This window comes from Grampus griseus, assembly GCF_964374135.1.
Source record: "Grampus griseus genome assembly, chromosome: 7".
NCBI classification, from domain to species: domain Eukaryota; kingdom Metazoa; phylum Chordata; class Mammalia; order Artiodactyla; family Delphinidae; genus Grampus; species Grampus griseus.
Window position 1 is genome coordinate 24,659,320 of NC_139001.1, and position 1,153,433 is coordinate 25,812,752.

The window sequence follows — 1,153,433 nt, forward strand, 5'->3', positions numbered from 1 at the left end:
ATTTCAGGAAGGATTTTAATTACTAGAGTGTTGTTTTCATGGGTGCCAATGTGGTCTGTGATGTCAAAATGTGCACAATGTTTTCATATTTTCCAAAGTAACAGAGTGGTTTGTTAAAAGTTGTTTAGATCATGTCATTCCTCTTTTCAAAACTTTCCCAGTGCCTTCCATCTCATACACAAAGTCAAAATCTTTGCAGAGGTCTCCAAGTTCCTATGACACCCACACTCCATTATGTTTTTGAGTTCTCTTATTGCCTTTCCTCCTCCTTCACTCACCTTCAGCTGTAGCAGCCTAATCATTGACTTTTGAATGAACCAACCTTGTTTCTGCCTGAAGGTCTTTACTTGCTGCTCCCTTGGTGTGGATTCTGCTTCTCTCTCACACCTGTAAGAATAATTTGCCTCTTGCTTTAGGTTTTTACTCAAATGCTACTTTCCCAGTGAGGCCTTCCCTATGCCACCCTATTTAAAATTTCAACCCATATTCCTCTTCTCTCATTTTTCCTCCTTAGTATATATTACTATATCATACTGTATAATGTGTGGATTTATCTTTTATTTTCACCTGTCTCCCTAGATGTAAGCTTCTTAAGATCAGGGATTTCTGACTTGCTTGTTTACTTTTGTATCCTCTGTGTCTGGCACATTGGTAGATGCTCAGTTAATAATTTATATAAAATTATTTATATAGATAATTTATATAATGAAATAAAATGAATTTCTGTGAATAATTGATATAAAATTAGTGTTTTATTGTTATTAATATAATATTATTAGTATAATTAGCTGGTATACATAAAAAGAGTTTACCAGAAATTAGTCTACATAAAACCAATAATTTTAACTGATATTTTACTTAACTGATCATTCATCTTGTTTTAAAAAATATGCCTGCTCCATGTTTAAGAATCATATTTGTGATATAGATCTAGCCTATAATGAAATTAGCCTTATTACTATTACCTTATTACATTGATTTATATGGTATTGTTAAGATGAACTTGATTCATATATTTAAATATTTCAGTATCAAAATATATCCTCAGTGCCTAGTATGTGTTTAGTATATAGCATAGTATATAGCAGGTCCTGAATACATATTTACTGACTCAATGAATGGATGAATGTAGAAATGATACATGTGAACTTTTGATAAACCAAAGAAAGTTAATATCGCTGATAACCATTTTGAATAAAATTACATGCTCATTTAAATGAAGAGAGGTATAATGAAGTATTTGTTTAAATGAGTTTACCACATTTCAAAGGCAATTTATAGTACAATTCTAACTTTGGAACCAAATTAATATTCATTTGACAAACATTTCTTGAGTGTTGCTATCATTGTCTAGAAAATAGGATGAATAAGGTTGAGTCTTTCCCCTATGATCTTTCTCTTCTCAATCCTCAACTTTCTTTCTCTCATACACACACATAAATGCACATATGCAAACATACTCACACATGATAAGTGTCAACAAAACAAAAAGATAATAGGAATGTGTAATAAGGTTATATGATTGTTAACATATGGTACACATGAGAGTTTCACAAAAGAGGCAGACACTCAAATAAACCATTGCTTTCTGGACAGCAAGCCAAAATATTGGGGGGTACTGTAGGCTGCTGTAGCATAGTGTCAGTGTCATTCCCTTTAGATGAATTTTAAAATATAGAACGTGCTTCGGAAACTCCGATTTACTTTTTTAATGAAGGAAATATTTTGACATAGTTATCTTCAGAATGAAGCAATACTATTATAAAAATATTAGGAATAAAAAGCCAATTTTAGCTAGTTAAAAGTCTTACATGTTTCTCATCATTTCTGAAAATATTTATTGATTAAATCAATAATGAAAAAATCCAACCTGGATACACCTTATTACAACAATCCAGAATGCCATACAGAGAGTCACAGGCTCCACTTAACATGTTCAGTAAGCCCAAGCTGTGTTAGAATTGGGGCTAAAATAAACACTCCTAAAATGTGTTAAAATATTGTAATATATTTAGAGCAGATTTCATGTAAAGAGGAAAACAGCATGCTCCACTGATTTTTATGTGTTTTTAAAGGTAATTTAACATCGTTATGGTTTCATGCTAATATGTTCATAGGAAAGAGAGAAAATAGTCAACAAGTATGGGGTAATTAATCATAAGGGTAAGTTATAAAAGAAGGAAAACTTGGATAATTAAATTTTAAATGAACTTCCTCAATATCTAATTGATGAATTCTGAAAAAAGAGAAACGTATGTGTAAGCATCTGAATTTTTGTTAGTTTTCCTTCCAGCTTGAATTCAAAAGAGTTGACATTTTTGCAAATTCTTCCTGGAAATATATTTGACAAGTGCTACTTTCAAACTCAGAAACAAATACTACTCTACTGACTGATTGATTCCTTGGTCCAGGTTTATAAAATCACTCTGGAACAGACCATATTTAACATGAATCATAGGTTTGTGCGATGCTAATTAATTAGTCATATGATAATAATTAGTTAGCACCCCTCAATTGCTCAAGTGAACATATTTCTTTTTGGATCTTCCTGCAGAGGAAATGCACTATTCTCTTTTTGGAAGAGCATATCAGTAATTCAAAATTAATTTTGAATTTGTTTGCTTCTAACAACAAATTCTTTTTGACCTACAAGTATTGCAAAGTTGATAGCCAGTGGTCTGATTAGCGCTATTATTATATTTATTAGGCAAACACTTTTAAGCCAGACAATATTTCAAACTCTCTACAAATATTGGCTTATCTAAACCTCACAATAACTCTACAATGTAGGTACTACTACAAATTTTAATTAATACAACTTTCATATTAAGTGGTATTGAAACTTATTCATACTATAAATGAAAATAACCAATAGTCTTAAAAGTTTTTCCATGTTAACTTTCTGAAAAATTTCACAGAAACCTTCAGATAAAAATTTTCAGGTGAAAAAGATGAAACAGTTTTCTAAAGATACATTTAGAACCAAATACTAGGGAAGACTTTAGCAGTTTACATATATGACTTTTCCTATTTGTCTACATATTCCTTTTCCCTTATGTCCCTTAAAGAGATTGGTTGATTTGCCACTGAGTGTATCTGTGCAGGTTAATCTCCCCAAGGTGGTATGAAATTAAATAGATCTTTTCTATTTTGTGTAGTGTAGAAGAAGGGAGGCTTTGTTAAACTGAGACCATCATCAGTGTCTGTGGTGAAATTAATGTTCTATAATTATTAGCTACCATGACCTTCTGACGAATTTTAAACAAGGAAAGTCCAGGTAACTGAGCATCTTTAATAAACTTTTTGTTTTGTTAAAAATTCTTCAGTTCCAGTCATCTATTACCTTAACATGTCTGCAAATAGTTTAACTACATGAATTACTATTTGACTCTGTCCTGATGTCAACTAATATTTTTTTCTTATTTCACTGGACTGACTATGCTAGGGACATAGCTCAGACTGGCATTCTGTGAATTCTGACCAGTTTTTTGGCCGTCCCTAGAGTCTCTTGCACCAGAAGATCAGTAAATATTCCATATTTTTTTGGTATAAGAAAATCTGAGTTGGTTAGTGCTAATTGCTCATCCCTAATAATTTAAAAATTGGAAGTTTCTGGTTGGCACTTTCATGAGCAGCCTTGAGGAACCCTACAAGTCTGAAGTATATCTGATAACTCAGATAAAGCTTGTTTTAAAAGGTAGGCCAGGCTCTCTATAATGCTTTATGGTCTTAGAACTTATCTGCATGTACTGGCAGGTAGCTTAAGAAAGCTATGTAGTCTGATTTAGGTGGTCTCTCCTCTGTGACCCTAAGAACAAGGCTTATAAGCACGAGAGAATCCAAAGTTTGTTATGTACCCATGTCAAATCTCATTAAATAATTATGTTCTTGGATTTGGGTAACTTACATAGGCCTGTCAGTATATATATTAAATCTCTAATAAGGTTCATTCATTGATTCAAATTTTAATGTAATATATACTGTGCAATATACTAGAGGTTAAAAAATAATAGAACAATGTATAGAAAAATAAACAGAAAATTAAAATACTTATTTGTGATTAGTAATGAGTTAATAGCTGTAAGTAGTTTGGGGTCACTGGGTAAGGTAAAATTACACAAAAAAAATTTTTTTTCTAACACATGCTGGTGAGAATGTGGGGAAATTGGAACCCTTGTGAATTTCTGGTAGGAATGTAAAATGTTTTTAGCCATTGTGAAAAACAGTATGGTGATTCCTCAAAAAATTAAACATAGAATTACTGTGTGATCTATCAATTCCACTTCTGGGTATATACCCAAAGAAATTGGAATCAGGGATTTGAACAGATATTTTTACATTAATGTTCATAGCAACGTTATTCACAATTGCCAGAAGAACATTGATGGATGAATGCATAAACAAAATGTGGTATATGGATTCAGTGGAATATTATTCAGTCTTAAAAAGGAATCAAATTCTGACACATGCTAAAACATAGATGAATCTTGAAGACATTATGCTGAGTGAAGTAAGCCAGTCACAAAATGACAAATATTACATGATTTGCTTATATGAGGTCCCTAGAATAGTCAAATTCAGAGGCAGAAAGTAGAACGGTAGTTGCAGGGGGCTGAGGGGCAGGAAGAATGGGGAGTTGTTGTTTAATTGATACATAGTGTCAGTTTGGGAAGTTGAAAAACTTCTGGAGATGGATGGTGGTGACAATTTCACAACAATGTAAATGTGCTTAACGCCACTTAACGCCACTTAACTGTACACCAAAAAAATGGTTAAAATGCTAAGTTTTATGTTATGTATATTTTGACACAGTAAAATAACTTACCTATTAAAAAAAACAGAGCATTTTCGAAAAGGTAATAGTACTATCTTCAATCAGTCACAGTAGTAAAATGGGAATTTTTCCTTTTAATAAGGGATTTTTTTCTATAAATTAAGCATTCTTTTATGAGTATTCCTTCTATAAGTTAGAACATATATTATTATGATTTGGGTCTATTTGCTGAACTATCATAAGAGTCTTCTTACCAAATGTCTTAACCATTGAGCAACTTCATAGTTTGAGTCTTGAGAACACCTGTCTTAAATAGGTGAAAATAAAAATTAAAAAGTTTATCCATCAAATATATATTTTCCCACTTAAAATTCTCTTATTATAGTTGCAAGTTTAATAAAAATTTTCAAGTTATAATTTAAAGAACTGAATATGAATTTTAGAGTGTGCTCACTTTTCTATAGACCCTTAGAAAACACTACTTAACTGTATAGTTTCAGAGACCAGTAAACATAAATTTCTAACAGCCTTTTATAAAGAGAAATAGTTTTAAACAAACCAAGCGATACAAAATCTGGAATAAAGACACAGTGGCATCTGTGAAATTGTCAGGTTTATTATGGGCAATTTCCCTAAGTACTTCTAGGCCCTATAGACAGAAAACTTAGGTTGAAATCAATGCTCTGTGTTTATGGTACTAGCCATACAATTTTTTTTAACATCTTTATTGGAGTATAATTGCTTTACAATGGTGTGTTAGTTTCTGCTGTATAACAAAGTGAAACAGCTATACGTATACATACATCCCCATATCTCCTCCCTCTTGCGTCTCCCTCCCACAATCCCTATCCCACCCCCTAAGTCAGAAAGAGAAAAACAAATACCGTATACTAACACATATATGTGGAATCTAGCTATACAATTTTGGGTGAGATATTTATCAGTGTTAAACCTCAGTTTCCTTGTATATAAAATAGTAATGACATTACTTTTCTCATAGGTGTGTGGTTACTTTTCTCATAGGTGTGTGAGATGACCAAGGTCCACGATCATTTATTCAAAATTCTGAAATCCATAAAGCTTTAAAACTAACAGGTTTTTTTCTTTTTTTAAGTTGGGTCCAAAATTAGTTTAGCAGAAAACCTTACCTAAACTGACTTGAGACAATTTTTAGCCTTTATTGATCCCACTCATTGTGGCTTTTCATATTTTACTGTGAATTATTAAACTCGTTAAATATGGGGTGCTGCTCAACCCAGATGGGGCATGACATAAAATGGTACATGCACTTGAATTACCTAAAATCCTAAACATTTCTGGCTCTAAGAAACTGGGGTGAGGGATTGTGCATTTCTATACAGAAAACACTAAATAAAATACTTTGCACATATTCAGCCCTTAACTTAGCTATTATGATTATTAATTTGGGCACTTGTAAGAACTTGAAGTTAGAAACCACACTATTTCATTTAAGATATGGTCAAAGGAGTCACTTGAATTGATGTAAAATTTGGCAGATCAGTAAACAAGTACTATTACCTAAGGATTAGTGCTTTTATGAGATTCCTGCTTCTTTCCTTACATACAATGTAAAATTGTATTGCATCATTTAAATTTTTCAGGCCAAATTATTACAAACTACTGTATTAAAATTGCTTATATTAACAAGTCACCTTTTAAAAGTTGACTTCTATCAAAATAATTTTATTTTTGAATGCATATTTCTGGTTATGCATGATTGATTATCTTACAATTAAAAAAAAAAAAAAAACTTTCCATTTTCTTGCCCTACCCTTACTTCTCAGTTGTGGCATAAAAGAATGAACACTGTGACTAGAGGGAATCAGGCATATTCAATTCCTTAGTTCTGGTCAGTTTGTTTCCTGGGTTACTTACAAGATGGGATGTAAACATTTCTGAAATGAGCTCTTGAAATACACTTTTTTTTTTTTTTTTTTTTTTTTGCGTTACGCGGGCCTCTCACTGTTGGGACCTCTCCCGTTGCGGAGCACAGGCTCCGGACGCGCAGGCTCCGGACGCGCAGGCTCAGCGGCCATGGCTCACGGGCCCAGCCGCTCCGCGGCATGTGGGATCTTCCCGATCCGGGGCACGAACCCGTGTTCCCTGCATCGGCAGGCGGACTCTCAACCACTGCGCCACCAGGGAAGCCCTGAAATACACTTTTTAAATATGATTTTTACAGGTGAGATATGGAGAATGTTAAGCATGCATTTGTTTATTTTTATTTTAGAAAGATAATGTTCATGAAAACAATAAGGAACTTATGAATTATGCTTATATCATATCAAAAATTATGCCTTAGAGAATTTATGTTATCTACTATAATCACTTCTATTTTTTGCTAAATCAGGAAGCCTAAAATTATTTTATGAGAACCACAAGTATCTTTTTAAAAGCAATGTTTCATTTAATTAATTTAATATTAAAAATAGCCTTATTTAAAAATTTGTAAGAAAAGTAGGACTTCTACTGATTTGTTATGTGGCAAACTATTAATAGCAGGCTAAGAAGTAAATATTTTTCAAGGCTTTTTTCTGAATCTGAGAATTTTTTTTTGTTTTTCTTAGAATGTGGCACCTTTAGCAATGGTCAGGTGTCCAAGACAACTTACAAATGATAACTATTGGTATTCAAAATCCTTTAAAATACTGACAAACTGGTATTTTTAAGGGATGGGAAAAAACAAACATATTACCAAATTTATAATATATTCCGACAAGTGAGGACTCTGGTAATACCTACAATGAAATAATACTTGTTACAGTTAACGGTGAATTTTATGCAGTCATTTTCTTACACTATATAAAATTTAAAAAATTTATTAGGATTTTACTGCAATGTAACATGCTGCAATATTTCAGCTTCTCAAAATAGTGTGTGGGCAATCTCTGAACTTTCTGTATTAAATTTTTAATGCATTTTCATAAATATGGCTTCTGTAAGTGAAATATAAACAGTTTTTGTTTATTTTTTCATATTAATAATTTAGAGTCTTTATACCCCTAAAACCCTAAACATTTTATTTTCCATATAGCTAAATAGATGGAAGTACACCATTTTGATAATTCTTTTTGAGAAGCATCACTTTTCTTTTAAAATCTGACTATGAAGGCATTAAAAGCCTTCAGATATGCCAGCAAGAATATAATTAAAATTTTTTTTCTTTAATTATTACATTAATTTTGAACAGAGCTGTCTCAGAGGATCATCATTTTAATTTCCCAGCCGCATGTAACAATTAGATCTGTGCAATTATGACTTAAACAATGAACATTCTCAATAGGTTAATGTATTATTAAGCAACAGCTAACAGGTTGTATGATCCTAATGAGAAAGCCAGGTTGTATTTTCAGCACATATTTGACACAAATGGTGTATTGTTGCAAACAGTGACATGTGACACATGTATTGTCCCTGGAACAGAATATCCTAGTTTAATACTACAGTCATTTAAAGGACAGAAAATAGTTTCTTGGCTTTTGTGTTCATTAAAGATAAATCTTGGGCTGCCTTGTAGGCCAAAATAAAACATTAGTTTTGAAAGGAAACAAATTGTATATATATATACATTATTTCTCTTCACCTCTTTCCTAATTTTTTTTTCCTCTTCCTAACACATATGTTTCATAATTTAACTTTGTTCTTTTAAATTGTTCAGAATTTAGCAATTCTGTGTTATATTCTGATCATCTTATAGATATGTGCTGATAAATCTTCAACATTTTTTAGCTTTTATTGCTTTGCATGACTATAAAAAGTTAATAACAGATTTATATTTTGTTAGCATTTGTGCTGCAGATGCAGGAGACATCTTAAATTCTAATTTAATGCACCTTTAAAGTCCTTTTTATTAGCCTGTTAATTCCCAGCCGTACTGTTTTATTGAAATGTGCATTACATTTGTGCCATAGTCAAAACAGTGGTATAGATCTAGAATTGTAAGGAAAAAATATCTCTAGTAGTTGGATAAACTACACACTCAACAAAGTCTAAAGGGCCCACTATAAACATTGTGGGCCCCTTGAAGTTGTAATAGTAATTACATATCTTTTAGTATTATAGACAAAGAATTACACATATCCATAGGTAAGAGATTTTATTGGTAGGTAAAAGTAAGACATTTAATATTTATGACAATTATTAAATTCCATTTTAAACATGAATTTTATTATATAGTTTCAGAAATATATAGGCCTAGAAATCTAGATTCACTAATATGTAATAACAATACTTCCTTAAGAACTACAATTGTAGTGTTCTAAGAGGTCAATGTATTTCACATGAATGAAAACTTTTCTATGTGGTTTAATGTAATACGGAAATGTGCATTTGTTATGCTCAAAGGCCAACCTGATTTTAGTATTTCTCTCACCAGAGCTCCTGAACCATTTTATGACTCTTGTTAGTATTCTGTGTATGACCCAGCAGGTGTCAAGATAGAGAAGATTGGGGAAACAGATAGTCCACCTCTAATTAAATACCAGACATCTCCCCCACCATTTTTATTTGCGTTTCCCCAAATGGGAAAGCAGATGGCATCACTTGAGCCTATGTAGTGACAACCACCTTTTAAAATTTCTGCTGAAATGGATAAATGGTGACAATGCCAGTTCAGCCGTTACAGCTCATACTCATAATGGACAAGATGGCAGATTAGTTGGGAGGGCGTTAAAGCACCCTGGAGGTATAAATATAAGCCATCTTCGTTGCCACTGCATCAGTCCAGCCATATCCAAACCCAGGGAGAAAAACATGTGGGTCTTGCTTTATTTTGTACATAGCAGGAGCTGGCAGTAAAGTTACATGGTAAGATAGATTTCCAACATTTTCCCTGACATTAATTGTAATTTTTCAAGGTTTCCTCGGTGACAGAGTTTACAAAAGGGAGCTTTAGTAAAACTATCATTTGTTTCATGGATCAATATGGTTTAGGGAATACAAAACAACTTTAGTTGTTTAAAAATAGAAACTATCAGAGGGTGTCCCCCTCCTCCCCATGGATATCAAATCATGCTATTGATCTGTCTACAGCGTAACTGTGAAAAATTTTCAGATATCAGGTGGACTAGCTGGGAATACAAATAAAGCCACTCTACTAAAGAGGATAGTATATGGTTCCTGAGAGACCTCCTGAGTATCCCAGTATGAATCCTTCTCTAAAAGATGTGGCCTCTGTCTATGATAAGACCATGAAAGATAAGAAAAGGCTTAAGGCCAAAAGTATTATTGTTCTATTTTTTTCCTATTTGTTCTCTTTTCCTATATCTTTCACCATTTGTCCAACAGATTTCATCAAGTAATTCTGAAAACAAAATGTTAAAATGGAAAAACATATATGGAAAGCAACATAAAATAAACACAGACTGAAATATAATCTCCACATATATGCAATAATAGTATGATTACAATATTTAGAGGAAAGAGAATTGAAATAAATAATTATGAAATCCAGGAATTATTGCCCTCAATGCACAAATTAATTTGAAGGATTAACAAAGTTCTATTTCAATTTAGAATAATGCCTCACACAGCTAGTCTGTCTTGATTTTAAAGACTGAATATTAGGGGGACTTAGAATTATGGCACGAAGGAAATGAAAAAGAATACATATACCTACAAGTAGGTTGTAACTTTTTCTGTTTCTCAGTATGCTTTTAATTTAAAAAAAATATAGTCAAAACTCATTTGCAGTGCAGAAAAATAGGATGATTCCTTAAACCAGTGGTTCTCAATGGATAAAGCATCATTTAGGGGAATAAGTTAGAAATGCAAATTATTGCACAGACCTACAGAATCAGAAAATGGGGGTAAGACTCGGCAATCTGTGTTATAATAATTCTTCTGCATGATTCTTTTGTAGTCTAAAGTTTGAGAATCACTTTCTTAGACCTTTGTTAGCTGGAGCTACATTTACTAGTGAAATTATATACTTACTGGTAAATTGGTAATTATACAGTGGTATATTTTAACTTAATTTTTAAAAAAATGCATTTAGTCCTATACTGATCAATGTTCTGATCCTTAAGGAAGGGCAGTGAAATTTAAGGAAACTTGTAGTTAGCCAAATAAACCTAATTCAGATATGTTTGGATATTTTATACATTACTGAGCCTGCATATATTTTTTAATAGAATTCTGAAAATGCGTTCAGAATGAATGTAGCCAGGTTTGGTTTCTTAATTTCTGAAACATTATTCAACTATGAATTAGATTATATTGATAAAAATATGATATACTTTATCCAAAATATCTTTACTTAAGATAAAAATTTTTTATCATTAAGATATGAAATTGGTTCATGAGATTCTTTTCACAGGTTTAAGTGTCTAAATTTTAATTGGTTAACATTGACCCTATGGTTTGCAACATACATTGTAAAGGAACAGATGGCTGTGTGAATAATCTTCAAAATTTAACTTGACTTAAATACCCTTAAGTACCATAGGCCCCAGGTTTTTAAAGGGTAGAACCTATACAAGTAAGTTACACCATTTAAATGAATCTCCATTTTGGCTCTGGATAATAAAGATAATCATATATTTGAAATTTAAAAATCTTTCTAGTTCAATAAATAAGACTTTTTACAATACATAGCTATAAATGGCTGAAAAAGAATAACATTCAAGAATTCCCACTTAGGAAGTAGTTATTCCTCTGAATATTTTATTATTTGTGTCTGTATAGACTCTACTCCCAAAAAAGAATGCTTTCATTAGTCTTACGAAGACATATTCCAATATGATGAATAATATTATAACTAAAATAGTTTTACTAGCAATAAAGATGATCTTACAATATAATTGGTTTACATCTTTTGGTTCTTATCAAGTAATATTTTTAACCTGACAATGTCAAATTTTAGTGTAGCAGGTATAGTATGAGGGTTAGAAATTGCATCTGATCTAATCACTTAGGGATATTGTAAACAAATCAATGTGAACTTTTGCACCGTAATAGAAAATACTTGGATATTCAGGGTGAAAGACTTACAATGAGAGAAGAAACTGTTTTCTTCCAACTGGATTACAGTAAGACACACTTATTTTTCTTAATATTTTGTAGTATATATATCATGTGTCTATAACATATTTAGTGCACTACACTAGGCACTTCATGGAATATAAACTTGTTTATAAATTGGAACATTGGAGATTCTTATTATTGAGCCTGATATGCCACTCTTGAGAAGTAAACTTGCAAGTATTTCAAGAATGGAAAGAAAAAAGATAATAGCTTGAAGATATGCAGGGGGTTTGGAAAATTTTACAATTTTTATTTGCAATAATGAAGAAAAGAGATTGACAGAAATCTTGAAATAAAATGACACTAGGAATAGTTAAGAGTGTGGAGGATTAGCAAAAGCCATGACAGGAGTAGAGATCTGGATATACTGGGGAATAAAAGAGAACAATCATTACTCAATTGATTCTAGGAATTGTGAATTAGAAGTCACTAGTAATTTCAAATAAAATAATCAGGTTAAAGGGGGAAAAATAATCAGAGAATAGCCACAATATCATGAATTGAGCAACATATATGGAAAATAATCTGTTTATATATCTTCAGCTCTCACTTAATACTTAACATGCATTAAATAACAACCCATATGTGAGGAACAGTGACAGGCATTGAATCTCTATCCTCATGTAGCTTATGTTGTAACAGGGAAGACAATGAACACATTGCAAGTATGAGCGTATGGGAGACTATCAGATAACATTCACCTAGTCAGAGAAGTCGTGAGGGAAGGTTACCTAAAAGAATAGCGCTTAAGCTGAGATCTGAAGGATCTAAGTAAAACAGAACAAAACACTTGTAGGTAAAAGAGGCAGCTAGGCAAAATATGATTCAAACCTATTCAACAAGGGAAAAAGTGGCACTAGATGAAACTGAAGAGGTAGGCAGAAGGTAAATTGTCTTTGTGATAAAGGTCCTGTTCACTAAAACAATGAGAAGCCTTTGGAAAAGTTTATGTAGGAGAGTGACACCATTAGCTTTTCAAGTTACAGAAAGCATTCTGGCTTCAAAGAAGAGAAGAAAGAAAGGTAGAGGGCGAAATGTTCATGCTGATCGTTCAAGAGGGTGTTATAGTGCAGGCTAATGTAATAGCTTAGACTAGAGTTGAAACAGTGAGGAGGGGTGGAAAGTGAGAGAGAGAGAGAGAGAGAGAGAAGATGCAAGAGAGCAGAGAGATATTTGCAAAGAAGAATTGACAGGATTGGGGTTTGACATGATGCATGGCTGCTCATCTCTGACCTGACAAACTGCTTTTATTGTGGCTCTTTTCACCAAGATAGGGACTTCTAGAACTGTGGGGGGACATGGTAAAGTCAGATTTGAAGATTTTTCTTTGTAGTGTCTCTGAGATATCACAAGGGTATATCACTAAAGAATATTATAACATTGAAATGCAATGTCTTATTTTGTGAGGTTGTTAACTGTCAATGAGCTAAAATTAGACTTTAATGAGTGTGAGAACATATTGCCATATATCAGAACATTAGGAGCTCTCAGCCACATTATTTGTATTTGTAACATCATTTTTATATTTCACCTCGAAGATCACTCATGCCTCTGAGAATAATTTGTATCTGCCTTTGCATTATTATTTGTTCTATTTTACAATACTGGCTACAGCCCTGAAACTCATGGTATTATCACAAGTTGGAGTCACTTAAATGTCCCTTCTCCTTTGGAATTGCATGGCATTAATTTAACAAAATAGTAACAGATTGAGTATTGAATATTTTAACATCCTGTTTTTTAAAAAAATTAACAGGTGTAAGACTGATATTCAGGTTGTCAAATTTATTTATTTTGATATTTTTGAACATAAGCTACTTCAATGATTCCATATTGTGGAATATTTATTGACAATACAAAGAAAGAACAATTTTTTTTTTCTGGTTGGAATCTTTAATTGGAGAAATGACCATCTCATATGCTGGTTATTGTAATTCAGTATTTTAGAAACCAGCTTCAATATTATCAATAATAATCAAATGTTTTATACAGTTCTAAAACAGTACTATAGTGATTCTGCATTTATCTAGATGGTGTAATTTTAAACGATGTTCCTCTGCTTCCCTTATAAACATTTGGGTCAAGTAAACTCCAAGTATTTTATGATCTTAAGGTTTCAGGCTCTGAGTAATATCTAAAATCTGATCTTAGTCTAAAGAAGAGAGAATAATGCAAGTCTTACATGTTTAAATTATATTTTAAGGGAGATATGCTATTTAAAAAAATAGACAAATTTTAAACTTTTTTTCATTGCTTTCACAAGATGTGAAAAGGCAAAGACAAGTATGAAATTCTTATTTCTTGAAAGAACCACTAAGATGTAAAGAAGTAGCAAACATTTTGACGTGTGTTATTTAGCTGCATACCTCCATCATTCAGTATTGTTCTTTTGAATATGTGTTGATTTAGAAAAAAAAAAAAAATAGACCAAATCTCTCCTTGGATTTTCTCATAAATTTTTGTTGGCTTATTATTCTTTGACTCTTCGGTTTACTTTGCCTAAAGAAAGAGCAGGGAAGAAGGACACATTTAAGACCGTTAGGAAAAGGAATATAGTAAAATTTGATTAAAATCAGTTCAGGAACAATTTAGTGAGATTAAGGAAGAACGTGATTTATAGGTTATCTCTTCACACCTACACTTGTTTGAGTGTTTTAATTGTCTTTGCCAGTGAAATAAATAAAAAAATGAGCTAAGTCAGATAAACATATATGCAGTTTGACTGATTTGACTGAGGGATATTTTACTGAGTTAGACGGATTATCTGACAGTCTTGAGTAACTAAACCAGGCAGAATGATTAAGCCAGTTTGTAGGAACACACATTGTTAATGCGAGCAGCCAAGAGCTAGGTTGCTTAACGAGGATGGCACAAGGTAGTGAGCCGTATGTTTGAAATGATTTAGGTGACGCTTGCCAGAGGCAGAAATGGGCTAAATGACCTCTGGAGGCACATCCCAGTCCTATGTTTCTCATTTAATCTCATTTTAATTTTTAAATCTATATGAAGGATACAAACATATTTTGTTTCAAAATGCCTTGGGTTCAGTTAGGTGACAGACAATTAAAAGGAATGAATTTTTTTCAAGCAAACAGTTGAATGCAATGCTAACGTAGCTGTTTTGATCAGACACCAATTACTTTAAGTTGTAAGATAATTAACTTTACTCTTTAAAACATTCATTAGACAACTGCCTAAGAAATTTTTATGTATTTATTTGCATGTTTAGAACATGAAACATAGTCATAAAATATTGAAATATGTCTTTATACTTTTATACTCACCAAGAGAAATAAAACTCTCCCAAAATATGCTTATAATTTAACTTCTTTCTTCCCCTCTCTGTCCTCGGCACCTATTCTATAGCTGAGAAACAGTTTACCTGATTTTCAGTTTCTCTTATATCCACTTTTAGCCAAATTTCTCCTCAATTCTGTCCCTGCTTGTTTTTCCTCCATCCACTCAGGAGTCAGATTAGTCTGATTTCCCCAGCAATTTAGACTGTGAATCCTGTTTAATGTCTTTTTTTCCAAAGCAGCCCTCCCTCCTGACTGTGGCCATTATGAGTTATTCTGCGCTGAGAAAGGTCTGAAGTACTTATGTGTTAGCAGGTTAAAAAAAAAATCATCTCTTTGAGGGGTATTTATATTTTAATGGAATATGATTTCCAAGTAGCCAAAAAATTGAAAACCTCAGTTAAGATTGTAGTCATCAAGTGATTTCAAGTGGGTGAGGCTATTTTTTGTCTGAGGCCTACCAAACACATTCTTGAAGAACAGGTAACTGTGATCTGATAGGTGTGGGTATTCACATACGTATGTGTCTGTGTTGTGAACAAACAATGCATACCATGGGTGAAGGTTGTCCTAGATTGGTCCTTGTAAATCCTCACGTGTGAAGCCAGGAGACTTGATGCTAAGAAAAAAAAAATGACTGTTGGTGAAGTTAATCTAACCTATCTTTAAGGAAGGCAAATGAAACTGATTAGTGAGCCTGATATTGAATTAAGGAGACATTTGTGAAAATATTCTGGGTTTTGAATATCCCTTTTTAAAATTACAATGCTACAATTTTAATGTTACTTTCAAAACTATATAAAATTGTAAGAAAAAAATTCACTGCATGGGAATTCCCTGGCGGCCCAGTGGTTAGGACTCAGCACTTTTTACTGTGAGGGCCCAAGTTCAATCCCTGGCTGCTGAACTAAGATCCCTCAAGCCTTGTGGAGTGGCCAAAAAAAAAAAAAAATCACTTCAGTGAGATTGAGTGATTGGTAAAACAAACAGATTAAAAACAAACAAAAGAAATAAACAAAAACACCTGGTTCATTTGTACTCAATCTCTTAAGCTGTTAGTGAGCATTTACTGGGTGCTTCAAACTGTGACAGAATAGATGTTAAGTGTTTGAGCTTGAAGATTCAGGGAGGTGTTCAGGAGTAAGGAATTCAAAAAGATATATAAGGCATAATCCTTGCCTACTGGAATCCCCACTTTGTTAGTGAAATGACATTAATATAACTAAAACAAAATCAATCAATTCAAAACCTTATATGAGTAAGTATTATAGTATATGATATAGCTCTGAGTGTCTGAAGTCAGGGGTGCGAAAGTGGTAATTGATGATGGTTGAAGTAGTCAAAAAGATAAGATTTTCAACTGGGTCTTAGAAAGTGGTGAAGTTAAGATTTGATAGGGAAAAGAGGACCAGGTCATTTCAGGAAAGGATCAAAAGTTAAACAAAGTTCTGGAAATGGGAATTAGACCCAGGCAATAGCAGAGTACACCAAGAACCGTGCTCCTTGATCCAGTCCATTTCTTACTCTGTGATGCATAAAATGTTTTATTTCATTTTAAAATGTTCAGTCCACTAATGACGTAAGGCAGGAGAAAAGCAGTTATCAAAATTGCTAATGACGTGTATGGTCACTTCATAAATATGATTTAATGATTTTGGAAACAGAATAGAAACAGCATGCCGAAAGCAGTAATAAGGCATTTTTCAAAAGTGTCAGGTTCTTAAATCATAAATCCAAAATGAAAAAGAATGGACCTTTCTCCTATGGTTAATCTGTAAAAATATCTTTGGAAAAATAGAAGAGTAGCTTATTTTTTGATTGTTTTTGACCAGTAATAGTAAAATTATGCATAAATGAATTTTATGGTCACTTGGCATTGGGGATTTTCCTGTCAAAAGAATTTTAATTTCTGTGTCCTGAAAGAATGCTCTTTTATTCTTATATAATAGAATTTTAAAATCTTGTATAGTCTATTTTTATAAATTAACTAAAAATCTAACAAAATTTTTTTTCTCCATAATACAGTATTTCAATGCATTTGAATAGAAAATATTTACATATTAAAAGTGATGACAGCAATTAAATTCCTTTAAAAACTTAAGATAGGTTTTGTTGAAGAGTGAAGTTCAAATCCATTATGTTTTTTTTTTAATTTTTATTGGAGTATAGTTGCTTTACAATGTTGTGTTAGTTTCTGCTGTACAGCAAAGTGAATCAGCTATATGTATACATATATCCCCTTTTTTATTGGATTTTCTTCCCATAGGTCACCACAGAGCATTGAGTAGAGTTCACTGTGCTATACAATAGGTTCTCATTAGTTACCTATTTTATATATAGTAGTGTATATATGTCAATCCCAATCTCCCAGTTCATCCCACCCCCTTTCCCCCTTGGTATCCATACGTTTGTTCTCTACGTCTGTGTCTGTATTTCTGCTTTGCAGATAAGTTCATCTATATAATTTTTCTAGATCCCACATATAAGCGATATCATATGATATTTGTTTTTGTCTTTCTGACTTACTTCACTCTGTATGACAGTCTCTAGGTCCATCCACGTCTCTGCCATTGGCACAATTTTGTTCCTTTTTATGACTGAGTTATATTCCATTGTATATATGTACCACATCTTCTTTATCCATTCTGCTGTTGATGGACATTTAGGTTGCTTCCATGTCCTGGCTATTGTAAATAGTGCTGCAGTGAACATTGGGGTGGATGTATCTTTTTGAATTATGTTTTTTTCAGGTATATTGTTTTCTTGGATTTTCTCTGAGTGGGATTGCTGGGTCATATGCAAAGCAACTGACAAGGGATTAATCTCCAAAATATACAGACAGCTCATGCAGCTCAATATCAAGAAAACAAACAACCCAATCCCAAAATGGGCAGAAGACCTAAATAGACATTTCTCCATAGAAGACATACAGATGGCCAAGAAGCACATGAAAGGATGCTCAACATCACTAATTATTGGAGAAATGCAAATCCAAACTACAATGAGTTATCACCTCACACCAGTCAGAATGGCCATCATCAGAAAATCTACAAACAATGAATGCTGGAGAGGGTGTGGAGAAAAGGGAACGCTCTTACACTGTTGGTGGAAATGTAAATTGATACAGCCACTGTGGAGAACAGTATGAAGGTTCCTTAACAAACTAAAAATAGAACTACCAAATCCAATATGGTTTATGTCACCTAATTTAGTCATATCTCATCTTTGATTTTATAACCAAACTAGTTTTTGCTAGATGTATACGTCTTCAAGAATATTATTCTAGTTATAAAACGAATAACTATGATGTTACCTGCTAGTTAAAAGTTACATAGCAAGTTATCCAGACTGTCAGTAACTCAATCCACTATTTCTAATATTGCAACATTAGCATTAAGTCATAATCCTAGTGGAGTTTAAAGTGTTATGACAATAAAATTATAATCCTTTGCCTTTCATATCTTGAATATGAGTGTGTTTAAAGGAAGAACTAAAAAATAAATTGAGTCAAATGTTTTACTTCTTTTTTCTTATTACAACCTCAGGTGTCTATGCTATAGCAGAACTTTAGGGTTTCCTTACCACCTTCTATACTATAGTACTTCTAAAAGGCATATATTGTGCACATGCTTTTGTTATAAAACAATTTTAGTCAAGCCTAAACTATCATTTTAACATATGTCTAATAATCTATTTGAACTCTGTAGCAGATTCTAAATTGAAACTGATATTGTTTTTTACTTTACATTTTGTCTGTATCATTTTTGAACAAATGGCTAAGTTGTATGGCCAAGCTTTCAAATAATGGTCATCACTGTTAATAACAAAACTTTTTCCCCTTTTAATAATTTACTAGGTAGGAACATTCATTTTCCAAGTCAATAAGAAATGAACAAACACAGCAGACTTTTACCTAGATAAAGATTATGAATAGTCTATTCAAAACAAGAACACAAATGTCTATTATACACAGAGGTATACACGGAGGTGGGCTTTTAAGAGGCTCTCCAAAACCAAACAAACCTGGTTTCTATCACATGCTGATTTCCAAGGTGTAAACACTTTTATCCATGATCAATATCAAGCTACCACCTTGATGTCATTTAAGGTGGAGTTGGGAAGAGAAACTCAAAACCTGTGAAAGCGAGCTCTAGCACACCACTTAAATAAAATATGCCCAACCTCTCTAATACAAAATACAAATTTAAACAGCAGTAGAAAGCAGCACTTTTCACCTACAAGCCTGACAAGGATGAATGTGCATGCTCTTTCTTCCAGCATTTAAACCTTTATGAAGTTTATCCAAAGAAAATGATAGGACAGGTTCAAAAAAGTGTGGGTACCAGCATGCTCATTATAACGTTATTTGTAATAGTGCAGAATTGGAAATAAACTAAACTTTTATAAATAGAATCAATCAAAAAGTAGCCTAGAAAAGTGGCCAAGGATGAAAGCTTTGGAGTGACATCGCTTGCGTTCAGATATCGACCCCAGCAATTAGTGTATGACTTTGGACAAGTTATTTAACTTCTCTGTACTTACTTCCTCAGCATTAAAATGGGAACAATAATAGTATTCATTTCATCGTGCTATTATGTGAATTAAATGAGATAATAAGTATTAGGGATTTGGAATATTCCTAGCATGTAGTGAGTATTTGGGGAATGTTAACCATTATCATTATTACGATATATCTGTTCATTTAAGGACTGTTTTAGTTATTAAGTGAATTTAATATTCAACATCAATCTATAATTATAGGCCAGACATTAAAATATGGTAAGGATACCACATAAATAATCGCTGATCTTGTACTGATAGTGTTTCTCACAGCATATTAGTTATCTGATAAAAAATATTTGTAACCCAATTTGTAGAGGGACAGATGCATTAACTATGATTTTGTTTGAAAGTAAATGCCCCTTTACAGGTAGAGGGAAATGTGAAGAAGAGCTGAATAGGTCTCTCCTTACCCTGAGGAGGCTTAAGACTCATGGATGTTGATTCTAATTGGAAATTGAGTCTCTTGCTTTTATAGGTCTTTTCATAAAACTCTCTCCTAGCTCATTAAATCATTAAATTAATCTAGCTGGTATTAGTTTTGATTTTTATTAATTGTGACTTGTTTTTCATTATGAGATCATTGTCAGTCATGAAACATAACTGCTGCATGTTGGAACAAAAGCAAATTTCTGCTGAATGAAGGTAGAACTGTGTAGTATAAGTTGAAATTCTGGGTGGTAACCATGTGTGTATTATTAGTAGTAACAGTACATGTTATTATTCAGAGTCAGTATGATTTCAGTAAAATAAATTATTTACAGATTTTCAAGAGTAACTGATAAAGAGGTCTGCATTTTGCATAATACTGTATATTATTTAGTTTTGTGTATCATGTATTAACCTCTCAGAAATATATATATATATAATATATGTCATATTTAATATCTATCACCAGCCTGACAGAAAAGAATATATATGTGGCAGCTATGTGATGTGGACAGAGCTAAACATTTGAAAAACAGAAAGGCAAATTTATATAAAACCAAGTTTTAAACTTTATCATAAATCATGTCATGTTATCAGGGAGCAATCTAGAAGTATGGTCAAAAACAGATGATCTGGAGAAAAACTCCCTGGATTCCAATTCTGACTCTAGTACCTTGTGGCTGCATGACTTTGGGCAAGTTTGTTAACTACTCTGGATCTCAGTGTAATCTGTAGAATTGAAATAACAGTACTGCTTTCATAGGGCTATTGTGAGAATTAAATGATTTATTATATGTGAAGCACCTATGACAATATATATCATAAAGTTAACACACTTAATACACATTAGTAGGTAGTATAATGAAGTTATTAGAGGGAGTGCAGCTATAGTGGGGGTGATTATTCTGATGGCCATAAAAACTTGTCAGCAAACATACAGTAAATGCCCCTAGGAGTATGTACAAAAAAATCTTAGAAAATATTCAGTTGAATTTTCAAACGAGGCAGAAGATGTTGTAATTAGAAATACACATTTCTAAATGAATAATGTGCTGTTAGAAAATGATAAATCAGAATTGTGCCAATTGTGAGTTAAAGAATTGGTGAAGTTAGAGAAAATGTTCTAGGATAGGAGGATAGGAGTTCATCCTGTGTTTTAAGAATGTCCCAGTGAAAATATATACAGCATAATGTTTTGTTACTCATTAATAGGGTTTTAGCAGAGAGTCGGAAATCTGTGATGGGATGATCTATGAATATAAACTGTCACGTGGAATATAATGGTTTTAAAAGCAAATGAGATGGTAGCTTACATCTGAGCTGAAAAGGGAGAGTGACTATTGCCCCTGCAAATTCTTGAGGAGAATGTTTTCAGTCTAAGTGGACTTGTTTCTGAGATCATGTATCCACTATGATTATGATTTTGCGGCCCTGAGGTGATCCAGGTGTTTCATTCACCAGCCATCTGTCCAAGGAAAAATATGCTTATCTTGAATTGACAGGATATCACATGTATTTAGTGGAGTTTATCTTCACAGTTGGGCAAGAATAAATAAAAGAGCAGTGTAGCCCATGAGGATGTATTATATGCTTCAATTATTGGTCCATTAAATCACAGGGAGAAATTACATTTCAGTACCTAACAGGAAATTTTTGCTCAGTAAGACCAGTTCTTTTGGTGTGCCCTGGCAATTATGACCACCATTCCCTCTCAAAGGGAGCTACATGGCTTTATACTACAATTCTTCAGATATAATTTTTATAAGAATATACATAAAATATTTTTTATCCCAATGGGCCCATTTTCTAGGTGCCATTCACTGAGATTTATTTCTTATTACCTGTAATTTGCTTTCTCATCACATTTATGACATTAACATCACTTTAAGAAGAGTTTTCTCAATCTCATGAAAAATAAATATTTTAAGAAATGTGTGTAGATTTAGGACACCACTCTCTGTAATGCAACTGGATCAACCTAATGAAATATTTCATCAGAATGTTTGTTTGTAATTGGTGCATTTTCCATGGAGAGGAGTTTTCTAGCTCAAATATCTATCATCTTTGATTTATGGCAACTTGACTTGAAATAATTCACACTTACATCCATACTAGCACTTGTAAACGGCAGCTTGTGAATTAACATGTCATCATTCACTTTTGAGGAAATGAATCTAGGCACAAATGCAGCCCAAGGGCCAGCAACTTGATCCCTAATTCCCAATCCCATCAACCCATGGTAATCTTTTCCACTTCTATGTTAATATACTTCTTTGTTACTCCTTTCTCCTAGAATTTGTCTACCCTGTCCATTTAGCCTGTCCTTATTTTTTTCTCTTTTACTAATTTTAGAATATAATGTTCTTAAACATAAGAACTATAACCTACTCTTAACTCTTTTGCTTTGTTTTCTGGACCACCCTCAATGCTTAGCATGTTGTGTAAAAAACAAAACAAAAAAGAGCTCTTAATGTTTGTTGTATTGCATTGTATATGCCACAGGGATTTTTTAAATGAGAAAATAAAATAACAAAAAAATTGCTCTTCAAAAAGTCAAGTAGCCCTATAACTCCTCCAAAATTTCCTCAGCAATGGTAAAGCAGGTTTTCTGCATTTCACAACTCTAAGATTTTCCTATTTTTAGATTTATTTGTTTCAAATGATGTCATAACTTTATATACTATAGACTAATGATTCTAGGTCTTACCAAATATAATACGATTTTAGTTAACTTTTCATTAGTCTGAATGTAATTTAAGAAATACTATGCTAAAAAGGATGCATTATTCCTTTTATATTTAGTGAATTGTGGTATTTCTGATCATTTCTACAAAAAGGTGAGAGTCAAATCTTGGTTCAGAAACCTAATTCTCTCTTCTATTAGGGTTTCTATGGAAAAATCAGGTTTAGTTTTCAATACCATTATCTAGAGTATAATGTGTCCTAATTGAAAGAATTGCTTATAGGTTTCTTTAAAATTATTGACTTGTTTTGAAGAAGGGAAGAAGGGTTCCAACACAAAACAACGTAAAGCACCTGCTTTTGTCTTCAAAGCTTTGATTATCAATAACTATACATAAATAGTGACCATAGTGAAAGGTTAAAGTTCAGTAGTCATTTTACCATACTAGAGTGTTAAACTATCACTAAGATGAATTTCATGGCATACATTTTGTTTTCATTCACATAATGCAGGAATATTTGAGTTCAGGGTTTTCAGTATCTACCTCTTTTATTTTCTCCAGTTTTACTACGATATAACTGAGGTATAACAGTATATTAGTGTAAGATGTAAAACATGATTAGATATACATATATGTTGTGAAATTATAAGGGCAATAAATTTAATTAACCTCCATCACCGCACAGTTACAACTTTTTTCTTGTGATGAAAACTTTTAAGGTTAATCTTTTTGCAACTTTCAAATATACAATACATTATTGTTAACTATAGTCACCATACTGTACATCCCCAGAGTTTATTTATCTTCTAATTGGAATTTTGTACCTTTGACCACCTTCAGCCATTTTCCTCACCTCCCATTCCCCTTCTCTGGCAACCACCAATCTGTTCTGTTTCTATGAGTTTGTTTGTTTGTTTTAAGATAACACATATAAGTAAAATCGTACCATATTTGTCTTTTTCTGTCTGAGTTATTTTCTTAAATTATAATACCTGCGATGTCCATCCATGTTGTCACAAATGGCAAGATTTCATTCTTTTTTATGGCTCAATAATATTCCATTGTATATATTCCACATTTTTTTAATTCATTCATCCATTGATAGACCCTTAGGTTGTTTCTATGTCTTGGCTATTGTAAATAATGCTACTATGAACATGGTGGTGCAGATAGTAATTTTGTTTCCTTTGGATATATACCCAGAAGTAGAACTCTGGGTCATATGATAGTTAATACCTACCTCTTATACATACACATTTTAAGAGAGGGAAGTAAATTATAAAGGTCACTGAAACCAGAAACCTAGTAGTTTTGATTGACATCTCCCACTCTGATGCCCCTAATATTCAACCTATCACCTAGTCTTGTCCATTTTGCATTCTGTGGATCTTATGAGTCCCTCCACATCCTTCCTTTTCTGTGGCTCTCACCTTAGAACATTATCATCTTACTAATGTGATCTCTTGACTGGAATACTTACCTCTTAACTAGTTTTCCACCAAACCCAAATCCTCCTCCAATATGAGTTAGAGTGGTCTTTTCAAAATGCACATATTATTTTATCATATTCCCTACCACTGCTTCAAAACCTTCAATGGCTTACCATTGTTTTTAAGGTAAGACCAAATCCTTACATAGTCTATAAGCACCAGGATGTTACAGTAACATACCCCAACCCCCATGTCTCCAAGCTTTATCTATCATCTTTACTCCTTTTATCCTTCTTCTGGATTCTGTCATTCTCTTTTCAAGCCAGAGTGTTTGCATACTATTTCCTCTGTTTGGAACACTCTTCCATGTACAACCTCTGTCCCAGTACATGAATGCTCTGCCTTTTTAAATTTTTTTTCATTCTTTAGATATTAGCTTAAGCATTTTATCCTTAAGGACCCTCTCTTTTAAATTTATGGAGCAAAGTTGGTATTTTTTATATGTTGTTGTTGTTGTTAAACATATTCATAGAATAATTTTCTTATGAGACAAGCATTCTTTAGGGTGATTAATATATGTCCATCCTTCTAGATTGTAAGTCTGAGAGTACTTGATTTGCTTACCACTGTATCTCTAGTACCTAGCACAGTGTATGGCACATTTGGAATGAATAAAAGAGTGAATAAATGAACAGCTGGTGTATTGTGAAGTCCAGATGATTGATAAGCTTTGTAAACAATTTTTAAAAATCAGAGTGAAACTTTGACATCATCTTATATTAAGGTAAATGGGAGTAGAGGATGGCTGATATATCTTCATATGATTCATTACCTAAATTTGGCATTCAAATAGCATTGGGTAAATACAAAGAAACCTGCCATACACTGTGAAAGTTCAGATTATTTCAAAATCATTATCCTTGTATTAAATTTGCTAAGTGAATCTTGATTCAGCATTGCAACTTTTGATTTAATTATTTTAGTTTGATCCATAGTTCTTAGCAGAGTTACAGTGTGATAGGCAGAACCAGTAGGAAATTTGAAAGAAAGAAAGTTGGGAAAAAAGATATTATAATTTTTTTTCATGAAAACATCATAGGGATTTCTTATGGATATTGTAATTAATGTTTTATTAGAGGTTCCTACTATAAAATTTTCATCTTACCAAAAAAGCCTACAGTTTTTACATGGTGGTTGCAAGTAGACTGACAATACAAATATGAAAATTTGAGCACGTTATGTGATTTTTACAAATGAACTATTAGTCATATTAACCATGATACTTATGAATATCTTCATTAAATTTAAGGTGTTGCATCTCATCAGTGGAATAAAGTGAACTTCATTCATTCGACATTTATTGCCTACTTATCTGCCAAGCACTATCCTAACTGCTGGTGATAACTTAACATAAACATGAAAGAACATCGTTTCTAGGATTGAAATCGAGAAAGTGAATAATTCTGTCTGTGACATAAGGGGAAGACTCTATGCACAATATGGTGATATTTACACTGGATCTTGAAGAAAGAGTAAGAGTCGTCCAGAGAAAAAGGGACTAACATTGCTGGTACAGAAACAGCAAATGCAAAGTCATACAGACAAAAAAAAAAAAAAGAGAGAGAAAGATAACATGTTTTTAGAAATTTTAGACAGGTTTGATTTAACTGTAATTTTGGATGATTTGAGTGGAATGGCAAGAGATGAACCTAGAAAAAGGTATATTTGTACCAAATTATGAAGGTCTTTGTATGCCATGCTAAGGATTTTGTAATTTATCCTTAGTCAACAGGAGAACTTTAAAATTATTTAAATAGGAGATGGAAATTTGGAGGGCCTGTTTATTCCTTTTTCCCACCCAAGTTTGGAAGCAACTGAAACATGTACTCAGGATAAAGATAAAAATTATTACTAGATTTAATGTGTGGACAAAATGGCTTCCTAACACTTTACCCCAGAATTAGTCTCATTTCTCCATCAAAAGATCAGGCCTCTTCTTTCAGAATTAAAATTTAAATACTGCGTGGAAAAACTTAAAATGCTGAAGAAAGGCCCTTTCCAGAAAAACAGAAGAGGCCGAGCTGAGTTTTCTTACTTTTTTCCTTCCAAACTCCTCATCAATAAATTATCCCACCCTTGCTAGGTAGGGGACAACAATTTAACTGTTGCCCAGAGCCCTCCATGTAGAAAAACAGGGCCAGAGAATTAGGTGCCCCCTCCTAACAAATATAGAATGGATACCAGAAACAGACAAAATGGGAAAGAAATTGGTGGTTAACAATATCTTGTTGTAGAAAGTGCAAGGAGGCTGAATTCTGTAAAACATCTGGGCTGTCAGTTTAGCTTATCCATGAGAGTGAGTAACTTAAGTATTAAAGAAAAACAAAATACACACACATTGCCTTCTATCCAGGAAGAGAAATAAGTAGATGATAATATGGATTTATGAGAAAGCTTATTATAGGAATCAAACAGTATATTTTTATTCATATGATGAGCTTTTTAGGAAATCAAAATCTGTATTTGAAAACAAAAGATATTTAACTAAAAGTGTGATAAAAAAAGTCTTATTCAAGTCATCCTTTTTATTTTTTTTTAATGATTTTACTGTGATATTTTGGTAACCTAGAACAACAACAAAAAAGATTGTAATCCTCATGAAATAAGTTCTTTTAATACTTTATTGCATATATATGAAATATATGAGCACATATATTTTACATTATCATATATATGTTTTTGAAAGAAAATGTTGTTAATGGAAGAACTGTAGATATATAGATGCTAAAAATGTAAAGTATAAAATAAATGAAAAAAAAGATGTTCTTACTGAATAACTTTGATTTAAAGTTATTAAGCAAGTAGCATAATTCAATTAAGCAGAAATTATATATTAATATCCTTATTCCTATGACACACAGGCATCTTTACCTTTTTTTCCGCTGGGAATGGGATGCCTAATCCCTGAGGACACTTCCCAACTGGTGCTGCTTGTGAAGAAAAGTATATTCAGGAGAGTATTTGGAAAGGACTCAGGGGAAAACATTGCTTTAGAAGACAGAATAGTCCCTTTGCAAAGAGTTTCTGCTGAAAGATCAGCTGTTAACCTTATGGGGATTCCCTTGTATGTTATTTGTTGCTTTTCCTTTGTTGCTTTTAATATTTTTTCTTTGTATGTAATTTTTGTTAGTTTGATTAATATGGGTCTTGGCATGTTTCTCTTTGGATTTATCCTGTATGGGACTCTGCACTTCCTGGACTTGATTGACTCTTTCCTGTCCCATATTAGGGAAGTTTTCAACTATAACTAGCAGAAATGTGCCCTGTTTCATATACAGTTGGTCCTTGGAAGTTTGACCCTGTTCTAAAATATTTATATCTATCTATCTATCTATCATCTATCTATCTATCTATCTATCTTAATTTGTATGTGTTAGTCCTCATGACTATTGTTTGTAAGAGAATTTGAGAAAAGTTCTCAAAACACTGATCAGATATATTATAGAAATTAGAGACTGTATACACTTAACAACAAACATCTTCCATAATTGACTAAAGACATGGCTACTTCATTAAACAGCAAAATATTGAGTAGACAGTATGAAAATCCAAAAGTGTCAAGTTTTAAAGTAGTCAAATCATATAACTCCTCTTCCTCCTTTCCTCTGAAAAATTTCTCATGAGTGTTCTTGACACACGTGTCTCCCTCTAATTTTTATCTGTGCCTGCAGTTTTCTGTTAGTTCAGCTACAGCAGGAATCTGTCTAATGGCAGACCTTTACTGAGACAGACAGTTAATGGGAACAGTAGCAGCCCTGAGGTGTGTTTATACAGTCAGACTCACTGCCTCTACTCCTGTGATATATGAACTACTTCGGAAGTTTCCCAGCTGTTTCAGTGGATAAATCATGGCAGTAGGAGCTCGTATTTAACCTTCACTGTACTGGCTCAATACTTTGTAGTCCTTTTCTTTTATCTCTTTGGGTATCTGGAAGAGATTTCAAACGGGCTTGTCTGTGCGCAAAGGGCATTGTTTTCTCTCTCGGCCACCTCCCACCTCCTTTCAACCAGACCAGGAAAACTCTGAAACTCTGCTTATGATTTGCCTTCATGTCAGTCAAAAAAATCAACTCTACTAGAGGTCAAGTGGTTTATAGATTCATTTCATGACGATAAAGCAAGATACTTCTGTGTATGTGCATTCAATGGAAGCCTCCGTTACACAGCAGCCATTGTTACATACACGATATTTTCTATTGTTTTAGGCAACTATAGCCACAATCGGTATACATTTTTGGAACTAAGGGACTGTGATTTTCTACCACCTTTGCCCTGGTTTACAGTCCCTTCACACTAACCTTCTCTTTGTTCCTGGATAGTGACTCAGAGCCTTTGCCACTGCTGTTGGCTGAGTTTGGGATAATCTACCCAAGATATTCTTCTAGCTCCAGGTTTACTTCATTCTAGTCTCTGTTAAATGTTACTTTTTCAGAGTAACCTATCTGTACACCTTATTTAACATATTACTCATTTTCTTCCTATCTTAGTCTCTGTCATCATGATTGATTCTAAATTGTAATTATCTAGTTTATTTGCTTTCTTGTCTAGAATACAAATTGTATGAACAGGGATTGGTCTGTTTTGTTTTCTGTAGTTTCACTAGCATACAGAATATTTGACATATAATAAGAGCTTAAGTGTCTTTTAAGGAAATAAATATTAATATGCATATATATATACTTATACATGTATAGAGAGAAGTATTTTGTGTTTCTTTTTACATTTTTGACAAGTGGGTCCATACAATTCTGCAACTGGCCTTTTCCATATAATAATATACCTTGACCTTGTGTATTAGTAATTAAGACCTATTTTTAAAGTATCTTAATATTATTTTATGGATGTACCAAAATTTATTAATTGGATTTATTAGTTGAATTATCTATTGATGAGTAGGCAAGATTTCCCTTCTTTTTGCTAATTACATCTTTGTCAAAATAATTTTTTTGCATATAACGTTATATATCCATGTCAGTACTTCTATAGAATAAATTCCAAAAATTGGAAATGTTGAGTAAAAGGATATACGAATTTAAAATCTTATAGTTACTGATCAATTTCCCTTCAAAATAGGTGTAGTGAATTACATATTCTCTAAGCCTTAATAAGTGTACCTGTTCCCTCACATCTTTATCATGTGAGTATTACCAAGTTTTCAATCTTTTACCTATCTTATAATAGATGCAATTATATATATTTTTTTCACGAATATGACTGAATTTGACATCTAAAACCTTTAGTTACTTCCATTTGACTAAAATACAAAATCTAGTTTGATGTTTGAGTTGCCTTACAGTAATTCTAGCCTCAACTCTACCATTCTTCACAAAAATTCTCTACTTTGGCTGTATGCCTCATTAACAGAATGGGTTCACTTTATCATTTTTATGCTTTGCAGTTTTCTTTTACTGGAAGGTAATATCTTCTTCACTCTCTGTTTCTTGAAATTCTAGCCATCCTTTCAAACCTGGCTCACGTGATTGTAGTATAAGCCTTCTCTGATAAGCCCAGTAGAAGTTAGTTTCTCTGCTTTCCTTCCGGTATTGAATTTATTATCCCTCCATATGTTACTTGTATCCTAATTTGCCTACACACCTAATTTTTCCTACCGTATTTTAAGACCATAAAGAATCTGAAATTATGACATGTCTTTCTCTCCCACAGTTCTTAGCATGGTGCCTTCCATTAGAAACTGTCTGTTTAAAGGGTGAATGCATGCATGCGTGTCCAACACTGCCTAGTGCATGCGTAAGAATCATTGAGGAAAAAGAGATGCAGTGCCAGAAGAACAATCCTAATAAAAACAAATTGATGTGCATTTCATATGACATACTACATACTAAACTTATTTAAATCTATGAAAAGAAAGAATATTTTTCCTTTATTCTTGAAAGAGTCAAGCCTAAAATGATTCCAGTGCATTCCTCAGGATTTTGAGAATGGAGAATTTCATTTATAGAAAACGAAACACACTAAGTGGCTGCTGCTTAGGGAGAATTAATCTTAAAGATTTGATTTTCACCAAGTTGTTCCAACAGTGGGTATTTCGAAGAAAAATGAGACAATCTTTGTGGAAGTGTTTTGCAAATGTAAAGTATCAAACAAATAGAATATCATTGTATTCTTTTTACCAACAGTCAACCAGCCACATTTCCAAATACATTAGTTTGATATACTCTCATCTACTTCTGTAGTGATAAGAAGAATGTCCTCAAGAATTTTCAGAATGCTAAAGTAAGATTCCTTATAACATAGCTTTGAGCTTAATATCAAGGAGTGAATGATCTGATTTGATCTATAAGATGCCAAAGGGCAGAGACTGAGACTATGTTCTTTAACATGGTTAATTTAGTGCCTAACAGAGTGGCTCAGTCAATATTGAACCAAATTAAATTGTGCGCTCCACTGAACAGATTCTGAAGCTAAGAAGGTGAGAGAGTGATCTTATCAGAGAGCAACTTCCCAAAGTATAAATAAGAACTATGTAGACAAGTATGGAAATAACAGATTTATGTTAAAAAAATATATATATATATAGTTGTAAAATAATTCTGATTTTGCAAACATTGTTCATACTTGAAGCAGAAATTAAAGTGTTATCAACAAAAATTGGGTCAAAATAATTGAGGATTTAATTCGTCCCTGTGTGTTGGTTGGGATTGTATTTGGCTTTCAGTGATAGTGAGATGGTAGGAGGGGTGCAATCACAATAAAATCAATTCCATAACTGCTGGGTGGGTGATTCACAAACTGGAGAACACTTATACCACTGAAGTCTACCCACTGGAGTGAAGGTCCTGAGCCTCACATTAGGCTTCCTAACCTGGGGGTCTGGCAACGGGAGGAGGAATTCCCAGAGAATCAGAATTTGAAGGCTAGTGGGATTTGACTGCAGGATTTCAACAGGATGGGGGAAACAGAGGCTCCACTCTTGGAGGGCACACACAAAGTAGTGTGCATCAGGACCCAAAGGAAGGAGCCATGACCCCATAGGAGAGTGAACCAGACCTACCTGCTAGTGGCTCCTGCAGAGCTGGTGGTGGCTGTGGAATACCATGGGGACAAGGGCATGGGCAGCAGAAGTTCTGGGAAATACTCCTTGGCACGAACCCTCCCAGAGTCCACCATTAGCTCCACTAAAGAGCCGGGTAGTCTCCAGGGCTAGGTTGCCTCAGGCCAAACAACCAACAGGGAGGGGACCCAGCCCCACCCATCAGCAGACAAGCAGATTAAAGTTTTACTGAGCTCTGCCCACCAGAGCAACACCCAGCTCTACCCACCACCAGCCCCTCCTATCAGGAAGCTTGCACAAGCTCCTTACATAGCCTCATCCACCAGAGGGCAGACAGCAGAAGCAAGAACACAATTCTGCAGCCTGTGGAAAGAAAACCACATTAATACAAAGATAGACAAAATGAAAAGGCGGAAGGCTATGTACCAGATGAAGGAACAAGATAAAACCTCAGAAAAACAACTAAATGAAGTGGAGATAGGCACCTTCCAGCAAAAGTATTCAGAATAACGATAGTGAAGATGATCCAACACCTCAGAAAAAGAATGGAGGCAAAGATCGAGAAGATGCAAGAAATGTTTAACAAAGACCTAGAAGAATTAAAGAACACCTAGAAGAATTAAAGAACAAACAAACAGAGATGAGCAATACAATAACTGAAATGAAAAATACACTAGAAGGAATCGATAGCAGAATAACTGAATCAGAACGGATAAGTGACCTGGAAGACAGAATGGTGGAATTCACTGCCATTGAACAGAATAAAGAAAAAAGAATGAAAAGAAATGAAGACAGCCTAATGACCTCTGGTTCAACATTAAATGCAACAACAGTTGCATTGTAGGGGTCCCAGAAGGAGAAGAGAGGGAGAAAGGACACGAGAAAATATTTGAGGAGATTATAGGTGAAAACTTCCTTAACATGGGAAAGGAAATAACCACCCAAGTCCAGGCAGCACAGAGAGTCCCAGGCAGGATAAACCCAAGAAGAAACATGCCAAGACACATAGTAATCAAACTGACAAAAACTAAAGACAAAGAAAAATTATTGAAAGCAACAAGGGAAAAATGACAAATGACATACAAGGGAACTCCCATAAGATTAACGGCTGATTTCTCAGCACAAACTCTACAAGCCAGAAGGGAGTGGCATGATATACTTAAAGTGATGAAAGGGAAGAAGCTACAACCAAGATTACTCTACCCAGCAAGGATCTCATTCAGACTCGATGGAGAAATCAAAAGCTTTACAGACAAGCAAAAGCTAAGAGAATTCAGCACCACCAAACCAGCTCTACAACAAATGCTAAAGGAAATTCTCTAAGTGGGAAACACAGGAGGAGAAAAGGACCTACAAAAACAAACCCAAAACAATTGAGAAAATGGTAATAAGAACATACATGTTGATAATTACCTTAAATGTGAATGGATTAAGTGCTCTGACCAAAAGACAGAGGCTCGCTAAATGGATACAAAAACAAGACCCATTTATATGCTGTCTACAAGAGACATACCTCAGACCTAGGGACACATACAGACTGAAAGTGAGGGGATGGCAAAAGATATTCCATGCAAATGGAAATCAAAAGAAAGCTGGAGTAGCTGTACTCATATCAGATAAAATAGACTTTAAAATAAAGAATGTTACAAGAGACAAGGAAGGACACTACATAACGAGCAAGGGATCAATCCAAGAAGAAGATATAACAATTATAAATATATATGTACCCAACATAGGCACACCTCAATAATAAAGCAAAGGTTAACAACTATAAAAGAGGAAATCCACAGTAACACAATAATAGTGGGGGACTTTAACATCTCACTTACACCAATGGACAGATCATCCAGACAGAAAATTAATAAGGAAAGACAAGCTTTAAATGACACAATAGACCAGACAGATTTAACTGATATTATAGGACATTCTATCTGAAAGTAGCGGATTACACTTTCTTCTCAAGTGCGCACAGAACATTCTCCAGGTTAGATCACATTTTGGGTCACAAATCAAACCTTGGTAAGTTTAAGAAAATTGAAATCATATCTAGTATCTTTTCTGACCACAACGTTATGAGGTTAGAAGTTAATTACAGGGGAGAAATACGAAAAAACACAAACACATGGAGGCTAAACAATTTGTTACTAAATAACCAAGAGATCACTGAAGAAATCAAAGAGAAAATCAAAAGATACCTAGAGACAAATGACAATGAAAACATGACAATCCTAAACCTATGGGATGCAGCAAAACCAGTTCTAAGAGGGAAGTCTATAGCAATACAATCCTACTTCAAGAAACAAGAACAATCTCAACCAATCTAACCTTACACCTAAAGGAACTAGAGAAAAGAATAAGCAAAACCCAAAATTAATAGAAGGAAAGAAATAATAAACATCAGAGTGGAACTAAATGAAATAGAAACAAAGAAAACAATAGCAAAGATAAGTAAAATTAGAAGCTGGTTCTTTGAGAAGATAAACAAAATTGATAAACTATTAGCCAGACTCCTGAAGAAAAAGAGGGAGAGGACTCAAGTCAATAAAATTAGAAATGAAAAAGGAGAGGTTACAACAGACACTGCAGAAATACAAAACATCCTAAGAGACTACCAGAAGCAACTCTATGCCAATAAAATGGAAGAAATGGATAAATTCTTAGAAAGGTATGGCCTTCCAAGACTGAACCAGGAAGAAATAGAAAATATGAACAGACCTATCACAAGTAATGAAATTGAAATTGAAAATCTTCCAACAAACAAAAGTCCAAGACCAGATGCCTTCACAGGTGAATTTTATCAAATATTTAGAGGAGAGGTAACACCCATCCTTCTCAAACTCTTACAAAAAATTGCAGAGGAAGGAACAGTCCCCAACTCATTTTACAAGGCCACCATCACCCTGATACCAAAAGCAAACAAAGATACTACAAGAAAAGAAACTTACAGACCAATATCACTGATGAATATAGATGAAAAAATCCTCAACAAAATACTAGCAAACAGAATCCAACAACACATTAAAAGCATCATACACCATGATCAAGTGGGATTTATCCCAGGGATGCAAGGATTTGTCAATATACACAAATTAATCAATGTGATATACCATATTAACAAATTGAAGAATAAAAACCATATGATCATCTCAATAGATGCAGAAAAAACTTCTGACAAAATTCAACATGCATTAATGATAAAAAGTCTCCAGAAAGTGGGCATGAAGAGAACCTACCTCAACATAATAAAGGCCATATATGACAAACCCACAGCAAACATCATTCTCAATGGTGAATACTGAAAGCATTTCCTCTCAGGTCAGGACCAAGACAAGGATGTCGATCTCACCGCTGTTATTCAACATAGCTTTGTAAATCCTAGCCATGGCAATCAGAGAAGAAAAATAAACAAAAGGAATCCAAATCAGAAAAGAAGAAGTAAAGCTGTCATTGTTTTCAGATGACATGATACTATACATAGAGAATCCTAAAGATGCTCCAGAAAACTACTAGAGCTAATCAATGAATTTGGTAAAGTTGCAGGATATGAAATTTATGCACAGCAATCTCTTGCATTTCTATACACTAACAACAAAAGATCAGAAGGAGAAATGAAGGAAACAATCCCATTCACTACTGCAACAAAAAGAATAAAATACCTAGGAATAAACCTACCTAATGAGGTTAAAGACCTGTACTCAGAAAACTATAAGACAGCAATGAAAGAAATCAAAGATGACACAAACAGATGGAGAGATATACCATGTTCTTGGATCGGAAGAATCAACATTGTGAAAATGACTCTACTACCCAAAGCAATCTACAAATTCAATGCAATCCGTATCAAACTACCAATGGCATTTTTCACAGAACTAGAACAAAAAATCTTCAAATTTGTATGCAGACACAGAAGACCCCGAAGAGCCAAAGCAATCTTGAGGGAAAAAAACGGAGCTGGAGGAATCAGACTCCCTGACTTCAGACTATACTACAAAACTACAGTAATCAAGACAATATGGTACTGGCACAAAAACAGAAATATAGATCAATATAGATCAATGGGTCAGTGGCTGGAATAGAAATCCCAGAGGTAAACCCACGGACTTACGGTCAACTGAACTATGACAAAGGAGGCAAGGATAGTCAATGGAGAAAAGATCGTCTCTGCAATATGTGGTGCTGGGAAAAATGGACAGATACACATAAAAGAATGACACTAGAACACTCCCTAACACCATACACAAACATAAACTCAAAATGGATTAAAGACCTAAATATAAGACTGGACACTATAAAACTCTTAGAGGAAAACATAGGAAGAACACCCTTTGACATAAATCACAGCAAGATCTCTTTTGACCCACCTCCTAGAAAAATGGAAATAAAACCAAAAATAAACAAATGAGACCTAATGAAACTTAAAAGCTTTTGCACAGCAAAGGAAACCATAAATAAGATGAAAAGACAACCCTTAGAATGGGGGAAAATATTTGCAAATGAATCAAAGGACAAAGGATTAATCTCCAAAATATATAAACAGCTCATGCAGCTCAATATTAAAAAACAAACAATGCAATCAAAAAATGGGCAGAAGACCTAAATAGATATTTCTCCAAAGAAGACATACAGATGGCCAAGAGGCATGTGAAAAGCTGCTCAGCATCACTAATTATTAGAGAAATGCAAATCAAAACTACAATGAGGTATCACCTCACACCAGTTAGAATGGGCATCATCAGAAAATCTACAAACAACAAATGCTGGAGAGGGTGTGAAGAAAAGGGAACCTTCTTGCCCTGTTGGTGGGAATGTAAATTGATACAGCCACTATAGGACAGTATGGAGGTTCCTTAAAAAAGTAAAAATAGAATTACCATATGACCCAGCAATCCCACTACTGGGCGTATACCCAGAGAAAACTATAATTCAAAATGACACATGCACCCTAATGTTCATTGCAGCACTATTTACAATAACCAGGTCATGGAAGCAACCTGAATGCCCGTTGACAGATGAATGGATAAAGAAGATGTGCTACATATATACAATGGAATATTACTCAGCCATAAAAAGGAATGAAATTGGGTCATTTGTAGAGACGTGGATGGACCTAGAGACTGTCATACAGAGTGAAGTAAGTCAGAAAGAGAAAAACAAATGTCGTATATTAATGCATATATGTGAAATCTAGAAAAATAATACCAATGAACTAGTCTGCAAGGCAGAAATAGAGACACAGATGTAGAGAACAAACGTATGGACAGCACAGGTGAGAAAGTGCCTGGGAGGTGGTGGTGGGATGAATTGGGTGATTAGGATTGACATATGCACAACAATATGTATAAAATAAATAATTAATAAGAACCTGCTGTATAAAAAAATAAATAAAATTAAATTTAAAAATAAAATTGAAGTTAAAATCTGTAAGCTTTATTCTTTAAAGTAATTAGAAGAGATCAGCAATAGACATAAAACCGTTGTAATCATTCCTCCAATTGGTCAGGATAATGGAAGAATTATTTAACTAAAAAACAAAAACAGGAAGAATAATTGTATCAGACCCGTCTGATGGACGGATAAAAGCTTTAAATAAGGCAATTGATAGGATTGATTGATTTTGACTGGTTTTTCTCTAAGAGAAAAACTCTTATTTTCTAAGAATTAGGAAACAAGGCTCAAAACTACATATAAAATTAAATATTGATAAATATGGGTCCAGGACAATATTTTTGGTGCTTCAGTGACTCATGTTGCATCACATCTTATTTCTCTCCCCTCTTTTTTTCCTTGTACACTATTTCAATATCAAGATATTGCCTCATACCTAAATATAAAATTATTTCTGCCAAGTGCCACACCTCTACATCAGCATTTTCATGAGAAATCTTAGTCACAAATAATTTCAAATTTTACAGTAGGCATATTAAAAAAAATAATATAGAGGTGAAAATAATTCAATAACCTACTTTATTTAATTAATATACCCCAAATAGTATCACTTCAATATACAGTCAAAGTAATTAATGGGATTTTTTTTTTTTTGTTTTACATATTATAGCTTCAAAATTCAGTGTGTATTTTACACTTAACAATGCATATCAAGTCAGACAAACCATGTGCCAAATACTCAGTAGTTACATGTGGCTAGTGTCTGCTGTATTGGGCAGTGCATCTCTATGTACATCCAGCTTTTACCCTTGGTGCATGTCTAATGTTAGTCTATTTGATATAAAAATTGTTGTTTATCATATACAAAATATTTTTCCTAAAAATATGGCATTAATACTAAGCTAGAGAGCCAGATGTTCTATAAAAGCACAATATATCTTTTTATGACTGTCTTTTAATGGTAGAAATCCAGTGAAAAAATAGGCAAGACGCTGATTCTGTGGATTTTTTTTATGAACCATGTCAAATTATATTAGCCCATGTAACTCAGTTGAAACTATTATTCGTTGGGCCATCATCAGTTTATTGTAGACTGATCAGAAAAATTCTGAGTGAAAATTTTAAAAATAATATTCAGTATCTTATCCATGTAGTAGACCGAGTTGAATTCCAGACTTCTTTAGAAACACCAGCAAAAGACTCTAGGCTTTGCAGCAATTACCAAGTAAATTAGTGGAAAACGATGTCTTGTTTAGCTTTTCTCTTTTTTAATGAATAGTGCCTTTATATCATTTATCCTTTTTTCTTTGATTGTCATATAAACTGGAAAACATAGTTATGGGGTGGTGGAGTAACTAAGAGAGAAAGAGAATTAACATGAAATATTAGTATATGTACAGCATATACTAGTATATATGAAGCCTAAATTTATTTCTCAGCATGCTGATGTTAAATTTGTAGGAAAAGAGGAAGTAAAGCAGAAAACATTCCATAAAAATGGTTTTAGTTCTTTCTCACAGATGAGAGATTCTTGTTCTGAGATTCCAACAGAAGGAGATAAACTGAATTATAGCCTGTTTTTCAAATTGTTTACAGAAGAATGCTGATGTCAGTAAAAAGTTTTGGCATCCCTGCCCTCAAATGCTATGGCAAGGAAACACATATTTGGAGAAACCAAGGGAAATACCAAAGAGAGTTATTGTGTTGTTGTTACCATAAAAATGTTTTAACTGTAGTTTAAAAAAGTATCATTTCCTTAATGTGTTATATAATTAGAAGAGAAGTGACATTGCTATTTTTCCTAACATTTTATTATGAACATTATCAAACAGAGCAAGTTTGAAATATAGCCCCAACCTAGATTTTAGCATTAACATTTTAGTAGACTTGTGTTATCATGTTTCTGTCCATTACCTTTCAAAATGAATTGCAGAAATCAAGACACCTCTATCTAAACACATTAGAATATATACTTTTAATGTAGCTTAGTATTTGTTTACATTATTTTTAAAATTTTCAGTAAAATTTATATGCAATGAATTGTATAAATCTTAAGTATACACTCATTGTATTTTATCAGATACATACAGCTGTGAAATGCAAACCTCTTTCAAGATACAAACATTACCATTGCTCTGAAACATTCCCTCGTGACCCTTTCCAGTGTATCCCACCTCCTACCTCCAGAGATAAGCACTGTCCTTATTTCCTTCCACCACAAATTAGTTTTGCATCTTCTAGAATTTCATTTGAATTCAAATAATACACTATATTCTCTTGTGTAAGGCTTCTGTTCAGGATAATGTTTTTAAAAATTATTCATGTTGCTGCATGTATGAGTTAATTGCTCTTTTTCATTGCAGAGTAGTATTCTATTATATGAATACACTATATTTCATTTATTGATTTTTCCTTTTGATGAAAAGCTGTGTTATTTTGAGTAAACTGCTATAAGTATACTTTATAGTCTTTTTATGAACATAGGTTTTCATTTTCTTGGTAGATACCTAGGAGTAGAATTGTTGGGTCATAGAGTAGATGTAATGTTTGAATTTTATATGAAATCGCTAGACTTTTATCTTCCAAACTGATTGTACCATATCACATTCCCACAAACAAAACTAGTAGCTCTGTATTTTCACCAACATTTAGTATTGTTATTTATGCAATGATGGAAAATGGAAGCATAAACTAATGAGAAAATCTTAAGTTATATACTAGTTACTGTGAGAACTAGGTCTAATTCATAATAGAATATTTTTACCACTAGATTGCACTGCTTATTCAGTGTTAAGGTTTAGTGGTGATTTTATTCATCTGTTATGCATTTCTAAATCATTTATGGCCATATAAATGGCCATAGAGCACTATGGCTGGATTAAAAATAAGCACTTCTTTTGTTTTTTCATTCAAAATTTACTTTAAATATATAAGGTTTTTCCTTCTTATCTAAAGATGTGTATGTTTTTTCCTTTATCCGTAGAAAAACAAAAAGATTAAGAAGGTGATCCTCTAAGAACTGTAGATTTTTACCAATATGAAACCATAGAGGTAGAAATGCTCAATTACAGACACAACTCCTCATAAAAAATAGTTTAGAATTTGGCAGAACATTTTCCTAGTTTTAATTCTTTTATCATTCATATTTACATCAAACTGTGGGAGAAAAGGTGGCATTATGGTTATAGAGGAATCATCCTGATGGTATTTCACAAGGTGGCTACTCCTATTTAGAAGCAAAGATAACTGAAAATTCAGGCAGATAAGTGTGGTAGTAATTTCCGGTAAAGTTAATTATTTTAGTACAAAGATTTTTCATGGAGAAGTATTAATAAATAAAATATCATCAAAACTATCCTTTTATACTCAGTGAATAATAAATATAAAGATAGGTGAATGAAGGAGATTCTAAAGATACATTTCAATGTGATCTTGATTATATAGCAGATGAAGATTAAAGACGTTTTTAGTTATTATTTTGGTTTTTATTTTAAGCAGTATTCAATCTTTTAATGCTAAAACTCTGGTGTTACAATCTTCTGGATGTGACATATATATGAATAATTACAGGACATTAAATATTACTTTTTCTGTAATGCCTGTTTTTCCTCTTTTCAATTTTATTTCACTCTCGGCTTTGTAAGCATTTTCAGTGCCTCTTTGGAATTTTGTTACCTGTCTTTTGAGTTTGTATTTTCAAATATACACCTAGTGGCAATTGTTTTTCAAATCAAGTGCTTCTTCCTCCCCAACCGAATCCAAGTTAGAGCTAAGTTTGTGGTGATGTCTCATAAAGGTCGAGGTATCAGTTAAGAAGAGGTCAGCAGGATGTCAGAAGGTCTTAGGCTTCAGTAGAAAATACTTGAGTCACTTTTTTTAATTTTTTTATTTTTTTGCGGTACGCGGGCCTCTCACGGTTGTGGCCTCTGCAGTTGCGGAGCACAGGCTCCGGACGCGCAGGCTCAGAGACCATGGCTCACGGGCCTAGCCGCTCCGCGGCATGTGGGATCTTCCCGGACCAGGGCACGAGACCGTGTCCCTGCATCGGCAGGCGGACTCTCAACCACTGCACCACCAGGGAAGCCCTTGAGTAACTTTCGATTAAGAAAATCCATGAAAAGTCTCTCTAATTCTCTGAAGAAAGAAAAATCCTTTGGCCTAGACCCATGAATTTCCAGTAGAATTTGGGATTTGATGCACATCTCTTTTCCCTTAAGAGGAAGATACAGAATGACGACGTGTAACCACACCATGATTATAATGTAACAAAATTGTGAACTTTAACACTGAAGTGGCACGGAAAAATTATTTTATCTTTCAGTTTTTTGTTCACATCCCTGTACATTTATAATACATTTTGTGTGTGATAAATACAGATTTTAAAAAATGTTTCATTTGACTGTAGGGGACTCATGTGGATAAAAAGTCTCACTTCTTTACTAGGGAATAAAAAGAGGGCACAATTATGAGCCACTTGATTATAAATCAATTTTTTGATTATTATTAATTTTGAATAAGAGTTGGCCACCTCCATCTTCCCCAGTGCCCCCCTCCCTGGGCTTATCGCTATCACACAGGTTTGTGAAAGTATGCAGATGAGCCTTAAGCTACCAGCCCAGTGCTCATTATGCTTGGCGTGACACTAACTGGTCCTTGGCTCATTTGAATAAGTTGAACCCAAAGTGTATAAGAATTATCCACCCTGCTGAGGAAAGGGAGGTGCTAAAATCAAGAGTAGAGGTTCAGCTAGATAAAAGGATGATTACTGAAAAGAGGAGAAATGGAGAACTATGAAGACAATGCAGTTGGACCTAACATGGATTTGTTATTGGAAGCCTGTGTTAAAGGAAAGAATCTGAGTTAAAGCTTTGGACATAGAGTAACCCTAAAAATAATGCCTTTCCATTATTTAGTAAATTTTCAGTTTGCCAGTTTGATAGAATTTAAATTATATTAGCTAACTGTTTCTTGATTGATTGATTGATGGGCACGTTCTGTGGGATCTTAGTTCCCGGACTAGGAATCGAACCCGTGTCTCCTGCAGTAGAAGCACGGCATCCTAACCACTGGACCACCAGGGAAGACCTCTGTTCCATTTTTAATGATACGTTTGGAAATTTGGCTCTGAGTATGTTCCATATTGAATATGGATGTACGCAGCATTTCAGAGTAGTTCCAGCAATTACTGGATTGGAAAATAGTGCTAGTAAAATGATTTTAATTCCATCTACTTGTTTAAACTGGTTGCCCTGGCTTCCTTATGCAGTGATCTTTTCTTTAATTGTGCAACCTTTCATTAAAGCACCGGTGAGGATGATAGAAAACAATTCATTGATGTAATTGTAACTAGCCTGTCATACACAACTTGGGAAAGCAGCAAATCCCACAGCATGGGGTCCACATTATGCAACTCGGCTGGCATTTAGATGAGTTCCTTTTCATTGAAAATATATTAACTCTAATCCTTTTAAAAGTATAAGTAATGCATGTGTAAATCTACGTTGTGCAAATATACATGTGTTTTCTAACCTCAGTAATTTTAGTTAAGAAGTAAATCTACGGTAGCAATCAGTTTGCCATTTTAGATATTGAGAAGAGTGTAAGGCTCAAGAATAAGGAAGTACTTGAAAGATAATGTTATAGAATTACATAATATATGGGATTCAGATCTGTGTGAGTTATGTATTTTGCATAAAAAGTTACCCCAAGATTTAGCACTTTAAAAAAGCAAACACGTGTTATCTCACAGATTGAGAGATTAGGAGAGTGGTTTAGCAGTCAGTCTAACTCAGTGTCTCTGTGGAGGTGGCAGTCAAGCTCTTGGCTGGGGCTGTGGTCACCTCCAAGCTCACTCACATTGTTCACAGGCATCAGTTTCTTGTCAGCTGTTGGCTGGAGATCTATTTTTCTCATTATTTGGACATCTCCATAGGCTACCTGAGAAAAAAGAAAGCATGAGAGAGAGACAGAGAGTGCAAGAGCGTCCAAAATGGGAGCCTGATGCCTCAAACCTTTTGCATTCTAACCACAGAGGTAACATATCATCGTTTCTACCATATTCTGTTCATTTAAAATGAGTCACTAAGTCCAACCCACATTTAAATGGAGGGAAATCGAGCTATACCTCTTAAAGGCAGAAATGTTAAATAACTTGTGGATATATTGTTTAAACTACCACATGGACTTTGAATTTTAAAGATAGATATGCATTTCCTCCATGTATTTCACATATGAGAAACTCAAGGCCCAGTGAAAAATGATTTGTGCAAAGACGCAGAGACATTTGAGATAGAGCTAACATCCCCCAACTGCCTGCTCTTTGAAAAGTGTTTCTCTATGTGCATGTTTGCAAACCGATCTCATCTATATAAAAGTCACCAGATAATACTTAATTTTCTGGATAATTGATACTCTTAAATGACAATATTGGGTCTAATCATGTTAGAAAGGTGCATTCTTCCTTCCTGCCTCTTCAAAAATACTATATTGACCACAATTCACCAAGATTCATTGATCATGCAACGTCATCATTAGGAGCATCATTTATATCATATGAGCAAATAATTATATAGTCCTGGTCTGTTGTTTTCTCCTACACTGATGTTCCAAGACAGTAGTATCAGGGGTGAGTATTAAGACTACAAATGTAAGCCTGGGACCAGATCATGAAGGACCTGATGTGCCATGATAAGAAGTATGACATGTTCCCTGAGATCAGTGAGATTTCATGGGTGTGTTTTTGCAGGGAAATGACATCAAGACTTGCATTTTAACACTGTTATTCTGGTGAACATATGAAGAAAAGATTAGCAACAAGAAGGGTTAAAGCCAAGGAGATCAGTTAGGAGTCGACTGTAATTGTAGTTAAAATAATGATGGTCTGGGGCTTCCCTGGTGGCGCAGTGGTTGAGAGTCCGCCTGCTGATGCAGGGGACACGGGTTCGTGCCCCAGTCCGGGAAGATCCCACATGCCGCGGAGTGGCGGGGCCCGTGAGCCATGGCCGCTGAGCCTGCGCGTCCGGGGCCTGTGCTCCGCAAGGGGAGAGGCCACAACCGTGAGAGGCCCGCATACCAAAAAAAAAAAATGATCGTCTGAACTAATAACCTAGTAACAATGGGCCTAACAAAAGTGGATTAGTTTCAGAGATATTAGGGAGATAGTGGTCCACTTGGTGAAGGAAGGAAAGGATTCCTTCAAGTCTTTGTCTTGGACAATTGATTGGAAGGAGGTATCATTCATTAAGCTAAGGAATTAGAAGAGAGGCATATTTTTGGACAAAATTATCCTACTAGTGAAAAGTGATAAAATACAAAAAAAACTTATTTGCTTACTTTACCAAGGAGACAATGAAAAATAAACAAATGCTGTTTTCACAATTAGATAAGCTGTACAATCAACATTGATTTTTCTTTGGTCTTATGTTGAAAATAATATTCTGTAGTTTGAACTATTTGAATACTGAATACAATAATAGGCTTGGTCGGGCATGTGTGCATTCCCTCCCTCGTGCTGACAGTTCTTGATGTCTGTGCTGACTGAGACAATTTAGAGGGATGGACTGGATTATTTTCCTATCCACCACTTCTATTTATACAGAATTTACACTTGACTGTAGTGACGCTAATCATCGCAGAACTGATCAAATTCAGCTCCCCTGCTGGTGAACTCAGCCAATAAGCCATTCATGACTGACAGGCGTTCCTGTTTTCCTTTGCTTTTTTTTCCCCCCACTCTTAAACACATTGGAATTTATGAGACACCTTCCTTTATGCTCCCACATCTATGTCCGTTAAGAGGAAATGCCAGGGAGGGTTTGTTTGGGCCAGAGCAACAGCTTGCATTTAGCTCTCTCCACACTTTCCTCCTCCCTCTGCATAAATACGAGGCCGAGGAGAGCTAGGACCGAGCTTCTTGACTTTGTGTGTATCATGGACACTTGTGCTAGTCTTATGAAGCCTGGGCACTCTGTTCAGAAAAATGATTTTAAATACATCACGTAAAATATATAGGATTACAAAGCATACCAGTTATATTGAACTGGTTATCAAAATAGTATTTAAAATTTTACTGATATAGTAATATGTATATATATACTCATTTCATAATTCATTAAATTAAGGGCTCTAGCAGTGAGTCTAATAACTAATATAATTTCAAAGTAGTAATGTCAATAGTATTTTGAGAAATCTATAACAACTGCAATATAATAGGGCAATATCTCTGACTTTTATTGATGACAACTGACAGACACTTTAAACTATTCAATACTGTGATTTGTTGACTGCATCTGTAATTGAAGGAAATGTTAAATTTCAGTTAGAGTTCAGTGAAAATTAAGATGCATTTTTTCTTTCCCACCACAAGTCCATGGACCCCTGAATTCTGTGGCCGCCAGTTTAAAAACCTCTGGTGTAGGACAGTGTTACTCAAGTTTTTATGTGTGTGAGAATTATCTGGAGAGCTTGTTAAAACACAGATTTATGGGTCCCTTCCCAGGAGATGCTGACTTAGAATGTCTGGGGTGGGGACGAAGAACATATATTTTAAATATCTATTCAATGTGATTTTCATGTATCAGGTTCCAGAATTATCCTTCAAGAAATAAAAGCTTAAGATATAGAATAATATTTATAAAGACATTGGGATGGCATATAGCTATTGGTAGGTCATTACCCTGTGTCAACATTCCAGCTTTTGTATCTTCTCTATAATAATAATTATTATTTGCTGTTATTATAAAATTGTTATATAGAGAAACTACATATAGGATATTTTGGATATGTATAAAATATATATTAATTATTATAGAAATAATGATTATGATTTGTTGCATCATAATTCTGTGAACAATATGATTTTTTAAAAGACAATCTTTAGGATAGCTAACAAAATAAAGCATAGCGAGGGGTAATAATCATAAATGCAATGCAGTGAAGTCCTGTGACATTGAAATCATTTCAGTAATTTTACAGTACATTTGAACTGCAGCACCATTCATCTGCTGAGTTTCCATTAACTTTGCTTAAAATCTCTCTGTCCACAAAGAAGCACAAGTGTCAAGTTTCTCCTTCATGCTCAGAGACCTGGCTTGAATCACAATGCTGCAGAAGATAATTGCTATTAATTAAAACATTCCTATCAGGATGTGTTTTGTTTTAATGCATACTGAACATGTTCATAACCTCTGCCATCTCCATTATTGGAAAAGAAAAATAAGAGAGTACTGTTCTTTGACTCTCCCCATCTCTCCTGGGGTTTCCCTAGTGTCATTGAACAGCCTTTTTGATTGGCTGGTACCTTAAAAAAAAAAAAAAAAAAGCAGTAGGGGAACAATATTACAACACGTTGCAGAATAGCCTCATTATTGTCAAATTAGATTCACTGACCTTCACTGCCATTTACCAGGAAGAAACAGGCAGCATATCAAGGATGGTTTGCAGTGAGTAAATCCACACTAAGTGTCACTCAGCTGTAACTAGCTCCCTTATGCTATTTTAACTTGTAGGCTTTTAAACTGGTAGCCTATTAATACATAGGCTTATGTGAGTAATATATACAGAACTCTATGCATGTACTTTTTTTTTTTTAATGTTGACGCTTCTTTTGTAATTTTTATTTTTGGCTGTGTTGGGTCTTTGTTTCTGTGCAAGGGCTTTCTCAAGTTGTGGCAAGCGGGGGCCACCCTTCATCGCTGTGCGCGGGGCTCTCACTGTCGTGGCCTCTCTTGTTGCGGAGCACAAGCTCCAGACGCGCAGGCTCAGTAGTGGTGGCTCACGGGCCTAGTTGCTCCATGGCATGTGGGATCTTCCCAGACCAGGGCTCGAACCCGCGTCCCCTGCATTAGCAGGCAGATTCTCAACCACTGCACCACCAGGGAAGCCCCCATTTTTATTTTGAAGTAAATTGTATTCCAAGAGACACCCCCCCACACACACACACACAATCAGTACTTGAAGGTGAAATCTATAGCAGAAAGAAACCTCAAATCAAAAATTCCCAGTTTTAGGGATTTCTTTGACCAATCTCTCTACCTCTATATTGTGTGACTAATATAAGATCACTCATATTTTCTTTTGCAAAATTAAAAAAATGGCTCTATGAAAAATTAACTACATTGTCTTTTTTTTTTTTTTTTTTACTTCCCAGTGCTCTTAGGGAATATACATTTGGGAGCCACTGTGGTCTCAGTCGACTGCATCCATCCGAATAACTTAGAGGCTACTAAATACACAAATCCCCAGATTTCTTCAAGATCCAATGAATCATTGTCTTTTCAATACACATTTGAGGTGATACTTTTGTGTACTGGTTTTGAGAACCACTTTGGAGGTTACAAAAAAGTCTCAGCTTCCTTCACTGGAGCACAGTTTGGTTGTAAAAGTCTGGGCTTTGGATTTCACTACTTGTCATATTATAAGGACTTATTAAATATTTATCACATAAATGTATGTGAATATATGAATGACACAAAACTTGCCTACAACACTTACTGGTAATGTGATCTATGCAAGTTACTTGAGCTCAGTTTCCTCATCTGAAAATTGGGAATAATAATAGTACTTTTCTACTTTGGGTTGTAATGATTAAATGGAATAATTTCTGTAAGGTGCTCAGCAAAGAGCTGGACAACTCTAAGAACTCAACAAATGTTACCTACTGTTACTACTTAAAAAGTATGTTGACTTTTATTTTCTTTATCAGTAAACTGTTAATAGATTAATATCTGTTTATCCTACCTTTAGGAAAACTGCAAGGTTTCATATACAGCAATGGGAATGATAATGCTTTATGAACTGAAATGTAGCACAAAAATATATGGTATTAGTAAAAAGGAGATGGGAGCTCTGTGTGATATAATTTAATATGAATATGTGCATAAATTATGATAGTTGAATTTAAAAGGAATAAAAATATAGCATGCTGTTGGCCATAGCACATTGTATTTTCCTTTTCATAGGATTTACGGTACTCTAAATCAGAAATTGTTTGTGTCCTACTTCTTCATAGATTCTATGCCTATCAAAGAACATGGATTTTATTGAAGGTCAGTAAGTAGCCACTGAAGGATGTTTCTGGGGTTTCTGTTCGGCAAGCTTGTAGGAGGCCTTTGTCCTACTGGCAGCCTCTATTCTTCTCTTATTTTGGGAAGCAGGTGCCTCCAACTTTTGGCAGAGGGGGTTTTGACTCTGAAAATCTAATATGGGCTTAATGTACGGAGAACCGAAGAAAGAAATAAAATGAACTTTTGCCGAGATTTATTTTTAGAAAAGAGGCAAATGAACTTTAATAATTTCAGTAGCCTACTCAGTTAGTTAATATTTTCCACAGTAATGCTGCATAACAAACAATCTCAAAACTTAGTGGCTTAAAATAACAAAACTTTCATTCCCAATCATATGTCTGTGGATTAGCTGATCTAGTCGGAGCCTGCTTTCAAGTTGCACATTTTCCCCAAGTGTCTCTCATCCACCTTGAGAGCTGTTCTTCCCATAAGCATGATAGAAGTAAAATATGGGGCCATGGAACATGCAATGCCTCTTAATGCCCGGGCTTAGAATTAGCACACTCTTTTTTCTCCACATATTCTGTTGGCCAGATTCTGTCAAAAGGCCAAACCCAGTTTTAGTTGGGCGGGGAAGTGCACTCTACCTATATACAATGAGAGACAGTGCAAAGTCACTTAACAAAGGGGCATGAATCGCCCCCCACCCTGACCCCCAGGAAGGGACAGGAGACAGCTGGGTGTCAGGAGGGAGGAGTTGAGAACAAAAGTGCAATCCACAACTGCCAATAGCCTGATTTACCAAGACAAGGGGAGTCAGGAATCTGGAAGTGGGAAGTGTGGAATGTGGCTGGCTGAACTGCGCTTTCTTCACTCTCCTGGAGAGCAAAGTGCGTGACCATAAAATCCCGCAGGATCACGTGCAGGAAGGTTAGAGACTACAAATACAACATTTGTTCTAAGATTTTGGGGGCCCAAAAAGCTAAAGACAAGAAGATGAGTTTCTTAATATCAGTGTTAGAATGTTGAAATCTCCCTTTTAATGCTTACTTTTAAGAAAAATAAACTTGGTAATAATCTACGTATTTATTATCACTGGTAGGAATGAAATTGTCACATAGAGCATATTTATACAGTTAAGATATTCCAGGGGTAGAGAAAAAATCATTTAAATTATTCATGGTTTGGGAGAAATGATAATTAAGAAGGTACCAGATGTTAGATGGAAACTTAGTTACTAGGGACAGCTCCCTAAAATATTTATCTGTTGAAGAGATAGCTGTTTTTTGTAGTTCTTACTATGATGGAGACTAAAAAATAGGCCTATGCCTGTTTTCACAAAGTGGTGTTATGTGTTGAAACATGTCATCATGCATCTCCTTTTTCAAATCAATATGTGCTTTTTTCACACCTGGTACTTTCTTCTACAAACTCTAACTTGCCAGGTAACTCTGACTTTGAAAAGATATTTATATACACACATACACATACATATATAATTCATGTGGAATGTGGACAGTGGAGCTCATTCATTCTATTGAGTTTAAAATATATCATTGTTCTTCAAAACATTTTTTCTGTGCAGCTAATTATAATGTGGCATGTAGTGTGCTCAGTGGAAGTCAGGAACTATAACAATGGATTTGCTTTTTTAAAATAATTTGATCATTAACTGAGACTTGAAGATTGAGTAAGAAGTTAGTTTAGTGAGGAAAGGTTGGAAATAATAGTGCCCCTGCAGTGAGAAGAGTGTAAAGACCTGAAGGTGAGAGAAACTGGGAGAAATTCAGGATGGCAGGAGTGAAGAGTTGGTAGGATTTGGGGGTAGGTGATGCTGAGTTGTAAGACTGGAGAGGTAGAGAGGCTAGATGATGCATGGCCTTTAAAGTCTTTCATCATCAAAGCTCAGGGAAACTATTGACAGATTTTAAGTAGAAGGTGCTGTATGATAAGATTTATGTTTTTGTTTTTAATCATGTTTTTAAAAGAAGTCTTATAGCAGTATGCAAAATGCTTTGGATGAATTCTGTTTAGATGGATGCCACAGCACAATCTGGACAATAGATGACGGGTATAGTCTGGGGTAGTACTATTCGAGTTGCAGAGGAATGAGGACAAGAAAAGCTATTTTAGATATGGAATCACAGTGACTTGTTAACGCATGTGCTGTGAGGCAAGGGAGAATGCTGAGGGGATAATAACTCAGCATTCAGCCTAGAGTAGCAAAGGGCTATTAGTGGTCATTCACTGAATGAGGAATCATAAGAAGGAGAGAAGCTCATTTTGACAAAATGACACTTTTAGTTTGGGACCTTTAGGTTTTGAAGTGTCTTTAGACGTTTGAATGGAAGTATGCATGAAGCAGTTAGATGTATGGATAAAAGCTCAAAAGAGTGATGTGGGCTAAAGATAGAAATATGGGCACCACTAGTATATGGATAATAATGAAGGCCACAGGCATAGACGAGATTGTTCAGGGAGAGAATAGAGAGAATATAGAATAAGAGAAGAGGGTCTAAGTTCCACAGGAAACTATTTAAATGGCAGATGAAGGAAGAGTCACTTGCAAGGAAGACTGAAAGGAAAGTCCAGAGAGAAATAAGAAAACAAGGATAGTAAACAGATGAGGGCAAGAGAAAGCAATATATTCTGTAAACCTGATTAATGACAGCTACCAATTATCTGAGTCCTAGGATGTGCTAAACACTATTTATGCCAACTATGTGGATTCTTTTATTTAATCATCATAGAAACTCTAGAGTATGTTAACTCCCTTTTATAGAGGAAACTGTGCTTTATACTCTGAAACCATGTATCTTGTCATTCTGGAAAACAGATGCAAATTAGAAAGCTTAAAAATGTTGAATACAATATTTCATTTTCTTTCATATGTGATAGGTGAACTGTTTATTTTATTTAATCCAGACTTGGTTGTGCTAACCTTCCACAAGGTGGGTACCAACTTATGGAACTGATATTTCAGTTGGAGAAAGTTAGGGTTATGGTCAATATTACTGCCATTATTTTTAAGTGGCAGAGACAACCATTCTTCCTGAACAACCTGCTATGAAGGCCAAGCATGCATGAACAGAGTTTAGTGCCATAATCAAATAAAACTTACATTGAAGGTTATCTCACATGAATTTAATGATATGCATAATTGTTATTCTACTGCATAATTATGCATGAATGTAAGCAGCTCTTGTAAATGATGGTCATTTGTATGAGTTTAGCACAGCCAAGCCAAGCACAAGCAGAATGTATCTAGCAAAATAATGGGTACTCTCAGGAGGTGAGTGGTGTGAGGGGAGTCTGTGTTCTTCAGTAGAGTCTCAAAATGAGCTCTTCTTAGAGGAAAAAGGTAGACAAAGGAGGATTGAGGAAGAAAAAGTGAAAGTGTGGAAGAGGAGAAAATTACTGTTACTAGTTGTCATGGGTAGAATTGTGTCCCCCTAAAGAGAGATATTAAAGTCCTAATTCCTAATACCTCTGAATGTGACCTTATTTGAAAGTAGGTCATTGAAAATGTAATAAGTTAAAATGAGGTCCTATTGGACAAATAGACAACTAAGCCAATATGAGTAGTGTCCTTATAAAAATACAGTCATGTAAAGACAGCGACACAGAAAGACCATGTGAAGATGGAGGTGGAAAGTAGAGTCATGCTGCCACAAGCCAAGGAATGCCTGGGGCAGGAAGCGGGAAGAATCAAGGAAGGATCCTTTCATAGAATCTTTCATAGGGTCTGGCCCTGCCGACACCTTGATTTTGAAATTCTGGCTTTCAGACCTGAGACGATCAGTTTCTGTTTTCCTAAGCCACTCAGTTTGAGGTACTTTATTACGGTAGCACTAGGAAACTAATTCGCTAGTTTTGCAATTTCCATCCTCACCTCTGATTATGGGCAAATTTGGGTATTTTATACATGAACACATATTAGTTGCTTTCTGCTTGGATAGTATTTCTTTAGCTACCAAAGGAAACATGGCTTAACAAGATAAACACAGTCTCTGCCATGCAAGAGTTTATTGTGTATGACTTTGATGTTCCTGTTTCCATGGTACTTCATGTTATACTGGAACAGCTGTTAAATTGTATTGGAATGATTTGTTGCCATGTCTGTCTCCCCAACACAATAGTGAAATCTTAAGGTTAGGGGCCTAATAAGTGCTAAAAAAATAAATTCTTACTGAATGAAAAAAAAAAAAAAGAATGAATGAATGAATGAATGAATTCCTTTTGGGGGTAAAAGAAAATAGACATTTTATTGTTTAATGATGAAGCAGGGATAATGGAAGGGTGTGTGTGTGTGTGTGTGTGTGTGTGTGTGTGTGTGTGTGTGTACATGTTTTATTTCTTTAAATATAAGAACATCTTGGTATCTCTGACCATTAAGAATAGGACACGTGAAACATCTTCAATGGTATATACTACTATGCTGCTGTTTCTATCTTCCTGTAAGTTAGCAAAACGTTTTTCCTCCTCTTGTAGACTTTGTTGTCTTCGAATATTATTGGATTTTATAAGTTGTTTATTGTCTCGTAAAATTTACAGCACCTTTTAACTTTTTATGACCCATTTCATTTTATGAATCCATAAAAACAATAAATATTTTTAAAAGAAAAAGAATTCATATAATGATCCTGATGGTTTGAAAGTTCTGTGTGAAGGTATGTGAAGATGATACTTCAAGCAGCTGTTAGAGGTTTTACCAACAGGTAAGGCATGAAAAGATAAATTACCCTTTCCATGTATCATTTGCATGAATTTGGCAAATCAAAAGTAAAGGTAAAATATAATAGGTTAATTGTTATTTATCAATTTCTGGTGTGTTTGATCTATAAATTCTGTTAAAAAAGCAAGTATGTTTTCTTTATCTTTGATGTCTCCTCTTTTCTTCACCTGTCCAGCCCTCCTTCATCTCCAGGACTTTGCAAAGTACATAGTGATTATATTTCTTATGATTCCTTCTCCTGTTATCAAGAGAAAATGATACCATTTCATATGTTTTTCTCTCACATTTATTTTCAAACTGTGAGGGAATTCTGAAAATGATAATAACTTGATTGTTCTTGTACCTCACAAAGATGATACACAAATACACACACCTCTATTGATACTTCCTCCCCTTTTGGGTTATACTAGGTGTGCTGGAGGTTCATATGCATATTCCTCTTTGTAGGTATAATTCCCTGAATCCAGCTAGTTTTAGTCTACATTCATTGCAGGGAAAAAATTGGAATAAAGCGGTGTATGCCTAAAGCTGCAACAGAGTTTGGGACCAATTATGCCACTGTAACTTTTCTTTAAGTCAAAGGAATGTTCTTTGGGAATTGTGCTGCCCCCTGGTGATGCACAGAGTAATAGAATAGAACCTTTAAATGAGTTTAATAATATGTATTCTTCATTAATAAAAGCAAATTCTGACACTGAGTCTGCAAAAAACAATGTAATTCAATAAACAAGAATAAAGACAATTAGCCTGAGATGATTAAGGATGCCACCTCCTCACCACTGCAAATGTGAAGAAACTTTGTGTCACTGCAGTTTCTCCAATTGAGGGTTACTAGTGAGCTCCAAGCAGAAGATGAGAGCAAACTTTACAACATTTTTCAAAGTAACAGGATTTTATTTTAGTGGATGTGATTTTTCTTCTGAGAAGTCTTATATCCTGAAGGAGACTTTCAGTACATAATCCTCAATTTATTTAATTCTGCTTGAGAAGATGCTTCTTTCTTTCTTTCTCCAATGTTTACAGAGAGATTTTTAGAGTTCTGTACTTTGGAAGTTAGAGAGTAGTTTGTGGATTCTTCATTTATTTTAATCTCTGAACTGCATTCTTTGAGTTTTATCCTGTGTGCTTTAGGAATAATAATTCTCATTTGATGTCCCACGGCTGAGTGCTATTTAGAGGCTCTCTAGATGATTTTGAACATAGAATTTTAGAACTGGCAGTGACCTTAGAGATCATCTTATCTCTAACTCAAATGACTCTAGGTTGTCTAATTCCACATATTGTATTATGGAGAAAGCCAATTATTTCATAATTATAATTATTGTTTTAAAACTGTGCAAGCAATAACAAACAGGGCTTTTCTGTACCGACTAATTTTTTTCCTAGATATCCCTTCCCTTTATCATGTGCCTGTATTAGTTTTATCCTATTTTAACCAATGTCCTCTTGACTAGGGATCCTCGGGTTTTGAGGGAGAGTTGGGGTGGAGAAGGGAAGTCTGGCACTATTCTGCAGCTGCAATTCCGAATCTATTCAGAAAGCAAATCTGGGGAAGTTCACAGACTTCACTGCACACACAGAATTGGTGTTTGTGTGTTGTTAATTAAGAAGCATTAAATAGAGTGAATGCCTGCAGTAGTTAGGGACCTCTCTGCAAAAAGCCCCCTAGCTGTTCAGAGATAAATAACATAGGGGTCCTTGAGAAGTTTAAGTGTTGCTGGCATTGCTGTGGAATTTCACTGCTTCAGAGCCAACACAGTGCTTTATGCAAGTTAAAGTCCCCAGGCGACACTTGGCCCTCAAGTGTGCTGACTTTTCAAAAAGAAGAAGGAATAGTGCATATTTTCAAATGAAGAATCATTACTTAGCTAAGAATTGTTTTTTTGTACTTAGTACCATATGCTTCTAGAGTTCTCTTGTCAACAATTTTTGGCACTCGTGTGTTGGCTATTTATTTAATGTTGAGGTTGAAAACAGGGAGCAACAGAAGGCAGAGAATTGAATAAAAAAGAGCAAAGCAGTTCCCAGTCCGTGACTGTTCAGGATAACTAACAGACATGGTGTGCATTAATGGTCATTAAGGAGCCCAGTCTAAAAATATAACTGGCACTAGAATGAATAATTATTTCTTTACCTCAGCTAAATTTTTAGGCTGAAAGCTGGAGATATTGGCCAGAGCTAACTCAAGCAATATCAAGATGCCAGGATGATGTGAAGCTACATGAAACTGCAGGCTTCCATCAGACCTCCTTTATGAGAAAGGCAGCAGGAACGTGGCCCCCTAGTGGGGACACACTAGGAAGCACATATGGGCTACGCCCGTGGGCCATTGGAGAAACGGGGAGAACCAGACTCTCAAAAAAGCAGATTTTCTTTTTAAGTAGCTACATTTAACTCCATTTAACCAGAACTTGAAAGAAAAATAAGATATTGCTCAGGATCTACTGTCCAATTATATAATCGACTGTTTAGCCAAATGTTCTTAAGTACCCATGCCAAGTTTCACGCTATAGTTTTCTTACTGGCCACAGAGTATTATGCTTGGGAATCCTTTCCATAAAGCTAGACAGTTTCATGAAGGCTTCTATGTAACATGAGGCACTGTGCCATTTGCATATAGCCTGCGAATGGAGAGTCCTATTCTATTTCTGCTCCCGATTAGCTGTTTGATCTCTGTTGAGCACTTTGACTTACGAGTCTGTTTTCTCATCTATATGTATAAACTGGACTTGGTGATCTCTAAATATCTTTGTGGTTCTTACATTCTGGTCATTAAAAATAACATGTAGGTTACATGTAAGCTGGGAATTCGGGACAAATTTTAACACTTCAACAACCACTTATCCATTCATCCATTCATCCAATCATTAAATATTTATTGGGTGCCTACTATGGGTCAAACACTTGTAAATGCTATAAATATAGCAGTGAACAAAATACAGCCCTTGCCCTCACAGAGCTTACATTCTAGGTAAAGATACAACATGGCGGGTGGTGATAAGTGATATGAAGTGCAATGATTTAGAACAGTGCTACTCAAAGTGCCATATGTAGACCAATGCCAGTCTGTTGCTGCACCACAGGATAAATTAATAAATTGATAACAACTATTTAGAACATTTTATAGAAATGTTCAAAGACAAGTAAGATAGTCCTGGTCAGATCTTAGTGAGGAAGTGAAACATCATGAAAGACAATATCAGAAAAATGGCAGGGGTTCAAATTACATCAGGGCCTTGTAGGTCAGGATAAGGACCTTTATTCTGATTGACATGAGAAACTATTGGAGATATTTGAACACAGGAGATAAATGATCTGATTTAAGGGTTAAAAATATAAAAATCTTTTATATATGATATACAATAAACTAGATCTAAGGAGACAAGGAGAAAGGCAGGGACATCAAATGAGAGCCTATTGCAATATTCAGATAGAGACCGCCTTTCATGAAATAGGGACAGTCAGTCAGGTGGGGCTGATAGAGTGTCAAGTGGAGCCCACAGACATTCTGCAGGTAGAGCTGACCTGAAGATGTGTGTGTATATGTGTGTTTGTGTATGTGTGTGTGTGTGTGTGTGTGTGTGTGTGTGTGTGTGTGACTTCCTTAGTGGTTTAAGACAAGAAAGGGGTCAGCTGACTAGATTTTTACCCCAGTAACTGGGTGAAAGGAGAACCATTTATTAAGATAAGTAGATGGAGTTGAAGGAAGTTAGAGGGTGGAAGTGGATAAGCCTTCGAACCCTTTCTAGTTAAAAGAAAATAAAAGATTTGGTATTAAAAGTAAAAGTGTTAGAGTAGACTTTCAAGTAAGTGCATGTAGGCTATCACCTATAGCACCTACCATGGACTTCTAGTATAATACATAACTAGTAATAGTAAAACTGTCATTCTAAATTTATAGAAGATAATGTGTCCTCAGCATATAAACATTTCAGCTTATTTATTGTACATTTTTGTTTGATTATAACATACTAATGCTAAATACAAATAATTTGAAACAAGTATTTGTAGACATCAACTAACTAGTACTATGTTTCTGAATGATAACTACTTATGAAATTGGAACTGATTTTGACTCCTAGTTCTTCCACTAGTTAATTTTCTGGGTATATTATTTAACTTTCTGGGTCTTAGTTTCCTCTTCTGTAAAAAAAGAGATGATGATTATGACGATGATAATAATAGGTATTTAATGTGATTGTATGTGGAGTAAATGATAATGTTATATAAAGCACTTTAAATAATTTCTGGTACTACTAATATGCAGATGGAACAGACTATTAATAGTAATAATAATGTATTTCATATTAATAATTTCATAGTAATATACTTTAAAAATAATATTAGAAGAGATAAATTATCAGAAGCAATATTACAAAATTATGTATAATATCTAATTGTATGAACTAGAAAACCTAGAGCATATGTAGAAACTAGAATGAATATATATGTGTGTGTGTGTATATATATATATATAATGTACATAAATACACATGTAGATATAGCTATATACACATACATACACATGCACACTCATACACACACACACACACACACACACACACACACAATCATATTTCCTATTCAACTCAGGTGGAAAATTGGTTTACTATTGGACTTTCCTTTATAGATCACTAGGTAATTCTTTTTTTAAAATTAATTTTTATTCACGTAAAGTTGATTTACAATGTTATGTTAGTTTCTGCTGTACATCAAAGTGAATCAGTTATACGCATACATATATTCACTCTTTTTTAGATTCTTTTCCCATATAGGTCATTACACAGTAATGAGTAGAGTTCCCTGTGCTATACAGTAAGTTCTTATTAGTTACCTATTTTATATATAGTAGTGTGTCTATGTCAATCCCAATCTCCCAATTTATCCCTCCTCCCCTCCCTTCCCCCTTGGCAATCATAAGTTTGATTTCTTTCTTTTTTTTAAAATTTTTATTGGGGTATAATTGATTAAAAATGTTGTATTAGTTTCAGGTGTACAGCAAAGTGAATCTGTTATACATATACATATATCCACTCTTTTTTAGATTGTTTTCCCATATAGGCCATTACAGAGTATTAAGTAGAGTTTCCTGTGCTATACAGTAGGTCCTTATTAGTTATCTATATTATATATAGTAGTGTGTATGAGTCAATCCGACTCTTCCAATTTATCCCTCCCTCCCTGCCTTGCCCTTGATAACCATGTTTATTTTCTACATCTGTAACTCTATTTCAGTTTTGTAGATAAGTTCATTTGTAGCCTTTTTTTAGATCCTACATATAAGCAATATGATATTTGTCTTTCTCTGTCTGACTTACTTCACTCAGTATGAGAATCTCTAGGTCCATCCATGCTGATGCAAATGGCATTATTTCATTCTTTTTTATGGCTGAATAATATTCTATTGTATATATGTACCACATCTTCTTTATCCATTCCTCTGTTGATGGACACAGGTTACTTCCATGTGCTGGCTGTTGTAAACAGTGCTGCAATGAACATTGGGTGCATGTATCTTTTCAAATTATGGTTTTCTCTGGATATATGCCCAGGAGTGGGATTGCTGGATCACATGGTAGCTCTATTTTTAGTTTTTCCAGGTAACTCTTATATTCTATCTTTAGAATAATATATTTTTCTACTTTTCTTTCAGATGATTTAAAATATAATTTCTCAAGAGTTTATATTAAAATCAAGATAATGTTTTTATATAAAATGCTAATGTTTTATAAAATTCCAAGATTATCAAAAGTGTTAATAGTAACTGGAATTAGTATACACATTCCCATAAAAAAAATGGCAAAGCATAGAGTAAATATCTTATCTTTTTAAAAATTAAATATGTATATATCCTTCCTGAAATAAAATTTGCCTTTTACATACAAAAATTCTTTATAGAATTTAGAAATTTAGAAATTACAGGTAAACAAAAAAGGAAAATAGGTGTCATCTGGGAATCTAATCAGAGAGAAAACATTTTTACCATATTTTATTTCCTTCCCAATGAATATGTTTATACACATAAGCATATACATGCTCCCATATATTCTTTTTTTTTTTTTTTTTGCGGTAGGCGGGCCTCCCACTGTTGTGGCCTCTCCGGTTGCGGAGCACAGGCTCCGGACGCGCAGGCTCAGCGGCCATGGCTCACGGGCCCAGCCGCTCCGCGGCATGTGGGATCTTCCCGGACCGGGGCACGAACCCGTGTCTCCTGCATCGGCAGGCGGACTCTCAACCACTGCGCCACCAGGGAAGCCCACTCCCATATATTCTTAAAAAGTATCTTTGAAAAATAATTGATTTTACTGAGGGATTTTATTTTATCTTTTTGAAATCATAACAATAAAAATTATACAATTACATGAGACTGTCCCTCAAAAAAGTAATGCATTTTAAAATCAGATTCTATAGTTATTATTTGATTTGCATTGTTTTCCTTACAAGATCTAGTCAGGTGGCAAATATATTTGAAAACTGAACATTTGCAAAGAATGTAACAGAGAATCTATTCTATTTTATCCTGGCAGAAGGTGTCAGTAGAAATCTGAAGTCTGTAATAAAAGATACTTGTTTCTAAAACTTACCCTAAAATACATACTATTTTTGTGTCGGGAATTAAAAATGAATCATGTTCAGAAAAGGCATTCTTCAAATTTTAAAAATTTATCAAATTTGTGCTGTGCTGTGATAGGATTAAAAATAGTAGTATTTATTCCCATTCCACCTGTATCTCTAAGTAAACAGTAATTTAGTTTAAATTTTTAAGTTATCTTCTAGATAATTTTTTTGTACATATGAACCTTGCCAGATACGAATATAAATACTTCTATTTTTATAATATAGAGCAATTATGTTTATTTGCACAGGCTCTCAAAAATTCACATTGAACTAAAATGACAATGCAAGTATTAAATGATTTTAAACCTTTAATTCAAGTCTTTTTTTCTTGTTACCAGCCTATTTTATATTATCAAAGGAAATCATAGATTATTCTTTACTTTTAAAATTGAACCTGATGTTATAGAACTCCTATGGCTTAGTGTTGAATGTTTTGTTTTTGATACCTGTATTACTGAATTGTCTTAGGTAAAGTAAACTAAGGAACTTGTAACACATTTTGGCATTTATTCCTTCGTTATCATTACCTAAAACTTTTGACAAAACCATAACAAGGAAAAGTTCAAATATGTTACCACTATGTAGTAAATATTGTATCCTTATATATATATATATATATATTAAATAAATTTATTTATTTTATTTATTTAATTTTTGGCTGTGTTGCTGTGCGCGGGCTTTCTCTAGTTGCGGCGAGCGGGGGCTACTCTGTTGTGGTGCGCGGGCTTCTCATTGCAGTGGCTTCTCTTGTTGCGGAGCACAGGCTCTAGGTGCACAAGCTTCAGTAGTTGTGGCAGGCGGGCTCTAGAGTGCAGTCTCAGTAATTGTGGCACATGGGCTTAGTTGCTCCTCAGCATGTGGGATCTTCTCGGACCAGGGCTCGAATCTGTGTCCCCTGCGTTGACAGGTGGATTCTTAACTACTGCACCACCAGGGAAGCCCCCTTATATGTATTTTTAAGTATTTTTCTTAAATGTAAAAGATGTTTCTAAAGTCATGTCCTTTAATAATAAAAAAGTTGTTAAACATTACCTTGGTTTTTAGATGTTATATTGAATGATGCATATTCCATTAGAAAGTTGAACTTTTACATTCAATTTCTTATTAAAGATTTTAACTGCTGCTTCATTATAATAAAGCCTCCAAATAGGATATCAGATCTTTTTAAAAACTTTTATTTTTCCAACTCTATTGAGATATAATGGCATATAATATTGGATAAATTTAAGGTGTACAATGTGTGACTTTTATACACTTATATATTGCAAAGTGATTACCACTATAATGTTAGCTAGCACCACCATCACATCACATGATTATAATTTCTTTTTGGTGGTGAGAACATTGAAGGTCTATTCTGTTAAGAACTGTCAAGTATGTAATAGAGTAGTGTTACTTATAATCATCATGCGTACATTAGATCCCCAGAATTTATTCATTTTATAACTGGAGATTTGTATCATTTTATCAACATCTCCCCATTTCTCTCACCCCTGAGACCCTGGTAACCCAGACTGTTTCAGAAAACAATATGGAAATTTCTCAAAAACTTAAAAATAGAACTACCGTGTGATCCAGCAATCCTACTTTGGGGTAAATATCCAAAGGAAATGAAAATAGGATCTCAAAGGATATCAGATCTTTAAATCCAAAGATTAGTGAAACTTTCATGGGAAAACATTCCAAATTAAATGACTGTCTACGTAGTATCTGATGCCCTGTTAACTAACCCATGAGATCATGGAATGAGTAGGGAAGTTGCTAGTAATATTAGTGTAATGTCTTGGTAATATCTCAAAACTATGGTAACAAATACCTTAAATAAATAAAATGAAAGAAAAAAATTAAAAACTCACATGTTCAGTAATAGAGTAATTAAGTCATCAGGCTTAAATGGAATATATTTTAGTTATCAAAAATATGTCTATCTTGTCTGTGTCAGAACAATTACTCTTTGCCCTCTTTGACAAGTGAATGAGGACCTAGGCAGAGATATGCAGAAACCTGGCTCACTGAATAAAATATTTGTAAGGTGTGGTGTTTCTTCAGGTGTAGTTGCTACTGGGTATATTAGTAATATCATTTACTACTGTTACAGCCCTCCCAGGAAATTGTTTCTCACAAGTGATGTCCATCTTTTTTAAAATATTTCTAAGTGGAAAAAAAAATCCCACAGACTGCCACTTTAATTACAGTGAATGGTAAATGTCTCACAGTGATAAGCCATTACAAACAGACTGGTCTTTATTACATGCAAAGTGGTGGTTGAAAGCATGATAATCTAGGGAAGAAAGATGGTCGCTAATGTTTACGTACTTAGCTCCCGCTGGCATTTTACCAGGTTGGAGGTTGGCACTGTCCCTCTTAATCTGAGCGAGTGCATCCAGATTCACAGCAAGACCTCAAGGAGAACCAGATGATGGGGCAGATGGCAGATGACTAATTTGGCAAGTCTTGATGAGTGGAAATTGTTTGCTTTAATTGCTTGTCAAGTCCAGTACCTACATTAAAGTTAAGGACCTAGCACTTCCACAGAAAAGGAAATACTACAAAGTAAATAAGAAGGACTCTTTGTGTGGGGAAAGGGAAGAGGGTGTGAAGAATGACAAAAAGGGCAGGGAGGGAATTATGACAAGATAGTGGTAAGGGGAATATTATTTCATCTAAGAATAGATGACAGAAATGTAATTTCTAAATCTGTAAAGTCTTTCTATTATGTTTTTCAGCTTTCAACATAGGAATTTTTTGAGATACAATTTAAGAAAATATAAAATATGTAAAGGCAGAAAAACAATAAAGAACAGGAACTAAAATTTATATTCAAGCAGTTACAAGTCAGTTTTTGATGACCCATATAATGCATTTAAAATAATTTTTAATTATTTTAATTTTACTAAGCTTATCTTTGAAATACTAAATAAACAATACAAGTATAACCTATTATATTGGGAAGACTAGATTAGAATAGACCACTCACAAAACATATCATTGATGAACAGGAGATAATCATGTGCGATATTTACATCTATCATTTTTTGGTAGTCTACAATGATGAGCTTTTTTCCCTTTGCAATATAATTTAGCGTTTAAGCATCTTTGAGGGCATTTAGGGACTGTTGTAAGTAAACAACAGAGGTAAAATACAGCTCAATTAAATTTTAGATGGAGCAGCACATAGCAGTATATATAGTCTATGGACTTGCCTTTCATCAGCCTGTATTATAGAATGCCTATGTCTTCCCTAGCTACAACTCTATTAGTGAAGGTCTATGATGCCAAATGCCTTTTTCATTTGGCTCAAGAATCCTTTAGAAAGTGATTTAGTTGATTTCAGCAGATTCCTGTTTTGTCACTTTGGGAGTCAATAAAAGAGTGGTAGAAGATAAAGATTCAGAGAATATACTATAGGGTCACTTATTTTTTTAAAAAAGATACTGATTTTTAGATTGAAAATATTTTATCTACAGTTTTATGCAATGTAAATTATAAACCAAATTTCCTACTCGATGTTAAATTTTTTCTTTACTACTTTTAGAGTTAATTATATAGAGTGCAAATTTTATAAAATATAAACCCACTTCCATTATTTATCACTTTGTGTGTGATGACATCTGGTACAAATATTTCTAAATCATTGATAGATATTTTTTAATATTAAAATAACAGTACAAATAAAAACAATAAATCTAGAAGTATATTAATGTTATAATGCATGATTACTAAGTGTGGTTCATTCCAGGAATATAAGAATGGTTCAGTATTTGGAACTCATTAATAATTTCAAAATTAGTGCACATTTAATTAGCATTAATTGATAGCAAAAAATAGCAACATTCAACATTCGAATCTAAAATAAAAACCTGGTAAAGCCAGACCCTGGAACATATAACATAACAAAATATATGCCGAGCCAAGGAAAACATTTCTGTAAAGATCGGAACAGAGATAGAATTGACAACTATGCTTATTAATTGAAAAAAATTGTCTAGAAAGTCTAAGTAGTACCAGCCAAAAAAAACAAAATAAAATAACATGATTGAAGACTAGATAAATCAAGAACCTCAATGAAGAAAACTAATTAGAAATTACAAGGATTTAGCAATGTAGCCAAGTTTTGAGGGGGAAAAAAAATACCAGAGTCATCAAGAGTTTTAAAAATATGTAATAATAACAAGCAGTTCAAAAATGTAACTAAAATTATTCAAAGATGACAAGTATAAAATGCCTAAGAACAAATATATTAAGAATGTTTTATGATTTATATAAAGGGGCATTTTTAACTCTGTTAAACATACAAGCCAACTTGAGTGTGTGTGTGTTTTAATTTACATACAGTAAAACTGACTTTTTTTGGTGTACAGTTCTCTGAGTTTTAACCCATGTATACTATGTAATCACCACCACAGTCAGTATGCAGAAGAATTCTGCCATCTCTTAAATTCCCCTCATGATCTTTCAGTCAAACCCTCTCTCTCAGATACCCATCTTCTGGCAACCACTGATTTGTTCTCCATCCTTTGTAGTTTTGTCTTTCTCCAAAATGTCATACCAACGGAATCGTATAGTATTTAGCCTTTTGAGCCTGCTTCTTTCAGTCAGCATAATGCCTTTGGGAATTTTCCATGTTGCTATAGCAATCATCTGTCCATTTTTATTGCTGACTAGATATTCATGAAATAGATATACCATAGTTTGTTAGCATTCAGCCATTGAAGGACATTTGTGTTGTTTCCAATTTTTGGTGAATTTGAGTGGAGTTCCGTTAAACTCTCATGTACACATTTTTATGTGAACATAATTTTCATTTATCTAGGGATGTACTTATAAATGGGATTGCTGGATAATTTGATAAGTGTTTAACTTTATAACTTTATATGATGTTGCCACAGTGTGACCTCCTTAAAAGCACCCACTGAATGCAACTCATTACTTAGTGTAGAGTAGGTTTTATTTTATTTTTTATCATTTAAAAAAATTTTTATTTTATATTGGAGCACAGTTGATTAGCAATGTTGTGTTAGCTTCAGGTGTACAGCAAAATGATTCAGTTATACATATACATGTATCTATTCTTTTTCAAATTCTTTTCCCATTTAGGTTATTATAGAATATTGAGCAGTGTTCCCTGTGCTATACAGTAGGTCCTTGTTGTTTATATATTTTAAATATAGCGATGTGTACATGTCAGTCCCAAACTCCCAATCTATCCCTTGTCCCCCACCCTTCCCCCTGATAACTATGTTTGTTTTCTAAGTCTGAGTCTGTTTCTGTTTTGTAAATAAGTTCATTTGCATCATTTTTTTCCCTTAGATTCCACATATAAGTGATGTCATATGATATTTGTCTTTCTCTGTCTGACTTCATTTAGTATGATAATCTCCAGGTCCATCCATGTTACTGCAAATGGCATTATTTCATTTTTAATGGTTGAGTAATATTCCATTGTATATATGTACCAAATCTTCTTTATCCATTCATTCTGTCAATGGACATTTAGGTTACTTCCATGTCTTGACTATTGAAAACAGCACTGCAATGGACATTGGGGTGCCTGTATCCTTTCAGACCATGTTTTTCTCTGGCTATATGCCCAGGACTGGGATTGCTAGTTCATATGTTAGCTCTGTTTTTAGTTTCTTAAGGAACCTCCATACTGTTCTCCATAGTGGCTGTACCAATTTACATTCCCAACAGTGTAGAGTAGGTTTTAAATAAGTATTTTAGAAATAAATTCAATCACAGAATTTTCGAGCTGGAAGGAAACATAAAAGAGAAAATTGGACCCAATGAGAAGAAAATAATTGTCCCAATTTACACAGCTAGGAAATGTTGGAGCAATGACATCCTGACCTTCACTGCCCTTGCCCAGTGCTCATTCCACATAACTCCAAGTAACAAAGTGACTTGCTCAAGTTCATTCAGCTCTTAAAAATAGAAGGACCAGCATTTGATACTGGCTTAATTATTTCTCCAAGGTCCATTTTATTTATTCAACAGGTATTGACTGAGAGTCTGCTATGTGTCTTCTCTTTAGGTGTTGAGCAGAGAAAGGGCCTCTGACGATGGAGCTTGCATTCTAAAGTAGAGACATATAATAAACAAGTAAACAAGCAAGTGTATAATATAATTTCAGTTAGCAGTAAAACAAAAATAAAGAAGGCAAAGAAGACAGAGCATGATGAATGGGAACCTGGTATCTATTTTAGATAAGATTGTCAGAGAAGGCTTTTCTGAAAGAGTGACATTTAAGCAAAGATCTGAATATACGTTCTACAGGCTATGGTAAGAAGTTTGGATTTTATAAGAAATGTGATTAGAAGCCAAGGGTTGTTTTCAGTGATGGAGTGATGTGAATGATTCATGTTTTTAAAAAGATCACTCTGGCCTGTATGCAAAGAATTAACAGGGGCAAGTAGGGAAAGTAAGAAGTTAGTTAAGAGGCTGCTTTCAAAGTCCAGGGTAGATAGCCTTGATGGCTTGGATTAAATGGCTATAGTAGAGGAAGTAGCAAATTTGGCCCCATTTCAATATATATGTTGAACATAGAGCTGCAAAACTTCTTTGTGTAACTATAATAGCACTCAATAGTCACTGAAAATGTATGCTACTTCTGATATTCTCTTTAACTATTTTATATTTTTTAATGATTTTTAAATGCCCCACAATGTACATTAAACTAAAGTGTATTTATTATGGTAACATTTCTGAAAGAGAAAGTACTTAGTGTTAAATCAGATAAAAAAAATTAGAGAACTTTTATCAGGTTACCAAATATTTTTTATGCAGACAGTCCCTGAATGGTGCATACACAATATATACATAACTTACATACACTGCTTGCTGCTTTCCTTACTAGGAGCCATGTACAACTTCATGAGCCCTTACAAAAGACCTTGGGAATTTTAATCAATATACATTTTTTTCATGATACTAGGTCAACAGTAGATGCTAAATAAATAATCATTTCTTAATATCTCACATAGGCATTTGATTCGAAAGTCAGGCAATATTTTGATTTAATTTTTTTTTCCCTCTTTTCATCTTGAGTAAGCAAATGGAGTGCTGGTTTCCACAGCCGTAAGCGTGGAGGCAATAATTGATTTTTAGTATTAATATGGATATTGCTAATGTTTCTTCTTTGTGCTTCTAATATATTTGCCCCATGAATAAATGAATAATTTTGTTAACCAACCTTTTTATATTGCTACAAACTCCTAATTATAGTCTTAATTTTTTACTGAATGAGGATCATGTAGTTCACTCACTGTTGGATGTAAATCTTAAGACTAAAAAGCCCATGTTTGCAACTATAGCTGCATTTGTGATGGAATCAATACCAAATAGAATAATTGGTGATTTTATTAAGGCCTCACATATAGCTTTACTCCTGGAGTCACTGTTGAAATGAAAACTCTAGGGAGTACATGTAAATTCGGGATTTCTGAAGCTTGATTATTGTAAGCTTTTAGTTTAAGGACTTGATAATAGTGTTGGCAAAGGGGGCTGAATTTTGTTAAACTTGTTTTGGCTGGTGAAAAAGATTTTTCAATTCTGTCTGATAAACAGCTTTGTGAAATCAATGAAACTTGATGGTTTAAGCATTGTCTTGTATACATTGCCTGATTGTACAATCGATTGACAAATGGAAGTTGCGAGGCATTCAGTGAAGGCTTCATGAAGAGAAATACAAATGATTTTTATGCATCTATCAAAACTAGTTCTTTTAAAATCAAGTCCGTCTTTCAAGATGAAAGTTATGAGGAGTATTATACTCGTTATAGATAGCTTGACTGAAACATAAATATAAAGGAAAGTCTCACTGAGACAAAAATATTTCCTAACTGGAACCATGTATAGTAAAAACTCCAAAAATCAGAATGTTTGGAGAATAGAGTATTCTGATTATTTAGAATTTATTTACTGTATGATTTTTTGTTTTTACTGAAAAATATTTTTAAATATACTTATTCCAATTTTCTCTTTTCATATGGTATATAAAAATACAGCTGATCATTTATTGAACATGGGTACTTTTCTGAATTGAGGGTTATTTTCTGAATACAAATTATAATTGTTTTTATGGCAATTAACATCATTAAATAACTCATTTGGTTCTTACTACCCTTCGAGGGTAGTATTGTTACCCCACTTGAAAGATGAAGTAGCTAAGGGTTAGAGAGGGAGAGTCATCTGTCCCTGAGTACACGGTTAACCAAAAGGTGGAGACCAGATTAGAATCCGGGTCAGTCCTAATTCATAACAACTCAGCTAAGTTCCTGTGCGCACAGAACCAGTGGGAAATGCAGATACTTGCTCAAAGGTTCTGCAATGTGGAACCTCCCGGACAGGGGTCCTCTTACCCCTCTCTGGGATCTCAGGGGTCCCTATTCTTTGCCAGTTCCTGCAAACACTCAGTGTCTTCCAGAGGCGTGGCTAATCAGTTAACTCAGTCACACCCATTCACTTTATGGGGCACCTACTATACACCAGACTTTAGAGAGAAAGTCATGGTCTCTGCCCTTTAGGAGCTGCAGGCCACCTCACCACGTGACTGGAAACCACGCCCCCTCCTTGGCTACCAGCAAATGAGTACAGATGGGCCACTTACTAAGAGAACATCACTGAGTCCCATCAGTTGAAAAATTGCAGAATTCAGCGAGAAGTCCTCTGTGAAATGGGCAGTCACCTATGGGTAAAAGTTAAATTATTCACTTTGTTCAAATTTTCTTTAAGCTTTCCACATAAAAATTGAATTACCCCAAAAATGTGAAACTAAATGCATGCAATAAAATATATTTATAAATGTAAAAAAAAAGAAAACTTTCTTGCAAAGCACTATGCTGTACAGCTCAGCAGATACAAAATAATGATTAATATATTGCATCTGTCTTCAAAGAATTTATAGCCTTTGTAGGTCTCTTATATAACAGATTATTGTAATAATAATTAATAAGAACAATTTAATATTATATATTCTTTTCATATATGCAGAATGAGAAGCATGAAAAAATGCATAGGCATTACAGTTATATTGATAGATTTTCTCCCAAAATTTGTTTAAGCTTTTATAGAAAAGATCAGAATACACTAAATATTTTAGAAATCTTTTCATTTAGATGTTTAGATATTGATTTTTACATATTGATATTAAAGTGTGGGTTTTATTTCCGACTGAAAGAAACTTGTACAACATAAACGATACATAAATTGCAATGTGGCATTATATACATTTTAGAAATGGTGAGCAAGTTTCTTAATTGATGCTTAATTACCCCCATCAGTAGTTGCATTAAAATATAAGCTTGTCCTCCTTGGAATTTAAAATAATTGAAATCTATATTTCATAAACCCATATAATTATACCTTTTCTCAGGAGACATTTTACAAGTTATAAAGCTGCTGTGAGCAATAAAAATAAAGATTGTGGCTCAGGAGTGTTTTTTAGAGACTCTACAGTTTATTGAAAAAAAAAAGTGGGACTTTGATCTTGATGGAGAAGGATCATATACCAGAATCAATTGCTTCTTGTTCTCCTGCTTATGTTGAATATTACTGTACTTATCAATAGAAGTTTATTTTTTTCATAATGTTTGTTAGTTTTAGTAATAAGGGAAACTTCCACAGAACCAGTAAAATTTTCAGATGATCAAGAATGATTTGGTAGTTTTATTACGATTGGAATAAATTCAGTTAAACAACAAGACAGAATAGTTAAAATTACTTAAGTTCAGAAGCATATAACTTAATTTGAATTTAATCCTTCCTACGTATAATATTTTAGCAGCCAGGACCAATATTCACTATTATCTTTTTTTTTCACTATTATCTTGATATTAATGATAATAAACATGATTAATAAACATGTAAACAGGTTTGTTTGAAAATCCTGGTTCCTTTAGCTCATTTCTCAGCCAGTCTCTAGTGTGTGCCTCATTCTTATGCTCCAAGATGGCGGTTCAAGTTTTAACCATCACATCTCCATTCCAGGCAGCAGATTGGAGGAAGGTGTGGGAAAGAAAGGAGTCAAAGTTAGGCTCCAACCATGTTTTAAATAAAGTTCTGGGAAAGTGTCATACAATATGTTAGAACTTAGTCCCCTGCAAAGTTTACCTCCAAGAGGAGCAGAGAAATGTAATCTTTATTTGGGGTGGCCACAAGCCCAGCTAAAACTGTGCAGTCTGTTACTGTGAAGGAAGAAGAGGATGGATATTGAGGATTCTAGAAGTCTTTGTATCCATCCTTATCACTACAAAAAGTATATTCTCAAGGGCAACAAATGAGTTCCAGCATGGTGTATGAGGACTCTGACATTCAGAAGGGAGAATGGGGAGAGTAACTTCAAGGTGATAAACTAATCGAACCCTGGAGTATGGAAGTGATTTTTAATGTTTCTTTAAATGTGAGATTTCAGGTAGAAAGAGCCTGAAGATTGTATATCCTAGGGCGTCTTTAACAAAGTACCACAGTCTAGATGGCTTAAAACAATAATAATTTATTCTTTCACAGTTCTGGAGGCCAAAAGTCTAGTATCAAGGTGTCAGTAAGGTCAAGCTCCCTCTGAGACCCATGGTAGAATCTTCCTTTGCCTCTTCCTAGCTTCTGGTGTTGGCCATCAGTTGCTAGCATCCCTTGTTTTGCAGCTGCATCACTCCCATCTTTGCCTCTGTGGTCACATGGCTTTCCCCCTGTGCGTCTTGATGTTCACAGGGTGTTTTCCTCTTAGAAGGACATTGAATATATTGGGTTAGAGCCTATTCTAACGTACTCATCCTACCTTAATTTCATAAACCATATTTCCAAACAAGGTCACATTCACAGGTGCCAGGGGTTAGGACTTCAGTATATCTCTTAGAGGGACACAATTCCACTTATAAAAGAGTATTTCTAGAAAATATACTGTTTGATGAGGTTTAGAAATCCAGACAAGAAACGTTTGTGTTTTATTTTGGTTTTTATAATGAACTTCCACTATGATTAGAGGTCTATGTTATTCTTCAAGACTTTTAGATCCAGATTTTTGTTATTTTTGATGTGTCAATAGGCAAAAACAGGCTTTATGGTGACCCTAATTATTTAGAATATACCAATCTAGATTTTTTTTTTCCTTTCTGTATTGAAACTTATCCCCTTGAGCACCACATCAAGCCTCATGTCTTCTTTGTCATTCCTGTGGAGATGACACACAAATGTATATTTGACATCGTTACTAAGCTCTTTTTCTAGTGTCTTCAGTGTTTACTGCATGTATCTTGTCCTAAGTTTGGTGTATACCATGTAATGTACTCAAAGATGTTTCATTCACAATTCATTTTTTTAACTTTACACACTTATCATAATAGAGTTTTTTCAGTCTATTGAAGATTAGAATTGGTGCATTAAATGGTAGAGTTGGTGCATTAAATTGTTCAGGTAGCTATGCAAACCATGAGAAGTAATAACTAAAACTCTGACTTCTGGAGGAGAGGAAAGATACATACACACACAACCTAAAAAACACAGATGTGTATATACTCTTGAGCTTATATATAAACATTCAAAATCCACCCCCCAAAGATGGCAGATTGAGAACATTTATTAACAAACAGTCTATTTTACCTCAGAACACTAATGAATACACAACGACACAGTTGATATGATAAAAGTTTATAATTCAGTACATATTGTTTGTAGTGTATGTTTATAAATGTTTCAGTCTAAGTTGTTTAATATTTTTATTTTAAAAGGTAGCATTTTTGAGGGCTTAAAGCATAAGTTTTAATTCTGTAGAAAATTTACTAAGATCAGATTACTTTGCAATACAAAAATATTTTTTAAATAAAATTGTTACTTTTATCATCTTTTGATTTTGATTTACTTCCATAGGTAGAAAATAGAGTAATTATAAATTTGAAAGAAAATCTTGTTTGAGTGAAATTAAATGTATTTACATGCTTTATATGCCCACAGCAAATGTGATTATTTTAAGTTTATCTCCTTGCTATATGTTTCTGTGGAACCCATGCTTTCTTATTCTCTGTGGTTAGTACATACATTTTATGAATGTAAATGTATGATGTCACTTATATGTGGAATCTAAAGAAGCTGAACTCATAGAAACAAAGAGAAGAATGGTGGTTACCAGGGACTTGGGCGTGAGGAAATGAGGAGATTTTTGTCAAAAAGTACTAACGTCCAGTTATAAGATGAATAAGTTTGGATGTAACACGGTGATTATAGTTAACAATACTGTATTATATACTTGAAAGTTGCTGGGAGAGTAAATCTTAAATGTTCTCACCACACACACACACACACACACACACACACACACACACACACAACAACAACAATGGTAATCAGGTGACATGATGGTGATGTTCGCTAATGCTATGGTGGTAATCATTTTGCAATATATAACTGTATCAATACCGCATGTGTACCCCTTAAACTTACATAATGTTATATGTCAATTATAATGCAGTAAAGCTGGAAAAAATAAAAGTGAAGATATTTATCAGTGTTTGGGTTATGGGTCTTAATAACATTCAAAATATTTTAATTCAGGGAATTGGAGTAGATTGTTGTGGAAGAGAGTTGAGGGAAATATTGTCATGGTGCATGTCATATAAAGTTTACATAACTTCCCATGTTTTTTCTTGTCTTGACAGTGTGCGCAGGAACAGAGAATAAGCTGAGCTCTCTCTCTGACCTGGAACAGCAGTACCGAGCCTTGCGCAAATACTATGAGAACTGTGAGGTAGTCATGGGCAACCTGGAGATAACCAGCATCGAGCACAACCGGGACCTCTCTTTCCTGCGGGTAAAGCTGTCTCTTTCTCTTCTTTCTTTGTAAATGCACAGTGGTGTCACAATGCAAAAGACAGACCAGCTTCTTGTACCTGATGGTTATGTTCGTCTGCCCTGCCTGGCAGTGTTCATGACTGTAGACATGTAGAAGAGAAGAGATGCCAAGGCACACCCAGGAAAAGAAAAAGAGTACCAATGGCATCATGATTGACACCCTAGTTTAGAACAGTTACTGTTGCCCTAAGATTGATAGAAGATTCTGTCAGGGTGTAGGACATGACTTCTAGCAAGCGTGTCTTTTTCTGAATGGCGGGCAAGAGGAAAACTTTAGACTGTGGGCTAGGAGCATCAGAGGACCAATCAGATAAGAATTGGTAACTTTAGCTAGTAATCTCCTTTTCTGCCCCATTCTGTCACTTTGGAAATTTTAAACTATTTCATATTACCATAATGAGAGTAATACTGTTAACTTTAGAAGAAAAATGACATCAGTTTTTGAAAACCAACAAATTATTGAGAGTCATAGGAAATCACAAGTACTTATATAAGTTGATATATGCATGCATATAAACGCACACGTGCATATATGAAGTTACCTAGAGACGAGTCCTTTTACAGACTTGTTTTTGGGGCTCTCATTTATCCTTATTCTGTTAAACCTGTTATTAGTACTTAATGCCTACAGTTTCTTAAGTTTTGCTTCATCCGGAACAGGTATAGGAAAATCTGAACTTCAAAGAGATTTTGACGAAGTGAGATGAGGATGCAGTGTTTTGTATAACTAATAATTTATTCTTCATAAAAGAATTAATAAGATTATTTTAAATAATAGCATCCCTAGAATATATTCAATCTTATTTTCAATATTATTTACAGACTTCTCAGGAGCACTGTCTTATATAAATAAAGATGTAAATAATGTTTTGAATAATGATACAGTAAACTATTTAGTAGATAGTAAATTAGAGAACTATGATACTTTTAATCATTCCATACTTAGATAAGAAGTAAAAAACAGTCATTTTTGAAATACTTTGAATGTAATAAAAACGTCTAGAAGTGATAACAACCTCAGAAAATGTACCACCTCAAAACTTAAATAACACTATGAGACATGATATCTGCTTTTAAAATGACTATCATACTAGTATTGATATAGGGAATTTCCATATCAAGGTGTTTCCATATAGTATTGTTTGGTTGATAGAACTCTAATTCTACAGGTTATGTAGCTTGTATTAGCTATGGTGTTTAATTATGACATCTTTGTTTATCAAGAGTAGATAGTAAAAATTTATCTGAAGCCTTGAGTGAGAAGACCTAAAAAGAACTTAGCACTTAGTTTTTTCTATTTTGGACTACCGTTTCAAGAAATGAACACATACAAGCTATCCTAGAACAACCTCTTCATAGCAGTGCATCTGAGTATTAGTTATTAAAATTTGTTTGCAAGATTCTAACGTGTCTTGATGATTTTCAGATAGAATTTATTCTTCAAAATAAAAACTTGATGGTATATGAGCTGATTTGTAGATTTAGTTAGAAATGCCAAGAAACTCAATGATGTTGTAGAAAAGGAAAAGTAAGAGCTGAATTCTAAAACAGAGGAAATGGGTTAAATGGTCTATTAGAACAGAATAATATGAGAAAATTTTAAAAGGCAATCTAAGATGTTAGTTTTTCTTCTTATTCTTTCCTTGCTTTGTTTGCTCTAGATTTCACTGGCTTAACAAAAAATAACATGAGTACTATGACAGTCTTTAAAATAAATAACATAAAATTGTCTTATTACATATTTTATTATTTTATCATTCTTAATCTCTTATAAGGTAACAGAATGATCAAAAATTGACTTTAGTCAATTTTAATCTTAGAAATATGAAAGTAGCATATAAATCTTTGGGCATCATGGTCTATACCATTGGATATTCTACATTTTTAGGAACTATACTGAAGTAAAAAAAAAAATAAGTTAATAGAATGAACAGATTTGGGAAAGAATAAAATAAGGAGGACCAAGATTTGTACTTGGAGCAAGAAATAAGTTTTTTCTTTAAAAAAGTAATTATTGGCTCCTAAGAAGCATCTCTAAAAATTCATATAAACTTTGTACTAACTCATGCACATATCTCAATTTTAATGTTTGTTTAATGATAACTATAATAGGTTTTGTTTTTGACTTACTAATAAGAGCTCATACTTTGTTCCTTTGGAAAATAATCATTTCTAATTGTGACATGTATTCATTTACTCAGCAAATGGTCTTAGCCCAAGGATACAATAGCAAGTAATCTATTGTTCTTGGTTTCAACAATCTTGCAGTCTTGTAGAGGGTTACAGATGTGTAATAGATAATTACTGCATGTATGAGTGTGTGTGCATGTATACATATATATGCACATACAAAATTTTTTAGTTGCCAAGACTGAAATAAGAAGCCAGAATCAGAATGAAAGCATGGTCTTGTGTTAATGGTAAGTGTGGGTGTTGGGCAAAGAAAGGAATGGGTAATTCTGAAGGATTCAGGAAAGATTTCATCAGAAACATGCTTAGATTGAGTCATGAGAAAATGAATAGAGGCTCACAAAGTGGGTGGGTGGGAGGGCATTCCAATGGGAGTAATATAAGTTAAGGCTTAGAAAGAAGGCCCTAAGTCAGAGTTAATAAATGTGTACCTAGTGTTATTGCTTTAGATACTGTACACATGCGTTCAAATGAATCAAACAGGGTTCTTCCTCTCATGGAACTTATAGTATAGTGTGGATGAAGATAAATTGGGGGATGGAATAAAATATTAAATTGGAGAGATAGAGACCCTTATAATATAGATAAATATCTAGGAAACATCAGCACCCAAATGACAAATTAGCATTTGGGGATAAGATGAAATAGTCAAGGGAGATTGACAATGGTTAGTCCAACAAGTGGTCCTAGGACAGAACTCTCTGGATTCCCATTCTCTGTTTTTTGGTGAGTCCCTGAAAGTTAGGACTATTAGCTGAAATCTTCATTCTACTGCACTGGATGAGCCATTATTTCTAACTATACCTTAGAATATGCTAAAAGCTCTCTGTTTAATATAAAATTTAATTCCTTCTGATAACTACATTATGGTTCATTTGTGTTTTTAGTAGCTTCCTTCCAAAGTACATAATCTGTTCGATATTGACACATTGCAATAAATAGAGCCCGTATAAAGGAAATCTAGTTATGTTGCATTATGCTATCATTTATGATAAATTTTAAATTGTATGAGTGAATAGTAAACTTCCATTAACTTATCCTATGGATTACATAGCCCTCACATATATTTATAGAACTGTAATTCATTGAGCCGCTTTTTATAGAGATGTGTAATTTCCCTTCCTCTAAGAATGACCCATATCTGTAAGGTGTTTAGAAAGACATCATAGATAGGGATTTTAAATTTCATTTTGGAATTTATTTCTGTCTTTAAGAAATTAAGAAAGTATTTTTGTTTTAAAAATATTTTCCATCCTTATTTTCGTCTCTACTAGCAAGGTCATAGTGTTTTTTTGTTGTTCGCTTTGTAAGAAACCACTCTAGTTTCTGTGATTCACGAGAGCAGTTTAACCATATACTCTATTTACTTTTACTATCTGAATAGTCAATGTCTAGAATGGTGCCTAAAATGTAGTAGGTTTTCATTAAGTCTTTGTTTAATGGACAAATGTGTTATTCTTAATATTTAATAATAATTATAAATCACTGTTTTATATGTGGTATGTTCCCTAGATAAATATGTGGGACCCTCCTCATGTTATTTCAGTGTGACAGCTCCACAGGTCACATGTGTGGGCATAAGACACAGGCTGGGTCAATCAGAATCCATTCCCATGAGGATTTGGAATTTTGACTAAGACCATTCAGTTTGTATATTAGTTAACTTCTTGACCACTTGGGTACCAGAACACAGCTGTTTTTTCCTCATTGTTTGAGTGTCAGAGAGAGCTGTGAAAACAGCAGAATGGAGCCAACACACTGAAAATGACATAGAGACCAGAGAAAGAGATCGTTCACCCCAAATTAATAATGAGGAAGCCATTCATTTCCAGGTTCCAATCTGCTTCTGAAGATTGGTTGCATTACAGCCATTGGGTCAATAGGATACTCTTGGAACTTGATAGTAGCCTTGAAGTGATTTCCCTTTTTTTTTCTTAAACTAGATAGGTTTGTTTTCTTTCACTGTTACTAAAATATCTTATCTAGTATATCTCCCAAGATCTCAAGAACACAGCAGAAGTGGGCCTTTGAAATTGGATTGAAGATGTGCTTATATATAATCAAAAACACCCAACAACCCTGTAATGTTTTGTAGATACTTTCTCAATCTTTGTTAGATATAGGTTATTAAAATACTTTGAAATGCCTTCTTTCAAGATGGTTTTATTATATCAAACTTGATGCTTATCTCTGTATACACCTTTTAACCCAGCTTTGTTGTAACCTCAAGTTTTTATATTTCTTTTTTGGGAAAAAAAAAAATCTAGTTAATGGTACTTAAATTTAGACCCCTGAGACACTGTATAGTTGGCTAGAAAAAGGCCCTAAAACTTACTTACTATGTACTTTATCACCGTCACAAGGTTAAGGCTTATAATAGAAAACAGCAAGGCATAAAAATCACAGATTTTGCACTATTGTCTTACACTTTGTGAACTCTCTAAAACAAGATGAAATATAGCAAGTAATGGGAATGAACCATTGGACCTTTTACCCTCATTAAAATTCTTGAGGGTTTCTCTCCTTTGTCATCCCATTGGTCTTCATTGCTACTACTGGCATTCAGTAACTCAGAGCTTCTAACAAGGTGCCTGACCTGCTAGCTTTTGTACTTTAAATTTATTTTCTCTGTTTTATATATTCACTTTAAGCAAATAATTTTTAAGTGGCAAATAAGTGTAAAGCAGTGTGATGTATAATGTAGAGTATATATAAGGAATGTTAATACCTATCTTCAACCATTGTTCTAATAGGTAATCACTTTTAATCTGTGGCTTGAATTTAGTTGTTTGCAAATTGTTTTTGAAAAAGTGTATGTTAAGAAGAGATGAAGAGATACATTTATTTAACAGTTGATCCATTGACCTGGAATACTACAATGCCAGTAATTCATTGGACTTCTGTGTGCTGCAGTCTAGAAACCTTAAATCTTAATGATTAAACATGCCTTTTATTACTGAAAAATAAATAAAATAAATTGATACATTAAGATATCTTTTCAAAGAGCAGCATTAATATTCTGTTATTGGTAGCAAAAGGCAATGACTTTGAAAGAGTCAGAAAGTATAGTTTTTTAAAGCAAAAATCTTTTAAAAGTATCTACTCTCAGGTAATGAATAACACATGTTGCAATGGGAATGCAACAAATTTTGAAAAAAACAAGTCTTCTTTTATTGTATATTTGACAGAGCTATAGGGAGTTTTTTGAGTATATGAGAAACAGTGCCATCTAACACTGTCTATTTTTGAAAAATAAAACGTGTTATTTCTTTATAGAAATCATATAAATAGTTCATTTTTTCTTTACTAAAGAAAAGTCCTATTCTTAAATTCAAATATTATCTTTGTCTTTTAGTTAATAATATTTTTTAATGCTATGGACTTATAATCCTCTTTTATTTTATATATATTATATATATGTGTATATATATATATATATATATTTTTTTTTTTTCATGTATGAGGATGTTGCTTTTTCAACCACTCTCCATAGGACATGAAATTTGCATCATTTTCCCCGTGCTGGTAATGGACCTATTATACATTACTTCATTTTCATACTTACGCATAGTTACTCTTCTAAGGACAAATATTTGCAGAAAGGCAGATAAATCTGCAAATAAGAGACTGCAAGATGCAGACTGGCTCACTGGAACCTAAGACCTTGGCTTCATCAGCATGGTTTTGTTACAGTAAATCAAGGATGATGCTTGGCAATAATGAGTTTCAGGTTGCAACAAGCAACCCTGCTTTTGCCTATTTCATAGCTGTTTCCAGTAAGAATGAACAACTAGTCATGCTCAATATAAAATCCTGAAATATTTACATTTCAGCCCACTTCTAGCTTCAAGACCTACCTTTTATTCTTCTCTGGCAGTTCAAAGCAGATGACTAAAATTAAATCCAACAGTGTATGGTGGAGGTTTGTATTTGTTTTGTGTTGTTTCAATATCCTACTCACTCACATTGAACTCTGCCTGCGCTAAACTTTCTGCTGTGTAGTATGATTTAGCAAAACCCTACACTGAAAAATTCATTCTTAAAATAGATAATTTACAAAATACTTTATTTCTTTGGGTTAGAAAATGCTTTATTGAATAGTTTGCTTAAATAGTAGCTATCGGGAATTCCCTGGTGGTCCAGTGGTTAGGACTCTGTGTTTTCACTGCCGAGGGCACAGATTCTTTTTTATAGGGTGTGGCTATAAAAAAAAAGAAAAAATAGTAGCTATCACTGCCTATTCATGTTTGTTTTTAGATCATTACATACCAGATAGAATGACTTGTGTGAGATTGTGTTGGAAAGATTGATTGGAATCAAGATGAGAAAAGTAGTGATATTCTAGAATCATTAAAAATTGAAGAGGAAAACACCATTTAAGTTAAACATCTATGGCATAGTAAAGGTGGGTCCACATGTATTATATTCACATTTACCTAAAATATGAGGGCAACATTTTCTAAATCGGCATATCTATTTCAATTGTACACATATTTTAATTGGATTATATAGAAAGGGAGAACAAGCCTGAATTTAAGTTTTCCTGAATAGCTTTTTAAGATAAATAAGTGATATATTTGTAACTCCATTAAATGGTGGACAAATAAGTAAGATTCCTATATCAAGTATTTGTATCCTATAACTATTTTCTCATTTAACAAAATATTGTTTTGTTTTGTTTTGTTTTCTGTGTCCCTACTTGGGACAGAGGGCAAGAAAAAACTATGAAGCACAACATTCAGAATACTTAGAACTAACTATCATGAGGTTCAAAGAAATTGCACCTTCAAGAAATACATGTCAGCTAAACAAGCAGTGAAGTAAGATACGGTGTTATAACTTTTTAATTTCTCTTTCTGTTTGAATTTTGTGTAAAACTACATTTGTGGTAAAATATAACATATTTGCTGTCTTTAGTTGATGAAATCTTAGCTGGGTGAGATAGAGAATACTAAAAATGAAGTTGAGAGAATAGTATTTTAAGATGTTTGTTGGGCCAAAGCAGACATTCTGGGTTAAATGAAATTTTCAAATCTTTGATAGTTTCTGAAAGCTATTTCTAGGACTGTTAAACATACTACATATGCAATTTTATATGCATATATTTACAGCTGCCTCTTAAATTGAAACTTGATTTTGTACTAAATCTAATCATAGAACTTGTATTGCAATTGAAAAAGCTGTGCAATTTACACTTGGCCTGGAAAAATATATCTTTTTTCTCAGAGGTTAAATACTATTTAATCTGATTCAAAATCCTGATGCATTTCAGCAGTTCTACATGAAAAATCAAAAGATGAAATGTGTCTATATTCTCACTTTGGCAGTTATATAAGCATATTTTTGAAACTTTTTTCTTAATCATTTAAGTGTAATATTAAATAATATATATATTTGACAGTTTTCTCTATATCTTAAAAATATTAAAAACAAAATAAATTCCATAGTATGTATAAAAAAATGTACATTTAGTAGAAACTGAATATTTGAAGGAGTATGGGAAAATAGAAATAAGAGATAGAACAGTATAATTTATAAGTTATAATTTCTGTTACATATACAAGCATATATATTATAAATATAAATTAGTGACAATTCATACATATATATAAATATTAATGAGCCATTATTTTCTAGGACTGAGTCAAATTAGTGTAAAATGCTAGCCCTATATAATGTTTCTAAGAGAATATTATTAAAAATGAAACTGCTTAATAAAAGTTTTTTTTAAAGTCCCTACATTGTAATGCATTTTCCAGGGAAAAAGATGCCCTTCTTGCAAATATACTTCAATTAAAAATGAATTTATTAAGATTCTGAGCAGATGCAGAGGTTTTTTAAATATTTTTGGAGGTTGTGGTATTTAAATTTGGCTTAAATGGTGAGTATAATTAATTTACAGGCTTGTCTCAACCTTAATTAGAGAAAAATGCAAATAACAAACCCATCTCACTCTATGATTCTTAGATACTCTTTGCTCAGGGGAATTGAGTGTATAAAGGTTATTTCTTCACCTTTTTTTATTTATAAGTAGCAAATGTCTTGGTTCAAAGAGAGAGAACAAAGGATATTTATATGAGTTTTTAAAACTAACTAGGAGCGTTTTGGCAGTGGGCTACCTTTTAATTCTAATTTCCAAACACTGGAATATAATCAAATAAAACCTTTTTAAAAGAAATTCATAATTATGTACATTTTCATTAGCTTTATTTTTCTCCAATTCTTTTTTTTTTTTTTTTTTTTTGTGGTACGCGGGCCTCTCACTGTTGTGGCTCTCCCATTGCGGAGCACAGGCTCCGGACATGCTGGCTCAGTGGCCATGGCTCACGGGCCCAGCCTCTCCGTGGACATGTGGGATCTTCCCTGGACCGGGGCACGAACCCGTGTCCCCTGAATCGGCAGGCAGGCGGACTCTCAACCACTGCACCACGAGGGAAGCCCTTTCTCCTTTTGTAAGTGATGAAATGTAGTGACTTTTTCAGGACCGCACAGCTAAGCGAGAATTTTGACCCAGTTCTTTCACCTCAGAGTTCAGACATTTGCACCTTGTCTTGCTACTGCCCACTATTTACCAAAGCTTTTACTTAGAGAGAACAGGTTTTTAGAAAACTTGAAACAAGGGAAATAGATTTTTATAGAAAAAAAAGTTTTGTTTTAAATTTCAGAACTAGATTGATTGTGGCAGAAGGTGGGCCTTGGGAGAGCCACTGTGGTTGGGGACCCTGAACAGACCCAGTCTTACTTGGTGCAGGTAGCTGATGGAATGAGGAAAGCCCTACAAAAATGTTTTGAGACAAATTTATCTACTTCACTATTTAGATTTTATAATAAAAAAAATATTCACTTAGCACATCTTTATTGACTGCCAATTCTTACTAAGTTGTTGTACTGTGTTTTACAAAGAAGTATAGAACTATAAGTTAACAGTTCCTAGCCCAGACCTTATAAATGCTGAAAAAGTAGTACAGGTAGTAAATGTCACAGACATTCCCAGAATGGACTCTAGCCCCCATAAGATCAAGGACTACATTTTGTCCTTCTTTATGTTCCCGGCACCTAGCACCCTGCCTGGCACACACACAAAAATGCATAAGATAAATAATGGATGATTGAATATTATGTATTTAGATGTGTTTGGGGCAGGTGTCACAAAAAGATTCATAGAATTGGTTTCCTGTTCCACATGTAAGGAGCTTGGAAGTCACCACTCTGTCCTAACAATAAATAAAAATGCTGAAGAGACTGAAAAATCAACAACTCTTCAGGGGCACCCAGTCATAAGGGAGCCTCCATAATACTGTGGGATTTACCTCCAGAAGTTCAATGAATTTCCACAGTAAATGTGGGAGAAAAATCCCCTTAGGCTTCTGGCAGAGAGAGGGGAAAAGGAACTATTTTGAAATGCATGTCGTTCTTCTTAAAAGGCCTGCCCTCAGGGGAAATTAGTTAACTAGAGCCTAACCTGCTAGGTATTATCAGAGCCTTACTGACCCTGGGAAGGGAAATACCCAACTCCACCCCACTCTAGCCATCCTGTTCCACCGAAAGGGGGAGATAAAAAAACTGAGAAACACTTGTGGAGTTCACAGTTCATAGGCATAGGCCCACTAAAAGACTGAGATCTAATCATAGGACTATAGAACACTTCCTGTCTCCTCACCACATTACTAAAGGCCTACTTACACCACCTCCTTTTATATATCTAACACACCATGCCTGACTGTCAAGAAAAAATTCCAAGGCATACCAAAAGGCAAAAAACACATTTTGAAGATGCAGAACAAGCATCAGAACCAGACATGGCAAGTATTATCAGACCAGGAGTTGAAAACAACTGTGATTAATACGCTATGTGCTCTAGTAGATAAAGTAGACAGAATACAAGAACAGATGGTCACAGTAAGCAGAGAGATGGAAATATTAAGAAAGAACCAGGGACTTCCCTGGTGGTCCAGTGGATAAGACTCTGCGTTCCCAATGCAGGGGGCCTGGGTTTGATCCCTGGTCAGGGAACTAGATCCCACGTGCATGCTGCAACTAAGAGTTTGTATACCACAACTAAGAGTCCGCATGCCGCAACTGAGTACGCACGCTGCAACTAAAGATCCTGCGGGCCGCAACTAAAACCTGGCATGGCCAAAATAAATCAAAATTTAAAAAAGTGAAAGAAGCAAAAAGAGATGCTAGAGATCAACAAACAAACAAACAAAAAACAATGTGACTGAACTGAAGATTGCCTTTGATGGGCTTATTAGTAGACTGGGCATGGCTGAGGAAACAATCTCTGAGTTAGAGGATATGTCAGCAGAATCCTCAAAGACTGAAAAGCAAGGAGGACAAAGACTGAAAATACAGAGCAAACTATCCAGGGACTGTGAGATGGCTATATGATTCCAACTACATGACATTTTGGAAAAGGCAAAACTGTGGAGATAATAAATAAATCAGTGGTTGCTAGTGCAACCAGGAGAGGTAGGAAGAGATGAATAGGCAGATCACAGGGGATTTTGAGGACAGTGAAAACACTCTGTATGATACTATAATGATGAGTATTGTACTTTTGTATACTTTTATATACTTTTATAATTATGTCATTATATCTTTGTCCAAACACATGGAATATGAAACACCAACAGTCAACCCTAAGGTAAATTATGAACTTTGGAAGATTATGTGGGATGATGTAGGTTCATCCTTGGTTTAAAAAAAAAGAAAAAAAAGCATTCTGTGAGTAATATTTATAGTGGAGGAAGTTATGCATGTGTGGAGGCAAGGGATATATAAGAAATCTCTGTCTCCTGCTCATTTTTGTTGTAAACCTAAACTTCAGACAGAAAATAGTACATAGAGTCTTTTAAAAAATTCGTAGAGGAAATAAAACTTGTTAGTTGTGAAAAAATAAGAGTTATAAAGAGTTATAAAAGAATAGAGGAAATGGAGAAGGAATTCTAGATGTACTTTTACTTGGAAAATTTCCTCCATTTTTTAATTCAGTATACAAATGTGGAGGCTAAAAAAGACAAAAAGAAGAATTATTATGTGCATAGGGGAAGGAGTTGAGATGCAACAGAAATATGGAGGTGGTAGGACGTTAAGGTAGGAAAGGGAGACAGGACCAAATTGTGGTGAGCCTTTAAGACAAGACCAGTTGGGGCTTTCCTGGTGGCGCAGTGATTGAGAGTCCGCCTGCCGATTCAGGGGACATGGGTTCGTGCCCCGGTCTGGGAAGATCCCACATGCCGCGGAGTGGCTGGGCCCGTGAGCCATGGCCTCTGAGTGTGTGCGTCCGGACCCTGTGCTCCGCAACGGGAGAGGCCACAACAGTGAGAGGCCGGAAAAAAAGACAAGACAAGTTATTAATATGAAAGTATTTTTTGGGGAACTCAATCTTGTGGCAGTATGGAGTTATTTCGATATCTGAAGTTTTGATTATTAGGTTGATGAGAGCCTGGAACCAGTTGGTTGCTGTGACAGTTGAAAGCATGAGATACATTAAATAATCATTGTGAAGATAGATTTAATAGGACTTAATGACTAACTGAATATAGAGGTTGTGGGTGAGAAGTATACAAAAAGACTCTGAGATCTCAAATTTAGGTACTTAGGCAAATGTATTGTCCTGGATGTAACAGGGACAAAGGAAGGAGAGCCAGTTGTTGCCAAAGATATCTGGTGGCAGCTTTCTTGAATTTCTATCAGTTTTTCAGGAAGACTTTCTCAATGGAAATGTGCTTTGCATCCCAACTAAGGTACACTGTCAGGACTCAGTCAAATGTCGACTAGGAGAATAGCCAGAGAATGGAAGTGTTAGTAAAGCATTTATCAAGAAAACTTTCATTTGCAAAGACTAGGTGACTGCTGCATTTATTTCAAACTCTGCAATTAGGTTCAGCAAATAAGGAGTTAAGCTCACCAAATGATTAGTTGCACTTAAGCCTTTGGGGACAATAACCTAGTTGTTAAGTGCTTGGCTTAACCTTGTGTTTGTTGAATGTAATTATAACACATTTAGAATCAAGATGGGAAGCTGCATTTTTATTTCAGGAACTAATTTGAAAGCATTCCTGGTGACAAAATTCACAGATAAATCTGCTCTGGAAAAGTCCCATTTTGATTTTCCTTCTTATCAGTTAAAGGACAATCAGATGTCAATGGAGTGTGACTTAGTTGGGCATTTTGTCCTCAGTTCTTATTATGTTTCAGTGAGACAGTTGCAACAGCATCTGCTTTATTATTCCCCATGAAGCAGGATGTAGGAAAGGTGTGAGCACTCATGGGGTCAGCAATCAAATGTCCTTCCTAAGGAAGCAGAGGGAACAAGTTAACTAACGTGTGATGCAAATAGAGAGGAATATGGTAAAAGGAAAGAAGTTGTGTTCTTTACAAAGGGATAGACCATATTAAAAAGCTTAGAAGAAAAGGGGAGGAAGCAATAAATAAAAGTCTGGGGACAGGGTGGATTTTGGTGAGCTGAGAGGAAGCCAGAAGTACAGGAATATACTAATAAGCAAAGCATGTGTTAAATGGACTCCACTGTGCTTTCCAAATTGCTTAGATTTTTAATATTTTGAGTGGGAGAGCTTCACCTTAAAAAACATTGACTCCTCTATTCAAGATTTATAAGGCACTTTTTGCCTTGGTATCTTCGTGTTTATGCACAATGTGTCTTTTTAATTGAGTGATTCTCACTGCCCCTGTGAAATAGCAGGACACTTCCGTTTTACTGATGAGGGCACTGAGACACAGAAAGGTTAACTGACTTGTTCAGGTCATGCATCAGTAGCTGACAGACCTTAAACTCAGAACATTCTGAAGAGAATCACTTAAGAACTCATAAAAAAGTTTACCTTTATAGATAATTAAGCCCCATTAATGTCTTCTACATTTTCATCATAGAACTCATACTATATCTGTGGCTAACTGAAAAGGAAACTTCGAAACGAATTGTCACAATATGTTCTCCAACAAAAATAGATCTAGTCTTTATGATATTTAATTGTTTAACCATGTCATGTGTTTTAGTGCCCTCCCTCAGTATACATGTGAGAAAAAAAAAAAAAAAAGTATGTATCCTGCTAGCATAAATACTGCTAAAAGGATAGTCTAATTCATTGGTCAGTAAGCTCCTCAGCACAGATTCAACAACCTTTTTTTAAACTGCATTTGGACTATTATGTTCAGATAAAGGCCCTAAGTTTAAGGATATAATTGACTGGCTTAGATCGTGTCTATAATAGGCATTTGGGACAGTATGTTTCCAGAAGGCCATGCCTCAAAAGTAACAGTTGAAAGAAGTGGGTGTGTTGACCCTGGTGAGGAAAGGACGAAAGAAAAACATGGTAATTGTTTTCAGATATTTGAAGGGCTCTCATAGAAAAGAGAGTGGCTTAGTTTTAAGTTGTTCCAGAAGACAGAATTAGGCAGAAGTTAAAAGGAGACAGATTTTAGCTTAAAATAAAAATTTTGCTAACAATTAGAGCATTCTAACAATATAATGGGGTGCTTTGTTAGATGGGGAAAATAGACAGAACTCTTAATTGAACACCTTGTATATTCCAGGCACTGGGCCACTGGTACCATACAGCAGCAAAAAAGAGAAGATGAATTTAAAGAGCCTGGCATATTGTAGGCACCCAGTGAATGTTATTTAATTCTCTTACCTTCCCTGAGTGTTTCTTACTTTATATTCATGATAATACAATGACATTGCCATTATTATCAACATTTTGCAGAGAAGGACAGAGTCTATCAAAGTCAAACACAGCAAAAAGGGGGATGTAGCCAAGACATGAATCCAGATCTCTGTCTCCAAATCTCACATCCATTCAACTGTAAAACACTGTCTCCATCATAAAATTCTGCCTTTTCCGCGGAGGATACTCAGTCAAGATTGTTCAGGAAAGGAGGGACAGGGTTTTGTGCATTGGGTAGGAAGTTGGTAGAAAACACGTTGTAGACTTTTTTTTTTTTTTGAATCTTCCATTTTCTTGGAGAGTGATGCTACTTCCCCAGAAGATACTCTGTGCTGTTCAATTATACTTTGACTTCTCAAAAGGCAGATAGTAACATTTCTAACCTTCCAGTGATAGATTTAGCGCAAGGTGTTTGTGCATAGCTGATGCGATTCTAGAATCATAGCTTTATCCGAAATCGTCTTCTGATTTTCCTTTATAATTTATTTATTTTTACTTAGGTTCCAACCAACAGGGATTTGAAGAGTGTTATAGTATGATGTAGAAAATACTAGCATGGCCCCTGAACACACTACTTATCTTTCTCTAAAATTTCATTCCTTTGGTTTTAAATGCTTTTCACTTCTCAGAGCCTTTATTAAAATGCTAAGATGCGTGGATTGGGTGGTTTGTCTTGGGAGGGTTAAAACTTATTAGCCACCATCTCAGCTATAGATTTCATCTTGACTAGAGTTGGTTCACATTTCATGGATCATTCTTGACTAGCAGTTTTCCTGGTTGAATGATGACTCAGAAAGCATCTAGATCTACCCCCGGAGCTGCTTTTGGGTACCCTCCATGTAAGTCTCATGTCACTCTTGCTCTTGCTGTGCCTTTATTCTTTCCTGCTTAAAACTTATATATTCATGATTCACTTCTGCCACAGTGCTTATTTCAAACAGTTAATGGACAAACAGAAAACCTAGGTTCTAAACTCTCTAATGATGTAATCCAGTGCAAATTATTTAACTCTCTGAGTTTCCTATTTCTCTTTTGTAAAATGAAAATATTAGATTAAGACAGTATTTTACAGCTTTAGTCATATTAAAATGTCTTCATAATTTTTGTCCTACCCACCTGAAACTGTACTTACTTTCTTTTAATTTTTTATTGAATCATTTTTCTACATAAATATATTTTAAAATTAAGTTAAATATTACTACTAAAAATGATTCCCAGAGCTCTAGGATCATTACAATATTGTTTTCCCTAGTTATAGATTGGTTATTTGTTGTGGTATGCATATTTCATTGATCATTTCATACAGCCTAATACTTTGTCCCTCGAGAAACTTGGAAATCTTTGACCCAAAAAGAAAAGAGTGGAAGATTGACAGAGACAGCTTTACTATAAAGTTGTTACTCAACATTATAGTAAAGAACGGTTTGTCTTTTCTATCTTAAAAGTAATTTGAATATAAAATTATGTTTTTATCTTGATCCAAAAGCATAATACATTTCATAGTAACATGTAAATTTATTCTTAAATTGTTTCATTCAGTAATTGTATTTTGAGTGCCTACTATGTGTCACACACTGGGATGTACTTTTAAAAAAAGTATTTTGTGCGTTGCATATCTGTTTATTAATGCCATTAGTGCGAGCTTATCAGTTAGCTCTCCATATTTAAGTTTCGTATGTGGAAAAATGCTGATTTCCTCTACAGACTCACCAAGCAAGCCTGGTCCCTTGGCTCTACCCAAATCTAGATAAACAAATAGTCATTAAAATCTGACTAACTCATACATCTCATACACAACAACACTAAAATGTCAGCAGGTTTTGAAATAAGATGATTAGCAATGCAAATTTATCTACTTACCTGTGGCTTGCAATAAGCAGAATAAACAAAAACATAAATCTCAGGAGAACAGCAGCCCGCCAGAATTTTGCTTTAATGATGCTAAAGGACTCAGGACCTAGTTATTTAAATTCTTAAAGGTTCTTTGCATTTATCAAGACTTTTTTTTTTTTCCCGGAAAAACCGTCCCCACACCAACTCAAGCAGGATGATTGCTTCCTCCTTTCCTTCCCACTGGTCCCAGTATCCCCTTCTTTTGTTTCATTTATCATACCATATTGCAATTGTGTATTTACTTGGCCATTCCCTTGAGGTTCAGGATGGTGATATGTGACGTATCTATTTGTGTATCCTGCGCCTAAGCATCAGGCATAGCGCATAGTGGGCATTTGTGGTTTGTAAAATTGATTTATTCTAATTGTATAAAAGGAGCACTCCTATAAAAATTTATACAGGCACACCTGTAAGAACGTAAACTATCAGTGAGAATGACAGAATTAAGGCTGAATCATCCCACCAGTTTATAACACCAATGACAAATAATATTTTCCCATAGCAGATACAGTGATAAGGGAGAATAATTTGGCTTCAAAAATTATAGCGACATCTTGGGCTCAGTACTAGGGATGTAAAACTTTTTAGCTCTCTTTCCCCTCACCCACTCTTACCTTACCCTCCACTTTTAGATGCTGTTTTCTTTTGCAGTAAATGCTGATATCTATAATTGAGGTCAAGATAAGGTCCATTGATATAACAAACCATTAGCTGAAAACAGCCATCCTGCCAATTGATCTATTGCAGGCTTTCTTTTTATCCTGGGGCTCAAAAAAAAAAAAAAAAAAAGAGAGAAAAAAAAAAAAACAAAAGAAAACACCACCAACAACAGTATTCTAACACTTAATACTTAGTAATGACTGTAAGACTATTGATGTACAATCCCTTGCCAGCAGTTCACTTTAATATGGAAATAATCATCCAATCTCAACTGAACAGCTGTTTTAAAGCTATAGCATATCCAGCATTCAACTTCTCACCTGCATGCATAAATTTGATAGAGGTGGTTATCTGTGTAGTCAATGTTATCTTTAAAATAGAATTAGCAGGCTTCAGATATCTCAATAACTGTAGATAGCCCTTCTAATCCTCACTAGCCCCTATAGCTATGAGAAAAATAAATAAATAAATAAATAAAGGAGGAGGGGATTTAAAGAATGTAATTAGATAAAGTCATCTTGGGAGAAAAAGAAATCCCTAAATAAAGCTAAATAGAGCTGACTTCCGAAATGAACCAGTAGAACTATAAATTGGCATTGTCCTATAGCCAAGTTAAAGCTTTCAGCTGAGGTAATGCTAGTAAGAAAGCAAAGCCAATTTGTGTTTTTTTTTTTTTTTAAATAATACTGCTTTGTGTTGAACTTAGATTTTTTTTTAAATTTTATTTTATTTTTGGCTGCGTTGGGTCTTTGTTACTGCACGTGGGCTTTCTCTAGTTGTGGTGAGTGGTGGCTTCTCTTGTTGCGGAGCACAGGCTCTAGGTGCAAGGGCTTCAGTAGTTGCAGCATACAGGCTCAGTAGTTGTGGTTCGCAGGCTCTAGTGCGCAGGCTCGGTAGTTGTGGCGTACGGGCTTAGTTGCTCCACGGCATGTGGGATCTTCCTGGACCAGAGATGGATCCCGTGTCCCCTGCATTGACAGGCAGATTCTTAACCACTGTGCCACCAGGGTAGTCGCAAGGCCAATGTGTTTTTATACCTCAAGAGAAATGATCATTTCTATCTGTGCCTGTTACATGTGGATTAGAGATGTGTCATTAATTGTGTCTTGTTACCAAGGCCATCAAAGTAAAGCTATAGCTAGGCATGTATGGACTGTTGTAGTTCAAAAGACACATTGATCACAATGCACTGTGGCTATCATAAACAGAGGATGGTTTACTTTACTACTTAAGAGAAGGTCTTGATAGATACTTTTATTCTTATAAATTTTCTTGTAACTAGAGAACACGTGACACTATTTAAAGTATACATTATATTCTTATATAATATAAGAATATAAGAATTCCTCAAGAGGAATTTCATGACTCAGAATTTCTTTGAGCAGTAACCCCTTCACATACATAGCCGAATGCTTCTAAGTATGTGCAGGCAGTTAAATGGGTAGCATAGTACCTAGTAGAAAATGGTTTCTCATCCCACTCCCAGTTTTTCTGCTATTTCATGTATCATTTATGCATAAACCTAAGAGTCATTAATTTGAACCATTTGTAGAGTATAAAACTTATAAGACTGTGCTTTATTTAAACTCAAAGACAAATTTTCTTATATAAATACTAACATTCAGCCTATTTTTTTGAACATCTTCTAAATGTATCTGCACATCACATTATAAAACAACATTTTACAATATTCCTAAGAGTATGGAAGGGAAAATAAAGTTTTATTTTTTCAAAGCACTGACAGTTCTTTAAAAACCAATGTCCCACTTCCAATTACCTGTTAAACAATCCACTCTCATCAAAGTGGAGGTTTCCTTTCATGTCTGTCAAAGACTGAACTGCCAGAGTCTAAGCCTGAACTGCATACTTTTATCATCCGACACATTGACCAACCCTACTTAAACATTGAGCTTCCCATTGGTGTTTCTTAAAGAAACTAGAAGGCAAAAGGCAGATTTCCTCTCAGATCTGGCCTCACTGCCTTTCCCCCTATAAATCGTTCGTATGCAAAATCTTTCTTTTCAAACAGGAAGCAGAGTCATTGCAACAGACCTGAAGTCAGTGATTCAGCTCAAGGGTCACCTCCTCATAGAGATAGTGCACGCCTTCTTAAATTGAAGTAACATCCTTTTCCTCTTTCCGTTGTGCAGCATTCTGTGTCTTCTATTAAAACAGTAATCAAATTATGACTGTTGATCCTTCTCCTTGTTTTTATACCCCAACTCCAGTCTCTAAACTGTGATTTTCTTGTGGGAACATTTGTCTTTCACCCCTGTATTTCCAGTGCTCAGCACATGCCTTAACAGTAGGCGCTAAATAAACTTTTTAAATTACTTCATCAAGCTGTGTCTAAATGGGATTCAGTTGCCCAAAACTCAACCATAATAACGTCTTGTATATTGGCTTATATTTTTCCCTTAATCATTAACTTAATAGACAGAGGAGCAAGTAGGTATTAGACATAATATTAATGGAGAATTGGGAATAGGATCAATGTAGGAGAGAGGTTGGCAAAATGATAGATTATTTTGAATAGCAAAGTATTCAAGATTCCAGTTAAATAGAATCCTGCAAATGCCCACTGCTTGACTCTCCAATTTATCTAAGCATCTTTATCCCACATTTTCTTATCATTCTGTGGCCTATTAGTTGCCCTAGTTTTCCACGGGCAAAGCAGATTATTCAAGCCAGAGATTCATTTTAAGTAATGCTGAAATTATGAGCAGGCAACTAAGCAATAATAAAATGTTTAATGTGAAAAGGTCACTGTATTTTAGAAACAAATGAAATGTGTACTATGTAAGTTTCAATGGCTTGCTCATACAAATAAACTTTAAGAAATCTGAAACCTAGAGTAATCCACCAGTTTTGCTTTACTTTGAAGAACAAAATAGTCCTTTAAGCTTTGTTTTCATCACTGAAATAACAACACATGCTTCCTAATAAATAACATACAAAATATTTAACATTTTCACCAAATTCTCTGAGGCTGTCCTATAGTTACTATGGCATTTTCTTTTCTTTCTTTTCTTTTCCTCTTTTTTTTTCTTTTTTTGGTTGTTTTTCTTGTATGTTTGTTTCCTATCTCAACTTAAGCTTATAACTTGACTTGCATAAACGTTACACTGTTACCAGTTTACTAAAGTTTTAAAATCTAGGATTTTCCTATCATTATTGTCTCAGATTTTCCCTCCTCTATACTAATTTGTTAACTGACCTCTTAAACCTCCTTTTGTCAATTCATGCCTAAACCTAAAGTTCTCTCTCTGAAGCACAATCCTCATTTTCCTTTTCTAAATTTTTTTTTTTCAAAATTACAACATCATTTGCAGCTGGAGTCATCTTTTTTCTTTCTCCTTGTGTATTTCCAATTTTGTCAAAATATTAAGACATGTAGAAAATAGCTCTGCGTTCTCATGAAATTCTACCCATTGTATATCAACCTTACTTCCTTTTGAGAAATTTAGTCATAAGTTCTCTGCATTCTAACTCATCGATTCAAATTAAAACTGCATTAATAATTGAGTCACAAGCCTTTTTCTCCTTTCTTTGATTTGTATCACAAAACAATTAATATTCTGTTACTTTTTATATCTTTCTAGCACTTAATTCCAAAACATTTATACAACTTGGATATTTTCTCTAGGGTTTTATGCAAACTTTGGGGATTTTATTAGAATCTAAGAACTTTCTGAAATGTACCCATCAAAAGTTATCACCTCCATTATGAATTCTTTAGAAATGGATCCCAAGAGAAAGCTTGGCATATAACAAATCATCCAGGAACAAATTTAATAAAATCAATTTAATAAGTAGGGGAGTAACACACTAGAGTTGTTTTGATAACTGCATGTCTCTGGGGCATAGAGTAACACAAAGCCAAATGCCAATTGTTTTCAGTATCTTAAAAAATAGCTCAAATTAGAACTCAGGAAATGCCACACAATTGTTTTTTCTCAGACCAATTCTTTTTTTTATAAATTTATTTATTTTTATTTATTTATTTTTGGCTGTGTTGGGCCTTCGTTGGTGCGCGTGGGCTTTCTCTAGTTGCGGCGAGCAGGGGCTACTCTTCGTTGCCGTGCGCGGGCTTCTCATTGCAGTGGCTTCTCTCATTGTGGAGCATGGGCTCTAGGCACATGGGCTTCAGTAGTTGTGGCACGTGGGCTCAGTAGTTGTGGCTCATGGGCTCTAGAGCACAGGCTCAATAGTTGTGGCACACGGGCTTAGTTGCTCCGTGGCATGTGGGATCTTCCCGGACCTGGGATCGAACCTGTGTGCCCTGCATTGGCAGGCGGATTCTCAACCACTGCACCACCAGGGAAGCCCCAGACCAATTCTTATAATGCAGCAATCAAGGCAACGTATTCAGTGAGGTGTTGGGAGTGCTCCTGGGCAAAGGTAGTGTTTCTTCCCCAATAATATTACTTTTGATGTTTACATGCAAAAGAAACAAGATGCTTTTCAGAATCTTAGAAATTGTGCTGGATAATTTCATATATACCTTTAACCCCTGTTTTATGACTTGTTTAATGAAAGTAAACTACATACCATGCATTCTTTCATAACCACTTAAATTTAATGATTAGTCTTTGTGATATATATGACTATAATCTCACTATTATAGAGAGTTTTATTTATGGACTAAGGTGTCTTATTTTTAAAATACTAATTTGTAATTGGACCAAGTTTTCTCACTATTATGTAACAGTGCAATAACTTACATAGTTTCTTTCTCTGGAAATACATATACTACATTTTTTTTCTGATGTATCAGTTAATTAAAGTATCTATTTTTTCTCCAGTAATCACTAATAACCACTCATTTCTTACATAAAAGTAATCAAATGACATGATAACAAGAGCAAATACTTATATATTTCTAATGCTATACTGACTTCTAAACGTATGACACACTTCTAAGCTCTTTACATATATTAATTCACACAATCATGACACTAACACTACATGGTAAGAATTAGCAATTTCCCCATTTTACAGAGGAGAGACTGAAAAGGTTTTGTGACTTGACTGAGATTTCATAGCTTATTAATGGCAGAGCCAAGAGTCAAACCCAGGCAGAGTGGCTTCATTGTCTTTACTTTTAACTTTTTTGCTGTTATCCTCTCCAATATAAAATTTTTGTGGAGATATACTTCTCTCACACCACTGGGTTATAGATGCAAGATGCCCATGGATTTGGTTAGGATATTCTGAGTTCCATTTCTAGGTTCTTTTCCCCACAAACTTGATGAACATTTATTCTCTCATCTTTCCCATGTATAATCAAAGGACAGTAATAATATCCATCTCATAGTGTTTTCATGAAGTTTCAATGACTTTCTATATATCAAAGTACTTAGTGCAGTGATAAGTACTTAATAAGTGAAATCCAAAGTGTTATGTCTTTATTTTATTATTACATGCGACCTTTCTTGGACAGTTTCCTGTTGGGTCGCACCTTCCTCTGAGACGATCTGTTCTAAAATTATGGTGCCTACTTTCTGGAACAAAATGAAGTATGGTGCGATTTTTCATGTGGAAGAAGATAGGAGAAAGCCTACCTAACTCCATAGTTGCTCAAACTGAGCTGAACAAACACGTTAAGTAAACTAGAATTTGTCTTAATAGAGTTTACTTTTGTTTCTCAAATGAATAATTTTATTGTACACCAATATCTTAAAAATCATATCCACTAAAAAGAAAACTTCATTCAACATATATAACCTATTTGATTATGCAGTAAACATGTGTAACTTACAATGTTAGTCATGGAGGGATGCAGTAGTAAGCACATCAGATTGATATTAGTTAAATCTCTATATACTTAAATGTATTTTAAAATTCTCTTCCTGTAAACAATATAGTTTCTCTTAGCCTCATGAATTGTTACTTCCTGATCTATTAAGAGGCACATAGGTCAGAAAAATTGGAATGGCTCTTACCTCTTCAATTCCTTGCCTCACCTGCTTTTGTTAACGTGAACTTGATTGTTAACATGAGAAAGTTATAAACACTGGTATAATTCCAGTCTCCAGGGGGCAGAAAGTCTTTCTTTTTTAAGTTTCTAAAGTTTAATTTCTGAGTACTGAGCAAGAGCAGTATTAAATAAATCAATGCAATAGCTAATATATAAATAAGACTTTAATTTTATGTGAAATGTCTCTCTGTCCTTGTTCTACAACTCAGCTATGAAGAATTCTCTAACAATGTTAAAATTGAAATATTTAACATATTTTTCACAAAATATGTAAAAATTATGTACACACAGTGATATAATCAGACAGTTTTAGGAAAAAAGAGTTGTTTCCCATTGGACATCACTAATAACTCTCCACTTGTGATCTAGAGTTGTCATCATTTTTCCAAGGTTACAGAGGTTCCTTTAACGAAATGGAACTGAAGAGGACATCACGTGTGGGACCTTCATATAGTTAGAAAAAAGAACACAGAGAAGAATGAGCCTTTGCTTGCCAATGTGCTTTTATTAAAGAGTGAGACCAATGTCCTGAGTGCCCAGTTAATCATTTAGTCAGTTTTACTTCACTTCATTAACTTTTAGAATACGCTTTAATTTTTTTCTTATTATAAAATAAATCAAGTTTATTTTAAAAACATAAGCAAACAAAAAGACAAAAATCATTTAAAAATCATGTAATCTCTGGATCTAAAATTAGCCACTGCTAACATGTTTTTTCTTTTTCTATGCATATACAAATAGACAAGGTAGTATTTTGGAATTTTAACCAATTTTTGGTGCAATATTTTCCTAAACTCCTTGTCCATTCCACCTTTCAGCTAATCTAATGGTTCACAACCTGGAACAATATCTCACCCTACAAGGGGTATGTAAAAACGTGTAGAAGCATTTAGTGGTGGTCGAAGGACAGTTGCTACAACACGGCAAGTAAATCCATCACCCATAAATTCCTGTTAGTTCCTTCAAATTCCATTAGATGAATCTCTAAGAAAAAGTCAGTGAAGTGGGGATGTGGGTAACTGCCTAACCATCTGAGATTTTAGTGTTTCTTCCTGGTAGAATAAGGGCTCAAAATGAAACTTAAGTTTAGATTAATGTATCGATAACTACAGTTTATTGCAAAAAATGAAGTTATATGTCTTCCGTAATTGAGTTTTGGGAAGAGACTTGTACCTGTCACATCAGACTTAATCTCTCTCTCTCTACATCTTCTTTACCTCTTTCCAACTCTTCTGCTTCCTCCTCCTTCTTTCTCACCCCCAAAAGAAAGGCAATTATTCTTTATATTCTGTTTTCCCTTCTTTTAGACATTTAATATTTTGGACACAGATGTCTTTGTTAGTTTTGGGGAAAGTGTTAGTTATGAACTCACACTGGGAACTGAGTAGCTGCTTTTAAAGTTAGCTTAAATAATCATATCAAGAGGGTGGGTGTGACCAAGACTATATAAGATAGACATAGAATTGATTTGGGGTGGGTGGTCAGAGAAAAGAAACATTGCACATACAGTAACATTAGTTTAATTTTAACAGCTGGAGAAAATCATCAACAATTGTGGAGAGAAGGAACAGAGGAAACAAACAAAATCCCAAGAGGCAGTGTTCCCTTATAATAAACCATTGTTTTATTATCAATCATTTGAGATTCTGGAAAAGACATTGTGCTTTCATGGGAACATTTTTGCAAAACATGTGGGGGGAACAGATACCTAAGGTTTTAAATCAGAATCTCTGGGGGGAATGGCCCGTGTATCAGTATTTTGTTTTGTGTTTAAGATACAAATATTATTACAGTGTACATCCAATATTGGGAACCAGGGAGCAAACATGTCTGGGTGAGCACTCAGGTAAAGTCCTTCAAGGACAGAGCAAGAAAGTCAGTTTTCAGGAGTCTAGGGAATGTGGACCAGCTTCCAGATTGGATGCTTCTATAGGCTAGTCCAGCTTGAACTAACTGCCACTAAAGCTCCATGTTTCTACAGAGGCTATTTAACACTGGAAACCTAGGAAAAATTAGAGCAGTGGAAGTTTCTAGCTTAGGTGTAAGGAATAAAAATATTATTAAAATTGTTGCAAGTGAAAAAGGTTTCAAGAAATATAGTACAAGTAAATAACTGATGTAATGGCAGTGATTACAAATAATGGGCTTAATATTTTCATGATATTTCTTTTAAATTACATCATATTTTGTTTAAGTTTCTTGATGGGTAGTATCTTTAATACCCTTAGAGAAAATTTCATAGTTTATTTTCAGAGGAGTAAATTAGGGTGCCACCACTTCTGGATTGAGCATGTTTTGACCAGCCATGTGTTCTAATGATGTCATTCATCTGATGCACGTTTCCAAGAGACTGACAGGTGCAAATAGAGCTAACACATCTGACCAGGCGGGCAGAGGCTCAGGGATCACACTTTATTGTGGGGATAGTTAAGGCCTTATAGAAGTTTTATAAGCAGACATCCAACTAGGTTGATCTAAGTGACTTTTCTTCTCAAGGAAACAGATTTCAGAACAATTAAAATACTAAGTAGGCACAAGCTACACAGGATTCAACTCTTATGTAATGTGGATGAAACAAACAGACAAAAACTAAAGAAGATATTCCCCAAACTTTAAAAAGTTCAATTCATCCAGGAAGACTAAAATCTAATACTAACCAGCAGTGTAAAAGTTGTTTAAACATTTGTTGGAAACTTTTCTTCCCCAAAGTGTAAAGTGACATCCCCAGACATCCATTTCATTAGTATAATTTAACTTCATAATTTCAAATTCATATAATTTACATTTTATGAGGTCACTCAGAAAAGTAGGGCTACTTTAATAACATAAATGTGAAATCAAGTTGACATTCTTATACCCTCTTTTTTTCGTATTTATTGAGGTATAATTGACAAGTCATTTGTATTAGTTTCTAATTTATTTTTCTATTCATTTTTCTTTGCCAACAGTTGGCAAAATTAATATTCATGTGCATTGGTAGTAGCAAATGGTAACCAGTTTTATTATTATTATTATATAATCCTATTTTCAATTAAAGGGTTTCAGGACTTGAAAGAATAGTTGAATTTTGTTCTTTGACTTTTGCTTCATTTTCCTTAACTGAATCACTAGTAGTATGTAAAATAGTATGTAAACAATTGCTCTGATTGCTCATGATTATTATAAAAGTCAGATAAAAGCATCCAAACTTAAACAATACTATTATCAGAGCATTGCATCTTACATGTTTAGAACCGAATTGATTAGACCATGTACCAATCCTATGCAGTCCCTTGCATTTAAGTGAATAGTGGCAATAAACAGTTTTACTACTTTTGATTTTTTTAATATAATGAAGACCTGCAAAAGCTTTCTAATCAACCACACATCTACATTTAAAATTAAGTTACAGATTTATTAGGAAATGCTTTATTCTTTGTTTTCTTAAAAATCAGTTAACTTGGTACCACAAATACTGTTGGCATCTTGTTATTTAACATAATATTTGGTATACAACTCATTATTTTCTTTCTATTTTAAACCCAGATGTGTACTATATATATATATATATATATATATATATATATATATATATATATATAAATGAATACTATTTATTCATTGGTCTAAGCACCAGATGTTTGTTAATTAAGTACTTACTATCTATAAAGTGTGAGGTATGCTATTAGACATTGAGTTACAGCAGTGACCAAAAATGGCCAAATGTCTGCTCACAGGAAGCTCAAAGTCTAGGATATGATGAGGGGAGCCAGAAAATACAGAAACAAATACGAATACGTGAACAGGAAACATTTTTGGAACCAGAATTGCTATGCAAAGAATTAAAACGGAAGTGATAGGGGTTTAATAGGTCTAGATAATGAGATTATGGGGTCGGTAAAGGGCTCTGGGAAAAGGTGACATTTAAGATGCAACCTGAATGACTAGAAGAAGCCAGCTGTTTGAAGATCAGAAGCACATTCCATGAAGAGAGGTGTTACCTAACGTAACAGCTCTTATGAAAGCCCCAAACCAGGTGAAGCTTGGCTGTAGAACTGTAGAGGCAGGCAAGGACAAAATTGATTTGTGTGTGGATTTTATGACACGAATGATAGAAAACCTTAGGATATTATAACAGGAAAGAAAAATAATTGGAGTTTTGCTGTAAAAAGGATAATTCTGGCTGCTATGAGTGGACCAAAGAGGGGCAGGAGGGGAGCCAGGAGATCACTGCAATAGTTGAGGAGAGGGATGGTGGTGACTCAGATGCATGAAATTATAATTATGAAAGAAATCTGTTCAAACATGTGTGGGACAACAGAAACACATTTGTAGAATGTTCTGTGAAATCCTCCTCTACTACTTTATTGTCACTGACCTTATTTGTTATTTTCCCTCATATCTAGAGCTTTGGGTCAAATGAATAATTTAATAAATGTATACATAGAAGCATAGTTTTAAAAAAGCCTTGAGAAGTTTAAGCAATTAAAACATATAGTCATTTCAGTTTTCTCATATGTAAAATGAGGGTCTTATATTATTAGATGACCTTCAAGGTTATCTTCTGCTCTATTTACATACAAGGGCAATAAAAGTTTAAAAACAAGACAGAGAAAGATCTGTGAAGCATGGAGAAATCAGAGAAGGCTTTCTGAAAATGTGAGATTATTTGAACTTTGAAATGCTTGGATGAACCAGAATTTTTTTGTTTATGAAATAAAATACAGAAAATAAGCCTCTTCATCAACCTTCCCTGTTACCTCTTTCTAACCAAACCCATCAGAAAAAAAAAAAAGAACAGTTTTATTATCTTGACCTTCTGATCTGATAAATTGTTTTATTAGATGGTTTGTTAAAGTCATTTACGTTTGAGTTATTCATTTTGTCTAGAGAAAGGATGCACTCATTAATTTTAAGAAAACGAAGACCTCATTTGAAAACAGCATACTGTATACCTCATGATTACTACAAAAGAGAAAATCTTTTAAAGCCAAATCCATGTTCTGGTGTGGCTGACAGCTAAAGAAACTAGTTTTTAAGTGTGGAACAGTTTGCTTGCTCAGAAATTCTTCGAGGGGGTTGCTCAACTACTCTAAAAAGTTCTTTGGATATCAGACACATGAACTGACTGCACCACTGCAAAACTGTTAGGGAGCCCACAAAATACCATCTTCCTAAAAGATAATCTACAAATTTTTAAAAAGTTGAATAATTTTATTTTTGCAATATTAATTGCATTATTTTCAAACTTAGAATTCAAAAAGTTCTAAGATGTTTTTTTCTCTACCACACTGTATTTTCTAGACCTAGACATTTTCATTGGCTCTACAACCACCGAACTATTTTCTTATCATTAATTCTTAATCAGTATGTGCTAGCAATGACTGAATTTCTTGTATTGCTTTATTCAATGTATACCCTTCAGTGAAAATTTGTAATTTGTAGAAATTAAATATTTGTTTCTGTACTTTGTTGAACATAATAGCAATGACATATTTGTTATTCTTCCAGTAATAAGTTTAAACTGGAAGTTTCATTTTAGACTTTTTACATAGCAAGTATCACACAAAATAGACATATTTGAATGATATTCAAAGTGTGTGGTATAAATTCACTAAACTCAGTGGGAAAATATTTTTAAATTATTCTTAACAATTTTCAAGGACTTTGTATTTTAAAAATCATGTTTAAATATTCTTAGATAGATGTATTTCCCTGAAAGGAGATTCCACAGGAAAGACAGGAGCTATAAAAAAGAGGATAGCCATAGATTATTTCCCCCAGAAGCTTTTTTGACAATTTTAGTTCTTTTCTGGAAGTTGTTCTAAGACTATGAGAAAAGAAAAGTCAATATGTTTTCAAATAAATATGATTGCTTAAAAATAAAGGAATGCAATGAGCTATTTTGTAATCAATCTGCTAATAATTCAGTTATTCAAAGATATTTCTGCTAGTTGTTTAGGTAATTCCTATGAACTGTGTACCTCTCATACTTTAGAAGTCAAAGTTCTTGATCATAACCACCATGTGTGTTGCTTCCTTGCTGGCAGTGGTGTTTCTTGAAGTGGAACTGTGCTAGCCAGAGAGAAGCAGGTAATTGAACCTTGAGACTCTTAGCCGTCCCTCAGGGAATTGCCAGCCAGGGTTTGCATCTCATTTCTGCCATTCATTCGTTCTGTGACATTTGCAAGTTTGCTGCACGCCCAATTCCCGGTTCCTTCATGCAGTGATTTTGTATGATTATCAGGATTCTTGCGATAGTTAGTACCTAGGATGGGATGTAGATGAATATATCCTTTATACAATTCAACCCTCCCTCCACAATAGTTTGTTTAGTACTACTAGTTAATCTTTAAAGTCCATACCTTCCTTTGATAAACATAATCATTCCAGTCCTCCTTTAATGTTATTTATTTATTTTTAGTTTAGTGTTTTTTTTTTAATTTTTATTTATTTATTTATTGGCCGTGCCATGTGGCACGTGGGAACTTTGTTCCCTGACCAGGGATCAAACCCATGCCCTCTGCATTGGAAGTGTGGAGTCTTAACCACTGGACCGCCAGGGAAGTCCCTTCTTTAATGTGATTTATCATTTCATTTATGTCCTACTATAAAATAAGATGACACCTATAATAGAAAGCTTCTGTTTATTAAAGAGTTCAAAGACTACACAGTTCAATAACCTTTTGATGTTGTTACTTGATTTGTCCTTTATATATTAAAGCTACAGGGTTTAGTCTCCTTGATGCCCTTTTCCCACCACCTTCTAACTAGATGAAGAAATCTCCACTTCTTTCTGACTCAGAGAAGAGAGAGCAGATGTGTAGCAAAAGAAGAATAAATAAAGAGTATTAGTAAGAACAATAATCCCAAATAATGATTTTTGAGCTCTTCGTGCCATGCACTGTACCTAGCACTTTATACACATTATTTCAATTGACCCTCATAACAGCTCCATGAAGTGAGTATTATTACTGTTCCTATTTAACAGAAGAAGAAACTGAAGTTTAGAGAGGTTAAATAAATTGCCCAAGGTCACTAGTAAATGGTAAAGCTAGGATTCTAACCATTTTCTGCTTTTAAAATGCATCTATAACATCTTCCTTAAAAAATGTAGACTCTTGTTAGAATTTAGCTCTTAGAAATATTTAGTGCATCAAACATGTTTTATAGATGAGGAAAGTTAATGCAAGTGTCTAGACAGATCTAAGACTAGGAACCTTGCCTCCTGGCCTCCTGTTTAGAGCTCTTTTCAGTAGAGTGCAAATTTTCACCTCTCAAGCTGTTTGGACTGTGTAGAGTGCTGAGCTGCTGGAAGTGTCACAGAGAAACCCAGCAGGGTGAGGACTGTGAATAGATTTTATTAATTCACCAAACATTTGTTAAGCACTTACTATGTGCCAGGAACCATGATGGTGTGGTATGGAAACAAAGACTGATGACAAAATTATAGCTATAAAATGTAGTTTAGAAATTGGTGACATTAGAAATGTTATTATAAGTTATATTCATTAGTGTGCATAAATTTATATATACAGTCTACTCATAGCAGTAAATTTATTTGTATTTCTGGATTTATTTGCTTTCTTTGTTGAACTGTTCTTTAGTTTCTAAGCAACATAGGAAAAATGTTGCAGACATTATTTTATGAAGTGTATTTCAATGATGGCTTTTAGAGGTTTTTGTGTATGCCTTAAAACCATAAGCAATCTTGCTTATAGACATGTTTTGCATGGAGAAGGCTCATAGCAATTGACAGATGAGCTCTTTAAGGTACCGTTGCTCAGTATCACTGATGAACGTTCCCTGGTAGATAATGTCTTTCCTGGAGGATACACATTGATGCAATTAGTTGAGACAAATGTTAGGGGTTAGGGGTAATGTCTCTCGTAGGCTATATTTGAGACTGTTGGAAACCTCCCAGTAGTCTTATCTAGAATGTTGAACAGTTTGTTTGGCTCTTGGAGTCCAGGCGTTTTATCTTTGGAAAAGGTATTCTTCTACCCATGTATGTTGCCTCAGGTTTAAAGAACCTCCTCAAATGATTTCCATGTATCATCTGGCCGTGATATCTCTTATCAACATTTCTGGATTTGGAAGAGAAGGGCGAGTGGTTGCTTTAACTTTTTAGCATTGTCCCCGCTTTCTTTCCCTACCTGTCTGAAGGCAATGCAATAATGCTAATAACAGCTGTATTTGTTGGCATAGTATTATATCTTAGACACTGTTCTAAATACTTTACATGTATAAGCACCCTTGGTTATCACAAGTTTATAAGGAAGGTACAACTATTATTTTCCACATAATAAGTGCTCAATAAGTATTAGACAATGATATTGGGGCTTTGGGGAATTTAAACTCATTTTTATTACTGTAGATGTAAAATATATATGGCCATGGATATACATATATATCATACAGTGTACATATATTAATATATACTTATTACAATGATCTACTTGTCTGTTTGCAAAGAGAGAAAGGAACAAGACTGGAATGAAAAAAAGAATGAAACTATTAATACTGGTTATGTACTTTTTTCCCCTTATCTTTTCTTTATTTGCCAGATTTTGTGCCCTGAAGATGTATGCTTTTATTACTAGAGAACTAAAAGCTGTTGCATTTTGTAAAGCACAATAGCATCATTCAGTTTAGCCTTTTTTGGGCTATCTTAGTAACCACTGAAACAGCAAGGTGACAAACTAAAAGATGTTAAAAATTCTTGCACACAAACACATGGCCTTGCATTATGAATAGGCTAGAAATAAGAGAGCCCTCTCTATGTCTCTATTGGGTTAAGTGCCACCTCCTTATGCTGCCATAGCCCCAAAGGCCTATCTGCCTCACTACACTGATCACATCATGTTACAATCACCTCTACAGTTTTTTCCTCCCTCAGTAGATCAGGATATTCTGAAGGACAGGAAGTGTCTTTGGTTATCTCTGTATTTGGTATAATACCGGGAACATAGTAGGTGCTCAATAATTGTTTTCAATTCAGAAATGTTCAAGAAATACAGAGGAGGTCCCTCTTTTTCCTTCCAAAGTTCCTAGTCGTGGAAAACTCTTTGGAATTGATTCACTCTCACCCAGAACAGCCTTCCTTCCTCAACATTCATTCAGTCCTTTCAACAACATGGCTTGCATACTCCTGGGGTTGAAAACCACTGCCCTGAGAGAATCCATTCTATTATTGACCACCTATATTTATTGGAAAGGTTGTCTTTCCAGGGAGTTGAAATGTTTTCTAGTCAGAAACAGAACAGTGAGGAAAAGATTGAGTTTGGGGGGAGGGGGAGAGATGCATCTTCCTATTGTGAAGGAAGAACTTGCTGAAGAAATGGTGAAGGTATGATAGTATTTTTAAAGGACGTTAACATAATAAATTTCCCTGAGAAGAGGGAATCTCAGCTCTTAAAGTTCCCAGTTTATTTTTAATATATTTATATTACTTTATAGTTTTTCCTATGAAGATGACCTACAACTGTCAAAAGTAAATATGTAAAAAAGATGACCTACGCCCAGTTGTCTATTTCTCTGCTCTTCAGTCAGATGTCAGCCTCCAGACACTAGTGCCAACATGAAAGGGTCAGAAGTGAGCAGAAAGAGGTTGAGTATATGCTTGATTGTCATCTATTATCAAAAAGCTTTTATTTATCACCCATTTATATTCAGTGCTGAACAGAATGAGCTGTATAAATACAGCTAATATTTTATTTCTGAGATTTCACAAAGCAAGACAACACACATGTAGGAATACTTAAGGTAAAAATATACAACCTTTCATTAATGTAACATCCTGACCTATGTAATTTCAAATATATTTTATTTGATAATTATTAAACTTCTAGAAGGTAGAAAAGAAAATATAGGCAGGGTGTACCCAATATTTTGTTTGGATGTTGAGACTGATCATATCACATATGCACCAAGAGGTGCATTTTATTAAGGAAAATGAAACAAACAGGTGGTAAAGGGTAGGTATTATATTTATATTATTATATACATAATATAATATATTATTATAATATAATATAATATATAATTATAATATACATTGTATAATATAATTATATAATATATAATAATATAAATATAATATAATATATTATTATATTTCTATTATATTTATCAAAAAAGATAAAGATGGGGTAAAGGAAGATAAATGTTTATTCTGTATACACTACATGCTCATTCCTATGTCTTATAATCTACTGAATTGCACAGCATTTCTGCAGCTTCAAAAATGAGGAGCATGAAACTCAGATTTTAAATAAATTACCCAAATCATATGATTTGTAAGTGGGGAAGCAGTAGTCACACTTAAGACTTCCTGAGTTCAGATATCTCTTTCTACCATCTTTCCACCCAATTAGAGAGGATAGTTTAAAAAAAAAAAAAGAAAGTTTACATTTGCAATATGGAAAATATACACATTTTTTAACATATTTCAAAACCAAATGTGACTTTTTTCATTATTTATTATTTTTACTTTCTGTGGGTCCCTACTTTCTCATTTAACACATTTGTGAATTAAGTTAGATTTATTATCTCCATTTATCAAATGAGGATATTTGACCACACCCATATATATTGTGTAAGTGGCAGAGCCAAAATTTAAACCTAGGTATATCTAATTTCAAAATCACTGTGGTTTTCACTACTATTTTCTAACTCTTAATGTATTTACCCATGGACAGTCAAGAGTTGGTTCTTCATTCCTTCAGAAGTATTTCTTCAGTAAAAGTCTAAATCAAATTTGTTCACAATAATATAGGCAATAGTGTTTTCTCTAGATTGTAATTTTCTTTATTTGAGAATCTGGATAAGAGGGAAATTGCCCTTATCCCATGAAAGTAATTTTTTTCCTCTTGCAGATTTTCAGCCTATAGCTACATGTTACCCACTGTAGCTTTCTCATGGCTCTCAGATGCATTCTATGGGTTAGCTCATTTAATTCATTCTTATAAGTGGATAACTTTATTGCCTTTTTGTTTCAGTGCTCTGAATTCCCTCTAATCTGTTGAGTTGTCCGATAGAAGGGGATAAAGTGGAGTAAAGTAATAATCTTCTCATGGAAGTCATTTGTCTTCCTATTTATCTTTCCTTATGTGTGTACAATCGACTCTCAATTATTTGCATGGATGAAGTGGGAGCATCGTAACATGGATAATCCAAAAGTCATTTACAGAAGATTTACCTTCATGATTATCTTTTGTGTAGGTGATATTCCCTACATACACTTCAACTACACTCATGAGGGAAATGAAGACCTATAAGTGTGCTCAGTGTCAAAGAACAGCCAAGTTATAGTGGAATTTTTTTCCTGCAAATGATTCATATAGAGAAAAATAGAGAATTCAATATATAAAGTCACCCTATAAAAGTACATATTATCCTATTTGGAGTACCATCCTGAAAATCAGAATTTGGATTAAACTGTAATCTCTTGACTCCTTTCTAAGTATAGATCTGTCAGTACTGAGACATGAATGAAAATCTCTATATATTTGTTTAAAGGAATTTCCCTAATGCCTCATTTATGGGATTGTAATTTATTTTGTCAACCTGTTTTGCCAGTTTGTCTGGCTATGTTTGCTTGTAATAAATCCAAAATTCCTTTTAGTGTGGGCAGTATTTTGCGTAGTCCCTTTTACATCCCAGCTTACATCTTGACTATTTTACTGTTTCTGTGTTGATGGTGCCTTCCAATTTAATGTCATTTTCAAATTTCACTTGTGTGTTGTTTATGCCACTTTGCATGTCAGTAATGAAAATACTGAAACTCAGGACCTAAATCAACCTTAGTGGCAGCTCACTCCTCCCCCCAACTCTGTCTCTGACCATTTATCATTACCCCCTGTTTACAGCTCTTTAAATAGTTTTCAAATCATCTGAGAATAATCATCTCCAAGACAATTTGAATTAATATTACAAGTCAGAGCTTATGAAACATTGAATTAAATACTTTATGAAAATCCAAATATATTACTTGTACTGCATTCCCTTTACCCATTAATTTTCTAATTCTATCAGAAAAAACAATCAAGTTTGTCTGTCATGATTTGTTCTCTATATATCCATACTGCTCATTTATTACTCATGGGCCTTCCCTTATCTTTTTCCATGTACAGATGCTTTATCTTAATGGCTTCTATTAGTAAAAGCAAATGATACTATGTTACTTCTTGTATGGTCAATCATAGAAGTGTTAGACTTGTTCATTTGTTCATCAGTAGATGTTGAGGACTTACTCATATATGTGTTCCCAATGTAAATCTTCATGTGACAAACGAGCACACTTAAAGCTGACTGACACGTATTTGGTTGGTCAAGAACAGAGAAGTCTTCTCCATTTTTCTACTATATGACACTAATTCTAATATATATTTATAACTACATGCATATATATATATATATATAAAATTTAACTGGGGTTTTCACTCTTTTATTATGTTACTAGTTTTCCGTAGGATACTGCTTCTTATATATTTCCCTAACATTTTAGTGACACCAACATTATTCAGAATCTTCCAAAAAGCACTGCCAAGAAAGTGGTCCCTTTCAGATTTTTAAGACTGAATGTAGTATGAATCCAGTTTATGAAAAATAGCTATTCTTATAGAAAGTCAGAAATACTTTGAAAAACTGCAGCTATTTTCTTTCATAATGATTGCCTTTAATAAAAAAGAGCCTTGTTCTAATAGCCACATATGCCATTTTACTATGCCAAAATATGCAAATGCTCCTATAAAGTATTATTTTATAGTCATTTTTATTTCTCAATTTCTTTGCTCAGAATCTGCTTTTATTACTTTAATTTTAACATCATTTTAACAATATGGCCACATTTAACAAGCAAATAAATATCTCCTTGAATGTTCTCCTTCTTTCTTAAAAATTAAACATGTAAGATATTTTAGGGGAAGTACATATTTTATACAAATGTGAGTTTATAAATACTTAACAATTTATAATTAAATGAATTAATTGCTACATATATAATTTAAGTGTAGAGCCAAAAATTGTAAACATCTGCTTTTCTACATAAATGTGAAGATGGTCTTATTACACGATAGAATTCTCCCTTTCAGATCACTGGATTTACAGCGGTTCATCCAATAGAATGTCACTTACTGAAAAATTATTTCATAAATGTGAAAAATCACTTTACTTTTTATCTTCTAGGTATTCATTCTTTAATATTATAATTGTTCTTTGGAACCTTTGCAATGCAGTTACCCAGCCAATTCTTGGCTATTGTTGAAGTCTCATAAGTAAATGACAAAATATCTTTTTAAGCCTAATGAGGGCTGAAGTTTGCCAGGTGAAATGCTTCGTAATTGTTTGATGGTTGCTGCCGGTAGGAATTAATGTCACACGGAATCTCAGAGCTGACAACCCCTTAAATACATACATATATTCTTAATTTTTCACTGGTAATATAATGTTGCATTCAGCTTCGATCACACAAGGAATGCATATGTTTATAGATTCAGCTGCAGTCAATGACCATTTGAAAAGAATTATCCAAAATGATACATCCTGTTTCATTAGAAGCAGAAGAAGTAGGAAAAGTGTATGGCTTTTGGAAGAGCCTCTCCGTAAGGAATAGCATCATTTTAATCAGAAAATTAGTTCGGGCTCAAGCACAGGAGGAGCTCTCATTGGCATGCTTACCATAACACCAGTCAGAAGGTAAAAGGAGTATTGTGATTCCGCTGGACCTCCTCTGATTTGTGCCCTTGAGATAATGTGATGCTGTTACATGATCAGTCCCATTCTGTCATCCAGAAAAAGCTTTTTTATTTTTGTTGGGTTTTGTTTCATTTTTTTAAATTAATGCCCAATGGTTCATACTCTTTCTCCTTTCTGAATGGCATGCAAGCATTATAGAAGTTTCCAGAGCAGTCTAAAAAAGCATTACCCAGTAATTCATCTCTAAGATACATACCTAACAAGACATATGCATCACAAGACATATATATACTAACTTATACAAATGGAGTCATAATATACATATTGCTTTATAATTTATTTTTTTCACATCTACTCTACTCCTTTTCGCTATTTCATTTTCCCTTACATGAAAAGCATAACTTATTTTAACCATATATTATTGATTGAGTTTTGTGTTCTTTCCTTTTTACGATTAAATATAATGCTATAATAAACATTCATGTATGTATATGAATATACTAAATGCATACACACAAACATAATTTTCTAGAAGCAGAAATATTAAGTCAAGAATTTGAAAATCTCATTATTAAGAGACACTGCCAAATTCCACCTTCCAAAAATTATATCTATTTTCATACCCTTTATGTTTGCCAGCAATAGCCATTATTATTTTTATTCTTAACCGCTTTCTATATATATTTTAAAGAGCCAATGGCCTCACTAATACGATTAGCATATCTAATGAATTAACTAGCGCAGCCGAAAGAACCAAGATGCATCCTACCAAAACTGTCAGTTAGGTTCCTAGGAAAGCAACTGAGGTGTTTATGCCTTTAATAATTGAGTTTGTGCTGTATAGAATTTGCTGAATGACCAACTCTATTTTATTTCTCTTTATAACAATTCCCATAGTCTCTTAACAACCTCCATTACAGAAAGTTAATTGTAAGAATATGAACAAACTTATATGGTACCATTATTAAACATAAAACAAATAAACATCATCACAGAGACTTCAGGTTAGGCAATGTGTCTTTTTACTTGCTGAATACCTTATTACAAAGTATTATATATGTCAGAGCAAGAGTTTACAATATGACCATAACATTTTTCCTCCCCTCTCACAACTAGGTTCAGATTTCCTGAATCTTGTTTCCTTGTTAATACAAAATAAAAATAATGTAATCTAACCTAATCTAAATTAATCTATGTATGTATGTATATGTAATGTAAGCAAAAGCTAGTTTCTGTGTGTGTGTGTATATGTATATATGTACAATTTTTTGGATAATGGAAGCTAATTCCAGACCAATAGATATGAATCTTAAGATTATATAGCAGACTTATTCTAAATCCTGTAGACTTATAAAACTATAATCACCTTCTATTCAACTCATCAGTCATAAAGAGTGCCAGCTCCTCACATAATGGCAATTTAACACAGAGCTGGTATCCTTCAACTTAAAGAAAATAGGCAAGAAAGAATAATACATTTTAGGAGGTGGCTTAATAAATCTTTTAAGGTTAAGGTCTATAATATAATTGTTTTTCAACTATATAATGGTTATTCAGTCTTAGTTTTGCCATGAATTATGAATGTGTTTCTAGTGAAGATCATGATTTTTATTTTAATTTACATGTTTTGCCTCTTAAAACCACCATAGCCTCAGAGTTCACCTAACTGAAGATCTGTTAGTAAAAGGTCATTCTTTACATTCAAAAGTTATCTGAAGGTTTACATTGCAAGTTCTTACGAATTTTTTTTAACATTTTTATTTAATTTGTGAAATTATTCATAGCCTCTCCACTGGTTCCCTCCCTATCACCTCTAAAATGACAAAATGATGAAATATACTCTTTGGGAAACATCTCATCCAACATGTTTTGAAGCATCCTCTTAAATTGATTATTATTTCTAAATGTTTGTAAATGTTATTTTGCTGAAGCAAATAAAAAGGAAGGTGGTGAGGAAGGCAGGAGTCTGTTGTCAGAATGATCAACAAACTGCATTCAACATGCCGGTTATGGGAGATGGAACACAACTGAGTATCTTGTGAGTAATGCTTTTTTAGACTGCTCTGGAAACTTCTATAATGTATACATAAGTTAAATTTTAGTAGACAATGACAATTTTTCCCCAAACTTCTTGTACTAATATGCATTTACCAACATAATCATTCCCATTTTTCCATATCTTTGGTAACTTGATTTTGCAGGTCACTTCAATTTTAGACAATATAATAGGTGTGTAGTGGTATCTCATTGTGGTTTTAGTTTGCATTTCTCTGGTTTTAATTAGGTTGTACATGTTTTCATATGTTTAAGGACCATTTTTATCTCTTGCACATTTTTTATTGGATGGGGCCTCTTTTCCTTATTGAACTATAAAATTAATTTAAATAATTTGACTACAAGCCCTTTATAGGTTACATGTGTTGAAAGTATATTTCCTTTCAGTGGCTTGCATTTTCACTCCCTTAAACTGTCTTCTGATGAACAAACATTTTGAAAGTGTGCATGTTAATCTTATTTCTTAAAAACAAACAATTTTTCCACAAGCTGTTCTTCAATGGCAATTTGGCTTCTCTGCCCTTTGTACATAGGGGTTTCTTTGTCCAAAAATAACCTGGTTCTTGACCTCACTTTTCCCTTAAACTCCATCAACCTTTGAACTATCTTTATTCTCTCCAAAATCTTAGTTTTTCCTTCCATTTACTTCATTATTTTTTTTAACATCTTTATTGGAGTATAATTGCTTTACAATGGTATGTTAGTTTCAGCTTCACAACAAAATGAATCAGTTATATATATACATATATTCCCATATCTCTTCCCGCTTGCGTCTCCCTCCCTCCCACCCTCCCTATCCCACCCCTCCAGGCGGTCACAAAGCACCGAGCTGATCTCCCTGTGCTATGCGGCTGCTTCCCACTAGCTATCTACCTTACGTTTGGTAGTGTATATATGTCCATGCCTCTTTATCGCTTTGTCACCGTTTACCCTTCCCCCTCCCCATAGCCTCAAGTCCATTCTCTAGTTAGTCTGTGTCTTTATTCCTGTTTCACCCTTAGGTTTTTCATGACTTTTTTTTTTCTTAAATTCCATATATATGTGTTAGCATACGGTATTTGTCTCTCTCTTTCTGACTTACTTCACACTGTATGACAGACTCTAGGTCTATCCACCGCATTACAAATAGCTCAATTTCGTCTCTTTTTATGGCTGAGTAATATTCCATTGTATATATGTGCCACATCTTCTTTATCCATTCATCCGATGATGGACACTTAGGTTGTTTCCATCTCTGGGCTATTGTAAATAGAGCTGCAGTGAACATTTTGGTACATGACTCTTTTTGAATTATGGTTTTCTCAGGGTATATGCCCAGCAGTGGGATTGCTATATTTCAACTAGATCACTTATATTATATTCTAATTATTTGTTTACTTTTCTGCCTCCCTAACTAAACCACAAAGTAACTTGTGGGCAAGAAATATCACCTCATTCATGTTCTGATATGTAGCCTAGTGTAGTTATTAGTTAATGCTTAAAAACAGGCACTTAATGAACACTGTTGGATCAAATTACATCAAATTTATCTTCTTTATCATACGGTAAAATCAAATAGGGTTAAGCGTCTGTCTTATTCATTTTTATCTCTTTTATAATCTACTACTGTACTTTTTACATGAAAGATACTTGTCAAATATGTAATGAACTGTCTAAAAATTTGAAGTGATTAAAAGTCTGAAATACAGCAGATATTTTAAAATAACTAATGTTTTGTTAATTCCAAATGTAAACTATTACTTGAGTTAGGTTAATATGGACTAATTAGATATAGCCCTTCAGAAATAGTTTTAAATATTTTAAGTAGATTAGATACCAGATTCATCATTAATAAACCAATTTCTATATGTATGTATAACATTTTCATTCTTTCTGTGTTTGTTTTCTTTTTTTAGTCATTCTAAATTATGATTTTGCTTAAATATATTAATAGAATAAGTTTAAAACTCTGTAGTTAAAATTATGAGCAAATTAAGACATGCGCCTTGCTGCCAGATTCTAACTTGATATTATCATAAATGTGACATTCGAAGAAATCAAAATGTCTGAAACTTTAGTTTTTAGCCAAAACAGATTTATTTGTGCCCTTTTCCACTTTGAAGTGAAGTTTTCATACATAATCTTGGTAGTAAACTTCAAATATAAATGAGATCACATTGAAAATATCTTCTTACTGAACCCCATGACTGCTACATCATTATTTTGCCCTTGAATTCAGTTAACTCTGATAGACAATATATAAAACCAAATAAATAATGTATTTCTCTACATAAAGAAATTTATAAACTATATAATTGTTTAAAAATAGACAACTCAATTTCTTCTGTTATTTTTGTTCATACCTAAAATTATATGATTAATTTCTATGATTTTTTTTTCTGAATTATTGGCTCTGAGATATACCATCCAAGTTGAGATATACTACTCATAGAGATGAAGTCTAATATACAGTTCACTTCAGGTGACCCTGCCAATTCTGAGAAATGCTTAAGACTATTTAATAAAAATGTCTAACATAATTAATTCAATGGTTGTATAATTTTATTCTATTTTTAATCCAAGTTATACTGTGCCGTTAGAATACATGCATTCAGTATTATATTCCAATGTCCTAAGACAGTTACTGTATGAAGTCCTTAATAGCCTATACCAGTTAAAGCATTCTTACAAAATAAATATGGTTTGTCTTGTGAATGAAAATTGGATTAACAAAAGCCACTAATTAGTATTTCTTTTTAAAAACGCCTATCAGAGAATTTTCTAAGGCATAGAACTTTAATACTTTAAGTGCTTTAATTTTAATAAAAAATCTTAACTTTTTTAATGTTTTTTTTATTATATGTTAAGAGAGTAATAGATGTATTATGGTGAAAAGAGCACTTCAATTAAAACTAAGGCTTGGGTTTGAATCTTAGTTCTACTACAATTTAGCTATGAACTTGACCAAGTTAACATGGTCCTAAGATATGGTGGGATACCTCTAGAAATGTGCCAGTGAATTTCAAACAAGGTTTAGAGGATTATTTGATGAAAAGAAGGGAAACTAAAGAATTAGGAGGGTGGTCAGGCTAAATCCAGAATTCTGACAGTCCTCTGGAATCACCTATGAGCTGCTTAAAAAATACAAATTCCTCCACAGAACCACTAAATCAGTGTCTGAGAGAGAATGTGAACTTGAGAAACGTTAACACCAAATGGATCCTAAAATATCCCTTCCAAGTCTAATGCCCTTGGATTCTATGAATACTAATCACCTTGTAAAATGGAGGTTAATTTTTACCTCCCCAGGTTGTTGGTATTTTGACAAAGTATCTAGTAACTCATTAATAGCTATGTAGATGTACGTCTTTTTAGAGTTAACTCAACTTCTAAATATATACCCGTTAACTTAATTATGTGATTAAATTCTATTTCCCCTAATAAACTCATGCTCCATGAAATTAAGTGCTTTCTTTTTCCTCATCTTTGGATCTTGGATCTCTTGTGCCTAGCCCAAGATTGGCCCTTAGAGGCACTTATTAAATATCTCTTCTCTTGTGTGGCTGAATGAATAAATCAGGCAGGGCATCAAAAGCTTAGGAATGGGGACTAAAACTGCATAGCAGTGGGAGTTTATGAAAAGCTCTGCAGTGTATTATAATGAATTTTGACTAGCAGATCTAAAACAATTCTGCAATATTCTAATAGTGTGAACAAATTCTTAGTGCCAAGCACTTTTGCTTGCTTTGGCAAGCATACATCCTTCTTCAGGGAACTCATTCCAGAAGAACTGTCCCTTCTACACTCAGAGTTCTACACTTTGCCATAGTAGATGGAGCAGTCAGCAAGAGAATACAGTACAGATTCAGAATGATTAAATTTTGAGAATTTGTGAATTTACAGTTTGAATATGAAGAATTATCATCATTCTAATAAAGTTCCTATCACCTGGCTTGCCACTGTGATATCTAGAGCAGGATACCTTGGACTGTTTCAATAAATTAATACAAAATTCACCTAAGGCAAGCATCATAAAAGTAGAAATAACAGTATCCTCTTAATCCCAGGTGAGGATGATGTTATCCATCTAATTTAGCAGAGTTAGACTGGAGTTGCCACTCTATGCTCATTCACACATTATACTTAAGTCTAAATGCAAACATTTAGAAGTTACTATGTAGAAAAATACTACAGACAGCACAAAATTTGGAGGCAGAACAAATTTGTATTCAAGCCTTGTTATTCTGCTAGCTGTGTGACATAGGCAGGCTATTTAATTTTGTTGCACCTCAGTTCCGTCTTCTGTAAAATTGGAATAACAATACTGACTTCATGAATTGGAATAACAATACTGACTTCATGATGTTGTTGGGAGGCTTAAATATAGCAATGGACAAAGAGCCACTGTCATGGATGGCACGTAGTAAGCACCCAGTAGGTGCCTATTGTCTTCATTAACACAATGCAACCAAGTGAAATGACTTACCAAGACTAGAAAAGTGGATGTGCCTTTCCAACTATGAATCATTTAGGAAAAGACTATTTAGCCAATGTCGTAATTATTTGAAATGTCATATGTTTCATCATAATAACCTTAGAACAACAGCAAATTGCTTTCATGATAAAAGCCAAAAAAGAGCAAATTGCTTTCATGATAAAAACCAAAAAAGACAAATGACACACTTTGTGAGTCTATTGTTAAAGTATTCTTTCTCATGAATAAATATTTTGATTGAACATTATCTAAAACTACACTAATGCAGTAGTTTATAGCTTTTAATGATTTCAACAGTGATGGAAGATTATTGTCTTTTGTACTCAAAAGCTGCATTCCTGAAGCTGCTACCACCTGATTATGCAAATGTTCCTGAAAAACTTGAGACTCCATTATCTTGTAAATGTATTGTCTCTTTGATTAGTGTCTATGGCCACTTCTTTTAGAATCTGCTGCTGTTTATTGCTCTTTGAATGTAGTATCCCAGAAATCAATGAATACTGATTTAAACTGTGTTTCAGACTTTTTAACTTTTTTAGTTCTTCTGTTTGCTTTGATTGGAGCTTTGATTGTTTCACGTCCATACAAAGGTCACCAGTAGCTTAGAAATACAGGTATGGATTAATTCATAGAGATTTGCCTTCAACAAATATTTTTTTTTTTATCCAGTGCTTTTATATGGGCCAAAAAGTGATCAACATGATAGACAAAGTTATAGACTACCCAGGAAACTATATCTTGTTCCACATCTCTTCAGTGATATACAGATAAGTTGAGGTAAAAGACATGCCCAAGATACACAGTTTATTAGTGTCAGAGTCAATCATCATACTGAATTCTTGTCACTTTTACTTTGTCTATCATCTCATCAAAACCAGAAATAAATGTAATTTTGTGAGGAAATTTTTAAAAACAATAATAATGAAAATAATTTGAATATAACAGTTGGAAAATTTCAACTATTCTTACATTATTAAAAATAAGAGTGAAATAGCAATCTTATTCTTAAATCTGAGAAAAGAATTATGCTTTATTACAGAGTAGACTACCAAATATAAGACTGTTGACATGATTGAATTACAAGGGAAAAAAACCCTCAAATTCAATTTAAAAATTAAGGATATTTAAAGAAAGAAACCATAGACAAACCAAAGATCATGACGATTTCCTCCTATGTTTTCTTCTAAATGTTTTATAGCTTGAATTCTTACATTTATGTCTTTGATCCATTTTGAGTTACTTTTTTTCTGTATATTCTGAGGTAGGGCTCTAGCTTCATTCTTTCAAATGTAGATATACAGTTGTCCTTTTGTCCTTTATTAGAAAGACTGTTTTTTTTCCCTATTGAACTGTCTTGGCACCCTGGTCAAAAAATCAATTAACCATAAGTATATGGGTTTATTTCTGGATTCAACTCCCTTCCATTGATCCATATGTCTATTATTTTATGCCAGTACCACACTGTAGCTTCTTGTCACGTTGTGAAACCTAGAAGTATGAGTCTTCCAACTTTGTGATTTTTTTTAAAGATTGTTCTGACTATTCTGGGTCCCTTGAATTTCTATATGAATTTTAGCATCAGCTTGTCAATTTCTGCAAGAAAGCCATTTGAGATTTTGATAAGATTTGAAAAGTCTATAGATCAATTTGAGAAGTATTTCTATCTTAACAATATTAAATCTTCCCATTCAAGAACATGAGATATCTTTTTATTTATTTAGATCTTCAGTTTTTTTCAACAGTAAATTATAGTTTAATTTTCAGTGTAGAAGTCTTAAACTTCCCTTAAAAAATTTACTCCTAAGTAATTATTTTTGATGCTATTGTAAATGCAATTGTTTTCGTAATTGCATTTTTTTATTTTTTATTGCTCGTGAAAGAAATACAGTTTATTTTGGTATATTTTCTTGTGTCCTTCAATCTTGCTGAACTTCTTTATTAGTTCCAATAGTTGTGTGTGTGTGTGTATGTGTGCATATTACTTAGGGTTCTCTATATGCAAAATCATATCACCTGCAAATAGAGATAGTTTTCTTTTTCATTTCAAGTCTGAATGTCTTTTTTTAAAATTATTATTGGAGTATAGTTGCTTTACAATGTGCTAGTTTCTGCTGTACAGCAAAGTGAATCAGTTATACATATACAGTACATATTTCCACTCTTTTTTAGATTTCCTTCCCTTTTAGGTCACTACAGAGCATTGAGTAGAGTTCCTTGTACTATACAGTAGGCTCTCATTAGTTATCTATTTTATATATAGCACTGTATATATATTAATCCCAATCTTCCAATTCATCCCACCCCCTCTTCCCCCCTTGGTAACCATAAGTTTGTTTTCTAATCTGTGACTTTATTTCTGCTTTGCAAATAAGTTCATCTGAACCATTTTTCTAGATTTCACATATAAGCAATATTATATGACATTTGTCTTTCTCTTTCTGACTTACTTCACTCTGTATGACAATCTCTAGGTCCATCCATGTCGCTGCAAATGACATTATTTCATTCCTTTCTATGGGTGAGTAATATTCCATTGTATATATATATACCACATCTTCTTTATCCATTCCTCTGTTGATGGACATTTCCATGCCCTGACTATTGTAAATAGTACTTCAATGAACATCGGGGTGCATGCATCCTTTTGACTTATGGTTTTCTCCAGATATATACCCAGGAGTGGGATTGCTGGGTCATATGGTAGCTCTATTTTTAGTTTTTTAAGGAACCTCTATCCTCTTCTCCATAGTGGCTGTACCAGTTTACATTCCCACCAACAGTGTAGGAGGGTTCCCTTTTCTCCACACCCTCTCTAGCATTTATTGTTTGTAGATTTTTTGATGATGGCCATTCTGACCAGTGTAAGGTGATACCTCATTGTAGTTTTGATTTGCATTTCTCTAATAATTAGTGATGTTGAACATCTTTTCATGTGCCTTTTGCCCATCTGTATGTCTTCTTTGGAGAAATGTCTATTTAGGTCTTCTGCCCATTTTTTGATTGAGTTGTTTGTTTTTTTGATATTGAGCTGCATGAGCTGTTTATATATTTTGGAGATTAATCACTTTTCAGTTGCTTCATTTGAAAATAGTTCTTCCATTCTGAGGGTTGTCTTTTCATTTTGTTTGTGGTTGCCTTTTGCTAAAGCTGAAGGAATCAAGCTCCCTGACTTCAGACTATACTACAAAGCTACAGCAATCAAAGCAGTATGGTACTGGCACAAAAACAGAAATATAGATCAATGGAACAGGATAGAGAGTCCAGAGATAAACCCACGCACCTATGGCCACCAAATCTATGACAAAGGAGACAAGAATATACAATGGAGAAAAGACAGTCTCTTCAGTAAGTGGTGCTGGGAAAATTGGACAGCTACATATAAAAGAATGAAATTAGAACACTCCTTTAACACCATAAACAAACAAACAAACAAAAAAACCTCAAAATGGATTAAAGAAAGACCTAAATATAAGGCTGGATACTATAAAATTATTAGGGGAAAACATAGGCACAACACTCCTTGACATAAATCAAAACTAGATCTTTTTTGGTCGACTGCCTAGAGTAATGAAAATAAAAGCAAAAATAAACAAATAGGACCCAATTAAACTGAATATCTTTGTAGAAAACCTCATTTGTCTGACTAGAATATCTTGTACAGTATTTAATAGAAGTGGCAAGAGTGGACCTATTTGACTTATTCCTGATTGTAGAGTGAAACCATTCACATTTTCATCATTAAGTATGATGTTTGCTGTGGGTTTTTCATAGAAGGCCTTTTCAGGTTGAGTTAGTTCTATTGTAATCCTAGTTTATTTAGCATTTTTATCATAACAGGATGTTGGATTTTGTCAAATACTTTTTCTGCATCAATTGAGTTGATCATATGTTTTTTGTCTTTTTTTCTATTAATATGATGTATTATGTTCATTGATTTTTGAATATTAAACTGACCTTGTATTTCTGGGATCAATTACACTTGGTTATGATTTATAATCCTATTTATAGGTTGCTGGATTTGGCTTGCTAATATTTTGTTAAGTATTTTTGTATCTATATTCAAGGGGTATTGGGCTGTAGTTTTTCTTGTGATATCTCATTTGGTTAATATTGGCCTCAAAAATAGCTGGGAAGTGTTCTCTCCTGGTTTATATTTTGGAAACGTTTGTGAATAATTATCATTAATTCTTCTGTGATAGTTGGTAGAATTACCAATGAAGCCAGCTGGGTCTGAACTTTCCTTTGTGGGAACATTTTAAATTACTTAATCAATCTTTTGTTATAGGTCTATTCAGAGTTTTTAATTTCTTCATAAGTCAGTTTCAGTAATTAGAATCTTTCTAAGACTTTGTCATTTCCATCTAAGTTATATAACTGTGAGCATATAGATCATTGTTGATAGAATTCCCTTACATTAATTTTTATTTCTGTAAGATTGGTACTAATACCTACTCTTTTTTTTTTTTTTTATTTCTAGATTTTAGTAGTTTGAGTCTTCTTTGTTAATCTTGGTCAGTTTAGCTAAAGATTTGTCAATTTTGTTGATCTTATCAAAGAACCAACTTTTGGTTTTGTTGATTTTCTCTATTGTTTTTCTATTCTCTGTTTCATTTATTTCCATTTTTATTGTTTCCTTCTTCCTGCTTGCTGTGGGTTTAGTTTGGTTTTATTTTTCTAGTTTCTTAAGGTGGAAAGTTAGGTCATTGACTTGATACCTTTCTTTTTTACTATAGGTGTTCACAGCTATAAATTTCTCTGAGCACTGCTTCAGTTGAACCTCTAGTTTCGGTATTTTGTGTTTTTGTTTTTACTCATCTCAAGGTATCTTCTAAATTCCTTTGTAATTTCTTCTTCTTTGAACAACTGGTTATTTAAGAGTGTGTTATTAATGCACACATATTTGTGAATTTCCCAAATGTCCTTTTATTATTGATTGCTGATTTCATTCCATTGTGGTCAGGAAGCATACTTTGTATGATTTCAATCTTATTAAATTTATTGAGGCTTGTGTGTGGTCTATCTTGTAAAATGTACCATTTGCACTTAAAAGGAAGCTGTATTCTGCTGCTCTTGTGTGAAATGTTTTGTAGATGTATAAGTCTAGTTTTTATTTGTTTTTTTTCATGTTGTTCTATTTCTTTGTTGATCTTCTGCTAGGTCTATCTATCATTGAAAGTGGAGTATTAATATTTCCAACTATTATTGTTGAATTGTGTTTTTTTTCTCTCTGACCTTCAGAGGGCTCTTCTTGGCTGTAACAGCCCGGCCCCTCTTTCAGTCTTCTAAGCTTCTGGATGTTCTGCTGTTTTGCTTGTATCAGAGCTACCAGCCTCCTTTTCATTGCACTCTACAAAGATTACCATTGTTTTCAATGATGGCCTTAGGCATGGAGTCAGTTCTCCATTCTTTTTCCAAAGGCAGAACTACAGAGCTCTTTATACTAAAGACCTGCCTTTTCTCCGTGCAGAAACTCTGTGTCACCGCATAGGTGCTGGGTACAGGAATCCTCTTTTCCAGGAGGTAACTCTGCCCTCTGAGAGGGCAATGAGGGTAGGCTGCCAGATCCTAGTCTCAACTTGCCCTTCCTGTCATGGAACCTCGGCCCTAGGGGCGAGGGCAGTCTGGGTCCCAGTATTCTCAGCCTACTGCACATGGGGAGAATTTGTGTCCTATCATTGGGGGCTGGGTGGGACAAAGAGAGACTTGGTCATTTTGGCTAAGGCTGCCTGAAGCAGAGCCTCTGCAACTTGGAACAGGGTTTGTGGGATTGGAGGATGAGAATGCCAGTAGTCTGCTCCTCTGAGGATACAACTGTAACCCCAGACTGGGAGCTGGGAGGAAGGGGACCTGAACATACTTCCAGTAGAGCTTCCAAAACAAAGAGCTGGCACACAGGCAGTGAAGCCACTCAAATTCCATTAGAGATTAGGTAGATTTTCTTGAATGAATTGTTCTCCATTTTCTCTATGTCCTTAGGACAGTATCCAGACATTTTAAATGATTGTGTGTGTGTATGTTTTAATGATTTTCATCAGTTGTATTATATTGTTGTTTTGCTGGGGGAGAAGGTCTGCAGAGCTCCTTACTCCATCACTCTTGAAGTCCCACCCCCTAGAGGATTGTAGAATAATTTTTTAATATTTTGTTTTTCACTCAAAAATCGCTTTCTTTGCCAGTGCATGCAAAATAAATGAACAGTCTTTGTTTTAACATATAACTGCAGTACAATTAATTTTAGTGAAGAATTATATACTTATATAATAGTGAAGAATTATATACTTATATAATTATATATTATATATATATTATATATTATATATATGTATTATATATTACTTATATAATATAGATTATATGGGACAGATGTTAATTATCCCATAAGCAGGCAGTATCTCAGAACTCTAAGTCTTATTGTTGATATTTCAAGATTTGGAGAACTTAGAAAATAATTTAATTCATGAAACTTTAACTCTACTACAATTACTGATCTTTTTTCTTTTTCTCTTTGTAATTATCCATTATGATGTAGTGGTAAGAATATCTGATTAGAATTAGGGAACCTGAGATTGATCCCAGTTCTTCCTCTCATGAGCTTTTGACCTTTGGACAGTTGTTTTGCCTGGCTTTATTTTCTTTCTGTAAAATTCAGTAGCTCACCTAAATGATCCTAAAGCTCCATTTGGTTCTGTACTGATTCTAAGATCATGGTTCTATTTTTTCATTTCCTACATCCTTAAGTCCATACAGTTGGACTTCATTCTTAGTTACCCTCATACTGCTAATTTCTCCAATGTGAATTCACAATGCAAAAAAAAAAAAAGGTTTCTTGGGCCTCATTTTTCCTTGGCATTTCTGTAGCTTGATAATATTGATCTACCCTAATTTAAATTTTTTTTTATTTCTTTATTTATTTATTTTGGCTGCGTTGGGTCTGCATTGTTGCGCACTGGCTTTCTCTAGTTGTGGCGCGTGGGGGCTACTCTTTGTTGCAGTGTGTGGCCTTCTCATTGCACTGACTTCTCTTGTTGCAGAGCACAGGCTCTAGGCATGAGGGCTTCAGTAGTTGTGGCATACGGGCTCAGTAGTTGTGGCTTGCAAGCTCTAGAGCGCAGGCTCAGTAGTTGTAGCACACGGGCTTTGTTGCTCCACAGCATGTGGGATCTTCCCAGACCAGGGATTGAACCTGTGTCCCTTGCATTGGCAGGCAGATTCTTAACCACTGTGCCACCAGGGAGGTCCTACTCTAATTTTTGAAACTGTGTCATAGAGAGTTTCAATAACTTTTCAGTGATCATGGAAAAAGTCACAGAAATGAAATTATGACATGAGTTTCCGAATACTAGACTTTTTCTATTGAAACAAAATGCCTAAGGCAAATTGACACTTTGCTGTATTTCACCTGGGTACCCTCTTGGAAATGATGAAGCTAAATATAGTGGAATCCAGTAATGCTAGAGCAGATGAAATATGTTTCTCAAAATTTTTTTGACCCATCTGTGTATTCACTTGTTCAGATTTTTGCTCAATGGTTACTGTAACCACAGAGAGAGAATTGTGATCAGAATCAGAAAATATTAAAAGGACTTTTTTCTTCATTGGAATAATTCCCTTCCTGGATAACTCTCAAGGGCATTAGATTCTTCTGAGTGCATATATTAAGATTGACAGACTGTACATTAAGGGTGTATCACATCGCTGAGGTTATGATATTTTTAGCTGGAAATCTGAGATCCACATATGTGATATTCCAAATCCACACATTCATGCTTAATCTCCTAGAGAATGACACATGCATACTTTTCCCCTTTGTATATCAAGCCAAAACTGTTTTTGTTTTTCCTGGGTAAGGCTGTTGAGGCCGAGGTTTGTTGAGTGTCTATGAAAAGCCACTAAGTCACCCTACTTCCTAGAAAACCCTCTTCATTTATATATTCTTTTTTTAAATTTTTATTGGAGTATAGTTGCTTTCCGATGTTGTATTAGCTTCTACTGCACAGCAAAATGAATCAGCCATACATATACATATATCCCTCTCCCTTTTGGATTTCCCTCCCGTTTAGGATGCCACAGTGCATTAAGTGTAGTTCCCTGTGCTATATAGCATGTTCCTATCAGTTGTCTATTTTTTTTTTTTTTTTTTGCGGTACGCGGGCCTCTCACTGTTGTGGCCTCTCCCGTTGCGGAGCACAGGCTGTGGACGCGCAGGCTCAGCGGCCATGTCTCACGGGCCTAGCCGCTCCACGACATGTGGGATCTTCCCAGACCGGGGCACGAACCCGTGTCCCCTGCATCGGCAGGCGGACTCTCAACCACTGCGCCACCAGGGAAGCCCAAGTTGTCTATTTTATACATAGCATTAATATTGTATAAGTGTCAATCCCAGTCTCCCAATTCCTCCCACCCCCCCCTTCCCCCTTGGTATCCATACGTTTGTTCTCTATGTTGTGTCTCTATTTCTGCTTTGCAAATAAGGTCATCTATACCATTTTTCTAGATTCCACATATATATTCTTTTGGAGGAGTTTAGGGCCCAAGTCAGAGCCAACCAAAGGTATTCAAATTTACTCTCAGTGCTCCACATCCAGAGTAAGAGTCTTTTAAGACCTAATCAAATGAGTAATAGTGGCTACTTTCATCTCGAATATATTTTTCTGGCTTTTGTTAAGGGAGAGAGAAATCTGTTCAGCAGTCACAAAGTGACTAGTCATTAGAGTTCTTTTTCTGGCATAATGTTTAACTCAAATTGAGGGAAAATTGCCTAACATTCCTTGGAGACAAATTGCTTCCAACCAGACTGGTTATTAAATAATTCCAGTTCAGACTTATGATTGTTACATGCACCTTCATACTCAATTCTCTGAGACCAAGCATGTTTTTATCTCAACTAAGCATTAAATTCTGTAAGTTAGTCTGGTTCTATTGGGTTGGGTAATAGTTCTTATAAAGTGCCCACATTCTGCTCCCTGACTTACACTGATGAGCAGTGAATACTTTCACTCATTTTGACCTTAACATCCCAGAAGGATCTTAGTGATACATAATCTGTTTAAGTCATTATAGACATTTTCACACAGTTTCCACTTTCTCACATCTTGCCAGATATTTCCAGTTGCCCTTTAAGCACAAATTTGACACTGAATTAGAGAATTATATAGAAATGAAAACAGTAATCTGTCTTTGAAAAGTAAAGTAATCTGGATATTAATCTATATAAACCTGCTTGATTAATTTATGGGAATATGCCATAACAAATATATTAGATCATTGTAAATAATATCGATTACACTAAGTATGAATAAATAAAATCATTTTCATTTCTATTAGGTTTAACCAATGAAATTGCTCTTTTTGTAGGCAGTTTTATAAGGTTCACTCTAATATCTTGAAAGATTTAGACATACAAACTGAAATTCCTTAGCTTACAAAGGAAAACATTGTTAATGAAATTAACCCCTAACGCTCACACACTGGGTATTTAAAATATTCATTCACCAAATTTACATAATTTTCTATCCATCGTAGTCATTAGTGGCAAAGTAATTTCCAGAGAGAGTCTGTCTTAGCACATCTCTTTAAATATACTCAGCAAATAGATACTTTTATCTGAAGTCTTGGTAAGGAACCACCTTCTATTGTTTGTCTAAAAGGGGGGATTAGTAAAACCATCAAGGTGATTGAGTGAACTGTCTTCTCACATGTCAAATAGAAAAAAGTAGAACAAATTAAAAGAAAAAAAGAGGTACTAGGTAGAGGGAACCTATAGTTTAAAAAAGAGTCAGAGACGTTATTCAACCACAATGTTTATGTAACTTCTTTGGATCTGGATTAAAACAAACTGTTAATAACAATCACAAAAAAAAAAATCAGGGAAATTTCAGTACTAACAGAATATTTGTTAAGAAATTATAGCTCCTTTTTTCTTTTTTTAAATCTCAACTCCTCTGCTTGTTCTAGTACTTCTCTCTTGCCTTTACCAAATCACTTTGTGTTCAAATCCTGCCTGTGTGTCAAGGCCTATTTCAAATGACAACTTCTTTACAGAGTGTTCTTTTGTTTTCAAGTTTGTAGAAGTAAATACATATATATAACACACTTTCATACTTTTATACTGTCTTAGAATACCTGTTTATATGCTGTATTTTACAAACAAGAAGCTCACTGGAATAGGATGTGGGCCTTATTCCTTTTTGAAACCCACAGAACCTAGACTCATGCATTATTTTAATGAACATTTTAATACTGGTTGTGTGGAAGTTTATTGTTTTGTTTTGGTTGAAAAGGTTGCTGGAGAATCTCATTTTAGTTAGGGAGCTAAAAATGCATATATGTCAGTATAGTCAATGCATAAAAAATAGAACCTACACGAAGTGCAAAGAGGGAAAGAAGGAAGTCTCGTTCTGCCAATGTAGAACCCAGAAGCTCTAGTGGAATATTTCAGCAGGATTTTGTAGAAGAGATGGGCTTTTTTAAATCTTCAAACTTTCTCTTCTTATCCATCCTTAAGCATCCACCAAGGTCCCTTTTTTATTACACCAACCTCGTGATGTTAGTCCCTCATTGTAGGATCTCCCATCGACTATAGGACAGCATCAAAATTATTTAACATGGCACACACATATTTAGCACATGACCCATATTTTAAACTTAATTTAACACCATTAATACCCAATATAATTCAGTTATATCTAATGGCTTACAATGTGCTAGACTTCTTTCTGTGCTGTGCCTCATGGCATTGTATATATTTTATGTTGTTTTGTTTAGCCTCAGCACCCCTGTCCTTCAGGGGAATTATTGCTTATCCTTCTAATTCTTTTTTAAACTTTTCATCATCCAGCTTCCATCAGAAATACACAGCTCAGCACAGATGTAGTAGCCTGACCCCACCTGCCTCTGTATTTAGGGACACTCCCTGCCATGGCCCTCTCTTAAGCCAAGATTTCTTTGACCTTCTTGTTCTTCAGGCAGGGAGGTTTTGTTGTTGTTGTTGTTGTTCTTACTGCATCTTGTACATATCTCTTATTATAGTTAGTGATTTAACTTTGCCAAATTTTAGTTATCTTGTCTGTAAAATGCAGAGAGTAAACCAGAATAATCTCTAAAGTCACCTCCAGCTTTAATGTTCTTTAATAGCCACTGCTCCTGAGAAAGGCCATTCAAGTGCCATTCAAAGCAGTGGTACCTAATAGATGGGATTCTCTGGCAAATCATAATCGTGCCACAACTGACACTAATCTCTGAATTAATCCTTAGCTCCTATGATTATGCAAGAGTAATATATATAAATTCTCCAAGTTGGTTTCTACCTTTAACCTATTTATGGCTTTTTTTTTTTTTGATTTAGTTGGTTGACTTTATTAGGATTTGTTTTAATTTAGTTTGTTTTGCCATCTATGAATTTTTAATTATTATATTCTCAATTCTGTAATTTTTCCTCCTATGGTTGCTGAGTTTAATACTGTGCTTTAGGTGGTGATAAAATCTCAGGACTGTAAAAATATGCATTTACATTTTTTTCTAGTAGTTAAATGCTTTCTTTTTTTATATACCACATTATAACATCTGAAATGTATTTATGTTTAACTAGTGAAGTAGTAATCATGACTTTTCCCCAAAGGGCTAGCCAGTTATCCCAAAGTTATTTATCAAATATCCCATTTGTTCCTCAAATATTTAGAATAACATATTCTGTGGGCCTATTTATCCTTTTATTAATAGTAATTCTTTTAAAATTTTATTGTTATTCTAAATCATATATTTTGATTCTGATGGAAAACATCGTTCTTACACTAATTTTTTACTCTTTTTGAAGGTAAATGGGAATAAATTATTATGCTTGATATCAAGTTTCCTGATTTGGATGGAAAAAAAATTCCATTTTTGCCTAGAATAGTGTATCAAAGGCGTATTGTTCATCTTCTGCTATTAAATAGGTCTCCTGTATGTGCATGTGAGTACTTCCATTGTATTAGACAATTTGCTAAACAATTTATAAACTTTTATCTCATTTAATCTTCACAATAGCTCTGCAGGTGGGTACTATACTCCTGTGTTTTACGTATGAGGACACTGACACTTATGACAGTTAACTAAGTTGACTATGTAGCGAGTAAATGGTGGAAACCACATCATACACAGGCTGGTTTGGTTCCAAAGCCAATGTCCACTTAAACATTTCCATTATATCTTTTTTATCAACGTGATCTAGGATTCTTACAATTATACTGGACAGTTGATTCCATCTGAAACACTGAATTTCCTTACTTAAAGAATTGAGAAGACCAACAGAAAGGAAGGGAAAGCTAGAGGGAGACTACAGTCAGCAGAGTGAAGACTTCATTTACTCTAGTATATTTGGTCTCACTTTCAAATTTATTAACATATAAATATAGATCTGTAGAAAAACAGTCATTTCTACACCCTATTCAACTAATGAACACATGAGCTTTTGAGGAAAGACAGATTATGTTTTTATACTCTTCATATAAGAACAAAATCAAAATTTGTAATGTGGGGGCTTCCCTGGTGGCACAGTGGTTGGGAGTCCGCCTGCCGATGCAGGGGACACAGGTTCATGCCCCGGTCCGGGAAGATCCCATATGCCGCAGAGCGGCTAGGCCCGTGAGCCATGGCCACTGAGCCTGCGCGTCCAGAGCCTGTGATCTGCAACGGGAGAGGCCACAACAGTGAGAGGCCCGCGTACCGCAAAAAAAAAAAAAAATTTGTAATGTGAAATCAGAAAGGATTCTGTTTCTCATAATGAGCATAGCTAAAATGAAGAAAACTAATTCACAACTTTGATAGATGGGATTCTCTTTAACAGTATAAAGGGAACTTAATGTCCAGGGCTCATTTTTCAGGTCCACTTAATAATTTCCAGCCATACCTACTCCCAAAGCTCCCAAATTTCTTCCACGATGACTAATTTTAGGGACTGTTGTGATGGATATTGAAATGGGTGTTGAAGTGTAATGAATATTGAAAAGCACAAATCATGGCCTATAAAAAACACAATTTTTGTTTCCCACTGTCTGTTCAACATTTATTTGGTGGCATTGTCTCCTGGCTCTGGATGGGAATTTGGTCAGAATACCCATGACTTTTCTGCTCACTCTGAGATACTTAGCAATTCTGCAGTCACCTTTAAGTGACTGTCTCCGTTAAGAGTGTCTATTCCAAGATATTCATCAATACTTTAATATTCATTCAAAGGTAAAACTTCCCCTCCCTCTCTGCCAGTTAAGACAACTGTTTGACAGCCACTGTCTTCCAGAAAGGGAATGTGGTGGCTTCTTTCTCTTTTTGCTCGCTCTGCCTCCACAGCTTGCTTACTACGGCTTTTGACCCTCTAGGACTGGCACTTGAGAGGGAAGAAGGGAAAGTGGAAACATGATAGTTTCTTCCTTGGGGATGGCGTGAGCCCTGCCAGCAGATGCATCTCTATGCTGTGCTCTTAGATATTCATATCACTAGGTTCCCCTCCATTAGGAACTCTCTTGATGCTAGGGATGCTTCCCAGTCGATGGGCTGTCCAATCCTTCCAACCTTTGTTTTGGTGGCCCACTCCACCCAATCCCCTGCTCATGAGAATCATTCTCCCTCCCAAGTTGTCCTCTGGAACAGGACTTGGAATGGCTTCAGGCCTCTTCTTTATGTCCTATATGGTCAGTGTCTGGTCCAGGGAAAGCATTCCCATAAAAGCAGAATGTAGAATGGTAGTTGCCAGGGGCTGGAGGGAGGGGGAAATGGGGAGATGTTGGTCATGGGATACAAGTTTCAGTTATGCAAGACGAATATGTTCTGGAGATATACAACAACCTGAATATAGTTAACAATACTGTATTATGTACTTTAAATTTGCTAAGAGAGTAAATATTAACTGTTCTCAGCACACATACACACACACACACAAGAAAACTATATGAGGTGATGGATATATTAATTAGCTTGATTGTGGTGATTATTTCACAATGTATATCAAATCATCAGTTGTAAGCCTTAAACAATATATAATTTCTAATTGTCAATTAGACTTCAGTAAAGCTGGAATAAAAGGGGTACATGAGATTTGGGATCTCTGTTTTCCAATCTGAACCTAATTTCTTGCCCAAATTATTATTTTATCTATGTATTGTTTTATAGTACTCTGATATCATAGTATTTGAATAATTATTAAACATATAATACAAGAAGGGCATCATGATTATAATAATAATAGATAATAATATTTAAAACACTAATAAAATTTAGATCAGTGTAAAACTTAACCTTGCACATAAAGAGGAAATGGTGAGTGAAAGAAAATAAAAGTCCATAGGAGAAGGAATAGGGTAGAAGTGGGGAAAGGTGACCACAGTATAGTTTAAGATAAGGTTGTTTTTGTGTTCAGATTTTCTTTAAGTTCAGTGTAATATCTTACTAAATCCTGGGCTTCTGTGATTACTGAAGGAAGGTATTTTTGTTGCCAATGCAGGAATTCAGTAGCTTTCCATTGGAGCTACTGTGAGAAATGATATTGTGTAGATAGTAAAAGCAACATCAGTTTTAAGTATTTTATAAAAATTGTTGAAAATATTATTTAAATGTATTTTTAGGAGCCTTAAAAAATAAAAGCTTTAGTGAATACTATGTGACTTCATGCTATTTAAATAAAGCCTCTAGGTTGATAACAGTTTGCTCACATGCTTCACTTTTAATCCTTACATCTACAGCTCTTTTATACATTTAGTACTGAGAGCACTTAAAGGAATTACTTAAAGAACAATTTAAAGAAATTACTTTAAAATTCTTAAAGACATTAAATGATTTGTATGTCAATATGGAATCAGAAGCAGAACAAAGAAATAAAATACTAGCCTCTGACACAACCCAAATGTTGCCTTTCAAAGCTTAGAAGACCTCCCTTTTAATTCTGAGTAGGAGGTATAGGCATTCTTTCTATAAACATGTCTGGAGATTTGGGGGATGGCAAAGAGCAAACATAGACTCCTTATGGCAGTGCCTTTGTTCTCTGGGAGGCAGGTTTCTACTCCAGTTACAGTATTGATTTGCTACAGAAAGGCTGCTCTTTTACATTTCCTGGCTGTCTATCATGGAGGCTTGCAGATGTACCTTCTCTTGTTGTTATTAAGTCAAAAATACCCACTATATGGAGGTGGGTGGTAGTGGTAGTAATGGTTATTTTTGCCTGAATTATTTAAGGTTCTCATGTTTAAAGCAATAGAAAACAAATATGGGGTTCTTAGTTATCAGAGTGAAAAAAAAAAAATAGCCCAAAAGTGAATGAGAAAGATACAGTATTCCTAATCACCCTTATCATAATTGCAGTACATTTATTTTCCATACTAGCTCAGATAATTAAGACAGTAATAATTTTACAGTGAAACTCGGTGAAACTAGTTCCCACTCAATTGTTTACTCCAGAAGTAATATCAACAGAGCAGTATTAATGTTATTTTAAATATCCTACCTTTTTAAAAAAAATTTTAATATGATAGTATATCTAATGCTGTACCAAAAAAAGATCATTTAAGTTCTAAAGAGGGAAAAATGTCAAATCAGGAGGACTATTGTGTGTCGGCAGCGGTGTTAACAAAGCATTCCATCGCTTTTGTCACTGTGCAGGTCTGCAAACATGGGGGTGTGTGTGAAATTTTTCTTATTCACAAAGAAAGCTAAAATAAAGTGATTATATTAGACACATTCAGATGTGTGCATTGCAGAAAGTGGTTATGTATATAGAAATTTCCCTAGATGCCCTCAATCTAAACTTTGTGCCAGGAAGTGAGATGTGAGAGCTAGAGTTATTCAGGTAAAGGAACCTTTACATTTACCTTGGTTCAGAAAGCAAATAGAGCACACACTACAAAATGCAGAGGGGGTGGGGGGTGGGGAAAGACAGCATAAAAAACATGAGGAAAAAATTTTTAAGATTTAAATACTTGAAACCTGTTACCTTATAGTAATCTATTGTCAAAAGCCTTCCTATTTTTCTCAAAAGGTGACCCTAGCTTATTTTTCTCCCCTGTTCCCTTCTAGTATTGTATTTTTCACTGTTCTTAACTGTAAGTTTTTTCAACCTTTTACCTAAATTACCACTAGTGGAAAAATAAAACACATATTCTCTATTAACAAGTCAGTAAGTGATATGTGTAGATTCAGAAAGTAGTAAATAACATATCCCACAGTTCTAATTTGCAAATTGATGGACTAGTTCTGTATGAAACCCGCACATGTTTCCCTGACTCACTAGAGTCACCTGAGGGCAAAGACCATTTGAGAATAGATAATACCTTCTATCTAGCCATTTTGCCTTATAAAGAGCTTCCAATGAAGGTAACAATTACAATTTTTAAAAATAATCTAAAATTCCAACAATCAATTGGTATTCTTATAATATTATCTCATCACATAAACATATGTCATTTTTTTTCTGGCAATTTTAAATCCTGAGAGGTAGACAGAAAAAAATGACAATTTAAGTTCAGATGTTGTTTTATCCTTGCTTATAGCTTAGTTATTCTCGTTGTAGAAACAATACAAGTAAGCGTGATCCTTTGGTCTTCCAACTCATAACAGACTAGAACATACAAATATACAATTGACTACCAGAGTCAGGCGTGCATACATGTAGCAACAATAACAACAAATAACAGGGGAAACAAAGCTACAAAAAATCAAGCTGAAAAAAAAAATCAAAAGTAACTCTGTAGAGGTGCAATTATTTTTGTAGGAGTAAAAAGTTTAACAAACATCAATAGCCCTTAAATATATTACATATTGTGTGTTTGATGTTCCCAAAGATGAATTTAATAGAGATGACCTAATTATGGTTTGTAGTTTGTACTTAAGAAATACTGGCAATGAAGAAAGGTTTCTAACCCAAATTCAAAACCAAGGGTATTAGTTCTCTACTGTTACAAATTACCATAAACTTAGCAATTTAAAACATCTTATGGTTTCTTTTTGGACATGAGTCTGGGTACAGTTTAGCCTGGTCTTCTGCTCAGGTCCTCAAGATGTCTGCTTGGATCTCAGTCTCAAATCAGGCTCTGGGTTCTCTTCCAAGCCTCACTGATTGTTGGCAGAATTTAGTTCCTTGTGGTTGTAGCACTGAAGTCCTCATTTTCTTGCATGCTACTGCCTAGGGACTGCACTCAGGTCTTAGAGGACACCCTTAGATTCTTGTCACATAGCCCCCTCCATAGGCCATTCACAACGTGATCATTTGCTTCTCAAGGAATGTAGAACATTTCTCTTTGACTTTAAATCTCTCTATCCTCCCTTAAGGGCTCATCTGATTAGGTTGTGCCCACCCATCCTAATCTCTATTTTGATTAATTCAGAATCAACTGATTAAGGACTTTACTTACATTTGCAAAATTTCTTCTGTTTTATGTAGTAACATAATTATAGAGTTATATCTCATCATATTCAAGTCCTGTTCATAGTCAATGAGAGGGGCTTATGCAGAGTATGTACACAAAGAGGTGAAAATCTTAGGGCCATCTTAAAATTTTGCCTACCATACTAGTTTTACATCTTAAAAGAATGGGCTTCACATAGCAGCATTACTCACAATAATCAAAATGTGGCAGCAACTCATGTATCCATTGATAGATGAGCAGATAAAGAAAATATATATATGTTCAATGAAATATTATTCAACCTTTAAAAGGAAGGAAATTCTGACTTATGCAACAACATGGATAAAACTTGAGTACATTAAGCTAAGTGAAAAAGCCAGTCACAAAAAAGACAAATATTGTCATTCCACTTGTATGATATAACTAGAGGAGTCCAATTCACAGAGACAGAAAGTACAATGATGGTTGTCAGGGGCTGGGGTGAGAGAGGGATGGGAAGTTGTCATTTAACATTGTCATTTAACATTGTCATTGTCATTTAGGTATAGAGTTTCAATTTTGCAAGATGAAAAGAGTTCTGCAGATTTTTTGTATAGAGATGTGAATATACTTAACACTACTGTCCTATATGCTTGAAAATGGTTAAGATGGTAAATTAGGTGTTATGTGTATTAATTAAAAAGAAAAAAGAAGCAGCAGCTTCAGTATCTAGTGAATTCAGAGATACAGCACTTCTCTCTCTTTTTGTTCTACGTTATCTGCCAAACACACACACACACACACACACACACACACACACACACAAAAGCAATAAAAGAAGTCATCTATAGTCATCCAGGGAGCCATTGTGAAGACTGTAGTTCTTGACTTACTTCTTAAAACAGTTTGTGGACACTTAGAAAAAAAGAACGAACAAGACAAACTTGCTAAGAAATGGTATTGTGCAGGAGAGTTAGTTGCTGGCCAGAGGAGTTATATAGAAAGAAGGTGGATGTTTTCAAAGAAAGTTAAGGTAAACATGTAAAAGCATTAAATTTAGCAATTTTCAAATCCTAAGTTGAAGAAAATGAATTTTAGTCTATAGTTTGTGAAGAAATATTGAAAACAATATAATGTATTTTGTGATACTGTTGTCTAGGAGTCATTGCCACATGCCATAGGTTATACATATGTGGAGGAAGTGGAATGTGGTTGCAGAATGTGTAGTTAATAAGTTCATAATTATCATCTGTTTTCCTTATAAAAAGTTGTTTTACTGTCACCTACAGCATGCAAAACAGTTATTTTTATTCAAGGAATCTGTTGCACTAAAGAATCAATTATTGATATTGAATCATTTGTATGATTGAAACTAAAGCAAGGGATGAGTCTTAATTTATCTTTGCATCGTTCTCTGTCTTAGCCCAGTGCCTTGTACATAGTGATTGCTCACTAAAGTGTTGTGCTGCTGAATGTAAATGTCCTCCCTTGAAATTTGTGTCTCTAAACTTTGTATCTTTAATTCAGGTAAACAGCAGCAGATGAAGCTCAATTCTTGCTAGAGAGTGTAACCTCTCACAATTCTCTCCAAGGAATTCCTGCTGATAGTGACATTCAATATAGAATAATTTTAATGAAATTGACACTTTACAAAAAATAAAATAGAATTTTTATTAAAAGAGCATACATATTATTTGGAAAAAGAAAACTTAAATCTCCAAGATTTTAGGGAGAATCTTCCCAGGCATTTAAAGATACCTCAACTTTTTTGTACCATTTTTTACTCATCCACTGAGAATCAACTCAATTTTGGGTTGCTCAACAGGAGTTGAGCCTTCTCTTTTTAACTAGAGTCCAAGAATTTTCCATTTGAGGGCCCAATCATAGTGATATTTTACTGGCTGACCTGCAAGTGTCTGCTCTATTGAAACTTACAATATCTGGTTATGTTTTCCAGTCCCTCCCTTAGTACAAGTAAATTATATGTTGAGTTATTTCCCTAGTAAACACATATTCATACCTGGAAAAGGTGAAGGCCATCATATATCTACATTCTGCTTAAACCCAGTGGCAATTAAACTTAAATGCAGATATGGCAGTTCTTTCTCCCATTGGTTTTCAGAGAGATCTAGGTTTTGAGAGGCTTGACATTTGTACGTTATGAGTGTGTGTGTGTGTGTGTGTGTGTGTGTGTGTGTGTGTGTGTGTGTAGGGTACTTAATTAATAAGAATATAAAATTATAACATAAAATTAGGTTCAGGGCCTTGCAAGGGGTCTGTGCAAATGAGAGCCCTGAAGCTTATCCTTTATTTTGCTTTATGATAAATCCACCTCTGCTTGTTTCTATGGCCCGATAGTGACTCCTGACGTTTGATTGTGATAGAAGTGTAAGGTCTTTCCTCTTCAGGATACACCTTGTTCTTGTCTAAATCCTCTTCTCAACTAGACTTTTCCCTCTCTACCTCACTTGCCTAGTTGTGGTATTCAGTTTAATATAATACAGAATTGGAATAATTTAATTTCCCCTCTGCTTTTGCTATAACTTTCTGGCAAATACATTGACAGACAAGTTGATTCACATCTGAGTTTCAAATAGGCTAATTTCCAAAGAATTATTTTAAATTTAACACAAACTTTCATATATTGGAATGTCATTCATATATATTCCATCTACATACATGTATAAAATGAGGAAATATCGTTGATAATCATATACCTAAATATTTTACTTATTTCTTATATTATCTTTAAAAATCAAGAAAAAGATCTCATAAATTCTGAGTGTACTATATTCCTTATTTAATAAAGGATATAACATATAACCATTCAGCATGAGATCAATAAAGTGTTTTAAGTATCAGAATAATTTATAAATATTTAATATATTGACATTTGTAATAAATTGATCCAAGGATTCACAGTCTGGTCACTCCATTCTATACCAAGAAAGTAATACTTTTGTCCAATAATTTCAATTCATTTAATCTGTTCCTCTATGAGAACTTCTCATGCTCTGATGTCTCCTGCTTCCCATCACACTGAACCCGTACCCACATTTTGGAAGCAAGTGAGATAAAAGCTTGTTTCTTATATTAAAAAAAAAAAACATGATTATAAGCATACACATATTTGGTTTACTTCATTTTTTAATTAATAGCAAAAGCTAATGTATTTGGGTCAGAAAAGCTAGGAATAATGTCATTTATTTATAAATGTTTTGTGGCTAGAATAGAATATCTTGATTTGTCAACAAGACCAATTTGGAGTCAAGGATCTTAACAGGATGTAGTGAAGTTCCTCAAATATAGATTGTTTATAGATAGAAGCTGTTTGTTCAATAAATTCTGAGAATAATCTACCCAAACAACCGTGTGTTAATATATTATTGTATTTCATGTGGAGTCTCATGTCATTTTCATATTTTTCACAATTGCTATATTCTATGTAATTACTTTGTGTCGGGGCATTTTTCCAATATTTTATTTTTCTACGTGTATTTATTTTTCCTTAAGTAATCTAACAAATGTGAAACAATATTTTTCTATAACCTCCTTTTAATATATTAAAAGTGATCAAAGATTATATGTAGGAATGGAAGTTTTACCTAGACTATAATATTTTGAATTTTCCTTTTAGTTAAGGTGATATTTTCTTTAAAAAATGTCTTCTTTAAATATGCATCCAATAGCTGCTGCTTTAAGAAAAAGAAGGAATATGTACTGAAAATTGCTGCAGCTATTTTTTAATCATATAATTCAGAGTCAAAGGTAGAGAGAGGTTTGATGATGAGGGAATACATAGAGCTGTTAAGGCCAAGTCGTCTGCATAAAGCTTACAGGTGGGCAGAACCTATTGGATGAAAGGTAATTTTGCTGGGTCATTCTTCCTGAATCTCCTTGGTAGGAAATATGAATGTGAGAGAATTTTTGAGGAAAACCCTGTAAAATGTTATGTTTCTTGAGGACAGATCCCATACTTGATTGAGTGACCTGTGCAGTAATGGCCCTTAAAAGAGTGACTTCCTTGTCCTGTATCCACATTGCTCTTCATAACCAAAGTTCATAAAAGGCCCATCCCTACTGACCTCCTCCCCCTTTCATCGCTCTGCATTTACTCTCCAACCCTATAAACTACAACTTCTGCTTTAATCACATCAATAAAACGTCCTTTTCTTTCTTGTAACCATTTCCTTTCCTGTTGCAAAGCTATTGGGCATTTTTTTGGGCATTATCTTCCTTGACCTCCCTTGTGGAAATTTACATTGTTTTTAAAATTTTCTGTTTAGTCTTTTATTTTTCTCACTATATAATATATGCTTCTTGAATTAAAATTCTAAAATATGCAAAAGTCAATAAAGAAATTTATATAATACATTTGCAATTTTACTACCTAGAAAAAATTAATTGATGTAACTCTGTTTCACACGTGTGTGCATACACACACACACACACACACAGACACACACACAGAAACACACACACAAAATTGAGTCAAAAGATATATTTGAAGAAGCTTGCTGATTTTCTAAATTAAGCTTTACACTACAAACATTTTCTCATGTCATTAAAACACTGAAGTAGAACACCGACAATGATTGCATAATATTCCAGTCTATGGATGTAGCCTTGTTTAACATTTTACCTTTTTTTAGATTAAGAATATTTCAAAATTTCACAATTACCAATCATGTTGGGGAAATGTCCTTGGGTATAAAACTGTACCCAATGTTGAATATTTCCTAGGAGAGATTTGACAGAGTGTAATTACGAAAGCAAAAGATATCACCTTTTAAAAATTTCTTGAGACCTAAAGCTAATTTGTTTTCCAGGGAGTTACTGAAATTTATGCTAGGACTGTGGTAATGTCCATTTTTTGCTCACTTGATAATTTTTTTTCCAATTCAGTAAAAATCTGATACTGGTTTTATTTTGCATTTGTTTAGGGTATTTGATATAGAGTGAAATCTACCTAATTACCTCAAAAACATTTTTTTAACATTTTCTTTCCAATGGATTATTTTTTCTTTAATCATTCATGATTTTTCTTAATATCTATGGAATTGCAAAGTTCTCTCCTAGATTATGGTAACTCCTGGGTGTCTTATGTTTATAGTCTAACTCCTTTATTCCCTTTAATTAGTTAATTTTACTGTATTGTCTCATCATCTCACATGGGGTTTTCTTACTCTGTATCTTGCAAACCATGTAGAAATATTCCATCAAAAGTACCAACACAAAAGATTATATGTGCAGCACACTTGATGTACACACCCCATTAAGAGATTTACATTGTTTTTGCCTGACTTGGGAAAATGCAGGTCCATTGAGAATCCTGTATTATTATGCTGTTTACTTTTTATTCAGAGGACTTAGGAGGTTAGGAAGATAGGTATCTATATGTATTTTAACAAAGTTATTTAAGAGTTATGGTTAATAATAATTTTTCTTAAAACTATTTTCATTTTTCTTCTCACACTTAAATCTTACAAAGTTGAGGAAATAATGCATATTTTATCATAAAAAAGTTAATTGAACATAATATAACAATGATTTAGTCTAACAAAAATGTATTTAATTCAGGGTAATTGGAAAAGGAGAGTTACTCTTTCAAACTTTTCCAAGTCTTAAAAGATGAAGCAAAATCATTGGTGCCATCAGTGTTCGCATTTAAATAATCAGAATGGAGTACCTGAATGTTACTGTATTACCAGATTGACAGAAATTCTAGCTACTGGAAAATCATAGTTCTCCAGGTAATTACTTTCCTGTTGGACTACCCAAAAGCTCCTTCGAATGCACAATAAAAGTCTCTGACCCAACTGTACTAGGTAAACCTACAGTGAATTGACATACTTTTCATCCTTTAACACCTAGACAAGTGGTCTAATAAAATAAAGGGCCTTCATCCCTTTAAGCACACGGATGCATTTGGTCACCCACAAGTGGGCATGGGAGTGAATTTGATTACTATGTTTAGAGAGCTGAGTGAGAAGAATATAATCTTCAAGAGATGGAGAGATGCGGGTTGGATGGAGAGGATAAAGCAGAAAGATGGCAGGGATGGAGACAAGGAAAGGAGCTGGTGAGAAGGCTGGAGATCTGCTCAGATGGAAGTGGGCAGGGAAAAAATTCTCTGATTGAGAGGTTGACAGACAACCTCAAAGAACACAATTGTTTGTAGTCAGCATCGAATTATGTGTCCTTTGCCTATAAGTGTTTTACCTCTGTGTGTGGATTTAAAATAATTAATTAATTAATTTTTATGTGAATACTTGTGATACATAGCTTTACACACACATTTTTACAAATAGTCATTGAGACCTTGTATGCATAAGTATATATATGATATATTTAAATATGCATAGGATAGAGGTATATTGCTTGTTCTATTTTTAACTGTATCATTTAAAATATATATTTATAGGGAATTCCCAGGTGGTCCAGTGGTTAGGACTCCATTCTTTCAGGGCTGAGGGTACAGGTTCAATCCCTGGTCCAGGAACTAAGATCCCACGAACTGCTCAGAGCGGCCAGCAACAACAAAAAATAAAATATATGTTTATTTTCAAGTCAATATACTCACTAAATAGTCTCAGTCTTATTTACTGGACCCTTTCCCTTACTTATTTTCTACATATTGAAGTATTTTAGAGGTATTTTTTTTCCTATCAATACACAGTATCAACCTAGGTAATCTCTTCCAGTCCCATGGTTTTAAGTACATATCAGCACCATGGTCCAAACCACAGGCGCTAATCTGTTTCCAGCTGCAACCCTTAAGTCTTTACTTTATACAACCATCTATATGGTTAAAACAGTTGAAATAAGTTACATAGTGTCATCACTCCACTACTTAATACTCCAATGTTCCCATTGACTTATAGTAAAATCAAATTTTGTACCCTTTTGTAAAATAATGAAATCCTACAGAATTTCATTCTGCACATCTTTCTGACACCATCTCTCTCACCTTCCTTAAACATGTTGCTCCAGCTACGTGGCACTCTTTCTATTCCTGCCCTAGGGACTTTGTAACAGCTATTTAGTTTTTCTGAAATGTTTCTTCAATTTTACGTGCATGGTTTTTCTTGTCAATTTAGGCTCACCTTAAATATCATCTCTCAAAGAGTCCTCTCATGAGCATCCGATAAAATACAATTCTCTCCACGCATCAATCTCATATCACTTTCTTTTAATTCTCTGTAGAGAACCTATGACCATTTGCTTTTTATTTCTTTATGGATATTTACTATCTGATCACTCTGAACTCTGTGAAGACAGGGACAATGTCTGTCTTAGAATCATCTCATATCAAGCATTCTATAAATGTTTGTTTCAAGAATTACTATTGTGGAGAGTCTTTAAGCATGGGTAGATGGCAGGATGAGAAAAAGATTCATGCCTTTTCCATTCTTTTTTTTTTTTTTTTTTAAATAAATTTATTTATTTACTTTTGGCCGCGTTGGGTCTTCATTGCTGCACACGGGCTTTCTCTAGTTGTGAGCAGGGACTACTCTTCCTTGTGGTGCGCAGGCTTCTCATTGTGGAACACGGACTCTAGGTGCACCGGCTTCAGTAGTTGTGGTGCATGGGCTTAGATACTCCCCAACATGTGGGATCTTCCTGGATGAGGGATTGAACCCATGTCCCCTGCATTGGCAGGCAGATTCTTAACCACTGTGCCACCAGGGAAGTCCCCCTTTTCTATTCTTGAAAAATCCTATTAGTTTTATGAAAATACATCCTGTACTTTATCCTGTCCAAATCCACTTTAGATGAGTCACTGTGACTAAAGGGAATAATTTGGAACTTTTGGTTTGATTAATCAATTTATACTTATTTATTATTCAAAGTAAATAAATATTTGAGTTACTGCTGGAAAAGTATAGATGGATTTTGATTAGAGGTAGGGAATTAAAAAGTATTTTTTATTTTACTTCAAGACAACACTATGAAATATGTAGTTAAAATTCAATGTAAATTTTCTCTTTCCTTTAATTCATGTTCCTTTCTGGAGAAGAATTGCTGTTATATGAAACAGAGGAACAGAAAAATATCATTTTTGTATGATTTTTTTTTTTGCTCTCAGTTCTTTGTGCTTATAGTAGGCTTCCAAACTGGGAAAGGTAAATAGCTTATAATCGGTATATACTAAAATATATGATCTCCTGAGAATATGCAGAATTCGGCAAGGTTAGACAAAGCAAACCTTGTACATCTTTGGAGCATTAATTTACCTTGAACTTTTGTGGGAAAAACAGTATTTTCCCATGAAAACAGGCAAATAGAAAATGTTACATGATTCTTTTAAGACAAAATATCACTCTCTGAAGAAATTTCTCCATTAGCTCTTACATATTTGTGTTATGATCCGCACACCCGTGGCTGTGGAATTTGCATCTCCTTTACAGTGGCAAATAGACAATTTAGTAGAAAAATATAAAAATCACTGGCCTGTGATACAAAATTATTTTTATCCTAGAATTTCATATTAATTGATGAATATGAAGATAAATGATAAATAAATTGATACGGTTGCCAGGTATTACTAAATGCATGAAAGGGAATTTATGTAGGAGTGGGAAGTCTCAGATCTAGACCAACTTACACTATTTATTTATTTCAAAACTGCACACATTTAAATTATAAAAAGCAAAATGCTCCCTCACCACTCTTGTTATTGTAGCAGCTTTAGGGTCAGAAAACTGAACTCCCAGCATCCTACCATTTACTGTGTAGCAAACTTGATTAATGGCATTCACCTCTTTGGGCCTCAGTTCCCTCATCTTTAAAGGGAAAGGTTAGTTTGTATTCATAGGTGTCTTGCAGCACTGACCTGCTGTGATTCTGTTTCCTTTTGCTTTTTCATTATGTTTCATTAAAAGTACGTTTCTCCATTTTTAGATTTTCCATATCTCTATTCAAAACCATCTGTCTCAGGTTCTCGTCTCTATTTCATGCCTGAAAAATGTTAATGTGGGTTGGGTGTCCTACCTTTATTCATATATCCAAATTATCTTCTTCTGAGGCAAACTATAGATGGTAAGAATTGTGATAGCTGGGATCAGAGAATCCCAGGATACCACTGAATCCACGATTATTCATTCCATAGAATATACTGATGAACAGAATAGAAGAGCTTGATATCTCAATTCTTGTGGTTAGTAACATAGCCGCAAAGACTCATCTCTTCCAGAGATACACGACTCCTCATTTGTAAATGACAGAGGCAATGTGAAGTTCCTTTGGAAGCTAAGAGCTGATTGTCACTCGTGGTTATTTTCAGCAGACAACTTTGATTGTAAAAGCTATCCTTGGACACAGTAGTGGCTCATCTCTAGGGACAGGGGAGAGAAGGCTTTTTGTGTTCATCTATCAGCCCTAACTCTTACTGACCGAAAGGTGAAGTCACATTTCCAGAGATTATCTACTCTTACTTAACCCTGAGGCCAAAACATCAGTTGTAGCTGGGATCTTCTGAAGATGCTTTTTGGGGAATGGGATTTGAAAAGTGAATGAGAGTCATATTACCACACTATATTAAAAGATCAATTTGATTGTTATATAGTATATGTAACCATCAAATGGGAATCCAAGTCCCAGAGGTTAAGCTGAGGAAACATAATTAATTATAAATAATTTTATGTGAGATTCACCTAACATAATTAATTAAAGAAACATTATAGAGAGAATAAAGCATTTCAAGCTTTAGATGGCTATTATATTACTATTATCACATGATTGGTAACAAAATGAGGAAGGCTTATTATTAGGTCTTTGACCCCATTCCTGCCAGATACTCATGGTTCTGAATTCCTATCTGTTTTGGGATGTCCTGTCAATCTTTGTAGCTTCCCACCAAAACAGCAGGTAACAATTGGTATTGAGAAGAAAGAAAAAATAAAAAAAAGGAAAACTTTCCTCAGATTCAATTGGGGTCATCTATGTTTTCTTTTTCTATTATTAGGAGCTGGGGATATGAATTTCCCTCAACCACAAGGGTATCAGTTTTGTGGAATGTGGGAATAAAATACTCCTGATGGCATTAACAAACAACAAATATTGCATTCTTTTGAAGTATTGAATACTACCATCAAAAGTTATATGATTAGGGGTTCAAAATTTATATAGTCTTCAAGAATATGTGGGAGAGAATTTCCAAAAGCCAGTTGATGTTAAAATTCATTGTGATTGGGCTTCCCTGGTGGCGCAGTGGTTGAGACTCTGCCTGCTAATGCAGGGGACACGGGTTCGAGCCCTGGTCAAGGAGGATGCCACATGCCGCAGAGCAACTAGGCCTGTGAGCCACAGCTACTGAGCCTGCGCATCTGGAGCCTGTGCTCCGCAACAACAGAGGCCGCGATGGTGAGAGGCCCGCGCACCGCGATGAAGAGTGACCCCCGCTTGCCACAACTAGAGAAAGCCCTCACACAGAAACGAAGACCCAACACAGCCATAAATAAATAAATAAATAAATTTTAAAAATTAAAAAAAAAAAGGACTACTTAAAAAAAAATTCATTGTGATATAGCAGCGCTCCTGGAAGAACACTTTTCAGAAGCCGTTAGATATAATAATTCATTGTGAAAGAAATATAGTAATTCTGGTACTGTTTAAAAGAGGAAGTGTTAAGTAGACTAGTAAAAACTCAATACTTCAACTGAAAGGAGGCAGAAAAATCAACATTGAAATTAGGGATTTGGTTTTCTATAGGTATATTCTATATAGAGAATAAAATAAACATGTTGGTTTTATACCTTGAATAATGCCAAGAGTTCAAACGGGCTACAGGTGATTATACAATTTAAATTTTATTTTCATGTGGTAATTTGTATATATGATTAAAATTTCATATATTTTAAAAGACTGTAGTCCAGTTATATGTATTTTACAGATCTCTTAAATAAAAAGGTATAATAGAAAGACATATTATTGGGAGTGAGCACTGCCATGGAGTGCTAACTTGGGCACTAATTAAACTTATATTCCTAGAAAATACATATGAAGTACTTAGACTAAAAAAAATAAAATAAAATAAAATCTTTTCCAGATCAAATATTTTATGAGAAATTATAGCACCTGATAATTATGAATTTTTCATGACGTGTTTTCCAAAGAACAGAAAGAAAAATTACCTTTAAGCTGATAATAGGGAATAATGAAACTATTTAATAATTAATGAGTGATCACATTATGCTAGGCACTGTGCTAAGTGCTTTATGTTAAATTTTTCCCTTTATCCTTCCAGTAACTTTACAAGATAGGTACTGCTGTTATTTTATAGCTGCAAAATAGGTTTAAGAAGATTAAATGACTTGTTCAAGGTCACACAGTAAATGTTGGAGCAGGGTTTGACTCAAGGTTCAGGCTCTTAATCTCTACACTCCTGCTTTTAACATGTGTACTAGGAACCCTATTTACAAGAGATGAAAACTGTAGGCATTTTAACTGCATATAAATAATTAAAATCAGTATAAGATTCTTATCTACAATGTATTAATAATTTGGAGTGAGAGTCTCAAGTTATTCCAGCTAACATTCTATTTAAAATCCTGACGTGTTAATCTTGATTGCATTTTGATGCCTTTTGAACTTTAATATCTGTCAGTAGGCCAAGTTTTATTTGAGATAAAGTACAGCCTACTTCTGTGATTCTCATTCATTAATGGTTAAACTGTTTTTTCCATAACAATTGAAAAACAAATGGCAGTGCTAATACAGTTTGTCAGAGGTTGAGAGATTATATTTGACCTGAGGCAAAATAAACAATGTACCCCTGTGAAAGCATGAGTCTTTTTTCAGTTTAAAATTATCAAATTATGGTTAAGGACTTTGAAAGTCACAGGATTGTAGCCAAAGTAATTGTTACTTAAGCAAGGACTTAATCATTTTCCAGTCTATCTCAAGTCAGAGGTAACTTGTTTGTCATTACTTTCCAAATATATTGTTACTAATAATCTGAAATGGCTTTTGGAAGTTGGCAGGGCCCATATGGCTTTTCTAAAGAGGCAAGTTTCTGCATATGAGACCATCATACTCAATAGATTTTCCTCTGCCCTATAGCAAAGGAAATTAAGCTGAGACAACAAGTCATTTTATTGAAATAGGCCTTGCTTGTAAAGTGAATTCCACTTTTCTTTCATAGCTCATAATGTTACTCCAAAGTTATCTAAGAAAGATTAAGTTCTCATAAAATATGGACTTAACAGCAACTGGGTTAGGTTGCCACATACGTGCAGAAAGTGATTACAGTGATAAGTCATGTGGACGCCAAGTGTTTTGGAGTCATTAAAACTGTGTTCCAATTAGTTCTAAAGTTTATTTGGGCTAAAATAAGTCTTTAACCAAGGAGAGAGATCCATTTTCACACAGGAACCTTCTTGAGGGACTAAAATCTCGAAGAATGATAACGGGCACTTAAAAGAAAACATATTTAATGGTAGCTGGACAAGTCAAAAGGATAGATTGCACATTGCCATAGTTATATAGTCAGTATGTGATTTTATTTTATGTTCACAATCCTCAAAGCTTCAGAGTTTCTGTGAAAGTTTAGTTTGAATTATTTATAAAATAATCCATGAGGGCTGTATTTCAAATAGTATCTAATATAGTTTAAATAATTTTACTGTAAATTATGGAAATTTTTAATTTTTGAAACAAAAAATCAGTATTTAAAAAGAATGATCCTGCAAAGTTTTATCGTGTTATGTAGATTTGCAGTTCTTTATCATTGAAGCAAAATGAAAATCATTTAAAACTTGTCTATAAAGCCAATTTATTTCTTCGACCAACACCAACTTGAGCACTTATCCATTCTGAATTTGAAATCAAAATGCTTTGAATACAGCTTATGAGCCTCTTTGTTTTGGGGGGAAAAGAACCACTAAAGCAAACTGAAGAGAAAGAGGAGATAATAGAGCTTGGAAGCAACCTTTTGGCAAAGAGGAACAAGAGCAGTGGAATAATTTAATTGCTCATCAGCTAATTATACGGTATTATAATGTTAATGTGTCTTCATCATGACAATGTAATAGGTATAGATTGAAGCATATGAAAAAGAAAGTGTTGATGCAGTAATTATAAGTAAGAGTGGAGCTATTAGCGTAATTATAACGCTTCATCGGGTAATTAACATATTGTTCAATTTGAAATGAGGAACAGTGAAAAAGTTAAATATTGAAGGACATGCCTTTGACACTCCAGAGATGTCTTTGAGCCTTTGCAGAGAAGAGGGTATTCCATGTTGATACGGTTATTTCCTGATTCCCTTTCCCATGATTTATTATTTTTCATCATCTATGCTACTAAAGAACACAGTAATTTGAGTATGAGATGCTACTGGTGGTTAATTTTTTTATGTAATATGATCCATTTTGCTGCTATTTCTTTTTCAGTTTTGTCTCATTTTGTATTCCCCTGGTCATTAAATAAGCTAAAAACTTTAAAAATTAAACTAGCCCAAAATGAAATAATGTATGTGGACAGTTCTATAAACTGAAGATGGCGATAATTATTCTTTGACATACCTGAGCAGTTTCTTCTGAGAGGTTTGGGAATTTTCCTTGTATTTTAATACCAATGGGTAACCTGAGTTTTTTTTCAAAACTGAATAGCTCAGAAATATCCATTTACTGTAAAGCCCTTTGAATGGATTATAAAGAAAAACAGCAACAAGTAAACACTGGCGACGAGTGGTAGGCAGCTACATTTATGTGACCTGTCTGCTAATTTTCTTTTAATAATAATAGCTCAGCGACCATCTATATGCAACACTGTTCTGAATATATTATGTATATTAACACATTCAATGTCTACCTTGTTTCTTTTTTTATCCATACATTTTACAGAAGTGATAGCTACCAGAGCAGAGGTTAAGGAACTTGGCAGAGATCACTTATCTCTTAGTAGTAGAACTGGGATTTGAACCCAAGTGACTGGTATCCGACTTTGTCGACCCTACAGTACTACTCCCAGATCTCAATTCAGGGGCTTGTTAGAAGACTTATGAAAAGTTTCCATATTCAGATTAGAACAGGGTAGTAAGCAAGATTTAAAGGGCTGATACTGAAGGATAAATAGAGTCTGTGTAGGTAGAGGAGAAGGAGGCAATTAAATATGCAAAAGTTGAAGATGACAAAGAGAGATCAGTTTGGTTGCAGTGGAAGGTCATGAAGAGGAGCCCCAGGAGAAACAAACAAACAAACGAAACAAACAGAAACTACAGACTTAGATTAGAGCCTAATCATAAACAGCCTAAAGGCCAAAGTGAGAAGTCACAGAGAAGCTCATTAACTTATCCTACTCAATGTGTATGGATTTCCCAAATGCCTATGATCAACACATATACGTTACCATTGCTAGGTATGGAGATGGATGTAGGACAGTTAGTAGAGGAATTAGAAGTAGTGATGCCCTAATACTTTGTTTTCAAAATAACAAAAAAGGGCTAAATTTCTGAGACCATAATTCCTGCTGAAATTTTATTTTGTTATTTTGAGATAGCAGGCTGCAATGCCATCAATATTAACACTTTCACATATTCTTTACAAAAAGCTGTATTTTTGAATTCCGTTCTTACAAATGTTCACATCAGATTGCGTTAAGGGGTAAATACACCATGTAATTGAGAAAAATAGACAAGCAATTTCTATTTCTACTAAAATATATTTATAAAACTGGCTTGGACTTTGGCGTCTACTTTCTTATTTTAATGTTCTATTTACCGTCTTAAAATTTAGAAAAAAAGGTGAACAATAAGACAAATTAGTTAACTTAAATCTGGTAGACTGTGTACTAACAGTTTCCACAGAATAATTCTATCAGAGGTGTAAAATGGTTGGGCATGTTTTGTTGTTTAGGATGCAGCTAAAAACACAATCCGGAGGCTATGCTTGGAATGACATGGATTCTTTCTTTTAGGGGATTTGTGGGTTGGCATCTCTGTAGTAGAAGGAGAACAGGCCCTGGAGTCAGAATGATCCCAGGAACTGACTCAGTTAACCTCTCTGAACCTTATTTTCCCTATTAGGAGAGAGGTACTAATACTTTCTATCTTGCCAGGTTCTTGAGAAATTAAAAATACATATAAAATGGTTATCACAGAAGCTGGCACATGTTCATTGTTCAGTTAAAACTGGCTAAGATTATTGTTATTCAGTCTGAGAGAGTTACTGAACAATGCTTAGTACTATTTAATAAGAAGTTCTGAAAAGTTTAAAACAAATCCATGAAATTATGTTGTGACTTTCTTTTAAAGTATTAATTATAGTTCTCAATCTGTAGTGAAAGAAGTACAAAGCATTAAAAAAGCAAAATGTAGTCATGGAAAACATCCTCTGTTCAAGACCCTTCACGAAGAGTGGAGAATTATAGTTGTCAGAGGTTAGCTACGAATGGAACTAATGCTAGTTCTAACTCTTCAAAAAAGATTTTATTTGTAATAATTCCAAGTTAATGAGTATAAGTTAGTATCCTTCACAGCAAAGTTACAGTCCACATAAAACACACACACACAGACACACACACACGTGACTTATAGAACACATCACATTACAATTACTCATGTATTATCCCACAAACATATACTGAACACTCACTAATTTCCTGTGCTAGGTGTTTCCTTTGCTCGACTGTGAATATCATGAAAGCAGGTGTTATTTCTCTCATTTTTATGCCTTACAAAATCTAGCATAGCATACTTGAAGTATAATAAGTACATAATGCATATTTACCAAATAAATAAGCAAATAAATGAACTTTTACTTCGGAGACAAAGTCGGTGTTAAGAAAGATGTTGATCATTTAAATTCATTGTGATTTACAAAACACCAATTTGCCAGAAGCTTTGTTAACTTTCTCTAAACAAAATTTGTATCACGATGGTAACAATGAACACAGTCATACATACATTTATATTTTGCCTAATTTTACTTTCCCCCACTTCCTCTGACCATTTCCTAGAAGAAATGTACATGGACAGTGAAATAAGGAAAAAGATTGAGAAAGAACATTTGGTCATTTTTTTTTTTTTTAATAACTGAGAACACAGCATATTCTTCTGTGGCTCTCATTTTTTATTTCAGTTCAGCACTTAGCTGAGCAGTATTACCCACAAATATAAAAAAATTGACCTTTTTCTCTATAAGTTTAACATCATGGTCTCTTGATATGGTGAAACTGGCAGGAACCTTAACAATCCAATTGTTCTCTTAGTTAGAGAGGAAGACAAATAGCCAGAAAAGTATTTCTTCTTTTCCTTATGGAGGAAGAAAAAAAAGGGGAGGGACTGCATGAGGAAATCATAATAGTTTTGAGAACTGGAACATTCAAACTGGAAGAAAAAGGAAAGTCTCAGGTAGAGGTATTTTTGACCCTTATTCTCTTGGTTTTAGTCACATGCTTTGCTGACAGCTCTGGGGACCTGAACCCTGGGAACGTGTTAAAGGTAGGGCTCATCTGTAAAAAGCCTAAATTTAAAGAATTGTTAGACTTTTTATCACTTACTCTAATTAATCACCAAATAACTAATCAATAAGATTTACTTGTAGTTTTCCTCTTGTTATATTTTTTATGAAGAAAAATAATTCCTACCAAACCAGTAATTCAAATATAATAGATCATAATCTAGGATAATGAATTTTATGTTGTGCTCATAAAAGGAAATATAAAAATTTTCTCAACATTTTTTTAAGAAAGGTGTCGTGAATTTCTGCATATATGAAGGAAAAGTTATCCCCAAATATTGTTAACCCCAATAGTATATTTCATCACTATTTTGAAAATCATATATTGAATATGATGAGTACTTTAAATATATACATGAATAAAGAACAGTAATTTCCTATAAAATAATGAAATGCAAAGAAATGCAACAGCTTAAGGTTTCCAAAATCCCTGAGATTTTGAGTCATTCTCCTATTGTGATGACCTTTGAGCCAGTGTTTTGGGAAAGATTTGATCTCATTTCCTGGTGCCCATCTGAACTTTGTCGTTTGGACTAGATGTTTTTATACAGGTCAGAATTTCAAGGGGTTGTATCAGTTCTATGAGATTTACCATGTTCCATGGAGAAGTTTACAATTTCCACGGAATCAATCTGCATGTAAGAAGTTTATGTCAGAATATGAAGACCTAGTTGTCACAGCGAGAATGCTAATTGTTATCCAGATATTAAGCCTGTGACATTTTTCTGTATTCTTCTGCCAAGGAAAACCCAATTTGTCTCCTTTCATTCTGGTGGGACCTAAACGGACGTACAAACTCTGAATATAATTAGCAGTGGAATTAGTTAATCGTTATTTGGCATTAATTAAGTACTTTTGTATATTATATAAATATTATATAAATATTATATATTTATAATACATTTACACAAGTCATTTAAAAAAAAAGTTTTGATGGTGTTTTTGAGAGGCTATAATAACCTTTTCTTGCTAATTTTCATCCTTTTGCTGCCTTCATTAGGGCAAGGCCTCCTTTCACATCTACAGCCTCTCAGGTAAGTTCATTCTCATCTCCCATACATGTTCATTCTCTGATGTGGCAGGACTCCATGTTGTTCATAGGACTTGGAAACTTGAAGACAGAAAAGTTCCAAATTTCGTACCAACATTTACCTCTGCATTTTGCTAATCTTTCCCCAAATGAAACAGAACCTTTTATTTAAAACAACATGAAACCTAAAACAATAACAGCAAAAAACAAACACAAAAGACATACAAGAAAAACTCTCAATATTGATACTGATCAATGGCTGATTGAAACGGCTGTGAGTGAAAGTGAAAAGGAAAGGCATGATAGCTGAATAAGTTTCTCTACTGTACCCTGTTTCCTCTGCCTGGAAATAGCCCCCAAAGTTATCTTGATCATTTCTACCATGTGGCTATAATATAACTGTATCCCTAGTGTTTATTTTTTAGTTCAGGGTAGTTTAGATGCACAATAGGAGTTGCTTTATCCCTTATCCCCAGACTTTTAGAGAATTGTAACCTTCAATCAAGGGGTAGTAGCTCATATTTTTAAAGGTATCTAAACTTGTATGTTATATAAGCATAACATAAGAAAATGTATTTTTCCATGATCTGTACTATTTCTCTAGTGTCTTTCGGGGTCTGGTTTAATGCTGTGTATATAAGGTTTGCTAACATATGCTTCCAAAACAAAGTGAGGTTAAAAAAATGTAATCTCCTTCCTCACTAGGGAAAACTATAGCTTTCATATTATCTCTAACTAGACAAGGAATTGAACTAAGATTTGGATTTAGTAGGGATTTTTCGGGTTTTTTTCTTTTCTTTTTTTTTTTTTTTACATCTTTATTGGAGTATAATTGCTTTACAATGGTGTGTTAGTTTCTACTTTATAACAAAGTGAATCAGTTATACATATACATATGTTCCCATATCTCTTTCCTCTTGCGTCTCCCTCCCTCCTACCCTCCCTATCCCACCCCTCCAGGTGGTCACAAAGCACTGACCTGATCTCCTTGTGCTATGCGGCTGCTTCCCACTAGCTATCTACCTTATGTTTGGTAGTGTATATATGTCCATGCCTCTCTCTTGTTTTGTCACAGCTTACCCTTCCCCCTCCCCATATCCTCAAGTCCATTCTCTAGTAGGGCTGTGTCTTTATTCCTGTCTTACCACTAAGTTCTTCATGACATTTTTTTTCTTAAATTCCATATATATGTGTTAGCATACGGTATTTGTCTTTCTCTTTCTGACTTACTTCACTCTGTATGACAGACTCTAGGTCTATCCACCTCATTACAAATAGCTCAATTTCATTTATTTTTATGGCTGAGTAATATTCCATTGTATATATGTGCCACATCTTCTTTATCCATTCATCCGATGATGGACACTTAGGTTGTTTCCATCTCCGGGCTATTGTAAATAGAGCTGCAATGAACATTTTGGTACATGACTCTTTTTGAATTATGGTTTTCTCAGGGTATATGCCCAGTGGTGGGATTGCTGGGTCATATGGTAGTTCTATTTGTAGTTTTTTAAAGAACCTCCACACTGTTCTCCATAGTGGCTATACCAATTCACATTCCCACCAGCAGTGCAAGAGTGTTCCCTTTTCCCCACACCCTCTCCAGCGTTTATTGTTTCTAGATTTTTTGATGATGGCCATTCTGACTGGTGTGAGATGATATCTCATTGTAGTTTTGATGTGCATTTCTCTAATGATTAATGATGTTGAGCATTCTTTCATGTGTTTGTTGGCAGTCTGTATATCTTCTTTGGAGTAATGTCTATTTAGGTCTTCTGCCCATTTTTGGATTGGGTTGTTTGTTTTTTTGTTATTGAGCTGCATGAGCTGCTTTTTTTTTTAATCAAGTTGTGACTGGGGACATTCTCACAGTTTAGGAGAAGCCTTTGAAAAGGAATTATTGGAAACTGTAGGCTAACTTTCTTCTCAACATGTACTTGAAGTAGATAGTGATGAGTTTAATATAGGGGCCTCATCCTGTATAAGTTTTGTTTGATTTTTGACTGATATGAAGATTTAGCATATTAATTCATCATTGATATATAATATATGCAAATTTTACTTAAGTAATAAATGAGGAATTGGGAATACATCCATAAAATGTTCACCCCTATGTGCCCTAGTTAGGGTACATATGTACAATCACTAAGAAATCGAAAACATACTAATAATCAAACTTCTTTTTAGATTAGTTCAATTTGTCAGCTTTTTATTATATGCCTGTTTGGGTCAGGTACTCTCCTAGGAAATGGGGATAAGGTGAACTCTTTCATTTACTCATCCAGTGAAGCATTTATTCTATTTACTGAGCATATACTTACATGCCAGGTACTACTAGTTTCTGAAGAGACAGTGGTCAGCAAAACAATGTTTTTGCCCTCAAACAGCTTATATTCTAATGAGGGGAAAGTACAATGACACATACCTGCTCTCAAAGAGTTTATGGTCTCGTAGTGAAGACTGTCAAAAATACAAACAGAGACAATACAATGTGATATGGGCAATGAGTGAAATGCATTCATATCATTACAAGGCAGGAAGAAAAGGTTGGTCTTATCTGGAGACATCAGAAAAGGATTTGTAAGGTGATGAACCTTAAATGGGTCCTAAAGATTGGGTATTCTTCAGGTGTAGGGGGTTAGTTGTGAGGAGGTATCTTAGACAGAAGGACGGATAGATGCAAAGCCATGGCCTTGTAATGCAACATAGTATGTGCAAGCAACACAAGCCATTTGACATTAATGCACATTAAGTGGGGGGTCAGGTGGGACAGTGGAACCAGGTAAGAACTTTTACATAGGAAGAATCAAATTATCCTAAGAAGTATGGACTTTATTCTGCAGTTACAGGGAAGCCATTCATGGTTTTAAAAAAAAGATGAATGTGGTCAGGTTTGAATTTTAGAAAAATCACTTCTTAGCAGTGTATCTCAAAGACGAGAATTGATCTAATTTATATCCTCTGTTATTAAAACTAGTAGCATCTGAATTAACATTTAGATAATGCCTTCACCTAAACTAGATATTTTTCTACTACTTTTCAGTGGGAAGTTATAAGATAGGAAAAATTTCAAGCAACCTAGTTTTTAAGGCATTATTTCTTAAAAACTTAAGCACAGAACTGAATTTTGAAAAAGTAGAAATTCACTTTGTTCAAGTAAAATTGTCCTTTTGGCTGAGCTTTTTTTTTTTATCAGATTCCTATCTATTTCTTGGTGTCAAATGAGGGAAAAATCAATGGGTCTTTCCCAAGTTATTTATGTTCATATAAGTTCAGTCTTGATTGTGAAATAAGAGAAAAAGAGTCTCTAACATCTTGACTGTGTTAATAAAAATGTTAGCATTTGATGAACTAAAACGTTTTCCCAAAATATTTTCATCTATTAGTCTCAATACCTAATTTAACTTTATTTACTTTTAAATTTATATACTCCCATTATATACTCCTCCAAATAAACATTTGCCTATACTCTTACTCGCTTAACTTCTTTCTGAAGTAAGATATAAGTAAATGAAACATTTTAGTTTCATTTCCCCATCAATCATTATCTCTAAAAAAACAGCTTTCACTTATTTAGCTGAGAATCTTAGCCATTTACTCCTTTCTTATCCCTTGTAGGATAAGAATATAGAGAAAACTATCAAAATGTCAGTTAATGAAGCCATATTTACTTACTAAATACTTTTTTCTTTATATTTTGTTCCTAAGAAAAGCCTAATAGTCAAAAGCAGACCTAATTGTCTGCCTTACTCCTGAGCCATCATAAAGTAGAAAAAACAGAATAAAAGCAAATACAGATAAAGGTAGATAAAATGCATAATGGATATTTCCTACAGAGAAGTCTCTCTGGAGGTGTATGTAAAAGTGAGAAGAAAGATTAGTAGCCTGACACAAATAGCTTCTTTAATATGTGGGTAATTATCTTTATTATGTGTACAACAAGTGGGAATCATATTATCCTCAAAGTAGGGAAATAACATGTTTGCTCATAACAACTACTGATTTTGAGACAAGACATAAGACTTTTGTTTTTTTTTTTTTTACATTTCATTAAATCTACAATTGTTTAAAGGGCTTTGTCTTCTTCTATAGATAAATGATGGCAAACAACGATTCATAATTTATTATGATTTACTGAGATTTCTTTTTATAATTTTTGTGGCTTTGAGTACTCTCCTTATGTTATTTCATTGCAGAATCTTCACAACCTCATTTGTTATTAATATCCCCATTTTACATGTGAGTAAACTCAGGCTCAGAGATGTTAAATAATTTACCAAAGATCAAATAGCTAATAAGTGGCAGAGATGGTATTAAACCAAACTAAAGTCTCTATGACCTTAGAAACTTTATTTTTAACTACAACCTAATATGGCTTCCATGATACTGTTTTAGGTTATCACTGCTGATAATACTCATACTGTAAATATTATGATACAAGTTATTTTTTAAATAGGTAATTTATAAATGCTAAGAGCCATATTGTGAAGATCGCGTAACGTTCTTGTGTTTGAATATAAATCTTAGATAAAGTTTATGCTTTTAATATTTTAACATGTAGGCTCTTTGAAAAATGAATAAGGCATTTTGTTCTTGTTTGTCATCAATTTTAATACTCTGACGTGATATTGTTTTGGTTGCCTTGAGTTGCATTACTAAATTTAATAAAATATTATTTAATAATGCAAATGATTGGCTACATACCTAGCTTCTCTGAGATCCCAAGGGTCCTCCACTACCTTCATTAGAGAAGTAATCTTGATATCACTAATTTATTTCTTTTTAATTACCCATCTAAAAATGTACAAAGAATAAGTAAAAGATTTGAGAATAGAAACAGGCCCCTAACATTATCATACATTTCCAACTGGACTAAAATGAAACATTTTTATACTTTTATGAGCACCATTTCTCCCTACCATTTGTTTGGTGTTTAAACTGTTATAAATAGAGTCACCAAATGACCAGACTCAAAGTTCATCCCTCAGTATCCTTTCCCATTTTCTTATCATCTCTCAAATGGATGAAATTATTCACTCTTTCTCTGAGGGTTGTGGTTGTTTTTACGTCAGCTGTCCTTCCTCCATTTCTTCTTTGTTACTCCTTTATTTTTCAGAAAAATAAAACACACTGAACTTTCCTTCTCTCTTATTACACTTTCCATCCCATACATATATTTCTCCCTGGCATTCTTATTACAAAAACCACTTTCTAGCACATCTACTTCCTTACCTCTAAACTCATCAAGAATCAGCTCCATATAGAAATCTGTGGGAAGAGTGATAGCAACAATGTCCCCACCCCACATCATATGCTACTAAAGTACTTTGTTTCCTATCCATTTTTCATTTAAATAAATAATATGATTCTATTTTCTAAGAATCATGTCTACATCTAAAATATTCCATCTGGTAGAAAACTGATGTTTAAACACATCCTTATGAAAAGTGGCAAAGGTACTGTAATAAACTGCTCTCTGTTCATGTTTGTTTGAATATAAAGCTCTGAAGGTATGCATTTTGTAGTATCTAATGCTGATTTCAAACATATATTGGTTTATTGTCAATTTTTATTAAACTAGCTTGCTAAAATGTTCTCTTAAAGTTATGCCACTACTGAATTTGCATATTTTCATTTCTAGTTTTTAAAATAATCTATCAAAATAAACAGTCTCAGTGCTAAAGTTAGAAAAAAAAATCACTGCCTTACAATTTTCAGTTATCTCTTCTTTTCAAACTTTCAGTAAATGTGGGATAAAATAAGTTTTGTACATTAACAAGTTGTTCAAAGAGCCTGGAATTGTATAATCATAATCAGCAGAATCCATATATGGCATTTCCATATTGCTTTCTAACATCTTGAGTTTATTAGTGGGAAATTTAATTTGTGCTAATCAGCCTGAGGCACAAGGAGTGAAAAATTAACTTGATGCATATATTTGATGTTTTTTAGTAGTTCTCAGTTTTTCACTATAACGACAACATGGCAACCCAGAATAAACACATAGATCTACAGTGTCACTTCTGATTACCACATTACTGTAAATAGCTATAACTTGCTGAAAACCCAGCCACAATTCATTATCTTCCTGGTTTTATCTGAGAAGACATGCATCAACACTGCATAAGAAATGGCATGTTTGAAAATTCCAGACTTTCATTAATGGCCTGAATGTTGGTTTAGAGTCTCTTTTCTAAAATGATGTTTAGCAATATTAATATACTTAAGAATGTTCTTGTTCAGGCTCAAAGGAGGCACCAAAAGACAGCAAAGCTCCTTTCTCTTCAGTCTCTCTCTTAATTCCTACTCTATATTCACTAGGGATTGCTGCAACAGGAAACAGGTTAGTGACTTGGGAAATTGCCATAATAATCTTCATCACCACTTCTGTTTCCTTCTTTGAGTCTTCTCTGCCATATGATTTAAAATAAAGTGTCAGAGAATAACCTTTGTGATACGTACACTTAACCATCATCTTTTCTAAAGAACAGGGATCTCAAAATATGGTCCATAAATATGGTGACCTTTTAACATTTTTTTTTTCCAAACTGAGACACTTCTGAAAGTGAAAGGAGTCACTCAATAATTACAGCATGACAACAGGTGTAAATTAAGGTTCTTTCATCATACCCAGAGATCTCGTCATCTTGCCATGGACTACCCTCCAAGAGAATCATTTAGTGTGATTCCTCACAAATCTGGATTCTTGGAGCTCAACTACTGAATCAGAATCTCTGGGTTTATAGCCTGGGGATATGTATTTTTTTAAGCTTTCCAGATGGTTCTTAAAGGTACTAAAATAATAGTAGTCACATATAATGATTGCCACGTACCAGGCACTCTTCTAATATTTCATATATACTACTGCTTTAATCCTCATGACCACTACCATAGAATGATGTATGAATCATTCAACTATAAAAAGTCACATTCCTCAGAAATGTGGCTACTTGGACATATTTGGATGATTAATTCAAAGATTTACCTTTTACCTAGACTTTTGACACCTTGAATGATACAGCTATAATTTAATAATCTGTAATCTTGGAAAGGAATTAAAAACTTGAGATAAAAGGCTTTAATGAAAAAGCAACATTTTAGCTTGTTCTTAAAATCAGAGAGTTTGGTGGGCAAAGAATGAGGCTAAAAGAATAAGATGGACATGATCACGCAATCATTAAAAAAATATCGTGTCTGAGAAAAGTGGGACAGTTCATGTGACAGGAGCTGGTGGCTGGTAAGAGCACCATTTGTATAAAGGTAGCCTTTGGTTTTAAATATGAAAGGATTACAATGCTGTTATATACGTCTTCCCATTTTTTTTCTCCCATATCTTCTCAGTGCTTAAAATTTTGTGGCTGCTGGCCAGATTTCAAACTGCCTCCTCCTGTAACTCTTTCCTAATGGTTTTGCCCCCTGGAGCCTGCTTTGCTTACAGTTGTAATCAGAAATACAGGAGAACTAATATCCCTAAGGAACAGCCCTCAACCAAATTTGGTAGATTAATACCCCAGTTCCCTCACCCACTGTGCTAAGTAACTCATATTCTAAATATGAAAATGCTAAATAACTCAATAACTCATAGGCCCCCAGAAAGTCCCAGCAGGCTTCAACAAAAGTAACTTGATTGATAAATCCCACTTGGTCACTGCTTTCTTATCCCTCTTTAGTTTTCCCATTCCCCTACCCTTCTTTCCTGAGATGACTTCACCAAAAAATTGTGCTTGAATCCTTGATTTAGAGTCAGCTTCTGGAAGAACCCAAACAAAGACAACATTGTCTCCTGAAAAAAATAATTTGGATTTGATCTAGTTACTTACTAAAAAAGACAACTAGTCACTAAAGAAATTTTTAGACAGAAGATTGATAAACTTTATATTGCAGCAAGAACACCAGCACCTAGAAGATGGAGAGACTAGAGAGCAGAGAGAATGGTAGTGAATTGACAAGCTAGTTAAAAGGCAGTTGAAGGATTATGTTACAAGGGGCTTGGACAAAGGTAGTAAAATAAGAAAGGGAGAAACAGGAAACTGCTTTTGAAGTAGGCTTGATAGGATTAAATGATTTAATGTATATGGGGTGAAGAGGGAAATCATTTATATCAAATAATGAACAAATCAAAGCTCTGAGTTTGGTGATCTGGGTATGTAGTATCCAGGGATACTACTACAACCACAATGCAAGTTGTTCTCTGTACAAGCCCAATAAGTACTATTTACATGAAATATTCACAGCTTAGTATACATGAATGGCATCACTTGATAGCACAATATACAACCTGCAAAATAATATAGGACAGAGAAATGCAGATTAAGGTAGGGAATATAAGAAGCAAATGACAATGCTTGTTGGAGAAGGAATTGTAGAATTTAATCTAAAAATTTTGTCCCATCATTTCAGATATGATACAGATTAAACACTATATTATCCTGAGCATTAAATACATAGGTGAGCTTAAGAAAATGTTTAGACACATCGATATGAAGCCTCAGAAGTATGAGTACAAATAAAATACAAGATTAGAAGTAAACTTTTGGAAGACTCTACGAGAGGTGAATGCATCTGAATCAAGCCAGCATTCTTGTCTTTTAAAATCTATAACCTAGATTTGCAAACTGTAGAAAGCATGATATCATGAATATTTAGAAATCGTGTCTTTGTACGTACTGACTGCCATAGGAAGGTAAGCCTCCAAAATAATCTTGAATTATTTTTTTAAAATGTGACTCCTAGAAAATCTTATACAGATATCAATACATTTGTAATTTAAACAGTAGACATTAGTTATGTTTGGGTGTTATTCAAAACTGCTACTAAATGTGAATGTGGAAAGCTGCCAGTAAGATCCTATTCTAGAATGTCCCTCTCCCACCTACTTACTTTTTGCAATAAAATTTCACATTTAGACATAAATTCCTTTTGGCTAAGTCTGCTTGGCCTTGTATAAAAGTGAATGCTCTTGGGGACTTCCCTGGCAGTCCAGTGGTTAAGACTTCACCTTCCAATGCAGGAGGTGTGAGTTTCATCCCTGGTTGGGGATCTAAGATCTCACATGCCTCAAGGACAAAAAACCAAAACAATAAAACAGAAGCAATATTGTAACAAATTCAATAAAGACTTTAAAAATGCTCCACATCAAAAAAATCTTTTAAAAAAGGTGAATGCTCTTAAAAGCGGTCACTTCCTTAAATCAAGTGTTGAAAAGAAAGTGTATAGAATTTGAGTGTGTTGTGATATTAAAGGGGAGAAAAGGGGAGAAAGGGCACAAATTGGGGAGATTGATGAAACTAAAAGGAACCATTTCCCAGTTTTGCCGATGCCATCCCTGCATGTTGCCTTTTAACTTTACGATGCAGTAGCTCTTAAAAGTAGTGGTGACCGCCCTTGAAACAAGCTGGATTCCCCTGCCTAGAATGGAAAACAAAACAAAAATAGTTTCCATAGTTTATTAAAACCAACTGAGTAGGCTTTTTGTCCAATTTCCATTGCATCATTTATGAGACAATTTGTCTTTCTGAAATTTAAAAGTCAGGGTTCTTTTCACAAAATATAGAAGGATGAAATCATAATTATCTTTCTGCCCTTTAACCATTGCCAAGCAGGGATATTTACAAAAAGGTAAAGCTGAGTATGACAATTTAACTTCCTTTAACATAGCGAGTTGGTTAGGTTGTGGACATATTTGTGAAGAGTTTGGCTTAGCCATTTCCTTAGTTCAAGGGATTTGGAGAATTACAGAAATCAGAGGGACTAATTTGTCAGTCCCCTGGTGTGTCACAAGATTGTACTTGTCTTACTGATCTGACAGAGCATCACAGAACCCACAGAACTTGAAACTAAAAAAGAAATCAGGGACACTGCTGATTAGTTGAAGGAATTATTGGTATTCACAGAGCAATTCCAGAGTTGCTGTCTGCTAGTTGCTAGAGAGCGAGTAGCAATTGCCCTCATTTCCTATTGCTGAACTTTCCTGAGCTCCATGCAATCACAAGTTTTGAAGAAATGCAGAGATTTCCTAGATTTTGATGGCTGCAGGTTGTGCATTGAGTCCCTGTCCCTGTGTCCCTTCAAGGACAATATTCAGGATACTCCACAGTTGTGGAAGTTTCTGCTCAAACCACATGACTCAGATGCAAGAAAAATTAAAAATGAAGTGAGAGAGAGAAAGGAAATAAGAAAGACAGAGCTGCAAAGTGACTTATGTTCAGAAAGAAACAGAATCATTGCAATCCTAAGGACAATTATGCAAATCCCAGATCTATCCAGATTTTTTCTGGTTAAGGGAGCGAACTCCGGACGTTTATAATGTTATAACTATCACCACGGAAGTATATTCTCTATTCAGGCAACTGATTAAATGGAAACTGAGTGATCAAGCATGATGGAAACCAAAGCCAAAGAGTTAGAATTTATATACCAAACTCACTCCTTGTTCTCAAAAATTCTCCAGACCTCTAAGTATCCATAATCTCACTGATTTGCAAAATTGATCAATGATGAACGACATGTTTGTATCTGTTAACTTTGCCTAAAAAATATATTTATCTGTTTTTTGGATCTCTCTTGTATGTGTGAAAGTATATAATTAAATAGATAAAGGAATCAACTCTCCCACTTCTATAAAATTAAAAACAAAACCCAAAACCTAATAAGACTTCTGAATTTTTGATCATGTGACATACCACTAAAATGCCTGAAGACTGTTATTGTATCAGTGGGTATATGCATTAATATATAACAACAGAAATTATATATAATCTTACCAACATTGTGCTTTCCATGGCTAAATTTAATGAGTTCTTAAAATGTTTGTTTACAATTAACCTCAACTTACACATGAAAAAACCAGAGGTTCAGAATATCAACTAGTGCAGATATTACCTCCCATTTTAGATGAATGAACTAGACATAATACCTGCACTGCATACCTAATGTTGGTGTGCCTTAAATGGGATGTTGCTACATGGCACAACAATTTGTAAAAACAAATATTAGGGATTATAGTTAGTATCAATTAATTTTTGTTAGTATCAATTAAATATTCTAATATTACTAACCATGTTTTTTTTATGAAAATGTAATTTTGCTTCATCATTTTAATGAACATATCTTTCTTTACCTTGTTGAAAAATTAGTTTAGAAAATGCTAGGAAGACTTGCTTATGGTTTTATTTGTGTTGAAACACAGGTTATGCTTAAAAATCATGCTTCAAGATACTACCTGAGACTGTGCAATTGAACTGAATTTCAGCCATTGGCATATGTTTCTTCTAGGAAGGGTTAATGCAAACATATAACTCAAACAACAATATTGAAAAATATATGATTCAATAATCTGAGAAGAGGATAATATTCAGTTTGGAAAGAACATATCCATCATTTAGGACCATGTACACAGTGTCACTGATTTTTAGTAATTATCACTGAGAAAGTTTTTGATACAACTTAAATGGTGTGTCTACAATAATTTAATATTAATGTGACCACTAACAAAAGAGTAGGCTTAAAATTTGTTTTTCCATGTTAAGAATTTGTTCATCAGCTCATCAAATATGCTTTCCAGAAATTTTTATAAGGGGTGTGATATCTATGTATAAAATATTGTACAGTGGAGGTCAAAGATGAATATTCTGTTTATTATTTTAAATAAAAATATCAAGACAACTTTCAATATGTAAACTTCACTATCAGAACCCATTAAGATGACTGGAAACTTATGTTTGTGACATCTTCATTCAGATATGTTTTATGCTGATTCATTTACTCACATTCATTCATTCTTTTATTCAATAAACATTTATTGAGCAGGTATTGTGGCTATTTTTAAAGGCCTATTTTTTTGCATGTTCTTAATTTTTTTATCACCACATTTTACCTTAAGACTATTGATTATTCTAGTTTACATATCCACTTAGCATTAATAATAATAGTATTTGTATAGTGTTATATAGTTTTCAAAGCCTTTATACATCCACTATTTATTTTGATTCCAGTTGAATTGGTATTAAGATTGAGAAAGGTACAAATGTTTGCCCCAAGTTACACAGAAAGTGGCAAATTATTTTCTAGGGTGGCATTTCAAAATAGTATAGCTGTATATGTGTTTTGACTAAAAGAAGAGTTTCTGTGAATTTTGGCACATGAACTTAACTTAGGGATTTTTCTGTAGATGACCCATGATCTGCCCTAAAAATAGAGAGGAATATTAATATATTCACTAGTTATCAACTGGAATATTTTTCTCATGTAAGCTTTGATTGCCTAAGTTGAGACGTTCTTGATAAACTAATACTTTGACATACGATGTAATTAATGCAAAAGGAATAAAGTTGAATGATTTTGCATCAATGAGAAAAAAATCTTGCATGTTCAAATGAACTGTTCACATTTTCTAGTGATATAGTGGACAAAGGAAGTTATCTGCCTTTATCAGGAGTGTACTTGGAGGATCAGCATTTTTAAAAACAATTTCTCTTTGGACAAGATTTTCTCTACTTCTCTTTTAAATGCAGACACACACAAAGCAATATGACTGAAACCATTTTTCTGGCATTATTTCTTGGCTGTTGAGCAAAAAACAATACTTTAAAATATGCTATGCTGATACTCAGGTAGTATTCTGTAAATTAAGTTACTATCTGAACACCTTTCAGGTGCCTTTTCCTAATTGGTGTAGTATTAAAAATGAGTGATATAATTTAAGTGCACCAATTAATCTAAATGCCCATATTTTACTCTATAAATACTATTCATTCTTCAAGAATTTTATCATGCATTACTTTGTGCCAGTATGTCTATTGTAACAGCTTTAATATGGACAAATTAGATGCCATTTATTAGGTACCTATTATATCCTTACATTAATGTTACATGTTGGCCTTAGAATAACGCTTTAAAGAAAATATCAATAGTCCTTTATTATAATGAAGACAACTCAGGGAATCTTAACAATTAGTTTAATATCACATAGCAATTTAAACCTACATTGTCCTGGATCCAACAAGGTCTTAGGTTACTGTCACACCTTGATCTTTCCGCACATATTGATATTCATATTATACTGGATTCCAACTAAAATCTTGTTCTCTAGAGGGCAGATCTTAGGGCTGGTGTTAGGCCAGTAAATCCTTTTTGTCTGAATGCTTGACTCTTTTCCCTTTTTATGTGGTTGAATGTGTCACTTGATTTATCCACAGATATGAAGGCCAACTCATAAAGAGAGTTATAGGTGAGTAGGAAGTGATAGGTGTTGTTGGAATGTCAGTAAAAGTAAAAGAAAAAAAATGATTTTGGAAACAAACAGAACCTTTTTGATCTAGATCCTTTTGAATGTCAAAATGACTTACAAGAAATTTGGCAAGGGATTCTAAAAAATAAGAAGATCTAAGGAACAACTTGAGCCCCCTTTCTGTCTTAGAACTTGTATGTGAACATAAGTCATGGTTAAATAAAGGATTTTCTTTGAGTTCATTGGTTATTATGATTGATTTTCTGGGAGTCCCATAAATAAGGGAGATGATATTACTGGAAATAATGTTAAATATAAAGTTAAATTTCTCTTTGCTTTTAGGATACTTTGCAAAAAGTTATTTTGAAGAAACATAACCTATTTTGTAAATGAAAATAGTTAAATCAGAAAAGGAGAAAGAGTGTAGAAGGAAAGAGCCAGGTATAGAACCTGAGAATATTCTGTTTAGAATCTCTTTGCAGGTGTTTCATTTAGGTTAAAACAATATGTTCTTGATAAAAGACTGAAATATTCTGTGTCCAGCTATGCCTGATTATGCAGTTTGAAATACAGAGTTAAATTGGCTCACACCCAAAAGATGTGTATATGTGAGAGACAAAGGGAGAAAAGATGGGGAAAAAAGACAAGGGAAAACTATCTAATTAGAATTTTAGGGATGAAAGACAAGTGACCGCTATTTGTGCTATAAGGGGAGTCACTTGTTTTATTTGATTACTTTCCAGAAATTATAATTGATGTGCTTCACCTAAAAAAAAAAACAACAGAATTTTCGGGTCTGGTTTTGTTGTATATTTTATATTTCTGCCCTAAAAATCATCACAAACACATCTTCATTCTCTAGGCATTGTTAAGAACCTATATGCTTCTGTCCTAATACAGGTGTCACTGCTATTCAGATACCTGTGGTGTGATTTGACTTAATTGACTTCTTATCAAAGTAATAGTATTTTTTTTTCTTTCTTTCAAAAGAAAAGTTGGAATTTGCAGAAATTTTACAATGATATTATACATTCAGTAAATTTCGTGTGCTTGTTTATTTTACTATGTTTAATTAATAAAAAGAGACTGAACGATTAATTGCATTATTTTTATTATTTTAGAACTTTTATTGATTTGTTTATTAATTTTTGAATTAATTCTTATAAACTCTTTTATTAAACTGATCTTTAACAGATTGTTTTCTGTACTTGAGCCATCCCCATCTGTCATTTAAAGGTTCTTGGCTAGTGCATTTTTAAGAGATTAATGTCTGGAAATATTGTCTCATCCATGTGTATGTGAGAAAGAAAGAGGGGAAAAAAAAAAAGAATAATCCATCCAAGAAGATGATGGATCATAGAATTTTGGAACTGGGAAAGATATTAGTTATTAAATTTCAAAATGAAATACAATGGACTAAAATATTAAGTAGTAAAAGAATTTCGAGGTTTAGAACTTATGCTGAGATATGAATATAACTCATCTGATGGGCATAAAAGCTTGAGTTATATGATGGCCCGTATCCAGACTAGAGATCTCCAGAGTAAACAGTTCTTCCATAATTTTACATTTTCCTCTGCCCTGCCTAGGCAGATATTCCATGACAGAGATTTTCTTGTGAAAATCCCTAAGCTCTAAGTTATGTGTGAATGAGAAAATAAGTAAATAAATAGTAAAATAATAATGTAAAAAATTAAAAGGCCTCAAACTTCTATATCTCTGTATTGTTACCCCTCCATCAAGATGGCCCCACTAATATCCATATCAAGTAATTTTTAAGAACTCTCATCTAATTGTATAAATTTACACAAAGGTGAGAATATGTTAGCACAGGCAGAATTTGGCTTTCAAAAGAATGTGTTGTTAATCTGGAGAAATGAATTATTTCTTAGGTGACCATTTCAGTCATATAATAAATTTTGAGACAGGATAATACAAAATAAACAAAACACCCATTTGATCTTCCCTCAAATAAAACCATTTAGAAGGTCCTTTTTGAATGCCATTGGAATTATCTATTGAGGCCTAGGCATCATTCAAATAACTATACACATACCTATGAGACAATATTTTCAGATATTTATGTCTTAAAAATATACTAGCCAAGAAACTTCAAATGATAAGCAGGGATTGTTCAAGTATAGAAAACAGTCTGTTAAAGATCAGTTTAATGAAAGGCTTTATAAGAAAAGTTAATTCAAAATTTAGTAGTCAACTCTACTCAATGCTCTGTGGTGACCTAAATGGGAAGGAAATCTAAAAAAAGGGGATATATGTATATGTATAACTGATTGACTTTTCTGTATAGCAGAAACTAACACAAAATTGTTAAGCAACTATACTTCAATAAAGATTAATAAAAAAATTAAAGTCAAGTCAATAAACACCTCTACAATGTTAAAAACCAATAAAAATGTTATTTTATTCTTTTTGTTAATTAAATATATGCACAAAATAAACACATGCAAAAATTTACTAAAATATATACTATTAATGTTAAGTTTCTGCTATTTCCAACTTTTCTTCTTCTGAAGGACTAAATAAAAACTTTATTACTCTTGTAAGGAGATTCAGTTAAGTCAAATCACTATTAAGTAAGAACTCCAAAGGTGTAGTGATATTTTTCATCATATTTCTAGGTTAAAATTATAAAAAGGTGAAATTAGAAAAGTAAGCATCTCTCAGGAATGAGAGATTTCTAAAACATTTTAGAAAATGCTATATAATTATGGTGACCATATTCTAAAACTAGACCCATAGACTGGGAATCAAAATATGTGGAATCTGTGTGATCCAGGGTACCCGTGAATACATTATGATTTCAGAAAAACAAAAAAATCTAATAGTATGAAATGTGAATTAAAACAGATATCTAAGTTTTCAGTCATAAGTCATAGAATAATTCTTGATTAGACAATAAAATCGCACCAAAATGGAAACTTGAAAAAAGACATTGCTTCTGTGACACAAATTGCATGTTGAATGAATGTAAATAAATAACAAGTGGAAGACAAAGATCAACAAAATAACAACAGAGACAGTAGGTAGAAAGTTGTGTTGAAAGAAATTGGTGGCACTTAAAAATGTTGTTAGTTTTAGTTACTTAAATTATAAGAAGCTATTTGAATTATAAGAACCTTGAGGATCTTGGGGTTACAGATAGAGACAACATTTTGGTAAAGTCTTCTGGTTTTGATTTGCATGAATATAAGTAATGGGAAGAGTAAAGCTATATACTTATAGGTGTATAAATTAACCTGGCTTAATTATGAAAACTGTGTTGAAAATCTCAAGGAAACATTAGAAAAATTTAATAGAGACATAGTTTCCTTATAAAATGACCTAAGATTTACTGAGTCTGGGAATTCAAACAAGTAAGAAGGCTGGTAATCCCTAGGAGTCACTCTCTCAAGTAATAAACAAATATTTATGAACCTCTACTGCATGATAGGTTTTAAGATAGTCTCAGGATATTGAAGTTAGTATTTTTCTTAGAGGGAAAAGACAGACAAAATGTAGGATTATTGACTAGTTCAAACTTCTACTGAACTTTGAAAAGAATCTTACTCCCAAAATAAGCAGAACTCCTTTGCTTTAATACAAAACAAAACAAAACAAAACAAAACAAAGCACTTTATCTTAAACCCCAAGCAACAAGCATGCATCTCATGCTCTGTGGGTATATCTGTACAATAAGGATACTGTGGATGACAATATTCATTTATTAGATAACATAGAATTTTCTTCATGAGGACATGTGAGAATCACTTTTCTGTTGTCAGAAATTATGCTTTCCTGAACAAAGAGATGATTCTTTATAGTTTAAATTTACCTTATGAATTATATATGTGATTAAGTTACCTTTTTGCGTTGATGGCTAGAACACTTAGCATTAAACATGGGCTGTATGTCTAGCTTATTTTTAACTTCAGAATAAGAGATTCATCCATGACCCCATATCATATTATTCTTAGGAAGAAAGGTAAGAATAGAACTGATGAATATGGACCCAGAAGGTCTGGAATTAACATCTCTAGTCATGCTCAAGGAGTTCCAGGAATCTTCTGAAACTACATGTAAATTTCACTGAGTACAAGAATTTCTCTGTGTCTCATATATACATGTATGTAGATTTTAATAGCTTTTCAAAGAGATCTATGAATTCAACAAAAATTAGGAAACAATGAAATAGACTTTAAGACCTAGGTCCCTAACATATACCTTAAGGTCTTCATATACTAGGTTACTATTAATACAATAAGATAGAATATTTTCTCAGTATAGAATCCTTAGGTCATATTTGGTGTGTGACCCAATGTTTTGATGTCATTAAGTTGTCTCAAAGCCAAAGATAATTGGAAAATGGAGCACTCCAGAAGATCTGCAAGGGGAATAGGATAGCTAATTAGACCCATGTATACTTTATCTCAGAGTAAAGCCAAAAATGAGAGAGTTATTCAATGTGTAAAATCCCATGTTTGGGACTAGAGACTCTGGGTCTTTAGTCACCATATTCCTTAAGTATTTAATGAAACATCTTTCATATCACTTGTTGTTCTTCCTGGGTTAGTGGTAAATCCTTCACAGCAACTTGTAGGTTAGCCATGTTTCTTTTAACCATAAATTCTATTTTCCATTCAAGGTTCTTGACTCAAGCTAAATACAATGTTAGTTAGTCTCTCATATTATTGTCCTCTTTAGTGAACCATGCAGAAGAATGCCACTAACCTTTTTCTACATTGAAAAATCCTCTTCTTCAGTCTAAATGAGATATCAAAAGTAAAAGTCTCTAATATTCATTAGCAACCAGTAGTAATAGTTATTACTAAAACTCCAGAGGAAATATTTATACTTGGACAAATTCTTTTGTTTTTAAATTAATTAATTAATTAATTTTTGGCTGCTTTGGGTTTTCGTTGCTGTGCACAGTCTTTCTCTAGTTGTGGCAAGCGGGAGCTACTCTTCGTTGTGGTGCATGGGCTTCTCCTTGCAGTAGCTACTCTTGTTACAGAGCACAGGCTCTAGGCACTGGGCTTCAGTAGTTGTGGCACGTGGGCTCAGTAGTTGTGACTCACAGGCTCTAGAGCACAGGCTCAGTAGTTGTGGTGCACGGGCTTAGTTGCTCTGCAGCATGTGGGATCCTCCCACACCAGGGCTCAGACCCATGTCCCCTGCATTGGCAGGCGGATTCTTATCCACTGCGCCACCAGGGAAGTCTGGACAAATTCTTTTGAGATAGATTCACTGTGGGCCAGAGTGGAGGCACCATCATGCAGATTTTTATTTGGGATTTATTATTTAATATGTAATAGTCATTTCCAGGTGCTAAGAGTCTTGGCTGATGTGTAAAACTTCATGAAAGTCTTCTTGAAAATACCTGATACACAGTAGATATAGGGTAAATATTAATTTACATGTTTGTCAACATTGTTTGCTGGAAACTCCATGACCTTCACATTCAGAACTGAATTAAAATTCATCTTGCTTTGCATAGTGTCTCTAAATGAGGTATTTAACTTCTCTAAGCCTTTTCTCATTTATCAAATGGGCATAATATCTATCTTTGAGCTTGTTTTATGGATTACTATAGACAGATATGTAGCACTGGCTCAGAGCTGTCATTCTTATTACTATTATAAGGTTTGAGATGCATGGAAAACATCAATGAGGAGTGATCATCCTCTTTACATTTTTTAATGTTAATAAAGTCCCTAAAATTATTAAATATGCAGTTTATCTGAAATTTGGTTTATTTTGGGGAAAGAAAGAACCCAAACAAGTTTAAAAGCAGTCTTTCAATATTATGTAAGGAACTTAACATGTGTGGTCTTACGGGTACTATGCAGGTAATAAAATGTATTTTCTTGGACTGTACATCATTCTTAAATAATTCCTTGGGCAAATATATATTTTTTCTATTCTTAACAAATAAGTGGTATGGAGCATAGTAAAATATTATTTATAAAACATATAACTACCCATTTTGCATGAGCTTCTTTGAGCCACACACACAGGCACCATCCCAGTATAACTGGGATCTTTCCACAGGCCACCAAAGATGCTAGAATGGAAAAGATTGAGAACTACTGTGGAATAAAATACAGTAAAACAAATTTTCCATGAAAAATAAGCCAAATCATTATTTTCTTGTAAATAAGAATATGTGGGTTACACTGCTGTGTAAAAATCTTATTAGCTGAAAATATAAATCATAGGCCGTATTTTTCTAGGAGTCTTTCATCATGCATATGAAAGACAGACTTTCCTACCCCATCTCTAATCTTCAAATCAGACAAAAACCTATTTACTTAAAATAATTTTAAATCTGATTTAGAGGACAAAAATTAAACCATGTTAACTCATATTTGATACTAGATTTTTTAAAATTTGTGTGATATGCTATTAGATTACTCTTCATAAATTTAACAAAAACAAAACATGTGAATATGTTCCAGAATAATCAAATCTAAGAGTTTTTAATGTGAACTTATTTCCCTGTAATTAACAGTGATTATTTCGAATTGTTTCCTGTTTCCTCCTATTTTATTCTTTTAAAATTTTTGATAGTTTATTTACTTTGATTTGAGTCAGATTTTCATTGGTTATTATGGATTTGGGTCTACTTCCCGCTGGTTATTGAGCTTTTCCTATGCTAGACCTGTTTCTATCTGATTATCCGAGGGTTCCCCTGATGTGAACTTGATGAAAACCAAGTGGGGGGGTCATATAAATTGAAAAAAAAAAAAACAGTTTAAAAACATCTCAGGCCATTGTTGAAAGAACTGTTTAGCAACCACAGACATTTACATTGTATTTTCTCTAATACATTATTCATTCCTGGCAGCCAATGTATCTGGTAGCGATGCATTTTATTTATTTATTTACTTACTTCTTACTTACTTATAAGATGAAAAACTAAATCAGAAGTTCTAGGTCTTAAAAATCTAAACATAGATATTCACCTTTATTTAGGAAATACTCTATTTTGGTTAAAAAAAAATTAGAGGCAGTCGACTGCTTAAAAATGTGTTGTGTTGTCATTAGATATGTGGAATTTAGAAAGATTATCTCACATCCTTGTGACCTTGCATTCCAGAACTATTCAAGGCCAGGGAAACCAAGGTCAAAAAGCCTCAAGTAATGGCACTTGAAAGGTTATCTAGAGAGCAGGGGAATCATCCTCCCGTTGGAACTGTTAGGTACTGGAGTGGAGATAGGGAGAGAGCTGGAACGAGTTTAAGATTGATGGTTATGGGCACTACCCTCATTTGAGTTGTTGCATTGAGAGATATTCAGGGAGCTTCAAATTATGTGGGGAAGACAGATGCAGATAATTACAAAGAACTTTGAACAGTATTACTATCATGTGCCAAATGATAAATGAGGGAACTCTTGAGTATGAACTCTAGGAAAGGGATAGACCTAAGGGCAATTCAGGCACAAAGTTGTGAGTGGAAGATCTGTGTGAGAGTTGGTCATTGATCTGATTTTATAAGACCTTTCTTGCTTACCTTTAAATCCCTGGCATGGGTTCAGACTGTATCACAAGGGCAGTGGACAGTCATTGGAGACATAAAGCAAGAAACAGATTTGCATTTCAGAAAAATATCTCTCTTAGCTGTGGACTGGAAGAGGAAGGAAAATATTTAAAAGGGGAGAACAAGTTATAAGGTACAAGCTAGATATCAATAGAGAGTGAAGAATAAAATATTGTGTTTGTTTATTTACTCAACTTTTATTCATGATTTATTAACAGCCAGTCACATGTTTAAGAATTAAATTCCATGTTGATTGTGTATTTAAGAATTGAGTTTGCTATTGATTATGTATTTCAAAGCAAAAAGAATAGTTGTAGAGTATGGGATTTATTTAGTGAGGCAAAACACTATGTCTCCATGTTGAAATGAGATGTGGGTGTGAGAGGCAGTAGAAAACGATGGTAGGAGTATTAACTCTAGAGCTGTACTGCTTGTGTTCTAATCTTGGGTTTGCCACTAACTAGTAGTGTGTCCTTGGATAAATTACTTACCTCTTTTGTGACTTAGTTTCTCATTAGCCAAATGATGATAATAATAGTACTTACTGGAGTTGTTTAAAAAATTAAATGAACTAATACACATTGAATGCTCAAACTTTTTAAGACCCATATCAATTGATTTGTAAAAATATTATCCATTATTATTAATCAAGCAAGAAGTTTCCTTTAACAATATCATTCACATCTGGCACATATTATAAGAAATGAAGGATTAGTTCTGAAAATGGATAACTCTTTTTAGATTAATCAAGAAATATTAAGGATTAAGTCCCCTATATACTGAGAACATTTTATAAATTTCTGAAGTGATTGGAAAAAGTACCATACTCATATGTCATTTAATTAGACATGTTCTCTAATCTTAACAAAGCAAAGTAAATAATAATAAATATTTTATGAAGAATTTTAAAAGGTAATATATTTAAAGTCTAAAATACGTCAAGAAATACTCTCAGGGCTTCCCTGGTGGCGCAGTGGTTGACAGTCCGCCTGCCGATGCAGAGGACACGGGTTCGTGCCCCAGTCCGGGAAGATCCCACATGCCGCGGAGCGGCTGGGCCCGTAAGACATGGCCGCTGAGCCTGCGCGTCCGGAGCCTGTGCTCCGCAGCGGGAGAGGCCACAACAGTGAGAGGCCCGTGTACCGCAAAAAAAAAAAAAAAAAAAAAAAGAAAAAAAAAAAGAAAAGAAATACTCTCAGTTAATTTTTCAAAATGATATAGGTTCCTATTGTTCATTTATAGAAAATGTATTATTTAACTGACGTCTGTTGAGAACCTACCAGGGATTAGAAAGACTAAGACGCTTTCTCAGACTTCTGGGAATTGACAGTTTTATGAGAGAGGAAAATATGGAAATCAATACTTGCAAGATGTGTGGCTTTAAGTAAATTACTTAACTTTCAAAATCTGATTAAATTATATATATAATTTAGATGAAATCTATTATACATAAAATTTATATTGTGCCTGTGTAGGTGTTCTATAAATTATAACATTTTTACATTAAATATTACTAATAATATAATTAGTAGAGAATGTATAATTGAATTTTTATTAGTAACACATAGTAAAAGTATGTCAACAGTATTGAAAGAGACACAAGGAATGTACACTAGTGGAAAAAAAGGTTTTGAGTATTGTCTAGAAGTGTCAGTGGATGAGAGTAAGTTCATCAGGTAAAGAAGAGAGGGAGGGGATTCCCACTAAGGAACTAGAATGTGCAAAGGTATGGAAAGAAAAAGGTCAATATAATTTGTGCCTGAGTTTGAGAGATAAAATAATTTTCAATATTTATTATTAGGAAAATATATATCTTCATATCTGTCTCCTTTGTAATTTTTACAATTATGGATTATATTTTAATCAGGAAAAATAATAAAAAATAAAGATAGAAAATCTTTTCTATGACCCTTGAGCTGAGTGTTATATTTCCTCAAGTAATTTCTGTCACCTTTGAATTGTTCTGAACTGCACACACCACAATTTTCATACTCTGGGGTGGAGGAAAGCTTCTAGTTCAGAGCTTCTAATTCAGTGAGACCAAATACTTTTCAAGAAACAATGCCCATATTTAATCAATGTAATCATACTCTAAAGATAATATATGTCTAAATATTTGTCATTGACCCTCTGTTTACAATAGCATAAAATATACATTCTCTTATTTTTTATGGCCTCTATATACAGATCTCTGCACTGCATCTTAAATAATATAAATTTAATTGTCCAATTTCAAGTCATTTTTTACATAGCCTGTTTCTATTTGAAGATGGGTATCTACACAAATACTTTTATTTTAAAGCAAGTTGTTTTGAACTTCATTCCAAGCAGGTAGGAGTAGATTCTGCAATGGATTTGTACTTAAAACTTGAGCAGCACTAGCGGGTGCCACCATAATAATAGTTTTATGATGTGTTACGTGAAAACCCAAGCTCGTTAAAATCAGTGTAGCAGGAATGGCTGCGTGCATATTCAGTGTTTTGCTGTAAGGGACCATTTTGAGGGTTTTAAACATTTCCTTGGTGTTATAGTTTGCCTGTGGGAGATGATGAAAACCTAGTTTCACAAAAGGAGCTTTTACATGGGTGAAAACTTCAAAAAGAATAGTATTTTGTATAAAAGCAAGTCTACTTATTCAGTTTCTAAATGCCCTTTGCTATTATTGAATGCATTTGTTTCTGAAAAGATTTATTTGCCTTCCGTCACTTGATGCTTCCTCTCTCACAAAAGCCATATCACATTTACTATTTAAACATATATAATATATATACAAATATATTCTTAAAAATAAAACATATCTACACTTGCCTTGATCTAGAGGGGTAGAAAAGCTTCAGAATTAGAGCCATGAATTCTATCTATTGTAATATTGTCCTTAACTAAGGATTGGAATTGCATCTTTTTTATTTTCCTAGTGAATTCTCAGTAAAGAATTCAGCAGTCTGTTTATAGGGAGAGTCATTTCTCAAGATTGAATTATGTGGTTGATGACCCAATGTTAATAAGGTTCCTTGTCCTTTTAGATTTCTTTCTAGAAATTGGGAATAATGAATTTAGTGAAGAACCAAATGAAATAATGCCTCCTCCATAAAGCCTCCTTGATTCTTCAATTTTTAAATACTCATTTTATTCCTAACAACTGTCCCTTTTGATTGACTAAAGTTACTTAGAGACTAATTCATCTCCTTTGAGAGAAATATATCAGGATCTTTAGATTCAGCAATTCTTATCCTCAGGATCAAGCTTCTTTCTTGCTATTGCCTGAACCACGTTTTTCATCTTCATTCCTAGAGCTAGGCCCTTGACCTAGCTGTCTTACCCCCATTGATATGACCTCTCCTAGGTCCTCAATCATTTGTTGTATTCAACTGCCTACCTAAGTTTTCAGTAAAGTTTATACTATTTTGAGAGATGCAAACATGGACAAGCAAGCTTTTGCAGATTTTCTGTTCACTTTTTTTAGAGAGGTCCTGTATCAGAGACATAACATATTAGTTCTCATACCCATAATTTTAAACTAAACCTGCCTGATGTTTTCACTCAGAATTTAGAAGGGACAGTAGGTGAGAAAGGACTATAGATCCATTAATACATATAATTTTTGTTACAGGGAAATTTGGAATGATGAAAATATTTCAATTATGAATAAGGGGCAAATAACTTTACTTAGTCTTTAACATTTTTGCCTTGATAAAATGAAATAGTATTTTAAATTTCTCTCTGCCTTTAATCCAACCTCTCACACATACTTCTGTTGAGATGACTCAAGATAGTGGAAATTCAAGGATGGCATAGATATTTTACATTCTGCATCTCTCTTTCATGAGCCCTAAACCTTAATACCACCAAAATAATGTAATATGCCATGGTTTCTCATATTTCTAGGTCATGGCAAATTCTCTTCTCATGGAAAACTCCTACATACAAAACTTTCATAAAGCAATTTACATATCACCTCTGAGAAGTTTTCCTTAGTAGTTACAGATTGTCTTTTTGACTTCCAAAGTACTTAGTATATATCTCTAAGCAAATATGATTAACATTATTTGCTTTTGTGTCTGACTCACCAACTAGACAGTGAACCATCTGGTAAAAAACATATTTGCATTCTTTTTGTATTTCATAATTTCTTCCTCTTCCTCCAACGTGTATTGTGAAGTAGGTTCTCACAACATATTTGTTGAATTAATCAATAGCATTCTTATCATAAAATGAAAATTTTCCTTTCAAAATAATTTCTTCCTTATGTATTAGCAACTCTCTCTTGTTATCTTTCATCATGTGAATGATTAAATAAATATTTCAACAAACACTTATTTAATGTCAGCAATGTACCAAACCAGACTTTTACTAGACTAAGAATATTAATATAGTGCCATTTCCAAAGGTGAACTATTGGTTCGTACCATGATCTGTTTAATTAGGACATACAGCTCTCCTCAAAAATCTTGTCTACTTATTTTGGGAAGACCCCAGAGATGTGTCACATAGGCTATATATGATAACAGTATTCTATAATCTTCCCCTCTGACCTTCCCTTGTTAACGTTGGCTGTTCTTAAAGCCACTTACAAATGGCATCTCACACCTGCTATTTTGGCCAGCATTCACAGTGGCAATGCTGAGTCTGGATCAAAAGAATTTTTTTCTCCAGTGTTCCTAAAGGTAGAAACTCTGAAGTTCACTGGCATGAAGTCCAAGTTGTTTTTCATGTAGAAATAAGGAAAATGCTCTTCCCCGCCCTCAGTATCTTGTTTAGTTATTATATTCATTTCCTAGGGCCGCTGTAACAAAGCAACACAAACTGAGTGGGTTAAAAATAACATAAATTTATTTTCTCATGGCTCTGGAGGCCAGAAGTCTGAAATCAAGGTGTTGGCAGACCATAGTCCTATGAAAGCCTCTAGGGAAGACTCCTTCCTTGCCTCTTCTGGCTTCTGGTTTTTGTAGGAATCCTTGGAGTTCCTTGGCTTATAGAGGCATCACTCCAATCTTTGCCTCCATCTTTACAGGGTCTTCTCTGTGTGGCTGTGTCTCTGTGTCCAAATTTCCCTCTTCTTATAAGGATGCCAGTCATACTGAATTTAGGCCCCATTCTAATCCAGTGTGACCTCGTCTTAACTTTATTATATCTGTAAAAATTCTGTTACCAAATGTCACATTGACAGGTTCATGTGGGAATGAATTTGGAGGGGATGGGGAAACTATTTAAGCCCCAGTACACTTACCAGGCTCTAAAATTACAACCAGTGTACTTGCCCAGGCCCAAGCATTAGAGTGGCTTATGATACATCCTTCCACTTTGTTCCTCAAACTCTTTTCCAGTTCTATATGCCTGGGCCTGGCCTAATCACTGTATTCCTTAGCCATTCTCAAAGATATACAGTCTTCTCCTGGAAAGTTAAAATAATAATAATTAATAATAATACTGTTCTTTTCCTGCAAATGGACATACCTACTGAGTATTCTCAGACCCATGGAATCCTAGTTGGATTTGAGACGCCTACTGTAGTACTGGTTTCTGAGGATTAAAAGGTAAATAATACCTAATCCCTGTCCTCAAGGGAGACATAGTCTGGTAGGGGAGGCGGAGAGTTATAAGCAATGTGATAAATGCTGTAACAGAGAAGTCTCAGGATACTCCAGGAGCCCACAGGGAGGCATTTAAGCCTGCCCAGGTCAATTCTGTTCTGACTTGGTCAGAAAAGAGGCCAGAGAGATATCTGGGACTTCACCTTTAAGAGCATTCTAGGGCAGGTAAAATTTAGCCAGTAGGCAAGGAAAATTTAGTAAGGATTTTGAAAAGGGAGTGAATGGATACAATGGAATGATTATTCTGGTGTCTGAGGGACAGGGGAATTACCATGTGAATATGACCAGAGGAAGGAGGGGGATATTCCATAGACAAAAAAGGTGTTATACTGTTTAAAGAAGTCTAATGGGGGCAGAAGTGGATGGAAGGAGCAACAGAATGTCCAAAACATGGAGATAAGAAAATATCTCAGTAAAACTCTCAAATTTCAGCTTCAGGCTGTTATTTACAGGATGAAACCACTCACTGGGACAGAAAATAAAGGTGGGAGCATAAATTGGGGAGAATGATGAGTTCAACTCATTGCTACATCTTCAGGTTTAATTCTAACCCTAAACATAACCCAGTAATCTTATTTAAGTAATACTCTACCAACTTTCAACTCCCTAATGTCAATGAAAATAGACTGTTTTGAAAATGGTTTTAGTTTGGCAGCTCTATTAGTTTCCTGTTAGCTGTTAAAACAGAGAACCACAACTTGGTGGCTTAAAAACAACAAACATTCTCCCATAATTCTGGATGCCAGAAGACGCAAATCAAGGTATCACTCCCTCTGGAGGAGAATCCTTTCTTGTGACTTCCAGCATCCTGTACCCCAGGTGTCCCTTGGCTTATGGCTGCATAACTCCAACCTCTGCCTCTATCTTTGCATGACTCTCTCCTCTATGTGTTTCAAATATCTCTCTGATTTTCTCTTATAGAGACTCTTGTCTTTGGATTTAGGGCCTGCCTGGATTATCCAGGATGACCTCATCTTGACATCCTTAATTTAATTACATCTGCAAAGATCCTTTCCAAATAGGGTTACATTTACAGGTTCTGGGTGGACATATCTTTTGGGAGAGCCACTGTTCAACACACTACAGTAGCTACAATAAAAAAATTTTAATCGTTTTTTATTTTGATGAACATGTAACTACAATTTCTACTCAGGAAAATTTTTAAGTTTTTTGTTTCATAGATGCTGTCTTCCAAATCTCTAAGAAGAACCATGGTCAGTATAGACCTACTCATGTGAGCTCTGTCCCCAAGGACTAAGACAAATGTCATGCCAAGCATGGATCTTATTCTCTGAGTAAGTGGGAACAGCTGCTGATTTACGTGGTTGTGTCTGAATGACTGAATAGATGCATTCTTAGGGACCAATACAGATCTTTGAACGCCGCCAGTTTCCTAATTTTCTCATTGGAAATGATTCTTTTCACCCTCTTGACAACTTTAAAGTAATGTTCACCCCCTATGAAAGTTCTAATATTATAGATGGCACTAAATATACTCCTATGAAATTAATCGAATTTAGCCAGCAGAATCTAAGAGACTGTCTGTCATTTTAAAGTATGTGGTTTCATGAATAGAGTACAGTGTCATGAACTGTTAGAATGAATGTAGTCACTGCCTTTTCACTTTTGGGTCTTGTAAATACAGTGACTGCATGTGCAGGGCTTTCTAAATTTTCATATTCATTTATTCAGTCATTCAACAAACCTGTATTAAACACCTACCATGAGCTCCTCAAAAATACATTTTATTCATCTTCATATCCTCAGGCCTGCTCTAATGGAAATCAGAACACATTGAACAATGAATAATTGCTTCAGTGAATAAATAAATCTTGCCTATGTAATGGGGGAATACCAAAATAAATGACACTCTTAAACTCAAGGTGCTCCTTTTAGCATAACTTTTAATATATCATAATTTGCATTGTATAACTTTTAAAGAACTTTTTAGAAACTGGCAGAACAAAACAATGCTGATTAAAGAATAAATTAATACAATTAAATTTAGTACTATTCTTGTTTATGTAGTTGTAAAAATGAAGTTCAAGAACTCAAATATATTTCAAACATAATAATATTAACTTGATAAGTTTTTGAAAATAAGATAGATGAATGTTTATGTTTGTCATTCATTTATTCATTCATCTATCTATTCATTCATCAAATATTTTTTGACTATCCAATGTATATAAGGACCTTTTCCAGTAGTGCTAGTTATTACTGTGTTGTGAAATAGTTTGTGTTTTAGGAATAATGCCATTTTTCTTGCTTAAGAAAGGCTTTTGTCTTAGTTTAATAATGGCATTTAAATTAAAAAGAAAACTTGGAAATGTTGTCTAACTATTCTTAATATCAGATAACTATAAAATTGGTCAAGTGGCTATTTTTAGTAATTATGTCCTCTATTGACATCTTTATCTGCGTGACTTCAAATTATCACAGATGTAAACATAAAAGTAATTTGTTTACAATTGTGTAGTGCTTAGAGATTAATAAGTATAAATTACGACTATGAAGAATGTTGATTTTAACAAGACTTCTATTTGTGTCCAGTAATGTAAATTAATAAGCAAATTAGGAAAATATTTCTAGAAGCAAGGAATATGGGATGACTAGAACTAAATATTTTTTCTAATGAAGCAGATTTTTCTCTCTATGGATTAAAAAAAGAGTTTAAAATTGATATTGGAGTATTTCCTTTGATATGTAATTATATTCAGTTATGAATTTTAAGAAGGTGGTTTACCATAAGAGCTGAGAGGATATAGTCATTTTATGATATAGTAATGAACAATAGAGTAAGAGTTAAAGAACACATATAGATTAATATTACTTTGATGTTTTGGATAGTTTTAAGGTAGAGTAGCATATTGTACAAATATCTTCCTGATTGAATTTTAAAAGACTGTTTTTTCTTTTGCAGTCAGAAAAAGGGATCTGAATTCCAGCAGGAGTAATCAAACAGATTTATTGCCAGTTCAACCACATTTTTATTAACTTCTCTCTTCATATCAAGTTTTTAAGGATTAAATTATTTAATACAAATAATATAATCAAACAGGGTCTAGTACATTAAAAGCAATCAAAAATAAATGTTAGTTGCTTACTACTTATTACCATTACCATTATTACTATTAGCAGCTGTAGTAGTATAACCATATTTCAGCAAATTCGATACAGGGCTTTCTTATCATCAGTTTTAGCATGCGTCCCATTCTCCGTGAGGTTACTATGTGGAGGAATGTACAGATTAGAATTGATTAAATACAGCATTACTTCAATGAATACATTTGTAATGGAATTCTACTTTTCTCCTCTAAACTGACAAGATACATAAGACTGGAGACTTACTAGCATAAGATAGTTTTTACTTTGCCAATCAATCCAGAGAAATGGGATACACTGAACATGATAAGAAACCTGGCATGTTGATGTCACAAACTACATGTCAGAGACCAACCAGTGCTCTATAAATGCATTTATTTGACTACCTTTTGAGTTTTGGGATTTTTTTTTCTTTTAATTTTCAGGTTAAATGGGATGTTCTTTGGCAGTATCAAGTCAAAATTTTCAAAATAATGTATGAAGATCACAAATCTCCCTAATAATTTTGGGGGGATTTGGATTGTTTTTCTAAGTGTATTTATAATAGAAATCATGCTATTTGGAATTCTCAGTGCTGTTAAGATTGACTATAACTAGAAAAGTAATTATCTACATGAACGTTATTTCATATTTTAGGACTTTGAGGTGAACCTTAATTTGAGATTCATAAATTTAGAATCTTTTTACTATTTAGCATTATATGGAGAAGAGGCATTTTGTAAAAAGCTTTATAGGTATAATTTAGTGATACAGATAAAACTTCTTAAATCTATTTATATTCAAAATGTTCAATTCTCTGTTTCCTAGGATGGGGTATAGTTAGAAAGATTCTGGGATTTACAACCTTCTAAATACCTCCAAGGACGTGTTTATCACAACACATTCAGGTACTATTCGCTGTGGTGTCATTGGTTAGGTGATAATTTTTGATCATTTATTTTACAACTTGAATCAGTTTATAATGCCTGTACAGGTTTAAAATAGGTTGATATTTTTCTTTTTTTTTTTTTTTAGAGGCAGTTCATAGTTTTATAGGAACACTTCTTTTCTATCTTAACATGTAATTTTTAGGTTATCTTTAACATATGACAACAAATAAAAAATATATAAAATAAAATTTAGATCAGTAATCTGTAAAACTTTCATGCTTAAGAGCTACTTTTACATAATTTACTACTTAAATTCATCAGGTGTTATTGCTATCCAATAAGGAGCTTTTCTGAACTTCATATGGTATTCCTACAGTAACTTCCACTTGCAGGCTTACGTATCTGCTGCTATCATGGTTTGGAACATTCTCTCAAAATTCCTTCTCTGACTAATTAGTACTCAACTTAGTTGTCATCTCCTCTAGGAAGACTTCCTTGATTCTCCAAGGCACCTCTATGTATTTCCCCATACTCAACCACTATTACAGACATTATATCACATTCTAATTTCCTTTGACAGACCTTGATCATACAGATTCTGTCTTATAAGTTATGCCTAGAACTTTGCAGTAATGTCCAATAAACATGTATATGAGTGTTGAAATGAATGATTTTAGTGCCCAGTTCTCTGTTGCTGTGGTCTAAAAGATGGTACTTTAGATGTTCCAGGTCTGCCCTCTGGAGGTCATGGCTACAGGTTTCAAATTCTGCTTTATAACTAACTCCAGGTACCCAGGATGACTTTGACTCAGATGTTCAAAAGAATTTCATGCCTTGCAAATCTTTTTCTTTTTTTTAAATGTTAAATTAAAAGAATGATATATGTTTATGCCTCCAGTGTGGTGTATTTTTGGAGTCAAAAGCAATAGATTCTTCTGTAGTTGATAATTTAATATGTATCTATGGAAGTTAATTCAATCATAGAGCCAATTTTGAGATAGAGTATATTAGAGAAACAACAACAAGGCAATATGCAAATGAAACACTAAGCAAGAATCTATGAGAAGTAGGGAAAAGGATAATTAGTGAAAAGATATTCCAGACTTCTACTTTGCTGAAATAAGTAAATGTGAATTGGGTTAAATAATTCAATCTTAAGGGGGAAAAGTATATGTGTGGGATATCAATCAAGCTCAAAAGGGAATGGTCTTAGAATACAAGTCAAATTTTAATACAGATTTCGGAGGGTGTAGTAGCATTTAAGAAAATGTTAAATGATTAACACCTTTCTGGAGAGTGATATATAAAAGGTCTTTCTCCAGCCCATGGCTCATTTGGTCTGGCTATGGCAGGTGTTAGGAATTTACCTCAAGAGTTTCATGTTGCTTTCCTTTTAATCAAGTGCCAGATAATGGAAATCTCAAAGTCTTGGGATAAATCAGTCAAATATTAAAAATAAAAAAAAAATGTAGAAGGCTGACTTGGAAATAGTTCCATAGAAATGAGTTGGTAGGATTGTTGAAAACCCAATTGGCAGGAATAGAGAATCATTTAGAGATGAGAGAGAATTTTATGGATCAAGATTTAAAGAACTTCAAATGTCAGTAGGAGTCATGATGCATAGGATGTGTAGTGTGGTTCAAGCTAATATATTTACTCACTTCAGGAAAGGCAAAAATGAGATTTATTTCTAGAATTTTATGGGTATCTTATTTTGTGATGGATGGTGTATTTCTATAAGTATGATCATAGTTTGAGGGATAAGGAGTCAATTTGTTAACCCCAAATACTGCCCGAAAGGTGAAGATTCAAAATCTGCTGTCTATGAATGTATAGAAAATGTGAATAGTTTCCCCTTAGTATCCTTTTTTAGCTCTACAAATGTCTCTTTGTTATATAGTTTCCATTTTCCAAAGCGTATTTACTGTAATAACAGTACTACTACAGTTTATTTGTATCTGGATTACTAAGCAATACAATGAAAAATTTTACCCCTAGTGGTCATACCACTAGTATAAGTTAACATTTATCAAAAGCACTTATAAAAGACCTACAGTGCATCACTACCTGCTCCTGTTTTACATAGATTATCTCATTTAATTTTTGCAATGACCCTAAGATGTAGACTTTCATTTTCATTTACACTGAGGGAACTGAAGCTCAGAGAGTGTGTACAACCTACCAGTTACCTCGCCAGTGTGTAGAGGACTTGGAATAAGAATCCTAGTATTTTTTTGGCTCTGAACCCTGTATATTGGACCTGTCTGCCCTATTGTGAGAGCTTTCTGGGTTGGGCTGTGCAAGAGGAAAATTAATCTTCTGGTCTTTCACATTCAGTGCTTTGAATGTATAAAACTAAATTATCAATCTTCGTAATTTATGACTGTTTGTGGTTAAGTTATTTTGAGGCTAATTTGACTTGATTTGTTAAGAATTGACCTAGATGTAGCAAGGGATCCCTCCCTCTTCCTTGTCTCCATCTTCCTTCAGCTCCTCTGATAAGATAATAAACCTAGAAACAAAGTGAGGGGAATAAGAAATCAAGTATCATAAATCTGCTAAGCATTATGGTTCATTGATTCTAATGTTCTTATTCATCACAAATTATACCTGAATTAAAAATAGAAAGACAATAAAAATACCAGTCACTCTTCACCAATGAACCAAGAATTTAAGTATCTGTTTGCTGAGATTTAAGCAATTTGATAGAAGTAAGATATGGATTTAGTCATTACTGGTTTTCACAGAATAATGGTAAAGATGCATGCTTGGATTGAATTTTAAAGTGAAAAAAATACAATGTTAATGGTACCTTGAATTTTTCATCTTTTAGTTTTTTGGATCACTTCAATTAAGTTTCATTGGATTCCTTGAACATTTTATGTAACATGTTTTGGAATTCTTTGATCCACGCTTCTAATTTCTCTCTCCTTTTATGGGATTACCATTCTCCTAGCTAATCAACATAGAAATGATATCTTTATTTATTCGATGATATCTTTATTTATTCTTCCTTGCCTTTTCACTGTCCCTCTACTCCACATCCAATTAATTACCTTCAAAAAAAATCTCACCTTTTGAGGTCTTCCCCATCTTTCTCATTCTTGCTCTTACTGTTCTTTTCATGAATCTTTATGCTTCATGCCTGGATTCCTGTTTTGGTTTGTAAACTGTCTCTATTTTTCTGAAAATATATTCTGCAAATCCTGAATTCATTTTTCCTAAAATTATTGTTTTTGATGTCACTCCTTTTCTCGTATCCCTACACTGATTCGTCATGAATAGCATGATGATAAGGCCCAACTTTATTTAGGGCTATGTTTATTCAAAGTCCTCCACAATCTACCTCAGACCTACTTTTCCAGCTCTATGTTCTGCCAATATTTTATGGTTGAATTCCATTACTTACATTTTTTTTTCAATTAAAATTTTTCTAGACTTGTTTCAGTGCTTAACCAGTGGTGGTTATCAATAACAATCATGATTATTGTTATTTTTAAATAACAATGACTTATGAATGTATATGAGAAAAATATTTATTAATTTTATAAATTTAATACATTTTTATACAATATTTTTATTTCCTCCCTAGCCCTTCATTTTCTTTCTTTTTATAATTTTTTCTTGTTTCTAAAGGCAGCATTATTTTTTTGAAGGAAGAATTGAATTTAAGTAGTAAATAAGGTTTATGTCGAGTATACATTTAGCTTCTCAATTAAAACAATGTATTTAATTGTCTTTCTCACATAGTGATTTATTTACTGCAAAGCATGGTTTTATTTATGGACTATCAGTTTTTGTTACTGCTTTAGTGATATGTCATTCTCCCTTAAATTTTTTTAAATTAGTTAAATCAATTCATTTTTTATTAGCTTTAAATTTTTTATCACAAAAATGCATGATAGTGGTAAAAAATATATACGTAAGAAAATAGACGAAAAGGTGACCGTTTACTTTTCCTTTCTTATCAATCCCATTCCTCCCCCCACTTAGAACTTTAATTTTAGATTTTAACATTTGCATTAGTACTCATTTTGATAATCAAAAGTTTTGTTTCTTCTTTTTCAAAATTATATATTTGTATTTTTTTCTGGAAGATGGACTTTATTACCTAACTAAAAGAGAATTGTCTAACAATGTCCTTTTTTGTTATCCTTTTTGTATATTATTTTGTCTAGATTTAGGATTTGGAGTTCAAAATCATTTCCGGGTTTTGATAATATTGTTCATTTATCTTTTAGCATCTGATATGGCACTGAGAAATTTGATAGCAATCATAAACATATTCCTTTAACAGTAACAGTACAATAGTGCTCAAGATATGGGCTTTAGAGTTAGTCTGCTTTTGTTCAAATTCCATTTTCACAACTTTTTTGCTTACGACTTTGCTCAAATCAGTTAGTTTCCTTGTTTTCAGTTTCTTCATCTGTAAAATAGAGTGATATGATGATACTGTAATCATTACATTAGATTAAGTATTGTACTACTTAGTACAATGCAATATACACAGTAATCTCTATAAATATTAGGTGGCATGTTATTTTTTATTGTAGTTATGATTGTTTTCTTTAAGCCTTTAATTATTTCCTTACATTTAGTGTTCTGTAACTTAATTTTGTTAAATCTAACTGTAGCTCCTTTTTCTTGCATTCCATACAAGGTGAGTTGTGGCAATAAGAATCAAACACACAAACAAAACTCATGTTTTTCAGATTCTTTTGGGAGGTCTGCTAGTAATTAGGGGTCTATTCTCTGTGTCTCTTTTGTTCATATTGTTCTATTTCCTTGTTCTATCATATTGAGTTATGGAATACTTCAGCTCAGTCTTTCCAATCACTATTTGCTTTGCAGTCACACCTTTATTATTTATTTACTTATTTGTTTGGCATTCAGCTAGTCAACTGAGATTTTTGTTTTGAAAATATTTTTTTTTTTAATTTCCAAGGCTTCTATTTTTTCCTTCATAACAAAATGTATTGCTTTATATAAATGTAACATTCTCTTGCCTCTCCCCAAGCTATTTACTATGTTTATTTTAAACTTTCTCTTATTTGTATTATTATCTCTATTTCTCTTATTGTCAGTTCTGTTTCTAGGTTGTCTGTCCTATAAAGGTTGCTGTTTTCAAATATTTGCCATGCTGTCTGTTGGTTTTATTTTTAGAATGTATTTTTGTTATGATTTGCCATGGGGTTTCAGCTTATCCCAGGACAAGCTTGGCTTTTGTCTTCTGCTCATCACAAGTATATAAGCCTGGGAACAGAGTGATAATAGGGAGGCTATCTGTCACTGGCTTCAAATAGAGTATAGTTAATCCCTCTGAAGAAACCTCTTGTATTAACCTCTGTTCCTTGTATAAACTGCTTCATGCTGTAGCAACCTTAAACCTATGCTCTCTTATGTATGCAGTTTAGGTTCTGGCTTCCTTTGGTCTCTTACTAGAGTTGATTCCAACTGTTTTCTAGCTTCTAGAAATTTTGGTATTTTTGTTTTGTCAATAGTAGTCTTATATTTATGTATTTATCTTATATTTATGTATTTATCTTAGCATCTGTTTTTTTGGTCATATAATGGGAGCTGGGAGTGGAACAAAGGAGACCATTGTGCCCTTCTAACTATCTTGATACAGCATTATTCTTGATCACATTTATTTTCTTTCACTAGCATCAATATAACAGTCAAATCTGTGCATTGCCTTAGAAATGATCTATAAATGACACCAAAATTATGTGTTAAATTTCAAGGTACTACCAAGTATGCATTATTTAATGCTAACACTGCAAACATGAGGCTAAATTCCCCTTACTTACTTCTTTATTGGAGCTTTTAAGTTCATTTCTTTCTGAGGCTGGATATGGAGAGTCTGTTGCCTCCTAACATATTGATAATTCTTAGATGAAGCAATTTGTACATGTTAGTTTGAATGCTTCATAAAGTTTCTTTCATAACAAAAGAAGAGATGCTATTTAATCTTGTCATAGTTTTTCTTCTTGCCATTTATTCTGCTGGACTGAGATCTGTCAGGGCAGGATAAACAAATCAATTTTATTTTTTTTTAAAATGTGGTTCTCATTTAAGTCACACTGTACATAACACATCTTCCTGTGGTAATGAGCTGTTAAGGATTGCACTAATAGCAGTTTAGTAGCTGCAGCCAAGGATTTCTCTACCAATAAATATAGTTTTCTTGGCTACTAGGCAGAAATTCTTTCATAGCTTCTTAGCACAAGTGGCACTGATTAATGGCCATGAAAAAGAAATCTTGTTCTCAGGGAATTAACATAACAACCTATGAGACAAGTCAAATCTAAGGCAGAAAATATAGGATTCTAATATATTTGGGAAAGATATAGTAATCTCAGGACATATGAGCAATAAAAAGAAATAATTGAACATGAAGAAATTAAAAAGTTTAGGGGTACATCCTATTTCTATGAAGTGAAACAATGATACTTTCCTTCAACAACTACTTCCCATATCTAGAATTTAAAATAATAGCCTAAAACAGCTGTTGCTAACAGAAATAAGTTAACAACTCTTTAAATCTGGTAGATATAAATTTTTAAATTGATATTCAGAAACCTAAATTTTAAAAAGAATCAAATATTATAGGGCACACTTAAAATAAATGTTGTAAAATGTATTTAATGTAAAAAAAAAAATAACCTAACAAGCCATCTTCAAAGTTTATATATTTGAAACAGTGTTTATTTTCTACCAGAACAAAATATAAAAATGAGAGATGCCAAAATATTCTCTCTGCCTTCAATGTGAATTGTTGCTCATTGTTGGATATATATATATTTTTTCTTTACATTTAGGGCAGACATACATTTTTGTTTTTTGTCTAGGGTTAATACTGCATAATGTTTATCTCCTTGTAGTTTTACATACGTAAGTGTATGTTATAAAATATATATGTATACGTAATTCTATTTATTTATAAATTTTGGTAGATTTCTTTTTCTGATCTTGTTAACCATATTGTCGTGATTGTATGAACTATTCTTAACTTAGAATTTAAGTCAATTTAAAATTCAGCTTTAGAAGGATTCTCAGTGTCCCTATTTTAAATGGTAACATTCACTCTCTCTTGCTCATGGGCTCTTAATTCAGAAGTAGTTTTGCTTCTGACCATGTTATCTGCCATGGTGTGGTTACTAAAGAGGGAAAATATAATTTCTCCCTCTTCCTTCTCTCAAGCCCACACCTGGCCTTCATTGTTTTTACTACCAGACCCGCTTCCTTGACTATCAGTAGCAGAAATCTGCTGAAGTAGCAGCCAATTAATATTGCAAAAATATTCCTGAGCTTGGAGACTATTCATCTGGCACAGGAAAAATTGTGTGATTTTTAACTCCTCATTTCTCTAAGGTCAATATTTTGGAGCTGGACGTTTAAATTAACATTAGTATAATAACTCCTGATCAGTGTGCTATGAAGATCAGTCTTAGCATTCAAACATTGTCAAAGATAACATTGACAGATATCAAATAATGTCTATCTGATACTTTCCTTCTTTCTTCTGAAATGAAAGATAAATGATAGGTTAATTTTATTTATTTTAAAAAATGAGGTTTTGAAGTATTCTTTTTTAGAAAAGTAGTGTCAAGATTAGAAACTGTAACAATCTCTTTTAGAAAGGAATTATGAAAACCCTCAAATGTTCTATTAGTTGCTTATAATATAACTAGAGGTAACATATAACAAATTTATTTTTCATAGGGTCATAGTAAATACTGGTCTAATATTAAAAGAGATACATTTTTTTAAAAATGAGACAGAAATGAATCATTGATTGACCTGTTCCTGACCATCAAACTAAACGTACTAAAGCAAGATTCTATGTGGCTAGAAAAATGGTACAGATGATTTTCAAAACAGAAATAGAGACACAGATGTAGAGAACAAACGTATGGACACCAAGGCGGGAAAGAGAGGGGGTGGGATGAATTGGGAGATTGGGATTGACATATATACACTATTGATACTATGTATAAACTAGATAACTAATGAGAGCCTGCTGTATAGCTCAGGGAACTCAGTGTTCTGTGGTAACCTAAATGCGAAGGAAATCTAAAAAAGAGTGGATATATGTATATGTATAGCGATTCACTTTGCTGTACAGTAGAAACTAACACAACATTGTAAGCAACTATACACCAAAAAAAATTAGTTATAAAAAAAGCATGTATACATATGTATAATTGAATCACTTTGCTGTACAGCAGAAATTAACACAACATTGTAAATCAACTATACTTCAATGAAATAAATTTTTAAAAAAGAAAGATTCTATAGTAAGATACACATGTAAGATGATTCTAGCTCTAAAATATTAGCACATTAAAAAAAAAGGAATTTCAAACACAAAAAGAAACTATAGGTAGTTGCAGAATAAATTTATTTGAAGCAAAATAATCCACTTATAGTCACAATTATTTTAGTGTGTAAATCAACATGATTACTTCACAAAGCAGCAAACATTGGGAGTTTCTGTGCATATGCTGTTTTATAGGGATTTAATCCCATGCTCTTGATTCTTCTTCTGTATTCAGTTGTTTAACTTCACGATAATGAATTAATGTTACTCTTAGTTTGAGGCATCTTTATCTAATTGAAATTAAATATAGCTCAGGAGTCTTAACTATCCCGGGGCATTCTAGACTGATTCAGGAGACCACTGCTGAGTTTTAAAAACATAGGGAAAAAGAGGATATTTTGTGTAACCATCTGACCAAAAGAGAATGCATTACTGTGTTTTACATACCATGACTAAAGAGCATGAATTCTAAAAAAAGCAAAAATGAGAACTGGTAGAAAATTGATTTATGTTAAAGATCTTAAAGTTAATTAATTACACTTACTTATTTTATCATGAGATCAATTGCTAATATATTCTGTCATTTAATTAAGGCAGTTGATAAAATCAAGTAAACGGGAGGCATAGAGTTATATGGGAAAACTAATTTTCCTATGTAGTAAAGTCTGCTGTAGGTCAGAAAAGAATAAACTATCAATTATTAAATACACAAAAAATCTAATTGTTTCTTTTGAAAGATTTATGCTAGTTTAATTAAAATAAAAATACACTAAGAAATAAAAATAATTAAAAAGGGATATGACTAAACATTTCCCCTGTAAAATATTTTGTTAAATGCTTAAATATTAACTTGAAGAATATTTTTTTGTTATTTTTGTCCCTCATCAAGAGAAGAAAAATAGGCATAAATGCAATCACAGTAGTGACTTATACTGCTTTCTTTGTTAATAACTAGAAAGATTACATACTACATCACAATATTATAGGTAATATAATTATATCTTGTTTAATCCTCACAACAACCTGCAGGGTATGGTCGTGCAATTATTTTCAAAAAAATTATGCAGTTTAACTTCTAATTGTTTATAAATGGAGAGGTATTAAAGAAACCATTAACATCTGTTACAGAGAACTCACTTCAAAGGACTAGTGTCATTTCATATCCTAAGCAAGAAAACAGTCTTCTCTTGCATTAAAAATGTAATTATTTATTTAACAAAGGCTATACTGATTTCAGATCATAAGTGATCTCTGATGGAAACCATATTTTCAATTTTTAGGTATATTTGGACTTCATACATTTCATTCTACTTAAGTCAGGCATTTGTGTGTGTGTATGTGTGTGTGTGTGTGTGTGCACATGTGTATAATAATCTCAAGATTAGTATGATGTATGAGAGCAATCAATAATGTTTAGATTTTTAAGGTGGAAGTGGAAGGATGAATATATTTAATATTATCAATTTTATGTTATATTGAGCATCAAACAAAATAATACAGGTAGAGCAGCAACATGGTTTTTCCTGACACTCAACAAATATATTCACTTACATTTTGTCTTCAACAGGAGAAGGTGAGAGATTGAGAGAGAGAAAGAGGAGTGGGAGGAGAGAAGGAACGGATAACTAATCTATGACAAATCATTTATGTGTGTACATGAAGAGAGTGAGATTGAGAAAACTACTGATGAATTAAGATTAAATCAACATATAATGTAATTTTGACTAAAGTTATCACTCTACCAATGGCATAGAATCTTTTAAGAAGTGTTTGATATTAATGTTCATAAATATTTCTGATAGATAGAATTTATCATTTAATACAGATATATAGATGCCACTTAATTTGTGTCTACAACATATTTTACTATAGTATTTGTCATTAAAATTATATTTTATGTTAATTAAATTTGAATTATAATGTTACTATGAATTATACTGTCAGTTATTAAGATTATTTTGCTTATTTTAGAGATTATGTTTGTATAAACATATATTAGATATTTGTACTAAATATAATTATTTCTCCAGCATGAAGTCTTCTAAAAGTGACTTAACATACACAGGAATATGTTCATATGCATGTAAGTATGCACTCAACACCACTACCACCACCACCATCACACATGTGGATGTTATGGACTCCCAAGAAATTATAAAATGCTTACTTGACTTATTGTATGAATGGTTCCTGACATATCTCACTTTTAATTGATCTTCTTTCTATAATACATTGACCTGAATATTTGAAAAGGGAAAGTTTGGGACAATCCAATGGGATATGTTAGTCTAGGTTCTTCACATTGGATCCAATATATGCATATTGTTTTATTCCATCAAGAAATATGCCAGATTTTCATGTCAAGACATAAATGTAAGCATGCCTTTATATAGCCAACTAATCAAAAAATAATTTCCAGACAGAAATAATTCTGCCAAACCTTAGAGAACAAATCCTCACTAGAACTTACATATTTGCAAATTGGTTGAAGACTGCTCACCGATGTTCAACTAGCTCACTTTGATTTTAAAATTTAGCAGTTTGCCATATATTTACCAAGGTATGTGTATCTCCTTTTGTAAACTTTTGAAGACATTGTTAATTTCAATACATTTGATTGTTTGGATTTTTTTTTTTTTTTTGAGAAGTCAGAGTATTAGATTTTGGATAGGTTCCTTGCTTCTTTATGATCCATCACATCTTTGATAGATTGAAGGACAAAGGCACTCATCTAAATTTGCAGTTAATGAAGCAAATAGGGGATTCACATGCAATAACCTAGCCATATTGGCCCATACTCCTTCCCCTTGTCTCTTCAGTTGGTCAGACTGCAAGTTGCAGACCTTCCATTTCTGTTTCTGCCATCTTCTCTTGCTTCATGGCAAAAGGCAGTCCAGGGAGGTATCCAAACTTTTAGCTCTCATAAGTGTTTGGTTCTTAACTGAGAGTAATTGTCTATGTCACAAATACAGTGAAAATATCCATTTGATCTTTTCTAATATCTGGAATTCATCTTTGTTTTATCAAGGCGTTTATGTTTTATATAGTAATTGACTAAAATTGAACATGTATGATCATATAGGTGGCTTCAGAGAGACCGTTCTCTTATTCATTGGCACATAAATAGAAATTATTAATGAGTGAACCAACCATGTGAAGCTCCTTTTGCTGTACAAACAACTTGTACTGCAAAATGAGGAGATGAACCAAAGGCCTAAATATTCAGGCATCGTGCATAAAAGATTGTTGTCTAGGAAGTATTTTTTTCAAAACCCACAGTCTTAAACAAATATTTTTAATGTTTCCTTTTTACTGAGCAAGTATGCTCATAGCTTGGGGAAAACCTTAATTAAACTTTAGAGTGGGTGCCTTCAATTTCTAATGGGATTCCACTGGTTAAATATGTTATGGTAATCTCTCTCCTATAGGCATAACCAGAAAAAATAGGTAACTTGTTATAAATAATCTACCATCTTTCACTCTTAAATCAGGGAAGGAGAATCTATTTTTTTCATTAAATTTTGAATACTACCCAATACAGGAATGTATTCTGTTATCAGTAGTTACTAGAGGCTGATGAATAACAAAACAAGTATAATATCTAAACTTAATTGGAGGTTTTTGCCACATGAAAAAAATAAGAATAAACCAAATTTTAATTTTTTACAAAGATAATGGAATCTTACATAGAAATGACAAAAATGATAAAATTCTACCAAAAGGACCTATGTGGTAAGATTATTTAAAATTATTTTCAGAATATTAGGCAGAAATCATGATACTAACTAATGTCTACCTTGACAGTCCCCCAAGTTAAAAATGAATGTTTCTGTAAAGATAACATATCTATTAGGACAAGAAGGCAAATATCATATTGAATCTGGTGTACACTGTGTAATATAATAGACTCAAGTAAGAACTCCTTAAGATACTATTCTCCTAGGCACCTGTTGACTTAAGTGGACCACTCTGGATATCAAATGTCTTTTTCTCTTCCTTCATTACTAATTTATTCTACAATATTTACTGAATCCCTGGTGTATGTATGTGTCATCATGGATAGGATATAGGAATACACAGTACAAAGACATTTCTCTTAGCCTGGTTTTGGCAGCTGGGAAGACTTGCTGGGTGAAGTCACATTGCAACTGAGACCTGAAGGAATTACACTTTACATAGAGGGGCTTAAGATTGTTTGGAAAAATCAGGGGGATTAGGTGTGGTATCTGAGACACAGGCAGTAATGTGCAGGGCCTAGGGAAAGTCCAACATGTTTAGTAAGTATCAGGAATTCAGTATTTCTGCATAATTGTAAGGTATATTTTTTTTTCAGTTTATTAACTTTGTTTATTTCAAATTTTGTAATTGACAGAATAATAATGTCCAATCATAATTATTGAAATCTAAGTAGTTTAATGATTCATATTTGTCATAAGAGTACTGTTCTTTGCAATTATCTATAGTCTATTAGCAAAACAGAAGCAAATCCAACCAATGTCATCTATCTTTCAGAGGACTGAAATTGGAAATAGTAGTTAGAATTTTCTGTTCACTTTCTGCACCCATTTTCCTATTAGCAAACACAATTTATCTATTCCCACAATACTTCACTCTATGCCATGTAGATCAATCCATCAGCCACTCCCATTAATCTCTCATCAACCTTGGAAAGATCATTAGCACTAGATAAGAGATGGTTTTTAATATAGTCTTATTTGGAGCATATCTATGATAAGATATTTTTCTCCCGGAATTACCTGGTTAGATGGTTACCCAAATCCTCTCATTTGCAGCTTGCTTCCAAATAAATATAATGCAAAAAATGAACAAAAACTTTTGTGTCCTTCCCAGATTTCAGACTTGAAATATTTCAGAGTGTATCAATAACTCTTTTCGCAAGAGGCATACAGTTTTTAGAAATGAGGATAAAAAGGCAAAAGCCTTAAAAGCAATGTTGAAGAGCCTGAATTTTAATTGTATAGACAATAGGAAGCCACTGAGAGATTTTAGGGAAATTTGCACTTAAATGTTATTGTAATTATCACAGTTCATTCAGATTTAGATATATATTTTAAAATATCTGACACAGTTAACTCAGGATTTCCTATAGAGAGCAGACAATTTGAATGAGAAATCAAACAATGGAAAAAATTGTATTTTACTTAAACATTATTTAACAAAGCTAATTACAAAGCATTTTTGTTCTAGTCTGACAATAAATGCCTAGAAAATAACAAGAAGTTAATGAATTGCTTTAATAGGGAGTCTAAGGGAGATGACTCTCTGAATCCTCTTCTCAGAATTTCTGTTCTGTGTTCCATGTTGCACACTGTTCTCTGTTGGAATGATGGCTCTGGTCCATGAGAGTCTTTAATACCCACATCAGAAAATTGTCAGAATGTCAAGGCCTTGATAGCTTGAAGTTCAGTCATATTAGACTCTACTGTTTTGGGTATCTGTGTTCCTGTTTTTGTTCACAGCTTCATGAAATATTAGGAATTGAGTGTATTCTTTGCAAAATGACTCCCATCTGTTTCCTAGGAATGCCTTCTCTGTTAATTATGCTGTTCTTTGCTGTTGCTCACTCTGGTTGAATTCTATTCCTCTCTTCAGTGTGATGTCTAAGACTTTCTTTGGACTGTGCTTTGAGTTAAACAGTTTTATAGATGCAATTCATGTCTAAAAGATGATAGCTTCTAAACTGACAAGTTATACATACTTGTTCAGAATCCTTGTTTGGGGAAAAATAACTATTATTTGGTGAAAGAATGTAAGCAAAAATGAATTCCAAAGATACTAAGGAGTTAAATATACAAATCAAATCCTATACATACTACTAGAAGAAAATATAAATAAATATTTAAGGGTTTTCAGATAGGGGTTTCTAAATATGAAAATAGTGTATGGTATAAGAACATTTATATGCGTGACTATATAAAATTTTATAGTGATGTGCCTGAGACATAAGTACTATGATAACATAATGTATTGGAAAAATACCTCTAACAATGATAAAAAACAAAGTTTCATATTCTTAATTACACAGCACACTGAATCTAATTTTTTTTTTTCAAAGAAACACTGGTATGCAAATAGATCTATTTCTCAATGGGACCTGCCTTTTTTTTTTTTTTTTTTACAGAAACGATCTTAAACACCTTAATTAATCAAATCTGACTGTCCCTATATAATATATGACTAATTGTGGATAATGGAAATTATTTACTATTTTAATAATCATGTTTTATATTTCATTTAATTTATTAGGAAAAGAAATCTTATCTAAGAAGCAATACATAATGGTAATCTTAGGAAGCCTTGTGTAGTCATGGGTGATGACTTTGTTCTCCTCCCTCTCTTCCTTCTGTCCTTTCTTCTTTATAAATCAGATTATTGGATGTTTTGGGTTTCATCCAAAACTTGCTTTCTGGAGTGAGTACTCATCTGCACTCACAATTATTTCAGGGTTAATTGTGTTTATTCACTGACACACAGCTGAGCAGAGAAAATTATTATTTGGTCTATTACTGATCCTATCTTCCTTTCGAGCACCTGCCTGTTGGGTTTCGGGTAAAGATTGTTGATTATTAGCTTAGGTTAAAGGTTTTGATTGCCTTCTTGTTTGGTTTGGTTTGGTCTGTTAATTAAACTGGAAGAAAGCAAAACATCCACATTAGATAATGCTTACTTTGGGCCCCATAATGTCTTCATCTCTCTCCTCTACCGATGTTTTTCATTGATTTGTGCCTCTGATGATCTCATGGGTTTCTCTTTCTTTCCATGCGTCAGATGGATAGATACATACATACACACATACATACACACACACACACACACATACATACATGCTATTTTTTTTTTCTGGTTAGGTATCCCAGGCCCCGTCCTTCTTTCTTGGCCTTTCACCTGTCACTGACTGTATACACTACTGGGATTTTGCAACATTCTACCTAGTCCTCTGGCTCAGGTGTGCCACTGAAAACCTCTGAAGGTATGTATGTGTGTGGAGGGGAGAAAGAGATGGTCACACTGTGGCTTGCTGAGTCTCTCTTCAATTTGTGATCAGTGTAGGAAAACACTGTAATGCAAACTAGACCCCCTCTCCATTCAGCTAGTCTGGCTGTACCCCTTCTGTCTTCCGAACCTGCTAAGATTCTGCACATTGTCATGCCTCGTCACTCCCCCCACACAAACAGAGTCTCCTTTCAGAGCCTCAATGCAGCCTGTCAAGTTAATTCTCTGTCAAGTCAAGCCTGTCAACTTAATTTTCACTTTGCCGTCCATTCTACTCCTCCCCAGCACAGACACTCGCTCAGCTCATCACCTAGAGAAGACATCTAGGCACCACCAGGAATACGTGTTCATGCTTCTCTTCAGTGCCTCTGATTTTCCCCTTTTATCCAACTTCCTTTCCATTCATTTTGCTCTGTTCTCTTTCCTATTCAGGCTATGGGATAAACCTTAATGGCCAATTAAATGATCTTTTCTGTATCATGTGGTTCAAGAGTAATTAAAGGTTGATAGAACAGCCTTTCTTTCTCAAGTTTGTTTCTAAGTCTGTTATCTTGCAAAAAAATATCAGTACATATCTCTGAGACAATACGTCTGTTCATTTCAGAAGCAACAAAACATTTAAGGAGGGTATTTAAACACAGTGTTGTAATATTTAGGGTTATACTATTCCTATTACTTTGCAGTCCAAATGCACACCTTTAATATTGCTGAACGACCAGATTTATTTTGTTGTTGTTCTGTTTTATTTGTATTTTAGGCCCCTCATCACATTTCTGTTTTAAAATGGTAAAGCCTTGGTTGTTGGTCAAATACAGTAAAAAAGAGGTTTTTTTAAAATAATTTTAATTGTTTATGTTTTATCCACAGCATTCATTGCCATCTGCAGTTGTGTATTTTAATTGTTTATGGTGTATAATATGAGTTTATTAGTATTCTATCTACAGTTCTGAAACATTTTCTGGAACAGTCACAACAAAAACGTTCAATAGATATTGGTTGAGGAAATGGGGATATGAAATCCACAGCAAAATTCCTACTATGTCAGCTATAGCCATCACTAGAATTGAATTTTAATGACCTATTTAAAAATACTATTGAGTATTAACAATGCATTTGTTATATACTGAATTTTTAAAAACAATTAAAATTTCTATATGCTAGAATTTGCATGGCAAATGAATTGTGCCCATTGAAGGTTAACTATATAATCAAAATAATATTTCTATTTAAAGTATTTTTAGTATAATGTTAAGAACAATTTTTAGTTACCTAGGTTTACTAACTTCTAACCTGGCATTCCTATGGAGTCACTACCTTATTCTCATTAGTTACTTATGTTTCTATCTTCCAAATTTTGCAACATCTGACATTCTCAAGAGAGGCTGGTCCAAGTTACCACTGCATGTCCCAGGATGAACTTTTCACTTGAGCACCCAAGAAACAGAAAGAGTGACAGTGTTCTAAATATATTTGTAAGTGTCCTGCCCACTTCAAATAACATGGGTGTAACAAGCTGAGTATGTTAAATTTAACAAATTGCTAGAAGTTGAATTGTTCTAAATTGGGAACTGCCTAAATAGTGGGGCTTTTTAAATGTATTATTATTATTGTTGTTGTTATTGTCTTCACAATCTGGTACAATGCCACACACATAGTAAGCACTCAGAAAAATCTTGTGGTATCTTGTAGAAAATGCAGTTATTTTAATATAGTCTGAAGGTTAAGGTAACCTTCTAGGAACATTTATAGTGCTTTGTTAAAAAGAGGTAGGATGACTGCAGTATGCACAAATACATTGAAGTTGCAGGAACTCCTACAGCCCTAACTATGTTAATCTCACAGACATTTTTATGGCTTTTTATTATAATAATGCAATATAAATTTCTAAAGTGTTATACAATTCACTGCCCACACAAAAGTCCACTTTCACATTTCCTGAGTAGACATCTATTCAAATGCCTAAAAATTGTTTACTGCCTGGCAGATTCATGATTGGAAATGGTCTGATAAATCCTTTCTCTTATTTTGTAAATAATTTTTTAGAGGGTTTAATGAGTATTAATACAATATGGTATCTATTTTTCTCTAAATTAATTATACTTATTTTCAGGGATTATCTTTACTTTGGGTATTACTTTTATTGATGTTACTAATTTGTATTTTAAATATGGTAGTAAATACAAGCTAAGAGATGAATGATTCTATTTTGCCCTAATTTCATACACCAAATTCCTACAAATAAAATGAATAGGAACTCTGTTTCTGAAGAAGACATTCAAATAAAACATGGGTGGAGTTAGAAAAGTGAATGCAGTGCTCTTTTAATATCATATTATTAACTGTATTTACTGAAGACTCATTTTCATGCATAAAGTAGGGAATGTCATCAAACTGCTCCTCTACCAGGATAATCAATATGCTTCATGGCATAACAAATCACCTACTGGGTAATCCCAACTTTTGGCCCCTACTAACAGCTCAAAGGTGGATGTTTACTATAAGATGGTAGTCTTGGTAGAGGAATTTCAATGCATGGCATAATTGAATGAGGGGATAAGAAAAGTTTTTGTTTTTCTTACTATTTTAAATTGAATAAAAAGAAAATTGTACATGTATAAGAATATATTTTAGGAATATTATGAATGAACAAATAGAATTGGCACATTGGATGAATCTAATGAAACATGACAGTATTTGGTAAAATTGAGGATTTTGTTGGTTCTTACAAGAAAAAATGTAATAAAGGCTTAGAGAGACTTTAACCATGTAAACTTCTTCCTGTAGACCCATTCTAATTAAAATAGGTCATCTGGTAAATATTTGTCTTGCCTAGCTGTGGTTTTCATCATTCAAAAAGCAGAAAAGGGACCTTTAGAGATTTTTCTTATGGATATAGTTCTATTCATAAAAGAAGATATGAATGATGATACAGTGTAAAAAGGAGCATTGGAAAATATGGCCATCTTACAATTTGTATTAATGAAAGAACACTGGCTGAATTCATGCATGGATTTTTATTTTAGAAAAGTAGATTTCAAACAGGGCAGATGAGCTTTATACATGATCATAGTGACATGGTTTTGTATGATGCACTTTGAGGTAGCTAGGATTTTTATCCCTATTTTATAGATGAGGAGAGTGAGGCTTGGAGAGAAACCAGCTCGCTCAAGATTAGAAAACTAGTGAGTGGTGTGAACCGGAATTTAAATAGTGATAGTTTGAACTCACACTTAAACCCTATACCTTTATTTATTTACTTTTATTGAAGTATAGTTGACATACAATATTATATTCATTTCAGGCGTACAACGTAGTGATTCAACATTTATACACATTAAGAATTGATCACCAAAATAAATGTAATAACCAATTGTCAACATACAAATTTATTACAATATTATTGACTATATCTCCTGTGTTGTACTTTACATTCCATGACATGTATTTTATAACTGAAAGCTTGTACCCCTTAATCTTCTTCATCCCTTTTGCTCACGCTTCCTCCCTCTCTGTCCACCATCAGTCTCTCTTCTGTATCTATGGTTCTGTTTCAGTTTTGTTTTGTTTGTTCATTTGTTTTGTTTTTTAGATTTCACATCTAAAATCATATAGTTTCATCTTTCTCTAACGTACTTCACTTAGCATAATAACAAGTCCATCCATGTTGTAGTAAATGACAAGATGTTTTTTTCTTTCATATTGCTGAGTAATATTCCATTGTATATATATGCATATACATATATAATGTGTATATAAGTATACATATCATACATGTATAATGTATATATATATATGTATCATATATGATGTGGTATATAAACTACATCTTCTTTATTCATTCATCAATGAATAGGTTGCTTCTATGTCTTGGTTATTGTAAATAATACTGCAGTGAACATAAGGGTGCGTATATCCTTTTGAATTAGTGTCTTTTTTTTCTTCAGATAAATACCCAGAAGTGGAATTGCCTGATTATATGGTAGTTCTATAATTTTTTGAGGAATCTTTATACTGTTTTCCATAGTGCCTACCCCACTTTATATTCCCACCAACAGTGGATGAGGGTTCCCTTTTCTCTACATCCTCACCAACACTTGTTATTTGTTGTCTTTTTGATAATAGCCATTCTGACAGGTGTGAAGTGATAGCTCATTGTGGTTTTGATTTGCATTTCCATGATGATTAGTGATGTTGAGAATCTTTTCATGTGCCTGTTGGCCATCTGTATATCTTCCTTGGAAAAATGTCTGTTCAGGTCCTCTACCCATTTTTTAGCTGAGTTGTTTGTGGTTTGTTTGTTGATATTGAGCTGTGTGAGTTTTTATATAGTTTAAATATTAACCCCTGATCAGAATATTGTTTGAAAATATATTTTCCCATTCCGTAGGTTGCTTTTTCATTTTGTTGATGGTTTCCTTTGCTGTGCAAAAGCTTTTTAGTTTGATATAGTTCCATTTGTTTATTTGTGCTTTTGTTACCCTTGCCTTAGGAGACAGATCCAAAAAATTATTGCTAAGACCAATATCAAAGAGTGTACTACCTATGTTTTCTTCTGGGAGTTTTATGATTTCAGGTCTTACCTTTAAGTCTTTAATCCATTTTGAGTTTATTTTTTGTATATGGTGTAAGAAAGTGGTCCAGTTTCTTTTCTTTTTTTTTTTTTTTTTGCATGTAGCTGTCCAGTTTTCCCAACATTATTTATTGAAGAGACTGTCTTTTTTTCTATTGTAAATTCTTGGCCCCTTTGTCATAAATTAATTGACCATATAATTGTGGATTTATTTCTGGGCTCTCGATTCTGTTCTGTTGATCTATGTGTCTGTTAAAACCTGTGCCTTTAATAACAACGGCTCTGAATACTAGTTTATTGTAAGCTCATAGGTAACTGGTATTAATTAATAGTGAAAATGTTTGTACTCTAAAAAATCTTTTTCTTCTGCCTGATGAATTCTTTTTCTTTAATCATGTCTGATGATAAAAAGTCCTGATTAATATTTGCAAAGAAAATTAAAATAGTTACATTGTTATTTTTCATATCAAACAGATTTTGAAGGTTATGAATGCCAGAAATGTGTAATTTCACTAATAATACTCCATTGAAAAAATGAAAGTATGGCCCTCAAAATTCTGAACTTACGTGGATTCTAACCTGGTTAAGTTATTTTAAGTAAAATCTCCTTTTTTTTTGCGGTATGCGGGCCTCTCACTGTTGTGGCCTCTCCCGTTGCGGAGCACAGGCTCCGGACGTGCAGGGTTAGCGGCCATGGCTCACGGGCCCAGCTGCTCCGGGGCATGTGGGATTCTCCCAGACCGGGACACGAACCCCTGTCCCCTCCATCGGCAGGCGGACTCTCAACCACTGCGCCACCAGGGAAGCCCAGTAAAATCTCCTTTTTAAATGCCCAATATATTAAACACTTCACTTGTTTTTACTCTTTTCTCAAACCTTAGTTTTGGTTGAATGCGTTATAAATCATTTGGGATTTTAAGATGTTTAAGTGATTGGCAGTATACTTTGTAACTGACAATTGTGAGGTATTAGAAATGAGAAATGAGTGTATGTTTTTTACCTCTCCCGATCTCATCCTCTGTACCCTAGTGATATAAAAATATGTAAGAAAAATTAGGTAATAAAAATGTGTAAGAACACGAGAAAGACGGCCTTCATCTAAATTGACCTTTTGGTGATATGAAAAACGAGGAGCAATTCAGTTCATCTGAATCTAGTTGTTATTACTACAGTTGACCCTTGAACAATGTGGAGTTAGGACACTGATCCTCCAGGAAGTTGCAAATCCTAGTATAACTTAGCCCTTTGTACTCGTGTTCCTCTGTATCCACAGTTCTGCATCCTCAGATTCAACCAACTGAGGAACATGTAGTACTACAGTATTTACTATTGAAAAAAAAAATCCACATATAAATGGACCCATACAGTATAAACTTCCGTTGTTTAAGGGACAATTGTATATGTTTTTTCAAAGATCTCACTTTACCTACTAAAGCATTTAGCCATGTAATCCCTTGATAATTAGGACAAAATAGTCATGAGTGATAGATTTATTCATATGTATGGCTGGAACTAGTATCTTGCATTCATATTTATATATTTTTTTTTATATTTCAGAAAATATTGACATTGTCTTTTCTTAGTTAAAATACCTGTTTAAATGTAAAGTATCCTTTGCTTTTTATTTCACCATCATCTGTGTGATTATTATGTAAGGTTTACTTGATCCAGAATCAGTTATTTTAAATGTTTAGCTGTAGTTAGTGAATATTTTCAGAGATAAAACAGCCAACAGTAACATAACCTTAATGTGTGCCAGGCAGTATTCTAGGTGCTCTCAAATGTTATATCATTTAATCCTAACAACAACCCTATGCTTTAAATATTCTTGTTATTCCTACTTTGCTAATAGAAAATTGAGCTGGAGAGTGTCAAACTCAGGAAATCTGGTCCTAGAGTCGATGTTCTCGACCAACAGGCTATACCACCTCTCAAGCATGAAATTAAAATTATTTAACTTGAATGTGAAAGCAGTTTTGTTGTAATGCTTCCTGTAACATTGTACTTTTTTTTTTTTTTTTGCGGTACGCAGGCCTCTCACTGTTGTGGCCTCTCCCGTTGCGGAGCACAGGCTCCGGACGCACAGGCTCAGCGGCCATGGCTCACGGGCCTAGCCGCTCCACGGCATGTGGTATCTTCCCGGACCGGGGCACGAACCCGTGTCCCCTGCAGCGGCAGGTGGACTCTCAACCACTGCGCCACCAGGGAAGCCCTAACATTGTACTTTTAGTTCAACATAATCTCGGTTGCAGTGAGTGTAATAAATCCTACATTTAGTAAAAACTGCTTGGTAGATAATGACGTCTAATTTTGATTCTAACAATAATTAGCTATATGATCTTGAATAAATAACTTATCCTCTCCAGATCCAATGTATTCATGCACACAATAAAGGCTTTTGTCAGTGTCTTTGTTTCCTAGGGCTGCTGTAACAAAGTATCACAAACTGAGTGGCTTTAAGCAACAGAAATGTAGTCTCTCACAGATCTGGAAGCTAGAAGTCCAAAATCAAGGAATCAGTAGGGTTGGTTCCTTCCGGGTGCTCTGAGGAAGAAACTGTCCCATGCCTCTCTCCCAGCTTCTGGTGGTTGCTGGCATCCTTGGTGTTTCTTGGCTGGTAGACCATTCACTCCAATCTCTGCCTTTATCTTCATATGGAGTTCTCCCAGTGTGTCTGTCTCTGTGTCTCTTTTTTCCCTTTTTATAAGGACTCAAGTCATTGGATTAGGAACTCTTCTGACCTAATTACATCTGCAAAGACCCTATTTCTAAATAAGTTCACATTTTGAGGTTCTGGTGGGACATGAATTTTGGGAGGAACCTATTCAACAAGATGATTTCAAAGATCCCTCAGTTACAACATTTTAAGGTACGATGATTTTAGAGCTTGGTTGTTAAGACTGGACTTAAGCTTTAGGATTACTTCATTATTTTTAGGAGATTTTAGTTTAGATTTGGATGTCTTGGAAAAGAAGTGATAAGTTCTTAGGCAATATTTACTTCTATTTGAGATTTTTTAAACTTCAAGTATGATATTTTGTAAAATATACTGATGTAATAAATTATTATTATTTAAATTAATTATATTTTCCCCTTTCCTCCTTCTAATACACAAGAGGCACTAGTTTCATGGGACTATAGCTGTTATTTTACTGATAGCATTTAGAAAATTTAGTACTTAATAATTTATTCCATTCACATCCACTGTGAACTTTTTGTCCCCTGTGAACCCTGTTACTGCTGGCTGATTTGTTCAGTGAGGCAGTCTGTGAAGTTGTTCTGCTGGAGCTGCTCTAGAAAGTAATTTTAGACATATTCCCATGTTTATGCTTGAGTTCACTGTACTCACCAGACAGTATTACAAATACTGAAAATCTAGTGATTTAACAGTGAAATAAGAGTAAAGAAATAAATCATTTTGCTATGAATTTCTTTTCTTTCCTTTCTTCCTTTTCTCCCTCCTTCCCTTCCTCATTCTTTCTTTCCTTTTTTCCTCTCCCTCTACCCTCCCTCTGTCTCTTTCCTCCTTCCTTTCACATTCAGACAATTATCACTATCATTGTCAGTACACAAATCTAGGATTTGTAAAAAAATACATATTTTGGATTAACATTATAAATTTTTTTCTCACAATTGCTGAGAGTCTTTTTTGCCAAAATTAAAATATTATCAGTAAGCATATTAGTATGCTTGGATTACGATACAATTTTTTCTGTGTTCTGAAATATAACTATGTTACATTTTTAATGAGAACAATAATACCTTAAGGATTACATGATAAATTTTGAATATGGCTTGAGGTTGTTTTGTCCAATAATACAGAAATAGCTGTACATTATTCTTTATTTTTTTTGACTAACATTCATTGAGTGCCTTCTTTTTCCTATTGAAGTGCTCAGCATTGAGGACACAGTGTTGAATTCAAATAATACTTTCTGCCTTCAATAATCATATTCTGGTTAAAGACACTGGCACCTAAACACATGACAGCCTCAGGCATAAGGGTCATACTACTTCTGTTACTCACCAAGAGGGAATCTTAAATTTTTTACTGAACATTTGAAAATGGCTCACTATAACATCATGAATTATGACTTTTGGACAGCACATATGCCATTTTAAGGGTACTTTCTTTCATTTGTAATGATTTTTTATTATAACAATTTGAATTATAGATCAGTAACATATCACTGTTCCTCATAATAGGAAATAGGATATTAAACATTTTATATATTATCATTAACATAAAGAATGCTATTGATAACTTCTACAGTATTCATTTTTCTAACAGATCTTGTTCTTGATTCCTTGAAATACTTTTAAATAAATGAAGCAATTAGTTGACTATGCATGACTATATTCTCTAGTGCTTGGACTTACAAGTTTAAGTAACCTACAATTCTAATACTTGAATCAAATGTCAATATTTTATTTTCTTAGTCATTATTTCTAAACATAACATGTGCACTCAGTAACTTTATAGATTGGTATATAGTACAAAATAATCTAATTTTGTTTATCTTCAGTATATGCCTTTATTCTCAGTGCTGTGTGCTGGGTATATCATGGGGCTATTTTTTAAATGCATGACAAAATAAGCCAACAATAAAGAAATCTCCATTGGACACTGATTGAATAAACTCTATAGCTATGCAAAGATTCTACTAAAAATGCAATTTTACTTTTCACCCAAGCCTGCCTTCCTCTCAGTAACTAGAACTACCATCTACTCAATTTATTGTTTCAGAAATATCAGGGTCATACCTTCCTTCACTCTTCCCTCTCCTTTATCTACCATCATCACCATAGTCTTCCTCCTAAACGTCTCTCAGACCACCCCATTTCTCTCTATTCCCACTGCTTCTGCCTTCATCTTGTACCTCTGCCATCTCATTTAGATTCCCAACAGAATTTTCTATCTTCAAAAGAGAATCTGATCTTTAAACATAGATAATAAAGAATGCTGAAACGGGGCTTCTCTGGTGGCGCAGTGGTTGAGAGTCCGCCTGCCGATGCAAAGGACACGGGTTCGTGACCCGGTCTGAAAGGATCCCACATGCCGCGGAGTAGCTAGGTCTGTGAGCCATGGCCGCTGGACCTGCGCGTCCAGAGCCTGTGCTCCGCAGCGGGAGTAGGCCACAACAGTGAGAGGCCCGCATACCAAAAAAAAAAAAAAAAAGGAATGCTGAAGTGATTCTTTTAATAGATACAAAAACTGTATCCTCTAATAAAACCATAATGTTTGGAATCATCTTTTTTTATAGGGCAGAAATCAACGATGTCTTTACTGGACAAAACTATTTCCAGGGATTCCCTGGTGGCGCAGTGGTTGAGAGTCCGCCTGCCGATGCAGGGGACTCGGGTTCGTGCCCCGGCCCGGGAAGATCCCATATGCCGCGGAGCGACAGGGCCCGTGAGCCATGGCCGCTGAGCCTGCGAGTCCGGAGCCTGTGTTCCGCAACGGGAGAGGCCACAACAGTGAGAGGCCCAAGTACCGCAAAAACAAACAAACAAATAAAAAAAACACTATTTGCATTTCTGTGGACAGGAATCATTTGCACTTACATTAGCTCTCCAAAAGTTAACTTAGGTCTCTACAAAGTGGCAAAATAGCCCAGCCAAGCATAAAGGCACAGAGCCTTATAGAATCAGATAACCTGGAAGGCTTCTCTAGGAATGTCCTGCATTTGACTGAACGATCTCTCAGTATTCGTTTTGTCCAAAGTTCATCACAGTTTTTGCTGACAGTGGCTTGCAGGGCACTCTTTCCTGGTCCCATGTCTCCATCTTCTCCATTTGGCAGATCCTTTTTTTCTGTACTCCAGACATCCTGCCTGGAGTTTGACTCCCAAACAGTCTTGCTCCCCATCATCTCAGGGATCTCAAATTTAGTTTCCCTTTTTCTTGGAACTTTCTTTCCTTTACTACTACTACCATTTATTATTTGTTTGTTTATTTATTTTTTACCTTTTCCTGTAGGTCTCTGTTAAAAGGCAACTTCCTCATGGCAGCTTTATGAAACTCTGGCTTACTTAGGTCTTCTTTGGTATGTTCTTATAATATCCAGGACACCCGCTTAATAACACTAATTGTTACTAACTTGTACCACCCATTAGTCTGAAAGTTATAGAAGAGCAGGGACTGTCTTTTTTTTTTGCGGTACTTGGGCCTCTCACTGTTGTGGCCTCTCCCGTTGCGGAGCACAGGCTCCCGATGTGCAGGCTCAGCGGCCGTGGCTCACGGGCCTAGCCACTCCGCGGCATGTGGGATCTTCCCGGACCGGGGCACGAATCCATGTCCGCTGCATCGGCAGGCGGACTCTCAACCACTGCGCCACAAGGGAAGCCCAGGGGCTGTCTCTTTTTATCCCGAATCTCTATCTAGGCATATACAAGGCACTCAATATGCATTTATTTAGTGAACTCGTATAAGAAATATTTATTTTATATATTTTTCATCTTTAAAGGTTTGCATTTCTTCGTTGTTTCCCCAACATTGTTTTAGCATTTTCAAAATTAATAATGATAAGCAGTAGTCTTTTGCCCCCGATTATATCATCAATAGTAACCATGTATTATGGTTTATTTTATACATTAATTTATTGCTATGTACAGTACAAATCTAGCTAACTAGCTTAATTTATAAAGTTTGGAAGAGAGAATGATTAGTTCTGCTCTGGTGTGTCACTAAAGTGTCATGGAAGTGACATGAGTGTTTCAAGGACAACAGGATGTACAGGAGGCTGTTCCACACTGAAGGGAGAGCGAGAACAAGAGCAAACCATGGAGGCACGCTATGTTGGGGAAGACTAAATAGTTTGTGTCATTGCAGCACAGCGTGCATTTAAGATAGAGGCCAGAGGCCTTGAAATGCATGCAAAGAGTTTGGACTTAAAACTGTAAACAAAGGCAAGACACTAAAGAGTTTTAAGTAGGGTTGGATTTTAGAAATTCACTCTGTTAGAATGTAGGACAGCAGTTTCCAAGGTGTGCTTCACTGCAAGTTCATCTGTTGGAATCTGGCTCTTTACATATCTTTTTATCTAATAAAATGTAAAAAAGCAAAGTAAGCTTTCCTAATGTGTGATTGACACTGGTGTGCTTCCTTAGTCTGTATGCTGGTCCAATGTTCCATATAAAGCACTAATGCCATGAACTCTTAGAGAAGAATGGGGGTCCCTTCATGCAGAGGGGTGGGCAGTGGTGCCCTCCCTCAGGCATTACTTTGCTTTCAGTGTATGGCTGGGGATTGCAGATTGTGTTCCTGGTTAAGTGGTTTTACAGATAATATTATTGAGTTTTAACTAAACTAACACTTCACAAATTAAAAAGTTCTTTCAAGAGGCTTGAGATGAAGAGAAATGATAATATAAGTACAAATGGGGTAAAAAAAAAAGCAGTGCTGACACACATATACTCCTAGGTGTTCTTCAACTGCACTGCAAGGTTAAAAAAACACTGATGAGCTAATCAAGTCTGACAAGAAAGCAGCAAGAAATTCATATGATTAAGAAGACTGTATGAAATATGGATCTCCATATACTATCTTTAATGATGAACTTTGACCTACTTAAAATGAGTCTTGAGACATGAGCTAATAATAGTATGTGGCCTTCAACATTTGCATGGCATTTTTACCATACATATTTTAAAGATTTTATTTATTTATTTAGTTTTGTTTGCGTTGGGTCTTGGTTGCCGTGCGCGGGCTTTCTCTAGTTGCGGAGAGCGGGGACTACTCTTCATTGTGGTGCGCAGGCTTCTCATTGCGGCAGCTTCTCTTGTTGCGAGGCACGGGCTCTAGGCCCACCGGCTTCAGTAGTTGTGGCACGTGGGCTCAGTACTTGTGGCCCATGGGCTTAGTTGCTCTGCGGCATGTGGGATCCAACCGGACCATGGCTCGAACCCGTGTCCCCTGCATTGGCAGGAGGATTCTTAACCACTGTGCCACCAGGGAAGTCCTGCTTGGCATTTTTAAACAAAGCATCTATAATAAGACAAAACAGAATTTTTTTTTTCCTGGAAATGTTTAAAGTTTTGCAATATCAAATTTAATGTTTCAGAAATGGCACTAAAATTAGTGGTGGATGTTTACAAATTTTTCTGAGATTTCTTATTATATTAGTAAAGTAGCAATAAATGTATATAATGTATAAATAACAACATATGCACATATTAGGGAGGCATGCTCAAAAACCTCTTCACTATAATAGATATGTGTGATTTTTAGACAGTTGAACATTGTTTACTAAATGGACCAAGGGGACAATTACAAAGGGAAGGAATCTCATTGTAATATTTTTTCTTAAGTGTTTGAGAGCACTTTGTATCTTTTGATCTATTTATGTGTCAATATATTCAGCTATGAAATTCATAAAAAATTTTCTTCACTGAAAGCAAACTTAATAAATAAGTGAAATAGCAAAAAGGTATGAACCACATATTTTATATCCAAGCTTTTATTTATTAGGAGATGAATTGATTTAGTCACATGTAGTGAGCGGTTGATGAAAAATTGCTGTTGTTTTCTCAGGCTATTTCAATGACTCAGGTTTTCTCTGCTGATATATTCATCTAAGAGGAACTTAATTATGATTGCCAAGTTAAACAAGTCTACTAGCACATGGGAAAGCATGAACTTAAATGGTATTGGAAGAGGGAATTCCCTGGTGGTCCAGTGGTTAGGACTCCAGGCTTCCACAGCAGAGGCACGGATTCAATTCCTGGTCAGGGAACTAAGATCCTGCATGCCCCGTGGTGTGGACAATACATACATACATACATACTTACATACATAAAATGTATTGGAAGAGACAGTCCTATTTAAGTTAGCATTTGTTAATGAAGGAATGAATTAGCTCCTAAAAAGTGACCATCCATCTAAATTCAATCAAGATGAGACAAGTTCTAAACTAGAGAAAGTAAAATTTATGATATAAAACTGAAGATCATCAAGTTTTGTTTTGTTTTTTTTACTAGTTCACTATTGCATTTCTTCACAGCCTTCATTCATACCACTCTCAGTCAACCTTAACTGGAAAAAAAACTCTCTCTCCAGGTTCCCACAAACCTGACCACATTGCATTTATTGTATCTATTGTCATTCATGTTTTATCTCATTTACTAGAAAGTAAATTTCCTTGAGGGCGAGGGTCACATATGCTTTCTTATGTTTTAGCTTCCAAGTAGGCTAAGATTTTATACCATAGGTGCTCAACAGAGGTATTGTGAATAAGAAATAAAATGGCTTGTTGCTAAAATATTGGACTCTCTATAGTAGAGATCTTGTCAGGAATATTATGAGTTATTATAACTATTATTTATATTTATGCTACTGCACTATGAACTCTATACAAATTTTTTTAAGAGAACGTGAAATATAATTTGTTTTGATACTCATAATTTTCTATATACTTCCAAACATATGTATATGTATATGTTTGGAAGTATATAGAAAATATATATATTTATATTTATATTATACATATATATATATTTCTACGTGCCTCCAAAGGACAAGAATTTTGGAATTTCCAGTGGTCCACTGCATTCACCACCAAAGGAGAGTGATCAAACTATTAAATCAGAACAGTGTGGCAGCACATCTGCTTTCAAAAGTCTTTGTATATTGTTCTTTTGTTGAGTGTAGACAAAGTTATTTTGCAAAATCAATTGAAAAGAAAAAGTGTATTGAAATAACTAGATCTTTTGGATATTGAAAACTCATACTGAGATATAGTAATGTCGAAAAAATAATTGCAAGAGTACATTTTTTGACTTAGCACAAATTCCATTTACCGATACCTCTGAATGAATTATTTGATATTTGTTAAAGAAAAGCCATTTCATTTTATTGGTATAGATACTCAAATGCAGGTATTTAAACTAGCAGCTTCTTGTTGAATTGGAAAGAAAATGTGGAATTTACTATTTCTTCTTTATGGAATGCTGTTACCCCACTCCATCTCTGTCAACAAAATCCAGAAAGAGAACACTAATTACTGCTTGGAACACTAAGAATGATCAGTTTTCATGCTGTTCTAATTTAAATGACTTGTTATTTGTGTAAATGAATTGATTAAGTAGAGAGATTTGTGATGGTAGCACTTTATTTTCCCACTTAGGAAACAGTCCCTTATACAATTATATTATTTAAAACAAATACACAAACAAACAAAAAGCCTCTTGAATAGAAGTTAGTATCTTCCCTAGGTCTTTAAGTAAATCCATATGTTAATGGAAGTGGTGCTGATTAACTGAAATACTTTGAGAAGAAAAGGTTCAATCAGACCATGAGGCACAGAAAAAATTTCAACCACTTACATCATCATCACTTCAGTCAACTCAACTGTTTCTATAGATGCACTGTAAGTCAGGCTTTGAAGAGCCTCTCAATAATTCTTAATAATTTTCTAGAATGATAATTCTAAATTTGACAGACATTTCTATTGCAAGACTTTATATCTTAATACATTTCACTAATTCTTTTGATCAGCATACAAGTAAATGATACATTAATTTTCCCCCAAGCGTAGGTCTCAACTCTTTTTATTCCAGGGACAAAGTACTTGCCCAGACCTATAAGAAGTCTAATGACCTATAAGATTTCATTTAAGTTTTAAAATAACTACTGTATCCCTTAGTGTCCAGGAATCTTCAAAATAAAGTTGCCACTAAATGTCATGTTGCAGAATCCTCACTGCCAGCGTATTGACAAGTCTCCTACATCACGGTGTTTGTGGTTTTACCTAATTGGAAATACCATTAAAACATGTATTAAAGGAAACTGTAATACAGAATTGATTTGAGAGCTGTGATTAGGAAAGAAAATGGAGGATCAGTAATTACATGGTGAATTTGCTGTACACAAAGATGTCTAAATCATTTGATATTCCAGTTAATAAATATTATTGAGACAGACATAGTTGTGAGAATTGGGGGTGAACAGGTAAACAAAGTCCATTCTTTCATAGAGCGTGTATTCTTGTGAGGGGAGACATCAACTTAAAAGTAAATAAGTAATTGTATATTTCCTTGAATATAATAAAATAACATGATGTAAATTATAGCAGGGGAAGCTGGACTTTTATCAGATAACTAACTTCTACTTTTCCCCTCTTGGCTACCTAAGCCTGAGAAAGTGACCTAAAAGAAAGAAGATGGGAAAAATATGTTTTATAATAAAAAACTTTCCTTTAAAATTAACATAATCTAAAATAATTTTCAGAATTACCAAAAGAATAATTTTTTGTCAAAAGTAGGAGAACCAAAGTCTAGAATAATCCAGGAAAGAAAAGTGACAAATCGTGCTTTTCAGTGCCGTTATAAAAACTTTTGAACTTATATTACACCTCAAGTAATAATGTGGGTAAAAAAGAGGTGAAACTATATAAACTTGATATACAAACTGTTTATAGGCAATTTGTTTATTTTAGCCAGAGCAAATCTGATTGTCATTTTTTCAGACAACCATTTTATATCTCCGTTCAGTTTTCTAAAGCCTATCTTGAATGCATATCTAATAATTTCAAAAATTCCATTATTTATAGACATAAATCGTGCTTTTGTGCCTTGGATGTACTCTTATACTATGGAGAGATGTTGTTTGTACGTTTGCTTGTTTTTTTTGTTTTGGTCTATTATGCCTCTGTGGTATTGGTTAGGGAACAGGGAGCTGGTGATATGAACATTTACATTGTTATTGTTATGCAAAACCTTAAAATTCTGAAACACTCATGTTTACCAAGACCTGGAAATCAAGCCTGGTCTTAGTTTCACTTTCTTTTTTTTTTTCCTATATCCAGCAAAATTCCAGGAGAGATGTTAGATGATTTTCTGATGTTAGAAGTTGAAGTAGAGAAAAAAGTACTATTCAAAGACTAAATTGATAAGGAACATGCTGTATTATTCAACCACCTTAGACCAGGTTTGCACAAAATGATGAAATGACTCCTCCGTGAAGTTAGAAAACACCTTGATCTTCAGCTTAGGAGGCTGAAGTGTCCTGAGGTCACCAGAGGTGTAGCTGGTTAGAATAGACAGTACTAAGGACAAGCAACATGAAGTGCTCTAGCAGGTCAACATTAAAATTTCAGTGATTTAGCACAAGTGTTTCTCATCCAATTCAAGTCTAAAGCAGAGTAGTTAAAGTGGTACAAATCACTTTCACTCATATTCATTCTGTTGCCCTGCATTCACCCTACAGCAAGGAAGGCTGAGAAATGCCCTGGAAGTGATTCTGCAGTCCTTATCATAGTGAGGCAAACAAGTGTTCCAGTGCCCAGGGGACATAAAGACTAAATCCCATTGCCCAAAATGCCTACTAAATTTAGTAATTTAGAACTATTGAGTAAAACGGATGAAAGAATTTTTACACAATCTGGAAGGCAGCTAGGTGCATTTATAATTGTTTTTAGAAATGTGTATATTGTAGCAATGAATGATGGATAGAAGTGTTTGGAGTAGCTTAAATTATTTAAATATGATGGTATTTTTGTCTTTGCTCTTGTCAACCTCTAACTGGATGTTCTTTCCAAGTTACCTTTTTTTTAAGGCAATACCTTAATAGAGTGACGCCTGGGAGATAAAGTGCAAAGAGGTAAAGAAGATACTCTAAGAAGTTAGGCCAAAAGAATAGGGAAAGTTATCAAACAAACAATAGATTTGTTTTGGCAACTGGCTTGGCTACAAGTCACAAACCTAATACCTGTATGTACAAGATTACGTTGGGATCTTCTTTCTGTTATTTTCTCATTCTCTCTTACAAGAGAAAAAAAAAAAAAAAGACATTTTGTTCTCATAACTGGAAACTTAAGGGAAAAGACTTCTCATTTGGCTCGTCTTGGTGACACAGATGATGTTATGAAGTCTCAATTTCTCTATCCATCTCAGAAACATTGTTTCCCTATGTCAGGCAGGATGACCAGTGGCAGTTATCAGTTTTCTAACCCTAGGGGAAGCAGAGTGCTTCACTCATTTCCACCTCAGCTGAATGCTGTAGAGGGACACACATTCGAGGACCCTCCACATCCACCCACTGTACTACGCCACTTATATTTATATAAGAACTTGAGCATCTGTGGATTTTGGTAAGTGCGAGGCCTCCTGGAATCAATCCTTGCTAAATACCTGGATATCGAAGGGACAACTGCACTCCTTCCTGCATTTCCGTCTTTTTTATTGATTATACTCTTAGAGTCTAAATCATCTTTACATAAAGACATCATTAAAATTTGTAATGGGGCTTTTCTGGTGGCGCAGTGGTTGAGAGTCCGCCTGTCGATGCAGGTGACACGGGTTCGTGCCCCGGTCCGGGAAGATCCCACATGCCACTGAGCCTGCGCGTCCGGAGCCTGTGCTCCGCAACGGGAGAGGCCACAACAGTGAGAGGCCCGCGTACCACAAAAAAAAAAAAAAAAAAAAAAAAAAAAAAAAAAAATTGCAATGGCATTCATGTAATCTTTAGTCACCCTAGAGTGTACAGGCATGTTTAAAAATCTTTGTGTCACAGTGGGATCGAATAAGTTGCCCAAGATCACACAGAAAGAAATTGGTATTTTTTTTTACTATTTCAGTCTGTTTATTTTCTTTTTTGGAATATACAAGCCACAGATACATAACAGTTGATTTTGAGACAGTTAACTTGGTTTTATTTTGGATTTTTTTTACAACTTAAATTTAAAATGCAAATGGTACTTGATATCATCTACCAGATGGATACCGAATAGATATAATTTTCAAATTCAAAAAAGAACAAATGCTGGATATGATCATGGATATCATTAAAGCAGATTTAATTTGATTCCCTTCTGATAAAATTTCTACAGTGAAGCTATGAATGGATCACTCAGCTCTGAATAACTGCTAGAGATCTGGATTCACCTTCCATCCCCAGTGGTGGGAACTCTGTTTCTATGATATCCTGAAGCTTCAAAACAACTAACTCACTAACTAACTAACTAAATAAATAAATAATGGCTTTTCAGCTAAGAGAATGGATGTAAAATATTTTCAATTCTGTGAATGAATAAGGAATTAGGCTAATTAATTAAAACTGCCAGGAATTCCTTTGAAGAAGTCTGTGATTAAACCCAAGGCTTTATGGTGGAACAATTAAGTAAATTTGTCCTCAGGTATCTTTGCACGTTCTCCAGGGAATGAGTGATGAAATTCTGGTTTAGAGTTAAACTTTATTAGAGTTTTATCTATTTTAATTGATTCAGCTTTGGTTATAAAACTCCAATGGAATAGCTGATGTAAATGACATTATGTTAATATATAAACCTCCCATGAGTTATCTTTAATTTCACCAAAGATGGAAACATAACCTGTCTGACTATTCTGTACAAGTGAATGCAAAATAATAGTGAACTATAATAGTTTATATTATCGAGAACATTTAATTATGCTACATGATTCTTAATAAAATATTCTTAAACATCCATAAGTAGGCACAGAAAAGATTTTCAGCGTAAAATTTATATTCAATAATATTAGTAAAGAATAATTAGCCAATTGGAAGGAGACTGCTTTTCTTAATGCTTCTTTTTTTTGAGAGAATGTTTTGGTAGAAAATAAAGTATTTTAGAATGCATAAATCCCAAACACTGACTGTTTTTGAGACTAACTTGGTCACTGATAATAAATGCATTGGCATTTACAAGATGATTCTTCCTGTGAATCCTGTTACTAATGACATATTGAAAAATTGTGTACAAGAAGTAAGTGAAATGGAGGTAAATGAGGCACACATTTGAGTAAGGCATCCTAATATTCATAAATAGTCAAAGGATATCCTCTTTAGTACCAAATTAGTTTATTCTTCAAAAAATGTAACCTGAAACAAATAATATGAACTTGGTAAGCTGAGTACAAATGTGTAATTTATTTATAAGTTACCTTTCTGATACAATTGGTACCAACTCTTCCTTTGACCGTGTGTCTTTTTCAAATGTGATTGTTCTATGAAAAGAGCAAGGTGAAGCTCCAAAATTCAGACCATGGGGCAATGAGTATTCAAAGTGTGGCTGGGTCTCTGTTTCAACCTTATGAACAGATTATTTAGTATTCTCTATAACTAAATTTAACACATTGGAATCAATGAATTCAGGGTTGACTGGACAAAATTGGAATAGGTTTTAATGGTATAATAATTTTCCCCTACTGCCAGTTATTTAAGAGTGGGTATTATCTATGTTTCTTGATATGAAACGAAGAATATGTAAGAATTTGAAATCATTGGTTATATTAGTTTCTTACGGGGAATCCCCTGAATATATGCATTTCAACATAGTGATTAAATATTTATATTCTTCATGATGAAAATATTTAGAAGAATAAACATTAAATTGCTAAAGTTATTTTTCTATTATGAGAAAATGTTCTTATACTTGAGTTAAAGCTGGAAGGAATCTTGGAGATCATATAGTAGACTTCCTTCAAATTAGAGATTAAAGAAGAAGATTTAGGTAATTTACCCAAAGTTATATATCTAAATGGCACAATTTGGACCACACCTGAGAGTTCTTAGCTTAGGGCTGTTTCACCATGTTCTTTTCTTTTATTATTCCGTTTTTTCCCCCTTTCTCCTGCTTCTTTTTCTTCCCACATTCTTGGAATTTTTACTATGAGCTATATTGGGTATTGATGTTACAAAGATCAAGAGATTGGTCTGGTTGTAGCCACTGATAATAAAATGCAAGTGTGATTTGAAGATCATTTAGACAGTAGTCTAGTTCAACAATGCTCTGTAAGACCACCCTTACAGCCACTCTGGGCAATAGGATAAGAATTGCCTTACTATTCAGTTCACATCTCCATCTTCAGCCACACAGAGAGGGCTTCCATAACTCTTAACTGAATTAATACATTAAAGCATAAATTGTATTGAGAAAGATCTAATATATACTTTGAAGAAAATAGTATATAGAGTTTAGTATATAATTAGCATAAATATCCTTACTTACAATAAACCATAAATGATATGCAGTGGTTTCAGGCTCTTGTCATTAAAGGACTTATAGATTTTTTGGTAAAGAAATATTTGTTCTAACCTAAATAGATTTCTATTTTTTCTAACATATTGCTCAAACTTCTGTATGCATCCAACTCTGCATGTAAGGGGATATCTTTAAAAATTTTTTTTGTACTGGATTTATTAGTATCCTTGGCAGTGTAGTTTTAATCACTCCCTTGCTAAAGAAGGCATGTTTTAACACACTTTTGAAATGCTTGATGTTTATTTTACTTTCTATCTGCAGTATGGCTAGACAATATAAAGCTTCTCTGCATCTCTGTTTTGGCTCAAGAATTTTGTGAGGCAGAGTGGGAAAAAGATAAGGAAGTTTGTGTCCTGCATCTGTTTCAGTGCTGCTTTTCCACTTGTGATATATACTCTACAGTGACTTAAAAAAAAAAAAAAAAAAAAAAGGAGGCTTTAAACTCTTGTTTGGCAGAAAATGTACATTAGTAATTCGGGTTTTGCTTTTTTTTTTTTCCTTTTTTATTTTTTTTTTTTAATTGAAGTATAGTTGATTTACAATATTGTATTAGTTTCAGGTGTACATAAAATGATTCAGCTACATATATATGTGTGTGTGTGTATTTTTTTTCAGATTCTTTTCCAATATAGGTTATTACAAGATATTGAATATAGTTCTCTGTGCTCTAGAGTAAATCCTTGTTGTTTATCTGTTTTATATGTAATAATGTGTATCTGTTAATCCAATACTCCTAATTTATCCCTCCCACCAGCTTTCTCCTTTGATAGCCATATTTTTTTTTCTATGTCTGTAAGTCTGTTTCTGTTTTGCAAATAAGTTCATTTGTATTATTTTTTAGATTCCACATTTAAGTGATATCATATACTTGTCTTTCTCTGACTTACTTCACTTAGTATGTTAATCTCTAGGTCCATCCGTGTTGTTGTAAATGGCAATATTTCAGTCCGTTTTATGGCTGAGTAATATTCCATATATATATTTTTATGCGTATATATATTTTTTATACATAATATATATATATATACACCACATCTTCTTTGTCCATTCATCTGTTGATGGACACTTAGGTTGCTTTCATGTCTTGGCTATTGTAAATAGTGCTGCTATGAGCATTGGATGTGCATGTATCTTTTTGAATTAGAATTTTCTTTGGACTATACCAAGGAGTGGGATTGCAGGATCATATGGTAGCTCTATTTTTAGTTTTTTAAGGAACCTCCATACTGTTCTCCATAGTGGCTGTATCAATTTACATTCCCACCAATAGTGTAGGAGGGTTCCCTTTTCTCCACACCCTCTCCTGCATTTATTATTTGTAGACTTTTTGATGAGGGCCATTCTGACCGGTGTGAGGTGATATCTCATTGTAGTTATTTTTGTTGTTTGTTTGTTTGCGGTACGCAGGCCTCTCACTGTTGTGGCCTCTCCCGTTGCGGAGCACAGGCTCCGGACGCGCAAGCTCAGCGGCCATGGCTCACGGGCCCAGCCGCTCCGCGGCATGTGGGATCTTCCCGGACCGGGGCACGAACCCGTGTCCCCTGCATCAGCAGGCGGACTCTCAACCACTGCGCCACCAGGGAAGCCCTCATTATAGTTTTGATTTGCAATTTTTGATAATTAGTGGTGTTGAGCATCTTTCCATGTACCTGTTGGCCATCTATATGTCTTCTTTGGAGTAATGTCTATGTAGGTCGCCTGCCCATTTTTTGATTAGGTTTGTATATTTTTCAAATTATGCCCTTGTGCGTCACATCATTTGCAAATATTTTCTCCCAGTCAGTAGGTTGTCTTTTCATTTTGTTTATGGTTTCCTGATTTGGCTTCAATTTGACTGGGTCCTCCACTGGGTAGAAATGGCATTTCTTTTTGAATTGGAGAGAGCTAGATAGGGATGAAGGGTGGAAAATAAAAAGAAAATAGTCACTGAGTCATTGGGCAACTACTTATGTGATAAATAAGTGTAATCCCTTGCCCCCTAAAATAAAAAATCTTGAAGAAAAAAGAAGCAAATGCATAACTTAAGAAGTCCTGGTTTTATGTACTCTCATTGGTATTGTGATCTGGAAACTTGGAAATCCCCTATGACTTTATTACTTTATCCAATCCAATGGTTATTTTCAGTTTATGATTTGAAAATATTCAACACATATGGACGGCTGACAATAGTATATTAGAACAATAAATAAAATATATCTATAACATTTTGATTAAAGAATAGTTAAAGCAATAAGAAACTTGTCGGGTGAAGAATTCTGAGACAATCTCTATTCTGTATATTTCATATTCCACTCTAATTCATTAAAAAAAAAGTCCTCATCTTAATCATGGCCTTTTTGGCCCTGACTAAAATCTGAATTAAAGCTTATGTTCTTAATATTTTTCATTGTAAACTTTTGGGGAACTGGCAAGGCGATTCTTGAAATCATGCTCCATTTGCTTCACTATCAAGGACTAGAAAAACTATTTTCATGAACTGTGCCCCCAAACCATTCACGGTAAATATTTGAGGGTGTTTTCGTTGAAGCTTGTTCTGTACATCTGAAAAACCAGTGATGCCTAAAGGAGTTTAGAATCACAAGTTTGTGAGATCAAAGAAAAAGTGAAAGAATATTCAGTTTGAAGGAGAAAGGACAAGAAAATGACTTTTTAAAAGAGTTTGACTTTTTTTATTACATTACTTTAGTATGTAAGTATATATGCTATCCCTCATAGATTAGAAGAATTTTAAAATGTGTAATTACCATAGGTTAATGTGATCACTAATTATCCTATACGCAGTTACCATAAAAATTGTTTGATGCTTTATCAGACTGTAGCTTGTTTTACATAGTTAGGGTCACTACAGAAAAAATTAAAAAAAAGGAAAAAAGCGTATTTGTATTCCAGATGATTAAGCAACTGTAGCATATTATCGAATCAAGGATATAAAATGCTAAATGCTATGTGTAATGATAACTTGCAAAATTTTAACTAATGAATAAATTACCAAGATAAAAATATTCTAATTCCATGAGAAAAAATATAACTGAATTTCAGATGATGCTAGTTTGGTGTCCTCTTGACTCTTTGCTTTGATGCATTGTCTGGTTTTTATCTGCAGAACATATTCCCTTTATCTCTGTTTATCAATGAAATCTACTTTTGATCCTTTCATAGGGTGTTGTTCTCTGTTGGTTTCTTAGTAAAGCTAATTAGGCCATCATCCCATCATCCGAGAGCCTTGCTCATAAATTTTTAAGGTGTTGCTATTTCTTTGGTAATTCTCCATTTTATCTGCCATGTTTATAAATGATAATTAAAAGATTGGAAGCTGGAAATACTTGATTTTTTTCTCTGCATGATATCATAATTTGCTAATATATGTCACCTCAAAATTCTCAGAATTCATGATCTTTATCACTGTCTATCACATTTACATAACACTTTCTACATTAAGTGCAGCTATTTATGTACTTATTGCAGTTCCCTGTTACATGCCAAGCTTTTAAGGAGATTTTTGGTTTGTTTCATCTAGATAGTCCCAAACAAAGCCTAGACCTGGCATTTAGCAAGCATTCATTAAATACTTACTGAATGAAGGAATTTGGAATAAATAAGTGAATGGTCTATTCTGAACACATTCAACAAAGTTGAGATTTTGAACAATGGTCTTTCTATAGATTTAAAATACATTCAGAGAAACCATTCATGCATTTGTCCTTTTAGAACCCTAAGTGTCAGAAAGTTGAGGGCTATAAATTGAAACTTCAGCCCATTTAACTCAGTGAAATAAATATTGAATAATTACCATATTATATAAAGTATAATGCTAGGCACTGTACAGGAGATTGCTGTTTAAAAAAAAATACATATTATGCTACCTAAAGCTCATGACCTTGTTTCGAGAGGCAAACAAAATTATACAAAACTTCAGTACTAATGACCTTAAAATTCATTTTATCTCTATGAGCCTTCATTTGCTCTGTCTTTTCTATAATGGTGTGATAAAATTCAGATGAAATTGAGCAAAATGTGTTCTGAAGCCTTAAAGCCCTTAGAAAGAAATAGAGGGTATTGGTTTTTCAAGTAGCATTTTCAAAATTTTAATATAATACTTAGAAAGGAATAGACTTAAAAAAACACCCAATGTTATTTAAGCACTTATGTAAAATATATTTTCTAATATTTTAAGAAACCCATCTGCCTTGTGTCATTGAGTGGTTTTATCTTTTCCATTTTAGTGTTTAAAAATAAGTTAAATATTGAAATATTTTTTATTGAAATAATTTATAAAATGTGATGAGAAATATGTTTTGCCCTTTCTTCCTTAAACATGACTTTATGTTTTTTATACATGAATAAAAGTAAATGCATTTATATAACTTTAAGTTTATAAACACGTATGAAAACCAATAGCTTTTTAAATTTTATGATATTATACTTTGTGAGAGGGATTTTCCTTTCAAGTTTCAATGTTACTTCAATTATTCAGAACCTCAATTCGGGTTTTATTTTAATCTTCTCTGAAAATAGTATCGTCTTTGATTTTCTGCTTTGAATTACCTAATCACTTATAAAAACTCGTGTATATAACAATTTGGTTGATTTTAGCTGTTTTATTTTTACTTCAGTCTCTGAAGTAAAACAAAAAAGTAGAGCTGTTACTTTAGGAAATGCCTTTTAACACCAGAGCATTTATTCAAATGTGATTATTTCAGACAAATATTTTTTGAAGATAACATACTCATATCTTGATGGTAGTTTAAAAAAACTAAGAGCAATACAGATTATATTGATCATTTATGTCTATGAGTTATTAAAATTATTGTCAATTTAAACTATTTTTTCCTTTTTCAAGTGAGATATATACTTTTATAGGACTAATATAATTTTATAGGAATAATAACATCTTTATCAGACTTTTTTGGTAAAATACTGAGAATATTGGTCTAATGTCAGAACACATAACAATATTTGCAATAGAACTCTTGATGCACAAAATGTTTTCATACACTGTCCCCATTGTCTTTTCCCTTTTCATGGCATGTCAGTGTCAATAAATTATTTTGTGGTAATGCAGGAGCAATTAATTATAAAAATTAGGTAATCAGCAGTGGCCTTGTGTTTGTGCAGTATAGCTGACAGTCTATGTGGTGGAATTGTGGTATAACTGAACACATCAAACTAGACATGTCTTTAAAAGAAAGGTAAGACAGGGATAATAATAATTAAAATTGATATTCTATGTAAAAGCATCAAGCACAGTGCCAGTTATATAGTAGGTGCTCATAAATGTAATCAATTATAAGAGTGGTAGTAATGGTAGTAGTTGTAGTGTTGTGAATAATAGCAGCAGAAGTGAATTTGAGCAGTAGGAAAATGTCCTTCTGTAGAAACTTAATCCCCAGGACCTAATTTGTTATATCCATCTTTTTGTACATTGACACTTTCTTCAAGGGATTTGAGGTAACTGTGTCAGCTAAACAGACCTTAGCATGAATATTTTATAAGTTTTATATCCATGTGTTAACTAGTAGAGATTGCATCAGATATTAGGATTGGGGACTGCTTTAGGAAATTAGTGTAGGATTAAAAGAGCAAGTTTTAGGAAAGGGAGGTGAAATGTTTTCCAGTGGTGTCATTTAAAAGTGTTAAATGTCACCTATGATGTAATTTTATTAATATCAGTTCCTTTCTAAGATTCTTATAGTTCATGAACTTAAAGCCTCAACACATTTTAGAGTTTAAAATAATTCTAAAAATATTTTTTGAAATTTAGTGATTTGTTTCAGAGGTTGCCGATTGAAGGTTCAATGTGATATTTATGTTGAAGGGCTTTATAAGTTCTAATGTGCATATGAAATATTAGTGCTGTGATAACGCTGGTGTATGGATAAAGAAGACAGTGATTGGAATGAGGAGTCAGTATCCACATTCATTCTCTAGGAGATGAAAAAGATATTGACGGCTCTAGTGTTAATGAGCATATCATGCACTGGTAGCCGCACTTGCGAGTGTAATCCAGTGTTGGCCACCACTGCTCAAACCTAGTGTGATTAACAAATCTTTCCCCAAGTGGAAGGTGATGAAGTTAACTCAGAAGAGAAAAACACCATATATATTTATTTATTGGCTTAAAGGGAATAAAATAAATGAGAATAACTAAAACGATGATAATAAATATTTTGTCTGCCACACATGTAAGAAGTTAGCAGGAGACTGTTCATTTTTCATGTTTTCCTAACAAGATGACATTACTTTATATATATATATATATATATATATATAAGTTAGTTACTGAGTAACTGAGGGTACTGAGTATAGCCTGGAGACTACAAAATATAATTTTTGTAGCAAAAGATACCTTCTCAGAGAGAAAGGAGAATTATGTCTATTAAGAAAATAGCTGAGGGCTTCCCTGGTGGTGCAGTGGTTAGGAATCTGCCTGCCAATGCAGGGAACACGGGTTCAAGCCCTGGTCTGGGAGGATCCCACATGCCGCAGAGCACCTAAGCCCGTGAGCCACAACTACTGAGCCTGCATGTCTGGAGCCTGTGCTCCGGAACAGGAGAGGCCGTGACAGTAAGAGGCCCACGCACTGCGAGGAAGAGTGGCCCCCGCTCGCCGCAACTGGAGAAAGCCCTCACACAGAAACGAAGACCCAACACAGCAAAAATAAATAAATAATACTTAAAAAAAAAATAGCTGACTTTGTTTATAAATTTGCTTCTAAATATAACATCTTAGCCTTAATGTCCCTGAGTTGCATTAGGCAAGCTTTAACAGTGAATTAAAAAAAATTAATATAGAAAGCTTTGCTACTGATAAATTAGGTTATGAGGTGAAAAAAGAAAGACATTTATTTTTGTACACTTTACCCATATGAATAGATATTTATTTATCCATCCATCCATCATCCATGCAGCCACCTCTGTCAGTCTATCTGTAGAGCTATTATGTATCTATTTTTCTACCTGCTTGTATTTTTAGATATGTATAAAGGTAACTTTAGGTTAAGAAGATAGACATTATTATAAGAATATCCATGTAAATCTTCTTCATAATGTATATGCATTTTATGGATTAGGTTAACAGTACACTAGTGAACACTATTAATTTTCACTACTTTTAGAAAACCTACAAGCAATAAAATTAAACAGTTGCCCCAGATTAATAAATCAGTAGCAGGGTTTTTCAGTCTTAGTACTATTGACAGTTTGGATCTGAAGTTTCTTTCTTGGGAGTGGACAAGGGTTGTCCTGTGCATATATGATATTTATTAGCAACCCAGATCTCTCCCCATAGAATGCCAGCCCACTCCAAGTGTGACCTCTATTAATGTCTCCAGACATTGCCAAATGTCCCATGGGGAGCAAAAAGCTTGAGAATCACTGTTTTATATTTATACAGGAATAATAAAAACTGACAACCATAAATATATATTAAATCACAGCTGCTAACATTATTTATTTATTTATTTATTTATTTATTTATTTATTTATTTATTTATTTATTTATTTATTTATTTATTTATTGCGGTAAGCGGGCCTCTCACTGTTGTGGCCTTTCCCATTGCAGAGCACAGGCTCCGGACGCGCAGGCTCAGCAGCCATGGCTCACGGGCCCAGCCGCTCTGCGGCATGTGGGATCCTCCCGGACCGCGGCATGAACCCGTGTCCCCTGCATCGGCAGACGGACTTTCAACCACTGCGCCTCCAGGGAAGCCCCCATAATTTATTTTTAAGTTAAAAAACAAACAGAAAAATATATCATATTTAATAGATATGCAAATGATAATATCATTTAAAAGAATTTTCAAAGAAGAATATGTTTAATTTAGCTTCAGAAAACCAAACGTTCACATATTCACAAATTTGTTCTTTAACCCAGTTAATGATCACTCCATCTACTAAATCACCCAAGCTAAAAAGAACTGAAGTCATTTCCTGTTTTATTTTCTTCCTTAATCCCCATATCCAGTAAGTCACTGAAGTATTTTTTATTCCACCTCAGAAAGATGGCTGGAATCTCATCCCCAGCTATTCTGTATTCACTGCCACCATCATCTCTTGCTTGGCAAGAAGTTCCTTACGTTTCTGTCTCTACCAGCTTCTCATCATCCTGCCCCATTTTTACACTGAAACCAGGTAGATAATTCTACAAAACGAATCACAGCCTCATTCCTGTAGACAGTGCCATTAAATCCCTGCTGCCTGGAAGATAAAATTTGGAATTCCTACATTAGCTTTTTTCCAGTTGTATCTCCTGTCCTCCTGGCCTCATTTTCAGTTTGGGACTTTTAGACCTGTGAACACACCAGACGCTCTCAAGGCGCTTTGCCATAAGACATGTTATTCTTTCTGCCTAGATTGCACAACCGTGCCTTATTAACATATTCAGTTCCTGAGTCTGAGTAGAGAGGATTTGATAGCAGGGAATATCATGCAATCTGAAATTGCTTGATTCGTAAATTTCAGATATCAAGTGGTAAAATATGTAGACATAAAGAGACACCTTTGTGTGCTTCCTTGTGTTTACCATCAAATAACATCTTTTTATAACCGTTATGTTACAAATCCAATGCAAATACTGAAAACTTCACAAAACAAAAACTAGTTTCAGGAATTTATAAAGGCATACAGTCTTGTAACAGTCTACACCAAGAAATAGAACTTTGCTAGCCACCCCCAGGAACTCAACAATGTGCCTCCTCCTAGTCTCAAACCCATTTCTCTACAAAAGTAACCACCATCCTTACTTTTATAAAATTGCTTTTTTGTGTTTCTTTATATTCACCGAAGTATGCAACCCTAGACATTTTGTTTAATTTTGTAATTTTTTTTTTATTTTAAGACTTTTAAATAGAGGTTCCTCTTCCCGTCCCCATCCCTTATAATTTATCCATTCAAGCCTGGATGATTTTTTTCTGTAGAATTTTCTAGAACCTGGGTTTTCTTGTTGCTTATTCATAATGGAGTTCAACATGCTCTTCTGCCCTCTTTAGTTCCTCCAAATCAGCAGCTGGATCCAGAGACTTCATCACATTCATGTTCAATGCCTTTGGTGAAACCATAGGTGGTGGTGTGTTCAGCTAGAGGCCCAGAATGACTGGTTGTTATGAGAACTGTCAAGGGTTTTGAGGTTTTAACCTGCTTGCAAGCTAACGATTTAGCCTGGCACTCGTGTTGGCAAAGGACTTGAGACTATATGGCACAGCAGTCAGCATCAGTTCTTGTTTACATTGTTTCCCCTCTCTGCTGGGGCAGTTCCCATAGGTGTGATTGGGAAGTGGGCACAGGTAGGTATTGTACACAAAATGGATTTGTGTCACAGTGGAGGAATGCTGACCATAGGAAATTTCAATCTGTATACACTACCACGTGTAAAATAGATAGCTAGTGGGAACCTGCTGTATAACACAGGGAGCTCAGCTCAGTGCTGTGTGGTGACTTAGATGGGTGGGATGGGGGTGGGGGAGGGAGGGAGATCAAAGAGGGAGGGCGGATATATGTATACATATAGTTGATTCACTTCATTGTACAGCAGAAACTAACACAACATTGTAAAGCAACTATACCCCAATTAAAAAATAATAAAGAGGGCTGCTAACAAATTTGCCTTCTGCCCTGGAGGGGAAAACTATCATTATATTCCATTGCTGTTTGCTACACACATCCCTGAAAAGGTAGTCTGGAACAAAAGCTGATATACATGCAGAAGAACCATGCAGAATTGCCTCCTATTAATTTTCTCTATTACTGTGATATCATTTGCAGTGACCAGCCACTGATGTTAAATACCTAGAAACATTAATTCACCCCCCGCGCAAAAAAAAAAAAAAAAAAAAAAAAAAAAAAAATCAGAGCAATAATGCTTTAATTTTTTAAATAAATTTTATTTTTAGCAGTTTTAGATGCGTAGGTAAGTTGTAAAGAAAGTACAAAGAGTTTCCATATAGATTACACTCAGTTTCCAGTATTGTTAACATCTTATATTAGTATGGTATGTTTGTTACAATTAATAAACCAATACTGGTTAATACTCATTTTGACTTTTTTCTTATTCATTAGTTGGAATACTTTATAAATACATGCCTTAAATCTAGTATTTGGTTACCCAGTGTTACAACTCATATATTACTGTCCAAAGGTGACTAATTAATTTAATTTAATATTATTATGATCTCATAGATTTAAATGTGTTTCATGGAACTCAATCATTTGCTATTATTATTATCATTTTTGGAATTCAAATTCCCCAGTCAGTAACTGGGAAGGATCTCTTTCAATTGGTTCTTAAACCCTTTTGACCTGGTCATAGTAATTTGTGATAACATCCTCACTACCTGATATAATGCGATGTTTCGAGTCATCTTATAAAGTTCTTGCTCCAGATCCAGAATCTGAAATTGCTCCAAAAAATTTGAAAAGAAGGTGTATTTTTTAAAGGCTATATCTAAAATGACTGGGATTTTAGAGCTCTGGAATAAGACAAATCTTTGTTGTTGTTGTTGTTTTTAATATTTCCTTATTCACTTTTTTTGTCTATGTTCCTTTGGGCATATCATTTAACTCTAGTTTCTTCATCTGTAAAATGGAGATAATAGTACTTAAAGAGTTGATGTGACCAGGAAATTGTATAAGGCCTATAAAAATGTTTCACATACAGAAAACACTGAATAAATATGAATTAATATAATTATCAGGAATAGTTAATACCCACTTAGAAAGTTTTGACTTGCAAAAGGATACTAAACAAGAAAAACATTTTAGTACCTAGTCTCAAGACCCCTGATCTCAGTTCATGTCTGTAGTCCTTACTGTACCTACAGATATCTATAGAATACCTGCTGTGTTTGTTTGAAGTGAATATTAAGAACATTGTACGTAACATAAGACCTTGTTGTCTTTGGAAGAGATGACTCCAGCAAGTATTTATTCTTTATAAATTAAGCCTTTTCTTTTCCAGCAAATATTTACACAGTTAGTAAAGTGTATATTGGCAGTCTTGTCAAATTCAAGCCTGATACTTTGGCTCTACTATTTCTGAAATTGCTAACCCTTTTCATTTAAAAATAACAACAGACCAGTCACAAAAGCAGTCACCTCTAACTTCTGAATCCTCAAAGGCTATTTCCCAGATGCTTTTCGAGAGAGCCAACTATTTTCATGTCATTTCATGAAGGCCCATATTCCTTCTTTACATTTTGAGAGGGGAAAAATCACATTTAAAAAAGACCTCAAATGTAAAACTGTATTGTAACTCAATTGTAGATTGAAATGGTATCAAGAATTTCTCTCATCTAAACTTTGGTAATACATAGTTATTCCTTTAGAAATAGAGAAGCAGAGTTTAATATATGCTGTGCAACAGAGGCAGAATGTTAAAGAAGACAAAAGATTCTGTATTCAGAAGAAACAATGGCAGCTAATACTGAGAGCCTGCAGTAAGCCAGGCCTTTTCTTAAGCAATTTACAGGGATTTACTTCTCAAAATAATCTGGGAATTTGGGAACTTAATATCACTAGTTTACAGATAAAGAAAATGAGGCACAGAAGGATAAATCATTTACACAGTATAACACTGCTAAATGCTAGAATGTGAATTTAGGAAGTGTGTTAGTTTGCTAGAGCTGCCATAACAAAATACCACAGACAGGGTGGCTAGAACAGAAATTTATTTTTTCACTGTTCTGGGGGCTAGAAATCTGTGATCAAGTTGCCAGCCGGGCTGTTTTTTACTGGTTTTCTCGTTGGCTTATAGATGACTGTCTTCTCTTTATGTCATTTCCCATATTGTTACCTACATGTGTGTCTGTGTCCTAAATTTCTCTTCATATAAGGATACCAGTGATTGGATTAGTGCTACCCTAATGACATCACTTTAATTTAATTACCTTTTTAAAGACCATACTCCAAGTACGATCACATTCTAATATACTGGGAGTTAGGTCTTCAACATATAGAATTGAGGGGTCTTAATTCAGACCGTAACAGGCAGTCTGGCTGGAGCCCACAACTTTATGCACTGTGTAGCACCAGTTGTTTAATTAATCAACTTTAATATCAGACATATATTTGCTTGCATATTATTTGTGCACATTCCTAAACTACACAAAATATTTGTAACTTTTGTATAATTGAACTAACAATAACATGATGAGGACATTGATCATCTTTTGAAGATCTTCAACTTTGAAGCATTTAGCCGAAATTTGTCCTGTATTTCAGAAGAGAAATTAAGATTAACTAACTTGTACAAGGTCAATAATTAATGGAGACAAGAGTCAAACTAAAATCTGTCAGACTGCAGCACCCAAATTTAAACATTGGGCTGCATGGACCTAACCAGTTTGGTTCTCTATGGAGGAACATACACATCACACATACAATATAAATAAATATTACAGTGCTTTGATTCATGTGTAGTCTCAGATGTATGAAAGTGCTGATAAACAGTACTTTTTTAATTGAAGTATAGTTAATTTACTAATATTATATTAGTTTCATGTGTACAACATAGTGACTCAATATTTTTAATAGATTATACTCCATTTAAAGTTATTAGAAAATATTGGCTATATTCCCTGTGCTGTATTCTTGTAATGTTTATTTTATACATAGCAGCTTGTGCCTCTTAATCCTTTATTCCTATCTTTCCCCTCCCCATTTCCCACTCCCCACTGGTAACCGCTAGTTTGTTCTCTATCTGTGAGTCTGCTTCTGTCTTGTTATATTCATTCATTTGTGTTTTTTTTTTAGATTCTATGTATAACTGATAACATACAGTATTTGTTTTACTCTGTCTGACGTATTTCATTTAGCATAATACCCCCTAGGTCCATCCATGTTTTTGCAAATAGCAAATTGTATTCTTTTTTATGAATGAGTAATATTCCATATATACCACATGCTCTTTATCCATTCATCTGTTGATGGACACTTAGGTTGCTTCCATATCTTGGCTATTGTAAATAGTCCTGCTATGAACGTTGGGGTGCCTGTATCTTTTCAAATTAGTGTTTGTGTTTTCTTCAGGTATATACCCGGAAGTGGAACTGCTTGATCTTATGATAATTCTATTTTTACTTTTTTGAGGAACCTCCATACTGTTTTCCATAGCAGCTGTACCAATTTACATACCTACCAACAGTGTTCAAGGGTTCCCTTTTCTCCACATCCTGCCAGCATTTGTTATTTGTAGACTTTTTGATTAGAGTCATTTTGATGGTGTGAGATGATATCTCACTGTTGTTTTGATTTGCATTTCTCTGATGATTAGCAATGTTGAACATATTTTCATGTGCCTATTGGCCATTTATATCTCTTTGGAAAAATGTCTGTTCAGGTCTTCTACCATATTGTTTTATTTTAATCGAGCTGTTTGTTTTTTAGATATTGAGTTGTATGAACTGATTAAATATTTTGGATATTAACTTCTTATCGATCATACCATTTGCAAAATTTTCTCCCATTCAACCTACGTTGTCTTTTTGTTTTGTTTATGGTGTCCTTTTATTTGCAAAAGATTTTAAGTTTAATTAGGTCCCATTTGTTTATTTTTGCTTTGGTTTACTTTGCCTTAAGAGACAGACCCAAAAAATTATTGCTATAATTTATGTCAGAGATTTATATTCTGCCTATGATTTCTTCTAGGAGTTTTATGGTTTCCGGTCTTATATTTAGGTCTTTAATCCATTTTGAGTTCGTTTTTGTATATGGTGTAAGAAAATTTTCTAATTTCATTATTTTACATGTAGTTCAGTTTTACAACCACCACTTATTGAAGAGGCTGTCTTTTTTCCATTTTATATTCTTGCCTCCTTTGTCATAAATTAATTGACCATAGATGTATGGGTTTATTTCTGGGCTCTCTAGTCTGTACCATAGATCTATATGTCTGTTTTTGTGCCAGAACAATATTGTTTTAATGACTGTAGATTTGTAGTATAGTCTGAAGTCAGGGACCATGATACCTTCAGCTTTGTTCTTTTTTTTATTATTATTTATTTTATTTATTTATTTATTTATTGCGGTACGCGGGCCTCTCACTGTTGTGGCCTCTCGCGTTGCGAAGCACAGGCTCCGGACGCGCAGGCTCAGCGGCCATGGCTCACGGGCTCAGCTGCTCCGCGGCATGTGGGATCTTCCCGGACCAGGGCATGAACCCGCGTCCCCTGCATCGGCAGGCGGACTCTCAACCACTGCACCACCAGGGAAGCCCAAGCCTTTTATCATTTTGTAATGCCCTTCTTCGTCTCTTGTTACAGTCTTTGTTTTAAGTTGTATTTTGTCTAATATAAATATTGTTATTCTAGCTTTATTTCTGTTTTCCTTTGCATGGAATATCTTTTTTCAATCCTTTCACTTTTAGTCTGTGTGTATGTATATTTAGATCTGAAGTGAATTTTGTATAGGCAGCACATATATGGGTACTGTTTTATTTGTTGGGGGGGGGTTGTTTGTTAGTTTTGTTCTTTTCTTCAGTCAGCCACCTATGTCTTTTGATTGGGGCATTTAGTCTGTTTGTACTTAACATAATTATTGATAAGTATACTTCTTGCCATTTTGTTAATTGTTTTCTGATTGTTTTAGTAGTTCTTCTCTGTTCCGTTCTTCTTCTCTTGTCCTATTCCTTTGTGATTTGTGGACTCTCTTTAGTGCTGTATTTGCATTTCTTTTAATTTATTTTTTGTGTATGTGTTGTAGGATTTTGGTTTTACTTTGCCATGGTGTGTGTGTGCAATCCCTTCAAGAGTAGAGTCTCAGTTTCCCACAGCCCTCCTGCTCTTTCAGATATAAGCTCTGCTGGGTTTTAGAGCCAGATGTTATGGTGTCTTCCCAGTGCAAGCTCCACAGCCTGGGGAGCCTTATGGGCTCAGCCTCCTTGCTCCTCAGGGGGACCTTCATGGTTGTGATATCCCACTACTTGTGTGTGGCCACACCAACAGTGAGAGTTCTAATCAGACCGCATCTCTGCCCCTCATACCCATCTCAGTGTGTCCTTTTCTTTGTATCTTTAGTTGTAGAAAACCTGTTCTGCTAGCCTTCAGGTATTTTTGAGAGATAATTTTTGTGTATATATTTGTAGCTTTGGTGTGTCCATGGAAGGAGGTGAACTCAGGATTTTCCTACTTCACCATCTTGATCCAGAAACACTAAATCTTAATACTATATTTTAGATAATTATAAAAGAGTATTAAAATGCCAATTTGGAATTGAGGTTTAAAAATATAATCCAACCTGTATAAACACATGGGAAAAATATTTTTAAATTAGAGATGATGGAAATTTTAACAGTACAGATTTTCTTTTTGAAATATAGACACTTAAAATTGAGATTTGTGTGTGATTATGTAAATGGATTTACAAAAGCTCCCAATTTAATTTGTACAATCTAATTCTAGTGTAAAATGTCTATGATATGGCAGTATAGCCGAGATAAGGTCAGGAGATGAAGGACCAATTGGGAATGTAGATCTGAAGGGGGATTATTAAGAACCCTCTGGCCAGCTAAGAAAGATATAGAGGACAAAAAAAAAAGATGATTACTTTGAGAGAGGTGAGATAAGTAGTTCTCGTTTCAAAGGAACTATGGTATTCAATGCAAGGAAATCATGAGTTGAAAGCTGGCTAGGTGGCCAGTGATGAATGAATAGCCTGTAGATTTCTTAGAGAGTAGGGTTGGTAGCAGTACTACCACATAAGAGACTGGCTGGTAATAGCTGAGAGATTGCAGTTTTGCTGGGAAGAACTGGATTAGATTCTCTGTCCCTTGAGTGTTGTTTCATGCTGTGTAAAATGATGAATTTAAATCTACCACAGTCAGGTACCTGACATTTTGCGTTACTCTATTTTCCCAAATCTAATTAGATCAGACTTTGAGCTCCTGCTTGCCAGTGTGGTCTAATCATTGGATTTTTAAGGAAAGTGGGAAAACTGAAAGCAAGATTCTAAAGCCAAATACTCTATAATGTTTGGAGGTTTCACATGTGAGTTAGATATTTGACAGTCAATTTCTATCTCTATGCAACTGGAATATGTAATGGTTGCTATATGCTTACTAATTTTTTTGTGGTAAATTTCTTAATATCTTATCATAGTTAAGAATATTCTCTGCTTTAGAAATTCCCAGGTTTGCTGTAAGGGCAGAGACAGAAATTAATTGCCTAGGGAAACTTAATGGAAAGCCCTACTGTCAGAGAGGCTACAATTTGCTACTACATTTGTCACCGTCAGAGAACACATAAATTCTGCAGTCATTACAAGCAGAGGGGTTTTTTCTCCCAATCCCCCATTCCCATAGTTCTCTGCTCCGCACTATTCTCTGTGATACTACAGATTTATTTAATTCAAGTCTACTGATCATAAGTAATCACTATTATATTTGTGTACATCTTGACTAATGGAATATGTTAGTATTACTTGTGGATAATACCTAATTGGGTATGAGTGCATAAGGCACTGGAGTAGAAGATAGGAATTCAGAACTATTTTGACTTGCTACAGAAAGCCTTGACAAAAGTGAATAGGTATATTTTCAAAGGTGCCTATACTAAAGAAAAATAACAAGGAATTGATGTATAATTTGAGTAGGAAAAAATCTAGAAAACAGTGTTTTACACATTTAGCCAAGAATGTATTGTTGATTTTAATATGTGTAAAATTTTCCCTAAACACTGATTAAATATTCAGAAATTGTGAGGTACTGCAATCAGTTGAATCTTAAGGTACATGAAGGAACATTTAAGGAACTATTCGCTATTCCCACTAAGTACAAAATTAGAGAAAATCAACTGTAATTAAAGAATAAGAGAATTGTTTCAAATACAAAAAAAATGAACAGTGGTTATAAGAGTTGTGAAACGCAATAGAGATTTAGAAATAATAAAGACTGATTTTTCTGGAATGATCTGAAGGTAAATGGAAAGCCCAGTGCAGCAGTACAATCTCTTCAATCTTTGGTTGAATGACACCCACTGAAAATACTGGGAAGTTTATAACTGCAGATTTAACATTTTTTTCTTAAAATATTATGTGGGAAAAATGGTTATGAATTTCTGTCCTTCAGAACAAACCATGCATTTTTTTTCTAAGCTTATTGCTAATATGGTATGAGAAGTTGGTCAGATTTCTTTCATTTTTCCATTTCTTTTGATTTCCATCATCAAATGCCATGGACAACAAATTGTCCCGTGGATTAGAAGAGTTTTGAAGCATTTAAAAGTTTAATGATCGTCAATGGTATTCACTCCTTGAACAAAGTAGCTGTGGAAGCGTACATTGACAATGGAAATCAATCAGTTTTAGTCAGCAGCAGCTTCCACCACAAAGAGAAATATGTCTGTAGGTGGGTATTCAGTTTTCATTTGACAAAACAGGCAGTTTCCTGGGACTAACCATACTGAACCAGAACCAGAGCCAGGGTTTTCTCTTTTCTGGTGCATTCTGATGATTTCTACTTACCACTGTGGTCCTTGGACACAAGTCACAATTCATGATTGTGTTGTTCAAAGAATTTTTTTTTTATTATCAGAACGTTCATAAAATCATTTTCGATGGAAAACAATATCTAAGAAGAACTTAAGCGTTGCATTCTCCTTTTTAATTCAACAGTCATTACTGAATCTCTTTTCAGTGCCAGGGTCTGTACTAAGGGCTATAACATACACAGAAACAATATAAGGAACCAATTCGATAATTTAGGAATAAATTGCAAGTTGAAGAGGCAAAATATAAACATACTGAAGGTCACACAACAAAGAGGTTAAAAGCAATGGTTCTTATAAATATTTTTGTCTTCAACTCCGATTGTCCACAGATAGTTTGTCTGCCTTGGCTATTAACAGAGATAACAGTGTTTGTAATAGCTAGCAGTTGCTGAACTCTTACAGACATTTGTCTTATATCTTCTAATCCTTATAACACCTTTATAAGCGAGGTATTGCTATTTATTTTTTAAAGATGAAGAAACTGAGGCTCAGAGAGGATAAACATTTTGATCAACGCCACAAAGTTAGAAAGCATAGCCTGGCTTTGCCTAGTAGTTGAGCCCACATTTCTTACCATTATACTTTCCACAGATAAGTCCATATGCTTAAAACTTGTTTTTATTTTTATAAAAAATTTTGAGACATTTAAAAGTCTTGTGCTGCTCACATTCTTTCTAATGGCTGAAAAGAAAGGAACAATGGATAACTAACATGATTATGTGACCTAATCAGACATTGTAAGCTTAATTGACCGTTAGGTATCTCTTGACTTTTTACCCAGGTTTCTTAGTGACCTGCCGATATTAACTCATAAGCATGTTACTGACCCTTTTTCATTATTAAGAAATCCTGCCATTACTAAGTTGCTTCCTGTAATTTTATTTGCAATCAGTGTGCCTGGTAGCTCATGTTATCTGCAGTGGAGTTTCCCATTGAGATGTTTCAAGATATTTGTTCCCAGAAAGGTTTTAAGAGTACCTACAAGAATGTGGCTCTGAATTCCGGAAAACAGAAAACTTAGGAGGACAAAACAAGGCATATTTGTGGCTTTTAAATATAAGAATTTTATATTCATCTCCCATAATTCTTTAAAAATTCTTTGATTCCATGAGCCCCTCCAGATATAAATCTTGGGTTGAGGGATTTGCTATAATCTTTTTCCTCTTAATATTTATATTATTTGCTGTGTAGGAGTTAGTGGTATGTGGGATGAGTGAATAGGATCTTCACCATCATTATTAGCAAATAATTCATCATGAATGAATTACATATCACCTACTTATGGGCGGCTTTGTTCAAAATGGTTTGAACATATGCTTTCTCAGCATTAACACATCATGATGCCCAGAGTTCCCACTGCAAAAGGATTATTTGTTAAAGTAATGGTTAAGTTACATGCATTATTTTGCAAGACCAGAGGGTAATAAATAAGCAGAATGGGTAATGAAAGAGACTCATTTTAGACACAAGAATCTCAATTAAAGCAGTAAATCCCTCCAGTCCCAGAATCTGGACAAGGGAGTAGCTGTTGCTATTAACCTGACCTTTTATGAAGATAACAAAAATGTTTCTAAGAATACTTTAATGCACACTCTGGAATGAGGAGTACATACATTTTACAATGCAATTAATTCAAATATTTATACATTAAATACTATGTGAAAACAAAGATGCTCTTAGTTATATTTTACTTTCTCATGTAGCTAAAGGCACTTGGAGCATCCTCTTCTATGATTAGTTGTTTTTTCTCTATATTTTCACCATTGTTCTTGGCTTATATCCATAACACTTTTTATACTAAAGGCTTTATTATTTGTGGGTTATTTGTAGCCTCTGCTAATGTGTGGTCCAAAAGCCATGCCAAATGGTGCATCTGTATCAATTAATAGCTAAAAAGAATTTATCCCTCTAATAAACACTGCAGAATTGCCTACTGACATTGTGTCTTTGCTCATAAACCTCTTCATTTTCCTGAGTGTGCTTCACCTGTGTTTTCTCTGATAATCCCATCAATGTGACCTTCTATCCTAAGATAAGCCAATAGATTTTTACAGTTTTTGTTAAAAAGATCCACTTCTTAGGTGAAGTTAGAGCTAATGGTGAGTTTGTTAGGAAGAATGATGGATATTATAATATGTTTTAGACAAAGGATTGATAATATATCCTCTTCCCCAACATTTATTATAGTGCTATTATTGTAACCTAGAGCAGCTGATAATTATATATAAGCCAAAAAAATAAATTATTTTTATAATGAATGAAATAATTTTACTTTTTAGACCAAATGATGTTAGAAATTGTTTATGATCTCTCTTTTAAGAACTCAAAGGGATAACAGCACAATCATTGGAACAGTGGTTGAAGGAGAACTTGTAGGGCTCTAGGGCTCCACTATTCCAGGCAAGTGTGATTTTAAAACAAATTGTGGCATGCAAACAAGGCATGCCACTGCTGATCTTTAACCCCTCTTCCCATTCCCCAGAGCATTCATCTCTTCCGTACAAAATGCTCAGTGTCTCAGGAATTCCCGTTGTGACATAGAGTTCCCAATTTGATGCCAGACATGAGTAGTTTCATGTGTCCCTTGCCTCTTTGTTGCCACCTTTGCTCTATTAGCATTCTACTCATCACGATGATGAGTGGTAACATGTTTATCCTTAAGAATTGTGGACCTGGGGCCTTCCCTGGTGGCGCAGCAGTTAAGAATCTGCCTGCCAATGCAGGGGACATGGGTTCGAGCCCTGGTCCGGGAAGATCCCACATGCCGCGGAGCAACTAAGCCCGTGTACCACAACTACTGAGCCTGCGCCCTAGAGCCCGTGAGCCAAAACTACTGAAGCCTGCGCGCCTAGAGCCCATGCTCTGCAACAAAAGAAGCCACCGCAATGAGAAGCCCGCCCACCGCAGCGAAGAGTAGCCCCCGCTTGCCGCAACTAGAGAAAGCCCACGTGCAGTCAAAAATATAAATAAATAAATTAATTAAAAAAAAAAAGAATTGTGGACCTGGGACAATATACATGGAGGCCTACATACTGTGGGACTTATTGTTTATTATAAATCAAGCAAATGTTATTCAATAAAATAAGTTCTATCCTCCCATTTTGATGGATATATCTTTATAACAACCTGGAAAGCCAAGTGAAATGTTAGAATTTTTGGACTCCTCAGGAATATGGTGGCATAGAAAGAGATGGCCTCCAGCTTCCAGCCCCTCCTTCACCTAGTTCTATCCAGTTTTGTGAGAGGTCTTGCACACAAGTGAATGGACACTCTAGTCCACACATCCAGGATCCATACACTCTCCCCTTAAACATCTGCACCTGGACCACCCATCTTTCTTAACTGTATGCAAATTGGTGGCACAGTCTGTGGTCTGGGGGACAGAACAGAACTGGGAAAGATGATATTACAGGCCCTGTACTCGGGTGTGGGGGGTGGCTTTTGAGGAATGGAATTCTGGGTTCACAGGGGTTTGGAGCATGATCTGTCTAGAAGAGGGCATTGCAGGCTGCGGGTGGGTACTCCTCTGGACTCCGCAGACTACCTAGTGGTGAAGGTATGGCCAGAGAAGAGCCAGAGTGTCCAGCAAACATTTGTTGGTTTCTTACTAAGTACTAGCACTGTTCTGGTCCCCTGGGAAACATGAGTGAACAAATTAAAATGTTTGCCCTTATAGTGCTTATATTCTGGGAAATAGAGAAAAAAATCTATAAATACTAAATGTAGTAAATACATAAACTATATATTATGTTAGCGTGTGAGAAGTACTATAGAAACAATAAAAATTAGAGCAAGGAAAGATGGGAGGGTTGCCATGTTAAATAGATCAGTCAGGCTTGGCCTCAACTGAGAAGGTAGATTTGAGCAAAAACTTGAAGGCAGTGAGGAAATCAGCCAAGAAGATAATAAGAGGGAGAGACGCTCAGGCCCTTAAAAGTACAGTGAGCACCTCAAGGTAGGACCATTCTCAGCATGTTGAAAGAACAACAAAGAGACCAGCAAATCTGGAAAGAGCGAGCAAGTTGTAGAGTTAAAAAGAGAAGTCAGAAAAAGAATGATGACCAGATTATACAGTGTAGCACCGTCCAGTAGGAATACAATGGGAGCCATAAAAATGTAATTTAAAATTTTCATGTGGCCACAAAAAAAGGTACAAAGAAACAGGTAAAAATCAACTTTAATAATGCATCTAGTAAAAATCAGTTTATCTAAAATGTTTTCATTTCAACATGCAATCTTTGAAATCCAGAGTGTATTTTACACTGACAACACATCTCAGTTCGTACGAGCTACATTTCAGTTGTTCAGTAGCCACGTATGATTAGTGGTTGCTCTACTGGACAACACAGATATAGGTTTTGACTCATCCTTGAAAGAACTTTGACTGTTACCCTGAGTGATTTGGGAGGCATTTCAGTTTTAAGAATTGAAGTGTCATGATTCGATCTATGTTTTAAAAACATCAGGGCTAGCCTTAACTGAGAATACACCAAAAGGGATCAAGCGTAGAAACAGGGAGACCCGTTACAGTAATCTTGATGAAGAATGACGGTGGCTCAGAGGATACCAGTGGATGCCCTAAGTGGTTGAATTGCTAATCCTTTTAAAGATAGAACAAATAGGATGAATTGCATTTGGTGTGGGAAAGGGAAGTCAAGAATGATCCCAAGGACTTCCGGGAAGATGGCGGAAGAGTAAGACGCGGAGATCACGTTCCTCCCCACAGATACACCAGAAATACATCTACGCATGGAACAACTCCTACAGAGCATCTACTGAACGCTGGCAGAAGACCTCAGACCTCCCAAAAGGCAAGAAACCCCCCACGTACCTGGGTAGGACAAAAGAAAAAACTAAACAGAGACAAAAGGATAGGGACGGGTCCTGCACCAGCGGGAGAGAGCTGTGAAGGAGGAAAAGTGTCCACACACTAGGAAGCCCCTTCGCGGGTGGAGGCTTCGGGAGGCGGAGTGGGGGAGCTTGGGAGCCGCGGAGGAGAGCACAGCAACAGGGGTGCGGAGGACAAAGCGGACAGATTCCAGCGCAGAGGATCGGGCCGACCGGAACTCGCCAGCCGAGAGGCTTGTCTGCTCGCCCGCCGGGGCGGGCGGGACTGGGAGCTGAGGCTCCGGCTTTTGTCGGAGCGCCGGGAGAGGACTGAGGTTGGCGGCGTGAACACAGCCTGCAGGGCGTTGGTGCACCGCGGCTGGCCGGGAGAGAGTCCGGGGAGGGGTCTGGAGCTGCCGAAGAGGCAAGGGACTTTTGCGTCCCTCTTTGTTTCCTGGTGCACGAGGGGAGGGGATTGGGAGCGCTGCTTGAGAGAGCTCCGGGGACGGGCGCGGGCCGCGGCTGAAGGTGCGGAGCCCAGAGACAGACGTGAGACGCTGGGGCCGCTGCTGCCGCCGCCGGGGGCCTGTGTGCGGACGCGGGTCGCTGGCCGCGCGCCCTTCCGGGGGGCCTGTGCGGCCCGCCACTGCCGGGGTCCCGGGATCCGGGGGCGGCTCCCCCGGGAGGGCGCGCGGGCGCGCCTCAGGCTGCGGCGTCTCGCCGGCCTCTGCCGCCGCAGGCCCGCCCCACACTCCGTGCCCCTCCCTACCCCCGGGCCTGAGTGAGCCAGAGCCTCCGAATCAGCGGCTCCTTTGGCCCCGTCCTGTCTGAGCGAAGAACAGACGCCCTCCGGCGACCTACACGCACAGGCGGGGCTAAATCCAAAGCTGAGCCCCTGGGAGCTGTGAGAACAAAGAAGAGAAAGGGAAATCTCTCCCAGCAGCATCAGAAGCAGCGGATTAAAGCTCCACAATCAACTTGATGTACCCTGCATCTGTGGAATACCTGAATAGACAACCAATCATCCCAAATTAAGGAGCCGTGTGGATGAAAGGCTCTTGGTGCTGCAGCCAGGAGTCAGTGCTGTGCCTCTGAGGTGGGAGAGCCAACTTCAGGACACTGATCCACAAGAGACCTCCCAGCTGCACATAATATCAAACAGCAAAAATTTCCGAGAGATCTCCATCTCAACGCCAGCACCCAGCTTCACTCAACGACCAGCAAGCTACAGTGCTGGACATCCTATGCCAAACAACTAGCAAGACAGGAACACAACCCCACCCATTAGCAGAGAGGCGGCCCAAAATCATAATAAGTCTACAGACACCCCAAAACACACCACCAGACGTGGACCTGCCCACCAGAAAGACAAGATCTAGCCTCATCCACCAGAACACAGGCACTAGTACCCTCCACCAGGAAGCCTACACAACCCACTGAACCAACCTTAGCCACTGGGGACAGACACAAAAAACAACAGGAACTACGAACCTTCAGCCTGCAAAAAAGGAGACCCCAAACACAGTAAGATAAGCAAAATGAAAAGACAGAAAAACACACCGCAGATGAAGGAGCAAGATAAAAACCCATCAGACCTAACAAATGAAGAGGAAATAGGCAGTCTACCTGAAAAAGAATTCAAAATAATGATAGTAAGGTTGATCCGAAATCTTGGAGATAGAATGGACAATAGAATGGACAAAATGCAAGAATCAGTTAACAAGGACCTAGAAGAACTAAAGATGAAACAAGCAACGATGAACAACACAATAAATGAAATTAAAAGTACTCTAGATGGGATCAATAGCAGAATAACTGAGGCAGAAGAACGGATAAGTGACCTGGAAGATAAAATAGTGGAAATAACTATGCAGAGCAGAATAAAGAAAAAAGAATGAAAAGAACTGAGGACAGTCTCAGAGACCTCTGGGACAACATTAAACGTACCAACATTCGAATTATAGGGGTTCCAGAAGAAGAAGAGAAAAAGAAAGGGACTGAGAAAATATTTGAAGAGATTATAGTTGAAAACTTCCCTAATATGGGAAAGGAAATAGTTAATCAAGTCCAGGAAGCACAGAGAGTCCCATACAGGATAAATCCAAGGAGAAATACGCCAAGACACATATTAATCAAACTGTCAAAAATTAAATACAAAGAAAACATATTAAAAGCAGCAAGGGAAAAACAACAAATAACACACAAGGGAATCCCCATAAGGTTAACAGCTGATCTTTCAGCAGAAACTCTGCAAGCCAGAAGGGAGTGGCAGGACATATTGAAAGTGTTGAAGGAGAAAAACCTGCAACCAAGATTACTCTACCCAGCAAGGATCTCATTCAGATTTGATGGAGAAATTAAAACCTTTAGAGACAAGCAAAAGCTGAGAGAGTTCAGCACCACCAAACCAGCTCTACAACAACTGCTAAAGGAACTTCTCTAGGCAAGAAACACAAAAGAAGGAAAAGACCTACAATAACAAACCCAAAACAATTAAGAAAATGGGAATGGGAACACACATATCGATAATTACCTTAAATGTAAATGGACTAAATGCTTCCACCAAAAGACACAGATTGGCTGAATGGATACAAAAACAAGACCCATATATTTGCTGTCTACAAGAGACCCGTATGCTAACACATATATATGGAATTTAAGAAAAAAAAAAATGTCATGAAAAACCTAGGGGTGAAACAGGAATAAAGACACAGACTTACTAGAGAATGGACTTGAGGCTATGGGGAGGGGGAATGGTAAACGGTGACAAAGCAATAAAGAGGCATGGACATGTATACACTACCAAACGTAAGGTAGATAGCTAGTGGGAAGCAGCCGCATAGCACAGGGAGATCAGCTCGGTGCTTTGTGACCGCCTGGAGGGGTGGGATAGGGAGGGTGGGAGGGAGGGTGACGCAAGCGGGAAGAGATATGGGAACATATGTATATATATAACTGATTCATTTTGTTGTGAAGCTGAAACTAACATACCATTGTAAAGCAATTATGCTCCAATAAAGATGTTTAAAAAAAAAAAAAAAAAAAAGAATGATCCCAAGACTTTGGCCTGAATAACAGGAAGGATGGATTGACATCAACTAAGATGACCAAGACTGTTAGGAGGATGGAGAAAGAAGATAGATGTTCAGTCTTGGGAAGGTGTATCTGAGAAGCCTATGAGGCATCCAAGTGAAGATGCAGAGTAGGCTTGGTTATGAGTCTGGAGTTTAGGAGAGAGTTTGGATGTAAAAGTTTGGAGATCATCAACCTTAAAATTGGGTAAGACAAGGGAGGAAGAGTAGATAGAAGAGAGGACCAAGGACTGAGCATTGGGACATCTGAAATTAAGAGATCTAAAATAGCATGAAATTGACATCAAATAATATCAAATATTTGAGCACTTTTGAATTATGTTTAATTAAAAAAATAAGATGTATATCCACTACTGTCATTATTTGCATTTTACTAAAATCTATAGCTTTAGATGAAGCCTAAAGCCCTTTTTGTGATTTTTTTTTGCTTTAAAATGTCTCACAAACCTTTAAGTAATTAACTTATATTATAGACAACTACATTTAAAAAATAAACAGTCAAAATAAAAATTGTGGTTGTAATCAAATTAGAAACCATAATCAGTATCTAATGCATATTTTTATATATAAATATATGCATATATTCGCCAGAGATGTATAAGGCAATTGTTCTTTGATAACTATAGATTTAAACACTAGTATAGCAGCTTGAAATCCGTCCCACAGTCTACAGTCTACAAACTAAGGCATCTTTGTTTTATTTGTGATAAGCTTACCAATTTGTTTTCTTTAAATATAAAGTTTGATTGATGGTTACGTGTTCTTACCTCATTTTAGTCTGTCGGAGAATGAGATCTTTATTCCTTTCATTATATTCAGATCTCAAATATGAGGAATGCTTCATACAATAAAATTCATTCTTTTTACTATAAACACATTCATGACTTTTAAAAAATACAACTAATTCTTCAAATGAGATTCTAACCCTTGTGATCTTGTGTGTCAAGGCAATTATTTATAGTATAATATGGAAATTAGTGTATTCAATTAAAAGCTGAAAATTGGAATTAAATAACTCATTTTTATCTAAATGACTACATAAACATACTGACAAACAGTTTTTAATTATTTAACACAGGCAATTGTTTGTGTCTTTTCAGTCTATAAGAGAAGTCACAGGCTACGTGTTGGTGGCTCTTAATCAGTTTCGCTATCTGCCTCTGGAGAATTTACGCATTATTCGTGGGACAAAACTTTATGAAGATCGATATGCCTTGGCAATATTTTTAAACTACAGAAAAGATGGAAACTTTGGACTTCAAGAACTTGGATTGAAGAACTTGACTGGTAAGGAAAATATATAAAATAGCAAATGTACTCTTATTATCAATATAATAGACACACACATATGGGTGTATGGTTTCTCCAGTGTATATTACATTGAGGAACATTATAAAGCATTGAAGTATATACTATTTATTCATTTTATGAGAAATGATGCCCTGCGATTCCCTTGTTTTATGTACAGATATTGTAAATGCAGTCTGACTATATCTCAGCTGAACAGAAGTACGCTCGAAGGAAATGCTCAGTGACTGAAAACTGAGATATGAAGCAGGTTTAAGAATGCTATGTTTTGTGGTCTTAGGTGAACAGTGGACCATATCATCAAATCTCTGCAATAATACCCTAACTTTCACTTTCGTTACAGCTCAGTAAATACACAAACCATTATATCTAGTTCCACTAATCTAGCTTTTTGTATAATCCCTTATTTTCGAAAAACGTATCTAATGTATTGATCCAGTTTTGATTTCTTTTATTGAGTAGCTCACTAAATGCCATAAGTAATTCGTTCTCATAATGCTTTAAAAACATCAGTGATTTTTTTCCCCCTAAGGTTGGAAATAGGTAATTGCGAACAACTTAAATTATCATCTTGCTACAAAAAACACTTTGAGGGAATTTGTTTTGTAAGCTGGTCCTTGCAATCCCACTGATATTTTTTCAATTCATATAGTTCAGAGTTTTGGTACAGGGATTCTAATTGTGAATTTTGCCATATGTGCCTGTAACCAAAATGCATGAATTAGTAATTATATCACAGTGAGAGAAAGGAGTTTGAACTATTAATTTAATGTAAATTAATATGATCTATATATTTTGCATCAAAATATCTATTGACTTTGTGTGCGTTTGAGTCCACACAGTGTTGATGTTTCTTGATATTGCAATCTGAAATATTTTAGAAGTATTCCCTTAAAATATTAAGAAACAGATAAGATTAATATTGTCAGGTTATTAAAATTATATGCTTCTTTTATTTACAGTGGACATAAAATATATAATTTTAAGTTAGAAGTAGCTTCATAGTTATCTAGACATGAGCTAAAATTGGGATATTTTGGATGAAGAAAGGAGTGTTGATTATGTTATTTATTTTGAACATGATTGCTATAGAATTGATGACATAATGGTAAATGCAAATTGCTCAGAATTTATAGATTCCTTCATCAACATTTTTACCTTTTTTTCTTTCAAAGATAGTCTTCTTATTGAAGGGCAGGATATTTGACTAAATTGCTACTTGCATGGAAATAATGATAGGAGGAAGATTTTTGGAAATGGAACAGATAGAGAAAAATTGAATGATTGAAATTAGGAATCTAAAAATAACATGATCTAGTTAAAACTTGCCTAGGAAGCATTGTGTTTTCTTTGTGATTTTTCTCTGATTATATTAAAGAAAAATTGAATAAATTTATCTTCAAATTTTTATACTTAAATTATGTTATTCCAAAATATGTGCTATTTGAAGAATCTTTTCACACATAAAATTAGTCTTTAAAGAGTTCTCTTATTTATTTCCACATTAACATCAATACTATTAAAAAATTAAAAAGGAGTTATTTTGTCAAACTATGCCACATTTAAACATACCTTGTCTATTGAGTGAGCTTACACCACATCTTACTTATGATTGTGACAGTTGTTTGACTTGTTTCAATCAAAATATAACACTATTATTTAAAAAATATTACTATTCCCTAAGCTGCCAAAAAGCCTTATATTTTCCTGTGCAGCAGTAGAGATGGGTAATTAATAAATGAATAAAAGAATGATTTGAGTATTTAGAAAAAAATATGTATTTGTTCAAGAGTTATTATTAATTCATTTTTTGAATATGAGTTAATGAAAAGTACAGTAAAATAACCGGTGGAAAATTTAGACAATTTGGGAAATTTCCAGATATTTTAATATATTTATTACATAGTTGACAATTACATGCCAACGTTATTCCTAGAGATAATCTAGAATCGTTGTTCGTATTTTAGGTAATAAGATCAGGAGTGTAACTCCAATTTCGAAAATCAGAAGTTATACAGTAAGCACGACTGTGTTTGTGTGTAAGAATGTATGAGGAAGGACAGGAGACATATAACTGTTCAGCTCTTCATCAAAGAGGAATTGAAGATAAAGTTTGCTCTACAGTAATATCTTAAAGAGTTCAGTGTTCTAGGTAACCTGATTAAAGTAGCAAGCAAGCATTGGAGTTCACTTTAGGTGAGATTGTTTTCGTGTTTTGAAAAGATTTTTGTTTTATTTTGTTTGTTGATGGGCTATCCAAAGAAAATTGGTAAACTTTTTTTCCTTTTTTAATTTAATGTTATTGAAATATTAAGAGTAGGGCTACCAGGGCTGGCCTTAAGTTTAGACTTACCTTATGGAATATGAGGGGAAATAGAAAACCTGCTGAGTAGTCACATGTCTCACCACCTAACTACAGTAGTGAATTAAATTTTTAACTCAGTTCTTTCTTTCTTTCTTTATGTTTGGCTGTGTTTGGGTCTTGTTTCTGTGCGAGGGCTTTCTCTAGTTGCGGCAAGCGGGGGCAGCTCTTCATCGAGGTGTGCTGGCTTCTCACTATCGCGGCCTCTCTTGTTGCGGAGCGCAAGCTCCAGACGCACAGGCTCAGTAGTTGTGGCTCATGGGCCTAGTTGCTCCGCAATGTGTGGGATCTTCCCAGACCAGGGCTCGAACCCGTGTCCCCTGCATTGGCAGGCAGATTCTCAACCACTTTGCCATCAGGGAAGCCCTTTAACTCAGTTCTTAAGGGGCCAGCAACATCAGCATCACCTGGGAACTTGTTCTAGATATGCAGATTCGTGGGCTTCACCTGAGCACTAATGGATGAGAAATTCTGGGGATGTGACCCACCAAATTTAAGGATCCCTCCAATGATTCTGATGACTATTAAAGTTTGAGAAACAATGTTCTAATTAATTAAAGATACCAAGAAATTGTAGCAAAATATCTAGTTAATCTCTTCACACTTACTCGATCCAAATAATTTTCATTCATTTATTATCTCCTGGAAGGAAGAGAAGGAATGGTACAGAGAACAGATAAGTTTTTGATTGAATGACAAGAAATATACTCTCGACTGGTGTGAGAATGCAAATAATACACTAGCAGCCTGGATGGAAATGTGGGTATAAAAGAATTTGGAAATAAAAAAGATGCCAGGAATAAAATTTCTTCCATATTACTGTTTTGTCTAACACCAACTTTACGTAATAGTAAACCATTACAAGGACAATAATAATTTATTGAGAACTTTCCTTTTAAGCAAAATTTTCCTTTTGAGCACTTTCAGCAAGATAAATAACAAATACTAGTGTTGTAAAAAATAATTTTGAGATTGAGATTTTAAAGCTTTTTGATGTACCCATATTATGTTTCTCCTGAAATCTTTTTTTGCTGTGTTGACTTTAGACTAGTATGCCTTTATAATAGTATGTATGCCTCCTGCAAACTCTATCTTTGTGTAAAAGGGATGTTCGGTTAACATGAAGATTGTCATATATAACGGTTAATGGTTGGTTACCACTTATACATATATAAATTAACTCACCACTTTACCCATTCTAACTAACTTAACTTGATGCTCACCAAAAGCTATTCCTTGGACTATAAACATTACTACAGATCTCACTTAGATACTTTTATTTTGGATATGCCCAAAGACAAGAAACATACTTAAACATATTTTCCAGAAAGACTTGTCTTACTGCTGCCACTCACATTTCCCTGGTTCATTATGGGTGAGGTGGGGCAGAGTGGAGAAGAGGCAGGTCCCTAGACTAAGGATATGCCACACAATCCAAAATGGAATAAGGAACTTGTCATGGCAAGCTCTAGGTGCCCTGTTAACACTGGGTCATCCTTTTCTGGTCAAGAGAGAGAACATACTTCCATCAGTGTGTCTCTTCAGGCATATAATCACCTCGAGGCCACTGGGAATGACACTGCTGCATCAGAGCACAGAGCTGGACAGAGTTCATTATTACTTCCTCTTTTAAGGTCACTTGCATGTGGCTGTTGTTCTTATTAATCATTCCCAGTGATGATGTTCTGATAATTTTTTTACCAGCTCCTTCTTAGCCAAATATTCCTCTTTGAAATTCAAGCCAACATTTAATATAATATACTTACAACCTTAAGCTGATGAGCTCCTACTTGTTTAGTCACCTTTCTGGTCAAAATATAAAGGTTATTTCATTATATGGGACATAAAAACCACTGTTATTTTTCCCTTTTATAATTTATAAAATTACCTCATCTGTTAGTAATGGTGGACAGTATTATACAATTTCATCAATATATTGTAGATATGAAGGAACCTTTGAGAAGTATCTGTGTACTTATATATATTCTAGTATACATGTCCTATTTATAATGATGATAAGCCAGGTACAAATATTTTTATTCATTATTTATTTATTTATTTATGGCTGTGTTGGGTCTTTGTTGCTGCGCGCGGGCTTTCTCTAGTTGCAGCGAGTGGAGGCTACTCTTCGTTGCAGTGCGCGGGTTTCTCATTGCAGTGGCTTCTCTTGTTGCGGAGCCAGGCTCTAGTCATGCGGGCTTCAGTAGTTGCAGCACGTGGGCTCAGTAGTTGTGGCGCACAGGCTTAGCTGCTCTGCGACATGTGGGATCTTCCCGGACCAGGGATCGAACCCATGTCCCCTGATGTTAGCAGGTGGATCTTAACCACTGCACCACCAGGGAAGTCCAGTACAAATTTAATACAGGAATATGTTCATTTTTCTTAACAAATTTCACATTGAAGAATATTTGAATTTTCACCTTATGAATTATGAGAATATATCTTTTGAATGGGTGAAATTTAGGATGATACAAATACACAGTTTATATTTTCCAAGTGTTAACCAAATGTGCTGCATATTTTTAGACCTACAGATTCATATATTAATGCCTTTAATATATTATGGCTATTCTAATTGTTTGGTTAACTGTGTCACCTCAGATTATTATTTGAGATGTGGACACAAAAAAAGTAACCAAAATATAAAATGCTTAAGTTATTTTGAGAGCCCACAATAATAAGGGTGTATTAAATTTACTGAATTCTGACAGACTCAAAGTAAAGTTAAATGCTTAGTCTAGGAGATACAACATCTGAACTGATGTAACACTTGAACAGTGTCACATCTGAGCATTACATCTGAATGTCTGCCTTCAAGTATGCAAAGGCTATTAAGTAAAATAGTTCACCAGAGTAATGCAGCACCTTTTAATGTTTAAATTTCTTAACCCCCTTTGGCATTATTTGTAATGGTCAAATAATCTAATTTTGAAATAGACAGGCCACCTGTAACTGACTCAGTGTATATAAAAGAACATGGATGTGGAATCAGAAAAATCTCTGTTTAAATGTCATATCATCACATAAGAGTCCACGTCTCACTGAGATTTAGATTCTTCATTGTTAAAACTGAGAGGAAAATTCCACCTCACAGTGTTAGTTATAGGCACTAACAAAATAAAGCAGGGAACTTGTCAACCACAGTGCCTTTCACATAGAGGATGCTTAGGAAATCTTAGTTCTCTTATTGTTTTGTTTTTAGCTTTCCTTTGTGTCAATACACTGACAAAACAATTGTACCTGTTTCTGCATATTCAAATAGGTTCCTGTTGCTTCATTGGGGCTTTGACAAGTGATTTGTTTAGACAAAAAGATGCTCCAAGTTTCAGCATTTCTTCTGATACCACTTAGAAATTACTTTAGGTATAAACTCTCTTCCTCGGTGGTGAGAAGCCTGAGGCTTTTCTCTGTCTACTTTCAGTATGATTGCTGCCTTCAGTACTTCACAGCTCTTCTCTAGTCTTTCAGTGTCTCACCCCAAGCACCTGTTGCCCTAGCCCTTCATTTCAAATTCCCATCATCTTGTTTCACCCTTCATTGGCCCTGACAGTTGTCTTGACCAAGACAAGAGACATATTCATTCTAAGTTCTTTTACTGACACTAGAGTCTCTAAGCATTCTTCAGCAGCTCTGTGAAAGGTCTTAGTAATGTATGAGTGGCTTCAACCAGCCTAGTTCAGGGATTGCTGTTAAATACGATGTTTGACAAAAGTACTACCAATATTTACATAAGAAGAAGCACTCAGCATATTGTGATATCTGTAGGAAAAAAAAAAATGATTCCGAGAATACTCCTAGCTTAAAGTAAATTAGTTGGAAAATGATTTGATCAAAACTAACCTATAGTGAGAATGCTGTGAGTCGGATGAAATCAGCAAACAGTGGCGCATTCTTATGAAGGTGTCAATTTTTAGATCAGGTCCGCAATTTCTAAAATTGATACTCTAATCAGTATTTTTCAAAGAAGAATTGTTTGCTTGTCATATCAAACAGTGTATATTAACTAGAAAAGGAAAACGATAACAATATGTTTATGTGTATAAGTAAAACAGAAATATAGTTGAAAGAAAATGTTATAAATATGGGATCAGATAGTGTGACCATTTCAGCAAATTTCTAGGACTCATTCTCAGCTTTAGAGAACTGATGAGTGAATTTATGAAATTGAATGAAGGTAAAATGGGAATATCTCCTGCTATACGACTGATCAGAGGGGAGATTGTTATGGGAGAAATGAGACATGGGAAGAGGGATTTTCAAGGAACAGAACCATTTTTTCTCCACTAGTCATCATGTTTTCAATCACTAGTACTAAGAAAATCTACTCAGCCCATAAAAAGCACCCCCCTTGATTTATATCCCATTCAGTTTTCCTAAAAGGTCCCATTCTGTGAGCTACATTCTTTTTCATCGCTATAGAATCCTTAGGAAAAATTTTGGGAAAAACTAGCATTATGAGAGTCTCTCAGAAAAAGTTCCTGCTTGAGTCTTTAAACCCCTGTCATTATTCTTTCTTGTCTCTAAGATACACCAAGATCTGTATATTCCCCTCCCTAAGAGAAAGCATATATATTCTAAGAAAATATGTAAGGTCAACAAATTCCCTTATTAAAGCTCATTTGTTGAGACACCATGCTTGTTTGCTTATGACATTTAGAGATGGAGGAAAATCTTTGCTCCTCGGGGTCTTAAATGTAGTAAGAGAAATTGATTTGTTATCACCATAAGTCCATGATTTCACTCTGAGAAAAAAAGCAAAGATATCAGAATAGCTACCTCATCTTTACCCCAGGACATTAGCTTTGCCAGGCGTGCAGATACTCAACTGAATAGAGTCGGCAAATTCTCTGCATCACTCCCAGTCACCAAACAACATTGGGGCCAGAAGCATTGCTTCATGGCACATCAGAACTCGAGAAGCAGTGTAAGTGGTATTTGGGGATAGCCTGCAACTGTATTTGAGCGGGAATAAAGAATGTGTGGAGTCTTTGACAAGTTTAGTTAGAGGAGGCAGCCCCAAGCTTGGCAGACCCTAAAACTCTCAGCCAGAGATAAGAAATGAGGCTACATGTTGTTCTCTTCCCATGTTTACCAAAGGCATGATACTGATAATTTCCCATGTTGTCATGGAGTTTCAACTTCACAAAATGCTTTCAAGGTTCCTTTTCTTTGTTTCACACACAGCTGGAGAGTATCTTTATTGTAATTTTACATCTAGGAAATGAGGCTTAAAGTGTTGTGGCTAATAAGGGCACCTTATTCTAGAATCTAGACCTATTTTTCATCTCTTCATATTGTGCCATTGCTAAGAAATGTTTAGGACAATTTCTCTAGGTGAGGCCATAGTCAGTGAAATATTAAAATGGCTGTAAACATAAACAATCCAAACTTTAAACAGCAGACATGAAGGTTGTGTTTTAGAAAGAACTTCCTGATTTTAATTGTTGTATAATACTTTAATACATCATGAATGTATGTACGGGAAATGGTGGTAAGTTGACAGTAAAATACAAGCAAACACATAAAATGACAATACGATAAATACTGGATATGACTTTAAAGTATCAGACCTATTAACTAATTTCATAGCTACTGCCATTCTACTACAGCTTTTTTTTTTTTTTTGCGGTACACGGGCCTCTCATTGTTGTGGCGTCTCCCGTTGTGGAGCACAGGCTCCGGATGCGCAGGCTCCGGACGCGCAGGCTCAGCGGCCGTGGCTCACAGGCCCAGTTGCTCTACGGCATGTGGGATCTTCCCGGACCGGGGCACGAACCCGTGTCCCCTACATCGGCAGGCGGACTCTCAACCACTGCGCCACCAGGGAAGCCCCTCTACTACAGCTTTTTAAAACTCGAAGTTACTGAATTCAGCCATAACTCAAATGTTTATTAATAGACTCCGTTTTACTGGTAAAGTTAAGGATTCTTTTGGAAAATGATGTCAATTCAAATATTTGTTAGCTTTGTTTTCTTCCACTTTTATATTCAAGACATTGTACTGAGACATGAACTATTCCAAATTATCTCTACCTGTTTTCTCTCAGTAAATATTATATTTCTGACAAATATTTACCCACCAACTGCAATGTGAATGTATTTTCCCCAATTATTATATTATTATTTTTTACTCAAGCATCTCTGTGGAGTTAAGTGCCTTCATTTTAATCTGTTTTACCTTCTAAAGCAGCACTGTCCAATAGAACTTTCTGTGATGATAGAAACATTCAGTCTGTGCTCCATAATTGAGTAGCCATTAGCCAAATGTAACTACTGAGAACTTGAAAGGTGGCTAGTGCGATGAAGGAAATTAATTTTTAATTTTATCTAATGTAGTTTATTTAAATTTAAATAGCCAAATGTGGTTAGTGGCAGTCATATTAGATAGTGAAGCATTAAAGGACAGCATATTTTACTGAACCCAACGCAGGAGGCAATTAAATTTACAAGCCTGGAGAATCAGAGCACAGGCTCTGAATCCGGACCTCCTCCGTTGAAATCCTTTTTTGAGGCAAGTGATTCAATGTTTTGAGGCTTGATTTCCTCTTCAACTGAGTGTAATGAGAACACTTAGTTCATAAGACAGTTGTGAAAGTTGAATTATAAACTACATATAGCATTAAATGCAGTTCCTGAAATAGATGTCATTCATTATTACTTGAGAAGAAGAATGCTTTTGGTCCAAATAATAGAAACAGTCTATTTTTACAACCATTGAAAGCATGTTTGACTTATATAATCAAATTGTAAGTTATAAAAGGTGTCATTTGTGATTTAGGACCTAACCATATTATATTTGAGTAAGCTGGGTTCTGGAGGTCGTGCTTTGCTTCTTAATATGCTTTAAACTGCTAATTACTATGACTTTAGATTTCTGTTTGTCAGAAATCTGACTTTTTATAAATGAGATTTTTATTCTCCCTTTCAGTTCCCACAGTGTAAGCATCTAGTTATAAGTAGGTCCCTATGTCTATTTCTTAAATAAGTTCATTGAAAAAGTTAAGGACTAGGAGATTTTAATGACTTTTACAGCTAAGAAACTATATTGAAAAGTCTGCTGAGAATTATTTCTGGCACAGACAATGCCCATATCTTTAGGATATTCCAGTTTATGTTGAAAGTTTTTCTTTGTTACATAATATTTATTTAATAACAGATAACAAAAGAAACTCTTCTATGAAACATTTTATCAAATAGGTAACTACGATATTTCATCAAATTTAAGTCATTATTAATTTTGAAAAAATATTTTTGGCCATTGTTTGCACGCCACACTAAAAAAGAGAAAAAGTAAAATCCCAGCATAAATGTAAATGATTGTATGAAAAATTGAGATCTTAGCAATATTAAATATGAAAATTGTATGCATTTTAGAATTGATAAATTAATAATATATAAAGAAAATAGAGATACAACAAACCTCTTATTATTTTCTGTATCATAGCACAATAGCTCTTCTTGTAATGGTAAAACTACTGTGGAAGTATTTGAAACAAGTTGCAATAGAAATGGCCAATATTTCATAAACGATGAATGGCATTTTCCATTTATCTGTATCTATCAGAGAATAGGTAAAAGTGAATTTGCATGGCTTAACACCTTTTGATGTAATAAACATTACTAAACAGGAAATTTGAATTATTGTTTCTTTTGTTCCTGGATATAATTGGCTTATTGACTGTACTGGCAAAAGAGAAGGAAATAATTTCAAAGGTAAAAAAAAAAATCATTTATTCTAGGAATGTCCCTTAAACATTCCTCTCTTAGTAATGCATATCAGTTAGATTATTATAAGATATATGACAGAAAAGAAGATCTTTTCACTTGTATCTTTTTGACCAGTCTACTTGGAAGTTCAGTGCAATGCTTTTCTCTGTTATTCTACCTCTCATAGTATTTTACCCTTCTCCTACTCTTCATACTTTATGGCCCATTTTGTGAAATATATTTTATACTTTCTAACTATAATTCTATTGTAAGCTAAGTCAGATTGTTTTGGTTATTAAATCATAATAACCATAACAATTTTGAGGAATACCTGCAGGGAAAAGTGAAGAAAAATGATAATCCATAACCTTTTTCTTCCTTCTAAGACCATTCAATTCACACAATTTCATTTGCGCTGTGATGCAAATTAGAGGTTTGATTTTTGTGGTATCAGTAATGTGGAAAAAAGCTGATATCAGAAAGAGCATTTTTGATTTTTCAATCTGCTATGAAATAAAGGGACTTCAAACTTTAATTAGATATTTTAATGGCATTTAATGAGCATATTCTGGCAATTATTGACAAAATATCTATTTCAATTTTAATGGTTCCCAAATCCTCTAAACACTCTGCTTTAATGTTTGGTGGGTTGGTTCTATATTATGTAGAATTATACATCTGGTGATGTCTCATCAAGAATCCTACTATAAATTCTGCTCGCTTCTAAACTATAATTTCACTAAAATTCTTTTAGTCTTTGTGTCTTTGTTTTTAACTATACCTGCCCCTTTTAGCATAATAAATCTAGGAAACAAAATATCTATATGGCATAATAAATCCAAGGATGTATGTACTACTATTACTATTATTATTAGCAATAATAATAATGATGACATCCATAATTAATAAGCATTTACTATATATGTTACTGGTTTATAAATATTGTCTCTCTTCATCCTTATGATAAAACTCCAATTAGTAGGTTACTGTGGTTATTAACATTTTGAAGATGAAGAAACTGCAGTTTTCAAATATTAAGCAACATGCCACAGAGCTCACAATAATCTATGGGGTTCAGATTTGAAGCCAGGTGGTATAATTCCAGATTTTCCTTTATCACCATGCTATAGAGATTCTGAGAAGGAAGGAGGTCATGTGACACTGAACTTTTATCATCTTCTGCTATGTGTGAATGAATGGAGAATCTGTGAAGTTACTTATATGGTCCAGGTCATACTCCTCATTCAATCTTTCTTTCTTCTATTTCCTAATGAGGCTTTGCTTAGTGTAGATACCTTACTTAAGAAGTTAAATTATTGTAAAAAAGATGCAGACTGCATAAGTAGATTGAATTATTTCTCACAATATTGAAAAACATTTCTGCAGGCTATTTAGGTTTATTCCTACAGATATTAGGAACGAAAATGATGGAGTGTACTAACAGAATTAAGTGAAGTGCCCTAATTGGGAAATGGCCTGATAACCTTTTCTAAAATTAACACTAGAATTAAAAACAAAAACAGATAAACAAGTGTATTTTGTGTGTGTTTTATTTTGTTTTGATTTAGCTCTAGAGGTTGTACATTTGGTCAAGGTATGTTTTTTGATCCTTGTCTTAGTCTAGTGCTCTTTCTACTATATTATTCCAAAAATGATTTTATTTAAGGTATTAGAGAGAGGGAGTTAACAATTTTTAAGTTTTTTTAAAAATATATTTCAATCTATATGTGCTTAGGTATGAATTCTCATTCACTAAAGGGAAGAAAATTAAACAAAAGTAATTCTAGAGTTCATGTATGACTCAGTTGTAATCCAAATTCACCACCTATCTACAAAATACTATGAAATTTGACATGTGCTTTATAGTGTCATTCAAAGAATACTGTTTAGTATGTTTTGCAATGAAAAGATGGAAGAGATAATGAAGTAGTTAGTACTTGGCATACCTATAAATATATCTTTTACCTAACCTAAGTAGAAAAGTGAAATGAAGCAAGAAGCAGCCTATGTCACAGCTATCACTTTTCACATAGTGAATGCGTGGCTGAATTTCACACCTATGCATTACATTGTCATTTCATGTATTTAGAAATTACATATCATAATGATAAATCTTTGCAATTAAAATTGTATCATGCTTCAAATGCAGGCCTATGGTGTTCACAGAAAGGGATGGGTCAAGAATTAGTGTCTTGGCTCAAGTGCCTCTTAAAAATTAAGAAAATCTAACTATCACTTGCATAAAATAAATACATCAGAGGTCACAAAATAGGTTAGCAACTCCTTTTCATTGAAGATTATCTGCATAATTTAAGTAGCTATTCAACTGTTTTATGTATTTAATACATATTACTATGGCAGTGACTTATATTACATTTGGTTATTATTAAATATAAAATATTTTTAAAAATGTTTAAAACTGAATAGAATTTGTTGAGCCATTTCATTCAATTTTGATGTCTGATTTAAATTTAAATCAGGGGGAGATTTAGTGTATCTTTTCAGTTCATTTACATTTAATTCATTAAAATATGACTTAGTAAGTTATTCAATACTAGAGAATACTTTGAAACATTTTCCTTCTGAATCACAAACTCTTAGATTTTTAAAGAAGAGGTAAAGAGGAATATATAATTTTCAAATTAATAGAAATCAAAGGTTCAAAAATAGTGTATTTCTAAATTTCACATATATAGATAAACATAAAATGATGGCACCCAAAGTGGTTTCTGTTCTGCAGAACATTTCTAATTAAAATTGCAACTAATTAAGTCAACTAGTTTGTAAAGTTGAAAATGTCCTGTGAACAAGATGCAATAAAATCAGTGAAATACAGAGAACATACAAAGTTGAAAATCCATACATATCTATGACGTGTTTTATAAGAGCCAACTCTGATTGTTGCAGTTTATAGTTCTCTGATTAGCACTTCACCCGTGAAAAAATGAAAAACAATCACAGAGAATTAAGTAGCTTTTGTTGTACCCAAGACATACTCTGAGATTTGGGCGTAAAGTCAGGAATAGTTTTGGGGAGGGCAAAGTATTAAAAATAGAGTTCAGAAGTAAAATGATTGAAAAATTCTTGATCCAGAAATGAAACTTTTTCCTGATAATGTTGATTTATGATCAAAATTAAAATCTAGTTTATGTCATTTAGATGAGAAGGCATGTTTCTAGATTATGAAAATGATATTTCCAACACACTCTCCTCTAGTCCCGGCAGCTTGAAATAGTAAAACAAACCTGATTTTTAAAAACTGTTAAATGTGAAATTTCATACTTGCACCGCAACTAACACGGGAAACGTCAAAATCATTTAAGTCCTGTGCCTCAGTTTCCTCATCTGAAAATGAGAACTGAATGAAAGAATGCATCCAAACTGCCTACCATAGTGATTAACACAAAATATATGTTAGTTCCCTTCCTGTTTCCTCCTTCTTTATATAGTCCTCAATGGAGTGGTAGTATTTAAGAGTATTAACTTTTTAGTTAATCCTTTCCACATCTCTATGATGTGTTCTGTATTGGTTCTTTATTGACAGATGTATTTGATTTTAGTAAAGCCTAACCTCACTAGCAAACAGAAGATTCATATTTTCTTCCCACTTGTACCTTAGATATATCACCTAATACCTCTTGCACTGAGTTTTTAATTACAAAATAGAAATTTTTGGTTTGTTTTTAGTTTTCTTTCTTTTCTTTCTTTTTCTTTTTTTTTTTTAATCACATGATGATATCTTCCTGCTGCCTACCATCCTGGAAATGTTCTAAGGCAAAGTGTGAGTCACATTTTCTTAGTGCTCAATTTCCTTTCTTAGAACAAGTGAGGGCCTGACATTAACCCTCCCAAATCAGCAGAGAATGATATTGTATTTTTATTTTCTGAACACTTGGGAACTGAAGTTCAAGCTTTTAATTAAAAATGCAACTCCATGTGGGTATCTAGGGACTTTATTAGGATTTAATTGTTCATTGTCTATTTATTTCCTAGCATAGTCCTAACAATGTGCTGTAGCAATAGTATCCACATGCATTTACATTTAGCTGTATGTCATTAAAGGTTGACCCACTGTTCTTTTAATAAATTGTTTTACTTCTCTGCTAAGTCTGTGAAACATCAGAAAAACAACAATGACAACAACAAAACAAAAATTGTGAATGACTTTTCGAGAGAAAAAGAAAAGAACATAAGCTGAGCAACTAAACCAATTTAGTTGATTTTTAAATACTGAGTTTAAGCCAAGGTTTCCCAGTGGTGCCAAGCAAATCGTATTCATTTTTGTTCATTTCTTAATTTCTTAGTTCCTCTCAAAGTATTCAAATGTCTCTGCTGGGTAGAGCTACCCATTCAGCTAAGAATTCTTTTCCCCAGAGATTGCTTTTATACTGTACCTGAAACACATTAATCATTGCTTTCTTTTAAATCCCATTACACAAGAAAGAATGGGATTTGAATGCCTAGATATCTCATGCTTTGTTCTAAATAAGCAGAAACAATACAAAGTATATTTTTCACTTCTCCCTACTTACTGAACTTGCAGTAAGGATATTTTGATGACTTATTTTAAAAAGCTAAGATCAATTTTAAAAGATATTTTTTGGGTTTTTAAAAAATAATTAAAACACCTACTTATTGTTTGCTTGAGAACTTGAAGGTCTAGAGAAAAGGCAGGCTGGTGCTGATAGTGTTTTGGGAGCTCAATTGTTATAGCACGCCTGGGGCTCTCTGTCAGTGTGTGAAACAGAAATGAACCATGTGCTGTCAAAACAGTGGAGATGTGACAAAACTGCAGAGAGGCAGCTTGGTTTCTAGACTCAGTGACCACATGAAGCTCAAGGGTTATGCTCTAAATTAGTCTTTACTCCAAAGATAAAGGCTTAGGAAAACCTTCTTAAAGAGTTTCACGTACGTTTGTAGATTTATATCATGTTTGTAGGTACCTTTTACCCCATAAGTAAGGCAGAGTTTCTGAGACTTAAAATTGAAAAGTGGTAGTATATAAAATATTACTCATTATGTTAGATTACAGAATCAGCTTTCTGTAAAACAATTGTAATAATACATTCATACAAGTGAACAGGTTGTATCTATGTCAAAGTCTTAAAAAGAAAAATAAACAGACACATACCTGAAATAAGCAAAAGATAAATTAGAAGAGCAAAGAGAGGAACAGAAAAATAGGCTTATAACTAGATAACAGAAAAAGAGGATATCTATCTATGTAAATAGATAGATAGATAGATAGATATAGATCACATATATCTCTCTCCAAGTAAATATAAAATACATATATGTATATGTGTATATGCATTAATATGCACACAGATACAGATATTCATGCATTTGTGCATGTATATTTTCTAACTATGATGCATAACCATGCATATTGTGGTATTGTTGACACATATCCAAGGAATACCGTAATTAACTTGTTATAATCCTAGTTTTCTAATCATAGTCTGGAATAATATTTGTCTTCCAAGAACTCATTTTCATATAAAATCAATCTAATAGAAAGTAGTATGGAACTCAGTACACTGAATGGCAAATGAGTAATTCATATATGTTTATATCTATCAACATGGCACTGAAACCTTTTGTGTGTCTTGGGAAATGTGCCCACAGGCTGAAATGAATGTACAAAGGCATCACATGGGGAGAAGATGCTGGAGGGGTTTTATTTGATGTTTTCAAACTGCTCTAGGGTCTGTCTTGCAAGAACCCTTTTGGTTTTCTTTTTTATGTTTTAAAACACATGGCTTTCTTTTGAAATACTCTGCCAAAAGAAAAAGAGTAAATTACAAATGAACTATGCAATCATATTCTCCTCTCTTTCTTTCTCTCCCCTCTCTCCCTATCTCTGTCACACACACCTTTCTCTGTGTCTCTCACACCCACCCCCCCCCCACACACACTCATTCTGAAGATAAACATTCCACTTCTGTATGTGTATCTACAGAGATAGATGCCACAGTCAACAGTCAGGATTTGAGAAATCACATACCTAGAATCTGAGATCACAGACTGTATTAACTGAGGGCAAAGTACAGAAAGATGACACTGAGTTGAGTACCTATTACATGCACCTAAGTTTTCTTTTTGTCTGTTTATTAGTTTGTGTATTTATTTATTTAAAGCTATTAGAAGATTGACACTTTTCTCCCACTAAAGGGGACAATTAAAAGTGCTTTCACCCTTGTTCTCTTAAATAAAGTTTGAAACTAGGCTTCCAGTCACTCTAAATTTATACCCAAGGCATTGTTTTAGGAACTATAGATTAGGAAGAAGTGTTCTGCTAAACGTATTTTCAATATGCCACGTAAAGATATTTTTTATTTAAAAAATAAAAACTTAACCAAAAATTCAAACTTTCTCTAAGTGATTCAAGTAATTACTTCCTTGAAAGGCAACAAAACATAGGTTTGATGTCATATTAATATCATTTTCTTATCATGAGCCCTTCATTATTAACTCTTAAACTAAAGCTGACCAGTCATGGGAAGCCTCATATAACTATTCAGAATACTGAGCTTGCAAAGAATGAGTACATCTTGAAGCCTTCATGGTAAGAGGCATGCTCTTTTTCCTCCCAGGAAGAAAACATGCTACTAAACCTCTGTTTGCACAGAAAAGTTTTTTTTAAAGAAGAGTTTATGTTGCTCTGTGGTTTAGACGTCAGAGCTCTTTAACCAGGGGGAGCCCCCAGGCTGGCACTTGATAACGGTGAACAAACAGGCACAGTCCTCTGGTTTTCACATTACGGGCTTCTCCACATGACAGTGACGGTTGTGTTCCCAGGGTTGGGTGGTAGAGGGGTTGGCTTTGCTGAGAACAAACCCACTCTTTATAAAAGGTTACAGTTATTATTCTCAGGGAAAATTCAAAAATATAATTCTACATACAGATGAAGTTCAGGGCAGGAAATTTAACAAGATTTTTTTCACTCTTGAGGCCAGGGTCTCAGTGAAATTTAACAAATCATCAGCGCCCTGCCTCTGTCCTTAGTGAATCTTTCTTGCTGCTATTGGGATTGTGTGAATATTCTAGGTGTGTGACCCATGTTAAATGGTGTTGTTTCTGAGCAGACCTGTTCCTGAATTTCAGGAGGATAGAAGACTTCTTCTTTGAGTGCCTTAGAATTATATGATAAATGAGTGTTTTTTTCCCTTCTTCTTTGAGTGCCTTAGAATTATATGATAAATGAGTGTCACTGATGTACTACTGTATGCATTATAAAAGAAGATTGAATTATTTTTTTAATAAAAGACATTACATAGTTAGTGCTAGAAATAGTAAATACTGTAAGAGAATACATAGTAAACACTGTTTTTAGTATCCGTGTAAATGCTAAAGATTACAGAAGAAAATACTATTGTATTTTTCCAACAGTTATGCTGATTAAGTAGTATTTACATTCCTTATACAGATAATTAATTTACTTAATTTACAGATAAGGAAAACTAATCAACCAATCAATAAACTGAGGCGCAGAGAGGAAAAATGACTTTTCAAAGGGCACAGGGTTAGAGCCATATGTGGAATCTGATTGTTTTGAACTTTGCCTAGTGGTTTTATTTTCCTCACTCTACACTGGTATTTTCCAGAATCTAAAGCTAATATGGTTGTCATGCTTTTTTGCTTGAAGGCATTTTGTTGATGTGCAGTCAGATAATTGTCTCTGTTTACTTTAGAATCTCATTATTTACATAAACGGGGCAGTAGATAAGCCATTCTCATTATTTCAGAAGCCAGAAGTAAAAACAAATGTCCTTTCCATTGCTTTGGTGGTAGTACTGTACCTCTGTGTTCTGAAAAAGTGTAGTGCCTATTTCTTCTAAGTAATGAAATGAGGCTAAATATAGATAGATAGATACATAGATAGTTTAATGGACAGAACATATCCACATTATATTTAAATTTTCACAGTAACAAGTCATTTGTTTTAGCTTATTAAAAACTTTGTATCTATGGCCAGGAATTTATTTTCAAAACTCTGCACAATGTGCTTTGACCAATAAGTCGCTGTTTCTACTTTGCCCTCCACCATTCTGTCTTCTAGAACCTAAACCTATCAATAATTGTAGCACTTATGTTAAGAGATATAACTTAATCAAGTCCTGCTTGTAGTCATTACAATTGTATAATGAATCCCAAAATCACCACTATTAAAATTTTGTATCCCATTTAGCTTGAAGTCCATGTTCTCGTAAAGAAAGTAGCTTGACTTTCTCATGTGTGGCTTATGAAATTTTGCTCATTACATTAGAGTAACAGCCAGTATTTGTAGGTCTCATATATTAGTATACAATGTCATAGATTAATATCACATTGAACCAGTATATCTTAGGATAGAACAGCTCCTATTTTATGGATGAAATTAATAAGCAGTGACTAAAAGAGTGGGTTAGGAAATGTCTGGGACTCTGGTCAAAGAAGGCATAGCTGTGTGGATGATGATATAAGGGGCACCCATGGAACAAAATAAGGGTATCAGTTACCTGGACATGAATCTGGATTGAATTTAGAGAACATGTACCAAAATAAAAAAAGTATAGGTAGGGATGATATAAACACAAAAGTGAATTTTTTCCCAGTTCTTAGTTTTGTGGGTTGGGTGAGTTGAATGGTATGTGAAAGACTTGTAGTAGCAGTTGTGTAATCATACTCTTCTGTTTAGCAAGTCTTTAGGCAGTATGTATGAATCATTAGAAAAGGGAATTTTATGAAAGAACAATGGATTAAATTCATTACTGAGATGAAAGGGGTTAATGTCTGTAAAATTCCATTCATGGTACCTGGAACTCAACTGCCTGAATTCCAGATGACTCTATGAAGTAGCAGCCCCTATCTGCTATCACAAGTCTTTGCTCACCAATCAGGAATAGCCCTTACATACCCTTGACATAAGTAGTACATAAATACTTCTTAGATTTATATGAGCAAGACATTTCTAACTCTATATGTTTGGGCCATTATGCATTTTGAGTCTTCTTATGACAGCAGCTAATGTTACCCTAACTAATTCTGAGGCTATATAAGAAAGAAAAAACTTATGTAGTAAAACTTCTGACACTAGAGCAGTGGTGTACCAAGGGTGGACTTGTGACAATTCTCCACCTTGGGTACAGCATAAGGGGTACATTGTTGAGAATGTGAAACAATAATAAAAGCCAATCTTTTAAATTATTACCATAGACCATGAATTATAACTATGTTAGTTATAAAATACACCTTAGTAAAAAAAATTCTTTTATCATTCTAAATTCTAAAAAAAAAAAAATGCTGTGGTTACTCTTGAGTTTTTAAAATACATGTGCAAGCTTCAAATCAACACATTTTAATTGTATATCCTTTAACAAACTTTGGTTTACATGGAAGTTAATTTGGAAAATCCTAATTCTACAATTGACCCTCTCCATACAGAGACTCAGCTACACACTTTAGTTTGGAGAATAAGTTTGTTCAAAATGATTTAAAATTGTTCTGCACAGTTCATGTGACCAACTCATCTGTCATTACATATCACTGTGTTTAATCCCTGTGCATATGTGTGTATTACTTACACCTGTAGTTTCAAAAAAATAACAATAATAGGAATGGTACATGATTATAAAGGTGAAGCAATAGAACTTGAGTTATTTCAAGTCTATTATTATATGTGATTGCTTCAGGTCCTTTGTGTTTAAATTTTAAACTAGTAAAGCATTGCAAGCTATAAGATTAATACTTTGTTTAGTAACTAGCAAATTTTAGTTCACATGTGAAATAATTTTTACTGATTTTGAATAATATCTTACAAATTAAATTTTATTTTTCAATATGTATGAATTATTTTAAACCAAATAACAAATCATGAGCATAATGATTACCACATGATTATTAGTGAACATAATTTTGTCATATAAAGAAGGTATTTGCTCAAGGTATGGAATACATTAGGTATGCCACTGCAATAAAATATATTTTTCCCACTTGGATGCATTCTTTAAGTTCTACTACAAAATAAATAATGACAAATAAGTAAAACACCTAAAATCAAATGCATATTACAGTAAAGTACATACTAGTAATAGTCCACATTTGTGTCATTTGTTTCTATGGGGGACTGGATGAGAGCATGTGGGTGTAGCTTTATAACCATTGTTTTGTTGGGAAAATACATCTAAAAGCATGTTCAATTAAACACTGGCTAGTATTACCATTTTAAAATGTAAAAGCAGTAATATAAGATGTAGTTAAACAATCGTGGCTTAACATCCAGCTTGGCCGTACTTTCAGCATCATTAAATTCTAGAGCTTGACTTCCACTTTCCACAATAACCATGTTTATAGATAAGGTAGCAGTGGCTCAGAGTTAAAACTGTTTGCTGAGTCACTTAGCTTGCTCTCAAAATAATTAAATTGGTATTCCAGATTTTCTGCCTTCAAAGTACATAACCTAGCACTGCATGACTCATAATAAATTTCATAAACGTCACCTTTAAAGCATAGCTTACTTGCTTCTTCCACTCCACCTCAGGTAATCTGGGCTATTAGGCAGACCGCTTGCAATGAAACAGGTGCCCAGTAAATATTTGTTGAAAATTTATAAATTGTGATCTAAAAGAGCTAGATAAATTGGCCTGCATATTGCTCCTTTGCCATCTAGAAAAGACTGTAATCCATTTCTATTGATTCTTCGCTGAGAACATTCCACAAAATCATTTGCCATTGAAGAGAACATATTTAAGAGACAGAAGTAGGTACCTTGACATGCCCAATATTCTATTACCATATGTACATACTATTTTTTTTTCAATTTAGGCTATTTCCCTAATACATTTTGAAGTTCCTAAACCTTCCGTGATTAAGGAGAAAAGACTACAGGCCAGGGGCAGCCTAGCCATGCAGGTTTCATCAGCTTTGGTAACCAAACTGCAAAGTGTTCTCTACCCACAGGATCAGCTTGTTTTCACTTTTTGAAAATGCATTTTATTTTGTATAACAGATAGGTTCATTCAAAACATGCTCCAAGGACTTATTTTTTTTAATTAATTTATTTTTTTTTACAGCAGGTTCTTAGTTATCTATTTTATCCATATTGTATATGGATAAAATATAACGTATATACGTCAATCCCAGTCTCTCAATTCATTCCACCACCATCACGCTCCCCGCCCCCACTTCCCCCCCTTGATGTCCATACGTTTGTTCTCTACATCTGTGTCTCTATTTCTGCCTTGCAAACCAGTTCATCTGTACCATTTTTCTAGATTCCACATATATATGCATTAATATACAAGATTTGTCTTTCTTTCTGACTTACTTCAATCTGTATGACAGTCTCTAGGTCCATCCATGTCTCTACAAATGACCCAATTTTGTTCCTTTTGTTCCTGAGTAATATTCCATTGTATATATGTACCACATCTTCTTCATGCATTCGTCTGTCGATGGGCATTTAGGTTGCTTCTGTGAAGCAGAAATTGTAAATAGTGGCTATTGTAAATAGTGTTGCAATGAACATTGGGGTGCATGTGTCTTTTTGAATTATAGATTTCTGTGGGTATATGCCCAGCAGTGAGATTTCTGGGTCATATGGTAATTCTATTTTTAGTTTTTTAAGGAACGTCCATACTGTTCTCCATAGTGGCTGTGTCAATTTACATTCCCATCAACAGTGCAAGAGGGTTCCCTTTTCTCCACACCCTCTCCAGCATTTGTTGTTTGTAGATTTTCTGATGATGCCCATTCTAACTGGTGTGAGGTGATACCTCATTGTAATTTTGATTTTCATTTCTCTAATAATTAGTGATGTTGAGCAGCATTTCATGTGCCTCTTAGCCATCTGTATGTCTTCTTTGGAGAAATGTCTATTTAGGTCTTCTGCCCATTTTTTAATTGGGTTCTTTTTTTTATTTAATATTGAGCTTCATGAGGTGTTTATATATTTTGGAGATTAATCCTTTGTCCCTTGATTCGTTTGCAAATATTTTCTCTCATTCTGAGCGTTGTCTTTTCATCTTGTTTATAGTTTCCTTTGCAGTGCAAAAGCTTTTAAGTTTTATTAGGTCCCATTTGTTTATTTTTGTTTTTATTTTCATTGCTCTAGGAGGTGGGTCAAAAAAGATCTTACTGTGATTTATGGCAAAGGGTGTTCTTCCTGTGTTTTCCTTTGAGAGTTTTATAGTGCCTGGTCTTACATTTAGGTCTTTAATCCATTTTGAGTTTATTTTTGTGTGTGGTGTTAAGGAGTGTTCTAATTTCATTCTTTTACATGTAGCTGCCCAGTTTTCCCAGCACCACTTATTGAAGAGACTGTCTTTTCTCCATTGTATATCCTTGCCTCCTTTGTCATAGATTGGTTGACCATAGGTGCGTGGGTTTATCTCTGGGCTTTCTATCTTGTTCCATTGATCTATATTTCGGTTTCTGTGCCAGTACCATATTGTCTTGATTACTGTAGCTTTGTAGTATAGTCTGAAGTCAGGGAGTCTGATTCCTCCAGATCCGTTTTTTTCCTTCAAGATGACTTTGGCTATTCGGGGTCTTTCTTGTCTCCATACAAATTTTAAGATTTTTTAGTTCTGGCTCTGTAAGAAATGCCATTGGTAATTTGAAAGGGATTGCACTGAATCTGTAGATTGCTTTGGGTAGTATAGTCATTTTCACAATATTGATTCTTCCAAGCCAAGAACATGGTATATCTCTCTATCTGTCTGTGTCATCTTTGATTTCTTTCATCAGTGTCTTATAGTTTTCTGATACAGGTCTTTTACCTCCTTAGATAGGTTTATTCCAATGTATTTTATTCTTTTTGCTGCAATAGTGAATGGGATTGTTTCCTTAATTCCTCTTTCTGATCTTTTGTTGTTAGTGTATAGGAATGCAAGAGATTTCTGTGCATCAATTTTGTATCCTGCAACTTTACCAAATTCATTGATTAGCTCTAGTAGTTTTCTGGTAGCATCTTTAGAATTATCTTTGTATAGTATCATGTCATCTGCAAGAGTGACAGTTTTACTTCTTCTTTTCCAATTTGAATTCCTTTTATTTCTTTTTCTTCTCTGATTGCCGCAGCGAGGACTTCCAAAACTATGTTGAATAATAGTGGCAAGAGTGGACATCCTTGTCATGTTCCTGATCTTAAGGAAATGCTTTCAGTTTTTCACCATTGAGAATGATGTTTGTTGTGGGTTTGTCATATATGACCTTTATTATGTTGAGGTAGGTTCCCTCTATGCCCACTTTCTAGAGAGTTTTTGTCATAAATCGGTGTTGAATTTTGTCAAAATCTTTTTCTGCATCTATTGAGATGATCATATGGTTTGTATTCTTCAATTTGTTAATATGGTGTATCACAGGGATTGATTTCCGATATTGAAGAATCCTTGCATCCCTGGGATAAATCCCACTTGATCATGGTGTATGATCCTTTTAATGTGTTGTTGGATTCTGTTCGCTAGTATTTTGTTGAGGATTTTTGCATATATATTCATCTGTGATATTGGTCTGTAATTTTATTATTTTGTAGTATCTTTGTCTGGCTTTGGTATCAGGGTGATGGTGGCCTCATAGAATGAGTTTGGAAGTGTTCCTTCCTCCGCAATTTTTTGGAAGAGTTTGAGAAGAACAGGTGTTAGCTTTTCTCTAAATGTTTGATAGAATTCACCTGTGAAGCCATCTGGTCCTGGACTTTTGTTTGTTGGAAGATTTTTAATCACAGTTTCAATTTCATTACTTGTGATTAGTCTGTTCATATTGCCTATTTCTTTCTGGTTCAGTCTTTGAAGGTTATACCTTTCTAAGAATTTGTCCTTTTCTTCCAGGTTGTCCATTATATTGGCATAGAGTTGCTTCTAGTAGTCTCTTATGATGCTTTGTATTTCTGCAGTGTCCTTCATAACTTCTCCTTTTTCATTTCTAATTTCATTGATTTGAGTCCCCTCCCTCTTTTTCTTGATGAGTCTGGCAAAAGGATTATCAATTTTGTTTATTTTCTCAAAGAACCAGCTTTTAGTTTTATTGATCTTTGCTATTGTTTTCTCTGTTTTGATTTATTTTGATTTATTTCTGCTCTGATTTATATGATTTCTTTCCTTCTACTAACTTTCTGTTTTGTTTGTTCTTCTTTCTCTACTTCCTTTAGGTATAAGGTTAGATTGTTTATTTGAGATTTTTCTTGTTTCTTGAGGTAGGATTGTATTGCTATAACTTCCCTCTTAGAATTGCTTTTGCTGCATCCTATAGGTTTAGGATTGTCATGTTTTCATTGTCATTTGTCTCTAGGTATTTTCTGATTTCCTCTTTGATTTCTTCAGTGATCTCTTGGTTATTTAGTAATGTATTGTTTAACCTCCATGTGTTGGTGTTTTTTACATTTTTTTCCCTGTAATTGATTTCTACTCTTATGGCGTTGTGGTTGGAAAATACGCTTGATATGATTTCAATTTTCTTATATACCAAGGCTTGATTTGTGACACAAGATGTGACGTATCCTGGAGAATGTTCCGTGTGCACTTGAGAAGAAAGTGTAATCTGTTTTTGGATAGACTGTCCTATAAATATCAATTAAATCTATCTGGTTTATTGTGTCATTTAAAGATTATGTTTCCTTATTAATTTTCTGTCTGGATGATTTGTCCATCGGTGTAAGTGAGGTGTTTAAGTCTCCCACTATTATTGTGTTACTTTCGACTTCCTGTTTTATAGCTGCTAGCTTTTGCCTTATGTATTGAGGTGCTCTTATGTTGGGTGCATATATATTTATAATTGTTATATCGTGTTCTTGGATTGATACCCTGATTGTTTTGTAGTGTCCTTCCTTGTCTCTTGTAACATTCTTTATTTTAAAGTCTATTTTATCTGATATGAGTTTTGCTAATCCAGCTGTCTTTTGATTTCCATTTGCATGGAATATTGTTTTCCATCCCCTCACTTTCAGTCTGTATGTGTCCCTAGGTCTGAAGTGGATCTCCTGTAGACAGCATATAAATAGGTCTTGTTTTTGTATCCATTCAGCAAGCCTGTGTCTTTTGGTTGGAGCATTTAATCCATTCACATTTAAGGTAATTATCTATATGTATGTTCCTATTACCATTTTCTTAATTGTTTGGGGTTTGTTATTGTAGGTCCTCTTCTTCTCTTGTGTTTCCCACTTAGAGAAGTTCCTTTAGCATTTGTTGTAGAGCTGGTTTGGTGGTGCTGAATTCTCTTAGCTTTTGCTTGTCTGTAAAGCTTTTGATTTCTCCATCGAGTCTGAATGAGATCCTTGCTGGGTAGAGTAATCTTGGTTGTAGGTTCTTCCCTTTCATCACTTTAAATATATCATGCCACTCCCTTTTGGCTTGTAGAGTTTCTGCAGAGAAATCAGCTGTTAACCTTATGAGAGTTCCCTTGTATGTTATTTGTTGTTTTCTCCTTGTTGCTTTCAAAAATTTTTCTTTGTCTTTAATTTTTGTCAATTTGGTTACTATGTGTCTCAGCATGTTTCTCCTTGGGTTTATCCTGCCTGGGACTCTCTGTACTTCCTAGACTTGGATGGTATTTCCTTTCCCATGTTAGGGAAGTTTTCAACTATAATCTCTTCAAATATTTTCTCTGGTCCTTTCTCTCTCTTCTTCTTCTTGGACCACTATAATGCGAATGTTATTGCGTTTAATGTTGTCCCAGAGGTCTCTTAGGCTGTCTTCATTTCTTTTCATTCTTTTTTCTTTATTCTCTTCCACAGCAGTGAATTCTACCATTCTATCTTCCAGGTCACTTATCCGTTCTTCTGCCTCAGTTATTCTGCTACTGATTCCTTCTAGTGTATTTTTCATTTCAGTTATTGTATTGTTCATCTCTGTTTGTTCTTTAATTCTTCTGGTCTTTGTTAAACATTTCTTGCATCTTCTCGATCTTTGTCTCCATTCTTTTTCTGAGGTTCTGGATTGTCTTCACTTTCATTATTCCAAATTCTTTTTCTGGAAGGTTGCCTATCTCCACTTCATTTATTTGTTTTTCTTGGGTTTTACCTAGTTCCTTCAACTGGATCATAGTCCTCTGCCTTTTCATTTTGTCTATCTTTCTGTGAATGTGGTTTTCGTTCCACAGCCTGCAGGATTGTAGTTCTTCTTGCTTCTGCTGTCTGCCCTCTGGTAGACGAGGCTATCTAAGAGGCTTGTTCAAGCTTCCTGTTGGGAGGGACTGGTGGTGGGTAGAGCTGAATATTGCTCTGGTGGACAGAGCTCAGTAAAACTTTAATATGCTTGTCTGCTGGTGGGGCGTGGGGTGAGTTTCCTCCCTGTTGGTTGTTTGACCTTAGGTGAGCCAGCACAAGAGCCCACAGGCTCCTTGCTGGTTCTAGTGGTGGACTCTGGGTGGGCTCATGAAAAGGAGTATTTACCAGAGCTTCTGCTGCCAGTGTCCTTGTCCTCATGGTGAGCCACAGCCACCCCCCACCTCTGCAGCAGACCCTCCAACACTAACAGGTAGGTCTGTTTCAGTCTCCTCTGGGGTCACTGCTCCTTCCCCCTTTGTCCTGATGTGCACACTACTTTGTGTGTGCCCTCCAAGAGTGGAGTCCCTGTTTCCCCCATTCCTGTAGAAGTCCTGCAGTCAAATCCCACTAGCCTATAAAGTCTGATTCTCTGGGAATTCCTCCTCCCATTGCTGGACCCCCAGGTTGGCAAGTCTGACATAGGGCTCAGAACCTTCACTCCAGTGGGTGGACTTCTGTGGTATAATTGTTCTCCAGTTTGTGAGTCACCCACCCAGTGGTTATGGGATTTGTTTTTTGTGTGTGTGATTGTGCCCCTCCTGCAATTTCATTGCGGCTTCTCCTTTGTCTCTGGTTGCTGGATATCTTTTTTGGTGAGTTCCAGTGTCTTCCTATGGATGATTTTTCAGCAGTTAGTTGTGATTCTGATGCTCTCACAAGAGGGAGTGAGTGCACATCCTTCTACTCTGCCATCTTGAACCAATCTCTCCAAGGACTTATTTTTGAAGAAAAAAAAATTAAGAAACAGTTGCAAAAGAATTAGTAATCAATGTATTAAGTTAAAAACATTATTTTCATAATGTATGTTTGAATTAGTGGGATTTTTTAAGATCATTCAAGGAAAAAGAACAAGAACTTTTATATACAAAAAAATTTGGTGTTCATTGAAGCAAAAATTATTTCCTAATCTATATTTCAGTGATTCTAAATTCAAACTGTAGTATTTTTTTCCCTGTAAATATTTATGTGCTGTGTGTGAAAATGGGTCCTTTTTAGAGGTACTTATTATGACAGACACTGCACTCTCTAGTTATGTTTAGCAGCTTATGACCATTCTTAATGTGGAATATATATATATATATATATATACACACACATATATATATATATATATATAGGCATGGAGAAAGAAAAAATGTATATGTGTGTGTGTTTGTGTGTGTCCGTGTGTGTCTTTGTTTGTGTCCTGCTGACTACACAGCTATGATGTTGGCCTTGTCAAGGCTGGTACTTATGTGGCTTTCAGACATTCCTCGTCATAGCCGATTCACTTAACCACTTCCCTTAAGCAATTCTTTGTCTTTCTCGCCACAGTAGATAACAGTTTTCTTTGGCCTTTGCCTTTTCAGCTGGCTGTAGAGCTTGAAATTCCTTAGTGCTGCATTTCAGTTTTATCTGTTCCTACCTAATTGAGGCGAGGAATAGAGTCTAAGGTTAAATGCAGAATATTATAAGATCAATTCCTCCAATTAAAAATAATTTTATTATACTCTACCTTCAAAACAGTACAAGAGGTAAAGAGGAAAAAAAGTATGACACGGGGCTTCCCTGGTGGTGCAGTGGTTGATTGTCTGCCTGCCAATGCAGGGGACACGGGTTCATGCCCCAGTCCGGGAAGATCCCACATGCCGCAGAGTGGCTGGGCCCGTGAGCCATGGCCGCTAAGCCTGCGCATCCAGAGCCTGTGCTCCGCAATGGGAGAGGCCGCAACAGTGAGAGACCCGCGTAACTCAAAAAAAAAAAAAAAAAAGTATGACATGGAACTATCTTCCTACTTCACCCTTCTCTATTTATTGTTAAAGGTTATGCATATTGCTGAGTTAAAACAAGAGTAGTATAGTCTTGGTTAATAAATATCGCTGTGTATTTATTTGTGTTATTTTAAAAAGAAGCCTTATTTTGGTTCCAATTTGACTTTATTCCATCTTTCAGCAATGATAGTAGCAGAAGTAAATTGGTGATGGTTACATCTTTGACATTATAAATGACAAAACGTTTATTATTTTTATAGTAAATTTTCTCTTTTTAAGGTTTCTCTGTTGACAAAATCTCACTAACATTAGTGCCATTTTAGCAAGGAAGTTTCTACAAAGAAGGAGCATTTTTCTACCAACTGGTGGCTGTTACTAGTCAGTATTTTCTTCCTGTGTGTATAGCAAATTATCTCCAACTACCCGTGAATTTCAAAGCTTTATTATTGCCTTTGACTGTAGACTCGCTGATTATGTGATGAAAAGGAAACTTTTCACAATATTTATATTTATGTCATAGAGCAGTTATCATATTTCAATTTTCTTTAACCACTCTCTCAAGCTCTTCTATTGCCAGAATAAAAAGAGTACTTCCACACAAAGATTTAGATATAATGGTATCTTGGAAAGGGAAATATATGGATAGGGATGAAGATAAGTCCTTCATCTTGGTTCTTTTTCTGTCTTTGTTAAAATCACTTTTGTCTTACTTTATTTTTCACTTAAATATAGTTTACACGGGCTTCCCTGGTGGCACAGTGGTTGAGAGTCTGCCTTCCGACGCAGGGGACACGGGTTCATGCCCCGGTCTGGGAAGATCCCACATGCCCTGGAGCGGCTGGGCCCGTGAGCCATGCCCGCTGAGCCTGTGCGTCCGGAGCCTGTGCTCCGCAGTGGGAGAGGCCACAACAGTGAGAGGCCCATGTACTGCAAAATATATATATATATAGTTAACACATAAGATTATATTAGTTTCAGGTGTAAGACATAATGATTTAGTATTTGTTTATATTGCAAAATGACCATCACAATAAGTCTAGTTAACATCCATTACCATATGGTTACATTTTTTTTCTTGTAATAAAATCTTTTAAGACCTACTCTCTTAGCAACTTTCAAATATGCAGTACAGTGTTATTGACTATAGTCACCATGCTGTATATTATATCACCATGACATTGATTTTATAACTGGAGGTTTGTACTTTTTAACCCCCTTCACCTGTATCAATTCCTATACATTAAAAGAGATGTTTATTAGTTATTTCATTTTTTACACTACATATGTGACTCTTAGCTCTATGATTATGACCAAAGAGATATTACCAACTTATTCCTGCTCTTCTCCCTCACTGTTGTCCACAATGTTATTTTTGTTTTTCTTTTTCTCTCTGTATACCATGAGGTGTGTTATCTTTGTTTCACTTCTCTAAATGTAATCTATAGCCAATCACTATATTCATTTGATTTATTTAATATGTATCTAGCACTCATGATGAAATAAATATTAAATAGACTATTCAAGCATAACTTTTAAATTTATCTGCTTTTCTATTTTTTAGTATCTAAATTTTACTGGATAACAAATGAAAGTAGTATAACCATTTCTGGTGAAAATTCATAGTGTTCCCTGTTATCTCTATGGCTAGCCCCTGGGAAATTATCTGGTTTCATTTCATCTTTGCAAAAGCATCATTCTTCAAGTTTGGTATAAATTATAGCCCCACTACCAGCAGCCTCAAGATGCCCATAGTTCCTGGATTGTAGAGAATTCATATGAGCAAGTATTTCCAAAATATTTTAATATGAGTACAGACACAGGAACCTAGTGTGGGGTTTCCATGAGGATGGCAAACATGATATAACCTCTCCTAACTAGAAAAATACTCACTTTAAAACTCAGTTATGAGCAACCTCTTAAACATCAGATCTAAATGGAAACTCAGGTGAAGGTATATCTCTGTACACCACTATTAACTTCACTTGAACCATTTCATTTTCTGACACTCAGCAAGGCAGTACAAGGCATACTCTCCCCTCTCATCTCGTTAAAACCCATTGTTCTAAGTCTTGCCCAGTGTTTGCAATTTATACCTCCCTACTTTGAATGTCCCTATGGCTGTCCACTCTTACAACCAAACTTCTTCATAGTTATCTGCACATTTTGTTACCATTTTCTCACATTTATTCAAATTTCATTTTACACCATTCAATTAAACTCTTTTATTTCAAAAATGCCAGTGACCTCTGTGTTGCCAAATCCAATGATAATGTCATATCCCATCATCTGTCAAGTTATCCATTCTTTGTTGGATGGACATCCTCTCAGGCTGTTTTATTTTCAGTCCCTTTTACAGGCTCCTCCTCCTCTACTAGACCTACAAATATTGTGGTGACTTATTTATATGTAAAACATTTCCAGTATTATATCAGAGGGTTTCATCTGAATTCCAGACTCATAAATACAAATGTACATATAGAATTTACATAGGATGACTAATATATATTCTAGCTTAACATCTCCAAATGTAAATTCTTGAAACTTAGTTCTCACCTCCCAACCATTTTATCCATTTGTCTTACCATTTCAGGAATTGGTATTGTTATACATTTGAATGCTTAAATTAGAAACCTCAAGGGCATTCTTGTTTCTCCTCAATCTCCATCTGATCCATCAATAAGTCCTATGACTGTCTAAACTGTATCTAGAATCCATTTCTCTCTATCTCCACTGCCACTATCCTGGTCTAAACCAGCGTTAGCTCTCACTTGTACTATTGTAGTTGCCTTCTACTGGCTCTTGAGGTTTCCATTGCCCACCTAAAATTCAGTCCTTTCAAGGCATCTATAATGATCTTTTAAAAACATAATTCTGGTGATGTCATTGCCTCTCAGCACCTTCCGTTTGCACATGGAATGAAATACAAATCCTTTAATGATGCTTGTAATGCCCTACATGTTCTCCCTAACATGCAGTTCACTCAGGTCCCAACCTTTTCATGCCAATTCTCCCTTCTTTTCTTCACTATTCACACTCTGCAAGATGTTTCTGTTTCTAGAATATACCACTTTACTTTGCATACACTTTTTCTTTTCCTTGGAGTACTTTCCTACTGTCCTTTATATGACCAACTCTTCCTTCAAGTCTTAGTTTTATATTTACATCTTCTGACAGGCTTTCTCTGACAATCCACTCCTCCTCATAATCTAAATTAGATTCGCCAACCCACCCCATTCCCCCTAGACACATTTGTGTGCACTGCGCATAATTATTTTTACTGGTGTCTTTGTACTAATTATCACAACTTGTAATTACCAATTTATTTAATTTACAGTTATATTATTTCTGTTCCTCACTAGGGTGAAACCCTGTAAATGTTGGAATCATATCTGCCTCATTCACCAGTACATAGCAGAGTTTTGTGAAGAGCAATGATCTCAGTATTTAAGACATCATCAATTTTAAGATAAACGGTTATTTTATGTATCGTTAAGTAGAAAAAAATGTTGATGATGAAACTCTAATACAGTTCTTTTGTATCACTTACTACTTTTGCAACATATTCAAAGAGGCTTTTAATATTAAAATTTTTAGACAGGAATTTTAGCATGTCATCTTATGCATGCATAAAAGTACAAAAAAAAAGAGCAAAATAAATTGGTTACAGTATTCTTAAACTTCTTTCCATTGATAGAGTAACGCATAGCACTCTTCAACTCTTCATTTTCATTGTCTACGGGATCCAGAGCACGGGTGATTTAATGGTGCAATCTAGTTCCTGGGATATTCTTCCAAACTGTTGACAATCACTCTACAAGGTTAATGCTAGTGATTATTTTTATCTTACCAGATGGTGTTAGTGTAAATTTTTTATACAAATTTCTGTTAACTCCTATTTCTTCCTCAAATTGTTCATAAATGGTTTGTTTGCTTATGAAGTTGTGCCATCATGCCATCAGAAATAACAAGTGAGTTCACAGTGTGTAGAGAGTCATTACGAAGTCATAACTGTCATCTGGCTAATCGCAATTTTAACACCCCAATTTCAGAGATGCTAATATATGAAAAATGTGCACCTTAGAAGAGATGAAATAAGATAGCAGATAGTCAATGACTGCTTTTTCTTCCCACAGTTCTCTCTATGGCTGGTTCCTTCTCATTCAGTTTTCAGTTCAAAAGTCATGACCTCAGAAGGGCCTTCCTTGACAATCCTATTTAAAGTAACTTAGCACCCCATCCCTTGCCCTGCACCAGTCACTCCCTGTAAAATTATCTGTTTAATTTCACTTATAACCCGTATCTTTAGCTGATATTTTATTGTTTGTGTATGTATGCACTTATTTTAAATTAAGAAATAACTTATTTATTTATTTATATTTGTTTAAAGAGAACAGGACCTTTTCTCTCTCATTGGAGATGTGAAGAAAATTTGTTAAATGGATAGATGGATGGATAGATGGGTGCTTTTTCTAACTTGGTTTTTATACTTAAATATCAGTTGGGCAGTCTACTTGGTTTTGTTTTCACTTTTGATCCTTTCTAATTATCTTGTATTTCAAGAACAGTCTCATCCTATCTCTACACTCAGCTCATATTCTTCAAATACCTGATCCAGCTCAAGTCTTGCACCACAAGCTGTTACTCTCAGGGGATGAGGGTATCATAGTAGCCAGCAAGAGAAGTTATTTTCCCAGATATAGTATGATGGTTGATGACAAGAAAGAGAGGGAAAAAGAAAGCTCTGAATAAAAAGAATTTTCGATACAACTGAATTTTCCTTTTATGATGGAAGCAAAGGAACTGATTTGGGAAATGTATATGAGAAGTGACAGTATTTATTAGGGAATTGGCTATGAGAAAATATATATCAATATGAGTTTTTTAAAGTGTGGCACGAAGTTTTACTTATTTCTCATACAGGCAAAAAATATTGGTTATCTTAAAAGCATATTTATATTTGAATGTCTTATTCATTTGTCCTTAAAAATGTACATTTGTGTTGATTGTAGTGTGTCATGTAAAAACACTTCAATATTAGAAAACACAATTCAAAATATGTATTTTCAGTAACTCCATACTCTGTGCTGTATCATACTCTGTTGTTGAAAAGGATCTGTACATGAGGTGGTAAACAAGACTCTAATTACATATCACCCAGCAAGTAGAAAAGAAAACAGAATTTTCCAGGCATATAAGAGATCCTAGGCTTGAGTCAGTTCAAAATTATAACCAGAACACTGTAAAAGAAGTCATGGCTCTCCAAGAAATGTCAAGAGCTTGCTAATAGCAGCTACTGGCTTTTTGTTTTCCAAGTGATTTAAAAGTGCTTGCCATGTACAGATGAAGGGTTTTATGTAGTTTATTGGCAAACTCATCTTGCAATGTTCTGGTCAAGGTTTAAATGTGCCATACTCATGTATTCATGTTGAAGTTGGAGGTTTTTAAGTTCTTTGACTACAAAAAATAATTGACTCTATGTTGGGGGTAATAAACAGCTCAGAATGAATTGTACACCTTTCAGCATTTTGCCGCATGAGTAGATACTCTTGTTAAGACCCATGAGATCTATCATGTCGCATAGGAAGAAGGATGATACACATTGGTTCAATTGGGGAATGAAAATGAAAATATTAAGTAAAGATAAGCCTTGACTTGCACATCTATTAAAGGTGAAAGCTATAGTATAATGTAACAGTTTAGTAACAAATCCATTGTGCTTCCTGATGTGCAATAAACCTAAAGGGCTGGCTGTTTTGGAGCTGAACATATTTGACTACATTATTATGTAATTGCCTGTAAATTAAATTAAATGACATTTTCATGTCAATGCTCACATCAGTTGCATTTTTAAAACAATAGTAATTTTTACCAGATTTGTGTCTTTAACCACAGTGGGTTAATTTAGAACTGAGCTTAAGACAAAGTTATGATTTATTACACACCCATACCCACACCCACGTGGAGAGAACTCCTTAAGTAAAATGAAATAGTGCTGCCCAATCCAAAAAGATTAGTGGTTATTTACAATATTCTGTATTTTATAAGAAGATTTTGCAGAATGGATATCATTTTCTGGGATTGTGATAAATGGATTTGGCAGCGGTCATGGAAATTTTCTTTGCAGTATATGAAAGTATGTCTACATATTGAATTGCGTACCCTGGCCCTATTCCAGCTATTCTCTGGGATCTGTTTATCACAGGCCATGCATGGAAATGGAACCATAAACAACTTCTCACTTCTGAGGAGTTAGAACACTAATCACTTTTGTAGTATGCCTGCAAAATATTGAACACTAAATGTTGTGGATTAAAAAGATTAAAAAATACTAACCCTTATTGTGGTCAGTGACAATTTTAAACTGTTCCATTCCACGAGCCCCAAAGGACAAATACCCTGAGAACTGATGGGATTAGGTAAGAACTCTGCATGTTCCTGCACGTTAACTAGTTATTTTCTATTTCTTACACTCACTCTTTTATTGTATTTAACTTTTATTTAAGTGACTACTATGCCTTCCAATAACACAGACATCTATTTTCCTGGTTTTATTTTCAGTTTCTCCCTCTGTAATATCATTTAGCTCTATAACTTGGGGGGATACTACTCATGTTGAATATTATATGATGTTTATGAAGCCTTACAAAATGTCTTCATTTAAAGTGCAAATGGTTTTAAAACTTATTTAGAAAACAAAAATAGCGAGACATTGGGCCAAGCATATTACAAATTTTATTTCATTTAAAACTGATTTAAAAAAACCAAAAACATTAGGACATTTCAAGAAGTCACATTTTACAGTTGAGGACACTGAGATGGACAGATGATAAGTAGCATGCCCAACACTGCTACAAGTGGTGGATTCAGATTTGAAACCCATGCAGTCTGACTCCAGAGGGGGTAACCACTTAACTTCCTATTTAAGAGAATCTGAATAATAAAATTTTTGTAAGTAATTAGATTTTGTCTTTATATTCTATGTATTGGATTTATGCAATGCAAGAGTGGGAATGGAAGATTAGTTACATGGGCAAATGGAAATGAGAGGGTTTTCTTTACTTCCTCTCTTCCTTCACAGAGGGAGGTGGTTTTAGGTAGAAGGTCAGCTGAATGTCTTAGTGTGGATAATCACATTAGCCACTTGCTCCCAAATTTAACCTTTTTCCTCAGTCGGAAGGAACTTGGAAATCTTGAGGGAGGATTTATTGCTCTCTATTGTTGACAAACTGTTAAACATGTTAATTACTTTGGAAATTGCCATATGAAAAACTGAATCTTCAATGCAATAATTCACAGAACCAGCTGGAGTTCTTCATACTTGTTGATTCATGATTGGAAAAGGAACAGCTTTGGGAAGAATTAAGGAATAAGATGACCTTCCATGGGAAGGGGAAAAGGGTAGTAACCACATTCAGATAAATCTGTGAAATCTAAGGCTTATCTAAGGAGATAAACCAATCACTAGCACCAAACCCTCTGAGAACATTTCAGCTCAATTTTATTGTTCTTATATCCTGATCTGTCCCCAAAGGGGACAGGTTTGAAGAGGGTCTTGCTTTAGGATCCTCACACCATCCTTGACAACTCCTCACCCAATCCCATCCCACCCCGCCCCACCTTAGTGGTAATCTCTGGTATCAGTTTGGTAGGTTTCTTTCTATAAGTTCTACTTTTTCATTTTCATAAAAAAGTTCCTGGCAATCCTTAAATGTTAACACATATAGATCTACCTGGGTCCTTTTAGCAGTCTATATTTTGTATTTATGTATGAGTATGAGTATGAGTACATCATCAGTATTCTCATCAACAGAGTATTATATCTGAAGTCTTTCCCTAAACATTCTTAAACATGTTCCTTATACATATGTATAGACATTTCTCCAGAATAGCTGATAAAAATCATCTCATAGTCATTTTAAATTTTAGCAGATATTTTCAAACTGTCCTGCAAAATGGTTGAACAAATTCACATATATACAAGGAATAGATGAGATAACATATTTCCACTTTGACATAATTTTTTTTATTATTATTCCAAAGCCCTTTATATCATTCACTTATCTACTTTTGTTAATATTTAATTTAGATTAGACCCTAACATTTTTAACCATTTTGTTGGATTAAGAATGACATCCTGTTTTTGTTTTTATTTTTCAGGTCTTAATTACAATTTTATATAACATATTCTAACACTTTTTAGGCATTTATTTTTCTTCTGCTTATATAAAATCTATAGATTAATATGAAATATTCACATGAACCTCACTATTTAAAAGTAATTTTATCCAATGGATAAATCTATTGGCCTAAACTTTGTTTATTTTCACTACTTGAGATGCTAGCGTCCTAGATATTTTTAATTTAATGTAGATTATATAAAATAATACTTAAATTTGATTATATTTGAATAGTTGAAATTATAGAAGCAAATACAGTATATATTTAGTTTACTATTAAATATATTGTATATAATTTGTTTAGGGTCTTGGTTAAAAAAACCTTCAAAGCATTCAAGAATTAATAAGTTAATAATTTAAAAGTAATTAGCACAGATCCTGGAATTAAGAAGATTTCAAACACATAGTAGCAGATTGATTTTTAATGTTATTTGTTAGTTATCATTTTCATGATTATTACTTAAGCTAGGTATATTAGAATTATTAGTCACTTTATACTATTTTAGACATATACAACTAAATTAAATTTTAGTGGTATGAATTTCATGAAAAAGAGTTGTTCTAAAAATAATGAGTGTTGGTTTAGAATATATACTTTGGCCTCTGTCGGTTTAGCTATGTGCTATTTAAAAACAAAATATTTAATAATGTAGTAATGTCTATAATAAAATGTTAGTTGAATTAAAATTAAAAAAAATTAAAACAAAATATTTAAATCAGGATAAAATGTTGATGTGACATTTTAAGTAAGATCATTATTGAAGGGAGTGAATGATTACTGTGAGAAAATGGTGTAATCTGAGTTGGAAAAAAAAAAAATATTAGCCACCAAAAAATGCTAGGGCAGCACCACCTTCATCTAAGTACCAAAAGCCATGAATTTAGGGCTTGATAATAATATTAGAACATAAAGTATTTATATGAATAGACTTAATATATATGGCTAAGTACAGAGTACTGAAACAAATTAAGACTGGCATATTTAGACAGATACCTAGATCACAGAGGAAGCCAATGCTATTCCGTCTTCTGCTCTGAAGTCTTTGTTTCTACTAATACTCCACCAAAATTCTCAGAAATATTAGATATAAAGATAGATGATATCCAAGGAAACATGATTGAGATTTTAAATATTGATAGAACGTATATACCATCATGTTCTGCAGACCAGAAAAAACACTTCCTCCTTTGTCTTGTTTTTCTTTCTATAATACATGAATAGCAATATTATCAGTCAATTATATTAGTGAGAAAAGATATTTAAAACAGTGAAACATATAAACTATAAGAAATTAAATTTGTGTTTCAAATAATCATTTTATTTGGATTATATTATGAAAAAGTATGTTACTCATAAGTATATTTGTGCAGTTTGCTTGTGAGTATTTTTCTAATTTTATAAACATTGAACTCTATACATATATTTTTCATTTCACCTATAATACTTAATTTTCCACATCTCTCTCTACTTAATTAAAACCTCCTCAAAGACAGGTCTGATTTATCTCTATCTCTGAATATTATTTCTGTGTTGTAGTTATTTTTATAAAAGTTTAAAGAATAAAATTCCAAAGAGAAATTTTAAGTAAAAATAAAAGAAAAAAAATAGATGACCTGACTAATCAGGGGTCTTTCCTAGCACTATTATACAAGAATCATATATTAAAGTTTATAACTCATAGCATGATAGTAGCATTGAGTCCAGGCTTTCATTTACTTCAGTTACAAAAGGACTTATATATCCCAAAGAGAAGCTGTCCTTTGTTTAAGACAGAAAAATCTTTCTACTGACATATAGAAAAATACGTCACATAATGTAATCTCTTGCTTTCCTTGTATTTCTATGATTTTTGTTTCTTATTATGCCAAGGCCTTTCGTATCATTCTTCTATCAGATTATATCTCTTGACCTTGAATATTTAACTATGTTTCCTCATTTTCTCCATTTATTATTTGATTTTAATTTTCCTTTTTGATGTCTTATTTAAATTATTTATCTTCTATTGTTTTGCTTAAGTTATTCTTTACTCATTAAAACTTTTTTCTAATTTTATATATTTAATCTCATCTCAAAGAAAATTTGTGATATGGTTTATTTTCTAATTTATACAGTGATTTAGAAATGATCACATTCAATTTCCTCATTTTGCAAATGAGAAAAAAGGCCCATTTGTGACAGACACTATAGCAAAAGCTAGTTGGAGTGGGAAATGAGTAGTTCCCATTCTGGTTTCACTTTTGTTATGCCATGCAATATTTTATTGCTCTTAAATATTTTTTAAAGCATGTGGTGATTATCCCCAAAAGGCCACATCCTATATTTAACATTTATGTAAATTTCCTTATTTATTCCTCACTACAGCCTCATGAGATCATGTTGTATCTCAATTTCATGGATACCAAACTGAGAGTTAGAGCCAGAGAATGAAACAACATCTCAAAATCTTTTCCTAGTTTCTGTATTTTTGTTTGTTTTTTACTTTAACCATTTAGGTCCATTTTCTCTTCCACGTTATTTTTTTTTTAATTTTGATTTTACATTGGATTTTGCAAGTCATTTGCACAGATATTGACATTAAAAATAGTTAATAAAATACTGATATGCTAAATTGTGAGGAGTGGCCAAATGAAGATGTTCATCCTTTCATCAGAGAAATTAAAATAACTTAAAAAAATGTCTTTGGGGTGCTTCAAATTGACATTCATTTTCAGCTAATACACACTGTAGAATATTTCTGAAATACAGACAGCAAGCTGCACATATTCCTTACTTACATAAATTATAGAGTCATTTTCTAGTGAATACAGATAGTTGGAAATCTGTAACAAAAATAAATGCATTTTGTTCTCATAAGCATTGATGCTGCAGGCCATGATATTCCCAAACAAGGATGACGGTTATTACTAAGAAATGGTTCAATTTGGTTGGCACTACGCTGTTTTGTCAAGTATGAATAAAATAAAATAACAGAATATAGTCACATTATTTTGAGTAAAAGAGAATTCTTTGAGAAGGATAAGAGATGTGATAATATAGACCTATTGTCCCCTTATGAGATAATTTTTAAAACATTTTAGTTACATGGGTCTAATGCTGTTACCATCTAGATAATGGGAAATGAGTTTAAACAGAATAACAACAATCCCAATATAACATTTTGTGGCAAAGCAAGAAGGGTAGAACGGTTATTAAAAAGTTCAAAAAAGCAGAATCAAACTAGAAGACAATCATTTACAAGATATAACCATTTAAATTTATTAAAGTTAATTTATATGGAAGGGTTGTCCAGACTTTGGAAAGTATATTAATTGAGAATTAAATTAAGATGTTCTTGTTAGTTTATCTTAGTTATCTTTTCTTCACATCTAGTATTTAAATTGAAAAGTCATGCACACACATAGACACATAGATCCCATGCAGATATTTATGACCTTATGACAATCATGGAAAAACAAAAATTTTAAAGGAATTGGACACATAAATCAAATCTACACTGTTATACTTCCTCACTGCCAGGAGATATTTGTCAAAAAGAGAAGTGGAAAATGTATGATTTTCAAATAGCTTGTGGATATTTATTGCAGGGAGTATTCCTCCACTATTAATGCATTGAATACTATCACAACAAAAATGAGCATATGTGAGCATCAGTATTCAGGATAAATTGCTTGTGTACTCACAGCATTCTAATAATTTACCTGGGGTATAAACTTACATTTTAGCTAATATTTTACATGTTTGCTCAGTTTCTAAGTTACAGACAAAATAGTGAAAACAGACAATTAGAAAAATTATTAGCTTATAAATGTGTTTTTATCTAGCTTGTAAAATATATGAATTCTTTATCTGTGATATAATTATTTCAAGATATATGAGCTAAATAAAGAGGCCAGGTCTATGTTGTTCATACACTTCTGGACACTCTTACCACACAAAAAAAGGAATAGATGTCTTCATATTTGTACTGCAGTTGCCTCTGTATTTTTATCACTTATTGGTGAGAACAATTTGCTACAAAGCAATAATAAAATGGAATGTAATCAAATGTCACTATGGTCTGTTATACTGCAATAACGTCAAATAAGAATAATAGGTTTCATAAAACGCTGAGTGAATCTGGGAACAACCTGATTCAGTTGGTGCTCAGATTCATGGCTCAATAAAATTTATTCATATGCACTTGGTATACGCACATTGATACACAATAAGCTATGCTTGTGATTTTATTTAATAATACAGATTTTTTTCCCACAGTGGATTATTGAAGGACTTTATTAGTAAGATTTTGTGAGTCAATATTCCTCAATAGATTTGAAATCACAAGTATAGCAATAATAAGGAGAAAATATACTTAATGGTTCTTAATTCCAGAATCCCTTACTAGAGGAGAAAAAGTAATCAAGGCTACACTCTGTTCGTAGACCCAAGATATAAGGTTTTCAAAAGCTACATTAATGTCAGGGAACATGAGCTAATTATATAACATGAATTCAAAGACAAAAGTGTCACTATGACTGTGGTATCCTGAAATGCTTACGCCTACTTGGGTCCTCAACACCCAAGGCTCTCTTAACCTTTTGTGGTCCATTGAGACTTTCCCAGCTCAAGTCCTAGCTTCCAGTCTGATGAAACTCTGATCCCTTCCCTCCCTTGTACTATCTGTAGAAAGAAATATGTCATGTATGTGACGGAGATACCTAGCTATGTTTTCTCCAGGGCTTCAGTGAACGAAAGATGCATGGATTTAGGCTATAAAGTTTCACTGCGAAGTTTCAGTGGCTGAAGTAATCAGACAAAGTTTCAAGGTAAAACATGCTGTGTAACTTTTGTGTAAGGGTTCATTTCTGCCAAGAAGAATGATTTTTAGCTCAAACTTCCAGATTTGGATACCTGTCAGTACCAATTCAATTGTATCCATGTGTGGATGAGCAACGCCAGGGAGCATTGTGGGGTTTGATGGTTTCCAGAAAGATAAAACTTTACCTAAGCCACTCAAATTTAATTTAAAAATACAGATTTGTCTGATCAAACAGAACACTTCTGCCTTTTGAATTCTTCAGTATGTGACCTCTGGTAGAGAGAAGCCCATAGTATTTAGCATCAAAACAATAATCTTAAATATCCAAGTAGAAAGTAAAAAAAAAAAAAAAAATCTGGCCTCTGTATAAAACAGTAAAATAATGAATAATAAAATAAGATGATTTGTTCTTCTTCCAAGGCCAAAGATCCCTTTTCTCCTCTGGGCTTGATGGATATATATGTCTTCTGGTATAGTATTACGAGTCTGTGGAGTGGCAAAGGAAAAAATCAAGGCAAAGCCGTCCTATTCAGTGCCCATTTCATCATAGTGGAGTGGACCTATGAATGTGGAGAAAATTGATTTTTTTCTGAAGGAAATACTAGACATCAGCAGTTTGTCTCGACCCCTGGCTTCAAATACCACCTAGATACTAAAGACTCCCCCTTGCATTTCTGTATCTTTGCACTCTCCCCTGAACACAGACTCATATATAGTGGTCAGCTGCCTAGTCAATATCTTTGCTTAGATATTATATTTAATTAAGCACTAACTAAGCTGCTATAAAAAAAAATACTAAGTCACAAAATCGTGCCAAGCTTCAAAAGTGTCTAAAAGTTATGCCCGGCTAAAACTTAGGAGATCTATTATTAAAGAAGAGAGAATGAATATTGATGGGTAACCAGTAGCATCTGACTGCTGATATCCCATAGGCGTCTATAAGCATAATGTGTCCAAAAATGGAGCTCTTGAATTTTCCTTCTAAACATGCTTCCCCTATAGTTTGTCCGATTTCTGTAAATGTGAGCTATAGTCTTCTAGTTGCTCAGGGTAAAAATCTTGGTGCTGTCTAGGATTCGTTCTTTTTTTTTTTTTTTCCCCCTTTCTGACTTAAAATTCTTTTCACTGGTAAATTTTGCCACCTTTTCCTTCTAAAAGATCCAGAATCTTACATGTTTCTTTACCTGTTCTGCTTACACCACAATCTGAGCCACTGTTATTTCTCACCTGGGTTGTTATTATAACCTCCAAACTCATCTTCATGTTCCCTACCTTGCCTTACAGCACTGGATTCTGCACACAGCAACCATGATGCTCCTTTCCCAATCATGAGACTCCTCTGTTGGAGTATGCCTCACTCCTAGGTAAATAAGTGACAAGACTCTGTGTGTTCTACCTTTCTTCACTCACACTTCAGCCCCTACCCCTCTCCCCTCTCTCACTCCATTCCAGCCAGACTGTCCTTTCCTCTTAGCTATTCCTCAAGCACACAGAATACCTTCCCTCTTCAGGACCTTTGAAGCTACTGTTCTCTCTGCTTGAAACTGTCTCTCTAATTTCTGTGTTCAATTTTTCACTTCCTTCAAGTCACTTTTCAAATACCACCTTTTCAGAGAGGTCTTTCAGATCAGGTCTGACTCTGACAATGTCTAAACAATAACATACATGTCAGTCACTCTCTTTTACCTTTCCTTACTTTACTACTCTTCAAAAAATATATATGTACAGTTTTTAAGCATATATGTACATATTCAAAACATATTCAAGTATTAAGGTGTACTGAACATAGAAGTTGCTCCAAAATGATCAGTTGAGGGGTGAGTGGTAGAATAATGGCCCCTCAAAGATGTCCACATTCTAATCACTGGAACCTGTTATACCATAAAGGGGAATTAAAGTTGCAGATGGAATTGTTTGCAAATCATTTGACCTTAAAATAGGAAAAATATTCTGGATTATCTCAATGGGCCCAGTGTAATCACAAGGGTGCTTAAAAGTGTAAGAGGAAGACAAGGGGAGAGAATCTGAGCAATGGCAGGATGAGAAGGACTTAGTCCATTGTGCTGGCTTTAAAGATGGATGGAGGGGCCATGAGCCAAGGAATGCAGACAACCTCTAGACTGAAAAGAGCAAGTAACCAGATTCTCCTCCAAGACTTACGGAAGAATGTAGCCCAGCGAGACCGATTTCACACATGTAACCTCATTGTGGTAATTGTCACAGCAGCAATAGGAAACTAATACAAAGAGCAAGAGTTTTAAAGTTTAGTATAATTTGGATATTCTCTTAACAAAGGTAAGGTATTTGCCTGAGTTGGTGATTCTTACATCTGTGAGGATCCTTTTGTTTACAAACTTACCTTGCTTCATTCCTGTCTAACCTAAAATAGCACCTGTCTTTGCATGAATGCTGTGTATTTGTGTAAGACTGTTTTGTTTTCGGTTGGTCAGTGACTACCAGGTCTTTTAGTCTGATGTAAAAAATTAGGTTTGGGAAGTATTCTTCTTTTATTGATTCTACAGTGAAATTAATAACCACTCTGCTTAGACTTATTTAAAACTCTGTTAGTGCATATTGTCTGGAATATTTGGAACGGCCTTTGCTTGCTTTTGACATTAATGGTTGACCCTAATGTTCCTTTTCTCTAAACAGCCAATCTTCTTTTCAGAATTTTCTTCCTTTAGCACTATATTTAGCTAATAATTTGATGTGTTGTCATTTTGCTCTCCAACTAGTTTTAAGTTTCAGCAATTCAAAATGTGTTTGATATAATGGAACAAGTCTCTAGGATATACTAGCAGTTGTGTTTCTTTTCTTTTCTTGTTAAACCTGGACATTCATACAACCAAGAAAATGAGCTTTAAGTAAAGGTGGTATTTTCTTTTTTTCATTTTGTAAAATCAACTCTACAGAGCAAGCCATAGGCATTTAGCACAAACTTTTCTTTTTTATCCTGATCAATATATTGTTTAGGAGAAACTTAAATTAGTGCCACAAAGGGATTAAATATCATGGTCCCTTGCTGAGTTCTTCTTTTGCAAAATAGTCACCTACATAGTTATTGAGTACCCATTTCAGTAGAAACTGCATATGAATTTAAATGGTGTATTCAAGTACGTGAAGGATATTTAGAAAACTGACCACATTTCCACACATGAATGGAAGATATAGAATTTGAAGTTTCATGTATCTGACTCCAATTAATTAGCCTTTTTCTTAAAGTGAGTTTTTTTGTGTTTTTACATACTGCTTAAATTCTTCTTCTAGTTTGTCTTTTTTACCTCCAAGATCACTTTCTAGGGATTAAACCAGGCTGATCAAATTTGGTCAACTAATTACATAATAGTTAATTATTAAGAGTCTATTCTTAACTATTAAGAGTCTACTTTTAAACTGTGGGTGATAATATTTATCTTGCACTCAAGAATCTTACTGATTATAATGAAAATAAGGGAAATTGTCGGGGATTTGGAAGAAAAGAGACTTGTAAGTTACTGCAATAAACAGTAAAAGAAGAGAGAAGGAAATAAAAGTAAAAATAAAGGAAAAGTGAATAGGGTTATATATGATACATTCTGGAAGAAAGTGCAACAGCATTAATTTTAATATATTTCGGTGAAGGATGTTGTAAGGATTGAGGTTTTAGAGATAATTAGTTTCACGGAGTGGAGTCTTTTAGTTTTCTAAAAACCAGTAGCTAAGGTATATATTAGATAATAAAAAAGAATCGGTTTTAGAGTTTAAAACCAATTAAATTCTCTGAATTAGTTTTAAATAAAGTTGTTTCACTTTGTTGTTGTTTTTTCTAGCTGTTATATTATTATTGATTAAAATATCTAACTGTAACCTATGATTTTTTTAATAGTTCATAATAGTCTGATAATACATGGAAAATTACTCAATTCTGAGATGTTATTAATACAATAATCTGCTTTTCAGCAATTGATCTGCAGCAAATATTTAAAAAATATATGCAGGACAGAATGAAAGAAGAAATCAAACTCTTTCTAGAAAATCGATGTTTTCAAAAACTATTTTTTCTCTTATGTATGTATAGAACTGATAATTTAGTTTAAAATAGCATTATATTTAAATAATTTTTCTAATTATTATATTTCAGCTTAGATATCAATAAATACTTGTGCAGTATTATCTTGTGTGAAATAGGGACAGAAATCTCCCATCATTGTACATTACCAACAGTAGAAATGTTTGTTATTTGTTTAAATATTTCGTGTTAGGTTAAAGACAAAACAAAACCAAACTCCTCTTAAAATGTCATTAGATCTTTTCATTCGAAACAATTTCTACTTATATTTTTATTTTATTATTTATTTATTATTTATTTTGCGGTACGCGGGCCTCTCACTGTTGTGGCCTCGCCGGTGTGGAGCACAGGCTCCGGACGCACAGGCTCAGTGGCCATGGCTCACGGGCCCAGCCGCTCCGCGGCATGTGGGATCTTCCCGGACCGGGGCATGAACCCATGTCCCCGGCATCGGCAGGCGGACTCTCAACCACTGGGCCACCGGGGAAGCCCTCTACTTATTTTTAATTTAATAAAAGTTTCATTGACTGCTTTTTGCAAGATAAGGGATAAATCACTGTGGGGCTTGTGGATGAACACATTGTAATCTCTGCCCTCAAAGAAGCATATATTGTCCAATGAAGAGATCAGACATTTAAACCAATGCTACAAATGAGCAAAACAATACTGGAGCAGAGTGAGGGAGTTACTTGTATATAAATTGAGAAGATTATAAAGTTTTTTAATTAAAAACAAATCTATTTTGTAAATCCCCAAACCTAACAAAAGTCATAACAAAAAATCAAACAGAAAAGTGGGACATAATTTCTAACAAAGCCACACAATATTCTGTGCCTATGCATCCATGTCCAAAGAGTTGCATTTCTGCAAAGAGAGAAAACATTATGAATTAAGTACTCTCACTATCATGTTTATGTAAATACAAAATTTCCTTTTTTTTTTACAAATGATGCCCGTGGATATGGCATCCTTTATTTAACTTTACAAGTGCCAACGTCAACTGACGTTTACTATTAAGGACAGTAAAATGTAGAAAGAAGTTATTAGGCTACAGGAGCTGTCAGTTTCTTTGACAATTCCAAAAATGCCAGATGCGTTCATAATAATAAATACTCTAGTTATGCGTGATGCCTGCAACCTCTGAGATAACGATGCTGGAAATCACCGCAGATGGCATCTTGAAATGGGATAAACATTGTGCAAGTGGTGAGAAGGCCAGGGTGAAAAGCAGTTATATTTCCACAGGCATTGGGTGAGAAATTTCCCCAGGTGCGTAATGCTGGCAGAAGGACATTTGGAGCAGAGCACTCCTTCAGGTTGCCTCCGAGGGCTCTGATAGCACGCCACTCACTGCTCCTGCCAGGATCCATGCCCACACACAGTGTAACGCCATGTACCTGTCACGCTCTCAGAGGGAATCTGATGTATCTACTTGCTGCATGATTTTTTCTCTATCGTAGAAAAATGCCCATTGCTGAATGTAATCTCTATAAAAAGGGAGACCACAAATCATTAGAAGTGAAGTAAATGAATTTCAGAATAGCTAAGTGACTTACCCAAGGTCATAAGGCCAACAGAGAAAAGAGCTAAAGCACATACTCTGGGCTTTTGGCATCAAGAACATGCTCCTTCCACTCTGTTAGAGTAGCCTATTGTATTGTTCACTATCACCACCCATTTGCTTCTCCAAATGAAAGAAAAATAGGAAAGAAATCCAAATGTATTTCAAAATAAAAAATATTTTTTAGTATATAATATGTATAAAACCAAACAGCTGTTTGATTTTTTAATAGCCAAGTTTTTTCTCACTATATTCACAGTGGAAGGGGTAAATATGATCACATTAAACAAAAAACTTGAATATTCATTTTTTAGCCATTCCAATTCAGATTTTAAATATTGGCTAGGAAGATAGTTTTGAATCCTAGTACGCTCAGTCCCTCTGTCTCTGTGGGGTATTGGTTCCAGGACACCCAAAGATACCAAAATCCTCAGGTGCTGAAGTCCTTTATATAAAATGGCATAGTATTTGCAAATAACCTAAGCACATCCTCCCATATACTTTAAATCATCTCTAGATTACTTATTAGATTACCTAATACATGTAAATAGTTGCTGGTGCAGTGGCAAATTTAAGTTTTACTTTTTGGAATTTTTTTTTCAGAATATTTTCAATTCGCTGTTGGTTAAGTCTGGTGATGCAGAACCCCAGGATACGGAGGGGCAACTGTATATAATTTTGAGATGGAGAAATCATTAGGTCTGTAAATATTTCTTAGGAAAATAGAAGAAGCCACTATATCTAGGGCAGTCCTACTGATTAAACTGCAGTACTGTGTATTTATAATGCTAGGAAGAGACATTGACAGAATCTAGTAAATAAACTAGGTTACTTATAAACAGTGGACATGTGACAAATCTTGGGGAGACACAGTTATTCTAAGTGCCCCAAGAGTTCATGTCCTCTATAGAGCCTTAGTAAGTTGCTAAATATAACATCAGGATTAAAAAATAAAATTGTCCCTCATCATGAATAATCAAGAGGTACCAAATCTTTTACTAAAGGGCAATTACTTTAAAATAGAGTTATTGTGAAGGGCCAATGTTTTAACAGAAAATTTGAGTTTGACTAGTTGACATTATTTGTTTAAATTCCTGAAAATACCTTTTTCTCTAATTTCCTACTTTTAAAGATGAATGAGTTTGCTTTACTTCCATCTATGTTCTATTTCATTATGAGAAATGCAGAATGGAAATTGTGTGTGTGTGTGTGTGTGTGTGTGTGTGTGTGTGTGTGTGTGTGTGTTTAAACATAAAATAGTAATTAGACACTGACTGGGCAGCAGAAAGGTTAGATGTTCAATCTGTGCTATTTTAAGATGTGGGAACAACTGCTTTCTCTGTGTTGATGTCCTCTGAAATCCCAGCTAGTATGAGGAGAATTTCCAATTGAACATGCGAGAGCTACTAACTTTTTTGAAGCTCTCCTTCTTAAACGGGCCTTGTGTTTAGGAATCAGTTTACAGTTTCAGGATGCTCCTGGGCATTTATATTTGGAATACTGCCTTTGATGGAAAGGTGAGGCCTCCTGTTAGTGTGCACAGAGCAGCCCCTTCTGTAAGAATAGACATAGAACAGCTTGTCTGCTGATGAGAGTGGTGTTAAAATTATACTCTGGTTGTAACAGGAGGGCCCAAGAAGTTTACTTGAGGTTGACAATATAAGTTTATAAGTTGGGTAAGTTCACATTTCTGTTTACCTAATTCTAAAGAGTAATTTTTCACCAGGATTAGAGTATTTGATTGTCAATCAAGCCAAATATATTAGACTTGCCAACGACCACTTTCATTATATCATATTACTGTATTTAGGGATATAGAGATCTATAATTAACAAAAATAAATGATGATTTGAGGTAAACTCAAGTTATCAGATATATTGCCTTTTTTGTTAAGAAATCTGGTAGGTAAACTACCATTCTGTTCTTGAACCTTTCTTAGAAATGTATTCTATAACATGTAAATTATGACAGCTCATGTCAGTGGAGATACAGACAATTTTTAATTCAAATTTAAATACTGTAGAACACTATTCTGTGTAATTGTACAAGTCTTTTGGGCAAGGATGTATCATTTAAAACATTCTATAAACCGCTTCTTGGTTGATTTCATAATTTCTGTTTAAGAGTCACAATCTGTTAACTTAGACAAAATATAATAAATGTCATACAAAATGTTACTGATGGATGTATTGTCTGAATTTAAATATAATTTTAGAACTGAAATAAATACGACCTTAAGAAGGCAGGTAGATCACTAATACCATCAAGGAAATAGGTGGATGAAGTGAATGTAGCTTCAAAAATGTCAAACCATAAATTCTATAGTAATTTTAACAAGGACAGCAGGTCAAATGTGAAAGGAACTAATTGCTTATGTGGTTATATGTCATCCTAGGAAGAAAATAAAACTTCAAGTTGTAATTGCTCATCATTATGACTTCCATGAATCTCATGATTTTTGAATGAAAGTCTTGACTGTGAAAGCTTTTGCCTTCTTTTTTTTCAAATGCGTAAATTGATTCACACGTTAATTTAGTAAATATTTATTGTGTTACAATATGTAAGGTACTGGGCCAACCGTGGTTACAGTTTATAAAAAGTAAAAACATAAATGCAGCACAGCAAAAGAAAATTTGAGAATAAAAGTTTGGATGGTTAAGCATGAAGATTCTATTTCACTTGTATTAATACTGTTCTATAAACGCAACTGTGAGATTTTGTAATTTAAGGTCAGGAGGCCCCGTACCTTGAACGATAAGCATATGATTCAGACACAAGTGACTGACTACAGGATGTTTCACCAGCAAAAGTAATTACTAATTCTATTCCCATTAGAAGAGAAATATAAATTAGTTAATGATTTTCTTTCCTTATCATTTTTAATTTAATGATCCTGAAAATGTTAGATAGCTGTTTGCTCTTGGAATTACAGAAAAGTCAAGGAGTGCATTTTTTCAAAAACTTTAATGGATTTTTAAGTCACTGTGTCATGAAAGGTTAGCAAATTTCTCTGGTCATTCTAATTAAAGTGCAGAAAATGCTTTTTGAATAGATGTCAGATTAATAGTTTTAGAAATACTCTTTTACAAATTACTTTTGTCAGATACATAGTAACTTAAATTTATAATGTATAGACACTTGAAGAAAATCTATTATGCCTCTGTAATATCATTTGTGACAGTGAACTCCAGGTAATTTTCCTAATTCTTCTGTGCTAAGGGCACAAATTAAATATAAAAGAAATGCCAATGAGATAGCACATTTAACCCAGTCATTAGGCATTCTCTTTATACCTTGTTTTTATCAAAATGATTAAACAACCTTAGATAAAACCTTTCATCCAGAAGACTTGGGTCAGATGATGATCAACAATATCATATTAGAAAGATAATGACATAATTTAGTTTAAAAGAAAACAGAAATAAAGTTTATAATGTTATTTTTTTAACCTTGAAAGTGACTGTATATTAAAAGACATTAATATGGCCTCTCCATTTTAAAGTTCATTATGCTTATTAGAAGAAATTCATAGATAAGAGGTATTCTTAAGGAACAAGGATGGGTCAGACAAGTAAAAGTTGATTCTCCCCTCTATTTATCTTCAAGTTGAGGCAGGCACAAGGATGGAAGTCCCTCTGCATCTAAATCAGAGGAGCAGGCACAGGAAAAATAAATGGATACGAGCCAAATTTTGCAGATCTGCTTTCATATTCTTGCTTTTGATTTTTCAATTTGTGAGGACTACTTTAGTTATGGATTTTTTAAAAATTATGCTTCGTGATCTTACAGCCAGATGAAAATAGCTCTTCATATGCATCATTATAAAGATAAAATCCTATTGCCTAATTTATTTATATTCTTACTAAGGTAAATATCTATGAACCTCTAGCAGCATCTAGGAATCATTCATTTTTGGAATGGTTTTACATAAGGTAAGTATGGGCATACTTTCATTTAATTAAGTCCACATTTGATTACACAATTGTACATGGGTATGTGAATACAGGACTGGTAAAGCATACTGTTTATAGTGTATACTTAATATAATTTTTTTCTTTAAATTTTTCTTCCATTTTATTAATACAATCTTACTTATATTCATCATATTTGAAAGCTTTAAACTTAGATAATGTTTGTATAATATCAAGTATATTTTGTATATATATTATAATTTATGAATATTAAGTATATATAATTACGGGGTATGTAATATATATTGCTGATGATATATCAGCATGATAATTATTTAAATTATTGCTGAATCCCCAAGGTAAGTATTCTAGTAGCTTGATAGATTTGGCTAAGCAAATTACTTCTATATGTTTTGTTAACAAGGCCAAATGAATAAAATTGTAAATTATGAAGAAATTTTAACTTCAAAGAACGAATACCACTGGCATGTTGATTCATGTTAAAAAATAGCTTCTTGAAATTATTATAAGAAATAACTCAATCCATAGTTCTTTTGACCTAATGTAACATGTTAAACAGTCTTTTTCACATTTTTCAAAAGTTGATTGAATGACATATCTATGAAGTTCAGAAAAGTGATATGATCTGATTGTCATTTTAAAAGGATCATTCTGTATATTATTATACCATTCTTCTGAAAACTATAAATTCTTAAGTGGATTACCCAAGCTTGTGTGTAGATGACAGACTTTGGGTAAAAAAGGTAGAAATAAGGAAACCAGTTAGAAACTTACTGTAATAATAAGAGATGAGACATGAGGACAACTTGGACCAGGATGATAGCAGTGAAAATACTAGTGAAAGTTGTTGATTTGGGGCTACATTTTGAAGGGAAGGGATTTACTGATGAACTAGGTGTGGAGTATGGAAGATGGTAGTCCAGGATGCTCTCAAGTTTGTTTGCTTACACCTGGAAGAATAAATTTATCAATTACCAAATAGAGAAAATTGGTGCAGCTCAGATTTGGAAAGGAGAATCAGGAATTCAATTTCGGACTTGTTAAGTCTGAGATCCTATTAGACAAAATTACTTAGGGGGCAGTTGGATGCATAGATCTAATGTTCAAGTGAAAGGTGTGGGATAGACATATATTTTGTCAGTCATCTGTGTGTAGTGATTTTAAGGCATGAAACTTGGAGAGAACGTCTTAGTGAGTGCAGGCAAAGAAGGAGTCTAATGACTGACCTTAGGCATGGCAGCAGTAGGGAGGGGAGGTAAGAACACTAAAGGAGAGTAAATAAGTGACTAGTGAGGTAGTTATGAGAAGAACAAGATACAATAGTAGTGCTTTTTTTTCCTTCCAGTTTTGTTGAGATATAATTGACATATAGCACTATATAAGTTTATAGTGTATGGCATAATGACTTGACTTACATACATGGTGAACTGATTATCAAAATAAGTTTAGTGAACATTCATCAACTCACATATCTACAAAATTAAGGAAATATAAAAAGAAAGATAGTAGTATTTTTAAAACCAAAAGAATACTGAAGAAATGTGTCAATTACTTATGAGAAATCAAATAGGGTGAGCTGGAGAGAAAACATAGACAAACAAAACAATAGGCTTAGCAATGTGAAGGTCATTGTTGACCCTGACAAGAGTTTTATGGCAAGGGTAAAAAGCTTGTTATGTATACACAAAGACTTTTTCATAAAATATATATTCTTGTATATATATATATATGTGCTTATATATGGAATACGTGTTTGTGTATGTAAACAACAGGCAATGTAATGTATTGCTACAGTGATGTTAAGTAAAAAAGGTTTGAAAATCATTGTTTGAGAGGGCTTTTATGTTCTTTTACCATCTTTTCCCGTGTTTTACTAATATTGAGCTTCCATTAGTTCTTATGAAAGCTCATTAGCCTGTGCTCTGTGCTTAGAAATATATAAAAAGGTTCATTCTCTGTGGTAGAGAGGCCAAGAGAAAAGTGTTCTGGTTGTGGAGTGACAGTAGAAGAAACTGGAAAAGTAGACTTATGCAAGTCTACAAAACACAGTTTCTTAGAAATTACCTGATCTCTAAGAGAAAAATGACCTGATCAGATTTTTGTTTCAGAAGACATTGCTAAGGAGAGGATTCATAGGCTTGGGGAAATATTAGGAATGAAATTTAGAAGACTCTTACAGTGGTCCAAGGAAATGTTAATGAGAGCCTAATTTAAAGGAGGCACTTTGAGAATGGAGAGGAAGCAATTGACTCAGGGCCATTATGAAAATATAAAATATTTGAAAATTATTTATTCATCAGTAATGTTCCAGTGCTTGTGACATTTAGTGAACAAAACAGAATCAAACCTGTGCCCTCTTGGATATTATATTATATTCTAGTAAATGCAGACAGACAATAAACAGTAAAGTAAATTAAGCACCATTTAAAAACCAGCTTTGCTGTATCAACAAATTCGTGTAATAACTAACAGATGATTAAACAGGAAAACAACATCGGATGTATATTATAAAGTTACTGAATACCAGGCTATGAACTATTTGGGAGGAAAAGTATAAGGCATTTGAAGAGACATGCTTAAGGTAGATCTGTTTAGAAAGCAGTATTAGGAAAAATAATTGAGTAGGTGAGTTAAAATTATATCAAAGAGGACTATGAATGACACACACTTTTTATTTCTTGAGATGATTAGGGTCCTATTGGATTTTTGATTAGATGAATTAAATGATCAGTATGGCATTTGAGAGAGATAATTAAGTGCTGAACAGCATAACTCAATAAAACGGTGATTCCAACATGTTAACAATACAGTCATTCAATGTCGTTATCTAGGGTTAAAAGAAGTCATTCAGTAAAAGAAGTCATTCAGTAAACACTACTTGTTTTTCTTCCCATTGTTTCTCTCAGCTGTCTTGTGTGTGTGTACATAATTACCTCCCCTCCCCCGCTCCCGTTATCTTCCATCTCTAATATTCACTAATTCTAAACCAGGATTCTGCACACTGTCTCTTAATTGTCAATGCAGTAGACTTCTAAGGGTACACGGAGCTTGACTTAGGGGAGTGGTCCTATTACAAAGCAGAAGGAAATGATGCAAGCTGGGGTGCATTATGTCAGAGTCTTTTAAGGAATATTGACTTTTTTTTTTTTTTTTTTTTTGCGGTACACGGGCCTCTCACTGTTGTGGCCTCTCCCGTTGCGGAGCACAGGCTCCGGACGTGCAGGCTCAGCGGCCATGGCTCAGCGGCCCAGCCGCTCCGCGGCCTGTGTGATCTTCCCGGACCGGGGCACGAACCCATGTCCCCTGCATCGGCAGGTGGACTCTCAACCACTGCGCCACCAGGGAAGCCCGACTTTTTTTTTTTTTTTTTTTTTTTAACATCTTTATTGGAGTATAATTGCTTTACCATGGTGTGTCAGTTTCGGCTTTACAACAAAGTGAATCAGCTATACATATACATATATCCCCATATCCCCTCTCTTTTGCCTCTTCCTCTCACCCTCCCTATCCCACCCCTCTAGGTGGTCACAAAGCACCGAGCTGATCTCCCTGTGCTATGCGGCTGCTTCCCACTAGCTATCTATTTTACATTTGGTAGTATATATTAGTCCACGCCACTCTCTCACTTCGTCCCATTTTACCCTTCCCCCTCCCCGTGTCCTCAAGTCCATTCCCTACATCTGCAAGGAATATTGACATTTTAAAACCAAGAAAACATGTTCAAAAAATAAGTTGAAGACTCAAAGCAAAGAATTCAGAATTTAAAGATGCACAAAGATGGTAATGGAATTGGAAATGGTATGGAACAAGTGAAAAAGGTGTAGAGTAATTATGTAGAACACCCATAGTGCATCTCCCTTTCAAGTATATCAGATGTAAATGAGCGACAAGCCCATCTGTCTTCTATGTACAGAGATTGGGTAGGTTTAAGCTTAAGATTCTGGCAGTATGTTGAGCCCCTAAAAGTAATGGGACAGTCTTACTGAGTAGCTGTTATGGGATTAAAATAAGAATGTGGGTTAAGACTTTTTAATTTAATATTACAGCCCTTCTTTTGTTTATATATTATGATAAAATTTAATTACAGCAGGACCTTCTCCAAGATGCCATAACTAAACTTGTAAGATTCTTACTAACTTTTTATTTGTTTGATTCTATTTTTATTCTCATACCTTTTGTATTTCTTTTAGTCTCTTTAAAAAATCGATGAGTACATGTTTATTGTTTCTTCTGAACTTCTTGAATTTCTAATTCGAAATATAGGCTTAACATGATTATTTTCTAGGTTTCCTTCCTCATTTGTTTTTATTTCAACAAATGCCTATGGAACGCGTTCCATGTCTACATATTATTCTTGCTGTTGAAATTATAGTAATAAACAAAAATGGAAAAAAAAATACCCTGCTTTTGTGGAGCGTTTTAGTGAGAAGATAGTATAGGAGCTAAGGAAAATGTCAAGAAAAGGATGGGAACTGGTTGGGTGGGGTTTGCAATTTTAGAAACAATGAATAAGGAAAGTCAGATTAAAAGGGTATATTTGAATTAAGACCTGAAAAAGCAAGAGAGAGGGCATACAGATATCTGCAAAGAATAGGTTCCAGGCTGAGGGAACAGAAAGTATGAATGCCCACTAAGACATAATCTCAAAAGAATTCATGACCCTATGCAGTAAAATTAGAAGCATGTTTGTCTTCTATGTTTTATATAACTTGAACTAGTAAACATATTCAATTTACAGAAAAATTATTAATAGGATTTAATTCTCCCATCCTTAGATTCTTTTAACTGACACATAATTTGTTCTCTATAATTTAGATTTCTTTGTTTTTCTTCAAATTTTATTGAAATATAATTGACATACATCACTGTAAAAGTTTAAGGTGTACAGCATAATGATTTGACTTATATACATCATGAAATGATTATTACAGTAAGTTTAGTGAACATCCATCACCAAATATAGATACAAAATATAGATACTAATTCTATTTAAAGAAATTAAAAAAAAATTATTGTGATGAAACCTCTTAGGATTTATTCTCTTAACTTTCATGTACAACATATAGCAGTGTTAATTATATTTATCATGTTGTACATTACATCTGCTGTAGTACTTATTTATCTTATAATTGAAAGCCTGTACCTTTTGACTGCCTTTATCCAATTCCCCTCTCCTCATCCCTGCCTCTGGTAACCACAAATCTGTTCTCCTTTTCTGTGAGTTTGTTCGTTGGTTTTTGAAGTATAATTGACCTACAATGCTATTGTATGTTAGTTCCTGTTATACAACATAGTGATTTGGTATTTCCATACATTTCAAAATGATCAGCACAATAAGTCTAGTTATGAAATGCACCATACAAAGATACTACATAGTACTGACTGTACTCCCCATGCTCTCCATTTCTTACCCGTGACATTTATTTTGCAGCTGAAAGTTTCTACCTCTTAATCTCCATTACCTATTTTTTCTTTCCTCCATCACCCTCCCCTCTTACAACCACCTGTTTGTTCTCTGTAGCTATAACTGTTTCCCTTTTGTTATGTTTGTTCATTTGTTTTTATTTTGTTTAGATTCTACATATAAGTGAAACATACAGCATTTGTCTTTCGCTGTCTGACTTATTTATCTTAGAATAATACCTCCTATGTTCATCTTATGTTTATCACAAATGGCAAGATTTCATTTTGTTTTTAAGGCTGAGTAATATTACATTATATATATGTTATATATGTTGATATATATGTATTTATGTATATATAAATATATATAAACATCTTTATCAATTCATTTGTTGATGGGCACTTAAGTTGCTTCCATATCTTAGCAACTGTAAATAATGCTGCAATAAACATTGGGGTGCATATATCTTTCCTAATTAGTGTTTTTGTATTCTTCGGATAAATACCTAAGAGTGGAATTGCTGGATCTTATGGTAGTTCTATTTTTAATTTTTTGAGGACTCTCCATACTGTTTTTCACATTGGCTGTATCAATTTCCATTCCCACCAACAGCGCACAAGGGTTTATTTTTTTCCACATTCTCGCCAGCATTTATTATTTTTTGTCTTTTTGATAATAGCCATCCTCACAGGTGTGCAATGATATCTCATTGTGGTTTTGATTTGCATTCTCCTGATGATTAGTGATGTTGAGCACCTTTTCATGTGCGTGTTGGGCATCTGTGTATCTTCTTTGGAAAAATGTATATTCAGATCCTCTGCCCTTTTAACTGAGTTGTTTATTTTTTGATATTGAGTTGTATGAGTTCTTTGTATATTTTGGTTATTAACCCCTTATGGATATATCATTTGCAAATATCTTCTCCCATTCCATAGGTGACCTTTCCGTTTTGCTCATAGTTTCCTTCTCTGTGCAAAAGCTTTTTAGTTTGATGTAGTTCCATTTGTTTATTTTTGCTTTTGTTTCCCTTGCCTGAGGAGACATACCCCCCAAATTATTACAAAGACCCATGTCAAAGAGCTTACTGCCTATGTTTTCTCCTAGAACTTTTATAGCTTCAGAATTTATATTTCTGGATTAAGTGTTTAATCCATTAAATTTTTTTTTTGTACATAGTGTGAGAGAGTAGTCCAGTTTAATTCTTTTGTATGTGCCTGTTTTCTTTTACAGAATTTTTTATAGAAAAAAGTATTAATACTATTTAATTCTCCCCATTATTAGATTCTTCTAACTCGCAATAGTTTGTTCTCTATAATTTACCTTTCTTAAAGACCTGAAAGATAAATTTCAAAGTCAAAGTACCAACATGAACCTTAAAGACTTATTTCATCAAGAACCATTTTTGAAATAATGTTACTTCCTGTGTAAGGTTTACTGAAGATGATGAAATTCACTCTGGACATAAAAAAAAAATCATAGCAATTTATACTTTCTCTAAAGATCTTCCAAAAAAAAAATCATAGCAGTTTATTTTCTCTAAAGATCTTCCATTATTCTTTGTTCTATCTGTCTTCTGTTTTTTTTTGTTTTGTGTGTGTGTGTGTGTGTGTGTGTGTGTGTTACGTGGGCCTCTCACTGTTGTGCCCTCTCCCGTTGCGGAGCACAGGCTCCGGACACGCAGGCTCAGTGGCCATGGCTCATGGGCCCAGCCGCTCCATGGCATGTGGGATCTTCCCGGACTGGGGTACGAACCCGTGTCCCCTGCATCGGCAGGGAGACTCTCAATCACTGCGCCACCAGGGAAGCCCTATCTGTCCTCTTTAATAGGTATAATTTCAGAATAGATTTTCTTCACTATCACTAAAGATCCAGCTTTTCTGGTGAAAGCTTCAGAGATTCTTTTATTGACTTTCAGGCCTGGGAGAGGAAATGTTAACCTTTTGGCCTCTCTCTGGTAAAATACATGAGTTTCATTTTTCTTTTATTTGTCGTAACAAATTATAATCTGTGGTATGGCTCCCCTGGAAGATTACATCCAGATTGAAATGAAGAGTTGTTTAAGGCCTCATTACCGTTGAAGGAGTTTTAATTTTAAATATCTCTTTAATAAGGAAGGTATACATGCAGTAATAGTTTTTTTAAAAGATTAATTAAAAAGAATAAAATATATGAAAATATATATTCAACTCATTATCTAAATTGATATTGATAAAGTAGAATTAATCCATTCACTTTATTCATTTTGCTTTTAGAAATAAAATAAATGTACTTTTTATTCTTTAAGAAAGGGAAATAGGATAGCACTATTATTGTTATTCTAATTTTATTATAATTTTGTTTACTTTTTCTCAGAGTTTGTCCTCCATAGTAGAAAAATAAGTAAGATATAGTGTTATGGTTATTTTTTTCAGCTTAATCCAATTGGAAAAGTAAAGTCTTCACTATAACATGTATAAATATTAACTATTGGTTGTAAGACTGGGTTGATGAAATTGCACAGATCAATCATAGAGGTTGTTAATGCAAATGAAACATAGATATGAGACTAGTAAAACTCCATGCTCTTTAAAAGCAGGTATTATAGGCAGAAGCGTAGTGAAGTCCTGAAAATATTATGCATACATGGACACATTTAGAAAATTTTGGTTAGAGAGACATTATAAATAGCTGGAAGTTCCTCTTGGGTGAGATGGCCATTTTGGAGAAGGTTTACAATCTTGATTTAGGGTTCAGGAACTTAGATTGGACAAAAGAGCGAAAAGGAGGAAATTCACATATGATGACAGAGTAAATGTAGAAAATAGATTCTCAGGGCACACTTTCATAGTCAGGGTTTTTAGGAAAGTTAGATGGGAATGCTAGATGTTGGAGAAACAACTAGACATGCCCAGTTTCAGAGTGTAAGTAGCTATTACAATATTAAAACTAGAGAGAAAAAGAAGAGAATTGATTAAATAAGAAAATTAACACTGGCCTCGGGTCTTAGGAATAAAGCTAAAACAGGAAGAATGTGAGAGCAGAAAAGATGAATGGGAAGGTTACACGGATCAGGTATCCAGAGTATACTGCTATTGGATGCAAGTGCTTAATAATAATAATAGAGTGAAGGGGAACTGAGAAACTTGGAATAGACTAGGCTCTAATATTGAAAAACAATTATGTTTATAGTTTGCTGTTCCCAAAAGCAGAATTTAGGGCCAATGAGTATTGATTTTAAAAAGACATAATTTAGTTCCAATTTTGAACTAATTTCCTCTATTTAAGGCTATATAAAATTTGAATTAGAACTTACCAGGGAGTGAGTCCCTCATCAGTAGAGTTATGTAAATAGGTTGAATTATCACTTAAGTGATAGTATATTGAGATTTTCTATAATGTGTAGAAGTCATCAAGAAATTATATTGCAAAAACTTCCAACTTTTTAAAGAATAGTGGGCTTTTGTGGGGCAGGATGGGGAAGGGTGTAATCAGCAGGGATTAGAACTCAACACAAAGATAAGATTGTGGGTAATAAATGTGGTTTAAGTGAAATTAATATAAATTGCGTATGAATTCAGTTGATTCAGCATTTTCTGTCAGTCTCTTCAGTTGTTGGAATTGGTACCTGAGTGTAGCAGTTATAACCTGGAGTCAGGTTGGCTACATTTGAACAGCTTTAAGAACTTCAGATTCTCAACCTTGTTACCATGACAAGAATTTTAGTTATGATACACTTTAAATAAAATGATTACACTACTACATTAACACTGGATACATTCCTCTAGGGCATCGTTTATCTTACAATTTTTAAATATTAAGAGCATTGCCGTACCTCTTTTTTATGTGAATAACTTTAATATCCATTTTCTCAAAGAAATGAGAATAAACCTCACTGTAGATAAATCACATTTCAGTAATTGACAAAACAATCAGATTCATTATCGTTTTATTTGAGTTATCAATTGAGCTATCTCTATAGTTAATTAACCAATTCAGTGAATATTTTGGGGGTATCAACTGTATACATGCTTGAGGGCTAGACATAGTAGAAGGATAAAAAGATATAGAAGACACCGCCAGTGAGCAGCCCAGAGGTTAATAGAGAAGACAGGCATATATATAGATTATATGCATACCATATGTGGCAAGGTTTCTAATAGTTTCTTTTTTCTTTTGAATGGAAAAGAGAAGAGAAAAAGAATGTTCCACAATTTAAGTAGCATTTTGCGAATTACCTACGATTAAGGAATTTTTGATAGGTAGAATTGGAAAGAGAAACATTCCAGGAAGAGAAGAAAGCAGTCACTGTCTTGGGTATGAGTGAGGTCTTGATCCTGAAATTTGAGTGGTCTGGTGGATCTTCCTAAGAATCAGATTTAGCTACTGAGTGTAATGAATGGCAAGAGGACAGTAGAAAGATTATTATGAAATGCAAAGATTTTTAGTTGTTTTTTGAAGGTGAAACTATGTTTAGTGTTTTTTTATAATGTAAGTAGTTATGCTCACGTGAAAGCAAAACAGTATGGTCATCAGTAGGTAGAAATATAGCTCTCCTCTCTAATCTTTCTTTCCACTCTCATCCCCATCCCTTTCATCCTACCAGACTCTGAGTCAGTCAGTGATAACACTTTCTTGTAAAGTCCTCCTGACTTTAAAAAATAAACAGATAATAAACATGTATATTAACACAAATAGAATCATTCAATCCGTAATACTGTGTCACAATTTTTTTGTTTAATTAGTATACCATGGACATTTCACATATTAGTACTTATGTCTATATGTTCTCCTTTTATGTGATTGTCTGATATTCCATTGTGTAAATATACTATAATTTGATTTGACCAATCCTTAATAGATATGCATTTAACTAGTTTCCAATTTTTCACTGTTACAAATATGACTACCACGAAGTCCCATTGTTAACTACATTTTATTTAATTAGGTTAAATTCTTAAAAGGGCAGTCTCATCATGAAGGGGTTATACACATTTTAAACCTGGATATATATTGTATATTGCCTTTCAAAAAGTTTTATAAATCTGTGCTTCTAACACAATACATGAGAGTGCCTGTGTTGCCACACCCTGGCCAAAATCACAATAACAACCATTTCAGCACTTACCAACATAATAAATAAAAAATAATGTATCTTAAATTTATGAATATTTGATTATCAGTGAGGTTAATTTGTTTTATTTGGATATTGCTTTCATTGAAAACTGCTTATTTATGTCTTTGGGGCATTTATTGTTCTATAGGGTATTCATTGTTCATCTAAGAGTTCCTTAAGATTATCAACGCCCTATATATTCTATCATATGTGTTGCAAATATTTTTCTCTTGCTTTGAATATAACTTTGTTATGCTGTCTTTTATTCATACAGAAATTTGTGATATTAAGTAGTAATTTTTTTCAGTCATTTTGCATGTGGCTACAGAGGGTAAACAAAGTAGATAAGAATACAGAATCTTGAACCAGAAAGCTTGGGTTAAGACATTAGCCCTACCATGATTTAATATCCCTGTGCCTTAGGTCTGTACCGCTCATTAATAGTTCCTTTCTCATAGAGGAGTAATGGGTACACATAAATCAACAGAGGTAAAAGTACTTAAGAGAGTGCCTGTTAAAATTAAGTACTCAATGAATCTTAGTTCTTCTTGTTATTATAGTTCACATAAATATTTTTTTCCCTTAGTTTATTGGTTAAAGCATCCAGAACAGGGGAAATGGTTAGAATGAGAGTGGTAATTTTTTTTTTTTTTTTTACTGTCACTAATGGAAACTGTCTTTAAGTTCTAAATGTTAAGAAAAATTTGAATTTTCTGAAACCATGGATGATTTTAATTTTGTTTTTGAAAGAGTCATTTGTTTCTGTTACTACAGTGATGCATACTTTTGTCATAAATTTAGTAAATTCAGAAAATTATGATGCAAATATAAATATCACCTGTTATCATAACCCCAAATAATGAACATTTAAATTTTGGTGGTTATCTTCACGTCTTCAGTTCCTGCACAAATTAGTATTTTATTTAAAAATACAAAATCAGATTTTGCATTCTTTTTTATAACTGATTATTTAATAATAGCAATATTATTGTACCTGGAATCATAACAATATTTCTGAATAAGAATAAGAAATTTCAATGGAGGAGGGATCATGATCAGATATATTCTTAGAAAAACTTCAGTAGTATGTTTGAATGATGGATTATAGTGAGAAGGAGTTGATAGGAAAAAAGCTTATATAGAAAGTGTATCAACTTATATTAGGCTTCTGCTAGTCACCGAAAAAGAAAAAAAAACACCATAAATTAACTGTGGTTTAAAGAAGATAAAAATATATTTCTTCCTCAAGTAAAAGAAATCTGGAGGTTAGTCATTTTATAGCTGAGATGGCTCCCTGAGCATTATGATCCCACAGTTCTTCGATCTATAATAGTTCCTCCTCCATCCTGAGTATTTGAATTCTGCCATAGTCCAATGTGGCTGCTTGAGGTCCAGCTACCACATCATAATTCTAGCCAACAGGAGAGAGGAACAGAAAAAAAAAAAATATATATATATATATATATATATATATATACTCTTCCTTAAATGTACTCTTCCTAAAAGTTGTACACACTACATCCACCTATATCCTATTGTCCAAAGTTATTCACTATGAACACATTTAGCTAAAGGGAGGTTAACAAATTTATAATCAGTGACTCCATAATTAAGAAAGAATGGGAGAACAAATTATGACTCTTGGACTAAGTAGGCTTTTCAGTGGTTAAGATTTGGAATAAATAGGACTTGAACTGGAACAGTAAAAGCAGAAAGAAGGGAATGGATACAAATTTATCAAAATTTCTTTTTCACTTAAACTCCAATATTTGTTCTTGGCACCATAGAAAAACATTTAAAAAACTGAGTTATAACTTACATAGAGGAAAGTGCATCAGTGTTCCATCTAATGCTTAATGTTGTTTATATATGTATATATGTGAAGATGTGAAATATTTCCATCACTTCCAGAAGGTTCCCTCATGCCTCTTCCCATTCAATAACTGCTTCCATACAATCCACTATTTAATTTCTATTAATATAGGCATATTTTGCCTGTTATTGAACTTCATCTAAATACAATCACAATATGCACACTTTTGTGATGGGTTTCTTTCTCTGAGCACACAGACTCTGAAATTCATCCAGAAAAACAACATATTGATGAGGGAAAATATCTAGTACCTGAAAAGAATAAACTTTAACTGTTTTATGTTATCTGGTAAAATTTCCAAATGAACAGGACTTCAGCATGCATGCACACGTATCTGAAAAAAAATGGTGAAAGTGTGCTTCGTTTTTCTTCTCTGCCTTGCCATTCTTTCAGTGAATGTGGTATGCTAAGGTGCGTGACCGTATGTGAGAGAGGGTTAGAGTAAAATAAAGAATTGCTTTAACACCTAAATCCAAAATGCCTACTTGTGTACGCGAGGAATTACACAGAATCAAGAAAATTGGTATTCTTAGGGTGGGTAGAGGATTGGGCAGGTGTGAAAATTGGAACATTTTTGGCAGAATTTAACGCTATTAATTTGTTGACTACATTCCTTAGTCAAAAATGTTATGTCATTGGGGAAACTGAGCAGAAAAAGGCTAATATTGTGAATGTTAAGTGCTTGCATATTTGTCCATTCTTAAATTTATTTTAGAAGCATTTATGTACTCATTTATGTTTCCTCAAAAGTTGCTCATTATTATTCTAACAGGGCAACCAAAGGAATGCATCTAAATGGGAAATGTATACGAAATAATTAAAATTACCAACAAAACAGAGAAAGCTAAAGACCCTTTGTAATCATCAAAGCATCAGATTGTTCAGTTCTTTAGATTAAAGCAAGTGCTCAGCACTCTTAAAATTTCTAAGTAATTAAATGGGTTCTGTAGTTTGGCTACTGTGACTATAATCTTGCTGATATGGATTGTATTTTATTAATGATATCTCAAGGGGAATTTGCAGTAGGTTGAAAATTAATGAAATATTAATAACCAACAACCAAAGAAATGCAGATATGTCTGCTTTGGAAAAGACGTGACCTACATGCTCCTTACGTTAAAAGCTTTTTATTTTTTTTTTATTTGTATTTGCATTTTAAGCATGACAATGTATGCTATAACTTAATGAGTGGGTATTTCATTGGAAATATAGTGTGCATATTATGTGGTCTTTGAAAAACCTTTGTGCAAAACATTATTTGGGTAATTTGACATGTTTGGGTGTTAACAAAATAATTTTTTGCAGTAAAAGAAGTGGTTTGTATTTTCATATAATGTAATATGTGACATACTTCTGTGATCAGAGGAAATAAGCTGAACTGCTTTGAATTCAAGTGAAAAACAGATGTTTCATCTACAGAAGGAGGATGGCTAACCTGCTGAAGAGGATTCTCTGTGATATTATATGGCAGGGCATGAAATTACTGAATAGTGAGAAGTCAAATTTTCACTCATAAAAGGGAAGAACTCTACCTACCCTAAGGCATCACTCTATTGTAGAGAAGATCCCTGTCCCTGAAGGGATTATACAGATATAATGTGTTGCGAGTAGCAATACAGAGGTGATACATGGTCAAATGCTAAATTTCACCTAGTTTATTGGAGGAAATATCACCTTCACCAAGTCATTTAAAATTCTTATTTGAAGACATTGTTTTAAGCAATTACATAAGCATTACAAATGGGCAGAAGAACTGAATAGACATTTTTCCAAAGAGGAAATGCAGATGGCCAACAGGCACATGAAAAGATGCTCAACGTTGCTAATCATCAGGGAAATGTATATCAAAACCATAATGAGATATCACCTCACACCTGTCAGAATGGCTATTATCAAAAAGAACACAAATAACAAATGTCCGTGAGGATATGGAGAAAAGGGAACACTTGTACACTGTTGGTGGGAATGAATTGGTGCAGCCACTGTGGAAAACAGTATGGAAGTTCCTCAAGACTACCATATGACCCAGCAATTCAACTCCAGGGTATATATTCAAAACAACCGAAAGCACTAATTCAAAAAGATACATGCTGTTCTCCATCGAAGCAGCTGCATAGCACAGGGAGATCAACTCAGTGCTTTGTGACCACCTAGTGGGGTGGGATAGGGAGGGTGGAAGGGAGGGAGATGCAAGAGGGAAGAGATATGGGGATATATGTATATGTATAGCTGATTCATTTTGTTATAAAGCAGAAACTAACACACCATTGTAAAGCAATTATACTCCAATAAAGATGTTAAAAAAAAAAAAGCTTGGATCAAAACAAACAAAAACAAAACAAAAACGAAAACAAAAAGATACATGCACCCCAATGTCCATAGCATGTTATTTACAATTTTCAAGATATGGATGCAACCGATATGTCCATCAACAGATGAATGGATAAAGAAGATGTGGTATGAATATGCAATGTAATACTATTCAGCCATAAAAAAGAACAAAGTTTTGCCATTTGCAGCAATGTAGATGGACAATGGAGGGCATTATGCTAAGTGAAATAAGTCAAAAAAGGACAAATACTGTATGATACACTTACATGCGGAATCTAAAAAATACAACAAACTAATGAATATAACAAAAAAGAAGCAGACTTACAGATATAGAGAAGAAACTAGTGGTTACTAGTGGCGGAGGCAGAGGGGCAATATAGGGGTGGGAAAGTAGGAGGTACAAACTATTGTGTGTAAGATAGGCTCAAGGATGTATTGTACAACACGAGGAGTATAGTCAATATTTTGTAGTAACCATAAATGGAAAGTAACCTTTAAAAATTGTATAAAAACATTTTATAAAATAGGGAAACTATACAAAGTAAATTATGTCTAACTTGTCTTAGGTAATTGTTGTGTGTATGTGTGTGGGGCAATTACCATAAAGTATTAACCTTTATATTGACCTGCTATTTAACATATATGGCTTAGCATGACTGAATTTATTTTTCACTAAGAATGGAGAAAAATAGCTTTTTTTTTTTTTTTTTTTGGCGGTACGCGGGCCTCTCACTGTTGTGGCCTCTCCCGTTGCGGAGCACAGGCTGTGGACGCGCAGGTTCAGCGACCATGGCTCACGGGCCCAGCTGCTCCGCGGCATGTGGGATCTTCCTGGACCGGGGCACGAACCCGTGTCCCCTGCGTCGGCAGGCAGACTCTCAACCACTGCGCCACCAGGGAAGCCCGAAAAACAGCTTTTGTGATCATTTGAGAATCTATTCTTTTTCTACAAGCTGGTGGGAATTTTTATACTCCTAACTCAGAACATCTTTACACAGGCCCAGATTTTTAGAACAATTAGTGTTCTCAGGAAAGAACAGAAGGAGAAAACCTTTTTTCTTTTTTTTAAACTGACATTTGCATAGTCTTCTATGCAAAGCCATAAATTGGTACACATATAATTCTATTATTAGGTTCACTGCAAAATAATTCATTTTCCCTGTATACATTATATCCATCCGTGAACTTGAATGTTGTAATTTGTGATGTGGAAATGTCCTAACAAACCGAGCATTAATTATAGCAAGATCAAATACAAAGACTTTACAGAAGTACTAATGATGAGAAAGGTTTTATCCTTTTCATATATAATTGTTTTTTCATTTGAGGAAATGTTATTTAGCAAACATGGAATGATATTTTTAGTCTAGAGAGTTAATTTATAATTCATTCATGAATAATCATTAAAAGCAATTATTAAAATGTATGTCTAACTTCACAAAGCACAACATTAAAATGTGTGTGCTTATTTAATCTGGTGATTTTTATTTACAGGCCTGCTTCTTGTACCCTCTGCATCTCTTAGTACCATCCTTACTTAGTAGCCTTATTAGTACCTTATCAGTACCCTTTGGACATTTTTTCTCTCCTTCTCTCTTTCTCTCCATATATTTCTATACAGTGAACACATATAGTCTTATGAATCTGTGTTTACTAGGTTAGTGTTGCCTATAAGAAGAAAAAGTAATAGCCACAGTTGTTAATTAAATTTATGTTCACCATAATGTATTTAGACAGAATTTTAAAAGTTATTTATAACAGAAATGTATATCCTTTGCTTATAAATGTAAACACGTTAGAGAGCTTTTGCTTAATTTAGATTTCCTTAATTCATTTTTGAAATAAGATTTGAAGTGTTGTCCTATACTTACTGCTCAAAATGCCATTTAATATAGATGTAGTACATGAGAATATGTATGGCTCTATGCTCTAATATTTGCACACAATAGAGTCTGAATGACCTATTATTAAAGTTTTTCCTTGTTGTCAAGGTATTGCTTTTGTAAAAGGCCCTTTAAAAAGGATATCGTAAAGGAGTAGTGTCAAATTGATTAATCCACTGGCACAGATCAAATTATTTGATTATTTACCGGAAAACATGGGCCCAGTGAATAGGAGTTAACTCAAATATCTTTTGATATCTTAAAGTATTCTGAACTGACACCTTTTACCTCCTACGTTGTGTTTTTCTTCTCTCTCCCGATTTTATGCTCCTTGGTAGCCTGACTTTCTACAATGTTTTCAGTAGAAGTTATTTACTTCTTGTGCGATGTTACTAAAATATGCAGCCATGATGATAGCACATGATGATAGCCATGATGATGTGATATTAGACTTATGTTTCCACACTAAGCTGTGAATTCTTAAAAATTAGTTCAGGTCTTAAATAAATTTGTGTCAGGGCCCAGCAACATGCAAATAAATTTGTGTCAGGACCCAGCCCCATGCTTGCTACATGACAGAAACTAATAGTTGCTTGTTTTCGAATGAACGAGTAATTGAACTCCCTTCTAACTGATCCAGATAATGAGAAATCAACCTAGAGCAGGTGCTCTTCATCAAAACCTAATATTCTGTATTTCACAAGTTATAGACTCAAAGAGTCTCATTGATATCTCTGAAATTCACAGAAGTAGGGACTGAAAATATGTTTTTATCTTGTTTTGTTTTGATAAAGCAGCATTGCTTGTAATAAAAATTTACCTGTAAGTTTTAAGGTGCCCCTTTGCACCTTGTGTATTCTGACTTGGAATACCCTATTTTAGTTCCATTATTTATGTGCTTCATATATATTGTAATGTTTTATTTATGTGAAGGTTATTACAGTACCATCATAGGTGCTAGTGATTTCTAATTGGTCTATTAGTAATATCACTTGATAGATATTAGAATACTAATCTAATAGTAATTTATTTTCTAAGTCTTTAGAAATCTTCCCTTTAATTCAGCAGTATATTTTCTAATCCTATTTTTAAAATAATATGAATACCACAATAAGGGACCTAGTTTTGAAATAATAGGCCATATCAGTAGCAAAATATCACTTAAGTAGAATGTGAGTGGTTGGGGCAGTGTATTTCAATATAATGTCACAATTACGTTAAAAAAAAAAACTTAAAAGGCATTTTATAATCTTGACGTAACTTCAGGAAAGAATTGCATTTTTTATGGTCACTGGTGCTCGAGAAGTAAAAAGAAAAAAATATTTTGTAGTTAATTGGCAGGAATAATGAAATGCATTGAGATAGTCTTTATTGAGTTTTATTCCCCAATCTATGGAATGCTAAATGGAATAATTTTTTAATTAAAATTTTAGAAATCTTATTAGAATTGTATACGTAACAATAAAATGAGTGATAGACAGAAGAAGAAGGAAACAAGTTGGAGAAAGAAACACAAAATGATGGAATGCTACAAAAATCAAATCTCAAGAAGGACAGTGGGCTCTTATTAGTTCTCAAGAAAATTAAAACCAGCAAGCCACCCAGATAGGTCAGTTGGCATCTATAGAAATTTAAGGGTAAAATTAAACAGGATTTTGTGGGGCTACTTTTAGAAGAAACTCCTGTAGAAAGCTTAAAATCATGAAAGAAAGAGGAATACTAAATGTATTCATATAATTTATATATTAATAATATTCTAATAGAAAAATTTAATAAGTGTACTCTAACAGGATATAGAAATGTTCCTTAAATGGAGCTGAGTTTCTTTTTGTTCAATGTTGTATTTTAAGCGATGTGATTTAATTTATACATTATTTTACCTTAGTTTAACAAACATTTATTGAAAATTCTCCTATGTGCCAGGCAATATGCTAGGTACTAGCGTTACTAAAATAACAAATTGGCCTCCACAATCTAATGAATCAAGTTTGCAGTGGTAGGGAAAAAATATAAACAGACCAGAATGCTACTAGGTGATAAAATGTTGTGTAATTAAATGCAATTAATATGTAAAATGTAATTATTATATAAGATGTAATTATTATAGGATAACAACTGGAAAGATGGATGATACCATACCACGTTACATGAAGTTACATTTGAGCTAAATTTTGCCAGGATGAGGAGGCATGTGGAGAAAGGATTAATTGTACACTGGAGTAGTTATCATATCACTCTGTAGTCAACCTTGTGCCAGCTATTGTTGTAAGCTTACCATATGTCTGACATACATCAGGCAAGCTGGCTTCAAGGTCTGGGCTCTTAACCACAGTGCTATACCGTGTTTCATGATAACATAGTGTGTTCTGGCAGGATTGAAGCTATTCAGTGTGACTGGATCAAAGGGTTCATGTAATGGAATGGTTACAAATCAAATGACAAATTGTTAAGACTAGATTCTAAAGTGGCTTATATACTATGACAGGGATACTTATATTTTATCTTAGAGGAAATGGTAAGTCATTGAATATTTTTATGCAGGGAGCAACATAATGTTTTTATTTTAGAAAAAAAATCAAGACAAGGATCCTGTTTAGGAGTTTATGCAATAGACTCTATGAGAAATGAGGAAAATCGGGATTTAGACATGGTGAATGTAATGAACTTGAGACATTGTTTCAGAAACTGGTGGGAAATTGAGTCAGAAAAAAATTGAGAGGTATAGTGGAAAAGGCATGGACCATGACACCAAATAATTTTTTTAAGTATTTATTAATTCAGTCATTCAATATAATTTACATTATGAACTTCTTTCAATGTTTTACAATATTTTACAATATGGGGTTACAATTAGGGTTTCTTTCACCAAAGAACAGCCCAATAGCTGATCTAGAGAACATATAAGATCAATGAAAAGATAAAAATGATCACTTATGAATATCAGATTTTAAAGATAATTCTGTATTATTTATTCACACAACATATTCAACATCATTTGTTTCCACGGTGCCATCTAGTCTAAAATGTTCATATGAACCATTTATGCTTCATTTAAAAGGCCTAGACATATTAGAAAAGTCCTGAGAGCTAACTATAAAACCATGTTTAGCAATATCCACCCATGGGAACAAGAATGATTTGAGTTCTAAAACCTGAAGAGACACTACCAAATGTAAAATGGATGGCTAGTGGGAAGCTGCTGCATAGCACAGGGAGATCAACTCGATGCTTTGTGATGACCTAGAGGGGTGGATACGGAGGGTGGGAGGGAGACGCAAGAGGGAGGAGGTATGGAGATATATGTATACGTATAGCTGATTCACTTTGTTGTACAGCAGAAACTAACACAACATTGTAAAGTAATTATACTCCAATAAAGATATTAAAAACAAAAAACAGTGAGATAGCACTTCACACCACTAGAATGTTTATAATAAAAAAGACAGATAATACCCCCCAAAAAAAACAATTAAAAAAGTAAACCCTGAAGAGAGAAGCATAGTTAGAAATCAGCAGTTTCATTAATTTTCTAATTCTTATTGCTTCAAGTCTAAATTTTCTGTGAGATTAAGAGCTACCTATTTTCTAGATACCCTTTATCTTCCTCTCTAGCTTAACCTGCCAACACTTTCCTTGACAGACCGTCCACGCTATAAGCATGTTTCACCTTCTGCTAAAACATACCAGATTCTTTTCTATCTAAAAAAGCCTGACCTAAAATCTGCAAAGATAGTTGTTAAACAGAGGAAGAGCTGCTATCCAAGAAAACCCCTCATATATTCATGTAATCCTGGCTATCATAGTAGGGTCTGATAGCTTTAAAGAGTAATATGGATCTTGCTCCATTCCTAAACAGAGGTCATGATTGTAAATAATGCCTTTCTTTGAAAAGCAAAGAGTGCTAGTAATTTCCAGAGCAAAGCAGTGGAATTCCTCAATCATAGAGATTGATTATTATGGGATGGAATGAGCACATATAGTATGCAGACTGGAAAACATAATTTTTATGTGAACATTTGTTATGTATAACAATAAACATATTGTTTGTTTTATATATTTTATTTATTGAATTGCACAAAGATTCAATTTAATAGCTGAATTGAAAAAAATAAACTGCTTTATAAGAATAGGCCATATATATAATGGCATTCCATGTGGTTTTTAATATTATATTTAAAATCTTACCATTTCTGGTATGCCACTATTACAAGTTTATAAACTTTCATTTTAAAACTGTATTTTACCATTTTTAAAATTTATTTTATCTTTATCACTGGATGGTGTATATTTATATAATTTTAAATTTTGCCCTTTGAAGATCTGTGTATTTGCAGAAATGTTCAATTCTTACAAATGATTATAAGATGATTTCACTGGAGAAAATATGAGTTTCAGGTCCATTTGCCAATTTTCTGCCTGGATTGTTGTTTTTATATAGCTGAATCAAAACCCTTAAAGAATATAGTGAAGAGCAGAGATAATAACTTATTAACTACACTGTCTCGTTCTTTATCTACATGGGACAAAATTAACAAGTTTCTGAAAAAAATATATAAACTCAATTGCCATTTTATACAAGTTATGCTCTGTGGCAGTTCAGATTAGTTGTGTTATTCAAATCACATTGGAATTTAAGAACACTAGAACAGAAAAATAAAACCATAGATACTTTTAGGTCAATGTGTTTGTTGTCATAAGTCTGTTGGTATATTTTCAAATTTATATTTGCTTTTATTTGCAAGTTACTGAGGATTTTTATAAGAAGACAAGCTTAGATAATGCTGTTTAAAAACTGTGATTAACATTAGTCACAGTATCAACTAATGCTATTTTGCTGGCACACTTTTATAATATCTATAAAAGTCTGTGCATTTGCTCCTTCACTTATGTAATTCACACTTGATTATGGAACTGAAAAGAATTTATAGTCTTTAAGTTTCGAATTCTGATCAGAACAATATCTGTATTATCACGGAACTTTATCACGGGATTGTCCTACTCTCACAATCTCTCTGAAGGCCTGTGCTTATACTTTGACAGTAATATGATATTATAGAGCTCTGTCAATAGACAGGAATAAGCTAGTTATGTTCATGAAAAAGAAAGAAGTTTAAAGGAGAATAGTAAACAATAGGAATGATAGGAGATAAGGTCAGAAAAGAGTCCAGGGGAAGATCATAAAGTACCTTTTATGGGTCACGGTAAAAGTTTGCATGTAATTCTAATTACAAGAGGAATCAATAGAAGGGTTTGGGAAATAATGTAGCCATTTCATAATCTATTTTGGAGATAGATTAGTAAGACTTGTGGTTGGATTGGGTTACAAATAGAAATGACTTCTTGCTCTTTGTTCTGAATATGTGGGTGTATGATAGTGCCATTAACTGATAAAATATTAACTAATATGGGAAAGACTGATGGAGAAGTATGTTGGGAGTGGTAGTTAGTTGTGCCTAATAGGCATCCAAATAGTCAGGAACAGGGTGTTCTGTGTTCTTTGAGATACCCTTGTAAACTAAATCACAAAACCTAATTTTGTGGTTTGGTTTAGCATAACGCTTTCTGGTCCCAACATTGCATTTCAGTTATGCCTTATCAAAAAAATTTGTTTTCTTATGAAGTAGATAAAGTTATTACAAACCTATTTTGCCTATGCAAAGGCTCATCATCTGAGTATTTTAAGTAGAATACATCCTTTCTCGTCAAGATACTCCACAAAAGTTCTTGGACACTAAGTAGTAAGGAGATGCCAATCCAAGATGTTAGGAAACCCCCCAAAAGTTGTGCATTCTTTAGAACCGTTTTATCTTATGGTCAAGACAGATTTTCCAAAGTCCCCCGTTGCGGAGCACAGGCTCCGCAGCCATGGCTCACGGGCCCAGCCGCTCCACGGCATGTGGGATCTTCCCAGACCGGGGCACGAACCCGTGTCCCCGGCATCGGCAGGCGGACTCTCAACCACTGCGCCACCATGGAAGCCCCTAACTGGTTACTTTGATTCTAGTATTGTTCCTCTTTCATTTAAAAGGAACATATCACTGACTCCCCATTTCTCTGTATCTGTCTCTTGGTATCTCTCTCTCTTTTTCTCTTGCCCCTCTTTGTCTTCTAGCTTGTCTCTCTTCCAACCTATACTTTATAAGTTTTTTAGTTTGGATATTTGGTCAATCATGACTTAACACTATGACATTAGCGTTGAGAGTGAAGAAGAAACATTGAAAGTATAATGATTGTAAGACTTAAAATAAGAAAAAGAGAAGTACAGGGTAGAGAGAGATTAAAATAATGCCAATGTGTTTAAAGTGAAATTGTTGGATAAATGCAATCATCTGATTGTGAAGACAGAGAAAAATTAGTCCAGGTTGGATTCTCTGTGATACCAATCTTAATGTTTTGCTTTGTGATACTGATCTCAGCACTCTGATTTGATTCACTATGTTTAAACAGTTCAATTTAGGTATTTTAATTGTGGATCTTTCATTAGCTCTTGCCCCAAAGTCTGAAATTACAATTCCTGGAAATTGAAACTTTTCATAACAAAATAAAATTCCATTAGAAATATAAATATAATATAGAAAATAATTTTAAAATTTCCCATTTATATTATCTCCCATAAAATTCTAAGCAAAGACAGGCTGTATCTAAATGTGTATGTGTTTGGTAATGAGGGGTTGGGAGGTTGAGTGAAAAAGAATTTTGATTAAATCAACATATCTAAACTTTATTTAGTGACTTACAAATGTATAGCATTCTGCATAGTTTTGAGGTAATCAAAAGACTACTTAAATTATTAGGGTTATTTAGTTTAAAAGGTGAAGTGGTAACAGAGGGACTCTGGCTCCCTGCCATGGGCCACAGGAGCAAAGCTGGGTGGGGTGGGTGGGGGCAGAAGGTGTCTTTTCTGGGAGTCCTGGGGCCGCTGTTGGGGTCCAGCTTCAAGTGTCTATGGAAACATTGGTAGCTGGGATGAGGGCAACCAGGGACCAGTGGGGGCTCTCTTGCTGGCCCTGTGGGAGCTGGTCTACTGTGACCCTCCACCCAGCATCAGCCACAAGCTGACACGCCTGGACTTGGTGCACTGCCTGGGCCTGGGCCATGGGTCTGGTCATCTTGTGCTCAGCCCTCTGGGTGCCCAGCATATGTCCTGGCAGATAGGCAGCTGGTGACACAATCAGGTGTTCCCATCCTAGACGGTTCCTGTGTCAGACTGGAGGAGATGACATTTGGGAAGATGCTGGAGAGCCTCCTGTGGCTACTGACCCACTGAGTGGCTGCCAGCGCTGTGAACTATGGCTGACCCTGCAAACTGTCTTCAGTGGAGGTTTTTGTTGCCACCTTCTGCATCCAGAGCTTTTTGGAACTTCCTGTCCTTTGGCTGCAGAAGTTTAAGTGGGGCAAGGACTTGCTGGATGTGAACCAACAGCTTCTGGGCAAGTACTTGGCTTGCAGCAGCCTGGAGTGGGTGCCCCAGGCAGGGAAGGAGCTCCTGAGTAGTGCTAAGGGGAGCCCCAGGAGGAGGAAATCGATCCCTTTGATGTGAATTCAGGGCAGGTGTTTGCAAATCCCAACAAGCCCATGGTGACACCTGGCTGCTCAGAGACAGTGTTGACAGTGGGGATGAGTCTGAGAGTCAAGGCCCTGACGCCATGGGCCAAGGACACAGCAGCAGCAGAGGAGAAGGAAAGGGAAGGGAAAGGTGCCTAAGCCAGTGCACCAACAGATGTTTAGAAAGGAATCAAGAAACAGCAAAGATATACTTTCTAGACCTAATGATTGTCCTATGTGCCATGCCATCAGAATCTTGAATGAGGTTTTGAAGAGAGATAAAGTTCTTCCTTTTACTAGTGTCTTTGAATATGTCAGTAATATCAAGGTCGATTACAATTTTATTGGGTGGCTATATGTTATATTGACTTAGATGCAACTTAAATAATTTACAACATTACAGGTAGAATTAGAAAAGGAATTGCCTTTTTTTTTAAAATCACATGACATTATGCTTAAAATTGAAAAAAAATATTTTTTGTCTTCAAGAATAGTCAAAAATTTAATATGCTAATTTTATTACCCCATTAGTCAGCATTACAGATCCTCTGTTCTATTTTATTTGTTTCCTTACTGTTTATTAATTACATACACCTATTTCTTCATTTTTTATAACTATTTTAATTCTTAAAGACAACCCAAGACCTATTTTTTTTTTCTATTCTCTTGTTTCTTTTCAAAACTTAGATCACCTTTGTCTCATTAGGGCCTCAGTGAAATAGCAGTGAGACCTACTAGCTACATCACATTGATACACTGCTGTCAATGAGATAGAGTGATCGATCCCTGCATATAACAGGTTGACAGATAATTAATTTACATCTTCTACAGAACCCAGCATAAAGCTAAACATCTAAGTGCTCCATAAATGTTTGAATTTGATATAAATAGCTTATTATATGTCTAAGGATGCTTCCCTCTAAGTATTTTGATTATATATAACTATTGTCCCCAGTATTCAAAATATAAAATATTATGTGTATTCACAAACATGGGAGTATGTATATGTGTGTGTATATAGTGCAAATATCACCTGTGATAGATGAGAAAATTATAAGAACAATTTATTGTTAGTCTCTAATATTAATCTTTTTAAAAAAATATATAGTGTTGTTAATGGTGATATTCAAATTGTTTTTTGCATTACGTCTATATTGCCTTTACATTTGCCCTAATTCTTTTAATAATGTATTTCCTTTTATTTCAAAAATAAAGAGAATTAAGAAATAATTTATTTTATATCAAATTATTTTAGTGGTTATTTATTATAAAACCTAACCCCATGATAGTTTTAATGTAGTCATGAATAATCCTATTTTTAATATTTAAATAATACATTGCTTGAGATTCCTACCATTTGGAAAGTCGTCTCTCTGTCAGTTCCATAGCACCAAGTATTTCTATGGAAAAAAATAGAAATTTACAATATTTACTGTCAATAAACTTTAACTGTGCCAGCAAGGGGGCAGAAATGCAGAAAATTATAGACTTTTAAATGTGTGAATTGCTTGCAAGTTAGAAGGCCTGGGTAATTATGTATCTTAGATGGGTAGTGCACAATAAAACCCAGAGACAATGATAATTGAGGTGACTTCCTCTTTCTTCAGCTCTGTTATCACATAAAAGGAGCAATCTGTTTTTAATCTAAAATTTGACATGAATAAACTTGTTTTATGAGTTTTTCGGTGCTTGCTAAAACAAAGAAAGCAGCAATTTAAGAGAGTTAGGTTTATAACAATCTTTTGAAGACCCTGTAGCTAGAAATTAATCAGAATAATGTTGAACTATTAGAAAATAACTGGAGTAATTAAAAAGCACAAATCGAGTCAAATTACAAAGAGTGAAAGGCAATATCCTTTTTTTTTTTCCTATCATACAACCATGCTAAACTTCCCTTATTATTCATGAAAGAGCTTTTTAGAGTTTATGACTTATGGGGCTTCCCTGGTGGCGCTGTGGTTGAGAGTCTGCCTGCTGATGCAGGGGACACGGGTTCGAGCCCTGGTCTGGAAAGATCCCACATGCTGCAGAGCAACTAAGCCCGTGCACCACAACTACTGAGCCTGCGTGTCTGGAGCCTGTGCTCCGCAACAAGAGAGGCTGCGATAATGAGAGGCCCGTGCACCGCGATGAAGAGTGGCCCCCACTTGCCGCAACTAGAGAAAGCCCTCGCACAGAAACAAAGACTCAACACAGCTGTAAATTAATTAATTAATTAATTTTAAAAAAAAGAGTTTATGACTTACAATGGCAATTGATCTTTGGCTTTTCCAACACTGCCTTCCAGAATCAAACTGACTTTTGACAAATACTTAGGATGAATGCCAAGAGACTTTTTGGCGTAAATAACAACCATTTATGTTTTTACACAATTATTGCAAATTGTGAGAGAAGTTTAATGATTACATCAAAAACTTTATTTTGTTCTACCATTGATACCATAAGTTTGAAATGAATTATTAATCTGTGATTTATCTACCACAAATAATACAAGAGGTTAATAGAAATGCTTTTCATTTCTTATACTTTAGAGTTAACCGTTTCTACTTATTGCACATTGTGGAGGTGAGTCTTACAGAATTGATCACTTCCGGGTGTATAACCTACTAATTGCATGTTCCATGTTCATCATTCTGTTTTTTTTAATTTTGAAAAAAATTATTTATTTATTTATTTTTGGCTGCGTTGGGTCTTTGTTGCTGCGTGCGGGCTTTCTCTAGTTGCAGCGAGCGGGGGCTACTCTTTGTTGTGGTTGGTGCATGGTCTTCTCATTGTGGTGGTTTATCTCGTTGGGGAGTACGGGCTCTAGGCACACAGGCTCAGTCACTGTAGCTCGCAGGCTCTAGAGCGTAGTCTCAGTAGCTGTGGCGCACGGGCTTAGCTGCTCCGCAGCAAGTGGGATCTTCCCAGACCAGGGCTCAAACCTGTGTCCCGTGCATTGGCAGGCGGACTCTTAACCACTGTGCCACCAGGGAAGTCCCATGTTCATCATTCTTGTCTTCAGCTTTCACATCCAATGTGAGGTCATAAGCAATTTAATTCACAAATTGAGTTACCACCCACAAAGTATTTTTATGATAAAACAAGGAAATATTTCCCTAGGAAGTCAGGGTTAATTGTGCGTGTGTGGTTGTTTTGGTGTTTTTTTGTTTTGTTTTCTTTCTTTTTTTTTTTCCCCAGGAAGACATAGCTCTGTAACTTTAAATTTAAAATTCACTTTGGGGAGTTTTAATATTAAAATTAATCACACACAGAGTGATTTTTTAAAATAGACATTTACCTGAATAATTTTGTCACATAAGTTTATAAAATAAATATGTATATGAAACTATTCATGAAATTTAGCCTACATAAAATGAATCCAAATATATTTGTAATTTGACAAAACTTAGATAATACAGGTGAACCAGACAGGGAGGTGATGATCAAGTTACAGCTCATAAATTATGGTCACTGTATATGTGTGAACTGCACCTATCAAAAGACCTTGTCTAGAGCAAGAGAGTTCAAGGGAATGTATGAGGAAACTGGATAACAACATTGCTTGTTCATTTAGATTTCATTGTTTGCTGAATAACTCAATTCATTACAGCTTTGAAGATTAAAATTGAATTAATTTTAACAATACATCTGTGAGGGAGACAGAGGGTAGGATTATCACATTGAGTTGAAGGATGCATTGTCTATTTGGAATGGGAAAGTCATACAACATACCAGATTGTAATAGAAAGTATATTTCTATATTCTATCTAGCATCTATCTCAGAGTTTTATATCTTATATACAACTAGGTTTTTGTCAATAGCTAAGAGAGAAAATGCTAGCCAAGATTCTTATGGCTGGTAGGAAAAATATGGCCCTTTATGAACTATAGTTTTGTTAACCTCCATTCCTTGTTTTGGTTGGTTGTGTTCCTTATTTAACTTGGTGGAGAATCTTGGTAAGCTAGCACAAAATGATCTAAATCAAATTCTATTAAGGACTTTATTTTGATTAGTCCCTAAACATTTGTTTTGACTTTTAATTTCATAAATTCTGAATTTCACATTTAGGAAAGTAGATTTACTGAATATACTTTTATATTCTTAACAGTTCTGGAGAATCAAAGCAGATAACCTTGGTTATACAATTAGTCATGACATCGGAAGGGTGACGGGCAATACTCAGTCTCCTAAATTGGTTTACTGCTTTTCCTAGCTGTGTACATCAGCCAGCTCATTGCCATTGCTCATTCCTCTACCTGTTGGTCTCTGTATTACTGTGAATTCTGTCTCCTTTGCTCTCTCCATGTCTCTTTCCCACTCCCTCTGGCCCCTTCAGTCTTATTCCCCTAATGACAACACATATACATATAAACATAACTGCAGTTATGTCTATAAGTGGTTGTATGTGGGTGTTACCTTGAGAAACAGACACATGCCTTCAAATTAGAGAAATAACAGCATACTTACATTGATCATGCCTTCGTTAATTGCATCCTCTCAGATCCTAGAGGCACTCAACGTTTTCCTCAGGCAGGTGACAGAAGATTTATTGTTATTAGATTCTTACCTATGTACTTTAATCCTACAGTAATAAATGCATGCATTCCCCCAAACTGGAGAGTTCAGTGGCTTCAAAATCCCTCTCTTTAGATAATCATTTTGCATGGTAAGCTACTTATCATAATGTGTAAAACATTAACCTTTAATCTCATATTTACCTTTGTAATAGACTTTACACTAATGAAAAAGTTTCAGGTAGATTAATTGTATTAAAATATAGTAAGTAATATGTTTGAAAATGTGCTTTTAACTTATTTCTCTGAGGCTTATGAAATTGTCATTGGTTTTTATTCCAAGTTGGATTTTCTATTATTCCTTTTATTCTCTTTTTAAAATTTGTATGTTTTGATTAAAATTCAGAAACCAAGCTAAAGAAACACTAGAGAGAAGAAAAAAGTAAATTTCAAGTTGTTCTAGGAAGATTCTATCTTATTTAAAATGTAGTATAGTACAGCTGATCTTCTACTTGCTATGAGGATGTTTTAGGGTAAAGGATTTTTAGGAGCAGAAATTCAGGATATATACACAGATTAAAATGGTTCTTTATATAGAGGCTTCCCAGACTTTTAGGCTTTATGAATTAGCAATTTTTTTTTCATTTGTTTGGAGGGACTGGTGTATGGTTGCCAGCTCTCTTTTGCCAAGGAAGGAAGTTAAAAATATCAGCTAGCAATTACTATTAGAGAAGGAATATTTCACATACACACACACACAATGAAGAGAACTTAAACTCAGAATAAAATATATGGGCCTTTACGAGTAATGATACCTGGCAACCATATGCAGGATATTTTTAATATAGATGTTTTTAACATCTGAATGCTGACATGTTATAGCATAAAATTACATTACATGTAATATCTTCATTGAACAATTTTGACAAGTCTGAGCTCTAAATTTGTTGGTAGTGCAACACCAACTGGTGCTCTCTCATTGTTTACTCCTTTACTTTGTTTTCCATCACATTGCTGAAAATCAAGTTTCACAAGTTAATGAAAATAGAAACAATTCTATTAATAAGAGTTATATTAAATTTAAATATTCTGAGAAAAATGAGATAAGCCATAGAAATATGGCCTTCATATCTCCAGGAGTTTACTTCCTTTCCTTTGGACAAGAAAGAAATCATAACATTAGCTAAGGCTGAGAAAAGTGACTCAGTGAAGAGCCTTTCCCCAAACTACCCAGCTTTGGGTTCTAATGGTGGAAAACGTTAACTGAGGATAAAGTAACCCATGAAGACTTCTTAAACTGATACCAAACTGCCAACAATTGGGAATGATGTTCCCATAGTACTTTTTGAAACAAGGTTAAAAATTCAGTAACATGGATGGACCTAGAGATTATCATACTGAGTGAAGTAAGTCAGACAAAGACAAATATCACTTATATGTGGAATGTAAAGTAATAAAAATGCAAATGAACTTATTTTCAAAAAAGAAATAGACCCACAGGCGTAGAAAACAAACTTATGGTTACCAAAGGAAAAAGGGGTGAGGAAGGGATAAGTTAGGAGGTTGGGATTAATATATACGCATTACTATATATAAAATAGATAACTGACAAGGATCTACTGTATAGCACAGGTAACTATACTCAATATTTTTAATAGCCTATAAGGGAAAATAATCTATATACTAAACTGAACTACTTTGCTTCTGTACACCTGAAACATTGTAAATCATCTATACTTCAATTAAAAAAAATTTTTTTAATGTTTATTGCAATGTTACTTGTAACAACCTAAACTTCAATCAATAGAAGTATGGAGTAATTAATTTTGTTATAGGTATGCAATGGAATAATATATAGCAAATTAAAGTAAATGAATGACTGTTTTCAATATAACATGGTTGAAAGATAATGTTGAATGAAAGAGAAGAGGCACAAGAGTGTATAGTCTCTATAATTCACTTGTGTCATTTTATTGATACACAGGTAAAACTAATCTGTGCTTCTAGATGTCAGGTTGCCATTTGAAAGGTGAGAGTGTAGTGACTGTGAAGAGACACAAAGGGAACTCCTGGGCATTGACAGTGCTTTATATCTTCACCTACGTGGTGATTACACAAGTGATTCACGTTGTGAAACTTTATTGAAGTGTATATTTATGATTAGTTCACCCTTCTATGTATATTTCAAAAATATATTTATTTAAGAATTAAGTATCCAAATACAGGGAATGTAGTATTAAAACTAGCTAAAGTGTTCTTTTTTCCTGCCCAGCAAATTGGGACTTCCAACTCAGGACTCCATGATTTTTTAGATAATAAAACTACTCTGATAATCATCTCTGTATTTTCTCACTGAGAATAGATTTGTAGTTTCATAAAATCTAGGTCTAGATTTGTTGTTGTTCTTGTTGTTAATAATTTATATTCTCAAGCTACGAATTGAGAAAATTCAGAATACCATAACATTATTCCTTTGGTTGATATGATCTACCTTTACCCCCAGGGCTATATTTTGAATTGTAGGTTGTTAAGAATAAGAACATATCTATTAAACAAGAAACTAAAGCTCCCCTTCCCAAACACACACAACCATACTCATAGAGGAATCTTGCAATGACTCCTTTTTGAGTCATTGTAACTAAAAATTCATTTATTATTGAGTCTTTGTCATATATTTACACAAATTGTGGTAAACATAACAGGATTGTTGTCTCTCATTGAGCATAAACAGTGAAAAGTCCTAAGCAGAGGAAAAAAAAAACATATTTCTGATACTTGTAAGGGAGGTTTTGGTGTGTGTGCTTGGGAATGAAGTAAGAAGAATAAATTGGGGATATTTGCTTCTGCCTGGGAGTCAATAACTATTTTTATATAAAGACAGCAGTTCAGGGTGTTGCCTCCATGTAACTGGGGAGTCTGTACTTCTTTTTGCTAAGAAAGAAGCTAATGACCTCCAGACCTGGGCCATCAAGGAGTAATGAGTTTGCCTAGTAGAGTACTGGTCTGAATCTGCCAGGGGTCACCAGTAGATTATAAACAGCCATGAGGGTTGTCTTTTTTTTTTTTTTTTAACATCTTTATTAGAGTATAATTGCTTTACAATGGTGTGTTAGTTTCTGCTTTATAACAAAGTGAATCAGCTATACATATACATATATCCCCATATCTCTTTCCCTCTTGCGTCTCCCTCCCTCTCACCCTCCCTATCCCACCGCCCTAGGTGGTCACAAAGCACCAGCTGATCGCCCTGTGCTATGCGGCTGCTTCCCACTAGCTATCGGTTTTACATTTGGTAATGTCATTTTTAATGTAAGTCATACAAGTAGACTTAAGTGGTTTTCCAGAGTCATACGACTGAAATTATCACCTTAGAATAAAGGGCTTGACCTAAAATGGATAAAGAATAGATTCCCAATTAAAAGAAAAGCAGCATAAACTGCTCACTCTGAACCTATCAACTCATTGACAGAGCACAAGTAAGTGAAGGAAAGAAAGAGCAAGATTTGTGGTTGATTCAGTCTCTTTCTCACCAATAAATCATGTAAGGATCTGGTCTGCATGTCCAGCTCAGAGCCACATATGCATTAAGAAGCTCTATGGAGTCTCAGAGGCTGGTCTACTCAATGCTATTCTTTATATCACCCTCAGAAATAAGACCTGTGTCTCCTCAAGCAGAGAAAAGGATGATAGTGGAAGAGAAGCACAAACTGACAGGACTAGACCCAATAATAAGTTGTGGTGATAAGTCTATCAGGCCAACCACAATTTCATTAAAAATTTTTGAAGTGAAGGTAGTATGCCACTGGTGGTATCTTTATTTTTTATTTAATTTTATTTTATAGGGAAGATCTCTAAATTCTAGCCACCAGTAAAAGCAGCAGAGAAGGGATCATGCAACTCACTCACTTTCTTTTTAAACAGTATTCAGCTAAGAAAAGCCTAATCTCTTGGAGTGAACAGTAGGATTCCAAAGGAGAAAGAGTGAAACATCTTTTTTTTTTTTTCATTTATTTAGACAAACTACTATTGCAGTAAACTAAGATAACCTCCCCCAGATAAAATATCGAAGCTTTTATGTAGGGTAGTGTTTTCTAGTTTAAGGCCAGTGTCGGTATAGACTTAGCATAATATCTATCATCTTTTCTATACAAGTCTTTCTCAACTTACAGTGGGGTTACATAACCATCATGGGTTGAAGATACCTTAATTTGAAAATGCATTCAATATACCTAACCAACTGAACATCATTAAGCCTAACTTAAATGCACTAAGAATATTAGCCTACAGTTGGGCGATATCATCCAACTCAGAACCTAGTTTATAATAAAGTGTTGAATATCTCACGTAATTTATTGAATACTGCACTGAAAGTGTAAAACAGAATGATTGTGTGAGTACAGAATGGTAGTGAGTGCATCCGACGTTTAACCCCCGTGATTAGAGTGTCTGACGGGGAGCTGCGGGTTGCTGCTGCTGCCCAGCATTAGAAGAGGGTATTTTGTACCACATATGGCTAGCCCAGGAAAAGATAAAAAAAACTTGAAGTACAGTTCTTACTGAATGCATATTGCTTTTGCATCATAAAGCAGAAAAATCCATCGATCCATTATAAGTCAGGGACTGCCTGTATTAAAACATATGATACTGACCCTGAGTCATTAAAAGAAAATGTAAGTATAGTCCTCATTTACTGTTCTTTTACTGCAAGTCAGAGAGCTTTTCCATGGCTTGAGCATGGAGCGATGTGTGGAAAATACTGGTTTTGGATGATTAGTCTGCTAATGATAGATGGATTAAAATTTGAAGATATTGGAAGTGTTCAAGACCCAAAACAGACTGACATTGAATTGAATGATGAGGGCCTAGACTAGACTATGAGCAGTGGAAACTGAATGGAAGTTATAGATAATGACAGCAATAATACAATGTATGTTGAGGCTTATTAATAATTTAAACTGTTTTATGTGGCTATTTCACCAAATGTCCTTATAGCAGAGAATATCAACACAGACCTTATCGAGATTAATAAAAGCACCTAACAAGGTGGATATTATTCCGAGTGCTTCATAAAAGTAAAATGTAGAATGCTTAGCCTCTGGTCATATCTCTTCTGCTTTTGAAAAAACAAAAATTCTTAAGAAACTATTCTCAAAAAATTGGTATTGAAATTGCTGTATTCTAAACATTCAGCACATGTATTTCTTGTGTGCTTTTTCACTTACCCTCTCATCACAGTGAGACAAAAACATCTTGAAGACAAGGACCATTTTATGCCCTCTTTAATTCCTAAGGGTAATTGAAAATTTCAGTTTTTTCCTTCCTATGTTGGGGGGAAAGAAAGAACCAACAAAACAACAGTTTTCTTCTACTGTTTTTCTTTCCCCCCTGAGTCTGGTGTGAGTCTCACACAAAATACTCACATTTCTGACAATTCTGGCCACCAAATGAATGAGGTTTTTCCCCCACACCAAGTAATTCTCTGTGACACCGGCTGGGTGTCCTACAATTTAATTCGTTCTAACATTATCTCCTTGAAGATAGCATCAGATTCCAAAGGTTAAGGAACAGTCCCACAGTTCTGCCTCCCCCTCCATTTCAGATTCCAGTTGTAAACCCAGGTTATCACCTGTGCTTCTTACCAACCAGCTATAGATCTAATGTTCCAAAGACCTTCCTCCTTGGACTCTTTATTAGTTTGCTATAGCAGCTCACAGAACTCAGAACACTTATGTTTATCAGTTTATTAAAGGATCTGATAAAGGATACAGATGAACATCTAGATGGAAAAGGTGCATAGGGCAAGGTATGTGGAGACGGGTGTGGAGCTTCCATGCCCGCTCAGCTCCCACTCTCCCAGAACTTCCACGTGTTCACCAACCTGGAAGCTCTCTGAACGACAATTACTGGAATATTATAGAGGCTTCCTCATATGGTCATGATCAATTATTAATTGCATCTCCAACCCTTTTCCCCTCTCTGGAGGTTGAGGGGTGAGGCTGAAAATACCCAGCTTCTAACCATGGCTTAGTCTTTCTGGTGACCAGCTCACCTCCGAGGAGCCCACCCAGAGTTGCCTCATTACAACAAAAGATGCTTCTAGTCTTTTATCACTTAGGAATTTACGAGGGTTTTAGGCGCCCTGTGTCAGGGACAGGGTCAAAACCAAATATTAGAACAAGAGATGCCACTTAGTCTTCTCATCACTTAGAAAATTAACAAGGGTTTTTGGATCTCTGTGCCAGGAACTGGGGACAGATATATATATAAAATAGTACTCACTGCAAGATATACCATGTGATTCTGATAAATAAGGTTCAGTTTTACAGTAACCATGTTATTCAACTCACACGTATTTCTTGTTTATCATATTTTAAAACTTTTGACAAATCATTTTTTAATATAAACATGAAAGAGAAGTAAGGGCTACTAGTCTAGCAAAGGAGGAAACTATACTGGATTCAAAATAATTGAATCCACTAGATGCTTTGCTTCTGCTGTTTTGACCTAGTGCAGATTTTAAAATTATTTTCTGGATTGAAATGTATTAAGGAAATTTAATTTCTGAACATATTTTTTGGATGTAATTTCCCATTCTGCCTTTTTTCCCTACCAAATTTATTTTCATTGGATACATTATTTTCCTTGTAGATCTTAAAATGATGATTTGCTTCATTAGTACATATTATCTGCTGGGTTTTCTCATTTGTGAATTTTCTTTTATAAAGCTTTCATTTTTTAACTGAGTCCCATTTTCTCAGGTCAGATTTTGTGCATTTTCTGTCAATTTTTATTCAAAACAAAATTTGTTGTATGCGTTTTATCTGTTATTAGTTTTATTGCAGGTTGATTAGTTCTAAAAGTATAATTCATTTCAAATATGAGTCTCAGAAACAATTTAGATCAGCTGCATTTCCGTAATTGTGTTGACTATCAGGCAGAGCAGGGTCAAAACAACCTTTGAGTCAGATGGCAAGGTCCCAATGTCCCACCTTAAACTTAATACATATAATTGTGAGCACATCAGAATCTAAACTCCTCAAAATATGAAGATAATTGCTACTATTACTTAGTTTTAGATATCCTGCAGTTCTAAGAAAAAGAAAAAATAATTTTAGCTAGCACTGTCCTGTTTGTGGTGAGTATTGCAGTCTTGATTAATGAACCATGATCTAGTCCATTCATTAATTAATGTGAATTAATATGAATATTAATTCATATTTTCCAGACATATGAATTAATATCATTCTTCAAGCACATTATTCTTTGTACACTTCATCCATGACAACTCCACCATCTGAAATGACCTTTTTCACCATCTCTGCCAATTGTTAAGTCATTGATAAGTCTTATCTGATTACCCCAACCTAAAAGCCTTTCTGTTTTCTGAGTACCTGTAGAAAGCTGTTCTTTCATATACTATTTAATATCTGAAGTTATTTCTAACTATCTTTCTCCTCTGCTTGATTTTATGTTTATTGAGAGTAAGAATAAGACTTATTAATAATAGTTCTTTCTGTAATCCTTGATGCAGTTTCTCACCTTTGTTGAATAAATAAATACATGTCAGGTAAATAAATTTTTGATTGCTGCTTACATAGAGGATAAGTGAACATAAACTTTCAATGGAGGAACTCAAAACCCAACCTCAACATGTAACAGAATTTCTGCCCAGATTTAGACAAAGCATTCACAGAACTCCCAGAGGATAATTGCTAATAGAACAAGTTGCTGCTTACCACTGTAGCTTAAATGGGAAGGAGAGGTAATTAAAAATTGGCAGCTCTCAGCAAACAAGTACACAGTTCTATGAGAACTGTAATGGAAGCTTAGAAACTTAAATGGAAAATAGAAATGGTAGTAGCATGAATGTCTCAGTTTCAGGCAAGGCCTTTGAGACTGTTTGGTCAACTCTGGATATATTAATGGATAACATAGCAAGAAGTTAATGAGTAACCTGAGATTCCATAGAGAAACTCTTATTAGAATAGTCTATGGCTCTCCCCTGCAGTCATTATTAAAGCCAACACATGCTATTTGTGCATAGAATATGGTGCTATTCTCCACCTTCTTTATATTTGTACTTTGCTATGTCATAGGATATTATATGTTCTTTGGTTATATGCTTTGCAGTGCCAGTGTAGAAAGTGACCTTAATAAAAATATCATTTGGAGACTATGAATGTTTTTATCTTTATAAATAAGATCTCAGTAACTCTGCATATTGAGAATATAAAAGTAAAATAAAATCTTTTTTTAAAGAATATAAAAATAATAATTAGATTGCTGCATACTTTTAAAACAATACTGAGTGGCTTTAAGTATGTTTACGAAGGGATATTTAGAAGATCTAAGAGCTAGTACCATATGTCTATCTTGAATCTTACTCAAGAAATATATCAATTTTGATAATTTAACATTGGAAAGGAAAATATACTTATTCTGTGTTATTACTATAATAATTCAGTACTTTCATTGTTTCATTGGAATTACTTGAATCCATTGTAATGAAGTAGGAAATATATTTCAAACTTTGACTTACATACAAAAATAGTGCAAATTCTGTAGTACTTTATAAATATGATGATCATATGCCCCAGTTTGTCCAAAATACACGCATCTGTTTCTCCAGTCTTAGCTATTATTATGTACTTTCACTATCAAAATTGTCCTGGATTAGGTAATAAATAATATATACATACTATTTATAAAGCAGAAATATCTAGTCCCAGAATTTTTTCATGCTGTTATTTATGGGGAAAGTATATCAATATGTTTTCTATATTCCCGCAGAGAAAAAAATATATATTTATTGTTTACATACTACCAATTCCAATTTTTCATAGTCTAAAAATTAGCAGGGATATATAAAAATAGGTAAATGTGAGAATTATTAGGCTATACAGAATATTTGAACCATTATGTGCTGAGACAAATTTTATATGTGGTTTGCTCAATGTCATACCAGTCATTTGGAAATACATTTATGTACTAAAAAACTAAAGTGTGACAAATGTCAAGCTTAGCTGAGCATCTGTTAGTAGCAATCCAGCTGATAAACTACTGATTTACTTTGATACATTTCTATTTGTTGCATATGTATTACCGTTGACTGTTCCTCATATTTGGAATCTCTAGATTTCAGAGGATATTCTATGGGGTGACTTCAGGTGCCTAACCCTGGTCCACTGGATTCTTCCAGGCAAACTTTTACGTGCCAGGATTGACCACAAAGACCAATGCATGTTCACAGTATTGCAAGACTTACATCTTTGACCAGGTTTATGATTGCTCTCCCTTCAGTTTACCTCTGAGCCAACCTAGAAGCAGAGCAATAATATACACGGATAAAAATTAATAGATATTGCTCTCCAAATGCTTATCAGTCCCTGAAGAGGCACTTCCTAAGTCAGGTAGTCAATGCAGCCGGCAGAGACTTGAGAAACTTACAAGGTCAGAAAGCACTGGTTTTGTAGCATCTTAATCCCTTAGGCTAGATTAGGATCCATATTCTGATTCAAGGTTCAGTTTCAGTCTCCATACAAGGGAGAATTCTTGTAGTACCCTACTACTTGCAAATATTTTTGTTCTAATTTTTCCTGTGTTATCCAGGCTACACCATGCCTGGCCATGGTTTATCCTGCACATGACACAAGGGGGCACATCCTCTACATAAAGAAATAGATCCACTTTAGCCAGGGTCAACGTTTCTAGATATTTTACTTCTTGAGACTAATATCAGGGAGATAACATTTCAAGCTCTATGTTTCAAAAAAATATCTTGTGACAAATAGATCCAGAAACAGAATCAATTCCAGGGTATAGGGGGATATTGGAAGGCAGCATTAGTCTAGAAAATACGAGCATGGGCGCAAGTCAGACAGCCTGGCTTTGAAGCCCAGCTCTGTCTCTTACTTGCTGTGTGTCCTTGTTCAAGGTATATAACCTTTCTAGTTCTTAGATTTCTCATCTGTAACATGAGTAATTATAATAACCATGTATATGAAAGTTAGACAAAGTGGACTAGGTGAGATGTTTATAGTACACACCGAACAACATCATGAAGCTATTACGAAGACTTAATAAGATAATGCATATTGAGCCTGGCACATAGAAAGGCTTCAAAAATTAAGACCTATCGCTACAAGTAATAGCAGCAATCGTAGTGTAGTATCTTTGCCTGTGGCAGTTTCCTAGCCTTTAGAGAATGCACAGCCAGTTGTACATTGAGCCACTTGAAACTTTTGATTTACTTGCTGGTCTTTATGGTGTTGTCATGTGGACTCAGTTGGAAGTATAATAAGGGGCAACTGAATTATTTATACATAATAGATTTTAATGTTATTGTAATAATCACTTGATTACTGATTAAAGGATTATGATAATACATTGATCAATTGTTTCTATTTTTACCTAATGTAGAAAAAGTGGAATTAAAAAAGCTATTTTCTTTAATTTGCAGAAGTTCACTTTGGGAAGAAAGATAGATAAATTGAATTAATGCATAATTGGGCCACTTACAAATTTTATGAACAATTCATTAAATATTAAGTGAAGCTTCAGGTCTAAGTGCCTCTGCATCTTTGAGTAAGTTTCCCTTACTCCAAGGATGGCATTTGTCAGGGGAAATCCCTGAACTCCTTCCACTGCTTCACTTAACTTCCATATGTCTTACAAAACTCAAACCACCATGTTATAGCTAGGGTGTAGACTTAGAAGAAGCACCCAGCTGTTTCAAATCATGCTGTGCTGGACAGCTCTTTATTTCAAAGCTATTGTTACAGTTGAATGCTATTAGATGTGAAATAGAGAATTGGAGAAATATAAACAAGATGGATTTTCTTTTTTTTTTTTTTAACTTATGAGGCTACTCTGCTTGCATAAAGAAGCCAACATTCCTTTAAACCTGGCACATACTGAATTTGGAACAATAGACTATTATTTTCAAATTTAAATTGTTGACATTTTTTATTCAATTGAGCGGTTGTGTAGGAGGATATACATTTGACATTTAAAGTAGGATGACAATCCTGTAGCTACTGTTTGAAAGCATAACTTTAGAATTCCAGGTGGTCAAATTATCTGGTCATTTATCAGACAAGATTTCAGAAAAAGTCTGATTTGAACTTTTTTTCATTGAAATAAGTGGAATATTTCTCCAGCTCATTTTTCATAGTGTTCTCTCTTTTTAATATTTTGCAGAGAGGACATTAGCCTAGGGATCAGATGGTTTACAGAGTGGAAAAATATTGCTTTATAATAAAAGGAGGATATTGAATAAAGCCCAGATTTAATACTCAGCCTAACAGAACACCCTGATGAATGTAATTGCATTTTAAGCATTCTGATTAAATTTTTTGATCCATATTGCATTTGTTTTGCTTGTGAATCTTTTATGAAAAAAAAAGTGTCTGGAGATTAAAGGATTAGTGAGTTCTTACGAAGCCGGGCAGCTGCTAAAGCATCTGAATATCCTTGCTTAAAGATGGTTGAAAAGCTGCATAAATCTCAGCTGTTACAGTGAGTGATATGGCTAAAACTAGAATAGTGATAGGGAAATGCTCTAGGGAAAACATTTCTATAGTGGACAACATGAATGATATTCACTGTAAATTGAAAAAAAAAATCTATACAATAGTGTAGTTGAAAAAGCATTTATCAGCTATGCTGATTTGTTAGGAATAATGCTTTTCCTCCCTTCTCACTTCTTAGGCTAATTAACAATTCAGGGAATATATAAAGATTAAGAAATAATTTGCATGTTCTCAGATCCTAAGTGTCATTCATGTCTTTTGATAACCAGACAACAAAAGGGCTAACAAATTAGCATAGCCATTTTACCTTGGAAGAGGACAGGTTTTTGTCATTCTGACAAAATATCAGGTAAGATAGAACAAGTTTGCAATACATCAGTATGTTTTGTACAATATTCAAGTTTTTAAACAAGTGATCCAACATAAAATATAGGTAGTTCCCTTTTGTGTTCAGGAAAGTGTTTCTAAATCCTTCCAAAGATACACGTGCTAAAGACAAATTGAGGTTCCCATTCACAAAGAGCTAAAAATTATATATATTTCTTAAATCTCAAATTATGGTCCCCACAGGCCTTCAACCTAGGGTCAGGGCAATCTGGTGAACTAATGAGAGCTTTATAGATCCCCTGAAAGAGATGAGGCTTTGGTAGGTGTGTTAGCTGGATGTTGGCACCCAAAACAGTGATGAAGAAACAAAAGATCTCGAAAACAAACTTATGGTTACCAAAGGGGAAAAACGTGGGGGGAAGTGATAGATTGGGACATTGGGATTAACATATACACACTACTATATATATAAGATAGGTAACTAACAGGGACCTACTGTATAGCACATGGAAATCTACTCAATGCTCTGTGGTAACCTATATGGGAAAAGAATCTGAAAAAGGATGTATATATATATATATATATATATATATATATATATATATATATGTAATGTATGTGTGGGTATATATATGTGTGTGTATAACTGTATACCCAGAACTAACACAACATTGTAAATCAACTATACTCCAATAAAATTTTAAAAAAAGGAAAAGAAGAAACTAAACTTAGAAATTCCTATTTGGGAATGATACTCTGCCAGTTCTCTATATGTGTTAATGACTTCTCATGGGCTTTTACTCAACTAAGATGGCTTTTACTGAACAGAGAAGCTCTAGACCAATGGTTCTTAACCTTGGTTGCCAATTAAAATAATCTGGGGAAGATCTGAACAAATTCTGATGAAGGATTTTTTTTTAAGAGGTAGTGGGATTAAGAGAAAAGAAGAGGGGGATTGAATTTGATTTAATTTGTCTGAAACACTGGTATCTTTGAGAACAAATATTCTAGCTTGCTGAGGAGCTGGAGTGCAGCAGAAGCTTTGGAAAGAATTTCCCCTTGACACTCACAAGGAGAGAATGGACTGGAAATGAAAAGAGAGCCCATTCTCAGGGAGGAGGGTACTGACTGTGTTTCCTTCAGTTCAGGGCAGAGCACCAACCACTGCCAATAATAAGAATTGCCTAAGAACATCATCATCACCTCTGTAGAGTCCCACCCCTTCCTCCAGTGCAGTGCCCTTTACCTGTCCCCACCATGCCTAAAATGGCATTTCTGGAGGATCCTAAGAATAAACTCACTGTATGAAACATGTGTTTGTGCCCATTATTTTAGTAATATCAGGCATTGAATAGCCATGGTTCATCATTGCTCAATTTAGTCTTGAGATTCCAATAAATTATATATGAAATCCAGTGTCTTTCCAGAATACTGAAGAAATACCTCAGTAACATACCATCCATTATTGTGAATGAACCAAACTAATCAAACAACAATTGAAAATATGTTAAACTATCATATTATTTTTATAAAAGAGTCAACTGTGATTCTTTAAGAGTTTTGAATTATAAAGTTTATTGAGAGTTTATGGAAAGTTATGAGGCCAATACATTGGCAGTATACACACAGTTATCTACACAATTACAGGGATTTTTAGACTCCTGGGTTAAGAATTCCTAATTCGATGTGGCAGAAATAAAGCTCTTTATCAAGAGATAAAGCTCTGATACTTATTATATTGGGGGTATTTAGAAAATAGCTTAATATCCTTAGAATTAATTTATTCATTTATTATTTTTAAATGAGATATATATTTAAATGATTATTAAAATAAATGAGAAAAAATATGTAGTGCTATGTAAATACTATGCAAATAGAAAGTAGTGTTGCTAATAGTTTAAGTGATCTAAATGTTCACTCACTTTTCAGAAGCAGCTCTTTCCTTTTGAAGACCTCTTTGCCCTTAGTATGATTTTTAGAATACTATTGCGATTAATAAATATTATTTTACACATACCATTCATTAATACTATTGTGATTAATAAATATTATTTTACATATGCCCATTCATCTAGTAAAACATTAGTGTTTTCATGTGTCATATTAACATGGGAGTTGACATAGAGCTATTTCCAGAGTTTTATTTGACAAAATATATTACTATGTGTGAGGCACTGTAGTTTGAATACAAAACATTGGCATTGGTGATAAACTGGATTCAAATCCCACTTCAGACTCTTGCTCTCTGGGGAAAGTTGGCAATTCATTTTAAGCTTTCTGAATCTCATTTCCTCATTTATGAAATCATCATCATTATTTTAAAAGTTACTATTATTAATACATTTAATTTAATGAATACATTAAATTTATGTGTTTCCTTAGAAATGCTGCCAATCCTGCTTAGGTTTTTATGTGTACTACCTTTATCAAGTACAGTGAAATACACTATTGAATTATGGAAGGGATGTGTTCATTTGCAATATTTATACATAACAAATAGCCTTTTCTTAGTATGTAAAAAAAGTAAATCACATTAAGAATAATTTTTATGCTAGTCAAGACCTCACACATCAATGAAAGTGAAAGTAGAACAAAACTAAACTAAATAACATAAGCATAAAACTAGCTTAGAGATGTCTAAAAACAATTTTAAAAATTTCTTTTATGGCCATTGAATAACTTATTTAGAAGCATAACATATTTTAATATTTTTTCTTCAAAGTTCTATAAGGCAATAACTTTAAAAAATTAAATACTAAGTTTTTCTCATTTGGTGGTATTTGATTACCCTTGGAGCTGTTATGCAAAACTATCTTGCAGACTTTTTTGGAACATCATTTTTCTCAGCCCAAAGAAGTTGAAATTTTTAATGGATTTAGGAATACATCTGAAAATTCTAAGGGAAGATAGTGAGAATCAGAAAGGAAATATGAAAACAGAAGCATATCATTCATATTCAAAATGGCATAGATAAGAGTAATGCTATCTATTCCATGCTCTTTAAATTTTGCATAGTTCTTTCACATATATGAATTCTTATTACAACTTTTAAACCTTTTACATATTTAAGGATAGGTGAAACAAGAAAAGTATGAGTTGTCCAAGATTTTGTAATTGTTAGATTTGTTTAAAAAAATAGGTTCATTCAGTCCACAAATATTTATTGAGTGCCAACTACTAGCCAAGCACCATTAGAGTCACAAGGGATATAACAATGAAAAAGACAGATATGACCCCTGTTTTTTTGAAAGAATCCAAATGTATTTTCTTTGATTTAGGCATCTTTTACATTTAGGTTATTCAAAGTGGGAAATTAGATCTTGGATATAAATAAACCTACTGTAGGGGAAAATGTATTCCTAGTTTAAAAAAGTATCCTTGAATAACTTAATAAATTAATATGTTTAGACAATGTTTATCTGTGGTTCCTTTGAATTTAAATATTATAATGTGGCATTGAAAAGACAGAGAAGATGTTCTGTGTTGTACCCATTATATCTGTAATATCACATCCATATAGATATTTTAACTGTGTAAAGCCATGCTAATTGAAACTACCTGTAATCACATACAGGAATAATTTATTTTTTAAAAAGACTTTTCTCAGAAAAGATTTTGGTGAATACATTCATCTCAACTCTCGAATGAATTTTCATATGTGTTTACCTATTTAAATCAGAAAAAAATAGAAAACTTATTTATCTGAGATGCCTAACTCACCATATTAATAAGAAAAAATGTTTGTTAATATAAACTTCATTACTTCTTGCCAGAAATTATCACAAGAAAATATTGACGATCTTGTTCCCTTTTGTGACTTATACAATATGTCAAAACTTTAAGTTATTTGTTCAGCAAACAACAATATTTGAAATAATTCAAAACACCTTGTTTAAATGATTTACCGTAAGAGCAATCTGAAGGCAGGAACCTAATACAGGAATTGATGAAGTGCTATTTTCTGCCACTACTTTTTTAATAGAGATACATTTAAGAATTTGGGGCAGGATTTTAAATAATACATGTTTCCTTAAGGATGATAATTCTGGGACATATTTGAAATAATCATGGAAACATAAACTGTCAGATAAAAATGATCACATATAATTTTAACTGCTGACTTAGCCATGACTAACTTTTTAATATTTGTACAGATTCACTAGGCTGAATTCTCACTGTTCAACTGTTGGATACCGAGCAGGTGAAAACAAATTTTAATTCTGATCAAGTCAAACACAATTGGTAATTCTGCTTTAAAAATCACATGTAAATATATTATTGGTATTTGAGAAGTAGATGAAAGTCATATTTCATTCAAGGAAAACATTTTTAAGGGTCTCATATAATTAAATATTTTTATAACTGTCTAATAGAATAATGAAATAAATGAAATTAATACTCAAATAATGTATAAAATAGAGTATAAATTAAAATATGAAGAACATATTTTCAAAATACCTAAATATATAACCATTGTGGTATACTTTGCCTTAATGACACATTTTATTTTCTCAGCCTTAACTTTAATATTTCAAATGATATATCTAATAATACTGTGTGTTATGGCACTAATTTTGCTTTCTTCAAAGAATTTTATCACAGTTAATCAAAGTAATTGACCATCAGGCATAATTTTTTTTTTTTTTTTTGCGGTACGCGGGCCTCTCACTGTTGTGGCCTCTCCCTTTGCGGAGCACAGGCTCCAGACACGCAGGCTCAGCGGCCATGGCTCACGGGCCCATGTGGGATCTTCCCGGACCAGGGCACGAACCCGTGTCCCCTGCATCGGCAGACGGACTCTCAACCACTGCACCACCAGGGAAGCCCAGGCATAATTTTTTAGAAGCATGATCAGAACCATCATGTGATGAATTTTGGTTGACATTGTTATAGTTGCAAAAGTAAATTTTGATTAATAATAACCGTTAATGTTGAAATAGCCCAATAGTCATGAAAATCACTCAGAGAAGTCCCTGCGTCTATAAACGAAAGTGAGGTGCACTAGAAACTAGTAAAAGTTGGCATTTGTCTAAACACAGTAGCAACTCATTTAGTTTGCCAGCTTTGAAAGTATTTATTGATTTGATTTTAATTTTTATTTATTACTTATTATTTTGGAGGAAATTATCTGAAATTTTCCACATAAAGTAATGTGTTGTATTATTTCAAATTCTCAATGCTCAAATTTGTATAAAACTGGCCATGAATATTTGAATTATATTATTCATTATAAAGCAATAGACCAATCCAAGCAAATACTGGTATATGCCATTAGTTTAGGGAATGTAGGAAAAATAAATTTTATTATTTAACTTTGTTAAAATGTCTAATTTAGTCTAAGGCATTTGTTCAGTTGCTCACTGGAGCAATGATTTTTAAACTTTAAACTGGATTTCCCATTGTTTTAAAAAAACAAAACAAAACCTATCTATGTGTAAATTGCATTAAAGTACAGTTCTATTATTAGCAAAAATTTCAAGCATAAAACCTTGCTGAGGCAAGATTTGTCATTAATGATAGTGGACATAAATCTATATTGCATAGTTTACTTGATATTGTTGTATTTTTTTGCCAACTTCTTGTCAGATTTGATTAGATCATCACAGTTCCTACTGCATAATAAGGGTGAAGAGCTTGTACTAGGGGACTTACTGGCTCAGCCATTCTCTTGCTGTTTTCCTGTGCTTGCCTCATTAGTATTTTCCTCAATAGTTTTGAAGAACCTTTTTAAAGTCATATTGCTTTTCATAAGGGTTAGTTTAAATAAAAGTAGGTAATGTAATTTATAAACTCTCTTAACCATACCCATCCTTATAGACTGCAGCAAGTTAGAATGTACTGAAAGCAAAAATGTCAAGTGAGAGTAAGGTAGGACTTCATTGCCAGCCTCTACTCTCTGCCACTTCAACTCTTCCCTTGAGATTCCTCCAACTTTTGTAGAAACAGAATTTTGACATACTCACCAAATAAGGGCCCAGCACAGCAACATGGATGGAATTGGAGATTATCATACTAAATAAAATAAGTCAGACAGAGAAAGACAAATATCAGATGATATGGTTTGTATGTGGAATCTTTAAAAAAAATGATACAATTTACAAAACAGAAACAGACTCACAGACCTAGAGAATGAAGTTACGGTTTGCGGGGGTATGGAACAGGGGGAGGGATAGATTGGGAGTTTGGGGTTGACATGTACACACTGCTATGTTTAGAATAGGTGACCAACAAGGACTGACATATAACACAGGGAACTCTGCTCAATATTCTGTAATAACCTAAATGGGAAAAGAATTTGAAGAAGAATAGATGCATGTATATGTATAACTGAATCACTTTGCTGTACACCTGAAACTAACACAATATTGTTAACCAACTATATTCCAATATAAAATAAAAATTTTTTAAAAGCTTAGCTTTATTTCTTCTTACTTTTAAGTTAAAGCAATGAATAGAAGGAGACGTTCTAACGTCATATTTCTATAACCCAGTGGATCCTTTTGTGCACACTTAGGAAAGCATTGCCCCATTTTGGGGGGACCGTTGCTCTAGAGATATACAGAGAATAGGAATGTAAACCATTAGTGTTCAGTAACACTTAAATCAAGATATGTTTTTAATTTACATTAGTGTTTTAAGCATTTTATCTCTTTGTATCAATGCATAGAAATGTCTCAGTATATTTAGAGAGAGATTTGGATTGTAGAAACTCTATATCTATGATTTTGCTGCAGAAAAATAAAATCAAAGACATGCAGTATTATTTTTATTGTTATGCTGATAGTGATGATGAATGATGACCCATGACTATTATTGTGTGGTTTGGCTGCACTGTACTATGGAAAATATAAGCATCTGGAAAAATCTAGTCAAGAGTTGTTTGGGGACACAGCCAGAATATATTTCGAATCTTTTACCTTAATGCTTACAATATTTTCTGTTTATTCATCACATAAGTGCTATGTATCCTCTAAAGGTCAAGTTTTATTTCTTATTACACTTTGCATATCTATTCTCCATGAAAAGCTACTTTTTAAGTGAACTGCAGCTCAAGGCACAGAAAAGATAATATGAGAGTAAAAAGTGACAATTAGATTTTCCTTCCCATATTTTACTTTTGTTTGTTGGAAAGAATTATGTAAAAGCCATCTTTTACTTCAATCCGAAAGGTGGTCCATTGTTGTATTAAGCGTGAAGAATGCACACACAGTAAAACTGCCTTGGCTTATTCCATTGGTAAATTATTTTTGCTTTTCTTTTCCCTTGCTGTAGGCAAATTTCACAGTAGAATGTTTAGAAAATAACTTTTACTCTAGTGGAAAATCAGAGTTCACTAGCTTCAGTTCTGTCCAACTTATTTGAAGGTAATCCAGTTTACACCATACTAACAAGAACTATAACCTCCAATTCAGTTATAATCCAAATCGCAGACTCATTGATATGTTTCTGGGACTATCTGTCTATTTCAGTTGTGTTTTCAAACAATAAAAAGTTTATCATTAAGAAAATTTTAATAATATTGTTTAATATTGTCTATACCTGATGCAGTGTTACATACTGACATTTTTAGATATTTTCACATAACCAAAAGTGCCTAGATATGGATTTTATTCATTTTTGAGGGTTGAAACAGGAAGACCAATGGGAAAAATATCTTAAATATTTCATTTTTAATGTCTCATAACAGACATTTATAACAGCTACTTTCTACAATGTACTTGTCCCTAGTAATTAGTTATAAATTATTATTAATATATGTTAAGAAGTGAAAAACTTTTCTGCATTTAAGGACAAAACTGTATTATATGTAATATTTAACACTTGTTTTCAAGTTACCACTTAAGTTAAACACTGAGAGTGAGTGGCTGAAGCAGAGGCTATGTAGAGGTGGTGATCATCAGTAGGTCTTAGATAGTTTTTAGATAGGATCGATGCCACCCTACGCACACACGTGCACATACACACACACACACACACACACACACACACACGCCTGGGAATTACCCACGTGACCAAACTTTTATAAACTCACTCAAATAGGTTGATGTAACCTATAGCAAGTTGCAGTATGCTGAAAGCAATCCCATTAAATGGGGGTGAAGCAGCTTCCACTGTTGACTTCCTCTCACTCTATCCCCCCATTATCACTTACAATTCCATACCCAATGTACATGAAACATCATGGTCTAATTCACCATCTGAATGGTGGCATCTGTCCCCTTTCAGACTGTCAGTGCTCAGGACCAGCTCCCAGATATGATTTATAGATAAGTCTGTGACTGCCTTCTGTACTAGTTCATATGTTTCTTTGTGATTCATCTCTATAACTTTGTTGCTCCACTGTCCCTCATCATTCACCACCCATATAACACATGGGCACATAGTATGTTAGCCACAGAAGGTGGCAATATTAGCTAATGGGCATCTAGCGCCTGTAGAGATGGCAGGGCCTATGCTAGTGCTTTAACATGTATTTTCCATTCACAACAATGTGATTACTATCTCATTTTTATGGATGAGGAAACTGAGGCACAAAGAAGTTAAACACTGTGTTCAGGGTTACACACTTCATAGGAGGTAGATTCAGATGTAGGCAGTTTGGATTGATTTTAAACTCTTTGCTGCATAAGCCCTCCAGTCTTAATGTTTCCAAAAGAGAATCTATGGTACATATCTGTGTTCAACTACTCTGACTGTCCATAATTTCTTCCTTTTATCTAATATAATCCTCCATGCTTTAGATCAAGCCTCTGGTGCTTTCTTTGGTGCAGAGTATATAAGTGCCCTTTATATACTTAAACAGAGTTTTGAGTCATTCACTTGTCTCCTCATTCAATAACTCAAGTACTTTTAACCTTTCCCTTTAGATCTTATGTCTGAATTTATAAGCATTTTGGGGGCACTTTGGTGAAAACTCTTCATGTTTTCTCCATTTTTCTTAGCTGTGAATTGAGCAGACTCAATGCCAAATGTATTGGGTTTAAGACTAACTATCAACAGTTTAGCGTGTGCAATATATGATATGGAATCATAGAATTTTTAACATATTTTATAGATGATCTTACAACACTTGAGGTTTAACCACCAAAAATTATTATAATTAAATGCTTTTGGAACCATAGAAGTCATAAAGGTAAATGGTATTTTTCCAGTGTTGTTTAATGGTGTTTTTCCTATGTTGCCTAAAATTGGCTTCCTTTTTAGTGAGGGGAAATTATTTTATCTTTCTCTTACTTATGTTATGTTTAACTATTTGATTCCTTTTTTTTTTTTTTTTTTTTTTTTTGCTGTACGCGAGCCTCTTACTGTTGTGGCCTCTCCCGTTGTGGAGCACAGGCTCCGGACGCGCAGGCCCAGCGGCCATGGCTCACGGGTCCAGCCGCTCCGCGGCATGTGGGATCTTCCCGGACCGGGGCAAGAACCCGCGTCCCCTGAATCGGCAGGCGGACTCTCAACCACTGCGCCACCAGGGAAGCCCCTATTTGATTCCTTTTTTGCCTTTGTTTCTTACACATTATTCCTTACTAAAACTCAAACTTTATTATTATTTAGTGATATTTTACATAGCCTTTATTAATTTATGTTATTCCTATTTATTGTCACTTACTATTTTTATTATTTATTAATTTATATTATGAAATAATATGTGACATGCTATTTTACAACTGCTATCATACAGAAAAGAGTTAGCATAACAAGCCTAAAAGTTAGAAAGTCCTGCTCGCTAGTTTGTTCCTTGACTTCTGTCTGGAAACTTGTGTTTCTGGAGTGTTCCCACAGTTCCCCAACTGATAAGAATGGTTTTGCATACCTGCATTGTTTGTGCAAACACTGTGGCTTATGCTGCATACCTGCTTTCCTTCTGTGAGTCTGGAAGTCCTAGGCAGCAGGTACCTGCTATACAGCCAGCTTCATATAAAAACTTTAGGTACCAGACTCAAACGGGCTTCCCTTGATGAAACATTGTACACCTGTTGTTGCATGTTTATTGCTGGAAGGAGAATGCTATCTGTGTTACCCCTCATGGAAGGGAGAAAGCATAAGGAATTCTGCACATGGATTCTTCCATACTTTGCCTGTGTCTTTTTTACCTTATGATCTGGCTATATATGCTTACTATGGTTATCTCCAGTGAATCTCCAAATGTGGGGTAGTCATGGGAACCCCCAGCACAGCCATGATTTACAAAATATTTTAACATAATGAACTCACTTAATCCTTCCAGTTACTTCGTAAAGCTCCATGAAGAAAGTGGAATATATATTATACAATGTATATTTTAAGTAAAGAAATAGGCATAAAGATCTTCCATAATTTTGTTGACCTTATTCCATTTGTACTTAACATTTTTTTTTGTACTTTTAAGCAGGGCTAGACATATGCGATATTGTCAATTCTCTCTCATTTGTCTTCTGTAGTCTTCCCAATTCCAGTTCTAGGTACCTCCTTCACCAAACCTGCCAACCCAAGGTACTTAGTACTGTTCGTCAGATACACACTCCCACCTTCCTTGCAGGTCAAGCTCCCAAAGGCTTTGTACCTTTACTGTTGCCTCACTTAGTATTAATATTTGCTTTTTTTCTCTTTTGATATATCATGACCCACTCCATGGTACTGGATCTTCCTTAAACTGTATCTTAGCCAAGATATCCATAGACAAGTAATTTATCTTTATCAGAACATACCAAAAAATGTAAGTTCAAAGTCATACGTAAAATATGGGAACTTGAAAAAGTGAACAGGTGTGTAGGAATGATGACTTAGATTAAATATTTTGGGATCTGCCTCAAATTAGGGATGACTCCACTCACTAAATATGAGTTCGCTTTGATCTTAAGATGAAATTTTAGGGCCATCCAAAATAGAAATGTCTTTGAAGGTCTAACATGCTCTCTTTTTCCCGGTCATCTAAAATTCTAAACTAATGTTTAAATATTCCGTGCATGACTCTTTAGTCCTCTTCCTAAACACTGAAACTTAAATACCAGAGGTTTTAGGTGAGTGACTCATGCTGGGGGCAGAAAATATCATGGCAGGGGCCTAGAGAAGCACACTGGAGCCCAGTATTTCTAGAAATTCATCTGGATGATTTATTCCATCAATCATAAAATACATATTTTGTTTAAGTCTCATAACCTTTTGAAGAGTTGAATTGTTGGAGGATGAGTGGAGACGGTTAACCTGGGGCAAACTAGGGTATTGACTAAATCCACTAAGATCCCCCTGCCATGATATAATATTCCATTGGTCTATTTTTGAAGGTTAAATGGACTTAAAGATCTTTCCCTAAAAAGATTAAAGAGACATATTCCATATGAGGAGATTGTAGGATCTCTCAGTAAAGGGTTGGGGTTAGCATGTTTATGCATTATAGCTCAATGCTAAACTTTGGCCTATGTTAGCTTAAGGAAAAGATTTTAAAGTATATTAATAAATAAGAAAAACACCTATATGATATTACAGTTGGAGATTCAGTACCCCCCTGGAGAACTTCAGATTCTCCCTAACAGGCCAGCGTCCTTCACGATTTCAGATGTCACTTCAAGTAAGCAACTGCCTATTAGTCTATCTTTGAGATTCACCCTTCCTCTGAGCAATTGACCCTAAGATCCACTGTTTTGTGAGATTCAGGTTCATTAACAAATTTGATAAATATCTACTGAGGTTTACTATTTCCCAGGCCTTGCATGCAGCTTTTGTATTTATGACATCAAATTAGACAATATTTTGATGTTTTGAGAAAATTTTTGTTGGTCAGCTAGTTTTTTGAACAAGGTAATACATTTTTCCTGTTCTCCTAATATGGTTTCATTAAAGAATATCTATTTTTTTTCTTAAAATTACCTGTTTTCTTTTAAAAACTGACCCACTTATTGATAAAACCAAAATTCATACAGAAATTGCTTAAAAAAATACTTTGGTCCAGGTTAACCAACCGTTCAGGACCTACCCCTTACCTGTGATTAGCAGCTGCAGCGTTAATCAACTTCACTACTTTGAGACCTGCCATTAGAGTCTGTGAATTGTGGAGCGGTCTTGGTAACTTTGACACCTGCCTTTCTAGAGGATCAGAGTTCTGCACTGTCTCCCGTGTTGCTTCAGGGCAAACTTACAATGTTTTCTTTTTGTTGTTTTGGTTTCGTTTGGATTTTTCATTTTCCTTAAAACTAGCCTATTTCAATTTTGTTATATGGTCATTTGTCTGATATCTTTGTACCAGCCCTTTGTCCTATCATAAACGTATCCGGCCCAGCAAGGACATCATGGAACAAACTGATGTGATAGCAAATTGCTGCAGGATGACGTACTGACAATTTCATAGACAAAAGTTGAAAGGCTAGAAGGAACTCTAAAGGTCTACTATAATGGTGTTCGTAATAAATGTTCTGAATAGGTGGCTCGAGGTGGCATATAGTGAGCTGGCGCACAAGAATATGCCATGCTTCATTTCAACCAGGGAAGATCTACTTTTATCTCTTAAATACACAGGTTCCTCTAGAAAATTTTACTTCAAAAATTGGTTCTTTAAAGTAATACACTGTAAAAACTACTAAGTCTAGGCTAATCCATTCATTTAGTTTGATACTAGAATGTCTCATGGTGGAAATCTGAGTACTGTCAGCCAAGAATTCTTCTTCTACTTGAATATTCTTGCTAAGAATAAAACTACTGGAAGGAAAAATTAGTGTATTTAAAGAACCCAATGTGGGTATAGCCAACTGGTTGACAAACAAAACCCATTACCTTTTCTCTCTGCTTAGCTATACAGGGTTTTTTTTTCTATCCATCCCTCAGGGAAGATGATCCTGTCTGTGGTTCAGAGCTCAATCTAGGTCTAAACAAATCACGATAGTCCATTCTCCTTGTTAGATCTTGAATAGAGCATGAAGATATACATGGAGATTGCCTTGGAATTATGTCTAAGAGTTTTGAAGTGAAGTCTGCTTAGGGACTTCTAGGAAGATTTTTCCTCTACTGTAAGCTGAGACCAAATGGAAAGGGATCTACTTTTTCAATTGGTCGTTGAGAATGTCAGAGCAGAAAAGTGAAGAAAACGTAAGATCTAAGACATGGTTAAGCCATTGAAGAAACCAATCATGCAAATGCCTCATTCCTGGACTACTCAATATATGAAATAATAAATTTCTTTTTTAGAAGCCATTTGAGACTTTTTTATTGCGCTTGACCCAAAGTCATCCTAACTGATAGGCTGAGATTGCCAGAGTGAAGGTAAAAGGATTCTAAGGTATACAGAGTGTCTGCTGTTTGTCAGACATTGTACTAGGCACTTTTTAATATGTATTTTCATATTCTATTTTCCATATACTTGTGAGAGAAGTGTTATTTTCCTCACTTCACAAACCAAGTATCTGAGCCTCAAAAAATATTTGATACATTTCTAAAGATTTCATGACCATTCATATGGGAAATTTGAATCCAGGGTTTTTTTATTTCAGAAGTCAATATATGACCCATAAATATATATTCTTTAGCCAATTCAATGCATAAAATCACTTTATTTTTATTGAGATATAATTGATATATAACACTGCATAATTTTAAAGTGTATATGTTGATTTGATACACTTATATTTTTCAATATGATTGCGAACATAGTATTAGCTAAAATATCTATCATGTCACATAATTCTCATTTATTTTTTGTGGTGAGAACAATTAAGATCTAGTCTCTTAGAAACTTTTAAGTTTATAATACAGTATTATTGACTATAATCACTATCTTACAGTCTACACTAGATCTCCAGAACTTATGTATCTACTACTTGCAAGTTGATAGCCTGAAACAGTATCTCCCTGACTCCACCACTCCCAGCACCTGGTAACCACCATTCTACTCAATGTTTCTATGAGTTTGGCTTGTTTAGATTCCACATATAAGTGATATCATAAAATATTTATCCTTCCCTATCTGATTTGACTCACTTAGCATAATATCCTCTAGGTTAATCCATGCTGTCACAAGTGGCAGAATTTCCGTCTTTGTCATGGCTGAATAATATTTCATAGTGTGTGTGTATATGTGTATATATATGGATGTATATATATATGTGTGTATATGTATGTGTGTGTGTGTGTGTGTGTGTGTGTGTGTGTGCACATTTTCTTTATTCATTCATCTGTTGACAGACACTTTTTCTATATCTTGGCTATTGTGAATAATGCTGTAATGAACATGGGAGTGCAGATATCTTTTTGATATTCTGTTTTCATTTCCTTTAGACATATGCCCAGAAGAGGGATTGCTGAATCATTTGGTAGTTCTAATTTAAGGTATTTTTAATTTTTTGAGGAACTTCCATGTTATTTTTCATAGTGGCTGCTCCAATTTACATTCCCACCAATAGTTCACAAGGGTTCCCTTTTCTCTACATCCTTGCCAATACTTGTTATTTCTTATCTTTTTGATAATAGCCATTCAAAAAGGTGTGAGATGATATCTCCTTGTGTTTTGTTTTGCATTGCTCTGATGAATAGTTAAGTTGAGCATCTTCTCAAGTACCTGTTGGCCATTTGGATGTCTTCATTGGAAGAATGTCTGTCTTGTTTCTCTGCTCTTTTTTTTTTTTTTTTTGCGATACGCGGGCCTCTCACTGTTGTGGCGCCTCCCGTTGCGGAGCACAGGCTCCAGACGCGTAGGCTCAGTGGCCATGGCTCACAGGCCCAGCCGCTCCACGGAATGTGGGAATCTTCCCGGACTGGGGCACGAACCCGCGTCCCCTGCATCGGCAGGCAGACTCTCAACCACTATGCCACCAGGGAAGCCCCCTCTGCTCATTTTTTAATCGGATTTTTTTGTTGTTATTGAGTACTGTAGGTTCTTTACATGTTTTAGGTATGAACTCCTTAACAGATATCTGGTTTGCATATATTTTCTCCCATTTTGCAGGTTGCCTTCTCATTTTTTTTTAATTGTTTCTTTTACTGTGTGGAAGGCTTTTAGCTTGATGTAGCCCAACTTATTTATTTTTGCTTTTGTTGCTTGTGTTTTTGTGTCATCTCAAAAAAAAAATTGCTAAGACCAATGACAAGGAGCTTCTTCCCTAGTTTTTTTTTTTTTTTCCTAGGATTTTTACAGTATCAGGTCTTATGTCTAAGTCTTTAATCCGTTCTGTGTTAATTTTGTGGGTGGTGTAACATAGGGGTCCAATTCTATTTTCTGTCTGTGGTTATCCAATTTTCACAGCACTATTTGTTGAAGAGGCTGTCCTTTACTCATTGAGTATTATTGGCTCTCTTATCAAATATTAATTGACTGTATATGTGGGGGTGTCTTTCTAGACTCCCTATTCAGTATCATCAGTCTATGTGTCTGAAACTATTTTAATGTTAACACGTTTAGACAGGGCATTTGTTCTTTAGCTCTTTTCAGATCTCCCCATTCCCTATTTTATCTAGGATGACTCACACATTTACTTTACACTCCCAACACCATTTTGAAATTGCAGTCACCGGAATCTAACCCTGTCTAATACCCAAGGATGCTGGCTATTTTTAAATTATTATTATTTTTAAGAAATGAGGTTGTCTCAGTATTTGATAAGAAGGGTTTTTGTCATTAAGAAATACTTTATAGGACTTCCCTGGTGGCACAGTTGTTGAGAGTCCGCCTGCCGATGCAGGGGACACGGGTTCGTGCCCCGGTCTGGGAGGATCCCGCATGCGGCGGAGCAGCTGGACCCGTGAGCCATGCCTGCTAAGCCTGCGCGTCCGGAGCCTGTGCTCCGCAACGGGAGAGGCCACAACAGTGAGGGGCCTGCGTACCGCAAAAAAAAAAAAAAAAAAAAAAAAAAAAACTTTATAAGCTAAATCTGATTATTAGAGACTAAAAGGCTATTGTGAAGTAGAATCATATTATATTTGTGACATTTCTTAAAGAGAAAAATGCCTTTTTTTCGTTTCAATAATGTGTTTTTGGGAAGAGTGCTATGTTACAAATATTTCTTATTAATTTGTACTATATAAATGACTATTCTCAGTATTGAAAGAATACCCAGCCATATGCATCACTTAGAATAATCAACACTCTTTTCAGATCTATGACCTATATTTCCAATCTGTGGAAATGCTATTAGTAGTGTGAGACATAATAGTTAATATTTACTGAAAACTAATTTCAGTGCTGGGACATGATAGGTATAAAAGCTACAGTAGCTACATGAATTTTTATATTCACATATTTATTTACCTTTTGTCATTTTCAAGCACAGACAACTGAAGATGTTCTTGGGAAGAGCAAAAACGAGCATGTCACCTTAGTGTGACGCCACATTTGTCCTGTGATTGCAGAATTTCTGGTCCAGTTTCTTGTTAAAAAGAAATAGAACTGGGTGTTTTGTTTTATTTAATACAGTGAAGACATTACTATTACTTTAAGTAATTGTCATATTTAATTCTTTCATTAGGAAAAATGAAATTCTAATTTCTCTTAGCCTTTTTTTACATACTGATCCTATTGATAGGGACAATAAGAAAAGATAGTTGCTAGGATATTTGATTCTTAGACTACTCATCAGAGAAAAGTCTGTTTTATGGTATTAAATGATTGGGGAGGGGCTTCCCTGGTGGTGCAGTGGTTGAGAGTCCGCCTGCCGATGCAGGGGTCACGGGTTCGTGTCCCGGTCCGGGAAGATCCCACATGCCGCGGAGCGGCTGGGCCTGTGAGCCATGGCCGCTGAGCCTGCGCGTCCGGAGCCTGTGCTCCGCAACGGGAGAGGCCACAACAGTGAGAGGCCCGCGTACCGGAAAAAAAAAAAAAAGTCTCACCTTCTAACAGTGAGAGGCAGATGGTGAACAAGTAAACGATCAATAAATTCAGATACTGGTATGTCCTATGAAGAAGTGATAAATGATAGATGAATAAATCACGCAATGGGACACTCATTAGTAACCAAAATAAATGAACTAGAGTAGCATTTGACTATATGGATGAATCCCAACAATCTAATATTAAATAAAAACAGTAAGTCCTAAAAGATTGCATGCAGCCTGATACCTATTCAATAAAGTTAAAAACAACCAAAATAATGTATAGTTTGTGTGTGTATGTGTATTTGTGTATATATGTATATTTTTCTTCTTATAAATACATGTAGATGCAATGAAAGGACATAAGATGAAACCAAAGGAATGATGAACACAGATTTCAGGTTAGGGGGGCAGAGGAGTGGCTTGGTGGAAATTATATATTGTGGATTATTGTCAAGGTCCTAGTGTTTGTTTTGTGTGGTGGGTTGACCGGTAATTAGTACATTATTTAAAATAACTAGTGAAAATAAAAAGTCAATGCCAAGACGAGAATGTTTCAGGACCCAAAGATTAAGGTTAATCCAATTCTATGAACCTGAGTTTCTCTCAATAAAAAGGCAGAGAGTGATTGGTGGGAACAAATTTCCTGAGGAGGTGTCATGCTCCTGAAAGCTCAACAAGGTGCCATCTCCAGGCTGAGGCAACAGCCCTCCCAGCAGAGGGAATGGCATATGGTGCTGGAGTATGCTTGGCAGGTGTGAACAGGTGAGACCTGGGAAAAGCAAGTGTGGGCAAGAGTGGCAAGAAATGAGCCTCATTCTAGATGTAGATCATATTAAGTATTCTGAGTCTGGCTTCCTTTTCAGTCTCTGCAAAATAGTGAAACTGAATAAGACATTTCTGTAAAACCCACCACTTCATCTAGAAAAGCTTCCTTTTATGTATTAGTTTCTGTGTGAATTTGATGAATTTGTGATTTGTGTCTCAAAAATCTTAGAGTCCATTTCTTAAGAAAAAACAACAACAATGACTGTCTTGGATGTGTGCTAAGTATCTTGTCATCCATTTGATTAATTTACTTCTGATTTGAGCCTGTCTCTGCAAGATTACAATGACCCCTTAGAACAGGGGTCCGCAACCCTCGGGCCATGGACCGGTACTGGTCCGTTGCCTGTTAGGAACTAGGCCTAGCAGGAGGTGAGCCGCAGGCGAGTGAGCAAAGCTTCATCTGTATTTACAGCCGCTCCCCATTGCTCGCATTACCACCTGAGCGCCGCCTCCTGTCAGCATTATGGTGAGTTGTATAATTATTTCATCATATATTACAATGTAATAATAATAGAAATAAAGTGCATAATAAATGTAATGCACTTGAATCATCCCAAAACCAACCCCCCAGCCCCGGTCCTTGGAAAAATTGTCTTCTATGAAACCGTTCCCTGGTGCCAAAAAGGTTGAGGATCGCTGCCTTAGAAGACCTTTAAGGCCCAGACACAGATCACACTGCAGATTCTAACCTTCCTGGCAATTGTTTCCCATAGAAGCACTTACCCCTAGATAGTGTACCCCAGATTGTGGAGGTATGCCTGGGCCCTGGAAGAAAATTTGATAGTAGTGGAAGAGTCTGTGTACCTTCTTTATTTGAGAATTGAGTTTGTTTTCTGGTGAGAAAGTGATAACTACAAAACCAACCTAGTTAATACTTAACTACAAAATCCCTAAGAAATAGTGGAGTGTTTCACAAATTCTATGAAAATACTCTGCCATGAATATAATGTTGAGGAAATGCTGATGTCCTAGATCAACTGCACATTTAAAAGTCAGTCCACTTTATATAAAATTACCAAGATTCAATATCAGTATCATTCATGTCATTCACATTTCTTGAGAGTTTTCCAGTCTTAAACTCATTTATCTTCCGACAGAGTGGAGTTAGTATAGAATCCTGGAATGAACACAGCACAGACCAAATGTCAAAAGATGAGAATTCTAGCTTAGCACTGCGGGACAAGACTTACTTCTTCTTTGGCCCTGCTCCCTCACCTGTAGAATGAAGGGGCTGGCTTACAATGGTCATGAAGATATCTTATAGCTGTTAATGTATAATTAATTCATGAAGAGACTTTTAAAGAATGAAAATGCTTCATTTTATAGTGAAAATAAAATGATTGCAAAGTGTGTAAATATCATGTGTAAAGGAATAAAATTGACACATCTAGATTTATTCTTGAGTAAGGACAGATACATTGAAGGTATTTTTAAACTTCCCAACTAAATTGAGCAAATCTAGCATATAATATTATTTTATTACCAAGTTTATGACTTTTTTTAATTAAAAAATTGTATGTCAGCAAAATAAAAAGGCATTTTTTCCTACTGGATCAATTTTTAAAAATAAAACCTCCAGGGCTTCCCTGGTGGCGCAGTGGTTGAGCGTCCGCCTGCCAATCCAGGGGACGTGGGTTCGTGCCCCGGTCCGGGAGGATCCCACATGCCGCGGAGCGGCTGGGCCTGTGAGCCACGGCTGCTGGGCCTGTGCGTCTGGAGCCTGTGCTCCGCAACGGGAGAGGCCACAACGGTGAGAGGCCCGCGTACCGCAAAAAAAATAATAAAATAATAAAGTAAAATAAAATAAAACCTCAGCATGTATACTGTCAGTTCTAATAAACTAAAAACAAAGAACTTTAATTTCCCCAGAACATGTCAAATTAAATATATAAATATACTCACAAATTAATTAAGGTATGGATTACAATAATAATGAATAACAACAAAACAAAACAAACAAAAAGCCCTTCAGAAAAGAATATCTCTGATAATAACAGTTGGGCCACGGATTTAATATATTCCTTAAACTATCAGGATTGCCTTAAGTAAAATATGTTATTACTTTTTTTTCATGAATGAAGAAACACTTGGACAGCCTAAGCATGTGCATTATGTGTGTTCTGGTATAGAATTAATCAACTTATGTTATTTTATATTGGCTTATCTTTTTATGGCTCTCAGAGTAGTGCCTGTTTGCTAAATTTGTTTCTAGTTCTCATTCTGCATAACATTGTTATTAAGCAAAGTCAGGTCCATGTATTAATTCAACAAATATTTATTGAGTGGCAGACACTGTTCTAGGTGCTTGGGAGGCACCATGGAATAAAACAGACGGAGATCTATGTCTTTGTGAAGCTGATATGTTAGCAAAGGGAGACACACAATCATCAATAAACATAGTAAGTAAATGCTATAGTACATGAGAAGTTGTTAAGGGCTGTGGATTTAAAAAATAAGGATAACAGGGATTGGTGACACAAGATTCTTTCCATAACTCATTATTAAGCAAAACTTTTGATCATCTACTATTTGAATGGTAGGTTCCATGAAGGCAGGAGCAATGTTTGTGTTTGCTTATGTTTACAGCCCCAATCTATGGCACAGTGCCTGAACTACAAGAGGTGTCCATCATATGTGTTGGGAAAAAAATAATGAGGGGATATTATGCATTTTATGATTCTTGATCATAATACTGTTCTGTGCAAATCTCATTATATAAAATTAGTTCATTTCAAAGTATCTCTGGAATATTAAAGTTCAGAGTTTATGTTGAATATATTTTAGTTCATTTTCTTAGATCTCAGTGGAAGCCCAAAAGCTCATCCTAAGTTGATCTTCATGTTTTCTTTGGAATAAGTTGATTCTAAGGAAATTATATATAGACAGTTAATATCCACAATATTAGTCTGAATTGGGAGTTCTGATCTAAGAATGACCTTAGGGATCTTACGTTAAATATATTTATGATGCATAACTATAAATATATTATGACAAATATATTACATTTCTACCTGGACTGTTTTAAATAATATATTTAATTCAGCTTTGTTTTATAGAAATTTTTAGAAATCTACTTTCCCTAACAGATTATAAACTCCTGGAGGTCAGGGACTGACTGTCATTAATCTCTGCATCTTCAGAGATTGCAGCACATAGCAGGTATTTAATGAAGTTGCATGAATTGCTAAATGCTCAGAATAATTAGATCATGAGCTAGAGACTAGAAACCATTTTGTTAAACAGAAAATTTCATAATAGTGTTACAGAGAATCAAGATTTAATATTTAGTTTGTTGTTGCTAAGTTATAGAAGCCAGAAGAGACAAAAAAATAAAAAATAGGATTCATTTTGCTATTTATACAATGTCATCTTTTGCTCTTTTCATTGAGCCTGTTCAGAGTTGCTCCATTAAGGAAATAATGTCTCATAAGTATGTGCTCTCAATTGTGTAGTCTCATAAAAGCTTTGGAAGTAAGTATAAGTATGTTCATTATAGTTAACTACTTACTATCATTATGATGATGATAATAAATCTACATGTTTTAATTTTATTCAAACTATTCAGTGAACTTAATATTTTAAAACATAATTTGTTTTTCTACTAAAGTAAAAACATACAGTGATTTGTGATATGGAAAGCCCTGTCCCTCTTCTCCCTTGTGGAAAAAAAAATTATATCTGCTCTGTCATCCTGCAATAGTTTTGTTCCTCTCTTTTGATTTGCTAACTTTATTTAAATCAGTTATTCATAATGCAATTGTTATAAGCCTTAAAACAGCATTACTACATGGTAAATAAGATACAGAAGTTTTACTATACAGTAATGTAGGATATAGAGAAATTAACAACGGTGAAGTCAATTACATGTCTTGTAAAGAAATTTACCATTACAGAAAATTTTGGAAGTAGGAAAAATAATGTATAATTATAGTTTGGGGTTATGTGCACTCCATTTTCCTTCTTTCCTTAGGTCTTACTTAATTTTACTCATCAAATAATCATTGTCAAATTTTTATTTATTTTCCACTATAAACATATATTTTAAAATCAAATCTTTCTGGTATAATGAATTTAAAGAGCTTTTGTATTCTATTTAGGAAACCAAAGTTTGTGAAAATACAAACTTTGAGTGGTTGTTTTAGGTAGTATTTTTTCTTTTCAAGGAAAGTAAATTAATATTATGGATTGAATTTAACTTAAAAGGGAAGTAATTTGGCAGATCATGTGTAAATGAAATAGTTGTCTGAATGGTACAATTTGAAGCACACTACAAAGCTCTTCTTGCCTATATTGTTTCCTACCTTGGCTTTCCATACTACCAGAGATACCCAACAGCAGACTTTTATTCATTAGTAATGCAGCATATGCAGGTACTCTTTGCCAAATAAGAAGTATTCCTGGACTAGGTATAACATGAAGTACTCTAGTCCCTGAAGGGGACTTAGTTTCCTAGATGCTGTTCTTCTACAGCAATTAGCAGAAAAGAAGTGAGAATCAGGGCAGCTTAAACTTTAAAAAGGATTAAAGAAACCTATGAAGTAGAAAATATTTTTTAGCAGTAATTCTAAAATGCTTCAGTGAAGTGTTCTTGGTAGCTAGAGGGCAACACGAAAACATTGGTCATCTGAAGTAAAGTACCCAGATGGGGTGGGAGTACTCCAAACAGGAGCTTGGAGAGTCAGCAGGGCTTAAATCACCGTTCTGCAAAAAGTGGTCTTTGTCATAATAACTCTCAGCCATGTTACTCATTCTGTTGCAGACATTTTCTTTTATATCCAATTTTACATTTTGTTTATTCCATCTCCCTTTTCTACTTTTCTATGAATGTAAATATTGAGTAACAATGACTTGTTCCTCAAATTGGGTCCTCAAAACTTAAGTGAAAAACACGGTGAAAAGTGTAGCATTAACCAGTTATTACAAAAGTGTAAAGTTATCAGAGTATGTAAATTGCATACACAAATAGAAGCCCTATCTTTGATCATTGATAGTCTTAAGTTGTGAAACTATTTGGAGTTAACATACTCTGTAAAGCCTTAGAAATATGGACTTAAATTGCCACTGAGTTCACTGCAATAGTATATGAGGAAGATGTTTTAAGTTAGATAAGATTGTTTAAGGTTCCATAGATTCTTCATTTTGGACTGAAGGTAGTAAAGCTAATTCTGCTAGGAATTATTTCATATGATATAGAATTTTTAAAAGAAACAATCTACGGCAAAGTAATATACCTTTATTTTTAAATGTAGATGCTCATAAAATGAGTGACTTCTTTCATATGAAAAATTAACTTTCAAGATGTTCTTATCCCTTACATTGGTTGCAGCTCAGTTACATAAAAATATCTGATTAAGCTTTCCATAAGCCTGGCATCTCACAATCCCAAAACCTAAAAACATCAACAATTTTGTAATTTCTGGTTATTTCCTTTCTGTCATTCTCTGTATGAATATCTTCACATAGTTGGTTTAGTTAACTATTGCCCCCAAAATGATGCATCAAAAGCCACCCTAATAAAAGCCAGTAACTTAAAATCATTATTTATTCTTATGAATTTATGGTTAGCTAAAGATCTGGTCTGGTGATTTATACAAGGCTTGATTGGGAAGCTCTGCTTTAAGTGTCAGGCCTAGCTGGGATGGCCTGAGGCAGTTTTGCTTCATGCAATTTTTATTCTAGGGTCCAGGTGAAGGGATCACAGCTGTAATAGTATTGGAAGCTCTTACCATGGCTATGGTACAGCCCAGAGGGAAACAAAAACCTCATGCTGCCTATTAAGGCCTAGGCTTAGAAATGGCACATTGTCACTTCTGCCATCTCACTGGCCAAAACAAGTCATATGACGAAGCCTAAAGGCAAGTGATAGGGAAATACACTTTTCCTACTGAGAGGCCACAACAAGAGTCCGGATGTACAAAGGTATAAATAATTTGGGCTAACAATTCAATTTACTACAATTGTAGTTATGCATTATTATATTATGAATAGCTATAAAATATTCCATCAAATACTCATGCCATATTTTCTGTATTTTCTAACTACTTAGACATTTATGTGAATTTCGGTTTGTTGTGTCATTTGCATAACGTATCAATGAACACCTTTTTGGATATAGTTTTCTTTGTATGTTACATTCTTTCACTAGGATAGCTCCCCAGAAAATATATTATTTGATAAAAGATGAAAGTCATTGCAACACTACCAGCTGTGAGTAACAGACACTATTTCATTCTGCTTGCGCCAGCATGGCAAGTTTCTAATTCCTGGTTGTCATTGCTGATGTTAAGTAAGAATAAACTAGCACCTCATTTTCTTTGCTATTTCATTGATTATTAAAAAGTTGAGGGCTTCCCTGGTGGCGCAGTGGTTGAGAGTCCGCCTGCCGATGCAGGGGACACGTGTTCGTGCCCCGGTCTGGGAGGATCCCACATGCCACGGAGCGGCTGGGCCCGTGAGCCATGGCCACTGAGCCTGCGCGTCCGGAGCCTGTGCTCCGCAACGGGAGAGGCCACAACAGTGAGAGGCCCGTGTACCGCAAAAAAAAAAAAAAAAGTTGAGCACTTTTTCAAATATATTTATGAATTGTAAATATCTGCTTTGAATTGTCTGTTTATATCCCTTCCTCAATTAACTATTAGAATGATGCTTAATGATTTGAATGTAAGATATTTCCCACAAGCATCCCAAACTAAACTCCATCCAACAGTCAGCTCATCATGGTCAACCCTTACCAAACTGGTTGGGCTCATCTATTCCAGTGTTCAGTATTTACTCATTTATTAAAGTCAGAAATGTGGAATTTATTATTGTCTGCTTTATCACCCACATCTAAAAACAACGAAAACCTTTTTTGATTCTATTTCATATCTACTCACTATTCCCAGTGCATTAGCCTAGTTCAGACTTTCCCCCACCCCGGGCTGTTGCGATACTTTCATTACTGCTATTTTGGCCTCTAGTTTTTCCCAATCTATTCTCAGAATTGCTTCCAAAATCATTTACTAACTTAAAAAATTAGAACACGCTACTTACCTTCTCAGAATTATTTGATGTACTTTATACCTAAACTTCCCATTATACTATGAAAACAATTGAAAGCTTTGTGAAAGTCCCCCCGCCAGTCTGCTCCATTTTCTGTCCATCTGCCCTTGCCTCATTCCTGCTACACATACTCTAGAGACACAGAATTACTTTTAGTGGTTACTAGTTAGTACCACCTTTCATACCTCCATTTCCTGCAAATGCTGGGCACCTTCCCAGAATGCTCACTCCCTAGCAGTCCCTGTGCCAAATGCCTGTTTATTCTACAAACTTCAAACCAAAGCTTTCCCTAATTCCCCCTAGCAGATTTCATAGTCTTTTTTTCTCCATGCACTTTGTATATCTCCATTGTAGCATGTGTCTTTACCTGTGGTAACATATTTTTGTCTTTTTCTTTATTTGAAGAAAGTTTTCCTTGTGATGAGAGACCATGTTATTTCATTTTTATATCTCTAGCTCTTAGGACAAGTTCTGTCACACAGTAGACATCATTAAATCTTTCCCCAATTTGCCAATAAATTAATAATAATTGAATTAATAAATGAAAAAATGATTTTATCTAAATAATCACACATGTATTCTGGGCCACAGGTAAATAATAAGGGAAACTTTTAGGTAAGGTTTGAATCATATTATTTGGGTCTTATAGCATCTAGAAATAATACTTAAAATTGGGCTTTCAAAAACTAATATTATTCTTCACTTTCAAACTTGATGAAAAAGTGAGAAGAAAATAAATTTTAAGTAGAAATTTTAGAAATTTAGAAATAAATTTTAGAAATTTGAAATTATATGTTATTTTAGAGCAGATATTTTATAAACACATGTGGGAAAATGTTCAACTAGAGATAAGAATTATATTCTCCACTTTTTGTTCTTAGTGGCCCTACTTACCCTCCCACCTACAAGAGAACTGAGCACATCATTTCTCACATAATTTGTCTTCATTATGGGCCTATGGAATACATTTAAAAAATTCAGTGTTTCTTTTCATAAATCATTAGTTATTCAAGTTAATGTAAATATGTAGTTTTAGCTTTAGTGTACTTAATCCAAGAACTAATATCTGAATTCTCATTTTTTCAAAAGTCACGTATATTACCTTGAATGAAAAGAAAGATTGTCTTTATTTCATGCTTATTTCAGAGTATTTAAAAAAATAGATAGTTTTTTCATCATTTAGAGACTATTTCTAATTAGTATTTTATTGGAATATACTTCTGCCCCAATCACCACACTTCTCTAAGTAGCAAATACTAGTAATTCAAAACTCAGCTGAGACATCTCCTGGTGTATGAAGACTGCCAGACTACAGATGGCTCTCCTCTGTGTTCTCAGACTGCCCTATTTTAGCTCTTACCGTATTGTATCTGACTTTGCCATTAGGCTGATGGTGTTTATCATATCTGTATGCATTACAACTTCTCTGCTGATAGGCCACAGATATGATTTGTCTTGCACAGTGTCTCCTAATCATCTAAAAAATTTTCCTAATAATTAGATATAGGAATTTCCCGTTTCTTGGAAGAAAAGCAATTTTGAGGTTTATTCAACCTTGTGTCTACATTCCAGTAAACGTGGCTGGAACCATGAAGCAACTTCAACTTTGAGATAAAGTATCTGGTCTCCAGTTTGTCATGGTCCCCATGCATACATTTTTCTCGTTTGCATTACCTGCCTCCCCACTGTTGTCATGTGGATTTAAGGCTCCTATAGACAGACTGTGTGAGCCTGTATCTCAGATCTGTCATTTAAGAACGTGTGGCCTTGGCCAACTTTATCTATTTATTCATCCATGAAATGGGGGTAATTATAATATCCTGCTAATGGAACAGTTGTGTGAATTAAATGAACTAATGTAAATAAAGTACTGAAACAGAGTACTGGGCATATCCTTCAAACAGTATATATTTATCCTAAGATATCAATTTTTGTTTAATTGTGATATGAAGAACTTTGTAAAGTGAGGAAGCTAGCTATTATAAAACATTCTTTAATGGAAAAGATAGGAAGAGAAAAGATAGGAAGAGATATATAATGTGTAATGTTCTTTATTAGTTAAGATACAGATTCAACTAAGAAATAATGAACCACATTAACAATAGTAGCTGTAACAAGATAGACGTTTTTAACCCTCTCCTAAAGCAACCAAAAACATTCATCCTACAAGAGTCTACAGCTGATATGTTGTTTCCACGATGTCGGGGGAACCCAGATTCTTTCCATCTTGTGCCACCACTATCCCACTGTATGTTGTTCTCATATGTATAATTGAAAACGGCTATTAACCATGTACCCTTAGGGAAGAACAGAAGAGGAAAGATACAGGCTCATACCTTAACTTTAAAAGCAAAATCCAGAAGTGGTACACCTTACTTCTGCCCACTTCACCCCACTGATCAGGACTTTGTCATGTGGCCACACTTAGCTGCAGGGAACACTGGGAAATACAGTCTTTAGTTTGGTGAATACATGGCCAGCAAATCTCTATTACTATGGAAAAAAGGGAGGGAAGGAATTTAGGGAGACAGATAGAAATCTCTACTACAGCATCAGAAGGTGAAGTATAAATCTACAATACCTGTCCAAACTTTTGTCCTGGAAAATAAAAACTATCTATTTTTGCATGGTTAGTATATATGTATATATTGAGTAGAGTAATAATCAGATATATCACTATTATGCCTAAGGGAGGTTGACTAAATGTTTTAGAACTGCTCCCCTGAGCCCCTCACCATTGACAATGCTCTGTTGAGGTTCCAAATTAGAGAGGTTCCCCGTGTCTTCCCTGTGGTCCTGCCTAAATCTATTGATATATACAAAACTCAGTATCAGTTTAGTTCCAGGACTCTATAATTATTTGAAGTCTTGAGATAGATACTAGGCAGACCCTGGGTCTTCATGTATGTTTAAAAGAAATGATCAGCCTTAAGAATTCCCCCTGTAACTTTGTGAGATGGACTTTTCAAAGAAAGACCCAACCATTACGATCAAACAAGGAAACTGCATTCTCACATTAAAACAATCTACAATTATCCAGGCAGGCTGAGTGTAATTAGTTAGTTGGAATCAAGCCAGGACATTGAGGCAAACACTGCTACTTTCCCTGAAAGGTGCCTTGGGATTTTTAATGCCACTTATGGTCAAGCTTGGAGTTTTGCATCTCATGTAGAAAATAGTACCTCTGGGAACATAGCATTTCCAGCTCCATTACTTGCTAACTACTGACCATGTTTCCACAAATAGGGGAAGTAAATGTTAAATACTGATCGCAATTATTTTTTCTGTGAAATCACAGCTTGTTTATTTTTTCAGGACAGTTCTGTGTGTTTTATGAGTGGTGGTGCTTGTTGTTGGTGATGATCGATTAGTTTTATATCATTATGTTATTCAAAACTAGTTGAGATGTGCAACTTTATTTTCCAATGTCACAAACATGTTAGATAAATTTTTTAAAGTACTATTAATTTTTTTTTAATTTTAGAAACAATGTTTCTTTATAAATGATACACATTAAGATACCTTTATATAGTAACAGTATTTTATTAAGACCAATAGGATTTTTACATTTTTATCAGCTTTATACACCATAAACAAAAATACAGAAATTTAGTAGTTTGCTACTTGCAATGAATTAAACATTTTCTGGTAGAACTTGTCACAGTAATGGAGTTTTTTGAAAATGGAATATTAGAAGAATTGAAATTCCTGAAGGGAAAAATTCTCCTTATGTTCTGTTATTATTTCTTAACATTTTTTGACAATCTCTAGAAATTTGATTGATTGCTTTTTTACTTTACTCTCTTGAGAAGAAGCAAACTGCTGAATTTTTTTTGCAAAACAAGGAAACATAACACCTGAGGAAAGTCAAATGCTTTTCTTTCTAAGTTATTTTATGAAAAATTATATTTGGTATTATAAAATATTTTAATAATTATAGCACTTTATATTTTTCTTTACCAGAAACTTGCAGTTTTGAAATTTAAAATGTATTTAAACTTTGACTTTAACTTTACCATTTGTAAAGACCATTCATATAGAGAATGTCTTATCTTTTTTAAAATAATAAGATCACCATACAGTTTATTGTGAGGGTAAAATGAGGCACTATTTACAATTACTCTGGGACAAACAGATATTAACTGACTGTGGATGTCAGATCACAGTTTATATATTCCATGTGTGTGAATATGTAATTGATAAAAGTCACATGGCGTAATGACTATGTGCACAGGTTCTAGAAACTACTATCACTGTGCTCTGACACAATAATACTGGAGCATTATTTAGAAACTTTCAGATTGATTTAGTTGTTTGTTAAATCAGACATTATAAAAGTCCAACTCAAAGACTATGATTCACCAGCTGAGTGAGCTTCTACCTGTTTTGAGGCTTTCATGTTAATGCCTCGATATTATTATACCTATTTTCTGTGTAATTACCTAGAATTTTGAAGATTTAATTTTAATGTCTTCACCTCAATATTCTGCATATGTTATATAATGATGTAATTTTAAGCTGTATATCATTATGCTGACAGTAATTTTATACACAAACACCCCTTACTCTTTAGCAGTAATTATGATATATTCATATCCATCAAACTCATTTATCCTTATATAACACTACAAAGTAGTATTATACATTTTTTCTGATGAATAAAGTGAAGCTCAAAGTTTTACTAACATCATCTAGATGATAAGTAGGGTATTTTGTTCCACTGTTGTATGTATTGTATATGTATGCATTATGAATATATATGCCTAAGGTATATTTCAAGCAAATTGCATTTAACTTGTATTCAGATTTCTGCTATTTTTAATTAATGAAATCATTCTCATATTTTAAAACTATTTTAAAACATGTTTACAATAGCTGCATAGTACTTAGCATATATACATGCACCACAGTTTATTAGTCCAGTAGTGCTAAATATTTTGCAAATCTCCAATATTTTGCATTTATGTATAATACTCTCAGAAATATTGGTTTATTATGCTTTTGGCAAATTCTCTAATTAAAAGAGAATTACTGATTTAAGATTCTTGATGCATATTGATGAATTAATTTTGAGAGTAGTTACAGCATTAGTATTATTAAATATGTCAGATTTATAAAAATAGGAGACAAATGAAAATGTTTCTCAAAGGAATTGAGACATATTTCACCATCCTTTTTTTTATTATAAATTTATTTATTTTATTTATTTTTTTTAATTTTTGGCTGCATTGGGTCTTGGTTGCTTCATGCGGGCTTTCTCTAGTTGTGGCGAGCGGGGGCTACTTTTTGTTGCGGTGCGTGGGCTTCTCATTGCGGTGGCTTCTCTTGTTGTGGGGCACAAGCTCTAGGCTCGTGGACTTCAGTAGTTGTGGCACATGGGCTCAGTAGTTGTGGCTCACGAGCTCTAGAGCACAAGCTCAGTAGCTGTGGTGCTCAGTAGTGGTGGCGCTCAGTGGTTGTGGCGCACGGGCTTAGTTGCTCCACGGCATGTGGGATCTTCCCAGACCCCAGGGCTCGACCCATGTCCCCTTGCAATGGCAGGCAGATTCTTAACCACTGCACTACCAGGGAAGCCCTCACCATCCTTTCTTGAAGAACTAAGTCAATTAACTTCCACATGCCTTGAATTTCACAATTTTAGGATAGGGATAGCAATATAGAGTCAATGGGAAAATGTCCCTGAAAAAAATTTTTATTTAAATATTGATGTTATTAAATCTTCACTGAATGCAAGAGTAAATGGGAAGCACACAGAATTCCTTTGAAGAAAGGCAATATGTGAAATAGGAGGAACATTAAATATTTCCTGTAACAATGATGTAAATGCACAATGTGTCGGGGAACTGATCCCTGTTGGATTTCTTTCTATTTTTTATCTTTCAAGATTCAGTATTTCAGAGGTTTCAAAGGAACGCAGTATTACAGCTCAAGAGCCACCTGCCACTATGATCTTAACAGCATATTACCCTGGCCTCAGGGATCTTCATTATATGTGGCCATTACTGAATTGTTTCAGCTTGTTTTTTCTCTATGTATTTTTCTAAAAAATAATACATTCACACGGTTAAAATCAACAACACTCTGCTTTGCCTACTCTACCTTATTTAGCTGTCTCTTCTGATGGTTATCAATATATGTTTGAATGTCTTGAATATGATTATTTTTGTTTTGTCAGTTTTAGACATTATCCGTTGAACAGAATATGTTAACAACCTTAACAATTTTGTTCTTTAACTATTAAAAAGATACTATATTTCTTTGCTAAAAATTGAAAATATACAGTATTTACATTATTATAAAAATTATTAAAGATTTTTTTGATGTGAACCATTTATTTTTAAAGTCTTTCTTGGGGCTTCCCTGGTGGCGCAGTGGTTGAGAGTCCACCTGCCGATGCAGGGGACACGGGTTCGTGCCCCGGTCCGGGAAGATCCCACATGCCGCGGAGCGGCTGGGCCCGTCAGCCATGGCCGCTGAGCCTGCGCGTCCAGAGCCTGTGCTCCACAACGGGAAAGGCCACAACGGTGAGAGGCCTGCGTACCGCAAAAAAAAAAAAAAGTCTTTCTTGAATTTGTTACAATATTGCTTCTGTTTTCTGTTTTTGCCTTTTTTTTGGCTGCTTAGCTCCCAGGGATTGAATCCATACCCCCTGCATTAGAAGACGAAGTCTTAACCACTGGACCGCCAGGGAAGTCCCACATTATTATAATTTTTTTAAAGATAATTTGTGGCAGAGACAAAAAATATAATTATATTCATTTTCTTGTGTAGTTTTTTTTCCTTTGTTTTTCCTCATGTTTCTATTTGGTTTCCATTATCTTGCAGTACTTGTTTTTATTATAGTCCAGTTGTTGCTAAACTCTTTATAATATCATGCATTCTATCAGTCCCCTTTTTCCTGGAGTTCACTCTTATTGAACTCTCAGTTTTACTTCACCAGAAGTATTCATTTCTCTAAGTCAGCTGCATCCTCATACTTCTCTTTACAGATTTCCTGGGCTGGGTCCTGCATCGCACATTTTCCACTACTTTCCTTTGTTCCCTTGTTTTCCTGAAGAATACCTTCATATGTGTTCCTTAGAAAAATCATAAGGAGAATTTTGCTAGGTCCTTGAATATCTAAAAATGTCTTCCTTCTATACTTATTCATTGATGGTTTCAATTGATGGTTATTTGGGTTCAAAATGCTACACGAAAAGCAATTTCACACGGTATTTGAAGTATACCTTTTAACATATAGTCTCCCTGTTGAGAAGTCTGATGTTATTTTGCCTTTATATCTTTGATATTTTATTCTTCTATGTGTTCTTTGTTCTTTCTTTCTGGAACCCTTAATTTTGATCTGCCTAGGTATATCCTTTATTTCTTTAATTTTTTTCTCTTATTTTTCTTTCTCTGCTTTTTCTACTCTCTGGGAGAGTTCTTCAATTTTATGTTCCAATACTTCTATTAAACCTTTGTAGGAAATGATATTTGTCATTTTCAAGAACATTTGTTTCTTCCTTGGTTGGTTCTTCTTATAGGATTCTAAGTGTGTTCATTTTTTACACATTTTCCCCAAATTATCTCAGGATACTAACTATATATAATTTTGAAATTTCTACTACTTTCTGAATTGTTTATTTGATGTCAGTTTCACCATTTTTCAAAGTCTTGGTCTTTAATATTGTTAGGATTATTTTGAATGATTACATTAGCAGACTATGGTAAATTAATTGGTTAGAAGCAAGAGAATAAGGTACAAAACAATACAGTTATATAGCCAAGAGGTGATATAGTTTGGAGAAGGGGCCAGCCATCTCTTGAAACACCTAGAACAAATCAGTGTAAATAATATGTGTTGGCAAAATATTTTAAATAAACACTTACCTCCTTTCTCTATATTTGTCTACACTCATACTCTCTCATACATGTTTTCTCCTTTGACCTTGAATACTCTGTATTTTCTCCATTAAACTCCTTTCCAGAAACTATTATTGCCCTCAGGTATTTTGTTAGACAAATCTTTGTTCTTCTCCAACTCTTCTGAATAGAGTCAAGAAACAAACAAACAAACAAACATGGGTTTCAGGATCACAGACCAACTTCCAGCCTATGGCAGGTAGAGGCTGCATAGAGTCCTGTTGAAATGGCTCTAACTACTGCTCAGAGATATAAGTAACACTCACTATTAGGGATGAAGGTTTGATGCAGAAGGACTCAATATAACCACATCCCTCCAAAATGGACAAGAGAGGGAGGCTACAGCACTGAAAAAAAAAAAAAAAAGTAAAAAGAAAAATAATCCCTGAGATATGGAATGAGGGGAAAGAGCCTAAGTCTCTTAAGATTCTTGTGTCCTAAGTATAGAGGAGAGATCAACTTTTGGTTCACAATTTGATTCCCAGAAGTCTTCTATTACCTGGTGTTTTTTAGAGCAGAATAGAAAACAATGGGCAGCTAAAATTTCACGTATACCCTACCCCTGGCTGAAAGCATCCTAGTTTGTCTAATGTCAGTTCTTAGAATTTCTTTCTTTTGAAAGTCTAACTAATGGAATGGCTTCCTTGGAATTTTTTTTGGCCTGTTGATTTCAGTGCTAGTGGGATCTCAACGTCACTCAATTCATTTATTTCCGAAGAAGAAATTCTATATATTGCACAGGAATCATTTTTTTTTAGCAAAATCCCATTCAGAATTATGAAAAATACAGATTAAACCTTTCTTTCTCCTTTTCTACCTCTGCTCTCCAAGTATCAGGTATATATCCCCACTGGGCTGATTAATTTAGGGCCAATAAAGTCTGGGAGTATATTCCTGACTGCACCTTTTTTCTACTTTTGTCCCCTTTATCTAAATTGCAATTTAACTTTCCAGTGTCCTTTAGTCTAGCTTTCTTTGTGCTATTAAGTTACTTTTGTAAACATGACCATGCTAATATGACAGCCAGTTACTGGATTTCATCTTTCAGGTGACCTATAAGTCTTCACCTGTATAAAATCCACATGACTTCAGTAGTCAGAGTATGATGTACCATGGTGATATTTCAGCAGCACACATGCCAAACCTTATTCTATAGCCAGAGGCTTATTTCACCTCTATTACTACAAATGAGGATCACAAAACGAATGAAGAGGTGGTATAGAATTCATTGCCCACTCAACTCCATTCTTCATGAAACTGTAGGGGCTTTTTTACTTCTTTGCTCTCTCATAAATTATAGAACTGCCTCATCTTCCTTTTCCATTCTCTGTCACTAGGTAGAGGAGCTGATAAGACTTGATCAATGAGATACAATCTCAATATGGTTATTGGTATAAAGGCTTGATAATTATTGAGGAACTCTAAACTAGATGTGGTAAACTGCTAGTCAAAGAGCATAACTGGACCACCGCTGTGCTTGGCTTGGTACAGCAAATGTTTAAAAATTTGGATATTTACCAATAAATTCTGGATTTCTGGCCTCCATGAAGAAAACTAAGCTCTGGCAATCCTGAGCTCCCGTTGTCTCTTGGTGACACTCTTTGAAGCTAGGTGGCCATTGCGCCCTGTAGTTGCAAGAGTGTCCTCATTTCCACCAGTCCAACCCACTCCTGTTTCTTGAGCCCTCCTCCCCTTATCCACTGAAGGCCAAGCCCAAGGAGACATTTGAGTTTAAGACAGAATTCTGCTTTTTGCAGATTAGAGCATTTACAAGAGGATGCATTGTAGAATTCATTAGCGTTTAGACCCTTTAATAAAAACTTAACGTAAGCTGTTTAGAAAAATTCATAGGAAATTTATTTAGGTACATTTATAGGAAATTTGTGATTTTGGTTTTTATAATATTTTTGCTCATTTTTTTTCTTAGAATGTAGTCTTTTTTTAATTTATTACATGAGTAATGATGCACTACTTTGGACTGACTTCTCTTTGACTACTTCTGAAAAGAAATTTTGGTTCGGATAAAAAAAAATTTAACTTGATACATTTTCCTATTATAAATATGCATTTGCCACCTGTCAGCCAAATAGACTCAAAACTGCTTATTAGCAAAGTTGAGTGAATAAATGGATAAAATGTATAAGTAAATGAACTTCTACACTTTAGGATGTCTACATTGTGTGGAAGGATTTTCCTTAAAAAGTGCCAACTTTTTTTTCAACTTGGATCCCATCTTATTATCCTAGCTGTAATTAGAAATCTTGTGAAATTAAGAACCATTCAATTCAATGAGTTTTCAGCATCGGAAATTTGCCCAGAGGCACCCAGCCGATTGGTCTGCCCAGAATTGGTTTTTCATAGACTTCTCCCTCCTCTCCTCCTGTTCACTCTAAAAGGGAGTGTCTCTTCCACTTAGCTAATTAATTACACCTGCCAACAAGCAGATGGTTCTGTAGGCTTTGAAGCAGGGAAATAGCTAGGTGCACATCAGCTAGCTTAAGCTTCCTTCAGTTGCAATTTGGATTATAACTCTTGAAGCTCCAGAGAAAAGAAAATATTAAATGATTACAAAGGGAACAACATTTAATTTTTTTTTAATTTCAAAAATGTATTTTAATTATAAAGGTAATATTCTTTTTTTTTTTATTTCTGATCTCAGCACAAACACACTTTTAAAATAATTATGTTTAGCATCTAGTTTGGAGCAATATTTGCCAGATGTTGCCATCTAATTGTTCTAAGCTCTAAAGTAAAATGAGAATAGAGGACCAGGGCCACTTAGAAAACTGTTAGGAACAGTTCTCAAAATATGATAGCTTTTGAGTAAATAATACGTTTGTGTTGTTGTTTAATTATAAGGAAAAATGTATATGTAACAATGTTAAAAGCAGAACTGAAGGCACTAGTGGTACTCCTGCTAACATTCCCAATGGTAGTCCAGATTTTTATGCTAATCGAGTAGGTCTTCCTTTTTTTTTTTTTTTTTTTTTTTTTTTTTGCGGTATGCGGGCCTCTCACTGCTGTGGCCTCTCCCATTGCGGAGCACAGGCTCCGGACGCGCAGGCTCAGCGGCCATGGCTCACGGGCCCAGCTGCTCCGCGGCATGTGGGATCTTCCCAGATCGGGGCACAAACCCGTGTCCCCTGCATCGGCAGGCGGACTCTCAACCACTGTGCCACCAGGGAAGCCCTGGTCTTCCTTTTTTTTGTCTTTCTTTTTCCCCTTGTGTCCGAGGCTAGGTAGCTTAAAATAGAGATTATCACAGGAGATTAATTTTCTATGTAATTCTGTGTTATATGTGAGAAAATTTTAGTGAAGGACTTTATATTTGGAAAATAATGAAGTCTTTGAAATTAAACATATCCTTTTGTTAGAGGTAGAATAAAAATTCATCTACATATAATATATCATATTCTTATCTCTTTTCTCAGTACATTTATGAAATTAATGTAAATAATATTAAGAAAATGTCCCAAACTCCCAAGTAAAATCACCTCCCTCCTTTTCCACTATTAAAATTAAAAATGTTACCTGATAGACATATCTAAAGATGAATATATTAAATCATATCGAAGAAAGGAGGATAATTTGGTGGGTTTTTTTGGCGGTATGCGGGCCTCTTACTGTTGTGGCCTCTCCCGTTCCGGAGCACAGGCTCCGGACGCGCAGGCTCAGCGGCCATGGCTCACGGGCCCAGCCGCTCCGCGGCATGTGGGATCTTCCCGGACTGGGGCACGAACTCGTGTCCCCTGCATCGGCAGGCGGACTCTCAACCACTGCGCCACCAGGGAAGCCCAGGAGGATAATTTTTAAAAATGTATGCCCCAAGAAAATATTTCGGTCATCTTATAATATCGAGTGGTGTACAATTCAATTCAACACTGTTACCTGCAAAGAAGATACCTTGATAAAGCTACATTTTACCATTTGTTTTAATTTTGAATTCCTTTTCATTTCGTCATGTGAGCTTTACCTCACTTGCCATTAAAATGATTAGGATTTAAACTTAGTGTTAAAATAAATTTTCATTGATTTGATTTAATTCATTTGAATACTTCGCTCTTTTGCTCTCTTTGTATTAATTGCTCAACAACAATTAATAGGAAAAAACATATGGAAAATGCAGATTTGTTTAGGAGAACCAGATGCCCTACACATTTAAACTACCCATTTTCATATGTTTAGAAATGCAATTGCAAAGCACATAGAGGCAGATTCTACTCTGGCTATGATTTTGGATAAGGTAATTAAAAATCATTTTACCCTATTCATTAAAGTGGAGCTTCCAAAAACTAAGCACAGGTAGAGTTCCCACAGTACTTGAACATAATAAAATTGCCTTTCTTTTCTTTAATTCAGTCTTTTTATTGAATTGAAGGGCTTTTCCTTAAGTAGGCTGAATTCTTGAAGTTTTATTGTGCTGCATTTTCCTATTGTCTACTTTCAACAGAGGCAAAAGGAAAGCACCTCCAATGACGAGGTTGGGATGTAGTCCAAACATCTAACAGAGCCAGGATGTTTTTTTTTAAATACACAGCTTTTCATGCAGAAAAGATACCTTAAAAGCATAATTTTACCTTTCAACTCATTAAAGTATTTTCAAAAAGACTTTAGGGAAATTACTGTGACTTCTTAATTATACTTAGAAGTAGATTACATAAGCTAGAGTCGTGCTCCATCTCTACTTAAACTTTTTATTTTCCTTTAAATTTCTGTCTTTTCTTCCTATTATGGAGGGAGGATAGAATAAAAAGTTTAAAAGCAGGATCCCAACTCAGCAGTTAGAATGAGTTGGAATCATATTTCTCTAGAACACTTACCAGTTACTTACCTCTCTAAACTTGTTTTCTCATCTGTAAAATTAGACTAGTAATTATGAACTCAGAGAACTTCTGTAAGAGATACAGAGATACATTGAGAGATACATTGGATTATAAATATATTCAAACAATGGCAGTATTACCAAGAGGTATTAGAGTGAGGTGATTGACAGCGGGCTTTGGAACCTGATAGGCCCTTGAATCCTTGTTTGATCCCTGTCTGTGTGTGAGGCATTTGGTACCTTGCTTTATTATTGTGTCTCCTTTGTTATGCCTTTGGGGTATATGAATCCCACCCAAAAAAAGAATATTCTGAATTTAGAATCTTAAGTAATTTTATGAGTTTCTAGAACCTATAATATGCTCCTAAAAGGGCATCTGAAACTTATATAAGTTGAAAATAATTGTTAAAAATGAGCAAATGCAAACCCGCATATTCTAACTTGGCCTAATAATCCTGCCCCAGTTTAGCTCTCTCAAAAGTGTATTTACAAGAGGGAGCAGAGATAATTATCAAGCAGGATAGAAGAAATCAGTTTACCAGAGAACTTTTCTTATCTTCCCCTTAATAGTAATAATAGCAATAATAATAATAATACATCAGTTGAATGCTTGCCACATAACAGACACTGTGGTGAGCATTTATATGTATTAACTCATTGTCTCCTTACAATTTCCCTGTGAGGGAGGTAATATTAATATCCATATCCTCATTTTATAGATAAGGGAACTGAGACTTGGGGAGGATAACTAATGTTATCTCACAGGTGATCTATGGGGGTGTCATGGTTACCCAGTCTGACCCCATAGCCTGTGCAGATATTTACATCCCAGTAGTTTTTCCTTCTTGAATGTCAGCTTCTCAAGTTGACTGAACCATCTGACATTGTTAGGCATCTTGGCACTTGGGTCACTTCTTCATGTCCATCCTCAAAGAGCAGCCAGATACCCCAGATAATTTTTAAATCATGCTTATTAACCCTGAAAAAATGGAAGCGTCCTAAGATAAAAGTGTATCTTAATTTAGAAGACATGACAATACAGGTTACAGAGCTATACCATTGAATAGTGGAGCCATCTGTTATGACATCAGATGTCACAATATGAAAATAATGTGAGTGGTGTTTCTAGGAGCCATAGGATATAATGGTTCATTAAAAATGATGTAAGTTTCTGAAGAAATTTTAATGAACTTTTTTCTTCAAATATTTTAAATATATAGCTTTAATTCTTAAAATCTCTGAGCAAATATAATATTTGATTATATCTTTTCTTCATTCAAGAGTAAAGAACTTTCTTGCCCTATATCAACTAACAGTCTTATTACAGCAGTACTTGTTACACAGCTATTTTTTAATATACAATTTATTATTTTTAAAAAAACTTTAATAAATTTAAACAAAAGTTTGGAGGAATCCCACCTCCCTGACCAACCCGGAGCTACACAGATATGTTTAATAATGCTCTGTGTTTCCTAATGAATCCATTCTGCTTCAGCAAAAATGCCCGACTCTTGAAATGGAAGAGGAAAGCTCAGTTTACTTGTCCCTGTCCTTTGGATTTTACCCTGATTTCTATGAAGCACAGTGGTGGTGGCAGCCGAGGTGAAGGTCACCTGGAAATTACCAGCAGAGACTTGGTGACCTGTGAACTATGTACCAACCTGAACTGAACAGAAGGAAATCTACCAGTTCTAAGCACTGTCATGGAATATAGTTACAGAGATGACAAGAAATGACTCAAAGGATTAACCCAACTAGATATTCAGGATTACTCATTATAGGGAAAGAGTGAGTTACAGAATTTATGATCTTGTCCTCAGGAACAGTTTATCTTATGAAATACAGATAACCCCAATTTTTATTAGTCAACTTTGGAAGTACATTTTAAAATATTTTAGCTTAATATATCTAGGTCTAAAATTATTATGCCAAGCACCAAACTTAACTTATGAAAATTTTGTATGATTCTCAGAAGTTTTTATTTGATATTCTTTCCTCCCAAAAGATCCAATACTTTATTCAATGTGCACATATGTTTAAATACTTTGAACAAAGGAGGCTCCTGAACTACATTCAAAACATATTTTGAAATAGCTACCATTTTGTGAGGACCTGGTATGTACCAGGTGCTTTATATACATAACTGTCATTCACAGTGTAAACCAACAAATTAAATATTATTATTCCTATTTTCTAGATAATAGAATAGAACCTTAAACTAACTTGCCTGAAATCACACAGGTAAAAATAGCAAAGATATGCTTAAGAAATATGAACTAATCTACAAATTGTGTCATATTCATATATAGGAATAGGACACAATAAAAATGAACAAATTACTAACATAGGCGACAGCATAAATAAATGTCAAAAATACTATTTTAAGTAAAAGAAGGCAAGAGAAAAGAATACATACTGTGTTATTCCATTTATATAAACTTATATACTGGCAAAACTAATCTGTGATGATAGAATAGTGGATTTGGGAACACATTATTAGGAAGGAACAAGGAGGAATTTCTGGAGTGATAGAGATATTCTGTGTCTTTGTCTGGGTGGTGGCAGTATGAAGACAGAGACACAAACACCATATACATGTAAATTTAAAAAACATAGAGTTTAAGGTTTTTGCATTTTCCTGCATGTAAGGTATACTAATTTAAAACTTTATACAAACCAATCTAACTCCAAAGCTATTTGTCTTTCTATTTTGCCATGATATCTGATATTTCAGGTTTTGAAATCTGTGCTTTACAAAATGATGGCTACTCCCATTCAATCATTCTTTTTCTAATTGTCTCCAGATTAAAACTCTACTTAAAAGAAGTCAACGTAGACCTACTTGTGGGTTTTATAAATGTTCTAGAATCTGCTTCTTTGCACTCTTATTTTATGACTTCTTTATTTTGTAAAATTTTGTCTTTATTTATTATCTTCGGCATTACTTTAACATCTAGACATTTTAGCAGAGACACCCAGGCCCCCAAACCATGTATTTGTTATTTTTAAATAGCCTCTTAAAAATCTTGATGCTTAAAATCGTATTATAATCATTTTACAAGATTAAATCATTCTGCTTTCTCTTGCTTTATTTTTTATTTGCAAGTCTTAGCCTGCCAGCAACAAACACATACAGCAATATTATTTGTCACTGTCATCAAGAGAAATAATACTTTTCTGAAATACTCTAAAGAAGTCGCGAAGAAATCACACATTGTGAGAAGAGTTATTAAAACTATATAAACTAATATCGTAGGTGAGATATTTGAAAGTGACCTTGTAGTTTATCCCAGGCTTATTGTATTAAAGCCTGTAAGTAAAACGGACAGATCATTTCTGGGCACTAAGATGACTTTCCCCCTTATTGGTAATGAAAACATTGAACTCTATGGATTTGTTCTACTGAAGCAATTACATTTTCTGGGAAGTTAGAGCAGTTATTTAAGAGGATTGTTGTCTGTAATGAAGGCTTTCTGGTGGATAGGGGAATAAAAATATTTGATCTTTATGTAAAGGAGTGTTCTATTTTAATAAGAAAATAGTGAATTTTTCATTCTTTTTTATATACTTTTGATTGTGTTCATCTATTTTATTGGAGAGATATTCGCTTAATGTGAATTTTTTCATCCAACTTCTAGAAGCCATACGTTGCTCTTTATTTTTATAATTATTGATATAGTTTTAATGTATTTTTCTAATATATTGTAAAATATCGTTTTCAAAACATTGAGTCAGATTCCCTCCGCCCCCCCCCAAAATTAAAAAGTTAGGAGGGTAACATCTGGTACATGAATTACTCAATTGTTTCCTAATAACCTCAAATAGAGATCAGGTTTACCTCAGTGCTTTGTAAATGTTTCACACATAGGAAGATCCATTTTCAAGTAAATGGAAAGAAACCTCTTGACTTAAAAAATTACACTTCAAAAATAGTATGCAAGAGGCTAAACTCTTGGGAATATAAATCGGCAAAAAGCACTTTGGAAAACTGTCACTGTGGTCCAGCAATTTCACTTCTACTTATGTCTGCAGCATAAATGTGCACATATGGTCACTAAAGGCGTATTCTAGGATGTTCCTAGCAGCACTATTTGTGATAGCCCAAATGGAAAATACCCAAATGCCCATCAGTATAATAGACAAAACATGCAATACCATACAACAATGAAAATGAACAATATGGGTGAATTTCACAAACGTAATGTTGAGCAAAAGGGAGTCAGACAAGAAGAATGCAGACACTATTATCCCATTTATGTATAAAATACAAAACTATGTGAAAGCAATCTTGCTCAAAGCCAGGATAAAGGTTTCAATAGGGAGTGAAATATGAGGAAGGCTTCTGTCGTGCTGGAGAGTTCTGTCTTGATTGAGTGCATAAGTGTGTTCAGTTTGTAAAAACACATTGCATATGATATATGCACATCTGTGTACGTATATTGTACTTCAATGCAAATTTTGCAAAAAATCTTTATGCCTGTTCAATTCACAAGATTTATGTTTTATAAGCATATATAAGATGCCAAGAGATTTCTTTTGAGTCAGTATGGCAGAGACTGCTTGTTGTCTCTCAATTCCATTACATCTGTCTAAGTTTTAAATAGTATATAAAGTTTAGCTAGTCATATAACACTCAGTACAAAGACTGTGATTCCCTGCCTTTTAGGCCCAGCTGTGGCTCCATGACTGAATTCAGACCAATGAGACATAAGTATTGTATAATTGTCTTGTGGCTGTTTGCAGGGACCCTCTTTAAGAGACAACATAATCAGTGAACAGCTATTTGAGTAATTACTAAATATAAAGTGTAATATAATCAACAACTGTGTGACAGATCGTATGATTACAATATTCCCATTATAGAGTTGAACAAACTGAGTCTCAGAAATGTATACAAGGTCACACATCTAGCAAGTGAAAAACTAGATTTTGAACTTAGTTTTACCCAGTTAACTACATTTAATATTATTGCTTTCATACTCAAAGCCCTAATAGAGAAATATTAATCTATCTCTCTACCCACCCACCTACCTATAGTATAGCTATCTACATCTCTATCTTTCTTTCTATCTTTCTATATATCTAGCTATAGTATACAAGATATTATGACTTTAATATGTAAGATGGATTTGTGGAGATGGTAGGTTAGAAGCAAAACGTTGAATCTGGTATGAGATAATAGAACCTAAATTAATAAGGAGCAGGTAATATAAAAAAGAATGGGATAAATTAAAACAAACGTTATGAGGATTTTATTTAGGGTGTCGTGACTGACTAAATATTGAGCTGGAAGTATTAATTACAAATCTCAAGTTTTGAGTCTAATTGACTTTTACAGCATTTTATTTTGGTTGTAATGGAAATAAGGAAATACAGGGGGAGTACAAGTTTGGGAGAAATTATTAGAAGAAAAATATCAAACATGTTGACACACACATAGAATTATATAATGAGGTAAGAGAACAATTTGAGAAGGAAATTCTGTATTTGTAATTTAAAGCCAGTTACAAGACAAAATTTATTTTTAAATTTTTCCAGAGAATATGAATGTTTAAGTGGATTACTACTTTCCTAATGGATAGAAAGAATTGATACATTAAGATCACACAAATTGTATTCAAGATTTTATGTGGTTTATAATGTAAACATCATCTAGTGCATAAGGAGAAGATATCACTATTATGTTATTAATTAAGCAACTAAGAACTTTTTACAAATGTTAGTCATGTTCTGAAGATGTCAGTATCATTATAATCATCAAAACCATTTGAATTTCTACTATGTGCTTGACACTTTCTTTGGTACCAGGGCCGCAGAAAGATGTATGTCATGGTTCTTATCCTCTAGAGACGTACATTATGATAGGGGAGACAATATACAAAAGAATAAAGAAGATAAGGTGGCATTTGTTCTGTTAGATGAATGGTTCAGATAATCAATGTCATAAAAGTTAGAGGCAATTCACCTCTGAAAACTAGACGATCATAGTAGACTTCTCAGCAGAGCTAGGACTCAAGCTACAACATATTGAAAGCTGAGACTTGTTTTGGATCCTGAAGTATTAGTACATTGGAACATTATGGAGAGAATTACTAAGCTCCATTCAATTGAAATCAAGATATTTTTGCCACTATTTTCTATCTTAAGCTAACTTTCAGTCAATGAATCTAATAATTTCTTCTTGAAATTGCCTTGCTCTGTTTGAAAAACTGTCCACTGTTATTTCCTAACATTCGGTATCCAGTGTCCGCAACCATGAGCTTTTGACTCTGATCATCGAGCTGAAATACAGAAGGTTACATCACTCATTTACATTATCACCCTCTCCCCACTCCCAATACAAATGTGACATTTCAATTTTGCACACTTCAACTCTCCTTAAATCATCTGTATAAAAACTTCAAAGCTTGATTGATGATGAATGAGCCATTGTCTCCTCAAGCACCCGGTTCTCATTAGCCTTTAGAGTCTCAGCTTATTAATAATGAACCTTGAGGGCTGACCCAGTGGGGTAGCAGCAATTCATTGTGCTCCCAGCTGAAAGGTCTGGGTTTGGGAAAGATACAGGAATCTCTGGCCCAAGTCCATTCCAGAGATGATGTATTAAGTATCACAGGTGGATGATGTGAGCTGTATTACTTTTGTATCATTATCTGCCAACAGACTTTCGTGGCTTAAGGTGACGACAGTGAGAAAGATACATTGCTTTATGTCCCAGAAAATCCAGTAACTGCTTCCTGCAGCTTCATCTTGAAAATGGGCTTTTGCCACTTTGGACTTTGACTTCTTGATTGTGACCTTTGGCTTGGATAAGCAATAGAATTCTGATGTATGCATTATTCAGACGTTCCCAATTAGACAAGTGCAATATTTCTAATCTTTATTTACTTTTATTATCATTTTAATTCTAAGGTTGACCTGTAAATGCACCCATGCAAAACAAGACATTTAAATACGCAGTCAGGGATTGAGGTTAAGTATTTCATCCTTGCTTATTAGATATTTCTTATATCATTGTGCTTGTTAGCTTTGTGAGTAGAGGTAAAAAGTTTACTATTGATACTGATCACATAAACTCAAGTGAAATATGGCTAACTGCATTTAAAATTATAATCTTTATTTTGTAAAAAGAGAAAGACATTCAGTCTTATTTATGAATTGTGCTTGGGAGTCAAAGCAATTTTGTTGACTCCTTAAACCTAGTCAGAAGGTCATATTAATCTGTATTTTCAGCAGGGATGCTACATTACAATCAGGCTATTTCTTACAGGGCAGGGGCAAAAAACAGCCAAGATTTAGTATTTTATCACATTTTCTTTTGCGAGAATATATTTGCAAAATGTCAATGATTCTCTTAATGGTAACTCATCCCCCAAATTCACTATAATAACTAGCATTTGAAAAGAAATGAAAAGCACAAAATAACTATTTAAATAACACAAACATTTCCTTCTTTATTAGACTCATGCAAATGAGACTCGAGGGAAGAAATGGTTAAATGTACAAACTTTGTGGATTGGATCTCTGAGACACAAGTACTTTACACCTTCTTTAAAATGTCATATTGACACTTTACAGCTTTCTAAAAAGTAATTTAAGGAACAATGTGAGGTAGATTTATGGTTCAACATAAAAACACGCATTTAGACTTTTGTGTAGCACATGCTAGGTAATTGGTACAGGTTTGGGGGAATTTTATCTGTCTGGGATAGCTCATAATCATCATTATTCACCTGATAAATGATAACTGAATTTGGTACACAAAATAGGTTTAGGGATACCGATGAATATATCTAAATGTACCTTATAAATATTTAATGTACTGCCTGCAGTAATTTTGCACATTATCAATTATCAGCATTTTATGTAATAAAAACTATTTCTCTTTCAACTTATAAAAACTCTAACCTCAAAATTATATATGTATTTCATTTTTTTATACTCCAGATATTATATTTTCTTTTATGAAGCAAACATTTATTGTGTATCTGGCTTGTGCCTTTCATGATAGACACTGGGGATACAGTTTTGAACAAAACAAAAATGACCCCTGGCTTAATGAAATGTAGGACCAATAAAAATCAACTGTAGAGTGTTTATGGAAAAAAGATAACTTTCATTCTTACTTTGATTTTGTCAGAATGTAATTTAAAATTAGGAACTATAACAGAAGTTAGTTGATCAATGTTGGTGACAAATATCAGGGTACAAGTTTTTTCAGTTCAATTTAACAAATATTCATTGACTAAATATTGCTCCAAGTTTGATAATATAGATACAGCGCTGAAAAATAGCCCTTGCCTTCATGGAGTTTAGTCTAATTATTTCAGTTACAAATCATGTGCTGTATATGTTAAATTTAACACATTGGAGAGTAGTGTGGACTACAGTATACTTACTCTGAATACAAAAAAAAAGTCATGCTTTTTTTTTTCCTCTTTTTTTACTTGACTTGCATGTATTAATCTAGTAGGAAGTGTTTGAGACACAAACATACTTAAGTGTTTAGTGGAGTTTTTTAAGAAATGAAATTATACTTTTTTTCATAGAAAGTTGTATTTAATATATCTTATTATATTTAATGGTGGCATTTTTAAAGGAGACATAGTTTTGTGAACTTGCTGGAAATATTTTTATATAATATGATAAGAAAATTCATAACAGATTGTTTTCTACCAATTATTTCAATGACTAAGAATCTATTTGTGTCTCTCTTTATTTACTGTGATATATTTCCTACAGGGAAAGTGAAATTCAATGTAATGAGATTACCTTGAACTTCTTAGTTATTCAACATTTTTTGAGTCCTTCCACACTTCCAGGCATCTTTGTTTGAATATCAATGAAGTCTGGGTCTCATTTGCCTATCTTCCTTAGAAATTGTCTTTTTGTCATGGTCTTAAAATATAATTATTAATCACTTTATTTCATGCTAATGGGATAGAAGCTCTTGGTGTAACAAAGGTGGTACCTTCTAATAAATCTTTAGTAAAACTGATAGAAACTAATCTGTTAGCAAAGGTAGATTTAAAGTACAGCCGGACACTTTTCTGGTATCGTCCTGGATAAATATCTTACCAAGCTTTTCTCTTTCCAATCTTTGTCCCTTTTTCTAATCTAAACATATAATTTTAAAAAAGCCTTTATAGTCAGCGAAGGCAGACACATTAGCTATTCCTTTTGTCCAGCAAATAATCTGTGTCTTTTAACAACTTTCTTGCAGGTCAATACATTTCCCTAGAATTTGCTTAGTCCAGCAATAAATCTAACTGAATATTTCCCCACAGAAGCATATTAAATTAATATTTTAACACTGTATAAACTTATAAAATAATGTAAACCATATAAATGAATAAGTGCAATTTTGACATTATTTTCTGACACGTTTAAGTAATCAGGTTGATCAAAAGAAAATGTAAGATGAAATGTACATAAAAACTTCTATAAATATCAATAAAATATACACTTTCTGATTGTGAGGTTATGACATTCAACTACAGATTATGGTCTAAGCCAAACATAACAGAAAAAAAGACTATTTTCAGGGAAAATATACATATACATTATTAAATGCTAAAACTTTACAAATCCCCCTGATCCAGAATTGCTAGCAGATGCTGGGTTTTGAATTCAGAATAAAAGTCTCATCCAGATTGATCATGATTGTAGTATTAATTTAAAATTTTAACATGTAAGATTATACTTGAATTATTATTGCCTCTTTTCTAAATCATTTTCCAAGTATAAGCCAAGCTCTTGAACGGAGTATTTCTAAGAAACAGATGTCAACATTGGTAACAGATTAATTTTTATCGAAGAACAGGATTTGATGAGATTATTGTTCAGTATAATATAATCTGATTCTATTTAAATATTTTTAGATAGGAAGTTGTAGATGGATACTGTGATCCGTCAGTATGAACTATTTGAATTAAAATGTAACTCCTGAAAAATACACTCTTTCTACAATGTTTGAGCTATTACCTTTTCTCTTCACATTTTTTTTTAAGTAGAACTTTTCCAAATGTAGACTGAAAAATAACTTTCATTTCCTGGATAGCAGTCAAAATCTCCTTTCTTTGTCACCTAATGAAGAATTGTTCCTAGAGCAGAAGAGCATCACCTAATGTCTCATGAGAAAGCTATTAGTATGAGATCGTCACATTTCTTAGATAGAGACTTAATGCCAAACATTAGTGTAGAAATCCATTTTCACAATCTTTATTACATCTTACATCTCCCCTCTGCTTTGATGAAGGTTGTATTGTTAGGTCATGAAAAGGAATGAACTGGGTTTTAGAAGTAGAAACATTATCTAATTTCTTTTTGTTTCTTTTTTTTTTTTTTTCCCCTCACTTGAGGAAATGGATGCAATAGTCAGTGAAAGGATTAATGATGGAAATGGGATTGATTTTAAATGTGGAAACCCCTGAAATGTCAAAATTAATCTGAAGGATTTTATATATGCAAAGTACTAAGGCATTTTATATGTGACCACCAATCTTACTTCCACAAATACCTTTTTTATGTGGTTTTTTTTTTTTTTTTTTTTTTTCTGCGGTACGCGGGCCTCTCACTGTTGTGGCCTCTCCTGTTGCGGAGCACAGGCTCCGGACGTGCAGGCCCAGCGGCCATGGCTCCCGGGCCCAGCCGCTCCACGGCATGTGGCATCTTCCCGGACCGGGGCACGAACACGTGTCCCCTGCATCGGCAGGCGGACTCTCAACCACTGCGCCACCAGGGAAGCCCCCATTCATTCTTTTATGCCCCTTTTCGGTTTAAGGGGACTCTTAAAGGTTTAGCTTGGGATACTGCACAGGAGAGGTGATTTTCTTAAGGCCAGCACAAGAGATGGAGTTAGTTGCCTTCCCAGTATCACGGACCTCTTCTTCCTCACTAACACCCCTGCACATTTGGCTTTTGTTTGAATAACAATATGTTCACCTACATACTTGCTCACTCAGCCTCTCTTGCAGTAGGAATGGCCATGGGATATTGTTCTGGCCATTGTAATGCAGACATAATCCTTGGGGAAAGCATGTCTTTCCAAATTGAAAGTTGAAGCTTCACCAGATGAAGTCTCCTGCTTGCTCTTCTGTCTTTACCTTGCCTTGAATTCAAACAAACACCTTTAGATGCAGCAGCCATCATATGCCTTGAATGAATAAAGCCAACATACATAGCAGGTTGTGGGTACTGCAGAACAGCTAAACTAATATCCACACTGCCTCCGATAGGTTTCATATTATGTGAGAAAAATCATCCCTTATCTATATAAATTACTGTTAATTGGACTTTTGTTATTTGTATCTGGATGCTTTATGGACTGATATATGATTTCTCTTACCTTGTTCTTGTATTGGACAAGAAGAAAAAATGTGGTAGATATTGGGTAGGAAGATGCTATGTGTATTTCTCGCCAATTTCTTAAAATGATAAGAATAGTATTTTCAGAGGGAATATCTACATTTTTTCTGGATAACCTAAAGCTATCTGAATGAGAATCTATGTATATGATCAGCCATTGTTCAGAGAGGACAAGTTAGTTGATTAAGGCTAGAGTAGTGAAATAGAGAATCAAGTAAAACTTGGCTCTGATGCACATAATCCCACAATCTTGCCCTTATTCCAAAGAACCAGAGAGTTTTTACGATATCTTGCTGTGTGTTGTTCTTAACGAATAACTAGCAATTCTGTTGACTACCTTTGAGATGAACAAAGAACACTTTTGTGATTGAAGCATTAATTTTGGCTTCCACTTTGCACTACTTATTACCTAACTGATTCCTGTCAGTGTCACATTGACTGAAACAATATTTTTAAGGGAAATTTGACAATTTGTAGCAAAAGTCTTAAAAATATTAACAATCTGTCTTAAAAATATTCACAATCTGTGAATGTTATTTATAGAAAGAATTTTAAAGAACTAATCAGAGATAAACAAGTTAAATTACCAATAAGAAGGCATTGGTTAAGTAAGTACTGTTTAAGTTATACCCTAACATATTATATGCTCCTTAGAAATAACATAGAATAATATTTAATTACCATTGAATACTCACCAGTTAGTATTAACAAAACTAGCAGGTTATGAATATTATATGTAATATTATTCCAATTTCAGAGGAAATAAAAAAAGACTGATAGCATCTGTACCAAAAAGTGAAGAGTGTTTCTCTCTGAGTGCTTCAATTATGAGTGGTTGTTTTTCTTTGTATTGTTCAATGTTTTCAAATTTCTGCAACCTATATGGCTCAGGAAAAAGATATTTTTAAAGATATCTTGGCTATTAACAAAGTAACTGTAATTTAACACTGAAAATAGCTTAACAGTAAATCATTTTTATTGACTACCTTTTATCATCAAAAAGTTTGACAACAAATCTATGTTTGTTTGTTTGTTTTAATACAGAAATCCTAAACGGTGGAGTCTATGTAGACCAGAACAAGTTTCTTTGTTATACAGACACAATTCATTGGCAAGATATTGTTCGGAATCCATGGCCTTCCAACCTGACTCTGGTGTCAACAAATGGTAGCTCAGGATGTGAGTAGCATTATCCTTTTTAATGTCTCAAGAGATTCTTCTACCTCTTGTTTTCACAAGAATGGCTTATGTTTATCATGTCATTAATAGTATTTTGAATTTTGACTGCATCCATTGAAATGTTTATTTATGTATGACAGGACATTCTTTTTGCTTCTAATTAACTCTCTTTTTAGAATGATACTCCCCCTTTACAAATTCTCATTGTCTTAACCTGATCCCTTTTGCTAAATCTAAATTATTTTACCATATTTCTAATGTCTAAGCATGTGGCCCATTGTCCATAAACTTAAGGCTGGTGTGTAACTGCTACTTCAACTCTTTGTGACTCATATACCACTGAGAAAAAGGTAGTAGAACAAAAATGTACTTTCCCATTCACTGAATTTTTTAGATAAGAAATAAAAACCAGTGAAAATTTTAGAATTCCTAAGCCTTCATTTACCCCTAAAACCTTCATGGTAGTACCTTATGACAATTCTAAACACTATAAATAGAATGGAGAAATATATATTTCATACAGAAGAAATATATATTACATTCTGGTTTTAGTCATTAGCCTAATAAACTAGCCAATTTCCCATTCTTAAAGTGTATAGTATTTCTACAACAGAGGATTTATTAGATTCAAACTGTTTAATATGATTAAATGATAAGCAAGTAATATTTGAACTCTCATTAAAGCCTTTGGAAATTATTCTGCTGGGAATCTGTTTCACTTTTATACAGCAGGTTATGTTGTCCCCACATTTATTATTACTGACATATGTATGAGAACAGAATCTTTATCAAGAATTACCCTGGGTTTTATATTTCTCATCTATTATTATATGTTTCCCATCTGAAATCGTAACTATCTTCATACAGTTCAATGATTATTTGCAATAGTACTGATTGTGTTATAGCACTTTTGTAGGAAAGCAAATTCCAAGGGACAATTATTAAACTTCTTGATGGTCCTAATAACAGAGAAATATGAATATACTTGACAAAACTGACAGCTGTGTTTCTAATAAGTGGCTAAAACTTTCTTTAAAAAGTAAAGTAACATAATTTGCTTGTCACCTTTAAGCAGAAATTTGTATGAGATATCATCTTTGTTCAACAGTGTTCAAGTTGCATACCTTGTAAAATTACATGTGGATGAAAAATTGAATCTGTCCACACTAACAAAGGAAATGATGTGCTTCAGACAGGGCTTCCATTTGTCAGTCTGCCCATACCGTAGTACACTTTATATGAGGGGGGAAAATCATAATGTTTGGATAAGAGGAAAGGCCTACTGACTTTCAGATTACTAGTTATTAGCCTATAATGCATGAGTGAGATCAGGCAAGAATAAAGCCCAAGATAGAAGCCAAAGGGAATGTGTCCACCAGCCTTACAGGATGTGGAGCAGGAAAGGTGTGAGGGATTTACTGCACTTTCACAGATGGTATCTCTTTGTGTTATTCTTTTGAGGGCAAATTTGGATGTTTGTGGCTATAATTAGGCACCAGTAGCTGTATTTTTTTTGCATGCAGATAATTGCAGGTACAAAAACTATAAATGCAGAGTAGAATCATAACAAATGATTCTTTACAGATTAACCACCAATTGCTTGTTGAAGTTTTATTCTTTACATATGAGTTTTATTTGCTGACACATTATATATACAGTGCATGATACCATATCTGATAATAATAAATTGGATGGCCTTGAATATTGGTTTTCCATGGCTTTATCCTGAGTCAGTTTCTTCACTTGCCTTCTCCCCATGGGTGATTAGTGGCTGTTCTCATGGTTTAAAATTCAGCTTCCCCACTAAGTACCAGAACTACCCACCACCAACCAATCAAATCACCCAAGTTAAGACATTGGTAGGCATCACTGAGTTCACCTTATCTTTGGTTCTTGACATTTATTTAATTGCTAAATCATGCTGAATTTGCCTATTTCTTCATTGTACATATTTTTTAATACCATTGCTCTAGTTCAAGACTTCGTCTGTTGCCTGAATTCTTGGAACAGTCTCTGAATTCTTAATATTTTTTGAGGACATGACCCTTGTAGCAGTCTGGTGAACCCATAGCCCCCTTCTCATAATATTTAAAATAAATAAATAGGCTCAAAATGAATATTTTATATCATCAATTAATATGTATAAAATCAATAAATTTATAAAATAAATTATAAAGGATTACAACAAAATAAATTAAATTGAAATACACCTATCAGCATACTTTATGTGATATAGTAATACCCTTCTTTATTATTATATTACATAAAGTATTCTAACAGTGGGATTAATATGTAATACAGTTTGAAATAGTAATTGGCATACATATTATTTTAAAAAGGGAAGTCACTTTAACAAATGGTGTTGGGAAAACTGGATAGCCACAGACACAAAAATGAAGTTAGATTTTTATCTTATGCTATATATAAAATTAACTCAACATGGTTTAAAGACTTAAATGTGAGACCCAAAACTAATGTAACATTTCCCCCATCAAGTTCAAGAACCTCATAAATTCTATCCACAGCCCCTTTAGGGGCCCAAGAACCCTTGGTTAAGAGCCCCTGTGTTTAACTACTCTCCTTGCCTTCAGTCCTTGTCAGTCCACCTGACAAAATGCCAGCAAGAGCTGTATTTAATGGAAATCTAACCATGACCTTGTCTAAAAACACTGTCACTGCAACTGACTAATGTAGGGTCAAAACCAACAACTTGGAGTTTTCAGCAGATTCCTACTTATTTTCCCCCTCTATAGAATGAGTTCTTAAAATTTCTTTGTCTTCACTGCCCTTCCTCTTTTGTTTGCTGGGCAAATTTTATTCGTACTTTAAGATACTCATCAGTTGTTATCTCTTCTAAGAAGTGTTCTCTTCTATAAGCGAGATTAGGTAACTTTTCCTGTGTAACCCTATAATAAGCAGTGCTGAACCCTAGCATTGTCTCACTCTAAAATGAAAAGTCCTTGTGGACAAGGTCCAATTCATCATCCTGTCCTCTGTTCTAGCACATGATAGATGGATAACAGATATATACTGAATAAATAGATAAATAAATGAAATAGATCAGGTCATAAATAGGAAAATCAGATGAATTCAAGTTATATTTTATTCCATCCATCACTTATATTTAAGAGAATGGATGTGAAGAATAAATTATAATCCACAGACAGGTATTTTATCCATTTCAAGTCTATTTCAGGTAAAGATGGCAATACACATGTATATGCTTAATTTAATTTATACTTATATAATTATGTTACACTATTTCTATTAATTATATTTATGTTCTATTTATATTTTATTATATTTATAATAATTATAAGATAAAATACGTGTCTACTTTTCCTTTAGTGTTTGGAGACACTGATTTGTTTACTAATTGTAAATATGTTCAAATCACATAATTTTGACAAAGAATTTAAGGATAATTCATTCTTAAGTGATATTTTGCAAAGTATTTCTTAACATATGCTTTTGGGTTTTGGTACAATACTAATTCTTTTTTTTTTTTTCACATCTTTATTGGAGTATAATTGCTTTACAATGTTGTGTTAGTTTCTGCTGTATAACAGAGTGAATCAGCTATATGTATACATATATCCCCATATCCCCACCCCACCCCTCTAGGTGGTCACAAAGCACCGAGCTGATCTCCCTGAATCTAAAAAAAAAAATTCTGATGAACCTAGGGGTGGGGCAGGAATAAGGACACAGATGTAGAGAATGGACTGAGTACTAATTCTTAAAGCAGAAAAGTGCAATGTTTTCAAGAGCAACCTGGCTTTTTATTGACATACTTTTTGGCTATAATTGAAACAATGAGGAAAAGGTTTGAAGTGTGTGGAAAAACAATTTTTAAATGATACTACTTCTTTCAAAATATGTTATTTTGGAATAATTTTAACCAAATTGTATTTTTCAAAATATTTGAGATACTTCAGTCTAAACTTTAGCAGGATAAAGTAGAGACGAGTGTCTTTTTTCTTGTACAGATCCCTAGCAAGACTTCTCTAACATTCTAACATCCTTGAATAGCTATGTCAATAGGGCCTGTGCAACAAGCTGCCCTTCAGAGTGAAAAAAAATCATATAGTGAGTTATGTTTCACTTACCTGGAGCTCTATAATAACGCTCATCAACATGAGAATATCAAAATGATGGAAATTACTTGCCCTCTAATAATTAAGCAAATGGAAGTATATCAGAACCTGAACATGGAAAAATAGACAATGATATATTCCAAGAAGAAGATGTATAGTTAAGAGAATGGATTTAGGAGGCTAACAGGCTTGTTTGAAATCTAACATTGCCTCTTACTAGTTATGTGACCTTGGGCAGGTCACTTATGCTCTCAGCACCTCCATTTCCACAACTATAAAAGGAGAGAGTCAAGAGCTGAGCTGAGCCGCTAGATTTCACGGTGGTCAGTTAAGACAAAGAACCAATAAGAAGGTAACACTCAAGCTTTTAATCACTTAAGGCAATAGTATAGGCAAGAAGCTGCAGTGGAAAAAGCACCAAGTCCTCCACCGTGCCATTTTTCACCATGGAACAGCTCCAGGAGAGAGTCAGATGGATCAGACTGATCAACACAAACACAGGAAATTGTCTCACTGCTGAGGGAGCCCCCAAGCAAAGGCTCCTGCCTGAAGTTTTATGGATCTGGGGGCCAGAAGGGAGAGGGGAGGGAGGGAGAGGGGAAAGGGCTGAGAGTGGGAAAGTACTGAGTAATGAGCCAGAGTGGGTTCCCCCCCACCCCTCTAAGGACATTTCAGCAAAGGCACCCAAGGCAGGCACTTGAAAAAGAGGCCTCCTACTGGAAGCACCTGGGCTAGGAATGTCAACATGCTTAAGAGCATGGCTTGTCAGGGAGCCCTGAGTCCTCCTTGAAAGCAGCTCCCTTCAGAGCCCTCAGCACATTGACTCTGCACCACCTCTGCTGTAAGGAGGGCTGCTTTCCTCTGTGAGGGCTGCCAGGTAAAGCCTTCGTAGCTACCTATGGTCAGGCTTGAAAGATCACACATAGGTTCTTGGCTAAGAGCTTATATTATCAACTTCCTAGGGTTATTATGGATTATTATGAGGAAGAAATGAGTTAATATGAGTCAAAATTTGAGTGATTTCTTATAGTAAAGGAATAAAGTGTCTTCTGATTAAGATTTGTTTTTTTCATATGACTTGACCATATGTGGACAGAATTATTTTTATATGTGACAGTTACATTTTCATTATATATTAATTAGTTGATATTCTATTATGTTTCTGTTTCATGTGTGTTTTAGCATCCAGAAGATCATATTTCATAGCTTGATCTCACTGAGACACTGAAAGTTACAACTCAGATGCTGCAGATCCTAGTCTTTTTTTTTTAGCTTACACCAGATGCACCTCTCATTCTCAATTGCTTTCTAAAACCAAATACAGTGGGAGTGTGGGGGAATTGGAAGATTCATAAAAGAGCATTAAGTTCACAAACATAATCTGAAGACTAATCGTTTGTTTAAACCAGATGTTCCACCTGCATTAAAACCATTAGTAGGGCTTCCCTGGTGGCACAGTGGTTGAGAGTCCGCCTGCCGATGCAGGGGACACGGGTTCGTGTCCCGGTCCGGGAAGATCCCAAATGCCGCGGAGCGCCTGGGCCCGTGACCCATGGCCGCTGAGCCTGCGCGTCCGGAGCCTGTGCTCCGCAACGGGAGAGGCCACAACAGTGAGAGGCCCGCGTACCGCAAAAAAAAAAAAAAAAAAAAAAAATTAGTGAAACTTAAAACTATATTTTTCTTTTAATGACTCTTACATATCTTAATAATTGTCTGCTCCTAACTAATACTGCATGTTGTGTCCTATCTAGATAATTTTGTTGAACTAGAAAATAATCGGATGTCAAAATACAGTTAAACTTGATTTTCTTAGTTTATCACCTGTTGTTACTCAATAGTTACGTAAAATACATGCACTCTTCAAAGTTTAGAATTTTGTAGTAGAATAAAAAACAAAATTTGCCCACAGTGCATTTCAATACAGCTTCAGTTTCTGTGTATTATATACACACATATCCACTTTTACATAAATACATATATAGAATCAAATTATGCATATTGTTTTTAAAAGTTTTAAGATAAAAGTTTTAATTAGGGAAATAGAAAAATGTGAAAATGCATTAGAAAGCCTAAATGAATCTGCATGAACACAAAAGATAGTTCTTTGAAAAGATGTATAAAATAAATTCTTCATGAATCTCATCTAACAAAACAAAAGAACTAAAAATCACTTATTGAATTCAGATGTAATTTTTCTAAACAAAATATTAGCAAACAGAATAGAATCTAGGAATATATTTTAAGAAAATAAGAGCAAGTGGCAGTTCTGCCATATTTTTTATCTGTTGGTGAGGGAGTAGGGACTTGAATCTTACCCTTATCTGAGAGGGCCTTTATCATTATATTTATAAGAAGAGGTTTCCAGTTTGACTGAAATTCACTCCAGGATAAACTGTTACGTAAGAATGTTACAAGATACAAGCACAATGTATCTGCTAGCTTGGTTTTCTTATTCTTTAGTTTCCTGGAATAAGAGTGCATTGTATCACTTTTTGAATAAATTTTTTATGACAAATCTTTATTTTCATCAAATGCAATAGTTTTCTTTCAATTAACTTTTTCATCAAATAGTATATGTATATAAAATTAAAGAAGTATGATCTTTGCTTTCTAGAAAGTGATAGAATATTCCTCAGGGGTACTTCACCTCAACCCCAGGTGGCAGAATGGAAGAATTCTCCCACAATAGACCTTTCCTAGCTCAGCTCAGTTCTCATATTTATCATGCATATCATGGGGTACTTTATTTTATTGCAAATCATATATATATATGCATTTACATATAATATATACTTATAAAGTAAACATATTGTGTAAATGTGTGTATACACACACATACACTTACATATACACACATTGGCCTCAATAGTTTATGATTATAAATTAGTTTTCACTTTCCTTTTACATATAAACCACCTAAAATCTGGAATAAGTTCCATAGTCTCTCCACTCTGGCTGTGTTCTCTTACTGCCAACCCCAGCTTCTGCCACAAATGACTACAGTAAACCTCACAGCTGTACTGTGTCCCTCAACTGCTGTGAAGACCCACTATACCCCCAATTTCCTCAAAGCATAAATGACATTAGTTATTAACAAGATTTTGCTAATAATAATAATGTTTATTGAGGGACAGAGAGGCCCAAACTTGATTTTTGTGTTCCTGCTCTTGTGTTGTAGGTGAGGATATCCCTAACTATTGGGACCCTCTGACCATTTGTAAACCTTAAGAACCGACTCTTTTATTGTCTGCTAGGCTTTTTGCCCCTTCTCCAGATGAAGGCTCATTTCATTTTCTGTTTCTGAATTAGTAGAAACATCAATTCATTGCATAAGAAAATGCCCACTCCAGGCATCGAATATAATGTGGCTTCCTTAGAAAGGTTTTAGTAGTACATGTCCCCAAGCATCAGTTCTTCAGTCTAAAATTATATCATGTCAGTAGTGTGCCGGTAAATGTTTAATAACCTCTCTTCACAAAATAAAGAAGAAAACACGCCAATTTGTAGAGTTTGCTGATTTTCATGGTGTAAACATTCCTAATGTTATCCCTTTTTAGCAATCAATGTGGATTTTGGAAGAGATGCCCACCTAGCATACATTTAGGTAGTATTTCCAGCATAGAGAGTCAATAGATGTGAACTAATCAGGAAATAATGAATTTTAAGTATATATTGCCTTTTTAAAATAAAATTTAAATTGTGGGTTTATATATTTTAATATTTAGTAATGGCTGCATTTAAGAACCAGCTCTCACAATTATAGAAAATCTGACAGTCAGCTAGTCAGCTACCATGTGTGAACATCAGTAGCCCTGTGTAGGTAATGCTGGGCTAAGCCCAGTACAGTGCTTATCATTTCTCCCTGTAAGGATGCAAAAAGAAAATTAAGTATACACATCATACATGGTATGAACTGATCATGGACCCTAGTCTCCTCTGGGGCAAATGGTGAATAAACACACACACACACACATGCACACATACACACATGCACACATACACACAACTCAGGAAAGAATAACCTCTTTAGAGACAAGCCAGTTTAACTCAAAATTTATAGAGGAAAATATCTTCAGGGTCATATTCTGCTAACATTTTTCATTTAAATTATTAAACAGTATACTTAGCTTCTGCATTCATGTTAACTTCTTACACTCAAAATTTCCTCAAGAATAACAGATAGAAGTTACCTATCTGTTTAGCCTTTCACTAAAAGCCTTGCTTACAGAGTAAGCCTCTTTTACCCTCTCAAAGTAAACTGAGTTTCTGCCTCAAAGATTGATTCCTCTGTACCCCACAAGCATACTGCTCTAGCTCTTAAAATGTTCAAATTTCTACCTTCAAATAAATCTTCATGACCATAGCTTGTTGGAAGGAAATAGCAGAGGTGTTGTGTATCATGGTCTAGCATTACAAAAGGCAAGGGTTTTTATGTCCAATGAAAAGTAGATTAATGGTTTCCAAACTTGGACATTTGTCAGAATCTACTCCCAGAGATTCTCACTGGGTAAGTTTGGTTTAAGGATGGGAGGCTACCTATCATCAAAGTTCTCTAATTGATTCTAGCGACAGGTTTAAGTAGCACTGATCTGGTGTAGGATTTCTATGCTAGTAAAATGATTAGCAAAGCCTATTATGATTAAGACATCTCAGACCTATGCTGATTCAAAACTGATGTAGAATATATAGGCTTGCTGCAAATGAGCGACCACCAAATACATGAGTCCCCTCTTAGAGAATATGTAGCGCTCTGTTGTCATGTGAAACTTCCTTCACTAATTTCATTGATAACTATAGCAATGCTTTAAGGGCCTGTGACCTTTTGGGCCTGATATATGACATGCATTGAAAAAACTGTATTTCTAATTCTTATAGAAAGTCTGTAAGGTAGATATTAAGAGTCCCATTTGGGGTGGCTGAGATAAATTTTTAGCAATAAGGACTTGCTTTCTTCCAGTGAATGGTGTGAAAAGATCAAAATTTTATGAAATAGCAGGTCTCTAGATTCAAATTGTCAAGTTAAGGGCAGCCATCAAGATTTTATTGTTTGTCTGAGATTACTTTAGATTTTAACAAGTCTTTTCACTTATGGAAATTTTCATTGAAAAAAATATATCATTACTTAACTAAAAGTTGCTGATATTATGAAAATGGTTTTCACACTGTTCAGAGTGGAAAAAGGCCATGCAATCAGAATAATCAGCTTTTCTTTGAAGTAGTAACTCCTAACATTTTTAGAAATGGAAAGTTTTTGGAATTAGAGATCTTTAGCAATGAATAATGTCTTTTTTATTGGAAAAAAAAAGTAATAAGAGCTACACACTTTGAATTGGGTAAAAATCACAGAAAATCTAATAAAAGTAATATAATCAAAAATAAATCTTTCCCAAGTATCTTATAGATGGGTGAATGGATAGGCAAAAGGTGGTATATGCATACAATGGAATGTTATTCTGCCTTGAAAAGCAGGAAATTCTGACATACACTACAACCGGGCTGAACCTTGAGGAAATTATGCTAAGTGAAATAAACCAGTCACAAGAAGACACATACCATATGATCCTTACTTATATGCAATACTTAGAGTAGTCAAAATCATAAAGACAGAAAATATAGTGGTGGTTGCAGGGGCTGGAGGTGCAGGGAGAATGGGGAGCTATTGTTTAATGAGTATATTTCAGTTTTATAAGATGGAAAGAGTTATGGGGTAGATGGTGGTAATTGTTATACAACAATGTGAGTGTATTAGTACCCCGACCTGTACACTTAAAACCAGTTAAGATGTAAAATTTATGTTATGCGTATTTTTCCACAATAAAAAAAAAAATATTTGAAATGTAAAGCTAGGAACATTAACGTAAGTGACTGTCAGTAAGAGACCTCTGGTGATCTTCCACATTTTTTATTCTATTTTTTCTACAATTAAAAAAAATGTCCCCCTATGTAATGTTTTGAGTCATCCTGCTATAAGAGGATTTGCAAATAATTCTAAGCTTGGAAGAATTAGGTGTAGGGGTTGAAATGCTAAGTTGATCAAAATTGACTTAAATTTTCAGAAAGTTTGAAACTTATCCAAACCAAATAAAATTCTATGTGGACTCAAATAGCAAGTACTTGATTAATATGAAAGAGATTACAGAGCATTCCATGGCTGATTTGTTTTTTTAAACCTAAAGCCCTGTTTGTATACTGATGTTTAAAGCAACTATGTAGAATTGAATGAAAATTGTGCTGAATCCACTCAGTTTTACCCTCTACTATTTTTCTCTAATTTGTTTACTCTGTAATGGGTTAAAAGTGATTATGTTTATGTCTGTGTCCTGTTCTACAACCATCACTCATGGATTTCCTTACATGCTTATTCCTGCTTACTAATGTAATTTTTTTCCTGAAACTCAATTGCACAATTAAGTAGAATTTAAAGAGCTTACATTTTCCTTTTCTTCTCTAATTTCTCATCACTTAGAGAAAGCTAGGAACTGAAAGAAAAAAGTAACTGAAAATGGTGTATTCAGGTTTTCCCTTTCATAAAATTTGCAAAGAATTTTCAGACGTCTTCCCTCTCCTATCGGTTCCACTCACTACGCCACTTTTATTTTGCAGTTTGGAGCAGAGGTGGGCGAAAGACTACTAGTTACGCTGGAGGGTTGGAGCAGGGGAGCCGCATCCCTACAATGAACTGGGGAAAGATGAATAAGGAGATCAAGCTGCTAACCCACTTAGCAATCTTTCAAGCCTAGATTGTTGCAAGCAACCCTATGCAACTTTTATTTAATTCTTTGCTGCCTGGCACGAACAAATTATGTTCTATTTAGAGGTGATTCTTTCGGCAATTGTAGGTGCTCTTTCTAAGCAGGGAAGAGAAAATGGAAAGGAAATTACGCAGCTGACATTTCTCTTAAAGTTCTCCTTTAAGTATATGTAAGAGAAATATATAAAAGAAAAAAACCCACCTTGATTAAAAAAATGTACAAAGGAAAAGTCATCTCAAAATTAGGTGTCCTGATAAGCCACTTTTATTCTCCTACCTCCTCACACTTTATTAAACTAAGATTTTGATCTAAGTAGCCTTTTAAAAAATATTTTCTATAGAATCAGTTCAAACTCTGTACTCTGGAAGAAGAATACAGCGTCAGAAGAGCTATCTATACGCCCAAGTTGCTACTTTGTTGATAATTAACTATTACGAGTTAATAGTTTTATCAAAATGTGTTTTTCAGAATAAAGAAATTTGCTTTGCTAGAAATAAATATAATGATAAAACTAAAATTTTTTTTACATCTTTATTGGAGTATAATTGCTTTACAATGGTGTGTTAGTTTCTGCTTTATAACAAAGTGAATCAGTTATACGTATACATATGTTCCCATATCTCTTCCCTCTTGTGTCTCCCTCCCTCCCACCCTCCCTACCCACGCCTCCAGGCGGTCACAAAGCACCGAGCTGATCTCCCTGTGCTATGTGGCTGCTTCCCACTAGCTATCTACCTTATGTTTGGTAGTGTATATATGTCCATGCCTCTCTCTCGCTTTGTCACAGCTTACCCTTCCCCCTCCCCATATCCTCAAGTCCATTCTCTAGTAGGTCTGTGTCTTTATTCCTGTCTTTATTCATGACTTTTTTTTTCTAAAATTCCATATATATGTGTTAGCATACGGTATTTGTCTTTCTGTTTCTGACTTACTTCACTCTGTATGACAGACTCTAGGTCTATCCACCTCATTACAAATAGCTCAATTTCGTTTCTTTTTATGGCTGAGTAATATTCCATTGTATATATGTGCCACATTTTCTTTATCCATTCATCCTATGATGGACACTTAGGTTGTTTCCATCTCCGGGCTATTGTAAATAGAGCTGCAATGAACATTTTGGTACATGACTCTTTTTGAATTATGGTTTTCTGAGGGTATATGTCCAGTAGTGGGATTGCTTGGTCATATGGTAGTTCTATCTGTAGTTTTATAAGGAACCTCCACACTGTTCTCCACTGTATCAATTTACATTCCCACCAACAGTGCAAGAGGGTTCCCTTTTCTCCACACCCTCTCCAGCATTTATTGTTTCTAGATTTTTTTATGATGGCCATTCTGACTGGTGTGAGATGATATCTCATTGTACTTTTGATTTGCATTTCTCTAATGATTAATGAAGTTGAGCATTCTTTCATGTGTTTGTTGGCAGTCTGTATATCTTCTTTGGAGAAATGTCTATTTAGGTCTTCTGCCCATTTTTGGATTGGGTTGTTTGTTTTTTCGTTATTGAGCTGCATGAGCTGCTTATAAATTTTGGAGATTAATCCTTTGTCAGTTGCTTCATTTGCAAATATTTTCTCCCATTCTGAGGGTTGTCTTTGGTCTTATTTATGGTTTCCTTTGCTGTTCAAAATCTTTGAAGTTTCATTAGGTCCCATTTGTTAATTTTTGTTTTTATTTCCATTTCTCTAGGAGGTGGGTCAAAAAGGATCTTGCTGTGATTTATGTCATAGAGTGTTCTGCCTATGTTTTCCTCTAAGAGTTTGATAGTTTCTGGCCTTACATTTAGGTCTTTAATCTATTTTGAGCTTATTTTTGTGTATGGTGTTAGGGAGTGATCTAATCTCATACTTTTACATGTACCTGTCCAGTTTTCCCAGCACCACTTATTGAAGAGGTTTTCCTTTCTCCACTGTATATTCCTGCCTCCTTTATCAAAGATAAGGTGACCATATGTGCATGGGTTTATCTCTGGGCTTTCTATCCTGTTCCACTGATCTATCTTTCTGTTTTTGTGCCAGTACCATACTGTCTTGATTACTGTAGCTTTGTAGTATAGTCTGAAGTCAGGGAGCCTGATTCCTCTAGCTCCGTTTTCCGTTCTCAAGATTGCTTTGGCTATTTGGGGTCTTTTGTGTTTCCATACAAATTGTGAAATTTTTTGCTCTAGTTCTGTGAAAAATATCAGTGGTAGTTTGATAGGGATTTCATTGAATCTGTAGATGGCTTTGGGTAGTAGAGTCATTTTCACAATGTTGATTCTTCCAATCCAAGAACATGGTATATCTCTCCATCTATTTTTATCATCTTTAATTTCTTCATCAGTGTCTTACAATTTTCTGCATACAGTTCTTTTTTCTCCTTAGGTAGGTTTATTCCTAGATATTTTATTATTTTTGTTGCAATGGTAAATGGGACTGTTTTCTTGATTTCACTTTCAGATGTTTCATCATTAGTGTATAGGAATGCCAGAGATTTCTGTGCATTAATTTTGTATCCTGCTACTTTACCAAATTCATTGATTAGCTCTAGTAGTTTTCTGGTAGCATCTTTAGGATTCTCTATGTATAGTATCATGTCATCTGCAAACAGTGACAGCTTTACTTCTTCTTTTCCAATTTGGATTCCTTTTATTTCCTTTTCTTCTCTGATTGCTGTGGCTAAAACTTCCAAAACTATGCTGAATAAGAATGGTAAGAGTGGGCAACCTTGTCTTGTTCCTGATCTTAGTGGAAATGCTTTCAGTTTTTCACCATTGAGGACGATGTTGGTTGTGAGTTTGTCATATATGGCCTTTATTATGTTGAGAAAAGTTCCCTCTATGCCTACTTTCTGCAGGGTTTTTATCATAAATGGGTGTTAAATTTTGTCAAAAGCTTTCTCTGCATCTATTGAGATGATCATATGGTTTTTCTCCTTCTGTTTGTTAATATGATTTATCACATTGATTGTTTTGTGTATATTGAAGAATCCTTGTATTCCTGGAATAAACCCCACTTGATCATGGTGTATGATCCTTTTAATGTGCTGTTGGATTCTGTTTGCTAGTATTTTGTTGAGGATTTTTGCATCTATGTTCATCAGTGATATTGGCCTGTAGTTTTCTTTCTTTGTGACATCCTTGTCTGGTTTTGGTATCAGGGTGATGGTGGCTTTGTAGAATGAGTTTGGGAGTCTTCCTCCCTCTGCTATATTTTGGAAGAGTTTGAGAAGGATAGGTGTTAGCTCTTCTCTAAATGTTTGATAGAATTCGCCTGTGAAGCCATCTGGTACTGGGCTTTTGTTTGTTGGAAGATTTTTAATCACAGTTTCAATATCAGTGCTTGTGATTGGTCTGTTCATGTTTTCTATTTCTTCCTGATTCAGTCTTGGCATGTTATGCATTTCTAAGAATTTGTCCATTTCTTCCAGGTTGTCCATTTTATTGGCACGGAGTTGCTCGTAGTAATCTCATGATCTTTTGTATTTCTGCAGTGTCAGTTGTTACTTCTCCTTTTTCATTTCTAATTCTATTGATTTGAGTCTTCTCCCTTTTTTTTCTTGATGAGTCTGGCTAATGGTTTATCAATTTTGTTTATCTTCTAAAAGAACCAGCTTTTAGTTTTATCGATCTTTGCTATCGTTTTGTTCATTTCTTTTTCATTTATTTCTGATCTGATTTTTGTGATTTCTTTCCTTCTGCTAACTTTGGGGGTTTTTTTGTTCTTCTTTCTCTAATTGCTTTAGGTGGAAGGTTAGGTTGTTTATTTGAGATGTTTCCTTTTTCTTAAGGTAGGACTGTATTGCTATAAACTTCCCTCTTAGAACTGCTTTTGCTGCATCCCATAGATTTTGGGTCGTCCTGTCTCCATTGTCATTTGTTTCTAGGTATTTTTTTATTTCCTCTTTGATTTCTTCAGTGATCACTTCGTTATTAAGTAGTGTATTGTTTAGCCTCCATGTGTTTGTATTTTTTACAGATCTTCTCCCTGTAATTGGTATCTAGTCTTATAACGTTGTGGTCGGAAAAGATACTTAAACAATTCCAATTTTCTTAAATTAACCAAGGCTTGACTTGTGACCCAAGATATGATCTAACCTGCAGAATGTTCCATGAGCACTTGAGAAGAATGTGTATTCTGTTGTTTTTGGATGGAATGTCCTATAAATATCAATTAAGTCCATCTTGTTTAATGTATCATTTAAAGCTTGTGTTTCCTTATTTATTTTCATTTTGGATGATCTGTCCATTGGTGAAAGTGGGGTGTTAAAGTCCCCTACTGTGAATGTGTTACTGTCAATTTCCCCTTTTATGGGTGTTAGTATTTGCCTTATGTATTGAGGTGCTCCTATATTGGGTGCCTAAATACTTAAAACTGTTATATCTTCTTCTTGGATCGATCCCTTGATCATTATGTAGTGTCCTTCTTTGTCTCTTCTAATAGTCTTTATTTTAAAGTCTATTTTTTCTGATATGAGAATTGCTACTCCAGCTTCTTTTGGTTTCCATTTGCATGAAATATCTTTTTCCATCCCCTTACTTTCAGTCTGTACATGTCTCTAGGTCTGAAGTGGGTCTCTTGTAGACAGCAAATATATGGGTTTTGTTTTTGTATCCATTCAGCCAATCTGTGTCTTTTGGTGGGAGCATTTAATCCATTTACATTTAAGGTAATTATCGATATGTATGTTCCTATTCCCATTTTCTTAATTGTTTTGGGTTCGTTATCGTAGGTCTTTTCCTTCTCTTGTGTTTCTTGCCTAGAGAAGTTCCTTTAGCAGTTGCTGTAAAGCTGGTTTGGTGGTGCTGAACTCTCTCAGCTTTTGCTCGTCTGTAAAGGTTTTAACTTCTCCAACAAATCTGAATGAGATCCTTGCTGGGTAGTGTAATGTTGGTTGCAGGTTTTTCTCCTTCATCACTTTAAATATGTCCTGCCAGTCCCTTCTGGCTTGCAGAGTTTCTGCTGAAAGATCAGCTGTTAACCTTATGGGGATTCCCTTGTGTGTTATTTGTTGTTTTTCCCTTACTGCTTTTAATATGTTTTCTTTGTATTTAATTTTTGACAGTTTGATTAATATGTGTCTTGGCGTATTTCTCCTTGCATTTATCCTGTATGGGACTCTCTGTGCTTCCTGGACTTGATTAACTATTTCCTTTCCCCTATTAGGGAAGTTTTCAACTATAATCTCTTCAAATATTTTCTCAGTCCCTTTCTTTTTCTCTTCTTCTTCTGGAACCCCTATAATTCAAATGTTGGTGCATTTAATGTTGTCCCAGAGGTCTCTGAGACTGTCCTCAGTTCTTTTCATTCTTTTTTCTTTATTCTGCTCTGCAGTAGTTATTTCCACTATTTTATCTTCCAGGTCACTTATCCGTTCTTCTGCCTCAGTTATTCTGTTATTGATCCCATCTAGAGTAGTTTTCATTTCATTTATTGTGTTGTTCATCGTTGCTTGTTTCATCTTTAGTTCTTCTAGGTCCTTGTTAAATGTTTCTTGCATTTTGTCCATTCTATTTCCAAGATTTTGGATCATCTTTACTATCATTATTCTGAATTCTTTTTCGGGTAAACTGCCTATTTCCTCTTCATTTGTTAGGTCTGGTGGGTTTTTATCTTGCTCCTTCATCTGCTGTGTTTTTCTGTCTTCTCATTTTGCTTATCTTACTGTGTTTGGGATCTCCTTTTTGCAGGCTGCAGGTTCGTAGTTCCCATTGTTTTTGGTGTCTGTCCCCAGTGGCTAAGGTTAGTTCAGTGGGTTGTGTAGGCTTCCTGGTGGAGGGGACTAGTGCCTGTGTTCTGGTGGATGAGGCTGGATCTTGTCTTTCTTGGTGGGCAGGTCCACGTCTGGTGGTGTGTTTTGGGGTGTCTGTGGACTTATTATGATTTTAGGCAGCCTCTCTGCTAATGGGTGGGGTTGTGTTCCTGTCTTGCTAGTTGTTTGGCATAGGATGTCCAGCACTGTAGCTTGCTGGTCGTTGAGTGAAGCTGGGTGTTGGTGTTGAGATGGAGATCTCTGGGAGATTTTCGCCATTTGATATTATGTGGAGCTGGGAGGTCCCTTGTGGACCAGTGTCCTGAAGTTGGCTCTCCCACCTCAGAGGCACAGCACTGACTCCTGACTGCAGTACCAAGAGCCTTTCATCCACATGGCTCAGAATAAAAGGGAGGAAAAGTAGAAAGAAAGAATTAGTAGAAGAAGAAAGGAAGGAAGGAAGGAAGGAAGGAAGGAAGGAAGGAAGGAAGGAAGGAAGGAAGGAAGGAAGAAAGAAAGGAGGGAGGGAGGGAGGGAGAGAGGAAGGAAGGAAGGAGGGAAGGAAGGATAAAAAGAAAGAAGATAAAGTAAAATAAAATAAAGCCAGATAAAATATAATAAAGTTATTAAAATAAAAAATAATTATTAAGAAAGAAAAATAAAATGGACGGATAGAACCCTAGGAGAAATGGTGGAAGCAAAGCTATACAGACATAATCTCTCACAGAAGCATACTCTTACACACTCACAAAAAGAGAAGGGGAAAAAATCATAAATCTTGCTCTCAAAGTCCACCTCCTTAATTTGGGATGATTGGTTGTCTATGCATGTATTCCAGAGATGCAGGGTACATCAAGTTGATTGTGGAGCTTTAATCCGCTGCTTCTGAGGCTGCTGGGAGAGATTTCCCTTTCTCTTCTTTGTTCTCACAGCTCCCAGGGGCTCAGCTTTGGATTTGGCCCTGCCTCTGCGTGTAGGTCTCCGGACGGCGTCTGTTCTTTGCTCAGACAGGACGGGGTTAAAGGAGCCGCTGATTCATGGGCTCTGGCTCACCCAGGCCTGGGGGGAGGGAGGGGCACGGAGTGTGGGGCGGGCCTGCAGCATCAGAGGCCGGTGTGACGTTGCACTAGCCTGAGGCGCGCCGTGCGTTCTCCCTGGGAAGTTGGCCCTGGATCCCGGGACCCTGGCAGTGGCGGGCTGCACAGGCTCCCCGGAAGGGGGGTGTGGATAGTGACCTGTGCTCGCACACAGGCTTCTTGGTGGCGGCAGCAGCAGCCTTAGTGTCTCATGCCCGTCTCTGGGGTCCGCGCTTTTAGCCACGACTCGCGCCCGTCTCTGGAGCTCCTTTAAGCAGCGCTCTTAATCCCCTCTCTTCGCACACCAGGAAACAAAGAGGTAAGAAAAAGTCTCGTGCCTCTTCAGCAGGTCCAGACTTTTCCTTGGACTCCCTCCCGGCGAGCCATGGCGCACTAATCCCCTGCAGGCTGTGTTCACGCCGCCAACCCCAGTCCTCTCCCAGCGCTCCACCGAAGCCCAAGCCTCAACTCCCAGCCCCGCCCGCCCCGGTGGGTGAGCAGACAAGCCTCTCGGGCTGGTGAGTGCCGGTCGGCCTTGATCCTCTGTGCGGGAATCTCTCCGCTTTGCCCTCCGCACCCCTGTTGCTGTTCTCTCCGCCGCGGCACCGAAGCTTTCCCCCTCCACCACCCACAGTCTCCGCCTGCGAAGGGGCTTCCTAGTGTTTGGAAACCTTTCCTCCTTCACGGATCCCTCCCACTGGTGCAGGTCCCATCCCTACCCTTTTGTCTCTGTTTATTCTTTTTTCTTTTGCCCTACCCAGGTTCGTGGGGGTGGGGGTGGGGGTTTCTTGCCTTTTGGGAGGTCTGAGGTCTTCTGCCAGCGTTCAGTAGGTGTTCTGTAGGAGTTGTTCCACGTGTAGATGTATTTCTGGTGTATCTGTGGGGAGGAAGGTGATCTTCGCGTTTTACTCTTCCGCCATCTTCCCGGAAGCCCCCTAAAAGATTTTTAAAAGCAATAAAATGTTGGATAACCAACACTTCTTCATTTCTAAATTTTATTTAGTTGCATAATTTTAAATATCAAATATTTTATTGAAAAAATTTGCAGTGTATTTTTAGTGGAATAAATACACGTGTGAAGTTCCTTATGGTTGTATAACTGACAGGGATCTTCCTGTTTGAATCAGTAGAGAAAGATAAATTAATATGCAGTTTTGTAACGTTCTTATGAAATAATAAATTATTTCTACTAATCCACACAGTGGACCCAGACATTTTATCTGAGGGAGAAAAAAAAAAAATGAAACATTGTTTCATCGATAGTAACTTAATTTAGAGTAAGAATATATGTTACTTTAAAAATATTTGAATGGGGCTTCCCTGGTGGTGGAGTGGTTGAGAGTCCGCCTGCCGATGCAGGGGACGTGGGTTTGTGTCCCGGTCCCGGAAGATCCCACATGCCGCGGAGCGGCTGGGCCCGTGAGCCATGGCCACTGAGCCTGTGCGTCCGGAGCCTGTGCTCCGCAATGGGAGAGGCCACAACAGTGAGAGGCCCGCCGCAAAAAATATTTGAATGGATAATCGTAGGGAAAAATTAGATATTACTGTTCTTTCTCTCCCTTCTTTTCCTACCTTTTAAAAGCTTTTACCTAACCCTACTCCAGAGCAAAGCCCCCTGCATCGTCATTCTCTTTGCACAATTATTCTTCTGCTTCTTTGCCTCAGATGGTAGCCTAGTGACTGAGCTCAAGCTCTGGGTTTCTACATGAGTTTGAATCTTGACTCCAAGAGTTTCTTCTAACTGTAATTTCTTAACTGTCATTGCTTAGCTCCTTTATCCCGCATTTTTCTCACATGATAATTAACTGAGATAATAAATGAAAATTTTTAAAACAATGCCTGCCGCATAGTAAGTGCTCAATAAATGTTAGTTGTTGTTAACATTTTTAGTGTTTATAACTGAGATTTGCTCCTCTTATGAAGCACTGCTTATTCTGTATCCTATCCTAATGCTGGGGACTGTGAAAAGCCTTCTCTTAGCTCCCCATCACCATTTATAAGTAAATATGCCTCTGACTCTGTGGGGATGCAAAGTGGGTTGGGGAAGGACACCATTTTTAATGCTCTTCACATCCACTTGTAGTACCCCCTCCACCCTGCTCATTGAAGTCATCTGCTAAATACTGCTTGTTCCTCAGGTACCTCAAAGATTTTAGCAAGTGACCCCAAATCATCGTTTAACTCCATGCAAGCCATTCCCTAGGTGACTTTGAATCAATATGCATTTTTTTGCACCTTTAATAGATCTTTATTGGAGTATAATTGCTTCACAATACTGTGTTAGTCTCTGTTGTACACCAAAGTGAATCAGCCATATGCATACACATGTCCCCATATCCCCTCCCTCTTGAGCCTCCTTCCCATCCTCCCTGTCCCACCCCTCTAGGTCATCGCAAAGCACCGAGCTGATCTCCCTGTGCTATGCTGCTGCTTCCCAGTAGCTATCTGTTTTACATTCCGTCGTGTGTATATGTCAGTGCTACTCTCACTTCGCCCCATCTTAGGAAAAGACAAAAGGACAACCCTCAGAATGGGAGAAAATATTTGCAAATGAAACAACAGACAAAAGTTTAATCTCCAAAATATACAAACAGCTAATGGAGCTCAATATCAAAAAAACAAACAATCCAATTAAAAAATGGGTGGAAGACTTAAATAGACATTTCACCAAGGAAGACATACAGATGGGCAAGAGGCACATGAAAAGATGCTCAACATCACTCATTATTAGAGAAATGCAAATCAAAACTATAAGAGATATCACCTCACACCAGTCAGAATGGCCATTATCAAAAAATCTAGAAACAATAAATGCTGGAAAGGGTGTGATGAAAAGGGAGCCCTCCTGCACTGTTGGTGGGAATGTAAACTGATACAACCACTACACAAAACAATATGGAGTCTCCTTAAAAAACTAAAAATAGAACTACTCTATGACCCAGCAATCCCACTACTGGGCATATTCCCTGAGAAAACCATAATTCAATAAGTATGTGTTAATGATCTCATTCAACATCCTTGCCTACTGGTTTCTTGACCTCCTAAAATCCATTGAACTTACTCAGTATTTGCTCTAATCCTATCAAAACCAGGCCTTATTGGGACAAAGTTAAAGTTTGTCTTCCTATGTGTGTTTTAATCTATTTTGTGTGCTCTGTCCTCCTTTGTCCAACATGACTATTCTATTCTTGTATCTGTTAACAGAAATAAGAAACTTAATTATATTGGTTAAGGGTGTGTAATCTGGAACCTGTATTTCTGGGCTCTAATCCCAGGTCTGTCACTTACTGTATGATCTTGGGCAAGTTATTAAGCTTCTCAGAACTCAGCTTCCTCATCTGTAGTAATATTTTCCTTCTAAGGTTGTCATGAGAAATAAGTAGCTTAGAATGATGCCTGCTACATGATAAAGTTGCATTATATCTAAACTATGACTAACTCTTTAATATGCCAGCTGATGAGGACTTTGCAAAGGAAAACAATAGATATATATGCAGTAGTTTACAAATCATTTATATTTTTTTCTATGAATAATGGATCAGTTTCCAGATCTATCTAGTAGTACATCAACAAGAGACTCCACTGAAATATCTTGTTGATGGAATACTATTTTAAAAATATATTATAAATCCATTAATCTTGAGTTGTAGTTTTTGTGTGTGAACTTCAAAGGCAACTTAATGAAAACATTTTATGCCAAGACATTTTAGGTGCATTACTTACTGTAATGCCTTTTGGGTCACTTTCTTATAACCTTCATCAATTTTAAAATCACATTTTCATTCCGTAGGCTTACAGTGGCACTTTAGAAATGTGCCTCTTTGTTAATGCGGTTGTTTTGATTTTAAGTGTGAGGACTTGGGGGAGGAAAAAATATATGTGTATAAAAACAGCTAAGTCCTTTTGGCAGATGAAAGAATGGTAGGAACATAAGATGAGACTTCTGGCTATTATACCTCAAAGAGTTTGTTTAATATAGTGCCATGAATCTACCTAATCTTTTGCAATTTGTTACCTAGTTTTCTTTGTTATCTGTCTCAGTGATGTCTCATTTCCCCAACTGACTGCTGCAGGCTAGCAATCTGTAACAAAAACTCAGTCTCAATCTCAGATATAATAAAAAAAAAGGAGGCCACAAGATTAATGGCCCCAGCCATAATTATAAAGTCTCAAACCACAGATATTATAAGACCTTTCAAATTTTACTCAGGGTGGAAGAAGCTGGGTTATCACTATAGTGTGAAGATATTGGTCTCGTAGTAAAGAAAATGTTGGGTTATTTGATATGGGAAGCCTCCTCTGTTTTGAGTACTGTTAGGAACTGTGGACACGAAATGGTTTCTTCCCTTAAGGAGCTTGTAATAATTTCATCCATTTCAGTTTTCCCTTGATAATGCCTATTTCTTGTTAATTCATAGAGGAGACAGGTCTATTCTTGGAGTTGTCAAGTAGAAGCCAGATGAAAACAGGCTGCTCTTGGAGACCATGCCACACACAGATATTGGGAATTTTGTAATGTTCATGGTGATGTAGAACCAGTACATCGCTTCTCAAGTAATGACTACTCTGACAGGATATAAATGACAAATGTGGGAATATTTGAGGTCTTGCTTTCCCACCTGCTCAAACATTCCGTGTCTGCCAGCCTGATATTTCCAGCACACTGGACCAAACTGTCCCTCACACCTCCAGACACACACACACACACACACACACACACACACAAAGTCCTCCTAGAATGTTGCATTGCACACTTAGGATATAAGTGCATTAAAAAATGGGCAGAAAATCATTTAACCAGAGAGCTGGATGGGATAAAAACTATTTAGGGAGAATGGCTAAGTCAATCAATGCCATAATAATGATACAATGGGGGAGAGTAGAAAGATGAAAGTTTTGTGATGGGAAAAGGCATCGAGAGAGAGAGAGAGAGAGAGAGAACTTGAAAGATGGGGTTGTGGTGAATGAGACACTTCAGAGAGTGAGAGTTGAGAAAATATTTAGAATTGTGGCCATGGGCAATGCTTTGGATCCCTTTTAAAATACCCTTTGAGAGGAGTAAAGTTCTTTTATGTGAATTTTGGCTGTTGAACCATGCTTCTCAAATGTGAGACCACTCACAAACTGAACATGTGCGTGTTTATGGTTCCTCAGGGATCCATTAGAACCTCTGACTAGAGAACTCACAGATGAGGGTTAAGGGATACAGTAATCCAAAGTATTTTGCCACCATGGGTTTCTCTTTCTGTCACATACCTTGAAATAGTCTCTGTTCTCTTTCCCTTCCTTTATGCAACTAAACGAAATATTCAAGAGTGAAATATTCAGTAGCAGAGTGAAATTTCACTGCATTTGGATTATTAGTAACATTCCTGCTGAGACTATGACTTCTCAAACTTTGCTGAAGCATGCAGAGACCTCTGAAACCCACTGTCCCTGTCTGCCGAGCCTGTCAAAGTTCCTAAGATTTCACATCCTCCCTCTTTCCTATAGCTTGACTGTGGTACCTTAGTGATCATTTCAACTCTGCATAAATGCTTCTGTCTCCAGGTTACTTCATTTGTCTACCGTGTCACCTCTGCTGACTGTCTCCATCTCTTTGTCTCACTTTGTTTTTCTTTATGTTTTTATATACAGCGTTGTGAGGGAGGGAAAACGGAACTAACATTGATTGAAGCTTATGATGTGCCAGGCACTTTGCATATGCCATTCCACTTAATCACTCCTAACATATATAGTAAGTATTATCATCTGTATTTTATAAATGAGGAAAGTCAGCTCTTAGGTACAGTTTGTTGCCTAAGGTCCCACTAATTGTAAATAACTAAAACTGAATGCAGATAAAAGTGATATCAAAGCTTATGTTTTCTGCATTTACTAGCATATATATGAACTCTTAGAGCAGTAAATGACAAAATTGTAAATTGGTTGTGTATGAAAGAGCATTTTTAAATAATAGTCTTTTTAAATATTTTATCTTCTCTCAACCAGGGGTATAATTTCCTATTACAATTATAACTGCCAATTGCTAAAATGTGTTTATATTTAATTGACACTTATTTTAGCCCCATTTCTAGTTGAACCTTAATTTAAAAAATAATAGAAGCAAAGTAAATGTCAGTTAGAAATTTAAAAATGGGCAGGAACAAAAACTTTTGACAAGCAAATATGCTACGTATAAAAAGTTCTGACATGCTGTAAAGGGAGTAGTCTCTTTTTCCATTTAAAGGCTGCTTTCTCTTTTCTTACCTATAAAATGGAACAAATAATAGTATTTATAATGTTATTGTGTAAATTAAATGAGATACTATGTGGAAAGCCCTTAGTCTACTAGTTAGAACATAGAAAGTGCTCAATAAATGGTAGATGATGTGGTAAGTTTGATGATGTTGCTGATGATGATGTCTAGATTGAATTATGCAACATAGTGTAAGCCTCCATGTATAAGATGAACACTTAAAAAAAAAAAATAGAGAAGTTAACTAACCTGACTAAGGAATGACACAGTAACAGAGTGAGAATTGAAATTCTTACCTGTCCCATGCCAGATAGACTCCGTGTTATGTGTATATCTGTCTGTTGATATTCACATGAAATACTGATTTAAAACCATAAATGCAGGAATTTTACACTGATTCTTTTAAATTTCTTGCTGTTACTTTTGACTTATTTTGCCTACCAAGTGCTTTTAAAATCTGAACCGTTATCCTGTGTATGAGCAAGCACTGCTTCGTCCAGATTTGTGTCATTTTCAAAAATGGTAAGCATATTTCATTGTTTTATCCAACTCAGTGATTAAAAGGTCAAATATGATAGATATGTACAGAGGCCTTTGACACACCACTAGAACCAGTAGATCAATCTAAGCCTTCCAGGACATCAGTCTTTTTTTTTTTTTTGTGGTACGCGGGCCTCTCACCGTTGTGGCCTCTCCCGTTGTGGAGCACAGGCTCCGGACGCGCAGGCTCAGCAGCCATGGCTCACGGGCCCAGCCGCTCCGCAGCAGGCAGGCAGACTCCCAACCACTGCTCCACCAGGGAAGCCCCATCAATCCTTTTCTCAAATGTTCTGATACATGTGCCAGTCATCTACAGATCCAAACGTCTGTTCCAGATTCCATCAATGTTTTCCAGGAGTATATAAAGAAAGACATAGTCAAGTTCCTTCTGATTTCCAAATTGTCCCTCCATGACCTTTAAATCTTTAAAATATGACATGAAATTAGTGATATTTTCTTAATGTGTATTTTCATTTAAAAAATATATGTTGATCTCCTGCATCTCCTAAGTATTCCATAAAGCAAAAAAGTTAATTGAATTTTAGTTTGTCTGTATGATGGGAGGTAAATCCACCCAAAAAATAATGACATTTATTTAACATCACTTGAAACTGTACAGGATAAAATATAGAGTGAAAATAGAACGTTACAAAACTATATAGATTATTATATTAACTTCAAAACAATTATATATACTTCAACAAAATGAAAAACATCAAAGTGCAAAGTTTATGCATGATATTTATTTTCTTCTTTTACACTTTTCATTTTATAGCACTTTAATTTGAACATGTGTTAGAAATAAAATCTAGCAAATCCATCTGAAATATTTAATGCAAATAGTGTGGGTAAGAGAAGACCTCACTGAGAAGTGGCATCTAAGAAAAGCAAGAAAGCAGGTGAACCATCTGACTGCAAGCTATCAGAGAAAGAGAGGTCCAGGGAAGTAAAACAGAAGGGACCCTAAGTGGGTCATGCACCTAGTTTATGTCCTAGAAACAGCAGGAGTGAGAGTGAGAGGAGTGAGCCAGGAGGTAAGGTTATGGAGGCAAGAAGGAGAGAACCAAGTATTCTAGTGTCTTGAAGACCATTGTAATGGACTTTGACTATTAGTCTGAGAGAGACAGGAAGTTATTGGGATTTGAGCTAGTCTAAGAACATCACACTGGCTAATATATTGAGAAGAGACTGTAAAGGATCCAGAGTGGAAACTAGGACACAAGTTAGGAGGTTATTTCATTAATCCAAGCAAGAGATGACAGTGGCTTAGTGGTGGAGGTGGTGGGAAATTACTGGACACCAGGTATATTTTGAAGTTAGGGTCAACTGGATATGCTAATGAATTTGGATCTAGGATGTGAGAGAAAAAGGGTTGCTGAGAATGACTTCAAACTGTCTAACATGAGCCACTGGAAGGATTGTGCTGCCATTGACTGAGACGGAGAAGGCTTTACAGTGATAATTTTTTTGGTGGGGTGGGAAGATCAGGGATTAATTTTTGGACATGTAAATATTTAAAGGCCTGCTAATCATACAGATATTGATATTTCATAGACAGTTCGAAGTATAAACCTGTTTGCACATGGTCTGGGCTGGACATATAAATTTTGGAGAGTATCAGCCTATTAGGGTATTTGAGTTAATATACATAAAATTCTTAGAATGTTCCTGAAAGGGCTACCACCACATAAGGCTGAACAGGCTGTACACTGCAGACCTTCAAGGGAGTATCATCTAGATAGACTACACTCTGAAGTATGCTCTTGGCTGTTTTTGGTGGCCCTGGCTGGTTCATCATAAGTGCTCATAAATCTACCTATTCTTATCACTGTAGTTGGTTGCAGACAGCAGACAGGTCTTAATATGTTAAGTCTGCTGGTAAGGTTCCCCAGTCTGTTCATACCTCTTATTTATATGTTTTAGAAATACATTTGACATTGTTCGGAGATAATTATGTTCCTCAGCGGGTGGAATTCCTATATTCTACTCTGTGCTCACAGCTATGAACAGTGATAATTAATGCTTTCTAATTGCTTGATTTGAAAGAAATGTTTGACAGTATCAAATATGAAATCTTCCAGTTTTTCAGGAAAAAAAATAATTTCTTTCTTATAATTTGAGTCAAATCGTTTTGCTGATAGTTTGACTTTTACAAAAGTATTTGGCCCCTTTGCTATTCTCTTTGAAGTTTGTCTCTGTTAGCTTTCAGGAGTTTGAAGGTATGCTGGGAGAAGTATAGAAGGTATGGAATAGTAATATAGACAGCATTATATCAGATCTTTATATTCAATGAGAAATACAATTCCTTTAGTATGTTAATGTCATTTCTATCAGTCACTCTTATGATCACATGAGGCTGTAGATGTAAGCAATAAGTAACAATTTTAAGTTTTAAATTGGTTATCATCAAATTTCTTTTTGACACTGAAATTTGTATAGATCTCGCTGTTCTCCTTGAATCTATAGGTAGAAACATCGAAACTCAGCATGTTAATAGAGTACCTGTTTACCCTTATATATGATTTAAGAGGTTTTGAAAATGGCACTCTTTTATTTAATTAATTTATTATTTTATTTTATTTTATTTTTTGCTGGGTTGAGTCTTCAGTGCTGTGCGTGGGCTTTCTCTAGTTGCGGCGAGCGGGGGCTACTCTTCGTTGCAGTGCATGGGCTTCTCATTGCAGTGGCTTCTCTTGCTGCGGAGCATGGCTCTAGGCACGCGGACTTCAGTAGTTGTGGCATGTGGCTTGTGGGCTCTAGAGCACAGGCTCAGTAGTTGCGGCACATGGGCTTAGTTGCTCTGCGGCATGTGGAATCTTCCTGGACCAGGGATCGAACCCGTGTCCCTACATTGGCAGGTGGATTTTTAACCACTGCACCACCAGGGAAGTCCGAAAAATGGCACTCTTATAGGTTTTGTATCTGGGGTTTCTGCTATTATCATATCTACTCTAGATTGATTTGTGTTTACAGAAGGCCTCAGAAGAAATGAAAATTTACTCAGTAGGCTCAGTACTTTCAAACTTTTGCACAATTCTGTGTGCCACATTAACTGTTAGTCTATCAGCTATTTCTCTATAATCCTATCTGAAGTGGTACTGGGCTTGGAGCTACTGTGTGCTCTGGCAGTCACAGATTAGTCCTAGGCTGCTGAGCCTTTGAGGAAAGGGTGGATAGAAGTGCTGCAGACTAAACTTGATATATTTGATCAAAATTAATCTTGATCACATGATCATATATGCTCCTCTCAATCCTTTGGCTTTAGATTTCTTGAAATGAATAACAATGAGGTTGATATTACTTATTTCTTTTTCAATACAGTGATTAGTAAAACATTTTAAACAACTAATTCCTGATTTAATTTACTGCTAGATGAAAAATTCCACATATATATATATTTTTAATTTTTAAATTCGTCTTTCTAGTTAGTGAAAATACCTGCCCATCTTTTTTCTGAACAGCAAAATGTATAACAGTAAAGTTTCCATTCAATAATTCACTTTCAAATCATAGATAATATAGGAAGATTGATTAAGACTAGAAGAAAATGTAAGCTCAATTTACAGGACAAAAGTGTGAGGATGAATAAACACATAACAATGAGAACTGTCAGGTAAGAATAAGGGAAGTTTAACATCTGATAAAAAAAAAAACAATTCCACCTTACATTAATATTATTAACCCTACTAGTATATCATTTGCTGGAATCATGTTGTGACTTTACTATCATATGGGTGATTCATAATAATTTAAAATTGAAAATAAAAACTATGTATTTTCTAGGACTCCTGGGGGAAAAGAAAATGCAAGTTGATGGAAATATATTCACAAGTTAGAGTAAATACTGAGAAATGAGAGACTGTTAGATTTTTATACTGTTTAATTCTGTACGTTTGGTCAACAAGCATCTGATCAGATCTAATTGTCACAAAATATGGCCATAATGTTAATAGAGTTTGGAATTATATGCCAAACCGTTATTTTTTTTTATATATGCTTTGTTGTCTTGGAAACATTATCATTAGAATCCCTGGGATTGCTTTTTATAAATATGGATTCCTATACCTCATTGCAGACTATAAAATCAGCATTTTGCACAAGGTACTCAAGTGTCAACACTGACTTTTAGGAAGCATACCCTGACACCCTCTTCTACCTTGCAGGTCAAACCACATCAATTCAAAGCTCAAAAACCTTGACCTACACCATAATACCTGTACAGAGTAAACACCAACCAAGACTTTCAAGACACTTTGTAAGCTCATACTTCAACAGCTGTTTCTGTGCAAACTGCTCAAGGGACCATAAAGTATTCATTATGGTCCCAAAGAGTTGTGCTCATCCGTGCCTCTGTGTTGTTGCTTAGGTTAATCTTTCAGCCTGGAACTTTTCTTCCCTCCCCTTCTCTACGGGGCAAACAAGATATCCAAGCCCATTTGAAATGCCCATCCCCTTTGGAGAGCATTTTTTTTTTTTAATCTTTTTTCTCTACTTTATGCATACCTATGTTTTGATTATTATAATTATTTGCCTATATTTTTGCCTATTTCCTGGTCCTTGAAAGCTCCTCGAGGGCAGGACACTGACTTATTCATCTTTTATTGTCTGGCCAAGAACAGGAGCTGGTTTAGTGTAGACTTTCAAAAATGTTCCACTTCCCTTTTTTAAAATTCATGGTCATAAAAAAGATACTGTTCTCTCACTCTTCCCCAGTAAATGTAGTGTTAAGAGGTCAAGAATGCCAGCTTTTAAAAGAATTGAAAGAAGAATCCAGGGATGTAACTTCATCACCTTTAACTAGAGGCAGTTTGAGGATATAATCATTTATGGTTGTCAGTAACTTTATATTTTGTAACTCTTCAACTGTCCTGGCATATTACTTGCAGAAAGCAGTACAGAGGTACATATTAAATCCCATCTCTGCTGTCAGGTAGTTCCAAATAAAAGCAAAACTTCCAGCATGATTTTATGACTCTTAAAATTATCAAAGTGGCTCAGGGACTCTAGCTCCTTAAAAAAAAATACAAGAGCTACATTTTTAGTAACATCTGCTGGACAAGCATAAAAGATGAACTTAGCTATGTTTGCTAACTTCTATGATGAATAATGCATTGTCAGAGGCGATTGCCTGTGAATTGAAATAATGCAATATAATGCATATAATGCAATAATCAGCGCTTATTTTTTAAAATTAGCTGTTAAGGTGACAAATATTTGTTTAAATTTTTGTTTTATTCTATAGTTAAGATCTTCAATTGGGTCAGATTGACAGGAGGTAGAAATATTAATTTAAATAACTATGCTATCACTAAGCTGAATGGAAATGTCAGATTCTTATTTTTAAGTGGTGTATTTTCTCAAATAGTTTTAAAAGAATTATCACAATAAATAATGAAAAAAATGATGTAGTAGATTGAAACATGGAAATAAGCAGATTTGGACAGCATTGGCAAAGTCTCAGTTCCCCAAAATGTTTCTCCCATTTACATAGGCTAGTATCTGACTAATTCCTCTTTTTCCTGTCCTCATTTTAAAAAACACTCTACTAGAGAAGTAGGTTATAAAGCTAAGTGACACTAAAAATTATTTACATATACAGTCTCTTTTCCCTGTGAAATCAGGCCTCCTGAGGTACTGCATACCCGAGAACCGAGGCCCGGAAGAAAGTTCCCAGTAAGATATCTGTTGAGCCATAGTTAAAATATTTCCCTTCCTGTTAGGAGACGCACAAGGGACCTTCAGAGGCCATGTTTATCCTCTCCACTGAAATGCTCTGGGTAGATCTCATTTTAGATGTCACATAGATAAATCACATATAAGGAATACAGTAGACTTTGGAGCTACCAGGCATTAAATTGGAAACAGTCCAGCTCAACGTGGCTTTGTCCAACTCTTCCTTCCTGAGCTAGGGGACTGTTGAAAATTCAGATTTATCACCTTCTTTCATTAAACACATGGAGGGTGAACATTATATATAGAGTAGTCAAAACCTTTTCCCTTCAGAATAATGCTGAATTAATTCTGAATTCTCTTAGAATAGTAACCATGTCTGTTTCAGCTTAACTCCGATCTGTAACATAGTTCCTGATACACAGATACAGATGGTACTCAAGAAATACTTATGGATAGATGGATGGAAGGAAAGTAAGAAAGAAAGTTTGTAGATTTTTTTTTTCCAATTCGAGATTAATAATTACTAAGGAAACGCTTTTGTGCAGCAGAAATGTTGGGAACAAAACACTAAAACCAGATTTTTAAAAATATTAAACATTGTAGCCCATTAAAACTACACTATTCAGGGCTTCCCTGGTGGCACGGTTGTTGAGAGTCTGCCTGCCGATGCAGGGGACATGGGTTCGTGCCCCGGTCCGGGAAGATCCCACGTGCCGCGGAGCGGCTGGGCCCGTGAGCCATGGCCGCTGAGTCTGCTCGTCCGGAGCCTGTGCTCCACAACGGGAGAGGCCACAACAGTGAGAGTCCCGTGTACCAACAAAAAAACAAAAAGCAAAAAAAACTACACTATTCAATTGTCTGCAAGAATCAAACCAAGGTTGCAGGTGTGAAAGTGTGAAAAATGCATTAATTCAGAAATACATCGTTGTAGGCAGAGATCTTGGTCAGATACTTTGACATTTAGTTAATTGCAACAATTCAGTGAAAATAGTGTTAGCCCAAGTGCCGTGTATCACACAGTTTTGAAGACCAAAACTGAACTGAGTGCCTGAGCAGATTCCAAAACCCTCAAAGCCCTAGAGACAGTGAAATGAAGGGCAGGCCAGGAGGAGCAGCCATTAACTGAGGCACATTCAATTCACGGTCCTCCAGCACACTTGTCATGACAGAACTCTGAAGTGTGTGGGCCAAGCAATCACCTCCTTTTGGTTTTCAAAAGGGGTGGAGGGAATATAAGTCTGAGTAAAATCCCAGAGAAGAAACAGTTGTCGGCTTCCTGTTATAGACGTAATTGATATTTCTACTTTTATATAAATGAAAAATGGAAACTAACAAATGAAATCTCTTCACAGCATTTAGACAAGGTTAAATTATTTAAGCGTTCTGTGTTTGTGCGGACACTATTTAACTTGTGCCCAACTAGGTGGGTCTCGCTATGATACTTTGGCAAGAATTGTAAACAAAATTTCTAGTAATATTTCTTTTTCTATTAGATATGAGAGTAGGTCTTGAGATGGTAAATTGAAACTGCAAGAATAAGAAGGTAAAAAAAAATATGTAATCCAATTAAAGGGAATCATTGAAGTTTTAAAATGTCTAATGTTACTCAGCATTTTTTATTAACAGCTACAGATAGTTGTTTGGCAACCATAAATAAAGCTTAATATTTTATTAGGCCCAAACCCAATTAGAGAAGTCATAGATTAAATGGTAGATCGTCCTCTGCTTCAGATATCTTCAATTAACAGACTACTTAATGGGTCGATTTAAAGGATTTTAACACACCTAAAGAAACACATTAACATTAGCTACTTTCTCATAAAAAGTTTGTATTCAGAAAAAGTTTGCACTGCTTTCCATTTTGTCTCACAGTCCTTTCTAATTTCCTCTGGTATAAATCAATTTAGATTTATTAGCTTTATACAAAAGAACTCCGGTAGGTTTTTAATAATAATTATCATTATCACTGATTAAAGTTATATTGTTCAAGCCAGATGGAGTCCTTTTCCTGTCAGCTAGAATGAGCTTGCATTATGTAGTTATAATGTGTTTGGATCTAAATAAACAGATGGCAGAGTGACAGGATATTATACGCTTGTGATGTCAGCCTCAGTGCTTCACAAACAGAATTGCTTTAAATAAACCCCATTGAGGCCAGGATCTAGATGCTTTTAAGAAGGTGGCTGGGACTGAGCTTAAGTGTTATATTAACTTGGAAATAGTACTGTTCACTTGCAGAAGAGTAGACCAGTAGGATGGTCTGAGGTTTAGCCTGAGAAAGGGTGTCTGCTGAATCTGTCCCTTAACTGTGAAAGCATTTAACATACTAGGTTCATTCAGTCAGTCTCAGAAGGAGAGACTAAGACAAACAACAAAAAAAAGCTGCCCAAGTTGTAAGAACTTCCAAGAGGAAGAGTTAAAAACTGGGTCAAGGGGGGCTTCCCTGGTGGCGCAGTGGTTGGGGGTCCGCCTGCTGATGCAGGGGACATGGGTTCGTACCCCAGTCCGGGAAGATCCCACATGCCGCAGAGCGGCTGGGCCCGTGAGCCATGGTCGCTGAGCCTGTGCGTCCGGAGCCTGTGCTCCACAACGGGAGAGGCCACAACAGTACCGAAAAAAAAAAAAAAAAAAACTGGGTCAAGGAAAGATGGAAACTTTTGATATAACCTTATTCCATAATTTTTACAGTGAAGTTAACTATTTTAAAATAAACAACTTGAATAGGCATGTACTCGTTCACAATTTATATTAGAAAATTAACAGACAAGGTTTAATAAGAACTTTGTTATAGAAAACTTTAGTCTTTGATAGATTTTCATGTCCACTTTTCCCTAAAAATGAGCCCATTCCATATCCTTGTACTCACAAAAATTTGGAGTAAGCCTATGAAATTCAGCTGCAAACTTCAAAGAAAGTCATTAAACATTATTTCTTCTAGCTAATATTCTTTTGTTGAGATTGTAGGGAATTTCTCTGTGGGACAACTGTATTTGCTGAGGCAAATACCCATAGTAGCATCATCGTTAAAAGGAAAATGAGACTATAGGAAATAAAGGCTGATATTTGATAATGAAGGTAGTATCAATAAAATTTTTAGAAGAGGATATAAAATAATTGAAATTAAGATTCCTAAAAAATTAGATGTTTTAAATGCTTGAAATACTTATATAAAGATGTTGGTTTGCAAATTAGCCCCTGTACCTAAAGGACAAGGAGAGACAGAAGAAAGAGGCAGCCCACTCCAGATTAGTAGGCGACAGGTTTAATAAGCAAGGGAACTTATTTATGAGATTTGTCTTGGGCAACAGCAACGTGAGTAGATCTCAGCATCCACCTGCCAGAGTCTTAAAAGTTTGTGTAGGGGTCCTAACTAAATTCAGTCACTTATTCAGTCCAGATGGTCTCAGCAACACCTTACTCTCTCCAGGCTATGTCCTTGAAACAGCTGCTAGCATGGGATTAGTTGGAGTGACGTATATTTCAAGGACAAGGGAGGGGGTGAGAAGCCTCTGATTGCCTGGGTTCAGCTCACAGGTCAACTGGCAGTCACAACCTCTTAATGACCTCCTCCTCAGGAATATAGCTAATATTATGTCATAACTATAAATGGAATATAACCTTTAAAAATTGTGAATCATTGTGATGTACACCTGAAACTTATTAATATTGTACATCAAGTATACTTCAATAAAGAAATTTTTAAAAAGACAGTGCAAACTTACGGTTACCCAAGGGGAAAGAGGGGGAGGGATAAATTAGGAGTTTGGGATTAAAATATACATACTACTGTATATAAAATAGATATCCAACAAGGACCTACTGTATAGTGCAGGGAACTATACTCAATATCTTGTAACAACCTATAATGGAAGAGAATGTAAAAAAAGAAAATATATATATATATATATATATATATATATACACACAGACACATACATACATATGTATATATATACATATATTTGTATAACTGAATCTCTTTGCTGTATACCTGAAACTAACATTGTCAATCAACTATATTTCAATAAAAAATTTTAAAAAGACACAATACACCTTTGACAAAAAAAGATAATCTAAATTATATATAAAACCTTTTTTTTCTGACGGTTTATCATGTTTGTAATATATTCTTGTTTTCATAGACTTCAATTTCTTTTTTAACTATTGATTTAATCCTTAACATCTGTTGGTATCAGTAAGCCCTGAACTTTTGAAATTATATCAAGTAGGATATAGATCAATAGAATAAAAGTATTCAATAGTTGAAGTGAAACTTATTTCATGTAAATATTTACTTCTGACTATGTAGGAACATTTACAGATTCTGTATTTCCTTTTCTTATAAAATGAGATGAGAGGATTTTGAATATCAAGAGATTGTATTTCTGCTTCACATGTATTTGACATTCAGATTTTGCTACTTAAATGGGCATTTTATGAGCTATGTTTCAACTCTAGTGTGAATTAAAAATCCTCATAAAGGGGCAAGAATGTTTCCTTTGAGGTCTTAACTCCTAGTCAGAGTGAAAGATTATAATACACATGTGCTTTCTGCTGTTCTACAGGTGGACGTTGCCATAAGTCCTGCACTGGCCGATGCTGGGGACCCACAGAAAATCATTGCCAGACTTGTAAGTGTTCAACAGTGAAAAGATATAGCCTTGAAATTGTCAAGTAATTTTAATAACTGATGCTTTTCACACTTCTGGTTATCAGAAACATGAAAATGAGCTTTTGCCTCCTTGTGGTAGATTGATTCTATCTAAGTAAACTGCCTAATCTCAAAGCTTTCAAATTAAATGTAATATGTAGTTGCTTCCTATATTTCTTTGTGGATTCTGGATTAATGATAGCAACACAAATGTGTTGCTATTAACCATGACTTCAGAGTCTGTACATCAGAGGAAGTAGGAAAACCAAATGTACACAAAATGATAATTAACTGAATTTCAGGTTAACTGAATATCTCAGTACTTTTCCCAAATAGTTATATCACTATTCATTCACTGGAGAAAGAAAAAAGAAAGGAAGAGTGTACTCTGTACCCACTGTGTTCCAGGTAGAGAGATATAAACTATGTAAATTATAAATATAGATTCACTATTAAATCACAAAATGTATCTCACCCTTAGTGTATATTGTTTCTTGTATTAGTCATTAAAATAAGTATGAGGGATGATAATCACTGCTAAGACATTTAAAAACAAAGTATACTGAACATAAAGACAAATATCTAATGTTTTCAGCATTCTTAAAGTCATCTGATACTTAAATCAGCACTGAACTTTCACTAATCTTATGGATAAATGTTTTCTTTAAAAAGGAAATACAAAATGGTCTATATAAATGGTAAAGACTTTTCTTCCTGCTATAATAACAGCTGAAATAATAAATGGAAAACAGTGTGGAGGCTATTTGAAATGTATTTCTTTTTTTAGCATAGAAGACATAGAAAATATTAAAAATTTGAACATACAAATATTAGATATTGTGGACATCTGTTATACTGTTGGATTAAAGTATAGACTTAAATTAACTTATTTAATAGAAACAATGTTTTATGGCAACAATGTTTTGACAAGAATTTTAAGCAGGATTCTAAAGTAAGATTAGATTACTGTGTGAAGCGCATTCACTATGATATTGGAGAAAATGTGTATTAATGAGAAGCAGAAATAACCAGTTCTTCATGACACAGAAGGATAAATCAGCCATGCAGAGGCAAAGGAGAATTGCAGAGAGAGAGTAACAGTTTTTGACAGTTTTTACTTTCTGGTTCTCTGGTCTTCCTGAGAAGAAGTTCTCTGGTTCTCTTGTCTTCCTGAGGTCCCTGGTTCTTCCTGAGCTCCCTTGTCCCTGATTCTCTGGTCTTCCTGAGGTCCAAATGCATTTTTTTTTTTGTTAGGAACCTTAAGAAACACAATGTTCTAGTACATTGAAATTACTTTTGCTACTTGCCACCAAGTGGGGGTGGGAGGAAGTCTTGACTAAGAAAGTCATCAAGCCATAGCTCATGCTATCAAATCATCAGCCATGCAGTCATTAAATTCACCTAATTTTCCAGTGTAGAAATTAAACTTACTATAATAACATAAAATTGGCTTAATGGTCACCATGCCTATTCCACAGAGTCTAAATTCAGTAAACATTTACTTGTATCTGCTATGTGCAAATCCAAATTTTAGAGTAGTATTCATTTGCATGGATCTTTATGGTTTATAAAACATTTCCATTTTAAAATTTATTTTCACAATATTCCTGTTAGTTTACGAGGACAGTTTTCATTAGCCTCATTTCACAATTGGGGAAATGTAAGCTGAGGAAATGATTGTGGGAGCTGTTAAATTTACACAGCTGATACCTGGGATTTTAACTTAAGTGTCCTGAATCTAAGGATAGTACTGTTTCCTGTATACAATATTGCACAGCAGTTTAGTGGGCAAGGCCACTGGATTTATAATCAGCCAGATGATACAAATCTCAGCTGTTTCCACTTTCTATCATGAGAAAGTGATTTAATTTTTCTAAACCTCAGTTACCATATCTATAAAATGGAGATATTACACTTACCTCAAGGGCTGCTATTTTGTAATCAAATTCAATACAATAATGTGGTTGAAATGCTTAAAAATGTTTTGGCATATACTAAGGGCCTAATAAATAATAGCTAATGTTATAATAAGATAAAGTAGATACTCCTAGAAAACTTAATCCTACTTAAAACAATGAATGAATGTGGAAGCAAAACTCCTGCAGGCCAGTTCCACCTGTGAAGGCTAGTGACATAGATGGCTGGGGAATAAAAAAGCAAAAACCCTGGAGTGAAGTGGAGGCTGCTTGCCCTTGACATTTGCTCCTGTTCTCTCTCTCCTTGTTTGAGACACTTGAAAGGTAAATTACATATCCATATTTAAAAAGTCCAACATCCAGGGGCACATTGTATTTTGGAAGTACTCAAAGATGTACTTATTGTAAGACCTGAATTTTAGAAATATGATCAGAAATTTTGAGAATTAGACCTCATGAGAGATTCCATAGAGATATTAGACCTCCAGAGAGTCCATGGAGATGTAACATCCATGATTGAACATTTTTCCAAAGAAATGTAAAATTTCCAGGCTTCCTTTACATTGCCGATAGCCCTTCTGTTAGTTAAAATATATTACCCTTAGGCCCACTTCAGATGCACTTATCTCTGAACCCTGATTGAACTTTTTAAAAATCAGAAAACAGTCTGGGCAAGTTTTTGAAAATATTCTGCTTTTTTTGTTGACTGACCATACAAAAGTACATCTTAGGATCTGAAAGACATGATCTTATATCATTACTTACAAATGATGTCTTTCCGTATGACTGAAATAAGTTCACTTCACTGAGGGCTTCTCTGGAGGTATTCAACATCATGATTTGCCAAGTATTTCCTTATTTTTATGGATAATTACTCTTGGAGATTTTGCATATATTAGGGAAGAAAGGTAAAATATTTAGAAGCGCCACACCTTAGCTAAGGAAACTGACATTAAGAATATATTTCATTCACCACATTATATCAATGCTGACATCCTCCCACAGGTGTTTCCTCCTAAAAAAGCAAGTATGCCAGGAATGACCCTCTGTGTCACTAAACGGTGAGGAGTCACCATAAAGACAAATGCTTCAGGTTCTAGGAGAACAAGTGCATGATAATGAATGACTTGCTAGGGTAAAATGAAGCAAAGAGTGATGATCAGAATGAAAACATCTCTGAACAGAGATATGGGAAAGGAAAAATGCTGGTGACAACGATGGTAAGCTTGAGAGCAGGTCTGTAGGGGTCAGAAGTTTTAAAAAGAAGAAATGAGGAAGAAGTTTTGTGTTTTGTTTTTAATAGATTTCATGAAATGGAAAGAGAGCATGAATAAATTGATAGCTTACTATTGCAGGGGAACAAAATTTGACACCCTAATATGTGTCTCTTTGGCATGAGGATTAATTTAAGTTGATTATTTTTAAGGCCTGAAAGACTCAGAAGGAACCTTCCCCCTAACTGCCTAAAAGAGTGTAGTTAGAGGACCTGTTCCAGGGAGGGAACTATCACCACGGGTAACTATAGTGTGAACTAGATGTGGTAGATGAGGGGGAACTTAGCAAAGGCTGTTTGTTAATATTCCTCTCTGAGTCCCAGTGTCTTTGCATAGCCCCGCAAACATTTGTGTACCAAACCTTTGCTTTTCTCTCTCCATGTCAGTTGGCTTCCTCCCCTTTGAAGTCCCAAACACCTTTGCCCAACATCCTCTTTTGTCTTTAGCTGAAGATGGTAGTTAAGGTGAGAGTTTCAGCCATTTTGGCGAGTTATTCAGTTTTGTTGGATTTCTCCAGTGTATACAGGTTATTCAACTTTTGTTTGATTTTCTCCTTTTAATCTGATTCATGTCAATATCATTCGTAGGCCAGCCAGAAGAATCTAGAAGGGTAGAGGAAAATTTTTCTTCCCAATGCTATGGTCAACAGTTCACCATGCATAACTATAAAAACTTTATAAATTTTTAGTAAAATTTGGTAACATGTTGCAGCTTCTTCTGTGTACTGGTTGCTACAGTTAGCTTTGATTGCATGTTGAATAATGTAAGTGTATCATTTTCCTCTATAGCATTTCATAATGTTCAGACTGTAAACTCTGGAGCCAGCAGCTATTTTTAAAAAGTTTTTTTCTAAAATGATCCAAAAATTAAAATGTTTTTCTAAACAAACTCCTAAAAAAAGAAAAAAAACCAAACTTAGACAACCTAAAGAATTTTATAAATATTAAAGCAAGTTCATTGTGCTGGTAGAATCTAGCCAGCTGTTCCCTTCTTACTGTTTTACTCATGAGTCTGATTTTCTAAAATAACTTAAATTCATTCTTTTTAAATCCTTTTTGATGTTAGATCATCATGACCCTATAAACCTAACAGAAATATTTCTCACATAGTTGCAAAAGGTCATAATAGAACTTATGAAGGAATTCTGTGGGCCTGCATTATACATGGAGCCGTGACTCAAACTTGAAAGTGCTTTTAAGCTCAGTTAAATCGTGTCCGCATTGCTCCACAGCACAGCTTAAGTAAATTGATTCAGTGGATTAATGTACTCATGTCAGGGGAGACAAACCTATCTGCTGTGTGAAGTCTGAAGCTTATAGTAGTATTATTTAGCAGGCTTACTGGTAAGAATGACAACTCTCTCTATGCATAAGAACTGAGTCCTAAGGTTTGAGCTCATAGGTTTAGGTGTGAGAGAGACTAAGCTTTAAGAAATAAATAATAATGATTAGAGGAAAGAAGTTATCTCTGTCCCTGCAAGATATATGAAGCACACATCTCAGATAAAATAGATGCTGCATATCCTTTTTTATCTTTAAGCACAATATCAGGCCAGCTTTCTCCAGCCTCCTATTATCATCCTGGGTAGTTGTTTCATTTTACACGTTCCTTTTGTCATCTCAGTTAGGAACTGCATTTTAGAGGATGAGGGGAGCTTGTATCAAAATATTACAGTTTGATTCCCCCAACCTTACACATTGTGTATTAAAGTAGTTATAATTGTCTTTAACTGCTGGTTGTATAACTACAATTTTCTCAGCTGATTACCACTCAATCTATTCTTCAGTCTTCTAGTTGCTTTATAAGTAACATTTCTTGCTTAGAAACTAATTGAAAAATAAAGTGCACTTGACAATAGTTTAAAAAATTGTTTGTCTCTTAAATCAAAGTGTCACACCAAAAAAGATAAATTAATGAGGAAATGCATGTTTCAATTACTGGAGTAAACAGATGTCTTCTGACCACTGAAATGTTCATTAAATTGATTGAAGCTAAGGCATTATTTTAACAAAAAGAAAACTTCTGGGGAATTTACCCTTTACTTCTAAAGTATTCTTCCTAGCTAGGTTATCTCAAAATCTTTTTTTTTAATTAAAAATAAAGTAGCATTGAAATTAATACAAGCAGTGTATTGTTCTGTTGTAGATAATTGTGAATGGAGGGTACTCCTATATTGGCAAAGTAAAAACTTGTTCCAAACAACACTTTATGTTATTTACTGTTTCTATACAGACATTATAGAACATGCTAGGAAAAAATTAGAAATTATTTAGCATTTTTCTCATTAATTTATTATGCTTGTGCACACAGAAAATTACTTTCAGTAGTTGCAATATATTAAAATTTTCAGTTTCATAAAAGGAAAAAAACTTGGTCTGGCTTATGGATTCTATTCAGTTCTAGAGCAAAGTTTAGAAATATCTATATATCTATATCTACTTTTATTCATTCTAAAATATATCTGGAACTTCTTTGAAGTGAATATTAAAACCTAAGAAAATAATTATATATTTTTGTTCCTCAAAATTTCATCAAGAAAATGTAGCAACTTGAAACTAAATTATACTTTTTTCCATGAAATTTCCAAAAGTTTCCTATAGATTGCAAAACCAAAATGACAAATTATGAAAATAATATACTAATTATACTTACATACATGCTTACAGATACAGTTTGCTAAAGTGTAATCGTATTTACAATCTTTGTGGAACAAACCCTCTTTAAAAAGAAGGTGCCAATGTAGTAAATATCCAATTAGAGCAGAGAAAAGCAAGTGGGAGCTAATGGGGAAAAGAGAAAGCGCTGAGCCAGCAGGCTCGATCAATCAGGATAACAGCAAGCCTTTGTTAAAAGCCAACATCTTTAATTAAAACCTTTGTATTTTACTAATAACTTTGCATGTCCGTAAGCTTTCTTATTGATTTCAATTATTTCTTTTTTTTTTTCCTTTTTTTGGATTTGTAGTTTCTGGAGATATTGTAAAATTAAGGGAAACACTACGATAGACTCATTATTTGCATACATTTCTAAAATTATGCCCATCTAAAACATTTCCAAAAGTGACTCAAAAATATCCTTGTGGAAAATGAGAGAAAAATCTCTCCTAATATGCTGTTCATTTTGATATAAGTTGATAATATTTGTTGTAATTTGATGATCTTTCTCAGATTTAAAGAAAGGGATGTTCATTTTAATTATAGGAGATACAGTTATTTGAAATGCTCTGTAAAATACTGTTTAATGTGATTCAGGAAATATCATCTAATGCTATGCTAAAGGCTCAAGGGGTATAAAGAAAGTATATAAAATTGTGCCTGTTCTCTGGAAATGCTCTGGTACAAGACGAAGCCGAGGGATGTTTGAAAAGGTCAAAAAGAATACTGAACTGAGGGCATCAAGAGAGATGTAGTCCTAGCTTTAAACTAAGTCAGTTTCAAGGACTTCAGTTTCCCTAAGTTCCCTCATCTACAAAATGAAAAGTTTGAAAAAAGATGATTTTTGTTCATGCTTTTTTGCATGGTTAGGATATTTGTGTGTGTATGCATGTGCGTGTTTATTAGCCGTAGATATAGATGATACAGGCATAGTCATAGACACAGATTTATGTACAGATAGTTTGGGAGAATTGTTTTGTGGCAGTTTTAGCCTATTGATAGTGATGCTGTCTACTAGGAATGCCTGAGGCACTCACCTGGCCCCCTACTACTTGAGGGGAGTACCCACAGACATTTTCTGGACCAGAGTCAACATTGTGGCTGGATGAGTCCTTGTGGTTCTTATTATGATTTCAAGACACACCTCAGCAACGACCATCAGGGAACTTCGAAAAAGCAAGGGTTGTCACTCACAGGTCTTGGAGGTATGGCAGGCTCAATGGCTACATGGCGAGGTCACGGGTAGAGAGAAAGACAAAGTATGAACCTGGGGCTCTTCCTGTATTACAGTTGAGAGTGGGGTACCTAGGGTTTCACAGATTCACTCTTTATTGGCAAATTTAAAATACAAGAGCAGGAATTCAGGTGTGGGAATGGAAAAAGCGGGGTCACTTAAAACATTAGTTATCTAGGTTACATAGAGCTTTCTGAAAGGGGAACTTCATGAGTGGGGGCAGTCTGGCTTCTTTTCTAGGTGTTATACTAGCAGCTGTGTCATACAGCTGGCAATATGTTCATCTGAGATGGATGTCTTTGAAATGGATGCCTTGACAATCAAAAGCCTAATGTCAGGCACTTACACCGCAGGAGTGCAAACTGTGGGTTGGGTAGAAGTAGGTAACCTAGCAGTGAGATCAGAGAGTGAGTATTACACATTTGAAGGATTATTGAGAGTACATTGAGAAGAAAAGTCAGAAATATCTGAAAATATTACGATTAGAAGAATTTTGTTATTATGGTAGTAATGATCATTTATTCTGAATGTTTTGCAGCAAAAGAGTTGACTGTCATTATAATACTATCTTTGACTATAGACGAGTTCAAAATTATCTACATGTGATATGAGAGTGTCATTTGATGAACAGAACACTCACTGTTTGCTACAGGAGTGGAAAAAAGAAGTGTGAGATGTCATTCTCAGAAAAGCAAGCACTTGCATACCACTCTCATGGTTAGGGAGTTGCACAAGCCTGGAGAAAAATATCCTCCTTAGAGTTCTGCTTTGCATTAATCTGAGATGTATCATCTATTTATCGACTTAATTGGTTCAACTGGAGGAAGAATTAAGGAACTGGCATGGGGATGAGGAAGAAAAGAAGGGGATACTGGATACTCGTCAATTGTGCTTATGTCAAGTAACATTTGTACTCATTATATTAGGATAAATGTGAATTTCCTAAATATCAGACATACTCCATTTCTCAAGCCAATAGCAATTTTATGCATTAAATTTGACAGTTTATAATGGTATCATGGATGCTTCTGTACATTAACATAGATATTTCCAAAATAGTCACTATATTAATTCATCATGAAGTTATAAAAGATAAACTGGAAACATAATTTTCACATGTTACTACCTCACTGATAATGGTTATTTTTGGTTTATCCAAAGTCCTTTTGCCCATGAAGTTTTTTTTTTTTTTTTTTTTTTTTTTTTGCGGTACGTGGGCCTCTCACTGTTGTGGCCTCTCCCTTTGCAGAGCACAGGCTCCAGACACGCAGGCCCAGCGGCCATGGCTCATTGGCCCAGCCGCTCCACAGCATGTGGGATCTTCCCGGACCGGGGCACGAACCTGTGTCCCCTGCATCGGCAGGCGGACCCTCAACCACTGCGCCACCAGGGAAGCCCTGAAGTTTGTTTTAATGGAGATGATAGAGCATTATGACTCTAAGAATAACTCAGGTTTTGTTCTGATTTGAATACTTCTTGAACTCAAATAACTGTTACCCAGGGAGATTATTTTTCTATCCAGTGAGGATGTTGCATGTATTTAAGGTGTATTTAATTTCATTGACTAGGGGAGGGGTGGAGGTGAGAGACAGAAAGACAGACTCTGACACTTACAGGTAATTACAGATAATTTAAAATAAAAATCAAACCACAGTGTTTTACCAAGACATAACAGAAAACTTTAATGAATGAAGAATTACCACACTGCAAGATGAGAAGACTCAAATGATGAAAATGTCAGTTGTTCTAAGATTAAGCTATGCATTTAACCATCTTCAGTCAATTCCCAATGTTTCATTTTGTTTTTAATTGAACAAAAATAATCTAAAGTGTTCCTGGAAAATACATTTAATAAAATAGCCAGACATTTAAAAGGAATAGCTATGTGGAAGGACACTCCCCAAGTATTAAAATGTTAAAAAGTAATAAGTATTAAAGCAGTATGGTATTAGTTCAGAATGGAATTGGCTCAATGGAATGTAATAGAAAGTTTGGATAGGGTCTAAAGTCTATATGGTAATTTGGTTTTTATAAAGTTAACATTTTTTAATGGCAAATGTATAGATTATTCAATAAATAGTGTTAGAACAAATGGTTCACAGTATGGAAAAAATAAAGTTAGATCCCTACCATAAAACAAAACATGAGATGAATTGTACATTAAAAGTTTAAAAGGCATCAGAAAGACTATAGATTATAGATGGATTGTAGACTAAAAGTTTAAAAAGCATGAAATAGATTGTAGACGAAAAGTTACAAAAGCATGAAATAACTGAAAGTACTAGAAAAATGTAGGTAAAAGCTATGACATGATGACTTTTTTCCCCCTTTTATCACCATTAAAGCTTGACTTGTCATTTTATGTTTTATTTTTTAAACATCTTTATTGGAGTATAATTGCTTTACAATGTTGTGTTAGTTTCTGCTGTATAACAGAGTGAATCAGCTATACGTATACATATATCCCCATATCCCCTCCCTCTTGTGTCTCCCTCCCACCCTCCCTATCCCACTCCTCTAGGTGGTCACAAAGCCCAGAGCTGATCTCCCTGTGCTATGTGGCTGCTTCCCACTAGCTATCTATTTTACATTTGGTAGTGTATATATGTCAGTGCCACTCTCTCACTTCGTCCCAGCTTACCCTTCCCCCTCCCCGTGTCCTCAAGTCTATTCTCTACATCTGCGTCTTTTTTTATTAAACATGACATAAAAGGTAGAAATTTTAAAAGAAGAAAAAGATTATTTTAATTATATTAGAGTGTTTTGTATTTTTAAAATAAAGTGTTTTAATAAAATTTAAGAGAATTAAAATTTTTCACAAGAAATTTGTAAAAAATGTTTTTCTTCACTTATAAACAATTACATATTTTTTTAAAAAAACTAATTATTTTCATAATTAGATTGTCAAAGTTAAAAAGAATGATAATTCCTTGTGAGGATTAAAAATATACAAAGAGAAGCAATCGCAGTTACTGTCTTGAATTATTATTATTTTTTTGTATTTATCGCATTTTGTTTATTCGTTCATCTGCTGATGGACCTTTGGGTTGCTTCCACCTCTTGGCTATAGTGAATAGTGCTTCTGTGAACATGAATATACAAGTCTCTTCTAGACCCTGCTTTCAGTTCTTTTGGATATACACCCAGTGAATTACTTATGGATGTGTATTTTACGTTCTTTTAACTGTCACACTACCATGGAGCTATAACAGGGAGGTCAGCATATAGACAACCCCAAAATTGACATTGGTTATTGATGTGGTAAGAAAATATTTTTAAAATTTTGCATATTTATAGTGACATATTTCTCTAAAAACACGTATTGCTTATGTAATTTCAGAATTTTAAAAAAGGAAGGAACAACAAAAAATTATACTCTTTTTATTATGACTCTTTTTGTAATTTTCGGGGATGTCCAAAGTTTTGTCTATATCAGAGAGATGTTAATTTTTAGTGATATATTAATAATACATAAAAGCTTTAAATATCTATAGATATATCATTTTCTATAAAAATTTTACTCAAAGAGAATCCCAAATGTGTTTTATACTGGCCCACAGTTTAACACACTGCCATGTAGGACAAAATCAGACTTAACTACCCCAAATTTTCATTGTGACGATGGGAATAGAAAACACAAACTTCTGGGAATCACCAGTCTCAGTGATGCAACTCTGGAGGGAAAGCACTGTGGCAGGCACTGTTGTGCAATGATTTCCATAGCCTCTGGGATCATAAAACCTCAGAAAAAGAAAATTCATGTCCAGTGGCTTTACGTTCCTGAATTCGTTAGAAGGCCAATTTGCTGCACATATATAAAAGAAGCACTAAGATTAGTTTCCTAATTTTCTATTTTGACCTTTGTCCATACAATTGAATAGTACTCTCCAATCACTGGTTGCAACTCGTTAGTGGATTGTAAAGTCATTTCTGTGGACCCTGACCAACATTAAATTTTTATTGAAATAGAATAGATTAGTATAAAATAAACTAGATTACAATAGAATAGAAAAGACAGTATCAAAATGCTTTGCACATAATTAGGGTCAATATAATGCCTTAAAACTTTTCATCATGGATATGTGTACTGAGCCATGATGTAAAATTGTACTATAAATTGTGACGAAAAAAGAAAAAAGTTAGAAAGACACCGAAAAGGAACATCATTTAACTTTTAGGCAGACGTGATTATCCTTAAAAAAAAAAAAACTCAAACATACATTCTATGAGAATAAAAGTAATATTTTGAAAACATTCTTTTGTATATGCTTGAAGCATGTGTTTTTGGTGTAACTATTTGAGGTAGTTCTACTTTAAAATTCTGTTATTACTGAGACATGGACTTGAATGTTGGCCCTATCTGGGCCTCAGTTTTCTCCTCTTTAAAACCAGTAGGTTAAATTCAATCATATATAAGGGTCTATAAAATGCTAAATATAAAATAATCTTATTTCTATGGCTTTTGCTATAAATTTGAAGAGTATTTGAAAAATATCTTAGTCTTCATTACTCATCATTTGTAATTGTGTTGTTACTTAAAATGACTATAGAACTAATTATTTTTCAAGAGTGTAAAGCAGTTATGTGTACATCATTTTAGTTATTCCATGTTGTATTTTTTTTTTTTTAGAATTTAATTTTTTTCCCAGTTGTACTGAGATATAAATGACATACAGTACTGTATAAGTTTAGGTGTCCAGCATAGTGATTGGACTTATATACATCATGAAATGATGATCATGATAAGTTTAGTGAGTATCCGTCATCCCATATCAATACAAAATTAAAGAAATAAGGAAAAAAAACATTTTTTCCTTATGATGAGAACTCTTAGGATTACTCGCTTAACAACTTTCATATGTATAGTACAGCAGTGTTAATTATCTTTATCATGTTGTACATTACTTCTCTAGTACTTATTTATCTTATGGCTGAAACCTTTTTTTAAATTTATTTTTTATTTATTTTCACACACAGACACACACACACAGACACACACACACACACTGTATTTTACTTTTACAAGAGATAAGTGAACTGACACCAAGCATTGTAAATGGATGACCACAACAAAAGCAACAGTGATTGCAATTACCAAACACGAAACACACTCATACTGTGTCATAATATTGACATTCAGTCCAGGAATCCTCCACTGTAACAGCTCCTTTACTTTGCAGTGAAAATTGATTTGTATATTTTTTGCCTCTGAGTCCTTGTGGGATTTTTTTTTATTATTAGTCAAACAGGAAGTCACAAAAATTATAATCATCCTCATCAGTTCACTCAGTCCCTTTTTTTTTATCTTGATCTTTTGTTAGCACTTTTATGAATTCATCAGTTTTCCATTAGAGTTCTGAAAATGGTTATTCATTCAGTTCAGCAGTATAGTCAGTTACCAGAAACCTGTACTTGTCAAAGTCTTTTCCATGAATTCCTTGAAGATGAAACCCTTTTATAGGAACATTTTTGCAAAAGCATCAGAGTACACCCAGAACTCTCTGTAAATGACAAAAGACTTAAAAATGACCATGGTTAAAGATTTGATGAAAGTACATAATAATGCAATTGATAAGAAAATTAAGTTATTTCTGAGATATACATTTTAAAGTAATAACTAGAATTATGACTTATAACATTATACCAGAACATATAAGATTTTTAGAAATTTCATGTAATGTCTGAAACATTTATATTAACATATTTCATACAAATAACCCAAAGAAAGTTTAGTATTAGTTGTTTTTTGTTTGTTTGTTTGTTTATACTGCACGTTTTTATTAGTTATCAATTTTATACACATCAGTGTATACATGTCAATCCCAATCGCCCAATTCAGCACACCACCATCCCCACCCCACCACGGTTTTCCCCCCTTGGTGTCCATACATTTATTCTCTACATCTGTTTCTCAACTTCTGCCCTGCAAACTGGTTCATCTGTACCATTTTTCTAGGTTCCACATACATACGCTAATATATGATATTTGTTTTTCTCTTTCTGACTTACTTCACTCTGTATGACAGTCTCTAGATCCATCCATGTCTCAACAAATGACTCAGTTTCGTTCCTTTATATGGCTGAGTAATATTCCATTGTATATATGTACCACTTCTTCTTTATCCATTTGTCTGTCGATGGGCATTTACGTTGCTTCCATGATCTGGCTATTGTAAATAGTGCTGCAATGAACATTGGGGTGCGTGTGTCTTTTTCAATTATGGTTTTCTCAGGGTATATGCCCAGTAGTGGGATTGCTGGATCATATGGTAATTCTATTTTTAGTTTTTTAAGGAACCTCCATACTGTTCTCCATAGTGGATGCATCAGTTTACATTCCCACCAACAGTGCAAGAGGGTTCCCTTTTCTCCACACCATCTCCAGCATTTGTTGTTTGTAGATTTTCTGATGATGCCCCTTCTAACTGGTGTGAGGTGATACCTCATTGTAGTTTTGATTTGCATTTCTCTAATAATTAGTGATGTTGAGCAGCTTTTCATGTGCTTCCTGACCATCTGTATGTCTTCTTTGGAGAAATGTCTATTTAGGTCTTCTGCCCATTTTTTGGCTTGGGTTGTTTCTTTAATATTGAGCTACATGAGCTGTTTATATATTTTGGAGATTAATCCTTTGTCCGTTGATTCATTTGCAAATATTTTCTCCCATTCTGCGGGTTGTCTTTTCGTCTTGTTTATGGTTTCCTTTGTTGTACAAAAGCTTTTAAGTTTCATTAGGTCCCATTTGTTTATTTATTTATTTTTATTTCTATTACTCTAGGAGGTGGATCAAAAAAAGATCTTGCTATGATTTATGTCAAAAAGTGTTCTTCCTATGTTTTCCTCTAAGAGTTTTGTAGTGTCCGGTCTTACATATAGGTCTCTAATCCGTTTTGAGTTTATTTTTGTGTATGGTGTTAGGGAGTGTTCTAATTTCATTCTTTTACATGTAGCTGTCCAGTTTTCCCAGCATCACTTATTGAAGAGACTGTCTTTTCTCCATTGTATATCCTTGCCTCCTTTGTCATAGATTAGTTGACCATAGGTGTGTGGGTTTATCTCTGGGCTTTCTATCTTGTTCCATTGATCTATATTTCTGTTTTTGTGCCAGGACCATATTGTCTTGATTACTGTAGCTTTGTAGTATAGTCTGAATTCAGGGAGTCTGATTCCTCCAGCTCCGTTTCTTTCCCTCAAGACTGCTTTGGCTATTTGGGGTCTTTTGTGTCTCCATACAAATTTTAAGATGATTTGTTCTAGTTCTGTAAAAATTTCCATTGGTAATTTGATAGGGATTGCATTGAATCTGTAGATTGCTTTGGTTAGTATAGTCATTTTCACAATATTGATTCTTCCAATCCAAGAACATGGTATATCTCTCCATCTGTTGGTACCATCTTTAATTTCTTTCATCAATGTCATAGTTTTCTGCATACAGGTCTTTTGTCTCCCTAGGTAGGTTTATTCCTAGGTATTTTATTCTTTTTGTTGCAGTGGTAAATGGGAGTGTTTCCTTAATTTCTCTTTCAGATTTTTCATCATTAGTGAATAGGAATGCAAGAGATTTCTGTGCATTACTTTTGTATCCTGCAACTTTACCAAATTAATTGATTAGTTCTAGGAGTTTCCTGGTGGCATTTTTAGGATTCTCTTTGCATAGTATCATGTCATCTGCAAACAGTGACAGTTTTACTTCTTCTTTTCCAATTTGTATTCCTTTTATTTCCTTTTCTTCTCTGATTGCCATGGCTAGGACTTCCAAAACTATGTTGAATAATAGGGGTGAGAGTGGACATCCTTGTCTCATTTCTGATCTTAGAGGAAATGCTTTCAGTTTTTCACCAGTGAGAATGATGTTTGCTGTGGGTTTGTTGTATATGGCCTTTATTGTGTTGAGGTAAGTTCCCTCTATGCCCACTTTCTGGAGAGTTTTTATCATAAGTGGGTGTTGAATTTTGTCAAAAGCTTTTTCTGCATCTATTGAGATGATCATATGGTTTGTATTCTTCAATTTGTTAATATGGTGTGTCACACTGATTGATTTGCGTATATTGAAGAATCCTTGCATCCCTGGGATAAATCCCAGTTGATCATGGTGTATGATCCTTTTAATGTGTTGTTGGATTCTGTTTGCTAGCATTCTGTTGAGGATTTTTGCATCTGTATTCATCAGTGATATTAGTCTGTATATTTCTTTTTTTGAGTATCTTTGGTTTTGGTATCAGGGTGATGGTGGCCTCATAGAATGAGTTTGGGAGTGTTCCTTCCTGTGCAATTTTTTGGAAGAGTTTGAGAAGGATGGGTGTTAGCTGTTCTCTAAATGTTTGATAGAATTCACCTGTGAAGCCATCTGGTCCTGGACTTTTGTTTGTTGGAAGATTTTTAATCACAGTTTCAATTTCATTATTTGTGATTGGTCTGTTCAAATTTTCTGTTTCTTCCTGGTTCAGTCTGGAAGGTTATACCTTTCTAAGAATTTGTCCTTTTCTTCCAGGTTGTCCATTTTATTGGCATAGAGTTGCTTGTAGTAGTCTCTTAGGATGCTTTGTATTTCTGTGGTGTCTGTTGTAACTTCTCCTTTTTCATTTCTAATTTTATTGATTTGAGTCTTCTCCCTGTTTTTCTTGATGAGTCTGGCTAATGGTTTATCAATTTTGTTTATCTTCTCAAATAACCAGCTTTTAGTTTTATTGATCTTTGCTATTGATTTCTTTGTTTCTATTTTTTTTATTTCTGCTCTGATCTTTATGATTTCTTTCCTTCTGCTAACTTTGGGTTTTGTTTGTTCTTCTTCTCTAGTTCCTTTAGGTGTAAGGTTAGATGGTTTACTTGAGATTTTTCTTGTTTCTTGAGGTAGGCCTGTATAACTATAAACTTCCCTCTTAGAACTGCTTTTTCTGAGTCCCATAGGTTTTGGATCGTCGTGTTTTCATTGTCGTTTTTCTCTAGGTATTTTTTGATTTCCTCTTTGATTTCTTCAGTGATTTCTTGGTTATTTTGTAACATATTGTTTAGCCTCCATGTGTTTGTGTTATTTACGTTTTTTATCCCTGTAATTCTTTTCTAATCTCATAGTGTTGTGGTCAGAAAAGATACTTGATATGATTTCAATTTTCTTAAATTTACTGAGACTTGATTTGTGACCCAAGATGTGATCTATCCTGGAGAATGTTCCATGCGCACTTGAGAAGAAAGTCTAATCTGCTGTTTTTGGATGGAATGTCCTATAAATATCAATTAAGTCTATCTGCTCTATTGTGTCATTTAAAACTTCTGTTTCTTTATTTATTTTCATTTTGGATGATCTGCCCATTGGTGTAAGTGAGGTGTTAAAGTCCCCCACTATTGTGTTACTTTCGATTTCCTCTTTTATAGCTGTTAGCAGCTGACTTATGTATTGAGGTGCTCCTATGATGGGTGCATATATACTTAGAATTTTTATGTCTTCTTCTTGCATTGGTCCCTTGATCATTATGTACTGTCCTTCCTTGGCTCTTGTAACATTCTTTATTTTAAAGTCTATTTTATCTGATATGAGTATTGCTACTCCAGCTTTCTTTTGATTTCCATGGAATATCTTTTTCCATCCCCTCACTTTCAGTCTGTATGTGTCCCTAGGCCTGAAGTGGGTCTCTTGTAGCCAGCATACATATGGGTCTTGTTTTTGTATCCATTCAGCAAGCCTGTGTCTTTTGTTTGGAGCATTTAATCCATTCACGTTTAAGGTAATTATCTATATGTATGTTCCTGTGACCATTTTCTTAATTGTTTGGGTTTGTTTTTGTAGGTCCTTTTCTTCTCCTGTGTTTCCCACTTAGAGAAGTTCCTTTAGCATTTGTCATAGAGCTGGTTTGGTGGTGCTGAATTCTCTTAGCTTTTGCTTCTCTGTAAAGCTTTTGATTTCTCCATCGAATCTGAATGAGATCCTTGATGGGTAGAGTAATCTTGGTTGTAGGTTCTTCCCTTTCATCACTTTAAGTATATCATGCCACTCCCTTCTGGCTTGTAGAGTTTGTGCTGAGGAATCAACTGTTAACCATATGAGATTTCCCTTGTATGTTATTTTTCGTTTTGCCCTTGCTGCTTTCCATAATTTTTCTTTGCCTTTAATTTTTTGCCAATTTAATTACTATGTGTCTCGGCGTGTTTCTCCTTGGGTTTTTCCTGTATGGGACTCACTGCGCTTCCTGGACTTGGGTGGCTATTTCCTTTCCCATGTTAGGGAAGTTTTCGACTATAATCTCTTCAAATATTTTCTCGGGTCCTTTCTCTGTTTCTTCTCCCTCTGGGACCCCTATAATGCGAATGTTGTTGTGTTTAATGTTATCCCAGAAGTCTCTTAGACTGTCTTCATTTCTTTTCATTCTTCTTTCTTTCTTCTGTTCCGCAACAGTGAATTCCACCATTCTGTCTTCCAGATCACTTATCTGTTCTTCTGCCTCAGTTATTCTGCTATTGATTCATTCTAGTGTAGTTTTCATTTCAGTTATTGTATTGTTCATCTCTGTTTGTTTGTTCTTTAATTCTTCTAGGTGTTTGTTCTTTAATTCTTCTATATCTTGGTTAAACATTTCTTGCATCTTCTCGATCTTTGTCTCCATTCTTTTTCCAAGATCCTGGATCGTCTTCACTCTCATTATTCTGAATTCTTTTTCTGAAAGGTTGCCTATTTCCACTTCATTTAGTTGTTTTTCTCGGGTTTTATCTTGTTTCTTCATCTGGTACATAGCCCATCTGGTACATAGCCCTCTGCTTTTTCATCTTGTGTGTCTGTCTTTGAATGTGGTTTTTGTTCCACGGGTTGCAGGATTGTAGTCTTGCTTCTGCTGTCTGCCCTCTGGTGGATGAGGCTATCTAAGAGGCTTGATGGGAGTGACTGGTGGTGGGTAGAGCTGACTGTTGCTCTGGTGGGCAGAGCTCAGTAAAACTTTAGTCCACTTGACTGTTGATGGGTGGGGCTGGGTTCCCTCCCTGTTGGTTGTTTGGCCTGAGGCAACCCAACACTGGAGCCTACCTGGGCTCTTTGGCGGGGCTAATGACTGACTCTGGGAGGGCTCATGTCAAGGAGTACTTCCCAAAACTTCTGCTGCCAGTGTCCTTGTCCCCACGGTGAGCCACAGCCCCCCACCCCCCTGCCTCTACAGGAGACCCTCCAACACTAGCAGGTAGGTCTGGTTCAGTCTCCCCTGGGGTCACTGCTCCTTCCCCTGGGTCCCAATGCAGCACTACTTTGTGTGTGCCCTCCAAGAATGGAGTCTCTATTTCCCCCAGTCCTGTCGAAGTCTTGCAATCAATTCCCACAAGCCTTCAAAACCTGATTCTCTAGGAATTCCTTCTCCCGTCTAGACCCCCAGGTTGGTAAGCCTGACTTGAGGCTCAGAACCTTCACTCCAGTGGGTGGACTTCTGTGTATAAGTGTTCTTCAGTCTGTGAGTCACTGACCCACCAGTTATGGGATTTGATTTTACTGTGATTGCACCCCTCCTACCATCTCACTGTGGCTTCTCTTTTGTCTTTGGTTGTGGGTTATCTTTTTTGGTGAGTTCCAGTGTCTTGCTGTTAATGATTGTCCAGCAGCTAGATGTGATTCTGGTGTTCTTGCAAGAGGGAGTGAGAGCACATCCTTCTACTCCACCATCTTAGTTCCTTCTCCATGTTGTATTTTAAACAGTTTCTGGAACTATGTTCCTCCCACCCTCACCCCCTTTGATCTTTAGACACCTATTGTTTGTGGGTCTTTAATGTAAACATATTAAGGAAGATATATACAATTCTGGAAATTAATTTAAAACCCTACTTTATAATGAATCATGTGACCTAGGATAAGCTAGTTAATTTTTTTATTGTTTTTTTTTGTGGTACGCGGGCCTCTCACTGTTGTGGCCTCTCTCCGCTGCAGAGCACAGGCTCTGGACGCACAGGCTCAGTGACCATGGCTCACGGGCCCAGCCACTCCGTGGCATGTGGGATCTTCCTGGACTGGGGCACGAACCCATGTCCCCTGCATTGGCAGGCGGACTCTCAACCACTGCGCCACCAGGGAAGCCCTAGTTAAATATTTTTTAAATGTTAATTTCTTCACCTGTAACACTGGGATAATTAACTTGCTCTGCCAAATGCATATATTATTTCATATTATAGTTTTCTTTAGAAAAATTTTTGTCATACTCAAATGTATAGAATTAAAAGTGAAAATGTATGCCCATCAATGAGCACCATTCCCCCCAACTTACATTTTTCCATAAAGTGATTACTTTATGGTAATGTTTGGTATATATGTGTACATTCATGTGTATATTTATTCACATAAGTGTATATAAATTCTGGGATTTTGTTTTACAAAAATGAGTACACTATATTTACTCTTCTATCACTTTTATTTCATTGTACATTATATTTTCAAAATCCTTTCATTTCAGCCGATTGAGATTAACTTCATTCTTTATTTAGTCCTGCAGGAGTTTCCCAAGTTCTGGGTGACCTGTAATTTACTTAACAAATTCCTTCTTAGTGGACATTAGATTACATTCTATTAGTCTCAATTACAACCAGTGAGCATTTTAAATACATATCTGTTCATATGTACACATTTTTCTGTGTCAGATTGCTAGAAATAAAACTGCTTGGTCACATGTGAATTTACATACACAAATTTGTTAGCAGCAAATTACTCTTCAAAAATCTTGTATCAGTTTTGATACACACCAATAGTTTGCTCAATTTTTAACCTGCATGAAAACTAGATTTTTTTTTTCATTTAAGAATTATGTACACAACAACATTTCCCTGATTCAATTTATAGTTCCTGGATTATAGCTGAAGTCAAATGTCTTTTTTACATAATTATTGAGCATTTCTATTTTTTTCTTAAACTTTCAATTCATAGTCTTTGCTCAGTTTTTCTGTTTTAATATTTTCTTTTCCATTTTAATATTTTCTGATTATTTTCATTACAAAATTGGCATTTTTTTGGGCCAATTTCAGAAGGAAACTCATCCAGATATATACTGGGTAGGAGAGATTGTCTTTATTTCAGTCTATTGATATTCTGGATGGGGAACTAGGACAAGCAAAACAGATTGTGTGTGTGTGTGTGTGTGTGTGTGTGTGTGCGCGCGCGTGTGTGTGTGTTCATTTTCATCAAGTCTGGATATAGAGACGTTTGGTCTGCTATAATGCAAGGTGATTTGGAAAAGTTGAATGTCAACTTTTCCTCATTTTTTGGTTTGTAACACATCCATGATAAGATAATTACATTTTTTAATCACTTTATTTCCAGTATATCATTTATTTGTGTATGTAAGGTGTAGCCATCAATTCTAATGTAAAAATATATTTTTAAATACTATTTATGGTTTCATTATGCCAATTCATACACTTCCCTTATTATCTTGGAATCTATATATATAGTCTTGGAAAGATTATGCAAAAACTCACACTCACCCTCAAGAATACTTTTATAGTTCATGTAATAGGGCAATATTATTTTTGTTTTTGTTTTTTTTAATCCTGACTCATAAACTTTGCTGATGTTAATAGCCTGTTAATAAGGGAGAATTTCCCTGGTGGCCAAGAGGGTAGTTTAAAATCAGCTTTAAGGTCCCTTAATGAACCACTGAGCATGTCTTTTAAAAATAGGTTGAATAAAAATTCATTAAATAAATGAATAAAGCAGCTGTTGATGAAGAATAGATTAGACAAGATTCCTTTCCTATATGACATAACTAGCAATATTATCATGTCATAGCCCATGGGTCACCAGGGAATTAACTGGGACAAGGGTCAAACCTGATTAGTAGCTGCCAAATTTAGGCATACTTTTACTAACTGACTCTGGATGTCAGTTTCAGTAAGGGCTTTGCAGGTATCTGCCATGTTTTTCAGGTGAGCTGTAGCAGTTATTGCATATAAGATTAAACCATTATAATACTTGTAGGGGTGTTCGCCTTATGGTATGAATTGTCAGTTCCTTTGGAGTAGCTATCACCAGACTAATTAGAAATAAAAGATGATGTTATATTTTCTTTTGTGATGTGAAAATGGGTATAACTGTGGTAGTTTAGAAAGCCCAGATACGTTTTTATAATTCTACTTAGCCTTTTTTTCAATGCATTAGGCCTTATGCTACTGGTTAAAATAATTAATAAAATATTAAATTATTAAAATTCAAAATTTCTTCCCTGTCCACATCAGGATATAGTCTTTATGTATCCTGAGGCTTGACTCTGTGCGGCAACAATTATTGTCAATTATTCTGTGATCTAATGTGAGATAGGAAGCAGCAGTACAGTTTAAGACCTATCTCCATCTCTGCCTTCCCGTCTAAATAAATGCTTTACCCTTTCTGCAGTAGCCACACAATAAGAAGGAGAGAGTATCTTAGAGGAGAGGTATTAAAATATTGGTTTATAAAGGCTGAAAACCTTGGGGCTCCCAATAAAAAAAATGAATTTTCTGGCCCCTTCCCTAGACTTATTGAATCAGAAAGTAGGAAGAGGACCAGGTATCTTTCTATGTAATTCTTACAGTCTATCAGGCACTGGACACACAGATGTGTCCAATTATTCTCCCCTGGGAAAATTAATAGTGGTACATAGTTTAGTGTTAGTGTCATTAAACCTGATTTTCTACACGTTTCAGCATGCTCTGGAAGTAATATTCTTGAATGGTCTATGAGCTTTATTTGCTTCATTTAAAGTCGATTCTGATGATAGTAGCTTTCTAGAAGCATGTTACAAAACCCAAAACGTTCATTTTGTGGGGGCGGGGGGCGGTCACAATTTCACGACTCATAGGAGTAAATATTAGATTGTAGAGCGAGAGGGTACCTCTAGAGAGCATTTCATCAAGCCCGCTGTCTTTAATTTAGTGGAGGTCTAAAGCATTCAGAAGAGATTTCCCTTAAATACTGACAAATAAAGACTCAAGAAGCCCATTCAGTGGCTCATTACAGTGTTTTTATCACTCTAATAGTCAATAAATTCTTCACATCCAACCCAAATCACCTTTGCTTTAACCCAAGCATTTTTCTTCTTGCTCAAACCTCCAAGTTTGTAACTGAAAACAGCCTAACACTAAAACCATTCCACTGAAGTACCATCTATTTAATGGACACAATGTGTTTCACGGACGCAGTTTGTCGAAATTTGGTCAATAAACAGAACTAATCTAGGCATCATAGAGGTGCAGGTCATTGAATACTAACTGAAATAGAATGAAATAGAAATAAGCATGCTTTAAAATATGCTTAGCAATGTAATTGGGGGCTGCTCAGGATACTTGTCACATAAACAGCTGCTGGGTAAGAGAAAGGAACAGTTTTCTGACTGTCTCTTACTTATCTGAAAGTTTTGCCTTCAGAATTAGCCAAGCAATATTTCTGTTCCCACTTTAGGTCTTTTTCTTCCCACATTTTCCTACCTGCTTGCACATCAGTTGTGTTTGCTTAATCTCCCTATTAGTGATAGAGGGCTTAACAACACCAATAGGAAATTAAAGGAAGAGGACAGTCAGTGTGATTAAATCTCAGACAAAGAATAATTAGTTAGTCAATCAATCAAATGCTGGAAATAACCTAGAGTTTTTCCCATTTTCACTAGATAGAATAATGGTTTTCAGCTCTAGACTGCATATTGGAAATCACCTGGGGAGCTTATTAAAAGTATCAAATCCTAGAACATGGCAGGTAATTTTGATTTAATAGGAATTAGGTGATTCCCAGGCATTTTTTTTTTAAAGTACTCTATATCCTGCTACTCCAAATGAGGTCTGTGGACTAGTAGGCAGTGACATAACCTGGGAGTTCATTAGAATGGAAAATCTTGGGCCCCACTGATTATCAACTGAATCAAAATTTTCACTGATGCAAGAATCCTGTTCAGTGATCTAATAGAAAGCCTGGTTCAGAGCCACTGGGTAGAGGAAGTGAAGAGAAGCAGAAGGCACTGAGGGTGCGAAGATGGAGGAGATGATGAAGGAGGAATGGATGGGAAGGAGGAAAAAAGGGGCCGGGTGTAAAATGTAGGAAGAAAACGCAAAGACTTTGCCTAAATTTACGTCATTTGTTTTTTAATGGGCAGAAGTCCTTTTGTTTAGTCACCGTGATGTCAGTGCTCTGTTTTGCATCATTTATGAATGTTCATTTTTCTTTTGTAACTCATAAGAAGTAACAGTAAATATTTGATTAGTAAATTGCTAAAGTTCTTCAAATAAAATTAATTTCTTCTAAGGGAGTAACTTTAAGGGTAGTTACTATTATATTTTAAGAAGTAATTAAGCCCTTGTTTTTATTAGTGAAATGTTGATGTAATAAACCTACTTATAGATAATTTAGTTTTTTTGAGATGATAGATATTCTCTCAGCAGCATCCTCTTACTACTACAGAATGCTTGGTTCCTTAAATGTTAAGGACCCAATATCCATCTGATTCTCATGGATATTTTGAATGAATCCCCCTTTCCAATTTCAAATTTACTGACCCTAATATAATAAGCATTTTAATTTCCCAGGTTTTATCTTTTATGTTAAGCAATCAGAGTTAGTGATGTACCACTAAAGAACAAGCTAGTAAAAATTCAACCCAAATATTGTAATGTACCCAATGAAGCAATTTAGAAAAGATAATATAGGGGAAAAAAATTCTAATGAAATAATAGTCAAGCAAGGATGGAAATTAAAATAACCAAAGCAATTATAAGTTAATGTTCCCATGGAGGCTAAGTGAATTATCTGATTGATTTCAGGACCTGTTTTTTGTTTTGTGTTTTCATCATAATAAAATATGACTATAGTTTGATGTGTTTAATTCATATTAAGTAATGCTTATTAATCAGCAAGTGCCATTAAACAGACTGTACAAAGGGAAAGTTTTCTTTCTGGAAACAAAACTCATAACAATGTGAAGAAATGTTTCCTAACAGTGTCTCATCATTATTTACAGATTAAGCTTATTGCTTTGTTCTTTTGCTTACTTATTACCTGTCAAGCAAAGATTTCTAAATACGTTTCATGCTTACTGAACTTTAGGTGTGTGAAAACTATGATAACAAATAGTGCTTTTTTAGTGTTAAATGTATCTTACCTTTTGAAAAAAAATAATTGTAGACTGCTTTTGAAACAAATCCCAGAATTCCCTTTTAATATCGTAAATCAAAATTTTAAAAAATAATGACTTAGAAGGATGTTTCTTTGCATGTTTCTGAAATGGAATGGCATCTCTAACATCAAAATGTCCTGAGAAAATGTGAGATAGGTGACCACTGTATGGAAGAAATTGCTATTTTGAAAAATTTATAGTTGACAACACATATGATTGAATAATTTGAATACATGTTTTAAAAGTTCACAGTATAATAATTATTGAACCTAAGGTTGTACTACGTTAGATTCTTTTTCTAACATATTGTTTTTATATTTAAATAGTGTACTCAATGAGAGAAATTATCTTATGAACATTTAATAAATAATTTATAAAAATAAAATCATGGTTATTTCTTTAAATACTATATACATTAATTTCCTCATTTGGTAGGAAAGACCAAAATATATAAATAAAGAGAAATTGAAACATTTTGTATAGTTACCTTAAATCACCATAGAGTTAAAAAGAGAAATTAACAGTTAGACATATATGTCTAGGATTAAAACATGATATGATTTATAGGATATGATTGCTCTCTCACTTCATGCTATTTTCCAGCTGAGCAAAGCCTGTCAACTAAAAGCACATTAGTAGACTGTCCTGTGATAACACTGATTTCAAGTCTAGTAATTTGATTACTTAACATATGTCTGCCATTTCAATGAGCAACTCTTAATACATCAAAAGAGCCTCGTTGAATCTTGAAGAGAGGAATTATATTTGAATCTGTTCTTTCCAAAAGTGTCTTTAAAAGTGTTTCCTTTATATGGTATTAATTACTAATTAGGACATCTAAATAAATATAACAATTGGTTAAAAGATAGGAACGTTAATGTAAAGCACATGTATGAATATGAAGAGTTAATGAGTAGATTTAATTCATCTGCTTACTTGCTCAGAAGCAAGTGTGTCAGATTAACTCAGGGTGGAGATGTGTCTGAAAAGGTTTCAGAGCAAAATGGCACCTTAAGTGGATCTTATGAATGAGTATTTGCTAGACAGAGAAGGCAGATAGGGTTCTTTTCGTCATGAAGGAATGCATTGTGAAAAGGCAGTGAAAATTACAGTTGAGTACCATGAAAGGAACTGGGGACCACAAGTGGTATTTCTCTGTCTGGATGTGAAGATCACAATGAGAGTAGTGAGAGATGCCGGTAGAAATGATGGTCAATTGATAGAGGACTTTTATTCCTTGCTAAGGGTTTACTCCTCTAGTGCAGAGATGGGAAGTAAGCTTCATACTGTGAAACAACACTGATTTATATGCAGTTGCCCATATTTTCCAGTCATTACTTTTAGAGTGGCATAGAGGATTGTGATCTGAGAAATCTTTTAGAAGGCTATGTAATAATTTAGAGCTAAGTCTCAGAATAAAGTTGGAGTAGAGAGGAGAGACAGTAATGAAAAATATCTATTGCTAGTATTTGGGATTTTTATTAGGTATGAGAAGTGAGGGTGAGGGGAAAGGAGAAATAGAAAACATGTCCCCAAATTTTAATTGAGCTACTGGATGGTTGGTACTATCACTAGTTGAGGCAAGGGAACAAATAAGAGAGATATACTCGACGGTGCAGGTGGGGAAATGATACATTCCATTTTGTACATTTAAATGAGAACTTTTGTAGACATCTAGAAATACATATTGCATCTCAATAGAGAATTCAGATCTGGATCTGATGTTATCTACCTATAGGTAGTATGCAAAGCAGAGATGAATGATTTCATCTAGGTATATGAGCCCCTAGACCAAAGAAAATTGTGAAGACCAGCTCTGAGGAACACTAGAGTGGTGTCTTGCTATGATAAGCAGTGAAGGAAGCTTTGAAGAACTCAAAGAGGTGGGAAGAAACAAGGCTGAAGTGGAAATACAGAAGCAAAGAAATGATGTGCTACACATATGCTGTAAAATTCATTTCTCTAAATACTTTTAAAATATATCTTTGGAATAAGTGTGATAAGCAGAAATGTGTCCCTCAATGCTATAATTTTGATGTCCAATGTATAACTTGACATACTGCTGTCAGCTTGGATTGAAGGATGTTATAAGAAAAAAACTAATAGAAGTTTTTGTTGTGTTTGTTATGAATATATCTCTCTCCCTCCCTCTCTTCCTTTCCTCCTTCTTTCTTTCCCTCCTCCATCCTTTCCTTCCTCCTGTGGTGTTGCACTCTTCCTTACACAAGTCCCTCCTTTTTCAGAAATCTTAGAAGAAATTTCACTTAAATCTCAGGAATAGAAACAGTTGTGCTACTACAGATCCATTATCTATCTCTCTTTGTCTACCTGCCTACCTACCTATTTATTTGTCAGTCACATATCCATTTTATCACCTATCTAGCATCGATGTATCTGATAGGAATGATATAATGTGAATCATGTAAAAGTTTCTGTTCCCCTTTCTGCATTGACTACCAAAAATGTTGCACTCACTCCTGGGGACACCTCCCGCTGCAGGCCCTCACTGTGCACACTGTAAGTTGACTTCGCTGCTGACTCCATCCTTCACGACCTGCCAAAATGTCGCATTCGGTTGTTCTAAATTTGATTCTTTCTTGCTAAGTTGTGTGAGTTTTGTAAAGCCTTTAAGTATTTGCTGGAACAAGAAAGAATATAGAAAACAAATTTGTGTATTAATTTTGAAGTGTTTTAATTTTGCAGTAATTTTGGGTTTTACAGTAATTTTGATCAATTGCAGACTTCCTTCAGTAAATGTTTGCTGAGCTGAGTCAATGACAGTTGAGTACATTGTTTCTCCAGGGCTCAACTTTTCTCAGCTACTCCAAATCCCCTTAGAAGTTTCTCTTGGTGGCTGACTTTGATGAGGACCTATCTCTGTCTTCTGCAGTGACAAGGACTGTCTGTGCAGAACAGTGTGATGGCAGGTGCTACGGACCCTACGTTAGTGACTGCTGTCACCGAGAATGTGCTGGAGGCTGCTCGGGACCTAAGGATACCGACTGCTTTGTAAGTCTGGCAGCTGTCCCTTTCACTCTCTGGTCCTCCCCTCCATCCTGGTTTGACTCAGGCACCTTGAGTCTTTAATATCTTATTAAGATAAGATCAAATTTTGCCATTTTAGGATTAAGAAAGATGCTCTGACTTCCTAGAAGTCATTCCTTCACTGGGTGGCTATTAATTAACTAGGATTGTTCTGTTCTACTAAACGAATTATGTCTTTCTGATTACAATTTATATTATGAGTGAGGTTTATTGGACAGTATGAAGGAGAACATACTGAGATATCTTTTAAAAAGCTAACAGCATCCTTCCAGAATTTACGGTGATTACCTATGTGTGTTGTTGCATCGTTGAGTCGAGTCTTCTGAGTGGGGGCACTTGCATTTTATTTCTCAAATATAAATTTCAAGATTAAATCACACAAATTTATGAATTTAACTGTTTTACAGTTTATACTGTTTACAAGCTAAATTATTCAAGATTTATAAGATTTACAAATGCATGTTTAAAGCAATTTATATGCTAATCTGTATGATTTTTATTTTAGAAGAGGACACTTTTATGTCCTCAAAATTAATATTTAAAGCTTGGAGGGGTCACTTTTTAATTACATTTTGATATCCTTGATAAAGGTCTTTCTATTCTTTTGAATACATGCAGACAATTCTGTGAGCTATAGTTAATGAAATTTCATACACACAGAGCATTAGTTTCATTTTAAGCTAAAAATCATAAAATAATAAACTGTTTTTGTTGCTAAAATTGCACACAGGAATTTATTTTTTTTTTCCCCTCTCAAATATCCAGAGAATACACAGATATATTTAGAACTGAGTCTTTTTTTCAATTTGGCACTTAATTCTGGAAATAAGCAAATTATAGATTATAGCTCTTATGATGTAGATACACAGTAATTTCTTAATGTCACAAGAAACTTAATTTGTCTATCCTAATTTTATAGTGAAACAAAAGTGTGTATTGCAGAAATGAGTAGGGAGGAAGAAGGAAAGAGAAGAAAAATGTTAAAAGTATACAGAAGATGCTCAGCAGATCTTGAACTGAGACTCTTTCCCTTGCCTATCACCAGACATGGGATTGAAGATTGATCTGGAAGTTGCTGAACAAGTGTTTCAAAACAGTAATTTCAAAACAGTAGCAACAATAAACACCAACAATTGATGTTAACTTTCACTTAGAAGCTTCACTGCATTTTTTTCATGGTTCCATTATCACAATAAGCAGAGTGCTGAGGGAGCTTCAGAATTCTCATTTCATTACTTTTATGGAATAGTCCAGTGATTCCACTTTGGCATTTAGTACAGAATGTTCAAGAATGCCAGACCAAGACTTTGGTGTAAGTTATGTTGTATTGTATGCTGTCTGGAAGGTAAACTTGCTTGATTTCTCTGGCTTGTGTCCCTTTGTTGCCAAGCAATCTGTGCACAACACTGTATAAAATATGTTAGTAAAGCAATTATGAGGACACATGAAGTTTTATACCCATAAATTAAAACTTACTGAGTTTCCTAGATTGGTTTTTAATAGATTCTTCCTGGAGAGTGTCATCTTAGTGAATAATGTATTATCAGTGAATCTCCTTCTGATTATGCATCTTGTAGACCATCATCAGGGAATTGTCATCTTTGTGATAAAGTGCTTGCTAAAACAACAATTGATTAAGAAAATGTTTTGAGGAAACAGAATAAATTAGTGCTTATTAATAAGCATACGTACAATATATGATGATATGTAAAATATAGCTTGAGTTCATTAGCTTGCCTTCCAAGGCCTAAATTATTCCTATGAATGTTTAAATTGTTAAATTAAGATAATTAGTTCATCCCCTATTTTGCTAATCACATGTTTTTATGTACTTATACATATGTTCTCTTTTCATATCAAATACCTAACTCTTAGGTGGTACAATTGTTTTTAATCATTCTCAAATGCATTTGAACATATTAACAAATTGAGGTCTCAATACAAATATATGTCAGCAGAAACAAATTTACTTGAACTGGTGACTTTTAGTAAATGGTATAACATTATGAAAAAGACTATATAGGAAATGGTATCATATTATTTAATTATGGGCTAAGTATAGCTACTTCTTTACATTTTGGCATCGTACCCCCTACATTTACACTTGACTAGTCACCTGCCAGAGACTTTTCTTTAAGTCCAGTTTGAATGACCATAACATTTTCTCACTATACGATGGTGATGAATGGACTTACCATATCACTTAAGGCACTGAACTCTCCAAACCAGCTTTAAGGAAAGTCTAGCCTGTACAAATGGAGATTTAGTTGTCACTGCCAGACTCTAAGACTCAACATAAACCCTTTGGATAAGGGTAAGCTTAAATAAGTTTTCACTCTTATCTAACTTTAATAATTTAAACCAATTCTCAGTTTAGAAATCAATGGATAGATACCAAGCAATTAGAACATCAATAACTGTCGATGGTGTATTTACTGACATTAGAAAAACAGTTTTGTAACACTGAGAAGTACAAAACAAATGCAAAGTTAAAAAATAAGCCCTTACAACTAGGAAGTTATCAGATTTTCCAGTTTTTATGAAATTGATGTACGCTGAGTAAACAATACAACCTACCACAGAACTGTTGTAGCAGTGTCCCTTTAACAAGTATTATGAAGGTTCTTTTTAAAACAAAATTAATCTTTGCTGTGTTGCAGGCCTGCATGAACTTCAATGATAGTGGAGCATGTGTTACTCAGTGTCCGCAAACTTTTGTCTACAATCCAACAACCTTTCAACTGGAGCATAACTTCAATGCAAAATACACCTATGGAGCATTTTGTGTCAAGAAGTGCCCACGTAAGTAACAGGATAAGAAGAGCCAAATCAATTAGCTCATCATTTAAAAGCAGAGGAATTTCATGTAAGTTTATTGAATTTCAAAATTGTGACAATATTGTGAATTACTTGAGAATTGGTACTATTATTATTTCACAAATAAGAAAATTAAAATTCAAAAAATTGAAGTGATTGGTTCATAGTCTCAGCAAAGTAGTGGCATGTTTGAAGTTATAGTACAGTGTCATTCATTGACTTCTAAACTCAGTATTTTCACTATATGTCAATGGTTTTGCACACGATTTTGTTCCTCAGAAAAGTGATTAGTTAAGTAGCGGCAAGCTATGTAATGAAAGAGATCTGCTCTAATAACAATGCATTTTCACCTAAAATTATTTCTTATTATTTATTTGTAATAGAATGTATAGTATTGTAGTTTTAACATCAAATCCAATGTTAAACAATAACAGTGGATATAAAGGGCATGTTAAGGGGCCTTTACCAAATTGACAATTCATCCTGGGGATACAAAATGACCAATTTAGCTTTCATCAAGAATAGTATATATCTCAATACCTGTTCAAGTCAGTTTCTTTGCTTGAAAAGACCAATGAGACAGTTCTTCAATGTTTTACTTACTGGAAGTCTAAAAAAAGCCACTACTTTTATCCACATACTCAATTAAAAGAAGACTTTACATTCTACAGCACACAGATACTGTGTTTTTGTTCTTGTTTTGCTTTGTCCACGTGATGAAGTATGAAGTGTAAGGGACATGGTATTAGAGTGGCTTCGGTTATAGCTTTGCCCACTTATTAGTCGTGTGATTTTAGATAAACTATTTAGTTTTCTATTTCCTCCTCTTTAAAATGTGGATAATCATATGTACCCTCTCTCTTTCCCAGATACATTATAAAGATCAAAGGGATAGGGGATAGGGTTCAGAGGAATAGTATGTAAAAACAAGTCTTTGAAAGCAATGATGATTCCAGCCTTTATTATTAAATATTTTATATTGATTAAAAGAATAATTATGAGTGTATATATATATATATATATATATTTAACATGGCTCTAACTTACCATTTTAAAATCACAGACACACTAACTCTAGGATAGAAGAGATTTTTCCATCTTAAACAATTTTATATCCAAAGTTATGTTTTTGATCTAACGACTTCTCATCTGAAGTTACCCTATATTTCCCCGTCTACTATCTTGCAAAATATGGGGCTTGAGAGTATTGTAGAATGTGGCTAGATGATGAATTTCTTCGGTTTCTTAGACAAATGTCCTCCTGCTCTACTACTTCATATTATGGTAGCTTGCCCCAAAGATAGTCAAAACCATGCTTTTTTGAAATTTTTGGTGCTTTCCTTTTTATTCAAGCCCTGAGGTTGAGGCCCAAGGCTTGGGCTGGAGTGCAAGACCAGAAAAACCTGAGCTAGGGAATTTTCCTTTTCTTTATTACATCCTTTGTAGTGTCTCATCTCAAGTCTCTCAACTCCTAAGTTATGACAAGGGGCTAAATACTTAGGACTGTTTTTTGAAATTAAATGCCCAGTTACCATAGATATGGTAACTCATAAACTTCCTTTCATGGATTAGTTTAGGTCTATCCAATTACAGATTAATTTAAAGAACTTCATTATTTATCTATGTAAAATTCAAATCTTTGAGGGACCTTGATTTGCTAAACTGTAGCTGTCTTAGAAAAACAAAGATGTTCAGTTTCTAAATACTGGTCTACAGTTCCTAATTCAGAATTCTGAAATTCAAAAACCCTAAACAACAAATATTTTTTGAAACTAATTTGACTGCAAAATCTGAACCTAACCGATAATGAAGATATTTGTAACCTTCTTTAAAAATTTCACTTGGCATAAATTGCTGCAAAACGTGGAAGTTTTTAAATACGAGGTATCCCTAAAGACCTTGCAGAAAGGATGTTTACACCTGTTGCAGGTTGGGTTCCCCTGAGACAGAGACTATGGTTGTTTAAGAAGTGTTCTCAGAATCAAGACCCATGAGGGAAGGAAATGAAGCGAGATCAGGCTGTGACGGAGTCTCAGCAAAGTGTCTCTTTTGTGGTGGATGCCCTCTAGTGGATATTAACTTGGAATACAACGATCTTCACACTTTATACCCACTCTCATGGATTCATATATATGCCTCTACCCCAGATTCCCTTCAATCCCAATTCCAGATTTTCCAATACTTCTTCTCCTAGGGCAAGCCACTGCTCATGAGTTCATATTTATTCTAAACTCCTATTTATTCCCTACAAAGTAAAGGATCATTTGTACTACCCAGAACTATGCCCATTGGTGGGATTTTTCCTTGCCACTATATTTCAAGTCCACTCCTGACTGAGGCTGCAGGGCAGCTGCCATCCATTTTCAGCTGCTTGCACCCACGCCCCAAGCTTAGTTTTTGTCTTCCTCTGTCAGCTTGTCATACGTGCCCTCTCTTGGTCCCCATGCAGCCATGGGTATGAGCTTAGTGAAAGGTGCCAGCACAGTGGTGGATGACGTGGGGATTTGGACCACCTGCTTATGCAGTTTACTCGTGCGTCTACCCCTGCTCACATCAATCCCAAATGTACTGCTTCCATCTTACAATGGATTGCTGTTGGACCTGCTCAACATTATGATGGTTTTTAACAAAACCTTGTGTGTGATGGGCAATTCTGGCTACAAGATCAATCCGTGACTCATGGTTAGGTAGTCTATCTCTGCCAGGACCCAGAAGTATGTCAGGAGTTGTTTATTAAATGGTGTATAATTCCTAGAGGTCTCAGCTGGGATTTCCCGGTCGGGACTTGCCATAACTCCACGTGGCATATCTTCCCGCCAGAGATACTTCTAATGTCATAGAGCCTCTTGGGTTTTGTGATCCAAGTAGCAGAATTGCTTGTACCCCAGCCTGGACCTGCATCATGTGCCTTTCCTGCTCTGGGCCCCCTTCAAGGTCGGAAGCCTTCTAGACTACTGAATGTTGGGCCAGAAGCAGTTTTTCCAAACATGGAAGGATGCTGCCTTCAAAACCCAAAGCAACCTAGCAGGTATTGTGTTTTCCCTTTATCGTGGGAGGCCCTAGATGCAAAAATTTGTCCTTATTTTTGGGAGAGAATGTTCTGGCATATTCCAGACCACTGGATTCCTAAACATTTCGCCATGTCAGGTAATTAGATGTTCCTGGTTTAGTTAATATACCTTTCCTAAAGCACTGCCCTTTCAAATTTCATTTTGTTTCTTCGTGTAAAACTATGGGACAGTTTCTACGGCACTCCAATGAAAGATGAACACATTTTAAACATTTCTTCTTGGATATGAAGTGCACTCCCTTCATCCAAGGCAGTTTAACTTCAGCTTCATTTGTGCTTCATGTAACTTGAAGTATTTTTAGACTTCAAACTTGCATCATGACATGAAATGAAGTGGAACTACGAAAAACACAAACTAAATGTCATGCAGTTTCCTAAGTCTATAAAAGAAATTCACTATCTTGGGGGCAATTCAGAATGTGGAGCAATAGTCAAGCAAGTACCAGTTGTTAACACACACTGCCCTTGGATTTGAATGTGGGTGTTCGTAGATGCTATTTCAGGTGGAGATATTTAGACAGAGTTGTTTTAGGGAAAGAAACATACATACTATCATTTTCAAATGAAAATAATTTTCAAACCCTAAAATATCTTGTTTTAAAATCTTTTGCTGAACCTCAACATTATTGTTAATTTTACCTTTTTTTTTATCAGATAACTTCGTGGTCGATTCCAGTTCCTGTGTGCGTGCCTGCCCTAGTTCCAAGATGGAAGTAGAAGAAAATGGGATTAAAATGTGTAAACCTTGTACTGACATTTGCCCAAAAGGTGATGATATTTTTTTTCATTTTATAATGAAAAAATACTGTTATTTTATAATAAAAATGCAATAATTTATTGACTAAAGAAAAATTTTCTCAACTCTCTAATTGTGCATCTTGTTTCTACAGCTTGTGATGGCATTGGCACAGGATCATTGATGTCAGCTCAGACCGTGGATTCTAGTAACATTGACAAATTCATAAACTGCACCAAAATCAATGGGAATTTGATCTTCCTAGTCACTGGTATTCATGGGTCAGTATTACATTTTTGTGGAAAATTGTTTTACGAAGTGCAGACAAAGCTTAAGAGATTCTGTAGTTTTGTCTGTTTGATTCCTTTTGAAACAGAGTTCCACTACACATTAATGCTTTCTTCCAACAAAGTCAAATGCCAGATTTCACCAGCAGTGATAGTAAAACAAATTTTGGGGGTACATCCGGATTATGAATTTGGTGACAACTTAGATTTAAAAATATCGATTTATATATAAGCTAAGATGTATTTACAGGACATTTTCCTCAAATCCATAGATTTCAGTAAGCTTGGCACATTTGTGGATATGTTTAGGGAAACAGTATCAGTGGACAAAGTGGGGAATTTCATTCAAATTCCTAACCAATTAGTTCAAAACAACATAAATTAATGCATCTCACAGAAAACAAATCAGTAAATTGAAATTCTGAGCTTTCAGGTATTTTCTTTGCCTTGCTGCATCTTTTTCTGTTTTAGACTTGGGAAGTTAGTGATAAATCTATTAAATGAATTTCATTTTAGCAATAAAAATTGTAACATTTTCTGGGCCCCTTCATTACAGAACCACCTGCTGTTTTTAACTGGGAAAATGACCAAGTTTGCATCCTTTCAACTGTAATGAAAATATCAATATTTTTACTTTATATTTTATCTATTTATATATATCACTACTTAGTTCCTAAACATTAGTGCTACGGGCTACAGATAAAAAATATCACTCACATATTTCAATTCAAACGATTACGCTAAACATATATCATTTCTAGAAGCAAAACAATTTAACACATTATGAATAAATACGTCAAATAGGAACAATAAGAGAAATAGAACAAAGCGTTTCTTTCCATTCAGATAAATTACTGTAGGTCTTACTACATAAAGCATTTCTTTACTTTAAAATATAGCTTTTAATATGGATCTGTGCCAGAAACTGTAATAGTATGTATTCACTTTCTGTTATATTTGGTCTAAGAGGTGTTTCTTGTTGTTTTGTTTTTTAAAATAAGATCCAGATTTTTAACGTCTCTTTAAAAAAAAATGTGCATGTGATTACTCTTAGTTTACATGGCAACAATCTATTGGAGATGGGTGGTACTACCATTTTGAGATGGGACACATTCAGTCGGCTCCACCATGGACAATCTGTATTGAGCTGTGTGGCTTCCATGTCAAACAACTCCAATGTAAAGTTGAGAACTGGGTTAATAATAAACCTACATCCTCTGGTTGTTGTGGAGATTCAAAATAAAACAAAATATACATTTTTTTAAGTGTTCAGCCCAGTGCCTGGCATACAGTAAACCTTAATAAATGGTATAAAAAAGAAAGAAAAAAGTGGGGGAAGGGAAGGAGTAAAGGAGGGAAAGGGGAGAGAGAGAGAGATAAAGAGAGAGATTGAAAAGTAACAAAAATAGAAGTTAAAAATCGCTAAACCCCCGAAACAAAAGAAAGTTAAAAAAAAGGAGAAAAAGGCACTTCAAGAGGAAAATCTCAGTGACTATATCTAGTATATAGCACAGCATATAGTGCAACAGATAATATCTCATAGACTACTGGAAACCAAATAAAGACAAAGTTATTTTCATGGCAATCCTTACTTTACGATGTCATACTTCCTAGTTCAGATGATTATTATTTGTCCTTAATTATAGCACTTAAATTTAACATTATAATTAATATTATTGTGTCTTAAGCATAATATATAAGGCATTTTCCAGGACAAATATATATGTGAAATATGATATGTTCCTCACTCCTAGTCTCATGCCAACATGAAACATATTCTGAAGCCTTTCCCTTTCATTTTAGGAAAGTATTAATATAAAGTTAATTGAGTAGGCCTCAGACACTTATGTGTAGGCATATGTGTATTCATGTATGTAATATGTGTGTGCATATGGACAAAGAGAGAGATTTTAAAGATGAATAACATGAGGTATTATTAACAAAGCTTTCAGTAAATTAACAAAATTTTTTAGTTCACTTAATTTCCATTACCCTAAATCTTCTACTATCTAGTTTTTAATAGGATGTATGGTTTGATTAAAATAGCTAGGGTATTTCTTTAAACTAATAGAAATGAAAAACCCATAATTAAGTAAGAGTGTACTTTTCAAAAACAAATTTCTGCAAAAAATAAATTTACTGTGAAGTTGTCAACTAAAATGTTAACATATAAAAGAGCTCAATGTTCAGTTTATAGCACGATACCACCATTGCTAGAAATAAACTAGGCATTCTTATTTCCTTATTTAGAATGGGAACTGCAGACAAAATTCAGCGTTCAGGGTTATCATAGGATCCCCTTTCATGTCTTGTCATGTCTAATAATGTCCCTGTGAATATGCTTAGAGCAATAAAATGCTCACCAAATAAGCATGTTCATGCTGTGTCACAGTGTGACACAAACAAGAAAGTACTTAGATGATCGACTGTAATGATGATAGACAATGGGAAACAGATAATGAGCTTGGTGAAAAAAATAACGTGATTTCTATGGAATTATGAAAATATGTTTCTCTCTCTTTATCCTGAGCTTTATTTTGGATCACCCAACACAATAACAGGGTGGACATAATGTTTTTTTTCATGGTCCTGAATTTAGCTAGGAAAGTTCTCAATTTTAAAATCTATGGATTTCAAGTGGCTGTAGGGTGGAACGCCCTAGGGGTACTTTTAAGTTGGTAAGTGGGATTCTGTCAATTTATTTTATGAGAGTCCTGAATCTCTAAAATTAAGTAGATAAAATTTCTGTGGTCCGCTGGGCTTCATGTGAACAGTCCAGAATTCATTTCATTCCTGGCAACCTGGAAGTGTTCTCAGTAAAGGTTTGTACTGACCCCATTATTGTGTGCTTGACCTGAACTTTGAGTGTTTCTCAGTAAAGCAGGAATATTTGATTATATGGCTAGAGCTATTCTAGACACTGCTTTTCATCAAAGAACAAATGTTGAAAGTTCATTCTACTACTGCAGAGCTGATATTTCATGTGCATGCAGACATCTTTGCACATTAGAAAATGATAGCAACCAGAATTTTCCCGCATGATGAACCTAATTTTGTGGCTCCATTTTCACTGAAAGCATAGATATTCATTCTATATATCTTCAGTTACAAATAGAGCAAGTTTGCTAGAATATTAATTTAGACTTTAAGCTTTTGAAAGATAGTCATGTCACATTAAGGAAAATCTTAATTGTTTATGTGTGAATTATGGGGACACTCATTTATAGTGTTTCCAAGCCTTCTATAACACACCATGTTAAACTAGTAGCACAATGTATTGATTAAACTTCTTAGTTTTTCTCAGTTTGAAGCAGTAATTTCATTAAGCAAGATTTTTTTTTCTTTTAAAAGATATGGGATGGTTCACAGTATAGAAAATATGCTGATGAATCAAGCAGAGAGAGCCAGTAAAAGGTGGTTCCAGAGATCAAGTTTGCTGAACTAATAGAGAATGTTTTCAAGGCTCTAATGCCAGGATGAATAAATGCTGGTGGATTCAGAATCAGATTCTTAGAAGAGAGGCCATATGCTTATCTGTTTGTCAGGGGATTGTGGAGCACATTGACTGATAGCCTCCAATGGATCATGTATCCTAGTGTTTATTCCCCATGTGAAAAAGAAGGTTCTCAGAGACTGGTAAAACAACAGATATCCAGTACAAGGATAAAATTCAGTTGATTGCTAAAGGTGGATACAAACTGCTAAAAGAGCCTAATTCCTTGTTTTTAGAACGTTTGATCTCTCTTGGAGAAATGACCAGTGAATGGAATTTAATTTTTCTCTGAAGAGTATATATTAATATAAGGTTTCTACTTGCCCAAAATAGCACAGAGCACCTTTTAAAGTAATAAAACCTAGAAAAACTACTAAATATTACTTAAGAAAATCTGAAAGTATTGCTTGAATTACTGAGAAATGTTTAATATTATGTTTATATTTGGCTTAATATTCAAGAATGTAATTATTTTGTATGGGTAGGATGTTATAAATGAAAAATATTTTCCTAAGATGAAAACTTCTGAAAAATTCCATTAAATATTTAATTTTAAAGGTATTTTATATTAATTTTTGTAAAGACAGGGCATTTATGTATCAATAACATTAATTACAAAAAATATATTTATGCATTAGGAGATTATATTTTTAAAAATCCCCAAAATTTACAACACATTTTGAGTATTGTTAAATTTGTGGTAAATTTTATATTCAAATGTTAGTATGATTCATATAGAGGGAAGCAAATAGTTCCTGTCATATGAAAGTGAACATAAATAAACAGATAGGAACAAACTTGCCCTGATAGATAAATGTGAAAATACAGAAAAATAAAAAAGTTTACTTCCTGTATTTGTTTTCACCTTTCTTATGAAATTACAGGTTCTGTTAGCAATTTAGTATGCTTTGAGGAACCCAAAAGGCAATTATTCTCACCATAACATAATTTATTTGCAGTGTATATTTTTCCAATTGAGAATAAACTTTTAAAGGCAAAATAAAGTGGTTAATGAATGGAATTGCTATATTCGGAGGTTTATTCAGGATAGTCAAATTGAACCGTTCCTCTGGATCTAGAATAGCCTTCAATGAAGAACTCATAATCTGTGTCATCAAAATTTCCTGAAAGTACCTTTTAATCCCCTTCCACATCTAGCATAGAAAATCTGGATAAAACATTGCTAACCTTCCTATTGCTAATTAAAATTCAATTGGAATGAAATAATTTTTGTCACATTTCTCATATTTTCACCACTTTATCTAATTTTAAGTTCGGCTTCATTTTTTTTTTTTTTCCCCTAGGGACCCTTACAATGCAATTGAAGCCATAGACCCAGAGAAACTGAACGTGTTTCGGACAGTCCGAGAGATAACAGGTAATTTTTAAAGTGAGTTTGTTGTGCTATGAACTATGTGAATTTTAGTCTTTTGTTAAAAATATTACATAGTATTGGAATTTTCAAAGCAAATTCTAGTTTTGAAAACACGTATTATTTTAAATGATGGGTGTCTTAGTTCCTTAGCATCTGTGCACATTTTGAAATCTGTGGAATTAAAAAAAAAAATCCTTGAAATTTTGATGTTACTGTTTTTGCAAATGTCAGTGGATCTTTGAATCAATGTGTTTCTATTTACTTTTCACAAGTACTATTGAGGATGGGAAGCAGGTAGGATTCATTTAGCACATGTTTATTGAGGACTTGATATGTTCAGAGCTGTCATAGTAGATGGTATGGGGCCCATAGACATGAATCAGACATGGGTTTGCTATCAAAGAATGTAAAATCAAATAAGGAGGCTTAGTTATATACATAAATGTCTTAAAATGCAAGACAGACAGCTGATGTTGTAAATGTACAGATAAGGTGGCAAAAGATTTCAGAGAAATTAAACTCTTTGTCTAGTTAGACTAAATAATTTTAAATAATAATAGTAAATAAATATAAATAATAATAAAAATCAAATTAAGAATCATTTAAATCTTTAAACCATACACTTATATGATTCTGTATGTATATATTCTTGGTGTTCATTATTTTGACATTCATCATCTATTGAGTATTGTAGCCCCGAAACTTTGGGTAAGACACTGAATATTGGAAGAAGAAATATGATACAGAATGGTTCAAAAATAGGAATATTTGCTGCCTTTTCCTTATCTTCCATTTTCATCATATTTTAAGAATAATTGGTATTAAACACTGTTGCTGAGACAATGATATTCTGAATTATTTTACTGCCCTTATCTTTTGTAGGTTTCTTGAACATACAGTCATGGCCCCCAAACATGACTGACTTCAGTGTTTTTTCTAACCTGGTGACCATTGGTGGAAGAGTACTCTATAGGTAGGTGTATATATTCAAAGTTACAGGTCTCTGAATCATGTGTACATCATGTCATAGCCATCAGACTCATTGATTTACTGATTCTAGAAATATTGGTTTTCCACTTTAAATTTTAAAGGAAAACTCAATGAAAAATACCCCTGATTGTGCTTTAAAGTATACAACTTGATTTATCAACTGCCTGTCACTTAAAGTAATTTTAGTGTTTGGCAGTTGTGGAGTACATGATGTGAACCATAAAACTGAACCTTCATTTTGATCATATGTTATCATAATTAAAAGATAGACTTGAATGACTTTGTAATGACTTCGGTGTATGGGATACAAATGCTGTTTTTCCAGGAGGTTCTCATTTTGTCTCTGGAGCTATCATTTGAACAAAGCATCACGGCGCTGATAATTTAGAATTTGGTCCACTATGCTACATGCAGTGCTGGTTAATAATGGACAGATAATCAGGGCTCAGAAGGATACTGTTCTAAAGTTCTAATGTCAATATTTTTATTCACATAAGAAAAATATATGTTTTAATATTTATTAAGCCACTGGTTTTATTTTACTTCAAATTTCATCTGCACAAAATTATTGTTTATGAACTGTTAAAAGTCTATTTATATAAGGAGACCTTGATAATTTTTCTACTTAAATCCGAAAGATGCCTAAAGTCAATACTGTCATTAAATATTCTATAATAATGGTTCACAGGAAGTCCATTGAATTTTGCTATTAAAACAGGTATATCTGTAAGAACTTCTAAAATGTAAAGGGGAAAAGTGCTTAATAAAAAAGGATAGTTGAGAGATATAATCTATTCAAGTGCTATATGGAACCAATTGAATAAAGTGTTATAAATCTAAGTAAAGGCATTATTATGCTCACGTTGTAATCAACAACTAAGGATGGTTATGATGGGAACAAAGATTTGAGAGAGCGAATTACATCCCATTTGGGTACACACACACGTTATATATCTGTATATTAGAGTTCTCCATGCATGTGTATATATAAAACATGAAAAAGAATCTGAGTACTAAAAGCAAAGCAAATTTAGAGGACAGCTTTGATTTCCAAAATATAAAATAATGTTCATAAGTTGATTGAAATGTGGGAAACACATTTAGTCTTTAGAAAATGGACAAAGAATTTAATTACAAAGTGGACTATGTTGAGAAAACAACATCCTTGAAATGATAATTTGTTTCTACAGTGTAGTTGTTATTTAACTTTTAGAGATGCTTTCTCACTTGTCCAAGCCTTCTGAGTATTTTTTTTTTTAGTTTAATTTTATTCTTCTCTTTAATTTTTAACATCTCCTGTCCTTATACATTTTTCAAGTATTACAATTAATGCTTTGGTTTCTGAGGTATAAGTTAAAGCTAAATATCTATGGTCATTCTCTGAGATATTTACCTTCTGAAAGTGTGTCTAAATCTATTAAGTAGTTAGAGTTGAATTAATGTCTTACTTTGGGTAGATGAACAGTCACCCCATAAACATTTATTTAATTATTTAGTCTTCATACAGGATTTAATTCTTGAGGAACTTAAGATTCAGGGGTTAGGAGGGAAGGCAGTGAGCAGATACGTCAGTGGTACATATATAGACAGAAACAGAGATATCATTGATATTCATAATTATAAAAGATGGGCTTTTTGAGGGGGTTCAAGTGATTACTTTTAAAACAGTCAGCATATAGCATGTAAAGAAATAGTATTTGTGGGCTTCCCTGGTGGCACAGTGGTTGAGAGTCCGCCTGCTAATGCAGGGGACACGGGTTCGTGACCCGGTCCGGGAGGATCCCACATGCCGCGGAGTGGCTGGGCCCGTGAGCCATGGCCGCTGGGCCTGCGCTTCCGGAGCCTGTGCTCTGCGACGGGAGAGGCCACAGCAGTGAGAGGCCCGTGTACCGAAAAAAAAAAAAGTAGTATTTGTATCTCAGGTTTATTAATTCAATCTTTTTTGCACTCTATTAACATTCTTTTTGGAGTAAGATATGACATCCTTATTTTACTTCAAGAATGCATGTCATGGCCAGAAAACAATTAGTACTGTTCCATTTTTTTCCTCTCCCCTCTCTTTAGTGGCCTTTCCTTGCTTATCCTCAAGCAACAGGGCATCACTTCTCTGCAATTCCAATCCTTGAAGGAAATCAGTGCAGGAAACATCTATATCACTGACAACAGCAACCTGTGTTATTATCATACCATTAACTGGACAACGCTCTTCAGCACAATCAACCAGAGAATAGTGATCCGGGACAACAGGAAAGCTGAAAACTGTAGTAAGTACATTACCCAAACATTAAAAATCTAGAAACTTTAAACATTTTTTTTCTCATTCTACATTGGACCAAACAGTTAAACATAGTGGTGGGTCAGAATTGTTGTCGTCTTTTTCTCAACCCTTAAAAAAGTTTGGTATGAAATAATCAAATGGGTAACTTTTTATAATACATTGCATGTTTTTATAATGTATTTCATGTTCTCAAATCTCGCCTAATCATAAGAACCCTCCTGTGGAGATTTAGATTCAATAGGTGTAAGTGGAGCCTGGGAATCTAAATGTTTAATAAGCATCCTGGGTAATTCCTTGGATCCAATCAATTTATGGAAATCCACTCTATTAAATTTTCTGTTTATTTTTTGCTTCAGAGAATTTGATAACATAGAATAACAAAGTATTTGCCATTTAGGAGTGGTGAAAAAAAAAAAAGACATGTTCTTCTGAAATGTGTAAAAATGCTGTTCCAGTAGTTTGCTAAACTTCATTTTATAAATGTGTTTTTGTAGGCATGGAGTGATCTCTTTTTTCATGTATTTTACTACTTTTTAATCCATTCCATCACTTCTTTGTTACACAGAAGCAAATAATGTTTTCATGAGTATATAACTAAGTCATTCCCATCTTATACTTTGATACTCCAATGATTAATACCTAATTCTTCCCTGTTTTTCTCCTGGGTATTACTTTATTCTGCATCCTATAAGTGCTACTACTATGCATATAGTAGTGACTTACTTTTAATAAATACAAAATAAAATGACTTAGAATTCAAAGAATCTGTTTACAAATGTATATTCTTGTTGTGGTCATGATAAGTCAGTCCTTTTAAAAGTCACATTTCTTAAGAAACATTTTGCTCTTAGGAAGTCTTCTTGCTTCTTTAATCTCACCATTGGAACAATCACAAGGGTATACATACATAATGATTAAGTTCATTAAGTATGTGAATGAATAGTATAGGACTTCTTAAAAAATGTAAACTCTTAAGAGGCCAACATGATTTAAATTTACCAAGTAGTCCATGAACTAATTAATTTATACCCCACCTTGTACCAGAAAGGGTTTAAGGCAGCTCAGGCTAGCAATTTTTATAAAATATAACTTATAATTTGTGAGGAATTCACATTTTAGCTCTTTTGGATCCTGAAAAGTATTTTCCAGAGAAAAGAGACCTATTGCAACATGAGATTCGTGTTTTGAGTGAACTTAAGTTCTTATATATTCTTCTGTTCCTCATAGAATCAAGAAATATAAAATATTGTTATATATCAAAATATGCATGTCCACATTGAATGAGATTTATCCTTTCATTGAGCCTAGATTGTTTCCTTGGTTTTATACATTTCTGAAACCTGGCAGAAAGCTTGCTTTTTTTTTTTTTTCTACTTAAGCTTCTTATCCCACAATACTATATTTGTGTTTGTACATGCCCCAGACAAAGTAGATTATTCATGGAAGTAAAATAGAAACTTTCTCAACACTAACTTATAAATATTTCCCTAAGTTAGGGTTATACTCTCCTCTTCTTTCACTTACTTCAAAAAATGAAACAAAATGAAAATAAAACAATAGTACCTCTACCTTTTAAAGGTAAGATTTAGGTATGAAGACAAAAAAAAACAAAAAAAAACACTAAGAAACAATAAAAGAATGAGAGAAAAACATTCTTTTTCTTTAACTCATTTAATCATTTCACAAATCCCTTCTTTTACCTTTTGTAAACCTGAATAAAAAGCAAATGGGAAAAGAAAATGTGGAAAGAAATTAAATGTGAAAAAGCAAGATAGGAAAAATTTATGTAATTATTCCATATCTCTTTAAGACTTCTAAAATTTTGAAAAAAACAAAAGATGATAAATAATATTAATAAATTAAAAATCTAACATTTTCTTCAACTTTCAGTGTTAGGTCTCTTGGAGGTTTATCCACTTTTCAAACCATGAACATATTTTATAGTTGACTTTACAGTTTCAGGAAGAAATGAAGCAGTTAGAAGAAAGCAGTTTTGTGGTGCTATAATTTAATATTAAGCATATAATTTTTCATTTTTAACATCTTAGAGTAAACAATTTTTGCATGAAATCCATTTATCAAAATTTGGGTTTTGGTCTCATAGTACATTGGATCCTGCATTTTCAGAAATGTAATTATCCTATAAACTTGACTTCAGATGTGCTGCTGATGTTTACACTGAACCTACAATGGCCGCCCACATGTGATTAAGGCCATTTTATCATCTATAGTATTATCTGCAAAGAGGAAAACAAATATTTGCTTCATTTTAAATGTACTTAAATATTGCATTTTTAGACATTCTTTCTTAATATACCACACACAAGACATATATGAGCACACACACATATTCATTACAAGACATATGGATACACAGACGTACAGCATAAGGTGTGTATTCATATGCTCACACAACACATACACATGTACACAACCCTCGGACACTTACACATGCATTCACACACATAAACGCAAACACACAGTCACCATAAAATACTCTCATCTAAATCTGTATATTGGCTTGGTAGCTTAAAAGAAAAATCAACCTTGATTTTTAAATGTTTTTCGGAGTTCAACATGATTTAAAACAGCAATGACAATAAAAGAAAAACCTCACCTCATCTATAAAGTGTGACCATAGCTTGAGCAATCTTACTCTTTTAAGTCAAAATTTTCAAAGCAGACATACAGATGTCTTTATGGTTTGAAGAGATTGAGATTGAGAGAAACTCTAGGACATGAAAAGCTGGAACATTTTCTACCCCCTTTATTTGTATGGTTGTGGTAGGGACAAAACAGTGCTGGTTGGAAGGAGTTTTATAGTAGTTTTATAAAAGTATTTGAAGTTTCTTTAAATAGTTAAGCATAAATTTTTAACACCAGAATATAAACAGTGAAGAGATAAATACAACAAACCTTCGTAATCTGAATTACATTTGAACTCAGACATCTTTATTTTTTAAGTATTTGCACGTATACACTTAAAACCACATAAAAATGAGAGAAACTATATTCATAATTACCTTTCAAATTGAAATAATTTTATTTTTTAATTATAATAGTGCTTTTATCATTGTTAGAAAACAAAACAATGGACGAATTGTAAAATTTTTTGTTCTAATTCTGTGAAGAATGCCATTGGTAGTTTGATAGGGATTGCATTGAATCTGTAGATTGCTTTGGATAATATTGTCATTTTCACAATATTGATTCTTCCAATCCAAGAACATGGTATATTTCTCCATCTGTTTTTGTCATCTTTGATTTCTTTCATCAGTGTTTTATAGTTTACTGAGTACAAATCTTTCGCCTCCTTAGGCAGGTTTATTCCTAGGTATTTTATTCTTTTTGTTGCAGTAGTATATGGGAGTGTTTCCTTAATTTCTCTTTCTGATTTTTCACTGTTGGTGGAGGAATGCAACAGATTTCTGTGCATTAATTTTGTATCCTGCAACCTTACCAAATTCATTGATTAGTTCTAGTAGTTTTCTGGTGGCATCTTTAGGATTCCCTATGTATAGTATCATGTCATATGCAAAGAGTGACTGTTTTACTTCTTCTTTTCCAATTTGTATTCCTTTAATTCTGTTTTCTTCCCTGATTGCCATGGCTAGGACTTCCAAAACTGTGTTGAATAAGAGTGGCGAGAGTGGACATCCTTGTCTTGTTCCTGATCTTAGAGGGAGTGCTTTCAGTTTTGCATCATTGAGTATGATGCTTGCTGTGGGTTTTTCATATATGGCCTTTATTTATTTTTTATTTATTTATTTTTAAATTTAATTAATTAATTTATTTTTTTGGCTGCGTTGGGTCTTTGTTGCTGCACCCGGGCTTTCTCTAGTTGTGGTGAGCAGGGGCTACTCTTCATTTTGTTGCACGGGCTCCTCATTGCAGTGGCTTCTCTTGTTGCGGGGCATGAGCTCTAGGCGCACAGGCTTCAGTAGTTGTGGCTCGCGGGCTCTAGAGCGCCGGCTCAGTAGTTGTGGCTCATGGGCTTAGTTGCTCCGCAGCATGTGGGATCTTCACGGGCCAGAGCTTGAACCTGTGTCCCCTGCATTGGCAGATGGATTCTTAACCACTCTGCCACCAGGGAAGCCCTATGGCCTTTATTATGTTGAGGTAGGTTCCCTCTCTGCCCATTTTCTGGAGCGTTTTTATCATAAATGTGTGTTGAATTTTGTTGAAAGCTTTTTTTGCATCTATTGAGATGATCATATGGGTTTTATTCCTTAATTTGTTAATGTGGTGAATCACATTGATTGATTTACATATACTGAAGAATCCTTGCATCCCTGGGATAAATCCCACTTGATCATGATGTATGATCCTTTCAAAGTGCTGCTGGATTCTGTTTGCTAGTATTTTGTTCAGGATTTTTGCATCTATGTTCATCAGTGATATTGGTCTCTAATTTTCTTTTTTTGTGGTATCCTTTTTCTGGTTTTGGTATCAGGGTGATGGTGGCTTCATGGAATGAATTTGGGAGTGTTTCTCCCTGTGCAATTTTTTGAAGAATTTGAGAAGAATGGGTGTTAGCTGTTTTCTAAATGTTTGATAGAATTTGCCTGTGAAGCCATCTGGTCCTAGACTTTTGATTGTTGGAAGATTTTTATTTATGGTTTCAATTTCATTGCTTGTGATAAGTCTGTTTATTTTTTCTAATTCTTTCTGGTTCAGTCTTGGAAAATTTTACCTTTCCAAGAATTTTTCCATTTCTTCGGAGTTGTCCATTTTATTGGCATATACTGGTTTGCAGTAGTCACTTATAATCCTTTGTATTCCTGCAATGTCAGTTGTGATTTCTCCTTTTTCATTTCTAATTTTATTGATTTGTGTCCTCTCCCTCTTTTTCTTGATGAGTCTGGCTAAGGATTTATCAATTTTGTTTATCTTCTCAAAGAACCAGCTTTTAGTTTTATTGATCTTTGCTATTGTTTTCCTCATTTCTATTTCAATTATTTCTGCTCTGATCTTTATGATTTCTTTGCTTTGACTGACTTTGGGTTTTCTTGTTCTTCTTTCTCTAGTGGTTTTAAGTGTAGGGTTAAAGTGTTTATTTGAGATTTTTCTTGTTTCTTGAGGTGACATTGAATTGCTATAAATTTCCCTCTTAGAACTGCTTTTTCTGTGTCCCATACGTATTGGGCGGTTGTGTTTTCATTGTCATTTTTTTCTATGTATTTTTTAAATTTCTTCTTTGATTTATTCAGTTATCTGTTGGTTATTTAGTAGTGCACTGTTTAGCCTCAATGTATTTGTGTTTTTTTACAGTTTTTTTTTCCTGTAATTGATTTTCATTCTCATAGCATTTTGGTCCTAAAAGATGCTTGATATAATTTCAAGTAAGCTGTGTATAAAAATATTTATTGAATAAGTGCCATAGTAATGGTAATTTCATTTATTTTCTGTTTTTCATATCAGTACTGCCATAATGTGAATCTTAGTTCATAAAAAATTTTGTACTATGCAATCATTTCCTTGGGCTAAACACTTAAAAGTGGAATTTCTGTGAAATTAGGTTATATATAATAAATTTTGTTATATATTGCTATGTCATCTTTCAAAAATACTAGATTAGTTTACACTTGTCCTAAACAATGTTTGATAAGGAATATTTTCCACTACTCTTTACAACACTTGATATTATCCATGGATTTAAATTTTGGTGATCAGAAATATGAAAAAGAAGTCTTTAAAATTTATATTTTTTAGTTGATACTGAGCCTCTTTTTATGTGTTGATTGATCCTTTCTATTTATTTTTTGTATATTACATAGTTATAAGCTTTATCCATTTTTTAATTTTGGATTTGAAAACGCTCATCATAAATTAAATCCATTAAATTTTTGTGTCTTAAATATGTTGTGTATAAGTTTCCTTCTATATGCAATTTTTTAAAATTTTGTCTTTTGGTAGACAAATATTTTATGTTTTTATCTAGTTAAATGGATACATCATTCTCTTTTTTATGTTTATGATCTTGGCATAGTCTATCTTTTTTATTTTAGTACTTTAAAACTATATTGAAATTTTTAATCCATCTAGAAGTTTTGGTACAGCATAATTTAAAAAAATCTTAATTTGGCTAGGATAGTGACATAATTTACTGAATAATCCATTTCTTCTCACTGATTTTAGGTGTCTGCAATATTTAGCTAAGTAGAGACTCAACCTGAATAGTTTAATTTAATCATCACCACCACCCTGTAAAGTATAATTATCACCATTTTGCAGATGAATATATAGATGTCCAGAAAATTGAATAATATCCCCAATGTTTGGAAGCCATAGTAATTAAAACAGTATGGTACTGGCGTAAAAACAGGCACATAGGCCAGTGGAGCAGAATGAAGAACCCAGAAATAAATGCACAAATAAGTTCAACTAATATTTGATAAGGGAGACAAGAATATTCAATGGGGCAAGGATAGTTCTTGAAAATGATGTTGGGAAAACATGGCTATTCACATGCAAAAGAAAGAAAGTGGACCCCTGTCCTATGCCACTCATAAAATGAATGCAAAGGGATAGGGAGGGTGGGAGGGAGATGCAAGAGGGAGGAGATATGGGGATATATGTATCTGTATAGTTGATTCTGTTACAAAGCAGAAAGTAACACACCATTGTAAAACAATTATACTCCAATAAAGATGTTAAAAAAAAAAAGAATTAAGGACTTAAACATAAGACCAAAACCACAATATTCTTAGAAGAAACATTGAAGGTGAGTTCCTTGACATTGGTCTTGGTAATGACTTTATGGATATGACACCAAAAGCAGAAGCAACAAAAATAAAAACAAGTGGGACTACATTAAGTAAAAACTTTCTGCATAGCAAAAACAACAAAAGGAAAAGCCAACCCACGGAATGGGAGAAAATATTTTCAAATCATATATCTAATAAGGCATTAATACCCAAGTTATATAAGGAACTTATGCAACTCAGTAACAAAACAAACAAACAAGCAATCTGGTTAAAAAATGGGCAGAGGATATGAAGAGACATTTCTCTAAAGAAGAAATACAAATGCCATCAAGTACATGAAAAGGTGCTCAACATCACTAACCATCAGGGAAATACAAAATGAAACCACAATGAGATGTCACCTCACATCTGTTAGAATGGCTATTATCAAAAAGAGAAGAGATAGCAAGCGCTGGTGAGGGTATAGAGAAAAGGGACCTCTGGTGCACTGTTGGTGGGAATGTAAATTGAAGCAGCCATGATAGAAAACAGTATGGAGGTTCCTCAAAAAATTAAAAATAGAATTACCATATGATCTAGCAATCCCACTTCTCTGCATCCTGATGTTCACTGCAGCATTATTCACAATAGCCAATATATGGAAACAATGTGTCTGTCAACAGATGAATGGATAAAGAATATGTGTCATATATACACATGTGCGTGTGCATGCATACACACACACTAGAATATTATTCAGCCATAAAAAAGAAGAAAATCCTGCCATATGCGGCAACATAGGTGGACCTTCAAGACATTATGCTAAGTGAGTTAAGTTAGACAGAGAATGACACATACTGTATGATATCACTTTCAAGTGGAATCTAAACACATCGAACTCGTAGAAAGAGAGAGTAGAATGGTGGTTTTCAGGGTCTGAGGAGTGGGGGAAATGGGGTGATGCAGATCAGAGTGTACAAACTTTAAGTTATAGGATGAATAAGTTCTGGGCATCTAAGGTACAGCATAGCAAATATAGTTAACAAAACTCTATCTTACACTTGAACGTTGCTATGAGCGTAGAGGTTTAATGTTTTCACCACCACCACAATAACAAAATGGTAATTACATGAGGTGAAGGAGGTATTAACTGAACTTATTGTGATAAACACTTTATAATATATATGTGTTTCAAATCACATTGTATACCTTAAATTTAAACAATGTTAGAAGTAACTTTGTCTCAATAAAGTTGGAAAAAATAAAACTTGGCCATAACTGTATAAGCTTTAAGTCTTTTCATATAACAAAGAAAATAATAAGCATAATTAAAAGGCAAAAAAGAAATAGAAAATAAAAGCAAACAAGAGAGCATATCAGCTCACAGAACTGAGAATTGCAAGGGATATTCCTTCAGGCACAGATGGATCTAGGGGTTAAACAACATCACCTGGACTCAGTCCTTCGACATTGCCCGATTCTGCTTTCTTCTTAGGCCAGCTCTCTTTCTTCATTAAAAATGTTTGGCCTTGGCTTGGAGAATTCACAAAGTTTATAAGTACAGGTAAAATAGCTCTACTTTCTCTCTCCCAGCATCTGTATTGTGGAAAGTTGACCCTGCTTGGGTCATATGCCTATCTCTGAACAGTTCACTATTTTCTCTCTGCCACCAACTGTTCAAACATGTTTTTAAGTCAGTCCCTTCAAAGCAATTGGAGTGATATTTTAAGAATAAGATCCTAACTCTCCTGCTTAAAATCCTTCATCAGTTTCCCACAACTCTTTGGACAAAGCAGAAAACCCTTTAAATGGTCACTAGGTCCTACATAATCTGGCCATTTTTCACCTCGCTAGTTCATCAGATATTACTTTCCCACTCAATGCTCATGTGCAGTCGGTTCTGTGAAAGCACTGATCTTATTCACTGGTCAGACTCTCTTGATTAGACTTGTAATCCCCAATTTCCCCTAGCCCTCTTTGCTTAATAATTCCTATTTATCCTTCTCATCTCACATTGTTGTCCCTCTTTCTGTGGACTGACCTAATGCTACCTACCTATTAGGTTAGGACAACTGTTATATTTTCTCTCAAAAAAATATATATTATACAATATAAATGATTATTTATCTAATGCTGTCTTCCTAACTGGACTGTAATCCCTACATAGAGACAATATGTATTTTATTTCATATTTCCATCATATCCCCATTTCTTAGCAATGTCCAGTATAAACTAAGTAGTTTCTCAACAAATACTTCTAAAAGTAAACACATGGATATACTTGTATGTTTCCACATTTCTCTTAAGTATGTTTATTGAGGGCTTAGTTAGATGAATAACCCTGCATTGTATACTACTAATATGATGTCTAATCTTCATCATAACCCAGAAAGGTAGATTATTTACTTTACAGATAAGTAATATGTAAATAATTGCCCAAGGCTGCATGGCTAGTCATAGCGTAAGGATTTGAACCTATGTTGACCTGATCAGAAAAACTGAACTGTTACAACTAAATCATATTTTTCAGGCTTTATAGAAAAAGATTAATGGTATCTGTCCAAATACATTTCAAGTCAAACCCATGCCTCTACATATGGTAACTAATGCAAACAGCATACGTAGGTAGTCTTGTACAATGAAAGAGAAGATATTTTTTCTGCCTTTGTGCTTGTAGACAGGTACTTCATTTCAATATTTTGAGCTAATCCATTTACTTTCACACATGCAGCACAAGTAGCAAGATCCATTATTTAAGCTTGCCTCTATTTTAACGAAAGCAAGTTCAATATTCTCTGTAAACGTCAAAATACTAAGCACATTATCATCTCTCCAAAATTTTAATAGACATAATTTAATAGGTATAATTCAGATGAGATAAAGAAAAAACAATTTTACAGCTTCCAGAAAAAAAGAGAAGTTAAAGGTTGCCTAACAACTACATTGCTAAAGTTTCTTTAGAGAGCTTTATAATGGTGTTTCAAACTGTAAGCCATTGAATAGGCCCTTCTACTCCTTCCTATGGAACTATCACTCTGGGAGGTCAGAGAGTGGTTGAATTCTTGGTACTGATTGAAAACTTCTTTTCTCTCAAGAACTTCAAAGAAGTATTTTCCTTGGCCTTTTGTGGAGACACTTCCCATGTTTTCACTCTGCAGAAAATGATCAACCAGCCTTGAATACCATCATCTAGTCATTTGGAAAGAGTGAGAAGAAAGTAATTATTATGGTTTCCTGTTTGTATTATTGCTTTCCTCCAATAGGTACTGTTTCCCTGATGCAAAACTGCTCTGAAATTGAGCATCTGAATACAGACTAAGGAAGGTAGTAGGCAGCAGAAAAGAAGGTAGGAGTTTGCGTGAAGCCAATACTCTCTTTTTCAACTAATGTCAAAGCAGATAACAGAAAATTAAGGGAGAAGGACAAGAGTGAGAGGTTTTCACACCTGAAAAAATTAATGTGAGGTGTTGAAATAAATAGATCAAGAAGTTGATGGACTATCATGAAATGGGCAGTACAAGGGTGTACTGATGGCTTGTCAACATCCTAAAGGAAGAAACTGAAAACAAATGTGAGGGTGTTAGACAGAAGTTGATATACAAAGAATTTGAGGCATTGATTATATTTTCTACAAGGACAGGAAAGTGATGAATACAAGCAGTCAGAGATTCATGATACTGTGCAGTATGATTTTGAATATACTCTACTTGCCTTTACAAGTTGCTTTTAATAATATAACTTTTGATTATTTTTCCCTCTTCAAGCTTTCTTCTGATAATTGTTTATCACATAAACAAGTATATACAAAAATTGTATATAAATGTACTAAATGTACATATGAAAATTTGATTTTACACATTACATTCAATCAGCTTGATTGAACTCTCTTTCTTACTCCTTACATCTTTATAAATTAATGGGAAGTCATTTATACATCTAGGAATCAGTGATATGAGACCTATGTTAAGATTTCATTTCTACTGACATTGATTTTGTACAGTGAGAGAACCCTCTTTCTCTGCATTATGAATGAATCAGAGGAAAGAACTCTTGCTATTAGTTCAAAATCAGTGTAACAGATAAACTGTCAGCCTTTCCCAAGTAGAACATCAAATCATTCAACTTTTCAAGAGTTTCCGCAAAAGAAGAGAAAAATAGTTATGATATATGGTATTTCAATTTAATGATTATTTAAGACATGGAGAGAATCATAATTAAGCAAAGTCCACAAACTTTATGAGTTACCTAGAATAATTAATAACATGAGAACAACAATCCTTTATACAGGAAAATGCTCTGTATAGTCACTATTCCCTCAGATTCTTTTAAAATTACATTTATCTGTTATTTAGGATGATAACTATAAAGTAAATAAGCTAAAACAGAATAAAAGGAGCTATAATTTTCAATAAAGTTTTGTGGGGTTCTTGGAGGCTATTTGGGGTCATTTTTGAGAAATCTTATATGAAAACATTTGTCTATAAACAAGAAACAGCAAGTAATTCCACTTTGAATTTTAAAAGTAAATATGGATGGGTTAATAAGGAGTGTGTAGTTGTCATAAAAAATTTGGTTTTCCAAAATATGTCATGAAAAGAGGAAAATGGGAAGAGGACAGATTGGACAAACAGTAAGATCAATGATTTTAACCAAAATTGTCATAATAAATGTAAGTGGTTAAATACCCTAATTAAAGGCAGAGACTGTCAGATTAGATTAAAAAAGCAATACCCAACTATATGCTGCCTACAAGACACAAACTTCAACTATAAAAACACATATAGATTAAAGGTGAGAAAATATACCCGGAGAGATAAATAGATCAACACAAGAGTGGAGAACTATGAATAAACCTACAAGTATGTGGACAACTGATTTTAAACAAATATGCAAAGGAAATTTACTGGCAAAAGGATTGTATTTTTTTTTTTTTTTTTTTGCGGTACGCGGGCCTCTCACTGTTGTGGCCTCTCCCGTTGCAGAGCACAGGCTCTGGACGCGCAGGCTCAGTGGCCATGGCTCACAGGCCCAGCCGCTCCGCCACATGTGGGATCTTCCTGGACCGGGGCACGAACCCGTGTCCCCTGCATCAGCAGGCGGACTCTCAACCGCTGTGCCACCAGGGAAGCCCAAGGATTGTATTTTCAACAAATGGTCCTGGAAAAATTGGATATCTACATGCAAAAAAAGAAAAGAAAAAAAGGAATAGATCCTTACCTAGTACCTGTGTTGGTGAATTTTATGTGTCAACTTTACTGGGTCATGGGGAGCCCAGGTATTTGGTTAAACATTACTTGTGAATATGTCTGCAGGGTATTTCTGGATGAGATTAGCATTGGAATTGGTAGACTGAGTGAAGCAAAGTGGATAGGCATCATCTAATTCATTGAAGGCCTGAATAGAACATATTCACTCTCTCTGCCTGACTCCTGAACTGGTACATCAATCTACTTCTGCCCTTGGACTGGGACTTAAACCATCTGTGCTCTTGGTCCTTAGGCCTTTGGACTCAGATTAAACTGTACCATGGACTTCCCTGGGTCTTCAGTTTGTATATGGCAGACAAGGGAATTCCCAGCCTCTATAATTGTGAGCCAATTCTTTATAACAAATTATATAAAATATGTAGATATAGATATAGATAAAAATATCCTATTTATTCTGTTTTTCTGGAGAACCCTAACTAATACAGTATAATATACAAGCTAACTTAAAATAGACCATAGACCATATGAACCAAAACTCATAATGCTTCTAAAAGATAACAGCAGACAAAACTTTTGTTACCTTGGGGTTAGACAAAAGTTTCTTAGATATGATGCCCAAAGCACGATTTATAAAAGATGAAATTGATAAATTGGACTTCACCAAAATTAAAAACTTCTACTTTTCAAAAGACAGTATTAAAGGAACAGAAAGGCAAGGCTAAGACAAGGAAACAGTACTTGCAGAATCTGTAAAGAACTCTCAATGCTTAATAGTAAGAAAACAATCAATCCAATATAAAATGGGCAGAAGATTTGTTGGCACTTCACCAAACAAGATATATGGATAGCAAATAAACACATTAAAAAATGTTCAACATCTTTAATCATTTAAATGCAAATCAAATCCACAATGAGATACCGCTACATAATATTAGGAAGGTTAAAATTAAACAGGCTGACCATACCAAATATTGATGAAGATATGAGGAAACTTCAGCTCCTGAGTTGAGTTCATTGCTGTTGGGAATGTAAAATGGTACAAATATTTTGAAAAACAATTTGACAGTTTCTTAAAATGTTGACCCTGTACTTATCATATTATCCAGCCATTTCTGTCCAAAGGAAATGAAAGTGTATGTCCATACAAAGACTTGTAAGTGAATGTTCACTGTAACTTAATTTTTTTTTTGTAACTTAATTTTTAATAGCCCCAAATGGGAAACAGTCTGAATGTCTAGCAATAGGTGATTGGTTTAAAAAATGTGGCATATCCGTGCAATGGAATATTCTCAGTAAGAAAGATGCGTGAATATTGATACAGCAACATGTATAAATCTCAAAATAATTATGCAGAGTTAAAGAAACTACATAAAAAGAGAGTACATACTGTATATTTCTACTTACATAAAATTCTAGGGAATGTAAACTAATGGGTATTGAGTAACAGAAAGCCGGCCAATGGCTGTCTGAGGGGAAGGGGCGGGGGGAAGGGATTACATAGGTCATGAGGAATCATTTGGAGGTAATGGATACATTCATTGCCTGGATTGAATACATGTAACTCATGATTTCAGGCATCTGTCAAAACATCAAATTGTATACTTTATGTATGAGCAGTATATGTCATGTATACTTCAATAAAACTATTAAGCATACACACACACACATACACACAAGGTTTCTCTCTTAAACTATACTGGAAGACATTATTCAATTAAGTAGTCATAAATTAAAAAGATATCTTGATAGGTCTGTGTCTGCCTTGAGAAAGAATTTTATACAGTTTAACATAGGTTCCTCCTTAAGGCTCCAGAATATAGGAGAAAGAATACATGAATTGGGAGATTTTGTTTCCTTGTTTTAAAACTAATCAGCATCACGGATGCTGGTAATTCACTTTCTCAGGCATTTGTTAGAGAAGGTAACTTTCACAGATATGACCCCTCTTTAAATTACAATTGCATAGTTAATGCTATTCCATCCCATCTCACAAATGCTCTTCCCATAACAATTTGCATCCCTTAATAAATACAGTTGGTAACTAATGGGAAGATAAACAGGATTTTGATGTTTTCATCTTCTGAGAACTTATTAATATTTTATGAAAACCACATATAATTGGGTTTCAGACATCTCAAATCACTTTTCAGACACCTAGAATAACATTTGAAGTCTTTATAGGCCCTTCTTATTCAATAGCTATCCGTTCACTAAAATTATGTTTTTCAGTATAAATAATAATATACTGAATAAGTATTATTTGATATAAAAGGGAACAGAAATGGTAAACCTTAAGTGGCAGTTTTAAAACATGGCCTCAAATTCTTTGGCACTTCTCCCATCAACAAAAAATATAGAGATAAGACTAAAGACCTTTGTTACTCCTGTAATCTCTATACCTCCTCATAAATAACCACCACACTTTGTTTAAAATTATTTCAAAACTTTTTTCTTACTTGTGCCAATTTGACTCAAATATCAAGGTAATCTTAGTTGCAGTGTACCAGAGGTCTGTAAGAAACTTGTATTTTATTTCCATTTCTTTTCCCCCTTCTTACATTTCATATATTCTTCTTTTTTTCTTTCTTTTCCCCTTTTGATGTTTTTTGTTTTATGACAAATATCACTTGTTCTGTTTCTGCATGAAGTTCTCACATGGAATTGACATCAAAATGTGTGGTGTGGGGCTTCCCTGGTGGCGCAGTGGTTGAGAGTCTGCCTGCCAATGCAGGGGACACGGGTTCGAGCCCTGGTCTGGGAAGGTCCCACATGCCGCGGAGCGACTAGGCCCGTGAGCCACAGCTACTGAGCCTGCGCGTCTGGAGCTTGTGCTCCGCAACAAGAGAGGCCGTGACAGTGAGAGGCCCGCGCACCGCGATGAAGAGTGGCCCCCGCTCGCCGCAACTAGAGAAAGCCCACGCACAGAAAAGACCCAGCACAGCCAAAAATAAATAAATAAATGAAATTAAAAAAAAAAAAAATGTGTGGTGTGTTAGTGGAGCAAAGGGTTGGCTTTAGAAAGGTGTGTTTTGTTCCTTACCTTAATTGGAAGGTTAATTTCTGTCACTACTTCTCCCTAGAGTTTTGATATAGGCAATTGATATTTGTTCACTTTTATGAAAAATGCAATGGTACTACACATACAGTGACTGGGGCTCTGCAATATGAAAGAAGTGGAAGGTAAAGTGGGCCATAGTGACTAAGTAGGCAAGCAAAGTTATCTGCCACAGATCTCTCTCACTCCTTCAGAAATAGCTTTACTTAGGAAGATTCATATTAAAATGGTAAGTTTGGACGCAGGCTTCTGTTTTATTTCCCCTTGATTTTGGTGTGTTTTTCAGCTGCTGAAGGAATGGTGTGCAACCATCTCTGTTCAAACGATGGGTGTTGGGGACCTGGGCCAGACCAGTGCCTGTCGTGCCGTCGCTTCAGTAGGGGAAGGACCTGCATAGAGTCTTGTAACCTCTATGATGGGTAAGGCATCTTATAATGTCTCTATCTCATGAGCTTTGAGGTACTGATTGGTTCAGATATTAAAATGATAATAAAAGGGTAAAATTTCAGAATGTTTATGCTGGCCAAGATTTTTAAGGAGAGTTTTTGTTGCATAAAGGAGAAAACATATAAAAGAATTCTTTTAAGGGGAAATTATTTTATTTGAATGAACAAGATAAGTCAAAATGCATATTGACTATTATGTACATATTTAAAAATGTGTACCAAAATAGATAATTCTTAATAAATTATAGCAATTTATGCTTATGCAAAATTGAAAAATGTATTTCTATTTTCTTTATAAAGGACATCGTGATAAGTAATATTTCCTCCTCAGTGTCTCAACCATCTTGTTTTTTTTCTCATGCTTTCCTATTAATCTTCACCTGGAATGACTGCGTAACTTTTGATTTTTTTTTTCCATTTAGGTTGCGTGTCTGTTTGATTGTGTATTAGGAACAACACACATTTCTATGTCTCAGACAACTGCTTAGCCCTATAGAGAAATTACCTTTGTAGTTGCTAGTTGAAAAGGTTTTTGAAAGTGTTCTGTCACTTTCTAAAAATAACCTAAGCTATATTTTACATCAAGTATTTTAAATTTTATCTACAGTACTACAATAATCAAATTGACAACAATAAAACTTAGTATATACCTTGTTGCATGGCATTTCATATACTCGTAAAATCACTTTATCCTAACATACCATTTCATGCGTCACAGTTGTCCTTCATTAGTGTGATAATGCAGTTTTTAGTACTGTCCCTGAGTCAAATTTTCCTATATTGCTCACTGATTTTCAACATTTTTGTAAAAGGGTAGTTTTGAAGTTCTTTCTTCTTCTGCCTCATGAATTGTCCCATTTTAACAACCGTTTCCATGATCCCAGATAACATTTTATTTTTGTATTTTACATTAAAGGATAAAAATCTATGGATCTTAATAATATAGATATGTGTCTTCTTTGAAAGATGACCAAACCAATTCCCTCCATGAATTTAGGGGGAAAAAAGATTGAAATTAAAATTAGAAGTTTAAAAACAATATTAAATCGGAATTTAATAGTTTGAAATGGTGATGACATTTGCACAACTCTGTGAATATACTAAAATATGCATTAAATTGTGCACTTTCAATAGGTGAATGTCATGGTATATGAATTATCTCTCAATAAAAGCATTACTGAAAAAGGGTTTAATAGTTTTATCAGGAAAATTTCAACTTGAAAATTTGTAAAACACATCAACTCATACATTTGATAATGAATAGCAAATTATTTGCTACTTGTCTCATTGAATTGAACTGTATTAATGCTTGTTCACATTATTATGAAAGAAAGATATTTCCTGTACATAAAATACATCAGATCAGATATGATTCTCTGTGTGTGTGGCAATTGATGCCACTAAAATGGAACTAATAGACCTTAATTCCACTGTGTTACATTAAAAGTTTATTGAATACGTATGTGCGTTTCTAAGGAAGGAATAGATTATAGAAATCATTTTATCAAACAGAAGCATCTTATAAACAGTGAGAAGTGGGAAAATTAAGTGTTGACCAAAGTCATAACATTGTAAAAGCACCAAACCAACGCTAGAACTCAGGATGTCTGATTTTCATCCTGTTTCTTTACAGATGCCATTGTTTTTCTTTAATATTTCAGTTTTAAACTTGTCAGAAATATGAAATTGATGTATATGTGGATGTATACACTACCTTCTGTCTCATTTTTGTGAAACAATGAAAGCTAAGCAAAGGAAAAATACTGGTCCCCTAAATAAACAACACTGATTATCCTGTTGTTTTTGAAAGCTTAACATTTTCCAAATCATTAAATCAAACATATTAAAGAAATAAAAAGTTTTTAATGTAGTTTTGCAACAGTAATGGGGTCCTAGGAAATCATGCACAAGTTTTAGTTTAAAAGATAATAAATGAAAGTATCTTATAAATATCTGATATAATTCTTGCCTACCCAATGATAGATGTCCCCACCTCCAATCTTGTGGTATTGCCAAATTACTTCCAACTTTGCCTGGCAGGTAAGACAGTCTTTGAGGAAACATGAATTCAAATTCTAACTTAATCACTTCCTACTTGAAATGTCCATCCACCGGTAAATAACCTAATTGTCCTAAACTCTGTTTTCTTACATGGAAAATGGGAATAATAATGATGTGATTATTATTATATCATATTATAGTATAATAATAATAATGATTGTGATTATCAAATGAGAAAATTCTTATTCGAATTCCTACTGTTAAAACAATTATCATCATTTCCTTTTTGTGTCTATTAATCTGAGCTCATTAAATAGGTAGAACAGTCACTTTATACCCTGCTGAAAATAAATACAAATATGACATTTACCAAAATCAGGGAACTTATTTATATATAAAAATAGTTTGACTATCATTAAAGAATAAATCCTAAAAAGAGGATTTTTTGAAGGGGGAAAAAAAATCAGTTAATCCTGGCTGTTAGCACTCAAATCCAGACCATATAAGTCACTATATTTTTGCAACTCCTAACTACAATGCCCAAGTATTCAAAATGAACAAGAAAACTAATTGCAATGCAAACTTAATTTTTTTTTTCTTATCTGGCAACATGGTTAAATGCTTCTGAAACTTCAATAACAACAGAGAAACATCAGAAAGAGTGCCAGTCTAAGATCTTTGTAGGCATTTTTATGTTTAATATTCACAAGCTCTCATCGAAACACCCTTCTTTTCCTTTTTCAGAGGATATTTAGGGAATGAGGTCTAGAGAAGTTAAGGGATGTAAGACAGCAATATTCATCTTGGTGCTGGGAACACGAACCAAATCCAAAGTATTTGCTCTAGATCACAGGATTGGCTAAGGTAGCACACACACAACAAAACTGTGAGAAGTATACAGCAGCAAAAACGCAAAGCTCAGTAAGCAAAGCTCATGCTCACTAGAATGTGAATTTTTGTATCAGATTCAAGTGAAAGGGGATCTCTGGCAAAGTCACAGCAGAATCACTAGAGGACAGGGAAGAAAAAAGGCAATGATGGAGACAGTGACAATAAATAAATTGCAAGGAGGATCTGTTCTGAGAGCAGAAAGGAAGAGAGCCAGAAACCACACAGATAGAAGTCTACTCTATAAAAGAGAAGGCAGCTAGGTTGTCTCCATGATTTTTTTTTTTTTTTTTTTTTTTGCGGTACGCGGGCCTCTCACTGTCGCGGCCTCTCCCGTGTGGAGCACAGGCTCCGGACGTGCAGGCTCAGCGGCCATGGCTCACGGGCCCAGCCGCTCCACGGCATGTGGGATCTTCCCGGACCGGGGCACGAACCCGTGTCCCCTGCATCGGCAGGCGGACTCTCAACCACTGCGCCACCAGGGAAGCCCACCTCCATGATTTTTTATGACATATTCATTTTACTCCTCAACTCTGTGTATGGGGAAGGGAGTTTTGGAGAAGAGAAAGGAAAGCATGACCCATGTTTTAGTACCATAAAAATTATTACCTTCATTTAGTATCCTAACTCTTTAGTCACCCAAGAAGCTGTTTTCAGAAACAGTGCTTTGCTGATGATTGCAGGGTGTGCTGTAAATATCATATAATTTCACTTACACATAATGCTTTTTATGCTCTTTACAATTTAGCTACCACCCCATTCCCAACCCCCACCCCAATACCAGGTCATTTTGACTTTCATATTCTGAAGATTTCCTCTATTGAATACTTTATATCACTTGTTGATGAAACACACAAAATAAAAACTTTTATGTAACTAAGTTGTTAAACTCAAGAAAATTCATAAAAAGTTAATCCATAGCAAACCCACACTTCACTTTGAGTGCAAAATCCATGTAACTATATATGTACATTCATACATGAATAAACCATAGATTTATGCTATTTATTTTGGAAACCAAACCATTATTTGACCTTGAAATATATGTAATCTTAATCTAACCAACAGAAAATATAGCCCACCCTTTGGATTTCAATCATCTGTTAAGGCTTTATAACAACCAAATAAGATAGTTCACTATGAAAAAAGAGTGATTATTTCACTCCAGGGAAAAATAAATTTGAATTTATCACCTAGTTAATCCATAATTACCATATTTGCAATGCTATTAGTTTGGAATGGTCACTCATGATACAAAGGCACAAAATAATGAAGTAGCTATAAATATTTAATCGTTTTGTTAATGACTCATAACTGAAATTCTAAATTGTTTATACCCAGTACCTCATCCTCTCACACGTTAGTGGAAATAGTGTGTTTTAAACATATTGTACATGACTGATACCCAATTATTGAAATGAAAACTTTTAGGATAGATATTAATTGGAAAACTTATATACTGGTAAATTTAACATTCAAATAGCCACAAAATGTAAGGTTTGGGGAAGTGATGACCATCCTCCCACATTTTAATTAGAAAGTTTTAAAATGTTACCATTCAACTATTTTTTATTTTATATCATATAGAATTCTTCAAAAAGAATTTAAACTGAAAAAGATGTTATATTAGATCAATAATCTAAGAAAATAAAATCTACCATAAAAAAGATATTTTTTCTAATTCTCCAAGAAAGATATTTTAAAAAAAGAAAAATCAAAGTGTTTTTTGAAGTTTCACTAAAAATAAATGGAAGAATCTTGGGATTTGAAGGACAAGGATGGGGAACATTCATGTAACTTAGCAACAAGAAAAATACAATAGTTCTGTCAAAGTTTAAAAAATAAGCCTTCAGCCAAGAGTAAAATTTTATATAGAGACAGACTGACTTAAAATAGCAGAAATGGTTCTGCTGTGTCATCAAAAGAGTCATCCTTTTTTTTCTTTTCCTTTTTTTTTTTTTTTTTTTTGAGACTGCTGGAATCTCTCTCACAAGAGAGAAGTTTCCTGAATGAGTCTGTCGTTGAACCCAATGGAGGGCCAGGAGAGCCATCTGACTGCAGTTTATCTTTTCTCTTAATGGAGAACTTACTCATTAATGTACAGGGAAATGATTCTGATGCTCCTGGCACTTAGAGAAACAAACTCTAGAATTTACTTTGCCAACAGGACTTTTAGCAGATGTTACTTCATTTGTTAAGTTGACAGCTTGTTTGCTTACACTGCCTCATACTGCTGATGTTTTCACAGTGAATTTCGGGAGTTTGAGAATGGCTCCATCTGTGTGGAGTGTGACCCCCAGTGTGAGAAGATGGAAGATGGCATCCTCACATGCCATGGACCGGTAAGCCTGAAGACACGTACGGTTGTGTTGGCTTATTTAACTTCATGTATGAATGTCTGTCAAGTCATTGCTTTATCACTTATCCATCCATTGAATAGGTATTTACAGCATGCTATGGGGAATCACATTCAACATTCTCCCCTCAAGAGGCTTACAGCTTAGTAGTAGAGATAAAGTATTTAAAACTTCAGTTTCTTAAATATTTATGTCCCAGATAATGTATTTAAAAAGAAGATATGGAGTTGTCCTTGAAGACTGCACAGGGCTGAAAAGAGGGATACACAAATAATTATTGAAGCAAAATAATTGATTAAATATGTATAAATTGTTATATGAATACATTTGAGGGAGAAACTAAATCTTTGAGATGGAAATTGAGACACCAAGGAAAGCCAAAGAAAAGTGATGTTTCAGCTATGCTTTGAAGAAGAATCTGAAATGAGGAAACATGTAAAGATACGTAAATGTGAAAGTTTATGTTGTGTTTGAGGTAAACTGTAACACGTTCGTACCTGTGTTTAATCATTTAACTATAATGGCATTATGAAGGAAAATTGAAAAAAAGGAGGAAAACAAGCACTCATAAACTAAAATCTAAAGCTGTGTGATAAGTACCATGGCCGAGAGAAAAACTGAACTATGATGATTGAAGGAGGGGCTATGAGATCAGGAAAGTCTTTATGGATAAGTTGACATTTATATAGTTTGAAGTTAGTCTTGTGGAGAAAATGATAATTATTTTCTAGACCTTCCTTTGGTTCCCATCATTCTTAATAATGAGGCTTTTTCTTAATAATGAGGTCAGTATGAGTTTGTCATTCCAAAGTGTCATATTCATCCTTCTTTAGACAGATTTCCAGTTTATTTGTGTATTGAGTCATCATTCAGTAAATAACTTGGGGACCAACATTTGGGTGTAGCCAAGAGCTCAACACTGCTCCATAAGAATTCATTTCAAATTTAAATAGTATTAATTTTTCTACCAAAGTGCTTATTCAGCACTTAATTAGCTTAGAAAAAAATTATCATTGAGCCCTCCAAACTTCCATTAGGCCCCAATGAGCTGTTCTGGAACTTCTTCTAAAGAAGGATGTGGAAAACTTGGACAGTTCAGAGGACTACCACAAAGGATGATTAAGCTTGGAAAACCAGACCTCTGAGAAAAAGAAGTGCTATGATTTGGCCTGAAGAACCAAAGTCTGAAAGACAATTTAATATGTAATGATCTCCAAGTAAGTATGCTAGGGGCATATGCAGCTATTTTCTTTTTCCACTAAGGATAGTCATTTAAAATACAATTAATCTGCAGCATGAGAAATGTGGACTCTGTAAAGAATGTCAGGAAACACAGGAAAGTAAAATTCCATAATGGGTTTGTTAAAGTAAGTTGAGCTGTCTCTCTCTATGAGACTTCTCTAAAAACCAGCATATTTAGGAACCATACATCATAGAATGAAAAACAAAAAATCTCTTTCCGAGAAAGAGACTTTGAAAATGTACAATTACAATAACCAAGAATTTGGCCATCTCCTTTGAACAAGGCAAACCACAAGAGTAGTCCCGTCTTTTTCAGTTCCTTATGCTGCCTCCTATGGTATAAAAGTATGCTAGTAAATAACTAGCTTATTGATTTCTTTGTTTTTACAGTCTATTTGATCATTCCTTTGTTCCTTAAAAGAATTGAGACAGTTTATAAAAATACACATTAAAAAGCCCTAAAAATTAATATTCTTGCAATTTTCAAAATTACTTGATAACCGAGAAAGAATGAAAAAACAGGTTTTTAGTGAAGACATTTTAATTCTGTAAGGACAACATTGTTGGGCCATATGCTTAAAATCACTATTCAGTGCTAAAATTGTAAATGAGTATGTCTAGAGATTAGAGAAGGCAATAAGTCAAAAGTAGAAAAAACTCCGTAAAGTTGAATCACTCATTTGTGGAAGATCAGAACATGAAATCAAGAAAACTGACTTGATCAGTAAGCCTTAAAATGCTAAGCAGGTAAGAGCACAGTGTCTTTTAGGTTATGGTATCTGAAAAACTGCCAGGATTGAGCTCAAGCAATAGCCCAAACTTTGCTCCCTCTAGGGGGTTGCTTGTTTTCAGCCTTTACAATTTATATTAGGTGTATGCCTGTTTCTGGGTCTACATGTTGTTTATCAAAACTAAAGACGGAAGTGGTTTTGTGTGCCAAGTAACCGGCATATATCACTTAGGATACCCAGGAGGTTCAGGAAACTTCTTCATGAGACTGATACAGTGATGAGATAGAGGAAGAAGTCATAAAGCTAACTGGAATTTCCACACCTGGTCTTATGATTTATTCTGCTGAAATCTCATTTTTTTGAACTGTTAATGTTTCCCTAATGGTAAGAATTGATAAATATTTATATTTGTCAAACACTATTACCTCTGAAGCATACTATCACATTCTCCATTTAAAATATAAAGAAATTGAACCCATGGTAGTGATTAGAAAGTTACTCCAAAAGTCAGCAAGTCAGTAAGATGCGGAGCTGGGACTCAACTATAGAAGTTCTGACTCCAAATTTCACACTCTTTTCATTTCACTATTTTTCCCTAGGCAACAATGTCCGTAAAGTAATAAGGATAAAATGCTTTCTGGGAATATACATATGTAAAATGGATGGTATTATCCTATTTAAATGTGACAGACATTCAGGATAATCTTGAGAGGGGTGGATTTGAAATAAAACAAGCCTCTGCTTTTATATTCTCATCTGTCTGCACTTGGTCTTCTTTACTTTATTCTTTTTCTTTCTTTTCTTTTCTATCTTTTCTTTCTTTACAATTTTATCTTTTCTGACTCACTTTCACTATTACTGTATAGTCCTATCAAGAAAGATAAGGGAGGGAATGTAAGAACAAAAGAAAAGGACATCAGACAAACTCAAAGGAGACCAAAATATAAGCCACAGAGACAGCAAGAGAAGGGAGGGAATAGGAGAAGGGAACTGATTTTTGGGGAGCGAGGGAAACTGATTTTTGAAACACAATTTTTGTTAAAGCTAAAATAGCTGTTAAATCCAGGTTAATAGAGCTTGTGTTGCCACAACAAATAACCCCCATATTGCAGTAGCTTACAGAAAAATGTTTAAATCTTTTTCATGTAAAGTGCACTGCAGGTCTGGGGAACTTTCTAAGGCAGGACCCCCTCCCTGTGGTGGTCTGGCATTCCAGGATGCTTTGAAGTTATGGCATCTCTACATCTACATGGGATCCCCACGTCATGGCAGCTGGGAAAGAGAAGGCTGGAGAGTTTAGCACTGGCTCTCATAAATTGCTTTTACTTAATTTCATTGTCCAAAGCGAGACACACACCTCCCCTCTAGTGGGAGGGAATTTCCGTATTCTGTGAGGCTGGAAGTGGAAGAGAATTGGATACTGGTGAATAGTGGCTTTCTCTCTTACAGTGGCTACCAGAGAAAAACATCAATTGTCACTGAGAAAAAAAAAAATGAAATGTTTCCCTCAGGATTTAGCCTATCCTTTAGTTTTCTGTCTAGATTACTGGGTCCAAGGGTAGCTTAAAATCAGAGATAAGGAAGAATGTTGCCTTCATCTCTCTTTTCGGTTGTTGCATTTATCAGTTCATTCGCTGTACCTAGCTTCTTAAAAGCTTTGGGAATATAATGATAAAAGAGTAAGTATTAGACAACATGTATTTCTTTAAATCTCTTTATTATGGAAATGAGATAGAGAATCAGACATTTCATTTCTTTTGAGATTTGTCAGGACACCTTTTAGTTGTGTCAGCTCAGGACATTTGATTTCATATCATGATAATACAATTAAATAGTTAAGAGATGCTTTAAAAACAAAGAAGCACAAAAAAATTTATCCTATTAAAGTCTGCCTAAAGATTAAATGTGAATTTAATTTTAGTTTCATAAATTTTTTACATCTTCTGATTTTACCTGGACATTATTTTACATTAGAAGTATTTTATAGAAAAATAATTCCTAATTCTGACTACCACTGCCTAATTTACTCACAGTAAGTTTTATTCTCGTGTTCTGAAAGAAGACATCAGCATGTCTCTTGTCTTGTACAATGTCATACCACTGAGCATACTTGCACAGTAGATGATTTTGTATAATAGACAGTATTATGTGCTTAAGTACCCATGAGCAGGTGTTAAAATTGGAAACATGTGAAGTATTCTTTTTTGGTAGGAAATAAGTTGCCAGCAGCAAACTCTTCAGGTTGAATAGGGATTCTCTTTCACAGAATAAATAAGTATATATATACACACATATATATGTACATACATATATATACACATATGTTTATATACATAAATAAATATATATATATGAGATTTAGAAGTATGAGATTTAGATATACCTATAACTGTTTAGATAGATAGATAGATAGGTAGATAGATAGATAGATAATAGATACTCTAAATCTCACTTCAAAATAGTAAGATAGGTGTTTGATTGAACCTCACCAGTCTCAGGATTTCCAGAAATCTCTTCCTGATTACCCTTTCTTCTTCGTACTACTATTCTTCCTTAGCTGCCTTTATCTTTAAATTTTAAAGTATTATATTTCTTGATTTCCTGATGCCTTATATCACCACTTGCAATGTCTGGCTACTTTTGGATTAGCATCCGTAGAGAGATGTAACACACTCCCGTGAATAGACTGATCGCCACACGCCCTGTCTAATAAACAGCTCTGTAAAATGTTGCTTGCTCGTCTCCCAAATACACATTGTTTATAATTATAAACTTAATAATATTAAATATTTCCCTCTATACTTAGTATATCTTATTTATCTAAATTATCTTCAATGTGACCTGTCCTAATTGTTAAACTATGTGAATATAAGCAGATTTTGGGGAGAAAAGAGTCAAGGTAAGAAGTTCCAAGAAGTAGTCAAAGAGAAGAGGAATCCTAAGACAATTTGATGTTCACAAAGGAGAACTAAAAGTAAATTTTGAGTAGGTAATATCATTATTTAAAACACCTGAATGTGTAAATATATGGACATCTTTTAAGGAAATAGTATTTTTCACCAAAATGTTCTCAATTTGATTTGAGAATGTACTACTTATCATTTCTTGCATGGTTACTATCCCCAGCACCACGTCCAAATCATTTTTTTGGTACAATTTTTAGATGTTTAATATGAATTTAAGATTTTTACTTTTGTTATGACATTTAAATATATTTACACGTTACTGCTTACTATAATTATACATATTAGACAGATATTATAAACATAAATATATGAAGTGAACTAGTTTTAGTTAGATTTATCATGCTCATATTTATATCACCTTCATTCTTGAGTAAGTTTCTCCATATAATTTTCTTTTGTATGTACAAGTTTTTGCTCATCAGATTGTGCCTTTATTGTGCTCTCAGTATTGTACTGTTATTTGCTAAAATCCCTATTAATAGACATGATATGATTTTTAGCATTATCATAAGATGATATGAGTTGGAGAGTAACTTAGAAATTAACATTTGTTTGCCTAAACTACCTAATTCCTGATAACTCAACTATAGAAAAAAATTTAAATTCATTGTTCAAATAGTCATGGTACTACCAAAGGAAAGTTTACATCTCACTTGTATATGAAATTCAGTGTTACCTAGTTCCTATCATTTCCTTATTTTCATTAACTACTTAGTAAGAATTTTCACATATTCCCAGTGATTGTGATAAAATATTTCCAGGAATAATGTGTTGTTATCAAATATCGTTGCACTGTAATCTCACTAGGAATAAATGACAGAAAGAAAATGCTGATGTCCTTCTAGAAAAATCACTGGACAGTTTTGCTGATCAGAAAGCTACAATAGCAGCATCCCCATTTGTACTTCTGAAAATGCTCTTCAGTTCTCTAGAGGAAGATTGGCCACCCACTGAAGTCTCAGTAACTAGACCAGATAAATACATTCCAGAGGAAATGGCACCCAGTTTTATTCCTCTATTTTTTTTTTTCACACTTCAGGGACCTGACAACTGTACAAAGTGCTCCCATTTTAAGGATGGCCCGAACTGTGTGGAAAAATGTCCAGATGGCTTACAGGGGGCAAACAGTTTCATTTTCAAGTATGCTGATCAGGATCGGGAGTGCCACCCATGCCATCCAAACTGCACCCAAGGGTAAGCAACTTTACTGGTCCAAAGCTTAATCATGTGCATATTACTAATCAAGAGGTGCATACGTGTATTTTATCCCTGACACAGTCTACTGAATACATAATATCTCACGCAAAATTCTATTCGTGTTTATATAATGTGTTGATTTTAAGAGAACTCTTTTCTATAGGAATGCTTTATGGAATCGAATTTATACCCTCTAAAATAGTTCTGTTGAACATTTTCCTGTAACTTCTATTGACACTTTCGTGAAGCTGGTATCAGGTATAATTTGTATGGAGTGTAGAAATTCTTCCAAATTTTACTGAGGATTAAAGATATCAGAAAAGACAAGTAATTGTACTTTTGAGATTCATGCTTAATAAATCTTTAACAGAGATTTTCTGTTTCTGTTTCTTTGTTGTTACAATCACTTTAAAGTGAAGGTCTCTTTTTGATAAATGCTGCCTTGTATTACTCCTTCAGCAAAATATAAGCAAAAGCAGTGATGGTAAAAAAAAAAAAAAAAAAAAAAGGAACCAAGTGATATGTATTTTTATTAAAATACAAGTACATTTTGTGAAAGTGATTCTATTATAGGTTAACCTACAACCTAGTGTTTCTTCAACCGATATAGGACAATTCAAAGATGGGTACACATTTTTCTACTTTTCAAAAGGATGCATTGTAAAATGAATAATAATTAGACTACTTTTGATACTGATAACAGTTGAGTAACAAAGACATATTACAGAAAGAAGAAAAGCACTGAACTATAAAAGAAATAATGTCACTTCATCGAACAAATCCCAACAACTAGTTCTTTAAAAGACAGCAAATCTCTTTTAATAAGGACTTTTCCTTCTCTTTCCTGTAGAAGGGGAATAAATTTAGAATCAAGGGCAGTTTCACATGCTCTGTCCTCCTTCTGTCCAAAAAGCCTCTTCTCCATTGTGAGTGCCCACACACATGTGCACACACACATACAAACACACAGAGACACTTGTGGAGAATCATCTTGGGTGCTTTAGATCTGGCAGGAAAGTATGAGATTCCATAAAGAGATTTTCTGCCAGAGTAAGGGCTGGCTGTTAGGGGATATTGAAGAAGTTAAGCAAGCAACATCATTTTCTGCCAAGAGGACATCAATTTGCAGATGCTGCTACAATTTCCTGCAGGTCAAGAAATCAGCTTAATTCACTCTGTGAAGTGGCAGATCCTCAAAAGGTAAAGTAATGTGCTGCCATTCAAATTCAGCTTGGAAGAGCTAATGCCACCTCACTGGTTTGAGGATACTGAAATAGTCACATAGACACTCTGCTTCAAGGAAATTAGAAAGAATAAGCTGCTCCCCTGGCGAGTTTTGGGCACACTTCAGTTAAGGGTATTTCATGAAGATACTGGTATTGCTGGAGCAGAAGGGTCAGCAACAGAAAGGGAAAACGTTGCCTGCTAAAATAATCATCCACAAGAGGGTTTTATTGTTTTGCATCTAAAATTAAACAAACATTATTCAATGTAATGTTGATGTCAACAGCTGTTGCCATTCAAAATGAGACCTTTTGCTGTTTTTGCAAATCTAATTACAACAAAGCCATTAGGGAAATGAAAGTGAGATCACAGAGCCGTACATAGTCTGGATGTGTGGCTGGTGTGTCTTCCTCTCAGTCCTTTTAAATCATGATTATATAATAAAAGAAAAGATATATAGTGGGGGGAAAGTAGAAGGAGGGACAATGAATAGATCAATTTACCACAGTAACAAAAGTTGGATGTCAACCAAAAGGGAGGATGAAGGTGTAACAGGAAACAAACCTGACCAGATCACTTGGGAACCCTAGTAAATAAAATGATGACTTTAAATTCACTGGTGCAGAATGATGGTGTGACAGAATTTGACTAGTGTACTCCCTGGCATCTTCTAAGATAAATGGATTCTGTAATGACTGACTTAATCCTGTCAGTTTCTTGTCTTTGTTTTCATTTATCTTCCTGCCATCCTTTTTCTAACAGCATCCGCATTGTCCAGGTTCACTCACTTCCTAAGAGTTCTGTGGTCTCCGCCTCAGAATGGAATTTAGGATTTGGGCATTTCTAAATGCTTAAGCCCTCCTCTGTACACTACTGCAGTGCAGCACTGTGCTTTGAGATCCTTTTAATGAAGCAATGAGGTGCTCTATGCATTCAGTTCCTTCCTTTCAAATTGAGCATGTAGAGATAGAATCTTTCCCTAGGAAGATCATAGGGGCAGTAGGGATGATGGGACAAGTGACTATTTTTATTCCTAAACATACATAATAAATGACCTATCAGTAAGCGTGAGCTCACCATGCCAACTCCACTTTGGAAAACAGCTTTTCTTTTATATGCCAATATTATGTCAGCTGGATAATTCAGGAACCAAGTTAATGGAAATAGTCTTTCAAATCATTTTTCAGAAGGAAGTTCTTACTTTGAATACTGTTTAATGATCATCTGAAAGTAAAATTATCATGTAATACCTTAAAAGCCCTTTTACCACTCTAAAAGCACATTAAATGTATTGACTCTAATAAGTTCTTTAGATGTTTTTAAAATAGGTGATCCATTTAGCTAGTACCTATCAGGAGAGTCTCACTAATATTCCTAGAGGAAAAAAAAATAACATTGTCTCCTCTTGCCTTGACTAGAGAACTTTTATTTTAGCAGCCTTTCTCATTTCATTCATTCTTCAACTTTGTTATATTGAACACCTGTTGTGTATCAGATACAGTGATAGCTAAGTTCAGAAATAAGCAAGACACAGCTCTTGATCACTAGGAGGTCACAGTCCAGTGAATTTTTATTCTTCCAATTTATATCCTTTCATCAGATATCCCTCTGTATTTTGAAATGATTAGCAAGAATTTAAAACTTAGAAATGATATTCATATTTGAAATTAGCAAGGTAGAAATTTTAAAAGAGAACATGTAAACTAAATTTAGTGTGCAGTTGAGTAGTCGTAAGAGCAAAGATTATAGTTTCTTTACTAATATCACTTGCGTCCATGATGAATGTCAATTTAATTTTTGTTTGGAGACGTGAACCAGGATTTTTTTTTTTTTTTTTTTTTCTTTGCGGTAAGCAGGCCTCTCACTGCTGTGGCCTCTCCCGTTGCGGAGCACTGGCTCCGGACGCGCAGGCCCAGTGGCCATGGCTCATGGGCCCAGCCGCTCCACGGTATGTGGGATCCTCCCAGACCGGGGCACGAACCCGTGTCCCCTGCATCGGCCGGCGGACTCTCAACCACTGTGTCACCAGGGAAGCCCCGGGATATTTATTTTTAATAGGGCATCTTTAAAAAATTCATTAAAAGTTTTTAGTAATATTAGAATCATGATTTGATACTATTAAATTTTCTATATGCCTTAATATTCTTCTCATCAATTCTTTTTATACTTTTAAATGTATGTAATGAAAGAATTTCCATTGCTGGAGAGAACAAAAGAAGGGCTGCTTGTGGAATTATTGTCGATAACTTCTGTAATGAAATTTTAAAATATTTTTCCATTTTAATTTCAAAATTCAGAGATTTTGTCAAAATATCTCAACTATGTTACTTGTATGGGTATGTCAAGGTGTTCATAAATCAGTAAGTACAAGCAAATGTTAAACAGCTCAATATTTGGAATTCCAGTTTTTTTAATATATTATATTAACATGTTACAGTTTCTCTTTCCGAACTTTCTGTAAAGTTTCTACTTTAGAACACTAATTATCTAGAGAATTGTATTATTTCACATCTTTATTCAGTCTCTTATTTGGGATTTTGACTCTTCAAAAGTTTAATGTTTCCATTATTCTTTGATTTTCCTGAATCTATATAAATTGCATGTGCTAATTATTGGCTTATGTCAAGTACAAAGAGTTGAAATAGAATATACATCTTTAAATACACAGTGATTTGTATTTAGAAAAAATGGGACCACACTCTTATTCTGTCTTCCATTCTTGTTTTATCCTCAACTTATAAATACCTTTAAATCTCAAATACCCTACAAAATCTCCTAGACAAACTTTCTTGACCTCACACCCCACCCCCTCAGTAGCTCTTCCCTTTTCCCTTGCTTCTATTCTCTTATTTGCAATTTGCTTCTCAACTCACAGCAACCTAAATTCTAGTGATCTTGACTATGACAACTAACATACTCTTAGTAGGTCTTTTACTAGACCTCTCTTGCACTTGACAACGATCGATGATCATCCATTTCCTGAAGTTTTTTCATGATTTGGCTTCCATGACACTGCAATTAATGGATTTTACTCAAACATATTTTCCTATGTTTCTGGCTTATGAGCTCATCTTATGTCATTTACTAATTACTGGAGTTCCTTGAGTTTCAGTCTCAGTCTCTGCTTTTCTCACTTTATAGATCCTTCTTCAGCCATCACATCCACTTACATGATTTCAGCCTTCTCCTGTATGATGTTTCAAAACTGGATCATTGTACCTGTGCCTCCTGCTTCCCTCTCCTCCCCCCACACCGTCCCCTCCAGCAGACTCATCTTTCCAGATGCTGAGGAACATTTCTACCTGGATGTAGGAAAACCACACTAAACTTTAGATACCTAAGACTGAAACTATCAACGCTGCTTCCGGAACACACACACACAGAGGAAGGTATTCCTCCTCTTGCATTCTCTCACTGATGGTACCACTATTCTCAAAGTTAGAAGTATGAGTCATCTTTAACTCCTTTGATCTTTCCTCTTCCATCATCAAATCAGCCACCAACTACTGTTTTTTTTTTTTTTCCGCATACGTTTCAAGGTATTCCTTAAATCCAACTCTGCCTCTATCCTAGTTACCATTTCCCTAGTTTAATCCTTCATCATCTCTTACAGAGACTAAAACAGTCTCTGTGCCAAAGGAATCTGTCTGGCTCCCAGCTGACTAGCCTTCAGTGGGCAAAGAGATCATTGTATAACACACATCTAGCAATTTCACGACTTCTTTAAAACCCTGCAGTGGTTTCCCATTGTTTGTTCCTAAGCAGACAGTCTTCAGTTCTGGTTCCTTTCTAGTGATCTAGCTTCTTTTTTTCCTTCTCCCTGTTGCCTCATATATTGTTCTCTAACTATTCAGAATTATTTGTAGCTGTTCGTATACTCTCTACCCTTCCTCAGATCGATGCTTTTGCTCCTGCTGTTTCTTACCCCTTAGAAATTATTGCCCCCCAATCCTGGTTATCAGGACTCTGAACTCTGAACTTCAGTTTTCTAACTTCTCCGAGGGTGTGACCCCAACCTTCTGAAACTCTGTGTCCCTCCTCCACACTCTCCTAAGTCACTGGTTCGTGTTCCTCATTATATTTATCGTATTGTACAATACACATATGTTTATGCATCTGTCTCCTTCATTAAAGTTTGAGCTCATTAAAAATAGGAAAATGTCTAATTCATCTTTTTCTCCCCCCAGCTCCTAGAATAGTAGGAACACTTAGTAGGCATGTGACGGAGTTTTTTTTTTTTTAATGGATGAATGAAGATCTTTCATTATTCACTCTTTAACTTTCCCCTCAAGTTAAAGCTTACTTTCAAATACATTTATCTTTCAAAGGTTATAATAAATACAGATTACAAACTAACCATAGCTTTCAGATTATCATTTGGAAGTAAGAAGTAGACTATTAATTTTACAAAAATGGCACTACTGTATTTTAAGAAAGCATTTTGAAGAAGGTATAACTGGAAACTAGAAAAAAATAAGTCCTTTGGAATAGAAGAAAACCATATAAGACAATTTGCAAACTTTTATACTAATTGTTTTTTATTTTTAGAAATGGTTTTGATTATGAATTTTGGAACCAATTCAATGCTATGTGCTCTATATTTTTATTTAAATTTCTTATTTGCTTTTTTTTAAAAGCCTTTTTCACAGTGTATTTCATGTATTTCTGTACATTAATATTTTTCTAAGCCACTCAAAGCCAATCCTCAAAAGAAAAATAATTTTCCACCTAGTAGGAATATTATAACTGATACTGATGAAGGAGGAAAATAGTGACTTAATTATTATTATACATAGTTATATTTATTTACGTGTTACAGAGTTTTCTAAAGATATAATGGACAGTCTGGCCTTATACAAGAGCACCTTATTACTTCATTACATAATGATTTTAACTTCAACTTCTTTTTCAGTTTTAGAAATTAGAATTTGGAAAAAATATTACAAGAAGAATTAGACAGTTCAATAAATCATAGCTGTACAAGGAATCTTGATACTGCACTGCAGCTATATGTGTTTAATGAGAGAAAAGGGAAAGAAATACAATTCAAATTTATTGGTAGATGGAAGAAATATTTCTGTAATACTTCAAAATCAGAATTCTGTGTACTTATATAATTTTACTTAAATGTTAACCTCTGTGGATTCTTTACTTACCTGAGTCTCAAGTTATTCATTTCCTTGGGGAGTACTTACTTATTTTTTATTGTTTGAGTTACATATTATGGCAGTTTAAAAACCTGTTTTCACTTGACTGTTATGGCACTGATTTTTTAAAAGCAAGTATCAAGATAAACTGCAGTATGGTGAAACCAGTTAATTTGCCTGTTAAATGAATTCATGTTTAAACATAAGTATGTTTTAAAGACAGTCACAACCAAGGAATGGAATAATGTGATTGTGTAAAGTATCCATGAGAATAACGTTAAAGCACATTAACTCATTTTCTGCTAAAATCAATCTTTAATAATGAGTATTAAGCGTCAGGTTATTATATTATATTGAATAGCTCATGTTTTCTTTTTTATTGATTCTGTTTTTTACTTCAGCTTAAAGCCTTTTAGAAGAAACTGTATACATGAAACCAATTATAGCCATTGAAATATCAAGTTATTCATCAAGACATAATATCACCAATGGTTCAAATGAATGTAAAGTATTAGAAATGAGCAATATGTGCTTGGAAATTATCCACAGAAACAGAGTACAGTTTCCTTTACTGTGGACTTGTTTCTTTGCATTCCATTTGTGTAGTATTTACAATTTATTTCTGGGTATCCATCAAGTACAGTAACCTTCTCACTAGCTTTAAATTCATGATATTCAAAAATTGTCTATTAACAATAGTTTAGAGTTTGACACCATCGGTATTTGTCTTATATCTTCTTTTTAAAAATGGCTAATTTTTCTTTCCTTGTATTTTTAAAATTTGGATCTTCTGCAGGTGCATAGGCTCAAGTATTGAAGACTGCATCGGCCTGATGGATAGGTACTTGGTGTGCTTGCTTCCCATGTTCTTCCTCCAAGGCTCCATGTGTGAGCACTGGTGCATGTGTGTGCATGCCACTGTGAATGGAGAATGATGTTTTCTGTTCTGTAATTGCCTGCAGGTGTAGCGGTCCTACTAGTCATGACTGCATTTACTACCTTTGGACGGGCCATTCCACTTTACCACAACATGCTAGGTAACATCTACCATGTTTCCATTTTGTCACTCAAATCCTTTCCCCGCTATCATGGATAAAAAAGTACTAACCAGTTGGGTGAAATTTATAATACGTTAAATCAGGGAGTTGTGAAAGAGGCATGTAACCCTTTACTTTTCAAGCCACATTTCTTACCTCTTCTTCCTTTTTTCATTATGACTGTAGAATCCAAATTAGTAATATCATTGATTTTTAATTTTGTAAAATTTAAACAATATTTTAAATATTAATCTAGAGCTTTAATAGTATTTATGTTCTTAATTATGTAGATGATTGCAAAAAGTATTTTTAAGAGTGTAATTTGCAGAATTTGCAGGTGTTTGTTACTTGATTCAATTTCTGATTTTATGTTATTTTGAACTGGTTGGTATATTCCCTAGGCATAAGCATTACTATAGACTAAAGGCAGTGTAGAAAATATTTTGTGCAGGTGAAATTACAAGTTAGAATTAAAAAACAAAATATTTCACTAATGTTTATACAAAAACCTATACATAAATATTTGTAGTGGTTTTATTCAAAATCACCAGAACCTGGAAATTACTCAAATGTTTTTTAACTGTGTTATATCTATACATTGTAACATTACTCAGCAACAGAAAGGAACAAACTGCTGACTTACACAAAACATGGATGGATCTCAAAAACATTAAGCTAAGTGTAGTGTTAGATTGTTTATTTGAGATTTTTCTTGTTTCTTGATGTAAGATTGTATTGCTATAAACGTCCCTCTTAGAAATGCTTTTGCTGTGTCCCATAGGTTTTGGGCCATCGTATTTTCATTGTCATTTGTTTCTGTGTATTTTTTTATTTCTTCTTTGATTTCTTCAGTGATCTCTTGGTTATTTAGTAGCACACTGTTTAGCTTCCATGTATTTGTGTTTTTTTACAGTTTTTTTCCTGTAATTGGTTTCCAATCTCATAGCGTTGTGGGCAGAAAAGATGCTTGATACAATATCAATTTTCTTAAATTTTCGGAGGCTTAATTTGTGACCCAAGATGTGATCTATCCTGGAGAATGTTCCATGTGCCCTTGAGGAGAAAGTGTAGTCTGCCACTTTTGGGTGGAATGTTCTATAAATATCAATTAGATCTATCTGGTCTATTGTGTCATTTAAAGCTTGTGTTTCCTTATTAATTTTCTGTTTGGATGATCTGTCCATTGGTGTAAGTGGTGTGTTAAAGTCCCCTACTATTATTGTGTTACTGTCGATTTCTCCTTTCATGGTTGTTAGCATTTGCCTTATGTATTGAGATGCTCCTATGTTGGGTGCATAAGCATTTATAATTGTTATATCTTCTTCTTGGGTTGATCCTTTGATCATTATGTAGTGTCCCTCCTTATCTCTTGTAACAGTCTTTATTTTAAAGTCCATTTTACCTGATAAAAGTATTGCTACTCCAGCTTTCTTCTGATTTCCATTTGCATGGAATATCTTTTTTCCATCCCCTCACTTTCAGTCTGTATGTGTCCCTAGGTGTGAAGTGGGTCTCTTGTAGACAGCATATATATGGGTCTTGTTTTTGTATCCATTCAGCCGGTCTGTGTCTTTTGGTTGGGGCATTTAACCCATTTATATTTAAGGTTATTATTGATATGCATGTCCCTCTTACCATTTTCTTAATTGTTCTGGGTTTGTTTTTGTGGGTCTTTTTCTTCTCTTGTGTTTCCTACCTAGAGAAGTTTCTTTAGCATTTGTTGTAAAGCTGGTTTGGTGGTGCTGAATTCTCTTAGCTTTTGCTTGTCTGATGACTTCTTCATCGAATCTGAATGAGATCCTTGCTGGTTAGAGTAATCTTGGTTGTAGGTTTTTCCCTTTCATCACTTTAATTATATCCTGCCACTCCCTTCTGGCTTGCAGAGTTTCTGCTGAAAAATCAGCTGATAACCTTATGGGGATTCCTTTGTATGTTATATTTTGTTTTTCCCTCGCTGCTTTTAATATTTTTTCTTTGAATTTAATTTTTGTTAGTTTGATTAATATGTGTCTTGGTGTGTTCTTCCTAGAGTTTATCTGTATGGGACTCTCTGTGCTTCCTGGACTTGGGTGACTATTTCCTTTCCTATGTTAGGGAAATTTTCCACTATAATCTCTTCAACTATTTTCTCAGACTCTTTCTTTTTCTCTTCTTCCTGTGGGACCCCTATAATTCGAATGTTGGTGCATTTAGTGTTGTCCCAGAGGTCTCTAAGACTGTCCTCAGTTCTTTTCATTCCTTTTTCTTTATTCTGCTCCTCGGCAGTTATTTCCACCCTTTGCTTCCAGCTCACTTATTAGTTTTTCTGCCTCAGTTATTCTGTTATTGATTCCTTCTAGTGTATTTTTCATTTCCGTTATTGTGTTGTTCATCTCTGTTTGTTTGTTCTGTAGTTCATCTAGATTTTTGTTAAACATTTCTTGTATTTTCTCAGTCCATGCCTCCATTCCATTTCCAAGATTCTGGGTCTTCTTTACTATCATTACTCTGAATTCTTTTTCAGGTAGACTGCCTATTTCCTCTTCATTTATTTGGTTTTGTAGGTTTTTACCTTGCTCCTTCATCTGTGACATATTTTTTTGCCATCTCATTTTTTTTTTTTTTTTTAATGAGTGAGATTGTGTTCCTGTCTTACCGGTTGTTTGGCCTGAGGCTTCCAACACTGGGGTTTGTAGGCTGTTGGGTAGAGCTGGGTCTTGGTGCTGAGATGAGTAAATCCATGAGACCTCACTCCGATGAATATTCCCTGGGGTCTGAGGTTCTCTGTGAGGCCAGTCGTTCAGACTCGGAGCTTCCAGTGCAGGAACTTTGGCCTGACCCCGGGCTCGTGAACCAATATCCCACAAGCCGCCTGAGGCAGCAAAAGAAAAAAAAACCAAAAAGCAGTAACAAAGTAAAAAATAAAATTAGACTAGGAAACTAACAGATAGGTTAGGAAGAATATAAAAATAAGTGGGAATGTAAATTGATACAACCACTATGGAAAAAAGTATGGAGGTCCTTAGAAAACTAAAAATAGAACTACCATATGACCCAGCAATCCCACTACTAGACATATACCCTAAGAAAACCATAATTCAAAAAGAGACATGTACCACAATGTTCATTGCAGCACTATTTACAATAGCCAGGACATGGTACCAACCTAAATGTCCATCGACAGATGAATGGATAAAGAAGATGTGGCACATATATACAATGGAATATTACTCAGCCATAAAAAGAAATGAAATTGAGTTATTTGTAGTGAGGTGGATGGACCTAGAGTCTGTCATACAGAGTGAAGTAAGTCAGAAAGAGAAAAACAAGTACTGTATGCTAACACATATGTATGGAATCTAAAAAAAAAAAAAAAAATGGTACTGATGAACCTAGTTTCAGGGCAGGAATAAAGAGGTAGACATAGAAAATGGACTTGAGGACATGGGGTGGGAGGGCAAAGCTGGGGCGAAGTGAGAGTAGCAGCGACATATATACACTACCATGTAAAATATTTAGCTAGTGGGAAGCAGCAGCATGGCACAGGAGATCAGCTTGGTGCTTTGCCACAACCTAGAGGGGTGGGATAGGGAGGGTGGGAGGGAGGCTCAAGAGGGAAGCAATATGGGGACATGTGTATGCATATGGCTGATTCACTTTGTAATGCAACATTAACACAGTGTTATGAAGCAATTATACTCCAATAAAGATCTATTAAAAAATAAAAACATTAAGCTAAATGAAAGAAGCTAGACTTAAAAGAATACATAGTATAGGATTCCATTTATAAGGCATTCTTGGAAAGGAAGAACTATGGAGACAGAAGTCAATCAGTATTGCCAGGAACTGGGAGGTGGGAGATGAGTTGGACAACAAAAGGTCATAAGGAAATTTGAGGAGATGAAGGAACTGTTCTGTATCTTGATAGTGGTGACGGTTGCACAAATGTATGGGCTTGTCAAAAATGGTCATTCAGTTTAAAAAAATGAATTGTACTGTATATAGATTATACCTCAATAAATTTGACTTTTAAAACATCTCATATTTAGGAAAATAGTAACTTTACAATGTTATGTGGAAATATTGTTAGCTTTCTTTATGAAACAAGTTAATTGTATCTTTTGGAAGAGAGAAAGTAGTACTAAATTACAATTAGCAAAGCAACTGTTTTGGATAAAGCACTGCCTTTTCATGTAAAGTTTTGATTGAAATATAACATATATAGTGTAAAAATACATAAAACATAAGTGTAAATCTCAGTGAATTTCTCCAAATGAAACATTTATGTAATCATCAGCCAAATCAAGAAAGAGAATAGTATCAGAACGAGAAACACTTCTTGTTCTCCATTCTGAGGGTAACAACTGCCTTGAATGCTAACAACATAGGTCAGTTTGCCTGTTTTTGTACTTTGTATAAATTGAATCATACACTATGTCCTCTTTACATCTGGCTTCTTTTGCTAAATATTATATTTATGAGATTCATCTGTCATGTAATTTAGTTGTAGTTTTTATTTCAGTTATATGGTATTTTGCCTTTAAATGTTTTTAAAACAGTCAAATGAGTGATATGTCTTATTAACAAATTATTTTAATGAAGTAAATAGAGAATTAAACTCTAAAAAAAAAAAAGGAATGTGATAGGTTAATTGACTTATACAACAGTGGCACTTTGGCATTTGGGCATAATCAAGACCAGTTAGTACAGTCGTTCAGAGCAAGGTCAAATTATGGGGAAAAAAATCAATAAGAGAGAGACAGAGAGAGAAAGAGGGAGGGAAAGAGAACCTAAGTCCCAAACTGCAGTTTTATAAGCTAGCGTCTATTTTAGATTGTTCCTATATACATGAAATATTTTTTCCTCCTTGAGCCTTTGGTTGAGTCACTGTACTATCACTTTGAAGCATGTTTTCACATTTGTTTTGATGATTTTTTAATAATTATCACAGCCAATTAACGAGAGGCGATGTAGTATGGTGGTGAAGTGTGCTGTCTTTGGAATTCAATTTTCTGAGTTCAAAGTCAGGTTCTACCATTTTTTAGGTGTGTGACCTTAAGGAAGTTCCTTATATTATCTGAGCTTCACTTTCTTCATTATACAATAGGAATATTAATATCATTCATAAATTGGCTATGAAGATTGAATGAGTCTATAAAACAGTGCCTGGTTTAAATTAATCACTCATTAAATGCTATTACTTATTATTTCTCTAGATATCAAATATTTTAAACGTTGAGGATGGAGGAACATATCCCTCTAGGGGGAGGGAAGTCTCTCAGAGTCACCCAGGGAGCTTTGATGTGTCCCTCTACCTCTTTGATAGTCCTTTGAAGGAAGGGAGGACATTTCTTTCTTCATCTTGAGAATCACTGTCATAGCGAGGGCCACTGGTACCAATGGCAGTAGGTCATAGGCAGAGGCATATGCAGAGACAGAGAAAGAGTTAAAACCATAGTGATGGGTGACTTGTGGTTTTCAATGATAGTAATTGAGGTTATATAACTCAAAATCATAGTGTATCTTATAGATTTAATATTTGCAACATTTAAAAAAAGTGGTTTGGGAATTTTCAGTCCTCTTGCTTGCATAGATTCCCAGGCCATTCCGTATAGTCTCAGACTAATACACCTAATTCAGATGAGTTTTGTCATAAATAGGTGACCATAAAGAGCAGAGCTTCTTGAATGTGAAAGCCTGAGTTCAAGTGTTGACTCTACAATATTTTTTATCTGTAAAATGGGGACAATAATGGTAATATTTAAAATGAGAATCCTTATACCTCATAACATTGGTGTGAAGATTAAATGAGATAACGCAAAGGAGCCATTATCTAGCATATGTTCACTGGTGATATTTATTACTGTAGTTGAAATATTAGCAAAACAGTCTTTTTAAAAATCTCATGATGTTGTATTCTATTAGTATTTTATATCAGGGCATTAATCCAATAGTTCAATGGCTATGGAATTAACATATCAAAATTTCTCAGGTTTTAAGTACTTAAATTTTATATCACACTTCTAAGTATAATGATCTCAAAGAATTGGTAGTAGGTAACTAATTGTTCCTTTCAGAAAACTCTAGATATCTTTAATTAATACCTGTTTTGAACTTAAATTTAAAGCAATGTGACTCTGTTCTTCAATTGTATTGACTTGTTAGATTTGATTGACTTGCCGGAGGCTGTTTATAACGCAATTTGGAATTTACATGAAAGATTTAGCTTGGACACTTTGGAAAAGTATTTATGACCATAGAGCATTTTAACATGGATTGGGTGAGACGTAAAAGTAACAGGTACCTCCTTTTTCAGGTCCTTAGTATTGCAGTAAATGCTTACCTCTCTGAAATGGGGTGGGTATATATTTAATTGAAAGCAGGTGACTAGTCCAGTAATATTCAGATCATTTTCCATTTTTAAATTCCATCACAGTTTTCTTTAAGCTTCTGTCTGAATTGATTAAAATAAATGTTACATAATAGGAGGACAAAACTTTATATAAAATAATGTTTTAAGTTTCATAAACCATGCTTTAACTGGGAGATTATCCAAAGCCTAGTTTTTTTTTTAGTTACAGAAAATTACATTGAGCGTGTCAATGTGGCCATTTCAAGATATTTAGAGTTCATACTCCCTACTGCCCCATTATGCTATATTCTATTTCCTAAACCAGCAGGAAAAGAAATTGAAGATTTAAATGAAAACAGGTGAAATGTTTCCAATCTTGATCGACTTTCATTTTCTAAGCAGTGTTATTCTTTCCCGAGCCTGCAATTTGTGAATTGGTTTTCCACACTCGATTTACCTTACAGGCTGCTGCTGGAATTTCTTCTAGGAAGATTGGATAGGACAGTATAGAATTTTTTTTTTACCTGTAGCCTCCTAGAATATGCTACTTATAGTGAAAATAATACTTGATATTTTGAAAGTCTCCATTCTTTCCTTATCTGAAATAAATGCCTTAAAAATAGCATTTAGCTTTGATGCTCTTCCTTCCCAATCAAGGATCTTATGAAGAAATATGTTCAAAAAGTTTATTATTAATATTATTTTTTGTATGCGATTTATTTTAGCTTGCATATATGCTGTTTTCATATAGATTCTGATAAACAATGTATTAGATTCTATTCTATTTTAGTTTCTTTGTCAAACATATCTCCAAAGCTTTTTTAAAATCCTTACTCCATTAGAGACTAAACTTGTTCATCTCAGCAAGCAAAGTCTCTATTTGGCAAAGCATTTTTTTGTTAGCTAGCAATTCAGACTGTAAACTAATAATTTTTATTGAATTTGTGACAGAAATTATAACAACTACTAGATATATGTTCAAGCATTTTAATCTGGCTGTTTGTTTCAACTCAATTATCCTGAATGCTTCACAATATGAAATAAGGTAATTGAACTTAGTTTAACTCCCTAAATCTCGTATAGCCAGATATTTGAAACGTTTTATATTCCTGTCGCATTTTAATGCCTGTGTTGCACTTTTACTTTACGATATAGTAGTTATTACCTAAGAGGTCACATAACGGCTTATTCTTTAGCAGTGTGACCCATGTGTGATATATGAGAGAGATGATGTGATATTGTTGGCACCACTTTCACAAATGGCACAATCCTTTTTCTTTGTTTTGCCCCCAAGGAACTTAATTCTTATATCCAAATCGAACGGTCAAAGCTGCCTGTAGATAGTTACCTTATTTGAGTGACAGTTGTGTTATGATCCCTAAGTACAATAAATAAAAGCACACAGGCTTTTTATTATAAGTCTATCCTTAGTTCACCATGTTCTAGACACTAAATTTACTTTTGAATTAAAGAGCATTCGAAGAGGTGAAGGAGAGTGTGTGAATTTCTTCTTTTCCAGCTGATTTGGGTCCCACACTTCCCAGTACGCATAAAATACCAAAATTGTCAAAGAAGCATAAGGCAAGAGTAAAACATCTCAGATCAGTTGTTGTTAATTCCTGTTCATACAGTTCAAGTGGTTATTTTAAACAAAAGTATTTAGTGGCACAAGGTTGCATGAGTGGCTTTTATAATGATACCAAATGCCCACACATTGTTACAAAGCTTTTACAGATCCTGGAAACATTAATATTAAACTCAAAACCACTGACTGTAAAAATGTGACCAGAAGTCATAGTTAAGGTTGAAAGTCAAAAGAGATTTTAAGAGCATTGACTTTAGAACTGTAATAGAAAATCTAAAGATAGCATTATTGAACTGGGAAGATGTTTATTATACTAGTTAAGTGTCAGAGCAAAAATTCAGTGGATCGAGGGAACCATTATGAATCCTTTTTCACTCTTTCCCATAAGCATCTTGCTACAGCATAGAAATTATGGTGTTTGTAATTATTAATTTCTGAACTGGAATAATGTCAGGACTGCCTTCAGTCAGTTATCTCAGAATATCTCAAGCTTCACTGAAATTCGTTACTGACAATCCAATGTGTTTTATTAAAAATGGAAGCAGTTAAATGAAAGATATTCCTGAAGCCTCGGCTCGTTTCTTTAGACAGATATTTACAGTTTTAAAAGTACTTTGCATGTGTTTTTCCAATATTCAACCCTTGGCATTGTTTTCTTATAGAGTACAATTTAGAGGTATAAGTATGTCATCAATATCACTCAGGATTTTTATTCGGGATTTTAGTAGACTAGAATATTAAATTTTATTTCATAATATTTTATTTCTAATATCTTTCAAACTAAGAGCTGTCTAAATTGCAACCAACTAAAAGTATAAACCCATTACAAACATTTCTGTAGCTGGTATATATAGAGATACATTGACAAGGTACAAAGGAAGTGAAAAAGTAAGAGATATGGCAAAATGAACAAGTAATACCTAATAAAGAAAAATTACTTCATGTTTTCAAATGACTAAGACGTAAATATGTTAAACAACTAGTTATATATATATGTTTGTATATATTGTAAAAAATGGCATTTGACCTGGTCCCTTACTAACATCACATTTTGTGATAACACAAAAGTTATCAGTAAATTTTTGGAAGTCCTAAGGTAATGCCTTCTCATCTAGTCAGCACCCAAATACTATTGTTTGAATATCTTGGAATTTAATATGCTATAGAATGATGAGAGTTACCACATATAGCATATAACTTTGATCATTTACCTACTCCTGGTATTTAATCCTTAAAATCATGCTTAGTATGTGTGTGAAATTATTTCAGTGTTTTATAGAAAAAAGCATCAGAATAATTATATAGCAGTGAATGTATTAAACTTCTCCAGTGTGAAGGTATTAGTGAATTTAGCATCTAAAACTATCAGAGTTTGCCCTCAAAACCTATTTTGAAATTCAAAATATCGTAAATCTGGATTATATATTTGATAACTAAAATGGTAAGGATTAGAAAAAAAACTTTGTGGTTAGGTAAAGTGAATGAATTGTTCAACTGCTATATAAGTTTTTTTATTACCATATAAAAAATTACCATAAATTTAGCAGCTTAAAAACAGAAATACAAACAAAAACACAGTTCTATAGGTAAAAGTACAGGCATGTCTATTTAGGTCTTCTGTCCGTTTTTGGATTGGGTTGTTTGTTTTTTTGATATTGAGCTGCATGAGCTGCTTGTATATTTTGGAGATTAATCCTTTGTCAGTTGCTTCGTTTGCAAATATTTTCTCCCATTCTGAGGGTAGTGAGGTGGATGGACCTAGAGACTGTTATACAGAGTGAAGTAAGTCAGAAAGAGGAAAACAAATACGGTATGCTAACACATATATATGGAATCCAAAAAAAAAAAAAGGTTCTGAAGAACCTAGGGGTAAGACAGAAATAAAGACCCAGATGTAGAGAATGGACTTGAGGACACGGAGAAGGGGAAGGGTAAGCTGGGATGAAGTGAGAGAGTGGTATGGACATATATTCACTACCAAATGTAATATAGATAGCTAGTGGGAAGCAGCTGCATAGCACAGGGAGATCAGCTCGGTGCTCTGTGACCACTTAGAGGGGTGGGATAGGGAGGGTGGGATAGGGAGGGTGGGAGGGAGACACAAGAGGGAGGAGATATGGGGATATATGTATATGTATAGCTGGTTCACTGTTATAAAGCAGAAACTAACACACCACTGTAAAGCAATTATACTCCAATAAAGATGTTAAAAAAAAAAAGTATAGACATGGCTGGGTTCTCTCCTTAGGATGTCACCAGGCTGAAATAAAGGTGCTGTCTAGGCTATGTTCTCACCCAGAGGTTGGAGTCCTTTTCCAGGTTTACTCAGGTGGTTGGCAGAATCTGGGTCCTTGCAGTTATAGGACTGTGGCTCTTGTTTCATTGCTTATTCTTTGCCTTGGGCATTCCTTGTCATGCAGCCTGTTCCATCTTCAAAGATAGCAACAGTGTGCCAGTTTTCTCATTATTGAATCTTTTAATTTTTACCTCTCTGACCTCTAGACCCAAATTCAAAGGCACCTTGATTAGATCAGGCCCACCTGATTGTCTCCCAGCCTTAAGGTCAAGTAATTCGGGACCTTAATTACATCTGCAAAATCCTTTTACAGCACACCCAGAATAGTATTTGATTGAATAACTGAGTGAATGTATGTTTATACACTACAGGCTGGAATCCTGTGGGCCATCTTTGAATTCTGCCTACTTTACTACCATAGCACTTTCAGTGCTCCCTTTCTTATTTCTTCTTGTCCTGCAAGAAAAGAATTTTATTTTCTGTGTCCTATGCAACTTTGCCATATAAGAACACCTTTAAGTCTGGGAGAAATTTGTCTTGCTACTTTCAAATAATTTATTGCTTGCTTGTCTGAAAAAGAGCCAAAAGCAAGCAATTAAAGTATTGTCTTAGAACTAAAACCAGCGTTCTTTTGTACATTTAAAACCAGGGTTCCTTTGTATAATTATTTTCTATACGGTAAGGTCTCAATGTACACATTGGCTCCAGGTGTTCAATACTCCATTTGTGAGCAGTAACTCATAGTATAATTAGGATCAAACTGCCCTGATGTTAACTCCAAGTTTATTGACTTTCCATTTATTTGTCAGACGGGTGAGTCTTCCCCAAGAGTGCTCTAGACCTGCCCCGTTCAATATGGTAACCATAAGCCACATGTGCTCATTGAACACTTTAAATATGGTTAAAACAAATTGAGATGTGCTGTAATTGTAAAATGTACACCAGATTTTAAAGACATTGTATGAAGAAAGGAATGTAAAATATCTCATTAAAATTTTGCATTGATTACATGTTGAAATGCTAATAATTTTGGACATATGGGTTAAATAAAATTTTATCATAATTAATTTTATCTCTTAAGAATACGTCTACTAGAATATTTTAAATAACCATTTGCTTGCATTAGATATCTGTTGCACAACGCTACTCTAGAGCTGTTATCATAAAACTTGGGATACTCTTACCAATGAAAACCTTTCATCACACACTCATCTATGCAGTTATATAAATAGAATTTATGATAGATATTTAAAGGGATAGAATAAAAATTTAATATAAACAGAAACTAATTTTTTTTCTTACCTCCTCACCTTGGAGGTCACAGAATTTGATTCTAGAATGTGATATCTAGATGGAGAGATAGTAGGCCTTTTTTCTATGAATATTTTGGTAACAGTTTTGAGCACAATAAGAATGATGGAGGGAACGGTTTTTCATGTTCACAAAAGGGTATTTATTTTACCATCTTTGATAGGTTGCAGATGGGATGAGTCAGACAGAGCCAAGGAGAAACATCTGTTTTCCTGTACCCATTGCATATGTCTGTAGATTTATATTTGCCCACAGATCTTATAAACTTCTACAAGAGAAGACTAAAATATGATCATCTGGGTCTGCATTCAGAATTCTGAGTATTGTCTACTTTTTAAATTGAAAATCACTCCGAGACATGGAATTATATTGCAAAGACTCTCTTAAAATTGCATTTTGTAGCCAATATTTCTATTAAAATATTGTTTCAATTTTTATATGTCATAAATGAACAATACTTAAGCAGAAACATTTCTTAGGTATAGGTCAAAGTTTCTATTTTTATGCCTGACATATATATATATATATATGTCTATATATATGTCTATTCAGAAAAGAGTCAAAATTATTCTCCCATATAACTCAGGCATACATTGGATTTAAACCCTAAGTATCTTTTCTTTTTTTACATTTCCTATTTAATTAAAGGAATCTAATTAACTGGGACCCCCTTCTGTGATGTGGTTACATAAAATGATATGTAGATATTAACTTAAATTGCTCTCTTCATGATTTTTTCTTATTAACCTCAGCACATTCCCTAATTATTCTTTCATAAACATACAATTATTTTTTATACTATGTATGTAGGTGGGAGCTAATTAACAGAGAGCAGTTTGATTTACCAACAAAATTCTTCACAGTGATTTCATACTTTGCTACCATCGCCCCTCAAACCAAAAATTATATAATTTCATTTTAGTAATTTCACAGTAACTCATAACCAATGAAAGAATGATCAGGAAAGGGAAACCCACCTCTAATAAACACCGAATGCCTGTAGCCATTGCAGTTTTCATAGCATTCTGTTCCTCTGCCCAGAGTGAAGCATTCCATATGCTTGAGTCATTTATGGAATAATTATAGTTACTTTTAGGAGAATTAAAAATAAAACAGCAATAACAAAACCCCTTACCATAAAAAGTTTACTTGTTGAAGGGAAAAAAAACAATAACGATTTTTTTAATGAAAAAAGCAAAATCTATTTCCAAAGTTGTTTGTTTCTTGAACCTCTGGATCCCAAATCCTAGTGTTCAAATCCCAAGTTCAAATCCCAGAGTAAATGCCACCATTGTTCTATGCAATAAGAAAGAGAGGAACAACGGAAAAATCAAAACAACAGTTCTTATTTCTTTCTTAGAATAGCGTTGCTTTTTCCAAAATCTCAGACTTAGAGCTTGTTTTTTGCCATCCTTTTAAAAAAAAAATTCTAATGTATGTCTATCAGGTGCACTACACTATCACATTTAACTTTCATGATATAAAATAGTTATCACCATTATCATTTAACAAATGAAACAGGTTCAGAGTAATTAAGCAATTTACAAAAAATCACTTGGCTGGTAAGTGAAAGCACAAAGATTTGAGCTCAACTGTGTGTGATTGATTCTAAAAACCACATTTTCTTCTTTCTACTAGATTGGTTCCCAAGTGGTCCTTCCCTTAGTCCTGACTTTTACCTATTGAGCCTTCCTCCGATGTATAGCATTTTATGATGCTTGTCCTCACACAGCATATTTTAGTCTAACAATATACCTGGCACTGCTTGGTGAGAATATATCAATCTTTCCCATGTTCTAAGCATATACTCATGTAGGATGGTAACATAATATAAATATATTTTTACTTTTTTATATATTAATACATTAGTGACAAATCTAAGACATTTATGAATAAACATAGGTGGATTTTTTTTTAATCCTTTCTATAGTGGCAGTTATTTATAAATTCTGTATGGATTTGGTAAAAGTTCTGTGGTTCCATATGAGAACTGCTTCCATCAGACCTGACACTAATTCCGTTAATGCTGCCACCCCCAGACTCACTTACCAAAGGTGGAAATAAGAATCCAAGCTTTATGGACACTCAGCAATAAAATAACAGACAATATAGTGCTGGGCTTTGGCAGGCTTTTTCTTTAGATTTTCCTCTCTAGTTTATACTGTAAGATTTGTGGAATGGGGCAAAGTTGATTGAAAGTCATAATGAGTACAAAATGTAGAGCATGAATCCCCAGATTGTGTATCATTTGATTCTGTTTGATAACGTAAAACGTGATTTCTGCTAAGAAAAAGTCTTCCCACTATTGATACAATCAAACATACCATATTTTATTTGTTTTTTGAAATGATAAAACAAGAAAAAAACCCACTCTTCTATATATGCTACTTAACAATAACCAGCCAGTAAATATTCATTATAATTACTACACATCAAGCACTGAGGAGAGAATGAAAAAAAAATTAACACAATCCATAATATAAAATTTACAGTGCAGTAAAAGATATAAAATATTTAATATCATTTTATAATTATTTGCATTTTTATTTACTATGAGGAAAATTGTAAATGGATTGGATGTTGTTGGGATGGTAAAATAGAAAAATATTACAGATGACACCTGGGTTTTTTATCTGAGTTAACTGGGTGAGAGGTGATGTCATAAACTGAGACAAAGACTCAAGAAGAAGTGGAACAAATTTTATGGGGAAAATAAAAAATTCTGTTTGGGGTGTGATAAGCTTGAGATGCTTACTTGAAATCTGAGTGAAGATTTTGAATGGGCAGATAGTTGTAACACTCTGGAGCTCAAGAGAGGGGTCTGAATCATCAGTAATATTTAAATCCATAACATTGGATGAGATTGCACAGGCAGACTGTGTGGATGGAAATGAAAACTTAGCAATGAGCCTTAGGATATTCCATCATTTAAGGGACAGAAGAGTGGAGAAGGATATAATATAACAAAGGAGATTAAGAGAGAGAAATTGAGGGTAGGAGGAAAACCAGGAAAAAAATGAATTCTGGAAGCCAAGTGAAGAAAGTTACTAGGTGAAGGGCAGTGAGACTAAGACTAATGCTGATAGAGAAGAAGTATTGGCCATCTTATCTGACAAGATGGAGGTTATGGGTGAAACTTGAAAAGATTAGAGCAGTTTCCATTGGAGTGGTGGCGACAAAATGGATTGACTTGAAATGGCTCAAGAAGAGGCTGGGAGACAGCAATAGAGACAACTTGTACAGAGAAAGTTTTCAAAAGGTGTTTGCTGCAAATAGAGAATATGAAATCAAGATAAAGTGTTTTTTTGTTTATTTTTCTTAAATTGGGAAACATTATAACATTTGTAAGATGATGGGAATGATTCAAAAAAATATTTCATGAGATAATGAACAACTGCAGGCAAAATTTTCTTTAGTTATCAGAAGGGATGGAATTCAGTATGCAAGTGGAGAAGTTGGCCATAGAAAGGAGCAGGAACTGTGCATCCATTGTAACTGGAAGGAATTTAGAGATTATAGGCAAATAGGCAGGTAGACAGTGGATTTGCTGGTAAGAAGATGGGGCAATTCACAACCTATCATCTTTTTAAATGAAATGTAAGATGAGGTCATCATTTTAGATTAGCGTAGGGGAGGCAATATTGGAATTTTTAAGAAAGAGAAGATTTGATAGTCCAGCAAAGATAGAATGAGCTCATACTAGATGTACAGTATAAATTAGAATGATCCCTTTGCCGTGTTTTATTCAGCCATGTTATGATTGTTTACATCATGTAGGCATGGGTACTTGGAAATTTGTGTTTACCCAGGGTTGGAGTTTTGCCAGGTATCTACTAGAGCCACGAGGTAGAGACCAATGAATTAAGGCTATATGAAAAATAAATGATAATAGCAAAGGTCATAAAAATTAAGTTGAGTAATGAGGGAAGTCGGCACATAAGGGACGCTGAATGTACAATGAAAACACATTAGGGTCAATGGCCTGAAGTTCCCAATATTATCAAATATTGTTGAAGTAGAGATAACAGCCTAGGTGAACTAAAAAAAAGGGAAGCTGCTAGCCTGAAAATAGTGTACTTGAAATAAAAGTTCTGGAGGTAGTGCCATAAATATTACAATGAATGGGAGTGGGAGGTTGAAGCTATGGGATGTGAATAAGCAGGGAATTGGAAGTCAGGAAGTTGGATGAAGATGGAAAGAAGTGAGAAGACTCAGCAAATATTTAGAATTTAAAATTTTTTACAGGGCTTGATAACTAACTAGATATGAAGTAATTAAGAGAAGAAACTTCATAATTATTACTAGGTTTCTGACTTGGAAAGTTGGATGGATGTTGGTAACATTAACTTATATGAGGCACAGTGTGGCGGCAATAAACTCAAGAATGTATTTTTGGATGGATTGAATTTGGGGTGATTTCGGTAGATCCAACTGATGTCAAGTAGGAAGTTTAATGTGCAGCTATGGAATGTACAGGTGGAATAAAAATGAATAGGAAGTGTGAAATACAGAGAACTAGTGTTGATGTATTTTGAGAAATTTACACTTGAAGAAAAGGAGAGTTAGGGTAATAGTTGGAGAGGGAATAATATCAAGAGAAGGATATATTGAAGGTAGATGAAATTTGAGTCTGTTTTGGAAGGCCTTATAGAGAATGAAAGGGTAGAGACACAGGAGAGAGAGATCATCAATTATAGGAATTTCCTGAAAAATCTAGAAGAATTAGGGAGCAAAGGAAATGTGAAAGGATTAGACTTGCAGACAAAAAGACACCTGTCATCATTTTATCAGGAGAGAGAAATAGAGGGTAGAGAAGATTCAGATAGATGAATAGGTAAAGGCTGAGGGAGTTTCTGTTTAATGTTCTGTATTTTCTCTGAAGTTTTAGATGAAGCCATCTTACCAAGAAGGAGGAAGGGTATGTTTTAGTATGTGTGAAGGGAGTAATGGTCTGAAATTTTAAAATTCAAATATAAACTGTGCTAAGTTTTGCATTTAAAATATTCTGGTGCTAAGTCACAGATCATCAGTAATTTGCAGTGTGTTACTCTATGTGTATCCAACTGAAGGTCACCCTTTTTTATTTTTGTATGGAAAATAACAGGTTGTGGTTTGCTATCAATGACTTCGGACTCGTTAAATTAGAAGACTGTTAAATATTTAATCAGAATCTAACAGCACCCTGTGTGTGTTCTGAGAAATTAACAGATTTCAATACCTGTAGTGATAATTGCAAAATGCTGATATATAACAATTACTCCAAATTACACCATTATCACAAACATCAGCAATTTTTTGTGTGCAATGGTGCAGGTAGAGAACATTTGTATATCAGGAAATCAGGAATATTTTTTCCTATTTCAGTGTCCTTGAAATGCTCTTAAGAAAGGAATTATGTTGTAAGGAACAATCCCTTACAAATAAAATATATTTGCGTCTGATTGTATTGATGTAACTAAATTTATCCTCAAACCATGGTTCTTGTCTTGGCAATTTGTGCCACGTGCCTCTCTTAAATCTAAAGCCAGTAAAGGTAGAATTCACCATCCTGATGGTTAGAGCAAACTAGCTGGGATTTAGGTATTTCTTTTTCTTTTCTTCTTCCTGTTTTTTAAAGATTAATTATTATCTTCAATATATTTAAAAATGATATTTAAAATTACAAAAGTAAAACATGCTCAGTGTATTAAATATAGAGATATGTGTGTATATATGTATGTTTATCCTTCTACACATTTACTCATATACTAATACATACATATAATAACAAAGGGTTTCATTTATTTACAGATATGGGAACACCACACGTTATTCAGCAACTTACCTTACTAACTTAATAGTACATTATGAACAGCCTTCCAGATCAATAGCTTCTTTTTACGGTTGCATTGTTTTCCCTACCATTAATGTACCACCAATCCTATATTGAAAGATAGATTGTTCCAAATTTGTGTCTTTCACAAATTATAAAATAACATATATGTGTATATCTGGCATTATAAAAAATACGTTTAGCTAGGCAAAAATTAAAATACATGGAAAATACTCAATTTATCATTCATTTTGCTAATCATTATTCAAAAAATCAAATAGACAATATATTAAAAATTATAAAACTACAAATATTTGAGTTAGAAAACATTTGAGTTACAGTCTCATTTATATTTATATATAATTTGATATCATAATTTTTATGATATTATTTTTATACCTATCTAAAATTAGATGAGTCCCATCAAAATATGGCTGAAAGATTTCACCAAAAGTTGCCAAGGACTGCCTGATTTAAAAATTTCTTCTAATGAATGTATTGCTTTCTTTATGGTGTCATCAATCATGCTATAGAGAGGACTTGATGGATAAATAAGCTTAATTAACCTTCTTTCAAAGTTTGTTGATTTTTTAAAAATTGGTTTTAAGTAATCCTAGATGGACAGATATACATAAATGGATCTTTAATGGTTTAAAAATTCACAAGATGACTCTGATCCTATATAGTTTTGAAATAATTTAGTAAAACTTAAAAATTAACTTAGTTCTAGCAATGCCTAAACCTTTAAAAAAAAACACTAACTCTAGATTTCTTCAAAGGGCCTCTCCCTTTATTTTCCCTCCCTCTCTCTCTCTCTACCTCTTGCTCTCTTTTAATTACTAAGACATCATTACCTGATAATAAAGAATAACTAGAATGAAATGTTACAGGTTGGTGACTGTTGCATATCATCCTAAATTTACTGTTGTAAATTTTTTTAAATAGATTGTAAATTAGATTGTTTTGTTTGTTTTTGACTATTTTGCCCAAAAAACTAAAGTACTAATATATCAGTGGTCCCAAAGAGATAATGTTTTCCAGTCACCAACTCACTGCTGGGTAGTGAAGTTAAGGCCTATTAACTGCTATCTCTTGTTCTTCTATTTGCCCTAAGAAAAACTGAAATTTTGCATTAACTCAGGTGGCATGATTATAAGTAAAGGTGATCCATTTGCTTAGATAATTTCCCACATGGAAAAATAAAGATATGTAATCTGAAAAATTAAAAGACTGAGAAGCAGAAATTTTGTAGATATGCATCAGTCAAGACATTTAAAAGGAATTAATAGTCAACTTCGTACTGCTTTTAGATTTCCTTCATGATCATTTACAAGAGAAAGAGATTTTAAAATATTCATCCCTGGATGCCTAAAACAGTATATACTATCAAATATAGCCTAATGTTAATAGTGTACATAATTTCAATAATAAAAAAATAATAGACAACAAATTGAAAAATTAATATTCTAGCTGGGAAGGAAGAGAATCTGGTTCATGTAGATGTGGATTTTTTTTTTCCTTAGTAGGAATGATTTCTTTTGCATGTAAATGAAATGGTTTCAGGCAAAGTGTAAAGTTGTCTTGCTATTATATTATTTCAATGTTATTTGAATTGACTTAGGTTTGATTTTTTTTTCTTTGTTTCTGTTATCTGGTGGCTCTAAATCTGTATTCAGAACATCTGCAGAATCATAACATCTTCTAAGCAATTGCTTGAGAAAAAAATGGGTTTCCCCATAATTAGAAATGTGTTCTAATTAGGGATTGGGCATTTATATAAGTTCAAAAAGGAGTTATATTGTTAAACATTGTTAGATGCTCTAAAATGTGTTCTTGTGATTTTGGTCACAATAGACCTCCCCTTAGGATATAAAAGCTATCCACTCTATGCTAAAAACATTAGTTAAAGTGGAGCGCCGTCACCAAGAGTCTCTGCAAGGAGGGTTTGTTTGTCTTTTCTCTGAGTCCTCTGCAGAGTATTTTAAAGGAGATAGACAGAAACAGCTTCACCCTATCATTTTTTTTTTTTCCTTTGGGTTACTTCCAATCTGCTATGGGCCCAGGAATTAGAAAAATTGGATATTCATGTTTTGCCAAGTTAAATGCTAATGAAGAGCTCTGTTTTCTTCATGTTCTCTTTATTGATTTTCCAGTACAATATTTGCTTGAGGTTCGTAAATTATGAAAACATTTTAGTACTTTTGAATTTTATCACTATTTGAAAATGGATGGCAATGAATAGGCTGTCCATTACAACATATTTAAATTCCACAACTCAGAAACTACATTCTTGAAGAAGCTTTACATGCTTCTACTTAGTGTTACTTGTAGATGTGTAGGGCACCTCCCCACCTCACCCCTAATAAGAGTGTTCAGTCAAGGCTGATGTAGGTAAAGCCTGGTAAATAACCAAGAGACTGTGATAATTAAGCAAACATAATAGAAGCACCAGGGTTATTAACTGTTACCTGAAAAAGGGAAGAGCCATCTGTTTCATCTTTTGTTTTTAAAAATCTGATTGTCTAGAGATAGTACATTTGATAGTTCAATGCAAGAAAAGAAGTTAAACTTGGAAAATCTGGACATAGTTCCTTTTTCGGTTAGGACTTTACTTGGGCTACAAGTGAAATTAAGCCTGATGTTAGTGGCTTCAACAAATAGTTTTATGTGTTATTCTTTAAAATACAGAAGTCTAGAAGTGAGGGAGCTGTTATTGCCTTTGGTTCTATGGATCAGTAACATCGGGGTCAGAATCCATGTCATTTTCTTATCTTTCTGTTTTGGTAGTAAGATGGCTGCTGCAGCTCTAAGCATTACATCTGAGGACGCAAGAGGAGGGACAGATTTCATCAGCTGTACCTTTCCTTTCCCAGAATTCCTCTAGCTGAAATTTGCTTTTCTCTCATTGGCTAGAAATTCGTTGTATATTCACATCAAGATGTAGAGAGACTGGGGAAGTTGTTGAGCTTTTTAAAAATCCCTAGATTAGGAGTTTTTGGGGAGCAGGGGATTCAGAATGACAGTTGGGTTAGTCAAGTGGAAACTTTGACACAGTATATGGTGAGGGTGAGAGATAGACTAAACTAATACAAGCAAACAAAAATAACAACTGGTCCAAGGATTATTTTCATTGCTTTTATGAGAAAATATTATTTTATTTATTACTTAAAAATCAGAAATAAGCAAATATTAAACACATATTAGCTTCAGTTCAAGAAACATGAAATAACTTTTCCCATTTTCTTTTCACTAGAAATTCTTTACAATTACACTTTTGTTAAGTTTAAAAATATATAGGAAACTCTGAAATTGTTGAAATATTTATGTGCTTTTAAGGGTTGATTTAAGATGAAAAGTTTCTAAATATAGAAGTAAAGTATGCATTCAGTTATTTGTTTGTGTAATAATTATTTAATGATTCTTTTCATGAGACAAACTAGCCTCCAAAAAACATGAGGACATCTGTGACACAATTCCAGCACTTAAAGGGCTTATATTTGTACTTTTAAAAATAGAAATTCCATTATTTTACCTTTAAGCTCTGAATATGTACATGTCCCTAATTTTATTTTGAAATTTACATATTGGTCATGAAAATAAGACCCTTAAAATTGCAACGCTATTGTAGAACTCCTAGATGAGCTAAATTAAACCGTAAGTCAGTAGATAGCATGGGATATATTAGAACTAAATGTTATAGATTAGAAATAAAAGAATATTTGCCCCCAAAGGGATAGACTATACTTAAGTAGAGAAGAAAGGAACAGTAATGAGCAAGGATCTAATTATGTGTTTGTAAGCTTTTTCTTAGCTTAAATAGGTGTGGAATGTGAAAGAACACAGAAAGATAAAATTGCCATTTGCCAAAATAAGAGACTTAGGGAGGAGCAGGAAATACCTTTTGGGAGGAGAAGGTTGTTGGAATCAAAGTTTATTTTGGAATTTCTAAGACTGAGATATTAGCTATCTAAGTGGAGACATCAATTGAAATTGAAATTAAAATATAAATTTAGAGGAGAGGAGGTCTGGACTAAAGATATAGATTTGCTTATCACTACATAGATAAAGAGATGGAGGATATCATATCTAGGGAGTAAATGTAAGTAGAGAAGAGAAGAAATCCAATGGTTAAGTCCTGGGACCCTTCTACCTCTAGAGGTCAGGGAGATAAGGAGGAAGCAAATAAGAGGACTGAAAAGGACTGACCAGGTAGAGGAGAAACTCAAGGAAAGACAGTGTTTTAGGAAAGGGAAAGTGATCACTCACATGATGTGTTACTAAGTGATTGGTTAAGATTAGATCTAAGAAATGACTATTTAATTTGACAATAAGGAAACCATTAGTGACCTTGACAAGTATGGATTCCGTGGAGAAACTAAATTGTAATGGGAATTAGTTCAGTAATTAATAGAGCACAAGTGAATTGAGCAATTCACAATTGTTCCAAATACTATAAAAGTCTTAAGTGAAATAATTGCATTTTTTCTTAAATATATTATCACCTAAAGTATCCTATTTGCTGTTTGATTTATTTAATGATAATTATTGAGAATCTTCTTAGAGAATATTACTGGAGGTATAGGGCAATATAAAAATAGAAATAATAGTCCCTAACCTTACAGGGCTTATAATTTACCTAGAAATAGAAAAGAATCTGAGAGAGAATAATTATAAACAACTAAATTAAGTTTAGTTTGGGAGTGTATAAAAGAGACACATAGTGCTAAGGGGAGATACTCTTGTAAATATGATAGCAAAATGGAATGAATTGGATCACAGAGATGGCAATAAAATTGAGGCCGTTTATTAGCACTTAGCCCTTTATATATGAACATAAGGTTGTTCCTATGAAAATTACCAAATCAAAAAATAAAAAGTATGAAATGGCCTCTTTCAGAATCATTATGTTTAGCTATCTTTTTCAATTACAGAACTTTCTTTAAGTTTAATATTTAATGCCAAACTTTAAATTCTCCATAAAGGGGATGTCATTAGGACTCAAAATTAACAAAGATCTATATAGACTTAAAAAGGCACAGGGTTTCAGCATGTTACCCAATGTGAAGAGCAGCTCCATGTACAATAGTACAAATAAGATTTCTAAGTATATTAACTATTTTAGAGTTTTGTTACACTTAAAAATGAATGGTCTCAAAAGGTCAGAACAAAAATAGATTGATACAGCAGACTTCAACTTAATGAAAGAAATCAAACTGAAAAATAACAGTTCCTTAGGAAAACAAAGGGAAAGGGGGAGGAAAGAAAACAGAAATGAAAAAAAGCCCTTGAACCAAGCTTTTTCTTCTTTTGCATTTCTAGCATTCCCAGAGAAAAAAGAAAGTATTGGAAAAATTTAAAGGAAATGACATTATGTTATCCATGGCTCTCATCAATTAAAAATGAGAAGCTATTAAAATCAACACAGATGTAAGTCTTGATATTAGAGGAGGAACAAGGAGACACAGAAATTTGAAGGCATAGTGAAAAGATAACAATATACCTGTATATTGTTCTGCACCTCAAATCCATAGACCCCAAAGAATCAGCGCTTCTCCTTCCGAATATCTTTCTCCTGATTTCTCAAGTCCATGAATGGAGTCATCAGCCTTCCACTCACGCAGGCACGGGAGCCTAGCCATCTTTGACTCTTCCTTTGTCTGTCTTCACCATCAGGTTTATACACTGAATCATTTCTGCTGTTGGAAATACTTTTCTGCCTCAGCCTCTATGCTTCCCTACTATGTCCCTCACTGCCACCAATAAGCACTATTAAAATAGCTAACCAGTCTTGAAAATATCTTCACTTCATGGCCTATTTATCTAGTATATTAGGAGAGTAATCACTCTTTTTTTTTTTTTTTTTTGGCCGTACGCTGGCCTCTCACTGTTGTGGCCTCTCCCGTTGCGGAGCCCAGGCTCCGGACGCGCAGGCTCAGCGGCCATGGCTCACGGGCCCAGCCGCTCCGCGGCATGTGGGATCTTCCAGACCAGGGCACGAACCCGTGTCCCCTGCATCGGCAGGCGGAGTCTCAACCACTGCGCCACTAGGGAAGCCCCCCTAATATACTCTTATAGTCATATGTTAATGGAAGCAAAAAAGATTTTAGAGGAAACCATGCCAAGATTCAAATCTTGACTCTCCACTTAGAATGCTTATGACTTGGGGCAAGTTATATAACCTACCTCAGATTCATCATACATAAATAATCATGTCAGAAGAATTATTTGACATAAGACATATAAAACACCTGGTAAAAGTCACTTTTGTTTTTTAATCCTGGAAGAAATGTTCAGTGACCCCACATGGATGTCCAAAATCCTGGCATTTTCCCTGCAGCTGTACCTCTTCTCAGTGTCTCCTCCCTTCTCATTTCATCCAACTCCCCATTAACACTTGGAAGTGCCCTCAGAGGGAAATAAGGGTACCAGCAGGGCAAAATAAATAGAAAACATATCATCTGAATGAAAAGGAGTTTTTTTTTTTCTTTCTTTCAAGAAGGACACTTTCTTACTGCCTTTGTGTAAGCATTTCATAAAAAAAAAAAAAGTTTTTAGTCTAAGGCAAGGATTGGAGTGCCTTAAAAGCATACTGAAAGAAATCAAAGATGCTTTATATATGTATTTGTATGTAAAATAAAAAAACTATTACTTAAAAAATTAGTTTGTGAATCCTCTCAAAATGGGACTGCTTGAATCTGTATTATGTAATTGTACCCAGTAAACATGACACAAATGTGTGGTGTAATGACTTGATAGATAAAGGTAAATGCAATTTGCCATAGTCTATAATACCTGTTAGTAACATAGATATGTGAGATTACAGTGATTAGAATGAATGGAGATTTTGAGGTGAAGAAAATTTTTAACATAGGAGAGCAAAGAATAGTGCCTGTAATGATTTATTCCTCCCCCACTTTACTTCATAGAGAAGTATTTATGTAATATTTTCTGCTCTATTGTGAAACTAGTTAATTCCCCGCATGCTGAACAATTTTGGTAAGTCACAAGTGAAATTTTCAGATTTTTATCTTCAATTTTTTAATCCGTTGGCATATTGCTTCAGATTACCATCTATGTAATGAATGGGTAATAGAATGGAGTAGTACTTAGTAGATTATATATTTTGTAATTAAATATTTACAATTTTCTGTTTCATTAAACATACTTACATATTCAATCTATAAAGATGATGTTAAAAGTGTTCTCCTAATATAAACATTAATGATATTGTGTAATAGGTATAAACCACACACACACACACACACACACACACACACAAGTCTGAGGATTAAAAATTCATCTGAGCTCTTACAAAGATCTGTTAACAGAGAATTTCTTCCTTATCTAATTCCCTTTCAATATTTCATTTGTAGAAATTCATAGGTATTTGTCAATTATACCTCAGTAAAGCAGAAAAAAATTCATAAGTGTAAAATTCATAGGTGGATTATTTGTATCTTCAGGATGGTGTATTTAATCATGAGAATAGTTGCCTCAAAAATCAAATGTACAGGTTTGTATGCTTTCCCTAAAATTGTGACAAACAAACAAAAACCCGTAGATAGGTGTAAATATTACTTATAAATAGAAGGAAGGAATTACCATGAAACTATTAGAAATTTTTCTCAGAGCTAATTCTAGACATAAAACAATCCGAATGATATTTACATATTTGTTTAATGGTAATATCTCTTCTGAAATACTTCGTAACACTGTGTTATTGAATAATATGTAACATTTTCATATTGAAAAAATATTGGGGAACAAAGATTTATTTAAACACATGAAGACAAGTCAAGAAATATTTAAATTTAGTTAGGAAAAGGGGCAGTATGTTTTGAATCATTTGCTTCAGCACTCAACACTTCTGGTCATAGTTAAGGTATAATAGAGGAATTGTGAATCCTAATCAAAGGAGAGAGACATACTGTAATACTCTAGGTCTCATCAGATAAAACCTGTAACTGTCAACTGATGTCTACCTCAGAGTCTGACCCACATCACTTTCATTTGCTCAAAAAGAAAAGATGTGTCATATTTATAGAGCAGGTGGAATTCTGGGTCAGAATAAGCACAGTTTTCACGAGGGGAAAAAAAAACATGAATGTGGCTCTCCTTGCCCTAGTCAGTAACCCTTAAAATGTCTTCTGGGGAATTTCAATATTTCCTAGTGTTTCAGGTCTCTTGTTTCAAATCTGAGCTGCTTTGGGGAAGACTGAACAGAGTAACAATGCAGTAGGGAGTATCACTAGAATGACAGATACCGCTTAATTTTGCTTTTCTTAAAGGAAATCCAGTGTTTTTTTAAGCCCCCCAAATCCTCTTAACTGTTTTCTCACTGAAAAAATAAAATGAAACTCAGTGAAGTATAAGATCACTTATAAACTTCAATAAGAGCATAAGAGATTTAATAGACTTAAATCACAGTGAACATAACAATTCAGCTAAAATGATAATCTGATGAGAATTACAATATTAAGATATAACTAAATACAAAATCAAAGAGTTTATGAGAACCCCTGAATAAATTTATTTTGTATTCTCTACTATAGGTTTTAGGTATTAAAGAAAAATCTAATGAATTGTATTTATCTACCCTAAAAAAATTCTAATGAATCATCTTTAGAAAGACAACATATATAGCTGAAAAACTGATGGACTTGAGATTACAAGATGTAAAATGTTAGCATTACTATTTATGTTTGACCTTATCTAAGTATCTTAACTTTTCTGAGTCTATTTCTTTATTTTTAAAACGGAGGTTATAAGCTCAACATTGCATAGTTATTGTGAAAATATGCAGTATATGTAAAAAGAAAATTTTAATTAAAAATATACAAGTATTATTAGAATCAAAAGTCCATAGTCAGTCTATTTAAATTATTTGAACTTAAGTGTAGTATATAAGACCAGATAAATCTCTGGTTTACCTCTATGAAAGGGGATATTTCTATATCAGGATAGAAAGTCTTTGACATTTTCATTTCAATTAGATTATTTCCCATTGAAAATGAAATGAATTTTTTTGTGACACTATATGTGCCATAAAACTCATGAGTACCTAATGGCAGTCAAACCTTGTTTTCCTCTTATTTGGACAGCACTTTTGCTATTTTTAAACTGCTTACTTGCATAATTAATATAATATTGAAAATGTCCCTTTTGCAAAGTTGCATTATTTATCTCAGTTGGCAACTGATTCTAAGAATTTTCTTTCACTAAAGTGTCAAAATGTTTTTGATCAACTACATTTTTCTTATAGCAAGAGCAAATTAGGAAACGTGAATTATATTACTGAGGATACATTTAACCTCTGGTTCATGATATATTCATGCTTTTGTCTGATGGTCAGTGTAACATTTTCGGAGGGAAGATAGGGTACAGGATGATAGCCGATGTTATCTGGTTATATTTTTAAAAGAAAATATAAGATTACAGAGAATCATCACATCTGACTCTAATTTAGGAAACATCCATTTATGTTATATATAGGTTTATTACAGGCAGTAATTAATTTACCTTGCCAGGAAGTGAAACTTGTTAATACTTAGATAGTCCTGTATGAATGTGTATGTATTTGTTTGTTTATTTATACATATATATGTAAAGACTTGTTATCTTAAGGTATCCTAGATTCTCTAACTTGGGCTAAGTATTTATTTAAGGATAAACATTTGATTTATTGCTCACAGGGCACTTTTGAGAGTGAATTGGGTTCTACTGGTACTTAACAGTGGTACAAACTGAGACTGTCCTGGCCTACAGGAGGCATATGATTTGCCAGTGCTTAAAGGTATTTGATTTAAGAATACTACTAGGCAGGATCTAGAGGCAAGTGTATCAGATCTCAGGAATCCAAGAAAGATTAGCTGGCTCCTGCTATATTTATTTTTCATTGCCTTACGTGAAGCATGTACTTCCGTGTATCTCAGCTGAGTCATCTGATAGAGGCACTGCTCACAACCAGTGGAGGCACAACATAATTGAAGCTCTGACTGGTCTGATGTGAAAACATCTTTCCAGCATGATACAGCACTATAAGGAAAAAGCATGCAGATTTGAAGGTAAACACAAAATAATAATGTTAGAGGCACTATTTTATAATTTTATTTAAACTTTCTTATACAAAAATGTCCGGTTAAAATTATCTGACTAGCCTGCAGCTTTTCTTGTTTGTTTTTACTTCTGTGTAAATTTTTAAAAAATCAGCTTAACCTTTAGTGCCCATAGATAAGCAGTGAAGCAGCCCTAAGTCTGATCCAGCAACTTCTGATGACCCATCTTCAAACTATTTACTTTAGAAGCTTCTAAAAATGGAGGTCTCTGATTTAAAGTCAATACCGTGAGTTACAAACTATACTGTCAGTGTGTTATAGGGCTGCTGATTGATTCCTTTATCTGTAACCGAAAATTATTCTGTATTTAAGAAATGAAGAAAAATATACCTATATTACAAATTTAAAATCATTTTATTTGGTGAAATTCATATAAAGGAATCCTATAGATTTAGATTTGGTGACTATATTAGTCAAACTACCACTTTTACCATTTACAATTTTAAAGAAAATACCACTGCACATTTTTTGTAGAATAGCCTGCCCTTGACATTAAATGAAAACTGGTATAATGGAATAGTTTTAAAACCATTTGAGTTTTAATCATAAATTATATTGACTTTACTGTATTTTATTTGTGATCTGTTATCTGGAAGGAAACAGATCAATGAAAGAAAATATTTGGATGTTTATAAAATCAGCTTCCATGATTCTCTCACATTTTATATTCTCCAGTGAGGAAAAGCATGGGTCAACAGAGTAATGAATAATAAGAATACATCTTATTATATGAGTAGTATGGTTTGGGAAGACACTACTCTTCTATATATAACTGTTTAAAATAGGTAACTGCATTCAAGGCAGTAGAGTATAATGCATTGTGTTGTCTCTGAACTTCTGAATGAAATTGTGAAAACCAAGTTACATGCTTTTATATAAATTAGTCAAGCTCATTTGTGATTCAGAACCCTTATTATATCAGTTTCTATGAGTAGACAATATCAGTTTCATTATACTATTTCTAAATCACAGAATAAGGTAAAATATCACTTGATAGCATCCTTTTAGAAAAAGCTTGCACTTATCACTTGTCATGTCCTATCTTGTATACTTTAGGGGATCCCAGCGATTTTTAATGGACAGGTAAAAGATAGGAAACAAATAATAATCCTGTTACAGATAAGGGATTACAGAGTACTCGAGGTCTCTTGGTTTTGATTTCATTAATAGTGTCACATTTCAGCCTCTTGGAGGCTACTCTGACTAACATATAAGAGGAACACACTCTTTCAGGAATATAGCCTAGTTGGAAATAGTCAGCATGAGACCTAGGAGGGATATACAGTAATTTAAAAAAGCAACTTAAATAGCTATATCCCTTTTATCCAAAGGATCCTCATAAAGAGTGAAGCATTAACTCTCAGGAAAAAAAAAAAAAATGCACATCTATCCTACACCTACAAATATCTAGGAATCATCAAAACTGCAGGGGGCGTAGGAAATGTGTAACTTCAGATTAGAGTGGTCTTATAAAACATAATGTTAATTATAAGAAACATAGTGGTAATTAAATGTCTCAGACACATTAACCTATAATGAATAGAAAATATCTGCAGAAGCACTTAGATCATAAAAGTGGACAGGGAATAGCAAAATGAATTCTTAATTGAAAAGATGCAAAGTAAACATTCAAAAAGAAAATAAAGAAAGAAAACAAGGCCATTATTGTAAAACTAAGCTTTTAGACAATGATTTATTTTTTCTGTATTTTTCTTAAGTTTAATTAACTTTTATTTCAAAGGGAAAATAAATATATTGTAGAATATTAGAGAATGCCCAAAAGTAAAAATACAAAAATAAGAACACTAGAGTCATAGTGTCTTATTGTACATTCTTCCAGATCTTTTTACACACATATATGTGTATGTGTATATGAACTTTTTTCTGATTAAATCCTACTGTTTTGTAACTCAGTCTTTTCAATTTCTGGTCCACGTCTTTACATGACAACACATTTTTATTTCGTCTACTATCTAATCCATATTCTAATTTCTCAAGTTATCTAAAAAATTTCTGTATAGTTGGCTTGTCCATGCTAGAGTCCAGGCCAGGGTTTCATTTCATGTCTGGTTTTGTGAATATTAAGTCTTCTTAATCAAGATCAGTACCTTTTTTCATGATATTCACTCATTAAAGAGAACAAGCAAGTTTTCTTATAGAACATTGTCCCTTTTCAATTTAATTGGTTGCTTCCTTGTGGTTGATGTTCTTTTTCAAGAGTAACTTTCTCTGGAATAAGAAGAGTTTGGCCTCTTAAAATGTCCAAAAAATCATTTATTTATTAGTTTTAGGTGCAGAAACTCTAGTTCTTTATTTCTTCAGGTTGGTTGTACCTTTATCATTCCTGTAGAGTGGTAAAAGAAGAAAGAAGCTAGAGGAATGCAAGTCAACCAAGGAACTGCTGAGGGAAAATATCAAAACTAAAAGCTAACTAGAAAAATCATAGAAATTACTGTCTATTGAGTTTTTGAATGTTTTATTTTCATTGCCATGACTAAACTAAGTAGTAATGATATGATAACTGATATCCATCCAAATTAGATGAAAAAAAAAATAGAGTCAGGGATCTTGTTTTGTTCTATTGGAAGTGATCATTCTTAAAATGAAAAAAAAAAAAAAAGAATTTTCTTTTAATTTACAGTGACATTGACAAATATTGTCATAAATACATACCGTTTATTCTTTTGAAAAATAGATAAGCAGAGGAAGTTTAGAGTTTAGTTCAAATCCACAATTAAAAAAATACTGGGGACTATTCTCAATCATGCATAAATCCTTTGCAATAAAAAGTTGGGCTCAGGAAACAAAAATACAGTTCTTTTTATAGTAGTGGCTTTTCAGGGATGTGTTAGGCAGTTGAGCTGAAAATTATGCCTTGGGTTGAAAACTAAAATATTTTCTGAAATACATATAACTGGCATACCAAAAATGTGATCTTACACACACCAAAACACATCACAATGATGAGTTTGTTTCCGTACTTTAGTTTAATTTTCTCAGCATAGATTTTTAAGTCTTTAGAAAATTCCATTTAGGAAAATCTAGTTGAATTATAACAACATTTCAGTATGCTGTAGGACTTTGAGCTGTCAGGAAACAACCTTTAGGATGAACTACATTTTAAGGTTTCTTTGCAGTTTTATATGACAATAATATAACAGTTATAATGTTTAAAAGACATGACTTAATTTATAGAAGAAGTTACCCAGATTTTTTCCCAGAGCTCTTTAGAATTTAAAAATTCTATTTAGGATCATCTGCTTTCGTTATTTCCAATCTGTCTTTGAGCAAAAGTTTACCTTTCAAGAACAAGTAATTTTTTTTTTTTTTTCTGAAGGAGAGTAGCTGTATAGAGTAGGTTCTTCTATAAATAGGAATATAAAATATAAAACACTTTACTATGGAAAGCATGAGCATTCAGGGAGTTATTTTTTTAGTTTTGATATCTATCATGACTTCATAGTCAACATCTATGTGTTTTACTCTGAACGGCTTGCTATGACATATGAAATTAATATATTTCAGGGCTCTGACTACAGAAAGCTCATAGATACTACTCTACTCTAGAACAAGAAGTTAAGACCATAAACATTACTTTTCAAGCAAGCAAAAATTTATCTTAGAAAACAAAAAGTGATCAGTTTCAAAATTATACATTAGCTAACAATATATTAGAGAAACATTTTAAGAATAAAAATCTCCAATTTCTTCCTAATCCCTTTTTAATACTATTTACATATTTTTTAATACTTAGTGTGTAGACATCTTTCATGGGTATATGATGCTTATTCCTGCTTTTAATAATAATGCTTACTCCAGTCATCATAACTCTGAAAACCCATCTGACCCAGTCTTCATCTTTCTCGTACCCTTTGTCCCAGCAAAGTTGCCCTTGCCAGAGTTTGAAATAGTACTTTTGTCAATGCATCTCTCTGTTGATATCTCTATATACCAGAGGTGTGGGGTTCATAGGTCCTCAGACCACTCATTTTTGGTTTAGAACAGTAGCTCTCAACTGGCAGTGATTTTGACAGACGTTTGACAATGTCTGGAGACAGTCATGACTAGAGGATGGAGGTGTTACTGGCTTGTAGTGGATGGAGACCAAGGATGCTGCTAAACATCCTAAAATGCAAAAGACAGTCCCCAGAATGAACAAGTATCCAGCCCCAAATGTCAATAGTGCCACTGTTGAGAAAGCCTGCTTCAGAGAGAACGTTGAAAATAATATTATAAACCACAACAATACTATTTAAATGCATTTCTACTTCTTTATAGATAAAAGTAAAATTAAAATGATTTAAAATTATCCTATATCAAAAATTTGGCATACATTCTTCATTTTGTTATCAAATTTTACATTTTTTCATCAAATGGCATGTTGTGGCTGCTCATCCCCAAAGATTAGTTGTCTGTGCATGGTTTATTACTAAAAAACAAAGCAAAACAAAAAACAGGTACAGTTTTTACCATGAGAAAAGTTTTGTGAAAGCTTTAATGCATTTTTAATTTGCATTTCTTCTAATTGACTAGACTTGTGATATGTGGATAATGGCTTGTCCAACTGCTTTTTCCTCTTCCTCTGTCTTTTCTCTCTTCATACTTTTTTCTTTACTTTTCCATTCTGGTTGGCAGGACTCCTCTAATTGCAGCCGGAGTCATTGGCGGGCTCTTCATCATGGTCATCGTGGGTCTAACATTTGCAGTTTATGTTAGAAGGAAGAGCATCAAAAAGAAAAGAGCCTTAAGAAGATTCCTGGAAACAGAGGTGAGGTGTTCATTTCTTCTCTTCAAGTGTTTAGGGATTTTCATTAGGTTTAGAAGGTTTAGATACTTAGTTTTTTAATCCAAGAGAAAATTCTATTCAATTTCCTGCTGAGGGTTTATATTTTATAGTATGGTATACAAAGTTGATGGAAAATCAGAGTATATAATAAGTGTAGTCAAGGCAGCCTCATGGCTTGAAGAGGGCAAATAGCAGGGGTCGAGGAAATTATCATATTGGGCCAGATCTGTTTCTTTTGGAGACAGGGGTCCATTAACAAGCTCTAGGATATACAAGTAGCAGAACTAGACAATATCTGAGTCAGAGAATATCTCAGTAGCAGAACTAGAAAAATGTTAGAAAACAATAGAATTTTTTTGGTTTAAAATAAAGCCAGATTGGCAAGCAATTTATGCTTTAATTAGGGCCATTAAATTCGTAGCCACTGATCTCATTATAGCAGCAGTGAAAAGATGAGCTTCAGGATAAAGCTTAGTTTTGTAATCACATAGGCCTTATCACACTATTTATGAGGTGCATTTAATATTATGCATGTTAGTTATTGTGAATATGTAAATTATCCATAAAATACTATAATTTCTTTTGTATTGCCACACTGAATTCTCTAGCATGCAAGATGATCGTTTTCACCATAAAGGTTATAGAGGAAAAACAATTGCAGAAGACCATGTGTTACCATATCCTTCTCAACTCGAATCCTACCTCTTTCTCCTGATACACGTATCCATGCCTATCTGAACATTTCAGAGCAAATCTGTACTGAGACAGTCTGCCTTCTTTGCATTTGTTTTCTGTCTCACTGTCAGTGTGACATTTTGACTTTTCCTCTTAACACTGAAAGGAATGGGAATATTCATTCATTCATATGTTTCTCACACTGATAATGAATTAAATTTTAGCTCTTTTCCCCCAAAAGTTAAATCTGGATAGAATTATTTGAAAGTTTCAGAAAGCTACTATACAGTTACATATAAGAAGGTATTTCTAATGATTGAAGTTATCTGAAATTAAATGGGCTGTCTTATCAGTAGACACGTTCAAGCATAAAAATGGTAGTTATATACACAGAGTGAACATAGTAATGATTCCAACTTGAACTGGATGTTACAAAAGATCAACTTGATCACTTTCAGCCTTGTACATGTGAACATGAATAGCAGTTTGGGCACAGCCCATGTGCTGTGCATATTTTCAGGTTAGCTAGGATGATGGAGACAGGTAGAATTCTCCCTTATGGACAGCTTGGAGCAGTCACTGAAAGAATTCTGAAAAGTGAAGTAAATAAACTAGAGTTGGAAAGGAATTAAAAGTTTGGAATAGCAGTGGATATTTAGGTGATTGAATAAATAGAAGACAAATTCTGTCTCTTAACTATGTGTAGGAAAAGCTCATTGCTATGAAAATAGTTGTTTTGTTTTGTGCTGTTAATATGGTGCTTTCTAATAATGCCCTCCAAATTGGCATTTCATTACTAAATAAACACATACTGATTGGTTTTATAAGCATATTCTATTTTTTATAGAAAGTTATAGCTTAGGACTAAATTAGCTAATTGTTGAATTCTCATCTTTCTCTCAGTAAGAGTAAATAACCGTGATTTCCTACCATCTAAATAGAAGAGGAATTTTTAACAGGTTCAACTTAAATTCTTAAATACTGAAGCTAGAAATCTGCCTCAGATGTGAAAACTTTGTTAAAACATGATATGTTGTTGGAAGATTTTTAAAATTGATACACTTCACAAAATCATGTTGACCCAGATTGTCTTTTTTTCTGTTGCATGCATAAAAGTAGAAAATCTTTTTTTCAATATACACTTATTGAGGTGCACTATAAGCTTGATACTTTGATAGATGCTGTGATTTAGAAATGTATTAATGAGATATAATCCTATCCCTTGAAGAGTGACAGATTTGGTGCCTATATTATGGCAGGTAATATTCCAGAGTTTTCCACCTACGTATATACCATTTCATCCTTTAACAATCTTCTAAGATAATTATTGGTATACCAATTTCACAGATGTGAAATGAAGGGCCAGGAAAGGCAAATTGCGTTCTAAGCCTGTAAGTGGCAACAATGATATACAAACCCACAAATTTAAACTCAATTGTCTTTCTACCATACTGGGTCATAAAATAAAACTGTGCTCTTTTAATGGTATAATACTCAAATTCCTGGGGAAAAAATGTGTTTGTAGAAATAAATTGAATGATACTTAATAAAATTGCGGGTAGAATTGTAAAGTTTTCAAAATATGAAATTATTGCACAGTATATGCCTATATATAATACATGTATATATATTTTTAAGTCTATCTAGCCTAAACTGCTAAAATCCAGTCCCCAATCTTGCATATGATTTTTGTATGACTTTTGGATATGATTGTAAAGTTTTATAACTTTTAAACTTTTACAAAAGTTTCTTACTGTATACATAGTATGTGTATCAAAATCTATGAAAGAAATTCTGCACAGCAGGATTCAAATGAATGGGATCCTCTGCAGGAGATTTTTTTCAGATTTGTTAAAGGATTGTGTGACTCTTTCTGAGATTTATGGGACTTGAATGCAGTTATATGCATTATTACAAGATAAATTTGAAATTGAAATAAAAGTGTATTAGTTGCCAGACTGTTAAAAAATAGCTTAAGAATATTATAATTCTTATCACCTTTCCCAAATTCTTGCTAACATCCGTAAACTTTACCTACATTCAAGATTCTGTTTAGCTAATTAAGTAGACCATGATGTTCACAGAAGCATGATAATAATAACCAAGCTGAGGACCGCAGTGCAGTTAGCCTTATAAACAGACATTTTGAAATACTGTGGTGGTTTTCAAGACAATATGAGTAGGAGTGGGCCTTAATTATTTCCTTATGCTGAGGGAGAACAAGCTATTTGTCTGTGTTTAAAGTTTAGTTCTTTTATTTAACTTAAAAATAAATTTTAAAAAAGCTCTTGTTTCTCTGACTTGCCTTTTTCCTCAAGCATAGATAAAACTCTAAAATTTTAACATACAGTATAAACTTTTTGGCACCCAGAGTCTCTCTTCTGTCTACATTTTTGTATTCACATAGTCAAGAAATTGGCACACATTTACATACCTTTCTCCTGCTTACCCATCCTCTCTGGAAATGGCATCTAAACTATGACATCTAAAATTATCAGCCTAATTTTACCCCTTTTGGCTACCCAGCCCACTTTAGGAACTGGTATTTCCCACTCTAATCTCACCCTTCAGACCTGTCCTTCTCCCTGATACTGTGTGCAAACTGTTCTTCCTGGTGGCAGTGTCCTCCCCCATGTCCATCCATTTTTATTATCTCAAGACCAATTTTAAAGTGTTCCTCCTTTTAGGAGCCACAAAAAGCAAACCTCACTCCCCAGTGGTTATTTTATTCCTCTGCATTTCATAGAATTCATTTATGATCTAGAATCAATTCATAGCATTTTAGAATTTTTAACCTAGAAGGTGCTCTTAGGGCCTTGCTACTTAAAATGTGTTCAAGGACCATCATCATAAAGAGGAATCTCCTGGAGTTCTGTAAAAATGCAGATTTCAGCCTCAAATCCATATCTACTGAACCAGAATCTGCATTTTAACAAAAAACTCTGGTAATTCATATGTACATGAAAGATTTAGAAACACTGTCTTGGTGTAGTGACATTGTGCTAACTTGTTTTCTTCTCTTCTGACATGTCTGTCCTGACTTCCCTGCTAGGTATTAAATGATAAGAAGGTAGTTTTTTAATTTTTAAAAATTGTATTTATTTAATTTTTATGTATCGAATTTCCTGAAATGAAAAAAAACTTTGATAGAGTACACTGGCATAAGTAAAATCTCTAAGTCTTAGATGAAGTTTTCCAAAAGGAAGGAGCATGAAAAAGTAGAATTAAGAGCCCCTAATTAGTCTCTAAATTTCTATAAAAAGTGGGAAAAAAATCCCCTAGACTAGTATGCCTCAAGGTAGGTATACATTTGTTACTTGTGTTCACCCAGGTGAATAGCATGAGAAGAGAAAGGGTAGGGTCAGAAGGAATTGTGAGTGATCCATTTGACAAACATATTGTTTGTCAAGGAAAAGTGGTCTTGTGTGTGTTTTCTATGTGTGAGAAAGTGAACCAGAGAGAAAAAGAGAGGAACACTGATTGTTGGATCGAAAGTTGTGTAACCTGTACTCTTTTTGCTTTGTAGTTGGTAGAACCCTTAACACCCAGTGGTACGGCGCCTAATCAAGCTCAACTACGTATTTTGAAAGAAACTGAGCTCAAAAGAGTAAAAGTACTTGGTTCAGGTGCTTTTGGAACTGTTTATAAAGTAAGTAGAAAATAACACATACCATCAGTTATTTTGTTTTGTTTCAGACTTGTTTTAAATAATAGCCAAAGTTATTGTTCTAGCCAACCTAACTTCCTCTTTAATATTCAGAGAGGAGAAATCTTTATAGTATTGAGAAGTTGCTGAACAAATGAATTCATTAATTTTTATTGACTAAACTGGGTTGGATACAGTTATGAGAAAGCAGGAAACAAGGATGCAAAGCCAAAATATTGTTCATTCTCTGAATGCCTTCTGACCTCCTTTTGATATCATCTCCCTTTGGCAAATTTGTTCTTTTCCAAAATACCCAGATCCAACCCATTTACCTTTACCCCTACACAGGAGGAGATCCCCGAGAGACCTGGGCAATGTGCTTTTCTTTCTTTTCTCTAAGTTCAGGTTAGCTAGAAGGAGAGGGTGACAACATGGGTTTTTAATAAGAGAGATATTTCTGGAAAGCGAGAGCTTGAATGATAGCATTTGCATGTTTACTTATTTAACTTAATTACAAAACCAATTCAAAGGCCAGGCCCAAGGTTAATTGTGGTGAAATTTATTTTTAATGGTAAACAACAAGAATAAGAAGCTCTGTTGGGATAGTACTAAATCCTTCTTGTAATGTCCATTACTTCAATTCCCAAAATTTGCTTTAACAAGTTTCTCAAAGCTATATGCAAGCCTACATTTTTACAAATATGTTGGCTAAAATATGTAAGATCTTAAGAACTTTACATCTTAAAATGTTATTTTCTTATATTTAAGACAGATTTATTTAATGGAAATTATTAACAATTGGAATATAAACCTTAATTTTCTCTCTTGAATTTTCCAAAAATAATGTAATCTCTTTAAAATAAAACTTTTATTCTATGGTCAAAATGCAAAAGTTTCTTAATCTTTTGTTCTGCATATTTTGTTCAATTAAATTCAGAATTATTAGCTGATGTTTTTTGACCCACCTCCTAGAGTAATGAGAATAAAAACAAAAATAAATGGGACCTCATTAAACTTAAAAGCTTTTGCACAGCAAAAGAAACCATAAACAAGATGAAAAAGGCAACCCTCAGAATGGGAGAAAATATTTGCAAATGAATCAACGGACAAAGGATTAATCTCCAAAATATACAAACATCTCATGCAGCTCAATAACAAAAAAGCAAACAACCCAATCCAAAAATGGGCAGAAAACCTAAATAGACATTTCTCCAAAGAAGACATACAAATGTCCAACTAACACATGAAAAAATGCTCAACATCACTAATTATTAGAGAAATGCAAATCAAAACTACAATGTGATATCACCTCACACAGGTCAGAATGGCCATCATCCAAAAATCTACAAACAACAAATGGTGGAGAGGGTGTGGAGAAAAGGGAACCCTCTTGCACTGTTGGTGGGAATGTAAATTGATACAGCCACTGTGGAGAACAGTGTGGAGGTTCCTTTAAAAACTAAAAATAGAACTATCATGTGACCCAGCAATCCCACTACTGGGCATATACACAGAGAAAACTATAATTCAAAAAGACACATGCACCCCAATGTTCATTGCAGCACTATTTACAGTAGCCAGGACATGGAAATAACCTAAATGTCCGTCAACAGAGAAATGGATAAGGAAGATGTGGTACATATACAATGGAGAATTACTCAGCCATAAAAAGGAATGAAATTGGGTCATTTGTAGAGACGTAGATGGACCTAGAGACTGTCATACAGAATGAAGTAAGTCAAAAAGAGAAAAACATATTGTATATTAATGCATATTTATGGAATCTAAAAATATTGGTGTAGACAATCTTATTTACAAAGCAGAGAAAGAGACACAGACAAGACACAGATGTAGAGAATAAACGTATGAATACCAAGGGGGAAAGGAGAGTGGGATGTACTGGGAGATTGGAATTGACATATATACACTATTGATATTATGTGTAAAATAGATAACTAATGAGAACCTACTGTATAGCACAGGGAACACTACTCAGTGCTCTGTGGTGACCTAAATAGGAAGAAAGTCCAAAAAAGAGAGGATATGTGTATATGTCTAGCTGATTAACTTTGCTGTATGGTAGAAACTAACACAACATTGTAAAGCAACTATACTCCAATAAAAATTAAAAAAAATATATATTAGCTGAGTACCTAATTTGAATATAAACTATTCTAGGCTGACTTGATACCTTCTAGTCTTCAAATCCTTTTTATGTTTAAAGAGACACAATGTATCCTATCTGTTTCCCTATTTATATTGTGCTAGGAAAAAAATGGACTTCCATTTTAAAAGTAACTCAATCTTGGCATGTACCTTGCATATAGTCATGGTTGTAGTTTTAAAGATGGTACGGTCTGGAAATTGAATTTTATTTTAAATCATGAATACCATATAACTCAAGACTAAATATTATCTAGTGACCTCAGAAGGTAAAATATTAATAATATTTTATTATTATTTAATAATAAAGCTTTATTAATATTTTTAACAACACTTATTTGCCCACTGTCCAAGAGTGTTGCACATGTATTGAAATTACCTCTATTAAAAGCTTACTGAAAGTTCCATAAGTATGTTTAAATTTATGCCTACAGTGTATATTGTTGACCCTAAGTTTTAATTAATATATTAGTTCTTACAAGGACATACTGTCTTAAACTTTAAAGAATTATTCTTGACCACAGAAATTCAAGTTGGCTTAGCCAATTACTTGGTTAATGCTTCCTTCTGGTTGAAGATACACTGTGTTTAAACATAAAAGATTTGAACCAATATCATGGTATCAGGATAGTTGAACTGTGGTCTGATGGAGCCTGGAAAATAATGACTATACTAATTTAAAAAGCAGTGCAAATTAATTCACACTGAATGTATATTCTTATTTCAAAAGTATACTTTAGGAATATTTTAATATTGATGCTATATCTTTATAAGGTAACCCCCTCTGTTGTTACTTTTTTAAATAACGGTAAGCCTGTTCTCCACCCTAGTACCATCAAAAAGAAAATGGGTCTTGGGCTTTTTTTTCCTCATTTTTACGGTAATAATTTACAAAAAAAAATATACTGCAGAGAACTTGGCTTATTATTTTGCATTTGACATATAGCTTTCCCTATTCACTCTAAGAACATAACCCTTAAATTCACCTTCTAAAGGTTAAAGTCTTTTTTTCTTTATTATTTTGACTTTTTAATAATTCTTGTGTTTAGGTCTTCTATTATTTCCACTTTGCATAACACAAATACATATGTCTTAGCATAGAAGTACTAAGTGAAAAACTTTTAAAAATATTTTCTTTATAACTACAACCAGCTGATATTAAGAAAAACAGGAAGTGGAGGTGTTCTGCTCAGGAATAGTAGACTATTTTTTTTCTTCCTTTCATTTTAATGTTAAAACTGTCCTTAGAAGACATTTTTGATGTCAAGGCTAATAAATTAAAATTTGAGATTTTTTTTTACATGTAACCTCATATCTGCTTCTGTGTTCCTTTGGGACGATACACTTAAAAAAAAATATTCTTGTATATTCTATGCATCCCTGTATTACCACTATCATTATCCTCATTCAGATGATTGAATTGTTTACTCAGAAATGCTGTTATTTAGCTAAAGTTGTACTTTACCCAAACCCTGCCAACTTTATACTTTCCCACAATGCACAGGTCCTGTTTGAATATAATTATGTCTCTAGAGGAAGAGAGAACTTTCAGTGATTAATATAAATATTTTATATTACTTCAGAAGTAATAAAAATCCTTGAATATTAAATAATATAGACAAATTAATATGTGCTCAATACTCCCTAGTACTTGCCTTTGAAAACTATTAATTCTTTTTTTTTTTTTTTTTTGCTGTACGTGGGCCTCTCACTGTTGTGGCCTCTCCCGTTGCGGAGCACAGGCTCCGGACACGCAGGTTCAGCGGCCATGGCTCACGGGCCCAGCCGCTCCGCGGTATGTGGGATCTTCCCGGACCGGGACACGAACCCGTGTCCCCTGCATCGGCAGGCGGACTCTCAACCACTGCGCCCCCAGGGAAGCCCTGAAAACTAATTCTTAAACAATCAACCTTAGAAAATTAATTCTTAAATCAATCTGAATTTTGATACATAAGAATATGCTTTTTTATTTCATTTTATTTTTAGTTGCAGAATAATTAGATAATATTAAAGCTGAAAAGAACCTCCAACATTAATTACCCCAGTCTTCTAAACTACAGATAAGACAATTGAAGTTCAAAAATCAAAACAGCTTTCTCAAAGTTGTGAGAAGTTGATGATATCATCCAAGTCAAATATTATTATTATTTCAACGTTTTTTCTTTTTCTTCTTCTTTTTTTTTTTTTTTACTATTCAAAGCCTTTTTCATTTACACAAATTGAACTTGATAATAGCGTAAACACCTTGAAAGCAGAATACACATATGATCCACCTTCAGGTAATGAAAGCAGAAAACCAAGTTGCTGAGTAATTTGTAACATAGGTGCTTGAAAAACATTTGTTGATTGAATGACAAAATATGGAACTTCTAAATTATTTTTTAAGGTATTAATAGGTCAAGTGTTTAATCAAATTTTGTTTCTGGTCTAAATGTTGTATGTCTTAATATAGATTTAATGTGATTTTTTTCTTCCCAAGGGTATTTGGGTCCCTGAAGGAGAAACAGTGAAGATTCCTGTGGCTATTAAGATTCTTAATGAAACAACTGGTCCCAAAGCCAATGTGGAGTTTATGGATGTAAGTACAGACAGCAGGCAATCACGTTTTTATCCATTATTAATAGACTGCTTTTAGAATTCAAAAAAAAAAAAGACTCCAACTTCAAAGTGTCTTCTCTGGAAATGGTATAATCTTATAATTAAAGGCTTGAGCAAGGGTCAGCAAACTTTTGCTTAAAAGACCAGAGAATAAATATTCAGGCTTTTCCTGCAATGTGGTTTTTGTGACAACTACTCAACTCTCTCCTTTTAGTAGATAAGCAGCCATAGACAATTAAAAAAAAAACAAAAAAACACAGGAATGGGCGAATGGGTATGAATGTGTTCCAGTAAAACTTTATTTACACAAGCAAGCTAAAAGCCAGATTTGGCTTGCTGACCAAATCCTACCCTCAACGGCCATGTGCTTAACACTATGCCAGACTGCACTTGAGAGTAGTGGCGATGATTTGGAAAATCAGACTGCTTTATTTTATTGTTGTTATGATATATTACTTGAAAACATCAATCAAGATTAGTTTTGATAGTGAGTTAGTTGCTGTTAAATTTAAATTAGGAACCCACTAACTCAGATAATTACACATTGAAACTTGTTTTTTTCAATTCATATTCATAAGACAAGACCTTATAGGTAAAATGCTACAAGTATAGAATAATAAGAGTTCTGAAGAATGAAAGTACTTTATAAGGTCAACCAGAACTTTAAGATTTCCCCTAGCAATAATTGTAGATTGAGCTGTTCAGCAAATTTCAGAAGGTACAACAGATGAAACTATGTATGTAGCATGCTGTTATTTTTTCACATTCAACACAAGATATCTTGCCAGAGGTGCTGTCAAAGACCCATATGTATTCTTTCTCTATCTTTTAGCATAATGTCTTCAGTAATAAGAATGATTTTGATTTTCAAATGACCTTCATATAAAAGAATATGCACTTTGATTTTTAAAAAGACAAATTGCTATGTTTTTCTATCCTTTTCTCTTGTGCGCTCTTTTGTAAGTTTTATAGGAGCTCAGTTATAGGCGCTGGATAATTTATTTGGGTCTAATGCTATACTCATCTTATATAGGGCTACTTTTAGTTGCACAACTTATTGGTTGTTATACAATAGGGCTGATAATTTAAGTGGGACCAACCTGTTGCTCTGATTGGTTGGTGCAGATGCCGAAAGCTCTGTCTCTGTGTACCAGTGCCGAATCGAACCTCGGAGACAGAGTTTGGGTGAAGAATAGCTTTATTGCTGTGCCTGGCAGAGGGACACAGAGCAGGCTCTTGCCCTCAAAACTGTGTGTCCCAACCCCGAGGGTTTAGTGAGTTTAGTGAGGAGTTCTATAGCAGTGGTTCAAGGGTGGAATTGCTGATAAGATTAGGGTGTGTGCAGGGCCTCCTTTCCTTTAATCTGGCCTCAGTTGGTGTCTTGAAGAGCTTTTCTGGTTCCTTTAATCTGGAATGAAGAATGCTAACAATTTCCATTTGTTGGGGGTTTTCTTTCTGTAAAGAGCACAAAGATATTGTTATTTGTATCCCGGGACCCTATTGTTTCTTGCCTGCTCCTTCCTTGTCTCTGAATCCCCTCCCTTCCCTGATTAACAACTGTTTGAACCTGCCCTTTGGAACTCAGGGAAGGTCACTGAGGCTGAACAGAAAGGCTCCAGATTCCAGGAGCCCACAGTGTCCCCCTTGGTTTCAGTGCTGTGTCTTAACAGTTGCTAAATATTTTAAATATGATTCTTGCTGCATATCTATCAACACCTATCTAACAGACATTGAGTCCAATAACTAAATAATGTTCCTTCTGCCGGTCTCTAAAATTTCTGACGCTCTCTACAGCCGGTTCAAATATTAAAATGTAAAACAAGCTTTTTTCAGTGATGTCACGATCAATTTGATCTTGATCATAAGTATAAATTTGTGAAGGGAACTTTCAAAGAAGTAAAAATGATAAAGAAAAAAGACAGTGAGTAGAAACAGTGTAGTTAATATGTAAAACTGATAGTAAAAGATCTTGCCCAGTCCAGACAGCAGCCAAAGCTGAAATTCACAAGAATGCTAATAATCTCTGCTGGAGGCTTGGACAGCCATTTTTGTCATATTTCCATGGAAACACACTGGCAAAAAGGGGTTAAGAGGCTACAAAATAATCACCTAGGAAAGAAGCTTTGAAAACCTCATCATGATTTTGAATGACTATTTGAAAGCTCCTAACCCCGTCCATTTTTTCTTTTCCCTCATCTGAAGTCTATTCCCATGGAAACAGGAGTGGGGATGGCAGCTTGAAGTTACAGATTTCTGCTGAAATTTAGATGAGGCTCTGATTGAGCCATGAAAGGCATCATTTTCCTAGATGGTTGATGGATCTGGTGACCAACAGACTCTAAAGAGTCTGATCTTCTTAAAAATGAAAAAAAAAAAATTAGGGAAAATACTTTGACTGCACCTTTCCTACCTGGTGAATAACTGCTAGAAGATTAACAGATTGATGAACTGCTATTGGCAGAGTTTCAATAAATATCAAGCAGAAACACTTCTTACTATTTTCTCAACTTTTAAAACATTAGGATAGCTTCACAACAATTAAAATACTGCTGAACTGGAAAAATTAATGATGAATTCAGTATTTTAAGTAGTCTGGTATAACTTTAATACAAACATATACCTACTTTTCATACCTACATTTTAACCTCATCTATTATGTGTGAAGATCATTATAAGTGCTTAAATAACGTATCAAACCACAAAAGGTCTATGTTAGCAAAATTATTTGCAATTTGGACCTAAGAATTGAGTTGAAATTGCAAATATTCTCAGGGTTATTAAGTTAAAAGTCATGTTTGACATATGTCTTAGTTTGGGCTCTTCCAGAAGCAGAAGCTGACCCTGAGACAAGGATTTGAGTGAAAGTATTGATAGTTTCTTTTGGAGGTGAGGGACTCATCAGTAAGGGAATATGGAAATGAGACAGGAGAATCAGTAAAGTCATCTGCCTTCATGAGTGACTGGAGCTTCTTTCCATTGGAGAGACTCTGGCAGCCAGTGTAGGACGTACACCTCCGAGTTACTCTCCTTAAAATGTAAGGGAGATGATGAAAGGACTCCAGCTGTCAGTCATTGGTTGAAAGCAACTGGAAGAGAAAGACATTTATTCTCCTGCATATGCTACCTGCAGAGTGTGGCAAAACAGGCTTCAGTAGCAAGAGAAAGCCATTAGGCAAAGAAAGGCAGGAGGAAATCAACTAAGGTACAGCACTATGGTAGAGTGTTCCAAGGATAAGTTTCAAACTAAAATAACTGCAACCATGCCACATGTCTCCTTTGCAGACTGGTTATGTGTGTATTAGTATTAATATGCATGTGTGTGCCTGTGTTTCATATCATTGTATAGGAGGAAAATACAGCTTCCAGAGACAATGGAAACTGCATACTTTTATTAAGCATTAGACCTTTTTGCTGCCCTCCTCCCTGCAACTTTACTCTTAGGGTAGAATATTCCAGATTTAATAACTACTACTACTAGGTTTATTAGATATAGCTGTGACTCACTTGTTACAATAATGACAAACATGCAACAATTTAATACTCAAAACTCACTACATCTGCTACTTCTATTGATATCCAAGGGCAAAGGAGAGGACTTTTATATTTCCTTAGAATTTTTACCATAGGCAAAAATAAATAAGGAGCAATTTGTGTTCTATTAAATGCTACACTAAAAGCAAGAGAAGGAGGATTTGGTCACAAGGCTGTTACTCAGCTCACCTAAGTATGTCTAATGGATTCATAATGATGATAATAACACACTGCTAGTGAGTGGCCAGTACATTCTTCATTCACATAAAGGAAGATCACATTGAACATTAAGAAAATGACTCTAAAGGTCCACCTTCTTAAGAAGAATGCCTACATTTATGCACTCTCCTAGTTCTTGCTTCAAATAGCACCATTTCATTGGGAAAACACGGGTGTTTTTTGTCTCTTTTCTTTGTTTTTAAATTCATCAAATGATGCACAACAGATACCTAAAAAAATGATGCTATTGAGCAAGATGCCTGGAATTGGGGACCCTGGTCTGGTCAAATCAGACAGCCTCTTGAGTTTATCTGAGCTTCCACTACTCTGTTTTTTGTTTGTTTGTTTGTTTCCCCTGATATTTAAGCCCACTACCATTTGACATTATTTTATTTGCCTAGGAAGTGCATATATCTTTAAATTTATGCACTTAATTTATGTTTTCTTAGAAAGAACTAATCTAGGATAATTTATGTTTTCTTAGAAAGAACTAATCTAGGCTAAAAGAAATGCCATAATTATCCTAAGTTCCAGTGACTGATCAATAATACTTCAGGTTAGAGATAACTTGAATCTTCTTGGCTTCAGTTTCAGCTGTGCCACCAAATCAACCACATAGTTCATGAAAAGGTGCTGCAAGGAAAGGTGTTTCAGATCAGCCAACCTTATTGTGTAAATGGTAATTTTCTTATTAAAAGAAAAATAACTAGTTTCCTTCTTCCTATACAATAGGAACTTTTATCTTACACAATAGTCGTTTTATTGTTTTCTGAAGATGTGTCCATTGTTTCTGTTACTCTTCTCTGTATTGTGTTTATGATACTCAGTGTCTTAGTGAGAGCTGTTTCAACTCTTGTTGCTGCCATATTAGTGGGGTGAGACAGACAATTTTTTGGTCAGATTTACATTTTCTCCTAGATTATAGCAGATTTACAAAACGATTGGAAAAGATATTTTGTTCTATAACATTATTTTCACATTACAATATTTTCATACATATGGCTTCACATAGTTAACAATAACTCTTAGCTAGATCCTGTATTATACTAATAGTGGATTTTTTAAAATGCATATAATTTAATTATATTATATCTTTAGGCCTAATAGATTTTGCTAATTTGCATATATGAATACAATTCATTCATTTCAGAGGTGAAAAACATAAAATTCCTTTTTATTAAAAGCCCACTACTTAGATGTCACAGGATTCTATACTGCTTGCATGATTTTTTTTTTTTTTGCGGTACGCGGGCCTCTCACTGTTGTGGCCTCTCCCGTTGTGGAGTACAGGCTCCGGACGCGCAGGCTCAGCGGCCATGGCTCAGGGGCCCAGCTGCTCCGCAGCATGTGGGATCTTCCCGGACCGGGACACGAACCCGTGTCCCCTGCATCGGCAGGCGGACTCTCAACCACTGCACCACCAGGGAAGCCCTGCTTGCATGATTTTGAAAAATTGGTTAACCAATCCTTTTTCCGTTAAGAAAAATTATTGCTAAAGTAATTAAGAAAAGTTTTGGATAGTTGTTTTGCTTTTTAAAATAAAGCAATAACTTCAGAAAGAGATTCCAAACTCCTTAGAAACAGAATTTAGTCTTCCAAAACTCTACTAAAAAGAAAAGAAAAAAAGTACCAGTAACTAGAGTAAATCACTTCTGTTATAGTTATTTCATTGGCCCTGGTTCATGTCCTGTTAGTTGTAGAGAACTCGTTCTGAAATGGTATCACATCTGAAATCACTCAATCAGACACCTAATTCTCCAACTATATTCTCCTTTCCCTCCAGTTCTTTTCCTATAGTAACTACTTGAGAAACATTTAACCCTTTTTGATGTCTCCCATTCATTGACTCTTCGCTGTTTCTCACTATCCCTCAGCTGCCACCTGTCCTCGCATCCCTTCATAACAATCTTGAATTTGTGGACCATCTTATAATCACATTATTTTTTAAAATTTTTTATTGGAGTATAGTTGATTTACAATGTTGTGTTAGCTTCAGGTGTACAGCAAAGTGAATCATTTATACATATACATATATCCAGTCTTTTTTTTCTTTTCTTTTAGATTCTTTTCCCATATAGGCCATTACAGAGCATTGAGTAATGTTCCCTGTGCTACACAGCAGGTTCTTATTAGTTATCTATTTTATAAATAGTAGTGTATATATGTCAGTCCCAATCTCCCAATTTATCCCCCCGACCTTATCCCATAATCACATTCTTAAAAATCTTCAACTTTCTTGCTTCTCAGAATCATGCCGGCAAACAATCCTAGAAATACTAAAATTTCCCAGTGCTACGTTCTAGACCTCTTTTTAATATACATGTTTTGTAGAACATCTCACTAGATTCTCAAATTTCATCTCTAAGTCTATTTTATGAATCTGACCTCATCTCCATCCTTGATATCACCACACTGAAATCTCAGGGGAATCTCAAGTTTAACACACTCAGAATGTACCTTTTCATCTTCTTTTCTTAATCTCTTCTGCACTTAATCTTACCCATTTAAAGAATGTGTATATTTATTTACTTTATTGTACCCATCAGAAATTTGGGATTCATCCTTAAATGTCACAACCCCTCAAACTACCCATTACAAATTCAAGAGAAAATGCTTTGATTCTATGCCAAAAACACATTTAGAGAGCATCATCTTCTTTTTATATCCCATTGCCACCCCCTTAATCCAAGCCATCAACTTCTCCAGCTTGAATTATAAAAAGAGCTTCCAGTTTGATCTCCCTGTTTTCTAATACAGTGTTTTCACTAAAGCAAAATAAAACCTTCCAGTGTTTTCACGAAAGCAAAATAAAATATTAGACCCTTGGCTTCCAGGGCTCCTAACTCTTCTCCCAGTCTTCTTTCTCTTCACTGACTTTCTTTCCACTCCTCTTACAAGCCAAGCAAACCAGTCAGTGCTTTTCCCCAGTTTCCTTCTCCTGGTTACACCTAATGAACTTTTGGTTATCATTATTTTCTCAGCTTAAGTAGACTTCCTCAAAGATACCTTTCCTGACCCCTTAATCTAAATTATAACCTACTAATAACATTCAGAAAAAAATTATGCATTCATTGTGATTATTATAGATTTATTTGTCCTAGTAATCATTGTAGAATCCCACTCTCCATCACTAGACTACAGGATCTTTGATGACAGGGACTGTCTGTTGACCCCACGTCTCGTCTGCATCTCTAATGGCAAGCGCAATACAAGCATCTGGTTAGAAAGCAATAAGTACGTGGTTAATTGACTGAATGATTTTTCTATTTTTAAAGGTTGTTAATATTCCTCCCTGAAGCCTCTCTACTCCAGACTAATTGACTTAATATTTCCCTCCAGCAGTCCTGTGTCTATTTACTTTAAATCATACTTAAATTATTCTTTAATTTTCCTTACATATTTATATTGTTCATCTCTGATTTATTTCTACAAAATAAGTTTATTAAATGTTTTGAAACCAGAGCATCAACATGTCGCTGGGGAATAGTCCTTTATATTGACACTGAAGTAGGTCTCAGTGTACCCTCTGAAAGCCCTTTGAGAAAGAAAACCCCTTATAGACTTTCTATGTGTGCAAGAGGCCAGTAACCACCCCTAATGGGGATCTTCTGAACGCTTCCCTGTGAATGTTTCCATTATATATGGGAGGCACATTGTCTACTGTACCAATATTTAAATTCAGTGAATGGAAATCAGTAGTCTGTTAAAGGCTTTGCTTTCCGTACTGTAGGCGTTTTCCAGCTCTCTAAACTCCACAATTTGGGGAGTTTCATACATGATTAGAGGATGTATTGCTGTGCCACCATACAGCTGGGAGAGAATGACGCTGATCACGTGCAGTTTCTGACTCCAATCCAAGCGGTATTTGCTAATTATGATGGTTTAGGAAGAATCCCCACTCGTTTTGACTGCATCAGTAGGAAGAGCTGTTTACAATATGAAGATTGCTCATAAAATTCAGGTAGAAAGCTTTTGCCCACAGGGCAAACATAGACCAGGAAATAGAACTTCCAGAAAATCAGCAAATTTGAAATATATCAAACCTTGACATAGATGATTTTGTTAATGCTTAATTCTCTGTTTGTAGATTCACAGATATAAAATATTGTTTCTGTAAGAGGAAAGGACCATCTGAATAAAATCCTGGTTTATATTATGTGGCATAAAGTGATTTTATTTATTCATACAGCAGTGATTTTGTTCAGGAAATGAAGGCTTAATATGCTGTGATATTTGCAATAGCATACACACACATATATGTGTATCTGCATAGTGGAGTAAATAAATATAAATGTTAACTTATATATTAATATTATTATATATTATAGATATATATTACAATTATATTAATATAATATAAATATTATTATAAATTTTATATATTTATATATATTCACTCCACTGTGGTATATGGATAAATGGTAAATATACTCCATCATATTTTTTCAATGTGCTTTTGTAAATTTATTACAACACTGGGTAATCATCTATGAATGACCACATGCTTGGTATTGCTAAAATGGTTATACAGAAATTACTACTCACAAGGATATCTTGAACTCTTTTATGATCGTTTTCTCACCATGATCAAAAGAATTCCTCATTCTACCTCCCACCACTGCTGTATTAGTCAGTGTTTGTGTCACAGGTTTGTCTGCAAAGCATAGACTATCAGAAACTAAACAGATTGACAGTATGTCTGGTTGCACCCAAAGAATTTGTAATAGAAACTCTGTTGGCCTTACCTCCATCATCATCCTAGTTAATGGTTATTGTTAATGGTCATAGTAAAAGTAGAAGTAGACAGAGAGCATCCCCAGATTGCTTGAGATCTTCAAGTTTCAAGATTAACCCTACATTCAGCAACAGGTTTCGGTAATCCTGGGTCACATATGGGTGATTCCCATCCAGATTAAATGAAGATATTATATTAACAAGGACAAGTTTGGGTACTGTTTTATTTGTACTAAACTGCAAGAGTTAATCTGTACAATGGAGTATGGTGGATTTGTACAAAAACTTTAACTCAATGACAGCAAAGCCAGAGTGAAAAGGGATTGGTCTAGCAAGAAGACTTAATCATGTTCCACCATGGATCAACTATTAATAGTAGACATATTTTTAAAACGTATATTCTAGAACCTAATGTATAAAATTAAGACCAAAATTATAAATTATGAAGTAAAGAAAGAATGATTCTTTGCATCTAGATTGAGCCAAAGGAAAGCCTACAGATGGGTATTAATATGCCTATTTGTGAGGAGAATTAAGCTTTCAGATAGGATTTAAATCATTTCTCTTATTCTGAATCCAATAAGGGAAGGCAGAGCCTGGATTTGAACTGACAGCTCTCTGGTTTCAAAGTCTACTGACTTCTCATACCATTACTCTGCCTCCACCAAAAGATCACCCTATCTTAGAGAGAGATGGTGGCCATAAGCAGTAAAACAAGTGGCAGTTCCTTCACAGAGTTTTATTTCTTCTGAGTTTTTTCTTCTGAGCTCCTGAGGTGGCCCATTGCATTCATTGAATCCAAGCTTTGCTCAAGAGGTATTCTTGCTCCTCAAAGCTCTGTTGATGACCTCATCATTTTCTTTTTATTTAATATTCCTCCATATGACATTTTATGTCACTCATTCTTACCCTCAAATTAGAAAATCAAACTGTTATGAATTTCTACAAAAACTGTAGACAAATCCTCTGAATTATACAAATTAAAAAATTCTGATGTATTGCCTAAGCATTTTAACCTCATCATGACCACTTCGCATAAAATTATTACCATAGAGTCTATACTCCTTTGACCCCGTTAAAACAATAAGTTGTACTATACTTACTACATAAATAGCTCGATCTTTTTTTTTTTCCCAGTAAAGAAAATGATATCCATATATTCTTTTGAACTTTCTAAATGCTGCTGCAGTTCCTAAGAAGCCATGTTTTTGGCACTCACAGCTTATAGTTTACATAGAGCTTGGCACAGTGTGATTAGAAATAAGAATGAATACCTCTGAGGTAGTATAACATTGTGAGACCAGTTTGTCCCAGAAAACAAGCAATCAGCGAGGGCTCTTTATCTCAAAACTAAAAAGCTTAGGGTTTTCTACAGTGATCTTTGCCACTGGAATTTTATCTAGGGTTTTGATCCACTTAACAAATTTAATCTAACCTCTCTGGACTTAAATGTTCCATTATCTGTTAGAAAATAATTAGAAGCTGTAAGCAGAAGTCTGCATACGTGGAATTCCTCAGGAGTCCCTAAGCTCATTGAAGCCAGGAGTTTGACAGATACTGGTCAGCTGATATTGGGCCAGCAGCTAATAATGGCAGGAAATGCTGCTTAGCTAGGTGAGAAAGTTAACTTGGGGAAAATGAAAATGAAACATTTGGGATTTACAGTTGGAAATAAATTTCCCTTTTTCATTTGTTTCCTGGTAAGAAAATAGCCAAGGGAGCTAGTTCTTTTTTTCTTTTCTTTTCTTTTTTTTTTGATAACTTATAATTAAGATCTAAGGGCCCACTTGATCTCAACCATATTCACTATAATTTCCTTGTATTCCCACAAAGAAATTTTAGTGAATTGGGAATATGTTTGGTATAATGCATACAAATAATAGGTGAATCTGACCAGTAAATTAAAAATTGTCAGCTCTAGCAGCATGTGGTAAATTAACGGTAGGAAGCACGTGTAAGCTTTTTGGGAAGGCTGCAAACACAAGAGGTTTGAGTATAAAGGCAGAAAAGGTTTTTTCTCCGATGTTTAAAGCAATAAGCCAAGTTCCTTTAAAATGAAAAATTAATTTCAAAATGGAGCACTCATTCACTTAATGAGTGTGTTACTATATTCTAACAAAAAAGTATTTTTTTCTTTTGTGGCTAGATGCTTCAAAATACAATATTTTCTATTTTTCATATAACATTGATTTAAAAAAGAGTAAATCTCAACCTACATTACTCTCTGTTCTCTTATTTTCTACTAAGTTTATAATGCATGTACTAAGGTATAACACCTGAAGCTGTGTGTTATTTTTGTTTCCTCAGCAAAATTGTTAATGTCTTTGGTTAAAAGCTACTTTAAACTTTGTAACTCCCACAATAGCCATTTACTGAGTAGTAAGTTTTCAGTAGATTTTTATTATTAGTTTGGAAGGATGGGTAAAATACATTTACTTCATTTGTTTTTTAATAGACTTTCATGGAATGCCTACCATGTGCAATGTCCCGTACTATCTATGTACTCCAAAGATTATAAAGATAACTAGCATGGCATAACCTTAACCTTAGTGAGATTTGTCTAGTAATACAGTAACTTGATAAAACGGAATGTTTCATCAGGTTGAAACAAAGAAAGTATGATAGGAGATTAGTATAAGAAAATATTATCATTAATGGTGAGTTTAGGGATCTTTTAAACTTTTCACCAGTACAGGAATACCAAAGTTTTTTGGCATTACAATTTATTTAGTTGCATTTGTCTAAAATGCATGCATTTTCTGAAATAAACTAACACTGTTTCAACTTATTTTTTCTATCCTTATATATTATATACTATATATATTTATTTTGATATATTTTATGCCATATAAAAATATATATATATGTGTGTGTGTGGGTTTCCTTTAACCATATTGAGTATGTGTGGTTTTGTTTGTTTTTTGAATTCTGTTTTAAGTAAGGAGAGGATAAATTAATGTACAAATATTTTCTTATAATTTATTTAACACTAACTCCCTCACAGTATGATATTAGAGTTTAATATAGTTCTCAGATATAGGTGCATGATTCCTTATTTTAAACCCTGAAATTTCTCATTTCAAATATGTTTATTTTTAAAATATTTATAAATATTATATATATATTTTACTTAAAAACAAGATTTTTTCAGTTTCCTTCTTAATGGAATTATTACTTGTGGGAGTTAATTTATTAAGAATGTCTGGCTGTAAATGCTCACCCAAAAGAATGCCACAAATTATCCCCTATTTTATTGAGTTATTGGTATGAATATATTTTGAAAAGACTATTCTTTTTTTCACTTTTATTCACAGTAAACTCTCAATGTTCATGACAATATTTTCTAGTTTGCTTTTGATAGCTATGAGTAATATCAACAGGCTCATTAAAAACAAACCAACTCTACTACTTGATAATCTAATTGTCATTGAACATAACCACCTATAGAAAAAAAAATAGTGCTATTTCAAAACAAAATTCTCTTTTTCTCCTCAATCAGGTTATATTCTTATAATATCTCCATATCTCTTTAGTAATCTTTTTTTTTGGTACAGTAAATTTGTATTTATGTACTTCTCAGACATTTGTAACTGTTAAATGTTACTGTTTACAACTGTGTGTTAAGATGTTTATAAACAGTACGAATATACTTGTGCTGGCAGAGTTTTCTAATGGAAAATGAGTAAAGGACTTTCCTAATAAGGCATAAAGTCTTTGCAGTGCTCCTGAAGTAAACAGATTTGTTACTAACAGACTGTCATCCCTTTAATGCTTCATCAGCTGTCCAGAGGAAATTAACCACCACCATCTGCATCTAAAAGTATCCAATTTAAACTGATAGGTTAGAACTGCAGCAGGGCAAATGTTGCAGTGAGATGGGTAGTGGGTGAGAATTCTTATATTTCCCAATTTCAGATGTTCTATCTAAAATTACTATTAAGTCTGAAAAGACCCATAAGCTCAAGGTATCCTTCCAAAGTCGTTCCTCTGTATGTAGAACAACATACCATGTTCTAGTATGAACAAAGATGAAGTACAGATTGTTCCTCCAGTAAATTTAATATTTATCTTCTTATGGGGCTTATGTGTCATTGCCCATTTTTGTTTTAAATTTATTTATTTATTTATTTATTTATTTATTTTTGGCTGTGTTGGGTCTTTGTTGCTGCATGTGGGTTTTCTCTGGTTGCGTCAGCGGGGCTACTCTTTGTTGCAGTGCACAGGCTCTAGGCGTGTGGGCTTTAGTAGTTGCAGCACGCGAGCTCAGTAGTTGTGGCTAGCAAGCTCTAGAGCACAGGCTCAGTCGTCGTGGCGCATGGGCTTAGTTGCTGCATGGCATGTGGATCTTCCCGGACCAGGTCTCAAACCTGTGTCCCCTGCATTGGCAAGCAGATTCTTAACCACTGCACCACCAGGGAAGTCCATTATTGCCCATTTTTAAGCAATAAATTATTTTATCCCGTTTAGATTTAGACTTTGATTAGCTTGAACTTCTTAAAACAATGTCAGAAAAACAAAAAGGAAACAATTTATGTAAAATCTGTTAAGTGTGATCCAGGTGTGTGGAATAAGTTTTCTTTCATTCATCATGGTAATAAAGCAACAAAGACCACCAGACTTTAAAGTGTACTTTAGCACAGAGACTTGCATAATTAATGCCAACTTTTCACAGTAAGAAAGTGAAAGCCTATGTTTAGGAACTTACTATTATTTAGGGATTTTCTTAGCATGGCTCTTCTTATTCCCATTAGCAATTCAAATAGATACAGTGATGTTTCAGTTTCTGAAGAGTAATGTATATGCCAGATTGTTATTATGTGGATAGTAAATGAAGGTTTTTAGGAGTCTCTGTTAGTAATACAAGATATTATTTTCATCACCTTAAATGAAATGCATTCCAAGCAAGTCACTATTGGTTCAAGGTTAACAGTCAGCTAATCAAGACTTGTTGAAAGACAGTTCTGATACTTAAGTCAACCAAGCGGTCTGTTTAAAATATGTATTTGCCAGCTAAGCCATTTTTGAAGCATGATCCTATGTTATCTAACTGTCCTTTTGGTGATGAGATATTACATTATAAGGTCTCTTTGTGCCATGAGGTTGATAAGGCTGAATGTGAACACTGGCATACACCTAAACTATTTGACTTACAAATCATCATTAGAGCATAAAGTATTCAGGGACAAGGGGCCTTGGTGAATTACTAAGTGATATTTATCATTTGGATTTCTCCTTCTCAAGTGCTTAAATTTAGGAACATTTCGGCATTTGATAGGGAAGAGTGGCATAATTTCAAGGTAAAATTTACCTGTAAGTAAGAACAAAATCAGTCTCGTATGAAACAAAAAAGAAACGTATGAAACAAACAAACAAAAATAGGTAGAAGCTCAATTAAGATTTGGAGAAATTCTGTGACCCACTATATTTATATAAGCTGACTCTCAAATCATGTTTCTGTCTCTCAGGGTGTTGATTACTATATAACACTTTACAGAGAGTAATTATATATTTCATTTCATCTCTGATAACTGGCATTTTTAATTTGCCACTGCAACATCAAATGACCTATGTATTAGACTATGAGGCTCCATCTGCAGTTTGTCAAGGAGAAAACAAAAATGTTATAAACTAATGGATAACTGGAGAAAGCAGAAATTGTTTCTTTTTAAATATGGTATTCTGTAATAGTTAGTTCAATCAAAAAAGTAAACTAAATCAACCCACTTGAAAAATAATGGCAGTCTGGTGGAACCCAAATGGCAGGAATACAGGTGTGCCTCAGGAATGAGCTGGAACTAGGAAATTAAAGGAAACTACAATCCCTAAGGATCCACAGAGAATTCTCTCACCTCAGTTTCTACCCAGCTTGTGGAAAGTGTCCCACTAACCTCTAGTCTAGAGAGCAGGGTTTAGGGAAAAGCTTCTCACTGGCCTGTGTTGGGAGTATGCCTATGCAGGGATCAAATGAGAGGGTGGAGCGCCCTTGTTAAAGATGGCTGCTGATGGCCCAGCAGTTTTACCATATATGCTGCATAAACACTAAGACTCCTAACAGGGAGAAGAGGTCCCAGAGAGGCAACCCAACAGGTGACTGCTAAAAGCGGTTAACGCTTTTGGTTCAATCAAGGAAACCAGAAGAAATTTTTATTTTTTATTTGTTGTTTTTTTTAAATTATTTTTTTATACAGCAGGTTCTTATTAGTTATCCGTTTTATACATATTAGTGTATGTATGTCAATCCCAATCGCCCAATTCATCCCACCACCCCGACCTGGTGCTGCTTTCCGCCCTTGGTGTGCATACGTTTGTTCTCTACATCTGTGTCTCTATTTCTGCCCTGCAAGTGGGTTCATCTGTACCATTTTTCTAGGTCCCACATATATGCATTAATATACGATATTTGTTTTTCTCTTTCTGACTTACTTCACTCTGTATGACAGTCTCTAGATCCACCCACGTCTCTACAAATGACCCAATTTCATTCCTTTTTATGGCTGAGTAATATTCCATTGTATATATGTACCTCATCTTCTTTATCCATTCATCTGTTGATGGGCATTTAGGTTCCTTCCATGACCTGGCTATTGTAAATAGTGCTGCAATGAACACTGGGGTGCATGTGTCTTTTTCAATTATGGGTTTCTCTTGGTATATGCCCAGTAGTGGGATTGCTGGGTCATATGGTAATTCTATTTTTAGTTTTTTAAGGAACCTCCACACTATTCTCCATAGTGGCTGTATCAATTTACATTGCCACCAACAGTGCAAGAGGGTTCCCTTTTCTCCACACCCTCTCCAGCATTTATTGTTTGTAGATTTTCTGATGATGCCCATTCTAACTGGTGTGAGATGATACCTCATTGTGGTTTCAATTTCCATTTCTCTAATAATTAGTGATGCTGAGCACCTTTTCATGTGCTTCTTGATCATCTGAATGTCTTCTTTGGAGAAATGTCTATTTAGATCTTCTGCCCATTTTAGGATTGGGTTGTTTGTTTTTTTACTATTGAGCTGCATGAGCTGTTTATATATTTTGGAGATTAATCTTTGTCAGTTGCTTCGTTTGCAAATATTTTCTCCCATTCTGAGGGTTGTCTTTTCAACTTGTTTGCAGTTTCCTTTGCTTTGAAAAAGCTTTTAAGTTTCATTAGGTCCCATTTGTTTATTTTTGTTTCCATTTCCATTACTCTAGGAGGTAGATCAAAAATATCTTGCTGTGATTTATGTCAAAGCATGTTCTTCCTCTGTTTTCCTCTAAGAATTTTATAATATCAGGTGTAGTATCCGAGCCCTTACATTTAGGGCTCTAACCCATTTTGAGTTTATTGTTGTGTATGGTGTTAGGGAGTATTCTAATTTCATTTTACATGTAGCTCCAGTTTTCCCAGCACCACTTATTGAAGAGACTGTCTTTTCTCCATTGTATATCCTTGCCCCCTTTGTCATAGATTAGTTGATCATAGGTGTGTGGCTTTATCTCTGGGCTTTCTATCCTGTTTCATTGATCTATATTTCTGTTTTTGTGCCAGTACCATATTGTCTTGATTACTGTAGCTTTGTAGTATAGTCTGAAGTCAGGGAGTCTGATTCTTCCAGCTCCGTTTATTTCCCTCAAGATTGCTTTGGCTATTCAGGGTCTTTTGTGTCTCCATACAAATTTTAAGATTTTTTGATCTAGTTCTGTAAAAAATGACTTTGGTATTTTGACAGGGCTTGCATTGGATCTGTAGATTGCTTTGGGTAGTACAGTCATTTTCACAATATTGATTCCTCCAATCCAAGAACATGATATCTCTCTCCATCAGTTTGTATCGTCATTAGTATATAGGAATGCAAGAGATTTCTGTGCATTAATTTTGTAACCTGAAACTTTATCAAATTCATTGATTAGCTCTAGTAGTTTTCTGGTGGCATCTTTAGGATTCTCAATGTATAGTATCATGTCATCTGCAAACAGTGAACAGTTTTACTCCTTTTCCAATTTGTATTCCTTTTTTTCTTTTACTTCTTTGATTGCTGTGGCTAAAACTTCCAAATCTCTGTTGAATAATAGGCGTGAGAGTGGACATCTTTGTCTTGTTCCTGATATTGGAGGAAATGCTTTCAGTTTTCCACCATTGAGAATAATGTATACTGTGGTTTTTCGTATATGCCCTTTATTATGTTGAGGTAGGTTCCCTCTATGCCCACTTTCTGGAGAGTTTTTATGATAAATGGGTGTTGAAATTTGTCAAAAGCTTTATCTGCATCTATTGAGATGATCATATGGATTTTATTCTTTAATTTGTTAATATGGTGTATCACATTGATTGATTTGCATATGTTGAAGAATCCTTGCATCCCAGTGATAAATCCCACTTGATCATGGTGTATGATCCTTTTAATGTGTTATTGGATTCTGTTTGCTAGTATTTTGCTGAGGATTTTTGCATCTATATTCATCAGTGATATTGGTCAGTAATTTAATTTTTTTGTAGTATCTGTGTCTGGTTTTGGTATCTGTGTGATGGTGGTCTCATAGAATGTGTTTGGGGGTGTTCCTTCCTCTGCAATTTTTTGGAAGAGTTTGAGAAGAATGGGTGTTAGCTCTTCTCTAAATGTTTGATAGAATTCATCTGTGAAGCCATCTGATCCTGGACTTTTGTTTGTTGGAAGATTTTTTTTCTTTAATTTATTTATTTTATTTATTTTTATTTTTGGCTGTGTTGGGTCTTCGTTGCTGAGCATGGGCTTTCTCTAGTTGTGGCAAGCGGGGGTTACTCTTCGATTCAGTGTGTGGGCTTCTCATTGCGGTGCCTTCTCTTGTTGCAGAGCATGGGCTATAGGTACGTGGACTTCAATAAATGGGGCACGTGGGCTCAGTGGTTGTGGCTTGTGGGTTCTAGAGCACAGGCTCAGTTGTTGTGATGCACAGGCTTAGTTGCTCCGTGGCATGTGGGATCTTCCTGGATCAGGGATTGAACCCATGTCCCCTTCATTGGCAGGTGGATTGTTGACCACTGTACCACTAGGGAAGCCATGTTGGAAGATTTTTAATCACAGTTTCAATTTCCTTACTTGTGATTGGTCTGTTCATATTTTCTATTTCTTCCTGGTTCAGTCTTGGAAGATTCTACCTTTCTAAGAATTTGTCCATTTCTTACAGGTTGTCCATTTTTTTGACATAGAGTTTCTTTTAGTAGTCTCTTAGGATGCTTTGTATTTCTGCGGTGTCTGTTGTACCTTCTCCTCTTTCATTTCTACTTTTACTGAGTCCTCTCCCTGTTTTTCTTAATGAGTCTGGCAAATGGTTTATCAATTTTATCTTCTCAAAGAACCAGCTGTTAGTTTTATTGATCTTTGCTACTGTTTTCTTTGTTTCTATTTCATTTATTTCTGCTCTGATCTTTATGATTTCTTTCCTTCTACTAACTTTTGGTTTTGTTTGTTCTTCTTTCTCTAGTTCCTTTAGGTGTAAGGTTAGATTGTTTATTTGAGATTTTTCTTGTTTCCTGAGGTAGGCTTGTATTGCTATAAACTTCCCTCTTAGAACTGCTTTTTCTGCATCCCATCAGTTTTGGTCATCGTGTTTTCATTGTAATTTGTCTCTAGGTATTTTCCAATTTCCTCTTTGATTTCTTCAGTGATCTCTTGGTTATTTAGTACGTATGGTTTAGCTTCCATGTGTTTGTGTTTTTTACGTTAGTTTCCCTGTAATTGACTTCTAATCTCATAGCGTTGTGCTCAGAAAAGATACGTGATATGATTTCAATTTTCTTAAATTTTCTGAGGCTTGATTTGTGACCCAAGATGTGACCTATCCTGGAGAATGTTCTGTGTTCACTTGAGATGAAATTGTAATCTGCTGTTTTTGGATGGCATGTCCTATACATATCAATTAAATCTGTCTGGTCTATTGTGTCATTTAAAGCTTGTGTTTCCTTATTAATTTTTGTCTGGATGATCTGTCCATTGGTGTAAGTAAGGTGTTAAAGTCCCCACTATTATTGTGTTACTGTCAATTTCCTCTTTTATAGCTGTTAGCAGTTGCCTTATGTATTGAGGTTCTCCTATGTTGGGTGTATATATATTTATAATTGTTATATCTTCTTGGATTGATCCCTTGATCATTATCTAGTGTCCTTCCTTGTCTCTTGTAACATTGTTTATTTTAACATCTATTTTATCTGATATGAGTATTGCTACTCCAGCTTTCTTTTAATTTCCATTTGCGTGGAATATCTTCTTCCATCCCCTCACTTTCAGTCTGTATGTGTCCCTAGGTTTGAAGTGGGTCTCTTGTAGACAGCACATATGTGGGTCTTGTTTTTGTATCCATTCAGTGAGCCTATGTCTTTTGGTTGGAGCATTTAATCCATTCACGTTTAAGGTAATTATCAATATGTATGTTCCTATGACCATTTTCTTAGTTGTTAGGGGTTTGTTTTTGTACGTCCTTTTCTTCTCTTGTGTTTCCCACTTAGAGAAGTTCCTTTAGCATTTGTTGTAGAGTTCGTTTGGTGGTGCTGAATATTCTTAGCTTTAGCTTGTCTGTAAAGCTTTTGATTTCTTCATCAAATGTGAATGAGATCCTTGCTGTGTAGCGTAATCCTGGTTGTAGGTTCTTCCCTTTCATCACTTCAATTTTATCATGCCACTCCCTTCTGGCTTGTAGAGTTTGTGCTGAGAAATCAGCTGTTAACCTTATGGGAGTTCCCTTGTATGTTATTTGTCATTTTTCCCTTGTTGCTTTCAATAATTTTTCTTTGTCTTTAATTTTTGTCAGTTTGATTACTGTGTGTCTCAGCATGTTTCTCCTTGGGTTTATCCTGCCTGGGAATCTCTGTGCTTCCTGGATTTGGGTGGCTATTTCCTTTCCCATGTTAGGGAATTTTTTGACTATAATTTCTTCAAATATTTTCTCTGGTCCTTTCTCTTTCTCTTCTCCTTCTGGGACCCCTATAATTCGAATGTTGTTTCATTTAATGCTCTCCCAGAGGTCTCTTCAACCTCTTGCCAGAGGTTGTCTTCATTTCTTTTCATTGTTTTTTCTTTATTCTGTTCCTTGGCAGTGAATTCCACCATTCTGTCTTCCGGGTCACTTATCTGTTCTTATGCCTCAGTTATTCTGCTATTGATTCCTTCTAGTGTATTTTTCATTTCAGTTATTGTATTGTTCATCTCTGTTTGTTTGTTCTTTAAATCTTCTAGACATTTGTTTTTTAATTCTTCTAGGTCTTTGTTAAACATTTCTTGCATCCTCTCAATCTTTGCCTCCATTCTTTTTCCAAGGTCTTGGATCATCTTCACTGCCATTATTCTGAATACTTTTTCTGGAAGGTTGCCTATCTCCACTTTGTTTAGTTGTTTTTCTGGGTTTTTATCTTGTTCCTTTATCTGGTACATAGTCCTCTGCCTTTTATGTTGTCTATCTTTCTGTGAATGTGGTTTTCATTCCACGGGCTGCAGAATTGTAGTTCTTCTTGCTTCTGCTGTCTGCCCTTTGGTGGATGAGGCTCCAGAAGAAATTGTTATTTCAAACTATATAGCCTATATTTTCTTTTTGCTTCCCTTTTTTTTTTTTTTTTTGCAATTCACTTTTCTCTCTGTAATAGAAATTTTTTTTCAGTTTCTTAGTTAAGGAAGGTGGATATAGACAGAGAAATAGATATAGATATATAATATCTATATTATAGATATTGCAAATACTATTATATTGTATAATATATATATAACATTATAATATAATATAGATATTATAGATATTATAAATACTGTTCTCTGTTTAGTATTTGTGTCATAATTTCAAATTATATTGATAATTTAGTTTTTTCAGAATTATTGCTATAAAGATGTTGCTCACTGCTGATAAGCATTTCACTAAGAAATACTTTTTCCTAAGCATTTTATATCCCAATATCTAATACGTCTCAAACTTATGAACAGAATTCTCTGTTCCACAAGGTTATATGCTCCAGGAAATCTATGTTACTTTTTTCTCTTTTTTCTTTTCTCTTTTCCTGAGAGAAATTCTTCCTTAAGAATTCCACTCTCATGTTCCAATCATGACTGGCATTATCTAGGTTTAAGACCCAGCTGCAATTCTCGGCCCTTCCTCATCATCTATAGTCTCCCTTTTCTTTGCAGCTCAGTAAGATGCTTTAATTCCTTGATACCATACCTTCCTCCTTCTCGATTTAGTATTTCATCTTATGAATTATTAACTATGATAAAAAAGAGTAAATATAAGATATGAGGAAACTCTATATGGTACCCTAGGGGGAGGAAGTGTACCCAATGAAGGATAAACTTGAAGGGGTTCAACTTTGTTCCAGCAGATGTGGTTGGACCACCAGATAGCAGAGAAGTCCCTGGTTTATCCAGGCTGAAGCTGATCTAGATTTGTTGCGCCATCAATAGGCAACAGGAATCCTCTGGAGTGCAGGCTGAGGAGCAGGTGACCAACAAGTGGTGGTATGGGTGGACTTGAAGTGGGAGTCTGGGTGTGGACAGAGGTCGAGGAAAGACTTTCAGTAGGAATGACTTCTCGGTGTGTGATGTAGGCATCTGTGTGCTGACAAAACAGATTGATAGTTTCATGCACACTGAGTGGGGGGCTTGAAATGGAGTCCAAGCAGGCCAATGAGTACAAGCTCTATGGGAACTTGCTGGGTGAGTCTAGGCACCTGAGCAAACAGGAGATCTACAGAGCAGGCAGGCAATTCAGGACTCTGGTTTTCATGTCAGGGGGGCTATGGAAAATTTATTACCACACCCAAGGATTTAAAGTCATGGAGAACCAACTATGTCCTGGGCCCAAGGCTTGGGAAGGCTCTATCAAATGTCCTCATACCTACATGACTGACTCACATATCAATACCCCAACATTTGCACACCCCACGCCTCCTAACCTGTGCCAGAAATTGCAGGAAGCCTCCTCCTCTTTCAACGTTCCTCCAGAGCCCTCAACTTAAAAGTTTAACATTATGTTCACTTTGAAGGAGAAATACTTAAAGAAATTCAGTTCTTTATCACATTTGTAGCTGAGAGGCAATAAACTGATAATTGACACAACATCCTCATACTAATAGCTTCCTGAAAAAGGGTGCGTTGTAGGGGTAAGTGTTCTTTTTTTCTTTCTTTTTTTGATAATTGGTACATTGGAAAACCTTTTTCTATCTCTCTACTTGATTGATACTTTTCCTGGGTATAACATTCTGTCGATAATCCTTTTCCCTCAGCATTTTGCAAACGTTTTTCTAATTTTTGTTTAACTTCCTATTTTGCTATTGTAAAATCTAATGCATTCTGATCCCTAATTCCTGTTTTCCTCTTGTCAATATTTGACTCTTTTTTCTGCTAATTCCAAAGTTTTCAAATGATGAATGTTGAAACTTTTTTTTTTTTTTAATTCATTGTGCTGAGCTCTTGAAGGACTCTTTGAACCTAGAAACTTATATCTGTCAGTTTGGCATATTTTTCCTCCATGGCCTTTTTGATAATATTATCTTTTTTTTTTCTGCACTTTCTTCTGGGATTCTTTTTAGTCAGTTGCTGGACCTTCTGGATTGATTGTTTAATTTTAAAATCTTTTTTCTCAGATTTTCCAAATGATAAATACAATATATGTTCTCATGTGTCTTAGGGTGTTAGTTTTTGAAATGTTTTTGTCTGTTCCCTGAATTATCTCTTCCTGTGAGTTCTTTCTTTCTGTTTCTTTGTTTTCTGGTGTAATGGAATACCATAGACTAGGAGTCTTATAAGCAACAGAATTTTTTTCCTCAGGCTGAAAAGTGCAAGATCAGGGCACAGACTGATTTGGTATTTGACGAGATCCCACTGCCTGATTTATAAACAGCTATTCTCTTCTTCTTGTGTCTTCATAGACAGAAAGGATGAGGGAGCTCTCCAAAGTCTCTTCTACAAGGGCATTAATCTCATTCATGAGAGTTCTGCCTTCATGACATAATCACCTACCAAAAGCCCCACCTCCTAATATGTTGCATTGGGGTTAAGAGTTCAAGATAGGAATATTGAGGGACACAAACATTCAGTCTGTAGCATCTGGTGATTTGAGTTCTCCTGTGAGCAAGAATATGACCATTTGTTTAAATTACCCACTAAAGGGCGATTTATTTTTGCAAAGAAAATCTACCAATTGTTTCTAGCAAAATTATACACCTGGCTGCGCATTTTTGGAGATGATTACAAGTAGTTTTGTTCACTACATAGATGTAACACAAACAGGAAAAAAGAGACCTTCCATTAGTAAGGCTCTTTTCCAGTCTCCACTGTGCCTGATGTACCTAAAGGTAATGTGCTTGGTTCAGTTTCTCCATTTAAAAACGTCTAGTTTCTTGCCAGAATGGAGAGAAGCAATAACCTGCTACTCCAAATAAGGAGATCAGAGAGTCTAATTGTTCTTTATAAAAATTTTAAATATTACTTCTGTTTTCATTACCATCTTCCACCTTCACCATCTAGATGTCTCCAGTTTTTATACTCCCCCCCAACCCCTGCCAGTTTCTGCTGAATGAATTGGCTTTTATATCCCTGGCATCCCCCTTTGTAGGTATTTGCCATTTTGCTTTCTTAGTTTTACTACCTCCATTTCCCTGAAATTTTTTTTTTTTTTCATTTGTTGTTATTCCCTCTCCCATTCTCCTGGTCTTTTGGATTTGTATCTTTTTACTAACTTCAGTGTAATTTTAGTGGAATTTTGGGAAGGAGCAGAGAAAATGCATGCACTTAATCTATCTATTAAACTGGAAGTCCTGCAAGGAATTTAAATCTAGAAATCCTAGAAGAGCTCCCTCTAACCTTGCTTTTTTTCAATAGTTTTTATTAAAGTAAAACTAAAAAATATGTACCCTTTAATTTAATCCATGTAATAATCTCATGCTATTGGAGAATGTTTCCCTCATAAGGAAGAGCATTAGATATGCTTTTTGGGAAATAAATGATTGCTTACTGAGAATTAGTGGGCTCCTTAAGCATATGACATTGTCTTCCACCCATGGAAACAAGAAGGGCCAGAAGCATCTATATTGAGAAATGGTAGTTTACAACTCTACATAAGCTAGTCACTGTGGAAAGAAATATCTAAGAAAATATCTAGCCCCTGGATTTCAGTTAAAAGTGAAATTCTTTTTTGACTTTCCCCATAGGTTAAATTTTTTAAATATAGGAAACAGCTAAGAATTTTGTTTTGTTTTGTTTTGTTTTTTGCGGTACGCAGACCTCTCACTGCTGTGGCCCCTCCCACCGCGGAGCACAGGCTCCGGACGCGCAGGCTCAGCAGCCATGGCTCATGGGCCCAGCTGCTCTGCGGCATGTGGGATCCTCCTGAGCCGGGGCACGAACCCGTGTCCCCTGCATCGGCAGGCAGACTGTCAACCACTGCGCCACCAGGGAAGCCCTGACCTCCTTTGATAGCTCTGGAGCTAAAATGAACCATCAAAGTTGCCCTAAGTTGGCATGTAGCAGTCATTAGAAGTGGGTGGCCTTGGGAAGGGGTGTAGACTTGGGTGAAGTGGCTTTCTGCAGCTGAGGAAATCTTTGAAAGATGGGTTGGCAGAAGGTATTCTCCCAGCGGCACTCTCAGATGCTAAGACAATAAGTTCTTCCTTGAAGGGGGATCTGGACAGTGGTCCTTTTATATCACCTTATATCAACAAATCAGCCTATTTCTTGGCAACATCAACTGCGTAATCAAGAATGTTAACTGTCAGATTATCTTTGTACGACACAAGACACAAATCTGACTTAACATGGCTAACTAACTCTGTATGTGATGGGGAAAGTTAATATACTTTGAAGAATGCAATATAGAATAATATAAAATGCTATATTTTGTGCTTCAGAGAATAAACTTCGTATATACTGGTACTTTAGAGAGTTGTAAAAAAGATAAGATTCAAGCTCATTCTTTTGATATGGATTTGGTTTGGATAGGTTTAGGGGACAGTGAATTTGTTGCATTTTTCATGTCAGGCAAAGTAGATTGTATCTGTTTTACCTTGTATCATCAGCGTGGTGAAATAGAAAAGCCTGGTGTGTTTAAGGTAGCATCAGAATGGCTGTCTGGAAACGTAGTTAATTGGGTGAAGTGATAAAACCAGAACAATAAACCAGGAAAAACTTTTAAAGAACCTTACATATTCAATGAATGTGTCCTCCCTTCCCTATCCTACTTCCCCTCTTTGGCAGATAAATGGATGTTCATAATGCATACTTTGGAAACTAAAATAGTGACTTTTCATGTAATTCTGATCAAAATCAAGGAGCTTATTTAAATAATTAAATAATAATGCTCCAAGTACCCCAAGGGTTGCAATTATGTACAGGAAGAATCAATATCTGTATTCATCTTCTGAATAGCCTTTAGAATTTTTTGTAGTTTTATCATTTTGGTGCTAATACCATGATAACAGACCCCATGAGTGATTTTTATAGGGAAAGTGTAGTCATTTACTCTGTTTAAGTATTTTAGGATCATGTTTGGTGAAAGGAATTATATTGTTTAGGATTATTATCATGATTATAGAGAAAGTTTCAAAAAGTGCTTAAGTTGCTTCTCCTCCTTCCCCATGACAAGACAGCAAGTTTTCACTTTAGATGAGTAACCTCTCCCTATGGATATTTTTAATGTAAATTACTTGGAAAATGTGTTTATCCTTAGCATAAGAACTCTTCTTTGTTCTAGGTACACTATTTTGATTATATATTCATCCCATTTTTCTACTAAAATTTCTATCCTAGAAACAGAATATATGTGTGTATTAAAAAATGGATAACATCATTAACATCTCATAATTGTAGCTCAAAAATTTGGAATTATACCTATTGACTCAATTATTAGTTTTTACAATGATCATTCAGAAGTGAATGCTAACCACTGTGGTCACAAATTGATCAGATGCTCTGTTCTGATGATTGAACTTTGGTAACTTTAATAGGGCTAAACTTAAAACTGACATTTTGAACATAACTGTACAATAGTAATCAGCTTTATGATGGGTATTTCACTTAGTGATCAATTTGGAATTTAGTTTGGACAATAGATTTTTTAAAATTTTTGACTGACATAATTAAACATCTACCTAGTCATTTTGATATATAGTCTCAGTTACAAATCATTCTGTACTATCAATACTTAATTAGATCATTGCTCCTGGGGCTTAAAAGTTGGATCTGAGGGAACATATTTTTGTGTAGAAGTGTACAGTATGAATAGGGAAGAATACACGGATAGTTAAGTCATAAGAGCTACTCAGAAGGACTACAAATTTGTTTTGAATGAGATCTAAGTTGATTTAAGAAAATATGTGGGCATTCACTTTTAAGTCCTAGAAATGTGAACTAGATTTATGGTTTTAGACTTGCTGTCATTCTTATATTTTTTTTCAAATTGACCCTAGAAAATTATCTTCAGACTGAGACATTTTTTTGGATCTAGATATTGCATTTTAATTAAAAAGTAAACCTAAAGAAATAAAGATCACTTCCTCAGAACATATAGAACTTTCAAATTCTTTGTAACATCTGCAGATCATTACACTCTGAGGCTATACAACAGTTTGTTTAACTTGTCCTTATCACTAGAGGGTGATTTCCAGATTTTTGCTACCACAAACAATGCCACAATGAAGAACCTGTGTTATATATGTGTGAATGTATATCTGCAGGATGAATTTCCAAGAGTGCAATTCCCAGTTCAAAAGGTAAATACATCTGTCATTTTATAGTTAAAATCAAATGATCCTCCATACAGGTTGTTCCATTTGGCATTTCCACCAGTGATGTATGCCAGCATTTGTTGGCTCCAACACTATGTGTCCCATGGCCTATGTAATAGAGGACAGAGTTCTATCAAATCTTTGAATGTTTTTCTGAATTGAAAAGTAGCAAATGATATTGCATGATGCTTTCTTTTGTTTGTTTGTATAAAACGACAAAAATTTATCCTCTCACAATTCTTGAAGCTGGAAGTCCAAAATCAAGGTATTGGCAAGGGCCATGCTCCCTTGGAAGTCTCTAGGGGTGGATCTTTCCTACCTCTCCCAGCTTCTGGTAACCCAGGCAATTCTTGGCCTGTAGATGGATCACTCTAGTCCTTGTCTTCACATGGCATTCTTTCTGTATCTCTGTCTTCACATGGCCATCTTCTTACAAAGACACAGGTCACGTTGGATTAGAGGCACACCCTACTCCAATATGACCTCATCTTAACTAGTTATATCTCCAACAACTCTATTATCAAATAAAGTCACACTCTGAGATACTGGGGTTTAGGACTTCAATATATCTTTTTTTGGGGGGGGTAAGGGGGGTGAGAAACAATTCAGCTCCTAACAGCATCCAATAAGTATTAGCTGAATGGATAAAAAAGATGGATCTTGAATGGATGATTTTCATCAGTGTAAGTGGGACTGACTATGGTGTATTCTATATGAGAGATGAAAAGCTAAAGTCAAGACAAAATGTATCTCTGTACATCCTTAAGTTTTGCTATAGTTTTGAATTGATAGAGATCCTTGACTCAGCAATTAAAAAGAAACTAAAATAGACTCAAACACAATCCTCTAGGAATTATGTGTTGTCTAGGGAATGTATGTAAAAGGAGTAGAGCTCATACGTGGATTCTCTAGGACCAAATATGAGGAGAAATAAAAAGAAATATTCTGGAAGGAACAGTAAATTTTTTCTCACTACAAAATATGGTGAGAACCAAAAAAAAAAAAAAAAAAATGCTGTCCAGAACAATATCAGTATTTTTTCGTACTTCCAGTGTACATTTAAACCTGCGTTTCTTTTACTGTGAATTAGCACAATTCTATATTTCTTTTTCTATGCATTATCTTTTCATGACTTTGCTTTTTCTTAATTCAGTCGGTTGTCTTTTGCTTCTTAATTTCTATAAACTCTTCATATATTAGAGAGATTAGCACCTATGATAAGTGTTGCAAATATTTTTCCTCTTTGTTATTTGGCTTTTAATGCCTTGATGATATATCATAATGTACATAATTATTTTAAAGTCAAATTTATTAATATATTCTTTTTTGTCTGCTGAATGTTGTGTGTTGGCTAGAAAGCAATTCCCAACATTTTAATTTTGCATAGGTTTATTGCTTTCAAAATTTCACTCATGAAATTCTGCTTCACCACATTTGATGGGGTTAAGAGATATTAGAAGCAAGGCGGGGCATTTTTTTTTTTTTTTTTTTGCGGTATGCAGGCCTCTCACTGTTGCGGCCTCTCCCATTGCGGAGCACAGGCTCCGGACGCGCAGGCCCAGCGGCCATGGCTCACGGGCCTAGCCACTCCGCATGCGGGATCCTCCTGGACTGGGGCACAAACCCGAGTCCCCTGCATCGGCAGGCGGACTCCCAACCACTGCGCCACCAGGGAAGCCCTAGGCAGGACATATTTTGATGTAAATTTCTTGAACTTTGACTAATTATGACAAAGATAAACTACAGAAACTTAAGTATTTTGATGCTTAAAATAATCCCAGCCCCAGTAAACTGAAAATCCACAACTTTGATTATTTTCACCAAGGATAACTTTTCATTGACACAGAAGCTGAGAGTTGACTTTAATAATCTTCTCTTTATTTTGGAATTATTTTTCTATAATATTTATAAGCACAAATATTTATATTTATTAAGCATTTGAGAATAGAGTCTGAGCCTGAATAATGACAGTTAGGCACATGCTTTTCCTTTACTTGATTCTAATGTACTATATATTTTTAGAAAACGTTTTCTCAAAAACATATTTCTTCAACTGTTTAATTTCTCAGTTTACCTGTTCATGTCATTATATACATTCAGGCTCTTTGTGAATAATTGTAAATTGCATTGAAAAATTTTAAAATCATAGTGAAATTAATAAAATAATTTAATACTTAAACATATCTAATTTAATACTTAAATACTCTGATTTTTAAAAGTTGTAAATCCTCAAAGGCATTTTTTCCTTGTTTTTGCTGTCAATTGTGAATAAATTAATATTGATTTAATTTTTTAATTAATTTTATTTAATTATGAGAACAGTACACATAGCCTTAGAAATAACACATTTTCATGAAATTGAATGTCTTTCTACACCTACATCCTTTTATTTTTTTCCTATTTCATAAGTAAGTTTATAGGCTTGGCTTACTGCCTCATCATTACAATTTTTTTAGAGATGCATTATATTAATGTGAAATATAATGATGAAAGAATTTCATTTCATTTAGTAAAACAAGCTCTAAATACCACAAATAATTAAAGTACAGCTAAAATATTTAGGAAAAAAACATAAATGGATCTGTGTATGTATAATGTTAGGAGGAAGAGAGTGAAGTAAGTGGATTTAATTTATATATTATATACACACACATATATAAAATATACATATGCTTTATATATAATTATATATGTGTATATATATATATATATATATACACTTAACATCAGGATACATGTATCCACATTTTTCTTTATGAGTACTTAAACATGAAGTATGATTTTGTGTTTCTCATTCACATATTCATATATTATGTAATTTTAATCTTTATATGCCAAATTTCTGGGCAAAAGTTTAAAATTCAGTAGTACAGAAAACTAGTCCAGTGTTTCATTTTGACCTATGATTTTAATCAAAATATATCACACCCTTTCCAGGGATCTAGAAAGGAGTGCTAGACTTACACATTTGGATTGATAAATATTAAACAGATCAGTCCTATCATTTAGAACATATGTTATTCTATTAGCCATATTGGTACTCCACTCTCATGTTCTTAATGAACATTTTATTTTTAAAAGTACAAATGACCATTTACTCAGTGAGTTGCTCATCTTTAACATCAAGTATTTTACATGTGCACCTAGGAATTACAAGCAAAAAAGCACCAAATGCCAAGAAATAATACAAATATATTTGAAAATTACTGGCTCAGCTGAAACCTGTTGTGCATTTAACAAAACCAAAGAGATGTTTCCTTTTGGAGGTACATCTGAATTAAGTATGCAAGCTATGTGTGTTGAAACATATCAGTTTGTAATTGAATTTTCCTTGAGGCCATTCAGACACACACAATAGGCATGGCTTTTGCTCTTGCAATTACTTTTAAATTAATGGGGAAAGGAAAATATCTAGTATAGTATCTTTCTTTTCATAATACATTTTTTTACTCTTCTCAAGAAAACGCATAGTCAAATGAAAAATAGAAGTTCAAATTGCCTTTTAAATTGTTTGAATTCCACTGTTAAAGAAAACCTGGGGGGCAAATTCAAAAGAATAATTTCTTGTTTCTAGTGAACATTTTTAGAATTCAGAAACAAATAGAAAATATTTTTAATTAGTATAGTTGATGAAAAATTACCACTGTGACCCCTCTCTAATCTCTCTGCTCATCAGTTACATTGTTTATATTACCATGTCGTATCTACAGAAATATTTTTTAAGATTTTATTTCTCTTATATTTTTTAAAGTTTAAGAGATAGAATATAGTTCTACAGATATTCATTTGTTGCAAATAATCACTATATTCTAACTTTTTATGATGGATACATTGTTGAATACAGTTTATTTTTATTTTAGAAAATATAACTATTAAAAATACAGAAACATAATTTATCTCAAAATATAATTTATTATACTCTCCTCTCAAAATCTTGGGAATATAAATAATTCCTAAATGATATTTCAATAAATACTTGTGATTTCTTTTTTAAGTGTTTGGCTCTGGCTTCTATTTACCAGAGCTTGTTATAAAATTTAAAAAATAAAAATAAATTATTGAAATTCATTCCTCTCAATCATTCCATCTCCCAATGGTACGGTTTGAAAAATACTTGTCACATTGTAAGGAATAATAACAATTTTTTTTAAATCTGCAATGTCACTGAAAACATGAAACTTTATGAAATGAAACTATTTATGCATGTCATGTTATATGCAATTCATTCTTATTTTTAGAATTTGACTTGGATACATATTGAGTGCTAAGTAAATCTTTGCTTGTTGATCAAATTTTTTCCATTATTTGACGTTTTTCTTCTGAGAAGCACACTGTACCATTAAAAACTCTTAGCTCATAACCACAATATCTGTATTTATTTTCAAAGACATCTAAAGTCATCTGATGACTACTAAATGAAGTATTTATATATTTCCATCACATTTTCAAAGAAAATATATTAGATGTGCAAAAATGCTTTAATGCTATAAAGCACCATAACTCTGTACTGATATTGCAGATATCCTCAAGTGTATTGCTTCTTTAATCACACTTAACATTTAATTGCATAGTTTGCACTTAAAAATCACTGAAATTGGTTTAGAAGAACCTTATAAAACTTGCTTTCTCTGTACTATGATTTTAAAAATTGAAATAAATATCAGGTTATGATGTTCCAGTACATGTTTTAACACATCTGTGAATTTTAATTTATATAAATTTCAATTAAAATACCTAAAAAATGAAGAATTTATTTTTTGAGTGGGTTTTACATACCATTTGAAGATTTGATGAATAATTACTCTGCATATATGAATTCTTTTAATCTAAGTAACCTATGTAAGTATTATCATAAATAATAATTTTCTGGTTCCTCTGATGAAACAGACTGAAGCAAATAATTCTTGAGAGTTTAAGTGCCACAGAGGCATTTTCTAATAATACAAAATTTTCATAATCATGACTGGTGACTTTAAATTTTGATTTTTTAACTCTCAAAAATGATATTTAGCTCCTAGTACCAGTTCCATCTCAGTTCAGTCTGGTTCTTAGCGGAAGGACTGATGTCATGGCCATCAGAACTTTAAAATTTAGATAATATTTACACAGGGGCTTCAGAAATTCTAGAAGCTATAATAATGTAAAGGATCAAGAGGAGAAAAGATTAGTGGAATAGCCTCAGAGTTTGTTACATCCCCACGTAGGGGATAGGAATACAACATAGCAACAATTAATAGAGACTACAGACAAAAGTCACTGCACCTTCCCTCAAAAAAGCTGTCCCCATATATATCTATAAAGAACTGAGAGATTGTTAGACATTCCACTGACTATTGAATACTGTAATTTCTTTTGTCCTTTTCAGAATTGTTTGGTAGAAAGTCAAAGAGTAATTGTTAATGCCTGTATTAGGCAGAGAAATTGTGTGACCATGGCAATGAACCAGACTGACCAATACTGTCATGAAATTTGGTGGAAAAAAAAATGATGCCATGGGGTAAAGTGGATTATGAGGAAAGTACAATGAGTTGTGGGAATGAAAAGAAGAAACAGAGATGCTGAGAAGCAAAATTGTATTCATATTGGATGAAAATCCTTTCCTATTGCAGGGAAGGAGAAGTAAAAGAGAATCTCTCCTTCCAGAAAGAAGCGGGGGAAGGTTTTTTATCTTGACTTGTATATCAGGTTTTTATCATCCACAGGACAAACTCCTCAATATTCTCTGTAACTTACTGAAGGATTTTTTTTTTTAATGTGAAGTAGGAAACCCCAGCCCAGATCACAAAATACAAAACCTGAAGACCCTTTTTAAAAAGATGTTTGGCAAGCTAGGCATTTATTTCAGATTCCTAAGGATGCAGTGTGCTAAAATCTCATTACCTTATTCATGGACAGCAGCTTCCTCACCTCTTGGCTTTCAGACCATTTCCCTGTGATTTATCCTGGGGACAGTGCTGCCAGAATATGTGAGTTTCTTGATCAAGGATTTTGACAGAATAAAATCCAAACGTCAGCCTATCATTTAAACTCCTACAAGCCCTAGTACCAGCCTCCCTTTCCAGTTTTATTCCTTACTGTTTTGTCATGTGCCAGATGCTCCCTATAAGCAGATCTAGTTGTATTCCCCATGCATATGACACTTTCCCACTTCCTTAATTTTAGAAGGAAAGGAAATAGTTATATTGGATAACTGATATGTACCAGATCCTGTGCTAGATTCTTTCCTATATATTATGTGAAATTGTTGTTACCCAAGATGAGTATTATTGGTCCTCAGCTGTATACAGCAGAGGAAACTGAGGTTTTGACAGGGTGAATGACTTGCTTCTTATCATGTTAACTAGTAAAAGAGCACACTCTGGAAAGAAGTTTTGCATGAATCAGTGTTCATACCTTTTTCTCCTCAAAACACCATCCAACCCATGTTATTTATTCTTTTATAACATGTTCTTCCCGCATAGTGACATCCACACTCAGGTTTTTCTTCTCAACAAAGCTTTTATTTTTTTTTTCCTGCATTCAGTTAGAAGATAATCTCTGTCTTCCATACATTGTTATAGGAATCTTAGATCATAAATATTCATCATAACTGTTATTAATGTTCATAACCTATTTTTACTAAAATTTAAAGACTTCTAGGATATCCTCTATTTATGAGTAGAATATATGTCTTTTTAATTTTTGCATCCTAGTGGAATGTATAGAGTAAACTTCAATCAGTATTGGGCATGAGTTAATGAATGAATGAAAGAATGGCTAGCTATTTCCTATGAATGCTCCTAAACTCCGTACCGTTATTAATAAGGTAATATTTAACAAAATAACCCTTATAGTGCTCTGCACTACTGTTTGAGTTTTCTGATGATGAATATAATGGCCATGAATTGACTTTTCCGAGGGCAGTCATTATAGAAATCTCAGTTACCATTCCATTTCTAAAATATTGGTTAATTTTCAGTGGCTGGTTTCAAATGCCAGGTCAGGATTGGAGGCCTTCTTGCAGAGATTCTTTATGAGGTATTCCTTTTTCCACTGCCACTTTCTAACCCTTACACAGTGTGTGTCTTGTCACAAAACCACACATTCCTTTGACTCAGAGCCTCCTGAAGCAAAGACATTAGCAATAGGGGTCTTTTGTAACACCATATATTTTCTTTCAGGGTTTATTATAACTCCTTTTGTGTCAGGTGGTAATATTATTTACTGCTACTATATTAAAAACACAGAAACATCAATAACATTAATGCAGATTTTTACTAGTGATTGCCTCTAACTGAATACTCTTGACATCAGGATCAGTGTAGAATATTAAAATAACATTGACATGAATATTTAATATAAGAACTTGCATATAAATCATGGTTTCAAAATTTAATATATCTGATGGCAATAATTAAGTTCATTATAAAAAGTAGAGGAGATAAGAAAGAAATAAATGATAGGACAAATGATTTCTATGTGTGAATTATCCTATATGAGCATGAGACTAGTAACTGAAAAATGGAGACTTAATTAAAGTCACTCAGTATTTTATCTGGAATGAATCATAAAGAACACAATTCAGCCTGCTCTTTTACCAGAAGTATATTTAAGATATTTTATTAGTTCTTAAGGGAGGGTTTTCCTAATTTTATTTGGTTGTTTGTTGTTATATGCCTTTAATATAATTGGGATTAATTAACAGATTCTTTTTGTAAATTAGAAACACAATAGATGTCTTCCTTTGGAGAATGTGTAGTATCTATAGGAAAACAGAATTAATTCCCCAAATTATACAAAATAGCAAATCATGAAGTCCTAAGCAATTAAATAAGAGCTATTACCAAAATTACTAGATTCTGATCTATTTTAAGTCAAATTTAATTTTTAAATATATTGATTGAGACTCCTAGAATCAAGTTCTCCTGTGCAGAAATGAGAATAAAGATGTGAGTTAGTCTTTGTCTCTTCCTGCAAAGGTTATTCAGCATTTTATAATAGGAGGATTAATTTTAAGTAGTTGAGGATAAATTGTGTTCAGGTGATTTATCAAAAAAAAAAAAGTACCTGTTAGAATGTCACTTCATAAAGTTTCCATTAATAGGTTGATCTTATCAGTGATAGTTCCTGCTAGGATACTAAGATAATGACTACAAAATCAGCTGAGTCCTCCTGGTTACCTGACATCAACAACTCATGAGGAGACATCATGGTAGAGACAGTCTTGGCTGCGGATACAACAGGAACCAGGTTCAAATCTCAACTTGGCAACTTACTAACTTTAGGATCTTGGCCAATTGCTTCTCCTTTTCAAACTACTCTCCTTATCAGTTAATTGATATAATAATACCTGTTGGACAAGTTTGTCCTGAGAACTAATTATGTTCATATGGAAAATCAATAGCATTGTGCCAGGTACAATTCAACAACAAGCAGCAGTTATGATCTGATGAAATTCTTGAATAGGTGACTTTAGAGGGACTATGTTTACTAAAAACTAGAAAGCTATAGGGGAACTAAAGACAGGGCTTACCCAACAGGTCAAATAACCTTATAAAAATTGATTTTCATTTATAGAGAGAAAAAAATGAAAGCAGTAGACACTATTTGGGAGCTAATACTTATTCCTTCCTCCCTAGCTGTAGACTCTATAGCCTCAAATGATTTATTCTGATTCTAGGAAGTTGATGTTTTCATTCTTTACAGAAGATTGCAGTGTCCTCTCAGAAGATCCATGTTGGACCTTGCTGAGCTTGTTCTTCTATATCAGTCCTGAATGGTTAATTGCAGACACCTTTGTGCATCTCTTTCTGTAACTTTGCTAAGATTAATCAGTAAGTGATTGTCTCTGCCCTAGATATAAGCATGCACCAGTACCTCTTAGTCTTTACCATCTACTTTAACCCAAATTGCTATTTACTGTTATTACTGTTATTGTGGTTACTATTTGTTACAGAACAAATTTGTGCTGTCCTTGAAGTTCTCTTGCAACTCCATAAGCTACCTTTGGCCTTCTCCTGATGTTTCATGATTACCTTTATGTTGAAAGTAGGAAGAGATGTTTCCAGCTCTCCATGGGCTTAAATAGGAAAAGAATAGCTTATAAAGGGCTGACAGAAAAAATATTTTTTGGTTGATTTACCTACCTTTTATTCCAAATGGCCCTACTAGACTTGAAAAAAGATCAAAGTGCCCATTTACCCTGGGGCTGCAGTTTTTTTCCAGACTCCTGGCTATGCCTTTACTACTCAATGATTTCACTCCCTTCAAATATAATTAGTTTAATACAAATGTAAATGTAACTAACATTTTTAAGAGTCTACTAGGCACTGCTAAGCTCTTTGTCTATACTATATCATTTGGCTATTACATATATATGTGTTAATTTTTAAATGAATTGAAAGTATCTGCATCATTTAGATTAGACCAATATAGTACATCCAAACTAAAAAAAGGTTTGGCAGCAACATTAATTGTAAAACTATGTATAAAATCAAGGCAACAATGTTTAAATCTCACCTTTACTTTCCAATAAGTTGGTTTTTGTTGCCTAAAGCATTGGATGGAGAAGGATTTTGAGTCCTCATCCAGTCCTTGCAGGAATACAGTAGTTGTATTAGTTTTCCTTGGCTGCTGTAACAAACTACCACAGACACGTTGACTTCACAGAAACATTATAGCACATTTCTGGAAGCCAGACTTCTGAAGTCAAGGCGTTGGTAGGGCTGCATGCTTCTGCATTTTCAGAAGCTCTAAAGGAAAATCTGTTTCTTGCCCATCCAGTGTCTGGTGGCTGCATATGTTCTGTAGCTTGTGGAAGCATCACTCTCACCTCTGACTCCTCTGGTATCTGTGTCTAATCTCCTTATGCCTTTCTCTTATAAGAATAGTTGTGAGGGCATTGAGGGCCCACCCAGATAATCCAAGATGATCTCCTCATCTTGAAATCCCTAACTTAATCATATCTGTACAGACCCTTTTTCCAAATACAGTAAGATTCACAGGTTCCTGGGATTAAGATGTGGGCATATTTGGGGATTCATTATCAGCCCATCACAATGATTGCTCAGCAGTCTCTGCCATGGACAAGGGGAGGGAGTGCTGGGGTAGCACACATGCCATTTTTTTGCCCAACAGTGACTTAAATCTGTCATTTAACAAATAAGTTTTAGGTTATGTGACTTGCCCAAATTTACCTAATCAGAAGAACCCCAACAAGAAACAGATGATAGGGCTTCCCTGGTGGCGCAGTGGTTGAGAGTCCGCCTGCCGATGCAGGGGACATGGGTTTGTGCCCCGGTCCGGGAAGATCCCACATGCCATGGAGCAGCTAGGCCTGTGAGCCATGGCCACTGAGCCTGTGTGTCCGGAGCCTGTGCTCCGCAACGGGAGAGGCCACAGCAGTGAGAGGCCCGCGTACCGCAAAAAAAAAAAAAAAAAAAAAGAAACACATGGTATATTAAGTTGGAATAACGGAAGAGAGTTTAGCAAAGGGGTTTTTATAAAGGTATAGGCAGCGTTGAGGAACACCAGCCATAGACTGTTGAAGTGTCTCGAGACTAGTAACAGAACTGCTAGGCCTGAAGGAGCAAGAGAAAGATTACCACTGTGACTTTTAGAGGGCTGCAGGGAAGTGGGGGGTGAGGGATAAATACCAACCTCACTCTCTTCTCTCTTCAGTCTTCTGCTGCTTCTTTTTATTGGCTGAACGCAAATGAAACCAATACAGAGAAAAGGTAGCCTGTTGTCATCCATTTGGGTCAGTTTTGCTGGGCACATGGCAAAGTGGAGAAGGATGGAGAATGGCTCTGGAGGGGCAAAGAGAAATATTAAGGTTAATCCCATAGATCACTAGCATCATAGCTGGGAGTATAATCCAACTTTATTACAGAATGTGTTGCATTTTTCGACATATCAAATTTAACTCAACAAATGTTTATTGAGTACATGCAAGATTAAGGGTATCTATGTAGGACTCCAAAAAATGCCAAGGATTTTTTTTTTTGTAAGTTATAGCAAAAACACACTTGAATTAATGGAAAAATCAGCATTCTTTTTACAGCAGTAATGTGAGTCTGAACGTAACTAGGAGTCATGTTAAAAATACATGGAAGGGACAGGCTCTTTGGTGGGGCTAATGGCGGAGTGGAGGGCTCATGCCAAGGAGTACTTCCCAGAACGTCTGCTGCCAGTGTCCTTGTTCCCACAGTGAGCCACAGCCACCCTCTGCCTCTGCAGGAGACCCCCCCAACACTAGCAGAGGGCAGACAGCAGAAGCAAGAAGAATTACAATCCTGCAGCCTGTGGAACAGAAACGACATTCACAGAAATATAGACAAGATGAAAAGGCAGAGGGCTATGTACCAGATGAAAGAACAAGATAAAATCCCAGAAAAACAACTAAATGAAGTGGAGATGGGCAACCTTCCAGAAAAAGAATTCAGAATAATGATAGTGAAGATGATCCAGGACCTCGGAAAAAGAATGGAGGCAACGATTGAGAAGATGCAAGAAATGTTTAACAAAGAACTAGAAGAATTAAAGAACAAACAAACAGAGATGAACAATATAATAACTGAAATGAAAACTACACTAGAAGGAACCAAGAGCAGAATAACTGAGGCAGAAGAACGGATAAATGACCTGGAAGACAGAATGGTGGAATAAACTGCTGCGGAACAGAATAAAGAAAAATGAATGAAAAGAATTGAAGACAGCCTAAGAGACCTCTGGGACAACATTAAATGCAACAACATTCACATTATAGGGGTCCCAGAAGGAGAAGAGAGAGAGAAAGGACCTGAGAAAATATTTGAAGAGATTATAGTTGAAAATTTCCCAAACATGGGAAAGGAATTAGCCACCCAAGTGCAGGAAGCACAGACAGTCCCATGCAGGATAAACCCAAGAGAAACACGCTGAGACACATAGTAATCAAACTGGCAAAAATTAAAGACAAAGAAAAATTATTGAAAGCAGCAAGGGAAAAATGACAAATAACGTACAAGGGAACTCCCATAAGGTTAACAGCTGATTTCTCAGCACAAACTCTACAAGCCAGAAGGGAGTGGCATGATATACTTAAAATAATGAAAAGGAAGAACCTACAACCAAGATTACTCTACCCAGCAAGGATCTCATTCAGATTCAATGGAGAAATCAAAAGCTTTACAGACAAGCAAAAGCTAAGAGAATTCAGCACCACCAAACTAGCTCTACACCAAATGCTAAAGGAACTTCTTTAAGTGGGAAACACAAGAGAAGAGAAGGACCTACAAAAACAAACCCAAAACAATTAAGAAAATGGTCATAGGAACATACATATAGATAATTACCTTAAAAGTGAATGGATTAAATGCTCCAAACAAAAGACACAGGCTTGCTGAATAGATAGAAAACAAGACCCATATATATGCTGTCCACAAGAGACCCACTTCAGACCTAGGGACACATACAGACTGAAAGTGAGGGGATGGAAAAAGATATTCCATGCAAATGGAAATCAAAAGAAAGCTGGAGTAGCAATACTCATATTAGATAAAACAGACTTTAAAATAAATAATGTTGCAAGAGACAAGGAAGGACACTACATAGTAATCAAAGGGATCAATCCAAGAAGAAGATAAAACAATTCTAAATATATATGGACCCAGCATAGGAGCACCTCAATATATAAGGCAACTGCTAACAGCTATGAGGTAATCGCCAGTAATATAATAATAGTGGGGGACTTTAAGACCTCACTTACACCAATGGACAGATCATCCAAAATGAAAATAAATAAGGAAACAGAAACTTTAAATTACACAATAGACCAGATAGAGTTAATTGATATTTATAGGACATTCCATTCAAAACCAGCAGATTACACTTTCTTTTCAAGTGCACATGGAACATTCACCAGGATAGATCACATCTTGGGTCACAAATCAAGCCTCAGTAAATTTAAGAAGATTGAAATCATAACAAGCATCTCTTCTGACAACAACGCTATGAGATTAGAAATGAATTACAGGGGGAAAAAATGTAAAAAACACAAACACATAGAGGCTAAACAATATGTTATGAAATAACCAAGAGATCACTGAAGAAGTCAAAGAGGATATCAAAAAATACCTTGAGAGAAACGGCAATGAAAACACAATGATCCAAAATGTATGGGATGCAGCAAAAGCAGTTCTAAGAGGGAAGTTTATAGCTATACAAGCATACATCAAGAAACAAGAAAAATCTCACATAAACAATGTAACCTTACACCTAAAGGAACTAGAGAAAGAAGAACAAACGAAACCAAAAGTTAGTAGAAGGAAAGAAATCATAAAGATCAGAGCAGAAATAAATGAAATAGAAACAAAGAAAACAATAGCAAAGATCAATAAAACTCAAAGCTGGTTCTTTGAGAAGGTAAACAAAATTGATAAACCATTAGCCAGACTCATCAAGAAAAAGAGGGAGAGGACTCAAATCAATAAAATTAGAAATGAAAAAGGAGAAGTTACAGCAGACACCACAGAAATACAAAGCATCCTAAGAGACTACTACAAGCAATTCTGTGCCAATAAAATGGACAACCTGGAAGAAATGGACAAGTTCGTAGAAAGGTATAACCTTCCAAGACTGAACAGGAAGAAAGAGAAAATATGAACAGATCAATCACAAGTAATGAAGTTGAAACTGTGATTAAAAATCTTCCAACAGAGCTTCCCTGGTGGTGCAGTGGTTGAGAGTCCACCTACCGATGCAGGGGGCACGGGTTCGAGCCCTGGCCCGGGAAGATCCCACATGCCGCGGAGCGGCTAGGCCTGTGAGCCATGGCCGCTGAGCCTGCACGTCCGGGGCCTGTGCTCCACAACGGGAGAGGCCACAACAATGAGAGGCCCATGTACCACAAAAAAAAAAAAAAAAAAAATCTTCCAACAAACAAAAGTCCAGGACCAGATGGCTTCACAGGTGAATTCTATCAAAAATTTAGACAAGAGCTAACACCCATCCTTCTCAAATTCTTCCAAAAAATTGCACAGGAAGGAACACTCCCAAACTCATTCTATGAGGCCACCATCACCCTGATACCAAAACCAGGCAAAGATACTACAAAAAAAGAAAACTACAGACCAATATCACTGATGAACATAGATGCAAAAATCCTTAACAAAATACTAGCAGACAGAATCCAACAACACATTAAAAGGATCATACACTATGATCAAGTGGGATTTATCCCAGGGATGTAAGGATTCTTCAAAATACGCAAATCAATCAATGTGATACACCATATTAACAAATTGAAGAATACAAACCATATGATCATCTCAATAGATGCAGAAAAAGCTTTTGACAAAATTCAGTTGCCCATTTATGATAAAAACTCTCCAGAAAGTGGGCATAGAGTGAACCTACCTCAACATAATAAAGGCCACATACAACAAACCCACAGCAAACATCATTCTCAATGGAGAAAAACTGAAAGCATTTCCTCTAAGATCAGGAACAAGACAAGGATGTCCACTCTCACTACTGTTATTCAACATAGTTTTGGAAGTCCTAACCATGGCAATCAGGGAAGAAAAAGAAATAAAAGGAATACAAATTGGAAAATAAGAAGTAAAACTGTCACTGTTTGCAGATGGCATGATACTATACATACAGAATCCTAAAGATGCCACCAGAAAACTACTGGAGCTAAACAATGATTTTGGTAAAGTTGCAGGATACAAAATTAATGCCCAGAAATCTCTTGCATTCCTATACACTAACAACGAACGATCAGAAAGAGAAATTAAGGAAACACTCCCATTTACCATTGCAACAAAAAGAATAAAATACCTAGGAATAAACCTATCTAGGGAGACAAAAGACCTGTATGCAGAAAACTATAAGACACTGATGAAAGTAATTAAAGCTGATACCAACAGATGGAGAGATATACCATGTTCTTGGATTGGAAGAATCAATATTGTGAAAATGACTGTACTATCCAAAGCAATCTACAGATTCAATGCAATCCCTATCAAATTACCAATGGCATTTTTTATGGAACTGGAACCAAACATCTTAAAATTTGCATGGAGACAAAAAAGACCCTGAATAGCCAAAGCAGTCTTGAGGGAAAAAAACGGAGCTGGAGGAATCAGACTCCCTGACTTCAGACTATACTACAAAGCTACAGTAATCAAGACAATATGGTACTGGCACTAAAATAGAGACATAGATCAATGGAACAAGATAGAAAGCCCAGAGATAAACCCATGCACCTATGGTCAACTAATCTATGACAAAGGAGGCAAGCATATACAATGGAGAAAAGACAGTCTCTTCCATAAGTGGTGCTGGGAAAACTGGACAGCTACATGTAAAATGAAATTAGAATACTCCCTAACACCATGCACAAAAATAAACTCAAAATGGATTAGAGACCTAAATGTAAGACCGGACACTATAAAAGTCTTAGAGGAAAACATAGGAAGAACACTCTGTGACATAAATCACAGCAAGATCTTTTTTGATCCACCTCCTAGAGTAATGGAAATAAAAACAAAAATAAACAAATGGGACCTAATGAAACTTCAAAGCTTTTGCACAGCAAAGGAAACCATAAAGAAGACGAAAAGACAACCCTCAGAATGGGAGAAAATATTTGTAAATGAATCAACGGACAAAGGAGTAATCTCCAAAGTATATAAACAGCTCATGCAGCTCAATATTAAAATACCAAACAACGCAATCCAGGGCAGAAGACCTAAATAGACATTTCTCCAAAGAAGACATACAGATGGCCAAGAGGCACATGGAAAGATGCTCAACATCACTAATTATTAGAGAAATGCAAATCAAAACTACAATGAGGTATCACCTCATACCTGCTTGAATGGGCATCATTGGAAAATCTACAAACAACAAATGCTGGAGAGGGTGTGAAGAAAAGGGAACCCTCTTGCACTGTTGGTGTTAATGTAAATTGGTACAGCCACTATGGAGAACAGTATGGAGGGTCCTTAAAAAACTGAAAATAGAATTACCATATGATGCAGCAATCCCACTCCTGGGCATATACCCAGAGAAAACCATAATTCAAAAAGACACATGCACCCCAATGTTCATTGCAGCACTATTTACAATAGCCAGGTCATGGAAGCAGCCTAAATGCCCATCAACAGACGAATGGATAAAGAAGTGGTACATATATACAATGGAATATTACTCAACCATAAAAAGGAATGAAATTGGGCATTTGTTGAGATGTGGATGGATCTAGAGAATGTCATACAGAGTGAAGTAAGTCAGAAAGAGAAAACCAAATATCGTATATTAATGCATATGTGGAACCTAGAAAAATGGTACAGATGAACTGGTTTGCAGGTCAGAAATTGAGACACAGATGTAGAAAAGAAACGTATGAACACCAAAGGGGGAAAGCCTTGGGGTGGGTGGTGCTGGTGGTGTGATGAATTGGGTGATTGAGATTGACATGCATACACTGATGTGTGTAAAATTGATGACTAATAAGAACCTGCTGTATAAAAAAGAAAGAAATACATGGAAGGATACAGATTTGAGCTACAGTGGAATAAATAATAAATGGGACGTGGCACAATGTTAGATATGGAGTGGAATGCAAAACATTAGAAAAGACAATGCCAAATATGAATCCAAGGTTTAAAACCCAAATTAGAAAATGTTTCTGACATCTACAAAATTGGCAAAGTTAGCAGACAAGCTTTTATCGAGAAATTTACTTTGTGTCTTAAATTTGATATCCAGTAGTTTATCTGTATCAGGATGACCAGAAGGCACTTGAAATATGAGTTGATTCCTGAGATGAGGTAGGATGGGAGGGGGGAATATGATACAGATTCTGTTTATTTATTAATAAAACTGCATTGCCCCCTTACTAAGAGCCATACACTCTACAAGAGTTTGATAACATTATCAGCTAATATTACTACTCTCAGAGAAATCATTAGAGATGGTGGTGGACCTTTAACAAATAAGTCAAATAAAAATGGAATAGATACCACGATAGGGGAGCTATACCTATATAAAGACCTATTAGTTTCTGCTCAGAGATGACGGTTGAAATTGCAGGAGTTGAAAAGAATGGTTGGAATATGGGCACAGCATAATTCTCATGTCTGGATATTTTGACAGGTATTTTGCACAGATATTTTGGATATGGTCATGATGGATTTTGCTTTCCATCTTTTAAATAGCCATGTTATTAAACCTGAGAAACCACAGAATTCTGCAGTTGACTCCATGTGTTTCTGATAACTCTGTCATATTTCTTAGTTATAAGATATAAGGATGCAAGAGGTTACAGACGAAAGCAAAGAATATTAGGGACAAAGCTATGATGGCATTTCCACATTTAAGGTATGGGAGGGAAAAGCAGGTGCCAATACCTGTAATAAGAATACTCAGAGAGACCGAAGATTCAGGATAGAATAAAATGCTATCATCAATCACAGAGAGATTTTCAAAAGAGGATGGTGGTCAGTTAGGTATCAGCATGCAGAATCTCAGGAAAATGTTAAGAATGAGGGAATAACTCATTGACTAGTGATAAGGAGGTTACTGGTGACTTTTTCAAGAGTACTTTGAATAGTTAGAATGTAGGAAAGTTGCAGAAAAACTAGACCCCTAAGGAGCAAAGGACTATAAAATGAAGAAATAGCCAATGAGAATAGCAAATATTCTCAAAGTAGAGAAGTGGAAAAATTGAAGGAACTTTCATTTTTAGAATATAGGACATCTAAATATATTTGTGGGTACAGTGAATGTGCCAATATGGAGTGAAAATAAAGTCATACTAGAGATAAACAAAGGTAAAATTATCCAAAGGAACACAATGGAAAGATGTCAGGAGCACATTTTACAGAGTAAATATTGTGAAAGGTAGAAAGTGTTGTTTTGTTTTGTTTTTGTTTTTCCTGCTCAGAAATACAGGTCATAATAAATGTAATAAAGAGTCAATAAGAAATTAAAAACTAAAACCAAGGGCTATTTTTGGAGGATCAAGTCAGGAGATTTGACAAACCTCCATGCATCTATGCTTTTCTCTAACAACACTGGAAAGTTTGAGAATTCAAATGGTGGGAGTTGTCTTTGGCCAAGGGGTGTCAAAATGGGAATATCGGGGGGGAAAATTATAGGATGTGGTAAATGCTTTATTATAATAGTTAACATTGGCGCTTAGGCTAAGAGAGAGATAAGTGAAGCAGAACAGAAACAGGCATTAAAAAATTAAATTATTAAAAATAAATCCAGTCTTCTTTCCATGACTTAAAGGCCTTTCATGGTCTGGCCCCTACTTACATTTCCAATCTTATCTCATGCCATTGCAGCCCTTCCTAAATTCCAGACATGGGTATTCTCAGAGCTTCCAGAATTTACCAAGCTCTCAGTCTCTTTCTTCATATTTGTCTATCTGACTTCTCATAATTCTGATCTCAGGGCACATTTTTTGACTACCCTTATCTAAAATAGCTCTGCCACCACCATTTTATTATCTATTGCAATACTCTATTTTCTTCATAACCCTTAATGCAATTTATACTTATTTATACATCTGTTTTATATTTATTTGGTTTTTCTGTATATTGTGTTGCCTCTCCCAGGAGAATGAAAGATTCATGAGGATAGAGAAGCTTCAATCACAGTGCTAGGCACATAGCAGGTCCTCAATAAATATTTTAAGTGAATACATGTATACCATAGGATAGGAAAATATAATAAGGATAGAGGGAAATTCAGTATAACTGAATTCAGTATAACAGTATAACAGAAAACACAGTCAGAAAGTAAAATTCTACCTTGTATAAAATTATTCACAAAGGTCTTAATTGTGTAGCATTGTTAAATAATATGTAGATCTAAAATTCAGCCAGCAAATGGGTGAATGATGGAGAACAGAGATGGAAAACTGCTGACTCCAAAAGTTAGAAGGATCCTAATTTGATTGTTCAAGTTCACAAAAATGATACCAGCGATTGGAAAGGAGTGCCACTGAGCAATGTAGACACACTTAAACTGATGGCATATTAATTCAGTCTAATTACTGCTCACCTACTTGCACTAGTGAATTATTATTTATTCTAGACATGAGGGAACAGATGCAGATTTCATTTATTTTATTATCTGGGTACCATCTGCAGCAAAACACACTTGTAAAACATTATTATGGACCAATAATCTTGTCTCATTTTTCATCACTGCCATCACTAATATCTTCTTTGTTCTCTTCATCATCATCACCCCCACTATCTTTAGGAGAGGCATTTGTTTTAAGCATTCACAAGTCTGCTGACAGTTTCATTAAGCACAATTTTATATGCCTGTGTTAATTGTTTATCCTTTCTTTTTCTCTATCCCCCTTTTTTTATCTTCCTTATCCCTGAGGCAATGAGATTTTCCCCATTTTCAGCTGGAGGGTATTGAATTAATGGTCCATAGACATAATGAAACAGTGAAAGTTGGGCTGAAGTTAACATTTTTCAAAAACAGAATAGCCTATAAGTTTTCAATGACCATATGTTTTTTGTTTTTTGTTTTCTTTTTGTGAAACTACTAACAGCATGAGTGAGAAAACAAGCTTAAGTGGCAAGTTTTAACATCTGAAGGCTGGGCAAAATGATGCCTTAGTGTGACAAATGGTATTGCTCACTTTTATTATTGTACAGAAATGTCTTTCCTTCAGAATGAAATAGAGGTACAAATAGCATAGGCTAGAGAATAGTGGCACACATGCTTCAGAGCTTTTTATCTATGCCCTGGTCATCCCTTGATAGTTAAAAAAAAATGTGCTTATTGAAACCAGAACTCATTGTAAAGAAAAATGTTTCTGCTTTAGAGTTTTCAGTGTAGCACCTGTTACAGCCTTCCTCTCTGTCCAATGAGAAAACTATTTAATTCACCTACAAGAAAAATTCTGTAAAGCAAAAGGGAAAACAAAGACAGAAAATAATTTCATTTCTGGAAAAATAGATAATATACCTGTCAACTTGTATGTATTCCAGTGGCCTTTGGTGACATTTTCTAGTGACAGCAGCAAAGATTCCAAAATTGCTTCCATAGGCCCCACACAGAGATAGGTAACAAAGGACGTTATTAATTTTAACATAGAGTAATTTATTGAAACCTAACACTCCATTATTAAAATATTGATTTTTTTTTCCCTTTCCATCCTACTCATCACTCTAAATGAATCCACATTCTCTTCTCTTTATTTCTTCCCCTATCCCCCAAAAAAGCCATCTGCTATTTCCTTTATGAAAAAATAAAACCTACAATTAGTACCGTCGTGTTCATCTTTTCTTTCTCAAAAAACGAGAACTGTTATGCAAATACTCTGCAATTTGGTTTCAAATACTCTTTGTAGTGTGATGAGCAATTTTCCTTAATACAACCCCAGCTTTTTTGCCAGGACTTACAAATAGATTTTTTAAAAGAGAACTTTCATGGGACTTTTTTACACTCTTCTGATGTAAACTTTTCACATGCATATTTAGAATGGAAATATCATTACTCCTTGAGTTGTAAAAGAAAAAAATTTGTTTATGTATTTCGTCCTGAAAAAGAAGGCCTGAAATAACCTTAAAATCTTTCTTTTACCTTAAATTTCACCGTGTTCTATATCATAGGAAATGGCCTGTACCAAATAATACTCACAGGAAATCAGAGAAATATATTTTCTTCGGCCTTTTCTGAAAGCATATTGTAAGTGATGGCAGTTTACTTGTAGGTGCAAATCTGTTGCTTGAGTTGCTCCTCAGGAGCTAAAGTATCAATATAATTTGACCCAATTCACTCAGATATGGCTAAAGTCAGGTGTTTGGTGCTATCTTCTTGTTAATAAGATAAGCATCTACAGTTCAAAGTGCTGATAGAATGGAAATTTTAAAATTACAGTATGTTTACTGTCCTAAGAAATAGCACTGTACTAAGAATCAGAAAACACGAATCTTAACACTGATCCTGCTGCCTACACATCATATGACCTGGGTCGGTAATTCTGCTCAGCCTTGGTTTCCTTATGTTACAGCTGAGAATGGCTGCCTCCTTTGCTTCCTAGAGTTACAATGATGATCAACCAACTGTTGCATGTTACTTCCTTTGCAATGGATGATAGAGACATACATTTAATGGAGATGTTCCAGGGGTTCTCAAAGTTCTATGTTTCCTACAGTAATTTCTCCTAGGGATCTTGCTACAAATGTAGATTCTGATTTACTTCTAGACCCGATTATCTGGGAGTGGGACTTGGAAAGCTAGCCTTATAGTGATAAACCTGGGTCGATTTGATGGACATGAAAAACTAGAGCCACCAGAAGAGAAATAGAATGCAATTAGCATACATTTAATTTAATCAGATATCTAATATTTAATATCTAATTAAATATCTAATTTGATACTTGATTGAGTTAGATATTTAATTTAATTATGTTTTGCTTATTTGTTGTTGTCTATGTGTATATTTATATATGTGCATGTCATAATTCAGTGAAGGAATCTTCTGGTTTATGCTTTTAATATTAATGTTAATTACTATTTAATTAGTTAATAAAAATACTACATTAAATAATAGGTAATGCAACTTGGCTAACATTTCTATTTGTACTCTCCTTATAATTACATTAGTTTGCTTTATTTCAAATGTTGACTGAAATATACAGGAAGCAAAACCAAAATGTTTCCACCTCCTGGATCCAAATAGAGCCATATTAGTAGCAATAACTCAAATTTCTGGCTTTGCTAATTGTGCAGAAACTCCCAACTTCAGTGGAAGCCTTCCCAAATAGTTTGGGAAGGGCTGCGTGTCTCATATGATCTTACACAACAGTCTCCCAGTTGCAGTCACCCTGTAGTATCTACAGTGTTTTTTCTCACCAGCTCTGGTCTCCATGTGGAGCTTCTCTTTTCTCTGAGCCACTGAGAAGTCCTACCTCGGGACCGTTTGACTGTTACCACCTGAGGATAACACCTGAAAAACAACAGTTTCAGCTTCTGCCCACAAAAGCCTCAGAAATAATGTGCCTTGAGTTAGGCTGAAACCCCCTTACCAGCTTATTTCTTCTGTTTAGCCTTATATCTATCCCTTCTCTGGACACATATTCATACTGCCCCACCCTTCCTTCTTCAAGAAATAAAATGTTATATTTCACGTAAGACCCTGGCTGTATCCAGTAAAATCTATATACTCTGTCAGACTTACCCCATAATTATGAATAATCTTTAGACTCAGCTGAACTCAACACTACTCAAATAGTAATGGAGGTTAAAAGTGAATAATGTCCTACAAGGCTAATAATGGTGAAAGACAGCAGTCACTAGTGACCCTCTTTTCCTTCCCTGCCCCCATTTTACACTGCCCAAGTAATCACTTTCAATTTTCAGCAATTTCTTCTTTTACTTAACTCTCTATCTAAATAATATGCTTATACTGTCAACTCTTGATTTTTCAGTTTTATGCATCATATACTAACTTTCCATTGTGAACAACAGGAATGTACTTCACTTCCTTCCCATCACCGCCTTGCAGAAATATATCTTCCTTTTCTTCATTTTCCAATATAGTCATATGATATTTGCTTATATTGTTTCATGTTTATGTTGTTATGCTTATATAACGACTCCCAGCTGCAGCTGTGCTTGATAGCAGATTTCCCCAACCCCCAGGCCACAGACCTGTAGTGGTCCGTGGCCTGTTAGGAACCAGGCCACACAGCACGAGGTGAGCGGCGGGTGAGCGAGTGAAGCGTCATCTGTATTTACAGCTGCTCCCCATCGCTCGCATAACTGCCTGAGCTCCGCCTCCTGACAGGTCAGTGGCTGCATTAGATTCTCACAGGAGTGCAAACCCTACTGTGAACTGCACATCTGAGTGATCTGGGTTGCACGCTCCTTATGAGAATCTAATGCCTGATGATCTGAGGTGGGGCTGAGGCAGTGATGCTAGCACTGGGGAGCGGCTGCAAATATAGATTATCATTAGCAGAGAGGTTTGACTGCACAGAGACTATAGTTAATCAATGGCCTGCAGACTCATATCAAAACCCTATCAGTGAGTGGCAAGTGAAAACACGCTCAGGGCTCCCACTGATTCTGCATTATGGTGAGTTGTATAATTAATTCATTATATATTACAATGTAATAATAATAAAGTGCACAATAAATGTAATGCACTTCAATCATTGTGAGCCATCCCCCTGCCCACCCCTGGTCCATGGAAAAATTGTCTTCCATGAAAACGATCCCTGGTGCTAAAAATGTTAGGGACCACTGCTTTATAGTAATTATGAATGACTTTCTTTTCTTGTGTGTATCTTGTGTTTTACCTCAAATTCATTTTTTTATTTTACTTTTGCTTAGTTTTCTGTGTATCTGTCACTAATTGGATGGTCAGTTTCGGCTAGGAAAATGTGTATACTCTTAATGCATTTTAAACTCATTAGGTTTTCTATCAATTCCATCTTCTTGCATCATCTTTTCCAGAGCAATATGTCCTACTCCAGTCTGGACTGGCTACTATCTCAGACTTCTGTATAGCCTTTATTCTGGAGTATCCCTTCTGTCATTTCCTTGTTTCCTCAATTAAATGTACTTTTTTAACTGCCTTCCACCTTTTATTAAATGAGCACATCTAACAGAGAAAGGAAATGTGAGATAATCATTTTTTTAAGTTTATTTTTATTTTCTTTTTTTGCGGTACGCAGGCCTGTCACTGTTGTGGCCTCTCCTGTTGCGGAGCACAGGCTCTGGATGCGCAGGCTTAGCGGTCACGGCTCACGGGCCCAGCCGCTCCACGGCATGTGGGATCTTCCTGGACCGGGGCACGAACCCGTGTCCCCTGCATCGGCAGGCAGACTCTCAACCACTGCGCCACCAGGGAAACCCCGATAATCATTTTTAAGAACAGATATGTCTGTATATTTACTCACTTGGTTCAAATCTTGCTGGATGTAGAATTTGAGGTTTAAACAAAACTTCCAGAAGTTTGAAGTCACAGCTCCATTTGGGAGAAGAAACTGGAGCGTGGCCCCATCTTTCACCATATATAAATTTACATGATCCTACTATTTTCACCAGAGTATTTCTCTTTCCATTGCCTGATATTCAGTCCACCATCCCTTTGGTTTAGCCTCTCCTAAGGATGACGGGGAGAAGGAGATCTGTAGTCTAAGTGCATCCTAAATGGACTTTGAAAAAATCCTGATGAAGTCAGTCCCTCCTGCTTCATTTATGTATAGTGGTTCGTGGTGTAACACTACTGAGCCTTTGGTGTGTAAACAAGTGGGGCAAATTGGATTTCTTTTCAGTTTCCCCCCTACTAAGTTAGGCTTCAGATTTCTTACGTTTGCTAAGTCAGTTACTACTAGTAAGCCACTTGCTACTTTTAGCATTCCATCCTCGTTTCTTCTTGTGATTATTGGTTTCTGGCTTTTTATTAATTACTCTGTTGTTAAAATGGTAGAATTGAGAGGAAATGGAGGTAAATGTGTGTATCAATCTGCCATGCTGTCTTAAAGAGAAGCTCAATATAGCTTTCTGTCTTCAAATATTTGTTTGAAACTTTTCAAAGCTACAAAAAATATTCAAGAATAGTACAATGAACAATCTCATACCTGCATATAGGTAACTGATTGTTAATAAATTGCCATGGATGTGTCACCCACTCTGTGTGTGTATAAGGTCATATCAATTTCAAATTGGACTGAAGTTACTTAAAATAACTGTTGATTGAAGGCTAACTTTAGGATGTGCTAAATAACCATAATATGTCCACACTCTATCTCCATTAAGCAAAGCTGCCTTTATGATTAGGAAAAAGAATTTAGAACTGTTTTCTCACTTCATGAAACGAGAAAATTGGAGTATACAAATTTGTACAATCTCGCCTCTAGCTCTCAAATTTTATGGTTCTATGAATAAACATCACTTATAATTTTGAAAATGAAATAAATTTGAGTGAAAGCAAAGTTATGGAGCAAAATGTCTTATTAAAGTGTTTATTTTTCTGCATAAATTCACAATAGGCATATTGTTTGTAATTGTTTATAATGATATTTATAATTTATAAATTACACCTGTGTATGCTGTCTGAATCCACGCCAATAATGAATGAGTTAACTTTGAATCGCCTTATTTGTAACTGAGCCACCTTATACAAGTAAGTGCATTTGTACAGATTATTGGACTCTAGAACCAAAGATCAAAGGTTAAAAATCTACAGTATAAATTAGGATTCAATTTCAACTTACTTGGCAGTAAATAAAATCTATTATTATTCATATCACAAAAGAGAAAATACTGCTATTAATTTTATATGCAGTTATTCTATAATATTTCCCATTTTGTATAGTCTATTTTTCATTTAATTTCACTTGAATTAAACCACTTTAGAAATATAATAGCTACAATAATGTCTTTTCACTTTTAATTGATTCCACTGAGTGAGAGTACATTTTAAAAATTATTATCAACACTATTAGTACAGGGCAAATAACTATAATGGTAAAGAACTTTGAGTTTAAACAATGGTGTTATATTTTTTTCTCTTAGGAAGCTCTGATCATGGCAAGTATGGACCATCCACACTTAGTCCGGTTATTGGGTGTGTGTCTAAGCCCAACCATTCAGCTGGTTACACAGCTTATGCCCCATGGCTGCCTGTTGGATTATGTCCATGAACACAAGGATAACATTGGATCCCAGCTATTGCTTAATTGGTGTGTCCAGATAGCTAAGGTAAGTGCCCATCACTTCTGCCTTTATATTTCCTAATCTAGAACAGTTTGGGTATTCAATCTATTTAAATAAAATAAATTATATTTGCTATATTGAAAGATATAGGGAGGTATTTTCATTCAAACCACAGATCAATCTCATAATCTATTTATATATTTTGGGATTATTGTACTGTGATGTTTGTGTTATATTGACCAGATACCAAAACAAATAACTTATTGGTCAGGAGGAAAAATTGTTATACTGGATTTGTTTGGCTTTGTTGTTTTTGTTGTTGTTTAGGAATAGTTTAGTTAACAAAATTCAAGAAGGAAAAGATTGAAGGTTTGAGTTGTTCCATTTTTAGATGATTTTGTTAGCATAGCATGTACGTTCAATTCTCAGAATTACAAATGATCAAATTCTAAACATTTTTCTAGACATTTTGATAACTCTCGATTGGTCTTTAATAGTTGGTTTTTTTTTGTTGTTCCTGGTTTTGTTTTTGTTTCTTTGTCTGGCACAAGGTCTCAGTCATATAACGCATGTTAGGAGAGTGATGTGGATTTCAGTACCTGGGGTGATGGAAGGAGATGGTTCTATGTGAAGTAGAAAACATGTACTTGCTTCTTGGGGACTATGTTTTTTTTTCCACCTGAGTTAACGGATCTTCAAAACTTTCAGGAAGGGCCAGAATTCTGGATTTTTCTCTAAATTTAAACCTTGGCTCAAACTTTTGAAACACCCTGGGAGCCAAGCAAAGCTTTCACATCCTGTAGTCCACCAGTGTGCAACTTTGGAGTGCATACTTTAAGTTCAAAGAAGCCATTACAATTTTCTATACCAAGATAAATAGGTCTGGGATGAGTTTTAATTCACTATTCCCACTCTTATTTACACCAAAATATGACCTGATGTTCTATAAATTCTACAGATCTGATCATTTTAGCATTTGTATAATATAAAGGCCAAAATGTCAATCCAGTAGTTTTAGCCTATTTCTTTTTACAATCTGAGAGTGAATAAAAATACATCACCCAAAGAAGAAATTGGAGAAAATTCTTAAAATGCAAACCCAAAAAATTATTTGAGGGAAAAGCCCAGTTGAGTTTTCTGTACCGTAAATCTTAATATAGTCTCCTTATGGACCGTGTATTACAATTTTGTGAATATCACATGGCAGACTCACAACGGAGAGGATCCTTTACAGTAATGAAGTTTGAAATATCACTCTTCAAAAAGTGATTTAATTATCTAAGAACGTCTATAATTTATAAGGTGAGCTAAATGTAAATGTGCGATAGACATTCTCAAATCATCCTAGCACTATAAATGAAAACAAAACTAAGTTTTGAATTTCTTAGTTCTTCTCTATATTTCCTGCAGTCTTCTCCATAATTTAGGTTTTGTCCTTAGGGATTCATGGCATTAATATATCATTTATGCAAGACTGTACACTCTAATAATAGAAGCTACTTTGAGTTCCCTGAATAATCACACTGTTTTAAAATCTTTTTGCCTTTGTAAATGACATTCCTTCTGCTTAGAAATCTTTTCTCATAGCTTCTTGATTCACGTAGCATGATGTTTTTGATCCATCAACACTGATTGGGCTTCCTTCCCTTGTGAAGTCAAACTCTTTTCTCTCTAAAGAGAAGTAACTTCCTTCTCTTCTGTGTTAGTTTGTATTGTATTATTTAAATGTTATACTGCGTGTTTATATAACTCTCTGACTATATGGCATATTTGTTTAGTCATTAATCTTTTAATAAATATGTGTGGACACCTACCATGTGCCAGGTACTATGTAGACTGAGGTGTCTAATGGTAAGAATGAACATTCAACAAATAAAACAACTAGATACAGGATTAAACACTTTGGTTTAGATTTTGAAGAAAAATAATTACAGGGGAGACTTAAGGACAGACCCCACTGAGTCCCGAGAGAGACTTTGGCTATGGGAAGAAATTTAGGCAGAGGAAAGATAACACAGAGCCCTATATATATGGTGACCATGTAATTTGTCATCCAAATGAACAAGTTTAAGAGTGAAAGGAGGCTCTATTACTAGTTATGCCGGGACAACAGGCACACAAATGTCCTAAACAGAGCAAGGTATGTGGTAACACTGTGTAGCATGAAAATTTTGAATTTTATTATAAATGCAGTGGATATTGAAGTATTTTGCCCTGGACATGATATAATCTAATTTATTTTCTAAAGAGATCATGCCAATTTATGTATGGAAATTAGATTGAGGCAATGCAAGAATGGAAATGAGGATACCAGTTAGAAGTCTGGGGGTAATGAAAATAAAAAGTTAATGAAATTATGAAACATTTTTGAGACAGTTTAGGTATTTGATTATCGATTAGAGGATGCTGAGGGAGGGAAATATGGTGGTGCTGTTGCCTGAGGTGGAGAAGGCTAGTTCAGTTCCAGACATGGCAAATGGACAGGGTTTATTGAACATAAAAATGGAGCTATCAATTAGGTAGTTGAATTTGGTCAGGATTGTAGATATAGATTTAAGAGTTATAAGTATTCAAATATATGGGAAGATATGAGATTACCTAGTAGTTACTGATTTGGTCTGATTCATATTTTTTCCCAGCACTTAAAATTGGGTCTTACATGTAGGTAGCTATTCAATATATATTTAATAAATATATTTAACTCATAAAGAAAATGAAAAAAAAATTTACCCTTAAGGAGGGAGTCCTTCCTTTATCTTGTTTTCCTACTTTGGGGGCAGAATTGTGTAGTGGAAACAGCTGTAGGGTCAAAAGGACCTACATTAGTATGCCAGTGCCCACGTTTTGGTTTTGTGAATTTGAGTAAATTATTCAACCTCTTTGAATTTTTGTTTCTCAGTGTATTAATGGAGTTAATAATTATTACATTTTTCTTCATTCACAAAATGAGTATAATACTATCTACCTGCAGTAGGCTGAAAAATAATCCCCTGCCTTCAAAATGTTATGTCCTATGCCCATCTTCTGTGAACATGTTAATTTACATGTTAAAAGGCATCGTGAGGATGTGATTAAATTAAAGATCTTGAGATGGGGAGATGATATTATCCTGGATCATCCAAGTGGGCCAGTGTAATCCGAGGATCCACATAAGTGGGAAGCAGAAGAATCAAAGTAAGAGAGAGAAGATATAAAAACGGAAGCAGAGTTGGAGTGATAGGCCTTGAAGATGGAGAAAGGGGGACACAAGCTGAAGAATACAGTCGACCTCTAGAAGCTAGAAAAGGCAGGGAAACAAGTTCTCCCCTAGAATCTCCAGAAGGAAAGCAGGCCTGCCAACACCTTGATTTTAGTCCAGTTTAGAAACTGATTTTTGACTTCTGATGTCCGGACCTGCAAGAAAATTAATTTGTATTGTTTTAAGCCACTGCATTTGTGGTAAGGAGTTATAGCAATAGAAAACTAATAAACTTCCTCATAGTGATTTGCAAAGATTAAATAAAATAGCTCATGTAAAATCCCTGGCTCAGCTCCTAGATCATGGAGTATTTAAAAACAATCTTCTTTTATTAGCTATAGGTCAAAAGCCTCAAAGTAGAGAATTGTTTCAGAAATGTCTGTAGAATATGAGTAATTTGGTCTGAGTCAACACAAGTATTTTGCAAATAATTATTTCAGTAAGTTGGAGGCTTCTTTTTCTTTACTTCCAGTTCTCACTGAGAGAATTTATGAAAGTGAGATATCACCATCACAATTACTCCAATACCCACTTTCATTTTGGCTGCATCCCTTTTATTTATTGACAAAACCGGTAGAAGGGGAGATATGATGCTGTAAAATAACCAGCTTATACTTGCGTTATAAAATACCTGTGGAAAGTGTAACATAATTAGAAGAAATAATAATTATGGCTAACATCAAGCACTTACTCTGTGTAAGCCACTACTCTGTATATTTTATTCATTAGTTAATTTTTCTCATCACAAACCTATAAGGTAAGTATCATTAGTGTGTCCATTTCACACATAAAGTCAGTCACAGAGAATCTGTTACATGATTAAATTCACACAGCGAGTAAATAAATATTATAACCACTAATCTATGTTTTTATATATAAAGAAGAAAGTATTTTTTTTTAATTTCATCTATATTCCAAGTTTTCCTTACATTCTTCCATTGGTACATCTTTATACAACATTTTATGTAACAGAAGCACAAATTTCAACACCAAAATTTCTTCTTATCAGCAGCCATTTTCACTCTGCATGTGCTGCATTTAGAACTTGATTTAATTTGGTAAGCAGAGCAGAACGTATTATTTATTATTTAATGTTTGTATAATACCATATGCCTTCCTGGGGCTTTATGAATCCAGGATAGAAGATAGTTGTGAGAATTCCTTCTTTCAGAGTTGTTGCTAACAAGTTGGGCAAGCAGTTTTGAAAAGACAACTTGGCAGATTCTGAAAAGTGTATGTGAGTTTCGTGAAGGAATTTCATGGTGAGTCCATGTAGGTAAAGCGTGTCTTACACAACAGGCATCTGCTTGGTGCTTTATATATTTTGTATTATGTAATCTTTACTGAAACTCTAGCAGGTATGACCCATTATTCTCCCAGTTTATAGATCAGGAAAATGGAGGAACTTAAGTCCTAAAGGACACAGCAGTAGGTTGAAATGCCTGGATTCTGTATCAGTAACTCTGATGCCTCCTGAGCCAGGTCTTTAAACCATTCTTCACCCTTTCCTCTCCAAATATATGCACCACTGCAGCTTATAGTCACTTGCACTCCTCCTGAATTTGAGGAGTGGAGGAGTGTGACATTTTATCTGTAATTGTGTCTCATCATCATGCCCATAAAAGAGAAGATTCCATCATGAATAATACTTTTTATTGTCTTCATGGAAATTTTTTATTGCTTTATCGTGAAGGTCTATGTCACATTTTCAGGATCAAGTGCTAGATATTCATTTAATTATGGGAGAATTTTTTTAATTGATGTTTTACATATAAAATATTATGATAAAGCAAGCTAAAAACTATTCTGTGAGCTACCATGCAGTATTGATACTGTTCACAAGTGACACTATAAATTAAGAATTTAAAATGTATAGTTTGGTGCTAGTTCGTGTTAAGCATACAGATTCTAGAACCAGACTGAATGGGTCCAAATCCCAGCTGCCTCAGTTATCAGCTGTGTGGCCCTTGACAAGTTATTTAATCTCTCTGTGCCCCCTGAAAATGAGCATAATAATAGTACTCACTTCATAGAGCAGTTATGAGAATAAGGTAATACTTGTGCTAAAAATGCTGCTTAGCATAGAGTAAGAGTGTCCACCACGTGTTATAATTTTGGATAATATCTGAGGTGAAAACAATAAGGAAAGACACATACATTCATAGTTAGAACACCCTCATGATGTCATTTCAAAACTACTCAATTTTAAAATCTCAAGTATGAAAGATTTAACATTTGTTCTTACACCACACTGAGGGTAGGAGGAGGTCATCCCATGTTTAATATTTCTACTTTTTGGAAGAAGGAACTTGTCTCCTATCTTCACGTGCTTTCCTACACAGGTTCCTAAGCTGCTGTTCTACATGTGCTATTATTGTGACCTCTAATTTTCATGTTAGGAAATCGAATTGTTTGTAATGTTGAGCATGTGAAACCAGCCGTGAATTGGCAAAGAGCTGAGGTCAGGGTAATTTTTGAATAGATAGTCTGTTACCGGGGAGGAGCAAAGAGAAAATTCTAACTTCTCAATCTCAAGGTTGAAAGGTTAAAGTGGGTTTAACTTCCTTTTACTGCATAGATTTTATCTTCTGACTTCTTTCTAAGGAGATTATTTGAGACTTTGTTGTTGTTGTTACTGAATTTTTAAAGCCTGAGTACTGAGTATCTGCCACCATTATTTTTCAAAATCTTGAAACCTTCCTCGGAGCTTTGCTGGCCTATTTTTCTTTACTGTCAGATTTTCTTCTGGAGCTCTAATGATTTGCAGTTTAATTCAGATGTAATGTTACCAGGGCTTTCTTTTTTAGTGGTTTACAATTGGAACTAGTTAAAGAGATGATTCTAAAAACATTTTTCAGTGGTCCATTGTACACTTCAAGATGATTCATTGTCTGACTAAGTTATAAATTGATCCATCCTTAAAATTCCTCTGAAAAGAAATGGAAATAAAGATAATTTGATATTTCAAAGAGCAAAAATGACCTAATATGTTTAACCAAAATAATTTAGACCTGCCTATATATAAAGACTCTTTCAGTTATATTTTTGCAAATAGATTGATTCCAACATTTATGATTTCTAAGAAAACTTGTATTGCTCAAAGGTCAACATGAATTTTAGCCCAGTTTAATAGATTCTCTCAATTAAACTTTTTTAAAAAATTTTACACTCTTAAGTTGTCTGTCCTCCAGATTTCTTGCCCATATAATATTCCCAGTTGGAGCTAATGGGAATTCTATTGTGAAATCTAATTTTTGTAGCTATTGGGAGGTGTCTGTGGATCTTAATTTTCTTTTTTCTTGATGGCAGAGTGGCAGTTAGTGTGAGGGGCAAAGAGGAGAAAAGAATTTCTCTTTTTCTCAGTTCAGAAACATAGTTCACCATGATTGGAAGGAGAGCAGATTTCTGTGTTAAATAAACTTTTCTTCTGTACACAGATATGAAGTCTTCCTTAAGGTTTAAATGTATAACATGAGCAGAACCTTCATTTACTTTCTTTCTTTCCTCTTTTCCATTGTTCTCTAGCAGTAGCGACACAGAGTGACAGGAAATAGTAATTTCCCATTTGACTCAGCCATTTCCTTCTACATGAATAAAATTGGACTCAAATCTGAATGTCTGATGTCAGTTAAATGCATGAACTGGGTGCTGAAACTTCTGGTTTGTTTGTGGTCAAGACCAAATTCTATATTTAAATACGACCTCAGTCTTATGCACATATATGTAATTTAAAAATAATAAATACATATTCTACAGAAGAGACAGAATACTTCTAACATTCTAGAAAATATAAAATTGTCATTTATTAAATACATTTAATAATATGATAATGACTTTGTGAATACTAATTGAATGGGTTTGGGGGGTATGTTGTGATACAGAAAAATTATTATATTTTATAACAGTGGAATAGAAGAGATATATTGGAATTAGAAGCCATAGTGTTAGTGGCATAGACAGACTCCAATTAATGACATTTCACAATTTAAATTAAAATAGAGAGTTTTTTTTTTTTTTTTAGTCACAGCCACTGTTTGGAAGAGACAAGGATGAAAGTTAGCTTATTATCTTTTTACTGCTACTATTTATCTTTGAAAGCATTATATATTCTAATGAATTGTCATTAGATCTTTAGAGAAATTCAGTAGCATGAATATGACTCAATGGTAAAATTTTATTCAGAATAAATGCATTCAGTGACTTTCCCAAGATCCTGCTATTAAATAGTAGATGGATGAAGAACTGCACTCAGAATCACAGACAAGTCGTTGATTATTTCATGAAGATACAATGTTCAATTTTTTTTTACCCTAAAGAAGCAGCCAAATGAGTGAATTTTTGCAGGGTCTCTGTCCATTATTAGACCTATTTCTAAATTAGACTTTTGAATCACAAAGGAGAATATCTACAGTCTTTGCTTAACCAGGAAAAATCATTTATTTATTCATTTTAAAAAATATTAAGTTATGATGTAGCAGGTACCATCCCAAGATATGGGATTTTAAGAAAGAACAAGTTCCTCTATCACAGTTTTTATATTCCACTGCGGAAGAGAGACACAAAAACTAAGTAAACAAAAAACATTACCTCATGGAGTGAGTGATGAGGTATGGTATCACACAGCAGTATTTTAGGGCAGAATTTAGGAGGAAGCAGCACTGTGTTCCAGTTTTAGCTCTATCACTTATCATCTGTATGACTTAGGCAAATTCCTTTCTGTCTCTAAATTTGTTTTCTCATCTATACAATGGGCAACAGCCTCCATTTGTCCACCTCCTGTGATGGTTAAATGAGATCATGCACCAGCTTTACACATTTGCTACCAAAACTTCAGTGCTTAGTATATGTTATTATAATAGCAAGTAAAATTACAACATATTGTTTAATATTTATTATCATCAAAATTAATTTAAATGTGACTTTTACAGAAAGATAGTGTAGTGTAGCAGAAAAAGTATGAACCACAGAGAAATACAACCTGGGTTTGAATTTTGAATCATAGTTAATAAGAGCTTTGAGAGTCATTTTCCCTTTTGCCAAATGAAAATACTTGGGCCTGCATAAAAGGAATAAAAGCTATGTTTATCAAATTTGAATTAATAAATAAATAGAAACAACTGATATTAATCTGAAAATTTAGATAATAGTTTCTACAGAACACAGATACATATATTTCTTTATTAATTTGCACTCATTTATTATATTCCTTTTTTCTTTTGTTTTTATTCATGTACTCATTTATTATTGTACTCATGAATATAGCAAACTTCCATTGAGAACCTACTATAATTATAATGATGAAAACAAATGGATTTTGCAATTAGATCTGGCTTTGAATCCCAACACTACCAGTCATTAGCTGTGAAATTTTGCACAAGTTCCGTAAACTCTGTGAACTTCCTTATCTAAACATCAGGATAATAATATTTACCAAATAGGGTTATTGTAACAGCTAAATAAAACAAAATGTGTCAATATCTTAACATGTTGTCTAACACATAGTATTGCTCAGGAAATATTGACCTTTTTTTGTAATCACATAGAACAGTGCTCTCAAGGCCATCCATTTCAGAAGAGGATCTCTATATGTTTGCATAATAGAGGGTTCACTTGAAATTTTTTTTTTCCAGGACAAAACACAAATCTGTCCAAGGGAAGTCTTTTCATCATTTCCTCATATTAAACAGAAATAAATTTGGTCTGAAATACTAGATTGGAGGAGCATCACATTAGTTTTTATTTTTTTCTAAATTAAAATGATTCCAGCTTGGTACTCACCTATCAGAGTTGGCCAGAAATTCCATTTTAGTCGTGTATTGGGAGATCCCTATAAGGATTTTTCTAGAGATATCAAAGAATCTGATGAGGAATATCAGATGCTTGGTAAACAGGAGCAGAGTCTCCATTTTTCCAGCCTTCATAATTCATACATGAAGGTGCTCTTGTTCGGCTCTACAGAAGCAGAGTTCTCCAATCTTTCTGTCAAGTATGCACAATCCTTATAGTTCCCAAATAATTTTTCATCTTTCTTTTTTATTTTGGCATATAACATGAGTATTTATTGCTCACAAGTTTGGGTGTGCTGGGTGGCTCTGGGATCTCGACTGAGCTCATTCACATGTTGCGGGGTTGGCTGGGTGTCAGCTGATCTAGACTGGACTGACTGGGGTGACTGGAGGATTGGGCTGTACTTCACATGACTCTTCTCTCCATCAAGCTAGCTGGGACATGTTCCTATAAATCCTTGTCTCATGGTGTTCAGTCCTCCAGGGCCTGGGCATCCATGTACACACCATCCTGGGAGAGACTTAGCACTTCTGTAGGGACAGAGTGAGAGTAGGAGGCTAGGTTCCCCCTACCCCACCCCATTCCCAGTCCCTTTCTGGAACTGCCACCAGTGATTCCCTCTTCCCTCTTTGGTCTTAGAGAACCTAATCTTTTTTCTCTAGATTGTTGGGTTCAGCCTCTTTTATGTTCCACCCTCACCTCCAGGGCTAGATAGAAATAAGTCAATTTCTCAAACCACAAAACCTATGAGAGGCTTATCGCCTGGGTGCTGTTGCCTTGGAATTATAATTTTAGGTACTACAGTGTAAAATCCCTTTCAAGATGAAGCGCCCAAACTAGAAACATACTGCTTTTCCTATTTATTCTAAAGAAGCAAGCACAAAACACAAATCAAATCAATATCTTAAAGTAATTTGCTGTGTACAAAAAGAAAGAAAAATAACAGAAAAATCACACAGAAGGGACCAGCCCAAAGTTCCTTTATGGAGATGGTAAATCTTTAAAACAATGAATACCAGAACTTATTGAAACTTTGGCACAGCAAGGAGCTCCAGAAGATTATCTATTTCACTGATTTAAAAATTTTAAAACGTGAAATTGTTTTGTCAAGTGAAATTTTACTTGAAAATCTAAACAAATAAAACTGAGCCATACCTATAGCAATAGAAGGCGTTGAAAGAGCTTCATGGTACCCTGAGGGATCCCTAGGTCCTCACAGAGACCAGCTTTAAGACCATAGATGTGCCTGTATTGAAGATGGGGAAAATGAAGACTAAACAGGTAACAGAATCCATTTAAGGCCACAGGTCATAGTGACAAAGCCACAATCTGAATTCATTTATCACCCAGTCACCCCAGCCTAGACCAACTGACAGCCAGTACCCCTTACCCTGACTCCGTAAGATTTGTGGACTTCTCATTTGTAATTTAGGTGAAATAACTCCTACAGTATTACAGAGGTTTAGTCTAAAAGATCATCTACTTTTAATTATCTCATGATAATTTTTAAGGGTCTAATGAACTTTTTCCCCTTCTGGAATAGAAGCAGCTAGTTTATTTTTACTTTGAAGTACTTTTGTGTTTTCGGTTTACCTTCCAAGGGCTTTTTATTTTTTATCTCTCTTTGCTACCAATAGTTTTTCCTCTCCATCTTTATATCAGAATGTCTAATAACATTGCAACCTCCCAAATTGGTGATAAAGCACCTGACTGAATTTGAATCATGTTTATCCCCTCCCTGAATCAACCTCCTGCTTTTTATTTATGTGCTAAATTCTCATTGCCTTAAAGGAGGATGATATAAAAGAGGTAGTAAGGGATAAGAGAGCATCTCGATTTTACCAGATTGAAAATGAAGTTTATTGAGTCAGTTTCTAGAGCACAGGTCCCAGAATTGCACTGAAGCCTTAATTATTTCCTGGGGTTTGCATGAAATATGAAGGTCTCTCCCTTAGAGGAGTCATTTAGGTTGTTTCTCGTCTAACCTATAAAATAGCAAGCTTCCCTTTTGCTTTGCTTTGCCTGTGGCTTTGTTTGACATGCTGAGCAACTCTAGTTCAGCCAGGAAGTTACTCCATTCTATAATGGCAAAGGTTTTCATTCAGCTACCATACAAATCCAGGAAGGAAAGAACTTAATTTCTTTACTGTAAATGTATAGCTAGTACTTTTAATGTACTTCTTATTTTGACACAAATCTGAAAGCTTTACAATCCGAATGGATTAAATTGTACTTTATGTGTGTAAAGTGTTCACAATTACATCTATTAGTCATGATTATGTGAATGAAGTTTGGTATTGTAGCAGGTTTTAGGAGCACAGTGATTTTCTTAAATGCAGAATCAAAGTAGCAGGACCTGCATGTCTAGTTTATGGCTCCCCTGTGGCTTTTGTTTCTAAAACTGTGTGGGTAGATGGGTGTTATAATATTGCTGTCAAGAAGTTGTGATATATAATCATGATCCTTCAGATGTATGCATACAATGTCATTCTTCCTACTGATTTCAAGATGTTTATAGTAATGCAGAGAGTTAAGACTTGTATTTTGCTGCACGTAGGAGAAACAAAGGATGAGGAGATCAAGCAATTTGACTGGAAACAGAAAAACCATGTTGGGAATGAAGGCAAGACACAGATTTGCTTCCTTTACACCTGCCCAAATTCTTCTCCAGATAGTTTTTTTTTCTAACTCTTATTTTGAAATAATTTTAGATTCATAGGCAGTTACAAAAAATTGTAAGAGTGTTTCCATTCGTTCCTCACCAATTTCCCCACTGATAACATTTTGTGTAACTATAGTACAAATATTGCAACCAGGAATTTGACATTGGTGCAATCCACAGAGCTTATACTGATTTCACCAGTTTTACATAAACTTTTGTGTGTGTCTGTGTGTGTATAGTTCTATGCAATTTTATCACGTGTTGATTTATATAACTACCACCACATCAAGATATAGAAGTATTTCATGACCTCATATCATCACTTTATAACTACACAAAACCTCCTAGTTCTTTGTTTTTAATTGTACTCAAGTCTTGCCATGATCTATATTTGTAACAATGACTTATTTTTTAAATATTTTTAAAAATTTATTGTTTCCCACATTACAGTAGATATATAATACTCTGATATATATATACACTGTTTGATTCTAGCATTAATAATTTAGAAGAGTCTTACTTCAAAAGATATCCTCTATAGATTCGCACAAAAATATTCTAAAACAGTGACTATGAAGAAGACAAACTTGGTTCTGTGTAGCTGTGTGACCTAGGAGGGATGCAACAGTCAAAATGTAGTATTAGATCCTCTTACAATTACTTAGTGGGAACATCTACCCTCCTACTTCTGCACCTTCTAATTACCATAGGAAAGTGGTTTAGCAGGTCACTGGCTGCAGAAGAGAGATAGCCCCATCAAACCCAGAAGGGCATGGAGCCAGAAGGGAGGAAAATAAGGTTAATAATGAAGACAGGCTGAAGGTGAATGAGAGAAAGCAGTTAAGGCTTTATGCCAATCTTCTACATTCTGAGAATGTTAAAAAATTTAGAATAATTAGGGCTTCCCTGGTGGCGCAGTGGTTGAGGGTCCGCCTGCCGATGCAGGGGACACGGATTCATGCCCTGGTCCGGGAAGATCCCACATGCTGCGGAGCGGCTAGGCCCGTGAGCCATGGCTGCTGAGCCTGTGCATCCGGAGCCTGTGCTCTGTAACGGGAGAGGCCACAACAGGGAGACGCCCGTGTACCGCCAAAAAAAAAAAAAAAAAAAAAAAAAATTTAGAATAATTATATTTAGTACCATATGTGATAAAATAAAATGTACACAGCTTGTATGATACATATGTATGTGTATGTGCCTACAAACATAAATATACACATATACATATATGTACATATGTGCTTTTTTCTATATCTTGAATATAAATATATTAGTAAGGTGAATTTATGTTTTAAATATAGAATAGTTCTATGTAGCCAAAATTCGACAATATTCAATTAAATATGGAAAGGAGCACAGGATGGGAAGAGTCATTTATCGTCATGATTAGAAATATTAGGCTAAACAGTGTGCAAAATTTGACTTTTCATTATCTAAATTTGATTGATTAAAAGGAGGTTGTTGGCAGATGTTTATTATTTTTCATCGGCGAAGGTGAGAGATGAACAGAATATATGTGTAGTTGTGGAAAGGAAGGGGAGAGGCTATGAGCATATAAAGAGTGGCTATGGGTCAAAGATTTTATCCTTCATGTGAACAAAAAAAGAGCTTAATGACAGTCATCTATCAGCTAGCCTCATTTTCAGCTTCAGGATTCTGCTATTCCCAATGCCCTATGCCTTGACAAGGCTGATTGTATAATTACGATACTACATCACCCACTCCTAGTGCACTTTCACTGGCAAGGACTAGAACTAGGGACTTTGATGATTATTGCCCCAAGCAAGCACATTAGCATGAATATAGTTTACTAATGGGGCTGCTCTATTAGAAATAGTAGTATAAGATTTAAACCAAGGATTTTTTTAATGAAGACCCCTGTAGATTAAATGTCAGATTGAGTTAGAGCTTTAAAATTTTAAATATTGTATTTTTTAAGACAAAATGAATGATTCCCCTGTATTTTCAAATTCTTTCTAGTATGCATTAAGAATTACCAGTTATTCTGCTAGAATGAAATAGAATTTATAAAGCTTTCTCAAGAATGCGTAAGTGCTAAATAAAAGAATATCCTTAAGTTAATTTCTATACAAGGTTAAAGAATTCCATAAAAATATAGCTAATATGGGTTAGAGTGGCTTGCGGTACACGGGCCTCTCACTGTTGTGGCCTCTCCCGTTGCAGAGCACAGGCTCCGGACACGCAGGCTCAGCGGCCATGCCTCACGGGCCCAGCCTCTCCACGGCATGTGGGCTCTTCCCAGACCGGGTCACGAACCCGTGTCCCCTGCATTGGCAGGCGGACTCTCAGCCACTGCGCCACCAGGAAAGCCTGAGATACTGTTCTTAATCTGGGTGCTAGTACTCCGTTTGTGAAGTATATATATCTTGAAAAAAATTTTTGCGTCTAGTTGTTTACATTTTGCTTTAAAAATTTTAGATGGTTATTTCTTTAAAGCTTTGGCACATCAAGTCAGAACACCGAACTGAAATGACTTCGTTTCTACTATTGATTGGAAAAATGTCTGGCAATGCCTAAACCAAGAGCGTACAGGTAAAGATCTTTCATGGTAGGGTTGAGACAATTTCATGAATTCTTCCCAGTCCCTGGTATACAATCAATCAGTCCTGACTGGTGCTGATCAGAGCTTTTGTGGAACAGGTTGTCTTATAATAGTTTGGTTTCATGTAGACCAGCGATGACAGTGCATGGCAGTAACAATACTGAAAAGTAATGACCCCTATGTCTTTAACCTAAGTGTTCATGAAGCAGGATCAATCCTGTAGCCAAATCAGCTAACACTTGCATTGAGGCTATGCTCAATATTGGGCAAAGGACTTTATATGGAATACCTCTTTTTCAAAGTTTATTTTATTGAAGTACAGTTGACTTACAATGTTGTGTTAATTTCTACTGTACAGCAAAGTGATTCAGTTATACATATATATACATTATTTTTCATGTTCTTTTCCATTATAGTTTATCACAGGATATTGAATATAGTTTCCCTGTGCTATACAGTAGGACATTGTTGTTTATCCAGCCTACAATTCTTACAAAGAACTATAGGATAGACACAATTATATGTTTAAATGAGTTAATATGTGTAAACTATCTTGCACAATGCCTGATACATACTAACATTCAATAACGTTAGATATTATTACTCCTGTTGTTATTGCTTATATTATTCCCATTTTACATGAAAACACTGAGACTCAGAGAGGTTACGTAACTTGTCCAAAGTCACATAACTAATAAGCATGAACACGTGATACTTGCACAAACAGATTTAAGCATTTCCACATGTTGCCTCTCTCAGGACCACTACATTATATGATCTAAGGACAGGGCAAGACAGTGACCTCAAATTGATAGTACTCCTGCCTAACTAGTTCTGCATCTTAATTAGATAATTGAAGGAGCTATTTCTTATTTCCTGTCATAGTCTGTAAAATTTAAAGTATAAAACTGATCCAAGCCAGGTAACTTGTACCATAATTTTGTGGAGAATATGGGAGAGCACGCACTATATATATAAATACATAGACTTGATTTCTTCTAGAATCACAGTCTTAGTCACAACTACTCTTGTTATTATCTTCCTATTTTTTTTTATTAAAACATAATTAAGTGGGGTGACAGTTTATTTCACTACTACCTTTATCTGAGAACATACCAGTATAATCCATATGGCACCTATGGACTATCATTTTATCGAAAAGTCTCTATGCAGTGAGACTTTAATAGGTGGCTTCTCACAGGACAGTAATCTCTCCATGCTTTTCATCTTATTCACAGGTACTCCAAGGTATCTGGCCACAAATTCCTCACATTTTCATCAATCATCGAGGTAGTGGAAAACTTTTTTTTTTTTTTTTAACGTGCATTCCCCAAAAGACTGGCTTGGAAAAACATTATTGAAAACTTCTTTTAAATCAGATTCAAGATATTACAGTAGCACCTGCTAGAGTCTGTCAACATTTCCACGATAAACCCTTATTTTCCAGGTTTATTACTTAGCTGTAAAATTTTCCTGTGGACTCTGATACAAAATAAAGAATTTCAGCCCAAAGCAATTTTTATTATCATCACTCAAATATTGAGATTTTTCAAGTCATGATTGTTTCTAAAAATGCCACAAAAGTCAAACACTTTGGGGGACACACACACATTTTAAGCCCTTTATAAAATACAACATTAAAAGTAATTTATTTCTCATAAAAAACAAAGAACTAGATAAGTAGAATCTCAAGGCCTGAAGGGGAAATTCTGTGAGCCCACACAGACTTATTTCCTTATGATTCGGGGGCTAATTTGCTATTTAGATTGAGATTTTTAATATTACTACAATAAGCTTTCAAGAAATTGGCACCATATGGGTCTAAAAGAAATTGGATGGTAGGCAAAGGAGAATTACAATAAAGACTGAACATGCAACCCACAGAAATAATATTCTCAAAGCTACTGATGTTGCTGCCATCTGAGATAATGTCGTGTATTTTGTTTTGTTTTGTTCTCCCTACTGGTAAGCCTAAGAAAGGCTGATAAACAGTTTATAAAGTGTTAAAACATCAGATGGACTACTAAAATCAGGGATTTTATCAGGAAAACAACCCCCGCTGCAACTTAATTGAATTTCTTGTCAACAGAAATGACTACATTGGAAGTTCTAAATTTTTCTATCCCCAAAACCCATATGACACAGACAGGAAAAATATGGATTCTTTATTCTCCAGCTAACTCTTACACCTCTCTAAATAATAGGTATTTAACAGGAAAATACTACCTGGGTGTGCCCATCCCTGTTAGGTCTGAATGAATTTTAAAACCTCTACTTTGGTTCAGATAAGGAGGGTAAATTGGTTACACTTTATATCCTCGAAGAATTGTGATTTCAGGACTTAAAAGGAGTCACTCCTGAGGGAGTTCTGGTCATTAATAATTCTAAAGCACTCAGTGCGTTCTTGGGTATGTAAAGGGGAATCTGTATTTCAGCATAATGGAGGGAAAAAACTAGATGGAAGAAATTTTACTACCTTGGCCATGCTTAATCAAAACTATCAAATAACATTCCCAGTTCCCTAAAGTGGGTGGAATATAATTTAAAATACAAATTTTCAGGACAACCTCTGACTTGCCTCCTATTTTCACTAAGTTATATATGTGGCAGATGGTATTCTATTAGGTTTATATGTAGCTTAGCATGAACATGACCTGGAGGATAGGGGAGATAGGTATGGATCGTAAGACTGCTTATACTGGTCATAACAAAGTGAATTTGCGTGTACATCACTGACAGGCCTAAAAGCTGAATTTAAGTTCTTCATAAATTAAAATTATGAATGCAGATTAAAGATGTTAGTCAAGATACACACAGAAGTCAGAAGGGAGTTGCCCATGAGATATGGACACTTAAGATTTTTTACTGACCTCTTTCTAGCCAGGAGCCCAAACTGTAAACATCTGAGTACAGGGAGGTATGCGGAACTCTTAGGAGGCTATTAACACTTTGAGTGAGAGATAAATGGTGATCTCAACAAAAGCAATATTTATGGGCATTAAGAGCAGGAAGACAAGGGGGCTCTTATAATTACTGGATGATGGATGAATCATTATGTTTGGTAAAATGTTTTATAAATTACCAAACCTAAAATAAATGGCAGATATGCTAGCTTACGTCTAATTTTCAGAGTTTAGTAGACTTCCGAAATAGAAAGCGCTGACAAAATTTATTTGGTCTTTCCTTCCTATATAAACAGTTTTTGACTTGGTCCTCTTTGGTGAACTATTTTCCTTAGCATAATAATGCCTCTAGTTCTCTCTGTCTACCTCTGCCTCTGCCTCTCTCTCTTCATTTGAGGCTTCCTATTCAGAGCTTATTTATCTGATAGTCTTTGACCTTGGCTCACACATCATACTGAATATTTAGAAGTATAGTCACCCAAATAGCACAAAACTTCTAGCTAGTATTTGTCCCTAAAGACATAGAAGTATGACAGTGCCATAGAAAAGAGTTTCCACAAGTCCTGTGAGTCACGGTTACAGGGGATGCTGTCAGATTAACAGGGAAATGAGAGGAGAATGCAAAGATTAGGGTGAAGTTAGGATTCAATAAGTACCTTCTCGCTTCTTTTCCATTTTACAGTGTCAACAGCCAGCAAACCAGAGCAGAGAGGTAGTTTTCCTGGACGGTTTTAGAGTAGTTTCCAAGACTGTTTAGGGGAAGCCAAAAAAGGCTGCTTCAATCTGATGCCCAAACAGTCTGGCACTGAGGGAACTCTTCTAGCAACCTGCAGGCCATGCGCTATGTTTGTCTTTCTGCCTAAGGCACTCACCAATTATGTAAGCTATAAATGTAAACTGATCTCCCTTCCAGAGATGAGAGTAAAGGACCTGAGGAATGCTTTCTATGCTTCAGTTTATTAAAGAGGATGAAGAGTTCCTAGGTAGAAGGAAAGTAATAAATCCAAGAAGAAATCCAGAAAATCCAAAGCAGCTAGGTAATGGGATCAGTATCAACATAAAAAAATCCCTCCACCAGGTATCACGTCTTTGGCTTTGGTTCAATTAATCCTTCAAAACTCAGACTCCTCCTATGCAAAATGGTGATAACAGAAGTACTTACCTGGTAGAGTTGTGAGCATTAACATAACACAGACCAGTTAATGTATGTAAAGAACTTGATTTAGTACAAACCTACTGGATTGTAAGAGTTTAATAATGCCTCATACTTAGTGAGAACTTGTTGAACTTCACAATGATAATACTGATAAAAATGATATATTAAACAATTAGAACATACGAGTGTCAAAAAGAAAAAGAGGAAAATATGTATCAATGAAAATTATAACAGCTGTGAGCATCTGCACTTATTCCATTGGATAAAGGCCTGATGAAGAAGAACATCTGTGCCATAGAGAAATAAAAGGATTCACAGAACCAATTACAAAGATGTCTCCCCTGAGATTGAGCTTTGCGGCTTAGTTAACCCTTGCTAAGGAAAAGGGAGGCAGCTACATGATCTGACAAGAATGTTCAGTGGCAGGCTCTTTGTCTGGGTGTATAAGACAAGGCTAGTCAAACCAACCAAATTTAGTTACACATCGTGGTGAAACAAATAATATTATTATAATAACCAAGCTGTATCTCCAGGATTTGGACTTTGAGGTCTTGAATAAGAAATTAAAATACAGTCTATGGAGACACAAGGGACAGGTTGATTTCTTCTTATTACTTTGAAAATAAAGGACATTGGGAGTGAACAATTAACTATATAGATGGAATCTAAGAGCAGAATTTTATTTCATTTTTAAAAATTTCATGGCTCATCAAAACTCTGGGCTGTTGATAAGGAAATAGCATGCATCTCCTGAGATCTGAGCAAAATATATTTGACCAGAGATTCCTATATTTGATCAAAGAGGCTTTAAAAAAATAGAGAAGTATCACATTGCACCCAATATTCCCCCCAAAAGAGGGAAGTGCAAGAGCAAGTGTAATAGTTTCTTATACATAATCACAAAGAAAAAGACGGAGAAAATTGACTTCTCCATCCAGAAACAAATAGTGTATGTGTGTGTGTGTGTGTGTGTGTGTGTGTGTGTGTGTGTGTGTGTGTAAAATTTACCATGTATGAATTTAAAAGAATAGCCATGAAAAGGTTGCTTATCTTTTGGGAGGAAAAAATAATAATCATTCTCTGGTGACCCTACCCAGGATTCAAAATTAACTACACTATCTCACCACATTATAACACTAGTAGCGTTGTGTACTATAACACTAACTATATCCAATTTCTCATGTCCCAGTAACTCATCAGTGAGAAAACAAAACAAACAAACAAAAGCAAATTTTTTAATGTCCTTTTTTATTTATCTACCCAGACAGTGAAACTGCTCTTTTAGAAATAATCAGTGACCAAGACAAAGATAATTTTCCAGTTCTTGTCTTAACCTCTCTGAAACATTATCAGTCTGACATTTTGCAATTCACTTTGCTTAATATCTTTTGGGGAAAAAAAATAATTCTCTAGTGTCCCTATTCAGGATTCAAAACTCAAATGCCATCTTCTTAAACACTATCCAGCTTTTTCTCTGCTCCTACCAGGTTTTTGCCCCCTCCTGGATGCAGTCCTAGAACTTAAAACATCTCTTTAATATATTACACTGAATTGTAATTATTTGTACAGATTTCTCTCCCCTACTGGACTGTGAGTCTTGAATACTACGTATTCTTTGCGTTTGTGATTCTACCAGTCAGCACAATGTTTACTGCAGAGTGGGTGCTCAAAATAAATATATGTTAGAAAATCAAATATAAATATATATGTATATTTGTAACACAAGCTCAGCAGGTGGGTCATGGACAATATCAGCAGGTGGGTCATGGACAATATGAGTGCAGATATCTTTATAATAATACTTAGAGAATGAATAATAAGCAAAACAGGCTTGAATTGTTTTCTCAAGGCAATAAATTTGGTATCAGCAATATCACCAAGACTTACTAGACTGGGACTTAGTAGGCATTTTGCATGACTTATGGATATATCAAAGACGTACACAAGAAAACAGCATATAAAATCAAGGACATGTGATGAAGTCTGGTACAGACTTGAAAATAACATTATCATGAAGGCTACAGTACAGAGTGAGTGAGGCTATGTAAAGTACAACTAGCAATGGAAAGGATTTCAAAAATTTAAGTTTTCAACATAAGAAAGAATTGTTCCACTGCTTGGGGAACATTAAGTCATAATAAAGAGAACATTAAAACCAAACCAAAACAAAACAAACAAATTTTTTAAAAAAACTCTTATTTCTGCCTTCTGTCTTAGGGAGAATCATCTTGACACTGGCAGGGTTAGAGGAGGCATATTAGTATGGTACTAAAACATCAGACAGATGAAGAGAGAAACTGACTCTGTCCTTTAAATGACTTGAAATGAATTATATTCCAATGATGTGTAGCTAGCTCCTGGGACCCTAACTAGAATTCCTGAAGCATTATGGAAACCAGGGAGAGGACCAGAAAGCTTTAAGTGTATGAAAGATGTTATTTATTTATTTAAAAGTGCAGACTATGGAAAACTGTATCTGAGTCACTAGTTATTATACAGATGATTCTGAATTTTTAGGTAAGGGAGGATGCCACAGAGATTGAGGTATACTCACTTAAAACAAATGAAATCCACAGGTTTATTAGATGGATGGGTCAGAAAAATTCTGCAGACAAGGTATCTCATTTTGGCAAGGTATTTGTAAATTTTTCCATTGATGAGGACATGAAACATTAAGGGACAACTAAGATTTTTCGGGCTTCCCTGGTGGCGCAGTGGTTGACAGTCCGCCTGCCGATGCAGGGGACACGGGTTCGTGCCCCGGTCCTGGAAGATCCCACATGCTGCGGAGTGGCTGGGCCCGTGAGCCATGGCCGCTGAGCTTGCGTGTCCAGAGCCTGTGCTCCGCAATGCGAGAGGCCACAACAGTGAGAGGCCCACGTACCGCAAAAAAAAAAAAAAAAAGATTTTTCAGTGCTGATTTGGTAGAAATAATCTTACCAAATAGCTTTGATTAATATACCAACAGCAACCTTGGTGATTCTAGTAGTATATTAGAGACTTTTTTTCCTAGCCCTGTTAGGTCGTATGTTTTATTGATTGCATGGATGAAGGTATGCTTTGCTTTAACTTAGATAAAGCTGGCAGGAATTGATAACATTTTTAAAATGAAAAAATCAAATATTTCATGTATCTGGAGTTAATACTGTGATAAAGATGAGTAAAATTCAGATTCCTATACTACTTTGTTTTATATAGTCAGTGCACACAGTTAAGACAGGGAAAACTGGTTAAACGGTACTGCATATTAAAGGGACTGTGGTTCTGAACTGCAAGAAGTGATTAAATAATGAAATGAACTCATTAAATAATCCAATGAAGTTATATGCTTTCTACCCTACAACATACACATGTTCATATTCACATCAAACACATGGGGCTCTCAGATTCCCTGGATATCACATATATGCACGCCGTAAGTTCTAAGAATCCAGACAAGAAACCTTAGATAGGAGTGCTTTGTTGTGGTACTCTAACACATTATTTCACCTTGACCTTCCTTAGCAAATATACAATGTCCAGAATAAGAAGGTTTGCTGATCCTGTACAGATTATATAGAGAATATTATGCTGCTTTCTGGGTCAATTTTAGGTATAATGAAATTAAGACAAGAGAAACTAGACTAGTGAATGGTCAGAGAATCACACGGTATGAGAAACATCTGGAGAATTTTATGTCTAGGAAAGAGACCTTAGTAAGAAATCCAATAATTGTCTTTAAATTTTCAGAGTTATAACTTGGAAAAAGAGTAAAATTATTTCGTTATCTAAAATTTGGTAGAAAAGACACCAAGTGTGGAGATTATAGGAAGGTAGATTTGACTCTTTACTATACAAGGAAGATACACTTAACATCTGGATTTATATAAAAATAGAATGGGATGTTTCATAAAGTTATTATCTCTCTGTCAATGGAAGTATTCAGGTAAATTATAGATTTTCTCATGCCTGAGGTCTTGTGAAAGGAATGCCTATAGTGGGAGAAGGGAGTACTAGATTATGCTCAAGTCTTCAAGTTGAAGATTCTATGATCCGCTTATATGTTTTAAAGAATACTAAATGAAAAAATGTTTGTACTTATTTTTGTTATAGTGAACATTAAGGAAGAAACCAGTATGGACACCTATTATTGGATGTTTCTGAGTTTGCCTTAATTTATATCTGTTACACAGAGTTAATTTATTTTCATTTCATTTCTTTTTCAGTGCTACCGTTCACTTTACTTTTTTTATTAGTTATCCATTTTATACATATTAGTGTATATATGTCAATCCCAACCTCCCAATTCATCGGCACCCACCCCATTTTCCCCCCCTTGGTGTCCATACGTATGTTCTCTACATCTGTGTCTCTATTTCTGCCTTGCAAACCGGTTCATCTGTACCATTTTTCTAGATTCCACATATATGCGTTAATATACAATATCTGTTTTTCTCTTTCTGACTTACTTCACTCTGTATGACAGTCTCTAGGTCCATCCATGTCTCTACAGATGACCCAATTTCATACCTTTTTTATGGCTGAGTACTATTCCATTGAATATATGTACCACTTCTTCTTTATCCATTCATCTGTTGATGGGCATTTAGGTTGCTTTCATGACCTGGCTATTGTATATGTATACAATACAATATGTAGGTATATGTATATTACAATATGTATATTGTAAATAGGCACTCATTAATATTGAATCTCTCTGGGTATATGCCCAGTAGTGGGATTGTTGGGTCATATGGTAATTCTATTTTTAGTTTTTTAAGGAACCTCTGTACTGTTCTCCATAGTGGCTGTATCAATTTACATTCCCACCAACAGTGCAAGATGATACTCTTTTCTACACACCCTCTTCAGCATTTGTTGTTTGTAGATTTTCTCATGATGCCCATTGTAAATGCTGTGAAGTGATACCTCATTGTAGTTTTGATTTTAATTTCTCAATAATTAGTGATGTTGAGCATTTTTCCATGTGCCTCTTGGCCATCTGTATGTCTTCTTTGATGAAATTTCTGTTTAGGTCTTCTGCCCATTTTTGGATTCGGTTGTTTGTTTTTTTTAATATTGAGTTGCATGAGCTGTTTATATATTTTGGAGATTAATCCATTGTCTGTTGATTCGTTTGCAAATATTTTCTCTCGTTTTGAGTGTTGTCTTTTTCTCTTCTTTATACTTTGCTGCACAAAAGCTTTAAAGTTTCATTAGATCCCATTTGTTTACTTTTATTTTTATTTCCATTACTCTAGGAGGTGGGTCAGAAAAGATCTTGCTGTGATTTATGTCAAAGAGTGTTCTTCCTGTTTTCCTCTAAGAGGTTTATAGTGTCCGGGCTTACACTTATGTCTCTAATCCATTTTCAGTTTATTTTTGTGTATGGTGTCAGGGAGAGTTCTAATTTCATTCTTTAACATGTAGCTGCCCAGTTTTCCCAGCACTACTTATTAAAGAGACTATCTTTTCTCCATTGTATATCCTTGCCTCCTTTGTCATAGATTAGTTGACCATAGGTGTGTGGGTTTATCTCTGGGCTTTCTACCTTGTTCCATTGATCTATATTTCTGTTTTTGTGCCAGTACCATACTGTCTTGATTACTGTAGCTTAGTAGCATAGTCTGAAGTCAGGGAGTCTTATTCTTCCAGCTCTGTTTTTTTCCCTCAAGATTGCTTTGACTATTCGGGGTCTTTTGTGTCTCCATACAAGTTTTAAGATTTTTGGTTCTAGTTCCATAAAAAATGCCATTGGTAATTTGATAGGGATTGCATTGAATCTATAGATTGCTTTAGGTAGTATAGTCATTTTCACAATATTGATTCTTCCAATCCAAGAACATGGTATATCTCTCCATCTGTTTGTGTCATTTTGATTTCTTTCATCAGTGTCTTATAGTTTTCTGAGTACAGGTCTTTTACCTCCTTAGGTAGGTTTATTCCTAGGTATTTTCTTCTTTTTGTTACAATGATGAATGGGATTGTTTCCTTAATTTCTCTTTCTGATCTTTCGTTATTAGTGTATAGTAATGCAAGAGATTTCTGTGCATTAATATTGTATCCTGTGACTTTACCAAATGCATTGATTAGCTCTAGGAGTTTTCTGGTGGCATCTTTAGGATTATCTATGTATAGTATCATGGCATCTACAAACAGTTAATGTTTTACTTCTTCTCTTCCAATTTCTATTCCTTTTATTTCTTTTTCTTCTCTGATTGCCATGGCTAGGACTTCCAAAACTATGTTGAATAAGAGTGTCGAGAGTGGACATCCTTATCTTGTTCCTGATCTTAGAGAAAATTCTTTCAGTTTTTCACCATTGAGAATGATGTTTCCTGTGGGTTTGTCATATATGGCCTTTATTGTATGGAGGTAGGTTCCCTCTATGCCCACTTTCTGGAGAGTTTTTATCATAAATATGTGTTGAATTTTGTCAAAAGCTTTTTCTGTATCGAGATGATCATATGATTTTTATTCTTCAATTTGTTAATATGGTGTATCACATTGATTGATTTGCATATGTTGAAGAATCCTTACATCCCTGGGATAAATCCCACTTGATCATGGTGTATGATCCTTTTAATGTGTTGGTGGATTCTGTTTGCTAGTATTTTGTTGAGGATATTTGCATCTATATTCATCAGTGATATTGGTCTGTAGTTTTCTTTTTTTGTAGTATCTTTGTCTAGTTTTGGTATCTGTGTGATGGTGGCCTCATAGAATGAGTTTGGGAGTGTTCCTTCCTCTTCAATTTCTTGGAAGAGTTTGAGAAGGATGGGTGTTATCTCTTCTCAAAATGTTTGATAGAATTCACCTGTGAAGCCATCTGGTCCTGGGCTTTTGCTTCTTGGCAGATTTTTAATCACAGTTTCAATTTCATTACTTGTGATTGGTCTGTTCATATTTTCTATTTCTTCCTGGTTCTGTCTTGGAAGATTATACCTTTCTAAGAATTTGTCCATTACTTCCAGGTTGTCCATTTTATTGGCATAGTGTTGCTTGTAGTAGTCTTGGGATGTTTTGTATTTCTGCGGTGTCTGTTGTAACTTCTCCTTTTTCATTTCTAATTTTATTGATTTGAGTCCTCTCCCTCTTTTTCCTGATGAATCTGGCTAAGGGTTTATCAATTTTGTTTATCTTCTCAAAGAACCAGCTTTTAATTTTATTGACCTTTGCTCTCATTTTCTTTGTTTCTATTTATTTATTTCTGCTCTGGAATTTATGATTTCTTTCCTTCTACTAACTTTGGATTTTGTTTGTTCTTCTTTCTCTAGTGTGTTTAGGTGTAAGGTTAGATTGTTTATTTGAGATGTTTCTTATTTATTGAGGTAGGATTGTATTGCTATAAATTTCCATCTTAGAACTGCTTTTGCTGCATCCCATAAGTTTGGATCATCATGTTTTCGTTGTCATTTGTCTCTAGTAGGTAATTTTGATTTCCTCTTTGATTTCTTCAGTGATCTCTTGGATATTTAGTAATGTATTGTTTAGCCTACATGTGTTTGTGTTTTTACATTATTTTCCCTGTAATTGATTTCTAATCTCATAGTATTGTGGTTGGAAAAGATACTTGATATGATTTCAATTTTCTTAAATTTACCAAGGCTTGATTTGTGACGCAAGATGTGATCTATCCTGGAGAATGTTCTGTGTGCACTTGAGAAGAAAGTGTAATCTGCTGTTTTTGGATGGAATGTCCTATAAATATCAATTAAATCTATATGCTCTATTGTGTCATTTAAAGCTTGTGTTTCCTTATTAATTCTCTGTTTGGGTCATCTGTCCATTGGTGTAAGTGAAATGTTAAAGTCCCACACTATTACTCTGTTAATGTCGATTTCCTCTTTTATAGCTGTTAGCAGTTGCCTTATGTACTGAGGTTCTCCTATGTTGGGTGCATATATATTTATAATTGTTATATCATCTTCTTAGATTGCTCCCTTCATCATTATGTAGTCTGCTTTCTTGTCTCTTGTAACATTCTTTATTTTAAAGTCTATTTTATCTGATATGAGTATTGCTACTCCAGCTTTCTTTTGATTTCCATTTGCATGGAATATCTTTTTCCATCTCCTCACTTTCAGTCTGTATGTGTCCCTAGGTCTGAAGTGGGTCTCTTGTAGACAGCATATATATGGGTCTTGTTTTTGTATCCATTCAGTGAGCCTGTGTCTTTTTAGTTGGAGCATTTAATCCATTCAAATTTAAGGTAATTATCAATATGTATTTTCCGATTACCGTTTTCTTAATTATTTTGGGTTTGTTTTTGTAGGTCCTTTTCTTCTCTTGTGTTTCTCACTTAGAGAAGTCCCTTTAGCATTTGTTGTAGAGCTGGTTTGGTGGTGCTGAATTCTCTTAGCTTTTGCTTGTCTGTAAAGCTTTTGATTTCTTCATCAAATCTGAATGAGATCCTTGCCGAGTAGAGTAATCCTGATTGTAAGTTTTTCCCTTTAAATCACTTTAAATATATTTAAAGTGATTTAAATATATCACTTTAAATATATCACTTTAAATATATTGTGCCACTCCCTTCTGGCTTGTAGAGTTTCTGCTGAGAAATCAGCTGTTAACCTTATGGGAGTTCCCTTGTATGTTATTTGTTGTTTTACCCTTGTTGCTTTCAGTAATTTTTCTTTGCCTTTAATTTTTGTCAGTTTGATTACTATGTGTCTCGGCGTGTTTCTCCTTGGGTTCATCCTGCCTGGGACTCTCTCTGCTTCCTGGACTTGGGTGGCTATTTCCTTTCCCATGTTAGGGAATTTTTGACTATAATCTCGTCAAATATTTTCTCAGTTCTTTTCTCTCTCTCTTCTCCTTCTGGGACCCCTATAATGTGAATATTGGTGCATTTAATTTTGTACGGAGGTGTCTTAGGCTGCCTTCATTTCTTTTCATTCTTTTTTCTTTATTCTGTTCCAGTGGTGGCAGTGAGCTCCACCATTCAGTCTTCCAGGTCACCTATCCGTTCTTCTGCCTCAGTTATTCTGCTATTGATTCCTTCTATTGTAGTTTTCATTTCAGTTATTGTATTGTTCATCTCTGTTTGTTTGTTCTTTAATTCTTCTAGGTGTTTGTCTTTAATTCTTCTATGTCTTTGTTAAACATTTCTTGCATCTTCTTGATCTTTGCCTCCATTCTTTTTTTGAGGTCCTGGATCATCTTCAGTATTATTATTCTGAATTCTTGTTTCTGGAAGTTTGCCTATCTCCATTATCATTTAGTTGTTTTTCTTGTTCCTTCATCTGGTACATAGTCCTCTGCCTTTTCATTTTGTCTATCTGTCTGTGAACGTGGTTTTCATTCCACAGGCTGCAGAATTGTAGTTCTTCTTGCTTCTGCTGTCTGCCCTGTGGTGGATGAGGCTATATCAGAGGCTTGTTCAAGCTTCCTGATGGGAGGGACTGGTGGTTCGTAGAGCTGGGTATTGCTCTGGTGGGCAGAGCTTAGTAAAACTTTAATCTGCTTGTCTGCTGATGGACGGGGCTGAGTTCTCTCCCTGTTGGTTGTTTAGCCTGATGTGACCCAACACTGGAGCCTACAGGCTCTTTGGTGGGGCTCATGGTGGTCTCTGGGAGGTCTTGTGTCAAAGAGTACTTCCCAGAAGTTCTGCTGCCAGTGTCCTTGTCCCCACAGTGAGCCACAGCCACCTCCGCTCTGCAGGAGACCCTCCAGCACTAGCAGGTAGGCCTGGTTCAGTTTCCTATGGGGTCACTGCTTCTTCCCCCTGGGTCCTGGTGTGTAAACTACTTTGTGTGTGCCCTCCAAGGGTGGAGTCTCTGTTTTCCCCCCATCCTGCTGAGGTCTTGCAATCAAATCCTGCTAGCCTTCAAAGTCTGATTCTCCTGGAATTCCTCTTCCTGTTTCCGCGCCCCCAGGTTGGAAGCCTAACATGGGGCTCAGGACCTTCACTCCAGTGGGTGGAGTTCTTTGGTATAATTGTTCTTCAGTTTGTGCATCTCCCACCCAGCAATTATGGGATTTGATTTTATTGTGATTGTGCCCCTCCTTCTGTCTCACTGTGGCTTCTCCTTTGTCTTTGGATGTGGGGTATCTTTTTTGGTGGGTTCCAGTGTCTTCCTCTTGATGATTGTTCAGCAATTAGCTGTGATTCTGGTGCTCTTGCAGAGGGAGTCTATTTTCATTTAAATTTCTCAAATTGTATTTTGAAAGATGACGGTAATTTTCTAATGTAAGTGCACATATAACACCTCACATTTTAAAGAAGATTTTTAAAAAACTGTCCTTGACAATGATTAGAGAAAAAGGAAGTTAGGGAAAGTTACAGAGAAGTTGCCTTTGTATTATAACATTACACATTGATAAAATACTAAATGAACTTCAATTTTGACTTCTGTTTCATTACTTTTATTAAGGCTGTAACTCAATTCTGCCTGTATTTATGTGGTACAGGTATAAATTTTAAATTCACTAAAGTATTTTTAATGTTGAGTTGGACTTTAATGTTATATTTGAAAGCTATATTTATCTTGATAACAAAGAATGCACTTTAAGGAAACATACTTTCTTTAACCATCTTCTCTTTTTTCCTGAATAGAAGTTATAGTAACATAAAAGCACTTGTAAATCTAAAGTTTTCCTTTTGAAAGAAAATGTTTTTTTGTTTGTTTGTTTTTTGGCTGCATGGAGTGGCTTGAGGGATCTTAATTCCTCAACCTGGGATCGAACCCAGGCCCCTGCAGTGAAAGCGCCAAGTCCTAACCACTGGACCACCAGGGAATTCCCAGAAAAATGTTTTTAAAAATGAGGTATTGACTTACGAAAGTGGACAATTTAAAATTTTGTACCTCTGATAAATGCTTTCCAAATTGTCTTATGTTCCTACCTCTCTCATTGCAAAATTACATGGTTTTAAGATACTCTTCTTCTTAGTATTTCTTAAAAGTGTTTTTTTAGTCTTTTGAGATTTTTCAACTAGTTAAATATATTTGCAAACAAATTGAGCCTGATATGTTAAAGAAATTATATATTCTTTGTTCTGTTTATAAACATCATCATAAACCATTGGAGTAGATGGAAAAATATACAGTATCTTTACTATTAGACTAATTGAGAAAATGGTAAGACCCTTGAGAATGTCAGGCTCACCCACAGAGGTGGGTGAAAACCATTAGGAAAATTGATATATCTTTAATTTTAATGTTTACACTAATTTTCAGTGTAATTAAAAAAAAAAACTAAAGAAAAAGTTCCAGTCTTACTTTACGTGTATACATTTTACAGTATTTTATCTTTATAATTTAATTAAATTAGCATTACTACAACTAAGGAATAAAGAAAAGCTTTGTCCTTAATAATAAAACTATTATAACAAGAGATCTTTCTGCTCTACCTTGGTTGGGAGAAGGGTGGAAAGAGAGAGGGTGATTGATATTATGTTGCTTTGTGAGCCAAAGCACCCTAATTAGAGTTCATTGGCTCTCCAGAAACCTATCTTGAGTCCTAAGAATTCAGAGTGAGTTGCAGTCATATTATGAGGGCACATGTCTCAGCGATTTAGTTCTTTATTTCTGCCATTCTTTGATGGCTTACTTCTCTTTGATTTCCTTCTCCCTTGCTTCTTCCTTAAATTTAAGAATTCTACAACCATCTTCATTGATCATATATTTTTCTCCCTTTTGTTCCGGATGGCTGTCCCTGGTACTTACCCTCTTCCCACACTACCCAAACATTCTCTCATCTGTCTCTAAACTCCAGGGCCTAGAGATTGCGACTTTTCCAAGGCTTACCTTCCAAGTTATGTTTGTTATGGCTGAGGACTTGCCTCTTCCCCAACTGCTAGCATATGAAATATCCACTGCCTGATTCCAGGGGACCTCAGCTCTCACAGTCTAGGGTTTGTAGTTTGTTTGTTTCCATACCCAATTGCCTTTATTCATCAGTTTAACTAAATAAATTGTAATAAACTTAGAGTCCATTTTAGATTCAAACATGAGAAATGATGGGGGTATGAAAGAGGGAGTAATTTCATTATCAAGTTGAACAGATTGGTTCCTAAAAATTTTGTTTCAGCTTGAAATTTTTAAAATTCTAGAATGCAGGTCATCTTCCCCTTGATATTCATTTCAATCTCTTCTCCAAGGTACTAGGGGCAGAAGAGGGTAAGGGAGGAGAATCACTTTTCAAATGGCAATAGTAATGATCATTTCACATTATATAGTTTAGAAATATGAAATATGGCCTAGACCTCAGCCTGTATTCCCAGTTCACACTTCCAAAATAATCTTACTGTTCCTTAAAGACAAAAAAATGAGTGATAATGTTCTTCAAGAACATGTATAGGTTTTTAAAGATCCATAAATTCTGCTTATACATGCATGTGATAATTACTATCAGCATTCTAAGGCTTCTTGGCTAATATAGAAAGATTTTAAAGTGTTTTTATTAATTTTTTAATTGGCTAAGAACTTTTGCACTATCCATATAAGCTTAGTAATCTAGATTTTATACTTTTTATACACACACATATTTTTTCTCATTATTTTTTCTCATTATTGTTCATAGCAGCACTAGAAAGAATATATTATTCCCTTTTTAGATATAGGAAAACTTAAACACAGGGACACCAAGTTAGTTTTTAGATTACTTAGCCAGTTTGTAGTAATAGCCAATAGGGGCACCTAACATTCTTGATTCCAAGCCCAGGCTGTATTTCAATATACATCCATGAACATTAATTTTGTAGTTGAAAAGAGATTAAAAGTTAAAAGTGAGTGAGAGAATAGGAGATAGGTAGGAGTCCATTATATAAGTGTTAGAAACTCCTCACTCATCAGAATCAAAGATATTTTACCATGAGAAAAGTATCAAATAATATAGTCATATTCTCAGAATAATTTCTTCTTTTTCACCACAGCTCTTATTAAGCCACAGACAGTGCCACATACTATAAGTTTACAAAAGAGCCTCTTAAAAGGACAAATATATCAAATTTTCCCTGTTGGAAACAAAGTTATGACAATAAACTCCTTAAGAGTTTGGTAACACATAGCTTCTAAAAGAAGAGAGCCCAGTTAGAATGTGTATTTCCTGGATCATGATTTGATACTGTATAAGTTTCCCTAGTGATGATAACAATAGAAAGACCAAGGTTAGCCTGTTAAATGAAATGTGAGAACTGGGCAGTTCCAAGTGGCTTCTGGCAGGGCTTTAGGTGTCCTGCCAGCATTCAAACCCACAGGGTCATTTGGCAGTCAGGTGTCATTAGTCAACTCTCTCCCTCTCTCCCTCATCCCATCTGTTTTTGTCTAGCTGATTTGTGTGAATTACCTCTCAGTATGCAGCAGGACTCAAAGTAGTCATGTATTTTTCTCCTACTCCTTTGTCCTTTTCATCCCTGACTGCTCATTTAGACTTATACCAATCATTTGACCCAAAATTTAGCATGAGAGGCAAGATAATGGTCACAATTAATATCACTACTGTTACAAATCCCTTATGACTATGGTAAAAAGACCACTAAAGATAATATAATAAATGTCAAAGACATAGTTGCCACTGGCCATTTCAAATTATGATGATTATCATCAGAGGGCAAAATGTAATGATGCCCTGTAAGAGGATGGAGAGTTTCCAAAGTTAATTTCCATAGGAGATCTTAAAGAGAGTGCTGTTCCTACTGAAGGAATAGAAAGACCTTTTAGAGAGGATGGGAAGATAAAATCCGCTGTCTTCTGAGCTGAACCTGCCATTTACTAGCATGCTGATACATACTTCTCTGTTGTCCCAAGTCCTAAGTATACCTTTGAGTTATGTCACAGTGCTAGGAGGAAAGGTAGGAGGCTCAGCCTGCATGACTCAACCAGTACACTTACTGCACAAAAATACTTAAGGGTAAATAATTATCTGTATGATGGCAAGGAATCCCTGCTTTGAGAAGAATACAAAACTGAAAGGATCATTTGCTAAGGGCAGATAGGAATAAATCATAGTAAATATTTCTGCAGCAGCATTTTCAAGAATCATGAATAATTAGTCATGTTACAGCAATAGTTATGAGAGTGCACTATTGATATCTAGTTACAGTTTACATGAAATCATACAAAGTCAATCTTTTGGGAAATTTTTACTCTTTACTAATTATGAGTACAAAGATATTTGTCAAGTTAGGTAGTTTTTATTGCATATTTGACCAAGGATTTCAGTCCATGTTTTTTTTTTTTAGCCCAGTGTTATTTTATATATATGGATTAATTTAAATAAAATGCAAGTGGTCATGTGTTGCATATAATTAGTCCTAACTTTTTTTTTAAAGTATCTCAAGGTTAGGATCTAGACTTACCACTCACTGAGTTCTTTAATCTCTTCTGAAATGACCCATATTTAGATATTTCTAATTACAAGGAGCTCACCATTTTCTGAGGCAGAAGGTCACATATTTGGATAATTCTGGATCTTTATCTATCAATACCCATATCTATATTCAAACAGATCACTCAATATTTGCCAAATGGTTCTTTCTTTCAAAAATCCAACTTTAAAATAATGTAAGAACTATGGTTATCCAATTATTTAAAGGAATAAGAGCCCTTTTAGGAAGAGTGCTTAAGAATGGTAAGGAAATATCTATGCAAACAGGAATTTGAAAGTGACAGCTGAGCCTGAGGTACACTAAGAGGAAGTAAAAAAGGTACAAAAGACATGAGCAAAATGTTGTACATTATTCATAATATCAAAATAGAGAACTATCTATATGTATAAAAGAGGAATTATCTAAAAGAGAGGAAATTAATTCTGTTACATACCCATATGTATGTATTCAATAATTTGCGACGTAATTGTAAATAATGAAGTACTCCTATATGATACTAACATGGAAAGATCTGTAAGACCTTGGAATCATTTAACATACAAAATTTTAAAAGGAAGGTACTAAGAAATCCATATGATATATTTCCATTTGTGTAAAATAAACAAATAGAAGCCAATGTTATATGTATATTTGCATAAATAAATAAATGCATAGAAAAATACATGGAAGGCTGTATAACCTAAAAACTATTAGTGGTGCTACTTCTAAAGAGTGGCATATATTTGGGAAGGAACTTTCTTCTCTATGCACTGTTTTATGTGTATAATTTCTTACTTTAAAATGTAAGATTAAATACTCTAAAGGATTTTGAGTAACGGATACGGCAGTCATTGAAACTTTTGGAGCTTAGATATCTTTTCTCTTCCCATTTTTTTAAAATTGCAATTTCCTGATCTTTTTGTTCAGTTTGGTACATAACACTGTCTCACTTGCAATCTGTGGAAATCACCATTTGATTGTGGGTATCACATTTTGTCTTTGAATATCACCATTAATATAATGTAGTAATGACAGTGGAATGTTCAGCATGGCTCCTTTTTCCTCCTAGATTATCTCTAAATGCTGTATTCATTACAGTTTCCTTTTAACCAAAACCATGAATTATAATGTCCAGTGTTGTTTATTATTCTCTTGCTTTTCTTACACATATCCACAATTTCTCACTTTACTACACTAAGATAATTAATACATCTTACCACCAAAATCCATTCCTTATCACTATATCCTTTTAGACTAAGAGTTGGCAAACTTTTGCTAAAGGGCCAGGTATTTAAATATCTTGGGCTTTGTAGTCCATATATGGTCTCTAGTCTCTGTCACATCTTATTCTTTTTTAACATCCTTTTAAAAATATAAAAAATAAAATTTTTATATATATATGTATATATATACATACATATATAATTAGCTTGTAGGCACTATGAAAACAGGCCACAGGCTAGATTTGACCTCAGGATCATATTTTGCCAACATATTTAGTAGATAATCTTTTATTTATTCAATATCCCTTTTCCCTTCTCCTTCTTATAGACATTCTGCATAACAGTATGCAAAAATATTTTTATATATTTAAATATATAAATATTCCTTAAAATATTGTTTCTTGGACTTAAGGCAATTTTCAGGGGAATTACTCTCTACCGTTAAAAATGGTACCTTTGGATAAAGCCCTGAAAAACAAATACTATTGAAATAAAACCAAAATTCATTTCTTTTGAATTCTAAGGATGGGCTTTACTAACCAATGTATCACTGAAGCACATTTCATAACCTTTCAAAATAAAATTTCTAAAGCTAACTGCTTATCTTTCTGGTTGATTCTCACATATTCTCTAAACATAATTCAATTGGAAATGAATTCAAACAAATAAAAGAGTAGATATGACCTGAGGCAGCAGTGTATTAAACACTTCATTTACCTTTGAGTGGAAGATGTATGGCTGATCCATCAGGGCCTTAGGAGAATCACTTTCATTTCCTTTTATCAGCACAAGACTGTGATATACACAGGCCTGGAGCAAGTAAGTGTTCTTCAGTGCTCAGGTGGTCGATACAGCTCTCTTGGATAAGAGTATTTGTGTATTTCTGGTACAACTAAACCAGGATTTAAAAGATAGTTGATAAACATAAAATATTTATGTAAAGGATTCCTACTTGTCTTTTCGAGATACAGTTAGAAATGTAGTGCAAACGCATGCATAAGTGGCTTGTATTGCCTTTATTTTCCTAATCCTTAGCATCATTTTAATTGGTCAACTTTTTTGTTTAGGTGAATTTATAACTTCTAGATTTAGTGACTCTTTTCTATACTTGTTTTAGTCCTATTTGTCTGAAATTTGGAATATAACATTTTTTCAGGTTTAATTTATGAGAAAATTTAAACTATTATTCAGAAACTTTTCTGGATCCATAGTGCAATAGCAGCAATGTAACTTCAGTAGTCATATGCTCCAAAATGGAAAGTCTTTGGTACCCATGGCAGTGGAGGAGATGGGAAAGGGCAATTGGATCTACAGTTTTACACAAAAAAGAGAAATCCAAAGCTATTGTCTGTATTAACTGAATGTAGCCAATCAACTAGCTCAAGTATTTGATATTCTGAATTATGAATATGGATAGTAGAGTGGTTAGAAGCAGATGTAGTTAGTTGAGGAAAAGAGAGGTGGGTTTTCATTTGATAACATTCCAACTTTGATCTCATCTTTTCCCAATGACTGTCTGATTTTTGCACATGGGTATCATTCTTTATCTAATGTTTTATTCATTTTCCAATGATTTCCTTATTTATTGAACTTCCCATAACTTACTTGAACAGGGTTTCATTTCTGTTAAGTTGAATTATTATGATATGCAAGGAGAGAATTTCAAATAAGACAACTTGAAATTGACCCTTTCTTAATTCAGAATATGTTTTCCTGGCACCCATCTTAGATGTGGTAATATTCAGGAAGACAAAAGGTTGTGTGGTCAGTTTTGGATGGAAACCATACCCCCTGTATTTATTTTAATCTTCTTTTGAAAGAAGAAAAAAGATTGTTTTAAAGGGAAAGAAATGCCTTGTTTCAAAGTTTGCTTTCGAGAAATAATTTTGTTTATTAGATTTCATTTCTGGCCAAATTTTTGTTCTCTCACATTTTTCATGAGGCTGTACTGCATTACTCTTTTGTGCTTTCTATGTTCAGTGTATATGGCTTCTAAATTCCTTTTTTGTATTGTTGATTGATAAAGTGTTCTCATTCAGCTTGATAACAATGGTCAGATTTGACTCTTGTCTTTCATGTTATGTTCCTTTTGTGAGGTATCCTCCTTGTTTTGAAAGGTATTGTAATGCATCCAACCAGATTAAAAAGGAAGATTGGAAACTTGCTTAATTTAATATTAATTAAATTAGTGCACACTAAATAAGTCATATAATCTAAGCCATACAACTAACAAGGAAGATGATTATTTATGATGAAAATAGGCCCACATTTCCAAGGTAATGTATTAAAATTACATAAAAGTAATGCAAAAATATTTATGTACTAAACAAAGATTATCAGCATATTAAAACTTTCTAAATCTACACTCATATAATTGGCATACTTTTCTGCATTCCAGGGTCTAGAGTGTACAGCATTCTTCCACATAACTTGGCATTCTTCACCAACAAAATGTTTAGACAGAGCCCCTGAGATATAACGTCACTAATTCAAAGAAGTTCAGTTCCACTCAGTGAGACAGTTTAGGGAAGTGAGAAGATGCCTGCCAAGATCCTTACCTATTTCCAAATCCCTACTGATATCATTAGGACTGGAAGTTGGATAGGAGAAAAGCAAAACCTTCTTTTAAAGTGGAGGAAAGGAGAGCTTGCTAAAGACTAACCATATAGGGATAATGAGAGTCTCCCAAGGGTAAATTAATAACAAAATAAGCAACCAGATTAACTAATATTTAGTGAACCGATGATAAACACTCTACTTGTATTAAAAAAATATAAGCCTGATAAAAACTTTAAAACATTAATTCCATTATTTTAGCCATTTTATATCTTTCAGAGTTGCTATTATATCAATGAACTCAAACAAAGAATTCACTTGAAAACCCTCTGTGACCTAAGATAGGTAGGCAAGTTAGCTGGTAAACTAAACCTCTTTACATAGAGTCACAATAGCTCTTCCCTAAATTCCTTGACATGGTGGTGTTTTCAAGGGGACACAAATTCAATTAAAAACTTAATGTTTTGGTCTTATCTCTATTGTAGAATAATAGCTAACACTTATTGAGCTCTTATTGAGTATAAGACTTTCTGTGGACAAATTTATATTAATTCTTCTACCAGTCTTGTGAGGTAGGTAGAATTTTTATGCCTTTTTTATAGGTGGGGAAAATTGACACCTAGAAATTATGTAATTTCATTGTAAACCTTATGCCATTAGCCCATATTAAAATATATACTATGCAATAAGTCATAAGAGAAACACATGAATTTCAAGAATTACAGAGAATAAAAATAGATACCATTCATGGTATAATTATTAGCGAAGGCAAATAATTGGACTTGTACAACCAGACCAAACAAAAATGAAGGAAGGGGTGGTGGCAAAATTGTGAGTATCTAAAGGAAAACTATTTAGAGAAGGTAGGCTTTGAGAGGCTGCCTGAATATAAAAGGAAACTGTCATCTCACATTTCTCTGTGATTATCAATAGAGGAAACATTAAAAATAAAATCCACCTCCTCTATTTTGTATCATTATTTACCTTGGTAGAATGGCAATTAATTTTCTAGATTTCAAAAGTATAAACAGCTTGCAAATGTCTCTATAATGCATGTCTTGGATTTTTATGTAATTTATGTAAGCACAGTAATTTGCTTTCTTGTCATTTACACCAATTTACTGTTTTACTATCCAGGAAATAACATAAATGTCTGAGACAAAGCTCTCTTCATTTAGGCAAGGTGTGCCCACATTTTGCAAGGACCAAGGACCACGGGGGAAAAATGAAAAAAAAATAATAATAAAAAAATTAAAAAAGGCTATCTAGCCATCAGCAATCATCCATAAAATGTTCTATCCAGTTTATAACATTATGGAATGTTAGATATAGAAAAAATACAAGAAGCTATCTTGGAAACTTGGAAAACCCTTTTCTTTTCAGATGATAAAATGATAACCCAAAGTAGCCAAGTGACTAACTCAATATAATCAGGTCATTGAACTGGAAAACTGAAAGATATCCCTTATCATTTCATGAGAAATATTATAAAAATCATCTGATCAGGTATCATTATACCTATTTCACAGATACAAATATTTAGTCTTATTTTTATGATTAGAAAATATAAATTTGATACTAGAACCCAAGCTTATTGGCTCCCAGTACAATATGCTTTCGTTCTAATGCATTGTCTCTTCAATAAGTTATAGAAAATTTCAACAGAGTTTTAAATGAGAAATGCAAAGAAATTCTGATTTATTTGGTGCTTTCCTATTCATAAGTGAATGGCTTTTTCCAGCATAGGAGCATCAGTTTAAAGTGCTTTTCCTCAGAAGCACAGTAAGGAAAGTGATGAGATCTAGAACTTGATGATGGAAGAGTTGGCTACATTGAAAGAGCAAATTCAACCTCTCCACCTGTACTTGAGAAGTAATAAACGAAATAGGAAAGAATGATCAGAGCTGACCACTCTCCTGTTACTTTAGGATTCCCTACTCAATTCGCTTTGGAGCCAATAGTTCTTGCTTCTACTGTTAGATCTGTCCCCTAGAGATGCAATAGTCCTTCTATACACTCTGACTACAATGCAGGAAAGTCTCATGTCTCCTTTTTTAGTTTAATTTCCTCTTAGTAAGTTTTGCTAAGTAAATAAGCGGGAAATAAAGTTGAAGACAAAAACACAAAAGAAATTTGAAGAGCAGAGCTGAAAATTAATGTGTTACACGCAGATATGGTTGTATATTTCATACCAGTTAGTAAATGGTTACTACCTCAAAGACATCAAATATCTTCACTTCTGTCCTGCCCTAGCTGCCTGGCCCCTACTTCTGTGTATTCCCCAATCTACCAATTAAAGGGAAATGAGTGGGACGGTAGCGGGCAGCCAGGATCACATTCCAGTGCAGTGCCCAGCATCCATTCCTATCCTTCTTTGCCCTGCCATACTGGATTAATTTGCTCAATATTACCCTTGCACAATTGTAGAGAAATGGATGTCTTCACAGAGTGTGTTTGCAACCCAGTCTTTTTTTTTGGCCCTGCTGCACAGCTTGCAGGATCTTAGTTCCTGACCAGGGATTGAACCCGGGCCCTCATCAGTGAAAGTGCTGAGTTCTAACCACTGAGTCCTAACTGCTGAGTCCAGCCAAGGAATTCCCAACCCAGTCTTCTTCAATTCTAAATACCTAACAGTCTCCAAGCACTTCTATGCATTGTGTCTAAACTGAGCTCACTGACTGCTCTTTCTAATCTTTTAGTCTCATTACTGATGTCCAATCTAATCTAATTCATATGTTCTCCTACTCAACAGATAGCACCCTCATCCACCCAGACATGCAAATCAGAAATCTTGGGTTTATTATAGACTTCCCCTTCATCCTGTGTTTGGGAAGTTTTAATGTCCTGTAGCTTCTTTTCTTTAGCATTTCTAAACCAACAACCTCTCACTAGAACTTACATGATTGGGTCCCGACATTTCAGGCTCACACCCTTTAATAAAAAGCCCAAAATCCCTAGTGTGATGGGCAAAGCCCCTCACAATCTTCCTGACTCTCAGTTCAGCTTTGTGACCCAGCTTCTGCCAAATCCTCCAATTTACAGTTCTTGAGAAATGTCAAGGTGTTTCTTGTTTCTATGTTGAGTATTGCTCTTTTTGCCTGAAATCCCCACAGACTTTTGCTCCCATGGTAGAGCAGGCTTTCCAATTGCTTAAGAATCAGTTAAAGCTCACCTGTCATACGAAGCCTTTCCTTCTCCCTACCAGCCAGTAATCTTTCCCTCTTCAGTCCCTGGTAGATCTTGTGCATATATCTGTCACAGCTCAAAGCATCTGTAAACACTTTATTGCACTAATTCCTATGCTTGTCTTTTGTCACTAGACTGTAAGCTCATTGGAGTCAAAAATGTTCTAGGCCCCTTACAGCAAGGCTTAGAACATATGAGATGTGTAATAAATGTTTGCCGAATGAGTAAATAAGTGATTGAATTACTCAATATGGAGCCTCCAAGTAGTAGATTTCTGTAAGTCATTGATTTATCTGGGAATTAGCAACTTTTTAAAACTTTTATGTTTCTGAATATACTCAGACTTTTTTTTTCCTATTATATGCTCATTATAGAAAAGTTAGAAAATGCTGAAAAGCATAAAACACTAATCATTCATTAAACCCCATAAAGGCATGGCTTTAGGCAGTATTAAAGGTGAGTCACTCTGCTCAGCTGACCACACTTTTATTCTTTCCACTGTAATGAGTCATGACTTCTGTTTCAGGACCCCAAGAAACTGAGATAGGTTTCATATTTAGATGCAACACTCAACTAAACTCAGCTCTTAGCCTCATCACTTGTTTCATTGGTCTTGAGCCTGAGCCTATATTGTACCGCTCACTCCTGTTAGGGGCTAGCAAGGCAAAGATGGGGATGGAAGGAACTGCCAGGGACCTATTGCTCTAGCAACTGAATGGGCTGCCAAGTTTCTTTTCCTGGGGTTTGAAATGGGAAGTTTTGATAAAAAAATATTTTCCCATTCTCTTCCTCTTATCCAAGCTAAATGCTGTTAGACGTTGTGAGGAAGAATTCTCCTCAGGGATTCTTAAGAGACCTGAATCATAGGGATTTAATAAACAGAAGGGGAAAAGATCCCTAAACAAAATGTCTGGGGATGGAATTTACAACTATTTCCCCTAAAAAAAATGTATAGTTAACCTGTAGTTAATCTCTTTCAGGAATAGTGCTATAACATTGATATTCTTTAATTCCATGAACAGAAAATTTTGCATAATTGGTTTCCTGGGAATTCAAGATGCCTGAGAGGAAATTTCTAAGAAACTTCTATAAGACTCACAACCTGTCTTGATATAAAGTAAGAATAGTCTTAGATAGGCATTAAGTTATATCATAAAAGTTTATATATACATATATGTGTATATATATACACATCATATACATATTCATGCTTTTTCACTAAATATTATAATTCTCAGTTTAAATTATTTTACATAATTTTAACATTCCACATGTGGATATGGCATAATTTACTTATCTATCAAAACCTAATTTTTTACTATCATGAATAATGCTGGGACAAGCATAATTCTTTATACAAATTTTTGGTTATTTCCTTGGGAAAGATTTTTCTAAATTGGATTATTGGATCAAAAAATTTTAAGATTTGAAAGTTTTTGATAACATACCACAAAATTATTTAACAGAAAGTTGCATCATTTTGCATTCCTGCCAGGCATGTGTGAGAAGGCCTATCTCTGCACACTCTACAGGACTAAGACTTTACTTATTCATTTCTTTCACAAAACATGTAAAGCTAGTCCTGTTGCCTGTTCTTCTCTGAGGTCTCCTTCTCACTGGATAGTTCTGAATTTTGCTCTCCCTGTTCTTGATTTTTTCCTAATATTAAGGTTCATAGCTTGAACGCCTCTCGTCTCCAAATAAATATTCCAAAGTCCTGCATTTATTAGTTGGCTTTGTGAAGGGATGGTGGATGGTCCATCACTACAGACTTTAGGCCAGTCATTTGTTCCCATGAGACCAGCCCCTTGTTTGATGTTTTTACTGCGCTCGTTGGCAGGGTTGACCATTCTAAAGGGAATGGTTGAAAATTTTTCTTTTACAGGGCTTGAGAGAATAAATGCATAAAGCAACTGTTCCTGCACATTCAAGTATGTCAGTGTTTTGTGTGAGACACTAAGAGCCAGATCTCCAACCAGAGGCAATCAGTTCTGCTCAAATCAGAATACTGTCTAATTTTTCAGTCTGACCGAGAAACAAAAGCCTGACCTCATCATGAAAACTTATTTTCCAGTCAATGATTAATTTCTACCCCGGTGCTTTTGACTTCCTTTATTTAAGCATATTTTCAGGAACTTATGAAGTAACTATGGCAATGGACACCTAGAAGGCAGAGAGGTCTTTGTTATTAATTTCTACATGCAGAGATGTGTCAGGTGTTTAGTTGTGTTATTATGCAAATCTCCAAACATGGCAGTGGATGACCTGCTGGGAATGTTCTTGCCCAGAACAAAATTCACTTTTAAAGAAATGTACTTTGAGGTTAAGTGTTTTTGTTAAAATTTAAAGGCATAACATTCTTTGGAAATAAGCAGCAAACCTGTTTTGCCCACTATTAAGAAAATGACAAATTTTTATCGATTAGAAGGGAAACATTCACGTATGTTTGGAGGTCATTCTAAAAGTAGGAACTACCTTTTAAATTTTTGTTTGTTTTTTTCACTTCTCAGAGGCAATAGTGACTTCTAATGTACTTGTAAATGTCTGAATGTTGTTATCAAGTTTTCTTCTTCTGTAGAAAAATGTTTGTTCAGGAATAATTTTGGGGGGAGGATAAACCAGGCGAACCCTTCAGCTCTGAAGTTAGTGTTGTGTTGAAAGGACCAAACCTTTGAAATTTGTTCTGATTACAACAGATCTCCAAGAATGATGGAATAAGATTTAAGATGGCATGAACACTGGAAGGAAGAACCATAAGGTTAGGATTTACAAATAGGACAGGTGACATTGAGTTCATTCTCAGAGAGTTTCTAAACTTCTATTTTAAAATAGAAGAGAAATGAGTACATTCTTGTACCTGGGCTTATAGAACACAAGACCCAGTCAACATTCCAAATGGGATGCTTCAATATTTTGCAAAGAATATCACTGAATTTTATATTTCAAGTCAATAATATGTTTTATAATAAAATAATAACTTTCTGCAGTAATTTAAAAATTAAACAAGTGTTTTATGAAGCTTCTCCATGTCTACTCAATAGTTTTGAGTCCCCTCTGGCATGCTGTCTCCATAATTTATTTTCAGAAGCATAGGAAAAAGATCTTATTGTTCCATGTAAGTCTTGTAGTCTGCCTTTCAAATGACACCATTTTAAAGGATTATGGTTCCATGAGCTGGTAATCAACTAACCAGTTCCTCACAAAGCAATGGTACAGGGGAAAAAAAAATTCTCTGAATATTTTAGTTTCAAAGTTACCATGGTAACAAGGTACGTTTGCTTTATTAACATAATCTTTTCTTTTTTTTTTCATGCTTTTGCTCTCTAGAAAGGATTTTCTTTGATATGATCGCAATTAAACAATGGATTCTGAAATTGAACTGGCATTTATAGAAGTTGGTAACAATGTAAAACAATTTTGCTTATCTGAAAAGCATACTGCTTTAAAGAAATTTTATAGATAGTTTTTCAAGGTTTGTCATTTCTTATTAGGGTCAATATGGCTCAGGTTTTGCTTTCTCAGGGTATAACATCACAGGAATTTTCCATCAAATTATTCTCTTTCAGTAATACTCATGGTCCATTTTCATTTTTGAATCATTTCTTAGAATATCAGTATTGATTTTGTGTAATATTTCTATCTGTATTTATTCAAGAACATATATATAATTATGCTATATAACACGATCATAATAAGTAAAGACTTTGACATTGCTATTAGATCACATCACCTATAATTAGCTTACATATTTTTTTCAGGCTCTTACCATGTACAAAATACAATGCTAGACAATGCCCAGTACTTAAGAGTTTTTTAAATGTCTCATTTAAATTTTAGTGTATTCTATTTTGGCATGGCCTCAACTAGGCAGTTTTAATCTAATAATACATTGATCTGATAATTAACTTGGAGCTTATTAAATTGGTGGTAACTAGTCCAATAAGCATTTTGATCCTTCTGTTTGTTTTGTTTTGTTTTTTTTTCATAATGTCTTGGTACTTTAAAATTAAGGTTTAAAATTTAAAGCATGGATTTTAAAAATATTTTACAATATGTTACCTTAAGATAATTCTTGAATATTGGTTCAAGATGTAAGTGTAGTGTAGCAATAAATACACTATATCAGGACAAAAGGGTAAATAAACTAGATTATCATTTTCTCTTAAAGAATGAGAAGATGTTATTAGTATTTCTGATCTTGGAAATTTCTCATAAAAAATAACAAGCCACTGAAACAATGGACATTTACCAAAGCAATAACATAATACTGAAATAATGAAATGAGTAGAAAACTATGAAATGACCTTTATTAGCCACAGAGATTGGCAGAGATATAACTAAAAACATTTTCCAATTTCAAGATAACATTACATATGAAAGAAATCCATGAATTCTAGGTATTTTGAATAATTTCAAGAGAAGTAATTATAGAATCAGAGTTCATTCTAATGCAGCATTTTAGTATAAACTATCCAAGGAGTCAATGACCAATGGGACTATAGATACAGCTATACAACTCTAATGTAGTAAGAATCTCAGAAATATGCCTGGGAAGTGCAAGAAGTTCTAGGTAAGGCACTATTAGGCATGTTATAAGGCTTAAGATTCTGTAGATTACAGATTCTTCAGTGAGCCATCAAACATTTCTCCCATCAATATCACAACATCATATCCTACCCTTTCAAGTTTTCATGAATATCTAATTGTGGGTTCTAGTTATAAGCTCTCTTAGAAAATACAGTAGAACTCTGTTTTATGTCTGTAAGATTTCAACTTTCTATGTTATAGTTAGAGATAGGAGCTCTATAGTGTGCTCATGCTTATGGAGGTCTTGCTTGGTTCCATTGGAATGCATCCTTGTGAGTTGCCTTATAATATGATTTTATTAATTAGGTGGGTTTATAACAAACTGATCGATTTCTCCTTTAGGTGAAGTTAATGATACTCATTATGTAATAAATAATTTGGAGGCAGTTACAGAAACTCTTTTCCACTCAGCACATCAGTTTTCTGTTACATCACCCTAATTTAAGTATACAAAATGTCAAACAGTTTTCCTTTGCACTGTTGAATGGTATCATCTTCACAAGCAAATTTTTTTGTCAGAAGTCATCAAAGTATGTCATGAGCATATGCAAATTCTCAAGACTCTTGGCCTTACAGGCCTCAAACACAGGTCAATTTGAAGCTATGAAAGCTGGTGTAAAGAACACAGAAATTACTCCACTGTCCCCCCAAATCATTAAAATCAGCTTGTCCCAATACCACAAAGTTTCACTACTGAAGCTCACTTATTTGGCTTTAATCAGGGAGCCAAAACAAATTTTACAAATAATTTATCTAGCTATTGTCAGTAGTAACAATAGTTTGATTCGTTTTACAAGTAATTTTTGGGTGCCTATTAAGAGCCAGATACTTTTCCTTAGTCACTAATGATACAGCTGTGATGAAAACAATGTTTCTGCCTTACTGCAGCTAAATTCTCATTGGGAGGAAGGAAAAAATGTATTGTTTAGCCATATTCTGCAAAGGGGTTAATCATAGAAAGATACAGACAATAGCTTGTCAAGGCAGTTTCTTCACAAAATTCTGAAAAGTGATACTGTCTTTCTTTACATGAGAAAAAGAGCATTAAATTGTTCTAACCAAGGAAGGAAAATTAGTATATATCAACTTTCCAATTCCTTTCACAACCTGGTTTTCTTAAAAAAAAAAAAAATAATATATATATATAGAGAGAGAGAGAGAGAGAGAGAGACAGAGAGACAGAGAGACAGAGTAAAAGCCTTATAGAATATTATTCTTTTTCACATTGAAATACAATTTTCATTTCAAAATAAAACATAAGTATATAACCTTATAGCTATAGTTTTAGAATGTATATGTATACACATTCTGTATGTTTGCACAAAATTACATGACTGTTGTTTGAAATGAACCTTATTACTCATTTTATCAGTCTTCCAATTCTCACCCTATGCCATATAGACTTATATTTTGTCCCTTTGTTGAGCACAGATAGTTTAGTTGACAGAGTATGGCCAAATAGTGGTTTACACTTCCAATTCCTAAACATTTCTATGGATAAATTAAATTGTAGTGAAAAAAAAACACCTTACTTTGAATAGAAGTGAATTATCTCATAAATATGTACCTAAATATGTATATACTGTATATATATGCTATTTGAGAGAATGAAAACGTACATTTATTAGACTTATAAAGCTACTTTTCTCTTTCTTTTCTATCTAAATAGAATATTATCCACAAAGACTCATGGTTATATGCTCTAGTCAATTCACCTGGGTTATGATCCAGCCCAGTTCTGACAAATGCATGTGTGTCCATGGCTGGAAACCAGAAAATCTTGGAAAGGAAATGATGATTTAAATGAACATGTTCTTTAACACATTTTTATTTTGCACAGCTTCAGTTCTTTGAACAAAAGTTATCTTTTCAGGAAAAATCACGTATTCTCTACTATTAAGATACGTTTACTCAATCTTATGTAAGACGCAAGTTATTCCTTTCCTCAATAAAGAACATTTTAAAATCCGTAAATGAAAGAAATGTGATGGTAGTGGTGTGGCCCTTCAGAAAACTCTTACCCTTATACCAATAAAATAATTATATTTAAGAGTTTTATACATCATGATGATTTCAACTAATTTTACAATGTAACATTATATTTGTTAAACTGAGTAAAAATATGCTTTTAAAATAATTATTTTCAGCCATTATGTGATACATCTGTCTGCAAGGAATACCTTCAACCACTCATTTTCTGTAATATGTAAGAGCAGTTGAAGGCTCATCTGTAATTCACTTTTTTATCTACCCCAGTTTCAATTATGGTACCTCAAAAGAATTGAAGTTTAATAGATATTTGTTGGTTAATTGGATGAATGAAAAATTCATTCACAGAACAAAGATCTATATAATTAAAGACAGGTCTGGGGCTTCCCTGGTGGTACAAATGGTTGAGAGTCCGCCTGCTGATACAGGGGACACGGGTTCATGCCCTGGTCTGGGAAGATCCCACAGGCCACGGAGCGGCTGGGCCTGTGAGCCATGGCCGCTGAGCCTGCGCGTCCGGAGCCTGTGCTCCGCAATGGGAGAGGCCACAACATTGAGAGGCCCGCGTACCACAAAAAAAAAAAAAAAAAAAGACAGGTCTGAGATGTGGATCCATTTTTAATATAGCTCCACCTTGAGTCTGTGTCCATCTTCTCAAAACAGGGACTGCCAGACATGGACAAGATGCTGCTGCAGGATAGAGTCTGCTCTTTTGGCTTGATCGAGCCTACTATTAAATAAAGATAAAATTGTATAAACATTCTTTTATATTTCATTTAAGTATCAGTGTCTTACTCTAAACTTAGAAATTAAAATGTTGGCAGCAGTGAAGAAAAAGTCTGTACAAGCTCATGCATGTTATTTCATATTTGAGAGCTGACTCACCTAGATATTTGCAGATAAAATAATATAGAAAGGCAGTTGTACTGAAAAATGATAATTTCAGGTAAAGGGAAATTATGGAAGAACAAGAATTGAAGGCAAATAGTTAATGAATGCTCCAAGACATTAAATGTGGTCCCATGCTACTTATACTCCTAGGGGCATTACTTTATTACAGCAGAGTAGAGAAACTGATGGCCATTAAGATGGCCCTGAGTTAGCAACATACAATGTTGTCATATATTGTATATCCTATTTAATAATCAAAGAAGTAGAATACATTTTAGAGAAATTTTAGTAACATGATTAAAATAAAACCAAGCTAAATGATGCTTTTTAAGAAAACTATAGTTATATGAATTGTATCATAGCTCGATATCATTAGACAAATATAGTATTGCTATATATGTACATATGTACTTAAACACCTCTGTATATATGCACAGAAATAGAAGTAGAAAGAGAATTATAAAACACTAATATGTTTTCTAAAAAGCAAAACAAGTCAAGTGTCTTGACCTATGCTGTTTATTTAATAAATCTTTCAGGAAATTTTTTTTTAATAAACTCATTTTCAGATGAGATATATGTGTTTCCTTACCTTCTACGCTCTACTGAATGCTTATCCTTTTATTTATTTTTTATAGGTGGCCTCCTATAAATTAACTAAGTAATGTCCTAATGTAATTTCATATTAAGAACAGATAATGGTCTTTCAGTGAAATATGCATGTCAAATGTTAGCTAAAGTAATGAGAGAAAATAAAATTGGAGACAAAAGATAAATGTTTACTTTTCAAATGTTAGACCATTATAGTTATTCAGTCACAACCTTTCATTTCACTAATGCCATACCTATTATACTGAAGGAGTCACTCTTTCAAAAATGAAATAATTAGAATGACCCAGCAAATGTGTTCAGAGTGGGAGATATGTACAAACACTGTTCCCAAAATTTAGCTTTCAAAAACTCTAGAAAAAGCACTAACCCACAAGAAGCTAATTTAGAAATGTTAACCATAATATGCTTAGAGAATATTAAAACAGAAAAGATTCTTATCTTTTATTATTCCCACAAATATGACTCTGGATGTTTAGTTCCATTTCTTTAAAGTGACCTAAGAGAAGCATGGACTCAATAATTCAGTGATAAACCAATAGTAGTGAAGAAGCAGTTTGGTTATTTGGCTGGAATTAAAAGTGACTTGAGGTTATATTTTTAATGAACAGGATACATATTTTTATGGAATCATGCCTATTAATAAATGAAAATTTAATTATCTTTACTGTGGTAAATAAGTCAGTTTTCAACCAAGTGATCTATTTTTTAAAAAATATATTTATTTACTTATTTATTTTTGGTTGTGTTGGGTCCCCGTCTCTGTGCGCGAGCCCCCTGCAGTTGCAGCGAGCGGTGTCCACTCCTCATCGCGGTGTGTGGGCCTCCCACTGTCGTGGCCTCTCCCGTTGCGGAGCACAGGCTCCAGACGTGCAGGCTCAGTAGTTGTGCCTCATGGGCTTAGTTGCTCCGCGGCATGTGGGATCCTCCCAGACCAGGGCTCAAACCCGTGTCCCCTGCACTAGCAGGCAGACTCCCAACCACTGCGCCACCAGGGAAGCCCCAAGTGATCTATTTTTTAAATTTCCTTTCTAAGTTTAAGTGCAGCAAAATGGTTTGATTTACATATATTATAAAATGATTACCACAATAGCTAACATCTGTCATCTCATATAGACACAGTAAAAAGAAGAGAAAAAATTATGAAAGAAGAAAAAAAATTCTCCTTGTGATGAGAACGCTTAGGATTTATACTCTTAACAATGTCTCTATGTATCATATAGCAATGTTAACTATGGTCATCATATTGTACATTACATCCTAATGATCTATTTTTAAAGTTTTTTTTTGGTAAATAAGCTTCAGACTATTATCTAGAGTTCTGCTAAATTTCTATTCTAGGTATAAAGCAGTGAGAGTTATAAAAATATCTGTTGCTATTCATATATCAGAGGAAATATTGTGTCAAATATTTGAATAAGTAACATGACTTAAATTATACCCTTTTAAATGTCTATAAATGAAAAAGATACTATGAATAAAATTATGATTCTGTCATTACAGAACTTATAAAAGGCCAGGGCAGACTGTACCATGAGCAGATACAGAGAAATAAACCCTAAATATCTTCAGAGACTCAATTCACTTCCATCAGTCTCACTTTACACTTTCATATGTTGAGCTGTTCCATGGAGTGAAGATGCTACTGTCTAAAGAAGGTAGAAATTAAACACCACTTACTTGTAGGATATATCATTATGCATTATTTTAGTGTTCCCTTGTCTTCCAAGTGCTTACATTTCAGAAATATCACCTACTCCTACAACATTTCTTGAGATGAGATATTGAAGTTGAAACCAACAAAGGTTTTCTCAAAACCAAATTTCTGATTGCCTTAGAAGTTTGGGAAAGCTTATACAGAGTCTCAGAACTAGAACTTATTTTTGACGTGTTTATATACAAAGAGCAAATAAAAATACCTTGAAAGTACTGGGAAAATATTAATCTTCGTAGGTGTGTTCCCTCCCGTATTTATATATTTTGATGATTCCAGAACCCTGATACATCCTTTCCATTCATGAAATAACCAATTCATCCAACTCTGCTGTTTAATATATGCGCACATTATTTAAGTTCTCTGAGTCACAATTTCCTCATCTCTAAAGTGGTACCACATCCATAAAAAGGGGAGTTCAAGTATATAAGGTCCAGATCCTGGCACATAATAGATGCTTAATAAATGCAGGGGGTGGGGGGCAGATGATGAAAAGGTGGAGGGAACTGTTTGTTCATTCGTCAACTCAGCAAACATCCGTTGCATACTCACTCAGTGCTAGGCTCTGTGCTGGTGCTGGAGGTACAAAGGAGAATGTAACAGATGAAGCAGCCACTGTCCTCATGGAGCCTACATATGGCAGACCTGCATTATAACCCATTGCTGGTCAATTCCATTGGGTTTCAGCATCTGTGTTCCTGATGGAGGCATCAGCAGTTATGCTGTGTCACCAGTTGCATTCTTACTTAGTATTTTGACACTAACAATGTTCTGTGTTTATATTTCTAATGGAGATGGAACTTTTGCTCATCTTACAGAGCTTTCTAACTTGTAAATGTCTCAGGACCAGTTTCTTTCAAAACTGCCCTATATGCAAGGCCTCTTTATCAAGTGTGATGTTAATATGACTAAATGAAAATTATGGCCAGAAAGATTACTTTTTCAGTTTCCTGCTGAGAAATTTGGAGAATATGATAATTGCCATTTGATAAAGCATTTGAAATTTCTATTATGGCATCAAACTGATACTCTTTATGATTCTTAAAAAGAACAGTCCATTAGGAAAGCATGTATATAACATAGTGCACATTTAAGAACAGCTTAGAATTTTGGTGAATGTGGAATATGCGCAATATGCTGGTAGTGACAGTATTTAGAAATAACTATAAGCAAACTGCTCTGATAATAATGTTTATTAATATCATATTTGTACATTAATATTATATACATATACATTAATATTAATGTATAAAACTCAAATGAACTAAGAAGTAGTCTTATGGCAGAGAAATAAACAAGCGATTCTTTGTGTAATATTTCCAATCCCATGTCAGGGTAGTTGAATACCAAGAATGGGTTACAATTTCTACATGATGAAGAGGCATGCTGAAGACCGTACCACCAGTCAGAGCACAAAGAGCTAAGGAAGTTCCTGGGTTGCCAGAGCCAACCACTGTATTGTTAGGGACCACTGTAGACTTGGAAAACTATGGAAACCGATAAGATACACACAAGTCTCCCACTAACAGAATAAGAAGCGTTTTGTGTGGTGCTCTACAGTGGGTACCAACATTGTCTTTTGTTAAAGTATGCAGGTGTCTCAGTGGTACACGATGCAGCCACCCATGGGTGAACCACTGACAGAACGTGCCCGCAAGATTTCTTGCATCATGTGTATTTCAGCCTGCTGATGCACATTTTGAACATATTGGCTTTTGAAGTTTCTTCCTGCCTCCCTTTTGGGGGTAGGCAAAACTAGATGTCATGTGAAAAATTGAGCAACTTTACACTGTTCTGCTTTCAGGCCCAGACATTTGTATAGTGTAGGTAGCATGGCAAGTTTTATTTACTTTTTCAAGTATATGGACTTTCCATGAAATAAATATCTCTCATAAGAGCCTTATCCCTTCTTTAAATAGGCTATTTATTTTTCATCCTTTTATTCCTCATATTGTATTCAATGACTTACAGCAAGTTCTATCTTTCCTTAAGTTAAATATATGACCCTCCTTCCTTGATATGGTAGTGATAGAAAACTTTTCCATAATGTACTTCACTCCTCTGGGTGTTCCTATTGAAACAGGGGATGCCCTCACTTCTTCTCACATATCTCATTTTCTTATCAGTGGCTTTTATATGGGTTGCTAGTATGAATATATATATACTGGCATATATGTAATTCAACAAATCTTAAACGCCTATCATGTCAGGAACTGTCTGAGGCACTGAGACCATAGTGTTCATTCTGCTTTCTTGAAAGTACATAGAAATATAAAGAAAGAGACTGTAAAAGCAAATATAAGCAAAATATTGCACTTCACCACTGTCTCATGCTCATCTTCAATATTTTAAAAATCAGGATTGCATCTTCCTCTTTTCTAAAACTTTTCTGCATTCCTTAAGAGTTACTGAAATATAAAGTTAGGCTTTTAGAATATGTCATGCTAGTTAATTGGTCAGTATATGTTTCATTATAACTTTGATTTTGCCATTTTTTGAAACAAAATGTTCATTATGTAAATGAATCTAATTCTGCTCATGTATGCATTCAGTAAATATTGTTAGGTACCTATTGTGTACCGGGAAGATTCTAGGTGCTAGCGACATATTAGGGTACACAATAGCTGATGTTCCAGGGAGTGGGGCAAACCATCAGCAAGTAAAGAGGATAATAGAATATGAAATGTCAGGGATCTGTGTATGTATGTGTGTGTAGTTTTAGATTGATTAGACCATGATGACATCACTGAGAAGAACATTTGAGAAAAGACATGAAGGAAATAAGGAAGTTAGACATAAAATTTTCTGGAAGATAACCCAGGCAAAGGGAACAAGTGCTAACAAATTTCCTGAGGTAGAAACATTCCTGGCAGATTGGAGTAACACCAGAGTCCTATGTGACAGGTACAGAATGATGAGGAACAGAGTAGCAAGAGATGAAATCAGAAGGTAAGAGAAGCCTGTTCATCTAGGGCTTTCTAGGTATTAGTGAAGACTTCGGATTTTACTCTTACTTAAAAGAACAGCCATTGCAGTGAGATATACAGAGAAATTAAATGAGACGGCCGCCATCTTGATAGGATTTCTCTGGCTTCTATGTTGACATTGGACTACAGATGAAGAGGGTAGGACTAAAGCAGGGACACCATTAATCAAATAATCTAGGTGAGAGATGACATGATAGCTTGGATCAGGGTGGTAGTAATAGAGGGGTTGATAAGTAGTTATCACTTAGATTATTTTTTGAAGGTGAATTCAACAAAAGGATATGCTGTGTTAGAGAAAGACAGTTTTCAAGTATGATACAAATGATTATGACCTGAGAAACCAGAAGAATGGTGTTACTATTAACACGTGCAAAGAATTGGTGCATCACCTGGTTTGGAGGAGGTCATCAGGAGTCCAGATTTGGGCACATAACATTTGAGAGACCGATTAGACTTACAAGTAGAAATGTTAGGTAGGGAGTTGGATAAAGGGATCTAGGTTCATGGGAGTGGTCCAAACTGGAGCTACAAATTTGGGGATCATTAGTTGTGGTGTTTAAAACCATGAGACAGAATAAAATAACCTAGGGAATGAATATAAGCAAAAAGAAAAAAGTCCAAATTCTCAGCACCAGGGAATTCCAAATTAGGAGGTTGGAGAGAGAAGGAAGAACCAGCAAAACAGACTAAGCAGGAGCTGTCTGAAAGGTAAAAGGAAAACTGTTCTAGTTAAAATTTTCAAGAGGGAGAGAACAATAAACTTTGTCAGTGCTGCTGATGGGACAAATACGATGAGAACTAAGAAGCAACCAATAGATGTATCAGTATGGAAGTTATTTTGGCCATGGGAATGGAAGACGACAAACCTATATCTTTAGCATGATATATAGGTTTCCCTTTAAGATATAAATGATGTTTGTGAATATAATTTTGTAAACTGTAAGGTTCTGTTCAAATTTATTATTATTATTATTACAGTATATTAATTAAAATCTGTTCCAGCTTAGTTTATTCACAAACTAGTTTTTTCTGATTATTTTTAGAACTTAGAGTATTTTAATAAAAATGATTTCAAATGTTAATGTCCATCTCCATGTGATACTTTATTTTCATTGGCTCCTGGAACGCACTATCCTGTGCCTAATTGAAAGGACAATGTATTTTGTTTCTAGTTTATATTAGAGAGATTCAAATATCAGACAAAGTGTAACAGTGAAATTCAGAGGTTGTGGGAAGGTTAATGCTATTTAGGCAGATGGTGAATTGAAAATTCAACCTCTTGTCACAATAGTGAATATGTGAAGAAACTTTGGTGATGCAAATAGGAGAAAAATGAAATAGAGCTCTCTTTCACATATATATCCACAAATTGGTTATTAACAGCTCTCTCATAGTAGAAGTAGTTATTCTTCACAAAAGACTGATTTTTACATTCTCATTCATCAGTCATTACACGGACCAATATTTTAGTTATATTCAGTATATCTTTAACAATTATTTTGATATATTTTTTCAAGGCATCAATGGCGTAAGCATTGAATCTAAAGAAAAATTGTTGTGTTAAGTATAATTTCTAATTTATTTTTACATACATCCTTTTGTCAAGAATAGATTCCATAGTGCTTATTAATCCTAGGCCAATAAATATTGTTTCTGTCAAGAAATTAAATCATATTCTCTTTGATTACCATTTCCTTCCCATTTTTGCTGATATATTTCATAGCCTACGTCTCTCAAATCAAGTACTCGGGTATTCTAACTTGTTCAAGATTCTAACCAATATGTGTTTCTTCTAACTTCTAACTATTCTAACCAATATGATTATTATTATCTTCTAACTATTCTAACCAATATGATTATTCAATTGCTTAAAGAAAGATGATATTTAAAATTTCTGTAAAACCAGGTATGTCCCAATGCTTTGAGATTTTTTTCTCTTGTTTTAAAGAATGCCATAAATTTTGGCCATGTGCCCTATTAGAAAACAAGGTTTGTTTTCTAAAGCAGTTTCCAGTGATATGCGTAGTGAATCCTGGTGTACGTGAGATGACTGTCAGATGAACAGTTGCCCTCTGAAAGCAGCCAATTAAATAACACACAGGTTTGGAGCTGTTACTTGAAAATATCGCTTGCTTATCTAAACTAGTAAATGATTGAAGACATAACAAACACCTTTCAAATGGAAGTCATGCAAGTGTCTTTCAAAATTTCAGAAAATCAATAAGTGGCGAGTAGATAATTATTCTGAAAAGTCTTCTTCCTAATGTAGATTCCTCAAAACACATTTTAAAGAGAAGGGCAGCTGCCTACGGAACTGAGGTTATGGGCTGGGTATGTACTATCAAAAGAGTGTCAAGTCAAGGGGAAATGATGATGCTATATTTTTTAATCTTGCAAATTAAAAAAATAGTGAAACTTTATTTGGTAGGCTTGTTCACTGCTCCAACATTTTGTAGTCTTAGAAATTCATTCTGACTTGTTTCAGAACCAAGCAAACACCTTCTAGTGATTTTGTTAGCAGCATTTCTAGTAGTACTCAAAACAGCGTTGTCACAAATGCAGCATGAAATTTATTATTTTTTTCCTACTTTCCCAATAATAACATGTGTATATATGTCTGCATATACATAAATACCTTTTTGTATATACATATACAAATATGCATGCATTTATATATGCATGCTGTATACATACACATAAACAGATGCACAAACACACGTACATACACACACATATATGCAAATTACCTTTCTTGTTACTCAGTAATAAAGTCATTAAATACTATGAATTACATAAATTATTTTTTTGACATTAAGGTATATCAAAATATTTTACCCAGCTAGGCACATGAATAAATAAATTTGAATGCAAATTGAATTAATTTCATTTATGTTCTATAAATTTGTGAGTTTTCTTTAACACAAATTGGCTTTTTAATATTCCAAAGAGTATATGTATAATACATTTCTATCTAAAGTGGCCTAAAAAAATATGCAAAGTGAGGTTATGTTCATTCTAAACACATGCCTTCTTGAAATTGAACCAAAATATTCCCAAATTGCTTTAGAATGTATTAAAACAATTATGTTAAATGTAAACAGAATAACTGTGGCTCTGTGCTTAGTATATTACATATTACAATATACAATGTATAGCATTTTCTAATATCAATTTTTGTATAATTAAGATTTTGCTATGCTAAACATGATGTTGAACAAATATTTATTGAGCCCCTATTATATACTGGGCATATGTGTAGTTTCAGGTAAAATGGAACAGCTAGGGAACAGAACAGTGGTGGGAAATACATTAACCAAGTTTTTCCACAAATAATTAATTACCACTGGGAAAGTGCTGCATTGGAAATATATAGGGTACTGTGGGCTATCTAGGGAACTCTACTCGTCTGGGACAACTGATTTCATTGTAGAAATGACACTTAATTGGTGAGAAGTAAAGGAAGCTCTTCCTCATGCCAGGACTTCCTACAAACAACCTCCTCCCTTCTGGGGGACACAGCACCATAACCTCCTGCCCCATCTTCTGCTCCATCTTAACTACCACCCTCCACCCAAGCATACACACATTCCAACCACTGGTTATTTTTCAGAGGTACTTAATAGCTGAACCATAATGAGCAATTTCATAGAAATTGCTTTTTTGTTGGAAGACAAGTTAGAAAAGCTTTCAGTGCTTCTCGCAAAAAGTTATGGTGGCTTGGATGAAGGTGGGTATGGAGGTGGAGAGAAGTTGATAGGTTTAGGCAGTATTTAGAAACAGAACTGAGATGATAAAATTAAACTTTAATAAAAGAGGTAATGAACTTGTCGAAGTCACACATTAAGAAGCTTCTATACACTTGAGTTCTTGGAGACTGAATGACTTTTAGGGGTAAAGAGAGGGGCATGTAAAGGCTGAGTTCCAGGTTCTGGCATAAACAGCTAGATGAATGATGACGCCATTTACCAATACAGAGACAATAGAGTAGCAACAGGTTTATGGGGGATCACAGGGGTTTCCACATTCGACATGTGATGTTTGAGGTATCAATGGGACATCAAAGTGAAGGAGGATATATCCTTCTGGGCTAGAGATTAAAAATTATGGGTCTTTGGTATATAGATGGAAAATAAAGCTTTATGAGTAAACACGATCATCTGGGGAGTGAATGTTGAAAAAATAGTGAATATGGATTAAGGCAGTGGTTCTCAAATTTTAGCATACATTGGAATCATCTAGAGCGCTTGTGTTGAGTTTGGTCTCATCTCCAGAGTTTCTGATTCAGTATGTCTGGGGCACCTGTGTGTTGAAGCCAGCTCCTTATGAGTTTTCAAACTCTGATTATGCATCCCTTCCCAACACCATGTTGGAAGAAGTAGGGTTGTTAGGTTGAAATGGACCATGTTGGGAATGTTTACATTATGGAAATCAGCAAATGCTCTAAATTAGGCCTTTATTTTCAGAAAGCTGGTTTACCAACACATCACAGGTCAGAGTGAGGCCTGAGAACTTACATTTTTAGCAAATTCCCAGAAAATACTAATGCCATTGGAGACCACATTTTAAAAACCATCAGATTAGGGGAACATTTTATATAGCTTGAAACACTTCTGATTTCTTAAGCCAGTTAACAATCTTAAGCTTTTGAACAGTAGAGCTTCTCCAAAATGTGATTATATCTTAAGATTTAACTGTAATGTTGAGAGGTATATAAAATGCATATCTCATAGGACTATCACCCATAGAATATTGACTTTCCATGATTATATAGCTTAAATTGAATAAGATGATATAATCATAAGCTGCTATACAAAGTTATGTTTTTAACTTGATATTTCATTTTGTTTTAGTTGCTCAGAATTACAAATTACTTTTTTTATTTTATGCTATGGAAAAGTTATTTCTTAAGAAATTTTTAATAAGATTTTTCTCCTGATACATGAGTAGTAAATTTAGCCAGGCTAAATGTTAAATGTAACATTTCAAGTTTAAGCAAAGGAATGGGGTGGTGGAAAAAATATATTTTATTATTGTGTCCATTCAATATATTAAATTGGGTGTTCTGTTGCCCTCAATTAACTTTCTATCTAAAAGAGAAAATAAATTAAGCATTTGCTTTAAAGATGTTGGGAGTATAAAGATATGAAAAATATGTTATGAATAATAGAGGGAGGAATTTAGATTACTGTAGAAATTTGAAGAAAAGTATTCAAAGTGAACCCTAGGGAGAGCTGGTTGATAAACTCTCAAATGACCTTGTGGTTTGGCTACGATTACTCAGAATCTAGCCTGTGACTCCACCTCTCTGGGCAGACTTAAATTAATCAAAGTCATTAATGATATATAAAGCTTGAGTGCCAATTATTAATTTACAAAACCTCGCATCAGGTAGCTTGGAGAGCTAGTGTCTGAATGATTAGTAATTCTCTTGCCGGAGATAGATTATTTGGAAAGTCAGATCTTAGTCATTAAATCATCTTTATCAAACAGGTATCAGAACGAAAGAAACCAGTTGGATGTGTAGAATAAGTAGTGTATTTGATTAGAACAACTTGTTTTTCTTTTTTTATTTCTAACATCATGATTATTATTAGTTACTAGTTATTGAATATGATCCATGTGTCAGTTACTGTGACTCAAGATACAGGTAGCAGTATGAACACACATTAAGAGAGTGGGCTCTGATGTCCAATAATCTGGTTTTGTGTGTGTGTGTGTTTTGCTACTTAGAGGAGCAGGCTGCAAAGTTGTTGAACACCATTTTTTTTTAACCTACTTTAGTAGAATCCATCTCATAGGGTTTTTATAGTGATTAAATGACAGTACACATTTAAAGTGCTTAGAATAGTGCCAGGAACATAATAAATCCTTAGTAGTAGGTAGACTATTATTGTATTATCTCATTTAATCCTCACAACAAACTTTATTACTATAGCAATTATTAGCTCAATTTTACAGGTAAGAGGATGAAACTCATGAATACAGTATTGTACAAGGTTTTAGTGGACGTGGTAGAGCCGGCGTTTGAATTTTGCTCTGTATAAATCTGAAGCCTGAGCATTACCAATAGAGTCAAAATAACTGAATTTATTAGCTAAGACATCTTCCCTCAAAGGTGCTTACATGGATATTGTCAGTGTTTCATTGGAACTCTACTTTTTCTAGGCTCCCAAGCCAATCCAACCCTCTGAATGACACTCTCTTTAACTATTATTGTATATCTTATTCACTTACAAACAAGTCTTATTTTCTTCCTTAAGAGGAATTTACACATCTTTGCTGTGATGTATTACGCCCTGAATTAGCCACTGAATGACAGTCTTCTTCATGCTCTTGATGAAATACATATTGGAGGATCCTCAGTACCAACACAACAATAACAATGTATTTGTACAAATACTCTGCAGTTCTCCCTGCCTCAAGGGCTGAATCCTCAGGCTTTAATATTATCATTATCATTAAATATTTATCAAGTTCCTACTGTGTACATGATCCAAATGAGGCATTACTAAAAGAGTTAGAAATGATGCAGGGGAATGAAAACAAAACAAAACAAAAAAGATGTTTCTACAACCAATTAACATTTAAAATGTATTCATTGATCTCATTTATGATTTATTTTAAAAACTCAAAATAATTTGAAAGCCTATTTTACTTTCTAAAGATTTATTTTTAATTTACAGTATAATCACCATTCCTAGGACGCTTATAATTTATTTATAATGTGATATAATTACTAAACCTTGCACAATTTCTTAAGCATAGTAGGTGTTTAATAAATATTTAATGATATATATTTTTATAATTAGAGTGGAGTTCTAAAACATAATAAATTGATAGCCTACATGTTTTTTAAATGCATTAACCTCTCATGAGTAGTTTCAAGGAATGTTGATTTTATTGAAATGAATTGTGGTGATGTCCTTTTTGTCATACTATTACAATTGAACAATCTTCAATTTCAGGCAGGAAATATTGGTTCCTATCCTGATTCTGCCCTGATTCTTCCAGTTTGTCTTTCCAGACCTCCTTTCTTCATCTATAAAGTAAAAGAATCAAATTTAATCCTCTTCAAGACTTGGTCTAGTTCTAAACTTTGGTTTTATTTTAAAAGATTTGAAAGAAAAAATTCTCCGGCGCAAATTACCACTAAACCGTTAATATCACTTCTGCAGAATCTGTCTTTGATAACTTTTCTCTTTCATGTGAACACTTTATGTCCGAGAAGTATAAACATTATCACCTGATGATTTAAGAGACTTCACAGATTCTACAGGAGATCCTAAAATAGACAGCATCACATTAGAATACCAGCAGAGACTGGTGAATATGGATTCAACAATGTGGAGCCTCATCTTTCCAATAGCACACATTAAATGAACAATTCCTGAAATACTGTACAGGTTTTTATTCTTAAATCTATACACAACTGTGGCAAATATATGTTCTCATATGTGATTATATAATTGCTTTCTAGAGGACAAACAACTAACATAAAAAATGTTTCTTTCTTGCCCTGTGTTTTGCAGAGCTGAGTGTCAGTTAGGGGTAAAACGGGAAGGGGGTGGGGGTAAGAGAAAGTGCAGATTGCCTTCAGCACACTTTTCTGTCTCCTTTCAGTTCTATACACTGTCATGTCACAAACCATAGTCACCACGGCTTATTCACTTCCTTGCGTTGGTGTACATCCTCCAACCTGGGCCCACCTCTTCATCCCTTCATACCTCCTGAAGGTCTTTCTCTAGGCTGCCCGTGATTTACAGCAGGTCAATTAGATAAACTAATTACCAATTTACTTTTAACTCAATCATTCATTCATTAAGCATTCATTTTTCTGAGTTTCTACTAGAGGTGAAATGCCTTAATAGGTACTGGGTTTCAACAAGAAACAACCACCCCTGTCTTCATGGAACTCATGATCTCGTGGAGGAGACAGGCTATCAAGGAACTGAAGGACTAAACTTAAACCTTGTTGGAATGGTTTCAAGTACAGACTTAAGCTAATTAAACTCACATTTTTAAAAAGTGGCTGCTCTAGTAACTCTATGGAGAATGGATTAAAAGGAGTAAGAACTCCATAAAAGGGATGAGAGTAGCTTAGACTGAACTGGTGGCAAGGGGAGCTGGATTGGAGTAAAGGGATTCAGAATATGGAAACAGGTTGTTGAGTTAAAATTGACAAATTTGATGTGAGCAATAATGGAAAAGGAGGAATCAAGGATAAATGCCCTATTTCTGACATGACACGGAAGGTATCATATTGCTGACATGATTGGATAGAGTTGCTATTTATTTAATATTCTATGGAGGGCATTTTATTAAGTGTCATTGAGATTCTGACAATATTTAAGGATTTAAAAACTGTTAGTTTATAAGCTCTCCAGAGTTGTGTAACTAAAGAAAAGATTTGTACATAAAAGAAACAATAATAGTTTTCCAGGATTTTAAAACAGAAATGACATGAAAGACCAGACAAAATTTAATTTCTTTAAGGTGTGGGAAGAAAGTATGCCAGATAACCTCTGTGTTCTCAATGGCACTTATTACATGGTTTTACCAGCCACAGTTCTTTAAAAGTCAAAACCTTATATATCTTAATCACTATTTGTATATCCTGGATGTGACATATAGCTGGTATTTAAAATATATTTGCTAAAAGAAATAAAAAAATAAAAATATTTGCCGAACAAAGTAATGAATAGATGAATAAATTAGTACTGTATAGTTTTCTTTCATATGCCATTTGTCATACTGTATTTGTGTATTTTGTGTATATATTTTTAAATTGTAATTGCCTAGCCAGTATGTTCCATGAGTCCTGGGCTGCTTTTGTTTTCCAGTGTACCTTCAGTGACCAGCACAGCTCCTGATATTGTGAATACATGTGTTGAAATATAAATCAATAATTATGTGTATTCATGTTTCTCTTCAATTTTACAAGTAACGAGGATTTTGTAAAATAATATCGGTAATAGCCAGCACTGAGTATTGTTCAAGGTGCTCTACATGTTTAATTAATATAATCCTCTCAGCAGTGCTTTGAGGTTGTATTATTATTATCCCAAATTTGCAGTTGAAGAAGCTGAGCCACAAAGAGTTTAAATCAACTGCCCAGAGTCATGTAACTTAACAGAGCTAGGGTTCAAACCCAGACACTCTGGCTCCCCAAATTCAGCTCGTTACCACCATATTAAACTCTTTTATGGTAGACATAATGAGATGTTGCAGTTAGAAAACATTTTTATTATCCTCTTATTCTTGTTATAGAATTAATGAAACAATAAGCAGGCAGCTGTGATGGAAAGAATCGTATTCAGAAATCATCAATTCTGGTTTCAGCTAAAGCTCGCTCAAATTGATGAAATATCTTGTTCATTCTTGGGGCTCACCTTATTTCCTTCCTGAACCAAAATATGTTCTACCTGGAAAATGCAAAACATTAGTTTTTGTTTCTTTCCAACCATAAAGTCTACTACTTTGGGGAGATAAATATTTACCTCTAAAGCAATCTGATTAAAAAGCAAATTGCAGAATCAAAGCTACAATTAGTCATATAGACAGAACTGCTTAATTCAAAGAGCAGAGTGAATAAGATGGAATGGAATAAAAGAGTGTTTGATTCGATTAGCCTCATTAGTACAGGTTTAGTGCTCTCACCTTTTCACTCTGCAGTATCTGTGGTTTCATTTCCCTAATAATCTACTTCTGTAAGGAAAATTGCTGATATTTCATCATTTGCAAGATAAAGACAGACTTTTTTTTGATAGAAATTTTGAATCATTTACATAAATTTACTTCTTTTTAGCAGTAACTTTCAAGTAAGTTCTTTTTTTAACCTTAAATTCAGTTGGCTAAAAACAAGGAAAAAACAAAAAAAAAGTTTGTAATTTTTTGTAGTACTTCATTGTGTTGCTTAGCCTGACAAGTTTTATTTTTCCATAAAACTGGTTGTTTTAACTGACAGTTTGACCTCTTAAAGCACATGTGAGTTTTCGTGTTATACTTCCCCTAAACACAATGTTATTCTTCAATTATTTTAATTTAAGAAATATTTATTCATAATTTATTACTGCCAGGTACCCTTTCAGTCATTGGCAATGACTCTACCCTCATGGAGCTTAAAATCTAATGAAGTGATACATACATGAATATATAAATAAAGAGAATTTCCAATAGTGATAAGTGTCATGACAAAAATAAAATAGGGTGATGTGACGTAGAGTAACTTAGGGGCTTGGGGAATGTGGGAGACTGAATACAGTGCTCAGAATAGTTACTATCTAGCTCACCTCTGAGTGTGGGAGGTGGGTGTGCAGGGGGAGGGAACAATTACATTGTTGGGTTTGTTTAGTCATTCATAGCTCACTGTTTTGAACTGCATGGAGTACAAATTCTGCTCTGTTAATATTTTAGAACAACAAGGAAACACTGTCCTTCTTCCAGGAAAACACTCTGTGTGGTATGAGAACAAATTTTTTTCCAGAGAAGCACTGACATTTCTTAATTACTCTCTTCATGCGTAGTCATGTATAGCAATTACTGAAGGCTCAGCAAAGCATTGTTCTTCCAAAGCCTTGGAGAACAATAATGCTGACAGGACAGGGTTTCAATGTCCAACACGCTTCTCTCTCTTCATTACTCCAGCTAATTACTCTGGCCAGTGGTTATTGTGTAACTCCTTTTCCTTTCTATAACCCCCACTGCCTTCTACTGTCAGTGTAATTTACTGTAATAGCATAATATTCTCTTGTTGCCATGCTTTTTTACTATTTAAAGGCACAGCCTCATTTTATCATATTCAGCATATGAAGTACTTTACCAATAGGTGATATTCAAGCTCTAGACTAATGGAAACATTTGAATGACACTCATTCTGGAAAAAAGAAAGGCGGTGGGGCACCTGGTTTCCCAAGAATTCTGACCTTTATAATGAAATAGAAAATAATTTTTAATGTAAAGTTCCTATGCTGAAGGAGATATTTTGAGTGTATGTTTACATAATGCCAAAGTATTTAGTCAATTCAGTTTAAAAAAAATTAGCCAAAACAGTTTGGTACCATGGAAGGAAAGCAATGATACAGTGATTAAGTTCATTTTTATTTAGAAATTTTAGTTTCAGTTATGTTAACACAGTATATAAGCCATCTCAAAGTTGAATAACATAAACTGTACTTTTTGAACATAGAGAAAAATAATTTCTTTAAATATATTTTAGATACAAATAATTTGATTGTTTTGGAAATATATTCTTTGATGAAGCTGTTATATTCCATATAAAGACTGAACTAAATCTGCTCATCAATCAGTAAAATAAAACTGTTACTTTTTCTTGCAGACATATCAATCTAAAGATTATTGAGCAATTACCATGTAGTGGGCAAGTTACTTATTTTAATTTAATTAACCTTCATCTGTGATTTGGGCACTAACATCATCCTCACTTTTCATAGGAGGAAAACTGAGGTTCAGAGATATTGTGTGACTTGCACAGGGTCACACAGGGTTATAGTAAATGACAGAGATGGGATTTGACCCCAAATCTGTTAAAAATCAAAGCTGGAGCTTCTAACCTACACACATCACCTCTTACATGTTAGAAGTGAGGTAACTCTGGGATGGTTAGACTCATTTCCATATTTTTAATGCAAAACTGTCTATCTTAGTCACTTTGCGACTGCCATTTCCCTTCTGTTTGAGATTACCTCTGGGTTGAGTTTACTCTAGAACTGAGGATATTTACAATGGCTTTTTACGTTTTAAGTGTGTTAAAGAGTCAAGTTACAATGAAGTCAGTAAAAGGAATGGCTTAGGGAAAGTCCTCTATGCTTTTGAGGACAAAAAGTGGTAAAATTAATACTTAATATTTTCTCATTTATTAATAGCATTCATTAACTGTCTTTTTTTGCATCTGGGAATGAAAAGGCATCAAGCAGCATTAATTAAGGTGGAAAAAAAAGCAAGGTATTCTTTTTCTTTGAATATACAGTTTTCAGCAGATACAAAGTTTCAACAAAAATGAACTAATTTTTGCTAATAGCTATAAACTTTTAATAATTAATGTGCCTAGTTATTATAACTTGTTATGGATAAAACCATAAATACAAGTTTCTTATGTGTGAATATACTTACATATTGGTGCAGAAAAATACCCATGTAAGAATGAATTGAGTTGCAATTGATGATTTATAAACCAGTTTGAAATCAGAATAAATTCTGTCATAAAACATGGAATTATAAGCTGATTCTCAGGTCCCTAAACCAACCCACCAATCACTGATGATTATCATCATTAAAGAATAATTATGTAATATCTATTATTTGCAGGACTTTTCTGAGCTTGAGGACGGGGGCGGTGTCCCAAGATACTTGAGACAAAGCCCAATCACCTTATAGAGTTAATAGCCTAAATTAGGGGACAAGGCATACATATAAGACGGTATATAACAAAAAAGGGAAAATTGGCTGTCAAAATTGTGGTAAAGACAATATGGCTTATAGAACTTAAGAAAAGAAAATTATCCCTGAGAGTTGGTTTGATCTGGGAAATCTTTTTTGAAGAGATAGAATTTGAAATGATCCAGAAACAGGAAGTAGAAAAAACTGAGATGTGTATTCCAAGTAGGGTGACTTTTGAGAGTAATATTATCTGCTGGGTCTGCAATTTTCATAAGAAGGAAGAGTGAGTGGGAAAGAACAATGATAGGTAAGCAGGACAGGATCTTGCAAACCAGGCCAATAAATTTGGATTTTATGTTTGTATTGTGTATGTCCTTCCGTGTTGCTCTGGGATCTTGAAGCAGAAGCGGGTTCTGGGATATTTCACATAGTCAATTGAGAGTTGAAAAGCTAAAACACAAAAAGAAGAGAGATGCAGGTATGTATCAGAAGAAGAATCAGCACCTAGAGTATTAAAGAGCATCTATTCAGTCACTTATCTCTCCTTATTTATCTCTTTTCATAATGCCCCCATTTCCCCAATACTCTGGTCTGTGGCAAAAAGATGAGTGCTGACTGCTCCTGAGTTTTATGTTTTCAATCAGTCAGTCATGAGAGAGACTGTGTTTTTTCTCAGTAAAAATTTCAAAATACTTGAAAACTCTGATTATGTCATTTTGAGCAAGATACAGTACGCACTACTGGACTGATCGACTTGTCCAGATGGTAAGGATATATGCACTAATAAGGAGGCTCTTCCTAGGTATTAGGTCAAGTTGATTGATAATGTTTGTCTTCTATATTCTTATTGATTTTCTTTTTACTTATTCTATCAATTATTAAGAGATATATTTTGAAATCCCCAGCTATACTTGTAGATTTGTTTTTCAGTTCTTATATTTTTATTAGTTTTTGCTTTAAATATTTTGAAGCTCTGTAATTCATTATATAAATATTTCTGATTGTTATATCTTCTTGAAGAATTGACCTGTTTATAGTTATAAAACGATACTATTTATCCATAATAATATTCTTTGCTCTAAAATCTACTCTGTCTCATATTAATGTAGACATTGTATCCATGTTGTTAGCAAGTTACAACTTTTTCCATCCTTTTACTACCTGACAATCTCTGCCTTTTTATCAGGGTGTTTAGACCATTTAATGTGATCATTGGTGTGATTGAATTTAGAATATCATCTTGCTATTTGTCTTCTATTTGCCCCATATAGTCTTTGTTTCTTTTTGTTCTTTTTCTCTTTTTTTTTTGATTAACTGAATGTTTTTTATGACTCTACTTGTCTTCTTTGTTGGCTCATTAAGTATAACTCTTTGTTGTTTTATTTTAGTGGTATCTCTAGGGTTTTTAGCATATATCATCAATTTATAATAATTTACCTTCAAGTGATATTGTTACTACTTCACATGCAGTATGAGAACCTTAGAATAATATACTTCCTTTCCCCAACCAGCTGTTTGTGCTATTGTTATTTATTTTACTTCTGTGTAAACTCCACAATACAGTTATTATATTTTTCTTTAAATATTACCTTTTTAAAGAGTTATTAATAATAAGCAAAAAAAGCATGTGTACTACTTAATGTAGTTATATTCCCAGTTTTATTAATTCCTTTGTATAAATCCATATTTTCATCTGGTGTCATTTTCTTTATGCTTGAAGGACATCCTTTAACATTTCTTGTAGGGCAGATCTATTGGTTTTAAATTCTTTCAGCTTTTGTATTTTTTAAAAAAATCTTTGCTTCACCTTTGTTTTTGAGAGTTTTATTTCTGAGTAAAGAATTCTACATCAACAGATTTTTTCTTCTTTCATCACTTTAAAGATGTTGCCCTCTGCCTTCTCACTTACATTGTTATCCTTGTCTCTATTTATCTATCTATGTATATGTATATGTGCATGTATATGTATATGTATGTGTAATGTATCTTTTTTCTGGCTGTTATTATTTTCTCCTTAATATTTTTTAAGCACTTTAGTATGATTGTGAACTTGGAATAGTTTATTTTGTGTTTCTTGGTCTTGGGGTTCATTGCAAGTCTTAGATTTGTGGGTTTAAAGTTTTCTTCAAATTTGGAGAATTTTGGCCATTATTTCTTTAAAATGTTTCAGCTACCCCTTTTTCTTTCACTTCCTTCAGGGACTCGAACAGAACATGCTTTGGCTACTTCAGTTTGTCCATCGATTCACTGTGCTCTGTTAATTTTTTTTCAGTCTTCATTTTTCATAGTTTCTATTTCTATGTCTTCAAGTCCATTATTTTTTCTTCTTCAATATTAATCTGCTTTTAATTTCATCCAGTAGATTTTTATCCCAGATGCTTTATTTTTCTCTCTAAAAGTCAATTTGTGTTTTTTTTTAATATCTTCTATGTCTCTTGCTTCTTAAACGTATGGAATACAGTCAGAATAACTGTTTAAATATCAATATCTATAAATAAAATCATTTGAATTATTTCTGGGTTAGTTTTGATTGATTTATTTTTTCCTCAGTATGAATTTTATTTGTCTGCTTCCTTTGTGTATGTGTGACCTTTGATTGAATGACAAAATAGGAATTTTAACTTGTTAAGAACTAAATTATTTTTATTCCCATACATATATTCTGGAGCTAAATTACTTGGAAACAGTTTAATCTTTTCAGGTCTTGCTTTCAGCTTTGTTAGACCTGACCAGAGCTACTTTTAATCTAGGATTAATTTTTCCCCCATTACTAAGGCATGATCCTTCTTAGTTCTTTAATCCTTCCTGAATTGTCAAGTTTTCTGCTCTTGCTGTTGGGAACAGGAACTATTCAGGGCTAATGTGAAATTCAGTCACTATTCCTTATAGTTGTTTTGGATGGTTCTTTACCTGACTTTCTGTAGTTTCTTCACATCCATGAGCTGATCAGTATGCCAATGAATTTTCAAAGAGGAGCACTCTGCAGTTCTCAGGATTATCTCTATGCATCTCTCTTCTCTCTGTCTACACTGCCCTGGGAACGCTTGCTGCCTTGTCATCCCACGGCTCCCAGCTTCATCTTCTCAACCCGTGGAGACTGCTTATCTCTACCTGGCTTTTCTCTCCCTGCACCATGGCCTGGAAACTTACTCCAAACAGTAGGCTGGAACAGTCTTAAGGCTCACTTCATTTGTTACTCATCTCTTAGGGATCATTCTCCTTCATTGTCTGATATTCAATATCCTGAGTACTACTGCTTGATATATTTTGTGCAATTTATTAGTTGTTTCAAGTGGGAGGATAAATCTTGTCACTGTTCCTCCATCTTGACCATACATTTTAAACTGAGGTGAATTTCAATAATTAATAATATCCAAGTTTCACAACTTGATAGGAGGCCATCAACAATGATGTGACGATTAAGTAAATGAAATCCTGAAGTAATGTTTATTCAACAAATTTTCCCTAAATATATTGTGAAAGGTGCTATAATAAAGATTGTGGGAGACACAAAGTTACTTAATAAACATCTCTTCTCATGGAATATGTAGCCATGATTATATATCTCCTTGGCTCACAAGCATCCCAACACGTTAAGGAAGTAGGTGTTGGTTTATAAGGGAAAAAATGATTTCCAGCCCCTGCTCTGTCACCTCATAAATGACCTTAAACAAGTTCTTCAGCATTTCTGAACTTCAGTTTCCTCATCTAGAAATATTTGAAGCACTAGGATAGTATTAACTCTATCCTACCTACAGAATGCTGTAAAAGATTAGGAAATGAATGCAACAGAGTGGGGGAATGTATGGAAGTCTCAATTAGACGTTGAAACTAATAGAATAATATTGCTCTTTTATCATCCCTACATGTATGTTCATGATGTGGCTTTTTTCCATCTTGTAGTTTCATCATTTCATATCAATTTTCTCTTTATTACTTTAGCATTACATTTGAAATATGCTATTAAGCTTTGTTCTAAGTTCGAAGTGGTGTTCAATCACTTTTCACCCATGTTCCTATGACCTCTTAATGGAATACTGACAACAAAAAGTAATGCTATTTAGAATAAAAGAGGTGTAATTTCTGTAGGTGCGTAATTGGTGAACCAATTGACTGGAATTTGTGAATCCCACTTAACTGCATTGAGCAGTTAATGTCATGCTGGTAGACAGAGCTGACTGAAAAACAGAAATGGCAGTTTATGAACTAAATATATTAAGTCATAGTGTAAATAATGAACATGCTATTCCCCACTCAAATAAAAACTAGTTTTCAAAGGCTTCAGTAAACCTTTCAGGACAATGATATGCTACCTTATAGTATCATAGAGATACTTCTCTATGATATGCTACTTCTCTCACGAGAAAAGGAATAGATTTATGAAGTTCCAGAAATAAGTGGAATATATCCTTCCCTGTCATTTGATAGATAAGGACTGCAAAGCCTAATGAGATAAAATATTTCATCAGCTATATAGGGGCAGCAGCAAAACTTGAACATGGGACTCCTCATTCTGAGACCAGTCTTCTAGGATAACATGCCACTTCCCTAAAGACAGCAAGAAGAAAAACATGAAGATAGAATGCCTTGCATAGTGGTTGAGTGTGACTTAAAAAAAAAAGAAGAAGAAATAAAGAAAGGATTAAGTCAGTTCCACTGATGGCAGATGGATCAGCTATCTGTTCAAGTGTTCTTTGGCAGAGACAGCCAGTTATGTCACACTTCAGCATGCCCATCACCTGCCACCTTGTTCTGCATTTCCCCTGAGACCATGAGACTTCTTATTCAAGATCACTTTGCTCAGAAATTCACCCTGCCTCTGAAGAAAACAGAATGAAATATGTGATATTTGAAAAGCAAATGCTGCCTTCTTTTATTTTGTCATCAGATGATAAAGTATTTTAATTGAAGTGCTTAAATATTTTGCCCCAGTATTTTGCCCCAAAATATTGTGATTTGTTCCAATGGATGGAAATACAGCAGGAGTCCCATATCATTGGCAAAGTATAGACACATGCAAAGTGAAAACCAAGCTTTGCACCAACAGGCGACTTTATGTCACCTTTGCCAGTTTATCTGCCAGTAGATATTTATGGTAGCATCATATGTCCTCTTTCAGATGTATTTATTTACTAATCAGAAAACATTTATTTTCTGCGTCATATATAAGACATCATTCTTTGCATCGTGGAACTGTGATTTAGAAATTGTAAATATGGATACTGCCCTCAAAAAGTGTGCAGTCTACAGGGAAAATTGAATTCTAACACAGGACTATATGAAAAATTGGCTATCTTAAGTGTTATAAGAAAGATAGAAATTTGACACTATGGACACTCAAAGAAAAGACAAGTGTCCTGATGTCTTTGGATTGGGGACAATTGTCCAGAGATAGGAGGAAATGATAATAAATGAAGCCTTAAGTGATAGGTTTATTGCAGAAATAAAGATAGAGGGAAACATATTTAGTTCAGTGATTCTCGAAGTGTGATTCACAAACCAGCAGCATCCACACCCCCTGGAAAAGTGTTAGAAAAGTAAATTTTTAGACCCCACCCCAGACCTACTGAATCAGAAACTCTGAGGCTGGCACCTAGCAATCCATATTTTAACAGTGATTCTGTTGCATGCTCAAGTTTGAGAAGCACTGAGTTAGAGGAGGCAACTAGAGCAAAGGACCAAGGTGATATAATATGGAATATACCCAGGAGGAAGCACAAGTGCCTGATTGAAGGGTATGGAAAGGAGGTCAGACAGACAAAAACAGACATGTAGGTAGGGAGGCATGAAGGAGGCTTGAATTACTAGCTTAAGGAGTTTTAACATTATGCTGTGGATAATGCACATATGAAGGTGTTTTTCCTTTGTTTTAGTTTTGTTTGTGAAGGAGAGAGATGCTGTCATTAGTACACATGAGAAAAATATAATGCCATTTTATACACAAAGGAAATAAAATAGTGTTGAGAAGAGTTAGTCCACACAAGAAGTATATAAGCTTGAATTAGGAGGTTGAAAGCAAGAGTAAAGGGAAGTGAAAAAGATTCAAGTGGTGTTTTCTTCACTTAAGTGAAAAGATGCAAGAGGTATTTCACAGGCTACAGAATCAAATGTAGTTGGCCACTGATTGGAGACAAAGGGTGAGGAGGAAGAAAGATGACTTTGTTTCTGAAAATTCACATGGAGATTGTGCCATGAATAGAGATAGGGATGTTAGAAAGAGATACTGTTTTTGAGCAGGAATATGAGATTCCTTTTGAGCCTATATATTTTAGGTGCCCATGACACATTCAAGTAGAAATAGCCAACATATATCTGGAAATTCAGTTTTGTTGTTTAATATTGGAACATTAAGCTCATTCTTTCCTTGATACCAACCCCCTGCTCCAGCTATTCAATATTAATTTAAGAATCCTTAGTGGTTCAGTAAGTTATTTTTCTTAACCTTAAGCTATTGGCAAATGCTGGTATAGATAGTCATTTTAGTGCAGGTAATGTCATTTCCCAATATCAGTGTTTTTCAGTGATCCCATGAATGTGGTTGGCATCTCTTTATTTGACTAAGGGTGCATCTGCAGAAACTGGACAGCAGATCTGGCTTCCTGTTGGCTTAAGTGCCAAGAATTCACCAGCCAAGGGGTGTTGTAGCTTGGACTGCTCAAGGGACCATTCCTTAGCTGATTTACTGCTTCTAACCTACCAGTGATGAGCTGCTTTCTCATTCCTCCAAATAGTCTTTTGAACTTATTCAGTGACAACTATTATGCAAAAAGTTATTTAGCTGTTGTAGTATCATTCTTTTATTCCAATAAATAATAAGTCAGTTTTTCCTTAGAGGCGAAGGGAAATGTTATACAATAAATGTTGCTTTTGAACTTTAATACTTAAAACCCTTAGTGAATTTATGGTTTCCAAGGCAATTATTCTGTGATTTGAGTTAGCTTCTCCTCTGGTCTCTTTTGCTTTTTATTATAAAACCTAAAACAAATATAGAAAAAAACTATGCAAAACATATGCACAGCTTAATACATTTTTATAGAATGAATACTCTTGTTATTATCACCCAGGTCAAGAAATAAAATTTTGCCAGACACCCTGAAAGCCCCTTTCAGTTGCCCCATCCCAAACACAGCTGTCCTCTTCACCCCATAGATAACCAGTCACTTGACATTTATGATAATCACTTTGCTTCCTTTACAGTTTTACAGCACAAGTGAGCATCCCTAAACACTACAATTTATGTTTGCCTTTTTCTCCTCTAATATATATTTTAACTCTTTTTTCATAGAAAACCAGTAGTAAATCTGTCTCTCTCTCTGTGTCTCTCTGTGTCTCTGTCTCTCTGTCTCTGTCTCTCTGTCTCTCTCTCTCTCTCTCTCTCTCTCTCTCTCTCTCTCTCTATATATATATATATATATATATATATATACTATTTGCATCATATAAATGCGGACAGTGAGTTTCAGAGAACACAAATACCTTTCGCAAATTTATAATGATCCTGACGTAAACAGAAATTTGAACATGGGTCTCTTTTAGTTATAGAAATTACTTCTCTAGTTAGAACTTCCTTTTTCCTCTAAATTACAAATGGTAGTTGTATTACCAGGTCAAATTATTTCAAGTAATATATTAGAATGACATAAAATTTATTTTGCTATTCATTTGCTTGTGTCATTAATAATAAAAGGGTCTTTGGAAAATATCCTCAAGAAATATATATGATAATGCATCTCAATTGTGATTCTTGCCAGTCAGCTCCCCTGTCGCAAATTCTCCTCACCATACTGTTTTGCCTTTCCATATGCATGACCCGGCTTCCTATTTCTCTCTTCCTTGTTCTTCTATTACTTTCTTCTCCTTGAATGTTCCCTTTGAACTCCTTGGTACTGTTTCTTTTTGTCATTTCACCATCTCTGGCTCCTTCACACCAACTCTTCTTCCATCCATGCATTAAATGTTCCATCCTTGGGCATCTCTGGTGGCGCAGTGGTTGAGAGTCCGCCTGCTGATGCAGGGGACACAGGTTCGTGCCCCGGTCCGGGAAGATCCCACATGCCGCGGAGCGGCTAGGCCCGTGAGCCATGGCCGCTGAGCCTGCGCTCCGCAACGGGAGAGGCCACAACAATGAGAGGCCCGTGTACCGCAAAAGAAAGAAAAAAAAAAATGTTCCATCCTTAGTTTCCCTTCCATCTTCTGGCAGCTGCAAGCATTTTTTGGCTTATGGCTGCATCACTTCAATTCTCTGCCTGCATCTTCACATTGTCTTTTCTTCTGTGTGTGTGTGTGTGTGTGTGTGTGTGTGTGTGTGTGTGTAAAATCTCCTTTTGCCTCACTCTTATGAGGATACGTGTGATTGTATTTAGGGTCCACCCAGATAATCTAGGAGAATCTAACCACGTCAAAATCTTTCACTTAATCGCATCTGTAAATACCTCTTTTCATCTATATAAGGTAATATTCATAGGCTTCAGGGATTAGGACATGTATATTTTTGTGAGGTAAGGGGGAATTTTTTAGCCTACCAAATCATACTATAGGAAATAATAAATTTACCTATTATTATTAGTGTTGTGATCATCATGACACTTGTTACTGTCATCAAAATATTTTTAGAACCAGTGTTTTCCCTCCTTGTTACCATTTCTTAGTTTAGAACAGAATTATATTTTGCCTATATTACTCCAACAGTCTTCAAACTTGACTCCCACCTCTAGCCTTAAACTCCTCTAATATATTATCAACAAGACTAGTAATCTTTTAAAACGTTTTGATTAGATATACTTTGTCATCTTAAAAGCTTGCAATGCACTGCACAAAGCCTTCCCGTCCAGAATTATCTTCTATTATTTCAGCCCTCCTGTTCTACTCATCAGTGTGCCATTCTTGCATGTAGTTCCAACTGTTGTATCTGTTGTCCTTCTTACCTGATTCCTCTCCCGCTCTAAAGTTCACCTCTCTGACTTCTCCCTCAAGACTGAGTTTAGGTATCTTCTCATGTAGGAAGCTTCTTATAACGTATCATTCTCAGGTAGATTCTCTACTTATATGCTTTCCTTGGAATTAGCCACTTTTGGCTTCATATCCCACCTCTTATTAACTGTGAGATCATGGACAAGTCATTGAAATTCTCTAATCCTCTATACCTTATCTGAAAAATGTGGTTAATTATAGTATCTACCTCACAAGATGCTTTAAGGATAGAAGGAGATAGTGTAGGTAAAGCATTTGGTAGAATATATGACATAATAATATAATACATGACCCTATGTATCTATCTATCATCTATTATAACATTTCTCAACTGTTATGGTTTTATAAAAACAAGAACTCTTCCTTTCATTACTACAGTTCTAGGGCCTGCTATATATAGTGTCTGGTACATAGTAGGAATTCATTAAATTTGTTAAATGAATGACTAAAATGACAATTTCCCCAATAAATTATGATCAAGAGAAGAAAACCATGATATTTACTTCTCTTTGTTGCAATGAAGAGAAAATGTATATTAAGTAGAAAAATATCAAAATTTACCACTTAATTTATACAAGTAAATGGTATTTTTAAAACTAAGAGCATTGGTTATCATTACTGTTTTAGAGAATGCTACTGAAAATTTGCATAAATGCAACTATAATTTTTTTCAGTTAAATGTTGATGCAATATCCGTTTTTTCCAGGAGTGGGAAAGAAGATAGTTCATTCCAAGATTTTTTTTGGTAAATGTTTAACTAGCACATTTATTGAATATAAATAGCTTTAAAATACTGGCCTTCATTTTTAAGCCTGTTTAATACTTGCCTTGCTTATAAATTTTGATATATTTATTCCTGAGTAGCAATATACTGCACAATTTAGGTTCTTAAACGACCATTTAATTTTTGCTCAGAGTTGTGTCTTGCGAATTCATGAAAGTCTCAAACACTGGGTTTTCTCATCCATGTGGTATCAACTGGAGCTGAAAGATCCACTTTTAATATGGTTCCTTCACTTTCATGACTGATGCCTCCATGCTCTTTGATCCTTCTCTCAATCTCCCTCATTCTTTTTTTCTCTCTCTTTTTCTCTCCCTCTCCCTCTTTCTCCTTCCTACATGGCAGTCCCATCTTCTCAAGCCTCCCAACATTGCTTGAGCTTCTCACGGTGTATTTTGACTTAAGGTAGTCATACTCCTTCATGGCATCTGGTTTCCAAAGCCTGGAAGTTGAAGCTCGTAAGCCAGTTAAGGGCTATACCCACAAATGTCACACATTACTTTCACTGTAGTCTATTTGTCCAAGTGGTCATAGGACCCCCTCTGATTAAAGGGGATAGAGAAATAAAGTTTCTTTACTTTACTTCCTGATGCAGTAATGGCACATTTACATGCCCATAGATCACGTGGCATGGGACATTTTTGTTGTAGTAATGCTTGGAAATTACTATTGGGCAATGTGTTTTTTTAGCCCTGCTACTCCAAGGGGGATGCATAGATCAGCAAAACATTGGCATTACCTAGAAATACAGAATACTGGGCCTCATCTCAGACCTACTAAATCATATTCTGCATTGTAACAGTATTCACTTGTGATTCACATATACATCAAAGTTTGAGAAGCACTTTTCCAGGTGCTTAAACCTTGCAAATCTGCAGTGTTATAGAGATCATGCATAAATTTTCAATTCATTTTAAAGCGTCCCTGTAAAAAATGTTGATGTTCATTTTACTGATTAGGAAACTGAAGCATCAAAAAATTAAATAAGTAAATGAAAGTAGAAAAGCAACCAATTGCTAATTCATAGTTTTTTCTACCTTGAGCCAACTTGTGAGACTAGTCATTTTCTTCCCATGAGAAGATATCTGCTTTCAGATTTTATAAGAGGACAACCGTTCTGTAATATTGTCCAGTTTTGTATCTTAGGGTCTAATGTGTACAGAGTCAGAGAGCTGAAGAGGGGCCAATATGGACACAATCAAGGTCCTGGAGAGATAGTGCCACTAACACTGTCCTCTTTTTCCCCTCAAGAATTTAGCAGGTCTCTTAAAAATAGCAATGTTGATTAAGAACTCAATTTTCAAATTCCATTTACATTAGTGGAATAAGTACTTCTTTCCATTTGAATATGAACTTTTTGATTGCTGCAGCAAACCACAATGAAGATTTTTCTTTTTTAAGAAACCACTAAGTGCCTTTAGGAGGGATTAATTGTTAATTATAAATGTGTTATATTTTAAATAAGAGGAGGGAAAGTATTGTGCTTTGTTCCTTGCCTTTTCAAGTATATGGTTATAGCTAGAACTCCCCAGCTCCTCAGGTGTCTCTCTTAATAAAATTATATGATTTAACACTTGAGCCTCCCTTCCAAGCCTACTTAAACACACTTAAGGTTGACTGTTTCCCATTGGGAAGCTGCCAGAGCAATCAATGTCTTTGTTCTACTAAACCTTTTCCTGTTTTTAAAAAGAAGGGAGTAGATATGCAATTATACTTCTCCAGAATGCAAAGCTAGGTACCCCAGTTATATTTGCATGAGAAAGATTTATATATGACTAAGATGTGATTTAGATATGACAAAACTCCAATTAACACCTAGTTAGTCAAACTAATTTTTATTCCCTTTTAATTTAAAAAGATTTTAGTTCCTAACCAATCTTATGCATATGGTTCAAATCTTTCCCTTGAGGTCTTCCTCAATCTTTAAAGATAAAGAAACTAGTAAAGATACATATTTTTAATTGAACAGTTTTATGTTTGCATTGAAATGTTTGCAGAAAGAGATTTTCGCTGGCTTGAAAAGTACATGCATAACTCACGTATACATGGCGGTTGGTACATATACATCTCCACTTCCCCTTGCAAGCTATGAAAGTTCCCTAGTGGAGAGTGTGTTCTATTTATCCCTGCATCCCAAACACTGCACAGCACCAGACACATGGCAAGCTTTTGATAAATGTTGAATAAATGGATAAATGAATGAATATATTTACACCGTGACCTACACGGCCGCTGACCTAACTGTAAGATACTGCAGCCTTCTCATGCCCTGACTATGGCAGAAAAAGGAGGCCTCTGAAGAGGAAGGTAAAGCACGACAGGCAGGCAGCTGGCTGCTTGATTCTTTGTCTGAGGGGGCTTGCCAGCAGTTTCTTTCCCAGCTCTGTTTGGTCTCATTACATGCAGGATCAGGTCTCTGCCGTTCCAGACTTCTGCACACAGCCTCAGCTCAAGCCCTCCAGAGGGCTGTCAGCTTTCTTATCTCTGCCAGATGAGTTGACAACGCTGTACATGAAACACTGGACTCACCATCTTGAAGGTTTTATTTTTTCTTTTTAACAGAAGAAAATATACATATGTATTTTGTAAAAGAGTATGCTGGATTTTTGTTGTTGTTTTGTTGTTATTCTTGTACAGGAGCCAAGAGGCAGATATTTTCCCAGGCTAATAATAAAAGCACCACTGTGTTATTCTTATTTTATAGTGGAGGGGGGTAAATATTAATCCCACTTTAATTTTTCCCTATTTATAATTTTTTCTTCCTAAACATCAAACACGGATGCTCTTCTTTGTCACCCGTATTTGCTCAAAGTCCAGAGACTTAATGATCTCACTGGAGATTATATGTGTAGATTTGTGTGTGAGGGGGGCATGTCTCCCGCACCCTTATGTCACAAGAAGTATACTTTCCGGAAACCAGACTCATCTGTATCTATAACTTCCAGGTTTTCATATAGGTTTCCTACAAGCACAGTGCTGTTCTCTGTCAAACTGCCCCCGCCCTTCGAACACACTCTTGTCTGTTTCACACACCCGCCGATAAACTCCACATGGCCCCTTACACTCAGCCACCTCGCTCTGCTGTCTGCCCTTCATGAAGGCGAGCAATTGATCTGATCTTCTCTGAGAAGAATCTATTCCCCAGCCGTGCTGTCTTTCCCTTCCCTTCCCTTTCTCCGCAGAAGTCTTATGGTTTGTGCAGGTTCACAGAGGTGTGTTAGCAATCCTTGCCTATATACGGTTTTTCATTACTAGACATTTGCTCTTTCTTTTTGTCTCTTTTGACTCTTCCTCCTTCCTCTTTAGTATCCCCAAAATGGTTTACACGAAGACTAAAGATGATATTGCTGTAGATGTACAAAAATCTACTTGCAAAAAATACACCTCTTGGGCTACCCTGGTGGCGCAATGGTTGAGAGTCTGCCTGCCGATGCAGGGGACACGGGATCGTGCCCGGTCCGGGAAGATCCCACATGCTGTGGAGCGACTGGACCCGTGACCCATGGCCACTGAGCCTGTGCGTCCGGAGCCTGTGCTCCGCAACAGGAGAGGCCACAACAGTGAGAGGCCCGCGTACCACAAAAAAAAAAAAAAAATACACATCTTTTCCAGGCTATGATCCATCCACTTAAGGCTGTGTTCTTTACCCCATTCTGGGCCTTTGTCAGCAGCTGCTTAAAATTTGAGTGTAGAAGTGGCCTTAGATTATTCCTTCAGGTTTCCCCTAAAGGAAATAATTTATGGCTTTTCACACAAGCTAAGAGCCAGATTAGAGCAGTGTTCACGGGTATATGGGGAATCACTATACGTCCTGACTGGGATGGAGGGTTAAAGTTATTTGTTTTATCTAGAAATCAACCTTTAGTATCTTGAAGGTGAAAGAGGGTGGGCTTATAGATTCCACAGGAATTTAGCCTCTCTCCCCCAGTATGGCCTTGCCTTTCCTCTGCTGCTTTTAGTCATGTGAGCTATGAGGATATTTAGTGTGATAATGAGGGTCCCTCCACTACCTCCAGGTACTCTCTATTAGATATGAAATTCATTCTGTTTAGAATGCTTCCTTTTTGGTTTATACTTTCCTGGGAAGGTTTTTCCATAGGGTCTCCCCAAAAATAAAGTTCACTTCATGGACAGGTAGAGGCATTATGAGCATGTAGACAAGTGGACATGGCTTAAGATAGAAAACAAAAATAATTAGATTGACTCTTCCTAAAGACAACACTTCTAATAGTAAGCCTGCACATTTGTATGTTACTTTGTACTTTTGCAAATCATGTCTGTAAACATCATCTAACTTAAGCCTCACAGGAAACCCACTGAAGTAGATAGAATAGATACCAACACTCTCATTTTTTAGATGAGGAAACTGGAGAGTGGAGGTTCGGTCAAGATGAAGTGAGAACAAAAAAGCAGTTCTGTAGATTCCCAATCCAATACTCATTCTGCTATAGAAAATTTTAGTCTTCCCAGAATTGTTTTCACTTGCTTGGGAAGAGGTATGCTGCTATAAAATTAAAACTAGGTCCTTCTAATGAATTCTTCAAGTAAGCACATAGGAAATATTTAGGGGTTCTGTCACTCTAAAGGAAGGATTTTCAGGATGATTACTAACATGGACATCAGAGTCCAGTGAGTGGCATATCCACAGATCCCAGTCATATATATTGTATCATACGTTATGAAAAAGCACTATTTTTAATTCAAAAAAGAAGTCCTGAGGTATGTTATAATATTGACACTTATTACATATTTCATAAAGGAAAACAATCTATATGTAATTAAATGCTGCTGAGAGAGAGAGTGAGAAAGGGGAAAAGTGATATATCACCATTTATAATGAGGAAGTTGTACTTCAGTACAACACAGCACTTATATTTGAGCATTATCATTTGGAGGTGCCCATAGATTTCAGATAATTGACGTTCTTTTATTCGATAACTTTGTGTAGAATGAGTTTGCAGAGGAGAAAGAAATAATTTTTCTCCCTTTCTGAGATATTATCTGAGACCCCTGTAATAAAAAGACAAATTAACAACAGGAAATCAAATAGAGGTTAACCCACATGTATAACTCATGTATACATGGGAGATACCCAGGAAAAAGATAAGTAGCTGCCCAAGGTGGCTTAGCATTCAAGAGTAAATACCATTTTAAAAGGGATAGGGAAGGGGGCATAGGCCTCTCAGGGGAGAGTAAATGATTTTTAGGAAGGATGACTGGGCCCTATGGGAGAATAGATAGGAAATATGATTGTGACAAAGTTTGTCTGTGTGTGGTATTGATGTCTAGCCTCCTTTCCTGTGACAATAGTCAATCTTCCCTGGTTGATGAAACTCCTGAGGGGCTTGATGACAATTGAGTTTCTTTTGAGGGATTTGTCTTTGGGTAGATAAAGGGGAGTTCAGAGAAAACCTCTCCCTGCATTTGCTGTCTTTCAAGTGCTTACAGTTCAAAATGAGCAAATGCCAAAGTGACATATTTGGGGGCGTCTCATTCTGCTACCCTTCAGTTAACCACCAAAGCCTTTAAACCCTAGTATTTTTCCGTCACTTTTTTCTTCTATTCACTGAATTCACTAAGATTCCATAAGAAATTAAAAGTACTAGATAGTCACAGGAATGCTTTCCTTTTTCCCGAACCAAGGAATATTTTAGAAATAGAGCATGTGGTTTTCTGATACATTTGAAATTTTGTTGGAGAGCAGATCTGTCACATATAAGCCAGTACCAAAGGAACTAGTCTAGCAAACTGTCCTAGATTCAACAAAAATGTAGTCCTCTGAGTCTTGAGTTCCTTGACAATAACAAGGATGTTAACCACAAATTTGGAAAAGAAAACTCATTCATATTTCACTCCATCATCGAATGTGTTCCTTGGTTTAAAAAAAGAATACCAAAAAATGAAAACATGTTACTTCCTTGTAGTAGGAAGACACCTTTTACCTCACATTGAAAAGCTTCTGAACCTTGGTGCTTGGAAAGTGAAAGTTATTGTGCTGAACAACAATGCCGACGCTTAGGACACAGATTTTAAGTGAAGGGTTAGCAAGATCTCTTTTAAAAATGCCAGAGCTCTTTCTGAGTGAAGAACATTTCTCACAGAATGATAATAAAATGCCCTGTGACTGCCTGTACTCTCATCGCGACTTCGCTGCCTCGCTTCCACCCTTTTGCCAATCGCTAGACAAAAGTGCCTCTAAACGGGACCCTACTAACACAAAGTAAGAATCACAGCAAAAAGGGTCTGACCTTTGATTATCTGAACTTAGCTTCAGAAGCGATTAAGACCCCAGTTGACATTCCAGCAATGTGGCTTATTCACCAGGGTGCAGATCCCCACTGGTAAACTGGAAGTTGCTGGGGGATTTGCTCCCTTTGAGAAGTGCTAATCATTAATAATAGACTCCTGCCAAGAAGTAATCACTCTAGGTTACAGAAGAAAAATTCAAAATTGTTCTGGTAGTGGGTTGGCTACTCTCAATCGGCAAGTCTTAGAAAAATCAGGAAGTTTCTATGTACTATATATTATTGTTGTTGGTTCAACGTAGATTCCAATTTATAGTGACTTATATAAATGGCTCCAGTTAGGGCTCTTTTCTCATAGGAATAAATAATAACTTACATGATAGCTAGCTGTCATTTTGGCTTCAAAAGTAAGTGAAATAGGTGAATGTCTGATTTGATTTTCAGGATATTTTGAAGGCCTCTCCATTCCTCTTCCCCAATAGCTTCATAGAGTGTCTAGAATTCCTGCCATTGAAATCAATTTGGGGGCCATGATGTTATTTTCAAAAACCTAACTGAGATGAAGATTGGCTCCCGCTTGCCACAACTAGAGAAAGCCCTCGCACAGAAATGAAGACCCAACACAGCAAAAAAAAGTAAATTAAAAAAAAAAAAACCCTCAGGATTTCAATATCTGTTACTACATTATAACTCATTCCAAAACTTAATAGCTTAAAACAGCAGGTTATTATTTTTATTGATTCATTGATTTCCTGGGCTCAGCTGGGAAGTGCCTCCACTCCACGTGGTGTATCTAAGGCCCCTCATGCATTCAACTGGGAACTCAGTTGGGTCCTGAATATCCAAGAGAGCCTCTCACCCACCAGTGTATCCTCCCAGTGTATCCTGGGTTTCTCCTGATTGGGGAGTCTAGCTCGAGCTTCTCTATAGCATGATATCTGGCTTTCAAGAGTGTAAGCTCCAAGGTACAAGTGCTTGTGCTTGCATCATGCTTGCTAATATCCCATTGGCTAAAGCACATCTCCTGCCAAGCCCAGAGTCAATGTGGGACTACATGGATATAGTGAGTTCATGGAGAGCTCCCACCGTAACAATAGGTCACATCAGGTTAAAATGTTAAATGTGAAAGACAAGTATAAACCCCCTTATACTTATTTTTTATTGTAAAAAAAATGATTTTCTTATGTTAATTCTCATGATTCTGTAGAGTGGGAGGATCATTTGCTATTGTTGCCTTTTTATAGATGAAGAGAATATGAGTCAGTGAGGTTGGTAATATACTAGTTAAATGGAGTCCTTAAATGATTTGACCAAGACAACACAGATAATAAATGACAGAGCTGTGACTTGAACCTAACTTTTCTGACTTTAAGGATGGTTTCGGTGCTGCTATTCTGCATTAAACACAATATGTTTAGCCCTCAGAACAGATTGGCAAAATATCGGCCTACCATACCTAACCAGTTCTCTAAAATGCATAGTGTCATTTGTATACTGTCTTTTGAGCTTTTGATTAGGTACTGTTGAGATCGTGGAAATTTAAGAACTCTAGTTAGACCGGTAAAAATCTTTTTCTGACAAAAGAGCTTATGTGGATATTCCCCAGTTGCTTGTAAGGCCACAGTAGTGCATGACCCCATGCAGTGTCTCATCATTAATTCATATGCTCAATAAATATTTGGTGAGTGCCTGTTGTATACGTTCCCCCCGGCACTGGCTTGGGTGCTGGAGTTATAGATGTGAACTAAACAAACCAAACTTTTCCTGCTTTTGTGGAGCTTATCTTTTGTTAGAGAAATCAGAAAATAACATGATAGCTGCTCAGGAGAAAATAAAGCAAAGAAAGAGGGGAAGGAGTGTGGAGGGGGGTTTGCAATTTAAAGTTGGGCGGGCAGGGTAGCTCTCACTGAGAAAGTGACATATGCAATAAGACTTAAAGGAAACAAGGAAGATAGACATGCAGATATCTGGGGAAAGAGCACTATAAACAGAAAGAAGAACAACTGCAAAATCCCTGAGTTGGGGGCATGCCTGGTATGTTTGGGGAACATCAAAGAGTCCAGTGTGGCTGGAGCACAGAGAGTGATGGGGGATCATGGAGATGAGGTCAGAGAGGTACTGAGGACTAGATCAGGTAGGGTCCCCCGGATGTCACTGGATGACTTTTCACTTTTGCTTTGAATGAGAGGGGAAGCCACCATTTGAGAGAGGGGCCATCTAACCTATTCAACTTCCAGAAAAGGCTGACAGAGGAGGTGGGAGGATGCTTGTTAAAAATGCTGATTCTAACCCAGATTTGGAGAGTGAAAATCTTTGGGAGTGGGGTCATGTAATATGCATTTTAAATTGCTCCCAGCTGCATCCTAGGTCCACTAAACTTTGTGAAGTACTGCCTGACCCATTAGCACAATTCAGCTTTCAAAAGCAGATAATCAACCTCAATTTTACCATCTGGGTAATGCTAAATGAGGCCTACTTCCAGTTGGGTTAATAAAGCTATGAAGAGACTTCGTGCTTATGCAAACTAAGGCTGATCTAGCATCTTAGAAGCTCCCCATAAGACCCCAGAAAGAAGTATGTGCAAAATCTCTGAGGTGCACATGTGGAACCAACACAGCAGCATTAAATTAGCCTTCTTAATCAAATGAGTAGCTTTGCAATTTGTACATGAACAACCTCTGCTGAAATTTCAGCCAGGAATCCTTGGCTCAAAAAACAAAAACAAAACACGCCCCCCCCAAAAAAAAAACAAAAACAACTGTACTTCTGCTTTTTGTAGATGAAGGAGAATTACCAATGATACAGAGAAGCACTCGGCTTCCTAGTTCCTTCCTTGTTTCTTTCTCAGGTCTGGAATCATTTTCAATCAAGGGTATCACCGCATGTAGCTGAGGAGCAGATTCCATCTGAGCCCCTGAGCCCCAAGAAGCTCTTTTTCCTAGGATAATTTTAGAATGGGTAAATTACTCCTAAAACTAGCCATGTAGTAGCAGAATAATTCTACGGTAGTTTATCCCCAAGGAGCAACAAATTGTTTTCTACCAGATTTAATTTTGGTGAGATCTTAGATGCATTATCTTTTTCTTGTTAAATAGAAAAAGGAAACTAGAAAATATAATTTGGGGTTGGGTTGAAGAGAAAAAGAAATTATTGGTTTTGAAGTTTTAAATTGTAATTTCAAGTTAAAAATCCAATAATTATAGACTAAAATTAAATGCTTGGAAATTTGATAAAATATTTTTCCCTCAAATTAATAGCTTATTCCAAAATCTTGACTTTTAGAAGAGGATACTAAGGCAATTGCATACTCTGGGAATGCCGATTATTTTTAAGAATGCTGAGAAGCCATTACAAAGTAAGAGCTGGAACAAGCTAGATTAAACAATAAGCTGTCTCTTCTGGGTCTTCATGCACCAATCATTTCCTTTTAAAAATCCTTTTCTTCTTCCACTTTCTGGACCCCATGAAACATGCTTTCTGTGACCTGCTATTTGCTGGTCTTTCCTACTGATTGTCATAGATAACCCCCCACTCCCTTATTAAAATGTACCTCCAGTTGCTTTATATCTTCATTGTATTTCCATTTTCAAGTCCAGAAATAATATAAAATCATTTGTAAAATGGTTGTCTCAGAATACCTTAAAACTCACTCTGTATGACAGTCTCTGGGTCCATCCACATCTCTACAAATGACCCAATTGCATTCCTTTTTATGGCTGAGTAATATTCCACTGTGTATATGTACCACATCTTTATCCATTCCTCTGTTGATGGACATTTAGGTTGCTTCCATGTCCCGGCTATTGTAAATAGTGCTGCAGTGAACATTGGGGTGCATGTGTCTTTTTGAATTATGGTTTTCTCAGGGTGTATGCCCAGTAGTGGGATTGCTGGGTCATATGTTAGTTCTATTTTTAGTTTTTTAAGGAACCTCCATACTGTTCTCCATAGTGGCTGTATCAATTTACATTCCCACCAACAGTGCAAGAGGGTTTTCTTTTCTCTAGAGTCTGTCATACAGAGTGAAGTCAGAAAGAGAAAAACAAGTATCATATATTAAAGCATATATATGGAATCTAGGAAAATGGTACAGATGAACCTATTTTCAGGGCAGGAATAGAGATGCAGGCATAGAGAATGGATGTGTGGACACAGCTTGAGGGAAGGGGGGTGGGATGAATTGGGAGATTGTGAAAAACAGATAGCTAGTGGGAACCTCCTGTATAGCACAGGGAGCTCAGCTCAGTGCTGTGTGGTGACCTAGATGCGTGGGATGGGTAGGAGGGAGGTCCAAGAGGGAGGGGATATACGTATACGTATAACTGATTCACTTCATTGTACAGCAGAAACTAACAGAACACTGTAAAGCAACTATACCCTAATTTAAAAAAAAATAGCATTTCCCTTTTTCTCATCTTCAAAATTCTCCATTTAATTAATCTTTTCATTTTTAATAAACTCTCCCCCTAAATAACCTCTGCTTAGTCGGTTTCTTTATTTTTCATCCTGCCTGCCCACAATTTTGTACTGCATGTCTTTCTCTTAATCTAGAATTTCATGTTCATTGTTACTTTTTCTTGTCCCTTTCCCCATTCCCAACCATAAACACAGTTTCCCAAATCAAATATAAATGGTGGTTTATTTGATCAGTACCTGTGTCTTTATTCTCAATTAAAAGTAGTTAGGAAAAAATATTTTCCTACAGGCCAGATATTGAAAAGATGGAATACTATGGAAAAGGAAAAGCAAAGGGAAAAAGAAATTACCTCAATGAGTTCCTCTGACATCTCTCTCTGATTTCATTCATCTCATTAGTATTGATAATACAAAAACTCACTAATGGAAGCATTTCCTCATTTTTCTGTTTTTTTTTTTAAAGTGACTTATTTTGTCTTAAAGTGATCTTCAAAACATATAATAATAAAATTTTCATCTCTTAAAATAATGCAGATAGGTTGTCAAATATCTTTTTAAACTAACCCTGAAGCAAAATGACATAATCAAGAGCAGGGACATCCTACAACCTCTAAAAGTAGTACAAGGACACAAAATGAGTACTAACTCTCTAATATAAACCATATTATTGGATCAGAGTTTTCCTGTACTTCATTTTTTTACTTTCTAAGATGGAATAGAGAAGAGCAGGAGTTAAGGAAGAGATGAGCAATATACCTGATCAAGGACATCAGTAGAGAGTTTCAATAACATAAATTAAGAAACAATGTTTCCTTTTTTTTTTTTTTTAAAGAAAGTTTTACAGTGTTCAAATTGGGTCTAGACTACACAGCCTCTAAAATGCATTCTAGGTATAACATTTTATTTTATACTAAAACTTTGTAAGAATTCAAGTAACACTGAAATGAAAAAGAAATGCAAGAAAATGTAAAAAGAAAAGACAGAATTATTCCCTTGAATCTGTAATTGTATCAGTTATATAGAAAGCCTGGCCCTCATAGTACTTTTCAACATGGCAACTTGAAATATAAGAAATCATTTACAACACATAATACAGGCAAATGACTAGAATTTGTTTTATCAGATATTTACCAGAACAAAGATTCCACTGACAAATTATGCATATTTGGAAACTGTATTAACCTGGTTTTTAAACAGCAATTATGCTTAAATTTTGCATGGTCTATTCCCAGTTGTTTTATAGTGAATATATTATGGAGATGTTCAATTTTGAGTTAATAATGGTATTAACCCTCTCTAAGAAATTAATGTTTTAACAATGCAGAGGCTGTTTAAGATTCAACAAAAATGCATTCATTTATCCAGAAAATATTTATGGACCTCTTTTATGGAAGAGACTAAGTGGAATACTTAAAATTTTACAAAGATAAATCTATTAGACAGTTCTTTTGAGTTAATTACAGTTCAGTAGAAATTAGATCATTATCAGCAATAGAAAAAGCATTTGACTTAGAAGATGTATAGCCTGAGGAAGGAGATGGTGAGGCTTACACTATTTTGATTGCTAATAATAAAAAATAATTTAAAATTGCAAAAATTATTTATAACAGTGGAGTTGGAATTTTCAAGCATTCCTAGAAGTCTGATAGGAATTGGATGAAGAGGTCATGAAAAATATACTTATTATGGAGATTTCAGGAGCTGGGGACTTCTAGAAAAAGTGGAGCACTTTGTATTTTTTTTTTTTCGGTTTCCACTATGGCTGTAATTAAACTTTATATTTCTTTTGTTCGTCTCTTCCAACCTTAGTTACCTGACATTGACTATTAACTATATACCAAAAGTGTATACGTGTGTATATATTAAAGAGTGTAAATGCAGAGGGTAATAAATGGAAATTCAAAAGTTGGCTAATTCATAGTGGTTCAACTCAATGTTCATTCTATAGATAGGAACAACCATGAGATAAGCTAAATATTATAAAGTTTTTCTTCCCAGAGATAAATGTACCTGGTTTATGTCTTTTGACATTTTTTCCATTTTCTTAGAAGGAAAGTAGTGTGTGATTACCATTCTTGATAGAAAAATATTAACAAAAACATAGGCTGTTTAAATAGAGGAAGTGCAAGGAGGCAGTTCGTTGACCACAATTGCATTTTCCTACGTAGTTGTCCTAAATCTTTTCTTGGAATAATTTGGGCTGTAAATTACTAAAGAAATAAATATCTCTTATTTCAACATTTTCTGAATGCTGGCACATGCTCGTTTAGGACATACATGTTAATAATCAATTATTTGGGAAGATGTGAAACTTCAGTAAGAGGCAAACTATTTTAGTAATATTTGGAAAAATATGATTTGGTTGTTTCTTTTCTAAATTATAGTTTGTTTTTTATGAAAAATGCTAAGTAAAATCAAATCCTCAATTAAATTCAGAAGATTATAATTTTATTACTATGTAGGAGAAAAAGAGAGAAAACCCTAATATTTCAGAACATTTGATTGAATCAATAACACCTCTTTATGCCTTTCTTAGAGCGGTAGAAAACCATGACTTTGCTCATTTCAGTGTTTGCAGGATATTATGCAAGTATTGGTGATGGTTGAGGGATTTCACTGTGTGTTTGGTTTGGATTTTCTATTTTGTTAGTACTGTGTATTTTAGCCTGGGTTCTTCTGAGAGCAAATTTTGAAGTAGAAGCTTATGTCCTTTTTAGGGAGTACGATCTCAGGAAAGCTGAAGTCAAGGAAATATTTTGCTTATCTCTGGTGTAATCTTTCTGCCATCTGAGTGATTGTATCTCAGGAAAGACCCTCTGAGGCGGAAAGGGCAGAGGAGTTTATTCACAGTATCCTGTCTCTCATTGGTCAAAGCCTTCCTTCAGTGGGCTAGCTACCCTGCTCTTTGATTGTATAAGCTGGGTAGCTAAGCAAGACTTACAGCCTGTGTCAACAGGGAATTCCCTGGGTGGGAGGTGACTAGTGAGAGGTACATAGAGTGAGAATGAAGCAAAGCACTTTCTGGTTGTTTCACATGAAATTGACTAGAGTCTACACGGAGCAGGTCACTTAGTGGGAGCCAGAATCAAAACGTGCCAAAGGCCCAGAAGACAAAGAGGCAAAAGGATCTGAAGTAGCACATTAGTGGTGTGAGATTTAGTTGGTTAACATGAGACCCACACTCAACCAGTGGCTCCTCTAACTGGTGATTTGATCTCTAGCAATGGCAGGAAAGGCTGTGATAGTGGTTGCTATAATCTTGATTTAAAAACGTTAGGAGAATGCACCCCAATGTTCATAGCAGTACTATTTACAATAGCCAAGACATTGAAGCAACCCAAGTGCCCTTTAACAGATGAATGGATAAAGAAGATATTCTATAGATGCGTATGTATATGTATGGAATATTAGCCATAAAAATAACAAAATTCTGCTATTTATGGTAACATGGATGGGCCTAGAGGATATTATGCTTAGTGAAATAAGTCAGACATAAAAAGACAAATACTGTATGACATCACTTATATGTGGAATCTAAAAAATAATACAAATGAATGTCTATGCAAAACAGAAACAGACTCACAGATATGGAAAACAAATTTATGATAACCAAAGGAGAGAGGGAATGAGGGAGGAACAAATAAAGGGTATGAGATTAACAGATGTAAACTACTATGTATAAAATAAGTGAGCAACAGGTATGTATTGTATAGCACAGAAAATTATAGCCATTATCTTGTAATAACTTAGAATGGAGTATAATATGTAAAAATATTTAATCACTATGCTATATGCCTGAAACTAATATAATATTGTAAATCAACTATACTTCAATAAGGAAGACAAAAGAAGGTTAAGAGTAAAACCCAAATCATAAAAATCCAATCATCCTTGAATGTATCTAACTCTTGAAATCTATAGTTGAGTATTGTGAGCAAGAAAAAGCTATATTACGTTCCTTGTGAGTTTAACCTTTACTTAATGTTGTGGATTAGGTCTGTATAATTCAAGTGTTTTTCCATCACCTCCATCTTCCTGTGAAGAATTCAAGACCAACTGTTGACACAGTGACAACAATCAGCCCATTAGCTCATATTCAAGGTTCAGCTCTAACCTGGAATGTTTGATGTTTCGTATTCCTACCTCTCCAGATAAGTGGCAGTTAGAGTTATTCTATTGTTCCTCAGTGAGAGTCTTAATGAGAATGATAGCAACTATGACTGCCTGTCACTACAATGATTAACACATACGATACTCAGTCAAATATAGAAGGCAAGGTAGGTAGAGATATTCAGTCTATGAAATACAATTGTATCTATAGCATCAAGGGAAAACTAATAAGGAATTCTCTTTAAATGGACAATTTCAAATAGTTTAAGTATATTGTATAGGACAAATGTATAGGCTTAATATAAGAATAATGTATTGGCCAACTGGTACAAGAACTGATTGCTTCTATAGGATCTTTTCACATGATGTAGTATGAAGAAATGATGATTTAGAACAATGCCTGGCTCTATTAAGCCTCTTAAATTCCCTAAATCTCAGGTTCCTCAGTATTAAATATTTCTAACTCAGTAGTTATCACAAAGATTAAATGAGAAAATGTGTATGTTTGTAAGAACTCCATAAACAATAAACTATCATGCGTAAATCATCACCTTTGTGAGATTATATGAATATTTTACATATCTACCAAACTACTGGAAAATGTTTATATAAATCTTATATACATGTATTTAGTATACCCGCCTTACATGCTAGAATTTGAGCTCAGTCATGAGGACCTTACTGAACGTTGAATGAATGAATGGATATTTGGATTTACTTTAATAGATTGACCAGCTTTATTTACATTATAAACTCAATTGCTCATTGATTCAAATATATATTTACTGAATGCCTAAAGTGTGTATGGCACTATGCAAAGTGCTGGGAATACAAAATCAGATCATTTATCCTTATATTGTTTGACTAAGTTACTGCCTAGTGAAAAGACAAGAATAAACTAATAAAATGAGAGAGTTATTCTGATGACAGAATGCTTTATATACTGTACTTCATTTTAGTTCTCATATCAAACCTTTGGGGTAGCTATTGGTATCACTCACTTAAATAAAAAAAACTATTAGACTATTAGACTTAAAAGAGTCTTACCTCAAATTTCTCAGTAATCACAGGTGGTTTCACAAATACATACTCCTTATGAAGTTACCACAGTAAGTTTGTACATTTGAATTGCACATGCATCAGAGTGTGTCGTGTGTGGTCTGGTGTGTGTGTGTGTGCGATGCTGAGTAAAACAAACAAGCAAATCACCATTTGTTTAAATGGCTGAAATTTCAAGAAACTGAATTTTTTTCCTGAGAACTGGCTGACGCTTTCAGCTACTCTTTAAAAAGTCACTCATAGTGGGAAGCAGCCGCACAGCACAGGGAGATCAGCTCGGTGCTTTGTGACCACCTAGAGGGTGGGATAGGGAGGGTGGGAGGGAGGAAGATGCAAGAGGGAGGGGATATGGTGATATATGTATATGTATAGCTGATTCACTTTATAAAGCAGAAACTAACACACCAGTGTAAAGCAATTATACTCCAATAAAGATGTTAAAAAAAAAAATGTTCTCAGTACAGTCCCCCAAAGCATGAAAATGGCTTTAAGAATTCTTTTATGAGATGATTATCTAAAGGAATTATAATTTGTTTAAAAAACTAGTCCAAAAGTTTTAAAACTCCAAACAAGTACTGGGAAGAGCAGGGGAAGGTTCAGAGAAGTAAAGTTGTGCTGAAGAGACTCATCCTGCCTAGTGGGGGAAGTCAATAAAGAATTATAGATTCAAAAAAAAAAAAAAAGTCACTCAAAGCCAGTTCATTACTAGTGGAATTGGTAAAATTAGTTGTGAAGATTTGAGAAGACACAAAAAACTGTTGAAACTGGCAATAACTAAATATATAGAACCACTAATTTCACTTGTAGACATATTTCACTTTTGTCATATTTTACTTCAAATAGTAAAATTAAAAAAGGAAAAATGAAAAGTAAGTGATCACATATAAGCAATCTAAGAAAAAAAGCATGATGATATGAATTGGTTTTGTGATTTTGATTCTGAGGTAATCATTTTAACTTGTATTCCCAAATTATTAGAAGTCTATACGGGCTCTATATGTAAACGTATGGACATTTGAAGCTTTATTTATTTATTTTTTTCTGATGGTGAAGAAACTGATTTCAGTTGGCAAAAAACCCAAATCAAACCAAACCAAACCAAACCAAAACCAAAATCAAGACAGTTGAACAGTGCCGCCATCTACTGCTCAGAGAGCTGTCAAGCACTCCTATGAATACATTGTCCCCCGCAATGCATGAAATATGAATAGTTAAGTGTTGATGGCATCCAAATAACAAGTCTATTGGATTACCTACAGTAATAGCTTCTCAAATTACCTGGTTGGAAATTATCATTATAAGTCCATCAGAGAATTGCAGCTTACAGTCAATAGTGAATAGTAGCAGATTAGGCAATGCTGAATTTTGTTTCACACACTCAAAAAATGAAATCTGTGTGTATAAGAGTATTTTCTACTGAAATAGATGACCATACTAAACAGAGTAATTTCCGTTCCATTGTACTAATGAGGTTTTTTGGAGACAGAAATAAAATGGACACTGAAGGAGCCTCATTGAGGATAAAGCACATTGTTTGCTGTAAGTAGCAAAGACTGATACATTCAGCAGAAGAAAGGCTCACAGAACTGTAAAGAGGGTTTTATTTAGGCATCTGTTTTAAAACTCACCAGGCAATATTGACAGCACATCCTGTGTGCTAGCTAGTGAGCCAGGTCCTTGAACAAGTGAGGAGGCAGAAACATCCTGGCGGGAAGGCTCACAGACAAGCCAAATGAGAGTTGGCCACGGTCTTTGTTTGATTAACAGGAAAAGTTATTACCTTTGCTTGTTATCCCAAGAAGGCTAATGGAGCTCTCATGGGTCTCTCTTTCCAGACACTAAATAACATCAATTACAAAGATCCCAATTAAAACAGGGAGTAGGAAATGTGAAGTTCAAAATTAAACCAAAAACCCCTTGACTGACACCCTTTGTAGCTTTCTCTCGTCACATGTACTCTTTAAAATCCTGGTGTCTTGTATTAACTCACTTCACCTTAAAAATACTTAAATTGAAAAAAAAAAGGATAGAAATGCATCTGCTCTAGTTTTTTGGTAATCAATGTTGAGATCTTCTAGCATCAGTGGAACTGGGTACATGCTTTTCTAAATACTATATCCAAACTATGATCCAAGAGGTGTGAAGCATGAAGCGAACAAATACATGGATTTAGAATAACCTGAATTTTCAACCTTGTAATGTCAAATATAACTAAAATATTCTACTTTGGTGCCTTCTGAGGTTTTAGTCATACACTCTTAAGTGTTAATAGGTCATAATTATATTCTCTACATAAGTATTCCAGGTTCCAAATATGCTTAAAGGAAGGTATTGCATATATGTAGTCAATACATAATTTTTAATAAAAATACATCAGTGCAACAAGAAAAAGCTAGGTTTATTCTAATACTATACTATTCTATAGTACTAACCCCATTTTTAAAAAGCTGATAGCATGTATTTTACTAGTTGAAAATGGTGGGAAATCTATACAGTATAATTAAAGATACATGTATGGAGATTTACCTACAATCTTTTAAAAAAGAGATTTGGAGATTTGTACTCTAAATAAAATTAGAATTTATATAGTTGACTACTGGACTTTTTCCACTTATGAGAATATGTACAGTTTCTGTATTTTCACTGTTCCTACAACTACTATTGAAATTCAGTGGTTTACTATTTTTTTCCTAGACAGTTGTGAAATGGGACATACAGGTACATTAAAGCAGATAAACAACTCTACAAAATAGCAAGTGAACAAATGGTTTAGTTGCCACAGACACATTTCCAATATTAGTTAGCCTGATGCAACACAAAATACAGGTACTGTCCTGGGACCCATGTCTGCTTCTCTGCTATTTCCTGGTGACTGAGATAATAGTATTGATTTATAACACACATCTATGAAGTTAAGATCCGAAACTCTCTATTGCCATGAAATGAATTTAGGAAAACCTTGGAACTTTCCATTTGAAAATATGTCTAGTGGATGCAGTCAAAACACATTGTTCACTATCAATTTTCACATGCCTTTCGATTTTCCTAGTTTTCTTCTCTCTTTTAAATGATAATTAATTAGTGAAGATATTGAAGAGTGCTAGAGTATAAGAAGAGGAACGTCAGGGAAGTTTAAAGAGGAGGTACAAATATGGTGAAATTAAATAAACCAAACATTTTCATGTGAATAGTACTCTCTGGAATTGTGCTATGTAGTGGCCCTATGTAATATCTACTATTTTGGTATATTTAACATTCTTTTAAGATGAGCTCAGGACTTCAGAAACCTTAAACTTTAAAGATATGAATTTAATTATATTTCTACTAAATGAGAGCTGTATAATTTTTTAAATTTAATCAAATGTTCATTTGCCCCTTTTTGGAAGTGTTACCATTTCATTGTTGAAACAATTACCTGGCACTTTGAATTAAAAGGCATATATGATAATTAATAAAGAAATACCAAATCATTGGGAAGCTAGGTCACAAATTTTCTCTTGCAATATGGTATTAGGGAAAAGAAATTAAAGATGGTGTACATGAATTTAACGTACTATTCATAAAAGGGAAGGAGAAAGTCCTGTGAATTCAATTTTCAATGTCTTCCTTCTAACTAAATTAAATCATTCTGAGAGACATATTTAATCATTTATTTTTGAGATGAAATCATACTGTACAATACAAATTTATGTCAATTCAATTATTTTTTATTCATAAATTATTATTAGAAATATCAAATTATTTAACATTACTGCTAACATCATTTTAGGTAAAACTCAATGAAGTTCTGTATCAGTGTGATGTCTTTGAAATGTAATTAAGGTTTTATATGATGAAATATACAGTACATGAAGGAAATTTTCAAAAGAAGTATCTGGTAATATTTACCTACCGTGACTTAATTTGGCCAATATATTAAATATAGATAAAAATAAATTATATATAATAAAAATAATTATGCGTGCTTGAGTTCTGAGTATATAGGAGTAAAGCTGTTTCTTGGGATAAATGTCACTTAAAAGGAAGTAAAAATGAAAAATAAATTCCTAAGATTCTTACTTCCAATGAAATATGATGGCTATAGTATGATAGAACAAGCCGAGTCTACTGGTGATAGAAGTTTTCTCCTGATAACTTGACTTTTCCAATATCTAATACCTTTCGAGTACTCACTATATGCCCGGCACTTAAGTTAGGCTCTAACTACTGTTTGAAACTATTGAAAAATAGTTTTTTCCAAATTTTGTTTTGTGACAGGATACTGTTACCTAGCCTTAAGTAGTGTGTGTGAATCTAGAACACATTCTTTCAATTAGCTGAAGGGAATGAACGATTTTGCTGACTGGGAAGCTTTGCAGGATGTTGCATTTAGTTTGATCTTATTGTTTAAACTAGCTTCGTATATGCTAGGTTCTGTATGTCCCTCTACCTTGCTAGGTTCTTGACCAAATTCTTGTTGACCGTCATCATCAAGAAACATCTCTGAGTTCTGCATCAACTCCTATATAACATTTCTTTTCACAATCCTTCTCTCTTCATCCCTCACCAGTGCCCTCTGTCCACTCATTATTTCATAGTCATACCTCTTGAAAAATTAGTCTGAACTTGAGGTCTCCCTGTTTTTGTCTGTAATTCTTTCTCCTAACCACTACAGTATGTCTTCTGTCCCTAACACTTAAGCAAAACTTTTATCAATAGGACTTCTAATGACCTCCGAAATGCCAATTTTAATAGTGTCTTTCTGTCCTCTTCCTATAGTGACATTCTAACTTTTGACATCAATCATTCAATTTTTAAAATGATATATTTTTTTGGATTTTCACTGCATTGCTCTTTGTTGGGCTTTCTCCTTTCCCCCTAACTTTGTCATCTCAGTTTTCTTTCCCTGCATTTCTTCGTTTTGCTTATCGCTTACATATGTGTTCTCTCGTTGGTCTCTGTGGAGGAATCTAACCCATATCCACAACTTCAACCATTCCGCATCTTCTGGTGACTCACATTCATTCATTTATTCATTCAATAGGTATTGATTGTGCATCTGTGATATGCATGTGTTCTAAAGGATAGAGATTACAACATAAGTATAAATGACAAATTGCCCTCGTGGTGCTTTCAGTATAGTTGATGAAGCAGACAACAAATAAGGGGAATAAGCGACGTGCTTCTATGTCAGGTAGTCATAAGTGCTATGAAGAAAAATAAAGCAAGATAAGGATTTAGAGGCTTACAGAGGGGAGAATGATATTTTAGTTCAAACATTTGGAGAAGACTTCTCTGAGGGGATGTTTAAGCAGAAACCAGAATAATGTAAAAGCTAGTCCTGCATATATCATCGTCCAGTAAGTAGCGCTAACTAAAAATTTGAAGTTGTCCTTGACACTTTGTCTTTCTCGTGCTCCATTTCTATCTGATATTAAGTACTGTTGATATTAGCTCTTATCTTACAAGTCAATCTACTTCTATTCATCTCTACCACCATTACTACCACCACCCTAGTGCGGTCTGCCATCATCTCTCACTTGAACTATAAAATAACCTCTTAGCTCTAATTTTCACTTTATCTTCCCTCTCTGATCAGTCTTGCACACTGTAGCCAGTAGAATTTTCTCAAAATGTATTCCAGTTATGTTTCTTCCCAGCCTTCTCTGTTAAAACATCCCAGTGACTTTCATTGCCCATAGGATGAAAGTCAAAGTCCTGAACATGGATCCAAGTGTTAACCCCTATATACCCTTCTAGCCTTATCTCACACCAAGTTCCCATCTCATTATTTCTGCCCAGGCACATTGGCTTTCTTATAGACTTGTCAAATTCCATAGACCTGAAGTCAAATTGTCGACAACTCTGTTGTTCACTGTGTGTTTTTAGGAAAGTCACTTAATATTACCATGCCTCAGTTTATCTGTAAAATGAAAATAATAACAATAATTAATTAGTATAATTAATATTATTAATAAATATTAATTAATAATTATTACTATTATTCACGGGGTTGTTGTGTAAAGTGCTTACAACCATGCTTATCACTTAACAAGTGCTATATGAGAGTTTACCACTATATAAATCCTTCCTGTTATATCACAGTGCCTAGAATATAGTAGATTCTCAATAAATACTTGTTGAATGATAATCTATTCCTTAGTCAGCCACTAGAGGCTCCTTCCTATCTTCTTCTAAGTACACTAACAAGCAGGTCTCTGACTTACATGAGAATAAGTTATCCTTCCCTAGCCATAGAATATTGTAGCCAACATCTACAATATCCCTATAGGTAATTCCTCATTTCCATTAAATTAACTTTCTTTTATTAAATCCAACTTTATATTTTATAACTTGTCTATAGTAATGAAATGGGCAATAATACATGATACATATTAATTAGGGATGAGGATATTTCTTCACAGATGGTGTGTGTGCTATTTCCTTCTCAGATTTAATCTAAATTGCATATGAACTATGTCTATTCAGTTTAAAAAGTGGATATAAGCTCCTGTCCTCAACAGAAAAGAACAATTAACACATACATGAGTCAGGGCTCAATTTATGGTTACATTATAATGAATAATCATTTGCTAATTTAATAAACTCAATGCCTTAACTCAAATGTTAATAAATGAAAATAGTAGCTGAACTTTGGACTGACTGTAAAATATAAAATGTTAGATTTTTTAAAACATTTAAACCCATGAGGAAACATCTTATTTTCATAGCAGTTTCAGTATTCTGCTAGTAATATTATACCATCCAAAGCATTTCAGGACAGTACTGTAGTAACATATAAATGCAGCTTGTTTTCAAGTTAAATTCTGTCTAGTTCTGCCTAATAATTCTGATAGAAATTCAGAAATGTTATCACCAATAAATTTAATTAAACATGATTTATCAAATTATATTATGAAGTACACTATTAAGTACTCATGTGTATTAATAGCTAGATATAAATAATTTTAGTTCATAAAGATGATTAAAGTTTATGCTAAATAGAATAGTGGTTAATAAATTTATTGACTGCTCTTTTTATTTGGGAGCGCTGAAATATATTGAATAAATTTATTTGAATATAGCTTGCCCAAAGAGATTTTAAATATCGTGAGAGTAGGAAGGTGCCTTTAATTTTTTTAACCTCTAGCAGTTCTTAGTTCTGCACATATTTTAGTAAACTATCCTCTCTCTCATACTCAGAAGAAGATATATGATACATGACCTCAATGCTAACAGAAATCTAACACAGATCTACATACATATTTTAAACATTTTATTAAAGTAATTCCTTGTTACAGAAAATATTTTACCTATTCTTTTTTTTTTTTTTTTTTTTTTTGTGGTACGCGGGCCTCTCACTGTTGTGGCCTCTCCCGTTGCGGAGCACAGGCTCCGGACACGCAGGCTCAGCGGCCATGGCTCACGGCTCCAGCCGCTCCGCGGCATGTGGGATCTTCCCGGACCGGGGCATGAACCCGTGTCCCCTGCATCGGCAGGCGGACTCCCAACCACTGCGCCACCAGGGAAGCCCTATTTTACCTATTCTTGTGTTTAATCTTAAAAGAGTAAATGGGTACTTTTTATTTAAATAGAGTGGAGGTTTACTAAAATAATTCCAAACATTATTGGTCCTTTAAAATATAACTAGTCTTATTTTTGTTAGTAAACATTGTTAATTTCTCCATTCAGAATTCCTCTTTAACCCGCATGTGTGATAGGTCTTTGTACTTCCATTATAGCATTTATCACAGTCTGCATTGCATTATATGTGTGTGTGTTGTTTTTGTTATTGGGTGGAAATGCACATATACAGTTGCCTGTCACTTCTGGAAGATTGTGAGTGGTTGCTAAAGTTTTTTGCCCAAGTTCCTTATCCTCCAACAGTGTTTGAATTTAAACTCACCTTCTTTGGGGTGGAAAATTCAGAAGCACGTCCCTCAGTGATATACTTTGATTTATGTTAAAAATAATAATAATAAAAATTAAAGCTAAAAAATATACACTATGAGGTTTCTCCTCACTCTACAACCCCAGCCATGTTCCTCGTAACATACATTCTAAAGGAAGTAGTCAGTTTTGTAAAGACTGATTTAAACATTTTACTAATTACTTATCTCAAAAGTTGGATTTTGTTTCTGCGTAAGTCTTATGTAGCACTTAATTTTAAGATTTGAGTAACTTGAATCTCCTGATACTGACGATCATTTACATGTAATCACAATATATAGGAGCAGAAACTAAGTTTGGTTGGAGGGCAGTAAAAAAAAAAAATCTGTTAAATCCTAGTGGATATAGAGCTGTTTTATAAAAATGTTGGTCTTGAATGTAGCCTTAGTGTTTCCAAATAGTCAAAATTAATATGTAGTTCTAAGCAGCCTCTTTGTGACTAAATTCAAAGAAAGCTCCATGATGTTTTAGGACTTTAAATTTTTGGCCCAAAACATGCTATTTCTACTAGAATATTGATGTAGAAAAAACAACTCCATTTTATTTTCATATCTTTACACAGGATTGTGTTTACAGTGGCATTATCCACAAAAGCTTTCCATAAAGTATTTTTTTCTTGTAATTAAAACAGTAGGAATTAATGACAGGCTGGGGAAGCTTGCTGTTTTTGTAATAATGAATTGGACTATTTGAATGAGTAAAAAATGTTAATACAGTGATTATTTCAGACTGAGCTAAGTCTTGTCGTAAAAAGTAAAAGTATTAAATTTGCATTAGATGGTTTAAAAATGAAATTGAATACTGTGAACCCATATAAAGGTAGTTCAACTTTGCCAAACATTATTGCAATTGAAAAGGAATATAGAAGTTATGATTCAAATAAATTCACTCTGACAGCAAAATAAACCCACTGATTTTTGAACCTAAGGTCACTGGTTTCATTAAATCTATATTGTCACTTCCTTAGCTTGTCTGTGTTGCTTCATCGTACTACTCTTTCAGTGGTTTATAGAGGGTCTGTAGTTTTCCTAATGTAGGGCCTTTTAGCTAAATGTTGTATATTGTGACATGTGAAAAAAATCCTCACTTATTTAAAAATATGTGATGATTAAAAATTAAATTCTGTAGGAGACATGGATCATTTGTAACTACAAATGTAGAGGGAATTATTGGAAGCCAATTGTTAAAATAAGTCAAATAGTGAAAAATGCCTTGTAATATGATTAAAAAGTTACTCTTCTTGTCTCATTGTTTTAGAATATACATCTTTACCGGCTGCTCTGCAATCGTTGTCTGATACTTCCAAGTTTTGATATTAAGCTTAAAATAAAGTTTTTTAAATAGAATTCTGGGAAAAAGTGATTTTATTTTTTAAATATTTAGATGGGAAGACATATTTTGTGACCTCTGTGTGTGTGTAGTAAGAAAGCCCTTGAAGAATAAACCAACTTCAAAATTCACGCTAATGTCTACAATCATTCTGAGTTTCAAAGATTTGTGTATTTTTTCTAACATTTGTGTATTTTTACAAAATTGTTTTTGTTTGTTCTGTTCTCTGTCTTCCTATCTTGCTTAGCTGCTAATACTTTTCCCTGGATGAACCCAAATATCCAGTTACTCTGTTTCTGTGCCTCTGAGGACAATAAAATACTCACACCATTTGATGCAATTACAAGCTTATGATTTCTGTCTTATACTGGCCTTCAGTATTCTCTGACTATCTTTACCTTGTGAAGAGGCTCCTGTGAGCTTCCTTTCCCCTCTCCATGGACACCTGTTTGTGCACACAGTGAAACCTGAACAATGTCCCTCCTTTGAGCCACTTTGAACCTCTTCTCTCTGTCTCATATTTTCTCTCATTCTGAGAATGTGTTACTGTTTCCTAATTTACCAAGCAAAATAATGATAGAAGGGCATGAATTTCTGCACTGTTGCTCTTTTCCAGCGGCCAGCTTTTCTTTCACTGTTGATTCAGAGAAAGCATTGTCTTTCTTCCTTTACATAGCTTACCTTTTTTACCTTCACTCTTGCTCTCATCCCAGCTGCAGCATTTCTCCATGATTTCTTCTCATTCCTGTATCATCAGTCTCTTCTGACTCACTGGCTTCTCTCATGCATCCTTTATATCAGTTCTCTAGGACTGGTGAATGAACAACCCCAAACTTATCTCTTCTTCCTAAAGTGACTGCCTATTTATTTATTTACTTTTTAAAAGGAACACAATTTTTTGTTGACCATCCATTCTCAAATCCTTGCTTTCCCCCGAGTCCACTGCAATCTAGTGGCTTTCAACAAGATCACTAGACCTTGTTGTTATGGACTGAATTGTGTTCCCCCCACCAAATTCATTTGTTGAAGCCCTAACTCCCAATTCGATGGTATTTAGAGGTGGGAAGGAATTAGGTTTAGATAAGGTCGTGAGGGTGGGTTTAATGCCCCTACAAGAAGTGAGGAGACATGAGAAAGTGGCCACCTACCAGCCGGGAAGAGACCCCTCCCCACGGAACTGAATTGGCTGGCACCTTGATCTTGGACTCAACCAGCCTCGAGAACTGTGAGAAATAAGTTGCTGTCCTTTAATCCACTCAGTCTATGGTATTTTGTTACGGCAGCCTGCGATAACTAATATACACTTTGGGGTGCTGTTGTAGTAAATACCTAAACATAGGAAAGCAGCTTTGGAACTGTGAAGTGGGTAGAGTTTGGAAGAGTTTTGAGGTGAATGCCAGAAATATCAATGTTAAAGGTGATTCTGGTGAAGTCTCAGATGGAAATGAGGAAACATATGGAAAACTGGAAGGAAGGTGATTCTTGTTATAAAGTGGCAACGAACTTGGCTGAATCGTGTTTGCATTCTAGTGTTTTGTGGAAGTTAGAACTTGAGAACAATAAAATTGGATATTTCACCGAGAAGATTTCTAAGCAAAGTGTTGAAGGAGGGCCTTGGTTCCTCCTGACTGCTTATAATAAAATGTAAAAGGAGAGAAATGAATTGAAGAAGGAATTGTTAAGTGAAAAGGAACCAAAACTTAAGGATTTGAAAAATTATCAGCCTATCCATATTGCAAAAATTTAGAAAGCATGTTCTAAAGAGAACACCAAGGGTATGGCTGGAATATCAATCAATAAAGAGTTTATGAGATTATATAAGCAGAAACACTGCCAGTTTGAACTGAAGTGGATGGAGACAGGACAAAATGAAGGAAGGCTGTTAAATTCCTTGAGTAGCTCTTCAAAAAATGGAGCTATTTGGCTGTGAATGCACACTCTTCTTTAAGAAGAGGGAAAAATGTCTCAAAGGCAATTCAGAAATGAATAAGGGGGCTTCCCTGGTGGCGCAGTGGTTGGGAGTCCACCTGCCGATGCAGGGGACACGGGTTCGTGCCCCGGTCCGAGAAGATTCCACATGCCGCGGAGCGGCTGGGCCCGTGAGCCATGGCCGCTGAGCCTGCGCGTCCGGAGCCTGTGCTACGCAACGGGAGAGGCCACAACAGTGAGAGGCCCGCGTACCGCAAAGAAAAAAAAAAAGAAATGAATAAGGCCAGTGCCTTGGTTTACACAGGCCAGACAGCCTCTACCCAAACCCATGGAGCTGGGGCTGCCCTATGGAGTGATGGAGGATGGGATGGGACCCCTGCCCAGCTCTTCTGCAGAGGCAGGGCTGCTACCCCAGTAGGTCCTGAAGACAGAACATTGAACCAAAAATGATTATTCTTGAGCCTTAAGATCTGATGGAATTTACCTTGTTAGGTTTTGGATATGCTTGGGACACATCACCCTTTCTTCTTTCCTGTTTCTCCATTTTGGAATGGGACTATCTATCCTATGCTTATCCCCCATTGTATTTTGGTAGCACATAACTTGTCTGGTTTCACAGGTTAACAGATGGAGAGGAATTTTGCCTCAGGATGAATCACACCTCAAGTCTCATCCATATCTGATTTAAATGGTATTTAGATGAGACTTTAGAGTTGATGCTGGAACAAGTTAAGACTTTGGGGCTCTTAGAATAGAATATATATATATGTTGCATGTCAGAAGAACATGAACTTTGAGGGGCTACAGACAGAATGGCATTTTTGTGGTAGTCTGAGATGACTAACACACCAATGTTCCCATTTACAAACTCAAGAGTCTCCATTGAATTATCTTTTTTATTTTAATCTCTCTATTGCACCTAACACCACCATTAGTTTCACCTTACTGAAATTCTCTCGTGTTTTCTCTCCAATTCCACAATACCACTCCATCATGTTCTTCTATGAATCTGACCACTAGTACGTTCAGTCACTTTTGTTAGTTTCCTTTTCTGTTACCCACTCACTTAGCAATAATACTTTTCCCTGAGTTTTCCCTGGAAGTATTTACATTCTCTTACCTCTCTTTTGACTTTATTATCACTGATGAGCTTCCGTCTTTATCTGCTGTTCTCAACCTAGAATTAATTCTCCAAGTTACTGCATTAGTCAAGTGCTAAACCATTGCTATCTGAGCTAGTATTATACATCTTAATCAATCTCCTTGATTCGTTCTAATCTCTTTTGTCTTTGTCTACTCTTTGCACAATTACCAAGTATGATCATGTCAATTCGTTTATCAAACTTCCAGTGACTCCTTTGCATGTCTTATTAGATAGTAACAATTAAGTTAGACACTTACTTGTGGCACTTCTAGCCCTTGTCAACTTCTGTCCCATCCTCAAAGAACTTCTTGAATTTTTTTTCCAAACATACTATTACCTTTTAGGACTGTATGGTTTTTTACATGCTTTTTATCCTGTCTAGAATACTCTTACTGTATTATAGCAAAAAATTTAAATATCTATGTTTCATTCAATCTTAAGCTTAAATTTCACCTTTTCTGAGAGACCTTCTGTAATCAACACAAGAAGTGTTACATTCCCCTTTTTCTGTACTTTCAGAACACTTCCTTTACATTTTCTATTGTGCCCATGTATATCTCTCGCACCAGGCAATGAATAACTTGAAGGAAACACTATATTATCTTTATATGTAAGACCATTTGCAGAGTGCCCAGCAGCACATAATAGCTACTCAATAGATAACTGTTGAAACAAGAAAACTTTATCTTTTTCAACTATATGTAGAATGAATTTTATATACAATGACTATTATATATATAATAAGCTAGAAATAGATCAAGAGGAGATAAATAATGTCTTACTTCCAGTTCTTTTTAATAGCTGATAGCCCAGTGGAATATGTATACATATATACAAATATGAGATGACCCCAATTTTTATATAAAATGTATTCATAAAAGAAGCAAGAGTAAAAATCTTAAATGTGAACAATAGATCTACATGTTATAAGTGAGATTAATAGATAAGAGTATCATAAAATCTCTAATTTTCCATTACCCTTACTCCTCATCTACAGTGATGGATGTAGAGCTTTTCCTTCGTGCGCTTCAGTTTTGCTCTTTTAAAACTTCATATATAGTCAATTAGCTTAAGTTCAATGAGTACACAGCAGAGGCTAAAGATATGCTAATTTCAGCATCTTTAATGATTTCTCTATATGTCTTAATTTTATTAATTTCATGAGAAAATTTTTAATTTTTTTACCCTATTTTATTTTGAACATCAAGATGAAGTGTCATTCAGATAATTGTACAAAGAAACAAAAGTGTATAAACACAAAATAAAATTTTGCTGAAATTAAACTACTCTATGAAAGACAGCAATAGCAACACATGTGGTTGTTGGGTGATAGATGATCTTTGAGATTCTAAGAATAAAAGTATGCTTGAAAACATCTGAAAAAATTGCTAGTTGATTGAAAGGTGAAATTCTGAAAAATAAGAATCATCTATAATGCAAGGTGCTGGACAAAGGGGACAATAATAATAACCAACAACGTTGAGTGTTTTGATGAGGCACCATTCTAAGAGTTTTATAAGGACTAGATCATTTAATTCTCATAACAACCTAATGGAAAAGGTGCTATTATTATCCCCATTTTTTTAACATCTTTATTGGGGTATAATTGCTTTACAATGGTGTGTTAGTTTCTGCTTTATAACAAAGTGAATCAGTTATACATATACATATGTTCCCATATCTCTTCCCTCTTGCGTCTCCCTCCCCATTCAATAGACGAAGAGACTGGCAAACTGAGAAGCTCACTAACATGGTTAAGGTCACACAGCTGCATTTAGTCAGTGATTGAGCTAATATTGAAGCCTGGGGATTTTTGTTCTAGACCTAACACTCATCATTATATTCCACTCTCTAATTGTCAAAGATGAACGGGAATGGGCTGTGGATGATGTTTTAGAACATGGTTTGTGGGATGTATGTTTCAACTTTCTTCCATGTGAGGTATTAACTGCATAAATCTGTGAAGTAGAAAGAAGCACAGATAAAGAGGGCAGCATTCAAATTCCATTTTGACAGTGGGCATGAACAACACCCTGATTTCCCTACCTTCGTAGAAAAACAGATAGTTTTTAGCACAAAACCCCCAAGATTCCTGGAAGTAAAAATATTCACTAATCAATTTGCAGCACATCCAAGTAAGCTGGAAAAGTTGCAGATATGTAACATCTAAAAATAAAAAAGAAAGAAAGCAAGGGACAATATAATAAAAATCATCCTTAACAATACAAATTTACTTCCAGTAATATTAAACTTTTATTATCCTTTTTCTTCTTCTTTTACTTTTAATTGTTATGAAACTGTATGTATGTGAGTATATTTATTATTGTTTTGAGTTCCTTCTCTGCTAACCTGGTGATTCAGAGGCAATAGAAGGAGTATGGATAAATAGATGCAGAAGGGAGAAGAGGAAATCAATCAATTGACTACTATTTACTGACTGCCTAAAATGTGATGGAATTGGTAAATGTGAGGAGGGTCAAATTGATTTATGTCATCTCAGCAGGAGCACACCATCACAACTCCAAGCAGTTCACAATCCATAAGGGTTTGCAGCAAAAGAATGAAAGGTGATCAGATTAAATCTTTAAGGTTTTGAACAAGGCAGAACATAGCTCTCTACTTCCATTCCTCTCTGTGGTGCTTAATTATCTTAAAAATAGTTTTACAAACTAATCATGTCAGTAGATGAGTGTTTAATTGGGAATCAGACATATTTGAGGTTTTTTTCTACCTTTCACATGAAATTGATAACACTGTGTAATATGCTGTGTAGTATTTCTAAAGCTTTAGCATAGAAGTTGCAGACTAACATAAATATAAGTGCATGTTCTTTCTGCGTTATAAAAGGACTTTGATTTAGCCGTACATAGAAAGTTATTTTATCAAGATTGACGATCTCAGGGTTTAGTTTAAGATAAACAGATAGACAGATTGAGGTCGATAGGGAAAATTGGACCTTCTAAGGTCATATCATTGAAGGACACAATCTACTTGGGAGTGAGGGAAGGCTTTGTGGAGGAAATAACATCTAATTTGTGATCTAACAGAGTGTTAAGATTTAACCAAGTCTGTGTCTGAAGCATGATAGGAAGAGTGTATCAGTGTGTGGTGAAGGGGTGTTACAGGTAAAGGGAACAGTGAGTGCAAAGACAAAAGAGCCAAGAGAATTTTCAGGTTGGCTTGGACTATAGATTTCCAGGTGAGGAATTCCAAGAAAAGCAAGAGTGACATGCTGAGTCAAGTTACTTGAGGACTTTTTTCAGCTGTAAGAGAGAGAGATGGTTCAGGACATGCACATGACAGCTTGTGCATATGTGTGCATGTGTTGAAGAGTAATGGAAGATGACGAAATTATGAAAAGTGCATGAGGTCAAAGAGAGGAGAGTTAAGCAAAGAGGGATGTAACCATTTTCCATGCCTACCTCTTGGACTAGGTCTGACTCTTTAAGGAGTATGGAGCTGAAGTTACTGAAGAAGTTCTGAAGGGGACTTTGAGGCTAGGGTCTCAACAATATCTACTGGTAGAGCTGGGGGCAAAATATGGTGCAGAGTTCTGAAGCAGGTAGAGCACTTCGCCAAGGCTGTGCACAAGACAGTGGTGCTCTGACATGGTGAGGAGGAGAGGATGGAAAGGCATCATTCACTTCTTTGAATTATCATAAGCTGCAGCTTCTGAAGAACCAAGAGATAGCAGCCTCAGCAAAGATAGCATTTCCACAGCGGCTCCAGCTTAAAGTTTAATGACTGAATATATCATTGAAGAGCCCTGAGAAAAAGAAGCAAGACAGTATTTATGAACATCTGCAGGCTCCCTTGGGAACCCCAGAAATATCTGGAAAAGGCTTCAAAGGGGCAAGTAGCAATAAGTGCTCTGCCAGCAGGTTGGTCCAAGAAACAGTGAAATTTGTGTCATTACTGTGACACCATATGTATCCCCAAGCCTATGAAGACAGCAGAAACTCAGAATACAACTTACCAGTTTAAGTAGAGCTAAATCATCCTCATGTTATAGGTATGCGATGATATCTGCTCCTTCTATGGTAATGTTGGGATAGAAAATGAGCCAAGGTATAAAGCAGGTATTTCTTTTTTTTTAGTTTTTGTTTTTATTGTTCTATTTTTATTTTTTTAACATCTTTATTAGAGTATAATTGCTTTACAGTGGTGTGTTAGTTTCTGCTTTGTAACAAAGTGAATCAGTTGTACATATATGTATGTCCCCATGTCTCCTCCCTCTTGTGTCTCCCTCCCACCCTCCCTATCCCACCTCTCTAGGTGGTCACAAAGCACCGAGCTGATCTCTCTGTGCTATGCAGCGGCTTCCCATTAGCTATCTATTTTACGTTTGGTAGTGTATATAGGTCCATGCCACTCTCTCACTTTGTCCCAGCTTACCCTTCCCCCTCCCCATATCCTCAAGTCCATTCTCTAGTAGGTCTGCATCTTTATTCCTGTCTTGCCCCTAGGTTCTTCTGACTTTTTTTTTTTTAGATTCCATATATATGTGTTAGCATATGGTATTTGTTTCTCTCTTTCTGACTTACTTCACTCTGTATGACAGTCTCTAGGTCCATCCACCTCACTACAAATAACTCAGTTTTGTTCCTTTTTATGGCTGAGTAATATTCCATTGTATATATGTGCCACATCTTCTTTATCCATTCATCTGTTGATGGACACTTAGGTTGCTTCCATGTCCTGGCTATTGTAAATAGAGCTGCAATGAACATTTTGGTACATGACTCTTTTTGAATTATGGTTTTCTCAGGGTATATGCTTTCTCTTATGTCCTTATGCTAGGACTAGAGATAAATTCCTAGCATTCTGTCAGAGGGAGAGTACAAAGGTTGAAACAAGGATATGGGCTTCCAAATCAACAATGGATTGAGATGTAAGCTGGAAGCTGTGGTTCAGATCCTTCTGAAGATTTTGAGAAGGAAGGCCCCTGAGTAAGAGGAGCAGGGGTCAGAGGAAGTGTTGGGAAGTAGCTGGGTGACTTTCAGAGGGAACGTATGGTACACCATTTCAAGTTTTACATGTGCTGGGTAAGCATTTGCATAGATGGACCAAGTCCATTGACATCCAAATAAAATAGAGGCAGAATTGGATTGAATGACACATATTACATGTAGACAGTAAATTGGCTCAAATCACATGAGAGCTTTTAGTGTTCTAGGAATTTTACATTTTTTTCCATGGGAAGATACTTATTTAAAAATGTTCAGTAGTTATCAATAAACTCAACTGCCAAGGCTCATATGTGAATATACCACACAGGAAAATAGTTATTGAGATTCTTTAGTTTTGTATTATGGCAAAAGTTTTGCTTTGTAAAGAGAATACCTCATAAAAATTGATATAATTGTCCTAAGAAGGAAACTATGGCATACGTATTCCCACCCACTGAACTTTATGGTTTCCAGCCAGTAGCATGCAATTCTGTGAAATTAGAGAATATTAGAAATGATCTGTTTCTGTTTGGTTATAACTAAGGCCTCCCTATAGTGTTTGAATGTATTTGCATAATATGTATGCTCAGAGAAAGGCTCAGTTTCTATCTGTTGATCTAGAGGTAGCTGTATTAATAGGTTGCACACTTCATTTATTTTTAATTAATTTCTAAAGAGACACAGAGGATAACTACTACAACCCACAGACATATCTGTTCTCATTACAGTCCACATCTTTATTGATCAGCTGCCTAAGGAGCAGAAGTAATCCATTTTAGGTTTACTTCTCTAAGAGAGTATGGACACTATACGATTCACTCCTCCCATCTGTAATCATATTGACAAGAGGTCAGTGAGAGGGGAGAACAGTAGCATGTTTAGTATTCTCTTGATCTAGGCAGATGAGCTTTTCACCTTATTTATTTATTTAGGAAATAAATATTTATTTAGTAGGAAAGCAGTGGCTTCTCACATATACTTTTTAACTTACTCTTTTTGTTTATTAATTTTATTGGTTTCATTTTGTTGTTTCTTTAAGAGAAATTTTGAGTCTCAAGGAGGCTGTTCTGCAAATTCTTCCAATGGAAATTTTCAAAAGCTTGCGAAAGGTAGTAAATAAAATTTCTGAAGAAATATTTGAAGAAATTGTAGGAAACAAGAAGAAAAAAATTATGTTACCCCTGCCAACCTCAGGAATCTTTAAATAGTGTCCTCATTCACATTCCTTGGTACTCTAATATTACCATCTGGGGTTTGGCCTAACTGTTGCAGGGTTTGTTTTCCTCCTTCCTATCATAAATATCACAGATTTTACATTTGTTCTATTTACATTGCAAAGAAAAAGCTACTGTCTGGACAGCCTTTCAAACTTTTGGTCTTATTGTTTATTTAATCCAACCACAAACATGTACTGAGTGCCAGGTAAATGCCAGGGAATCTTCAAATTGTTGAAAGTGCATAGTTGAATTCACAAATGTTGGTTTGTAAAGTGCTTCCAGAGGTACTGTCCTAGGAAACCCAGAAAAACTAAAGTTTGTTTATAAGTTTTCAATGAGTATTATGTACAAGAGTTTTCTCTTGGTTGAACTCTTAGAGCATTTATTGTCTATATAACAACAATTCACTTGTATATACTGTCTTTTTTTAGTTTTATATAGTCTATTGATACCTACAGTCATATAGAGTAATGGTTAAGATTGTTGGCTTTGGAGTTAAGCTGCATGCACTCAAATCTTGGTCCTTCTGGGCTTTGCCACGCACTAGCTATCACTTCTGGGCAAGTTATTTTACTTCTCTGTGTGTCAGCGTCCTCATCTTAAAATGGGAATAATAGTAGCAGAGATCTCATTGAGTTCTTGTAAATTCCTGTATATATAGCACTTAAAACAGTCCCCTGGCACTGAGTGTGTAAATAAAGGTCAACTATTTAATAGATACAAACATATATAATGATAATATACACAGTTATGTTTTGTCTTTCCCATGTGGTTTCAGTATTCTCAGTTAACAAGAAATTGCTCCATGTTGTATCTTCCACAGTGACTATTACTATTATTGTTTGTTTAGATTCTCCTACACTGAAATTAGTACTACATAGCAGATAATTTATGTTGTGAAGCCAATTTATAGCATTTTACAAATAGTATTAATGTTCAATTCAGTCTTGTTTGCAGTGTCAAAGAGATGGAGTTAAGTTTGGTACCCTTCCATAGGGGAATAGACAACTGACAGTGCATGTCTGTGTTATACAAGTGTATATGTCTGTGAATTCATATGTATAATCCAGTGCAGCTATGAGAACTGGATTACATATAGCAACATGTTTGAATCTAAAAAAAGCCTAATGAGTAAAACATGATCCTATTTAATACACAATACTATTTATATATTAGAAATAGCACAAAGCACTTGTTAGAAAATATAGATAAAAAGAAATAAACATGCAGATGATAGATTGAAAGGATATGTATTAAAAACATTACTGTTAATATTTATGATGGATAAAGAATGGGGTTGATGTAGAGGATAGAGGGAAACAATGATCATAGTGTGCATGAATTATAGAGTGTGGTTAGCTTAAAATTCTGAGTACTTGAGATCCTAAAAGAAAACAAGTCACACACATTGCCTTAGGTTGGCTCCTAGAAAACAATCTCTGAGAAAAGTTTGCATGTAGGAAGTTTTTCTTAAGTGTTCTCAAGAACAACACCTATCAGACAGTGAAAAAGCAATATTAGGTAGAAGGAAAAGTTCAGCTATGATAAAACTGCAACAAAGGAATCATTCAATCCCATGGGGTGTCCCAGAATTAGAAGAGCTCTTCGTAGTTGTCAAGAGAGGTATGGCCTTTGTAACTCAACATCAACAAATTATTGGATGTGGGCTGCCTCCGGTGAGAGGATGAACCCCGGGCAAAGCAGCTCCCCTTGTAGTTGGGTTGGCGGGTGTCACTGCCTCAAAACAAAAGCAGCCAAGATGAGAGCCCTCAGCAGTCAACACTCCCAGAAGCTGAGATTAGGAGGACTTGGGCCTGAAGAGGTTTCTGGGTGGCACACCATAGTATCTACTACATGCATGTATAGATACACACACACGCATACACACACACACAAATATATTATTGGAACTAAATTTGAATAGCAACCAATAATGTTTTCACTACACACTATTAAAATGATGGAAATTCAGTTGTCCTCAATATTGCAAAATCTTCTTAAGAACTGCAACTTGACCAAGTCTCTTGAAGATCATAGGTGCAGTTGGAAAATGTGAGAATTAAACTGTAGTATTAATGCCAAGCCAGTCTGGGACAACCATATGAATCTGCTTTTCTTCCTGAGCAGCATAAGAGGAAGAACATTCAGGGACAAATAGAATGAGAAACAGAAGTCACCACACCGAACAGTGCTGAGTAATCAGTAGGTGTTTTAGTTGGCTGCCTTTTCTTTCTCTTATAGTGGTTGAATTGTATTTTTCATCAGAAGGATGAATTTGAGATCATTTATTTAACACATGGTATCTTAGAATATTGAATGTTCTAGTGTTTTACAAACATTAAGGCATTGAATCCTCAAGACAATCCTCAGTGTAGATACTATTATTATCCCCATTTAACGAATAAAGAAAAGGAAACACAAATAAATTGACCACGATCATACAGATAGTAAGTAACCAGGGTTTAAACATCAGATGCACTAAACTGACTTTTAGTAAAACGTGTTCACTGTTCTCCCTAAACATTTGAAGGGAGGCATCTACTCTACCTCTTTCTTTACTGTTATCTGTGTTTATTATTGGCCACCACTTAATATTTTAGATAGATATATTTTCCAGTTCCATCATGGAATAAAGATTTAAAGCTAGAGAACACCTCAGAGATCATTTAGGCCAATTTGTGACTTTTATAGAAGAGGCGAGTTGAGTACCTGTGGTCATAAATCTTGTGAGCAGCATGTCTGGGACTTCTTCTCTCTTGCAACACTAAGTTCTGTGTTCTTTCTACTGTGCCATGGACCAGCTTTGGCTGGTTGAAAAGACTTCTCAGTTGATTCAATTACAGAGCCCCCTTAGTTTCTCTCCATGTACTATTTGGATAAAGTCAGTCACTTCATCCAAAAAGGTCTTTTTCTTCCCTTGAACATGCTCATATCTTCAGCCCTAATAGCAGAGAGCATTAGAGTTAGATTTTTTTTTTTTTCCCCTCACAGGTACAATTGCTTTCAGAAGGAAAGGTAGAAAAGAGGAGCGATTTTCATCTGAAGGTAGTTTTCCTGAAGCTTCCTGTTATTCAGAAAGCTTCAGGTTATTAGAATGAAAACAGAAAAAAAATGTACTCTTGCTAATTCCAGAGATTAATGCCTATGAGAACTGACTACAACTTGAAATTTTTAGCTCCACACACGTGTTTGATGAAAATGTCGCCTGGCCTATATATGGGAAGCAAATATTTATTGTCAGAAATAGTCTGGTCTCTCTTGACTTCCGTTAGCTTCCTGCAGCTGGGCAGAATGCATTTTAACGTTGGATTAGAGCATAATCATGAAGCATTTTCGCTAGACAGCTGTGAGTCAATATCATAAGATTGAAAAGAAGGTCATTGCTAGGTGTTCATTGATACCAATATTTTAAAATTGTCAGTCACTGATTTTTTTTCCATAGAGCAGTTTATATGAGTCAATTCTAACCAGAGATTAAAACTTTAAATTCAGTTGTAATAAAATTATCCTTGGGTTTTGTATTAAAGTGCATTCCTGAAGGTCAAGAGTAAAATTTGACTTTCCCTAGCGAGTTTGTGTTTATTGATGCATATTGTAAGAGGTATGAGCAAAACAGTAAATAAGCAGTCTTGAAAACTCATTAAGGCATTTAGAGCAAGTATGAAAATGGTTAAGTTCTGAGTGTTGTGGTGATAGTAAATTCTGAGTAGTTTGAGTAAAATCAGAATTGCAGCACTTGGATCAAGAAGTAGACAAAATGCCCCGAAAACACCTCCACCCAGAATGCCCCTCAGCGCTGAGTGATAAAAGGCAGATTCTTTGGTACAGAAAATCTACTGTTTTATTCACCCATGGAAAACATCCTGCAGCATTGAAAATTTTTTGACCTATCTTGTTTATGACCTTTATCTTCACTAAATTCCTGAATATGTGATATGTTTATGGAAAGCACTAAATCTTTTATTAGATTCTTTAATTTTTCCTTCTCCTTATATGACAGCACCCTCACGTGCATTGTTATTAAAATAATATTTCGAACAGTAATTATTCTGAAATTTGAAGCCACACATTAATAATGATGGGCATGTTATGGGTATATGTATCACCATTTGCAAACATTTATTGAACACCCACTGTGATATATTAGTTGAGGTTCACAGATTTTCTACAATAGGCAATTCAAGTTAATGAGGGTAAGTGATTCTTATGCACTAGGACTGTTGATATATATCCATCGAACAACATTGCATGTTCTGTGCTTATTACATGCCACTTACTCCTTAAGTGCTTTACATACTATTTAATCATCAAAACAACCTTTGTGATAAGTGCTATTATGGCTGTTTTAAAGAGGAAGAAGATGAGTGACAGAGAGGTTTATTAACTTGCTAGAGTCACACAGCAAGAGCATGGCAGAGCTGGGCTTCTAGCCAAGCAATCAACTCCAGAATCTATTCTCAAACCCACTCCACCATCCTGCATACCTTGTGGTCAAAGCAAGAACTGAGTTTCCAATTTACACAGTTTAAACTCCTGCTAAATTATAAAAGGTTATATAAGTTAACTGAGTTTTAAATATACATACAAACATGTCAGTCACCTTCATTATGCCCTGAGTTCATAGAAACATTTGATAATATTTAATTTTTTTCTGCAAAAGTACTAGGATCTTTTGAAGCTATATGACTTCACTGTGTACATTCATTTCTATATACCCACACTACCTGGTGACACATCAAGAGATAAGATAGGCTTAAATATGCAGACTTTAAGTCCCACACCAAGGGACCAAATCCCAGTTCTACCACTCATTAAATAGATGACTTGGAGCAAGTAACTTGACCTCTCTTAGCCTTGGTTTTCTCATATTTAAAATGAAATGAAAGTAGTATGCGTCTATAGGATTAAGTTAACCTACCACTGTAGACATGTTTAGTTAGTGCCTGCCGCATTCTAAGAATCAGTCAATGTTAGCTGAGGTTGTTGTCAGTGTTCGTATTTCCATCATGTACTCCACCTGAGCTGGCATGGCAAGGACATGGGAATCGCTGCAGGGCAGAGTAAGAGGATCCTTTTCAACCAATGCAGTATCCCTCTATCATCTTCAAACTTCACGGGACTTCATCCAGTTTATTTTTGTTCTAATAATTGTCTTCCTCCTTAATCTCATCACACTCTGATTTAAGGAGTGATTTTATTTTGAAGGAATTTACCAGAGAATGTGATTCTAATGAGATCTTCTGGTAAGAAAATCCTATTTCAATGACTGTGATGTGGAGAAACCTATTGTGAGCAATACATAGAATTCAACAATCTAATTCAGGGTGTGAGAGTAGGACTAAGATGACAGTCATAATTAATGATTTGAAAGTGTGCATTTGTACGATGATGTTTCATAGCTACAAAGCAACCATACAAATGTATTTTGATGGTTTGGGAAGGAGGTGGATGCTTCTGTTTTTATTTCTTTTGATCATGGTCAGGTGGCTAGGAGAAACAATAGAGCTGATCATCTGGTTTCCTGAATTTATTTCTCATTATTTTGAAGAAAATACTTTTTTACGGACAAATAGTATTGAGGTTCAGGATAGTCTATCACCTCCTGAGGCTTTGTGTGTAGACTGTCAAAGATCTTTTGGAGTTTTTGAGGCTTTGCTTATACTGTAGAATGTGACTTTAGAGTCTTAAGTTCCTTGGTGAATATTAGTTTCCTACTGGTAGAGTATATATTTCTTAAATATATTTACATTAGGATAATATCTAGTTAAGGGAATCATTATCCAAATGATTACCTAATTACATTATCTAAATTACAAAAGTCAAAAGCACAGACTTATTCTCAGTTTACTCTCTTCTTCATTGTTCAGTCATTTACCAAGGATGGTTATTTTATTTTATAAATGTACTTTGAAATTGTTCTCTCCCTAGTTCCTTCTGGCCTAGTTTAGTTGAAGATTCAGACATTCGTGCATGTAGGAGCTGGATGATTACCATAAATAATAAAAGCAGAATTCCTGAAAAGTGATAGTAAGTGGTAGGACCCTGGCAAACTGGGGACCAGATGCCTTTAATGGAGTATAGCCAGCAACCAACTAAAGAGGATGTTTGAAACTTTCTCAGTGTGGGAACAAAAAAAAGGGAAAAATGGATACAACTCATGGATGGTCAATTTACAACCTTTATTCCACTCTCATCACTTTTCTTCTGTAATGTGGCAGACTCCTGACTTCAGCTGTATTTGTGTGCAATCCATCCTCTCTACTGGCACCTGGTGATGTTTTCAAGGCTCTAATGATAATTGTGTCACTCTCCATTTTAAAAAGAACTCCCGCATCACCACATTGAATGCTGCATAAAATGTGAAGTTCAAGTTCTCTATCATGACATATAAGCGGCCCCTCTTGGATCTAGCCTCTTCTTACCTTTTCAGGCTCACCACTCACCATATACATAATGCTTCAGAAATACAGAATTATATACCTTTGTCCAAGTACACTATGCTATTGATGACCCTGTGCTTGTCCTCTCTAACTGCAATTTTTCCCTCATCTTGTCCAACTGGTGGACATCCATCCTTCAAACCATACTTAGGCCTTAGTACCTCTCTGAAGCCTCCCCTCTCATGCATACTTGCTAAGCTATACTACAGATGGTCCTCCTTAAATGCCTTACATGCATCACTGATCCATTCAAGTTTATACTCCATATGTGCCCACTTTACTAATGAGTTTCTGTCCTCCTTTAATGCACAGACCTTCTCTCACTCTATTCTGTCTTTCTGATGTCTAGCACAGTGATTGGCATACAGTATGTGTTCTGTAAGTATGTGTGGATCTGAATATTAATTTGTTGCCAATACTCTTTACATATTCTGTTATGAAGATGGTAAGAAAGAGAATGATGACTGTTTTTTGTGGACACTTCCTACAGGGACAAAATTATTGAACATACTTTACCTCCAAGGCAATAAGTCTATTTTTTAATCTTGTAAAGCATGCAAGGGCTATTTGTTTTCACTTTATTCTAAAAACTTCCAATTTGGCGTAATCAAAGACAAAGCACTGTTTAGGAAAGAGGGAAAGAACCCCATAAATCCCGGTTGTGGGTTGATATCAGAAAACACTAATACATATGATGTCACCTAACTGCTGACTGATTGCACCATATCAGGCAGTATCTCCACTGGTTGTGTTTAATGGGCATTTATATAGTGCTTGGCTCATGATGCTGTTTGAAGCAATATTCTCTTTCCACTACACCTGTAGACAGTTCATAATTTTTTGACCTCTGTGATTTATGTCTCTGTTTACCACAGCTTTTGTTTTGATATCAGAAACCGTTAATCCTTCAAAGTCCTGCAGTTGTAATGTTAACTGCCAGCATCACTGATTTGCAATGGGCATGAGAGCATACTTCAACCATTTTATAACACTTCTGACTTGTTTTTACCACTGAAATCCTCAAATATAGAATTTTCCCTAACTCTTCAACAAAACATATGTTCACTCAAACAAAGGATGTTCATTCTAATCTGGGCCTCTGGGTTCATTTCCTTGGTTTTACATCAACCTTGTAGTTAAGGCTAGTGGTTCATGACTCTTGGTTTCTCTATTGATGAAATACAATTAATAATTATTGTTTCTATGGATTATTTTTTATATATATTTTAATATATATGTTGTGTACACATATAACACATATATATACATGTGTATATGTACATATACATGTAGATGTGTGTGTGTATGTTGAGGGAAGAGCCAGTTTATCTCTTGTTGGTGATCAGCAATGTTTTGTTTTTAATTACAGTATATGTTTTATGAAGAAAACATATTAAAGGCTAACTTAAGGGTCATTATAAATAATGTAATTTTACTTGTGGATTTTCATAATGACTACTAATGTCATCAAAGCTATTTTTTAAATTATAGGCTTTTAATGCCCCTAGGGCAAACTTCATTTTTTTGCATAATTAATAAGAATAATATGATTCTTCAGACTTGATAGAACCTATAAAGGTGAATTTGCCTCCATTAAACCTTCATATGAAATACTTCTGAAAAGTATGGAGAGCGGCATTTGTTTGGAGCGGGTGTATGGGGGAAAATGACATGAAACAGAAGTTATTGAGGAGAAAACAATTAAGAATATGTGGGTCAGTCCAAGTACCTGTTAGCTTATCTACTAAGACACGTGCATACCTCACTAACGAAAGTGTTTGCAAAAGAATATAAAGTATCTGGGAAAAAATGATCAAACATTTAGCTCATATGCAGGTAATTCATTCTGCTTTACAGAGCTTTAGTGGGAAGAAGGCCAAAAGCTATTTGTGGTTTGCTTTTTTAATTCCACATTTTCCATAATTTTGAAAATATTCTCAGATTCTGCCATTACTTAGAGAAATCAAGCACTTGCAACTGAACGCTAGGAAACACGTTTTTTGACAATACAAAAGCATAGGCATTAACTGACTCTCTGGGGAATTTGGTGTTTTTCAGGGAATGATGTACCTGGAAGAAAGACGGCTTGTTCATCGGGATTTGGCAGCCCGTAATGTCTTAGTGAAATCTCCAAACCATGTAAAAATCACGGATTTTGGACTAGCCAGGCTCTTGGAAGGTGATGAAAAAGAGTATAATGCTGATGGAGGAAAGGTGGGTGTCTTTTTGAGAGCAATATTACTTGAAAATATAGTATAATACCCTTTTATCTCCTTATATGTTATAGGAAGAAATCAATAAACCTGAGGTTTAAGAGATTATAAAATCCCAATTCCACCATTTGCCTTCTCTCCCACCCAGGGTTAAAATATATATATATATATACACACACACACATACATACATACATATATATACACATATATATGTACATATGGAAACATACACATACATATATATACAATATATAATATATAGGATGTATTACCTACTTCCATTTCTCAAAAGCAGCTAAAATAAGACAATGTGTGTCTGGACCCAAGTGATCTTTATGTCAATTCCAGTGTTAGAGAGTTGGTGGCTCCCTAGGAACTCTAGAGATTGCACTTTAATCCAGGGCCATAGAAATTGTTTCATTAATCCTAATAATTTAAGACTATTACAGAGAGATCAGAGAGATACAACTTCTTTCTCATAGACTAGAGAGAAGTTTCAATGTGACCAAGAACCATAACTATTGGAAAGTTGGTCATCCTATTTAACGTCCAATCCTTCTACACCAGAAGCAACAGATTCCTCTTATCTGGCTCTATTTTTCTTTTTTTTAGTTTTCATTGTAGCATATGACTTACCAATTTCTTTGTTTATTTTAACATCTTTATTGGAGTATAATTGCTTTACAATGGTGTGTTAATTTCTGCTGTATAACAAAGTGAATTAGCTGTACATATACATATATCCCCATATCTCCTCCCTCTTGCGTCTCCCTTCCACCCTCCCTATCCCACCCCTCTAGGTGGACACAGAGCCCTGAGCTGATCTCCCTGTGCTATGTGGCTGCTTCTCACTAGCTATCTATTTTACATTTGGTACTGTATATATGTCCATGCCACTCTATCACTTCATCCCAGCTTGCCCTTCCCCCCCTCCCCCGTGTCCTCAAATCCACTCTCTACTTCTGCATCTTTATTCCTGTTATGCCCCTGGGTTCTTCAGAACCAATTTTTTTTTGTTGTTTTTAGATTCCAAATATGTGTCAGCATATGGTATTTGTTTTTCTTTTTCTGACTTACTTCACTGTGTATGACAGTCACTAGGTCCATCCACCTCATTACAAATAACTCAATTTCGTTTCTTTTTATGGCTCAGTAATATTCCATTGTATATATGTGCCACATCTTCTTTATCCATTCATCTGTCTATGGACACTTAGGGTGCTTCCATGTCCTAGCTATTGTAAATAGAGCTGCAATGAACATTGGGGTACATGACTCTTTTTCAATTATGGTTTTCTCAGGCTATATGCCCAGTACTGGGATTCCTGGGTTGTATGGTAGTTCTATTTTTAGTTTTCTAAGGAACCTCACTAGTGTTCTCTATAGTGGCTGTATCAATTTATATTGCCACCAACAGTGGAAGAGGGTTCCCTTTACTCCACAGCCTCTCCAGCATTTCTTGTTTGCAGACTTTTTGATGATGGCCATTCTGACCAGTGTGAGGTGACACCTTATTGTAGTTTTGATTGGCATTTCTCTAATGATTAGTGATGTTGAGCATCCTTTCATGTGTTTGTTGGAAATCTGTATTTCTTCTTTGGAGAAATGTCTACTTAGGTCTTCTGCCCATGTTTTGATTGGGTTTTTTGTTTTTTTTGTTATTGAGCTGCATAAGCTGCTTGTATATTTTGGAGATTAATCCTTTGTCAGTTGCTTCATTTGCAAATATTTTCTCCCATTCTGAGGGTTGTCTTTTCATCTTGGTTATAGTTTCCTTTGCTGTGCAAAAGCTTTTAAGTTTCATTAGGTCCAATTTGTTTATTTTTGTTTTTATTTCTGCTTCTCTAGGAGGTGGCTCAAAAGGATCTTGCTGTGATTTCTGTCATAGAGTGTTCTGTCTATATTTTCCTCTAAGAGTTTTATAGTGTCTGACCTTACATTTAGGTCTTTAATCCATTTTGAGTTTATTTTTGTGTATGGTGGTAGGGAGTATTCTAATTTCATTCTTTTTCATGTAGCTGTCCAGTTTTCCCAGCACCACTTATTGAAGAGGCTGTCTTTTCTCCATTGTATATTTCTTCCTCCTTTATCAAAGATAAGGTGACCATATGTGTGTGGGTTTATCTCTGGGCTTTCTATCCTGTTCCACTGATCTCTATTTCTGTTTTTGCACAAATACCATACTGTCTTGATTAATGTAGCTTTGTAGTATATTCTGAAGTAAGGGAGCTTGATTCCTCCAGTTCCGTTTTTCTTTCTCAAGTTTGTTTTGGCTATTTGGGATCTTTGTGTTTCCATACAAATTGTGAAATTTTTTGTTCTAGTTCTGTGAAAAATGCCAGTGGTAGTTTGATAGGGATTGCATTGAATCTGTAGATTGCTTTAGGTAGTATAGTCATTTTCATAGTGTTGATTCTTCCAATTCAAGAACATGGTATATCTCTCCATCAGTTTGTATCATCTTTAATTTCTTTCATCAGTGTCTTATAGCTTTCTGTATACAGGTATTTTGTCTCCTTAGGTAGGTTTATTCCTAGGTATTTTATTCTTTTTGTTGCAATGGAAAATGAGAGTCTTTCCTTAATTTCTCTTCCAGATTTTTCATCATTAGTGTAGAGGAGTGAAAGAGACTTCTCTGCATTAATTTTGTAGCCTGCTACTTTACCAAATTCATTGATTAGCTCTAGTAGTCTTTTGGTAGCATCTTTAGGCTTCTCTATGTATAGTATCATGTATAGTATCATCTGAAAACTGACAGTTTTACTTCTTCTTTTCCATTTTGGATTCCTCTTATTTCTTTTTCTTCTCTGCTGTGCCTAAAACTTCTAAAGCTGTGTGAATGATAATGGTGAGAGTGGGCAACCTTGTCTTGCTCCTGATCTTAGTGGAAATGGTTTCAGTTTTTCACCATTGAGAATGGTGTTGGCTGTGAGTTGGTCATATATGGCCTTTATTATGTTGAGGTAATTTCCCTCTATCCCTGCTTTCTGTAGGGTTTTTATCATAAATGGGTGTTGAATTTGTTGAAAGCTTTTTCTGCATCTGTTCAGAGGATCATATGGTTTTTCTCCTTCAATTTGTTAATATTGTGTATCACATTGATTGATTTGCCTGTATTGAAGAATCCTTGCATTCCTGGGATAAACCCCACTTGATGATGGTGTGTGATCCTTTAATGTGCTGCTGGATTCTGTTTGCCTGTATTTTGTTGAGGATTTTTGCATCTATGTTCATCAGTGATATTGGTCTGTAGTTTCCTTTTTTTGTGACAACTTTGTCTGATTTGGTAGCAGGGTGATAGTAGCCTTGTAGAATGAGTTTTGGATTGTTCCTCCCTTTGCTATATTTTGGAAGAGTTTGAGAAGGATAGGTGTTAGCTCTTCTCTAAATGTTTCATAGAATTCACCTGTGAGGTCATTTGGTCCTGGGCTTTTCTTGTTTGATGATTTTTTTTTTTTTTTTTTTTGCGGTATGCGGGCCTCTCACTGTTGTGGCCTCTCTCGTTGCAGAGCACAGGCTCCGGACGCGCAGGCTCAGTGGCCATGGCTCACGGGCCCAGCTGCTCCGCAGCATGTGGGATCTTCCCGGACCGGGGCACGAACCTATGTCCCCTGCATCAGCAGGCGGACTCTCAACCACTGCGCCACCAGGGAAGCCCTGTTCGATGATTTTTAATCACAGTTTTAATTTCAGTGCTTCTGAATGGTCTGTTTATATTTTCTATTTCTTCCTGGTTCTGTCTCAGAAAGTTGTGCTTTTCTAAGAATTTGTCCATTTCTTCCAGGTCCTCCATTTTATTGGCGTATGGTTGCTTGTAGTAATCTCTCATGACCCTTTATATTTCTGCAGTGTCAGTTGTTACTTCTTATTTTTCATTTCTAACTCTGTTGATTTGTGTCTTCTCTCTTTTTTTCTTGATGAGTGTGGCTAATGGTTTATCAACTTTATCTTCTCAGAGAATCAGCTTTTAGTTTTATTGATCTTTGCTATCATTTCCTTTTCATTTATTTCTGATCTGATCTTTCTGATTTCTTTCCTTCGGCTAACATTGGATTTTGTTTTTTCTTCTTTCTCTAATTGCTTTCAGTATAAGGTTAGGTTGTTTATTTGAGATGTTTCTTGTTTCTTAAGGTAGGATTGTATTGCTATAAACTTTCCGCTTAGAACTGCTTTTGCTGCATCCCATAGGTTTTGGGTCATCATGTTTTCATTGTCATTTGTTTCTAAGTATTTTTTGATTTCCTCTTTGATTTCTTCAGTGATCTCTTGATTATTTTGTAGTGTATTGGTTAGCCTCCATGTGTTTGTATTTTTTACATATTTTTTCCTGTAATTGATATCTGGTCTCGTAGCATTGTGGTCAGAAAAGATACTAGATAAAATTTCAATTTTCTTAAATTTACCAAGGCTTGACTTGTGACCCAAGATATGATCTATCCTGAAGAATGTTCCATGAGCACTTGAGAAGAAAGTATATTCTGTTGTGTTTGGATGGAATGTCCTATAAATATCAATTAAGTCCATCTTATTTAATTTATCATTTAAAGCTTGTGTCTCCTTATTTATTTTCATTTTGGTTGATCAGTCCATTGGTGAAAATGGGGTGTTAAATTCCCCTTCTATGATTGTGTTACTGTTGATTTCCCCTTTTATGGCTGTTAGCATTTACCTTATGTATTGAGGTGCTCCTATGTTGGGTGCATAAATATTTACAACTGTTATATCTTCTTCTTGGTTTGGTCCCATGATCATTATGTAATGTCCTTCTTTGTCTCTTATAATAGTCTTTATTTTAAAGTCTATTCTGTTTTATATGAGAATTGCTACTCCAGCTTTCTTATGATTTCTGTTTGTATGGAATATCTTTTTCCATCCCCTCACTTTCAACTGTACGTGTCCCTAGGTCTGAAGTGGTTCTCTTGTAGACAGCATATATATGGGTCTTGTTTTTGTATCCATTCAGCCAGTCTATTTCTTTTGGTTGGAGCATTTAATCCATTCACATTTAAGATAGTTATCGATATGTATGTTCCTACTACCATTTTCTTAATTGTTTTGGGTTTGTTATTGTACGTCTTTTCCTTCTCTTGTGTTTCCTGCCTAGAGAAGTTCCTTTAGCATTTGTTGTAAAGCTGGTTTGATAGTGCTGTATTCTCTTAGCTTTTGCTTGTCTGTTAAGGTTTTAATTTCTTCATCGAATCTGAATTAGATTTGTGCTGGGTAGAGTAATCTTTGTTGTAGTTTTTTCCCTTTCATCACTTTAAATATGTCCTGCCACTCCCTTCTGGCTTGCAGAGTTTCTGCTGAAAGATCAGCTGTTAACCTTATGGGGATTCCCTTGTATGTTATTTGTTGCTTTTCCCTTGCTGCTTTTAATATTTTTTCTTTGTATTTAATTTTTGATAGTTTGATTAATATGTGTCTTGGCTTGTTTCTCCTTGGATTTATCCTGTCTGGGACTGTCTGTGCTTCCTGTACTTGACTATTTCCTTTCCTACATTAAGGAAGTTTTCAACTGTAATCTCTTCAAAATTTTCTCATTTCCATATTTTTTTTCTCTTCTTCTTCTGGGACCCCTATAATTCAAATGTTGGTGCATTTAGTATTGTCCCAGAGGTCTCTGAGACTGTCCTCAATTCTTTTCATTCTTTTCTCTTTATTCTGCTCTGTGGTAGTTATTTTCATTATTTTATCTTCCAAGTCACCTATCCCTTCTTCTGCCTCAATTATTCTGCTATTGATTCCTTCTAGAGAATTTTGAATTTCATTTATTGTGCTATTCATCATTGTTTGTTTGCTCTTTAGTTCTTCTAGGTCCTTGTTAAACGTTTCTTGTATTTTCTCCATTCTATTTCCAAGATTTTTGTTCATCTTTACAATCATTACTCTGAATTCTTTTTCTGGTAGACTGCCTATTTCCTCTTCATTTGTTTGGTCTGGCTGGTTTTAACCTTGCTCCTTCATCTGCTGCGTATTTCTCTGTCTTCTCATTTTGCTTAACTTACTGAATTTGGAGTCTCCTTTTCACAGGCTGCATCTTCGTAGTTCCCATTGTTTTTGCTGTCTGCCCCACGTTGGTAATGTTGGTTCAGTGGGTTGTGTGAGCTTCCTGGTGAAGATGACTGGTGCCTATGTTCTGGTGGATGAGGCTGGATCTTTTCTTTCTGTGGGGCAGGACCGTGTTTGGTTGTGTGTTTTGGGGTGTCTGTGAACTTAGTATGATTTTAGGGAGCCTCTCTGCTAATGGGTGGGGTTGTGTTCCTGTCTTGCTAGTTGTTTGGCATGGGTGTCCAGCACTGCAGCTTGCTGGTTGTTGAGTTGAGCTGGGTGTTAGCATTGAGATGGAGATCTCTGGGAGAGCTTTCGCCATTTGACATTACATGGGGCCAGGAGATCTCTGGTGGACCAATGTCCTGAACTCGGCTCTCCCACCTAAGAGGCTCAGGTCTTGCACCTGGCTGGAGCACCAAGACCCTGTCAGCCACACTGCTCAGAAGAAAAGAGAGACAAAAAAGAAAGAAAAGAAAAAAAAAATGAAATAAACTTATTAAAATAAAAATTAAAAAGTAATAAAAAAAGGAAAGACAGAAGAGAGCAACCAAACCAATAAACAAATCTATTAATGATAACGAGCACTAAAAACTATGCAAAAAAAAATTATCAGACAGAATCCTGGATAAATGGTAAAAGCAAAGCTGTATAGAAAATATCACACATAGAAGCATACACATACACACTCACAAAAAGAGAAATAGGAAAAAATATATATATATACAATAGAAAAAAAAAAGGGAAAGAGCAACCAAATCAATAAACAAATCTACCAGTGATAATAAGTTCTAAATACTAAACCAAGATAAACATAAAACCAGAAACAAATTATATGCAAAAAGCTAATCCCAAGTCTACAGTTGCTCCCAAAATCCACTGCCTAAATTTTGGTGTGATCATTGTCTATTCAGGCATTCCACAGATGCAGGGTACATCAGGTTGATTGTGGAGATTTAATCTGCTGCTCCTGAGGCTGCTGGGAGAGATTTCCCTTTCTCTTCTTTGTTCACACAGCTCCCAGGGTTCAGCTTTGGATTTGGCCCCGCCTCTGCATGTAGGTCGCCTGAGGGCATCAGTTCCCCACCCAGGCAGGAGGGGGTTAAATGAGCAGTTGATAAGGGGGCTCTGGCTCACTCAGGCTTGGGGGGCGGGACGGGTATGGAATGTGGGGTGAGCCTAAGGTGGCAGAGGCCTGCATGATGTTACCCCAGCCTGAGATATGCCATGTGTTCTCTGTTCTCCCAGGCAAGTTGTCTCTGGATCGCGGGACCCTGGCAGTGGCGTGCTGCACAGGCTCCTGGGAGGGGAGGTGTGGATAGTGACCTGTGCTTGCACACACAGGCTCCTTGGTGGCTGCACCAGCAGCCCGAGCATCTCATGCCCGTCTCTGGTGTCTGAACTGATAACCGCGGTTCATGCCCCTCTCTGGAGCTTGTTTAGGCGGTGCTCTGAATTCCCTCTCCTCGTGCACCCCGAAACAATGGTCTCTTGCCTCTTAGGCAGTTCCAGACTTTTTTCCTGGCTAGCTGTGGTGCACTAGCCCCCTTCAGGCTGTGTTCATGCAGCCAACCCCAGTCCTCTCCCAGGGATCTGACCTCCGAAGCCCATGCCTCAGCTCCCAGCCCTCACCCGCCCCAGCGGGTGAGCAGATAAGCCTCTCGGGCTGTCACCAGCACTGATGTGCTGGTCAGCACTGATCCTGTGTGCAGGAATCTCTCTGCTTTGCCCTCTGCACTCCTGTTGCTGCGCTCTCCTCTGTGGCTCTGAAGCTTCCCCCCACCAACCCCTGTCTCTGCCAGTGAAGGGGCTGCCTAGTGTGTGGAAACTTTTCCTCCTTCATAGCTCCCTCCCCGAGGTGCAGGTCCCATCCCTATTCTTTTGTCTCTGTTTTTTCTTTTTTCTTTTGCCCTACCCAGGTATGTGAGGAATTTCTTGCCTTTTGGGAAGTCTGAGATCTTCTTTCAGCGTTCAGTAGGTGTTCTGTAGGACTTGTTCCATATGTAGTTGTATTTCTGATGTATTTGTGGGGAGGAAGGTGATCTCCATGTCTTACTCCTCTGCCATCTTGAAGGTCCCCCACCAATTTATTTATTATCTGACTCCCTCCACTAGAATGTAAGCTGCTATATCCCAGGGATCTGTGCAGTGCCACTGCCTCTTCTAACTTTTCTGACTCTCCATCCTCAGGCCCTGCCTGACAACTGTGGTCCTGCCTCCCTCACCCACCATGTGGTCTCAATCCATGCCTTAGTTCCAGCTCTTGTCTTTCTTCATTAACCAGCTGTTAACTTGCTGTTTTTGGTAACCGTCGAGGATATCTCCTCTTCATGTAGAGGTCCTTCTAGCTTGGTCTGGAGAAATTTCAATCAGGAGAGGCCAAATGAAACAAGCAAATGCAGCCTTAACCTGTAGTGACCTATAAGCTTATGCTAACAAAAAGAAAATTAATTCATATATCGTATCAATATATTTATTATGTGCCTTATTCATCAAGGGCCATCCAAATACACATTATGAATATTTTTCAATGATAGTGTTCCAAATGTTTCATGTTGATTTTTATATTAAACTCTTATATAACTATATATATTCAAGTCTTATCACAAAACAAAAGAACACAAAATTTATTTTTTAAAAAACTTCGGTTTTGTAGTATTCTATAGCTTTTCCTTGATTTTATTAGCCTATTTTGCTTGTTTACTACAAATTGCAGCAGTTTGAGACCATGGCTTTGAAATTCACTACAGGATTGCGCAGAAGTAGAAGTCTATAAATCACATGACTTCACTTGTCTTGAGAACATACAACTGTAAGATTTGTCTAAAGCAAGAATCATTAGAGCTTTAAATGTCTAGTAACAATTAAGTCTTTATTGAGCCACCTGTGATTTAAACTTACTTCTTTAACAGTGTCCGTAGTCCATAAAGTGTGCTAACTCCTTGCCCGTAGGGAAATTACTTTCAATGTGTCTTCTGTTCCCTTTCACTGAATACCGTGATTCTGTCACAGAGTTACCTTGGTGTCACCTTGGTGAGCAGCCAACCTCATGATTTCAAAGGCCTATTTAGTTTTAATGTTTCAACTGCTAAGTAGAAATGTTTATCTTTATTCCATAGAATCTAATTATATTCCCAGCTATATAATGCTACCCTTCTTAGTTGAAAATCGTTCTGCTAAACCATCAGCAGCAGGGTGAGTTGAGTTGCTTTTCTTGCAGAGATGATGGATTTGTACTGATCTTCTCATATCCTTTTATATAATTCCTATTATGAAAATGGTACATATTTTCAATACTGGCTAACCAAGACAAGGAAGATCATTTGTGGCTGGGGAACAAAGCAAGGCTAACTTTGGAATTCATTATTTTAGGTGTTGTAGTGACCAAATTATCTGAGAGAAGGGAGGGGCCAAGTGTAGAAAGAGTCCTTTTTACCAGTGGCTGGAAATTTGTCTGAGGGTGAAAAAGCATTTACTGAAAATGTAGAGAATCTCATTTTGGGGGAAAAAACATAATATGACCACATTTTTAGAAGTACATGTATTAGATGTTTAGAATTGATATTGTAAGTCATAATGTTAAATAGTTACTTAATTACTGAATGTTAATTAAAACTATAGAAAGTGGGGCTTCCCTGGTGACGCAGTGGTTGAGAGTCTGCCTGCCCATGCAGGGGACACGGGTTCGTGCCCCGGTCCGGGAAGATCCTACCTGCCGCGGAGTGGCTGGGCCTGTGAGCCATGGCCGCTGAGCCTGCGCGTCCGGAGCCTGTGCTCTGCAACGCGAGAGGCCGCAACAGTGAGAGACCCGCATACCGCAAAAAAAAAAAAAAAAAAAAAAACCACTATAGAAAGTGATACTTATTATTTTACTTTTCATTGTTTATGAAACTTTAAAAAATAAATATATCTTCATGTTAATTCATTTGAAGCTTAAATTTCATTTCATTTGTTCCCTGTATTGAAAATAACAATTTCTATTTCTATTTTCTAGGCATACAATCAAAAAATACAATTGAGACTCATATTGAGGAAATATAGAAATGACTTTTTATATGACTATAAACCTTTCATTTCTTACTTCTCTATAGATGCCAATTAAATGGATGGCTTTGGAGTGTATACACTATAGGAAATTCACCCATCAGAGTGACGTTTGGAGCTATGGTAAATAATTCTTCCTTGTGACATAAGGCTTTTAAAACAAAAATAAGCATATTATGTTTCTTGGGTCTCTAAAATGTAATACATTAATGTCTTGGTTGAGTTGTCTACCATAACCTTTTATTTTGGTAGCAACTTGTCTGATCACTTTGACAAAAAACAAAACAAAAAAAAACCCCAGCAGTTTTAGATTAGGGACATTTTCATAGAATCTCATGGCCTTCATTTCAACAACTCTTTTAAAACATAACTCTAGGGCTAGGGTGGCGCAGTGGTTGAGAGTCCACCTGCCGATGCAGGGGACACTGGTTCAATCCCTGGTCCAGGAAGATCCCACATGCTGCGGAGCTGCTAGGACCGTGAGCCATGGCCACTGAGCCTGCGCGTCTGGAGCCTGTGCTCTGCAACGGGAGAGGCCACAACAGTGAGAGGCGCACATACCGCAAAACAAACAAACAAACAAAAAAACATAACTCTAAATGCAATGAATGTTTAAAAAAATTTTTTTTCTTATGGGAATCTATGTTCTATAGTAAAAAAAATAGAGATTATTGTTAGAACAAAGAACAGTTATTGAAATCAGTAGGATGAGAGTAGTAAATGTGAGGGGAGAGGTAAGAGAGATGATTTCTAATTACAGCTTTAATTTTAATTTACAAACTACTTTTGGAGTAAACAGATATATTAGAGAATTATAATATGAACTGGAAATAGAGATTTGAAAATTTAGAAAATTTATTTAATTGCATTTAACTCAGTTTTTGAGATGAGCTTCTTAGCCTCTGTCTGGCTATTTACAACTTATGTCCATCTAAGTATTAGTAAGAACAAATCAACACCTTTTCTAAGTTTAAATATACCATATAAAACTAGCACTCTTACAAATAAAAAGCACTATGCTTCTTTAAATAATATGGTGGTGGTGAGACTTGAAAGCATGATACGATTTATTTTGCTCAAATTTAAGTTTAGTTTATTTACTTTTTTTTTAGAAAGAAAATTAAATCATTAAGTCACTAAAGAACTTATACTTCTTATCTAGAACAGTATAAATTATCTTTAAAATAATAAGACATTTCTATAGGATAGTTTTTCCTTCCACACATGTAAACCATAGGAGGTGTTAAAATTTCCACAAAGGCCTCATGTTTTCTGCTCAGTTTAGCAGTAGAGTGTTGTGTGTTTGAGATTTAGGCACGTATAGAGGAATACTTGACAAAGCATAGTTCAACTGTCAGGACTAAATAAAAAACAAATATATCATATATATTATTATTTTTATTATATATATCATATACATTATAAATATGAGATAGATGTTTATAGAATATGATATACATTAGCATGTACATAATCATTTATATATTATATGGATAGATTAGCTTATATATTATATGATATAGATAGATTTACATATTTTATAAGATAGATTTAAATAATATCATATATATCTTTTTCTTTTCTTTCCCTTTTTTTTCCTACTTATATTTCCCTGAACTAAACATGACAATGTGAAAATTTTAAATGACCTCTAGAATAAGTAACTATATATACACATTAAAGTAAACGTTGGCAGGGCAATCACATTTTTAATAGTAAAATTTATCTTTTAGAGAAAATCCTGTTTTAAGGCTATAATGTTCATGTTGAATTGCAACATCTCAGAAGCAGTTCAGTAAAAATAGATAGATAGATAGATGGATAGATAGATAGATAAATAGATGATAGATAGACAGAATGATAGAGTGAACTCTGTTTTGAAACATAGCCCAGTTAATCAACCCATATCCATAAGGCATTTTAAGATTTTTATGATATATCATAGTTGGTTGCAAAGGCATAAAAGGCAGAGAAAGATATATAATCTTGTTTACAGTGAATCTTTGTGGAACATTGCCACTGGGTGCATCTTTATTTTTATAAAAATAAATATGCATTGAATATGGTTTATATCTTCAAATGATAGAATTGTAAGTTTTGAAGATGTTTCTAATTTAGCTTTCTTGAGATTGTTCTTCTATATGAAGCCATCTCTGTTTGACTCTACTTATCATCACCTCTGCAAAGATATAATTGGAATATTATTGGCAGAAGTGGGGGGTTTGATTTTTCTGCTTCAGTTTTTGTATATATGTATTTCTGTTTATTGTATTTTCTATTAATTTGTAGTTGCTTTGTATCTTGCTTATATTAGAAGTTCTGATAGAGATGTGAGAGCATCTATTCTTTTATAACTGCAAACATGAGTTAATAAAATGTTCTCATTAAATACATATTCTATAAATATGACTGACTGAACATAAATAGACAGTAATCTACTTCTTAACTTGTTCCAGCCTGCCTCATGGACACTGAGTTTTAATCATCAGTTCTATGAATCATTCTGTAGTATGCAACATCAAGTAGGGTTTTATAAAGATCAAACAGTGAAATTGTGTCACTAGTTACACGTTTATATTATACCTAAGAATCATAAGATGTAAATATTAACTAAAAAAATCAGATAATCATTAACGATACTATTATGAAGAATAATTTGAAGTTTACATATACTTTTATAGTTTAAGCTTTGCATTTTTATTATGTCAATGATAACTCTTATGAGCTAAAAATTACTTCAGTTTGAATAAATAATTCATTACAGATGGCAGTGGAAAAGAAAACATAGCCATAATTAGATTTTATATAAAAGATACTTGTATATGCATCAATCAAAATTCACTTGCTAATACTATTGTGCCCACATAGCTATTTCTGAACTAACAACCTTTATCCTTAAGAAAACTATAACTTTTAAATTATATAATTATTAGATTATAAAGAAGAGATCTGTATTGTGTATGTTATTGCTCAGATCAGAGTCATTATTCTTGTCAAAGGTGGCTACTTACATGCTAGTATTTAGAGTATTTGCTTTTACTGAGGAAATCAGTGTTCTAGTGATTCAAGAAACCGTTCTTATTGTCTAAGGAATACACTATTATTGATTCACTTCAATTTTGGAAAGCTCACTTTACATGTATTTTATCTTACATATGGATCATTCTTCAGTCAGTCTCTCATATGTGTTAAAGAAATGAATCTCTTTTATTCCACTTGTTCTCCTTGTGTTAGTTAAAAAGAAAAGCACAATTATTTACTATAACATAAGTAATCATTCTGGAACCCCAGTTTGGCCTTTTGGGCTTCTAATAGTAAAGATGCTAATCTCAAAATTAGTCAGTATCAGATTTTACCTAATCATATTTATTTGGTACTGAGTACACATGTGTATAGTAAATAAATTGTTTTATAGGCTCTAATGTGGTGAAACAAATTGGGTCAACAATCATTAGCATTACTTATAAGTAGAAATGGGGAACAGATTCTGTCCACTCTGAAATTGTCTGTGCTACCCATTAAAAATTTCAAGACAATGGTAAGAAAATCAAATTTCCCACGAAGATTTTGTCATTGGGCTTCTCATGTGGACATAGGAATCTGAAGAGCCTTTCTTTAGACTATTTCTAATTGCCCTCTAAGAAGCATTCTTTTGCCACAGGCATGTTGCTGGTTTCTTCAAAGTATATTGTTAACATCCTTATGTAAGCATTTGATCTCCCTTTTAGGAGTCACTATATGGGAACTGATGACCTTTGGAGGAAAACCCTATGATGGAATTCCAACCAGAGAAATCCCCGATTTGTTAGAGAAAGGAGAACGTTTGCCCCAGCCTCCCATCTGCACTATTGATGTTTATATGGTCATGGTCAAATGTAAGATTGCAAAATTATGTTATCATCCTCATCATCATTCTTAGTAATTAATCAACCTGCACAATTTTTCTGTATATTGAAAAATATAAAAGTTTACAGATAATTGTGAAAAGGAGCATGTAAACCCGTGTTTGTTGTGATTCTTGTTAATATGAAGCAATATCATGCTTTCATGCTATGAAGTCAACATTGTATGTTTCTTACACTTCTTATTTATTTCACTTTGATTCTTATCATTTCCATGACAATGAAACTGTTTCTCATAAAGAGATGTAATTAATCACAATAATGTTAATACTCTTTAAAGGAAAAAAGCAGACTAAATAAATGATCTGCACATAAAGAAAAAAGCTTGAAACTAATAGTTTAACAAAATGAATTAAATGGAAATAGATTTACCAGTTTCAGTCAACAGAAAATTAGCAAGGCAAAATGGGAAGTGGAAAGACATGAATCTACATTGAACTACAAAGATTATGAATGTTTACTTTCTTTCAATTTGATCATTTGTTTACATCTAACTATCTTACTTTTCTTTCTCCCTTCTATGCCCCAGACACATATGTGTTATAAATGTATTTTGGAAGCCTAGACTCTTAATTTAAATAGAATTAGGGAAGTCTCTGGAGTTTCTGACTTAATTTAAATGAGATTAGCATTCAGCAATCTTTCTTGTGTAATGAGAGGTTTTCCCCTTTTGATTTACACAGGGTTAGCAAAGAAACAAACTGGTGAAGGTGAATAAGCATCTTATTAATAAGAGACTTTGGACAGGTCTACTCAGATTTATACTCATGACATGTGTGATACATTCTGACAGTGAGGGAAGAAATAAAAAATGTGCTTTTCACTTCAGGTCAGCATGCCCTTTTCTCTAAGTGTAGTTCTGTTTACTCAATATTTAGTTGGAAAGAAACTGATACCTCACTGAGAATTTAACCTTTTCTGGTTCCAATAGAGTTCCAGAAACATTGATTTTCTCATTAACATCTTGGTATCAACAGCATTTTTTTTTTAGTGGTTACATATAAAATATAGAGCATTTGAGCTTTGTTAGGAGAGAAAAAAATCAAATAATTTTAATGATACATAAAATGACACCCAAACACTTCCCATAACAAGAATAAAAAGTGAACTTGCAGAAAAGGGGAAACAAGTTTTATAGCTTTATTGGGTTAAACATTTTTCGGTAGTCAGCTATGGAAGAAAGTTTAAAAACATACATGTATTACATAATTTGATCCCATAACTAGCATGAGATGATTTATATACTTCATTTAGATACTCTGATGAATAATAAAAAATCAGGAAAACGTCTTGCCTAATAGTGACTTTTACCTCACTTTTAGGAGTTTTAATATCTAAGAAAAGGGTCATTTGGCAATAAAATCAAGGAAAGCTTGGTGCCTTTATTCTTGTCATTTCATCAGTTAAACAGAGCCTGGGGAGTTAAGGCTCTTAATACATAACTTGGTAAATTGCTGATAGTATTTTATGCTGGAAAGGCTAGTACTAAGATAAGCTAATGACTATTTCTGAACAAACATTACCAATCACTTTGCATTAATTTTTTTCCCACCAGGAAAAAAGTAGCATAAGAAAGTTGCTTTCAATTCCTTTTTTCACCTTTTTGCCAGTATACAGCATTGCAACCAAAGTTTTTACTCCATGTCACTCCTGATATAAAATGATAAATTATATTCCAATCACCTTTTCTATACCCATCAAAGAAAAATATTTTTTTTATTTTTAAATTCTCTTCACACCTACAGAAAAAAGATCTGAGATTCTGTAAATTCCCATGGTTAGCCTAGGTTATATTTTCTATGATGAAAAATTAATTTTAAATTATATCAACAAAATAAAAAGCTTGTATTGTTCTATAATATGTTATATTTAGTTATGAATGTCAGCAAACTGATTGCGATAGAATCTCACCTATTGGATTGTTTCTTTCATTAGCTTTCTTTGTCAGATCATTTTTATTTAAATGATATGTTTCAAACTTAGTCTTTATTTTCATAAAATTATGGATATAGTGACTCTTTTATTGCATGTGAATTTCTAGGTTGGATGATTGATGCTGACAGTAGACCTAAATTTAAGGAACTGGCTGCTGAATTTTCGAGGATGGCTCGAGACCCTCAAAGATACCTAGTTATTCAGGTTTGTACATTTGACTTAGATTTTTGAGAATATCCCAATGACAAACCCACTACAAAACAGTAGTAATATCTGGACTTTGGAACTATGGATGTCATCATTCACAAATTAATTAATTAGCTAAGCAAAATACCGTGTGAAATGACTTCTACTTGATGTCAGAACCACTTCTAAGCATCTTCCCTTAGTACTCAAGTGCCTCTACTGTTGAACTGCCAGATAATTAAGATTATTCATGTACATAAAAAGGCCTTTATCCTCAGACAAGCATTGTAGTACTCTGCTAGTCATGTTCATTGTTATAATCGTCTCTTCTTGGAATAAAAGGAAGATGGATTTTTGTTTTAATCGTGTCCATGTTTGAAGGCAGTGAACTAAAAGTTTCAATAAATTGACATTTAATTTCCTAGAAAAATATTTTAAAATGTTTTTTTTTTCTTTTGGGAGGTATGCAATATTCAAGTAATAACTCAGATTCAGATGAATTAATGTACAAAAATAAAATAATAGACCAAAAGAACATTTTATATGTAACACTAGAAAAAATGGATTTAATAATTTAAAAGTTGTAATATATTTCTTTATGATTATTCTACCTAAACCATAAACAAGTGGACCTTGGATAACACTGAGTTAAGATTCCTCAATAAAACAAGGTAGTGTTTATCTTCATATCAATAGTCTGACATGAAGATGAAAGTCAGATTTTAGCAAATAATGATTTCTAGCTAACTTTTTCCCTAATTAATTTTAAAAAGTTTACAAAAATATCACAAAACAAATTTTAAAATTCTACTTAAGAAATAGATGAGGTAGGAGTGTAACTATTGTTTTGGTGTTTCTCCCACCCCCTTTATGTTATTTGCCACCAGTGCTGTGATTTTGAATGTTATCACTTTAACAATATTATGCTATAGAGCAAACCATGGATTCAATGTATCATGATAGCTCTACACTATCAAACCAACCAAGTATAATAAAGATTGATAAGTCAATTGCTCTTTCTTTATTATATACTCTTAAAGTCACAGCTCAAACGCCATCTTGACAATGAAACCCACCATTATTCTCAGATCTGAAATGGTTTATGCCTCTCTCAAAATAGCCATAGCATTCTGCTTTATTTATCTCTAATGGCATTTATCACATTCTTCTTGTATTAAATGTTTTTATCTTACTGTGTCATATCTAAGTATGTTATAGGCTTCTATATGGCTGGTATTTGTGCTAAATAATTATTTTGTTTAATGAGTGCATGAATTTGCAACCATTTTGATATTACATAAATTTGCTACAAAGTTCACATATTTAAAATGAAGGAAAGAATCATTTCTGTGTGTATATCTGATGGAAAATTTTTTAGGGTGATGATCGTATGAAGCTTCCCAGTCCAAACGACAGCAAGTTCTTTCAGAATCTCTTGGATGAAGAGGATTTAGAAGATATGATGGATGCTGAGGAATATCTGGTCCCTCAGGCTTTCAACATCCCACCTCCCATCTATACTTCCAGAGCAAGAATCGACTCAAATAGGGTAAGAAGTAATTATATACTACCTCTCATATTATTTCTGAGAAACAAAGTCATGGAAATACATTGTAAGTACTAAAATTACCAAATAAATTATGTAGCTCAAATAAGTGTGATTCCTAAATTAAAAGCAAGTTATACCAACAAAAGATATGCCAAGCTTGCCATATATAGTTAATTTTGGAAAGTAAGCATGCGCAATACAACATGCACTCTGAAATATCTTCAAGATTTCAAAAGGAGAAACTTTTCTTCATCTTAAGTCAGTTAAAAAAAAAAACCTTAATTTTTGAAAATCTACAACCAATTCAAACTAATAAATCTGTATGTGTTTGTATATAAATGAAAATTCTTCCCAAGATAGGCTCTCTACGTTTTTCTCAATAAAATGATATGACTTATTAGTCAAGAGACAATACAAGTACAACTCTTTATTACTCATTTAGGAGACATTAAAAATCTTCTGTCAAGTTGAAGTAGTAACAGAACAGTGTGCAATCCTTTGGACTAAATCAATCATATTGGGAGGGCTTCTGAATCATTTCTAAGATGCAGATTTAACTTTTGAAAGAAGCTTCTGAAAGGAGTTTCCATTTCATTTTAAATATTAAGCCCACTCTATATGAATACCATTCTTTCTCTGAAAACTGTCAATCCATGTATTCATTCACGTGTTTATTTTTGAAAATTCATTCATCATTCATTCAACATTTATTTATTTATTTATTTACTTTTTGATAGAGTCAGCATTTATTAAGTGCCTAACATATTCCAGGCCTTTCCTTTTTTTTTTAAATAGATCCTTATTGGAATATAATTGCTTCACAATACCGTGTTAATATCTGTTGTACAGCAAAGTGAATCAGCCATATGCATACATATATCCACATATCCCCTCCCTCTTGAGCCTCCCTCCCACCCTCCCTATCAAACCTCTCTAGGTCATCGCAAAGCACCAAGCTGATCTCCCTGTGCTATGGGGCTGCTTCCCACTAGGTAACTATTTTATATTTGGTAGTGTATATGTGTTGATACTACTCTCACTTTGCCCTAGCTTTGCCCTCCCCTACCACGTCCTCAAGTCCACACTCTATGTCTATGTCTTTATTCCTGCCCTGCAACTAGGTTCATCAGTACCACTTTTTTTTTTTTTTTAGATTTTTTAGATTTTTTTAGATTTTTAGATTTTTTAGATTTTAGATTTAGATTTTTTTAGATTTTTTAGATTTTATATATGTGTTAGCATATGGTATTTGTTTTTCTCTTCCTGACTTACTTCACTCTGTATGACAGACTCTAGGTCCATCCATCTCACTACAAATAACTCAATTTCGTTTCTTTTAATGGCTGAGTAATATTCCATTGTATATATGTGCCACATCTTCTTTATCCATTCATCATCTGTCGATGGACATTTAGTTTGGTTCCATGTCCTGGCTAATGTAAATAGTGCTTCAGTGAACATTGGGGTGCATGTCTCTTTTTGAATTATGGTTTTCTCAGGCTATATGCCCAGTAGTGGGATTGCTGGGTCATATGGTAGTTCTATTTTTAGTTTTTTAAGGAACCTCCATACTGTTCTCCATAGTGGTTGTATCAATTTACATTCCCACCAACAGTGCAGGAGGGTTCCTTTTTCACCACACCTTTTCCAGCATTTATTGTTTCTAGATTTTTTGGTAATGGCCATTCTGACCAGTGTGAGGTGATACCTCATTGTAGTTTTGATTTGCATTTCTCTAATGACTAGTGATGTTGAGCATCTTTTCATGTGCCTCTTGGACATGTATATGTCTTCTTTGGTGAAATGTCTATTTAGGTCTTCTGACCATTTTTTAATTGAATTGTTTGTTTTTTTAATATTGAGCTTCATGAGCTGTTTGTATATTTTGGAGATTAATCCTTTGTCCGTTGTTTCATTTGTAACAATAAGTTGTTTCACTTATTCCCAGCCTCTTCAATAAGTGGTGCTGGGAAAACTGGACAGGTACATGTAAAAGAATGAAATTAGAGCACTACCTGACACCATACACAAAAATAACCTCCAAATGGATTAAAGACCTAAATGTAAGACCAGACACTATAAAACTCTTAGAGGAAAACATAGGAAAAACACTCTTTGACATAAACCCCAGCAAGATCTTTTTTGACCCACCTCCTAGAATAATGAAAATAAAAGTAAACAAATGAGACCTAATTAAACTTAAAACCTTTTGCACAGCAAAGGAAACCATAAACATTCAACATGTATTGAGTACCTCTGCATGTAAGCCATTATTAGACATGAGATTCAAATATTTTGACATAACTACTACTTTCAAGACGTACCAAGTTTAACAAAAGACTCACACGCAGATACAAAGACAGAGTGTAGCATGATAGTGTTATAATCAAGTATTCATTAGCCATTATGGAGCATAGAGAAGCCTGTAATCAATTTCTTCAATTGAAAAGACATAAACGTGATGCTTAATTTTTTCTAGAAAGCAATTCTTTTCTCTTGGTCTCTTCCTCCCTCTAAGAACATTGTCGTAGCTCATGGAACAAACAGCATCCTCTTTGTCTTGAACATCGGCATAAGAAAACTTTCAATTTGCTGCTCATTCTCTAAAACAAAGTAATTTGCTTTGTTTCAAACTAACAGCAATGATAAACCTAGTGTTTACTATGTGTCAACACATATATATTGTCTCTTAATACTTACAACAATCCCATGAGGTTCTATTATCATTATTTCCATTTTACAAATGAAGAAACTTTTCACAAAGTTAAGTGACTTGAATGGCCAAAGGTGACTCACACGGCCAATGGAAGAGCCGGATCAGTCTGCCTGTACTACACATACTATTGCTTCACAGTGATTAGAACATGTTATTATCAATATGGTTGTTTTTCTTGGCATCAACCTCAACCTCTGAGATACATGATGTTTGGGAAACTCCCTAGGTTTTTTCTTGTAAAATGCATCTCCCAACCTGCCCTATACTTCTTGCCCACCTTCCCCCATTTAGAAAGTCTGGTATAGAAAGAGGCAAAGATAGAGACCTCAAGTAATTTCTCATTCATATGAAAAATTTGTCTTGTAGCTCAGTGGAGAGGAGATAGGGAGATAGAACTAAAAATTTAAAAAATTATATCAACTGATATTGAACATCAATGTTTTTTTTCTTTTTTTTCTTTTTTTTGTGGTACGCGGGCCTCTCACTGTTGTGGCCTCTCCCGTTGCGGAGCACAGGCTCCGGACACGCAGGCTCAGCGGCCATGGCTCACGGGCCCAGCCGCTCCGCAACATGTGGGATCTTCCTGGACCGGGGCACAAACCCATGTCCCCTGCATCAGCAGGCGGACTCTCAACCACTGCGCCACCAGGGAAGCCCCAGTGTTTTGTTTATGGCAAGGCAAAACACCTTTAAGGTGTGTAAAAGAGGCACCGTTTTCTTCTCTGTACACTTAGGAAAATGGTCAAATCATGACTTTGATATTTATAATTTTATGTGACAATTTCATTACCTTTATTAAAACAGGGAAATTTCAAGAAAATAGTTTCCTTCCTTAACATGAAATGTTATAAAGGCCAAGGGCTTGAATCTTTTCCTTTTCATAAGGATTCTCAAATGCTAACTTTTCTGTTCATCTTAATTTATGCTCAGTGCAAGGAATTCATAGTGAAAGTTTGAGTTAACTGAAGGGAATTAGTAAGAAAGTAGAAACCGCATGAGGAATTATTTGGCCTTTAGTCATGATTTCTTATTCCAGTTATTATTTAAACAATGTTATCTGTATATTTCCTTTTACTTTTTCAGGTCTTTGTTAAAGGAATTTTTCTTAAATATCATTTTATTTTCAGGCATTAAAAAGCCTTATTATTCATCTATATTTTTCTATTTTTTCTGTCTGGCTTTATGTAACTTGTATGGTAATTTCTAATACGTGCAAATGCTGTTTTCCCTCCTTCTTTCCTATAAAGCTAATTTGTATTATTTTATAGTTAGAAAATGTTACTTCAATTTTAGATTCTGTGACCAACTTATGTGGTAAGGGAACATTTTAAAGTGAATTTTAATCAAAGGAGTTTTGAGCATGTTTGTTGGACTTTGAAACCAAAAAGTAATTCAGTTTTTATATATAGACTCCCCTGCTCACTAGCTGAAAGTCTTAAAGTTCTGAATATCTTTACAACTTTGCTTCTTCATTTGTAAAATAAACACAATAGTACATATATGATTGTTAGGCAATTAACTTAAAAAATTGCAGAGTATCTGAAATGCTAGGCAAATCAATACTTATTCCCTTCTTTTAGAATCACCCTTAAAGTGATTCTAAATAACCTTAAAGCAGTGAGTCAACTAAAAATACAATGTGGACTTTTATCCAGCAAGTTGCCAGATACAAAAGCAAGTAATGCTAGAAAACATTCATCTAATTTATATCTATTGTTGTTATTATTGTTAGATATCCTTTTAATATTATCTCAAAAACTTTACCAAAATAATATACCAAAAGCACTTACTGTAACATGATGTAGAATAGGAAAATGTGAGAAGCTATCTAAACTTCTGCAAACTTCAGTTCTCTGTATCTGTAAAATGGGGACGAAAAAATTCCTCACAGAATATTGTGATGGTTGACTTTCTAATATATCCAAGCATGTTGTCCATTGATGGATGTACAGTGGGTGTTTGATCGTGTTGAAATAAATAGACCATCTATTTATTCAGAGCTATTTATTCAGGGCTATTTATTCAGAGCTTACTATAACAAGGGAGTCAACCACTGTCACTTGTGTTTTGGGAGAGACTCAAGGGCAGATGGAGGAATGGGAAACATTTACAGTGGAGAAAAAGGAAGGCTTCAGGAATGGCCTGATTGGAGGCTATTGGCATAGGGAATCTAAAAGAGGGCTAACTAGAAGCAGAGCATCCTATGGGTTAGGTGTACATATTTGGCTTTCTCTGGTTGGCTCTAAGTTGAAAGTAGTGACAAAAATTAGGGAAGCTGCTAGTTATTAATCAAATCCTGGTCATTTAGGGCCAATTGTTAACAGAAGTTATTGTTTAGCTTCCTGGATTGCTACTAAAGGTAACAATCAGGCTTCCTGCAAGTCCGATTTATAAGTCAACTGCATTCCTGGGCTGTTTATTTTGGCTATGGTTTTCTGGGCAGGTTGCTGTTAAGTGTGAATTAGGCTACTGATTTCATATATGATCCAGCCATTGTCTGTTTGTATATTCAGTCTATCAAGAGGTTTTAGGTTCCCTGCTGCCTTTCTTTTCTCTTGACATATTTATTTAAATGCATACTGCCTTACATTTTCAACTAAGTGAAGTGTTCAGTTGGAATTTTGGAATTTCTGCACGGATTATTTTTCTGTTAATATGGATACGTTTTGTCTCTTTCTTTTGAGTTACCCAGATTTATGTTTGTTTAGTATAATGAGCTGTATATTGAACGCAACAGCAATGAATAAGAATGGCTAATACATTGATGCAGCTAAAGATATTTTAGCTTTAATGATATTAGAAAGTTGAATTTAATGTAAAAGCTTCAGTGCATTTTTATAGAGGAGGACATGATTCAATCGTTGCAGGATCATTCAGTCATTTGTGGTGAGTAGTTTTAAAGATTAAGTGTCCTACCTCTTTCAGAAAACATCAACAAACACATGAAGTAGCCAGGCCAGGGGAAGACAGAGGAACTGTCTTCCTCTGTAGCTGCTCCACATTGGTAGAGCAGGTGATCCACAATGGATCTATCATTACAATTTAAAGTTTTCTCCACTTCTTTCCAATCTGCTAAGAAATAACTCTATTTACAGATTTGCATTTTTCCTCCTCTTTGTCCTTTCTCTTCTAGGATGGGTATATAAATGAACTGAAAAACTGGACAAAGTATAGGCAGGAAAAGTGAAGGGTGAAGAAAGAAAAAGGGGTTTGGTATTTCACAAATTTGATCAACTTCTAAATAATTGAATATAAGCTGAATATTTGACTGCTCAGAAAATATAATTCTATATACTTTATTTTATACCTCTATTACTTTGCCATCAGTTAAGAATTTCATAACTTTGATGAAGATATTTTAGCAAGGGTTTTAACATATATTGTAATGATCTTTGAGATTTTTACTAATCTATAGGAAAGAGAGAAAGGGAGAAAGAAAAAGAAAGAAAGAAAGAAAGAAAGAAAGAAAGAAAGAAAGAAAGAAAGAAAGAAAGGAAGGAAGGAAGAGAGGGAGGGAGGGAGGGAGGGAGGAAGGAAGGAAGGAAATAAGGAAGGAAGGAAGGAAGGAAGGAAGATGGAAAGAGAAATATAAGACACTTGGCCTCCCCTGTAGGATTTATGATCTTGTGCTATGTATGCTTCCTAATGATGCCTAAACTAGTAGAAATTCAAGCAAAATGAGAATGCAGAAACAATGATGTCACTCTCAATAATGACATTTGAAGCTATGAAAGTTTCAATTGGGTTTGTCTTTACAATTTAGTAAATCAAAACCTTGATTTATTTTATGAAATTTAAAAAAATAGTAATAGTAATATCAGCTGAAACTTGAGTTCTTGCTATAACCTAAGTACTACACTAAGTGTTTTAAATTAACTATTTCACTTTAATTTCACAAAGCTCTATGAGGTAGGTAATAATATATGTCCCATTTTAAGAGTTAAGGAAATTAATATATGGAGAAGTTAGATAATTTACAAATGATAAGAGGCAGAGCTATTAATTAATAAAGTCTAGCTTTCAGTAGTCCCACATGGGAGCCATATTCCTAAAATAACAGAGAGGCTGCGGGAAGGAAGTTCCTTATTTCAAGTTGCTATTAAACTTCTTACAACTTATGGAACTAACACTTTTCATTTCCTTAATGATAATTGGATAAAAGAAACTAAGTTGGATGTCAGGAATCTCACGTTTTAGAACTAACTCTTTGACACTTCAGCCTTGGTCATATTTCTTAATCAGATTCAGTTTCTTTACTTCAATGTTGAGAAGATTGAACTAGATCACTTAAGAGCTCCTTGTAATTTTAACTATCTTTTCATAGGATGACTTTTCAAAATAATCATTTATTTTATGCATTCATATTAGATTTTCTTCTAGAAAATATTTAATTGAAAAATGCCCCAAAACATTTTGGGTTACCTCTATACACAACTTTTTTTTCCTTTTGTGATTGATTATAGAAGAGAAAAACCTAAGGACACATGTTAAGGAAGCATCTCATAGCTAAATGATGTAGTGGGAAGATTTTGTGATGATATAACAAGGTTACTCTGGTTGCAATTTACCAAGGATCAATATCAATTCTAACAACAGCTGCTACTTGATGATAAATGATTGTAGTCTCAGGTTATTGGTTTTACATTTCTTCCAAAATATGTCAAGGATTCCTGAATAGTATCCTTGATATGATACTTGGGTATTGTTTTTTTAAATTTTATCGATCAAGACAGGAGAAGGAGCTCTTCTTACTAAGACACTCCATATCACTAGGTAGGTTTTGCCCCAAAGTGTTACCTATCTAAGTAGTAATCTTTTAACTTGTTAGTTTACTATGGTGAAAGAGTAAATGAATTAATACATTGAATGTTTATCTTTGGCCAGGCACTGTGTTGGGCAATGAGGGTACAGAGCTGAAAGACAAATCTTCTTCCCTCAAAGACTTCACATTCCGTTTGAGGAGATAATATTCTGAGAGCAATATGCCAGGTATTGTAGGAAAAAGACCAAATCAGTTAAAGAGGCTATAGAGTGTCATTTGTGACTCTATCATTATTGGATTTAGCTTGGAATAGAAGTAGAATTTTGGTAGAGTGAGACTGAAATGAATCAAAAGGAAAGCAAAAATCAAAACCAAACAAAAACCCCAGCATGAACAAAGACAAGGAGATGTGTTTTTAACTATACTTTTAAAAAATCCTTGTTTTTATAATATTTCTATACTACACATGTTTGAGAACTCTTTTATGTTATGAAGAGATATGATGGATCCTCTCCCAATTTTCCTATTTTTTGTCAGTGTTATGAAGGCTTGAAATGTGGTTTTAAAATCTTTTGCTTTTCATTAAAATCATCCAATTAAAAGCAAAATTCTTTTTGGTCTTCCTATGAAACAGCTCTCAAATTCCTGTCTTCTGTTTCTCCTGCCATGACTCTAATTCAGGGCCTCATCACTTCACAGGAATTACTACAAAATCATTCTAACTGACGGCTACATTTTTTAAAATTTCTTCAGACAGGCTCAATTTCTACATATAAGGTTTACCAAATAAAAGACAATACTGTGAATATTTCAAGCACCTGATCACTTATTAGCACTAACTCCTTTATTTTGTCCTCATCTATTGAGAGTACTCCTTTCATTTTCATCAATGGGATAAACTTGAATGATATATATTATATTAGATTTTGCTTTATATGATATATAGTCTTATTGTCACTAACAGTTGAAGGGATTTTGAACATTTATCCTAGGAAATGCCTTGGCCATTCCAGTTGACCAGTCACTGCAATTTATTTTCCACTGCTGTCAACTCACACACATAAAATTGCCTAGAGCTGCAAGCTTTATCCCTACTTTGATCTCTTTCAAAATACAGATCATGTTGGTGCTTTCTGTTTTAGTTTGGAGGCATGGGTGGGTAGTTTATATATTTTAACAAAGAACTATTGCTCCTTATGCATGGTAGATTTGTTTATTTTCTTTTTTCCCCTAAATAAGAACATAACATCAGATTGCATTTGTTTAGTCTCCCAAGTTCTTGGACATTATTGGGATATCAAAAATAACTCTGATCTCTCTGATTTGCCACTAATTTGGGGGTAGCCCTCATTCTCTCAAATGATTAATTTATCAGCAAAATGTCTATGCCTTTTTGTGCAGTGTCTTCTCCACCAGTGACTTTCTTAAAGTCTGGTTATATTGTTTTAGTTATACTACTCTTTGTAAGCTTTACTTTTCTTTAACAAAGTACTTTTTTCCATTGTTATTATTCTTTTATTTCTCCCTGACTCCTCAGGGATTTAGATAGAGTTCAGGACATGACATCATGTTAGACGTAATGATAAATCTTTTATAGTAACCCTATGTTTAGGAATTACACACAAAATTAAATTATTTTTCAATTTCTTAAGAAAGATATCATTTTTGGACTTCTTTCTCAAATTGTATCTCCAGGTTTCATAGAAATCACTTCTAGCAGATTTGGACTTGGGGTAGCACCTCCTTGCTATAGTACATTGTGATTTCCTCTACAGTTGTTTATTCTTTAGAAAATCTGTTCTTTCTGTTGGAAAATGAAAGATTAAAACTAAATACCAATGCCTATAAATGCATGCTTGCAGATACAATAGAGGTGGTATGTTTCCTAGAGCATGGTGAATCAGAGTGATCCGCTGACCCTGGCTGAAGTGGCGACAAGATATTTACAACTTCCCATCTTCAAAGCTAAGGAAAGAGAGGAGGTTGGCAGTAAATACAAAATAATAATAATATGTTATTTCCTGTACATAAAATTCCATGCTTCCATTTACACACAGACACCTGACTCTTCTTACCATACCAACAACATAATCTTCTTCCCTCTTATTTTCCATTTTCTTTTCCTTCCTTTCCCTTGGTATTTGTGTCCTTCTCTAGTCACTCATTTCAACTAGATTTTCCCCAAATACAAATATAACCAGTGTGGTTTGCCCTTGATCCAAGTATATAGATCAACTCTTAGTAATTTGCACCACCGAGCCGCCCCATTGTAGTATGAGGTGACATGTAAGTAGTTATATATTCATAGAGTGCCAGAGCTGGGGTCTTAAAGACCTTCTAGTACAAACACTCTCATCTTACAGTTTGTAAACTGATACTAGGAAAGGTAAAAGCCAGAGCTCCGTGTCCTTTACTTTGAAGGGAGAGGTGGGAAGCCATGCTCTGATCTCTCACATCTAACATTTAACCCTCTATTGGTTCTATCTGCTTTTTTACTGGTCCAAATGCTGGACGTCTTGATTTTTGACTTCAAGTCTAAAGAGATTTAGCATCAATTGGTTTAAAAGTCTCCTGCTGGGAGTGCGATGAGAGGCCTGCTGCTGTTTTGCCTCCTCTGTTTATTCTCCTGTGAGACTCCCTGTAATCAAGAGTTAATGGTTTAGGAGGATCAAATGGAACTGATAGAGCCAAAATCAAAACGAAAAACAGGGAGAACAACGTCCGTGTTGGGACTCAGTAATTACATGCTTGAAGATAAAAGGATCCTTACAAGTTTTACAAATGTTTCAAAGTTTTCAAACACAAACTTAAATATAACTACCACTTATTGATCACATATTTGTGTGTTAGGTTCTGCTCTGAGCTTTTGCATTTATTACCCTTAATCTTCACAAGGGTAAGCTGAATTTACTGTTTACATTTTACAGAGGCAGAAACAAACATAGAGAGGCAAAGCCTTTTTGCTGAGACTTCCAGCTTGTATGGTAAAAAGGGAGATTTGAACACAGACCTGTCTCGTCTACAGTCTAAACTTTTAACACCCACCCTTCATTTGGTAAAAGAACATGGAAAATCAATATATCATCTCTGAAAAATAATAAACAACATATAAATAAAAGCCTATAAAGCCATTAAGAGCAATGCTATTGAAGTTATTTATTGACACGGAAAGATGCCAATAATATATAGTTTTAATGAAAATGCTTCAAGGTAGTATATACAATATGATCTAACATCAAATATTATGCATCTAAATATTAACAGTGATTATTTACGACTGCATGGCTTTTATTTCCTACTTTCTGTTAATATGTATTCTATGATTTTTCTAAAATATGAATGTAGTACTTGTAAAAAATAAATTGTTAAAAGAAACAATTAAATTTTGTAAATTGACCATTCCAAAAAAAAGCCTAATAATTACTCAAACTATTAAAACACAGTTAGTACAGATTTCTTATTTCTTTAATTTAAAAAAAAAATATTTGGGACAATATTTATGAAACCTTTTTTTACTTTAGCCTACTATTTTGAAAAGTACCCTCACCCCTTCTCACCCTCTGAGGATTCAAAGTCCACTACAAGCAATACATTATAAAAACAGAGTCACTTTCATTCCTGGAATATTCACAAAAATAAGAGATAGCAGAATAATGCTTTAAAGTTTACAAAGCACTTTGACATAGGAGGCATTTTATTTTCACAGCAGAATCCCAAGGACACAGTAATTGAAATCCCTGACTTGGTAACTTGGTTGAGAACTTGGTAACTCAAGAACCAAACCAGTATCAGGCCCTCTGACTCCAAAATGAGTGACTCATCTATTAAATAATGATTCATCTGAAAGAGCTTGTTGACATCATTGTTTGCTGCTTCTTCATGGGTACTAGAATTGGACGCTGCCAAACAGGCCGTGCAACACAGAGACAACAGGGACCACAGAAATATGGCTTGTTTAAGGAGAGTCTAGTGTTAAAGAACATTTCAGTGATCTTTATGAAGTTATTTTACACTTGAGCAATTGTCAGCTAGCTTAAGAAGCCTTTTTAAACAATCAAAAGAGGCTTCTTCCCTTCTTTGTTCAAAAGTGCTAAAGAAGAAAATCAGAGCCAGGGAAGGAAACAAAGAGGAGGGAGGGGCCACTTAGAGACTTAGATCTGGAATGTTAATGAATGTTTTATCTAAATCATTTAGATGGTTATTTTTTAGTATTATTGCCACAAGATTCCCAGCTCTGCTGTACATTATGGGAAACATCTCATCAAGAAGCCTATTCTTTACTGTATTAGACCTGGAGAGCACAACTGTGAGTTTCTTTACCCTTTACACAATAGAATTGGGAGATTATCATCAACTTTCTATTCATATTTTGTGAAGGTTATTTAACTTATGTATGTCTGTATTTATTTATTTATTTTGACAAATCCATCTTTGTCTGCCAAAGCTCCCTGTTCAGGCCAGCTTGCTCTGATGATTACTCCTGCAAAGGCTTAAGAGAGAGATGTTCTATTTCCTTCTCAATAAGGATTGATGGCATTTGGGGAGGTTCAGAATATCCTTTGATTGCTCCGTGAAACGGATTGGAGAGGATGGTCGTGGATAGCGGGGAGTGGGCTCGCTCATCAGCTTTCCTTTGTGCACTTTCTGCCATTGACACACCTTCATCACAAGCATCTTGTGTTTCAGTCCCTTTTGCCATTCACCTGCCCAGATGAAAAGTTCTGTAGTTTTCACTCAGACACTGTAAATGAATGACTATGGACCAGGCTCTCATTACACTTGAGCAAAGGCTGAATTGAGAGAGGAGTAGACCACTGTGGAAAAAATTGCAAATACTGTGACGGTATCTCTTGCTGTAAAATATTTTCTGTGTTGTGATGAAAGAAGTACTGTAAATCAGAGAGGGGAAGAAATTAGAAGTTTAATTCACAAGCAATTTCATTTGCTTTGTCCAACGAGAATTATAGACATAGTTTAGTAACATCCATACTTTTTTTGTTGTTGTATCAATACTTCATTTTTTTTAACATCTTTATTGGGGTACAATTGTTTTACAATGGTGTGTTAATTTCTGCTGTATAACAAAGTGAATCAGCTATACATATACATATATCCCCATATCTCCTCCCTCTTGGGTCTCCCTCCCTCCCACCCTCCCTATCCCACCCCTCTAGGTGGTCACAGAGCACGGAGCTGATCTCCCTGTGCTATGTGGCTGCTTCCCACTAGCTATCTATGTTACATTCGGTAGTGTATATATGTCCATGCCACTCTCTCACTTTGTCCCAGCTTACCCTTCCCCCTCCCTGTGTCCTCAAGTCCCTTCTCTACGTCTCCATCTTTATTCCTGTCCTGCCCCTACGTTCTTCAGAACCTTTTTTTTTTTTTTTTAGATTCCACATATATGTGCTAGCATATGGTATTTGTTTTTCTCTTTCTGACTTACTTCACTCTGTATGACAGACTCTAGGTCCATCCAACTCACTACAAATAACTCAATTTCATTTCTTTTTATGGCTGAATAATATTCCGTTGTATATATGTGCCACATCTTCTTTACCCATTCATCTGTCGATGGACACTTAGATTGCTTCCATGCCCTGGCTATTGTAAATAGAGCTGCAATGAACATTGTGGTACGTGACTCTTTTTGAATTATGATTTTGTCAGGGTATATGCCCAGTAGTGGGATTCCTGGGTTGTAGTAACATCCATACTTAATTGTTTTCCCTCTCTGGAAGACAATAATAATGTTTAAAATTCTTTGCATATTGGAGACATTGAAATGTATGTTATTCAGATTCATTTGGAGTTTGGTATAATTTCTTCTTATTTAGAGCCAGGTACTGTAGTTCTGTGTTACAGAGACCAAACTATTGGTTACTCCTGAGTTTAAATGACTAAACTCATTCTTTTACTCCTAATGATCACATATATTTTTAACAATATGAGATGACTCACAGAATACATAATAATAAGTGACAACTATTACCACTTATTATGTGCCAGGTAACATATTAACCGTATAATATTTATTAGTTTATTTAATCTCATGAAAACCCTATGAGATATTTACTATTATTATCACGTTTTGTACATGGTGAAATTGAGCCATGGATATTAAATGACAGAACAGGTAACCTGGCTCTGTATTCCTAGAGGCCATACTCTTCACCACAATGATGCATTGCTTCTCATTCTGCTGCTGACCACTTTTGTTTGTTTGTTTTTGCTGTTTTATCATTGCCATAAGTTCAGCACTCAGTTCTTTAAAAATGAGATGAATAGGGCTTCCCTGGTGGCGCAGTGGTTGAGAGTCTGCCTGCTGATGCAGGGGACACGGGTTCGTGCCCCGGTCCAGGAAGATCCCACATGCCGCGGAGCGGCTGGGCCCGTGAGCCATGGCCGCTGAACCTGCGCGTCCGGAGCCTGTGCTCCGCAATGGGAGAGGCCACAACAGTGAGAGGCCCGCGTACCGCAAAAAAAAAAAAAAAAAAAAAGAGATGAATACAATAGTAAATAATTTTAACTTTTTAATTTATCATTAAATTCCTCATAACTGTTAATTTCGATCTTTAAGGAACTATCTGAATAGTCTTACTAGTAGCTGCTTATTCACTAAATCAGACTCAAAATTTTTCACTTACCTCACTCAAATAGCTGATTATTTCAGGCACATATCGAAGAGCATCTATTTATTCAATCATTTATTCATTGATCAAACACTTATTAAGGTGTCTACTATGTATCTAATCCCATGGTTGCCCATTAGAGGCACATCCAGTCCTGCCCTCAAGAAATTTGCAGATAAGTAGCTAGGCAATAAAATGCAATGAGAAAAGTGTTACAATAGGGGCAAACAGAATGCATCTGGGGTCATCTGAACAAGTTGGTTTTTTTAAGAGGGAAGTAACAAGGCCAGCTTTGCTTCTAGTGAGAAAATTATGACTGCTTTTTAAAATCTGAACTAAAACAAAGACTGATTCTCTCCTGAGTCAAAGGAGACTGCATGAGAAGTTTGACGTAAGTGATGGTTCAAACATGTCTTGCATTACTATGTGCTTCTCTTAATGTGCCAGCTTTCCCTGAAAACATCAGCGATAGTAAAGTAGTGTTTGAACTCTCCTACCCTGTTTGGTGGAGAAAGAATTCCTATGTCTGTGTTCCTAGTTCCAAATAGCACTTTAGTGAAAACTTCCTTTGGGGCTTCTGGTATTTAGAAACTCAAGTTGGATGGGGTGGACCCCGGAAATTTAATATAATAACAAACAACCCTTTATTTATTGTGCTTCCTTCCTCCCTTCTGGAGGCGGGTGATGTAGCATTTTTAAAAATTTTATTTGTGGGCTGCTAAATATTTTATGAATGTTCACCTGACCATATGCTTAGGATGAGCTTGCTACTTGTTTTTGCTCTTCTCTTGACCAGAATTTCCAAGCAGGAAAATATGAAGGCATTTCAAAACAAATAATTCACAACCTGGGGTTACATCAAGCTCCCTTGGAAATATCTTCTCCTCCTGCATAATTGACATTCAGTATGCTTCTGTATGGCAACAGACTGGATTAACATCCTAAAAGTGCTGTCAGTGTGCTGATTTTATTCCTAATTGCTCTCACCTGAGCTTTTGGTTACCTATCTTTCAATAAGAATTTAAGAGATCAGTCATAAGAATGATCCAAACATCCTCTTCTCATGCATTGTTTTTGGCAAAATCTGAGCTACTAGGTATATTTTTAATATTTAGATAAGTAAATTTGGGAGAAAGAAGAGAGATACTAATACAACTAGTTGGTTATGTATTTAAGGAGCTTGCATCCTAAAGGATAACACATATGAAATAGATACAGTTTGTAAAACTCTTGGATATATACTTACAAATAAAAAGAGTAAAGGCTCCTATGAGAGCCTGGGACGTTTAGCGTTTAAGACTTATGGCATGAAAGACAACCAACCACAGTCTCCTTTTTGATTATGTTCATAAGATCAAGTATTAATATTTTATTTTGTCAGAACATAGCTGCACCTTGGCTTAATATCTTCTTTAGAAATGATAAATAATAATTGTGCTAGTACATAATAAAGGACAAAGTGGCCTGGGAAATAAACTAGGGGCTTTTCTTGTCTGTCTAGTACTTTTTTTGTTGTTTGTTTGGTAGACCTTGGGAAAAAGCCTGGAGTATACAATATGTGGAAAAATCTAATCTATTTTATTTTTCCCAACTCCAAGTCATTTATCAAATTATTTCAGATTGCAAAGCTAAGCACTTTTCTGTAACTTAGCTACTTTCTTTCCAAGACATGTCTTTCTTAAGAGTGTTTAGCATACATTTAAAATCTATAAAATGCTTCAAATCTTAACTTATTAAAGAGGTAACACATAGGAATTCTCTCTCCACCAAACAGGGTAGGAGAGTTCAAACATTTCTTATATTACTATGTGCTTCTCTTAATGTGCCAGCTTTCCCTGAAAACATCAGTGATAGCAGGGAAGGAAACATTTAATCTAAGTGCACATTCCGGACTGAGGACTTCTTGGCCTGTTGACAATGCCTCAGCATGAATTCTGAGACATTTATTATGAGGAGTCTGTCTGGATGTGTAGAAATGGTTCAAGAAAATCAAGGCCAACCCGTGTTCTCTAGAGATGGGAATTTCTAATGTTTGACTTCCCTTGACTCTAGCACCCTCATCATCTAAAGAAAACAAAAGTAATGAAGATTTTATTTCAATTCATCATAATCTCTACTGTTAGGTCATTCAGTGAATTCATTCTAGCAGCTTAAGGAATTTATTATTGAATATTTAATATGCACCTTTCTGTGTCTAAGTGCTGAAAGATCTCTGAAGGGTCTTGCTTTGATTTACTGCTGTACTAAGAAAAGCATATCATTTTTTTTTATTTTCAAAGAAATGTTCTACGATTACTTTAAATGATGTACTAATCTCTCTCTCTCTCTCTCTCTCTATATATATATATATATTCAACTGAAACTTGTGAATTATTTTTTATTTGTATCAGTAACACCAATTCCTTTTGACAGTTGTTTCAAATGACATGTGATACTAAATTTGCGAAATGAACTCTATCATCACACAGATAAAAAATAGGTAGCTGTTTGCATACTTTTATTCTAGTATACAAGAAACATATGCTTGCTTGGTTTGCAGCGTTTAGTATGGTGTTGTATGAGTGTTACTTGGACAAGTCAGCATTCAGCTGTATTTTCTTTTTGATTACTAGAAAAAAATATCATGTTGCACATTTATATAACACATTTTTTTCAAAGATATTTACCATGAACATGAACTTATAAAACTCATAAAGCGGGCAGACAGACATTATTATTTCCATTTTACAAATGTGGACACTAAGCTTTGAGGAAAATTTATCTACAGCGGCAGAGCTGTTGGGTGGCAGTTCTCTTCCCTAATCAAGTGCTCTTCTCATGTAGCTTCTTCCTTTCCTAGACATTTAGAATTTAATCTGTTTATAACTTTGATCTTCTATACTATTTAGCCATTATTATTCTAAAAAGCCTTTTTGAAACATTTAAAATGACTCTTCCCTATAGGTTCTGTGATATGCACAGAAATATAGGTGGGTGGTATGTACCACTTAAAATGGATACTTGTAGTGATTTGTGTTTGATCTTATGGGTCAAAACTACATTCTCCATCCGCCTACAGGCAATTTATCCTCAGGATTTGTCTTTCCTGTTGTTCTTACTTAACAGTTTATATTCTTCAGGATAAAGCAGAAGGCTGAGCTTCCTAGACCTACAAAGCATTAGGAAATACATAGATGTCTCAACATAGATGTCTCAAGTGAGTGTTGTCATACTAGTGACAGAATGCTGAAGCTTTATAACTAGATGTGAAATATCCATTTCATCTGTAACCATTCATTATTTGTAAAAATACCTTTTTTTTGTCATTAGTATTAAGATTTTAAACAATGCCTCCAGAAATAGTACCTAATTGACAGGAAGAATGAGTGTACTAGATAAGATATAATATTCAGATAATTGTATTGGGATTCAATTTCAATTTAGGACTCACCCTGAGTATCTGCAGAATAAGATGTGTGTAATATATAATTTAAGGAATGCTAAAATCCTTTATTCTGTAAAACATATCCCACTTCCTGGCTGAAGGCCCTGAGATTCTCATTAATAAAGCCAAACTTTGGGTTTAAATATCTTCTCCATCTAACCATCCTTTGATTCAATATACTTTTACTAAACATTCACCATGTCCATGTCCCTGCCTGTGCTAGGTATCAAGGATATAATGGTAAATTTAAGTAAGTCCTCTTCTAAATAAGAAAGAAGACATACCAATGAAGTAAATAAACAATTATAATACGTTTGCTGAATTATTCACATGGGGCACAGAATAGGTTCTGGATGATATTTTTGAATCAAAAACTAAGTGTAATCAGGGCAATGATAACATTCCATGGAATTAATATGTAATCAAGGCAAAAAAGCTAGAAAGAGCATTGAGGAAACAGCTGGAGCCTGGGCAGAGACTGGAGGTGACAAAGGTAATGGACCATGGGAGGAACTGCCAGCACTTTGTTTGACTGGAGGCATAGGAGGAGAGAGCAGAGAGGTGAAGCTGGAGAAATTGGCAGGAACCATAGCTACCAAAAGCTTTCAGTGCCACAGGAAATTGAGACTCGTTTTAACTTGAGGCAAGAAGGGGTCTTGTAGGTTTTTAAGCAGGGGGATGAAATGTGAATATTAGATTGGAGTAAAAGGAAAGATAAAGATCAAGGAGATCAACTAGAAAACTATTACAGTAGTCTAGTCAAGAAATTAGGTCATCATTAAGTTCATCACGTGTGCTGTGCCTGTTTTCCCTAGAGAGTCCTGGTATACGTCTATTATCCTGGCTTAATTATTAATAGCACTTTCTTTTACCCTCAAAATCTCCATTTAGAATGATAAATTATATGGCACCTTAAAACCACAACTAAAATAGTGTCAATGAGGATGGAGAAAATGGTTGGATTCTTGAGGTATTAAGATGTTTAAATGGGTAGACTTTGGATGCTTATGAAGAGTGAGATAGAGTTGAAGTCAAAGATGACACTGAGATATTTAACTTACACAAGTAGATAACTTGTTGATACCATTCACCAAACAAAAAATATAAGAGAATTCCATTTAGTGTCAGGAGAGGAGATGTTCATTTCAATTTTGAAAATGTGACTTTTGAAAAACCATGGAACATTCCAGTAGAGATGTCAGGTCAGCAGTTAATTATGTGAGTACACATTGGTACTCAATAGTTCAGTGTTACTTGAGGTGGGGCTATTATGATCTACTACCACCAATTTGAGAAAATTTCCCCAAATTAATCAGACTACATGGATGCCCTCTGGCCTAACTACAGCCCAGTCTCCGAGAAGAGGATAAGGCTGTAGATAAGAGAGGAGGTTTGGGCGTGTAAGTTACTGACTCAGAATGTTACATCTTCTATGGGAGGATGTTATGGTCCCATTTCCTATAGAACCAGGACAAGAATCAGTGGGCTCTGGAGTCTGTCAGGGAGGAGTAAAAAATCATGGGCTTGAAATTGAAAAGGAAATGTAGAAATCAGACTTCATTGCTCTAGAGTTTCACCTGGCTTGCCCCTGACTAAGCTATGCAGACATAATCTAAGGATACCAAGCAGATTGATTTTTGTTTCATAGTAAACCATAAAAATATTTTTCTAATTGGGCCCATTGATTTTTGCTTGTTAGTAACTAGCTGCGTGACCTTGAGGAAAGTCGCTTTCCATCTCTATTACCATAGCTGAAAATAGGGAGAAAGCAATTGGGTGATCTCTGGCATCCATGTCAGATTTAAATTAGACTGTCCAGTTTCTGGTCTATTATATTTATTTGCCTTCTTCATATTTTTTATTAAACTGTTAGCCATTTTAGAACTTGAAAGGAAACTATTATGACCATGGTTCTGGCTAATCTAGGTTGACTTTGACAGCAAACGGTTTAAATAGGAAACTAAGAAGTATTGGTCATTTTTTATTTTAGGAAATTCCAAAGTGGTTCACAAATAGATGCAGGAATTCTTTATATATTTTTCTTCTTCCTTTTTATATGCAAGAAAATCAAATTTGGGGGATTTTTGAAAATGGTAAAAACTCCTTAGACTATGGGCAACAAGTAGCTCTCGGGGAGAGGTTTTTTCTCTTGGGGTACTGCCTTTAATCTGATATTCATTTTGGCTCAGAACAATTGTAAATAGCAGCCAGCTTTTGTGAAATGTAACTGGTGTTTGCTCTGGGCTGATGGGAGAGCCATGTGCTGTTTGCTCTGTTAGTAGCTGTACCCAAGTATGCACAGTACATTATTCAGATCAGCTCGCACAAACCAGATGTCCTAATTCCAGGTGGACTGTTAGAAATCTTTTTATGTACAGCAACAGCTGTGCCACCTGCTAGCTTAAAGAGCAGTAGTTGGACAAATCAACCATTGTAACCAATTCACTTTTTATCTGGTGAACAGTTTGCATAAACTAGCATAACAAGATATATCCAACCTAATCCACACTGAAATGATAGGAACACTGAAAGTGTTATCTGTATTTTGGTAACTTGTTTGCTTGTTACCAACACCTATCATTTAAGACACTGAATAAAATCTATGTACCAAAATTAGATTTATAAAATTTGCAATTCTGTTTTCTATATTATTTGTTTTCCATCTCCTAACACACAAACTATGCCCTTCATATTTTTTACATTCTCACACACAGATTGCTCTAAATACTGTCATTGTTATTTTGAATGTATAATAAAACTTCCAGAGCTTGGATTATTGCTAAAGAGGAGGTTGAAATATAAAGTATTTTACTGTTGCTTATTATTTGCAAGTAAATAGAATAACTCTGAATAACCACTAAACAAACATTTCCAAGTAGAACCTTTGTAAATGGTATTTCAGTGAACACGATTCATTTGCTGATAAATAATATCCACATGTGAAAAACAGTGGAAACAAAGCAAAAACAAGCCCACAAATGGGCTAACAACCTGTAAAAGAAAATGTGTTAGTTTGAATGAGTTAAGTAAAACTTTGTTATCTTGTTTTAAGCAATTAATTTTCTTAATGTGTATATGAATACATATATACACATGTGCACATGTGTGCAGACACACACACACACAAACACACAAATTGTGATTTAAGTCAGTCTTTACTAATAGTATAAAAGGAAACCTATTATACCCAGGCCAAGACTTAGCATTTCAAATTCTAAAGTAATGGCATTCATGACATTCAGAGTGTCTATAATTTTGTTTGTTTGTTTGTTTTCATTTTGCCCTATAGATCAGCAGTCCCCAACCTTTTCGGCATCAGGGACCGGTTTTGTGGAAGATAATTCTTCCACGGACCGGGTACGGGGGCGATGGTTTAGGCGGTAATGCGAGCCACGGGGAACCATGGGCAGGCAGATGAAGCTTCACTCACTCGTCCGCCGCTCATCTCCTGCTGTGCGGCCTGATTTCTAACAGGCCACAGACCGGTACCGGTCCGCGGCCCGGGGGTTGAGGACCCCGGCTATAGATTACTTAATTTTTAAACTATTTCTGTATTTCCCATACATTATCTAATTACACAGATAGAGATAAATACTATGAAAGTGAAAATATGTCAACTGACAATAAGCATATGTATAATTACTGGCTTTTATAGCTAGAAGGTTTAAATAATATTTTCTCTCTACATGGAGGCTAATCTGTTTTGTAAGTAAAGTATCATTTTAATCAACACTGCTTTTAATCAAATGATATAAGGACAGCTTTTATTTATAGTACTTAATATTAGGGTATCCCTTTTGTCTAATAAACATATAGCCTATTCAATAAGAAAAAAATGATGTATATATTTGTCTTATAACCAAAGCTGCATTAAATTCACTTTAAGACTATATCAGTATATGTTTCAACTGTAAATAAATGCCATCATGGTTTAAGGCAAATGCTTTTGGCTCTATTGAGGAAAATATTTTTTTCTGAAAAACATCAAATTTACCTCCAAAACTCTAAAACTGACTTTTTATCATTTATTAATGCCAATTTGAGGCTGTAAGTATAATGGGATGTACATTAAAGGGAGTCTCAGGGAATCTTGTTTCTAGTACTGTTGCTAACTAGTTGTGTGATTTGAAAAATTAACCTAACGTCTTAGAGCATCAGTGTATCCATCAGTAAAATGGAAAATTTAAATTATAAAACTTCAATTCAAAATTTTATCTTCATTAGTCACATCCAAATGTGGTCTTGCCTCCCTAGAGCATAATCATATTTTGCATATAGTCTAAGGTATTTCATAGATACTCCATTTAGAGAAAAGGGAAAAAAGAAAAAAATAATTAATATACTTTTAAAAAGTTTATGTGAGAAAAGTTTATAAGATGCCTTTGCTTTAATGCTAATCACATTTTACAATATTTAGCAATCAATGGTATGGGCTTCATGCAGAATATTCATTTTACATACATATAATTTGATAGTTGGAAGGGATCTTTCCCGTTACCTGTTTTATAGCCCCATTCTTCTTTTCAGAGCTAAATAAACTGAGGGTTCAAGAGATTAAGGAATTTGTTAAAAGTCACATGGTTTAATGACAAAAAGTTCAAGAATGTAACCCTAGAGGTAGAAGGACCTCATGTGGCTGCTTGCTCCATGTCTATGGTATTTTCGTCTTCAAAACTTGCCTGACCTCAATGCATTTTTCATGTACTAAGAAGTCTTCACTAAATAATCCTCATGATATTGGGATAAAAAACAATCAAGCACAGAGACAGATAACTTTTGGATGTACTTGAAGAATTAGAGTACCTAAGAATTTGGACATGGTAAAGGCTTAATGATTTCGTTTAGACTCAAACAGATAGTGCAATTGAACTAGATGTTCTCAAGGATGAGTTTAAAAATTAGGAAAAATAGCTGTGTACTCTGTAACTGAAAAGAACTGTCGCAATATGTTTAAGGAACCCCCTGGAAGTTCTCCTTTTTAGATTTCTAGCTACATATGTCAACTAGTAGCTAAGTGATAATTAGGAAAAGGTTCAGATATTACAACATGCTTGTGAAAAGAAATGTAAACAAAATAAAGAGGCAAAAGAAATGCAAAAGAAAGTTGCCAGAACTAAAAACAAAAATACATTTAGAACTTGCACCCAGGATGAAGAGATATAAATTCTACATGATTACTAATCTCAAGAAAGGTGACAGAATTCTTATTGCTTATCTTGAATGAAGCTAAGGAATGTTGGCACTAATGTAAAATCACATTTCTTTATATCCTTTCTTTTTTGACTGTGCTAATAATGTTCTTCAACTTCATCATGTAATACCAACACACTTAAAACCGAAAGGTATGAAGTGAGGAGTTTTCAGCTCCCATTTTGTTGACTCATCTAGCCATGAATATTTTAAGAAGGAATATCTTCTTGTTCTACTAATATTTGGAAAGGCTATAGGAACTGCTGCCTGGGGTTACAATAGCTTACTTACCCTTAGTGGAGCAAGAAGAGGAATTTATTGACTAAGTCCTGGACTAGGAACAATAAATCCATAAGCAAGAGTGCTGTCATGGAAGATCTTTGTGCTCTCCCATTATGTCAAACCATCTCCTCCTGCTTCAGGGTTGGTTTTTGCTCTTGTCCAGGTAAGAGATACATATATATGTGTGTGTGTGTGTGTGTGTGTGTGTGTGTGTGTGTGTGTGTGTGTGTGTGTGTATTCTTCCCTAACAGTCGTTTTTTGTTGATCTAAAACCATAATGTGTGTATGTATATATATATATATCTTCTATTAGCACTTAACATTCTACTTTTAGTTCCTTTTCTGTTTAAGTCCTTGTAGTAAATTAAAATGCAAGTAAGATGGGAGGGGCAACATTGTAAGGCATTTTCAGTATTTTATAACTAAGGCTAGTTAATTTCTCGAATCTCTCCTTCAGATTCATTTTTCATAAGAAAGGGAAACCATGAAATCTTATTTGAGAGAAGAGTTGAGGCATTATGCAGGGGCAGAGGGAGGGGAAACAGAAAATAGAAATGCTAAAGTCAAAATCTACATGTGGCATAATAAAAAGATGTAGGATTCAGAGAGCCGCCAGTTGCTGTGTGTGTGCGTGGGAAAGACTGTTATTTTCCTTGAGGCTCAGTTTTCTCATCTTCAAAATGGGAGTCATAATTTTTAATAATCATATTTACCTTGAAAGGTCATATGAATAAATAAAACCTAAAATATTTTAGTCTGTGGTATATGGTAAGTATACAATACATGTTGGTTTCCCTTGCTATTTCTCAATTTTCCTAAGAGAAGTAATATATTCATCTGTGAAGGAGTAGACTTTATAATTAAGTTCTAGGGTTAGTGAAAAGTGAACAAAGAATGAAAGCACAAGTTAATACTCCTTCAGGTGGGGCTTAGGGTCATTATTATTAATTAATTTATTTATTATAATTTTATATCATTATAATATATTTTTATTTATTATTATATTATCATTATTAACTTGTGTGTGTGTGTAAAAACAAAGTTTTTTAAAGTAGCATCTCACGTAATCAAACTAAATAAATAAATGAGTACATTAATAAATAAACACATATCTAAAGAGACAAAAGGCATTTTGTGTAACATATGTGTTCACACATATGCATGTGTGTGTGTGAGCCAGCTGCCTAGATGCAATAGGCTTCCCCAGTTCTTACTGGTTTGGGGAATATGAACACATTTTGCTTGTTTTCTTCTGGTTGCCTTATGGAAAATGAAGATTCAAAATCCAGATGTCTCAAACGCTGGTATATTGAACTTAGTTGTAAAAAAGATATAGAGGTATAACCATACATCAGGAATTGTACGTAACGAAAGAAAACGAAAAAAAAATTTATCTATCTGCTACCTGACCTGTGAAATGTAAAAATGCCCATCAGAGTGTTAAGGATATATTCCAAGGAGGATAAAAAATTGAGAACCCTTAATAATTACTATGTGGAAGTGTCTAGGTAATATATCAGTGCTGGTGGATTAGCACCGTCTTATAGAGACACGTGCCATTTTAGTTAAAAGGATTTAGAGTGATTCTTGGCCCTAGAAACTTTAATTCTATAGTTAATATTACAAGTAACAATTATCTGAAGATTAAAAACAACTCTCTCTCATTAAGCACATGTTTAATTTAGGTAGAAGTTAGGCATTAAGCATGTATTTTTGTTTGTCTCCTAAGAAGATACATTTGTATAATATTTAGAAAAATATCACAGGACACAGTTCATCTAGTTAACAATTAAACATTTCCCAGGAATAATATAAAATAAATACGTTTTAATTAATACGATAAATATGAGAAATGCAATACATGTAGTAAGACAAAGGTTCAAATCTTTATCATTCAACTGAAAAGTAAATTTTAGGACATGATGTATCCAAAAGTGCACTTAATACTGTATTTGATGTATTTGTTGACATTTGCCTTCTCTATAACCCCTGGCATTTGGGTCCGAGTTAATCGTACAGTGTCCCAGTGATTGTGGCCACAAATTAAACTTGACTCTCTTCATCACCCTTACATATTTCCCCACCAGGAGCAAGCTCCAGATCACCTGCCAGTTCATAGCCCACCTCTTTCTATCTTTGTCCTGCTGACTGTAAATCCCCTCACCAGTTAATTGAACAGATGTACCCAGTGCTGCTTCCTGAAGATCGTCAAAGCTGGGCTTTGACAGACAGCAGAAAGTGGCACAATAAAAAAAAAAAAAATGAAAGCCTTTTAACTGAGAGCACTGCTTTGTTCTGCTTAGAACGTTAAGGTCACTGCAGCTCATTCTGATTGTGGGGATCTTAATTTTTACTCAACCAATTTACTTGCAGCTGTCATTCTTTCCAATATTAAAAGTTCAGCTTTTCAAGCGTGGGGAACTGGGGGATGGTTGTGTGGGGAAAGAGAAGAGCTTGTTACAAACTAAAAACAGCAAAAACAAGTAAAATCTGGCTTGGCTCTCAAGTACAAAAAGTTATTTTCAAAGCCTATAAATTATGACATAGTGATTAACATGTAATTTAAATATATTTAAACAACAATTATATCACATTTCCAGCCCAGCTAATTGGCCTCACAGATGTTCCCTTGTAGCTGCATTGCCCTTCCAGGGAGATATGAATGAGGTGCTTTTTATCATGGAAAAGGGAAAAAAGGCAAATGGAAAAAATGGAAACAGAAACATAAAAAGCAGCCAGTAACCCTAAAAACAATGAATGCTAAGGGAATTTTGTTTAGCTTTTTTTCCATTTTAATGCTGAAAACTAGAAAAAGCATGAAGACACTCCTATTACTGTGATGGTCTCTGGCAGTGTGTCTAGATACAGAGTTGGCAGGTTGCTGACTGAAAGACTTGTCAAAGCAAGGACAGCGGATCCATTCTAATAAAGCGTGGCTGCACTTTGTGTCTTGGAACAGACTAACTGCAAGAGATCTAGTTATTTTTAATACAACACCTTTACCATTGAAGGCGGTCTAGCCCAGGTAATGAATATAGATAATAAAGTATTTCCTGATGAAGAATGACTTGTGAGTTATTCTTTTGATCATTTATCTCTCAAGTTTTATAAAATGTTAAATGTGCAGCAGGCAGTGCTGTTTCCTCAGCCGTGATTCTAATCGAACATTACCCAGTATAGCAACTCTTGCAAAAGAAGAGGTCAAAGGAACACTGGTGATTATGAATATTTTGGAATACGTTGCCTTTTAATATCTAATCATGAAATGGAAATAAATTCACTCCAGCCTCACCTTACTCTTACCTTTTCTTCTAATAATCTCAGGTAATGTTTGATAGTACAATGTAAATTACAAAAGGCCACTGGACATGCCTCTCCTAGTGTATCATGGTATCTCCAGCATCTACCGTAATTCCTGTGCTTTCACTGTAGCAATTTAATAAATATTTGCTAAATGCTTGCCAAATAATCCAGGTTTAATGATAGGGTAAGGCCAAGGTTGTAATATGATAAAGGTCCAGCAGGCAGGTGTCATATTTTTGTACCAGCCCTCTATTTTACATATCACTGGACTATATGGAAAATTTATTTCTCAAATTTTATGAACAAATGAATTTTATTTTATGACACTCTAAAAGGTAGCAAAATGTACCTATATTTAAGGTGCTATGGAAGACAAGTAGGCATTTTAAAATGCTTCTTTGATGAGAAGCCTTGGCAATTTGATTGCTTGACTTTAAACATTTGACTTAGCAGGTGTGAACATTTAAATTTCACATATTCCCTACATTTGTATAATAGTGCAGAGCTTAAAAAGTTCATCTATATATAATATTGTACTTTATCTTCATTAAGAATAAAATAGGCCAAGGATGAAAATGAGGGTCCGAGATATTTCACGATTGACCATATCACTTGTAATTGGGACTGGAGCTTGGAGCTTCTAACATACCATACAACAATCTGTCTATTGTACAAAAGCACCTCCTATGCAGTGCATATTAAATATATCTAACTTTCCATGTCATAGTCTTCAATGTGTTGTTAGTTATGTTATTAGAGAAGAAAAGAGATAAATATTTTCTATGCCATCATGTAATTGACTCAGTTATGGGCAGAGTTTAAATGTAAATTCAGTGTAGGGGTTCAGAGTTTGTCCCTTGATTCGTCCAGCAGGCTAAGTTAATTAAGGAAAACTATATTATCTAGTTGTTATTAATTTGTATTAAACGGTTAATCTCCATGGGACCATGTTCTTAGATTAGTCTGTGAATCTCTAAATTATAAAAACGTTGATCTGGAATAAGATTTAGCCCTGTTTCACAGATGTTTCAAGACGTTGTCTTTCAGGTTTATTTTAGTCATCTCTGTACCAGAAGGTAGAGAATGCAAAGTTCATAAACTCAACTGTTTTTATTTGCATTATTCATTATTTCCAGTGCTAAGAAGAGTGCCTGGCGCATACATAGACCATGGTTTCTCAAGAAATGTGTTTAATAAATGATTGATTATATATATATATAAATAAAATTTTTAGCTAGGAAACAGAGGTTGTGTTCATACATCCCCTGTACTTACCATAAGGAACGTTGTCCTTAATATTTTATCATATTTTTATATTGACTTTTATTTAACCCATAGGCTAGAGTTTTAAGCCATAAGACTGTCTTTTTTTATTAATTGCAATCTAATTTCAACTGATTCTAAATACATAAAATTAATGTATGCAAAGCATGTTTCCAGTAAAGAAACGATTTTCCAAGATTTTCTGCTTTTTCTTCACTTAAAAAAAAAAAGACTGATGAGAAAATATTATGTACCTTTTTATAAAAGAGGCTAAGAAGTTGACCCTTTGCTGAAATGGGGAAAAATAAATGTAACTTGATAGCAAAAATTATTCCAGGCAAGTTGAAGTCCACCTCTATCTCATTTTAGATAAGTTTCTTCCTATGAGAGGAAAGTTAATGCTGTGGTATGTGGCCATTCCAGTTATTTAACATGTAACAAAGGAAAGGGTTCCTCATTTACAACTCAAGTTAATTTACTGCTTTTCCCTTTCTTCCAGGGTTAATCAGAAGAACATTTATTGTCAACTTTATTTTTAATCCATTTAAAATTTTACTTTTTCTATATAATTCTTCTTTACAGGGATTGAATTAAAATATTCAACATCCTCAGAAAATATAAATAAACTTGCTTGTCGTCAGAGTGCATAAAATTTTACTGTTTAGCAAACGTCACTGTTGTGCATGTTTTCCCCTTTGATTCATACAACTCATGTGGCTTTTCTTTTTTTTTTTTTTCTGTTCTTTTTTGTTTTTTTTCATTCATGTTACCTCTTATTACATCCATCATTCCATTTTTCTTTCCTATTAGAGTGAAATTGGACACAGCCCTCCTCCTGCCTACACCCCCATGTCAGGAGTAAGTATTTCACAATCAACCTTCATCTTTTAGGATTTTTGGTCTTTGCTTATCATGTTTCCTCCCTTGCCTCACCATAATTTCCTCATTTTGCCTTTGCCAACAGTGAGTTAAGAATTTACTGTAGATTGTGTACCTGCCTATGTAGATATGTTTTATCTCAGTAGATAATCCAGAGTTGAGATATCATGCATCAACAGTAGCTTTTGATTTTTATCTGAAGAATTTACCTGGGCTCATACATCATGCTTCTGGGTAAAGAGGTTATCTTTACTTCCACGATTATAGGTCTTGGGCTAAAAAGTCAGAATCTCAGTGGTGATTCTCTAGTTAGATACTAGAGACTCAGAGTCACAGTAACCACAGACTAGAAGGCAATAAGGAAACATCACCATTCAAACTGCATCACTGTACTTCTGTTCTTAATGGCAACTGCCTATAGTTAATGACATTGCCATTTGTCTTGAAAAGTCACTTTGAATTTTTACATTAAAAATAGGCAGTTGTGGGATAGGAACATGAAATACTTTTTATTAGATCATGTGTTAGGTGGTTAGTAAAATTAAAATATATATTTCCAAAATGTTTTCCCACAATTGATTTATTTTATAAGAAAAATTGGAATTTTAGGTGTTTCTAGTCTAATTCAAACTCATTGACTATTAGGGGGAAAAACTCAATTAAGAAACTCTGACTTTGCTCTGAAAGACAAACTTCCATATTCTTTTGGTTATTAACATCCATATTTTTGACAGCTATTCCTAACAATACCTTTGGTCCAAATGTGTTTCTACTATTGACAGAACCAGTTTGTGTACCGAGATGGGGGTTTTGCTGCAGAACAAGGAGTGCCCATGCCCTATAGGGCTACCACCAGCACAATCCCAGAAGCCCCAGTTGCTCAGGGGGCTACCGCCGAGATTTTTGATGACTCCTGCTGTAACGGCACCTTACGCAAGTCCGTGGCACCCCACGTCCAAGAGGACAGCAGCACGCAGAGGTACAGCGCTGACCCCACAGTGTTCGCCCCAGAACGGAGCCCACGAGGAGAGCTGGATGAAGAAGGTTACATGACCCCTATGCGAGACAAACCCAAACAAGGTACAAGCAGAATGTTCAGAAATGATTGCCACTCGACATTTGTCTCTATCAAAATAAGCAAAGTATGGAAGGGAAATTGCCAAACTATCTGCCTATGTAAAATGTGTGATCCACAAAAGGCTTAGGCTGCTGCTATTCCTAGTAAGCTTTCTGAATCAAAGGCGTCCACATCATCTAGGGGCTTTTTTAGAAACCAGAATCTCAAGCCCCACTTGAATAGGAGTCTGCATTTTAACAAGATCCCCAGGTGATTTTTATGCATAATCAAGCTTGAGAAGCACTGAGCTAAACATATCTTTATTGGAATATTTGAATGAGGTAGCATATCACAAGATTTCAGAACCCTTACTCCATTGGACTTATTGTGGAGATCATAAAGACTGATGTTGTTGGTAAAAATGTCCAAAGCTTTCAATGGCACCAATAAAAGACTTGATTGATGCATTAAAATGGTGTCATTTAATGACCTAGTTTATTATAAGAAATTATGACTTCTTGTATGATACATTTCAAAAATTAAAGTTCTGACCCTGCATATACTTATATGTATACCATCACATCTTGAAAATATTCATAGCTTGTGCCTTTACAAAGAACAGAAGTAACTTTACAAAGTTAGTAGTAGAAATGTTAAACACCCAAATCAGATAACATTTCAATTTGAGAAAGCCTCTTTCCTTTTATGTTAACAGCATCAGAAAAAGAAGATGGATGATTGTTATTAAAAACCGGTGACTGTTTCTTAGAGTCTTCTAAGTGTCACAGTAAACTGTATTTTAAGACTGAATAAAGGCCCATTGTCGCACTTAATATGCAGTTATAGTCACTTTTATAGTATGCAATTAAGGGATGCGTAAATACATATTGTCAATAATCTATTAAAATATATCCACCTCTATATGTATGAAAGTATTACTGTAACGAAGAATTGGATGTTGACAGTAGCCCAATAGTGACACAAATGTAGGTTTTGAGAAGATTTGACAGATGCCTAAAAGTGAAATGCTCTCTGGGAAGATTCTCAACTCAACCATAAAATTATTCCTATCTACAGAACTACATGGCTATACAAATTTGCATCAGGACAATAGATAAGCAGATTGCTTTGAGAAAAGGTAACTTGAACCTTCTAAGAGAAAGGCAAGTCAGTCTGTGTAGACTCACTGTAGACCATCCCCAGATTTTATTTCTGAGTACTAAACTAAGAGACCCACATTTATGTAGAACTCCAGCCCAGTTCTCAGAGAGTAGAGAATTTTAGTATAGACATTCCTATACTTTCCATTAAGAAGTTTCAGGACTCTGATAAGAAAAATCCAATTCTGACTCCCTTATAGGTATTTTTCATATATTTTTCTTAAAATGACAGTAGCTTTGAGAACCATTCAAATTAAAACTTATGATGAAGTGTGAAGTTCAGCCTCCTCCTGTAGGGGCAATAGTGAAAACAGTGCAGTAGAACAAGATTATTCAACAGGAGTTAGGGAATTTGAATTCTAGTTCAACACAAATTATATCCTTCATACATCATTTAATCTCAATTTTCTGTCTATAATGCTGGAAGAATACACCTTGCACTTCCTTTTTCACAGGATTGTAAAAAGGGATGAAATAATAGTGCCTTGTAAATTATTGAACTGTAATCTGTGTATATGATGGTGGGATATTCATTACTGTCTTTTAACTTGCACATGACACTAAATAGTTAACTATATCCAGTAGGCCTATATCCAGGAAAAAATAACCCTGGGTTGATGAGATTTTTCTCTCTACATGTCGGGTTTATTATAGGGGATAGAAAGTTTGTTTCAGAATAGTAGCATCTCAACAAACAGTTATGCCCTCTCCCTACCCCAACACCAAAGTAGGAATAGCTAAAGTGTCATTTTTGTGCATATATTTAAAAAGAGGGTCTACTATATATGTGAATATATGTCTATATATATTCTATACTATAAACATAGGAATAGAATTAAACATGAGGAGAGCAGCATTAATTAGCAGTATTTTTGAAAATTCTAGCCCAGTATCTATTCTAGCCCAATACCTATTTATTAGACTGAATCATGCAAAATAGCTGCTATATGACTAGCTTCAACCTACAAAATAGCAATTTCATATGATTCAAACTAATAATTTGCTGTTTTATGATTATGATTAGCTATTGGAAATAAATGTTACAGTTATATTTATTGTTAAGCATATATTTTGTCAAGCAAGTCAATATAGAGGCATGTTAGATGTCTATATTATTTGATTAGTTGAGTCTTTTCCTTAGATGTTTTCTTTCCTGTGTGTAAATCTTTCTGAGGGAAAATCTGTAATCAAATCCTTGTTACCTATGCAGACATTCTAAGCAAATTATGTAGACTAAAAACTACTTTTATTTCACTTCATCCATTTATCTTGACATGGAGTTAATCTGTAGACATTTTGATCTTCCAATATTCTTTAAAAATCTCCATATTTAAAATCTATTTAACCTTGATAGTTTGTCTTATCTTCCAACATAAATTACCAACTTTTAGAAAATAGAAGCATTTAAACAACTGGCCCCATAAGTAGGAGAGACAAATGCAAGCAGAAAGAAAGAAGAACAATCTAGGGGACAGGGACTCTGACCCTGGCCTTGTTGGTGCCTTGTTTTGTCACTAACCTTTTTTGCCCACTTACTCCTCTTTCATATGATAGTAGTAATCAACAAAAAATTTTTGTGAAAATTCCTGAAATATGTGGCTTTATTGTCCTGGAAAAAGAAGCTAACCATTCTATATAACCATGGTCTGATTAACATTTTCCAGAAAGTAGATGTTAACTGATACTTTTGTATTACATCAGAATACCTGAACCCTGTGGAGGAGAACCCTTTTGTCTCTCGGAGGAAAAATGGAGACCTTCAAGCTTTGGATAATCCTGAATATCACAGTGCTTCCCATGGTCCACCCAAGGCAGAGGATGAGTATGTGAATGAGCCACTGTACCTCAACACCTTTGCCAACACCTTGGGGAACTCTGAATACCTGAAGAACAACGTACTGTCTGTGCCAGAGAAGGCCAAGAAAGCATTCGACAACCCTGACTACTGGAACCACAGCCTGCCACCTCGGAGCACCCTTCAGCACCCAGACTACCTGCAGGAGTACAGCACAAAATATTTTTATAAACAAAATGGAAGGATCCGGCCTATTGTGGCAGAGAATCCTGAATACCTCTCTGAGTTCTCGCTGAAGCCAGGCACTGTGCTGCCTCCTCCACCCTACAGACACCGGAATACTGTGGTGTAAGCTCAGCAGTGGTTTTCAGGTGGAGAGAGACGCCCGCTCCAATTTCCCCGCTGCCTCTCTTTCTCTTGTGGTCTTCCCTCTACTCTCAAGGCCAGTAGTTCTGACACTTCCCAGTGGAAGATATCAAGATGCAATGATAGTTATGTGCTTATCTAACTTGAACATTAGAAGGAAGGACTGAAAGAGAAAGACAGGAGGAACCACACTGTTTCTTCATTTCTCTGCATGGGTTGGTCAGGAGACTGGAACAGCTAGAGAAGGACCAGCAAATATGAGACAATACTGCCTGCTGTCAAACTAGTTCCCAACTTTTTTTTTTACATTGTTTTCTTTGCCTGCCTTCCTTCCTTCCTTCCTTCCTACCTTCCTTCCTTCCTTCCTTCCTTCCTGTATTTCAATGCACATGCTTGAAAGACCCAAGCTGCAGGAACCGATGTGTACATTTTCAGCATCCCTGGAAATCCTAATGATGTTTCCAGAAGAACAAAATGATAACCTTTTTTATAATGTATGATAGTAACTAAGATTGAAAATCCAATCTCTTTCTCAGACAGTTTCAATCTTGACAAGCAAGAATGGCCAAATCAGCTTTCATAAGTTTTGAATCTTCATCAAAGTTATAACTAGTAATTATGTTTGGAGAGCTCTTTTGTTTTTTTAATTTTGTTTTGCTTTGATCTGTCTCTTCATATTACTTTCTCCCCTCTTTTCAGCTTTAATTTATAATTGCAAACAGTTTTCCATCAAACCTTCTTAGGTGTTGCTATAAATTGAAAGAATTGTAAAAAGAAATATTTTAATATGGTGAAATGGCCACTATTTTAAACATGCAGTCTTTAGAATTAGAAGGGGAAGCCAAGATATTAGTCAAATGTAACATCAAATCTTACTTTTGTGTTTTACACTATTGAATATGTATCCCCCCCCCCCAATCCTTTACATTCTTCAACATTTTCTTCCCCTCTATGAATGACAGTACTTGATAGGCAGTTGGTAATGTTAAGAGTAGAAGGGAAACTAAGAGACAGTTCTGTGTGGTTCATGAAAACTACTGACACTTTCAGGGGTGGTCCAATGGGGAATCCATTGAACTGGAAGAAACACACTGGATTGGGTATGTCTACTTGGCAGATACTCAGAAATGTAGTTTGCACTTAAGCTATAATTTTATTTGTTCTCTCTCTGAACTCCATTTTGGATTTTGAATGAAGCAATATGGAAGCAACCAGCAAAATAATTCATTTAAGTACTTTTTTTTTTAAAAAAAAGAGCTAAGATAAAGAAAGACTGTGGAAATGCCAAACCAAGCAAATTAGGACTTTGGAACACTTTGGGATTATGGTGAGAGGGTCAGCACATGATCAACATGTGATATCACATTTCCTAAACAAGGAAATTTGTCCAGTTTGTATACTCCACTTGAAGGAATGCAAGTAAGGATTGGCTTGAATTCCATGGAATTTCTAGTATAAGACTCTATATTAAGTGGAAGGTAACTCTTTGCACATAAATTGGTATAATAAAAAGAAATACAAACATTCACTGCTGATAGATAGGTCCTTGGGTCAAAAGTTGTAAATAAATGTGAAAAAACTTCTCATGTAATTATTTTAATATCCAACATACTACTCTTTTGATACTTTATATAATAACTCTTTTTCTTCAAACACAGCATCCTAGTTCTAGAGCCACCTTTCTTGTGTATCACTTTAAAGAATACCTACTGAGTTAAGATGAGCAATGGGAACAAATAGTAGGAATGAGTTTTCAGGAAAAGGGGGCCTCAGGTCAGTAATTAGAAAAATTGGATAAAAATCTCTCTCTTTTAGGAAAATCTGGCCAATTCATTTGGAATTTTTAAAAAATATTTCTTTCCAATGTTAAAGTATTGGGATCAAATTTGAATGTATAACCTAATTGAAAGCAATTAGACTAAAAATCTCTATTGGCAAAGAGGAGAGTTTAGAGAAAAAGGATGAAAAGAAATCTAGGTTTCTGCCTATTTTGAAAAGTAGATCTATCTAGCCATTCAGCTCCCTTATTTTTTCAACTCATATTTATTTATAGTCTACTAAAAGCACTGTGTTATGTGGGGAACACCAAGATAAATGCAATACTATCCCTAACTTTAAAATTTTACGATCCAGATTTATTTGGCATGACATTTAATTTTTTTATATAATTCAAGGAATACAATTGCATGGACTATTTTATGAATAGTCATATAAAATCAACTCTTTGTTAAAAGATCTCCTGTGAACTCATGTGGGACATGAGTGAAACACCCTACAAGCTCCTGAAGTTAGCAAATAGGATAGTTTCAGTGTTATCATTCAAACACAAACTGTTCTAGAAGGATATTGTATCACTGGCTAATTGTCCTATATGGATTCTACCTTAACCATTAAATCAACAATAGATGTTGGTCTTTGGCCAGGAACATTGGAGAAATTGGGATTGGTTTCTTCCTGAGTTATGAAAAGTGAGGGAAGCTTAAAGGCTGAGGTAGAGCAAGCGTGGGGTTTGTGAGAGCTCTTCCAGTGAAATTCAAACATGAACTTCCCAGGATTGAAGACACAGAATGATTCAGGGGCCACAGCCTAATAGCTTAGAGCTCTTTCACCCAGTCAGAGGAGTATCCAGGAAAAGGGGTCCTCACATCAGTGTTTATGAAAGTTTAGATATAAACCTCTCTTTCTAAATAAATCTGTACCAACTCATCACTGACAGCATCCTTGTTGGATACTAGAACTTGATTTTTTCTCCTGATTTACAATATTCATATGGTTTCTATGGGGATATGAAAAGCAGAATCACATATTGAAGAAGGAAAGAAAAATAATTATTTTACTGTTAAGGTAATAGAAATGTATTCAGTGAAGGTAGTGTCTCTGTCATCCTAGGAACATAAGACCCTTACACATAAGGTACTAATAACTGGAGATAGATGCAAGTATAATCCAAAATGACCCAAAATGCTTCACAAGAACTTTATTGTTCCTTTTGAATGATTTCTGTAGCACATACTTGATTTCAGTTGTTTTAGGGTTTCTCTTTTGATTTATTTTTGTCCCCCTAGGAAAACATATTTCAGAGTGTATGAGAGGGAGAAAAAAAAAGTTTCATTTGTTCCAAAGAATAACTTATTCAACTCAGTAGAGTGAAATTTTGAAATGCCAATTAACCTGTGAAGTGCATCAGAATATCAGATTATTGTAGGCTAGTTATATCAGTGCAAATATGCAGAACCAATTAAGTAAATTTAAAGAAAATTAGTAGTCAAATTACACAGACTGTATTTTTTAAATCACCAAATCTTGTAGCTCATACCTATCTTGGGGAATCTTATTTCCAGGTAAGAAAAACTGTATAATTAAATGGTTGTTTAGGGCAGTGCTTCTTAGGCAGGTGAGAAAAGAAGTTTTCTAAACCGAGGTAGACCCAGAACCTCAAAGCATCCTGAACCACAAAGAGATGCTTGAACTACTGAGTAGAAATTGATTTTCCAAATATTAGTGGCACAGGTTAGGATGAAAGTTTTTCTCGGGCAATATTCTTGAAATGGAATGAAAAACAATGCAAAACTCAAATCAGATTGAAATGTATAAACTAAAAATTTGAGATTGTTTTCTTAGTAGATCAGGAAGAATGACAATATTTGTAGCTGGAGAGGAGAAACAGTGTTCTTCTAAGTGTATATAATGTATGTGTTAATACCTTGTAAAATCAAGACTTGGCATGAAGATCATGTATATTTCCAATGCCTAGGACAAACCAGTAGGACTGTGAGATGCTGCCCCTACATGAAGTTGAAAGGGTTATCAACATGCTTTTTGAAGTGTCAAAAATTAAAAAAAAAAAAAAAAAAAAAAGGAAATTGGTTAAGCCCAACAGGGAAGGATGTAAATACATGTTTTTCTAGAGCTATCTAAACTTTATTTCAAAACTTGAATTATTCATCCATCTATAAATGTTGGTTATTTAACTAGTATATGTAGTTCATAAGGTAATAGAAAAGGTGATTATGAAAGCATGTATATATCTGGACAGAACCATGATAATGCTGTAAGATGTAGATTTAGTTAGGTTAACAGATTTTAAATGATTTTAATACTATTAAATAAATCACACTAGAAAACTAACCACAAAATATAATGTAGCAAAATAAAATGCAGGATATGAAAATGTAGGATGGATTTTGCATAGTAAAAAATGTTTGCCATTTAAAATTGTTATTTGTTAGGTTGAGCTGAAAGTGGGCATATAAAAAGCAGGTTCCACTTAAGAAAACTTGCTTTAAAACATTACAATTATTTTTTTCTCATTCTCTTATTCCTTTACCATTTGTAAAATGTATTACGTGTAAAGAGGAATTTTTCAAATTTGTTTTGCAAATACCACCTTGTAGAGTTTAACAGGCAAATATGTTACAGATGACTTTAAGTAAGAGGTTTCAAAATGAAGTGAAGGAAATATAAATGTTCTATTACCTTATGCAGAGACAAAAAAATGAGTGGTGTCATTTAGTAAACAAACAAAATGCATTTAATTTGTGACATATCCTTTCTTTTTTCTATGATACCCTCCCATCTCCAAAAAGAACCCAAGGAATTAATTAACAATATTCTGAGAAATAAATGCTAAAGCAAGCATTTCAAACTGCCGTATTTCCATTGTTTTGGACAATAGTTGATAGCCAGATGATTTTTAATAGGGCAAATGAGAAATCCAGGTAGATAAGCTTCTAGTTATTGAAAAGCCAGAAAACTAAATCTACTGTATATCCTATGGGCAGAGAATTCTGCTGGGCCTCTCTTTATGCATATGGTTTTGAAGGACAGCCTGGTACCCATGCAGACACCTAAAGGCAGACTTATATCTGCCGATTGCCATTTGCTTAAGAACGAATAAGATATACAGATGTAGACTGGGCATCATTTTAAAATAACACTATCAGTAGAGACCTTGATATTACTAATATTACAAAGGGGCCAGCTTTTATACTTCTGGGTAGAATTAATACAATTTTTCTAATACCAGAGAGCCTTTGCAAAAGTAGTTCTTTCCACAATTGCAAACATTAAGCTGTTATGGGCACAGTGTTGGATCAGGAGTCCTTCAGTTTATATGGACACATGGCTTTAGCACCATGGGCTACTTTGTTCTTTTCATTAAACAAAAGTCTCTATGAAATAAAATTTTCAGACACTCGGTTCAAGCCCCACTGATTTTGTAAAGGTGAAAAAATGTAGGATGTGTCACTTTTGCAGACCCCTGCCTCACCTCTTCACAGCCAGGTGATCTTTTGGGCAGAAGAAATGCTTCTCTAGTCATGAGCTGAAAAGACTCCAAGCCCCAGTTTCATGGAGGTTTTCACATGCTTCCCCTGGAAAATACTCCCTGACAGTCAGCTTTGCAAGTAAGTGATTATCTTGTTAGGAATCACAGAAACAATTCATTTCTCTCTGGACCTTAAGGAAAATGCTGCCCTTACTTCTTTTACCATTGGCACAACTACTCCATCTTCCTTACTTTTCTGCCACCCTAGTTCAAAGCGGCCCTCTTGATGCTGTGCCTGTCTTAAGCCATAGTGGAACTCTGAGGTCCCACACACTGCTTTGTAAAACATTGATTTAGCCTCTGCCCTCAAATGTCTGACTTTTCCATAAAAGATAGTAGCAATTTGGACATTGTTTAAATTATTTCTCAAATAAATGACTGCACAGAGCATACTTTATGATGTTAAAATTATGCTTTTCCATGAAGATCGATTCTCTTACTATGTCCTTCTCTGTAGGAATTTGAGTCGAGTCAGCCCTGTGATGAATTTTGAAACTCACGTATGTGCACATACCCATGGTAGGTTTTAGATTTAATCTTTTCATGAAGACTTTACATTATAATAAGTTATTTTTGCCAGCAAATTAACTTATTTACTTTATTTATCTTACTTTGCTCCTGATTGCAAATATTTTACAGCTGCTGTATATATTTTTTTTTCCGATAAATGAAGAGTCTTATTATCATAAAGGTAAAGGCTATTCAGCTCTGAGAACCACCTGTAGCTCTTTACTGGATCATTCATCCCTCTGACAAATACATAATGAGTGCAGTTTCACTGAAAGGAAAATCCATGTTGTCTAATAGGTTGCCATTTTTTCTCTACTTTTGCTTTTTAAGGATATTTTTCTTTCAATACTCTAAGTGTTTTACCCATATCACAATAAGTGGTTACATTTGTACAAATATAAAAAAACCAAGTTCCATACCTGTAGGCAATAGTCTAACTTGTCCAAACCACTTTGCCTTTACTGCTATTTTTATCCCTGATATGTAGCTGTTTCCCCCGGGCCTGTAGCTGTTATGAAGGAAAGCAAATCATACCTCCTAAGTATTGACATAACCTGATTCTTGAGTACCATTTGCAGATTTTTCAATTAGTGGGGGGGGTGTACCTTTTCCCTAATGTGAGAGTCATTTTCCTGTATATTTCTTGATCTCTCAGGGGCTGGGAGGGGGGCGTGAGGGGGCTACACCATAGCACTCCAAGAATCCTTTGGGATTACTCCAGTAATCAACTATGAAAGTTATTTTCTAAGTGTAGATATGTAAGCTGTTCTTTTAAAGTAAGGTACTTTGGAATATTGTAGCATAAATTGGTACTGCTGTTAAATGGGTCGATTATTAAACTGAGCAGCTGTGCAAGGGCAGCTAACTTTGAATGCACACCTCACTGGCTGGTGTGTCTACATCTCCTGTCGTGAGCACCAGGGACTCGCATTGCTGCAGGTCAAAACTGCATTTTCACACAACTTGACTAGGTGTTCATCTTTCCTGAGCACCATTATAACAAGATCAAATGAAAATGAGATCGATCTGCAAGACAATTCAGAGCACAAAATGTCATGTGAAATCTTCTCTTAAACACTCATCTCATACATGCATCAAAGTAGTTGACTAGTTGACGAAGATCAGTTCAGGTGACAAAGGGAGACACTTCACCAAAAAGGCAGAGGCTTAAGGTATTATATACATTTGTATTCATTTCCTCATGTTCTTAACTTGTAAAGAGAAAACAAGCCCTCTCTCTTCTGAAGTATCTTCAAAGGACAGGGGTGCAAAAATAACTAGCTGGTTAGCCATTGATGTTTCATTTAAATCCCAGTGTTCAAAGTTAGCTGCCTTTTTGAAATAAACGAACAAAAAATACTACTGTATGTTTGAAAATGTGAATAGTATTTTTATAGCTTGTTAAAGACATGGCTAGTTGCATTTGTAAATAGGGATAATGTTGCTCTGATTTTCTTCTGTGGACATCTTTATTTGGAACATAATTGTCTTTAGGGTTAATTTGTATATAAGTAATTGGCTTGTGATTGTTTCTTTTGGGTTGGAAGTTATCATTTTGACATTACTTGTGATTCTGTGTTCAGCACTATGGTGATGTGTTCAACCTCTGCACTCGCTTACACAATAGGATATGCCAATTGTGTGTGGTGTAATGTTACTTTGATTTTTTTCTATTTTATCTATGAAGGATTATGCACTTAACACATACTAACTTTTTTAATGTTAGGTATATTTTTAGTATAATTTCCCTTATTCTTTCTTCCCCTCCAACCCTTCACTCCATTCTCCTCCCTTCTCCCATTTTCTGTTGTCATTTGAGAATGAGGGACAAACAGTATTTTAAATTTCTGTAATTAGGCTTTTCTGTTAGTTCTCAAGGATCCTCTCTTGGCTCTTGGGAAAGAATTGTACCTGTACAAGGCAATTATAGAATGCGACCTGCTTTGCCTCATTCCACACTGATCATCCCAGCTGAACAATTTGAAAACTGTTCTGCCTTTTTGTTACATGAATCTGTCAGAAATATATTTTTAATTTAATATAAATGAAATTCAATAAAATATGAAACAAATATTCTCTTCTGTGTCAGAAATTTGTAATAAGAAAAACCATTTGGGGAAGAAGATTTGTTCTAGATTTAATAATCTGAAGATGTGAAAATGGGCTTATTTTTGTCCATGTTTATGAATCTCATTCATTATTCTTCAGAACCCTTTGGTTGTTTCGATGTAATACATTCCATGTTTTTAGCATCTAGCACAAAAGCCTATTGATGTGTTCAGACTTACTCATCTGTGCAGACTATGCTTAATTCACTGTGGTTGGTTTGTTACTTTGGGATTTAAAAAGTTTTTGAAATATTTGGTAAGTTGTATCCAAATAACATTAATATTTTTATACTATTTTTTCTTTCTGCCCTCATTTCAGTTTACAAAAATGGTGCTGGCAAATCTTTTGTTATAAAGAATATCAAATGCTAGTACCCTGCTTGAAGTAAGGGAGAGAGAATAGGACCATAAACAGTCAATCAACTCACGTGACTTGGGACAAGCCCACGGTAAGGTGGGAGAGTGTTACAGACACATTGGTGACGTGAGCAAGATCCTCTCCCAACATGTTTTTTATTCTAATTTTTCTATTTTAAATATTGTTTCTTACTCCTTCATACTTCCAAAGTGTAAGAACTTTAAGATTCCAGTAACTTCTCATTCAACATCCTATTACTCTTTCAAGCTACTTTAGTCATTTTAATACATATGATGTCAACTAAATCGGTGCACAAAAAAATATATATTTTCAATATAATATATTGGAGTAAGTTCTCTTAAATTCGTTCAGTTATAGGTCTTTAAAGATCCCGTTGGGGCTTCCCTGGTGGCGCAGTGGTTGAGAGTCCGCTTGCTGATGCAGGGGGCACGGGTTCGTGCCCCGGTCCGGGAGGATCCCGCATGCCGCGGAGCAGCTGGGCCCGTGAGCCATGGCCACTGAGCCGGCGCGTCTGGAACCTGTGCTCCGCAGCTGGAGAGGCCACAACAGTGAGAGGCCCGCGTACCGCAAAAAAAAAAAAAAAAAAAAAAAAGATCCTGTTGATTGGACCTCCTGCTATTTGCATGAAAATGCACACATTCTCTCCCTTGAATATTTTGACCTATTTATTTGAGATCATTGTCATTTTATTGTGTTCAGGGTGAGGTACATCAAGGCTGCATGCGTTTAACCCACTGATAGGCTGAGGAAGAGGGAGAAACAACTTGTATTTCTATTGCTTTACTACCTTAAAAGATACAGTTGACATTTCCAGTGGCACCATGTGAGTTCATTCATAGTAGTTGTAATACCTACTAATTGTATACTGCTTGACCATGTATAAACTTATTCTGTGTATGTTGGTTTTTGGCTCACTACACTATTTTGAGATAAGTATTATTGAAATAGCCCCAGTCATGCAGATAAGGAAGATAAGACTAAAATAACAAATCTAGCGTCATGCAACAAGTACCAAATGGTGGTACTCACCCTCAAAGCTGCGTCTTCTGATTTAAGTATCTTTCTTTACTACACTTAGGTAAACACTACTCTTTCTCCTCCTGCTGCAGAGGAATCTCATTCTGATTGGAAAATAATTTATGTTGACAAATTGTCTCTATTCAAGACCACCAGTGGTCTTCATTAGTCCTTTGATAACTGCCCTGAAAACTTCACTCAGCCTCCTCAGACTACCCGGTAGCAAGTCATCTATGGTGGAGAATCAGGTTCCTTTCACTCAAGAGAGATAAACGCAACATAATCACAAGTAAAAGGATTTTTAAAAATGACCACATGGGGAGCCTACTGGTAGTGTCCCCTTTTTCAGGGTCTTATAAATCTGCTCGGTAAAGGCACCACTAGTCCCCCCACATATATCAGAGAATATGGCATATAACTATCCCTAGCTTTAGCAATGTTATTACATGCAATAATGTTTCTAGAAATAAAACCTCACATGAAACACCTAATTTATAAATAAGTTGATAAATTTTCTAGGGTTTACTACATGCTAAATGGCCCCTGGAAACAACTTCTGTAATACAGCATAGAATCTGATCCTGAACCAATGTCAAAACTTCAATTAGGGAATTCCCTGGTGGTCCAGTGGTTAGGACGCAGCGCTTCCACTGCCGGAGCCCCAGGTTCCATCCCTGGTCGGGGACCTAAGATCCTGCAAGCCACACAATGTGGAAAAAAAAATTCAATTAAAATGACGATGGTAAGGCGAAAAATACCATGGAGAAGCTGTGATGTATTTAAGGGAGTAATAGGTTAGAAGCTAAAATAAATGTCAAAATTCAGACCAGCTATTTTCTATGGCTTTACACTCCAAGCTTCCTCAATTCGCAATTGTTTAGCTTTATAAGCCCTGTAGGAAGATATCTATCTATATTTATCTATTTATTGATATCTATATATATATTTATATAGATGTACGTATACATATGGAGAGAGAACATATTAAACAAAATGTTTAAAGATATATTTATACATTGCAAAATTTCACACAGAACTTCTATTTTCAAGCAGTTTCATCACAAGCTCCAAGATGTATATCATAGAACAAGTTACACTCATAAAACTGTAAACTGAGCAGGTGCATACTTAGCTAATTGTATTTCCCTCCACAGTATTATCAAGCTGCAATATGAACCCTAGGGAACAAAGCCACTAGACAACAATCTTAAGATTAGAAACAGAAGACTGTCACCCAGATAGCAATTTTAAAGCTATAAACAGAACAATTCACCACAGGATAGCAGTCAGGAGACTGTAAACCAAATAGTACACATGGGACATGTGAATATTGAAATACCTGCTCTTGCAAGTTACCCATAGATTCTTAAAAGAGAAATACCCATCTCGCGAACCTGTTTCTACTTACTTATGTTTCGAAGATAAGTAGAATGTTCTACAAAATGATATAAATCCAAGGTTTTCTGCCTCTTTTAGAAACAAAGAAAAACAAAAATTCCTAGCTTTAAAAACACATTGTATCAGCTGCCCACCAATTCCTATTGCAAGAGGCGTTATCTTAAACGTCCTCTTATATCGTCTTCTTCCATGTATTATGGGGACTTATTCAATCATCTTGCCTTTACTCTGTAAAGTTATTATATTTGTGTGGATTTCCAGCCATACAACAACAACATTAAAATAATAAAAAGCTTTGATTGAAGGCCTCCCATGTGCCTGGCCCTCTGTTAAGACCTCTGTGCTCATTGTCTCATTTAACGTTCACTACAAACTTACAAATTATTATTATTTTCCCCTTTTCATAAATGAGGAAAGTAAAATTTTAGTACGGTTAAAAAGCTTTTCCAAGGCTGCACAAAAAGTGGCCGTTGCTGGGTCATAAACCCACTTGACATCAAAATACCTTATCCCTCATACTAAATTGTATTTATCTTATAATATTCATAATGCTGTAGCAAGTGTTGTTTTTCCTCAAACATTTAAACTCAGATGTGTGACAAATGCATATTTTTTCTGTAACAAAACTTATTGCCTTTCCCAAATCTCCAGTTTATTTAGAGGCAGAAAACATAAACTGACCACTTAAAATTTTTTTCAGAATTAATTTGAAAAATAGTCAACCAATTTAAGGTTTTTCCCCATTGCTTGCTCTCAGGTGTGACATCTAAATTCTGGGGCCTATATTATTAAGAATTTGCCAGATTCTCTATCACCCATGATAAATAACACAAATATCATTGACTTATCATATAAATGCTTATTTCTGCTGTGGGTCTGACAGCTTTCTTTTCTTTTCTTTTCTTTTTTTTTTTTTTGGCTTGTGGTATTTTAATTCCCCAACCAGGGATTGAATCTGCAAGGCAGTGAAAGCGCAGAGTCCTAACCACCGGACCACCAGGGAATTCCCCTGACAGTTTTCTTCTAAATGATGCCTTGAAAGACCAGACTGGCTTCATCTTGTGGCTCATCTATCTCAACATTCTACCTCCGTGATCTCCATAATAGAGAAAAGACTGTTGGACAGTCAAACAGGAACCTTACACTGCCACAGCCCAGGGGTGACAGATCATAGTCAATTGCTTAAAACTAGTCATCTGGTCCCACTCAGGGTCAAGAGAGCTGTGGGAATATATAGATATTGAGTGAACATAATTTTTTCTGCTACATGGCTGATGTAGCTTTATGACGATGGTGGGTAATGTCTAGCCCTTGGCCAATATCTGATGATGGCATCTGTTAGAATATACACTATAGCTCTGATTGTTGTTAATAATCATTTTTTTACTCTGTCCTCCACTGTGATGTCTACATTTCCATCTGGTATCTGGCCATTTGGTCTAATGCATAGTCCACAGTCATATGCCTTTAATGTGACCATGGTCCTTGGATTCTCTTACAAATTCCTGGACCTTTGTAGAGAAAACAGTAAAAGTGTGTTTGTTTACACTACTTGGAAGCTCTGGAAAGTTGGTTCTGCTACCTGAGGCTCCCCATGCTGACACATCTACCCTGTGACTCCCAATCCAAGGGCGAGTGAAATCCTGTGAGGCCCCTTTCTCAAGGTTCTGGGCAATCATTTGCATTTCCAAACTTGACCTAAGGGAAGGTACAAAACAAAATCATATTTCTATGAATAGAATCAGATTCTATTGACGGGCATTTACCAGAATCTGTTATTTTCCTCTTCATCTTAATTCTTCCTTTCCAGGTCAGAAAATTTTTATAGATTGAAAAGTGGAATAGATAGGGAATTTAAAAGCCAAAATTCTATTGATTTTCTGAATCTGCTCTCCATGGTACCATGGAGGTCTCCTATCTTGTGGCCTGAAACAGAGTTCCTTATTGGGTCAAAGAAATTGTAGAAGGAAGGGGAAAAAACAACAATTATATGCTAGGTAGTGTGCTAAGCAAATCACATGCATTATCTCAGTCTTTACAAATTATAAGGTAAGAGTTGTATTTTAACATTGTTGTATTCTGATGATGGTCTGACATGACAAATGACCTCCAGATAGATGAAAGGCAAAGATCTTTATTACTTACAGAAGACTGCCAATGCAGGGCAACACAGGAGATTGCACCTGGGGAAAGGGTAACAGCAACTGGAACTGTAGGAGGCAGCTAATACGTGGAAAGCCAGGTGGAGTTAGCTAGGCGTCGAAGGTTCCTTATAGATTATTTTGAATAATTCTACAGGCCTAAGGAAGAAGAGGATGTCCTGGGTATTTGGTATCTCGGGCCTCTGGAAGCTGGCTCTGTGTGCTATAACCCAGAGTGTTAGAGCCCAACAGGGAAGAGGGTGGAGTGTAGGCTTAGCAAACACCCCATCATGGAGAATTGAGAGTTTTTAGCCATGATCTCAAAATTGGGTCAAGACAGCACTTGTTGTTATTACAAGCCATCATGGTTCCTCCTTTACAGTTAAAGTAGCTGAAATGTAGAAGTGTTAAGTTATTTAACCAAAGTCACACAATTAGGAGATCACGAGGCTGGGATTCCAATCAAGGTCCACCTAGATCTTGGCTATACCGCCTCCCTAAATGGACCTGTTCTCTTACCTACTTTTCTTTAGTAGGACTTTATTATGTTTTCTATTCACTCTTCAGTTTAGATCTTTTCTCTCTCCTGTCTTGCACACTGTGTGGTGCATATGACCGCTAGGAGCTACCATGTGTGGAGCTTGTGTGCATTCACCTCTCCAGACCCACGTCTACTTTATCTTGGCTCGTTCTGCTTTTCAATCTCTCAGTGTTTGGTACCCACTTGTCTCCTGGAGTTTCAGGGGTGAGGAAGAAAAAAAACTGGAGAGGAGGGAGAAAAACTGTCCTTAATGTTATTTTAAAAACAAATTTGAAACTTAAAAAAAAAAAACCCTCTTTATATTGACACTAGAAGCATTGTGTTTGACACTGTAACTCTGGCAAAAGAACATTTCAGTATCCAATGAGTTAGATATACTGCGCTACTTTGTAGGGCAATTTAAAAAACATTTTACTGTTGACAATAGGAATATAATTGCTTAACATTCTAGAAAAAATGATTGGCCTCGCTCCTGTTACATGCTAGATTCTTACTAACTCTCAATGAATGACAGATCAAGCAGTGATTATCCTGAAGGCTTAAACATAATACTCCAGTAGTCAGATGGGTCAACTTTATTATTGTGTGACAAATATAAATTTCTCTTCCAATGTTATATAATTGTATGAGTTAATTCAAAGATTGTATAGATTGAAGAATTATATAATGAAAAATATTGATATCTTCCTTTCAGAATAGAAGGGACATTGCAGAAAAGATTTTAACATTGATCTGGATTGAATTGGAATTCTCACTAAATTTATTAACAGTCCAGCCATTGTTGTTGAAAAACAGATAAAGTATTAATCAGAAGCTCTGCTGTTTCCTTTCTAGTCAGATGCTCAGCTTGTGTTTTAAAGTGAAAGAAGAAGAGAAAATATTGGAAGATAGGTCTGGCAGTATCAACAAGAGGAATAAGATGTAGACAATTTAAAATTTCTTGGAAGAAGAACGATAGGTCATCTGAAAATGTTGAAATAAATTAAAATATTTCCAAATGAACTCATATGCTTGAAGATAGTCTTTTTCAATCATCTGCTTTTGTTTTTTTAAAAAATGTTCTTCTCCTGAAAAAATGTTAAATTTATTTAAGGATGATTACTAATCAAAGTAAACACTTGTGTGCATGTATATGCTCTTGCCCATTTCTATAATCTGACTCATAGATTTTAAATTTCAAGTGACTAAAAAGCAAAACTACCACTGTGCAGTCACCCACCCCCATTATCCCATTTCAGGAAACTCTCAGAAACCCAAATACTTGGGAAAATGTGTCAATTCTCTCAACTATAGGTATACTCCTAGTTAGGGGACATGAGACTGGCCTTTATTGCAAAAGAGAAGCATATATAGATGGAAGTTATTGATTTTTCCAGTAGACAGATCCATAGCAAGAGCTAAAATGTTATGTTACCAATGGAACTTTACACCTGATGCATAGTACATAAAATTTCAAAACATCTTAGAGATGCTCAACAAGTGATTAATGATTTAAAATTGTTTCCTAGGAGAAAAAACTGAAGGAACAAAGTATATAGTGTCAGGAACAAAGACTGAGCAGGGAATTAATAACCCTTCAGATTGGAGAAGTCATCAGATAAATGACAGTGAGCATCAGTGACTATGTCTCCTGAATAATTGCCTCAAATCAATAGACACCAAAGAACTAAAAGAATGGAAGTGGCCGCTAGGAGCCTAGGCACTTTGGCTTCTTTTCTGTCGGTTTTCTCTGCAGCCATCATGTTCACAGTCTCCTGCCTGGGCCCCTCTCTGGCATTGTTTTCTTTAGTCAGAAAGGCAATCTCACCACTGTTTATACTGCCCCCTAGCTCAAAATAGTGGTGTCTTGCTTCACGAGAGTCTTGGTAAGTTCCTCAACTGTGGGTGTAGAATTGCAAAAAGAGAAATCCATTGAAGAGAGCCTCTTAGATTCAGATACTCAGAAAGATTGTTACATAGATGAATTCCGATAAATATGAAATATCATCTTCATCGGGAATAGAAATGGCAAAGCAGAATGTGTAGCTTGGGGAGTTGCAGGTGGAATGGAGAGGTTATGTTTCAGGGGTCTGATCACCACCCTGAACTTTTCTGATTTGCTAGAAGGACTCACAAAACCCAATAGAAGGTTATATGCACAGCTAAGGTTTATTACAGTAAAAGTAGCACAAGCAAGAGAAAAAAGATACTCATTGAAAGGAGTCCAGAGATGTCAGGCACAGGATTCTGAGTCTTTCCCCTTCTTTGATCACACAAAATGAACTTTCCTCTTTAGCTGGGAACTGTTGAAATGCATTCAAAGTGTTTTTGCCCAGAGAAGCCTGCTCAAGGCTCAGGAGCAAAGTTTTAAGAAGGACTGACCATGTAGGCACATCTTGCTATGCAACCAACCTGAAATGTAACTGAAATTCAGAATCCCAGCAGTGAAACCAGGAACATCATCAATCTTGATGTTTGCATAAATCAATCTTGACAAGTCCTGATGAGCTGATACAGCGTGCCCCATGGCTCCAGACATCCATGACAACATCATCAATTAGTAACATAAAAAGCATCCTGAGGGCTACATTCCCAAGGGTCATCACCAAGGGTCAATCAAAGTTCCAGACTCCTCTGGAAACATACAAGGATTGAGTAACCAGACTTGATGGGCTCTTCCTTTACATCTCTGTTGACATGTCTGGGAGGAGGATGGGAATGCAGCACAATGATTGCCTCCCCTGCTTGCTCTTCACCCCAACCCAAGGACTGAAAGAGAGGGCAGCAAGCATTAGCCTTTGATGTTCTAAAACATGGCAGGTCTGACACCTAAGAAATCTTTCTCCTGCTGTTTGGAGACAGTAAACTGGAGGAAGGTGCTATGGAGAGAGGCTTTGTCTTTTTCTCATTGAGTGGATGAACCGAAGGCCAAGCTTATCTTGAAGTCCTTAAGCAAGGAGGACCCAGCCAGGTTGTTCCTTCCAGGCACCTTGGGGATGCCCAGAAAGTATATCAGCAGGGATGGCAGGAACTTAATACTTTACCTATCTTAGACAAATTATTTTTAATTTTTTTTTTTTTTTGAGAGGTACGCAGACCTCTCACTGCTGTGGCCTCTCCCGTTGCGGAGCACACGCTCCAGATGCGCAGGCTCAGCGACCGTGGCTCACGAGCCCAGCCACTCCGCGGCATGTGGGATCTTCCCAGACCGGGGCACGAACCCGTGTCCCCTGCATCGGCAGGCGGACTCTCAACCACTGCGCCACCAGGGAAGCCCTAAGTGTTTTAATTTTAATTGCACAAATAATACATATTTATTGGAGAACATGAGAAGATACAAAAGCAGAGAATAAAAATTAAAAATAATCACATAACATCATATTATAAACATATCCTGAAATCCACAGATTATTTTCTAAATATGTGACTATATGCTATAAATATTTTATCAACTCCCTTTCACTGTTTAAAATGTATCACAATCATTTTCCACATCCATAAATATTCTTTAAAAGTTTGTAATTGTGCATTCTTCTATCGTCTGGAAATACTATATCTTTAACCAAATTCTTTATTATTGACATCTACTGATACATTGCTCAGATCTTTCATATATATCATACATTATTTTCTTAGGACAAATTCCTAGAAGTAGAATTTTGGAGTGAATCTGGGGGCACATTTTTAAGGGACTATGAAAGAATGTTTTAATTTGCCATGATTTACATGTCTGGCTTTGGGGAATCTTTATGGACAAACTCAGAACATTTAAGATAAAATGAAAACCCATAGGGAACCAGTTTTGCCAGTTCAGTTCTTAGATCTCTGTGTGCAGGTATTGCTAAGGATGTTGACTTTGAGCTCCCTACTCACAAAGACAATGTCTTTCTTTTTTATTTTTTAACATCTTTATTGGAGTATAATTGCTTTACATTGTTGGGTTAGTTGCTGCTGTATAACAAAGTGAATCAGCTATATGTATACATATATCACCTTATCCCCTCCCTTTTGCATCTCCCTCTCAGCCCCCATCCCACCCCTCTAGGTGATCAGAAAGCACCAAGCTGACCTCCCTGTGCTATACGGCTGTTTCCAACTAGCTATCTATTTTATATTTGGTAGTGTATATATGTCAATGCCACTCTGGCAATTCGACTCAATTTACCCTTTCCTCTCCCCGTGTCCTCAAGTCCATTCTCTACATGTACGTCTTCATTCCCCTCCTGCCCCTAGGTTCTTCAGAAACTTTTTTTTTTTTTAGGTTCCATATATATGTGTTAGCATAGAGTATTTGTTTTTCTCTTTCTGACTTACTTCACTCTGTATGACAGACCCTAGGTACATCCACCTCACTACAAATAACTCAATTTCATTTCTTTATATGGCTGAGTAATATTCCATTGTATATATGTGCCACATCTTCTTTATCCATTCATCTGTCTATGGACACTTAGGTTGCTTCCATGACCTGGCTATTATAAAGAGAGCTGCACTGAACATTGTGGTACATGACTCTTTTTGAATTATGGTTTTCTCTAGGTATATGCTCAGTAGTAGGATTGCTGGGTCATATGGTAGTTCTATTCTTAGTTTTTTAAGGAACCTCTATACTGTTCTCCATAGTGGTGTATCAATTTGCATTCCCACCAACAGTGCAAGAGGGTATCTTTTTCTCCACACCCTCTCCAGCATTTCTCGCTTGTAGATTTTTTGATCATGGCCATTCTGAATGGTGTGAGGTGATATCTCATTGTAGTTTTGATTTGCATTTCTCTAATGATTAGTGATGTTGAGCATCCTTTGATGTATTGTTGGCAATCTGTATATCTTCTTTGGAGAAATGTCTATTTAGGTGTTCTGCCCATTTATGGAATTTGTTCTTTGTTTTTTGATATTGAGCTTCATAAGATGCTTGTATAATTTGGAGATTAATCCTTTGTCTGTTGCTTCATTTGCAAATATTGTCTCCCATTCTGAGGGCTGTCTTTTTCTCTTGTTTATGGTTTCCTTTGCAGTGCAAAAGCTAATAAGTTCTATTAGGTCCCATTTGTTTATTTTTGTTTTTATTTCCATTTCTCTAGGAGGTGGGTCAAAAAAGATCTTGCTGTGATTTATGTCACAGAGTGTTCTGCCTATGTTTTCCTCTAAGAGTTTTATAGTGTTTGGCCTTACATTTAGCTCTTTAATCCATTTTGAGTTGATTTTTGGTATGGTGTTAGGGAGTGTTCTAATTTCATTCTTTTACATGTAGCTGTCCAGTTTTCCCAGCACTGCTTATTGAAAAGGCTGTCTTCTCCACTGTGTATTCTTGCCTCCTTTATCAAAGATAAGGTGGGGCTTCCCTGGTGGCGCAGTGGTTGAGAGTCCGCCTGCCGATGCAGGGGACATGGGTTTGTGCCCCGGTCTGGGAAGATCCCACATGCCGCAGAACGGCTAGGCCCGTGAGCCATGGCCACTGAGCCTGCACAGCCGGAGCCTGTGCTCCGCAATGGGAGAGGCCACAACAGTGAGAGGCCCGCGTACCGCAAAAAAAAAAAAAAAAAAAAGATAAGGTGACCATAAGTGTGTGGGTTTATCTCTGGGCTTTCTATCCTGTTCCATTGATCTATATATCTGTTTTTGTGCCAGTACCATACTGTCTTGATTACTGTAGTTTTGTAGTATAGTTTGAAGTTTGGGAGCCTGATTCCTCCAGCTTTGTTTTTCTTTCTCAGGATTGCTTTGGCTATTCGGGGTCTTTTGTGTTTCTATACAAATTGTGAAATTTTTTGTTCTAGTTCTGGGAAAAATGCCAGTGGTAGTTTGATAGGGATTGCATTGAATCTGTAGATTGCTTTGGATAGTATAGTCATTTTCACAATGTTGATTCCAATCCAATAACATGGTATACCTCTCCAACTCTTTGTATCACCTTTAATTTCTTTCATCAGTTTCTTATAGTTTTCTGCATACAGGTCTTTTGTCCCCTTAGGTAGGCTTATTCCTAGGTATTTTATTCTTTTTGTTGCAATGGTAAATGGGAGTGTTTCCTTAATTTCTCTTTCAGATTTTTCATCATTAGTGTATAGGAATGCAAGAGGTTTCTGTGCATTAAATTTGTATCTTGCTACTTTACCAAATTCATTGATTAGCTCTAGTAGTTTTCTGGTAGCATCTTTAGGATTCTCTATGTATAGTATCATGTCATCTGCAAACAGTGACAGTTTTACTTCTTCCTTTCCAATTTGGATTCCTTTTATTTCTTTTTCATCTCTGATTGCCGTGACTAAAATTTCCTAAAACATGTTGAATAATAGAGGTGAGAGTGGGCAACCATGTCTTGTTCCTGGTCTTAGTGGAAAAGGTTTCAGTTTTTCACCATTGAGAACGATGTTGGCTGTGGGTTTCTCATATATGGCCTTTATCATGTTGAGGTAAGTTCCCTCTGTGCTTACTTTCTGGAGGGTTTTTATCTTAAATGGGTGTTGAATTTTGTCAAAAGGTTTTCTCTGCATCTATTGAGATGATCATATGGTTTTTCTCCTTCTGTTTGTTAATATGGAGTATCACATTGATTGATTTGCCTATATTGAAGAATCCTTGCATTTTTGGGTAAAGCTCACTTGATCATGGTGTATGATCCTTTTAATGTGCTGTTGGATTCTGTTTGCTAGTATTTTGTTGAGGATTTTTGCATCTATGTTCATCAGTGTTATTGGCCTAGGTTTTAACTTGTCTCTAAATGTTTGATAGAATTCACTTGTGAATCCATCTGGTCCTGAGCTTTTGTTTGTTGGAAGATTTTTAAGCACAGTTTCAATTTTAGTGCTTTTGTTTGTTCTGTTTATATTTTCTCTTTCTTCCTGGTTCTGTCTCAGAAGGTTGTGCTTTTCTAAGAATTTGTCCATTTTTTCAAGGTTGTCCATTTCATTGGCATATAGTTGCTTGCAATGTTCTCTCATTATCCTTTGTATTTCAGCAGTGTTAGTTGTTACTTCTCCGTTTTCATTTCTAATTCTGTAGATCTTAGCCTTCTCCCTTTTTTTCTTGATGAGTCTGAATAATGGTTTATCGATTTTGTTTATCTTCTCAAAGAACCAGCTTTTAGTTTTTTTTTTATCTTTGCTATCGTTTCCTTCATTTTTTTCATTTATTTCTGATCTGATCTTTATGATTTCTTTCCTTCTCCTATCTTTGGAGTTTTTGTTCTTCTTTCTCTAATTGCTTTAGGTATAAGTTTAGGTTGTTTATTTGAGATTTTTCTTGTTTCTTCTGGTAGGATAAATTGCTATAAACATCCATCTTAAAACTGCCTTTGTTGCATCTCATAGGTTTTGGACCATCATGCTTTCATTGTCATTTGTTTCTAGATATTTTTTGATTTCTTCAGTGATCACTTGGTTATTTAATAATGTATTGTTTAGCCTCCCTGTGTTTGTATTTTTTAACAGTTTTCTTTTCCTGTAATTGATATCTAGTCTCATAGCGTTGTGGTTGGAAAAGATACTTGAATTGCAATATTCTTAATTTTACCAAGGCTTGATTTGTGACCCAAGATATGACCTATCTTGGAGAATGTTCCGTGGGCATTTGAGAAGAAAGTGTATTCTCTTGTTTTTGGATGGAATGTTGTCCTATAAATATCAATTAAGTCCATCATGTTTAATGTATCATTTAGAGCTTGTGTTTCTTTATTTATTTTCATTTTGGATGATCTGTCCATTGATGAAAGTGGGTTGTTCAAGTCCCCTACTATTTTTGTGTTACTTTCGATTTCCCCTTTTATGGCTGTTAGCATTTGCCTTATATATTGAGGTGCTCCTATGTTGGGTGCCTTAATATTTACAATTACAATATTTACAATATTTACAATATTTAAAATCTTCTTCTTGGATTAATCCCTTGATCATTAGGTAGTGTCCTTCTTTGTCTCTTGTAATAGTCTTTATTTTAAAGTCTATTTTTTCTGATATGAGTATTGCTACTCCAGCTTTCTTTTGATTTCCATTTGCATGGAATATCTTTCTCCATCACCTCACTTTTAGTCTGTACGTGCCCTAGGTCTGAATTGGGTCTCTTGTAGACAGCATATGTATGGGTCTTGTTTTTGTATTAATTCAGCCATCTATGTATTTTGGTTGCAGCATTTAATCCATTTACATTTAAGGTAATTATCAATATGTATGTTCATATTACCATTTTCTTAATTGTTTGGGGTTTGTTATTGTAGGTGTTTTCCTTCTCTTGTGTTTCCTGCCTAGAGAAGTTCCTTTAGCCTTTGTTGTAAAGCTGGTTTGGTGGTGCTGAATTCTCTTAGTTTTTGTTTGTCGGTAAAGGTTTTAATTTCTCCATCAAATCTGAATGAGATCCTTGCTAGATAGAGTCATCTTGGTTGTCGGTTTTTCCTTTCATAACTTTAAATATGTCCTCCCACTCCCTTCTGGCTTTCAACATTTCTGCTGAAAGAACAGAGCTTAACCTTATGGGGATTCCCTTGTATGTTATTTGTTGCTTTTCCCTTGCTGCTTTTAATATTTTTTCTTTGTATTTAATTTTTGATAGTTTGATTAATATATGTCTTGGTGTGTTTCTACTTGGATTTATCCTGTATGGGACTCTCTGCACTTCCTGGAATTGATTGACTATTTCATTTCCCTTATTAGGGAAGTTTTCAACTATAATCTCTTCAAATATTTTCTCAGTCCCTTTCTTTTTCTCTTCTTCTTCTGGGACTCCTATAATTCGAATGTTGGTGTGCTTAATGTTGTCCCAGATGTCTCTGAGACTGTCCTCAAGTCTTTTCATACTTTTTTCTTTATTCTGCTCTGCAGTAGTTATTTCCACTATTTTGTCTTCCAGGTCACTTATCCATTTCTCTACCTCAGTTATTCTGCTATTGATTCCTTCTGGAGAATTTTTAATTTCGTTTATTGTGTTGTTCATCATTGTTTATTTGCTCTTTAGCTCTTCGAGGTCCTTGTTAAATGTTTCTTTTATTTTCTCTGTCTATTTCCAAGATTTTGGATCATCTTTACTATCATTACTCTGAATTCTTTTTCAGGTAGACTGCCTATTTCTTGTTCATTTGTTTGGTCTGTTGGGTTCTTTCCTTGCTCCTTCATCTGCTGAGTATTTCTCTGTCTTCTCATTTTGCTTAACTTACTGTGTTTGGGGTCTCCTTTTTGCAGACTGCAGGTTTGTAGTTTGCATTGTATTTGGTGTCTGCCCTCAGTGGTAAGGTTGGTTCAGTGGGTTGTGTAGGCTTCCTGGTGGAGGGGACTCCTGCTTGTGTTCTAATGGATGAAACTGGATATTTTTTTTCTGGTGGTCAGGACCGCATCTGGTGATGTGTTCTGGGGTGTCTGTGAACTTAGTTTCATTTTCGGCAGCCTCTATGCTAATGGGTGGGGTTGTGTTCCTGTCTTGCTAGTTGTTTGGCATGGGGTGTCCAGCACTGGAGCTTGCTGATCGTTGAGTGGAGTTGGGTCTTAGCATTGAAATGGAGATCTCTGGGAGAGCTCTCACCAATTGATATTATGTGGGGTCAGGAGGTCTCTGGTCATCCAATGTCCTGAACTTGGCTTTCCCACCTCAGAGGCTCAGGCCTGACACCCAGCTTGAGCACCAAGACCCTGTCAGCCACACGGCCAGGTATGTGGGGTTTTTTTTTTTTTTTTGCCTTTTGGGAAGTCTGAGGTCTTCTGCCAGTGCTCAGTAGGTTTTGTGTAGGAGTTGTTCCACATGTAGATGTATTTTTGATGTATTTGTGGGGAGGAAGCTGATTTCCATGTCTTACTCCTTGGCCATCTTGAACGTCCTCCCTTAAATACAATCCTTTAATACTGTATATTTGTTTATTATTGCAGAACAGCAGGCTTTCAGAAGACACTCTTAGTGATGACAACTTCTTTCCAGGTGTCTTTGCTCTGTTCTCTTGGTAACTGCAGCCACCTTTCTCAACAGCTAAGCACCAGCGCTCTGCTCCCGCCTTAGAAAAAATGGTCAAGCTCCTCAAAGACAATGTCTTGACATAAAATGGGACCTGGAGGATTTCTCTGTGACAGGAAACTTCCTCATCCTCACTGGCAACATTTTATCCTAGTGACACTGATTTTATTTTATTTTATTGTTTAATAATAGAGAAGAGAGCAAAGGATGGATTATTAGGCAAGAGAAAATTGATCTGAGATCCGAGGTCAAGATGCTCTTCCACATAATGTTGTCTTTAACACAGGAGCTCATTGAGGAGAGAGACAGATTATGAAGATATTGAAATGTCTTTTCTTCATTTGTATTATTTCACCCTCAACCACAAACTGTACCTCCAGAATTGCATTAGTTTTTTGTTAGGACATTGTGATTTTTCCTTGGGGGATTTGAAACACATTCCTTCAGCATTCTCCTGATATGTCTTAAGTAAGCCAGCTGCCATTGGTGCTACTTTGTACTGGGATCTATTCCTTTATTTTCAATTTTTCCCCCTGGGAGGATACCACTGTTGCTGTGACAAGTCAGAAAACATAACAGACTATAACTAGCTTTCTATTTTTAAAAACATGAGGATTTAATAGCTGCACTTTGAAGGCCAGGTCCTTACATTTACTTAATATATTTTTTAAATGAAACTATACAGATTATACAAATATCTTCATTTTCCCTCTAATAGTTTTAGTTGCTTAGAGTTCTCTGAGAAGTAACATCACTCATTCCCAACAGAAGATCAAGCCCACATGAAAAATTATAACTTATATTCAAAATACCAATAAGACCCTAATATGCATATGAAAGGAGTTGGAATTGAACTTGCCAGCCTTTCAAGCTATCACTGACTGCTTCCACTCCATTACCTACCATTTTCCCATAGTAGCCAATGTTGCTATTTCTGATATTTATTTTTTCACATTGATAACCATGCTCTGAATGCAATAAAGGAAGCATCAGTTGAAGAAGATAAGAAACCTCCAAATTATCTAAATAATATGGGCATCTCCATTAATGATCTGTACCAAAAGGGCTTTGAAATGAAACCTGAGGGGAAACAAGACCCTGTGTGATAGGGTAGCTACTCAAAATCTATTGGGACCCTTTTCCCATAGGGAAAGAGAGAAATCTTGTTTTTATAATGATTTAATTTAAAAAATTTTTCTTTATAGTTACTAAGTAGGCATTATTTAGTTTTAGCATTGAAATGAGGAATAATAATTTTATGACACTGGAGAGGAAATGCTTGAAAAACAATCTACAACCCACAGATGGAAGAACTAGAGAAGTGCCTCTAATTACCTGCTTATCAAAATATGATGATAATAAGACAGAAAGACCACAGTAGCTCCTAAGCCTGATACAACCCCCTAATCCCCTGGCCAAATTAGAGAAAAGGGGAAACTACATCCTTTAACTGCAAGCTTTGCAAGTGAAGGTGGCCGTTGCTCTGTGTTTTAGCTAAGTGTATTAGGTCACAGCGAATTTCCATTTGTTTTTCTCCTAGGGCGTTAGCTGTATAGATAAAAATCTTCCCAGGCAAACTCCCCTTCATTTCAATGCTATGAATTTTGGCAAGTCAAATGCCCTAAGTCTAAATGCTTAAACATCTCAAATCAAACTCTCTATAAATGTGTAATCTGGACGCAGGTGAGCATTTTATATTAGTGAGAAAAAGTAAAGGTCATTTAGCTCTTCAAGGCATGTTTTTAAATATTCCAGTTTCCCTAGGTGCCAACTATTTGTTTCTTGAACGACATCGGTATTTTACATTCACTAGCCTGGAAAGGTCATTTCCTAGAAATTTAATTCTTTTAAACTGAAAATGTCCATGTTTCTCATTGTTTATTTGGAATATGAGATATGTTAACTTACCTGTAACATGCCAGAATTAGATGTGTGTGCTAACTTACACAAAGTTCACAGCCTTGAGCTGTATGTTGGATGAAATTCATACCTGCTTTTCCATGTCTTTATGCTTCACTCCTGTCAAACACTGGTTTTCCAACTTCGTTTCTTTCATTACTGAACACTGAAATGTTACGTAGACACACAAGACAAAAGCTCCATTAATTTCATATCCCAATATTTTTTGGATGCACACACACAAAAACACATCAACACAAGATTTCACTTATTAAAGCATCTACACTGTTTTTTAAAATACGTTTTTAAAAAATGAGATGAAATTAACCCTTCTTTAAAATGCCTTTCTATAGCGATTAAAAACATGTATTTACAAAACAGTTGATAAAAATTTTCCTTTGGAATGCACAGGAAGAGAGGTAGAGGCAGCAAGGTGTGAATCAGATGTGGCTTCTTTCCCTCTTGCTTCACGAGAGACTGGTTTCTCCTTAGGTTTAGTGACTATTTTCTTGCTAGCCCATCTTATTAAGGTTCTTGGTTAGCCACTGCTGCCTCTTTTTCTTTTGCACCCTCTTTCTCCTAGTTTGCACTTTGCAGTCTGAAGATTTATTGTTTTCCCTGCTGCCTTTCTGACCCATCTCCCCTGGGGTCCTCCCTTTACTGCCCCTTAGGCTAACCTGACTTTCGTCTTGGGCCCTTTGGTAATGGTTGTCAAGGGTGCAGTACAGCCAGAGCATTTGAGAATCTGGGCTGCCTGGGGCATTGCCATTGCCCTTGTTTTTTCAGGAGTACCACTTTCTGCTTCACAGTTCCAGATAGAAAACTTCTTTTCAAATAGGCAGTCATTAATATTGAATCTCTTTAGTTTATAGGAGAAAGAGAGCCTCTGCAATCCATACTGTAACCTGCAATTTTGGAGTATGATTCATCTCAGGACAGTCTTAGCCTACTGAATGATTTTTCTCTTCCAAACAACAATGATGTTCATTCAGGTGGAGGATCCTTTTTTGTAGGAAAATCCTTAAATATAAATTTTTTTATTCGTTTCTTGTCTGCCTGAAGGCCTATGGAGAATTTATTTTCTAATAAATTCTATAAATCCTAAGTCATTCCCATCCATCTCTCCTTTCCATTCCTAATTCTGTCCTTCTTAGTAACTCTGATCTAAAGAGTTGACCTGTAGTGATACAGCCTGCAAAATTGTTTCCCTGACTTTGATGTAGAAAGGCAATGAGACTTACTAACTAGATCACTACTCTTCATCCTATTTCCCACACTAGTCCTAACACTAGTCCCAGCTGAGCTGTCAGTCTGGACAAGATCAGTTCTTCTCAAGCATCAATGTGTGTGTGCATGGCTCAGGTATCTTGTTGGAATGCAGATTCTTGTTCATGAAGGTCAGGGTGAGACCTGGGATTCTGCATTTCTAGCAAGCATCCTGCCATTGCTCTAGTGCACAGACTGCACTTAAACTCTAGATGATCTACTTGTTTATTGCCAAACATGCTTGCTCAGGGCTGCTCCTCCTTTCTGGAAGACCTTCTACTGTCTATCAAGATCCTCCCTAGGCTTCAAGTCCCAGATCAATGTCACCTTCTTCATTAGGTCTTTCCTGCTCACTTTCTCGATTATCTAAACAGCGCATCTAATTCCTTCATAGTGAACTCTAATGAAGTCATAAGAAATCACTTCCATGGCAACTTTCCTGCTTTCACTTTGATTTGTTTGTGTGTATGTTTGAGCTTGTCTCACCTCTCTGTTTAATTTTAAACTCCTTGGAGATTGTTATCCATCCAACCCACTGTTATTCATTCTACTTCATTGTGTTTAGAGCAATGGTTCTCAGGCTTCAGAAGCATCAGAGTCATCTAAGGTTAAGTAAAACACAGATTGCTAGGCCTTACCCCAGAGGTTCTGATTCTGTTGGTCAGGTGGGGCCAATGAATTTGCATTTCTACAATCTAGCCTTTCTGAGAATGCTATTGGTTAAAGGATTGCCCTTTGTGAAGCACTACTGTGAGGTAAACTTCTGGATTTAGGTTCAGAAAAGCCTGGATGGGAATCTCCAGTTTCTTATGTTATATCAGGATACCCTTGGAACAGTTACTTCTTCTTTCCATTCTTACTTCTTCACCTGTAAAATTAGGATTTGGGAAAGAAATAAATGAAAATGTACATAAAGCTCCTGTTTGTTATTCATTAGCTTCTTTCTCTTATTCTTAACCAAACTTCAATGTCGCTTCCACTGGGTTGTTTTCTGATCACCCCTAGGTGACAGTAGGTCTCTTGCAGCCGGCTCCATGGTTCCCAGTGAGTCCCTCATTTCAGTATTTTTTACACACTTTATTGTAATTACTTCTTTAATTGTCCATCTTTTTATCTTCTTTGATAGATAAACTGTAAGATCTCTGAGGGCAGGGGCCGTATAAATGCTAGGACCTAACAGTATTTTGTCTGTGACTCAGAGATGCTTAATACAGAGAAGGAACACAATAAATATGATTGAATACAAAGAAAATGAAAGATGAGACAAAATATTGCATCCAATGAAATGGGAATAACAGTACCTACCATACAACATTATTTCCAAGAAAAAATCTAACATAGTTTTGGGCATGTTAAAGGCATCCAACAAGCACTAGTTATATTTCTACAGTAATAATGTATGAATATGATACCCATACTCCCAAGAATTTCCAGAACTAGATTTTAAAGTAATTTTGTTCTTTTAAACAAAATCAATGTATTAACATGTGATACAAATTTTCTACTTTTATCATTACTTATTATTATACTTATTAATTGTTATTATAATGTTATAATAAATTCATGCATTATAATATTTGTTGTGGACATTGATGTCACAGGACACAGTCCAGTGAGTAGTTGAAAAACACTCTTCAGAGCCGCACTACTGATTCCAATCCTGGCCTAGTGACTCACATAGGAAAGTTACTGAAATTCTCTAAACTTCAGTTTGCTCTTCTCGAAGATGCAGTCATTTATAATAACGACCTCATAAGTGTGTTATGAGAATCAAATAAGAAATGCAGGTAAAGTACTTCAGATAGTGCTTGGTACATACTATATACTCAATAAACACTGATTCCTTATAATAATGATCATAGTTGGTATTAAATAAATGTTTGTTGGATAAATTAAGAAAAACAAAATATATGATATTTGATCAGAAATCTGGCCAAATGGTTCTGAGAAGTAGGGAAAGGGAAACACCATATTTATTGGGGAATATCTGTTATTGTGGCAACTTGTATTTTCTTTAATTAGCCAGGATAGCTCCTATCTTATGTGTTCTGACGACTTGACTTTGGTACTCTTTCCATGGCGAGATGGGTCCTAGGCATCTGGGTGGGTTTGTGACTCGAGCAGAATGTGACTTCCTAGGTGGGGCATAAATGGTGGCAAATGCTTCTATCTGGTTCTCTTGGGACACTCATCTTTGGAGCCCTGAGCCACCAGGGAAGATGTCTGAGGCCACTATGCTATAAGAAAACCCAGCCACATGGAGGGGCCACCAGAGTCTTCTGGCTGACAGTCCCAGCTAAGGTTCCTGCCAACTGTCAGATCAACTTGTTAAACATGAGAGTCTGACTTATGTGACTTACATGAAGATGCTTCCTGATGATCCCTGCCTGTAGCTGCAAGTCACCCCCATCTTTAAGTTCTCCCATCTGAGGTTGTAGACGGTGGAGCACATACAAGCTATCTCCACTGACCACTTCCAAACCCCTGACCCACAGCGTCCAGGAGCATGAGTGTTGTTATAAGCCACTAAAGTTTGGGATTATTTATTACACAGTTATGGATAACCACAACAGTTACTATATACTTAATTCACTATTACATGTCCATCACAATATTTTGAGGCTTTTATTACAATACTCAATTTACCAGTGGGGATACTAAGTGTTAAGGTAGTAAAATACATTTTACAAGGGAATCAACAAGTCAATGGTGAAGCTGGATTTTTTTTTTTTTTTTTTTTTTTGCGGTACGCGGGCCTCTCACTGTTGTGGCCTCTCCCATTGCGGAGCACAGGCTCTGGACACGCAGGCTCAGCGGCCATGGCTCACGGGCCAGCTGCTCCGCGGCATGTGGGATCCTCCCGGACCGGGGCACGAACCCGTGTCCCCTGCATCGGCAGGTGGACTCTCAACCACTGCGCCACCAGGGAGGCCCGAAGCTGGGATTTTAACCCAGATTTTTTTGACTTTAAGGTTTATGTATTTTTTTACTATCCAGGGGAAAAAATTATAATCTTCTCGAAAATTCATTTTTAAAAGTAAAAATCTTCCTAAAGGCCTTGCTCATTATGTTAGGCTATGCCTGATTTCACTTAGGTCCTCAGAAGATGGTAATTTTCACAATCAACCAGAACTATTGATGACAAATGTCTTTCTAAATTCAAAGCTGCTAAAATTATCAAGTCCAAGGCTGTCATCTTATTTTCTGGATACACCCACGTGCCTGGTTTAGGGAGGGCGGATCTCAGCGTTTACCTAGGATGAGCTGAAGACATCACATTTTAAATCACATGGATAATAAACTTCCCAACTAATTCTTAGACCTCACGCTGGGGAATATTTGCAGTATGTTCAATGAACATTCATGGTACATGGTGTGTGTATGTGTGTGTGTGTGTGTGTGTCTGTGTGTATGTGTGAATGAGAAAGAGAGAGAGAAAACGTTCAATTATGATTAATAACACCAGGTAGCCAGACATAGGAGTCCATAGCATTTATGGCCTTAAAGAGGTTTCAAAGAAAGGATGAGACCACAAGGTACTCTACTTGTTTTTCTGCTCAGTGCTAGCCATTGCCTACAGAATAAGATCTAAACTCCTCTGTATGAGCTAAACCTACATCATTGGCCTTAGTTCCCAGGATTCCTTTTCCACATCCTATTCAACACTTGGAACAAGTACTCCTTCCTCTGGAATTATTTATTTACATTTCTACCTCTTTGTACTGTGATATATTACTTAAGACCAAGGACTATCTATTCTGTTCATCTTTAAAGTCTCAACATCTAACTCAATGTCTAATATAGAAATTAACAAGAACTTGTTGTTGAATTAACAAGTCAATCAAGAGTCAACATCATTTGTAAAGTGGTAAAGGGGGTCCAAAGCAAAGAAAAGAAAATGTAGCAAAACTTCTCAAAATAAGAGTCAATATAATTTGTGATAAATAAAAGACTTTCCCTTTCCTTCTTTTCTCTCCCCCTTAGGTGAAAAACAGCACTGTGGATAGAAGGTATGAAGAGGTTATAAAATACTTGAGTTGGAGGACAGGGTCATGGCTGGGGATCTTTTCTAGATGGAGGACGGCAGTTAATTTGAGATTCTTTTTGGAGTGGTCTTCCTTTACTTTGGGGAAAGTGAGTACATAGTGGAGTTGCCTTTTTTTGGGGGGATGACAGGTGTACTTTGTAAAACGAGTAGGACCGGGGAAGATTTCAGAAAAGAGGAAGTAGGAAGCTGGCTTCTTGGAACAGCTTTTATCAATAAGATAATAATTAATAATAATTTCCTGAGGACATAGTATGTGTCAGACACTAAGAAAAGTGGTTTACATATATTCCAGAGTTGAAGCTCCCCCAAATTGAATAATATGGGTCCTATTATTACATCTTCTTTACTAATAAGATTATATTCATTCTACACAAAGATTATGAAAGATGCTAAAACTCAAAACTGTTAATCAATTAGTATTGCGGTATGTGGTAGGCTTTCTGTTGTCAGAGTTGTCTATAGCAGCTTTTAACCCTAATCCACAAGGCCTTACCCATAATTCCAAAATTCCCCATATTCCCAAACCTCCAAAACTCTAAAAGTCAGACACCTTTTGTAAGTTTTTAGGAAATCACTAGGCAGGAAAACTTGGCCTGAACTGATAACAGATTATTATTATGCTTGCTTTTTAAACTCTTATTTGGTGTAAAAAGCCATATATTTGTTACAGAGATACTATTTGATTAGAGAGTTATTTGTCCTGATCCTGCTGGGGTGTCATCTGTCTGGTACTATCTTACTAAGATCCAAAAATGTGTGATTTCCAAAATACATCTCTTAGGGGAACCACTGACTGAAACCGCCCACCCTGGCCAGGCAACATAGTAACCATTGCATGAGTTATCTTGCAACAGGAGGTCCTGGTAAGGAATCCGGAACTAACAAGCCAGCACCAACCCGAAGAACTCGGGAAAGGTCAAAAGGAGAGAGGAGACACCAGTTCATATGTCCTACCAACCTCCCAGAATCCTCTTCGCTGGAATCCATCTTGGCTGAGTGATGCAATGCATGCACGACCAGGCAGGACCCTGAGTCAGAATGATTGGCCAGAGACAACCCAGAAACTAATCCCATCACCATAAAACCCGAGACTGAGCCACGCGGCAGAGCAGTGCTCCTGGGTTCCCTTACCCTCCTGCTCTCCATCTGGGTGCCCCTTCCCAATAAAGTCTCTTGCTTTGTCAGCGCATGTGTCTCCTAGGACAATTCATTTCCGAGGGTTAGACAAGAGCCCACTCTCGGGCCCTGGAAGGGGTCCCCCTTCCTGCAACACATCTGGCAGCAAGGATTTCAGATGAGGAATTGTGGATGTAATTCCTCACCTTTTTTGTTCTTTTTTCTCTGCGGATGGTACCTGGTGGATGTAAACAAATCTTGCCCCCTTTACCTAACAGCCCTCCCTCACTCTCCTTGTCCTTCTGTGTTATTTCCACACAATAACTCCCTCTATTTATGTGCAAAAATTGTCTCCTCCTTCAAGATTCATGTATTCTAACCAAAACACACTCTACCCATCTTTGTAACTTCTGTGTCACTTTGCTTTGAAGATTCTAGCGCTTGTTCACAGTTTTCTTCTCTGTTTCTATGTCTGCCCTCATATTAGCTTAATTTTATGTTTGTATGGTATACCCAACAACGACCCAGTCTTAGTGTTTTTCTCTCAGTTTTTCAACCTCAATTTCTCACTGCTACAAACCAGATCCCAAACCTTGGCTTCACCTGGAACTGACTCCACATTTGAAAATGTCCACTTCAATATTGCTCATCCAGTCCCAACCCTCCAGCTCGCCTATTCCATTTTTTTTTTTTTTTAATTAAGGGTACTTTAATTTATTTATTTTTATTTTTGGCTGTGTTGGGTCTTCGTTTCTGTGTGAGGGCTTTCTCTAGCTGTGGCAAGCGGGGGCCACTCTTCATCGCGGTGCGCGGGCCTCTCACCGTCGTGGCCTCTCTTGTAGCAGAGCACAGGCTCCAGACGCGCAGGCTCAGTAGTTGTGGCTCACGGGCCTAGTTGCTCCGCGGCACGTGGGATCCTCCCAGACCAGGGCTCGAACCCGTGTCCCCTGCATTAGCAGACAGATTCTCAACCACTGCGCCACCAGGGAAGCCCCTCGCCTATTCCATTTTGCCCAATAAATTTGTTCCCTGATATCAACCAGCATCACTGTATCTCCATACCCCCATTTTCTCCCAATCTATTAGTTCCTTTTCCTTATTTCCTTCCCTGTTCGTTTCGAAGTTTATAGTCTTTATTTTTCTCTTGACAACACTCAGCAGCCTTATTCCTACTCTCCCTTTTCACCTTTCCAGAGCTTTCTGGTCTATTGTGATCTTGCTATCACTGTCCACAAACTCTTCATACTAGATATTCTGAATTATTTCGTGTTCTCCAAAGGTGCTTTGCTTTCTTTTGCCTCCCTGATGATGTATGTACTTTCTCTGCTTAGAAAGCTCCTGTCCTCTTCCTTATTTTGTATGTCAGGATGATGCAGTTTAGTTGTCACTTTCTGTGGGAAGCCTCTTCTAACCTCTCCCTGCTCCCAGCTCTGGCCCCAGGAGATACCCCTACCAAGTATTCCCACAGTATTGTGGGCACAGAATGTCACCTGCCTTACCAGTAAACAAAGGATGTTGCAGCCATCAAACCAGCAGCCACTGCAGCTGCCCCCAACTATGCCCCCTGAAGGGAGTCAGGATGGAGAAAAGCAGGATATTGGTCCTAGATAGTTAAGATGCATATCAGAGGAGTGATTTCAGTGAGTCCAGACTCTTCCATCTTCCCGTAGAAAAGCACTCAATTCATTAAATTGAGATGTCTGGTTTTCTTTAATTAACAGTAATCTTTTGATATTCCAATCATCTGGCTTTGTTTGTTTGTTTTTCAAAACCTTCTATATATCCTGGTTCCTCCCTTGCCTCTTTGGAACAATCCCTGAGAGCTATTTGAGAGTCTGTCTCCCAGGCTTTAGTCCTCAGTATGTCTACAGAATAAAACATAATTTTCAACTTTTAGGCTGTGCACTTCCTTTTTAAGTCGAAGGTTTCTAGAGTACATCTTTGTCTTACGTATTATCCTTGTTTATTTTCTCATCTGACTCCCTCAGGCACTTTTAGGATAAGGACTAAGTCCCTTTTATCTTTGAATCCTCTTCTTTCAATACTAAAAAATGTACTCTTTGTATATATATATAAAAATGAAAAGAGATACTATCAGAAAAGATTCTGTTAAAGTAATAAAAACTGTGAATCTGTGTGAAACTTTATATTTTATCTCTCAACCTAATAAATCTGGTCAAGAGAAGTCTAATTTGAATGCAAAGAAGGTGGGTTTTGCGCAACTCCACCTTCCCAGGTCTCATCAAATTCTCAACAAATGTTTATTTTAAAGAACGAATAAATGGCTTTATGTAGGGCTTCCCTGGTGGCGCAGTGATTGAGAGTCCGCCTGCCGATGCAGGGGACACGGGTTGGTGCCCTGGTCTGGGAAGATCCCACGTGCCATGGAGCGGCTGGGCTCGTGAGCCATGGCCGCTGGGCCTGTGCGTCCGGAGCCTGTGCTCCGTGACAGGAGAGACCACAACAGTGAGAGGCCCGTGTACCACAAAAAAAAAAAAAAAAAAAAAAAGGCTTTATGTAACCAAAGTAATCATGAGTAAATCTTTGTAGTTTATAGAATTGAAATATTGCAATTATACTGAACATGGCTCTCCGAGCCCCATCACCCCATAACCCACTTTATGCCCTATCATGATTCTGCACCCTTGCCAGAGTTGGCTGAATAAGAGTTGGCACCTGGCTAGGATGCAGCCATTTAGAAGCTGGCCACCAGCCGTGATGCTACCTGGCATGGCAGCTCTGCCCAATAGGGCCCACTGAGTGTTACACAGTGACAGGTGATCTAGTCAGATACTCTCCTGGGAATTTGGAGAATCACCCAGAGACTGAGTAAGTAAATCAGAAAGGGGAATATGTTGAATCCTCAAAATTGCAGACCACTAGTTTAGGGGATACCACATCAGATTGCTAGAATCCGTGAGGATTCCAGAGCTGTTGCTGTGACCTACACACTCAGGAAGTGTGGTTGCACAACAGGGGACCTGCTTCCAGTGTTTCTTACCTTCCACTTTTCTTTTGATTAAACCTCCTATCAAATGAGATAACTAAACATGGTACTTTATGTGCCTGTGTTCCTTGTACTCTAAAAACACCTAACAAATATTTGAATACAAAATCCACAAGGTTGAAGCTTTTATTCCTCTCATTGACAACCTACCTCCAGTGCCTAGATCACTGCCTGGTACATAGAACACTTAACTCTTTGACTTAAGTATTTGCCAAATGAATAAGTAACACATTAATTTAGCCAATATTCGATAATCTCAGAATGGAGTCCTATTAAGTTGAGCTCTGGTGTCTGACTGCCTATGTTTAAATAGGAGATCCTCCACTTACTAGACTTATGACCTGTTTCCTTCTCTCTGGGGTTTATTTCAGTTTAGTTTAACATGTAAACTCAGAACACTAATGTTACCTTATGAAGTAAAGTAAGACTGTTTCAGAAATGCGATTAGAAAATCCATGCAGAACTGTGCCTGGCATATTGTAAAAACTCAATAAATGTTGGTTATTATGATACTTTATCATTCAATGCTAGTTTTTCTTCAGCTATAATTACCCTGGGTAAGATAATCTTAATAGAGATAGGGAACAAAAGTTTGCAATGTAAAAGAAAGAATAAAGGCCACAAATCAGAAACCGTAGTTTCTAATCCTTCTCCTGTCACTAATTAGCTTTGTGATTTTAGACAGGTTAGTTAAGTTTCTGGTCCAGTTTTCATATTTGTAAATTAGGAGATTTGGAGGGGGAGTCAGAGTTAGATACTATCGAAGGTCACTTTCAGCTTTAAAATTCCATGATTTTACATCGAAAGAGCAGATTTTTAAAATTCGTACTGTTATGTATTAACAAATACAATTAACATTTGCTTGGGGAATAATGATTGATTCAGGCACGATTTCGAGCTTTGATTTATTTGGGCACTTAATTGCCAAGGAGGGAGGGATGCACACAGACCAAGAACTATTTATATTATAAAATTAATTCAATTCCCATGTAATAACTAAATTATTCCCATTCTCAGTGCTATATTAATGGAGGGTATTCAATAAATATTAACTGAATGACTGGTGTGATGTCTTAAGTAGATTTGGTTGCTCAATGAGTAACAGTTAAATCTGTTAAAACAGTCAGATTGGGTGTAGCTTAGTTTTGGCAAGAAAGAAAAGGTGTATTTTTCAATTCAATTGACTTCCTTTTTTTCTTTTTTTTTTTTTTGCGGTACGCGGGCCTGTCACCGCCGTGGCCTCTCCCGTTGCGGAGCACGGGCTCCGGACACGCAGGCTCAGCGGCCATGGCTCACGGGCCCAACGGCTCCGCGGCACGTGACATCCTCCTGGACCCGGGCACGAACCCGTGTCCCCTGAATCGGCAGGCGGACTCTCAACCACTGTGCCACCAGGGAAGCCTCTCTTTTTTTTCTTTCACTTAGTTATTAAGACACCTTGTAATTGAGGTGGCAGAATGAACACTTTTTGTAAAGTCTATCTAATTTTGAAAATAATTACTAACTATGCTGGTCAAGAAGATAAATGAGACCAGTGGGGCTGTCCTTACTTGAAGGAATGGACAGACAGATCTCAGGGGCTTGGACCTCAGAGAGACCCCTTTGGCTGTTAATCAACAGCCCACACCTTATCGATGGGCATTTATTGGTCTAGTTCATATGATGACCTCAGGTCCCTGGCTCTACAACTTTTGCACATGCTTGAGGAAGAGGGATCTTTGCAAAGCTGGGGAACCAGGCAGCCATTTCCCTCCATTCTTGCCACTTCTCAATGGATGTCATAATCAAAGCGTCAGTCTTCTGCTTTTCCAACCCACAGACCCCTGGCTCTCCAGGAATCCCTTAGAACTAATACTAATGATTCCCTCAGAGGACTAGCTCTTCAGATAATTTCACATAATCCTTTCAATGAGTTTAGGTTCTGAAAAACAAAAACCAGGAAGTAAAATTGGAAGTTACTCCTACTTTTCACATTTCTACAACCCTCCCCTGAGGCAAGGGGGGGCACCTAGAATCTTGTCTGCCTAAAGAGGAGAAGGAAAATACTGGGAGACAAAAGTAAATTAAAATCTCAAAAAAATAAGTATATTACAGGAGGTGCATACTCAGTAAGTCACTTCCCCCGAAATCTGCGGTAATGAAACGGAGCAGGACCCAGTGGTCCTTGTCCCCCGTGTCCTCAGCCTGCCTTTGTTTGTGGAAAAACTTTAGCCAAAGAATAAGTTTAATCAGAGAAATGAGAAAATACAGAAACAGAGGAAAACAGTCAAAAGAGAGCAAATAATAATAGTTTAGTCATCAAGCATAGACAAGGACCTTTAGTTCCTCCTTAAGGGCAGTAGATAGTATTCTGAGCCACATCCTCTGAGCTGTTTTGTAGATATTGAAGCCCTCACCAGGTGGAAGAAGTTAACTACATGATGACCAGGCTGTAGCCATGACATAGGCTACCACAATTCCGAGAATTGACCTCAAAGAAATGGAAACAAACTGACCCTGGAACTGAAGATTAACTGTACCTAAAACAATCAAGATGATGCTGGTCAGACCACCGATGACCAATTTCAAGATGACTGTCAGAGCTGACTGTATTGTTTCTGCATGTAGCCCCCTCCCTCTGTCTATAAAAGCTCTTGCCCCCTGATTGTCAGGGGAGGGGGGAGTCGGCCTTTGGACAGGTGTCCGCCCTCCCCACCACTGGTTGCCGGAATCCAAAATAAAGCAAACTTTCCTTTCCACCAACCTGGACTCTTCATTGGCTTTTGAGTGGCGAGCAGCGGACCCCACTTTCGGTTATGGTAACATTTGTTTAAAGTTCTCCTCAGAATTGCCTGTCCTAGCTTTATCTTTTCAGGATCATTTTGGCTGGGAACTTTGCAAATGCATGGGGCTATTAACCAAAATGAACCTAGCCAGATGTGTCTCATTTTAATATAGTTTTTTCATTTACATATTCCTTTACAAGCACAATAGGTCACGGTGAACGCCCTGTAATACATGGAATGCAAATATTAGTAATAGCATTACTAACACTATTTATAATAAGATAGACGTATAATGAAAAGATTTTAAATGACTACCCAAACTCAAAGTTACTAAGGTGCAGAAACGGGAATGGGGTCTTCAGAGCCTAGTGCAACCCCTCCACCTCTGTGACTCATCTTGCTATAAGTGGCCATCGGCTCACCTGCAGGAGGAATGGAATGAGCTAAGCTGTCAGGACACTAGCAATTAAATTTTGCTTGACTGAAGACAAAGAGGAAACACCATTTATTAGACACTGAGAGACACAAAGGCTACAAGAATTAAATAATGGTAATCAGCTGATAGATTAGGATGTCAAGTGCCTCTTCCAAATGTCCTTCTTTGTCATCTTCACATTCCCCACAGGAATTAGCCTGGTATAAGCCATTTTTTCCTGACACTTTGAAGGTTCAACCTATGAAAGAAAGACATACAGAAAGCTTCATAAACAAGTGAGCTGGCCTTTAACTTAAAGCTTAAAGCGTAAACACCAAAATCTTAAACTCATATGGTTGCATCCCCAAGGTTAAAGTATTGTGTACACATTTGTGGACTCTAGATTCATACCTGAAGCCTCCCACAGGAAATATATCACCTTTGTCTTATCTCTGTAAGAAAATTCTTATCTGCCTTCTGAAAGGAACTGAAAGTTTTAAGACTCTAATATTTTTCTGTTGCGGAGCACAGGCTCCGGACGCGCAGGCTCAGCGGCCACGGCTCATTGGCCCAGCCGCTCCGCAGCATGTGGGATCTTCCCGGACCAGGGCACAAACCCGTGTCCCCTGCATCAGCAGGCGGACTCTCAACCACTGTGCCACCAGGGAAGCCCTAAGACTCTAATATTAAATGTACTTCCCAACATAAAGCATATCTTCAAGACATTAAGAAATATGAAATTATACCGTATTTTATGCAATGCTTTCATTCCTTAAAATACGATATTTAACATTTGATTGGATTATATTCTAACACCAAGCCAGATACTTGTTTAACCCTATGGACGAGTTTACTCTTCCTCAGCACTCACTCCAGTCCTGCTGCCATGTTCCACTCAGCCTACCTTGGAATCTCCTTGACACTGAGGTGTTATATCCTGCTCTTTTCTATATTTCCTGGAGATAACTCTAATCAAGTTAAAAAAATACCCACACCCATATACATATGAGGAAACCTGGAGTACAGACATAACATTAAGTGATACATAAATCTATACATATATACATAACATTGTCAGTGGCCCAACTGGGAATTCAATTACATGATTCTTTCCCCTCATTCATCTGCCTCCCTCAGAGTGGATGAAGAAAGAGCATGATAATGATTTCTACACTGAATCTCCTCTGGGGCCTTATTCAGGTGATCCCCTTTCAACATTCGAGTACCCAAGGTGGCAGAAAGATGTATTCAAATGGTAGTCTATATTTTGTGTTCTTTGCCATAGAAGAATGAGAGAGAATACGAGCTATTTTTAGTTTGTTTTCTGTATTCTCTCCTCTGCCATTCCAGAGGTAGAGCCTTTGTTTTCTTGTCTCAAGGGCTTTTGTACAGAACCACCTTCTTAGCTTTTGTGAAAGTCTAAAAAAATGGAAGTTTTCTGGTAAGGAGACAGAGGGATTGCTCTTTTAATTAGAGCGAGACAGTTGGGGTGAACATTTGAGGCTAGGAAAGGCGCAGTGTTTGGAGACCACGAGATCCTCACAGGGGCTTGGGACAGTGGCAAATTTCTAAGAAGAATGGATGCACAAGTCACTTAGGGAGGCTGGACTGAGGCTTCTGCTCTTGACAATGTTCCCCTCATCCAATAACAGCAGAGAAGTAAGAGAGTCACTGAGCATCACAGAACCGGGTGGGTTTCAGTAATGAGCCTATGAGGGTCATCAGCGTGGATTGAAGCTGGAGTGGTCATTCATGAATATTTTGCTCTGCATAAGCCATCTAGTCATTTGGAATCTTCCAGTAAGACTGATGTAAAATTTACCTTCAGGGCAGCATGAAGCAGACATGGAGTCAGATTCAGTTTAAGTGAAAGGAATAAAGCACCATAGACTTTCTCACATCCCTGTACGTGTAGCTGCAAATTCACAAGCACCGTATTATGTTACTGCCTCCAAGGCTGGCAAGGAACTCAGCTTTCTATTCCCTCCAAAGTGTGTGCCTGGCACCCTGTATTCCGAATGCTCTGTTCATAAAGTCTCTGAAACTGGTGCTGATATATCTTTATTACGTCTGGAGAAGAAAAAAAATTTCATGATACGTACATTAAAAAAAATGTTTCTCCACACCAAATATTTTCTTCTCTGTCTTCCATCTCCATAAAGAACAGAGAAAAAGACTGGGAGAGTGGACAACAAAACAAACCAAAACTCCACTATACCTAACAAATTAAATCACCATTTAGAAACCTTCACATGGGGGTTCTTTAATCCAAAAATGCAACTACCACTACTGCAATTATTCTAAATTACAATTGCACAAGGTAAAATCATTTTTGAATGAGGTGGTCTATGAAAAAGCCAACCCCAGCGAGCGCTGCAGGGATCCTCTCCAACTGCAACCACACCTACTGTTTCAATTGTATATAGAATATTATAGTAAACCCTCATAAAAAATAAACCCCTCTAATACTGGAGGGGGGAAATCACTATGTGTATACAGCAGTTTTTAAAGAAATTGTACCATTGTATAATAAAACTTTGGATTATCATACTCAATAAAAAAGCAATACTAATGATGTCTTTATTAGAATGATAAAATTCAAGGTGAACCTGGGCCCATCAGTTTCTCGATATTACTTCTCATAAAGAGTAGCTGTACCCCAGGGAAGAGCAGCATGTGTTGTCCTAGAAGGTGGAGAAAAGGCAGTGAGTGCTTTTCAGGCTTTTCTTTGACCTTCTTCTCTTTACTCAGACCAAAGCTCACACCAGTAGGGGGTGGAAGGCACTAAAGCAGGGTCCTTTAGCCACTGAGGCTTAAAAAGTGATTACAAGGACAGTAGGGAAGTCAAAACAGGCTTTCATTAATAAAACCTCAGGTCTCCTTTGAAAATCTTTCCATCTCCTGTTTACAGTACAGTGAACCTGATATGATCCATATCCAATCTTTTTCCTACATCACTAGCCTAGATTCATTTGTTAAGCAAATAAATGAATGAACAAAGGCATACTCAAATGGTCTAATGTTTTCTCATTAGTAGCTGAGGCTATAAAACAAAAAAGAGAAAAATAAGAAATTTCCAACATACACAGTCAGATTGACCACTTATGGGGAATTTATTTTTTTGTAGTTCTGAACAATGCATCAAGTTAATTTCTTGAATGAAGAAGACAGCATCTTCACTTTTTTAATTTTAACATCTTTATTGGGGTATAATTGCTTTACAATGGTGTGTTAGTTTCTGCTTTATAACAAAGTGAATCAGCTATACATATACATATGTTCCCATATCTCTTCTCTCTTGCGTCTCCCTCCCTCCCACCCTCCCTATCCCACCCCTTCAGGCGGTCACAAAGCACCGAGCCGATATCCCTGTGCCATGCGGCTGCTTCTCACTAGCTATCTACCTTACGTTTGTTAGTGTGTATATATCCATGACTCTCTCTCGCCCTGTCACAGCTCACCCTTCCTCCTCCCCATGTCCTCAAGTCCGTTCTCCAGTAGGTCTGTGTCTTTATTCCTGTCTTACCCCTAGGTTCTTCATGACATTTTTTTTTCTTCTTAAATTCCATATATATGTGTTAGCATACGGTATTTGTCTTTTTCTTTCTGACTTACTTCACTCTGTATGACAGACTCTAGGTCTATCCACCTCATTACAAATAGCTCAATTTCGTTTCTTTTTATGGCTGAGTAATATTCCATTGTATATATGTGCCACATCTTCTTTATCCATTCATCCGATGACGGGCACTTAGATTGTTTCCATCTCCGGACTATTGTAAATAGAGCTGCAATGAACATTTTGCTACATGACTCTTTTTGAATTTTGATTTTCTCAGGGTATATGCCCAGTAGTGGAATTGCTGGGTCATATTGTAGTTCTATTTGTAGTTTTTTAAGGAACCTCCATACTGTTCTCCATAGTGGCTGAACCAATTCACATTCCCACCAGCAGTGCATCTTGCAGCAGTGTTCCCTTTTCTCCACACCCTCTCCAGCATTTATTGTTTCTAGATTTTTTTGATGATGGCCATTCTGACTGGTGTGAGATGATATCTCATTGTAGTTTTGATTTGCATTTCTCTAATGATTAATGATGTTGAGCATTCTTTCATGTGTTTGTTGGCAGTCTGTATATCTTCTTTGGAGAAATGTCTATTTAGGTCTTCTGCCCATTTTTGGATTGGGTTGTTTGTTTTTTGTTATTGAGCTGCATGAGCTGCTTGTAAATTTTGGAGATTAATCCTTTGTCCGTGGCTTCATTTGCAAATATTATCTCCCATTCTGAGGGTTGTCTTTTGGTCTTGTTTATGGTTTCCTTTGCTGTGCAAAAGTTTGAAGTTTCATTAGGTCCCATTTGTTTATTTTTGTTTTTATTTCCATTACTCTAGGAGGTGGGTCAGAAAGGATCTTTCTGTGATTTATATCATAGAGTGTTCTGCCTATGTTTTCCTCTAAGAGTTTGATAGTTTCTGGCCTTACATTTAGGTCTTTAATCCATTTTGAGCTTATTTTTGTGTATGGTGTTAGGGAGTGATCTAATCTCATACTTTTACATGTACCTGTCCAGTTTTCCCAGCACCACTTATTGAAGAGGCTGTCCTTTCTCCACTGTACATTCCTGACACCTTTATCAAAGATAAGGTGTCCATATGTGCGTGGGTTTATATCTGGGCTTTCTATCCTGTTCCATTGATCTATCTTTCTGTTTTTGTGCCAGTACCATACTGTCTTGATTACTGTAGCTTTGTAGTATAGTCTGAAGTCAGGGAGCCTGATTCCTCCAGCTCCTTTTTTCGTTCTCAAGATTGCTTTGGCTATTCGGGGTCTTCTGTGTTTCCATACAAATTGCGAAATTTTTTGTTCTAGTTCTGTGAAAAACAGCATCTTCATTTTGCAAATCTTGAGTGGGCCCTGACAATGCTGAACTTTACCTGAGCATCACCTTCCTAGAAAAGTGATAGTTAAGAAATCCTCCAACATTTTGTGTTCTGGTAAATGGCTCATTGCTAAGAATCACCCTTCTCTATCTGACTTAGATAAGATGCAGGGAGGACCCCTTGTTGCCTATGACAAGATCAGACCCTGCATATTCCCATTATTTGTCTCACGAGTGCTGAACTTCACTGTACCTACTGTGTAGCCTTGACAAAATGTCCTCTCACATAACCAAACTTTAAAGAGGCATCTCTCCTCACTTGAGGCCTCTGAACTTTGACCCAATCTTAAGCTTAAGCAAGCACTGTGGGATGATCCATTAAGGAATGGCCCCTTCTGAAAAGAAAACCTTTTCTGTTCAATTGTCTGTTCATGCCACCTGCTCATCTTATTCCTCCACACCTGGTTCTTTCTAGCCTGGTTTACTGCCCCACCTAGAAAAGAAAAGCCCTTTCTACCTGATCTTTGAGGCAATTCTAGATTTTAGGACTGGAGTGTTCTCCCACTGTAATAGTCTTTCTCCATTAATTGAAATAGTTCTCCTTCCTGTACTGAAATATCCCCTTTCCCCTATTTCAGTAGTCCCCTTTCCTTTGTTATAATAATCCCCCTCCCGTGTTGCAATAGTCTTTTTGAATCAAGCCTCTCCTTAACTAAATCCAGATTAGTTTTTTATTTGACAGCCCTCATGGGTCAGCTAAAACTCAAGCTTAATCGTTTGAGTGAAACTTTTGGCGAGTTAAATTTAAACCACGTATAGTAATTCTATGAACTTTAGCAAACATTTAGGAAAATTGAATTTACATTGATTGTTATTTTCCCTCAAGCACTCAAAGGGACAAAGTAAAAAAATCTGCTGGGATTGCATTGAATCTAGAAAGAAAATTGTGGAGAATGAACACCTTTAAAACACTGGGTCTTTCCATCCTTGAATACAATATAGCTGTTTCTTTATTTAGATCTATGTTGACTCCCTTCACTGGTGTGCAGTGTTCATCAGATAGATAATGCTCTGATTTTGTTAAATATATATCTAAGTACTTTATTTTTGCTGCTATAGCAAATTTTCTTTTTAACTTCAAATTCCAATTTTCTATTACTGGTGTATAGGAATATGACTGGCTTGGATAGTGACCTTGTATCCTATAATCTGTAAAATATACATTATATAATGCAAACTCATGTGTTAAAAAAATCTGCACTATTTAAGGGTGCTATAGAAATCTTTCTTTTATTGGGGTACAGTTGCTTTACAATGTTGTGTTAGTTTCTGCTGTACAATGAAGTGAAACAGCTATAGGTATACATATATCCGCCCTCCCTCTTGGACCTCCTTCCCTTGGACCTAGGTCACCACAGAGCACTGAGCTGAGCTCCTTGTGCTATACAGCAGGTTCCCACTAGCTGTCTATTTTATACATGGTAGTGTATATATGTCAATTCCAGTCCCTCAACTCATCCCACCCTCCCCTTCCCCCCCACCCTGTGTCCACACGTCCATTCTCTACGTCTGCGTCTCCCTGCCCTGCAAATAGGTTCATCTGTGCTATAGAAATCTAACCAAACTATCTGCCTCCACCTGGATGTTGAATTATTACAGGGATAAGGAATAAGCAATATATTTTAAAACCTGATTTAATTACCATTTCCTCTCCCACCTTATTCTTGGTATCTCATTAATTGGTTTTATCTTTTATCTGTAAAGATAAATAATAAATATTGAGGCCTTTAGGGTCTCAAGATTTCCTAAGAACAGGTAATGGTTGTTAGTAAAAGGTATTTGCATCCAACACAACACCATTATTGACAATTTTTGCCTCTATGATTTGAAATTGTTGATACTAAGAAAGGAGGTGTCAATATTTTATTTGAAGAAGCTTGCTTGATTTTGGTAGCCATTATTATTATTTTAAAATTAATTGATGAAAAGAAAGTCTGAAATAAACTGGCTCTAGAAATTTTTTGACGTGTCCATGAATTCATTGAAGAAAAGTTTCTAGTGGTGGCAAAAGCGTTTTTTTTTGTTGAAATTCCTCATCAGTTATGAGGAAGAGAGGGAGGAAAGAAAACCATATGGGCATAAGTATAGAATAGAAGATTAAAGGACCTGAAAGTATAAAAATGGAGAAAGTCTGATGTGTGTGTGTTCATATATTTGTGTATGTGCTTATATGTACATATATATATTTCAAATATATTTTTCTTTTAGCTTAAAGATATAAACTTTCTTCATTTCCAGACAATTGTCCCAGTATACACCTAAATATATTTTTAAATAAACTAAGTAAAATGACCATTTTCTCTATTACTTAGTAAAACACAAAAGCAAATTCTAGAAGCAGACTTAGCCATTTGACTTACTTTTGTAAAGAAAATATTTATCAAGCCATCTGCTTTCTTTAGTAATTATATGCAGAATGACTCTATTAGATTTGATGATAAAGAACATTAACAAAATATTTAAGAAACAACTTCCTTTTAACCTCATCCTCAATATTTTTTCATTTATATTTCAAATATTATATAAGAAGGTGAAGTGAGGGAATATAGGACATTTCAACTCTGCTTATAAAACATAAAAATGGTATAACTTTTATGTAAATGTCCACTATGGCAGAAGACCTCCAGAAGATTGGGAAGTCTGTGATTGAGAGGATTACGAGAAGTGAAAACTGGAGGCCAAGTTGCCCTCCAAAGTCACTTTCTTTATTTTTAATGTACTCTTTACAAATTTCTGATTTCACTGAGAATTAGGAACAGAAATCTCTATGCCCTCATCCAGAAGCATCACATAGACAAAGACACCCTAGGAGATGGTAGCCTAAAAGACAGTACACTCGATCTCGAGGATAAAGATGCTGGGAAAAGAAGCTTGGCCCCAACTAGTAAAACAAAATTTAGATTACAGAGGGATAAGGCAGTTGCATAGGCCCTGAACCACAGGCAAGGTAGATGTCTGATCGAATCAGAGGATGACACCTACTGGTACAGGCACCTGAGTCCAAACAGAAGGTGACCTTCAGAGATCAGCCACTGTGCCTACCACTCACATGGAAGCAGATATTACCCTCTTACCAAGGTGATACCTTTCTGGTCCCACAGAGAAGCAATGAGAAAAAGAAAAGAGTCTTTCTTCACACATGAAATGAAAAAATAAATCAGACGACTTTATCTGGTGCTTTCTCTGTACAGCATTAACATTCCAGTCTGATTGGCCAACTCTTTGAACAACGGAAAGGACATCTACTCATCTTAGAGGATGCCCCTTGTTTGAGGCTTGAAATTTTGATTCTAAAAATGTGAAAGTGTTAACTAAATCAGCCACATACATGAGTCCACAGCTTTAATATTTGTTTTTACCACTTCACTTCCCCCTCGCTGTATTGAGATATAATTTACATGCAATAAAAGATACTTAGTTAAGTGTAAACTTTAATAAATTTTGATAATTGAATACAGTCTTGGAATAACCACCAAAATCAAGATACAGAAAAGTTGTCAGTGTCCTAAACATTTTTTTTCTTGTTACTCATCATAGTAGACCCCCTCTCCCAGTCCTTAGCCATAAGTAACCACTTATCTACTGAATTTTTCACTTAGTATGATTTTTTTTGAAATTCATCTCTGTTGTTATATGTATTAATATTTTACACCTTTTCACTGTTGATGTTATATGGATAGTCACATCATCCACCAGTTGATGGATATTGAGTTATTTCTAGATTTTTGTTATTATGACTATTGAACATTTGTTTGCAAGTAATTGTGTTTTCATTTTTATTGGGCAAATAACTAGGAGTAAGATTGCTAGGTTGTATCATTAGCGTCTGCTTAATTTTGTAAAAATTAAAACAAAAAACACAAAAGACACAAAAAAATCTGCTTTACTATTTCCTAAAGTTGTTGTACCATTTTGCATTCCCACCAGCAATGTATGAGGGCTCCATGCAAATACCTGCTATTGTCAGTCTTTTAAACTTAGTCATTCCCATTGATCTAAAGGGTATCTCAATTGTGGGTTTTTCTTTTTTTTTTTTTTTTATGTTGGGAGCAGGAGTTTAGTAATTTATTTATTTATTTTTGCTGTGTTGCGTCTTCTTTTCTGTGTGAGGGCTTTCTCTAGTTGTGGCAAGTGGGGGCCCCTCTTCATTGCGGCGCGCGGGCCTCTCACTGTCGCGGCCTCTCTTGTTGTGGAGCACAGGCTCCAGACGCGCAGGCTCAGTAGTTGTGGCTCAAGGGCCTAGTTGCTCTGTGGCATGTGGGATCCTCCCACACCAGGGCTCGAACCCGTGTCCCCTGCATTAGCAGGCAGATTCTCAACCACTGCGCCACCAGGGAAGCCCCTCAATTGTGGTTTTAATTTCCAGTTCCCTGATAAGTAATTTTCTGGATTGGATTATGTCTCCCCAATGATATATTGAAGTCCTAAGACCCAGAACCTCAGAATGTGACTATTTGGAAATAAGGTTATTAAACATGTACTTAGTTAAGAAGATTTTATACCAGATTAGAGTGGCCCTTTAATGCAATATAGCAGGTGTCCTTATAAGAAGAAGGCCATGTGAAGACAGAGACACACAGAGAGAATGCAATATGACAATGAAGACAGAGATTGGAATTATGCAGCAAGCCAAGGGACACCAAAAACTGGCAGCTAACCACCAGAAGCTAAGAGACAAGGAAAGAGTCCCGTACAAGTTTCAGAAGGAACAGGCCCACAGGGCTGTACCAACACCTTGACTTTGGACTTCAAGCCTCAAGAACTGAGAGACAATAAATTTCTATTTTAAGCCATCCAGTTTGTGGTAATTTGCTACAATAATTCAAGAAATTTATACAACTAATGGTGTTGAATATCTTTCCATGTGCTTACTGGACACTTGCATATCTTATTTTGTGAAATATCTGTTCAAATATGTGGCCCATATTTTAATTGGGTTCTTTTTCTTATGATTAAGTTGAAAGAGGTCATTATAGCTTCTGGATCAAGTCTTTTGTGAAACATATGCTTTATCAATATTTTTTTCTAATTTATGGCTTGACTTTTGGTTTCTTAGCTGTCTTATGAAAAACAAAATTAAAAAAAATTGAAGTCCATGTTATCATTTTTCCTTCTATAGTTTGTGCCTTATTTTAGAAACCTTTTCCTTTCTCAGTATCATAACGATTTCTCCTATCTATTCTTCCAGAAGCTTAGTAGTTTTAGCTCTTACATTACTATCATGCATTTCAAGTTGATTATTTTTGGCATGGGTGAGATAAAGGTCAAGGTTTTTTTCTTTTTTTTTTTTTTCTTTTAAATTGATAGCAAGTTGTCCTAGTACAGTGTGTTGAAATACTACCTTCTCCCTATTGTATTGCCTTGGAAACTTTGTTAGAGTCAATTGACCATACAAATATGGGTGAGTTTCTGGACTTTTCTATTCTGTTCTGTCATTTGAATATTGAGGAAATTTCTCTCATGATCAAATGATATGATATTAGCATGTTTCAATCACATGGCAGATTTAGCTATACTGTCATCTTTACAGAGTAGTAATAACTGGAATCTGGAAAATATTTCAAGGATGCTTAAACATATTTGTCAACAGCCAAATCTGTTGGGATTGGAAGATCTCACTCTAAGAACTCAAGCAATCTTCCAGTGTTAAAATGTCACTTTGAAACTTCTTTTTTTCCCCATGTTCAAATGCACTATTTTGTAACTTTTTCCCTCTTTTTATTTTAAAAATAGGTTCAAATACATTCTAAAAGAGTTAAAATATTTTCCCCTATTGCCTTGTGCTATTTAGTATGAAAGATTACCTCAAAGCGGAAACTTAATTATCTGAAGGATGTGTTCCTTGGGACAGCCGAGTAGAGCTCAGGTCATGAAACCTGTTGGCTGAAAGTGGCCAGCAGCAGAGCACTATCTAGGAGGGATGAGGGGGCACTTGGGAAGGTATATGTTAATATCGGTGAATTCCTGGGGAGGCAATAAGCCAAATATTTTTCCTGTTAAACACAATGAACAAGAGTTCGGTTGGAGAAAGTTTCGAAGAAGGTACATGAGTCTAATCAGCAGTCAGTATAAGCCAGAGCATTCTGGTTGAGCCTTGCTATACATCTTATATAACGTGGATTTGGAGTTAGAAGAGCTGAGTCCTTAGTTTGGATGCAGGCTTTGTGACTTTGGTTAAGTCAGTGAGACTCAGTACCCCGATCTGAAAAAAATGGAGCTAATAATATCTCATAGAGTTGTCATGAAGTTCAAATAAGATCATGGAAATCCTGGTTAGTAATGAATCAAATGGCTCAAATCTGCTTCTAGTACATTTAAAATGATTAAGTGATATGAAAGTGGTGTTTAGTATTTTTATATGAAAGGAACTATTCAGAAGAAAGGAAGTGAAGACTTTTTTTTTTACCAGTTAGATGACATTTGCTTTATGCTCTTCAGGTTTAAAATGTTTATGAGAGGGCTTCCCTGGTGGCGCAGTGGTTGAGAGTTCGCCTGCCGATGCAGGGGACGCAGGTTTGTGCCCCGGTCCGGGAGGATCCCACATGCCGCGGAGCGGAGAGGCCGCAACAGGAGAGGCCACAGCAGTGAGAGGCCTGCGTACCGCAAAAAAAAAGAAAAAAAAAAAAAATGTTTATGAGAAAAACATTTTTTTTTTCAGTTTTTATTTTACAAGTAAACAAACATAGACAGTTTATATTTTGCTATTCATTTGAAGGAAACATGACTAAGGTTGCAGGAGAAGTCAGAGATGAGCTTGTTCTCATCATCTTATAGGTAAGAAATGGGTGTCCTCTGAGCTTAAGTTATGATCTCCAAACCACCCAGCTGCTGAAGGACAGAGATGGTTTCTAGAGTCTCACATTTTTGTTACTGATCTAGGATTATGAACAGAATACACAGGAATATAATTTATTTCCTTTACTCTATCTTTCAAATTTACTCAATAGTAATTATGTCATCTAAAAGGTAAATCACAGAAAAAATATTAAAAATTATTAAAACACACTGTGAACCAAAAGATGATATTAAATATTGACACACTGAAATGCAGAAACGTTAAGTATAAGGTACAGAGTCACAGAATAATTGAAAATCATTGCTGTACCTGGAATGTTTTGGGGCTGTTGATACATCCTTGGTCATCTTTACAGATATCCTTCTGTAGACCAGAGGAGGCACCATCCACCTAGTATGACATAAATTGCACCCCAGGAACTCCTCTCCAAATTAGACCCCCATCACCACTACCACTTCAGTAAACAATGTCTTCTTAGCTGATTTTATGTTGACTTTGTTGCCTGACATTGTTCCAATATGAACTTTATTGAGATATCTTTAATTCTGTTCAATATTTATTGAAATGCTGTTTGCTATGCACCAGGTGCTAAACTAGACTAAAGGGTGTTCAGTGCTGTCGAACAGGCTCATTGCCCTTAAAGAATTTCCAACACAATTGAATTGAGCAGATTATACCTAAATAAGAATAGATGCATAGTTCAATATAAGACAGAGTAAAATAAGCTCTGGGGAAGGAAGATATATAAGTTATAGTGTTGGAGAAATACTTTCTCCATGAAAGCGTTCATGGAAATACTTTCATGGAGAAAGTATTTGAGGTCAGTTTTGTAAGATGAGCTGAATTTCAGGAGGTCTTGAGGCTGAGAGGAAGGAATGCCTACTGCACATCTCCATCTGGAGGCACATCTTAATGCCTATGGAACAGAACATGTGCAAATCTGAACTCAGATTCTTCCCCCTCTGGTGTTGTATTGTGGTTAATGACATCTTTGTGAGGGTCTAAGGTTACAAACTTGAGATTTATGTTTAACTCTACTCTTTTTTTTTTTTTTTTGTGGTACGCGGGCCTCTCACTGTTGTGGCCTCTCCCGCCGTGGAGCACAGGCTCCGGACGCGCAGGCTCAGCGGCCATGGCTCACGGGCCCAGCCGCTCCGCGGCATGTGGGATCTTCCCAGACCGGGGCACGAACCCGCGTCCCCTGCATCGGCAGGCGGACTCTCAACCACTGTGCCACCAGGGAAGCCCTAACTCTACTATTTTTCATCCTTCTGAATTCAAACTCTTCTGTGGATTCGACTCAGAAACGGCTCTCATCATTTTATACTTAAAAGATTTCAATAACTTGGCCTCCCATACTCCAGTCTCCCCCTTTAAATGGCCCCCAGTGATCACCATCTCCTTTCATTGATACTGTTGTTTAGTGCCCTCCTACACTATAACAGGATTGGCAGACATCACAATAAATTACTTTTGAGATTAGTTTACAAAAGGCAACACAACTTCTGTCTCTTATTCTTTCTTTCTCTTCCTTGTATTACTCACTCTGGGGTAAGCCAGTGGTTATGTCATAAGGACACTCTATGAGAGGGGCAAGTGGTAAGTAACTGAGATCTCTTGTCAACAGCCATGTGAGTGCACCATCTTGGAGGTGGATCCTCCAGCTTTAATCAAGCCTTTGGATGACTATATCCTTAGCCAACGTCTTGACTGAAACCTCATGGAAGACCCTGAGCCAGAACTATCCAGCTAAGGTACTCTTGCTTTCCATGTCTCTCAGAAACTGTGTGAGATAATCCATATTTATTGTTTTAAGCTGCACGTTTTGGGAAAAGTTGCTATGTGGCAATAGATAACTAATACACTCCTTGCAGAACTTAATTTTCCATACTGATGCTAAAGTTATCTTTTTATTAAAAAAGGATCAACCCATTCTCCATCATTCTATGATGTAATACTTCTTATATTGCTTTGTCGTCATGTCATTAAGATATGTGTGTATTTAGTACAGAACTTGATAAATAATAATCATTCTAAGGATTTGGGATACAGAGCAGAAAGCATGGAAGTAGGGATGAATGGATTACATTTGAAAAGTATTTTGACTGGATCATAGGGAAGTAATTGGAGATGACCTGGATAAATCAATTTGGAGATACATTGTAAAGTTATTGAATATGATAAAGGAGGAATTCGCAACAAATTTAATTGAGGTCAGGAATTTGTACTATCCATGAGAATAGTAATTCAGTAGGGAGAGAACCTGAGGGAATATATCAAAGCACTAGTAACTTGAAAGGAAAATTCAAGCTAGGGAAGGAAAGGTTATGCACACAGATCATGATCCAAAGGCTGTGTGTGTATGTGTGGATATATCTGTGTATGTGTGTGTGTTTGTCTTGTGACTTTGTGATGGGAATAGAAGTGTAAAGGAAAGATGACCTAAGGTTCTTATACTAGGTAGAGAAGAGGAAACTGTAGAAGAATGCTTTAAAACAATAGAAGAATGCCAGAGATTGTCTTTCTTTTCAGGTCTGGCAAATGGAACAAGGGCAGCATGAGAGAAAAGGCAAGGGCTTTGGAATTCAACAAACCTGGTTTGAATTCCAGTTTTGCCACTCAGTGGCTGTGTGGTATTAGAGAAGTTAATACTTGTAAATTACAGTCGTGTATTTAAAACACAGAGAATAACACTTTCCCTCCAAGATAAATGTAATAAAATAAGCACATGGAAAGAGGCTTGCATCGTGCTGGCACAACAGCACTCATACCAGGGGAAGGTCCATGAATGCTTCCCAGTACTTGCCATGAAGTCCTACTGTGATTGTGGAGTTCTGATTTATATTCTAGAGCTACAAAATAAATGGGCAGAATTGTTTAATGTACTAACTTCTGCACATAAACTATTTGCAACAAAGACCCCTCCCCAGAGGAATTTGGCAGGGCTCATTCTGAAATCTTATGGTCCCTGTATATTGACTAGCAAGTAGTCATTATTAGTGTCTCATTTTCTAAATCATACAGCTGGTAATTCCATGATCCCTTGTGTTCATGGTGCTTTTCAATCTTTTATCCTTGGATTGCTTTCCACTTGATTCCTGTTCCCATAAGGTCAGAAAGAGCATCTCTGAGAACTTTAATGTGCTGACAGAAAGAAGGCTAGAAGACCTCCCCCTCCAATCATAAATTGAGCCTGGCGCAGTGTTTCTTGTTCTTAAGACCTTATTCCTCTAATGGCACCCACCCAAGATTTTGAATTAAATGAGGATGTTATTTATTTAGTAGAGAATATTTTTAGAAGTTAACACTTCCACTGAAGCATAAAATCTATCCATTGTTTAATGTATGCATATAGAGAATTTGATTTCTCCCTACCTGCATACTTTTCAGGAAACCATTTGTCAAACTGGAATTTGAGGGGACTAAAACTATATATTAAAATTGACCTAGATAACCAATGAGCCATAATAAAACAACACATGATCTGTAATTCGTTGTGGACGAGGAGCAATTCAACACCTCACATTCCAGCTGCTTGCAATGATGGAATACAACAAATTGTGAAATTTGATGCTTTATAATGGGCTGGGTATATGAAAGCAAAATCACTAGTTCATTCTTTTTAGAGGCTGATGACTGAAATTCATTACTGATCATCAGGTACATCTTTTGGCAAGAAAAAGGTTAATGCTCTCTCTCACTTGCCTCTGTCTCCAGGAGAAATGGAGGCTTTCTGTTTTATCATACAGAGTCCTTATATCTTGGAATTTCTTCATGGCTTTCTGTGACACAAATTGGATTTTTATATACTACATTTTTTTCAAATTCTGTTTATAGATTTATAGAAAGAAAGAAAAAAAAACTAATGGGGTTAGTGTGGGGTGGGGGTGGCTTTTTCTCTTGGCTTTCTCTTTTATTATCTATCATAGTTTTTCTTTTTTTAATCCACAATTCATAACCAAGAGCAATAACATAAAAATCGATAAGCAAGAAGTTAGGGTCTCGCCAGCCATCTCAAAGAATTTAAACCTTTTTTTCAACATCCAGTTTAGAAGATGCCAGTTGAAGGCTAAATCAATGCTCAGATATGTGACTTTTTTGCACTAGATGCTGAGGTAAAAGACAGACTTGTACTTCATTTTGCTGGTACCTCCTGCCAGGAGAAGTCTAGAAAATTTGAAAATAGGCAAATGTCCTCTTCAAACTTCCTAAAAGGATTTACCTAATTATTCTTCAGTTAGGTGTTTATATAATTTTGATAAAGCATTAGGTGATAACTAATTTAGATATAGTCCTTCCCAAGGATGTTCATAAAGTCTTCCAGGTCCCAAGGAATTGGGGTGGTATCGGGCCAGTGCTACAAAATCGTGAGCAGTTAAAAGACAGGCTCTGATGTCAAATGACTCATGTCACTCCACCACTACCTAGTGCGATAAGCTCCTAGTTATTCAGATTTTTCACCTACAAATAAAGGTTGTTTTCATTTCTGCCTCACAGGATCGTTGTGAAAACTAAACAAGATTATACAATAAAAATACCCCAAACTCAGCCATGAAAAAGTATGAAATAATGCTATTTGCAGCAACATGAATGCACCTAGAGATGATCATACTAAGTGAAGTAAGTCAGACAGAGAAAGACAAATGCCTTGTGATATCCCTTATATGTGGAATCTAAAAAAAATGATACAAATGAACTTATTTACAAAACACAAACAGACTCACAGACATAGAGAACAAATTTATGGTTACCAAAGGGGATAGTGAGTATGGGGGTGGGGGGAGAGAGATAAATTCAGAGTTTAGGATTAACTTATAAACACTACTATATATATAAAATAAACAGCAAGGACCTACTGTACAGCACAGGGAACTATACTCAATATTTTGTAATAACCTATATAGAAAAAGAATCTGAAAAAGAATACCTACACACATATATATATATATACACATATATATATGTATGTGTATATATATATGTATAATTGAATCATTTTGCTGCACACTTGAAACTAATACAACATTGTAAATTAACTATACTTCAATAAAAAAAAGAATAAGGACTGTAGCTATTTAAAAAAATACCCCAAACTCAGTATCATTGGGGAACCACTTTGTCCCTGCCAATGGCCACCCTTAGTGGATGTGTTCTTCTTTTCCTCTCATTCTTCTCAAACTAGTCTAGTTGTATTTCTACCACTTGGAACCAAAAATGACCTTCCTAATACACATTTCAAGAAAACACACACACACACAGACACACACACACACAGACACACACACACACACACACACAAAGGGAGCCCCTAAAGTATGTGAAGATTCTAAAAGTGGCACACAAAGAATTTTAACTATAAAATATATTAGAGTATATTGTCAGGCAAAGAGAAACTTTTGATTAAATTTAAATAGAATTAAAGTTTTTAATTTACTGAGTTGTTTTAACTGTTGTTTATGTCCACTGTGCTATTGTATTGTTACATGACTCTTCTATTTTTTTGCAGAAAATAATACATTCTTTTCCTTTTATCCCCCCATAAAGAAACTGTAATGTTTGTATACATAGTCATTTTGAATATGAATATAATATTTCCTGGGTAATCTTTTGTGAACTAAACCTCAGAAGAAGAGCTGGTAATGGAGGAAACTGAAAAATTTTTTTTTTTTTGCTTTTATTCCCTCCCATTTTTCTTTTCTGTTTCTCACTGACTTTCTAATTCCTGTTTCTCACCTCCTGGCAAGCAAATGTTTCAGCTGTGATATTCCATTTAAATCTGCCCTAGGCTTGTAATTCTCCATGCATTTTCCTCCTCGCTATTTCTCCTTTATTATAGACACTATTATTTTATTTATAAGATTTTAGCAAGCTTGTAGGAGAAAAGACTCTCTCTGAAGTAAGTAATTTTACATTATAAATGACAATGCAAACATTCTCAGGTAGTTGTTATTGTTTTGAGATAATATTTTCAGAGATTATTTAATAGGACACATGGGATGGGAAGCTAGTTTTTTCTGAAATCTTTTGGAAGTTCAGAGCTAATTAAGTTGATTGGGCTGAAAGATATTTAATGACCTTTGCCATTCCCGCATTTATGATCCTTCCTTTACTTCTAGTCCTTGAGTTCTTACAAACAAGTTACTACATAATTGCAAAAGTCCAGATCAATATAGAGTGAAGGGGAAAAATTAATCATCAGTGTTTTTAAAATAATGCAAAATGTTAAGTGTTTTATTAGCATCAGACTCCTTCCTGCTTACTTTAAACTAGAACTCTAAGAGCTTGTATACTTTTTATATGGCATCTTAGAGAATATATTTGGCAGCTCTCACAGTTTACTATGTATAAGAGTCACGTTAAGAGCTTGATAAAAATTTACATTCCTCCCGTCTCCTCCAGTGTTTGTTTTCTTTCTTTTATCTATTTTTTATGTTTTTCCCCACTGCTTCCTTCTGCTCCATTTCTTTGCCCTGCCTCTCTTTTCCTCTCTCTCTTCATCTCACTCAGTAGATTTCTGTTGGACCAGGAAACTGCATTTCTAACCAGCATCTCAGGTGTAGAAGCTGATGATCCTGAAACCAGCAGAATGCGTCCTGGTACTTAGCGGAGCACAGATTCTTCTATCTCGGCACAGAAAGAATTCAGAGAGAGGCAGTGACAGGTAAGGAAAGAGTTTATTAGTATAGGACGCTTGCAAGAGAAACAAGGGGGCAGGCAAGAGAGTGCCACCCTGAGAACTTAGTGGGCTACTGTTTTATAAACAAAGGAAAAGTGGGGAGGGGGAGAAGACCACCTTCTTCCTCATTCTTGAGTTGACGTCAAGCTTCCATCATTAGTCCCTCCTTCACATCAGGTGGGGGAGTTTTCTTGTCCCTACATGGTCAAATGGGGACTGATGTGATGCAATGGAAATGAGCAAAAAGGCGGTAACATATACTAAAATATGGTAAATCATTTCAGTTTTCATTATAATGTCACCTTTTAATGAATATTTTTGCTTCTAGTGTGCTCAGAGGAACATGTCCTAGGAATCATTAACTTACTGACTTTACCGGGCAGGATGTGGGTCTTGGTCCACCATTGTTTTATTGTTTTGGGACATGTCTCATGCTCTGTTGCATGGCTTTGTTGCTAAGCAAGCCTGCTTGGTTTTGTGGTTAACCAAACTTGCTTTCTTGATTAATCATTAACTTACAGGGGTCTCCCATACTTTTTTCTCTACTTACAACCGCGTAGTGTGATTAACTATTTAACCACCTACTTTGTCTCTTTACTCTGTTCCTATCAACCCCTAAATCCTTCTTTGAGAAAACTGGAGCATTCAATCTCTTGTTTAGTAGGAAAAAAGCCCAGAGAAGTTGCTGCCTATTGAAGTAATAACTGATCTTGAAAGAGGAAATAAGAAGAAATGTATACATATAGGTAGAAGTCTACAGTTTTTAGGAAAAAAATAAGATGCTATTAGCCGTTTTTCTCTCATACTTATTTGCTCTCGTTTAGATTTCCATCTTATGGCTCCTGATTTAAGCTTTAACACAATTAACACCAAGTGCAGTTCAGTGTACCTCTCCAGACCTCAGAGTGATTTCCTGAAAATGAGCCTTCATCTTCCAGGTGTCACGCTCATCACTGAGACCTCACCCAGCCCATCCTTACTTATAAGGCTAGACCCAACATTGTTGTTTCTCACCCAAGTTCACGCCAGCCCGTCCCCTTCTTTACATTTGCCCCTTGTGTGAACCCAAAGCCTTTCCCCTTAAAAAACATAATTTTGGTTGTAAAATTCCAGAAATTCAACCAAAAACGGAGGGGCTGAACATCTCTTTCCAGCTACTTGACATTCTCTTTGTAAGAAAGTTTCTAAGAAAATGTGAACGTATTGGTTTTGTTTTATGTAATTTATTTATTTTTCTGAATGTGAGATGTGACCAAGATGTCCTTACTGTTTCCCTCAGCTGGAGCAAACTCTAGACAGGATTATTCCTGCCTTTAGGCCCCTGCTCTCCCTTTCTTTACAGCATTTATTTTAGAAACTTGTCATTATAAATTCTTTCTCTGTCCCTTTGAGATGTAAACCTTTTTTTTTTTTTCTTTTCTTTTCTTTTTTTGCCACACCGCCCGTCATGAGAGATCTTAGTTCCCCAAACAGGGATTGAACCTGTGTCCACTGCAGTGGAAGCGCAGAGTCTTAACCACTGGACCGCCAGGGAAGTCCCGAGATGTAAATCTTTATTAAAGCCTCTTACCAGTTTTACATCTCAGGACTATCTTTCTCAAGGATCTGGCTACCATCCTGTTGAATTGTAATCATTAGGGTAAATAGTACTCCTGCCTCCCAGCCTCTAACTCGTAGTCTTTGTGGGAGGGGAGGACCCCAACTTTAGTGGACACCCTTACTCTAAATTGTAAAATTACCTCTTGTCCTGAAGATAAGAGGTTTACTGTTCCTTTAGGTGGGACCCGTTAGCAAATACAGATGGCCTTCTATCTCTCAACTTCCCTGTCCACACCGGCTCTTAAAAGCTCTCCAGCCCTTTGTTTCAGTGGAGTTGAGGTCAGACTGAGTTCCGGCCTCTCTTCCCAATTGCAATAGTCTTGAATAAATAAAGTCTTCCTTCTCTGTTTAACTTTGGTGCAATTTTTCCTTTGACAGCGGCTAAATAAACTTTGTGAAGCATCTCTCCATTCTATACAGGAATGGTACATGAAACCGTTACGCCTGCCAAGTGAATCTTTTAAGGTGAGACTATTTCTTTATTTGAGAGGGCTCAAATATATTTATGTCACACTGAAAAAAAAGATAGAAGTATACTTCTCTAGTGATTATCATCCTATCCACAATAGCATACTTTTAGAAAAGGAGAAATAATGACTTTAATATCTATTTTGGATCCCTGAAAGGAAAGGATCTAGCTTTTAAAACTTAAACTCAGATGCTCTAATTCCTTTTGGAGATGTCCCTAACAGGTAAAATCTTTATAATTTGTGGCTTAAGAGGCAACAATCCATTTTAAGGGATAATTTCAAGGGATTATCATGATCAGCCTTTGACTCCAACCTCTAAAATGGTAAATTCCATTAACTTTAATGATATTTTTTCTCATCATCCAAAATGGACAGGTTGTACTTGTAGACTTTGTTAGCCCTATTGAGAAGATAATCGTGTTTATGTTTTGTAAGTCTGAAAGTTCAGAAGTTTGAATTTTTGCTGCTGTTGTTTTTGACTCTTGTTACTGACTCATAATTGGATTTTGAACAAATCAACTGATGATTTTATTGTTACTGACTTTTCTCCCAAGATGCACTCTGAAGTCATAGACTACCTGGAAACTGCTCTCTGTCAGTAATAATCAAGGGTTATGCTCCCAACTAACATATTTAATAAAGAAAGAGAAATGTGTGTTAGGTTTCAGTGCACAAAATAAAAGAATACTGCTTGGTTAACACTCAGCATACATTCACATCAGATCCTTGGAAACTATTTCGTATGCCTGGTGAATGCTAGTGTTTACACTGTTATTAAACTAGGTTAAATGCAAATTAATAAACACATAATTTAATATGTTTGTGTGTGTGTGTAAATACACAGAAAGACAGAAAGACACACACTATATATATGTGCATGTGTGTGTATATATATATATATATACACACACACCCAGTAATTGTTGTTAGATTATATTTCTTTTGTGTGATAAGAAATAAAAGTAGAATGCATAACAACAATCATGTGTACCACATATATCATTGCCAAATTTTGACACCATCTTTACTCTGTTACTTAAATGTAAGAAAACCAACAATCCTAGATTTGGATTTTGTTGGTGTTGTCTTTGCAGGGATAGATATCCCCAAAGTCCCAGATGTAGCAGTAGAAAACAAAAGGAACAAGCAAATCATCAATATATAACAGAAACAATGGTAGGCTTGAGTTACCTTGCAAAATATCATATCGAGGCTTAACTAATGATAGTACTTTATGACTAATTAATACTCAGCCTGACGATTTAAAAAGTAATTACACCTGACAATTCAAATGTAAGTACTAGAGCTTAGCAGATTGTAATAATTTGGGTTGGCGAATTGCTTCCTTAGGAAAAGAAAACCCTTTTACCTATGTCTGTAATGTAAGATCATAATTTGCTTAGAAAGAAGACAAAACAAAAAAATTAAAAGTTTACCCTGAAAGCACTGTATAACATACTTTTTTTCCTTCTTGGGGAGTCAGTAGCTGAGGTGTTATGCACCTTCAGTAGAAGCCAATATATGGTATATTTTGTACAAGGATCTCCAATAGTCTATTGTGCATGGATTCTATATACATTTTTAACAGTGTATGCATTTCTTTGTGAAAACTAGTTTTCTCTATGACTTCTGGTGAACTCAACTCCAGCGTGCTTTTGCCACAGCCAGTCCTGTCACAGGTGATAGGGGCAAAGAGTTTGCTCATTAATACTCCAGGTCCCTTTTTATTTTGCTGTTCTGGTGTTTAGAGGGGAAGTTTTAGTATGAATATGGAAATGATGAAGTATTTCTTCTTGTGCTTAGAAGAATTTCAAGTAATGTCTTATTAACATGATTCTCTGAAAAACAAATCACATTTCCCAAAGGCCAGCATATTTTAAGTGGGAGTTCAAAGTTCAGGTAATATGCAATGAATTCTTAGCATACATTTGTAAATTCTGGAATTGTGGGTCAATAAAATACGTATTAGTTGTTCTGATCAGGAATGGAGAAACTGTGTTGGTTCTTTGGAAATACAATGATATTCTAAAAGACAAAGAGAAGTGATGATGTGAAAGAAAAGCAGTTTGCAACAGATCAGCGAAAGTAGAGTACTGTACACAGACCCACTTTGGATGTTTCTTTTCCTATGAATTTTCCTTGATAAATGTCATCATACAGAAACAATGATACAAGTACAATTCATTATTGGGTTTTCTTTCCTTACATCCATTAATCTCCAAATGTATTTTTAAAATCATAGGTGATTCTAAATACAGAGTAAACTACATATTTTGGGGATTGCCAATAAATAGCTTCTGAAGTCACCAATTTGTTGAAAAATGGGATTCAGATTGCATCTTCAGTCACTATAAGAGTGAGAGCTAGAAGTCAGTTAACATTAATGCTGGACCCAAATTAATAAAGATAAGGTGGTGGGGTTGCCCCAGGAGGAGGGGTGATGAGTACTCAGATGAAGGCAGAAAAGAAAATAGACTGACTGGCTTGAAGTGAAGTTATTCTGTTATCAATTTAATAAGCATACTCTCTTAGCGAGAAACATAGAATTTTTAACTCTTACAGGAAGACTGATCTTTACTTGTTCACCAGAAAACAGGCTGTGGGTTTACAACTTGTAAGAATGATGGATACTCTGCTTCTCGGAGGCTCTTCTGTAAATTTACACAACATACTTTGGTGGAAAAAAAAATTCAGGCTTAGTGTCTAATGATAAAATGTGTAAGTAATCAAGCAAATGAACAGGTTTTTATGTTAGTTAAATCAAGTCAACTTCCGTGAGCATGGCTGCATATAGTTGAGTCTGAATTTTGGGACATTAATTGGCTTGTTTAAAAACTTACGTCCACTAAAATTTATATCAAGATTAGAGGATAACTCTCCCCTCAAAATATTATTTTCTTTCAAAAAATAAGAGAAGAAAACTGAAACTAAAGGGGAAAAAGGAAAAACATTTATGAAAATCGTGAGCATAGACACATCCAAGCCTTCCGTATCTACCCCCGCCGATGGATTCCTAAATTTACAGCCTTTTTAAATAGATGGGAAAATGTAGAAATTCATGACATTTAACATTAAAAAAAAAAGAAAAAAATACCAGTTCAAGCCTAAAATTCTAGTCACAGTGAATTGAGAATGTAGAGAAAAAACAATATTTTTCTCAACGACACCTGATTTCTTTTGAATGATCTTTAGTTACCTGACAAATCGGGAGACGTGTTACTTTAAGAACACCTGCTCCTAAAGAAACTGCGCTTTAGATGCTAAAAAGCAAAAGTCTATAAAAGGTAATTTTCCTAATGTTATGTAATTAGAGTACATATGGATGGAATTAGGAGCCCTTGCCTCTGTGGAAGAAGTACATTGTGCACAGAGAGAAGCTCTCTCCTGAGGCTTCTTAAATTTCAACTGCCATTTTTTTTTTTTTTTTTTTTTCTTTTTTTTGCGGTACGCGGGCCTCTCACTGCTGTGGCCTCTCCCGTTGCGGAGCACAGGCTCCGGACACGCAGGCTCAGCGGCCATTGCTCACAGGCCCAGCCACTCCGCGGCATGTGGGATCTTCCCGGACCGGGGCACGAACCCGCGTCCCCTGCATCGGCAGGCGGACTCTCAACCACCGCGCCACCAGGGAAGCCCCTCAACTGCCATTTTTGATCATCCTGACGAAGGCTCTTCTAGACCCTCGGAGTTCTATGTGATTTACTAGTTCAAGTTGAGTTGGGCAATTTGTAAACTCTATGTATGTAACATGTATGTGTGTCTGTATGTATCAAACGATCTATCCATCTACCTATTTCTCTATCCATCCAATATTCTGCACTCAATTCCAATGTATGGTTTTTTTTTTTTTTTTTTTCCATACCACCAAGCAATTCTTGGACTGGTGTCCTACAATTTAACTCAATTCTGACTCTATCTAACTGGACATAGTGTCAAATCCCACAGGTTAAGACCTCAGTCCCATAAGACTGTGCCCCAAACCGCTTCAGATGCCAGTTACTAGTCCAGTGCTTCTCTGGTTCTGACTGACCTCCTATAGAGGGGAGGGTCCAATGACCCCCTCCTTGGGTTCGATTAATTTGCTAGAATGACTTACAGAACTCAGAGAAATATTTTACTTACTAGGTGACCAACTTATTAGAAAAGGATAGTATTCAGGAACAGCCAGATGGAAGAAATGCATAGGGCGAGGTAATGTGGGAAGGGCACGGAGCTTCCATGCTCTCTGAATGCATCACTCTACCAGAATCTCTACGTGTTTAGCAGCCCTGAAATTCTCTGAGCCCTATCCTTTACGGTGTCAATGGAGGCTTCATTACCTATGCATGATTGATTAAATCATTGGCCATCAGCAATAAATTCAACTCCCAGCCCCTTTTCCTTCCCAGAATGTCGGGGGTGGGGAGATGGGACTCAAAGTTCCAACTCTCTAATCACATGGTTGGTTCCCTTAGCAAACAAACCCAATCCTTAGGTGTTTTCCAAAAGTCATCTCATTAACATAAACTTAGGTGTGGTTGAAAGGTGTTTGTTATGAATATCAAGACACTTTTTACAACTTTTATCATTGGAAAACTCCAAGGGTTTTAGAAGTTTTGTGACAGAAACAGGGATGTGAATACCAAATAATATTTCTTGTTATAAATCACAATATCTCACCTTCATTCCCCTATCTATACAATATACATACTTTAAAAAAATGTTAATGCAATGAATTGAAAGCTAGCATTTCTTGTGCTTTATTTGAGATTTCAAGCATGAGAGTCAATAATTGAGCTTATATTTATAGTAAGCTGAATAATGGCCCCCAAAGATGTCCATGTCTTAATTCCCAGAATCTGTGAATATGTTACCTTGCAGGGTTACCTTACAGGGTAAAAGGGACTTTGCAGTGGTGATTAAGCTAAGGATTTTTGAGATTATTCTGGATCATCTAGATGGATCCACTAGACATTTTGTAAATGTCCTTATAAAACAGAAGCAGGAGGGTATAGAGTTAGAGAAGATGTGATGATGGAAGCGGAGGTCAAAGTAATATCGTTGCTGGAAGGGGACCACAAGCCAATGTAGGCGGCCTCTAGAAGCTGGAGAAGGCAAGGAACAGATTCTCTCTGGGAGCCCCAGAACAAACACAGCCCTCCTGACACCTTGATTTTAGCTCCATAAGACCTATTTTTCAACTTCTCCAAAACTCTAAGATAATTAATATGTGCTACTCTAAGCCATTATGATCACGGTCATTCACTATAGCAACAATTAGAAAATTAGCTATTGGAAAACTAATGTGCTATTCATGGTGTATCACTCTCAAGAACTTTAAGAGAATGAAATTTTGTATTTTCATGTTGTATTGGAACACACTACTTAGAGAGGAACAGGTCTCAATAAGAAGGATGCTCTGGTAAAGAGACACGGACAGCTGGATCAGATGCTGCAGAAGATTATTTAAAGTTGGAATTACAAGGCTAATACGTGTAAGTTAACCTTCGAGTTTTAAAAGGACATTGTTTAAAGAGAGAATGCACCTTTAGATGTGATCTCTAGAATAATTTCAAACTTGGGAAATAGAGTATATTAATAAAAATCTTTGTATTATTATTAGTTCAATCTCTGATTTGAAGTGCAGTAACCTTAATTGAGAAGTATCACAGGAATACATTAAATAGTGGGAAACAAATATCCCAGACTCTGGGACAGAAGGGTCCTCAGTTGCCTCTAGGCCCCACTCTCTCATCTCCACATAATTTCATGGCAATATACTGATTCACGACCCAGGAACACACCGACATGTCCACATGGCAGTCTCATGTTATAGATGCCAACTCTCAGGTCTGGTAGAATACTTTCAAATATCCAGTCCCCCAAACTTGCTATCTTTAAAGTCATTGGAGGAACTTTATAAAAACATGATGCCTGAGCTGTATCACATTCTGATTCAATAGCAATTTTCTGACAGTTGAGCCCAAGAATATGGATTCTTTAAGAATCATTATTTTTCGATACTCAACTTCAGTTTAATAAGTAAGGATGTTTGTACAATGCTTTAACATTGTTGATTATCTGTGATTTTAAATCACTCTTCTAGGCACTCTTTGGGGGATACGGAGAGGAGCAAGACTTGGGAACTGTTTCAAAGAGGAAAGTAAATCATAAACCACTAACTATATTAAAAGTGAGAAATAAGTGCTCTACAAAAGTACTAGCTTGTGGTATCAATATGATTAAACACACACTAATTCTCACGGGTAAAACTAGAGACAGTTTCTAGAGAAGGTGAAAGTTAAGTTAGGCCTGTGAGATCGGGTGGCAATATGATCTTGGGCCCAGCAATCAGGCAACTTTTGATGTGAATTTACAACCCCATGGTGACGCCTTTTGCTTGAGGAGATTCAGTTTCCCCTAAGAAAAATGGAGCAAGTGAGATAATGCATTTATTAATGCATACAAAGTCCTTAGGTTAATGGCTGGCACATGGCAAGCATTCGGCAAATATTGGTGATGATGATGATGATGATGTGATGATAATGATAAGGAAGAAGGAGAGGAGAATTTAAGAAGGTTTTAAACCATAAAGACATGTTCTTATTCCATCTCTGACTTCAGCTTCAACAATCTCTTTACTACACACACACACACACACACACACACACACACACACACACACACACATACAACTTTCAGACATGTTAACTAAAAACTATGTTAGAGTCTTGGGATAAAAATCAATTCTAGGGCTTCCCTGGTGGCGCAGTGGTTGAGAGTCTGCCTGCCGATGCAGGGAACATGGGTTCGTGCCCCGATGCGGGAAGATCCCACATGCTGCGGAGGGGCTGGGCCCGTGAGCCATGGCCGCTAAGCCTGCGCGTCCGGAACCTGTGCTCCACAACGGGAGAGGCCACAACAGTGAAAGGCCTGTGTACCGCAAAAAAAAGAAAAAAAAATCAATTCTACAGCAAAAACAGACATACCTCATGCTGTTTGGAGGATATAGTCTAATGGAGAGACACACAAAGTCAATTGGCAAAATTATTAAGTGTGATAAAAAGAGTCATCTGGTACAACGAAAACTTGTAATGGGGAATTGGAACTAGTCAGGGTGGCCAGGGAAACATCTCAAGGAATTGACACCTGAGCTATAATATAGAGAGGTAAGTTGTAATAATTTGAAGAAAGAAGGAAGGAGAGGGCATACCAGTGAGAGAGAACAGAATATATAAAGGGTCAGGCCAAGGGCCTGGCAGAGAAAGGATAGGTTTTTGGACAATGGGAAGAAAGCAGAGGGAATTTTGAGATGATACTGGAAGGTAAATAAAGCTCAGACCACATGGACTATTAGAGAGCATGTTAGGGATATTGCTCTTTCTCTTAAGAACACTGGGAAGCTATTGAAGGGTTTAGGTAGATAAATTAAATGATCAGGTTGGTACTTGGAATCTATTATTCTACACGCATGCAGTGAAAAAAAAAGAGTTTAAAGGGTGCCAGTGTAGAGGCTGGGACCAGTTAAGAGACTATTTGCAACGGTCCAGCTAAGAGATGATGGCAGTTTAGATTAGGAGTGGGAATGGGGATTTAAGGAAGTGAAGATAACATAGATAGATAGATGATAGATAGATAGAAAGATAGATGATAGATAGATGATAGATAGATAGGGATATGGATACGGATATGGATACGGATATGGATATAGATATGGATATTCTTGTAACTGAATTTGTTGATGAAAAAAAGAGGTGTTAAGGATGATTGCTGAATTTATGGTAATCATAACTAGATGGATGGTGTTGCCTTTGTCTGAAATTTTAAAAAAATGAAGCACTTTATTGCTTGGGAGAGATAACCACGAGTTCAGTTTTATACAGAATGCTTTGGAGGCACCCTTGAGACACTGTCTTAGGCAGCTCACTATGCCGGATCAGTGCTTGGGGGATAAGTCTAAGAAAAAGATGTAAGTGTAAGGACCATCTATTTATAGGTGGCAGTTGAAGTGATAGGCAGGGATGGGATCAACTGTTGAGAAGTTAAGAACGAGGGGGTGTCACGTGCCACGGAGCAAAAAAGCCCATGCGCCACAACTACTGAACCTGCACTCTATAGCCCGCGAGCCACAACTACTGAGCCCGTGTGCTGCAACTACTGAAGCCTGTGTGCCTAGAGCCCGCACTCAGCCACAAGAGAAGCCACCGCAATGAGAAGCCAGCACACAGCAATGAAGAGTAGCCCCCGCTCGCTGCAACTAGAGAAAGCCCACACTCAGCAACGAAGACCCAATGCAGACAAAAATAAGTAAATAAATAAAGAAATTTATATTAAAAAAAAAGAATGAGGGGGGTGGGGAACCTAGGAATGAGCCTTGTAGAAATCCCAGGACAAGTGGGGGAATGATGAATTTAGAGTGAAATCACTTTGACCTGGCTCAGGTCTTGATGGCTATTCACATGTAAGTATGGAGAAAAAGGACCATTTGTCCACTCAAATATGTGCTTTTTCCAGATAAGTTGAAACAATCAAACAAACAAACAAAAACCCACGAAATAATGAGAGGTTACAATGATGTCAAAAAGTATTATAAAAACGATGACCATGAAATCTAAGGTAGATGAGAAACATATGAGGAAAGGGGACACTCTGGAGAGGAAAAGTATGTGCCAATGAGGACATGACTATTCTCTAGTCCATACTCAGGGTGGAATACATTATACATATTCCAAAGCACATTGCTTGACTGCATAGTAGCTCCATGTATGATTAAAGAATAAGTCAGTAAAGGAAAAGAATTTGAATGTTCAATTTGGCTGGAATCAAAAAGGATTTTGATATAACTCTTGTAAATGTTTTTTTTATATCTTAACTCTGAGGCATGAAAACATTGAGTACCTAGCACATAAAAACCAGTCTGAGCAGCTGCATGGCATAGGGAGATCATCTAGGTGGTTTGTGACCACCTAGAGGGGTGGGATAGGGAGGGTGGGAGGAAGGGAGACGCAAGAGGGAAGAGATATGGGAACATATGTATATGTATAACTGATTCACTTTGTTGTAAAGCAGAAACTAACACACCATTATAAAGCAATTATACTCCAATAAAGATGTTAAAAAAAAACAGTCTGTATCTTCAGTGTCATTTCTAAAGAAAAATTCTGTATACTTTTCTTCTTAGCTTTTCAGAAAAGTTTGGGTAACATCAAGGCTAGACACTCATGACTAGAGCAATTTTTTTTTTATGCAACAACTTCAATTTACTGAAGTAAGCTGTCTGAGAGTAATAAATGTATATAGAAAATGTGAACAGCCCATGGCAGCAAATGAAACATTCAGAAATAATGTAATGGAGATGGTCCCTGTGAACACTGCAAAAATGGTTTTAAAGTGCAGTCATGAATTTATTTTTTAGATTTAAGAAACATTACTCAGAAATAGTAACATGTCAGATTTTGGTTTAAAGACATCTTTTGCATCTGGTGGGTATGTATATATAATATAAGAGATCAAGAAGGGTTTTTAAAAATTTATTTTCCTTTTTAAACTTAAGCTGTAAGATTTTTATTAAAAATTTAACCCATTTTAACAATATTAACCAAAGAAATATGAAACTGTAAATTGCAGGATATGTTAGTATAATACAGTCAAGGAGTATAAAAAGAATCAAAGAGCTTTGATATGGAATTAGCATAATACAGTCAAGGAGTATGAAAAGAATCAAAGAGCTTTCATATGGAATTAAACAAGCCAACCAGTCTTACCAAGTTCAAACTCTCAAATAATGTCAGTGCATCCTACTGGGTAATTTTATTCTGTCTTTGGAAATTTTATTCTATGTACTAATGAGCTATTAGGACAGATTCAATACCAGATTATACTTTTCCCTTTCGTGGCTCTACTTGACCAATGGACAATTACTTTCCCTCTGAAATTACTTAGTGTTTTGCTTGTTTGTTGTTTATTTTGGGGTATGGATTCATATTATGCCTCTGCACTTGTTTTTGTTTGTTTGTTTGTTTAAAGCAACGTTAGCGCTAAGATATATGAAAGCCATGATTATCCCTCTGGTTTATTTATTTTAAAAAAGTGTAATTTCTCACTGATTCACATGGTAGATCAAAAACTTGTTTCCTTGTACTAGGATACGCTGTTTGCAACAATTATTCAGAGATAATCAACCCTTATTGGACTAAAATTGTAAGTTATTTTCACATAGTAGTGTTTTATAGGCACGGAATCCAACAGGAAAAAGCCCAATAGTGTTAAAGAGCCTAAAAGTGAACAATAAGAAGAAAGGATGTCTCTTACATGAAAACAGTTGACAAAGGCACTACAAACTGATAGTAAGAAATAAACTGATTCAAGTGGTTTCATCACATGTCTTTGAGCATAAATTACTGTTTATACAACTATAATAATAATAAAGATAAATAATTCAAATAAAAGTAAATCCTAAGACACTATTAAAGTATGTTGGCTTATTGTAAATGGATATTGAAATCACTTAAAATTACCAGTTCATACTAGATTTTGAGTTTTTCATTCTCCCCGATGCATACCATTTACTGGGTTCTACCACCTTTTTATTAACCCATATTTTTCCTTTTTTCTCCTTCCTTTCTATCCCACTCTTTTTCTCCTCCATCCATACCCCTCTATAATTATTTCTTTCTTTTGTTTATCAAGGATTATAGTTATTATCTAAATCAGAACTATTATTATTCCACTTTTTTTTTCCTGTGGGAGCTGAGTTCTAGAATTCTCTATCTTTACATACTAAGCTCTTTTCAGTTTTACTATAATCATATATTTCCCATACTAGTTACTGAGAGTAATGCAGTTTGTTTTCATTCCCACTTCGTGGAGAGATATTCATGAAGTTTGTCTCAATTTCCGTATCATCATTCCTGAAATGTTTTTTTTTAGCTTTGGTAGTGAGAATATTAAAACTGTTATAACATCTGTTCAGAGTCTTTTGTTTTTTTGTATCCTTTTTATCCAATAGCTATGAGAATTAAACTCAGACTTGAATGAGAGGTAATTAGTCAACCATATTTGAGTCATATGTCTTTAAAATGAATCTCTGTTGTGGGATTCTAGCCTAGTACCCCCAGTACCCAAAGCTCCTCTGGAAAATATGCTCACAGGTTTTAAGCAGCTGGAATTTCTCCCAATAAGCATGGTACTGCAGCCCCCTTGGCTGGATGATGTGTTTGCAGTTTTCATCATAGTCCCATGTGTTTACTCATTTAACAAGTGGTTATTGAGCACTTTCTATATACCAGACGCAGTGCTAGGGCCTGGGACTACGTGTCCTGGTCAAGAGTTGATAGTCAATAAGAGAGACAGGTCACATATAAATTAGTATCTCCTTGACTGCAAGACCCAGAAATCTAATTTGATTTAATTTAGGTACAAGTAGTATGTGTTTACATTGATGCTGGAGAGTTTCAAAGAATCTAAGTTTAGAAACATGGGCAGGTCTCCTGGACAAATCCAAGGACAGGCACCAAACCAATAGCACACCAAGGATGTTCCCTTCACTTCTATTGTCAACAAACATCTGTGATATGTGTTTTTATCTATCATCTATCTATCTATCATCTATCTATCAATCATCTATACAGGCATACTTCAGAGATATTTTGGGTTCAGTTCCAGACCACTGCAATAAAGTGAATGTTGCAAAGAAGCAAGTCACACAATTTTTTTGGTTTCCCAGTGCATATAAAAGTTAGGTTTACACTATACTGTGGTCTATTAAATATGCAATAGTATTGTGTCTAAAAAATATACATACCTTAATTAAAAAACACTTTGTTGCTAAAAATGCTAAACATCATTTGAGTTTTTGGTAAGCCATAATCTTTTTGCTGGTGGAAGTTTTGAATCTTGCCAGAATTACTAAAATGTGACACAAAGGCAGGAAGTGAGCAAATGCTCTTGGAAAAATGGTACCGATATACTTGGTTGACTCAGGGTTTCCAGAAACCTTCAATTTGCTAAAAAGTCAATATCTGCAAAGTACAATAAAGCAAAGTGCAATAAAGTGTGTGTGTGTGTGTGTGTGCGTGTATATATATATATATATATACAGTTGACCCTTGATTGACATGGGTTTGAACTGCCTGGGTCCACTTTTACTCAGATTTTTTTCACTAAATATGTGCTACAGCACTACACAATCCACCATTGGTTGAATCTGCAGATGCGAAACTGCTGATATGGAGGGCAGAGTATAAAGTTATGCGTGGATTTTTGACTGAGCAAAGGTCAACAGAGAGAGAGAGAGGTAGCTACAAAGAGAGTTAGTTACAAAGAGAGAGAGAGAAAAAGAGAGAAGAACCTTTATACTGTAGAAAATCTTAACATTTCTTAAAATTTTCCAGTACATTTCCTTTTAATAGTGAATGCTACATTTGCATTGGGCAAAAATATATTGAGTCAAAAACTAACAAAAGAAACTGTAAATGTTTACATTCCAGCTTGGAGGACAGAAATGATATATATTTAGATAAATTGATATGTCATGCTAGTAGTATTTTCTATCTCATAAATCAAAATGCACTCCTCTTCTTGAAAGGAATAATAGAAATGTAGTTGTCACAGTGGAAACAAGAGCTCCCCCATAATCTCCTAATTCTCTTTTTGATAAAGTTCTTATCTTGGATTATTTTCTTTTTCTTTCTCTGCTGGGCACAACATCTTATAAAAGAATTGAACTGTTTTCATGTCAAGATTTGGCTTAGTATTATTATTCCTCTCTTAAATTCAGGCAATGGGTGATGTAAAGGTCATTAAACAAAACCCAATATGGAAACAAATCTGAGTCAAGGGAAATTTTAATTTCATCAACATTCCATGAAATTGCTTAAAAAAAACTTTCTAAAAAATAAAAATTTATAAAATGCTTAAAATATGTAGATATTGTCAGTTGGGAATATATACAAAATTCAGTTTTAGACAATTAAGTATATATGTTTCACACCTTGCTCCCCTGTTTGCTACTCAGTGCCCAGGATTCCATGGAGGATTTCTGGCAAGGAAGGGGAGGATAGCAAGGGTGCTGGAAACCAAATTCATGGATCTCAAGCTCCATGTAGTGACCATCCATTCTTCTCATTCTGGTCCTCTACAGGATATCCCACCTCAGTCAGTCAACTCTATCATTTCAGTTGTAAAAGCCAGAAAACTGGGTATCAATCTTGATATTTCCTTCCTTCATCCAATCACATCCAAACATTCTCAGCTTGCCTTCATAAATTTATCCTTACTTCATAATCAATTCCTATCACTACCACCATTTTAGATTAATAGACCATCATGTTCTTCCTGAATTTCTGAACTCGGGAATAAATTATCTTTCTTCATCTACTCTTATCCTCCAATTCCTTCCCTGTACAGTGCTAGAGTAAATGTTTCCAAACTTAAAGCTAATTGTGCCATTTCCTTCCTTAAAATACCCTATGGTTGCTGTTTGTTCTGGATAAAGAACTGTCTGCTTCTCCAGGCTTCTGGCTCCAGCACCCCTTTGTCTTCTTCACCCCAGTGGCATTACTGTAGGAGTCTATGGACTTTGCACATGCTGTTCCCTGCACCTGAAAAACTCCCTCCACACTCATTGCTTCAGTGCCTATTGTTCCTTTAGGGATGCCTTCCCTGAATTCCAGACTATGTCAGGTCTTAAAGGAGAGGACTTCTTTTTACAGCATGGTTTTTCCTTTAAAACATTAAGCACTGTTTAAAATTGGATCTCTATTAGTGTTATTATTTGATTAGCATATACCATGTCTTTATTTTATTTTAAATTTTACTCATTAATATATCTCCAGAGCCTAGCACAGTGCCATCATATATTAAATAAACTAACTTACTTAACTAAGTTAAATAAAATAAATGATGAAGAAGTGGCTAAATGGAAGCATGCAAAGTGCGGTTAATGAAGTACAAAAAAATCAATTGTGCTTGTGTTGATAAAAAGCAATAGAGAGGAAAAGGTTAGATATAAGAAAAAGCAAAGCTCCTGATAAGAGCATAGATTGAAGGATTGGGTTGACATTGGAACGGCAACACATTTTCTATTAAAAACAGGAGAGAGGGGCTTCCCTGGTGGCGCAGTGGTTGAGAGTCCGCCTGCCGATGCAGGGGACACAGGTTCGTGCCTCGGTCTGGGAAGATCCCACGTGCCACGGAGCGGCTGGGCCTGTGAGCCATGGTCTCTGAGCCTGCATGTCCGGAGCCTGTGCTCTGAAGTGGGAGAGGCCACAACAGTGAGAGGCCCGTGTACCTCAAAAACAAACAAACAAACAAAAAAACAGGAGAGAAAAAGGAAAGTTAGATTGCATATGCAAGAATTTTGTAGTGTTGTGGCAAGAATTTGCAAGAGTACATAACTAGTGAATTCTATGTAGTTTTTTGGGGTTTTTTGTTCTTTTTCACAAAGGAGGAGGAAGAGAGGAAGAGATGAAAGCTCAAGTCTGGCAGAGTCTGAAGAAGGCTTGATGTAGCCATGGTGGATATTGGGATAGAACTCTGGCTGCAGAAATTAGAATGAATGCTGGATAGCATCCAGGACTCAGTTGAAGAGGAGACTGTGAATTGGTAGTGGAAGACCTCTCTACTTGGTGGTGTGACATTCTCCAGTAGCTCTCAGCAGCTCAAGTGTAAGAATGGAGCCAAACTATTGCCCAAGGTTGGAGTTTCAATACATCGGTATGATGGAAGGACAGGGAATTTCAGTTGCTGGCAAACAGAAGAACTGTCGTTCACTAAAGCAATATCTTTTCAAAATGGTTATATTTGCTTACTTCCTTACTTCATTGAAATCTTTTCTCAAATATCATTTTATCAGAGCTCTTCCCTGATGATTTTATTCAAAATATTTCTCTTTTGATTTTTTATCTCCTTAAAACGATTTATTTTCCTCTTAGTTCTTGCCATTACATGATTTAGTCCTTCCTTCCTTCCTTCCTCCCTCCCTCCCTCGCTTCCTTCCTTTCTTCCTTATATCTATCAGTCTCTTTTAAAATTATACTATATGAGAATAGGGACTTTTTAAAAAATTGTTAAACCACAGCACTAACTGTTCCTAGAACATAATAGGAGCTCAATCAATACATAAGTCCATTAATTATTTAAATAATTATTGCAAAGACCCTGAGTACAAAGAACTTTATAGAGAGAAATTTTTGGGGGGTGGTTAGGGACATACAAAGTGATAAGGTATATTTTAAGACTGATCAGTGCTCATTTCACATATAATTGTGTTTACTTTGTCCTAATTTAAGTTTTAAAAATTTTAAAGCATTGGCATAAATGTTGGCTCATTTTAGGTTATTTAACAATAACGTTTAGAATTCCCTCTTCTCTGTTTTGCAAATTCACAATCTGAATTTAAGACTGAACTTTTCTATGACTTCTGTGAAATTTTTCCATCTCACTTTTCATAGATTAGCTCCATATTCATACACCATTTTTTCCTCATATATTGATTGCCCTCATTTTACTGAATTATGTACTTATAGAATTTGTTTCTTACTATATAGTGAGTTTTTAAATTAGACTTTATTTGTATATTTGTCTTTATCAACTTCAACACAGAATCTGGTCCTATTAAATTTGAATAAATATGTGTTGAATGAGTAAATAAAATGAATGAATAACTGAATCCATTTCACAGATAAGAAAACTGAGCCTTGGAGTAGTTAACTGATTTACTCAAGGCCACGGAGATGATAAGGAAAGGAGCACAGGCCTTCTAACACCTAGATAAAACTCATTGTCATAGGTACTATAATTTAGTCATGGATTTACATTCCTAGAACTGCCATGTGATTTAATATTTTTCAAAGAATATGAACATGAAGCACTTAAAGTTCCCAACTTAAAGAAAGAGTCCATTAAGCCCTCTATTTTGTTTTGCACATTTTATATCCTGTGCAAATGTTTTTCACACTAGCAGCTCTAAAGCAAAGCAGCATGGTTATATAAACAGCAGTATGGAGCAGTGCCATGCAGCTAAATGGGATGACTCCTTGTACCACAAAAATCCTTGAGGTCTGCAGAATTCAAAATAAAATAAGGAGATTCTCTGGCTAATATTTAAAAAATTATTTTTCACAAGAAAATTTTCGGCCATGAATACTGATTTGAAAAGAATTTACACAGTAATAGAGGCATCTTGGAACTGTTTTTAGTTATTGGTTCATTACATTACATTTTTTTGTTAATAAGATAATTTTAACTCAGGAGAGAATACTATTCCTTTTTTGGGGAATTAGTCTAAGAGAGCTTTGGCAAATGTTAGGGACAGGTAAAATTCACGGATCATATAGTGAAAAAGTGTAGGCAAATTTCAGGAATTTAGGTATTTACTCTCCATAAAAGCAAATCAGGACTGGGACCTTCAAGATGGTGGAGGAGTAACACATGGACATCACCTTCCTCTTCACAAATACATCAGAAATACATCTACATGTGGAACAACTCCTACAGAACACCTACTGAATGCTGGTAGAAGCCCTCAGACTTCCCAAAAGGCAAGAAACTTCCCACGTACCTGGGAACGGCAAAAGAAAAAAGAATAAACAGAGACAAAGAATAGGGACAGGACCTGCACCAGTGGGAGGGAGCTGTGAAGGAGGAAAAGTTTCCACACACTAGGAAGCCCCTTCACGGGCAGAGATGGGGGCTGGACGCGGGGAAGCTTCAGAGCCACGGAGGAAAACGCAGCAACAGGGGTGCAGAGAGCAAAGCAGAGAGATTCCCACACAGACGATCATTGCCGATCAGCACTCACCAGCCTGATAAGCTTATCTGCTCAACTGCCAGAGTTGGTGGAGGCTAGGAGCTGAGGCTTCGGCTTCAGAGGTCAGATCCCAGGGACAGGACTGGGGTTCACTGCCTGAACACAACCTGAAGCGGGCTAGTCCGCCACAGCTAGCCGGGAGGGAGTCTGGGAAAAAGCCTGGAACTGCCTAAGAGGCAAGAGATCATAGTTTCCTGATGCGCTAGGAGAGGGGATTCAGAGCACCACCCAAACGAGCTTCAGAGAGGGGCACAAGATGCAGCTATCAGCGTGTACAACAGAGATGGGCATGAAACGCTAAGGCTGCTACTGCAACCACCAAGAATCATGTGAGCAAACATAGGTCACTATCCATCACCGCCCCTCCCGGGAGCCTGTGCAGCCTGCCACTGCCAGGGTCCTGTGATCCAGGGACAACTTCCCCAGGAGAATGCACCACACGCCTCAGGCTGGTGCAACGTCACGCCGTCACGCTCTGCCACTGCAGGCTAACTCCACATCCCATACCCCTCCCTCCCCCCAGCCTCACTGAGCCAGAGCCCCCGAATCAGCTGCTCCTTTAACCCTGTCCTGTCTGAGTGAAGAACAGACACCCTCAGGCGACCTACATGCAGAGGCAGGGCCAAATCCAAAGCTGAACCCTGGGAGCTGTGTGAACAAAGAAGAGAAAGGGAAATTTCTCCCAGCAGCCTCAGGAGCTGTGGATTAAATCTCCACAATCAAGTTGATGTACCCTGCATCTGTGGAATAGCTGAATAGACAACGATCACCCTAAAATTGAGGCGGTGGATTTTTGGAGCAAATATAGACTTGGAGTTTGCTTTCTGCATCTAATTTGTTTCTGGTTTTAAGTTTATCTTAGTTTAGTATTTAGAACATATTATCATTCATAGATTTGTTTATTGATTTGGTTGCACTTTTCATTTGTTTTGTATATATATATTTTCCTTTAACTCTTTTTGTGACTGTGTATGTGTATGCTTCTTTGTGTGATTTTCTCTGTATATTTTTGCTTTTATCATTGGTACTAGGGTTCTCTCTGTCCTTTTTTTTTTTTTTTTTAGTATAGTTTTTAGTGCTGTTATCATTGGTAAATTTGTTTTTTGGTTCAGTTGCTCTCCTCTTTCTTTCTTTTTTAAATTACTATATTATATTTAATAAATTTTTTTATTTTATTTTAATTATTTTATTTTATTTTTTTCTTTCCTTTTTTTCCCCTCCCTTTTCCTCTGAGCCATGTGGCTGACAGGGTCTTGGTGCTCCTGCCAGGTGTCAGGTGTCAGGCCTGAGCCTCTTAGGTGGGAGAGCCAAGTTCAGGATATTGGTCCACCAGAGAACTCCTGGCTCCACAAAATATCAAATGGTGAAAAGTCTCCCAGAGATCTCCATCTCAACACTAAGACCCAGCTCCACTCAATGATCAGCAAGCTACATTACTGGACACCCCATGCCAAACAACTAGCAACACAGAAACACAACCACACCCATTAGCAGAGAGGCTGCCTAAAATCATAATAAGTTCACAAACACCCCCAAACACACCACCAGACACTGTACTGCCCACCAGAAAGACAAGATCCAGCCTCATTCACAGGAACACAGGCACCAGTCCCCTGCACCAGAAAGCCTACACAACACACTGAACCAACCTTATCCACTGGGGCAGACACAAAAACAATGGGAATTATGAACATGCAGCTCGCGAAAAGGAGACCACAAGGCAGTAAGTTAAGGAAAATGAGATGACAGAGAAATACACAGCAGATGAAGGAGCAAGGTAAAAACCCACGAGACCAAACAAATGAACAGGAAATAGGCAGTCTCCCTGAAAAAGAATTCAGAGTAATGATAGTAAGGATGTCCCAAACCTTGGAAATAGAAGGGAGAAAATGCAAGAAACATTTAACAAGGAACTAGAAGAACTAAAGAGCAAACTAACAATGATGAACAGCACAATAAATGAAATTAAAAAATTATCTACAAGGAATCAATAGCAGAATAACTGAGGCAGAAGAATGGATGAATGACCTGGAAGATAAAATAGTGGAAATAACTACCGCAGAGCAGAAAAAAGAATAAAGAATGAAAAGAATTGAGGACAGTCTCAGAGACATCTGGGACTACATTAAGCATACCAACATTCGAATTATAGGAGTCCCAGAAGAAGAGAAAAACAAAGGGACTGAGAAAATATTTGAAAAGATTATATTTAAAAACTTCCCTAATATGGGAAAGTGAAGAGTCCCATACAGGATAAATTCAGGGAGAAATACACCAAGACACATATTATTCAAACTGTCAAAGATTAAATACAAAGAAAAAATATTAAAAGCAGCAAGAGAAAAACAACAAAGAATATACAAGGGAATCCCCATAAGGTTAACAGCTGATCTTTCAGCAGAAACTCTGCAAGCCAGAAGGGAGTGGCAGGATATATTTAAAGTGATGAAAGGGAAAAACCTACAACAAAGATTACTCTATCCAACAAGGATCTCTTTCAGATTCGATGGAGAAATTAAAATCTTTACAAACAAGCAAAAGCTAAGAAAATTTAGCACCACCAAACCAGCTTTACAACAAATGCTAAAGGAACTTTTCTAGGCAGGAAACACAAGAGAAGGAAAAGACCTACAATAACAAACCCCAAACAATTAAGAACATGGTAATAGGAACATACATATTGATAACTACCTTAAATGTAAATGGATTAAATGCTCAAACCAAAATACATAGATGGCTGAATGTATACAAAGACAAGACCCGTATATATGCTGTCTACAACAGACCCACTTCAAACTAAGGGACACATACAGACTGAAAGTGAGGGGATGGAAAAATATACTCTATGAAAATTGAAATCAAAAGAAAGCAGGAGTAGCAATTCTTCTATCAGACAAATTAGACTTTAAAATAAAGACTATTATAAGAGACAAAGAGGACACCACATAATCATCAAGGGATCAATCCAAGAAGAATATATAACAGTTGTAAACATCTATGCACCCAATATAAGAACACCTCAATACATAAGCCAAATGCTAACCATTCATAAAAGGGGAAAGTGACAGTAACACAATAGAAGTGGACTTTAACACCCCACTTTCACCAATGGACAGATCATCCAAAATGAAAATAAATAAGGAAACACAAGCTTTAAATGATACATAAACAACATGGACTTAATTGATATTTGTAGGACATTCCATCCAAAAACAACAGAATACACTTCTTAAATGGTCACAGAACATTCTCCAGGATAGATCATATCTTGGGTCACAAGTCAAGCCTTAGCAAATTTAAGAAAATTGAAATCATATCAAGTAACTTTTCTGACCACAAGGCTATGAGATTAAATATAAATTACAGGAAAAAAATCTGTAAAAAATACAAACACATGGATGCTAAACAATACACTACTAAATAACCAAGACATCACTGAAGAAATTAAAGAGGAAATCAAAAAATACCTACAAACAAATGACAATGAAAACGCGATAACCCAAAACCTATGGGATGCAGTAAAAGCAGTTCTAAAAGGGAAGTTTATAGCAATGAAATCCTACCTCAAGAAACAAGAAACATCTCCAATAAACAACCTATCCTTACACCTAAAGCAATTAGAGAAAGAAGAACAAAAAACCCCAAAGTTAGCAGAAGGTAAGAAATCATAAAGATCAGAGCAGAAATAAATGAAAAAGAAATGAAGGAAAAGATAGCAAACATCGATAAAACCAAAAGCTGGTTCTGTGAGAAGATAAACAAAATTGATAAAACATTAGCCAGACTCATCAAGAAAAAAAGGGAGAAGACTCAAATCAATAGAATTAGAAATGAAAAAGAAGAAGTAACAAGTGACACCACAGACATAAAAAGGATCATGAGAGATCATTACAAGCAACTCTATGCCAATAAAATGGAAAACCTGGAAGAAATGGACACATTTTTAGAAAAGCATAACCTTCTGAGTCTGAACCAGGAATAAATAGAAAATGTAAACAGAGCAATCACAAGCACTGAAATTGAAACTGTGATTAGAAATCTTCCAACAAAAAAAATCCCAGGACCAGATGGCTTCACTGGTGAATTCTATCAAAGTTTTAGAGAAGAGCTACACCTATCCTTCTGAAACTCTTCCAAAATATAGCAGAGGGAGGAACACTCCCAAACTCATTCTATGAGGCCAGCATCGCCCTGACACCAAAACCAGACAAAGATGTCACAAAAGAGGAAAACTACAGGCCAATATCACTGATGAACATAGATGCAAAAACTAGAAAACAGAATCCAACAGCACATTAAAAGGATCATACACCATGATTAAGTGGGGTTTATCCCAGGAACGTAAGGATTCTTCAATATACAGAAATCAACCAATGTGATACACCATATTAACAAACTGAAGGAGAAAAAACCATATGGTCATCTCAATAGGTGCAGAAAAAACTTTCGACAAAATTCAACATCCATTTATAATAAAAACCCTCCAGAAAGTAGGCATAGAGGGAACTTTCCTCAACATAATAAAGGTCATATATGAGCAACCCACAGCCAACATCGTTCTCAATGGTGAAAAACTGTAACCATTTCCACTAAGATCAGGAACAAGACAAGGTTGTCCACTCTCACCACTATTATTCAACATAGTTTTGGAAGTTTTAGCCACAGCAATCAGAGAAGAAAAAGAAATAAAAGAATCCAAATCAGAAAAGAAGAAGTAAAACTGTCACTTTTTGCAGATGACAAATACTATACATAGAGAATCCTAAAGATGCTACCAGAGAACTACTAAAGCTAATCAATGAATTTGATAAAGTAGCAAGATACAAATTTAATGCACAGAAATGTCTTGCATTCCTATACAGGTATGATGAAAATTCTGAAAGAGAAATTAAGGAAACACTCCCATTTATCATCACAACAAAAAGAATAAAATACCTAGGAATAAACTATCTAAGGGGACAAAATACCTGTATGCAGAAAACTATAAAACACTGATGAAAGAAATTAAAGATGATACAAACAGTTGGGGAGATATACTATGTTACTGGACTGCAATCAACATTGTGAAAATGAATATACTATCCAAAGCAATCTACAGATTCAATGCAATCCCTATCAAACTACCAATGGCATTTTTCCTAGAAGTAGAACAAAAAATTTCACAATTTGTATGGAAACACAAAAGACCCCAAAGAGCCAAAGCAATCTTGAGAAAGAAAAATGAAGCTGGAGGAATCAGGCTCTCAGACTTCAAACTATACTACAAAGCTAGAGTAATCAAGACAGTATGGTACTGGCACAAAAACAGAAATATAGATCAACGGAACAGGATAGAAAGCCCAGAGATCAACCCACACACATATGGTCACCTTATCTTTGATAAAGGAGGCAAGAATACACAATGGAGAAGACAGCCTCTTCCATAAGCTGTGCTGGGAGAACTGGACAACTACATGTAAAAGAATGAAATTTGAACACTTCCTAACACCATACACAAAAATAAACTCAAAATGAATTAAAGACCTAAATATAAGGCCAGATAGTATAAAACTCTTAGAGGAAAACATAGGCAGAAAACTATGACATAAATCACAGCAGAACCTTTATGACCCGCCTCCTAGAAAAATGGAAATAAAACAAAAATAAACAAATGGGACCTAATGAAACTTAAAAGCTTTTGCACAGCAAAGGAAACCATAAACAAGACGAAAAGACAACTCTCAGAATGGGAGAATATATTTGCAAATGAAGACAGTGACAAAGGATTAATCTCCAAAATTTACAAGCAGCTCATGCTGTTCAATATCAAAAAACAAACAAACCAATCCGAAAATGGGCAGAAGACCTAAATAGACATTTCTCCAAAGAAGATATACACATTGCCAACAAACACGTGAAAGGATGCTCAACATCACTAATCATTAGAGAAATATAAATGAAAAGTACAATGAGGTATCACCTCATACCCGTCAGAAAGGCCATCATCAAAGCATCTAAAAACAATAAATGCTGGAGAGGGTGTGAAGAAAAGGGAACACTCTTGCCCTGTTGGTGAGAATGTAAATTGATACAGCCACTATGGATTACAGTATGGAGGTTCCTTACAAACTAAAATAGAACTACCATATGACCCAGCAATCCCACTACTGGGCATATACCCTGAGAAAGCCATAATTCAAAAAGAGTCGTGTACCACAATTAAGGTGGGAAGAAGTGAGAGAGTGGTATGGACATATATACACTACCAAATATAAAATCGATAGCTAGTGGGAAGCAGCCGCATAACACAGGGAGATCAGCTCGGTGCTTTGTGTCCACCTAGAGGGGTGGGATAGGGAGGGTGGGAGGGAGATGCAAGAAGGAGGAGATATGGGGATATATGTATATTTATAGCTGATTCACTTTGTTATAAAGCAGAAACTAGTACACCATTGTAAAGCAATTATACTCCAATAACGATGTTGAAAATTAAGAAAAATTTAATCAACTAAAATCTCGAGATTCCATGAGGTGAAAACTAATAAACACACAGATTAAATGGGAAAACCAGGAGTCCAGAGATATAATCAATATCAAATGAAGATAATCTGAGTATGCTTAGTCCTAGGGCGGTGATTTTGTCCTCTGAATTATTTTATAACCTCTATTTAGTGAAAGGTAGTCTCTAGGGACAGGTTACTGGGTCCTATTCTTTTTGAGATTCTTGACAATTTCTAATTAAGAAATACATGAAGAAATAGTAGTTATAGGTGTGATCCAGTTAGTTTTGTGATCTAAGGCAAGTGGCCTGACTTCTCTAGTCCTCAGTTTTCTGTCTTAAAGGGTTGTGATGTTCCAGTGAAAATTGATATGAAATAGTTAATACTTCCAACCCCAGAGAGTATGGCAAGGAGTAAACTTGCCACAATTGCCACAATTTGCTATAAGCACTGAATGTGGACAAGAGACTTACCAGTTCAGAACAAGATTACTTCAGCAATGCAAATCGCATGATCATCAGCAGAACTGTAACAGTTTCCCTAACCCCAAGTCCATGGGACAACACACTGGCCCTAGACGTATGCTGCACATGCAATGGATTTATGCTGTAGTTGAGAAATCTGGAGCTTAAGGAACCTCCTGCTTTTATAGCAAGTAGTAAGCAAGCCAGCAACATAACCAATCCTGAGAAATGGCTGAACCAAAAGAGAAGTTGAGACCTTATAGCTTTGATACAATCAGTACAAATTTTAGGAACACAGAAGTCTCATGGAGGACTGCCTCACAACAGAAAGTATTCAATACTTTGAATAATATGAAGCATCATTACCCAAAAGAAATAAAAATATACATCCACAAAAAAATGTGTAAGTGTATGTTCATAGCAGCATTTTTCGTAATAGTCAAAAAGTGGAAACAACTCAAATATCTACCAAGTGACGGATGAATACACAAAATGTGGTATATCTGTAAAATGGAATATTATTTAGCAGTAAAAATAATAAAGTACAGATACATGCTACATGTGGATGATACAAGCCACACATGGATGAAACTTGAGAACATTATGCTAAGGAAAAGATCAGATATTGTAATGATTTTATTTATATGAACTGTCCAGAGTAAGTGAATATATTGAGACAGGAAGTAGATTAGTGGTTATCCAGTTCTTGGTGGTGGGAAAGAGTGGAAATGGGGAATGACTGCTAATAGATATAGATTTCTTTTTTGGGATGATGAAAATGTTTGAAAATTAGATTGGGTGATGATTGGATAACTGTGCGTGTGTATGTATATATATATATATATATATATATATATATCACTGAATTGTAGTCTTTAAATGGGTAAATTTTATGCTGTATGAATAACATCTCAATGAATCTTTTTTTTTTTTTTTTGCGGTACGCGGGCCTCTCACTGTTGTGGCCTCTGCCGTTGCGGAGCACAGGCTCTGGACGCGCAGGCTCAGCGGCTATGGCTCTTGGGCCCAGCCGCTCCGCGGCATGTGGGATCCTCCCGGACCGGGACACGAACCCGTGTCCCCTGCATCGGCAGGCGGATTCTCAACCACTGTGCCACCAGGGAAGCCCTGAACCTTTTTTTTTAAACAAACCATTAAACATATTGAGTGTGTTGCATTATCTGTATCAACACAGTGTCACCACTGCTCCATTATAGGGTATTGCAAAGGAGAAACTAGGAACTACATTTCCCAGAATCTTTCCCACTTTGATTCCTGCTTAGAATTGGGTAACAAGAAGCTCCAAGGTGAGGTTTGGAAGGTGGAAGAGAAGAAGAGCTCATTATTTTCCAGAGGTAGTTTCCACTAGAGAGCAGGCAAATGTGGGAAGCATAGAGCCCTTGATAATGACAAGTTTTAGTGCTATGGGTTGAGAGGGTATATGGCAGCTTCCCTGATTTTCACCCATGGCCTTCCCACAGTAGTAAAAGCCTCTACTCCTATATTAAAACTCCTCATTCTTGGAATACATAGAATGGATTCTGTTCTTCTGACTGAACCATGGCTGAACTACTTTTGAGTCCAGGCAAACAAATATTCAAAGATGGGAATCTCTGGTTTTATCAAATTTGCAAGCATTTCTCTATTACTTTGGTCAAAATGATGAAACAATTTGTACACAGTGACCTCTGTGTTTTCCTGCTTTCTCCATGGCATATAAGTCAAGAATTTTTGTTGGGATCGGAGGTTCTGACTCCATAGAGCCTTCCTGTTAGTCCCATTTTCCTTGCCTTGGTGATAGACTTAGGTCACATGCTCATCCTGAACCAAAACCAGTGAGTGCCTGGCATTCTTTTGGCCACAGTCGTTGGTTCAGGGAACCACATTTCATCCCTGTTGGTTCATCAGAGAGGAGCCCAGAAGTTCTGTTTGATGGTTGGGGGAGCACAGATAAAGGCTGCATGCAGATGTAGGGGTCAAGGACTGGGAATTATGGCCATTTGCGTCCATATGGGAAGCCATTCTGAGCTCAAAGCCACATAGAGAGGGGTGTGGAGACCAGAGAATTACAGTAAATAAAACCAGAGTCCTGATATAAACATGTTTGAACCTCATCTACTTTGGGACTTTTCAGTTACACAATCACAATCCTCTTCATGTGTTATTGCTAACGACTATTGAACTACTTTTTCTATTCCTTGCAACTAGATACAATCCCATACATGCCTAAAAGAAGTCTAGGAAAGCAATACCACGTAAAGAGGAAACTATGAGCGCATTTCTGTTTTTCATTATATCATAAAGCTTTGAACAAAAAAAGGCAAAAAGTAATAGAGATTAAATTCATATTCAAAATCACTCCAGCAGAGTAATGAGTGATAATCAATAATCAAGTTCTTCCACTGTGTTTATCCAACTTATAGCAACTTGCTAATTGGGAGGGAATGATCTCTGTTAAGAATGTTTGCATCTTGATATTCAGTTAGACCTAAGAATCTTCTCACTACAGGAAAAAAAATTAGGTAATGGAAACTCTGGGGCAGATTGGGAAGCAAAAGGAAGCTCTTAAGTTCATAATTTTATGCAGAAAAGAAATCAAATCACCAGAAGAGAAAGAATAAAAAAAGGGTAAGACTTTCAGGAAGTGCCAACCTGTATTACATACCAAATACAACTTTTTTACTTAATCACCAAAGTAAACAGTAAGTACTAGGATGGCTATACATGAGCTGAACATGGTAGAAAATATCGCTGAGGGAGAAAAGAGAGAACTTGCTGATAATACAGTACTTGCTAAACAAGCTTTTGCTATTTCCCTCCTGACATGGCGTCTGTTGTCTACCAGGGCAATCACATCCAACAGTAATTGTCTAACAATTGTTCCGTACTGAGAAAATACTTCTGATTACAGACATTAACACGTTTAGGCATTAAAACTCCTCACTGTAATTACCCTTGAGCTTATTCTCACAAATGAATTAATATGCTGATCACTTGGACTAATACAACCAGGAAAAGGGTGATGGATTTCTTCCAAATCAGATAAAATGGAGCATGACATCATTTAATTAATTTCACAGAAGTGGGGGGCTGAGGCAGAAAGAAAACATTTCCACTGGGGCTATCTTCCTAGAATGAGGTGTGAAGCGGTGGCAGAAAGTAAGAAAGTGAAGATGAAACCCAGTGCTACTGAAAGCTTCTTTGTTTTTGAGCACGTGGATTTGCATACTCCAAGGTACCATTTGAGACAGACATACTTTTGTAGCCAATTTCCCAGAGCATGGGCAATCGTGTGCCCCAGTGGAAGGTCTTAAAAGGCAAAATGTGCTTGTTTTTCCATGCTAATGCTGAGAATAATTTGCCTTGTTAAATGACTAAGTTGAACTAAAAGGATTCAAATATCAAAATCTTGACTCTGAAACAGAAAATCAAACAAGTAAACAAAAAGCAAGGACATGTGGAATGAAAGATGTGATAGCAGGGTGTGATTAGGACGCAAAATGAGTTCTCCTTTCTCACTCACATCCAACAAGATTGGGAGACTTGGGTGTCCCTGGTGGCGCAGTGGTTGAGAGTCCGCCTGTCGATGCAGGGGACGCGGGTTCGTGCCCCGGTCCGGGAAGATCCCACATGCCACGGAGCGGCTAGGCCCGTGAGCCATGGCCGCTGAGCCTGCGCGTCTGGAGCCTGTGCTCCGCAGCAGGAGAGGCCACAGCAGTGAGAGGCCTGCATACCGCAAAAAAAAAAAAAAAATAGATCGGGAGCCTTGGTGAAGAACAAAAAGGCTGGGTACACAGGAAAAGAATGCTCCTGGTTCAGATCGAAAGGTGACTTGCTTGCATAACCATGAGGATAGTAATCCATCCTCCTGACTAGTGCCCGTGTTGTTTAGTCATCCAACAAAAAGAGCTTTAGCAAAGCTACTAACAAATCAATAGCACTTTATTTAGATTGTGGCTTGATTTCCTCCCCTATCTTCTACTCTTTTCCACCTTTGAAGAAGATGGAGTCACTTAGCTAGGGATTTTTTAAAGGCGATACATGCTTGATTTAGCATGGCTTCCTTCATTAACTTTATGTGGAACTTTACGTAGAATTTTAAAGCTATCGTTGATATATAGAAGTATACCTATTAGAAATCCAATTGCTAATAACAAACACCTGAAATGTTTGAGTTATAATTTAATATTATTGTTTACAGAAAAGATGTTTTATTACAGTAAACAAAGACTTGAGATTCTTTTCAGTCTTCATTTGCTTTCCTTTTACTGAGTAAGAGTGTATAACTTTGCAAACAACAGGCTCTCAGCAGTGCTTGGTAATTAATTGAATTTATATATGTGATAGTGCAAGCACAGTAATCCTACAGTTTAGTTTGGGTCTCATCTACTTGCTATGTGACTTCAGGCAACCTGTGTGAGTCTGCATTTTCTTTACCATAAAATGAGCTTAATAACATACTCATAGACTTGTGTAAGGATTCGATGTTGGAAACATACAAAGTAGCTCACACTCAATAAATATTGATTTTTCTTCTTATCAATTGTTGAAATTGACAGCATCTATTGTTAGCTTGATTCCACTAATTTAACGTGTTGACCTCACATCCATTCAATTCACACACTCACTCCTGCACCCCCCACACACCTCCCTCCCTAACGTTCCTTTGCTCCCATTGCTACCCATCTTCAAATATTTTGTTTTGCATAAGAGTGAAAATAGTTATCTTAAAATATAAATAGGATTTGTCACATTTCCTACTTAACACCTTTCAATAATCTGACTTTACACTTAAAATGAAATCCAAACTTCTTTCCATGCCTATGTTCTTTGACTCATACCTGCCCAATTTATCTATATTGCTTTCTACCTAACTCCTTCTTATTCAAATATTAAAGAAAAAAAAAAGACTAAGAGATCAAAGAACGAGCAAAGAATGGAGAAGTTTTACTGCCCAGCAAGAAGCCCAACTTAGCATAGAGTCTCTGCTCTGGATGAGCAAGCTGGATAAGGGGAGAAGCGGTAAGTTTTTTAAAGCCAAAAAAGAAAAAGGGAATATTTTGAGCCTTCTAATGAAAGCAAAATCTTTAGTTAGTACTTATGGTACTAACCATAAGTTGGTTAGTACCTCTAGGCTTGTTGGTTTAGGTAAATGCTGGAGGTTGAGTGGTTGCTGCTAAGCATGCGGAAAGCCCACCTGGGATGGTGGGGTCCAGCTGCCTTTGTTGCAAAGGTGCCATGCCAAAATCAGAATGATGGTGCCCAGTCATGTCTACTCCATGACCTACAGGCTGGGTGATGAGGTCAAGGCTTGTCATGGCCATACTGGCCTTTTAGATCTAGAAATAAGCATTCATGCTTCAAGGCTTTTGTACATGCTCTGCCTCCTGCTTGGGACAGTCTTCTGCTCTTCACATAGCTCTCTATTTCTCTATCTTCACACCTCACCTCAAATTTTAGGACATCAAGAAGTCTATCTGCATCTAGATGTAGCCCTTGTTCTGATATCAGATGCCCTAAATATCAAACATGGGTATCGGCAAACTGCAATTTTTCTTTGACCATCTTATGTTCCTTTAATGCTAAAAGCTTTAGCAAGAGGATGCTGTCTTTCTGTGAGGGGGCTTGAGAAGGAGAGCAAAGAAGCAATTATCCACAAATTGCAATATTGCAACAGAGCAGAACCTCTAGGGAACTTTATGTCATCCAGATCAGCCTTCAGGATTTTTGAGAAATAAGAAGTTCTCTCAGTATTACTGTCCAGGTGAATTGTTTTTCCTCCCAAGTGAAGACAAAAAGGTATTGGCTGTCTTCATCAACTGGAATACTAAGAATGTACTGCATAAATCAATTACTGTAAAGAATTTACTCCCAGTGGGAATGGATTTTAGTAACGAAGTTTAGAAACAACATTGTCAATGTTGTTTATTACTCGGAAGTCCTGGACAAGCCTCTATCCTTGGCCCTTAGATATTCTCACTGGTACAATGGGAATGTTACAGGGACTAGTACAAGGGGTAATGAGGCCTCGAGACTTGTGTTCTTCTATTATGGGCTTTACATCTTGAAGGGCTTCTTTATTTACATGGTATTGATTAATTCTTGGAAGAGGTTTTCAGGGATCTATTTAATCTTGATGGGAGATGTGCTGTGAATTTTGCCAACATTAGTTGGAGATTTTGTCCGTAGGAAAGTGGTAGCTGATTCAATAGGGACAAATGATCAGCATTTCCAGGATCAGCTGTAGTATCATCAGAGATGGAACAAATAAAAGTTGTCAAAGAGTTATTTAATTAACCTGGTGTGTTTGATATTACTGTCAAACACAAATAATCTAGAATTATTTCCCTCTTTTGGGAGAAAGAAATTCTGGCATGATACTAAGAAGTGTCAGTCTAATAAATGGTTAGGGACAGAGGAATTAAGGAGAAAAGGGTGTGTATCTCTCAAAGGACCTAAACAAAATGGAACAGGTTAGAGATCGCCACTATTTGAACTGTTTTAGTATGCAGAGGCAGGGTCTGTTCTATGGTAGTGGGGTTGAGCACTGAGAATGTGGCTCTGGTGTCAGTTAAGACTGGCAAAGATTCATCCCCAATCTGGAGAAATGTTTCTTCAGGCTGATTAAGAAGGAAGATTGGGAAGAGCCCCTGTAGTTGATTGGAGCACCGTCATAGTGAACTGGGAGGACTTTGGAAAGGCTGAAGCTGCCTAAAGTGTTTACATTTGTAACAGTCTCTTTTCCAGTGTCCTGGCTCTTTGCAATAAGAGCAGAAACTAGGAGAGTTCTGATTTCATTTAGGAACCTTCATTTACTAGAATTCAAAATTAAGAATTTTGGTGATCTTTCTTTCTTTCTTTCTTTTTTAAAGGTTGCACTGCATGGCTTGTGAGATTTTAGTTCCCCAACCAGAGACTGAACCCGGGCCTTTGGCATTGAGAGCGCGGCATCCTAACCACTGGACCACCAGGAATTCCCTGGTGACCTTTCTTGAAAGTAACTCATCTAGAGTATGAGAGAGGTAGTTTGCCAGATTAACTAAATCTGGAGTGGACATAATTTCCCATTCCATCCTGGTCTTTTTTACTAGAAGGAAAAGGTCCCAGTTTAGTTCATTAATAAGTATAGAGTTAAAAGCTATCCTGAGTGGAATCAACATCTAAAGAAAGGTCAAAATTTTCTTTAAAAACAATCTTAAATCAACTGCAATATGTATGAACAAGTTTGTCAGATTTTTGTGTGCAAGCCTGAATTTTGTTCCAATCAACAGGATTAGAAACAGCTCTAGAAATTGCTCAATAAAGTTGCCTAGCAATTGCTGAAGGCTATTCATATAATGTTAGCGGGCTGGTCTCCAAACTGTAAATCTAGAGACCTTTCAGGATTTTCACAATTAGGATTTTCATCTAATGCTGGGCCTGGCCTTCACTGACAAGCATATGAACTAGCTGATATAAGTCAGAGAAACCAGGTTGATAATTTGAATGACCATATTAAATTTCTCAGTAAATCTGGGAGGCTCTTTGGTTACCTGGGGAAAATCTTTGATGATGGTTCACAGTTCAGCTTTAGTCCAGGGAGTATAAGAAATTAACGGTTTAGCTGCTAGACTCTCAGAAGGCTTAATTTTAAAGGAACAGGTTCTGACAAATTCAGAGGAAAAGGACTAGTTTGGTTGGAGAATTAGTATGAGGAAATTGAGGCTATAGTGGAGGCATAAGCAGTATAAAAGGAAACAAGGAAGATGGCAGATTCTAGCCACAAGAAGCCAAAGGAGAGAGAAAAGTTGGTGCCCAAAGCCGAGCCTGAGACAAAGAAGCCAAGGAAAAAGAGGCCGAGGCTTTGGAAGTCATTTTATCTTTCTTTAATTATGGGTATGCCTCAGTTAATCTTAAATTCTTATTTTGCAGAGAGGCAATTTTAGACTCCTGATAACTTTGGAAATCCTCAAAATACCAATTCTGGAAATTTTTGAGCTACTGTAGTCCAATTTAGTTTTAAGAAAATTAACTTTGGGAATTTCACAAATTCCCCATAATGGCCACCAATATTCTAAATTGCCTTTAGTGAGGTTGATCCATTTAGTTATAAATGTGCATGAGGAAGTACCAAGGTTTTTTAAACATAAAGTCAGAGTCCCTGTGGTGGAGGGCACCCTCAGAATACTTAGATAACTAAGATCCTATTTCCTACAGGTTTTTCCTCTAGGGTAAAGAACAATTTTCAAACAGTGTAACCAGCTTACAGCACAAATGGCTCAATTCAAACAATTTGCAAGCCAATCCAAGTCAATTCAAAGGAAACAGCTTGGTCCCAGAGGAGCCACACCAGAGAAGGTTATGGCTTTTTCAGCCATTTTCCAGAGAATAGCCCAAAGGCTGAAAAAGTCAGTACCTTTTCAGAGAAACAACCCCTGTTCCTGAAGGAATGTGTCATAAGCTAAGCCAACTTCAGGAGAAGCAGCCCCTTTTCTGAAGGGAATAGGCTGAAGGCCAGCCAGTTTCAGTCAAAGAGTTTGATCTCAAATAAGACCAAAGTGCCAAACAAGTACTTGAATGCAGAACAAAGCCTTAAGTAGAAAGACAAAACACTTAAATAGATCCTGAATGAAGCCTGGAGAGCTTCAAACCCAAAGAGGGCATGACGTCAGATCTAGAACGTCCAAGGTCAATGAGAAAAGCAGTGAGTAACAATGGGCTCAATTGTGGGTACTATATCTATTTGCTCACCAGCCCTAGAGCCTTTGGGAGTCTTCTCTGGTCCCCTTACAGGCCACCAAAATGTTGGCCTGAAACAAATAGAATGCAGATATTTCTCCAGCAAAGTTGGGTTTACTTGGAATCAGCAGAAAATTGCAGGTCTGGGTCTGCAACCATGGTAAGCCACATGCAAATCCCCTCCCAGCAAGCGAAGGAGAACCCTTTTATAGATAGAAAAGGAAGTTGGGAGGGTTATAGTAAGCAAAGAGTCTATGGCTTTTCATTGGCTGAGTCCTTGCCAGGAAAGAAAAGTCTTTCTTTTTCCTGTTGGGTTCTGTTATCATCTCAGAGCATGGGAGCTCCCCCTCCTGGTCTCCTAATTCTATTTCATTGTGGTTTCTGTTCATTTTTTACAACTGAAGCTATACTGGGGAGCAAGCTATAGTAGAAGATGAGTAAGATCATTTTTTCACCTCTTTTCTTTAATTCAACAGGCAAAAGTAAAGCCATGATGCCTGAATGTGTGCCAAACAATCTAGTTATATATATATATATATATATATATATATATATATATATATATATATATATATTTTGCGGTACGCGGGCCTCTCACTGTTGTGGTCTCTCCTGCTGCGGAACACAGGCTCCGGATGCGCAAGGCTCAGCGGCCATGGCTCACGGGCCCAGCCGCTCCGCGGCATGTGGGATCTTCCCGGACCGGGGCACGAGCCCGTGTTCCCTGCATCGGCAGGCGGACTCTCAACCACTGAGCCACCAGGGAAGCCCCTAATCTAGTTATATTTAATTCATAGGTATTACACAAAGATGCCACTCACATTTTTAGGGGTATTAACAGTGAATCAAAATAAATATTCCTTTGGTAAAAATCCTAAAACTTCATTTTTGTATGCATGTGTTAATATTCATATATTTGTATGCAGGCAACCTTTGGAGGAAGCAAATGTCCTCTAACTGCAATTTCAGACTGGTCAAGGTAACAGTCCCCTTCATTAAGTACTTCCAAATTTCGAATCTATCCATGAACGTGAAAAATATGTGCTAATTAAAGCCTGTCACATAGGCCAATAGTGCAGAGAGGACCTGGGAGTTTCTTAGGATTTAAAGGAGCAGACTCTGCATTAAATATAACTTAGGATTTTCTGTACCACAATGAAGATGTTGCTTCGTTCTGGTTTTGTTATCCAATTTATGAGCAGCTGTTAAAATGTTCAGTGGAATTTTACCTTATAAAATGTTGATCAATTTATGTAGCTAGAAAAAGGGAAAGTACCCAATATAGAGAACATTTGATAGAACAAATTTAGTGGATAAAATACTTACGTCTTTTATATCATCCTGTCATATGCCTCAAGGATTTCAAACAGGAATGTCTTCAGAGGTCTGGTAGAGTGATTTTATTTTTTATTGGCAGTTAGGTTGTGCAAAATGAAGATCTCTGACCTAGCTAAATGAGACTAGTGACGTAGCCACTGTCAGTTTCAGCAGATTTTTTCCATGCAAAAATGAATCCATGAATGCACTTTTCTAATTTTTCAAAAGAAGCCAGATATCAATATTTTTCAAAAATTATAATATAAAATATAAAAATATATATTTATTATATATAAAAAATTCTTGCCACTAATTAAAATTTTTTTAAGCATTGAATGGACAAATGACAGAAGTTTGTGTACTAAGTGTTCTCTACCAGTTTTTGGTTTCTGAACTAAGTCATCCTTTTACCCTCTAGTGCAACACTGTTCATTGGAAGTATAATGTGAGCCACATATGTAATTATAAATTTTCTAGTAGCCACATTAATAGAAGGAAAAATAAACAGGTGAAATTAATATAAATAATGTATTTTACTTAAACCAATGTATCTAAAATATTATACTTTCACCATATCATAAATACAAAAATTATTGATGGAATATTTTACATTATTTTTGTTATACTACATCCTCAAAATTTGGAATGTATTTTACATTTGTAATACATCTCAATTTGTATACAATACTAACTTTTATCTGGAAAGATTTAATTTGTGTTTACATTTTATAAAATAAACAACTGAAAAGGTTGATTCACATATCCAATTTTTCTCAAATATTCCTAAATGTACTGAATTGAGTACCAGATTGAAAATTAAATTAATTAATTTAAAGATGTGGGTAAAAGATGTGGAGATGTGCATTGTTGGTAGGAATAAATAGGTGCAACAACCATGGAAAACACTATGGAGGTTCCTGAAAAAAAAAAAAATCGAACTACCATATGATACAGCAATTCCACTCCTGTGTACTTATCTGAAGAATATAAAAACCTTAATTTGAAAAGATATTTGTGTCTTCATTATATTCATTAGAATAGCCAAGATATGAAAACAAACCAAGGGTCCATCGATGGATATATGAATAAAGAAATTTTGGTATATATACAAATTGGAATATTATTCAGCCATAAAAATGAATGAAATCTTCCATTTGTGACAACAGAGATTGACCTTGAGGGGACTATACTAAGTGAAATAAATCAAACAGGGGAAGATAAACACTGTATTATTTCTCTTACATGTAGAATCTGAAAATTAAAAAAAAAAAAAAAACAACTAAGCTCATAGATATTATACAAAGAACATATTGGCGGTTGCCAGAGGTGGGGGTTGGAAGAGTAGGGAGAAATGGCTAAACTGTGGGGGGTATTTTTAGTTTAAATAAATTAAAAAATTTAAAAAGTGTAAATAAAAAAGTAAATGCTTATTAAATAAATAGAAAAACAAGTTGACAGATAAGCCTTTGGAAGAGAACAGGGACAGGTTCAAATTCCAATATTTCCATTTCCACTCTTTGCGATGGAAGACCACTTAATCTATCTTAACTTCAATTTCTTTTTTTTTCTTTTTTTTTTTTGAATTTTAGTTACTTATATTTTTTATACAGCAGGTTCTTATTAGTTATCCATTCTATACATATTAGTGTATATATGTCAATCCCAATCTCACAAATCATCCCACCACCACCACCACCCACCACGTTCCCCCCTTGGTGGCCATACGTTTGTTCTCTACATCTATGTCTCTATTTCTGCCCTGCAAACCGGTTCATCTGTACCATTTTTCTAGGTTCCACATATATGCATTAATATACGATATTTGTTTTTCTCCTTCTGACTTACTTCACTCTGTATGAAAGTCTCCATATCCATCCACATCTCTACAAATGACCCAATTTCGTTCCTTTTTATGGTTGAGTAATATTCCATTGTATATATGCACCACACCTTCTTTATCCATTCCTCTGTCGATGGGCATTTAGGTTGCTTAAATGACCTGGCTATTATAAATAGTGCTGCAATGAACATTGGGGTGCATGTGTCTTTTTGAGTTATGGTTTTCTCTGGGTATATGCCCAGTAGTGGGATGGCTGGGTTATATGGTAATTCTATTTTTAGTTTTTTAAGGAACCTCCATACTGTTCTCCATAGTGGCTGTATCAATTTACATTCCCAACAACAGTGCAAGAGGGTTCCCTTTTCTCCACACCTTCTCCAGCATTTGTTGTTTGTAGATTTTCTGATGATGCCCATTCTAACTAGTGTGAGGTGATACCTCATTGTAGTTTTGATTTGCATTTCTCTAATAATTAGTGATGTTGAGAAGGTTTTCATGTGCTTCTTGGCCATCTGTATGTCTTCTTTGGAGAAATGTCTATTTAGATTTTCTGCCCATTTTTGGATTGGGTTGTATGTATTTTTAATATTGAGCTGCATGAACTGTTTATATATTTTGGAGATTAAGCCTTTGTCCATTGATTTGTTTGCAAACATTTTCTCCTATTCTGAGGGTTGTCTTTTCGTCTTGTTTGTAGTTTCCTTTGCTTTACAAGAGATTTTAAGTTTCATTAGGTCCCATCTGTTTATTTTTGTTTTATTTCCATTACTCTAGGAGGTGGATCAAAAAAGTTCTTGCTGTGATTTATGTCAAATAAGGTTGTTCCTATATGTTCCTGTAAGAGTTTTATAGTGTCTGGTTTTACATTTAGGTCTATAATCCCTTTTGAGTTTATTGTTGTGTATGGTGTTAGGGAGTGTTCTAATTTCATTCTTTTACATGTGGCTGTCCAATTTTACCAGCACCACTTTTGAAGAGACTGACTTTTCTCCACTGTATATTCTTGCCTCCTTTATCAAAAATAAGGTGACCATAGGTGCATGGGTTTATCTCTGAGCATTCTATCCTGTTGCATTGATCTATATTTCTGTTTTTGCAACAGTACCATATTGTCTTGATTACTGTAGCTTTGTATTATAGTCTGAAGTCAGAGACCCTAATTCCTCCAGCTCTGTTTTTCTTTCTCAAGACTGCTTTGGCTATTCAGGGTCTTTTCTGTTTCCATAGAAATTGTGAAAATTTTTTATTCTATTTCTGTGAAAAATGCCATTGGTAGTTTGATAGGGATTACATTGAATCTGTAGATTGCTTTGCGTAGTAGAGTCATTTTCACAATGTTGATTCTACCAATCCAAGAACATGGTATATCTCTCCATCTGTTTGTATCATCTTTAATTTCTTTCATCAGTGTCTTATAGTTTTCTCAATAGAGGTCTTTTGTCTCCTTAGGTAGGTTTATTCCTAGATATTTTATTCTTTTTGTTGAAATGGTAAATGGGGGTGTTTTGTGAATTTCACTTTCACATTTTTCATCATTAGTGTATAGGAATGCAGGAGATTTCTGTGCATTAATTTTGTATCCTGCTACTTTATCAAATTCATTTATTAGGTCTAGTAGTTTTCTGGTAACATCTTTAGGATTCTCTATGTATACTATCATGTCATCTGCAAAGAGTGAGAGCTTTACTTCCTCTTTTCTGATTTGGATTCCTTTTATTTCTTTTTCTCCTCAGATTGCTGTAGCTAAAACTTCCAAAACTATGTTGAATAATATTGGTGAGAGTGGGCAACCTTGTCTTCTTCTTGATCTTAGTGGAAATGGTTTCAGTTTTCCACCCTTGAGGACAATGTTTGCTGTGGGTTTGTCATATATGGCCTTTATTATGTTGAGGAAAGTTCCCTTTATGCCTACTTTCTCCAGGGTTTTTATCATAAATGGGTGTTGAATTTTGTTGAAAGCTTTTTCTGCATCTATTGAGATGATCATATGGTTTTTCTCCTTCAATTTGTTAATATGGTGTGTCACATTGATTGATTTGCATATATTCAAGAATCCTTGAATTCCTTGGATAAACTCCACTTGATCATGGTGTATGATCCTTTTAATGTGTTGTTGGATTCTGTTGCTAGTATTTTGTTGAGAAATTTTGCATCTATGTTCATCAGTGATATTGGCCTGTAGTTTTCGTGTTTTGTAACATCATTGTCTAGTTTTCGTATCAGGGTGACGGTGGCCTTGAAGAATGAGTTTGGGAGTGTACCTCCCTCTGCTATATTTTGGAAGCGTTTCAGAAGGATAGATGTTAGCTCTTCTCTAAATGTTTGATAGAATTCACCTGTGAAGCCATCTGGTCCTGGGCTTTTGTTTGTTGGAAGATTTTTAATCACAGTTTCAATTTCAGTGCTTGTGATTGATGTGTTCATATTTTCTACTTCTTCCTGGGTCAGCCTCGGAAGATTGTGCATTTCTAAGAGTTTGTGCATTTCTTCCAGGTTGTCCATTTTATTGGCATACTGTTGCTTGTATTAGTTGCTTGTTTCTCTATCTGCTTTAGGTGTAAGGTTATGTGTTTATTTGAGATGTTTCTTGTTTCTTAAGGTAGAATTGTATTGCTATAAACTTCCCTCTTAAAACTGCTTTTGCTGCATTCCAAAGGTTTTGGGTGGTTGTGTTTTCATTATCATTTGTTTCTAGGTGTTTCTTCATTTCCTCTCATTTTTTCAGTGATCTCTTGGTTACTAGGTAGTGTATTGTTTAGCCTCCATGTGTTTGTATTTTTTTACAGATTTTTTCTTGTAATTGATGTCTAGTGCTATGGTTGGAAAAGATAGTTGATACGATTTCAATTTTCTTAAATTTACCAAGGCTTGATTTGTGACCCAGGATATGATCTATCCTGGAGAATGTTCCATGAGCACTTGAGAAGAATGTGTATATTGTTGTTTTTGGATGGAATGTCCTATAAATATCAATTAAGTCCATCATGTTTAATGTATCATTTAAAGCTTGTGTTTCCTTATTCATTTTCCTTTTGGATGATATGTCCATTGGTGAAAGTTGGGTGTTAAAGTCCCCTACTATGATTGTATTACTATCGATTTCCCCTTTTATGGCTGTAATATTTGCCTTGTGCATTGAGGTTCTACTATGTTGGGTGCATAAATATTTACAATTGTTATATCTTCTTCTTGGATTGATCCCTTAATCATTATGTAGTGTCCTTCTTTGTCTCTTGTAATAGTCTGTGCTTTAAAGTCTATTTTGTCTGATAGGAAAATTGCTAATCCAGCTTCTTTTTGATTTCCATTTGCATGGATTATCTTTTTCCATCCCCTCACTTTCAGTCTGTATGTGTCCCTAGGTCTGAAGTGGGTCTCTTGTAGACAGAATATATACAGGTCTTGTTTTTGTATCTAGTCAGCCAGTCTATGTCTTTTGGTTACAGCATTTAATCCACTTACATTTAAGGTAATTATCGATATGTATGTTCCTTTTACAATTTTCTTAATTGTTTTGGGTTTGTTTTTGTAGGTCCTTTTCTTCTTTTGTGTTTCCTGCCTAGAGAAGTTCCTTTAGCATTTGTTGTAAAGCTGGTTTGGGGGTGCTGAATTCTCTTAGCTTTTGCTTCTCTGTAAAGGTTTTAATTTCTCCCTTGAATCTGAATGAAATCCTTGTGGGGGACTAATCTTGGTTTTAGGTTTTTCCCTTTCCTCACTTTCAATGTGTCCTGCCATTCCCTTCTGGCTTGCAGAATTTCTGTGAGAAATAAGCTGTTAACATTATGGATATTCCCTTGTGTTATTTGTTGCTTTTCCCTTGCTGCTTTTAATATTTTTTCTTTGTATTTAATTTTTGATTGTTTGATTAATATGTGTTTTGGTGAGTTCTTCCTTGGATTTTTCCTGTAATGGACTCTGAGCTTTCTGCACTCGGTTGACTATTTCTTTTCCCATATTAGTGAAGTTTTCAACTATAATCTCTTCAGATGTTTTCTCAGTCCCTTTGTTTTTCTTTTCTTCTTCTGGGACCCTTATAATTTGAATGTTGTTGCCTTTAATGTCCCTGACGTCTCTGAGACTGTCCTCAATTCTTTACATTCTGTTTCCTTTATTCTGCTCTGTGGTAGTTCTTTCCACTCTTTTTTATTCCAGGTCACTTATCCATTCCTCTGCCTCAGTTATTCTGCTATTGATTCCTTCTAGAGAATTTTTAAATTCACTTATTGTGTTGTTCATCATGGTTTGTTTGCTCTGTAGTTCTTCTAGGTCCTTGTTAAATGTTTCTTGTATTTTCTCCATTCTATATCCAAGATTTTGGACCATCTTTACGATCATTACTCTGAATTGTTTTTCAGGTAGACTGCCAATTTCCTCTTCATTTGTTTGGTCTGGTGGGCTTTTATTTACTCCTTCATCTGCTGTTTATTTCTCTGTCTTCTCATTTTGCTTAACTTACTGTGCTTGGGGTCTCATTTTCACAGGCTGCTGGTTCACAGTTCCCTTTTTTTTTGGTGTCTGCCCCCAGGGTAAGGTTGGTTCAGTGGGTTGTGTTGGCTTCCTGGTGTAGGGGACTCGTGCCCGTGTTCTGTTGCATGAGGCTGCATCTTGTCTTTCTGCCAGGCAGGAACTCATCTGGTGGTGTGTTTGGGGGTGTTTGTGAACTTATTATGATTTTAGGCAGCCTCTCTGCTAATGGGTGGGGTTGTGTTCCTGTCTTGATAGTTGTTTGGCTTGGGGTGTCCAGCACTGTAGCTTGCTGGTCTTTGAGTGAATCTGGGTCTTAGCATTGAGATGGAGATCTCTGGGAAATCTTTTGCCATTTGATATTATGTGGGGCTCGGAGGAATCTGGTGGACCAATGTCCTGAACTCGTCTCTCCCACCTCAGAGCTTAGGCCTGACACCAGGCTAGAGCACCAAGATCCTGTCATCCACATGGCTCAGAAGAAAGGAGAGAATAAAAAAAGAAAGAAAAATAAAATAAAATAAAGTTATTAAAAAAATCATTAATAATAAAAAAGAAAGAAAGAAGAGAGCTGCAAAACCAATAAACAAATCCACCAATGATTACAAGTTCTAAAACTATACTAAAAAAAACCAAACCAACAAATGGACAGACATAACCCTAGGACATATGGTAAAAGCAAAGCTATACAGACAAAATCACAGAAAGAAGCATACACATACACACCCATAAAAAGAGAAAAAGGAACAAATATATATATATATATATATATATATATATATATATATATAGAGAGAGAGAGAGAGAGAGAGAGAGAGAGAGAGAGAGAGAGAGAGAGAGAGAGAGAGGAATAAATATATATTTATTAAAAAAAATGGAAGAGAACAACCACATCAATAAACAAATCTACCAAGGATAATAAGCTCTAAATACTAAACTAGATAAACATAAACCAGAAACAAATTAGATGCAGAAAGCAAACCCCAAGTCTACAGTTGTTCCCAAAGTCCACCGCCTTAATTTTGGGATCATTTGTTGTCTATTCAGGTATTCCACAGATGCAGGGCACATCAAGCTGTTTGTGGCAATTTAATCTGCTGCTCCTTAGGCTGCTGGGATAGATTTCCCTTTCTCTTCTTTGTCCGCACAGCTCCTGGGGTTCAGCTTTGGATTTGGCCCCGCCTCTGCATGTAGGATGCCTGAGAGCATCTGTTCCCCACCCAGACAGGAGAGGGTTAAAAGAGCGGCTGATTAGGGGGCTCTGGCTCACTCAGGCTGCTGAGAGGGAGGGGTGAGGAATGCAGGGCAAACCTGCGGTGGCAGAGGCCAGCGTGAAGTTGCAACAGCCTGAGTCACGCTGTGTGTTCTCCCGGGGAAATTGTCCTTGGATAACAGGACCCTGGCAGTGGCGGGTTGCACAGGCTCCCGGGAGGGAAGGTGTGGATAGTGACCTGTGCTTGCACACAGGCTTCTTGTTGGCTGCAGCAGCAGCCTTAAGCGTTTCATGATGGTCTCTGGTGTCTGCGCTGATAGCCATGGCTCGCACCTGTCTCTGAAGCTTGTTTTGGCGGTGTTCTGAGTCCCGTCTCCTGGCACACCCTGAAACAATGGTTTCTTGCCTCTTAGCCAGTTCCAGACTTTTTCTCAGACTCCCTCCTGGCTAGCTGTGGTGCACTAGCCCCCTTCAGGCTGTGTTCACACAGCCAAACCCAGTCCTCTCCCTGGGATCTGACCTCCGAAGCCCGAGCCTCAGCTCCCAGCCCCCACCCACCCTGGCGGTGTGCAGACAAGCCTCTCAGGCTGGTGAGTGCTGGTTGGCACTGATCCTCTGTGCAGGAATCCCTCCACTTTGCCCTCTGCACCCCTGTTGCTGCGCTCTCCTCCGTGGCTCCGAAGCTTCCCACACACCCCCATCTCTGCCAATGAAGGGGCTTCCTAGTGTGTGGAAACCTCTCCTCCTTCACAGCTCTCTCCCAGAGGTGCAGGTCCCGTCCCTATTTTTTTCTCTGTTTTTTCTTTTGCCCTATCCAGGTACGTGGGGAGTTTCTTGCCTTTGGGAAGTCTGAGGTCTTCTGCCAGCATTCACTAGCTGTTCTGTAAGAGTTGTCCCACATGTAGACGTATTTTTTATGTATCTGTGGGGAAGAAGTTGATGTCCATGTCTTACTCCTCTGCCATCTTAAAGGTCCCCCATATACCTTTTTATGTTTCCTAAAATAATGCTTTGTTCTTATGCTTATTACATTTTGAATTCAGTTTATCAAAGTAAATGGCAAAGCAAGAGATGATATCTTTCATGTAGCAGTTTCTAAACATTCCTCAATTCTGATCTGTCAAGATGTTGACAGCAAAAGTTCTCAACTAGTAAAATATTTGTATCATTCAAATCATGCACATTGTTAAAATAATTTTCTTACCAAGATACTGTATTCACCTGAAAATAAAATTAAAGCTCATTTTTACATCATTTTGACTATAAATCATTTTTACTGTACACCAAAGTTTTCTGAGCTTTTTCTTAAACTCATTAGGCATTACTTAAATGGAATACATCTATTTGAATTGAAATATAATAGTTTATTATCACTAAGAAAGAAAGAGCTACAAATGCAAAAGAAACACAGATTCAAGTGAGCTCTTAAGGTCATTTAGTTGCATTCTAGAAAATAATTCAAGCATATATATATACGCCCATCATGTGCTGATCCCCACTGAAAGAGGTTAGGAACTGTTGAAGTTGAATTTTAACTGTGAAGAAATAGAATCTGTATCAGAGGAAAGCACGCTCAGCAGAAATGCTGGTCCAAACAAAGGAAGAAAGAAGCCCATTATCTTGTTTTAAAAATGATAAAAACATTTCCAAAGGATTTTCTTTTTTAGTTATGCCTTAAGTATACTTGAGGTCATTTCTCTGGGCAGGGGAGTGACTGATAATATTTGAAATTTATGTGTCTTTAGGTCAGAATGTTTTTGTGAGTATTTTTCATAGTTGATGAGCAATTTGATTTATTTTATTTGAAGAGAATCATCTTCACTAGAGAACAAAAACAGCTTATGCTGGGAAATTAATTTACTTTTCTAAAAATGCAATCCTATTCTGTAAAAAGTAGGAAGAAATTACTGTGACTCCTCTGAGAAATAAAAAGCCCTCAATCTTGAGCATAATATACCCATGGCTCTCCCAAGATTTAGCTATTTTCAATGCCAATCAAGGTTATAAAACTTCATGTCTTCATTACTTAGAAAATTCATGAAACGAAAACAAGATGTTTTTCTTTTCCTCTACCTGGAGGCATTTATTTGTGCAGCTTCAGCTTCAAGTTAGCTACTTTCTAGCATAGAAGGAACTTTATTCTCCCTACACTCTCAAAGTCTTTCTTGAATAGAATATGTGCAAACTTTTTTGGGGAGGTGGAGGAGCATCATTTCAGCTCTAAGAGATGAAAGAAAAAAGAGACAATTGTTGTCCATATCACCCTTTTCAATCCTTGAGCAGCTGATTCATTACATGGATCCATTTCATATTTAAAGTTTACAAATTACTGCTGAGGAATATGCAAATTACACATATTTTCAGGGAAATTGCCTATTCTATTTTCTCCTAAAATTAGGGGAAAATATTTCCAAAATTTTATTGGTACCATCCACAACTTTTGTGCATTGTTTGGATAAAACTGACTTTTCTTTAGCAAGTCAAATGCTAGTTCCTTTACAGAGACCCTTTTGTAGTTATCATTAAAACAAACATTAGAGGACGCAACCACACATACACACAATTACAAACATGAAAATTGCTTTCATTTGAATTACACAAAGATAAATAGCAACTTACTTCTTAAAATCAGATGTCCACAGCCTCACCAGACTCACCTCTCCCTACAAAATAGAATTAGTACCTTAAAAAAAGATTTTCAAAATCTAGAAGACACGTTTTTGTTGTTTCAGTAGGTCAAGATTTCCCTTAGGTTTATATTTAAAAATTACAACTCAGATATGATCTGTAAAATATTCTGTTTTTCTGATTATTGTTGTGCTTTTATAAAATACTTTTGACATGAGGTCTGTGTTTATTTTTCCCTCCCTCCCTCCTTCCCTCTCTCTTTCACTCTTTCTTTTTACAGGTCTTAACTGCAAGGGGATTCAGAGGATTCTCCCTATTTGTCATTAGGTTAACTCATGACTCAAAAATTGTTAGACCCCCAAATATCAATCTGACCTCCTTTTTAAAAGTCTAAACCCCACTGAGATGAAAGAGGGATTTTTCTCACTGAGTCATTGTTACTTCTACAAAATGGTCAGTGATGCTTTTCACTTCGATAAGGAAAAACAGAGGATGTAAGAGGGTAGAGGGTAAAGTGATCCTCTCAACCATGATGATCAAAAAATGCCTAGTGAAGAATAATTGACATTTTTCATCATACAATCTAAATTTTCATTAACTCTGCTTATCCACAAAATATGGTAACTTTCCATGGATAGTCTCCTTGCTGGGATAAATCATAATTTCTCCTAGGTTTTGAATTTAATGTCAGGTCCCTTTATATATCTATTGTTGCAAAGATAGAGTTTAAATTCCTATTTAAAAATATAGTGAACAAACTGTGTATTTGTTATTTTTCCTTTTTAAAAAATTTGAAACTGAGGTGCAGAAAGTAGAGATAATCACATTCTCTTGTTTAGTTGTTTTTGATCCCCTTTTACCCCATTTTCTCCTTACTTCCATTTCTGTCCTCTCCACAAAAGCAATCCCATTGATATTTTAGGTATGCAAAAGACAGTACTGTTTTGTAATATGCATTAAGCTATCGGCTTGTTTCTTTCATATTCTAATACTCACTTGACACTGTGTTTATATAAGATATACCCATGGCTCTCTGCTTACGTATAGTCTCTTGCTTCTAAAAGCTGCAAAGTATTCCATAGTATCATAGATTATTAAAAAAAACACTGATTTTAAAAGATGCTGGTATTAGTATCTATTTCCGCTGTAAGACACAGCTATAAACTTAGTGGCTTAAAACAGCACAGATAGATTATCTTACAGTTCTGGAGTTCAGAAGTCCAAAATGATTTGGCAGGGATCCATTCCTTTTGGAGTCTGTAAGAAAATGTTTCTCTGTTTTGCTAGCTTTTAGAGATCCACAGATTTCCTTGACTTGTGGTTCTTTCTATCTTCAAAGCCAGCAGTATTTCATTTTTAGATCTCTCTCTGATCTCTGCTTCTGTTCTCATATCACCTTCTCTAATTGTGACACTCCTGTCTCCCTCTTTGAATGACCCTTGTGTTATGTTGGGCCCACCTAAATAATACAAGATAATCTCCTCATCTCAAAATCCTTACCATAATCACATCTTCAAAGTTCCTTTTGCCACATAAAGTAACATTCACAGAATCTGGGGGTTAGGACGTGGGCATCTTTGGAGAACCATGATTCTACCTACCACAAGGTCAGAAAAAATGGGAATGGGCCTAGTTGGGGTCCTTGACCTACTGTTATTCCTTAAGGCAGGTTATGGTACACCCAGATGGCACAGATTCCTCACAAGGCTGCCCATCCCACCTACTGCAAACTACTCTGAAGTAGTACTGTCAAGGACTCAACTTGTGTTCAGCAAGCACCCTTCCTGTTATCATTCCCAAACCAATGATGCTGCATACAAGTAAGTCACAAGTTCCTGACACTTAAATTCCTCAAACTTCATCATCTCCCCATTTCAGCAGGCTAACAAAGTTCGTCCAATCTAGGCAATCTTGGGTTTTCCAAGCCTTCATTTCCTTCCTGCTCACAGGTTACCCAGCTCCATTTCTTAAATGAGTCTGATCTTTCCTGAACCAAAGACTTTCTGGTATTGCCTGGAAAATTCTACTCTGGGCACTATTTTTTAAAAGAAGCATGGAAACTCCTTATATTTAGGTACATAAGGATTTAGTTACCTTCTTAACATGAGCAAGCACACTCCTACATCAGCGAGGAAAAAAGAATCACACAAATTACTAACTTAAATTTGCTTACCAAATTAGCTAATATACTTATTGCTTAGGAGTTTTGTTCATTGTCTCGGTTGTATTAGCTTTTTGAGATCATGGACAGCAGCCTTTGAGGATGCCAAAATCATGGCTGGGCACAGGAAAATCCTGCCAATTCAGACGGGTGTGTATGATCTTTATTGACACGCTTAGATGTATGGATTGATTATCAGCTTTACTGCACCTAGTACGGGTTGACTTTTTCTTCTTTTCCCTGCTTTGGTGAAACGCAACTGATTCTAACACATTTCCTTTCAAACAAATTTTTTATTTCACCTCTGATTGGCTTGTGGCGCCTGCTGATTGACAGGTAACTCTACAGCTGTGGGTTCTCTTTTGAAGCTATTTTATCTTTTCTCTTTGACTCTCTTTTAATTTGATTGGATTCACTCTTGGAGCACTCTGTGGAAAGAACCCTGATTACTCTCGACTCCGCTGTGACTTGGTAGATGGCAGAGCGCACTCAGAGGTCTTATCCCTTCTTTGTTAGGACTGGCTGCCCGTGGAAGCCCTGAGAGTGCTTATCTCAGCTGGCAGATAACTGCTCCCAGGTTTCAACTTCAAAGGCAAAACCCAGGCAGCCTCAGAGAGAGAAACTTCAGTCAGCTTCAAGGGGTGAGTGAGCTGGTCCTGTGGCGGCTTTTGGAAATGTGAAAGGCTCACTGAGAAATCATGCTGCCTCAAGATCTCCAGGTCAATGTTTCACATTTGGATAGTAATTGCACAGTCCAGGGAAAGTGCCAACTTACTTCTATGGGCAAGGACAGTGAGACTCTCAGCGGGAGGGCTGTCATTGGGAGCATGCACTGACATCATAGCCAAAGACTCCTCAGAGAGTCGCCAGGTGCAGTAAGAAGGTGGCTCCTCACAGGGGATGCAGGGATGCTCATTAGCTGTTGCAGCCCAACGGGGGGTTTTGTGCCAGGACTAGAGTGATTCATGTCTGAAATTGACAAATCACGTGCATTCAGTAACTGTGAATCAAGGTTCTATGGGGAACCCTCACAATCGTGTGTGTGTTTGTGTGTGTGTGTGTGTGTGTGTGTGTGTGTGCGTGTATTTCCTCAAACACATATATCTATTAATGTCTACAGCATATTTTTGTAATCCTGAAGTTAGGATAGCTAGAATATCAAAGAAAAATAATATTCTCATTTTTCCCCAATGATGGTGTCATAATGACAATCTGTTCTCTGTTCTCTCTTCCTTTATTGTTTCATGTATCTGCACACAAACACAACAAACACACACAATTTTTAATTGGAATCCCTCATGGAACATACAGTAGAAAAGCCCTGATTATTCCATTGCTACTGTCTATCTATGAAAGAAAGAGAAAAAATATTAGTAATCACCTCCTTCTCAATGCTCTGAGCCTCTGCTTACTCTGTGGTAGGTTTTATCTTCAGTCATCTCCTTAACCTCTTTACGCATTATTTGTTTAAAAAATGAGCCTCATTGTAGAATCAACCATATATGATTTTTGTGAGGAGTTAATGAGATAATATCAAGTATTCAATGGATGTAATTGGTTATTTTTAATATTGTTGTCCCCTCCCTAATTATTCCCTTTAGAAGTCTCTGGCGCAATGTGTGTTTGTGTGTGTGGCAGTCAAGTTTGGAAAAGAAAGGGAAAGAGGTTAATCAGATTCCCACACTCACAGTTGCTGCCCATGGCTCTGACCACTCTCCCCTGTTGTCCTTTCCTGTCACTTTTTTTTAGATTCCTCGAGTTTTGGCATCCTACTTGGTTGCTTTCCACTCCATTGTCAACTTCCAGACCACAGATATCCTTGGAAACTGGGGGTGGCTGTGGCTGTCAGCACTGGTGCTGACCCTGCCCAACTTCAGTCTCTGGGGCTTTTCTTGCTTGACCAGCAGGGAAGTGCCTTTTGTGACCAGCTCTTTCATAGGGGGTTCCAGTACCAGAAACTTTAGGCCCCAATAAATGTTCTCTTCATCTGAAAGTAGAATGGAGGACCAGGTTGGTGGATGGTAAAGTAGAAACAGCTTCATAGACACCTGGAATAATTGTTCACTTTGATATATGGGCTGCTCTTGCTCAGTCTGCTCACTCTACGGGTCTTCTAAATGTACAGTGAACTTCTCTAAAGGGCCTATTTTATGTCCTACTAGTCCTGCTCAATTGTTGACAAGTCAATCTCAATTGTTGTAAAAGTTCTCACTTTCCCACAGGGTTCCTGACACTATTATTATCAAAATATCTTCAGGGGTAATGTTGCCAGACTTCCCTGAAGAACCCAACTATTTTTGATGGTTTACCAAAAGAGATGCTAATACTTACATAAGGGCATTGCAGTCCTAATGCAGTGCCTGGTATGCAGGAGGTACTCAATAAATGTTGATTTGCATATTATGAGCAGAATGTTCTGCAATATGGTTTATAATTCCTACTTGAGAAATGATGATAGGTATTTAGAAATGATGTGAAATGACTGGAGACTTCTACAAATTTAATTCTGTATATTCAGGGTCCAATAAAATAAAACATTAGAAAATAGAAGTCAGTTATTCCTCTCATGACATGGCCACTGCTGCCACATTGAAGCTTATCCAGAGATTTTATTTATGAGTGAGTTTATTCAGTTTTCTCTTAGAATTATCTCTTCTTCTTTATCCCATTATTCAAATGTCTCCTCAATTTCCCTGTCCAGACATACACATGTACCCATTTTCAGAGCTTAGTTACCGCTCTGAGTTACGTTCAGACCAAATATTGGGACCATATTTGCATATAAGTGGGTTGAAATTTTACCCAACCATGGTGTCTTTCTTAACCCTTGACAGTGACTTCACCTTTTTGACCAGGGGCTACTGAGGGATGTCAATTGTCTATAAACTATCTGTATTCTTACTGCTTCCATTATAGAATAATCATTGTGGATCTCAAGGAAAAGTACTGGACACCACTCAACAACCAAGGTAAAATTTTAACATCTACAAACAGTTAACATACATTTCTTATGTTTGGAGGAGATGTAGAGGGTTTCAGTTTGAGAGGCTGAGCCATGGTCATGGTGAAAGGAGCAGGAATGACTCTATTTATCCTAGATTATCATCAATCAAAACATGGCTACTCAGTGCCTATTACAGGAGAGGAAGTGGTCCAGGGAGTGGAGATGCAATCAACCTTGAATAAGATGAACAAAGTCCCTGTCTTGGTAAAGTTTATCATAAAGTCAGGAATGTAGCCATATAAAAAGATGTTACTTTTACAATATACTAGAGTGTGTTAAGTGTTTTGATGTGAAAAGTACAGGGTTCTAAAGGATCATGTATGAGGAATGCCTAAACTTCCATGGGTATTTGTGTGTTTGGGAAATTGTCAGGGAAAAATATTTGGAGGAAGTACCATTTAAGGTGCGATCTGAAAGATGAGAAGATATAAAAAAAAAGACAGTGTGTTTCAGGCAAAGGAAACAATATGTGAAGACAAGAAAGAGTGTGGCTCATATGGGTAGCTGAAAGTCATTCTGTAAGGATAGAGTGGAAGACACAAGGGCAGGAGGAGGAATCAGAGAGGAAATGGAACTTGAATAAGCACAGATATGCACAACCTTGGAATCCATGTTAAAGAATTTGAATTTTATTTTAAAGGTTTAGGGAGTAAGGGGAATAACATGGTTATTCTAGCTCCAGTGTCCTAAAGAGGAGTAGAATGAGAGCATGGAGACCAGTTAAGAGACTTGCAGAAATTCAAGTCAGGGATGATAGCAACCAGAATCATCACTGTAGGTAGTATGGTAGGCAGAATAATGGTTCCCCAGAGATGACCATATCCTATTCCCCAGAACCTGAGACATGCTATGTTACATGGCAAAGTGAATTACAGTTGCAGATGGAATTAAAGTTGCTAATCAGCTGACTTTAAAATAAGGAGATTATCCTGGATTATTTGTGTGGGCCCAATGTAATGGCAAGGGTCTTTTAAAGTAGAAGGGAGGTGGAACAGGAAGTTGGAGTAAAAGATTTGAAAATGCTACATTGCTGGTTTTGAAAATGGAGGAAAGCAGCCATGAACTGAGGAATATAGGAAGCCTCAAGAAGCTGAATAGTGCAAGGAAATAAATTCTTCCCTAGAGGTCCCAGAAGGAATTCAGCCATGTTGACACCTTGATTTTGATCCAGAGAAACCTATTTTAGATTTCTGACCTCCAGAACTATAAAATGATAATTGTATATTGTTCTAAGGCACTAAGTGTATGGTAGTTTGTTACAGCAGCAATAGGAAACCTCCAGGTAGAGATGGAAAGAAGTTGAGAAGATTGAGAGTTATTTCAGTGGTAGGAATGAGATGTAGTGTTCAATTTTACATGAAAGAAGAAAGTGGGCTAACAAAAGTAATTTTTGCCAAAAAAAGGTTTTCCAGTGCTTTATCAATTACAATTGGAGAAGTACTCATACTAATATGACCTATAACAATAAATTTGACTAGTGTATTCGACTCAAAATAACAGTGAATAATATTAAAGACATTAAAGACAAAGATGGATACATTTTATACAAATGACTAATGACTTATTTCTCTGGTTATTTTAACATCAATGCTTCTCCATTAGATTGACGACAGATTCACATAGTTCAGATGTTGATATTCAGCCAAGTGCACATATAAATAAATGAAATTAAATGTTAGAGTTAGGACATATAAATAACAGCTACCATCAAGTAGAAAGTAAGAAAAGCCCTGTGGCTCTCAGAAGTGACAGACATTGTTTAGATAAGAAAAGAAAAGAAGACTATTTGGGAAACTTGGTGAGATTGAATTTTTAAGTTGGAAAGAAAATAAATACAGAACATGTAATTCAAAAAAAAATAATTAATATTATTTTAGAATTAAATAAGCATGTCTGGCAGCTATTCAACACCAGTCTACTCACCGGATCAAAGGTCACCTCTTTTTTTAAATCTTTCATACTCATCCTTTCTCTCTCTCCTTCCAGAACTATTCTTTTTCTTCTCATTCAATGACATGTCAACTCTACTATATTATGTTTCATACTCTTCACTAGATTACAGCTATTTCTACATATGTCTTTCCTTTTCATTATATTTTTAATCACTTGAAGGCAGGAAATATATCCAGTTTATCTTTTGTATTTGTCACAGAATCTAGCACAATGCCTTCTATAAAGAACCTAGTGAGTGATGGAAAGGAACAGAAGACCTGAGTCAAGGGACTCAGTTCCAGCTTCACTAGTTATTTGATGTAAATTTTGGGAAAGTCATTTCATGTCTTTGTACCTAATTTTCTATTTGAAAACCTCATGACTCAGGACAAGGTGTTACACTTAAAGGAAGCAAGTGTGTTTGGATGAACTGAGACCTGTTATAAGTATGATTAACTTATCACAGGTAGTCACTATTCAGCTAATGAGGATGTTGGTGTGCAAGGTTGGGCATATAATTGAATTGTTGAGGGATTTTTATAGTTTGTGGGAAAAAATGAAAGGAAGAAAAAAGAAAGATGAGAAGACCAGAAGGAAGAGAACATTTAGGTGAAAATTGAGATGTCTAATAGAAATCTGATTAAATTTCTTGCAGTTGTTATGCTATGTCAGTTCCTTCTCTGTCTCCCCATGCAGTTTTCAGTTAAATATTTTTCTCTTAACACTTTATGGAGTCGGATCTATTTTTAGAATACCTAAAAGCTCTGAGTATGGCCTAGATGTGGGCACTGGGCAAGAGTAAAGGGCAGAGTAGGAAACCAATGTACACAATTTAAAGATGTAATAAATATTTGAAGAAATTGACCTGCTCATTACCCTTGCCCTTTCTGAGAATAAAATTTTATATCACCCTTCATTTTTCTTTGGATGTTAGTCAAGACAAAAGACTTCTGAGCATTATTTCAGGTAAACTGGAAATATCAAGGTCATTTTTATTGCCAGCTAGCTCTTATGGTGTTTTGTCCCATGGACTTTGTATCTGGTGTTGGCAGTGAGACTAATGGGGATTCTGCTACTATTTTTGGCCTATATTTGGTTGATTGAGAGTGAAACTGAAAACTAAGATATTATGCTAAGTAAAAGAGAGAATGAAAGTTATGTTGGAGAAATAAAACAGAGAAGAGATTTTTCCCTTCCTAAGCCAGTCTCACAAAATTTCTTGCACACCTACCTTTCTTCTGAGGTTGCAGTAGAGACCAGAAAATGTCACTGTGAACTTATTTCTGTTTTGTTTTTTTAAGTCGCTGGTATCTCTAGTTTCCTATAGTAGAAAGTCATAGATATCTGTACTAAATCAATGACAACTAAGAGAAATATTGACATACAGACATTATGATCTGTATTCTATTTCAACAAGTACTGTATATTGACATTTACCATGGACACCAATTATCTTCTTGCTAAATCTGATCCCCACTTTATATTGAAGAAAACCATCTTTTACAATGTGAATATTCATATGCCAAAACCACCCAGATCTAGATAAGACATTAACAGCACCTCAGAAAACTTACTAGTGGCCCCCCTCAGGCATTACTCCTCTTTCTCAAAGGTAACCACTAGTCAGACATCTATCACCACAAATAAGTTGCTTGTTTTTGAGCTTTGTGTGAAAGAACGCATACCTATGAGTGCTGGAGCTTGGCACATTACGTCAGTGAGCCTTATCCATGTTTTTCATGTAACAGTAAGCCATTCACATTTATTGTACAGTGTCATCTGTTGTATAAAAACACCACAATTTATGTATTCATTCTACTCTGAATGGAAGTTTAGGTTGTTTATAATTTTTAGTGTATTTCAAATAATGGCACTATGAACATTTCTTTATTTGTTATTTGGTGAACACATGTATGCATGTTCTATTGGGTATATACCCAAGAGTGGAGTTGATGGTTCATAGAATATGTATATGCTCAAATGTACCCAGATACAGCCACAGTTTCCCAAGATGGTTGTACTTGGGCCAGGACTAATGTCAGTAGAGCGAAACACTGAGGACACAAAATTTAAGGAGGTTCTCATACTCAGGGTTGACCTTCCACTTGCATGACCTTGAGGAGACACTCACTCTCAAGATCATGCAAGTGAGGATGAGCCCTGAGAGAAAATGAGTGCTTACATTTTGTACCCTAGGTACCACACTTACCTCACCCTAGTCCTGGCCCTGGGTTCCATCAATTTACAATCCTATAAGAAATTTATTAGAATGAAAGTTTTTTCCTAATTCATTAATACCCATTATTTTTATTTTATTTTTTCCATCCTTTCTTTGGGAGGATTTAATATGCTCTTCTTCTTCTAACTTTTTAAGATAGATATTTTTAATCATAATTTTTAGACTTTTTTTCTTATATATGCATTTAAGGCTATACATTTCTTGAAATTTTGGCTTTATTCACATCCCACAATGTAATACTCTTTCCATTATTCATGGTGAATTCTCATTTGGTTAATGGGCTATTTGGAAATGTATATTAATACATTTCCAAACTTTAAGACAGTTTTCTAGTCATCCTTTTGTTCTTCACTTGTAGTTTAATTTCTCTCTGGTCAAAGAACAAGATTTTACGATTTTAATTCTTTGATCTTTGTTAAGACTTGCTGGAAGACCCAAGATGTGGTAAATTTTGGTAAATTTCCCATAAAAAATATTGTATATTTTGCTCTGTTGGGTTGTAATGTTCTATAATCATCTATTAGGTTAATTTGTCATATTTTTCAGATCTTCTGTGTGCTTACAGATTATTTTTGTCTAATCATTCTTTCACATATTTAAAAATCTAAAATAATAGTGGATTTATCTATTTCTTCTCTTAATTCTGTTTTGCTTTATATATTTTAAAACTATGTTGTTAGGTGTATATAAATTTAAAATTGTTACATTATTATTAAATTGCCTTTAAAGTTTTGAAAAATTCCCTTATATCTTTAATATGCTTCTTGCTTTCAATTGTATTTATCTGTAAGTAGAATAGTTTTTTCTGGTATACCTTTTTTGATTCTCTTCCTTTCAGACTTTATGTTTATTTGTTTCAAATTCTGTTTTGTAAAAAGCTTATAGATGGATATTGTTTTATTATCCAATCTTTTAATTTAGGTCCACTTAATGTAATTATTGATTTATTTAACTATAAAATCTTGTTACTGTATTTATTTTCTATTTGTTCCATATTCATTTTATTCTTCCACTTTTCTGCTTTCTTTTGACTTGACCAAAAGTATTCCTTTTTTAAAATTAATTAATTTTATTTATTTATTTATTTTTGGCTGTTTTGGGTCTTCGTTGCTGTGTGTGGGCTTTCTCCAGTTGCGGCGAGCGGGGGCCACTCTTCATTGCGGTGTGGGACTTCTCATTGCGGTGGCCTCTCCTGTTGCAGAGCGTGGTCTCCAGGTGCACAGGACTCAGCAGTTGTGGCTCGCAAGCTCCAGAGCACAGGCTCAGCAGCTGTGATGCACGGGCTTCATTTCTCCGTGGCATGTGGGATCCTCCCAGACCAGGGCTCAAACCTATGTCCCCTGCCTTGGCAGGCAGACTTTTAACCACTGTAACACCCAGGAAGCCCCAAAAGTATTCTTTTATTATTAATTTGGATATAGTATTCCTCTTCCTTTCCTAAGAATCTTTCTCAGTCTCATTGTGTCTTTAACATAACTTATCACAATTTCTTTATTCATCTCAACTTTAAAATCATACAAACAAAAATAAAGGCAACTCCTCCTTCTAGCCTTCTAACTGAAATCACTCCTGAAGTAAGATACTAGAAAAGACCTGGTTATTTCTGATGGAGCAGGACCAGGAAATAAAGGAAAAAGAACAAATTTATTATCTCAAAGGATGAAAATATCATAAGTTTGTGAATATGGATGTTTGAAGTATCATAAAAAGTAGCTTGAAAATTTCTCTGTGAATTAAGAGGCAAGTTATCTGATTGAGATTGAAGAAAATAGCTGTGGAATAAGAAGTATAAATTTATTAGTTTTGTTTAGGAATGGCATTTTCGGGAAATTGGGGAGAGGACAGAACCAGGGACTAGAAAAAGTGTTGCTGAGCCTGCTGAAAACCCATCTGGAAACCAAATAATTAGCAGCAATTCATATAATTGGATTATTTTGTCTAACTATTCAGAAGTCTGTGAACAGCAAAAGACAGATAATCTGAAAATTTTCATGATCATGAAGGAACGAAAATGTTAGGATACTAGCAAAAAGGTTATTGAAAAAAAACTATCAAGGTGTCAAGCAAAGAGAGAAAATGACATAAAACTGTGAAGGGTGGGTGACAGCCTGTGAGTAAGTGAAGGGGAAAAGAATGCATTGTTCTTCATGAATAAAAAGAACAGAACTGAGAGACCAAAATGGGCAGGAGATTTGGTAGGATGATGATGCTTTGGATTTTATGATTTCATACAAGCATTTGAGAGGCAATGTACATAGTATTGGTGTGGCAGTGGTTTAGAGGGAGTGGAGTTGGGGTAAGGATGTTGATATTGAAGTCAGGCATCTTTGATGATATTTGTTGGAAAGATTATCTACAGGTAGAAATTACCCAATTGATGATGGTTGATTTTAGTATGGGAGTAAAGAAGTCTGGGAACTAGGTTTCAAAGTCCACAGTGAATGAATAGGAGTAGTCAAGACTACAGAGGATGACATGAATCAAAATGGTAAATGATGGCATACTCAGTTATCATGAACCTTAAAGAAAAAGTGATTTTTGTGTAGGATAAAAAAAATTTGAAATGTAGGAAATTATTAACAGTGGGTATTATGATCTTTGGATGTGAAAGTACAAAAAGCTTTCACTCTACTGGGAAGAAGGGAAGAGACATTTTCAAGGGAGATACAGGTTTCAAATCAATAACCACGTAGCAGAATTTTCTGTGAAAAGATTAAGGATACAGAACAGAATGTAAGATCATGAGGGTTCAAGCAGCTACTGTTGAAAAGGAGAAGCCAACTGTGAAAGAAGGAATTGAACTGGAAAAGATAATTATGCAATGTGATACTAAGTGAGGGGATCTTTAAAAAAAGGACCTTGAATATGGGTTGGTGGCTAACCATGAGAGGGAAGAGAGGTATAATTGAAGTAATTATCCTCATGTTACTGCTCTTATAAAATAGTAGGCAGCAGTCTTTGGTGAGTATTCAAGTGGATTGACACTGGGCATTTATGTTTCAAGAGAATTCTCTCTGGATACTCAGGAAGGAAGAACTATAGCAACAATTTAATCCAGAAGTATTCCTTAAGAGACGTCGTCAGGCTAATGGAATGGCTCTTTAACAAACTTTAAGATCTTTGGGAAGAATATAAATTAGATCCTCAGAAGCTCATACTCTAATTGAGTTTGGACCTTTTATTTCTAATTAGTTCACTTTTACTGGATTCACTTGGAACATGATGGTAGAGGATGGGAGGTACCCTTTGAGTGTAGTAATTAATTAGCAATATGGAGGATTATATGTGATAAGATCTTTACATCAATACTCATCTCTTAATGAAATTATAGGGCTCAAGGTGAATAGAAGGCCTATGGGGTCATCGCAAAGGGTCGAGGACCTTATAAATACCCATCTAACCCTTACTGGAAGGGGAGAAACCTAGGAAATTCTCTTTACCCTGCTCAAAGTGTCCATCACCCTGCATTGTCATGACCAGGATGTCATTTTCTGGGGAAAAAGGAATGACGTTTTATATCATTTTACTAATGTTTATAATGTGGCCTGATATCATGTTAAAATTTGGAAGCAAAGCCAAAATTCTTCCCCTCCAAACCCTTTCTATTAGCATGCCTGTCCAATCAAATTCCCCAAAGCAATAAAAGGACAACACATAGAATAAATTTTCCCCACTATAACTTTGTCATTAAACCCAGAATCAAGTTAAATCAATAAAGAACACAATGGACTTTAGACATGAATGAATCCTTCCTAATTTTTTAATAATCAGAGAATTTCTCCAAAATTTAGGCATGTACTATAATACAGAAGCATTTTCTTAGGTATAAATGAAAATAAAAGTAGTTTTCAGATTTGCACTATACTGATAAATATGAAGCCCATATCTGATACTACATTAAAAGTCCAGAAAGAACAAATCCTTGAAGACTAGTTTTGGATTATTATTTAAGTCCTGGCAGATTAAGAAGATCGTTATTTTCCTTTACACACTGCTTATGCATTTTCATCAATCTGCATCTTTAATTATTTGCCCTACTTTCTTTTTTTACCCACTTTATTGAGAAATAATTGACACACATCACTGTATATGTTTAAGGCATATTGCTCTACTTTCTTAAAACAATAACTATATTTATTATTTTAGACTAAAAAATTATTTTAAAAATTTTAAATAGTATTAGAAAAATGCAAATACAATCTGTTTAGCAATAGTATTTGAGCAAGGGGGCGGGGCTGTTATTAAATAGACCATGGGTTGTTTAAACCATATCTTGTGTGAAACACTTATACTGATTTTTACTTCATTTAAGAGGGAGAAAAATATAAATTACAGTTTTTATTTAAATAAAACCAAATAAACCCTCCTTTTTTCTTCTGTTGACAAAACAAAGAATTGTATATATCTCAAAGCCTTTCTTAGAATTTAAAGAACAAAGACATAAAGAACACAAGAGGAATCACATGCATTGTGCTCAACCAATAATCTAATCACTAAAGGAGGAAACAAAACAGGTTAAGAAAAAGAAGAGACTCCAAAATAAAAATGAACATCAGAAGTAGATCTTGAGTTGTAACTAATTTATTTTTTAGTTACATGAAGTGCTATGGTAGTCCACAGAATTTCCAATAATTATTAGGAAATACTGTTAGCATATGGAAATTACTATCTATGTATTATAACTACAACTATGAAGGTATATCATAAAGAATAAAAAACAGCACTTCTTGTTTAGAGATTTTTCTTTTTTGGTACACATTTAGATAAGAGTAGGAAAAACAAAATTGAAGGAGTAATATAATGTAAAATTTGCAAGTAGGTACAGAGTAAAGCAAATGGCTTTAAATGGGATATGTATGAATTGAAGCTTAACAATGTATGGCTTTAAGAAATCATTTCCTTTCTACTTAATTGAGTTTCTAGATTATTAACTATTTCTCTGCTAAAGCATAAGTAGTTTTTCTTAACTTTTTTTTTTTTTGCATTAACTTACTATACAGACCAATGGGAAAAAGAAGAATGCCTCATACTACCTACAATTTGAGAAATAAAAATAAGGCGTGGTATTGAGGAAGATAACAGGAAGAAGACTTCAGAAACAATTCATCTCTAACAGTTTTTTTCATCTTTCCAAGTTGCATGTACTTATGAAGTGGGGAGAATAATGCAGACTTTACAGGGTGAAATGGGATAACATAGGCCAATCACCTTACTCGAGGCCTCTATGTGTACTTGAGTCAGGCACAGAGCTAACTCTTAATACTAAACCTTGCCCTTGCTATGCCCTAATCCCTCCCTTACCTTAGGAAAGTAGGGTAGAAGAGAGAGGTCTTCTTTCCAAGAAAGCACCACTTGAAGACCATCCATAAATTCACTGAAGTGAGAAAGAGACAGAAGACATTAGCCAGGAAGCAGATCAGTCAGGGGGTAAGACAAATCAGTTTAAGAGTCACCTTGGAGTTTCCAACCAAGGACAAACAGAGAACTTGCTGAAAGATCAGCGTAAGTAGGCAACTATATGGGACTACCTAGCATTCCTGAAAGAGGGGGTCACTTTAGAGAATCCAAACCTAAATGAATGTTCCTTTACTGCAACAAAGGTGGATCTCACCAGGCTTAAAGAAGACCCTTAAAGGATATAAATTGTGCCAAAGAAAATACCATGGACCCTCTAGTCTAGGATGAGTATGGAATATTAAAGGACTCTACCTGGGGTAAAGGGTCACTCAGTGCTGTCACCAGTGGACAGAGGTATGACTTCCTTAGGGAATTCATGACCCAGGAAGCCCTGTTTGTGGTCACATCTCATGGGAGATCACAATGATTCTAGATTCCAGCTTTGACATTTCATGCAGTTCACTTTCAACAATGTTCAAGTACCATTAAAAATCTTTTTATTTTTTTTAAGACTGTGGAAATTTTCAGTAAAATGGAAACAAATTGCTATAAGTAAACCATTTGTCACAGTCTGATTACTTTGCAGCCACTCTGGGAACACTAATTTGTCATGCTAGATCAAGATAACTACAGCCTGACTAGAGGAAATGGGTTTTTGCCTACTAGTTGTGATTTTTTTTTAAATGTTCACCCAGAGAGACGTGCTACACGGAGCCTTCACGTTCCACTCCAGCTGTGTGACCAAAGAGGAAAGCTAAGGCATTAAGAACAAATTGCACCATCTAAAAAGCATTTAAAGGCAAAATGATTAACTATGGTTAAATGTAAAACTCAGGATTGGAAGCAAATATACATGTAGAGAACAATATTTCATTGTATATGTTTGTTATTTAAATGAAAAAAGTTAAAGAACTATTATTCAGTTGGAAAAAGAAGGATGGGAAATAATCAAATAAATGTTTTTGGCTACATTAATTTCTTAGCAAAAAGTAGAAACTTAAGAAATGCTTGGTAATTTGTTACTTGCTTGATATGAAAGAAATCAACTTTCCAACTTGTCCTCCTATTTTTACAGGATTTTAAAATTGAGAAGGTTTTGAAAATTTGTTTAATCACTGATGTGAGACAGTGTATGTATAATTTGGGCTCAAAGAGAAGACAATTATTCAACATGCTTCCTGTTTTCTTTGTTTGTTTACATAACCAATCAAATTATAATAAAAATGACATTAGGTAAGCGAGAACTACAATTTGCTGAAGTTAGATAGCACAGGTCAGAAGCTCTCATTAAATCATGTCCTTAAGAAGAGTTTTGTAAACTAAGAATGCTGCTAGGTTCCCTTTTGCATCTCAAATAATCTCACCATGACAACAATCACTTTTTTCTAAGAACACTGCTAGTTCACCAACCATGTAATTATTGATCACAGTTAAGTTTGGAATAGTAAATGCACTCATTGCTTTGTTAATTTCATAAAAGATGAAACTGTTAGCAAAGACAGTCAAGTCTTTTTGCAGTAGGCCATTTGTCCAGTGATTTTTTTTTTTTTAATTATTTATTTATTTTTGGCTGCTTTGGGTCTTCGTTGCTGCGCTCAGGCTTTCTCTAGTTGTGTCAAACGGGGACTACTCCTCGCTGCAGTGCACAGGCTTCTCATTGCAGTGGCCTCTCCTGTTGCAGAACACAAGCTCTAGGCACACGGGCTTCAGTAGCTGTGGCACGTGGGTTCAGTAGTTGTGGCTCACTGGCTCTAGAGTGCAGGCTCAGTAGTTGTGTCACACGGGATTAGTTGCTCTGCAGCATGTGGGATCTTCCCGGACCAGGGATTGAACCTGTGTCCCCTGCATTGGCAGGCGGATTCTTAACCGCTGCACCACCAGGGAAGTCCCTCCAGTGATGTTTTGCCATGGATATCCAATTGTCTATCTCTACTGCATTTTGCCCTGAGTGCACCTTTCAATGTATATTTTGAAAGCATTTTTCAAAGTCACACCTGAATGGGTGGTCTGTAAAATAAATGTCAATATTTTTAATCCATTTATTCTCACTCAAATTTTCTTCATAAAGCTTTCCTTTCACTTTATTTTATTTATTTATTTATTTATTTGCAGTACACGGGCCTCTCACTGTCGTGGCCTCTCCCGTTGCGGAGCACAGGCTCCGGACATGCAGGCTCAGCGGCCATGGCTTATGGGCCCAGTCGCTCCGTGGCATGTGGGATCCTCCCAGACCGGGATACGAACCCGTGTCCCCTGCATCGGCAGGCAGACTCTCAACCACTGCGCCACCAGGGAAGCCCTCCTTTCATTTTAATGGAGGCACAGGCCTTCCTGACACACGGCACTACTTTTGACTTGTTTGATCTTGTACTATTAAAATAAACTCAGATGTTATCATATTCTAAGCAAATACACATGTTATTTCATCAGGTCTTAGTGATAAATCTTTCTGAGAATCATTACAGGAGTTAATTTTGAAATTCAAATGTCCTCTAAGCCTCATAAGTTTATTTACCTCTTGGTCTTGGGTCTTGAGACTCCAAAGGAGTTTAGTGGATGAAGGTTGTAATGGAAGGAGAGAGAGGAATTGTTTCACATAAAAGTCACTGATATTAGTTTTGCAAATCCCCTCCTTGTGTCCACTGCATCACTCTACATATCGTGAAAACACTGTTTCTTGTAGAAACATTGTCTATAATCAGAGGCTCTTTGTTATTATGGTTAATAGCCTAAAAAAAAGATCTATCATGTAACATAACTTACAAAGTTGTTTACTTTCAATAATTCTTTATCTAACATCTACCTATATATTTATTGATCTATCACTCTACCATTTATGTTTTTAATTGCAAATATTTTCAAGAATACCATCTGCACATTGGAGATGTAAAAGAACTTAACTCACAGTGGGTTTTTTTTCAAGACTTTTTTTTTCATTTTTTGAAAAGCAGTTTGCAATATAACTAAGAGGAAGGTCCAGATATTTTCCCATATACCCCCTGCAACTACATATGCATAGCCTCCTCTATTATCAATATCACTCACCAGAATGGCACATTCTTTATGAAGTTGAGAACCTCATAAAGGTTTTATAAGTATTAAAAAAGGTAATGAATAGAATGCTTAGGACTGTGCTTTATACGTAGTAAATCCTCAATAAATGTGAGACATGATGATGATGATGATGGTGATAAAACTGACACTTTGGACATTAATTATTGCAATTTATTAAACCTACAATAACGAACTTTCATGTAACAGCAGAAATAGATTTTAGATTTATTCTTACATTTGCTCCTTCCAGTAATAAATCAGTAATCAGTAGGTTTCCATAAGTTTTTGAAAATTCTCCATAAGGTTTTGGATATATTTTCTCTGTATATAGCGCATCTTTCCAGCAAATGTGTTAAAACTGCTTGCTGTCAATTCTTTTTACCTTGACAGGGAGTAGCCAAGGAAAACTAAATTTGTCTTTCTTCTGGAAACTTCTCCAACATACGTATACTTGTTGAGACTCACTGATCTGTGGAGCCTTATATACCTAGAGCAGAGGCTTGGGAGATTAGCGAAAGGTTTAGGTATAAATTTTAGGAGAAGCCCTTTCAGATCCCAGTTCAATAGGACCTGATTTGTATTCAGGGGGCTCTTTATGTAAACTCTTTAAGCACAACCTTTTCTCCTTCCCCCAATCCCCAATAAAAAATAACAAAACACACAAAAAAATCTGTGTCTTATGCACACACCACAGAAGGGAACTAAGGTCAACTCTTCACTATATTCAGCACTGGAGTATATACCAGAGGACTTGTTAACAAAGATACTTGATTTTTAGCAGTGAAAGAAGGGAATACATGGAAATTGCTGCCAGCCAGAATATGTGGAATAATAATGATAGTAATAATAGCTACTAGGATGTAAATGACTTTAGAAAACATTTTTGAAGAACAGTCGTGATTCACTTAGAATGCTGTGGATATTTTAAAGTACACCTGTGAATTTTTAGTTTGACATTTGGAAAAACAAACTCCAGATTCTTTGATGCCTTCCTCAGTATGAATGTTAAGCTGGATGGAAAATGACACTTACATAGAATGGCATTTTGTCTATTCTTATGTTTTTAAAAAATATTTTCAGTTTTCTTAAATATCCTATCCTAACATTCTTGATTTTTTTAGCAATCTAGAAAATTTTCATATAATTTCCAACAGAATATTAAGTTAATGGTGATGCCACTGAGATAAGGCACCTACCTAAAAGCAAAGCAAAAAAAATAAATAAATCTACCTATTTGTATAAAATAATATTATTTCAGTCCTCCAGAATTAAATCATGCCTATTTTCCTTGAGGGAGAAAACATATTGAATCTCCCAAATTAAAGAAACTCCTAAATGGGTAGGATCATCCAAGGAGAAAAGAGCTATATCAAAAAGTTATAAGAAATTCTGACTGAATATTTCTACCTGACATTAGCCATTCAAGTGAAAAATATCTCTGCCATAGATTTTCAGTCTCTCAAAATTACTGACATTCATTCAATGTTTTGAAGGTCTTTTTTTTTTTTTCAACTAAATATCAACTTAAAAAAATTCTGCCCAAAGTAAGATAGAATGTCATCACAGAGAAAAAGAAGTTAATGGTGAGACAAGTATAATTAGAATTATATTATAATGCAAAAGAGGTGAATTGTACCCTAGACAATATATGCTGGCATTTATTGGTTTTTGGTTTTTGTCTTTTTTTTGAACTTTATTTTATTCATTTTTTATACAGCAGGTTCTTATTAGTTATCTAGTTTATACATATTAGTGTATATATGCCAATCCCAATCTCCCAATTCATCCCACCACTACCATGCCTCCCACCATTTCCCCCCATTGGTGTCCATACGTTTGTTATCTACATCTGTGTCTCTATTTCTGCCCTGCAAACAGGTCCATCTATACCATTTTACTAGGTTCCACATATACGCGTTAATATATGATATTTATTTTACTCTTTCTGACTTACTTCACTCTGTATGACAGTCTCTAGATCCATCCACGTCTCTACAAATGACCCAATTTCGTTCCTTTTTATGGCTGAGTAATATTCCATTGTATATATGCACCACATCTTTTTTACCCATTCCTCTGTCGATGGGCATTTAGGTTGCTTTCATGACCTGGCTATTATAAATAGTGCTGCAATGAACACTGGGGTGCATGTGTCTTTTTGAATTATGGTTTTCTTTGAGTATATGCCCAGTAGTGTGATGGCTGGGTTAAATGGTAATTCTATTTTTAGTTTTTTAAGGAACCTCCATACTGTTCTCCATAGTGGCTGTATCAATTTACATTCCCAACAACAGTGCAAGAGGGTTCCCTTTTCTCCACACCTTCTCCAGCATTTGTTGTTTGTAGATTTTCTGATGATGCCCATTCTAACTGGTGTGAGGTGATACCTCATTGTAGTTTTGATTTGCATTTCTCTAATAATTAGTGATGTTGAGAAGGTTTTCATGTGCTTCTTGGCCATCTGTATATCTTCTTTGGAGAAATGTCTATTTAGGTCTTCTGCCTATTTTTGGATTGGGTTGTATGTATTTTTAATATTGAGCTTCATGAGCTGTTTATATATTTTGGAGATTAAGCCTTTGTCCATTGATTTGTTTGCAAACATTTTCTCCTATTCTGAGGGTTATCTTTTCATCTTGTTTGTAGTTTCCTTTGCTTTACAAAAGCTTTTAAGTTTCATTAGGTCCCATTTGTTTATTTTTGTTTTTATTTTCATTACTTTAGGAGATGGATCAAAAAATATCTTGCTGTGATTTATGTCGAAGAGTGTTCCTCCTATGTTTTCCTCTAAGAGTTTAGTGTCCAGTCTTACATTTAGGTCTCTAATCCATTTTGAGTTTATGTTTGTGTATGGTGTTAGGGAGTGTTCTAATTTCATTCTTTTACATGTAGTTTTCCAGTTTTCCCAGCACCTCTTATTGAGGAGACTGTCTTTTTTTCCATTGCATATCTTTGCCTCCTTTGTCATAGATTAGTTGACCATAGGTGCATAGGTTTATCTCTGGGCTTTCTTTCCTGTTCCATTAACCTATATTTCTGTTTTTGTGCCAGTACTGTATTGTCTTGATTACTGTAGCTTTGTAGTAACGTCTGAAGTTTGGAAGTCCTTGCCATGCCAATAACAGAAGAAAAAGAAATGAAAGGAATACAAATTGGAAAAGAAGAAGTAAAAACTGTCACTGTTTGCAGATGACATGATACTATACATAGAGAATCCTAAAGATGCTACCAGAAAACTACTAGAGTTAATCAATGAATTTGGTAAAGTTGCAGGATACAAAATTAATGCACAGAAATCTCTTGCATTCCTATACACTAACAACGAAAGATCAGAAAGAGAAATTAAGGAAACAATCCCATTCACCATTGCAACAAAAAGAATAAAATACCTCAGAATAAACCTACCTAAGACCTGTACTCAGAAAACTATAAGACCCTGATGAAAGAAATCAAAGATGACACAAACAGATGGAGAGATATATCATTTTCTTGGATTGAAAGAATCAATATTGTGAAAAAGACTATACTACCCAAAGCAATGTACAGAGTCAATGCAATCCTTATCAAATTATCAGTGACATTTTTTCACAGAACTAGAACAAAAAATATTAAAATTTGTATGGAGACACAAAATACCCCAAATAGTCAAAGCAGTCTTGAGGGAAAAAAATGGAGCTGGAGGAATCAGATTCCCTGACTTCAGACTATACTACAAAGCTACAGTAATCATGACAACATGGTACTGGCATTTATTGTTGTGATAAAATACACAGAATGAGAAAGGTCTGTGCTCTTCATCTTAAGAATAGATTTATTTGGTCACTGGCATGACGCATTTTGACTACCGATGGCTTAACAAGTGTAGTTAAAGTACTATGTTAGAAATGCCTGTGATTAATCTACTACAAAGTTTACTAAAACAAGAGTTTTAATCGGGGCTCTTTTAATACATGATTGTGTGCAATCATTCCTTTAAAACCAGTAAAAGCATAAAATTATTTAAACACTGGTTAATTTCTACTTTATTGAGAATCACGGAAATAGATATAGAAGAAAAAGTAGATAACTACTCTTGTCTTTAATGATCCCATATTTGGGATGACTTTCCCAGACTTTCACATTTCCCAGAATTCTCAGTTATACTCAAAACTGAAGAAGAACTTTGTTATATCTGAGATCATATGAGATATTTCCCATCTTGAGCACTGTACAAGGCTGGCAAAAATGATGAAGTATTCTGAAATGGCATTTGACTTAGAGTCTACTACATTTGCTTCTGTACCATATTGATCAACATATTTGCTGGGTTAGTGACAAAGCTTAGCATCATTGATTGGCACAATTTAAATGTAGACAAAGGAATTCATTTTATTTCTTTTCCTGGTTTTTCTTTTCTCCCCTGATGAATTGCACTGGGTCATTTTTAAATTAGACAGGATAGCAGGTGGGACATTGGGGTACATCCATCTGCATGTTGAAACTACATCTCTTGGATCACATGTGCCTTATGGAAAAAAAATGAACAGTGTAGTTCTTTTACTGTACCTGTTAAAAGTTGAATTTGCAAAATAAAACTGTAAGAGTTTATCTTCATAGTTACAGAATTCTCTTTCACTCCTAACACTCCTGATAATAATTTGATAGATTCAGCTTCTAAATGCTATTGGTTCAAGATAAGATCTACTCTATTTGTCTGGAGTCTAATTGCCAGCTATGCAAGAAATTATTAATAATAAACCTATTCAGATATTTCCTGTAAATGCTATCTTCTATAATATTTATCTTAATTAATGTAATACTACTGTTACTCTCTGCTCTTTCCAAAGTAAAAATCACTGCCATTTAAGAATGTGTCTCCAACCAAACGTGATTTGCTGCCAATCTCTTTTGCAGAGACTATTTTAGACTAAACAAGATTTAAAATGTTCCACCTGAAGGTAAATGTCTTTTTCATATTAAAAATTTGAAGATACTTATTGACATTTGGCTTTTGACCAAAATCAATAATCACACTTTTATAACTTACAATTGACCTATAAATTTGATTTTTAAAATTCCTCATTTCCCCTCAGTCCACCTCTTACTCCTGCCGCTGCTGTGGCAAAGCTGCTTGGTGTAGGTGTAACTAGAGAACTCTTTATTTCAGTCATACAAGGCATCTCAAGCTTTTCATCCAGGTCTTCTCTTGTACATGACACTCTTGCAAGAATCTTCCCAGACCTCATGCATGCACTACCTGGCAGTGGGATGAAGCTAACAACCCTTCACTCATGGAGGATGAGCCCATCAGTTGATCTCTTCTGTGGACCATCAAATAATGGACCTGGGATGTCTTGGCAGAACTGAGTTGGTGTCCAGCTTGATAGTGCACATTTGTTTTGACCTTTCCTCCTTCTCTTTACCATTCTCTCCATTCCTTCCTTCCTGTTCCCTGAAACCACCTCCTAAATAAACCACTAGCATGAAAGCCATTCCTCAGATTCTGCTTTTATAGAGGATCCAAACTAACAGAACATCCTCATTTCATTTTAGAAGATATAAGTCTTAAATTGGGAATTATGAGATCGTGCTCCTTATTGCCACTAAAATGTTAACAAAGGGTTATCTATTCAGCATAAGGGAAATTGCTAGGGGTATCTTCTTGGACCTATCAGTTATACTGAGCTTCAAAGCAAAGCTTTATTTTTCAAAGAACTTTAATATGAGACAAGAAAGTTGCTAAGTTTAAAGAAGTGCCCATCAAAAGTTAGAGGAATACACCTTGCTTTTGAGAGTTGGAGGTGATTTCTTGGGTCCCTCCAGCCTGAAGCCTTTAAATCAAGGAGCATGGACCAAAGTAATGGCATTAAAACAACAGCCACTTAGGCACAAATCAGTGGACACACTGGACCCTCGTGCTCCTCTAGGCATCATCCACTCTGATCATGGTCTTGAAGTGGCTCAGGAAGAGGCTGGGCTTGGACTTCCCTGGTGGTTCAGTGGTTAAGACTCCGTGCTTCCACTGCAGGGGGCTCGGGTTCAATCCCTGGTGGGAGAACTAAGATCCTACATGCCACGCAGAACAGCCAAAGGAAAAAAAAAAAAAAAAAAAGAAGAGGCTGGGCAGTTGTCCATGTCTGTTAACCTGGACCCCTGACTTGAACTGGTAGGGACTTCTATCATGACCATGGGACTTATTTACTTCCTCTCTGTTATTTCTACCTCTTGTAGTGGCCAGTATCACTATGGTCATTATGCTAAGTCCCTCTAAGGCCAAGGCTAAACTCTGGGTGCTGCCCCTTCCATTCACAAAGGTCTCTAGCTCTCAGACACCCTGTAATGCCTGCTGTCCCCAGGCTTCACATTGAGGCTCCACCCAGCAAAGACAGACCAGCTCAGGGCTAAGCAGCTGCTCAGAGCCACACGCAAGCTGCTGTTATGTGTGGGGCTCCTCCCCAGCAGCTTTTCCATGTATTTCTTTTGCACAGCTGGCTAGACCACTGGAAAGGCTCTCCAGGCCTCTTCTCCCACAAGAGAGTCTGGCTTTTTTGCCCACCCTGGTACTATGGCCTTCTGACTGCTATTTCTTTTTATATTCTAGGAAGCTAATATTGTCTTTTCTCCTGGACAAAAAAATGAAGCAGAATATTTCCCTATGTTTCAGTCCTTCTTCCTGTATATGTCACGGTCATGGGAAGATCAAATATTTTCAACTCTAGAATTGTTGTCTAGATGCCAAATTTAATATTGTCTAGCTGCCAAATTTAATAAATAAGTGAACTAAACATCCCTGCACATTTTCCTTATTTTGTCTGAAGCTGTGCTATTTATATAAACTAGCTCATTCATTTTAATTGCTTTCACAGTATTTCCTTGTACCTACATTGTACCTACAAATAACTATACATGCCAACATGAATAAATCTTGCAAACATTAAAATGAATGAAAAATAAAATAAAAAGATTTACACAGAGATGCTATTTATGTAAAAACATACAAAAACACCAAGAACTCAACACCATATGCTGCCATGGGTAAAAATATACATAGTCAAAGTGTAAAATTAAAACACACCCAGAAAGAATATCTATCATCTTCAGGTTATTGGTTACCTACCCCTGAACAAGAAGGAACCATATGATAATGGAGCAAGAGGACCCTGTAGATGTAATTACAACACCATAAAGTGAAAAACAACAACAACAAAAATACCCCAAGAAATATATTTGAAGCAAATATGACCAAATGTTATTGGCTCTGAATGGGTGATACATATATATTACATGTTTTCTTATTGAGTATACTTTTGAATAATTTAATATTTAATAACTTTATAAAATATTAATCTAAATAAAATAATTAATAAAATATTATTGGTATAATGCCACAATTGAAAAAATTCTCCTTTGCTATTGGGCAATATTTCAACCTCAGAATTATACTTACTATAGATACCTATTAGAAATCTAACAATTGAATTTCTTTGTACATCTCCCAAAGATCTCCTTTTCCAATTTGTAAAATATTTTGCTTCTCATTTGTGTTTTGGCGGAATGGAAAACAAGTTAAGAGTATCTTCTATATAAGAATTAATTATAATCTACAGTCTCTCCTTCACCTCCAGCCTAAACTAATGACTGTAGTTACTTTAATCCAGTGGTCCTCAGTTGGGAGTGATTTTTGTCCCCTCAGACATGTTCATCAATGTCTTAAGACATCTTTCATCATCATAACTGGTGACATGTGGTGCTATGAGCAGCTAGAGTGTAGAAGCCAGGAATGCTGGGAAACATCCTACAAGTCACAGCTCCCATGACAAAGAGTTATCTGGTCTAAAATGTCAGTAGTGCTGAGGTTGAGAATCCCTGTCCTAAACACTCTTCTCTTGCAAATATTTAGGCATTTGATTCTTTTCTTCTTAATCGTGTTCAAGCTCTCCATATCTCAAAAAAATGATCATGGTATTCTAACAAGAATCTGGCTTGCCTTTTGAAAGGAAATTCTTTTTATCTCACCTCCTTCTTTTTTATTTATCTCCCAATGCTGGCTGCATTTTCAAAGTTGCCTCAGTAGTTTGTTTGTCGTGTCCTTCTGGACACCAGTGTGATCTTGACTTTAAGGCCATTTATCTTCTCTCCACTGTTATCTACTTGTTCACTTTCACCATCCTATCAAATAATAACATTCCCTCATTAACGTCTCCTTTTTGAATTTTTTTTAGCAAAGTAACAAAGTCATAATATTAAGTGTCCATTTTCTTTCTTTTATTTTTCAACATTACCAAAGGTTAAGAAGAAAAGGCATTCTAAATGCTATAAACTGAAACTTTGTTTTCAGCCTCTCCTTAATATATTGGTCATTTGTACCAACTAACAAATATTGTGTTTTGTTGTAATAAGGAAGAAATAAAGAAGTAAATGTTTCCACAGAAGTGTTTGCTATCAACTATGGTGCTTTAGCTACTTTCATTGAGATGCAGAGGACAGCTACTAAGTTTTTGAAGTAGAGCATCTGACTCAGCAAAAGGCTTACCCAGTAGATATTTACTTTCCATAGCATCTCAGGAAAAAGTTGGAGGCTACACAAAATATCCTCACTAAGGAAAGGATCACAGAGCTATACTTGTAAAGAAATAATTTGTGTGTATATGTATGTGTGTGTGGTGTGTAGTGTGTACGGTTGTGTACATGCAAGTCCATTTTCTGTTATATGAAAGATTAAGAGTGGAATCATTTTAAAAAAACATTTTAGAGGAATTATAACTGTATTCAGGGAAGTATAACCAAATTTTTTTTTTTTTTGGCTGCGCTGCATGGCTTATGAAATCTTAGTTCCCCAACCAGGGATTGAACCTGCGCCCTCCATAGTGAAAGCCCAGAGTCCTAGACACTGGACTGCCAGGGAATTCCCTCACCAAATTTTATATACAATCTTTGATGCAAAAAGGTATTTCACCACATAATATATATTGGGTTAGAGCAAAGTTTGCTCACAGAGCAAAGGTTGAAGGAAGCACATCCCCATGTGAAACAAACACAACAAGCTTTGGTCTAATCAATTTGGGGAATAGGAAATTCAACTCGATAGGAACTAATAAAAAATGGAGATTATCCCTTTGAACCTTGGCATAAGGCAATGCTTGAAGCAACAATGCCAAAAATGATATCAAGTCTGAACTTTCATGTACTAGTATCAAATGTACCTGGTACACATTTACCTGTACAATGATATCTGCTCTACCAAAGAGGTATCTAACTTTTTTTCACTTTTAACAATACCACAGAATTTGAAAACATATAATTTGTACTGAAAACTCTAAAATTTAGTGTGTGTGTGCGCGTGTGTGTTGTGTGTGTGCGCGTGCGTGTGTGTGCGCGTGTGTGTGTGCACGCGCGCATTGGGTGTTAGTCCTCAAGGCAAGAAATGGGTGTGGCAGACACAGAAAGCCAACAGCTTGACAACAATTGTCAGTACCTTAAAACAGTTTTTAGATATTAAAAAAAAAACAAGCCATTCAAAAAGTGGGCAGGGGCCTCCCTGGTGGCGCAGTGGTTGGGAGTCCGCCTGCTGATGCAGGGGTTGTGGGTTCATGCCCTGGTCCGGGAGGATCCCACGTGCCACGGAGCGGCTGGGCCCGTGAGCCATGGCCGCTGAGCCTGCGCGTCCGGAGCCGGTGCTCCACAACGGGACAGACCACAACAGTGAGAGGCCCACGTACCGTAAAAAAAAAAAAGGGGGGGGGGTGGGGCGCAGAAGACCTAAATAGACATTTCTCCAAAGAAGACATACAGATGGCCAAGAAGCACATGAAAAGCTGCTCAACATCACTAATTATTAGAGAAATGCAAATCAAAAGTACAATGGGGTATCACCTCACACCAGTTAGAATGGGCATCATCAGAAAAGCTACAAACAACAAATGCTGGAGAGGGTGTGGAGAAAAAGGAAACCTCTTGCACTGTTGGTGGGAACGTAAAACAATTTTTTAAATTGAAAAGCACATAAATTTGACTAGTTGTGTGATGTTGGTTAGATTACTTAGGGTCTCTGCACTTCAGTTTTCTCTTCTATAAAATAAGAAGAGTAATGGTATTTATTTCACAAGGTTGTTGGGAAGTTTAATACCTATTGTACATAACATGGTGTCCATTACTTGGAAAGACAAGCAATTAAATGTTAACTACTATTATTAAAAATGGTGCTAAACCATTGGATCTTGATGGGATGATATTTTGCAAACTATATCTTAAAAGTAAAAATTAAAGTAAACTGAAGTTTCCTAATTTTTTTTTTTTTTTTGTAAAATAGAGTGGATTGAGGGTGTTCACTGAAAGAATGTCAGTTCTACCCATTAGCATTCTAATAAGATTTCCTGTGTGGGAGGCAAAGAGGTAGAGTTGTGACTGGTGTCTGATAAATCACGTTCCCTGTATCTATGCCAGTGATTGTGCTCGTGGAAATATGCCATGCCCATGAATGTCAACTGTTGGAGAAAGGTAAGTTGAGATTCTCTGACGTATATTATAAAAAAGGAGGAAAAGTGAACAGTGAGAGATGAGATAGTTTCACAACCAGTTGAAAAAGACCTTGAAGGTCACGGTAACAAACTTGAATTTTATTCTATAAAATATGTAAAGCCACTGATTTTTTAAAACTTTTTATTTTATATTGGAGTATAGCTGATTAACAATGTTGTGGTAGTTTCAGGTGCACAGCAAATCAACTGAGCCATACATATTCATACTCCCCTGAACACTGCTCCCAGCCAGGCTACCACATAACATTGAGCAGAGCTCCCTAAAGCAGTAAAGAACAATTTTTATCCATCCATTCATTCAACAAACACTCTCTGAGTACCCATGCAGGCTCACCTTGCGCCAGCTGCTGTTTGCAAGACAGACGTGGCCATTGTCAAACTGATCAGTGGACGCCTTGGGAAGAGGAATAAGTAATAGTACTGTCCTTGGGGTAGGTTAGAGAAGGGAAAAACTAAGTCAAAAAAATCTACTCCGAGGGTAATAAAATGGAGGAATAAATTAGCTAAATGCAAAGAACCATACTACAATCTCCAAAACACTGGAATCTGATCCTGAGAATCACAGTAAAAGAAGCAAAGAATTTTACTGATCTTCATTTTTTTGTTCTTACATAAATACATATTTTTCTCTCATCAGGTAACATTTAGCTTTCAGGTGTCATCTAGTTTTAGAGATGACTGATATATGGTTTTCCTTCGCCACTTCCTAGTTATACGAATTTGGGCAAGTTATGTCAACTCTCTGTGCCACTGTTTCCCTTTCTCAAAGATAACTGTAATAATAAAATCCTACTGCACAGGGGCAAATGAAATAATTAATGTAAAGTTCTTTGCATGGTGCCTGCCACTTAATAAGTACTCAGCAAATATTAGCTACAATTATTACCTTTCTACCTTGACAATACAAAGATGCGATTCCCAAAATCTCTCCATTCACCCTGACCTGGGATCTTCTCTCTTAGTTATTAGCTAAGCAATAGACATTTCTCAGATTGGTATGGAATTAACTCTAGATTCCATAAATAGCAGGAAAATCTTGTTTCATTGAAAAGAATTAATGGTGGAATTTCAAATTGTTAAGTGGATAATTAGAAATAATTCACCAGACATACACTTGAGGTCCTATGGTAACAACCCAACCAATTACACCATACTGGAAAACTCTTAGGGTGTCTGCTCAACAGAAAATATCCACCTTATCTTCCTCACCTCATTCACACAGATGGGCCTCTCCTGGCAACATTTTACACTGTGATCACTGCGCTTAGCCACAAGCGATCGGATAGAGGCCACCTGGCCACTCTGGGACTAGGAAATACTCTCTTCTAGAAATTTGAAATTAAAAAATAAGGTCTGTGGTTTTTTTTTTTTCTTTTTCATTTCAGAAACCACCAGCCTCCTTATCATAAATTTCCTCTTTCTGCTTAAGCTGGTCTGTGTTAATTTCTGTACCTTCCATTCAAAATATTCTAACATCAATACATACCATACAGTCATTTCAAACTCAATCCAAAGCTAAGATTATGTCAACAAACAGATGGATGATCAACAGATGGATGGGTAATAGTATGTTGAAAATCTCAACATTTACACTATAATATATGTATTTAAACATAAAACAGTAACAGATTAACAGTAATTATCCTTATTGTTAAGATAGGGAAATAAAAACATCAAATTGCCTTGAAACCAGGTATATGATTTTTCCACTAGACTTTGTTACTCATAATGTCTGGCAGCTATAGATATAATTGCTGCTTCACATTCTTGGAGGTTCTAAGGCATTCTTTTTTATTGCTGATCACAAATATATATTCCACAAATGTATTATAGGACAAAGCTTGTGAAAATAGGTGAGAATAAAGGAATCTGATAGACATGCCTAGCAAAATGAGAATGACATTTATAAAAACCTAAGTTCAACGTCTTGGACAGAATAAATACATAATTTCAAGATATCTAATGCTTTTCTCGGACTTGACCTTTTGTTAAGATAGAGAACTACTAACTATTAGGATTGCTTAAGGGGCTTACATTTAGCTGGGAAGTGTTGCTAAAATATTACAACTTACAAATTGCATACAGAGAAAGAAAAGGAAGCAAACCATGGAAGGTGCTTCACTAGCTCTAGTAGTTTTGATATGAACCTGCTGGGAAAAAAAATAAAGAAAAAAAGAAACAACATAGGAAATGAAATCAACCCTGTCACTTATTGGAAATGGAGAACTGCCTCCAAAGAGGTCCATTCTGATTCAAATCTTTCAACATGTAAGACTAATAGAAATAACTCTCCTTACTTGATTTTACAGATTTGGTTTTCTCATGATGAAAGTATTTTTTATTTGTAAATTAATAAAAACAACTTTCATTGTAGATCACTATCAACTAAACACTTGTAGAACTTACACCCAAATCTTGTCCATTTATTTCAACATCTTTTTTCTTCCACATTTGGTTGAAGTTATTGCAATTCATTTTACTACCCCAGAGGAAAACAATATTAATATTAATTTTCATTCTGAACACTGTATAAAAAGAGATTTTTCCCATTATTAAAAAAGAAAAAAACTGTTTAGCATGTCTAAATAAAGAATATACAGTTTATAACAGAGTACAATAGCAATCATGAAAAGCTACAAAATGGTATTATTCTCTTAAGACTTCCATCAGACCAGCCATAGAAAGTGAAATATGAAATCTAAGCAAAACTGTTCAGACAGCATGCATAGATGCATATTGTAAATACTTCTATTCAGCTTATTAAAGGTTCCCATATTGTGTCTCTGTAATTTGTGGCTGTTTCATCAGCAGAGAGCATTGTCTTTAAGCTATAGTGCACATCACTTTTAAGAGTTAAAGGAAATGAAGAGAGTGAAAAAGCTATGAAAGCAAGCTGACTAATTTGTGGTAATATCAAACTGAATAAAGAGCTGATTTCATCAAAGGCAGATGGAAGGATATTTCTGTTTTTTCAAATGTTAATGAATAAATAGCATTTAATTTCATAAATGTTCAAAGTTATTCTGAAGATAATTATTTCATAAAAATTTCTCATTTCTACCACATGCAAGCAGCTGCACTAAAGACAAGACAATGGGAGATGTGTGCATGCAATTCAGGGTGCACGCTAATGCCTCATTATCATAATTCAGAGGTGGCTTCTACATACTATGAAAGTTATCAGAGAAGAAGGCTTACTGATGAGAGCAATCCTTTTAAATTCATGTCCAGGGATACTGAGCAAGATGAGAATTTAGGCCAGAGAAACTTGAGAAACTATTTTGCCAAAGGAATCTGTAACTCTGAAGCAATGCCCCTAACTTTTCCTGTTCTAGAATTAACCAATTCATATTATCTAATTTTGGATTATGCATCCTGAGTCAAGGACATTCTTCACATATGGCATGCTGGCTCTTACATCTAGAAACACTTGAGGAAAAGAGTATCAGAGAAGCAAAAACACGTGATAGTTAATTATACACCAATAAAGATGTTAAAAAAATTCAAAAAAAATGCGTGATAGCTCAGGTTTATAAGAAGCTGCAAAATGCAGTTACATTAATTGTTCAGGATGCTGTATTTAACCTTAGCTGTTGAATAAGGAAAAGTTTATATCCCGCTTTTATTTCTTCTTTCTTATTTACTTACCAATTCTCTCCTGGGTCCTGCATTAGTTTTATTCTATGTTAATCTGCAATGCTTTTTTTTTGCATTCAATATATGTTGGATGATTAGACGCACATTCATAGAATAAACAGAAAAGGAATGGACACTGAAAAATCAATCAGATGTGAAACTGAGACCCAAACAAGACCAATGACGTGGCTGATTTTTCACACAGCCAATGTCACGTGGCTGATTTTTATGGAAGCCAGATGAAAAACACATATCTCTGAATTCCTTAGACTGCATCTGTGCTTCTTAGAGAGATCCAAGGCTGTGTGAATTAGAGTAAGCTGGGGTGATGCTTCCAATACAAAGACCTTTTTATAACTAGTGAATTGGAATCTCTGGGGTACAGCCTATCAGTTTGTTCTATTACCAAGATCCCAGGTGATTCTTAGGAAAGTTAAAATCTTTAAACAACTGTCGTGTACCATAGCAACCCTCTGAGATTCCATGGGATATCATTAAATTTTTCTTTGGGGTCTTAGAATGTCCTGGTTCTAGTTTCTGTCCTTAGTCTGGCTTGGTATGAACAGATCTAATGTTATTAAAAATAGGACAGGTAAATCCAAGGAACAGATATTTGAATAATACTGAGTGAAGTAAGTCAGTCAGAGAAAGACAAATATCATATGATATCGCTTATATGTGGAATCTAAAAAAATGGTACAAATGAACTTATTTACAAAACAGAAGTAGAGTCACGGATATAGAAAACAAATTTATGGTTACCAGGGGGAAAAGCGGGGTGGGGGGAGGAATAAATTGGGAGATTAGGATTGACAAATACACACTACTATATATAAAATAGATAACTAATGAGGACCTACTGTATAGCACAGGGAACTCTTCTCAATACTCTGTAAGGACCTATATGGGAAAAGAATCTAAAAAAGAGTGGATATATGTATATGTATAACTGATTCATGTTGCTGTACAGCAGAAACTAACACAACATTGTAAATCAACTATAATAGAAGTTTTAAAAAAGAAAATGGCAAATCTAGAAAATATAAAACATGATAATGATAACACCTCTTTGGTAGGGCATCAGAAGCACACATTTCAGAGGAAAAATGAGTTGCCTTCTTTATCAGAAGTATGGAGTTTCAGTAAATGGAATAGAAGAAGTCACATGCAGGCAGAGCTGGTATTAATGATGTTTTGATAATGATGTTGATTTTGATATTGTCTATCTTGACCCTGAACTGAAGAAATCAAGGAGATAGGAAGAAGGAGCTAGTACAGGACCTGAGAAAAAGGTTATATTGGTTGACACTGAGACAAGTTGAGTCTAATTGGGAGGCAGAGAGTTGGGTGTGATAGTGTTGGGCCCCTGTTGGCCGTGGAGGACATTGCTGATTGAAGCGCTTTGCAGTTGAGAAGAAGGAAACCTCTACAGCCTTTCTTGTTTTCAGAGACATGGATAGAGGATGACCTAAATCTTTGCTACTCAATGTCTGCACACCAGCAGTGGGATCTTCAGCATTTACTGTCAGCTTATTAAAAATGCAAAATCTCAACTCTCACCCCCAACCTTACTGACTCAAATATCTGTATTTTTAACAATATTCCCAGGTGATTCATAGGTACTTAAAATTTGAGAAGCTATTAATTAGAGTAGATGAAAATGGACCTTGACTCCAGTCTTTTCATTTTCAGTTTATACTATTCAAGAGTCCCAGATTAATTTTCTTAACTTAAGACACTTTTCATTTCATATCTTTAATTAAACAAAAAAAAACTTCAAAAGTCTTTTATTAAATTAAAACAAGCTTTAAGGCATTCTAAGTACTCCAAAATCTGATTCTCTCCTACTGTCTCTATATTCTCCCACCCATCTTCCCTTTACCAAAGCTTCAGTGAAATTACGCAGATTGTTGCTGTATGAATATACTGGCACTTTCTGACCTCCTTTGTCCTACTCCTGCTGCTTGTATTCCTACTCTACCCATACTAATGTAACTTGCAATGCCCAACTTTCTATTCTGTCTTGCATGAAGTCTTCTGTAATATCTCCAGCTGCATCTTTTGGTAATTCCATATCATCTTGTTTATACCTCTCTCATGATTTTTTTTTTTTTTTTTTTTGCGGTTCACGGGCCTCTTACTGTTGTGGTCTCTCCCGCTGCGGAGCACAGGCTCCAGACGCGCAGGCTCAGCGGCCATGGCTCACGGGCCCAGCCGCTCCGCGGCATGTGGGATCTTCCCGGACCAGGGCACGAACCCGTGTCCCCTGCATCGGCAGGCGGACTCTCAACCACTGCGCCAGCAGGAAAGCCCCTCTCATGATCTTTTTTGTGTGCTCTTTAATGCATTCATTGACAACTGTTAATTTAGATGAGCCATGTCACCACTCTGAAATTCAGTTTAGTCATCTGTCAGAGAGACCATCACATACCTATTTAGCAGGCTTAATGTGAAATAATTTATGAAAAATCTCCAAAAAATATGAATTGTCATGCAAGTGTAAGCTGCTCATAATTTTTAGCCTCTTCTCTGAAAGGTAAAGCCCTTGAGGGTAGAGATCATGTTTGTGCACTTCTGTACTTTCCACAGATTATGTATAATAAAAGCACTCAATAAATTTTAAACAAATGTATACTTAAATATATTTTCATTTTTGCTAAGTTCTATATATGTGAAATATATATACACAGCTATATCACTATTTTTTTTTTGCAAAGAAATATGTGTTTATGTACCTCCTCGAAAGCTTCAGTTTTTGTCTTGATTTCTTTCATTTCTTTAAGCATTGTCTTTGCAAATACAATTCCAACAAACTATATTAGTTAGCTTCATGTTATGGTTATAATTCCTATTCCACTTTTATAAGATTCCCTCAGTGTTAGAAGGTCTTTTTGGTTCCATCATTACCAGCTTCTCAGTTGAAATGATGGACAAACATGCAGGCTCTAGAGTGAGACTGCCTCAGTTGCAATCTCAGCTACACCTCTTAGTAACCAAATCACCTTAGAAAATTAGTTTACTTGTTCTATGCCTTGGGTTTCTTATCTTTAGAAGAGGGACAGTAATAGAACTCAACTTATGACATTGCTGAGAGATTAAATATATTAACTCATGTAAACTGCTTAAAGCAATGCTTGTCACAAAGGAAGTTTCAATTAATGTTCGCTATGACTATGAAGATTAATGAAGATGATGATAATATGTGCTATTGTCTGTAAAAAGATCTTTGTAATCTAAAAAGAACTGCACCAATTTTAGGATTTTTTAAATTATTACTTAACTCAGAATAGGTACCTCTTATAGGTAAATAGATTCCTCTTGATTTATTTAAGTCGAACTTTAAAGAAATCTGAAACTCCTTTCAACTAATAATCATTATATATCTTTTATTCATTTTACATGATATCAAAAAATAGAGTGAATCATTCTAATTTCAGGAAAGAGAAAACGTTCTCATGGGAACTGAAAGTCAATTTGTCATTCAATATTAATTGGGCGATGTTGTTGTCAATGTAGATGCTGCTGGTGACTTTTATTGATGAAAATAGAGAAAATATAGAACTGGTCATGATTCTGGTTGAGGAGACCAATGGAGAAAACATAAGATGAATCATTTTTCTCTACAATGTACATTAATATTTCCAAATAAATGTGTTTATTAGTAGAAAATCATATTTAGTCTTTATAAAAAACTAACATGGAAACATTAGAATTAGCTAAATTTATCAAGAACTTGGAGTTTATTTCAAAATCAAAACATTATATTATATATAGCCCTATACTTCTGGGCTATGCAGGTACTATCACGTTCCTACTTTAACCTATTATGAGAAAGAATTTGAGATAAAATGAAAAAAAAAAACCAAAAAAAACTAAAGCAGAGGTGTGACCTCTAAGATTCAGGCAGATCAAGATATATAACAAGGAGTTTTCATCAGACTATTTACAAATGTATGTAAAAAATATTCTGGCAGAAAAAGGCAGCCACTGCTTGAAACAAGATTTGTGCATCCTGAGAGGAGACTCTTGAGAACAGTGTGACTGTTTAGAAACAATGTAATGGAATCTATAAGAAAAAAAGTACAGAAAGCAGTCCCCAAGCATAACTTTGTTCTGGGACAACTGGACCAACGGCAGTGAGTAGGCTTCTAGCTCCACCACCCTTCCTCCAGCATCTGAAAACTTTGCTGCCTTAGCAAAGTGGTGGTGTTTTTGTTCTTTGCTTTTTTGTGTTTTTATTTCCTCCACTTATTCTACTCACCTGCTGCTTTTCAAAGGGAACTTATAATTGAACTACTACCCTCTGTGGAAGCTTACAGTATAATAGGTGAGAAGTCAAGAATAATTAAGGAAAGGAATACTTTTGTACACCTCCCAGAAGTCAAGGTAGATCTTTTTTATAAATAACTCTCCACAGACTTACCAGAAATACTACATTGGCAGCATTGTGTGATAGCATTCAACTTTCAATTTTTAGTGACAAAAATTTGAAGTAATTATCTTGGCTTGATTTCTTAGTAAAATATAGAGGCTTTCAGGGAAGTCAGAGTACTAGAATTGCTTCTTTCTTCCCCTCTTCAGGAATGTTATTGAAATTCAAGAACAAACTTCCACTTAAGAGAGAAATAAATAAAAAGCATTCACTGTAGTCAACACAAAGCAAAGACTAATAATTTTAGGGCTCAATTTCCTTAAAAGATGAAATAATTTTAGGTTAATGTACAAAAGTTCTCCTGTAATGATTTCACTTGCAATTTCTCTATGGGGAAGCATTCACCAGCTCCAACTGGTTTCTCAACAGAACAATGCACTAGAAAAACAGCAAAGTGACATAAGATGGCAAAGCAGGAGATGGCTTTAACAATAGAGGAAGGTAATTCATATCCTAGACACAACCTATTTACTATTATAATCTTTTTAGTTTGAGTTTCTCAGAAGACAGAGTGCATGTGAATACTGGCCCTTATAATACAATGGCATATACCATTTTAATATATTATGCCATATAAATTCAAATATTTAAATTTTAATCTTTTATATAAAAATCAATATGGATATTTTAAGATAGCTGCTTCTTCCTGAGTACATATAACTCCTATTTATAAATACACTTATTTTTTATACTTTTCTTACAGAGATAATTGCCAATATTATTTACAATATTTATAATGGCGTTTAAGTCTTAAGATTGCTTTATGTGTTGCAACTAAGGATTGAACTAAAGGGATCAGCATTTTAAGAAAAATTTCTTAGGCTTTTGACTTTCAATATGCAAAATCTTTTTAGTGGGCTCCAAATGAAATATTACCTCTCCAATTTTAGGAAAGCGTACCATTAGCATGCAGCTCCAGGTTACATGGCTTTTGGTTGTTCTCCATGTGTTTGGAAGTGAGATTGAGAAGAATTACTTATGTACAACACCCTTTTTTCCTGTTTGCTCTGTCTCTCCTTTTTCTCATCCCCCGACAGATCCTAAGCAAACTATCTTAAAGTTCTGAACTATAGGACATTCCAAATTGTTCTAATGGAAGTTTACAATATACCTTTGTCCTACACCTTGTCTGGAAATGTGCCTGCACCTACTCAGAAGACACATTCAGCTTATATTCCTTACCTATGGGGAGAGCTTTCAACTTAGCTAGTATATACATGAGAATAAAGACAAGAGGATGTGAAGACAGCAATCTTTTTGGGAAAGAGAGAAAAAAAATTCAGGATTGAGCAAGGACATTTCAAACTTTTAAAAAGAAAGAGGGAATAGGAAGCTAAATAAATAGAGTATAGGGGCTTGAGGGAGAACAAAAAGTCCAGTATTTCTTAGTTTTGTAAAATTGAGTCTGAAAGAGTGTTCCTAATGAGTTCAAAATGTCTGTTTATCCAGCAAGCAGTCGGAGGGCAGGAAGCAGGTTTTACTCCATTTGTTGAACGAAACAGTATATAAGGAGATTAATGAATATATTATTTTAGTCTGGATGGAACAGGTGAGAAATATTCTTAAATGCCAATTTAGGTAAATATCACTACTATTATTATTACTAATTAAAACAATAATAATGATGTACTAGCATCCTAACTTTATAGATGAGGAAGCTGAGTCTGATAATACCTAAATAACATGCTCAACCTTACTCTGGTCTGCAGCAAGGCCTCAGTCAAATTAAAATGGTCTTTAAGCCCATTGTGGTCTAACATAAGCCCATCAGCTGCCACCATGTTTTAATAAAAGCAGTTGCCGTTACCCATCATAGTAGCAGTAGATATTCAGTCACTACTTTAACTTTAATTATGGGTAATCCCTTGTCTCTGTTTTCCGTCTCTACAGTGTTGGATCTAAGGTTGAGAATCACATCCCAGTTTTGTTCCACCTTAGTTGCCAAAGCAAACACATTATTCCTCCGTTCAACATTGCATACCTACATTGTGCTAGATACCAGGCTGAGGTACGAAGCAGAGTGAGCAAAGCAGACATGAGCCCCACCCCCATGGAGCTTATAGCTTAGTTGGAAAAATAAATAATGATTAAATAAAGATACAAGCATATTCTTAAACACTGTTAAATGAGATAGGAAAAGTAAATGCAGAAAAGAGATCATCCTTGGGTCATGAGCTAGCCTGTTAGTGTCAGGAAAATTTGAGCAGACATTTGAAGGGTAAAGAGTTAACCAAGTGAAGGGGGATTGGGTTAGATGGAATGGCAAGTGCAAAGGCCCTAAGGCAGGGAGAATATGCTAGTAAAACTGAAAAAAACAATGTGGTTGGAACACAAGGCTCAAGAAGGAAAGCAACATGAAATAAGGCTGACATGGAAAAGGCAGGGACCAGATCACACAGTACATTATAGATGATTCTGTTTGCCAGGGCAGTCCTGGGTTACATTTGTCCTGGTATAAGTATTAACAGTGACCCCTTTCACTTGTAAAGCATCCTGGTTTGAATGATAAATTATATGATCACCTACTTAGAGACCATGTTATGATTTGGGTTATTATTATGAGAATAAAATCACTGCCATTAAAGCATTTAACAAAAGGAGTAATATGATCAGATTGGGGTTTTGTAAAGATTCCTCTAACTGCAATGGGGAGAACAGATTGGGAAGTAAAAATTACAACAGAAGACTTCACCTCAGTCTCTGGAGCGCCCAACCTCCTTGGGACCTGATCTAGTCTTTGAGGGTCAGGGAAACTTGAAGGGTAAGGAGTTAACCAAGTGAAGAGAAATTGGGTTAGATGGAAAAATGGTATGTGCTCCAGAGAGATGGGATGGGGCTGCTCATCTCTCTCTGTGGTCTGGCAAAGGAAGCTAGACTCAGGTCATGTCCTATGAAATAATTCCACCTTCCTCTTATGTAGGCTTTTCCCAGAGGGACACAGCCTTCTTCCCAACCATGGTTGACTTGGTTAGCCTATATAGTAACAATAGCTGATATTTGATGTACAAATAAGAGTTTTAAGAACTTTACACATAATCTCTTACTTAATCAGCACACTATCCCTGTGAGATAAGTACTATTATTATTCATGTCTTACAAGTGAGAAAATTAACTTTACTGAAGTTAATCAGCTAGTAAGTGACTCCGTAAGAATTTGAACCTATGAAATCTGACCCCCAAAGACTGGACATTTAACCACTATCCTATAATATATCTGGTTCCTCCTTTTAACCACTAAGCAGGCATCATACCCTGAACTCCAACCATCTCATCTGCAACTCAATACGCTGCTAGCTTTTGTCTCTGATCCTCGTATGTCCCAATCATTTCAAAAGGCTTATTAAGAATGAAAAATGTAAAATCACAGCTCACCCCTAACTTCGTGATCTCAGCCTGTCTCCTGAGACCCAGGGGAATAACTTGAAGTAAAACCAAGAAATGCCATTGGACTAAGATTTCTCTATGTCTATGATGCCTTGGTGAACCACAGTAAAGCCTGATTTACCCTTGCAATATTCCACTATGGACTATCCAGCTACCTTTAACACCTGCCATTCATCAGGAGCCAGTTTAATCCATTAATTCCATGCATAAGCTTTCCTTTTTCCCCGAAATCCACTATTCACAATTTTATAATCCTATATGTCCCCAGCAAACCTGGGCCTGGATCATTTCTAAGGAAATTGAAAACAGGTTTCTTTAATTGAGAGATATTAAGAATCTTACTCTAGGAGCTATATTAACAGAAAGTTAGTTGGGTGTCATCAAGGTCTCCAGTTTTCCCCTATATCCATTTTCCTAGCAGGTTGACAATCCCTTTTGCTCCCCTCACCTGCAACTGTTATAAGGTGTCTTCCTGTTCACTCTTGGGAATTTATTTTTCTGGGTTGGCTTGTCCTGCCTATTTTCTCCAAATGTTAATAAATACTTATTGACCTTCTCACACTAACTGGGGTTTCAGTTTGAATTAGCGTTGCTTTTTTGGGTTTCCTAACTATAGAGAAGAGGGCCCGATTAGTTCTTCTTTAGGCTTATCTACCTCTGGCATTTTCCTAATAGTTAACTAGGGTCAACTTGTGGTAATTTTTTTTTTTTTTTTTTTTTTACAGCTCACTTTGTCGTAATATATTCTGTCTACTCTCTTGAACACCTCCTCACCTCCAATGCCACAAATGAGATATGGTGTTATGTGATTTTGGCATTTGTCTGATCTATTGCAGTGAACATGGGAGAAATAACGAATGTTATTGTCACGTTTGGTATGTGGATCATATTCTCTATGGTGCTCATGGGCAGGTGTTGATGACACACAAAAAATAAAATGGCTTTCCAGGACAATTCTCTAAATTGTGAAGGATCAAATAGCACATGGACAGTGCTCTGGACTGGTTTCTCCTGCTCATGCCCGCTGCTGTTTGTCAGGGGATGCTGGTTGTTATACTGATGTGAGAAGACACATACGATACTGGTTGTTAAACTGATGTGTTATACTGATGTGAGAATTGGAACAGGGCTGTGACTTGGTTCAGTCTTGTAAAATAGCTGAGAGTTCAGACTCTGGAGGCAGAGTGCCTTGGTTCAAGTCCTGGTTCCACTTCTCATTAGCTATATGACCTTGAGCAACTTACTTAAGTTCTCAAGCCTAAATTTCTTCATCTATAACTGAGAACAATAGTGCCTACCTTATGGGGAAAGTTGTTAGTTTATATAAAATATTTTGTCATAGAAAAGACAATAAGCATTAACAATATAGTTATTCCAACTGGTTAAGGTTTTTTAACTTATGTAAGCTTTACTTTAAATGTATCCATCTGAACTAGGTTTGAGATTTCCACGACCTGTTGCAATGAGGCTGAGGGTTACATGAGGTCAGTAAAATCTCTTAAGATTCCACAACAAATCACACTGATCTGTCTTCTCTGGGTTAGCCATAATGCCTAGGGCTTTAGCCTTTTAAGGGATGGTAGGAAAGTTCTGTTATCAGAAGTTTTAATTAGAGATAGCTTTAAATTTCATTCTACTTGCACTTTGGTTGCTCTGCAAATTTTTAACAATCCTACACACCAGAATCAATAAAAATTGGCCAATATCCACTAGAGTTTCGTTTATTTTTCCCTATGAACTCTCCAATATTTATTGACACGTAAGGATTCTATGCTGGGCTGTTTCTGTTTTAAGTTGTAACTATATTTTATGTTTGGTTCTGTAATGTCTTAAATAGCCAGCTAAGCTCTAAGTCAAACACCATAGGTACTCTTAACCAGATGTGCTTAAATAATTTTCTTTGTGAAATTTTAGTGAGGGTTACCCAAAGTCAAAAACTTATGTGTGTGTAGGTGTGTTTTTCAAGTAAATAAGAAAAAATAAAATAAAAATGGAGATGTGGTCTATCACACTAAACTGCCTTCGGTTAATCTGTGTTACTTCAACTCTCTGAGCGTTCTGTGTAAAATAAAGTTTGTTGAACTGTACAATTTCTGTTCTTTGAAAGTTTAAATTTTAGACTTTAAACATGTCATATCACAATACTACAGTGTTTAAACCAAATATTTTACTATATAGCCCTAAAAAGTATGAGTCTTTTAGACATTTACTGGATGCCTGCTATGTGTTAGACACTATTCGAAACAATTTTACTAACTCAGTGAGGTATATGTGTATCACTTGTATCTTATAAATGAAAAACTAAGGCTCAAATACATCAAATCCTTCATCAGGGTCACAAGCCTAAAGGCAGCATACATCAGTCGGTCTGACTCCAAAGCCAATGCTGTAGCATTCAGTTCCTTGATACACCGAATCTAAGTCAAGTAAAAGAGGGTAAACTGGCATTCTTATCAATTAGAAAAGTCCCCATCTCCATTCAGTGATTTTATCCACTTTTGGAATAGGCTAGGATATCTTTCTGAAGCCCTATCTCAGAAAAAAATATTCACACATAAGTAGAATATTAGTGCAAAGAATGCTCCAGTGAAATTTCCTTTAATACAATTTTATCTCTTAATTCCCTCAAGCAAAGCAATCTCCTAGGATTGTGATTTCTTTGGCTGCACCCCATAATATTCTAGACATAAGGTGTCTCTAACAAAACTGAATTCCATGAAAAGGATAACCAACAAGTGCTTATTCAACAATACTTCTATTCAGCCCTTCAACAAATATTGATTGGGCCCTTGTTGTGTATAGACTCTGTATGCATAACCAATTCAGCAAGTCCTCACTCTGCAGGATGGACAGGTTTGTATGAACTGGGAATGGGAGAGCAACTCAAGTGGTGCTATAATGTGAAGGCAGCTTTAAGTAGCAAAAAGTTAAGCCACAATCGCCAACAAAATGCTGTATGCTAGGAGGAATAGGTCAAAATCAAACATCGATTTTCATCAGATTATAGACGAGCCTTGAATGTCAGCCTAAGGAGTCTGACTGATTTCCCAAAGATGACGAATGTGCAAATTACTCTTAGTGTTATTTCTAAATCCAATTCAAAACAAGAAAAATCAGCGATGATTAGCATAATCGAGCATCAGTCCTCTAGTGCTATTTTTGAAAGAAGTTAGATAATTCTTCTACTTGTCAATTTCTACTTTCAAAAATGAAATTTGCTGTCCTCTTTCTCTCACATATTCAGCATGATTATAGACAGCCACTCAGTTGATTTACCTTAGATAATTTGATACAACATCGATAGAAAAATCAAGTCAGAGCATCCTAATATCAATACTTTCTGTGGCATTGTCCCCTACTGCTTTTTTGCAACTGCTCCAGCTTCCTGGTGTCATCTCTACATCATGACACTGGTGGTATGGGAGAGCTAGTGTTGTTATTCATATAGAAAGCTTTTTATTGGAGATGGAGGGATTTGAGCTTCTTATTAGACAGAATCCATAGTTGATTTGGGGGCTCTATATTTTCAAAGAATGCAGGATACTAAGCAATACCTAGCAGAGTTGATATGCCCCCAAAATTATAATAAAAAAATGAAACCCTAGCAACATACTCTTTCTCAAACTTAAAGTCGTTTTTGAACTATGGAGATACTTCCATAGATATGATATTTTTACAGTTAATTTATAGGTTCAGAACTATAAATTATAGACTCTCAATCTGGAGAACAGTAAAGGGGGCAGGTTAGAATGAACACATTCTTAGCAGTTTTTCTCATTACAGTTAGTAACTGAAATTCATTAGGTTTTTAGCTTTTTTTCCTATGTAAGTTTACTTTTGATAAACTCTAAAACCATCTAAATTTCTACTAGAAAGAAGAAATTCTTTCTGTTCCCATCTCCACCTGGCAAAACACTAGGACTCCTTTGGAGAGCAATGTGTCTTATACAAGTGTGAATGGACAATTTAGAATAATTTTTAAAATTTTGGAAGCTAGTCTATAAATACGTTATTTGTATTGTACTCTATGAGAGCGAGTCAGTCCATCTTACCTATTTCAGTATAGTTTAATTTTCATTCATTTGTTCATTCATTCATTCACGAAGTAACATAAAGTGGTGAAAAGACAATGGGCCTTCGGATTAGATGGCTCATGCTGAAATTATAGCTTGCCACTTAGAGAAAGTGAAATTATTTGTTTGATCAATGCAGCAATGACAAGAGATATGCTTGAGAAATGTCCCGTAGTCTATCTTTCAAGTTCTTCTAAATTTTGTGCAATGGAGAGACAAAGTTATTTTAAAAGTGAAATTATAATACAATGAGGTAAGTAGTTTAACAGGAGTGTTCAAGATGGTCCTCTAAACAAACTGGAGGAAAAAGGCATCCTGGGCTATAAGTTCTAACATGAGTACTTAAAGTACTTAAAGAAGAAATTGACCAAGTGAAGGGGACAAAGGGATGAGGATATTAAAAGGAGAAAGTGTATCCCATCTAAGCAAAGACAGCAGAAGTGTTATGGCTCAGAGTAGAGGGAAGAAAAATGTCATATAAGGCAATGAAATAGCTGAATCTGGCAGAAACTTAGAATGCAAGGGAGTATGCCATGGTCATCCAAGCAACTGTTTTCAGCACAACACTGAGGCTTTTAGTTTTCTTAGAAGAACAAATAAAGACAGAACACTGTCACAGAGAGGTCATGCATATAATTGTTCAATGTAGCCTCTTATGACCCCATGTATTTCTTTTGTAATCTTTTCTTTTTTATTTATAGTTTCATTTTTTTGAGTCCTCACTTTTATTTCTTGGTTAGTGTAGCTGAAGGTTTGTTAATTCTGTTCATGTTTTCAAAAAACTCTTAGTTTTATTGATTTTTTTCTATTGTCTTTCTAGTCTCAATTTTAAAAATTTTTGCTCTAATCTTTATTATTTTCTTCTTTCTGCTAACCTTAGGCTTAATTTATTTTTCTAATTCCTTGAAGTGTAAAGTTAGGTTGTATATTTGAGATATTTTTTTCTTATGTGGGTATTTATCTCCATAAATTTCCCTCTTAGAAAATGTTTGTTGCATCCCATAAGTTTTGTATATGTGTATTCATTTTCATTTGTCTCAAGATACTTTCTGATTCACCTTTTGGTTTCTTCTTCAACCTTTTGATTGTTCAGGAGTGTGTTGTATAATTTCTAAGTATTAGTGAATTTTTAAATTTTCATCCTGTAATTTGATTTCTAGTTTTGTACCATTGTGATTGGAAGAGATACTTGATAGGATTTCAATCTTCTTAAGTGTGTTAAGACTTGGTTTGTGGCTCAACATATGATTTATCCTGGAGAATGTTCCATGTATGCTTAAGAAGAATGTGTATTCTGGTACTGTTGGATGGAATGTCCTCTATATGTCTGTTAGGTCAAAGAGGCTAGTATGAACAATCATACACCAACAAGTTGGACAACAAAGAAAATAGATAAATTCCTAGAAACACACAATCTATCAAGACTGGGTCTGAAGAAAAAGAAAATCTGAACAGACCACAAATCATGAAGGAGATTGAAGCAGTAATCAAAAATTTCCCAACAAAGAAAAGCTCAGGATCAGTGGGCTACCAAACATTCAAAGAATAACGAATGCCAATTCGTCTCAAACTCTTCCAAAAAGCTGAAGAGGAAAGAACACTCCCAAACTTATTTTACCAGGCCAGCATTATCCTATACCAAAACTAGATGAGCACACTACAAGAAAAGAAAACTACAGGCAAATATATCTGAAAAATGTATATGCAAAAATTCTAACAAACTAAAATCAACAGCACAATAAAAATATCATATACTATGATCAAGTGAGGTTTATACCTGTGATGCAAGGGTGATTTGACATAAGCAAATTAATAAATGTGATACACCACAATGATAGAATTAAGGGTAAACTCCTCTGATCATCTCAATAAATAAAGGAAAAGTGTTTTGACATAATTCAACACTCTTTCAAGATATAAACTCTCAATAGACTGGGTATAGAAGGAATATACTGCCACATAATTGTCGCTGTATATGTCTAAACCACAGGCAACATTATACTCAATGGCGAAAGTTTGAAAGCTTTTTCTCTAAGATATGGAAAAAGACAAAACTGCTTCCTCACTGCTCTTATTTGACATAGTACTGGAAAGTCCCAGCCAAAGCAAATAAGCTCAAAAAAGAAATAACAGGCATCTGAATTGGAAAGGAAGAAGTAAAGTTGTCTCTATTTGCACATCACATGATTTTATATGTAGAAAACCCTAAAGACTTACCATTTTAACTATTTTAAATGTATAATTCAGAGGCATTAATTACAATCACAACATTGTAAAGTCATCATCACGATCTATTTCCAAAACTTTCATCACTCCAAACAGTAGCTCTTTAACCATTCATCAATAACATCTCATATACCCTCTCCTCAGTTCCTGTTAACCTCTAATTACCTTCTTTCTCTATAAATTTGCCTATACTAGATATTTGATAAAGTAAAAGCAAGAAAAGAAAAAAAACAGATAAACTGAACTTCATCAAAATTAAAAACTTTTGTACATCAAAGGACACTGTCAATAGAGTAAAAAGACAACTTATAGTATAAGAGAAAATATTTGGAAATCATATTTCTGATGAGTTTAATATCCAAAATATATAAACAATTCCTACAGCTCAACAACAAAAAAACAAAAAACTCAGTTAAAAAAATAAAGAACTTGAATAGACTTTTCTCCAAAGAAGATATAAAAGTGGTCAAAAACAAATGAAAAGATACTCAATAGCTTTAGTCATTAGGGAAATGTAAATTGAAACTACAATGAGATACCACTTCACACTTACTAGGGTAGCTATAATCAAGAAAAATTTAAAATAACAAGTGTTGGTGAGGATGTGGAGAAATTGGGACCCTAGTACATTTCTGGTGGAAAGGAAAAATGGTATATCCACTGTGGTAAACAGTTTGGTGTTTCCTCAAAAAGTTAAACAAAAGTACCACATGACCCGGAAATCCCACCCACGTATATACCCCAAAGAATTGAAAACAGGGACTCAAACCCATGCTTGTATACCAATGTTCATTAGAATATTATTCACAATAGCCAAAAGGTGGAAACAACTCAAGTATCCAACAACAGATGAATGGATAATCAAAATGCAGTGTAAGGTACAATGAAATATTCATTCATAAAAAGGAATAAATCTCTGATAGATGCTACCACATGGATGAACGTTGGAAATATTATGCTAAGTGAACTAAGCTAGACACAAAAGGACAAATATTCTATAATTCTTGCATTATTTTTCTTCATCTTCAGCACCATTGAAATTGTTTCAGCAAGTCAGTCTTTAACCACAGTTGTCTCTGAGATCCTGGCATTCTTAGTTTTTATCTTGTAAATCTGTTGGGATTTTGCAAGGATCAGCTTTATACTATTTCCACTGTATCATCATTATAAAAAACTGTTCCTTACAGAGAATAGTAGATGTTGAGTGATAATGTGTATTAAAACCCACAAGAGTTAAAACAAAACACAAAAACATACACTTGTCTTAGTCTATCAGGGCTGCTATTATGAAAATACCATAACCTGGCAGCTTAAATAACAAATATTTATTTCTCATAGTTCTGGAGACAGAAAGTCCACAATTAAGGTGCAGGCAGATCCTCTGTTAGGTAACGGTCCACTTACTGATTCACAGAGGGCTGTCTTCTTCCTGTGTCCTCACATGGCAGAGGAGTGAGAGAGCTCTCTGATGTCTCTTTTATAAGGGCACTAATTTCATTTATGAGGGCTCCAGTCTTATGACCTAATCACCTCCCAAAGGCCCGTCCTCCTAACACTATCACATTGAGGGGTAGGATTTTGACATATGAATTTTGTGGGAACACAAACAGTCTATTGCGACATATATACTGAAGTACTCCATATATAAAACTTTAATGAAATAGAGTTTCTTTGAAGATATTTAATTCCAAGGAGAAGGCAGGGCCCACTCTTGATGATGTTATTTTACAATATGGGGATTAATCTGTATATAACTTATAGTCGATCCTCCAAGTCTGCAGTTCCTCTGCATCCGAGGATTCAACCAACCAGGAACTGTGTAGTACTGTAGTATTTACTAATAAAAAATATCCATGCATAAGTAAACCCATACAGTTCAAACTGGAGTTGCTCAAGTGTCAACTGTACTTCAAGTGGAACTAGTCAAATTATTAAAGAAAGAGAGAAATATGACCCTAGTGTAAATATACATTTTAGTTGTTTATTTTCATATGTTTTGCTTGATAAAATGCGATATTAAAATATTGCCCAGAAAAAAAAAACCATTTAAATTTAAAATTTTTCCTTAAGTTCCTTTTACTAAACAAAAATTAAGTATTAGGTATTAAGAAATAATGGAAAATAAAATAGATTTTTTAAAATATTAAATAGCTTTTAAAAAAATTATTCTTAATAGGATTTTTACATTTAACACAAACATTAAAAGTCAAGCTTAAAATTAAATCATAATTATATTAAAATTATTTAAAATTAGGTCATCTGTGTATAATAAAAACCATATTACATTGCATTTTACCAACTAGAAAATTTTAGAATCTAGTACTTCTTTTTTTTTTTTGAACTAAAAATTTCCAATCACAGAGCCACAGCTGATGCCAAAGATAAATAGAATTGATTCAATAGCAGCCCAATAGGCAACATAAAAACGATTCCTGCTGAACATGTTTTATTCTACTTTGAGACTCAAAAGGCTAATCTTGTTACATTTGAATGTGTAACCCTTGTCCTATCACATTCTGATAAGCATCTTTTAGTGCTGGAAGTGCAATTTTCTCTTTAGCTTTAAAAACTTCTTCCTTTACTATAAATAGCAAGTGATTTATTGTCAACCTGCAAATTCTTTTTTCAGTGCTTACCAATTTGATTCAACATTTAATAGTGAAAAAGTGCCTAGTCAAGGCTTTAGGATGAACAAAAAATAATAAATTTTGAAAAGAAAAACTAAAAGAGTGATTATTTACAAACTATTGAATACATGTTTGTGTACTTAAAAAATTCAATACTCTGTGGATGATATATTAGATATAATAAGTGAATTTAGCAAGAATTCCTAATGACAAGGTCGATATACAAAAACCAATTGTATTAATAAACACCAGAAACAAAACCAAAATCATTTTCCAAAAAACTATTTATCAGAATATCATCCAAAAAAGTCTATTACCAAGAAATATATCTAAGAACAATGTACAAGACTTTTGTAGTTAAAAACTATTAATGAGAAAAAATATTTTCAAGAACAAAAAGATGGAACAAAAGAAAAAAATGAAAAACAGATGGAAAGAAAAGTCATGTTTAAAAATGCAAAATTCAATGATTTAAAGTTATCAAGTTTCCCTAAATTGATCTGTAGATCTTATGCAATTCCAATAAAAATTTCAAGGGTGTTTGTGCGTGCAAATTGATGTCAATACTAACATTTTATAGCGATGCAAAGAATAGTCCAAACTTTGTTTTGAATATCAAAGCTGTGCACTTACACTACTAGACATCAAAACTTAAAAATGAAATTACAACAATTTAGACTGTTGGATATTGGCACAAGGAAAGACTAAAAGACCAAAGAAAGATTTTTTTTTTAAGTCCAGAAGTGAAATTGCAATAAAATGAGAAAAAGATAGCCTTTATAATAATTGATGCTGGGCCAATTGAAAATGCAAATTGAAAAATTGGCCTCATACTTCACGCCATACACAAAAATAAATTTTATATGAATTGTAGCTCTAAAAGTGAATAACAAAACAGTATGTTCCTAGAAAACAAATAAGAAAATATCTTCATGACCTTGGAGTAAGTAAAAATATTGCAAGTGGAATGCAAAATTGCTAATCATAAAAGTCATTTCTGCCTATCATAACAGTTTGGACCCAAAGTGTCACACCAACTGGCTTCTATAATGCCTGCCAACAGAGATTTAAAAAAGCAACCCAGAAGTTTGGACACATTAACTCCCAATAAGACAAACGTTGACCAATGAGAGACAGAAGATGGAAGAGAAGAAAGAACCAGGAGACAAATTCTCTTATCTTTTATCCCTCCAAGGTGAGCAATCAACTATGTCTGCTGTGACTTATTATAAAGCAGTAACCTATTTCCTTTGAATGCCTCTCAACTCTCGCTGACATATTTTCTCTTTTTAAAAAAAAACTTTATTGGAGTAAAATTGCTTTACAATGGTATGTTAGTTTCTGCTTTATAACAAAGTGAATCAGCTATACATATACATATATCCCCAAATCTCCTCCCTCTTGCGCCTCCCTCCCACCTTCCCTATCCCATCCCTCTAGGTGGACACAAAGCACCGAGCTGATCTCCCTGTGCTATGTGGCTGCTTCCCACTAGCTAACTATTTTACATTTGGTAGTGTATATATGTCCATGCTACTCTCTCACTTCATCCCAGATTACCCTTCCTCCTCCCCATGTCCTCAGGTCCATTCTCAGCATCTGTGTCTTTATTCCTGTCCTGCCCTTAGGTTCTTCAAAATATTTTTTTTTTTGGTTGATTCCATATATATGTGTTAGAATATGGTATTTGTTTTTCTCTTTCTGACTTACTTCACTCTGTATGACAGACTCTAGGTCCATCCACCTCACAACAAATAACTCAATTTTGTTTCTTTTCATGGCTGAGTAATATTCCATTGTATATATGTGTCACATCTTCTTTACCCATTCACCTGTCGATGGACAGCTAGGTTGCTTCCATGTCCTGGCTACTGTAAATAGAGTTACAATGAACATTATGGTACATAGCACTTTTTGAATTATGGTTTTCTCAGGGCATATGCCCAGTAGTGGGATTGCTGGGTCGTATGGTAGTTCTATAATTTAGTTTGTAAGGAAACTCCATACTGTTCTCCATAGTGGCTGTATCAATTTACATTCCCACCAACAGGGCAGGAGAGTTCCCTTTTCTCCATACCCACTCCAACATTTACTGTTTGTAGATTTTTTGATGATGGTCATTCTGACTGGTATGAGGTGACATCTCATTGTAGTTTTGACTTGCTTTTCTCTAATGATTAGTGATGTTGAGCATCCTTTCATGTGTTAGTTGGCAATCTGTATATCTTCTTTGGAGAAAAGTCTGTTTAGGACTTCTGCCCATTTTTGGATTGGGTTGTTTTGTTTTTGATATTGAGCTGCATGAGCTGCCTGTATATTTTGGAGAGTAATGCTTTTTCAGTTACTTCGTTTGCAAATATTTTCTCCCATCTTGTACAAACTACAGTGTTATATTTTCATCTTGTTTTTGGTTTCCTTTGCTGTGCAAAAGATTTTAAGTTTCCTTAGGTCCCATTTGTTTACTTATTTATTTCTTTCCATTTCTCTAGGAGGTGGGTCAAAAAGTATCTTGCTGTGATTTATGTCATAGGGTGTTCTGCCTATGTTTTCCTCTAAGAGTTTTATAGTGTCTGGCCTTACATTTATGTCTTTAATCCATTTTGAGTTTACTTTTGTGTATGGTGTTACAGAGTGTTCTAATTTCATTCTTTTACACGTAGCTGTACAGTTTTCCCAGCACCACTTATTGAAGAAGCTGTCTTTTTTCCATTGTATATTCTTGCCTCTTTTATCAAAGATAAGGTGACCATATGTGTGTGGGTTGATCTCTGGGTTTTTAATCCTGTTCCTTTGATCTATATTTCTGTTTTTGTGCCAGTACCATACTGTCTTGATTACTGTAGCTTTATAGTATAGTCTGAAGCCAGGGAGCCTGATTCCTCCAGCTCCGTTTCTCTTTCTCAAGATTGCTTTGGCCATTTGGGGTCTTGTTTGTATCCATACAAATTGCGAAATTTCTTCTTCTAGTTCTGTGAAGAATGCCATTGGTATTTTGATAGGGATTTCATTGAATCTGTAGATTACTTTGGGTAATATAGTCATTTTCACAATGTTGATTTTTCTAATCCAAGAACATGGTATATCTCTCCATCTCTTTGTATCATCTTTAATTTCTTTCATCAGTGTCTTATAGTTTTCTGCATATGGGTCTTTGTCTCCTTAGGTAGGTTTATTCCTAAGTATTTTATTCTTTTTGTTGCAGTGGTAAATGGGAGTGTTTCCTTAATTTCTCTTTCAGATATTTCATCATTAGTGTATAGGACTACCAGAGATTTCTGTGCATTAATTTTGTATCCTGCTACTTTACCAAATTCATTGATTAGCTCTAGTAGTTTTCTGGTAGCATCTTTAGGATTCTCTATGTATACTATCATGTCATCTGCAAACAGTGACAATTTTATTTCTTCTTTTCTGATTTGGATTCCTTTTATTTCATTTTCTTCTCTGATTGCTGTGGCTAAAACTTCCAAAACTTTGTTGAATAATAGTGGTGAGAGTGGGCAGCCTTGTCTTGTTCCTGATCTTAATGGAAATGCTTTCAGTTTTTCACCATTGAGGACAATGTTGGCTGTGGCCTGGTCATATATGGCTTTTATTATGTTGAGGTAAGTTCCCTCTATGCCTTTCTGGAGGGTTTTCATCATAAATGGGGGTTGAATTTTGTCAAAAAGTTTATCTGCATCAATTGAGATGATCATATGGTTTTTCTCCTTCAATTTATTAATATGGTGTATCACATTGATTGATTGGCGTATATTGAATAATCATTACATTCCTGGGATAAACCCCACTTGATCATGATGTACGATCCTTGTAATGTACTGTTGGATTCTGTTGGCTAGTATTTGGTTGAGGATTTTTGCATTGATGTTCATCAGTGATATTGGCTTGTAGTTTTCTTTGTTTATGACATCTTTGTCTGGTTTTGGTATCAGGGTGATGGTGGCCTCGTAGAATGAATTGAGGAGCATTCCTCCCTCTGCTATATTTTGGAAGAGTTTGAGAAGGATGGGTGTTAGCTCTTCTCTAAATGTTTTATAGAATTCATCTGTGAAGCCATCTGGTCTTGGGCTTTTGTTTGTTGGAAGATTTCTGATCACAGTTTCAACTTGAGTGCTTGTGATGGCTCTGTTTATATTTTCTATTTCTTCCTGGTTCAGTCTTAGAAGGTTGTGCTTTTCTAAGAATGTGTCCATTTCTTCCAGGTTGTCCATTTTATTGGCATAGAGTTGCTTGTAGTAACCTCTCATGATCCTTTTTATTTCTGCAGTGTCAGTTGTTACTTCTCCTTTTTCATTGCTAATTCTGTTGATTTGAGTCTGCTTCCTTTTTGCTTGATGAGTCTGGCTAATGGTTTATCAATTTTGCTTATCTTCTCAAATAACCAGCTTTTAGTTTTATTGACCTTTGCTATCATTTCCTTCATTTTTTTTTCATTTATTTCTGCTCTGATCTTTATGATTTCTTTCCTTCTGCTAACTTTGGGGTTTTTTTGTTCTTCTTTCTCTATTTGCTTTAGGTGTAAGTTTATGTTGTTTATTTTAGATGTTTCTTGTTTCTTGAGGTAGGATTTCATTGCTATAAACTTCCCTCTTAGAACTGCTTTTGCTGCATCTCATAGGTTTTGGGTCATTGTGTTTTCATTGTCATTTGATTTTAGGTATTTTTTGATTTCCTCTCTGATTTCTTCAGTTACCTCTTGGTTATTTAGTATTGTTAAGCCTCCATGCTTTTGTATTTTTTACGGTTTTTTTCCTGTAATTGATATCTAGTCTCATAGTGTTGTGGTTGGAAAAGATACTTGATACAATTTCAATTTTCTTAAATTTACCAAGGTTTGATTTGTGCCCCAAGATATAATCTATCCTGGAGAATGTTCCATGAGCACTTGAGAAGAAAATGTATTGTGTTGTTTTTGGATGGAATGTCCTATAAACATCAATTAAGTCCTTCTTGTTTAATGTATCATTTAAAGCTTGTGTTTCCTTATTTATTTTCATTTTGGATCATCTGTCCATTGGGGAAATTGTGGTTTTAAAGTCCCCTACTATGATTGTGTTACTGTCGATTTCCCCTTTTATGGCTGTTAGCATTTGCCTTTTGTATTGTGGTGCTCCTATGTTGGGTGCATAAATAATTACAATTGTTAAATATTCTTATTGGATTTGTCCCTTGATCATTATGTAGTGTCCTTCTTTGTCTCTTGTAATAGTCTTTATTTTAAAGTCTGTTTTTTCTGATATGAGAATTGCTACTCCAGCTTTCTTTTGATTTCCATTTGCATGGAATTTCTTTTAGATCCCCTCACTTTCAGTCTGTATGTGTCTCTAGGTCTGAAGTGGGCCTCTTGTAGACAGCATATATACAGGTCTTCTTTTTGTATCCATTCAGCCAGTCTATGTCTTTTAGTTGGAGCATTTAATGCATTTACACTTAAGGTAGTTATGGATATGTATGTTCCTATTACTATTTTCTTAATTGTTATGGGTTTGTTATTGTAGGTCTTTTCCTTCTCTTGTGTTTTCTGCCTAGAGAAGTTCCTCTAGCATTTGTTGTATAGCTGGTTTGGTGGTGCTGAATTCTCTTAGCTTTTGCTTGTCTGTAATGGTTTTAATTTCTCCACTTAGTCTGAATGAGATCCTGGATAGATTAATCTTGGTTGTAAGTTTTTCTATTTCATCACTTTAAATATGTCCTGCCACTCCCTTCTGGCTCACAGAGTTTCTGCTGAAAGTTAAGCTGTTAACCTTATGGGGATTCCCTTGTATGTTATTTGTCGCTTTTCCCTTGTTGTTTTTAATATTTTTTATTTGTATTTAATTTTTGATAGTTTGATTAATATGTGTCTTGGCATGTTTCTCCTTGGATTTATCCTGTATGGGACTCTCTGTGCTTCCTGGGCTTGACTGACTATTTCCTTTCGCATACTAGGGAAGTTTTCAAGTATAATCTCTTCAAATATTTTCTCAGTCCCTTTTTTTTTTTTCTCCTTCTGGGACCCCTATAATTCTAATGTTGGTGCATTTAATGTTGTCCCTGAGGTCTCTGAGGCTGTCCTCAATTCTTTACATTCTCTTTTTTTATTCTGCTCTGTGGAAGTTATTTCCACTATTTTAACTTCCAGGTTACTTATCCATTCTTCTGCCTCAGTTATTCTGCTATTGATTCCGTCTAGAGAATTTTTAATTTCATTTATTGTGTTGTTCATCATTGTTTGCTCTTTTGTTCTTCTAGGTCCTTGTTAAATGTTTCTTGTATTTTCTCCATTCTACTTCCAAGATGTTGGATCATCTTTATGATCATTTCTCTTAATTTTTTTCATGTAGACTGCCTTTTTCCTCTTCATTTATTTGGTCTGGTGGGTTTTTACCTTGCTCCTTCATCTGCTGTGTTTTTCTTTGTCTTCTCATTTTGCTTAGCTTACTGTGTTTGGGGTCTCCTTTTCGCAGTCTGCAGGTTCATATTTCCCATTGTTTTCAGTGTCTGTGCCCAGTGGGCAAAGTTGGTTTAGTGTGTGTGTAGGCTTCCTGGTGGAGGGGACTGGTGCCTGTGGTCTGGTGGATGAGGCCAGATATTTTCTTTCTGGTGGGCAGAACTGTGTCCAGTGGTGTGTTTTCATATGTCTATGCACTTATTATGATTTTAGGCAGCCTCTCTGCTAATATTTTAGGATGTGTTCCTGTCTTGCTAGTTGTTTGGTATGGGGAATCCAGCACTAGCTTGCTGGTCATTGAGTGGAGCTGGGTCTTTGCGTTGAGAGGGAGATCTCTGGGTGTGCTTTCGTCATTTGATATTACATGGGGCCAGGACATCTCTGGTGGACCAATGTCTTTCACTCAGCTCTCCCACTTAAGAGGCTCAGACGTTACACCCAGCAGGAGCACTAAGACCCTGTCAGCCACATGGCTCAGAAGAAAAGGGAGAAAAAGAAAGAAAGAAAGAAGGAAAAAAATAAAATAAAGTTAAATTAAAAAGTTATTAAAATAAAAAATTGGTAAAAATAGTAAAATTAAAAAGTAATTAAAAAAAGAAGGAAAGAAGGAAGAGAGCAAGCAAACCAAAAAACAAATCCACCAATGGTAACAAATGCTAAAAACTATACTTAAAAAAAAATCAGACAGACAGAAAAATGGTAAAAGCAAAACTATACAGACAAAATCACACAAAGAAGCATACACATACACGCTCACAAAAAGAGAAAAAGAAAAAAATATATATTTTTTAAAAAAAGGGAAAAGAGCAACCGAATCAATAAACAAATCTATCAATCATAATAAGCTCTAAATACTAAACTAAGATAAACATAAAACCAGAAACAAATTAGATGCACAAAGTAAAACCCAAGTCTACAGTTGCTCCCAAAATCCATTGCTTCATTTTTGGGATGATTTGTTGTCTATTCAGGTATTTCATAGTGCAGGGTACATCAGTTTGATTGTGGCGATTTAATCTGCTGCTCCTGAAGCTGCTGGGAGAAATTTCCCTTTCTCTTGTTTGCACAGCTTCTGGGGTTCAGCTTTGGATTTGGCCCTGCCTCTGCGTGTAGGTCACCTGAGGGTGTCTGTTCCCCACCCAGACAGGACGGGGTTAAAGTAGCAGCTGATTAAGGGGCTCTGGCTCACTCAGGTGGGAGGGAGGGTGGGGTATGGAATGTGGGGCAACCCTGCAGTGGCAGAGGCTGGCATGATGTTGCAACCGCCTGAGGCATGCCATGTGTTCTCCTGGGGAAGTTGTTCCTGGATCACGGGACACTGGCAGTTGTGCGCTGCACAGACTCCCGGAAGGGGAGGTGTAAATAGTGAGCTGTGCTTGCCCACAGGCTGCTTGGTGGTGGCAGCAGCAGCCTTAGCATTTAATGCCCGTCTCTGGTATCCATGCTGATCGCTGCAGCTCGCTCCCGTCTCTGGAGCTCCTTTAGGTAGTGCTCTGAATCCCCTCTCCTCGCGCACCCTGAAACAATGGTCTCTTACCTCTTAGGTGGTTCCAGACTTTTTCCCGGACTCCCTCCTGGCTAGCTGTGGTACACTAGCCCCCTTCAGGCTGTGTTCACGCAGCCAATCCCAGTCCTCTCCCTGGAATCTGACCTCCAAAGCTTGGCCTCAGCTCCCAGCCCCGATCCATCCTGGCAGGTGAGCAGACAAGCCTCTCGGGCTGGTGAGTGCTGGTCAGCACAGATCCTCTGTGCGGGAATCTCTGCTTTGCCCTCTGCACCCCTGTAACCGAGCTCTCCTCTGTGGCTCCAAATCTTCCCCCCGCCCACCCCACCCTCCCGCGTCTCCACCAGTGAAGGGGCTTCCTAGTGCGTGGAACCTTTTCCTCCTTCACAGCTCCCTCCCTGAGGTGTAGGTCCCATCCCTATTCTTTTGTGTCTGTTTTTTCTTTTTTCTTTTGCCCTACCCAGGTACGTGGGGAGTTTCTTGCCTTTTGGGAAGTCTGAGGTCTTCTGCCAGCGTTCAGTACGTGCTCCGTAGGAGTTGTTCCACATGTAGATGTATTTTTGATGTATCTGTGGGGCAGAAGTTGATCTCCACCTTACTCCTCTGCCATCTTGAAGGCCCCCCCTATTTTTGAATTAACATTTATTTTCATCTGCATGGAAATTTTTTTGGTTTTGGAAGCATATTGAAATTTGAAGTGGTTGCAATTTTTACATGTAGTCCTGCTCCTCTTATTTACCTCACTCTCCCTCTAACAATAACTCTTTTTATTTTTATGTTGTCCTTCAAAGAATCCTGATTTGGACTTCTTTTTTTTTTTTTTTTTTTTTTGCAATACACGGGCCTCTCACAGTTGTGGCCTCTCCCATTGTGGAGCACAGGCTCCGGACACGCAGGCTCAGCGGCCATGGCTCACGGGCCCAGCCCAGTGGGATCTTCCCAGACCGGGGCATGAACCCGTGTCCCCTGCATTGGCAGGTGGACTCTCAACCACTGTGCCACCAGGGAAGCCCTGGACTTCTGGATAGATTTGGTCTTAAAAGTTCAAATAAAAAACCAATATAGGGTAGATCATTCAGATATAATATGAATTTGTTCTTTAGTAATGAGATATTTTAATTAACTTTTGATACACTCTGCAAAGCAAGACTAAAGAAAGAATAAAATCTGGATATTAGCCCACATAAAAATAAAACATTAATTAACAGGTGATTTTTTGGTGCCAAACCACACTTTTTAGATCAAAAATATGTAAGTTTAACTGTTTGTGCCTTTTTAAATAAAGAACATATAGCTGCTTGAATGAATAGCATGTTCCACCCAATCTTGAACTAGATTAACTACTTAAACAAATTCATACCTCATCATAAAACAAGATTTTCTGCCTTTTTTTCATGATGATAGAGAAAAAAAGCAACTATTTTCAGTATGTATTAAATTAAGAACTGTGAAATATTAAGAAAAGCATATTCTTAAAGCTTATTCATAGTTTTTATACTGCCAAAGGGTACAAGCTTTCTGAATGAATGGAAAAGATTGTGTGGACTATGATATTTTTCTATATTTGAAAATTTCAGTGATCCTTATTCTCAGGACCTTGAGGGTCTCTTATCACTCAAATCACAACTTAAGGAAATAGACTCTGAAATGTAGCATGTACTCTCTTTTTGGAAAATCATTGCAAAATGCTCTGGTTTGACTTTATCACAGTCCAGATTTATACTGTACAGGGCACAAGTGGTCAACAGAGATAAACTTCTTTTAGATGAGACCCAAGAGGCATGAAAGCCTTTTTCCTCCATGGACAGAATTCTGTGGAAGGAAGTTTTCTGGTCCTGGCACATGTTCCTCTACATTTTTGAGGTCCCATCACTTCTGTATTGCAACTTTTATGCAATTTTCAAATTAAAAATATAAAAAGATGTCCTTTCATTTTCGTAGGTCTTCTGTGATGAAAAACAACATTAAATTTGTATTCTTACCCTTTCTGACCAAGGCCTTATTTTATTCAGGGAGATTCAAAAAGTCTTTTCCTCTTTGCCCTTATAGTTCTCAATGAAAGTTCCTTCAAACTTAGTTTAAAGCCCTTTTCCTTAGTGAGCTCCCAAGGACTACTTCATTTAAATATTAGGTCTTACAGAGATGATCCCTTTGAGCTCTTTTGGCCTTAATTAAATGGAGCCACATCCTTTACCATCTTCCAGAAAAATGCTTTCTCATGGGAATGATGCCTGAGAAATGTAAACTAATGAAAATATTCTAAGCTAAACAAAGCTACTAATAAAGAACAGCCTGCTTTGCACACACTACTTCAGGCTAAGACCTTAGGAAAATTATCTTAGTGGTAAGAGGTTACAAATATGTGTAGTAATCGGGATCAATAATGCTAATTGTCCCAAGCTGGATGTGGTCTCTCTAAGCTATAAACAATCACAACACTCACCTTGAACCACCTCTTTGTAATTATATCACTTTGGGTTAACTACATAACCTTTGCAACCTATAAAATGGGGCTAAAAATAGTCATAAATGACTGGTGTGAGGATTAGGTGAGATAATCAATATAAGTACTACTTAGTACAAAACCTGGATCATACATTGAATGTATGACTCCTTTGCATGTATATACATACTCTAAAAATACTCTAAAAATAAATATATTGTAATAGTAATAATAGGAACTGCTAACATGCTATCATTTTAAATGAGTTACATGAATTAGTGTATTCAATCCTCACAACAATCCTGTGAGGGAGAACCTGTCATTATCTCCTGTTTACAGTTGAAGAAACAGATGCACAGAGAAGTAACTCACCAAAGGTCAACCAAGAAAATTGTGAAGCTTTGATTCTACCTAGGTAAACTAGGTAAACTGTTCTCTTAGCCCCTTTGCTCAGCTACTTTGATTGCACTGAATCATTGTCATCACATGTCTTGCAATGACCTCAAAAATTGTTTTGGTTGCTGATCATTTTAGTGTTAACCTAGAAAGTGAGTGTGAGATTTATCTTTAAGTGTGTCACACTTATTCTGCTGAATATGGAGGCCCATTCATTTTTTATTCCAAGAATGTATTGGATTTGCTAATTTGTACACAGCTTAAAAATAAGCAGAATATTATAAGACAGAGAATTTATTCACAGGGGATTCAGAATGACAATCAGATATTCTCAAACCATCTAGGACTCTTTCTCAAACCATCTAGGACTCTTTCTCAAACCATCTAGGACTCTTTCTACCAGTTACTGATATTTTGAAATCTTTCTGAGTATAAAGAATCATGAATCATTCTTATTTAAAATAAGATTCTCAGGTCCCTTCCTTAAAGATTCTGATTCAGGAGAGCACTACAATCTGTATTTTAATTTTAATTTTATTTATTTATTTATTATTATTTTGTGTGCATGTGTGTGTGTGTGTGATCTTAGTTCCCCAACCAGGGATTGAACCCAGACCCTCAGCAGTGAAAGTGCAGAGTCCTAACCACTGGACTTCCAGGGAATTCCCTGCATTCTGTATTTTTAACAATCAGTCCAGATAATTCTTATGATCTGGAAAGTTTAGGGAAAGCTAACCTAATTTATTAAAATATAACAACAAAACAATCATATAATAATTTTAAGAGGTAAATATTAATCTGAAGTTTACAGAGAAAATGAGCTTTGAGTATATGCCAAAACTGTCCTCATTGTTTCAAAGCAATTGTTCATACTACTCAAATTACTGGAGGAGTCATATATCCAAAATATGACAGGTAAAAGCTAATCTTCAGAACTAAGTGATGACCTAATATAGAAGGAAATTTCTCAAGAACTTTGTAGGCTGAACTTTCCAAAGGGATCTGTTTACACTGCAAATTTCAGTACTCAATACTTGATCCATTCAAGTTTTAGTTTTTATTGTTCCCAAATGAGAAATTATCATAGCATAACTAGTTATTTGAGTTACGTTTGCATGTTAAATAGGGGGAAATAGTCATTTCCATGTTTTTTGGTGCATATATTTCTTTCTGCTCTTGGGGCAGGCACAAGGTAGACCTTGGGGTGATAGTTCACTTTCCATGATAATAACCATATTCAGTCATATCTCAGGATGAGTGACAGGATTTACACTCTAAGACAGGGTGCTTGTCATGGGGGAAAGGGGAAGTGTCAGATCTTGAGGGAAAAAAGTAAAATTGAGACAAAGTAATGTTGGTAGCCTTCTTCCAGCCCTCAGAGAAGAATAGCTGGACTATGAGGTAACACAATCTGGGATTCAATAATGTGGAGTTGAGATGTGTCTGGCTTCCATACCTTAAGGAAATATATACGAAGAATGTATTTTTATAAAAAGTGATAGCACAAAGTAGTTGCTACTAAAAAGGTGAGCTCACCAGTAGAGTGTTACGAGTTTGCTACTAGGGGTGTTGCAGAGTGAGGAGCATTTGTCCTAGTTTTCTTGCTAAAAGTAACAGCAGTTAACACTTATAACAATATATATATGTGTGTGTGTGTGTGTGTATATATATATATATTTCATTGTTCCTTGCAAAAACACTGTTAGGTACTTCTATCAGTCTTATTTTATAAAGAAGGAAACTGAGTCTGAGGGGTGAAATATTTTGCCCAAGATCACACATGGCTAGTGGTAGAAACGGTGGTGAGATATAGACCAAATATATGTGACTCCAGAAATTTTTAATTTTTAAAACAACAAAATGCTCCTAGCACTGTTCTTGCTGCATTGTGTGCTCAGCCCTTACCTTAATCAGACCAAAATCGTGTGCATAGGAAGAACTTAAAGATGTCTTTTTTTTATACCATAGAAATTTCTCTCCTGGCCATTGTGACCCTGACTCCATCACTGATTTTTCATCTCATTTCTAATCACTAAGCCTCCTGAGACCAAATCTCCAACTTTGAAACCCTAACTAGAGTTACCAGTTCTCCTAACTAGAGATACCCATTCATAACTGCCTAAGTCTCTAAGTGATTTGATTGCTTTTGTTCCAGTTTCTGAAAGAAGTTGAAACTTTTGCTGATTTATTTTAACCTTCCTTGTTTTATGATAAAAGTATTTAAATCTCTAAATTTTCTTCTAACTACAGCATTAGCTGTGTCTCACAAGTTTAACATATAGTGTTCTCATTATTCAGCTTTAAATATTTCTTAATTTACCTTTAAATACAAGGATTCTTCACTGCGATATTGTTTAGTTTCAATATATTGGATTTTTGTTATTAATCTGTTTTAATGTCTAACTTTTTTTTTTTTTTTTTTTTTTTTTTGCAGTACGCGGGCCTCTCACTGCTGTGGCCTCTCCTGTTGCGGAACACAGGCTCCGGACGCGCAGGCTCAGCGGCCATGGCTCACGGGCCCAGCTGCTCCACGGCACGCGGGATCTTCCCGGACCAGGGAACTAACCCGTGTCCCCTGCATAGGCAGGTGGACTCTCAACCACTGCGCCACCAGGGAAGCCCAATGTCTAATTTTATTTCATCATGAGCAAGAACATGGTACAGTTGACCCTTGAACAGAGAGTGGATTGGACAGGAGACGAATATTCATTCATGACTTTGTAGTCAGACCTCTGTGTCTCCTATTTCTCATCTGCTGATTCAACCAACCTGGGATCATGTAGTACCTTAGTATATATATACAGAAAAAATAATCGACCTATAAGGGAACCAGCACAGTTCAAACCCATGTTTTTCAAGGGTCAACTATATACGTGATTTTGGTATTTTAGATTTTATTGTGCTTTTAATGACTGTTAATTGGTGAAATAACCCGTTTATATATTGTAGTTGTCATGATTTATTTTTGTCATCTTATTTCATATTTCCATATACTGTACATTTTGTTTCCTTCCCCTGACTTCTGGAGACAGAGTTTTCTTCTTTGGTTTAAGTTATACATTATTTTTGTTCTTATTATGAGTAAGTATTAGTTAAGACCCCTACTCATGATTTTAATCCTTATGGATTTCTTGAATATATAGACTACTTTTACATTTATCCTGTAATGATTTTACCTTTTCTTTTATATTTTCTCTTTTTACTCTCTTCTGCTGCTTCCTAGGAGAATATATATCTTTCCCCTAACATACTCTGAGTATTATAATAGGCTCTTATATCCTTTACATCTCAATATGTTGATACTGTCTTAAATCTTAGTAGCAGTTTACTAAGGATATACTTTATCCTCCTTTTTTTTTTTTGTCTTAGTTTTCTTCCCCTAAAATAACATTAAGCTGACTGAGTCTTTGATCATTTTATTTCTTATAATCTCCTGTAGCAACTCTTAAATTGTTAAAGTTATTTCTCCAAAGTGTGTTCAGTGTGGATCTTCGTACACTGAAACTTCTGAAGCTGTTACTTCTACTTTTATTGTATTCTGATTTTTTATCTTTTTAATTACATTTTCTACCTTTTCTTATTTTCTACTGCTTTCTGGGAGAATTCTTATATCCGATATCTATTTATTCTACAGTTATTGTAAATCTTCCTATTTATCTTCGTATTTATTTATTTTCTAGGATGGAGAGTCCCAGGAATGACAGAACCACTGTTTATTATGCTTATTTACTCCCACTTCCCAAGGCAATTACTTTCCTCAAGTTTTCATCTTTAATTTTTTCTCCTTTCAAAACACCAGCATTGGGATAAGGCCTTCCCCTTAGATTTGTAATTCATTAAGCCTAGAGGTAAGGGGAGGGAGTGGAAATGAATGCTGGAAGCTGGCATCTCAGTCTGCATATATTTTCTTTACCTCTTCCTATTTCCCTGATATTCTTCTACTTTCCTGATATTATGCACAGGCCCTAGTAGTCTGGACCATCACATCCCATTTCTGAGTACAGGAGAAGGCACTGTTTGTTAAAAGGCAATGGTGGAGGTAAGGGACGGATACTGGACAAATTAGAACTCTTTTCTTTCACATCTGCCTGTGGCTTTCTTTCATCTTGGGCCTTAGCCTTTGCCTCTTGCAAACATGGCAGATGGAGACAGCCTTTGTTCTTTACATGGTTCTCTTATAATTTTTATTTTATTTTGTTTTGCTAGTGGAATCCAAGTTTCTTTTTATTGCTGTAGTTTAGGGTAGATGTTTCTGGATGAAGTCAGCCGTTGGGTTATTTTGTGATTTTAAGAATCCTTAAGTTTTTAAAATGATAGTAACTGCCTTGGTTTCCCAAGCTCTTTAGCTCTTTAGATAAACTGGGTCTAGCCTTTTTCTTACTCTCCAGGTCCTGCATATACAGATACACTCTCATATATACACAGTGTGGTACTAGAGTTCCATGTTTAAACCCCAGACCTGTGTTTAGGTTTCCATTATTGACTACTGGCCTAGTGCATCTGCTTGTTTGGATATGTGAATATAACTGTTGTATTAGTTTCAATCCAGTCCAGGAAAATGTCATTTAATATAAAGAATTGAGTTTATAGTTACTGGAGGACAGTTAAGGCAAGAAGGATGAACAAAGTAACACTGAGCTAGCAACTGCAGGAAGCAGTTACCACTGCTGGAGCTGGGGGAACAAAAGAACAAGGTAGGGGTTGTCAGAACACAGAATCTTGGAGTAGGGATGCTCGAGCTCATACTAAAACTTCTGAAAAGGTGCATCCGCCACCTGGCTGATAGCTCTGAGGGGTACGATGAGGCTGGTACTGCGAATACAGAAAAAATTGGAAACAGGGCCAGGTACTGCAGCCTGGGTGATACTAATAGAAAGGGAAAGCAAACAGGAAAGAACAACTTCTTTTTCTTTCATCCACACTTCCAGGCTTCCTGTAAGCCCCCTATTAGGAGAGCTTAACCAGGAGTCAGCTGGAAAGGAGAAGTGTGGTTTGCACAGTCCCAATCCTGGTATCACAAAGCACAGTATAGGAAGGTGGGTTTGGAGCAGAACAACGATAGTTTTATTACTAACTGCTCCCAGATTTTCTGCCTACATGGCATGCAACATTTACATTTACCTATATGAATCTCTTCCAGTTACCTGCTGACTTGCCTAGTATGAGGTATGGTGAGCACCAGTAATACCCCAGATTGGACAGCCAGTAGAAAAGGAATTGACACTGGGACCCTACTGAAAAGACCTAGAACTGCCAGAGGCTTCCAAAGCCAGAAGCTGTCTTCAACTATTTTCTCCACTTATAAGAGCAGCTGCCAGAAGACCATGACTTTTAGACTCTTATTAAAGCTGGCAGGAGCAGGTATTTTTGCATGAATAAGGGAAGTTTGTTTCTACTCATCTCTGAGGGAAAATGGGAACAGAGCTCATTGCTCATTTTGTATTTAGGTGGATGGCTAAAAAAAAATTATACTTAGACTAGAAGACGTGATGCCCAAAGAGATCAGATAACTTGCTTCAGGTCACATAGCTCATGCTCATTAATGCCAGAGCCATATCAAACTCTTGACTTACTCCTGTGGTTTTTTTCAAATACATTAGAGGATCAATTCAGTTTCACTTTAATTACAAATACAGAAGATATATACGGTTATATATGCAACTCTAATTTCCAGAAATTTGGCTGAGTGTGTCAGGAGATATAAGGTTGAGAAGGGCACATTCCTTTCCTGCAGTTTGTAATCTAAAAGGAAGGATAAGACATGTACGTACACAGCTATAACCTAAGATAGAAAGTGACATTTTCTCCCGAAGCAAGGTAAGTGGAAGTAGAGATTACTAATACTTGGGAAAAAATTAAATCCATCAAACCCCCTCAAAACGGCCACTCCAGACAGTCAAGGAATGCCAAATATCACTTAATGCAGGAACTTTCTGTAATTTAATTAAAAGTATTAGAAATTATAATTGTGAAAAAAATCAATCCTTTTACTTCAGGTGTAAGTGACCTGAATTTTTAAATTTAAAATGATTTTTTTAATGATTTTTTAAAAATAAATTTATTTATTTATTGGGTCTGTTGGGTCTTTGCTACTGCATGCGGGCTTTCTCTAGTTGCGGAGAGTGGAGGCTACTCTTCGTTGCGGTGCACGGGTTTCTCATTGCGGTGGTTTCTCTTGTTGCAGAGCATGGGCTCTAGGCACACTGGCTTCAGCAGCTGTAGCACACGGGCTCAGTAGTTGTGGCTCATGGGCTCTAGAGCACAGCCTCAATACTTGCAGCTCACAGACTTAGTTGCTCCGCGGCATGTGGGATCTTCCCAGATTAGGGCTCGAACCCGTGTCCCCTGCATTGGCAGGCGGATTCCTATTTTTTTTTTTTTTTTTTTTTTTTTGTAGTATGCGGGCCTCTCACTGTTGTGGCCTCTCCCGTTGTGGAGCACAGGCTCCGGACGCACAGGCCCAGTGGCCATGACCGATGGGCCCAGCTGCTCCAAGCCATGTGGGATCCTCCCGGACCGGGGCATGAACCCGTGTTCCCTGCATCAGCAGGCGGACTCTCAAGCACTGCGCCACCAGGGAAGCCTGGCAGGCGGATTCTTAACCACTGTGCCACCAGGGAAGTCCTACAATGGTTTCCAAATTTCATCTTTAGTAAAAACAAGCTAAGACAACACGATGGATAGAACAACTATATAGTCACTAGGATGAACCATTACAAAATTGCATTCCTGTGTATTTTGCGTTAAGATAGCTATCAACTAAAAGGACAATTTATTGCTCAAATGTTGAAGAGCACAAATCAACTCCAAACAGTTGAGTACAAATGAACTCCAGATAGTACAGCAATTGCAGCTATTTACCATAGAGGTGACACAAATATGGATCTTGAGAAAATGAACCAAGATTTTTGATGTCAATCATTAGGCTATTTTGCTGGTAATAGCAACTATTATAACCATCATTGATGAGACTGACAATATAATATTGATATATAAAGAAGATAATTTCATAATCAACAATAGTAGAAGAAAATCAGGAAAAATCCCAGAGCAGTGAATGACATGCCTTTTGGGTTTTGTTTGTTTATTTGGTGAACTGGTATTTGTTGTTCCCAGAATGCTAATAATGTTGTAAAAATCCTGAAATGTGCTCATATTTTCTCCACTGCCTTTAGGCAGGAATATACTTGAAACAATTCAAGAAAAATGCTCACATGCTCTGGACTTTTGCTAAAACAATTAAGAATCAGAAAGTTTTTGTTTTTTTTTTTTAACTAAAGGATCTGTTTCAGAAATGTAAGGTTATTTTCTTTTTAATAAAAATACAGATTGTTAATTCACCTGTGTCTTTAGCAATCATCCATACCAAAAAGTAGTTTTAAGTCTCCTTATTTTATCTCGAGATTTCTCAACCTCACCACTACTGACATTTTGGGCTAGGGGGAAGGCTGTCCTGTGCATTGTAATACGTTCAACAGCATCCCTGCCTTCCACCCACTAGATGTCAGTAGCATCCACTCCTCCAGCTGAGACAACCAAATATGCCTCCAGACATTAGCAAGTGTGCCCTGGTGGGAAAATCCCTGTAGTTGAGAACTACTGGTTTATCTTTTCCAAGCTTGTCTCTAACTCAATACATCTATTAGATGGGTACCTCATTATACTAATTGAATCTAAGATTAACATGGTACATTAAATTTGGAGAATTTATGGGGTAACAGAGATGTGGAACTGGAAAGATGCCAGTGGTTTGAGGAATATAGGACAATAAAGCATTTTATCATCAGTAGCCTCCAGTCATGCACTGAGTAGACATTTAATATATATTTGTCAAGGAAACTAACCATTAAAGAGGAACAAGGCTTGGGAGTTTCTGGGATGTGGAGATAAAAGCACTGGAAGAAATGTGGAAGTGTAGTTAAAGAGAATATAAGCCAGCATAAAACTCTGTTAACAGACATTGCAGGGTCAAAATTTGGGGGCCCAGCAAAAGTTTGCTAGTATTCAAATATTTCAGAATCGGTGCTCTTAATGGCAGTTTGACCCATCAGCAGAGAAAAAAGAGCTGTACAAGTGATCCAAGTGGGGCTTCTTGGGACTCTAGAGTCCTGAGTATGACAGAGGCCTTGAGCACTACTGGCGTTTGACAAGGAATTATATGTAAGATACAAAGCAAGGTACATAATCATAAAGAAGAGAACTGGAGAGACAAGTTGGGGTCAGAAGAGACTGAACATTGAGAGTGTACACACAGATTGGGAAAAGTGGCTGGGCAAGCCTGAAGAACCTTCTCTAGTGTTAAGGATCTCACTGAGCACAGGGTCATGGTCATGGATTCAGGACACACTCCTGGGCTTACTCTTCACAGGACAGTGTTCTAGAAAGAGCTTCATGCACAATTGTTTTGAGTAGCTACATGTGATGAGTTTTGTGTTGTTCTATTCATCTTGTAGCACATTGCCAAGGACAAAAACTTTCTCAGTCTTTTCAGTAACTAGATAATTTACTATATTTTTTCTTACTACAGCAGAAATATTTCTCTCTGCTTTTTTCTTTCTTTTTTAAAGTTTTGCAACTATAGTTATTTTAATTAGTTTTACTATCTCTCTGCATGGAAAATAATCTTTATGAAAATAAATAACTATTATTTCAACCACAATTACAGGTCTCAATATTTTTTTTTAAAGGAAATATGAGACACAACACCCAATTGAATGGGAAAATATGGGCTTCAAAAGTATTGAAAGCACAGGATTTAACATCTGGAAACAACTGTGCATGGAAGGCTAATTGCAGTTTAAGTATTTTATCTGTTATCTCTAAGAAAACCCTTTCTAAAACAAAGGATTAAAATATTTATTACATTTTCAAGTATTTTTCTAAATATTCCAATGAAGTGATGAGGTGGTGAAATCTCTCTTCTGACAAACATTTTCTACTGACTTATTCTAACTACACAATATTATATACATGTGATGTATGTTTTAAACACTTTGAACAACTTAATTCCCAAGGAGGAAAATGTAATCCACCTTAGACATCTTTAGATATTATTTGTATTGTTCAACAAATTTACTAAATTGTATACTTCAATTAAAAACCTGGCTACTGGAAAAATGTTACGCGTGTATTGTATTGCTCTAGAGAGACTGTGCTTACATCATGATATACAGCTGCATTTTTCTTGATAGTATAGTACTTTGTTTGAATCTCTATTGTTATATAAATCACAGTTGGCCATATATTACTAACATTTTTGTTTATCTATTATTAGGTTAGGAATAGTAAATACTATAAGTGGCTGTTCCCTCACCCCTTGCCTTTGGCAGATATTACCAAGTAATCTTACTGCTGAGGCTAGACACAATCTTAGAATCCCTCTGAATATGGCACTCCAGGCAACTATTAATAATTTTTAGAGTGGGAATGAGTCTCTGTGATGGTCAGTTTTATGTGTCAACTTGGTGAGGTTACAGTACCCAGTTACTCAATGTACCACTGATTTTGGTGGTGCTGTGAAGGTATTTTATAAATGTGATTCACATTGATAATCAGTTGATTTTGTGTAAGGAGATTATTTTGCATAATCTGGATGGGTGTGATTCAATCTTTTGAAAGACATTTTGAACAGAATTGAGATTTTTCCCGAGGAAGAAGAAATTCTGCTTATCCACTATAACATCTGCTCCTGCTGAAGTTTCCAGTCTGCCTTTCTTAATGGACTGTCCTATGGATTTCAAACTTGCCTGGCTACACCCCCACAATTACTTAATCCAATTCCTTGCAACAAATCTCTCAGTCTGTCTATCTATCTATCTATCCATACATCTATCTATGCACCTATCATCTATCTATCAATCTATGTATCTATCTCAATCATCTCTCTCCTAAATATTGCATTTCTCTCTCACATACATTTTCATCATCATGAACACAGAACATTTTTGGGCAAGCATAAGAGAGCACCATGAGTTCACTGTGAAGTATCTGCTTTAAAAAAAAAAAAGGAAAGAAAAGTAACTAATAAACATTAAGAAATATAATTTCCAGGAAAAATCATATTTTGTCTCTATTGTCATATTTTCAAATTCGGGGACCTTTTTTTTTTTTTGCGGTACGTGGGTCTCTCAACCACTGCGCCACCAGGGAAGCCCTCGGGGACAATTTTTAAAAGAATTATGGTCAAAGTGGATCTTTTTTTGGAGAAGAGCAAGCTGGCTGATAAAAATAAACTAAACCATATAAAGGAACTACTGGAACCACTTGGATTGTCATCCATGGTGACCAGGCAACTAGTATGACAAAAATATACATGATTCAAGACTAGTGTTTGTACAATGCATATTCCAGCTTTCCACTCCCTCTCAAAAGAAAGGCTCCCATCTTACAGTCCTCTGCTTGAATATCGAGCTCTTACCTGAGGCATGGGATTTGCAGGTACCAACAGGAGAATGTGTCTGGACTTCTGCAGCCAGAGGCATGGCAATCCACACTACTGCAGATAGTCAGAGGTCCTTGTCTTGCACAAATAGCTTTATAATATTAACTTTGCTAATTCTAAGCAGCAATGATAACAAGTAGAGCATATTTAACAAACATTTACTATCTGTTAGACATTGACCTAACATTTTGCCTACACTAACTCATTACACCTCATCACAACTCTGTGAAGTTAAGTACTATTGTTATAGTCCTTTTGTCCAAGAGGAAAGTAAGTCATAAAGTATTTAAGTAACTTCCTCAGAGTCAGAGTTCATAAGCCTGTAAATTTGGTTATTGTTACAGGTTAAATTCATATGTTGAAACCCTAACCCTCCAGTACCTCAGAATGTAACTCTATTTAGAAACAAGATTTCTGTAGATGATCAAGTTAAGATGAGGTTATTATGCTGGGCCTTAATCAAATATGACTGATGTCCTTATAAAAAGGGGAAATTTGAACATATAACAGACACACAGAGAGAATATCATGTGAACAAGAAGACAGAGATTCAGGTGATGTGTTTACAATTCAAGGAACATCAAAGATTGCCAGCAAACCACCAGAACCTAGGAGAGAAACTTGGAACAGGTTTCTGCTCACAGCAGTTATGGCAGACTAATAAAGGTATCCCACTCGGGTTATATTTCAGTCAGTCCCAACTATAAACAATAGTATAAACAATGAATCAGACACTTCCTTAAAATATCTTTGTTAAATAACAAGGCAAAGCAACATAGGCTGTGTATGTAATGTGATTTCAGCCCTCACAAGCTACTCTATCCCACTTAGGGTCCAATGGGACGCCAGGATTTGCTGGCTCTCTTGGGCTATCACGTGGAAGCAAGATTAGATGTATTTCTGGTTGGACACAGGAAGCAAAACGGGAACCAGTGAATAAGAGTTTCACAAAAGCAAATTTTGGCACAATGAAGGGAAAGTCTTCCCACCAACAAAGCCTGCCCAAAATTGGAATGAGAATTCTGGTGAAGCTGTGGAGTCCCCATCATAACAGATATTTGTGCTCTCAAGAGGGATCCGGATTTTGGTAGATAATTGATCCCTCTAATCATTGTGAAGCCACACCTATACTCTCTTGCTGTCTAGGAAAAAGCAAATAAAAGATGAAAATTAGTTTCTGATATGAACAGGGCTGACTAGAGTAGATCTACTTCTAAGGAAATTATGAAGGAGGACCTGAGCCTGGAAGAAATGCAGCAGGGTAGATTATTGTTATAAGTGCAGATGAAGTTCAAAGAAAACTATTTTAGCAACAAGCTCTGAGACAGACATGTAAGGAAGGGCTTAACGATTACCTGATACTCAGTAATAAAGAGCTGACAAGAAATATATAATGGTGAGTATTTCATCGACTGGTAATGAGAGGAATACATAGAAAAGAATATCACAATTGTGGAGATCTGATAAAAACAGAGGTAAAAACTTCTCAAGTCATAAAGAGAAGGTGCATTGTTACCCAGGACTATAGATACTTTATCCCCCCCAAACATTCAGACACCAAGAGTTGCTGATGCAGTTACATGTCTAAAGAACATAGATATGACATAACTGCTATTTAAGATCAGTTTTCTTCCCCCACCCCCCCAAAAAAGGCATAGGAAAATGCAGCTGTGGGGCTTAAATGGCTAAAAGTAGATATGAAATCATATGCTCTGATTATTTTTACACTAGAACTGTATTGGATGTGCTCTCTGAAGAGCTTGTTTATATGCATATATAAAAAGGAAATGGAAACTCAAAATATGGTGCCCAAAGCAAAACAGGTTTTTAGTTTTTGGTTTTGAAACCCACCTAAGACCTCCAATGCTTTTCTTACGTCTCTTTTGTAATTCTGACCACAGAACAGACATTTTGACATTACAATTTTATGATGTTTTATAAAGTAGTGCCTCCTCTTATGCCATATTAATAGCAAAGAAAGGACTCCTAGGTCTCCTGACTTCTAATCAAGGCTCATTTCTACTCTGATTGTTGACAGTGAATTACCTAGAAAACATGGACATGTAAAATTTCATTCGCAAATTGAGGGAGACAAATGTTTGGAAATGTTTTTGTTTGGAGAGATTATTTTCATCGCTCATTATTCTATTATTTAGTTAAGTTCACATTTTTTAACAAAACTTGATCAGCTTCCCTTGTGTTAAAAGACAGTACCAGAATTGTCTACCTTGTAGCTAAGCTGGAAAGAATATTATTGGGAGAAATAATTTTTATTTATTAATTAGAACAAGAGAATAAATAATATTAATGATAATAAAAACAGATATTCATGTATTTAATTCACAGATTCTAAGGGTTACCTTCAAAATGAATCAACCCGAAGGACTTCCCAGGTGGCGCAGTGGTTAAGAATCCACCTGCCAATGCAGGGGACAGGGGTTCGAGCCCTGGTCTGAGAAGATCCCACATATACCGGAGCAACTAAGCCTGTGCGCCACAACTACTGAGTCTGCGTTCTAGAGCCCGTGAGCCACAACTACCAAAGCCCGCGTGGCTAGAACCTGTGCTCCACAACAAGAAAAGCCACCGCAATGAGAAGTCCGAGCACCACAACAAAGAGTAGCCCCCGCTCGCCGCAACTAGAGAAAGCCCGCGTGCAGCAACAAAGACCCAACGCAGCCAAAATAAATAAATAAATAAATCAACCCAAGATCCTGAAGCTTGCCTAATTCTTGACAACATCATTTCCCTGGTCCTTTATAAAAATATTTTTGAGGTATTAGATCTAAAAACAGTTAAATAATTTACCTTCCCCCTTTCATCCATACAGGACTTTTTCTTCTTTCTTAATTTTTTCTTCTACTCTAAAGCTGAATTGCAGACTTTAAACTCTGGTTCTGTTTTGATACTTTTATCAGTAAATACACATTCGTATGCAGTACCATGTGTTTATTCCATAATCAGTCGCTTATAAGCAGGAGCACAGTAAAACATGTTTTGTTTTGTTTTGTTTTTTGCCTATTACTATTTCTAAAATTGATTCAAAAGTAAAGACACTCAAAATGAAATACTCCCTGTAGGTTTTCAGTTCTAAATTACTATTCTGAGGATTTTTTCAAACAGAAAAATTAAATTGTCTTATAATTTTTTTTCCTTTTTCAATCTGGATTCAGCTAAACCAGGGGAAGCAAATTGAGTTATTTGAGTAATTTAAGGATAAGAATAGAAATGTTTCATTGTACCTAAAACTCAACCTTGAGTCTCTGTTTAAGAATCCTTGGTAATCAATGAGCAGTTACACTTTTCTTTTTCTTTGTAACCATACATTTTGAAAAAAACAAGGGTGAACAGACGACGGTAACAGCACTACTCCAAGATCTGACGAATTCTATGTTTTCCTTATCCTTTCAAAAAAATGATTTTTTGTTTCTCTAAAAAGTTGTTTCTTTCATATTTGTCTCCTTTTAACACTTGCCTTTTCTCTATTCTCTGAAATATGTTAGCATTTCATATACTTCGACAGATTGGGGCAGGTGATAGTTATTAATATCATTTGACTTATGTAATATCCTGACAAATTTTCCCCCAAGAAAATTAAATATGAATCCAAAATTTTAAATATAATTATTGAATTAAATTATAAGTTTTAAAGGGCAGAAGTGAAGGTTTTACTCTTGTTTTATTGCATTATCATGTGCTAAAATATAAAGAAAATTCATAATTAATCAGAATTAATTTCTTTATCACTTAGTTTCAGCCTTCTTTAGCAAGAAACCTAGAATAATCTATACATAATTACCAAAGATCTCAATTGTAAGCATTTTTGTGTTTATTTTAGCTTGAATTAACTTTGTAATTAAATCAACAACTTTCCTCTTGAATCAAATACATATTGAAATATATATTGACTTACTAGTCAATATCCTGCATAGTTAATTTCACATAAAAATGATAGCTACCATTTACTTAGTGTTTAATTTGTACAGTTTCTGCGATAAGCACTTTAAAATAATTGTTCTGATTTAAAATAATTGTTCTAATTTTACTGATGAGGAAATGGATTTTCTATTAGAGAGCTTAACTAAATTTTCCAGAGTCTCACACTATTTGGTTGAGGATCAAAAATTTGAACTCATGCCTGAAATTCCCGCCTTTGTGTTCTTTAATATTATGCTACAAAATTTGAAGAATTCTAATTTGATTGAGAAATAAAAACACAGACACATTTACAATAGCCATTTTTCTTCAGAGATAATAAGCATTCTAAGCTATATTTGGGTTACTTCAATGAATCCTTATTGTTTTCTATTGGGAACCACATAGTTGGGAAGCCTAGGTAACACGGAGATTAGAATGACATGGCCTAATTTCTAAGGCAACTTTTATGACAGTGAGTTCATATTATGTTTAGTAGCAAGATTATTTGTGATGACTTACTTCTCTCTAACTTAAAAGAAGCAAACAGTAATGGATTCATGTTGTATGTACATTGACAGTTCTCAATCTTCCTTGTGCCCTAATACACCTGTGAATAAGATGTATTCAGCTTAGTAACACTGGATCATGACAGTGGTATTTCTTGGAGAGGAGGGATTTCCTTTTTCTTTCCCACTCTCCATTTGCCTATTACATTTCTGGGCAAAAAACTCAAGGTAGAAGCATGTAAAACTATGCACAATAGAAAATAATAATGAGAGGGAATATACAGAAATAATTATGGAATTTGTATTTGTGTGGTGAAATTATGGATTTTTCCAAATCTCATGAAATGTTCTAAATTCTACTAATAAGTTTTGAAAATTAACTTCTATTTTTAAAGAACTATAATATTCTGGGATATATTCATTATATGAAGTTGTTAATTTTCTATCATTTTTGACTTAATAAAAATTGCAATATTTGGTTCAAAAAATAATCAAGGTAGGCAAGGTCCCTGTTTACTTGTTGCTTATAGCAAAATGGGCCTTTAAGGGAGAACCTTTAAGGGAGATTTTCCATGTAATTAGGAAATACTGTCATGTGATTCAACACATCTTTTTCTCCACAGCCTGTTGAAAATCAATATTTTAGACTATGTGTTTCTTGTTTATGACTAGAGTCACAATAAGCAATATTGACAGGTTTAAAGAAAACACAAACACATTCACTTGTTCCCACACAGAACAAATAGAGGGATGAAAAAGGAAAACAAACAAACAAACATGTAAAATTGGAAATACTGCTATATTGCTCATCAAAATGAGTTTAACTATAAAAAAGGGAAGAGTTAAACAGTAGATAGGAAAAAATAACTTCTCAGAAGAATTTAGGATAAAATAAACCAGAGCTGATCACCCTGGTAGAATCCTTATTCTATTGCCTAGAAAAATGTATCTCAGACAGTCTATGTTGCCTGGTCTTTTATTATTATTATTACTTCTTATCTCCCTAATTGTTTGGAGTCTTTGACCATCCTTATGCAGGCAGATAATTTTTTTTTATTTTATTTTACTGTCAGGGTCCAGAAAAATGAAAACAAACTCTATATAAACTCTTATTTTCTGTATACCGACTGAATCCTAAGAACAAAAGATTTACAGGATGATGAGGTAATGCACAAAAGTTTTCCTTTATATTCAGCTCTATAGAGTTTAAGGAATTGAGCCAGGAAACAGTAACTAGCAAACTTTCACTTTTCTGTATATGTGTGTGTGTGAGAGAGAGAAAGAGAGACAGAGATAGAGACAGAGACAGAGAGACAGAGAGATAGAGAGACAGAGAGAGAGGTTAGGGGAAGAGGGTTGGGAAGAAGGATAAGTTAGTAAGAAAATGAGGGACAACGCTGAAAACATTTGCTATGGTCACACTACCTAACTTTACAAATTAACCAGAATAACCTTAAATATCATCGTTTATGAATTATTTTTTCAGATAAAACATTCCTTAAGTGATAATCCTGAAATGATTTGATTTGCACGGCTTAGAGAAGTCAGTCTTGAATGACTTTTTTCAGAATAATCCACTCTGCTTCCTATAATACCAAACTTATCAGACACTCTTACTCTTATTTGTGAAGCTTAATATACAGTGTTGTACAGCCTCTATTACCCAGAAAATTCTATTGGAAGAAGATACATAGTACTGTCAAATAACGGCACACAGAAAAGCAATAATTTATTTCTATAATGCATGTTTCTTCTAGTGAACTCAGACTATAGATAATGCATATTATTAATCCCATGTTATACAGAAAACCTTAAAGAACTCAGATTTATTTTAGGGCCATAGAGAGATTTTGGCAGAGCTAGGAAATAGCTGAGAATTTATGCTTCTATATTTTCTCTCTATGCTTTTCAGAATCCCAAAAGACAAAAATGTCTTTGTAAAAGTCCAAGAAAAGAAACCATTCACCAGAAATCAGAAAACATACACTGTGTCTGGCATATGGATAAAACTCCATTATTCAGAGGTCTCTAATCTTTTAGCTTTAGTATAACTGCAGGTTTGTTATGACTTAGTTTGTGGAATAACACTGATCAGAATCTTTCAGCTTATGTTGCATTATATGATAGCAATGACTTCTGTTCACTGTGTAAATATGTTTCAGGGTCAAATGAGAGTGACAATTATTTCTCAAATGTGTTCTGAGGAATATTTTGAGGAATACCAAAGCTGCAGCCAACTTTCACCCAACTTCTTAAAAGTCCAATTATTAAACTGAAGGTAGGGTGGATGGGGAGCTAAGAGAGAAGAATTCTTGTGGATCAGTCATCACTTCTGCAAAGGATAATTCATGTGCAGAATTGTGTTCCAATTAACTCAGCAGTCTCTCATCTGCAAAACTGTCATTTTTTTCTCCTTCAACAAATACATGAGGATCTAGCAAAATACCATAGTAGGGTAATAAGTCACTTTTTGGAATCATATTAAAGATACAACTTTTTAGCATATAGAGTCTGTACATTTTTTTAAGAATATATATCAAAGTATTTTATTTTCTTTGGAGTGATTGTATAGAAGACAAATTATTCTGACACTTGTTAAAATGATAGGGAAGACTCTATTTAAGACTTGTAATAAGGGTCAATTCTATTGCAGCTGGGGAGAAAGACTGGGCTCAACTCCAAATACAGGAATAAGTGGGGATTTATAGCCAATGAGCAGAGTGAGGGAGACAGTGGATGGAAAATTATTAAGAGGAGGCATCAAGGGTAGGGGGATTCTTGCTAAACTGGCTTAACAAGATTTTTACTAAAGTCAGAAAAAAGGGCATACACATCAAGAGTGAGGGATGATGAACTTGATAAGATATTAAGCGTCCTCAGATATCAAGGGTAGGAGGATTCTTGTTAAACTGACTAAGCAGGATTCTTTGCTGAAAACAGACTAAGGTTGAGATATAATAGAGAAGAGGCCTCAGAGGAGCCTAACTAAAGTTTGGTCAAAGAGTAAACCTTTTCAATTGTAATAGTATTGGTTTTTTCACTTATTTTTTTACATGCTCATTGCTAGCATATAGAAATGTTATTGATTTCCATGTGTTGAACTTGTATCCTGCAACTTGGCTGAACTCATCTATTTGTTCCAGCAACTTTTTTGCATGTGTATAGATTTCATGGGACTTTTTTTTTTTTTTTTAGTGTAGACAATTATGTCATTTCCAAATCAGAAAAGTTTATGGTTCCTTTCCAATCTTTATGCCTTTAATTCTTTTTCTTGCCTTATTTCAGTGGCTAGAACTTTCAGTACTATGTTGAATAACAGTGATGAGAGTGACCACCTTGCCTTACTAACAATCTTAGGGAGAAAACAGTTTTCACAAAAACATATAATGATAGCAGTAGAATTTTGGTAGATGCTCTTTATCAAGTTGAGATAATTCTTCTCTATCCTTAACATATTGAGAGCCTTTGTCATAAATGGCCATTGGATTTTGTCAAATGCTTTTTCTGGACCAACTGATATAATTATACAATTTTTTTCTTTATAGCCTATTGATATGGTCAGTTACAACATTTGATTTTTGAATGTTGAACCAGCCTTGCATAACTGGATTAAATCTCAGACATGGTTATGGTATATAATTATTTTTGTATATTGCTGGATTCAACTTGCTAATATTTTGTTGTGAATTTTTATGTCTCAGATCATGAGAAATATTCCTCTAGTTTTCTTTCTCTTTCTCTTTCTTTCTCTCTCTCTCTCTCTCTCTCTCTCTCTCTCTCTTTTTCTGTATTGTCTTTATCTGGTTTTGGTATCAGCATAATTCTGATTTCATAAAATGAGGTCGGAAATATTTCCTCCTCTTCTATCTTTTTTAAGATTTTTGTGAAAAATTGGTGTTAATTCTTCTTTAAGTATTTGTAAATTTCCCCAGTAAAAATATCTGGGCCCGGGCTTCCCTGGTGGCACAGTGGTTGGGAGTCTGCCTGCTGATGCAGGGGTTGCGGGTTCATGCCCCAGTCCGGAAGGATCCCACGTGTTGCGAAGTGACTGGACCCGTGGGCCGTGGCTGCTGGGTCTGTGCGTCCGGAGTCTGTGCTCCACGGCGGGAGAGGCCACGGCAGTGAGAGGCCCGCATACCACCAAAAAAAAAAAAAAAAAAAAAAAAAATCTGGGCCTGAGGACTTCTTTCTTGGGAGTTTTAAATTTCTTTAACTATTATTGGGCTATTTAGGCTATCTATTTCATTTTGGTTGAGATTTAGGAGTCAGTTGTTTTCAAGAAATTTGTCCATTTCTTCTACATTTTTAAATATAAGAATATAAATTTGTTTACTCTATTTTCTTATTATCATTTTACTGGCTGCAAGATCCTATAGTGATATCTCCTGTTTCATTCCTACTATTGGTTATTTACGTCCTTTTATTTTTGTCACTCTTGCTAGAGGTTTACCATCTTTACTGATTTTTTTCTGAAAAGCCAGCTTTTTGGTTTCATTGATTTTTCTGTATTGTCTTCATATTTTGAATGTTATTGATTTCTGCTCCTATTTTTATTATATCCTTCCTTCTTCATGCCTTGGGCTTACTTTTCTTTTTCTAGGTTTTTAAGGTGGAATTTACTTTATCGATCTGAGGATTTTTCTCTTTTCTAATGTATGCATCCTAGCATTGCTTTAGCTGCACCCCACATATCTTGGTATGCCTTTATTTTCATTTTCATTTACATATATAGATATTTTATTGCATTTGAGACATCTTCTTTGACCCCTGGACTATTTAGAAGTATATTTTAAAATTTCATAGTGTTTAGAAGTTTTTGTCTTGTCTTCCTGTTAACGTTTTCTGCTCTGATTTCATTATGGTCAGAGAACATAGTTTGTATGATTTTGATTCTTTTAAATTTTGAGGGGTGTGTGTATGGCCAGGATATGATATATTTTGGTAAATATTCCACGGACACTTGAAAAAAATGTGTATTCTGCTGTTATTGGCTAAAATAGTCTATATATGTCAATCAGATCCTATTGTGTCGTTCAGATCTTTTTCTTGATGATATTTTTATATAGAAGTTCTGAGTTGCTAAAAGGGGAGGTGTTAAAGTTCACAATTAAAGTTGTGAATTTGTTCATTTCTCCTTTCCTCTCTATCAATATTTACTTCACATATTTTGAGACTCTCCTGGTTGGTGCATACATATTTAGGATCATTATATCTTCCTTTTTTTTATTACCTCAGAGGTGCCTGTGGCTGTCTTCCCCCGTTTTTTAAAATTTTTTTCTCTCTGTTGTTTAGATTGGGTAACTCCTATTGATTTGCCCTCAAGTTCACTGATTCTGTATTGGTGATTTTCACTTTACTGTTGAGTCCATCCAGAAAGATTTTTGTTTATGTCATTACATTTTTCATTTCAATAATTTCCATTTAGTTTTTTCATATAACTTTTTTTCTTTGTTGATATTTTTCTTTTTTACAAAGAGAATTCATAATTTCTTGTTGAGGAATTTTTATGACAACTGTTTTAAAATCCTTGTCAGATAATCCCAACATCTGATTCACATTTGTGTTAGAATGAGTTGATTGTCTTTCCTCTTTTCATTTGTGATTTTCTTAGTTCTTGCTATGATAGGTTATTTTCTATCGTATAGTGGACATTTTGCCTATCATGCTAGGAGTCTGAGGATTATTTAAATCTTTCCTTTTTTTTTTTTTTTTTTCTTTTAGAAGGAAATCACCCTGATTAGGTTTAGCATTTAGGTCCTGGTCTAATTTTATAGTCTGTGGTTCTAATGAAAATTTAATTTTCCAAGACTTTGCACTTTTGGTCTACTTGGTTTATTGGGTCTTCTTTAAGTTCCCATTCATCCCTGCTATTGTTGCCTGAGGTGTCAGCAGTAGCTTCCCTAAACCAGTGCACCTGGTGTTTCTTGTTCAGAGAAAGGAGTGTCTGGCCAAGAGGGACAAAGTGCCTTTACATGCTGGACTGGTTTTTATGGCTGAATCTCCTTGCTGGTGCTGCCTAGTTGCCCAGTGTCTCTAGGTGGGGAAGGGAGTCTCAAGCCCTATTAAGAAAGCACGAGCGCACCTCCCCGATCATTAACTATTAGTGTGACTCCTGATTGATTCCCCTTTTTGGTGATGCCAGGCTAACTTGGTGCTGTTGGAGAGACTCCTGTTTGATATGAGGGTGAAATGATTCTATCTGGGCTGCCTATACTTTCTAGGCTGGGGGTTGAGAAATGCTGGGGGTGGGCCACTGTCCTCTGATGGGTGGGAGGAATGTAAAATGTTCTGCTGCTATGTGTCTCAGGTCTTGGCATCCCAAACCAGTCTGCCTTCCTCTTTACACTTTCAGAAGCCTTCTTTTAGTACTTCTTGTTTTATTCCAGGGTTTATAATTGTACTTGGTAAGGAAAAACAGAGAAAAATAATCTACACAATCTTGCTCAGACCAGAAGTCTGTACCATAACATTTTAAATACCTTTTAGAGTATAAGAAGAATCATCTATTTTCACAATAATTTTAGCTGAATATAATCTATAAGTGAGAATATAGACAAAATATCAAAACATGGAAAAAATACTGTGGCATGAGGAAATTAAAAAATAAATATTATATATATTTATTTTGCTAATATATTTTTATCATAATGGTACTCAAAATGAACCAAATTGGGAGGAAACCTTCAAGATGATGGAGGAGTAACATGTGAAGTTCACCTTCCTTCCCACAAATACATCAGAAATACATCTACAGATGGAACAACGCCTACAGAACACCTACTGAATGCTGGCAGAAGACCTCAGACTTCCCAAAAGGCAAGAAGCTACCCACATACCTGGGCAGGGAAAAAAAAAAAAAAGTAAAAACAGAGACAAAACAATAGGGATGGGACCTGTACCTCTGGGAGGGAGCTGTGAAGGAAGAAAAGTTTCCACACACTAGGAAACCCCTTCACTGGCAGAGATGGTGGGTGGCAGGAGAGAAGCTTCGGAGCCACAGAGGAGAGCGCAGCAACAGGGGTGCAGAAGGCAAATCGGAGAGATTCCCACATAGAGAATCGGTGCTGACCAGCACTCACCAGCCTGAGAAGCTTGTCTGCTCACCTGCTGGGGCAGGTGGGGGCCAGGACCTGAGGCTCCAGATTCAGAGGTCAGATCCCTGGGAGAGGACTGGTGTTGGCTGCATGAACACACCTGAAGGAGGCGAGTGCTCAACAGCTAGCTGGGAGGTAGTCCAGGAAAAAGTCTGGAACTGTATAAGAGACAAGAGACCATTGTTTCAGGGTGCATGGGAGAGGGGATTCAGAGCATCACCTAAATGAGCTCCAGAGAAGGGCATGAGCCATGGCTATCAGCGCAGACAGCAGAGATGGGCATGAAATGCTGAGGCTGCTGCTGCAGCAACCAAGAAGCCTGTGTGCAAGCACAGGTCACTATCCACACCTCCCCTTCCGGGAGCCTGTGCAGCCGCCACTGCCAGGGTGCCGTGATTCAGGGACAACTTCCCCGGGAGAACACATGGCGCGCCTCAGGCTGTTGCAACGTCACGCTGGCCTCCGCTGCTACAGGCTCGTCCCACATTCCATACCCCACCCTCCCCCCGGCCTGAGTTAGCCAGAGCCCCCTAATCAGCTGGTACTTTAACCCCATCCTCTCTGAGCAGGGAACAGATGCCACCAGGTGACTTACATGCAGAGGCGGAGCCAAATCCAAAGCTGAACCCCAGGAGCTGTGCGAACAAAGAAGAGAAAGGGAAATCTCTCCCAACAGCCTCAGGAGCAGTGGATTAAATCACGACAATCAACTTGATGTACCTTGCATCTGTGGAATACCTGAATAGACAATGAATCATCCCAAAATTGAGGTGGTGGACTTTGGCAGCAACTATAGACTTGGGTTTGCTTTCTGCATCTAATTTGTTTCTGATCTTACGTTTATTTAGTTTAGTATCTAGAGTTTATTATCATTGGTGGCTTTGTTTACTGATTTGGTTGCTCTCTTCCTTATATATATATATATATATATTTCCTTTATCTCTTTTAGTGAGTGTGTATGTGTATGCTTCTGTGTGTGATTTTGTCTGTATAGCTTTGCTTTACCATTTGTCCTAGGGTTCTGTTTGTCTGGTTATTTTTTTGGGTTTTTTGGTTTTTCTTATTACTTTTGAAAATCATTTATTTATAATAATTTTTTAAATTTTTATTTTAATAACTTTATTTTATTTTTTTATTCTTTTTTTCTCCATTTTCTTCCGAGCTGTGTGGCTGACAGGGTCTTCATGCTCCAGCCAGGTGTCAGGCCTGTGCCTCTGAGAGGGGAGAGCTGAGTTCAGGACATTGGTCCACCAGAGACCTCCTGGCTCCACATAATATCAAATGGTGAAAGCTCTCCCAGAGACCTCCATCTCAACAGTACAACCCAGCTCCATTCAACGACCAGCAAGATGCAGTGCTCAACTCTATGCCAAACAATTAGCAAGAAAGGAACATAGCCCCACCCATTAGAAGAGAGGCTGCCTAAAATCATAATAAGGTCACAGACACCCCAAAACATACCACTGGACACGGTCCTGCCCACCAGAAAGACAAGATCCAGCCTCATCCACCAGAACAGAGGCACCAGTACCCTACATCACAAAGCCTATACAACATACTGAACTAACCTTACCCACTGGGGGCAGACACCAAAAACAATGGGAACTACAAACCTGCAGCCTGTGAAAAGGAGAACCCAAACACAATAAGTTAAGCAAAATAAGAAGACAGAGAATAACACAGCAGATGAAGGAACAAGGGGAAAACCCACCAGACCTAATAAATGAAGAGGAAATAGGCAGTCTACCTGAAAAAGAATTCAGAGTAATGATAGTAAAGATGATTCAAAATCATGGAAATAGAATGGAGGAAACATTTAAGAAGGAGCTAGAAGAACTAAAGAGCAAACAAACAATGATGAACAACACAATAAATGAAATTAAAAATACTCTAGAAGGAACAATAGCAGAATAAATAAGGCAGAAGAATGGATAAGTGACCTGGAAGATAAAATAGTGGAAATAACTACCACAGAACAAAATAAAGAATAAAGAATGAAAAGAATTGAGGAAAGTCTCAGAGACCTCTGGGACAACATTAAATGCACCAACATTCAAATTATAGGGGTCGCAGAAGAAGAAGAGAAAAAGAAAGGGACTGAAAAAATATTTGAAGAGGTTATAGTTGAAAACTTCGCTAATATGAGAAAGGAAATAGTCAATCTAGTCCAGGAAGTTCAGAGAGTCCCATACAGTATAAATCCAAGGAGAAACACTACAAGACACATACTAATCAAACTATCAAAAATTAAATAAAAGGAAAAAAAATTAAAACAGCAAGGGAAAAACAACAAATAACATTCAAGGGAATCCTCAAAAGGTTAACAGCTGATCTTTCAGCAGAAACTCTGCAAGCCAGAAGGGAGTGGCAGGACATATTTAAAGTGATGAAAGGGAAAAACCTACAATCAAGATTACTCTATCCAGCAAGGATCTCATTCAGATTCAGTTGAGAAACTAAAACCTTTACAGACAAGCAAAAGCTAAGAGAATTCAGCACCACCAAACCAGCTATACAACAAATGCTAAAGGAACTTCTCAAGGCAGGAAACACAAGAGAAGGAAAAGACCTACAATAACAAACCCAAAACAATTAAGAAAATGGTAAAATGAACATACATATCGATAACTACCTTAAATGCAAATGGATTAAATGCTCCAACCAAAAGACATAGACTGGCTGAATGGATATATAAACAAGACCTGTATATATGCTATCTACTAGAGACCCACCTCAGACCTAGGGACACATACAGACTTAAAATGAGGGGATCTAAAAGATACTCTATGCAAATGGAATTCAAAAGAAAGCTGGAGTAGGAATTCTCCTATCAGACAAAATGACTTTAAAATAATAACTATTTTAAGAGACAAAGAAGGACACTACATAATGGTTAATGGATCAATCCAAGAAGAAGATATAACAATTGTAAATATTTATGCACCTAACATAGGAGCACATCAATACATAAGGTAAATTCTAACAGCCATAAAAGGGAAATCGGCAGTAACACAATCATATTAGGGGACTTTAACACCCCACTTTCACCAGTGGGTAGATCATCCAAAATGAAAATAAATAAGGAAACACAAGCTTTAAATGATATATTAAACAAGATGGACTTAATTGATATTTATAGGACATTCCACCAAAAAACAACAGAATACAATTTCTTTTCAAGTGCTCATGGAACATTCTCCAGGATAGATCATATCTTGGGTCATAAATCAAGCCTTGGAAAATTTAAGAAAATTGAAATTGTATCAAGTATCTTTTCCAACCACAATGCTATGAGACTAGATATCAATTAGAGGAAAAAATCTGTAAAAATATAAATACATGTAGGCTAAACAATACACTACTAAATAACCAAGAGACCACTGAAGAAACCAAAGAGGAAATCAAAACATACGTAGAAGCAAATGACAAATGAAAACATGATGACTCAAAGCCTATGGGATGCAGCAAAAGCAGTTCTAAGAAGGAAGCCTATAGCAATATAATCCTACCTAAAGAAATAAGAAACATCTCAAATAAACAATTTAACTTTACACCTAAACAATAAGAGAAAAAAGAACAAAAAAACCTCAGTTAGCAGAAGGAAAGAAATCATAAAGACCAGATCAGAAATAAATGAAAAGGAAATGAGGAAAAAATAGCAAAGAAAAATAAAACTAAAAGCTGGTTCTTTGAGCTGTTTGTTTGTTTTTTGCGGTACGTGGGCCTCTCACTGTTGTGGCCTCTCCCGTTGTGGAGCACAGGCTCTGGACGTGCAGCGTCCATGGCTCACGGGCCCAGCCACTCCACAGCACATGGGATCTTCCCGGGCTGAGGCACGAACCCGTGTCCCCTGCATTGGCAGGTGGACTCCCAACCACTGCGCCACCAGGGAAGCCCTGAGCTGTTCTTTTTATAAACAAAATTGATAAACCATTAGCCATACTCAACAAGAAAAAAAAGGGTGAAGACTCAAATCAATAGAATTACAAATGAAAAAGAAGTAACATCTGACACTACAACAATACAAAGGATCATGAGAGATGACTACAAGCAACTATATGGCAATAAAATGGACAACCTGGAAGAAATGGACAAATTCTTAGAAAAGAACAACATTCCGAAACTGAAACAGGAAGAAATAGAAAATATGAACAGACCAATCGTAAGCACTGAAATTGAGACTGTGATTAAAAATCTTCGAACAGACCAAAGCCCAGGACCAGATGGATTCACAGGCGGATTCTACCAAACATTTAGAGAAGAGCTAACACCAATCCTTCTCAAACTCTTCCAAAATATAACAGAGGGAGGAATTCTCTGAAACTCATTCTATGAGGCCACAATCACCATGATACCAAAACCAGACAAATATTACACACACAATAGAAAAACCTTCAGACCAATAGCACTGATGAACATAGATGCAAATATCCTCAACAAAATACTAGCAAACAGCACATTAAAAGAATCATACACCATTATCAAGTGGGGTTTATCCCAAAAATGCAAGGATTCTTCAATATGCGGATCAATCAATGTGATACACCATATTAACCAACAGAAGGAGACAAACCATATGATCATCTCAATAGATGTAGAAAAAGCTTTTGACAAAATTCAACACCCATTTATGATTAAAAAAAAAAAACAAAACCCAGAAAGTAGGCATAGAGGAAACCTACCTCAACATAATAAAGGCCATATATGACAAACCCACAGCCAACATTGTTCTCAATGGTGAAAAACTGAAACCATTTCCACTAAGACCAGGAACATGACAAGGTTGCCCACTCTCACCACTATTATTCAACATAGTTTTGGAGGTTTTAGCCACAGCAATCAGAAAAGAAAAAGAAATAAAAGGAATCCAAATCAGAAAAGAAGAAGTAAAGCTGTCACTCTTTGCAGATGACCTGATACTATAATTAGGGAATCCTAAAGATGCTACCAGAAAACTACTAGAGCTAATCAATGAATTTGGTAAGGTAGCAAGATACATATTTAATGCACAGAAATCTCTTGCATTCCTATACACTAATGAGGAAAAATCTGAAAGAGAATTTAAGGAAACACTCCGATTTACCATTGCAACAAAAAGAATAAAATACCTAGGATAAACCTACCTAAGGAGACAAAAGACCTGTATACAGAAATCTATAAGACACTGATGAAAGGAATTAAAGATGGTACAAACAGATGGAGAGATATAGCATGTTCTTGGATTGGAGGAATCAACATTGTGGAAATGACTATACTACCCAAAGCAATCTACAGATTCAATGCAATCCCTATCAAACTACTAATGGCATTTTTCACAGAACTAGAACAAAAAGTTTCACAATTTGTATGGAAACACAAAAGACCCCATATAGCCAAGCAATCTTGAGAAAGAAAAACAGAGCTGGAGGAATCAGGCTCCCGGACTTCAGACTATACTACAAAGCTACAGTAATCAAGACACTATAGTCCTTGTACAAAAACAGAAATATAGATCAATGGAACAGGATAGAAAGCCCAGAGATAACCCCATGCACATATGGTCACCTTATTTTTGATAAAGGATGTAAGAATATACAATGGAGAAAAGACAGCCTCTTCAATATGTGGTGCTTGGAAAACTAGAGAGCTACATGTAAAAGAATGAAATTAGAACACTCCCTAATGCCATAAACAAAAATAAACTCAAAATGGATTAAACACCTAAATGTAAGGCCAGACACTATAAAACTCTTAAAGCAAAACATAGGCAGAACTCCCTATGACATAAAGCACAGCAAAATCCTTTTTGACCCACCTCTTAGAGAAATGGAAATAAAAACAGAAATAAACAAATGGGACCTAAAGCAACTTAAAAGGTTTTGCACAGCAACGGAAACCATAAGCAAGACGAAAAGACAACCCTCAGAATGGGAGAAAATATTTGCAGATGAAACAACTGACAAAGGATTAGTCTCCAAATTTTACAAGCAGCTCATGAAGCTCAATAACAAAAAAACAAACAACCCAATCCAAAAATGGGCAAATGACCTAATAGACATTTCTATAAAGAAGATATACAGATTGCCAACAAACACATGAAAGGATGCTCAACATCACTAATCATAAATGCAAATCAAAACTACAATGAAGTATCAACTCACACCACTCAGATTGGCCATCATCAAAGGATCTGCAAACAATAATGCTGGAGTCGGTGTGGAGGAAACGGAACCCTCTTGCACTGTTGGTGAGAATGTAAACTGATACAGCTACTATGGATAACAGTATGCAGGTTCATTAAAAACTAAAAATAGAACTACCATATGACCTAGCAATCCCACTACTGGACATATACGTTGAGAAAACCATAATTCTAAAAGAGTCATGTACCACAGTGTTCATTGCAGCTCTATTTACAATAGCCAAGACATTGAAGCAACCTAAGTGTCCATCGACCGATGAATGAATAAAGAAGATGTGGCACATATATACAATGGAATATTTCTCAGCCATAAAAAGAAATGATATTGAGTTATTTGTAGTGAAGTAGATGGACCTAGAGACTGTCATACAGAGAGAAGTAAGTCAGAAAGAGAAAAGCAAATACAATATGCTAACATATATGGAATCTAAAAAAAAAAAGTTTCTGAAGAAGCTAGGGACAGGAGAGAAATAAAGATGCAGACGTAGAGAATGGACTTGAGGATATGGGGAGGGAGAAGGGTAAGCTGGGACAAAGTGAGAGAGTGGCATGGACATATATACACTACCAAATGTAAAATAGATAGCTAGTGGGAAGCAGCCACATAGCACAGGGAGATCAGCTCAGTGCTTTGTGACCACCTAGAGGGGTGGGATAGGGAGGATGGGAGGGAGATGCAAGACGGAAGAGATATGGGGATATATGTATATGTATAGCTGATTCACTTTGTTATAAGGCATAAACTAACACACAATTGTAAAGCAATTATACTCCAATAAAGTTGTTAAAAAAATAACCAAATTGTGCCACATGTTATAAAGTATTAGGTTCACCTACTGTGCTAAGCTACGAAAAGAGAACTTATAAAAACAACAAATTGTACCTTTAGTTCAAAAAAAAAAACCTTCTAAAGAAAATATAGGTAGGACTGATTATTTACTTAAAACAAATTCATGGGATTCTCTAAAATAGCTCCTTCTGAGTTGATTTCATTTACGATTCAACATTTTCATTTACAAATTATTTTTTTAGGCATGCATACTTGTACCCACAATTTTGATTACTGGTTTCACAGTTGCATACGGAAGGTATACTCCAGGAAGGCTAGGTTTGACCAGTTGGAGCCCTCATCGTTGACCAAGGCTTTGGATTCTTCTGGTCAGGGTCTCAAGGCTTACCAGACTCAGAAGGCTGACTGACCTGATAAAAACCATAAATCTGAAAGGGTAGCATGAGACAATGTTCTGTGGTTATACAACAGTTCTGTTTCTTAATCGCAGTGGTGTTAACACAAATTTAAACGTGATAAAATGACAAAATCGAATGCACACACTGTACCAGTGCCAGTTTCTTTGTTTTGATAGTGATTATGATTAAGATGTGACAATTGGGGTAAACAGGGAGAAAAGTACATGGAAACTCTCTATTCTTTTTTTCAAATTACTGTGAATCTATAATTATTTCAAAATAAAAAAGTTAAAAAATATTATAGCCTATTTTAATTTATTTAGGGCAAGTACCCAATCGTTATTGCTATTAAAAAAAAACTCTCTTAGGTAATGTATGTATTCTTTGAAATGAATATTAGAATTATTTTGTGAAGTCCTAAAAATGAAAAAAAAATTAATTAGCATCATTTTACATTGACAGGTTATTTGAGGGGAAGAACTGGAAACCTTATAATATTGTCCTCCTATCCTTGTACTTACCAGCTGGAATGGACAGTATGCCTGACTACTTGGCCATTGTAGCTTCAATGTCAAAGGCACAGAAGTCTAGCAGAGGAAATGTGTGCAACTCTAACCACTACGGAAAATGATGTTTCCTTTCATTAGAAAAGGAGTCCGTGGAATCAGATAAGTCCAGAAGGTGTTAATAACAAACTGTAATTAATGTGTCAAGAAAGGTAAAGCTTCTTTATGGAATTGATATTTGTCAAGATGAGCTATCCTGCTTCTCCACTGGGGATTTAATAAAACTATCTTTATTAATAACAATGTTTTTGCAAATCATAAAATATTTTATATGAAGAAATAGATGGGATTTGTAATCTTAAAATTCTTAGCTCATGGTTATGTCTTTTCTCTAGTTCCATAATTTTCCATGCTCTAATTTTTAGAATAGTGTTTGTGCCTTCTATAAATATTAAGTGTGGATCTGAAAAGTATGAGAACACACATTGAGTATAACTTTAAGCACTGATCCAGTCACTTCTGATTAAAACTGCCTAGTGGTTAGAGACAATTAAATTCACTCTCTATCATGGTCTGGAACATCCTATGTAATCTGGTCACTGCCTACCTCACAGATCTCACCTCACTCTGTCCTACCTTTTATTCTATAAATATTTATTGATACCGCTTGTATACTAGTTACTCTTCTAGGTGCTGGGCATCTAAGAGTGAAAAGACAGGCACTATGGTGTACTTGCTTTCATAGAGTGAACCTTCTAGTAGGGAGAGTTAGATTTGCAAGTCAATGAATGCTTTCTTTTCCATGCATTTATTACTGTAAAATGTTATGGAAGGGGAAAAAAAAACTACTTACTTTATTCCCAACTAATTGCCAGTTTTTACCTGTAGCCTTTTGAATAATAATCACAGGACTGCTGTTAGAAAGAGCCAAGCAAACATTTTTAGACCTTAAGTCACTACGTTCAAGATTCAAGGGAGTGTCCTATCAGTGTGACATTTTGTCATGTGTCCACCACTTGGCCAGGGAATATTGGAGCATCTTGGCTGACCATACCACCAAGATCATTTCACAGGTGGGAAGGATGTTTTCTCACAGGAAGATCAGGAACTTTCAGGTGTGGTGGCTGCCATGACAATTAAAATTCTAGGCATATTCCTACCTTTATACTCCTGTGAAGAAGGTAAGACACACATTATGGTGTCGGTTTTGCAAGTGTAGAACCTGAAAACTTCAAAGCTCAAATTGCACAAAGCTAAAGAGGTAGTAAGTACATGGCTAAGGCTGGAACTTATTTTAACTTCAGGATTAGTGCGTTTATCACTATCAGAAATTATTAAACTGAGGCTCAGAAAGGAGCTTCAAGGAATTGATGAATCTCTTGGAATAATAGGCAAAATGTTGTTTTTAGGTTTGGATGGGAGCAAGTGGTCTGGGTGTTTAATTAGATTCTTTTTTTTTCAATATCATTTTTATTGAAGAATAGTTGATTTACAATGTTGTGTTAATTTCTGCTGTACAGCAAACTGATTCAGTTATACATATATACACATTTTTCTTTAAATATCATTTTCCATTATGGTTTATCATAGGATATTGAATATCCTATTGAATATAGTTCTCTGTGCTTATTAGATTCTTAAAAGGTTTATGACCAAAAAAATAAAGTAATAATCACAAAGTTAAGAACTATGCATGCATATTGCATCTATTGAAAGGAAGTAAGCAAATATGAGTCCTCTACCACTATGCAGCTCACATCTTTCTCTTTCGTGTTTGAAAAGATATGAGAAATTAAAATTAAGCTGGGAATGGAGTAACACATTCCACCATTTACAGCTAGTTTGGAATTAGTGACACACTTTCTGGGAAGCATCCCACAGGAGCCTATCTATAAAAGAAGGGCTGCTTTGTTTGAGAGGTAATGACAAGCATCCACTCACTTCTACAATTCTTTGAATCATCTCCACAGGAAATGGGATTCATGTTTAGCCTCTACTCTTTTTAGTATTTGCTCAAGTAGGAGAAGAAGGTTGCTGATTTGTTCACAACTGCGTAGTGAAGGAATTTGGACCATCTTGTTTCCTAGCTTCTGTAGGTGCCTCTAGGGAGAGCTAAGTGCTAGAGGAGATTAACCTTGAAGTGTGTACTTAAATAATTAGATCGAAGACGGACTGGAGACTTATCCCTCAATAAACTTGCACTACTTTTAGGAAATACAGTAAGTCAAGGATTCCCCAAGAAACCAAAACAAAGTATTTCTTCTCGGCTCTGAAAGTAAAACTATAGGTATAACAGATGTGAAAGTGCTTTGGAAAAGTAGTGAAAACACTAGAAAAACATGATGGCTTATGATGGAAGCAATCCCCCTGCCTCCTCCCCCAAATGCTACATTGTAGTTTTATGTGCAGAAAACTGGTAGCAACAAAATGCATTATTGAAAAAGAGCACCTAAGTAGGAAATGATTTAAGAGTGATAAGTGTTACTATTAAGAATTAGCATACTTTGGTAGGATTGCTTACATTTATTATTTCAGTGATTTTTATTTTGGGTACTTAAGGATGATATATTCCCCCTTGGAGCACAGAGATGAATATAGGTTAATTCTACTTGCATCTGGCTGAATGTTCCAAGACTGCTCCTGTGGGTTTGGGAATCAAGCAGAGATCAATTCACACAAAGCCCTTCTTTGCTGATTCTATACTCATTTCTGACTTCTTACCCTTAGATAATAGTTAAAACTTAATTCTTGGGGGAAAAAAGGCTACTGTTTCAGCTTCAAAATTCTATGTTCTTTACTTTCATCATCTGTTGGATGATTCAGGAAGACAGCACTTCTCCATGTACTTGTCTTTTCCCAAGTGAGGAATCTACATGAGGAGTCAAAATTAACAAACACATTCACTTATCTGGCATGTTTTAAATTACATATATATATATATATATATATTTGTAACATCTTTATTGGAGTATAATTGCTTTACAATGGTGTGTTAGTTTCTGCTTTATAACAAGGTGAATCAGTTATACATATACATATGTTCCCATATCTCTTCCCTCTTGCATCTCCCTCCCTCCCACCCTCCCTATCCCACCCCTCTAGGTGGTCACAAAGCACAGAGCTGATCTCCCTGTGCTATGCGGCTGCTTCCCACTAGCTATCTATTTTACATCTGTAGTGTATATATGTCCATACCACTCTCTCACTTCGTCCCACCTTACCCTTCCCCCTCTCCATGTCCTCAAGTCCATTCTCTAGTAGGTCTGTGTCTTTATTCCCATCTTACCCCTAGGTTCTTCATGACCATTTTTGTCTGTTTGTTTGTTTTCTTAGATTCCATATATATGTGTTAGCAGACAGTATTTGTTTTTCTCTTTATGACTTACTTCACTCTGTATGAAAGACTCTAGGTCCATCCACCTCACTACAAATAACTCAGTTTTGTGTCTTTTATGGCTGAGTAATATTCCATTGTACATATGTGTCACATCTTCTTTATGCATTCATCTGTCGATGGACACTTAGGTTGCTTCCATGTTCTGGCTATTGTAAATAGAGCTGCAATGAACACTGTGGTACATGACTCTTTTTGAGTTATGGTTTTCTCAGGGTATATGCCCAGTAGTGGGATTGCTGGGTTGTATGGTAGTTCTATTTGTAGTTTTTTAAGGAACCTCCATACTGTTATCCATAGTGGCTGTATCAATTTACATTCCTACCAACAGTGCAAGAGGGTTCCCTTTTCTCCACACCCTCTCCAGCATTTATTGTTTCTAGATTTTTTTGATGATCGCCATTCTGACCGGTGTGAGATGATACCTCATTGTAGTTTTGATTTGCATTTCCCTAATGATTTATATATATATATATATATATAAAACCAACTATTACTTTTCTATGGTCTTTCCCCAGAGTCACTTTTTACAATGTAGATTAACTGGATCTCTTTTTATTTATCAGGCAAGAATTATTTTCCCTTAGGAGATAGCAAGGGAATAAAATGAGTGAGCAAATATGGGGCAAGGGAGGAGGAAGTAAGGCTTTGATTACTGCATTTTAAGAATGTTTGTCATATCCCAAGCATCTTTGTTAAACATCTATTAAAAGTAAGCCCTGCTACAAGGGATGCTTCAGTCAATCTAACACAGCAAGTGAAGTATCCTTTAGCGGTGTTTGTCAAAGTGTGGGTCCCAGACAATGGCAGCAGCATCACCCGGGAACCTATTAGAAATGCACATTCTTCGGTCACACCCCAGGACTACTGAGGATGATATCCAGTAATTCCCATTTTAACAGACCCTCTGGATGAGTCTGATCCCCACTAATGTTTGAGAACATCTGTCCTAGTGAACAGCCATCTTGCTTTTGTCTTAAGATACTTGAATTATATATATATATGTTTTAAATATATATATATTATTGAAGTATAATAGCTTTACACTGCTGTGTCAGTTTCTGCTGTACAGCAAAGTGAATCAGCTATAAGTATACATATATCCCCTTGTTTGGATTTCCTTCCCATTTAGGTCAGCACAGAGCACCAAGTAGAGTTCCCTGAGTTATACAGTAGGTTCCCATTAGTTATCTATTTTACACATAGTAGTGTAATATGTCAATCCCAATCTCTCAATTCATCCTACCCCACCCCACCCCTTTTTCCCCTTGGTGTCCATACGTTTGTTCTCTACATCTGTGTCTCTATTTCTGCCCTGCAAACTGGTTCATCTGTACCATTTTTCTAGCTTCCACATATATCTGTTAATATATAATATTTGTTTTTCTCTCTCTGACTTAATTCACTCTGTATTACAGTCTCTAGGTCCATCCATGTCTCTGCAAATGACACAATTTCATTCCTTTTTATGGCTGAGTAATAATCCTTTGAAGATACCTGTATAAATATTTTTAATGAGGTTAATATACTTTCATGAATATTTTAATTTTTAATATCACAATTTTTGTTAAATCAATATTCCACTTTTATCTTATTGTGATTATATTCACATAGTTCTCTTCTAGGCTATGTTTTATGATAATATTTCCTTTTAAAAAAAAATAATCCTAGAGCTAATTATTGTCATTTCCTGAATTCCATCATGTATTCTTATTCTTCCCAAACCATCTAAGAGAATTATATAATTACTCTAAACTCTATTTTTTGTTTGGTCATGTACATCAACCTCTGTTCTTACCTTTACCCAGTGAGGGTTCCTTCCAGGAGCTCTTTGTGCCCCTAGTGGGATTATTGTTCTCTGAGTCTTAGGCAGAGCTCTCCTTCTGGGTTTTCCCTTGTCTCTCCTGTGGGTCTCATTTCTCCTGTGTCCACTGTTTTTTTCTCTTTATTAACTCCTTTCCCCCTTCTCTGTCCTCCTTGATAAAAGATGAATGCAAGTTAAACATCTTGAACCTAGCTTATGGAAAAATGTTTTTATTCTATTCTTACACTTAGGAGTTGACAATTTTTTGGCTGTTCATTCCTTTTTAAAACAAACCATAAAAAAATGACATGGAAGCCTTGAGTTCATGGCGGGAGTTGTCCATTGATAGGCTTTGCTGGAAGATCTGATCCAGCAGGAACTCAGTTTTGTTATTAGAGTACCCTCCAAAATCACTGTCTACATATTTTTTCTTATGGGTTGCTCAGTTTCACCTCGTTAGATTTTTTTCAATTTCTTATCTTAAGGAAGAGGGAAAAGTGTTAATTTTATTCCTGACTCCCAATCAGAGTTATTGAAGCCAAGCAGTAGTCAGGAAAAGGGATCTTGCCTTTCAAGGTACAGAATTTTGCTTCTCAGAACAGCACCCCTCCTCCATTCTGCTGCATTCAGATTTCGCCTGATTCTGTGTTGCCTGTAGGTCTTTCAAATGAAGATGCCTAATGTGTAATAGTTTCCAGTTGCCCAGAAAGTGATTTGTGCCTAAGATAAATATTTGGCACCTATTAATAAATGGATACTATGTTGTATATAAGGAAGTAATTAAAGTGAGTTACGGTATGAAGTAAAAAGAGTGGAGGATGGAACCATGGGAAACTTTAACATTTAAGGGGCAATTGAAAAAAAACTATAAAAAAAGAAAATGTTAGTTTAGGTTTTCCAAGAAGCAGACTGAATTAGATGTGCAAGAGATTTAGTGGGGAAATCACCTGCAAAGGATAAATGGAAGAGTGTAAAGGAGAAGGAGGGGAGAAATTATACAATTAGATGTGGATCTGATACCTATGAAAGAGATGGAAGGATTGGGTAGGAAAGACGTCACATGCAATTCACTTCTCAAAAAATTTTGACCAAACCAATGGGAAGTCCCTGAACAAAGATATCTTTTGGATGAGTCCTGAGCAGGCAGGAAAGGGTGGGGACTAACACCCCTGCCATGCTCATCATTAACTGGGAACAGCAAAGAGGGAGTGTGAACTGCGTGCAAATGCAGTGATGAATCACAAGGTGAGACAGCTAGGGCTTCACCTATGCTTCCTGAAGCATGGTTTCTTAGAGAAAATCTGAAAGGCAGATCTTAGAAATGAGAGAAACTAGAAAGAATGGCAGTACCAAAGCCACAGAGAGGAAGTTGTGTGCATTTCTTCTCATAACTCTGCTATAAAAAGAAATGATGGATAAATTACCTTAAAACTGCACATTTGAGCCTGAGACTTTTCCCTGTGAAACCTGTAGTTAACAGTCATGTGCAAAAATGTGCATAATTGGAGACAACGTTAATACTGGGGAAAACATAGTTCTGGAGAAGATGATGGATTGGCTTAAAAGTTTAAGACCATTTATAATTTTCAAATATGCACTTTGAGTTGATTTGAAATATTTCATACTTGAATTTCCTAATGGAGTTAATTAATCACAGCTGATCTCATTGCAAACACAGCACCAACCAGAAACAATGCAGTCACAGCACAAGTGAAAATCAAGGCATATCACTCCTACGTATTTAGCAATGAGGAAGGTATTTCTTTCCTAAACTTTTATCCGTACCTTATTAATATGTAGTATTCCAACATAGTTCGAAACTCAGTTATGGCTACAGCCTTCTTATAACCACAACTGCTCAATTTCCATGTTATCATTCTTTGGGAATTTTAAAGTTATCAAATTTTTCTATTATCCCTATAGACTTATTCCTGAAAAAAGCAGGTTCACATCTCATAATTCCTACCTGTAAGCACATAACTGTCAACCAATGGTCCAGCAGCAGCGATCCACTTTCAGAAGTATGTTGGGATGTGTCCGTCGTATATACACGACACAGATGAGGAGTTTAGTGAGAGAAAAGAGAGAATGAGGAAAATCTCTATTTATTGCAGGTCACTTCTGTGCCTGCAAAGTTGAGTGAGGACTTCCCTGATGACTGCCACCCAGGGCTTTAGAGTGATTGCTCTGCATAAGAAGGGGGACAGATTGGGGGTTGTGGGGAGAGTCCAGGAGGGAAACCACAGGAGTTAGGATGGCTAAGCTCTGGAGTGGAGAAACAGAGGCAATGAGGGAGAATAAGACTATCAATTCCATGAGGGTAGAGACACCATGTCCATTTTTGCTCTTTGTTTTATAACCAGCACAGCAATGGCCTATTGGTAGAAATCAACAATTTGCAATTCTAATACTCAAAATTAAATGATTTTTGTTCTCTAGTTGATTCATGTTTTAACAAATTTCTGCAACTAGCTCAGATTTTAAAGTACAGAAGAGCACTGCTTCCTTTAGTCAACCCTGTAGTTTAGCCCTGTTCTGGACACAGTATAGGTTTTCAAGAACTATTTGACGGGATAGTTTTAGTTACTTAACCTCTGAGATGTTTAGTTTCTATAATGTGATCATATCCCCTTTTGTTTCCAGATGAGCAAAATCCAGTGTGGACTCTTGAGGAGAAAGTCTTTCTTCTGCATCTCCCAGGTCTAATACCTGTGACACATTTCTTTACAACTCTAAGTGAAAGGGGGATGGGTAGGTGGCTTGGGATCATCTGTTAAAATCCAAACTCCCTCGTTATATACCTGGTGACATCCCAGCTAACCAGGCCTAACAGATTCTTCTGTATGAAGTGGCTATATGTTTAAACATTCAATAACAGGACAAAAGTTGGTCCCCACACCCACCACCATCAGACCTCTGGTTGGCATCTACTCCTCAGGCTTTACACAGACCTGCTCTGAAAGTCACTAATTTAACAAACCGTATTTAATTTTTAAAATTTCCAGAATGTGTTGATTTTTTTAAATCAAAGGATTGTATGATTATATCTAAAAAGACGATATTTAAAAAGATAATTTGAGGCTCTAAAAAAAAAGTCAACTCAGCTCTCCAGTGACCTTCATTTCCATTTTTCCAAGAACCAGAAAGTGTGTGTGTGTGTGTAAATGTTATATGGAATATAAATATATGTATAATATACTCATACATATATATAACTATATACACATGACATAAAGTTATAATGAACTTCTAAATACAAACCAGAATTTCAAAACTTTGAAAATATAGTTAAGCATGTAGATTGGGTTTAGCTCGCTCTTATTTTTGACACTGGCAAAGCTTCAAAATCTTGAAGTAAAAATAATTATTTTTGTTACTATGGTGAAACATATGTAATTAGAGTGGTTTTAGGGACATATGTGATGATGAAAACAATTGAAGTCATTAAGCTTCAGTGAGTTTATTAAAGTGTTTACAGATCAGGGTGCCTTTGTTTTGAGCTGAATTCAGGTATCTCTCTAGAGGTAGCATCAGTAATCCATATGAATTTTCCATTACTGTTAACACTGAAACAAAGTAAGAAAAATGTAATTAAAATTATAATTAAACCAACACTGAGAAATAACTTGAGACAGAAGAAGTTTATAAGTTTTTGCAAAAGTTTTCTTTTTAGAGCCGCTTTCAGATTTTTCAAAGATAAAATAATATTGGTTGGATATTGTGTATTTCTTCATGATGGTCAAGTATTCCCTATTTACTCCCAGTAGACATTTCCATAGTTATCAAGTTGAACACGCAAGTTTGAGTTATTGCTACACTTTCACATTATATTAAATGAAAAAAGAAGTTGCAAAGCAGAGTTAGTAGTACAATTCCTTTTATTTAGCAAAACAGTTCTGTATTCATGAATATATGAGGAACAAAATATTAACATTTAATTAATAGTAGTTAATCTTGGGGCAGAGGTTTATGGGAGTGATGGAAAACTTCCCAATTTCATGTTCTAACTTTCAGTTCTATGAATTTTTTGACCACATATTTCATTGTTTTTATTTTAAAAAGTCAACAAGAACTCTAGGCCCTTTTAAGTTTTCATCTTTACAGGATTTCTTTTAAGATAGAAAAGAATGGTTTCTAGCACTGTTTAAAAAGGTTCCTCTTCTTTAAAAATTCTAATTCCCTTCCTAAATCTTTGGGAATTTTTACTATTTCTCCCTTAAACTGGTTGTAACAGGGAGCTATATGTGGAAAGTTTGAAAGACCTCTCGCAGGGTGGAATATGAGAATGATTTGTGAAGGAGAGCTCTGAAAAGAGAGCGTATTGACAGATCTAGGGAGGTGGAATGGAGGTACAAGGAGAAAAGGATGCTTCTAGAATAACATGGAATGTTCTTCCTCCCCACAACACTAGAAATGACTAAAGATGTGAACAGGTGAGTTGGCCTCTCTGAGAAATATGAGGATTGAAGGTGCAGCATACAATTTTCTTAGATGGGTGGCAATAGCGCTCTCTAGTGGAGGCTGGGGAGCTGGCAAATCAGGGAAAGCAGGACATGTAGCAATGTCCCTCCAAAGATAATGAGAAATTCAAAGAGACACCTAGAAGAGGAAATGTGTCCGGTTAAACACGGTGGATTCAATACTTAGGTCTCTTCTCTTTCTCAAGACACCATGAAAATGCTAGTAAATCGGAAAAAAGGTAGAAATCCTTCAAAATGAGTCAATAAGATCAGATAAGAGGTGGGAATTAATTTTTGAATGCAAGAAAGTGGATGGAAGTTTGCAGAGGTGGAAGCTGGCTGCAAGAAGGACTCCAATAAGAGACAAGTCTATTTTGGATGCAGAATCCCAAAATGTGTCATGAATTGGAGGTGCCATTGAACACTGACATCTCATGTGAGGCGTGGAGTGGAAAACAGGGAGTTGCTGGTCTGTCTGGATAAAGAGAGCGTGAGGTCCTGCTGATCCGGGCAACTGCAGGAGCCTGGGGAGCACTGCATCACACCAGTACCCGGGCCTCAGGCCCAGAATCTCTGAGTTAAGTTAGTCTGGATGGCACCCAGGTATGTAGATTTTTGAAAATCTCCTAAGATGACTCTGACTTGCAGCCAGGAGTGAGCACCATGGCTCACATACAAATTGACCATTGTTCCAAAAGGAAACAGGCTACTTTTTTAGCGACTTTACCCAAGGTTTCCCATCCAATAGGAATGAGTTAGAATGAGAAGCAGTTCACTCTTTCCAGGTTTTCTTTCCATTGGCCATCCAGCCTTGAAGTCTGCCTGTTGGAGGCAGTGTGACTCACCCTCAGCTCTGCTCGTTGTGACACTGTGTCTCTAAATAGTGCAACCAGGGGGCTTCCCTGGTGGCACAGTGGTTAAGAATCCTCCTGCCAATGCAGGGAACATGGGTTCAAGCCCTGGTCCGGGAAGATTCCACATGTGGTGGAGCAACTAAGCCCGTGCGCCACAACTACTGAGCCTGTGAGCCACAACTACTAAAGCCCAGGCACCTAGAGACTGTGCTCTGCAACAAGAGAAGCCACAGCAATGAGAAGCCCACACACCACGATGAAAAGTAGCCCCTGTTCGTCGTGACTAGAGAAAGCCTATGCACAGCAACAAAGACCCAACGCAGCCAAAAATAAAATAAATAAATCAAAAAAAAAAAAAGTGCAACCAGAACCCCAGCAGGAGAAAACTTTGTAGGTCAGAAATCGTTTATAGATTAAGAAAAAAAGCATCATCTTCATGCACCATTGAATTACAATCTTGAATGTATCTTTTCTCTTGTTTACACATGCCTCTGTGCCCCATGAGAAAAACAGATAGTGCAAAAGAAAGAAACAGTGCTGGTGATCAAGGAATTTGATGCCCTTTGGTGTTGATTTTTACTCCCAGATCACTGCATTTAAAATTGAGAATGCAGGGTTTTCATGCCATTCTTTCCCATGGCATTATGTTTTCATACCATGAGAGCAATTTTGATATAAAGCAATATTGCTTTGAAAATAGAGTGCCGTCCCTCAGAATGAAGGCAAATGAGGATTTAGAACCCTTGCAGGTTGTACTGTCAGTACTAATTTGAGTGCTAAATTTCCATTTTCAAACCTAAGTAAACAGGAACGTAGACAGCTTGAACAAGATGAAATTGTGATATCGCCCAAAGGAACATGCTGATCAGGGAGAGCTCAGCATGAATTTGAATCAAAAGCATCTGCAACAACTTTAACTCTGCTTCATGCCATCAGGGCTGGACCGACACAGGGAAGTTGAACCCGTAACACCTGGGATAGAGGGCAGAGAGCCATACCCTAGCCATTCTGAAAGGCTCTCCAGATTTTTGTAGCACGTGGGGGCCGATGCTAGACAATGACCACATCTGATTCTTGTGCAGCTGTCGATCATAGTAGGCACTGGCAAATTCCGGTTCCTGAACTCATCAGTAGCAATAAATATTTATTGCGTGCTTCATGAGCACATTGGTAGCAAGACTGAATTTTGCACTAAATTTGAGTATAAAATGTCATTTGATTTAGACAATACACATAAAGGCACATGAGAAAATTCTTTCTGAATGAAATAACAAATAGCTGCTTATATAATAAAAAGCCTCAGAGCCACAGGGGTCTTCTGTGTTTGAAGGAAACCTACTGAAGGCACAGAAAGAAAGATTTCCTCTTGACAGGAGGATTTTGGCTCTGTGTAAGTCCAGCAGAATTCTCTCAGCCAGCCGGGGCTCTCTGCTTGAGTAGACAGCTGGTGTCAAAAGTGGTAGTGTTTGGACTCATAAAGTTTCAGTTTTTCTAGAAGCCACCAGAGGATGGTTGCTGGGTAAGGCAGAGAGTCAGAGAGAATAGATGTGCTTTCCTGCATGGGCAAGGTTTGACATCAGGGGATGTCGAAGGTGTTTCAACAAGCGCTGATCCAGGAGAGCTAGTAAGTTGAAAAGTGAGATTCACGCTAAGTATACAAACTCCCTGTGGGCGATGGAAGCAAAGCCATCATACACATATAGGTAAGAGTTAAATAAAATCCACTTCTCGGGCTTCCCTGGTGGCGCAGTGGTTGGGAGTCTACCTGCCGATACAGGGGACACGGGTTCGTGCCCCGGTCTGGCAGGATCCCGCGTGCAGCTGAGCGGCTGGGCCCGTGAGCCATGGCCGCTGAGCCTGCGCGTCCGGAGCCTGTGTTCCGCAACGGGAGAGCCCGATAAGAGGCCAGCGTACCGCAAAAAAAAAAAAAAAAAAAAAAAAAAAAAATTCCACTTCTCTCCGAAGGGATCTCAAGTCTCTTTTCTCTTATAGTCTGTGTCCAGAGCTGCGTAGAATACATACTACCTTTTCCTACTAACTTAAAAACGACCTCTCACTGTTAGACCATACTTGGTAGGAAGAAAGAGAATCTACGTTGGTGAATATTTTTTCATCGTATCTAGATCACCAATGGCAAGTTGAAAACATGAACAAAGAAAGAATCATCTTCCTAAAAGCAGAAATGAGATTAAAAGGAATGAATGAAAACTAGACTGAGAATAATAAGATTTTAACTTTTAGTTTTTAAAATCTCTCGATTTGGTGTGGAGGTGTGCACGTGTTTGTATGTGCACTCCTTTGTAGACACACAAGTTTCCTTTATGCTCATTGTACAGAATAGTCAAATTAGAGTTCCTGGAAAGCAGGGCAGCAGCTAACACAAACAATAGAAAAGGCACCCTTCTGGGCAAATTAGCGAAAATGTGCTGCTTCTCCAATCTGACTACATTCCAGCTACCAGGCTCGTGAATTGATCATTTCAACCCTCACCCCATCTCCACCCCCACTGACATATACCTCTGTATCGGGCATAACCTGCGTAATCCTACTGGTTTACCATCCTCCAGAGCAAAATGCACCATTGCCATTTCTACCTTCTTTAAATTGTCTTAGTAAAACAAAAAAATTAAATAAAAAACACTACTTGTTAAATTGTCCTACTCCAAAGGGGTGACGTAGTTAAATGAGGGTGTAAGCCAGAGATTCTAAACCTAAGACTCCAAGTGCCCCCTGGAAATACAATGTCTTTTGCACGTGTACATCTGCATTTTTCTAAGGACAGAGGGTTTGCAAACGTGTCAGTGACCCCAAAAATTTAAGCCTTAAGCTAAAGTATAGTGGAATTAATAATTTAGAAACATTCACAAAAGAATAATTTAACTTTTAAAAAGTGCCCCTGGATTATCCAAATGAACTTTTACATTAAGGTCTGAATTTACCAAACTTGCTTGAAACAAAATTCTTATAATTTTAGGGGATGATTTCAAATGAAGGATTTTAATAAGTTGTTTATAGTCTAAAATTCTTATCTCAAAAGCCAAATGAAGATATCTGAGTCTTGTAATTAGACATGTCTTTTTCTTTCATTTATTTTTCATGGGATGTTTCATTATTCCAAGACTCTCATTTCTCTTTAGCATAGTGATTTTCACTTTGAAAAAATGTCTAGTGATTGAAAAGTTCAGCTCATTTAAGTGACGTTGTGTATTTTTCCTCCTGTCATATGAGAATCACAGAATGGAAGGAACCCAGAATCCTTTGCTAGTTTTCTCCTTTATGCAAGATTATATTCTATTTGGTTGGATTTTCTTCTTTCCCTTTAAAGATAAATCACTTAAAGAATTTCTTTCTGTTTATATGACATATAAGCCTAAGAAGTATATTCCATAAAATAATATATTATTAATAAATTAACTATTTGTTCATGTGATATTCGCTATGTTGACCTTATTGTTTTAAAGCTCTTTGGTTCCCCTAAATATTGTTAAGTCTTTATTGCCATAAAACATCATTACTTTCAGTTCCACTGTTTCACTTTTATGATTTTTCTAAAAGGGTTAGTGCTGAAATCAACCGTATGCCTTTACAATACCATCTTTTTTCTTAATTTGCTTAACATGCTCTTCTTCACAAATGAGGCAATCAATTTCATAAATATCCCTATACAAAACAGAAAATAACATTTTATTGAATTCGATAAAACTGATATGGTACATAGTTCTCTGGTCTCCTTTGACTAGTGAGCAAAAATGAGCTTTATTCTTTAGCCTCAAAATGACAAGCAATTTGCTTTACATAAATATTACCTTCTATTCATATACATACATTTTCCAGAAAGAATTAACAAATACACTTTGTAGATTTTCTAGAATTCATTGTCTCGAGATGTTAAAAAAAAAGGAAGGGGTAACAGAGAGCACCCAACAATACCTGCAACACTCACTGTCTCACTGTATGCCTTAAAATTTCTTTCAGGTTTCTGGACCCAATTCTAATACATGTGTGTGGGCATGTGCGTGTGCGTGTGCATGTGCGTGTGCGTGTGTGTGTATGTGTGTGTATGGAAGCTTCTCCACACCAACAAGCAATGCTTGCAGCCAGCAGGCTGTATGAGAATTCAATTCAATTCTGATACTATCTACCTGGGGATGGCATCAGATTCCACAGGTAAAGGGCTCATTCCTACAAGACCACCCTTCACTTTAGACGTCAATCACAAACCCAGGTTATTACCTGTGCGTCTGACAAACTGTAGGTTCTAATGACTCTCCAACTCAGGATGCTAATCACAAGATCAGATTGTCGCCTGTGTTTCTGACTGACTGGCTTAAATTAGAGGTTCCTACAACCCCCTTTGTGTTTGACTGATTTGCCAAAATGGCTCACAGAACTCAGGAAACCCATTTACTCACTAGAATATCATTTTTTTAATAAAAGAATATAACTCAAGAACAGTCATATGCCACAGAAGTAGAGAACAAACCTACAGATACCAAGGGGGAAAAGCAGTGGAGGGGCGATGAACTGGGAGATTGGGATTGACATATATACACTATTGATACTATGTATAAAATAGATAACTAATGAGAACCAACTGTATAGCACAGTGAACTCTACTCAATGCTCTGTGGTGACCTAAATGGGTAGGAAACTCAAATAAGAGGGAATATAATTATACGTATAGATGATTCACTTTACAGCAGAAACTAAAACAACATTGTAAAGCAACTATATTCTAATAAAAATTAATTTAAAAAAAGAGCAGTCATATGAATGAGATGCATAAGGCAAGGTATATGGGAAGGAGCATGGAGCTTCCAAGTCCTCTCCAGAGGCATCATTCTCCCTGCATCTCCACATGTTCACCACCCTGGCAGCTCTCCAAACCCTATTCTTTTGCGTTTTTATGGAGGCTTTGTTACATAAGTATAATTCATTAAATCATTGGCCATTGGTCATTAATGACTGATTCAACTTCCAGGCCCTCTCTTCTCCCTGGAGGTCAGGGGTTCAGACTGAAATTTCCGAACTTCTAATCACGTGGTTGGTTCCTCTGGTTACCAGTCCCCATCCTTACTTGATCTAAGTGTAGCCCCAAAGTCACTTCACTGACATAACAAAAGACAACTTTAAGCACTCTCACACTGAAGAAATTCCAAGGGTTTTAGGAGTTCTGTGCCAGAAATTGGGATGAAGGACAAATATATATTTCTTATTATAAATCACAATATCACAGAAATGTTCTAATGAAGATCTCTCTTTTCCTCAGCTCTGCTGAAGACTAGAATTCTGATTTTCTGAAGAATCTCTCCTTTCTCCCTTTCACTCAGTTCATTTATTTGTTTTCTAATATAAGCATTACATAATTAATGTGTGTCTATTTCAAAGTGTATCATTTAAGCAATGTGGTTATTTATAATTGCTAGAAACCTTTAGTGATAGATTGGGCATTGCCATTTTTATAAAATTGAGCTTTGTTTTGCTTATTAAATTTCCTTCACTTTTTCTTTGTTTAAAAGTTATTAACATTCCCTTAGAAATTATGAGCCTGAACCCTCTCACCAGTGCTTGGGCTGGAATTCTAAACAGAGGGCAACATATTTGGGTGAGGAAGCTAGGAGTATGGCACCTGTGCTCAAAGTGAGAAAACAAGGGAGGTATCCAGTATGACACAGAGAAAATATCTTGGATTTGGAGTAACTGGATTTAGGACCTGAATTCAAAATTTTTTGGTCTCTGCTGCATGCATTTTGGCAGGGTATTTTTTGACTTTCACCATCAGTATTTTTCTCAAATAAAGTAATCCTCAGGGATAAACTCAAGAATAGCAATATTTTGAGATTTCAATGTTTGTTTCTTTTGGAATTCACAGTGGAAGGAAGTCATATTGTTACCTATTTCTTTTGATTGGCCATTGTGAGCAGTGCCAGAGCATTTAAGAATAGGTAATTTTTGATGAATATAATTAATATGAGTTGCTCCAAAATTCAAGACACTTGTTACTTAATCGCTGTCATTTTATTGTTTCTTATTCATTTTTTTTAAATTCAAAGACATTTCGCTATTTATTTTCAAAATAATGTTTTTGTCCTTAGGAAAATCAGACAGCTTCTAAACACTTTATGAGGATGGAATGTAAGCAGAACTTGTTAATAATAAAAATCACTGGATTGATTTATATTTCAGTTGGTGTAGTGACTTCATGTCACCTACACAATAATGGTTCTACAATTGATTTTTAAGAAAGAAAAAATTCATTTTTATTTTATAATTTTCAGCTGAAAGACAAAGCACATAAAGACCATGAAACTTAGATAACAGAATCAAGAATGAAAGAATTAATAACTTTTCTGGTAAGTTTGATAAATCAAGGGGTCTCGATAATTTAAAATAAACACATATACAATTTTAAATTATTTTTAAAGAAAAATTCCTTTTATTTGAAAAAAAATTATATCTTCTATGATAGAATCTTTACACTGATAATTTTAGTCATTTCTTTTGTTATTAGGAAAAGTAATTTGTTATATGTAAGCAGTTACTTAGGAGAGCACACTCCAACTTTTCTCTCGGGTAACGTGTTTTTGACAGCATTCCGTACTGGACAATTATAGAACAAATCATCCTCACACACTTTATTAAAAACACATTTTTGATGTTCTAGATAGTTGGCCACTGGATTGCTCCTAAGAGCTCTATTTTCTCAATATTACTTCCTTTTTTTGCATTAACATGGGTGTCTCTTACACTTCTAGGAAATATTGATCATCCTAAGTAAAATAAGTTTCCTGTGGTTACAAATGACTTGTGGATGTGGTGAAAGGAAGATCATTGATCTCAAATCCAATAATCCCATATGTGCAGACAGGAGTCTTTATGAATCCTGTTTATTTATAGGTTTCTATTAAGTGGCTCAGCTTGCAGGACTGGAGGTACTGGTTTATTATCACAACAATGCTTTTGAAGCCAATAACAAAAACACCAATAGCAGATTATGAAAAAAATCAGTTTTACATAGGCCTGTATTTATATAAGAACACTATCCTATTAAAATAATTGGTTCCTTCAAATTTCAGTGAAGCCTTGCTTCTGTGACGTTTTCATCCAGGTGGTAAGTAATTTTTCCTAGAGCTTTGTTTTACCACACTCTTATTTAAATTACAGTCTTTTCTTACTCAATATTCATTTTTCATTAAAAACAAAACAAAACTATAAAAGATGTTCTTAGAAACTGTAACATCAACTGTAACCATCTGAAGAGTGATATTGGTTAACGATAATGTCCTAATAACATTTAAATTGATTAATTGAGAGAAGTAGTTTCTGTTCTAATAAATTTAATATATAGTCTCTTCATAATCTAACATTTTGGTGTTTGTCATGGGTATATTTAGGTAACAAAAAACTGTTTCCTTAGGACTTCCCTGGTGGCACAGTAGTTAAGAATCCGCCTGACAATGCAGGGGACACGGGTTCAAGCCCTAGTCTGGGAAGATCCCACATGCTGCAGAGCAACTAAGCCCGTGCGTCACAACTACTGAGCTTGTGTTCTAGAGCCCGTGAGCCACAACTACCGAAGCCTGCTCACCTAGAGCAAGAGTAGCCCCCGCTCGCCCCAACTAGAGAAAACCCACATGCAGCAACGGAGACCTAACACAGCCAAAAATTAATTAATTAATTAATTAATTAAAGAAACTGTTACCAAAAACGTATAATTACCAAAAAGACTGACTAAACAGTGAGTTATTCCTCTAAGGATACAAGTGAATGACAAATTAGAGATATGGTCAGAAAATAAATGATACCCGTTGTGCCCTAATTGTCTATTAGTCATCTTGCCAGTGAAATCCAGCTGTAGTGTTCTTGAGGTGATTGAACATGACCCCTGGGGTATGTCTGCCATTATAAGGCAAAGGATAATTTCTACCCCAATAATTGATAGTCTGGGATCTCTGCCCACATCTTTTCCTTCTTTTCTGCCCCTGATCCTTTCAGATTTAACATCCAGGTTGAATGCTTTGTCTTAAAATTGATACTTTGCTTATTTCTCCATTGCCTTTCTTTTGCTGCTGTAATTCTTCACCTATGGGGAAGTAAAGCTCACACATTCAGACCCCTGTGCAGCACTGACTCTGAGGTGGATGTAGTTCAAGCAAGGTCTGTTCACATGCAAATCTCAACTGAACCACAGAGAGGGACAACCTTGGAGCAAAATGTATCTTGTTGCAATCAGCTGTTTTTCAGAGAAGAAGTGTATTTATTTGAGTAATAAACATTTATATGCCAATATTGAAAAGTTAATAGAACTATTGCATGTGAAATGTCTCAACCACTGTGTAAATGTAAATGTACAGAATTTTTAAAAACATAATTATAAATCCAGACAGCTCTGTCAAAATATGAGCAGGTAATACCATCAGATTAAAAAAGCGATAGGTCATATATTATAAATATATAACATATCATATTGGCATAAATAAGATTTGAGGCATAAAAATTATTTATATCAAAATTATTTTGACTTGACTATCAACTAACTAGTCCTTTAAGAAGATGCTGTAGCCAAGTGAAGTTTGCAGCCTGGTGTCAGCAAGTATTTGGCAGGATCAGTCCCTAGTTCTGAGCTAATGGCAGACATGGCTAATCAATCACGGTGCTCTTTCTTGCTGAGTCCAGATTTAGCCTTAGATATCATCACAACTGCCAAATCCATTATTTTTTATAATAGCTGCCTGAAAAATTGTGTTGCATATTCCAAGTACCTACTTGTCATTCCTACTTGGTTCACAAGTATGCCAAACTAACTAAATCAAAACTAAATGCTCCATCTTCCTTATAGAACTCTTGCTGTTTCTCCAGTGTATCCTATTTCAACAAATGGCCCTGCTCTCCTTCCTGTGGCTCAGGCCAGAAATGGGAAACTCTCTTGAGTTGTTTTTTCTCCTCACCTGTCACCATCCTTTTTATCTGTTGTGCCCCTTGTACTCTATTAGTATTTTTCAAATTAGTCCATTTCTCTCAATTCTCATGACTACTAGCTGAATTAGTCTTCCTATTTCTACTCTTGTCCGTCTGAACCATTCTTCCTAGTGCTGCCAAAGTGTTGCAAAACTCTTAGTCTACATCATTATTTAAAACCTTATGATAGATCACCTCTAGACTCTTGACCAAGGCGTAGGCACGGCTCCTTCCGACGTACTCAGGCTCGGAGGCCCCTCAGTAACAAAATGGTTCAACAAGTTCCAGAAAACATCAATTTTCCTGCTGAAGAAGAGAAAATCTTGCAGTTTTGGTCCGACTTTAATTGTTTTCAGGAATGCTTAAAGCAATCAAAACATAGGCCAAAATTTACCTTCTATGATGGGCCTCCTTTTGCAACTGGACTGCCTCACTATGGACATATACTTGCAGGGACAATTAAAGATATAGTTACAAGATATGCTCACCAGAGTGGGCTTCACGTTGACAGAAGATTTGGATGGGATTGTCATGGTTTACCTGTGGAATATGAAATTGATAAGACACTGGGAATCAGAGGACCAGAGGATGTAGCCAGATTGGGGATTGCAGAATATAACAGTCAGTGCCGAGCCATTGTGATGCGATATTCTACTGAGTGGAAGTCTACTATTACCAGACTTGGCCGATGGATTGACTTTGACAATGACTACAAAACTCTCTATCCACAATTCATGGAATCTGTCTGGTGGGTCTTCAAACAGCTCTATGATAAAGGCCTTGTTTATAGAGGAGTGAAAGTCATGCCCTTTTCCACTGCATGCAATACTCCACTTTCCAACTTTGAATCTCACCAGAATTACAGGGATGTTCAAGATCCTTCAATATTTGTAACTTTCCCTTTGGAGGAAGATGAAAGTATATCTTTGGTTGCCTGGACAACTACTCCCTGGACTCTACCTAGTAACCTTGCCCTGTGTGTTAATCCAGATATGCAGTATGTGAAGATTAAAGATGCTGTCAGAGGAAAATTATACATTTTAATGGAAGCCAGATTATCAGCCCTCTATAAATTGGAGAGTGACTATGAGATCCTTGAAAGATTGCCTGGTGCCTATCTCAAAGGCAAGAAATACAGACCGCTGTTTGACTATTTTATAAAGTGTAAAGAGAATGGTGCTTTTACTGTGCTTGTTGACAACTATGTGAAGGAGGAAGAAGGCACTGGGGTTGTACACCAAGCTCCTTACTTTGGTGCTGATGACTATCGGGTCTGTATGGATTTCAATCAGTCAGCCTTTCCCTGGCATATACCTCTACTCCCCTCCCCCCAACCCCGGACACACACACGGACACAGACATGTTGATATTTCCTTCAGGTGCATGTATAATATACTGCTTTTGGTCTAAAATTGAAATGGAATTGATCAAGTGACTTGAGGCTTCACAGTAATAGTCACACTTAACCGTAAACACCTATGTAGTCATGTTGAGGAAAAGTTACAGTGTTACCTCAGCACTACAGAGTATATTTCTATACTTGAATTTTTAAGTATAGAACATAGTTGTTTAAATGGTATTGTGTGTGTGTGTGTGTGCACGCGCGCACGTGTATATATATATCTCTGTTATCTGTCTATCTCTCTATATATATATCATTCTGTGGCCTTTTAAAACTTATTTGAAATCTATTGAAGGAATGGACAGTGTTATATATTTTTGCTACCTGGATTTTCCTGGGTAATTTGATGGAATATTTTAAGTTTTAGTAAATTAGGACAATAAACTTTCTCACAGATAAAAAAAAAAAAAAAAAACCTTATGATAGGGCTTCCCTGGTGGCGCAGTGGTTGGGAGTCTGCCTGCTGATGCAGGGGACACGGGTTTGTGCCCCGGTCCGGGAAGATCCCCCATGCTACAGAGCGGCTGGGCCCATGAGCCATGGCCGCTGAGCCTGTGCATCTGGAGCCTGTGCTCCGCAATGGGAGAGGCCACAACAGTGAGAGGCCCGCGTACCGCAAAAAAAAGAAAAAAAAACAAAGAAAAAAACTTTATGATAATTTTCCTTATCATTTACATCAAATCCAAAATCCTCACAGGATTCTCCCTGGTGTGGCTCCTCTCTAGGTCTTCAACTGTATTGTTCACTCCATTTCTTTCCTTCATCTCTATCATGCTTGTCTCTTTTCAGTAAAGGGACTTCATTGTCTTGCCTGAGGACTTTCAAGCTCATTTTATTTTTTTATCCTGGTATACCCTTCACCCTTCCATTATTTAGGCAACTCTTACTCATCTTTCAGGATTCATATTATACGTTTATTTCTCTCTGAATACCCAGGTTGAATTAGTTACTCCTGCTGTATGTTTCTACAGCGCTCTCTGCCTGCCCTTTTAAAACAATTGCCACACATGTCCTTTTTCTTAACTTCAAAAAGGCAGATTTCATATTTGTCTAGTTTGTGGCTATATTTTCAGCATAGTTACCTCCGAAATATTTTGGACATATTGGTATTCTGGAAATCTTAGAGAGAAAATGAAAAACTATATTTTGCCTTCTTAAGAACACCGTTTTTGCTTTGGAGGAATTCTTTTCAATGAGATGCAATCTAGTGGGACTATAAGTCAGGGACCTTGCCTTCCCCCAGGCTAAGGTTAGGGATGAGACCAAATTTTCATGATGTGATGATCCCTCCCTGGAAGTTGAATCTTGAGCAGAGTGGGCAAAATAAGCAGAACATGAGAGTCAGTTTCTTTCCTGTGGAGGTACTATAAGTGCTCTTGACATTCCTGTGTCTCCCCTCCCCGTTTCCAAGACTGCTATCCCCACCCTGATATTACTTCTCAGGACTCTGTATTTGTAATAAATTTCCTTTTTAAAAAAACTATCCAAAGTTGTTTTATATCACTTACAATAGAAGAACCCTAATTGACAGATTTTACTTTTTTTCTTTTTTTTTCTTTTTTTTTTTTTGCGGTATGCGGACCTCTCACTGCTGTGGCCTCTCCCGTTGCGGAGCACAGGCTCCGGACGCGCAGGCTCAGTGGCCATGGCTCAAGGGCCCAGCCACTCCGCGGCATGTGAGATCTTCCCGGACCGGGGTACGAACCCGTGTCCCCTGCATCGGCAGGCGGACTCTCAACCACTGCGCCACCAGGGAAGCCCCTATTTTTGTTATTTTTAACATGTCAAAAATATATCATGATTTGCTTAGGATTCTGGATTGGGATCCTGTGATATTCTGTAGTTGGTATTTAAAACTGATGACTCTCAACTTATTGTCTTAATCCCTCTTTGCCTAGATATCATGTGTTTTTTAAGCATCTTTATTTCAGTCAATCCTGTATTCATTCATTCATTTATACATTTCCTCCACAAATACTTATTAGTATGGTTTCACTACTGTAAAAATTAATAAATAGAAACCTCAATTAAAATAGAGTTGGGAGGCTAGAAGGAGAAGCTCCAATGATAGCAGAGCTCAACAGGATGAAGGAAGACCTCCTTTTCTTACCTTGCAAGATCTCAGACCCTGAGAGACTCACAACTCAGCCAATGAAAAACCACTATACCTTGACCTCTCAATTCCTCCAATGGACTCTTTGTTTACTACAGCCCTCCCAACTTCCTTTTCCCTTCTATATGAGCCCTCCTCTCCTTGTTGCGGGGGGCTTGCACGTGGCTCATCATGGTTGCAGACCCCATACTGCAATATTTTGCTGATCCCAAATAAACCCATTTTTGCTGGAGAAACAACCGGCAATCTATTCGTTTAAGGTCAACACTATATATCATATATTGGCAAGACACTGGAAATCCAAACATAAAACACATCATTTTGGTTCAAAATACTAGTGATGAAATACACTGATAACTGGCTTCAGTATCTTGAGATATGATAAACGTTATGAAAAAGATTACATACGAAGTAATATTCTATCATGGGCAATGGAAGACTAAGGTTCTGTGACAACTCAGTGGTATAATGAAAGCCTTGGGGAGGTGGGCAGTGGGCAACTAAGCTTTAATAAGAATGGGTTGACATACCTTTGTGAGGACGTATCATAGAGTAGTTAGGAGCACAGACTCTGGATCCAGAGTGGGCTTAAACCTTGGCTTTGCACCTATGGCATAGTTTTTCAAACCAAACCATACCAAACCAAACAACACACACACACACACACACACACACACACACACACAGTATCATATTAAGCCTCTAGATGTAACTACCAGTTTACAAGTAATACAGGGGAAGGAACATATTAAATAACACCAGAAGGATGCAACCAGCAAAATCTAGAATTTAGAAAACTCCACAGAGCAAAGTCTGCTTTTTATATTAAATAAACAGCCAATGAAAATCAGAGGCAAAGGGAATCTATAGATTAAAAGAAACTTAAGAGACATAATTATATGGAATATTTGGACTTTGGATACTGATTTAAACAATCCAATAGAAAACTACATTTATGAGACAACCACAGAAGTCTAAATACTGACTAGACTGTGATAATAGTTGTTAATTTGTAGCTTTGAATATGGTATTTTTATGTTTAGGACAGGTCCCTTATATTTTAGAGATGCATGAAGAAATATTTACAAGTAAATAATATGTCTGAGATTTGCCTCAAAATAATCCACTTGGGAAGGGAAGTGAAATGGACTTATATAAAAACCAAGAGTGGACATGAGCTGTTGATGAATGAATATTGGATAGTTAAATAGGACTAAACTTATAACGAAACTTTAAAAAAGAAAAGTAAGTAAAAATTCTGGATCTGCCATTTACCCATAGACCAGCTGTGTGGCCTTGAACAAATTATATAACATCTCTGTTTTAACCTAAATTTTCTTTACTTGTAAAGTAGGGACAACAGTAAATTACCCTTGTAGGATTGTTGTGAGGATAAAATAAACTAGTTTATGTTTATGTTTAGTGTCATGCCTGACCCAGAATTATGCTTTGTGTTTGCTCTTATTATTATTAATTGGTATAGCAAGAGGATAAACAACACGAGAAAGAAAGGCTAGAGAGGAAACTGAATAGATGAGAAATCTACAACAGAGATGAAAGTTAATAAAATGGGAAATAGGTTTTAAAAATATATAATGATGTTCCTAAGGGACATTAAATGCATTTGACCAATTCCTATATAATATACCTATGATTCCAGGGTTTGAACTCAGTGTATAAGAGTAGAGGGAACAGAGAAAGAAATAATTTCATCCTCTTTGTTTTTTATTTGTGCTAAACTATAAGACCTCTAGAAACACACAGTTGATATTTGTACTTTACAATTAACATGGTTTGTTCACTAAAAAATCTTATAGAGCATTTTCAAAGAGAGTCAGCTTCACTTGGATAAAGTTTTCCAATGCTATTGTCTTCATGAGGACTGCATTTCATAGCTCACTACCCATGATGCTTTTAGTCTTCCAAGTTTGTGGCTTTACCTAAATTTAGCAAACCTGTATAAATCATGAAAAACATATATTCTTCTATGTGAAGTATGAGTCATTATTTTATTATTATTAATATTATGATGATGATAATTACCTCAGTGCATTCAGAGTCCATTTTCATTTTGGAACATTTTTGCCTGTGTGTTGTAAGTGATGACTTCAATAACCACCTTAGTTACTATATCACCGATGATCTGGTGTGTCACTGAAATGATTTTCCAGAGGTAATGTGTTTCTGACCTAGCTTGTTTCATTGTTTTATTGAATATATGAAAAATGTTAGAAATAGCAGCACTTTAAATTAACAAAATGATCATTTATGGTCATGTGGGAATATTGAAGATGAAAAGCAACGAAATATGGTCACGTGGCTAGCATAATTGTATGGACTTTTTTTGCATGCAATATTGACTAATTCAGTGTTTATTAATTTAGTGTTTATTATTCTAATGGAGACTGTGGAAGTGATTTATAATTGTTTTTAAAGCACTATTAATTTTATTTTTAAGTTGACTCAGCATATATTTTTGCTGTTGTTTTTAAAATAAACCATATATGATTTTTGCTTTCCACGCTGAAAGTTACTAAAAGTTGTTGTCTCATATATTTAGGTGTATCACATAATATAAATTTAAGTCAAATTAAAATTAAATAAAGTCATCTATTTTATGTTATGAACATCTCATAAACATTATAAATATTAACAATGTGGAAATAAGAAAAAAGAGAAGTACACTAGATGTAATAATTAATATTAATAATTACTGCTATAATTTACAGAGTATTTATTATTTGGCAGCACTGTGCTAACTGCTTTATGTGCATTATCTCATTATTCATCACTGCAATTCTATTAGCAGTTGTGACATCTATTCCCTTAAACAACAGTAAATAAAAAGAGTCTATGTCTTGCTTTAGAGCTTTAAGAAAATCCTGCATCCCCTTCTCCACTTATTAGGATGCCATGCAAACCCCTCTGACGTAGCACGTCCCAAGCCAACACTGCCTAGAGGAGATCCTATTATCATACCCATTTTGCAGAGTGGAAGGCCAATTCTGAGAAGATTAACTTGTCCAAAGGCATGCATTCAATGCATGTCAGAGATGATGCCCTGCAGTCATTTTCTCCACCTAGTCTTTCATATTGATGCTCCTCTTCTTCCTTCTTACCTGCTGCAGAAGTTAATTATTGGCAAATTTTAGTTTTAGGTAATTAAATCTTTAGTTCTTCCAGCTCTCCCCATCCTACAAAAGAGCTGCTCCTGTCAGTGAAATATTTACCACCTAGGCTTCTCCTCCTCCTTAGAAGCTATCAAAGTAGCCTGATTCATTCTAGCCCCTTGAATGCTTTCAAACTGGTATTTTTCAAGCATTTGTTTGTCCTGTTCCTGGAAGCACGTGACCAGAGACAAGTGAAGGGTAACTGCTGAGGCCCTGGAGCAGCTCCCAGCAAACGTAGTAAGGTGCAGTGTAGTGATCTGAGACAAACCCACTTTTAAAATTTTACTCTGTGCATGTGTGGGTATGTGTGTGTGTGATTGCAGGTGAGCTATTTGTGTCCTTTTCCTATATTTCATTTAAATGGACTGTGAGATTAGACTTACCAGATTCCTGTGAATTATAAATGCTTTAAAAACAAACCCACTTTTTTGTTTTGTTTTGTTTTTTGTCTGAGCAGCGCGGCATGCGGGATCTTAGGTCCCTGACCAGGGATGGAACCCATGCCCCCTGCACTGGAAGTGCGGATTCTTAACCACTAGACCTCCAGGGAAATCCCAAAACCCACTTTTTTGGATGAGAGGTTATTTGTAGCGAATATTATGTAATGCTTTATAGATCTAAAGCATAATGAGTTTAAATATTCTTCCAGAATTATGAGATTATTCTAATTCGTTTAGGGAATGTAATCCTTTTATTCTTTATCAATAATTGTTACAGAACAATATTAGCCCTTCATTTTGAACAGTGATTCATTTTTGCATGAACTGGTTATCTAAAAATAATAATAAATAAAATAAAAGTGAAGCATACTTAAAGATTGACCTTTTACACTGCTCCAAAAATAATTACTATGATCTTTATATATAAGAAAATAATAAAGCAACATCTGTTGTATCAAAATCATTGTGTCAAGATTCCACTAGAGAAATAGAACCAGTAGAATATATGTATGTGTGTGTGTGTGTGTATACACATAATGAACATATATATGATTTATTACAAAGAATTGGCTTAGATGATTATGGAGGTTGGCTAAGTAAGTCCAGATATGTAGGACAGGCAGCCAAGAAGGGAAGACAATGAACAGAATGGAACTCTATCTCCCAGGAAACCTCAACCCTGATTTAAGGCCTTCCAATAGATTCAGCTGGGTCTACCCAGATCACCCAAAGTAATTTCCCTTACTTAAACTTAAATTATCATGGGATTAAAATACATCTGCAAAATGCCTCCTCAGCAGCACCTACATTAGTGTTTGATTGAGTAACTGGGGACTATAACCTAGCCAAGTTGCCATTCAATAAAGCCATCACATCTGTAAATTCCCTACCCTCCTCAAGAGCTATCACACTGTCAGATCTGAAGCTCTCTCTGAACTCCTGCCTGCTCACATCCTGCTTTCCCTTAGAGAACTATCATATTGAACCACCATATTGGATTTTTAAAAATAATATATGGCTTTTTTATTGCCTTTGAAATTTATTAAAAATGGTGACACTGTGTCTTTTCCAGGTATGCTGTTTTCACTTAACATGTTTCTAAGATGTATTCATTTCTTAGTAGCTGTTTTCATTGATTTTTAATGCTTTACATTATCGGATTATTTGAATGCACCAACAATTATTTATCCATGCTTCTATTTATGATTATTTCATTTTATAGTTATTAACTATTAAAACAATAAATTTTGAAACTTTTTGTACATATCTGTTTATTCACATCTTAAAGGGTTTCTCTGGGTAAGTACTTAGGATTGGAATTTCTAGGTTTTATGTAGTAAATGCAGATTGAACTTAACCAGATATTTTTACAGTGATAATATCGATTTACTTTGCTTTCCTCAGTATAAAAATGTAGATTTTTATCTACACATGGTTTCATCAGACTATATTAGTTTCCTATTACTGCTATAACAAATTACCACAATTTAATGGTTTAAACAACACAAATTTATTCTCTTAGGATTCTGGAGGCCGTAATTACAAAATAAGTTTCTCTGGGCTAAAGTTCAGGTGTCGGCAGAGCTGATTCTTTCTGTAGGCTCTGAGGAGAAAATCCAATTCCTTGACTTTTCAGCTTCTACAGGCTGCCTGTATTCCCTGGATTGTGGCCTCTTCCTTCATCTTCACAGCGCATTTCTAAACCTCTGCTTCTGTCATCACATCATCTTCTCTTCTTTTGTAGTCAAATCTCCCCCTGCCTCACTCTTATAAGGACATTTGTGATTACATTTAGGGCCCACCTGGATAATCCAGGATAATCTATCTATTTCAAAATCTTTAATTGAGTCACATCTGCAAAGCCTCTTTTGCTATATAAGGTAACATTCATAGGTTCTGGGGATTAAGTGGTGTTCATCTTTGGGGGCAGAGAGCATTATTTAACCTACCTTTCAAGTTTTTGTGCCAAAGTTGTAGATATAAAATGCAATCTTATTGTGGTTTTAATTGGTATTTCCCTTAATACTAATCAGTTTGAGCATTTTCTTATATGCAATGGGCACTTGGGTTTCCTTTTCTGTGAAATAAATGTTTATATATTTGATCTTTGATTTTGATTGAAATGTCAAATACATATGCTGAATAAACATTCTTTATTGATTATGCATATGACAGATTTCTTTTCCAAGTTTTTAATTTATCTTTCATTTTAATGCTTTTTATGAATATGTTATTTTTTTTAATATAACCAAATCGATTTATTCATTTATGCTTAGAAATTTTTGTCTCACCTAAGAAATATTTTTCTAGCTTAAACTATAAATATATACTCTTTTATTTTCTCCTAAAATATTTAAATATTTGTTTACATATCTGTATGCAATCCACCTTGAATTAATTTTTGTTTATGATATAAATAGAATCCAATTTTTTTTTTTCCTTATGGCTAACCAACTGTCCCAGCATCACTTATTGAATACTGCCACTTACACCCTACTTTAAAATTCGACTTCCTTGTGAATCAAGTGTCCACATATGCTTGAATCTGTTTCTAGGTTTGGTATTACGTTCTATTGTGCTATTTGTTTACCCCTATACCAGCACTCCATGATGTTACTATAGATTTATGATAGGTCTTAAGTTCTACCACAGCAAATACACCACTTGGGTCCTTTTAGGATTATCTTGTCATTTCTCATTCAAATAATTTTAGAAAAACTTTTGTCCAGTTCTGGAAAACCCTGTTGACTTTTGCTTGGAATTGCATGGAATCTATAGATCAATCTGGGGGAATTGACATCTTAATGATATATAATCTCACTTAACCATGAGTATCTTTGTTTCTGCAGATATTCTTTAACTTATCTTTTAACAGGGTTGCACAATTTTCTTCATAAATATTTTACACATCTTTTGTTATATTTATTATGTGCTTTATATTTTTGTTACATGGCATTTTACAATTATTATCTCACTATTTTTTGCTGTTATAGAGAGATACAATTGAGTTTTACACATTGATCTTACATCCAGATCTTTGCTAAACCGTTGTAAATTCCAACAATTTAACTGTGGATTATTTTGGATTTAACATGTAGACAATAATATTATTCCTGAGCAATTAGAATTTTACTTTTCTAAATCCTTGTAATTCCATTCCATAGGTTGCCTTTTTCTTCTGTTGATTGTTTCCTTTGCTGTCAAAGAGAACTCACACAAATGACTGATTAAATATTGTGTGATTATATCTATATGTATAATATATATATATAGTATTATTCTATTTATATGAAATTCTAAAAGAGATAAAGCTAACCTGTGGTAAAAAAAATATATATATCAGAAAAAGAGTTGTCTCTGAATAGTGGGAGGTGAATGTTTACTGAGAAGAAATGTGAAATAAATTCTTGGATGATGGTAATGTTCAGTATTTTTTTAGAGTTTTGGGTTGCACAAGCTTATGTATTTGTCAGAACGTACTGAATGATACACTTAAGATTTGTATATTTCATTGTGTGTAAATTTTGCCTCGAAAGAAAAAAAAGAGGAAAAGAATTATAAACAAATATTGAACTTTAGTTAATGATAATTAATGGTGTATGCAGAGACGAAGTATTAGGGAGGAAGTGTAATGACATCTACAGCTTACACTGAATTGTATAAAAAAATAAGATCTGATAGATAAATAGAGGAAGAGACAGAGGAATGGACAGATAAAATATTATATTATGGAGCAAGTAAGGTTAAAGATTGATTATAGAATCTGGGTGATGAGTATAAAGGTATGTGTTCATTGAAATTGTTTCAACTTTTCTATACCTTTGCAAACTTTATAATAAAATATTAGCAAATATAGAATTAGTATATTTCCATATAAAATACCTCCATAGAATCATTGACAGTTTTTCAGAACTTTCTAAGTGTTATTTGAAACTCAGTACTATGGCATTACTGAAGGCACGGAAATTTTTAGTTTACTTTGATAAATTTTATAAATAAATAATTTTACGTTTATGAATTGCCTTCATTTGATTACTTTCATTTAGGCAAATTTGAATTTCAAAAATAAATATATTTTATCATGATTCCATGAAATATCTTAAAGTTATTCGACACATTTTTATTAAATGAAGGTAAAATATGGTTAATGACATTGTTGCATAGATATAAATCTCCACCTATTTTTAGTTAGTTAATTCATTTCTAGCATGTTGAGTGTATTATTATAACTATAAGGTTAACAATTAAACAAACAAAGAAGAAGAAACTAAAGCTTAGTGATTGCAGATATTGCTCAAGAGAAGAGCATTTGATCATAACTCAAAGGAGCTCTGTTTCAAATCCAGAGGTCCACTAATAACTTTTGCAAATGGATAGCTCCATTGGGAAAGCCTGTGAAGCTTATGTGCTTGACCCCTTCTTGCTTTCTGTTTTTTCAGGTATTGTCATTTGGAGACTGTGCAGAGCTGTTCATGTGTTGTTAGCTCATGAAATAATTTTTATAATGCTTTTACATAGTATCTGTTATAGTAAAGATTTCAGAATTTTTGCAATACGTAGACATAGAGGTTAATCTCATTTCTATCATTTATTACAATTTTGACAGAAATTTTGAACAATAAGTCTTATTTTGCTTATGATTGAGGAAGGATAACTGTTTCTCCTAGAGTCAGTGTATTCATGGTGTTCATATTATATTAAGCCATAGTAAAAATAGTGAAAAATCAAGAAGAATGTTAATATAGTTTGTGGGTTTATTATTTGGTTGTGTTTAAACTCTGATTGTTGAAAACTAACTTTGAATAGTTTTAACACAAGAATTGAAGGAAGAGAAAACAAAGCAATACAAACCAATGATCAACCAATAAACACAGAAGCCTGAACTCAAAATGAATATACCACCTACTGGATATAAAACATTTGTAAATTATGTGAGGAAATTTAAAACAAGTTCCCCTTAAATTTTGAGGGTGAAAGTGGATTTTGATTTTGAAAGCATATCTAGTTTATATCTGTTGTTTTCATTCATTTTAGGACCTAAACAAGTTCTTGTGCTTTCCTTTTTAAAGGTCAACTTGTTACAGAGAAATCACACCTTTCCTTTAGTCACACACATCATCTCTAATTGTGCCCCAGAAAACAGACCCACTATTGTCAGGGTCAGAAATAATTAGTAGATTGTTACATGTCTTTTCCCAAATTCCACAGAAAGAATATCTTAAAATCATTATAGAGAAGCAGACCTGGAACTACCTAACACCTTTAGCTTATTATAACAGTTGGGTGTTTGGAAAATTAGTTTTTATCCCTAATGCAAATATAAATGTTAGATTAAACTTGTAGGTCTATGATCATTCCCTATTTCTTTCAATTAGAATCCTAGGTATCAAAATGTTTTGAAAAGCAAAATAGACCATAACTAAATCAGCATATGTATTTTGTTCAGTAAAATGCAGAGAACTTAAATTGTTTTACTGCATTTTCTTACAGAAACCCTAAAGGGCTACTCATTATTTCTTTCTTTCTTTATTTATTTTCATTTATTTTTTAAATCAGGTCATTTCAGCTAGCCAGGTGAAAATATAGAGTTTAAATGTAGCAACCAGAAACAAAACAAAACAAAACTCACCTTTGCTCTCCAAGGATAACACAACCCAAATAGTTTTAAGATCTAGAGAATCAGGCAAGATTATTACTTACTGATTGAACCAAGTAGCTAGTACCTATTCAAATTAGCTTTCTAACTGTGTTATGACATATATACACTACTGAATGTAAAATAGTTAGCTAGTGGGAAGCAGCAGCATAGCACAGGGAGATCAGCTCGGTGTTTTGCGATGACTTAGAGGGGTGGGATAGGGAGGATGGGAGGGAGGTTCAAGAGGGAGGGGATATGGGGACATACGTATGCATATGGCTCATTCACTTTGGTGTACAACAGAAACTAACACAGTATTGTGAAGCAATTATACTCCAATAAAGATGTATTAAAAAATAAAGAAAATAAAATTTAATAGCAAACCTAACACCTGTTTTTCAGTGAGGTCAGAATAGGACTTCTATTGTTCCTTTATATGTTTTTTAAAATTCGTACAAAGCTACTCAATGAACTCAAACTAGTACAGCCTTTGTGAAGGGCAATTTGACAGCTTCTATCAAGAACATTACACACACAAAAAAATTACATATACTTAGACTCAACTTCTAAGGTTTTTTTTCTAAAGAAACAATTAAGAATTCATTAATTTAGGGTTTTGATTATTATAATAGTCTAGATAGAAGTAACCTAAATATATGGGATTAGGAGATTTATTAAATATAATTTTTTCATACAATGCAACACTATGAAGTATATATCTAAAGATTATTTAAGGTCATGGGCATACACACCCAATGTATTAGTGATAAAAATATTTTTTTCAAAAGTTATATACACTAGTTATAAAATCACTCACTTTCAGACATATACACAAAAACATAAGAAAAGACTGGAAGAAAATTCAACTTAATCTCCAAAATACTTATGTCTAAGTGGGAAAATTATAGATAACAGTTTTTTAAATCTTTTTGCATCTTCCAAATATTCTATGACAAATATGTGTGATAAATTTTATTAACAGATAAAAATATTAAATTAAAGTTTGTAAGTATAACAAAAACAGTTTCTCCAAGCATCAATTTTGGAAATCCCTCCACATCATGCTGCATAAATATAATGAAGTACACAGACAGGACTAAGTGGACTTAAGTAAGCAATTTAAACTTTCTGTGACTTAAGTTTGTTAATTCATTAAACATACCTCATATTGATCTTTCAGCAGAAAAGGAATAAATCTTGGTCTACAAACTTGGATGGGCACTATACAACTTTTACCTTTTATATTTGAACACTATGTCTGGCTAAACATTAAAGTGTTAGAAAGTATAACATTAGTAATACCCTGACCCAAGTTATGAAGACTTCTGAAATAGTAGAAATGTGGCATTTTTATTAAAATTTAAAATATGCCTGCTCAACACCAAATAAATCAGTGATGGATTACTATAGCTCTCATAGCCTGAAGGCCAATGTTACCAACTATACAGAATGTGTTTTGATAGAGCAATAGAGTAGGAATTCAAATTACATCAAACTCCCCAATTAGTCAGTAAGATTTAGATACAGGCTGCTCTGGTCATAGTGATTCCACTATAGACTAAAACTCCAAATAAGGGAAACCTTCAGAATTATGTTACAAAACTGAAAAAAAAATCATCCTCTGATATTAAAGTTAGTAAGTATGAAAGATGGCATCCCTCATTTCAACAAACAGGTTTACTTAAAAGGTTTAGAATTAGGGTGCTACTAATATTGAGGTATTTCTAAATTCCAATCAAGAAAGCTAAGTTTTCTCAGAAATCACGAATCTGTTCCTGTGCACATTATCTTATCTACTACCTAAAGTACATTTATTTTTATAGTCGATCTGCAAATGCCTACTCCCTCTTCAGGTCAGCTCAGATACTTTACCCTCTAGAAATCCTTTTCTAAGTCTGAGATGTTTTTTGTTTTTGCTTTTTCTCTTGTGATTCTACTGTACCTTATGTTTTAATAACAATAGCAAGTATCACTGGAAACTAGAAATCCAAATTTGTGTGATTACTCTTTTTTCCTTGAACTGCTCACTTTTTGAAAGCCAGAACTGGCTATTTTTGTCTCTGCCAATGGCTAATATGGCAGGCAATATAAGTTTGCTGAAGGAATCTTGAATGGGTGTACAAACTGATCTCAAGCATAGCCAAGTTGACAAAAGTTTATCCTGAGATCAGGTGTACACCAACCAAAAAAAAAAGCTGGACATTTTCAAATATATCAAAACATATTCAAAGTAAATTTAAGCAGTAACACAAGAAGGGAAGTTGTCTATATGGTTATGTGACTATTTTCATTTTTAAAGAGAACCAAATAGTAGAATATGCACATATTTCTATAGTTCACAAAAGGAAAAGGGTGTCAAATCTTAAGGACTATCATCAGTTATTTGAGCGAAAACATCTTTCAAGCAAAAATAAAAGAAATTCATCAAGATATGAGTCATATCTTGAAAGAGCCCTAAAATTTATGACTTTTTGTTTAGTCCAGGACACGCAGATCAGCCTGATGATCTATAATGTGTCTACCTTGGGTTGATTTACCCATCAGGAAGGAGAAGCCAGGGAAATGACAGGTGCTGGTTATCCCGCCAGATATCTCTGTCATTGTGAATGTATAAATTGCCATTCTGGTTTATCTGTACCCTTCTTTGTGAAATTAGCCACTGTGAATCAATTTCTCAGAACATAATCACTTCTGGAAAGACATATCACAGAGTTCTCAGGGTGCATACCTAAAGGCTGGGTATTAGATTGTGGAAACATTACAGGTAAAGTCTTACCTGAAGCAATGGGCCAGTCAGCCAGCCTCCATTTATAGTAGCTCTTGGAAGCAGCTGTTGGTAACTGAATGTTCTAGCTTCCAATTAAAATGTACGCAATATAATTGTTCCTGTCAAAATCTTCCCTTCTTCTTATGCCTACAGAGGATTGTAAAGTGTCCTTAATTGCAATTTTGGACATTATAAAAAATTACTGCAATGAACATCCTTTTACATGTTCTTAAGTTAGTTAGAGCATACACAAAGAAGAAGATTTTTTTTAATCATAAGGGTGATATCTAAAAATTAATAGCCTGCATGACAGAGGTACTGTCAATCAGAGCAGCTGCCAGCCAAGCAGCTATAGAAAGTATACTCTTTCAATACTAGCCCAGGAAATGTGTTGTACTTTCATTATAGAATATCAAATTATCCAAGGAAGTTTATACCAATTTACTCTTCTCCTGAAGTGGGAACTTTAGGGGTTTAACTGTCCTTTGAAGTTTGCACATGCTCTCAGTTTATCCCATCACATTAGATGATCTTTATGTAAGAGACGTACTTAACTTGTATTTCCCAATAACCTCTTCTTTATAATATTAAAATAAGACCTTTAACCAGTGACTTTCTAAGCAAAACTAAAATTTAGTTGAAAAGATTAAACTTATATGTAATGATTATAATTTATTAAAATATTGTAAAATATAAATGCACCAGTATATTTTTAAAATGTATACATATAACTAGAGTATACTTTTGGAATTAAGTACCTTCTTAGTATTTTGATGTAGAAATGGAAATTGCAATGAGTATCTATTTTAATGTTTTTATTTTAGTCTTGGTATGGAGTGTTGTTCTGTTATTGCATGTATTGTTTTTAAAATTTTAACCTGCATTCCCGATGAGTCAACCCAGGGCTCGTTGTTTCTTAATATCAAAGCAGCACGTATGAATTTTCATAATAATTACATTATTATTTCAGGCTACATTTTGTGTTTTTTTCATGATTTTATGATATATACTTTTTTAAAATTCTTTCAAATTCTGATTTTTCAATTACAGATGCTCGAGACAAGTTTGTACACAGAACTGGGTAAGAGTTGTTTACAAGATTAGTACAGAAGTCCTGGAGTCATTCCAAACAAGGGCATTGCTACCAATGAATTCATGGTATAGGACTTGGAAAAGATCAGAAGTCAAGAAACAGAGGCTGACTTTAAAATCTAGAAGGTAGACTTTAAAGGTAGCCAATGGGTAAATTAGGTTAGTGGTATTAGACATCAAAGTAACCAAAGAATGAGAAAGTTCAACCATAAGGAAACAAAGTTAAATAGTGAAGTACATATCGATGAAATAGACTTTTTTAGAGGAAATATCTAGCATCCATTGTGACTTTCAGTTGGGCATGGAAGATAGAGTTAGACATACTACTCAGAGATGTGGAGAAAGATATTTAGAGACCCAGACTAAGAGGGATAAGTATTTCCAGAATAATCAATGGTATATGAGGACAGTGAGATTATTTGAAGTTAAAGTCATCTTTGCATACTCCCAGACATATGGTTATTATAAATATAATAAACAAAATAGTTTCCCACACAGATAATCAAGATATAATTTTCAAGTTGCATCACTAGATTCATAATAATATTAACATAATATAATAATAATTTTTCATAGCTAACATCTTTCAAACCCCCAGCTTCTATGAAAGACAGAAACTTAAAGTTAGTTTACATTATTTAGGTGGCAAAATTATTATTTATTTCCTAGTAATCACATATAAAGACAATGATCATAAATGTCCTAAATGAGGTATGTTGCAGCATTCTGTGTTAAAATTCACTGGTCCAATTCTAGAATCAAATACAAGCTTGTTTACCTAAAAATATTATTTCTGAAGGCATAATGGGTTTAGCTGTTCTTAAAATAATCTAGAAACTGAGTAACACAGCTGAATTTTCATTAAGTTTATTAATTATTAATTGTTATTAATTAGTGCTACAAGCATTCAAAAATGAGATTTTGATATAATCAGAAACTAGAAACTATTGCTTCTATAAAAAAAAAACACAGAATACCATTAGTACTGCATTCTGGTGAATGATCTCAAAAGTTGAAAGGCAATAAAAATTACTGAGTGAAATGTGGAATCACATATTGAGATGAATATTGATTGAAATACTTCTTTTGGGTAGAGGAAGACAAAATGGGTAAAATATCATAGCTTATGTCGTTTTCCTAGATTTCTGAAAAACACAAATATCATACTTTGGATTCTTAACATAGGTGAAAATAAAATAAATTTCCCACTTGGGAAAACACTTCTTTTTCTCTTTCTAGGAAATGGGTTATCAGTATGAGTTAATTAGTAGAAGTAATTGCATGGATAGGATTAGCCAGAAAAACAAAATAAAACAAAAACTAGTTTTTAACTCCTGGCTATCTTCACTTACTGATGTTGAAACTAACCAGTATCAGGTCTAAAATTACCTAATCATATCAATTCTTTATTTCTTTGATAGAAACGCTATTCCTGGTCTTATTTTTGTTGAGTTCAATGAAACCAATGAACTATATTAGCACATTGATATATGCATAAAATTAAGCTCAAATTTCAATATTATCAAATGAACATATCATTACATATCATTTTCAATAAACTAAAATGAGCCCAAATTCTTATAGTAACTTAAAATTGAATTTTAAGTGTTTACTAAACAACAATTACATATGGAAAATATCACTTCAAGGTAGCTTGCCCTAACATTCAAAAGCTCTCATGATTCCTACTTAAGTAGAAGATAATCTGAAGCTCAAAATATTTATGTTTCTGTTTTAGGCCATACAAGAATTAATGAGAGAATCTAAGATGGATCCAAAAATTTGAGGTGCTGTTATATCAACTATTCTTTAGTATTTGAAGAAATAAAATGAATGCAAACCTTGTCTATGGTGCAAGGATTCACAGTTACCAAGTGTGTAGGTTCCATTCCAATCCTTGGAGATTAAGTTCAGCGTGTAGCAAGATTTCTTTCCATAAGTTTATTGTCAGTTTTTCTGAAAGTTTTCAAAATGAGCTGGAGGGTCATTAATTGCTTTCCCTAATAAACAAGTTATTTAAAAATATATGTTGTTTTGGAGTGAGTACACTAAATACAGTTTTTCAAGTGGGACTCATATTTGAATGTGTCTCAAAACATTTATTTAGCCTTTAAAAGCATTGAGATGCTTCTGAAGTAATTTATATTTATAATATATAATAATATTAATTGACTAACAAAACACCTTTAAGTGAATAAAACTTACATTTTAAGATAGAGAACATAATACCTGTAACATAAAATTAATCTTTCTTGCTATTAATATATTCTACAGAATAACTTGTAGTTTAATTCCTTAACTGCTTGATATTGTCTTTGGAAATGCTAGCTAACATGCTTCCCATCTATTCTCCATGGGAATTTGCACTCTTACTCAAAGTATTTTATGACTTCTAAAACTCTAACTTTTAAGAGTTATTTCAACATTTCTGAATTTGAAATTGACCTTAGCCCTGTAAATGTGTTGTAGTAGAAATGTGTATTAGAAATGTGTTGTATAGAAAAGTACTTCTATACTTATAAAGTTCAGAAATTATTTTAATTTAAACTTAATTACTTAGTTCAGGAAAGAATATCAGAAACAACTATTTTTGATAAAGTGTGGGAATAGGATTCAAGATATTATAATATGCCAAAAGCATTTGTAGAGCTAGAAATAGAACTAAGCAATCACATTCTAAACATTTTCCTTTCTTTAAAATTTAAGTTGCCTCAGGAAGTTGAAAGTAGTCAGGAACGTTTAAAGAAGGAGAACAATGGTAATGCCTCATTGTACTTTTGCTCCCCAATGAATATATGTACACACACACACACATACGCACACACACATCTTTCTTCTTCATTAAAATTATTGTATTACACACTATGAAGTCTAATTTTATGCCTATGAATAATATAATTAACTCCACTAATGTTTAGTGAACACTTATGCTAGGCATAATTCTAGGCAATGAGGATATATCACAGAATATGTATGATCAGAAATGAAATTTCCAATATAGTCAATGTTCAAAAATATTCAAATAATGATTTTATATGTATTATGGCTCTTTCCATTGAAAGTAATATAAAACCTAACTTATAATAAGTTTCAAAAGGAGAGGCATTTAGCTCATGCATTTGAAGAGTCCAAAGATGGATTTGGATTAGGACCTAGCTGGATGTAGGTTTTTAAATGTTGTTTTGGGGGGTCTTTTTCCATTTCCATAATGGATGCTTTCTTCTCTATGTAAGTTTCCTTTCAGAGAAGGTATTTTCTACATAGCAGGAAAGATGGTAACTGACAGCCAGGCTCAAGCCTAAATATCAATTTCTTTGTGAGCCAAAGAATGAGAGATATTTTCTCTTTTAGCATCATAAATCTTAGGGAAAGTTCTGATTGGTCTTGCTGTGAACCATCCTTCAACCATTCGCTTTGGAAAGAAATATCTAAATGGCTGTGCCTGGATTACATATCTACTGTTTCTGGGAGAGTGGAGAGGAAGAAGGAGGCTGTGAGACAGTCCCTTCAAATTGTACAACATAGATTTGCCATAGGAAAACTTATTCAGAAATTAGAATAAGTAAGGAATATTGCTGGGCATAAAACGATAGCCATTCTGTATAGTAATTTTCAATACAGTTGAGATATGATCATTTGCTTCTCTGTTATTCACTTAATGTGCATATCTAATTGTCTTTCATCAGATGATATGTAAGTGCTATTATAATTACACACTTCCCAGGTTTAGCTATTGACTGGAGTTCTTCAGAAGACCTAATTCAAATTGCTAATAAAGGCTATGTAATTTAATAGCTGTCAAATATATATTCTTTATCAAAACTAGCATAGGAATAACTGTAAACATAAAATAACCCTGGACATGAAAAATAGAAGCAAAATGAGAAAAAAGTAGGGAAAATCTAATAGTATAAGACAAACTATTAATATTATGTATCAGGTCCTATTCTAGGCAAATGTTTGACATTATCTCACCAATTTGTGACAATTACCCCACAAGAGATACACAATCACTTTGTTTTCAAATGAAAAAATAGACTTGGACAAAGGCGGATATCTAATGGCAGATCAATCTGACTCTGGATTCCATGGTTTTTCTCTATACAAGAGAGTAAGTTTAAGAACACAAATATATTTGAGTTTGTGGGGGGGGGGGTAGGTGAGAGAGAGAGAGAGAATGAGAGAGAAATATCTCAGCTTCAGAGCTTTCAGTGTGTTCAGTCGAGTTCTCTGTTGACACTGTTTAACAGAGTTCAATTTATTCTTCTGCCTAATCCTGCTTCCCTCACTTCCTTACAAGTGTTATTCCTAAAAAGCACTCTTCAGTAAACCACTTGTGTGCAAATCTCTGTTTCAGACTCTGTTTCCTGGGAAACCTAACATAATAGTTGGTGCTAGGAGTAATCCTAGAATGAAGAATCTAAGAAGGATTTTGAAGTTGAATCACACCTGCTGTCTGGCTGACAGTCAGGACCCATTACTAGTGGTACGTAGATCATGGAAAGCCCCTTGCACAAGGCACAACTCTCACATCTTTCACTTGTGGTTAACTGGTGTAATATAGCCATGAAAGGAAAGGTATTGGAAGGTGCACTATCTCAGGCGTTTGAGAGATCTAAGGGAAGTAATAATTACAAGAACTATGAAATTAGATGTCCCTTATCTGAGCAATAGATGCACTAGATAAAGACAAAGGAAGTCTGAGGTTGATTAATCATCATTTCAATCATCATTTCAAGGATAAATATAAAAACCGAGAAAGAATAATTGTGGTGGCATACAAATAGATTATCACGTATGGCATCCAGAAGAGAAAAAAAAAGCTCAGCATCAGGCCTAGAACAGACATAAATAATAGCAGAGCTCCAGAGAAAATAAAATTCTCAACCCTGCCAAGTCTGCAATGCCAGGATTATATCTTGAAGGGATGGGAGCCAGAGACACGAAATGGGGGCATCTGGGTTGATGCACTAAAAATTTTTGAAATCCCAGATTCCTTTGAACACCTGGACCTGTGAAAGTGTTCCTCTCTTCCGGATTAACAGCTTAAGAGGCCTCCCTCTTGCTTGGAGATAATGTAGAGGACCTCGCTTTGCTAGACAAAATGAGCCCCCTTGGGATCTTTCTCCTCTTCTGCACACCATACCAAAAGCTAACATTAAACTTAAACATAACCTAGTCGGGTAAGTGCTTGTCTTCTAAGAGATGAAATGAACCCTACCATGAAGAATCTATAAGACCTTAGCCAAAATAAATATTTCTGAAAAAAAATTTAACAAAAATCATTTTCTTTATTTAATGAAATTAACTTCTAAATTCACAAAGTTAACTCTATTTTGCTCTTACTTTCCTGGAAAAAGGAATGCATTCCAATAATGTCTCAAAGGGGACTGATTTGGAGAGACCTACTAAAAGAGATAATCATCACAGAACATGTGGGAAAAGACTATCCTAGGTTGCTCTATCTTTTCCCCCTTCCCATGCAAGTCACAGAGCTCATGAGTATTAATCATTTCAACTTGGTCTTGAACTAAGTTCAAAGTGATGGCTTTTAGGACAAATGATTATCAAATGAGCTGTTTGTTCTCTGGCTATCAGGCTTTGGATGGAAAGTTGGTTTTACTCAGGTAAGCCATGCAAAAAATGCACATACATGAATAAAAACTTTAGTTTTAAAGGCCACACTTGATAAAAATTTATAATACTTAAAGTACTCATAAATTTTAGACCTTCTAAGTAGTTTCAGATTTATAGACATAAAAGGTATTCAGTCGTGTTCATAGTTTTAGAGCTGCTTATGTGCCATGTGCTGCTTATTGTTGACTACATGATGACTTTAATATTGTCTTGGCTAGGAGGAGATATCTGAAAGACCATAATCATTTATAAATAATTGTATTCAATTTTACAGACATGAAAATGAACACATTGGTTCTGTGAGTTCCAGTAAGTACAGTATTATAAACCTTTCAGATCTTCCATAGTAATCATATTTTAATTGTAATACAAGGTGAATAGCTTTTATTCTAATAGGAAAAAGCACTAGATGTTAATGAGCATCATATAAGTATACTTAATGAACTCACATTTTCTGAACACAATTAAGTGTTTGGTTAATTCTTTCAATAACGTTTCTCTCTTGAAAGTTTGGCCAAGTTACAGAAATAAGGAAGGAGCCAAAATTCATGATGAGAGGGAAGAAGTAGTGATTTAAACTGATGCCCCTACGTGATGGTCTTCTTCCTACTTAAAATGAATAAGGGGAAAAGCATCTCTATAGGCAAATTTAATTAATGAATTCTCATAGAATGTAGGAAGATGCTGGTCAGTTGGGCTTATTTATAAAATAGTACACAAAAACCATAAGGAAAATATGAAAAGTAATATGTATCATCTCTTCAAGTAGATTAACACTGCCATGACTCATTAGACTTTTTCCAAAGGTGAAAGGTAACAGTGGTTATATTCATATTGAAATCATGATTAGGCTTGTTTCTTTTCTTCTTCACAAAAGGTTCTGCAGTCTTAAGCTTGCTTAAGAAAGCTTAAGTGAAATGCTTAATAGCCAAAGTAAATCAGGCTTTATTACTCTGAAATTCCCTGCTTGAACCATCAAGCAGGTTTATGATTCTGAAATTCCCTGCTTGAACCATCCTCATAGTGAATAATACTCAAGAAAAGTTGTATTTTCACCTTTAGTCACTGGATAAATAGAGTGTAAGAGTATTTTATCAGCATCTCCAGAGACCAGTGACCTTATCATTTTGGACTTTATCACTTTTCTCAGCCTCTCTGAAAAGAATTTTGGTTTCCAAGTTACCTCACTAAAGTTTCAGGAACTTTTACTACACTTGGGTTTCAAGCAAAAAATTTATAAAAGGAACTACAATATGAAGATAGAAGCAGTACAATTCAATATCTTATGTCATTTTTTTTTCTAGAAATCAAAAAAGTAAAACAGAGAACAAGAATTACAAAACATCACCAAGACTTCTAACCTAAAAACACTATTTTCCATGAAACTACGTTGTTTATAAGAGTGTAAACCGATACATTTGTAGGGGCATTTGTCAATATCCATCCCTCCACGAATATATATATATCCTTTCAAATAAAACACCACTTCTGGGAATTTGTCTTGCTATTATATGTACACATATGAAATTATGAATGTATAAATTTGTTCATTTTAAGACTTACAATAAAAACTATAAGCAATTCAAATGCTTGTCAAAAAAATTAAATTTATGACAATTTCCCAAATATTTAAGGTACAAAAACAAGCATGAGAACTATATGTTTTCATGTAAAATAAGGTGTTTACATGAAGAACTTCTAGAAGGACACTCAGAGAATTAATTAAGGTAATTTCCTGGGACGATAGTAGATTGGTAGGGAGGAGGAGCCTGGTCAAACTACAGCAGTGGTTCTCAACCAGGGACAATGTTCCCCTAGACATTTCACAGATTTCTCATTTTGGACTTGTTTAAGGAACCATCAAAAACGAACTATGAACATATCTTTTCAAAGAATTATGAGCAAAATGTGTTTTTCAAAATTGGTCTTTAATATGTTCATTACTTTGTATTATATATGAGACTGGTTTTATCCTAGATAAAGTTTGGCCTCACTTTTATTCTAAACTAGCATGAAAATCTACCCTTAACCAAATTCTACATGGCCTTAATAGCAAGAATCTGGTGTTTGATATACATCTTGTCTAGCATTTTGTCCTTTTAACAGCACTTCGCCTTTTCTGGGATGGAAGAAAATAGTAAGAATGCTCATATTCTTTAGCAGACAGCTCAATGCATGTCAGCATATTCTCATGGATGCCAAGGCTGAATATATCACTGCTAGATCCTTACATAGAGTGTAGTATTTTGAACCAGCTCTTTTGATATAATGTTTTGATATAATGTTACACACAAAGCATTATTTTATAAACAAGCTTTTTGTGCAATAATAGATGTTTGTCATCAGGGATGAGCTGGAAATCATTACCTGTTATACATGTAATTCAACATAGTCTGCCCTTAAGAGAATCTGAGTAAATATGAAGATTCTTATACCTTAATATCCAAATTACCATCATTCCTAGGCCCCAAATGCATAATAGCTTCTTAACCCTCATTCATTGTCAAGGTTTGTCAAGGTTACAGGAAGGGATATCTTATTTGTTTTCAGAAATCAACATGAGCTTCCATCTGTCAGTGACCTAACTCAGAAACACCATCACCACTTCCACTGAGGTTTCAAAAAAGAGATTAAGAAAAATGGGAGAGATGTAATATTTGAAGATTTTATGTTGGAAATCTTTAAAGAGATAAAAGACATAAATATCCAGATTTATGAAGCACATAAACATATTTTTTTAAATTACCTATAGATATATTTTAGTGGAATTGCAGAACACAAAAGACAAAGATATAATCTTAAATTCAGCCAAAGAAAATAGAAAGATGCCTACAAAAGAAAGATTATTATCAAGTAGCAATTTTCTAAAGGGCATTGATGAAAGCCAAAAAGTAACGGAGGAATATTTTCAAAAGCATAAGATAATTATCAAACTAAAGTAGCATTATCTTCTAAATATATACTGAACTAAGCATTAAAGAATAAAAAGGAAATAACATTAAAAAAACACTAGGAACTTCTCATTAAGTAAAGGGACTGATCAGGGGTATACATCAAAAGGAAATAAAATAAATCTAGCATTTAGGTATGAGATGCAAAAGAGATGGGTAGCAAAAAATTAGTAAAAATTTAGAAACTAAATAGAACAAATATAAGCATGTTATTGTCTAACTTTTACAAAAAATACAAATTGGACTAAAATTTTGAAACAAATATATGTAATATGTAAAGAATGTAATTAGAATTACAGTACTTTGAGATCCTTTCATTGATTTGAAGAAAGATTGTGCTATCACCTAATACTATGCTTTCCTAGTTGTGTGACCAATAGTAATTGTGACAAATAAAAACAGAAATAGAGTTTATAACTTTCAATTTATTAGAAAAGAGAAAATAAAACAATTTTTAATCATAAAGAAAATGGGTAAAATTGTTATAAGGGCAAATTAGATTAAAAAACACAAAATCCAAATATATTAGCAATTAGCATAAATATAAATTCACTAATCCTTAGGTCAGTTAACTTTTTCTCTCAAGGGATGCATAGTAAGTATCATAAGCTTTGCTGGCCATATGGTCTCATGATTATTCAATTATGTCATTGTGGCAGCAATAGATAGTATATAAATAAGTGGGTGTGGCTCTGTTGCAATATAACTATATTTACAAAAATAGGCAGCCTGCCTTATTTGGCTTAAAGTTCATAGTTTGCCAGTGTACTCAAACATCCACAAGTTAAAAGGAAAATATGATAGAATTAGTCTTTTATCTTTAAATTCCAGCTATATGATGATTATAAGAGAAAACTAAAAAACATAAGGCAGAGAAAATTTGAAAATAAAAGAATAGAAAAAGGTATGCCAAGCCAATGCTTTTAAAATAAATAATTTGCTATATTAATGTCAAGCAAAGGAGACTTTAATGCAAAAAATATTTACAGAATAGGTTAAAAGGCTACACCAGAATTCTGTATAATTTTAAATATATATACAGCTAATGACATATTCTCAAATATATGCATGTGCATGTGTACATAAAAGAAATAGACCATCATAATGGAAGATTTTAATATATTTCTTTCAGTAACTGATAGATGAGGCAGACATAAACTTAATAAGGATATAGAATGTTTGAAAAACACAACTAAAAGAATCTAGAGGACATATCTGGTATCCTGCAGCCAACAATCAGAAAATGAATCTCTTCACAAGCAAATGTGGAATATATTTGAAGACGGTCACATACTATGTCATAAAACAACTTCAACAAATTTCAAAGCTTAATATCTTAAAGATAAATTATTTATCTTTAAAATAGATGTGATATGATAAATTTGAAAACAATAGACAGTAAAAAAAATTTAAATACAAAGCACATATTTGGTAATATCAAAACATACTTCTTAGTAACATGAATAAGTATTCAGAGTAGAAGTCAGAAAATATTTCAAATTTAACAATGAAATACAGTATACCAAAACTTGTGGAATATGAGTAAGTGGTAATAAAGAAGAAAATTTATAGCAATAAACACCTAAGTTAGAAAATAAGAAAGTCTGAAACTAACAAATTATTCAATTTTAAAAGTTTGAATAAAAACAAGAGAATAAAATCACAAGAATATTGAAAGAAGAAAATTACAAATATAAAAGCCAAAAATTATTAAAAGTACAATGAAGAGGCTTGACAAATCCAGAAGCTGGTTCTTTGAAAAGACTGTTTGGTCATACCTTGAAAGCAGGGCCTAAGACAGTGGCTAAATGTGCTTATTTTTTACTAGGGAATGTGATCCCAGGGAACAGGAGTGAGGGACAAGGGTATTGAAGCAGCCAAAGAGGAGACACAGGTGAGGTTGTATTATTGAATTGTTTGATCCCATAAATCATTTCGCAGAAGTCTTATAAACTGCATCTCATGATAGTCCTTCCTAAAAGGGAGAGGTAAAAATAGAGAGCTATATCTACTGGCTGAAAAAGGAAGATAAAGGGGCTAAACTTAAACCTAAAACCTACTAGATGTTAGGTTTAAGTTTAGCCCCTTTATCTTCCTTTTTCAGCTATCTATTCATAGGTCCCAGTTATAGATCTATAAATTCCCACAACTCAGCACAAACGGTAACCTAGAGCAAGAGGCAGGAAGTACTGAGACAAAGCACTGGAAATTTGAACCTGCATGAAGTTGGTCAACTCCCATGTAGAGTTGGTCACTGCAGCAGCTAGACAAAAGTGGTCCAAGGCACCAGAGATATTTGAGGCCAAGAGTGTCTGAACTGGTATATAGGAATTATCTGACATAATGAAAAAAAAATAACTTAACTGTAATAAGTTTTATTAAAAAAAAAGATAAAAGCAAAAGTAAAAAAATCAAAGAATAACATTGTTCAAATAAATTTGAAAACTAGACAAAATGCATAATTTCTTTAAAAAATATAACTTTTTGATCACAAGGAATTAGTAATGCCAAATAAACTGAAAACCATGTAAAGATATTACATCCACAGTTTAAAATCTACCCCCCAAAATTAGCTTTAACAAAGAGTAAGGGAAAAGATAATTCCAGTTTTATATAAACTCTTCCAGAGAAGAAAGAAAAATTAAATAAACAATTCCAAACCAAATCCACCAAAGAAAAAAAAGAAAAAGTATATATTCAAGTTTGGTTTAATTCAGGAACACAAGAACATATTAATATTATAATTGAGTAATGTAATTTACCAACTTAAAAATATATAAAACTATATGGTTATCTCAATAGATACATGAAAAGCACTAAAAAAAATTGGCATCTAGGATTTAGGTCATGACTATGACATTGTAATTAATGCCTTTATCTAAAATAACTAGAAAAGTTAGAGAGCTTCTGAGGCAGCTGGGACTTCAAAGATCAATATCTCACAGGGAAGTGAAGCTTATTCAAGGGGGCCAAATATTTACTTAGACTTAAGAAGCCTAGAGTAAAAGGCAGAAAAACTGGCATAGATTTCACAAATCTCAGAGTTTGAGGGATAAAAATTGAACCTGGGACTGCCAAGATAACTAGCTAGGACTTGGGGACTGGAGACCTTAGAGAGAAGGGAAGGGCAGAGAATTGAGCCTGACTCTCTGGGCTGGTTTTCTCAATGAAACATGGGCTTATTCTTAAATTGTAGAAAGGCAAGAGAAGAAAGACTGGAAAACACAGCAGAACTTTTATCAAGCTTGTAGTTTTGGGGAAACAAATTGAAGCTCAGGACCATACAAGTAAGGAGGAGCACATATAAACACCGAGGAATTCAACTGAGACCCCAGGAGAGCAACAACATTCTAGAAGTGAGGGTGAATGAGATTTAAGCCTAGGCTTATAAAATCTGAAACCAGATGAAGACAACTAATTCCCTAGTTATTAAAGTGAATTATCCCTACAATAGTTGTCCATCTCAGGCTTTCTCTCTGGAGAAAGTAAAACTATCTAGATCCTTTATGAGTTTTCTTACACTATGTCTGGGATGCGATTAAAAAAAAATTACCAAGCACACACATGCACAAACACACAAAGACTAGACCAAAAATAAACAATTGAAACAGTTCCACGCGTGGTTCAGATTTTGGAGTTACCACCAGTGAATTTTTACAATAACTGTGATTAAAACATTCAAAAACATAAATAACAAGGTTAAGAATTTCACTAGAGAACAAGAATCTATTTAAAAATTCAAATTCAAATTCTGAAATTGAAAACTACAAAAACTGAAGTAAGAATTAAATAGATGGGTTCAACATTAGAATTGACAATACAAAGAGAGAGAGAGTGAACTAGAAGACAGGTCAGTAGAAAGCATCCAACAGAAGCATGGAGGAAAAAAAATGGCAAAATAGAGTTCAAAATGCAAAAGAAAACAGGCAAAAAGATCTAACATACATGTAATAGAAGTCCCAGAATATGAGATGGAAGAGAGAATGGAATAAAAATATTTGATAGATAAAAGTTGAAAATAGTCCAGAACTGTTGAATGACATAAGATTACTGATTCAAAATGTCTAAGAACCCCAAGGGAAAAAAAGGAAAGAAAAGAAATGAGTTATAATTAGGCAGATGAAAATAAATTACTAAGGATATCATATTAAAACTGTTGAAACTGAAAGATAGAAAATCTTGAAAGCAGAGAAAAAACTTTATCTTTAAATGAACAATAACACTAATAGCAAATTTCTCAACGTAAACAACGGTTGCCAGAGACTATAAAATATCTTCTGTTTTGGAGGGTTAACACATATACACACACACACATACACACACACACACACACACAAAACCTCTAATCTAGATGTCTGTATTCAGTTAAATTATTCTTCAAAACTAAGGGAAAATGTAGATATTTCTAGAACCGAGATAATTTATTGCAGCAGACCCAAAGTAAATGCAATACCAAAACAATTTAATTCCTTTAGAAGAAAAACAGATCTATACAGAAAAATAGAAGTATAGGAAAGAATAAAGATCATAAAAAGAGTACATATGTGGATAAATTTAAAGAAATATTGACCATAAAAACAAAATAACACTGTTTTGTGAGATTCAATTATAGGTAGAATTAAATGCATGACAAAAATTACATCAATGGAAGAAGAATGAAAAAATATGAAGTCTTCTAAGGGTCTAGCTTATCTGGAAAATGGTAGATGTGCAGCTATGTTATATGTCAAAATATATGTTGTGATTTCTAGATTAATAACTAAAGAAAGAGTGAAAAATGTAAATCCAACAAGCTAATAGAGGAAACAATAGGGATGATCGAAAATAATTGATTAAACCAAATGAAGGCTCAAAAGGAAAGAAAAAGGAAGCTAGAACAAGTGGAACAAATAGAGAATAAATAGTAAGATGGTAGATATAAACCTATATGTCCATAATTATAATGGATATAAATAATATAAATATTCTAATTAAGACATTAAGAATTTTAGGCTGAATTAAAAAAAAAAGAAAACAGCTATACATCTGTTGCCTCCAAGAGACACCCCTCACTATAAGGACAAAGATCTTAAATGTAAAAGAATAGAAAAATATGAACCTTGCAAACACAAACCAAAATAAACCTGTTTTTGCTGTACTAATATAAGAACACGTTAATTTTAAGGCAAGAGATGCTTCTAAAAATCAAATTTGTATGTTCCATTTAATATAGCCTTAAAATATAAAAGGAAAAATGACAGAACTAAAATGAGAAATTAGCAAATATACAACTTAATCCATAATTTTAATACATATCTTCCTGCAACTGATGACACAAGCAGACAACATAATCAGTAATGATATATAAAGCAACATAATTAACTTGACCTAATTGAAGTATCTAAGATGTTACACCCAATAATGAAGGAATACCCATTCTTTTCAAGTGTACATGGAATATTTACCAAAATTGTCCATAAAAATATCTGAACAAATTTTTCTTTTTCTTTTTTTTTTTTTTTTTTTTTTTGCGGTATGCGGGCCTCTCACTGTTGTGGCCTCTCCCTTGCGGAGCACAGTCTCCGGACGCACAGGCTCAGTGGCCATGGCTCATGGGCCCAGCCACTCCGCGGCATGTGGGATCTTCCCAGACCGGGGCACGAACCCATGTCCCCTGCATCGGCAGGTGGACTCTCAGCCACTGCGCCACCAGGGAAGCCCCTGAACAAATTTTTGATGACTGAAATTATTCAGAATAATTATCTGACCCCAGGGGAATTAACCTAGAAATCAATTCTAAAAGAAAACTGAAAAGTCTCAAATATTTATGAATTAAGCAATATATTTCCAAACTTCTACATAACTCTTGTATCAAAAAGTAAAGAAAAACAGAAGATTGAAAATATTTTTATTGGAAGATAGTGCAAATTCAACATATGGCAATTTGTGTTACGTTGTTAAAGCTATGTTTAAAAGGAAATTTAGAGCCTTAAATCCTTATTTTATTCAAGAATACTTAACTAAATACTGTTCAAAAGACAGTGGCAGCATTGAGGAAAAAACAATCAATTCTGTCCATGGAGTACAGTTTGGGAAATATTTTGTGGAGAAATAATTCTTTGTCAAAGTTACACTTTCTAATGTGACTAGCGTAGGAAAAGTGGAAAAAGTCATAGGGAATGAGTCTGGAAATGTATGGTGAGGTAGTTTGAACATGCTAAGGAGTTTGGAATTTTTCCTATTGGTCAGGGATTTAATTAGAATTAAAAGAACTGACAGATTTAGAATGTTCTTGCAATAATATAGTCAGAAATAATGAGGGAGAAAATTAATTTAGTGGTTGGAATGTAGAATGGAATATGGATTCACGATATATTTATTGGGTTGAATAGACAGTACTTGATGACTTATTGGATCCTGGGGAAAGGAGTAGATAAGGAAAAGAAGGAGAAATTTTCTATGTGATTTACTAGTTGAGTATTGATCCCACTAGCATGAAAGAAAATAAAGGAAGAGAATTTCAGAATAAGATAATGGAGCCTGCTTTCGTGCATGAGTATAGGATACCTGTGATAGAATCAGTTGAAAGCAGCTAATAAATAATTTACATGATTAGATCAAAACGCAAAAGAGAGGGTTGTGATATACACCTGGGTGTTATCAGTTGAGGTAAGAGGAGTAGATAAGACTGCCTAGAAAGAATGTAACTTGAAAAAAAGAGGAGGACCATGGAGAGAATTTCATTGCACATTGAAATTAAAGGTGTAGGCTGATTGAGGACATAGTCCAGACACCACAGAGAACTGTCAGAAAATCCAGGGAGATATGGGATTATATACCAGCAGAATATTAAAAAGGAAGGGTAGTCTACTTTATCAATGCAACAAGATTATTGTCCTTCCCTTCCACTCTCTTCTTTAATACTAAACAAATGTAATACTCAGGAACCATGAATACTTTCATCTTTTATTTATTTTTTTTCACAGAATAAGATTTTGGAACACAGACATCAATTATATGAAATTCTCATTGATAATTGTTTAACTAGGCCAGACTGATCAATATTTAAATGAAACTGCTAATACAGTTGTTAATACAGCTAATTAATGTAAAACAGTTGTCAGGAATATAAATCAAAAATAATCATTTGATGTTAACATTATTCAACTTTAGTCAATCAGTTAATAATCAATGTCAAATCACCAAGTATGTAAAATCGTATCCTCTTTTTATCATACATGTCCAGTTTAGACGTTACCTTTAGGCATGGAGGCATAGATAAGTTTAAAAGCTGAGTGAGTCGATTGAATGTAAAAGTCCCAAGTGTAAATTGTTTTCCTCCTCTTTTGAATTTGCTCTGATAGGGAAGATTTACCTACTGGAATATTGTCAAAAGCATTTCCATGGAAACCAGCTACAATGATACCTATCTCGATATATTATGCCAGATGCTCTTATAGAAATTATACAAATGGGGAGATAATAATACTAAAAATATTCTTAATTCACTTACACACCAGTTTACTCTAGAAAACAAATAAAGCTTAAGTGAAAACGTCTGCAAATTTTCTTTACTACAAATGTTCAGGAAAAATTTTGTTTATCACTCCCTCCCCTCCTCCAATAAAAAAGGACTCTTTAAAGAACAATAGTTCAGAGACAAAGAAATATAATTAGAAATTAAAGTACTATATTTGAAGGCTTGACAATACCTCTTTGTGGCAAACAATTTGATCTCTTGGCATTGAGCGCTTCAGTAACGAACAATTAAAATACTGATTGTAATATACAATTGGTTTATTAAAAATCTACTTCAGGGATTTATTGTTCCCTACAGGATTTGAAGTGAACTTTCCACTCTTCATTGTTATTCAGACTACCATGTTTTGGGGAATAATCAGTTCATCAGCTGGGCTTAGGAAATGACCCTCATGTCACCTTCTTTGTTTGGTTTTGCAAAGGTCACCATGCAAATGTGCATGCTTTACACCCAAATAAGCTCAGAGAAATGGCCTGAAATCTGACATGTCTTGTGGCTCTGTGACAAGTTCTGACCCTTCTTTTCCAAAAAAGACCTGAACTTAGAGAGGTACATACTTTGAGGGTACAAAAACTGTAAACAGAGCAATCAGGTTTCACCTAAGAAACAAACACAGGTGGAAATGAAAAGCCCTTTTCTTTTCATATGCATAACAAGACATTGTAAATCACAACTTAATACAAGAAAATACACTTAAAATATCACTATCTGCAGTTTTTTCATAAATATTCAAAACATGACCCATTTATTTTAGTCCACAGGACAAATTTAACTGAAGTAATCTGTCATCGGAAGACATAACCTATTATATGGCTTTTCAGCTGATGAGAGCAGATGAACAGATGAAAACAGTGAAATGAAAATAGAAACGACATACTCTTTCTGAACAAGTGATATCACTGTTTTGATCTAAAATGGCAAAGGAAAATAAAGTTATTGCAGTTAATTCAGGCTCTTAAACCTCAAATCACTACTTTCTTCCAAAAGTATCTATATAGAGTTAGAATGTACACTTTTGTTTACATTATTATTATAATTCCACAATGTGGCTTTTAATTTCATTTTATCAAAGCAATTTTCCTGATATTTTGATAATAGCAACAACAAAATAATAGCATGTTTACATCAAAATTGATCAAATGTGTTCAGAAGTAGCTGAAAACATGAGGAAACAAATGAATTCAAAGTAAAAAAAAAAAAAGATTGGAGCAAATTTTTTAAAGTGATTTACTATCTCCATGTTTTTTTTTCTTTTTAACTTCTAAAACATTTGGAAAATAAAATAGGGAAAGGGGGATAGGGAGAATGTGAGATTATGTTTTTAATTATAAGAAACACTTCAGACACTCAAAGTGGTATAAAGAATATTACTACAAAACCAAGTATCAATCCTCCATCCAGCTTGAGAAATAAAACTTTAAAATAATTGAAACCCCTTCTCCTTAATCACATCCTAAATCAACTATGCTGAATTTTGCATATATTAATCCATTGTCAGACTTTATAGTTCATCCTACTCTACTCTTTAATTGTATTAACCATGAATATTTTAAATGAATAACAACAATAATAAACATATATATCTCTGTTTTTGTAAATCAAATGTTCCTCCACCAAACTGACTGGACCATTTATGTGTTTAAATTTAGAATATTATGTAAATAAACCTAATATGAAATAAAAGATAAGTTTTCATTTATGCAATTCTATACATGTTTGCAGATTGTTGTAATATGAGACTTCTCTGTGCGTAGTTTTTGCAGGGTGACAGTGATTGTTTGAAAGATACCAACAGATACTAACAAATGGCACAAGTACTTTTAACATAAGTGAAGTTGACAATCATTTAACTCTCTGAAAACTGACTATAAAGATAGAGCTGAATTTTCTCTGTTAGGAGGTCAAATATCCATTGATTTTAAGTCCCAATAGAGCACCACAAGACACACCTGGACCTAGTGAAGTCCCCTTCAGGTCCCCTTTAGCATTCTGTCTGCTCTTTTATTCTAATACTCTCCTAACCCCTCCTAAGTGATTTTGAGACTCACTTTGCCTTTTGTTCCAGACATTCCATTTGTTCCATTGTTTCTTTTTCCTTGTGTTTCTGTCTGCCATTTTAGTTTGGTGGTTTTCTATGATGTTTTCCTCAGTTTCCTCATTTTTAATGTTTTGTTTCTCTGCTCTATATTTATTTTTTGTGGTTACCATGTATGAAACATTTCATAGATAAAATAGTCCTTTTTTCTGCTGATTGCATCTTATCTTCATTTGCCTAGACTGGTTCTGTCCTTTTCCTCTTCCCCTTTTATGTTTTTATTGTCTCAAATTATCTCTTTTTATGCTGTGAGTTTATTAACAAATCGAAGTAGCTATAGTAACTATTTTTCCCTTTAATCTTTATCCTATAATTAAGTATTTAACAACCTATTCCGATATAGAGTTGTAATTTTCTGATTCTATTACCTTACTCAAAGTTTTGTGTACTTTTGTCTTTTTGTTTCAGGCAGAAGAGCTCCTTTCAACATTTCTTGTAAGGCAGGTCTAGTTTCGATTAACTCCCTCAGCTTTGTTTGTTTGTTTAGGAAAATCTTTATTTCTCTTTCATATCTGAATGATAACTTTGTTGGGCAGAGGATTCTTAGCTGACAGTTTTTTATCCTTCAGTATTTTGAGTATATCATTCCACTCTCTCCTGGCCTATAGAGATTCTGCAGAGCTTTCTCCTGATAGAGTAATGGGGGGTTCTTTTGTAGGCTACCATCCTTTTTCCCTGGCTGCCTTTAAAATTCTTTGTCATTGCCTTTTGACAGTTTTAATATAATGTGTCCTGGAGAAGGTCTTTTTGTGTCAAGGTAATTACATGTTCTCTTAGCTTCATAGACTTGCAAATTCAGTTCCTTCCCCAGGTTTGGGAAGTTCTCAGATATTGTCTTTAAATACAATTTCCACTCTCTTCTCCATCTCTTCTCCTGGGATGCCCATTATCCTAATGTTGCCCTTCCTAAAAGAGCTGGATAATTGTCATAGAATTTCTTCATTTTTTAAAGATCTTAATTTCTTCTCCTCTTCTACCTGTATCATTTCTAGATTTCTATCTTTGAGCTCACTAATTCTCTCTTCCAAATGCTCTGCTCTATTTCCAATGTCTTCTCATGTGATCTTCCTGTCATTTATTGAGTTCTTCAGCTCCAGAATTTCTTTTGGTTCTTTTTTAAAGTTTCAATTTCTTTGGTAAAGTACGCCTTCTGTTCATTAATTTTATTCCTGAGGTCTTTGACGGCCTTTCTGAGTTTTTTTTTTTTTTTTTTTGTAACTCACTGAGTTTCTTCAGAACAGCTGTTTTGAATTCTCTATCAGTTAGATCACAATATTTTGTGACTTTAAGTTTGGTTCCTGGAGAACTGTCATTTTCTTTTTGTGATATTTTGTTACCATGGTTCTTCATGGAGCTTGATGAGTTTTTTCCTGCCAGCATATTTGAAGTAGTGAATACCTTTCTTCTTCAGATAAAACTTGTTTTTCTTACTTGATTCTAATGATTCAACTGGTTAGTAATTAGAAATCTGTATTTGGTTTTCCATTAGGTGGAGATAGAGCACAAGCTTTTGGTTTTTCTTACCTGAGCTACCTCTGGTTATATTTGAGGGTCATCACTTTCTGTCCTTCACCCCTTCTGTCAGAGGTGTCACAATATGCCCTCATAGTTGGTGCTTGTGTCTCCAGGGTCACTGGTGACTTGCTACTGCCAGTGTTGCTGGTGTCACTACCTGAGAAACCAGGACGGCAAGTGACTCTGCCATGTCTGGGGTCTTCTGGGTTACAGTGTCGACTTAAAAAACTGCACTAGGTGAGAGTTGTGAGTTAAGTTTTATTTGGGGCAAAATGAGGACTCTAGCCTGGGAGACAGCATTTCAGTTAGCTGTGAGAAACTGCTCCAAAGAGGTAGGGGGAAAGGTCAGTATATACGTGATTTTGGTGAAGGGGAAGTACATGCAATCAAGCACATATTTTTCTATACAAGGTTTCTGCTAGTCATGGGGAGCAGTCGTCACCATGAAGGATTTTAGTGCTTTTCTAGATATGAGGAGATACAAGAATTGGACTCATAAAATCAGCTCCTGGAAATATCTAACTATCTGAAGATCTGTTCTGCCAGCTTTTCCCAGAGCACAGAGTGCCTCATCTCCACTCTCCACCCTGAACTCCTTTCAGGGGCTGTTGAAAGTCAGAAGCACATGATTTAATCCTTGTAAAGGTAGATATAGCAAGTGCCAATGGCAAGTGCCAATTTGTAGCTGACAACAGGATCTGCCCCAGCAGGGGGAAGGGAGGGTTGGGAGGTTGCTGGGGCCATGAGTATCTCTGTCATGACCATGAGTACCTCTGACATGTCATGAGACATGTCTCATGTCATGAGTATCTCTGTCTTTGTCTGGTTTGTGGTTGCTGCTGCTGGAGGGGGTATGGCGGGGGGAGTTGCAGATGCCTCCACAACTAGATGGACTGGGTTGCAGGCCCCACTGCCTTTGCTGTCTGTTTCCCTGTGGCCACAGGTGCCACTGAGGCTGGGAAGCCGGTATCCTGCCTCCTCTCACGCTACTGGGTTCTGTGGGGCTGCAGGCTCAGCTGCTGATGCTGGGGGTCTGGGATCACAGGCACCACCTTTGCTGTTCTCCCAGTTCTTCCTCCTTCATGTATTCCATCCCCCCCCCTTTAGACGTACAGGTTTGTAAAATTCTCTGGCATCCTGGTGTGTTAGGCAGAGGTACCTTTGCTGAGCTATGGATGTTTTACAGGTTGTATATTGAAGGGGAGAGCCAAAGGGAGCATCCCATGTCTCCATGATTCTGACATCACTTATAGTGTTTTGAGTGAATGTCATGTATTTTGCCTTCTGATTGGATGAATAAAAAAAATGTTACGCTATTTTCTTTTAAAGAGAATAACTCAAAATCTACCAGTCTAAAATGAACCCTGGGACTTCCCTGGTGGTGCAGTGGTTAAGAATCGCCTGCCAATGCAAGGGCATGGGTTTGATCCCTGGTCTGGGAAGGTCTCACATGCCGCAGAGCAACTAAGCCTGTGAGCTGCAAGTATTGAGCCTGTGCCCTAGAGCCCAAGAGCCACAACTACTGAGCCTGCATTCTAGAGCCCAAGAGCCACAACTATTGAGCCCATAAGCCACAACTACTGAACCCATGTGCCACAACCACTGAAGCCCGTGAGCCTAGAGCCTGTGCTCCGCAACAAGAGAAGCCACTGCAATGAGAAGCCCACACACTGCAACGAAGAGTAGCCCCTGCTTACTGCAACTAGAGAAAGCCTGTGCATAGCAATGAAGACCCAGCACAGCGAAAAATAAATAAAATAAAATTATATTAAAAAATAAATTAAAAAAATAAAATGAATCCCAATGACTTGTATAAAGAAAAATAAATCATTGGGTTTAGCTAATAAAAACATTCACTATCTAAATATAAATAAGAATTTATTTTATTGAGGAAATCCAAAACTTTCTAACTTTCTGCCCTTAATCATACATCACCACTATAACCTCGTCATTGGACAAAAGAGTATGAAAGACGGAGCATGTGAGAGGAATGGATAGCAGGATTACTTGATCATTAAATGAATTGGCTAGATTAGGTTGTGTTATGTTTCTTTACAAACAACCCACACATTTCTGTGTCTTAAAGCAGAAAAAAATTATTTCTCTGGGGAGCATGCTTCAGATGTGGGCAATTATCCAGGATCGCTGACCTGCAGATGATAGCTTAGCTCTGTAACTCCATATCAAGCTGTGCGTTCACAGCCACTGCAGCAGGGCAAGAGCGAGATGGAGAATCGTGGACCAGCTTATAAATGCATCCACTTGGAAGTAATAACTTCTCAGTTCTGTTCACATATCTTGGCCAAAGCAAGTCACGTGGCCACTTCTAAATTTGAGGGTATAAGTACAATACTAATTCATGCCTGGAAGTAGAAAAACTGGAAATAATGGGGAGCAGTACTAGTGTCTACAGTGCCAGTCTTCAGTACCCTAGCTATCGATAAGTTCTTTAGATCAAATCAGAGCTCAACCAAGCAAAGGGAATAAACAGGGCTGAGCATTAGATAGCAACTCTTATTCCATTTGGAAGATCAAATTCAAGTGTCACCTATTGGTGATGTTTTCCTGACCCACCTAGGAAGATTTAGTTCTCTGTCTCTACAGCATATTCCTAAAATAATACCATATTGTCCTAAACTATTGCTTCCCCCTATATGACTATTGAGAGAGAAAATACCTTTTGAACTTTAGTACATAAGACGATAGCTGACATATAGAAGCTGATAAAATAATGAAGGACAGGAGGAGATGAGTTAGAGGAAAAGAGAAGGGAAAGGAAGAACTTGGTTAAGATAGCCCTATTCTGCAATGATATAACTTTCATAGGCATGATACTATGTCTTTGGATTTCCTCCACATTGCAATTTTCAAAACCCTCCAAAGTAATTTTAGAGTATATGGCAGAGGCTGTTGATTGGGTACCAATATCTTTTCTCTTCTTCTTCCTTTTGTAAGGGAAATTTTAATGGTAGAAGGGCTTATGCTAAAGACTATATTTCTTAGTCTCTCTTGCAGCTCGGTGTGGTCATATGATTAAGGTCTTATTAATGGGAGAGGAGAGGAAGTGATATAAGAAACTTCTTGTTCATGCTTTTTAAATGAAATCTTGTGCCTTCCACTGTCCCTCTCTCCTTCCTCATGATATTGCTAGAAGAGTCATTTAAACTACAAAATGGAACTTGAATGGTAAGGATGCCAGAACAAGAGAGAACGAACCTAGATCACCAAAACTGCAGCTACAAAACCTGTCACACACTGCTTAAGTTTGGACAGTTACTGAGTGGGAAATTCATTTCTGTGTTATATACAGTTGTTATTTGGTCTTTACCTTAGCAGCCAACTAATTCTGCATCCTTACTAATAGAGAGTTTAACATAAGTTTAAAACACACACACACACACACACACACGTGCACTATCTTTTTTATTCTAGTGCTAGGCATCAACAGTGCAATAGCAATACAGTCAGAGGTAAGTTTAGGTGAAACTGCTAAAATACAGATAGCTGTTTCAGAAAATGCAATAGAACAGAGAAATCAATATTGATTTCATCTTTAATACCACAAAAACTATAGAAATATAGAAGGGTTTGTTAATTAAATCAGAGCCTCAGAGATAAGCATTTTAAAACCTTTGTGAAACACATTTAAAATTGGAGTTATCTGATTATAAGTATTCATAATTAATTCCACATACAAATTAACAAAATGTTGTGGGTTTGTTTTTATCAACCTCTCCTCTGTGATACTGAATCAGTCCTATGGGAGCATTCCAATCACTGACTTGGCCAGTAGACCATTAAGAGGCATCATATTGTTCACAATTTTGCCCTTTCAGTAGCAGCTGTACGGTTTCATTGAGGGCATTGCCACATTAATACTCCCATGTGTGTCAAAATTTGCATAAAATAAGCAGTCATCAGTAATTATGATTTGTCAGGAAAAGATTCTTTAAACCCTTCTCAAAGCCAATGACAGATGTATGTCTCCTGATTTTAGGATCTAATTTACTCCAGCGCTGGGCAGCAACATAAGGAAATCATCGCATATCTTAAAAATCAGTTCACCTAAGCATACTAAAGAGAAGGCTTACCAAGAGAATAAATGCAAAAAAACAAATCCAATATTCTTATTCAGCAAATGTGAAAATGATAAACCTCTGTGTGTGTGTGTGTATATATATATACATCTCACCTAAATGTTTGAGTACTTTATTCAATAAATAGAAAGACCCAGATGGCAACCTACAAAACTTAAATCATAAAGTATACCTGCCTTGTAACACCACCTACAAAATATTCCGTATTTATCATAGGTAACATGTCCAAACTGTATTCATTTTCAGATAAACGTGAGCTCAGGGAGAGAAATGACTTTGAAAGGCTAAGATCTAAATCGTTATTTTTCTTCAGCAGGATTGAGAATGTCTTTGGGGACTGCTAAGCAGTGTTTGTTTGCTTTCATGGTTAAAAAAGTCCAAGTAATACTTTCTGATTATGTGTCAGGAGTTAAAGTAGTACAATCAGATAGTACAGTTAAAAAATTTTTTTTAACAGGGAGACATGGTTAAATAAAAAAGGAAAAAATGATTCACAAGTCTTAGAGCAGAACATTAGCAGGCTAGTTAACACAGTATATTGTTGATGCTGATTCTGCATGCACTGTGATTGGCAAATTCTTAATTTTTTTATTCCTCTACCACATTATCTGGCAAGTGAAGATAATATAGAGAGCATGGATATTGCTCCCCGCATTATTGAGAGGCTTAGAAAGAAGGAATAATTTTCTGGTATGTATTGTAACTTATTGGCATGGATTTTACTTGGAAGCAATCTGCATAGCAAATTTCAATTAGGGGATATTTTCAATAAACCCTATTCAATGACCAACATGCTTTGACCCCAATCTTTCACTTGTCTAATATACATCACTGAAGACTGCTCGTATAAAATGGATTCTGACACAGCAACCCATGTTTACCTTGTAGATGGGCAAAGGAGGTTGAAACGTTTTATAGTAGCAAAAATAGCCTCTTTCTTCTATTTATGTGAAATCAGTGAATGAGCCTATCATACGGCTAAAGAAGGACAGAACAAAACACTAACAGGATCTCAGTCTGGTTCATGTCAACAAAGACATGGAATTTAGTCTTATTTCATAGCTATGGTGGGGGGGTCTCAATGATTCACAGATATCAGTGTGGTAGTCAGAGTAATGGCCGTCCAAAGATTTCCACACCTTAAACCTTGGAACCTGTGAATATGTTACCTTACATGGCAACAGAGACTTTGAGGTAATTTGTTATAGCAGCAATATGAAACTAATATAGTCTACAAGAGAAAAGAGGGAAAACCTCACTGGCTTTTTTCTTAAGAAGAAAATGTGTTTTTACTCTCCTAAAGGCCAAGAATCATATACAACTTGCATGTTTTACAGACAATGCCTGGTTCTCTCCTACTGTCCTAATGTAACCTGTTACTCTGACGTGACCGACAATGTAGGAGGCCCAGAGCTTGCCTGATGCATGCCAGACCTCCTCAAACACTGCCTCCACAGCTACGTTCAGAGAGCGAGCATGATCCTATTACTTCTCTCCTTAAAATCCCTTGATATCACCTGCATAGCATTCAGGATGGAATGCACATAGCTTAATACATAAGATCCCTCCTGAAAATCCTCTCTAGCTTCTTCCACTCCCCTCCTCGCCAGCTCTCAACACACACACACACACACACACACACACACACACACACACACACTTTTCTCGCTCTCGCTTTGTGTGTGCATGTGTATTATCTCTGACACAGAATATAGAATTAATTACTTGTAGAGTTATGTTCCTTTCTTGGGTTTATTTTGTTATCTAGCTTACTTCTAATTCTTCAAAATTAAGGAAAGGATCATTTTCTCAAGGAAGCTTCCTTTCCTGTTGTCTTGATATTACTATTATAATATAAATCCCCATTTTTCTCTCCCTACTGAACACTTTACATCATTATTTATAAGATTTGTCAGTTGGGGCTGCAAGAATGTATAATGTTTCTTTCCCAATAGACAATTAACTTTTTGATAATGATGATTGAGTCTTTTTTCAATTTTCAATTTTTTATTGGACATCCCACATAGAGTTAATATTCTAGGTGGTCAATAAATGTTGAAAACAATGAATGAATGTGGTTGTGATGATGGACAGGATACTGCTCTTTGAAAGCAATAGTTATTCTTAAAAAATTTTTTTTGGAACAATTATGGTCACAACAACAATCCTTAATTTCTCCTTCAAGCTTCCCCATGATAAAAAGCCCAATTTCCAAGACGCTTTTCTGGGGAAAAATTTAGATCATGGCCACCCTTCAGATATTTTGTGTCTATACATAAACTACACCACCTTAACATGGCATTCTTCACTCTTTCAGTATTAGTATTATTCATTCATTTATAAGAAAGCAACATAAAACTCTTAGGAAGAGCCCACCAAAAATATAAATGATCACATTTATTACTGCAAATGTTAAGGACTAGAAAATATGGAGCAATGACAAACCATTAAACGGACTGATGCTAATCAGAAACAATTTTGAAAGAGGTTAGTTGTCAGCGAATCATTAAAAATCTGTTGAACTAGTTTTATGAAAAAAGTGGAAAAAATATTGGGGAGTTGTATAATCATACATTCTTGAGTTGCAAGGATCCTGGAAGCTTATTAGCCACATTTATGAAGAATGTAGAACTTTGTTGGGAGAAAGTAAGAATGATTAGGTCTGGCTAGAATGCACGACTTGAGTAGAGAATCTGAAATAAATGGGCCAATTTCTTGCTTATTATTATACATTAAAAACAAAACTATACTTTATGACTTAATTTTGTCCTATATAAGAATAAAATGATCTTCTTCACTTAGTAATAAAAGATACATTTGTCTCTTTCTTAAAAGACTACAAACAGTAATACCATAAAATACTTCCATACGATATCACTCCCACATTCTTTATGTTATAAACAAAGATCCTCTTTCTTGTTTATATAAATAGGCTATGGAAAGTAGCATAATTAAAATCTTAGTTTTACTCTTTATGGGTAATTGCTGCTTCTCTATTTGGAGGTTGCAATTCCTTTTATTCAAATGTACATTCATTCCGTTTCAAATTTGTTGCAATACAAAGGAGACTGAGAAAATTCCCTTAATGTCTATAGTTGGATCATTCCCATCAACCTGCAAACATGGTGAAATATCTCCCATCTGAATAAAAATTCACCCTCAATCACCATCCTCCTCCAGTTTCCTACCACACTTATCTGTTCCACAAAAAGCAAAAGTTCTCAAAGAAAAGTTTACTCTGATTGACTCTACTTTCTTTTTACTTCTTCTCCCATTGAGTCACTTTATTTGAGTTTCCATTTCAATGACTCCTCGGAAAGTTGAACGACCAGGTTGGCAACAACTTCCATCTTTCCTAATCCAATGTCCGTGTATTAATCTCCAGCCAATAAAACCGCCTTCCCTTTAGCAATACTTTTCTTGGCATCCAGAACATCATACACCCCTGGTTTTCCTCCAGCCACACTGGCAGCCTTTTCCAAGTCTCACTTGCTAACTCCTTTTCTTCTTCCCAAACTTGAAATCTCGGAATAATATAACAGGGCTGTCTTTGGCTCTCTTCTTCCCTTACGTGCACTCACATTTTATGTGGTCTTTTCTGTTCCTATGGCTTTAAATCCTATCTATAGCTGAATTTCTGACTTCCTCTTGAGTTCCAAACTTATAACCATTGTCTGCATTTCTATTTGGATGATAATAATAATAAATTTCTACAGTATGCGGGAAACTATTCCTAGATTTTTATATGGATAACTAATTTAATTCTCACAACAACTTTAGGAGGCAAGTCCTTTTGTTATAATTACATTTTGCAGACGTAGAGAATGGACTTGAGGACACGGGGAGGGGGAAGGGTAAGCTGGGACAAAGTGAGAGAGTGGCATGGACATATATACACTACCAAATGTAAAATAGACAGCTAGTGGGAAGCAGCTGCATAGCACAGGGAGATCAGCTCAGTGCTTTGTGACCACCTAGATAGATGGGATAGGGAGGGTGGGAGGGAGACTCAAGAGGGAGGAGATATGTGGATATATGTATGTATAGCTGATTCACTTCATTATAAAGCAGAAACTAACACAACATTGTAAAGCAATATACTCCAATAAAGATGTTAAAAATAATAATAATTACATTTAGTAGAAGATATAAATAAGACACAAAAATGTTAAGCCACTTGCCCAGCTAGTAAGTAGTGGAGCAGTAAAATTCTAGAGTCTCAATCTTAAACAACACTCATGGGAGTCTCACATTTAATTTGTTCAAAATTAAACCATTGAGATTTTTCTCCAGACCGCTTCTCTCCTGTTCTGTCCATGTCTTCAAAAATAAATTCTAGTTGATCATCATTGGCTCATCTCTTTCTCTCACATCAACATTCAATCCATCAGTCAAGACTAGTCCATTCAACTTAAAAATAAATTCCCTTATTGACTATTTAAAATCACCTACACTGCTACCACTCCATTTTAAGTCATCAACATCTCCTTCTTGGACAATGTTTTCCCCCGCCCTTAACTTATCTCTTTATTCTATTCCCCCTTCCTTTTATTTTGCATCCACTGTCAGAATATCACAGAGTGGCATGGACCAGATTATGTCACTCTTTTTATCAAAAACTCCAATAGCTTATTAGACAATTTCATAGTCTACAAAGGGCTACCTAGTCTAGATGCTGCTTATCTTGCTAAATCCCTTTTGTTCCACTATACTAACTTTCTTGATGCTCCTCAAACATCCTTTTCAGGTTACTATTGACTGTCTTTCTATTTGCTGATTCCTTCAACTGGAAAGCTAATATGATTAGTCCATGGTGGAGGAGGCAGTTTTTTGTAGACTTAAATTCCCTAAGAAAATATAGTTGGTAAAAGTTAGTTGATTCATTCATTCTTTCAACAAAGAATTAAAATCTATCTGCCAGGAATTGTAAAAGTTATGTAAGGGCTACAGAGATAAAGTAGACACAGGCCTGCTTTTAAGGACTATACCTTCTATGAATGACAATTATTTACAACTCACCTTTACATAACACAATTCCTCAATCATAGGTGATGATTTTTTCTGAATAACTAACAGACATTGATTTTGTACTTTTTGGTCAATGTGGGGAAAATATTAGAACAGCATCCAAAATAATACCAGGGAACAATTTCAGAGATCCAAGTGGCAACCATGAAAATGGAAAGGATGTCAATGCATTTCTGTAGACTAGTGGAGAGAAGTCCACTTACAGCTATCAATTGAAACTACAGGTTGAAAAAGTATAGGCATAAGAGAATACAATAGGAGAAGCTTCCCCCAAAGCACCAGTAAGTAGAAGACAGTAGTTTCTTTTTTACAGTATTTTAAAATTATTATTCAATGACTTCACTCCATCTCCCAATACACAACATAAAAATGTGACTGTAAGTTTCATGTTTTAGGCACATTTTTATTTTTGTTCTTTTTTTGTAAAAAAAGATGACAGTGGTAAAGAATAACTGCATAGTAGAATATTTTGATTTCAACAAATGCTATGTTATCCATATGATAACTTATAATCTTCCACATTTAGCCTATGAATTTAGTAAGCAGGATCCTTCTTGAGGGAAGAAACAATAAATCATGATTCACATTCCCCAGAATTTTTTCAAAGCCCTTGAGTTCAGCACTCCTTTCTCATCTCAGTCATCTATATCTATATCTATACTTATGTCTATATCTAATCTATGTTGGGTGAAAATAAATAGCATATGGGAGACCTGGTAAAATGTGAGCTCAGATGATAGTAAAGAATGGTTGGGAATGTGGAATATAGAAAGATAATTTTTTATTTGTAAAAAAGATGCTTAGACATCTAAAACATTGATCCCCGGGGTACACTTAGACAGTTCCAGAGCTCCCCTGGGGATCCAACACACAGCTAAAGAGATAGTGATATGATTAACATGTGGTCTTTAAGGTCAAGAGCAACAGCAGAGGCAGCAGCAGTCACAGTAAGCATTTACGGACTGTTTCTATGCACTAGACATTGTGTTAGACTCTGAGGAGATACAAATAAATATAAGATACAGTCAATGATATTCTAATATATCCACAGATCGTACAATTTATTACGATACTTATAGCAATGGAGAGCCATTATTTGTAGTGTTACTGTGAGTATATATAGATTGGGTGATGCTATGGAAAAGTATATATGAAGAGAGATGGACTCAAAGAAAGAAAGAGAAATGACTTTCCTCATTTGGAAAACATATGTAATTTGTGACGATAATAATAAGTTTCAGTTCCTGCTATGGATTAGGTACTGCAATATATTTCCATTAAAGTAGTGAGGCCGCTGACTGAGATGCAAGACCAAGACCAGAGGGTCAGCTTACCACCAACCTGCAGACTCATGAAATTTTGGAAAGGTTTGCTGTGCAATAACAGCTAGTTGACACACAAAGTAGAGCTCGGAAGACATTTGTGAGCCTTCCATACCCAGATGATAGAGTCAAGAGTGCCACTGAGATACCACAGAAAGAAAAGAAGGTGAAGATACAAGATAAAATCTTGGGATATACCCATATCTAAAAAAGTGAAAAGAAGAAGGAAAACTGGCAATACACAGCATCTTCAAATATATTCTGATTTTATTAGCATGTTATATGCAATGGTTCAAATTGATTATTCCTCTTCTGATAAACCTGCCACAACATTTACTTGAGAAACCATCCTTCCCCTACTGTAATCCCACTTGCCTCACGTTCCTAGAGTTGTAAGCATGCCTAGCCAGCTGAGAATAACATTCCCCTGGGCATTGTGATTGACTAAGGAATAATCAACTGGACCAATCATAGCCAATGAGATGTACTCTTTTTTTTTTTGCACTTGAACCTGACAAAGAGTAGGTCTAGTGTTGCTAGCAGCTACCTTGTGGAACCTGAGAATGAGGACAGCATGGAGATGAACATAGCTAAGAACCAATAAAAGAACAGGGCTGGGTGACATTATGTATTTAAACCTCTGCCACTGCTCATAACTGAAGCCAGTTCTTACATTAAACTTTTCAGTTTGATGTCATAAAGGTAATAAAGTCCTCTTTTACTTAAGCCATTTGAGTAGGATTCTTCTGTATTTTGCAATAAAAAAAAACTAATACTTTAAGATTTAAAAAACAATTTCTTTTTAACTTTCCCTTTACAGTTTTACACAAATAAGAAAAAAAAACACCAGATTTAAAGAACATTTGAACCATTTGTTTTCTGCATCTCTGGTAAATACAAAAATAAATTTTAATCAGATTTTTCTTAATATTTTCTACAGTCATTATCAGTGGTATCAGTAATAACTATAACAACCACCTCCATGCACCTGGTACTCTGATATGCACTTTAGGTATATAGATATATAAAAATTTCATATAATCTTTAAAACTGACCTATAAATTAGCTATTATTATATCAATTTTAAAGATGAGGAAAATGAGATATAGACATGGAAGTCCAGTTGCTATTAAAAAGTCAAATTTAATAACTGATTTTTCTGTATAAAGTCTAATTAATTGAGAGAAAAAGTGTCAGAATTTAGGAAACTGTATTTTAAATAGAAATCCTATTTATCCTTCAATGATGAAAATACAGGAAACATATTATGAAGTTAAAGTATCACAGTAGCATTCCGAATATAATCAGACTTTTGAAGTCTCAGGACTGAGAAATAAAAGTATCATATACTCAAAATCAGCTGAATTAACTGAAGTTATGATATCTCATACGATGAGCATGGACATTGCTAGCAATTTCCCAGGTGAAAATATGGATGAGGTTCACTCACTCACATGATGTTACATTCTAGTCAATAAAGCATGTTCTTGCTGAATCAGTAATCATCTAAATGTAAGCTCTCTAATCTTATCCCTGTTGAAAATGGTTAAGATGTTTTGATAATTAGAAAATCAAGGATGATGATTACCTGTTTCTGTCTATAGCACTGTTAGATCCTTATTGACCAGCCATGGTTTATCACAGAACATTCATCTGATATATACCTCAGGAGTACAACATTTGTACTGTAAGCATTTCTTAACTGGTATACCATTTAGAAGTAGATTGGAGTGTTCAAAAACTTAGTAAAACTTTGCAGAATATTACACTAAATCAACTATGTTATAAATACATGTATAGTTAAGACTCAATTACCAGGAAAAGGATTATTTTTTGGAATCCTTGGAAAATTAAAGTGGGACATAATTTTTATTTTATTACAGTCAAGGCAATTTCTTATGAATTCCTTTTTCCTAAATCAATGTTCTTCTCCTCCTACACAAAGGAATTTAAAAACCTGAATGTATGTCATCCTTTTAGTTAACTGTTATTTTCAAAGAACACATTTTGGGAACTTGAAAGGAGACCATATGTAATTGGGGGAGGCAGTGAATCAAAAATGTGCAGCCCTGTGTGATAAAATTATCCATAATAACCAGATGACCCAAGGTCAGTAAAATATGAACCACTCAAAATCTTTTCCCCAGCTGCATCTCAAGCACTCTTCAAATACAAAGATTGCGCTTTGTTTTATTTTATTATTCTTTCCCTTATTTTAACAAATGATGGATCATTTTCTGGCTTTAAGGTTACAATTCTTTGTTACAAAATTCCTTTTGGGGAATCAACATTTCACAGACTTTTTGATTTGTAAGTGCATATTTCTGTCATCACAGTGAAGTATTCACCATGTACCTTCTCTGGGTGCACATGCGCTCTTGTAAGGCTGATTTGGTTGTGAGGAACAAGCAGAAGCCTGTGTCTCACACAAACCTTGTAATAGGAGCTGCCAGCCTACGGCTGCTGGCCTCAGGTTAATGCTTTCAGGACATAAACTTTCATTTTTATAAAATACAGTGTTATATATTACTTTTCCTAAGGCAGGGAGTAATCTTCAATTTGTCCAATCTACTCACATTGCTACATACGGCTGTTAAAAGAAATCTAGTCACAAACTTGTTATCCAGAATAGGAATATTCTTTTGGTAATGAAGAACCAACCTAAACGTGATTTATAATCAGGAGACTGCCCTTTTAAAAATGTTGACAGTTTTCAAGGCTTTTTCCCAAAATATACATATTATCTCCAGGGATTTATACCCCAGGGAATTTAAATCTCCATTCCACTGCCCCCACCTTAAAAGGTAATTGAAAAATAAAGTGTATTAGAAGAATGTGGAATCTTAACACTCATCTAATAGAGTAGCTTCCACAGACCAAATCCTTCAAATTGTAGATACAAACAAGACAAGTTCATGTTTAAGGCAACCAAGGATAATCAAAAAGGGATCAAGAATAAGTGAGGCAAAAATAATACTATTTTTGCTTCCCAGCTGGCAAGAACTGAAGGGAAGAAAGCCATAATATTCTAATAATAGAGAAAGAAAACGGAGAAGCCAAATCGTTCAGGAAGAATTGCCATATGGCTGGAGCTGAGAACAAATGTGGGTGTGACTTACACATGATACAGTTATGCAGGAGGGGGTGCCGTCAATAACTGTGGTCACTACAATTGAGATCTGTGGATTCCTCTCCAAATTCTTCCACTTTTGAGCTTATTCTTTCAAGAAGTATTTATTAGTGTCTCAGAATAGAGTTAATGATAGTCAAAAGAAGTTATTTATATATAAACAAAGTTGGCATCACAGACTTTTATTTTGTATGCAGCCAAGTACACATTTTTAACAGCTGTATTTTACCATTTTTGAATCAATCCATACTCTTCAAATAACACAAGTATTCTAGAAGTACAAAAACTGATTCACTTTGACAAAGCATAAGCAAATTCAAATATAACCAATAGCTCTATAATTAATTATATCAGTTAACTTTTAAAATAAATTCATCTTTCTTGAATTAGTTACCTGGAATTTGAAATCCAAACCTTGGTAATTCATAAATAGAGATATTTTGATTATAGTTTCTCTGATGAAATATTTCATTTTATACATAGTTATAAATGTATGTCTAAAACTGGTTTTGCCCCAAAGTGAAAGAATATGATACAAGGAAATGAGTTTCTAATTTAATAAAATTCATAAACCTTCCCATTTTTCTTTTAAAATAATTGTTTAACTTTTTAAAGAATATTTTTATTTATTAATGAAAGGTGTTATAAGAAAAAAATATAGAGAGAGAAAGTAAGACATGATTTTTGTTGCTTATTAGGGTAATTACATTTTTTTTAAATCATGAAGGAAATGTTAGTTTTGCTTTGTTGGGAAGGCTCCCAGACAGAATAAACACTTATCTCTAGAGGTTCCTGCCATCTCTAATAGAATATTTTTGACACATTTTCCCTAAAACAACTGTTGCCCAAGAAGGAAGAATACACATTTTATAGTGTAATGGATCAAAAGAAAATGACTGCATAATAATAATTATAATGACAATGCTTGTAGCAGTGGCTAACATTTATTGAGTACTTATGTGCCAGGGACTCTTCTAAACATACTTCATGAAAAACTCATCTAGCCCTCACAAAAATCCTATGAGATGGATACTATTATTATGATGATGTTACATATGAGGAAACTGAGGCATAAAGAAGTTAAATAAACTTGAAAAGGTGATATGGCTAGTAAGCTTGAAAACCTGGAATCCATGCCTATGTTCTTAAGCACTAACACTGCTTTCTCCATGGTAGTATCAGAAACTTGCTGATTAAACAACACTAGGATAGTCTTTCCAGTCTGAACATAGCTTGAGTCTATAGTAAAATAAACATGTTTGGCACTTACCATGTAGTCAGTTTTTAAAATCACTTTTACTTTGGTTCAACACAATTATGACTCAGATTTAGAAAATAAAAAGAAATATAAAAAAGGGGTAAATTTATAGTTCCAACTACCAATTTTCATTGCTCTTAAAGAGAGCAAATAGGCACCAGTGCTGCATCCCTGTGAAATCCACACTTGGGTTTTTAAAATCTTCCTGTATTTTGGGGAAAGAATGTAAACCAAGAAAATCACAGCCAAGTCTACTGGGCAAAGTATGTTTTCTTTATTGGTGCTGCACACAGAACCAATTTTCACCCCCAAAAAAGTGACTCTGGAAAATCCTCCAAAAAGCCATTGAACTTCTGCCAATAAATATCCCTTAACACTGTGGAATAAACAAGAGCATCTGGCACTACTCTGTGTGAGCTGTCACCTTTACTCTGCCTGTTCATAGACTTTCTGGAAAAGAAGGTGATGCTTCCATCTGGTCACAGCAGCAAAGAAAGCAGAAAGCATTGAAGCGCTTCCACTGAAAATCTGAGATTAAATCATGCAAGACTTTGCAACCTGAGGGGGAAAAATAGAGCACTGGCTTCTCATAATGAATAGTTCCTAACGTAATACCTAGACAGAGTACTGGAGGAATAAAGAGGGTCATTAACAATTTGCTCACTTTTATATAGGTTTAACTTATACAAGTTCACAAGTTTTTAACCATTTGTGATTTTCTTTTTAATAGTAACATGAAGACTTTTGAAGGTCTGCCAGGTAAACAGCAGTTTTATTGGCTTTATTTGGGTGACTGAAACTTCTGGAGTTTTGTTCTAAAACAAAATGCATTAAAATAAATTATAAACAAATAACTGACCAAATAAACAAATTAACTAGACAAGAAGGAGAAAGGAATGTTGGTAGAGAATATGATTAAGGCTATTAGAGAATAAAGTGGGTTTTTTTCTCTTTTCTTTTTTTCTTTTCTTTTTTTTAACATCTTTGTTGGAGTATAATTGCCTTATGATTGTGTGTTAGTTTCTGCTGTATAACAAAGTGAATCAGCTATACCTATACATATATCCCCATATCCCCTCCTTCTTGTGTCTCCCTCCCACCCTCCCTGTCCCTTATCTAAGACAATTTTAGCTCACTTTTAGTTTCCTAACTCTATTGGGGGGATGCCAAGGTCAGTACCACAACCTGCTACTGATATTAGTATTTGTCTCCATGTAACTGTGCATTTGAAGTATGCTTATAATTGACTAATTTTTTTGTTGTTGTTAATAGGGTAAAAGATTCAGAGACCTCCCTTTCTTTACTGTCTTTGAGCCTAGAAATGCCTAAGGCTCAAAGTGTATAGTTCTAAAATTGACTTGATTTGTAGCAGGAGATGCCTTAGAATATATATCATTCCATAATACTGGAATGCAAAAATCTAGACTCCCTGTGACTATCTTACAGGTTCTGGATTGTTGCTTATCTTGTCTCATATACCTAGAATTCTGTGAATGAAGTCAAACTTGGGCAGGTAATATTAGTTTCTATTTGACTAAACTTAACTCCCAGGGAATCCAAAAACACATATCTAAGACACAGTGAATACATTTACCCTACTAGCTTGACCTTGAAGGAATATATTGATGACAAATGTCAAAACTTGTACTAAAAGAAAAGAAGGTTATAGCTTCATAATATTGAAATTCATCAAATAAGAGAATTCAGTCAATGGATATGAGTGAATGGGGAAAACCGTGTTTACCCCAAACTCTTTATTTTCAATTACATGTATTTTTTTCAAAAGTACATAGTTATCCGACATATGTGCAGAGATTTTGTGGAAGGTCACAAAAAAGAATCCTTGAGAAACATAGCTTCTTATTTATGGTATGGCCTTTCACACAGTCTGGTCATGACGGGATCATGACTTTTCAAGTCAGATGGTTAGGTTCAGGAATGGCATTAATTTATATAAAATGAAGTATAGCCTTGAAGAATTTCAAAGATTAAAATCACATTATTGTCTTTTAAAAATTAAAGCAACAATTTTCTAAGTAGTGATGTAATAACCCAAAGTGGTTATATATGTTACAAAAATACTATCTCACCTCCAGAAGGAGGTTTGGCACTAGGGTAATCAACTTAAGACTACTGTTATTGTAGCAGGCTCTTTTTTATTTAGGTATATTTGGTATTTACAACATAATGTTGAATTTTTGCTGCATATTAATTTCTCTATTAAACACAGAAAAGACAATTTAATATGTTAAGCAAAAATCACATTGATTTTTAAGAAAATATCTTAAATAAAAATTGCAGATTGTTTTCCTCTGAAACTTAGAGAAAATCAATATGTTGACTTGGGCACTTTGATTGAATACTAAACTCATTCTAGAAAAGTCTTTTAGAACCAAACTCTGTTCAACCTTATATTTTAAAAACTTTTAACTTTTTATTTTAAAATAATGTCTAATTTCTATACATGTGTGTATATATATATATATATATATATATATATATATATATATATATATATATATTTGTTTCTAACCATTTTTAACCACAGGAGAGTTTATGAATATATATATATATATTCTAATTTTTATATATATGTATATATGTGTGTGTGTGTGTCTGTGTGTGTATTTCTAACGATTTTTAACCACAAGAGAGGTTTTTCTGTACATCATTCCCCTTAACACTTTAGTGTGTATTTCCTAAGAAAATTGTGTTCTATTACACAAACACAGTACAGTTACCAAATTCAAAAACTTTTACTGTGACATAATACTTTTCACTAAACTACCATCTTTTCCCAATTGTCTATTGATTCACACATATTATTTGTAACATACAGAGATTTGGGATCTCATGTTGCATTTCTCTCCAGTTTCCTTTAATATGGAACAGATTCTCAGTCTTTGTCTCTTAAGATTGGCATTTTTTTATTAACACAGGCCAATTTATTTTTTGTAGAATACCTCTCAATTTAGGATATTCCCTCATGATTAGATTCAGGTTATGCATCCTGATTTGGAATACTATAGAATTAATAGTGTGTTCTTTTCAAGGTATCATTTCCAAAAACCCCTCAGTATATGCACCTGATCAGTGATGTTATTGTTTTGTCTTATTATTTTATTAAGGTATAACTTTCATATAATAACACTAACACCTGTGTTAGAGTACTGATTAGTTATGAAAAGCATATATGTAAAAATAAATATATGTATGCATATATAAATAAATATAAATACATAAACACATACATGTATGATGTGTAATTGAGACTGAGCAGGGCTTTCCCAGGACAGACTCTGCCCTCCTCACCACCCTGCATCCCTCTCCTCTTCTTTGTAAAAAAAGCTTTAGCCTCCTAGGCCTTCTCTCACTTCCAAAGAACAAATTTAATCAGAAAAGTGAGAAAATATAGAAACAAAGGAAAATAGTCAAGCAAGACAAAATAATAATATTTTAGCTATAAAAACAAAGTTAAAGCCCTCTAGTTCCTTCTCAAGGGCTATAGATAATATCCTGAGCCATATCCTTGAGTTCTTTTACAAATACTTAAACCCCCACCAGGTGAAAGAGGTTAACTGCTGACCCCCAGACGTAGAGCCCAGACTCATTGGCACCAGAAGGTTGATGATGTTGGTTCCCCAAATATCACATGGTTACCTCACCACCAATGAATCAAAAGAATGTCCACAAACAGGTCACACACCCTGTGACCCTCTCCCTCACCCTGTCTTCAAAAACCTTTCCCTGAAATCTCCAGGAATTTGGGTCTTTTGAGCAAGAGCTGCCTGTTCTCTTTGCGTAGCCTCACATTGGGCACCTTGCAATAAATGCTCTACTTTCCTTAATCACAGTATCAGTAAATTGGCTTTACTGTGTGTCAGGCAAGTGGATGCAAGTTTAATTAAGCAACATAATCATATCAGAGTCAAGGAGTAGAACATTTCTATCACTTCAAATAGTTTATTTGTGCCTCTTCCCTGTCAACTTCTCCCCTTTCCAGGACCCTTGGCAACTACTGATCTGCTTTCTGTCACTATAGGTTAGTATTGTCTATTTTAGAATTTTTCAAAAATGGAATTATACTGTATGTTATGTTTTGTATCTACCTTCCTTCACATGACATGATGGTATTGAGATTCATTCATGTTGTTGTATTATCAGTATTTCATTGGTTTTTAATGCAGAGTAGTTATTACATTGTATGGAATAATTTGTTTATTCTTTCATCTGTAGATGGACACTTGGCTTGTTTTTAATTTGGGATTTATAAATAAAGTTTCCAGCTTCTATAAACAGCATGTACAAGTCTTTATATGGACATGTATCTCTTTTTATTTCAAGTGTATACTTAAGAGTAGAATGACTGGATCATATGGTAGTATAAATTTAACTTTTTAAGAAATTGCCAAGCTGTTTTTCAAAGTGGTTGTAAAATTTTACATTCCCACCATCAATGGATGAAAATTTCATTCACTCCATAACCTTGCCAACACTTTGCATTATTATTATTAATATTTTTTGATTGGCCATTCAAATTTATGTCTGTTAGTAGTTTTTTTGTGGTTTTAATTTACATTTCCTTGATGACCAACAATGTTGAGCATCGTTTCATGTGCTTATTGGCCATTCATATATCTACTTCTGTGAAGTGTCTGATCAAATATTTGTTCATTTCTTAATGGGGCTTTTTTTATTATTGAGTTTAGGAGTTTTATGTATATATTGATATATGTTGTATACAACTGCTTTGTCAGCTATATAATTTGCAAATATATTCTCCCAATTTATTTTTACATATTACTTTCTTTGAAGTTTATTTTGAAGGTTTTTAATTTTCAAGAAGTTTTATTAATTAGACTTTTCCTTTTTTGGATTCTATTTGTGTCTTGTTTAAAATCTTTGCCCAAAGTCACAAGTATTTTCCTACATTTTTCTTTTAGTTGGTTTCCCTGGAAATATATCCAAGAAATTTCTTTGTCTATTTACTCATTAGTACCACATGGTTTTAATTGCAGGGATTTTATAGTATATTTTAACACCTGAGAAGTGGTATCCCTCTTATATTTCTTTATTTGCAGTTTTCCTTTCTATTTTTGCATGTTTATTTTTCCATATAAATTTTATTATAAGCTTGCTTAGTTCCATAGATATTTTTATTGGAATTGCACTAAATTTATAAATTGACTTAGAGAAAACTGACATCTTGATGATCTTGGCATATTCTAACCAAGAACAAGGGAGATCTTTTCATTTGTTCAAGTCAGCTTTTTATGTCTGTCAGAACTATTTTATAGCCTTTTATGTGTAAATTTTGAATATTTCTTTGTAGGTTTATTCTTAAATTTTTATTTATTATTTGTTTGTTTATTGATATTTTGAATGGGGTTTTTGCCATCTTTATATATTCCAAGTGGTTATTATTTGAGTATAGTATGCTATTGATTTTTGCACGTTAATTTTAAATCCTGTTATTTTTCTGAATACTTTACTGTTTGAATTAATTTCATCCCTGGTTCTCTAGCATTTTCCAGGTATACAATCATGTTACCTGAAAACAGATAGTTTTATTTCTTCATTTCCAATTCTTTTTTTTTAAGAAATATATATTTTTTTAATTTTATTTATTTATTTTTGGCTGTGTTGAGTCTTCGTTGCTGCATGTGGGCTTTCTCTAGTTGCAGTGTGTTGCGGTGCATGGGCTTCTAACTTCAGTGGCTTCTCTTGTTGCGCAGCACGGGCTCTAGGCACATGGGCTTCAGTAGTTGTGGTATGTGGGCTCAGTAGTTGTGGCTCGCAGGCTCTAGAGCGCAGGCTCAGTATTTGTGGCTCATGGGCTTAGTTGCTCCGTGGCATGTGGGATCTTCCCACACCAGGGCTCGAACCTGTGTCCCCTGCATTGGCAGGCAGATTCTTAACCACTGCACCACCAGGGAAGCCCTCCAATTCTTAAGTCTCACTTTTTCCTCTTTTAAAATTATGTTGGCTATTATTTCTATAAAAAGTTTAGTAAGAGTGGATATAATTGACATCCTTGGAAAAGATTTTTAATAAAAATGAATGTTGATTTTTGTTATTGGCTTTTTCAACATCTATGATAATAATCATATAATTTTTCTTCTTAGATCTATTAATATGGTAAATTTATGTTAATAGATTTTTCTAATATTGAGTCGTCCTTGAATTATCAGTATAAAACCCTACTAAATCATGGTTTATTATTTCCTTTCTATGGCTTGGTAGACTATTTGCTAACATTTTATTTAGAATGTTTGCACCAATATCCATAAGTGATATTATTTTGTAATTTTTGTTCTATCTTTATCAAGATTATGTATGTGTTATATCATACTGATTGAAGTAAGTCAGACAGAGGAAGAGAAATATATGATATCGCTTATATGGGGAATCTAAAAACAATGATACAAATTAACTTTTTTTCGAAACAGGAACAGACTCACTGACTTAGAGAATGAACTTACGGTTACCAGGGGTGAAGGGTGGGGGAAGAGGGATAGTTGGGGAGTTGGGGATTGACATGTACACACTGCTATAGCTGGAATGGATGGCCAGAAAGGACCTACTGTATAGCACAGGGAACTCTGCTCAACATTCTGTAACAACCTAACTGGGAAAAGAATTTGAAAAAGAATAGATACATGTATATGTATAACTGAATCACTTTGTCGTACACCTGAAACTAACACAACATTGTTAATCAACTGTACACCAATATAAAATAAAAAGTTAAAAATAAAGAAAAATAATAATTTATTTGATTAAAAAAAGATTACCTATGTATTATACTTGCTTCACAAAAAGAATTTTGAAGTTTTCCTTTATTCTTAATACTCTGAAATGATTTCTGTAGCTGTGAGACTATTTACCAAGGCTTAGTCCTGAGTTCAGGAATTTAATGCTTAGAGTCTGATGTTCTCAGGGGTTGATTTTGTCTTGGCATCATCTAAGTCATCCACTTCCCTCTCTCACCCTTTTTGCATGGAGTATCTAAGTCTCATCATTCTTGCTCCCTCATCCCATAGTCCTGTATCGTAGCCAAAGCTTTCAGGGGTAGCTATGCTGGAATTTGTAGTTTATTCTCTGCTTGCAAGTAATTTGACATGCTCGATGTTCTCTGGTTCCTAGTAACAATGGAAGGTCAGGTGTGGTTTTATTTGCATTTCTGTCAACTCAAGATTTTTTATTTTGCTGGATGTGGAGAGATTCAAATTCAGATAGCCACCATTATCTTCCGGATATATATTTTTTAATTTAAATAACTTCATACAGACATTCAAAGGGACAGTATTTTTAATAATAATAAAATCTTCCTGGAATTTAGTATATACTCACTGTAACTTGTTTCATATGTTGTTTAAAGTTCCCCATCTATGATAAATCTAATGAAAAAAGAAGGAAAATCTGAGGTAAATCTTTTAAGTTTACCCCCCCAAAAAGAAAAAAATGTTATTCTGTATTCCATTTTTTTATTTGAGATACTCATGTCATTTTCAGATTTCAGTTTGACTATCATATTCATAAATTTTAAAATAACTTGCCTATGTCAATAGTCTTTCATCACTATAACTAAATACTTTGAAAAAAAAAACCTGTTGTTTTCAAGTTCGATTTTAATAGAAGATCCTGAATATTTAGTCTGACAGTTATATATTTAAGAATTGATCACGCGGGATTTCCCTGGTGGTCCAATGGTTAAAAAAAAAAACCTTTGCCTTCCAGTGATCGGGGTGTGGGTTCGAATCCTGGTTGGAGACCTAAAATCCCACATGCCTTGTGGCCAAAAAACCAAAAAACATAAAAACAGAAGCAATATTGTAACAAATTCATAAAGACTTAAAAAAATGGTCCACATTAAAAAAAAAAAGAATTGATCAGACATTTTTCAAGCCAATTAAAATATGAATAACTAGCTTGAGGGTTTGGGATTTAACTTTCAGCAATAAAAATATTGATGTTAACTTCTGCCTTTGGAGAAAATAGTTTTTATAAACATACTTTTATTAATCTTCAGCTGAATTTCTAATATTATATTACATATGACAGCTGATACTGTGATAAAATAAAAATGGCCACAATTTATTGAAATCTCCTCTATCAAGCCATGGAATATATTTCCCTACCCCTGAATTTGGACTGCTTGAACAATACGATAAGACAAAAGTGAAGTTATGTGATTTATGAGCAAGACCTCAAGAAGCCCTGCACTTTAAAATTTTTCCCTCTAGGATGCTGCTATCCTCACGTGAAGAGTCATTCCAGCTGTTTCCAGCTATCTCTGCTGATGTTTAGACATATGGATGAGGCCATTCAGAATACTTCAGCACTCAACTGTCTTGTCTCCTAATTCCAACTGTATGTCCCATGAGAGTTCTGCCTAAGGACCACCCAGCTAAGCCTAAACTAATTTTTTTTTTAATGTGCAAATAAAAAGTTGTTTTTAAACATTAAGTTTTGGAGTGATTGTTTATGCAGCAATAGAAAACTCATCATGTATACATCTTTGACAATATATCATTATTTTGTTGGTTTTTATTTAGAAGTGGGTTTTTAGTAATTCTCTAAAAAATATCTGAAAAAGACCTATGGGAAATTTCTGCATATACCAGAAAAAGAAAATTGGGGTTGAAGATGATTTTTGTATTAACATGGGATTTTGAAAATGTCTATTAGTACTATTTGCAAGGCAAATAAAAAATAATGAGTTTAAAATTAGAAAACGGAAGACTTTTTCAATTAAAGAATAAAATTATATAACTGCATAGTAATCTTTTGATGTATTTAAACTTTCTAAACCTTGTGATAGATGAAGGTACAGGTATTTTAATTTGGGTATCACATTTTGATATGCTTGTGTGAACTGGAAATAGGCTTGACAAACACTTCCAGAAATTGAATCAGTATCTAGAGGTAAAACTCTAAATTATTTATTCCAAATAAAAATGGTACACATCAAAGATAAGAAGGCTACCACAATTCTATAAGAAAAAAATGATACTGATTCATGCTGCTGATACAGAGACAGTTGCTAGACTATTGGTAGCCCACTCACCAAACTGTGTGGTTTAATTTCCTTAATCCACAAAATGGCAAATTGATGACACAATCAGACATTATAGCACCAAGTCACAGTGGATAACCTTGTCCATATGCATTTTTAAATTAAAACAAAAGAATGAAAGAAAGAAAGGAAGCAAAAGAAAAGATGTACTCATTTTACTTCTAAATATAATGTTAAGAGTGGGACCCACTCAATTGCGGCTTGTCTCCTTTCCTGAAGACTCATTTCATGTTACCTGAGATTCAATCTGCCATTGCTCTGTTTTCTCATTAAGGAAGACCAAGAACTTCTAGTCGATAAAAAGAAGAACTTCAAATGCACTTCTATTTGGGAGACAAATGAAGTTCACTGGGTTTAAAAACATACTGTAATGCTGAGTGGATGTGTTATTGGTTACCGAGGTGGCAGGATTCCAAGGACAGGAAGACCACCTCTGAAGAGTTATAGCTTGGTGTTCAAGGACAATTTCAACAGAGGCACAAGGGTGATAACTTTCTTTTCTAATTGAACAAGACAGATAATTGGTCATCAGAGTTGTTAGAGATGCACTTACAATGAAAATGCATATCTATATCTGGAAGGGAAGTTTACGCTCAATAGCAGCACTTCAGGAGACAGTGTATTATATTCACCCTGACCACTATATACATCAAAATAAACAAAAAGGTATTTGCCTGTTTTCAACTTCATGATAGTAACATATTGGTGAGGTTCCTTGAAGTTTTAACCATTCAAGTTCATACTCAATGAAGGATTATCTGCCAAGTAAATATCCTAGTTACAGACTATGAGATTTGCATGTATGTAGAAGTTTTTCTTTTCTTTTTTTGTTTTAACGTTTTTATTGGAGTATAATTATTTACAATCGTGTGTTAGTTTCTGCTTTATAACAAAGTGAATCTGTTATACATATATATATATCCCCATATCACTTCCGTCTTGCGACTCTCTCCCTCCTATCCTCCCTATCCCACCCTTCAAGCAGGTCACAAAACACTGAGTTGATCTTGCTGTGCTATGCGATTGCTTCCCACTAGCTCTCTATTTTACATTTGGTAGTGTTTATATGTCCATATATACACTAACACTATCACACTTTGTCCCAGCTTACCCTTCCCCTTCCCTGTGTCCTCAAGTCCATTCTCTAGTAGGTCTGAGTCCTTATTCCCGTCTTGCCCCTAGGTTCTTCATGACCTTTTTTTTAGATTCCATGTATATGTGTTAGCATACGGTTTTTGTTTTTCTCTTTCTGACTTACTTCACTCTGTATGACAGACTCTAGGTCCATCCACCTCACTACAAATAACTCAATTTCATTTCTTTTTATGGCTGAATAATATTCCATTGTATATATGTGCCACATCTTCTTTATCCATTCATCTGAAGATGAACACTAATGTTTCTTCCATGTATTGGCTATTGTAAATAGAGCTGCAATGAACATTGTGGTACATGACTCTTTTTGAATTATGGTTTTCTCAGGGTATATGACCAGTAGTGGGATTGCTAGGTCGTATGGTAATTCTATTTTTATTTTTTTAAAGAACCTCCATACTGTTCTCCATAGTGGCTGTATCAATTTACATTCCCACCAACAGTTTATGAGGGTTCCCTTTTCTCCACACCATTTCCAGCATTTATTGTCTGTAGATTTTCTGATGATGGCCATTCTGACAGGTATGAGATATCACATTGTGGTTTTGATTTCCATTTCTCTAATGATTAATGATGTTGAGCATTCTTTCATGTGTTTGTTGGCAATCTGCATATCATCTTTGGAGAAAAGTCTATTAAGGTCTTCTGCCTATTATTGGATTGCGTTGTTTGTTTTTTTTGGTATTGAGCTGCATGAGCTGCTTGTAAATTTTGGAGATTAATCCTTTGTCAGTGGCTTCATTTGCAAATATTTTCTCCCATTCTGAGGGTTGTCTTTTCATCTTGTTTATGGTTTCCTTTGCTGTGCAAAAGCTTTTAAATTTCATTAGGTCCCATTTGTCTATTTTTGTTTTTATTGCCATTTCTCTAGGAGGTGAGTCAAAAAGGATCTTGCTGTGAAGTATGTCATAGAGTGTTCTGTCTATATTTTCCTCTAAGAGTTTTATAGTGTCTGACCTTACATTTAGGTCTTTAATCCATTTTGAGTTTATTTTTGTGTATGGTGGTAGGGAGTATTCTAATTTCATTCTTTTTCATGTAGCTGTCCAGTTTTCCCAGCACCACTGATTGAAGAGGCTGTCTTTTCTCCACTGTATATTCTTGCCTCCCTTATCAAAGAAAAGGTGACCATATGTGCGTGGGTTTATCTCTGGGCTTTCTATCCTGTTCCACTGAACTATATTTCTGTTTTTGTGCCAGTACCACACTGTCTTGATTACTGCAGCTTTGTAGTATAGTCTGAAGCCCGGGAGCCTGATTCCTCCAGCTCCGTTTTTCTTTCTCAAGATTGCTTTGGCTATTTGGGGTCTTTTGTGTTTCCATACAAATTGTGAAATTTTTTATTCTAGTTTTGTGAAAAATGCCAGTGGTAGTTTGATAGGGATTGCATTGAATCTGTAGATTGCTTTGGGTAGTAGAGTCATTTCCACATTGTTGACTGTTCCAATCCAAGAACATGGTATATCTCTCCATCTATTTGTATCATCTTTAATTTCTTTCACTAGTGTTTTATAAATTTCTGGATACAGTTCTTTTGTCTCCTTAGGTAGGTTTATTCCTAGGTATTTTATTCTTTTGGTGCAGTGGTAAATGGGAGTGTTTTGTGAATTTCACTTTCACATTTTCCATCATTAGTGTATAGGAATGAAAGAGATTTCTGTGCATTAATTTTGTATCCTGCTACTTTACCAAATTCATTGATTAGCTCCAATAGTTTTCTGGTAACATCTTTAGGATTCTCTGTGTATAGTATCATGTACTGCAAACAGTGACAGCTTTAGTTCTTCTTTTCTGATTTGAATTCCTTTTATTTTTTTTTCTTCTCTGACTGCTGTGGCTAAAACATACAAAATTATGTTTAATAATAGTGGATGAGAGTGGGCAACCTTGTCTTGTTCCTGATCTTAGTGGAAATGGTTTCAGTTTTTCACCATTGAGGACGATGTTGGCTGTGGGTTTGTCATATATGGCCTTTACTATGTTGAGGTAAGTTCCTTCTATGCCTACTTTCTGGAGGGCTTTTATCATAAATGTGTTTTGAATTTTGTCAAAAGCTTTCTCTGCATCTACTGAGATGATCATATGGTTTTTCTCCTTCCGTTTGTTAATATGGTGTATCACATTGATTGATTTGCATATATTGAAGAATCCTTGCATTCCTGGGATAAACCCCACTTGATCTTGGTGTATGATACTTTTAATGTGTTGTTGGATTCTGTTTGCAAGTATTTTTGCATGTATGTTCATCAGTGATATTGGTCTCTAGTTTTCTTTTTTTGTGACATCTTTTTTGGTTTTGGTATCAGGGGGATGGTGGCCTGTAGAATGAGTTTGGGAGTGTTCCTCTCTCTGTTATATTTTGGAAGAGGTTGAGAAGGATAGGTGTTAGCTTCTCTCTAAATGTTTGATAGAATTTCGCCTGTGAACCCATCTGGTCCTGGGCTTTTGTTTGTTGGAAGATTTTTAACCACAGTTTCAAATTCAGTGCTTGTGATTGGTCTGTTCATATTTTCTATTTCTTCCTGATTCAGTCTTGGCAGGTTGTGCATTTCTAAGAATTTGTCCATTTCTTCCAGGTTGTCCATTTTATTGGCATAGAATTGCTTGTAGTAATCTCTCATGATCCTTTGTATTTCTGCAGTGTCAGTTGTTACTTCCCCTTTTTCATTTCTAATTCTATTGATTTGAGTCTTCTCCCTTTTTTTCTTCATGAATCTGGCTAATGGTTTATCAATTTTGTTTATCTTCTCACAGTACCAGTTTTTAGTTTTATTGATGTTTGCTATCCTTTGCTTCATTTCTTTTTCATTTATTTCTGATCTGATCTTTATGATTTCTTTCTTTCTGCTAACTTTGGAGTATTTTTGTTCTCCTTTTTCTAATTGCTTTAGGTGTAAGGTTAGGTTGTTTATTTGACATGTTTCTTGTCTCTTGAGGTAGGATTGCATTGCTATAAACTTTCTTCTTAGAACTGCTTTTGCTGCATCCCATAGGTTTTGGATCATCGTGTTTTCATTGTCATTTATTTCTAGGTATTTTTTGATTTCCTCTTTGATTTCTTCAGTGGTCTCTTGGTTAAGTAGTGTATTGTTTAGCCTCCATGTCCTTGTATTTTTTACAGATTGTTTCCTGTACTTGATATCTAGTCCCATAGCATTGTGGTCAGAAAAGATACTTGATTCAATTTCAATTTTCGTAAATTTACCAAGACTTGACTTGTGACCCAAGATATGATCTATCCTGGAGAATGTTCCATGAGCACTTGAGAAGAAAGTGTATTCTGTTGTTTTGGGATGGAATGTCCTATAAATATCTGTTAAGTCCATCTAGTTTAAATAAATACATTTATTTAAAACTTGTGTTTCCTTATTTATTTTCATTTTGGATGATCTCTCCATTGGTGAAAGTGCGGTGTTAAAGTCCCCTACTATGATTGTGTTACTGTCGATTTCCCCTTTTATGGCTGCTAGTATTTGTCTTATGTATTGAGGTTCTACTATGTTGGGTGCATAAATATTTACAATTGTTATATCTTCTTCTTTGATCAATCCCTTGATCGTTATGTAGTGTCCTTCTTTGTCTCTTGTAGTAGTCTTTGTTTTAAAGTCTATTTTGTCTGATATGAGAATTACTACTTCAGTTTTCTTTTGATTTGCATTTGCATGGAATATCTTTTTCCATCCTCTCCCTTTCAGTCTGTATGTGTTGCTAGGTCTGAAGTAGTCTGTTGTGGACAGCATATATATAGGTCTTGTTTTTGTATCCATTCAGCCAGTCTATGTCTTTTGGTTGGAGCATTTAATCCATTTACATTTAAGGTAAGTATCAATATGTATGTTCCTATTACCATTTTCTTAATTGTTTTGGGTTTGTTATTGTAGGTCTTTTCCTTCTTTTGTGTTTCCTGCCTAGAGAAGTCCTTCAGCATTTGTTGTAAAACTGGTTTCGTTGTGCTGAATTCTCTTAGCTTTTGCTTGTCTGTCAAGGTTTTAATTTCTCCATCAAATTGGAATGAGATCCTTGCTGGAGAGAGTAATCTTGGTTGTAGGCTTTTCCCTTTCACCACTTTAAATATGTCCTGCCACTCCCTTCTGGCTTGCAGAGTTTCTGCTGAAAGATCAGCTGTTAACCTTATGGGGATTCCCTTGTATGTTATTTGTTGTTTTCCCCTTGCTGCTTTTAATATTTTTTCTTTGTATTTAATTGTTGATAGTTTGATTAATATGTGTCTTGGAGTGTTTCTCCTTGGATTTATCGTGTATGGGACTCTCTGTGCTTCCTAGACTTGATTAACTATTTCCTTACCCATATTAGGGAAGTTTTCAACTCTAAGTCTCTTCAAATATTTTCTCAGTCCCTTTCTTTTCCTCTTCTTCTTCTGGGACCCATATAATTCAAATGTTGGTGCATTTAATATTGTTGCAGAGGTCTCTGAGACTGTCCTCAATTCTTTTCATTCTTTTTTCTTTATTCTGCTCTGCAGTAGTTATTTCCACTATTTTATCTTCCAGGTCAGTTATGCATTCTTCTGCCTCAGTTATTCTGCTATTGATCCCTTCTAGAGAATTTTTAATTTCATTTATTGTGTGTTCATGATTGTTTGTTTGCTCTTTAGCTCTTCTAGTTCTTTGTTAATCGTTTCTTGTATTTTCTCCATTCTACTTGCAAGATTTTGGATCATCTTTACTATCATTATTCTGAGTTCTTTTTCAGGTAGACTGCCTATTTCCTCTTCATTTGTTAGGTCTGGGTTTTTTGTTTGTTTGTTTGGGGGTTTTTTTTGCAGTACGCAGGCCTCTCACTGTTGTGGCCTCTCCCGTTGTGGAGCACAGGTTCCGGACACGCAGGTTCAGTGGCCATGGCTCACGGACCTAGCCGTTCCATGGCATGTGGGATCTTCCCGGACCGGGGCACAAACCCGTGTCCCCTGCATCGGCAGGCGGACTCTCTACCATTGCGCCACCAGGGAAGCCCAGTCTGGTGGGTTTTTACCTTGCTCCTTCATCTGCTGTGTGTTTCTTTGTCTTCTCATTTTGTTTAACTTATTGTGTTTGGGGTCTACTTTTCATAGGATGCAGGTTCGTAGTTCCCATTGTTTTTGTTGTCTTCCCCCAGTAGCTAAGGTTCTCTCAGTGGGTTGTATAGGCTTCCTGGTGGAGGGGACTTGTGCCTGTGTCCTGGTGGATGAGGCTGGATCTTGTCTTTCTGGTGGGCATGTCTATGTCTGGTGGTGTGTTTTGGGGTGTCTGTGACCTTATTATGATTTTAGGCAGCCTCTCTGCTAATGGGTGGTGTTGTGTTCCTGTCTTGCTAGTTGTTTGGCATATGGTGTCCAGCACTGTAGCTGACTGGTCATTGAGTGGAGCTGAGTCTTGGCTTGAGATGGAGATCTCTGTGAGATTTTTGCCATTTGACAGTACGTGGGGCTGGGAGATCTTGGGTGGACCAGTGTCCTAAACTTGGCTCTCCCACCTCAGAGACACAGCCCTGATGCCTGGCTGGAGCACCAACAGCCTGTCATCCACACAGCTCAGAAACAAAGGGAGAGAAAAGAAAAAAAGAAAGAAGAAGATAAAATAAAATAAAATAAATAATCATTAAAAATTTTTAAAGTAATTAAAAAAAAAAGAAATTAAGAAAGAAGAGAACAACCAAACCAAAGAACAAATCCAGCAATGATAACAAGTGCTGAAAACCATACTAAAAAAAAAAAAAAAATGGACAGACAGAGCCCTAGGACAAATGGTAAAAGCAAAGCTATACAGAGAAAATCACACACAGAAGCATACCCGTATACCCTCACAAAAAGAGAAAAAGGGAAAAATATATACATATCGTTGCCCCCAAGGTCCACCTCCTCAATTTGGGGATCATTCATTGCCTATTCAGGTATGCCACAGATGCAGGGTACATCAGGTTGATTGTGGAGATTTAATCCGTTGCTCCTGAGGCTGCTGGGAGAAGTTTCCCTTTCTCTTCTTTGTTCTCACAGCTCCCGGGGCTCAGCATTGGATTGGTCCCGCCTCTGCATGTAGGTCGCCTGAGGGCATCTGTTCTTCGTCCAGACAGGACAGGGTTAAAGGAGCAGCTGATTCAGGGGCTCTGGCTCACTCATGCTGGGGGGTGGGAGGGGTACAGATGCAGGGCGAGCCTGCGGCGGCAGAGGCCGGCATGACATTGCACCAGCCTGAGGCTCGTCGTGTGTTCTCCCGGGGAAGTTGTCCCTGGATCACGGGACCTTGGCAGTGGCGGGCTGCACAGGCTCCCGGGAGGGGCGGTGTGGAGAGTGAGCTGTGCTTGCACTCTGGCTTCTTGGTGGCTGCAGCAGCAGCCTTAGCGTCTCATGCCCGTCTCTGAGGTCCACGCTGATAGCCGCGGCTCGTGCCGGTCTCTGGAGCTGCTTTAAGCAGCGCTCTTAATTCCCTCTCCTCGTGCACCAGGAAACAAAGATGCAAGAAAATGTCTCTTGCCTCTTCGGCAGCTCCAGACTTTTTCCCGGACTCGCTCCCGGCGAGCTGTGCTGCACTAGCCCCCTTAAGGCTGTGTTCACGCCGCCAACCCCAGTCCTCTCCCTCCGCTCCGACTGAAGGCCGAGCCTCAGCTCCCGGCCCCGCGCGCCCCAGCGGGTGAGCAGACAAGCCTCTCGGGCTGGTGAGTGCTGGTTGGCACCGATCCTCTGTGCGGGAATCTCTCTGCTTTGCCCTCCGCACCCCTGTTGCTGCACTCTCTTCCGTGGCTCTGAAGCTTCCCCTCCTCCGCCACCCGCAGTCTCCGGCAGCGAAGGGGATTCCTAGTGTGTGGATACCTTTCCTCCTTCACAGCTCCCTCCCACTGGTGCAGGTCCCGTCCCTATTCTTTTGTCTCTGCTTTTTTCTTTTTTCTTTTGCCCTACCCAGGTACGTGGAGTTTCTTGCCTTTTGGGAGGTCTGAGGTCTTCTGCCGGTGTTCAGTAGGTGTTCTTTAGGAGTTGTTCCACATGTAGATGTATTTCTGATGTATTTGAGGGGAGGAAGGTGATCTCCACGTCTTACTCTTCCGCCATTTTGAAGCTCCTAGCCTAGAAGCTTTTTCTTAAATCTGTTCTTTCTGTTACTTCTTTCCCACGTAACTCTGATAAAAGAAGACACTGTACACAACATATCTTTTCCACTTATTCCTCAACTCTCTGCTTGCCTGACTTCCAAGATGGTGCATATTCCATCTCAGGTAATAGGACATATCACTGCTGAACTTTACATAATTTTATTTATTTATCTTACTTTTCCTAGACATATTTCATTCATCAATTTTAGATGATACAACTTGATTATATTGTAATATTTCTCACTGAGAAAAGTAGGATCCATATGAGATGAATAAACAGTGATTAACACTTAAATTTTTCCCTGTACAACCATATCGTGGTGGCTTCTCTCAACTATCCATTTCCTCAAAAGAGTATCAAAACAACTTGAAGATAAAGCTAGACAAAGTAACTAACTTGTAGAGATTATTGCTTGCCAGACTAAGGGAGATCATTTCATTGGTAGACTCTTAATTGTGTCTGAAGTTGGGAGGGAACAAAGAGAAATATTTATGAGGTTTTTGGTGTCTGATATAAAGTAGGTCTTTTACAACATATACACACTACTATATATAAAATAGATAAACAACAAGGACCTACTGTATAGCACAGGGAACTGTACTCAATATCTTGTAATAATCTACAAGGGAAAAGAATCTGAAAAGGGATATATATATATATATATATATATATATATATATATACACACACACATATATATGAATATATATGTATACCTGAATCACTTTGATGTACTCCTGAAACCAACACAACATTATAAATCCACTATACTTTAATTTTAAAAAAAGAGGGGGAAAATAAAGTATCAATAGATCTTTTACTGTGAAGGTCTGTTTGGGATTGGGCAAAATGCATGATATAATAATATAGGATTGTGGACACAGTGAGCCCAAGTTTCCAAATTAAGTCTTGAGAAGTGAACAGTCATTTGATGAGCCTGGTTGAGGTACTTACTGTCCTGATTCCTTTCATGAGGGCTGGCTGAGTCTTCTAATGCTCAGATCAATGGATTTTCAAAAACGTCTTGAAGCAACAAATAAAGTTATTTGTATTTTCATCTTCCTACGCAAGAGAATTCTGGAATAGTCAAGTCATGTTATTGTAGATAGTATCTGAAAGAATCCAGATGATTTCTGTCTTACTTTCAGAGATCAGAAGGCATCAGTTTCCAGATATTAGAGAGAAGTTGAAAATAGGTAAAAGCCTGTCTGAGAGTTATACTAATGTTTATTCCCTCTGAAACTTTTGGACAAGCTCAGGAAAGAGCTTAAGTTTAACCTGGTACAAACAAAACAAAACACAACAAAATAAACACAGTATCAAGAGTGAAAGGGAAAGAAACGATTAAGCTATGAAAACTCTTCAAAGGCCTGTATCATTTGTTCACCGAGCGCTCAAGGCTATGTAGCATTATTCATTCCTTACTCTGCAGACAAGGAAAATACAACAAAATGTTTTCTGAGGAGGCAGCTTGTTCCAAGGTAGACTGAGTTTAATAACCAACATTGTTCTTGGCCCAAATGTCAAAAGCTTTGTGTTCCTCTTCACTGTAATTGAACTGGTACTGAGACACATTAAAATGGGATAAAAAGAGACTTTGGAAACAAACACACATTTTTGCTTGAATAAAATTTAACTTAAAAAAAAAAGAAAACTCTTAAAAATCACAATTCATTGCTGGGAAGTCTCACTATAACTATGACCAATGGTAACACAGAATTCATTTGAACACAGCTTCCCTTTCCTAAAAGATTTAATTGTTGAGAATATTGTAAGTATTTTATAGTAATGGAGTCAATTGCAATGGAGTCATGAAATAATTAATCTGAAGTATAATGTTATAGTAAGTTTTACGTGGTTCCATTTATACTACTAACACTTCTCAAGGGGCATATTTAAGAAGTAAGCAGTGTCCATATTCTGCTAAACAAATATGCTTTTCTTTTGTTAAATGGGTGTTTTAACTGAGGAGAAATGTTGCAATGAAAACTAGAATTTTAGACTGCCTAGGAAGAAGAGAAGAATGAAAGAGATACTCTGGCTAAGACTATGAACTTTGGGGGGCAAGGATGGCAGGGGTAGAAAAGTGAAATGTGAAGGAGGTTGTTGTAGATGGCCCGTAAGGTAGCCCCCAGTGACCTCAGTCTCCTAATATTCATACCCTTTTGTAATCTCCTCTCCATGAGCATGGGCTGTTTTAGGAGACTCATTTCTAACAGACAGGCTAGAGTAGAGCAATAGGATGTCAGTTTCAAGATTAGATTATGAAAAATGTGGCTTCCATTTCTCTCTCTCTCATCCCTTGGTCTGAGGGAGCCAGCTGAAGAGAGAGCCCTAAGAGCACTAAAGAGAGACCTACGTGGAGCAGAACTAATGACTCTGGACATAGTCAGTGAGAACCTGCCAACAACCATATGAGTCACTTGGAAGTGGATCCCTTCCCCAGTTCAGCATTGAGATGGCTATAATCCTAGCCAACACCTTGACTGTAGCCTTGTGAGAGACCTTGGAACAGACATACCCAACTAAGCCGTGTCCAGATTCTTGGCCCACAGAAACTATGAGAAAACGACGTTAATCTTTTAAGCTAATAGGGTTTTGGAGTAATTTGTTACATCGCAATAGATAACTAATTCATAGGCATTTGATTAAGTTTTTGCTATGTAATATTTGATGTGAATCCCCTTTTCCACTTCTCACAATTCCCAATTTTTAAATAAAAGATCCATCTCTCATGAATTGATTTTGGGGGTGTGCAATGAACAAAGTAATTCCTCCAGATGACTGTGACTTTTAAAAGAGGCTAATTGTATCTAGGATATACATTTCTAATTGGTTGTTATAAATCCCAAAGAGAGCTTTTAGGGACACAAAGAAGGACAAGGTAAGTAGCAATGTCATTTTTGAATGAGTTGGCAGTAAGGTGTGGTCTTATCTTGCATAAATCTACTTCTGACCTTTATGTTCTAAAGTTTAATCAATGCTTTATAGAGGAGGAATTACACTTACTAAATAAAATAAGTCACTGGAGCAGCAGTGACTTTTTTCTTTCTTTGAAGCTTGTAAGCAATGGTTCTAGAATGTCACAAATCAAAGGGGAAAGATGACAAGCACCTTGCGTTTTCAAAATACAGTAACTGAATTGTTATCTCAGTTAAAGAAATTAAAAGTACAGATGTGAAGAGAAATAGAATAAGTTTTGCTCTTGTTCTGAAAATGATTTACAAACTTAGACATAAAATTTGTGGGTTTTGTTAGAAAAAACCCACAGTATAAAATTATGTGGAAGGAAAAGGTAAAAAGCCAGCCACCCACTTCCAAGAAGTAACCAGGGGGGATGAAGACTGTATCCTTCTAGACACATCCTATGCCAAGACCAGTGAGTAACACAAAGAAGGTATTCCATAAATATTTGTTAAATGAGCACAAAATTCATTTGCTGGATTTTAATTGACAGTTTGTATTTGAATGTGAATATTATCTGAAGCCCAAAACCCATAGCACAAGTAATTCACATTCTTAAGAGAGGTTCTGGATGACCTTCAGGACATGAGATATAGGGATGCTGCATGATTTATGTCCAGAGGGTTTGGGGTCCTCAGGAACAAGAGAACCCACTGCCTTTTTTAGGAAGGACTGTGCCATTGCCCCCTCTCATCACCTGGGGAGAGGATGGAGCTGCTTTCTCCCACCCACCACCTCAACTTCTATAGCCCCAATCCTCAACCTCACCTCAAGCCCAGTGAGGGCTTCAAGAAAACCACTAATAGACACTGGAGTTTTCTGCCAAAGGAGAAACTTGTACTTGCTGAACCTTGTGGCTAGATGCCTGCTAAGTGCCAGGCCACGGGCCCAGAGCTGGAGGAGTTTTGGTCAAGTTTGAACTGTTTACCATGCAGTTTGGGGGACCCCAAACGGGGACCTCCCATGACTCTCACCTCACATGACTCTCTAAAGGAAAGTGCCTGATTGGAACTGCTTTAATAGTAAGAAGAAACCAAGAAGGTTGCTGCTGTAGTGGCCGAGGTGTTCAGATCATGGTCAACAACATGGGACAGAGTCAGGTTAAAGCCATCTTAAAGCATTCCCCTGTTGTGACGTCTGCGTGACATGTTTACATTTGTTAGTTTAAGCTCTCAGTTTAGGGCCATTTTTTCCTGTCCAGGATGTGGGGAAGGAAGGGCCACTTCATGCAGGCTGTTCAGAACTGGTGTGTCCAGAGGAACCTAGTGATGCAGGAGCATGCAGCTCAAGCAAAAGGTCAAGTCCCCGAGGTCGTTGATCAGGCAGCCAGGGGAGGCCTTGTAGAGGTTGGAAAAAGGCACGAGTCACTGTGAGAAGTAGGTGGAGTTGTAGAAGGTGTCGGAAGACATTCCCAAACTGAGCGTTGGACATGGCCTTGATAACGCACCTCAGCTCCTGCAACTCCTTCCTCCAGGCACCCTGTACCTGCCAGGCTCAGGTGAGCTCCTGCTGCCACATGCAGGTGCTGCTCAGGTTGTTGTTGCAGATGTCACCCTGGATGAGCTCCCTGTGCCAGCCTACTGCAGCAGGAGATCCAATCTGCCGGGTCCCAGTAGAGGGGTCTCCCCTAGAGAGTGCACGGGCCTTCATCATTCCATCAGGAGCAAGTCAAACAGGTTTCACAGCGTAGCAATCATGCCCTTCAGGCGGGTGTTGTCCCACCAGTATGAGCCCTTCTCACCAAGTTTTCTGACAGCTTGTGCCAGTTGGTGAAAAAACTGGGCATGGGGACCTGGATGATGTCCACATTGAAGAATTGTGGCAGTCGAGGCCCACTGTGTGGTAACCCTTGTCCACAAAGCAGAAAAGACTGCTGGTGTTGAGGGACGGCTGTTTCCTGTGGGCCACTGGTCCAGGAAGGTGAAGGTTTTGTGTCCTTCCAGAATGTACTCCATGTGCTATTCTATCTACTTCAGGGCACAAATCCACACTCTAGAGGTGTCTAGTACACCCCGTGGGCTGTGCCCATCTCAACACCAGACACTTTGATACCTAGCATAAGGAAGGGCAGAAATGGTTTTTCATTGGCAAAATTAACAGCATCTTAGGTAGCATGAGAATGTTTAAGTGGATTTTCATAGATGAAATCAGTGCTAACCAAGCTATGTTGATTGGCTAAAATATTTTAGAAACATACTTAATAGTCAGATAACCAATGAGATACCTTTTTCATTTGTTCTAGGGATGGCTCTTAAGGCTTTATTCCCAACTAGTGCTATGTCCAGCCATTAGTTTAGGTAGATTTTTGGTTGTCTTATGTCCACTGCAAGGTAAAGAAAAACTGACTTCTTGAATGCTGTCTGGTCTGCCATGAATAAACCTTTCAAGAAAGGTGCCTTGGGGAACACTTAAAAGTTCAGAGAGCTGGACCATCATCCAGCTTTCAGAGAACCTTGTAAGAACTGTCTGTGCTGCTTCTGAATATTTCCGTAATAAATATCTGTGTGTAGCAGAGTTTGTCTAAGACTTATTTTCAATAAAATCTAGTGGAAGGGCATAGCAAAGTAGCTAATTCTCAGATTTCTTCAAGAGGCTTCTTTACCAAAAGACTCTTGTTGTTTACCAAAAACAAGTTAAATATTGTGCCATTGGCTTGACTCCATTCTCAATGGTCCCTAAGATGATTTCCTGTCAGACAGAGGCCCCATAGAAGAGAGAAGCTGTATGGGGTGCTCTCTCAGAGCAGCGGCTGAAGAGCAGGTTGCAGAGGCCAGCTAATGAGTGTGCCCTCATACCAGAGGAAAATGATATTCAACATCCACAATGGAGAAGTCTTCAAAGAAGCCACAAAAGCATTTCTGGAGGAAAAGAGCCAATATTGGGACATCAGCCAGCATATGGAACACTGAAACCAAATTACAACAGGATCAGCCAGGGGGATTTTGTTAACTATTTTCCATCTCATGCCCACTCTGAAGGAACAAAAGCAGCAACTAGCTGTAGGGCAGAGACGGGAGAAAAATAAAAAAGGCAAACCATGCTTCCTTGAGCAGCTGGGCACTAAGGAAGAAGAGATATTTTTAATGAGATGTGAGATGAAAGTTCTGACTTGGATCACACTGAATATTTTAACCCTTGAAACCAAGACTATTCTAATACCTCAATGGCTTAGCAGTATTGACCAACATAATTTTTCACAATTGCACCCTGTCAAGTTCACCTAACTAAACCACATGTAGACACACAGTAAAGAAATTGCATTATAAATGCTATACTGCTGTGAGCTTTGTTCACCAAAAAATACCTTGGAGATCTTTCAATAACAAAACATATATGATTTGCCTCTTCTCTCAGCTCTGTAATATTCCATAGTATAAATGTACCATACTCTGCAAATCATATGCTATTTTTTTCATATGCTATTTAAATAATCCTTAACTGATAGTTGCTTTATTATTGTAAATAATGTTGCAATGAAATTTGTGTGATTAATTCAACAAAGTATTGAATTCCATCACAGGAAATATAAGGAAAGTTCAATTTCTTGCAAACTTGACTTTGTCACCTGATATTCATATCATGGGTATACACATTCATTTCATTATCCTGGATTGATTTATATAAACTTGCTGTCTCCAATTTCTTTCTCTCATTCTTTTTGAAACCACTCCAATCAGGTTTTTACCCAAACTACTCCCACTAAAAAGTTCTTATAGTGATTATCTTTCATATTGCTAAATCTAACACCCAGTTCCTCATCTTTCTTGGCTTATCAGACGCATTTGACACAGTTAATCATTCTCTCTTCCTTGAAACATTTTCTTCTGGGATGCCACACTTACTTGAATTTCTTCATATCCTTCTGGCCTTTCCTTATCAATCCTGCTTTATGTCTCCAACCTCTTGGTGTTTTATTCTCCAGGGCTCAGTACTTGGACCTTCTCACTTTTCTACCTATACTTAACCACTGAGTAACGTCATCCTGTCTCATAGCTCTAGGTACCTTCTCTATGGTCATCACTTCTAAATTTATAACTCCAGCATAGACCTTTCCCCTTGAAACTTGAACTTTGCTCTTCCCATATTTGTCCCTCTCTTCCCAATAACATTGTCCATTCAACTTCTTATATAGCTTTTAGTTTCCTCAAGCTTATTATATCCAAATTGAACATCTGATCTTCATCCACAACCATATTCCTCCCACAGTTGTCCCCCAAACATATTAACTTTTACATAAATGTTACCTGTTAATTGCTATATTTATTATTTTTTTCTAGTTTAAAGAGAGAAGGACATTTGTCTGTGTTGGTCACTGTTGCATTTCAATGTTTAATATAATGTCCAGCATGTTAATTCAAATATTTTTGGAATAAATGAAAGTTATTAGTTTTCATCTTGCATATGCAAGGTACAAAGTTAATTTGTGGTAGATTAACCAAAGTGGTTATGACTTAAGGTAACGTTAATATTTTTTGTTTTCTTTCTTTGAGAATAATTTTAGTCATGATCACAAATTTTGTGCTGGTGCATGTGTGAGATACTTTGAGCTGAAAAAAAAAATGTATATTCCGCCTTGGCAGCTTGACTGTTTATATTAAAGAGATAGACGTTACAAAAAGTCTAAGAAGAAGAAAAAGAAAACATGACAACCTGAGGCCTGAAACAAAAAGAAATTTAACTTCGGGGAAGAAAACTTTGCAAAAGATATTTGTAGGATGAAGTACAGGGGGAGAACTGCAACTACATTGATGGCAATTCTTTTATATATCAAATGTCTAATACACTTATTCAAAGTTCATTCCATCTTGCATTTCATCACAGTGATGATAGGTGGGTCCAGTATTTTCACTGTAAACATCTTTGCCATAGACATCTTTGCCTCTAACATCGTCACCACATAACTAATAGGCTGTAGGGCAATTTTGTCATAAAGATAAAATAACTGGTTGACACTTTGATTTGACAATTTGCTTTCAACTAGTTGACAGTTTTGTTTCATTTCCACATTGACACAGTACACTCATTTTTAAATTACTTAAATCATAGCCCTCATGATGGTCTATACAGTGAAGAGTAGACATGACCTTAAAATAGTGGATGATAACAACTACGTATATCAACTTGATAGAAAATATGGTGACAAAACTTACTGGAAGTGTGAAATAAGAATGTAAAGCCAGATTGCAAACTATTCTAGAAAATTATAAAGTATCAGTTGCAAATCCTTCACTGATTTGAAGGCACATTGTTTAACCCACATTTCCCACAGAACTTCTGAATTTCTATCAATAGATATGAGTTAGTATGCCAAGAATAAACAAGAGTGTATAAGTCTCTTACAATGCACCACAAAGCTCAGTTTACAGATATGCATTCCAGTATTCTAGTATTTGGAAACTGATACCTCTCTTAATGAGGGAAGAAATTTTACCAAAAAAGAAAAAGTAGGGTGCTGAATGAAGAGACAAATCAACAAGCAAAAAAAAAAAAAGTATAAAATACTATGAACTAGAAGCTTGGAAGACAAGAGCTTAGGTACAACCCACAAAGTAAAATCAGTTATTTGTGTAGTATTGCCATGAATCTACATGCATTTTAAATATATTCAAATTTTTGTATTTTGCAATAAAATGTTTTTAATTCTGTTATGCATTTCTCATGTTTCATTATGTCCTTTTTAATATCTCCCTTTTATTTTATTTTGTACTATTATTTTGTGCTATTCTTTTTTTAAGGCAACATTGTTTTATGTCCAATTAGTCATGCCATGAAAATGTTTGTGGCAAAAATGCTTGTGGCAAAGATGTCTACCTCAAAGGTGCTTATGATAAAAGTTCCTAGAACTGATGGTAGGATGTTAGTGTGTATTACCAGTGACTGACTTTATTTGTATGAATTTTATTTGGGATTATCCTGAATAATATTTTTCAATTTGGGCCAATTATGTCCCTGTTGTGTCAAGAAATTTCTGACCTTTAGAATGTTGATACTACAAAAAGTCAAGGTTCATACTGCCTCACAATGGTTGGGATTGATAGTCTGCCTCTCACACTTGAAAATTTCTCAGAGGACAGGGAGGTAGTTGAGACTGAACTGCTCCAATTATTTTCCTACCTCTTCATATTACCCAGAAAGAAGAATATGCATTTTGGGGAATTTTTTTTGCCCTAAAGGATAACTTAAAAAACCATCAGAGTAGAAAACAAACTTATGGTTTCCAGGGGATAAGAGTTGGGAGGGGGATAAATTGGGAGATTGGGATTGACATATACACACTACTACATATAAAATAGGTAACTAACAAGAATCTGCTGTATAGCACAGGGAACTCTGCTCAATACTCTGTAATGGTCTATATGGGAAAATAATCTTAAAAAAAGGAGTGGATATATGTATATGTATAACTGATTCACTTTGCTGTACACCTGAAACTAACACAACATTGTAAATCAACTATAAATATTAAAAAAAAAAATCAAAGTCTAGACTTGGACACTATCCAAAATGGTAGCCCATAGCCATTAAAAACTACTTAAATTTAAATAATTTAAAAATAAACAAAGTCAAAAATTCAGGTATTCAGTTGTCTTAGCAATATTTCAAGTGCTCAGTAGCTACATGTGGCTAGTGGCTACTGTATTAAGCAATGTAGATACAGAACATTTTCATCATCACAGAAAGTTCTATTGGACATTGCTGGTCTAGAGTATAATCACACAATGTCTGATTCTTGAAGAGCATAGACTGTAACGTTGAAAAATAGAGACTTGGGAGCCATAGCTTGAATTCTTCAGTTTTAGTTCCAAATCCACTACTTTATCAGCTTTGTGACCATAGGCAAGTAACAATTTTTCTATGCCTTACATTTCCTGTCTTTAAGATGGGCTTGGTAACAATAATCTACTTCATAAGGTAGTTCTGGAGATTAAATATGTTTTATATATAAAGTGTTTAGAACTGTGCCTAGCATATAGCAGTCACTTTAAAAAAGAAAAATTGAGGTGAACAGCCACATTTCAAGTACTCAGACATGTGGCTAGTAACTACCATATTGGACCGTGTAGCGCTAGAAGGAACAGCTATTATAATTTGGTGCGGAACCTTCTTGACCTTTTCTCTATGTACATCTATATATAAATGTATAATTAAACAAATATATGTATGTTACAAAAAAATTGAGGTAAAATTCACACAAAATAAAATTAATTATTTTAAAGTATACAATTTAGTGGCATTTAGTGCATTCACATTGTTGTGCAAACAAACACCACCTCCATCTCATTTCAAAACAGTTTCGTCACCCTAAAATAAAACCCTATATCCATTAAGCAATCACTCTCTATTCTTCCTTTCCCCCAGCCCCTGAAAATCATCAATCTTTCTGTCTCTATAAATTTATCTATTCTAGATATTTCATATAAATGGAGTCATACAGTATGTGGCCTATTGTGCCTGACTTCTTTCTCCTAGCATAATGTTTCTAAGGTTTATCCACATTGTAAGCTGTATCAGTACTTAATTCCTTTTTATGCCTGAATAATATTCCATTGTATGTATATAGCACTTCTTGTTTATCTGTTCACCCATTGATTGACATTTGAGTTGTTTCCACTTTTGACTATTGTGAACAGTGCTTCTATGAACATTTATGTACAAGAATCTGTTTGCGTCTCTGTTTTCAATTCTCTTGGGTGTATATCTAAGAGTCAAAAGTGTTAGAACATATGGTAATTCTGTGTTTAACTTTTTGCAGAGCCAGCAAATTGTTTTCCAAAACTATACTTTTAAACTGTGATTATTTTCTCTTACTACAATCTTCGTTTTAAATACTTTTTAGGTTCCTTTGTTGAAGTAAATCACAGGAGACTACTCTTCCCTAAATGGGGTCTGCCCCATTATTATACAGCCCAGCTAATTATATCCTTCTCCCAACCATGAGAAGAACCTGGCCATGAGGTTATCTTCATTTGTTCACATCAAAGCTTTGCTCTTGTTTTGAGAATCTCGCTTATTGATATTTGTTTAGGCGAGCGACCAGTAAGATCCGTTACAGTATGAATGACGAGGACCAATGTTTGCAGTCTCTCAGGTTTCTAAAAACTGAATAGAATAGAATTTACTTTTTGCATCTATTACAAAGCCACTTCATCTAGAGCCCTGGTTTCATAAAATCAGAGGTAGCAGGATTAATATCCCAGCTCTTATTTGACAAAGAGTTTGACATTACACAATTTACTTAACCACACGAAGCACCAATTTTCTCATAGATAAAAGAAGCTATCCTTTAGAAATTTTTGTTTCAATCAACAGCAATTGACTCCATGAAATTTTAAGCAGAAAATCATTTTGTGGGTTGGATATTGAGTAGCTTAGAGAATCAAAGGAAATGCTGGTGATTAAGTTTCAAAATAGGCAGGAATTAGTATGGATCTACTAGTCTAATAAATATTAAAATCTTGTCAGAATGTTGTTGCTATTGAATCACTCTAATCAAGATTCAAAGTTCTAGGAGAAGGAGTTCAGTTGATTTAGTTTGGGTCATGTGCCCATCGTGTAGTTCTCTGAGGACAAAATCCCTTAATTAACATCTCCTTCAAGCTTGAACTCTCCTATAGAAAGAGAAATCCTCAAAAAGCAAATCAAGGAACTGCATCTAATGAAAGTAAGAATGGTTTCTGGTCTTTAATGAAAATTTAAAGAGATTATACACTTAAAGCATGTAGAATTATAGGTACAAAATAAGTACTCATGTACAGCAGTCATTACTACTACTACTAGCACTACTATTCACATTAAGTGGATAGTTTATTGATTGGTAGATGTCCTGGAGTAGGCTCCTTCAATTTCTAAGATTTCAGTCCTCGAATATGATGAAGGATTGTAATAATCAGATTCTGATGGGAACTTTGGATAGATTTTAATGTTTACTTCCTATAAAATATATGAAATTTAGAACACACTACTCCTATATGCCTGATCTTAAGTCTCGTATCTGTCGGTTGTCAAGGAAAGGAATTTGGCCAAATATAAGGCAGGAACTTTCTCTTAAGATACTTCACTTCTTTCAAGTGTTGCTCTCTTCTCTAGTAAATCTGAACATGATTATCTTAACCCTTACCTTCTCCTGGAAAAATACATTCTTTCTGCTTGGACATTTGATATATTAACTTTAGCTTGTTCATTTAGGTCCTTCTGGGGACCTGAATGCTGGGATTGGTTACAGGTATGTTGGGATCCCATCTGCAGCTGTTATATAATGATCAATTAAGTTGCTGTTGGCCCAAGGACAATTGTAATAACCTAAAAGGAAAAATTCCTACCAAACTTACCTATAAACAGAAATGAGTGGTGAGGAATTCTAGCAAGTATACAAAATCTGAGTCCACATTGACATTTCCATTCTGGATAATAACATCACAGATTAGTAGTTAGTCCCACTGGTGTTTATTGCTACCTCTAGGAAAGATATTTTGGATGTTGTAGAAGGCAATCACTTCTGCTTACTTTTATTCCTGCATTAACTGCCCTGGAATCCATTAATACTCATTACTGGACTGGGAAGGTTAGTTGCTGAGAAGGTAACGTGGCCTGAGGGTTTTAAAAATTCAATTAGATAATTTATACTCGAAAAGAATATCTCCAAATTTCATGTAGTTGCCTCAAGAGCGACATTTCTTCTGAGTTATGGGCTCTATATTATTCAAGGCCCAGCCTAGAAAGCAGAAAACATCAGGTATTTGTAAAAGAGATGATTTGATACAAGGAATTGGTTATACAAGACGCTTAAAAATTGAAAGAGTAAAAAGGATGCTGAGGTAACCTTAATATTATTAATGGCAGGAAGCAGCTCCTACTCCTGTGATTGGAAGAACAAGAGGGAAGAGATGGAATTACAAAAATCCTGGAGCTTAAAGGAGGGGCCCTTACGGACCTGGGGTTGGAAATTCTGAGGAGGGCAACACACAGCTACTGCTTATGTCCAAAGAACCTGGAGACCATAGCAGTCCTTCACTGTCAGAGGGAAGCTGATAGGACTTGGAAACAGAAATAGAGTCCCTTTGCCCTTTATCCAGGTTTCCAGTATCATGTGATTGCCTCTCATTGGCAGAACCTAAAAGAAATCCAACCAGCAAGAAAGGCTAGTAAATATATTTTGAAGACTCTAAATCTCAGCATCTCAGAAAAGAGTACAGAATGACAAACTTGGGTCTAAGAAATGATAGCTATATAACTAGCACTGATTCTTAGCAATTTGATTTACAGGTATGGTTGTAATTGGTTGAATTGAGGCGATAGCCTATACTTTTTTTTAGACAACAAATTTGTTATTATTCTCAAACTATCATGCTCTTGCTTTATTAAAATTTTAACTTACGTATTTTCCTATTAACTTGTGCTAGTGTTTTTTGTTGTAAATCAAGAGGCTGTATATGTGTAGGTCCTTTTGTGGACTCTCTTCTGTTTTTTTCAAATATTTGTCTACCCTTATTCAAATATGACCCTGTTTCCATTACTTTAGCTTTAGGATTGGTCTTGACCTCTCCATTTCTTTAAATTTTCGTTTAAATCTTGGAATTGGCTTGTGTATGTCTACAGAAATTCTGCTGGGATTTTGATTGGGATTACATCAATTCTATTTAGGTATAATTTACCTTTAGCAGTTTAGAGACTTTCAATCCATAAACATGGAATATTTTTCTATTTATTTATATCTTTGAATATTTAAACAATGCTTCATCTATAATTTTCAGAAAAGTCTTGCATATAGTTTAATATTATTCCTAGATATTGGTTTTTATACAATTATAAATGCTATTTAAAATTTTTATTGTCCAGTTATTGCTAGTTTATAAAAAGATAATTGACCACGTATCCCGTGAACTTGCTAAATTCACTTATTAGCTCTTGTAGTTAGTAGATGTATTTGTTTTTGCTAAATTCACAATCATGTTATCTGTGTATAATGAAGTTATGCTTCGTACTTTTCACCTCATTTTTCTCTCTCCCAGACTCTATCTCTCTCCTTTTTCTCTTTCTTTCTTTACATTATTCCATGAGCTAGGACTTCTAATACAATGTCAAGTAAAAATGGTGATCATGTACATCTTTGTTTTTTTTCCTTCACCTTAGGGGAAAAATGTTCAATATTTCAGAGTTAAGTCTGATGTTACCCATAGGCTTTTTGTAAATACTATCAAATTGAAGAAGTTTCCTTCTATTTCTAGTTTGCTGAGAGATTTTTTATGAAAGTTATTAAACTTTATTAATACTCTTTACACAATGAAGAAAATCAATATTTTCTTCCTTTATTATGTCACTGAGTTGAATTAATTATTTTTCTAATGTTAAACCAAACTTGTAATTCTGAACACTCTATTTGGTCATGAAAATGTATGCATTTAATACAGCACTAAATTCTAATTGCCAGTACTTTGATAATATTTGGCACATGTTCATATGGGGCGTGGACCTGTAATTTTCTTTTCATGTAATATCTTTGCAGGTATCGGTATTAATAATCTACTTGACATAAAAAAGGGGTTGAGGGGCTTCGCTGGTGGCGCGGTGGTTGAGAGTCCACCTGCAGATGCAGGGGACACGGGTTCGTGTCCTGGTCGGGGAAGATCCCACATGCCGCGGAGCGGCTGGGCCTGTGAGCCATGGCCGCTGAGCCTGCACGTCCTGAGCCTGTGCTCCGCAATGGGAGAGGCGGCAACAGTGAGAGGCCCGCGTACTGCAAAAAAAAAAAAAAAAAAAAGGGTTGGGAAATATTTTCCCTTTCTATTTATTCTGAGTTTGTGATAAAGTGTTTTTCTTTTTTGTTGTTGTTAAATATTTGGTAGAATTCACCAGTGAATTCATCTAGGTATAGAGTTTTGTTTGTTTTGAGAGGGGAAGTTTTGAACTACTGATGATATATATAAATAAATGCAACATATATAAAATATTTACGTTTTTCTTGGGTGAATTTTAGTGTGTTGCATTTTTCAAGGAATTCGCACATTTCAAATTTGTTGTCAAATTTATTGACATAATTTACTCGTGGTATTGTCTTATTATCATTTTATGCCTGTAGTATCTATGGTGAGATTTTTCTTATTTCTGAAATTGTTATTTTTCACCCTTTTATCTTGATGCCTTCTAATAAGATTTTATTATTTTTTATAAGTCTTTACAAAGAAAGAATTTTAGCTCGGATGATGTTCTCTATTAAATGTCTCTTTTCTTTTTCATTCACTTCTGTTCTTATCTTTATTATTTCTTCCTTTGGTTTATTTGTATATCTTTGCTGTTATTTTTTAGTTTCTTGATATTAACGCTTACATAATTAATTTTAAAAACCACTTTTCTTCTTCTAATGTATGTATTTAAAGCTAAAAAAGAATCCCCTCTAAATATGGCACTGCTTTAGTTACATCCTACAAATATTGGTAAGTGTGTTTTTCTTATCATTTCATTCAAAACATTTTCTCTTTCCATTGTGATTCTATCTTTGCAAAATAGATTATCTAGACATCTACTGCCTAATTTTCAAACATATTGGTATTTTTCTAATCATCTTGTTTGTGATTTCTCCTTTAATTCTTGGTATTTGGAGAACATCCTCCATGTGACGTCAATCCTTTAAAATTTATTGAGATTTGTATTGTAACCCAGCATACTGTTTATTTTGGTGAATGTTTTATAAGTACTTAAAAGCAATTCACACATTGTAGTTGCTTTATATATTATAAATATGAATTTGGTCAACCTGGTTAATAGGGTTTTTCAGATATTCTGTAACTTCCTGATATTTTTGCCTGTTCATTCATTTAATTTCTGAGAAAGATGTGTTAAAATTCCCAACTATGATTGCAGATGTGTCTGTTTATCCCTTCATTTCTATCATGTTGCCCTATATAATTTAAAGCTATTTTATCAGCTATACACACATTTAAGATTATGTTTTTGTTTTTTTTTAACTGACCCTTTTATCTCGATATAATGTTACTTTCTGTAATTGGTAATTAAATTGAACTGCCTTGAATTAAAGTAAACTTTGTCTGGTATTAATATAGTCACACCAGCTTTCTTTTTTTGCATGGTGCATGTCTTTCTGTATTTTCCTTAATCAGTATTCTTATATTTATATAAGAATCTTTATTCTAAACAACACATTGTTTTTAACACAAACTGAACATTTCTACCTTGTACTTGGGATATGTATGTGTTTTCTATTGCTACTGTAACAAACTGCCACTGGGTTAGAGGCTTAAACAACACAAATTTACTATTCTATGGTTCTGTGGGTTAGAAGTCCTATACAGGTCTTACTGAGCTAAACTCAATATGTCAGCACTCTTGTGTTCTTTTCAAGAGACTCCAAGGGAGAGCGTTTCCTTGTCTTTTCCATATTCTAGAATCCACCTACAATCCTTGCATCATAGTCTTATTTCTCCATTCTTAGAGTTAGCAATATAACACCTCTCTGACCCCAATTCCAGCAACACATCTTTTTTTCCAGCTCCAGCTAAAACAGGTTCTCCACTTTTAAAGGCTCATGTGCTTATATTGGTCCCATTCAGATAATCCAAAATAATTTTCACAACTCAAAGTGCATAATCTTAACCACATCTACAAAATCCCTTCCACTAAGTAAGGTAACATATACACAAGTTCCAGAGATTAGACATAGACATCTTTGGGACTCTAATTCTGTCTACCATAGAGTACTGATTTACCTTTTAGGTAATTATTGATATGATTGAGTTTAAGTCAATTATTTTGATAAGTTTCACTATTCAGTTTCTGTCTTATTTAGTTTGTGCTGCTGTATCAAATAAACCAGAAACTGGGTGGCTTAACCAACACACTTATTTCTCACAGTTCTAGAGGCTGGGAAGTCCAAGATCAGAGTGCCAGCACAGTTGTGTTCTGGTGAGAACCCATTTCCTGGTGTGCAGCTGGCTATCTTCTCACCATATTCTCACATGGCAGAGAGCAGAGAAAGCAAGATTATCTTTCTAGTACCTCTTTTTATAAGATCACTAATCTTATTCATGAGGGGTCCATTCTCATGACCTAATTACCTGCTAAAGGCACCACCTGCAAGTACCATCACATTGGGGATTTAGGCTTTGGCATATGAATTTTGAGGGGACACAAACATTCAGGCCATAGCAATTTTCTAGTAACTGTTCTGTTTATATTTCCCTATGGTCAGATTTTTAAAAGTTATGTTGAATATTTTTAGAAAATAATGATTTTAATCAAGATTTTCATAATTCAAATTTTATATAGATGGGCCATATAGACTCTTAAATGTCCTTTACTTTTCTCTGTATCTTAAACGTATATTTGTCCATTTTGTTAGAATTAAGTAATTAATTTGTTTGTTTGAGGTTTCTTATAACTTTCTTGCTTTGATTAGATAATGGGTTGTATAACTAAGTGTGTATTCATTCCAAAGAGGAAGCTATTTCCCTGACTTCTCACTGTTACCACCATTTTTCCCCTAAGGCATTACTTTTAGTACTGCCTTTATTCCTTCATTTAAAATCATCTGATACTTTCTTAAGCATAAGAAAGTATGTCTCTTCCCAGTGTGTGCTTCTCCCTTATTCCAAGCAGAAATTTTCTTTCTGTTTATGCTTCTGTCTTCAGTTCCTCCAATTTAACAATGGCCACATTAGCCCTCTGCTCCACCACCAACATAGAATAGCTGGCCAGCAGTTAGTTGCTAGACAGTGTAACCTTAAACTCATTTCTCAGCAATACTTTAGGAAAACAATAGTTTTGGAGGAATTCTTGAATGTCAGTCACCTATCCATGCGTCTAAATACTGTAAGATCTCTCTGTGGATGAAACAACAGATCTACAGAGAGTTACACACCTGGGTCATACCGTTTTTGTCCCCCACAGAACTACTTTCACTGAATTTCAGTTTGGCATGATGCTATTGACTTAATATTGAGCAAAATTTTTTAAAAACAGTCTGTGAACCACACTGTAGTGTTTCCTCTAGAGGTGTGTTTGCAGATACTATTTACTGTACTTTGTACAGTTTCCACATGAGACCAAAAGACACCAGATTTTTTTTTTCTCTGGACTCAGTGTGGTGTGTAATTTTCCTTCTGAGCAAGTGACCGGGTTTTATCGAAGGAATTTTCAGACATACACAACTGACAATGTTTTCTTCTTGCTTAGACTTCCGGAAAGCTCTTAGTCAATGTCGAGGCACACTTTCAGTGAATTTATGGCATAAATGTTGGATAGTAACTGTTCCTATCTCCATCTTATCTTTTTTATTCCCAGTTTTTCTTTCATTTTCCTCCAAGATTTTCAAACACAATGGGATTTTTTTCTTCTACTTGCAACTGAACCCACTCCTGATTACTATACATACTATACATTAAATACAAGACAATCACCTAATACAAAGTGATTTACTTTCCAGTTTTCTCATTTATTTTTATTTTAATACTCATGGTTTACATTTTTTGAATGAGTTGAGGTAAGTGAATTAATTAATAGAGAGATTATTATATTAATTTGGATTCTTTTTTTTATTTTTTTGCGATACGCGGGCCTCTCACTGTTGTGGCTTCTCCCGTTGCGGAGCACACAGGCTCCGGACGCACAGGCTCAGCGGCCACGTCTCACGGGCTTAGCCACTCCGCGGCATGTGGGATCTTCCCGGACCAGGGCACGAACCCGTGTCCCCTGCATCGGCAGGCGGACTCCCAACCACTACGCCACCAGGGAAGCCCAATTTGGATTCTTTACTTGCATAGAAATTGAATCTGGCTAACTTCAATAGTAAAAAGTTAAGCATAGTAGCAGTTTACATTCACACAATCTAAGGGAAGTTTGTTGTTTAGAAACTGACAGAAACTAAAGCTGCAATGAAACAGGGACTACAGAAATAAGTTTTATAGCAGGAACAGTCTGTCACTGAATTACATCATCTCCAAATTAAACCTGTGACTTCATCCCTTGCTCAAAATTCAAAGCTCTAGAGGAAAGCATTTGATTAGCCAATTGTGAATCACATGTCCTCAGCTGTACTAGGTTGGGGAGTGGAAGTATTCTGCCACTTCCACTTCCATAGCAGGGGGCAAACACCTGGTTTCAACATCCTGATAAGACTACACACAGAAAGAAAGAGGAAATCTTCTGAAAAGAAATTGATGTGCTGGTAGAAAGAAGGAATAGATGCTGGAGGATTGAAACAAACAAACAAAAATGTCATTCACAATAAAGTAAGATACAATATGATTTGCAACTTTGGCCTATTATCACTAGTGACAAAAAATGAGAAGAGATGCCCCAGAGAGAAAAGGTAGAGGCCTTGTTTATGAAGCATTTCCTCCTTTCCAATTTGAGAATCAGCCCTGGAGGCTGAAAGGACATGTGTGAGACAGAAAACAGTGCTATATACTCCTTTCTGAAAAACATAGAGAACTTTATTTGCTGGAAAATTCTGTGACAGAGACAGAGAGAGAAAGTAGGAGAAGCATACAGTCTGAAGTTAGAAGCTATAGATTTAAATTGTGGCTCTTTTACAAACTGTATGACTTTGTGTTAATTTTTCACCATCTCTGTCCTTCAACTACAATAGGTACAGAATGGGAATAATACTCATCCCACTGGCTTGTTGTGAGCACTTAATAAATTATGTAATCAAAATAACAAAGTGCACAATCAGAAAACAAGGTGTAAAGCTTACCAAAGTTTCAGGAGAAAACTTTAAACATATAATGTGAAAGATAGAAACTGGCTCAGGCCCTTGTGAAAACCAAATGGTTGATACCTGTAGAGTATGAGAGGAATGTCACCTTAATCTTTACCTGGTTTAATTTTCAAAACTTAAGTGTCAATAATATTTAGATACTACTGATAGTCTAGCTTTCTACCTAAAGCTGGATGGTTTTTTCCTTAAAATTTTAGATGTCAGACTTACTGTCATTACCTCAGGGATTGGATATGTGCTGGTTTTTCTGTGGTCAGCTTGACCTCATCACCAGCCCCATATGTCTGCATCACAGAGGAAAAGCCAGGAAGTACATTTAACAGAATCCCCTTTTCCATCTTGTTTCAATTTAAGAGTCAGGTAATGAGACATTTGCATGAATTCTGGAGTGGAAGACAGGGATAGACCTCTGTCTCCAAGGACAATTATGGACAGACATGTGGGCTGGTGTCGGAGGTAACATTTGAAGCAAACTTCAAGTTAGCTTTTTAATAATTAGTTGCTTAGATGCTGGTGACAACTTCTCTAACCTTTGTTCCCTTAGCACATAGTAGTTGGGCAATTTTTTATGTTTTTCTAATTTTACATCCAAATATAAACCTATATAACAGGAGTACATAGAGTGGTTTCTTTTTCTTGATGGGTCCATGACTGCAAACCAAACTTTTTTTTCAATGAAATGAAGGACCTGACTGCTGATCCGACTTTGTTTTATAATCTCAGCAGTGGAAAACAACACTAAACAAAAAACAAACAAACAAAAATTGCAGTACGATGTAATTGTATTTACTTCTGCTCAGATTCTGTTCCTGATGTAGTAAGTCTGGGTAGGACCCAGCAACACACATTTTAGTCATTTCTCCAGGATGTTCTGATACAAGTGACCTAACATTACAATTTAAGAAAAAAACAATGTAAGGCTTTGGGGCTCTATTAAAATTCAACTCCTTCCATAATACATTCTTATTCATTTATTCCTTCATGTGAATGAAGTGAGTCAAGGATCTTAGAGCAAGTTGACAGAAAACTGTAATAAGAGGGCATATTTTCCCTGGGAACTTGGTGGGAAAATAAATATAAAAGAAGTTCAGAACTCCAAACACAGACTTGATTTTTAACTAGTTTTCCCTCCGGTAAAGTAAAGAAAAAGACGTTGGACAACCAGTAGCAAGAAAAGTGGAAAAAATGTACAGCTTATTTCCCTTGGGAACTTCTAGAAATTTTGAACTAGTTTCAAGGAAGGAAGTAGATACCTCAACCTACTGCCACTTGTCAGTACCCATTGGTTCACTGGAGTTGAAAAAGGAAGAAAAGTTCTAATTCAGAAACACCCCTATCTAAGTTATATTTTTTCCGTGATAAGCCACCACAAAACCTTAGTGGCATACAGCAATAAACATTTATTTTAGCTCATGGGTGTATGGATTGGCTGAGAGGTCTTGCTGATTTAATCTGGCTCAACTGATTTTGAGCAATCAAGTTTATTATAAAACCGAGTTAGCTGGTGGGTGGCTCAGGGCCGTTAAGACTAGGATAATCTCAGCTCTTTGGGTTCTGCTTTACATGATTTCTCATCCTCCACTAGGCGAGCTGGGGTTTATTTTCTTGATTGAGGTAACTGAGAGAGTGAGAGTTCACAAGGCCCTTTGAGGTCTGTGTTCAGAAGTGGAACACCTTCACTTCTGTCATGTTGTTTTGGCCAAATCAAGCTAAAAGGCCATCTCAAATTAAGGGGCAAAGAAATAGTGCTTTAGATGAGAGAGGCCGTAAAGATGTCATAAAAGACACAAATACAGGGAAAAAGAATTGGGACCAGATAGGAGTTTTATTCTAGCAGGAGAAAGAATATTCTGTCAATGTTACAGTCTTTCTCTGCTCTTTATGTTACAATTCACTCCCAGTAATCCAGAAAAATGATTTCTGCCATCTGTGTGGCCATAATTCAGTAAAATTATTTTCTTGTTCAGCTAATAAAGAGATGAGAGAGAATAACAGTACTCCAACTCCTCTGAATATCTAGGAAAAGGAAAAGTATCACACTTCACACACAGGCTTCAGTGTCAAGTTGAAAATAGCTACAAATACCATTCTCTGCCAATAATTCATGTTGGGGTCTTGATATCCACAGAGTTCCTTACCAGTAGCTAAGAGAGAAGAGAATGAGTTTTGTTTTGATTTCTTCCCCCTACGTTTCAAGTTAAAAGAAGGGGCAAACCTTATTGTCCTACATAAAATACAAAGGTTGAAAAGTGAGAGGAGAAAAAGGCAAAAAGAGAGTAAGAGTGGACACTTCTCCATAGTAATGGAAGGAGAAACCTGTGATTCTGCCCAAGATTGTGATTTTTTCATTTACCTAGCAGGTTGACCTTTAATATCATTTGCAGGTTGTTATAAGCCAGGTCAATAAAAGGAAAGTAAGTAATTTGGTGAAGATAGTTGAGCAATGCCATTTTAATCCACTAAATTAAACATATTAAGGAAGACATTGACGAGCATGTAATGAAGCAGGTAATGAAATTATGTCTCCAGATCTCTTTTTGCACCACTTTATTCTGTCTCTAGACTCCATCGCTTCACCCCAAAGTTCTCAGTCTATTCTTCATCCTCCCATTATGTCATGATTCCCAACTGCCAGATGATAGACCCCTGAGCTATGTTACATTTTACAAACAAGTTTAGTAAAACATCTTTGTCTTCTAAGGAATCAAGGACATTTTCAGAGGAACTGGTTTACATAATACAGCGAAGAGTCACTAAACCATTGTGGCCTGTAGCTCTATTAGCTTTAGTTTAGTGGGGTTTTTTTACGATATAAATTCAGTTTATATTTATTTTCTCTAAGGAATTTTCTAGAGTGAAATTCCCTCTCTTGAACTTCAACATCGATCTGGCAGTACAATTCATGCTAAACTAACACAGGTCTAATTTTTAAAACGTGATAATATTTCTTGCTAGATTGTGTATATCCAATGTTCATAGCAGCAGAATATTTTAAAATATTAGTCTCTGCTACCATCAGTGGCAAATCCTTCCACTTGTGTATTTTTCTTCTTTGTTCTAGTTTAAGTCCTCCCATGTATGGTATTGATAACTTGTTCTTTTAACTTTCTAAATTAAACATATTAAGGAAGCAATTGACGAGCATGTAATGAAGCAGGTAATGGAAATTACATTACCAGTTCTCCTGTTTGCCCCACTTCATTCTGTCTCCAGATTCTCCCAGCCCACCTGAAAGTTCTCAGTCTATTCTTCATCCTGCCATTATTGCTTTCCAGAAGATCTAAAAAGAAGAAGAAGAAATAGCTTTCACACAAAGTGGCATGCAATGGATAAGATTTAGTAAACGACACCTACGCTAGTGTTTGTGTGCCGAGAGTGCCGAAAGTCTTAATAGAAAATGCTGTGATCCCCAGAGGCTTCACTAGGCTGTTAGCCATCTTCAAATGATGCTATTTTAAAAAATATGGAACCTGGGCTTCCCTGGTGGCACAGTGGTTGGGAGTCCGCCTGCCGATGCAGGGGACACAAGTTCGTGCCCCGGTCCGGGAAGATCCCACATGCCGCGGAGCGGCTGGGCCCGTGAGCCATGGCCGCTGAGCCTGCGCGTCCGGAGCCTGTGCTCCGCAACGGGAGAGGCCGCAGCAGTGAGAGGCCCGCGTACCGCAAAAAAAACCAAGCAAACATATGGAACCTATTTATGTTGACTCTCACCCCACATCTCCAGTCACTGTCAACACTTGCTTTGAGTATTTGGCATAAGTAACGTGACTAGAGAGAGGTATAGTCACCTTGTGTTCTTGCTCCTGTCCTCAACCATGCCTACACTCAGAGCAGAATAAGAAGAGAGGAAATGGTCTGGTTCAGCTTCTGTTTAGTGTCCTAATATGTCAAACTAATAAATACCATAATTCATCTATCCACAGTGGTCCATAAAATAAAGGTGTATTTTGTAACTAATGGCATGCTAGATTCAATAAAATATAGTACTAAATCTATAATTTCTTGTTCTTCTCTCTCTCCACCAGTATTCTTCCAGTGACATTAACTGTGAGGCAAGATTGCCTCACATCAGACCGCAGAGCTGTGTAAGGGAGCTGTGTGCTAATTTAAGGAAAATGCGTGATGGAAAAAATACACAGTGCTATTTAAATTATATGCTGTAAATAAATGTCAGCTTTTATTTAAATAGTAAATATGATTGGAATCTAAGCTGTACTTCTTTATAAAGACTGAATTTGGTTAAGACACAGTTTTGGAATGTTTCTCCAGGTTATATATTTTAAAGGGTTTCTGGAATATTCTTTCATCCCCTTCCTCCTGTACAGTGGCACTGCCTTTATATTTAGAGAACTTGAGGGTAAAAGATGAGTTATTCTAGATAGTTCCATAAACACAACTGGGAAAGATGCACATCAGCTATGAGTAACTGCATTTTGGATCAATATAAGATGGAACTTTCTAGCTATCTACACGCCTCAGTATAGAGTGCTCTTGTGAAATTGTGAGATCCTTATCTCTGCAGGCTTTTGAAGCAGAAGCTGTCTGTGATTCTGTCAGGGATGATGACGAGCTGATTCCTCCTTGGGTGATAAACGTAGGACTAGAGGAACTTTCCCCTCCAACCTCAGATTCAAAGATTCTATGGCATGACCATGTATAAAAAGTCACACATTCTATATTTAGAAAGCAACGCCTTACTATGAAAGCTATATGTTTGCCATTTCTTGAAGGAAAACAAGAAAATACAATCAATGTTTCTTTTTTTACTATGATATCGCTCTGCTTTATCTCCACATGTGGCCTCATTTCTTCCCCTCCTTTAAAGCATGCTTCGTGCTAAAGTGTTAAAAAGTACACCATTGATGATGGGTCTTTAAAAATAGCTTCAGGCTACTCTGTAGAAACTGCTGACTTCACTAAAATAAAAATAAAAGAAAAAAACTATAACTCCTGATATAGTAGCAACTATTGTTCAGAATACTGCCTTGATGTGGTTGGGAAAAAATTTTAAAGTGTGTATTACTCTGAAAACGATGTAGAAATATCAAAATATAGAAGAGTCTAACTCTGGCGGGAATAAAATTCTTCCAAATCCTGGCATGCATTTACAGCTTCATTCACAGTTTTCCTATTTCATTTCATACAATATAGCACATGAACTGAGCTGTTTTAAGTCCTACCTTTCTGGCTTCTGTCCTGTTTTATATTTTTAGGTACTCTTTCCCCACCTCTATGTCTTTAGTTCCTAGTTTCCTCTGTTTACCAATTACAGCCATGCAAAGGTCTGCCATCAGATTCGCTCTCAGAAACTGTCGTATTGAACACTGATTGCTACACATTCAGATTTTAACCTGACGTACTCAAGTGGAAACTTGATCCTGTTCCGTGTGGGGAGATCCTGTTCAGTCCTGCTCAGTCCACCTGACTGAAGACAGCTGACCGCGCCCACAAGTGGGAGTGCTTGCCCCAGAAAATCATGTTGTCAGGATACGCCAATCTGAATAGTGGAACTGAGTCACACTGACTGACTTTGGGCAAGGTCAGCACACACACTCTAACGTGACTGTATTTACAACGTCATGCATAGTTGTAACTTAAAACCCTGCTAACAGATTAGAACCTTCTATTCTGTTCCCTGTAGAATCCCCAAAGGGAAAAAATAACTACCATGAGGGGTTTTTGCTTGTTTACTTGTTGATTTTTCTTGATAGAATCTATTAAAAATATCTATAATATACCTATAACAAATTTGTAATGAGTGTAATCAGCCCATTTTATAGATCTCTAGATCGATTGTTCTTTTCCTTTTTTCTCCAGACGTTTTACTGCTTTGCCAACATCCTGTATTGAATCTGATTGATTACAGGGCTCTTTCTAGGATATCAAAGTCCAAACTTCTCTGATTTTGCTGAAAGAACCAGCATAGGCAACCCACAAACTGATGCAAATAGCTGAATTCAACTAAATCCCTTCCACCCTACCCCAACCACTGGTTCATCCAAAACCTGGCTTCTCCATCTCAAACAAGTCCTCTAGAACCGGAATGATTTGCTTTCAAATTAGGATTACAGGGCTTCCCTGGTGGCGCAGTGGTTGAGAGTCCGCCTGCCGATGCAGGGGACACGGGTTCGTGCCCTGGTCCGGGAAGATCCCACATGCCGCGGAGCGGCTGGGCCCATGAGCCATGGCCACTGAGTCTGCGCATCCGGAGCCTGTGCTCCACAACAAGAGAGGCCACAACAGTGAGAGGCCCGCGGACCGCAAAAAAAAAAAAAAAAAATTAGGATTACAAATATGTATGGGATGATTTACAAATTTATCTTGAAAATAAAGTATAGAATACCAGTTGCTTCTAATCCCTTTAGGGAAGTTGCCAGAGGGTTATAAAACCAAATAAAGTATAGCAGGCATCCCAGATGGGCTTAAACTGTGACTTAGGCCGGATAGAGGGAATTAAGAGTTGTTCCCTTCTCTCAGGTCTGTTTATGTTCACTGATTCACATGTGGATTGAAACAAAACAAAAAACAAAGCAATGATCTCTCCCAACAAAAGAGTAACCTGGGCTTTCTACCAGCTTGGGGCTCTGGCAATAGAACTCTGTTTGGTGTACTAGTCAGGGAAGTCCTCGAGAAAGAGTTTGCTCCAGAAAGAAAGGATCACACAGCACAAGGAACCACACTCAGCAGCAAGGCCTACTGGCTGGAGAGCAGTGTGATTTGTTGAGTCAGGAGTAGAATAAAAAATTATTCCCCACCTGGCCATCCTTTGTCTTGTGTGGCGTTCCTAGCCTTTGATAGAGTCTGTTGTTGGAACAATGAGGGTATTTTTGGTGATCATGATGGTCTAAAGATTAGAGGCATTTATCTCATTTTCTCTGCACTGTATACTTTCATATTTTCTTTGAATGTACAAGCAAGCTGGTAGTCCCTAAAATGACTAACATTGAAGCCCCTGTCAATCTGTTGACATGACCCAAATTCTGATATAGTTTAACTTAAAAAATAAATAAATGTGACATTTATTGAAATAGTAAGGTTGAAAAATAAGATTATGCCTGTTATGTTTCTAATAATTTGAAGTGTGCCGTAGTGGAAGGAAATGTTACACTCTTGATTTTGCACTGAAATATCCTGAGCACTGAACAAGTAGTGGTGACAGTAATTTTAGAAAAAAGGTCAGCAGACTACGGTCTTCAGGCCAAAGCCAGCCCACCATCTTGTTATGATTTAGTCAAATTAACATATGTTAAGTAGAGCACAGATGCCAGACGGTTAGGCTCCATTCAACAGAATACCACCAGAGAAAGTGAAATAGAGTTTATTACCCACAGGTCCTGGAGGAAGTACACGGCATGCCTCAAGGGACCACATGGGGAGGTCAAGGCAGGGTGCAGACAATGAGAGAGCCAGGACCTGAAGCACATCCCTTTACTAGGATCTGTGGGTGAGTATTTGGCATAAGTAACGCGATATAGAGAGGTATAGTCACCTTGTGTTCTGGCTCCTGTCCTCAACCACGCCTACACTCAGAACAGAATAAGAAGAGAGGAAATGGTCTGGTTCAGCTTCTGTTTAGTGTCGTAATATGTCAAACTAATAAATACCATAATTCACTTTGGGATTCCTGGCCTATGACTGAACTGGTCAATTCGAGCCAAAAATAGCAGGGTTTCTGCAAACCCCATGGGGGTCTTATTTGTTACAGGAGGGGAAGAACCAAAGAGATGGGGGAGACTGTTGATCACAAGTACTGCTGGGGGAGTCATATCAGGCACTCACATTTGCTTGAGACTCTGTGGGCTGTTATCTAGTACATGTGCTTACCTCAGGGGGCTTGTGTCAATTTAAGGCCCCACAGACTTCTTGGCCAAACAAAATGGATTCCGAGGCAATAATACCATGGAATAGCTTAAATTCTTGAAACATCTGTTTCTGTAAATAAAGTTTTATTGTAACACAGTTGTTTACATATTGCCTATGGATGGTTTTGTGCTACCAAGCAGAGTCATTCGAGTAGTTGTGATAGTATGGTATGGCCTACTGAGTCCACGATTATTTGCTATGAAGCTTTTTCCAAAAAATGGTTACCAACTCTTTTTCTAAAGTAGGGCATATCACTCGATCCAGTTAGTGTCAAAATCCAGCCACAGCAGCCAATCTTGCGCAGAGCCGGTACCTAGTTGTCCTCCTGTCTATGTTTTACCCTTGATCTGCTGTGCTCTGTGTTACAGCATTGTGTGTCTCCTTCTGCCAGCTTCTATGTTGGCTAGCTTCTACCTGAATTAGGACAATAAAAGGTACTATGAGGAGATTAGGAAGAGAGAAAGAAGCCTGGTTATCGGTCTACTGCCACTCAGCTTCTTGAGTGAGGATTGTACCTCTTCTATGAATTCCATTCATGACAGATTCTCCTTCTGTGGTTGTAGCTTCCACTTCTTGGCTTCTGGTCACATCACTTCTTCCTCGTTCCTTCAGATTAGGGATAAACTGGCTTCCTGTTGTTGGTAATCTTAGGGTTGCACTTGATCCCCTGTTTGGATTCTCAGCCCTAATATCACTTAAGTAACTACTTCCCTGCCTTCAGTTCTCTCTGCTGTAAATAAATGAAGTGATTTCTACATTTCTAGTAGACAAGGGTCAGAAGAGAAGAAGCAAAGCAGCTCTGATTAGGGGTCTCCTTTGTGGAGCTATGTGGGATGCTGGCAGCTCCAGAGATCCAACTCAGCTACCAGGGATGATGAGAAATAACCAGGCTTAATGTAGGATACATTTAAGTCATCTCAAGGATTCTCAGAAATATTTGTGGAGTAATTACATTCCTGTGAGCCGGTGGGAGCTTGGTATCAGTGAGACTCAGGCACAAATATGAATGTGACTTCAAGTTTACTCATAGAGTGGTGAAAGCGGGACATGTAGGTTACCAAAAGGATTCCATTTTGAACTGTAGTACTGTTGATTTGTCATTATTTGTCATTACACTAATGCCATTCAACATTTCTCCTGAAAAACTACTTAAAAGAGTTATCATTTCTTCTATGGGAAACAAAAGATATAATTGAAGAGATTTCAATCTGTTCATATTTCCATTATTGTCGTTAAATGTACACAACTTTCAGACGTCAATGCCCATTGCCAGTTCTAGTCTGCTAAGGTCTGGGGGAGTTACAGAGGCCACTATAATTTAAACTCATAGTTTGATAGGAACAGTCAGCCCTAGTTAAATGCCATCAATAGCTAATGCAGTTTGGACAGTTTAATTATGTACTTGTCTGAACACTTGTCACACTTCTGGTGACTTCAAAGCTGTGTAGTTGTCTTTGGCACTAAAATTTGCAAAGTGTTTTATAATCATTTTTATTAGTGCTTCTTCATATTAGATCAGACAAAAAATGTGACATGAAGAGGTTAAGTAACTTGACCAAGGCTAGACTGAACTGACAAGAAAAAAATGAGGCTGATACAATTAGCTAAATGGTTCAAGTAAAGTTAAAAGTACATCTCTTAGTTTGGGGCGGGAGGGATGGAAGGAGTTTAAATTACTAAGCTAATTATCTGATAATCACTTAACTCTCTGATCTAAGATTAAAACCTATGGTCCGCAAGTCAGTGTCAAAATACTTAGTGTATTGCTTAATGCTATATTTTTATTGAAATGATGAACCTATGTATTTAAAGATTCCGATGCCTTGTTTTTGAAGTTACATATTGATATCGCCACCTAGTGGACTGATTTGTAATGAAGACAGGCATAGGGCTTGGGGGAGGAAAAGATGAGACCAGATGCTCCTAGAGCCATTCATCCCTTATGCACACCTTCTCTCTCAGTTGCTTCACCTCTAATGTTGAACCTGAAAATTTTGTTCTGAATAACAACTCTCAGAGAAAGAAATTCAGCCTCATGTTATTAACAGACATATCTTGCCTCCTCAAGGAGAAACAGATGAATGAAGTTCCCAGTGGCCAGGAAAACATGAACATATGTTAAAGTCATTAATGGCTGCGTTGCTTCTGTTTAGCAGCAAGGTATAATGACACAACTGATCTGCCTTTTCCTCATTATAGAGTGTTAACAAGGAGAGTAGTTATGACAGAAAAGATGAGGATGGCAGCATTCTTTAAATTAGAAGAAAAGGGTAAATCTAATACACAATGCATTTCTTCTGCTAAAAACAATACATTTTATAGAAAATCTATTTGGTATTTCCATTGTGAGATATATCTATCATGTCATGAGGATCAATTGGGACTCTGTTTTTGTTTAGTCTTTCTCATTTGTCCACTTTAGGACAGAACTGTCTTGCTTAAACAACTGGCTTATATTGGTAGGTTTCCATGTTAGACAATTTTTCACGGTCATTTTTGTAGGAATTTTTTTTTGAAATGTAATATTTTTCACATGTCCAGGGTACTAAAAGTTTATGTCTTTCCCTTTAGAGACAATGGTGTGCATGTCATTGATGAGCATCTTTCAAAGAAACAAACTTCTTTCTGTTGAATCAATCCTATATCTGTACCACTTCTTTAGGTTTGTGACAAGAAAGACTAGCAGAAATAGTAATTGCAGACATTCTCCATAGCACTTAAACTTTTCTAGCTATTGTGAGATCCAATAAAGGAGCTAAATCCTCAACATTCACTTTGTAATAGTAGCAATCTTCTGGTTATTACACACTTATATCTTAAAAATGAGATATTTTGCTCCATTAAATTACCATCTTGCATTAAAATGTCCTCATACATTTTCCATCCCTTTTCTAATTATTATTAGTTGGTTAAGTATGTTAAAAAGTCCAAGCAAGAGGCACCTGATGATTATATTTTATAAAATATTGAAAATTTTAAAAAAGTTTAGACATCAGACAAACATTTCACGACAAGCATTTTTCTTCAGTTTGTTAGCATGAAATAAATACAAAAAGTTTGCATTTGGAACTACTGGGTAGGTGAGTGACTTTTATTTTTTTTTAACCTTTTTAACATCTTTATTGGAGGATAATTGCTTTACAATGTCATGTTAGTTTCTGCTGTATAACAAAGTGAATGAGCTATGTGTATACATATATCGCCATATCCCCTCCCTCTTGCGTCTCCCTCCCACCCTCCCTATCCCACCCCTCTAGGTGGTCACAAAGCACCGAGCTGATCTCCCTGTGCTATGTGGCTGCTTCCCACTAGCTATCTATTTTACATTTGGTAGTGTATATATGTAAGTGCTACACTCTCACTTCGTCCCAGCTTACCCTTCTCCCTCCTGGTGTCCTCAAGTCCATTCTCTACATCTGCGTCTTTATTCCTGTCCTGCCCCTAGGTTCTTTGGAAACTTTTTTTTTTTTTTTTAGATTCCACATATATATGTTAGCATAGGGTATTTGTTTTTCTCTTTCTGACTTACTTGACTCTGTATGACAGACTCTAGGTTTATTCACCTCTCTACAAATAACTCAATTTCGCTTCCTTTTATGGCTAAGTAATATTCAATTGTATATATGTGCCACATCTTCTTTATCCATTCATCTGTCGATGGACACTTAGGTTGCTTCCATGTCCTGGTTATTGTAAATAGAGCTGCAATGAACATTGTGGTACATGACTCTTTTTGAAATTATGGTTTTCTAAGGGTATACGCCCAGTAGTGGGATTGCTGGGTCATATGGTAGTCCTATTTTTAGTTTTTAAGGAACCTTCATACTATTCTCCATAGTGGCTGTATCAATTTACATTCCCACCAACAGTGTAAGAGGGTTCCCTTTTCTCCACACCCTCTCCAGCATTTATTGTTTGTAGATGTTTTGATGATGGCCATTCTGACTGCTGTGAGGTGATGCCTCATTGTACTTTCGATTTGCATTTCTCTAATGATTAGTGATGTTGAACATCCTTTCATGTGTTTGTTGGCAGTCTGTATATCTTCTTTGGAGAAATGTCTATGTAGGTCTTCTGCCCATTTATGGATTGGGTTGTTTGGTTTTTTGATATTGAACTGCATTAGCTGCTTGTAAATTTTGGAGATAAATCCTTTGTCAGTTGCTGCATTTGCAAATATTTTCTCCCATTCTGAGAGTTGTCTTCTTGTCTTGTTTATATTTTCCTTTGCTGTCCAAAAGTTTTTTAGGTCCCATTTGTTCATTTTTGTTTTTATTTCCATTTCTCTGGGAGATGGGTCAAAAAGGATCTTGCTGTGACTTATGTCACAGAGTGTTCTACCTATGTTTTCCTCTAAGAGTTTTATAGCATCTGGCCTTACATTAAGGTCTTTAATCCATTTTCAGGAGAATTTTGTATATGGTGTTAGGGAGCATTCTGATTTCATTCTTTTACATGTAGCTGTCCAGTTTTCCCAGCACCACTTGTTGAAGAGGCTGTCTTTTCTCCATTGTATATTCTTGCCTCCTTTATCCAAGATAAAGTGATCATATGTGCGTGGGTTTCTCTCTGCACCTTCTATCATGTTCCATTTATCTATATTTCTAGTTTTGTGCCAGTACCATACTGTCTTGATTACTGTAGCTTTGTAGTATAGTCCAAAGTCCAGGAGCCTGATTCCTCCAGCTTCGTTTTTCTTTCTCAAGATTGCTGTGGCTATTTGGGGTCTTTTGTGTTTCTATACAAATTGTGAAATTTTTTGTTCTATTTCTGTGAAAAATTCCAGTGGTAGTTTGATAGGGATTGCACTAAATCTGTAGATTGCTTTGGGTAGTATAGCCATTTTCATAATGTTGATTCCTCCAATCCAAGAACATGGTATATCTCTCCATCTATTTGTATCATCTTTAATTTCTTTCATCAGTGTCTTACAGTTTTCTGCATACAGGTCTTCTGTCACCTTAGGCAGGTTTTTTCCTAGGTATTTTATTCTTTTTGTTGCAGTGGTAAATGGAAGTGTTTCCTTAATTTCTCTTTCAGATATTTCATCATTAGTGTATAGGAATGCAAGAGATTTCTGTGCATTAATTTTGTATCCTGCTACTTTACCAGATTCATTGATTAGCTCTAGTAGTTTTCTGGTAACATAGTTAGGATTCTCTGTGTATAGTATCATGTCATCTGCAAACTGTGACTTGTTTTACTTTTTCTTTTCCAATCTGTATTCCTTTTATTTCTTTTTCTCCTCTGATTGCTGTGGCTAAACCTTCCAAAACCATTTTGAATAACAGTGGTGAGAGTGGGAAACCTTGTCTTGTTCCTGATCTTAAAGGAAATGTTTTCAGTTTTTCACCATTGAGAACTATGTTAGCTGCAGTTTGTCATATATGACCTTTATTACGTTGAGGTAGGATCCCTGTATGCCTACTTTCTGGAGTTTTTTTATTTTTATTTTTTGCTGTATGCGGGCCTCTCACTGTTGTGGCCTCTCCCGTTGCAGAGCACAGGCTCCAGACATGCAGGCTACGTGGCCATGGCTCACGGCCCAGCCGCTCCGCGGCATGTGGGATCTTCCTGGACCGGGGCACGAACCCATGTCCCCTGCATTGGCAAGCAGACTCTCAACCACTGTGCCACCAGGGAAGCCCTTCTGGAGGGTTTTTATCATAAACGGGAGTTGAATTTTTTCAAAAGCTTTTTTCTGCATCTATTGAGATGATCATATGGTTTTTCTCCTTCAGTTTTTAATAAGATGTATCACATTGATTGATTTGCGTATATTGAAGAATCCTTGCATTCCTGAGATAAACCCCACTTGATCACAGTGTATGATCCTTTTAATGTGTTGTTGGATTCTGTTTGCAAGTATTTTGTGGAGGATTTTTGCATCCATGTTCATCAGTGATATTGGCCTGTAGTTTTCTTTCTTTGTGACATCCTTGTCTGGTTTCGGTATCAGGGTGATGGTGACCTCGTAGAATGAGTTCGGGAGTGTTCCTCTCTCTGCTTTATTTTGGAAGAGTTTAAGAAGGATAGGTGTTAGCTCTTCTCTAAATGTTTGATAGAATTTGTCTCAAGCCATTTGGTCCTGGGCTTTTGCTTGTTGGAAGATTTTTAATCACAGTTTTAATTTCAGTGTTTGTGATTTGTCTGTTGTTATTTTCTATTTCTTCCTGGTTCAGTCTTGGAACGTTGTGTTTTTCTAAGAATTTGACCATTTCTTCCAGGTTGTCCATTTTATTGGTATATAGTTGCTTGTAGTAATCTCTCATATCCTTTGTATTCTGCAGTGTCAGTTGTTACTTCTTGTTTTTCATTTCTAATTCTGGTGATTTGAGTCTTCCCCCTTTTTTTCTTGATGAGTCTGGCTAATGGTTTATCAACTTTGTTTAACTTCTCAAGGAACAAGCTTTTAGTTTTATTGATCTTTGCTATTGTTTCCTTCATTTCTTTTTCATTTATTTCTCTTCTGAGCTTTATGATTTCTTTCCTTCTGCTAACTTTGGTTTTTTTTGTTGTTGTTGTTCTTCTTTCTCTAATTGCTTTAGGTGTAAGTTTAGGTTGTTTATTTGAGATGTTTCTCGTTTCTTGAAGTAGGAGTGTATTGCTATACACTTCCCTCTTAGAACTGCTTTTGCTGCATTTTATAGGCCCTGGGTCATCCTGTTTTCATTGTCATTTGTTGCTAGGTATTTTTTTACTTCCTCTTTGATTTCTTCAGTGATATCTTGGTTATTTAGTAGTGTATTATTTAGCCTCCATGTGTTTGTATTTTTTCCAGTTTTTTTCCTGAAATTGATATCTAGTCTCATAGCGTTGTTGTTGGAAAAGATACTTGATACAATTTCAATTTTCTTAAATTTACCCAGGCTTGATTTGTGACCCAAGATATGATCTATCCTGTAGAATGTTCCATGAGCACTTTAGAAGAAAGTGTATCCTGTTGTTTTTGGATGGAATGTCCTATAAGTATCAATTAAGTCCATCTTGTTTAAAGTGTCATTTAAAGCTTGTGTTTCCTTATTTATTTTCATTTTTGTTGATCTGACCATTGGTGAAAGTGGGGTGTTAAAAGTCCCCTACTATTATTGTGTTACTGTTGATTTCCCCTTTTATGGCTGTTAGCACTTGCCTTATGTATTGAGGTGCTCCTATGTTGGGTGCACAAATATTTACAATTGTTATATCTTCTTCTTTGACTGATGCCTTGATCATTATATTGTCCTTGTTTGTCTCTTGTAATAGTCTTCAATTTAAAGTCTATTTTGTCTGATATGAGAATTGCTACTCCAGCTTTCTTTTGATTTCCATTTGCATGGAATATCTTTTACCATCCCCTCACTTTCAGTCTGTATGTTTTCCTAGGTCTGAAGTGGGTCTCTTGTAGACAGCATACATACAGGTCTTGTTTTTGTATCCATTCATCCAGTCTATGTCTTTTGGTTGGAGCATTTGATCCATTTACATTTAAGGTAATTATCAATATGTATGTTTCTATTACCATTTTCTTAATTGTTTTGGATTTGTTTTTGTAGGTCTTTTCCTTCTCTTCTGTTTCCTGCCTATGGAAGTTCCTTTAGCATTTGTTGTAAAGTTGCTTTGGTGTTGCTAAATTCTCTTAACTTTTGCTTGTCTGTAAAGGTTTTAATTTCTCCTTCAAATCTTAGTGAGATCCTTGCTAGTTAGAGTAATTGCTGTTGTAGGTTTTTTTTCCCTTTCATCACTTAAATATGTCCTGCCACTCCCTTCTGTCTTGCAGAGTTTCTGCTGAACGATCAGCTGTTAACCTTATGGGGATTCCCTTTTTGTTTTTCCCTTGCTGCTTTTAATATTTTTTCTTTGTATTTAATTTTGATAGTTTGATTAATATGTGTCTTGGCATGTTTCTCCTTGGATTTATCCTGTATGGGACTCTCTGCCCTTCCTGGACTTGGGTTGCTATTTCCTTTCCCATGTTAAGGAAGTTTTCAACTATAATCTCTTCAAATATTTTCTCAGTCCCTTTCTTTTTCTCTTCATCTTCTGGGACCCCTATAATTCGAATGTTGGTGCATTTAGTGTTGTCCAGAATTCTTTTAGACTGTCCCCAATTATTTTCATTCTTTTTTCTTTATTCTGTTCTGCAGAAGTTATTTCTACTATTTTATCTTCCAGGTCACTTATCCATTCTTCTGCCTCAGTTATTCTGTTATTGATTCCTTCTAGAGAATTCTTAATTTCATTTATTGTGTTATTCATCATTGTTTGTTTGCTCTTTAGTTCTTCTAGGTCCTTGTTAAATGTTTCTTGTACTTTCTCCATTCTACTTCCAAGATTTTGGATCATCTTTACTATCATTACTCCGAATTCTTTTTCAGGTAGACTACCTATTTTGTCTTCATTTGTTTGGTCTGGTGGGTTTTTACCTTGCTCCTTCATCTGCTGTGTATTTCTCTGTCTTCTCATTTTGTTTAACCTACTGTGTTTGGGGTCCTTTTCACAGGCTGCACGTTCATTGTTCCCGTTGTTTTTGGTGTCTGTCCCCAGTGGTGAGGTTGGTTCAGTGGGTAGTGTAGGCTTCCTGGTGGAGGGGACTGTGACTGTGTTCTGGTGGGTGGGGTTGGATCTTGTCTTTCTGGTGGGCAGTGCTGCGTCCAGTGGTGTGTTTTGGGAAGTCTGAGAACTTAGTTTGATTTTAGGCAGACTCTCTGTTAATGGGTGGGGTTGTGTTCCTGTCTTGCTAGTTGTTTGGCCTGGGGTGTCCAGCACTGGAGCTTGCTGCTTGCTGAGTGGACCTTGGTCTTTGTATTCAGATGTAGATCTCTGGGAGAGCTCTTGCTGATTGATGTTACGTGGGTCCAGGAGGTCTCTGGGGGTCCAATGTCCTGAACTCGGCTCTCCCATCTCAGAGGCTTAGGCCTGCCACCAGGCTGGAGCGCCAACATTCTGTCAGTCACATGGCTGAAGGCTCCACCGGGAGAGGATCTGTTTGCAAGTTCCTATATGGTTGCAAGCAGGATTCAGTTCTTTGAGGGCTGTGGGACTGAAGGCCTCAGTTCCTCAAGGAATGTGGATAAGAGGTCCCCTTCATTTCTTTGCCATGTGGACCTCTCTATAAGGCAGCTCACATATGACAGCTCAGGTGTTTCAGGGGACTCAGCACAGGTCCAGCTATGAGGGACTGGTAAGCCCTGAGTGTCTGGAGCAGCTTAGAGAATGGCTGAATCAGACCTGTTTTTTTAAATAAATTTATTTATTTTTGGCTGCATTGGGTCATCATTGCTATGTGCAGGCTTCTCATTGCCATGGCTTCTCTTGTTGTGGAGCATGGGCTCTAGGTACACAAGCTTCAGTAGTTGTGGCTCACAGGCTCTAGAGTGCAGGCTCAGTAGTTGTGGCACACGAGCTTAGTTGCTCTGAGACATGTGAGATCTTCCTGGACCAGAGTTCAATCCCATGTCCCCAGCACTGGCAGGTGGATTCTTAACCACTGAACCACAAGGGAAGTCCATGAGTGACTTTTTTAAACTCTTGAGATCTAACAATGCATCTACTTATAAACACCAAATGAGATACATATATTATTAATTTTGGTCTCATCCATAAAGACACATCTTGGATAATCTCATATTTACTATTCATAATGAAAGCAGTCATTTGGGCAATATATTAAAATATATATATATTTTTTACAAAGAATTCTACAGGATATGGGACATTTAAAAGAATCTTGGAATACATAAAAATTCATTAATCCCTTTGGGCTTTCCAATAGGCTTTAGAATACATATGCATGCTTGTGTGTGTGTGTGCGCGCGCGCATGTGTGTATGTGTGTGTGAATATATATATTCAGTGATTAAGGAGTTATGGATATAATAAATATGTATTTTAGCTCAGTGTCTGATACTATTATTTGGTATCTTATTAAGTACACTCTGGTGATATGACTCATTTCTTCTTTCTATTTCTTCACCTAAAAATTTCAATTTTAGCTTTAATTTTTTTTAGAAAAGTATAGATGTGCACAATTTAAAAGGTCAAAGGTTTTGTTTTTTTTTTTAAATAACAGTTCCTACTTGCTCTTATTCACCATTCCTCAGCAAGCAACCACTTTGATTTCTTGTAGATGATAATTTTGGTAATTACATCAATGTCTTCAAATAATGTGGAATTGATATCCATTATGGAAGTGAGAAATCTGTTCTTTCCTTCCCTCACTTAACCCCAGAGACTGAACTTCCTTTCCATACTCCCCACTCATATTCATAATATTCTAACATTGTCACCTTGTGTGGATCATTTTCTGAGTTTACATTATGCTACGGTAATTATAATCACCACTGAGCAATGTGGTAAGATATGATTACTTTTTCTTCCCTAAACAATTTTTTGCTCTCTCTCTAGAGATAGACTAGTGATTATATTATTTTTTATTAGCTTAGCTATTTTTTTAAAAAATTCCACTTCAAAGCCTTTGGCCACTTGCCATATTCTTACAAAACATCCAAATGTGTCAGGTATTTATCTTCCTGAAGACTTCTCTCCCAGAACCTTCTGAACTGCCTCAATATGAACTGGTTGTCCCCTGAGCCTGGTGTGCAGTTAGCAACATGTAATTTCCCTTCAGCAACTTCTTGGGTTTGGATCACATGCTTTCTCTAACTCTCGACTGCTTTTTCTTGAATTATTCCACTATTAAGTGAAACACATCTTGAGAAAGAATACAAAGAAGGTAAAATTTCGGGACTGAAACCCAGCAGGACCCTGTGGGACCTTCCCAAGGACAGACCTTTGTGTCCCCCATCTCTTGTTTGTAGAAAAGCTTTAGCCTACTAGGCCTTTCTGACTTCCAAAAAGGAAATTTAATCAGAGAAGTAAGAAAATACAGAAACAGAGGAAAACAAACAAGACAAAGTAAAAATAGTTTAGCCATAAAACAAAGTCAAGGACATTTAGTTCCTCCTCAAGAGCTATAGATAATCTTCTGAGCCATATCCTTGAGTTGTTTTGCTAAAACAAAATACTAAATACTAAAACCCCCACCAGATAGAAGACATTAGCTGCTCACCACCAGCACATAGACCCTAGACCTGCTGGAACCAAAAGGTTAATGATGTTGATTCCTCTAAACACTACAGTTACCTCATCACCAACCAATCTAAAGAATGTCTATGAGCAGATCACACACCCTGTGACACTCTCCCTCACCCTGTCTTTTGAAAGCTTTCTCTGAAAGCCTTTGGGGAATTACAGTCTTTTGAGTATGAGCTGCTCATTCTCCTTGCTTGGCCCCCATTGGGCACCTTGCAATAAACAATGCAGTTTTCTTCATCACAACCTGGTGTCAGTAGATTGACCTTGCTCAATAGTTTTCTGATGTTTATCACTCTGGTCATTGAATTTACATTTTTAGCCGAAGTGTTTATTTCATGTCTATAACACTGAATGTGAAGAGCACTACCACACACTTACCCTGTTACACAAATTAAATATAAGCTTTTCTCAGAAAAATCCCTCTGTGAGATTGATATCTAGTTAATGGATGGTATAAATTTTTTTCTATCAATACTTAACAGAAAAGAATTCGACTTTGCATTTTATTCCCCCATAATTAACACCCACATCGATATTGTAGATGAAAGAATTTTGTATTCATTTTGTTGACAGAATGATTTGAGACCAAGGAGGAAATGCCATTTGACAACCTCTGCATATTCTTCATTCTGGGGAGAAATGCATTCTGCTGGCTGTCTAATCAATTAGGTAGACAAAATGAATTTCATCATAATTCTGTCAACAAAATGCTAACTTGGTTAAATTATTCTCTCCACAAAATGAATTAACTGAAAAATCCTTTTGTCCACAAAATAGATTTAAGCATTTAGTGAAGCCTTGTAAATACTATCGTCTGTTAGTTTAGTATGTGTATTGTAAATATGTGGATTGGCTATGTCAGCATTTCTAGTTCTTTAGAGGTTATGGACCTATCTGTTGTAGTTTTCCTTCCCATTTCAGGTCAAGTGGAGAACGAAGTCAATTATCCAGAGAATAGCATATGGTAGATAAATGTAGCACTGTCCAAAACTACTGTAAGTTAGTTCCATTTGAGCATTATGCATTTTTACAAAGTATAATTTAACAAGCTTGCCAACTAATTGTCTTTAATTAGGGCTTCAAATGCAGCAAGTCATTTCAGGGATAATTCTTCATAAAGAAAAGAGACCGATGGTTCAACTTCTTGACAAGGTGCTCTAAAGGAAATAAATCTTTTAAACATACTACAATACATCATTTAAAAAATTATCCAGTATCACCTTCTATGATATTGTTCTCTCCTTTGATCATATGAGCATTTTAAAATGAATGCTTTGGAAAATTCATGAGTTGCAGATGGTGTAATATTTTTAATTAAAAAAAATTTTAGTTGGACCCAGCTTACATTATTTGATAGAGATTTTTTTAAAGAATTGTTCATCAATGTGATGTCCAGGAACATATAATTTGATGCACGTTTATTTTAAAGTATTAACTTTACTTGTTTATGAAAATATGGAATAGCTGTTTAACAATAAGTTTTTCTTTTAATTGCTATATTTAATCAATTGTATAAATTGACATTTCTCACCAAACCTAAATCCAGTAGGAATAGAGAATTGTTAGACTATTAAATAATGTTTTTATTTCTATGAATATTTCATTGGCTTTGGAGAGACACTATTATCTTCTATTATTCCAGTAGTTGTCAAATTATTTAATTTGAAAAACGATTATGTTTCATATCAAATCTTTACATGATCATTCTTTTGTTTGAATGGAATAAAATAGACTAGGAAGAATAAGACAGTTAATAGGAAAATTAATAAGATAGTTCTCTGCACAAAATACGCTCATGATTGAGAAGCATAGGTTTAGGGGAGTTTTAACTGGTGACAATATGGAAAGGAGGTTACTTTCCCAATCAATTCTTACCTAAAAATGAAGTCATGCTATTTTTAAAAACAAAATATGATGTGACAATTCTGTACCTCTTAAAAAAATAATTTCTTCAATGTTATCACTTTCAGTAAAATAAATTTATCACTAATACATGTTGTAAGGACCAGCAAATCGTTTTTTCTTACTAACTAAAATAGGTGATAGACCATTTAAGCAGAAATATGAACTAAATTTTCCCACTGAGTTTAGAGCATGAAAAAAATGAAAATCAATAAGGGAGATGTTGCTGTCTCCCCAACATGAAAACAGTGACTGACACTTAGCAGATGCTCAGCAAATATTTGTTGAATAATTGAACAAACTATCATAAATTTCCCTTCTCACAAAGTATGCCAGATTTTATATAACTTAATCAACATGTACAATATTTTGCTTTCCTCCTAAAATTATTAATCCTTTGTCATACATAGCAGTAGTGTGTGAATAAAAAGTAGCAAGGAAAAAACATGTTGCTGGACTTGTCTATTTTTGACAGAAGTAGAAAAATCTTCATTTGCAGAAATAGAGGACAGAGTTCTGGTGTGATTTGTTCCTGTTTGGAACAAACACGTGCATAGGAATTAGGTTCTCATTCTTTTTTAGTGAGATCATTTTGTAATCTGTTTTGTCTTTCTCTTTGAAATTATTGAATTTAGAGAATTCCAGAGGATTACATAATCCAAGCCATACTACTAATGATAAGAAGGTTAAAGGACATTGATGGAGAAAAATATGCAAGTGGTTTGTCATGCACAGACTGTGAAATGGGCTAATTAATTCCCATAACATGGTTCATAATTTCTAGCAAGAAATAATGACCAGCTGGAAGGTTATGGGCAAGATCTAAATGCACATGGAATAGTATAATCTTCGAACTTGAATACTTTGAAACATTGTCATTGAAAACTATTACCATGATTCTCCAAATCTCTGCTAGAGAGACCATATTCTCTTTTATGATTCTATAGTTACAAGTTAAGAATTAATAAATTATATAATATGTATAAATATAATATAAATTAATATATAAGTAAAACTTCAGTAATTAACACATAATGTGCAATATAATCAGTGGTAATATAATATATACTAATTAATCTATAACATAATATTTTATTATGTATATTCTGCATATAATTTTATGTATACTCTGAAACTAGGTAAGGCATAAGCAAGGCACAGATATATAATTACACAAATATATTTATAGGTATATTACTAAAGGAAGCCCATGAACTACTAATGATGAAATGTTAGCCACATAGGCTGATTCAAAACACATCACATACAAATGCATAGTATTTTATGTGAATTTTATACTATAGACGACTAACAAAGTGAGAATGATTTTATAATAATGTAGTTATCCCTGTTTCCTTTTTGTTTTATTTTGCTTATTTATATTTTGTGTTTCTTTACAGTAGAATGCTTTGCTTTTTAATTGAAAAGCAAGCAATTAAAATAAGATTATATATTTTAATAAACATAGTAATATATATACATAATATAATGATACATATTGTGATAAACTACATTTGTGATAAATTACTTTTCCAGACTAATATAACACATATGAGATCGTATATTTTTGTGGATGTTTTGCAGCACATGGGATCAGGAGACATTCTCTTTTTTTTTTTTTTTTTGCGGTACGCGGGCCTCCCAATGTTGTGGCCTCTACTGTTGCGGAGCACAGGCTCCGGACGCGCAGGCCCAGGGGCCATGGCTCATGGGCCCAGCCACTCCACGGCATGTGGGATCTTCCCAGACCGGGGCACGAACCCGTGTCCCCTGCATCGGCAGGCGCACTCTCAACCACTGCGCCACCAGGGAAGCCCAGGAGACATTCTCATACTTCCATATTCCACAGAATACAAAACATTGATAACCACTTTATGTAGGAATAATATTGAAATGCTTGTAAATTTTAAGGGCCAAGTATGTTTAATTCACTCCTCTATTATCAGCCCCTAGCACAGGGTCTGGAATATAGTAGAATGAATGATCACAGAAGTTTCAGCCTCTTTTCCTCTCCACATATACAGAGAGTATCTGCCCCCTCTACCCCTGATTCACCTACCTGGCTGTTGCTTCTCCTGGTCACGTGCTTTGCTCCCCACCATCCCATCCCTTCCAATTTCACTCTAGGCCAAGCTCTTAATTTGCTTTTGATCAACACCTGAAACTCAGGGACTAAGTCCCCTTTGGTGTGACGCATTACTACTCTGATGGTGTTCAGCATATATGTGAAATTTAAAAAGTTACACGTATACCATCCTAGTCCCTCACTTCTCAAATCACCTTCTGTAGCTGCTTCTGTAAAACAGAATTTACCAAGCCATGGGGTTACTGAAGATAACCATAATATAGGAAAAAATATGCACAAGGGTAAGCTAAATATGACCATGACAATAGTCCAAGGAAATTGAGCAAAAGACAAAGTTAGATTATCCCCAAGTCTTGTTCTTCTGTTTTGAGGACAATATTTTCTTTAAATTTCAATAGAGAAAGAAAAGAAAAGTCTTTGTTACAAAGCCCCTACCCTTCCTCAGGAATTCTTTCTAATCACATGGCTTGGTCTTAATAAAGGATTGTTATGGGTTAGTTTCTGGGAAATCAGACTCAGAGGTGGAATTTTACACAGAGGATGCTTATGAAGAGGTGCTCTAGAGAGAGGGAAGGAAGCAGGAGTGTGCAGAGGGAGAAGTCAATCTGCGAAGCCGGCCTGAAGCCTTTACCATTTCTACAGGAAGCTATGGAGCCAGAGTGGCGCATCGGTGTAGTGTCCAGGAAAAACTCCTCTGTAATCCTCCATCATACTTAGACCCTGCATCAATTAGTCATTGGAGATGAGTCTCCCAGGGTAGGAACATTAGCATGAGCAAGGTGGCTGTCTTAACCTGAAGTGATCCCTGAGCGATTGCCTGCTGACAGAACTCCCAGCAGCTGAGGAAACAAGATTGGGAGACATCATTGATTGGGGAAACAATTTTGATTGGGGACCTGGAAAGAGCATCACAACATCCACAATGGACCAACTCCAACCAATTTAATCTTGCAGCTCCAACAACATAGAGAAATACATTTTCTAAGAATTGAGTGACTTAGACTAAAATGACATATGAAGTTGTGTGTGTGTGTGCATATGAGAAACTGTGAAGAGCAAGAGGTAGGAGGTTGAGGTCTTTCGACGTGCATTCTTGAACAGGCTTGAGCACTCCCAGATCCCTTAGTGTCTGAAGTCTCCCACTAAGTCTGAGGTGGAAAAGTTTCTCTTCATTTTTCCTAGGCTTCTGGGTTGTAATTATTGGATCAATGACACATTCACGAACAATTCCCCAACACAATAATTCATAGAGATGGTAAAGTCTAAGTCCATACTGAGGAAAGGAAATATTTTTCCTAATTGTAAAATAAGATTATATATTTTAATAAAATATATAATCCACCAAAACTAATAAAGATTTATATTACAGTACTCAGCAGTGTTGGTCCCTTTTACTCACTCTTCTCCTTTCAGGCTACCTTTTACCTGATGCATAATAAATTATGTCTTCCCACCCTCATTTGCCTGGAAAAATATTTCTTTTCCAGGACCCAGCCAAGGTGCTATGCTCTCCAGTGAGTTTCCCCTAATTATCAGCATGAATTTAAACTTTCTCCTTTGTGTTCATACGATATTCAATAAATAACACAAATAATTTACCTTACCATGCTAAAATTACCTGTTTGGATTTTTTATACACTGAAATGAAAGAAAAGCCCTTGAATATAGGGGCTGTATTTTATGTTTGTGGGGTTTTTTTTACTTTTTATTGGAGTATAGTTGATTTATAATGTTGTGTTAGTTTCAGGTGTACAGCCACGTGAATGTTTTTGACTTAGTGACCAGACCACTAGTTGTCACAAAATAGGCAATAGATATTTGTTATTGAAGGGGAGGATGGCACTACCTCATTCTTGGATAAAGAATATGTTCCTGAATAGATGATTTGGGGGGAAAATAAATTGATTAATATCCAGTTTCCATTAGTTGAAAGCCTACTATCATATGCTGGGTTGGGAAATAGACAGTGTTATGTTATCACTTCACATCCACGGGGAAACTGAGGTTTAAAGAGGTTAATAAAAACACAAATCTCTTGAAAGTAATACTGCTAATGAAGGGCTGATATCAGAGCCAGATCATCTGACATTCTTTTCATTACACAAGGCAAGACCTCAAAGGAGCTGCCGGCTACTCTAGGTTGGTGAAATGCAGTGTTGATTTTTTAGCCAATCTGAGGCTCAAATGAACTATTGTATGTAAAACTGGTCAACAAGTGAAAATTTAGAGTTCTAAAACTCCTAGTTGTCATAATTATTTTTGCTGTTACTATTATTCTGTGAAGCTTTGCACGTAAGCCTTTTACTATTAAAATCGCTTACATAACTAATGTCCTGTTCTGTAGGAAGGCGAATCTTGATTAGAAAGCCTATTTCTATTATACTTTCTGTCTTCACTAGAAAAAGAAGCAAAAAAGTGTTTCTATACTGATGTTTCCTATTTTGTATTATAATTACATCCATTCCAGCAATTGTATCTTTGAAAGAAATAGTAGAAAAGAATCATGCTATGGTAAGCAAAGAAGCGTATTGATGATAACTTCATGTGGATAGTGTCAGTTTTCTCAGTTGCCAGCATTACACAATAAACAGTGTTTTGGAGCTAAAGTGATAACTTGGGATTGGCTATATTGTAACACTGAACACCATTTCCCATCTACATCTTTTCTTGTATAAGCTGAGAAATTAATGTTTAGCAGAAGTGAAAGTGAACAATAACAGGAGCAAAATGTTGCATTAATACTTAATGTAATTCTTTTTGAGAGTATAAAGGAATAAAATAATTCAAATGCAAACGTTATCTGCCAGGATACTTTCAATTTAAATGTTTTGCTAGGAATACCTTTATTTTGCTGGAGTTTTGCTTGTGAGAAATAAGAACACTATAAATAACTGTATGCTTGCCTTCTAACATTTCAAATGAATCCATGATGATCCTCTCACTTTTTCCTATGGTTCTCTAAAATAGTAGTTCCTAGACTTTCAGATGTCACATATCAATTGGAGGTTTGCAAACATTTTATTTTAACAAATAAAAACATTTGCTCAAAAGCTACTGTGTGAATGCTAACCATAATTTTATTAAGTAAAAGATTTAACCCAATAACTATAAAAATGTTAAATAAATTTTATTTTATGAAACACTATTGAAATAATCCTCTTTCTTCCCTTGTTATGAAAGAAGGACACAATATATAGGCTTGGCATATAGAATAGCTCTCATTTTTATCTCAGTTGAAAAAAAGATGCACAGATTGACCTTGTATTTGAAATGGTATGTTTCTATTATCTAATTAATTTCTAGTAATACTTAATATTATTAGATTTTATTTAAAAAATTGAATGCTTGAGAAAATTCACTCTGCTTGGTGTTTCCCAGGCTTTACTAAATCAGAATATATTCTATGCCCCAACTTTGATTGCATATTTCAAAAAGTAGATTCTTATTGAAATGCTAAATTTCAATAAGAAACCAATGCCCTGTAAAAGAAATCAATTGAACTCAGGAAAATGAACTATTCTTTTAAGAATTTTGGACCACAGGGTGCTTTTTAATGATAAAATCATTTTATCTTTTTCTTGTTATTTACAGAACTGAAGAAAAAAGCCTGCCTAATTCCCCAAGCTCTTATATCACAACGTCTGAATTTATGCATATGTTCAAAATGGCTTCGCAAGCTTTCAGAGAAGGACATTAATGTCAGTGGGGGGTATGATTCACTACTTTAATATGTTCTCTTTATTGATTTCAAGACAAATAAAACATACATGATTTCCAGTAAGCAACTGGGTAAATAACGGTTGAAATAAATGGGCTAAGAGAGAATTTTGCCCTATTCTCCATGACTCTGATAAACTCATTGCTGGAAACTATGTTCATTCTGAGGATAACAAGAAACAAATGAGAAAAAAATTTGAGAGATAAGCACAAATAATAATTAAGGGTTTCTCTGAGAAAAATAAATAAATGAAGTAACACTAAAACACTTGGCCAAACAATAACCAAGCAAATGTATACATTAACAACTATGATTTCTTGATAGGCACAAAAACCAAAGGGGCAAACATATTATTTAGCAGACTGCATGGAATCATAAATGGAAACAGCTGAATACCAAATGGTTTCCTAAAGAAATATTGAAAGATTAATTCTCCCTGAGACTTTAGAATTAGATGGTGTTGGACACTAAATCTAGCATTTCTAAGTTCCAGGAAATTATGATTTCTCATTATTCACATAACTCCAGCCAGGAGTCAAAGAACAAGGGCTTGAACTTTTCCTATGCAGAGTTCTGAACTTCAGTGTTCAAACATTTACTTTTACGTTGCATACAAGGCAACTGTGGTGAGGAGTTAGGTGTCTAGAAACCCCTCAGGGGAGCACTGAGCCCTGCTGTATTTTGGGAATAACTTCAGGACCAGGTCATGTTCATTAAGTGTGGTCAATAGCAGAGCTAACCTTTCCAGGAATGGCTGAGATCCAGAGAGCAGACAACTGAAGGAAGAGGTCAGAAGTAATATATTTAGGAGGGTATCAGGATGTCAAGTTATAAGGAAAGGAAATCGTATAGTCAAGGTGGAGATCATTCATATTTAAGATGAGCAGTAAATAATGGCAGAAAATGTGAATTGTGCAGAGTATAGGATTATGAGTTTTTAGTCCAAGTAGAAGTAGACCTGGTGTCAGTAAAAATGAGATTCCTATAAGGACACCTGATCTTGTAAGAGTGTAAGAAAGACCCAGGAACCAGAGGAGCTGAGACAGTTATTAAGGAATCAAAGCAGTGAACTGAGTACATAATTATAGATTAGAACCCCATTGCTGGGGAAATAGGAAGGAAAACTCTGGCTTAGTCATAGGAGAATAATGCAAAAATAAGAGAACTAAAGTCACAGTAGATGCAATAGCAGCTACAAGAGATGAGGCTGATCACTAAACTATTAGCATATTATTCTGAGTTTTCTTACTTGATACCCTTCCTCTAATCTGAACCAAGCCCTGATCTGTGGCAAAGATGAACCACAAAATGGAACTTAATTGGCACAGTCTTTGAAGATTCTAACCTTTATATGAGGATCCCATACAATTTGTAATATTCCCCCAAAATTCAGAAAGGGTCTTTCTCTAAGCTTGCAAGTTATCTCAAAATAAAGTAACTTAGACATTACATAATTATTCCCAAAGATCTATTGAGAAAGGGGAAGCTAGACATAGGTATCATCGGTAGTAACACAGAATGTACAAGGATATGGTATATTAGTTTCTAAAGCTTCTCTACTAGCATGAATTGGTATACTGCCACAATTTACCTGACAAGTGTACTATTTATATTAGAAGTTTTCTTACCTCCAAAGAAAGTGTTAAAGAGAGTTGAAATCAATTTATCTCATTTTATTCAATTCACAATTATTTATTTGGTTAAATTAGTATGTGGCAGGCATTGTACTAGGGCTTGGAAATAGAGATGAATAAAACAAAATCATAATTCTCAAAAAGCTTGAGTCTAATAAAGAAATATATAACAACATACATTCCAAAGCAAATATTTATCATTCAGTTATAACTATGCATACAGTAAAAACTCACCAACAAAGAAACATAAAAGTGCATAATGGAAGTGACTAACTCTACTGACTGTCGAAGGGTCGACCATACACTTCATTATTTGACATTAAAATTTTCCTAATTTCTTCAAAAGGCAAAATTGAGCAGAGTCAAAATATCATGAGTTGTGTTAATAATTTTTTAATGGGGGCTGGTTGAGAAGAGCAGGATGAGTTATTTTGTTAAATTTTAAAAGTTAAAAATAATTCACTGGCATTTCCAGTTGCTTTCTTGTTCTCTTTTCCCATCTACTTTGGTGCCATAAATCATAATACCATTTCATTCAGAGCAAATGCACAAAAATCTCATAGTTCATTTGTAGTGTCTGTTCATAGCCCTCAGCTGTAGGATAGGAAGTTTCTAGAACTAAGAGAGATATTTCACGGACAGAGAAGGCAAAGTAGGAGGAGGAATCGTGAAATCCCTCAATTCTTGAGCCAAAAAGAACTGGTTTAAAAACTGTTAACCAAAATTCTGTTTTTCCTTTTTTTAATAAGTGCAATTAAGAACTGTATAAATAAATTCGAATTTATAAGAATTGTAAAATTAAAGATATATAAATCTGACTAGAGCCAAGTATAGTATTTGGTATATAATATCTTTTAATAAATATTCATTGAATACATTAATGAAAGCATGAGTTGGAGAAAGAATTATTATGGATAACAGGAAAATTTGAGATCAAAAGAATTCTTTTAATATTCCTAATCCATTCTAATGGGATTATTTTTGACTTTAGGAAGGCCATCAAAGTGGTATGTGACTACAGCATTTTTAATGCAACAGAGATAACCTTATCTAATTCAGCTAGGTAGTAGAACTGATTATGCTGGTCAAACTAAACAAATGAAGAGTGCTGAATTATACTCTCTGACATGCTGCTACATTGTTTTTCGAACTAGTGCAAATCACTTAATCCTGGCTTCCTCTCTAGGGAAAGTGCATGGAATTGATAAGCAGTTTAACATTTGGGTAGTTTTACACTTTATATCTTATGCCAATAGAAAAAACTAGTTTTTAGGACTTAGGGAACTTTTGATGGAAAGGTATTATTTTTAATTCATTATCATTTTTTAGTTGCAAATATGGACTTTGTTTATAATTTCAGTATGAATGTGAAGTACTCCCAAACAACAGAACTGGCATTACCATTTTGAAATTTTCCCCACAGAGTGAGGAGGGTCTGTCATTTTAAGTTTTTGCAGAAGTGGTCTATTTCAACTCAAGAATACTGACCTTTTGGGGATGCTGATTCAACTCTGGAGTGAAAAAGAAGCAAAATTAAGTCACTGATTACACACTGACATTAAAAGGTTATTTGCAGTTTCTGCAAATGGACAGTCATAAGGCAAAGCATGTGCTCCACTGAAGCTGCAGTGTTTGGTGATCAGGCACAGCAATTCTAATCTCATCTTGCACTCTGCTGTTGATTGCTGTTCTTTGTGTTACGGCTACAAAATCCCAGAATAGCAGTTACAGGATGAAGATGCTATTAGAGATTAGAAAAATGAATTTGACTTTATATAACATCCTTCATCTGCCCTGTGTTTTAAAAATGGAAAAGAGAGCTCATGAAAAAGATTTTGAATGACAGAAACAGAAAAGAGCAACACTATTTGCAGAACAAATATAGTCCAGACCAGTGGCAATGGAAACTTTTCCAACCAGGATGAGTGAAATACAGTCTACTCTAGAGGCACTTTATAGGCATTGAAGGATGACCTCTGTCTCTATAAAGAGGCTTTGGCTACATTCTGAAACTACTAATAAGAATGTCGAGATCACTTCTGTTTTATTTTTATGTGGGCATGGTTTCATAGAACTGTTTATAAAACACTGTCTCATTGACTTCCTCATTTTTAATCAGTAGATGAAAATAATATCAAAGCTGGTTTTTCTAGGACTCACAACATGAAAACAGGGAAAATAAGACAGTACTCAATCTAACTAATTCCAATGACATTCTTTAGGAGTTAAAGTTTAATTGCTTCTCATTGAGCCAATTATATTAATACTTTGTAATTCTCAACCATGACATTTAATTCTTCAGCAAGCTAAAGAGGGGATTGAAGAGTTCCAGTGTAAAGTGGTTTTGCTTGCCATTGTCTTATAACTAAGCACTTATTATTTAACCTATTCTAGAAGGTATTTTGAGAACAAAGAGAAACATAATTAGATGGCAAAATGTCTTATGTTAAAAACAGTGAGATAATATTGACTTATATGTGTATTCTTCAGGAAAGCCTTCCCTGACAACCACCACTCTTCCAATGAGATCAGGATGCCTGCTGTATACTCTCATAATACTGTACTTTTCCTTCTCCTTGAAGTGATTCTAATACTACATATGATTAAAGTCTGTCTTTACTACTAGACCATAACCTCCTGGTTTTGCTTGCTATTGTGTCAGCAGTAATTACTACAGAGTACATTTAGTTAATATTTATTGAAATGATGAATACTTTATTTCAGAAACAAGCAGCCTTATCTCCTAAAAGCCACAACTGTCATCTGGCTCCTATTCTTATAAATATATCCATTTCAACAAGAAATTATCTTCATTTTAGATTCTTGAGTTTAACCAGGTTAATTGGAACAAACTCACTGGACAAAGGTATCTAAGGCTTTAAAAACAGAATTCTTTTAATATCTTTATTGTCAATTTCTTCATACCCAACTCAAGAAAGGTCAAGTGCCCCTAATCCAGCTTCTCCCCAAAGGAAGACACACTGTTTCACTGAGAGACCATATTCAGCTCATTTAAAACACTTCTAGACAGAAGGAGAAGAAGCAGTGTAGCCAGGGGTATTCACCTACAAAAAGATTTACCTGTAAGTAACAAAAATTTTAGGACAGAACTGTGGTAATAATATTTAAAGATGTAATTATATGATGCTTTTCTGCCTAGGGGTTCAAGATATTACTACATTTGGCCTCCCAGGTAGCTTTTTTAAAATTACAAATGGCTCATTACACAAAAGACAAAGACAAAAAGAACAGTATTAACACTCAGGCCATTTTCTTGATTCATGCAGATTATTTATCTTCCCATTAAAGTTTCATCATCCAAAAGATACCAATTGAAAAACCACGATTATCCCTACTGTTTCTTAAATAAAAGTAATCAGAATCCATAGCTCATTTATCCCAGTAGTGATTTTCCATCAGTTTCTTTATTCTTAACCTCAGATTCTCTGCAAATATGACACTGACAAAAATCATCTAGGGATTTAAGTATATACATATTTTTTTCACCAATATATATGGATAGGTTGAGAGAGAGGAAGAGACTGACGATAGATAGATAAATAAATAGACAGATAGATCTTTTAGGATTCAATTTTAAGAAAGCTCCATCCATAATAGGGCTTAGTTAGAGCAGTGTGAAAAGGATCTCCTTTTAGTATGGTCCTCCATGGCATGGATATTGAGGAAAGATTATAGAGAGATCAGAATGTTTCCATTTGCAAATAAAAAAATTAAGAGTTTAAACTCCTCTTGGATTATTCACAAACAGCCCTTTTACCTAGATAAGACTTCACAGTCTAGTTTATTTATTACTTAGGTCCTGAATCTCCGTAACTAAAGTCATCAGTGTGCTTTGTATCACAATAGTTCTCAAGGGACCTTCTATTTCTGCATACTGTCTTATTGTTCCACTCTTCCATTTCTGCAGCCCTTACATACTTTATTCAAAAAGTCAAAATGTTTCAGAAAATTCTACTCACATGTTCTTGGAATAGAAATAGGAGGGTCATTTGCTAGGCCATACTTAGGAACATTTTGACTTACTACTCTCCAGTCGAAAATATTCAGTTCATTGCTGCCATTATAATGAATGCCCTTTGCCAAGATTTGAAAATTAATATGTTGGCTTCTGATGTCATTTTTCCTCCATGAACTTCATACCCATTTAGCTTTTCTGTTACCATAATCATCAATGCACAAAGAATCTTGCTCTTCCACAAATGAAGGAGTAAGCAAATGTAACCAAAATTGAAAAGTAGACAATGTTACTTTGTTTCTACTGTATGCTTATTCAGCTGCCTTTCTGTATTTTGGGGGACCCCCACCAAATATCCCTAATTATATCCTACTTGTGATCCTAACATTTTCTCCACTATCAAAATAGAGAAGTATACAAAACCCATCATCTCCCTTTAATTAAAATGCTGTCAAACATACTTGAAAGATTAATATTTGATTGTGTGATGAAAGCAAGAGATAATCAAGAATGAGATAAAACAAATGGGATCTTTGATTTAACGTCGATGAAAAAGAGTAGTACTGTTTTAAGTGACAGCCACTGTGTCATGACTTGACATTCGTGATTATATTGCGTACTTACTACAACCATGATTATCTGTATTTTGCAGATGAGAAACTGAACTCCAGTGAGGGTAAGTGAATTTCCTAGGATTGCAAAGCTAGAAAATGGTGGTAAATGGTAGAGTTTGACAGAAACCTAGTGTTGTAATTTCAAAATTTGTCATTTTAGTCACTGCTTTATAATAGATGACCCAGAGAAAGCAGGACTCTTTGTTAACTATTTAGCTGCTACATTTTTAGTTAAAAAGAAAGCTCTTCAGGATATAAATCTCAAAACTACCTTGCAACAGGAGACCTGAAGCCTAGGATCAGAGGGTGGATCCTAAGAAGAGTGGGCTGCCTGAAACAGGCTTGTCTTTTAGGTCCAGACTGTTTATGTTGTTAGGATACCACTAAACTTCAATCAAGATCACTGAATTAGTTTTTATAATAGTGGATAATTTAGGATCCTGAGAGAGGATAAAAAGGTTTGGAGATAGAAAACAGCTTTTGTATTTCAGAAAAGGCATTTTCACAAACTATAACTTAGTGAACTTGATTTTCATACTAGGCAAGATTATCTCACCTAATAAAAGGATTATTGTGAACAGCAATGTGAGTAATCAGTAATTAGCAGAATGCAACAGAGGTCACATTAATGTCTACTTTTTAAAAATTGGAGTATAATTGTTTTACAATGTTGTGTTAGTTTCTGTCATACAATGAAGTGAATCAGCTATACATATACATACATCCCCTCCCTCTTGGACCTCCCTCTTGGACCTCCCTCCCACCATCCCCATCCCACCCATCTAGGTTCACAGTTCCCAACCTTTCTGGCACCAGGGACTAGTTTTGTGAAATACAATTTTTCCACGGACCGGGGCAGGGGGATGGTTTTGAAATGATTCAAGCGTATTCCATTTATTATGCACTTTATTTCTATTATTATTACTTTGTAATATATAATGAAATAATTGTACAGCTCACCATAACAGAGAATCAGTGGGAGCCCTGAGCTTGTGATTAAGCAATTGATTAACTATGGTCTCTGTGCAGTCAAACCTCTCTGCTAATGATAATCTGTATTTGCAGCCGCTCCCCAGCGCTAGCATCACCACCTCAGCCCCACCTCAGATCATCAGGCATTAGATTCTCATAAGGAAGCTGCAACCTAGATCCCTCACATGTGCAGTTCACAGTAGGGTTCCCACTCCTATGAGAATCTAATGCCCCCACTGATCTGACAGGAGGCGGAGCTCAGGTGGTAATGCGAGTGATGGGGAGCAGCTGTAAATACAGATGAAGCTTTGCTCTCTCACCCGCCGCTCACCTTCTGCTGTGTGGCCCGGTTCCTAACGGGCCACAGACCGGTACCGGTCCATGGCCCGGGGATTTGGGACCCCTGATCTAGGTCTTCAAAGAACACCGAGCTGAGCTCCCTGTACAATACAGCAGCTTCTCACTAGCTATAGATTTCACACATAGTGGTGTATATATGTCAATCCTAATATCCCAATTCATCCCACCCTCCCCTTCCCCCCTGCCCGTGTGCATTCATCTGTTCTCTACATCTGCATCTCTATTCCAGCCCTGCAAATATGTTCATCTGTACCATTTTTCTAGTTGCCACATATATGCGTTAATATATTATATTTGTTTTTCCCTTTCTGACTTACTTCACTTTGTATGACAGACTCTATGTCAATCCACATCTCTACAAATGATGCAATTTCGTTCCTTTTTATGGCTGAGTAATATTGCATGCTATATATGTACCACATCTTCTTTATCCATTCATCTGCTGATGGACATTTAGGTTGCTTCCATGTCCTCGGTATTGTAAATAGAGCTGCAGTGAACATTGGGGTACATGTGTCATTTTGAATTATGGCTTTCTCAGGGTATATGCTCAGTAGTGGGATTGCTGGGTCATATGGTAGTTCTATTTTTAGTTTTTTAAAGAACTCCCATACTTTTCTCCATAGTGGCTGTATCAATTTACATTCCCACCAACAGTGCAAGAGGGTACCCTTTTCTACACACCCTCTCCAGCATTTATTGTTTGTAGATTTTTTGGTGATGGCCATTCTGACCAGTGTGAGGTGATACCTCATTGTAGTTTTGATTTGTATTTTTTCTAATAATTAGTGATGTTGAACATCTTTACACATCTTGGCCATCTGTATGTCTTCCTTGGAAAAATGTCTATTTAGGTCTTCCACCCATTTTAAGATTGGGTTTGTTTTTTTTTTTTTTTTGACATTGAACTGCCTGAGCTGTTTCTATATTTTGGAGATTAATTATTTGTCAGTTGCTTCATTTGCAAATATTTTCTCCCATTCCATGGGTTGTCTTTTCATCTTGTTTATGGTTTCCTTTGCTGTTCAAAAGCTTTTAAGTTTAATTAGGTCCCATTTGTTTATTTTTGTTTTTATTTTCATTACTCTAGGAGGTGGGTCAAAAAAGATCTTGCTGTGATTTATGTCAGAGAGTGTTCTTCCTATGTTTTCCTCTAAGAGTTTTATGGGTGTCCAGTCTTACATTTAGGTCTTTAATACATTCTGAGTTTATTTTTATGTATGGTGTTAGGTAGTGTTCTAATTTCAGAGGGAAGAACACTCCCAAACTCATTCTATGAGGTTACCATCACCCTGATACCAAAACCAGACAAAGATACCACTAAAAAAAGAAAATTACAGACAAATATCACTGCTGAACATAGACAGAAAAATCCTCAACAAAATACTAGCAAACAGGATCCAACAACACACTAAAAGGATCATACACCATGATCAAGTGGGTTTTACCTCAGGGATGCAAGGATTCTTCAATATACGTAAATCAATCAATGTGATACACCATATTAAGAAATTGAAGGAGAAAAACCATATGATCATCTCAATAGATGCAGAGAAAGCTTTTGACAAAATTTAACACCCATTTATGATAAAAAAAAAAAACCTCCAGAAAGTAGGCATAGAGGGAACTTACCTCAACATAATAAAGCCCATATATGACAAACCCACAGCCAACATCGTCCTCAATGGTGAAAAACTGAAACCATTTCCACTAAGATCAGGAACAAGACAAGTTTGCCCACTCTCACCACTATTATTCAATATAGTTTTGGAAGTTTTAGTCACAGCAATCAGAGAAGAAAAAGAAATAAAAGGAATCCAAATCAGAAAAGAAGAATTAAAACTGTCACTGTTTGCAGATGACATGATACTGTACATAGAGAATCCTGAAGATGCCACCAGAAAACAACTAGAGCTAATCAATGAATTTGGTAAAGTTGCAGGATACAAAAATTAATGCACAGAAATCTCTTGCATTCCTTTACACTGACAACAAAAGATCAGAAAGAGAATTAAGGGAACAATCTCATTTACCATTGCAACAAAAAGAATAAAATACCTAGGAATAAACCTACCGAAGGAGGCAAAAGACCTGTACTTAGAAAACTATAAAATACTGATGAAAGAAATCAAAGATGACACAAACAGATGGAGAGATATACCATGTTCTTGGATTGGAAGAATCAATATTGTGAAAATGACTATACTACTCAAGGTAATCTATAGATTCAATGCAGTCCCAATCAAGTTACCAATGGCATTTTTCACAGAATTAGAACAAAAAGTTTTACAATTTGTATGGAAAAACAGAAGACCCCAAATAGCCAAAGCCATCTTGAGAAAGAAAAGTGGAGCTGGAGGAATCAGGTTCCCCGACTTCAGACTGTACTACAAAGCCACAGTAACCAAGACAGTATGGTACTGTCACAAAAACAGAAATATAGATCAATGGAAAAGGATAGAAAGCCCAGAGATAAACTCACATATCTCTGATCACCTAATCTACGACAAAGGAGGTAAGAATATACAATGGAGAAAAGAAAGTCTCTTCAATAAGTGCTGCTGGGAACACTGGACAGCTACATGTAAAAGAATGAAATTAGAACACTACCTAACACTATACACAAAAATAAATGCAAAATGTCTACTCTTTTTTAAAACAGTTAAATTGTTAGACCTGGAGAAATATGGTGGGAAAGGTATATTGGGAACCCTGCTGAATACTTGATAAAGTATATAATATCTTTGTAGCCAAGATGGACTAATATGAGTCTTTGAAGGGAAAATTCATTAGAGAAATGCTTGGATGAAATAGTAATTGTTTGTCTGTTGAAAGAGTCCTATGGCTTTTCATATGGCTCTGACTGGGCACTGCCATAATAAAAATTATCTGGCTTTTCATTGAAAAGACTGAAGGTATATACATCAAATTCAGAGATGAAATAATGTTGAAATAGCTTGAAAATAGACTGAATGAGAGAAAATTATTACAGACTGGACTAATGAAAGAAATCCAATAAAATGAGAATTACAAGAATAAAACTGGGTCCAGAAACCAAAATCTACAAGCATAGAATTGTGGAGATATGGCTTAGCAATAGGACATCTATGAGTAAAGAATAAAGGAGGGCTGCAAAAATTGATAAAGTGATTACAAGATGTATTAAAAGAACTCAAATACCTATAATTATCCAGGTGATATAGAATGATCTGGAATATATGATTCCAGCTTTGCCTGGAATATTTGGGTTAATTCAGAGCCCTACACTTTAAGTGCAATTTAGATAAACTAGAGAGTTTTAAGAAAAGACAAAAGCAGAATGATCAGAATAGAATAAAATGATTAAAAATAGAAAGAATGGATTGCTTAGTAAGGAATAAAGAAGATTTAGATAGAAATATATAGCTATCTTTGAGTGACTTGATAATCTAAGTGGAAAAGAAAGATGGTGGAGCTTTTTAAACACAGGTCCATTTGACTCTACACTTTCTACTCCATGCTTGTACCTCATTCTAATAATCAGAACTCTCAAAGGAAGTAACAAGCTTGGTTTTGGTCAAGCATGGTCTCCAACAGGAGAAGTGTTTATGCCTAGGTGTATAAGATAGAAGACCACTTGACAGTGTTACTGTAGAAAGGATTTAAGTATAAAATTGGGATGGGATTATTCAAGTATTTCTCAAGGGGAATGCTATCAGATTTTTGGAAGGACAAGCCTTTGTTGTTCAGGACTATCCCACGCATTGTGACATGTTGTGTATCTTTATTCCCTGGGGCATCAAATGCCAGTAGTATCCTCCAGTCATTGTTCCATCCAAAAAAGGCAATAACCATTTTCAAATGTGCCCCTGGGTGAGTGTTTCTCTCATGCTTGAGAACTACTGTACTACTAACCTTTGAAGATCTTTTCAATTTTGATTGTAACCAGATTATCTACTGAGTTATTAAATTTGTACCTTGTTATAAATACTTAAAAATGCTGCCCTTTGTGTTTTTTGAGTTTTGCCCATACTTCCTTTCTTCCTTCAGTCTTTCTCTTCCTTCCTCCCTCCCTTCCTTTGGATATTAATCAAGAGCTGTCCTTGGTGCTGGAGACACAATACTGGACAAAACAGGGAAAATAAAAGCTGCCTAATGGAATATGTATTCTAGCTGGCTGTGGGATAATACTTCCCCTCATACCTCCATACCACCAACACTGAAAATTTTGCTTTGAAAGGTTAAACCTATCAAATTATTAATCTGATTACCCTGGAGAAGAAAAGTTGTTGGTTTGGGAGAATGTGATTGGATCCAGGAGACTGAGAGTCAGTGGCAGGGATTGGAGTGTGATTCAATTCTGAATCTCTGAAGAAGATGTGGGCATGGAAATAAGTGTATGGAGATAGCATGCTAACTGCTGGGGCTTCTAACTGAAAATCTCTCTTGAGGTTAGCATGGAGCTGGCTGGTGCAGTCAGGAAAATACCTGTTTTCAAATGGAATGTGCAAGTCTGAACCAAGTGAAGGAGTCTAAAGAAGTTGCTTAATACCTGAAGACCAGAAGACCTGCTCACATTCTTGAACTATGTAAGCCCTGTGTTTCTTTATTTCCCCAAGAAAGCAAGAAGAGGTATGCCAAATGAATGATATTGGACTTCCCACTAATCATCATCGGTGGAAATTAAGGCACATTTTATCTTGATTAAAAAATATAATACTCTTGCATCTGATTATCTTGAAGAAATTGACTATCATTTTAAAATATTATTTTAAGCATGTGTTGTTTCCCATTAAATAAATTTCAGGTATCAGGTAAAACAAGCTGAAGAGGTATAGATGGAATAAAAGAATATTTTCCTTGCCTTTGAATCTTATAATGCTTAAGAATAGACCTGAACGTTAATGTTCCTTAACTAATTTGGAGACCTTAACCAATTTTGGAGCTGATGGGGGCATAAAAGAGTGAATGACTTATAAAATGTCCCTATTTTCTAGCAGCATGTGTGTGTGTGGGGGGAGGTAAAGATTCACTCTATAATTTGATTATTTTCCTTAAAGATTTTAAATAAAAACATATATATATGTAATCAAGATAGTTCTTATGTAAGTAAAAAGAAGATCAAATTCATATAAATATGCAGAGACAATGATATCAGAAATTCTGAACTAAATGATCACTATGGTTAAACACTAAATTTAGCTCTGAGCTCCTTGGCAGTGAAGGGAAGAAGACAAGAGAAACAAAGATGCCGTTCAATGAATAAAGATTTTTGGTGTTGTTCCTCCCTGAAATTATTGATTGGAACCAGATTATCTATTGAGATAAATAGTTTTGTACCTTAAATTTGTAGGTGATTATGTAAAGAAGAGAGGGCAATATAATAAATATATACCCCAAAGCAGTTAAATATATGGACATGTTTTATAGGGAGTTTCCTAAATCAACCTTCAAATAAATTATCCTAGATAAAATATCAAAGTAGTATAGTCACATTTAGATATTATTTTTACATAGCATCTTTCCCTTGAAAAGCCTACAGTGATATTTTTATTATTCATTTAAACTTCTTAGATTAGAACTTAAAAGTGTCTCCCATACTGGGTTCCCAATTCTGACAGTACACATCTTTATTCTTCTTTAGTTTAGTGTCTGCACTACAGTGGATATGTCTCATTTACTTACTATTATTGTTATTATTAGATAGCACTCACTGTTAAGTACTTTATGAATAGCTAGTTCTCAATTCTTTTTCCTTTTATCCCTAAAAATAATTTTATATTTCCCCTCCCTTTGCCATGTTTAATATGAATAGCAACATCCCCCTTATGAATCTACTCCACTGCTTTTAAGACTGGATTCAAAGCAGCCTCTTCATGTAAGCTTCCTTGATTTGCCACAAATCCTTTAAATTCACAATTGTTTAGCCCTATATACGTATTCTCCTTACAAATTGTTTTGCATGTTTGATAAACACATAAGTGTGTTTGTGCACAAACTGGCCCCCTGCATTGAGGGCAAGAGGAGACCAAATAAAGAGGCAGACAATTCCAGATTGGGAGGTGGCAGCTCTAATAAGCAAGGGAACTTACACATGAGGTTTGCCTTGGGCAGCCTCAACACTGAGTAGATATCTGCACCTTTCCACCAGAATCTTAGAAGTTTATATAGAGACCTTAGCTAGGTTCAGTCACATATACTACTCATATGATCTCAACAGCACATTGTTCTATCAAAGCTCTGTCCTTAAAAAAGGCTATGACCATGGGAACAGTGAATGGAACATACATTCCAAGGATGGGAGGAGGTAAAAAGCCTCAGAACTCCTGAATCTAACTGGAGGGTCAACACTCTCAATGACCTCCTCCAACAAAGGTCCTAATAGTAAAAACCACATGTGCATTTCTTGTGAACCCTGTTTCCCAGGTCTTTTCAAAACAGAAGACATCCAACATATGTTTGTTGATTAAAATTTACATCAAGGAATTTTAACATATGCAGTGCAGTGCTGGACCTGACTCTTATGAGCTGGCCAAAGCGCATTAATTGTGAACCTCCATTCTCAGCTCACGTTCGGTGACAGTATGGTGGTAGGTTAAAATCAGTTGCAGTGGGAGGATTTACAGCACAGATATGGGCAAACTCAACAAATCAGGGTTTCTTTATTTGGAAATCTGGTTGGTAGACATTCGTCATCGTAACGCTGTTTCTTACGTACTTTTCCCTTGGACTAGGCAGGGGAAAAGGCATATTTAGTGGATAAAGGTAAAACCATTCCCTCGCATATAGTAATTCTGTCATTTTCCTTAGCACCCTATAATATTTGATAATCACCAAACAAGATGGAGGCTGTGTTGTAAATATGAATGAGGAAAAGGGCAATGGAGATGAAGCCTGTGATAACCGATATTAAAGGAATGACGAAAAGTGTTCTTGTAGCATATTCATTCTGGTATATCATCCGTGTGCCTCAATGCTGGCATGATTAAATAAACCCTTAGGCAAGCAACAGACAGTCCTCTCCTCATATGCCTCTTCTCCCACCAGCTGTCAGTGCCTGCTCTTTGCTTCAGGGTACAGAAGGAAAGAGAGCACACATGGAAAAGAAATACATCTTTCTGCTCTTCTGAGCACTTGGTCATGAAAACCGAGGCAGTCATTACTGCTGTTCACTCACTATTTCTGGCTTCTCACCATTCCACTTCATGTTAGGATTGCATTTCCCTGTCCCTTTGTGATTAGGAGTAAGCAAGGCAACCCCCATGTGACAAGTTCTGGTCAGTGAGTTAGGAAAAGAAGCATATTTTACTTCCTTGTTAGCACACATAATTATGAATATGGTACTCTCTAAAGACTTCTATCCCTCTGACAAAGTTCAAGATGGTGGACCTTCCATTACCCTGGATCCCTGAGGGGTTTGATGGGTGCAGTCCCTCTGCTGACTTGAGTGAGAATACAACTTTGTTATGTTTGTTACTGATATTTCATGATAGTTTGTTACTGTCCCATAATCTAGCTTATTCTGATCTGTACTCTTGGCTAAAGATCTACTGTATACTCAAAGATGCCAAGTTCAAGCACTGCTCTCTCTCAGTAGTTCTGTTCGAGAAAAATGCTCAGTCCATGAAGAAACAAGCAATTAGTGAAGATAACCTTATGACAGATAAAATTATGACTCCCACTCACTCATGCATGAAACTTTAAAATTACCTATTGTAGGAACTTGGTATTCTATTGTGAAAAGCCTCTCTTCCTAGTATTTACAGAGTTACAAAAAAGTCCAATATTTTTTACAGATAAAATGTAATACATTATTTGACTTCAGAAAATTAAATATACAGAAATAGCTTTGATATAAATAACTAGGGGGGTAGCTCTCCACCGCCGGGCTGGGGAGATGCTGCGTCCAGGGTGGCGGTGGCTTTGCCTCAGACTGTGCAGCCTCTTGCTGGGACGGGTGGAGGCCCCACACCCCGTGGAGCCGCCAGAGCGGAGCCGACAGTACGCGGTGCTGCGTGGGCAGAACCTGATGTTGATGGGAACCATTTTCAGCATCCTGCTGGTGACCGTGATCCTTACGGCATTTTGCGTCTACAAGCCCGTTTGGTGCCGGTGACGGCCAAGCAAGCAAGCCCTCCCACGAGCATTTGGGAACAGAATAAGTCGTGTTGCACGTGGGTCAGTGGAGAAGTTGGAATCAGAACTTTACTACTTGGAAGTGATCTTTGGTCTGGACAGTTGGTAAATGCTGAACGATTTAGAAAAGACATCTAGCCATTATCTTATCCTAACACTGTAATGCAAGTATTTGGCCACTTGAGCCTGCTTCTCAGTGTTCTTTTTATATCTGGCTGTACTTGTTGAAAGTAAGACCTGAAGCTCCAAGGTTCAGTGTAAAGATGGAGTGTTCACGAGAAATAAAACATGACTTTGTGAGTGATGTAAAAGCCACACTGGAAAGGAATAATCATTAATGCTTGAAAATATTAAGAAGAGTAAGACAACATGTAGACATTCCCTACTTAAGATCCATTTGGTCACAACGGGTTAAGAATCACAAATGTTTTTATCCTGAGTTGGCCTAGATGCTCCGTTTGCAAAGCAGTGTCAGCTGTGGGGAACACAGACTGCCACTCCTCCTCTTCAAGGAGCTCTGCACTCAGATGCCCGCACTGAAGTCAGTGTCACACCAGCTAGGCCTGTGACCACGGGCACCCTTGGGCTGGGAGGCACTGGGGGTGGCTGGAAGTGTTAGCACTTGGCTCATCTGAAGAAGAATTGGTCCCATTCAAACATGTTGATCTCCTTGTCCTGCACTTGTCTTCCCAGCCCTTGGCCTAGAAGTCAGGGCAGCTTTTCTGATTCGGAATCTGAAAGAGACTCAGCAGGAGCTCTTTTCTGCCCTGGGTGGGGAGGGCGCAACAGAAGTGCGTGTTCACTGTGGCAGGTGGGTGTGTGTTTACACAATTTAATTTCAACTTTGAAAATGCTGCTATTCATTTGCACTGTTGGTGAACTGGAGTTTTCTCCCATGAAAAAAATTCCTTATTACATACAGTATTTATTTTATTATAAGGGTGCTAGGTTTAACTTTGTTATTAAATTAAAATGCTTATCTTGGGCTTCCCTGGTGGCGCAGTGGTTGAGAGTCTGCCTGCCGATGCAGGCGACACGGGTTCGTGCCTCGGTCTGGGAAGGTCCCACATGCCGCGGAGCAGCTGGGCCCATGAGCCATGGCCGCTGAGCCTGCGTGTCCAGAGCCTGTGCTCCGCAACGGGAGAGGCCACAACAGTGAGAGGCCCGAGTACCGCAAAAAATAAAAAAATAATAATAGCAAATGTATATAGTGTAAAAAGTGCAAGCCTCCCTTGAATTATACAGCCCACTGCCACTAAGGTAGAAAGTTCTGTTAGCAGCTTGGTGTGAAATTTTTCATTCTGTTTTCTTGCTTTTAAAAATGTACATTAAGACATACGCTTTTTGTTTTTAATACGTTTTTATATTTTAATGTATTTTATACATATTTTATGTTTTCTGCAACTTATTTCTTAACTTATTTTGAAATAATTACAGATTCACAGGAAGTTGTAAACAACCTACTTTTTACACTCAATAATATGATCAGAGATTTTTCCATAAAATATATAAAATTCTACCTTATCCTTATAACTGCTGAATACTGGTTAACAGTGTGAATTGGCTACGATGTACTTAATTGTTCTGATGGTTATTTAGATGGTTTTCAATCCTTCATATGAGAAAGGCCTGAGGAATACCCCTCCAGGTAGAATGACCCTTTAGGTAATTGGATACCTTGAGTTGGTGAAGGGTATGGAACAGCCTAGGAACTAAGAGAAGAGACTGGAGAGTGAAATGTTGCAAGGGGCAGAATGGCAAGAAGAGAAGGGAAGTTTAGGCAGGGGACAGATCACTCAGAGCCTTGAAGATCATGGTCACAAATTAAATCTTATTCTAAGGGCAATGGGAAACCATTAAAGAGTTTTAAGCAGTAGCATAATACAACCTCCCATAAATATTTTTAAAACATATAGTTTGAGTGTAGAAAATGGATAGGGGGAGGCAAGAGTAAAGGAGGAAATAGTTATTAAGAAACTATTCTCGTGGACTAAACAATAGATAATGGTTTGGACTCAAGTGGTAGCAGTGGAGACATGGAAAAATTGGACATATATGTTTTGAAGGCACAGCTGGTATAAGTAAATGAAATATGAAGGGCCAGGAAAGGGAAAGGTTAAGAATTATTTACAAATTTCTAACATTAGTAATGGGTGGCAATGGTGACATTTATTTGAATATGGAAACGGTGGGGATAATTAGATTGGATAGAGTGTGAATGAAATGGATGTGTCTTGTTTTCAGTGTGCAAATTTGGAATTTCCTCTGACATTCAAATAGGCAAGTTAGAGATATAAATTTAGAGCTCAGAAAAAAGTCTGGATAAGAAATATAAATCTGTGAGTCACCAGCCTATAAGTGATTTTGAAAGTCATAGAAATGAATGAGATCACCTAGCCAGAAGTGTAGCAGGAAAAGAAAAAGCAGCTGAGGACAAAGCTTAGAGGAACTTTATCCTGAATAGTCAAGTAGAGAAAACTGAAGAAAAAGCAAGGTGGCAGGAAAGGAAAAATAAGAGGGCATGTTATTCCTAAAGCAGAGAGAAGTGTTTCAAGGAGGAAATAGTCATCTGTGTGGATCATTGCTGAAAATCTAGCAAGGTGATATCAGAAAAGCATCCTTTGGATTCGTATGCCAGTTATCTCAACAGTAATGTTAGTTGAGATATGGTTTTGGAAGTCAGTATTAAAGTAGGGTAAGAGAAAATTAGAAATAAAGAAGTGGAAATTGTGTGTGTGTGAGAGAGAGAGAGAGAGATTTTAAAAAAGAGTCTAGAAATGACATTGTACTGGAGGGGCTGAAGGGGCATGTTTTTTTGTTTCTGTTTTTTTTTTTAAACAAGGAAATGTATCAGACATGCATTGATGATGATAGGAATAGTATAGAGTGAGAAGGGGTAGGGATTAATGTTGCAGGAAAGTGGGACGATATCTGGAGAAGTAAAGTCAATTAGTAAGTGACTAAGTAGGATGCTCATATATCTTGTTTTCCCAGGAATTGTTCTAGTTTCCATTTGCTGAACTGGAGTTATTACTGATAACCCCTCCCCACTCCCACAACACAACTGGAGAAATCAGGCTCCTCTGTTATGCAGGAGAAATGGGTGCAGAAGCGGGTCAGACCACAGATGAGGGAAGGTGGGAAGATGAGAATATCCCAATCATAAGACATAAAAAATCTGAATTTGCAGTCTGATGGCTAAGGATCTTCCCTTCACAACTTCCCACCCTGTGGAAACCTGTGGACTCTATGTATTCACAATTTGAAAACCAGTGGAAGCAAGCAAAATGCCGGCCACTAAATTCACTGATTATGGTGACCAGAGAAAACTTATTACTGTCTGTACTCTCTGGCCCTGGTGATATTTCCAAACATTGTGGTAGAAAAAGTCAAACACTTCTAGAGAAATAAGTACTCCAATGATTCTGTTGCTTTGTAGTCTCCCAGGAGTAATCTTTTTTTTTTTTTTTTTTTTTTTTTTTTGCGGTACATGGGCCTCTCACTGCCATGGCCTGCCCCATTGTGGAGCACAGGCTCCGGACGTGCAGGTCCAGTGGCCATGGCTCACGGGCCCAGCCGCTCCGCGGCATGTGGGATCTTCCCGGACCGGGGCACGAACCCGTGTCCCCTGCATCGGCAGGCGGACTCTCAACCACTGCACCACCAGGGAAGCCCAGGAGTAATCTTCAGTGCTGATCAGATCTATATTCTGGAGTTCGAATATGTTTTCCCACATACTATGTCACAGTAGTTATTCTGAGTGAGTCATCATATGTCCTTGAATCTATAGTCAGGGCAAACATGTGACTCATTTGAGCTTTTGTCAGTATGTTGCTATTAATGTATAGTCAGTGTAGAGGGTACTCTTCCTGTATTAGCTTATCCCCCTTGGCAAGACTTCCTTACATATGATATAGAGATACAACTTTATTAATTGCTGCTACTTTAATTTTTGTAATATGCAGTGATATTGGTACACTAAGTAGAGCCTTTTCCAATCCATTATAAATAATAAAGGTGCTTCATGAGATATATTACTGGGCCACTTCATGAGGAATTCTGTCCACAAAGCATTCTCTCAACATGTCATCCAAAAGATCTTCAAATTACAATGTTGAGACATTATGGTTCAGTTCTATAGTGCAAGCAGATTTATGTTTTCCAGGCTGTTGTTCTCATTAATGAAAGGTAAATCTCTAAACCACAGCTGAGGACTTGAAAAAGCAGAATTTCAAAATTCTATAAGGTGTCTCAAGGTGCAAAGCTAAAGCAAAGGAAAGCTAAAACAAGTTATCAGGACACCTTGATAAGATATGTTCCAGTTATCTATTGCTGTATAATAAACACACCCCATAATACAGTGGGTTACAGTGACAGTTGATTATTATCTCTCATAGTTCTTGGTGTTGACTCAGGTGGTTCTCATGTTTGGCTTCTGATGCAGTAACTCTCACATAGCCAGATCTGGAGGTGACTGAAGTCTGGACTGGGCAGCTTGTCCAAGACACTCTCATGATGTACCAATTTATTGACTCAGTTCCAAATTCTCCCTTTTTGTCTGCTCTGTGAAATTGGATCTGGGTCCTTTAAATATATACATATATTTTGTATGCCAGGTGGAATGACAGCTTAGTCAGCAGAAGTCACTGGAGAGACACTGAAGGAGGAAAGGATTTTGCTTCCAGGTTCTGTGTGCTTATTTACTGGGCTCCTGCAGTGCATGGAGGTCCGCAGCACCCAGCAGAATCAGCTTCATCCAGCACACATCTTGGGTGATTTTATAGTAGAAGTATTTTCAGCAGGACATCTCCCTGTGATCACTTTTCCCTGATTCCCTAGAGGACAGACTTCTGGCAATTTCCAGAAATTCTCTGTTATTCAACTGTGTGCCTTCTCTAATGAGGTCTGTATCTCAGCCCAGGCCAGGGACAGGGCTGGGGAAGGGGAAGCCAGCTCTATTTTGGGCACACCATCCCAACCCTAGTGGCAACGATTATTACATATCACATTATATAATACATCTGCTACTGTATCATGTGTTGTAACTGTTGTAGTCCTATATTCTTTGTATTTTCTTTGTTTTGTACTATAAGTCCATCCCTTATTACTCCAATTTGTTATAGTTACTAACTCTTTATATTAAACTTTCCCTGTTCAGATAATTGTATGGTTTGTCTCTTTTGATTGAATCCATCCTGATACACATGACCACAATTGATGCTGGTTTGTTTTCTTTTTCTTTTTTAAAGCTGAGGGTTCAGCTGGGGCTTCCAAAGACAACCAGCCCATGTATCTCCATGGGATTTGGGCTTCTCATGACATGGTGACTGGGCTCCAATAGAGAGTGTTCTGGGAGATCCAGGCGGTATATGCAAACCTTCTAATGACTCAGCCTGAGAAGTTCAGGAATATCACTTAGGAATCCTAGTAGTCAAGCCAATCAGTAAGATAAGTTTCATCACATTATCATAGTTTCAAAAGTAGGAAAGCAGCAAAGAATTTGTAGTCACTTTATTTGTATCTACCATTCCATATGAGATTACATATGGTAGATATCTTTACACAGAGACATCAAGTTAATAAAATAGTTCATTTGTTATTTTTCTTTCATTCATTTTTATTCTGATTCATTCATTCATTCAATAATTTTTATCAAGTATCTTCTCCAGGCTCAGATCTGGAGAGATCTTTCCTGATGTATTAATGCATTATGAGACCTCATGCACCCTCAGTGAGCTTTCAAGATTGTTGGGTGGGTAAAAGTCTTGCCTAATTAGATCTAAAAATAATAAAGGGTACCAGAAAGTGTTAAATTGAATGCAATAAAGTGACAGATGCATAAACTTGCAGTGAGATGAAGAACAGATCCCAGAAGTCCTGACTTGCAACCCAGCACTTGATTTACCAAAACAAAACAAAACAAAAAATACAGTGTCTAATTGAAAAGAAAAGGTCTGGTCACTGAAATATTTCAGGATGGGCATCCATCATTTCTGCATGTCACAACCATGTCAAGAAGTCCCAAGAGAAATTATTTCTATGGAAACATTGATTTTCTTTCCTTCATTAAAAAATCGTGTTATCTCAATCAACAAATAAAAGAACTCTTGTGATTAGAAGATTCTCTTGTATACAACTGGCACCCAAACGATGTCCATTTTTGTCAGCCATATTTTACTGACTTTATCATTTTCAACTCAAAAGCCTGAAGGGAGTAAGAATCACTATACTGGAGCTCAGCAATTTTAGAAACGTAGGAAAAGCTAGCTGCAAACGATACCCAAAGACAGACTTCCAAGCATCAACAGGCATATTTTTAAGTAACAAAGCTGGAACTAAAACTGACAAAGAAGCTGTTTAGCTTTGCAAAAGCCATTATTTTCTATACATATATTCTAGAGAGTAATTAAATTCTAAGCAGCATTAGAGCTCTTTCTCACATCAATGATAAAATGACTGGGAAAAAAAAAAATCCTATCGTCTGATTTGTTTCTAAGTGAGGAGATAAAAGTAAACTGAAAAGTAAACTGAGAGCCTCACCTGAGACTCCTGCTAGAAATAAGACTTCTCTGAATGAAGATCAAGAAATCATCTTTTACTAAGGAAGCAACCTGAATTCCACTCAGGGAATTTGCTCTAGGAAACAGTTGTAAGGAAGACACATTAGCATTTAAAGAAGTCCTTTTGAGTCAGAATGCAGAATGTCACCAAAGAAAGATTAAATTCTGCTACATGTTCCTGTGAGCCTGAGTGATAAAGAAAAGAATTTCCCAATAAACTAGGGTAACACAGTGAGCTCCCCAAATGTATCAGCCAACCTCACAATGCTACATCAGCCAACCTCACAATGCTACAAAGACCTGCTGTTCTTTCCATCTCTCTTCTTTCATCGCTATCTACTCCCTACCTCCTGAATGTCTTAAAATACCAAATTCATTTTGAAACATCACAACAGTCATTCATTATGTATTTTCCTTCATCATAAAGGATGGCACTATTTTCAGAAATAAAATCTGAATGTTGGCTTCAAATAAGCATTAATTCAAATTCTAATTAAATTACTTTGCTGAAACATATTTGAAACAATTAGTTATTGGAGCCAGTCATAATCAGAGATTACATACACTGAATTTTCAGTGTAGCCCAGAATTTTGAATAGGTTGTACAATACAATAAAGAGGACTACTTAGGAGGCATTACAAAAAAGAGATTTGTTTCTCCTTTAAACTGGTATTAATAATGAATGTAACTTCAAATGTGTCCCAATCTGATGTATGTGGGGAGGGAGTGTATAGGTGGAAGAGGTTTACGTGGGCAGAAAATAAATAGAACCAATAGATAAGCTATGCGATATACTTAAGAAAGAATGGAAGTAGCATGATACATTGAAAGTAAGAATATGATTGTGATATAATGAGATTTGTCAAGAGGCAGTGCCTGGAGCAGGGAAATATTTCCATGCTCCCACCACAATTTAACCAGGAGGCTCCCTCAGGCTCACTTGGGGTCTTCCACATTCTCAGTCATAATGGTTGCAAAACTGAATTGATGATTCAACTTTATTTTGATGACGAGGTGGAAAGTCATCCATTCTTCCCTTCCTTCATCCTCCATACTTGTCCAGCCCAGTGTTTTTAGTCACATCAGTTAATATAGGACAAATGGCTATATAAATATTGAGGGAATGAGAAGCCATTCTCTTATTAAGAATTTAAATATGCAGTTCTTCCTAGCCAGAATGAGTTTTAAACTAGATAATTGAATGAGTTGAGGACCTGTGGGACTCGAGGGACATTGTTCCAGCTAATGATTAAGAACTCTCCAGACAATAGGGGCTTCTTAGACAATGGGTGAATTTCCAGGAGGTCCGGCCCCCTTCCGAGATGGAGGGAGATAAACAAAATGTAAAAAAGGTGTCTGTCAAAGACCAATCAGGCAGCTGGGGAGATGGAGGGAGATAAACAAAATAGGTGTCTGTCAAAGACCAATCAGGCAGCTGGGGAGATGGAGGGAGATAAACAAAATAGGTGTCTGTCAAAGACCAATCAGGCAGCTGGGGACAAGTTCCCTCTCTGGTTCGAGCCTAAGCCGGGACCAATCAGCAGGAGAACACAACCAAATCTATAATTTACATACGGGGAAGTGGGAACCTATAAAACTGACATATTCGCGCCCAAAAGGGTTCCTTCTTCGACCTCCTGCGTGAGGACCAAGGAACCCCGGTGCACCGGCCTTCAATAAACCTCTTGCGTTTTGCATCGACTGCCGACTCTTGTTGTTTCCTGGGCGAGTCGAAACTCCTAGGAGACTGCGCAGGTCTAACAGACCATAGATAAAAATTTTAGAGGACGTTTTCAGGAAGGACATTAAAAATGAGTGAAGATGAAAAACACAGGCCTTTTGCCAAACTATTACGATGTAATTAGCTCTTTCATTAAATATTTTTATTTTAAAATGTCTCCTCTTCTAAATCTAAGCTTCTCATTAGTAGAATATCCATAACAGAGTCAGCTTACATCTCTAATGGCAGGAATGCTTAATAACTACATCTGCAAACAGTCCATCTTCTTGTTCCTGCTTATAGCCTCTGTACTTTTCTCCCATTGGATCATGACCTACAGCACCGTAAGCCTCTGAAGTTATCCAGAAGGATGTAAATTTAATTGGGAAAAATTGAGGGTCACTTATTATGGTTTTAATGATATCCTATAATGATCAGGTGTCATAATATGAAATTTTATCATGAATTTTCCTCTGTCACATTTTTATAAAAATCCTATATGTTAGCTAGCTACTTCGCTGTGTTATCTATATCCTTCTCTCAAGACAGATGAAGAAAGAGAAGGAGGGAGGGAGGATAAAAGAGAGAGAGAACCACTCTCTTACAGATAAATTTATTCTTGAGATACATTTTATGCATTTCTATACATCCTCCATCATGCTTGTTGTTACCTGTGTGATATTCTGAGTATCTTACCAAGTGGTCAAGTACCTCTTTGCTCTAAGTTATTTCCTTAAGTAAACTCCACTAACATTTTGATTACAAATACAGCTCCCTGCAATGCATTTTGAGATTATTTTTTCTACCTCATTTCTCTGAATTATTCTTTAGTTGCAGACACCTTTGGCCTTTCTGAGAACTGCACTTCCTGAAATGGGCAACTATACACTAAAGGCTCCAGTCGAAGCTTCTGCCAACAATGTGAATAGAATACAAACTAAATATCATGAAGAGGTCAGAGGTGGTGAAAAATTACTACTCCAAAATTCACAGAGATTTTTCAGTTCGAGAACCCCTCCATAAGCAAAGGTTTGAAGTCCATAAAATGATGGAGACAGTGATTGGGGGGATACTGAGACCTCCAAGATACATATTTTCACTCATAACCATATGAATGAGCGTCACCATTTTGTTTCCTCATTCACTGGTAATGTCTTTTCCTTCTTTTAGGCTCACAAGCTGGAAGGGAAAGCCAACTCAAAAGGCAGACAGTTTGAGCCTCAGTATCCCGAAAATGCACTAAGTAAGCAATTAGTAAACAGATTATGTAAATAAAACTCCTGAACCAAGTACTGACATTCAAGTACTAAAGCTTACCCTAGCCTCAGGCTCTTCAATTAATTGTATCCAACTGAGAGGTAGATTGCTGAATCATTCAACTTCAGAGTGTATCATGAGGTTATCCAGAGAATATATTAATTTGCCCATGAAAACATTTGTGTTTTCAATGTCATGCAGACAGGCAGAAAAAAAAAAAAAGAGAGAGAAAGAGGAAAAAAGGAAAAGCCTTTCATTCAAACACTAAAATCAGAGGCTCCCTGTAGATATAGCATAAAAGCAGTACGCTTTCATTTTATTTTTTATTTTTTATGCGGTACGCGGGCCTCTCACTGTTGTGGTTTCTTCCGCACGGAGCACAGGTTCCAGACGTACAGGCTCAGCGGCCATGGCTCACGGCCACGGACCTAGCAGCTCCGCGGCATGTGGGATCTTCCCGGACCGGGGCACGAACCCGTGTTTCCTGCATCAGGCCAGCAGACTCTCAACCACTGCGCCACCAGGGAAGCCCCAGCGGTACGCTTTTTAAAGGCAATTTAAAGGTGACCTATCCTTAAAACACTTTCTTTGCATATTTCACATAGATTTCAACTTCTTCCACCTCAGGAGTTACTTTTTCTGGGGTTATAGTATTCAGCTGTGACTACTTGTCATCTGGAGCATGCAAATCTCTTTCCTTAAAACTATTTTGGGGCCATGAATAATTATAAATCATCCACCAGGAGTCTGCATCGCAGAGGAAAAAAAGGCATTGTTTTACACCGTGAAGAGTCCCCTCTTTGTCTTTTTGAAACCCTAGAACAGTCTATATTAAGATGGAAAACATATTCCTTAGCTACAGAGGGAAGACCTATTTCTTAACAAATGATGATTTATCATTTTAGAACAGAAAGCTGCATTAGCAAACCAATGAAAATGGCTAAAAGTGTAACCACTTTGCCTAGCAATTATATATATGACAGATTCATTTATCTACCTGTAAAGAACCTTAATTTATACCAGCACTTAATAGTTAATTGTTGAAGTGGAGTTTTCTGCAATAGGAATGGGATTATTTTTTAAGCATCCTGAAACAGAAAACACTTTTAAATAAACACCTATGCCATTAATTATCCGATCAAGACAACACTGGAAAATGCCAGAGAAAAGAGATAACAAAAAAAAAGGTAAAATACCATTTGTGTAAAGAAATTAAAACATCAATTATTGAATGATTAAATGATATCATCATGTTTTTTCTGGACCAATGGATGATGAAGTTTACAAACAGTCCTTATAAGAAACTTCTTAAAAATATCTCCATAACAGTGGTATTATATTATTTTCACTTGCTTATACTAATTTAGAATTAAAACATTACTAAAAATCTTTAAATACAACCAAAACCTACCAACCAAATATCTCCAAGTATTTGCAGTATTCTATAGTCTTCTCTTCTTCAGTTTTCTGTCATATGTACATTTATTGTCATCCCTTTCTATATATTTTGTGTTTTCTTTAAACTGTTGCTTAATAAAGCTCTTTTATATAAATGGATTAGTGACAAGAAGGGTATTCCATCAATACCAGCAGTTTCCATGCTGCTTGCCTAGTGAACATAAAATGTGGCACACGAATTTTGCACATTCTAAAATTGTTTATATATCAAGTCAGTAAATATCATAATCAGAAGAATTTGAATAAGATGAATATTTAGAAGTTCCTCATCATATTTAGAAGTTTCATTATGCATTTTCAATGGCACGTTTCCTGGGTGTTTAGTGAGTACCTTGGAGGAAGAGAAGGGACATTCAAGGCAATAATGGGATGGTCTGGTAAATCTGGGGCCAGCCAACCTTGAACATGAATACTTATTTCAACTTACTTTTTGAGTAGCTGTAGGTAAATAACTTAAAGCCTTCAAGCTTCAATTTCCTCAACTTTAAAAAGAAGATAATAATGCTTTTCTTACAGGTTGTATGTGTCCGTGTGTGTGTGTGTGACAGAGAAAAGGAGAAAGAGATAACAAATGAGCTGTGATACTACAAACCACCAATTACAGTCCCTGATCTCCAGCTACCCCTTGGTACAGGCAATTATCATGGCTTCCCTCTACACTTATGCACCTCCCTCAGATTTCCTTCCTTAAAGATTATCATGAATTTAACTAACAGACAGAGAGTGGCTCTTATGAGCCAGGAGTCTATTAAGTCCTACAAAGATTAATAAACCATGATCTCTGTAAACAAGAGACCCTCAAAATTCTGTCTGCCTACATTCTTTCCCACCTTCCTAACTACCACTTCAGATCTTTCCTAGATCTTTCCAAGAACTGCCAATTATCACTTATGGTTTTGCCTGTCAGTGAGTGAGAAGCAGCCTCACTGCTTCCTCAAATAATCCAGGTCCTCTTCTCTTCATCCAGCACTTTACAAGCACAGTCTCAACTCTCCCATTCAGTTGTTGCCCTTTGTGAGTCATGCTTAACTCTGATCCCTCCTCCACTAAGGGCAGGTGGATGTACCAAGTGCCTCAAGGATCCTAGATGCATTTTTTCTTGCCCAGAGCCATTATATCAAAAAGCAGAATCCAAAACCATAGTTAAGGAGAGAGGCAGGCTGTGAATGGGCCACTCAAGGATTTAAAAGAGCACTAAATTTTCCTGCTATTGAATGTACGTCTTTCCCTAAAGTAAGCTTTTAATATGGGTCCTAAGAAAGCAATAGATTTGTATGTCCACAAAGATCAAGCTCTCTCATTGATTTTATTCTACCACATCTTGATCTATAATATGTATATTGATTAAATTGTGCTGTCTTTTTAAAATCAGGATATTCAAACTGGATAAAACTTTGTAATGTCATCTGGAATAAATTCTCACTTTACAGTTTTAATTTTACTGTGAAGAAATTGAGCCAAAACAGACAAGCAAGAAAGAAACTAGTATTTCTTAAATATCTAATTTGTACAAGGCATTACAAATGGCTATAGAAATCTGGCCTATAGAAATCTTCATTTTACAGATGAGGAAACGGGGTCATAGTGCTTCTGAGACATCTCTAAGGTCATACAACTTTACAAGCTAGTAAGTAGAAGAACTGAAATCTGAACAATGTTGTACTATCATATTTTTGACATTACCTATTGACGTAGGAGAAATCTGCTACTTAGAGAAGTCATATGACTTGTCCTCAAATATTCTAACTAGTTAGGATAGAGGTAAATTTTTGAAGTTTAGTCTGCTGTTTTCATTCTAGTGCTTATTCCACCATGCCAAAGTGCCTGAAACTTTTAATTCTGAGATAATTCAAAAACCATGATCACCATATAATAAACTTTAATAAATCTCTTGATTTTTTTTTTCTTTGGGGGATTTTCTTTACTTGACTTCTTTGATACAAGTTGTAGAGGGCATAATTTTTCAATGTTAATTTGTTGTTAGGATTTGTGAAGTGAATTGGTTTAAAAATGCAGTTATAATTACTTTTTATTAGAACTTAAGTTTTTGACATGGAGAAAGCTACACAGTATGCCAGCATTAGGAATGCATGGTTATTATGTATTCTTTGTTGAGGCTAGAGACATGTTACAATTGTATAAACAAAAATCTCTATTATAAAATATTCACATGCATTCCACTATCTTACATGTTTTAATTTAAATAGCTATAAGTAGCATAAGTCTTTTAAAAATTCTTTCTACTGCAATGGAGAATTTTGAGGATTTTTAGCTCTGGCTTTCTATTCTTATTAGGTACTTCATAGATTTATTTGAGGAATAAATGAGAATGTGTATAGCTTTTAGAACAGTAGCATGTGTTATGTGCTCAAATAAATTTTAGATTCATTCATTGGCATACATAATATATTTCCAGGATATTTAAGTTGCTAATTATAATAGCACATAAAGATTTATTGTTGCTAATTTATTGTTGCTGAGTTGTTAATTATAATAGCACATAAAAATTTATTGAAACTGAAACAAACGTCAAAAATCAAACCATATACAAAAGAAAGAAGCTACACCATCACCACACACTATATACAAAAATTAAGAAGTAAAAATGGATTAAATACCTAAATATAAGAGCGAAAACTATAAAACTCTTAGAATAAAAGTTTTAGGCTCTTCATGATCTTGGATTTGGTAATGTCACCATTAAACACAAACAACAGATACATGGGACTTCATCAAACTTAAAAACTGTGCATCAAAAGAGTAAAAAAAACAAAACACACACACTGAGTGAAAATCATTTGCAAATCATATATCTGAGAAAAAGATTTATAAATTATATACATGATAAAACTGTAGTATCCAGAATATATAAAGAACTCTTATAACTCAACAATAAAATATAAAAGGAAGCCAATTTTAAAATAAGCATAGGACTTGAATACATATTTCTCCAAAAAAGATATACAAATGTCCAACAAGCACTTGAAAAGATACTCAGTCATTAGGAAAATGAAAGTCAAAATCACAATGAGATCACACCCACTAGGACGATTGTACTCATGCTTCCTATCACTCAATAATAGAACAGGTAGGTTTTCCACAGTGTAAAGAATAGTATGCATCTGGGTTTGACTCCTGGTTCTGTTATTTGCTAGTTGAATGGACTTGGAAATAATGATAACTCCTTAGAACTTAGTTTACTGAACTATAAATAAGGATGATAATGTCACTTTGCCAGGCTGTTGAGTGTATTAAATGAAACAATAAGCATAAGTGCCTACTATTGTTCCTGAAACGTATACCATACTCTTAACGTATAGTACACACTGATATTATGTTCATTTGCTTATTTTCCATAGCATAGATATCATATTATAACTTTGGACATAGAATTCCAGAACTAATCTCCAGAAAATATGTTAAACCATTCTACTATCACAATAAAAAATATATGCATATAATGTGTATATGGTATAAGCAAAAATGTGAAACTTTAGTAAGTATAACTTTGAGTCAAAATTTTGCAAATTTCTAAAGAAGACTTTAAACTCTCAAGTTTTACAAAGATTTAAACATTTTAAATTCAATATCTAGTATCAAAGAATAAAACTTATTTACTTGCATAACTGATGATATTGGTATTGTACCAAATTTCACAGAAAAGAAGCAAAATATATATGTATTTTATATTTTGATGGCAGAGTGTAGACTTGCCAGAAAGTGGTATTGATTTGGAAACAGCTTGAGATACTAAATTGAAAAATTTAGCTTCAAATAAAAAGGTACAGGTTAGAACATATATATGGAAACCAAAAGCAAAAACGGTTATGAAGAACTTAGGGGCAGGACAGGAATAAAGATGCAGACCTAGAGAATGGACTTGAGGACATGGGGTGGGCGAAGGGTAAGCTGGGACAACGTGAGAGAGTGGTATGGACTTATATATACTACCAAATGTAAAATAGATAGCTAGTGGGAAGCAGCCACATAGCACAGGGAGATCAGCTCGGTGCTTTGTGACCTTTGGAGGGGTGGGATAGGGAGGGTGGGAGGGAGACGCAAGAGGGAGGAGATATGGGGACATATGTATATGTATAGCTGATTCACTTTGTTATAAAGCAGAAACTAACACACCATTGTAAAGCAATTATACTCCAATAAAGATGTTAAAAAAAAATGTACAGGTTAGAAAATTTGGAGCAACTGAATCTTTCAGAGATTCAAAAAAGTACACTTAAATGATTTACTTTTCATCATATAAAATGACTCTCTTAAGAATTTAAGGAGAGGAAATCTGGGACTTCTTATCAAATATATGTATATAAGTGATTAAATAGTTATTCCAATTCTATTGTGATATTGAATAGAGAATAAACACTGAAGAGGTTATAATATTAAAAACAAGTTTACAGAAACTAAATCAAGTACCTATGAAGAGTCTGCAATATTTCTTAAGAAGAAAACAACACTGGTGGTACATGCAGACAATGGAATCCTATTCAGTGCTAAAAAAAAAACAAGATCTATCAAACAACAAAAAGACATGGAGAAAACAAATGCATATTGCTAAGTGAAAGAAGCAATCTGAAAAGGATACATAATGCATGATTCTAACTATAAGACATTCTGGAAAAAGCACAACAATGGAGACAATAAAAAGATCAGTGGTTGCCAGGAGTCGGAAGGATGGGAGATAAATTAGGCAGAACATAGAGGAATTCTAGGGCAGTGAAAATACTCTATGATATTAAAATAATGAGTACATGTCAGTATACATTTGATCAAACCCATAGAATGCATGATACCAAGAATGAACCCTAAGGTAAACTATGGACTCTGGGTGATTATGATGTATCAAAGTAGGTTCATCTTTGGTAACAAATGTACCATTCTGGTGAGAGATGTTGACAGTGCGGAAAGCTATGCGTATGTGGGGGCAGGGGTTATATGGGAAAGCTCTGTAGCTTCTCTCAATTTCATTAGAAACCTAAAACTGCTCTAAAAAAATAAAGTATTAAAACACAAACTTTGGAAAAGTGCTATAGGAGTGGGAGGGAAAGGGAAAAAAATCACATTCATTTCTTAAATAAATCAGTGACAGTTTTTTGTATGCGGGAGGTACAAACAACTTGGGTTTTCAGATTTTCACAGAAAAATATAAAATATCCACAAACAAAAGAACCTTGAGAGATAAGCATCAAAGCTACTTTTTTCTTTTAGATATGGCATAATATAAATAATTAGTGTATTCCTGAGGAAATGGGATTTTGTTTCTTCCTGTTTTGTCTTGTTCAATTTCCTTAGTTGAACAAAAAGCCTTGAAAAATCTTTTCATTTTAACTACCTACAAATATAATAATCACCTATAATTTTTGTCCCTGTTCTTCTCCACAGTAAGGCTAAGTTCAGTTCAAACTGCTTATACAAGCAAAGCTGTTATTTCTTTGTCCAGCTTTTGCCCAGAAAATTGACCTGTGTAAGGCCCTTTAGTAATGCATATCAGAAGAAAAACACTAACATTCTGTTGATACCATGACCAAGTTTGTACTTTCAATGAGCAAAATTTTTAACAAACATCTTCATTTTGCTTTGCAAAATCTGATATTTAGAAGAATAATCCTATTAACATTTTATTATTTGATCCTAAAACACCCTTGAATATTCTCCATCTCTCCTCTCTTCACGCCTTTGTTTTATTAGAGGCTTGCATTAGCCATTTTTCAAACTGTGCAACGAACACTAACGAGGGCTTATCAGGCACACCTAAGATATCTCCTGTTCCTTTCTCTTTCCATCTTCCCTCCCATTGCTGCCAGGTGATCTTAATACTGAGTTCAAACGTTCTCACTGGTGTGAAACAAAAACTTTTGATTCCTTTTCCTCCCCTAGTGACACACACACACACACACACACACACACACACACAGACACACTGTCTAAAATATGGAGTCAACAATTCTTAGGATGGCAGAAAATGCACTTGCAGCCACATCTCCTATAACTGCCTCAGAGGCAAATCTGTGCTCCAATCAAGTTGATTTGCTCATTTTTCCCCAAACACAGCTGGTATTTTCATAGCACTGTGCCTTTCTACTTGTCGTTCCTATTTCCTTGAAGTTTCCTTTTTCCTTATGAATATCACTTTTTCTATGAAAATATTACATTCTCTAGCAGGCAGTATAGTGTGTCCTTTCCTATCTTCTCTAACTGCATTTGCTGACTGTTATTGTATTTATCATACACCATCGATGGTTTTATATCAAACCCACCTCTCCCTGACGAGATGGTTCCTGAGGGACTCTCTATTTCAGCGTTGACAGATTTGGCCACTAGATCTGCTTTATCCAGTGGTATGAAAGGGGCATAGCACTTACCACTTCTAAAGCAGAGCTTTGACAGAAGGCAGTAACTTTCTGTAGTTCTCAATTTCCCCATCAATTATATGGGACAAATGATGAAAGATAATATAGTTAAACAGCTTAACATAGTTCTCAGAACATAGTAGTTGCTTAACAGCTCTTAAAATATTTCAATAATTGTATAATAATAATTGTTTTCCAAGTGTTCTAGAATAAAAAAGCACAAAAGCAGTATATTCAGCCAGTAATAGAATAATAATTATCTGTGACCATTCATCATTTTGAATGCAAACGTTGTGCTTCTAATAGTTTTTAGTTAGGATATCTCATCGACCTTTATAGGAATGATGGAAGCCCTAACTGGGCAGAAGGGTTAGTGGATTGTGCCTTCAGTGATTCTGTAAAATAACAGCATAAAAAAAATCAACCAAAGTGTCCTACTGTATAGCACGGGGAGCTGTATTTAATATCCTGGGATAAACCATAATGGTAAAGAATATGAAAAAGAATATATATGTGAATAACTGAGTCACTTTGCTGTATAGCAGAAAGTAACACAACATTGTAAATCAACTATACTTCAATAATTTTTTTTAAAAAATCAGGTATCCTCCAGTACTGTACTCTAGTATTGAGTATATGATGATATATGGAACAAGCCATCCCTAGGTAACAATACAATCTAGTATATACCTTTAACATTAATGACATTCGTTCACTGAGGCCAACATTTAGATAAGGTAGAAAACTGAAACCAATCCCAATTGATCAGCTCTCAAATCTACTGTTCAAAATAATTTTCAGCTTTAAGATGTGACAGGACATTCACACCATGACATGTTATTCAACGTTTCCCGTAGAGCATGCATTGTCTACTCTTCTTTGAGCAAAAGAAGGAAGAGAAGGTTAAAAACAGACTTGTTTTGGTTCTCTAATAGAATCCATCTTCTGAACCAAGGTCATGCTTGGCAAGAACAATCATTGTCCAGAAAACAATAAAGCCAATTTAAGAAAAATGTTCTTGAGTTCCAGCATACACAGAACTGTAAATCACTATTTATGGAGTAACCAATTTCCACTGGTATTCTGTATAACCATCAGAGTCAATAACAAATAAAATAGTTTAAGAAACTAATTTCACTTTTTAGCACTAAGAGATGCAGTTCCTATTTTTTAATGGAAGAGTCACTAACAGAGTTTATGTATGTAATTAAGCTACAAGATGGAGATACATATTTCTGCGTTGTCATGGATAGATTGAAATTTATTTCATGCCTTCAAACAGGTGTTCAGAACTGAGTGGAATATGGAATGAAAGATTAGCTTTAGTTAAATTAGCTTTGCTTTCCTCCAAATTGAAAGGGAGTGTACATTGGTTATAATAATACGTTTATTGAAAAATCTATTAATCTATACTCTAAATTACATAGGGCATAGTGAAATCAAAAATATTCTTCTTTTTATTCTTCCTTCATGGGAATCAATAAACAGCATTTTATTTGTTTACATTTTTATCTTAACTGTATCTTATTGTATGTATTTGCTGGATCTTAGTCTTCCAAGGGTATGAATAGTCTAAGGAATCTAGAAAAACTGGCTTTCTCTCTCTCTCTTTGTCCCTTTCTCTCTCTCTCCTCTGCTCTCATTTTAGAGACATTAGTGGGAAAATTAGGCTATCTGAGCAGAATAATTTAGGAAGACATGAGGCTCGTGGTAGTTGTGACTGTGATAAGAGAACCCTGTTAATGATATTACTCTGAATTTGGGTCTGAGAATGCCACTAGAATAAGATTATCCTGGACAAGATAATTCTCATTAAATTATTAGCATTCACTCTCTGCCCTCTCGTGGTAGGTATTGCCACTTGACTAACATGGGATGAAGGTTATGAATCAATGAGCAAAGTTGATAATATATAATGTTCCTAAACCAGTGCTTGTTAAAATGAATGTGCATTTGTATTAAAAATTTTTTTTTCATTTTCTTTCAGTGATACTTTAATACAATTTTAAGTATAACTACTTTAATTTTGCAATTGTACTTTTCAAACCACTCACACAAAAGTGCCTGATTGGAAATAAACCAGGAGAGCTAATTACAAGCCCCAGATGCTGAAACGGTCTTCCACTTTTCTGTTCTTTGTAATCAGATGGCTTTGTTGTGCTTATCCAGAAATACAAAGAATTTGAGAAAATCAGTGTGTTACATAATTGCTGCATTTATCTACATTTATTGGTTGTATTTTGGACTACTTTAAAGCTGGACAATTCTGCTTTGAGGGATAGATTTATTTTTTTGGACATTGCATTTGTTCTAACATTAATTGAATGTCTACACTTTTTTATATACCACACATATAATTAGTAGCACTTTGCCACCCTCCCTTAAGGAAGGCCCCCTGTGAGAGCTTTATGATGCTGCTTATGTGATATGATAGTAAGATAAATAAGAACTATATTTTATAAGCTTCTGTCATAAAACATCTTTCTTACTTGCTTGTTGATAAGTGAAATGTCACCACTGTAGATTAATTTTTCTGATGTCCCTCCATCATTTAAGTGCCTGCATTTTGGGGAGTGGCTGGGCAAGAATGTGGGTGAAATATACATGCTCTCTTTTGCCCTCCCTCTTGTTCTCACTTTCTCTCATGCTCTTTTGCTCTCATTCTCCTTTTGCTTTTCTCCCCCTGAACAATGTAGGATTTGATTTGTACATGCAATCTGTGTATGAAATGACTCCTCTTTACAATAGACAGGACAGGCTGAGGGCTGTAAGTATTATTGTCTGTGGCCTTTCCAGCAGCAAAGGGAGTAAAGAAGCTTTCCTTCTTCATATGGCAAAGAATGGATAACACTGCTTGCAATTTATCAAACATGGATAAATTAAAATCAGACTTAGCAGTTTATGATAAAGTTTGATAACTTAAATCAAGCCAGAAACTTAGTTCATTTCTTCTTTTTTGTCCTTTGTATTGGCCATCCCATGTTGTTTCTATTCACTTGGTTTCATTCAGGAGAAACCAGGATACAATGGGTTATGCTGTGCTAACGAACATCTCCAAAATCTCGGCTGAAAACAGCAATGATTGATCTCTCTCTCACAGCACATGCCCATTGGGTGTCTGCTAATCACAGTTACCCAGGCTGATGGAGCGGCCCCTTTCCCTCTCATTGCTAATGTCAGAATGAGAGAGTAGTGGAGGCTCACATTCTTGCAATTAATTGCTCTGGCCTGAAAGTTACACATATAACTTCTGTTCACAACTCAGTGGCCAAAACCACAAGGGCCCTAGGAAATGCAATCTTATCACATGCCTGCAAGGGGAGCAACCTAGAAGTATTTAGTGAATAATAGTAATAACTACCTCATATGCTTTCTTCAGAAGGATCTCGTGTTCTGGAAGACAACTGCTATAGCTTGCGGCATTTATGAGTCTCTTAGCACACGATGTTTCTCTGCCTTCTACTGTACTGTTCATTCTTTTTACTTTCCTAATTTACCAATGAGTCATGTTCTTTCTTCTATTTCCTTGTGCTTCTATTACTCCCTGCTTTCCTGGAGCTAGCATTCTGGAGGAAGATGTGGACATGTAAGTGAGAAATAGCAGAGATTTAAGTGCAATGACTATACAAATGGAGGGTGTTCATGTCAGTGTGGTGAAGTTAAGAAAACTTCCAAAAAGATAATATTTGAGTTGAAGGGCTGAGATGAGAGATTATTCCACTAAGAGTCAAAACATGTTCAAGGAGATATGATGAATGCGGGGACAGGCTGCTTAGCATAATCATCTGAAATTCAAATTTTCAGAAAGAGTTTGTTTAGGTCTATCTTGGGTCATGTGGCCATTATTTGGCTAAAGGAGAGCAGAAGATCTTGATTGAAAATAATATCAATACTATTTGATGAAGAGAGTAGGCTGTTATCAAAGAAAGAGAGAGAGGGGTGGGGGAGAAAATGAGAATTAATGTTGGTCAGGGAAAAAAGATATATGTATACACTTGTCCACTATAGGAAAGCAATAACAACAATGACTAAGGTGTTTTTTTTTTTAATTGAAGTATAGTTGATTTACAATGTTGTGTTAGTTTCTGGTGTACAGCAAAAGTGATTCAGTCATACATATATATATTCTTTTTTATATTCTTTTCCATTGTGGTTCATCACAGGATATTGAATATAGTTTCCTGTGTTATACAGTAGGATCTTGTTTTTTATCCATTCTATATATGCTAGTTTGCATCTGCTAATCCTGAACTCCCAATCCATCCTTCCCCCACACCCCTCCACTTGACAGCCACAAGACTATGCTCTATGAAAAATGACTAAGGTTTTGTATATCACATCAAAATGTCTGGATTTCATTCTCAAGGTGATGTAGGGCCAGCTAAAGTAATCTAAGAAGTGAGTGACATGTTCAGACTGCAGTTTAGAAAGATCTCTCTTTCTCCCACAACATTGCAGAGGATGAATTCAGTAGGACTTGAAGTAGAAAGTCCTATTAGGGGGCTATTGTTATAATTTAGTTGAAATATGAAGAAGCCATAAAGGAAATAAGTAATAGAAGTAAAGGCAAGGAGGGCAAGATGTGTAGAGAATGTGTAGTTACCTGCATTTAAGGATCAGTAGTACAATGGGTGTCAGTAAGAAGGAGAAATGCAAGATGACTCATTTTCTGCCTTTGGAACATGGGTGGTGCCAGTGACTACAGTGGGCAGAGCAAAGGCGAGCGGGTTTCCATGAGATGGCGGGGCTGGCAGTGAGCTCAGTCCCTTACAGCCAGCCCTCTCTCAGCTATCTTGGCATCTTGAAGGGAAATATCTCAAACAGCAAAATTAGTAGTAGCATCTGACAAACGGGACACCAACCAGGACCACGTCATTCTTAGGGATGAGTTCATTATTGCATGTTCAACTTGTGTTGATTAGTTTTTTAAGAATATACAGTTTAGGAAATTCCCTGGTGGTCCAGTGGTTAAGACTCCACACTTCCACTGCAGGGGGCACGGGTTCCATCCCTGGTGGGTAATGAAGACCCTGCATGCAGTGTGGTGCAGCCAAAAAAAAAAAGAAAAAAGAAAAAAGATGCTATAAAATTTAGAGAAGTATTTTCAAAGAAATAACCTTTGGAAACTGCTTAAAAATCACCAAATTACTAAGTGCTTATATATAAAACAGCAATTGATAAGTAAAAAAAGTGTAATTTTCAAAAGGAAAAGAAAAAATCCTTTCATCTGCATCCCTGCCTTGAAAGGTAGAACAACGTTTCAACCTTCACAGTGTTCACTAAGAGCACCTGCAGGCATCTCTGGTTTTAAACATCTTTGTTCTTTCCCTTAGCTAATTTCATAAATTAACATAAATCCCAAGTTAAGTGGGCTTCCTAAATTTCATAACTAATTTTCACCTTTCTCTCTTATAGTCATGTTTGGCCACATTATAAAACTGGATTTAACTCTCTGACTGTGCTGGGAGACACTGAGTGGGTTTCCTAAATTTTTCTATAAGCCATGGCCATATACCTAATCCTCACAGCCACTTTAGATCCATTTAAAGCACTGTAAGGTATTCAGAAATAATCATCTTAACAAATTCAAACATAACGTAATTAAACTTCATCTTGGATGTGACTGTTCATTGTGATGTTTGAGCTGAAGTTAGAAAAGTATTCATCATTCATTCCTTTATTCATGCATGCATTCTTTCAGAAAATATTAAGACCTTTATATGTGCAAGACACTGGGCAATGAAAACATGAATCAGAAAGTGAAAGACAAGGTATATACTTGAATAATAAACATATGACATAAAATGTATACTGAGTAACAACAATTTGAGATAAAAATACATAGTAAATTCCATTACTCCCAACAAAGAGCAAGTCGCTCTTTCAACTTCCTTACTAAGAGACGTGCTGTGATAAAATTTGGTTTTGTTTTTAGAGAAAAATTAAAGTGACGAAAGAAACAAGAAACTGATATAATTATGGTGAGGCTGTGGAGAACAATAAATGTAAAAAAACATGGTTTACATGAAGATGGGTATTGCTAGCTTTTTAGTTTTTAATTAATTAACCTTGAATTTTAATAACAATTTTGCATGTAGAAGAATGCTTTACATTGAATTCTAAGATTAAAACTTTCAGAAAATATCGAATGATTCCTGTCATTAGAACCAGCTCTTCATTACTTCACTCTCAGCAATATTCCTTCTAGGTGATTCTACTTAATAGACCACAAGCACACTTTCACCAGTACCTTATTTCAGTTAGAAAGTAATCAAGTTATCTTAGCTCAGGAGCTATAAAAATATATCATAGGCTGGGTGACACATTTCTCATAGATCTGAAAGCTGGGAAGTCCAAGATCAAGGTGCAAGCAGATTCGCTTCTTGGTAAGGATTCTCTTCCTGCAGTTACGGACAGCCCGGCCTTCTCACTCTGTGCTCACACGGTTTTTCCTAAGTGTGCACATAGAGAGAAAAAGGGCTCTGGACTCCTCTTTTTCTTATAAGAGCACTAATCCCATCCTGGAGGCTCAATCCTCATTACCTCATCTGCATCTTATTACTTCCCAAAACTCCTACTTCCAAATACCATCACGCTGGAGATTAGGACTTCAATGTATGAATTGAGGGTAGACAAACATTCAGTCCATAGTACAAGTCAACATAAATCATCAAGAGAAAAGAATAAAAATTCAAAAGTGATTTAAGCATTTCCGTAAGTCTTAATATTGAATATGCAAAAGTTTATTTTAGGATTCAAGGGAGCTTTGGTTAGGTGAGGTATAATTTATCATGTAACTCCATCTGTACGCCACAAAACATTTTTAATACATTCTTATTTTGATGTAATTTCAAACTTACAGAAAACTTTGCAAGAATAATACAAGGACTCCCATATACACTCCACCCAGATTCCCCTATTGTTTTGATGTTACCCAATTTGCTATGTGCCTCTTCTCTCTCTCGTCTTTGAATCTTTCTATATATCTATACACAAATACACACTCACCTATATATGTATATATTCATTTTTTTCTAATCCATTTAGAAAAGTTGGAAATATTGTACCCTTTTATTCCTAAGTACTTGGGTATGTATTTCTTAAAACTATACTTTTTTTACCTAACCAGAATATAATTATAAAAATCAGAATATTTAAGATTGATCCAATAATATCTAACCCACAGTCCATATTTCTTTTTAAATTACTCTAGTAACGTTTTATGCTATTTTATTTTCCAGTCAATACTCCAATTCAGATTGATACACTGCATTTATTTGTCAAGTTTCTTTAGTTTTCTTTAATCTGAAACATAGCCTCAGTCTTTTCTTGTCTATCTTGACCTTGGCATTTTTGAAGTGTACAGTGCAGTTATTTTGGAGATGAGCAAGTATGCCACAGAGGTGATGTTGTGTCCGTCTCAGTCCATCATATGACTACATAATATTAATTTGTCTGAATATTGATGATAACTCTGATCACTTGGTTAAAGAGGTATCTGCCAGATTTCCTCCCAATATATTTTTATACATCATTTTTAATATTCACTAAAGTGATTTCCAGTAATAAGTTATAGAAGATGGTTTCTTATTCTCAATTATTTAAGGATACATTAAACAAAAAACTAAACACATTCTACTCTGTGACCCTAACCTACATCCTAATAATTAGACAAAGCAGTCAAAAATAGACCACTTTGTGGTGGTTCAATTCAATTAGACAAATATTTACTGAGTGCCACTCTGAGAGAGACATTACAGTACTTAAAAGATACCTTAAGCAGGTATTAATTTTAGTGGAGCAAAACAGTTTTATGAATATCTACTCTGCCTGATGTGAGTACAAAGTGTATCAGGAGGTAAACAAGTAATATGCAAGTAATATGCAAAAGGAAAGCATTTCCAATGGAGTAAAACCCAAAGCAAGAAAAAGTAGACAGATAGATGATAGATACAGATAGATTAGATAGATAGATACAAAATAAACAGGTAAAACAAATTCTTGAAAATATTTAAGAAAGATATAATGCTGTTTGAGAAGCATATATGTGATGTGTTTCATAGTAAATCTGAAAAGGTAGGCTGAGTGAGGTAGGTAGAGAAACTTGGCTAATCAAAACAGGAATCGACACTTTTTCATTAAGTAATGGAGAATCATTGAAAGCTTTGATTAGAACACAACTGTTATTGGTGTTGTGTTTAGAAACAGAAATGGGTTTAAAAGAAATCAATTAGTGGAGTATGACACAGCTTAGGTGATATGTGATCATTAGTATGGTGGTAACAGTGTATATGATAAATATCATATCCATCTACCCACTGTAGAGCTAGACAGTTGAGAAACAATGTATGTGTAGGTGCAGTAGACACTGTGGTGCTCACCCACATCCTGCTTACATGGCCAGTACACCCATCCAATAGCTGCTATGTGTATTATCTCCTAAAGGCTCAAAGCTGCCTCATGTCTCAGGAGACTTGTCTTCCACTAAATGAGAGTGAACTTGCATGGGAAGTTACCCACCCCATCTCTGGATATGCTTGTAGTCGGCTACTGATTGATATTGGGATACAAAGGCCAGCTCTTTTGCTCAAGGGAAAATAATTCTATAGTTTGGTTTATGCCTTGCCCCTGCTCAGCCCCCACTCCCTTACCTAAGACCACACTTTTCTTACACTCCGTTCCATTCTCTATCCTGCTTCTCTCACTGCTTTACAGGTATTTCCTGAAGAGCTCTCCCTCAATAAATCACAGTATCAAATCCCTGTCTCAGTCTCTGCTTCTCAAGAGCCCGTCTCATGCAGTGGATGTGTCTTGTCTTTAGGCATAGAGAAACTGAAATGTTGAGCATGTGACACCAGAATAATATTGATGCTTTTAACAGAAGTAGAAATATAAGGAAGAGAACCTGGCTTTAAAGGAAAAATAATTTTGTAGAGGGCTTTTGCTTTTGAAGCACCAATTTTGTGATTTAAAAAAAAAATACTTGGAAAATGAAGACCTAGATCTTGCCTTAGTTTTGATACAGAGAGATGGTAAAAATATATAAACTAATGAATAAAAGAAGAAAGGACCTCCAGAGAGAGAGATTACTGAGAAAACAGAAGTAGTCCATGGGCAGAGTCTTAGGGAGAAACTACACTTTGGAGATGTCAAGGAGAAAAGGAGCCCATGGAATTCAGAAGAATCAATCTCCAAAGGAAATGGGATTTTCAGAGAAGAACAGCATAATATATCTTAAAGAAGAGTCAAAAGAATAAAACCTGACAAAAGGTGAATCCTTGGGCAATGAAGAGTATGCTGAGGTTGTCGCAGTTACTTCTGTATGTTGGCAGAGAAAGAAACCAAGGCTGCATGGGATCACATTCATTTGAAAGATGTAAGACAACCATGGTGATTCTTTTTGTCAGGAATTTACTGGGTTGCACAGTTAGGGAAAACTCTGCTGTGTCTTTCTAGCACTCTCAGCAAAAGGTAACTTGAAATTAAGCAGCAAATGGGCTGTTGATAGAGGTATTATAAGGCTCATACTGATTTATTCTCTTGGGCTTCAGAGAGAACATTTCAAAAAGTCTTTTAGTCCTAAGGGTTTACCATTCTGATTTGTTTGTGCCATCTTGACTCCCATTATCTACTCTTAATTTTTCCTTGTCTTTCGACAGAATCAACAGAAGAAACCATAGAATTTTGCCCTGATAGACTCATTTGTTATATCCTTCATATGTAAGAAATTCAAATACTCTCATTTTTAATTCAAACTCCCTATAATACACTGTAATTTAAGAATGAGTGAAAAAAAAAGGTTCATTTAAAGCAACCTATAACATGAACTTGAAGCATTAAAATATAAACATTTTGAAGCATTAGTTCACCTTTTAACCAGCATAATTTCAAAAAGGTCAATGCAGTGAATGTCAACTGTTAAATTTTGCCAGCAACACAGAGGCTTTTTCAGATGAATACTTATTAAAAGTATCCAAAACATCTGTATATAGTACAGAACTAAATTATTCTGCCTAAGTTTTTAAATTTTTCAGTTCACACTATCCTCAGTCTCTTCTGTAATATTAATAGCTCTACAGTTTCTGTCATCCAGAACTTCCATAGCACTAGTATTTTCTTTAAACAACTGGTAAATATTTCAAACTACCCAAAACTTAAGCAAAACCTTTTTTTTTTTTTTTTTTAGTTTTAAGAGTTGTAGTAGTAGTATGACTAAAATCCCATGCTCATTTTTTGAGAATAAATGGTAAAAGAGCAGAGTGCCCTGGAGTGGCAGGTCTCATCATAGAACCTTACCTAGACCAACGTTTCACTCAGCATTTCCACCGAGAAGGCCCGGTAGAGAAAAAGTACAACATTGAGTCTGAAACCATCTTTCATCTGTTCATCTTTAAAAACTGATAGCTATAGATAAAAAAATAAATAAATTTCTCTTTCACTCTGCAAACAAGAGCACTGTTAGTTTTATTCCCCCAGGATCAATACTAATCATGCTATATAACCAACCGAGTGCACTTGGTAACAAGCTGGAGATAGTGAATTCAATTCCATTTTTGTGAGAGGGCTGCAAGTCAATATGTTCTGAAGACAAATTAAAAAATCTAATTTTTAAGCAGGGCTATCATAAGGAACATATTCATAATACATCACTTTCAACATACAAAGACATTGAATAGGTCTAGTTAATGTTAAAATATTATACTCATCACTGTCAAGTGCAACTTATCTCTCACTCGAGAGTCATCGCTCCATCTGGCACATTATTTGAAAACATGTTTCCATTGCCTCGTATGTGTGGAAGAATATTTGAGTTTAGAAAGGTTAAAGGGCTGAAAGATCTCTGAGTAAAACAGCGAGGTCACATGTAGTTTGGAAAATGCAACAGAGAGAACAATAGTAGAGGGGGAAAGAAATAAAATGCAACTTAGTAAGACAAACCCAGTGGAGGAGTGCAGCAGGTGAAAGCCAAATTGATTTTACAAAGAAGCATAGGTCTTCCCCCAATGCACACTTGCAGTATCAATGGATTCAGTGTTCATGGCTTTCCTTTCCATGTGGAATGTAGGAAGACATGCTCATTAAACTGTATGAGCTTTTAGGAGAATTTCAGTCACTCCAGCCAGCAAAAAGCACTGTATGACTTGATGCAGAATTAATGTCCATTCTGTTTGTTGTTAAGTTGGTGCATTTAAAATATTTTTTGTCACTCCTCTTAAATACAAACTGTACTGAAACTTATCATGTTGACCAAATGAGTCTCTCTTCTCCAAGACCATAAAAAAAAAAATCTAAGAATAAATCATCTCCTGGTTCCACTGTGCTCAGAGGAAGCAATAAATCACAAATCTTTCAGTTTTTCTTCTAGACCATAACAGTCCACGTCCTGTCTTAGTTCTAATCTCCTGTGCTAGACCATAATAGTCCACCTCCTGTCTTAGTTCTAATCTCCTGTGCTATCACCACTTACTCATTTAAAAGTTCTTACCTTTTACTTTGCTTCAGTAGGTTTAACTGGTTTCAACTCTGTTCTAAGTATCACCTCTTAAAGTAATTGAAACTGACTTTTGGTTTGTTTTGAATTCAAAGACATTAATGGATGGTTGAAAAAAAAGAAAATACCATCCATTTTACTATTTCCTGGTTTGTTTCAGACACTGATTCTGGATTTTCTTTAGGAGGTGATCATTTGCCCAGTATATGAGCGTGGGGGGATGAGGAAAGGGTTCAATCTGTCTCCAGAGACTGACTGATGAGTTGGAAGTAATCATGCAAAGGGTTCTTTATGGCATTCAGATCAGACCGCAACAGTCATCGCCAGCCACACCACCTTTAAGGTTTGCCCAAAGGTGAGCCCCTGTAACTTGTCTGGAAATAGCAGTATCATAAAATTTAGAACCAGAGTGAATATAAAGACAACATATAAACAGAAATTTCCCTTAGGTTCATAAAAAATGAAAGAGAACAGAAAAGAAATTGCCTGTGAAAAGAAAGATATTGCTTAGTCTTCTTTAAAGGTAGGCATCGTTTGCGAATATTATGAAATATATGCCAATCTGATTTGCTTTAGATAATAATGTCATATTGTTTTGTGTGTATTAAGAACTCTTTTCTTCTGTGATCCAGGGCTTTAAAGAAATAGAAAATTATCTTCAATGTACATTGCATAAAACAAGTAATAGAGCGCAACACAGCAGATCCATTTTCTGAAACTTTAACCTTACTGTTTTTCTAAATGACCTCCAAAAATTAAAGTTATCATATCTATTCAATCTGAATGATGATCTAAGTGGAATTCACATCCCACTCAGATTTCTACCTCACACGTGTACATTATTATATCAAATGGAAAGTAAAGATAAATTATGTTCATTCTCTTCCATTCACAAGAAAATAAATATATGCAGTTTATGAAGATTGCCAACAATAAGGAATGAAATAAAAAAGACTTCTGATTTAACCAGAAAGTAAACTTAATCACAGCATTGTTTCATATGCAGTCTAGTTAACTGATGTTGTTACCTGAGAATTCAGGAGCTGCTTAGTAGATATCAGAACTACTGAAAACAAGCACTTCTAAAAGCAAAGCTTACAGATTATGTACTTGTTTTCAGAAAGAAGTATAAAAATAAATTAGTTCATCTTTGAATTTTTCAATATTGTGATTTTGTTAGACAATAAAGCTTTTGTAAACCTGTACTAAGTTCACATAAATAGACTGAAACGTCGTCTTTGCAAAGATCACTAGTGACCAATAATCACACCTGATTGGTGTCTCCTCATATATTTCTGTTTTCTGAGTGATGCCACTGACTATCCTCTTCTTAAAACTGTATTCTATGAAAATACATTAACCTAACACTTCCTGAGTAAGTGTACCTGGCTCAGTATTTTGGTTCATCCATACGGGGACTAATTTTCTCATCTCCCCTCTTACCATCTTAATTCAAGGCTTAATTGTTCATTCTTGGATTACCAAAAAGTCTTCTGCTTATTCTTTATTTTTATTCTCTCTCCAACTCCAGTTCATCCTGTAGTAGGTTTGCATTGTGAGTTTCTATGGCCAAATGAATGTTGACAGAAGTGATGGTGCACTAGTTCTTAGGACTTAGATGTCATGTATTTCTGCTGGTTCCTTGAGGAGCTTCCGTCCACTATAAGAAGGAAATACCTCGACTAATTGATGTCGCTCAAGACTGCATCCCAGAACGAGAAACAGAGCAGCCCTGAGCATAATCCACAGCTGAAAAAGAACTGCCCCAGGTGCCCTGCATACTTAGGAGTGAGAAAAGTATGCTTACCATTGTAGGTCACTGAGCTGTTTGGATTATTTCTTAAATTGCATTATTGCAATAAAGGCCTTGCTAATACAGTGTTACTCTTATTGTGCACATGAAGAAAGTCAGACTCACAGAAAGTAAGTCACTTTTTCAAGGTAAGCCCAGAGATGCAGACTCAGGTCTCTGACTCAAAATTCTGTGGTCATTTCACAGTCTAACATGGCCTCTCAATATTTGTCTGTTGAAAGTTCAAGCTAAAATGTGTAATCATATACTTTTTCCTGCTTTTATTTATTAAACATGTATTGATTTATTACCATGTTCTACACACAGTGATGGGAGCTACTTGTATACAATTTCATCGTATATAAACTATCTCCAGGCTCCTACATAGTTTCTCTGGATAAGTCATAGCAGAAGAAGCACTGCAGATAGCAGAAATTACCTTACAAACATTCAGTGTCTCCCAGTTTCACCAGAATAAGTTCTGTTCAGTGACCTATAAAGCCTTATGTGATTCAGCCCTTGGTCATATTTCCTGTTTTTTCCCCCTCTCACTCTGCTTCAGCCACTCTAGTCTTCAGTTCTTTGCATGTACCAGAGATGCTCCTGTCTTAGGGCCTTTGTCTTTGTTGTTAGAGGTTTGTCAACATTATTTGTATTTTCAAAAAAAAAATTTAATTTGATAATCCTCTTTATTAATTTTTGTATATTAATGTATCCACTTTTATTTGCCTTATTTTGTTTGATTCTACACAATTACTACTTTTCTAACTTCTTGTATTGGGTGCTTAGCTTACTTCCTTTTTTTTTCTAACTTACGGATTTAAGGTTATAAATTCCTCCTAAGAACTATAGACATTCCCTGACTCACAATGTTTTGACTTATGATTTTTTGACTTTATGGTGGTGCAAAAGCATTCAGTAGACATCGTACTTTGAATTTTTAGTTTTGATCTTTTCCCAGGCTAGCAATGTGCAGCATGGAACTCTCTCGAGATGCGGTGCAGAGGCAGCAATCATGAGGGTAAACCACTGACAAACATCATTCTGTACCCGTACAACCATTCTGTTTTTCACTTTCAGTACAGTATTCAATAAATTACATGAATAGACAACACTTTATTATAGAATAGATTTTGTGTTAGATGATTTTGCCCAAATGTAGGCTAACGTAAATGTTCTGAGCATGTTTAAGGTAGGCTAGGCTAAATTTAAGTGTACTAAATGCATTTTTGACTTAAAATATTTTCCATTTAGGATGGGTTTATCAGGACATAACCCCATCATAAGTAGAGGAAAATCTGTACTTTTTGCATTTTATGTTAGCTAAGAAGTCTTCTTCTTTCATTTAATTCTAAGTATGATTTCCATTGAGATTTTTTCTCTTCAATCTGTTATATATTTAGACGTATTTTTAATATAAAAATATTATTTTTAAAACATTCTTTTGGTTTCTAACTTAATGTCATTGTGCTCAGAGAATGTGGCTTGCATTATCTGCATCTTGGAATTTTTATTTTTTTGAAATTTGATTTATGCCTAAAATGTGATCAAATTTTATGAATATTCCATAAGTGCTTGAAAAGTTTTGGGATGCAGTGTTCCTTAGATGTCCTATTCTACTAAGCTTGTTAATTGCATTGTTCAAATGTATATTCTCATTAATTTTTTTTGTCTTCTTGATCAATCAGTAAAAGAGGCACGTTAAAAATCAATTTTTCTCAGTTTCTTTTGATTCATTCAATTTCACTTGACATGTTTTAAATCTATATTATTAGGTCCAAAGAACATTAGGATTGGAACATCATCCTGAAAAACTGAATATTTATCAAAACAGAGTGGACCTCTTTATCTAAATTAATTCTAGTTTGCCTAGAAAATCTATTTAGTCTGGTATTAAAATAGAAGCACTGGATTTCTTTTAGTTCTTATTTACCTCTCACGTATGTTTGCCTATATACATTTGCCTATCATATATATTTATTGGTTTATTTCAAACATTCTATGTCCTTACGCTTCTTTATGCCTCTCCTAAGGAACACATGGCTAATTTTTTAAAAACCCTATCATTTTTCTTTTCAATAGGATACTTTTTATCTTTTAAGTGCCATATTTATTTCATTTACATTATTCCACTAGACCATAAGCTTCATTGAATCATGAAGTTTTGTTGCTTTATTTATTCAGGTCCCCCCAGCACCTAGAGTAATAGTACCTTGCACGCAGTAAGGGCTCAATACATATTTGTTGAGTGAATGAGTGAATGAATGGTTATGGTACACTTGGATTTATTTCTACCCTGCAGCATTTTTATAGAGAGGAAATGTTCTGATGATTAAGAACATGCTCAAATTCAATCATTGGTACCTACCAATTCCACAACTTTGAGTCTCTCTCTGCCTCAGTTACTTCATCTGATTGTGGGAATGACAACAGCTTCCTCTTCCTAATGATGTGCTTAGGATTAAATAATTTAAACCATGTAAATCATTTATAACAGTATTTTGCATGTAATAAGTGTCATATAAGTGCTAGCTATTATCCCCCCTTCACTAAATTGGAAATTATACAATTTGCAGACTTTAAAAAATTTTAAATTCCCTATTTAACCATACATGGTCTAAAGTTAATTAATGTAAAAGGATTATGAAACACTTGAACTCTGATTACCATCTTTCAATATATCTGAAGTTTTAGTTCAAGAGTATAATTCTACCTTAATTTTTAATATTTTCATTGGACATAATTGGTAGTAATTTATACTGACACAGCTTATTTATATATGAACTTATTTTATTAATTTTAAAAGTAATCATTCTTTCTTCTCTTCCCTCTCTCTTCCTGACTTCTCTGAAAATCTTCTCAATTATTCCGTGCTTTGAATTTTTATTTCATCATCTATGTATGTATTTGATTTTAATTTTTTATGCTTGGCTTTCACTGTGCTTCTTAAAAGTGAAGATTCATGTATTTGTTTTGTTCTGGAAAACTCTAAGTCATTTTCTCTTTGAATATTGCCCCTCCTCCCCCCTCTTTATTCTTTTCTTTCAGGACTCCAATTAAATGTATGTTTTATATTCTCACTCAATTTTTCAACTTCCTTTACCCCACCTTTAATATGTACCTCTTAACAGTCTGTGCAACTTCCTTAGATTTTTTTTTCTCATGTTCACTAGCTATGTTCAACACGTTCATGAATTTAATTTTGATTTATATATTTTTTATTCCTAGGAATTCTGTTTTGTTTTTAAATGTATGTACTTGTTTAGTTTTACAGCTGTCTCCGATTGCTTCTTAACACTTTTTGTATTATTTTTTACTTCTGTAATAAAATAAAGTGTCCTCATATCTCCCACTGCAGGGTAAAATTCCCCCACCTCCCCTAGTTTACTCAATAACCATATTACCTTCTAGTATTTGAAATGCCTCTGATTCAGCTCCTCAGTAGCTCCCAAGGTTTCTTTCCTGTCTCCTCTGCATAAATCCATTCAAATCTAGGCTCTATGTATTGGCAGATGTCCTCAAAGAAATGCCAGTTTCACAGCTTGCTTACCGCTCTGAATCTGGCTTGGCTTACAAAAAGAATTTTAACATATGTTTATTTATTATTTTTGTATTGGAGTATAGTTGCTTTACAATGGTGTGTTAGTTTCTGTTGTACAGTGAAGTGAATCAGCTATATGTATACATATATCCTCTCCCTCTTGGACCTCTCTCTCATCCCCGCCCCCGTTCCCCCCCATCTAGGTCATCACAGAGCACTGAGCTGAGCTCCCTGTGCTACCCAGCACGTTCCCACTAGTTATCTATTTTACACATTCTGTATACTGGAAATAGTCTTCCTAAACATTTGTTCACTTGTCTCCAGAAATAGACATTATATCCAGTGTGTCCTCTATGGCTCTTGATTTCACACTCTATGCCCTTAATTCTGTTGCCCTTCATAGTGCTTGTGACAGGAGCAACCCCATTATCCTCTGGCCTATGCAATGCCAGCCTCCACTTCTGAATCTATGGTTCAAGCCTCTGCCTCTAGGCTCATGGCCCTGACCTCTGCACCCAAGGCACTGCTTCACAGTTCTTTCTTTTTTTTTCCCTTGCAGGATAACAAATACTGGCAGCTGAGAAACTCTATCAGTCTGTTTCCTGCCTGTAGAATTCTGGCGGTATGACAACCTTCTTACATTTCATCCAGACTCTCACTTTTAGTTCAAGCTGGCAATGTTTCTGCTGGTATAACATTCTTAAAACTTTGCGAGCCTCCCGTGTACGTCATGGGAATCTACATGGTTAAACAAAAGGCTCTACACAGATTCCTCCTGGATAACCCTATCTCTATTCCTGGCTTCCACTCAGAAGCATAATTGGCTTCATTAGTCACATATCTCATCTCTTCAGCAAAAGCTTATCCAGCCACAACCTTGGTTCTCTCTCTAGAGTACACTTTTCCAACAGAGAATTTCCTAATTTTAGCATCCTTTGCAATCTGGATAGGCTGAGAATCTTCCAAATCACCAAATGTTGGTTCATCTTTGCTTAAAAATTTCGCCTTCAATTTATCTCATTTTACTACAAGCAGCAACCTCTTTCTGCATCTTCAATACTTTGCTTGGAAATGTCCTCAGCTAAATATCCAAATTTATTATTTATAAGATCTGCTTTCTCTCCAATAGTAGAATACAATTCAGCCAAATTTTCTGCCGCTGTGTAACAAGGTTTGCCTTTCCTCCGGTTTCCAGTAACACGTTCTTCATTTCATTCTGAGACCTCACCATAAGCACCTTTAATGTACATATTTCTAACAACATTTTTTAATGAATATTATCTAAGATGACAGAAGTTTTCTTCCAGCCCTTCACATCCTTCTGAGGTCATACCAGAATACTCTTTTATAAATTAATTTATGTTTTTAAAATTTTTTTTTATTGGAGTAAAATTGCTTTACAATGTTGTGTTAGTTTCTGCTGTACAATGGAGTCAGCCATATGTATACCTATATCCCCTCCCTCCTGGACCTCCCTCCCACTTTCCCCCCATCTAGATCATCACAGAGCACTGAGCTGAGCTCCCTGTGCTATCCAGCAGGTTCCCACTAGCTATCTATTTTACATATGGTAGTGTATTTATGTCAAACCTAATCTCCCAATTTGTCCCACCCTGTGTCCACACGTCCATTCTCTATGTCTGCTTCTCTATTCCTGCTCACATTTCTACCAACAGTCACTTCAAGACAATCTAGACTTCATTGCATGCCTCAAATTCTTCCATTACCCAATTCCAAGCCATTTTCACATTTTTAGGTATTATTACAGCATCATCCCACGTCCAGTAACAAAATCTGTGTTAGTTTCATAGGGATGACAAAACAAATAACCACAATGTGATGGCTGAAAACAACAGAAATTTATTCTTTCAAAGTTCTGGAGCCAAAGGTCTGAAATCAAGGTGTTGGCAGGCTCCCCTTCCGTCTGAAACCTCTACAGTAGAATCTTCCCTGCCTCTTCCAGCTTTTGGTGTCTCAGAAAGTTGTTTGGCTGTGACAGCATAGCTCCAGTCTCTGTCTCCATCTTCACCAACCTTCTCTTGGTGCTTCCATATTCTCTCTTTTCGACATTCTCTTTTTTTGGCCTTTTATAAAAACACTTGTCATTGGATTTAGAACCCACTCTAATCCAAGATGATCTCATCTTGAGATTCTTACCTTAATTATATCTGCAAAGGCCTTTATTCCAAATAAGATCACATACTGAGGTTCTGGATATATGTCTATATCTTTGGGGGAATACCATTTAATCTACTACAGATATTTTCAAATAATTATTCATAAAAATATGTGTTAAGTAGTCATCAGTTTACTATTATTTAAAGTATGTAAGCCAGACCTATCTACAACATTTATTTCTACTTTTTCCCTCTAACATTACAACAGAAAGATCAAGGATTAAAATTTAATAACAACCAACATATGATACTTCGGACCTAAAAATTGAAGGCATATAAAATAAAAGGTGAGGGGACTTTATGATTTTTGTTTTCTTTCTTACATTGCAATAACATTTTTAATTACATTCCTAGAGTCACAAGTAGAAAAATATTCTAACAATATGACAAGGCATGGTAAACACAAATGATTAAGCTCTAATAATGTGACTGCTTGAGGACACTGAAAACAGCAAACCCCATGTCACTTATTCACACTGAGTACAACCTTCTTGAAAATAACATTTTTTTTAACATGCTGCTACTGCTTCTAAAGGATTTCTAAATCTAAAGGATTTCACAGTCAGGATAAAAAGGATGTTTTGGTTATCTTTTCCTCGAGATTATGAAAAGTAAAATGGAACTCCTTTTTACTCTCACTTCTGTGCCTATTAGGTGAATGTAAAATGGCTCTCATAATGGCCTTCAATATTATGAACTCTTAAAGCTTTACCTGGCAGGTGTCTATTAAATTCTTGCATTGTTGATAGACAGGGAACCCCTAATGGGAATTAACAATGTTGTTGATTCGTGCAGAGCACAAAAAGTTAAGAGGGCAAAAGAACTTGTCCATAAATTGACTGTTTTCTTCCTCATTAGTAGCTCTAAAACACAGCCAGTGAATCACATGGAAAATAGATTATGACATGTTTCTCAACGGTAATAACTGTCAGTTATAATGAGCAAACGGCACACACCTGATTTTGACCACAACAATGTAGAGAATGCTACAGTCAGAGCCAGTCCTAGGAAAATGAGGGGTTTGTCTGATACCCTATATTTGGTGATGGTCTCCTTTCCCCAACTCATGTCTATTTTACAGAAACTATAATCCTAACCCAGTCTTTTCATGTTATTACTCAGCACTCCATAGCTACTAGTACAATATATATTCAAATAAATATTCTTTATATTTGATTCCTATCATTATTCTTGCCTCCCACTATAGATTTCTCTTATTTCTCTTTGAACTAGAGAAACCTTATGTCAATTCTCAATGCCAATGACTAATTGACTTTTAAATAAGTAAATCCTTGCTAATTTAATAATTTTATAGTCAAAGCAGTGGTTTTTCTATCCTGGAGAAGGACAGGAGAAAAGGATTGCCATGGTCACAAGGATATTTTGAGGGATGGTGAATATATCCATTATCTTGGTTATGGCAATTGTTTCACTTATGTAGATGTGCACCCAAACTTATCAAATTGCACACATTAAGTATGCAAATTTTATTATGCATCAATTATACCCCAATAAAAGGAAAAATACATGTATATTAATTCAAATTATCAGAAGACAGTCAAATTAAAAATTTGATTCCTTAGTCACCCCAGCAATATTTCAAATGTTCAGATGTATGACTAGGATCAACTATGTTGTGCAACACAAAGAACCCATTATTGTCATCAGAGAAAGTGCTATTGGACCACACTGGTTTAAGCAGGACATAAGCCCCCAGATGATATATCAGCTTAGAAGGTGACTATCAGCCAAAAAATATAGACTATAATCTATGAATGTAACATAAGGAGGTGAACGAGGATGGGGGATGGACCGAAGACTGAGTTGGAAGAGAAGTCTAAAGGGAGACAGGTAAAGAAACGAGAGGATGACATTACAAACAGAACTCTAACCATAGTTAGTTTCATTTTCTATCCTTTGAATGCTCTGGGATATGAGTATACTTAGCTGTAGTAAATACTGAAAAACTGCTTTTCCAAAGGTGGTTCTTATTTCTAATTTACGTCACTATGAGCACTGCTTGAGTTTCTAGTTGATCCACATGCCCATCAACACTTACTTGCTTTGTGAATTTACCTTTTTTGGTAGATGTATTGTAGTAAAATTGGCATTTCATTTTGTATTTACCAGATGACAAATCACACTAAACCTATTTTTATATGATTTTTGGTCATTTTCATGTGCTTTTTTTGTGAAGTTCCTTTCAAGTATTTTACTCATTTTTTTAAAATGGGTTCTCTGTCATTTTGTTATTGATTAACAAATTATCTACATTTGTAACATGAGTCTTTTTCTTAACATTTTTATTGGAGTATAATTGCTTTACAATGGTGTGTCAGTTTCTGTTTTATAACAAAGTGAATCAGTTATACATACACATATGTCCCCATATCTCTTCCCTCCTGCATCTCCATCTACCTCACCCTCCCTATCCCACCCCTCTAGGTGGTCACAAAGCACCAAGCTGATCTCCCTGTGCTATGTGGCTGCTTCCCACTAGCAATCTATTTTATGTTTGGTAGTGTACATATGTCCATGCCACTCTCTCACTTTGTCCCAGATTACCCTTCACCCTCCCTGTATCCTCAAGTCCATTCTCTAGTAGGTCTGCATATTTATTCCCGTCTTGCCCCTAGGTTCTTCTGACCATGTTCTTTTTCTTTCTTCTTTTTATTTTTTTTTAGATTCCATATATATATGTGTTAGCATACAGTATTTGTTTTTCTCTTTCTAACTTACTTCACTCTGTATGACAGTCTTTAGGTCCACCCACCTTACTACAAATAACTCAATTTCGTTTATTTTATGGCTGAGTAATATTCCATTGTATATGTGTGCCACATCTTCTTTATCCATTCATCTGTTGATGGACACTTATGTTGCTTCCATGTCCTGGCTATTGTAAATAGAGCTGCAATGAACATTGTGGTACTTGACTCTTTTTGAATTACGGTTTTCTCAGGGTATATGCCCAGTAGTGGGATTGCTGGATCGTATGGTAGTCCTATTGTTAGTTTTTTAAGGAACCTCCATACTGTTCTCCATAACGGCTGTATCAATTTATATTCCCACCAACAGTGAAAGAGGGTTCCCTTTCCTCCACACCCTCTCCAGCATTTATTGTCTGTAGATTTTTTGATCATGGCCATTCTGACTGGTGTGAGATGTTATCTCATTGCAGTTTTGATTTTCATTTCTCTAATAATTAATGATATTGAGTATTCTTTCATGTATTTGTTGGCAAACTGTATATCTTATTCAGAGAAACATCTATTTAAATCTTCTGCCCATTTTTGGATGGGGTTGTTTGTTGTTTTGATATTGAGCTGCATGAGCTGCTTGTAAACTTCAGAGATTAATCCTTTGTCAGTTGCTTCATTTGCAAATATTTTCTCCCATTCTGAGGGTTGTCTTTTCGTCTTGTTTATGGTTTCCTTTGCTGTACAAAAGCTTTTAAGTTTCATTAGGTCCCATTTGTTGTAAAGATGCTACCGGAAAACTACGAGAGCTAATCAATGAATTTGGTAAAGTAGCAGGATACAAAATTAATGCACACAAATCTCGTGGATTCCTATACACTAATGACGAAAAATCTGAAAGTGAAATTAAGAAAACACTCCCATTTACCACTGCAACAAAAGAATAAAATACCTAGGAATAAACCTACCTAAGGAGACAAAAGAACTGTATCCAGAAAATTATAAGACACTGATGAAAGAAATTACAGATGATACAAATAGATGGAGAGATATACCATGTTCTTGGATTGGAAGAATCAACATTGTGAAAATGACTCTACTACCCAAAGCAATCTACAGATTCAATGCAATCCATATCAAACTACGACTGGCATTTTTCACAGAACTAGAACAAAAAATTTCATAATTTGTATGGAAACACAAAAGACTCGGAATAGCCAAAGCAATCTTGAGAACAAAAAGTGGAGCTGGAGGAATCTGGCTCCCTGATTTCAGACTATACTACAAAGCTACAGTAATCAAGACAGTATGGTACTGGCACAAAAACAGAAATATAGATCAAGGGAACAGGATAGAAAGCCCAGAGATAAACCCACACACATATGGTAACCTTATCTTTGATAAAGGAGGTAGGAATGTACAGTGGAGAAAAGACAGCCTCTTCAATAAGTGGTGCTGGGAAAACTGGACAGCTACATGTAAAAGAATGAAATTAGAACACTCCCTAACACCATACACAAAAATAAACTCAAAATGGATTAAAGACCTAAATGTAAGGCCAGACACTATCAAACTCTTAGAGGAAAACATAGGCAGAACCCTCTATGACATAACTCACAGCAAGATCCTTTTTGACCCACCTCCTAGAGAAATGGAAATAAAAACAAAAATGTAACATGAGTCTTTTGTTGGCTATATGTATTGCTAATATCTTCTCCCATGGTAAGGATTTCACTGTTGATAAAGACTTTTGAGGAACAGAAGTTTTAAATTTTAATATAGTCTAATTTATTATGTTTTCCTTTATGGTATTATTTTTTTGCATTGTATTTAAAAATCTTTGTCTATTTCAGGTCTCCTGAAAACTTTGTTGTTTCTAATTAAAACTTTCACATTTAGATACATTGGCATTAATTGTTGCGAGTTTTGTGAAGAAGAGGTCAGAATTCATTTATTTTTCTGTATAAATATACAATTAACCAAGAACCATTCATTTAGAGGAACATTATTTACACCCTGCTCATCAGCATCACTTTTTCCTAAATTAGGTGTGTGTATAAGTGTAGATTTATTTGTGAACTATTTTTTTCATGAGGCTTCTTGTCTGTACCTACAACAATACAACTCTAACTAAAATAACTCTGTAATATGTTTTGATATATGATGGTGTGCGTGTTCCAGTTTTGTTCTTCTCCAAGTTTATCTTAGTTATTCTTGGATATTTTCATTTCCATAACCATTTTAGAGTAATCTTGAATTTTTGTAAAACTTCTGATATGTTCATTGAGATTGCTTGTGTCTATAAATCAATTTGGAGAGAATTATTTTTTCAAATTTGAAATTTTCCATCTATGGATATATTATATCCCTCTACTTAATTAGGTATCCTCTAATTTTTGTCAATAATGTCTTACAGCTTTCAATCTAGCAGTCTTAGACAAGTTTTTGGATTTATTCCCAGGTACTTTTTGCTTTATGATGCTATTTAAGCTATATCATTTCATTTAAGTTATATTTTCTATATTTATATGGAAATACAATTAATTTTCATATTAATTTTGTAACCAGAGATCTTTCTAAATTTATTTATTAATTATAACAGTTTTCTGCATATTCTTTTGGGATTTCTCTAGCTTTCTTTAGGCTAGTTTTTGTGCAGTATATATTTTTCCATCCTTTTCATTCATACTACTTTATTATTAAAGTGGATCTCTCACAAGTTACATCTATATATTTGACTTAATGATGATTATTCAACTGGACAATACTTTTCACATCGCAGTCCATAGTTCTAATGTTCACAGGAATGATACCAGAATGAGGTGTGGTAAAGGGAAGTAATTATTCCAATAACATTTTTTGAAACTAGTTTCCTGAAAACTTCTCATTATGGCATTGATATACTTGTTCTTTAAAATTCACAATTTTAAGAAATACGTTCTTTAAAATATTTTAGTATAACATATTAAAAGTATTTTTAAAATCCCTTTCAAGAGATATTCTTTGATACCAAGGGTATTTCCATCTTAGTGTCAAATCAGAAGAATTTCTCTAATGGCTGATACTTTCAATTAAGAATGAATGATGACAAACTAGTTGCTAACATATTTTGGTTCGTTGTGATTTCCCCTAAAATTCTTACTCACACATGTAACCATGTAATGAAGTCAGATATCCACATCAACACAGGGATTCAGCTTCTGTCATATTTCAGAGTAGTGTCTATAGTCATATTTACAATTCAATGATCACTTTTTGAAGGAGAATCACAAGTGAATTAAAGTGTAAATGAAAGCAAATGTACCACAACAGCCCAATTTACTTGTCTCTCCCTTTGATAGCTAATTGGGAATGAAGAAAGGAACAACATGGCTTTTTTAAAAGTAGAGAGGTTTTTGTTTGTTTGTTTTACTGGGTTTATATACCCATCCTAGAAGAAACTTTCACATTTCAAATTTTTAATAAATTCTGTATTTGAAACTTGCTGCCTGTCTTCATAATCATTTTACACAAAATTTTTCCAAACTTCCAGCAATCTTCCTGAAAAAAAGGGCTTAAAAGATAGGTTGGGGTAATGCTGAAAGCTCAAATAACAGAGTTTTTAGTAGGAATGTAACATGACTTGAACTATACTTTATGGAAAATTGGCTTGGCAGTATTTTGTAGAATGAATAGAAATAAGTCTAGCCCAATGATAGAAAACCAGCTGAGAAGTTATCACAAATATCCAGATGAGATGTAATGATGTGTGAACTATAATGACAGGTATATCAATGGGACAGAAGGGACAGAAAAAAGACACATTGTGGAAATAAAACTTGTGTGACAAGATTTGGCAACAGACAAATTGGGGAAAAAGAAAAAGTCAAAAGTGATGTTTCAATCTGGGGAGTTTGGAGATACGATTGTACAATTAATGATAATAGGGAAATCGGAAGGAAGTTACCATCTGGAGAGGAAAATAATGACTTTTTTCCCACATATATTAAGTACAGTATTTTAGTATGTCATCCAGTAGTACAGGTTCAACTGCAGTTGGAGTTGTGGGACAGGAAAAGAGGTAGGGCCATGGTTATTGGAATGAGTTTTGAATTCATGAAAGCCTAATTGAAATACAGAGGAGAAAGAGAATGAAAACAAACATAAATTTTTGGAACTTCCATCTTTAGGGTTAGAAGAAAGGAAGAAGAACCAGCAAAGTTCATAGAAACAAATAAGCACGATGAACTCCATTTAGAGTAAAAACTGTACAGAGTAATTTAATGGCAAAACCAGTGATAAAGAGAAAATGTAATCAGAAACATAAATTACATTACATAGGGCCATGATGATACAAATGATAACAGACTTCCCATAGGAAACAATGCAAGATAGAATACAATGGAGTAACATCTCTAAAATTCTAAAAGAGAAAAACAGTCAGCACAGAATTCTATTCCCAACAAAAATATCTTTAAAAAATAGACGTGAATTAAAGATTTTCCCAGACATTTAAAAGTACTAGAAATTTTCGGTACTAGCAGACCAGAACTACATGAAATGTTAAAGGAAATTATTGAGGGAGAAGGAATATTATATGAGGGGGAAATATGGGTTCAATCAAAGAAATAAAAATAATTGAGAAAATCATGAAACTAAAAACTGGCTTTTTGAGAAGATCAATATACTGATTAACCTCTAGTCAGGCTAATCAGGAAAAAAAGGAGAGAAAATACAAATTACCAATATCAGGAATGAGAGAAGAGATATTACTATAAACTTTAAAAATAAAAAGAGTATATTATGAACAGCTTTATGTCAGTACACTTGAAAACATTTGGAATTTACAAATGTTTTAAAGCTCACCTAAAAAAGAAATAAGTAACTTAAATGGCCCTATATCTTTTAAAGAAATTAAATTTGTAGTTAAAAACCTTCCCAGACAGTTAATGCTAAGAGCAAATAGCTTCATTAGTGATTTCTACTGAACATTTAAAGAATAAATAACCGTTTAATACAAAGTCTCTCAGAAAATAAAGGAGGAATGAAAACTTTCCAATTACTTCTAGAGGCTAGCATTACTCTGATATAAAAGCAGACAAAGACATTACAAAAAAAAGAAAACTATAGACCAATATAATTCATGAACACACTAAAAATTCTTATGGAATTTTAGCAAATTGAATTCAACAATGTGTAAAAAGGACAATACATCATGCATTTGTGGGTCCATAGTCTCTTAGCCTAAAAAACTGACCTTGGGGAAAAAGAAACATACTGGCCACTATAGTGTACTTGCTGAGAAATTTTTCTATAAAAATATTTTATGTTTTTTGTATATATTTAAGACCTCAATGTGTGAACTGTTAATTTTTTTCATTATTCAATTAGGAAAACAAATATGTGAAAGTGTGTCAAAAACCTGGATTTTGTGTGTGAGGAGTAAGAGTTGACATAATCTGAACACTTTTAAATTGTTGGAACTGTCCATGTTATTTTTCTCAAGTATACAAAATTATTCTATCAAGAATATCATCATATAAATCTGTTTTTGTAATTTAGGGTCAACTTTTGGCCATAAAGTAAAATTTGGGAGAGAAAAAAAGATGACAGAAAAAAAAAAAAAGATGGCAAGTGGGTCTTGTGTCTGTGAAGAGGCAAAAGAAGGCAGCCAAATATTTTTCTTTTCTTTCTTCTTCTCTTCCATGTTTTCCAGCTCTTTTGAAATATTATTGGCATGTAACATATGTAAGTTTAAGGTATACAATGTGATGATTTTATGTACATATATATTGTGAAATGAATACCACTACTGGATTACTTCTCTTCTATGTTTAAATAACAGCAATGAATTGTGACATAGAGTGGCTGACAGGAAGGAAGTTGGTTTTTCTGACTCACTGCCTTTTCTATAATCCTACTCACTGTTAAACATTTGAACAGAGTGAACCAGAACATGTTATATCAGCTAACACTTCCCCATGGATCCAGCCCTGCGTGGGCTCCAATATCAGACTAGACCAATTCCTGTTAGTGCCAATAACCACTGCCAACAACTTCAAAAAGATACTATCCTTGCATGTTCTGGACTGAACTGCCTCACATTTTGTCACTTCAGAAAGGATCTCTGTTTCCAGATAGTGACAAATGCACGTAAGGCTCAGGACCCCAGTTAACTGACATTTTGGCATTATAGGATTTCTTTTTAATCTGAGATGCAGCAAAAATATTTTTCTGTCCTTAGCAAATATCAAACTCAAATAAATTTTTATTTTTTTAATATATTCTTCTAAATGTTGAAAAATATTTTAAGTTATTGAGTCTCTACAGCATATGTTAAATGTTGAAATTTTCTAAAGTAAAATTTGTACAAGAGAGTAAAAAGTAATGGAATCAAAAGAAGCATGGCAAAAATTTAAGTGATTCCAAATTTTTTCTTTGGATCACAAATATCAGAAGAGCCCATGTTTGTAAAGTATTTACTATATTTCAGGCACTGGGCTAAACACATTATATGTTGTATTTTTCTTGATCCTTAGACTGTAACCCACTGAAGAAGTTAATATTCTCATTTTGCTTATAAGAAATCTGAGCTTCAGTGAGCTTAAGTTCCTTGCCCATGGTTGCACAGCAGATAAGTGATAGAGCTGGGATGCAGATCCTGTCTGTCTGGCTTTGAAGGCATGAATTTTAACCACTAGACTGTACTGCCTCATGAGAAGAAACTTAACCCAAGTACATCAAGCATTAAAAGTACAAATACAAAAGCAGATTGCCATGCCTGAAGACACACAATATGATGGCAACTGAAATGGTCTCCAACAATGAATAATTTTTTTTCCTGTCACATGCAGATTAATCATTAATCAGCTTTCCAATTAAGTTGTATATAATTAATTTATAAAATGACGAGTATTGTAAAAACAGTGGTGTTCTGTTTTTCATTACTTTTGCATCATTTACTATTCACTATTTGATTTCTTCTCTACAGACATTTCTATTACATTTTCTAAAATATTAATTTATTCACCTAAAAGTTTAATATCACTGCAGATTTTATTAAACTTTGCACAAAATTTAAATAAAAATTCTGTTTGAGCATCACCCTACACTTTCTCTGCAACAAAATTTAACCGTCTTGTTTCCCAGATTTTTTGTGGCCTTGATTCTCATTTTTAAGTATTTGTGTATGTATGTGTTTGTGTGTGTGTTTTAGAGATTCTATTTTTAATACAAACAACTTAGCAATGAACAATTTTTAAAACGCTATTCCATTCTGAAAATATGTACAAATGATTTATTTTACTTTGACCTATTGGATATGAAATAAGTATTATTTTTGTATCTAACAGGATTTCTGTTTGGCTGCAACTAACAGAGCTCTGACTAAGGGATGTAAGCAAATAGGTATTCATTTATCTCATGAAGGAAGAAGTCCATGGGTTCAGGCAATTATACTCAACAATGCCACTGAGAAAGCAGGCTCCTTCTAGCTCCCTGCTCTGGCATCCTTAGCATGGATTCTGCATCTCAAAGTATTGCATTTGTTCTAAGCAAAAGGAAGTAAGCTGAAGAAACAGCACCAGATGCTTCCATCTCATTGGCCAAGATTAAGTAATATAGACATGGCCACACCCAGCTGCAATAAGGCTGAAATATACAGTTTAGATTTTGTCTTACTTAGCTTGCAGAAGTTTAAGTAGAGGAAAGCAGAAGAGAAGAAATGGATATTGAATGAACAAATCTACATCATTTGCTTGTTTTTAATAGCACTACAGTTGCAGACATCCCAGCTTGATAAGAAGCCCTGACTATTCAAGTTTATCTGACAGTAGCTGCTATGCTTGGAATTCCAGTTTCTGTCAAAGTGTCTTCATAAAATAAGTTAAAATGTAAACATAAATTACAAATAAGTTACTTTTGGTGCTATTCTGTACTCATTAACTTAAGACAAAAATGTCAATTATTTTATCACTTGATTTCACACCTTAACCCTATGCATTTATGTAGCTATCTATATTATTTTTATTGTGTGCTTTTATGGTATATTTTAAACCATTCTTAGATCATTCCAAGATCCACTCTAGACTGCACACATTTTCCAAAGGAATATTTTTTAAAATATTTAAAATGTGATTACTCATTTGTGATCCTTTTAACAAAACTAAAATTCTGTCTATGTTTATTTTGCATACAACATATCCCTAAAATCTTACACAGTATATATAACATGACTTATATATCTTAATTTATATCTGGAATATAATGAGTTATAAACATATCTTAATTTAACAATTAAAGTACAGCATTTAATATCTTCCATGAGCTCTTTCTTATCTCATTATTTTCCTCAAATGCCCATGTTAGTTTTGATTATAGGTCATGAACAAAAGAAGCGGTCTGAAGACTGAGTCTTGGGGCATTTCAGTTTTAGAGATCTTAAAATAAGGAAACATAAAAGGAAAATGTAAAGAAATGACCAGAAGAATACCACAGGAATTAGTTGTCAGGAAGCCAAGTGACAAAAGTGTTCCAACAGGAAGAGTGATCAAACAGCATCAAATGCAACTGACAGATGAATTAAGATGATGACTGAAAATTGACGATTGGATTTAGCCACATAGTCATTGTTGATGACTTTGATAATAAGAGCATTTCCAGTAAAGTAGTTGGGATGAAAGCCTGTGTGCAGCAAAAAATAAATGGAAAAGAATTAGTGTGTGAATATGAAAAACTCAATGAGTTTTTCTGTAACAAGGAGTAGAGATGGTGCCTAGAGAGAAATGTGGTCTCAAGTAGAGTCACCAACCATCCTGTTTAGATAGGTCAGAAGGGTTTCCTGGGACATGGGAATTTCAATGTGGTTGATAGTGCATCACACTGAGTAGAATTGTTTAATAGTTTTGTTTTATGAGATTGAATAAATTACAGATTTTTTGCATTTTGATGGGAAATAGGCAATAGAGAGGGGAAAACTGTTGTTGCTTGAGTGATAACCCTGAGAAAGGGAAAGCAGGCGAAATTTGGCACAGAGTGATAATCAAGAAGAGTTAAAACAGGAAGGAAGGCAATATAATCATGGCTACAGATGCAGACATGCTGGTGCAAATGTGGAAACTCCTTTCTGATGGATTTAATATTCACAATGACCTGGGCAGCACAGCATCAGAGTAAGGAAAGGATAATGTTGAAGACTGAGAGGAGAAAAAATGATATAGTGGTTTAAGAGAATGGGAAAGTAATTGTAAAGGCAAATGTAGCATGGCTGTGGCTCAGCATTAAAAGCCTCTTAAGAGAGGTCATGATTTTAAAGTGAGACTACTTCATTTTGTTCATTGGGTTATTGTCCATTTCCTCCCCTCAAATGTAGATATGAGCAGAGAAGAGACATTTTTTCTTGAATTTTATTTTATTTTTATACTGAAGGTTCTTATTAGTTACGCATTTTATACATATTACTGTAAACATGTCAATCCCAATCTCCCAATTCATCACACCACCACCACCCCACTACCATGCCACTTTACCCCCTTGGTGTCCATACGTTTGTTCTCTACATCTGTATCTCTATTTCTGCCTTGCAACCCGGTTCCTCTGTACCATTTTTCTAGGTTCCACATATATGCGTTAATATACAATATTTGTTTTTCTCTTTCTGACTTACTTCACTATGTATGCCAGTCTCTAGATTCATCCACATCTCTACAAATGACCCAATTTCATTCCTTTTTATGGCTAATATTCCATTGTATATATGTATCACATCTTCTTTATCCACTCATCTGTCGATGGGCATTTAGGTTGCTTCCATGACCTGGCTATTGTAAATAGTGCTGCAATGAACATTGGGGTGCAAGTGTCTTTTTGAACTATGGTTTTCTCTGGGTATATGCCCAGTAGTGGGATTGCCAGGTCATATGGTAATTCTATTTTTAGTTTTTTAAGGGACCTCCAAACTGTTCTCAATAGTGGCTGTATCAATTTACATTCCCACCAACAGTACAAGAGGGTTCCCTGTTCTCCAAACCCTCTCCAGCATTTGTTGTTCGTAGATTTTCTGATAATGGCCATTGTGACCGGTGTGAGGTGATAACTTATTGTAGTTTTGATTTGCATTCCTCTAATAATTACTAATGTTGAGCAGCTTTTCACGTGCTTCTTGGCAATCTGAATGTCTTCTATGAAGAAATGTCTATTTAGGTCTACAGCCCATTTTTTGATTGGGTTGTTTGTTTTTTTTAATATTGAAATGCATGGGCTGTTCATATATTTTGGAGATTAATCCTTTGTCTGTTGATTCATTTGCAAATATTTTCTCCCATTCTGAAGGTCGTATTTTCATCTTGTGTGTACAAAAGCCTTTGCTTTACAAAAGCTTTTAAGTTACATTAGGTCCCATTTGTTTATTTTTGTTTTGATTCCCATTACTCTAGGAGGTGGATCAAAAAAGATCTTGCTGTGATTTATGTCAAAGTGTGTTCTTCCTATGTTTTCCTTTAAGAGTTTTATAGTTTACAGTCTTACATTTAGGTCTGTAATCCATTTTGAGTTTATTTTTGTGTATGGTATTAGGGAGTGTTCTAATTTCATTCTTTTATGTGTAGCTGTCCAGGTTTCCCAGCACTACTTATTGAAGAGATTGTCTTTTCTCTATTGTATATCCTTGCCTCCTTTTTCATAGATTAGTTGACCATAAGTCCATGGGTTTATTTCTGGGCTTTCTATCCTCCTCATTGATCTATATTTCTGTTTTTGTGCCAGTACCATATTGTCTTGATTACTGTAGCTTTGTAGTATAGTCTGAAGTCAGGGAGTCTGATTCCTCCAGCTCCGTTTTTTCCTCAAGACTGCTTTGGCTATTCGGGGTCTTTTGTGTCTCCATACAAATTTTAAGAAATTTTGTTCTAGTTTTGTAAAAAATGCCATTGATAATTTGATATAGATTGTACTGAATCTGTAGATTGCTTTGGGTAGTATAGTCATTTTCACAATATTGATTCTTCCAATCCAAGAACATGGTATATCTCTCCATCTGTTGGTATCATCTTTAATTTCTTTCATCAGTGTTTTACAGTTTTCTGCATACAGGTCTTCTGTTTCTCTAGGTAGGTTTATTCCTGGGTATTTTATTCTTTTTGTTGCAATGGTAAATGGGAGTGTTTCCTTAATATCTCTTTCAGAATTTTCATCATTAGTGTATAGGAATGCAGGAGATTTCTGTGCATTAATTTTGTACCCTGAAACTTTACCAAATTCATTGATTAGCTCTACTAGTTTTCTGGTGGCAGTTTTAGGATTCTCTACATATAGTATCATGTCACCTGCAAACAGTGACAGCTTTACTTCCCCTTTAACAATTGGTATTCTTTTATTTCTTTTTCTTCTCTGATTGCTGTGTCTAGGACTTCCAAAACTATGTTGAATGATAATGGCGAGAGTAGACATCCTTGTCTTGTACCTGATCTTGGAGGAAATGCTTTCAGTTTTTCACTATTGAGAATGATGTTTGCTGTGGGTTTGTCATATATGGCCTTTATTATGTTGAGGTAGGTTTCCTCTATGAAACTTTCTGGAGAGTTTTTATAATAAATGGCTGTTGAATTGTGTCAAAAGCTTTTTCTCCATCTATTGAGATGATCATATGGTTTTTATTCTTCAATTTGTTAATATGGTGTATTACATTGATTGATATGCGTATACTGAAGAATCCTTGCATCCCTGGGAAAAATCCCACTTGATCATGGTGTAGGATCTTTTTAACGTGTTGTTGGATTCTGTTTGCTAGTATTTTCTTGATGATTTTTGCATCTATGTTCATCAGTGATATTCGTCTATAATTTTCTTTTTTTGTAGTATCTTTGTCTGGTTTTGGTATCAGGGTGATGGTGGCCTCATAGAATGAGTGTGGGAGTGTTCCTTCCAATGCAATTTTTTGGAAGAGTTTGAGAAGGATCAGTGTTAGCTCTTCTCTAAATGTTTGATAGAATTCTCCTGTGAAGCCATCTGGTCCTGGACTTTTGTTTGTTGGAAGATTTTTCATCACAGTTTCAATTTCATTACTTGTGATTGGTCTATTTATATTTTCTATTTCTTCCTGGTTCAGTCTTGGATGGTTACACCTTTCTAAGAATTTGTCCATTTTTTCCAGGTTGTCCATTTTATTGGCATAGAGTTGCTTGTAGTAGTCTCTTAGGATGCTTTGTATTTCTGTGGTGTCTATTGTAACTTCTCCTTTTTCATTTCTAATTTTATAGATTTGAGTCCTCCCCCTCTTTTTCTTAATGAGTCTGGCTAGTGGTTTATCAATTTTCTTTATCTTCTCAAAGAACCAGCTTTTAATTTTATTGATCTTTGCTGTTTTCTTTGTTTCCATTTCATGTATTTCTTCTCTGATCTTTATGATTTCTTTCCTTCTACTAACTTTGTGTTTTGTTTCTTCTGATTCTCTAGTTCCTTTAGGTGTAAGGTTAGATTGTTTGAGATTTTTCTTGTTTCTTGAGGTAGGCTTGTATTGCTATAAACTTCCCTCTTAGAACTGCTTTTGCTGCATCCCATAGGTTTCTGATGGTCGTGTTTTCATTGTCATTTGCCTCTAGGTGTTTTTTGATTTCCTCTTTGATTTTTTCAGTGATCTCTTGGTTATTTAATAACGTATTGTTTAGCATCCATGTGTTTGTGTTTTTTATGTTTTTTTCCCTGTAATTGATTTCTAATCTCATAGCATTGTGGTCAGAAAAGATGGTTGATATGATTTCAATTTTCTTAAATTTACTGAGGATTGATTTGTGACCCAAGATGTGATCTCTCCTGGAGAATGTTCCATGTGCACTTGAGAAGAAAGTGTAATCTGCTGTTTTTGGATGGAATGTCCTATATATATCAATTAAATCTATCTGGTCTATTGTGTCATTTAATGCTTGTGTTTCCTTATTAATTTTCTGTCTGCCCACTCATGTAAATGAGGTGTTAAAGTCCCCCACTATTATTGTGCTGCTGTCGATTTCCTTCTTTATAGCTGTTAGCAGTTGCCTTATGTATTGAGGTGCTCCTATGTTGGGTGCAGATATATTTATAGTTGCTATATCTTCTGCTTGGATTGATCCCTTGATCATTATGTAGTATCCTTGCTTGCCTCTTATAACATTCTTTATTTTAAAGTCTATTTTATCTGAAATGGGTATTGCTACTCCAGCTTTCTTTTAATTTCCACTTGCATGGAATATCTTTTTCCATCCCCTCACTTTCAGTCTGTATGTGTCCCTAGGTCTGAAGTGGGTCTCTTGGAGACAGCATATATATGTGACATTTTTTGTATCCATTCTGGAAACCTGTGTCTTTTGGTTGGAGCATTTAATCCATTCAAATTTAAGGTAATTACTGATACGTATGTTCCTATTACTCTGTTCTTAATTGTTATGGGTTTGTTTTTGTAGGTCCTTTTCTTCTCTTGTGTTTCCCACTTAGAGAAGTTCCATTAGCATTTGTTGTAGAGCGGGTTTGGTGGTGCTAAATTCTCTTAGTTTTTGTTTGTCTGTAAAGCTTTTGATTTCTCCATCGAATCTGAATGAGATCTTTGCCGGGTAGAGTAATCTTGGTTGTAGGTTCTTCCATTTCATCACTTTAAATATATCATGCCACTCTCTTCTGCCTTGTAGAGTTTCCGCTGAGACATCAGCTGTTAACCTTATGGGAGCTCCCTTGTATGTTATTTGTCATTTTTCCCTTGGTGCTTTCAATAATTTTTCTTTGTATTTAATTTTTGTCAATTTGATTACTATGTTTCTCAGTGTGTTTCTCCTTGGGTCTATCCTGCCTGGGACTCTCCGCACTTCCTGGACTTGGGTGGCTATTTCTTTTCCCATGTTAGGGAAGTTTTCAACTATAATCTCTTCAAATATGTTCTTGGGTCCTTTTCTCTCTCTACTCTTTTTGGGGCCCCTGTAATGCGAATGTTGTTGTCTTTAATGTTGTCCCAGAAGTCTCTTAGGCTTTCTGCATTTCTTTTCATTCTTTTTTCTTTATTCTGTTCTGCAGCAGTGAATTACACCATTCTGTGTTCCAGGTCACTTATCCATTCTTCTCCTCAGTTATTCTGCTATTGATTCCTTCTAGTGTATTTTTCATTTCAGTTATTGTATTGTTCATCTCTCTTTGTTTGTTCTTTAATTCTTCTCGGTCTTTGTTAAATATTTTTTGCGTCTTCTTGATCTTTGCCTCCATTCTTTTTCCGAGGTCCTGGATCATCTTCACTATCATTATTCTGAATTCTTTTTCTGGAATGTTGCCTATCTCCTCTTCATTTAGTTGTTTTTCTGGGGTTTCATCTTGTTCCTTCATCTGGTACATAGCCCTCTGTCTTTTCATCTTGTCTATCTTTCTGTGAATGTGGTTTTGGTTACACAGGCTTCAGGATTGTAGTTCTTGCTTCTGCTGTCTGCCCTCTGTTGGATGAGTCTCTCTAAGAGGCTTGTGCAAGTTTCCTGATGGGAGGGACTGGTGGTGGGTTGAGCTGGGTGTTGCTCTGGTGGGCAGAGCTCAGTACAACTTTACTCCTCTTGTCTGCTGGTGTGTGGGGCTGGTTTCCTTCCCTGTTAGTTGTTTGGCCTGAGGTGACCCAACACTGGAGCTCTTTGTTGGGGTTAATGGCAGACTCTGGGAAGACTCACACCAAGGAGTTCTTCCCAGAACTTCTGCTTCCAGTGACCTTGTCCTCATAGTGAGCCACAGCCACCCCCCACCTCTGCAGGAGACCCTCCAACACTAGCATGTATGTCTGGTTCTGTCTCCTATGGGGCCCTGCTCCTTCCCCTCGGTCCCGATGCACACACGACTTTGTGTGTGCCCTCCAAGAGTGGAGTCTCTGTTTCCTCCAGTCCTGTCAAAGTCCTGCAATCAAATCCTGCTAGCCTGTAAAGTCTGATTCTCTAGGAATTCCTCCTCCCATTGCTGAACCCTCAGGTTGGGAAGCCTGACAAGTGGCTAAGAACATTTACTCCAGTGGGTGGACTTCTGTGGTATAAGTGTTCTCCAGTTTGTGAGTCACCCACCCAGCAGTTATGGGATTTGATTTTATTGTGATTATGCTCCTCCTACCATCTCATTGTGGCTTCTCCTTTGTCTTTAGATGTGGGGTATCTTTTTTGGTGAGTTCCAGTGTCTTCCTGTCGATTACTGTTGAGTAGTTAGTTGTGATTCCAGTGCTCTTGCAAGAGGGAGTCGAGAAGAGAATTTTATTGGTATGTTTTTCTTATTACTTTAAGCTTGTTGCCTAAAAGAGTGTGTAGCAAAGTAGGAACTCAATAAATATTTGTGATATATTTTGTGATATAAGTAATTTTTCATTATATAATTTTAACTTAAAAATAATCCATCTGGGCTTCCCTGGTGGCGAGGTGGTTGAGAGTCCGCTTACCGATGCAGGGGACACAGGTTCATGCCCCGGTCTGGAAAGATCCCACATGCCGCAGAGCGGCTAGGCCCGTGAGCCATGGCCGCTGAGCCTGCATGTCTGGAGCCTGTGCTCCGCAACGGGAGAGGCCACAGCAGTGAGAGGCCCGTGAACCCAAAACAAAACAAAAAAATCCATCTTTTTGTATAATTTTCTCACAATGTATGGGAAAAAAATTCCATCTTTTTGTATAATTTTCTCACAATGTATTGATATTTATTAAAACTTATAAACCTTAAAGTATAAGAGTCTGATAAAATTAAAATTTTACATACCATTACATTATCTCGTATATGTGTCCTGGGTTGATACTGGGGAGTTCTTTGTTGTTAACAAGCCCAATTATTCTGGAAAGATATTTTGTAATGTTTCTCAGGTGATTAATTTCATTGGAGGTCATTTTAGTACATGTATTAATCCTAAACAATTATTTAATTGACATATTGGCACGCATAATGAACTTGACTGGAAAAGGGACATCTTTTGAGAATGAACAACGGTGTAATCGTTCTCAACTTTTGCTCCAGTTAGAACTTACTAGGATTCTTTAAGGGGTATGAATTCAAAGACCTCACATCATATTAAGTCAGACCTCCTAGGGCTGGGATCCAGATATCAGTGTTTTAAAAGCATTCTAATGTTCAGCTAGAGGTAAGAATTTTCATAATTACTGTTGTTATGTTTCCTGATTCAAATGGAAATTATATATTTTATGTATTCAACTGGTTGTGGGAGATAGAATTTAAAATATAAAATTAATTTACTCCCTCTATAGACCCAGGTGAATCATCTGCCCTAAAAGATAAGTCAATTGTAATGCACTAATCCCTTAGAATTTGCCTCTTTATTCTGGTAAATATTGAGATGGGATTGTGATCAAGCAGGCATCCAGTAACAGTGTTATTTTGCCTGAACAGCTGTGTCTGGTGAGGTTCACCCTTTCCCTAGTCTAAACGACCCTGTAGGCATTTTGGAGCCCAAACTGCCAGGACACATGTGTCTCAAATATCTCTACTTCTTTGTACTGGCATTCTAACTATAAGAATGTGTGTGATGTTACGTGTTGTGTTAAAATCCTACACCCTCTTTTTGAGGGTCTGAGCCTCAGATCCGGTGAGTGCCAACAATCAAAATATACATGTTTAAATTTCTGTCTATTTGGCATGAATTATTGCCTTACAATGCTGCGTTCTGCAAGACAGAATGGTTGGGTTTGACAAAGATGGAGAACAACATGCATCCTCATTTCCTTTGAGAGAACTTAAAACAACCTGCTTTGTTTAACAGATTTTTGAAAGATCAGTTCTCCCTGGAATATCCTCATACAAGTCTACTTCTTTAGTGCCATATACTCCCCCAACTCCTAGTACAAATTAACAAATGCATGAGAACTTGATCATGTATAGAAGTGTTGGTGAAGTATAATCTGATAGAATTTATTTTGTTAACAACTTCTACATGTATGGGCACTCCATGTTAAAAAATCATCTCAAATTAACAGCTAGCATTATACCAAATTCTAGACTAGTAACAACCATCTGCTTTTAAGTCCATGGCACAAAATGTTAATTGAACACGGAACTGTTGGTGTTGAACCCCAGTTTTCTCAGAACAGAACTTCAGAAAACCAGTGACTACTATTTGATTGAAGTTAGCACATGTGATTTAAACTATTTGCTATTTTAATATCAGAGGTATTTACATAAATAATTAGATTCAAGGAAAATATATCCATTATTGCCACAAACAGTATTATCCTGGCATTCTAGTTGATATAATATATGAATAAAAAAGAGAGGTATAAATATTGGAAAAATTTTAAACTGTTTCTGGAATAAGACAGGTTTTTCTAA

At 35.2% G+C, this 1,153,433-nt stretch overlaps 2 protein-coding genes across 2 annotated transcripts; both read left to right on the forward strand.

Annotated features, from left to right (window-relative positions):
• Window positions 1-71,695: 71,695 nt before the first annotated feature.
• Window positions 71,696-759,457, forward strand: ERBB4 (erb-b2 receptor tyrosine kinase 4). Its single transcript, XM_082658716.1, has 27 exons — window positions 71,696-71,829; window positions 242,058-242,244; window positions 383,099-383,233; window positions 417,911-417,976; window positions 445,058-445,176; window positions 447,873-448,014; window positions 451,754-451,867; window positions 451,990-452,116; window positions 456,920-456,993; window positions 457,873-457,963; window positions 460,045-460,244; window positions 475,493-475,625; window positions 480,790-480,883; window positions 486,877-487,031; window positions 494,202-494,246; window positions 526,528-526,660; window positions 530,880-531,002; window positions 535,642-535,740; window positions 587,495-587,680; window positions 704,949-705,104; window positions 715,246-715,321; window positions 718,927-719,073; window positions 721,142-721,239; window positions 722,600-722,770; window positions 751,153-751,200; window positions 752,004-752,301; window positions 755,140-759,457. The coding sequence occupies exons 1-27, from the start codon at window positions 71,773-71,775 to the stop codon at window positions 755,583-755,585; spliced, it is 3,720 nt and encodes a 1,239-aa protein (XP_082514842.1). The 5' UTR covers window positions 71,696-71,772; the 3' UTR covers window positions 755,586-759,457.
• Window positions 759,458-1,096,856: 337,399 nt separating this feature from the next.
• On the forward strand, window positions 1,096,857-1,097,075 carry LOC309825027 (uncharacterized protein; the record flags this gene model as incomplete). The annotated part of the gene is made up of 1 exon (XM_082658358.1): window positions 1,096,857-1,097,075. The coding sequence occupies one exon, from the start codon at window positions 1,096,857-1,096,859 to the stop codon at window positions 1,097,073-1,097,075; it is 219 nt and encodes a 72-aa protein (XP_082514484.1).
• Between the last annotated feature and the right edge of the window lie 56,358 nt (window positions 1,097,076-1,153,433).

What these genes read in the sequence shown, in the direction of transcription:
- ERBB4 (XM_082658716.1), top strand. Translation starts at nt 71,773, where the DNA reads ATGGGCAACCTGGAGATAACCAGCATCGAGCACAACCGGGACCTCTCT. An exon ending in GACAGTCCGAGAGATAACAG is followed by an intron (nt 456,994 to 457,872) that starts GTAATTTTTAAA and finishes TATCTTTTGTAG; the next exon opens with GTTTCTTGAACATACAGTCA. An exon ending in CCTACACCCCCATGTCAGGA is followed by an intron (nt 751,201 to 752,003) that starts GTAAGTATTTCA and finishes TACTATTGACAG; the next exon opens with AACCAGTTTGTGTACCGAGA.